The sequence below is a fragment of the Ambystoma mexicanum genome, chromosome 6q (genome assembly GCF_040938575.1).
Source record: "Ambystoma mexicanum isolate Mex_15411 chromosome 6q, UKY_AmexF1_1, whole genome shotgun sequence".
NCBI lineage: Eukaryota > Metazoa > Chordata > Amphibia > Caudata > Ambystomatidae > Ambystoma > Ambystoma mexicanum.
The window spans coordinates 1,558,288,856-1,559,442,288 of record NC_090937.1 but is presented as its reverse complement, the minus strand read 5'-3'; the positions used below and the strand labels follow the sequence as shown (position 1 = coordinate 1,559,442,288).

At 46.0% G+C, this 1,153,433-nt stretch overlaps 2 protein-coding genes across 4 annotated transcripts; both read right to left on the bottom strand.

Moving 5' to 3' along the window:
• Positions 1-214,987: 214,987 nt before the first annotated feature.
• ADISSP (adipose secreted signaling protein) lies at positions 214,988-842,778 on the bottom strand. 3 transcript variants are annotated; one of them, XM_069632259.1, is made up of 7 exons: positions 842,556-842,778; positions 678,575-678,672; positions 618,045-618,143; positions 493,400-493,539; positions 431,776-431,914; positions 294,897-295,019; positions 214,988-217,195 (listed from the first exon to the last, which is right to left on the bottom strand). In XM_069632259.1, exons 3-7 carry the CDS (start codon positions 618,061-618,063, stop codon positions 217,095-217,097), a joined length of 522 nt encoding a protein of 173 aa, XP_069488360.1. In that variant the 5' UTR covers positions 618,064-618,143; positions 678,575-678,672; positions 842,556-842,778; the 3' UTR covers positions 214,988-217,094. The 3 variants fall into 3 exon arrangements, with proteins under 3 accessions (XP_069488360.1, XP_069488361.1, XP_069488362.1); XM_069632260.1 differs by lacking the exon at positions 678,575-678,672 and having other exon boundaries at positions 842,556-842,740; XM_069632261.1 differs by lacking the exons at positions 678,575-678,672; positions 842,556-842,778 and adding an exon at positions 655,985-656,073.
• A 165,872-nt stretch (positions 842,779-1,008,650) lies between these two features.
• On the bottom strand, positions 1,008,651-1,151,312 carry SPEF1 (sperm flagellar 1). Its single transcript, XM_069632258.1, has 7 exons — positions 1,150,992-1,151,312; positions 1,101,748-1,101,859; positions 1,080,513-1,080,669; positions 1,067,723-1,067,765; positions 1,038,070-1,038,142; positions 1,032,937-1,033,048; positions 1,008,651-1,013,584 (listed from the first exon to the last, which is right to left on the bottom strand). Exons 1-7 carry the CDS (start codon positions 1,151,098-1,151,100, stop codon positions 1,013,477-1,013,479), a joined length of 714 nt encoding a protein of 237 aa, XP_069488359.1. The 5' UTR covers positions 1,151,101-1,151,312; the 3' UTR covers positions 1,008,651-1,013,476.
• Positions 1,151,313-1,153,433: the final 2,121 nt, after the last annotated feature.

Below are 1,153,433 nucleotides of genomic sequence, written 5' to 3'. Positions count from 1 at the left end.
TTTTCCTTTTGACTGCTCTGTAGGTGTCACCTAGTCCTATTGCGTTTTCCTTTTTTTTTCCACATCCCAGCCTAATCGTAGGTTTTTGATGAGTTTTATGCCTGGTTTAGCAGTCTTTTCCTCCTTTTTTTTCAAAGTTTACAGTCTGTGGTCAGGCTTCCCCTCCCTATCCCTCTATCCTCATGTACCTTCCTTTTGTGTTTGGCCCCTGTTCGCAGGCCGTTCTTTTTATGATTGCACATCATTGATTCAGGTTTTTAAAGCACTGAGCATGTTATTCTGGATTGCTCATATACCTTACTGCTTATTGGTCCATATGTTGCCTTTACTTTTGTTAATGTGCCGCTATGGTCTTTAAATGTGTAACTTGGACCATCAAAGGATGTAGAAATCCAACTAAAAGACACAAGATAATTTCCCACCTTAATAAACTCAAGCCATCAGTGGCATGTATACAGGAAGCCCATCTCTCACTTGCTAAAGCCATTCAAATTCAAATCCGTTTGGGTCAAAGATGTTGTTGCCAGCCCTGCAGTGGGTAGGAAAAATGGTGTTGCTAAACTTCTTAGCAAAAAACTGTAATTTAAAATTTTGGGAAAAGATGCGGATGGGTGCTGGGCATGGGTCAAACTTTTGATTGGCTCTGACTTGGTTTCCATAATGAACATTTATGGTCCCGCCCTACCTGACCCCGATTTCTGTGTTTCCATGAAGCAAATCATTCTTAATTCCTGTTTTACTAATCTTATTATGTATGGCGATGTCAAGCAGGTACTGGATCCCTTCCTTGTTTGGAAATCCAAGTGCATGTTCAAAAGCTCCAAGTCCCATAAAGTCTTTGCACGTCATCTGACTGAAACTGGCCTTGTTGACACCTCGAGACTCTCTCATCCAACTCATTTAAAGTATACATTTTACTCTCCCCCATGTCACTCTTTCACGCATGGATTATTTATTTATTACATTTGTTAAATGCCCAAACCCTTGGGTATCACAGCGTTGTTTCAGACAGATTATCAAAAAATATTGTACAATATTACAATTACTTACAGTGAGCAACTAGTACAAAACACAAGATTAAAACATTAAGTGGTAAATGTACAATTCTGGTAGCAATCAGCTCTAGAGAGACAGCTATTAGGGCCTGGGGAGGGTGGGTCTTAGGAGAAGTGTGGTTTGACTAAGATTGGTTGAAGAGCCAGGTTTTTAGTGATTTATTTAAGCAGTTTTTAATGCTTGGTGGGAGATTGTTCCAGAGTTTAGGGGCCATGACTAGAAAGCTGCTGTCTCCTGCTCTGGAGCTTTTGAAACGGGGGACAGCAGGGAGCGACTTATTATTGGATCTGAGCTTATAGAATTATTTAGGTAAATGGGCACTTTGTTGGTGAGGTATTTGTGGGTGGTGCACAGTGATTTAAAGATGATTCTGGCTTTAATGGGTAGCAAGTGGTTCTCCCCCCTGATATTAGAGATGTGGTCGGACGTTTTGATTCCTAAGGCGGCTCGTAATGCTTTTTTTGCATTAATTGAAGTTTCCCTATGTTGGCGCTGGAGGTCCCTAGTAGGAGTACATTGCAGTAGTCCAACTCAATAGTATTAAGGCTCTGGCTAGAGTGATGCAGTTTGTGGGTGTCAGGAACTGTCCGCTCAGGGTAATCAGTATGATGGTAAAAGATGTAGATGGGGATAGAGCGCTTACATGTCTAGTCATGGTAAGATTGGCATCTAAATAGACTCCTAGGGTTTGACTTGTTTTAATACTGGGATCAGAGAGCCATCAATAATAATAGATGAGTAATCTGAATGGAGGGCCCTGATTTTGCCCACAATGAGAATCTCAGAAGGGAGCTGCCTGCCTACGGAAAGAAATGTTCAAAGAGGATGAGCTGCAGATGCTGGTGGACACACTGCAGGAGCATGCTGCCATAGTCTAATAACATGAAGAGAGAGGCAGTACTGTAGAAGGAGATATGGGCACTTGTTTCTCAGAAGGTCAGTGCTGTGGGGAACACCCCACGCACGATCAGACTGTCGCAAAAGCTGGCACAACCTGCGACTATGGGTACGAAACATCCTCTCAGTGAACCACAGCCAGGAAATGGGAACAGGAGGAGGTCCCAGTTCTCCAATCAAGCTCACCCCATGGGAGAACATCTGCGCCAGCATGATAGGAATGGAGGGTATTGAAGGTGTTGGCGAGATGGTGCATGGCGTCACAACATCGGGCGATGGAGGCGAGTGTCCAAAGTAAACAGTGTAATGCCAAATCTGATGAAAGTCAACCAATATGTCAGTTCAAAGAGTCAAGCCATGGTCCAACACACACACTCCCAGAAAAGTAGGCGGATGCATTACAGACACATGCAGATGCCTGCTGCAAGGCAATATCGTACATGACACACACCACACAAAGATGTAAATCCCATGAGTCAGACAGTGTACAGGCCCGAAATACTATGCATGTCACAAAGCCGTGCTCTTGGGCAACATGAGTGACGCCGACGTATGTCTGCATAAACCACCCATGTATCAAAGAACGTGCTCATCCCAGCACAAATGCCTATTACCCCCAATTGTGTGGATGAGCAATTGTCCTAATGTATGTATGATGCCTATTAAAACATCACTCATGCCGTCCCTCTCTTCGACCCCCACAGGCACTGACCATGACAGCGATGGGCAGGACAACCCCTGCACAGTCCACACCCCAGAAGAGGTCCCGGGATGACAGCAACCGCCTTTCGACCTCGAGGGGACAACCCAGGGGGCACTGTGCATCAACAGGCAAGCCACCCCAGGTAACCATTACATCGGTGCCACCAAGGCCAATAGAGGGCGAAGCACCACCACCCATTGGCCATCCTGATGATTCTGGCGTGGCACCACGATCCAAGGAGTCCAGTTTGGCTGGGGAGGTGGCAGCCACAGCACCCCCGGCTGTGGAGGACCCACAGGACGACATATGGGTGCCCATGGAGGACAATGTTTTGGAAGTGGTCCATACCCCAAGTTCACTGGCATCCCCCCTTATATTGTCCCTCGATACAGAGCACGCCACCACCACGGATTAGTCTGGTCAGGAGCAGATGGAAGGCCACTGCAGTCCAATCTTGACCACTAGGGAGGCTGAGCAGGCTGGGCAGGACGGCCAGGGACCCACTACCTCAACAGGTGCACCCGCAGGGCCGCAGCGGTTTGACCTGTTTACTGCTCTTGTGCGGGGACAACAGACTAGCCAGACAGGAGTGGCATGAAAACTGACCCTCTAGGCAGGTCCATCACGGACAACACTGCCTCCCTGGTGCAGTCTTTTGCTGAGAACACCAGCCGCCTCTGCGAGGAGGTCTCGGCCCTCTGCCAGGTCCTAGGCCGCATAGCGGATGCTATGGAGGCAGGGCATCCCACTTCACTATCCCAGCAGGCAGCCACACTCTCTTCATCAAGTTCCACACAGACAAGCCCGCTCCGCAGGTTGGCATGTACCCTGCGTCGGCAAGACATGCCGCCACCTGGACCAGGGCGTGCCAATTGAGCGTCGGGGCAGCCTCATGTAGGCATTGGAGACTCGATGGGACATGTGTGGAGGAGTTGTGGGGGGAGGGGTAGGAGGAGGGTGGTGAGGGTGTGTGGGGGATGTGAGGGGGAAGGGGGGTGAAGGTGTGTGGGGGAGTTGTGGGGGGAGGGGGTGAGGGTGTGTGGGGGAGTTGTGGGGGGAGGGGAGGTGGGTGGTGGAGGGTTTTTGCACTTGCATTTACATTGTTATAGTTAATTCACCCGTTGTGTAGAAAACAAGACCTGACTAGACATTCTTCATTGCGCATGTGTCATTTATTCATTTACAGTGCATAGTGTACATGTACCCCCACACCCAGTGCCCTCTGTCCAACCATCACATCACCCTCTGCTGCCAAGTGTGTCAGACAAATTGTGCAATCACTGACTGGCGCACAGCATATCCCTCCTGTGCATCGGCACCGCCATGATGTCCAGCCACATCATCTTCTTCCCCTTCATCATCACCAGATGTTAGCAGTTCAATGTTAGGGGGCAGGGGCACGTTCCGGCGGATGCACATATTGTGCAGCATCACACATGCCATGATGATCTTGGCCACCTTCTCATGTCTGTAAAGGAGTGCCCCGTCCGACCGGCTGAGGCAGCTAAATCGTGCCTTCAACAGGCCAAAGGTCTGCTCAATGACCACACGGGTACGGTATTGGGAACGTTTGTTGTAGTCCTCGTGCCTGTTCTGTGGGTTCCAGACAGGGGTGAGGAGCCACGGCTTCAACGGATAGCCACTATCACCTGCATGAGTTAATTAAAGGTAAATGTTAGGCGATTCACGATGGACAGTTGTACTAGTCACACATGCCTGCAGGTTATCGTTGCCCACATGCACATGTCCCTGGATGTATTGACGCCATTTTCAGTCCCTCATTGTGTCCTGTTTCATGGACTAATGGTGTGGGTTGCATCTTCAAGATGATACATGGTGTGCACTGACGTCTTGTTGCACATGCATCGTGTACACATTCAGCTGTGTCAGTGTCACATTAGTGAGGTGTTGTGTACTGTGAGATTTATTTAGAGGGAGCATTGACAGTAGTCTGAGCAATATTGGGCAATCAGTGCTGATCATTCCCATGGTGACATGCAGCACTTGTGTGGGTGTGCAGGCCCTGTGACAGACAGTGAATTCCCTAGTAGGTTCAGTTTGATGCACTCAGAGGGATGCTTGTCCTGTGTGGTGATATGCTGGAGACAGCAACATAGTGCATATGCACTGCAACGTGCTGGATGGCCTTACGGAGGGCGACGGCCGCTGAGGAGTGGTGCACGTGTTGTGGGATTGTTTCCTGTTAGTCATGTAGTGATAGGTGTCAACCTTACTTCATTCATATGGGATGTGGGTGTCATGTACCTTTTGTGATGGTTTGGAGCACAGTGTTCGGTGATGTGCACATCGTGCAGTCACATCAACATTGACAGCATGGTGGTGTGTGCATCTAGCCCCCCATTTCAATGCCCTGTGCCAGTCCTGCAACTTACCAAGCAGCCAGGCACGTCGTCCAGCATGTCGCTCCATGGAGCATGGTAGCGTGGTGGAGTTCCGCAGGACCATTGAGTCATGAGTTGATCCGGGATATTGGGCACAACAATGTGTGATGAACTTGCTGGCATCGCATACAATCTGCACATTGATGGAGTGGTATGGCTTGTGGTTGTGGTACACCACCTCCATTGCATGCGGGACCACCAACTCCACGTGGGTTCAGTTGAGGGCACCTACACAATTTGGCATGCCTGCCAGTGCATGGAAGGCAACTTTTGTATCAAATATTTCCTGGGAGTCCGTGGTAGGGATATGTAGTCCCTTGTGTGCTTGAGGAGGGCATCGAACACTTGGTTCAGAATCCGAGAATATAAGGGTTGTGATATGCCATGCATGTGCCCCACTGTGTGATAGTAGGTGCCTGTGGCAAGGAAGTGGAGCACAGACACTACTTTCAGTAGAGGGGGGATGGTGGTGCATATTTCAATGAGGCTCACTATGTCGTGTATCAGGTCCACCATGGTGCTTATGATGTCCCTGTCCAGACGGTACAGGGTGTGGATCTGCTCAGAGGTTAGGTTGAAAGGACTGGCTCTGATGCGAGGGATTGGGGGCTGCTGGCGTGATAATGGTGGCTGCACTGGTGGGGCATGCTGGGACTGTCTCACCCTCCTTCTCCTCCTGCGTCTCCTCTGTGGTGCTGGCTGTTGTTGTTGATGTTGTGGCAATGCAGGAATGTCCTCCAGCTACAGTAATGCTACTACTATTGGAATCATCTTGGTGTGGGAGGGGGTGTGGTGTGTGGGTGTGCTCCTTTTGTACTGGGCCAGACTCCATTGCCTCCACTTGTGCTGAATGTGAGCACCTGTGGCAGTTGGGAACACTGCTCAGGGCATTTTACGGTAGGTCGGCGATGCCGGTATTTACGGCATGCCGGTAACCACTTTTTCCGCCTTCATGAGGCTGTTATTTGCATGTCCGCTTCACTTGTGATCTAGTCCAGTTTGTGGCATGCCGCTATTGCCGGCATGGTGGGTCGCGTGCCCGCGCCCAGACCGCTATTAACGGCACCATACTTCACAATGCTGCTAATAGCGGTCTGGCTAGTCAAAATAGCCTGTAGCGGTAATCGATGCTGTTATTCATTTACCTGCATCGTTGCTCCCTTAACACCAACCTCGGAGTGACCCCCATTGCCTCTTAACTACTTCCGTGTCAAACATGATTTAGATGCGTTTGGGTTTAAATGGTGTCATGTCTTTGTTTTGCTTCCTCTGTGATGGATACTGTGAAGCTCAATGCAGAGTTATTGGTCAACAGACTCAAAGAACTAACATTAATGTGCTCACCTCTTTATCTATCCTGGTGGAGGTGTCTCGACACCATTAAAATTGTGTTGTCCCCATTGTTCTGTATCATTCGCAAATGCTTCCGTTCCTCTACCTCCCTCATTTTCAAGTCCATTAACTCTAGCCGCCTCCAATTCTTATAGAGAGCATGGAAATGTAAGAGAATTGCCATCAGCATGTTGAGAACCCCATAGAATAATGGGGTAGGAGGATCAGGTACCCAGACTAAGTTTTATCACTCTGCATTTCTCCTCAAACAGTCCTGTTACTGGTTTGGCCCTCCCGAATCCTGACATGACACTCTCTTGAGAGTTGGAAAAACAATTGGCACATCCTTGTGACATTACTGACCTAATCTACGTCTTTAGCCATTTCGCAGTGGCATTGTCGGACCCCATCAAGGCTTCAATCTCTGCCCATAGATTGTTTCTTTTCTCCCACAGTAAAACCCCGCCCAAGGAACTTTCTCTGTTTCTATGGCACAACAAATCTATTACCATTAACGGAATCTTGGTTAAATAAAGGCATCACATTTATCCATCAGATTTTTCATGGATGCTCCCTTCTCTCATTACAACAGCTCAGAGGTCTGTTTTCTATCCCTATTTCGGACTTTAATTTTTTCAACAATTTGGTTGATGTGTGTTTAGACACACTTCAGCGTTTTACTAATATCCTTCTCATGCCTAATGCCTCTAGACTTCTGTTCTTAACCAGGGCTTCCGATATCAGAGCTACCAAATTTTACAGTGTTTTGACTAATGTGGACAATAACAGGGTAATTCATAGAAATTCGCACAAAAGTGGCGCACGTGGCTGGCGCACAGTGTCCCCGTGCGATACACTGCGCCAGCCGCGTGCAAAAAAATCCTTTTCATCGCACAGCGAATTCATGGATTTTAGCCTCCGAAACCAGCCGTGGTGCCGAGTGGCACAGCGACCCTGCAGCAGCGTCAGATACGCCCCCAAGAACGCCCTCGCGCAAGGAAAAGCCTTCAAAATTCCCAAATCATCGCAAAGGGCTGCGCTAACCCTGGACCAGTTCACAGGGCTGCCAAACAGCAAACGCCAAGCGGGGAACGTGTATTTCAGTGGTTCTCGGGAAGTTTCACACACGATTGTCCTGGGTACGTGTACATCAGGGGTGCGTGGGAAGTAAAACACGCGATTCCATAAGGGCACGTGTATTCCAGGGGTGCGCGGGAAGTATCACACGCAAAAACAGCAGGGTACGTGCATTTCAGGGGTGCGCGGGAAGTATCACACACGATTCCATCAGGGTACGTGTATTCCAGGGGTGCGCGGGAAGTATTACACGCAAAAGCAGCAGGGTACGTGTATTCCAGGGGTGCGCGGGAAGTATCACACGCAAAAGCAGCAGGGTACGTGTATTTCAGGTGTGCGCAGGAAGTATCACATGCGATTCCATCATGGTACGTGTATTCCAGGGGTGCGCGGGGAGCACCACACGTGAATTGCACTTGTGGGTCCTCCCAGGTGTACCCTCTACACCCTCCACCGCCCCTGCAGGCGGCCCACACCACAGGGGCCTACCCTGCACATGTCCCGCAGGCAGCCCATCCACCATGCCCATGCCCCCCAGCCAACCCACATCACCTTGAACTACTGCCCACCAATGCATGTCCCCCTGCACCACCAGCATCCAGGGGCACCCTCCACCAGGCCCCCACACATGTCTCCCAGCACCCCCACCCCCCAGCATCCAGTGGCACCCTCCACCAGGCCCCCACTCATGTCTCCCAGCACCCCCACCCCCCAGCAGTGCAGGGCACCCTCCACCAGGCCCCCACACGTCTCCCAACACCCCCACCCCCCAGCAGCGCAGGGCACCCTCCACCAGGCCCCCACACGTCTCCCAGCACCCCCACGCCGCAGCAGTGCAGGGCACCCTCCACCAGGTCCCCACTCATGTCCAACCCATGTCTCCCACCACCCCCACCCCCCAGCAGTGCAGGGCACCCTCCACCAGGCCCCCACACATGTCTCCCAGCCCCAACCCCCAGCATCCAGGGGCACCATCCACCAGGCCCCCACTCATGTCTCCCAGCACCCCCACCCCCCAGCAGTGCAGGGCACCCTCCACCAGGCCCCCACACATGTCTCCCAGCACCCCCACCCCCCAGCAGTACAGGGCACCCTCCACCAGGCCCCCACTCATGTCCAACTCATGTCTCCCACCACCCCCACCCCCCAGCAGTGCAGGGCACCCTCCACCAGGCCCCCACTCATGTCTCCCACCACCCCTACCCCCCAGCAGTGCAGGGCACCCTCCACCAGGCCCCCACTCATGTCCAACTCATGTCCCCCTGCACCCCCACCCCCCAGCATCCAGGGGCACCCTCCACCAGGCCCCCACTCATGTCCAACTCATGTCTCCCAGCACCCCCACCCCCAGCAGTGCAGGGCACCCTCCACCAGGCCCCCACACATGTCCCCCATCACCCCCACCCCCCAGCAGTCAGGGGCACCCTCCACCAGGCCCCCACACATGTCTCCCAGCACCCCCACCCCCCAGCATCCAGGGGCACCCTCCACCAGGCCCCCACTCATGTCTCCCAGCACCCCCATCCCCCAGCAGTGCAGGGCACCCTCCACTAGGCCCCCACACATGTCTCCCAGCACCCCCACACCCCAGCAGTGCAGGGCACCCTCCACCAGGCCCCCACACAGGTCTCCCAGCACCCCCACCCCCCAGCAGTGCAGGGCATACTCCACCAGGCCCCCACTCATGTCCAACTCATGTCCAACTCATGTCTCCCACCACCCCCACCCCCGAGCAGTCAGGGGCACCCTCCACCAGGCCCCCACTCATGTCTCCCATCACCCCCACCCCCCAGCAGTGCGGGGCACCCTCCACCAGTCCCCCACTCATGTCCCCCAGCCAACATGTCATCACAATCTAGATCCCTGGCCCTTATGGTCAGCCTCCAAATGCCAAAAACCCACCCGAGTATTGCATCCACCTACTTAGAAATGGCAATAACATGATATAACCCCAATTGCAAGTTTGGAAATGAACACATGTCCCTCACATACGCCCAATGGGTGTCAGTGATTGTCAAAACCCCTATCATGATATGCATGAAACCAATGAGATGATACTACACATTGAAGTTTGAAGAAAAAATATGTATTAAAAGCAACATAAATTGAATCAAAAATAAACAAACAATAATGGAAATTTAAAAAAAAAAAAACAGCATGTCCGCGAAATAATGCAAAACCACAAATCATAATCCAAAGGAAAGGTGTCCAAAGTCACAGTCCACAAAAGTAAATCAAAATCGAAAACCATTGCTCCATGGGTAAATCATAAAAAAAAATGAAAATCCAACAGTCAACTATGTACAGATAAACAATCCAGGGTCCATGATCCCAACAGAAGAAATGAAACCTATCTAATAACACTACCTAAAAAAAAAACTATATACAAAAATGTGGCCCATTGTCCAAAAGGTCCAAAAAAATGCAAAACCAAAGGAAACCTAACACTAACTACAGAACTATTTACAAGGGCAGCGGGCTATTCCGACGGCTCACTTCGGGATGTTCCGGGCCAGGGCATCATCGAACTCCTGCTCAATGTCCCGAAGGCGGTCCTCCTCCATGGCCGCGAGGGTCCGCAGGGCCGTCGACATGTTCACCCCCAACTCCCTGCGGATTGCCTCGAGGCATTTGGCCCGCCTCAGGGCCCTCCGCATGGAGTTCTCCGCCCTGACCATCGTGAGCCGTGCCTCTTCGGCCCGCTGCCGCTCCGCATCTATGGCGTGGCCCAACCGCTGCCACACGGAAGACACTTCCCATCCTGGGTTCTCCTGCCCTCCGGCCGATGCCTGCCCCTCCGATGTCGAAGGCCCCGAGCCATCATGGCTCCCACCTCGTTGCTGCTGCTGCTGTGCCTCTGCCCGTGCACTGCCTCCTGCTGCCTGCACATCCTCCGCTGGCTGGGGTGCAGTCGTTGATGTGGCCACCCCTGCTGGACGTCCAACTCCTGACTGTGGCAGGGATACCTCCTCCACCAGCCTGGCCGCACCGTCAGAGGCAGCTCCACAGGGCACCCAGGTGACTAATGGGTGGGAAGATCGCACGGAGGACGACTGGCGCATAGGGGTTCAGTTGAGGAGGGGGTCGGAGCAAGCCCCATCAAACGGTGGAATCCGGCCTGGGTGATCTGTCCCAGTAGGCCGACGCAGTCAACGAGCCATTCGAGATGACGTGCAGTCTCCTCATGAAAAGACTGCAGGTCACCTCGCATGGCCCCTTGACGCAACGCCACACCAGTCAGGACAGGCTCAACCCGGACCCGGATAGCCACGTCCGCAGGCAGAGGAAGGCCAGTTGTCGTGAGCTCATCCCCTGCCTGAAAACGGGTCTGGACGTAGGCATCCCTGCTGGTGCAAGATGATGCAGTGACAGTATCAGGGACAGGATTGGACACAGGCACCTCCGCGGCGACCTGTGCTGCCTCCTGTCCCTGGTCCTGCACTGCGCCACTAGCACCAGTGGAATCCCCACCTCCAGACCCCGTCTCTGTTGCTTGCACGGCCTCCTCCTCCACCAAACCACCCACCAACCTGGATGACTTCGTGCCATCTTCCCCCATTGGGCCCTGTGGGGTCCCAGCTACCACTTCTGCTGCCGAGGAGTCCAACTCCGACCTCCGCCTCTTGGACCTCCCCCGGCAGCTGCAGCCTGGGACGCTGCACTAGACGTCTCACTCCCCGACGAGATCACAACCTGGGAGGGGAGCCGGGCCTTGCGTCTCCGGCTGGCGGTGCGATCCACGCCGCTGTGCTCCACAGCACCTTCTCCGCCCTCTTCATCAGTTGACGCTGCAGACAGGGAGAAAAAACACAGGCATCAGGGCACTGTACAATGGACACATACACACATGACAGTTGCATATGAGTGGCATTGGCAAACCTCAGGCATGGCATCACAATCGGCAACAAACATGTCATTTCAACTTGCACACATGAGCCATACCACGGCCATATCACAACTGCCAGCACCATCCATACACATACAACAGCATGAGCAGGCAAAGGTGAGCCAGACATCACATGCAACACAGGGAGTGCACTACACATGTACGCACACCACCACACTTGCATGCATGTGTACACCTCAGCCAACTGTCGCAGTGTTCAGATGGGCATCGATGTCACATCTGCCAATCAGGCTTCCACATCCCGTTGTCACATGCATCCATGTTGCATTACTGTTGCGCCCTTGTCAAATACACACACATGCACATGTACACAGTGCTGATACATGCAGCTGAAAACAACATACATGCGTGACATCACGAACATGCCTACTTACATACACATTCATCCAAACATGTGTGCCCACACAACTGCATTTGGCATGCAAGCCTACACACACAAGCACCATCCATGTCTCACACATGACAGCCCTCGCATGTGTTAGCCTCACAGCCCTGTACACCCCCACCCATACTCGGCCCCATACAAACAGATATGCAACCTGCACACTACTGGCACATCACCACACGCACAGTTTACAATCATGATGCATGTACACTTACCGCTCGACTCCAGACGGGTCTGCCTCTCAAGGACCTGGACGTCGAGCGCTGGGGATATGCATTCCAGGACCCTCATCTGATCTTCCGACAAGTGGCCCCGGCGCCCCTTAGCATCCGCTGCCTTCAAGAGGCGCCGGGCCTTGTTGAGGGTCCTGGACCTGAAGTCCTCCCAGTGCTTCTTGACATGTTGGAAGTCGCGGACTGCCACCCCCTCTGCATTGATGGCAGTCACGATGTCCGTCCAGATCCGAGTCCGTCCTTCCTTGTCGGCGCGCACACTTCCGAAGAGGGCATCATACTGCCCTAGGACTTGCTCCACCAGGACACCAACTTCGGTGGCAGTGAAGCTGGTGCCCCTCTGCCTCTCTGGCCGGGGGTTGTCAGTGGTGCCAGATGTTGCAGTGCCCGACATGACAACCCCAGAGGCAGGAGTGGGTGGGCAACTGGGTCCTGGTGCTGGGCTGTGGAGCGATGGAATCCCAGTCGGGAGTCTTCGGTTCCAGCAGGGGTGGTCACAGCAACATCACCCCTGGCTGATGTGCAGGCAGCAAATGGCAGGGCACGTGGGCAGCAGGCAGTCAGGCAGCAGCAGATGGCAGGTGGGAGCGTGCTCAGGGCTCTGGGGGGCAGTAAATCGGCTTTCTGGGCAGGAGCGTGGTCTTCCGTGTGCTTACGCGTGGCCAGCTTGATACGTAGTGATTTGGCACGTGAAAATCCTGCACGTCTGCGTGTAATTCGAGGAAAGGCCCTTAGCGCGTAAGCGCGTCTGCACGCATATGCGATTTCATTGGCCCAAAGGCCCCCATGCGCATCCATGACGTCACGCGCATGGCCGTAGAGAATGCGCGTGTAAAAAAAAAGATACACGTCCGAGTGTCAAAGCGTGTAATTGGTGGAAATGGCCTCATCGCGTATGCGCGTCTGTGACCTGTGTGTATAAAAGGTATGTGTAGAACGCCATTTCCTTGTACGTGCTTTTTGTGGAGAGCGAGTGGGTGAAATCTGTACTTCTTGTCGGTTCACATGCGATTTACTTCACGGCGTTTCAAGTTCGTGCTCCCTGTTACCTCTGACAGCTTTTTCTCTTTTCCTCTTTTTCCTGGGCCTGTTTCCTCAAACAGCGTTCCCTTCTACTGTTGTCCTGTCTTCTTAGACAGCGTACAATTCTTCTTTTGGCGGGGGTGTTGCCAACACGCACACGTGCATATTTTTCACGCTTTTGTTCCTGGCAGACGGTGAGTCGTGCACGTATTTAACATCTGTGCTTGCCCCGTGTGTTGCATACCCCTTCAGAGGTCATTCTAGGCTGCGTGTGACACGCATACGTTCATTCTTGTGTTTCTGGGTGCCACAGCGTAGTGCAGGTTTATTTTTCCACACACGTGGTCTAGGAGGGCTTGCGTGCACCTTACATCCCTTTTTTGGGGTGCCTGTGCGTTGCGTGACCCGTCATCTTTCCCCAGGGGTGACATACAGCCTTGCTAGAGCACTAGGGTACGATTACCATCTGGTACCCAACCCCTTTGACCCCCAATTGCCCAGGACAATAGTTCACAGCGACTCCCATACGCACAATAACATCAGTGCCATGGCTGGGAGGCGAACAAGCCGTAAGGGTGGCAAAGGTGGCCGAGCCCCAAGTGGTGGCCGTGGTGGATCCGGTAGGGGACGTGGCCGTGACTTGCAGGGTGCCTCTAGCCCCCCATGTGTGGATGAGCAGTCAGGGACACCCATGCCCCCCCCCGGTTGAGGGTAACGTGGCTGACACCATCAATGCTCAGCCCTTGTTGGACCAGCCCACTGTGGAACCAGACCTGGCACAGGGTGACTCCATGGCCGACTTCCAGGTCAGCAGGTCCAGGCCACGTGAGCAAGTGCACGTTGGTGTCATCAGGTCACGTGGATCAGGGGCAGCTAGGTCATCTGCTGCCCCGTGTAGGCAGGCTGGAGAGGCTGCAGGGGAAGCTGCGGCTCCATCCACCCCACCTCTCACACACCCAGCCAGGACAGTGTCGGTCCAAGTCCATCCATGGAGCGACTACAGCAGGCAACAGACACCATCTGCCAGTCACACAGGGAGGACATGTTGGCGTCCGACAAGGACAGGCGGGCGGCACTGGCAACTCTGCGGGAAGCCATTTCCATAGAGTCCCAGGGCCACATGGAAGCCCAGACGGTGGAACTCCTTCACCTCAGGGCGACTCTTGTTGAGCTTGAGGCTTCAACAAACAGAAGGACAGAACAGCAGCTGGAGCGTCTCACACGTACGCTCTCAGCTGAGATGCAGGCAACTAGGGCAGAGGTCCGGGCATCCCGTGAGTTGTTGCATGGGGACCTACGCACAATTATCCTCCAGAACGAGACACACCCGCATGCTTGCTGCCATGGAGGACCAGACTAGGGCTTTGCGTGGGCTGCCTCCCATAGTGCCACCACCTCCTGATGCAGCTGCAGAGAGTGAGTAGAGCGACAGCAGTGATTCTCTCACAATAGGGTAGCCGTGCAGGCCATGAGTCCATGGAGGTGTTTTTTTTTTCGCAAGATCCACACAGGTAGGTTTTGGTGTGCACCCTGTCCTCGGACCTCCTGGGTGGCCTCCCCCACACCCCCCGGGCCCATTAATGGCCATTTTTTATTTTGTTTTTATTTTTTTTTATTTATTTTTTTTGGATAGTGTGTTGCCTTGTGTGGCTCCCGTGGGCATACGCTGTATTGTGGCTGGGCACATGCAGGCTTGTCATGAATTTGGTTCAGATGCTTGGATTTGTGTGACACACACCCCTCCTGCTTCCCGTTTCCATGGGCTTGGAAAGAGTGTGCCCTGACATTGACGTACATGGTGACGTTGGACTCCCATTTGATTTGTGGGCAGTCTGTAGTCAATACTGTGTATACATTCATAGTGCATATTGTTGTTGTATTGTACACTGCATGGTGTATTGATATGTGCCTCTGCATCCATCTCATCCTCCTAATTTGTAGGTCCATTTCTCATGTCTTCACAAGGCGGTCTACCTTGGAACTAGAATCTATGTTGTAAGCAGTGCACCTACACTCTTGCGTGGCGCTAACACTGTATACTTGGAAGTGTTCGAAGTGCTGCCATTATCAGGTAGTGAGGCAACCAATTTTTTAAGTCTGTAATGTCATGTTTAAGGTAGGTTGGAGGTTGTGTAGGTGATTGGTATTCTTGGTAAGTATTTGGTAATGTGTGTTGTAGGTCCTGCATTACTGTGAGCATTTCATGTGTGGCCAGTTTCCATTAGGGACACTGTAGTTGGTGACACTTGGGGCATGTTGTGGGGATTAATTTGTTTGCTCTCACATTGCATGACATGCCATGGTGTGTTGTGTGGCCGTGCCGGGGAGGGGTTGGGTGACATGGCACTGTTCTTATGTAGTATTTTGCAAGTGGGTATTCATTTCTGCAGCATGGAAGCGTGTCTTTTGATGACACTGCATTGGTGGTGTTTGTGTAGGTAGGGATGCACACATTCTGACACTTCCACATGAACAATCTCAGGCTGCTATGGTTCTGACAGTTGACTGTCCCTTTGTTCGTCATAATTGTCAGGTCGAGTCATCATTGCTTATCAGATGGTATGTGCCAGGGCTGTGTGCATTCCACAGGGGTGTGATTTCTATGTGAAGTAATTAGCCACCAGCTGCGTACGGGCTGCCTCACCCCGTGCCCTTTCCCCTCCCATGCACAGCGGCGTGCATGTGGTTGGGGATGTGGGGGAACCACCATGTCCACAGCCAGGCCCCGGCGTGTTGCAACATTGTGCAGGACACATGCTGCCACTATGATCCTGCATACTACTGGGGGCACATATAACAGCTGCCCACCAGAACGGTCAAGGGAGCGAAAGCGTGACTTGAGCACTCCGAATGTGCGCTCCACTTGCCCCGGGTTGCAATATGGGCTGTGTTCTATCTTACCTCGGGAGGCGTGATGGGGTTCCGAATTGGCATCATCATTTGGGTGCTCAGAGGGTAGGCACTGTCCCCTGGTGAGGAGGTGATGGGTATCATTAGTGGGATAGTGACATAACTCTGCATCTGACATGCCTGCATGTGCAGTGGCATTCATACTCACCAAGCAGCCATGTATCGCCATGCCACCCAGCTTCTAGGTCCCGGCTTAGGGTAGACATTCAGTAAATGAAGCTGTCGTGGGTGGACCATGGATAGTTGGCATATACTGAGGTGATGATTCCCTTGGCATTACATACTACCTGCACGTTGATGGAATGCCAGTGCTTGCGGTTCCTATAGATGTGCTCAGATGCCCTGGGGGGACGTAGTGCCACATGAGTGCAGTCAATGGCACCTAGCACTTTGGGGAATTGTGCCACACCGTAGAAATCCAGGATGGCAGCCTGCCTTTCTGCAGGTGTCCTGGGCAGGTATATGTGCCTGCGGACTGATGGCCGTGCAGTGATGATGTTCAAGACCTGGTGTAGGCAGCGTGACTGCTTGGCCTGTGACACATCACCCACTATGGCACTTGTCCGCTGAAATGATCCAGTGGCCAAGAAGTGCAGTACATTAAGGACCTTCTCCAGGGGGCTGAGTGCTTGGGAGCACAGGGTGGGTGATGTGAGGTCATCCTCCCACTCACTGACCAGGTCCAGTATTATGTGTGGTGGAAACCTGTACCTCCCATACACCTGGTCATCAGGCATCCCAAAAAGGCTGGTTCTGGGAGTGAAAATTCGGGCCCTCACTATTCTCCTCCTCCTCCTTTGGTAACCCACGGCCACTGCTGCTAGGAACGGTATATTCATCCTGGCGTCTGAGCTTGTTTGTTGCTTGCGCACACTTTTATGCTGCGCGGGTCGACGTACGCCTGCTTCATGCTGGCGTACGTGTTTCAGGATTGGACCATTTATTTTTTGCCGCGTTGTAGGCGACTGTGTGAATCTTCCCGCCCACCCCAGGAATACTCGTAACACGCTCTCCCAGGCCCAGTCGCGAGTAAATATTCCCGCCCACCCCTGGAATACACGTACCCCACTCTCACAGGCCCAGTTGCGTGTGGAACTTCACGCGCACACCGAAATACACGTACCCTGCAAAATCGCGTGTGAAACTTCACACGCACCCCGAAATACACGTACCCAGGGCAATCGTGTGTGGAACTTCCCGCGAACCCCGTAATACACGTAGCCTGCTGGTATCGCGTGTGGAAGTTCACACGGACCCATAATACACATACCCTGACGGTATCGCTTGTGAGACTACCCGCGCACCCCAGGAATGCACGTACCCAGGCAAATCGCACGGCTGGGGGGTGGGGGTGATGGGAGACATGAGTTGGACATGAGTGGGGGCCTGGTGGAGGGTGCCCCTGGATGCTGGTGGGTGGGGGTGCAGGGGGACATGAGTGGGGGCCTGGTGGAGGGTGCCCTGCACTGCTGGGGGGTGGGGGTGATGGGAGACATGAGTGGGGGCCTGGTGGAAGGTACCCCTGGATGCTGGGGGATGGGGGTGATGGGAGACATGAGTGGGGGCCTGGTGGAGGGTGCCCTGCACTGCTGGGGGGTGGGGTGATGGGAGACATGAGTGGGGGCCTGGTGGAGGGTGCCCCTGACTGCTGGGGGGTGGGGGTGATGGGAGACATGAGTGGGGGCCTGGTGGAGGGTTCCCCTGACTGCTGGGGGGTGGTGGTGATGGGAGACATGAGAGGTGGCCTGGTGGAGGGTGCCCTGCACTGCTGGGGGGTGGGGGTGATGGGAGACATGTGTGGGGGCCTGGTGGAGGGTGCCCCTGGATGCTGGGGAGTGGGGGTGCAAGGGGACATGTGGGGGGGCCTGGTGGAGGGTGCCCTGCACTGCTGGGGGGTGGGGGTGCTGGGAGACATGAGTTGGACATTAGTGGGGGCCTGGTGGAGGGTGCCCTTGGATGCTGGGGGGTGGGGGTGCAGGGGGACATGAGTTGGACATGAGTGGGGGCCTGGTGGAGGGTGCCCTGCACTGCTGGGGGGTGGGGATGCTGGGAGACATGAGTGGGGGCCTGGTGGAGGGTGCCACTGGATGCTGGGGGGTGGGGGTGATGGGAGACATGAGTGGGGGCCCGGTGGAGGGTACCCCTGACTGCTGGGGGGTGGGGGTGATGGGAGACATGAGTGGGGGCCTGGTGGAGGGTGCCCTGCACTGCTGGGGGGTGGGGGTGATGGGAGACATGAGTGGGGGCCTGGTGGAGGGTGCCCTGCACTGCTGGGGGGTGGGGGTACAGGGGACATGAGTGGGGGCCTGGTGGAGGGTGCCCCTGGATGCTGGTGGGTGGGGGTGCAGGGAGACATGAGTTGGACATGAGTGGGGGCCTGGTGGAGGGTGCCCTGCACTGCTGGGTGGTGGGGGTGATGGGAGACATGAGTGGGGGCCTGGTGGAAGGTGCCCCTGGATGCTGGGGAGTGGGGGTGCAGGGGAACATGAGTGGGAGCCTGGTGGAGGGTGCCCCTGGATGCTGGTGGGTGGGGGTGCAGGGGGACATGAGTGGGGGCCTGGTGGAGGGTGCCCTGCACTGCTGGGGGGTGGGGGTGATGGGAGACATGAGTTGGACATGAGTGGGGGCCTGGTGGAGGGTGCCCCTGGATGCGGGGGGGTGGGGGTGCAGGGGGACATGAGTGGGGGCCTGGTGGAGGGTGCCCTGCACTGCTGGGGGGTGGGGTGATGGGAGACATGAGTGGGGGCCTGGTGGAGGGTGCCCCTGGATGCTGGGGGGTGGGGGTGCAGGGGGACATGAGTGGGGGCCTGGTGGGGGGTGCCCCTGGATGCTGGTGGGTGGGGGTGCAGGGGGACATGAGTGGGGGCCTGGTGGAGGGTGCCCCTGGATGCTGGTGGGTGGGGGTGCAGGAGGACATGAGTGGGGGCCTGGTGGAGGGTGCCCCACAGTGCTGGGGGGTGGGGGTCTGAGAGACATGTGTTGGTGATCAGTAGTGCAAGGTGACATGTGGGTTGGCTGGGGGGCATGGCCATGGTGGATGGGTTGCCTGTGGGACATGAGCAGGGGTGCAGGGTAGTCCCCTGTGGTGTGGGCTGCCTGCATGGGCCGTGGAGGGTGTAGATGGAACACCTGGGAGGACCCACACGGCCAAATCACGTGTAGCATTCCCCGGCACCACCGAAATACACGTACCCTGCTGAAATCGCGTGTGAATCTTCCCACGCACCTCGGAATAGACGTACCCTGCTGAAATCGCTTGTGGGACTTCCCGAGCACCCTGAAGTACACGTACCCAGGCCAATCGCGTGTGGAACTTCCCGCGCATCCTGAAACACACATACCCAGGCCAATCGCCTGTGGAACTTCCCGTGCACCCGGAGTACACGTACCCAGGCCAATCGCGTGTGGAACTTCCTGCGCATCCTGAAACACATGTACCCAGGCCAATCGCGTGTGGAACTTCCCGCGCACCCAGAAACACACGCACACGCTATTTTTCACACAGCGGGTGTCTGTGTTTGTCGGTACCCCTTTGCACCTCATTTGTCCTAGGGGGCCACTGTATGGACCATTCATCATGGCTGTATATGGGTGCTTTTTGTTAGCGCACATTTTGGCGCACATTTATTTCAGGCACAGGGACGCTACCGCCTGCTTTCTTGTGGCGTACTTGTTTGGCCCTGTGCGCGTCTTTCACCATGCGCTGGTTTGCCCTATTCGATTCCATGAATACGGGTTGTAGGCGAGCGTGTGGGCGTTCCGCGCACTTGCCTCCTGTACTTCCCCCGTGACGCCCATATTTTCACGCGTTGTTCCCCATTCCGAGTGTTACGCCCCGTGTTCCGGCTACTTTTGTGATGTGCGCCGCACTATGTGCGATTTCGCAGTGGCCGTGGCGCACGCTGTTGGATGACCTGTGCGCCGGTGTCCGCGGCACACTTTTTCAGCGCACATCCAATGTTTTTCTCGCGCACAGACTTCCATGAATCGATGTGCGCTGGTTTCCCTGTGATTTTCGCACTTGCACTGCGATTTTCGCACTTTTACTGCGATTCGCACGTTCTGGCACCTCTGCGCGGGAATTTTCGACGCATATTAATTCCATGAATCGACACCTAAATGGCTTGTGCGCTCAAAATGGGAGTGTGTCCTTGATGATCATACTTGGTCATTTTGTATACTAGAATCAGGGGCGTCTCCACCTCCACCAGCATTACACAAAACCTGTACTTCTTCATTCCTAGAGCCTTCATTTCCCCCCCTGAAGTTATCAAAATCTAAGGCAGGTGCAGATAGTAAGCGTTGGTCCTGTTGGAGGTGCCCTTGCTTCCTACTATAGGTTTTTTGATTGTCCATTTGTATTCAACTTCTGGCAAGAGGTGTGGAGATTTCTTAAGTTAATCTTTATTGTAAATATCCCTCTATCATTTATGAATGTTTTCCTAGGTAGCCTGGCTGCCAAGGAGATCAATTTACATGCATCTGCCAAGCTTTATTACCTGTTCATTGCTCTTGCCCTAAAGCTTATCACTGCCAATTGGAAAAACCTGCAAAAAATCTCCATTAAAGGATGGTGGAACAGGTGCCATGTTAAAAGAAATGAACATTGTATGGCTACATACCTCAATGCTATACCCAAGTACAATGCCAAATGGGCTCATTTCATTAGTTACTTAGACTACTTCAGTATGTCCACTCATGGTTCCTGAGCAGTTTATATTTTACCTGCTACAGTTTTTCGGTGCATCTACATTTCCTTTATACTCAATTATCAGATTTCTTAAGTTTTATGAATCAATGATTCCAATAATTACATTAGTGTACGTCCCCCTTACCACTGCTTTCTAATTTGTCACCCTGTTCGCTCCCCTGTCAGTCTATTATTCATGAATTTGTGTTTGCATGCAGAGTTTGTAGTATATGAATGTTCACTAGTCAGCTCCGTGGCATCACTCATTTGTTTTTCGGATCATTGACTGTTTCATCTTGTTGCCTCTGTTCATATTCTGATCATTACTGGGGTTTTATTGGCATCTGCACTGCTACTACTATTTGTTTGTTCTTACCCTTTCATAATCTCAATAAAGATCATCAAACAAAAAATAAACGTTTTAGGGCATTTATTTGCTCTCTATATAATAAACGAATAGCATATACATTTACCATGACATAAATAACTTCAAAAAGCTATCTATTCTTTTATTGGTAGCTGTCTACAAACAATGAAGCATATCAGAATGTTGGAACCCAATCAGGACATTCAATGTGAAGGCTGCCACTGTATTCTCTCCACCAATGCTCAGTACTCTGCTGTGTTGCTTGAAACAGCAACAGCCCTCAGATGCTGCCAGATGGGAACAAGGCTTTGATTTCAGGAAGGTCGTCTGAAAAATGCAGATTCACAGAGATAGGCAATCACAGAGATCGGCAATCACATTGACCGACAGGTTCAAGCGCTACGGCAAAGAGGTTATCTGCAGTAACTGCACAGCATTGCAGAGATAAATTAAGGATAGCTTATAAAAACCTCTTACAACAGACTCAGTCACCAGCAGACCGGTCACAGTTGCACCATATGGAAAAGTACATATGTTTTTCATCAAATAATTAGCATCTTTGAACGATGCTTCTGTAACAGCATTTGCATTGCAGCTTTTAGCTTAATTACCTTTCAAGATCGCAGACAGATGCCTTTGGGAAAATTGTTATTTGTGTGTATAATTCCAAAATGCTTAACAACGTTGCTCTTTTTTTCCCACTGTAACTGGGGCAAGAAAGATTAAAGATGCACGTTTTCTTTTTACGCTATAAGAAAAAAATGTGATTCCCTTTGGATGGAAATGGACCTCTTTTGCTGGATGGTGTGTCAGCATGTGTATTCAGGATTTCAAAAGGATAGTTTGTTTCTTTTGGTGCTGTACGTGAAAAACAATCCAAGTAGTATTTCAGTCAATTTGTTATATGGCTTTAAACAAATTCAGCATATACCACGTTCTACTTTGTCAAAAAATAGTTTAACATATCCCCAATTCATGCAAATGGTCAAATGCCAGGTCACAGAATGTAGCCAAAGAAAAGTAAGCCAAAGTCAACTTTGTTGACTACCCTTAAATTTGAATGTCAAAACAATTGGCAACATTGAAAAAATTAACACGTGGAAGCTATGTGATCAAGTTCTATGCAAAGAAAGTGTAAATCACAGGGATACATTCAAATTTTGAACGAAGAGTATGATTGTAGCGATGGCCGACTTATTCATAATAGTTGGAAACCTGCCACCCATCTGCCCTTGATGAAGGAAGCATTATCACAGAGAACAGCTCACTGGATCGCTGCCTCTCCCTGCAGGAATCATGCATGTCATTCTCGTGCATGACCAGTCGGCCATGCCTGGCCTGCATGTCAGATATATTGGAATTTGCCATGTGTTAGTAATAACTTGTACCACCAGCACCACTCCTCAGTCCCCTTTGATGCGTCAACAATATTAACATTGCCTAATTACACCAGTTTTATTAGGGGGCAGGACGGTGGGACATATGGAGGAAAGATGACTATGGACTAGGAGTACGTTAGTCACTACGGTGAGTAACTTATAATTACTCCTACGTCCTGTCCCCTTTCCTCCATACTGTATGGGCCATTACAACTGAATCTAGCCCCAGTGTGGAGAGGGGCCCTTCTTAATAAAACAAGCTCCTTAATACTAAATATATTACTCGGGTGTAGAGGCGCACTCAGTTGTTAGCAGGTGCATATATAATTTAAATAATAATTAGATATATTCCTATATAACTTCCCGGTGCTCCCTATTTTATCTGTGCTACCGGATCAGAACAATATGAGAACAGTGGGCACTTCGAACCTGATGAGGTGCAAATAGGGGCACACACAGTAACAAACAAGTTAAATCAATAATCACTCCATCTATGAATGTGTACAAAATATCTTTGTATTTTTGTAGTATACATTTCGGTAATCAAGAATTACGAACGCAATTCTTGCTTGAAATACATATTATCTGCTTGAAATACAACTTTTCAAAACAGTTTTGTTAAGAAGTACACAACATTTATTTTAAACATAAATTGTTCTTTCATCACATTTAATGATGTTTGGGTATAAACAAATCAGTGATACATGTTTTTTACACTCTCCGTTAGATTTCTCAATAAAGAATTTTGGTGCTGAGTATCCTGATATCTTGATAGGTGGTGTGTTTGTGATCCTATCTGCTACTATGCGTTTCGGGCATTATATGCCCTTCTTCAGGTTAAAGATATCTTGGATCATTTAGATTCTGTAAATATGAGCAAAGAAAATAAATAAAGTATTAATCCACTATTCTGTGTTGTGATTCATCTCACTCTCACTAAAAAAGAATTCAAAGTCTCTGCACAAACCTGCAAATGGGCTTGTCCACTGACTGATGCCCTTCAATTTTCTGATCCTTAACACTGCCTGACCAAATGTTGCGTCCGACCTGGAGCTGGCATCCAAGCAGTAGTGCTTGCAGAAGGCTAAGGGAGTTACCCATGCTGCCGTCTTGCTGATAACCTGCCACGGAATGTGCCTTCGGAAAGCAACCGCTGTGGCTTTAGCTCTGACGGCGTGGGTATTCATATTTGCTGGGAGAGGCTTGTGCTGCCCCTCATATGCCTCCTTGATGGCCGTAACCATCCACCTTGCTATGGAAGCCTTGGAGGCCTGACAGCCATGTTGTGACCCCACGAAGGTGACAAAGAGGGCCTCTGATTTACAGAAGCTCTTGGTCATGTTCAGGTAATATGTTAGCGCACACCTGACATCCATGCAATACCCTCTGAGCGTCATCCTTAGGGTCTGTGAAGAAACGTAACACTAGCTCCTCATTTAGATGAGAGGAGACAACCTTGGGTAAGAATGTGGGGTGAGTTCTAAGCACCACCTTGTCTTTATGAAATGTAGTATAGGTCTCTTAAGCCACCAGAGCCTGGATTTCACTGATCCGGCATTCTGAGGTAAGTCCCACCAGGAGGGCTGGTTTGATGGTGACTAGCCTGATGTTCGCGGACACCATAGGCTCCAATGGTTTATGCGCCAGGGCGTCCAAGACCACATTTAGGTCCCACACTGTGTGTGGTTTCTTGATCAACAGCTAAAGCCTGGTCAGGCCCGCAAAGTATCTTTTAACCACTGGATTAGAGGAGGAGACTACCTCCTCTGTTAATCCGTATTCGCATAATAATGCCTTGTTATGAATATTGGCCTAAGCCCATTCGCGTTACATAGAAAATCGCATCTGAAATGTTACGCTTTTCGATCAACTCTGCCGCCATTTTAATTTCAACTCTTGTTTCTGTGTTTTAAAATGGGGGTCTGTGTTTCCAACTTGCAACCGTGCCAAACGACCTTTGAGTTCTGTTAATGTTTAGGCTGACCGAGAGCAGACTTTTGACCAATGTAAAGAAACCTTGTGACTCAAATGGACTGCCATCTAATTGTTGTCTGCACTCACAAGCTCATCCACATATAAACAATAAGACAATGGTAAACAAACTCAGATTGTGTGTTCTGGCTGAACTGCACTGTAGCGATTCTTGGAACAAGGCTTACTGTGGATCAGAGAACCAACAAGCAACATTGTAACTTCATGGACATGCAAACTTGTTTAATCCCTTGTACAATATTGTAATATTTGACATGTGAACTGGGCACAAACTAGCATGTGAATTATTAGCCTGGAAAGAGGCTGGACAATTTTTTGAAAATAGCATAAATATGTCTGTGTTTAGATGTCTAGCACTCTCCCCCTCACTGTGACTGCTGGTACACACTGCGAGGTGTTGGGAGCCAGATAGCTATCTGTTTTTCTTTGACTGTACAGTAATAAAATATACTTGTATCTTTTCAACCCGTGATTGGCGTATTTCATTTGTGGTACTAAGCCTCGATATTTCTTTGGTCTTTCAAATGGCACCCGAATAGTGACCCTCAAGATTGATGTCACTTCGCTGAAGAGAAGACGCGGCGATCGGACCGGGATAGGAGAGTGAGAAAAAGGGGGCCCCTTTGTTTGAGACGCGACACCTCGACAGTACTGCACAATCCGATCCCTGAACGGTGAGCACGCGGTTCGAGAGGGCATCTTGGCGAGGGTCCCCATATCGAGACAGGCTCTTTGCCGAAATCGCCAACAACGAGAATCCTTTGTAATCCGATCGGACCCACTTTGTCCTTTGTAACCAGGTGAGTCATGCCCCAATTCCTAAGTATCTGATATTTGGTTGCAGATTTGCACCCACGGGTTCAAACAACACCAGGTAACACCAGTGATCTGAAATGCCAGGGAAATTGTCTGCCTGTTTCAGGGGTCTATTCCGCAGACAATCTTTGGAATTTGGCTGACCGGCGCCACCGTAGGTGTCGCCGGCATGTACTATGTACTGTAATACATGCATTGGTAGTATAGTATTCAACGATATTTGCAAACTAGACATGCTTCCGAATTTCAGTGGCCAGTTCATATTAATTTTGAGATTACCCGTATAGAATATTTGGAGTCTATATTGTTAAAGAAAAAGGCTAGGCCTGCAGTATTTGATGTAATTCAGAATTGGAAAAAGGAAGCTATGCAGCAACTTAAGAGCAAAGAAAAACATGCACGTCGTCACATGTCTTACTCAGAGAAAGCATTATTTTATGAACAACAGAAACAGTCAGAGTATGTTAGAAACATGGATAGGGCCTTTCAACTTGGTGTACAGAAAATATATCCGTCTCAGGACTTTCATGCCTCAGACGAGATAATCAATAAACGTTTAAATGAGCATAGGACTGTTAATACTGCACCTCCTCCCTACGTGCCTCTTCCTGCTGTCTTACCTCTTCCTGCTGTTGCACCTCCTCCCACTGTTATTTCTCTTTCTCCTGTTGTAGCTCCTCCTCCAGTTGTTGCTCCTCTTCCTGTTGTTGCTCCTCCTTCTGCATCTCTGCCCTTATCACCAGTTGTTGTTCCCTGAACTCCGTCTTTACCACCAGCGGTAGTGTCTCCACTACCGGTTGTGCAAGATTTGTCTGAACTTTCTTTTCCATGTTGTTCTGCTCCACTTGAAACAATTGAAGGGGCGAGTGCTGATTCAAAAGTAGTGACTCGAAGTACGGTTTCAAAAGCTAGAAATAGAGAATTATATACATGGGCTAAGAAATGTATAGAAAAAGGTGAAAAATCAGCTGTCTTAACTGCAGTTTCTGACCAAGAAATTATTCACGAACAGAATATTTTTATAAAGGGGATGGGAATGCACTTGGCTGAAATATGGAATGATTTGACGGACATGGATGTCCCATAAGGGTTGAGGGATTTGAATGTCTTAGCTTATTCAAGGGACACTGCGGAGAAAGTACATGAGCATGTTGAGAGCGTTGAGTTTAAGAGGGAGTTAGATTGGTTACAGAATGATGATATGGATGGTGATAGATTGGATGCTCCGTATGTGCAGAAGCGATTTCTCCCCTCTTGTAAACCAATGAGTGAAGAAACACGTATTTGCACAAGGGACGCGCTTAGATGGATTTTGCATGTTTCAATATCTCCCATGGTGTCATGGCCACATGCCCCAGAACACAAAAAACACACCATCTAGTGATGGGGGCAATGGGTCACTTGACTCACTTATGTCCATTTGGGACCCATAAACACAGGGGTCCTGGCTGGAATCAGTCCTGGCACCTTTGGCCATATAGAGATGTGAGCGGGAACACTTTATTTCTGTGCAGGAGTGCTTTTTTATTTTACAAGAACCTTCCAGGAGCTGAAAGTCTTTATTCCAGAAAACATCCTCATGTGCTGACTCATCGTGTGTGGCTCCCTAGGCCTGATCTTCATGTGCTGACTCATCAGGTGTGGCAGGCAGGCTGAACCTGGTGGGCGTGGCTTCAGAACCTCAGCTATATAAGCTGCTCCATCCTTAAGGCCGGTGCTTCGCAATACTGTGCACTCGCGTGCAACGTGATGCTCACCACCGCTTGGACCAGTTTACTTACCTTTGAAAACAGGCATTCTCCTGCATACTCACCTCCAGGAAACTGGTGCTTAATCGCTTCATCAGCAGACTCATCTATTGACATCCAGTGATCTTGAACCGATGCTGCAGCACCGCACTCCACACCCACGAACTCGGACCCTGTGAAGTAGAAGAAAGACAAGGTTAGAACATCTGTCCTAGGCCATGCTGCATTTGAACCCTGCACGCCCCCTAGTTAACAATTTACCAGTGACTTTACCGCTGCAGCTTCGTTCCTCATTCCCTCCGGCTGCCGCCTCAAGCTCCGAAGCTTCTGCCAGGCCGGCAACATCACCTGCAAGGGAAGAAAGCAAAAGAGCAAACATCAAAAGTGGAACGGACAGCAATACAAGACATCGAAACTTTACAATACAGGAAAAACAGACGAGGAAAGGCAAACAGGAACACTTACCTGAAGTATAGTGACTTAGTCGCAGCAGGACTGGACTTCCAAGTGCAAGGGACCGGTGAAATAACTCGGTCCAGATCATACAAGCGCCCCTGCCAGAAGCAGCAGGACGGAGTGCTCGCCAAAACTAATCAACAGGTGAGCTTTCCAGGGACAGCGCATCCCACGGGTACCACGGTTTGGGAGAAGGGATCTGGAAGGGTATCAGGTGCACAAGCTGGCATACTTATGCCCCCTATTCTCCACGCAGGAGCAGTCCCGAGCAGCATCACCTATAACCCCCAGTCAGTACATAAGCGCAGAGGGCGAAGTCGGACCCGAGCGACCTCACCCCCGGGAGGGCTACAACCGTGCCTCAACACCTCCGCAGAGACAAGGTGAGCGTAACATGGAAGCATATGACACGTTTAGGCAGTATACTCCGGCTATGCAAAGGAAAGTGTTACAGGTAATGGTAGAGTACCTGCAGAATGAGTGTATGAAGAAAAAGGTTTGTTGTCCCGCAGATTTGATGGTCATTTATAAGAGAGCATTTTCAGCGGATACTGCTTTGCCTGCTTTGTCTCTTGATTTAGCCCTGTTGCTTAATGAACGCCCAGAATTGCCTACTTATCAATTGCCAATGAGAGAGGTTCCTCTGGCATTTGTTCCTAAAGTAGATATTCCAGCTAATGTTGCGACAGGTGCAGCAGCCGCTGCTATTGAAGCTCATTATGTTTCACAGTTTTTTCATGTCCCATTCTCTAGACAGGAAGTGAATACCATTAGACAGTTGATTCCAGATATTAGGAAGAATCCAACAGGGTTTTACAAAGAAATAGAATCTGTTTTGCATTCGTAAGTTTTCACTCTGTGTGATATAGACTTGTTGTTCCCTGTGATCCTACCTGCTGATTTATGGAAACAGATTAGTACTATAGATGATCAGGCAGGGCCGGGTGACACATGGGTTAACTTGGTGCGGATAGATGGAGAAAGGAACGTTGGTGAGAGACCACTACAGGTGATACTGACACTGCCGAAGAGAATAGTAACAAAACGGAAGACTTTGGTTCCAGAGAGAAGAATAGTTTGGGACAAGCTTACTGCTTGCACCCAGGGGAAATCTGAAGGTGCTACCGAATTTCTTTTATCGATTCGAACAAGTATTTTCAGATTTTAGCGGTCAGGATTTAACCACTGAGTCAGGAAAAATGCTGTTTGTGGACAAATTTGTGTGTGTATTGTTGCCTGATATCCAATCACAAATTATGACTTCTGAAAGCGCCTGGCAAGCTAAATCTCAGTCTGAAGAATTGCACATGGCTCAGTATAATCAAAACAGTCAGTACTAGAGTACACAGTTTAGAGGGCAGTTTGCTCCACAGAGTACTGCGCAGAAGGGTCCTATACACATGAACCAATGTGCTTATTGCAGACAAGAAGGTCATTAGCGAGCACAATGCCCGATCGTTCAGCAGAGATCGAATAACACATATGGTACCATGGGTAGACGATCTAGAGGTCACCCTCGGATAGGGGGTCCTGGTAGAAGTCAGTTCGCTCAGAATCAACAGTCAATTTCACAGGATAGTCAGCAGAATAGTGCAAATTATGGGAACATTTTTGATAATCCTTCCACTGCCTATCTCTTTGAGGATCTTGAATTTGATGACATATTGTTCCGTTAGGACAGCCAGAAGCAGTGTCTGGAACCAGTGCCTATTCCCATTGATCAGAAAGGGCCCTACGTAGAAATTAAAGTGAGGAATAGGAAGCATCTATTTTTGATAGACACGGGTGCACAAAAGTGTTTTGTTGATCATTCACGGGTTCCAGATATTCCACTGTCAGGGCAGAATAACATTTCTGTAGGGTTCTCTTGTACGCCAGTAATTAGTCCGGTCTCTAAACCGGTACCGATTTCACTGGGGCCATTCACCAATTCATGTCCATTTCTTTGGACGACGAATTGTGGCAAAAATTGGTTGGGGTTGAATCTGTTAAAACACTGAGAGTCCAAGCATTTATAGTAGAGCTTTGAAGGAACTGCTTGATACACTTGAGTTGCCTTCCACTTGTACATTGTTACAGTATATTGACGATCTTCTTTTAGCTGCAGACTCAGAAGTTGCTTGCAATGAGGGCACCGTGTTGCTGCTTATCCACCTAGCAGAGCATGGGCTTAAGGCTTCATTGAAAAAGTTTCAATATTGTCGACAGGAGGTCACCTATTTAGACTATCTCCCGTCAAAGGAGGGAAGAAGGCCGACACCAGAACGGATAAAAAGCATCTCTAGCATGTTTGTCCCAAATACACAGAAAGAGGTCAGAGCCTTGATAGGCATGGCTTTGTACTGTAGACAGTGGATCCCGAATTTCTCATTTATGATAAAACCATTAATTGCCAAAACCATCGTTGCCATTGACAAAGAAGGGCATTTCTTTGCCATTACCATGGAACTTGGATTGCCAGAAAGCTTTTGATCTGCTCAAAGCTGTGTTGTGTTCACCACCAGTTTTGAGCACACCAAATTATGATAAGGCCTTTGTTTTGTATGTGTATGAATGTGATGGAGGCGCTTTGGCTGTGTTGACGCAGGAACATGGAGGGAATAATAGACCATGTGGTTATTTTTCCTCCACGGTTGACCCTGTTGCATGCACTTTGCCGAGATGTCTGAGAGCTGTTGCTGCTGCATCTGTAAATCAAAGTGAGGGTACGGTTTTAGGTCACTCTTTAACCGTGATGGTACCCCACTCTATGGACGTTCTATTAAAAAGAATGCAAACGCAACATCTTACATCAGCACGATTAACAAGATACGAGCTGACTCTATGTGCACTGCATATCCAAATAAAGAGATGTTGAACATTAAATCTGGCCGAACTATTGCCTCTTCCGCAAGAAACTGCTTACAGTTACAAGATGTCAATGACTGCCTCCATACCATAGAGCAAGAAACCAAAGGCAGAATTGGTTTAAATGATACACCACTGAAAGATCTACAAGGGGAGCTGGTTTGCAATGGCTCCTGCTTCAAACTTCCGGATGGTACATCCACTGCTGCTTATGCCATCACTACATTAAGCACTATTGTGGAAACCAAAAGAATTTTGCATAATATTATCGCATTGACTCAAGCTTGTGAACTTTTCGAAGGGCTTAGAGTAAATGTATTTACAGACAGTCAGTATGCCTTTGGAGTGGTTCACAACTTCGGTAGATTATGGGCACAAAGGGGTTTCTTGACCTCACATGGAACTAAGATTCAACATGGCACGTTGATATTTTGGCTACTCTCAGCACTTGCGCTTCCTACTCAACTGGCAATAATGAAATGCGCCGCACACCAGAAAGTAACAGATGATGTGGGGAGAGGAAACACTTTTGCTGACAGGATAGCCAAACAGACTGCCACCGATTTGTATTCTAACAAAAGAAGTCACCAACACTTGTATAATAGATGAAGGTCCCAGAGTTCTATTATAATCAGTTGAGCCTGGGTGATGGGACCCGGTGGTTTCTCTATGCTTAACAGCTCAGTGTAACTTACAATAAAGTATGTCTAAATAAGCACATGGAGTCTGAAGAAGGTGCTATGTAACATTGGCAACGAGGATTACCAAGAACCCATGCAAACAAGAAGAAAGCTGTGGAGGGGGAGCAGCAGAAGAAGGAGAGCGACCACTGCCCCGCAGGAACCCACAAGTAAGTCCAATCACCCAGAGAGGAGGGGGTTAAGAAGAGACCGGGGTACTGAGAAGTGAGAAGCAGCTATGCGTGCCCCAAAAAGACAATCAGAACCCCAGTAATGGCCTTATAAAGTTGAAGTATGAAACTGAAAGTAATTTAAGCGGACCACACGGGGTTTGGAAGTAAAGAAACCCTATAGTGCCATAAGAAGAAGTGTGCAGTGGGACCCAGGGCCAATAATGTGAAGTTAAAGGGACCCTGAATGAAGATGAGGGGTTCAGAAGTATAAGAAGTGTAATTTAGGGGAAAGCTGAGAAGCCCTATTACGCAAGGATTAAAACCCCATGTGTGAAGAGTTGGCCAGTGAGAGGGAAGTTGCAGTTCAAATGCACAGCTTATGAAAGAAGAAGCTTTGTGCAGTTGCCACAGCCATGCGGATTCCCAAATCAGAAGATGAAAGGGAAAGCGAATGGGAGCCAGGTGGTCAGTCAGTGCATTGAGGCCCCTGACAGTCTGAGGCTAGTGCGCAAGAGAGGACACCAACATGCAAAAGTATATTATGAATTTATAGCTGGCACAGTGCGCACCATACACACAGTGTGAAGTTGGTCTGTGTGAGATTTAACAGTCTTTCGGTTGCAAGTGAGGAAGCTCTAGCTGAGCGCAGCACTGTTGAGAAGTGAAATGAATTTTAGTTAGGTTAACAAGCGCCAAAAATGTTAATAGCTGCAGTGGAACAAGCATTTAATACCCCAGTGCATCTGTGCCAATGTCTTTTCGTCCACATGAAGGTTACACATGAAGAGTGTCATGTTTAAAAGGCACCAGGTGTGATGGCGGATTACTTGCATAATGTGTGGGTAACGAAGTTATGACATGATGACGGTTTGTAGCAGGTGCTTTCCGCTGCTCTGTAGGTAATGATGTCACAAGCAGCTACGGGGTACAGGCAATTGTTTGGAAGAGCTGACGGACTGGTGTTCTGAGAGAGAACATTTTTCAGTGAGCTCAACAGCGAAGGAACGGGGATATTAGAGAAAAGAACACAGGGACGTCCGTGAGTCCAATACAACGGAGGCCAGTGCAGTTAAGAGAGTAAAGTCAGCAGGAAGATTTTCAGGCTGGTGTAATGCATATATGTGTGTGCCATTCAGAGCGATCGGCACATGAAGGCACGGGCAGCCGGCGCGGACAGACACTAGCTCCTGTGTGTGGCATGCACCAAATGGAAAAGATGGGAAACGTCCGACGGCGCCTTTGTAGTGTCGGTGACAAGAAAGGATATGCCCGGCGGCTGAGTGGGCAGTGTAAATGTGTCCAAGCAATGGGAGCATGTTTCCTTTAAAGAAGAAAAACGTTAATTGCACAGTTTGAGTATGAAAGGTCATGGCTTGTGTGGAGTTTTATGTGCTATACGGAAGTTGTGCATAATGTTTTGAGGAATCACAGAGATTTTGGGACTTCCATTGAGATATTTAAATTGCGGTTACTGTGATGAAGGTGGATATGGAGGTATGTTGTTGCCCTGAGTGACGTGATGTGAGTTTGTGTAAGTGGACAAGTGTGAGTGTCACAAAAGAGATTGTGAGTGCCACAATAGTATTTTCCCAGATGTTTTAATGAGTTGCATAATCTCTAAAAGATGCACCGTGTATTTCTCGGGTGTGAGTTTCTCTTTGTATGGATTGCTCATATTTCTATGGTGCCATTCAAGGAGGACAGTGTTGGACTGTTGGACATCTCATGTTTGTTTGGTCATCGGAAAGGGAGGAGATATGTCGTAATGTACTTGATGCATATCTGTGAGCTGGCATGGAACGCTATGACAACTTGTAGAATGTTTGGATATGGGTCAGTACCAGTGTTCTAGTATAATCAGTTGAGCCTGGGTGATGGGACCCGTTTCTGTCTCTATGCTTAACAGCTCAGTGTAACTTACAATAAAGTATGTCTAAATAAGCACAAGAAGTCTGAAGAAGGTGCTATTTAACACTGAGGGTTTAGCAAGTTTACACAATGAAGGTTGTTGGATAGATGATGCCAAGAAAAGATGGATGCTACCCGATGCTTATGTCACCGCTATAGTTATGATAGCTCATGGTCAAACCCATATATGTGCTAGAAAAATGTGTAAATTGCTAGAACCTGTTTGGGTAAATATAAACATTTTGAAAACTGCTGAGAGTCTGGTCCGAAATTGCATGGTATGCTTACAGCATAATGTGGGGAAAGGTACACCGACACTGAGGGGTAGTTTTGGTCCCCCCTCTGTGCCCTTTGAATTTATACATTTCGACCTCATCGAAATGGAACGTTGTCAAGATTACAAATATGTTCTGGTAGTCATTTGTGCCCTTAGCAAATGGGTCAAAGCCTTCCCTGTAAAAGATGCCACAGCAATAACGGCGGCAAAACCCATGCTGAAGGAATATTTTCCTAGGTTTGGTTTGCCGAGGGTCATTTGGTCGGACAATGGTCAACATTTTATCACTGCTGTTATCCTGCAAATATGCGCGGGATTACAGATCGATAAACGGTTCCATTCGGCCAGACACGCTCAGAGTGCCGGACTGGTAGAGCACCATAATGGTATTATAAAGAATAAGCGAAGATTTGTGCCAGTAGCAATTTGAAATGACCAGATGCCTTACCGATAGCTCTATTGTCCATGCGGACGACCCCACAAACGAAAACTGGGCTCTCCCCCTATGAACTAGTTATGGGAAGGCCAGCCAATATTTGGAATTTTCCAAAGCCCAAGCAAATGAAAGACGTGGAGCAGTTGCTCCTTTCTGAATACTGTGACCAGTTAACTCAAAACTTGTATTTGATTTACCAACAGGTGCGAGAAGACCTCCCAGTAAAATACGGGGGCAAGGTCATCCACTTCAACCCAGCGACTGGGTGTTCACTAAAGCATTTAAAAGAGCATCCTGTCTCGCACCACACAGGAGAGGACCGTTTCAAGTCCTGTTGGCCACACAGACCGCTGTACGAGTAGAAGTAAAGAAACACTGGATTCACGCGGCACATGTCAAGAAGATACATTTTCCTCTGCCTCTTGACGAAGGAGAAAAGAAGGAAATTGTCCACCTTGTACCTCAGCGCAAGCCCGTTTTGACTGACACCAAGGGTGTCCCGGAAACCCTTCCTAAGCCTGTGGGGCCAGAGAAGACTGCTGTTTTGCCTTCAAATTCTTCTTCGGATCTTTCTGCATCATTGAGCAATCTTGCTTCTGTTTCATCACTTTCATCAGGAAGTGATGACACTCTGTTTGCAGATCACGCCGTACCTGGAGTCTTGAGGTTTGATCTGCGTCCAAGGCGCTAGACTTACAGCACGGCATCGGCTGTGCCCACAAGAAACCACCGTTGAGCTAGTCCCTTGCCACTCTCTCACTGAAACGTAATTAGGTGCCAGGGACCGGGAAAGCTATCTTCAAGCAAGATAAGCCACATGGTCAGTGGCCACCGACGGATGAAGTAAAAGAGCCTGATGGAGAGGCTTCTAAACGGAATCTGAGAAACAATGTCCTTTTCTAACTCTACTCATACGGAACAAGCTATTGGTCTTGGTGGCTGACAAAGAATCTGATCATCAAAGATCATGGTCCTTGAACACTCATTTTTTTCTTGTCACAGTGTTAATCGGTTTGACAGTTGTATTTTCGCTTGGGTTTGGTATTTAGAAGGGGTGTGTCCAATTGAGATTTTGTTACCTACTGAAATTGTTCCTACTATGTCTTCACCTTTTGTGCATCTGCACACTCTACCTCCTAGGGAGTCACAACATAGACAGTTATCACAATAGCACTCTCCTACTAATCATGAATGCGACCCATGCGATTCTAAACAAAATGAATTGGTGGGTGTGTTCACATTTGCCACAACATGGGGAAAAGTGGTTGGGCTGGTATATTCATCCTCTTCCTTTGACTACTGCATGCTATGCTTCACTAAGAGCACTGTTCTTTGGTCGTTGGAACAATAGTATGTCGGGGAACCTTGATGGGACTAATTTGAATGAGTTCAAGAAATGAGTCCTGACACCTTTGGATGTTCCCTTTTCGCAAATAGGAGAAAACTCAACGTTGCTTCTATTAGGCCTTCCGATAGACTTTCCAGACCTTTCTAATCATTGATTTCTTTCAAGATGGCTCCCATAGGCAACCGTGATGCCATGCCTCTTTCCTATACTATCAATCATAGCCCCAACTCTGTTTCCTTCTGTATACAAAGGGATGGTTCTCAGCTAATGGGTACATTCGAGGGTTGCACCAACATTGCAAACCTAACTAGTGAGGACAGACCTTTGTATGTAGGTGATCCTGTTTACTTTGTCTGTGGCAATGAAGCTTAACCTTGGTTACCTAGAGATTGGCACAGTACTTGGGTATCTTGTTACCAGGGGTATATGTAGCTAGCACCTCTGAGGTCTCTAGAGCTCGTCCAAGGCGGGACAAGAATGGTGATACTCCTTCACAAGTCTTGGGTGATGTAGCCAAATCCTTTGTGCCATTTTGGGGACAAATAATGAACTCTGAAGATATCAGGAGATTAGCAAGGGTTTTGGAGAAAACCATCAACAGAACCACTGATATACTATACAACATGACGCTGGCGATTAGATTAGTGGCCCTTCAAAATAGGATGGTGTTAGACGTCATCCTGCCCGAACGTGGTGGGGTATGTAAATTGGTGGGATCTGCCTGCTGTGTTTTTATACCTGACTCCTCCCCTACTATATTCAAGGCAATTCAAAATCTGCATACTTTGAGTATGGAGGTACATGTCCCCGAGGGAAACTGGGATCTTAGTGCTTGGTTCTGGGACTTTCTACGTACATGGGGTTGGAAGCTCTTCAGTCCTAATGATAATTCTTGGTGTTCTATTGTTTTGTTGTATACAATGTCTTCCTGCCATATGTTTGATGTTAGGAGGATGTTGTGCGCAAACGATAGGTACATTAGGACCAAAGGTACATGCGCCCAAGGAAACTCTAGCATTTTTGTAATGAAAGATATCACTATCAAGGATCTTATGGCAATCGATATTTCTGAAGAATGTGATTCAGGATGTACGGACATCGAGGTGTGGGGTTTTGAGTAAAGCGAATGTTTGAGTAATGCTCTTGGCTTAGGCCAAAAGGAGGGTTTGTTAAACTGTATTTGCATAATACCGCCTTGTTATGAATATTGGTCTAAGCCCATTCGTGTTACACAGAAAAACGCATCTGAAATGTTCTGCTTTTCGATCAACTCTGCGCCATTTTAAGAATCGTCCACCATTTTGATTTCAACTCTTTTGTCTGTGTTCTAAAATGGGGGACTGTGTTTTCAACTTGCAGCCAATCCGAACGACCTTTGAGTTCTGTTAATGTTTAGGCTGACCGAGAGCAGACTGTTTGACCAATGTAAAAAAAACCTTGTGATCAAATGAACTGCCATCTAAGTGATGTCTGCGCTTACAAGCTCATCCAAATATAAACAATAAGACAATGGAAAACAAACTCAGATCGTGTGTTCTGGCTGAACTGCATTGTAGCGATTCTTGGAACCAACAAGCATCATTGTAACTTCATGGAAATGCAAACTTGTTTAATCCCTGTACAATATTGTAACATTTGACATGTGAACTGGGCACAAACTATAGCATGTGAATTATTAGCCTGGAGAGAGGCTGGACAATGTTTCAAAAATAGTATACATATGTCTGTGTTTAGATGTCCAGCACTCTCAACCCTCACTGTGTCTGCTGGTACACACTGTGGGGTGTTGGGAGCCAGATAGCTATCTGTACAGTAATAAAATATACTTGTATCTTTTCAACCCGTGATTGGCGTATTTAATTTGTGGTACTAAGACTCGATATTTCTTTGGTCTTTCACCTCCTCCGAGTTCCTGTAGGCTCCAATGGCTACCGGATAGGTGTGGCATATGTCTACCTGCACCCCCAAGTGTGTGAGGTGCGCAGAGAAGGATATCATGTCTAGGTTAGCCTGTGACAGATGCAGATGCCTCAGTGTGACTTCTTCAGGAACCACACTGCAAGGTCTACCTTCTGGGGGATGGGGTGAATGACCGCACCCATCTGCTGAGAGATTAGGTTTGCTGGGCCCAGCTGATGGTTCACCAGGGCCTGATCCGACAGGTTGAGTAGTTCCGAGAACCATGGCCTTACTGGCCATCATGGAGCCATCAGGATGATACATAGGAGCCTGGAATCTTGCAGATTACCCTGTGGACATGAGGAGTGGGAGGGAAGGCATACGCATTCATGTTGTCCCACTGGATCTGCATCATGTTGTCCAGGGAGCCCCTGCCCTGTCCCTGCCTGGACGTAACCTGGGGGCACCTCCTGTTGGACCAGGTGTCGAACAGATCCACCTGAGGATGACTCCACCTGCTGAAGATCCCCTGTAGGACCACACCCAGCCTGCTGAGCCTGCCCGCCTCCAGGTTAGACTCCCCCGGGAGGTGTATTGCTGCCAGATGCATGTCGTTTAGCAGAGCCCATTCCCAAATGTTCATTGCCAGAGTGCAGAGGGAAGGAGACCTGGTGCCACCCTGCTTGTTGATATAGTACATGCTGGTGGAGCTGTCCGTCTGAATGAGGATTGCCATGCCACTGATCATCGGGAGGGGGGCTTTTAGGGCGAGCCACATGGCCATAAACTCGAGCCATTTGATGTGGGCCACCTGCTCTTGACGGGACCATACACTGGACACTGTGGCTGCCCAAGGTAGCTCCCCATCCCTATAGGGATGAGTCCGTAGTGATGGTGACCCGAGGTGCTGAGTGAGGGTAGGGCCTACCTATCCACAGGTTGTTGTCCGTGCTCCTCCATACTAGGTCCTGGTGGAGATTATGTGGTATGTTAACCAGCTCCACCTGGAAACCTTTCTCCTGACTCCAGGAGGCTGCGAAGTGCAATTGGATTTTTCTCATTTTGAGCATGGTATGTGGCACTGCTAGGAGACATGCTGCCATGATGCCCAAGAGGTGTTGGTACCACCATGCCGAGGTCACTGCTCTGCTGAGAAAATGCCCCGTGGCCCTCTTGATGGCTGCGATCTTGTCCTCTGAGGGGAAAATCTGCTCGGAGCTCATATTCCAGATAAGGTCCAGGAAGGTTAGACTATTCGTGGGTTCCAACTGTGACTTCTTGAGGTTGATGGAAAAACCCAGCTCTTGCAGTGTGTTCATAAGCGCAGAGGCAGTGTGCTGGATTACCTCCGGAGACCTTGCCATGACAAGCTAGTCATCAAGGTATGGGTAGACGTGGTGGCCCTGAGCCCTGTGCAGGGCTGCCACCGCATTCATCAGTCTTGTAAAGACCCTGGAGGCCGAATTGAGGCCAAAGGGCAGAACCTTGTATTGGAAATGAAAACCCATGATCCCAAACCTCAGAAAGGACCGATGGGGTTGCCAGATCGGGACGTGTAGGTAGGCATCCTTCAGATCCAGGGAGCACATCCAGTCTCCCGCACACAATGTTTCTGCTACAAGGGCTGGGGTAACCATTTTCAATTTTTGAAGAGGGAGGGAATGGTTCAAGGTGTAAAGGTCCAACACAACTCTCAGGCCAGCCTCGTTGTTTTTGTGTTTTGCAAAAATCTGTGAATAGAAGCCCAGACACAGCTGAAAGGCTGGGACTGCCTGATTCTCTACGAGTGAGTGAATTTTCCCGCCAACAGAATTGCTGTACCAATCTGTGGGAGCAGAGAGGAGGAGAGAGGAGAAGGAGGGATCGGGAGCCGGAAGCCCATGGAAACTACCGAGAGGATCCATGGGTCCGTGAACCTTGTCCACCAGCGTTGTGCATGAAGGGTAAGCCTGCCCCCCACCAGGACTTGTGGATCCAGATGGTTGTGTCATGCGTTTTTGCCCTCCGAGGCTGAGGAGTGGGATGGGGAAAAAGCCCTCCTGAGCCGCCTTGTGTTGCTTTCGCCTGTGCTGTCTCAGGAATCTGTCCGGTTGTCTGGACCATCTCTCCTGGAAGACTTTGTCTGAACGCTGGTGCGCCCTTGGGGGTGGACTTAGTGGGGATCGATAAGGACTTGGCAGTCTGCAAACTATTCTTCTTCTTATCTAATTCCTCATCCGCTGTGGAACGGAACAGCTAACCCCCACTCAAAAGGAGGATCCAGAATACACTCCTGGACATAGCGGTTGAACTTCGTAGCCCCTAGCCAAGCTGTCCTTCTCATGTCGGTAGCAAAACAGATGGCCTGACCCGAGGTGTCAATGTGAGCCACCGTGGATTCCATAATGTCCTGCACTACTATTTTGGCTTTAGCCAGAATGCCTGGCTATGCACCGGGAGTTCAGGAAGGAAATCGTCATGCTCTCGCCAGAGCCTCTGATTGACCGCAGCCAGCATGGCATCCGCATTGGATTGACACAGATGAAGAGAAGCGTTGGAATAGACTTTCTTTCCATATGCTTCCAGCATGTTCTCCTCCTTAGCCAGGAGTGCCGACGCCGAGGACAATTGTGGCTTTGAGTAGAGTGAAGTTGCCACAATCACAGAGGAATGTGGCTGGGGGTTTGCCAACAGGAAGTGGGGGTCCCCTTCCATTTGCCTATACATGGCATCGAGGCACCTATTGGTAGGCTGCATAGAGTGTGGTTTGAGCCATCTTTTCTTGGCATGGACCACCATGTCCTTCTGCATTGGGATTCCCATTCTAGCTGAGGGGCCTAGAGTGAGAACCTCTGCAAGTACCCCGGCCTCTGGTTGCTCCACTTCAGGTTGAAGGATCCCCAGATACTCAGTCGAGCCCGCTAGCCATTCGTGAAATGCCTTGGCCTACAATGGAGTGTCAAGGTCCTCCTCTTCATCTGTGTCTACCAGTGTGTCCTGCTGGTCCGCTGCAACTGGAGGAGTGCTGGGGGCAGGGAGCTGTGGTGTATTTATAGGCACCTGAGGCTACTGCTGCAGCAGAGGAGGAGATACTCTGACTGGTGCAGGCATGGAAGCCAGTGCTGTAGGTACTGGAGCAGGCAGCTGAGGCTGCTTTGGGCCCGGAGGAGCTGGACCCAAGGGCAGAGTGGCTGTCGGTGCTAGCGGCTGTACTGTGGAGGAGCATGTCCTTGATAAAATCCCTAAGGATGACGCCCATCTGCGGGACCTCATGAGATCGAGGAACTTGTCAAAGAACTTCTGTTCACAGGCCCAGAGGCGTGCTTGGAGGAGGCTGCATAGGTGCAGGATGGGACTTGTGGCGAGGTGTATCTGCCTTGGGACATGATGGATATGCCCTGGGCCAGGTGGCAGGCAGTGACCAGTCCCACCTGGAAACTCGTTCCCCTACCTGGTCCCCAAACGGGGATGGTGTTGGAGGAAGTGCCATTTTGTCTGGTGCAGTGGCAATTTTGTCAGGCTGCATGCCACGTGCCTGTGTTATGGCACTGGCCGCGCTGGGCCCGGTTGCCTCCAGGACGGATAGCGGAAGAGGTTGAGGCCTACCCTGCACCTCAGAACAGGGCCTGGTAGGCGGAGTGCCCTCGGCTATGGCGGTGGTAGTGCTGCGTATAGGCGCCCCCTCAGACATCTGTCCAGTATTAGGGCGCAGCCCCTCAGGTTGAGACCCAGTAGTAGAACTTTGCGGCCCGTCAGCGGAGTCACCGGTAGGATCTCGCTACCCCTCGGCCCAGAGGCCGATAGTTGAATCTCCCTTGGTAAGTGCACTGGTACTAGAACCTGTTAGGTCCCTCCAGCTCGTGCGCTTCCTGGGGAAGGAGTCACCTTTGCGGGGTGCGGAGGAGAACAGTGCACCTACCTTGGACCTGATCTGCTTAAAAACACCTTTAGGTCATCTGAAGGTGACTTCCCAAAGAGCTCCCTCTACCTGGCTAATCTGTTCATCTGAGCGTGCTGTGTCAGCATGTTGCACGCGGTACATCCCTCCCCCAGCCGTGGTCGGGGCCAAGGCAGCGGAGGCAGAGAGCATGGGGGTCAGACGTAGGAAAGAGACCCTCGCAGGCTGGACACCTGCTGAATCCTGTGGAGGTCGACATGCACCGGGGAGGAGCGTGGTGCTAGAGGACAGAGCGGTACCAGATTTCAAAAAGAAAAGGAAGATAAAAGAAAAGTATGCTCCGGGGGAAGAGTACATGGAACTACTAGGCCGGGATTTTTCTTGACCCGTTGCAGGACCACTTCGATTCACAATCCTTTGTTCTCTTTCGCTTTTGCCACCTCTCAGTTGGATACCTTACAAAGACCTTCGAATGAGCACGCACACAGTGACGGACCACTCTGTCAAAGGTATTGTATCTTGGTTTAAAAGTTTAATCCCTTGTCTGTTGTTTATTTTTATTTGTGTTGTTTATCACATGTGTTTCATACACTGTTTGCTTCAGCACTCATCATACAATGTTGCCGCTTGCAACCTTGGCTTCAACACAGACTGGTCTGGTATTGGTCTCCCCAATTCACCGGCTGTGTCGAGTTAACTGGTGCTGCTGTGTTGTTGGAACCAAGGACAGTACCACGGTAGCTGCAGATTCTCCCTGCCTTGATTATCGACGCAAAAGGGCCCCGGGTACCTCTGACACACAATGCAAGATTCTTCAGCCTGGTTACCTGGTCTTTCTATTCTCAAGGTTTCACAAAAGTAACGTTTCTGAGTTGAAAAAGGTCAAAGGCACATTCGCTTGGTGTGTGCTCTCATGCTCTGCCTTTTTTCCGTGTGGGGAAGTGCAATGGGAGTTAGGCGTGCCTGATTGTCAGTAATTGCCTGATCCTGGCCTGACCATTGTATTGGGACATGTCAGGTATACAGCTTGGGTGTTAGTCTGTTTTCTCTCACAGCGAGTTGTAAGAAAGGGTTTGTGTTGTGAAAGGGGGGTTTGAGTTCCTAAATATCCTAGGATGGAGTAAAGGTGTTAAAGGGAAGGGGATACCACGTCTCGCCATCCGGTCCCCTTCCACTCCCTGAAGACTCCTCACCCAGGTTTATCCTCCCGCACTGGTCCACCACCAGAAACTGTATTCAAAAGTGATGCCCGTGTCCTGGCCACCTGGAAGACAGAACCCTGGGGACTAGAGGGTGAGACACCTTCAGGTTTCTCATACTTTGCAGTGATCAAATCTGCATCGGGGTTGTCTTTGATCCACTGAACAGTCGATAGATCACTATTCGCACAAGTTTGTGACCTGGTGACAGCGGCAACATGGATTTCACTCAGCAAAGATTTCCGTTTTTATGAAATCCCGCTGCATGGCTGGCTCCGGTTTTAGAGAGCTGGTCATTCCCAGTCTTATTTGGCCCCTCTACTTTAGAATGACTTTTCTTCCAATTCATGGTCATCTCATTGGAGGTCACCAGACCATCAATTTACTGGATGAGTTTGGCATGCTTTAAGTGCTTATTGTCGGCAGAAAGCATGCTTTGATTCGTCCAGTTAATCAGGTGCTCCAAAATCAATTTGTAGCATAATCAGAGTCAGTGATTATGACCAGTTCATTGAGTTGGTGGTGCACTGCAGAGAGCATGGCTTGATGAACGGCCATCAACTCTGCAACCTGAGTACTTCGGGGTCCTATTTTGTAACCAGCAGAGGGTTCCGGGGCACCATTCACCCAGGCATTTCCAATGCCAGTCGCTAGTTTTTTTTCCCCCATTGTTATCAACATTGTAGGGGCACACATTCACATAAACTGTGGGTATCCCTTGTAAGGAACCCATGGTGGCAACAGCAAAGACAGACACAAGTGACCACAGTTCAAGGATGTTTATTGAACTTTATAATGGATGAGATAAACGCCTAATCTAAACCTATATCTCAGATGGGAGCAAGCTACGCCCATCAAATAATAATAAGGCAGTACTAGTGGTGTCTTATCAAATATAAAAGGGCCTATACTAAAAAAACAAAAAGCTATTGCCAATCCTTGCTACTGAATTACAAAAAGAGTGTGGCCCTTCTTTCTTTTCTTTCAGCAGAAAAGAAAGAAATGTTCACAAAATGATAAGTCAGGATGGTATGGCTGGGTCTCACTTCCCCACACTTGAAGCACGGAACAAGGCAGGATTCTTGAGCACAGCAAACTCCTTGGCCTCGTCAGCACGTCAGTTCAACAATATCAAAAACCTTCAGAGGCTAAGTCCCCTTCTTGAAAAAGTCTCTTGCCTTGGAATGCCTGTGGTGTTTCACAATGACAAACAAAAGTTGTTTGGGTGATCTTGCACCTTGCGTGATTGCTTTTCACCTCACAATCTCCCTCCGTCAGGCTTGGATCCTCAGTGCAGTTTGGGGCGCCCTCCGATGGGTTCACTATGGCCTTTAACACAATTCATGTATTTCTAGCATAGATTGTGTATCGCTCAAATGATAAAAGTTATTTCAGTAGCCTTGTACTTCGGGCGGTTACCCAGGTGATGCTCCCTCACTGGTCTACCCCCAGGAACTGGATCCAATAGTGATGGCCGTGTCCTGGCCACCGGGATGACAGATCTCTGGGGACTAGCTAGGGAGACACCTTCAGGTTTCTCACATACCCCTCCCCTATGCAAGGTGGATGCGTCTGTTCTTTGTCCAGATCTTCTGTTATTAAGTCCGGGAAGAGAACAGGGACAAGATTGTCTAGGAACTCTCACATATTCCACTGGTTGGTTTTGGTCGGTGTAGATGGAGTTGGAGTGGTGTCATTAATCTTAGCAAGCCCCGCCCACCCGGTGCCCTCCTGCTTCCGGCTCTTTTTCACCACTTAGCAAGCCCCACCCACCTGGTGCCTTCCTGCCTGCTGCTCTTTTTCACCACTTAGCAAGCCCAGCCCACCTGGTACCTTCCTGCTTGCAGCTCTTTTTCACCACTTAGCAACCCCCGCCCACCTGGTGCCACCCTGCTTCCCGCTCTTTTTCACCACTTAGCAAACCCCGCCCACCTGGTGCCTTCCTGTCTGCTGCTCTTTTTCAACACTTAGCAAGCCCCGCCCACCTGGTACCTTCCTGATTGCCGCTCTTTTTCACCACTTAGCAACCCCCGCCCACCTAGTGCCTTCCTGCTTCCCGCTCTTTTTCACCACTTAGCAAGCTCTGCCCACCTGGTGCCTTCCTGCTTCCCGCTCTTTTTCACCACTTTGCAAGCCATGCACACCTAGTGCCTTTCTGCTTGCAGCTCTGTTTCCCTACTTAAGGAGCCCTCAAGCTTCTTTTCCTTTGCAGATGGGGAGCAGGTGCAAGTGGATCTAGGTCACCTGGCCTAAGCCCCACCCACCTGGTGCCTTTCTGCCTGCCGCTCTTTTTCACCTCTTAGCAAGCCCTGCCCAACTGGTGCCTTCCTGCTTGCCGCTCTTTTTCATCACTTAGCAAGCCCACCCACCTGGTGCCTTCCTGCTTCCCGGTCTTTTTCACCACTTAGCAAGCCACACCCACCTGGTGCCTTCATGCTTGCCGCTCTGTTTCCCTACTTAAGGAGCCCTCCAGCTTCTTTTCCTTAGCAAGCCCCGCCACCTGGTGCCTTCCTTCACCATCACTGTCTTGTGGCCAATGCTGGATTTGACTTTCATGGACGTCATTCATTCACGGTGCGTCACTCTTTCTCAACTCTCATGCTGGACTTCCTTTGCATCTTGTACTCATGGTGACCCGAAATCATGCTGTTCCCATCTTCATCTTGTATCCTGGCTTGCAACATTATGTGTTACTACTGACTTCTGCAATTGTATTCGCTCTCCACGCTTGCTTCTCCACTCTTGTTGACTGCTTAATCTCTTTTCTCTCCTCCTTTCCCTTCTCCCTTTTCCTATCTCCTCCCCTTACTTTCTTCTATGCACTTACTCTATCAGAATTGTCCCTGGACCTAATATGATAGCAACCTCGTCTGTTTCCTCCACCCTCCAATTACTGTTTTTTTCCTCCCCACCACTCCTCCAGCACTATCTGAAATATCGTCAGGCCTAGTATGATAGTCGCTTGTTTTGTTCCTCCCCTCCCATTCTGCACCCCTCTCCCTCACCTTTTGTTTTTCTCCGGCTCTACCAGAAATGTCGTCAGGCCTAGTATGGTAGTCGCCTGTCTGTTTCCATTTCCTTCCCACTCTCCCCCTCCCTTCCTTATCTATGTCTTAGCTCTTGCACTATCTGAAATGTCGTCAGGCCGAGTACGATAGTTAATTTCACATCCTTACTGTTCATGGCCTGTAAGAATGTGGTTGTATTTTCCCTTGTTCCCTCCCTTGCCTTGAAGCGCTTTGAAACACATTGTGTATAGGCGCTATATAAATAAACGATCATATCATATCAATCTCTCTTCAATACCCTATGAATTGGGGTTTAAAGTCTATTTTGGATTTCACATGTTAAGAGGTGTCCCAGTCCCATATTTGAGAGTTTTGGGAGTAGTAGTTCACCTGCCAATAACTCTGAGGATGAAAATCTCCATGGGGAGTCTCTTGTAAAAGAGTAGGGAATGTGGAGGAAATCTCTCCCGAGGATAACTTCCTCTGAGAGTCCTGGAATTATGGCTGATGGCGCCTCACAGGATTTTCCCCAGATTTCAATGTGTACAGGTATTTTAGGAATACACTTCATTGTCTACATGTACACATGTAACTCTGACTATGGCTACGTTGTTTAGATCTTTTTTTGGAAATCAAATCGGCCCGTATATCAGTTCGCTTGCTAACTGAGTCAATCAAGGCCTGTACATGCCTCCCGTTTACCCATGCTTTTTCGCAGTTAAACTCGGGAGTCTGATATAAACAGATGGTAAATGTCTCTAGCTCTTCCTCAGGTTCTTCCCACTCTTCACCCTTTAAACAACCTATTTCTATAGGTTTCTCTCTGATGTTCTTTGGACAGTATCTAGCTAAGTGTCCTGTTTCTTTGCATTAGAAAGAGATTAGAGGAGATGGTCTACTCCCTTTTATGTCCTCCCTTTTACTTTCCTCTTTGGCCTTTGGGTCAATCTTCCTGATTTCCACTCTTTCTCTTGTCAATCTTTCTTTGTTTCGGTATGATCCCCCTGGTTTATCTACTCCCTGAGGTTGGGGGTCGGTGGATGGGTTTATGATCCTTCCGTTCCTCCCAACGAGGGGTCAAGTGAAAGTGTTAAGCTGCATCTGAATGGTTCTGTGCAGTTTCAATGCCTATGGCTTGGCTAGGTCGATTTAATTGCAGAACAGCCTTCTGCAAAAAAAAGGGGGTAAGGAATTAGGGACTGTTCCAGGTGATTATCGCTATCAGTTCTTCTAAAGATTTGTCACTAATCCACATGGTTTCTCCCAGGTTTAGTCTGATGGCCCATAGTTTCTGCTGATAAAAATTGCAGGTTAGACCCACTCTTTTTAACAGCCCTTCGTTGATGGCTTGAAAGGTGGCTCCCTGTGCAAGATTTATAGATTAATTTATGTTTATTGTATTTTTGTTACGCTCACCTGGTTTCCACAGGGGCGTTGATCGGACCCGACAGCTGCGGTCTCCACTAACATGATGCATAGTGCCGAGATGACTGTCTGGACTGGCCCGCCTAATCTCATCTGCTTGATCCGTAGAAGTATTCTCCTGCAAGTGGAGAAAGGGATTTAGCCACCCGTGGATATGAGTGCTAGCTCCCTCCCACTGTTCTCGTTCTCCCTTCTTGTCACCTCCGATATCCCCTTTTAGAAACCTCACCTTATGTTTTTAAATGATGAGCTCTCCATCCTGCGTGGATTGCAGGGGCGCGTTGATGCCAGTTACTTCACTTGTTTGAAGGAGTGGGAGAGTTCCGGAGAGTATTGACTCTGAGGTTCCTGGCAAGGTTCGGTAAGTATCAAGTTCATAGAGTTCAATGTGTCCGATGATTCACTCTTGTCCCCCCTTCCTTCCTTGTCTTACAACTAAGATCGTGAGAAGATACCCCTCGTGACAGTTGGTGGCGCTCAGGTAAGAGTCTGTATTACCAGACGCCGTCTGGTAAATGTTGCCGGTGTTTAACGTGTTGTTTTTTCTCTTTTTGCAGGTGCGGCACATGAAGATGTGGAGAGTTATAGAATAATGCCTCCGGTGGTAATCGGGTAAGTCTATGATGATAAGTGTTTTATTTGTTGGTTTTCACCTTGTTGTTTTCTTTTGTCCCTCAGGTGCCGGAGTTTTTGGCGTAGAAATGATGGAGGCAGCGCCGTATCGAAAGATGCTGCGAGGACTGGTGAGTATGGCGCGGCGCTGCAGCTGGAGATGCGACGTGTACAGAAATGATGTTCTTTCCAGGTCCGGAGGCGAGAAGGATCCGAAATCAGGTGAGGAATTTGAAATAGTTCATTTTCTAATCTTGTCCTTTTCTTTGATCTTGGTTTTAGGAGCTCCAGATTCGAGGCGGGCGTGACAGAAGACTGGATGCAGACTGCAGGCGCGGTGAGCGTTGCGCTGCTGGATGCAGAATAACGCCAAGCGTGTGCTGTTGTTCGGCCGTGGTTTAAATAGCCTCCAAAGTAGTTCCAGGTAAGAAGTTCCCTAGAACCACGCCCGAGTAAAAAAATAGTCCCTGTAGAAAAATAGTCCCATCCAGGCCTCACGTTGGCTTGGACTCACTAGCAGCATGGTCTGCATCAGGTAAGTAAAGTCTATGAGCCTGGCGCCTATGGCGCCAGGACTGATTTCCATGATGAGCCTGGCGCCCAAGGCGCCAGGACTGAATCAACACAGCCCCCAGCCGGGGCTGTTGGGGTTTTAGTAAGTATCTGGATGCCTGCTTCCGGAGCTGATGGGCTTGGTCCTGATGCCCGGGGGTAGGCATCATGACAATTTTTTAACAGAGCGCTGCTCGCCCAAGGGCCTCAGAGCGCAGAAAGAACAGAGACAAGACAGACAATACATTAGCGGTGGGGTCAGGGGAAGTCAAGCCGCGAAGAAAGGTAGATTTAACCTGGTTTAAGGTTGAACAGATACATCTTGATCAATTTCTAAAAGTCTTTGGGAGAATTTGTTGACTTTAGGGCGGGGGGAGCTTATTACAGGCGGCAGGAGCCTGAACATCAAAAGTGGTTCCACCGAATCTGGTCAGCTTGAACTTGGGCTGCACACACAGTGTCTGATATTGTGACCGACGGACATGACTGGGGCAGGAGACCTTGAGGTATTGAGGTGCTTTGCGGTTCTGGCATTTGTGAGTCAAGGTAAGCCATTTTTGTGTCACACGATGATGAACAGGAAGCCAGTGGAGCACTCTCCTTGCCTCAGAGACATGATCTCTCCGGGACAGATCATGTATAGCCCTTACAGCTCAGTGTTGGACCGTCTGAAGCACTTTAACATTGGCCTGTGATGTGCCCAATAAGAGACTATTGCAATAGTCTAAACAGGAGTTTACAAGAGCCGTGGCCAGAAGGGAGATATTTCGAAAAAGAGATGCAAGGGCAAATTTAGTTGAGAAGTTTGGTGAGTGACCCGAAGAATGCATGGACATGGGCCTAATGGGGTTTCATGGAAAGCTCAGCATCAAGAGTGACCCTCCAGGGTTTTTACACTGCTGGCGACAAAAATTCTACTGCCCGCGATGGTAAAGAAATTTTGATCTGGAGCTCCGTTTTGCCTGTGTTCAAGGCAAGTGAATCAACCGTTATACAGATCTGGATAGGGTCATAGATTGAAGTGAACGCAAGGGCATCCTGGGCATAGATTCCCGACAGCTCCAGGATGACCTGGGTGTCATCAGCATAGTTGGTGTACTGGACACCCAGGTCATCAAAGAGAGCAAGCAGGGGCATAACAGACGTTAAACAGGGAGATACAGGATCCCTGTGCAACCACACGGGTGATGGCCGAGGGTCTGGAACAGATGCAATCAACAGCCATGCTGGTGGACCTGGGTCCAAGAAAGGAGGAAGTCCATTGGGTAGCGGAATCCGTGCAGTGCGCATGATCCTGTCACAAGTAAAGCGTGATCGACCAGGTCAAAAGCTGCTGCGAGATCCAAGAGCATGAGAAGGGCAGGATGACCTTGATCGATAAGACCGACCAGGTTAGCTTTGAGATCCAGCATGGCAGTTTTTCCATGCTTGGCTCTGAAACCAGACTGCCATGGGTTGAGGATGTTGTTATATTCCAGAATCTCTTGAAATTGCAAGTAGTCCACCTGATCCAGTATTTTGAGCAGAAAGGGAACATTAGTTATGGGCCGGTAGTGTTTGGGGATATAGGGGGCAGGATAACTTTTTTTCAGGAGCGGAGTGATCCAGGCTTGTTTGAGCAACACTACCTTCTGAGAATGATAAGTTGACCAGTTTGACCCACAGAACCAAGACCGACATGCAGTCCTTAAAGATGTTTGAGGGACAGCTATCTCCTCGGCAGGCAGTGGGTTAAAGTTCGGCCACAATCTTAGAGATTTGCGTTTCGGACAATTGTCTAAATTCAAATTGAGTAAAACATTTTAGGTTTTTAGTGGCACGGGAATTTGGAGAGAAAGGCTGCATGGTCCTATCTGTGGAAAGAGAGCTGTTTGGCCAAAATAGCTTGTTGATGGCCAGAGATTTTAGAGGAGAACTTTGCACCATACAGCATCTTTAAAGGGTGCTGGTTTACAACAGTTTTTCCCCTCAAATTCTTTGAGAATTGAAAAGAGCTCCTTGGAGCTTGATTTGGCTGTGGCAATTCTACTGTTGAAACTAGCAGATTTTGCCTCCAGGATTGCTGCTTTTCAATAGTTAGGCTGCATTATATGACTGGAGAGTATGGGGCTCGGGGTGCTTCCGCCATCTTATTCGTTTGATCTACTGTACTCACGGATTTCTCCAATAGACTGCACCATACTACAGGGAATAGTGGAATAATTTACAGAGGGTGCTTTGATCCTCACCTCTAAGCCTGTCCTCATTTGTGTTGTACGACTTTTCGTTGTCTGCGACTTTATGCCCTAGGGTCAATAGCGCGCATAACAAATGAAATGTAATGTAATGTAATTCCCTTTCTGCAGATCTTTTAATCTGTCTCCGGTGCAGGATGTCTTCGCTAAACCAGAGGTTTCTGTTTGTTTCCCATTTAACTAACTTGAGGTTTTCAGGGGCAAGGTTGGTAATGGCATGGCTTCGTTGATTGTAGTGGTCAGATGGCTGGCAAGGTCATCAGAGTTGGTTGAAAGAATCGGGGGCGGGAGCCTGTCAATAAGGCAATCAGATGGTTTCTGAGCTCTATTGTTTTTGATGTCCCTGGTGGATTTAAGAAGTCTTTGTCCAACATTGTGTCTTGGGCGGACAGATAGGAGAGAGATAGTGGTATCTGCAAGAAAGTGGTCAGACCAGGGCAGAGTAATACTGTGATGTTATGGGCAGATAATTGGTGAGAGGATGCAATCCAGGTTGTAACCACCTATGTGAGTGGGGACACTGACCATTGTGCAAAGCCAATGGTGCCCAGGGCCTAGAGAAGAGATAAAGTGGTATTGTCATGGGGGTCATTGGCACAGAGATTGAAGTCCCCAAGAAGAATCACAGGGGAGTTAGGTTTTGAAATGTTATTGAGCAGATTGATAAACTGCTCTTTAAATAACTGTATCTGTCTAGGAAGCATATCTAAGTAGCTGATAGGAAGTTTGTAACTCACCTTTCAGAAGAAAGGCTAAATAGCATATTTTAAGGTTCTCTTCCCACCCTAGTTAGTCAGCTAGGTGTTCGAAGTTTAAGAAACATGTTCCTAAATCTTCACTTTCAAGATATGGTTGAAACACTCCCTGCGGTAGTGAGGGTCTTGCTTGTAGTTCAACCAGTTTGGTTAAGTTTCCGTGGAGTCTGATCTCAGCCTGTATTTGTTGGGACGCTAAATGGGCAATGACATTGACTGGGCCAGCCATTTTTTCTGGGGGTGTAAGGCTCCCTTCTGTAGATGGTTCTGAATCAGAAAGAAAGCAATTTTCAACTCTGTCGGATAAAGTCTCGAAAGCGTCTGACCCTTCTGAGTCAGTCGAAGTAGTGGGCTGCAGTAAATTAATCCCCAAAAGGATGACCCCACAACAGCTGATGACTGAGTACCAAAAAAAAAAGGTTCGGAAGGAGGGGGATTCAGAGCATTAGATCGGATGAAGGAAAAAACAGGTTACATTTTTAGGATTACCCAATCCCATGGTTGTATGTTGTAATGGGAAAGAGGAAGGGTGTCTAGCAGTATTTGAGTTTTAAAGTACAGACCTGTCGAACAGGTGGGACACACAATTGAGAGAACAATACCTCTTTTAGCGTGGATACGCAGTCAGAGTCAAGAAGATCAACTATTTTATTTTACCTTCTGGTGGTAACACAATTATTAGCATGGGTTTCAATGTTTATCAGTTGAATCACATCCCACTCTGACACCATATGTGACGAACTCATGGTGGCAACAGTAAAGACAGACACAAGAGATCACAGTTCAAGGGTGTTTTTGAACTTTATAATGGCTGAGATAAACGCCTAATCTAAACCTATATTTATAATGGGAGCAAGCTACGACCATCAAATAATAATAAGGCAGTCCTAGTGGCGTCTTGTCAAATAAAAAAGGCCTATTATTTTTAAAAAATGATTGCCAATCCTTACTACTGAATTACAAAAAGTGTGTGGGATAATATTCACCAGAAAAGAAAGAAGTGTTCACAAAATGATGAAGCACGGGACAAGACAGGACTCTTCAGCACAGCACACTCTTTGTCCTCGTCAGCACAATGTTCACAGTTCAGTTCAATGATATCAAAAACCTTCAGAGGCTAAGTCTCCTTCTTGAAAAAGTATCTTACCTTAGAAGGCCTGTGGTGTTTCACAATGATAAACAAAAAGATCTCTGTGATCTTTAACCTTGGGTTATTTCTCGGTGGTGTTTCAAAATGACAAACAAACGTTCTATCAGTGATCTTGCACCTTGCACGATTGCTCTTTGGCTCAGGATCTCCCTCCATCGGCCTTGCATCCTCCTGGCAGTTTGGGCATCCCTCCGATGGGTTCACTGCAGCCTTTCTTTGAAACAATTAATGTATTTCTAACATAGTTTGTGTGTCACTCAAATGATAAACTAAAGTTCTTTTAGTAACCTTGTACTTCAGGCAGTTAAACTTCGCTCCGAGGATCTCTCCCCGCCAGGGTCAGATCCTTCTTGCAACTCAGGCCTTCCTCCGTCAGGGTCACTGTGGCCTTTCAAATGAAACTTACATCGCTAATTTTCATCAGAAAGCGTGGTTCTCCTTGTCCTTGCTTTCTTTCTGCCTCCCTCTGTCGGATTCACATTTGCCTTATTCCAAAGTTCACAATCTTACTGGAAAGCAGGGTTCCTTTCCCCTAGCTTTCCTTTAGTAACGGGTCAGAGACTTTCGATTGTACAAGGGATCTGATGTAACCACTCGGACGCCTCACGCCACCCTTTCCTAGGGTCTTCTGGTTCTCGCAGCTTCAAAACAGGTCCTGTAAGAGGCTTTCGAATGAATGCCCACCTGGTGCCGGACCCCTCTGCACCTGGACCTCAACTGGGCACACACAAAAGTTATTTTTCTTGCGAAATCCTGGCATTCAAAAAAATGTTGCTACTTGCCTCCTTGGGCTCAACACGGTTCACTTTGCCATCTGTCTTCTTTGACTCACCGGCTGTGCTGAACCTGTTGGCTTCTCTGATCTCTGGAGTCAAGGATAGTACCACAGTAGCTAGCTTGCCTCTCCGCCTGCATTATCAATGCGAGAGGCCCCCGTGTACCGTTGACATCTGCCGTACTGCATGCCAGCTGCAACACTCGGTCTTATGCTTTCCCTTACGGAGGTTTCGCAGACATGAGTTGAAAAGGGCAAAGGCAATTCCCCCTTCGTCGTCTCACCGGCTTTCTTCTCCATTTGAACTGCTGGTTGGGTGTAGCTGTCTCCTTATGTGTTCGGCCTTGCTCGATGTGTGCTTTCGTGCTACGCCTTTTATCCCTGTGGGGGAAGGTAAAGGGATGTCGGGTGTGCATGGTTATTGTCCGTTGCCCGACTCTGCGTGACCCGTGTGTTGGGACATGTCAGGTAAAAGGCTCTGGTGTTAGTCCGCAGAAAAGGGTGAGGGTAGAGCTTCTAAATATCCTACAGGGTAGGATGGGGGAAAGGTGTTACAAGGAAGGGGATGCCACATCTCAACCCTCAGTCTCCCACTTCCACTCCCTGAAGACCCCTCGCCCATGTGATCGTACCACACTGGTGCACCCCCAGGAACTGGATTCAATAGCGATAGGCGTGTCCTGGCCACCAGGATGACAGATATCACGGGGACTAGTGGGTGAGACACCTTCGGGTGTCTCACACCCTTGACATGTGCCTTCTTCATAGACCTTATGTGGGGAAGTTAAGTACGCCTCCATGTTGTTGGTTGTCATTAGACTTTCATCTTCGAGCACAATCATGCAAGTCTGCCAACCCCTGCACTAGGGACTCTTCTTGTTTTGGCCATATCTGACATCCACAGGAAAGCCTTGCATGAACAGAATCCAGGAAGTAGTTCTGGAATTACTAACGTTCCCCACCAGGATTGTGTCACTTTGGAGATATTGCAAAGGCTGGTGAGGAGTCGCAGCAATGATGTACTCCCCCTGGATAAATGGGCAATCATTTTTAAATTCCCACTTCGTTGCCGGGACTGTCTTTTTACAGTCATTGAATTTTTACTCCACTGAGGACAAAGCCTTGCTCGCGTACGAGATGACTTTGTTGACCATGTCATGCTTTTGATGTGACACCGCTGTTAGGAAAGTATCTGAGAACCCTGCCTCCAAGAACTTCTTGTTCTTTTTGGGGTAAGCCAAACAAGGAGCCTGGGAAAGGATTCTTTGCAGTTGTTTAACTGGCTTGACTTGTTCCGGACCCCACTTCCACTTGACTCCAGCCTTTAATAAATGTACCAAGGGTCGATTGACCTCTCGGTAGTCTTCAATGAACTTCCAACTATAACTAGTGAGTCCAAGAAGGCTTATTTTGCGCGGAGTAGTAGGGTCTTTTAATTTCATTAAGGCTTCCACCTTCTTCACCTGAGGATTAAGACCCTCAGGGGTGATCTTGTGCCCTTAGAAGATCACTCAGTCTTACACCACTGTGCATTCTGAAAGGAAGGTTTTGCTCAAGCCTTCTGCAACTGGTTCAGAACATAGATTTCTGCTATGTGCTCCTCCACAGTTGAGCTCTTGATCAGAACATCAACCACATAAGCCAGGTTTACCCTTTTGCCCAGGTTGGCATGACCTTATGTAGAAAGATGTTGAACTCATTGGCAGAGTTTAAGTATCCAAAGAGGATTCGGGTCCACCTATACTGCTGCCCCGAAGGTAAAAACAAGCTTAAACTGGTTTTAGCTACTCACAGGTAGCGTCCAGTAGCTGTTGATCAAGTCCATGTTATCTTTGAACCTTGGATCTGCCAGGATCGGCCAGCCCCTGATCAATGTAGGGAAGTTCCCATCTTGACATGTGGACCCGTTTGTTCAACTCCCTAAGGTCGGCACATAGTCTCCATTGGCCGCTTGATTTGAGTATTCCCATTACCAGATCGTCAATGAATTATCCCACGGGATTCTAAGTTCTTAATAATCTCTGACTTACTCCATGGATTCGAGAGGTAACCAGTATTGTTTCACAAATACAGGAGCCATCGCCGGGTCCGTGAGAATGATGGTTGAATGAATGGATGTGCGTCCACAGTCGTATGAATCCACTTAAAAGATACCTTTGAATTCCAGGAAGACTGGTTTCAGCTTTCGTCTTTGTTCCTCAGTCTCACAGGCATCCGCAAGATTGATCCTTTCCTCAAACTGCTTGAAACCTGGAAAATTAGGCTTGGCAATTGCAGCAGTATCCTCCATTTGGGTGGAGAGATCTCTTTTGATGGTGTTGACCTGGACATTAGGTTTCAGAGATTCGAGGTAGTGGTGCTTGACTCTGAACACTACCTCCTCCATCCTGATGTCACAGGTCACCTCTTCCACCGCGTAGGGGCAACAAGAGTACACCATGAAATTCCCCCCATGCCCAGTAAAAATCTTTTCTGGAGGAATACCGTTGCTAATGTCGAAACAGTCTTTGGGATTGGTCCCATTATTTCATTACCTAAATCCATAGACTAAAGTTGGGCATCAACCGCCATTCCAATAAAGGTGCCTGTGTCCAAAGTGATACTTCGAGGATTGTGGATATCGACCAATATTCAAATGGCGTTGTGTTCTAGGTCTACTACCGGTGTCAGATTTAAATACAAACCTTGTTGTTGGAAATGGGAGCTTCCAAACCTACTGCCCCTTTGTCAATCAATTTAAATGTGTGAATGGTCTGATCTTTTGGGAGTTTCCTGACTGTTCCTTTGCTGATGAAGCTCCTTTCCGTTATTCAGGTATACTGTGGAGAGCACCGTCTCCTTCCCCTCATTTAACTAAATGGGGGAAAACAACTGTTCGCTCTTTTCCTGAATGTTCATCATACTGAGTGGGATCTTCATTGTCTGGTCCCACAGGACTCAAGGTTTCTTCTGATTTTGAACTTGTGCACATTTTTAGGGTGACCTGTCCAGTGTGGATTGCCACTTAAAACTGTGAGGAAGGTTGATTTTCAAGAATGAATAAGGGTTCCCATCACCAGTTTGTTCTCCTACAGAGATGACAGTAATGTCTGGGACTTGCTTATTCTTGAAATGGAATTCTACTTTCTCAGAAAGTCGATCAATTAAATGACAGGTACCATTCATGTTTACATAATTGTTTATTTTATAGGCCGGTTAGTCTAGGTCCAGAAGACCTTGTTTACACAGTCGGTCAGAGGTGATAACCTCCTCAGGAGATCATTCCCCAGTAAACAATTTGTGCCCTCTGGAGTTACGACTACCACCAGTTGTTTCAGTCAATACCGCCCAATTTTGATTTCAAGATCTGCAGTCCCTACGACAGAAATGTCAGGGAAGTGGTGTGATGGGAATCAGGTGGCCCTCCCCCCCTCCTGAGTTTAGTTGGTCAAAGGCCTTTTTAGACTGAACAGTGACTTGGGATCCAGTATCCACCAAAGCGGATAAGTCACACTGACCCTGCTCCTTGGACGGCGAATAGAATCAGTCTTCATTCTCCTCCAGGGTGCAAAGAAAGTACAAGTTATTTGCCAGCCCTGTAGTCATTGTCTTAATAATGAACTCTGACACTGTGATCCTGGGAAACTTTCCATGTAGGAGTTTGGGAATCACTAAAGAAAACTTTACAAATAGCTTTGGGCAGATTTGGGGAATCCTCTTTCTCCCCTGATTCATTGCTGTCCCCCTTTTCCTGGGGGCAGTTACCAGAACCTGTTTGGAGGAAGGACACCCCTGTCCCTATTCTATCCGGCTCACATTTTGGGGTTTGAATAGTTTGTTTGTAGTCAGTCTCCTTACTTACTCTGTCGCACTCAGGGTCTTCGGGGACACATGTCTTTGGAAAGGAACCTCCCATTCCTGAAAGAGAAGATTTCCTTACCAGAGTTCCTCCAGGGACTCATCTCTTTCCAAGGGGATGATCCAATGTTCCTCCAGAAAGTGGGTTCTTCTTTGGCCTCTACTACTTACCCTTTGCTCTTTGGGCTTTAACATTTTGGGGGTAGAAAAATCACTTTCACGGTTGTTTGTCGAATGTTTCCTCCTGTAATTCTCCCTCTCGTACCCCCAGGACAACACTCCTGGGTGTTGGGACATTCTGGGAAGCATGGTTAGGTTGAGTGTTGGACTGAGGCACCAGCATGCACCCCAGGTCATCGGTCAGTTGCTGGACCTGTCGCTCCAGCTGCCAGACCTGAAAAGGTTAACTGTCCCTTCTCCCGGAGTAGCTCCAGTACTGGAAATTCCACCCATAATTTTCCATCATGACTCTCATTTCTCCCAGGTTAAGTTATCTATTGACCTGAAACCTGGAGAGAGAGGACAATTGTTGAAGTTCTGGTTCGAGGTATATCAGGAGAAAAAGTTCAGGTTGGGAGGTGGTGTGATACTTCTCTCCTGATGGAAGTTTGAAGGAAATTTTCCTGGAGCAGTACTTACCTGATTTGTTCCCTTCCCTTCTCTTAGGCCGGGAAGTGTATAGATACCCCAGGATTTTTGATACCCTTGTAACAAGGGCTTCCATTGGTGACAGGGTCAGAGGGATCAGTGTTCTGGGCCCCTGTCAGACTACCATTCGATTGGGCCGGGCGGGGGGGACCATTCTGCCTTAAATTTTGCTTTTTGGCAGGAGGGTTACATTTAAGCCTCCCCATCTCCAGGTCCAAGGGAGAGTTAGTTCTCACCACCCCCACCTTCGCAGCAGCAGGTGGGTTAGATGGCTTGGTATTTTTGGGGTTGTTTTTATTCTCAGTGGACTTCTGGACTTCATAGATCCTGGTGGCCTGTTCAATCCCCCAATCCAGGGTCCTGTGCACATAGAAATCAAGCACCAACTGAGTCATTGGGCCTCATTAGGACTCAGGCGGTAAGGGGTTTACGGCGGCGTAAACAGCGCCGACCCTTACCGCCTGATTCCGAGGTCCCTTATCGCCATGGAGGATTTAACACCTGCTTTTAGCAGGTGTTAAAATCCATGGCGCTAAGGGACCTTGTTGTTAATTACGCCACCGTAATTTACGGTGGCGTAATTGACGCCTTCCCCACTCCCATTATGCCCTATGGGGCAAAAATGGGAATGGGGAAGGGTAAATGGGTTAATGGGGACTTACCGCCCCGCCAACCTCGGAATGGGGCGGTAAGTCCGCCAACCACCATGGCGTAAACATAGTTTACGCCATGGTGGTAAAGGTACGACCCAGGCGGTAACTTACCACCTGGGTCGTAATGAGGCCCATTATGTATTTGGGGAGCACTTGGAAATATGTAGTTATGAACTATTTGTGTCTAAGCAGCAGCCCGCTTTATCTCCTGCACAAACTATCTGGACATCTGATCTTGCTCATATTGCAAATGATATGCAGCCTTAAGGGCCTCTTGTGGGTTCCTATGTGTGGACAAATATTTCAGAATGGCTGCCTTATAGATGGACCATTTTAATGATTCTGGTCCTCCAGTCCCGAAAAGAAACTGGAGTACTGAGGCGAGAACGTCCATTTCACAAACTTCATACAATTTGCATAATTTTTAATTCCAAATGAGGATATCATTTGTTCAATTCTAGATTTTCAGACACGAATACTTAGCATTTCTATGGTATGTGATCATGAAGCTCTTTATGGCCTTAATCTGTCTTTGCGTCTTTGACAAAACCCTTTCTTTGTTTCCCCATCTTCCTTTTTCTCTGCACCAGAGTCCATTCACCTTCCGACTCAGAGCTGCTATTGGTGATCCATTCCCTATCTTCAATCCGCTCCCTGTCTCTATGAGACTGGGACTACCTACGAGAACCATGGGTCTGGACAACTCTTGCCTGTGCTGCCGTAAATTCTCAGCGTCATTTCCCCTGTAGTTACATTTCGGCACCGGATAATACTCAGTCTCTTCCTCAGATTGACTCAACTGTGCACTTTCTCCCCTTCCAGAAAGTCTGGGTAATTCATCCCATCCCCTAAATGCAAGGAGATTTTTAATATGCCCCTCCTGGGTTGAAGCTTTGAATGTTCTTCTCTAGTGAAGTGAGCTAGGTGGTCTCTGCAATTTCATTTTCTTTAAGTCAATCTCCCTCATGGGAGTTTTCATGGTCTGAAGTACTAATTTCCCAGGACACACTGGTCTGGCCACTTGCCTTTCTGTGTGGTAGAGGTGAGTATTCCTCAATCTCAGATAAGGACTGGCCTTCTGGATCATTTTGGCTAGGCCTGAGTAAGTCTAGGTACCTCATGTTTCCTTGGGCTTTGTAGGTGAAAAGCATGAGGTCAGTGGCAGTCAGCCCATAGGAAGTCGCTAACTAGCATGAGGTTCCTGATGGGAAGGGCATCACCCCTGGATCAGAGGGCCTTTTCCCATGCCCTGATTGGTCAGAGTGCCTCAAACACCCGTTTGTAATTTTTGATTTAATTTGTCGAATTCACTGTCCTTATTTCCAGATGGTGTTCAGAGAGCTAGCTTTTAACTCTGAGACCAGGACCCGATTAGCCTTGAGCACTTGACTCTGGTCATTAAATGATCTTTCAATTCCCTGATTTCATTCCGACTCATTTTCATTCTGAGCGGTCTGTATTGTGTGTGCATATTCAAAGCGGTTTGCTTACAAAATGCCAATCTTTTTCTCTTGCACGTTTCTGCACTTCACTGCCTGTAACAGGTCAGCTTCCGCTTGCCTCACATGCTACATGAGTTATACATTTTTTTGCCTATTTCCAGTCAGTTCCTGAGAACCTGAATGACTCTTTTCTACATCCATTTTCAACTGATGCCACTGCTGTGCAAGGACACTATTCTGCTGGTTCAAGAGATCTTATTTCTTCACCAGTTGAATTTTCTGTTGTTTTAAAGTATGTACCGTCTGATATATCAGATCAAAGTCATTTTGGGAATCAACCCCTTTTATAATTAAATGACCGTTTTCATTTTTCAACTCTTATTTGTGATTGAAAGGCCATAAATTAATCCAACAGCCCTCCATTATAAAAAGTCTGATCATTGACCTTATGTTGCAATGTGCTCACATTTTCCACACACTCTTTATGTGCATCTTGCAGTGAAGAAAACTCTTTCACGCGCTGCACTCTCTTGCTGCTGGTTCTTTAACTCATTTTTTAGTTATTCCATGAGGCTTTCTTGTTTTAACTCAGATTTATGGCTCTGATGTGCTTGATATTCTAACTGGTTAAGTTCTTTCTGCGCCTCATTAGAATCTCAGTCTTGACTCTGCGCACAGCCCTCACTCTTCTGCACTCGCTCTTCCACTGACTGCAAGTGTAAGTATAGATAAGCTTTGAGCTGAGCCATTTGATTCAGTTCTTCTTGAGCATTACGGGTCATATAAAATGCCTCAAATGCTGTTTGCCAAATTCCACCTTCACACTAAATGTCAATTCCTTCTGACGTAACAACTTGCATCATTTTAGCTTACCAGCTCACTTCATCTGTCTCTGTCCACTCGTCACAAATGAACAGCTTAGTAAGGAAGTGTCTCATGGCCTCATCTAATACAATTGCATTCACTTAAAAGGATTGCCATTTTTTGCACTTTTTGCAGAATGTCCTTTGCGCAGAGGCAAAAATAACCCTGTTCCCACATAATTTCCACTCACGATGCCAAATCAAAATCAATTCTTACTCAATCGTAATTTTATTACACCTATACATCTCCTTGGAACTCAGGGGTCAAGTGCTTACAGCACTTTGACAAGGCAAAGATGACTTCCCCTCCACCTCTATGCAATTACATCAAAATGAATAGTCTGTCACAAAGCAGGTGTCATGAGTCAAAATTAACCAGCCAAATCCCGGCCTGCGCCCCCAATTTGTAACAGTTTATTGAGAAGCCACCCTCAACACAGGGAGTTCCTTCCCTCGCCAATCAAGGTGTTACACAACAAACTGTTTCATGTCAGTTATTTGTTCAGACCCATTTCTGATTCATCTAATACCCTTGGATCCCTCCCCCTGAGCTACCAATAAGCCAAGAACCAGGCCAGTGTACAGTAAATACATTTGTATTTATTTGGATGATAGGTAAAATAAATCACACTAAACTACACATGCCACCTTCTTTGTGGCTCACAATGAATCTTCTTGTTACACAAATAAATCACACAAGTTGGTTGGGAAATACACAAATCGCAATACATTACTTTCTACAGAGCTCACTTCAAGAAATAATCAACACTGTTCAATGAGCAAAATCAATGTATATATGCAATGCTGTGCAATCTTGCTGCATGCTTAAAAAGCTAGTAGTTTGGTTTATAGATTTGGGCAAATGCAATTGGCAATCAATATTTCAACCACACTTTTGATTTAAAATGAACACATGGTGATTTCCAGTTTCTACTTTGGTCTCTGTTGAGGAAGTCAGACAGAAAAATTAGGATGGTTTAAGTATTTTGTATTTCAGAGCCCTACACCCGTCTTCTTAAAGGCCTGTGTTGGGGAAGCTGGATAATTTAGGGATTTTGTTTTAGTTTAGGTACAAAGGCACCCCTCTTCCTAAAAGAATTCGTGGTTAACAGGAAAATTGGATTACCCAATTACATTAAGTCTATAGTTTTTAGCGCTCACTAGGAATGAGCTTTGTTAATTTAGAATTTTAACAAAAATCGCCCTGTGGCATTCTGCCAAGGGGAATTAATGAAATTTATATTTTTAGTTAAATAGGATAAGGATGTACACAGATTTCTCTCCCCTGTCCCCATACACACCCACTGTAAAGGGAAAGCATTTAAGGCCAGCAGATTTCCCCCACCTTTTTGTTTAAAAGGGGCTCAATTCTACTTACATTGAAAAACTTTGTTTAAAGTTCAGGAAAGCCAGCTGTATTTCTGGACTCTTTTGGAGGACAGGGCATGGGTCCGGTCACTCCACTCTCAAGGATGGTCCTCAACTCTTTACCATAGAACCCAGTCAGCTTTTTTAGGCCTCCCCAGCAATAGACAGCTCCAACCAGATGCAATCTCAGCAGTCTCTTTGGTGGTTCCTTGCAGCTGTCAGGTGGTACTGTTTAGCAGCTCTCTCCCTTTTCTCATAGTGCACCCCCTTTATATACCAGCCATGACACCATCAAGATCTCAATATGAGGGAGTAATCTGCAAGAGTTCTCCAACCAGGATTGGGTAGTTACCCTCATTCTGTCCTCCAAAATCCTGCCTCTCTCTAAGGATTGAGTCTGAAACAGAGGTATGACAACTCCCATTTGCAATCCCCTTTTGTTTCCATGTCAACTTTTTGGCAAAAACTATTTATGTGGCAAAACTTCATAATTTACTAGTAACTACCCTCGACCAGGATGCCAGTTCTCAAATTCGGGACATGTTCAGCGCAGCCAGGAACACCTTTTAGCTTGCCATTACAATTCCCTAAATCACAGGTGGATGAGTTTATTTCAACAAATCGCCTTAGAATTATCTAAAAAATGAAACATACATTAATGCAGCACGACCGGTGGTTGCTGAGAAAATGCATCAATTGTGATAGTCCATTTTAAACTAATGGGAATTTTTGATGTTATGCAAATGTTCTCTCCTTTCATCTGGCCATTTGTAATTCTGTTGTTTGAAGTTGATAGGCTGCCGGTCGTAATTACTTTGGATGCTCCGGCCAAACGGATAACCCCCACTGCAGATAATGAGCTAGTCACGTGGCCATGCAGACATTTACCATCCTGTCCTCTAATCTGAAGGGGACCATCATTTCGATCTGAAAACCTTCCATTTTCTTGTATTTTTTTCTAGAGTTCAGTCATGATTGTAGCCCGTTTTCACAACTACTCCCTACATTCCAGTCATGCACTGGCCATGCCATTTGCCCTGCACAGAAATGAGCTTTCAGAGACACGAAGTCTGTGGAAAGTTTGTTTTCAACACCACTTAGCAGGCAACACTTTATTGCAATTTTAAACAGCTGGGATGCAAGCCAGGATTTCAGTGGGGGAAGCCATTTGTGCATCGTCATACATCGATATTCCCTATGGAACAAGTGGAAACTACAAAAATAACACCATCCATCCTTCTAGTATGGCATCAAGTGGGTATGCATTTTCCATTCACTTTGCCCAGTCTAGTAGTTTCCATCATGGCCACCGTTTACTCCATCCTTCTCTTTAAAAACAATCCATGGAGTTAATTCAGCACGTTACTTCAAATTTGACTATGTGCTACACTGAGAAAAAATTATTTGCTCATAAATTCAACTTTCTTTCTTCCTTCCCTTTTTCACCCTTCCCGCCTTTTCTAGTGTCTTTCTCTCACTTCTTCCATCGTACTATTTGCTTTCTAAGCTCGACCGCAGCACAGTCCCTCTGCCATGGTTATTGTTGTCACACATTCCTAATTTCTTCAGAATCAGAATCCTGAAGAATCTTTGAGTGACTCAGTTATGGATCGGAACTTCTTTCTCTTCCGCTTGAGTAAACCTTCTCCGCAAGCGCCATTGTACGCAACACGTTCTTCATTCCAGCAGAGAAGGAACGTTTTCACTGACTAAACTACCAAAGGCTCTACTCGCCTCCTAGCTGTCCAATTACAGCATTTGATCATACACCACTTGTTCATTTACACAGAGTTTAAACGAGAGTCTAATTTTACTCCAGTAAGATGAATACACAGCAAACACTCCTCCAACATGCACTTCAAAGTTTATTAAAGTCTATATTGGCACCAACTACCTATAGTACCATGCACTGCAAATCTAACACTCTTTCCCTTCTTTCTCCATTTTACTATATGTGATTTCCGGAAATCTAGTTGACAAATTATTGGAATACTTACATTTCGACGCTGAAGTGTGACACAGTCTACTGTTGCATCTTCTTTTGATCTACTTCTACTTTCAATCATTGGACTACTATCCTATCTACTACTACACATTTTTCCCAGGAGGGATTCCCCAGCCTTACCCCTGTCCCTGTCTCACTAAATCAGGGCCAGGAGCGGAGTCAGGAAAGCTCCCCAGCTGTCCTCAAACAACTGCTTTCCATCAGGTAAGGGTTCAGTGAACCAACCCTTGTGGTGTACCAATGTAAAAAAGCTCAAAGTCATAACATGCAGTCTACCCACCAACAAGCCAAAAGGGTCTGCCTCGGGACTAAATGAAATCTTCATGTGACTCATGGACAAAGTTTTTCTTTTGACTTGTTGCCGGTATTCTGCATGCGAAACATAATATACGTTACATCTTGTTTAACACAGACTAAGTCTTGCCCCAGACATCTTTATGTTAGAGGGGAACATTTTTCTCATGTCTTTCTCTCAAACTCGTGTCAGTATTTGCAAATCCTGATTTTCACGCGAAAGGGGCCTTTGATTTTCTTTCGCCACCATGATTTGAAAGACTGCGTTTCCTTTTGTAATGCCAGATAAGCCTTTTCCACATTGCACTTTTTGTGTTACTTGTAGAACCCCCTGCAGTCTGCCTTAATAGGTCCATTTTCAGTGTGAAGGTTCTTTTATGAAGGCTAGCAGGTCAATTATTTCCAGTGGGCCCTTCAGTTCTGTTAGTTTGGGGCCTTTGATTACACCACACAATACACAGTGAGACTGAAACTATCACAGCCAGAGTTTTGTTTCACATGGCATGCAGATGTATGCATCCCTTCTCTTTCAAATAAGCCATTAGTTGCACCTCTTGGTGGCAATGGCCACAAAACACATTTCCCATTTACTTTTGTTATTGATAGTTAACCTCTTGTTGCGACAGTGCCCGAGCCCTTCAAGCCCAGATGCAGCCCCTCATGTTACTGTACACACAACTGTTTGCTTTGCAGGAAGAGGATAGGGAGGGGGCAGTAGAAGAGATCCAGGAACTTCAGACACTAAAATAAACACACAGCGCTCATTTAGGTGTCTGATTCAAAGAGCTACTGGGAAGCCTCAGGAGGGCTACCAGTGGCTCACGATCTACTGGTTGGAGACTCTGGTCCTAGACCATTTCAAAAGAAACGTGTCACCCAAGGAGAGACTGTGTTTGCTATCAATAATGCAATAACTGCACTTTGAGTGTTGCTAACTCTGGAAAATGTCGACCGGTGGATAGCCCCATCTGACATGTTCCAGCTGCTCTGACTTATGATCAGAGAGCGTGCTCTTAGTTTTTCCACATCCTCTGGATCCATTTCTCGGATTGTGATGCCATGATCAATAGGCCAATTCCAGAACACACAAGTGAGGGTAATGTCTACAGCTCCAATAATAGAGCCCGATTTTGGAACCTAAAGAGCTGGGCTCTAATTTCTAGTTTTACCAGCTGTCCAAACATTTGTCTGATTCTGGGCAATTCTTTTAATCTCTATGTACCTGAAACTACAGCCCCTGTGCACCCAACCTGGTGTCTTCACACTGAACATCATAGTCATATTGATTGAGTAAACCAACAGCTTGTTGCCTTAACCGGATAGGAACAATATCTTCCAGGCTAGGACGCATTTATTGCGCTCAAGGACATTGATGTTGGAGGACCTGTTTAAGTGGGACCACACGTCATACAATTGAAGGTTCTCCAGGGAGCACCTCACGCAACTGTATGTGGCTGTGAAAATCTCAGGCTCACTAGATGAGTTTCCGGAAACCAACATTAAAAGCCCTACAACACTTCCTGGGCAATACGAATCTTCTCAGAGTTAAGACCATTGAGGTATTCCCACTTCACAACATTGTTAGTCTCAGGTGTGTAACCAGGGCATCGACTGATATGACTTATCCTATAAAACTAGGGCTCTTCCCATTGAGTGGACGTACACCTTACGTGCTCCTTTAGGGGGTGGTGTGTTCGTAACTATTAAAGGCAGCAGGAATGGACCCAGAAAATGCGTTGCTGTTCACAGAGAGCAGAGGTAAGGAGTCAACAAACCAAACACAATAAGGAACAGGCACTCCATCGAAACACTGGTGCTGATGGGGAGCACAGAAGGCCATGCCCTGCATGACACATGTAACACCCAGTGAAGGTCTTGTGTAGAAGACCAAACTATATAGGGTAGAGTGCTATATAGTGGCTCGCAGTGGTATGATATGATATGATATGGCATTTGTAACGCGCCTATACACAAGTGTTTCAAGGGGCGACGAGGCAGGGAGGGGGGGAACAAGGGGAGACAGACAACGATCCTACTAGGCCAGGTGTCATTTAGATCGCGCAAGTGCATGGGTAGGGGGGACGGGAAAAGTGCACGGGGGAAAGGGAGAGGGGAAAGTGCAGTACAGGGTTAGTAATGAACAAGATAAATAATAAGGGCCAGCTGGTGGCAAGTGCAAGATAAGTGCAGACAAGTGCTGGGAAGGGGGGTTGTAGGGATACAGAGACAGTCCCGCAGTGCAGGGGTTGGCAGGAAGGCAGTGCAGGGGAGAGTGGCTGGGCCAAAGACCGAGATTGGCGAGTGGCCCAGTTGCTAATTCAGTACAGTTTCAGTGATTAAGCAGGGGAGAGGGAGAGAGAAAGCAGAAGCAAAGAGGAAGGTTTTGAGGTGCTTCCGGAACCGGAGATGCTTCTCCTCAAGTTTCAGGGAGGCAGGAAGGCTGTTCCAGAGGGAGGCCCCTGCTGCGGAGAGAGATCTCCCCCCAACTCGTTGCTTGGAGAAGCGGCTGACCCAGAGGGAGTTGGAGGCGGAAGAGCGAAGTGCTCGAGAAGGAAGATATTTAGGAAGGGAGAGTTGAAGGTAATTTGGCCCCAGGCCCCAGAAGGCCTTGAGGACAATGCCGAGGGTTTTGAACTTAATCCTCGCAGCCACAGGGAGCCAGTGTAGCGATTTCAATCCTGGAGAGATACGGTCCCTGGGCTTGAGGCCAAGGACAAGTCTCGCAGTCCTGTTCTGGATGAGTTGCAGAGAGTAGAGGCAGGAAGATTTAGATAGAGGCTGTTACAGTAGCCCAGCTTCGAGAGAACCAGGGCTCTGGAGACAGTGAGCTTCTGGGGGAAGGAAAGGAAAGGAAGGATACCTCTGAGGAGGTGCAGCTGGTAGTGTGACTTCTTAGAAACGTCAGAAATGTGAGGAGAGAAGGAGAGTGTGGAGTCGAAGGTGACCCCGAGGTTTTTTGCCTTGCAGGTAGGAGCAGGAAGAGGGCCAAGAGAGGCCGACCAGAGAGCTACTGGGAAGGGGGGAGTGGGTGTGCCGATGAGTAGAATCTCGGTCTTACTGGCATTAAGGCAGAGGTCGTTGGCGGCACACCATTCCTGGATAGCAGAAAGACAGTCAGAGATGAGGGAAGGAGAAGAGGAGGCCGAGGGTAGCCTGAAAATGAGCTGGGTATTATCCGCATAGCACTGAAAGTTGGGACAGAGAGCAGCGATGCAGTGGGCGAGAAGTGCCAGATACTGGTTGAACAGCCAGGGAGAGAGGTTAGAACCCTGGGGGACACCACAGGTAGAGAAAAACATGTCAGACAGGAAAGACCCCAGTCGGACCTGGGAGGGTCGATTTGAGAGGAAAGGGGTCAGCCAAGCCAGAGCCTGACCAGTGATACCCAGGTTATCACGGAGACGGTTGAGCAGGATGGTATGGTTGACAGTATCAAAGGCAGAAGAGAGATCAAGCAAAATGAGAACACATGGAATGTTAGAGTCAAGGTTCGCGAGCAGGTCCTCACGGATGTTCAGGAGAGAAGATTCCGTGCTTCTGGCAGCTCTGAAGCCAGACTGATGGTCATGAAGGCTACCAACAGATTCAGCATGGAGATTAAGCTGGGAGATGGCAAGTCTCTCCAGGAGCTTGCTCAGGAAAGGAGTGATAGAGATAGGGTGATAGTTAGCTGGGCAGGACGGGTCGGAAGAGGGTTTCTTAAGAAGGGGGTGCACAAGGGAGTGCTTGAGAGGAGATGGGAAGACTCCAGAGGCGAAGGAGTGATTGCAGAAGTCAGCAAGGGCAGGAGCCAAGGAGTCGATGTGGTCCTTAATAATTTTGGAGGAGCAGGGGTGGACCTGTGTTGACGAGACTTTCATAGATCGGACTTGTCTCGAAACCTCATCAGCAGAAAAAAGGGGAAAGGCAGAGAAGGAGAGAGGAGGGGTGGCTGCAGAAGGGCCAGAGGATGGGCAGGGAATAGAGGGGGGGGAGGTGATGGGAGGAGAGTGAGGACAGGATGTCCTGAGTTTTAGAAATGAATTGAGAGGCCAGTGCCTTACAGAGGGCCTGGGAGGGGACAGGAGAGGTAGAGACTGCAGCAGGGTTGGCCAGCTCCTTGCAGATTTAAAAGAGTTCAGCCGAATTGTTAGATGCCGCAGTGATGTTGGCTTGGATAAGGGCTCTCTTCTTGGTGAGAACGGAGAGCCGGTATTGCCTTTGGAGCAGGTGACAGGCCAGTTTGTCGGAGGATGAACATGAAGCACGCCATTTCCTCTCTGCCACCCTGCACAAGCGTTTAAGGGTGACGAGATCCGAGTCATACCAGGAGTTACATTTGGCTTTGGGCTTCAGGCGGATTCTCATAACAGGGGCAAGGATATCAAGAGTATCAGATATAGCAGAGTAGAGAGTGGAGAGGGCTGTGTCAGGGTGGGAGTCAGCCGAGGGGGGAAGAGGGGGCGAGAAGGTGGCAGCGAATGCCTCAACTGAAACACGCTTCATGGGTCGGATGACCGAGAAGGAAGATGGCAGTGATGAGGGTGGCTTTGCCTGTGGGGTAGGAAGGGTGAGGTGGGAGGAGAGGAGAAAGTGATCACTCCAGGAGAGAGGGGTGGAGAGAGGGACAGAGAGGGGAAGGTCAGAAGAGATCAGGGCATCAAGAGTGTGCCCAGCAGAATGGGTTGGCCCAGACGGGAGAATAGAGAGTGAGAGAGAGTCGCAGAGGTCACGAAAGAGTCCAGAGGGGGGACAGGAGGCATCCAGGTGGATGTTGAAGTCTCCAAGAAAGTGGAGTTGAGTGGTTGAGGACAGGAGTGAGGAGGAGAGGTCCGCCCACTCGGAGAGGAAGGAGGAGATTTCACCAGGTGGCCGATAGATAGTAGCCACGGTAAGGGAATGGCTAGGAGAGAGAGAGAGTCGGCAGGCAAGACATTCAAAGGAGGAGTAGGTCTGCGTGGGAATAGCAGTGGCAGGCATCCACTCAGGTGAGATAAGGGCCACACACCCCCCAGCACAGTTGGGCCTGGGCACGGAGAGGATCTTGTAGCCGTCAGGTAGGAGTGTGTCAAAGCTGGTGACAGAGCTGGCCGTGAACCATGTCTCAGTGAGACCGAGTACGTCAAGGTCCAGTTCCTCAAGAAGGCGGCAGATATCAGAGGAATGTTTGACAGCAGAGCGAGAGTTAAGAGTGGCAATGTGGAGAAGGTTGCCCTCTTTGAAGGACTTCCGGGGAGGGGTACAGATCAGAGGTACGCCCTGCAGAGGAGGAGAAGGAGCACGGGAGGGGGCAGGGAGGGAGGGTAGAGGCAAGGTAGCCGAGGACAGAGGAGGGGGGACAGCAGGAGAGGAAAGGAAGTTGATGAGGCGCGGGAAGCGTCTATCAAAGAGGTGAAGGTTGGACTGAGGGCCTTGGACCAAGACGGTCCCATTAGCGTAGACATTAATGATGGCCTTAGAAGAGTGGAAGGAGGCCAAGAGGACGTCCCAGCGGGTGCCACCATTAATGGGAGAAGAGGAGAAAGGAGAGAGCACAGAGACCATATGAAGGGTTCATAGGTCAGGTGAAGGCACGAAAAAGAGGATGTCAGTGAGTTTCCTTAGAGGAGGCACTGGTGTAGGTGTCAGCGATAGGGAGGCCTGGGTTGGAGACCAGGATGTCCTTTTTAAACTTTTTCCTACCAGATTTAGTGAGGAGAGCAGGATAGTCAATGGAGAAGCAGTTAGAAAAGATAGGTGAGATAGAGAGCACCATGGGATAGGAGAGGGTGGGGGGGGGGTCGGACAAGCACGAGCGGGCAGGAAGAGAGCAGCAAGCCCTAGTTTACCACAAATTCAGAACACAGTGAACACAGTAATGCATATCAGGTACCCAGTGGAGAGGCCACCTAAGTTTGAAAATCCTGCGAGGGGAGAAAAACCCTGGTTTACCACAGATTCAGAACACAGTGAACACAGTAATGCATATCAGGTACCCAGTGGAGAGGCCACCAAGTTCGAAAATCCTGCGAGGGGAGAAGAACCCTAGTTTACCACATTTTGCAAGGCATAGTGAAGACAGGGCACAATGCGAAGGAGGTGACAGGTCTAAAGGCGGTGGGCAGAGGGAGCAGGTGGAGCTAACCAAGGTGGACCGGCGCCAAGCGTCCCCTGCGGACACCTGCAGACACACAGGGAGCCGCAACTGTAGGAGTCGCCCTTGGCCTTGGGGCCCTTAGCCGCAGGGGGCTGCCCAGGAGGGGGTGGTTAAAGGCAGAGGGAGGAGAGGAAGGGGAGGGGGTGTAGGCGGGAAGGGAGAGGAGGACCAGGAAATGGGAGGGAGGAGCAGGCACAACAACGCGCTCAGAGCGCGAAGCAAAAGAATTCAAATTCAAATTGGAACACAAATCCACTCACGGAGGCCCGCAAGGGCCAGGCAGGGCTTCCTTGGCCTGCAGTTCCCTCAGGGCTTCCGGCGACCGCTCACCCACGCTCCACTGAACAGTGGCTGCAAGTATCGAGTTCAAGACCCTCAGCATTGTCCACAAGGCTTTCTGGGGTCTGGGTCCAAAATACCTTCCTACTCAAGCTCTTTGCTCCTCCACCGCCAACTCCCTCAGAGTCAGTCGCTTTTCCCAGCAACGAGTTGGGGGTAGATCTCTTTCTTCGGCCGGGAGCCTCCCTCTGGAGCAGCCTCCCTGCCATCTTTGGCTCTGGAAGCACCTTAAGACCTTCTTCTTTGCTTCTGCCTTCACTCTTCCTCTCCCCTGCTGATCTCTGTCTGTTACTGCACTGGGCACCTGGATACCTTCTGAATTCGGGCCCAAATCCCTGCCCACCCAGCTGCATTCCCGCACTGACTCCTGGCAACCTCTGCTCTTGGGTCTGTATCTGTTACCCTACAGTCCCCCTACCTGCACTTACTAGACACCTGTTGTCTGCGCTTTGCTCCTGCACTTGCCACTGCACTTTCTCCTTTCCCCCTCCCCGGTACTTGCGCAATCTCAATGTCACTGGGCGTAGTAGGATTGTTGTCTTGGCCTCCCTTGTACCTCTCCCTTGCCTTGTTGCGCCTTGAAACACTTGTGTATGGGCGCTCTATTAATAAAATATATCATATCGGAGGGATGGCACCCACTGGCACCAAGCAGATGTCGGCTCTCGTTCTACTGATGTTGCAAGCCCTCACGACTGTATGGTATAACTTCCTGTGCCTGGGTCAAGTGATATGTGATGTCACCTTTGGTGATATCTCTTCCGGTGAAGTCCTCGAGGACGGAAGGTCGTTCAATGTCACTTTTGCTATAGATTTGGTGAGTTATCACAAGTGACAAGATGAGGGCTGAAGGAGTGGTCTAGAATGGTCCAGTGAGAACAGCAATCAAATGTATTAAAAAAAATAGTTTTTTTTATGCGAGGCTAAGAGGTAAGTGGAATATATTAAATATTATAGATAACTGTTAATGCTGCTTATCCAAGACTCCTCCTGCCAGCCAAAGAGCTGCTCCATAAATTACTTTCATGTACTGAGTCACATTTTAACTAACCATTGATGCCACTGAGAACACTTGATCGGCTGCCCAATGCACAATACTTTATTTGTATTGTAAGTACATTTGCACGAATAAGAAATGCAAAGTGGTATTATTGCAATGTTGGCCCGTAATCTGCTACCCATGTGACCTTTCTATGCAATGACTGTCTGCTACAAGCACCGAATGCAATCTTATTCTTAAGCAAAAAGCGCCTAGATGCCTCTGGGCGATATACATGAGAAAATAAATGACAAGCCAATGAACTATCAATTTCGAATTTGAATATGTACTCAAAAAATATATGAATGTTATTGATTTTTGTCTTCAGTATAAAAACTGAAATGTATAACGAACATATTGATGCAAATTAAAAGCCGTTGCATCAAGCGAAATCGTTGCTATTAGCATCCGGGGGGCGTAAACCCCACGTGCTAATAGCAATAATCACTGGCTAACTGGGCTGTACCAGGCGGTTATGTCCCAGAGGATCCCTTGGTTCTTGCTATGCTCAAGCTTATTAATTTGGGACCTGTGCTTTTATCACGGATAAAGACCAGGGAGCTGAGGCTTATTGATTGATTAATTAACCACTGGGGTTTATGTATGGGTCAGCAGTCCACCTGTATCAGCATATTACTGTAATGTATGCAATTGTAATTGGTTATTTATAACGTGCTTAAGACCCAGAGGTTTCTAAGGACGACCCGGGGATCGAACCTGTGTTGCTCCTGTGGTCTTGTTTCCAAGGCGAGGACGTTGCTGCTGGGCTATCCTCCCGTGTGCAGTTTTCCTTTACAAGATGCTCTGACTACAATACATACGTTCAGAATAGAGTACACCTCTCAGCTTTGAACCATGTTCCGGGCGGCATGAAATATATTTAATATGCATGGACCTAGCGAATCACCCTCCTCCCCCCCCCCCTCGTACCCCTCAAGCAAGCTATAGAGCCTAATAGACTTGAGGATGTTGCGTAGCGCTACATTAAGTGGCCAGCTGTAACTTTCTCTGGTACCCAGGAAATAGGGGAGAGAAGTAAGAGGGAAGAGATGGTCATGAAATGCATCAGCCCAGAACACACAGAACCTTAATCAAATACTCAACTTCTGTGACAGTTATTCAGGACCCAGAAAGACCAATGAAAGCATTGCAGAGAAGGAACTTACTTGAAATGCAGTTTTCTATGGTAACCAGGCCGGGCTAGCCAACCCACCTAACAGAAAAATACATTGGGCTTTTCAGAAGGACTGTTGTAAGCGTCCTTTGAGAAACCACTAAGGATATTACTATCTGTATATGTTTTAAAGCATATATTCCGCTACAGGATTCTAACTTAGAAAGGGGAGTGAGGCCTGCTGGTAGGCGCATTGCAGACTGTCTTCCCCATGTGCTTTCTGCCCAGATGACTGAGGGAAAATGGTCCCTTTAAAAAAGAAAAAGACGTGGTGGTTCACAAGTTGGGTGTGATATCCCCATGGGAGTGTCCTGTGATGGTGGCTTTATTTAAGAACAGAGAACAGGGGGTGGGCAAAGGTTTGCGGAAGCGGACTCCTGTGAGATGGGGAGAGTTAGACGGGGACACATCAGACTAAAGCTGTGGTTTTCCAGGAAAGAGTGGGTGCCCTGCTTTTGACAGGTGGGCCTCCTCTTTAAGGAGAGACCCAGACCCCTACCTCAGAAGGTGTGCTTTCAAATCCAAAGGCTGCTCGCTTACATCTGCCCCGTTTGTAGAGTCACCTAAGGAAGAGACTGCCAGTGATTCACCCTGGCAGAACCTCTGGAGGGTGACCAATGACTGCACTAAAAGACTGTTCGAATGTAATGTCTCCGGATAATAGCTCAAGGGCAACGTGCTCGCCTTGGAAGCAAGAGGACGTGGAGCAGCACAGGTTCGATCCCGTATCCGGGCTTAGAAACCTCTGGGTATTAAGCGTGTTATAAATAACCTATCGTGTGTGTCATATCTGGTTTTGACAAGTGCCCAGCCAAGTGAATTGGGTCATGAGTTCATGTAGAACAGAACACAGATGGGGAGAAACAGACGAGGACTAGGTGAAGTAACTAAAGCGTGTGTGTTGCCAAGGCCATAGAGCAGGCACAGTAAACCGGATAAGTGGTAGCCTTTCCCCATGTTACTGGTGCGAGTTCACCTTAGCCTCTAGGAAAGGGGAAACTGGCTAGGAAAGGGAAGTCTCCCCTTGAGATAGAAAGCACCCTTCAGATTGGAACCATGCATTTCTTGCTTTCTTATAACGTGCTTAATACTGATAAAGGTTCGATTCGGTTTTCGAAGCGCGGATGCGGGATTCGAACCTCTGTTGCCCCTGTGCTATCCTCCGTTCACATATTGTTGAAACCATATCTTTTCCTCGATACTATGTTGAGATGAAAATGATCTCCCACAAAGATCCGCAGAAAATATAAATGTATAAGGTTACCAAATTGTAATATGTAAAAGGCAGCTTGAGTGTATAATACGTTATAGGAAACAAATGGAGTCAATAAATCCTTTGTGTGATGCATTGTACGAGTAGTAGTTTCTTTGAATCGTTTGAGTTCATCGTATGTAGGTTCTGGAGATACAGCAAGCGTTTACTTATAAATGGGCCCCTCTCCACCCAACAGGTCAGGGCATAAGTGGCCATTTAAATCACTGGAGGAGTAAGATATGCATTGTGAAGACACTAGGAGGGAGGGAAGTGGACTTGCATGAAATTCGGGAGCCAGTTAATCCTCAAAATCTTTCCTCTAAACCTCGCAGGTATCACCAAGAAACAAAACCTGTGTTGCACTAGAACATATTCACAGAATGTCCACTTAAATCCATTATCTACCAAATGTGCTCACATGCATTTCTAAAGGTAATTGTAGAGGAGTACGTGGGTGCATTTTCTCTAGCTCCCGCCCCCTCACCCCCGTCATACTAGAAGAGCAGGAGAAGGGCTATATGCGAGACTCCATGTGTTATGCCCATGCCTCATTGAGTGTACGAGAGACAATATGCACTCAGACAACCGCATTCAATGTACCCTCACACTGAAAGTGTGGAAGGATGTCAGCTCGCACTGTTGGTCCTCATGGAGCGCTGAGTCAAATCTGACGTGGGCAAAGTGATCCCATAAAGAAGATATACAAAGCCATGCTAAAATAGTATTGAAATACTGAAGAGTGACGATGTGATTAAAGTAACAAGAGAAACATGTACGAAACAATGAAGTAATCATGAATGCAAAAGAAGATAAAGTAACTTACAGACCAATAAGTGTAAATACGCAGTAATTCAAGGTAGAAATGATGCATATAAGCTAGCTATAGAGTAATATATAACGTGGCAAGGACAGCCATTATTGGAAAATGGATGCCGGCTTGTGAAGATATTCAATTCAACTACCTCAGAAGCCAATCAGGGTTGGAGAGTCGGGAGACGCTGGAAGAACAGCTTTGTGTGCAAAACAAAGATGAGTTGATGTTGGCCTGGGATCAAGGAGGCTATTTTTAAGGAACAGCTGCAAAGCACAAAGGGAGGCGAAGAGATGAGTCATGGACATGAGACACATTTCTCTATGATTAAGGAAGAAAACATCTGCAAGAGCCAAGCATTGGACAACTAAAAGTGTATAAAGTCTATGCAAGGAAGAGTGAGCAAATCTCCAGAGGCCCAGAGGAGCAATGACACCCATCATATTTAAATCAAATGGCACTAAATAAGAGGCTGAATTGGACACATTCGTGGTCTCTTCACACGTGACCCAGAAGTCGAAAACAAGTGTTATTCATTAAGCCTCGAATGAAGTTAGTGATGTGCTTTCACTCCTTTGAATGTCCAAGAACATAGAACAGGCTGCAAGGTCAACTACAAACCAGAGACTTTGGCTCATGGATGAACTGTTGAGAGATGAAGGACTAATTGGGGACATAGGGAGTAATCTGATGTCATCCAAGCACCTGGGTTTCGGTTTGCTGGCGTGCTGCTAGGCGAGTTGAAAGTACAAGCTTGGGTGGGAATGCTAACCAATTAGTGGCTCTATGGGGCAACCTACTATACAATGTTGCATATACCAATCACCTGCCATTTTGTTTGCTATAATCAGTATTATACGTATGTAGAGGTTTCGAGGGTTGCCATACAGATAAGAGATGGCCAATGAAGTACTTACCCATATACCTTCTAGGAGTAGATTATGTTACCCTAATCCAATCCCACCACTATAAGGTGTTATGGTTTGCCACATAGGATGATGTCATAGATGACACCTATTGGGGTATAAGACCCCTGTGTTGTCAGGTTTGTGTGCGAGTGTTCAAGCATCTGTCTGACGTTTGCCAGATGACCCTGCTTTATTAAATGAAGAATAACATAGTACTTTGCCTTCTTCCTTGGTCTGTACGGTTATTTGCTCCGAGATCTTTATTGGTAATTCCATCTAGCACAAGAGACGCTTCAAGGTGCTAGACCACATAATATCCCAGCAGGGTACAATCCTAAAACTAAGCAACAGGCTTTATGTTGTAATGTGCTTAGGTGACAGCCGTCTGTGTCTGTACCTAGAATGTTATGATTAGAATGGTTGTGGGCTAAGGGGTTGGAATGTGGCAGAGAGTGAGCAGAGTCAGTTCTTGGATGTGAGCGGTTAGGGTGACAGACGCAGGCGGTGCTGCCGGGCCGTCGAAATAAAGAGACTTTGAATATATATCGATATCCCCGCGTTTCTTTGAGAGTTGGTTGCAACAGTTGGCAACGAGGACAACAAGGACGGCCCGGTAAACAAACCAGATCCTACGCAAGATTTGAGAACTGGTGCTCGGCGAGTTCTCCCGTGCTGAAGCAGCCAAAGAAGAGTTAAGGAGGCTGGATAAGACTTGTTTTTGCATGACCGAAATACTTGTTTTAACGCAGTTACAAATTTCTGAGTATCACGCACGCGCGATGGACACATCGTAAGACGAGCGGTAAGGCATCTAGAGTAAAAAACCTAAAAGCGTCATATGACGCAGCGCCATTTTGGAAAGGCATAGTAGTAAGGCAGTAATCCTCATTACTACAAACAAGTGAGAGTCATCTTCTTCCTCACAGTACATTAAAAAAAAATGTTTTAAATGTTTTTTTTTTCTTTTCCCTGTAAAGAGACACTATCAGTTACAAGGATTTACCTAAAAACTCGGTAAGGTAAACACAGACCAGGTACACTTACTTAAGAAGGACAAAATGCAAGGCATTACAGTACATCCGCCTGCAAGTTTCCTACCAAGTCCAGGCCAGCCAAGCGTTGTATGGCCTGAATGGAAAGAATTTTGGAAGAATTACATACAAATCGTGGAGCAGGAAGGACTGTCGCCCCAAAGGAAGAAGTAGTTGTTGCTCCGTGCCCTGGGTCTAGAAGGGCAAAGGAAATACAGGGAATTACCAGATTTGTGCAATGACGAAGCAGGTGACATTGGTGAATATGAAAGAGCATTGAGGCAATTAGATAAATATTATGCCCCAGAAGTAAATGTGGCCATTAAAAGATACAATTTATATACCAGAAAACAAGGAGAACAAGAGTCAATCGAAGAGTACATGTCAGCCCTCAGGAAATTGGCCCATACATGTCGATTTGGCACAGGCATCACTCTAGATGAGTTAATCAGAGACCAAATAATTATTCACACTAAAGACTCACTGATACAAGATAGACTCTGGATGGTGGGCAATTCTTCACTGCCTGAAGCCATCACCATAGCCAGAAGAGTAGAGCTTACCCAATTATGTGCTAAAGAAATGAAAAGTATGAAGCTAGGAGCAGGTCAAGCTCAATGCGTTGCACAGAGTAACATCAGATCAACGCAGGATTTGGAGGAACAAGTTTCAGTAAATGTTGTGAGAAGCAAGAAGGATAAAGAGCGGACAGAAGAGCTTGGCAATAAGAATTACAAGCCTAGAGGACAAGAGCACAAGGAGATAAAGGGCAATACCAGGAGGCCTAGGTTTAGAAATGAGTTCAAGACGTATTCATCGCAAACCAGGCATGGAGACAAATGTTTCAATTGTGGCAGGTTCGGCCATTACGCCTACTCAAGAAAATTGTGGTAGTGTGCAGACACAAGAAAAGGGTGTCAATGATTCAGGAGGATGAAGATTCTGACGAGGCGAGAGTAATAGTAGTTCGAGAACCACCTGGAAGGGAATTAAAATATCCACGATGCAAGATTAGCCGAAAACTGGAAACTTTCAGTCATGGTGGACAGCTGTTCCCCCCCGAAGAACTTGGGAAAGGCTGGTTCACAAAGGTTTTAATACAGATGTATGTCCGCCGGACATTAAGAACCCGGGAGGGTTTGAAGGGTCCAAGATACACATCATGGGATGTTTCAACAGCGTCATCCAAGTCAAGGGCCGTCAAGCTCAAGTGAAGTTCTATATTGCACAAAAAGGAGTAGATGTGCTTGGATGGAGAGACCAAGCAGCTTTGCGAATTAGATTAGAACCATGTGAGGATGAGCCAGAACTATTGGTAAGTAGCAACAATGAAGCTGAAACTCAAAAGAAGTCGGAGGCAAACCCTGATGATGTCTTCCAAAAACGGTTGGGGCTGTTGAAAAACTTTGCTCACAGGATAAGGATGAAACAAGGGGCAAGACCGGTCTCGCACAACAAAGCCAGACCATTACCGTTTGCTTTGGTGGACAAAGTTGAACAAGAACTAAACAGACTCAAGGAGGAAGGTGTGATTGAAAGAATAGAGTCGTTGCAGTGGGTGACCCCATCGTCGTTTCGTTGAAGAACAATGGCAAATTGAGGGTTTGTGTGGACCTAAGGAAAAGTTAGGTGCCCCCCTGTCTCAACCATGTTTTCTCCACTGAACCATTAATTGAAATAATGTGCATCTGCAGCATGCTCCTACAGAAGATCTCTATTCCCGAGCTTTAGAGCAGACTGACCTTAGGCTCTAGGAACAACATAGATAAGCTGCACAGAGAATGTTACCTTGTACCAGAGAACACAATATGCCCCCACGCACTGTATTGCCCTGCTCCCAGACAGTAAATTGTCTGTAGGAAGACGGGGGGAAAATGCAAGTATGTTGCCTTGCTAATACCATCTACGTGGAAAGGTCATGAAGCCCGTGGTCTCTATCACATGAGGGGGCTGGACAAGTGAATCGTATGTGATTCCAAATTGTATATATGCAACTACTTTTGGTGGCTTGGGCTCTCTCCCGCCACAGTGTTTGCACGCATGCATTGTGGGGTGCTGAGACCCAGTCATACGACTGTAATAAATGTTGTTCTTTGACCTTCTGGCTATTTCCATTTCTTTGTAGTAAGCCTAATTTTTTTTGTCTTTCATCTCAGGTGCAGGCGAAGAAGGCAAACGAGTCGGGGTTTAAGGGGTTGTTTGACCCACCCGTTACTCAAGTAACTTCACTTCAGTCTTCTGTCATCCCCTTTGCAAACATTATAACGATAGAAACCAGTGTCAAAACTACTGCTAAAGATGCCCTAGGCCCAAATATTCAGAAAAAAAGCCAGAAATATGAATTCTGCAACGGTTGCAAGGGAACATAATGATATCAGATGCACTAACTGTGGAGAATAGTTGTGTATTGTCCACTGAAGGACGAGCCAAAAAGGGAGTCAGAGCTTTGCAGGTGCAGTGATAAGAGGTGCTGGAAACAATCTGGATTTTTCCACTCTTTGCTCCCAATGCTTGCTGTCTTCCCTTCGGCCGAGGGCAGTCTGGTAACCATGAAGGGGCAGGGATTTCCCCATAAAGAGAAGAGGTATTCCTCATGGAAAACAGAGAGAGTTGGACCTCGGTGATGCAGTCCCGCTGAGAGGGAGAACGCTCCGCTTCAGACCCCGTTAGCATGAGTGATCTCTCTGCCTACCTGCTCAGGGACCAAGCAGGGTTGTGGTGGCTGAGATGAAGGCGTCTTCTCGTCTTCTGCAACAATACTAACGGTGATGCTCTTTTTCTATGTTTATGTGTCATCGACTATATGTCATGTTTTAGTGGTATATATATATATATATATATATATATATATATATATATATATATATATATATATATATACATTCAAAGAAAAAACTTTGTTAAACAGACATTATGGTTCCAAGTGAAACTGAAAAACCCCTGAAATTCACCAGTTATGGTAAGCTAAGCAACCATAACTCGTGCCACCACTGTGCACTACTAAGACTAACACCCAGGACATCAAAGATGACATCACAAATGTCATTGATGACATCACATATCTGGGCCACTTGTTTTTGTTCCTTGACACATATATATATATATATATAGGCCAGGTGGTTTTGTTCACTGGCAGTCAGAATAATAAAATTTGAAAAGGTGCTATATATCTAGATGTTAACATTGTCATATGTTTTTTATGTACTTTCCTTAGGGTTTGGTCTCAGCTCATGGTGCACATACATGGGGAAATGAGAAGGCCTCAAACACACAATTCATTTGTATACATGAAGATAAACTTTAATGTCATTAACATTTTCTGATGATGCAGTTTCTTTCTTCCTTACTTTAGTTTCGCTGTTTGTGCCTCTGATTTGTATGCATTGTGGTGCTTCATATGTATTGTTTGTACCAGCACAAGTGCTGTAAGTCTTGAATTGTTAGCTAGTTATTATATGTTTAACATTACTCAAACTCTAAGAGAGCATTCATTGTACTATCCAAAATTACAATATTATAAATAGTGTACTTCTATGGTGCATGCTGTCATTGCCTATCTTTATATATGATTAGGTTTCTGTATTAACAACAACACTCCAATAAAATGATATTAGATGAGCACATCCTTTAATAAATTAAGTAGTTCATGATAGGTCTCCCGATCACCCCTGACATCTTGTTATCAACAATATAAACACAACTCCTTGTAGAGACTTTTCATGTTATGTTATGTTATGTTATTGAATTTCTACAGCGCTACAAGCCCTAAGGCATCCAAGCGCTCCATCACAAGCAGAAAGGTCGGTGATGGCAACCATGATGTAAGTTAGATAAAAAGTTCTGTCTTTAGGAGTTTCCGGAAAGCCAGAAGATTGCTCTCTATACGAAGCCCTAACGGTAGATTATTCCAGGCCTTAGCCACGAGCACCGGGAAAGAACGACCATTTCCACGGGCTTTCTTAGTCCTTGGCACCTGCAGACTTAGAGTCGTTGTAGAGCGCAGATTTCTTGCCGGTTGATATATCGTGACTTTATCCTTCAAATAATTAGGAACAGTTCCATAGATGCATTTGTGACCTAGAGTCAGTAATTTAAAGGAGATCCTAGCTGATACTGGGAGCCAATGTAGTTCCCTTCTCGCGTTAGAAGTGGGTTCATGCCTCTTCATACCGTGTATTATACGTACAGAGGCGTTCTGGATTTTCTGCAGTTTCTGTACGTCTTCTCTACTAGCCCCCCCCAGCAGGGCATTGCAGTAGTCAAGTCGTGGCAAGATGACAGCTCTGACCAGTTTGGCTCGATTTTTTTCAGAGATGAGAGGGGCCACCTGCCTCAATACTCGTAGGTGATAATGGGTATTTTTTACTATGGCATCCACGTGTGCACCTGCATCCAAGGAGGCTTCCATATAAACACCTAGTGTTTTTACTTTGCCAACGACTTCAATAAAACTATCATCTACCTGGAAACCAGTGAAAGCCTTAGCTAGTCCCTCTCTCTGTTTATTGGGCCCGTAGATCATTAGTTCCGTCTTTCCTGCATTTAAGCATAGCCAGTTTGTGGTCATCCAGTCTTTTATTACGCTGTATAACTTATTTAGTTTGAGTTGGTCTGCCTGATGGTCACCTGAAAGTTCCATTGACAGCTGGAAATCATCTGCATAGTTGGTAAAGAAATAGCCCAACTTCTCCAATTCTCTGCATAGAGGGGCAATACAAATGTATTTCACGTGTGATGTCATCAATGACATTTGTGATGTCATCTTTGATGTCCTGGGTTAGTCTTAGCAGTGCACAGTGGTGGCCTGAGTTATGGTTACTTAGCTTACCATAACTGGCAAATTTCAGGGGTTTTTCGGTTTTACTTGGAACCATAACGTCCAAATTTTCACCTTAAATCTCTGCCATTTCACATCATCTGGACTAATTTTTAACACTTCTATACACTTCTTGCAACTATTTCAGCAAGTTTTGCATCCATAGATGTCTACGAACATCTGACTTCATAGCGGACCTTACAGACAGTGCCACATGACCATGCGCTGGCGCGCGGCATGATGACGTTTCTGACAACCCGTCCGCACTTCACGATAAGATCTCTGCTTGGCGGACAGTTTAGAACTGCATTTTCTACTAATCTAGGAACTTCCAACTTCAAAATTTCCCTTGCGCAGCTCCAACACCTATTCCTACTCATTATCCATTAACAATCTAATACACAGTACATACTTTTAGCAAAACTGCTATTTATCTTAAAATGCCATCAGCTAATGCCATTCCTCCTCCTCAAGAGCCACCACCACTCCTGTAATCAAGGAGCATGAGAAACAGTGCCCCCAACTTAGAAATAACACACGCGCAACATTTTCCCTTGTCCACCTACCCCTCCATATTAGTGTTTGGTTGCTCTTCCCTCATTTCCCTCCCCACCTTTCGTTCTGAGCTCTCCTGCCAAAAAAATACATCCAAAAACAACAAACAACAAATTCCTTTAGGAACCACCTTTCACAGTTAAAAAATAGAACTAAAAAAAAAAAAATGTATAGACTCCATCTACTTTATATTTCTCAGTAAAGTACATAGACTAAATAACATTTTCCAACATTTCCATTTGCATTTTGTGTTATGCTAATGGGAATATTGTGGCGTTCATCCTCTGTTCCAGGGACTGGAACGCTGGATACCTGCCCAGCAGCCCAAGTTATCAAACCTAGAGAAGCGAGGGTGGATAACGAGGTCTCTGGACCATTATCCCCTCATTCCAGCCCCTGAAATGGGGGATGAAGGTCATTAGCACCCTAGGTTCCCAAAGCGTGAACCTGGGGTGCTAAAAAATAGGATTTTTCTTCCAACACTGGGATACCTGCGGCATCCCGGTGTAGGAAGGAAAATCCTTTTCCAGGATGGCCACCATGGAAAGGGAAGGTGAGGGTTCCGTACAGGGCCCTTCTTTGCTTTCCATAGCAGCCTGCAGAAGGCAAAAAGTGAACCCTATGACCATATTACCACAAGCACATTTTTCTTCCCTTTCAAATCTATCCTAATTTCGAAAAACTTTACCACAAAGCCAGACCCAGGTGGACATGGCCACTTTAATCCTATGTTTTGTCCCTTGTGATCATAGCCAGTAGCCAGATTGTCCGGATCATGACCTTATTCCATGACCCGGACAATCTGGCCACTGCCCATGGCCACAAGCTACACCTCAGCCATTAAAGGTATACCGCAATTTTTTGTAGCTACATTATGACACTTGTCAAATAATAAAACACTGGCACATTTGCAAAACCATGCTTGTAGGTCCTTGCCAATGCTCCTTACGCAAGTTTGCTGGAAATCCACCCATGTTTTATTTTTTCAAAAGTGTCAAATGTATGCACATACAATCGTCATATAACCCAGCCCCCACTTCACAAAATCCATTCAGACTTTACGAAAACATCTAAATCTAGATCTATAATCTTTTTGCAAACCTTTGTGTAGATTTGTCAAATGGCACCACATTTATAAGCCTTTACAATATTTTGGGACCCCCACTCTAATTTTGCTCCCTCTCGACAGAATCCCACCAAACTTAGCAAAAACATGTATATCTTGATCTATTATCAGTTTGCCAAATGAAGTGTAGATTCATCAAATGACACCTCATTTATAAGCCTTTACATTATTTTGGGATCCCCCCTCTAATTTTGCCCACTCGTGACAGACCCCACCAAACATTGCATACCCACTCAGAATCAGCCCAGGAATATACATGCACATTTTCATGCAGTTCTATTAAATGGCGCCAAAGTTATAAGCCATCCAAGAACGGCATTTCACCAACCCTGTAATGCTAAGGTGTTTGCGAACTTTCACAGGACTGTTCGCGGACTTTCGCGGCAAAAAAAACCCTGTTTTTTTTGCTTCTTGCAGCCATATCCCATCCCTACCTCATCACCCCTCACCTCCCCAGAGATTATTTGATAAGTTTGACAAGTGGAATGCTCTGTTTTTTCATATGTTTTTACCGTGATGTCCGCAGAGGTTGGCCGCTGTCCGCAAATCCAAGATGGTGGGCGTTTCTAAAAATCTGACGCACTTCACGCTCCTCACCATCCAATCAGCGAACACGTCGCATGTCCGCGGACAAGACGCAAGCCGATTAGCCAATCAGGACACTGTCCGAACAGGGAAGTGTGTCCGTGGACCGGACAAAGATACACATTTTTTGTGACCAACTTTTTGGTCATTTAAAAAAGAACTACTGGACGGGTTTTCACCAAATTTACAAAAGCACGCTTTTGGGACCAAGCCGCTGCTCCAGCTGCAAATTTGGTGAAAATCCCTCCAGCGGTTTGGGCTGTAGGCGTGAGCAAAGTTTTTTCCCTATTCAGTCTATGGGAAAAAAAGACATTTTGGGACCCCCCCTATAACTTTCCCCCCCTGGACCAAACCTCACCAAACTTTGCGGAAAAATTCAGAGTGGTCCATATACTTTTTTTGCAGAGTTTGGTGAGGATTCGTCCAGGGATAGCGAAGTTATAAGCCGCATAAGAAAGTGCTCTTCCTATGGAAACAGCAACTTAACCATAACTACACGGCCACAAAACGGCCACTACTGTGGCTGTGTAATTACACAGCCACAGTAGTGGCCGTGTAGTTAGCCGTGTACTTACACAGCCATGGTAGTGGCTGTGTAGTTATGGTTAAGTTGCTGTTTCCATAGGAAGAGCTCTTTTTGGGAGGCTTATAACTTCGCTCCACTTGGACCAATCCACACCAAAGTTTGCTAAACAAGTATATTTGCGGCAGGGGTAGGGGCTTGGTCCCGAAAGTATGCTTTGGTAAATTTGGGGCCAATCCGTCCAGTTGTTTCCTTTAAAGTGACCAAAGAATATGTCTAAAAAAATTACTGATATCTATGTCCAATCCGCGGTTAAACTTCCCTGTTCACTCCGCGAACAAGATACCGATTGGCCAGGGGGGTAGCGTCATGACCGTGGACAAGTGACGTCTTCGCCGATTGGCTACAGCAGGCCGTGATGTGCGTCAGAATGTGTGGATGCGCCCAACATCTTGGATCCGAAGACAGCACAGTCACTACCAGAGGCGAAATGCCATTTCGGAAAGTGTTTTGCTCTGCTACAGTGCGTGGGGAGGATTACAGAGTAAGAGATGGGTTAAATACTGTACTTGTTTGGGCAGTAGGTGTTAATGATGTGTTCGCCATGCGAAATGTTGTTTGGTAAATTATTTTGATCTCCTATTGTGATTGGGGAGGTTCAGAGAGTAAGAGATGGACGAAATACTGTGCTTGTTTGGGCGGCAACTGTAAATGATGTATTCTCAATTGCTGCCTTGTCCAGGATATTTGCACGTCCAGAAAATGAGGGGTGTAATAAGGATAGTATTTCAGTACGTGCTGTGTGCAGGCACCTTTAAAATGATCGAAGGACACGCGTGGTGTTAGTGACCATTGAAATGGAGTACATGTCGTTATTACATTACATTTTCTTATGGGTCTCTTTTGATTAGTACGCCACCATGGTTGTGACATGCCACGGTGGTTGTGGGCAGGGCCTAGAGTTTTGGATGCATGGATGCATGGCCGAAGGCCATACTTCCAAAACTGTAGTCCCTGGCCACAACCACCGCAGCATGTCACAACCATAGATACACCTGTAGTATTGATTATGGATTACATGGTTGTGGGGAGTGTGTGCTGTGTTGGGTGCTTGGCCGAAGGCCATGCACCCAAAAACAAAGTTATAAGGGCTGCAGGTATAAGCCAGTGCACACCAACACATTGTAATATTTATGGACATACAGCTAGGCATGCAGTCTCTGGCGAGATCAAGTGAAGCATACCACTCCTATCAATACACCCCCCTTCCACTGCACATCACTGAGGTGGTTGTGGGCAGGATGTAGAGTTTTGGCTGCATGGCTGCCATATACAATACTTCTAAAACCCTAGGCTCTGTCCAGAACCACCACATCATATTATAGCAATGCATACACCCGTAGTATAGGTTAGCATGTTAGATGGTTTTGGGGAGGGTGTACAGTGTTGGATGCATGACTGAAGGCCATGCACCCAGAAACGACCTCATCAGCAGTGCAGTTATAAGGCAATGTACACGTATACATTCAAATGTTTGTGCGCACATATCCAAATGTCTAGGTCCAGCCCACAAGCACTGCATCATATTAGACAGGCACGTTAGTGGCTGTGTTGTTATGGTGCAGTTGCTTTTTCCATAGGAAGAACACTTTTTGGCAGCTTTATACCTGTGGTACCCTTGGACGGTTTGTTACCAAAGTTTGCTACAAAAAAAAAATCTAACACTCTGACTTTCTTTGGAAAGTTTGGTGATGTTTGGGGCAGGGGGACGAAAGTTATAAGGGGCAGGGGTTCTCAAAACGTCTCTTTTCCCCTTACATTGAATGGGGGAAAATGTTTGTGCCCGCAAACATGTGGCTCTTTCCCCGATTGGTTGTAGAACAGCGTGAAATACGTCCGCTTTCTTTTGTGGCTCCCCTATCTTTTATTCATGTTTTACTGTTTGCGCATATCGCCAGAAACTCATCCAAAAGAAGACAGCATTGGACTTGTCACACTCATGTAATAGTATTTCAGAAGGTGACCTTTGAGGGAGGCAGAATGGGATGTGCAAGTACAAACTGAAAAAGTTGACTTTTCTTGTCACCAAAGTGATACGTTTAAATGGAAGTTTCTGCTCACTGTACCACGAATAATTACGGCGTGTGAGTTATAATGTTTTTGAAATTAAATTGCGGTCAGACTGGCGTCGTAAGTTTACAAAACTAAGGACACCATCTGCTGCGTTTGCTGGAAACAGCGCTTCTGGAGGTGTATGGGAGGAGCAGTTCTCATGATTGGATTGCAATATGTTGTTTCAAAGAAAGAATGTATTTGGTTTCTCAGTGAAGGCCACATGAGTTGCTTTTTCGGTTGACCGCTCAATATGCCCGCGCATCCTGAGTGAATGTATAAGGGGCAATTGTTTTTTGACCTTGACCGAAAGGGAAAGTTAGTAGCAATTCACGGAATGAAAGGGTCGAAAAAAATAGCAATTGATAAGGTTAAGTTTTAAAGAGTTTGCAAGGGCCTTGCAATATCAGTATACGAAGATTCTTCTATGCGAATACATTGGCGTGTGACTCGCACAAACAGAATGGAGGCAATAAATATTATGTACGTTTATTTTTGCCCACTCTACAGCCACCCGCGCTTTATTGTACCATTACCGCACATCTAATTGTGCTAATATAATTGCCGTATTATCTTTATGCACCGTTACATTTTTACTGTAACGTTGCAGAGTGACCAGGGTGTACATTTGTAGTTTATGAGTGCACTCATCCTTTTTTAGCATTAATATTTATTTGAAACGGTAACTGTGTCCTCATAGTTTTGGGTGTAACTTTGCACGTTTTTTTTGGTATTCTTTGAAATGAGGAGACATCATTTTTTTCAAATTGTCCTTTATATTTAATTTCATAAACGATTTATCCTCTTCCTGTGTAGTTGGTATTTTTTTTACTCTTACGGCTCGGGTGACCATCTGTCCCGGATTTCGGGGGAATGTCCCGCAATTAGGTGCTCCGTCCTGCGGTTTGCAGAGTGGCTGTGCGGGACGCAGGTTGTCCCGAGTTGTGTCGGAACAACCTTCCTCCAGCACAGCCAATCTGCAAACTGAAGGGGTCATGTACACAGCACGGCGCTGCCGCCTGCTGCTTTTTTTGTCCGCCGGCTCTGCAGCCCTGGCTCCTTTTTAGTCTACAATTGGAACTGTAACGCTCTGACACCTGGCTTCATTGAAATGCTAATGCTTTGTTCCTGGGGTCGTGATGGGCATGTTTGCAGTTAAAAAACGTGACCATCCCCTCCCAAGGAAAAACCATTTACATTTCAATTAAGCTAGGAATTAAGAGACATTGAAACTAAATTACATTTACAAAGGAGCGGGCCAAGTGAATGACGTGACGTCGTGACCACCTTGTGGGCAAGTGTCCCGTGACAGACTATCAAAGAGTTGGCGACCCTACTTACAGCACATGCAAAATGTCACCATTTGTAGCCTGCTACTATAGGTTCACATGGAAATTAGTAACATTTACTAACATGTCATGTTTGAACACATATATTTGTGTTGTACTTTGCGCATTTTCTGTGTCTTTTTAAAAAAAATTGGTCGAGGTTGGTTATTGACACGTACTTTCTGTAACTTTTCCCGCCTAGGTATATATATCATGCCATACTGTGTCTGCCATGGTTTTCAAATACCGAGTGAGGGCTTCTTCGGATGGCAAATGCAACTGCTGGTGAGCAGTTGCCTGTCCATAATAATTATGTGGAATGAGACTGTAAGCCCGATTTGTCCGTACGCTGACCTTGCTATTTGGAGCAACGTCACTTCATTTATTGTGCTGCAGGCTCCAGGTCATGACGACTTCTGGGAAATAACTGTGGAAACAAAGCGACTCCTTCAATGAAGAGTAAAAAAAATGTGTATGGCAAAAAAACAACGTGCTCCTCTTCTTCACCATTTCCTGTGCCGCACTTCCAAGCATTGTTATGATCGTATTGAAAATGTGCTTACTCCGATGGACTCTGCCAGTTTGTTATTAAATAAACCTACTTTGCAAACTCTATAATGTTCATGTTTTCTTTTACCTTCCACTGTATTATTTGCAAATGTAAGTTATTAGGTTGTACGTTGCTGTATGTTTATTTACAAGTGTTGCGTCACGCCATGTACTTGTGCTTTGAGCAGCCTACCATGGAAAGGGAAGAGGGCGTATGTATGCAATAACCGCCATCCCTTTCTATGGCGGCCATCTTGAAAGAGGATTTTGTTTTGTAATCCAAACTGCCAAAGCCACCCCGGATTACAACAAGTAGGTGTACTTTTCAGTAGCACACGTTACAGCTTTCCTAATTTAGACTATTACTGGCAAAGATTATTGAGCCTACGTACTTTACTGAGAAATATGCAGTACTTTGAGTGTATGCCATTTTTTTTCCTTACACTGTGAAAGGCCGTTATTAACCATTATTTCCTTTGTTTACGGGCGCCTTTCTTTTTTGGCACGGCAGGCAATGAGGCAATTTGCGAACGGCAATGAGCAAAAAGGCAACAAACGGTAATACGGGTCGGTAGATGTACTGCGACAAATTTTATCCGTTTGTTATGTGCAAGGTAGTGCCACTGTTTCTTATGCTTTCACATTACACCACTGCTGCTGTTTCTTAGGGAGGAAGGATGCATTTAGCAGATGTGTTTTTCAGATAACTACAACTTTTGCTACCGATATATAATGTGTAGTGAATTGCTAATCGCTGCATACCAATACATGTTGGCGTTGTGTACGGCAAATGTTGGAGGTGGACATTGCTACATGATTATAAAATGTATTTCCACACTACCCACGAGGCATAGATCGTACAGTTAAGTGTGCACTGATTCTAGGACATGTCACGGTGTAGTATGCCAGCATACCTTCATGTGGCATTTTTCGCAAGGTGTATACTGTTTACCAAGCGACCCTTGCTAAAGGGACGTTATGGTTACGTTGCTCTCCTGAAAATCTGTGACATGCAGTACACAATTTTTTTCTTAACAAGACGTTATACTTACATTGTCCTACTAAAAACCCGTACAATTCACACAAAAAAACTTTGTTAAGGGGACGTTATGGTTGCACTACTGAAAACCTGTGAAACTCACTAAACAAACTTTACAAACGTGCCATAATACAAACGTGCCATTATGGTTCCAAGTAAAACCGAAAAACCCCTGAAATTTCCCAGTTATGGTAAGCTAAGCAACCATAACTCGCGCCACCACCGTGCACTGCTAAGACTAACACCCAGCACATCAAAGATGACATCGCAAATGTCATTGTTGAGGTCCTAGTTCTTGGAAAAGTGCCTTGATTGTTCCCATTCATAAGAGAGGAGATAGGGCTACACTTGAAAACTACCGCCCTATTGCTCCGATAGATTCTTCTGCAAAGATCTTTGCCAAGTTAATGCTTAGGATCTAACCACTTGGGCTGACTCAAAGAGAATATCAAGTCTGTTACAAACAGGTTGCCAAAAAGGGGTCCGGACTATTGCAAGTGCACTAACCCTATGTGCCTGTGCCACTGATATAGGCGGACAGTTTGGGAAATCCCTGTACATAGCGGTTATTCACCTTGAGGCAGCGTTCAATAACATTGACATCAATGAACTGGGGGGTAAACTAACAAACTGGAAGATAGACAGAGGCATCCTTCAAATGATTCCGTTGTTATTTTTGGGAAATTCAGTGAAGGTGAGACTGCGCAATCAGGATGATCAATCTAGTTCTATCCCGATTGCCAAAGTGGTTCGTCAAGGATGCATTTTAGCACCCACACTCTTTAGCCTCTACCTTGCAGATCTTTGGCTACAGGGTCAAGAGTGGGAATGTTATCCTCCGAAATCAAAAGATCTGAGGGTAAATATTCTGGCATTTGCAGGCGACATTATATTGATAGATCACACGGAGGCTGGACTACAGAGATCCTTGGAGGGAGTGGAAAGATACTTTCGGAAAAATAATTTAACAATCCTGTGAAATCATTTATGACTTTCACCAAAAAACATAAGTCAAAATGTTACCTAGAGACTGAACGAGCTTCTGGTCATCAGGGTAGATACCATAGGATATTTGGGCCTTCTGATCTCCTCAAAATGTTTCTTTGCGAATCAAAGGGGCAAAATGAATGACAAGGTCTTGCTTTGTATATCTCTCATGAAGGTTCTAAGGTCAAAATTGTGCATGTTTTCCCTAGCACCCCTAATTGAGCTGTACAAGTTAAAAGTGACAGTGATGTTGCTATACAGGAGTGAATTACTTTCATTTAAAAATCATAGATTTTTAGACTCCTTAGAAGGCAAAATCTGTAGGGCGGTATTGGGTCTTCCCAAATCAATTCCAATTAGTATAATTGGTCTTGAGTTGGTTATAATATCATGGTGGGATCAGTACATGAAGCACAGCCTGTTTCTCCCGTATAATCTAACTGCAGAAGTGCCTTGTTTGGGCTCTTACCTATATGAATGTTTAACAAACATGCAGAACTCAGGCTGTTTTCTGAGGAAATTCTATTGCTGCTGTATGGTCTATGAGTAGACGACATTGATTAAAAAACCAAATCTGATTAAAGAAAAATAAGATCTGCCAATGGGATAAGAGTACAGATGTGATAGGTTTAGAAAGATTAGCATTGTATATGGATAAAAAACCATTCTATATCCCAAAGCCCACCCCAAGAAGTTATATCTTAAAATGTCCATCTTAAAAGTACGAGGATCTGCAATTTAAATTTCGGATAAATGCACTTCCAACAATGGAGGACATTGGCCCCAAATTGGAGTTGCAGAGGACCTTGTGTGGCTGCAGCGCCAGTGGTGACCCCGAAATGGAATCACAGATTAATTTGGTGCTAAAATGCATGGACTTTGGGGTAGATAGGATTATATTATTAGGCCCTTATGTTCACTCCATTGATCAATTCCAACACCCTTGCTATGGAATAGGCTTATGACCACCGCTAATCAAGTCCCGAGTGAACTATTAGACATTATTTTCTTGAAAATAAAATTGATTGTACAACAGGGGAAGAAAGAGTGGCGCACCATTTGGAACTAAGGTGCTGTCTAGAGAATGATGTAAATTAATACATTACCCTCCTTGTGCATTGTAACTGGATTGTTCATGAATTGTGTGTATTTTTCTATATGGTTTTATGAAACTGTCATTGGAAAGAATGTGTAAGAAAATATTGTGTAACAAGTTTAAATGTAAATTGAAAACACATTTCTTAAATAAAAAATAAAACATTTAAAAATTCCCATTTACAAACCCACCATTACTGGATAAATACAAGGGTCTCCTGTAGGAGTACTCAAAAAAATAGTTCAAGGACTGCAATTAAAGACAGGAGAGCACACGCCCAGGGGGTGAGCAGAGAAAATCACAGGAAAACAAGGTGCATTTCAGTATCCATAGCCTTAAAGCACTCAGATCTTCCAGGGGCAAAATCAGTATTCAGGTCCCCTGATGAGGCATGAGGTAAGAGAATGATTATGGGATTAGAGGTTAAACTAAATAATTGATTGTCAAATCTATTCAGGGGCTTTTGCCAAAACAGTAGACAAGAGCCTTCTTTCGCATATCTAGTCCTTGCGGATATACTAAACTTTTGACTGTGGTGCACTGCTCACCAGATAATTACAGAGTATGACAGAGGCAACATCGATATTTCAACACATAGCAAAAGAGAGTTAAAGAAGGCAGCTTGGGCTTGTAAATGAGAACATTAAAACAGCTGCTTGAAAGCTGAACAGTTCATAAGGAGGTTCTGTATATTAGGGAATTCTTCAATTACTAGCCATTACCGCTGTAACATACGCCGTTCCAGCATATCTTAAAGGTCAATCTTGGTCAGTAATTCATAGGGTCACTGCTGTCCCCCTTCTTAAATATCAGAATTACCACTGATCACTTCCAGGAAGGGGGCATAGGTCCCAGTGACTTATCAATGGTCATTGAAAAGGCTAAACGTAGAGGTAACTGTCTTCTTTTGAATTTGAAAGGTATATTTGTATCAGATGGAATGATGTTTGCGCGGTATAAGAACAGTTTCTTAGTTCCATTGATTACATAGGCCTCTATAATGTGTCTTTGTAGACATGCAACTGTCAACCTTGTTCCATTGCAGAGTCCCCCTGATGGCATAAAATGGCGTAGTAGCATAAATATAGCACCTACTTTTAGTTATAGCTCGTAAGGAGGAATTCGTCCAACAGCGTTTTGCTCTTTTGAGACATACGTTGAGCTGGTAATTAACTGTTCATTGACACTGGAACCGCCATGCCCTATGTGAAGAGAAGTTGGGCTAGAAAGAAGTCAATTATTCTGAAAGTCCTACAACATTTTGCTCTGTTTGATAAAATGATAGCTGTTGTTGAATTGGAAGGGAAGACCGAGGTGCACTTTGACATGTGGACAGCAGAGGGCAACTTAACAATTAGAAATTGTATTAGCTGAGTATGGAAACATACCTAAGTGATATATATATTTCCCCAGACATATCATTGTAGATGCATAATGTGTCTGGCGAACTGTGAAGCTTGTGGAAGTTCGCTTCACTTACTGCACGTTACTCTGCCCTGCACAGCACTGCGAGCCTCAGCTCTTGCTGTTCTTCTTTTGCCAATTGCCATACGCCGCTTCCTGGAGGAGGCGGAGCTCTCTGGCAACACGTGACGCTTCCTGGAGGAGGCGGAGCTCTCTGGCAACACGTGACGGATCACGTGATTGTGCCGGACATTTTAAACTGACGTGAGCCACCCTTGCGGCGTTAAGCCCGGCGGGGACAAGCCCACTGGCTGTTGTGCAGCTGTTTGGCGGATGGTGGCATTTAAGAATTTTTGTCCAAGGTACTGTTTAATACCATCGTTTCCATTTATTCTAGGTTCACAAACCCAGTATTGTGGCATTTCTTGAAATTATACTAGATGTTAAGGTTATCAACATATTAGGTTGTTGTTCTGTATTTTAAACGCAGCGTAAAGTTTTAATAACTTTAAAAAAAAAATTAAAAAAAATTGTTGTACATCATTCCATGTTCACCCTAAAAACAGGCATGCCATTGGAGACAACTAGAGACCCTATGGTCACTTCATTATCTTTAATGCCTAATTTACCGGATCTAGCTCCGCTCCATCAAACTCCCATTAATCAAAACATTCCTAAATTACAGGAAAAGACTAAAAGTCGAACTCGTATTTAAAAAAAATATATTATTTTAACTCCAATTAACAAAACTCCAAATGACATCCGTAATTTTTTGTGAAAAAGTCACATGGTCCAATAACGTCCAATTCGACTGATCTGGCATCTCCCGTAACAGTCTCTCCGGAGTCACCACTACCTAATGGTGGTTTAAGTGATTTGATTCCAATACAAAATCCCACTTCTAATAATGAGGCTTCTGCTCCTTCTTTGAGTTCTACTATTTCAGATCAAACTTTATTAACTGTACCTCATTCGCCCATTAAACCTATTAAACCTATGCAAATCTTTGCCACCGTTTTAGAAGAGTCATCTCTTGACTCTGAAGTGATGACAAATGGAAGCCAAAAAACAGCACAAGTTTCATCGTCTGGGAATGTATCATTGGCTTCAGTAATTATTGAAGACGTGGGACAAGTCACTCAGAATAAGTCTCTCTCATCCCCCTCACAAAATCCCCCTGAATGCAGGGTCTTTGAAAGCTCAAGAGTCTCAATTATGACTGACTATGCACAACCATGTTCCATGGATTCAACAAGACAAGATGAGGAGATCTCTTTTTTGCAACCCACCCCTCGTCGCTGTCAAACTTCTGATAAGAAACGACAATCATCTGTATCTTCGGCCAATCCTGCCCTATTAGAAGTCACCTTGGGGGCTATTAACACTACTATGTCTACTTTATTTAAGCTCTTTAACTCTTTGGATCAGAAGTTAGCTGTCCAAACCGATAAGATAAATCACATAAGTGACTGGATGAGAGACACCTCGCTTAAATGTTCTAAAAGCCTTTCTTTAGTAAATCTGGAGCAAAGAATAGTCCACCTTGAATCCTATTGGTCAGCCCATCAAGGTTCAAACGTACACTCAGGAACATCTATTATACAGCGTCTCTCACACTTAGAGAGTTTGATCCAAGATCCTCTGACTATTACTTCAGCTTTACCAATATTTTCTAAAATTATTCGACCAATTGAATGTGTTGAGGAAGCTGATACGGTAAAACATAACGAATCCTGGATTAGTGTTGATTCTCCAGTGAGAAGTGCTGGTCAATCTATATCCTTCAAATCTCGTGGGTGCGTCAACCAAAATGCACAAAAAAAAGGAGGATCCTTGTTAAACAATAGAAAAATAAAATTGATGTCAACTAAAGTTACACAAAGAAATAAAAAAGCTCTGACGGATTTTAAAAAATTACCTCAAATACATCCCTCTTCAGATGTCACGAAAACTTTCACTCACAGTGCTGTTGGTCCGTCAGATATATGTGATGAGAGAACTAATACCGACTCGGTCGTTACGGCCAGCAATCCTCGTGTGGACAAAGTTTTGCAAGCCGTCTTTCCACCTCCTCAAGTTGTCCCTCTTCAAGGTATCCAAAAAGAGGTTCTCATTTCATCCCCTAATTATGATCCCTTGAATGAGTTGGTACTTCTCTTAACATCCAAGCCTGATAATATACAAACAAAACAATCTTGTCCGGTTGTACAAACGACATTATCAGCTCAATATGGTGTCATCTCTACAGGTGCGGGCAGGTACCTCCTCCTCTCGCTCCTATGGTGAGAGTTGAAGATCGTTTAAGTGCATTAAGAACTGTGGTGGACTCTTATTTACTCAATAGAATATCAGAGGTGTTACCTGAAGCTCCACATGCCCTTGATCATTCCCCTTATATACATAATCTCAATAACAATTCGCAAAATGAAGTCCTATCCCTCAAAAGCAGACCAGACAATTGTAAAAAAACCATTCCACCTTTTTGTAATAGTCATCGCCCTCAAGATCCGCCTAAAGAAAAAAATAGGAGAAACACTGATTTACGTAATGGTGGTAGTAAACACTATATAAATGACGATAGTGTTGCATTTTCAAAGAAACTTAAACAGTTTCATACTTTAATTCTGAAATGTCGCGATGGGTCCTTCCCAAAGTACGATTTATGTCGTGCTAGGGTCTTCAATATATTTGGAGATATAGAGGGATTGGAAGCCATTTCTTCATCAGATGTCGATCAAGTTGAGTTTCTCTGTGATAAGAATCTTTCCATCGTTAGACTCTGGATAAAGTCTGGTATTGTTCGTAATACATTATGGAACGCCAGAATGGATTTGTTTAATCTTGGCTTTTTGTTAGCTCAAGACCCAGCACAAAAGCAATCTGGGGAGATTGATGGTAATAAATCTATTGTTGGCACTACTTCTGAACCTTCATGTACCTGCAATTTTTGTACTAATCAATCACCATTAGACCCCAGTGTTGTATCTAATACTCTTTCATAACCACGAGCAACTATCCCCACCAATGAACTTTCACTTGCTAGTTGGAACACTAGAGGTTACTCTCATCTGCAGTGGAGTTTAGACAACGGGTTGAATAGTTATGACATCGTAGCTTTACAAGAAACGTGGTAAATAAATCCCCCTATATGGGATGATCATGAGATTAGTTTACTGCCAGCAGACCATGGTGGTAAAGGTAGACCCACAGCTGGTCTGTTAGTAGCAGTGAAAGCGATTAGGGGTCTGAAAATCTCCCCCTGGCAAGCACCAAACAAATTCATGCAACTGGTTAAGATTGTCATGATGCCTACCCCCGGAGCACCAGGACAGGCCCAGCACCCCCGGGAGCAGGCATCATGCCCTCGGGTAAAAGCCCAGCAGCCCCTAATAGGGACTCTTTGGACTTTGTCCTGGCGGATTTGGCGCCAGGCTCATGTTTGACATCAGTCCTGGCGCCATAGGCGCCAGGCTCATAAAAGAGGGTGTTTGGTGCACGTACTATTTTATCAAAGGAACTATTTTACTTGGGTGGGGACCGTGGAAGAATACTTACCTGGAACTTCTTCCAAGGCTATTTAAACCACGCCCGGACTGCCACACGTGCTTCGCGTTGCTCTGCATCTAGCAGCTGAACGCTCACCGTGCCTGCTCCTGCATCTTGCCTCCAGCCACGCCCGCCTCGATCTTGGGATACCTGAAAGGAAGGAAGGGAAGAGAAAAGGTGAAAACCAAGAACTTAATCTAATTTCCCACCTGTGTCCGGAACCATCACACCAGCGATCCTGAAGATAGACATTCTTTAAAAGCATTGCGCTACTTGTTGCAGCGCCGCACATCACTCACCTGCCTCGTGGGCTCTTCACTATACACTGCGACCTTCTGGGCATTCCGCCACATCTCTGCACCTGCAGGGGAGAAGAAGAGACAAAAGGTGAGCAGGAGGAACAAATGAGGAAAGCCTGATTTTCCGTCACAAGACTTACCTGGCCATTCTTGACGGAATGACACCTCATTTCGGGACGGCGCCACTTCTTGGCCTGGTACCGCACCTCGGCCCCTAAGGGGGAAAAAAGAAAGACATTACTAGAGGGATTCAAAGACATTTAAAGGGATCATTTTATCACGAACTCACCTGAGTTTATATCCGGCAAAATCCCTCGAAGCATCACTTCCACTCTGCACCTGGAAATAAGGACAGATCGCAGGTTAAGAAAAGCAAACAAAGAGAAGACTCTACTCTGGAACCTTTTAAACTGCATACTTACGGCATTTCGCCTTCCGAAACCAGTGAAGTAACTGGTCAAATACGCGCCCCTGCACCAGAAGCAGGATGGAGAGCTCATCCATTCAAACAATAAGGTGAGCCTTGATTGGGGATTTCGGAGGTGGTCAGAGAAGAGCAAAGGGGAGGTGGGAAGCAATCACAATACTCTGCAGTCAGTTAATCCCCTTTCTCCACCTACAGTAAGATTTTTCTATGGGCCAGACAAGCCAGATTTGGGGGTCCAGTTCAGTCGGTGTTTCGAATCCTGCGCATCACGCTTGAAGAGGTCACAGCAATCCAGACCAGGTCAGCGCCTCCGTGGGAGCCAGGTGAGCGTTACAAAGATTATTTATTTATTTATTTATTTATTAAATTTATATAGCGCGCAGGCAGCCCAGGGGCATTGTGGCACTGTTACTTGCAGGAAGACTTAGTTACAATGTGAGCAGGTTGTGCCTTGGGTTACATTAAGGCAGTGACCTGTGATCAGATATATCACATAATACATCATACAATACAATTATGAGGGCTAGGCCATGTAATTGTTAGATGAACAGGGTCGTTTTCAGGGTTTTCCGAAAGGCGGTCAGTGAGGGTTCAGAGCGCAGGGAGCTAGGGAGGGTGTTCCAGTGTACGGCAGCGAGGTACGGGAAACTGGAGCCCCCTGCTCTGGTCTTTTTTACCCTGGGTACTGAGAGCATGCTGGCATAGGGTGATCTAGTGGGTCTTGTGGAGGAGACCAGGTGGATCCTCTGCGAAAGGTACATTGGGGCGGCAAGATGGACACATTTGTGGGTGATGCTTAGAGCCTTGAATAGGATCCTCTCCTTTATGGGGAGCCAGTGGGAAGCTTTTCTGGCAGCGGTGATGTGCTCTCTCTTGGCAATGCCTTGTGCAGCGCGTAGGGCACTGTTCTGTATTACTTGGAGCTTCTCAAGATTTTTGTTGGAGGTCCTTTGGACCTTTGTTGGAGGTCCTTTATTAAAGATCTCCTTTAACTCACAGACATATGCACTTATTAACCTTTACAGAAATCCAGTGGGCATTACTGATAACAGCTTTTATGATGCTCTTTCCCTTATCTTCGAACACATCTCTGCCCAAAATAATGTCTCTGGAATGTTGTTAATGGGTGATTTGAACCTTTCTTGCTTTCATTCGGACAAAAGGAACAAGAATCGTGAGGGTGCAAGATGGACCTCTTTTATGGAAGATCATGGTTTAAAGATGGTAAATGGTGCGATCATAGGTGACATTCCCCCTATGAACACCTGGGAAAGAGGCACCTCAAAATCTACCATTGATTATATTTTCTTCTCTAATACCATCTTCATGAATACCAGCAAATTTGTTATAATTAAACAGACATCTAGTGATCACCACCTTTTAGCCTTATTTTGGGCGGTTGAAATTGGCGATCACTTGAAAATTGCACTTTACTATAAAAAGACTGTATCTGTCAATAATGGCAGAAACCGTTTCAAATGGTCTGTCAATAAATTACTAGCTCTGAATGATGCTACTCTAAACAATCAAAGTTTACATAAGGCTGGTTCCTGTATAGATATCTTAAGCACCTTCGCAAATCTTTATCCTGTTTACAGTAAACCAGTTAAAAGACATGTTCATGGGTATGATCTAGCTCTCTGTGAAAGCAAGAAAGCTTACAGAAGAGAGATCAGAAACTATCAGAAATTGCCCATGATTGATCGAATTAAAGCAGTTAAAGTTGCCTCCTCGAGATATCAAAATTGGGTTCGAGAGAGGAGAGCTATCATGTACCAAATAGATGGCGAATACTTCTTGTCAGCTTGCCGTAGTAAAAATTCTGCCTTGGTCTGGGAGCTGTTGAATAAATGTAACACCTCATCCCAAGGTCATGCGCATGCTCAATAGCGTACCTGAACCGGTGTGGGTTACACATTTTTCGACCCTATACGACGATCCCATGATGAACTACTATAATTACAATAGTAACTCTGTAAATAGTTGGACTTTGCATTGTACAGGATTTACTATTCAAGCCTTTATTAAAGCTTCTTCATCGTCTAGAGCGGCAGGCTTGGATGGGCTTACCAATGTAATGCTCAAACAAAACATAATAGAATGGGCACTAATCTTGAACAACACTTTTCACCACATATTACAAACTAAAAATATTCCGCAATTATGGCGTTCTTCTGTGATCATTCCGATCTATAAAAAAGGTGATTGAATGAATCCCAAAAATGATCGTCCAATAACGTTACTAGACTTGCCAGGCAAAATTTTCTCCAGGCTGGTGCTAAGAGATTTTAATGCTTGGTCAAGTAAAGTAAATCAACGAGACCCAGCAGAAACTGGATTTGTGGCAGGTTTAGGTACTGGCGTCAATCTAATTGCTTTAAATGCCATCAAACAACAAGCAATTCATAAGAAACAAGCCAGATACTGTACGTTCGTGGATCTTCACTCCGCCTTTGATTCGGGCTCAAGGCCAAAACTTATAGACAAGTTAATCAAAGCGGACTGCCCATCCACTCATTTTGACATCATTTTTGCCCTCCATTCACAAACCAAGGTCTATGTAAGACTAAACTCTGAGGGTCTTCTATCAACCCCAATTCCAACGCTTAGAGGGCTGAAACAGGGGTGCATTTTAGCATCTGCCTTGTTCAATTTTTTTATTAATGAAGTACGTTGCATTTTTAGCAAAGTAATCGCTGATGCTCCTAAATTGAATGATGTAAAAATGTGAGCATTATGGTATGCGGATGATCTTGTTTTAGTATCAAAAACTCCCAGTGGTTTACGCAATCTCTTGTCAGCATTATGTTCTTACTTCAAAGAAAATGAATTGGTAGTAAACACGGGTAAAACACAAATTGTCTCGTATGTTCCTAAAGGTTTACGCAAACACTTGTTAAATTGGCAGATTGAGGGGACACCCCTAAAGATGGTACCAAATTACGTCTATTTGGGCCTTATCTTTGAGGGTTGTCCAACGTTAGACTCACATCTAAATAAAATTAAGCAGAAGTTAACCACGGCAATCTGTCAGACACGAGTAATTGTTTCTAAATGTGGCAAATTCTCCATCAAAGCTGCCATCACTTATTGGGACCAGAATGTTGTAGCAACCATTCTTTATGGTTTGGAAACACTAATTGTCCCCCCAGGGTTTCTCAATTTACTAGAAGCCAAGTTTTGGCGTGCAATCTTAAATCTACCACAATGTATTCCTGGTGTGTTAATACGATATGAATTGGGACTAATTTCTTTAACTGCATTATATAACTGGCGCCTATGTGCCTTATTTCGCAAATGCTTATTATCCACACATGATAATTCTACATTATCAACCATCTCAAGTTACTTGCTTAACTCTACAGAAGTATTTCCGAAATATTGGTCTACGAAAATATTAAAAATCATGGTGCATGCGGACATATCATTTGATCTTCTTACGGTTCATCCGGAGCAAGCAAAGAAGAAGGTGTATATGATGGACTGGATTGATACCAGAACACAGTGTCTAACTTATAAAGACTTTGATTCTACAATCTTTGGTCCCAAGCGTTTTAAAAACATTGCCTCTTATCTATGCTTGGCACCATCTGCTGCCTTAAGAACTGCCATTCTTCGCTTGAGGCTTAACATCTGGCCCACCCGTGAGGTTAAAACAAGAAGAAAACAAATCTCTTCTGACGTCAACTGGTGTACGTTTTGTAAAAATGTACTGATTGTAGAAACTCTTCAACACCTAATATTGGACTGTCCCGCACTTAGCACTTTAAGAAGATTGCACTTTGTTAATCACTTTGCATATTTTGCACAACTTGATCCGAGAAATAGATGGGTCACCTTGGCAGCCACTGAATGTATGAGTATAAGAATTGCAACAATTATTTTTTTACAGGACTTGAACTTGGAATGATGGTTTTACAGTATTCTGTGAATTTACATGGTTTTTTCTTATGTGGATTTTATGTTTATGAACTTTTCTATTCTGTATAAATTGAAAAAGTTGATGTAATTTCAACTATATTCAATAAATAAAAAATTTTTTAAAAAAAGATGCATAATGCAAACTCATTTTAACAACACAATTTTGAACACATGAAAGGCTTGCCAGGGATGTCCAACTCCAGGCCTGAAGATCCAGAAACATGTTAGATTTTCAGGCCACCCCTGATTAATGTTCATGAGATAAATGTGTATACTCGGATCCTAACTGTATGCACATTTCTCATGACCAGTCGATGCAAATTTATCTCAGGAATATTAATGAGCGATTTCCTGAAAATATTACATGTTTCCGGCACACAAGGCCTGGAGTTGGACAACCCTGTACTAGAGTCTCTTACTCATACACGAACAGCTACAAGTCATGCTGTTGTCCCTCTACTGCGTGACTCACCTCTCACAAGTGGGTGATCAGTGATTTTATGTTTCAACATAGGAGAAATAAAGGGCCCAATCAAGGAAACATGGAGTTGGCAAAATGTGCAACTACAGAATCTGTGACTACCACTCACCTCATTAACACAACAACGCCCACAACCCAAACCAACAAACACTGGATCTCTCCTCCAACACTTACTGCAAACCCAAACCTAAAAGTCTAATTGTGCTCAAAGCATGTCTACCAAGTGTACACTACAGAAACAAAAACACAAAGGCCAATTCTGGCACAGTCCGAAGTGTAGGCTTATTCACACCTACGAATAGCACACCAGGGTTGCTGGTCGTTCACACACCTGTGGCGTGATATTCATTTGCATGAATGAGCCCACACTTTCTTTTGTTTAGAAGTTGCTGGACAGTTCACAGAGTTGTGGACACAATGAAGCTGCACTGAAGACTGACTGTGTCCGGAATGCATCGGCAAACCTTGAAGACAATACAGTATCTTCCTCTTCATTAAATTCTGTGCTTAAGATATAAAGCAAACTGGTTACCCCCCAGTTTCCTTTATATATTTAGCACTCGTAGGCTTCCTGACTTGAAACTGGCCCCCAACAACAAAGAATTGGTGAAGCACCCATATATAATACATTCATTAAATGATGTCCCTTTTAAATAATAAGATGCAGTACAGTTTGTACACACTTGATAACACTTATTGCATGCATGCATAAATTGAGTTATTCGGTCTATGAGCAAGGTTGGCCGAGGATGCGTTTTCCTAGTACGGCGTTCTTGGATTTCCTTTCTGTTATTAAACCTCCCCATTTCATCTTTGTGGCTACACATGTCATATTATAGATATCTTGCACCTTTTTTTTACAATACTGAAGTTCACTTTTCCCAAAGGAAATGCAGATCTACAAGTAGCGCCTTGAAGGCTTGTGTGGGCCTGGAGGCCATGAATGGTGTAACTCGCTCTAGAAATTGGTCAGCTTGATAGACCTACGGAGAAGGGACTACCTTGAAACAATGCTTTAAGAATTGATAAGTGGCCCCACAACCTGTCTGACACTCCCATCCAGCCCTGGCTGTTCATTCAACAGGGGTTTGCATTCTGGGACTTGTAATTCACCTTTTCCCAAATGTGCCTATTGCAAATGAAATACAATTTGGCACTGGCTAAAAAGCAAGCACCGTGCACCATTCAGATCCTTTTCCTACCACTGCCTCCTTACTCTTTATGGTGTTTGTGAAGCAGAGATGCAGGATTCCTTGCGCCATGTTGGATAGGTAAATAGTGCATACTGTGGCGAGTGTTTCTCTGCATCTGGTATTCACAGTTTTGCTTCTCATTTATCACTGCTGGGCTGCAAGTGACAGAATGAAAAAAAGAAAGCAGTCCTTGATGCCCTATTCACACGTGACACTGCAGCAAAGAGGTGTCTGAAATCTGCTGTGGGTTGGTTGTATTATTAATAAGTGGTGCTTGATTATTTCATTTTGAAACCAGGCATCCACCAGCATATCATTTTGCAAAGGTGAACATAAAATGTGCAGTTTTGAAAAAAAAAAAGTTATTTTCTATGAATATACAATTAACCGACTCTGACAAAAAAAAGTCAAATAGTTTGGGAGTCCTGTTGTCTGGACCGGTCTTAAAAAGGCATATGGGCCATCAAAAGTAACAGCTCCAACATTAGCACTTTACACGAAGTTGGAATGTTGCACATCAACCGGTCACTGAAGGATAACTTGCCGCCATGACCCAGTTTCCATAAATTGCTGACCACTCCAGCCCTTATCTGGCAACAGAGCTGTAAATCACCGCTCCAAGGAACACTGCAGGAAGCCCATTCGGCTTTGGATGACGCACACCTTGAAAGCAAGCCTCCTGCTGCACCCTCCCTGGGCGTCTGAAACTCAGACTGCTGTCACAGAAAACCGATAAAATCCGGATTTATTGCATGAAAACTAAACAGAGCTCGAAAAGTACCGTCAGGTTGCAACTCTAATCACTAACACAAATCAACTGGAGTTACAGCGATGGCAAACAGCCAACAGCGACCTCTAAAGATGGCTGCCATATTCTTCCTTGACACAGCAGGTTTCTGTTTGCTGCCCTCTACTTCTATGCCACACTGTGCGAGATAGATGGACTGCCTGCTGGTATATAAACATGGCGTTCATCTTCCAGTGGATAGCGGCCAAAAGCAATCTAATTTTGTCTCGCCATGCAGGGGGTTCGGGGGTTGCTGGCTGTATCAAGTCTGCTTTCCGCTGGTGGTGGAGATGAAGGGTGCTGATTGACATTTTGTTTTTATCCTACTCATTTCTCATGGCTTACAAACAGTGTCTTAAGTGGCACTGGAAAATGAGCCAAGGGGGTGTGGCCTAACAGCAGGAGGTGCCCACCAGCTAGTTAGGCCACGCCCCTTGATAAGCCTGGCTCAATGACTACAGACAGCCTTCTGTAGAGATCAGCACCCTCTCCCACTCATGGGGCAGTGGGTGCCAATCTGCATTTATTTGCAAAAGGATTGCCTCACAGGGAACAGTGCCTCGCCTTTTCAGCATTAAAGGAATGGTTCGCCCAAAAAAATGTTTTGGCAAAAAGATGGGTAATAAAAAAAATATACTGGAACTTTTTTTTTTTAAAGTTCCTATGTAAAATGTTGAGCAATTGAAGCTCAAAATTTACAAAAAGGAAGCACAAGGAGGCATCCATTTTGTGAAATGGATGCCCTCCTGTGCTCGCTTTTTCTTTTGCAGCACTAATGAAGGAAAAGCCAGCCAGCTGTAGTAAACAAAAGCTACCACTGGGTGGCTTTTCCTTCATTGGTGCCGGGACTCGCAGGACGGAGACCGAAGACTACAGGCAGAAAAGCGGCAGCTGCATCTCGGTAAGTGCAATTTTTTTTTTTTTTTTTTAAAGCACTAGCTGCGTTTTTTTTTCTACGTTTTCCGGGCTGGAGTAGCCCGGAAAACTTAGAAATAAAACTGCAGCTTTAAAAACATTGTATTTATGTTTGCGGTAGCTTTTGAAGGTACCACAAACATAAATACAACGTGATTGTGTTTGAAAACGCTGCGGTTTTTCTTTCCAAGTTTCTCAGGCTCCTCTGAGCCGGAGGAGCCTGAGAAACTTAGAAAGAAAAACAGCAGCGTTATTGAAACACAACCGCGTTGTGTTCCAACCTGCCGTGGCTATCACTTTGGGTCTCCGGTGCTCCCCTAGGGTGCAGCTGCAGGCAGAAATCTTTCTAAGTTTCTCAGACTCCTCCGGCTCGGAGGAGCCTGAGAAACTTAGAAAGAAAAACCAATGAAGGAAAAGCCACCCAGTGGTAGCTTTTGTTTACTACAGTTGGCTGGCTTTTCCTTCATTAGTGCCGCAAAAGCGCGCACAGGCGGGCATCCATTTCACAAAATGGATGCCCCATGTGCTTGCTTTTGTAAATTTTGAGCTTCAATTGATCAAAATTTTACATAGGAACTTTAAAAAAAAGTGCCAGAATATTTTTTTTATTATTGCCCATCTTTTTGGCCAATAACATTTTTTGGCCGAACCATTCCTTTAATGGCCATGCTGCCCCTCCCCAGGCATCATGCCTGGGGAGGGGCAGTGTCACCATTAAGGCTGAAAAGGTGAGGCCGCTGAAAGCCAAGGCCCTTAGTTCCTAAAGCCTGAAGCTCCCGCGAATGAGCAGGAGCTACAGCAACAAAAGACCTCACTTAGAATGGAGGCATCGGCCCAGAGGCATCTCTTACTTGAAGGGATGCCTCGCAGGTGTACCGCCACCATTATGGATTAAAGGAATTTTTTTTTCTGAAGCTCTTGCATGTGAGCTTGTCATCTAGCTGCCAGGGTAGAGTAGTGAGCCCTGGCACCACCCGCTTCGAGACAACATTTCTGATCCTGCCGGGGCTCAGCCCCAGCCCACTTAAAGCTCTGCTTACAAAAATCTTTGCAGAAGAGATTCATGTTTGAAGCCATGGCGTTAGAAACATACGAAGGTTCCCAAACTGTTAATGTGTCACTCAGGTTGGCTGGGTCCTAATAGGCGCACATCCCACAGCTGTGTCCTTTTAATGTTCCTCTGCCCTTGTTAGATACCCTCGATTCCTGCAGGCTATAAAGCAAAAGTAGAAAAATGTATGGCAATTATCCAAGTCTGTGACAACACATTCATTTTAGCATATTTCATTTACTGCAAGCAATACCTCTTGAAATAATTTGTTGGCAATAATTAGTATTCCAGTCGAAACACTGACGAATTCTAAACTATTTGTTTTGAAATCCATTTATAAGCAGTGCTGGTGCAAGCGATCCATGGCTTGAGGAATCTTTAAATCTTTGCTCACAGGTTCGTAATAGGCGCAATCAATATGGTCTTCCACGTTGCTCCACTAGGTGCTTAACGATGCCGGTGTGTCCACACATTAATTAAAGAGATTGAGCGAAATCAATTAAACAGGGAGACAGAGCCCGCAGCGTCAAGGATTGAACGCCAGCCATCAGCACGAATCTGGCGCCAAAATCACTTCTAGAAACACTAGTCCTTTCCCCTCCCATCCCCCCCACGTGCACTTCTGCGGACATCCACACTCTTATGTGGCCTATACCGGTGTTTCCATACACCAATCAAATCTAGGGCCGCAAAATGTGCAAGAAACCAGCCCAATGTTTTTCTCAAAAGAATTTACTCTAAAGTAACAGTGAAATGACAGAGGAAGCGTGTGCATTCGCAGCAGCATTGAGGACATTTTGCAAACTTAAAAACGTGATTTGGTCATACCGATTTAAAAAAAAAAATGAAATCTCAGTACCCTTTTGGCTGCAAGTTAGACGGTAACATAGCTCTGCAGGTTAAGTACTTGCTGCTGCAACCTGTACCCGGCATGCAGATCACAGGTTCGATTCCTGCCAAGGCCAACTCTGCCTTTCATCCTACCGAGGTCGCTAAAGGAGTACCAACTTAGGTTCGGTGATAATTGTACATTAATATGTTTTATGTACAGTGTTTTGGTGAAAGCGCTATATAAATAACCAAACTCGACCCAGGCGCTGGGTCAGGGATGATGCTAGCATCCATGAGTGCAGTTGCCCTTGTAAGCAATGAAAACCGAGTCTTGTTGCCATGGGCATAATTATAAGGGGGACGGGGGTTTTGTCCCCCCACCCCCAACTTCTGTGGCATGCTTTTTTGACCCCCCAACTTTTGGAGGGAGGGCAGGGGGGCCTCAATCATCAATTATGTAATTGGACAGCGTGAGCCCGGCTGTGGTGCCCAGCAAGGCTTGCCCTGTCTCATTACATAATGCAGAGATGCCTGGCAGCCGCGCTGCAAAACATTCAGGGCCGGGATGCCCTGCATGGCTCAGTCCCTCACCCTGGCTGGCCTGGCACAAAGTCAACAGCGAGGGTGCTGAAGTGGCTGTTGCAGGGACTGGCGTCTGTGCTGCCACGCTAGCTGCAGCACTTCCCGGGGCCGCGGCGCAGAGAATCGCTTTCCGGCTTTGTGTTTGTGAGACACACAGACAGGAACTAGGAAGCTCATTCAGCTTGCTGGTTTCTGTCTGGAGGTGCGTGAGTGCGAAGAGGTTAGGTCGGTGTAACATAAGACGTGGCCCAGGCGGCATTTGATAGCAGAGGTACTTAAAAAAAAAAAAACTATATATATACATATATATAGTGGATTGTGTTTGTGTGGTCACATTTGGACAATGTGCTCACAGTACACATTAAGCCCCCAGGTATGAAGACACACTAACAATAAAAAATGGTGCATGCTCTGTGGCAAGCCACAGCTCTGCAATGCCTCTAAAATGAGTCTTGCCACTTTTCAGATGCTACTAAAGTACCACCATCCTAATTTGAAAATTAAGTTGGCGGAAGGTGCGCCCTCCCCAAGTAGAGTGGAAAAGGTCAAGCTGAGAAAACCTGTGACCCAAAACTGTTGCACTCTGCAAATTCTGTGAAATGAATTTGAGTGCTATACACCTTCCAAACAACCTTTGTTAAGCAGTTTTTGCTCTAGGTGCGCAGACGGAACCGTTTTGTATTTTTTGTTAAAAGCACACTTTTAGGAGCCATGTATAACTTTTCCCCCTGCCGCCAAAAATAATCTTCACCAAACTGGTAAGAAGTATTTCGAGTTTTGCAGACACTTGGGGGGGGGGGGGTATTGGAGGGGTGAGCAACGAAAATGCAGTGTGTATAATTTCACTTGGTCTCATTTGCACCCCCAAACCGTTCACCCGGCCCAAGTCTACTTTTTTGGTAACATTAGTGGAAGATGGCATTTTAACACACAGCAACAAAAATAAAACTGCAGGAAAATTCCAGATGCAGGAAACTCATCTATTAAAGCTCTGTCCAAGCCCTTTGAGGCAAAATACATGCAAACTTCCTAATTATTATATGGATTGCACCAACAAAAGTGACTTCACAGAAAAGGACATTGCAAGGCGCATCATTAGTCCTTGATTTTTGGAGGCACCATGGAAGTGACTTTAGAATAAGTTGCCAAGTGACAAATACCTTTGTGATGCAAAATAGAAAAAATGTTCTTTTTGTTATATGCGGAGCAACTCTAAAATCATTAGGTCTTTCCATTATAATACCATGATGCATTAACATAAGTTTTCAAGTGAATCAGAGTCACTTGCAGAGCTGTAGATAAGGCTCAATGCGATTAAATGATTTGCTCAGGATCACACACCTGGTTAAATGGTGAAACTGGGATGTGGACAATTTAAGTGATCGCAGGTTTAGTTGATATTTATTAAGGTTTTGCTTTACATTTCATGTGCTTAAATAATTATTTATAGCAATGCCTTGGAAACAAACCACATTACATAATAAACTAGCCTTCCATAGTAAACTAACCATACACTATATACATTGTCATAGAATTATGTTGAGAAATGGGAGTATGGTTTTCATTTTATTCTCCCCATTCTGCATGCAAAGTCACAATAGCATCATGTAGATTAAAGTGAGCCTAACAAAACCCCCTTGGATTTTAAAGCCATAGTCATAATTTCATAAAGCATGCAACATTATGCACCCTTCTCACTCCCCCCCATCCCCCAGCCTATCCCGCTTGGTACTCCACTGCTTGGAGCCATTTGAACACAGGAAAACATACCTTAATTTTAATCAGTCAGAATCTTGTAGAAAACATCTATCAGCACATACACATATAAGGTGCTGTGCAGAACCCAAGTTTGGAGATATATGGCATTTAGAATTGGTACCAAGTATACTTGGTAACCCACTGCACTGCATTAACCGATTGGCTTCTGCCTTTGAATGAATGGAAAAATCAAGGGAATTGCTGACATTCCAGTGAATCTGTTCCTTTCCACCATGGCTTTATAGTACAGCTAGGTCAAGTCAACTTAGCCCAACATTTCAGGGATCAGGGGGTGATAGTCAGGTCTGCTCAATGGACGTTGCACCACCGTTTCCATGTGCTATTGTATATGTACATATAAATGTTGTGTGCACACAGTGTATGTCAGTGCTGTGTGCATTTGTGTTAGAGTGTATGCAAGCATATTTGTGTTGACTTTTGTCTCTGAAAAAATGATAAATAATGCATTATTTTTATGTTCTATTGGAATTAAGTTTGTGAAATTATTGTTGTGTCACTGGGTGCATGGCAAGCCGGCTGGAGATGTGTGGGGGCCCAATTGAATTTTAACGATAGGCCACCAGTCTTATGAAAGTTATAACAGAGCGTCACCAATGGACTCTTGTGGTGTAGTAGTCTAGTGATATCCCTCAGGGATTTAGGTTGTTTGACCGAGGTCCAAAATCACAGCGAAATTGACCGTAGTCATTTTCGCTGCGAATACATTTTTACCCCGGTACAAAAAACCAAACCCATGTCCACCCAAACTGTCAGTACACCCATAAACCCCCCCACTTACCTTTTTTTCCATCCGCCGCCTCTCCTGTAGCCTGCAGCGTCAGATCCATCCATCTAACGCGGGTCAGATCTGACGCTGCAGGGTCCCTTTCTTCATTTTTTTTATTGGATCCCCTGCCACCAACGCTGAGGAAGTGGAGGACAGCCCCACAACTACTAAAGTAAAAAATATTGAACATGAGGACCGAGGGACACCCCCGCAGCCCCAGCTCTTCATGTTCGGTATCTTTGGCTTCAAACTAATGGTGGTGCCCGAATTTAGTCAAATCTACCATTCAACCAAATTTTATCAAACAATTTGGCCGAAGGATCCCTAAGAGCCACCACCCACCCTCTGTCCACCTCACCCATACCCCCCAACATTTTCAGCAAAATTACTCCACTGCTTGTTGCTGTGTATATTGTAAGTGATTTAATTAAACACTTTCGAATGACCGCATGTTATCTCTGACACAGTTGTGCAAGACTATCATTTTGACACTAAGTGTCTTCTTGCCATTCAACATGGCTCAAAGCAATCGCCTGTCCTGTCCAAAGTGTATGCTGGTGCACCTTCCCCAGGCACATAGGTGTTCAGGCATGTCATCCATCGCCAGGTCATTGGTAGACGAAAGCATTGAACAACTTGCCTGTTCGAAATCAAACCTCAAAAAGGGTTGTGGTCAAACCTCTTCAGCAACTTTCTTTATAGAGCCATTTAATACAACACCAATTAAATGGTGATAACTTGACTTTCTACAGCCTGCAACCGTTAATATAAACAACTTTAAAAACATGTTCTTCTGGTATATGAACTTGTTTAGCAAGTCATGTCATCATAAATAAACAAGTATGATATGGTAAGTCATTTATAACGCGCCTGTACACAAATGTCTCTGGGTGCAACAAGACACAGGAGGGATGACAGAGGGAGGACACGACAAACGATCTTACTAGGCCTTGTGTCATTCAGATTGTGCAAGTACTAGTGTGACAGACTATCCCACCCCCTCCAAACTTTGATATTTATTGGTAAAGTGAGGCAGATAATTATGTTTTTAAAATTCAGATCTGTTAACCAGATGCCACACCATGCCAAAAAGCATTATGCACACATGTACCTTGCTGCGGCTGTCTCCAGACATCCCCAGAAGCGGCCCTGAATTGAAGGCAGGGCAGGTTGAAAGGCCACATGTACATTCCTGAACACAGCTGCTGCAACACAATGTTCCAAGAGTAAGAGGTGGCTTAACTTTCTCAACCTCTGGTTCCAAACATCATTATTGCAGCCCCCAGCCACCTAGTGGCGGAGTAATATCTAAATATAAGCCATGCATAGTTATGACATGGTAGCTGCTGCGATTACACAATTATAAAGCAGAGAAGAACTGGATTTCACTTTACTGTCATCTTGGAGAGCTGTGGCTCATTCACGACAGTCCCAGTTATATATTAGCTGTCTGGCTCGAGTGTGCCCACAATAGCCCAGCTGGGTCCAGCCAAAGAAGCATTTCCATTTATTTTTATTTCTGGTCAATGAACTTGTTCAGCACATCATGGCATCATAAATAAACAAGTACTAGTTGACAGAATGCCATCTGGTGGGGGCAAGGTAGCCTGGGCTTTTATGATTTTTATAATAAAATGATGCATATCATTTGGTTTCTAAAAGCGAGATCTGCTACTCAGATTGATATAGCGCCCCATGCCAAAAAGCATGCACACATGTACCTCGCAGAGACTTAACTAACATCACCAGCAGCTGGGGCGGGTGATCCCCTTAGGAGGGTGGACACCTTCGTCCAGGGCAAAGGATTCCTTCCCAGGAGGTGCACTAGGAATTACTGCTTCAAATACACTCCTGTCATTACAATGGGCTGCTCACAACAGAGTGCCGATTACTGGAGATCTTTTGATGCAGTCAAACAGAAGGAGTTAAGAGTAGGAGGCTATCGGAGTAGGCCAGAGCAGAAGTTCAGGCCACGGACGGCTCTGACCATCTTGGATTTTGCCAGGGGTCCCAAACTTTCTGTCTTCCCATCAGCAGTCAAAGGACACTTGTTGCAGCAGCCTAGATTGGACCATTAACAACAGGGTTGCTCTGGGCCAATGTTATGTAGCATTCTATTATCTATTTGCACATTTTTTATCTATTTTGATCATTTCAACCTTTGTCTTACGGACACGACTTACTCCCACTAACACTGCTACTCCCTTTTCTTCTACTAGATTTACCTATACTCCCCACCTTCACCCACTTGGAGAAGGCACTAGCATTCCTTGCCACACCTTGTCTCTTTTCTTCACTTTACCCAACCTTCCCCCATGCTCTTCCTTCGGATATCATTTATCTGCCTTCTCTAAACCTTACTCTTTGGCGTGTCTTACTATTTATCACCTTCCAGGCCCTCCTAATTTCTCTGGCAATTTGGACTCCTTGCTTTCTATCTCCTTCTCCCTGGTTTCCCTACTCTTTACCGCCTTCTGGAATTTGAACCTGCACTTAATACCCTTCCAGTGCCATTCATCCTTAATTCCTCTTCTTCATTCCCACTCTCCATTCCCTCTTCTCTCCTCAATTTCATCTTTTCCATTATCCCCAGCAGCTCCTCGGTAGTCCCCATCCCATCTACTCACTTCCTGCTCTCCTACTCCACTCAGCCTACACTTAAAGCTCTTCCCCACTCTTCCTTCTCAAGCTCTTCGCTCATCCGCCTCCAATTCCCGCAGGGCAGTCGCTTCTCCAAGCAGAAAGTTGGGGGGAGATCTCTTTCTTCTTCTGGGACCTCCCTCTGGAACAGCTTCCCTGACTCTCTGAAACTTGAGGAGAACCGTCTCTGGTTTCGGAAGCACCGCAAGACCTTCCTCTTTGCTTCCGTTTTCTCTCTTCCTCTCCCCTGCTGATCACCTGGCTGAATCTGATACTGCACTAGTTACCTGGTTTCCCTCTGATCTCGGGCCCAGATCCCCACGCCGCCAGCTGCACACCTGCACTGCCCCCTGGCAATCCTTGAACCCGGGGACTGTTTCTGTATCCCTACAGCCCCTACTAGCACTTGACATCTGATGTCTGCACGTACCCTTGCACCTGCCACCAGCTGGCCGCACTTTTATATATTGTCTTATTTATTTTACTGTTATCCTATGTATTGCAACCCTGCCCACCCCCCGTACTTGCACGATCTTAATGTCACCTGGCCTAGTAGTATCATTGTCCCTGTCTTCCATATGTTCTCCCTCCCTTGCCTTATCACGCATTGAAACACTTGTGTATAGGCGCGTTATAAATGCCAAATGATATATCTCCTTCATTTTCCCATCAAAATCTACTACTCCTAAATTACCACTTCCCTTTCACACCAACCCACTGTCTATTAAAACGTATCGATAAATTACTCTCCTCCCCCTCCTGCTCTGTCCACCTCATCTATGCTCACTGCGACCAAAGTTGCTGATTACTTTGCTTCTAAAGTCGCCACTCTACGTTTCTCCTTCTCTCTCACCTCCCCCTCTTACTGTCCCCTCCTTCCCACCACCTTACAACCCTTTGTCACATCCCCATTTTCCTCCTTTTATCCTCTTACTGACAGACGCAACACCCTTCCTTTCTCGTGCTCACCCTACTGCTTCATCTGTTCCCCAAATCTTGCTTCTCTAATCCTTCAAATCTACTCCCTCTGATACCCTTTCTCACAGTCCTTAGTAATGCCTCTACATTTATCCTACACTTTTCAAGGCTGCAATCATCATTCCCACCCTAAAGAAAACCTCCTTCTCCCCTTCCTCTCCAAACACATGGAAAGAGTCTTCTTTTCTCAAATCTCCCCTCACCTTAATCACTACTCCTTTCTACTCTGGCTTTTGTCCTGCACATTTCACAGAGACTGCTCTTCTTCATGCCAACAACTCACTCTTCCCTGCTCATCACAAACTTTCTTGGATCTTTCTTTTCCCTGACCATTCCACAGCTTTTGAAACCGACCATCCTACCCCATTTAACTCTCTGGGTTTTTCCAGTTCTGTCCTACATGGATTTCACTTCAATCCAATTAAATGCAAACGTGGTTGCAAATTCAAAGATTCTAGAACATGTGTGCACTAATTCTAGCTGTTAGATTGGTTAGAATCCTTGTAAATGTAGTTTTCATAGATTCACATGGATTTATCCCAGGCTGCTCCACTAGTAACCTCCTCATTCAGAAAGCATCCTTTATTAAGATATACATGTGAGGTAATGTTAAAAGAAACGCACATTAATGCAAGGGTCTTCAAATGTTAGCACTTGCATGCTGTTGGGTCCCTTGTATGCAATTGCCATCATTTGCAAGTTGGAGAGTACATGTGAAGAGTACAGGGAGGCAACATCGCCCTTTATCTAGGTGGTGTTTATTAATGGATTCCTATGGAATCGGCATACTCATTAGCAGGTGAAAATGTGAGGGGGATTCCATGGGAATCCATTGGATTTACACCGGCATGGAAATCTCATGCAGGTGTAAAACCTAGTACTGTTCCAGTACAGAGGCGGAAAGCAAAGCAGAGATGCAAACTCCACTCTGTGCCCCTTCTATGTCTTCGAAGGGCATGGCAATGGGGCAGATAATTAAATGGAGGCATAATAGCCTTATGCCTTGCTTGTATGCCGCCATATAAGGCACTGCCCCACTAGGGTGTTTTATAGTTAACATTCAAGAATATTGGTCACTAGACAATTATTTAAGATTATTACTTTGAAGAAGGTGGGCAGGCTAGGTTGTCCATTGCTGAAACTCCTTTTGTTCCTAGCTGTGGAGTTTTTGGCGATTGTGGGAATTGGTTGCAGAGGATCTATGCATAAGGTTTCTTTTTACAAGATGCCTGTTCAATTTGAAAAAGGTTTTATTTGGTTTTCAGCTAACAATCACTGTGTAACACATTTTTGTTATTTGCTGTTTTAATGAATTCAACATTTAAAGTTTGTGTATCCCAACTCCTCCAGTACCACCCTTTTTAATTCTCATTTTACCATAATAAAAGGCCAGATGTATGCTTGTCCGATGCAGTCATGCGCAGTATGGCTGCCCACTTCGCCTGCTGCCACCGCTAGAGGGAGCCGCTTGCTTAGGAATTAATTTCTTTATTTTCAGCATATCACTCCTCCACAATGCCTCTGAAGAGACTCTTAACACATGAAGATGCAGAAAACGTTCCAACACAACTTTGGCTTGTGTACACTGGCTTTTCCACTAGTCTTGTAAATAAATGAATGAGTGGAATGTTATATTGCTCGTACAAACATTTTTTCCACCCTTTCCTATAAAACTACTTGCTAAAGCTGCAGAGAATCCCCTGCAATTGTGAATGCAATATAACTTCTCTTGCTTGAGTTCATATTGTTAGAATGAACATTCTCCACAAAATGGTGTATCATTTTACCAAAGTTCCCTCTTCAAAGGCTAATGTCCACTTTTAATATCGGCATACAATATATTCCTGATTCACCTGGGATAGGAAGGCCATCTGTTTCTCAATTCTCGGGTCTCAATGGTAATTTGCAGTACTCAACATTTTTATCTCTGTTCATCCTTTTGATACTTTGCATCTGTCTTAATTCATGTTCCCTGTAGAATTAGGATTAACAGGTAAAGAAATAAGATAATGAACAGCCGGTATTAACTCGCTAGCTAGAAGGTTGGGTAGGAGGATAGGACTCCATTTTAGGCATTCAAATCCACAGTAACCTGCACAAAAACGTACCCCGTGATAAGGTTGCTGTGAAAATAGCTATCATATGGTGACATTTACCTAACAATGCACCCTCCAGACAATAAAACACTTTCCCTAAATATTCTAGGATTGGAGGTAATATATAATTGTACCCCTCCTAGAAAATTTGAGTAAAGAATTTTAGTGGTCAGGGAAAAAAGTCCCCTACCTGGAGACTTTTCTACGGTGACATCACATGGAATCCACAAAATATCCTTATTTGGAAAGAATGGTCCCATGTTGATATCTAACCCCTATCCTACAGTGCCAGAGATAGCTCCACTCTTTCAATATATCAGGAGTGTGATCCATTGAAGTGGGTATGAGAATGAGTTATCAAATTCCAAACTGATGTGCACTAAGTCAGCCAGTCCAAAAACAGATCCACGGCAGGAGCAAAACATGATTTGAGGAGGAGGGATGAAAACACCTATAGATTATTATTCTCATTTTCTTTTATGCTTTGAAGTGTGCTTGATATATTCTATTATACAATATACAAAGATTATGATAATCCCATCTACGTTTCATGTATGCATCACCTGGTCACAGCAAGCCACCCTGACACTTCTGATGATCATTGCAGTGTATGCTGTGTTGCATTAACATAGGCACGCTGTACATAGCTTTAGGAAATAGAAAGGTATAGATTTCTATTCAGTTAGGAAAGTAACATTTTTGGAGACTGTGACCAATCTGGAAAGTGTGTCCCCTTCTTCCTTAGGGGAGCCACCCTCTTTGATGCTAGGGAGGTGAGCCCACTCTGCAAACCCCTCCCTAAGGGTTTGGGCAAGCAGGACCTCACCGCGAGGGACACCCCTTTTGGGAACAAACAATCCCATTCCCATGGGGGAATTCCCTATATCAAATGATATGGGAGTAAGAAAAGAGGACAAGACATCCATGTGGTTGACTAGATAATGCTGAACTTTCTGTTTGCTTGATAACTTGTAATTAACAACACACCCCATCTCATTACAGCTTGCAAAGAGTGAGAGGTAAGGGAAGGGAAGAGAACAACTGATCTCGAAAACTGCCAGCATCCAGTGGAGAGAAGCGCAAAGCTGCGGGTACACCACTGCTTGCAAGACGGACTCTCCCTGTGTCCCTGGAGCAAGCACTGCCGCATATCAGGTACATGGTTTGGACAGATAGGAGGGAGCCGAGTGAACAAGCGGGGATCAGGGAAGGACTACCATAACCCTGTCAAAGGGACCCAAGAGCCTGAGAGTGCAAGACGAGTTAAACGATTATAGGAGCCTGAAAAATCAGAGCAACATAAACCCAAAGGGACCCTAGCGAACTAAGTGATATCTTGGGTAAGGGGAACCCATGCAAGCCACAGGGTCGAAATAAGCAAAACGAAGAGAATACATGACAGTAGCACAAGATTAACCAGAAGTTGGTTGAAGTGTGGAGAGATCGACCCAGTTGGTGGAAGGGGGTTCAGGGAATATCAGATATTTTGTTTTTCCAGGAACTTCAGGCTACTTTATACTTCGGGAATCTTTAAGGAACTTTTGATAGACTGAAAAGAACTTTCTCTGAGAGGAACTTTTGTTATTTAAAAAATATCGGATCAAGGCCTAGGAGGAATTCCTGGAAAAGGCAGAACACTGTGAAAATTCAAAAGAGCAGGGCACTCTATTTCTTTTATGTTTTGCTAAGTGGTGGGGCCAGTTTCATAGATAGGTTTGTACTGGGGACCATTTTTGTTTTGGACTACAGATGAGCACCTTAGTTAAGTTAGGTTAGGAAGGGAACTCCCATTTCGTAGTAGGGTCATTGAGGTGTTCTTGTTTTAATTTTAAATAAATATACAAACATATCTTCTGGTCAGATTCCTTCTTCTGGCTTGCCATAGGAAAAAGCATTATTATTGGGCGGGCACAATGATGAGCACACTGATAAGGTCCAACAAGGCTGAAACATGTCTATGGGGTTGCTGTTGGTACTCTTGTTCAGAGAGAAATTGCCATAGCATTTCGGTGCTGGACTGCCCATGTGGGTGGGACAAAGACTGATATGCAAATGGATATTTCCCATCAGTGAAAGGTACAGTGAGCAAAAAGCGTGTGCTGCAAACTGCTGCAAACTCTCATCTCAGAACAGGTTATCTTGCCATGTTCTTTCTGGAGAGGAGCGCCTGCTACCTTTTTTGAAATTATTGGGCGGGGGTGTGTATAGGATTTCTTAGAACTGGAATAAAGAAAGTCATCTATGGCAGTCATCACCATGGAAAGTGAACTGGGTATTCTTAGTCTCTATGCAATTTCAAACCAAAATAATCAAATACTATTTGGCAGATGGTATTGGTGCAGGCAGACAATACTGGTGCAGACAAACAAGTGAGCACAGAACTATATAGATCAACAAGTTACTTACCCCCGGTAACGTTCTTTTGACTGGATGTTCCTCCTACACATTCCACATTCCTCGTCTTTAGATATCTACTCTTTCAGCTTTAGATGCTTTGGAAAAAATTATTCTTCAGAGGGCGCTCTGCATCTATGCGGTCGACGTGATGTCCCTCGAGTGCTTCCATCTCTGGGTCATAGGAGCTATATCTAGCACGCGCAGCGTCAGTTAGCTTCAGTTCTGTTTTTACAACTTCTTTCAAAATTACTTGCATCCGTGAGCTCCAGACAATACTAGATTTTGAAAGAGCGTAAACTGTAATGACATGGAAATTCTACTGTGGGGTAGACTGGGAGGGGTGATGAGGAATATGTGGGTGGAACATCCAGTCTAAAGAAAGTTACCAGGGGTAAGTAACTTGTTCTTCAAATGGATTGTGTCCTCCAATGTATTCCCCATCATATAGACTCCCAAAGCAGTGTTAAGTTTCAGAGGAGCAAATAATAGTTTTCAAATTTAAGATTGGTCATGGACCGACTGCTTTCCCAAATACTCCTCCTTGTCGTGAGGATGAATCCAGGAAGTAATGCTTTGTGAAAATGTGAATGGTAGACCAAGTGGCTGCCACACAATGTATTTTATCAGCACCCCTCTTTGCAGAGCAGAAGATGTTGCCATGCCCCTTGTGGAATGGGTTTTTAAGCCTTCTCAGCGATCCTTCCTGGCTGATTTGTAGCATTCTGTAATGGCCAATGTTATCCATCTGGACACTGTTTGTTTTGTGACAGCTAGTACCAGTTTGTGACCAGTGTACCCTATAAAAAGTTGGCCATCCCATCGTATTTTTGCCACACTTGAAACATAAAAACTAAGAGCCCTTCTAGGATCAAGTCTATGCAGCCTTTCCTCTTCCTTGCCAGGATGAGGTGGCAGAAAAAAGTTGGTAACAATCTTTTGGGATAAGTGAAAATGCAATACAATTTTAGGCAGACAATGAGGTTCAACTCTAAGAACAACCTTAGCTGATGTTAACGCTACTAACGAAATGGTCTTAAATGTTAGTAGTCTCAATGGACATGAATGGAGTGGCTCGAAGGGAGGGCGCATTAGAAATTTCTACACAAAAGTCAGACCCTAATGGGTACTTGAAAAGGTGTAGGAGGGAACATGTTAGTGAGCCTTTTAAGAAATTGTATGATCAACGGCATCTTGAAGTATGATAGTTCTTCAGACATGCACTTGAAGATTGAAAGTGCCGTCAAATATCCTTGGATAGTTCCAATCTGGAGCCCCAGATTTGCCAGGTGTAACAAAAAAGATAACACCATAGGTGCATTGAATTGAAAAGGGTCCACATCCTTATCCATGAACCAACTGCACAAACTGTTCCAACAGCAATGGTACAAGGATTTAATTGCTGGCATCTGGCCAGAAGCAAAATCTCCATTGCGTCATCCGTGAGGCCTCAATCCTTAAATCTCAACCTCTCAGAAACAATGCGTGAAGGTAGAGTGTTTTGACTTCTGGATGGAGAACCCAACCCTCCTCATGAGAGAAGGTCCTCCATGTGTGGAAGATGCATTAGATGCCAGATGGACGTGTCCAGAAGGTCTGGGTCCCACGTCCTCCTGGCCCAATCTGGAGCAATTAGGATCATGGACTTCTTGAACTGTCAACCTCCTGATCACATGAGAAATGACAGGGACTGAAGGAAACTCTTACAGGAGTGGAAACTCTCAGTCCACTAAGAACAAGTTCTCTAGATCTCCCCTTGAGGGAAATTCCCTGGAGCAGAACAGTTTGCACTTCCAGTTGATACTGGTCGTGAATAGATCTACTTGAGGGGTCTCCCAAAGGTTGAATATCTCTTGAAGGATTTCCTGAGCTAGTTACCACTCCTGTTAGACTGTGCTCTGCCTGCCCAGAAGGTCTGTCACTGTGTTCGCCTCTCCAGCTAGGTGAACTGCCACTAGGGAGATTCCTTCTTGAATTGCCGAGAACCAGAGCGGCATTGCCTTTCTGCAAAGTGGTAGTGACCCTACACCACCTCTCTTGTGTAGGTAGTAGATGGCCACTGTCGTGTCTGTCATTATCAGGACATTCTTTTCCCATACAGAGGACAAAAAGGCCTTCAGCACTAGTCTCAACTTCAAAAGATTGACGTGTCATTGAGGGGGATTCAGTAGGGGGCTACCCACCACTAATTTTCCTTTTCAGAGCCTACCAGTCATGGGCTGACAGGACCCACAGTCCGCCATTCTACGCTCAAAATAAGGCACCAGAGACACACTCAATGAGGATCCGTGAGTGACATTTTGGCGCTGGAGCCGTGACATTTTTTTAACCCGGCCTTTGGTGTTTATGAGCCCATCGATCGAGGATGTCTTAGTTTTTTTTTTTTAACCAACCCGAAGCGCGCTGCAATTCTCAAAGCGTTCGCTATCGCAGAAAAACGGATCTGAAACTAACTGGCACTGTGCGTGCTGTATATACCTACGATGACGCTTGCCCTGAGATGGAAGCCCTCAAGGGACATCAAGTCGACCGCATCAACGCACAGCAACCTCTGCCGAAATGTTTTTTCCCGAAGGAGCTAAAGCTGGAAGGGAAGATATCTAAAGATGAGGAATCCGTGGGAGGACACAATCCATTTGAATCAGGTTTTTTAATGGTTCACTCCATGAGTGCAGTTCTGATACCCTAAAACCATGGCGCATGACTCTGACCCTTGAGTTAACAAGCCTATCAGGTTTTCAAGATTGCCCCAGGGTGTGATAAATGATTTCACATTTGCAGCCATTGCATGCAAATGTACCTCCCAAATATTCATATTCGATATCCTGAACCTTTTGCAGCTCTCGGACTGCCCTTCTGTACACCAGATGGAAAATATGGAAGCCTCAGTAAAAAAATAGAAAATTAGAGAAAATGTGACAGCTCTATAACATTGATGCCTGTGACAGCCAAAACCAAATGACTTCAAGAGAAAGGTACCATTGTAAGAAAAAGTGGGAAATGCACACGTGTGGAGGTAGATATGTGGGATAGTGTCTGGTCCGTAGAAACATTGCAAAATCTTCAACCAGTTAGGGTAGAAAAAGAATAAGCATAGTGTCGTGGAACTGTTGGAAAATAGGACATTGCTGAGGTTCAAGAAACTTGTCACCATCCCATCCCTAAGAGGGCCGATACTTTAGACCTGCCTTTCATGTATAATTTAAATGGGATTATTGTGTCCATGCAAAACCTCTCTTTGCCCAACCACACAATGGTATTGGGTCAACTTTGAACACACTGTTACAGCCTCAGCAAAACAGCCAATTTGAGCCCATCACAGTCAGGTTAAAAGGTAAAAAAGTGACTGGGTGGCCTTCAAAGAAATGTCTCCTGACCCTTCATTCGACACAACGATCAGACAATCCAAACAAACACTTGTCACTTGTCCACTAAAAATTCACATCGACGTTTGACACACAGACAGAGCAAAAAGACAAGGCGATTAACAGATGCTTTGAAGACAACCTCTCCTGTTTGAAATACATAGACCATGGCAGGACAAGCAGATGGTGCAATACTAATCTCAAAAACATGAATTCCATTGAGCACAGCCCAGGTGCTGGAGGTGGCCTACAGGATTAAGGCAACCAACTAAATTGTAGAACCACGCACAACACATCTAACCAAGGAAGTTTTTAATATGTTTTTCCCAGACATAACTGAGCTGATGAATGCTTACCTAAGCCGGGGCGATACCTAGACAACGGACACATTGACAAACTGTTCCTTGAGATGTTGGAGGCAGAAACCAGGTATCCATCAAATTTGTGGCCAATCTTGGACCTCCAGTCAAGATACTAGAAGGGAAGACGACAACTAAGGAGTTACTTTATGCTAGCAATACATTCCCTGATAGGCTATTTGAGGCCCACAACAGTAAGTCCTCATAGACATCTCTAAGGGTGGTATTTGAGGAGAACTACCCAGAAGCTTAAATAGTTCTTGACCTCTCAGTAAGATATCAACATATGCATTTGAAACAGTCGACCATCAGATACATCATCACGGCCCTAAACTGAATCAGTGACTTGGCTTGTCAACACACCTCTATTGGGTTGCTGCTGCATAGAATAGCGGAGCAATAGTTTGAGGGAAGCTTTCACAGGCTATGCTGTTAAGGTGGTATGTTTTGGGGGGGCAACAGTCAGGTCAAGTGGGTAGGGTGTTGAGAAAAGGGCGAGGGCACGTGAATGACTGCTGAAGGCATGGAGGAGACAGCAGTCCGAAGATCACTATGACTTGTACCCCAGCATTCCATGACTCAAATGCCACCAACTTGACAGTCATGGGCTCTTTATGCTGGGGTATACTGCAATAGTACAAAGTGACTTTTGCATCCAGCTTTCCATGCTCCTTTTTCTACAGGCGGACATTGTTGATTGTAAGGCGCAAATGCCACTTCTGGCTGCATATTTCAATGAACATCTTCAGCATCCAAGAGCCCTGTAGACAGGAGCATCCATGCTGGTGCCGGCTTCTTTGCAGACACTCAAACATTTTTCTTAATGTGTTTTGTGGGCAAGGCATTCTGATGCTGGCAACCTGACCCCTGTCGAAAAACAAGGAGAAACCTACTCGTGAAATGATGGACAGACACACATGGCTTGATTATACATGCATCAGAGAAAAATTGTGGCTGTTGCGGTAAATGGATTTTAGCCCAATAGAAGGAGATTCATGCTACTTGCACCATAATATTGTTACAAACGGGTGCTATATCATTATAATGTTGCAGTTTTCCGTGTATCTGGGATAGTTAATTGAGTGTTGATAAAAGTTACTTTTATTATAATTTTGTGCCTAGTGTGATACATTTTAGAATTGCATTCATGTAGCAACATAAAAATGGTATGACTAACATAGAAACACATTGTGCAACTTAACACGATGGCGTTTAAAGAATAGAAGTTTTATAAAGAAAGGCTTTTGAATGGGAAATCCGTTAAGGTAGATTTTAGCACATGAAAATAGACCAGCACACATTTATGTCAGGGCCGAGGGAGGGGGTATCAGTTGGCAAGGTGACAGCTGAAACCACGTGGGAATGGCTGTTTGGGTCCCAGGGTTTTTTGACTGCTAAACAGTGACTGAGAAACTTCAGCCACATGGTACTGTCAATCTGGGAGAAGTGGCTAAATTTGTAACAGGGTGACGAGGAACAGAAAAAACCCACAAACCTATGAGAAGGTTAACCAAGATTATAATGGGAATGGAGGCCACATGAAGTGAATTGATGGTCACGCGCAATGTGAGTGAATCACCAAAATAAATATCTACAGTGTCAAGAGTGTGTGGTGAAATTATTTAAGTACCCAAGCAAAGGAGTTTCAATATTAGCTCTCCAAAGCCTCATACAAAAGTATCCATGCATGTCAGATTTAGCATTTCAGGTCTGTGACCAAGTAGAAAGCTGTACTAAAAATTTATTGTATGTCTTGCAGGAAGAAACCCAATAAGAGGGTATGACTTGCATTTGCAATGTCATGAAAAAGGTTATGTTCAAAAGAGTGGCGCTACTGTGAAAGTAGCCAATGGGATTGTGGGGATTAGATGTCCTTGCATAGGGCCAACCCATTTTTAATTTGAGTAATAACTCGAAAGGAATGCAAGTTAATTGTTCTGGATCTTAGACGCCTGTGCTGATGTGTCACAGGCATGTCCTGAGATGGTGACCCTATACATATATTGTGAACTAAGAGGTAGGGGCTAGGCTTTCCACTCCTAGTCTTGTAACTTGGCAGGTGGGGCAATACACTCCTAGTCATATGACTTGAAAAAGGTTGGAGGGAAAGTTACTCCAAGTCGTGTACATAGGAATACAGCATTATCCCCATAACTTTGGCTGTGAAAATGGTAATTGAATTTATAAAACAATTAAACTATGTGTTGCCCTGCACCCAGATACACATTTCTCTAGTCTGTGAGATTTATAATTTGGAAGTTACTGGTTTTTCATAATTATTATAGCTGCAAATGCAAATTTTATATTTGCTGAACAAATATTTTCTTACCAACAAATCACAATTGATTTCAGACTCCTAGCATAGATTATGGTTCTGTGACGAGAAATGTTTAAGTTGATTGCATTTAAATAAGATACTGTTAACGGCCACCAGATGTCCTCATCGTTGCATTCCAAACAAGCTCTTTCCCATAATGCAAGCTTAAACCTGTGATTTTTACACAAACATCTCGTGATCACAGCCTAGAAAACGGGTTAAAAAAAAGATTAGGCAGGTGATTTTTGCTGTGGACATAACTCCTAATCTGAAGTCTTATGACACAAATTGCTGGTGTTGGGGCTAACTGCTCCAAGTGGAATCTAGGTTTACATTGAAAATCTACCCCCACACCTGAAAATAAAACGAACCTTGACATCATCACTGCCACATACAAAAATAAGATAATCCAGACTAAAACAGAAGCCCGAGCTAGCTCCAGCACTAAAGAATTATTTAACAACCTAAGAGAACTAGAGAAGCCCAAGCCCCTGAAATATACATGCACCAAGGATAAAGCCTGGTGCACCAGTATACAAAATGCCCTTTCCAGCAAAATCAATGCGCTTCAGACCAAAATAGCTGACAAAAGGTTACAATTTACAGTCAACACTCCAGCACCACCCTCTACCTTACACATTAATTCAGGCTTCATGTTTAAAAAAGTCACAATACCCGAAGTTCAAAAAATCATTGCTTCTCTTAAACCGTCTAATTGTAAGGCTACGCAGTCTCTTGGATCCAATCTTTCCTCGCAAATAGAACAATGCGTGTGTTCTCACTTTTGGCAGCTGCTGATCCTATCCCCATCACCTGCGGAGTCCCACAAGGATCCTGCGTCTCGCCCACTTTGTACAACGTTTTTACAAAGCCACTATTTGACAAACTGGAAAGTCTGGGTGTCACCTACACAAACTATGCAGATGACACCCAGATACTCCTACCCCTATCAGGAACCTCTGATATAGACGTTGCACGGATTCAGGAAGTCTACATCATCATTCAGGCATGATGGGCACACATGGCCTCTGCCTGAATGATAAGACAGAGTTACTTCTAGTTGGCTCACCCAACAACCTTCTCAAACTAAGCCCTCATTATACAAGCATCCTCGTCGATGGGAATAATCTACCCATAGCCAAACATGTAAAAACATTAACAGGCCGATTCATGGAATTAATGTGCGCCGAAAATTGCAGGGCAAGCGTGAAAATCGCAGCGCACGCGTGCCAAAGCCGCGCACATCGATTCATGGAATTCAGTGCGCGTGTAAATCCTGCGAGGTGCGCTAAAAACGTGGGTGGCGCACGCGGGCGCACACGTCATCAAACGGCGTGCGAAAACGCGCACAATGAAAGCGCACATAGCGCAGGACAGACAACAAAAGTGGGTGGAACACGGGGCGTAACACGCGGAATGGAGACCAATGCATGAAAATGTGGGCGTTACGGGAGAAGTACAGGAGGTAAATGCTCGCGTAGCCCACATGCGTGCCAACAACACGTATTCATGGAATCAAACAGGGGAAAGGCATGCGCCAAAAAAGAGGCGCTAATCCGGAAACACGTACGCCAGCAGGAAGCAGGCGTAAGCGGCCCCGCGCAGCATAAAAGTGCGCGCAAACAAAAAACAAGCTCAGACGCTACGATGAATATACCGTTCCTTGCACCAGTGGTCGTGGGACACCGCAGGAGGAGGAGGAGGATAGCCAGGACCCACATTTTTTTACCCAGGACCAGCCTTTTTGGGATGCCTGATGACCAGGTGTATGGGAGGTACAGGTTTCCACCACACATAATACTCGACCTGGTGAGTGAGTGGCAGGATGACCTCACATCACCCACCCTGTGCTCCCAAGCACTAAGCGCCTTGGAAAAGGTGCTCAATGTACTGCATTTCTTGGCTACTGGTTCATTTCAGCTGACAAGTGCCATAGTGGGGGGGGTGTCACAGGCCACATAGTCACGCTGCCTACACCAGGTCTTGGCCATCATGACTGCACGATCATCGGTCCGCAGGCACATATACCTGCGCAGAACACCTGCAGAAAGGCAGGCTGTCGTCCAGGATTTTTACGAGGTGGTACACTTCCCCAAAGTGCTAGGTGCCATTGATTGCACCCATGTGGCTCTATGTCCTCCCAGGGCAACTGAGCACATCTATCGAAACCGCAAGCACTGGCATTCCATCAACATGCAGGTAGTATGGGATGCCAAGGGAATCATCACCTCAGTATATGCCAACTATCCCGGGTCCACCCATGATAGTTTCATTTTCAGAATGTCACCCCTAAACCTGGACCTAGAAGCTGGGCGGCATGGCGATACATGGCTGCTTGGTGAGTATAAATGCCTCTGCACATGCATGCATGTCAGATACTGATAAAGTGACAACCCGACTAACGATATCCATCATCACCTCCCCATGGGACAGTGCCTACCCTCTGAGCACCTACATGATGACGCCAATTCGAAACCCCACCACACCACCCGAGGTAAGATAAAACATAGCCCATATTGCAACCCGGGCATAGTGGAGCACACATTCGGAGTGCTCAAGTCACACTTTCGCTCCCTTGACCGCTCTGGTGGGCAGCTGCTATATGTGCCCCCAGTAGTGTGCAGGATCATAGTGGCAGCATGTGTCCTGCACAACTTTGCATCCCGCCGGGGCCTGCGGGTGTACATGGTGGTGCCCCCACATCCCCAACCACATGCACGGCCGCTGCGCATGGGAAGTGAAAGGACACGTGGTGAAGCAGCCCATACCCAGCTGGTGGCTAATTACTTCACCTAAAATCCTACCCCTGTGGAGTGCACACAGCCCTGGCCCATACCAGCTGACAATCAATGATGATGACATAAGGGACAGTCAACTGTCACAACCATACCAGCCTGAGATTGTTCACCTGGTAGTGTTACATTGTGTACATCCCTACCTACTTAAAGACAACCAATGCTGTGTGACAAAAAGACACACATTCATGCAGCAAGAATGACTACCCCCTTACAAAATACCACATGAAAGAAGTGCCATGTCACCCAACCCCTCCCCATCTCAGCTACCCAACACACCATGGCATGGCATGCAATGTGAAAGAAACCAAATGAATGCACAACCCATGACACAAGTGTCACAAAGTGCACTGTCCCTAATGTAAACAGGCCACTGACAAAATGCTCCCAGTAATCAATAAGAAACAGCACACATGAACAAATACTTACCAGCAACACAAAACAGCAACATAAGATAAAACAGTGGCAATATATGACAGTCTAAAATTAAAGTAGTGCAAGTCTCACAACCTGACTAAGGCAGCACATCGACCCCTTCCAACTGCAGAGTGTTTCTGTCAGGCAAATGTGTCAGTGTACTGCATACAGCATGAATTGCATCTGCAAAGGAGACGGCTGTTCTGAAGACATGAAGAAGGTACATGTGAATAAGGAGAAAGACATGGATGCACAAGCGCATATCAATACACCATGCAGTGTAGAATCCAACAACAATCCCCACTAGGGATGTACACACAGTTTTGACTACAGACTGCCCACACAGCTCATGGGATCCCAATGTCACTGTGTAAGTTACTGTCACTTGGTCACACCCTTTGCAAGCCCATGCAAAGGGGAAGCAGGAGGGGTGTGTGTGTGTCAGGAACCCAAGCATCTAACCCAAAGACAGGACAAGCCTGCATGCGCCCTGCTGGAACACCCATGGGAGCCACACAAAGCAACACACTGTAAAAAAAGAATATTTATTTTAAAAAAAAGTGGCCATGTTAGGATCGGGGGGAGGTCGGAGAGGGGGTGGCACCCAGGAGGTTCGAGGACAAGGTGCACCCCAACACCCACATGCGTGGATGTTGAGAAAAAAAAATACCTCCATGGGCTCATGGCCTGCACGGCTACGCTACAGTGGGAGAACTGCTGTCACTCTCATCACCCTCTGCTCCTACATCAGGAGGTGGCTGTGATATGGGAGGCAGCCCACGCAAAGCCCTGGTATGGTTCTCCATGGCAGCAAGCATGCAGGTGTGGAAGGATTCGTTCTGCAGAATGATGGTACGGAGATCCCCATGCAGCATCTCATGGGTAGCCCGCATTTCTACCTGCATGGCCTCGCGTGATGCCTGGATCTCCGTACAGGTTGCCTGGAGCTCTGCTGAGAGTGAACGTGTGAGCTGCTCCAGCTGCTGTTCTGACCTAACATTTCGGGAAGCCTCAAGTTCACCCAGAGTATCCCTGACGAACCAGTGTTCTAACCTCAGGGCTTCCCTGTGGACCTGTGACTCTACAGATATGGCTTCATGCAGAGTCTCCAGTCCCGCCTGTCAGTCCCTGTTGGACGCCAACATGTCCTCCCTGTGTGAGTGGCAAATGGAGTCTGTTGCCTGCTGCTGGAGCTCCATCTGCCTTTCAGGGGGGAGAATGGAAGTGGCCACCCTATCCATTGCCTGAGCCATCATTTCACACGATGCTCCCTGTTGTGCTGCTATACTGTACATGGAGTTCTCCCATACAGTATTGCTTGGTGGTGCACGGCCACCGCGTTGGCGGGCACCACACCTGTGTGGGGCAAGGAGATCTGCACCTTGCTGTGCTGGCACTGCCTGAGGCTGCAGGACTGCATTCCCCCTTTCATCTGCTGGCCCAGGAACAGCAGCAAATGTGAAGTGTGACCCTGCATCCGTAACCGCCAAAAGCGGACTTACCAACACTGAAATCCCCATAGAAGGGTCTACCCCCGGTGCAGGTGGGTTGGACAGAACAGCATCCCTGCCAGAAACACTCACCTGCGACGGCACATATGTCTCACTGTCCGATTCAGCACCTGAATCATAGAGGTTTGGGGAGGTGTACCCAGAGACACCCGTGGACAGTATGGTCTGCAGGAGGAATGGGTTTTCACCCACCACCACCCCACGTCCTCCACTGGTGCCCGGTTGTGGCCGTGATTCCTCCTGGGTCTGCAACATCTCCTCCACCTCAACAGCATCAAGTGTATCATCACCTGCAAAAACATGAAAGATAACAAATGTAAACAGGCATAAGCACCATAGCACACACATAGGCCTGAGGAGTCAGAGATGCAGCACATAAATGACACATGTCCCACATGACTATAACCCTGGCATGCATGCACTGTCAATGAGTTGGAAGGGGAGGCAAAAAGCAGACACTGAGGACTCCAAGATGGAAAAGCAACACATTTGCTGCATGCTGGATAGCACTGGCATCACACATTAGCCTGTGAGTGGCATGTCCAATACACATACATGACACATGCCAGCACACAGATGGCACGTAGCATAGCCATGGTACATTTCACAAGTACAGCCATATGGTAGGAAATAAGTACTGTCACCCATCCATGTGAGATGGACATCATGAGATAAAACATGCAAAATAGTGTGACAAAACACGCATGTGCCACACGCTGCTACAGATCCAGTGGTTACTGATACAGTGATGGCAGGCAGATGGATACATCAATGGTTGGTCACTTCACCTTGACAGAAGACAACAGACATGTTCTACATTCATACAGGGCCAAAAATGATTGTGTGCAGGTCATTATGCAATCAGCCTGATTGGTTAAGTCATTCCCATTACAATGTAATACATGTGGGCCATTGTGGGGTGTAATCTATGACAGGAGTATGTAACATTAGTGGCAGTACGGGAATAAAATTGTGGTAAAAATGGCAAGGATTGAAACAATCAGGCTGATTGAACAGGAAAACATTTTCACCAATGTTGGTGCAAGATGACAGTTGAAGGGCAACTGTAGTAATTTGGTGTAAATTGGCAACTGTTGTCAAAAGGGATACTGTCATACCCAAACCCAAGGCTGGGGAATGGTTTGGAGGGACCACATGGGTGACCCATACCGGTCATGACTACACAGTCTCACCTGGCACTCAATCAGAACACATCACCCAAGCAACATACACATGGATTGCACACACATGCATGGCCACTCACCGGACAATGCTTCAAGATCTGGTAGGTCTCCCACGCCTTGGATTGTTCCTCTGTGACGAAGGTTCCAGCAACAGACTCATGTTCAGTGAGTTGGTCGTCCTCTGGTGGAGACCCACCGCCACTCACCAGAGTAGTGGCATGATTGGAAGCCAGCTTGTTCGTTGCTCTGCGTTTAAGGTCATTTCACCGTTTGTAGCAATCATCCGCTGTGCGCCTCACAAATCCAAGGGCACTAATGTGGTCCGCGATGGTCTGCCAGTGGGCCCTACGTTGAGCAGGCGTAGTCTTGCACCGTGCAGTCACCACCATTTCACAGCTATGGCCCGACACATAGCCCACAAGTGCATCTAGTTCGGCGTCATTGAAGCTAGGCATCCTTGACGTGCTGGAGTGTGTAGCCGTGTCTGTGGTCCCAGCCTGTAGTGCAAGAGCACACTTCTTCTTGGAAGGTGGTGCAGATCCTGAGTGGCTTTCGTCGCTCTGGTTGGTAGGGGCAGAAGCGCAGGTAGACTGGGCACTAGGATTTTCTGAAGGCATAATGGCCACAGGTGTCACTGCAGCAATTGGCTGCAGGGTGAACCTGGCAGGACACTGACCTGGCTGGGAGACTTGGAGCTGGGGTCGATTGAGCTGCAGCTGCCCCTGCAGCCTCCTCACCCTGGCTACTTAGGGCAGCAGATGACATTGCTGCCCCAGATCCACGTGGCCTGGTGACAGCAACTTTCACCGCCACACGTGGCTTAGACTTGGTGACACGGAAGTCAGACTGGGAGTCATCCTGTGCCGGTCCAGTTGACAATATGGGGGCGATTAACAAGGCCTGAGGTTGGATGGTGTCTGCTGCATCTCCCCGACCCATTGGCGGGGGCATAGGTGTGCCTGATTGGTCCTCCACACACTGGCCTCCTGGGCGACCCTGAACATCCTGGCCACGTTCCCCTACCGCGCCCACCTCGCCCACCTCTTTGTGCTCGGCCACCTTTGCCTCCCTTACTGCTTGGTTGCCTCCCAACCATGGCACTAATGTTGTTGTGCGTATGGGAGTAGCAGTTAACAATTGTCCTGGGCAATTGGGGTGAAAGGGGTAGGGTACTAGATGGTATTCATACCCTAGTGCTCTAGCAAGGCTGTCTGTGACCCCTGGGGGAAGATGATGGGACACGCAATGCAGAGGCACCCCGAAAATAATATCAAACGTGCACGCAACCCCTGGTAGACCACGCGTGTGGAAAAATGAACCCGCACTACGCTGTGGTGCCCAGAAACACAAAAATAAGCATACGTGTGATACACGCAGCCTACAATGACCTCTGAAGGGGTACGCGACAAACGGGGGCAACCACAGTTGGTAAATACGTGCGCGACTCACCGTCTGCCTGGAAACAGAATGTGAAAAAGACGCGCGTTGACAACACCCCCACCAAAAGAAGAATTGAACGCTGTCTGAGGAAACAGGGAGTACGAACTGGAACCATTGTGAAGTATTTCGTGCGTGAACCGACAAGTACAAGAATCACCCGCTCGCTCTCCACAAAAAGCACATACAAGAAAATGGCGTCCTACGCATACCTTTTAAGCCAGCCCACACGTGCGACATCACTTAGGCGCCTACTCGCTAAGGGCCTTTCCTCCAATCATCCGCAGTGACACCCGGACGTGCAGTTTTTTCACGTGTACAATAAACATGCACACGTGTTGTGGAAAACACCCGTGCACGTAACATCACAGATGTGCTTACGCGCTAAAGGCCTTTTCTCGAATTTCACACTGACGTGCAATTTTTCACGCACCAAATCACTCCGTATCAAGCTGGCCACGCGACAACACACTTAAGACCACGCTCCTGCCCAGAAGGCAATTTTCCTGCCCCCCAAAGCCCCGAGCACGCTCCCACCTGCCATCTGCTGCTGCCTGCCTGCTGCCCACGTGCCCTGCTATTTAGTGCCTGCACGTCATCCATCTGCAGGGGTGCAGTTGCTGTGACCACCCCTGCTGGAACTGAAGACTCCCGACTGGGATACCATCCCTCCACAGCCCAGCCCCAGGACCCAGTTGCCCACCCACACCTGCCTCTGGGGTTGCCATGTCGGACACAACACCATCTGGCACCACTGGCAACCCCCAGCCAGAGAGGCAGAGGGCCACCAGCTTCAGTGCCAGTGAAGTTGGTGTCCTGGTGGAGCAAGTCCTGGGGCAGTATGTTGCCCTCTCCGGATGTTCGCGTGTCGACAATGAAGGACGGAAGAGGATCTGGATGGACATCGTGACTGCCATCAACGAGGAGGGGGTGGCAGTCAGTGACATTCAACACATCTGGAAGCGCTGGGAGGACTTCAGGTCCAGGACCCTCAACAAGGCCCGGTGCCTCTTGAAGGCAGCGGATGCCAAGGGGTGCCAGTTCCGCCTGACCAACAACCAAATGAGGGTCCTGGAACATATACGCCCAGCGCTCCACGTCCAGGTCCTTGAGAGGCAGACCAGTCTGGAGTCGAGCGGTAAGTGTACATGCGCACTGATTGGACGCTGTGTGTGTTGTGGTGTGCCAGGAGTGGGCAGGTTGCACATATGTCTTTGTAGGGACATGTATGTATGTGTATGTACAGGGACGTGACCCTGCCACATGTGATTCCTCTCATGTGTGAGACACATCGATGGTGTATGTGTTGGTAAGCATGCTGTACAAATGCATGTGTGGTTGTAAACATGTCAAAAATTATGTGTACGTACTGGGCCATGGTTGTGGTGTCACACATGGATGCTGGTTCCTGCTGCATGTGTCTGCACTATGTACATGTGCATGTGTGTGTATTTGACAAGTGTGCAACTGTGATGCAACATGGATGCATGTGACACTGACATGTAGGAGGCTGATTGCCGGATGTGACATGGATGGTGATGTTATCACTGCGACAGGTGGTAGAGATGTACAGATGCATGTTAGTCTGGTGGCGTGTGTGCTTGTGTTCTGCACTCCCCGTGTTGCATGTGACGTCAGGCTCACCTTCGGCTGCTCATGCTGTTGTTTGTGTATGGATGGTGCTGCCTGGTGCAATATTCCTGTTGATTTGCTCATGTGTGTGAGTTGAAATGACATGTGTGTTGGGGAGTGTGATGCCATGTCTGAAGTTTGACACTGCCACTCATGTACAACTGTCATGTGTGTATTAGTCCATTGTACAGTGCCCTAATGCCTGTGTTCTATCTCTCCTTGTCTGCAGCGTCAACTTATGAAGAGGACGGAGAGGGTGTTGTGGAGCAAACCAGCAGGGATCGCACCGCCAGCCGGAGATGCAAGGCCCAGCTCCCCTGCCGTGTTGTCATCTCGTCGGAGAGTGAGGAGTCTGGTGCCACGTCCCAGGCCGTAGCTGCCGAGGGTAGGTCGCAGAGGTGGACTCCTCGGCAGCAGAAGGGGCAGCTGAGACCCCACAGGGTCCGACGGAGGAAGATGGCACGGAGTCATCCAGGTTGGTGCAGTGCAGGTGCAGGGACAGGAGGCAGCACAGGCCGCCGCGGAGGTGCCTGTGTGTAATCCTGTCCCCGATCCTGTGACTGCATCATCCCGCACCAGCAGGGATGCCTACGTCCAGACCCGTTTTCAGGGAGGGGGTGAGCACACAACAACTGGCCTTCCTCTCCCTGCGGACGTGGCAATCTGGGACCGGGTTGACCCTGTCCTGGCTGGGATAGCGTTGCGTCAACGGGGCATGCAAGGTGACCTACAGTGTTTTCATCAAGACACTGCATGTCATCTCGGATGCCTCTTTGACCGCTTTGACCTACTGGGACGGGTCACCAGTGCTGGATTCCTCCATGTGATGGACCTTCCTCCGACCCCCTCCTCACCTGAACCCCCTATGCACCAGTCATCCTCCATGCCATCTTCCCGCCCATGTATCACCTGGGTAGCCTGTAGAGCTGCCTCTGACCCAGCGGCCAGGCTGATGGAGGACACGTCCCTGCCACAGTCGGGAGTCTGACGTCCAGCAGGGGTGGCCACCACAACAACTGCACCCCAGCCGGAGGAGGACGTGCAGGCAGCAAGAGCCAGGGCACAGGCACAGCATCAGGTACAAGGTGGGAGCGATGATGGCTCGGGGCCATCAACATCCGAGGGGCAGGCATCGGCCAGAGGGCAGGAGATCCCAGGATTGGGAGTGTCTTCCGTGTGCCAGTGGTTGGGCCATGCCATAGATGCAGAGCGGTGGCGGGCGGAAGAGGCACGGCGCACAATGGTCAGGGAGGAGAACTCCATGCGGAGGGCGCTGAGGCGGGCCGAGTGCCTCGAGGCAATTCGCAGGGAGTTGGAGTTGAACGTGGCATCGTCCCTGCGAACCCTCGGGCCATGGAAGAGGACCGGCTCCAGGACATAGAGGTGGAGTTCGATGATGCCCTAGCCCGGGGCATCGAAAAGTGAGCCATTGGACTAGCCTGCCGCCATTGTATATAGTTTTTAATGTTAGGTTTCATTTTCGTTTTGCTTTATTTTGGGGTGATTGGACTATGCCCCACACTTTTGTATATAGTTATTTCTTAGGTAGTTTTTTGGATAGGTTTCATTTCTTTCGTTGGGCTCATTGACCCTTTCAAAATTCCTTGTACATAGTTGAACATTGGATTGATGAGAACTTTTTTTTGGGAATTCACCATGGATCAATGGATTTTCATTTTACGTTTCCTTTGGATTTGCTTTGGTGTACGGGGAGTTTGGCTGATTTTTCTTTTGGATTTCTTTGGACTGGTTCTACATTTCATTTTATCTTGTTTTGGACATGCATTTCATTTCATGTTTGACATTTTTTTATGCTTTCATTTCATGAAATTCATTTTGTTCATAATACATTTTGATATTTTACTTCCATGTGTGGAATTTGCTCATTGGGTTCATGAATGTCAAAATGTGGGTTTACACAATCAATGCCACCCAGTGTGTGTGTGTGTGTGACGGACATGTGTTGATGTACATAGTTGACTTTTGGTTTGTGTCATGAGAAAGGCATGTCAGTGTGGGGTGGATTGGGAAATTCATTGCGTCTGAAGACTGGGGTGGTGTGCTGTGGGATTTTGGTGGACATGAGGGCCATGACTGTGCATCTTTATGACGTGTTGGCGGTGAGGGGGGCATGAGTCGGGGCCTGCTGGCAGGTGCCAGTCACTGCTGGGTGGAGGGATGCAGGGGGACATGAGTCGGTTGGGGCCTGCTGGCAGGTGCCCGTCACTGCTGGGTGGGGGGGTGCAGAGGGACATGAGTTGTGGCCTGCTGGCAGGTGCCCGTCACTGCTGGGTGGGGGGATGCAGGGGGCATGAGTGTGGGCCTGCTGGCAGGTGCCCCTCACTGCTGGGGGAGGTGCAGGGGGACATGAGTCGGGGCCTGCTGGCAAGTGCCCGTCACTGCTGGGTGGTTGGTGGTGCAGGGGGACATGTGTCGGTGCTCACCTGTGCATGGTGACATGTGGCCTGGCTGGGGGCATGGCCAGGGCGGATGGGCTGCCTGTGGGGCATGGCCAGGGGTGCAGGGTAGTCCCATGTGGTGCCTGCAGGCCCTGGGGAGGGTGGTGAGGGCTCACATCGGAGGGGACACACTGCCAATTCACGTTGGGGCTCCCCAGTAATACACATACCCCGCTCGCCCAAGCCCTATCATGTGTGAAAATCCCAGCGCACCACAGTAATACACGTACCCCGCTCGCCCAAGCCCTTTCGCGTGTGAAACTCCCTGCGCACCTCAGTAATACACATACGCCGCTCGCCCAAGTCCTATCGCGTGTGAAACTCTCCGCGCACCCCAGTAATACACGTACCCCGCTTGCCCAAGCCCTATCGTGTGTGAAACTCCCCGTGCACCCCAGTAATACACGTACCCCGCTCACCCAAGCCCTATCGCGTTTGAAACTCCCTGCGAACCCCAGTAAAAGACGTACCCCGCTTGCACAGGGCCTACCGCGTGTGAAATTCCCCGCGAACCCCAGTAATTCACGTACCCCGCTCGCACAGGGCCTGCCGCGTGTGAAACTCCCCGCAAACCCCAGTCATACACGTACCCGGCTCGCACAGGGCCTATCGCATGTGAAACTCCCCGCGAACCCCAGTAATACACGTACCCTGCTCGCCGATGCCCTACCGCGGGTGGTAATTCCAGCGCACCCCAGGAATACACGTTCCCCGCTCGGCGATTGCAGTGTAGTGGCCCCGTGAGCTGGTCCAGGGTTATCCCGGCCCTTTGTGCTGCATTGGGGATTTCAATGGCTTTTCTTTGCGCAAGGGGCGTTCTTGGGGGCGTAACTGGCGCTGCGGGATGTTCTCTGCGCCAGCACTCATTATGGCTTGGGAATTCCATGAATACGCGGTGCGCCAGAATGCTGTTTAGCGCACTCGGCTGGCGCATGCTCCCTGTCTGCGCTGCTCGCGTGCGCTGACTCTGTGCTGAAATCTATGAATTACCCCCTAAGTTTTTACCTCGATGCCTAGTCTAATTTAACTAAACAGGTAAACATGAATTCCTCTCCCACAGCCTATACCGGCAAGCTGATCAGAGCCTGTAGACTTTTACTATCACCCACCAGTTGCCTTACACTGGAGAGAGAGCTCATACAATCCAAATTGGATTACTGCAACAGTCTCTATCTAGGTGCCAATAAATCCATCTTAAATAAATTGCAGATTATGCAAAACAATGCGCTCAGAGCAGCTTTAAATATCTCCAAAAGAGAGCACATATCAGAAACTAGAAATTAACACAAGTGGCGCTCTAAACACGATAAAATTGTCTTAAAAACTATCTGCCTCACTCACAAAGCGCTCAACTATCAAGCCCCTCACTATCTCACAGACAAGTTCACATGGAAAGTGCCAAATAGAACTACCAGATTCACCAACATACCATGTCTGGCAGTGCCTAGATATAACTTAAAAAGAGACGGTGGCACCAGCTTCCCGGTATTAGCCGCCCACCTATGGGACACTCTCCCTCAGAACATTCAATCTATTCACGCATTTGACAAATTCAGAAACCATGTTATCAACATAAACGCCACAGCCATTTGGTACCACTGACCCTATGTTGGGACTGCATAATTTGCACATATTTCACCTTGTACTATTGTTATTACCCAATGTTATGAAAGTATAATATGTAGATATCTCCCATTGTACTTTTACCCTGACTGTATAAACTGCATCTCATGTATAAAATTGTCTATACTATGCCATGTAACTGTCGAAAGAGAAAGTATATTGTGCCTCCTATTTTTATAAATATATTAATATTGGCCTACGCCAAGCTGCTCGAAATTAGCTTGCGAAAGAAATACGTGTTGCAAGGTCCTGACCTTAAATCCATGTAAGCCGCCATTTTAGGTCAAACCGCCATTTTAGGATTCGTTGTGTAAAAGTCACCCTGTGAGTTAAAATGGTGGACGATGTCATTCCAGAATACAACATGGCCGTCTTGACCTCTGTACATAGCTAATGTGTAACTTGCCTGCAGGCCACTTATTGAGGTTGTGAACCGAGACCTTGTCCTTTGTTGACCTATGTGTACAAGGATTACTCGTGCATTGAAACATCCACGAGCACATGTTGAGACAATGTATTCAAATACTGAATGAAGAACATCTGTTTTTACATACATTGTATTAATGTTTAAGAAGGCCTGCATGGGGGCGCTGTTGGGCGCCGAGCAAGATGGCCGCCTGATACGTGTGCTCCGAGGCGGGCGGACCTCCAAATCCTGATTTAGGAGGTTTCCACGGATTACAGCCGGGCGCGGAGCACACGACTTTTCCCCCGCTGCTTCTGGGATCCTGGGGATCTGATCCCGCTTTGAATCGGAGCCGGGAAGTGCATCCCCGACTCCACGCTGCCCATCCCCCTTCCTGCGGCGCTCCTCCGCGCCTGAAATCCAGCCCCGGCGGAGGGTGGTCGTTCCCGCCGGGGGCCTGCTGCGCTCCTCCTCGCGCTCCTCCTCGCATTTGCCGGGCATCGGTGGGAGCTGGCGCGCCTCGACCTTCCTGGCGGCGGGGTCGTCGGAGTCCTGGGACCGTGACCCGCCGGCCTGGCCGCTGGTCCTGCTGAGTCGCTGCTCCCGGGTCCCTGGAGGGACGTCGGCCCAGCGGTGCGTCCACCCTGCCTGCATCCGCTGCCTGCCTGCACTACATCGGGGCCTCCCTGCCGCCCCCGCGGCTCCGCAGCCCGTGGTGAAGACCCAGGGCCCCCTCTTCCCCCCGACAGCACACGCCGCGCTGCTGGAGCGGCGCGGCTCTCAGGTACGTGCTGCTGGGGAACTTCGCTCTTTGCTGGCCGCTCCTCCTTCCTGTGGCGACCCCGCGGAAGGCGCACAAACTCTCCCTGCATCTGTGCTCGGCTGGGGGGGCCGTGCTTTTATTCTCGCTGTTCCTGGCCTGCCTCTCCCCCCCCAGCCTGGTGAATCGCCGTGGGATCTCCTTTCTTCTCCTGTGGAATCCGGCAGGGGGGTTGTGGAGACCCTTCCCCCCCAGCTTGCACGCGCCTCGCTGCCGGAGCGCTGCGGCCTCCTGGGGTGCGCAGGGGGGGCTTCGTGGACTGTTGGGCCTGGATACCTGCCTCCCTGCCTTGTGACTCCGGGGTCGCCCCTCTCTGGTGGGACGTCCCTGCGGCGTTGTTGGAGGCCCACGGTCGGTGACGTCTGGATCCGCCTGGGGGGCCCTGACTCTCGTGGCTCCTTGTCTTGTGGCCCGGCGGCCCTCTCCCCCCGCTGGGAAGCCACTGGGCCCTCACTGCCCTCGCACGTCTGGAATCCCACGCCCTGAGCGACCCTACCGTTCACTGGGGGCTTGTCTCTCCTCGCCTCGCCGCCTTGAAGCTGCTGTCCCTACACCCGGATTGTTACTTGGCGAAAGGGTGCCGCTAACATCGCTGCTTCCTACCCTCCATCTTTAGGCACCCCCGCCCTCAAGGCCCCCTGCCGCCGCTTTCAGCGCCCTCCCAGTCGGGCTGTAGCCTTGCGGCCTACACTTCGGGACCGCTCCCCGCTCCCCTTTCGCTTACGCACCCTACCTGGAGTATCGGCTCTCGCGGCCTGGGATCTCCCCGTCTCCTACTAGGGGCTGCTAGCGATCCCCCCCTTCTTTACCCCACACTACCATCACCCTTGTCAAAATGACTAAGGGAGGCGCGAGGAAGCAAAGCTCCATTAACATGTTTGGGAGGGCGGCTGTGAGAGCTCCGGAGGACCCTACTGAGCAGCCACCTGTTGCGTCATCGTCCGCGGTGACACCTGAACCCCAAAACATGATGGACTTCATCAGGGAGGGCTTCACCGCCCTACACTCAAAACTGGATGACATGAACGGTACAATATCCTCGATCAAGGCCCACATGGAGAGGACTGATGGTCGCGTGTCTGAGGTCGAGACACGGGTCGGCTCTGCCGAGGAGGCATTGGGAGCACTGCGCTCTGAGTTTGTCGCTCTCTCCGGCCGAGTCCTCGAGGTGGAGAAGAAGAACGAAGACTTGGAATCCCGCTCGAGGCGCAATAACCTGCGTATAATTGGGGTCCCTGAGGACGAAGTCCATGAGCCAATGGAGGACTTTGTTGAGCACACGTTAATGACGCTTCTGGACTCACCCAAGCTCTCACCTCATTTTGCTATCGAGCGTGCACACCGTGCCCTTTCCGCCAAACCCAAGCCTGGGGCTCCACCCCGCCCCATCATCGCTCGAGTCCTGAACTACCGGGACCGGGACACCCTACTCAGAGCCGCGAGGGTCAAGGGCGAGCTGCTACTGGGGGGAGCGAGAATTCATCTTTACCCCGACTACTCGACTACCGTCCAACGGGAACGTAAGACTTTCCAAGCTGTGAAGCGCAGGCTACGAGATCATTCCATCAAATATGCCATGCTCTACCCAGCTAAACTGCGCATAGAACATGCTAACCAGGTGTTCTTTTTCACGATCCCGGAGGAGGCTTCCAAATTTATGGATGAACACTTCCCAGGTTGACTTCCCCCTCCTATCTACAGTCTTGCAGCTTCCCCCTCTGGGCCGTTGGGGGGGCGGCCGGGCCCGGCCTTCCCCCTGTACTGATGCCGCATTGATCCTCTTTCCCGGATTCGACTTGTTCAAGATTCTCCTCTTATCTCAACTATGTGCTATACTGCTAAATGCAAAATGCCTTTCCTAAGTTGTATAAGTTATTGCAGTTGCACCTCGAGCTATACTGGTTCCGCTGCAGCCCGGAGCGCTGCGGTCAGCACGGCCTGCAGGCCCCCAGGCGATGATGCCGCTAGTTTGGTTTTGGCTGAAGGGGTTTGGGATTGTCATTCCTCTGTTTGGGAGGGGGATGTGGGTGGGGGTGGGACATGTTAGGGGTGTCATTGTTAGAAAATTGGCACTGGCAGCGAAGGCGGACCGTGGCGCAGCACACACCCACTGGTCCTGGTCACCTTTTTCGACTCTACCACTACCACATCTATGGCTGAGGGGGACTTAACCTTTATGAGTTGGAATGTACGGGGGTTGGGGAATTATAGAAAGATGAGACAACTCCAGCTGCAGGCCGAGCGCCATGGGTCCAAGATCCTCTTTTTGCAGGAGACACACGCTAGATCAGCCCAATGCGTCCGATTTGCCAGGACCTGGGGCTCTCATAGATTCTTCACCGACTACTCGACTCAAAGTCGTGGGGTCATGACTCTCATTCATAAGAGTCTCCGGTTCACTCTCTTCTCCTCACACATTGACCCCCTGGGCAGGTATGTTCTGTTACACGCTACGCTTCAAGGGAGGGAGGTGGTCTTGTTGAATATTTATGGCCCCAATCTCGATGACCCGGAGTTCTACAGACAGATCACGTCTCTCCTAGATGGCTTCCCCCTTGTACCAATTCTCTGGGGGGGTGACTTCAATACTATCTTCGATGTAGCCCTTGATAGATCTGGGTCCAAGCCCCGTCATCTTTCCAGGGCAGCCTATGCTGCATTATCATCCCTGCCCCGGTTGGCCATGGTGGATGCATGGAGATTCTTCTACCCCGATTCCCGCATCTACTCATTCTATTCCTCAGTCCACGACTCATACTCCCGCATTGACCGCTGGGTGATCTCCAATGTCTTGGTCAAGGACGTGAAACAACTAATGATTTTACCCAGAACCTTGTCCGACCACTCTCCAGTGACCATCACCGTGAGTTGGGCCCCTGATCCTGGCCGGTCCCGCTGCTGGAGATTGAAACCCCTAGCCCTGCTCGATCCAGAGTTCCACTCCGAGCTCGAGGACTCAATCGTGGAGTTCTTTGAGCTGAACACGGGCTCGGTATCATCGCTTGCCACACTGTGGGAATCTTTTAAGGCCTATGTCAGGGGGATTGCACTCTCCAAGGAAAACGGGGTTCTTAAGTCAATTTGGAGAGATATAGCCTTGAGTGAAGCTAGGTTGTCGTCACTGGAGGCTGCATGTTCACTCGATTCTTCCACGGGTAACCTAGCTGCCATCGGGGAGGAGCTGGACACGTTTCGCTCCCTAGCCGACCGTGAACAGAAGTTTCTGGATAACCCAGGCATCGCACGGAAATACGGTGAGGGCGAACGCCCTGGCCGCTTCCTCGCGAGGTTGATCCGACACGAGACAGGTTCCCCACACATTCCCGGGATTGAGAGACCGGACGGCTCTTTGGCTGTCTCCTCCCGGGACGTCAACACGGAATTTTTCAACTTTTACGGGTCCCTATACTCCAACTCAGACGAGGTGTCAGTGGAGGAGATTGACTCTTTTCTCGACTCCCTTCCGTTGGCAACATTATCCCCTGAGGCCTCGGGCTCTCTCGACTCTCCGCTTACACAGGAGGAGCTCTCCGACGCCATTGATTCCCTATCCTCCGGGAAGGCTCCCGGGTCGGACGGTATCCCAGTTGAATTTTATAAGTCCTATAAGGCACTTCTCCTTCCCCACTTGTTGGCAGTGTGGGAGGAGTCGGTGGAGACAGGCGTGTTCCCCCCCTCACTGCGTGAGGCCACGATCACTGTATTGTTAAAGGCTGGTAAACCCCCTTCACGTTGTGGTTCGTACCGCCCACTCTCCCTCATAAATTGCGACGCCAAAATATACGCAAAAGCCCTGGCCCTAAGGTTAGCTCCCATCCTTCCATCCATCATTCACCCCGATCAAGCGGGCTTTGTTCCGGGGCGGTCTACCTCCTTGAACCTGAGGCGTATATTCAACATAATTGACAGAATTAGCCCGGAGACTTCGGCTGTGGCGGCCACGTTGGATATGCAAAAGGCCTTCGATTCGGTATCATGGCAATTCCTCTGGCGGGTTCTCGAGAACTGTAAATTTGGTCCCTCCTTTCTCTCTTGGGTCAGGCTACTCTATTCGCTTCCTGTGGCTAGAGTCCGCACGGGCGACCACTGTTCTCCTCTCTTTGGGATCGCCAGGGGAACAAGGCAGGGGTGTCCATTTTCTCCCTTGGTTTTTGCGGTTGCCATGGAGCCGTTTGCGGACATGCTTCGTCACCGCCATGCTCACAGAGGCCTCCGTTCTGCCGGGAAGGCAGACATAGTTTCCCTATACGCGGACGACGCGTTGCTGTTCATCCGCTCCCCATCTCTTAACTTGTCTCCGGTCCTTGAGGATATCATCTACTTTGGTCGGGTCTCGGGCCTCAGGGTGAACTGCTCGAAATCCACCCTCTTCCCACTCACGGAGTGCACTCTTCCCCCTCCTGACACTCTGGGATTCACTTGGGCTCAATCTGCATTCACCTACCTGGGAGTAGAGGTGACGCGTCAACAGACACTGACCCTCGAAGAGAACTTTCGGAAGTACCTTTCACATCTGTCCGTTAAGGTTGCAGCCTGGGACAAGCTCCCGATTTCTCTTGCGGGCAGAATGGGTCTACTGAAAATGGTGGTGCTACCTCAGTTGCTCTACAGGTTTGCCAACGTACCCTTGTGGCCAGGCGCAGACTTTTTCCGAGACTTGACTCGCACAATTACCTCCTTCCTCTGGCACTCGGGGCGGTTCGACTTAAATATGAGACCTTGTCCACCTCCATGGCTAGGGGGGGCTTCGGGGCTCCGGATTTTCTCAGATATTGGTTGGTATCTCAAATTCAATATGTCTCTTATTGGTTCGACACAACTGACCCCCCCCCTCATGTCCGGCTCGAGAAGTTGGCGGTCTGTGACCGCGAAATCCGCTCCTTACTTATTCAACCCGCTCCTCAGGTACTGGACTCACAGAGTCCGGTCGCCTGCACATCCCTGGCATTGGCCAAAACATGGAAACAGCTCGGGATAACCCAGGCTTTCCACGGCAACCTTCCCCTCTGGAACTTCCTCCCGGGGGTTCCTCAGGTTGCACCATCTACCGTTCGTCGCTGGGCCGAGGCAGGCTACGAGCTGTTGCGGGACGTGTTTGACCAGGGCACATTCATTGAGTGGGCTGATCTCCCCCTACCCCTGAGAAGTGACCGGAGCGTCTGGCTTCAATACGCGTCTCTCCGAAGGACCCTTAAGCGCAACTATCAAACATTCCCTGCGTTACCACCAGACGACCCGGCCATTGAGGAGCTCACTTCCCCTTCACCCATGAAAGGCAAAATCTCCAGGTTGTACTCCATGCTACAGTCCAGATCCTTTCCAGGATTTGCTAAACTTAGGGGGTCTTGGGAGGAAGACTTGGGGGTAGAGATATCGGACGATCGCTGGGCACATTTATGCGACCGCACTCACCGGGTGTCCTTTAACTCCCGATTTAAACTCATTCAGTTTAAAGTGTTGCACAGGTTCCACTACACCCCGGCCAGACTGCATCGCATGTCCAGCGGGCGTTCGTCTAGCTGCCCCCGCTGCGGGCATGTTGATGCGGACTACATCCACATGATCTGGTCCTGCCCCCGCCTCTCACAGTTTTGGGGTATGGTTTGTTCAACGGTTTCCGCTGTGCTCGATCACCCCATCGATCCTTCCCCTGCATTGTGCCTTTTTCACGACCTCCCGGGCCTTCCTCGAAACTCCAGTAAGCTGGCCGGCCTCTGCATGCTCTTAGCGGTTCGGTCCATCTTGCTCTGCTGGCTTCGCCCCTCTCCCCCCACGCATGCCCAATGGCTGAGGGCGGTCACTTGGGCCTCTGACACCGAGGAAACTTGGGCACACATGCAACCCACTCACTCCAGGCCTAGGGACGTCTGGCTTAGGTTCCGTTCCTACATGTCCGACTTCGTCACCTCTCCGGTGGCTTCCCCGCCTGCTCCTTCTCACTAGTCTGGCATATTCCCGGTGGATCCCCCACCACCCCCCCCTTCTCACTGGTCTGAGAGCTCCTCCCGTATCGTTTGGTTTAACTACTTTCCCTCATATGTGGATTGAATCTCTGTGCCCGTATCATATTCTATGTAATCTTTATGTGACCATATCATGAACTGTAATGCTAATCTATATTTGCTGGGCGCTGTTCGCCTGTTGTTATGCTGCCATGCTGCCTAATAATAAAAAGAAGTTTAAAAAAAAAAGAAGGCCTGCATGGAAAATCTTAGAATACACAGTTATTGCATAGGCTTGTTGATACATGTATTAAAGACAAACCAGTTGTATGCGGTTATTTGAGACTTGGCACAAACCCTAGATCAGTGATGTATTGAAAGGAATATTAACCCGAAGTGGGGCTGGACATGGCGCCCACCAAGTGTATGAAAAGCAAATGCATTCTAATGTACAATGTCTCTCACTGAACCACGCTGGAGTTCGTTGTGTTGTACTGAGGGCCGATAGGTATCTGATTTTGCTCTGTTTTTGTAACTGGATTCAGTATAAAATAAAGTACTTTGTATGTTCCTTTGTAACCCATGTTCAATGTATTTCCGTTTGGGGTACCATTACTGTCTTACTAGCGCCCAGTTAGCCTTGGGTAAGGTGCGCAAAATAAATAAAATAAACGAACATGTATTCAGAACCATTCCAAGCAGAATGCACGGTATACAAATTAATAGCCTAGATGGCTCAAATTATTTTTTATATTTGTATTATTTTCGTTTAAAGAATACTTCATAATAAGAAATTACAAATTTATTTTTCACTGTACATGGACCCAGGGACGAGGCAATATGGTGAAATCCTGGGATTGGTCATTTAGTTTTCAGTCCTTCAAAACAAATGTTTTGAGTCCAGAGCAGAGTTATTTTGTTAGTAATGGCATTCCAAATGCTTTGGCCTTAACATTTCTGGTGCTCCTATTTCAACAGAGATAGTTCTAGTGCTCCCAGTGCCGTCTCTCGATGAAGCAAATGGTGGATAGAAATGTATTTTTGCTTAACATGAGATGCTCCATTAACACCTCTAGTATTACATTGAGGAAGAATCCATGCATTGGTTCTTTAGTTTGCAGAATATCTTTCTCACCCATTCAGTGCATGGTTCGTTGGAATACTAAAAAGGGCTTTAGTTTACTGTTTTTGCTATGATCATTGACCACAAACCCTTCCTTTTGGTCCCGCTTACATAAATGATCCTGGTGAGTGTGAAATCCCAAACACTTTGCAAGGTATCGCCACATCCCTCTCTTTAGGTGATGTTATAAGACAACTGTTCTATCTTGTAAGCATCAGTTCACATTATAAGATATTTGGCTCAATTTTTCTTACTAACACCATGAAAGGTCAATGTATTACCTTAAAATTCCTACCTCCATGTGTACATCCTATGGAAAAATGAAAGGGCCAACAGATGCAATTTGATCACCAAGGAGATGCATCAGTACCATGTAGGTTCAGAAACCATGAAAAGGGAAAATATGGCTTTTGCACTGTGGCTGTGTGTGCCACGAGAGAGGGTTTGAGTCCTGTTGGCGACAATGGGGAGACTTGTGAGAAAAACAACTAGGATTACTGGCCTCTGTGCCAAATTTCCACTTAATGCAGTTCTTTGCCCAATAGAGTGTTTCCCCTTGGGGCAATGTTCCAAGCAGGTCCCATTGTGCACAGCACCTGAGCAAATTAGCTTGTGGTTTTCGCATCTTGGGCATCTCTTTCTCTGAACCTAAATGATCATGTCTCCCTGACCCGAAGCATTTTATTTGGGTTAAGGAGTAGAGGCCCCCCTTGCCCTACTCACTCCTTTCACTTCCTGATCATTAGTGCACACAGACTACAATGTAGTTTTTTGAGCGAGATCGAGCGAGTGGTTCAAAGAGTGACATTGTGAGAGGGAGCAGTTGGGAGATGGATTAAAAGATAGATGAATGGACAGAAATTGGCAAAGCGATGTAGTGAAAATGGAGCTTGCTGCACAGGCCAGTTTTAGGCATTGTAGGAGGATGCCGTGATTTGCATTGTGTGATGAAACCTGTGCAATCATCACCACACCTGTGTAAAGTCTCCTCCCATGAGGCCAGGGGAAGTCTGCAGGTACTTGATCGCATCCCTGGCAGTGGTATCGGGGGGAAGGATCACATGGGAAGAGATGGCCGTCAAGGGAAAGTGGTGACTCCACTAGGAGTGACGCAGTATTCATCTACTTTCGAAGATGAAGAGGAAGCTATTCCCAGATCAATGCTGTCAATGTACTAGGCCATAGAATGTCAATGTTCAGAGAGCCTGTTGTAAAAAGCCAGTTGAACAGAACCAACGTTTGTATCTCAAAAGGTATTATCCAATTTGGTCATTTTGTTTTGATCGTTTTGCCCTTTTGACCCAATTTATTCCCTACAATGTGACCTTCATCTTTGACCTACTTAGCTGAACATGAGGAGAGGGTGTTGCGGGAGTAGCCCCTGCTCCTCATGTTCTGGTATCTGCGGTCCCGGGGGTTCAGTGGTGTCCCCCGCGTCCGTAACAATGGAGGCGGGGGACAAAAATTGCTCGGGCCCCCGTTTTCAATGAACAGTCAAAACGGTGGCCCGAGCAGGTTTAGTACGGGCTGTCTGCCCACGTACGACACGTTTGTGGACAGATCATATACATCCTTCTCAAAGACTCAAGAATTGAATCTAAAACCCTTGAGTTGTCACGATTATGTCTTGATGAATAATCCTTACTCTAATGTGAAATTACAGACCTAAATTCCCCTTACTCTAGTAACTCTCGGTTTATAGGATAATCTAATTTAATTGAGAATACAATGGAACAGCTTAATATTACACCTTCTCCTATGGACTTAGATTCCCATAATGCCAAAAGTAATGGAATGAAGAAGAGGAACTCTGAGGCAATGGGGACTCAGAGGTATGAGTATTCAAAGGTGCAGTATTGTCATTTCCCATTAGAGCACCTGAGCAGGATATTTAAAACTCAGGATGAGTCTCAGCTGAGGTGTGACGAAGCAGAGGAAGACGCAACTCATGGCCGTGCGGGAAGTGTAGCAGAGGGAGCTCCAGCCATCCAGGGTGCAAGAGCAGCCACAGAGAGAATCCCGCCAGAAGAAGTCATCCTAATGGGTGAAAACCAGAAGAACTGCCGAGTACGCACAGCAGAGGATCTACGGAGATGTAATTGCTCCAGGAATCCGCCGCAAAATGTACCCGAGGCATGCCGGAGAGGGAGAGAAGGCATGCAGAAGCACCACCACGATAACCGACAGCCAGAAAGAGAAGCTGCAAAGAAACAGTGAGTTGATAAGAGGGAATGCTGACCCCCAGGGAGCTGCAAACATGAAAGCTGTCACAAACAAATGATTTTGAATGCTGAACAATTAATGTTATGTTATGTTAATTAAGCTTATAAAGCGCACGGTCGCCGAGGCATCATGGCGCTGAGGAGAGAGAGCTGATCCCATAGAAGGTGGCCCGGAGAAGAAAAATTAGAACAGGATTGTCTTAAGAGCCGTTCTGAACCCCAGATGATTAGGGGTGCTTCTCAATGTCGGGGAGAGGTTATTCCAAAATCTGGCCGCAACGATAGAGAAGGCTCCCCCCCCCGATCCTTTCATGGTTAAACTTGGAGACAACTAAGAGGTTGGTGGTCGAAGAACGCAGAGCCCGTGTAGGAACATAGCAAATTAATTTTGCTTGCAAGAATTCAGCTTCTTGGCCATGGACCACCTTGTGCACAATACACAGGGACTTAAAGAGAATCCGCTGGCTCACCGGAAGCCAATGAAATTGGCGGAGTACTGGAGAGATGTGGGCATCATAGGGGGTGCCAGTAGCTAGCCTAGCCGCCAGGTTTTGAATGCGCTGTAACCGCTGTATGAGACCAATTGGCTGCGACAAATACAGGGTGTTACAGTAGTCTAAACGTGAGTGCACTAACGCAGCCACTACGGGAGGGCGGAAGGTTTCTGGTATCATAGGTAGGGCCCTCTTAAGGAGCCTGATCGGGTGATGGGCGGCTTGGCACACAGCTGTCACTTGATTGGACATGGAAAGGGTAGCGGAAAGTATGACGCCCACATTTCTCACTTTATCGGCTGGGCTCGGAAGTGGGCCCAAAGAAGAGGGCCAGAAGACTGAGGTGCACAGTGAGGAGTCCGGAGGGCAGCCCACCGCCATTACCTCTGTCTTGTCGCCATTGAGTTTAAGCCAATTCTGGTCCATCCAATCCCCTACGGCTCTCAAGCAATCATGAAGACACGACGAAACCCTGCCCATATCTTGATCTAAACGGATCAGGATTTGGGTATCGTCTGCATAGGAATAGCAATTGAGGCCGTAGGAACGGATGAGGCAGACCAGTGCCCAGATATATATGTTAAACAAAATTGGCGAGAGTGAAGATCCCTGCGGGACACCACAGGTAAGGGAGCAAGGAAAAGAGAGGAAAGGAGGCATGGCCAGAGTTTGGGTACGATCTGAAAGAAAGCAAGTAAACCAAGCAAGAACTTGGCCAGATATCCCAATCTGAGCCAAACATGAAAGCAGAATTGGATGGTCAACCGTATCAAAAGCGGCTGGTAAATCCAGCAGAATCAGAGCACCTACTCCACCTGCGTCAACTAGTCTGGATATATTGTCTTGTACTGACACTAATACACTTTCTGTACCTCTCCCTGGTCTAAAGCCAGCTTGAGCGGAGTGAAGAATTTTGGAGGATTCCAAAAAAGAAGACAGAAGAGGAGTGATGAGAGACTCCAAAAGCTTAGACAGGAAAGGGAGTAAAGAGATTGGACGAAAGTTAGCAGGAACTGTGGGGTCAAGTGTGGGCTTCTTAAGAAGGGGGATAACCCTAGCCGATTTAAGCTCCAAAGGGACCAAGCCCGATTGGCATGAATCATTAATGGCCGAGGTAATGTCTGTTAATAGATCAGGGGCCATCTTCTTTATAATGATGACTGGAATAGCATCCTCAGGAGACAAAGATTTAATTTTCAAAATAGCAGCTAAGACTTCTTCCTCAATGAAAAGGGGACAAATGGACCAACTAACTGATTGGTCAGTAGGGGGGACAGATGCAGGTGTGGTAGCATCTGGTGCCCTTATTGCAGGAGATTTTGCAATATTTTAGCGAATCACTTCGATTTTGGTGATAAAGAAGGAGGCAAGATCGTCACAGAGCTTTTGAGAGGGCTTAACCCTAGATGTAAGGGCCTCGGAGGAGGCTAGTGAATGTGCAATTGAAAACAGGGCTTTAGGCTGGCATAAATCATCTTCAATTTTCTGAGACAAAAAGGAGGATTTGGCCTGCTTAACCTCGGCCAGATAATCAGAGAGTCCAAGTTTGCAGGTGTCTCTAAGCACTGGGTTATAGCTGCTACGCCACTTCCGCTCCAGTTGTCTGAGTTTCAGACGAGCAGATTTAAGCTGGTCAGTAAACCAGGGTTGAGGGGGTAGTCTCAGGCCTTGGATTAATTTGATAGGGGCATGCAGATCTGCGACGGCCAGAAATGATTGGGAAAGAGATTCTAAAGATGGTGGCCTCTGAGAGGCACAGTCGATAGCTATTTGAGTGCTTAAAGCCTTAGTATCGACCGAACACCAGGAACGTAATAAAGTTTTTGGCAGAAGTATTTTGGGAGGTGGGTTCACAAGTGTAAAAGTACAGGATACCAGGTAATGGTCAGACCATACCACTGGTTCAATGGGGCCAGGACATAGCAGTTCGTCCTTGGCGAATATTAAATAAAGCGTGTTACCATGAGAATGGGTGGGGACTTGAATCAGTTGATGTAGATGAAGATCAGAAAAACTGTCAAAAAGGGTAGTAGACTCAATAGGTCTTGTCCAATTAAAATGTAGATTAAGATCCCCTAGTACCATTAAGTTGTTATATTGCAGATTCAGACCAGCTGTAAGGTCAGCCAGGCCTATTCAAAGGAGCCCATAGGACCTGGAGGGCAGTAAATAAGTAGGAGATGAATAGTACAGAATGGTGAAATAACCATTTTCAAGAGAAGAGCTTCCATATCGAGTGTATGAGAGCACGGCAATTGGGTGACTGCATACTTGTCCTGAAAGATAACTGCGATTCCCCCTCCACGTTTTGGGGGAGGGCGGTCAAGGTGTGTGATAAGATAAGCAGGGGGGGATAGCTTGAACTAATGCTGGTGCTGAGCTGAGAGTAAGCCAGGTTTTAGTTAGGCATAAGAAATCCGGTTGTCTACTGGACAGTAGGTCCCAGATTTCACCAGTATGCACTGGGAGGGACCTAGTGTTCAATAGTAACAGCGTAGGGGTAGCCACAACAGGCTTTTGATTGTTATTAACAGATGCAGCAGTGTAGGATGTAGAAGGCACATCATGAAGCCAGCCAGCTGGCCATATGGTGCCTGTGGGGGCCATGGCGAGTAAATAGTCTCTCAAGCACTCCCACCCATCCCATCCCAGGACGGACTGGCACAGACTGGCATGCCTTTAGTGCGCCTTTAGGGAGCTGGCGGCGCGACCACAGCGCCCGCCCGCTGTGCAGGCGGTCGATCCTGCACATATGCGCAAGGATCGGGCCGAAAGCGAGGCGGGGGGAGGGGCAGAGGACACCGAAAGAGGACTAGACGCTTGTCCTCAACTCGTACACCCAGCCCTGCCTGCCGGAATTAATTAGAGTGCAGCAGCGTTAATAAAAGTAAGAACAGAGTGCTTCTTCTTTCATTCACATTCAGGCACACAAAGTAATCAGTAAATACAATTTAAAAACAAGTAAGAACAGCTAAAAATACGAGCACAAAATGAGCAGCTGTCCTCTAACGGATCAGCTCACCTCTCTCAATAAATCTAAGCAGAACATATTTTAACTACCAGTGGGGAAAGTCTCTAACCAACATCATCTACAGCTAAGAGGCTACAGGTAGACCATATAAAGACAACCCCTGGGCAAAGCCCATATTCAGCATTACTGTCAGCCAAGAAGTTGTGAGAACCCCTTAATAAGGCAACCAAAGCATAAATCCCATTTTAAGAGATATTTTGGGAAAGCATATATCTCACATTGCCAACGGTCAAGAAGTTGTGAAACCATGCTGAAAGACTGGTGTGGGGAAAATTGGAATCAATCCATCAAGTTAGTGGTAGGAGTTTTCTTCCTGGCAAGTGAGTACACCAGGAAAGAAGATCATGGTTTGATATCTTTGCGGCAGAAAGATATGTGGAAAGAACTTTTGTTGAAACAAAAGAACTTTTGTGTTTTATCTTTTGTTGATAAACACTGGCATCACTAAGGGAAGTTGTTGTTTGCTATCCTGACAAAAGAGTTTTGTTACACAAAGAATTATTAAGAGAGTGACGTGCTATCTTGACAAGAAGTTTCTTTTGAAGAAAGTATCATATGATAAAAACAATTGCATTTGGTTTTGGAACCTGTGTTTTGGGAGAAAGTCAATCATCCTTGCAAGAGGGATATTGTGGAAGACATTAAGTTGTTTGAAATATCAACCACTTGTGGTGAATGAATATTTGTAGTTTCTTCAAGATAGATTCTGAGGTTGAAAACAACTTTGTTATTTCTTTTGAACAGAACTTTGTTGAAACATAACCATAATCTGAGTATTCCTAAATTAAGGAGTACTTCCAACTAAACTTTAACCATATTTTCCTTGTAGGAGTTTGTTGTACGTATTAGTGTGAGGGCCAGAGATATTTTGGACATTAGGTCAGTTTTCTTTAGTCTTAGTTTGTTAGGTAGGGATCTTTCAATTAGGTTAGGGAAAGTTAGGCCTTCAGCAAACCCCCTTTTTTACTTTGAAAAAAAGGGCAAGCTTTGAAAAATGTTTACCTTTGTATCCGTCTCACATTTCTGACCCCTCAATTGTTTGTCCTTTCCAAGCTTTGCTATGTCTTATATTCATTGTAGGTCTTCTGTGCCTTGACAGATGATCTGATAGGTGGCTTGATTGTTTGCGTAACTCAATAACCTGCTCATCATTCATACTGTAACCTCTATTCAACAGGGCCTGTGAAAAGGCTGAAAAATCCCTAGCACCTGAGGGGTGGAGAAACTGGCTTGTTATCACACCCGCATCCCCCCCACAATATCTCTCCAAATGGTGAATGAGTGCATGTGCAAATGAGCAAGTGGTGTGTGAATGCATGCATTTGTGTTAAATATCTCGATTGCTAACCAGTAATTATATGTTTACCCACAATCAGACTCTTCCCCGTCTCAGTACTTGCCTATGAAGCACCTTGCCTCATACATCGGTACTGGAACGAGGAAGAGGGATGTTGAGGTAATACTGGGCAGAGGACTTGATTTTAGGGGATGGATGAGGAAAGTGGGAGGGGACTGGTGGGGCAGGAGCGGGGTGTGCTAATACATAAAAGGTCATCAACGATAAACCAGACATGATATGTGTTAGTGGCTAGACTGGCATTTTGGTACAGCCACCATTTCTTACTCTGTCATGATATTTCTACTGGCCATCTATAATAAAGTAAGAATGCGAAGTCAAGCCTGGAATTTGGGTGCAGCCAGTATAGACTTTTCTTTCTTTGCCATGGCATATTTTCTGGGTATATATAATGAAGTAAGCATCTCAAGTGTTATTACGTGGCTAGACTAGCATTTTAGTGTAGCTAGTCTCGCAATTTCTTACTGTGGCTTGACATTTTGTACTGGGCATCTCTGATAAAGCAATCATGATGTTGTAATTAACTGGTTAAACTGGCATTTGGTTGCAGCCAGTCTAGCCTTTCCTTATTGTAGCATGGTATATGTTTCTGGGCATCAATGATAATGTAAACATATAAAGTGTTATCACGTGATTAAGTGGCATTTTGGTGCAACCCATCTAGGTAGGTCTTACTGTGGCATTTCAATTTATACTGTGCATCATCGAGGCTACAGCAAACACTGTGTGTTATGTGTCTAGCCTACACTGTGCAGCCAGGTTTGAGAGGTTTTCTTATTGTGGCATTGCACTTTTAATAGTAAAGGTGTAAAATAGCTCAATGGGTTGAGCGCTCACTGCTGAGACCTATGTGTGATCTGAAGGTTGCAAGTTCGACTCCTGGAAAGGCCAATTTGGCATTTCTTTCTTCCGAGGTTGATAAATGAGTACCAACATTGGTTCTAATGATAATAGTATTTAAATACATGCTATGTATAGTGCTTTGGCAAAAGTGCAACAAATCATTATCATGAATCAAAGCTTTAATGCCCGTGTGCATTGTTTGTGACTTGCATCTAGTGAATTTTTGGATACCGTAATATAGCAGCAACTGGCAATGTTGTGGCTCTTCTTATCATACAATGCCAATACCTGACAAGTAACTGGCCATACAATGCTGAAGTGACATATTTATGGCAGTGCCTCAGCCTATGTTGATTCCATTGGCTCTAACCTTATCGTATCATGACCCCATCCAAAGCATATGAAGGAAGCACCCTTGTTAAAATGTGGTTTGCATCTAAAATATTTGTCTCCTTTTATAGTCATTTGGTATTTTAAAAATTATACATTTATGTACTTTTTTATGCCTGCAAGTCACTTCTGGTGATGTCAGCAGGGTTAAAGAGGAACCGATTCCATCCAAGTCAAAGGTCACATGACATCACTTTGTATGATGTCATCAGGTGTGATGTCACTTCTACTACCCCTGGCATTTCAGTGAATCGACGTTATGGCCACACTTTTGCTGAATCATATGACTGGGAAAACCACACCTCTGTCACAGGAGTTAGAAAGATATACAATTGCATGCACATAGGATATAGGATACGAGTATGGACCGTGAGAAGATAAATATTGAGGAACAAACTGGAAATGGGAGAGCAGAGATAAAGATTGGGAACTGACCCCAGGTATATGGGAGTCCAATCCATTGAAAGAGTAATGACCAGTCTATGTTTGGAATGTGATATCCAGACAGGAAGAGATTGTTTGCTGAAGGAATGATTCCAGGCTTAAAAGGCAAATTAAACCCCAATCAACCCCAAACTGTTCAAATAGATTGGCCAAAATGAATCTGGGAAGCAAAACGGTAAGGAAATTCAGGGGAATGCAATTTGAAAACTGGAACACATGTGGTGATATTTGATCCCAGTTATACGGTACACCACATGAGTTACTCCTTTAAATCCAAATGTAATTTGCATTGAGAAACAAAATATATAATTGAAGGTATTTGGTGCCCCTTTAATGTAGAATTGTTTTTATAAAACTAAGCAATATTTAAATTATTATTAGTAGCTAGCTTGTCTATACATCTTGGGTTATAGTGTCATTGCAAAATACTGTTGCCTAGAGTAATACCATGCATTAATGCAGCTGGGGCAGGCCATAGTCCTAGGTTAGGTGTTTGCACAACAAAAATGTACGCAGAGGGAATTAATCCCATTCAATAAGAATTGTGCAAAGTGCCACCCTCTGCACTCCCTTATCTTTGGATGTACCTGTGTAATATGGAAGGGAATGGGGATTATTAAACATTATAAATGTAACAGGTGAAGGTTACAGCTCCAGCCCAAAAACACCTGCAGGCTGAAAACCATATACAGAGACATTAAGGCTGTGCAGGCATACATAGATGGAAATCTTACACACAAACAGTATGCACATATGTACCTATACACACACTGTAAGGCAGGCACGGTATCAACAGTAAGACAGACAAGTGACCACAGTTCAAGGGTGTTTATTGAACTAAAAAAAGGTTTAAACAATGCCCATGTAATCCTAAATCTACAGATGGGGGCAAGCTACGACAATCAAATAATAACGCAGTCCTAGTAGTGTCTTGTCAAAATAAAAGTGCTTATACTAATAAACATATTGCCAATCCTTATCTCTAAATACAATCGTGTGGGGAAATAATGTTATGAAAAAGAAAGAAGTGCTCACAAAATGACATGTCAGGATGTTCAGGCTGTTGGTCTCCCTTCCCCACAGGACAAGGTGGTACACTTGAGTTTAGCAGTCTCCGGCTTCTCTAGCACGAGGATACAGTTCAATCATTACCATCAGGGCCTTCCGTGACCAAGACTCTCTCTTTCAAAGTCTCTTCATTTGGAGGGCCTGATGCGACAAACAAACGATAAGTTCTTTTCCTCTTTCCGATTTTTACAAATACTGAATTTATTAGGCGATTCACTATTCACCTCGGATCACCCTCAGCCAGGCTCAGATCCTCTCAACACAATGTTCGTAAATTATTTATGCATCCAATTCCTCGTAGGATATTCTCTCTCGGGAGACTCACGGTTCACTCGGGATCCCCCTCAGTCGGGCTCAGATCCCTTTTAACACAATGTTCAATTATCTCCCTCAGCCGGACTAATTCCAATTTCCAATATAACTTTACACAAACCTGCTTTAACCAAAAGCTTTTAGCTGATCTCCCTCCGCTGGGCTCGGACAAACTTCAGATACTTTTTCATCAACTATCAGATGACTTTCGAATGTGCATGCGGTTTTGCTTGACCCGTTAGGACCACTTAGATTTCATAATTCTTTTATCACTCTTCACATTTGCCACCTTTCTGCTGGATACCTAAAAGACTTTCGAATGAGCACCTACATGGTGCAGGACTACTCTTCTATAATTTAATATAATGGCTTCAAAGTTCATTCACTCATTTGTTGTTTACTTTCACTCTATTTCCCTTCAGCCAGGGTTAAACTATTTAGCATCCACAATTCTTCGGGCTTCCCTCAGTCGGGCACATGCTTTGTTTTTTGTTGGCTCTCGATCTGCATTCATTCACAGACCGGTTTCATCTATGTTGTTTCCGACTCACTTGCTGTGTTGAAGATTTAGCTTTTTCTTCTTCACCAATGGGTCTCTCTCTGTTGGGCTCAGACCCCTCTTGAAGTTCACAAAGGGTCTAGGACCCTGCTTTGAATTATGCACAAAAAGTCCCAGAATTCTCTCCTGGATATTTTGCTCCTATTTCGGCAGCTCCCCAAAACTGAATTCTCATGGTCCACGGAGCTGCATGAGTACTCAGGATGTTCATCTGGGGTCAATGTCTTGCCACCTGACCCCCAGAGGCCTGGGTTTGCTTTTTTCACCCGGGGGAGGAGTTCTGTTATGGGTGGCACCAGGCAACCCCAGCTGCCCCTGGTTTAGATTTCCTGGAGGCACAGCTTCCACTCCACACTACAGCCTCCCATGCACAGTCAGGCTTAGTGTCTGGGTAGTCCTTCCTCCTCCAGGCCTCCCAGGTTCCTTTCAGCTCCTTGGGTCTCTAGCTTTCTGGCACCCTCCAGCATCCACAGCTTGCTTGTGATGCTGTTTCTGGCTACTCCCAGCTAGAGTTGAATGGAGTCAGGTGTGAGTCGTTGTCCCTCCCTGCCTGACTCTGCCTGACCTCATTATTGGGACAACATGGAACCTGCCCATAGGAATCCATTGCCCATTGATTCTGATGGGTAATCCTGATTACTCCCCTCTGCCTCTTCTTCGTCCAAGTAGTTGGACTTCTAGAATGGAAGTAGGGGTTGTGGGAGTTATAGTTTTCACTATGCATGTTAGATAAGTCTGGTAAATTGTTGTCGGAAAAAAGAGGATAGTCCAATTGTTGTAATACACAGGGTGACATGTAATTTCCTTCTCCTGGCTCTCCCACACCTCCTTTTTGAGTTGGTACGTGTTGAAATTTGGGAGGGGCAATGGGAGAGGAGTCAGAATAACCTATAAAAGGTGGAGGAAGTGTCGGAAACCTGGGAATACTGTGTCTCGCAATTGGATGTCTCACCCCTGTTCACCGAGGACCCTTCAACCCAGTTGATCCTCCCGCACTGGACGCCCCCCCCAGGGTCTGGATCCACAGGTGATAGCTGGGTCCCTGGCCACCTGAGAAAGAGATCCCCATTGTTCAGACTGTGAGACACCCTTAGGTTTCTCACAACACACACACACAAATTTAAAGCTGCTTACTTAACTGCATTCAAAGACGCACACATACAGAATGCAACTAACACGTTTAGTAAAAATCGCACATGCAAGTCCAGTCTATTCTTTCAGTACCTCACGCTTATACAGGGCAGTTAACGTGATTGTATATATATATTCTAAATGTTATTATTCAATTAACCTTTTCCGATACCACACTTGTCTTGATACCGGAGATAATTGAATGGTTTAAACACATTGGCCCATCTTCAACTGCTATCACAGAGTTAAAATATGTTGAAGTTAAATTATACTTTTAAAAACATTTCAATTTCTGAATACCCCTGGTCTATTCCCTGCCAAGAATTCTGAGGTGGGCCTGTACAAATGAGACTGGCTATCACGCCTATGCAAGTCAAATATTTGAAAACTCAAAATATTTCTTCACTGTTGGCTTCTGCCCTGGCATATGCTCCATATACTGAGAGATTTAATATTTCCATAGCTGTTCATATCACCATACAAAAGTCTTGAACTTCTGTCTCCTAGATGCTACTTTATGAGCCTCCAAATACTAGAGGGTTCACACTGACTGACAGTTTTCAATTTAAAGAGATTTAGATAAAGAGAGCAGCCTGCCAATTGGGATACGTTAAGCAGGACCTAGCCCTTAAGCTTCTTGCATTTACTGGCCATCCAACCAGCTTTTATTTTGCGCACCTCAGCAACGTTTAAACCTTTCCAGAGGTAGTGATGGGCTAAGGGCGCATCCTCTGACAAACTGGCCTGCCGCCTGCTCCAAAGGCCATAAAGACACTCTGTCCCCTTCAAGAATAGGGTCCACATCCAAGCTTGCATCTCTGCGACTCCCAACAACACAGCCAAACTCCTTAAAATCTGCAAGGAGCTAGCCAAACCTACTGCAGTCTCCACCTCTCCTGTTCCCTCCCATGCCCTCTGTACGGCTCTGGCTTCTCATTTCACGACTAAAACTCAGGACATCGTGTCCTTGTTTTCCTTTTCATCTCCCTCTACCCCTCTCAGGCCCCCTTTGGCCACCTCTCCCTCTCCACTTCGTTTTTCCTCCTTCGCTCTGACAACACCCGACGATGTCTCTAGACAAATCCTATCAAATGAAAATGTCATCCAAACAGGTGCTCCCCTGCTCCTCCAGAGCCATCAAGGATGACATTGCCACCCTCTCTCCAGCCTTGGCCGATTTCTGCAATCACTCTTTCACCACTAGAGCTTTCCCCTCTGTCATCAAGCCCTCCCTGGTGCACCCCCTCCTAAAAAAGCCTTATGCAGATCCTACATGTCCAGGAAACTATCGCCAGATTTCTATCACTCCTTTCCTGAGCAAACTCCTGGAAAAGTGGGCCATCTCCAAGCTTCCCCTCCAAACTGAATCTGTTGGCTGCCTCCATGACCATCAGTCTGGCTTCAGAGCAGCCTGAGGCATGGAAACTGATCTCTTGAACACCTGTGAAGATCTGCTCTCTAACCTCGACTCCAGCTCTCCCGCTGTCCTCATTGTCCCTGACCTTTCCTCTGCTTTCAACATGGTCAATCACACCACCCTGATCAACAGACTCCATGTGAACCTGGGTATCATGGATCAGGCTCTGGCGTCCATCCTCCCAGGTCCAATTTGGGTCCTTTCTCTCCACCATCTCTCTCTCCACATGTGGTGTATCCCAGGACTCAACCCTCTCACCCTGGCTCTTAAATGTCTATCTGGCCGCTTTGGCCCACCTGATCTTCACCTTCTCTTCTAACTTTAAGTGTTATGTGGATTACACTCAGCTCTCCATCAGGTATAAATCTGTCTCCTCTCGATTCAGGATTGGCGTGCTCCAACGATATTTGCCTTAATGCCAGTAAGATGGCAATCCTTCTCATTGGGACCCCTGCGTCCCGTCTCTCAATCTGGCTGCACTCTTTGGGCCCTCTGTGAGGCAAAAAACCATGGCGTCATCTTCGACTCCACTCTCTCATTCTCGCCTCACATAAGAGACCTTACCAAAAAGCCCCAGTTCCAGCTGCACCTCATCAGATGTATTCTACCTTTCCTCGTTTTACCCCAGAAGCTCACTGTCTCCAGAGTCCTGGTTCTCCCAAGGCTGGACTACTGCAACAGTCTCTTTCTCACTCTGCATACTCTTCACCCCCACCCCCTGCAACGAATCTAGAACAGGACTGCAACACTTATCCTTGGCTAAAAACCTAGGGACAGTATCTCTTCAGCCCTAAACACTATCCACTGGCTCCCGGGGGCTGCAAGGATCAAGTTCAAGACCCTCTGCACCGTCTTCAAGTCTTTCTGGGGCCGGAGGCCCACACTACATCCAACTCTCTCTTCCGAAATACCTTCCTTTGGGTGGAGGTAGCAAAAACCAAATGTCAGTAACTTGCGTGTCAAACTATGTGAAGCAATGATCATCAACAGAAAGTACTGGAAATGTTCTTTAAAACCAATGATCACCTTTTACAAACAAAAAGTGGTCCCTGTATTGATATTTGGCGCCGAAATGAGCCCTGGGCTGTCCATATGAATTGTGGGTGGAACTCGAAAATATCTTCTGGTCAAAAGTCCTGCAGATTCCCAAGGGCACAGCAACCTCGTGCATAAGATACCAACATGGACTAATTTCCATCAATACACGGGTGTGTTGGAACACACTAGCCCTTTTTCGAAAAATGACAAAGGAAGTTGTCCCTCAGTTTCGGGTTCTACACAATCCTGCAAATGGCAACTCTAAAAGCATTCTTTTCCTATGGTCTCGACAATGCGAGACTATTTTGGATGACATGGGAATTCAGATCTCAACGCTGCACTGCAATCCCAATCTGGTCAAGCGAAAACTATGGAACCTTGATTGGCTATCTACTTCAGAATCGAGACTGAATCGAATTCAATGAAAGATGTTCCATGCGAAGCTAGAGCCCTAAATGAATACTCAATTCATAGAGATCTCTTCCAATCCATACTGTAGATCAAAAGCTTTACAGTTTCGTTTGAATGCCTTCACAATTAAAGACAAACTAAGCACATGGGCACAACATCACGAAAAGGATCGCAGTTGCAGGTTTTGCAACAAATACAAAGAAACTTTAAAACATCTGGTTTTATTCTGTGAAGCCATTAGTAACCAAAGATCTATACTTTTAGCATCAATAACTGGAAAATATCCGTCCTTGGGTGGAGAAGAATGGTGGACAAGGATGTTTAAAGGAACAGATCGTAAACTGTTCTATGCCTTGACTTCATTTCTGGGTGACGTGAAGACACTACTGGCTTCTACAGCCAGTGGTTTTGACTAAGCATTCATGACAAGGAGCTTCAGCTTGCTGGACATTTATTTTTGAATTTAATGAAATTTGGAAATTATCCGTAATGAATGCGGTTTGTTTTGATGCATCCTGTGCTTCAAATTCTACTTTTTTTTGTTTTCTTTTTTAAAGGTTTGAATAAACTGTATAAAAATAAAAATAATTAAAAAAAATATTACCTTCCTTCGAGAGCCCTTTGCTTAGCTACCTCCAACTCTCTTGGGGCTAGACGCTTCTCCAGGCAGAGAGTGGGGGTAGATCTCTCTCCTCTGCAAGTGCATCCCTCTGGAACGGCCTCCCTGTCCATCTCAGACGTCAGCCAGAAGCTCCGGAAGCAGCCTCTGCCTTCTCTCCCTCTCGCTCCCTTGCTAACTTACGGGTCTGCTGCAGCGACTGGTTGCTTAGTTCCCTCAGAGGATCACTGGGTACCAGGCTCCTCCACGACCAGTATTCCTTGCACTGCACACTTAGGGGCTGTCACCTACCCCTAGAGCACCCCTGTCTCCTTGCGCTTACCTAGAGCCTCACTGCCCTGGCTGCACATAGTCAGAGCCTTGCTGCCCTGATTACACTCCCCCCCTGTAACGCTCACCTGACTCCCACGGAGGCGCTGGCCTGGTTCGCGCTGCTGTGACCTCTTCTAAGGTGATGCGCAGGGTTTGGAAGACGGACTGGACCGGGCCCCCAAATCTGGCTTGTCTGGCTCGCAGAAGTATCCTTCTGTAGGCGAAAATAGGGGATTAACTGTCTGCGGGGCAATGCAATCAGCCTCCCACTTTCCCCTCTCACCTTCCTCGAAACCCTTCTGTGATTCCTCGTAGCGTCTCACCTTAGGGTCTGGAAGGACGAGCTCTCCATCCTGCTTCTGATGCAGGGGCGCGTTGGTATCCAGTTACTTCACTGGATTTTCGGATTGTTGAGAACCAAACTTGCTTGGCTTCCAGGTAAGTTTTTTGATAAGAGGTTCCCCTTGTGTCCACGCATTAATGTACTAATGCTAGTGTCTTTTTCCCCATAGGGGCCGGGGTACGGAATGCCGGGGAACAGGCACCGACCCGAGATGAGAGGTGAAACCCTTGTAGAAATCAGGTAAGTCTTTAATGAGCGTTTTTTTGGTAATGTCTTTTCATTCGCTCATTAACGCTGATGTCTCTTTTTCCCCTTAGGGGCCGGGGTCCGGAAACGCCAGGATGCGGCGCGGACATGAAATGAAGAGGGATTGAATCAACAGGTAAGTCTTAACATGGAGATTTAGCTTTCCTTATTCCCTTCTCTCTCTCACCTTTTGTTCTGGTCTTTTTCTCCCTAGGCGCTGGGGCATGACTGCGAATCCGGATGATCGCTGCTGAACATGGAGGCGCCCTGTAAAGGTGAGTGGAATGCGGCCCTGCAGCGATCGACGCGATGAGCTTTTAAATAAAAGTCTTCCTTTTCAGGATTGTCGGCGAGATGTCTCCGGGATGCGGATTTAGCAGGTAAGGACTTTTCCTTCTTCTGTTCTCTTCTTCTCTTCCTTTGCAGGTGATCCAGGATGCTGGCAGGCGTGGCAGAAGTCAGGATGCAGGAGTAGACACAGTGAGCGTCCAGCTGCTAGATGCAGAACAACGCGAAGCACGTGTGGCTGTTCGGGTGGGGTTTAAATAGCCTTGGAAGAAGTTCCAGGTATGTATCCTTCCTCCAATCAGGTATGTATCCTTCCCCGACCACGCCCGGATGGTAAATTAGTCCCACGGGTAAAGTAGTTCCTTTCAGGCCTCAAGGAGGCTGGGATCCTGCAGCATGGTCTGCATCAGGTAAGTGCACCCAAGCACTTCCATAATGAGCCTGGCGCCTATGGCGCCAGGACTGATGTCTTTTATGAGCCTGGCGCCATAGGCGCCAGGACACTGTCCAAAGGGCCCCTATATGGGGTTGCTGGGTCCTTCCTTGGGGACTGGATGTCCGCTTTCGGGGACGCAGGGCTTGAACCGGCTCCGCGGGAGCGGGCATCATGACAGCACTCCCCCCCCAAGGCCACTCCCAAGGTTGTTCCCTCCGGGGGTTTTGGTTTGTCTGGGAAGAGTCGGTGGAATTTCCTGACTAATCGAGGTGCATGCACATGGTCGCTGGGTTCCCACAACCTAAAATGTTCTTCACTTCGAATTCGGGCTCCCCATCTATTAAAATAGGTTCTGGAGGTTTGAGTAGTCGGGTTCCGGGTACCACTGGTTTCAGAAGTGACACATGAAAAACATGGTGAATTCGCATACTAGCTGGTAAATCAAGTTTAACAGCCACTGGGTTAATTATTGCCGTAATAGAATAAGGTCCCAGATATTTTGGGTTAAAAGTTCGAGGCCCTTTGAGTGGTAAATGTCTGGTAGCTAACCACACTTGATCCCCAATCTGATACGGAGGTGCTTCACTCCGATGTAGATCAGCATTCTCCTTGTATTTTCTCTTGGCTTGTTGTAAATGCGTAGTTGCCTCTTTGAAGGCTTGGGTAATTGTAGAATGCAGATGTTCTACTGCAGGCATTCCGAGGTTCTGAGGTGAGTCAAGGTTTGAGGTTCGAGGGTGATGCCCAAACAAAGTATAAAAAGGACTGTGGCCAGTTCCAGAGTGTACCGAATTATTATATGCGTATTCGGCTATCCAAAGAATGTCTTTCCAGTTGCTTTCAGATTGCTGTAACATACACCGTAAGTATTGCTCAAGGGTCTGATTTGTCCTCTCGGTCTGACCATCGGTCTGAGGGTGGTGACTGGTCGATAATCTTACGTCGATCTGCGCCATTTGACAACATTTGCGCCAGAAGTGGGAAATGAATTGGCTTCCCCGGTCAGAGATTAGTATAGATGGGAATCCATGTAGCCGAACAATATTTTCGAGGAATTCTTTGGCTAGGACAGAAGCTGAAGGTAAACCTTTCAAAGGAATAAAGTGGGCCATTTTGGAAAACAAATCCACAATTACCAGAATAGTATTGTACCCCGAACAAGGAGGCAGGTCCGTAATAAAATCCATTGATAGGGTGTGCCAGGGTGCTGGCGGTATGTCTAGAGGTTGAAGGAGACAGGCTGGTCTTTTCTTTTGACTTTTATTTTGGGCGCAAACACCACAGGACATCACAAAAGATTTAACATCTTTTCGCCAAGAGGGCCACCAAAATTGTCGTTTCACCTTTTCCTCTGTCTTGGCAATACCGGGGTGTCCCTCTATTAATGCATCATGATAACCGGAAATAACTAGTTCGTGTAATTCCTTATGTGGCAGGAATAAGCGTCCTTGGAAATAAGGTAAACCATTATCTATGGTAAAGTCTGATCCCTTTTGTATCCAATCCTGTAATGTTGTAGGGTCCAGGAGTTGTTTCACTCTGGCTTGAATGTCTTCAAGCGTCTGTAACGAAGTCATGCCTAGAATCCTCTGTTCGGGAATTATTGGTACTGGTTCTGAGTTTGTATCAGATTCTCCCATTCCAATTCGGGATAAGGCGTCTGCTTTGCCATTCTTGCAGCCAGGTCGATAGGTAATCATGAAATCAAATTCAGCGAAAAACAAAGCCCATCGGATCTGCCGTGATGACTGAGCCTTGGCGGTTTCCAAATACTGTAAATTCCGGTGATCAGTGATCACTGTGATGGTATGTCGAGCGCCAAGCAGATAATGCCGCCAGGCTTTAAAAGTGGACTTAATGGCTAACGGTTCTTTGTCCGTGATTGCATAATTAACCTCGGGTGCCGAGAATTTTCTGGACCAAAATGCTACGGGATGCAGTTGGTTGGTTTCGGGATCTCTTTGGGACAGGACAGCTCCCATGGCTAGGCTGGATGCGTCAGTCTCGATGACATAAGGGAGATCTGGACGCGGGTGTTTCAATATAGGTGCGGAGGTAAACTTAGCTTTTAAATCCTGAAAGGCCTCCTCGGCTTCTTCAGATCATTCAAAACGTTTATTTTTCCTCAAGAGTGCAGTAATGGGTTGTACCCCGCGTGAAAATTCCGGGATAAACCTGCGATAGAAATTGGCAAAGCCGAGCATGCTTTGAACCCCTTTTACAGAGCTAGGTGATGGCCATTTGAGGATGGCATCCACTTTTCTTGAGTCCATTCGGACTCCTTTGGGTGTCAGGATGAAACCTAGAAACTCGACTTCTGTGGTATGGAAAACACATTTCTCCAATTTAGCAAATAGTTTGTGTTGGCGCTGTTTTTCAAGTACTGCCCTGACGTGTTTTCTGTGATCAGATTCCGAAGAGGAGTACACCAGAATGTCATCGATATATACGACAACACAAACATCGATGAGTTCCCGAAGGACATCATTCATGAAGTATTGGAAGGCAGCCGGCGCGTTACACAATCCGAAAGGCATCACCTGGTACTCGAATAATCCGTATTTAGTACGGAAGGCAGTTTTCCATTCGTCGCCTTCTTTAACTCGTACCAGATGATAAGACCCCCGGAGATCTAACTTGGTGTATATGCAAGCGTCCTTCACCTGGTCAAGGAGTTCAGGGATCAGAGGCAGAGGATAACGGTTTTTAACCGTTATCTGGTTCAATACGCGGTAATCGATACAAGTTCTAAGGTCACCTTCTTTTTTGGGCACAAAGAACAAAGCCGAGGATGCCGGGGACTTGGACGGGCGAATAAAACCATTAGCTAGGTATTGATCCAAATATTGTCTCAAATGCAGATTCTCAGGTTCGGTAAGGGCATAAATCCTGCTACAAGGGGGTTGTGCACCGGGCACCAGATCGATTTGGCAATCGTACGATCTGTGAGGAGATAACGTGTTGGCCTGTTCCTTTTGGAAGACGTCCTGAAAGTCTTGGTATTCCAGAGGTAGTTGCATGGAGGCAGTGGTTACAGATGCTAGATTAATCTTCAGGTTTTCTTGGTAGCAAGTTTGTGTACAATCCGGGAATGTTATTCTCTTAACTCGCCAATCAGTTAGAGGATTATGTGTCTCTAACCAAGGGATTCCAAGAATAACCTGAAACTGTGGAGCCTTGATTACATCAAACACAACACCCTCCCGATGGCCGTCGGGACCAATAAGAGTCACCTCAGTAGTGGAATGTGTTACCGGTCCAGAGGCAATTTCAGTTCCATCGACTGTGGTGATGACATCTTTGCTGGTTTTAGGACGGAGAGGGAGGTTAATCCTAGAGACCAATTCACGATCTACATAGTTTCCAATAGCCCCACTATCGATGTATGCCTTTATTGCATGCAACCGCTTAGGCTGTTCTGGATCTACGAGAACCATTGGCACAATGAAATGCGAGGTCTGAGAGTTAGTTTTCAAGCTCGGCAAGCGGACCACTACACTTGACGGGCGGAGTCGTTTTCCGAAACAGAGTCTTCATGGTTTTTATCAGCGGCTCCTACCGCCTTTCGGGGTGGTTTTGCCGGGCAATCTCGTAGAAAGTGTCCAGAATTCCCACAATAAAGACATAATTTTAACTGCCGCCTCCTTTCACGTTCCTTTTGAGTTAAGGGTCCTTTAACCCCTCCAATTTTCATAGGCTCAGAGACATCAAGTCCCTTGGGATTAGCATGGGTCTTGACCAACACCCGGGTCTCAAACCTGGACCGATCTGCTTTTCTGTTTTGAAGTCTGTGATCCAATTGGACCACTAAGTCTATATACTCTGTGCATTCTTGGGGCGGATTTACAACTTGGGCCAAGACATCTTTAAGTTCTCCGCGTAGGCCTTGATAAAACAATGTGACTCTTTTATCCTCTGGCCATCCCGTTTCCACAATTAGTCTATTAAAGGTTGCAATATAGGATAGGAGGTCCTGATTGCCGTGTCGCAGGGATAGAAGTTCGTCATCCAGAGCCTGCCCCTGAGAGTGTCGAGCAAATAACCTTTCCATGCTTGCTTGAAACCTTTGAAAATCACGGAGAATCGGGTCATCTTGAGTAACCAGTGGAACTGACCAATCGGCAGCGCAGCCGCTGAGATATGACAATACAAAGGCTACCTTGGTCTGATCATTAGGGAAGGCCCCAGGTCTGCATAGGAAGTGCAAAAGACACTGATTCATGAATACGGCGAATCGTTTGGGGTCCCCAGCAAAGCGTTCGGGTGGGGCCAGCGGCATGTTTCCAGGTAGATTAATCTGCACAGGGTTACTGGAAACCACAGAGCAGGGTTCCCTCCGGAACCGGGTAGAGGAGTTTGCCCAGCTTGACCTTGCAAAAGCTGTCTGGCCAGGTCATCAGTTCTTTCCTTTGATATTATTAATTCCCTCCTGAGGGCATTAGTCTCTTGACGAGCGGCATGTACTTCGGCCCGTAATTCCCCCAGTAATTGGGCCAACTGATCAGTCTCAGAACTTTCCATAGCGCCTGGGTGGGAATTTGTAGGAAGGCTTCGCGTTCTGTAACGTTCACCTGACTCCCACGGAGGCGCTGGCCTGGTTCACGCTGCTGTGACCTCTTCTAAGGTGATGCGCAGGGTTTGGAAGACAACTGGACCAGGCCCCCAAATCTGGCTTGTCTGGCTCGCAGAAGTATCCTTCTGTAGGCGAAAATAGGGGATTAACTGTCTGCGGGGTAATGCAATCAGCCTCCCACTTTCCCCTCTCACCCTCCTCGAAACCCTTCTGTGATTCCTCGTAGCGTCTCACCTTAGGGTCTGGAAGGACGAGCTCTCCATCCTGCTTCTGATCCAGGGGCGCGTTGGTATCCAGTTACTTCACTGGATTTTCGGATTGGTGAGAACCAAACTTGCTTGGCTTCCAGGTAAGTTTTTTGATAAGAGATTCCCCTTGTGTCCACGCATTAATGTACTAATGCTAGTGTCTTTTTCCCCATAGGGGCCGGGGTACGGAATGCCGGGGAACAGGCACCGACCCGAGATGAGAGGTGAAATCCTTGTAGAAATCAGGTAAGTCTTTAATGAGCGTTTTTTTGGTAATGTCTTTTCATTCGCTCATTAACGCTGATGTCTCTTTTTCCCCTTAGGGGCCAGGGTCCGGAAACGCCAGGATGCGGCGCGGACACGAAATGAAGAGGGATTGAATCAACAGGTAAGTCTTAACATGGAGATTTAGCTTTCCTTATTCCCTTCTCTCTCTCTCACCTTTTGTTCTGGTCTTTTTCTCCCTAGGCGCTGGGGCATGACTGCGAATCCGGATGATCGCTGCTGAACATGGAGGCGCCCTGTAAAGGTGAGTGGAATGCGGCGCTGCAGCGATCGACGCGATGAGCTTTTAAATAAAAGTCTTCCTTTTCAGGATTGTCGGCGAGATGTCTCCGGGATGCGGATTTAGCAGGTAAGGACTTTTCCTTCTTCTGTTCTCTTCTTCTCTTCCTTTGCAGGTGATCCAGGATGCTGGCAGGCGTGGCAGAAGTCAGGATGCAGGAGCAGACACGGTGAGCGTCCAGCTGCTAGATGCAGAACAACGCGAAGCACGTGTGGCTGTTCGGGTGGGGTTTAAATAGCCTTGGAAGAAGTTCCAGGTATGTTTCCTTCCTCCAATCAGGTATGTATCCTTCCCCGACCATGCCCGGTTAGTAAATTAGTCCCACAGGTAAAGTAGTTCCTTTCAGGTCTCAAGGAGGCAGGGATTCTGCAGCATGGTCTGCATCAGGTAAGTGCACCCAAGCACTTCCATAATGAGCCTGGCGCCTATGGCGCCTATGGCGCCAGGACTGATGTCTTTTATGAGCCTGGCGCCATAGGCGCCAGGACACTGTCCAAAGGGCCCCTATATGGGGTTGCTGGGTCCTTCCCTGGGGACTGGATGTCCGCTTTCGGGGACGCAGGGCTTGAACTGGCTCCCCGGGAGCAGGCATCATGACACCCCCCCTTTCCCTCTCCCTTGCACTCCCCCCTCACCTTCCCCTTGCACTTCTATTGTTGCACGTACACGATCCAAATGAACATGGTCTAGTAGGATTATTTGTCTTATCCTCCCTCCTTGATCTTGTGGCGTCTGGAAACACTTGTGTACGGTGCGTTATAAATGCCATTTCCTATCAGACACCCCTTCCTGATCTTCCCCCAGCCCAACTCTCTTGCTGCTAAACGCCTCTCTGATTGGACCTCTCTACCCCATAAGGACCCCACTCAGGGCAGCCCCTCTGGCTAACGGCCCCAAGGCAAAGGGCAGCTCCTGCAGAAACAGCTCCTGATCCTGTTTGCCAGTGTAGCTGCCAACCAGCAGCCACTGACAAGTTAAGCAAGGGGAACAGACATTACTTCTCCCCATTAAACTGTCAGACATACCTATTACCTAAAAGCTTGTAGTCTGCTGCACATAGCCTATGGTTGTATTTAATCCATATCTGGCATTTAGCCAACTTTGTTAGTTAGCCATATCTGGAATCTAGGCCAACTGCCTTAGTTAGCCATTTCTGGTATTGCTGTTGTGTCCTCATTCTGGGCTTCTCTCCCACTTGTCAGGTGTCCCATATCCAGGTTTTACCACTTCTACTGTGATGTCCTCAAGCTACCCGACTGCCAGGTATGCCCATCTAGGTGTTACCACTTTTACCATTGTGTCCTCAAAATAGGGCTTTCTCCCACTTGCAATGTGACCCAAAACTAGGTGTTGTCGCTGCTTGGTGTGTCCTCAATTTACCCACTTGCCAGGTATCGCAAATCTAGTTACCACATTCACTGTTGTGTTCCCCATCTTGGCCTTTCTCTCACTTGCCAGTTACCCCAAATCAAGGTATCAACAATTTTACGGTTGTGACAATGTAATCCTTTTTTCCCACTCACCAGGCACCCCAAGCTAAGTACTGCTGCTGTGCTCCCAGCCTGGGCTTTCTCCAAATACCTTGGTATCCAAGTTACAGGTGCCCTTTGAGTGATCGTTGTGCCTCCAAACCAGACACTTTTACAGTTCTCCCACCTAGGTGCCCCTGCCCTGTCAGCGATGTCCCCCATCCCCGGGCTGCCCATGCGCTCAGCTGTCCAACTCCCCATGAGGTTGTCCCTCATCCACTGCACGCGCACCACTAGGTCACTACCACCTCAACGACTAGCTCGTCGCACAGCCCATCCTCCATCAGCCGCAATTAACCCCCTAACAGAACCACGCCGACAGCCAAACCTAATTCCTGCCGCCCTAGCTATCCCATTCGGAGGAGTTGAACAGATACTCACCTGAACCTACATAAAACCCAACCCTGTAAATGAGCCGAAACTATACTGGGCGAACCACCAACGTCGAACCTGCGGAATCAGATGGAGTTGACTCTACAACATCAACCAAAAGACCCCCCCCAAGATAAATCCCTAAAACCACATCAGAGCCACAAAGGAAATACCAGTAAATGACCGGACCGCAAGAGTTTACAACCCCTGGTTCAACAACCACAACAACTACAAGCAACAACTAACCACAAATGGCGAAGGCTGAATCACAAGGACCAGAAAACACATGAATCCAAAGAGGACACCCACTCACTGTGTACACATACAAAGAACAGAGAAAAGACAGACTACATCGCTCGCTATCTCTCCACACACAACTGCTTGGTAAGCAAAGACAGGCCACCAACAACAAACCCATAGGCAATAAGCAAATCAAATACAGACCCCCATCGGGGAGCCCAAAAGCAACACGTCAATTGATAAACCACTGCAACCCGCACTACACCATGGACAATACTCCACTAGAATCAGGGACAAACTGTAATCCATTACCCTCTACGCGCAATGCATCACCAAAGGCATGAACAAATGACGGGCACCAACACAATTCACCAGCCAGAACAAACTAAAACCTATCAACACTGCCATCAACCTAATCAGTCTGCTCGATGAAGAGACTGACCACCAAAGAACTCCCCTTCAGAACAGGCACAACCAGGAGAGAACCATCAGCAAAGGAAACCTCAACCGACAACACACCGAACCAAACCAAAAACCCAAAAGTAAAATCAAACAAACTACACTGCAGCCTTCTCAACTTTATATCCATGGCAAAACCCAGTAGAAACCCATAGAATCCAGTGATGTAACCGAATTGAAAACAGAGAATGCTTTTTTACCGAAACAATGAAAAATGATAGGGTTGGGGGTAAAAGGGTGTGGAGGGGGTTGAGGAGGCTTTAGAAGCACATGGAAACATGGGGTTATTGGAGGAGACCTCCCCACTAATAAAACAAATAAAATGTGATATTTTTTCAGTAAATAAGGTTTGGTACAAAAGTATTCTCCGAAAATACATTCGGTAACATCACATGGATCCAAAATCCATTACCTTTTAAGTGAAGGAGGCACAGACGTTTTCTTTCTTACAGAAAACTGGTTATTGGACTACAAAGCCATCACAAACAAAGCCATACTGGACAACTTTAAATGAATACACGTCAACAGAGAAAACCGTCGAGGAGGCAGAATCGCAATCACACACAAAGAACACACCTGAGCGTCTCAACTCATCCCAACCGACATAGAAGACTGTGAACCCCCCCTCATCAAGACCAAACTCAACGACCAAACTAACATAGTATTCTTCATAATCTACAGACCACCATTTTACAACCCCAATTTTGCAACAAGATGAGGTGACACCACTGCCATTTTATCAACCTAGTCATACTGGGAGATTTCAACATCTGGTTCGAAAAAGAAAAAGAAACCACAGCAAACGTGCTCTGCGCACTCCTGGAAACATTGCATTTCAAACAAATAGGAAATGGATCCACCCACAACTATGGACACACCTTGGATGTAATTTTCTGCAGAGAAGGATTATGCGCATCTGCGCTACCGACACCGATGGTATAGATCAACCAATACTTGAACCCGTTCTACTTCACATTCCAAACCGGCCTACCACCTGGGAAAAGTTCCTCCATGCCAGCAAGAAAAGAAACTAGAGGAACCTAGATCTGGAGGCCTTAAACTTACTAGACTCAACCCTGCCAAGAAGAACAGAACTCACCAAAACAACCGTAGATGCAGCAGAAAACACACTCAACAGCTGGATCACCAGGGTCCAAGACCACCTGGCACCAGCTAAACCATTCAGAGCCACACCAAACAAACTGGCAGTAAAATGGTTCACAGAAGAACTAAAAGAACTGCAAGGATGGTATGGTATCAACAGTAAGGGAGACACAAGTAACCACAGTTCAACTGTTTATAGAGCTTCAATTGGGTTTGAAAAATGCCCATCTATTTCTAAATATAAAGATGGGAGCAAGCTATGAACATAAAATAATAATAACGCAGTCCTAGTGGTGTCTTGTCAAAATAAAAGGGCCTACACTAATAAACCAATTGTCAATCATTGCATCTAAATACAAATAGTGTGGGAAACAATGTTACGCAAAACAAAAGTGTTCAAGAAATCATATGTCAGGATATTCAAGCCATTGGCTTCCCTTCCCCACCTTTACAACACGGGACAAGGCGGCACACTCTAGCTTAGCCCAATCTCTGGCTTCTCTTGCACGAGGGTGCAGTTCAAAATTTCAACATCATGGTCTTCTGTGCCGAAGTCACTTTGCCATTCAAAGTCTCTTCTTTCAGATGGCCTGATGTAACAACGTTCCTTTCCTTTTTTGTATTTCACATATACACAATGTTCGCAGGACCCCCTCTGCCAGGCTCAGATCTGTTTTGACACGAAGCTTGCAATTGAGCTTCCTCTGCCAGGTTCGTAGCAACTTTATCTACTTTGCAATAAACATTCTTGACTATCAACATCAAAGACTTTCGATTGTGTGCACGATTTTGCTTGACCAGTCGCAGGACCAATTCGATTCACAATCCTTTGCCACTCTCTTTACTTTTGTCAACTCTCAGCTGATACCTTACAGAGACCTTCGATTGAGCACGCACGCGGTGCCGGACCACTCCGTCAAAGGTATTGGATCTTGTTTTTGAAGTACAATCACTCATCAGCAGTTCAACATTACTTGCGTCTCTTGTCACCTGCGTTTTAACAATGTTCATTCCAGCGCTCGCCATACAATGTTTGTTTGCAACCTTGGCTTCAATACAGACCGGTCTTGTATCAGTCTCCCCAACTCACCGGCTGTGTTGATTTCACTGATGATGCTTTGTTCTTGGAGACAAGGACGGTCCCACAGTGGCTGTTCTCTCTCCCCACCTTGATTAATAATGCGGGGGGGGGGCCCGGGTATCACCGAAACACAATACAGGATTCTTCAGCATGGTTTCCTGGTCTTACGCTTTTCATTCTTGAGGTTTCTGGAAAGTAACGGTTCCTTGTCGAAAAGGTCGAGGGTTTTTCCCTCCTTGCAATCCCGTTTTGCCGTCTTTCTTCTATCGTTTAGCTGCCGTCTCGAAACTGCTGTTTCCTTGTGTGCTTTGCCTCGCTCAGAGTGTGCTCTCATGATCCGCATTTTATCTGTGTGGGGAAGTTTAATGGAAGTCAGGTGTGAGTAATTGTCAGTAATTGCCTGACCAATGCATTGGGATATGTCAGGTACACAGCTTGGCTGTTAGTCGGTTTTCTCCCATAGTGGTAGTGTGAAAGTGTTCGTGTTGTGAAGGGGGGGGTAATGTTCCCAAGTATCCTACCTGGTGGGATGGGATAAAGGTGTTACAGGGAAGGAGATACCGTGTCTCACCATCCAGTGTCCCACTCCCCAATTCAATTTGAAGACCCTGGATAAAACAAGAGGGAACTACATCCAATGACTCTCGCATATTCCATGGGTTTCTTTTCCTTCATTCTGGTAGGGCCGAGATGTTCCTATTTGTCTCCCCAAAGTATCCCATAAACTGGCATTGAGGGGGTGATCCTGAAATGTGATGCTCCATATGTCTCGTGGAAGATTCTTAGCAAATGGTAGGCTCATGAGGTTTTGCAGTTCATCTTTACTCGCATTGGTTATCAAATGCATTTCATACAATGTTCGTTTCAGCACTCGCCATACAATGTTGCTGCTTGCAACCTTGGCTTCAACACAGACCGGTCTTGTAGAAGTCTCCCCAACTCACCGGCTGTGTTGATTGCACCGACTCCGCTTTGTTGTTGGAGCCAAGGACAGTACCGCGGCAGCTGGCGATTCTCCCTGCCTTGATTATTGACACGGGAGGGCACCTGGTACCTCCGACACACAATGCAGGATTCACAATGCCTGATTTCCTGGTTTTACGCTTTCTATTCTTGAGGCTTCGTGAAAGTAACGGTTCCTTGTCAAAAAGCTCAAAGGATCCCCTTCTGTTTCGCCGTATTTCTCGTCTTGTTAAACTGCCATCTTGGAACTGCTGTTTCCTCGTGTGCATTGCCTCGCTCCAAAAGTGATCTCCTGTTTCACCTTTTATCCATGTAGGGAAGTCTAATGGAAGTCTACTGGAAGTCAGGTGTGAGTGATTGTCTGATAATTGCCTGAACTCGCCTGACCATAGTATTGGTACATGTCAGGTACACGGCTCGGGTGTTAGTCTGTTTTCCCTTAGAGTGGGTCGTCAGTGAGAAGGTGTTCATGTTGTAAAAGGTGTGGGGGGGGATTTGAGCTCCTAAATATCCTACCTGGTGGCATGGAGTAAAGATGTTACAGAAGGGGATAACGCGTTTCACCATCCGGTGTGCCACTCCCACAAGACCCCTAATCCAGGTGATCCTCTCATACTGGTCCACCCCCAGGAACTGGATCCAAAATAGATGGCTGTGTCCCCGAGGACTAGTGCGTAAGAAACCTTCTGGTTTCTCACAGAACTCAAAAACCCAACTGCAAAATGGAGAGAAAATGGAGAACAATGCAACCGATAAAACCAAATAAAAAAGCAGACAGCTCAGATTAAATAAATCAGTTGTCAAAAGCAAACAAAACTCTATTACACAAACAAATAGAATTGGTAAACAATCCACAGAAAGAACTCTTCAAATTCATCAAAGAGATAAAAAAATAACTCATCCTGCAAGAATTCCAGCATCCCGACACAAGCACTTTGTGATAACATCACCAACCACCCGAGATCAAAAATAGATACAATCCAGGAGACCATCTACACAGGCTAATACAATCTCAACTGTCGAACCACATACACCAGGGGAAATACAGACTACAGCAAAACTCACCTGCCTACAACCAATCAAAGAAGAAACCTTTGCCACACTGATCAAGGACGCCAACCTTGCAGGATCCCCAAGAGAGTCCTGCCCCCCTGACTTCTTTAAATGAAGCCTCAACCACAAAACGCTGGTGACACACTTCCGGAACCTAATGAACCTATCACTGAAAAGAGGAAACATACAATCCGCCTTCAAATTAGCATACATCAAACCACTGGTAAAAAAGGAATCGGAAAATGCAGAGGACCCGAGCAGCTACAGACCAATATCCAACCTTCCCTACCCAGCAAAGATCCTGGAGAACCATATGTATAAGATCCTAGTTAAATACTTCGAAACAAATGGAATACTCGACCAGTCATAAGTTGGCTTCAGACCAATGAGGAACAGAATCAGTTCTCCTATCGATATGGCACGACCTGAAAATAAATGCAGAAGACGGCGCCAAATTGACCCTCATACTATTTGACATATCACAACATTAGACACAATCAGCCACGCAACACTAATAAAAAGACTGTTGGAATGTGGCATACAGGAATCCAAACTGAAAAAGCTTACCTCATTCCCAACAAAACAAACCGAAAGACCCTACCTACCACTTTTTGCCTCAAACACCAAAAATATATGCTGCAGAGTCCCACAGGGATCCAGCCTCTCTCATCTACTTTTTAACATCTACATGTCACCCATGGACTAACCGCCTACAACTACGCAGACAACACACAATGGATTGTGAATCGATTGTGAAAACAAAGAAACCAGGAAAAAAGTAACCACCTCAACAACTGCCTCACAGACATCTATAATTTGATGACAAAGCACAACCTTAAACTGAACCCAGCAAAAACGGAAATAAGGCTCTCACCCGCAGGATTCGACGCAACTGGACTTGTCGGCAGGCATGGGAACACAACCAGAGACTACTGACGTAGTAAATAACCTAGGAATACTCATGCACAACAGACTATCCCCGAAACCACAAGTCAATGCAATCAACCATAAATGCTTCTTCCCACTAAGACTACTCAGAGGTTTACTCTCCTACCTCTCCTTCCCTCATAGGACCCACACGATCATATCCCTGATACTCACAAGAATGGACTACGCAAACAGCCTCTACGTAGGAATGGCAGAAAGACTCATCAAGAAACTCCAAAGGGTGCAAAATACAGCAGCCATGATCCTATTAAGACTAAACAGAAGAGACCACATCACTCCAGCACTGAAAGGCCTACATTGGTTACGAGTAAAATTCAAATTCAAGGCACTCTGCATTGGCCACAAAGCCTTGCATAGATAAGAAGCTACATTCATCCAAGGCAAGATCAGCCGGCACTGCCCCAGAAGGGACCCAAGATCCAGCAACAACCTACTAATAGGGACAAAACATTACGAAAAAGAAAATTTGGCAAAACAGCAGTCTCACGTCAAACTGCAAACCTCTGGAACACTGTGCCCAAAGAAACTAGAACCACAGACAACAACACCACCTTCAGGAGATGACTCAAAACCAAGTGGTTCAACAGACAATGACAAACCGCAACCAAGAATGTGGGTAGGCACAATCAAGCAGCAACCAGAGTCACACCAGAAACTCCAACAAACTGAGGGATTTACTAAGCAACTTCCCCTTCCTGCTCCTCCAACATAACCAACAGCACTACACTAGACCTTGGGATAGTCACACTAAACACAACAATAATCAATTCTATGTTCACACCCACAACTCTGATATTCTGTCAGCACACCTAGATTGAACCACCCGCCACATAGTCCATAAAACCGTCAAAAGCACAAGTACACACAAAGACACCAGATAGTCATCCAGCAACAGCCACCCGTGACTCTGGATCCCTTATTGACACATTCTAACCAGGGCACACAACCACAACCCACTCCAACATCACATGAACACCAACGCACACCTGGGGAACAGTCTTACCCATACGGTTACAACGCATGTGGCCTCCTGCCCCAGGTCCCACATGCAAAACAACACTCACAGACACCAGCTGCTCCTGGTTCTGAACGTATCCTCTTATCCTATCCACACTAACGTCCGCACCTGCCCTCTTGCAGAGCCAGACGAGCGCCTAGAGAATGCCCATGGCTGGTAGCGGTGCATGGTATAAATCAACATAACATAATGTTTACTTTAATAGATCAGCAACCACACACGAGAGACATGGCCAGAATATCATTTATTCCACAACACAACTCCAAATCAGTACCCATAATTACAACTATGGTAATATGCAAAATAAACAGGACAGACCTCTTCCAGTTCTTGGTTTGGCCTGAAGCTATCTCACTTTGTTTCACTCTCACCTGGTGTGGTGGACTTCATGGGAGTGACTGATGCCACAGCCATTTTTTCTGCACATCTAAATCCGAAAGCTGTCTGAACCAGTATGTTCCCATCAATGTTAGGATAAGTGTTATTAACAACTAAATGAGCAGGAAGTCTGAACTACGTACTTCGTGATTCAAGCATACAATGCTTTATCACAGACATGCTTGTTAGATATAAAGATGTGCTAAGTCATATGTTCCTAAAATGCGTTTTGATGGTATGTAAAGTAGGTTGGAGCTCTCGCTGTTGCTACTTGTCCTATTCATCCTAGGGGTATTTTGAAAGTGTACAATCGGAGTGTACAAGTCTGTCCTGTCCTGGGATGATAACCACCTATAAGAAAATGTGTACATTCTAGGTTTTGATAATGTGTTTGCCAAGTGAAGTGTTATTACTACAATATAAATTGGAAGTGATTAGAAATATACAATGTAATATGCCCTTTGAATAGCCACATGATAATGTTACTAGAATTAATTGTACTTTTTAATAGCTGCTTTTACAAAAAAGCACAGCTGCCAAGCATCTTTCCCCAAATGTCAACTGCCTGGTGTATTCCTCGTGCCAGGACATCTCATTAGGTTCACTGTACTTTTTTCACTATTCCTCAGTTGTATCAACTTTGTAGTCCTTCAAAGTGTTTACTTATGGTAACACTTGCTCCAGCTTTCCCCCACATTGACATTTCATGCATAGATATTGGTTCAGGTTTGGCTGCTGCACTTTAACTTGTCCGTATTCAAATATTCTTCCTTTTGGGCACTGCTTTAACCTTGGGTTTTGTCTGCATTTAAAGAATATTGGCTTTTGTACTTTGCCTTGTCTGCCTTCAGTTAACTCATATCATTTCTGCACTCATATACGGACGCTGTTTTCGGAGCGCCCCGGTGTCCCCAGCAACTTCAGCTGGACTCACTGGGTCCTCTTTGCGCCTCTGATGCAGTTCTTTTTTTTGCTCGTCAGCGCCGTCTCTCCCGCAGCACTGGAAGCCTTCTAGGATCCTGTGTTCTTCGAGTGGGTGAGCCTCCAACTGGGACCAGACATCCTCTCCTGCACTCTGTATTCCCATAGAGCGGCGTCTGGTTTTAACAGTCCTGTGAGCTTCAGGGTTTTGAAAACTAGTCTGCTTGTTGTTCTTTGAGGTCTTGTCGATCTACATCAACTCCTTCCTCCTCTTTTTCGTCGTCCTAGTACTTGAGGCTTTATGGAAATTGTAGTCCATATAGATTATAGGATTTCAGAAATTATGTTCAAATGTTTTAGAGAGAGAAACCTCAGACCAGGAGATGTTATATGTGTGTTGTGTATTCTTGAGGTATGAGATTTTGACTAGAGTGACAAAAAGGAATGGGTTTCTGGCTTGTACAATGGGAGGGAATTATGGGATGATCAGAAACTTGGGTATTAGAAGGACTTCTTAGGGAGGAAGTGGAGAATACTGCGTCTTGTCTGATGGAGTCACCACCTCCCCTCGACATCCAACCCCAGGGTCAGGATCAGATAGCGACTGCCCCCCCCCCGGCCACATGTGAGGAGGTCACTGCTGGGGAATCGGTGATGACTCGACTGGATTCATCACCCACTGTAGTGTCTTGGGAATACAGATAACACTGGATTGTGCCGTCTCTTGGGCTCCCACAGTGGTCTTCCGCCGGTCTCTCTAGTTGTTAAGCACTTTGGTTTACGTCTTCCTCTGCTGAAACATTTTTCTTCTCTTTTCCATCTTCACCATGTAAATCACACTAATACTACAACATCATCAGCTTCCACTACTGCTAATGGTACTACTTCTTTTGCATCTGTTCTCTCTGTGAACAGAGGATAGCACACGCGCAAAATGCTGGTCTTGGAAGCAAGACAACACAAAGCTACAGAGGGTTGAATCCCGGATCCACGGTTAGAAACCTAACTCAGGTTTTAAGCGCGTTATAAAAAAAAATAATTAAAACTAAAACAATTAAATCGTTTCCTTTTTTATGGGACGAATGTCTCCCATAGCTGTACAACATTTAGAACATTGCTGGCAGTTTTCTAGTACCTCCATTTAGGGCCTTCTCGTCCCAGTACTACATATTTTTATTACCGTGTCATTTTATTTAAACACCTTGATTGATGTAGCCTGTGAGTTCTGGAATGAAAGGCAGTGTAGAGAACCTTTTGGTAACATGTTTTAGGGACTGGAGCAGTGTTAGCTTGTTGGCAAAATGGGACATGACCCCTGGGCTTGTCACAATTGTTAGAGTAAGATGTTGGGGTAATTGAGAAGTGATCCCAATTGATACATGTGCAGATTAAAGATCAACAGGTTAGTATTACGGCTTGTCGGACTATGCAGTAACTGGACAGTAGTCTGACTAATAGCTACCAACATTAAAGCTGTTTGAGAACTTGATAAAATTTGGGGCAAAAAAAATAACCAGTAAAATCATGACCAAAATGCCAAAATATTCCTTTCGTACCTTAAATGTGGGCATTGTAAACGAAGATGCTGTAAATATTCTAAGAAATCTGGATCACATAATCTACATCCTTCATCACCTATCGTATCATTACTTCGGGCACCCAAAACTACATAAGATCCATCAGCTGCATTTGATACAGTGGACCATTCGATGCTGCAGAGTTGCCTCTCCCTGGCTGGCTTTTCGGGACATGTCCTCTCCTGGTTTATATCCTTCTTGGCCGACAGGAGCTAGATATTAACCCTTTCCTCTTGTTCTTCTGCTTCTATTTCTCTTTCCCGTAGGGTCCACCAAGGCTCTGCCTGGTCTCCGGCATGGTTTAACATCTACATTCAGCATCTTGTTTTGCTCATCCACTCCCACGGCTTCCGATGCTACTCCTATGTTGATGATCCCCAAATCATCGTCGAGCTGGACTCTGCCCAGCCAGACGCAGCGTCTCAGTTTAGGGGCTGCCTGGCAGCGGTGGGTAGTTGGACGGGATGCTCAAGCTCTATGGAGTGAAGATAGAGGTACTGGTGTTTGGCCCTTCTCATGTCTTGCACCCCAGTCTTTCCTCTCCTGCTCTAGTCTTTTCTTCCGTTTTCAGGCCTTCCGAGCTTGATTCTTGCCCTTCGCCCGTGTCTGAGGTAAATACCTTAGATTTTAGGTTCTTGTCATCTTTATAGACTTCAGTACAGTTCAGCAACATCCTCAAGATCTTTTTTTTTTTTACAACTTAGGGTTCTCCGTAAAGGCCTTGCCTCACTTCTCATTTACGCCCTCTTGCGGTGGCTTCTCTTTTATTGAGTCGGCTGAACGTCTGTAATTCTTTGTTTCTTGCTCACCCTCACAACCTCTTTCGCCACCTCCAGCTGCTTCAGAATCTAGAAGCTCATATTGCTACGGATACCCCTTTTGGCTCCCACTGGCTGTCCATTCAACAACGGGTGTGGTTCAAGTCCCTCTGAATTGTCCATTTCGCCTTTTAAGGCCAAGGGGCTGAGTATTTGCAGGAAAAATGTCATTAACTGCCAACACGATTGCTCCGCTCCCAAGATGCTTGCCTTCTCCTTGTGCCCAGCTACCGTCTGGAGAGGGTGGGCGGCCGCTCCTTTTCAATAGCGGCCGCTAAACTCTGGAATTCTATTCCACTCACCCTTTGAGCCCAAAAGACAATCTGGCCTTTCATTGCGCTCTAAAAACCTATCACTTTTAAGCTGCTTCTCTTTTTCCTGTTGTATTCTCGAGCAAAAAGATGCCTCCGTTGTGCGTGCTTTACAAAAACTGATAACATAGAAATCTTTACTGTTTCCTGATATCTTTAATATGTATAATCTCAGACGCATATATCAGTGTTGCGATTAACTTATTTTTTATTATTAATTGTACATGGCTGAAACATTCAACCTTTAGAAAAAATACTTTAACACAGTCATCAGGGAAAACCTATCACATTCCTTGTTAATTTGCATCATCTGAGAAGAAAGGAACAGCGTTTTGCTTTTAATCTTTGGAATAATGAAGGAGTAGTGGGTCTTCTCAAAGGAAAATCTATGTAGATAAATTGTTCAGAAACCGCCTGCCTAAACTTATTCAATCTCCAAGGAAAAGAAAAGATTACTGTTTAAATGCAGTCAAGAAGATGAATTCTGGATTTGGATTAATTTATCTCCATATAACTGGAATCTATAATCGCCTCACTGCCTCCAAACGTCTTCGAAGACAAATTGGGGTATAGTCCACTAAAACAAGGCAATCTGCAAAGTAACCGTTGTACATAAATGAAACAAGAGAACCAAGGGCCAGGACACAGCCATGCCTCAGACCATTCAAAGTTGGAATAGTACCTCACATAACCCTTTGACCGTTTGGACATATTGGCAAAGAAGTGTGTGCAGATCAATGATTGGAGCCAAGATATAAGTAGGGATTCTCCAATTACAGAGCTTCTCCCATGACCTTGATCTTTTGATCCTGCCAAATGCTTCCGTCAGGTCAATAAAAGCAGTGTAAATCGGTTTGTGATTTTACCACGGCTCCTGTTGTAATAATTTCAAGACAAAGTTGGATCACACCTTTGAATATCTTTAATAGTATATCGATCCATGGTCATGATTCGGTTTTAATCTTAAGATTGGATAAACCATTTTGTCCAGCTGCCCATGAAATATTCAACCCAGTTAAAAAAGGGGTTAAAGTTCAGTTGCAACCAAAATTTGAGGACCACTCCTCATTTAGTTGATGACACAATCCTTATAAAAGGGTTTAACATACATTTAGCATAACATTGCATCCAGTATTTCTCAGCAGTTATATTAAGCAGATGCGAGCGTGTCATTTTGCATTTCCCTTGACCAGGCTACAGAAGTCACATGTATGGTTCTTGACCAGCATCTAACTTTACTTCACTTTCCATATGAAATAGTATAGCTTTATTACCTTTTAACCGATCTGTGTACATTTGTGTACATATGTTGTCCCCTGCTTTCCAAATCAGCATTTTTACTTAACACCCCTAAGTAGTTTCATAATTTATGTTTTTGCTGTTTAACTGCTTTATCAAATACATGAGGGTTCTCAAATGATCAACCTCCCCTTATTTTTTTTTCATAGCCCTTCCCCGATAATTGTGTTCCTATGCAGGGAATTGGAGAAGGTGCAAGGGCGGAGGGTTGTGGTGGGGAATATAGTATAACTCTGCTCATCTGATTGTAAATCATTTTAATCCCTCAGTTCTCGATTAAAAAGCCTTGCTGTTCACAAAGCCCAACTTATTCACTATAAGATAGTGAGGGCTCCTATGAGGGTGTGCAATCACGTAAATTGCATTAAAACTACACATCAATAATGAGTGATCTCTTTGCAGGATAAAGATAGATTGTAGCATAAACAGGCCAAAGGTCCCATTCTAAGGATATAATGCAACATGGCATGGCCAAGTGGGTCTTGCATGTATATCTCCAGCCAAATTACCATCCAACATCTGCACCTACAACCATTTTTCATAATTGATTGTTCCCTTGCCATAACTACATAACATCATGTACATTTTTCTTCCCTATGTATATATTTCTTTGCTGTGAATATTTGTTTTTGTTTTTTTTCATTTTACTATGTATTGTTGCCCAATATAACTCTGCCATACCTGATAATGTATGCATCATCAAGCTGTCTGTAACCTCGCTGTGATACCTAAGGGGCTGGGCGAGTAACAAATGTAATAAGTCTGAATTTCTGGTCAGGATAATTCCATTATCAAAGGAACATATAGGCAGTAATTCAAGACAACAGTTCAAATCACCTGGAATTCATATTTTTTCATGATCCTATACATCAAAACAGCCCGCAAGTATGTCTGAGAGTGGGTAGAAAGCTCTAAGGATACTCCGCTGCTGGATTCCAACATTCATTGATCCTTAGTAAATCTCCAGATACCCATCTATTCCATTTTACATAGCCATACAATTTGATCCCTATGAGTTTATTTATTTATTGTGCATTTGTAAGTTGCTTATACAGCAAGAAATTGTGTTTTAAAGCACCCATAAGGCAAAGGGGAGAGAACATCGTAACAAAGGCGATAAGGATAAACAGGTTATCGGGAAAGGGGCGTTCCTACAAGGCCCTGTGAACATTCAGAACGTGCATGGAGAGCGAGAGAGGGCCAGGGAAGGGGGGTGGGGGGGTAAGTGCTAGTTCAATAGAGGGAAGTGCCGAGGAGTACGTTGAATGGAGCAGCAAGTGCCTGGCAGAGGTCGCTTGGTACAGGGTGAACACTTGCCATTACTAAGTGCAGGCCGGTGAGAACACAAGGCAGTGGATGCCTCTAAGGAAAGTGCAGGGGTGGTCTGGAAGGCTAAAGGCGATTGGGCAGAAGGCCGGGACACAGAAGGACACATCAGGTCCCAGGCCACCAATCTCAGCGACAGTGGGGTATTAGCACAGGAGTGAGAGGGAACGAAGAGGTGAAGAGAAAAATCTTGAGGAGCGTACAGAATTTGAGGTGATCCATCTCAAAACGGATAGGAAGAAGGAGGCTGTTCCATAGGAGGGAGCCAGCCGAGGAGAGAGGTTTACTTCCAGCTAGCTGCTCAGAAAAACGCCAGACACACAGAGTTGGAGACAGAGGAGCGCAAGGATCCGGAAGGAGCGTATTTGGCGAGGGCAAGTTGTAGACAGATTGGTCCTTAGCCCCCCGCCAGCCTTATAGATGATGCAGAGGGATTTAAATTTGATCCTTGTGGCGACTGGGAGCCAGTGGAGGGATTTTAGGGCTTGAGAGATACAGTCCCTGTCCTTAAGGCCAAGGGTAAGTGTTGTAGCCCTATTCTGAGGAGGCGGAGAGAGGAAGATGGTAGATTAAGGTGCAGTTTGCTTATTTTAGTAGGAGTTTTCCTTGGACCATTGCAATTGCTTTCAGCCGGGACAGTGACACTTTTAATTCTCAACTCATACATGATGAGGCAGAGTAAAGCAGGCGGTGGAATGATATAATTTAACACAATGTACAAGACGCAGTAACACGTTCGTTCAGATAGTGGCAGTGATTAAGAGCTTGGATATATCCTTAACAAATCTACCCGCACCGTAGTCTGCACTAGCGCCTATGCTCACAACTGTTATCAACTGCACTTCACATGCACTTGTGTGCGCTCTTCGCGAACAGAGGTTTTATTGCCACTCCTCCTTAGCAGACCATCACACCGATCCAACAAACATTTGTCCCAATTAATTTCAGAACGCAGCATGGAAAGGCAGCGTCTCCCGCTATCAACTGCACTAAACATGCACTTCCAGATGAAGGAGCACTTCAAGGTCATGGTGGGCTTTCCCTGTCAAGTGTATAAACGTAAGGACATGAATGGAAATGGAAGGGTAGTGTGACTAGTCAAGTGGGATAAGGTTAACACACTCAAGGGGGATTCTGAGAAGACAAGGTGGAGTAGGTTTCCTCTGATCTAGGTGGCGTTTGATACATGCTGTTTTATGCCCATGGAATCCATGAGGTTGACGAAAGCGTCCCTGGTAACGTAATGTTTATTTAAAAAGCGCCTATTCACAAGGTAAGTGTTTCAAAGCACTCAAGGAGGGAGGGAACAAGTGGAAAAAAACAAGTCATTCAGAGCCCTTTAATTTCCAAACGCTACAAGTCTGCACAGGCAGGGTATGTGCATATTATTATACATATATTATTGTTACAGTTAACAGTGTAGATGACGACGGTTCCAAGTGCATTGAGGCGCCACCATGCAAGGAGGGGAGGCAGGGAAGATAGATGATCATCAGGCATGGTACGTTCAGATTGTGCAAGTGCACAGACGGTACAGGAGAGGGGCATCCAAGTGCACCCAGTTAGTCAGATACTGGGTAAGTGCTGAGAGATGCCATTCTCATGGGTCATTGACCAAGTGAAGTAGCAATGAGGCAAGTGAAGACCCAGAGGCAAATGCAAGCGGACTGGCAGGGTTGCCAGGGACCTGTGTGACTCTGAGGTACACCCAACGGCGAGTCAGCAAGCTGTGTGGAAAAGGGTGAAGAGAGGGAGCGAGCAGAGAGAGAGGTTAGCATGGTAGAGGGTGAGAGAAGGAAGAGAAGAGGAATGTCTTAAGAATTTATGGAACTTAAGGAGATCAGGCTCAAGACAGAGGAAGGCAACGAGGTCATTCCGGAGGGAGGCCCCTGCTGAGGATAAAGATCTCTCTCCAAATCTCTCCTAGAAGAACCAGCTCACTTGCAGAAGTTTGGAGGTAGAGGAGCAGAGGGCTTGAGAGGGACAGTATTTAGGTAGGCATCTTTGCAGATAAGTAGGTAGGTCCCAAGCCCCAGAAAGCCTTGTGGACAATGCAGAGGGTCTTGAACTTGATCCTTGCAGCCACAGGGAGCCAGTGGAGGTATTTCAGTGCCAGAGCGATGCAGTCCCTGGGCTTGAGGCCAAGTATAAGACTCGTGGTTCTGTTCTAGATGAGTTGCAGAGGGCGAAACTGAGGCAGGGAGGATGAGAAAGAGGCTATTGCAATAGTCCAGCCTAGAGAGAACCAGGGCTCTGGAGTCAGTGAGCCGCTGGGAAAAGGTTAGAAAAGGAAGAGTACCTCAGAGGAGGGGAGGCTGGTAGTTAGACTTTTTCTAGATGCCCAAAATGTGAGTGGAAAAAGAGAGTGTGGAGTCAAATATGAACCCAAGGTTTTTTGCCTCGCAGGTGGGTGTGGGGGCAGGGCCAAGGAAGGCTGGCCAGAGTGAGAGTGGGAAAGCAGGAGCAGGAGTCCCAATGAGAAGGTTCTCAGTCTTACTGACGTTGAGGCAGAGGTCGTTTCCAGCACACCATGACTGAATGCGTACAGTCAGATATGAGCGAGGTAGAGGAGGTGGCTGAGGGTAGCCTGAAGGAGAGTTGTGTGTCCTCCGCATAACACTCGAAGTTAGAGATTAAAGTATCAGTAACACGTGCCAGGGAAGCCATGTAGACATTGACGAACCAGGGGGATAGGTTCCAACCCTGGGGAACACTGCAGGTTGAAAGCATGATAGCGCAGAGCAAGGTCCCAAGTTCCACCTGGGATGTGGGGTCGGAAAGGAAGGAGGTTAACCACGCCAGAGCCAGACCTGTGATTCCCAGGGTGTCACGGAGACGTGCAATCAGGATGTTGTGGTTTACCGAGTCAAGAGGAGAGGTCAAGAAGAATGAGGACAGAGGGAGTGTTAGTGTCAAGATTTGAGAACAGGTCTTTACGGATGTTCAGAGGAGTAGTTTCAGTGTACTGATGGCCGTGGAGGCAACAAGCAGATTCAGTGTGGAAGGTGAGTTGAGAAATAGCCAGCGTTTCCAAGAGTTTTCCCAGGAAAGGGGTGATGGAGATGAGGGGTGTTACGGGCACCCACAGGCAGGCAGAGCCGTGCTAGGAGTTTGTGGACACCCAGCTCGCGGAAGCTAACTCCTTTCTTTGTCCCAGAGAAGTCGAGGTTCACATAAGTAGCAAAATGTTACTGTGGTTTTATTACAGACAACAAAACACACAGTGGTCATATGAATGGAGGGAAGTCCAGGCACATCTCGCCGCATTCAGGCTCATAGGCCAGTTTTCATGATATGTGACGTCACATTTTGCGTCACATGCTTGGTTCCCTCCCAGAAACATATCGACTCTCAGGATAGGCCACTGAGTGGTAGTTCCAGCATAGGAACCTATCGAGATATGTTAGTGGATGCGGGTCAGGTGGTGTACTTGGATCACTCTGAAAATGTTAGTGAGCATGCCCTGTGATTGGTCAGTAGCCCCTGCCACCTGCCACTAGACCAAGGATTCCTGATTGGTCAGGGTGCGGGCCCCCAAGCCTGGGACAAACTCCATTCCCAGCCCACGAGACACCCATTTGCAATACATGTATACTATGTGTCAGCGAGGTACAACTATGCGTCAGCATTACAAAATGGTGGGTAGAAGACTAATGCCATGAGCGGGTACCATTCCCATTGTACAGGAGTATCTGGAGAGTTGCAAGTTTAATGCAACCCGCTGTCTGGTTGTGGGAAGGTTGCTTCTTCCCAGCCTCCGAGACCTGGCCCACTATCAGCTTGGCCGGGTCGGATATTTGGAGACCATTCTTGCGAGTGCAATTGCTTCGAATTAACTTGTATTTTGCAGGGAGTATTTCTTACTACAGCTGGTGTCACCTTGGCTCTGCGTGTGGAATGCTGTTCACAACATTGTGACCTTGGCCGCCGTTGCTGCTGCCGTGGCTGTTCCGCTTGCAGAGCATCTTGGGGTTTGAGATTTCTCTGAGACGATCATGGCCTACTTTATTTTCCTAAGCCCTATGGCTTCTATTATGTGTCTTCCATAGTGTCCATAGGTTAGTGTGTGCCATGGCTGGTCAGGTTCCTAGAGTGCTTCTGTCCTTCCATAGGGTAAGTCACATGTAAGCATCTGCAAGCATGTAAACAAGCCCTTCTGGCATCTTGCGTTTCCGCGTGGCTGTAGCAAGACTAATGGCAAAATAAAGAACTGTCAACAGTATGTATGCGTCACTGTCCTCTAACTCCGAGATGTACGCGCATGTTCTACATGTAGATTGGGTGCGTGAATGCCCCAAATGTGCGGATTGCACGTGTACTTCCTGTCTAATGTGGCTATGTTGTTGTGATGTCTCTAGCGACTTGAGTCATGGCTTCTTAGTGCTTTTAGTCGATTCTGTCTATGTAGTCGTTTCCGGCTCTGTCTTGTCTTTCTTCGTCCACCCTTGGGTAGAGCTCGTATTACTGCAGGGTTTTATGTTCTGCTGGTGGGGTATCTTTCACGGCAGTTGTCCATCGTGGGAGCAGTGGGAATTGCTGTGAGCACATATGATCGACGGCCATATTGTCGTTGGTGCTTCTTCCGGTTTCGGGGGGTCTTTCAAGGTGGAAGGCATATTCAGATTTTCCCTCTTCAGTCCCCTTGTCGACCACACCAACATTATTTCCTCCATCGTCTATCAAGCACCAACATTTTGTAATTCCGGCCCAATGTCCATAGTAGTTAACATGATCTTCAAATGACCAATACATGTAGACACATCCACCTCCGGGTCTGCAGTAAACCCACTTCCCTACATATTTCTCTGGATTACGGGGATTCTCTAGCTTCATTGTAGGTAGATAGATGTCTGATTCTGTTATCTATTGTCGTATTCTCTCTTGTTCCCTTAATATTTCGTCCATCTGCTGATCATTGTCCATGGCCATTAGCAGTTTAATTCCGACCACCTCTTCTGCTGTTGTCTTGCATTTCGCTATGCATATCATTATCCCGCACAATGATGCTGATCCTATTATCAACCCTCCATTAATCACTTTCAGACCGTCAGCTAGTCAGGAAGACATCCATGACCAGAGGTAAGAAAACCAACTCCCATCTTTCTTTGTACCCTTCAATTCTTCTTCCATTTTTGCGTGCATCTGGGCCAATTGTGCTACTGCTTCAGAAAGTGTTCCATTGTCTTCGTCGTTTGTTGGTTTGAACATGCAGCAGGAACTCCGTATTTTAGCGCAAACTCCTCCTTCCATAGCCGTGAGGAGATCTAGAACACATCTGCTTTGCAGAGCCACCAGTCGTATTGCTCTAAGTTCATCTTTTATTGTGTTGAACCCATTCACTGTTGAGTTTACAGTCATCAGCTCCAAGTGCGTTATCTGGAGCCACTTGACATTTGCATGTTTGGAATCCGGGATATATTAATGCAGAGAAGAACATCTGTGTCCTGCTGAATAGTCTGAGACGGTGGTACATCACGTGCCACCGCAGACTGTTTGTCTTCCCTTTTTACTCACTTGAGGGCCTCTTTCTGGTAAATATTGTTATTTCGGTTGCAGCAATCTCTTCTTTCTGCTGTTGCCTTTCTTCCTTTTGGGGACGTCATCAATCATCACGTTTTTCCTTGGTACCGACCAATGAGGTTATGCTGACGTGTGCCAGGGAGAATATTCCTCCCCAGTTCGGTGGGAGTTTATCGTACGCTTCGGAACCACAGGTCCAAAAGTGATCCATCAACACCACTGTTCCTGTATCCATTTCTGAAATGTTCTCTATTCTTTTGCAACCCTCATTCTCCTACTTCAGCATTGCCATCATGCTGGTAGCACAAAGCAGGTTTCGTCAAGGGAATTATTGTGAGTGGTCCATCTTCTTTATCCACCGAAGTCCACAAACGTGCACATTTGGCCCATTCCTTAAGGCACTTATTTTCTTCTTGAACCTGGTTCACGGCTGCTTTTGTTAATGTTAATGCCTTACTTCCCACTACTCCATCCTCCTTTGTGTACACGTTCCCATATATCAGTATCTGTGGTCGTTGCCAGCAGCCGGGCTCTCCACTTATCTCCTTTGTCCTCCATTTGCATTGCAAGTATTCCAAAGTAACTGTTTTCGTTTCACCATTTTCTGGACTATCAGTTATGTATGGTAGTGCTTCCGTGTGTTGCCAGTTATTGTCCATCATGGGTAATGTTTTAATGAAATTATCTTTGATGGGGAATGTTGCCTTGGAAGTCCACCTTAACGTTGCCGTTTTCCCCTGGAATCTCCCTCGTGTTTGGAACATTGCGAGGTACAGGAGGCATTGTGCTGTTGCTACTGGTACCTCTGTTGCTACAAATGTTCTGGAGGCACTCATGGCATAGGGGATCAGTGAGCAGACATAGCAGCTCCCCCAGCTGGATCCTTCCCAATTTTAAACATGTGCTTATACCACATGTTTGTTATATGTGCAGTGCCAGTGAGATATGGGTCTACTCCCTTAATGTCTGTGCCAACACTGCGCTTACCTCTCCTTACCGTATCAGCAGTGCCTTCTGTACCACCTGAAACAGCAGTTCTTGCAGCTTGGGTGGAGGAAATGTTAGCATTGGATACAGCTGAGACATGCAAAGCAAGATAAAGCTGCCAGAGTGCAGTAGCTAAGAGACCAGTTGATAGCAGTAACCACACAGATGTTGTATGCACTTTTATTATGTACTTACGCTGCCTTTGACCAGCTGATGAGACGATAAAGTTGCCCGCCTGAAAATCACGATAAAAAGCATTACTGTGTTAATATTTGTAAGTACTTTTAAGCTCTGCATACTAAATCACTTAATGCCCATGAAAATATTTTTTCCCAAATTTTCTATATAGAGGAATCTCGGTGTGGGCAGGACAGGATATGCACTTTGTTCGAGTTGAGGGTATGTTTGGGCCAGATACTCTATGAACACTTGGTAGTATATATATTGGGTGATCATGCTCTGAAATGTCTGGGCCTTCTGATGGCGTGGACAAATTGCTTGGAACATGCTTCAGGACGGTCAACAGGAGGCAACATTGAGTACTTTAAGCAAATTTATGTAATGCCAAATATCCCTGACTATTCATATAACAGTCGCAGAACCCTGCATGTGCGAATAAGAAGAATTTTAAGACAGTGTTAACAGTGTGGTGAACAATAAGAACTGTTCATGCGGAATTGTCAAGGTAACTCCGGGTGCTACACACTTTTACTGCACTTTACTTGAGGCAGTGGAAGAGATGTTGAACAGAATAATATATTCGTTTTTGAGTATTCACTATTGTGGGTATGGGCACCACATTCTTTTACTGGTCAAGTTGCACCAATATTGCAGTGGGAATATCAGGGACTTGGGATAGTCTAACCATTGGGTGGCAAGTAGTCTCTTGGTCACATGTACTTGGGAGATTATCAAGGTCAGAAATGGTTGAGATCGAGGCACTAGTACTTTCTTGTACGTTGCTTGTTGCTGTAGCGTTGGCCCAGTTGATTTCTGTTGGGGTGAGGGAGATGCTTTGTAGGTCCTGATGTGTTGGGAGTGGTACTAAAATGGCTTCCCTTCTAATTTTACTGCTGTCTCTGACTGCCTCGACAATGTGGGGACCTGTGAAGCGAGGTGCGTTCCAGCGTCTTGTAACATTTTTCAGTAAGACTTGATCCCCTATTGTAATGGGCGGTTCCTTTTGTAGCTCTTGGATATTGTCTTCTTGTGTATTGTCTTCAGACCTCTCCTGTGTCCGCTGTATCTGGCAAGTGATAAAAGAAGCACTAGAAACAAGTGAATTCAAATACTCATATTTCATTTCCAAAAACATCGGATGTTGATTCACAATCTTTGATGGCCCTCGTGTGTGGAGCTAAGGGGAGATGCATACGGCGTCCTGTCACCATCTTGTGGGGCGTTAAATGGTTGTCAGATCCAGGTTTGTTTCGTAATTCAAACGGGGCTGGGGGCAGGTAGTGTAACCAATTCTTTTTGGTGCTTTGCTGAGTTTTAGCTATGCTTTCTTTCAGGAGGCCGTTGAGGCATTAGCACACCCCATTGGCCTGTGGGTGGAATGCACAGGCAAGTTTGTGTTTTATTCCCAACAGGGCCATTGTGTTGAACAGTTCATTGCCGAAGTGAGGACCGTTGTCAGACTGCAGGACCCAACATACTCCCCACTTTGGAAATACTTCTCGGACCAGGAATTTGGCAGCTCTGAGGGCTTCGGCACCTTGAAAAGGGGCAGACCACCATAATCATGTATCGGTAGCCTTGACATACATTGATCATATCCAGGTAGCCAATGTGGAGGTGTAAAAACGGGCCTTCAGGTCGGGGAATTGCTCCTCCGATTACTCTTAATGTGTGTCCGGCAGTGAACTGCTGGCACGTCAAGAAATTGCTGATAAAATTTGCAACATGTGCATTTAGATCGGGAGGGAAAGAACCATGATTTTTCAATGCGTGTTGCAATGACCTCTTTCCCTGTACAAGTGGGATGATGCAGTTGTGTCAATGCTGTTTTTATTTTAGTGTTGCAAGAGGCATCACTACCTGCCCTGTATTATTTTGTTGCCATAGGTCATCATTGGGAGACATTGAATATCCTCTTATCCTTGAATACATTGAGTATCCTTTTTCTTTTAATTCCCACATTTCTCCAAAATATGATGCATACTTTGCGTGATAGTCTTCTGCTTCATTCCCTTTTGAGATCGGGTCCTCCCCATTAGTGTGTGTTTGGTACATAACTAATGCTAATTACACTGGATATGTTACAACCTCCATTAGTTCTAACAGTAATGCATGCTGTACAGGTGTCCTATCTGCTCTCCTGAACCCTCTTCTCAGCCATCGTGCTAGTCCAGAATGTAATGTTGACATCATGCAGGCGCTGTCTGAGAAACTTGTCAACCTCTTCCCTTCCCACTCCCGTAGGGCTAGTATTATTGCCACTAATTCTGCTGCCTTGGCTGAATACTCTGGAGGTAATCGGACACTCTTCACTACTTCGCTTGTCCAGTCCTCCTTCAATCTGACCACCACTGCCCCATTTCTCCTGATGCCATCACCTTGATCAATTGTTGAAGACCCATCAATGTACAGCACCTCTCCCCCCTCAAGCGTGTCTTTCTCTACCTTCTGTGTTTCAGTGTAAAACTCTATGCTTTCAGTGCAGTAGTTAACCCACTCTCCAGGTTGGTGGATATCGGCCAAAAACTATGCTGGATTTACATTTTTGCACCTTACTATCTTTAATTCTGGCCTTGACAGGATGATTTTGTATCCAGTTGCTCTTTGTGTTGTTAGTGTGCTTTTAGGCTTGTGCAGGATCGCAAAGAGGGCATCCTCAATGTAAAGGGTGGCTGAACACCCCATTGTTATTGATGAAGCCTTCTCTACTGCGAAAGCTGCAGCAGCCAGGTGTTCGCAGGGGAAGTGGCCTTTCATTACTGGATCTAATAGCCCACTGTAATAGGCAATTGGCTTGTGGCCCATGCTTGTTTTTTGTGTCAGTACTGCTTTCATGAACACACCGTCGGAGTACGAAAACAGGAAGAATTCTATTTAATAGTCTGGGATCCCTAGAACTGGAGCTGGGGAGATAGTTTCCTTCAGCTCGATTGCTTCTGTCATTTCCATAGTCCAACCTAGTGGCTTTCTTTCCCTCTGAGCTTCCTTCAGTGCTGTAAGAAGAGGACATGTGTAGGTGCTGTAGTCAAAGACCCATGCTCTGCAATAGTACATAACCCGAGGAACCACTAACTAGATTACTGTTTTAGGTTGTGGCGTGTTAAGTATTATCTGTGCTCTTTTTGGTGCTATGTGTCTGCCGTTTTGGGATATCATCTGCCCATTGTACAGTACTTCCTTCTGGCAGTACTGTAGTTTTGTCTTGTCTACCTTGTATCCCTTTTCTGTTAGCACCGTGAGCATGTGTACTGAGTCTTTCCTGTATTCCTCCTCAGTGGTGCTACAGATGAGGATATCATCTACATACTGTAAGAGTGTACTTCTTTCTGTTTGGACATTACCCAAGTCCATCTGCATTACAACATTAAAGATGAAGGGTGATTCGCAGTATCCTTGTGGTAGTCTAATGTGTTTCCATTTTTGGTTGCGGTACATGAAACTTGTCAAGTCTTCTGAATATGGGTGCAAGGGTATTGAGAAGAACGCATTTTTGAGATCGATAACGGTAAAAGATGTTGCTTCAGCTGTGATACCACAGAGGATCGTGGCAGGGTTAGCTGCTACAGGGTACTCTGCTTCTACAATGTGGTTAAGAGGCGTAAGTCTTGAATGAAAGGCCACAACGGGGTACACTGCAGTGTTGCATGAAGATTCTGATAGTGCCCTCATCGATGGTACTGATTGTTTCATAGATGCCTTCATCTGCTTCTTTAGTCAGGGGGTATTGTTTAACCCTTGGCAGAATTGCTCTAGGTTTCAATTTTATCTGCACTCCCCTATGCTTTTAATGCACCCCACGTCATAGGGACTAGTTGTCCATAATATGTCAGGTACCTTGGCTAGATGTTCTTCGAAAAAGGGAGGTGGTGCTTCGAATGCCAAGGCCATTTTCTGTGCTACTTCGCTGTATACTATACACAACCAGACGTATATGTCATGATCTCTGCTTCCAAAAGGTCAGGGTTTTCCCAACTCCCTTGGAAGCAGATCCATAACCCAGGTTCCGATTGCCAACCAGTCCCAATTGGGACCTTTTGGACCCAGTCCTGGTGCCAGTGGCACCAGGCTCATAAATATGCCCAGTCCCAGCGCTGGAAGCGCCGGGCTCATAATGCTTGGGTGGACTTACCTGCAGCAGACCATGCTGCTTACTTGCCTGCCAGTTGAGCCTCTGATCCTCTTCTGTTTGGAACTACTTTTCCTGTTGGGTGGGGCAGGAGCCACTCCCTAGATTCAGAACACTGGAACTCTTCTGGAAAGCAGGAACTCTTTTCTTACCTAGGCGTGGCTGTGGAAGGAGACACCTAAGCACTAGAGGAGGCTATTTAAACCACACCCGATGGATGAATCTTGCTTTGCGTTATTCTGCATCCTCTGCAGCAGAACGCTCATCGTGTCTTCTGCATCTGATCCTGAGCCTAAGGAAAAAGGCTTACCATCCTGAATCCAGTCTTCAGCAACACCTATAAAGACAAGAAAGAACAGGTTAGCATTACGGTCTTCAGTGACAGCTCTTCACTTACCTGGTCCATCGGCTGTCACCAACGCCTCGCGCTGCATTCCGGCATCTGAAAGACAAAGGCTTACCTACTCTTCGTGCGCTCCGGAGGTCTTCACACTGCATTCCGGCATCTGAAAGACAAAAGCTTACCAACTCTTCGCACGCTCCGGAGGCCTTCGGCGCTGCATCCCGCATCTGAAAGACAAAACAAGGTGCGTTTAAAGACATTGGGGAACTTTAATACCCATGTGCCATTACTCCTTTCCACATCTAACCCAGTGGGTATTCCGGCACCCTGCAGCCGCTCCGAACTTGTACCTGCAAAATAAAAAGACAGTTAGAGCGCATCGTGAAGCAGGCAACAAGCGCTTACTTACGTGCTTCCAGGCGCTTCTATTCATCACACGGGCTCCATCTTCAACTCACTTCAGCCCGTCATCAGCCATCGCCGGAACCCTGCAAAACAAGAGACATCATTACTAAAGACTTTAAAGACATTAGAATTACTCGAAACTTACCGTTCGTGCAGTAAACGACGGACAGCAGTCCTCTGAAGTCAAGAGGCCTGCTCCCCTTATCCAGTGAAGAAACTGGTTACAGCACCCTGCCCCGAGGCAGATGGAGAGCACAGCGTTCACTTACCTAAGGTGAGAGCGTTAACCTTTGGGGTTCTACAGGAGAAGAGAAAGGGAAGAAGAGAGAGACATTCAATAACCCAGTTCCTTAATCCCATATTTTCTATCTGCAGACATCTTACCCTTCGAGTCAGACATACAGTGCACAGAGGTCCAGCCCAAAGAGCCAGCCGTGTGTTACACATCACCTTTGAAGATACGGTATACGCCCAGTCAAGACCGGCGCCTCTACGGGAATCAGGTGAGTGTTACAGAACGCAAAGCCTACCACAAAACTCCCGTCCAGGCGCTATGGAAACCTCGGATACCGACCAGCTAGCCCAGTTACTTGGGGAACTAAGGGCAGAAGTGCATGCAGCCCGTCAGGAAACGAACGCTCTAAGAAGGGAACTGATTATTTCCAAGGAGCGAACAGATGATCTCGCTAGACAATTGCTACAGTCACAAGCCGGACAGACCCCGTTACCCGCATCTGGGGGAAATCTTCCTTCTACATCCTCTATGAATCCAGTGCAGATCAACCTACCTGGGAATGTACCTCTGGCTCCGCCCGAACGATTTTCTGGTGACCCAAAGAGGTTTGCAGTATTTATCAATCAGTGCCGGTTGCATTTCTTATGCCGGCCAGCAGCCTTTCCAACTGATCAAGCTAAAGTAGCTTTCGTGCTTTCGTACCTTAGTGGCAATGCGGCAGACTGGTCGATCCCTCTAGTAAATCAAGATGATCCGGTCCTCCATGATTTTCAAGCTTTTCAGCTCAGTATGGAAAAACTGTTCGCAAGACATTCACAGGGGCAGGCCTTGGACAATGAGCTTCTTTCGTTGCGACAAGGTAATCAAGACCTTTTGGCTTATATTGCGTCTTTCAACAGACTGATAGTGGAAACTCAATGGCCTGAGGACAAAAGGATTACGCTGTTTTATAGAGGTCTACGTGGAGAGCTCAAAGATGTGTTAGCCCAAGTAGTGAATCCCCCACAAGATTGTTCGGACTATATAGACTTAGTCGTTCAAATAGATCACAGACTGCAGAACAGGAAGGCCGATCGTTCCAAGTTTGATGCTCGAGTATTTTCCAACCGCCAACTCCTTCCAAAGGAGTAGACTCCGGGGAACCCATGCAAATAGGGGGTCTGAAAGGTCCTCTAACACAAAAGGAGCGGGAAAGGAGAAAACGGTTGCAATTATGCCTCTATTGCGGAAACTCAGGGCACTTTCTTCGAGACTGTCCGGTGAAACCTGCCAAGAAGGCAGTAGGAGCTGCAGTTACCAAAGTTACAAACTCTGAGCAGGGAAACGACCTCGCCCGACAAGAATAGAGGTCCTCTTGCCGAGCGTGAAAACCAGTTCCGTGACCTCGCATTTCGTGATACCTATGGTCCTCATTAGCCCTGATAATCCGGATCGATTACATGCAATTGAAGCTTACGTCGACAGCGGTGCCATCGGCAATTATGTGGATCATGAAATGGTTTTGAGGATGAATCTAACTCTTTGTCCCAAGGCTGTAAAGGACGTCATTACTACGGTGGATGGTACGGAGATAGCCTCCGGGCCAGTAACGCATACCACTCAAGAGGTGACGCTAGTAAGTCAAGATGGACACCATGAGAAGATCGTGTTCGATGTGATCAAGGCCCCTCAGTTTCAGATTATTCTAGGAATACCTTGGTTAGAGAAACACAATCCTCTGATCGATTGGCGAGCAAGAACGGTCCAGTTTCCAGAATGTGTCTCTACTTGTCACCCTCCACCTGGTGTTGCACTGGCAGCAATTTCTTCAGAGACTCCCCAGTTACCTCCCGAATACCTAGAATACCAAGATGTTTTCCGGAAGGATCAGGCTAACTCTCTACCTCCTCATAGGTCTTATGACTGCCAGATAGACCTGATACCTGGATCTACTCCTCCTTGTAGTAGAATTTATGCCCTCACCGAGCCTGAGAACCTTCACCTTCGACAATACCTGGATCAATACCTGGCAAATGGGTTTATTCGTCCTTCCAAGTCCCCTGCTTCTTCAGCTTTGTTCTTCGTTCCAAAAAAGGAAGGAGACCTTAGAACTTGTATAGATTATCGCTCCCTGAACCAGATCACCGTTAAGAATAGATATCCGTTACCTTTGATCCCTGAACTCCTGGACCAAGTCAGAAAAGCATGCATTTATACAAAGCTGGATCTTAGAGGAGCTTACCACTTGGTACGAGTAAAAGAGGGCGATGAATGGAAGACGGCCTTCCGCACCAAGTATGGGCTATTTGAATATCAGGTCATGCCCTTCGGACTTTGCAATGCCCCGGCCGCCTTTCAATATTTTATGAACGATGTCCTCAGAGAGCTCATAGATGTGTGTGTTGTTGTTTAAATTGACGACATCCTCGTTTATTCTTCATCGGAATCTGAACATCGGAAACACGTGAAAATGGTCCTCGAAAGATTGCGTCAACACAAACTTTTCGCTAAGTTGGAAAAATGTGTTTTCAACGTGACTGAAGTTGAATTCTTGGAATTCATATTATCACCTGGCGGAGTGCGTATGGATTCAAAGAAGGTCGATGCAGTTCTCAAATGGCCATCACTATCCTCCGTAAAAGGTGTGCAAAGCATGTTAGGCTTCGCTAACTTTTACCGCAGGTTTATCCCCGAATTCTCTCGAATAGTCCAGCCCATCACTGCCTTGTTAAAGAAAAACAAATGTTTTGAATGGTCTACCGAGGCGGAACAAGCTTTCCAGGATTTGAAGACTAAATTTATCTCTGCACCAATCTTAAAACACCCTCGCCCCGAACTCCCCTACATTGTGGAAACTGATGCTTCAAGCCTTGCCATGGGGGCAGTTCTATCACAAAAGGACCCGGTAACCAATCAGTTGCATCCCGTGGCATTTTGGTCCCGCAAATTCTCGCCTCCTGAAATCAATTACACGATTACTGACAAGGAACTTCTGGCTATCAAGTCTGCCTTTAAGGCTTGGCGGCATTATCTGCTGGGGGCCCGACACACCGTTACTGTGATTACGGATCACCGAAACCTGCAATATTTGAAAACCGCAAAAGCCCAATCCTCTAGACAACTCCGTTGGGCATTATTCTTTGCCGAGTTTGACTTCATAATTACCTATCGACCTGGTACAAAGAACGGTAAAGCTGATGCCCTTTCTCGGATGGGAGTGGAAGAACACTTGAGCAACCCTAAACCTGTACCAATCATTCCCGAACAAAGAATTCTGGGTGTAATCGCCACAGAATCCATAGAGGAAGTTAAGGATAAAGCCAGGCAACTTGTAACTCCAGCAGACATACAGAATTGGCATCTGCAGGGAAAGGACTTTGCAGTAAAGGACAACTTATTGTATTTCCAAGAACGATTATACCTACCCAGCACAGATTTACAGAAAAAAGTAATCTCTTGTTATCACGATTCTTTAATGGAAGGACATCCCGGTATGGCCAAGACCTCAGAAAAGATCAAGCGCTACTTCTGGTGGCCGTCTTGGAAAAAAGATATCAGAGACTTTATAATGTCCTGTGGAGTATGCGCCCAAAACAAGAGTAAAAAGGAAAGACCAGCAGGCCTCTTACGCCCTATTGACATCCCACCTCGCCCTTGGCATACGCTTTCTATGGACTTCATCACCGATCTACCTCCATGCTCCGGATACAATACGATTCTAGTAATCGTGGACTTATTTTCCAAGATGGCGCATTTCATTCCGCTCAAAGGCTTGCCAACAGCAGCAACTCTGGCCCGAGAATTTCTCGAAAACATCGTCCGACTGCACGGTTTTCCTTCGGATCAAGGTAGTCAATTTATTTCTCATTTTTGGCGAAGTTGCTGTCGGTCGGCTCAAATTGATGTGAGACTATCGACCAGTCACCACCCTCAGACCGACGGACAAACCGAGAGGACCAATCAAACTCTGGAACAGTATTTACGCTGCATGCTGCAACAAACTGAAAAAACTTGGAAAGACATCCTTTGGATAGCCGAATATGCCTACAATAACTCTGTCCATTCGGGAACTGGGAAAACCCCGTTTTTTCTTTTGTACGGCAGTCACCCTCGAACCTCGGAGTTGGATCCCCTCCAAGATCTTGAAACACCAGCAGTAGACTACCTGCATTCTACAATCACCCAAGCCTTTAAGGAAGCTGTTTCTCACCTTCAAAGGGCTAAAGAACAATACAAGAAAGGAGCAGATCAACATCGGAAGGAAGCCCCTCAATATCAAGTAGGGGATCAAGTCTGGTTATCCACCAAATATCTACCTCTAAAAGGGCCACGCACATTCAACCCAAGATACCTTGGTCCCTATTCCATCACTACCATAGTAAACCCAGTAGCGGTCAAGTTGGACTTGCCCCCGCACATGAAGATACATCCAGTCTTCCACGTCTCTCTATTAAAACCCGTGCAACCTCAAACCCGACTAACTAAATCTCCAAAACCTATCCTAGTTGATGGAGAACTCGAGTTTGAAGTCAAAAGCATTCTGGACTCCAAGATCTCCAAATCTAAACTATTTTACCTAATTGACTGGAAAGGCTACGGCCCCCAAGAGAGATCCTGGGAACCTGCTGAATATGTCCACGCTCCTCGCCTAATCAAAAGATTTCACCGAACATTTCCTGACAAGCCAAAACCCCCGGAGAAGCCCGGTTTGGGAGGGGCCTTGAGGGGGGAGGTACTGTCATGATCTCTGCTTCCAAAAGGTCAGGGTTTTCCCAACTCCCTTGGAAGCAGATCCATAACCCAGGTTCCGATTGCCAACCAGTCCCAATTGGGACCTTTTGGACCCAGTCCTGGCGCCAGTGGCACCAGGCTCATAAATATGCCCAGTCCCAGCGCTGGAAGCGCCGGGCTCATAATGCTTGGGTGGACTTACCTGCAGCAGACCATGCTGCTTACTTGCCTGCCAGTTGAGCCTCTGATCCTCTTCTGTTTGGAACTACTTTTCCTGTTGGGTGGGGCAGGAGCCACTCCCTAGATTCAGAACACTGGAACTCTTCTGGAAAGCAGGAACTCTTTTCTTACCTAGGCGTGGCTGTGGAAGGAGACACCTAAGCACTAGAGGAGGCTATTTAAACCACACCCGATGGATGAATCTTGCTTTGCGTTATTCTGCATCCTCTGCAGCAGAACGCTCATCGTGTCTTCTGCATCTGATCCTGGGCCTAAGGAAAAAGGCTTACCATCCTGAATCCAGTCTTCAGCAACACCTATAAAGACAAGAAAGAACAGGTTAGCATTACGGTCTTCAGTGACAGCTCTTCACTTACCTGGTCCATCGGCTGTCACCAACGCCTCGCGCTGCATTCCGGCATCTGAAAGACAAAGGCTTACCTACTCTTCGTGCGCTCCGGAGGTCTTCACACTGCATTCCGGCATCTGAAAGACAAAAGCTTACCAACTCTTCGCACGCTCCGGAGGCCTTGGGCGCTGCATCCCGCATCTGAATGACAACACAAGGTGCGTTTAAAGACATTGGGGAACTTTACTCACGTGCCATTACTCCTTTCCACATCTAACCCAGTGGGTATTCCGGCACCCTGCAGCCGCTCCGAACTTGTACCTGCAAAATAAAAAGACAGAGCGCATCGTGAAGCAGGCAACAAGCGCTTACTTACGTGCTTCCAGGCGCTTCTATTCATCACACGGGCTCCATCTTCAACTCACTTCAGCCCGTCATCAGCCATCGCCGGAACCCTGCAAAACAAGAGACATCATTACTAAAGACTTTAAAGACATTAGAATTACTCGAAACTTACCGTTCGTGCAGTAAACGACGGACAGCAGTCCTCTGAAGTCAAGAGGCCTGCTCCCCTTATCCAGTGAAGAAACTGGTTACAGCACCCTGCCCCGAGGCAGATGGAGAGCACAGCGTTCACTTACCTAAGGTGAGAGCGTTAACCTTTGGGGTTCTACAGGAGAAGAGAAAGGGAAGAAGAGAGAGACATTCAATAACCCAGTTCCTTAATCCCATATTTTCTATCTGCAGACATCTTACCCTTCGAGTCAGACATACAGTGCACAGAGGTCCAGCCCAAAGAGCCAGCCGTGTGTTACACATCACCTTTGAAGATACGGTATACGCCCAGTCAAGACCGGCGCCTCTACGGGAATCAGGTGAGCGTTACAGTATACACTTATCCCAAACATCATCTCTGCTGCCCCTTTCTTTGTTGAAAATAGTCTAATCGGTTTATAGTGATAATCTCGAATTCAATAATCTCGAAAACAAAAGGCCGAAAAAAAAAATATCGAATTTTTTTTTAAATGTGTTTTTTTTTTAAATGGGGGGGTTCCCCCCCCAACCCCCCTTTTTTTCATTTTTTTTTTATTTTACCCCTTTTTTATACTTACCTGACCCCAAAAACATATATAAATAAATAAATAAAAAATTCGATATTTTTTTTTTCGATATTTTTTTTTTCGGTCTTTTTGAATTCGAGATTTTGGTTTCGAGATTTTGACCGACTACCAGTCTAATCTACATCCTTCTGCCACTGCAATGATCACTCTCCATGCCCTGCCATTGTCGTCAATTGCGTGGACAGCAACCCAATCCTCTCTTGCCACAACTCCCTGCATGTCTATTGACACATGTTCCCTATCCTTCTCATCTGCTGGTGTCTCTGGTCGGAACAAGTACTCACCTGGCCTCCACCACACCTTTCCTGCGATGCCAGGCAGCCATGCGTGGTCCATGTCTGTCCCGTACTGGAACATTTCTGGGTCAACTGGCTCTCCCCTCTGTACCGTTTTTCCACAATATGCCTGAAGGATTTGCCTGGCAGTGAGCATGTGTATTCCTCGTGTGAAGCATACTATGCCTTTGTCTGTAAATGAGATTGTCATGTTTAGTGTGCTCATTATGTCGCATCCCAGTAGGTTTACAGGTTCTTCTTTAGAGTAAAGTAGGGGTAAAGATAAAGTCATGATCTCCTATAGATAATGAGATGTTATCAGTAAAGGGAACCACTTATCGATCCCCAGAGAATCTTTGAGTGTTCATGGCATCGCTGGACAACATATATATTCCCTCAAGTATACATGACCTAGTCGCCCCAGTGTCAATAAGATAGGAAAATGTTTTGTCACCTATCTTCATCCTTATGTGAGGTTCCTCTGCAGGATTGGGTGTGACCGACAGGATGGGACACAACAAGTTTATCTGTGGGCTGTCCTATTGTGGGTACAGTGACTGTCCATTCCCTGTGTATGGGTTATGCCCCACTATGGTCACCCCTCCCATCCTGGTCACTGATACGGTCGTCATTGTGTCCATGGGCTGTGGAGAGTGGTCCTGCAACTGTGTCAACTGCTGGTCTGCTTGTAAATGTTGGGGCGGTGGTGCTACCATTTGTTGTGGCGTTGGTTGGGTGCTGGCATTTGCAGAGCTGTCGGTTGGGGTGCTGGCATTGTCTGTTGTGTCTGTGTTTGAGGTACATTTTGCTGTGGCATATTCTATGGTGGCCTTGCCCGATTGACACCTTGTGTGTAGTTGCCTGCCTGCCTGCCTGCCCACCTTGGTAGATTTGTTGTCCTTGTTCACCCCACCCTTGTTGCATCTCTGTTCCTACACGTGCGGTAAATAGGACAGAGCTGCCCGCAGGTCCAGCACTGGGGCGATTCATGTGCTTGCCATGGTAATGTGCCCCCTCCTTCACCCTGTCCCTGTTGCATGAGCTGCGTATATCTCCTGAACCCCCACATAGGTTGGTGTGCTTGTGGTCCAAAGCCCTGCCCTCGTTGGAATCCTCTCCTTTCGCTATAGTTGTTTTGACATCCACCCTTTCCCATGTAGCCTCCTTCTGTAGGTGGTACGTTTTGCTGTGGTTGGGGTTGTAAAAGTGCAGTCTGTGCCTGTGGGCCTGGGCTTGTTATGAGTGTTCTCTTTTGACAGTTTCTTTTGGAACAGTTTTGCCTCATCTGCCTTCCTTTCTTCTGCCTTTTGCTTGACCTTTTCTTGACATAGCCTACAATGATGCACTAAGGTGAGTTGTATTTCTGGCCATGGCTTTGCCTCCATCCCCACTAATTTCTTCAAGTTTTTCTGTACTGGTTCTGGTAATCCTTGCATCAAGATCTGATAAAAGTTTGCTATTGTCTTGTCCCATGGCTCTCGCCAAAGCTCTTGAATATAATTAACTGGATCCTTGTCGTGACACAATTGCCCTTATGCGAGACGTGTCTAGGTACTGTGTTCGCAGTGCCTGCCATACTGCTGCCCTACAGTTTGCAAATGGTGACCCATTGTGTTCAGTATTTTGGGTAGTCAACTCCTGGGCCACTGCCAACCTGTGTCCCGCTGTCATTTCTTCCATCTTGTAAATCCATTTCCCAGCTCCTCCACTTAATGAGGGTAGCCAGTAATTCAGTTCGCTTCCATGGTATGTACTGTGGTCGTGCCTCCCCTCACTCTAGCAGCGGCATCTGCGAGTACACAGCCCGTTCTTCAGGTACTGACTTATTTGAATGGGCCCCCTGTCATCCCAAAGTTCTGTGGCTATGTCTATAGGCTCTATTGCGTGTGTCTGCTGTGGTACGTATTGTGCCCCCGTCAGCCCACCCGTGGGCACGTGTGTCCCGTTTTGTACAATCTTTGTCCTGTCTCTCCTGTACCCACTTGGAGGTCCCCAAGTCTGGTGTTGTACGGCATCTGTGAGGCTACCCCTTCCATTAGGTTTTGAGCTTGTTTGGCTGTGTCCTGTCCTCCATCCCTCTGTTCTTGGGACCTGCACTCCCACGATGTTCCTTCCCTCGTTCGTATTAGAGTTTACTGTGCACCTCCCTCTCTTTGTCACTGTTACTACCGCCTTTTCCATTCTAGTTCTGCCTTTATTGCTTTACTTACTCTTTTCATTGCCCGTTAATCCTTCTCCTGATCATGTTCTCTTACCATCCTTAGCTCCTTCAGTCTCTTCTCATACCTACGTGTTGCTTGTAATATTTTCTTTTTTCATAGCGCCATCTCCCTCTCCCATGTTCTCTATTGCTCCTTCGCTCCCCTTTGCCTCACTCGTTTTTCTCTCCATTGTCATTCCCCTCCCTCTCCAACATTTCCACCCGTTCCTTTCGACTTTTGTCTCGCAATTCCAGTTCTCCTTCTATCTCTCCTCAGCTCCTTGTCTGCTTCTTCTAGTTTCTCTTCCTCATCTCCCTGCAGCAGCTGCTCCTCCTCTTCTCCCAGCATAGCCCATCCCCTGCAACCATGTCCCAGTTCCAAGTCTTCTATTGCCCTCGTTGCACCTTCCGCCTCACCTGTTGTGACTCCCTTTAACTTCAGGAATATCTGTGCTGCTACCCACTTTTCTGGGCCTATTCCTGCAAACTCTTGTCTTTGCGCGCTGCAGCCCTTCCTCATCGAGGCCGGGGCTGTCGGCTTCCTCACCAGTCCCTCGCTTGGGGCATATGGGGGCGGTTTATATGTAGGATTTGAGTATCCTTCTGCTGCTTTTAATTCCTGTAATTGGTCTAGGCCCTGCTGCTACTCCTCCTCCTCCTCTGCGTCATCGGAGACTATGCTAGGTGGTGCGGGAAGCGGATTGCACGCGTTTGCTCCCTCCCTCTTCACCCCCTGCAAGATTATCCATGGCATGTCCTCCTGGAACATACGCCACAGCTCGAATATCTCCATACTGGCAGCTAACTTCTTTCCCTTGTATGTGCTCGGTAAGTGAGTCAGTAGCGATTGCAGCACGTCTGTGGAGAACCTGCTGTTAGGCGCCCATGGTCTCGTCCGATTTTCCCTTCCATGCTTTTGGACCATTGTATACTCTATTTTACTATTTTGTCTTTGTAGGGAGGCAGGGTTTTGCAAAGGTGCTGGATGGGAGCGACTGACCAGCTATACATTGCAGCGTTACCTTTTACCTGACCTCTTATTGAGGATTTCGATGCTCCACTGTCAGGGGAGGAAATGATGCAATTACAGTTGAATATTCCAATGCAGTTACTGTGCAATAATTAATACTTTTTCTCTGTGTACAAGCCTCTGCACCTTACACAGCATATTCTGTGTACAGCCCCGTCTTCACCAGAGCCGTTGTTGTCCGGCACACCACCTTAATCATGCACATGCGCCTTTCTAGGCACCGCCACTGTTACACCAGTCTACCAATCCACATGCTGTACTGCTAGTCCTTCACCACACCGTCCTATGGGTGATGTCACCAAGATGAAATTCAACACATGTGAGAAACTTTGTGTGTGCTTTGACCCCACACCAATAACCCACAAAGACCCCAAAACCCCACAGCTGTCTTCCCACCTCCTAGGAGTGGAGTTTTCTGGTGAACTCATGTGATTAAACTGCACCCACCGCATCGCCCTCTATGCACCTGAACTAAAATATCCAAGTTATAGGAATACCACACCTCTATGTATACATTCATTGTCCCCGTCTATCGGGTGACCGATCCCTACTTAACACAGGAACCTGTTGCCTTGCAACCCGAACGCTCACAAAACATAGAAAAGGGACTTCTACCTGCGCTCCGGTCCCTACCCCCATGCACGTGCTACTAATATTTCAACGCCAAAAGATCACAGTTCACATCCCTGACGTTCCATTTACACAGGCCCTCACCCAAACAAATGTGTTGCTGATTGCATGGACCACACTTCCTTTTGTTCAGCGTCTGCAGGCCCCGCTCGACCGCTGGCTCCCCGTTATCCGTTCGTCTTGACCCCTCTGGACTGCGTGGACAGCTAGCTGACCGCAGGCGGGATAATTTTGAAGTCGTCTCCCGACACCAATATTCGGTTGCACTGTCCGGTTGTCCCGCAATTCCCAAGAGGGTCCTACAGTCCTCCGAGGTCAGACGACTAAGGAGGCAGTACCTGGCCAGGCTGACGTCACAAACAATCTCAGCAGTGCCTCCAACTTGTTAGGGGGACACCCAGACAGGCAGGCAGTGCCGTGCTAGGACTCCGTGGACACCCAGCTCATGGAAGTCCCTAACTCCTTGCTTTGTCCCAAAGTCGTCGAGGTAGACACAAGTAGCAAAACGTTACTGCGGTTTTATTACAGACAACAAAACACACAGGGGTCATATGAATGGAGGGAAGTCCAGGCACATCTCGCCGCATTCATGCTCGCAGGCCAGTTTTCATGACATGTGACGTCACATTTTTCGTCACTCTTTAGGTTCCCTCCCAGAAACCTATCGCCACTCAGGATAGGGCACTGAGTGGTAGTTCCAGCATGGGAACCTATAGAGAGATGTTAGTGGATGCGGCTGTGTCAGGTGGTGTACTTGGATCATCCCCCAAATTGTTACTCTGAAAATGTTACAGTGAGCAAGCCCTGTGATTGGTCAGTAGACCCCACCATCTGCCCGTAGACACAGGGGCCCCGATAAATCAGACCGCAGGCCCCCCAAGCCTGGGAAGAACTCAATATACTATGTGTCAGCGAGGTGCAACTATGTGTCAGCGTTATACAATGGTGCGTAGAAGACTAATGACATGAGAGCGTTCCATTCCCATCGTACAGGAGTATCTGGAGAGTTGCAAGTTTGTTGCAACCTGCTGTCTGGTCGTGGGATGGTTGCTCCTTCCCAGTCTCCGAATCCTGGCCCAGTATCAGCTCGGCCAGGTCACGTGTTTGGAGACCATTCTTGGGAGCTGAATTGCTTCAAGCTCACGTGCATTTTGAAGGGAATATTTCTTAATGCAGCTGGTGTCATCTTGGGTCTGAGAGTGGAATGTTGTTCGCAACATTGTGGTCTTGGCTGCCGTTGCTCCTGCCGTTGCTGTTCTGCTTGCACAGCATCTTGGGGTTTGAGATTCCTCTGAGATGATCATGGCCTACTGCATTTTGCTAAGGCTTGCTCGGGCTTCTATTATGTGTCTTCCATAGTGTCCATAGGTTAGTATGTGCCATGGCTGGTGAGGTCCCTCAAGTGCTCCTGTCCTTCCATAGGGTTAGTCACATGTAAGCATCTGCAAGCAAGTAAACAAGCTCTTCTGGCATGTTGCATTTCTGCGTGGCTGTAGCAAGCCTAATGGCAAAATGAAGAACCTGTCTACAGTATGTATATGTCACTGTCCCCTAACTCAGAGCTGTACACGTGTTCTTCGTGTAGATTGGTTGTGCGAGTGTCACGAATGTGCGGATTGCAAGTGTGCTTCCTGTCCAACGTGGCTATGTCGTTCTGAGGTCTACCGACTTGAGGCATGGCTTCTTGGTGCTTTTAGTCGATTCGGTCCATGTTGTCATTTCCGACGTCTTGTATTTCTCCGTCTACACTGAGTAGAGTTTGTATTACTGCAGGGTTGTATGGTCTGCTGGTGGGGTACCTTTCGCAGTAGTTGTCCATCGTGGGAGCAGTGGGAATTGCTGTGAGCTTGTATGATAGTTGGTGCTTCTTCCGGTTGGGGGGGGGGTCTCTCAGGGTGGAGGACATATTCGGATTTTCCTTCTTCAGGTGGTAGATTGCCGGAATGGAGGGGTAAGCAGAGGGTTTCTTATGCAGAGGGTGCACAAGGAAGTGCTTAAGAGAAGTTGGGAAAACTCAAGTGGCAAAAGAGATTGCAGAGATCAGCCAAGGCTGGAACGAGAGAGTCAATGTTGTATTTAATGGTTTTGGAGGGGCAGGGGTCCACCAGTTTGGATGAGGCCTTCATAGAATGGACTTGTCTGTTGACCTCATCAGGTATGATGGGGGCGAGAGAATAAAAACAAGATCTGGTGGAGGGGCCAAGGGAGGCTCCAGAGATGTCCGTGTATGATATGGTGTGGAAGTGAGAGCGGACAGGATGTCTTGGGTTTTTGCGGTGAAGTATGCAGCCAGGGCCGAGCAAAGGTCCTGGGTGGATGTGACAGTAGAGGAGGCTTCTGAAGGATTGGGCAGTTCCTTACAAACTTTGAAGAGTTCGACCGTGTTTGATGCCACACAGATGCGGGCTTGAATAAAAACTCTCTTCTTGGTGTCGATACAGAGTCAATATTGCCTTTCAAGTAGGCGGCAAGCCAGTTTGTCAGAGGGTCCGCCTGATGTATTCCATTTCTGCTCAGCTGCCCTACACTTGCGTTTAAGGGCAGCTAGATCAGAGTCATACCACCAAGAGTTGCACTTTTTGGAAGGCTTCAGTCGAACCCTCATGACAGGGGCAAGAGTATCAAGGGTATTAGAGATAGAGGGATTGAAGTTAGTGAGGGCTGTGTTAGCGTAGGAGTCAGCCGCCAGAGTTGAAGGGGGGAAGTAGGCATAGCCAAAGGCCGCCGTGACTTTGAAACCGAGTTGCCGGGCCAGGCATGCCGATGTAAGCAGAGAGGAGAGCTTCAAGTGTGAAGAGTGGTCAGTCCAAGAGAGAGGTAGAGCGGGATGTCGGTAAAGATGAGAGCATCCAAAGTGTGGCCCGCTGTGTGTGTGGCGCCAGAAGGTAAGATGGGGAGGGAGAGAGAATCGCTTAGGTTGCGGAAAGCTCCCGAGTAGTCAGGAGAGTTCAGATGGATGTTGAGGTCGTCCAGCAGGAGGAGTTGACAGGAGGAGGAGAGTAGAGTGGAGGTCAGGTCAACCCATTCCGAGAGGAAGAGTGTGGACTGTCCTGGTATTTTTGTCCCACACGACATGTGCTCTACGTATCGAGTTCTCAATACACAAAGTATTTTTCCGGTCAGCAGATTCCTTACAATCTAAGGTGAGTACATCTCACTTTATACCTCTAAATGGAATACGCTATAGCTCCACAATGCGGTCACAACTTGGCCCCTTGTTTGACCGCTCTATATCAATCATTGCCAATTATCTAAATGCAGTTAATTCTTTTTCACCAGATACAGTGAAGGTCTATCCTGGTAGTGAAGATTTACTTGGTTTTGTCAGTCAACCATGTGCACAGGACACACATGATACCTTTCCTTTTGTAATGAATACCATTACTTACACATTATTACTTTAATACACAGGAGACTCCTAGAACCACAGATATAACTTACCCGATGAAGGGCATTCTTCCTTGAAACGCGTCATAGTAAATGGGAGGAGACACACCGAGACTTACCACCTTGCCTCAGGCTAGAACTCTTCCCTACTGAGATATCCATTCCTGTGAATTCTCCAATTGTGAATGTGATCATGTTATGTTATTTTTGTGTACTCAAATGTACTTATTAAATTGGCCAACACACCGATAGTTCGCACAAGTAGTGCAAATTGTGTTTACACTAAAGTGCTTTCTTTTTGGAATGCAATGTTAATTTGTTTATTCCGTAATAACTGAATAGGTACAATTCTTATTCAATTTCTGTATTAACTTTTCTTTATTAGTAAATCATTTCACACTATTTATATTTGTGGAATAAGATTGAATTTATCTAGGCAATTGATCTTGCCTAGCGTGCCAAGGTCATGCCCCCCGAAATGACTTGAGGGATCCCCTTTTTGTACCATGGCTGGTAGAAGGTGGCCATAAAGAGAGAAGATTTAGGAGAGAATGAGAACCTGCAGACTAGGCATTCAAAGGAAGAGTAGGCCCGAGTGGGGGTGATAGACACAGGTATCCATTCTCGGAAGATCAACGCTACTCTCCCCCCGAACCCTTGGGCCTGGGCACAGAGAGGATCTTGTATCTTTCGGGGAGGAGTGCATCAAAACTTGCGACAGAGCGGTCCTTGAACCATGTCTTCATATGACGGCGAGCAAGTGAAGATCCATGCGTTCAAGGAGGTTGCAGATGTCAGACGAGTGTGACAGCACAGCGAGAGTTAAGCATGGCAATATGGAGCAGCTTGCCATCCTTGAAAGTCTTCCGCAGGGGGTGGAGGGGGAGGGAGAGCAGGGAATGGTGCCCCCCCCCCCCGAAGGTGGCAAGAGAGTCTGCGGGATGGTGGAGGGGCCAAGGCCGTCAAGGGAGCTGGGACAGTGACGCAGGAAGAGGGTACCTGTGCAGAGGAGGTGGAAGGCACAGTAGGCAAGGGAGCCTGTGCAGAGGAGGACGAAGGTACAGCAGGCAAGGGAGCCTGTTCAGGGTGAGAGGTGAGGTTTGAGAGGCAAGGTAGGAGCCTGTCAAAGAGAAGAAGGTTGGGTTAAGGACCATGAACCGTGACGGTTCCATTCAGATAGACATTAATAAGGACCCTGGAATGGCGAAGAGGTAAAGGAGGACCTCCCAGCGGGTGCCACCATTAATGGGAGAAGAGGCGATAGGAGAGATAAAAAGTCATTTTTTTTAAAGAAAAAAACCCATAAAATACAGCAGGGCTTGCCCATCAGGATTGATGTGAACATGCTGCTCCTGCAGCCCACGGTGACAATTAAGAGATCCTGAAAGGCCTTTCAAGTACAGGGTGTTTTTAGCATCTAGACATTGCCAAGGAAGATGCTAGAAAAGTTTGCGACCAATGCTGATAAGAGGGCAGACATGTTATTGACGAATAGCCCACAAAAGTCAGATGGGCAATAAATCAGATGCAGGCTGTTTATGCAATAGTGGAAGGTGGCAAAAGAAAAGCTCGAAGGAGTTCAAAGCAGTTTAGCTAAGCATGGTACAAGCCCAGTCTGATTAGTGGAGAAATGCCACACCTAAGAACACCTTTGTGTGTGCTCAACATGTTGGATGCCGACCCAGGTAGGAAGACCTCAACAATGTTGGTAGAGGTGGGGATAGCCATTTTTCTGTGATAAAAAGTGTATGACGCCCATGTGAGGTTAGTGATATTGTCAGTGTGGTAGATGACCACATTAATGAGCATATAGTTTGCAAGAAAGGTGGGGCGGCGGAGAGAGAGCATGGTAATGAAAGGGATGTGGGTGAGATTGAAAGGATTTTCAGCATATTGGAGCAGCCAGCATTTGCGAGCTTGTGTCTTCATGAGTGTGGAAATGAACTGTGGCTGTAGGAGACAGTTGTAGCTCAGCCCGACATTAGAAAGGCATTGGGGTCCCCTGGCACTGTACATGCCCCAACAGGCCCAAGCAACGTCCTTTTCGGATTCCTTAGCTGAGGACACCGGCATTGAGGACAACTACAGAAAAATTCATGCCAGCACTCAAAGGATTCAACTGTCAGTGGAAGGGATTACAATTCATCACATTCTCTGCAGAGTGAAGGCATTACAGAAAGCCACGGCAGGCCAAAACATTGACTAGCCCAACCGAACGGATAGTAGGACACACTCCGAAATGCAGACTTCGCTGTACAAGTTAAGAGATGCATGCACATGATGCATCAATACAAGAAAACTACTCTGGATGCAAATCCAAAAAGAAGGACTATGCTCATGAAAAATAATCTTGCTGTGTTTTGCATTTTGGTTAAAAGTCAAATCTAGCTCTGTTCTGCATTTTGGTTAAAAGTCACAACTTGCTGTGTTTTGCATTTTAGTTAAAAGTCAAATCTTGCTATCTTGTGCTAACTTGCTCTGCACTTTGCTTGTATTGCTGCTTCTCTGTGACTTGCTGGTCCTGTGACTTCACTGTTCTCTTTATTCCACTCTTACCTGCCCCACCCCCTGCTTCCTCCACCGTTCTCTTGCTACCACACCCATGGTGTGCTCTATTTCTCTTATCTTCTCCAACTGCTCCTCCATTGACTATCCTTCCCTTCTCACCAGGTCTGGTAGGAAGAAGTTCAAAAAGCATATCTTGGCCTCCAACCCTCGTCTCCCTATCGCTGACACCTCTTCCAGTGCTTCCTTCAGACAGACCCTTACAACATCCTCTTTGTTGTTCCTTCTCCAGATCTATGTGCTCTGTCCTGTCTCCTCCTCTCCCATTAATGGTGGCACCCGCTGGGAAGTTCTCATGGCTCCCTTTGACACATCATTAAGGTCTACCTTAATGGCACTGCCATGGTCCAAGGCCCTCAGTCCAATCTCCTCCTCTTTGATAGGTGCTTCCCCCATCAATTTCGTTTACTCTCCTGCTGTTGCCCCCCACCCTCCCCGTCTACCTTGCCCTCTCTTCCCCCTCTTCTGCCCCACCTCGGGCTCCTTCCTCACCTCCGCAGGGCGTACCTCAGATTTGTACCCCTCCCGGAAGGCCTTTAAGGCTGGCAACATTCATCTTGCCACTCAACTCTCGCGCTGCTGTCAAACACTCCTCTGACATCTGCCACCTCATCTCCTGGAAGAACATGACCTCAATATCCTCTCTTTTACCGAAACATGGTTCATGGTCAGCTCTGTCACAAGCTTTGACTCTCTCCTCCCTGATGACTACAAGATCCTCTCCGCACCCAGATCCACCCGGTCCAAGGGGGTGTAGCCCTGATCTTTTCTGAGTGGATTCCTGCCTCTGTCATTCCCATGCAGACATACTCTTTCACATGCCTTGTCTGCAGGCTTTCCCTCTCTCAGCTACTCTCTTACAGTGGCTACCATCTGCCAGCCTCCTGGTCAGATCACCTAATTTCTCTCTAAGTGGGCAGACCTCTCCTCCTCACTCCTGCCCGCAACCACTCAACTCCTCCTTCTTGGTGACCTCAATATCCATCTAGACTCTTCTTGTTCCGCCTAAGTACTCTTCAATGACCTCCGATTCCCTCTCCATTTCTATCCACCCCTCTGGCCTGACTCATGCTGCAGGGCACACTCTTGATGTCTGGATCTCCTCCGACATCCCCCTCTCCATCCCTCTGACGACTCCTCTCTCTTGGAGCGATCACTACCTCCTCCTCATCTCCCCTGCTTTTCCCTCAAGGACGAGCCTACCCCAATACTGCCACCTACCTTCTCGGACATCCAGGACATGAAGCATGTGTCAGTTGAGACCTTCTCCGCCACCTTCTTTCCCCCCCACCCCCTCCACCATCCAGACGCAGCCCTGTCTATACTCTAACTCTATTTCAGAAACTCTTGATGCTCTTTTCACTGTAATGAGGATCGGTTTGCAGCCCAAAGCCAAGTGCAATTCTTGGTATGACTCTGACCTAGCTACACTTAAACACTTGTTCATCCTCTGACAAACTGGCTGGTCGCCTGCTCCAAAGGGAATACAGACTCTCTGTCCACACTAAGAAGAGAGTCCACATCAAAGTCCATGTCTCTGCAGCATCTAATAATTCGGCCAAACTCTTTAAAATCGGCAAGGAGCTGGCCAACCCTGCTCTAACTCTCCCGTCACCTCCCAGGCCCTTTGCATGGCCCTTACCTCTCACTTCATCTCAAAAACCCAGGATATCTTGACCACTCTCTTGCCCCTCACCCCCCTAACCCGCAGCTTTGCCTCTCGCCTTCTGTGAACTCTGGCCCTCCTACAGCCACCCCACCTCCCTTTCTCGTCATTTCCTCTTTTCTCCCCTGAGGTCTCTAGACAAGTCCGATCTATGAAAGTCTTGTCAAAACAGGTTCCTCCCTATTCTTCCAAAACCATCAAGGAACACATTGACACTCTCGCTCCTGCCCTGGCTGATTTCCGTAACCTCTCCTATGCCCCAGGAGCCTTCCCCCTCCCCTCTGAAGCACTCTTGTTCACCCTCTTCTCATGAAACCCACAGCTGACCCTTTTTACCCGGCTAACTATCGCCCAATCTCCATCACTCCTTTTCTGGGCAAACTCCTGGAAAAGCTGGCCATCTCGCAGTTTAACCTTCACTCAGATTCTGCTGGTTGTCTCCACGACTATCAGTCTGGCTTTAGAGCTGCCAGAAGCACGGAAACTGCTCTCCTGAACATCCGTGAAGATCTGCTTTTTAACCTTGACTCGAACATTCCCTCTGTCCTCATCCTACTGGAACTCTCTTCTGCCTTCGACATGGTCAACCATCCCATTCTGCTCAACCGTCTGTGACAACCTGGGTATCACCGATCAGGCTCTGGCCTGGCTGCCTTCCTTCCTCTGATCGACCCTCCCAGCTCCAACTTGGGTCCTTCCTTTCATCAATCTCCCTTTCAACCTGCAGTGTTCCCCAGGGGTCTAACCTCTCACCCTGGCTTTTCAACCAATACTTGGCAACTCTCGGCCACTACATGGCCATTTTTGTGCTCCAATTATCATAGCTATGCTGATGACACCCTACTCATTTTTCAGGCTTGCCTCGGCCACCCCTTCTCCTTCTCTAATTGCGTATCTGCCATTCAGGATAGGTGTGCCTCCAACGATCTCTGCCTGAATGGCAGCAAGACGGAGATCCTCCTCATGGGCACACCTTCACCCTCCTTTCCCGTCACTCTCTGGCTGGCTTCCCTTGCCCCTACCCACACCTGAGAGGCTAAGACCCTCAGGGTAACCTGTGACTCCATGCTTTCCTATTCTGCCTACATCTCTGATGTAACTAAAAAGTCAAACTTCCTACTGCACCTCCTCAGAGTGATCTGCCTTTCCTCTCCTCCCCTCGGAAGCTCACGTCTCTCGAGCCCTGGTTCACTCTAGGTTGGATTATTGCAACAGCCTCTTTCTAAATCTACCTGCTTCTACTCTGTCCTTTGCAACTTATCCAGAACAGGACTGCAAGACTTGTCCTTGGCCTCAAGCCCTGGGAACGTATCTCTCCGGCCATGAAATCTCTCCACTGGCTTCAAGTGGCTGCAAGGATTAAATTCAAGACCCTTTGCATTGTCCACAAGGCTTTCTGGGGCCTGGATCCAAAATATCTTCAGCTGTCCCTCCGTAAATCCCTTCCCTCCCGAGCTCTTCGCTCTGCTAACTGCCTCAGGGTCAGTCGTTTTTCAAAGAAACGAACTGTGGGTAGATCTCGGTCTTCGGCTGGGGCATCCCTCTGGAGCAGCCTCCCTGCCATTCTGAAACAAGGAGAACCATTGCTGGTTCTGGAAGCACCTCAGGACCTTCCTATTTGCTTCTGCCTTCACTCTTCCTCTCCCCTGCTGATCTTTTCTGTCTCGGCATCATGCACCTGGTTACCCTCAGACTGTCGGGCCCAGGTACCTGCTCACCCTGCCACCTACCGGCACTGCTTACTGGCAATCCATTGCACTGGGGGTCTGTATCTGTAACCCTAAAGCCCCCCTCCATTTTCTGCACTTAACAGACGCACCCCGTCTGTTGCCTTAACCTTAAACCTAGCACTTGCCACTTGCTGACTTGCACTACCACCGTTTGCTGCTTTTTATATTTATTTTTATTCCTTTGCTCAGAACTTTCCACTTCTACCCCCTCGGATGCACTTTTCCCTTTCCCATGAACTTTCGTGTTCTCAATGTCACTGGGCCTAGTAAGATTGTTGTTTTTGTTCTCCCTTTTTCCCCTCCCTTGCCTCTTCGCACTCTGAAATACTTGTGTGCGAGCGTGATCCAAATAAAGTATCAATATCATAAAGGAAGATGTGTCAAAGAACCAGATTTCAAGGTCAGGGTTACTGTCTGTGTGCATATACAGCAGAAAAAGAAAAACTGAGGATGAGCTGGACCAGACCAGGAAGACAAGTCAGGAAGTCATTGTAACATGCTGCTTTTCATAAGAAAGGTTGAAACCGTTTGCTGTTTCACCTTTTAAGGCACACCTTGCATACATGAACACTGGCTAATGAAAATTACTGAACTTGGGTTTGCATACAATTTACTAATCTAAAATCTCAACAAGGGCAATGGCATACAAATGCAAATTCAAAGCGGTGTAATCATCTTGAACACGGGCGATCAACAAAGAAACAAAGGAGAAAAATTGGGTGATGCACAGAATCGAAAAACAGCCCGCTGCATACCAGGGGAGACCACTAATCTCTTCAACGACTGTAGTTTCACTGGACCCAAAAAAGGCATGCTCCGATCGCAGGTAAAAAGTTGCAAGCTACTAGCCAAGCATTAAAAAAAAGAATCACTGGGCTGCAATCTCAAAATGGACACAGCCCACCATTTCTACTCAGCAAGAGCCAATTATCACTGGCCAAAGGCTGGTGGCGAGTTAACATTTTCAGCCTTGCTTCTATAGTTTTGTACTATAGCTGGGGCGTACAAAGTGAACTAACATATGCTCTGGAAAGTCCAGCATAGAAAGAAAAGACATAATAGCTTCAAACAAACATTTTTATTACTGCTTGGTTACATCTGTACTTAAAAAAAAAAAAACGTAGGCACATAAGAACTTCTTTCCATTTGCAACGAAATCACGTTTCAGTTTTTTCTTCCAAAATCAAACGAACACAACAGATGGATGGAAAACATGAAAAATGCTTACTTTTCACGCATTTAAAAATGTAACTTTAAAAAAATAAAAGAATGAATCCAGTTACTTTTGCCAACGTGGAAATTGGGCCACACTCGTCTCTAAAATGCATCAATACACTTGCAATGATCCCAACCTTAAAAGTGAAACGGCAGGTCAGGAAAAGGACAGCAAACTAGCGTCTATCGTTGAGTCGCAAAACCTTGTCCAGGCCTCGAGTGAGCATATGCGATATCCATGGCGATGTTAAACTCTAGTCTTGGCCATTTAAGACACAATAGCGTGCATGTTTGTTTAGATACGCACACACAAAGGAAACGTGTGCGTGGCATTCATTATAGTAAAAGGTGTCACCTGTTATTAAACTCTCCTACTAAATTTGCATTCTTTTCCACTGGCCCCAATGGTTAGAAGTCTATGTTTTGTGAGAATGACATGGTGCTTAATTACGGTATATAATAGGCAGGTAAGATGTGTTCATTGCACATATTATGAAAAACACCACAAAAAATATTTCAATATTTTTCATATTACCACAAACCATAGATTTTCATAATCATTGCAGTTCCTTAACAAAACAATATCCAAATATATAGCTTTGATTCCACGATAGATCTTCCCCAACATTGAGTGTAATGCAAAAGAGAGCATCATGTGTTTCAGGTCAGAAGCGCACACACACGTACACACATGTATACACACCTCCCCCAGGCAGGGAGTGTAGGAACTCACAGCAGTGCTTTCAAAACTCACAGCTAACAGGTATGTCTGTCTATTTTTCTGTGCGCAAGCATAGCAACACAAGCACACATATCAGAAGTGTAGTAATAGACAAGTATCAGTTGTGCAGCTTCCACGACTGGCAAGTGCATTTCTCATTCATAAATATCTTTACACAAGGATGGTGCAAGGGTGCAAAGATCATTTATCAGGAGCTGCGTGTGTGTGTGTGTGTGTACCAGAAAATGGGTATGAAGGGCAAATACAGCAGTGAAAGACGTGTTGGAAACATCCAGCAGATCCTCCGAGTGGGACTAATGATCACCACAGAATGATGGCCGTGGGCTGATCTTCTCAAGATCAAGGCTGCAACAGAAACAATAGCGTTTGCAAAGCCTGGCACTCACAGCAAAACATCATACCTACTAAATGTCAACTATTCAGAGTGGATAATGACACATCGGGGATCCAGGGTTTGAACAAATGCATCATGTTCCACCAATGAATTATACAAATGTATCGATAACCAAACCCATAACACTTCGAGGGCCCTTTAGATTACAAAGGTTAGTTTTTTTTAATACTAAGTAGGAGCCAAAATAGAAATGATAAAGGTGTAACACCCATGAAAGCACTGCATAATGGCACACTATTGACAGGCAATAGTACCTCATGCTGAAGTGTAAAAATCAACTTTTCACTCTGAGCCTTACTGCTGTGCACTGCATGCAGCCTTTTGTGTATGCAGGTGGTGAAAAAAAAGACAGACACAGGATTCCCATTAGTACCCCATAAAGTGGATGGAGTGGGTCGCGGCAAATAGGGGTATCAATCTATACAAAAATTACAAGCAACGGGAATGCCATAGTAGGCAATAAATGAAGCGACATTCACACGGGTCCAACCATTAATCCACCAGGAACATTCTGACCTGAATTATAAAGTACCGCAGAAATATTGCATACACTACATGTCCAAAGTATTGTACCCAGGAAGCGAGGACTGCATTGTACTGAGTTCTAACAAAATAAGGCAAGCTTTACTTAGGCAAGTACTGGCCAGCCGGGGCACGATACCTCAAAGCTTACAGAAGAAGCACATCAGATCACCCCCAAACCTCTTGCTCCTAAAAGAATACATTATTGTGCCGTAAAAGCAGTATCCAGACACACACAGGCTCCTCCACGGTCCGCACATTTCACAGATTTGACTGTCGACTGCATATCCCGGTCAATCGAAGCCCTGCCAGTCACTCTGTTCAGAGTCGTACTCTAGCTCGGCACCGATGCATTTCACACCATCCAGCAACATTGGTGTTCCGTGATGCCGATCTGAAAAGGAAAGGAAAAGTTGACTTCCCCGCGTTTTTCATGTTAACATAAAATAGAAACAAGTCTAGTCGTCTTAATCACTCCATTATGATTTAGGTTAAAACAAGTTTCATACTGTTGGAGTAAGGAACATCAAACTACCATATTATAATTCCGATCCAGATTATCCGGAGATTACCCAAACTCACGAACAAGCCCAAAACAAATCAGCATCATTTTTATGGCGGCTTCCTCAACTTGAGAAACACAGTGTTGAAGTCCCGAAAAACCACCACTACTCACATTTGCAATGATACATGCCAAAGACGCAGGCCGTAGACAAGTTTGGAAGATATGTTTAAAATCCCAACTACGGACCTATACATCCCGAAGAGACTGAGGGCACTGGGGATTTTAGAGGAGGAAGAGGACTGAGCCGCAAAGAACAGGACTTAAATGGCTGCCAGTAGGAACTGGTTGGGGGAGTGAAGGGGGATGTGGGTAGTAGTTGTTACTGGAAAATGTGCTAAGCAAAGAGTACATCGAAATGCAAAGTTAATTTGTTAATGTTGAGGGAAAATAGTTTGGTTAAAAAAAAATCCCAATTACTTTGCCAAACGCATCCCTTTGAAAATTCACAGCAAACCTGAACCTTGAACCAAGCCGGTTACTTTTTCAGGGATTGCAAAGGCTACAGGAGCCTTTCTTCCTAAAAACATTGATTGTCGGTAAGGGACAGCAACCTGTAGATCTCATTTGGAGAATCCAACACTCCAGGTTATCCTTTTGAGCGTTGTTGGGGTACCACTATGATTTGAAAACTAGTCCAACAAACGGTTTAGCAACGTACGCAAGCATTCTGTTTGGGTGGTGAAAAGAGTTTTTTAATACATCTCCAGTGATATAGTATTCCTATCAAATAATCATACTTTTAGAGATCACTGTCCAATAAGGGCTTCGTAAAACCATTCAACTAAGATAGTACAAGACTCCACTCTTAGTATAAGGCTGTACCACCTGAGTATATGGTAGCGTAGACAGAGCAGCCAGGCTTATCTTAGAAGGGAAAGAGGGCTGTAGAATCGGTACTCATGAAATTGTAGTACACATATGGTCCAAAGAAACACTGACACTATGTATTGTAAAAATAAATGGTTTCTTTAAATACAAGCAGACCAAGGTAAATCTTGGGGCAATAAGTACTATCACATTATAATAAACACATTATAAAAAAACACTATGCTTTAAAGTACACAGACCAAAGCATAGACCTTTTTTTTTTTTAGAAAACACAGTATGTCTAGGTAAGTCAGACCTGTACTTACTTTTAAATTACTATCAGTATTACAAGAGTAGTAGACCCTAGCAGTTGTACCGGGACGCTGAGTCAAGAAATCACATAATTCAACTGGACAATATACTTTTCTGATCTAGTGAAAAACAGATTCTAGGAACAGTATCAAACGTCAATTAAGTTTTGGATAACACAGGTATACCAGGTTAGTAAGACCCTTTCTGTGTACTATTCAATTACAGTTGCTTTTCAGTTCAGTCTAAGGGAAGCAATGCCTTGTTAACTTATTTTTGGATGGCACTCTGCTATGCAAGGTAAGTAAAACCTATATTACTTTTGTAAGGAGCTAATCAGCAACCTAAAAGGTAAGTATGACCTAGGCAGACTTATTCTGGACAGGCTTACAGCAAGTCAGGGTAAGCAAGACCCAATTGGGGGCACTCATCCAATTACCCAAGCAGGAATAATAAAGTGAAACCAACAGCATTACTTTTGGGAAGAGGGGGACCCAATTCATAGTTGAGTAAGTTAACCTATTCATTTGTGTGTTAGTATGGCGAGAAAGTACAGTTTCTAAGGAAAGTAAGACTTTGAGAATACTTATTGAAGAAGGCACACAGCTTATTCAAGGTAAATAAATACTATATATACTTTTCAGAATGGAAAAACATATCTAAGGTAAGTAATAACATTTTATAACTATTCACTATGGGAGTTTAAAGTACACTTTTCAACACGTGTTCTACTTTTCAAATTATCTAGCCGTTCCCAAGTACTCTTAAGTGGTCTAGGAGCCAGCAGTAGGCAGGGAGAGATAGTGCTCAGTTGCAGGCAAAGTCAGAGTTCCCGAGGAAGAATGGGCAAACAAGTAGGTAGTTTATTTGAAAAGTTAGTTGGGGGTCCAGGGATTGAGAGAGTACACCCTAGGAGGATCCCAGCAGTGGGCCTGGGTGGACTGGATGGGTGGCTTCCCAATCAAAGTAGTACCCAAAGGATACACAAGAATCACACAGGCTTAGGTAAGTAAATACCCCAGCCAACACAGTACCTTATTATGGAAAAAGAGTTCCAGCAGGAAGACTTCAGGATCTGCAGCCAAAGACCCAGTCATTGAATGCCTTAATTATGAAGATTTGAAGCCAAAATTCTGGAAGCACTTTTTCAACAGGGATCACGGGGAAGGCTCTAACCAAGAGGGTTTTCACATGGAACTCTCAGCACAGAAGAGGATGCCATAAGTGGTACTTCAGGATCTGCAGCCAAAAGCCCAGGCACTGCATTCCTTGTCAGGAGAACAGAACACAGGATCCTGGATGGGCTTGTTCAGCAGAGATCGATCTAGAAGGCTTCAGGCAAGGATTTCTTTGTTGCGGGACTTGATAGCCTTTACCGGAGCACAGAAGAAGACTGAAGATCAGTGGTCGGATTCTTGTCGTTTGCAAGGTCCAGCACTCTGGTGAGGGGACCTTTCGGGCTCGATTCAGGTCTCTGGAGGTCCAGCAGGATGCCCATAAAGTCCCAGCAAGATTCGGAATTTGGAAGAATGTGCACCACACAATAGCTCAAGGTCCCAGGGTATTGCAGCCCCGCAAAAGAGTCTAGTGAGGCTCACTGGGCTCTGGGGTAGCAGTTTTCTGAGTCCCCAGGTCGCTTGGAAGGATAACAGCAGGCTCCGATTACACAGCAGGCTTTTCCGGTTGCTGGAAATCGTCTCAGCCACGTTTTCTTGATTTTCCTCTTCGGTTTTGGTTGCAGTGGTCGACTACCTCTTCCTCCCAGTTTGAACTGGATTGTCACAGTCAGACTGGAAGACAAAGGGATGCAGAGTTTGGGACTCCTCCATCACTTCCTGCCTTCACAGACACTCTAGAGCTGGGGCAGGCTTGATCGAAGTCTCCTGCCGAAGACAAAAGTGACTCAAAGGATTTTCTGCCCCGGATGTCAGGGGAAGGAACAAGAAAGGACGAACACGGAAATGGCATAAAAAAGACTGGCGTCATTTTGTTAAAATGAGCATCCATGGGTGCCTTTACCGGGGCTTTGGAAACAGCCTGCTGTCAAGGTGCATTAACTTAATAAAAAGGTTCACTGCCACCAGCCATTAAAAGGCAAGTTTGTCCTTGTAAAATGTTACCTTTAGAATGCGAATGGGGATACATGGGATCTCCCCTGCATGTCACATGGGTAGGGGTGTTGGTCTCACCTAATAAAATGTAAAAGTGATATAAACATCAGAGAAAGTTAAAAGGGGAAAAAAAATGCATCAAATAAAATATTTTCTTTTAAAAGAAAAATATAATGGGCATGGGAGGGGGTAGATGGGGAGCTCCCCCCTACCCCCTGTTTTTCCCCCCTTAAAACCCATTATAGTAAAAAAATAAATCTTTACCTACAAAAAAAATATAATTTTTCAATGCAATGTCTAGATACCGTATGTGCCAAAAGTTGAGGATAAAATTAAAGACAGTATGAAGAGACAGCTATAGAAACGATGATAGAGGAATTGGCAGTCGACCCTAGAAAAATTAAGAATTGCTCAAAAACCTCTCACGGGGGCACCAAATTTAGAAATCCAGTGCAAAGATTTGGAGAACCGTTCCTGTAGATCTAATATTCGACTCAAGAACCTCCCTGAGAACATTGAAGATATGATCCTAAAAGAGACAGTGCAAGAGGTCTTTGGGGCAGTCCTGCGGGGAGGGCAGGAAGTAGCAATCCCAGTTGATCAAATACAGAGTTGGATCCAAGAGGAGAGATCCAGGCACCAGATTGAACAACGTTTGCAACAGGCGATATAGTACTCAAGGCGACCTGAATATGGCATGTAACCCACAAAAAGACTGCAGTGCAAAGATTTATCGTCACAGGCAAGCGTCATCCGCTAAAGCATTAAAGCATAAAACAGATCTAACACAAAAAGATGTTTGGAGGACGCTGCAAAATGAATCAGCTGGGTACACGTACTAATCGCACTTCCATCGCTCCTTTTTGCAAATCGATTATGTATGGGCGTCCACGACAATTATGAGCAGGATCACACAAATAGAGGTAGGGCGGATTCATTTTTCAGATCATGCCCCATTGGTAGTCACAGTACGCCGGCAGGAACGACCCGCAAGTTTATGGAGTTGGTCATTACCCTGTGAGATACTAACAGACAAGGTTTTATCTAGTGAATTGGGAGGTAGGATAAGAGAGTATTACGACATAAACAGTACTCCGGACACAGAGGGGGTGACGGTATGGGATGCCTTTAAGGCGGTAACTAGGGCACATCTTATAGCAGTCACAGGAGGAATAAAGAACTGAGGGCAATGGAGGAGGAGCAAGAAGCAAATTTAAAAAGATATTCTGGCACGTATGGTGCAAGACCAAAGTGGTAAACTCAGGCAGGAATAAAAAAGTGTGAGAGGTCAGCTAGATGAACTACACACGAGGAAGGCAGAAGAAACACTTCTCTGGGCAAAACTATATTAAGTAAAATCAAATAAAGCGTATAGTCTCTTGGCAAGACACCCAAGGGGGAAAACAGGCAGACTGGACTATAACCCAGATCACTAGTCCACACGGAGCCCTACTCATATCTACCCCAGACATAAAAAGACAGTTTGAGGATTTTTATTCCAGCCTATATTCCTCCGCCTCCCCGGACTGATATATGATATGATATATGGCATTTATAACACGCCTATACACATGCGTTTCAAGGCGCGACGAGGCAAGGGAGGGGGAACAGGGGAAGACCGATAACGATCCTACTAGGCCAGGTGTCATTCAGATCGCCCAAGTGCATGGGGCGGGGGAAAGAGAAAAGTGCAAGGGTGCAGAGAGAGGGGAAGTGCAGTACATGGGATAGAAGGATAAGAATAAATAAACGGCCAGCTAGTGGCAAGTGCAAGGTAAGTGCAGGCATAAGTGCAGGTCGGGGGACAGTAGGGATACAGAAACAGTTTCCAAGTGCGGGGTTGCCAGGGAGGCAGTGCAGGTGAGCAACTGGCAGGGCCGGGCCTGTGAGCAGAGAGGGAGGCCATGTAACCAGTGCAGTTCCAGCCAGAAATCAGCAGGGGAGAGGAAGAGAGAAAGCAGAAGCAAAGAGGAAGGTTTTGAGGTGCTTCCGGAACCGGAGATGTGTCATGAGCACTGCTCCTGAGGAGCCAGGACAGGTCCAGCATCCTCGGAAGCAGGCCCGCCTTTCATTCTTCCGGACCCAGCAGGCCCCTACAGGGGCCCTGGCGCCAGGCTCATAAAGGGTTTCAGTCCCGGCGCCATAGGCCCCGGGCTCATATGGGTAAACCATGTCATAATGCTTGGGTGGACTTACCTGGGGCAGACCATGCTGCATACTCACCCAGAGCAACCCAGTCAGGCTGAAGTTCCCAGCCAGCAGGGCTGAGAGGAACTACTTCCTCAAATCAGGAACTCTTTTCTTACCTGGGTGGGGCTGGAGGAAGAACATGCACCAAAGCTCTGCTACACTATTTAAACCACGCCCGATGGATTTCACGTGCTTCGCGTTATTCTACAGCAGCAGCAGGACGCTCACCGTGTTGGCTCCTGCATTCCTGGTCCGGATACATCCTCAGCTTCCTGAGCAGCAACCTGGGGTTAAGAAAACACGCCGGAATTCATACGTACCTGAATTCAACCTCCAGAATCCAGTCTCCGAGACCTGCAAAGAAAAGTTCAAGGTTAGAAAACGTGCAAAACGCCCGCAGCCGCGCTCGCCTACCTTATCCATCCTTGATCACTCCAAGGCTCACCGCGGCCTTCACTCCGGCAGCATCCCCGCATCTAAAAGGGAAAAAGACATTGTTAAAGGCGCCCATTTGGATAAGGTTACAGTTTAACTATTACTTACCGGCCTCCGCACGTGCAGCAACGGCGGCATCCTCCACAGCATCCCAGCACCTGAAAGGGAAAAAGACATTGTTTAAGGCGCCCATTAGGATAAGGCCACGTTTCAGTTATACTTACCGGACTCCGCACGTGCAGCAACGGCGGCATCGTCCACAGCATCCCAGCACCTGAAAGGGAAAAAGACATTGTTTAAAGGCGTCCATTAGGATAAGGCCACGTTTCAGTTATACTTACCGGACTCCGCACGTGCAGCAACGATGGCATCGTCCACAGCATCCCAGCACCTGAAAGGGAAAAATACATTGTTACAGGTGCCATTTTGGAAAAGACCATAGTTCAATTATACTCACGTGTCTCCGCACGTGCATCTGCAACAGCATCGCCCAACGGAGTCTCAGCATCTAAAGACTATTGCAAAGGGACTCTAACCTGCACATTGAATTCATCCAGTGACGTAACTGGACTCCTTGCGCCCCTGCACCAGAAGCAGGATGGAGAGCTCACCTTCACCAAGCCAAAGGTAAGAGCTCGCTGAGACTTGTTGAAAGCCTAGAAGTGGGAGAAGCAAGACTGGGGGGGACCTTCATCCTATCACTTGGGTATTTACCCCTTTTTTCCCATCTACAGAAAAATACCTCACAAACCAGGCAGTTCGTATTCGGAGGTCCCACCCTGAGCGCATCCCGAACCCAGGGTCGCAGTCCAGCCTGAGTCAGCGCCTCCGTAGGAACAAGGTGAGCGTTACAAGATGGTTCTCCTCAAGTTTCAGGGAGGCAGGAAGGCTGCTCCAGAGGGAGGCCCCTGCTGAAGAGAGAGATCTACCACCAACTCGTTGCTTGGAGAAGCGACTGACCCTGAGGGAGTTGGAGGCGGATGAGCGAAGTGCTCGGGAAGGAAGATATTTAAGAAGAGAGAGTTGAAGGTATTTCGGCCCTAGCCCCCAGAAGGCCTTGTGCACAATGCAGAGGGTTTTGAATTTAATCCTCGCAGCCACTGGGAGTCAGTGCAGAGATTTCATTCCTGGAGATCAGATCCCTGGACTTGAGGCCAAGGACAAGTCTCACAGTCCTGTTCTGGATAAGTTGCGGTGAGTAGAGGCAGGCAGATTTAGATAGAGGCTGTTACAATAGCCCAGCATAGAGAGAACCAGGGCTCTGGAGACAGTGAGCGTCTGGGGTAAGGTGAGGAAAGGAAGAATACCTCTGAGGAGGTGCAGATGGTAGTGGGACTTCTTAGAGATGTGAGGACAGAAGGAGTGTGGAGTCGAAGATGACCCTGAGGTTTTTTGCCTTGTAAGTGGGAGCAGGAAGAGGGCCAAGAGAGGCAGGCCAGAGAGCTGCAGGGAAGGAGGGTATGGGTGTGCCGATGAGTAGAATCTCGTCTTACTGGCATTAAGGCAGAGGTAATTGGCTGCACACCACACCTGGATAGCAGACAGACAGTCACAGATGAGAGAAGGAGAGGAGGCGGCCGAGGGTAGCCTGAAAATGAGCTGGGCATCATCCGCATAGCACTGAAAATTGGGGCAGAGAGCGGCGATGCGGTGGCCAAGGAGTGCCAAGTATTGGTTTAACCTCTCTCCCTGGGGGACACCGCAGGTAGAGAAAAAGATATCAGAGAAGAAGGACCCAAGTTGGACCTGGGAGGGTCGATCGGAGAGGAAGGAAGTCAGCCATGCCAGAGCCTGACCAGGGATACCCAGGTTATCACAGAGGTGGTTGAGCAGGATGGCATGGTTGACAGTGTCAAAGGCAGAAGAGCGATCAAGCAAGATGAGGACACAAGGGGTGTTGGAGTCGAGGTTGGAGAGAAGGTCTTCAGGGATGTTCTCAACTGGGGGGCACAAGCGCCATTCCCTACCCCTCAATAAAATCACACCTCAAACTATGGGACGCACGAAGATGTGGTCCAGGTTATTAGGACATTACCAGTCTATACCAGTCAATAAGACGCCAGGCCTGGATGGGTGCTCTGCAGTCTTCTACAAGATTTTGAGGGCAATGCAATTCTTAAACTTCTTTGACAGCCCTATTCAACCAATTGCGGACACATGTGCAAAATATGTACAATGGAGGAGTCAAAAATGGTGCTGTTTTCGAAGCCTAAAACAACCCAACAGTGCGGGTGATACAGATCAATTGTGTTGATCAATCTAGATGCCAAAATATTCACCAAGGTATTAGCTAATAGATTAGATTCCATACTCCTGGATTTGATAGTCTCTGATCAAACAGGATTAAAAGAAAAAAATAGACAGAACGTTGACAACATTAGGAGCATCTGTCATCTTGTAGAAAAGATCTCCAACAAACATTGCCCGGCCATTCTACAAGCACGCAACGCTGAGAAAGGGTTTGATCGGGTGGAATAGTCATTTCTCTTTCAAACAATGCAACACATGGGTTTCGGGCCAGGTTTCATGCAAATTATCAAGACTAACTAGGTTAACCCAACAATTTGGTTGTACAATAATGGATCCCTTTCTCAACATATATATATTAGAAGAGGGATGAAACAAAGCTGCCCTATGTTCCTGTTGATTTATGCAATATATTTAGAATCCCTGTTAACCATAATTCGAATGTCGGACCAAATTAAAGGAATCCCTTTTGGGGGGATGTGCACAAGATAAAGGTGTTTGTTGACTACTTGATTCTAGGGCTAACAGATCCAGACACATCCATATCCAAGGTGTCCAGGAATGGTTCTGCAAGGTGGCAGGACTGAAAATCAACAGAAATGCTAAACATGTCCTTGAGTCCCACTCAAGTAACCACACTACAAAGGAAAGCCCGTTCATGATGGTTGATGACATGCTAATGTACTTGGGCATACAGATTACCAAGTCCATTCTGACATTTCTACGCAGCCAATAACATTCCCCTCCTAGAGAAGGTGAAATCAATTATTGGGCAAATGGAGCTCCCTGACAGTTTCCTGGTTGGGAAGGGTTAACACCATAAAGATGGTGATTCTTGCAAAAATACTATTCTTTTTCCAGCCACTACCCAAGGCCCCACAGTCATCCTTTAGAGTGATTCTGAAACTAATATTGTCATTCATATGGAAAAAACATAAGCCAAGGGTTTCAGCAAGGGTACTGATGGCGTCTAGGGATAACAGGGGTTTGGCCCACCCAAACTTTCAGTTCACGGTGATTAAAGTGGTTAGGGGGCAACAAAAATAAAATCTGGTGCAAAACGTAGAGGGCGGTAGTGGGGAAGCCGCTAGATTAAGTCCTATGGCTACTATACCTAGGCCGTCCGGGAAAGTATGCACAACAGCGATATCGGGGGGGGAATCAAACCCGTCTTGCTCTGCGTCTTTTTGCTTCCAAGGCGAGCATGTTGCCCCTGAGCTATCCTCAAGACCAATGATAGAGCAACTTTGGGACGAAAAAGTCAAAAGGAATGGGATAACGACATTTCCGTCACACTTCTGTTTCAGAACCCGCAGTTCTCCCACGGGTTAGAGTCGGGAGCACTCGGACAGTGGGAGTAGAATGTGTGTTTACGATTACGGGATATGGCTTGCGGACAGGATATAAAACAATTTGAGCAATGTAAAACTGACTTTGGGGTACAGGAATCAGAGGGATACAGATACTACCAACTGCGACACTCGTTGGTTCAACCCACGGGGAGAACAGGAACAAAAAGACACTTAACACCTTTTGAAAAACATCTCAACAGACCCAGGATATAAGAAACCCATATTGGTGCTATATACGCAGTTTTCAGTTTACCCTCAGACCATGACATGGCCATATACGCTACAGTGGGATCAATCGATTCCTGTAGAGAGATGGGAGCGTCTCTAGGCAGATAGTCCTAAACTAACCAGGGCGATTCAAATTCAGGAGATGTAGCTCAAAATAGTGATGTGGCATTATTCCCCAGCTAAAGTACATAGATATTACCCTAACTCGTCTGATCGCTGTTGGAGGGGATGTGGAGAGGGGGGTGAGAGATTAGGTACATATTTGGTGGGCTTGCCCCAAAATCATATGGTTTTGAAAAGAGGTAAATAGCAGGTTTGAATAAATCTTTCAATTGCGGAGGGGACCAGCGATATGGAGTCTGGGTCTCAAAGGTCCAGAGCAGAAAAGCATGGCCAAAATCAGAGTAATGCCTATACGATATTGTCCCTGGCGGCACTTCTGGTTATTGTCCATAGGTGGAAACAGCCGGACCCCCTGCAGGGGAACAGGACTGGTTGCCAAACATTTTGCAATTTATTTCCTTGAAATGGATGACATACTCGCAATCACGCTGCTCACAAACAACAGAGACACTGCATTGCACCAACTCCATCCACATGACCAGAGACCCAATCATCCACCACAACACGAAAACTGATGCTTAGCAATCAGCCCAGCAGCAATATCGCAGACAGCACCACACACAACATGGCCGCCATCTTACTTACTGAGACCTGGATGATTCCACCCACATCCTAGATGTTCTCATCGCAAGCAGCCAGAGCATTCTACAAACACCTTCCAAATCATATGGACAGAGCATCTCCGTAAATCACAAGGCATCATGGCCCAATGGATATAGTTGCCTTCCACCTCATCTACAGACCATCCAACCCAAACACAACCTTCATCAGATTTGTGCAGATTTGGTCACCATCATGTCCCTCACGCATTCCATTGTTTTCCTCAGACTTCAACATCCCTGGCAACTCAGAAAACCAAGTCCATGAAGGAAGATCTCCACTGACTACTTGACAGCCTTACACAGCACACGAAAACCCCAACGCACAGGAAATGCAATATCCTCCGCCTAATCACCACCAACACCACCACCACCACCACCACCACCACCACCACCACCACCACCACCACCACCCCACCCTCCCCTCCCCTCCATCCATCCATCACAGGTCTCCAACCTTGCTCAACTGGTCTCATCTTTTGGTAATGCCTTAAATTAGTAAAACTATAACAGTCACTCACAGATAGCACAGCCATCAGAAATCCAGCAAACAAGCCTTCAGAACACTCAAGATCTACCAAGTGGAAACTCTTCCTGTAAACCTCAACCTCACATGGGCCAATCTACCTCAGACAAACTAAGACTAGAACTTGCTTCTCCATGAACTCAACACTGCCCATGCAACCAACTTCAACTACCATACACCAGTAAAACTACGCACCATCAAGTCTAAACCTACTGCACTCTGGTACACTCAAGGACTCAAACTCAACAAAAGTACCATCAGAAAAATCATGCAGTGCACCCAACCTCACTTTGCCAAAGAAGCTCTGCGCTTAAAGCAGACAACTGATCATCACAGCCAAGGTCAACTACTACCAGAACACCATAGACAAGGCCAACAACGAAAGCAGAACCCTCTTAAAAGCAATCAAGCATTGCATCAACCCTCTGTCCAACCCACCTTCACTACCGTGAAAACCACCACCATCAAACTCTTCGAAAGGTGTATTCCCACATATGCTAAAAGGAACAGTCAATAAAACATGTGCGCCTCCGGGTTCTTCTTCGCCCTTACTGTATCAAAGAGACCAGGCTTAGACCATGCCCCACCATGGTTACGGAGGAGGAGAGCAGTGAAGGACTATTATGGCCCTAGCTCCACACCCTCCACTCCCCACCTTAACCGACACTAGCCTCTCTTCCCCCCCCCCCCCAACAGTTTCTTCCTCCAAGAACGCTGGTCCAACCACAGCATCTAATCTTTCACCTGTATGTAGACAAGCCACCCTTGTGGACCTTTAGGTCATTGCTTTACATATGTCTCTTAAAAGGGGAGTTAAGAGTCCTAGCTTAGCTATGCCATGGCACAGGTTGTGGTGTAAACGTTCAGTTTACAAAGTATGGAATTTGTAGACAGACGTAGCATACATTTGTCAATGCAAATCGATAATGTGGTTGTCACAAAGACTGGCCCTGTGTGCAGAGGCGGAAATAATTATCAAAGGAAGACTGTCTTCTAGGAGACATTAATTCTGATGAATAAGTTCAGGGGTCACACACATAATCCTATTGAGCACGGAATTCAACTACTAATCCAGCATTTATTGTTTAATTGTATGGAGTTTACACAGTAAATCCTTCAAAAATATATAATCTTCTTGCATCTGAAAACAACCACCAGGTAAACACTTACCGAAGTGTATTGCAGAGAAGTAGAAATGGAGGAAATCTGGCAAAACCTTTTGCGAAAAGGCAATTAGTTGGATTTATATTGGTCGAAGAACATCAAATTCTAAATAATTTCTACTTGAAGTGTGCAATGTTTGCAGAACTGGCTCTTGACTGTAATAAATCTCTTACTCACTGCATAAGGAGATTTAGATGACCAAACTAGCACCTTAGAAGCCAGGTTGAGAGAGGCCCAATTGTGATGCAGAATCCCACGATTTCTCACCGTTTGAAGAGCTTGTGCGACTTGTCGGAATGCGAACTATGTAGGATTTCAGGAGATCTGGATACAAGATCGGTCTGGCCCACAAGGTGTTCAACTTCTGAGTGATGCCTGGAAGCCAACGCAAGGGTGAGAAAGCGCATACATTTGGGGATGGGGGGAGGAGGAAGAGGCCATGTGGAGTTGGACAGTAGGCAGATCAGGAAAGCTTTTAATCTGTGGCCTACGCTGGATGCCATGGCTGAGAAAGTTGGGCCCATTGACGCAGAGCGTCCTGCTCGCTCCCCACCAGTATGTATCTATAGCATGAAGTGTTTACTGGCAGGAGGTAGGCTGGGATTGGGCGATGCACCGAATGCAGAGGAGATCTACATAGTAGGGCAAAGCCCATCCAGTCTGTGGGACTCCAAATTCTCCCGTTGAAGCTGGTAACCACTGGGCAAGTCAATGTCACAGGGGCTGTACTGTCGCACAGCGAAGTCCCTCTTGAATGGTTAGAGCATACCGACAGAAAACAATTAGGGAGCTAGGGGCCAGATTACACAACAGGTGCACATATCCATTTTACTTTAACAAAGGTATCAAACATTGAAAATATATTTTGCACTATCTGGCGGTGAACGTAGTATTTCCTCGTAGAGTTGTATCCTCCACTGTAATCGCTTAAGGCGATCTTCTCTACCCTCTTTGAACTGGCCCTCTGTTGATCTTGTGCCTACTGAACCAGCCCATTGCTTAACTTGTGCTTAAATGAGCTGGCCTATTGTTTATTCTTGCCCATTCGAACTGGACGACTGCTTACACTATGCCCAATGGAACTGCCTATTGCTCATCTAGTGCCTAGTCAAATTGCCTAGTGTGTGCTGCTCGAAGTGCCCAACTACCAGCAAATCTCCCGCCAAACATGCACACCATTACTTTTAGCCTATTTGCTATCAGTATATTCTTTATAACTAGCCTTCTAGTCTACTGTGACTGGCTCCCACCCAGTGGTGCAGTACAAGCCTTACCCAACATGACCAAAATGTCAGCTCATAGCCCTCCTATCTCCAGCCAACCTAGCTACTTGGCCCCTCCAAGTTCATACGCAAGCAAACCTTGCACTGTAAATGATAGGAATTCTAGACTCCGCGCCAGACTAACCAAACTATGAACCGCTAACAAGATCACTACCCTCCAAAACAAAAAAAACTAACCTCCATACCCGCATCAACAATGCTAATGTCATGATCACTGCTTCCAAGGAGCCAGGATCAGCCCAACGTCCTTGGAAGCAGGCCCCTAACCCTGATCCTAGGCACCAGCCGGTCCCCACAGGGACCTTTTGGACCTTGTCCTGGCGCCGGTGGCACCAGGCTCATCAGAAGCCTCGGTCCCGGCACTGGAAGCGCCGGGCTCATCATTGGTGTGAAGACGCTTGGGTGGACTTACCTGCGGCAGACCATGCTGCTGACTTACCAGACTCTTAAAAGTCCTCGGTGAACTGGGACTACTTTTCTTACCTGGGTGGGGCAGCACCACTCCACTGAAACTCTTCTGGAAGCAGGAACTCTTTTCTTACCTAGGCGGGGCCGTGGAAGGAGACGCCTCATCACTCCAAGGCTATTTAAACCACACCCGATTGATGAAACGTGCTTCGCGTTATTCTGCATCAGCAGCAGAACGCTCACCGAGTCTGCTCCAGCTTTTCTTCTTTAGATCCTGAACCTGCAAGAATTATACTCACCATTCCGGTACCCGAGCAACCTGCAAAAGATCAGAAACAACAGGTTAGCAGAACGAACTTTCACACACAGTGTTTGCTTACCTGATCCATCGGCAGCGGCCGTGTCTCACGCTGCACCTTCGCCTGCAAAGACAAACAGCACTATTTTACTTACCGGCACGCCGTGCATTCCGGATTCTTCACGCTGCATCTGCACAAAGATAAACAGCATTATTCTACTTACCGGCACGCTGTGCATTCCGGATTCTTCACGCTGCATCTTCACCTGCATAGACAACAGCACTCACCGGCACGTGGCGGATTCCGGATTTCTTCTTTCTGCATCGTCGCCTGCAAAGACAAAGAAAGAGACAAAACCTCACCCTTCGAGTTCGACACACAGTGCGGAGAGGTTCGACCCCAGAAGCCAACCGAATCCTGCACATCACGTTTCGTGTTACGGACACCTTCCTGCCAAGACCCGCGCCTCCGTGGGAATCAGGTGAGCGTTACAGCTAATCATGTCACTTCTAAACAGCACACTGTACAAAAACCTAAGACAGCCAACCTCATACCCACCACCCCTATCCATGCCACAGCCATAACTGAGGCCCACCTTCTTAAAGGCGCCCTTATAAATGCCAGGTCCCTGGTTGCCCACGCAACAGACATTTCTGACCTAATACAGGCAGACAACCTGGACTTCCTGGCCATATCTGAATCATGGCTACATGACGCAGCAGGACCTTTGCTCTCGCTAGCTATCCAAAACTGTTATACTATATTTAGACAGGACCGAGATAAACCACGGGGCAGAGGTATTGCTTTCATATCCAAATCAAGCCTCCTTATGAGACCAGTTCCTCCACAAATTATACAATCGTGCAAAGTCCTCACTGTTAAACTCCCCCTAACTAACTCCCAAACCCTTACTATCCATTTAATCTTCAGACCGCCTGGTCCACTTGGGACATTCGAGGACATCTACACCCTATTATCTAACAACCTTAAAACAACTACCCAACTACTACTAGGCGACTTTAATCTAGGATTCAATGACCCTGCAGATAAATATGCCTCTAATATAGCCAACATCCTATCAGAATTAGGCCTCTCCCAAAAGATTAACATACCTACTCACAATAAAAGGGAGAACTCTAGATTGGGTAGCTGACTAGAACTGCACTGCCGCCATCACCTCCATCTCCCCACAATTGTGGACAGACCATTTCCTTATGTCTTTCACACTATCTACCACTAGACCACTGCCGATGGTCTCACTAACTGCCCCTCCTTGTTTAACAAGGAACAAAAAGAATATTACAGTGGACAAAGTAAAGAGGAACTGTGAAACTGCCTGGAGACTACTCCCCTCAGATAGCAACAAATCCAAGCTAACTAAAATCTCTTCCCATTATAAAAATGAAATCTGCTTGGCTAAACGTAACTCTTATAATTAACGTATCTCGAACGCCAATTCCAGTATGAAGGAATTGTTTACCATACTAAAAGAATTAGAGTCTCCTATCCCTACACCTGATATCTGCACCAAAAATAAAACATGGTGTTCAGATATTCATCAAGCTCCAATAAAGTAGCCACCCTCCAGAAAAAAATAGCCACCAAAAAAGCATCCCTTAACTCGCCATCTCAACTGAACAATTTAAACCTCCCCATTAGTGAAATACCTGCTGACCGTCCCGCCAGATCCCATTTCATTAAAACCCCCATCCTCGAGGGAGAAAAAGTAATTATATCTCTTAAGCCTTCCAATTGCCAAGGTGATCCCTGCCCAGCTCAGATTATAAAAGATGCTGCAAGAGACCGTACCCCTTTTATCTCCAAGCTGATCAATGCCTCCTTTGCATCTAGCACAATCCCCACCACCCTGAAACAATCCTGTGTACTCCCATTGTTAAAGAAGCAAACCCTAGATCCACCCCTACCTACCAATTACCGTTTTATCACAACGGTACCCTTCTTGCTCAAAATTCTTGACAAGATTGCTTACATTCAGATCCAAAAATATTTGGAACTCCATAAGCTCCTGGGAGCAAGACAATCAGGATTCCGCCCCCTACATGGGACGGAAACTGCCCTCATCAACTTAAAAAGTCAGGTCAATGAGCTAAGAGAAAAAGGCAAAACAGCCCTCCTACTACTGCTATACCTCTCAGCCGAATTCGACCTCGTGGATCACAAGGTCTTATGCGGGCACCTGGACTCAGCAGCACACTTCTCCACAGAAGCTATCAGATGGATAGAATCATTTTTGGAGTGACAGAACCATGAGGGTCTTCTCCCCCTCAGAAGCGGCTGACCCTACACCCATCACATGCAGTGTCCCCAGGGCTCCTGTGTTCCCCCTACATTATACAACATATTCACCAAGCCCCTGTTCGATGATCTGGACCTTCTGGGTATCACCTACAATAACTATGCAGATATACTCAGATTCTCCTCCCACTTTCTGGGGATTATGACAAGGATTTGGCACTGGTGAAGAGTGCATCTCATCATCCAGGCATGGATGCTAATCACGGTCTATGCCTGAATGATGACAAGACTGAGCTCATCATCCTGGGGACCCACCTTAACCTTAAGAGACTAGGTCAGGAGTATTCATCATTCTCTATTGACGGGATCCTCATCAAGGTAGCGAAGGAGGTAAAGACATTTGGCTTCTACCTCGACTCTACCCTCTTCTTCGACAAACAAGTGAAATCAATGGCCTCAGCCACTGCTTACACGTGCAAGCTTATCAGGACTGGCAAACCTTTCCTATCCAATGGCAGCTGCTTGATCTTAGCCAGAGCTCTAATATGCTCATGGCTAGATTATTGCAACGCTCTTTACATTGGCGCCAATAAAGCCATTATTCAGAGGATTCAAATCCTTCAAAATAATGCCATAAGAGCTGCACTTGGTGTGAACAGAAACTCTTCTGTTCACACCAAGTGCAGCTGTTTTGGCGCCTAGTCGCAGAGATGTGTACTCCTCTGCGACTAGGCGCCAAAACAACTGGCTCTCGATCCATAATATAATCCTCCTAAAAACTGCATCCCTCATCCATAAAGCACTAAATAATGCTGCCCCCAGCTATCTCACGGACAGACTAGATAGTAGAACATCCACCAGACCCATGAGACCCAGCAATGCCAATTGCCTTACTGTACCTAGATTCAGACTTACCAAGGCTGGCGGTAGCAGCTTTCCCATGAAAGCAGCCAAACTTTGGAACTCCCCGCCACACCCTCTCAGAGAAAATCAACCTTACTTGAACTTTAGATGCAATTACATAAACTTGCTTAAATCCACGGATATTTAGCATTTACTGCTGTATTATTCATACTCAGAATGTATGTATTTTCCATCAATGTATTTCTTGATCAGTATTTTTGTATCCTTACTGTTTACAATCTGCATATATGTTTTACTTGCCCATATCCTGTAACCTTGCAAGCTTTGCACTGTCTTTTGCTGCGCCCCGATACCTCCGGGTCTGGTGCGCATTAGAAATAAATAAACACCACTCATCTCTGGTTTTGAGGTTAGCTGTCCTTCAGTTACTCTGTTTTACCTTCTATTCTGTGAGATAGTGAATCAGTTTAGAACAGTTTCTCTACTAAACCCCATCATATCTGGTGAGTATCACAATAACGTTATAAAACCAAATTGTTAATGGGGTGCATACACTCCAATTATTCTGCAACTCTATCCATTGGTTACTGACATAATGGATACTGGATTTGTAGAATTGCTCCTCCTCATGCATCATTAGAGCTTGCATTTTTGCTTTAGCCTTAAAGGCACTTGAGGAGAGATGGAGGCATCTCACATCTTCCAACAACTTATCTCTCCCCACCATTTTCGAAAAAACTTCTATATGGGACCAGAATCGGCAAACACTTAAGGGCCACATACTTGTCTCAGTGATCATCTTAATGTATTCATTCATTCATTCATTCATTCATTCATTCATTCATTCGTATATCGCCTTTCACCATATTTATGCTGTCAATGCTCTGTTGGTTAAACACCCTCAGAGGGACTGGAGTACAAATGTGGGAGAATTGTGAAGTGCTATTTTATGTTTGTCAATTTCAGCCATTACAGTTATGTGAGGGTGGCCAAGACCCTGCTAGTCACCCATGTGTGAATGGCATGTGAATGGGCGCAGCAGAGTTAAACCATGAACTGGGGTGGTTTGTATTTAAGGAGGTCGAGAATTACGTGGAAAGCTACAGTTCGAAGTTGTGTGCGCTAAAGGTAGATTAATTCTTATGGCAGAGGTGTTGTGCAATAGTGTTTGTGTTCTTTGTGAGTGCAGGGTGTATGAATTGAGCCAGTGCTTTCCACTAAGTAATGAAGGTCCAGTGTGCGAGGGGAGAACGTGGGATAGCTGTACAAGCTACAATGTTTACAACCTGGGTTCCGTCTATGTATCACCTAGATTAAAAAAGGAGAGCAGGGCCTAAAATGCACAGAAAGACGTAATGTGAAAAAAATGAGGAAAATGCCTGGATTTAAAAGGGAAGCAGGGCCAAAATGCGCAGACAGACATTGATTGATTTTGGAGACACCTTATGCAATATATGCTACCTTACACAATTAGGCTAAATCCAGAATATGGCTACCGTGTACAATTAGGCTGCATACAGAATAAGACTACCTTACACAATTAGGATAAACACAAAATATGCTACCATACACAATTAGGCTACATGCATGTAGCTATATGATATTAGGTAATACGAGTGGAGGGATATTACTGGAGTACAGTAACGGCTGAACTGCCCGCACCAGGAACAGGTTGTTCATCCCCGAGGTCTTCTGCTACTCGTGGTGGTTGCCAGGTGTGTCAAGCTCATCGGTGTCTGGCGAATTTGAACCCACTAGAAGATAGGGGTATAACTTCCATCTGTTCCTCATCATCTTCCAGGAAGGATGATCACTCCCCTTCCTCCATCTTCTAAAAAGAGTTTTTGGGGACCAAAAAATGCTCTTTTCTTTGCATCAGAAAGAACCCTATATTGGTACTTGAGCCCATCTGCCAGAAGAATTGGACAGGGAGCCAGATTCGTATAACTTCACTAACCAAGTACCAGTCGTTCTATCAGGGGGAAAACCGTCAATATCTCTGTAGTTCTCGCACAATCGAGGCTCTCTCTCTCACTGATAATGATATTTTATTTACATCGTGCTCATACACAAGTGTTTCAGAGCGGGATATGGTGATCTTTACTAGAATACAAAGTGTCTTAGAGCTGCTCCTCCAGTCTCGGTTTTACTCAAGATTCTCAGCCTCTGCTCAGTACCTTCAAGGTTCAGTGCATCTCTTCTGGACTCACAGCAACATGTTCTAGATCAGTCCAAACACCTCAGGTCCTGGGTGTTTTTCAGTGCTGCTCCGATTTATTTCGAAGTAGTTTCTACGGTTCCCAGCACTATTCAGGCCACTCAGAATGTCAAGTATCAGCTCCTGTGTGTGGCAGTCCAGTACCTGGGAGTATAAGGCGGTCACCATCACTACAGAAGATTATGGCTACTCCTCTAGCTCCAGAGCACCGACAGACTCTTGCATGGAAACACACTTTTATAGTCCCAATCCTGTCATAGGAAGAGAATTCCTTCTTGATGTCTCAACCTTATCATTGGTCCAAGGGCTTTAATGAGTGGCGGCTGGTGAATATTTTCACCGGTGAGTGAGGGGCTAGAAATGAGAGGCGGACACACGGTTATGTTATCTCAAAATCAGACATTTTATTAAACAAAATGTGTTGGAAAAATGCCTCTCTAGTCCTATTCTACAGGTGACATTCGCTACCTCCAAATCTAAACTGAAGGACTGGCCTGTGTCAGGATGCTCGTCCTTGTGTCCAAACATTCTAAGCTGATCCTCACACTAAAACAAAACATCAAAGGATGCAATGACATATCTTTGAATTGATATAATGTTCAAACACAAACATAAGGAGGATTCCAACAAAACAATTTATAAGGAAAGATCCTTGGATTCAGAATGCGGTTCCCTTTCCCCTGGATGTTTAGGTAGTATGAGATTTACCCAACTGTTATTTTTGTGTCTCTATACTGGACTCAAAAAGTTCTAGTTCAAATAAGGAATGCCATAACAGTCTTTCTTTAACTTGGTAAAAAAATCAATTCCAAGGCAGTCTCTCCACCTTCATCAAGCAATCATTTTCACAACCGCTTTCCTTTAACTTGGTCAAACAATACATTCCAGGTCAGGCTTTCTTTAGGTCTTTTGGTAACTTTTGCGCAGTGCCCGGTATAGTCTCCTGCTAGGAATCCTTATATGAGCTTATCAATCGCCTGGTATATTCCCCAGCCAGGTATCTTCCCACGGTGTCTGCATTTCTATACAAAATATACAGCTTCAGCTGTCTGGTACATCCGCTTGCTAAGACTTCTTTTGTGAGCTTCTCAGATCCTCTGGTATATGCCCCTACCAGGTATGATTTGATGTATTTATATTTCGCATACCGGAACGTAATCGTATTTGGGCGCAGAAGACTCATCAAATAGTAATTGGAAAGAACAGGAGCACCAGAGTTTGACCCATCGGAAATGAGTAGAGTCCAGTCAAATTGATACACCTCTAGCAACCGTCGAAATTCATTTAAATAAATGGGTCTTTAACACTTTTCGAATGAGACTCAGTGGTTTGACTGACCGAATCTCTAAGGGTAGTCTGTTCCAAATTCTAGGTCTGTAGACCACAAAACTCTGGTCGCCCCTCGACACACAAGAGGATGATGGAATACTTCACAACAATTTATCCTCAGACAGGAGTAAGTGAGTTGGGCAATAACTGTAGATGTTATCTGAGAAATAGGCCATTTAAAAATAAAACAGAACTTTGAAGTCAGTTCTGCCCCTCAGAGATCACCAGCGCAAGGAGCGATGGAATCCTGAGATATGGTCAGACTTCTTTACCCCCACCACCAGTCTCACTGCAGCATTCTGTGCTTTTTGTAGTCGTTGACACTGCTTAGTTGGGATAATGTCACAAACACATTCCTAGAAGCTGTGGACAAAGATTGTCCCTCCACGTTTATGAGCGCACCAGCGGTCTAGTCTTTCGCGCTCCGTTAAACCCCGAGTCCTGCCCATTTGCTGCGTTGCAACTTTCTTTCTGCTTCAGTTCCAATGTTGCAGTTTTTTTCCTACGGGTTTCTTCCTTTCCTCCTGCTGTGGCTCCTGCTCGGCTCTCTGTTCCCGCTCCTTCCTCAGCCTTCGATGAATGCTGCTGTGCTAAGTTTCACTGCTCCTCTTACCTCCTCTATGCATACCATTTCTATCTGGATCTTTGTTGTTTGGATTATCCCTCTCCACGCTACTGGATCCTTCAACTGTGCATCATTCAACTCTCCCGGCCTTTGGAAATTTCTTATCTGCCAACTCGTCTTCAAGACTGGATATTTTCCCCGATTCAGACGGAGTCTTCTATCTTTGGCGGATTGCGGCTTCAAACATCCTCCAGGGATTTTTCTGCCTTAAGCCTTTTTCCTCGGTTCCGGAGGTTGTGCCAGTCTTACCTTGTTGTTTATCCAATGGAAATTTTGGTGTCCCCCCGGAAGAGACTCTCACCCAGAAGAAGGGAATATCCCAAGAACAAACAGCAACTTCATCTGAATTGAATATAGGCCTCTCCGACTCAAATTCCTCAGCAGGTGAGATTGAAGGGGATATCCGTATTAGACGTGATAGTTTGCAACACCAAACTAATATGGCTACTGCTGAACAAGTACAAGAGCTTGTGACGGCTGTACAGGGCTGGTCAATGGAGGTTCAAGGCTTGAAGGCTGAGAACATGGTTCAGCACCAGATAGTAGCAGCCAGAGATACCCATCAGTCAGACTTGCCGCCACTGAGACTGTCAGCAGGCAAATTCGATGCTTCACCTAAGAAGGTGAAGGAATTCATTGATGCTGCGTGTATATTTCACATTTAGACCAACCACTTATGTCACGGATCGGGCAAGAGTGGGGTTTTTGATCTCAAACATGGTGGGCAACTCCTCTGGTGACTTCCGCCAACCCAGTCCTTCAAGATTATAATGCCTTTGTGGCATTGCTCCAATGGACCTTCGAAACACCAGAATAATCGTTTTCACTGCAGGAGACTCCCTCTTAGACATTAAACAACAATCAATGGACTAACTAAGCTACATCTCTTCATTCAAGCGTCTGGCCAGTGAAGCTGATTGGCCGGAGTCAGTTCAGTTTACCGTCTTTAGAAGAGGACTCCAAGAGGAACTTAAAGACTAATTAGCCTGTGTCGCTCACCCAAACACACTTGAGGAATTGTTCTCTCTCGTCTTACAGATAGACATCCGGCTAGCAGAATGGCGAGTCAAAAATACGAGGCCCCCGGGCATTCCGGCTTCTATCCCTACATAGCCGTCAACTTCATATCATGGTCAAGGATCTGAAGAACCTGCAAATCGGAACAGCAAGAGGACCATTGACACCATCAGAAAGGAAAGGAAGAAGGGACAATGGCATGTGCTTGCACTGTGCTTCTGAAGGATAGCTTTTGCGAGACTGCCCAGAAGTACCTCCCCGAAGGCCAGGAAACTAAATACCCCAAATTCTAGCAGGGACCACTAACCAGGGTTTGCTTGAAGGTCCCAAGAAGACCGGTCTGTCCAGAATCACTGAAATTGATTCTTGCCTGATGGTAGTTCGCACCTTTTTGCAATGAGGAGAACAAGACAGAAGGGAAGTCTTCGACTCGATAGATTGCTGGGCTGCAGGAAATTTCATTGACATCCACTTGCCTGGTAAGGAAGGTATACCGCTTCTTCCCAAGAAAGAAGAAAAATCTGTTGAGAGGGTGGATGGACGCCCACTTAGTTCCAGTACCATCGTTCAGACTACAGAGCCACTGCAGGTATCAATTTTTGACCATCACGAGAATACATCCTTTGGTGTCATTCGGGCAGCACACTTTCCCATCATATTAGGTATTCCAGGGTTGCGCCGGCACAACCCACTCATCGATTGGTCTCAGAATACAGTGCTTTTTCACTCAGAAATTTTTTTGGAAGCAATGTTCTGCTTCCCCCCCACCTAGAGTGTACTATGCTTCCCAGGTCTTCACAGGAGTCAATTGCATACATTCCAGTTTCCGAAATACTCTGATGTGTTTGAAGACAAGACTCCGAAAGATTTACCACCTAACCAACCTGAGGACTGCTCAATAGATATTCTATCCGAGTCCATAGTTCCTTTTGGACAAATGTATTCCTTAACCCTCCCGGAAAGAAAGGCACTACAGCAATACCTTGACAACAATTTGCAGAACGGGCTCATTCGTCCTTCCAATTCTCCCGCTGCGGCTTCATTACTTTTCATCCACAAGAAGGACACAATAGAGCTCAAGAGGACTCAACAAGGTTACTATACAAAACCATTACCCAAGGCCTTTGATTAAAGACATTCTTGAGGCAGGACAAGGGGCAGCAGTCTTTAGTAAACTAGATGTACGGGGTGTCCACCATCTGTTAAGAATAAAGGCTGGCGACGAGTCCGCTTTCTGCACCCCGTTTGGACTTTTTGAACACTGTGTGATGCCATTTGGACTAGTTCATGAACCCGCGGTTTTTCAGCTGTTTATGGATGGTCTCTTCGCAGGCCTATTATACACGTCAGTAATTGTATACCTAGACAATATCCTAGTTTTTTCAAACCGACCGGAATTGAATCATAAGCATCTCACTGAGGAATTAGAATGACTACGGAAGCATCATTTGTTTGCCAAACCAGAAAAATATTTGTTGGCAGTATCCTCAGTGCCCTACCTTGGATTCATTCTCTCGGATACAGGAACGAAGAAGGATCACAGAAAGGGCTCCTCTATTCTTGATTGGCCTTCACCTGCTTCAGTTAAAGAAGTGCAGACATTTCTAAGATTGTCCAATTTCTACCGGAAGTTAATCGGAAATTTCTCTCAAGGTACTTCCAAGTACCGCTTTACTAAAGAAGGATGTGCCTTTTATTTGGAGCTCCAATCAGAACAGGCATTTCAGAAGCTTAAGGCTACATTCTGTTCCGCTCCCATTCTTAGACAACCAAACCAACAACTACTCTTCATCGTAGAAACTGATCCATCAGCTGGAGCCATCGGTGCAGTTCTTAAACAATGCCAAGATGGGTCGGAACACCCAGTTGCTTATGGCGAGATCAACTACTCTGTTATAGAGAAAGAATTGTTGCCCATCAAGCAGGAGTGTGCGGAATGGCGACATCTTCTTCAAGGCTCTGTGCACCCTTTTGAAATCAGAAAGGATCACTGTAATCCCAAGGTTTTACAGCAGATGGAGTTCCATTATCGTCAGGCCAGATGGGCATACCTCTTTGCCCAGTATGACTGTCATCACTTATATACCTGGAAGCAAGAACACTGTACAGACAGTTTGTCCTGATGTCCTTCTTTGTGCCAAGAGTTGGACTCCAAGGGACAACACATGTTGGAGGAGGTCAAGTTCGTGTTCAGCATCTACAATTTCCTTCAAGAAGTCAAGGAAGCCTCCATGAAGAACGCATAACTGCTCCCTCATACGTTCAAACACAGATTGTCACCAAGAAAGGATTACTCTTTCTAGACGATTGCTTCTACATTCCCGATCGAGCCCTACAGACTTGTTCTTTCCTGGGGACACAACACCATTCTGGCTGGTCATAAAGCCATAGCTGCTACTACCAACCTCATTACCCGATCATTCTGGTGGCCAACCATAAGTCCAGATATCAAGCAATATGTCCAACCATGCATAGTCTGTGCCAGAAGTAAATATTCCACCACCAAACCAACCAGATTGTTGGAACAATCCAAGCTACCCACAGAACCCTGGATACACCTTTCCACAGATTTTGTGGTAGACCTTCCACCTTCCCAGGGATATACTGCCATAATGGTGGCAGTGGACAGTTTCAGTAAGGTAGCCCACTACACCCCCCATGGCGTTCCCACAGCACCCAAAATGGCTACGGTCTTCGCTAGGGACATAGTGCGATTACATGGTTTGCCAGTTTCAGTAACCTCAGACAGGGGTCCCAGTACACTTTGTGTTTTTGGAAAGTGTTTGGTACTGAACAATCCCTCACTTCAGGTTAACATCCCCAATCCAATGGGCAAATAGAACGCTTAAACGGCACCATGGAACAAAATGTATTTGAATTTGTTGAGCACGCAGCAGCCCGGGGGCATCGTGGCACTGGTTACAGACAGTTTGCTTAGTTACATAGGTGAGAACAATTGCAGTGCATACGTATTAACAGAGATGAGGAAATAGCAGAACATGTAAGAGGGAGTAGAGCAGTGGGTCAAATGAAGAAGGTTTTAAGTTTTTTGCGCAAGGTGAGGAGAGAGTTTTCTGATCTGATGTCTGTGGGCAGTGGGTTCCATAGCTTGGGGGCTAGGTAAGGGAATCCAAGTCCTCCCCCTTTAGATCTGTAGATGTATGGAGTGAGTCATTTGTTGGTGTGGTGGGTCCTGATAGGTCTTAAGTGGGCAGGTTTGGCTATGGTTTGTCCAAGATATGAAGGTGCATTGAGGCTAAGACATTTATGTGCAAGTGTGAGGATCTTGAAACCGATGCGTTCTTTAACAGGGAGCCAGTGCGCTGCTGGTCTGGCCTTGCAGATGTGTTCCCTTTTGGGAAGGCTTAGTGCGGCTCTGAGCGCATTATTTTGGGTAATTTGAAGTCTGTTGAGGTTGCTTTTAGATGTACCTGCTAGAAGGGCACTGCAGTAGTCCAATTTGGCCCCAATAGTTGCTCTGGCGAGGCAGTTGGGCTTAGATAAGTAAGGTTTAATTGCATTTAGGAGTTTGGTGGTGTGTGCTGAGGAACAAGTGATGGTGCTGACTTGTAAGGACATGGACAGTGTGCAGTCTAAGGAAACGCCTAGGGTCTTGACCGAGGTGGATACAGGGATGATGGTGTTGTCAATGGTGAAATTGGAGTACAAGTCGTCTAGTTTGGCTAATGTATTTTTTTAGGCCTAGAAGAACAAGTTACTCTCTTACCTGGTATCGTTCTTTCGATGGGATGGATCGACGACGTATTCCATATCTATTACAGTAATCGCCACAGCTGTGCTGCTTCGTAAAACTTTCGGCGTCTGCGTCCAGCGTCGATGACGTTGATGCGGCGTCCTCGAGGACCTCCTCCGACGGCCAACGTCACCCGATGTGATAAGTAGGACGCACGCGCCCGTAGCCTCAGCTGTAGTTTTTTCCCAGACCGTGTGCTACCAGTCTTCTGCCAGTCTGACACACAAAGCTTGTGGAAACGTAAGCTGCAATCGTATAAGAAATTCTGTAGCGGGGAAGGTAGGGAGGGAGCGATATGGAATACGTTGTCGGACCATCCCATCGAAATAACGTTACCAGGTAAGAGAGTAACTTGTTCTTTGAGGGGATTGGGTCCTCAGACGTATTCCATATCTATGACAGACTCCCAAAGCAATACCAATGCAAGGAGGTGGAAAAATAATTTAGAAAACAGAAATTTAGCATGCCCAATCAAATTGCGGAGTAAAGGACCAACTTGCCAAAGGCCAGATCCTGCCCCCGGAAGGAATCGAGGGAATAGTGACATACAAAAGTATGTACCGAAGCCCAGGTGGCTGCATCACAGATGTTGCGAATAGGAACACCCCTCTGCAGGGCAGTAGAGGCAGCCATACCCCTGGTAGAATGGGCCCGCAAGCCGACCGGGGGATCCTTACCCGCCAAGCGGTAACACTCAGAGATAGCCAAAATAATCCAGCGAGACAAAGTCTGTTTCGTCACAGCCTGTCCCAAACGCTTTCCAGCGTAACCAATAAAGAGCTGATCGTCCACTCTGACCCGGGACATGCGTGAAATATAAAAGCTTAACGCTCTCCTAGGATCAAGCCTATGGAGCCTCTCCTCTTCCTTACCAGGATGTGGAGGATAAAATGCCGGAAGAACAACCTTCTGGCCTAAATGAAATTCCGAAGAAAAGAAAGACGAACTCGAAGGACAACCCTGTCCTTATGTAACACAGTGAAGGGTGGTTTAACTGAAAGTGCCTGTAACTCACTCACTCTGCGAGCGGAAGTGACCTCAACTAAAAATACAGTTTTCAGAGTTAACAGTCTCAAAGGGCATGAATGCAAAGGCTCAAACGGAGTACCCATCAGAAACTTGAGAACAAGGTTCAAATCCCAACCGGGCACCTGGAAAGGTGACGGAGGGAACACATTAGTGAGCCCTTTCAGAAACTGAGAAATTAAAGGAATTTTAAAATAGGAACACTCTTCAGACGAGCACTTAAATATGGACAGCGCCGCCAGGTAACCTTTAATGGTACCCACTTGAAGGCCCATGTGGGCCAAAGAAAGCAAAAAAGACAGAACCATGGGAATTTCACATGCAAAAGGATCCACATTCTTAACCCTGCACCAGTCGCAGAACCTACTCCAACGGCAACGGTACAGGGACTTTGTTGCGGGCCTTCTGGCCGAAAGCAACACCTCCATCACGTCTTCAGGGAGGTCCCAATACTTATACCTCAACCTTTCAGAAACCAAGTGTGAAGGTTGAGGGACCTGACCTCTGGATGGAGAACCTGACCCCTCTCCCGTGAGAGCAGATCGTCTCGGTAGGGAAGACGACGTGGAGGACAGATGGACAAGTCGAGAAGTTCCGGGTACCAAGTCCTCCGGGCCCACGCCGGAGCAATGAGGATCATCCGGGAACTGAACCTCCGTAACCTCCGCAGTACTTGCGGGATGACGGGAACTGGAGGAAACGCGTACAGCAGTGGGAATGACCACTCCACCCCGAACGCGTCTCTTAAGGCTCCGTTTGGAGGAAATTCCCGCAAGCAGAACCTCTCGCACTTCCGGTTGACACTGGAGGCGAAGAGATCCACTTGAGGGGTCCCCCAAAGGGCGAAGATCTCGAGAAGAATCTCCTGAGCCAACTCCCACTCGTGAGAGATCGCGCTGGGCCTTCTCAGAGCGTCCGCCGTGTCGTTTGTCTCCTGCCAGATGAACTGCCGAGATCAAAACTTCCTGCTGGATTGCCCAGAACCAGAGCTGCATCGTCTCCCTGCACAGAGGAAGTGACCCTACCCCCCCTTTTGTTGAGGTAGTGCATGGCCACCATGTTGTCCGTCAGGATCAGGACATTCTTTCCTCGCACAGTCGGCAGAAAAGCCTTCAGGGCTAGCCTGACGGCCCTCAGCTCCAACAGATTGATATGGAGTGTGGACTCCGACGGAGACCAACGACCGCGGACTGTCAACTCGTTGACATGAGCTCCCCATCCTGTGAGGGATGTGTCAGTCACGATCGTCACCACCGGCCAGGGCAGCCAAAATGGAGCCCCCCTTATCAGATTGCCTTCGTCAGCCCACCACAGAAGGTCCTGGGCGACCGAAGACGGCACCTGAACAGGGTCCGACATCCTGCCGGAGGACTGAGACCACTGAAGGCTGAGCGCTCATTGCAAAGATCTCATCTGCAACCTGGCCTCTGGCACCAGAAGAATGCAGGATGCCATGAGGCCGAGCAGTCTCAAGAACTCGAATGCTGGGAGAGTCTGGGCAAGTTAAACTTGTGCACCATCTGCAGAATGTGATGAGCCCTCACCTGGGGAGGGAAACACTGCCCCAGGGATGTGTCGAGCACTGCTCTGATGTACTGGAGTCACTGGGTAGGTGTCAAGTGGGACTTCTTTAAGTTGAGGGAGAAGCCCAGCTTGTGGAGGGAGTGGCAGGTGACTGACAGATGATCCAGGACTTGCTCAGGAGAGCGCGCCATGATCAACCAATCGTCCAGGTAGGGGTAGATGTGAATCCCCCCCTTTCCTGAGGTGCGCTGTCACCACTACTATGAGCTTGGTGAAGACCCCCCGGGGCGGAGGTTAAGCCGAACGGCAGGACCCGAAACTGAAAGTGTGAGTCGCCAACCGCAAACCTCAGGTACTTCTTGTGCTTTGGATGGATAGGCACATGAAAATAAGCGTCCTTGAGGTCGAGAGACACCAACCAGTCCTGAAGTTGAAGGGCCTGGAGGACTTGAGAAAGAGTAACCATCTTGAACTTGTCCTTCCTGAGGAGTTTGTTCAAACCGCGCAAGTCCATGAGGGGTCTCAATCCCCCGTCTTTCTTGGAAATCAAAAAATAAGGGGAATACCATCCCTTGTTCCTCTCCACTACAGGCACCAGTTCTATGGCGCCTTTCTCCAGCAGGGATTGAATTTCCTGCGCAAGGAGAGGATCCGGACTCTTCAAAGAGAGATTCCCCGGTGGATTGTCTTGAGGTCTCTGCCGGAAAGGAAGACAGTAGCCGTGGGTTATGATCTCCAGAACCCACACATCTGAAGTAATGGCGCGCCACTCTGCAAGATGCTGCGCCAGCATTCCCCCAACCGGTGAACCATGGGACATGGCCTCATGACTGAGCTGAAGCGGCTGCGGTGGTGCCTGAGGGCAAAGAGGCAACAGCCCGAGAGGCCTTGGCACCTCGAGTACCTTGTTTTCCACCTCTGGCACTCCTACAGTGGCCCCTTTGACTGGCAGCTCCTCTCGCTTTACCAAAGGAGGAGTAATAATGAAAGGAACCTCCCCTCCATTGCTGTCCCCTAGGACGAAAAGGCGGAGGTTGTCGAACTGCAGCGCCCAACGACTTCGCTGCAGCTTTGGAGGTCTGCAACCTCTCAAGGCTCTAGTCAGCCTTGCTGCCAAAAAGATGTTCCCCGTCAAAGGGCATGTTGAGGAGCCAGGCCTGCACATAAAAGCAAACCCCGACTTCCGCAACCACGCAAACCTGCGTATCATGGTGCTCGCCGCCATGGACCGGCTGACGCAATCTGCCATGTCCAAACCCGACTGAACGGCCTCACACATAGCATCCTTGCCATCCTGAAGGAAACCATCCCGTGAAACATGGTGTGTACCTTTACTATTTTGTATTTACCACAGAGTATTCAAGGTAAACAGGCCAAGCAGAGTGTTTGGACTGTTTTCTTGAGTTATTTAGGAGGACAGAACACGTGTTGCCTAGTTTTAGCAATCACGGAATGAATCTACCGCTGGGTATATATTATCACAATCTCAAAACACAACTTTTTTTACAATTAGTAAAGAAATAAGAGATACAAGCAATACATAAAAGGTATTTTACTGTATTTTAAACCATCCCGTTCATCGCCTTCGGGAATATGTTCAGCCGCCAAGGAAACAGTCCCACAGAGTGTGCGTGAAATGAGACAAGGCACAAATGGAATTGGCCACCTGAAGCGCCATACCCCCTCCAGAAATCACTTTCTTCGCCCAGCCGTCAAAACGTTTGTCGTCCCTATCAGAAGGGATGGTAGGGTACGACGCCCGCTTTGCCGGGGCCGTAGCCGCCTGCACCACCAAACTCTCTGGAATAGGGTGCTTGGGCAAGTAGCAGGGGTCACTACTGGCTGGGCGGTATTTTCGCGGCAAAGACTTGCTCACTGCCGGGACACTCTCCGGAGCAGTCCAAGCCGCTGCCACCCTTCTTTGCAGAGCCATATGGAATGGCAGTACCGGGTCAGTTGGTGGACCAACGTCGAGGATATCCGTAAGGTCATCCTGAACATACTCCCCTGGGGGAGCAGACCATCCTAGGTTTCGGAGACCCGATACATAAGTCGCCGGTACAAAGAATCGGCATGAGTGCCAGGCTCAGGCCTACAAAACTCCACCTCTGGAGAGGTGTCCAGCCCACTAGCATCATGCAGGGACTGCCTCAGGTCCTCAAACTGGCTATGGCACGAGAGAATCTCGTCAGGCACCGTGTCAGGCACCATGCCATCATCAGAGCCCTCGTCCACCTCTGAAATGAATTCCAGATGGTGGTAAGAAGGCACAGAACTGGAACCAAAGCCATGCTCGACCTTGGCCAGAGCCTTCCTAGGTGGTTCCTCGAGCCACGGGGTACCCCCGTCGACACAGCCCTGAAAGGTGTCGAGGGCGTCGAGTGAATCGGCGCCGACGTCGAGAGAATCGGCGTCGACGACAGATGCCGACAGCCTAGACGGTGTCGACACAGGCCTCGAAGGCAGGGCCCCAAGCTGTCAATCTGGAAAAATGAATACCCTTCATTTGAATGACAGACGTAACTTGATGGCCGTAGGCCAACCATCTTATGCACCGAATTATAGAAATATAAATTGCTATACTTGACCAACAAGCGGCCATTTTAAACGTAGCAAGAATCGCCATTTTGCTTGTTAACCACTGCTCATTGCCTTCTGTCTAAACTGCTTTGCAGCTTGCAATTCTTGCGAATTCTGCTTACTCTGCTCAAACTGTTAACATTGTTGTCTGAATATGAAAGGACAAGGTCGCGGGACTGAAGAGTTCGTTGAAACTCCTCATGAGTAGCCCAGAGAGGAATGCCCACGCTCCCTCTCTGTAGCCTTGGGAGAGAGCTGCAGGGCATTTAATCACTTCACAGCTGCCAGCCAGTCTCGTACGATGGTAGAATATGCTTGAATAAAACAGCTAAAGGCTCGAATTATGCTCTTCCTACGGCCCCCCTTCGCAAAACCCTTTAGAACGTGTCGGCTCCCAGGACACGAATAGTACCTCATAGATAGCGAAGCTTGGAATGTGGCTCTTCCCCCGTGTGCAGCTTGCTTCCAAGAACAGAACCACCGTGTTCTGTTCAACAACTAGAAGATGCCTCCGCACTTTCTAATTGCACATTGTTACTAGAATAGACATCGAAAGTGTCATAATCGTCATAATCGTCGGATATGTCCATCGTCATCCCGAGTTCAAAGGAACTTAATAAAGAGGGGTGTTAAACATGACATTGCTGATTGTATGCTATGCATTTTGTATATATGTAACTGATGTACGTAATTCGCTCTCTTGCGTCCCTCGATGTCTAGGAAACTCACGTTGCGGGGCGTGAGATCAGAATTGGCCAATTGATACTATTTTTGCTTGCAATAAACCCTAGCATTGGGAATTTGAACCTCGTGTCTGGCACATCTTTTCGTGTATGGTTATTGCCTTGTTTCCATAGCACGAGGGACCCCTACGGGCCCCTTTCAAGATGGCGCCCGAATAGGGACCCTCCCCCACTTGCCCCATCATATACGTTGTAACGGAGTTAAGGCGGAAGAACGGCGAGGACGGGACGGTCGAGCCGGGGCTCAAGAAGTGTACGGGGCGCCCTGTAGAAGTGAGGAGAGATTCCTTCCGCAGATCTGCACACATCTGATCCCTGATCGACGTACCGGGCCAGAGGGCAAAGGAGGCGAGGGTCCAGAGACGAGGCAGAAGCCAGAGAAGCGCAGACACGACGTTGGGAGAGGTTGCGTTAGGACAGGCGACTTGTTTTATCAGGTGAGTCATTCCCCGATTCAAAGAAAAACCTGATTTTTGGTAGAGTGTTGATTTTGCAAATTCAAACGTCTGGGGAAAAGTTTGCTAACCAAAGGGGAAGGATAAAGAAACCTGCCTGGAGTACTGTCCACTTTAGCAGGGATTTTCAGCTGCGGTAGACAGTCCTTGGAATATGGCCAAAGTGCACCGCCTGGGGGAACGCCGGCTTATGATATGTATGCAAAATATGGTGTGGGTGCGATAATATTTTGTGAAATTTGGCATAGGCAAACTAGAAAGCAACCTGACCATCAGTGGCCGATTAATGGTAGTTTTGAGATTGGGAGGATAGATAACCTAGAAAGGGTGCTAATTAGAAAGAAAGCGCGACCTGCAGCTTTTGAGACTGTCAAAGATTGGAGGAGGGAAGCAATGCTCTGACTTAAGAGTAGAGAGAAGCATGCGCGTAGGCACAAAACGAAGCTTGAGGTAGCAGAAGAAAAGGAAGAGGAGGAGTGGACGGCAAGTCTAAGACGGGAAGGGAGACGTGACCAAATGAACATAGAAAGAATATACCTGCAGCGGGAACTACACATAGCAGACGAATTATTGGAACATTTGTTAACTAACACGGGTCGAGGCCCAAAACCAGAATCGAAACCAAACACGCCAGCAGGCCCAACCAGTAGCTCTCATACCCCCTCCCGTAGCCCAAGCACTTCCCCTCACACAAGCATTAACCCAAGCCCCACCCACAGCGCGAGCACTCCCACAAGTGCAGACCGCAGACACACAATTTCCCAGCATCTAGGAAGGCCCTTCACAGATGCCACCTGTGTCACTTGTCCCATCTGCACCCGCTCCAGAGACAGATTCAGCACCATCCACCCCTCCCGAAGTCGAAATTGAGACCGGGGAGGCGAGAGGCGGGGCTGAAGGAACAGGATTTGGACGGGTAACTCGCAGCGCGATCAGCAAAGAAAGAAAGATTGAATTACGGCAAGAGGCAGAAATGTACATAGAAGGAAACAATGGGACAGCAGCATTGGCCTAATTGTATGGGTACCGAAGAAGCGACGAGAGGCAGGTAGTGTTGGAATGCATGGGGGAAATTTTGGTGGGAGAATGGAAAAAGATACTCAGGAATTTACCGCCACAGCGATTGTTAGATTTGAATAAGTTAGCACGCAGTGAGCAAAGAGATGAGGATGCAAGAAAACATGTGCACTGAAGTAAAACATGAAATGGAAGACAGATATGCTGAGATGTTTGCTACACCTGAATATAGTAGTGAGTATATTAAGAAAGGTAGGAAGGAGGCATCAAGGTTGTATATGCAAAAATCATGGCCGAGAGCTTTTTCAGGTTGCCGGTACCGGGACAAATAGGTGATAAACAAAGATTGCAGGTAGGGGAAACAATGCGATGATGTTGAACAAAAGAACGTCAGTAAAGGAAGTAAGTGAGATATGTAATGGGTACCCATTGGAGATGAGAAAAGAAGCAATGCGAACGATAGTAGGGGTGTTACTGCAGCAGGTCATTGGATACAAAAGAGGTAGAGGAAATGCACAAGGCAGAGGAAAATTGAATAATATGCATGGGGTGTCATTGGGATTAAATCAATGTGCGTACTGTAAGGAGGAAGGACACTGGCGAGCGCAATGCCCGCACCTACAGAATAAAGGTGGGTTTGGTCAGAGAAGGCCTCATAGAGGACATCAGGGGTCAAACGGCCCAAGCAGAAATAGCATGCAGCAGCAGCAGGGATATACCAATGGAGGTACTCAAACCCAATCCCTAAGGTCAAAACCAAGCGCAACAGAACCAGGCATTGAGCCAAAGTGTTTCGAACCAAAATCAGGGCGGGCAGGGCCAACAGAGAAATGATCAGAGTGGAGGACATCGAGGGGGAAATGGGAATATTTTTGATACACAGCCAAACACGTATTATAGCAGTAGCGGTGACTACACATCGGGCGATGTGTTATTTTCGCGATAGGACAGCCCACGGCAGGGGTCGGAACCAGTGTCTATTCCTGTGAATCAGAGAGGACCCTACGTAGAAATGAGAGTCGGGAATAAGGAGCACCGTTTCCTTGTAGATACAGGGGCACAGAAGTGCTCGATAGACCACCACTTGGTTCCAGAGATACCACTGTCGGGGCAGAAGAATGTTTCTGTAGGGTTCGCAGGTACACCAGTAATTAACCCCATGTCCGAAGCTGTCCCAATTACAATAGGACCATTTACGGAACAGTGTCCATTTCTTTTGACAGAAAATTGTGGAGAGAACTTGCTAGGATTAAATTTGTTGAGAAAATTGGGGGCAGTCATACATTGTACGGCAGACGGGGTGTTCCTCACGATGTGGCCTCAAGATGCACCGGTGACGGAATTTATGTCAAAAGAGTTGCCAGAAGAGCTAAGTAGAGTACCAACCTGTCTGTGGGCAATGCATGATAACGATGTAGGATGCTTGAAAATAGAGCCAGCAAAAATAACTTTGAAAGAAGGTGTCACACTACCACGAATTCCCCAGTATAAAATTTCTGTTGAAGGTGAGAAGGGATTGAAAAGCATTGTTACTGAGCTGGTGAGATTGGGGGTGGTTGAGGAAATTGTAGGTAGCATGTGCAACAGCCCGATTCTTCCAGTTTACAAGAAAGGAGGCAATGAGGTACCCTATCGTTTCATAATTGATCTGCACGCATTAAACAAAGTGGTAGACCCACAATTCCCTTTGGTCCCAGATATCACAACAATACTGACAATGATACCAGCCACTGCAGAATACTTTAGTGTAGTTGATTTGAAGAACGCGTTCTTTAGCATTCCAGTGGATAAAAGCAGTAGATATCTGTTCGCGTTCACTCTAGGAGGTCGATCATTCACATTCACACGCATTCCACAAGGATATACAGAAAGCCCGAGCATTTACAGCAGAGCACTAAAAGAGCAGCTAGACATGCTAGAATTACCCGAAGGTTGCGTACTCTTGCAGTACATAGATGACTTGTTATTTGCTGCTGACACGAAAGAGATCTGTAAAGAAAGTACTATATTACTATTGACACACTTAGTGACCCATGGTCATAAGGCAAGTTTGAAGAAATTCCAGTATAATCAGAAGGAGGTGTCTTATTTGGGTTACCTACTTTCGAAAGAAGGGAAAAGATTAACACCAGAACACATAGAAAGTATTTCTAGTATGCCTATTCCAAAAACTCAAAAAGGAGTGAGAGCTGTAATAGGCATGGCCTCTTCTTGTCGGCAGTGTATCAGTAATTTTGCATTGATTGTGAAGCCGATGATAAAGTTGACTAAAGAGGATGCAGAGATGCCTTTACAGTGGGATGAGGAATGTCAAAGCGTTTGAGCAATTGAAAGCTGCATTGTGTGCTGCGCCAGTTTTAGGCACTCCTAACTATAAAAAGATCTTTAGGCTATTTGTGAGTGAGAGTGAAGGATGTGCATTGGCGGTTTTGACACAGGAACAAGGTGGAAGAAATAGGCCGTGCGGCTATTTTTCTTGCGCGTTGGACCCTGTAGCGCGCGGACTACCACGATGTTTGCGATCTGTCGCAGCGGCTGCTGCGTCAGTGAAACAAACGGAAGGAATGGTATTGGGGCACACTTTAATTCTGATGGTGCCACATGCCATAGACGTTCTATTAACCAGAACACAGACGCAACACCTCACCTCAGCTAGACTGACAAGATATGAGCTCATCTTGTTTGCACCCCTCATCCAAATTATGAGGTGTAGCGCATTGAATCATGCAGAATTAATGCCACTGCCCATAGCAGAAATTGGTGTCAACGAATCACCACCCCATGATTGTTTAATGGTCACTGAAGAAGAAACAAAGGGAATATATCCCACAGAAAGAGCCAGATGGGGAGTTATTTTGTGATGGTTCTTGTTTCAAATTACCTGATGGCACATCAACGGTCGCATATGAAATTACTACCCTAGAGCGTGTTGTAGAAAGCAGAAGAGTCCCCTACAATTCGGCGCAAGCCGCAGAAATAATAGCACTGACCCGACCCTGTGAACTTTCTGAGAATTTGAACGTGAATATTTATACTGACAGCCAGTACGCCTTTGGCGTGGTTCATAACTTTGGCCGACTTTGGGCTGAGAGGGGTTTCTTGACATCACATCGGGCCAGGATTCAGCATGGCCCTTTGATTGTGCGATTGTTGTCTGCACTCACGTTTCCAAAGCGCCTAGCTATAGTGAAGTGCGAGGCGCATAAGAAAGTAACATGTAAAGTGGGAGATGGAAACTCATTTGCAGTCAGGATTGCGAAGCAAACAGCCACAGATTTGGGAAATAAAATGATGACAGTACAGACTGAGGAAGTACATTGTATGATAGAGAATGGAGTTGCCACAGTCAAATAAATGCAGGCTGAGGCCACGACCGAAGAGATTCAGGGGTGGGCTGAGGGCTCTGCTGAGTTAGATTTGGAAGGATGTTGGGTGGACAAGGAAACAAAGAACTGGATGTTACCAAATTGTTACGTGACTGCAATAGTTATAATGGCGCATAGCCCTACCCACATTTGCGTGAAGATGGTACAGCATTTATCCACAGTATGGAAAAATGAGCACAAAGAATGCAGAAAGACTAGTGCAGAATTGTATTACGTGCCTGCAACACAATGTAGGGAAGGGCACCGTGACTCCAGCAGGTAGTTTCGGCCCACCCTCTATGCCATTTGAGTTGGTCCATTTTGATTTCATAGAAATGGAAAGGTGCCAGAACTACAAATATGTTAGTGGTGATTTGTGCATTCAGCAAGTGGGTGGAGGCATATCCTTTAAAAGACTGTACTGCCATGTCAACGGCAAAAATAATGTTAAAGGAGTATTTCTCCCGGTTTGGGTTGCCCCGTGTCCTGTGGTCAGACAACGGCCCCCACTTTGTGGGCACAGTAGTGCTACAGATCTGTGCAGGTCTGCAGATAGAGAAGAGATTCCACAGTTCCAGGCATCCCAGTTCTGCCGGGCTTGTGGAGAGACCTAACGGAATCTTGAAGTCAAAGATAGCAAAAATCTGCGCTGGGAGCAAGTTGAGTTGGGTGGAGCATTACCCCTAGCGCTGTTGTGCTTGCGCACGTCTGTGCAGGCTAAGACTGGGCTCTCCCCCTATGAGATTTTAACGGGGAGACCAGCAAATGTATGGTGCGCACCGCAGCCCAAAAGATGATGTGAGGTCGAGCATCCTATGTTAAGCACGTACTGTGGACTTTTAATACAGAAGTTGCGTTTGATTCATCAGCAGGTGCAGGAGGCGTTACCAGTGCGATATACCGGACCGGGGCACTCGCTGGAGCCTGGAAGTTGGGTCTTAATAAAGAACTTTGAACGGAAGACAGCATTAGCACCCAGGTAGCGCGGCCCCTACCAAGTAATTTTGGCGACGCAAACGGCCATCCGAGTAGATGGACGGAAGGCATGGATCCATGCAACACATGCAAAAAGATTCCCAGGACTGCTGACAACTTCTGACGACCAGAGAAAGGAAACGGTCTCGGAAACGAAAGAAACTGTTGCCAGTCCATTGCCACAGCATCAGCCTGAGCGAGAAGTGAAAGTTGAAACAAAGCGCAAGCGAGAAGTGAAACTCGAAACAGAGCCTGAGGAGGCTGCCAGTAAGGGGAGAGGGCGAAAAGTGCCCCAACGTTGCTCAGCAAAAACATCACTGCAGAGCGACACAAACCCTGCATTGCAAACACGAGCAGAAACAACGCGTGTACCCCTTTGGCGCCCACCAGATTCTGCAAATGCACCAAAGCCAAAGAAAGAAACTACATCATTGCCGCGCTGCTCATCGCTACCAATCATTGTGCCACAGGCTGACACTGAGCCTGATACTGGAAATACAACGGCACTATTCACGGATCATACAATACCAGCAGTGAATCGGTATAATTTGTGGCCTCGACAGGCAAAGTGATCCACAGATCTTTGGTGCTTTTCTTTTGCCTTTGGTTCCACTCAAGGACGGAGTAGGAGCCAGGGGCGTAGAGGAGAGAAGTGTGAGAATTGTGCAAGTCGGACAATTCAAGACTCACGGCTCCTAGGTGCGCTTATAAAAGTACATGTGTCCTAAGCCAGAGCGGGACAAGCTGGATGCACATAGTACTCTATCAATAAAGAACTGTTCAGAAATCGTCTGAGCAGTGGGAGAAAGAACTAATCTTGCTCGGAGTGGATAAGTGATCTAGGCTGTGAAAAGGCTGGCAGAATTGAACTGACATTTTTCATTGAACTTTTCTGGCATCAAGAACGAGAGACATTTGCGACGAACTTTGCCAGCAAGAAGAAGGACGATGAAGAACAAGTCAAGACTGGTTTCAGCCTCCTCCTGCACCCCTGCTGAAAAGATGATCGATTTAGAGACTGTAAATGTATGGAAAAAGCATGGTAAAAGGAATAAGGTACTGATTTTGACATTTGTCCTGTGTTTCTTAAGTATGGTAGTACCAACAATAACAGCTATTACAGTATGGTTCCTGGAGTATGTGCACCCATTAGAAACACTTTTGCCAAAGGTAGCCACTGAAAGCCTGGTTCATGTAATCACTGGTACTTTGCCCCCAATGGAAGAGAGACAGAGAAGGATACGGCAACAATACATTGTTGCTCATCATGAACATGACCCATGCGGTTTTAAAGAAAAAAGATTGCTGGGTTTGCTCCCGTTTACCACAGCACGGTGGAAAAGGGATAGGCTGGTATGTACAACCGTTGCCACCGATTTATTCATGTGAAGTAACATTAAGTGCAATGTTCTTTGGGAAATGGAACAAGAGTAATACTTGTCAGCTAGATGAGACCAATATGAATGAATTTGAGGAAGTGATCATGAGACCTGTGGGTTGTTCCATATTCCAAAAAGCTCGCGTGTTTGCACTAGAACCCATGAGGAAGAATACACGAAAGGTAACAAGACTAGATAGATTACATAGGCAAATCAGACCAACCCCGCCAGCAGAAAAAACATCAGTAATGACATTTCGAATGAGGGATGAATGGAATAAAGATGCTGTGCCCCCTACCTATACAGTGGATCACAGCCCCAAAACTGTTCCCCTATGTCTACAGAAAAAGGGTTCCTATAAAGTAGGAACGTTTAGCAACTGCCTGAACACAGTGGTTTTAAAACACGAAATAGAACCCGTGTACGTAGGGGACCCTGTTTACTTTATATGTGGAGAAAAAGCATATGCATGGTTACCTAGGAACTGGGGAGGTACATTTTACCTAGGTCTACTGTTACCAGGAGTGTTCCTCTTGGAGACAGCAGAAGTAGCCAGACGAACAAAAGGTAGAACTCAAAGGAGTAGCGAGGATGGAATGATAGCAATGGATATAGCCAAATCATTTATACCATTCTTGTCCCAAATAGAAAATTCTTACAATATAAGAAAACTGTCTGGAATATTACAAAAAACAATAGATTCAACAACGGATATTTTATTGAATATGACGTTAGAAGAAAAAGGAATAAGACTAATGGCACTTCAAAACAGGATGGCTCTCGATATATTAGTTGATCGTGGGGGAGTTTGCAAACTCGTAAAAACTGCATGCTGTGTGTATATAGATGATTACTCCCCTACGATATTTAAAGCGATCCGGAAATTACATGTCATAAGTTCCACACTCTCTATTGAAGAAGGGGGTTGGGGGATAGGATCCTGGTTTTGGGGATTATTGCGGTCTTGGGGATGGAAGTTAATTTCGATACTAATGATGGTACTTGGGATATTCATAACATGCTGCTGTTGCATACAATGCTTACCAATAGTTTGCACTGAAATAACTGATGGATGTACTAAGGGATGTATGCACATGGTGTCGAGAGGAAAACAAACGCATGGCCGAAATAACAGAGACATTGAGGAAACAAAAACAGTAAAACAATTCATGGCTATAGACAATGATGAAGATGGTTCAGACATAGATACCCCAGACTTATCCTCATTGGAGGAGGATACAACGAATGAATAAGACATTTGGCATACAGCCAAAAGGAGGGTTTGTCAATCTGGAAAAATGAATACCCTTCATTTGAATGACAGACGTAACTTGATGGCCGTAGGCCAACCGTCTTATGCACCGAATTATAGAAATATAAACTGCTATGCTTGACCAACAAGCGGCCATTTTAAACGTAGCAAGAATCGCCATTTTGCTTGTTAACCATTGCTCAATGGCTTATGTCTAAATTGCTTTGCAGCTTGCAATTCTTGTGAATTCTGCTTACTCTGCTCAAACTGTTAACATTGTTGTCTGAATATGAAAGGACAAGGTCGCGGGACTGAAGAGTTCGTTGAAACTCCTCATGAGTAGCCCAGAGAGGAATGCCCACGCTCGCTCTCTGTAGCCTTGGGAGAGAGCTGCAGGACATTTAATCACTTCACAGCTGCCAGCCAGTCTCGTACGATGGTAGAATATGCTAGAATAAAACAGCTAAAGGCTCGAATTATGCTCTTCCTACGACCCCCCTTCGCAAAACCCTTTAGAACGTGTCGGCTCCCAGGACACGAATAGTACCTCATAGATAGCGAAGCTTGGAATGTGGCTCTTCCCCCGTGTGCAGCTTGCTTCCAAGAACAGAACCACCGTGTTCTGTTCAACAACTAGAAGATGCCTCCTTGGCGCCGACGTCTTCCTCGAAGACGTCACAGGTTCACGCGGTCTTGAGCGCGTCAAGGATCGGGCCCTGGACCGGCCATGCCGAGAACGATTCCCCTTGTCCGAGCAGGACCTTTCCCGCGAATTGCGACGACCACCCTAGCCCGAAGGCGTGCGAGTGGCGTCTCTCTGAATGGGGCCCCTAGGGGTCCCTTACGTCTATGGAAACAAGGTGAGTCACCACACACGAAAGATACGCCAGACACGAGGCTGTATTCCCAAAGCTAGGGTTTATTGCAAAGCAAAAGTCTCAGTTGGCCAACTCGGTCTCACGCCCCGCGACGTGTATCTCTAGACCTCGAGGGACGCAAGAGAGTGAATTACGTACATATACAAAAAGCATATCAAACAATCAGCTATGACAAGTTTAACACCCCCCCTTTATTGGGTTTCTTTGAACTTGGTGTGATGGGCATTTTCGACAACTATGACACCTTCAAACATCTATTCTAGTAACAATTTGTGAGTGCGGAGGCATCTTTCAGTTGTTGAACAGAACACATCGCTTCTGTTCTTGGAAGCGAGCTACATACGGGGGAGAGTTGCATTCCAGACCTTGCTATCTATGAGGTGCTATTCGTGTCCTGGGAGCCGACACACACTAACGGGGCTCAGCAAAGGGGGGGCCGTAAGAAGAGCATAATTCAAGCCTTTAGCTGCTTTATTCTAACATATTGTACCATATAAAGAGACTGGCTGGCAGCTGCAAAATGATTAAATGCCCTGCAACTCTGTTTCAAGTCTACATTCGGGAGGGAGCCAGGCATTCTTTCTGGCGCTGCCTATGTTGTGTTTCAACGAACTCTTGTTATCCTCGCGGCCCTGCGGCCTTGTCCTTTTACGCGCAGACAACAATGTTTTACAGTCGAGCAGTGTAACCAGAAAATGTACTGCGAAGCAATAAGAACAGAAAGCAATGAGCAATGGTTAGAAAACAAAATGGCGATTCTTGTTACATCAAAATGGCCGTTCATTGGCAAACTCGGAAACCTAGATTCTGTCATATCGTGCATGAGACGGTTGGCCCACGGCCATCAAAATACGTTTGTGGTCACACAGTAGAGGTATCCATTTTTCTAGACTGACAAACCCTCCTTTGGCCGTATGCCAAACGTCTCATCTATTTATTGAAACCTCCTCTAGTGATGAGTCTGAAGTACTTATGTCTGAATTTTGCATGCTATCTTAAACATCATCGTCTTCATCAATATCTATAGCCATCAACTCTTTTACTGGTTTCATCTCATTTGTGTCTTGGTCAGCTCGACCATGAGTTGGTTTTTTCCTTGTCATCATATGCATACATCCCTCCGTACATTCCTCAGTTACCTCAGCGCAAATTATTGGTAGGCAGTGTATGCAACAACAGTGTGTTATGAATATTCCAAACACCACTACTAATATCGAAATCAACTTCCATCCCCAAGAACGCAGTATTCCCCAAAACCAAGACCCTATTCCCCAGCTGCCTTCTTCAGTAGGGAGTTTGTAACTTAGGACATGCATTTTCTTTATTGCTTCAAAGATCGTAGGGGAATAGTCATCGACATATACACAACACGCTGATCCCACTATTTTGCAAATTCCCCCATGATCAACCAGGATTACCTCGAGAGCCATTCTATTTTGCAGCGTCATTAACCTGATTCCTCTTTCCTCCAACGTCATGTTAAATAGTATATCTGTCATTGTGTGTATGGTATTTTTAGTATTCTGGACAGCTGCCTTATATTATAGGAGTTCACTATCTGCCCTAAGAATGGAATGAATGATTTTGCTACATCAGTTGCTATCAAAACACCCTTGTCAGTCCTTTTGACTCTAGTTCTGGATAGTCTGGCCATGTCTGCTGTTTCTAAGAGGAATACTCCTGGAAACAGTAGACCTAGGTAACATGCACCTCCCCAGTTTCTGGGCAATCAACGATATGCTTTCTCTCCACATATAAAGTAACTGGATCTCCCACATATACTGGTTCCATTTCCCATTTCAATACACTGTATTCATGCACCCAGTATATGCTCCGACTGAAAAAGAGCCTTTCTTTTTTAGACAAAAAGGGACAGTTCTTGGGCTATAATTCACTGTGCAAGATGGGGGATTGCATCTTTGTCCCCTTCTGTTCTTACACAAAACGTCATTACAGATGTTTTTTCTGGTGGGGACAATCTATCTCGTCTATTTTGTCGTGTTATCTTTCGCATACTTTTCCTTGTGGGCTCTGGGGCCATTACTTGTGCTTTATGGAATATGGAACAACCCACAGGTTTCATTATTATTTCCTCAAACTCATTCATGTTGGTTCTGTCTAATTGACCGGTACTACTCTCATTCCATTTCCCATAGAACATTGCACCTAAAGATGCACTACATGCAGAACTTAATGGTAATGGCTGTACATACCACCCTATTCATTTCCCAGCATGCTGTCGTAAATGGGCACATACCCAGCAATTTGTTTTCTTCAGAATTGCATGTGTCATGTTCATGATTAATAACAAAGTGTTATTCCCGAAACCTTCCCTGTGTCTTTCTTCCATTGGGGGCAGGGTATAAGTAATCACTTGAACAGGGCTTTCTGTAGTGGATATATTAACTATTGGTAAAAAAAATTCTAATGGGTGTATCGATTCCACATACCATAATATTAGGGCTGTCGTTATTGGTGCTACCACACTCAAAGCACATAATTATTGTCAGTGCCAGCATACAATTCGTTTTACCATGCGTTTTTCTTAAGCTTACAGTCTTTATAATTGACTCATTCTCAGCAGTGGTGCAGGAGGAGGCTGGAGCCGGTCCCGACATATTTCTCATCGTCGTCCTTCCTTATTAGAGTTCGTTGTGGATATCTCTCTTCGTTGCGCTTGCTATGATGTCAATAAGTTCAACGGAATTGTCACAGTTCAGTTCTGCCAGTCCTTTATAGCCTGGATTTGCTTATTTATTTTTAGGCAAGATCACTTGTCCTTTCTCATACTGCTCAGAGGACTTTTGACCAGTTATCTTTTGCCTTAGTACCATGTGCGCCCAGCTTGTCCGCTCTGGTTCCTGATACATGTACTTTTATGATCGCACTGAGGAGCCGCGAGTCTTGAATTGTCCGACTTGCACAATTCTCACGCTTCTCTCCTCTACACCTCTAGTTCCTTCTCCGTTCATGAGCAGAACCAGAGGTTGACAAACACCAAAGAACTGTGGATCACTTTGTCTTTCGAGGTCGCAAATTGTATCTCCTCACTCCTGGTATTGTGTGATCCGTGAACAGTGCCGGTGCACTTCCAGATTCAGGCTCAAAGTCAGCTTGTGGTGCTACTGCAGGTGCTGGTGTGCGTCGCGCCAGTGATGCAGATTCGGTCTTTGGCGTGCTGGCAAGTGCTGGCGAGTGCCAAAGGGGTACACGTTTCGTTTCTGCTGGTATTTGTAAGGCAGATTTCGTGTCGGCCAACAGTGATGTCGATTCTGCTGGGCAAGGTTGGGGCATTCTTTGCCCTTCCCCCCTTTTTGGCAATCGTCTCAGGCTTTGTTTCGAGTTTCACTTCTTGTTTGGGCAGATTTGGTGGCTGCTTACTGGCAACAGTTTCTTCCGTTTCTGGGACCGCTGTTTCTTTCCGGTCATCTGGATCAGGCAAGTCTTTCAGTGAAGTTGGAATCTTTTTGGCATGGGTGGCATGGATCCATGACTTCCGTCCATCCACCCGTATCGCCATCTGAGTGGCCAAGAGTACTTGATAGGGGCCGGGTCACCTGGGTGCCAACGATGACTTTCTTTCAAAATTCTTTAGCAGCACCCAGTCTCCTGGCTCCAGCGCGTGCCCTGGACCGGTGTATCTCAATGGTAATGCCTCCTGCACCTGCTGATGAATCAAACGCAATTTCTGCATTAAAAGGCCACAATAAGTACTAAGCACAGGATGTTCTACCTCACTAAGTCGTTTGGCTGAGGTGCACACCATACATTTGCCGGCCTCCCCATTACAATTTTTTACGGGGAGAGCCCAGTTTTAGCCTGTATAGACGTACACATGCATAATTGTGCTATTGGTAATGCATCCACCCAACTCAACTTGCTTCCCGCACATATTTTACTGATTTTTGATTTGAGAATCCCGTTGTGCCTCTCCACAAGACCGGCTGAACTCTGATGCCTTGAACTATGGAATCTCTTATCAATCTGAAGACCCGCACATATCTGTAACACCACTGCACCCACAAAATGTGGGCCATTATCGGACCATAAGATATGGGGCAAGCCAAATCTGGAAAAGTATTCCTTAAGCATTACTTTTGCCGTGCTCACTGCTGTGCAGTCCTTCAAGGGATATGCCTCCACCCACTTATTGAATGCACAGATCACCACTAAGACGTATTTTAAGTTTTGGCATCTCTCCATCTCTATGAAATCAAAATGGATCACCTCAAACGGCATAGAGGGCGGGCCAAAACTGCCTATTGGAGTCACTGTTCCCTTTCCTACATTATGTTGTAAACACATGATACAGCTCTGCACCAACCTCTCTGCATTCTTCTTTATGTTTACTTTCTGCCATACTGTAGATAGGTGCTGTATTATCTTTTTCGCACAGATGTGGGTAGGGCTGTGGGCCATTGCAGTCACATAGGAATTTGGCAACATCCAGTTTCTAGTTCCCTTGTCCACCCAACAACCTTCCAGATCTAACTCAGCAGAGCCCTCTGCCCCCCCTTGTATTTCATCGGCCGTAGCTTTGGCCTGTATTTCTTTGACAGTGGCAACTCCATTTTCTATCATACAGGGTACTTCCTCAGTCTGAACCGTCATCATTTTGGTATTTAAATCAGTGGCAGTTTGCTTCGCAATTCTATCTGCAAATGTGTTTCCCTCTTCTACTTTGCATGTTACCTTTTTGTGTGCCTCACATTTCACTATTGCCAGGTGTTTTGGAAGCGTGAGTGCAGACAGCAATCGTACAATCAAAGGGCCATGTTGAATTCTGGCGCCATGTGATGTCAAGAAACCTCTCTCAGCCCAGAGTCAACCAAAGTTATGAACCACCCCAAAAGCATACTGGCTATCAGTATATATATATTCACATTCAAATTTTCAGAAATCTCGCAGGCTCTGGTTAATCCTATTATCTCTGCGGCTTGTGCCGAATTGTAGGGGATTCTTTTGCTTTCTACAACGCTCTCTAGGGTAGTGATAGCATATGCGGCAGTTGTCGTGCCATCTGGTAATTTAAAACATGAGCCGTCACAAAATAACTCTCCACCTGGATCTTTCTGTGGGGTATCACTTAAATCAACTCTCCCCTTGGTTTCTTCCTCAGTGACCATTAAGCAATCGTGGGGGGGTGATTCATTCTCCCCAATTTCTTTTATGGGTAGTGGCATTAATTCTGCAGGATTCAAAGTGCGACACCTGATAATTTGGATATGGGGCGCGAACAAGATAATCTCATATCTTGTCAATCTAGCAGAGGTGAGGTGTTGCGTCTGTGTCCTATTTAATAGAACGTCTATGGCATGTGGCACCATCCGAATTAAAGTGTGCCCCAATACCATCCCTTCCGTTTGCTTCACTGAAGCAGCAGCCGCGGCGACAGATCGCAAACATCGTGGTAGTGCGTGCGCTACAAGTACCAGCGTAGAAGAAAAATAGCCGCATGGCCTATTTCTTCCACCTTGTTCCTGTGTCAAAACCGCCAATGCACATCCTTCACTTTCACACACAAACAGTCTAAAAACCTTCTCATAATTCGGCGTGCCCAAAACTGGAGCCGAGCATAATGCAGTTTTCAATTGATCAAATGCTCTCTGACATTCCTCATTCCACTGTAAAGGCATAACCGCATCCTTTCTAGTCAAATTCACCATCGGTTTCACAATTAACGCAAAATTACCAATCCATTGTCGGCAATATGAAGCCATGCCTATTATGGCTCTGACTCCTTTTGTGTCTTTGGAATAGGCATACAAGAAATACTTTCTATGCGTTCTGGCGTTAGCCTTCTTCCTTCTTTCGAAAGTAGGTAGCCCAAATAGGCCACCTCCTTTCGATTATATTGGAATTTCTTCAAACTAGCTTTATGGCCATATGCCGCTAGGTGTGACAGTAGTAATACAGTGCTTTCTTTACAAATCTCCTCTGTGTCAGCAGCTAAGAATAGATCGTCTATGTATTGCAAGAGTACACAACCCACTGGTAATTCTAGCAGGTCTAGCTGCTCTTTTAATGCTCTACTGTAAATACTCAGACTTTCCGTGTAACCTTGCGGAATCCGCGTGAATGTAAATGATCGTCCTCCTAATGTGAACGCGAACAAATATCTGCTGTCCTTGTCCACTGGAATGCTGAGAACGTGTTTGTCAGATCAACTACACTAAAATTTTCTGCTGAAACAGGTATCATTGTCAATATTGTAGTGACATCTGGCACTAAAGGAAATTGTGGGTCTACTACCTTGTTTAATGCGCGCAAATCAATTATAAAGCGGTATGGTACTTCATTGCCTCCTTTTTTATAAACTGGAAGAATCGGCTGTTGCATGTACTGCCTGTAATTTCTTCAATTACCCCTAATTTCACCAAATATGTAACAATACTCTTCAATCCTTTCTCACCTTCAGCCGAAATTCTGTATTGGGGAATTCGCGGTAGGATAATGCCTTCTTTCAAAATGATCTTTACTGGCTCCATCTTCAAGCATCCTACATCGTTGTCATGCATTGCCCATATACAGGTTGGAACTTTACTTAGTTCTCCTGGTAAAGTTTCGGACATGAATTCTGACACAGGGGCATCGTGTGGCCAAATCGTTAGGAACACCCCGTCTGCCGTGCAATGTATAACGGAACCTCATTTTTTCAACAAATGTAATCCCAACAGGTTCTCCCCACAATTTTCTGTTAAAAGGAAAGGACAATGTTCAGTGAATGGTCCTATAGTAACTGGGACTGGTTTGGACACTGGGTTTATGACTGGTGTACCTGCGAACCCTACGGAAACATTCTTTTGCCCCGACAGTGGTATATCCGGAACCAAGTGGTGGTTTATAGAACACTTCTGCGCTCCTGTATCTACAAGAAAGCGGTGCTCCTCATTCCCGACTCTCATTTCTACGTACGGTGCTCTCTGATTCATGGGAATAGACACTGGTTCCGACCCGTCCTGGGCTATCCTATTGGGGAAATAACACATCATCCGATAATCATTGCTGTTACTGTAATACGTGTTTGGCTGTGTATCGAAAACGTTCCCACTCTTTCCTCCATTTCCCCCACCCTGGTTTCCATACTGTTGGTTTTGCTGTCCCTGGCTCTGGTTAGGGGCATTTTGGTTTTGGGCTTGGTTTTGATTACCTCCGTTATTGTGGTACTGCTGCATACTATTCCTATTTGTTCCATTCACTCCTTGGTGTCCTCTATGCTGTCTCCTCTGACCAGACCCATTTCTATTCTGCAGATGCGGACATTGCGCTCGCCAGTGTCCTTCCTCCTTACAATACGCACACTGATTTGGTCCCACTGTTCCCCCATGCATATTCAAATTGCTCCTTCCTTGTGCATTCCCTCTCCCTCTATTGTGTCCTACTACTTGCTGCAGTAGTACCTGCGTTTTCAATAGGCATACTTTCAAGTCTGCCCCCATCTGTTTTAGCAACGATAATTCGTCCACCATTTCCTTCTGCCCCGGTGATGGTAACTGCTGCCGTTCATTATGTGGCCCCTTCATTCCCTTCCGTTGTCTCCTCATATCCCTACTCCTGTACCCAGGTGTAGTAAACATTTCGGCATAATCATTATCTAATTCATCTTTAAGTTCAAAAAGTCCATATACATGTTCTCTCACTTCTTCATCCCTCTCCCTAAAGCGTGCTAATGCATTCAAATCAAACAATCGCTGCGGTGGTAATTTCCCAATTAACTGTTTCCATTTCTCCACCAAATATTCACCCATGCATTCCAACACTACCTGTCTTTCGTTGCTTCTTCGGAAGTCATACATCGAAGCCAATGCTGCCGTCCCATCATTCCCGTCTATATACTCTGCCTGTTGCTGCAATTCCACCTTCCTTTCTTTGCTGATCGTGCTGCGAGTTACCCTCTTGCATCCCCATTGTTCAGTCCCGCCTCTTGCCCCCGTTGTTTCAATTTCAACCCCGGGAGGAATGGACAGTACCGAGTGGGTCTGAGGCGGGAGGTGCGGATGGGACAATGGGAACAGGGAGTGTCTGTTGTGGGCCTGGTTGGATGATAGGAAGTGTTACGTGCGCGGTCTGTGGCTTTGGGAGGGATTGAGCTACCGGAGGGAGAGCTTGGGCTACGGGCAGGGTTTGGGCAATAGTTACTGACGTGTCTGGCCTCACTTCTGATCGTGGGCCTTGTTTTGTATGGGTCAATATGTTTTCTATCAATTCATCTGCTATGTGCAATTCTCGTTGTGGATATATTTTTTCTATATTCAACTGGTCACGCCTACCTGCCCTTCTTAGACTCAGTCCATTCCTCCTCTTCTTTCTCTTCCGCTACTTCACCTTTCGATTTATGCCTGCGCGCATCCGTCGCTCTACTTCTAAATCGGAGCATTGCTTCCCTTCTCCAGTCTTTAATAGTCTCAAATGCTGCAGGACGCGCTTTCTTTCTTATCAACACCCTCTCCAAGTTATCTATTCTCGCTATCTCAAAACTACCATTAATCGGCCACTGATGGTCTTGTTGCTTTCTGCTTTGCCTAAGCCAAGTCTCACAGACTATTATCGCACCCACTCCATACTTCACATACATCTCATACGCCGGAGTTCCCCCAGGTGGTACAATTTGGCCATCTTCCAAAGATTGTCTACCACAGCGGAAAAACCCTGCTAGGGTGGACAATACCCCAGGCATGTTTCAACCTTCCCCCTGGTTAATCAACCTTACCTAGGGCCTTTTATTTTGCAAAGTCAACTCTCAACCAATATCAGGATCACTTTGAACCTGGGAATGACTCCCCTGATAAATCAAGTCGTCCATATACTGACGCACCAAATGACGTTGTGTCTGCGTTTCTTGGCTACTGCCTCGTTTCGGGACCCTCGCCTCCTTGTTCGCTAGCTAGGCACGTCGATCAGGGATCAGATGTGTAGAGATCTGCAAAGGAGTCTCTCATCATTTCTACAGGGCACCCCGAACACCTCTTGATCCCGGCTCGATCGTCTCGTCCTCGCCGTTCTCCGCCTTACTCAATTACAACGTTATGCGATGGAACAAGTGGGGGAGGGTCACTATTCGGGCGCCATCTTGAAAGGGGCCCCTAGGGGTCCCTTACGTCTATGGAAACAAGGCAAGTCACCACACACGATAGATACGCCAGACACGAGGTTGTATTCCCAAAGCTAGGGTTTATTGCAAAGCAAAAGTCTCAGTTGGCCAACTCGGTCTCACACCCCGCGACGTGTATCTCTAGACCTCGAGGGACGCAAGAGAGTGAATTACGTACATCAGTTACATATATACAAAATGCATATCTAACAATCAGCTATGACATGTTTAACATCCCCCCTTTATTGGGTTTCTTTGAACTTGGTGTGATGATGGACATTTTTGACAACTATGACACCTTCAAACATCTAGTCTAGTAACAATTTGCAATTTGTGAGTGCGGAGGCATCTTTCAGTTGTTGACCAGAACAAAGTGCTTCTGTTCTTGGAAGCGAGATAGATACGGGGGGGCGGAGGGGGAGGGGAGTAGTGTTGCATTCCAGACCTTGCTATCTATGAGGTGCTATTCGTGTCCTGGGAGCCGACACACTCTAACGGGGCTCAGCAAAGGGGGGCCGTAAGAAGAGCATAATTCAAGCCTTTAGCTGCTTTATTCTAACATATTCTAACATATAACGAGACTGGCTGGCAGCTGCGAAATGATTAAATGCACTGCAACTCTACTTCAAAACTACATTCGGGAGGGAGCCGGGCATTCTTCCTGGCGCTGCCTACGTTGTGTTTCAACGAACTCTGGTTATCCTCGCGGCCCTGCGTCCTTGTCCTTTTACGTGCAGACAACAATGTTTTACAGTCGAGCAGTGTAAGCAGAAAATGTACTGCGAAGCAATAAGAACAGAAAGCAATGAGCAATGGTTAGAAAACAAAATGACGATTCTTGTTACATCAAAATGGCCGTTTATTGGCAAACTCGGAAACCTAGATTCTGTCATATCGTGCATGAGACGGTTGGCCCATGGCCATCAAAATACGTTTGCGGTCACACAGTAGAGGTATCCATTTTTCTAGACTGACATCTCGGCTGATCACGACCGACCCCACTCGGAGGCGCGGACGGACCAGTGCCCTGCGAATCGAGAATCGCCAACATTTTCTTCCCGAAGGAAGCCCATTCCTCGGTGTCGCATGCCTGGTGGGGTAAGCGACCTGCCGACGGGTGGAGTCCTCGGATGAGGACGGGGAAGGCGACCGATGACGGCGCTTCCGGGAGTGCCTTGAAGAGGCAGAGGAGTGGCGAGACCCACTGGACTTCCGACGAAGACGCAGAGAGTCGCCCCTTGAGACGTCCATCGAAAGCCCCGCAGACCTCGACTTCCGGGGCTTGGACAGCTTACCTACCGATAACTTCTTCTTGCGCTCCCGCAAGGCTTTCGACGTGAGCGACTGGCAGTCGACACAGTCATCCGTGTCATGGGCCACCCCGAGGCACCAGAGGCAGGCGTTGTGCGAGTCCGTGACCGACATCTTGGACCCACAGTCCCCGCACTTCTTAAAGCCCGGACGCGGCGTGGAAGACTAGGTAGACATCTTCACGAAGAAATCGTACACAAGCAGGTTTGAAGAACCAAGATGAACAACAGAAACTCCAAAGAGTTGAGGCGTACCGAGATTCACGAAGCGAACACGTTCATAGAAAAAACGAAACTGAGGCTACGGGCGTCGTGCGTCCTACTTATCACATCGGGTGACGTTGGCCGTCGGAGGAGGTCCTCGAGGACGGCGCATCAACGTCATCGATGCAGGACGCCGAAAATGTTCCCAAGCAGCATAGCTGTGGTGATTACTCTCATAGATATGGAATACGTCGGAGGACCCAATCCCCTCGAATGATGATTTCTGTCTTGTCCCCATTGAGGCAGAGGCCATTGGCTGCCATCCAGGCCTGGATGGTGGAATATATTGTGTGAAGTGCTTCAGCGTCGCTGGTATAGGAGCCAGTGAGTGGTGGAAGTACTTGGGTATCATCAGCGTAATTTGTATACACGATACCTAGGGTGTCAAGCTTGTTGAAGAGGGGCTTTGTGAACAAGTTGTATAGGGTGGGTGCAGTGCACGAGCCCTGTGGGACTCCACAGTGGATAGTTGGGGCAGTATTAGCTATGTCTGAGAATACTTTCATTGCCCTGCCTTCTAAGACCCAAAGTGACGCTTCTTTGGAGAAGTTGACTGAGTGGGTAAGGTGTGAGGTAAGCGTCTTGTGATCTACAATATCAAAAGCAGCCTAGAGGTCTAGGAGTAGCAGGAGGGCTGGCTTGCTTTTGTCCATGATTTGGGTGATCTGGTTTTTTTAAGCTTACCAGAGCTGTTTCCGTGCCATGTCGTTTACGAAACCCTGATCATCATCAGTGTTTCACCAACACCAAACAGGACAACTGGGTCAGTCTTTTTCCTACATCAGAGTTTGAATACAATAATGCTACTCATTCTGCTATCAACATGACATTTTGCCTCCATGGAAAAGATCCTAAGACGTTTCCTCCTTTGTTTCCTTCTACCAATATGCCTACTATAGGCTCTTTATTGGATTCCATCTCTTTGGCTCAAGAAAAGGCGTATATAAACTTAAAGAAAGTAGAGTAAGGTATACAAGTCATGCAGATAGCCATTGTAAGGCAAGTGCCAGTCTGGAAAGAAGGTTCTTGTGTCTGGCTATCGACCAAATATCTGCCAAGATGGACTCAACCTAAGTTATCACCAAGATATATAGGGCCTTTTACCATTACAGCATGAATCAACCCAGTGCCATTCAAACTGAACTTACCCAAATCCCTTCAACGCATCCATCGTTTTACATGCTTCATGAGTTTCAGTCAGATTCCGGAGGATAGTCATCCATAAGGGTAATCAAATTGACCCTTCATCTGACGTTTATGAAGTTGAAGGCATTCTTGATTCTAGGTATCACAAATGGAGATTACACTACCTTATACGATGGAAAGTATATACACTTGCATGCAGAGGATTCTTGGGAGCCGGTATCTAATATCAAGGCCCCCAGATTTATCCAGCGGTTTCACTGTCTACACCCAGGCAAACCGGGTGTTTCCGCTGATAAAAGGGGGTATGCTGTCACAAACTCTCATTCCTGGAAGCCGTGGAATAAATGGAGATTCCAACATTTATGGTGCACTTTGAGTGCACCTGCTGTCTAGTCTTTCACGCTCCGTTAAACCCTCAGCCCCGCCCATTGCAGCGCTGCAACTTTATCTGCACTCGCAATGCTGCAGTATTTCTCCTACGCGTTTCTTTCTTACCTCCTGCCGTGGGTACGGCTCGGCTCTGTTCCCGCTCCTTCCTCTGCCTTCTCTGAACGCTCCTTTCTCTGCCTACCATTTGTATCTGGACCTTTGTTGTTTGGATTATCCCTCACCTCGCTACTGGATCCTTACTGTCCATAATTCAACTTTCATGGCCTTTGGAGAGTTCTTATCTGCAAACTCCTCTTCAAGACCAGATACATTCCCTGATTCTATCTTTGGTCGGTTAACAATATAAGGTGGCGCGTCACTGGATAAAGCCTTGAACGTAATGGTGAGAAGCCTAAACTCAACCCTTTCTTCAATTGGCAACCAATGTAACTTTCTTCTTACCTCCGATACATGTGCATATTTACATAGGCCCATAATGGCTCATATAGCGCTATTCTGCACTACCTGAAGTTTTTTTAATTCAGCCTTATTTATACCAATAAGGAGTGAGCCAGAATCTATTTTTGCTGATAAAATAGCTCTCGCAATGTTTTCACACCCGGCTTGTGACAAAAACGGTCTTGTGTGCGAGAAGCCTAATGTAATAACCTGACATACTCAGGGATTGATCGAATGTGATTCCAAGAATTTCAATTTTTTCCTTAACCTGAATGTCATGATCTGCGATACGAAATGATTGATAATCTGATGTCTACTTGCTAAGTTTTAGTTTAGAGCCCACCAGCATAAGCTCTGTTTTCTCATGATAAAGGGCCATACCATTCTCATCCATCCAGTCACGAATGAAATCATATATTTCCGCTACCATAATGGCGTCCTGATCATAATTCCCTGAAAGTGTAATAAGGCACTGGGAATCGTCAGCATAATTCGAGAAACATATATTCTTTTTTTCTAGATCATCAATAATCGTGAATAAATTGTAAAAGATTGGTGACAGTCCTGTTCGCTGTGGTTCCCTGTGGTATACCGTAGCTTGCCACTGGATCCTTAATGATGATAAGACCGATTCTCCTGGTTGGTTCCCAAAACTCACTTAGCAAGCTAGACCAATCTTACAAATCTTTCACCATAGAGGGCAGCACCATCCAGGTGTTCAACAATGTAAAAGCTTTGGGTATATACCTTGACTCCACCCTTACTATCAAAGCAGTTCTTTGCAATTGCCTCTTCCGTGGCCCATACTTTCAAACTAATCAATGCATGCAGACTTTTTCTGAAGGCCCATAGCTGCACCACCATTGCAAAGCGCTTATTGGTTCCAGATTGGATTATTGCAATGCCCTATTTGCAAGTACCTCTTCATGCAACGTTCATATACTCCAAATCATTCAAAACTATGCCCTCAGGGCTGCCCTCAACATCCCGAAGCATGAACATCGCACAGCTGCAAGAAAAAGCGCACACTGGTTACCCATCCGTGAGCACATCATCTTTAACACATTAGCTATGATTCATAATGCCTCTCCAGCATGGCTCCGAAATACCCCTCGCAAACAATCTCAATAACTCACATCAAGACCCACCTGTGCTACCTACTCTTACCCACTCACTATACTGCTTTTCAGGCAAAAGATCAGGTGGGTCCAGCTTCCTGGTCATAGCCTCCAAAAATTGGAACTCCTTAGCGCCATCTCTGAAATCTGAACAACCCTACTGGGCTTTCCGGAAACACCTCAAGACTATTTTCTGAGAACAAGCTTTGACTGAACCAATTACCTTAACATGTATGCTGACTAATCACATGTGTTACTACTGTATGTAACCAGCTACTACATTCCCTTATGTTTACAGGGCTTAAATGCAAAAATAAATAAACAAAAAAGAAACCATCTTCACTGAAGGTATGAGGACCGGGATGACTAGTTTCTAGTTCCTGGAAATAGCCTGCCCCCTCAAAGAGATTCGGACTTGTTGCATTAACAAAGGCATGGCAAAAACGTCAGACAGGCATTAGGCTTCTCCTTTTATAACATTGGAGATGGGCTCTGTTATCTATGCACTTTGGAGATTGAGTAACTCATGCGTACATCTCCACTGAGGCCCATGTTCTCCAGGCTCTTACTCTTCTTCGAATGGCTCCTCTCCAATGTGTCTGGCAGGGACCATCCAGAGGCTCGTTTCTCTGAAATCTGTATCCTGAAACAACACACACTCCAGTGCTGCTGGAGCACCAGAAACAGCAGCCTGGTTCCCTTGCTCAAGGGACGGGTGGGAAGAGGAGGTTCAGTGATCGGGGACACAATCTACCTCAGGGTTAACTGCCGATATTGGGACCCAAGGCTCTCTCCCTTTTGGAGAAGACTTTGGCAAACTGGAATTGAAACAGAGGTTAGAGGAGGAAGGGAGGTGCCCATTATAGGCCAGGGGTTTTGACAGTCAAAGTCCTAGGTTTTGTGAGATCAGGGGAGAAAGCCAGACCCTCCCGCACCCCAAACTCTGGCACCAGGTATTCGAGGAAAGGAAAGGGCAACAGCATCTTCATGGACATCCCCTTCCCTCCTGGGTTGCCTGGGTGTTGTGTGTGAAAAGAAGTAAACTTGAATAGGGCCATCACTTTCTATCCCCAGTTTCATACAACACCCAGTTGACCAGGCAGTATACTTGAGAACCCCTTAATTTTTAATCGAAGATCAGCACTACTTTGTATTCCTCAACCAGATTGGTCGGGAGCAAATGGATTGTGTTTAGTAGTCACGTATAGACGTGAAGATTCAGTCAATGTTGCAAAAGGGTAATGTGGAATACATGGTGAATGCTTAGGTTTTGGGAAGGATCATGGCCACAGGGCTGTTTACATGAGAGATGGATTCGGGCATGATGTAGTACTGGTGACATTTCTAGTTGACACCCTTATCAGTGTCATGGCTCGCTCCCTTCGCTCCCGTTCCCGCCACTTGGGGGCATGTTTTGGGGTTTCTTCCCTACTGGACATTTCCTCCGAACCTTATGCTACAGTGTCCTGATGAATTGGGAGCGCTAAAACCTTATTTCCCAAATTACTTCCCTTCCGGATCCATTCCAGGTTTTTGGCAGCCAGCATGCTACTGCTACTTTAATCAAATGACTATGCTTCCCAGAATGCCTGGCTCACTGCCTCACCTCCTCCCTTGCAGGACAAGGCTGGGTGGAGGATAGGCAACACCTGTGGCTGCAGGTGCAGCAGGCGACACGCCTGAGGGGTGTGCTCGTTAAGCAGCTTTAAAAGCCTCAGTTTGCTTCAGTCCAGCGCTGGTCATTGTTGCAGCGTTCCTGTCGTGACTGGTCTCTTGTTCCTGGTTCCTAGTTTTTGTGCCCAGTTTCTAGTTAGTGTTTCTTGTTCCTTGTCCTGGAATTCGTATTTGTATGCCTAATTGATTTCTGCCTTTTGGAAATCCCTTTCTCCCTTTCTCTGTCTGCAGGCAGCCTTTCTCTGAGCTTTCCTTTCCTGTAGCCCAATTGCCTGTGTTCACTGTTTCCTAGAAATTGTCCTTTGCTACTGAAAGACTTGTTGCATTAATCTTTCCTTTACAGGTTTAGTTTCCTGCCTTCTCACCTTGGATGGGTGGGAAAGTTTCCCTTTTGATATTGTTTTCACTGCTCCTGATCCTTGCCTTCTATTGGGATCCATGCCATGTTTTCCATTACACTTTTACATTTATTTCCAATTTTATTATTAGGTGTGGGAAGCTATTGTAACTAGCTCCTGTGTGATTATCTTTTGTTTTCTACACTGTACTATGCCTTCTTGCCTCTTGACTTGGGTTTAGGTATTTAGTCATCCTCACTCTTTGCCTTTACTGCCTTCTGGGTTCTTGTTTGATTTACAGGGTTGTGGGTTAGTACTGACTTTTGAGTGGTCTTTCCGGTCCTCGTGAATACGGACATCCAAGTGGTCTTTCCGGTCTTCGTGAGTACTGGCATTCATGTGGTCATTCCGGTCCTTGTGAGTACTGTTTCCAAATTCTTTATTCAGTACCGTCTAGAGTGTCAGTTTACAGATTCTGTCCCTGCTTGCACTCTACGTGGGCTTAGCGCTGTCAGTATCTGAAATAGCATAGTGGGTAAGGAGTTTGCCGACTTTCCTTTCAGTCATAAGGAGGTTCTAAGTGCTTACCCTACATTCCTTTTCATATAGTGGTATACACGAGTCTTGGGTATTGAATGCACGTTGTTATATTCAAGGTTGTTTACTGTGTATTTTGTGCACATTTCCCCTGCCATATCCATCGCCTTCTTCCTTTCCTAACAATCCTAAGAAATGAATGTTCGTCATAGCTATACTTACTTCATCGTATGGTATGTGGGTCCTGGTACCTTTTTCATAGGACATAGCCAGCTGTTTTGACAACAAGTGGATTTGCTCCTGGCTACTGTGAGAGGCTGAGTCTACCGCCATGTGAAGAGGGCCTCCAGTAGGTATGTCCAACATCATCACTCAAGCATGTAAAACTCTGGATTTGAAAAAGGGTGAATGTATGGCACCATAGCTTTGTGTGACTGTGCAGACAGGTGATCATGGAGCAAAATAGCACTGCCAAATTGGGGCTGTGGGTAGGAGAAGGAATTACAACAAAGCGAAACAGGCCATATATTTACAGTAAGTGCTAACAAAATCAAAATACTTATTGTGGCTCCAAACAGGCTGGACTTTAACTCCACTTGTGGATTCAGACCCACTGCCCACCCCACATCCCAGATGTGATCTAGTGGGTATTTTGACAGCTTGCCCACTTGACCACATGGTGACTGTGACAGTGCCCGTGTCACCAGAGAGCAGCATCCCAGGAGTGGGGGAGCTATTAACAGGAGAGCCAACGCCAGACCGAGGGAAGTCTTGGCGAATCCAAAGGGGCTCGAAGTGGGACATTGTCAGAGTTTACCTCCCGACAATATCCAGAAAACTCTCCATTGCCGTTTTTGGCTGTAACCCAAAGTGCCTTATTTTGCTCCGGTGGCAGTTACTTACCTACTCATGGTCGTTCCCAGGACCTCTGTTGCCTGGACTTCAGCGTCCTAAAACCCTGAGTCACCTCCAAGGATCTGCATGGTGGCAATGCAGTAGGGCAACCTGGTACAAAGAAGAAAGGGGATGGGCTACTAGAGGCGTTTGTAGAGCCGTACACAAGATCAATTGTGACTAGGCCATTGATGACACCCCCACCACCTCCCATAAACCAGTAACTGACCATTAATCTAGAGATAGACGTTCTACTCTTTGCAGGACAGACGTCGAACCGAGAGTGGAAGAGAACGAGTACCGCTGGGCATACGAGGACTAAGGACGGATTGAAGAAACCACCCATACTGCAGGGAATGAAGAGAGGGCTAGAAACCAGGAGGCTGAAGCAGGTTTTCTGAGCAGACTGCTTATCCTCTACTCTGCACATAATAAAGTTTACCCTTTTGGTTCAGGCAAAATCATCATTCTTCACAGTGACCTTTGTCAACTCCACAATTAATAAAATTGGATTATCCCTTAAATTGGAGCCACATCAAAACCATCTAAATAGGTTGATAAAATTTAATCAGATTCCTTGCTGGACAGACCAACTGGATCTGGTTAGCAGACTAAAACGTGTCCAAAACGAAACCACATAACCTCTTCTGCTGTTGGGCAGAGGAGCTAACAATGCAGGAAGGAGCATGAAGTTTAGTGCTTTCAGTATGCTCCAGACATCCATGCTGAAATAAATAACCAACCACAGTACACTAATAAGAAAAAGAACTACAATGCAAGCACATTTCTCCCATCCTAAGGCAGGTGCATTATATTGCCATAACAGCCAGAATTCTCTGAGACAGCCTGTACCATCTATAAGGCAACCACTGCTCATATTCATGCCTACCTAGCTAGCTATATATCCAACTCTTGCAATTAAGGGAGGAACTCAAGTCCTTACTCTTCCGTCTTTTCCTCGGTGCCACGTAGGCTCCTTGTGTTCCACACATCACAGCGCACCGCGCCATCAAGGCCGGAATAGCCCATGCCACATATTTTAACTTCCCCTACTTACCTAATATGTTACACTCAACATGTACAGCGCTGCGGTATTTCTTAGCTAAGCTAAATTCTAAAATCCCAAATACAATTACACAGACTATTGGCTACTGATACATTGGAGAAGACTTCATCGCTTGGCCACCCAGCCGGAAACCACCACTAGAATATAAATACTGACACCCAGGTGCAGTAGAATGCCTCAAAACTTGACCACCGCAAGTCAAAAAGCATACTTGCATATTAACTCTAGCGGGCTGGGGAAACCGCATCCCTCCCCATTGAAGCTTTCCTGCGGGTAACCACCCCTGCAGGCCATCTTCTTGCCCCTCTCAGTACCAATAGGACATACAAATTGTTAATGTTGTGTTTTACAAACACCGCTTAAATTAACATACACAACCTCAAATGCACTGTGATCCTTATCCACAACAACACTCTTGACTCCTCGCAACCTTGACTCGCTGCACTCCCTCTGTAGCCCACAATACAATGCCCTCAACGCACCCTCCATCGGATTATGTATGCTCCCTCTGCACTGCAGACAGACAACTGCCCCCTGCGAAGCACAGATTTAGACCAGCGCCTCCGAACCCCAGTTTGAAAGCTGTTCCACTGCCAATTCAGATTAATTCTTCCTTGCATACCAGATTCATAGCCGCCTCTTTCCCCAGGTGCACCCTATATGGCTATCAGAATATCTTCACCCCAGATTCACAGTTGCTCCCATGTAGCCCATATGCACTGGGCCCTAGATTTGTTTCTCTCCACCCCAGTCCGCCTGTGCCCTCTGTACACCAGCGACCGAAGTGGGCTCTGTGTTTACAGCTCCTATTCATGGTAGATACTGGTGCCCAGATGATGGGCCTTCAGCTGCAATCACAGGATCAAACTCTAGGAGGAGGCACTGTAGCTCCAATTTACAGGGAACAGCACATTTTTTCTGGTACACCCAGTTTAGTTTGTGCGCCATCCTTTTGGCACGGGTCTTGCGCCGCAGCGCCCATTTCTGCATGCCCATTTCAGCGCGAAAGCCATTCCGACGCCGTTAATTTGGGATGAGGATGTTTGTTTCGATCCATGACTGTACTTGAAATGTTGCCTTGCACTGCATCCTAACATCCCATGTTAACAAGTGTCTCATCTGGAGGGAGTTGTGGACGCTAGCCTGCGTCGCATCTAGATAGATTTGTGAAGATCGGCATCTGCCTACTTCGATGGAATTAGGAAGGTTAGCATACACCACACTTCATAGAACTCTGATAGAAATGCAATTGTCGGCATGTGCCGCACTTAGTTACAATTCTTAGCTTTGGCCTGTCTCGCATCTAACTAGGGTTGTAAATATTAGCATAGGCCACACCTAGATGGAACTTGAATGTTAGCATGTGCCACACTTAGAATTGAGAACATTAGCCTGTGCCGCATCTACACAGGATTGTGAGTGGTAGCATGCGCCATACTTCAATGTAACTGTAAGTGTTAGTATGTGCCACACTTACACGGAATTCCTAACTCTGGCCTGCATCGCATCTAGATAGGATTGTGAGTGTTAGCATGCACCATACTTGATGAAACTGTAAATGTTAGCATATACCACACCTAGATGGAACTTGAATGTGTGCCACACTTGGAAATGAGAACATTGGCCTGCCCCATATCTAGATAATTACTGTGAGGGTTAGCGAGTGCCACACTTCGACGGAATTATGTAGAGCAGCAAGTACACTACACTTTGACAGAACTGTGAATGTTAGCATGTTAAATGTCATATACAACCCACTAACCAATATAAGCTCACACTCTCGGCATACTTATCTCACTCAAAAAAACTCACATCCATCTCTCGCACAACAAGCTGCACACACTTCACCACACCAACACATAAGCCGCACCAACAGCACACGTGGACTGACACCGATCCAATACTCGCACCAACGCTCAGCACCCAGTGTCTACAGAGTTGAAGCTGCCAATAGTACACCACTCCTCACTATCCTACTCCCTCTTCACCTTACTAACCGATCCCATCTTCTCCTTTACAGATCCTCCAGAGCGCCTGGGGACCAATTCCGTTGGTGACAGTGCGCTATATATGTACCTATAACATAACATGGCTGATATTGCAGCCGCATCGAAACATCCCTCAGGCCAAATATAATGGATGACTTCTTGCAAATGCTGCACGTTGACAGGTACTGTGGTGCACATAGCCTATTAATGTGCTTCTTTTGCAAGGAGTAATCTGCTGTGCACCTGAACTCGTCGCGCTAAAAAACAAAATGTCCTGCTCTGAAGTTTGGGGGGTGAGGGGGTTGAGCCTCTGCCGCAGAGATCTGTATGTAAGTGAAGGACTCGCATTCAAACGCCAGCATGGTCAGTTCAATCTTTCGGCCTTCTTTATACATGCCCCAGAAGCTGTATGCAGGGGCCAATGACTAACAAAAAAGACCATGTAACTTATCAGAAGGGTTCATTTACCACATTTAGATTGGCTGGAAAAACAAACAATAGAAGGCATTCAGGATTAGTATGAAAATTGCGCCTACCCAAAGGTTTAGATCACTGTGGCCTTGTGGTTAAGTGCTGGGTTCTTGGAGTCCTGCAGACTAGCGACTGCAGGAATTTTTGGTTTGTTTAAATTAGTTTCTATATATGCTCCCTTGCGTGTTCTTCATTATGCAATTTTTTATTTTTTTATTACTTAATGCACCATGTCTGCCAAGAGGGAGATATCTAATTGCGCCATTCATAAACATGCACTCTTGTTTTTTTAATTTGTATTAATGCATCATGTCCGTCACGCTGCGCCATGACATACCGGCGCCAAGAGGTTCTGCAGCGTATTGGGCACATCGAAACGGAACCTGTAGCCAAACGGCCGTGGCATAACGGCATGCAATGAACTAGTCGCACCGAAATGTCCTGCTCCGCTGTGTTGGATACATAGTAGCTCTATGCTTCAGATACCCTGCTCTCTCTACGCGTTTCATGGACGGTGGTCGCAGCACGCCATAGTCAGTGGAAACACAATACATAGCATTACATAGAATAATAACGATCCCAAACACATCTAATTGCTGCCCTTAGTTCACTCCAGTACATCTGCGTTTTCCCTATCAAAATAGTTCATCCCTGAAGCAATTTAAAGACATGGGGCCTCATTACACGGAAGGCGGTAATCCAGGGTGCTAATTGGACCATGCCGGTAAATTACCGGCACCGCCTTGGCGGAAAGGGGATTTACCGCCCCATTCCAAGGTTGGAGGGGCGGTAAATCCCCCTTCCGCCATTGCCCTTCCCCATTCCCATTTCTGCCCCATAGGGCTCTATGGGAATGGGGAAGGCGCTAATTACGGCACCGCAATTTTGCGGTGCCGTAATTAGCTCTGAGGTCCCTTAGCGGGTTGGTACTTAACGCCTGCAAGAAGCAGGCGTTGATTCCTCCAACCCGCAAAGGGACCTCGTAGTACGGCGGTAAGGGTTAACGGTCACCGTTGCCATTAACGGTGACCGTTAACCCTTACCGCCGTCCGTGTAATGAGGCCCATGGTCTGTAATAAATCAGAAAACCTAATCCTGCTTTTATGATTCTAGTCTATGTCTGAAGTTCAATGCTGCTGCATTTCAAAGGCAGTCCTGCCTCACTCGAGCTTGCCCTTTAAAGCTCATGAAAGGCTGGATGTATGAAATAAGGTTTATGACGGGCCTTGCGCTCAGCATGAATATTTATAGAGTTCCTGCAGTGAATATTATGGAACAAGGTATGGCTTGAAGATGCGTGCAGCACTCTAATGCCAGGATGTAAATCTCATTAGCCATCCACAAACTCAGGAGCGCGTTACTATGTAAACTTGCAGAGGACGGATGCAGAACATTGCTTCACGCGGTACATGAAAAGGAACATGTATTGATCCAATTGCGTAAGGTAGCCATATTCTGCATTTAGCCTACTTGTGTAAGGCAGCATATATTGCATGAGGTGTTTCTAAAATCACTCAATGTCGGTCTATGCATTTTAGGCCCGGCTGCCATTTTAAATGTAGACATTTTCCTAATTTTAGTCACATTGCGTCTTTCTATGCATTGTAGGCCCAGCTCTCCCTTTGAGTCGAGGTGATACGTACACTTCTCTTTGTATACAGACTGAACCCAGGATGTATACATTGTTGTTGATACAGCTAATCTATTTTCTCATCTTGCACCCTGAACCTTCGTAACTTAGCGGAAGGCACGGGCTAATTTCACTGACTCTGCACTCCCCTATAACACAAACACTATTGCACAACACCTCTGCCATAGGAATGAAGCTACTTTTAATGACAAAAAAACGAATTGTAACTACCCATATAATTCTCCATCTCCTTAAACAAAATCCACCCCGTTTAATTCATAGTTTACCTCTGCTGCGCCCATCAACATGCCATTCAGACATGGGTGACTAGCAGGGCCTTGGCCACCCTTGCATAACTAATGGCCGAAATACACACATAAATAGCACCTCCCAATTCTCCAAATGTGGACTCCGGCCCCTTCGAGGGCCTTCAGCCAAACAGTGCTTTGGGACCATGAATATGGTGAAAGACACTATACAAATGACAAAAATGAATGATCATAATTCATAAGGAAATACCTTGTGACAACATCATCAAATGAACGCATCAACCAGAAAGCAGGAAATCCTTTAAAAATTCTGGAACAGCTGCATGCACATCTCTTGCAATACTCTGCCCCAAAATTGTTTGCTGTCTACATCACCCAATATCGGGGCAATTAATCCCATCTATGACACGGATCAGGGATATGGGCTGGTAACATAAATGAGGCTTGATGCACGAAAGATAGCTAGTCATATAGCACATTATACAATGATTTGTGCTTGTTTGTTTGTTTATTTTATTTATATAGCGCACCAGACCCTGGAGTATAAGGGCGCTTAAAGACAGGTTACAGAGGTTCAAAATATAAAGAAGAAGCAGCTATACATTATGCAGAGAAGGTGTGCAAACTATGCAAACAACGAAAATTAGATCATGCAGTTAGGACATTAGGATAGTATGTACAAAATATACAATGGTTGAGGTCTTAGTTGGGTATTGGATTGGATTTAGTTTTGTCTAGTAGCCACCCAATGACAAACTTCCTGAACAGAAGGAATGAGGCGGCCGATTTGATATTCAATGGCAGGGAGTTCCAAAGTTGAGGGGCGAGGACCGTGAAGCTTGCGCCGCCAGCTCTTTTAGAGGTGAATCTAGGCACAGTGAGGCAGAGAGTGTTAGAAGATCTGGTGATTCTAGTGTTTGGCTTCAAAGCCAGTTTGTTGGTGAGATATTGGGGGGCAAGGTGGTTTAGGGCTTTGTAAGTAAGGCAAAGTGTTTTTAGCTCAATTTTTTGTTGAATGGAGAGCCATTTGCAAGAAATTCTGATAGGGGAGATGTGCTCTCTCCTAGGGATATTTAAAGCTGCTCGCAGCGCGTTGTTTTGGAGGACCTGGAGTTTGTTAATTATCCCTTGGTTGGCTCCTAGGTAGAGGCTGTTGCAATAGTCCAACTTAGATTGTATGAGCGCTCTAGCCAGGGTAAGGCAGCTATTAGTGGACAGAAACGGCTTGCAGGCTCTGATTTTCCCGGTGTAGGCGGTGGTAGAGGCAGTCATGCTGACTTGTTTTGAGAGGTTGGTGTTGGCGTCAAGATAGAAGCCTAAGGTTTTCACGTTATTAGCGACGGGGATGATGTTGCCATCAATGGTGAAGTTGGAATAGTCTAGGCTGAGTTTGTGTAGGTTATTGGGGGAGCCGACCAGGAGGAGTTCCGTCTTCTCATCATTCAGGCAGAGGCCATGTGTGGCCATCCATGCCTGAATAATGGAGAAAATATCGTTAATCCTAGTGGCGTCCACCTGGTAGTTGCCAGAGATGGTCAGGAGGATCTGGGTATCGTCTGCGTAATTTGTGTAGGTGACACCCAGATGGTCCAGTTTATCAAAAAGAGCTTTTGTGAAGATGTTATAAAGGGTGGGGGAGACGCAAGATCCTTGTGGGACACCACAAGTGATGGGGATGGGGTCTGCTGCAGCCGTGAGTGAGAAGACTCTCATAGTTCTATTGGCTAAGAAGGATTGTATCCACATGACGGCCGAAGGGGAGAAGTGGGCAGCAGATAAGAGGTGGTTGCAGAGTATTTTATGATCGACCAGGTCAAAGGCTGCTGAGAGGTCTAAGAGGAGTAGGATGGCCACTTTTCCTTTGTCTTTGATGTCATCAATCTGACTCTTGAGGTCAACAAGGGCAGTTTCTGTTCCGTGTTGTGGTCGAAAGCCAGATTGACGCAACCCAAGCAGTTGATTAGATTCTAAGTAGTCCTGAATTTGCAGGTAGGCAACTATCAAGGATTTTTAGTAAGAACGGGACTGTAGTGATAGGCCTGTAGTTTGTGGAAATGGCCGGGTCTAGGGATTGTTTTTTTAGGAGGGGGAGGACCCATGACTGTTTCAAATTGTCGGGTATAGAGTTGGTGGAGAAGGATAGGTTAATGAGTTTGGAGATGAAGGGTGAGAGGTCTCTTGCTGCGTCTTTGATGATCTGGGCAGGGCAGCTGTCCCCTTTGCAATTAGAAGGCTTGAGGGATGCTATAATTTGTTGGACTTCCGGTATGGTGACCTTTCTGAATATGAAGCCAGTGGTGGTGTTAGTAGGGGTGGATGTGCTGGGGGTGGATGGGTCGCGGTTAGATAGTTGTAGTCGTTTAGCCTCAATTTTGGTTTGAAGGCTGCTAATTTTGTTAACAAGGGCCGATTGGACGCTGGCGCACCAGGGCTGGTCTTTCATGCAAGTGTCTATTGGAGGGTTGGGGTTTTCTAATTCCTTCAGGATGGTGAAGAGTTCTTTAGCAGAGGATTCTGCTTTGTCAATTCTCACATTATAGACTTCCTTCTTAGTGCGGATTATCTCTTTTTTGTAAAGGGAGGAGATAGTCAGGAGATTGGTTTTGTTTTCGACTGAGGGTGTAGTTTTCCATATAGTTTCCAGTTTGGCCTTCTTCTTTCTGAGGATTTTAAGTTCAGGGGTGAACCAGGAATTTAGATGCGCTCTAGGTTTGCCTTTGCGTAACTTTAGGGGGGCCACGGCGTCAATGGCGGTAGTCATGGCGTCATTGTAGGTGTTGACTAGGAGGCTGAGGTCCGCAGTGACGGGGAGCGAGTTGAGGATGGGGAGAACTAGTGGTGTGATGGTGTCCGCCGAAATGTTGTGCTTGTTTCTAGTTAGACAGGCGGGTGGGAGAGGGCAGTGTTTAGAATTAGGGTTGTTGATGCTGATGTCAAAAGGTATGAGGAAGTGGTCAGTCCATGCAAGGGGTTGGGGTATTTTGCAGGTAATGTCCCAATTATGGGCCGCGACCCAGTCGATGGTTCTGCCCTTCTGATGGGTCGGCAGTGTGTTGATTTGGGTATAGTTATGCTCAGATAGTGCATAACTGGCAGGGCTTTAAAAGGAATGGAGGACAACAGCAGCTTAAAGAAATGCACATCTGCACTGGAATTGGCATTTGGGGTGCAGTTCATATATTGTGGGATATACTGACCCACTCAGATGTGCCTTACCATATCACTTGCTGCATTGGTGCAAGAAACAGCAAAATGGCTGCTCTAACTCCTCTGCACGCCAGGACCTCAAAATTGCGTTTTTACAACCACCAAAATAATGGCTGCATAACCCTGCCACAAATGTCAGGCGGGGAGGAACAGAGTACACACCACAGGAGTGTGCCAGTGTGCTCTGCAATATTGTTCTACAAATTAAGTGAAAGAGGCAGCATTTCCTTGCTGGAAATCTCAAAATTCCCATTTAAGAATTACTCCTTTTTCAAACTTAAAAGTGCTACTTGGCGCTAAATTCATCAATTTCTCATAAAACTACTGCGATTGAAAAAGCCCTGCTATGTCCAGGATCATTATGTCTCAAGAGGAACCGGGCCTCATTTGAATGACAGCTCCAGTCAAAAGCAACTTTCAAAAATCAACCAAAGACTGCTTTCACTCGCACGGAAAAGCATGCACATTTTTCTACAATGTATCAAACATCAGCTGTCTTCAAAGAACGTCCAACTAGCTGAGCCTGGTTAGTGTCATGTATCATTGTGCTGATAAAACTCATGCTTCCAGGAAAATGACCTTGGTTGCAAAGGCAGGTACGGCTGCCAAGTCGAATTTAAAAAGAAAGAAATGTTTTTAGTTGTTAACACATGTGGTAAAATTTGCTTTTGCTGATTGAAGAAAAATTGGCCTATTTAAAAGTAAACTGTTGGGTGAAGGCCTGCTTACTTAGCAATGCAAAGGATTTGTTGCTGGTAAAAGTAGACCTATGAGCTGTTTTGATTCCACAGATTAAGTTTGTCAAGATTTAAAATGAGAGAATGAAGGCTAAAGCTCATAGGCTAAATTGGCAAGCTATAAAAAAAACCTTCTCTTCAAGTTACAGCCCTGTAGCTTCCTTCAGGAAGAGAGGCACAGCATAAACTCCTGGCACAGGAAAGCACCAATTGCCAGCTTGAAAGACTTTGAATGGACCGGGACAAAGATTTCACATGCTCATCAGACATTCGTCTTTGCTCCAGGCCAGAACAATAGCAGTCCTAGGACTCTCCCCTGACGAGTGTGAAGGGAAATAAAACCTTCAATCAAGAAAGAGGACCCCCATCCTGCTTGAAAGAAACTGCCAGTTGGTGTTAGCTGGGAAGAAAAAAATGAAAGAATGACTCCCATTTGCCATAAGACTATTTTAGAAAGAACTTTAAAAAGATATATCTCGGCTGTCAAAATTGGTAAAAATGTGGAATTTTCCCAGCGCAAAAGTGGAATTGCGGGCTGTGTTTGAAAACTTGGTAGAACGTTGTGACACACTCGGGACAGAAACAGTACCACAAAAGCATCCATGTTGCAAATGTCAAATTTGGTACATACATCCCTGGGGACAATTTGCATCTGTGTATGAAACTGGGGAATTGTGGGCCAAATCTTTAATGTGTAAAATTACCAAAATGTGTCAGAAAGGTGAAGCAAGGTCGCACAGACTGGAGGTTTGGACTAATCTGTGCTGCTCCAAATATGTAACCTGTGTATCTGATTTACTAAACGGTGGCAACTGCATAAATATCTGTTTTTTGGCAAAATCGGATTTGCAGTAAAGGAGGTGTGGGAGTTTCTAGATACAGTAAAAATCACCTCATAAACATTACATCACTTTTCTGATATCCAACCAATTGTGAGCAAGGTAGAGACTATGCCCTTGCCCAATCCTATTGTTAGAGTTGTGGGTAGTGAATCCTGCCTCTGTCATACACTGTAATGATGTAATCTGGCCTTATAAATAAGGGCCCCTGACTAGGACAGACAGACTGATTCCTGATCCCTACGCCGGCGTCCTGTTCCTGTCTTCATCCTGCATCTATCCATCTAAACTCCAGATCCCAACCACAAGGCCAAGCAATTGCTGATCCTGCTTCAGCTAGGCTGCCATTCTGAAATAATCCCCATGACCAAGGGAAGCGCTGTGGTGTTTTGGGAAAGCATCCTGAATTTACCCGGCTTGCTGTCACTCACTGCTATCCTGCTATCCTGATGCCCTATAGTATCCAGTAACCAGATCTGCAAGTCCAGAAGAACTATCCTTTGGTATCCAGACCCTGCCAAGCTGACTGCCCTGCTGAGTTTGTCCAGCTGCCCTGTGTTGGACCAGATCTGTGTGGTGATCCAGAGCGCTGACTGTCCAAAATCCAAACTAAAAGTGGACTGTGAGTATCAATAGGAACCATAGAAACACAGTAAACCTTGCCTTGCTTTGCTCCATCCCAATCTCTAAGTCTTCCAATACTCATCCTGTAATATTGTCACAATCATTCTTGAAACCCTGCTTTGATTCCTTGTGCTAGCGCCAATATCTTTAATAATTTCGCTTGTGAAAATCCTAAACCCTTAATCCTCCCTTGGGTAATCGGACTGGGTCCGTTAAGGCGGGCGCGGAGGTGCTGGGGTTGATTCTGCGGATCAACTCCAGAGCTTACTGTGTCTCAAGCTGGAAGCCTAGCCTGAATGCCCTAGTGTAAAGTAAAACTGCACTTGTCAAAATTGATTTGTTCCTTTTTCGTGCCTTTATTTTTCCAAAAGCGCACCTCATCTTATCTGGCATAGCTCACTCAATTTAACAGCTAGAGAAGCCATTTCACTTTCATAGTGTACCTAGGATCCATAGCTACACCCCAACCCAATCTGTATCCATTACATTATTTTACCCGTTTTTATTAAAAACCATTTTTGGTAAATTCAGGCGGGCATGAGCATTTTTGAAAAGTTTTACACATGTTATTTTTACTAAATTGTTTTAAACCTTCCATTCATTTTCGAATTGTATGCTTTTGCTTAATCTGTTGCATATGATTGCTTGTAACTTTTCAGTGTTGCTCCCTTAGAGAATTGTACTTACTTATTTCAGGATTTTGCACACATTCATTGGTTTATCCATCCATTTCTGAGTGTCGTTTTTAGCATTGCCATGGTTTCAATCCGTTTTTCTCTCTTGTTTGGGGAGGGAAAGGCAGAGTTTTATTCTGTTTATTTGTCATTCCCGATTACCTGCTGATTCTGTTTTATCCACTTAAAATTGATTATTTGTGGGTTGAGGGAACGTTGCAGTGCTATCTTACCTAAAATCCAAAGTGCTCCTATTTCCTGGTGTTTTGTAGTTGTGTCAATAGCCTGCTAAACTAAGTGCATTGCTTACATTCATATTGTTCTTATCAGCCAATTGGTGATTGCTGCCCCATATATTAAAAAGTGTGGGATTTTCTTGCATTTCTAAATAAATATTACCTTTACCTACCAGCCTGGTTCCTGGTCCATTGTGACCCGGGGTATTTGAAAAGGGGTGTGATATGAGTGGTGTATCTCTAAACTATTGAACCTATATATATCAAAATAAGCATTTCAGTTGTGCGCTGCATACTAGGCTGAGACCAGGGTGTATCGCCCGATTGAAATCCTTAACAAATTACTACATTTGAAGTAAGGCGTATAGAAATCTATATTTTGTGTCTGTAAAGAGCTTACATCAACAAATGCCATTTCAAAGTTCTAGGAGACTTAAGGTTAGCACAGGTGGGTCTTTAGTCCTCTTCAGAAACAAATAGCATTGGTCTCCAGGTGGGAGTTGCAATGGAAGGTTTTCCACGAGTTGCTTGGTCGTGAAGAGACATAGGCCTGAATCCAGTGGGTTTTGGCAAGCAGACCATAGTCGTCGGTTTGGCTGGTAATGGGACTTGCAGGCGATAGGAAAGATCTTTAATAAAAAACGTTGCGTCATTGTTAGCACTACTTTGTAATATAGCCTGACTTTTTCAGACCAAAGAGGAAGTGGAAGGCATGGGTTTTCTGCAGTCTGGCGAGGCTGTTTTCAGAAGAGATCCTGCGAAGATACCATTACAATAATCAAGTTGGAGATTGATATTTTCTAGTCAACTTGAAGGAGGACGTTGCATAGGAGCATTCGGTAGTACAATGCAGACTCGATTACTGCATTTATTTGACGTGCAAAGGATAAATCGGAATAAAAGGCATGCTCGTGTAGTGGACCGGTGCCTTTGGTTTCGGTGTGGGCCCATGGATTAAGATCAAAATAGCGTTTGGTGTCTGGATCTGTTGGCCCTGCCAACAAGGATCTCACTTGAATATTACCGTGATGCCATATACAGCATAGGTCATGTGGAGCTTCAAAACAAGGCTGCATGATTGGACCCATCTAAGATTCTCAATAATGTAAAATCTGAGTGTTCATACAAGATAGAAGCAGCCTCAAAACAGTGGATTTAATGAAGCAATAAACAGTAAAAAGGCTACCATAATGGTCATAAAATATGGCCATAAAAGGCTACCATAATGGCGTCCTGATCATAATTCCCTGTAATAAGGCACTTCAAATGTGCCAAAAGAACAAGTTACGCCTGGTGATTTATGGCAGAAAATCCCGAAAGAAACTATCACAGTAGTTGTGGGTCACAATAACTGGTGAATGCCTATCTGGAGGACAACCAAAACAATGTCTGCTTGCATAGACTGCGTTACTCGATAATCTAAGGTCCAACAACATAACCCTAGAAAATACTTAGAAGATCCCAGTTTTGGTACCGCAAACCCGTATTGGCAATTCATGAAGGTTTAGGTGGTTTAAAAGCCTGGCCAACGTTTCTGCCATGAGCCTGTGAAAGGAAATCCTATCCATCAAGCGAGTTTCCAAAGTGGACGGATTGCAAGGGAAATATGTTCCAGGTATCAGGTCTTCCTGCACCATCCAGAGGCACAAGAAGCATGGTTATCCCTTATTGCCAAAGCTGTAGCAGTTCCAGGGGGATATGGGGCACTGCCGCGAAGACAAACAAGGAAAATCCTGATATACATCTAAAATACCTTTCTGAAGGCCAGTCAGGAGCAGACCTTTTGGAACAAAGCAGGTGAGAGAAGGAAGCCAAGAGGTCAAGCAGAGGCAGGCCCTCACAGACATATTTGATATCTCTGGGTGTAGCTATTTCGCATAGGACATCACTTCTTGCCTCCTGAGAGATTGCAAAAGAATGTTGTTTCCCAACAGGTGAGCAGCTGAGGATGACCACTTGCTCTGAAATGCACAAAGTCAGACAGAGAAGGCATCCTGGCTCAGAGGGTGAGAATGGTGGCGGGTCAGAAGGAGTCAAACACGTTGAGGACAGGTTACCGTTCTTTAATGAAAATATAAGACAAAGGCCTAGCTTTCCCCATTACTCAAGGGATTGCCCTGCCTATCTAAATTAACTAAAGGTGCTAGTCTGTAAATCAAAAAGAATAATTTATCCTCCGTCCCAAACCCAACTCTTCCTGACCATACCACTAATGTGAATAACTCAAATAGGCCAAGAAAATGTCTTTCTTCTGGTTTCTCTTCTTGCCTTCTTCCCAGAGCTTTCTCTTTCTTTAAGGCTGCATCTCCTCTCCTGTGTCTATTTATACACAAATGTCTCTTTTTAGAATATAGGAATCTTTCAAGTTATCGTCCCCGAAAGTCTTTTGATGTTTCCTTTAGGGGTCCATGTAGCTCTTCCCATATACTTGTGGGCCTTGCATTCTCTTGAATGCCTGCTTTATGACAAACTTCCTTGAAATAGTTTCTCATACTCTGATCTTCACTAGTATGTCTATTTTCTTTGAGGGTTCACAAACCCTAGATTTTTTATGAGTTCATCTAAGATTTTGTATGAGCTTATATAAAATATGAGCCACCTCGCTTCTAGGTTCTTGGTATTGGATTCTCCCTTTTATGATTCAGTTCACTTGACAGTCTGATTTCCCAGTACGTACACTTATTTGAGGTGGGCTCTCGCCCCTCATCAAGCTTCAGTAGCAGGGTGGCTTCTCAGTTCCTCCCAGAGTATTTGCTTCCACTTTCCCAAACAGCATTCTTAGTCATGCTCTTTATTGGTTTAGGATAACTCCAATTCTGCCCACTTAATATTAGACTTTCATACTTGTGACTTTGAGAGTTTTCTCTTCTCCCAATACTTTACCTGGCAGCCTCCCGCCTCTCGAGTTCTCTACGATACCTTTTGCAACGCAGAGGAAACTCTGAGCATGGCAAGCACCAAGAGATTCATCTTCTTACTTGCTCTTCTCTGTGCCTACCTTCACCAGCATAACATTCTCGGCTCCCCTGAGTTTGGGTGCGAAATAAGGACAAGGGATGCAGGTAGCTAGCAGGACTCCTGTCTCCGGCAGTCTCAGCATCGCTCGTTGGTCTCTTGCCCACCAGGAATCAGCCGTGGTTGCGCCACCACCTTGAACGGGCCTTAGTTTGCTGTTCGAGCAACGGTTCTCTCGTTGCAGGATTCGCCAGCTCTCCAGCGTGTCACAGGCTTTCCTTGCCCATCCAAAAGTCGCAGGCTCTGCAACTTTGTTATGCTCCGCCTCCCCAAGGCGTAACCACAGGGGCTTCCCCCGCGTACCATACTCTCTCTCCTCACAAGAGCAACTCATAAAACTCTACCTTTAAAGAGACATCTCATCTTTAATGGTATGGCTGTTTTGTTCCCACATTGCCCGACACCAAACATAAAGATGACAGTTTGATCTACATCACAGGCAGTCCCATATATGCATATATGGTATTGGGTCTATGGAATTCCTCATCCGAATGGGAGACTGTCTCCTAAGGCAGAGTCAGTCCCATCGATGTTTGACTTGCCCACACCACAAAGGAGGGTCTTGCAGAGCGGGCTCACCTCCCTAGACTTAAAGGAGGTGGCTCCCCCTTGGGGAGAAAGGACAAATACCATTGATTTGTCACTGAAACCACAAACATAGTCCTTGTTCAGATAACGCATTGTGTTATTTTGATGGCCATGAGCTCCACAAGACAGAGGTGACACCCCTTGTGCCGATTGTCCCAATGACAGTTCAGATAAAGATTAGCTAATAAAGAGGCAAGGACAAGGTTTCTGAAAAGGACACCTCCCACCCCTGCCAGCACAAGAGAATCTTCTACAAAGTCCAAAGTTAAAGAAAGCAAACTGGAAACAGCTTTCTTGAAAGCGGATTTCCAGGAAGGCATCTTCACCTACACCTTGGTTAGAAATCTGCACATGACCATCAGCAGGTGAAGGTTTGGATGAAAGCGACACACTAGCAGAGGTCTCCCAGCTTCTATGAGAGAGGGAATACCTTCCCAACCAGAATACAGAGTACTGGTTTGGATAAAACAGGAGTTCAGTTAAACACAGGGAAGTGGATAAGAGAACGAGTCTTGTGCAGGTGGCATTGCATCAACTCTGCTGACTTTGCAGTCAGTCATCCAGATAATGCTCATGTTGTATAGGGCCAACTAGAGTTATATCCGAGTGGTGTTCAGGAAGTTAATGGTTTAATCGCAGCTCTAAATAATTTGTATGTGTAATACAAAGCTCTGAACCAAGTTTACCACCAGCCTCGTGATTTATAAGAGATGTGTCCTTGAATCGGTTCCTTGCACTTAAGTTTCGTTAAAAATGGGCAAAGGCAAAGTTTTGGCTTATGTATAGGTATTAGATATTCATTTGTCAGGCACCGACTAAAGCCAGGTACTCTATCTTTTTTCAGCTGTGGCCATCTTGGCCAGGTAGCACTATTCAGGGAATACCTTGCAAATGCTTATCCCAGGTCTACACAAATGCTTAAACGGTTGGCTTTACCAATGTTGGTTCATATATTGGAACAGCCCAACTACTAATGCATTTTCATGGGCGCTCCCCAATTTCCACACACAGATCATTTGAGTCCACCGTGATAGGTCAGCTTTTAATATGAAGGTTTCTACATCCAGTGCTTCAGATAAGACTTGGAAGTGGGATTATTTTACTCCCCATTTTGAAAGTTGTTAGTAAACATTTTTATTTTTTATTTTTTTTTTAGGGAGTACAAATGTAAGCCCAAATCCAAATGGGAGTATTTTGTAAGGAAGTAAAAATGTGTTGTAACTGGAAAACAGCATTTTTTTAAAATAATTATTTCTTTGCACCTAATTATTCATGACCATTAAAAGATTCATGTTTACTATTGTTATTGCCTGATCGGAAGAAGTAGTTTCTTCTGGTGGTACTATGTGCAGTACTGGTGTAAATATATCAATGGAAATGTGTGTGCTGAAAGCAGGGGAACAAGGGACAAGGTGCTAAGGGTCTGTTTCCTACCTTTTGTTGGGAGAATTTGTACTCCCTATTTTTTTGGGATTATTGCCCATTTGTAGGAAGTAAAAGTGGCTGATACACCCCTTATCTGCAGGGCTGGCTACATCATTCCATTCCTACAGATCTTGGTCTCCAAATACTTCTGAGAAGATAAATGATTGGTCCTGAAGTTATTAAAAGATGTATTTTCACTCTATATGTAGGCTGGAATTCTGGTACTTTATGATAATCACTTGGAAATGTGTTCCTCTGACTTCAACACCAGTGACGAAATATATGAAATCTAAGTATATTACCTTTAATATTGCTGAGTATCCCACATTCGCGCTCATGCCAGTTTTAAGTTAATTAAATCCTCACAACAGCCCAAATTCAAAATTTGGATATTTTGACCCGTTTATTTTTACAACATACAGACCCCTTATTTAGTAAATTCTCCTCCTCGGTAGGTGTAGCAATATGCTGGGTCCAGTGGTCCCTTCTGCTTGAAGTAACGGGTGATGGTCGGCCATAACCCGAAGCAGGGCATTACTTTAATTTTAATGTGCAATGGACTGATTTCAATGTATTTAGAGGGAGGAAACATATCTTGCTAAACATTCAAAAGGGGTCGACAGAATGAAAATACTTTCTCCCCTGGATCTCCCCCACACACTTAGTGTACCCCCGTTGTGCAGGTCTATTCTGCTTCGCTCTCTCACGTGAGAAGGGCACTACGTGTAAACAAGGGAGGGACGGGGAATTATGTTACTTGACATTCCCGTTTTTCCACTCATATCTCAGTACTGACTTGTCATGCATGTTGACAGTCTCCCGCCCCACCTGGAGAAAAAGCAGCAGTGTGCAGTGTCATCGTCCATCGGAAACCCTTTGACGGACTCATTAGTCCGGTCTGCCGTCAAGCCTCTCCCAGCAACAGGTCCTCCCCAGTAACACAATTGCAGAGGACACACACTGCACCTTAAAGCATTACTCACAGCAGGATGACCAATTAATACAGGCGTAATGTCACACTCCTCAGAGTCAAGACGTGCAAATCCAACACCCTGTTACAAACCCTTTTTAGTCTTTAAAACAAACCAACAGACTATGGCTTGTCCCAAATGACATTACGGGTTGTATAACATATTTATTCCCTAAAGTACAGCCTTCGATGGTTCCTTTCAGACATTTACTCTAGGTCTTCTTTATCGGGAGAAGCAGGAACAAGATTAAACTGTGTTCACCCAGCTTCTCATACCATATTAGTACTAGTGATGTAGGATATTACCATATTTAATGGTACTCAATACATCAACATGTGAAGGATGAGTAAGTTCTGCCGGGTTTCAAGATGAACTCCTGTTTGGACAGATCTATCTGGGGGTGATCTTACCTCCTGTTTGATTTAACAAATGCACTGAGTTTTCAACACAAAGAGGGACCTCCACAAAGGGGGTTGCCTACACCTGTCTTTCTGTAATGGAAACAAAGCTTGGCATTCAAGGAAAACTTTGACATACCAAAATGTAGACGTACGTTACGTCTGGTCCTAGGGTTTAGATGCGAGGAATGCAGTCAGGAATCAAGAAGGAGACCACTCTATTTATTCTCCTCAAGTACAGACTAGGACATGACCAAGATTCCAGAATTACCAGTAGATACCGGTGCTCACCACCCAGGCTGCTCCCAGGTCAGCCGCTTCCAGTGGCTGTCAAAGCTGGAAACCTCACTCACAAGATGCACTGTAACATTCCAAAAGTGACATCAGTAATAGCATCAATGCTATTCTCTAGACGCTACAACCTACTAACACGATCAATATTTTTGGACGGGTTTATACTCTATTTCCGTGCAGTATGAGAAATGTCAAATAGCGTTTTAAGAGATCTCTGTCAAAACGGCAAACAAAAAATAGAAAAAAATTGGCATTGGCCAGAAAAATGTAAGACTACAAAATAGAGGCGCAGAGCAAGAGGGTCTTAGGTTTCTCCCCCACAAATACAACAATGCAGTGTAAAAAACCCAGGTGGTATGTACAATATTTTATAAGTGATTTTAAGGGAATCACTTCAGCCTGCATTTCAGGTCACTTATCACAATTAACAATAGCCGATACCAGACTGGGTTTGGTTTTTAAATCTGCATCACAACTATGCTTTGAAATTCCTGTTAGAAACTGCCGTTTTGTTCTAAAGGTTAGTCACTTTTATAGTGTTGCACTGAGATTCTACTTACCCATCACCCGAGCTTGAATAACTACTTTAACGCAGGCTCGGTCATTGGTCTCACTAGCCAGTATCATTTCCTCCTTCAGGACTCCTTCTTTGTGTGCCACGTATTCGCATGTTATTCTGTACCCTAAGGGGGAAAAAAAGACAGATGCAACAGAGTCTATAATATAGGTCACCAGAAGCTTGTACTTTGACTTCAGCTTGGCCAACTTGCACTATTTGAAACAGGTATGAGAACATTGGTAGCATATGCCCTTTCTCAGTTCAGGAAATCAGGCCTGCAAACCAATTTAGAAAGTGCCTGTGTATTTACATTTCTCAAAATGATATATGGAGTCATCCCAGCCACACTATTGTTACACCACAAAGGCGACTGCATTGCACCCTTTCCCGGAGTAAGCCAGACCATGAGATGTGGAAGAAAGGAGCAGCAGAGTGAGAGAAGATGACATGGGATACCAAATGACAAAGGAAGAAAAATGTGCTTAAGGAAAAAAGGATATACTTGTCATAGAAGGGATGTCTGTGCGTTCAGTGCGGATTACAAGGAAGGCAATATTATGGCAATAACCGCTGAGCCGGCGGCCATTACCGCCTAAGTTAATGCCCCCGGAGCCTGAATTTACACTTTACCGTGGCCCAGAGAGCATTACCTTAAGTCGGTAATGGCCCGGCGGTTATTGCCATTAGTTTTCCACAGTTTGCAGCCTCGGATTACTAATGCGCTGATAAAACATTTTCAAGCGGATTTCTTTTGCTGTCTGAAATGGCATCGCCGCAGTACGCGTTAGTTCTAGGAACACTGGAACGCGCGTACTGCTTCTTTAGTACGGAGCAGCAGGGCTCCATTTTGAAGCTACTTGCTCCATGCTAATGAATGGGGGCAATACTTTTAAGCATGCAATGTTCACATGTAAGACAGAATGTGAAGTGGTGTAGAGAGCATTTCACATATTGTCTTCCATGTGTTGAATGCTGAAGGTTTCAATGCAATTACAGGAAGAAAAATGAGTTGCCAATTATATTAATGTGCATCAGAGAGGAAATGGATGAACACTAGTTTCGCAGAGAAAAGAAAAAGGTTTGAAATACATTTCTTGGTCATTTATTGAATTGAAATGCATTCTTATTTAGCATTTGCAAAGAAGGATTGGCAATAAATGGATGGAAAACGAAATATACACATAGTTGAGATTGTAGTTTATTTCATTCAGAGTTACATAGGTGGTAAGTTATAGGTCGGCCTAAATAGGTGGAAGAAGACATGTCAGTATATAACAATTAGGGTTCAGAGGAACAAAGACACATGTTTAATTGCGCATTAAACCGGTATCATTCACTGTTAAAGTGCATATTACCGTGAAAAGTAAAAGAGCAATTGGAAAATTGAGGGTTTTTTTTATTTGCAGAGAAGGTGGACATAACGGTGGAAAAACAAGAAGAGGAAGTAGATGGAGCTGTAAAGTTTGAAGCATTGTGAACTGGAAGACTGCTATGGGATGTGGTTTGCCCTTGGTGGAGTATTGAAGACCAGGCATTACGTTGCATAGCCAGTAAATAGAAATTGATGAGGCATTCTTGTGGCCATTCACTGACATTATTTCTCCTCAGTCTAGGCCAGCATTGGAAGAGGTTGGATTGCGGTGGCGCTAATGCACGCTCACTAATACGTTGCATGAAAGAACCAATAGTGCTTTTTCCAAGTGGCCGATTGGTATACCAAATTTCTTCTTCTTTGCATTCGTTGTGCAGGAAGCGGCGAGGCATTACGAAAAAGGAAGCAGCGGCGAGAGGTAATTTAGACATGTAGAGAAGGAAGGATTTTCCAGGACAATTGGATCGGTAGCAATGGGGTACATCCATCCACAAAGGTTATTTCGTTGTTGGTCAAATAGTTTGTGATGGTTTTGGGTACGTTCGTTGTATGTTAGGGTTGCGTATTGTTTGCCAATTTCATCTGTTACAATTTGGAATGTGCTAGGTGGTAACAAACGCAGACCTTCAAATCCTCTACGTGCAAAATATATTTGTACACTAGTTTCGCATATATATTTGACAAACCATACTTTGTATTGTAAGGTTTGAGGAAAATTCACATTGAAAATACCACATGAACGTAGCTTTACAAGATCCATGGAAGTGATTGGTGATTTGTGTTGCGCTTGATCCTTTCCGTTTCGCTGTAGTCTTTTAATTATGGCAATGAACGCGTTGTTGGCAGCGATAGTGTGATTGTAAATGGGAAAAGGGAGACAAAATTTGGTTGGAGAGTGTCAATAAAAAAGTCTACTGGATTTTTTTTTGTTGGAAGTAGTGTTTATATCTGCGACCTAGAAACAACACTTGAAAAAGGTGATGTATCTAGAGCTTTGTTTAACGAGAGAAAAGTCTAAAAGGAACAGCCTGTTAAATGGTCTAGAAAACGGTGCTATGCATTAAACTGGTGTTACAATACCATTGATCTCGAAACGCTATGGGTTTAGCAGGCAGCCCAATGAAAATGATCTTCCAATGCCAAGGCAGCAAATGGTCTCAGAGTGCCATTGATCTTGCAGTGCTAAGTATTCACTTTGTGTCACAGCGTAATTGATCGTGTGCTCTTATGCTCTTTAATTGCCAGTACAAAGTAGTTGTTCCAATAAGGCAATAGCATCAAATTGGTATCAAAGTATTGAACAGGTAGCACAGAAATAAATTAACTTGGGTATCTTGGCTCTGGAATCAGTCGGTATTGCAGTGGATTGAGAAGGTGGAACAGAAACGTTATGCTGAGGAATAGGTTAGTGTCATAGAGCATTTGTTGCAATTACGCTGTGGAATTTAACAGGTGATTTAAACATAATAGATGTGTCATGAGTACAACCGATAACACAAGATAAAAGATAAAGCTATGCTGAGGGATCATTTGGTATCACAGTGCAGATGATGTGGCTATGCAAAGGATTCAATACAGAACTAAGTTAGTATGATATATGTAATTTATAACGCGCCTGTAAATAAGTGCTTCTAGGCGCTACAAGACATGGGGAGGAAAGACCGAGGGAGGACAAGACAAACTATCTTACTAGGCCTTGTGTCATTAAGATCGTGCAAGTGCGACAACGACAGGTGAAGGGGGAGGCTGAGTGGGAAGTGCCAGGGAGAGGGGACGGTGCAATCGGGGCACCATTGCCCTGAGTAAATGCAGCCAGGGCAGTGCGGCTCTGGGTAAGTGCAAGGAGGCAGGGGACCTGTAGAGGTTACAGTTACACACCCCTAGCGCAGTTGGCCGGGAGGCAGTGCAGGATCATGGATGAGCCTAGTACCCAGTGAGAATCTCAGGGTATCCCAGCCGAGGGGAAAAGGAAGGTCTTGAGCTGTTGCGGAACTTCAGGTGGTCCAGCTCAAAATTGAGAGGGCCAGGGAGGCCATTCCAGAGGGAGGCACCTGCAGAGGAGAAAGTTCTACCCCCCCCACCTCTGCCTGGAGAAGCGCCTGAACCTCAGAGTTGGAGGTGGCTGAGCGAAGGGCTAGAGAAGGAAGGTGTTTAGTAAGAGTGTTGGAGCTAGTGCGGGTCCCGGCCCCAGAAAGCATTGTGGACGATGCAGAGGGTCTTAAACTGGATCTTTGCAGCCGCCGGGAGTCAGTGGAGAGATTTCAGGGCAGGAGAGAGGCGTCCTCTGGGCTTGAGGCCAAGGATAAATCTTGCAGCCCTTTTCTGGATTAGTTGCAGAGGGCGGAGAGTAGATGGAAGCAGATTGAGAAAGAGGCTGTTGCAGTAGTCCAGGCTAGAGAGAACCAGGGCTCTGGAGACAGTGAGCTTCTGTAGGAAAGTGAGAAAAGGAAGATTACTCTGAGGTGCAGGTGGTAGGGGGGCCTTCTTGGCAAGGTTTGTGATGTGAAGGGAGAAGGAGAGAGTAGAGTAGAAGATGACACCAAGGTCTATTGCCTTATAGGAGGGCCCAAGGAGAGCAGCCAGAGTGAGAGGAAAAGCGGGAGCAGGGGTCCTAATGAGAAGGATCCCCATCTTACTGGCATTAAGGGAGAGATCGTTGAAGGCACACCAATCCTGAATTGCGGATAGACAGTCAGGACTGAGCGAGAAAGAGGAGAGGAGGCTGATGGGAGCCTGAAAGAGAGCGGAGTGTCAACCGCCTAACACTGAAAGTTAGAAGAGAAGGTAGAGACCTGTAGACATTGAAGAGCCAGGGTGAGAGGATAGAGCCTTGGGGAACACCACATGTGGAGAGAGAGGTGGTGGAGAGAAAGGACCCAAAAAGGTCCTGGGAGGGTCGGTCCGGGAGGACAACCACTCCAAGGCCTGATCCATAAAGCCCAGGTTCGATTCATCAGGATTGCGTGATTGGCCGTGTGAAACGCAGAGGAAAGGTCAAGGAGGATGAGAACAGAAGGAAGGCTGGAGTCAAGGTTAGAGCGAAGATCTTCACAGGTGTTCAGAATAGCAGTTTCCGTGCGTCGGGCTGCTCTGAAGCCAGACATTTTTGTTTTTTTATATTGATAAACACAAACATCCCAAGGGCATCATGGCGCTGTTACAAGAAGGCATACTTAGTTACATAAGAGACAAGAAACAAAGGGGAGGAAACATGGGAGCAGACATAGATCCAGCCTAATAGCGGTAAGTGGTCATAGTGAATCTGCTGACAGTAATTTAACAAGTGTTCAGGCAGTGTACACTCTATGTGCCGAGAGATGGCAGGGTCTGTAGAGTGAAGTACTGGGCGCAAGTTAGTGTGGTAGTGTGGAGGGGAGTGAATTTAATTGAATAGCATGGTTTTTAGCATGACTGATGGTCATGGAGACAACCAACAGATTCAGCGTGGAGAGTATGCTGGGAGATGACCAGCTTTTTCAGGAGTTTGCCCAGAAAAGGAGCGATAGAGATCGGGCGAAAGTTTGCCAGGCAGGTAGGATGGAAGGCTTAAGGAGGGGTTGCACAAGGGAGTGCTTGATGAGAGAAGGGAAATATCCAGTCTTGGCTGATTTCTGCAATGTGGTCCTTGATGGTTCTGGAAGAGCATGGGAGCACCCTTTTGGACGACACTTTCAAAGATCGGACTGGTCTAGAAACATCGTAGTGGTGTGGAGAATGACGGACAAGGAGAGGCGGCCAGAGGTAGGCCAAGAGAGGTAGAGGAGAGTGAGGACAGGATGTCCTCAGTTTTACTGGTGAAGTGAGATGCCAGAGCCGTACAGAGGGCTTGGGAGGGAATAGGAGAGGTGGAGACTGCAGAAGGACTGCCCAGCTACGTGCAGATTTGAAAGAAAGACTTTGCCTGTGTTAGAGGACGCATATACGCGTGGGCTTGGATGTGGACTCTCTTCTTGGACAGGACAGAGTCTGTATTGCCTTTGGTGCATGCAGCAGGTCAGTTTGTCAGAGGATGCACCCGAAGCCCTCCACTTCCTCTCAGCCACCCTGCACTTGCGTTTCAAGGCGGCGAGGTCGCAGTCCTAGCAAGAGTTGCACTTGGAGGTAGGCTTCAGACGGAATCTCATGACAGGGCCAAGGATGTACAGAGTGTTGGAGATAGAAAGATGCATGTTAGAGAGTGCTGTGTCAGAATGAGTCACCTGCAGGTGTAGGAGGAGCAGAGAAAGTAGAGGCAAAGACATACAGTGATACACGCTTCATGGGCCGAATGAGTGAGAAGGTAGGTGGCAGTGCTGGGGTGGGCTTTGTCTGAGGAACAGAGTTTCAGGTGAGAGGAAAGCAGAAAGTGGTCAGTCCAAGAGAGAAGTAGCGAGAGGGTTACAGAGGTGGGATGTATGAGAAGGTGAGAAAATCCAAGGAGTGTCCGACAGAGTGTGTCGGACCAGAGAGTAGAATGGAGAGCAAAGGAGAGAGTGTGCATCGCAGAGATTGCAGAAGAGCCCAGAAGAGGTATTAGAAGCATTCAGGTGGATATTGAGGTCTCTGAGGAGAAGTTGAGAGGCAGAAGCAAGGAGTGAAGAGGTGAGGTTAGCCTACTATGAGAGGAAGAGGGAAACCTGGCCAGGTGGCCTGTAGATGTTGGTCACCGTCAGAGAGAGGGCAGGAGAGATAGAGAGCCTACAGACCAGGCATTCAAAAGGAGAAATATGCCCAGAAGCAGGGACCCACTTTGGAAAGATCAGGGCTACTCCAACTCAGGGTCGGTTAGTTATGGGCTCGCAGAGGATCTTGTAGCCATCAGGGAGAAGGGTGTCAAAACTCGTGACAGAGCTGGCCGTGAACCATGTCCCAGTGAGAGCGAAGACATCCAGGTTATGTTCTTCAAAGAAGTGGCAGATGGTAGAAGAGTTTTGACAGCAGAGCGAGAGCAGGTTGCCACACTTTGAAGACTTCTGGGGTGGGGTAAAGGCTTGAGGCACAGGCAGCAGAAATGGTAGAGGGGCCCAAGAGTGGGAAAAGGTGGTAGCAGGCAGTGGCATAGTATCCAGAGAGGAGGAGGAAGGTGCCAGAGAGGTAGGAGATAGCATAGGAGCCAGATATGTGTTAGTTGGAGGAGCGGGAGAAGGAAGGAAGTTAATGAGACGCGGGAGACGCCTATTGAAAAGTAAGAGATTGGGCTGAGGGCCCTGGACCAAGACAGTACCATTCAGAGAGACAATGAAGGTCTTGGAGGAGCGGAAGGAGGCCAAGAGGACCTTCCACTGAGTGTCACAATTAATGGGCGAGGAAGAGATAGGTGAGAGAACCAAGACCATATGAGGGGTCCATAGGTCTGCAGCGGGAACGACAAAGAGGATGTCAGTTAGGGTCTGTCTGGAGGAAGCGCTGATGAAGGTATCAGCGATACGGGAGGCCAGGGTTGGAGACCTGATCTCCTCACTCTTGATCTTTTTCCTACCAGACTCAGTGAGAGGGATAGGTGATAGAGTAGCAGTTTGTGGAGATGGGAGAGATTGAGAGCGCCATAGAGGGTGCGAGAAGGCAAGCAGGGAGCATGAGTGAGAAAAGAAGGACATCCCAAAGCCGACCGCCACAGTAGGCAACAGAAGGGAGGGTTCACACAAACCAAGGCACACAGAAGGCAACAGGCAGGCATCCACAAAGGAACGCAGGAGCAGTGTGCGCAGAAGACAGAGGGGCCAAAGGGGGGGGGGGACTTTGGGGGGGGTGGAGCACACTGTAAAACACCCAGATTCGTCTTTCTCAGAAAGAGGGAAAAAAGGCCTAGTTTCAACACAAACCACAATGTAAAGAGAGCTGAAGGAGGTGCTTGTTTGTTTGTTTGTTTGTTTATTTATTTATTGTGCGCACCAGACCCTAGGGTAGCAGGGCGCAAGAGAACAAGGAGGTTTACAGCTTAGTTAACGTTTGCAGGTTACAGATTAGTTAACGTTACAGGTTACAGGCATAGTGGACATTTCGAATCTGCAGGGTAGGGCAAGTGCAAGTGCAGATAAGGCGTAGCTAAACAGTCAAATCTATGGCGATCAAACAGTAAAAGCAGGTTAGTACAAACATTATAAGAAGACGTTACGTATAAAGTGACATACGCTATGTCGCATTCTCAATAAGCCATTTTATGGTGTTCTTTCTAAAGTTATTGAAGGTTTGGTCAGATCTGAGTGCAAGGGGTAGGGAATTCCATAACTGTGCTGCCTTAACTGGGAAGCTGGAACCTCCAATGGTGGCTAGTTTGAATCTGGGCACTAGGAGGCAGTTGGGGCTGGCTGTCCTTGTGAGTCTCGTTGGATTTTTCCTGTTGAAGCGTTCTGAGAGGTATCGGGGAGCTTTGTTGTTTAGGCATTTGTGGATAAGGGACGCAGATTTAAGGTTGATTTTTTCTTGGGTGGAAAGCCATTTGTGCTTTCGTCTTATTTCTGAAATGTGTGCACTTCTGGGGATACTTAGGGCCGCTCTAAGTGCATTGTTTTGGAGCACTTGGATTCTGTGGATGATTTGTTTGGTAGTCCCTATGTAGAGGGCGTTGCAATAATCTAGTTTCGATAAAATGAGGGCTCTAGCTAGAATAAGACAGCTGTCCTCTGAAAGGAATGGTTTCCCAGCTCGTATTAACTTGCATGTATAGGCAGTGGATGATGACAGTGAGTTCACCTGTTTGGTGAAAGATAGTGTCGCATCAAGGTAAAAACCTAGGGTTTTTACTTCTCTGGCGACCTTGATAGTGTTGCCATCGATGATGAAGGCGGAGTAGTTTTGGTTAAGTTTGGAGATACGGGCTGCCGTGCCCAGGATGATGAGCTCTGTTTTGTCATCGTTCAAGCATAGGCCATGGTTGGCCATCCATGCCTGAACGATGCTGTAGACTCTATTCACCAGAGCCAGATCTTCGACGTAATCCCCAGTAAGTGGTAAGAGAATCTGAGTATCATCTGCATAGTTAGTGTAGGTGATACCCAGATTATCAAGATCGTCAAAGAGTGGCTTGGTGAAGATGTTATAGAGTGTCGGCGAGACGCAGGATCCCTGGGGCACTCCGCAAGTGATTGGGATAGGGTCTGCTGCCGCTGCGGGGGAGAACACCCTCATGGTCCTGTCACTAAGAAATGATTGAATCCAGACTATAGCCTCCTCTGAGAAGTGGGCAGCCGAGTCCAAGTGATTACATAGGACTTTTTGGTCCACCAGATCAAAGGCGGCTGAGAGGTCTAGAAGGAGGAGGAGAGCTAGTTTTCCCTCGTCTCTGAGTGAATCTATTTGGGCTTTTAGGTCGATAAGGGCAGTCTCTGTGCCGTGTTGCGGACGGAAACCGGATTGGCGGGTGCCGAGGAGATGGTTCGTCTCAAGGAAGTTCTGGATTTGGGTGTATGCTACCTTGTCTAATATTTTTAGTAGGAAGGGAACCGTGGTGATGGGCCTGTAGTTAGTAGGAATGTTGGGGTCCAATGTTTGCTTTTTTAGGAGGGGGAGTACCCAAGATTCCTTTAGATTGCGGGGGATGGTGCCCGTAGTAAAGGAGGCATTGATAAGTTTTGTGATAAAGGGGGCTAAATCCCTAGCCGCATCCTTGATCAGTTGTGCGGGGCATTGGTCGCCTTTGCAATTAGAAGGTTTGAGGGTCAAAATGGTCTTCTCTACCTCAATTACTGAGACCTTGGAGAAACGGAATTGGGTGGATTCTGGGTTGTTGGATGAGGGAATTTTGGCTATCAGAGGTTGAGTTGGCAGAGAGGCTTTCTTTAGGGCAATTTTTGTTTGGAGGTTGGATACTTTGTTGGTTAGTGCCAGTTGTATGTCTGTGCACCAAGTTTTGTCTTTGATGGAGTCATCCTGTACTGTGATAGGGGTTTCCAATTCCTTTAGGATGGAGAATAGCTCCTTCATGCTGGAGTTGGATTGGGAGATCCTATTATTATAGGTTTCTTGTTTGGCCAGGATGATGTCTCTTTTGTATTGCGAGGAGATGTTAATTAGGTTAGTTTTATTTTCAGCGGTCGGATGTCGGTTCCAAGCTGTTTCGCATTTTCTCTTCTGTAGTCTTAGGTTTTTTAGGTGGGGTGTAAACCATGAGTTCAAATGCTTTTTGGGTTTACTGATCCGAAGTTTAAATGGAGCAATACTGTCAAGAGCAGAGCACATGGCTGCGTTGAATGCATCCACTAAGATGCCTGGGTCAGAGTGGTCAGGTAGGGAATTTAGTTTGGGTAGGATGTGGGGCAGAATATTGTCGGCTGTAATGTTTTTCTTGTTTCTCGTTAAGGTGGGTGTGGCTGGCGTGGGTGTTAAGACTGTGGGTCTTTTGGTGTTGAGGGTGAAAGAGATAAGGTAATGGTCAGACCATATTTGGGGGGTGATGGCTGTTATAGAGGGGTAGCAGTTGTGACTGGCAATCCAGTCTAGTGTTCTTCCCTTGATATGTGTGGGAGTATTCACGAACTGCGTGAAGCCTAGCACTGACAGAGTATTGCCTGTGGCCGTAGCATGATGGTCGTTGATATCGTTGAGCCCTAGATTGAAATCTCCTAGTACTAGTGTTTGGGAGGATTCTTTTAGCTTCTCAGAGATGACAGTGGTGATGTCTTCAGTGAAGGTGCTGACGGGGCCAGGGGGTCTATAGATAAGGTGGATATTTAATGTTTGGGAGTTTGCAGTCGGTAATTTGATAGAGAGAAGCTCGCAGGATTTGAGGGAGGGTGTGGGTGTGATTCTCAGAGAGATTAGATTTGGCGATAATTGCAATTCCTCCACCGCGCGAGTCTGGTCTGTCAGCTCTGAGAATGGTATAATTCTCTGGGACTGCCAGAGTGAGAGCCGGACCTGCTGCATCGTGGAGCCAAGATTCTGTAATGGCAATGAAGTCAAGGCTATTATCCCGTATGATATCTGCTATGTCAGTGGCATGGGCGACTAATGATCTGGCATTGATTAGAGCAGCTTTTAGTTCAGGTTCTAGCTGTGCTGTGAGCGGAGGTTTGGCTATAAGTTTATTGATTTTATGGTGTGGTTGGTGTCTAAGAGGGGCGGTGATTACCAGTGGTCGGCATATTTTGGGTCGGAGGTGTTCTAGGTTAATGTTATATTTAGTAATAGGTTCGAATATTTTAGGTAGTCGAGCCCGGAGTCTAAGCTTCCTTTGTTCTAAGTTGCAGGGTTTAGAGATGAGTTGTATGTGGGCACCAAGGCCCTCTGTAGGCAGAACTGTAGGCATGGTCGTGTAGATGATGGTAAGGATAATTGTCAGTTTGGAGAATTGTGCAAGGTGAACTGGGTTGGGCATGTGGAAGTACATACTGTTACTACTAGCTGAGCTAGGTGGGCTGGAATTAGTTGCCGTGGATGGATACGGGGCAGAGTTGGCAGAGTACAGTTCACAAATACTTAGCGAGATTAATGCGGCAGTGACGTACTAGTCTGAGAGTAGCAGTCAGATATTGGGCTAAGTGCGACGGTCAGATGTAGGTCTAAAAACCGAGGTCAGATACTGGGCTGAGAGTGATGGTACAGTGGTCTCTGGGCGACCATAAGGCACTACACAATAATACAGTGGTCTCTGGGCGACCATAAGGCACTACACAATAATACAGTGGTCTCTGGGCGACCACAAGGCACTACACAATAATACAGTGGTCTCTGGGCGACCATAAGGCACTACACAATAATACAGTGGTCTCTGGGCGACCATAAGGCACTACACAATAATACAGTGGTCTCTGGGCGACCATAAGGCACTACACAATAATACAGTGGTCTCTGGGCGACCATAAGGCACTACACAATAATACAGTGGTCTCTGGGCGACCATAAGGCACTACACAATAATACAGTGGTCTCTGGGCGACCATAAGGCACTACACAATAATACAGTGGTCTCTGGGCGACCATAAGGCACTACACAATAATACAGTGGTCTCTGGGCGACCATAAGGCACAATACAGTGCAGTGGTCAGTTAGCGACCAAGGGCACGGCCAATAGCAGTCATGAGGCATAAAGCACTAGGGGCTGAAAATGACTGAGCTATTAAAGAGGTGGCAGCAGTGGCGCAAAGAGGCGGCGGAGTTGGAAGCATAAGCGTATGTAGCAAACAGTTATCGAGGGTGAAAGAAACTGAGTTCAAATGTTTATGAATGCGGAATAGCAGAAGACATACCAGAAAGCACAATAGTGTAAACTGAGGGTATCCCCTTTACTCACAAAAGATTAAAGGTCCGAGTAGACACTGGCTCCGAGGCTCTGGAGGCAAACAAGGTGATTACACACGGTGTTTGTGATGCCTGGAGCAGCACGGGCAGAGTTTGTGGCCCCTGGCTCCGAACAGGCACCCAACAGGCCTTAGAGTGGCCTTGGAGCTGGCCGCCGGCGCGATCCGCCTGCCGGCGGTTACAGCTGATGTTAACGAGGCTCAGCCTCGGTTTCAGGCCGCGCTGCGCCCGGCATGCGCGAGTCAGGCGGCGTGTGGGGACAGGGTCAGGCAGGCCCCTGTCCGTGTTCCTCGTGGTTCCTCTGCTGGGCTGGGGTGCTGGGGGGGCTCCTGCCCTCGCCCCACGATGAGGAAGAGTGGAGTGAGGGGGTGAGCAGGCACCCAACAGGCCTTAGAGTGGCCTTGGAGCTGGCCGCCGGCGCGATCCGCCTGCCGGCGGTTACAGCTGATGTTAACGAGGCTCAGCCTCGGTTTCAGGCCGCGCTGCGCCCGGCATGCGCGAGTCAGGCGGCGTGTGGGGACAGGGTCAGGCAGGCCCCTGTCCGTGTTCCTCGTGGTTCCTCTGCTGGGCTGGGGTGCTGGGGGGGCTCCTGCCCTCGCCCCACGATGAGGAAGAGTGGAGTGAGGGGGTGAGCAGGCACCCAACAGGCCTTAGAGTGACCTTGGAGCTGGCCGCCGGCGCGATCCGCCTGCCGGCGGTTACAGCTGATGTTAACGAGGCTCAGCCTCGGTTTCAGGCCGCGCTGCGCCCGGCATGCGCGAGTCAGGCGGCGTGTGGGGACAGGGTCAGGCAGGCCCCTGTCCGTGTTCCTCGTGGTTCCTCTGCTGGGCTGGGGTGCTTGAACAGGATGTAGCTCTTACTATATAGGCAGTTGATATGTCAGGGGATTGAATGGGTAACTTGAAATAATTAATGTATGAATGCTGTTTAATACGTTGGTATCCCCAATAATAAAGCACAGTTGTCAACTCGGCCCATATTAGTTTTGGTTGAACTCTGGGACGGAGCCAATATTGAATCTAAATACAACTTTAGGGACTATACAATCAGGTTCAGGACTGTTGGGCAACACCGGCTGGGTTGCAGTACAGTAAACGTTCATAACCGATTTTATGCAATTTCTGGCTTGGGCTCAATTGAAGGCATATCCTCATCATCAAATAAATGCACCCAAAATAGCTGAAAAACATCTGTCTTTGGAGCGTCAAGAGTTGCTATTCAGAAGAAATAAACCAGTCAAAATCACTCTCACATGTTCATTCCATATTGACCTCCATGACATCAAATTTTTTAAATTCACATTCTAGCCTGAAAATGGGCATCACAAATAGGATTACACGTCAAAACATTAAGTGCATTTTCATAAATAGATAGCTAATGATAGAGATATATGTCAGAAAGAATAGATGTTTTGGCTATGTTTTATAACCACTTTGATGGGAGTTTTCATTAGGTCCAATTATGCCTGTGGTGCCTTTCAAAGTCCTCAGCTCTCTGGTTTATGTAGGGACTATCTAGGCGGCCAATGAAACATCAATAAGGGAGGACAGACCCAGCCGCAAGAAGATGGCCCACTAAACATTTGCCAGAAACACCAACAAAAAAGTGAATACAAAATAAAAAAGGTTGTGGGTAGGTCAGTGGAGGGGTTACTACATTCTAAAGTATACTATATTTACTCATCCAAGTGCCATTTCCAAATGCTGGAAAAGGCAATAGTTACGGTTCATGTAGACATTGTTTAGAAAGCATCATTTACCAGTGCCACCCAAAAACCAGGCCCTTGTACTTACCCATCCAATGTACAGTACACATGACATCGGCACTGCCATTCCTACAGAACAGCTGGACACTGCTATACCTCTGTTCTACTGGAGAGGCCATGTATGCCAAATTAGGGCAGAAATGCTACATTGCCTTATATCAATGATGGACCTCTTGAAACACCTTGATCCAATGCTTTGAAATTGGGTTTTCCAAGAAATACGATGCCATCAGTTACGAATTGACCTCCTTTGATTTGAGAACAGGAACAAGAAACCTTAGTACTAGTTTGGCTGTGTACTGAAGTGGGTATAACAGAAATACCAAATTCTGAGTTTGGAGGATACATCTATGTACTGCATTCCTACCGAAGAGAGGGAGCAGCATTTGTAGTTTCTGTAGTGCCTGTGCGCCATGAGAATATAAACTTCATTCCCATCAACCTGCTGGAGTTTTTTTCTTCCACTTTACCTCCCATAAAATTGGGGAATTCCCACCCACTGTCAATGCTGCAAATCTCCCATGGAGTCCTGGCTTACCGTAATGGTAACAGAGCTTTCCGGTATATGAGGCCCTATGTATTATTTTTAAAGATGGCCACATGTTTTTTTGGTTGTGAAGTGTGTAATGCACATAAAGACAGAATGCAGCCATGATAGTGTGGTAGCGCAGACTAGGGAATAATGTACCAATGTGCCAACATATTTACGCTTCTGAGAAGGTTTACGTGAAAGGTATGTGAAAAGCGTGTGGCACGAAGAATTAAGAGTGATCATTTGTAGAAATAATTAGGACAACCACACTTAGTTTGCATAGCGTAGGATGTAATCAAAAAGAAAATCCGAAAGACTGAGGTTGGCGAGAGCACCATATTCTTCTTACTTGTTCCCTGGGACCTCATTGGGGACATGACAGATGTTTTCCCTGATAGGCCTCAATGTTTAGTGAAGCAAAGTCAGCCTTTGTTTGTAACTTTCTCTACATGGGATTCAGTAGTCAGTGGCAGTCTACAGTGTATATATGTGTAACTTGAGTGGGAACCAAAATGCGATACTTCTGGGTAGCAAGTAACTACTGTATGAAAACGAGTCCAAAAGTTGGACGCTGCTCATACGAAGGAGTGTGCGGGATACAGAAAAGACATGTAGCATTGTGGCCACTGTGTGCCTGGGAGAGCAAAGGCTGATGGGGCCAAAACAAGATATGAATGGGCGATTATAATCCCAGTAGAATTCACATCTCAGAGAAAAGTGCAATGGAAGCCCCTAGAGACAGTGGCATCCCATATTGATTGGGTGGGTGGCACAAGTTTGACATGATGAGCCCTTGAAGTTCCCGATTTAACTTGGCAGTATGCATCCATACTCAAACAAAGGAAGAGGGGTTTTGGGGATCAATCTAGGTAAATTAAAAAAGACTGCACTGCTCATCAGCATAAGCAGAAAATATTCAATCTGACACAGCATCTCCTACCACTGATCTTATGTAGACCAACCTGCCTGTAGACCATTGCCCCTGAAGTCACTGCTGAGTCACCAAAGTGGAACCACCAACCGGGGCCCCCCTGCCCCTTAACTCAAGGCTTACTAATATTGACAGCTTGGAAACATCCCAAGGTTTCCAAATGCCAGGTTCCACTGCATTCAAATTCCTCTGAAGAGGCATCTCAATATCACAGAACATCACTCCCATCTTTAGCACTGAGAAGAGGCACTTTCTGATACAGTGGCAATGTAGTCCGCTTCCTTTCGCAGCACTTACCGTTACAGTGGGCCATGGTGACAGCTTCCTTTCGAAGCACTTAGTGTCATAGTGAGCCATGCAGGCCGCTTCCTTTACCAGCACTTACCGTCACTGTGGGCCATGCAGGCCGCTTCCTTTAGAAGCACTTACTGTCATAGTGAGCCATGCAGGCCGCTTCCTTTACCAGCACTTACCGTCACTGTGGGCCATGCAGGCCGCTTCCTTTAGAAGCACTTACTGTCATAGTGGGCCATGCAGGCTGCTTCCTTTAGAAACACTTACTGTCATAGTGGGCCATGCTGGCCACTTCCTTTCTGCAGCACTTACATGATTGCTGCATATAATTACATGAAGACTCATTCCCATGGGACTCGCCTCATGCAATGCATGGAGTCGAACTCATTCCCACATAACCGGCCTCATACACTTACTTACTGTCTCTCATTCCGACATGATTGCTGCATATAATTACATAGAGACTCACTCATTCCCATGGGACTCGCCACATGCACTGCATGGATCGGACTCATTCCTACATGATTACCCTCATACACTTACCCGCAGTCTCACTCATTTCTACGTGATGGCTGCCTCCAATTACATATAGACTCACTCATTCCCATGGGACTCTCCTCATGCATTTATTGAAGTCGGACTCATTACTACATAACCGGCCTCATACACTTACTTACCGTCTCCCTCATTTCTACATGACTGCTGCATATAATTACATAGAGACTCACTCATTCCCATGCACCTTCATCAAACCCTGCAAGTAAGCTTTCTCGGAAGTGTCCCTAAGCCAACCAGTGGACTGACCAGCTTACCCAGTTGCTTTGCTCTGTCACCGCTGCCGTTTCGAGGAGGCCCTCGAAACTTGGTATACTGCTAGCTCTGTGTCCACGGCACCCTCAAACCGAATTTCGTACACTTGGCGTTCCCAGGTCTGAAGTGAGACGAGTGCACCAGGACCGGAGTAATCGCGGTTACCGTGTTGCCCTGCTGCGGCAACGTCCTTTGCAAGTCCGCTGCATTTGTGACCCTCTTGCCCCTGAAGCCTGCTGCAGTGAAACTGGGTCGATTCATCCACCCGGAGCGGAGAAATGGCCACTGCCCCGTTTGGGAATCATCGCTGTATCTCAGGATCTAAAAGGTGCTGAGACGTCCTTTTTGCCGCATTCGAACCCGCAAGCGAAGTGGACTGACCTGCCGAAGTTTGGGTCTGCTATTTGGTTCGGGGACCGGTGAGTACTCAATACTCCAACCGGTGGCCCCTAGCGCAATACCCCTCACCTTTCCACTGCTATTGTAAAATAGCGACTCCATCCCGAACTCTGTAAATGCCTCTGCCTTCAAGTGGAGGTCCTTCTTGAATAGTGGGAACTTATTCTGCATCGCCTCATCCACCTTCCCGAGCTGCTACAGACCCCTGAAGAGACCTTGTTCTGCCCACTGGAACAACCGCGTGCATTTGCATTGCATGTTATATTGAGCACAAGTCTGCTCTCTTCTTAGGGCTTGGACTGCCTCTTAGTTAGGTGAATTGTCGATGTTGAACTGGGCCTAAAGACTATCTGCACTGCCTGTTTACTTGCCATCTAGGTTGTCTACATATTTCGTGCATTTAACCCTTTAGAGCCCAATGATCTTGTATATACATTGTATTGATAGTGTTGTGTTGGTTTACTTAGTGTTACTGTGATTCTTTTGCTATGGTCTATGTCACAAAGGCCTTGTAATTAATGTGTCTATATTTTTAATAGCTTTACTATCCCAGCGTGTTCAGGTGAGTGTGGGTGAGGCCCGACCCTCCTGGGCCTTATTTGGCATTGTTTTTATCCTTTCAGCCCCCCGGACCCTGCCCGCAGCATTGTTCGCCTCATGTCCCCGTTTCCCCTCTCCTCCCCCCTCCCAGCGGTCCCCCGTGGTCTGATTGGCTGCTGTTAATGCATATATTTTTGATAGCTTTACTATCCCAGCGTGTTCAGGTGAGTGTGGGTGAGGCCCCGACCCTCCTGGGCTTTGTTATCTGGCATTGTTTTTATCCTTTGAGCCCCCCGGGCCCTGCCCACAGCGTTGTTGCCCCGTGTCCCTGCTTCCCCTCTCTCCTCCTTCATCCTGCCTCCCAGCCAACCCCGTGGTCTGATTGGCTGCTGTTTAATGTAGCCGGCGAACCTAGTCGCCGTCCCAGCTCCTGACCGCCTTTACCATCCCGGTGTGTTCAGGAGAGCGTGGGTGAGGCACCGACCCTCCTGGGCCTTGTTATTTGGGCATTGTTTTTATTCTTTGAGCCCCCGCAGCGTTGTTCGCCACGTGTCCCTGCTTCCCCTCTCCTCCCTCATCTCGCCTCCCAGCCGTCCCCCGTGGTCCGATTGGCTCATTGACTCCTTTAACGTACCCTTCCAGGGCAGCCCTCTGCCCGGCAGCCCTTGCGGCTAAGGGCCCGAGGCAAAGGGCGGCTCCTACATTGGCGGCTTCAGGACATGTCTGAAGGTGTCCGCAAGGGAAGCCAGTGAACCCAGCAGCTAACAAACACCAACAAAAACGTTAATTGCGGCATGGGTGGGGTGTAGAGCAATTACTCTACTCCAGAAAGCCCCTGCCAGAGATTTGTGACCACCAGCCTAAATCTATTCATGGCTGGACTGTAAATGTTGCCTTGCATTACATACTAACATACTTGCCAATGTTAACAAGTGCCACACCTAGAGAGAACTGAAGATCTAGCTAGGATTGTGAATGTTAGCATGTCCAACACTTAGATGGAATTATGAAGATTACCAAGTCCAACACTTAAATGGATTTGGGAATGTTAGCATGTCCCACACTTCTTGATGGGATTGTGAGGATTAGCATGTGCCACACTTAGAATTGTGAACATTGGCCTTCGTCACCTCTGGATGGGACTGGGAATGATAGCATGTGCCACACTTAGATGGAATTCGAATGATAGCATGTCCAACACTTAGATGGAATTCTGAACAGTGACCTGCGCCACATCTAGACAGTATAGTGAATGTTCGCATGTGACACACACATAGATGGAACTATGAAGGTTCGCAAGTGCAACACTTAGAATTCTGAACGTTAGACCGAGTTGCTTCTTGATGTGATTGTGAATGTTAGCATGTGCTACACATAGATGTAATCATGAATGTTAGCAAGTGCCACACTAAAACGGATTTGGGAATGTTGGCATGTCCCACACTTGGATAGAATTCTAAACGTTAGCAAGAGTTGCTTCTTGATGGGATTGTGAAGGTTATCAAGTGCGACACAGACAGAATTGTGAATGTTAGCATGTTAAATATCATAACACTACCAAAAAAAAGCTCAACATTTCTGCATACTAATCTCACTCAAAACACTCACACAACCATCTCTCGCACAACAGCCCGCAGGCACTTCACAACACCCCAACAACACATAGGCCACACCAACAGCACACGAGGACTGACATCGATCCGATACTCGCACCAAAGCTCAGCACCTGGTGTATACCGAGTTGAAGCTGCCAACAGAACACCTCTCCTCTCACTATCCTACTCCATCTTCACCTTACTAACCCATCCCACCTTCTCATTTGCAGATCCGCCAGAGCGCCTGGGGACCAACTCCTTTGGTGACGGTGCGCGGTACAAATACCTTTAACATTTAATATACTAATATTGACAGCTTGGAAACATCCCAAGGTTTCCAAATGCCAGGTTCCACTGCATTCAAATTCCTCTGTAGAGGCATCTCAATATCACAGAACATCACTCCCATCTTTAGCACTGGGATGATGCGCAGCAATGCACGGGTCAGAATGTCCAGACCAGTATCCCATAAATTATTGGAGGGACACTTTTATAGCCACAATCACTTATTTAATGTATGCGCCGTGAAACCACCCTGCGCTCAGTCCTAAGAGGAGACCTTGACCGTGCAACCTCTAGGTAAGTCAGGGAAGCCTTAAAGTAAACACTAAACACAGGGCAGAGAGACACTGCCACCGCAAACACTGGTTGTTTCAATAGTAAAGTAATACTGCAGTTTCCTTATAATCTGAACTGAGAACAGTGTGGCTGCTATGATTCCCTGGCCCAAAGATTGAACTATGGAAGTACAAGATTTTAGTAAACAAATGACTTACTATTGTTAATTTTCTGATGGATTATTCTTTCCAGTGTCCTCACATTAGCTACATATTCCAGAAGCTTTCTAGAAACTGCTCAGCTGCCACTGGGTGTAGGGGGCTCCACACTACCTCTGCCATAAAAGCCACACTCAATACATATAGCCATAGCGTAAACAGACAGGGGAGAGCCGACAGGGAGCCTTCCAGCATTTGAAGTTTCCGAAAAAGCACCAATCGCTGGTAAAATATATCTATAGATTTTGTGAGACAGGAATGGTATCAAGAGAGACAGACTCAAAAGCAACAGTTTGAACACATTTATTATCAAACTTTGTGGGGTTGGTGTAATGCCTACCTGGCCCCAACTCCAAGAGGATTGTTCCCTCAACTGATGCTTCTAAGGGCCTTTGATGTACGCAAGTCCAAAACCAAAGTTAGTCTGTGTCCAAACCTAGGCTTGCCCTCACTCTTAAATCAAATGTGATATGGGTTTTCTTACAGGAAAAATGGTGAAGCAAAAAAACATGAAAACCATAGCTGGTTTCAGGTAGTCTTACCCATAGGTGTTTTGCCAGTTCAATTCAACAGTGTTGCCTTTGGAACCTTATACTTAGGGCTTATGCAGCAAGTCAATAGAGTTCACAATGACTGAGTCTCTTGGGGTTGCCTTCCCCAAGCTTTGCTCCTTCCAATTCCAAACAAAAAGACAGTTCCTGTTTGGCCTCTCAGGGTTCACCTCCCCAAGTTTAGGTCTATTTTCACAAAGTTCAAAAATGTCTTTAGTGGGCCTTTTAGGGTTCCCTTCCCCAAGCCTAGGGCTATATTTCAATAAACAAAAAGTTCCTCTAGTCAGGATGTACCTTTCACTGAACAGTTTTTTCAGGCGGCCGGGGGTAGTATCAGACTAGAGGACGCCAGGTTTTCGCTCCTCTCAGGCATGACACCTCTTCTGCTGTGCCTCTTCCACTCTGCTCTTTTCCCCTTTACTGTGCTTCCTGCACAACTTTTTCCATTGTGCACACTTACACCTTCTTTCCACCTTTCTGTGCCTCTTGCACACTTCTCTTTGCTTTTCGCTGTGCTCTCTTGCACATTCTTTGTCTGATTTACATGCCTCTTGCACTCTGCATTTATTTTGGGTAGCTTGCACCCTCCTTCTCACTTTTGGGTCGCTTGCACCCTCTCTTGGCTGTCCGGTTTCCTTCTCTGTCTCTTTGCGGTCTTTCTCAGTTTTGGGTCACTTGCACCCTTTTCCTTACTTTTGGGTCACTTGCACCCACTCCTGGCCGTTTCCGCGCCGCCAGTACACTTGCTCTGTCTCTTTATTTCCGTGGCTCTAGTGCTCTTTTCTGTTACTCCACTTTGCTTTCTTCCCACTTTTCATCTGGCGCTTGCTTCGCTTTCTTTTAGCTTACTTCGCTTTGCCTTTTCCAGCTTTCGCTCAATGGGCTGTTAACCTTTCTCAACGATACTGATCCCCACTCTAGCCACCTACACGCTACTGAGTTTTTCTGGCTTTCGAAACTCACCAATAGTAGCGCACCGCTGCCAAGCAGGTCAAAGGGTTCTTGTGTCGAGGTCAGGGTCTCCCCACATGCCCCTCGGATGCCCCTGGGACTGGCACACGTCCCAGTGGGAACGAGAACTAGTCTGAACAAGGCCAACAGACTGCCTTCCGTCCCGCTCTGGCTTCCTGGAGTCACAGCTCCCTCGCCATGCTGCAGCCCCTTACACACACTAGGCCAGCATCTCAGCGTCCCGCACTCCTCCGGTTCTTCTGGGATCCTCTTCCTGCAGCCCTCGGCTCCTTGGCTCTCCTGGTCCAGTCAGCATCCCCAGCTAGCTCTGCTTTACTTTCAAAATCTGGCTTGGGACTCAGAAGGGAGCCATGCAGCCTCCCTTCTGCTTCACACTGCACTGTTGAATTGCCCACCTTTTACAGACCTGGGGCCTGTTAAGGGGCTACAAGTGTGAGACCTTGGCCTCCCTTACCTGACCTTCATTGGGCCAATTAATAGGATATAATTTACGCTTAGGACCCCTTCTCTTCTGGTCAACCCTGAACTGGAGTGCAATTGTGTAGGATGGCAGTCAAGTGCCTGACCTCGCCTGACTATTAACGGCACAGACTAATGGTGGAGTGTAGTAGGGCTCTCCCTGTACAGTGTTGTTCCTATGGGTAATGCTTGATCGCCTCTTCCTCGTCCCAGTGCATGTTGGAAACGGGGCGGGGGAACAGAATGATATTGAAAATACCCCATAAAGGCTGAGGGAAGTGTGTGATGATCTATAACTGGGAAGGGGGAATACTGCGTTACCAGTAAATGTTACCTGTGGGAAAAGGAGGGAAGATGTTTTACCGCAACGCAAAGAGGTCGTGGGAGGGGTAAGGGTAGATTGGCCATCAGTAGGTAGGGGGGGATACCGCGTCTCGCCCGTCGATACCTCCCTCCCAGTCCCCAAAGAGCCTCCACCCAGGTGATCCTCCCTCCCTTGTCCACCCCCAGGTCCTGGATCCAAAAGCAATGGCCTTCCTCCTGGCCACCTGAGCAGAGGATCCAGGGGGAGAAGGAGTGGGAATACCCTCAGGTTTTTCACTATATACAACTAAGATGTGGAATCTGTTGAAGAGCCCAATCCATTAAACGTGTTTTACATGAAATTAAGGTGGAGTATAGCGGGTGGTTTATTTAAACAGCAGAACAAGGTATATGTACAGGACTCTTGTGATGTTGGCAATTATGCAGAGTCTACTTGCTGCTACATGCCACAGGGGCCAAATGTGTACCTTGCAAGGTGTTTTAAAATAAAAAAATCTATTTATTGAGTAATTCATGTTGTACATAGAGCTAACCGGCTTCCTGTGAGGGGGCGACACCACCGAGTCAAGATGGTTTGAAACCCCATGCACAGCGAGTTGTGTCAAAAAAGTGCATTTGAGATTATATTCCAAACCAATATGAATAAAAGCGACAATACACTGATTACATTCAAATACAAATTACATGATCCATTACATTTCTATTAATGCCACTCCGTGCAGGCGAACTGCTAGGTCATGCGGAAAAGATTGGTGCTTACGGGTGCCAGCGAGTTAAAGACATTGTGCCGGCTGGTACCATCTACGATGCTCTTTCTATTTATGCAGAGGTTATGAATCAATGCAGGAGACGCTGAAACAGATTTATCAAATCCCTAAGCTCATGTATTACAATCTTGAGATTAAAAGTAAGCCGTACGTGACCCGACTAATGTGCAAAAATAACAACGTATTAAACAGCATGTGAATACTGATCAGGCTGTAAAAACAACAGCAGTACAAAACAGTGTGCCAACAATGAAATGGCTATTTGAACATTGCTTGTTATTTGAAGCAGCAAAGTATGTACCACCACTACGTTGTGTTCTTTGCAACTGGGTGGGAAAAAAGCTGGAATTAAAAAGGGGCCAATCTTGAGAGCCTTTGCGGAAGGGAATTTTTTTTATATTTATTTATTATTTGTTAGGCGCCTATACGACAGAATGGTGTTTTGAAGCGCCATAAGGCAAGTGGGAAGGGAGCAGCGGAGCAACACCTTAGGTATACTACACTCGCAACTGTGTAGTGCAACTAAGACCTAAGAACAGCCTTTTTGCCCACCCCTATGCCATTTCATTTGTACTTGTAAGCACCTGCGATGCAGCACATTTCACGGCGCTCCACAATCGCGGTGTGGCCTTATTCTGTGGTGTTTGCCTTGACAATTTTGTGCATATTTGCATTGACTATATTCTGTGCTATCTGCCTCTGAACCAACTCGCCATAAACCTATGCCATCATAGTCTAGCCACTTAACTACTACTCATCAGCCTACCAGCTTGGCCTGTACTCCTACCTACATGGTATTATGGTTAACATTGCCAAATATTCATAATGCCAGAATTGCTGCCTAATCTGAACCATACTGTATAACTTGCATCACATACCGTTGCCTTACTGCATACATCAACTGTCACCTAGCAGCCCAACTCATTAAACTGAAACTTACTGCTTAACTGAATATATAATATCTTATCATATATGGCCTCATAGCTACTGTCGTCTAACCGGATCGACGTTGAGTCATCTTGCAACCGAACTGTTTAAAACCAAACTGTTTAAACCCTTAGTCTACTTGCCAACCAACTTAGACATATTTTGGCTAACCACAATTAGTCTTCTAATTAACATGGTTGTGCACATCCCAAAGACTATGGGAGACCTTGCATCTAGCAATTTGCCACCCAGACCTGTCAATTATACGCAATGGCTTACCCATTCACCTAAAATAAAGCATAGCCGCTCCCTGTCTACGGCCACTATACTGCCATGCTCAGACTGCATCAACCCTACTAATTTCCTTCCGGATTTTAACCAACATGTCACCAAACCTATGACTGACTGCACACATACAATTGAAAGATCAAGTACTAACACCTGAACAATGGATAAACGTATCTGCCCGCAAACCTACACCAAACCTACCTTGCCGTACTGCAATCAGGAATTTAAGACTGGGCCATGGACTCTCTAATGGATGTCACCATGCACCCTTCAGCCCTCTCCGCACTACGCTCGATCCTGTAACTTTAAGGAATAAGGTCAACACCTCTTACAAGCCACATCTTAAAATGAACTCTCCTGGAAAAAACAAAAAATTCACTAAACTGCCATATGGGAACATCACCTCTACCATCAAAGGAGGCCTCATTAGCACTAGGTCACTAACGGCCAATGTGCTGGCTATCAATGACCTCATAACCACCAACAACCTTGACTTCCTAGCTATCACAGAGACATGGCTCCAACCTTCATCTGGTCCACTGGTCTCATTAGCTATCCCAGACCAACATCCTCAGCTAAAGGCGTTGGCGTCGCCTTAATTGCAAAAACCTCCATAGGCAACAGGCAGGTCCCTAGCCAAACATTTGATTCTGCAAAACTCCTCTCAATCAAATTACCCTGATCACCTACACAAACAATAACGGTTCTTTGGATCTACAGACCTCCTGGCCCGCTTTCCTCCTTTGAGGAAGACATTTCGCTACTTCTCACCAACAACTCCAAAACTGGCTCACAAATCCTTCACTTGGGAGACTTTAACCTAGGACTATAGGACCCTAATGATGACAATGCACTAGTTATTAGAAATAGTATCGCTGAATTGGGCCTCACCCAACGGCTCTCACAACATACTCACAAAGGTCGGCAGTTAGATTGGATCACTGATGCCAACTGTAATATTAACATTACATCCAAGCAGCCTTGCACCTGGACAGATCATCATGCCATCCTCTTCACCTTACAAAAGAACACTATCCAGTATCCTGACAAACTACTGCCCCCCCCCTCCCAGACAAGCCAGAAACACGCGGAATATAACAGCCCTCAAGTTACTCCCACTTCTGCACCCACTCATGAACTCCACCACTGCCAATGAGAACCAAGATGACCCTACTCATCTTGTTGACCTCTATAATGCAACCATATTGGATGCCATCAATAAGATAGCACCACTAAAATCACACAAAGCCAAAGCCACCCTGCGCCAAGTAAACACTTGGTTTACCCCTTACCTAAGAACCATGCACATAAAACAAAAGAGTCACGGTTACCACATGGGAAAACCTCCCTACAATCTCTGACAAAGAAAACTTCACAATAGCCTCAGTCACCTACAAGTCTGCTATCTTCCTAGCAAAATGTGACTCCTATAATGACCGGATCCATATGGTTAAACCTAACACTAAGGAATTATGTAACATACTTAGAGCTAGAATCACCGATGGCTGCACCCGTCTCATGCTCCAAGGACTCCACCTGGTGCATAAGATTCAAAAAGCACTCTCAGACAAGATCGAGCTCTTACAAAAGAAAATTGAGACTAAAAAAAACTAGCACAACCAACAACATTCCCCAACTGACAACCCAAACTCCTCTACCTGATCAAACTGACCTGTTCAAATTCTCCTCCCTTAGCATTAAGGAAGTCGAGGAAGTAATATGAAGCCTAAAACCTTCCAGATGCATGGATGACGTCTGTCCAGCATCTATCATAAATAACAGCGAAGGAGCTTGCTCCGTTCATTACTTCTCTAATAAATGCCTCATTTTCTACAAATACAGTACTAACCAACCTGAAAGACGCCTGGGTCTTGCCCCTCCTTAGGAAACCATCCCTCGACCCATATACCCCGACCGATCACCACAGTGCCGATCCTTCTAAAGATCATTGACAGAGCAGCTTACCTGCAGATCCAGCATAATCTAGAAAGCAAAAGCCTACTAGGGTTGCGTCAATCTGGTTTCTGGCCTAGGCATCGCTCTAGTAACTCAAATTGAAACTATAAAATATAAAGGCAACCTTGCCCTCTTTCTTTTACGAGATCCATCAGCTGCCTTCAACCTCGTGGACCACAAAACCCTCTGTAGCCATCTTTCCTCAGAAGCCCACTTTTCCAATGATGCGACTACTTGGATCCAGTCATTCCTCAATAACATTACTACCAGAGTGTTCGCCCCGACTGCTTCTGCCTTACCTGCTGCAGTTACCTACGGGGTCCATCAAGGCTCCTGTGTCTCCCTTACGCTTTATAATATATTTACAAAGCCTCTTTTTGACGGCTTAGACCACATGGGTATCTCTTATACGACTATGCCGATGACACCCAAATTCTTATCCCCATCACAGGTAATTATGCTGTAGACTCCAAACGACTTAATGACATACCCATCATCCAAGCCTGGATGGCAGAACATGGACTCTGCCTTAACGACAAGACTGAGTTACTCCTTGTAGGAACCCAAGCTAGACTCAGACTCGACAATTTTTTATAACCTTCTGCATTGATGACAACAACATTAGGCATGTACATCGACTCCACCCTCTCCTTAGGAAGACAAATCAACACTACAGATTCCAACACGGCATACACCTGCAAGTTCATTAACGCCTGCAGACCATTTTTGACTTCTGATAATTGCATCACCCTAGCCAGGGCTCTTGTACTAACTAAGCTAGACTATTGTAATGCCGTATATTTTTTAGGCACTAACCAACATAACCTAAGAAGACTGCATATATATCAAAATTATGCTCTCAGGGCAGCAAACAACTTCCTGAGAAAACTCCACATCTCAGAGCTGAGACGTAGTGTTCGATGGCTCTCAATTAACCAAAGAATCAAATTCAAGACTCTTTCTCTCACATACAAATGTTTATACAATGAAGCACCTAGGTACCTTTGCGACAAATTTAAACTTAACACATCGGACCGACAGAATAGATCTTCCCATTCCAATTGCCTCATCATACCGAGGTTTAAACTATAAAAGGCAGGTGGCAGAAGCTTCCCAGTTCTAGCAGCCAAAACCTGGAATGCCTTATCTAGTATCAGACTGGAACCGTCCTACCATAAATTTCTAAATTCTGCCAAATCCTGACTCATCATGAACGAAAAATATCCCCCGCACCCCTCCCGCTGTCTCAGCCTTCCCTGCACATATGTTCCCATCATATTTTTTTAATACACCTTACCTGTACATATGCTCTTCCTGTATATTTTACCATGTTTCACCCTGCAAAATATTTATCTATGTAATGTAGCAGGCAAATGTCAAAGTATGTACACATATTCTCTATGTAATTGTGTAAATATGTAACCGCAAGAAATGTGCCCAGATGCCTTAGAGCTAGGCGCGCTATATAAATAATATACTACTACTACCACTACATAACAGGGCAAAAAAAACAGTAAATATACAATGGTGGTCCTACTAGGTCTTGCGGCATTCGGACATGCAAGTGCAGTGAAGAGAGTACAGGAGATAGGGAATTGAGGAGGGGAGGGAGCAAGGTATGGATAGGTGCTGGTGGGAACCCCAGAGGGAAGTTCTAAGGGGAACCAAGGGGAGGAGTCACTGGCTAAGTGCTAGGGTGGAGGAATCCCCAGGGTGGGATGCACAGCCGGCAGGCATGGGGCCCACCAGGGCAGTGCTGAAAGGGGGAAGAGTGCTGATGTTAACGGGAAAGAAGGCCTGGTAACCTGTGAGGTTCATGAGGGACCAGGCCACCAGTCTCGGCTGCAGTGGAGTGGTTTGCAGGCAAGAGAAAGGGTGAAAGATGTAGAGAAATGCAGTTTCTGGAACGTAAGAGGGTCCAGCTCAAGTCTGAGAGGGCCTGGAGGCTGTTCCAAAGAGAGGCGCCAGCCAACCAGAGAGACCTACCCCCCCACTCTCTGCTTGAAGGAGTGTTTGACAAGCAAGGCGTTGGAGTTAGCGGAGGGCTGTGGCAGGGAAGTATTTAGGGAAGGAAAGCTGAAGATAGCGTGGTCCCAGGCACCAGAAAGTCTTGTGGATGATCAGAGGGTCTTGAATTTGATGCCTGCTGTCCCCGGGAGGCAGTGGAGAGACTTTAGGCCTGGAGAGATACGGTCCCTGGGCTTGAGGCCAAGGATAAGTCTTTCAGGCCTATTCTGGATTAGCTGAAGGGGGCGCAGGTATGAAAGGGGGAGATGGAGGAAGAGGCTGTTGCAGTAGTCCAGCCTAGAAAGGATCAGAGACACAGCTTCTGGGGAATGCCTCAGAGGAGGTGAAGTTGGAAGAGGGCCTTCTTGGCAAGGTCCAAGATGTGAGGGGTGAAGGAGAGAGAGTGTAGTCTAAGACCAAGCCAAGATTTTTGGCCTCACAAGATGGTGATGGTGGTGTCAGGCAATCGGGGATGAGAGAGGAGGCAGAGGAGGTAGTAGAGGGAAGTTTGAAGGAAAGCTGTGCGTCATCAGCATAACACTGGAAATGAGGAGTCAAGGGGGCTAGGGGGGGAATCAGGTGAGCAAGAGGGGCAAGGCAGATATTGAAGTGCCACGGCAATAGGATAGAGTCCTGGGGGACACCACAGGTAGACAGTGAGGAGGTGGAGGCGAAAGGGCCCAGTTGCAACGGGGAAGGACGGTTGGTGATGAGGTCAACAAATCCAGTGCCCGGTCTGTGATGCCGAGGGTGTCACAGAATAATTTTATGAGGATAGAATGGTTGACTGTCAAAGGCGGAGGCGAGATCAAGAATGACAACAGCAGGAGAGTTAAGAGTCTAGGTTTGCAAGCATTTCTTCATGGGTGTTCAGGAGAGCAGTTTCCGTGCCTATGGATGCCAGGAATCCAGGATGATGGTCATGTAGGCAACCAACAAGTTCAGTGTGAAGGATCAATTGGGAGAGGGACAATTTTTCCAAGAGTTTACTCATGAAAGGGGTGGTGGAGATAGGACGATAGTTAGCCTGGCAGGAAGGTTCAGCAGATGTTTCTTTTAGGAGAGGGTGCACAAGGGAGTGAGTGCTTGAGGGATAGAGGTAAAGATCCAGTGGTGAAGAAATGGGTACAGAAGTTGGCAAGAGCCGAGGCAAAAGAGAAGTTTTCCTTAATGGTTCTAGAGGAGCAGGGGAGCACCTGTTTGGGTGAAACCTTCATAGAGCGGACAACCTTTAAGGCCTCATCAGATTATATGGGCAGGGGTGAGGAGAGTGGCGAGGGTTTAAGAGAGGCAGGGGACCAAGAACGGAAGTAGAAATGGGGGTGGTAGAGAGTGAAGACAGGATGTCCTGTTTTGCAGGTGAAATGGGCTGCCAAGGCAGTGCAGAGATCCTGGCAAGGAGGGGGGAGATGTGGAGACTGCAGTTGGATCGACAAGTTCCTTGCAGCTTTTGAGAAGTTCAGCTGTGTCGTTAGTGGCTCCAGAGATGCAGGCTTGGATGTGGGCCCTTTTCTTGGAGCAGATAGAGAAACGGTATTTCCTTTGAAGTAGGCGACAGGCCAGTTTGTCAGAGGATCAGACCGAAGTCTGCCACTTACGTTCAGCAACTTTGCACTTACGGTTCAGAGAAGCTAGATCGGAGGCGTACACTCCGTTGCACTTGGAGGTAAGGCTTCAGGCAGATCCTCTTAACAGGGGCAAGGTTATCAAGCGTGATGGAGAGGTGAAGGTTAGCGAGGACAGAGTCAGAGGGAGAGTCAAGAGTAGGGGTGGAGGAGAGACGTGTAGTGAAGCCAGCAACTGACACTAGCTTCTTCGGTCGGATAATGGCGAAGGAGGCAGGCAGTATGGGAGGCAGCTCAGTCACAAGGCTGAAGGTGCCCCAGTAGGAGGAGTGGAGTGAGTGGTCAGACCAGGAGATGGGGCTGGTGACTGGGTTAGAGACTCCACATCGAAGCCAGTTAGGACTAGGTTTGTAGAGGAGTTTGTTGCCCTAAGGAAGAAGAGTGTCAAAAGCAGTGACCGAGCTGGCATTGAACCACGTCTCAGTAAGGGCGAGGACCTAGAGGTCAAAGTCTTCAAGAAGGAGACAGATGTCAGGAGTTTTTGACAGCAGAACGAGCGTTCAAAGTAGCTAGGTGAAGATGATTGCCACCTTTGAAAGATTTCCAAGGTGGGGTACAGGGGCATGGTATGCCCGTTGGTGGTGGCGGAGAGCTTAGAGATGAGGAAGGAGGAGTAGCGGGAGAAGGGGGGTAGTTCATGAGAAAGGGCAGGCTCCAGTCGAAAAAAGGAGAAGAGTGGGTTGAGAACCTTGGGTCATGGTGGTCTCATTGAGATCGACATTGATGATTAAGCTAGAGCATGAGTAGTATGCCAAGAGTACTGTCCATGTAGTGCCGCCATTAATGGGTGAAGAGGAGGAAGGGGAGAAAGAGACCAAGTGAGGAGTCCAAAGGTCTGGGGAGGAGACAGAGAAGGGGATATCAGTATCAGTCTGCCTGAAGTAGCATTGAAATAGGTGTTAGCAATAGGTAGGCCTGTTTTAGATGCCAGGAGAGCTTTTTAAAGCTTTTTTCTTCCAGACTTCATGAGAGAGGTAGGATAGGTGAAAGAATAGCAGTTAGAATAGATCAGGGAGATGGAGATAGCCATGTGGTGGGAGAGGGAGGAGGGAGAGAAACAGACAGGGGGGCTGTATAGTGCACTAATAGCGCACCAGGCGGCCTAGCAGCCAACAGGCAGATGAGTAAGGTCCTTAGAGTAAAGCTAAGTCAACTGCAACCAAGGTGAAAATCAGTTGTACGGGAAATCTCAATATTTCAACAGGGCAGCAGACGTCAAATAACCCTAGAGGCAAACATATATTCAAATTGCAACTTTTGAATAAAGTGTTCACTTAGAAGTCCCTTGTTTGCCAAGCCTGCAGGTGTAAAGGACAGCTATAATGCAACTTTAGGTTAACAGACAGTTAAATTTGAATATTACACAATGCAGTTGGAAGCAACTTTTTAAGCAGAGCAAGTAGGTTAAGGAGACCAGATACGAGTGTTTAAAGGTCCTGTATTGAAAAATACTGCATATAAGGTAACCAGGGAAATTCAGTAGGACAGCAGAAAATAACCTATATTTGGCATTCATAACCATATGAGAACTGCAAGCGTTTCAGAGCCCATACAGAACTGCATCCCCAGATGCATGCAAGACCATGCCTGGGAAGGTAACATTTGGGTAAACAAGGGTAGAATTTGAGCGGTTGCTGGTTTGGAAGAAAGGAGGACAGCTTATGTGCACAGTAGTGAGAAAGATAAACATGCGTTTACCCATTAAGAAGATGGGGGAGCTTGGTGGCAGGTTACCGAGGCCAAAGAGGGCTCCGGCGATCCCGACATCCACTACTGGACAGGCCAGACTGGGGCATTGGTGAGGACCTTAGCCGGGGGACATCTCACACCTGGCGGCTCCTCATTTGGCTCTAAGAAGAGGAATCAGACCAATGAACTCAAAGGAGTGGGCTGTGTAGATGCTTCCCAGCAACTCATGGCGGCGGCCATGAGGAATTCACAATACCGCAGTTAAGAGCAGCCCCACTGAGCTATTAAGGTGCTCAAAGGACTAAAGCGCAGCTATGGATAATCACTTGTGGAAGGTTCTTGTAGCAGTTAATGGGCACCAAAGGTCTTATTTTATTTGCAAGAACATTATCCATCTGTATGCTGCTTTCCCCCATTCCTGTAGTGCCATTGTATCACCCATAGCCATTGACCTTAATCAAGTATTTCTATTCATTTATTGTTAATTTTGAATTATTTGACATGTAACACAATACCTCCCCTCAATCGCAAATGCCCCAAGACAATATAAGCTAAGCTTCCCATACCAGCCACTACCAAGGCATGATTTTTTTAATAGGCGTTGCGAGCAGTGCACGTGGTAAATCAAAGGTGAATAACCCACTGACATCTTTGACAATATACAGTGAGTATGCATATGGTTGTGCTTGAGCAATTATTCTAGGACAGACAAGACAGTAAGAATGTAGTATGGGAGCAAACATGGAGACCAGCTATGGCCTACTCTCAGCTTCCTACTGTGTTGATGAGCCAATAATGCTTCTTCGGTTAACACAATACCCTGCTCATGTGATGTACTTCTAGCATTCAACAGGACTGGATTTTTCAACTTCTCTAAAATACGTAAATGACAGAACCCAGACAAGTCCCGCCCGGTCCTCTCTAGATGGAACGCACGCCAATTTGGCAAATGAGGAAGTCTGGGCAGTGATGTGTAGTTAGGAGTTCCCAGTAGATAGCTGATGTATGGACGAAGATCAGACGGATATCCAGGTCTGCATCGCGCACTCAAACCCTATTCATGATTGATAACAGAGCCGTTTTTACGCCATCGAAATTGGGGGATGTGCATAAGGAAGTGCAGAAGAGGTTATGTTGGTCGTGTACGATGATTGAGAGGACAATGAGGCACATGATATTGGACAGTAGGTATCTTAATACTGGGAGGTGGTGTGGCCACAAATACTGAAGGTATGTAAGATACATTTACCACTTTTCCCCGGCATCTATACTAGGTGGTAGCGTTCATCCACAGTTTTGGGTAAGTGAAACCTAGGGATGCCAGTTAGATTTGTTCATTGCAATTGCCCTATTACGGCCAATTGGAAGACCCTACAGTCATTGTGTAAGCTGGGATGGTGGAACTTGGGAGCATACACACATTGGGTGGAATCCTTTCTTTTGAAGAAGGCTGAGAGTAATGAATACGATAAGGAGGCGTGGGCCCTCATGGAGGAATTAATTGCAAAGGCACGACCGCTGTCTCTGATCACTTAAGGTGCACTGGACAAGGGTGGGAGGTGTCGATGGTTTCCAACTATTGTGCCAGAAGCTCATTTGCCAGGAATGGTAATCTAAGGGGAGGTTGGATGCCAGTGAAGTAGCAGACAACCCTAAAAGAAATGATTATGCATGCATGGGAACCAAATTTCGCCATCACTGGGTTTGGTACAAGTGATTCTATTGTATTGTAAATGGTTCTATTGTATTCTAGTGGGTTACGGTATGTGAAAAATAGAGTCTATTAAATGAGGGTCAGCTAACTCGTAGTGATCATTTAGCAATGCAGTATCTGATCTCCATCTCTTTCTCTTATGCCTCTCTCTCTGACATTTCTTCTCAATCCTCCCTATTCCCATTCTTCCCCATTTATTTTTCTCTCTTCCTTCGGTCTTCCTCTCCTGGGGTTTCGGATATCTTAACTTTTCAGTCTCTGTATTCTTCTCTTTGTGCTCCTTTTCTGCTCTTGGTTGGGATGGTTGCCTTCAGTGCATGATTGATTCATCAATGGTTATCCCTGTCAGCAGGATGTTAAAGGTTTTATGTCAATACGCTTTAAGATTTACCTTTTTATATGACCTTGGCAATTCTCCTGAATAAAAACTATTCAAGTAAAAAAAAGAACCCCAAAGAGTCCCAAACCATACATATGTCTACAACATTCTCCAACACTCACTTATTCTGCATAGAATTTCGTAGCAAAGGATTAAGGCCTAAAATGAACTGATGACAGAGGCCCCTCCAAAAGAGCGAGAGGCATTGTTAGGAAGAGCTTGTTGGATTGCACATTCCGGTTGCTGCCAAGTTTAAGAGGATGCTCTCGAAAACGTGCACATTTTGTTTGATAAAGCAACAGAACTAATCAGCTGTGACAATTCCAAAGCCCCTTTTTAATACAATTTATTATAAATACTAATGACAAGGAAAGCAGCAAGCTTCAGAATTGGTATCGAACGCACAAGCGTTATGTTTAAGGACCAAACACCTGGACTAGTTAGTCACAGAAGAACCCAGCATGGGTCCCTAAAACACTCATTCTCACAACTCTGAAGCCAAAAGAGAACGTGACTTCTTAACATGTCCTTATAAATCGAGTATCATGAGTCAAGGAAATGTGTTTCCAGTTTAAATGTGACTTCAGTGTGTGTTTTGGAGTACAAAATGATGTAAATGGTAAATGCCTACTGCAGCCATATGCGTTATCCTGAGCCCCAAATACTAAAAACAGAAAATTCAAATAATTGTGTAGCATAGAAAAACTGTATAGTTTCAGTGACTGTTTATGTCAAATGAAACAAATGCAAATAATCGGATTTAGAGACATAGGAACCAACATACATTTTATTTCATTCTACCATCCATTGATTTCACTTGGAATCCTTGCATTTGAGTTTCAAAGTGACTAGCCCGAGTCTGGTGAAATGTAGTAGAGATGGGGAAGTTTAAAAGCCTTGTTGGTCTGTTCAAGCCTGTCCAGAAGATTTTATACATAAATCCCCTGCCAGATATCGCTGATGTATTTGAGTTCTCGACTTCAACAGGTGTTTTATCATTCAATAAGCTCTAGGAATACCATAACTACTCGATTAGCCCAGGTTAATGAAAAGGTTATGAACTCTATGCACAGCAAAATACATCTAATGAACACAAATGGATCTCACAGTAACTTCCAACTAGCAAAATGAATAGAATGTAACTTGTGGTAAGTCTTAAATATTTAATCATTAAATGAATCGGTGTCTTGTAAATTCAGATCAACACAAAATGTTCAGTTTGTAAGTAGAAGCAATATCTAACAAACTATGTTAAAATATGTTTTGAATAGGTAAAAAATGGCAGAAAAACATAACTTCCCCAAATTGTAATCGCGCAGCGATCATTCAACTATCTCAATGTGTGAAACAATTTACATAACCTGATAAGATTCGTTTATTAATTTTGCATATTCACACAAAGCTAGATCCAAAACACAAAACAGGCATTTCTTCAACAGGTGTGGTTTTGACACCCACCTTTGGGTCTGGGTAAACCACTTTTCTGTCAAACGACAGGGGAGGAGTCCGAAAGATATATAATTGCACACATATTGGACATAAAGGGTATAATAATGGAATACGGGCTGATGAACATTGAGAAATGAACTGGAGATGGGAGTGTATTTGCTTTCCCAACTTGATAGACTTACCCCAGTTGGAGAACAGTCCACTGAAAGAAGGGTGACAATGTTTGGAATTTGGTTTCCAGACATCCCCATGAAGAGTGGGTTTGCAGAAGGAATGATGCCAGGCTGATTGAGTCCCCAGCTGACTCTCCAAAATCAAAAGCCACAGTCAAAAAGTAAATTTAACTCCAATCAGCCCCAAGCTGTACATTTAGATTGACCATGCTAAATCTGGGAAGGTAAAGTGCAGGGTATGCTGGATAGTGTAATTTTATAACAGGAACACAGGTGCGGTCATTCCCGTCACATGGAGTAGTGAGTTTCATTAACGCTAAATGTACTTTGTACTGAGAAACAACATTTAAAACTGAACCCAGGGTGGTACTAGTTTGAATAGAATTAGAGGCTTAGGACAGTCCAGAGTCTTTGGGCTATAGATTGTAAAATAGTATTGCCTAGGGTGAAAATGTGCATTAATGCAGCCGGAGGCCATAGTCATAGTTTAGATGTTTGCACTACAAAAATGAATTAAATATTCATAAGAATTGTGCCAAGTGCAAACCCTGGCAACCCCCTATCTTTGAATGCTCAAACAGATTCAGGTGCAATATAGAAGGTAATTTTTTTTTTTTTTTAAACATTGTGCATATTACTGGGGGAACAATATATCTCTAGCCCAAAAATCACATGTAGATTGAATGCAGAAATTAAAGCTGCCCAAGCATGCAAATTCTGAAAATAGTACACAGACGAGTGAATTTAAAGCACCATAGTTACCTGTATTCAAAGTCACACCCATACACATATAGATGGCAAGTAACACTCCACAGAGCTTATCCTTGCGGTGTCCCTGTTGGATCTGTTTTTTACTAGATTCTACCCAACAAGTTTCTGTTTTAATACATGTTTTAATAAAATAAACCATACTTCTCTGGATTCAATTTCGGTTTCTTGTCAGATACTTGTTTTTCTGACCACCTGCAGCCAAATGCAGTTAATTCTGCTAGGTCTGTGATATAACTACTTCAGAAATTCAAATTAAACAAAATCAATACTCCTGTTTAGTGAAAGACATGCAGGTTTTGAGATTATATTATATATATATATATATATACACACACACACATACACACTGGATTTTTGCATAGTTACCCGTTAGGACCCTCTGAACATTACTGGCTACATGATATTCGGACACCCCACCCCTTTCCCGGATTTCAGCCCCTCACACATGAGACGGTTGCCTGAAATCGGCGAAACATCAATGTGGTTGTAGAAGGGCCAGACAAAGCTCATTTTAAGCAATATTTGCACTGCAACACACTGCACCGCGCCAGGGTGAGGCGACAGGTGGGGAGAGTGCACAGAAGGTCCCACTTTATTCTGGAGCATGCCAACTCTCACACCGTGCACCTGGTTACCCTCTGATTTCGGGCCCAGGTCCCTGACCACCCATCCAGTCACCTGCACTGCCTCCTGGCAACCCGTGCACTTGGGTCTGTATCTGTCACCCTACAGTCCCCTTACCTGCACTTATCAGACACACCCTATCTGTGCCTTAAACCTTTGCACTTGCCACCTTGCTGGCTGCACTACCACTTGTTTTTATCCCTTGCTCAGCACTTTCCACTTCTCCTCTCTCCCTTGCACTTTTCCCCTTCCCTCTCCCCTGCACGTGCACATTCTCAATGTCACTGGGCCTAGTAAGAAAGTTGTTTTGTCCTCCCTTGTGCCCCTCCCTTGCCTCGTTGCGCTCTGAAACTCTTGTGTATGAGCGCGATACAAATAAAATATCATATCCCCTCCACGTCTGCTCTGTGGTATGTCAGCCAGTCAGAAACACCCATTCTCAGTGCAGTTTACTTAAGAGTGCAAAGCACATCAAGCGATAAACGACTCAGTCACGACCCACAGGATCGTTGATTGTCAACAATTGATGAGTGTTATGACCGTCTACAGTACAGGTATTTTTGCTAGGTGTAAAAACATTGTTTAAGTAGCTTTCTCCCACACCATACTTGTCTTGATAATGGAAACAATTGCATGGAAACACAACTGCATCATGATGGAATGTTATCATTGAAGTATTTGGTGTTTAGGATAGAGGCATATTTATTTATTTATTCATTCATTTATAAAGCGCACTAAACCAAGAGGCATCAAGGTGCTGTTAGATAACCAGTTAATCGCAAGAAATGTCAGATAAGTCAGTACACCTAGGACATCCCAGTTCAAGGTTCATGCAAACAGCCTTGTTTTCAGGGCTCTCTGGAAGGCCCAGTAAGTGTTCTGGTCGCAGGGCAGGCGGAAGGGATTTCCATTGTTTGGCTTCAATAGTGGGGAAGCTGGGGCCTCCAGCTTTCGTCCGTTTAAATTTTTCTGGACGAGACAGTGTGAATAGGCTGATCTGGTGGGTCTGAAGGAGTGAGCAAGGTAAGGAGAGAGCAACATTGGAGCAGCATCTGTGCTTGATTGACAAGGTTTTGAACATGATCCGTTCTCATATCAGTAGCCAATGGATCTTTCTTCCTGCGGAAGAGATGTGTTCTAGCTTAGGATACCTAACACACATTTAGAATGCCTAGCAGGATTTGCCAGAACCAAAACAGGACCCCCGATGCTTGAGGCATGAGCAAGAGAATTTTGTAGGTGGGATTTAACCCTGGAACTACCGTGATACACTTCAACTAAAAACTAATTCCCGGAAATAAGGAAAGGGAGATTCGCACTACTTTCAATAAGGCCCGGATTTGAAAAAGGCGCCAATGAAACGCCGAAACACGTGTCATCCATATGGGCAGAACATATATCAAATAAATTAAGAAAATATACTTGAAGAAACTTGACTACGTACTTTTATTCATTTACAACAGAAATTTGGCGCAAAGAGGTGTAGGCACAAACAAACTACTGCTTACTTTACAAACGGAGCTGAGGGACTCTATGTCTCCGTGTTGACCTACATCCTTGCGACACAAGAATAAAATAATAAAATAAGAAAACCATTGCCAACCTTAATAGCACTAACATACGGGTCGCGAGAGTACACCTTATGAGATCCCCACTCAAGAAGTTCCTCACTCAGTAGATCTTTTAGAATCCAATATATATTTGAACAGAATGAATGATTGTATGATTGACAATAGTGAGATGCATATTGGCAGGAAATTCATTTTTTGTTGATTGATTCTGGTTACCACTAGAATTCTCGTGTCCTCGGCAATGCTGGAGACCAACGTGGTGGAAGGTACATTTATTCGATTAAATGCATTTCGATTTCTGAATACCACACTGTCTAACCAATCCATAGATCTTTTCTTGGTGGTTAAGTCTTTCTCTTCCTCCACTAGGTTTATTCGCAGCGCCCACTCAACTCTTTTCACTAAGATTACAGATATCTGTAGTTTTATTGTGTCTTCTGCCCCAATTCCTGCAAATATTACTGCAGTTGATGGTTCCACTCTCCACTCTTCAGCATGGTCTCATTGTCCTGAGTCTCTATGGAAGATGTTTCTAGGGCAGCTAGCCTACTGAAGTCTGCAGCCCCCTCTGACCCGGGGCCTTTGAAGGTACTTCAAGATATCATGCCCTCCATCATTCCCTGCGTTACTACAGCAGTTAATCTTTCTTGCCAATCAGGCATCATTCCCAATGATCTTAAGCAGGCAATGGTTATCCCCCTGCTCAAAAAACGTCACTGGACGCTTCTGTTCTTGCTAACTATCGTCCCATTTCACTTCTCCCATTTCTTATGAACCTGTTGGAATCTTTACTCTCCCCACTACTGTCTTCTTTTCCTGAGTCCTCGCTTCTCTGACTCTTTTCAGTCAGGTTTCTGTCCCGCATAGCAGCAGCAGGCCTCTGTGGCCCAGTCCTGGCGTGGTTCTCATACTCTGTTTTATAGGGGCTAATTTCTTTCTCTCCCCCATTCCACTCTTCCTTGTGGAGTCCCTCAGGGCTCTGCCTTGTCCCCTATACTATTCAACATCTATATACAGCCATTGATTAGTCTCATCCACTCCCACGTCTTTTGGTGCTACGCGTATGCCGATGAGACCCAGATTTTGGTCCGTTTATATCTTGACCAGACTGAGGTGTCCTCCCGGCTATGAGAGTGCCTACTGGCCGTGAGGAGCTGGACAAACAGCAATTGGCTGAAACTTAACAGGGACAAGACTGGGATCCTGGCAGTGGGTTCATCCCCGGACTCTGCTTCTTGATCTTCCTCGTTTTGGTGTCTTTCATAGCCCTGTGACTGAGGTTAAGAATCTGGGGGTTTACCTCTCTGCCTCACTCTCTAGGTCTGCTCAGGTGAATGCTGTATGAAAATCTGGGCACTTCTTACCTGTACTCCGTGGAGTACTACCGTACCTACCTACCCATCTTTGTCCTCAGGTTGTGGACTCTATTGTTACTAGTCGAATTGACTACTGCAATGCCTTGCATCTGTCTCAGCCTCTTGGTCTAATTAATCGGCTACAACGCCTTCAAATTCTGGCAGCTAGGGTAGCCACTTCAACCTCTTATGGGGCACACATAAGGGGTTGAGACCCTGCGCTCTGTTCCCTTCACTGGCTACCAGTAGCAAAAAAGATTGAATTTAAGTGTCTGGTGCACAAAGCATTCTTCCATCAGGGTACATATTATCTTCAGGATAAGTTTCAGCTCTATGCGCCTGGTCGAGCCCTTCTTTCTGCAGCCGCACACTCACTGGCTAGCCCCAAATTCCGCCATTTAAGAACTGGGGTCACGCCTTCTCAGTTTTTGCTGCAAAACTATGGAATAATCTACCCGCTGCTCTCAGGCAGGGCGAGAACCACTTACATTTTTTCGCCATCTTTTTTTTTTTTTTAAGATTCCTGCTAGCCTTTTGCAGATTGTGTCCTCCGTGCCATGATGCCCTTGGGTGACCGTGCGCAATACAAATTCTGATAACATTCATTGACCGAATTATGGGGAGGGATTATATAAAGTCGGATGTGAGGTCTACATGAGTCAAATATTAAAACACAAAATTATCATACAAGTCTGGATGACAAATATAAACGACCATGTATACAGTGAACACATACACCACACCCACTTTAAATAGTGATTCAACGAATAGTAACAGATTCCCAGCCTGCACAGCACTATACAGGATTAAGCAGATGTTTGTGCCCATCAAAATGTCAATCTAGAAACACTAATGCATGCTATTGGATATTAATTATGGCAAAACCCTCTTACTGATCACATTTGGAGGAGTGTGCAGATCGCTTAAGGAATACAATATCCAATGGTATGATTACAGTATGGAATAGCTTAAATAGGTACCAAAAAAGATCCAACTGGTTTGGGACTACCCATCAGCAAGTTGAGTTAATACTGCAGTCTACTTGTTTATAGATTAGTTACCCCGTCCCTATGATCCTGCTATCTTTAGTGGTTAAGAAGAATCCTACAAGTGCTTGTAGATCAGCATTCCATCAGAGCGGAACGGTTTAATAGTCAAAAGCAGCACTTTTTACCAATGAAGGATTGCATATTCTACACATAGGAGAAAACATAGCTATACGTGCTTAAGAATGCCTCAACAAAACTAATGAAAAATAACCACGACAAAGGAACATCACCAACCACTAGAATATTGCACCAATAAATATTCAATACAAGAAGTCCAACAATTTGTGATACTGAAACAAAATGTTGTGTCATTTTACCGGCAACGCCCCATTGATAGTAAATTGCATATCCTACAGAAGACCAGATGTTTATCGAAGGCACTCGTAGGATGCCCTTATAAGGGATCCTCTTCTGACTCTGCAAGAGGTTTAAAGAGACCTGGAGAGTGACAGGCTCCTCCTTGGTACGTCCCACGCTCCGTGAAGAGCCTCTACGCGGTCCTGCTAGGCCATGGCCAATACGCCAGCGCTGCATCTTCTTCTGACACTTTGCAGATCATACGGATTTGCAGAGGCTCTTGGAGAAGGGCTGTGAGTATTCTTGACTTGTAACCCAATGAAGCAGCTGCTCCCTGAATAGCGGAACAAACTGACGGAACTGCGATACAGCAGCAATCGTCCATTGACTGTCCTCCAACATTTGCGTAAAGCGTGGACAAATGGCTGCAACATTGTCTGCGCCACCAGAGGGGGTGAAAGAATTCCTGCTTCATTACCTCGGTGGAAGCCCTTGGTTCCCTTTGCAGGTGACCAGTCCAAGGTAGGCTATTTAATGATGATAAATGGTGTCCTGCGCTTTTCTCCACAGGTAGGAGGGTTACAATTAAGCAACACTAAGTATTACAGTAAAACGTTACTGAAAGACTTTACACCATAAAATCCCCAATTTTACATTTTTCATGTAGATATAAACATGCCTTACACTTTGAATATCCATTTTTTTTTTATAAACTACGTGTTAGATGAACAGTATCTTCGTAATTTAGAGTTCCAAAAAGGCGTTGGACCACTCATTTGATTCTACCAATATGAAGCCAAAAGGGACCCCAAATGTATGTGAGATCTCAAGTCTTTCAAACCCCTCACCCGCTAAAGGAACATAGCACAGAATCCCCCGCCATCCCCTCACCCCCCAAGGATACTCCACATATGTATTTAAGCAAATAATTGCAATCAATGTACCATTATGAATGGTATTTCCTAATGCTCCCTTTGTTGGAAGCATCAAAACTGCACTTCAGATTATGCAGCAATGGCGCCTGCAACCTGTGGTGAGGAGCCTCGATGACCGCCTGATCCTGCGGTGTATGTCAGTGTGTTGGAGCCAGTCTGGACAAGGTTTAAAAGCCAGGCTTACATGAAAGGGTCACATGTTACAGGAATATCATACATGCTCGTCTTACTATACAGCACTATAAACCATTCTACCGAGAGACCGAGTCAGCATAAAGCATTTCCCCTTGCTGAATCTGCAGAAAAACTGGTGGCAGCCTGTGGGCAGGGAAAAAGTTGCCCTATCAAATAATACGAGTTTGCTCAAATAAAAACAAACCAGGTTTAGTTTCGCACGTCATACCTTCTCGCTACAGGTGGAAACGTATGCATCCCCTCATGCATTCATAGGTCTGCCTTTACTGTTAAATACATACACTTACCGCCCACCCCCCCAAACTCCCTAACAGACACAGCTTCACCTCCTGTTTTAATAATGAGAATTATTAAATCGCCTTTAAGGAACCCTTGATGTCCAACCAAGCACACAAAAAAAGTGATTTTAAAGTGCGGCGAGTAGACCGATTCAGCAGCGTCAAGGTGAAGAGAGTCCAAATGCAGGAACAATGCATTTCTTCAAAAGACACATTTTATAAAGTGTCTAATGCCTCATTCCTCCAACTTCTAAGCCCTACAGTAATATCAATTAGCCTTTCCCCCAACATAATGGTACTCATTCAACACTGCAGGATGATCTGCTGAGTTGGCATAACTGGAATTCAAACCTTTCACTGTAGGCTGCACATCCACCTGAGGTTAGTGCTACCACAACTACGCCAACTTCATTATAGACGGGAACACGATCAAGGTAGCCAAAGAAGTGAAAACCTTAGGAATATACATCGACTCATCCCTTTCCTTCCATAAACAGGTTCGCTCTATAGTTTCCTCCACGGCCTACACATGTAAGCTGATAAGAGCAGCCAAACCATTCTCATCCAGCCAGAGCTGCATTACGCTAGCAAGAGCTCTGGTATTATCAAAACTGGACTACTGCAATGCCCCCTACGTAGGAGCCAGCAAGCAAGTTACTAACAAATTTCAGACACTACAGAACAACGCTTTCAGAGCAGAGCTCAGCATCCCCAGGAGAGAACACATCCAAAATTAGAAGAACCCATAACTGTCTCAACACCACAGACACAATCCTGCTTAAAGTAGCCTCACTAACACACAAATGCCTCAACAACGCCGCCCCAAGCTACCGAGCCCACCACACTGATACGTACCATATAGTATGCTGATTTGTAAACTTGTAATCTACATGCTTTATTTGCTTGCCTGTAAATTTGTAAACTATTTTCCTCATTGTAACTTGTAAACTTTTGCCTCCATTGTCATTTTGTAACACTGTAATGCATAGTAACGTGTAACCAAGCTGTGAATAACCTTGTTGCTCCTGCGCCCTCATACTCACGTATGTATTGGGTCTGGTGCGCAATACAAATGAATAAACTAAACTAAACTCGCTCAGTTTTCTTATCTGCTCAGTTTAGGGAATTACTGAAACGCCCTCCTGCCAAACAGCTATTCCCTTCCACTGGGGAGCATTTGAGGTCCACCACGTTGAATACAGAACTTGGGGGTTCTTGGCAGAGGACCTCTCGGACCGGGTTTGTGCAAAACCTCCGATGGGTTGTAGTCAGTAAGGACATCATATTTGACACATGAGCTAGAATTCCAGGATCTGTCTGTATCCTAAACACAACACTGGCGTCAAGCAATTCATTGGATCTCTCAAGCCAGGAAAACTGTAGGGTGAACAGTCAAACTCAGAATTTTGTGTTTTAGACACTTAACTCTGTCTATCGCAATCCCAAATTATCCAATATAAACCTAAAACTAGTCCTAACAAGTCAACTGCAGATCAGAGCTGTAGTTCAGTCTGGGAAATGCTGACATGGCGATCTACACGAGTTATATAGCACACTTGTTTATGATCTTAAGATGCTTAAAAAATTACAAATTACTCTTAAGGGGTATACACACTGCAACTCTCAAGCTACTAGCTGCAATGAAATCTATAACTCCACACGCAGAGACTTGAAATCTACTGCTGCAAAAAGGAGAGGACCAGACAACAAGCCTTCTCTGCCTACGCCCCAAGACCAAGGAACCTCCTTGCTGCCAGCATTAGACTCGCCCCCTTGCTGCTACAATTCATGAAAGCACTCCCACATTCCTACAATTCAGAAAAGCGCTCAAAACCCACCTCTTTAAGGAGTCTCTCCTCCTCAATACCTAGGATATTATGTCACCCCACGCACCACCTGATTTGCTAAACGCTGTCCACCCCTCTCCCCCAGCCACCGAGTACAGCTGTACCCCTCCTCTGTGCCCCTCTGTATCGTACCCCACCTGCTGTATATCAGTTCTGTTACCTCTGAAAAGCGCTCCGTTATGCATCTATATTGTATAACTCTGTAAAGCGCACTGTTGCTTTTCGAAGCTAGGTCTGCGCTAAAAATTAAATACCAGAATAATAAAACACCATTGTTCGCATGCCAAGGCTGTATTAACAAACGCCAATTGCTAGTGGGGGTGCACATTTTGTGCCCTAGTCTCCCTTCCCCACATGAGCAGGAGGGCAGCCCCAATAGTATCGCGAGGCAAGAAGCAACGGAGGAGAGTGTTAAGTGTTGCTAAAAATGTGAATGGTACAGGTATCGACTTAGAAGGGATCAAAAGCTGCTGTGCTGGGCTCAGGATTCACACCTGGGACGGCAGGTGTCTGGCGTGCACGTGCCATGGACAGAGCAAAGCCACAGCCACGATGCAATGCAAGATGATGCGGCTTCTGCACCCATGTTTAGGGAGGTGGCGTGGTGAGGAAGCAGATTGGAGGGCACGCACATAAGGCTGTGCAAATGTTACACCAGGCTCTGTCCAGGGCACAAGCATATGCCATTCCAGCTCAATGATGCCATTGAAGACAGCCCATGGCGCCGGAGAACTGGAACGTGGACAGTGGGTGTCGGATCAGGCTGCATTGCACAATGAAACAGGCCCGTTAGGGGCGATGGTTCTATCACAGAGGTGGGTCGAGTGGATCTGGTCTTGGCTCGATTGAATGGTGTTGTAAAGGCGGGCCCTGTAAGCCAGAGGGATGTACCGTTTTGACAGTCCATTATGCATTTAGCACACTAAATCGGTCACAATGACTTTTCTGTAGAAGGCTCATTGTGTTAAACCCTGAGGTTTCTGCACTCGTGGGCGGCATTTTTGTGACGGGGATAGTATACCAGTTTCGATGTCAATTTCGGCACAGTATTCTTGAAACAGATTGCCCCTGCCTAATATGGATTAGGCTACTTGGCGATGCGTCGATGGGCTAGAGTGCCCCTCCCACCCCCACAATTCTAGCTTACTTGCAAGAATTCCGACAACTCGGGGAGCATTAGGACTGTGCTTAGAGGATGTGGAATACTCTCCCAACCACCACAAGACCCTGCGGACTTCACCCCGGCCCCCACTACACCTCCCCCTGCAGAACCGTGCAGACAACTCGCCGCCCCTAGAAACCTGTGCGAGGCCCTTTGATAAGTTACATGGGAAGCTCCCGATTAGTGATGGGCCTACTTGATTAATGAAACCTCGCAAATCGTAGAACAGGCCTAGAAGGGTCAACGATCTGGCTACCGTCACCCCAACTCAATTCTAAATTCAGAACAGATGTGTGATCAGTTTGGGTGCTGCAATAACCTATTATTCACCAACGTCCTTATTTAAAACGGGTATGAACGCACAGAATTTCCTTTGGCACAATGCCCTTTGTTACCCTCTTCATTTTACAATTCCATTATCCTTGTAGTCGACGTGAACACTTCTTAGACCTCGAGGATAATCCGAAAGACGCAGTAACTATCGACTTTTTTTTCCAGAATTGCTGCAACTCAGCACAAAAGGGCGCACCATTCCAAGCTGGGCAGCCAATGTTCCTGCGCCGTGGGACATTGCGAGGCGTGGACTGCCGGCTGCCGCAGCCACTTACAATTTGGACTGCAGCAATTTGGCTCTTCGCAAACACTACATACTTGAAGGTGCACCAGAAAAAGAAAAAGAAAAGAAAAAAAAACATTAAAAGACTGCCATTGCAACTGCTGGATGAATATTCCCATCATCTTTTTAAATACACCATTATGGAAAAGACGTACAAACAGCAAACCTGACAGATTAGCATCGCACTAGTGTTGAAGGCAATCAAAAATTACCAAGATTTCCCAAAGTTGCATCGAAGAAAGAACTAGCAGCTCATTGACTGATGTATATTATCTTATATGAATCACATGACTCATTTAAGAGCAACAAAGAGCAGCATTATTCATCTGTGCTAAAAATCATTAACGAGTAAGAAGATACAAGAAAAGTATGCCCACTGTAGCAACATATGAAGACGCCTCCGGGCTTCATGGTTCCTTTCTGCATGGAGCACGGGAGCTTGGGTGCGCAAGTATGCATGCATTTATGTGTGTGCACATGTGAATGATGTGTATGCATGGGAGGGGGTGTGTTTGTCGTATGAATGGGAGTGCAGTGTGCGAATGTTCAGGCTGGATGCACTTGTGGGTAATGCAATGTGAATATTCTCGGTGCATGTGTGAGTGAATGGAGGAAAAGGTGCATGGGCGAGATGGGATGGTGTGAGTATGAGGCACTGCAGGAACTAATGGGGAATTGGAGAATTTGACATTTCCTTAAAGTGACAAAGCATGTTTACTGAAATGTTTAAGCAATGCCAACTTGATGAGGGTCATTACGTGGCCAGACTAGCCTTTTGGTGCAGCCAGTAGAGCCATTTCTTACTGTGGCATGACATTTTGGGCATCTATGATAAGGCAAGCGTGATCAGTGTTAATACATGGCTAGATTGGATTACATTGGTGCAGCCAGTTTGGACAGGTTTACTTATTGTGGTACGGCATTTCTCCGGAGGATAGCTCGGGGGCAACACCCTCACCTTAGACAAGACAACGCAGAGCAACACAGGTTCGATACCCGGGTCAGTGCTTAGAAACCTCTGGGTATTAAGCAAGTTTTAAATAACCAACTACAATTTCTAATGGCAACAGCAGTATGTTCTTATGTGTGGGTACTGACATATTGACAGAACTAGCTTGAACAATATTCTCTGCTGTGTAAATATGGGCATATAATGGCGCAGCCTTCACGGAAAAGTATGGGCACAGCCAGTGTGAATGGTTTGTACTGGCATATACTGTAGGAAAAGGCACCAGGAAAATATGTTGGGGAATGCTCCTGTGCACTGCTGGTGACTCACCCTCTTTCCAGGGAGCAGGAGCTCCATCCGACCACTGCAGGAGCAGTGGCGAGGCCAGCAAATGAAATACTCTTCATAGCACACACGCGGTAAGCAGACTGCCAAATGTGCATGAATACCGTTCTGTGCATTATTCTTCAGTGCAACCTAGCTATTTAAAGCTCAGAAGGAAACTAGCAGAATCGCTTCAATTGCATCCGATTTACTGCACTTTAAACTGAAATCGCTGTGTGAAACCCTTTTTTCGCCTTTGTACACCACGAGGAGTGTATGTTCCAAGATGGCCGCCCAGGGGCCTGATGCTCCACCACCCAGTAATCCATCCATATGCTGCTAGGCTCGGATTGGTCACTGGTGCCTGCTTAAACACCAATCCGGTGCCGGCAGGCGTAAGCCGGCCCACCTGCCCAAGGCCCAGGAACCAAGGCCGATTCCTGTCCTCAGCCTGCCACCAGCCTGCACGCCGACGGCGTTCGCCAGGAATGTTGCCCAACATCCGTCGTCCATGGCTATAAGGTGACATTATCTTGCAATGTCATCAAATATCTGGACCAGCCGCGAGCCGGTTATCCTGCACTACCTGTGAAGCGTGCCATACCTGCATAGTGCACACCATGCAATCCGTCATGCATTTGCCGCTGTAAAATACCAATCTCTACCCTCTACCGACCCCCATCGCAGCCGCGACTATCAGGGACATATGTTCACTCCCAGTACCTTGAATGCACGTACGCGCTGTGCCCATACTAAATACTCTCGCTCCTATCATCATTCTGAGCATTGCTAACGCCTCCAACGGCCCATTGACCCTGCTGCTGCTCCCTTCTACAGCTCACAGTGCATGGTCATGCAAACAGAGTACTATCATAAACCTAATCACTGACTCAATTCTTGCCCGCGCATTGTGCCTCACTACACGGGAACAGGCACGAGGATTCTATCACATGCGCCTACGTATGCCCCTTCGAATGTCTGATGTGAACTCTGCCTTTTGAATGCATAATACCATGCATTGTCTGACTCATGTATCCAAATGTAAGCCCTGCCATTTGATTGCTAACCTCTGTGCTTTACCCGATTCATGCATCCTATTGTGAGCCTTGCCATTTGATGACTGCTAGCCTCTGTGCATTACCTAACTCATAATTGTGAGCCTGTCATTTGATTGCCAGCCTTTGCGCATTATCTGACTCACTCATCCAATTGTGAACACTACCATTACTGCCTACCCATTTGTATGCGTAGTCGCTGCACAAGCGACCATAACTCTACTGGCAGCTAAGTTCTAAGCCAACTGCGAGCCTAGTCTTTACTGAATACATACCTTATATATCCCTCCCTGAATATTCCACTGTCCATGAATATGTGCTAACACCTACCTCTTCCAAGACGAACACTTGGCTCTTGCTCATAACCCGCATTTGAACTACTGGAAATTCTTCCAGTCACAGCCACATTTTGACTTATTGACTAACATGACAGTACAAAGCATCACTGACCTCACTTTCGTTGCCTTACTACTCTTGACCTTCAGTCTCGTGAACTATTTCAAGGAGCCCACACCAGAGAAGACCAGACTAGTCCCACATAACCTGTTAAACATGGCTCCTAATACTTGTAGTCCTGCCTTGTGTATGTCTCTAGGACAATACACTACAGCCCCATGTACTACGATTACTAGAAATCTCAAATCGCGCGCCAGACTTCCTAAACTGTATGGACCTTTGACTAGATCCCTACCACCCACTAATAAGAAAACAAACGATCTCCACAGTGGGGTTATCAACTCTGCTAACCGATCCACTTCCCCATCTGCTCTGTGCAGCATGGCAATTCAAACAGGTACAGCCCTGACCAAGCACATGGTGCCTAGTACCCATATTCCATGTTTGACTCCAGCCATAGAGGATCAACCCATTAAAATGAGCTCTTTCTTAATGTAAGATCCCTCGTGGCACATGCTATTGACATATCAAACCTAATTACAGAAGGCGACCTGGACTTCCTAGCTATAACAGAGTCCTGCCTACACAATGCCGCGGGACCAGCACTCATGCTAGCCATCCAAGAAGGTTACACCATTTCTAGACAAGATAGAGAGGAATCCCGAGGCGGTGGAATAGCCATTATATCCAGAGAAAGCCTTTCAGTGAGACTGGTCCCTCACCAAACTATTCAATCATGTGAAATCCTCTCTGCCAAACTACCATTAAATAACTCCCAATCACTTACCATGCATGTAATATACAGACCTCCTGGTCCCCTCGGATCATTAGAGGGGGATTTGCATAACATACTTGCTAATAACCTCAAACCCACCTCCCGACTTCTGTTGCTAGGCGACTTTAATTTAGGTTTCAATGATCCAGCAGATAAACATGCCCAGGAAATTGCCAATTCCCTTGATGCTCTTGGACTATCACAAAAAGTAAACAAACCTACCCATATTAAGGGCAGAACCTTGGACTGGGTAGCCGATTACAATTGCACAGCTACTATTACCTCCATCTCCCCTCAATCATGGACCGACCACTCCCTTGTGTCCATCACACTATCAACTACTAGACCACAACTCTTGGGCTCACAAAAAGCGCCACTTTCTCTAACCAGAAATAAAAAGATTACTACAGTGGACAACGTGATTCCTAATATTCTACCAACCTTAAGTTCTCTGCCGGATCATCTTGACCAAAGTACCCTTGCGCAGGAATACAATAACATCATGCTTACCACTTTAGATAAAATTGCCCCAGTTAAACTGAGACCCCAGCAAAACTAAAGCACACCTCAATAAGTGGTGCACTCCTAAACTAAAGAATTACGCATACTGAAAAGAAAGTGTAAAGCCGCCTGGAGACTAAGCCCGTCCAGCGAGAATAAAAAAAAAGCTAACCACAATGTCAACGCAATACAAAAATGAAATCTATCTGGCAAAATGAAATTCTTACAATGAACGTATTGCCAAATCCAACTCAAGTATGACAGAACTATTTATCATACTAAAAGAATTGGAATCACCGATCCCAAAACAAGACGTATGCAAGAAAAACAAAACCTGGTCAATTACGAACTGCTCAAAAGGCTTACCTGGCTCGTCGCCTCTCGGCTGGCACCACTCCGGACATTCCACTCCCGCTGAAGAACACCGCGACCTACAGGAAAGAAAACACAGGTTAGCAAAGGCAAGACTTTGCAGCGCTGCGCATAGCGCTTACTTACCGCATCATAGCGCTATTAATGCGCCATCATTTACCAGCAGGGCTCAACCAAGCCAGTTCGCCGCGCCGAAGCTCTGCATACCTAAGGGAGAAAAAAAGACATTTTAAACAAAGAAAGGCATGCAGGATAGCAACAAAACTAAAGAACAGCAATAAGACCTACCTGAACAATATCAAACGGGCCGGCGTTAGTGTAGTAACTGGACCGCACTCGCCCATGAAAGACAATGCTCCCCTGCAAAGAAGGCATGACGGAGAGCATGCCTAATTCTTCCACAAGGCGAGGGGAGGGCGCCAGAGGGACTGAAATCCTACAGGGGTGGAGGGAGGATACTTACCCCAGTCGGTCAGTCTTGAACACAGTCCTCCTGTATTTTCAGGCAGAACCTTCCCCGCAGACCACATCAGGGCAAAGCTGAGAAGCATACCACGACTAACCCGGCTGGGTGGCGTCCCTGTGGATACCAGGTGAGCGTAACAGAACGCGAAGCCTACCATAACAAATCCAACTGGGCGCCATGGAGACATCAGAAATGGACCAATTGGCCCAATTACTAGGAGAGCTTCTTGCTGAGGTTCATTCTGCCCGACAAGAGACTAATGCCCTCCGGAGAGACCTAAAAGTGACCAAAGAATGCACTGAAAAGATTAGCAGGCAATACTTGCAATCACAGGCAGGACAGACGCCAATCCAACGATTCAAAACCCTGCCATACCACCCACTCCGGTACAGATCACGTTACCTGGAACAGTGCCCCTGGCACCACCAGAAAGGTTCTCAGGCGACCCACGGAAGTATGCGGCATTCATCAATCGGTACCGCCTTCATTTTCTTTGTAGGCCTGGAGCATTTCCAAACGACCAAACTCGGGTAGCTTTTGTCTCATCATACCTGAGTGGTAGTGCAGCAGATTGGTCGGTGCCGTTGGTAACCCACGACGATCCTCTATTACATGACTTTGGGGGGGTTCCAGAGACAAATGGAAAAAATGTTTGGCTCGCCATACTCAGGAACAAGCAGTAGACAATGAACTCTTGTCCCTCCGACAGTGGAAACAGGACTTGTTAACGTACATTGCTACCTTCAACAGACTGGTTGCCGAAACTAGGTGGCCAGAAAACAAAAGAACCACGTTATTCCATCGAGGCTTACGAGGCGAATTAAAGGACGTCTTAGCCCAGTTGGTTGATCCACCCAGAGACTGTGCAGAATTCATAAATCTGGTCGTGCAGCTAGACCACCGGTTGCAGGACCGAAAGGCAGACCGGTCTAAGACGGACCCTCGGACGGTGTATGTTTGACCAAGGGAAAACACACCCCATGTACCTGAAAATGCTGTAGAACCATGCAGATTGGAGGGATACGGCCTCCATTAACAAAACAAGAGCGGGACAAAAGAAGACAACAACAGCTTTGTTTGTATTGTGGGAAACCAGGACATTTCCTGAAGGACTGTCCAGTAAAACCCCCAAGAAGAACAGTAGCGCCACAGAGAAGGATGAAGCTAAGGAATCGGAAAACTACCAAGCTCGACAAACGTAGAGGTCAGTTTGTCGAGTGAGAAGAAAGAGTTGCTGACCTCGCACTTTGCATTACCAGTGATCTTAATTAACCACCAACAGTCGTCAAGAATGCACGCCGTTGAAGCATACATCGATAGCGGAGCAGTTGGAAATTATATTGGACAAGAACTGGCAGCAGAGATGGGGCTTCCTTTGTGTTCTAAGCCAACTATGGACAAGGTAACCACCGTGGATGGGACAGAAATCGCTTCCGGACCAGTAACCCAGTGCACAGCCAGGGTAACCTTGCTGTGCTAGGACGGACATCGGGAGTCCATTTTATTCGATCACATCAAGGCACCTCAGTTCAGGCTAATACTAGGAATACCATGGTTGGTTGCTCACAACCCTTTGATAGACTGGCGGGCACGAACATTAACCTTCCCCAGTGACTGCTCCCCTGCCTGCTATTACCAAGAGGAGAAACCCGATGTCTGTATCCCCATGACTCCCGGAGCGACAGTATCAACCCTGGGAGCAACTAATACCTTGCCAAATGAATACCATGATTTCCAGGATGTTTTCCAAAAGGACCAAGCCAATACATTGCTGCCGCACAGGCCCTATGACTGTCAGATCAACCTTGTTCCTGGTGCACAAATCCCTTGCGGCAGGATCTACGCTCTCACAGAACCAGAAAACCTTCATTTGAAATCCTATTTAGACCAGTACCTTGCAAACTGATTTATCCGTCCTTCGAAGTCCCAGCAGCCAGTCCTTTGTTCTTCGTACCGAAAAAGGAAGGAGACTAGAGAACCTGTATTGACTACCGCACATTGAACCAGATCACCATGAAAAACTGCTACCCCTTGCCACTTATCCCTGAGATGCTAGACCAAGTTAAAGATGCCCAGATTTATACCAAATTGGACCTTCGAGGAGCGTACCACCTGCTCCGAGTCAGCAAAGGAGATGAATGGAAAACCGCTGTCCGTACTAAGTACGGCTTGTTTGAATATCACGTCATGCCCTTCGGGTTATGCAACGCTCCTGCGGCATTCCAGTATTTCATGAATGACGTCTTAAGGGAGTTAATTGATTTGTGCGCCTTAGTTTACATAGACGACATCTTAGTATACTCAGCCTCGGAACAAGATCATATCGGCACGTTCGTTCAGTCCTCACCAAGCTCCGTCAACATCGCTTGTTTGCAAAGCTTGAAAAATGCTTTATTCACGTCACAAAGTAGAATTTCTTGGTTTTATCCTTACTCCAGGAGGCATCAGAATGGACGTGCACAAGGTAGATGCCATTCTAAAATGGCCTTCACCGACGTCTCAGAAAGAGGTACAAAGCATGCTGGGCTTTGCGAACATCTACCGCCGATTCATCCCAGACTTCTCTCAGGATGTGCACCCAATCACAATACTATTACGAAAAAACAATAAAAAGTTTGCTTGGACCGAAGAAGCAAAAGAAGCCTTTCAGGAACTTAAACGAAGGTTTACCTCCGCTCCAATCCTGCGACATCCTCGTCCAGACCTCCCTTATGTCATTGAAACTGATGCGTCCAGTCTCGCAATGGGGGCTGTCCTTTCACAGAGAGACCCGGAAACCGGCCAGCTACAATCTGTGGCCTTCTGGTCGAAAAAGTTCTCACCTCCAGAGATTAATTATACCATCACGGACAAGGCACTCCTGGCTGTCAAATCCGCCTTTAAAGCCTGGAGGCACTACCTTCTGGGGGCCAGACACACCATTACAGTCATCACAGACCACCAAAACCTGCAATATCTCAAAAGAGCCAAGGGCCAGTACGCGCGCCAATTACGGTGGGCTCTTTTTCTTCACCGAATATGATTATGTAATCACATTTCGACCAGGAGTCAGAAACGGAAAGGCAGATGCCTTATCTCGCATGGACATAGATGAAATAGTATATACAACTCCAGACCCAGTACCTATTATACCTGAAGACAAAGTCTTGGGTATCACGACAGCCTTAACACAAGCAGAACTACGAAACGAAATCCAATGGACAATGAATCCTGATGCCTACCTCGCATGGCAAACTCAAGGAGAACAATATACCATCAAGGACCATCTACCCTTTTTTAGGGATCGCCTATATGTACCCAAGAAGGAATTATAACAGTATATTATTTCAAACCATCACGATTCACTGATCAAAGGGAATCCTGGGATTGCCAAAACCCTAGCTAGGGTGAAATAGAACTTTTGGTGGCCTACCTGGCGTAAGCACATTGAAAGGCGCAGGAACACCCCCACACCCTGGACCAGGGTATTAGTGTAACAAAGTATACTAAAAAATTGTCCATAGGTTATTTAGTTTTAAGGGTATCAAAAATGTATTTACTAAGATACATTATTTTCCACAATGAATTAATCATTGATTAATACACACATTAAATTACATAATATTGCAGGAGAGCATAAGACACCAGATTATAAAAAAAGCCTAACAGCCATCATTCCTCAACAATCAAACCATCATTTACAACTCATATCAATCAGCCTCATTCGTTCACAGTTAAAAATTGAACCAAACTATTAGTACAATATATACAATATATATGTGGTAGCACTTCATGAATTAGCCCCACATAGTTTTTTTGGCATTTCATTTCATCCACATTAAATGTGTATCAGCACAATGATTATCCAAAATGTGCTCTATTCCACGGAGTGGGTACATTCAACAAAAATTGTTAAGTCCCATCCCCGGATGTTCTTCTCTACCGGTTTCGACGTTTGAAAACAATTGGAGCAACGTTTTCATCAGGAGAAACAATAAATACAATACTACCACTGACTCCCAATGTCATATGCTCTTAATAGCCAGACCCGTAAGTGTGACTCAAAGAATTTGACTCAAGTTGAATTCAAAAGAATTCTAAATCTCGAGCAAGGAACAGTAATTGTTCCAATGTTTGAACAACTTTTGCCTTGCGTGTCACCGATGTTGATATAAATTCAGCTCAAAGAGATCGAAATCAAATTTGTCGTGATCGTCACTTCGAGCTTCTTCAGCCTGGATTTTAAGCTCTTCATGGCTTCTCCGGTGCTGCCTTCTCCCCGCAAGCTCGGCAAGCCCACGCTCTGCTCTCTTGACCCTGGCACCTAAGATCCCCTACCCAACTGTTGGTAACGTTTCTGCTCCCCACCTCTCAGAACAGGATAGGTCTCCTCTCGCAGAATTTCTCTCGTTTGCTCTTTCTGAAGAATGCAGGTAGATTCCTCGGACTTGGTTCCGGGGGTGACTCAGTGCACGCACCCCAGACTTTGTCCCAGATCCTGTATCTTGGTAAATACATTTTTGATACCCTTAAAACTAAAGGACTACCTGGCGTAAGGACATCATTCAGTATATTCAGTCCTGTGGTGTCTGCGCACAAAATGAATCACAGAAACAAAAACCATCTGGTCTCCTACAACCATTGGACATTCCTCCAGTTCCATGGCACACTCTTTCCCTTCACTTCATCACTGATCTACCTCCAAGCCAAGGGTTCAACACCATCCTTGTAGTTGTGGACTTATTTTCGAAGATGGCCCATTTTATTCCTCTCAAAGGCCTCCCAGACGCAGCCACTTTAGCAAAAATGTTCCTGGAGGGCGTGGTTAAGCTACATGGCTTCCCTTCGGTTCTCGTCTCTGATCGAGGCAGCCAGTTTGTTTCAAACTTCTGGAAAAAATGTTGTGCAATGGCGCAGATCGACGTTCGGCTATCTACCAGTCACCATCCCCAAATGGACGGCCAAACCGAGAGAACCAATCAGACACTCAAGCAATATTTACGGTGCATGCTGCACCACGAACAAAGGAATTGGAAAGACCTACTATGGATAGCCGAATATGCATATAACAATTCTTTGCATTCAAGCACGGGACAAACGCCCTTCTATATCCTTTATGGCAGACATCCACGTACCTCTGAACTAGACCTTGCAGCCAGCTTGGAAATGCGAGCGGTAAAGACTCTACACACAACCATTACTCAGGCTTTCAAAAGGGCAAATGAACACCTTATTCATGCCAAAGAAAAACAAAAGAGATTCGCCAATCAACACCGGAAAAAGGCCCCCGATTATCAAGTAGGAGACAAAGTTTGGTTAGCCGCTAAATTCGTACCCATCAAGGGAACCCGGACCTTTCATCCCAGATTCTTAGGACCCTATACCATTAAGGCAATTATCAACCCAGCAGCCGTGAAACTGGATTTACCACCTAATCTACACATCCACCCGGTATTCCATGTGTCCCTCCTGAAACGAATGCAACCCAGCACACAGATTGGGACACCACCTAAGCCCATACTTGTTGACGGAGAACCAGAATTCGAAGTCAAAGATATCTTGGACCAAGCTATATTAACTCGTCCATTGGAAAGGATTTGGAGCACAAGATAGATCCTGGGAGCCCAGTGAGAATATCCACGCACCACGTCTAATCAGGAAATTCCATCGGAACTTCCCAACCAAACCTGGGCCAGACAGAAGGAACACCATGGGAGGGGCCTTAGGCGGGAGTGCTGTCACGACCCTCGCCCAAAACCCCCTCTGGCAAACCCATTGGCCAGGTGGAGTTGGGACTCGGGCCTCTAGAGCCTGGCATCTTCTTCAAAAGCCTTCATGGGGCCAGTCCTGGCACAATTGGCGCCAGGCTCATACACCATGAAAAACAATGTGCTTGGGAACTACTTTATTATATTATCAGCCAACATGGAGGCATCCACATAGCTTGGTTCCTAAGAACCAAGTTATGCGGGCTAGTGTTTTGGGTGTGGTAGCCTAGGGACTACTTTACCAGGACCATTTGGTTGGGGCTATTTAAACCACACCCGAGCAAGACAACACACTTTGCGTTACTTTGCAGCTTGCAACGTGACGCTCACCGTGACCGGCTATTCCCTCGAACCTCGGAGAAGCAGAACCTGCAAGGAGACAAAAGGAACATCATAAGCAGCAACATCTTACCTGCAGTCTTCATCTTTAAACACTTGCAGCTACTGAGAAAAGCTTCCTCGAATCTGCACGCCTCCCGGACAGAACGCCCTGAAAGAGGAAGATAGAGGCAACATTAAAGAAAGCAGTAGAGACATTAACAAATTACGAACTGCTCAAAAGGCTTACCTGGCCGGTCGCCTCTCAGCTGGCACCACTCCGGACATTCCACTCGCGCTGAAGAACACTGCGACCTACAAGGAAGGAAAACACAGGTTAGCAAAGGCAAGACTTCGCAGCGCTGCGCATAGCGCTTACTTACCGCATCATAACGCTCTTAATGCGCCATCATTTACCAGCGGGGCTCAACCAAGACAGTTCGTCGCGCTGAAGCTACGCATACCTAAGGGAGAAAAAAAGACATTTTAAACAAAGAAAGGCATGCAGGATAGCAACAAAACTAAAGAACAGCAATAAGACCTACCTGAACAATATCAAACGGGCCGGCGTCAGTGAAGTAACTGGACCGCACTCGCCCATCAAAGACAACACGCCCCTGCAAAGAAGGCAGGACGGAGAGCACGCCTAATTCTACCACAAGGTGAGGTGAGGGCGCCAGAGGGACTTAAATCATACGGGGGTGGAGGGAGGATACTTACCCCAGTCGGTCAGTCTTGAACACAGTCCTCCTGTATTTTCAGGCAGAAACTTCCCCGCAGACCACATCAGGGCAAAGCTGAGAAGCATACCAGCGAGTAACCCGGCTGGGTGGCGTCCCTGTGGATACCAGGTGAGCGTAACAAGCTACTCAAAGAAAAGTGTTCTCCAAGGTACAGACCCTTGAGTCCAGGGGGCAGGGGGTGGATTATCCCTGGTTTGTTTTATAGAATGGCAAAAGTTCCACTTTAATTAATAGTTCCTTTGTGTCTTCACTGGAATCAAAATTCTTGTTTAAACTTCAGGTTTTGCAACAGTACTTAGTAGATTGCCTGGTGTACTATCCTGCCAGGAATCTTCATTCAATCTCATCCACCCGGTGTACTCGGCTGCCAGGATTTCCATTATAGTTCCTTCCAGATCACCTGGTATACTATCAACAACAGAACTTCGACTGCCTGGTGTACTCGCATGCCAGGACATCTCTTAATTGATTCATAGTTCAATGGTTATATGATATATTTTATTTGTTCTGCGCTCATACACAAGTGTTTCAGAGTGCGGCTGTCATGACCACTGTGATGGGGCACATGTTGTGCCACAAGCAGGCTCCCACCAGAATCCCGAGGGCCTTAAAACCACTGCCAAAGGGCTCCTGGAGTCAGTCCTGGGGCCTTTGGCACCAGGCTCATATGTAGGAAGGAAGGGCTGTTCAAACTAGGTCACATTTATGTACATGGGCCTTTAAATCCAACATTTAAGCACCCACACAGTCTAGTTCTAAGAACCAAGCCATGCGGTCTAGTGTTTTGGGTGCGGCAGGCCTGGAACTACTTTCACTGGTACTACTTTACCTGGGCTATATAAACCATAACCTGACTGCAGAACTGGCATTGTGTTATTCTTCAACGAGTAGCGTCACGCTCACCGTGTCCAGCTCCTGGTCTTCAGCATCTTCCTGTAATCCCACAAGAACAAGATTATTCTGTCTTACCTGAGAAAACACCATCCAGCACTCAGCATCTCAACTGGGCTGCAATCTGTGGCAACCGAGAGAAGAAGAAACATCACTCGCCTGTGAGTACTAGCTTAAGGACTTCCGGCGAACTGCTACTACAGCTGCTGTTCGAACATTGCGACCTGCAATAACGAGAAAGGGAAAAACAATATTAGAACGCGCGCTTCCAAAACATCGCATTCCATCAGTCTTACCTGAATTCCATCGCGCTACGCCACGCTTCCATCCGGCGCACCACAGCAACATCTGCGAAGGAAAAGAGACATATTCAGGTTCGCTTTCAATATTAAACAACCGCACAGTGCTGTACTTACCTTAATGGATTCCGGGGGCCTGTTTTTCTTCACGCTCTCATCCACTCGCAGCACCACAGCGGACTGTGAGGAGAAGAAGAAAACACAGGTTAGCTTTAAAAGACAAAAAGGCGCTGCGCTTCAAGCTTTTTCACCTAGAAACGTGCCTCTCCATCCGGCAAGCCAGCATCAAGACCTTCGCACCTGAAAAGAAGGAGATAAATACATTAACAAATTCCCACCATAAACAGAACAAAGACTTACAATTAACAAACCTACCTGCCTACCAGCAGATTCGGGGTCACAGCAGGCCTGGGCCCATGGAAGGCGTACTGCACCGGTGAAGTTACTCGGGCAGCTCGCCAACAAACGTCAAGCGCCCCTGCACAAGAAAGGCAGGACGGATAGCTCACCCTACAAATAACTAAGATTAATTATTCAGCACCGGGCAACTACGACTCCAGGGTTCCAGATCTCAGAGCCTTCCAGACATCCTCGGGGATATCAGGTGAGGGTAACAGCGACGAGGCAAGGGAGAAGAACAAGGGAAGACAAAAACAACAATCTTACTAGGCCCAGTGACATTGAGAACGTGCAAGTACAGGGGAGAGGGGAACGGGGAGGGGGGCATTGCAAGGGGAGAAATGGAAAATGCTGAGCGAGGGGTATAACCAAACAAAAAGGTAGTTCTGCCAGCAAGGTGGCAAGTACAGGTATTGAGCGCAGACAAGGGGTGTCTGGTAAGTGCAGGTAAGGGGACTCTAACAGATACAGACCCAAGTGCAAGGGTTGCCGGGGGCAGTGCAGGCGAGTGGCTGGGTGGGCATGGACCTGGGCCCGAAATAAAAGGGTAAACTAGGTGCACTGTGCCAAAGCAGACAGATCAGCAGGGGAGAGGGAGAGTAAAGGCAGAAGCAAAAAGGAAGGTCTTGAGGAGCTTCAGGAACCAAAGATGGTTCTCCTGAAGTTTCAGAGTGGCAGGAAGGCTGTTCCAGAGGGAGGCCCCTGCTGTGGAAAGATCTACCACCAACTTGTTGCTTGGAGAGGCGACTGACCCTGAGGGAGTTGCAAGTGGAGGAGCAGAGAGCTCAAGAAGGAAGGTATTTACGGGAGGGAAAGTTGAAGGTATTTTGGACCCAGGTCCCAGAAGGCCCTGTGGACAATGCAAAGAGTCTTGAATTTAATCCTTGCAGCCACTGAGAGCCAATGAAGAGATTTCAGGGCTGGAGAGATACGATCCCAGGGCCTGAGGCCAAGGACAAGTCTTGCAGAGGGTGGAGAGTAGAAGCAGGCCGATTTAGAAAGAGGCGGTTACAATAGTCCAGCCTGGAGAGAACCAGAGGTCTAGAAACAGTACGCTTCTGGTTCTTAGCTTCACAAGTGGACGCAGGAGGGCCAAGGGAAGCCGGCAAGAGAGTGACAGGAAAGGAGAGTGCGGGGGTGCCGATGAGGAGAATCGCGGTCTTACTGGCATTAAGACAGAGATCATTGGAGGCACACCACTCCTGGATAGGATAAAGTCAGAGATGAGAGAAGGAGAAGAGGCGGCAGAGGGAAGCCTGAAAACGAGCTGAGTGTCATCCGCATAGCAATGAAAGTTGGAGCACAAACAGCAATGCGGTGGGCAAGGAGTGCCAGCTATTGGTTGAAAAGCCAGGGAGAGAGGTTAGACCTTGGGAACACCACAGGTAGAAAGTGAGATAGAGGAAAGGAAGGACACAGTTGGACCTGGGAGGGTCCATCAGAGAGGAAAGAGGTCAGCTAAGCCAGGGCCTGAGCAGTGATACCCAAGTTATCATGGAGACGGTTGAGCAGGGTGGTGTGATTGACCGTGTCAAAGGCAGAAGAGAGAGCAAGTAGGAGGACGACAAAAATGTTAAGAGTCAAGGTTGGAGCGCAGGTCTTCACGGATGTTCAGGAGAGCAGTTTCCATGCTTCTGACAGCTCTAAAGCCAGACTGATGATCATGGAGACAACAAACAGTCAGTGTGAAGATTAAGCTGGGAGATGGCTAGCTTTTCCAGGAGTTTTCCCAGGAAAGGAGTGATGGAGTGTGATGCTGGAAATGCATCGGAGGGACAGGGCCTCCGTATCCTTGTCCTTTACTGCTTTTTATCATGCGTTATGTCATGTTTTCCACGCAAGAGTTCATGTGGGACTCCTGGCGGTGCAACGCTCTCTTTTAGTTTGGTGAACAGATCCATGGGATACCCTGATGGCACCCATGGGTGGGGGTACATCCCTGTGCCCCTAGTGTATATTTTTGGAGACATGTATGTGGCCCACAGAGCAGGGTATGGGCTGGTGGAAGCTCCATGATGAATTTGACAGGTGCTCTGAGTATCCTCCATTTTGGGATACCCAGGCCCTGCCATTGGAATCAGTTGATTCCTGATAGGAAACAAGATGGCCCCTCTGGCCTCTTGCTTTCTATTGCCCGTTACCTTGTTTTCCCAAAGTCCTGGGAAGCCCCAACTCTGTCCCTTCCCCCTGACCAGCTGTTGGGTGGAAGTTCCATATATGGTGTTGTTGTGAAGTCCAGGCCAGACTGGCTGGAGCCTTCCCAGTGACTGTATGTTGTGGGTACACCCTGTGGTTGGGACCTGGGTGAATGGAGTGTGTGGCAAATACGCATTCTGTGTTGTGGGTGTCTAGTATCTGATGTTTGACACATTGAAAGACAGCCCTGCCCGAAACTGGTATGAATGCAGTGTGGAGTGTTGAATGGCTGGGTACTTGTCCCAATACACAACTTGTTGTGAGTGTCTGGAGAGGAGTGAAAGGCCTGAATGCACTATGCACCTGATTGGATGCCTGCCTGCATGAATGCCCTTCTGACCGATTGGTTGCCCGAGTGTGACCCAGCAGAATGAATGGGAGATCAACTAGTATATCTGGGGGCCTCTCATTGCTAGAATTGGTGTTCAGAAGCTGAAGAGTAACTGGAGTGAAACTGAAGCTTAACCTGCTGGAAGAGAAGAATTGCTGTTGCTCTCCTTCACAATCTGAAAGCTGCTGTGCCTCCAAGAACTGACCCAGGGAGGACCTGGTAAGGCACCCTCTTCCCAAGCTATGAGGGACCATCGTGCACCAGCTGATCTTTGCCAAAGCTCCCTGGTAGACAGACCTGCGACAGGCTGCCGCGGAATCCCAAAGAGAAGCGCCCGGACTGTTGTGTGCCACTGTCGACGGCCGCCATCGCCGACCGGAGCCGCCGAACTTCATTTGATCCAAGGACGCTCGTCTGCATCGCCGCCTGCTTTATCCCGCTGCATAAGGCCTGACAGTCGTTGCGCCGAGGAGCATCCGCCGGTGGGTTTCCCGCCACCAAAAGACCACAGACGCTGACGACCCGACGCCCTTGCTGGGCCACAGTTCTTCATCATCTCTTTGCGGTCCAGAACTATCGTCACCGAGGTGGCCCGCATGCCTCTTCCTTGCAGGACGCCAACGCTCCGTCGTTGACTGGAGTTCATGACCTCTCCTGCACTGCTCCACTTGTTGGTGCGCTCACCATCTGTACATGTCCCGCGCACTGTAGGCTTTGAAAAAGAACTAGCGAGCATGCTGAACTTGGAGCAGCTGACACTTTGCACAAACTCTTTCATCACGCTCCTCCTCGTCTCAGTACCCGAGTGATTATGGGATTTGGAGTCCATGAATATCATTGGGCTTTTAAATCTCAAACGTTTTTTTTCCAGATATTTATAATAAGGCATATTAGAAAGTGAAGGCGATTTTGTGCGAGTTGTAGGTGTTTGGCTTAAAGGCAGAGGCCTGAGTAGCGCTTACAGAAGCGCTTTGGCATAAAGCACTATATAAACTTAATAAATGCTTACTTAATACTTAGAATGACAATGGGCCATTAAGAACTCTGGTATCAGGGGGTCTACTCCCCCCCCCCCCCTTCACATGAGGAATACCGCGTCTTGACCAATGGATCCAAACATCTTACCGTTAGTTGTCTCCTGCCATGTGATCCTCCCTCATAAAGCCGCCCCCAGGGTCAGGATCGGGTAGTTGCTGCTGTCCCCTGCCTACATGGGAGGAAGTCACTGCAGTGTAATCCGTGATAACTCCACCGGATTCATCATACTGCAATGATCAGCATCAGCAGATCTAATTTCACAGGCACATTTTAGGCACGTCACTGACATTCTCCACACCAGTGGCTATCCTTGGTCCCCAGCGCTGACATCTAATAGACCATGCATTCCCATCTCTGCATAAAATGCACACCAAAATATCATTGCTAAAAAATAAAACATAGAACCATGCCAGTACTCAGGACTCGAGTAGTTTAGGCCTACACTTAATCATTCAGTTTTCGTATCTGCCTTCCCTCTACCCCACTAGAACTACCAACTTCACCATTTATTTTCTTGCAATGCCACATGCAAGAGGCTGCCAAAATGGCAGAGGGGTGCTACAGAAGGCCACTTGGTATTACATCACATATTAGAGACAACACATCAGATAAAGGGTGCAACGGTGGCAGTATTCTGCCTCTGTTCAGTATGCAGTCGCCATTTACAGCACTTTTCCCACCCCTCTGAGCCCAAATTCTCCCATCTTTTTTATTTTGTGCCCAGGTTGGCAGAAACTCATTTGTCTTACATACCTGACAATGAAGTGAGCAGAATGAAGGAGTGACATGAGCGTAAGGAAGAGCCATGAACGCATTGGGAACAGATTAACTTTATTCATGTCGATTAAACTACGACGCCTGAATTATTTCTCGTAACTCTTACCCTTCTTTCACCCTGGACTACCACCTTGGTGATAAACACACCTCTCCGCCAGAATACGAACTAGATACAAAATTTGCATTTAATGCTTATTTCTTATTCTTTGTTCAGACTTATCTTTCAAAATCTCTCCCTGTATGCAGATTTTAGCTCTTTATTCAAGCTTGTTTAGTTTTTGAGCCATATAGATCTTACTTTCGTAGTACAAGTCTTTTGTTCACAAGGCGTAAAGTGTGAATAAATGTATAAATGGGTCCATGTCATTTTAACAAATAGAAAAAAAATAATAATATTTGAACAAATTAAAAATAACAAATGTTTTCTTCAATTTTCGGGTACCCTGAGCCCGCCCATTTCCCTAGCGATTTTACACCACCCCAACCCCTTCCACACGTGTTTTAATCCCATACTCCACCCATACATATTTTTATTAAAATATTCGACATTGTTTCGTTATTTTCATTGCATACCTATAAATGCATGTCTCAAAAAGCAAAGAAGGGCTACTTGTAGATGGTAAAGTCACTTTAGATGATTATGACGTCAAAACAGCAAGAACGATAAGAAGGATCAGTTTGACTGGTGTCAGCAAATATTAATCGTGAGGCGCCAGAGTACAAAAAGGAACAGCTCAATCCATTACCTTTCCGAGTTGTGTTGCTGGTGTGCTCTGAAAGAGTAATTCTTCAAAGCAAATGACTCCCCAGGCAGAGTTATTTAAAAGCACAAGAGGCACATCACTGCATTTTCTGAGCCAACCCTATCATCAAGCCTGATGGCTTACTCCTTTTACTGTTATCCCAAATTATCTGCAATAAAAGACTCATCACAAATTCTGCTGGTCTGAATTATTTTAGTGAGCTTTCAGATATGGAACGTAAAACAATGGCCGTATCAATCTAATTTTTTTTTATATTCTCAAGTACACACTAAAGTTTTAGAAAAACACTGAAGAGCAAACAAACCGGACCAATAAAATACAGCCATACGTAAAACACAGATACAGAAATAAAAATCAAACGGCTTGAGTATGGGTGAAGCGGATGCGGCTCTTCATGGCAAACCGGTAATCCTCCATCACCAATACAGACTTCAAAATGTCCACTCGCCACTAGCCATTGGTGAATAAGGGACTCTTGGTGAACAAGAAAAGATGCAGTGTGTGCATCTGGAGAAAGCAAGGTTGTGGATGTGCGAGTAGAGACTTTTCTTTACCCCAGACCTAAAATACCAGACTTCAAAGAGATGCCTTTAGCTGAAGTACTGCAGAGTAATTAAAAAATATGGAACAGCCAGAAATTGGAAGATCCATCATGTTTTACATATAAAATGCTCAAACCCCCATGTAGATCTCCCCTCTGATGCCAACATTTGGTAAAGAGGTAGATCCGGAATAAGAGAAGTAATCATTTGCCCTCACATGCTCCAGACAAAGCAAGTAGATCACTGCCCAGCTGGAATTTTTACAGGTTTTCCTGCACCCAAGAAACAAAAGCACTCATTTATAGAGACATGGGCCTCATTACACGGACGGCGGTAACCATGGCGCTATTAGCGCCATGGTTGCCGCCGGCATTTTACCGAGTCTGCCATGGTGAATGGCGGAATTACCGCCCTATTCCAAGGTGTGTGGGGGCAGTAATTCCCCATTCACCATGGCCCTTCCACATTCCCATTTTTGCCCCCATAGGGCTCAATGGGAATGGGGAAGGCGGTAATTACGGTACCGCAATTTGCGGTACCGTAATTACCTCCAAGGTCCCTTTGCGGGTCCCGTCCTTAACGGCTGGTAAACCCAGCCGTTAAGGTAGGGTCCCACAATGGAACCTCGTAGTAAAGCGGTAAGGGTTTTCCGGCACTGGTACCCTTACCGGTAAACCCTTACCGCCATCCGCGTAATGAGGCCCATGGTATCCAGAGAATAGTAGGATTCGCTGCTTTGAGTAACAAGGTGTTTGCAGTGCTGTTTCGAAAAAGTAGTAATGATCCAAGTTGAATACCACTCCCTTCCATTTATGCAGTACAAGGTAAGTTTTCTATTTGTCCTCAGTTAATTTAAAGGGCAGCTTCTTTTGTTACCATAATATCTTCCCAAGTCACAAGGGAACGAAAGCTGGCCATGCCGGCATACTATACCGAGCACACGTAGTTGAAGTTAAATTGTACAGCAGTCTAGCGAACTACACAGTGTTTTATCTACTGAAGGAAGGTAAATAGTTGCGAGTGTTTTATTTGGCACTTCAAGATGACACACTGTACTGGTGGCAGATACAAAAATCAAAGTTATTGATCAATAGTAGTCTTTTGCAGCATTTATCTGTTTAAGAGTCGTAGACTATCTAGTGGTTGGCCGGGAATATTACAACTTGTTTATCAAGCTCCAAGTTGGGCTTTGACCCATATATAATGCATCCATGCTACTCACAATGCTCTTTCAACTCTATGCCCTTAGCACATTTTATGCGTAATTATATAAAGTAATACATTTGTGAATAAATCATGGTGCCAATGTATTGCGAACTTGTATTCTGATCAAACAACGGCAAACACCCACCATGCATTGCACACATTTTCGGAGCTTGCGATGCAATGAAATATGAACAGAAGCATCTTTTCCCGTCAACTGTGATCATTTACTTCCCCGTTATAAAGGGATGTTTTCCTGTAGTGATGCCATTCTGAACTTTTGAGTCTTCACAAACCTATTGCATGAATTTCGGTCTTCTTTCCTTGGAACCTGGAAACTTTACGCAAGATAGCCTTGGCATCTGCTTGAAACAAAGGTTGCTGTTCTCTTTGGGCTTCGTTTGGTTTTATGTGGAACCCTATACAACAGCTATGTGTTGTAGTCTGGCTCATCCACTTGTCTGTGTGGTGGGCTGCTCACATTCATAGTCGTATCGTATCGTATGCCCACTAAGTCCTCCTCTATGTCATCCTCTGCTTGTTCGGTATACGCACTATCGCCTGACAAACTGCTGAGTGTTTTGCTGCCTTGCTTGTGTTGGGCCAGGTGATCACCTAAAACCATTTCCAGCTGCACCCATGCCTCTTTGGGCTTGCCTCATAAAAATGGCTACCACAGCAGCATCCACGCTAAGAATAATGATGGTATTGGACAGGATTTGTCCTTCCTGAGCCTGGACTTGCTTTTTTTAACAATTGGTTGCTCATTCTATTTTGAGTAGTTGTAGCATGCCAACAATACAGTAGCATTTGTGATGGTTATGCTTCATGCTGCCGTCGTGTACATGTTCTAACCCATGGCATGAAGGAACCTGCTTAGTCCCACTCTGTGTCCTGGGTACGATATGATCTTATACAGAGAGCTGGATGGTGAATGGGCCGGCTGATCCTAGCATAGTGGGAACAGAAAAACTGTCAGAGAAATAGACTTCTGGGAATGACCGTGTTTTCTGTACTTTTCTTTGGGATTCAGGCTTTGAACTGAAGCAGAAGTAAAGAAAGAAATGCAATGCTCACTGTAGAATCAGTTGTAAAAAGTGGGAAGTAACAGAAAACAAATCACGAGACGATAAAAAAAGGTGCTTTCTTCACTTCCTCAGCAATTCCATCTGCTATTCACACAAAACAAAAATAAAATCTCCTTCATGCTCAACAAGACCATGTTTTTACCCTTGTGCTATTTTATAAAGATATTTTGCACGCCCCGCAGTCAAACTTGCAAACACGCGGTTAGCTCTGATGTTTCCAATTAAAGGACCAATATTGGTTAACATCTATTTTCTGGTAGCCAGGAGCCAAGAAGCATTTTAAAAGTTCAAGTACAAATGAATGGATCCCTCTACAGACATTGCAAACTTTAATACGAGTAGAACAGGCTTCTAATGGGAAGAGCACTGTAATTGGACTTCGAGCACAGACATGGAAACACTGATGGATGCAATCAGTTACTGAACGCCACACGCTGTACAAAGTGTACCCATTAATCGCAGGTCGGGGGAAGGAACAGCGTTCATGTGATCAGAAGGCCATTTACTTAAGACTGTTCTTGGATTAACTGAACCTCTTGGTTTTCCTGATTATTTAACTCATTTTAATAAATATTGATAAGTTTTGACCAGTACTTCTGTTCCTATTAAAAATATCAAATTTCATCACACAACAGTATTTTAGTCTCTTCTGCACTTGCACTTTAACACTTGTCCCCTGCAGGAACTACATTTCCAGACCCACCCTTGCAGCTTTGTCCTTGGAGAATCATCTACAGGTGCCTGTTTGGGACTATTCGGTCTATTTCGACGGTTGAACGTAATCTTGATTATTCGTTCTCTGGCGTCGTGGTAAGGTACCACGCTGTTCAATTCCCAACACAAGGGCTAACACAAAAGAGAGGTTACGATCATTATCAAATAATTATAGTACTTTCCCCATAAAATAAAATTAGGTTCCAGGATATTCAAAGAAGTTCTAAGAATTCTATTACATCCACTATAAAAGGATTCAGATCGTCCTCTGTGACATTCGCTCAGCACAAGGTCTGCAAATAAATTGGGGTGATTTTTATTATTGAAACTTGGTTAACTGAAAGCTCTACCAATATTTCCCAATCTACTAGTGCCCCCATAACTTTAAGATGGAGTTGGGTAAACAGCGATAGTCGGAGGGGGAGGTGGCAGAGTGGCCGTTTTTAAATCTTGCTGGATTTCAAGCAATACTGAGCCCCAGAATTGGGACCAACAATCAACTTTCATCTATCTGCTACCAGTTTGCTCAAAATGGTTATATGCTATCGCCCTCATGGCCATTTTGCCCCTAAAATTGACAAATTCGTTTTTGCCACTAAAGCCCTCAGCTATTCCAGACATCTTATTTTAGGAGAGCATTATTTTAGTATTTTGTTTTGCTTACTTCGTAAATAACAAGCGTTAACATACCCTTCCTGCCCTCATTCCCCATCACAACCCAGCCAAGTTCACACCCTCCACCCCTGACCCCCTTGCATGACACATATTGCAATGTACATAAAGTCACTGAATACCAAGATGATGTTGAGGGCAATATCAAATATTATTGTCCTTTGTAAAAAGTTAAGCATCTCGGCCCAACCTTGTGAGAATTTCGATTGATCCCCCTGAACAGAATATGAAGTCCATTCAAGGGTGACAAAATGTCAGACTCTGGAGAGCCATTCGCTGAGTTGTGGTGGATCTTTAGATTTACATTTCTGAGCTATCCCCAATAGAACTGCCAGTTGCAATATAACAAAAGCTTCACATTCTTGTTTAGAACTATGCCTCATATTCACCTCCAACATTAACGGAACACTAGACTTAAGAGTATAAGGTTTTAATGAGCCAAATATTTACACCATATGAACATCAATCTGTGCCCAGTATCCAGTCAGAATCGGGCAGCCCCACCACATATGCCTCCAATCCCCAAGTGAGCCACACTCTCCCCAGCATTGATCCGAAATAGATGATCTAATTTTTTGCAAACGGACTGGAGTATAATGCCATTGAGTTAGCAACTTGTACCAACATTCTCTTATTTAGATTGAGCGGGTAAGTCCGGGGATATCTTTCCAGACCCCATCCCATTCTACTACCAGAATCTGTTCTCCCAGCGTTAGCTGCCAACGATATCTATAGTACGGTGGGGTTTTGGGGGTAACCTCTGATGTTATTTTGTATATGTTTGAGATTAGAGCCCTATTCACCGGGTTGGAAGTAGCACATTTTTCAAACAAAGTTAACTCACTGGTTGCTGCTTGTTTGTTCAGCGGAGCCAGTATCCAGTGCTGGATCTGTTCTCAAGGTCCTCACACTGTATTTCGAAGTTGTGTGTTAGCCTGGCCAAATCCTCAGGGTCGATACCAGATGGTTTGCTTTCCCATGTGAGTTCCTGGATTGCCCGCTTATTGGTGTCTACACGCTTCCCGAGGGAAGATATGTCTTCGCTGAAGTCGGATAGTGAATTCTTAACTTCTGTGTTGAAGGAAATAAACTGCACCTGAAAGGAGGCCAGAAACGTGTCCTGGAATTCCCTGAAAGCCTGTTGCAAATTCCTTGGAGGCAGACATTTGTGGGTTAAAGTAATGGTTCGGTCAAAATGTTTTATTGCCCCTAGGGGTGGGCCATGTGTTTTTAAGCCTAAGTCGCTCGATTTTAGAAAAATTTCCTATGGTGCTTACCCGAGTTTTCGTCCATTAAACGCACGTGAAAACAGGCACCAGGGAGCTGCCATTTTGTGATAATCCTATCATTTCGCCCCCATCGCCCTGGCTGACCTGCTTTTGCGGCACTAAATCATATCCCCCGCCCCACAGCCTGTCATCAGCATTCACCGGGTTGGAAGTAGCACATTTTTCAAACAAAGTTAACTCACTGGTTGCCGCTTGTTTGTTCAGCGGAGCCAGTATCCAGTGCCGGACCTGGAAATATTGGAAAATGGCTAATTCATTCAATCCCAGTTCTCTTTTGTATTGGATACAAGATTTCGGGTCTTTGCCTTGAAACATATCTCACAGTTTCAAACAAACTGCCTGCTTCCATCTAGTGAATGCCCGTGGGTCAAGGCCCGGTGTAAACTGGGGATAAAAAAACAACAGCATGAAGGGAATGTCCTGCATTGGTATTGCTTGACCGCTATGTCCCAGACCTCTTCTACCAAGCTCATAATCCTGCTCTTGTGAATTTTGGGGGAACTATCAACTTTAGGGAGCCATAAAGTGTCCCTGATCTGCAGACATCCTATTGCTCATTCCATCTGAACCCACCATTGTTGAAATTGAACCCACTGTTTCGCAGCGTCAGCTCCCTTCGCTATTCAAATTTGTGCGGCTCGATAGAACTTTCAAAAATTTGAAAGACCCAGACCTCCCCTGTTTGTAGGGGTGATTAAAACATCATAAACTACCTGTGAGGCTTTGCTGTTCCATACAAATGCAGATAATGCAGAGATCGCTCCATGTAGCTTTTTGAAAAAAGGAGCCAGGACCCGAAATTGGGAGTGCCTGAAAGAAATAAAGTGCTTTGGGGAGGATGTCAACTTATACAGAAATTTCGCCCGACCAGGAAAACGTTAAAGGACCCAATTTGACTAGTTAACTCAGGATAGTTAAACTCCTACATTCTGGCAAACTTAGGAGTTATAGTGACGCCCAGCAATTTAATTCCATCTTGCACCCAGCCATATTATGTTTGTGTTCGCAGTATATGCTCTTCCTCGGGGGGAAAGGGAGAGGTTCAGAATTTCCAATTTAGTATGGTTAATTTTCAAACAGCCACCGACCCATAGTTCTTTAGCTCTCGGTCTACTGAGTATAATGTATTTACCGGATTGGATAGGAGCAACATATCGTCTGCTTAGGCCATACTTTTATGTGATATCCCCCAAAGTTAATCCCTTGAATATCTTGAATCTGTCAGACCTTGGCAAGTAACGTCTTGAGACAAATAGCGTACTGCAGCGGTGCCATAGGACAGCCCTGTTTGGTCCCCCTTTGAAGAGCAATACGGGGAGAGAGTGGCCATTAATCAACAATCGAGCTGGCAGGTTTTTATACTTAACCCTTATTTTATCTATAAACTTTGGGCCAAAGCCCATCCTAGCCAAGGCCAGAAAGAAACAACCATTTGACCCGGTCGAAGGCCTTTTCAGCGTCAAGAGAAAGTAGGACCGCTGTAAAATCTTTTTTCAACCTTCGCTAGAATTTGACAAGTGAAAGTGAGCCTGATATGTGTTTGACAATGCTTTATAAAGCCTGATTGATCTGGGTGTATGGGGCGTAGATCCTCTATCCTATTGGCCAATATTTTAGAGTACATTTATGCATTCAGGTTTATAAAGGCATATGGGGCGATATGATCCACACCTACTAGGATCCTTTCCAGGTTTTGGGAACAAAACAATCATGGTCTGCTCCATAGTAGAGGATATGCCACCTGACTGTGTAAACAAGTTAAATAAATGAGTTAGGTCTTATAAAACGAGGCGGGAATTCCATCTGGGCCAGGTGATTTATTCGGGGGAAGAGCATTTATAACCCTAAGTACTTCTTCTTGGGTAATATCCCTCTCGAGGCAATCTGAGTCATCTGGGCATATCCGGGGGTGGGTGACAGCATCTAGGTTTGTCACCTGAGCTCACTGGTCAGGAGACTCTGACCAGTATAGATTCGCATAGAATGTATGAAACTGCGAGTCAATTTGAGGTGTTTCCGTAACTTTTTCCCCTGCGGGTGATTGGATCATCTGAATAGTTTGTGATGCCGTTCTATGGCAAAGTGGTCTATCTAATAAGCAGTCTGCCCCATTGTATTTACATTATATTTCGGCCCAAGATATAATAAGGACTTTTCCACCTTTTTTGCTTGGAGTATGTTTAATTTGCTGACCAAAGTTCTATGGGCTCTTTGGATGGAGGGACCCACATTAGTTTCCATTCTTCCCATTAACCGTTGTAGTTCCTGCTCCAACTACATCTCTTATTTTTTGTTTACGTCCGATAACTGTTTCTGCTATTAAAACTCTGCGAAGAGTCGCTTTAAAAGGCATCCCAAGTCACATTTACGGGGGTTTCATGCATTGAATTAAACTCAGAGAACTCCACTATCTTCCCTTGGATTTTTATCTTTCAGCACTATCACCAAGCCCATAACCTCTGAATCGCCCTCGCTACGTTCAGGTCTATAATAAGAGGCGCATGATGTAGCCTGACAAGTCATTTGGGTAACAATACCTAAAAGTGGCTACGAAACCCAAACATAATCTATGCCCTATCTTTCCTCCCAATTTGAGTTGAAGTTGTCCACTCCCAGGGTTTAGATTGTTGAGCCAAGCGACTATTAGCCGCCTCCGATGGGCCTCCAGTAGCAGCGTCCTCACTTATTAGTAAGGCCATACCTGATTCGAGTGGTGATCCTAAACTGTCTGAGGGAAGTCCATTTGTATTTAATTCCTCGCAACTGTAATGTCCTTATCACTGGCTGCATCTCACATCATTTTTGGAGGGTAATTTGTGAAAGATCTTGAAAGAGTTGGATCTCATTCCCATTATAATTATTTGTACACTAATAATGTGCCTTCCTAAGAATCTGTTCCTTTTGTGGCAATGACATGCATGCTGCGAAGACGTCCCGTGGGCGAGCACCTGGATCATTTCTTTTCGGGCCTGTTCTATGAATCGGATCAAACGGAATGTGGCAGTCTTTTCACCCGCAATTAAGTCTGCAAAGATGTGAGTTACAGTGTCCTTCAAGTCGGCGTCTAAGATCAATTCTGGAAGGTTTCTAATCTTTATGTTAGAGCATCTGGATCTGTTCTCAAGGTCCTCACACTGTATTTCGAGGTTGTGTGTTAGGCTGGCCAAATCCTCAGGGTCGATACCAGATGGTTTGCTTTCCCATGTGAGTTCCTGGATTGCCCGCTTATTGGTGTCTACACGCTTCCCGAGGGAAGATATGTCTTTGCTGAAGTCGGATAGTGAATTCTTAACTTCTGTGGTGAAGGAAGTAAACTGCACCTGAAAGGAGGCCAGAAACGTGTCCTGGAATTCCCTGAAAGCCTGTTGCAAATTCCTTGGAGGCAGACATTTGTGGGTTAAAGTAATGGTTCGGTCAAATGGTCGGCCATGTGTTTTTAAGCCTAAGTCACTCGATTTTAGAAAAATTTCCTATGGAGCTTACCCGAGTTTTCGTCCATTAAACACACGCAAAAATAGGCACCTAGGAGCTGCCATTTTGTGATAATTCTATCATTTCCCCCCCCCATCGCCCTGGCTGACCTGCTTTTGCGGCACTAAATCATATCCCCCGCCCCAGAGCCTGTCATCAGCAGACGCGTACCGCCCATTTCACAACGCCAAAGCACGTCTCGTGTCAACAATCGCTGCGCTTCAGCTAATGACGTGTCGCCATGGAAATGGCAGGACGCCTCTTTCCTCAATAAGTATAAACAGACCGTTTCACAACACACAGCAGCAGATTTTCGATTCCATTCCTCTGTGTTACTTTGAGTATTCTGTGACTCGTTTCTGTGCTCTGGTCAGCTACCTTCGTTGCTTGTAGCCCGTGTGAACAGATACCAGTACCAGTGCTATAAATTATTTTAGTTTGTTTAACACACAATGTATACAATAATGCCCTACATGTACGAGCCCGAGTATACCGAGGAGGAACTACTGGAAAGGGAAACACGTGAAAACGATGGGGCTTCGGACAGCAGTTGGCAGGACGAATCAACGGATGAAGACACTGGACCTAGTTGCATGGACGGTGTTTCCACCTGGTGCACATGCAATCGGTGCGAGCTAATGCCGACCGAGGAGGAGAACTGCTGCTGCTGTGAAAACTCAGGATGCGTGGCCTACATTTCGGAAGGCGAGCCATGACCGCAATGCATCACCGAGCTGCCAGACTTCAGGGCAGCCTGCCTCACACGGTCCGTGTTGAGGATAATGATGGTGCTTATGCACGAACTTCGCGCAACTGTTCGTCCTCGTAATCCGAGTAACGAGTAAGTATACTCTGCTTGTCATGCCACTCCCATTTCATGGTCTTCTACTATATCCAAAATTACACATACATATCATTGTAACGCATGAAAGTCGTTCAATAGTGTGCAGTGTCTACATAGCATTTGTCCGAGCAGAATGCCATTAGTTACAAGAATTGTCATTGACAACAAACGTTTATTAAACTTATCTTGGTCATTTAAAAACAGTTTGTTTCATTCCTTTTCACAGGTGGTACAGGCTGGTGGCCTATCGTTCCTTTACATAGTGGCTTCACGGGAGGCTTGGACACCGCGTTCGAAGAGTGATACCCGCCTGTGCCGTTCGTGCCATAAGAGAAACGTTCCCGAGTGACAGCGGTCAGTACAGGGGATTTTCTCTCGCTGTGCTGCAACCTGAACTGTACAATGTGTAAAGTTTTGTATTTGTGTGTCATCAAAATAAGCTACAAAATAAAACATCACATATATTTTAACAACGGTTGTTTCGATTTTTTAAAATCAATCAAGTGGGGGGGCGCTGTTGCGCTCAATGAAGATGGCCGCCTTCTGAACAGCTCCGTTCCGCGAGGCGCTCCTTTTCTTATAATCATCCTGTTTGCTTTGGCGTTTCACCACCTAAGCCACGGAGGGGAAGGCAGGTGGGTCGGGGACCCTGCTGTTTTCATCCTGTCCTCCGGATTTCACTTACCGCCGAGCTTTTGGCCCCTGCGGGTTGAGCGGGAGCGGGTGCTTCCTCCGATCCTCTGCGGGGCTCCAGGGAGTCTCATCCGAGTCCCGCGGCTCGCGGCCTCCCGTTGGGGGAGGGGCGTTCTTCCCGCCCTGCGCACCCGCCTACTACGGCCCTTCGGGAGAGCGGCTGACGGGCGCTGGACCTTCATCGGAGCCGAGAGCGGTTGCTCCGCCGCCCCGTCCTGGGCGGTGTGCCGATTCAGACCGGCTCCGGGCGGCGAGTGGGTCCCTGGTCTCCGCGGATTGCACCAGACTGGCAGGCGGCCTCCGTCGGAGTGGAACCGCTCCTGAGGTACGCATTATCCCCGCTGGACTCCCTCTCATGCGCGTGTGCGCAGCGCCTAGCCTGGGGCAGAATCCACATTTTGACTGCATCCTGTTGCCCTCCCCGGCTGCCCCGTTCCCCGGGCCCATTAACCTGCACCATAAACTGGCCGGGGGACGGCGGGAGGTGCCTGCTCCTACCTACAGTTGGTTTCTTCACGGTGCCGGGGTGCACCCCGACCCCCTGAATCTCCTGTACGGACCCACCTTGATTCGGGTCGACTAGAGGGCTGGCCGCCTGGCGGTCTTCCCGCAGCTCGGCGGCTGCCGGGGGCTACTCCTGGTTCTCTTGCTGGTCCCCCTGGCCCTAGCCTCCTCAGGGTCCCGGAGGTACACTTGTGGATCACTGGCCATTACACACAGCGGCTGGCCTGGACGACACTCCTGCCCTTGACCTGCGACAACACCGCATCTCCTGTCACATTTCTGGTGCTCCTTCCCGGCGTCCCTCACCCTTCCCTACCGCTCCGGACCTGGTTTCAACTCTTGCCGACATCATGTCAACGAGGACGGGAAAGAAGCAATCCTCTATCAACATGTTTGCTAAGCCTTCGGGGGGAACTGGTGCTGAGACGCTCTCACAGGAACCATCCACAGCACATGAACCGGAACCATCAGAATCTCAGAAAATGATGGAATTCATCCGTGAAGGGTTCACCACAATACACAGTAAACTAGACGACATGAATGGTACGATATCCTCCATCAAGGCACACATGGAGAGGACGGATGGTCGTGTGACTGAGATCGAATCACGTATGAGTACCGCTGAAGATGGTCTGGGCTCACTCCGGGCGGAGGTCTCCACGTTATCTACACGCTTGAAAGAGGTGGAGAAGAAGAATGAGGACCTCGAGTCTCGCTCAAGGCGCAACAACCTCCGTATAATCGGGGTTCCGGAGGATGGCATACAAGAACCCATGGAAGACTACGTGGAGAACATGCTCCTCCGACTCCTCGATTCCCCAAAACTCTCCACTCAATTTGCAATCGAGAGAGCCCACCGTGCACTTACAGCGAAGCCCAGACCTGGCGCTCCTCCTCGCCCTATAATAGCCAGGGTCTTAAACTTTCGTGACCGGGATACCCTTCTCAGGGCGGCGAGAATCAAGGGAGACCTCTTGTTGGGCTCAGCCAGAATCCACTTATACCCGGACTTTTCGATGGCGGTCCAGCGCGAGCGCAAATCCTTCCTGGCGGTGAAGAGACGATTACGCGACCTCCAGGTCAAGTATGCTATGTTATACCCCGCCAAACTCCGGATTGAACATGCGAACCGAGTATATTTCTTCACGCTACCGGAGGAAGCCTCTAAGTTCATGGATGAACACTTTCCCGGTTAAACCATACTTGCATTAATCCCTGCTTTTGCTTGGGTCTTGGTTCGTTGGCCCACATACTGCACTTTTGGTAAAGCGCGTAATGCTCTTGTTGTGGAATCGGCACCACATAGCCCTAACCCAGGACTCGGTTGGTCCCACAACGTGCCGTCAATCCTGGTTGCATTACTGCAGGGGCCCTGGGCCGGGGAGATACCACCTACCTCGTCCTGTGGACACCGTACTGAAAATATGCTTGTCTTTGTTTTTTCTCTATGAGATGCAGCTGTTGGTGTGGGTTGTGAATCTCCAAAGTAACCCCTTGTTTCCAATATCGGGTCTAAACACACACACCATCCCATACAAGCTGTTCGGATGACTCCTACATACAATCTTGTTAAATTGGTTCATTATTTATGATCATGCCTGCCTCCCCTCCCCCGCGGGGACATCCCCACATGTCTCACGCCTTTATTCCCAGGCATTATGTTAATCCTCAAATTGCCTCAAGGTGCGGAGCTCCGCCGTCAGGCCGACTCACAGGCCCCCCAGGCGTTGATGTCATTGTGTTGTATTTGGTTTGTTACCTATGGGGTTTTCATCTCTCCGATTGGGGGAGGGATGTGGGAGGGGGTGGGTGGTAGGGGAGTTAACGTTAAAAAAGGCTTGGTAATTACGGTGAAGGTAGAGTTCAGAGCACCAGGGGATCTATGTCACTACGGCCCTGACAGCAATGGGGTCCACTTATGGGGGGCACTGTTCCATCCACCTGTGTTTTTCCATGTCTACTTCGAGGGTGTCGGGTGAGGAAACCCTTACATTCCTGAGTTGGAACGTGCGGGGGCTGGGGAACTTCAAGAAAATGAGGCTACTACAGCTTCAGGCCGAACGACATGGGACTAAGATCCTGTTTCTTCAGGAGACACATGCTGTAACTGAGCACTGTGAGAAGTTCGCCAAAGGATGGGGACCACAGAGGTACTATACCTCCTATTCCACACAAAGCCGGGGGGTGATGACCCTAATTCATAAGAGTATCAGATATAACCCCATAGCCACGACAATAGACCCCCTGGGCCGATTCGTTCTGCTTCATGGCATATTACAGAATAGGGAAGTGATCCTACTAAATATCTACGGCCCCAATATCGATGATCCCGAATTTTTCACACATCTCGCGTCCCTTCTGGATGGTTTCCCGTTGGTGCCCATTCTCTGGGGGGGCGACTTTAACACAATATTGGATGTGGATCTCGATAGATCTGGTTCTCGCCCTCGTCACCTTACCAAGGCCGCATATGCTACACTGTCTTCGCTTCCCCGCCTGGCCCTGTTTGATGCATGGAGGCTTCTTCACCCCGATTCCCGCACCTTCTCCTTCTATTCCTCGGTGCATGATTCCTTTTCCCGCATTGATAGATGGCTAGTCTCTGATACATTCATAAAAAGCATCTCAAACATGTCGATTCTCCCCAGGACTCTCTCCGACCACTCACCAGTAACTATTACCCTATTCTGGGGCTCGGATCAGGTCCGTACCAGGAACTGGAGGATGAAGCCACTCTCACTCCTCGACCCGGTCTTCAGTTCGGAATTGGAATCGGCAATTGAGGAGTTCTTTGAGATCAACTCCGGTTCCGTCTCATCACAAGCCACCCTCTGGGAAACTTTTAAAGCCTACATCAGAGGCATCGCCCTCTCTAAAGAAAATGGCATCCTTAGAACTATCCGTAGGGAGATCGCCGAGAGCGAGGCCACACTGTCCGAGCTGGAGGCCCAATATTCACTGAAACAAACTTCTGAGACCCTTGCCTCGATCGGCACGGAGCTAGACACCTTCCGCGCTCTTGCGGATCGCGAACAGAGATTTCTCGATAACCCTGGGCTGGCAAGGAGATATGGTGAGGGTGAACGCCCGTCTCGTCTCCTGGCTAGGCTTCTCCGCCGCGAGTTTGGTTCCCCACCCATTCCTGGCATTGAGAGACCTGATGGATCCCTAGCCACTTCCCCCGGCGATATTAATTCCGAATTCCTCTCCTTTTATCAATCCCTGTATGCTAACTCAGATACAGCCACCATAGCTGAAATAGACGCCTTTCTGGACGGGCTTCCCCTCTCGGTTCTCTCCCTCGATACCATCGAGGCCCTTGAGAGCCCATTTACTTCCTTGGAACTCTCGGAGGCCATAGACTCCCTCTCATCAGGCAAATCCCCGGGATCTGACGGAATACCGGTTGAGTTCTATAAACGGTTTAAGACCTTGCTACTCCCTCAATTGGTCGCGCTCTGGGAGGAATCGTTGATGGCGGGTCAGCTCCCACCCACGCTCCGCGAAGCCACTATCACAGTCCTGTTAAAACCGGGCAAACCCCCCACTCAATGCGGTTCTTACCGTCCACTATCGTTAATCAATTGCGACGTCAAGATTTATGCTAAATTAATGGCTTTACGCCTGGCCCCCTTCATGCCACATATCATTCATCCTGACCAGGCGGGGTTTATTCCGGGACGCTCTACCTCCTTAAGCCTGAGGCGCCTTTTCAATATTATAAGTAGGGTGAGCCCGGACGTCCACGCCGTGGCCGCCACACTCGATATGCAAAAAGCCTTTGATTCCGTTTCATGGAGTTATCTCTGGCGTGTACTTGATAAATGCAAATTCGGTTCCACGTTCCTGTCCTGTGTCAAGCTTCTATACTCAAATCCAGTGGCCAGAGTCCGCACCGAGGACCGCTGCTCTTCTCCCTTCCAAATAGCTAGGGGTACTAGACAGGGTTGTCCCTTTTCTCCATTAATTTTTGCAGTGGCGATGGAACCGTTCGCGGACATGCTCCGCCAATTCCACTCCCATAGAGGTCTACGCACCGCCGGGGTCTCGGATATAGTTTCCCTATATGCTGACGACGCTTTACTTTTTATTCGGTCTCCTGAGTTCAACCTTGCCCCAATTTTGGAGGATGTTGTCCTCTTCGGTAGTATTTCTGGCCTGACGGTTAACTGCGCTAAATCAACTCTTTTCCCGCTCACCCCCAGCACACTCCCCCCTCCCGATACGTTTGGATTCACATGGGCCCAATCTGAGGTTACATACTTGGGTGTAGTGGTGTCGCGACACATTGATCGGGTTCTCGAGAAGAACTATCTAGTATACCTCACAAATCTCACGCAAAAAGTTCGGGGTTGGAACAACCTCCCTATTTCACTGGCAGGGAGGGTGGGAATACTGAAGATGGTGGTACTCCCTCAGCTATTGTATAGATTCGCCAATATCCCACAATGGCCGGGAGTCGAGTTCTTTCAGTCATTAACACGGATCCTCAACACCTTCCTCTGGCACTCCGGGGCGGTCCGCCTTAAGTACAAGACGCTGGCCTCTCCGATGGAGTTGGGTGGTTTCGGTGCACCCGACTTTCTCAAGTACTGGCTAGCAGCCCAGCTTCAACACATTGCACATTGGTTCAACGTATCCGACCCCCCCCCCATGTCAGGCTAGAAAGATTGTCGGTTGGTGACCGCGATATTAGATCCCTGGTGATCGCACCTATCCCAATGGAATCGGGCTCATTGGACCCGGTGCGGTGCACATCTCTGGCTTTATCCAAAACTTGGCAATTATTGGGCACCACCCATCCCTTTCATGGTAACTTCCCGATCTGGAACTTTCTCCCGGGAATCCCACAGGTTCCCCCCTCGGTTGTTCGCACATGGGCTGGGGCAGGATTTGAATTGCTCCGAGACATATTTGTAGATGGTAATTTCATAGAATGGCCTGACCTCCCTTCGCCCCTCAGACAGCGTCCTTCGGTATGGCTTCAATATTCATCCCTCCGTAGAGTCCTCAAACATAAGTACCAGTGCTTCCCAGCACTACCGCCTGATGAGCTGGCGATCACTGAATTGACCTCTCCTTACCCAATGAGGGGAAAAACTTCCAGACTATACACCTTGGTACAATCCAGATCGCCCCCTTCATTCTCTAAACTAAAGCATGCTTGGGAGTCTGACCTTGGGGTGGAAGTCACCGAAGACCGATGGTCCCATATGTGCTCACGTATCCAGAGGGTCTCATTTAACTCCCGATTTAAACTAATTCAATTTAAGCTACTCCACAGGTACCATTATACCCCAGCCAGACTACACCGTATGTCGAATAATTCCTCCCCTAGATGTCCTAGATGTGGCTTTGATGGAGCTGGCTACTTTCACATGATATGGTCATGCCCCCGCCTCACCCAATTTTGGGACGCTGTTTGCTCCACTGTCTCGTCGATACTCGACCACCCTATCCCCCCTAGCCCAATGAAATGCTTGTTCCATGACTTTCCCGACCTCCACCAAGATTCTAGGAGACTGGCTGGCCTCTGTATGCTTCTGGCTGTTCGGGCGATACTACTCTGCTGGCTTCGACCTACCATTCCGACACATGCAAAGTGGCTTAGAGCGGTCACTTGGGCTTCCGATACGGAGGAATCTTGGGCGGTACATCAGCCCGCCTGCTCTAGGCCCAGAGACATCTGGTTGAAGTTCCGATTATTTATGTCTCCCCCCGACACTGACTCAGGTCCTACATCCCCAGTGCCTTCCTCTTGTTGACCCCCAGCCCTCCCCTGAATGGCCCCTTACCGGGTCTTGCACTGTCCTGCTACTCCCCATTGCTGGCGAGTCGAGCCCCTCGACCTGTTCTATGAGACTGTGTTGTATTAAGTTGTTTGATTTTACACGCTCTTGTTGCTCATCTGTATCTGTTCTACCAAGCTGAATAAAAATAAAAGTTTAAAAAAAAAAAAAAAAAAAAATCAATCAAGTGTGTCTTCATTCAAGGATGGACGTCAGACACCTGTGTTCGGAATGGGTGAAGTTCAGGCCGCTGTGAAGCGGGGTGGTCACTATCTAAGCTAACATAATATATTATCAATAATGCATGCACTAAATGCACTTGTTCAAAGTCTTTCAGTCGGTTATGTCTCTATAAAAGTCACACATATCTATACTATCAATTAACATTGGATTATACAGGCCTTAGGTCAAGGGTCTTGACCACTATAATACATGGTTTGAAGTGTCGGTCTGTGCTCACAAGAATCTCCGGTATGTGGCATTTGTTATTGATAGGCAATGCTATACTGCAGTAGGGGTCTAATGTTAGTTGGGGATCTGCTAGGTGGGCATCAAGGTGTGGTCAGTGGTCTGGCACATGAAGAGAATACCTTTCAGGGACACAGGGTCATAATGGCAGTAAGTTTCCACTGGCGAGGGTGCGTGGTCAAGGACACGTTTGTGGAGATGAGCGAGCCATGTGCTTGGTTCAGGCCGGTTCACATGCAGGACCGTGATCTCAGAGAGTGAGGTGTTACATTTATTAGCTGTTGCAAATACCTCTGCAGTTTTCCAGTCAGAGTGGGAACGAGGCTGTGGGCCATGTGCTCTGCGCACTGTACTATCGCATTGAGGCCTGGTCACCAAAATGGAGTGGAAAGGGGATACAAAAATGGATGCCCCATGTCCTGCTCAGTGTTCCCATCTACGCAAATGTCATCCAAAGTTAACATCACATAAGGGCAAGGGGCGAACCCACTACTGGAGGCACTTGGTACGAGTTTCTACTGAGAAGTAAAGGATGAGAGGGGCCTGATGGCCCCTCGCTCCCACACACTTGCCTGCACGCCAAAAGTCAGTTCGCACCCGGGGATGAGCGCTGGCATGGGGGGCTGTGACGGGCGCAAACGGACCAAGGTGCCAAATAGCATGTACACTTCAAAAGGTATCCCACGCCCAGGGGCCATCGCTCACATGGCCTCCTCAGACCCCGTGTCTCCAGGCAGGCCGCCCCCCACCCCCGAGGAAGGCCGCCCCCCCTGCAATCCACATAAGTGTGTCTCCATTCATCAGTCTTCCTGTGCCTTATCTGCACGCCCAAGGCCCATCCATCCCACCCCCTCTATCAAAGGCGGTTTGAACCCGGGGATGAGCGCTGGCATGGGGAGCTGTGACAGGCGCAAACGGCCAAGGTGCCAAACAGCATGTACACTTCAAAAGGTATCCCACGCCCAGGGGCCACCGCTCACATGGCCTCCTCAGACCCCGTGTCTCCAGGCAGGCCTCCCCTGAGGCAGGCCGCCACCCTGCAACAAACATAATACCACGACATGCACACGTCATTCATTCACAAACACACCCGTTTCTAATACTTTATAAACCACTTCATATGTCTCATGAGAACATCTTTGTGCTTTGCAAGTCAACTCCTGAACCTTCTACCTGAGAAGCACTGAGATCTATGCTAATCTGCTCGTCGCCGTGCTATCTGTGACCGCTTCGAGCAAACTCGTCAGTGTGCTACCTGTGGCCATCTACCTGTTCTCCTGCAACATACTGCTCGGCCTGCTGAATCCAACTGTTTGTTGGTCAAGGTAAGGCCATGTATCAGTCATATTTCGGTCATTTTTACATTTCAATCTATTTGCTATTACAGTACCCAATAGAGCTATGGTCATTGGTCTCATTGCTATTAACTTGAGTTTCAATTGTTATGCTATCAATAGATCTATTTATTTTCATCTGTGTCAATTGTCATCAAATTGCATCTTTCGGGGGTCCAGTCTATAATGTAAGCATGGTTCCTTTTCGTGCAAGACAGAACATCCAAGGGACGAGTCACATGTTCAGAGTTTAGTCACATAATTTAAAAAATGTCTGTAACTTATGCAAATACTAAGCCGCACATGATGAACTGGTATAGTTCCGGCGACCAAAACAAACCTTGCATTGAGCACGGTATGGTTCATTTACTTTATGACATTTTTATTCATCAAGGTTTTAAAATAATCTTGATATTTACTTTTCAGAATTTTCAACAATGCCTGCCTGTTTGATTAGCGGTTGCCCTTCGAAGACCCATGCTAAATCTGAAGGCACTACAATGCAAGTGTTCCCGAAAACTGTTCATTGAATAAGAGAATGGGTCAGATATTGCAGATATCCACTGGATGAGCTGGAAAGTAGAGTCCAACAAGTCTTTGAGGACAAGAGAGGTGATCGATACCGCATCTGCAGCCGGCACTTTCCCTCGAACACGTACACCACATCTTGGGTAACAAAGAAGAATAAACGGCGATCAACACGAAAATTGCTTGCAAACGCTATTCCCACTCTATTCGTCCACAATCCGCCACTGGTGAGTCAAGTGTCCGTTTTTAGCTTTAGGCCTTGCGGTAGTGTGTAGGTAGCCGAATGGATTCATTGATATTTTAGGTGTTGTTTCCAATTTGTAATACTTTCGACATTGATATGAGTGTATAGCTTTTTGAATAATGACATTTATCAATATATTATTTTTAGATTTCATAACCCACAAACGAAATCTATATATGGGCACAGGGAACTGTGCTATATTGCGCATTACTCAAGTATTCTGTCTCCTTGCATGGCAATTTTAAATATTGGCATTTCATTATCAAACAATAATTTACCTTTACAACTTCTTGACTATCCCTTGAATCTGAAGCAAGAACATTCTACTTCTGTCACATGCTCGCAGTTATCAACCACTTCTAGCGCGTATCAGGTAATCTTACTAGGCTAATCCGCTACAGACTTGTTTTATGCATGTCAAGTAATAGTTTGTATGTAGCATGTGATTATTTTACCAATTGTTTGGTTAGCGCTTTCCAATTGATATACACCTTAGTTGTCGTCCCCTGGTGTTCGTTTTCAGTTATAATTAGTGTTATCCATACTAATGCAAGTACTGTCTTTCAGGGAGATGCTGAAGCGTCCACCACATTGACAACAGCCCTAGATGTTCTTCAGCAGCCCGAGGTATGGATACTGACAGCTCAACTGACCGTGATCATCAGGACTGGAACACTTGTCATTTGATTGTTCTACACCATGTTTCATTTGTGGTTAGCCGTTGATATTTACCTGTGCGGTCGACCCCAAGCGTGTGTTGTGTTTTCAATATTTTAATCCTTACTAATGCAAATACTATGTTTCAGGCAGTTGTTGAATCGTTAACCCACGCACTTGATGCGGAGCCTGACATTCAAGTAATTCCGGTGGAAGCGGGACCATGCGGATACGAATCGGCGCAACAGCTTTTGGAAGTGCGCACCACATTGACAGCAGCCCTAGATATTCTTCGGCAGCATGAGGTATGGATACTGACAGCTCCATCGAGCGTGATCATCTAACATGATTCCATTTGCTATACTTTCTTCCCTATTAACGCAAGTACTGTGTTTCAGGGAGAGGATGGAGCTTCCACTACAATCACAAGATCCCATTTAGATCATGCAGATGTAAAGAAATCGGAGAAATAAGTAGATTAAATCTGATCATTTTTAAATATTCCTTGATTCTTTTAGACAATGCAACATTTGTGGTCATCTCTTTATATGTACCTGTGCCGTCGACCCCAAGTCTGTGTTATGTTTACGATATTGAAAACCATACTAACGCAAGTACTGTGTTTCAGGGATTTGTTGATGCCTCCTCTTCAATACAATCATTCGTGGCAGTCCATGCAGAGCCAGAGGTATGGATACTGACAACTCCATCGAACTAGGTCATCACAGCTCGAATACTTGTCGTTTGATTGTTCCACACAATGTTTAAATCGTGTTTGGCTATTGAGATGTACATGTGTGTTCGTCCTCATGTGAGTTCTATGCTAACAATATTTTGATACACAGTAATGAAAATACTATGTTTCAGGGAGTCGATGGAGCCTCACTCTGTGCTGTCTATGCCGATACAGAAAATATATAACTTAATTCAGACGCTGCGTGTTGAGACTCGTGATGCTCATGTCCAATGTACAGAAAATGAAATGAATGTGTCCGGAGAATCCAGCAAAGTTGTATTGGACCATTGCTACAGTACGACCGCACCACCGCAACAACATGATACTGGATGTATTGAAGATAGCTCTGAAGTAGTCGCAGATCAATTTACACAATCTACACCCGCCAAAAAATTGCCACCAAAAAAGCTGTCGACATTGTTGTGTTCTCCCATCAATGTTCAAGTAGCAGATGTTGAAATGACAGAATGAACCAGCAGCAGCATTCACTGACGCATCAGAACTTGATAGCAGCGATATTTCTTTAAAATGTGGTGATATGTCCTCAACGTCACAGGCCGAAACAACTTTGACGCAGGATGACAGTCTAATGAAAGAGGACAAATACATAGTATTCGACAGTTGTTTGATGGATATTATAAGTATGCTGAAATGTGGGCATTCCGTCAGAGGGAAAGTATGTGGGAAGCCATTGATTCAAGTGACTCGTCAAAAACGAGGCAGTAACGTCACAATACATGCCGCCTGTAGATTACATCATACGTTCTCATGGTCTGCACAACCGATGCTGGGGAAACTGCCAGCAGGCAATCTACTGTGTGCAGCTGCATCACTTTTTAGTGGCTCCAGTTTTAGAAAGTTAGAGTCTTTCTTTCAGTTTGTGAGACTCCATTTCATTTCAAAAACGCAGTACTACAGATACCAACATGATTATCTGTTTCCGGCCATTAGTGATGCTTGGAAAATTGAACAATTGTCTCTAGCAAGTACATTCGAAGGCAAACGATTCAGGCTAGCCGGCGATGGACAGTGCGACAGCCCTGGATTTTCTGCCAAGTACTGCACCTACCACTTTCAGGACATGGATAGTAAGAAAATTGTGAGTTTGGCGGTCGTGCAGGTAACACAATGTACATCCTCAGTGGCCATGGAGAAACTAGGATTTATAAAATCAGTGGAATATCTGCAATCGAGTGGAATGCACATCGACCTCATAGCCACGGACAGACACGTTTCAATTGCCAAGACAATGAGAGAGCAGTTCCCACATATTAAACATCAATTTGACGTATGGCATCTTGCTAAATCAATCAATAAGAGAATCTCGGATGCAGGGAAAAAAAAAGATTTGGAAAGTATTTCAGAGTGGTGCCAGTCTATCAGCAACCATCTTTGGTGGAGCTCCAAAACTTGTGAAGGGTCAGTGGAAATACTACTTGAAAAATGGCGGTCACTGATGCACCACTGTACCAAGGTGAACCGCTGGTCAGAAAACCTACATTTCCACCAATGTGAACATGGCCCGTTATCCCCAGTGGAGGCACGGAAGAAGAAGTGGTTGAATCCATCTTCACCGACACACAAAGCCATTGAGACGATTGTTTTCGATAAAACTCTATCAAGAGATTTGACGGGACTGACAGAATTCTGTCACACTGGAGGTTTGGAGGTGTTCCACAATATATGCCTAAAGTACAGGCCAAAGCGCTTGCATTTCAGCATACAGGGCATGAGACATAGGGCTCTACTTGCCGTCTTGGCCCATAACGAGAATCACGGCCGTGAACAATCTAGGACTAAGGGTAATGTAAGGATGCCTCGCTACACTAAGGCCTTTTCAAAAAGAAGTAAGCAATGGGTGATCAAACCGGTCTATGAGGAAACGGAGTTCGACTTTGTCAAAAGCCTTATTGTTGCTTTATTAGAGAAGCACAGATATGGAATTTTGAACGTTTTTGTGCAGAGCACTGATCCATTGCCACCCAACATTGCCACTGTGCCATGTCCACCCAAAGGAGAGCTGGTTGTGAAGTACAAATCCCGGTTTAAATAATTGTAATACGATTGTCTTTTTGTAAATACATTTTATTGTACAGTGGGCATACAAAGTACGCTAACCCTAACCCCTACCTTCACCATCCTGGGTGCCGAACTACCTGGGTGTCATTTTTGAATTCTCTCTCTATTCACCTCATATTGCTGACCTTGTCTATATGTGTATGTATATATTTTTGTTGATGTAACTCATTTTCGCAATCTCTTGGGCACTGTTAAACGAGGGGAGGCTTGCGTATTGCAAATAATAAAACAAAAACAATAAATCTCACTTTCAACTCAACTCCTCGTGTACTTTATACTTTCCCTGACCTTCCCCAAAAAATTAAAAGACTCAATAGTTATGGTTCTTTGGGGCTTCAAAGCTCGCAGACAACGAGGACAAAATTGGGGGCCTTAGAGCACGCCAAGCGAGCCGTTGCAGATGGGAGAGAAGCCAGTTCGCATTTGCACATTGAGGCGCAGTACATAGATGGATTTGAAACTTCAAGTTCTCACAGATGGCTTTACTACGGGATGTTGCAAAGAAAGAATGTATGCTCATTTCTAGTGAAGGTCAGCGGCTTTGATTTTCAGCTCGCGCCCTGAAGAGGCCCACAACTCGCACTGGCAGTATAAGGTTCTATTGTTTTTTTACCTTGAGAGACAGGGTCCATGCCGAAAGAACTTAATTTGAAGGGGGGGTTGGCGGGTGCAATAACGTAAGAGACGATAAGGCAGAAAATTCTTAAACTAGACCGAGTCTCATGTTAGTTCAGTATACGAAAAATCGTGGTCAAGAGCACAGTGGGACTTACGGACTGCATTACGCAGAGACACAATGGAAATTGCAAATACAATGCAAGTAACTCTTTAGACGCTTTTATACCGGAATGAAGAATTAATGAATGGATGCATGAATAAATGAATGAATGAAGAGCTTTGAAAACGTTTGTGGGATCGTCCTTGTAGCCGGCACATGGGCATGCAGGTCCACATTCCACACGCATGTAGACAAAAAGTCGTTTCTCATCGTGTACTAACCTCGATTTATTAATCGTTCGATTTTAGAGCCGAACATACTCCATTGCACTATCCTTGAAAGCAAATAGTTTCAGCTCGGCCGTAATAAATAAAATGAATAATATTAATAAAGATCGGCTGGAGAGACTAATTATACATTTTATGTTTTCAAAACAGGTATATACTTCCATTTTGCCACTGCCACCAGTTTCTGACACCGGCAGACGGTTTCTTCAGCCGCCAGCTGAAGCTTAATGTAAACAACTGAACCATTCTGATGATCTTATGGGACGATCGCCAAGGGCCCATATGCCCTTACGCGGTACTAGCGGCTAGAAGCAACATATCAACCTTTACGCTGGCTTAGTGCCTACTTGATTGAACAGCCTTGCAGTTCAACGTGCGACAAAAGTGCTTCTTTGAACGAAAACCAACACCCTGTGTACCATAAAGGAACAGCGCGTGACTCACAATAACTTTTACGGATTTGAGGATAGAGATAAAAGAAAATAATTGACTTTCGGAGTTCATATGGCAATTGCTGAATATTCTATAAACATTTAATGTCAAATAAATGTACTTTACCAAATTTACCGTGTTGCTGTTTGATTTTAAAGTACAGTTTCATATTCCGAATTGTGGCGCGCTGTGTTGTGAGCTGATCTGTGTTGGTTTAGTGCCGCAAAAGCAGGTCAGCCAGAGCGATGCGGTGAGTGATAGGATTATCACAGAATGGCAGCTCCCTGGTGCCTGTTTTCGCGTGCATTTAACGGATGAAAATTCGGGTAAGGTCCATAGGAAATTTTTCTAAAATCGAGCGACTTAGGCTTAAAAACACATGGCCGACCCGTAGAGGCAATACACATTTTTGACCTAACCATTCCTTTAAGGCTAAGCTCTTCGCTGGGGTTAGCTGTGGCCATGTTTCCAGCTAAGGGTGTCACCTGGCCCAATGCCCACAATCTTTGTAGAGGATTCATAGTACTCGGAGGATCTTTTGTGTACCCAGCCTGGGTAAGCTTCTTTCTACCCCTTGGCAAGTGATGTACAGGATGCGGTGCCGTTTTAAGCCTGTTTATTCTATAGAAATTCTGTAGAAATTAGGGAACTACTCCACAATTATTTTATAGTAAAGCCAGGAACCGTCACTAGTAAAAGGGCTGATAATGCCTTTCCTCTTTGGGTAGTTACTAAATGTTATACCAGGTCAATAACAGGAGACTCAATATGGAAGATTGCAGACCCTTCAATTAGTCCTTATGTTGATGAAACTGAATCTAAAAGGTTAGATTATGCAGCCCCTCCACTGTACTCAGCCTGCTTGAGGAATCCCCAGGGTGGTGGTTGACTTCTCTCAGAGGGCTGGGAAGTAGCTCCTATTAGAATGGATCTACGTGATCTGACCGCAGCTGATTTTCACACGGCCGGAAAGTTTGCATGAGAAATGTGCGAACCACTAAAAGTTTGCACATTTCCCAAGCGAACACATGTACACAACCCCTACATACCCATACCCCTAAAATCCACGACACCCCCCCAGCCACACCCTCAACACACCCCCACCCACACCCCCAACATAAACATACCCTACTTTCCTTTTTCTTCACGCTGAGTCCCTGCGGCGCCAGTTCCCTTTCACTTCCGTGATCGTGAACGGGCGCTGCAGAGTTCTTTTCTTTCTATTTTCCATTTTATTTTTTACGGGGGCTGCAGGGGTTTCCCCCATGACCGCCGCTCACTATACTATAAAGTATAGTGAGCAGTGTGTTGTAGGGGATACCCCCCGCAGTCTTTATATTGTTAATACTTACCTACAATGCTACCACCAAAGGTTCGAACTTTTGGTGTTCAAACTTTTGGTGGTAGCATTTTTAGGACTTTTTGTAAATGCGACCGTTTGGATACGGTCAAATCGCACAATACCATTAAAATCACCTGATCTCTAAGGGCAGGCGATGCCCTGCTGATAAGTCAGGCTTGTTTGAGCCCCTGGTCCCCGGGCGGATGTTCATCTATTGTATGATGAAGCCCCACAGGTTGGGAGAGTCTGTGCTATTACCACCTTCCAGGCCAGCTACACGATCCTGCAGGCCACACCCAAACGAGGGCCAGCCGTCCTGCATTGAACTCGTCTCACCACTGATGTTTTGGTGAAAAGGCATCGCCATTCTATTGTGCCTTGGGCCTTCTCAAGCTGCAGTCAAACATAGATGAGAGTAGGGGCAGGGGGGCACTGCGCCGATTCAAGCTATATTAGGCGGAGCACACCGCACGCACGTCCTTGAGGTGCGCTGGCCCTCTTGGAATCATTTTAGGAGATTTTAACATATGGTATGAAGTTCGAGATAATCCCAACACCATTACATTAACAGCGTTAGTTCACACACATGATATAGGTTGTATATGGTATCCTTGCCCTCTCACCACCAAGGGCAATGTCTTGACTTGATAGTTTAGAGGTCCAGGGATTCTGTACAAAAGACCAATCTCTTGGATGGATCATTTTGGCAGCATAAAAAAAAGACCACTTCAGAACCACCACCTGCCACTTTTGGTGCCGCTACAAGGATTTAAACGGATTTGGAGATTCATCTAGCTTCAGTACTGGTCCCTTTCTTTCTAAGATCTTACATGTGAAGAATATTTTCTGTAAAAAATTATTGAGCTGTCCAGTTTAGGTCACTGTATTGTCCCTTTTAAAACAATATGGCATAAAATAGACATTCATACAACTGGCACTGCCTCCCTCCTCGAGTGCTCCTCGAGTCCTAAAGCTTGACTATCGGAAAAATGAAAACCTGTGGTGCAAAAATAGCCACCCCGCTTTTTTCATTCAGCCATGACTGTCCTCACTACCTATGAAAATGTTATTTTTCAGCCAATGCCAATTATCTCCAGAACCATAAGAACAATGATACTAAACCCAAAGACCTTGAACGTCTGATACAAAAATATTTCGCAAAACACATTATGCATCATCAAATATGTTGCCAACCATAAAGATGGCAAATAAGCTCAATTAATTCTTCCTGGACATAATTACCCTGGTCAGAGGCAACATTGCTAATTCACCTGTGACCCATATACCTCCCCCACTCGAAGATGCTCCTATGGCAACTCACTACATTTGTCATTTTGATTTTCCTTTTGGGTTCCTTCCACACGCAGGAGCTATTACGCGACATGGGTCATGTCGGAGCACTGGTACACATGGAGAGGTGTGATGCCAGTTTCTGCCCCTATCGTAGCAGTACTTTCTAGTCCCCCTCCTGGAAGATGGCAAAGCCTTCAGGACGGTTCGGGGCTATAGATTGGCAGTATCAGCTGGACACACTGCAGTAGTCAAACTCATGAAAGGGGCGCGGGTCTGGGTTCCTCGGGTCCCGAAATGCGCATACCTATAGGATGTGATGGTAGTGCTACAGATGCTGGCAGGCGAACAAGTACCTCTCGATGATACAGCTATCGGGGAAACCAGCGATGATATTGTGCCTAGTGTCATGTTGGAGTGTCTCAGACGTCAAAGCATTGGCGGTAGATAGAAAGATCTACGGTACGGAAGGAGTTACGTTTTCGCTAGCAAAAAGCCACAGCTATGCATAGCGGCTTGCATTTGCAAACACAAGGGCAGAACGTCAGCCTTCCGTCTGGCGGGACTATCACTCCCCGGAAAAATTTCAAGGTGGCGGCGACTGCCCCCAACGCGAGTTGGGTCTGTGAGGTCATGCAACAGGCAGATATCGATCTGACTCGATACAGTTGCGATACATATGGTACATATGGTACATATGGATCAGTACAGAGCATCCAAAGAAGAGGAGACATGGACAGGATGTAGCTAGAGGGCTACAGAAACGGGAAGTGCGATGGACTACAAAAGTAGTTCAGAAAAGAGGGGAACGTCATTTTCTGGAGAAACAAAAAGGCAATTTTCTTCATTTCCAGTTTGTTAAGTGTTGAAGCTGCTGAAGTGTGGATTAAAGAATTTGAGGTATAATGCTCGCCTCTGTATCTTTAATAGAAACAACACTACCTGAGGTAATTTCATTATAAAGTACTGCAAAACTACTGCCAGATTGTTGGTCTTCAGTGGCCAGCAAAGAACCTTGAATCAGTAACAACTTTGCAGCATCAATAATCTTTGGAAGATAATCAGCACCTAGACTCTTTTTGGTCTGGTTTTGGGCCTCTCCATAGAGTGAAAAAGGTGGTTATAATAGTTTGGGATGACATCTTAAATATTCTTTCTAAAGTCGCCTAAACCTCTAGCCTTTGGCTTTTACGTCCAGTCATTGGCTTTTATTCCGTTGGAAAATTGGTCAGCCATTGCCTTGTAGATTAATTCAAAATTGGAGAATGGAAACGCTCTGATAAATCAGGGTTTCAGAGAAAGAACTCTTACGATTACAAAATGCAGAATGCAGCTGTGTGACTGTTTCAAGTACCAAACTCTGCATCGATTTCACAATGCAGTAGGCCTCTGGATTTGTTACCCGTGTAAAAGCATACTCTAAGGTTCTCTGCCTTGTTTTTTTATGTGCACTAACAGACTTGCCCCAACCTACTTAACTACAAAAATGTCATCTTACAACCAGGTGTTTCTCAGACTTAGGCACTCCCTATGGAACCTAGTTGATCTGAGATTGATTGACCCCTCCTTCTTCCCACCTAGAATTGCCCTTTATACGAGTGAAAATGTAACAGATGTAGGTAGGTCTGCCTGGCTACTCTTTTCCCAGTGGATATGTGCTTAATGAATACATCAAATACACATTCATTATCATTAAAAGGTTTGAAGTCCTCTGCCGGAAAACAAATGGACTAGTGATCTGTCCTCCAATTAAAATGTTACTTTAATTATGCAAGACATTAACATTGAGCACATTTAGGAGTTTTCCAATTTAGCAGCTGGCAACAAATTCCTGGCTTCTACTTATCCAGAACTGCTCCCCGTGTTCCCACCATCAACCTCCAACAAAGGCAAACTTCAGAAATAGCCTTCTCGAAAAAGGTGCCTTTTCAGATGCCAGCAAATAGCAATCCCACGCAAGACCCGACAGTTATCTAATTTTGGAACACTTGAACCGCAATCATAGCACAGAATGAACGTCAATTTCAATACCCGAAAATAAACAACTGTTTCCCTTCAGTCTATACTTAGATATCTAGGCTGGGACCTCACTGCCACGCAGTTTAATAAATGTTTTTTCAGTGGGAGTAGCAAACTTGATCGAGACGCTCTTACAGGTACTCACAAATATGACCTTGTCCATGCAGGAGAGCCGAAGTGGAACAAAAACAACTCGTTGCTTTGCAGTTTGGTCCTCAAGACAAAGAGGATAGAGAAAGATCAAGTAAAAATGCAGGTTTCTCCAAAATGGAAAAGGCTTCCATTTTTCTGCATTACCTCACTACAACGTGATATTGCAGGTATGACTTCTGTAAGTGGCCGTCCTTCACAGGATGATTAAGTGGTTCAATTTGAGCAATGTGAGACTCATGTTGCAATGGCAGCCCACCTATTGAGAAGTCTGCACCACTGCCACATGGACTTGGTGAGGGCATGCAAGGGAGGAACTGGGCCAGGACACACCATGCTGCAGCCAGGCTCTGCTAGGCCAGGCTGCTCAGCCCAAGTTCTATTTTGTGGGAGGAGTGAAGTAGGAGAGCTTTCCTGCCTTCTGGTATTCACAACATAAGCCTTGATCCCTCCTTCATGAAGTGTGCTTTATCCAAGTTCCATCTTGAACTTCAGGAGGGAGCTACCTTCCAGCCAAGGCTGCACAGAAAAGAAAAAATGTGGCCCTTAAAACCCGTGGGGGGGGCGGGTTCTACAGGAGGTTGTAGAGGATGCCCTGTCCTGTAAAAGTGTTGCCTGGGTCTGAACAGCAACATTCCTTTTCACGTTTCCTTAGTCTATACATGGACTTCATTCTTTAGGACGATGATTAAAGAACTGTGTATTTTGTGGGCACACAAAAGCCTTTGCTGTTCTTTTGAAAGATGCTTTTGCGAGATTTCTGTGGTCTCCTTCACAAAGACTGTAAACAGGATGCTCTAGTGATGCTCTTTCTCACTTTAATGAAATTGTCCACTGGATTACTGTGCAATGCCTTGTTTGGAAACACCACCCCCTCAGTACTGTATACCCATGTCAAACTCTCCCAAATGCCAATATAGATCAACTAGCGTTCCCCGGCGTAACATACGCTGTTCCAGCAGATCATAAAGGTCAATATCTGTCCCCCTTCTGAAGAATCAGAATTACCACTGATCGCTTCTAGGAAGCGAGCGTCAAGGCTAAATGTATCGATAATTTGAAAGGCATATTTATATCAGATGGAATGGGAGGTATGCACAGTATAAGAACAGTATCTAAGTTTCACCAATTAAACGGGCCTCTATGATGTGTCTCAGTGATGGCAGAAGATTGCGTAGAAGCAGAATTACAGCACCTACTTTTTATTTCGTGAGGAGGCATTCGTCCTACAGAATTTTGCTCTTTATAGACGGCAACGTTGAGCCAATAATGAACTGTTCATTGACACAGAAACCACCATTCTGAACGTTTGGGATAGTGGAAGGTGATATGTATAGAGATGCACTGCTTTACAATAGCTGAAGAGACAGGAAATGGAACGCAGAGCTCGGTAATGAGGAGCTATCATTTCCTCTATGAGGTAACTGCAACTTTCTTGGCCTTTAAGGGGACATTTTCCATCGACACATTTTATTTTCAGGGTAAGCACCACATATCAACACTGGTCCATCTTGGTATATTGTCTTCTAGTGCATTCCATTTTGGTCTCCATTTAGAGATAGTTTAGGTATTTGCAAATATGGTGTTCATAACTGAACCAGAAGTACATATGGAACTTGCAATATCTCCCTCTGTAAGGGCAACAAGGGCCATCGTCACGTTAATAGATGTTGTAGCATACTTTTTCTAAAGCTATGGGAGAGTTTCACCTGCCGGGTGTATATTTGAACGCTGCAGAGAAGGTTTCGGGTCTATTTGTGATGCAAAACACCATAAAGTACCATTGTTTACTAATACAGTGTCTCTGAGCAGCATCTCTGGTGTGTAGGAGGGGGTGAGAGCTCAAGATGAGCAGGCATTTTACAGACGGTATTGTTAGGCCGTATTTATGTAAGACACCCATCCAGCGGCAGCATGCTTTTAGGGGATGGAGGGATTCACAGAGAAGGTGTGAATCAACACCTCCTAGGGCAGCCATTTCTATGGAGGACCCACTAAAATGGGCATAGTCAATGCACAAAGAAGTATTATTAATAATGGGCAAAGGCAGAGCTACAAAAACACAAAAATGAAGGACAGTGGATGAGCAGCAGACACTCGTTTAATCACCAAACTCCACTGGCTGCCCTTACAAGCATTTTGATGGACTAGGGGTTGTACAACTGTGTACATTAAGCATAGACATTAGGCCTCATACAGTGTCTGTTATCTACTGATGGCCAGCACGAGACTGTATATCAGGTTTAAAATGTGCGAACCACAAGAGTCCAGACACCAGAATGTGGTAAAGAGGGATTTGACACTAATTAATCTTTCTTTAGTAATTCAAAAAACATCTGCAGTCTCAACTCACTGTGGTATCAGTTCAAAAAGTCTCTTTCTAACATTCCACAAATGATTTTGGTTTCAGGTCTCCAGCATGGATTAGGACAAACGGACTGCTGCTATGCTTCAGTACAGGGACAAGTAGTAGAGAAAACTCCTTCTCCTCTCCACCAGAAGTTATCCAAATCATAAAGGTGAAACTGGCACACCCAGACAGATATACCGCGCCTTGGTCTCTTTTGGTAGTGCAGCCTATACTCTTGAGGAGGGTTGTGAGCTGGTACAGAAGCAAACCAAACCATAGAACTGGGGTACCAAACTAAAACATTCTACCGACGTTCTACAGTAATATGATCCGGAAGTAAACAAAATTGCACACAACTTATAAAAACACATCACCCACTCCGGCATGGGAAAAAAAAGAAAGCAGATTTTAGAATAAAGGGGAACTATGGGCCTATATACTGGTACTCAGGGTTGGGGTTGTATTAGTCACCTTGGCTCTGTAAGGTGGGCCAAGAGGACAAGGACTCGAAATACCTTGTAATGCTTGCTTTTGAGGTGTGATAGTATTGAGCTACTCTCTTTTGGTCACTTTACTGCTGTCATGTTTCCCAATTGTGTGTTGGTGTTAAAACAACCCCACTCTCCCCACAGTGGATCGAGTTTGCGGACCAGACAGGTTGATTAGATTTCTTCCGGTGGGTCGAGTCACCATCTAGACTGTTTCTATTGGTTCGAGTCAGCAGTGACACTTTTGTTGGATCGAGTCGCGGCCAGGAGTCAATTACTTAAAAGGAGTCGTGTTTGCTCAATGGGTCGAGGTGGCGTTGAGACAACTGAAAAAGCATGTTAGCTGTTCGAAGCATCAAAGGAAGCATCATAGGTCCTGTAAGGGCTCAAAGTGAGTGGAGCACGGCTGAGCTGTCTCAAAAAGAGTTTTGAGAAGGAAGACAGGCTTTGGGCTGATTTCAGAGCTTTGCAGTCACTGAGGGACCCAGTCCAGGGTTAAAGAGGAAATGTGAGGCCTTCCTTCTGCCCTTTGCAACCACGAAGGCTTGTAGAGAACACTTGCAGGGTTCTGTCACCACTTAGGGCAGGTCCTGGGTACAAGTGGTCTCGAATGCAGGTAAGGCTTTGATCCCCAAAGCTGCTTTACCCTATAAAGGCCCCTATGATGGTTGGGGAAAAGAGCTTGCTTTTTATTTGGAAGTCTTAATACTACTAATAATCATCATCTCTGGTGTTCATCCTCTCTGGCAGAAGACTTTGGAGTAGACTGAAATACAATCAGGTTACAGGTAAATCCTTTAAATGTTTTTCAAAGATGAATTAAGTAAGGGGAGGGTAGTATAGAGCACCCTTGTAATGACGTGATTAGCTTTGAAGTGTCTGTTCCCAGCTGAACCCCCAGGAAGTGTTCCTATTCCCTTGGAGATGTGACAAGCCTTCTCATGTGGGTTAAAGGGAGGGCTTCCTAGTAAAGATCATAATGGCTTTTGTGTTTACTGATAGCCCAAACAGCTTAATACACAACAGACTGTCATGAATAACTTCACCAAGATGACAATAAAAAGGACCTCAATTGCTTGTGGATGTAGAATTGTGAGATTCCAGTAGCCACCATGCTGAAACCAAACCTTGATTATATTTAGATTTTACTAACTGCAACCAGTAGCTAGGGGACAAAATGATATTTTGAACCAGGTTTGCGAACAGTTAGAAAGCCACTACAGTCTGTAAGAACCTTGAGTTCCAGCAGCTGTGTTCAGCAATGCAAATGTGACCATGAACCAGAAATTACCCTTCCACTGCAAGGAAATTGCTAAGGGATGTCAGCAATTGCTAGGGAATGTTAGTAGACGGCCCCAGCAAGGTGATAGTGGGCACTATGCTTTTTTGACATGGAGCATTATAAAAGTTGTGGTCTGATTTGCAAAAGCCACTTTAAGATGAATTATCAGCATAATTGGATATTTAAAAAACTCAGGCTGGACTCGCCAAGCCCCCCAGATGACATTCCAGACACCGACCATCAACTGCTTCCTGGTCTAAATTATATTGTGCTAAATCAGGCCTTTCTGTGCTGAGATATGATCAGCTCCAGGCCCCCTGTCAGGATCTCTAAATTACTGTCTCTTCCACCAGTGCAACAGGTGGAATGTTGCTTCACTCGGTTGGCAGAGCCAACCAGGCCTTCCAAATATAGTTTCAACAAAAGAGTTGAGGTTCTTATAACCTAGCATTCACCGAATTCCCGTTCTCTACTCTCTGGAGCTCCCTACATATCTTCTGAGCCTGGCCCTCTTCAAATCCGCACCATAAGCTTGTTCCTCCTCTCACCCTGGGAATCAACCCCTCCAGCTCAGGGAAGTGTCCTGATCACCAGTCTTCCGTAAGAAAAGAAAGGTCAAGTACTTTGGGACTACCTATTACTAGCTTTTTATTCCTGCTGGCTCCCTCCTACAACTGCCTTTTTCTCTCCTCCCCCACCACCCTTCTACTCACCACTACCTGATGCTCTTCCCCACTACTGTCCACTTCTTTCCCCATCACCACCTTCTCTCCACTATCCACTGCTGTTCTCCCACAACAACCCATCTCTTCTCCCGCTCCTTTGCCTCAAGTCTTCTCCACTCCATCCTCTCTGCCTACAGTAGATCCTGGCTACCTCACACGTACATTTATTTAGGTGAAGACATTTAGTCAGCCAATACCAAGACTAAATGTCTTCACCTAAAGAAATGTACACGTACCCACTTGATACAGCGTGGATATTCATCCTTTCTGATATACCAGTGCAAGGTAGCCAGGAACTTCTCTCCATTCTATACCAAAAAGGTGTGGGCGTCACCTCCACCAACCAGTGACCTTGCAGTATACAATCACTAGAGCACCAGAAATTAGAGCACAGCAGCGCAGGAGTGTGTACTGCCTAGGGCCCACCAGTCTTCCATACCTACAGTCTTACTTCCAGTTTGTAAAATTGCCATCACGCACCAAACTTGCTTTTACCTCACACCAAACACCCTGTGTATCCTTCACACCTTTTTATAGATGAGTCTTCCTTCTTTGGAGTTGGAATTTGCATGAGCGTTTACATCTGGGTGTAAGTTAGTGCCACAGTAGCAGATTTATTGCATCTGAAATTGGCGATCACGTGTTCACAGGTATACGCATAGTTGTTTGGCTCCTAAAGGCAGTGCTGTTTCACTCCCATGTAGCACAGGCTGTGCATTTGATTGCCTTTGTGTCAGCTGCTGCACAGGCGTTTGGTAAAACATGTAGGAGAACGGTTCTTGAGTGTTTTTGCATCAATGTCTGGGCGTATACGATTTTACCAGTACATGGAATGTGTCCCTGTCTGCTGGAGACCAATTGGGGGTGATCAGACGAACCTTCCAATAACACATCTGGGCCCATCATCCACTAGCTCCGGGATGTACCCAGCCCCGAGTTAAAAATCACTTTAATTCCTCAAAACGAGGCAGCGGACCGTCACACTACCTTCACCATGGACTGAGATGAAGGCCTTTTGTTATATATTGTTAAATGCAGTATTTGTATTTTGTCCGCATTGACTTGCTGACAAACTATGGAACTTCCTCCCTCCCGATTCATGCATACTAGAAGACCACCTTCTATTCCGCAAATGCATCAAAACCTACCTGTTCTAAACTGTCTTCTCCCTCCAGAGCAAAGTAAGCAGTGTGCTAAGATACGCTTTGGTTGTAGCACCTGACCCTCAGTCTCCCTCCTACAGGTTGTCCAAACAAGATACAATAGTGTCTTGCACTGCTTTATCACCTATCTACTGGAGATATATCGCGGGCCGTACTAGTGGCGAGATGTGTGGAGGAGATGAACGTTTGATACATTAAGGGAAAAAAAAAAAAAGAACACGTCCAACTGTCACTTAAGCACAGTCAAAGAATGTTCATATTTAATGGGTTTAGGAGGCGATTTTGGGTTAGCCAGTAGCCAATAGCCGGCAAGCAATAAAACAGGTTTGGGGTGATGGTGGAGGGTCTCAGGGTTTTGCTGATCTTGAGCAGGACTTGCATTATCACTAGAGTCGCTGTACCAGATCAGTACGCTAGTCTTAATCAGTGCCGGCAGAAGGCTCAGAGAGATGTCAAAGAGCAGGAGTGAGGGAAGAAACCAGTTTGACACTAGAGATCACTGAGCGATAGTCATAAGCGCAGAACTGTTTGTGATCATTCAATCACAAAGCATGCGATACAGTTCAGAAACGTATTTAGAGTTGGCGAAGTGCTTGGAGGATAGAATCGGACGGTCCATCATGTAGTAGCCTGGAGATAGATTGGGGAGTAGCAGTGCAAGCTCCTTTGGCATATGCCTGGCTCCACCAGTCTTCCCAAAGGGAGATAAGGGCAGTTCTCATACCTCTGTATAGTCTGAAACCTGGCTGGCTTGTGCACAGAAGTTGTTTTCTTCACCGTTTCACAGAAGTTATAGATGGGAAGCAAGATTGGCCCCTGTCTGGTGAAGCAGTGGCTCACAATGCCTTCGGTGCCATCCTCTCAGGCACTATGCGACTCAATTTCCACTTTCTTTGTTAATAAAATGACGGTAATTAGAGACCATATAAGTGAGGAGGCCAAAATATCCACCGCTGATATGGTCCCTATCGAACCCCTTCCCTGCTACTTGGTCCTGGACTTCCTTCCCTATTTTCTCATGATCTGACATTCTCAGTTATTCAGCGGCTTAAATCTACCTCAACTGCAGATGCCATACCTTTAGCTGCTATGAAAGAAATCCCTGGCGACTTGATTGCTCATATCACCACCGCCGTAAATCTATCTTTCTCCACCGGAACGATTCCTACTTCTCTTAAGCACGCTCTGGGGATCCTCTTGTTAAAGAAACCCTCCGCAGATCCGGAAGTGCTGGCCAATTATCGGCCCATCTCTTTGCTGCTGTTTCTTATGAAGGTCCTGGAGGCATTGGTATCCCCCCTCCTGTCCAATTTCCATGAGTCCTCACACTATTTTGCTGCGTTTCAATTAGGCTTTCGTCCAGGTAGCGGCACAGAATCCCGTCTTGAACTCAGTGGTCGATGACCCATCATGTCTGGTTGATCAGGGTGATGTCGGAGCCGTCCTACTATTAGACCCGTCGTCAGCTTTCGACACGGTCGACCATTCTACCCTGGTCTCCCGGCTGTCCTCAGCTGGTCTATCTGCCCAAGTTCTTGACTGGTTTGCGGCCTTCTTGGCAGATCGCTCTTGTGGGGTCCAAGGATCAGATTTGTCCCCCATTTTATTTAATGTCTACATTAGACTTCTGCTGATCCTTCTTCAGTCTCATGGGTTCCGCTTCTACTCTTATGCGAATGACACTCAGATTTTGGTTTGTTTGGACCTAGCTCAGTCCGATATAGCAGCCCGTTTGAGGAAGTGCTTAGAAGAGCTTGCGGGATGGATGGCATCAAACTGGCTCAAGCTTAATACTAGTAAAACTGAGCTACTGGTTGTAGGGACCTCCACCCCTCTTCTCTTTTGGACTAAAGACTTCTGGTCCTCTTCCTATGCCGGTCTCATCAGTCAGAAACCTGGGGACAAAAATCGCTGCTTCCCAGACCATGGATGAGCAGGTGGCAGCAGTCTGCACGACCTGCCATTTAAAACTTAGGGTCTTGAGGAAGGTCCTTCCTTTTATTCCTGCGGCCACTCATGCGCCCATGGTTGCAGCCCTGGTTCTCAGCGGAGTTGATTATTCCAACTCATTTTACCTAGGACAGCCCCAATAACTGATCAAGCGGCTTCAACTTCTCCAAAATGCGGCAGCAAGATCTATTCTTTGCCCTCCGTTTGGCACTCATATGTCCCCCCTTTTGAGACAACTCCACTGGCTTTTGGTGGCCGATCGGATTACATTAAAATCCATGTGCTTGGTACATCGGGCCTTCTATGGGACGGTAGCGGAGTATCTGCAAGCAAAATGTGTGCGCTATATTCTCACCCGCACCCTTTGCTCCTTCGTCCAAAATACCTTCAGCTATCCCTCTGCAAATACCTCCCCTCTCAAGCTCTTCTCTCCTCTTCCTCGAACTCCCTCAGGGTCAGTCGTTTCTCAAATAGACGAGCCGGGTGTAGATCTCCGTCTTTGGCCGGGACCTCCCTCTGGAACAGCCTCCCTGACACTCTAAAACTTGAGGAGAACCAACTACGGTTCCGGGAGCACCTCAAGATCTTCCTCTTTGCATCTGCCTTTGATCCCCATCGCCCTTGCTGACCTGCCCTCTCTCTTGGCACTGTGCATCTTGCCACCCTCTGTCCCCTTGGCCCAGTTACCTGCTCACTCTGCCACCCTTCTGCACTGCCTCCTGGCCGCCCTTTGCACTGAGAACTGTATCTGTACACATACAGTCCCCCATCCCCCATTTTCTTCTTTTTATGCACTTATCAGACTTACCCAGTTCTGCTGCCGTAAACACAGCACTTGCTGGCTGCACTACCCTTGTTTATTGCTCCATTATATATTTTATTTGTATTTATTATTATTTATCTGTTTATCCTCTGCTCTGCACTTTCCACTCTCCCCCTTCCATGCACTTTTTCCCATGCCCATGCCCATGCACTTGCATTATCTCAATGTCACTGGGCCTAGTAAGATCGTTTTGTTGTCCCCTGTTCCCCTCCCCTGTCTTGTCGCGCTCTGAAACACTTGTGTACGAGCGCGATACAAATAAAATGCATCACTCTGCCCTTTTGCTAGTGGTCCCGCACTTTAGGCGTACCTGCATTGGGGGCCGTGCCTTTTCCCTTGCTGCAGCGAAGGCCTGGAAAACACTTCTGCTTGATTTACGGAGTACTGCTGACTATCTGGTCTTCCGGAGCACACTTTGCCTTTAACGTTTTGAACTCCTCTGTTTTTCTTTCAGCGCCATGATGCCTTTTGGCGTACGTGCGCCTTACAAATTCTAATAACATAACGGCTCAGTAGGACCTAATCTTTGCTTCTTGAGGAGAGGTTTGGCAACAGAGATTTTGAACACTGGGGGAAAGATTCCTGAATGAGACAGCAGGCATTTGAGAATTTTGCAGACAGTCAGTTTCTACAGCTGGGGAGGTTGTAGACATTTCCATGAAATGGAGCATTCTGCAGGTGAGCCTTGCTCATGGTAGTAGCAACTACTTCCTGGAAGTTCACATATAGCTTGAAGACTGTTTGGAATGCAGGGTTAAAGCGACAAGTAGGGTAAGGTGCGGGCAGACAAGGGAGGCAGACTGGAGCAAGGCAGTTTTGCCAAATTTATGGTGAACTGAGGACTTTAGTGGTCAGAAAGAGTGGAAAGCTGCCAGGCCCTTATCACAACTGGGCAATGTCTCAGCTGGGTCTGGTATGACAGCTTGGCAAGCAATTTCCGATCCAGGCAAAATAGTCAGCCATAATATTGGGTCCGACATACAAGTATTCTTTGCCGAACTAAGAGGGTTTATCCTGTCCTGGTTTCCCATCTTGATGGGAGGTACTGTGACGCGTATACCATTCCATCATCGACTGACCTTTATTCTAAGTTGTTTTTCTTTTTTTTTTTTTATTTTTACAAACCCTTTTTATGAAACTCATTGAAAATAAAGGGTCGGGGTGTGGGGAAGTGCATATAAGGTGTAGGGGTGGTCAGGAATATATAAACGATCAGATGAGTTTTTTTTTTAAAGGTTTGAAATAAAACACATTGAAGAACATCTGATGATGAAAGAACATAGAACCACTGTGACGATCTTTCAGAAAGCTTTACTTCTCCTCAGGGGGACGGGGGTGCCCCTTTCCATGAGGTTAGGGAGGGGAGACCCCAAACCAACAGTCCCGCCCCCCCCTAGGGGTGGTAACATGTGGGAGGATCTCATGGAGAGTGACTCCTCTCCTGGGGAAAAGAACACGATTGGAAGACAAAGACCCTTTAAACCCTGAACCAGCAGGCAGATATTCATGTCAGAACCTTCTACACATGCTCATGTCAGAAATTATGTTATTGTAAAATATCAAAATCCTGATATCATAGGTACATGGACAAAGAAGAGCTTGAGAACGCTACAATCAAGCGGGACGAAGGCTTAATGAGCTGCTGTAAATTGGACGTAAGTTACACTCGGGCTGCCCCAGCTATTTAAACTGAATAGCAGAGAAGGACAGGGTGCTTGACATCCGAAGACTGAGGAAGGTGGAGTGAATACGAAAGTCTTGTCGGCCCGACGAGATGTCCGCTCTGAGACGAAGAAGCAGAGAGAAAACTGGAGAAGAGAACCAAACTAGTCACAGAAGACGAAACGGTAAGTGGGGGGTCAGTGGACTGATTGGTTTTGTATTCCTGGATTGTTTCTTCTCTCAAACAGTGTGTGGTCTCAACCATGCAATTTGAGAAAAGGAGGAAGAGAAATTGAGAGCATGAGGAAAGCGTCTCACATACCAGTCGTAGGCCAATGCAGAGAAAGGGTGAAACCGGTGTGGGGGTTGTATGACCTGCAATGAGTGGACCATGCAGTCCGACAACCACGCAGTGACCACAAAGCAGAGCCAGCTGCGGAACCATGCAGGCAAACAAGCAGAAGGTGAATCGGACAGTGCCGTGTCCTGTGACAGGTGGATCATGTAGTCCGAAGCTTGTGTCCAAACCACTAGCAACATGTGGCTGCGAGAGCAAGAAGGCCCAACGCGAGAACGACATTAGAGTCGATAAAGAAGTGAACCTGTGGCCCCGAAAGGAACTCGAGATATAATCTATAAAAGTAAAGAACACCAGGAGAAATCTCCCTTGCAGAAGCACTCAACCAAAAGCATCAAGAATTATGTTGTGTAGGCAAGTTGTTTCTCGAGGGACACTTCAGCCCACACAAATCAATCTGGATAACCGGATGACAAATAATGGAACTTACTTTGAGCAGACTTGGCGTGCTTAGCATCTAGGAGAAGGGAGTCATTCTCCTTGGATACGATACAAACCAGAACTTTATTATTAGTCATTTAGTGAAAGAGATAGCATAAGAGCTTTTAGACTGCAACAGTGCCTTTTGAATTCGACTTTCACGGACTACCTGACGAGCACCAGAGTTTCTTTAGTTTAGGTAGGGAAACCCCATTAGAGTTAAGGAGAGATAGCTTTATCTTTTCTCTGAATAAACGTCTATAACCAAAACCTCAATCCTCCTGGTCAGACTCCTCATTCTTTGTCACCACAGTATCCATACCAAATCGCATGATACACCGTCATTTATTTGTACACAATCCCATCTTCACAGTGATGACCTGTACATTAAGGCACATTTAATTCTGTCTGTGGGGAAAAGGATATTTAATATGTATATTAGGAAGACTAAGCAAAAAAACAACACAAATACTATTTCCCAAGATGCATCTATTCATGTGTATTTACACAAAATGGCAGAACTGGGAGCAGTAAGGTATTCAGCTACTTTCGGCCACTGGAGTCAGCAGAAAGTTCAAGGCATCACATCTTGCCATATTTATCAAATGAGACAGCCTTATTTTTACAGTGCTTAATGGAGATGAAATGCTATGGGTAAAGCAAACAATTTTATCAAAGGCTATGCCTCAGCCTGCGAGCTATCATTCTTCATAAACATGTTAATTTGTGCTTACCAAGAAGGAATTATTGGGTATAAAATGCGCAACTGCAAAACCGTAATTGCAAATGACCGCATTTTGCTTTTTCCCCTTTAATATTTTTGCTTTGTGTATTCCTTTAAGGTCTGCCATCAGGAGTGTGCCCGCGAACGGTAGTCTTAGGAGCTATTATTATAATTGAATGTATCATTAGAAGCAAAAAGCCTTGCGACTTCAAATTGTCAATTTCCATGCTCAATTTATCCTCGTTTGGTGCATTTGCCCAAGTTAGATGAGCTCAATACGAGAAAATTGTAGCAGAAAGAAAATGCTTCCAAAAGCTGTGGCGCCATTGTTTTCTAGTACTTTAGATAAGCAGATCAGACCGGAAGCATGAGCAATACATGTCCTCATATAGACAGTCGCGCGGTAGCAACAAAAACAAATCAGTAAAATAAAAAGCTCTCCTCAAATTCAGAAACCTATATAAACTGCAAATGCTCTGACTGCACAATACATGTTCGAATCCTGGCAGTGGTGCCTCAGCCTTCTATTCCTTCGCAATCAATAAAATTCTAACTTGGGTAAGAAGGGATCTCATTACAGAGCTTCTAAGCTGGAGGAATCTGAAAAGAATCTATATACAAATCTGGTATTTCCCCATCAATCCTCATGCAGGATACTGATAATAAATACATTGTGCGTGAAATAATAGCAGCATGGTGATATTCCAATATAATTATTCTGAAATGTATTCAAAAGTGTTTTGCAGAGGACCACACATATAAACGCGAATGGAAAACAGCACTGGGCGTCCCAATCTTGGTGGACGAATGGGAACAACTCTGGGCCGATATTCCTAAACTTAAACGATCGATACTAATCGGGGAATGCCATTATAGGCAAATGACCCAATAGCACTAGATTTCTGAGCGACTACATCAGATGCATCCGAACAGGTCCCACAAACGTTGGCAGGACTGTGGGGACGTAGGCAACTGCTTGCATGCTTGGTGGGAATGCCCGAAACTGGTAGCGTTTTGGAAACAAATCAATGGGAATATTTAAAGCATAATTTGATCCCATATAAAAAAGGGGAGCTAAAGAGAGTTTGCTCTGTCTCAGGGAAGATACAGATGCCTCATGGCCGGAATTCATGAGTAAAGCATACACGATCCTCAGCTCAGCAGCGATACTAGTAATCACACTGAAATGGAAATCGCCTGATCCCCCACAAGAGCATGGCTGGTTTATCAAGGTCTGGAACTTTGTCTCATTGGAGTAGGGCACATCATATACAAGGAGATCAAAATAAATTCACGCTGGAATGGGAGTTGGTACTGACTTTCCTACACAATGACTGTAGAGAGTCCTACTTTCTGCAGAAACTACGCATCTTGGGATGCATTGACACAAACTTTCTATCCCGGTTGGGTTACAGGGTAGGGTGGGGAACGGTGGTGTGAGGCTAGGAGGGCGGGGGATGACTTTTCTGTTATAGCAAAATGCAAATAAAAAGATTTAACAAAAAAAAAAAAAAAGTGTTTTACCAGATTGTTGTGGTTTATTTAAATAACACAATTTCACAATTGGCATATTTGTCAAATACAAATACTTAAGCAAATATTCATGTATTCTAATAGTTCTACAACTGAAACAGGCCTTGCAAGCAGAACAAGCATCGAGAAGTAAACAAAAAGCTGCATTAGCAGCACCAAATCGGTGCCCTTCAAATGATAGGAGGCGAAGCAAGGTTTTGATTTCAACCATTCAAATTATTTTGAGAACAGATATATAAAAACCAAGCGGGAACGTATTTGAGGAAGCGATTAAAAGGAGTAATGCTACACGGCCAGAGAGAACGGTCCTAGAGCCAAGTAAGAAATAACAAGACATGCTGCATGCTGGAGCTTGAAGTCCAAGATATTAACCTCAACTGAGAAAATGACTAAAGTGTGTCTCTTGGTTAGCCACATTTATTTGAGTTCCTGACCACCTGACAAACAATTCATCCCAATGCCTTATACTGTAATTTTAAGAAATGTCCAGGATTAAAAGCAATTTAATTTCCAGATTAAGGCAAGCAACACCACTAAGCCAGTCACAAAAGCACCAAACTACAGTTTTGGGGCACAGCCTAACTGCAATGCAGCTTCTCCAACACCATTGTTGTATCCACCAACAACTCACGTAACGCTGCATGCATATCTGCAGTTTTAGCATCATTTTAAACTGGGCCTAGCAGTGAATGGAGGCCAGCAGAAACAGGGCAGAGGAGCAGATCAGAATTAAGGCATGCTGACTACAGTCTCGTCAATGCAGTTCCTTCTAGACTTGCACGAGATGTTCATTCAGGAATAAAATACATTGGATTCCTATGGCTTGCTCCTCAGTTTTCCACCGACGAAAGTGCAGGTTGATTCCATAAGAATATACTAACTAATGTTACCAACGAAGCTTAATTTGCAGGCAGTATTTATTTTGTACAAGACACAGTAAAAGGAAAGCGGAAAAGTGAGTTCACCTAGTTTTACCCTTCTCTTTTACAATACACTTTGTAAAATGTACATTTTAATTAGGGGTTCCAACAGTATGCAAACTAGTGTTCCACTGCATGTAATTAACAAATGTTCCAAAATGACGTTGACTGTTTTTTGAAATACAGAAATGCAATATATGTAAGGGCTCAAAATTAAGATTGGATAAGCATGAGCTAAAAAAAAGTTCTTATGTTTCCAGCATTAGCCAGTGACCAGGAGCAACCACTGGATAACGAGGAGATGGTATATAGCATTCCGCAAACCTTAACTTCCACATAAAATGGAAACCAAAGTAGTTTGTCCATTATTAATGACTCTGAACGCTTTGAATGTCATACAGTTGCAGGTTTCGAAATTGAGGGGAGCTGGGAGCTATTTAGCTCCTGGTTGGGGCCTAGGAGAGCCTGGTTAGCTTGACACAAAGCTACCAGGAGCTACTTTTGGCTCCACAGGCCAAATGATACTGAACAAACACGCCAATGTGGATTTAACTGTGTGCATTTGTGACAATCTTTGAATAAGCATTAGAATACATCTATACAACATTTAAAGCATAAAGGGTCATAAATAATTGACGATGTGATAGGTCTGCATCTTATGTGAAAGTTAGATTTGCAGAAAGCTATGTACTAGCTCTTGGTTCCTCAGTGGTATCTCCTGGTCACTGGTTAATGTTGGATAACCAGAAGCTGCTTTGGCGCCTGCTCATCAAATCTTAAATTACAATCCTTGCAGTTTTGTCCAAAGGTTTATTTATAGGTTGTCCCAAATGCAGAGTTAAAATCACTTGGTCATGCTTGTTCGGCATACGTTGGCTTGGTGAGACACACGTTGCTCCTTGTAGCTGTTGGAGCAAAGCTAACCAGGCTTTTGTAAGCTACAAGCAGGAACTAAATTGCTCCAAGCAGCACTCCATTTCAAAGCCTGTGCGTTCTATTGCATCTCTGTATTGCAAAAAACAATCATTATTTTCAAAGTACGCCAACCACTTCAAGTAGTTTTGCTGATAATATTATATAATTGGCAAAACGACATGACCTGGTTGGCGTACTCTTCATTAATTGTAGAAGACCAAAATTCTAAAGTGATCTCCTATTCATTCTGTTGGAATTGGTATGTTTGTCACAAGACTTCTTCTAAGAAGTTATATAAACCAACATTTCTTTATCCCCTAAAAAGTTCTCTTATGCAAAATTGAAGATTAAAGAGAAGGTTCGATTCTTTACTTTAAACAGACTACATACAATACATGCAGTCAGCTGCCGAGTAGTGCACGGTCGCCAATCTTGAGCGTACCTTCAGGTGGTTAAATACAGAAAGGGACTTCAGGCTTTCATTGAGTAGCTACCAATAGGACGTTAAATACAGGGCATAGGGCTAGAAAAATAACCTGCTCCAGGATATTTTGCTTTGGCAAACATCGCAGCGGTCTCTCTGGGATCTCTTCCCAAATATGATGGCACCTCCGCATTTGTCTTCTTCATTTTACCGGAGTTTTATTTTTCTTTCAGTTTACCATGTTGAAAAGGAAAACATTTTTAAAAAAACCCTGAAGAAGGGAAGAAGATGACTTTCCATTAACAAGGGAGAGGTCCCCAGGTCAATCAAGCCAATGTTTGTTTGTATTTTCTTCATTCCCTCCCACTGACCAGACAGAATTTGAGGCTTGTGTAACCACTGAATTCAGAACACATACCGTTGTGACCCTTGCTCACGAAGATCTACCTGTCCCATTCCAAATGTGTTTTCCTTGCACCGCACAACAGAATGGCAATTTTGATACGCATCCCCTTCAGTACAGCCAGGCACTGCCCCCAAACAAGACTGCCAGCGTTCACTAGTCCATTCCAGTACTGGGATGAGTAGTGCTAAACAGCCTACATAGGCCCACACTATTTCTAGGCCACCAGCGATCTCAATCATAAAGGTCAAAGAGGCAAAGCATGGTGTGAGCTGATAACAGTAGCACCCAAAACAAATCTAATACAGTAGTCCACATTAATATAATGTGGAATCAAGGTTCTATAAAAATACAGTTTTAATCAAACAATAAAATGCAAATAAACTAATTACAAAACACTGAAAAAAGCTCCTTTGTAAAAACAGAACAGACTTTGTTAAGGAGCCCTCTGGGTAGACTGACAACAATGTCACTCTTCACTTGTCTGAAGGATCATTGTGAAGAAGTTGAGCTTAAGAGTCACTATGGTCTGTGAGAAACCTGAGGGTATTCTCCCAGGAAGACCTTGAGAATCCCTTATTCAGGTGGCCAGGGATGGGCTGGGGCTTTCAGCTCCCAACCCTGGGGATGGACGAGAGAGGGAGGATCACCTGGGCAAGGGAACTCTGGGGTTATGCTCGGGGGACTAGCCCAGGTGAGACGCAGTGTTTAATCTCTCATACCTAAATCTGCAGACCCCTCTGTATATAACAAATCCCCTAGGATCGAACACCCTGTTGCATTCAGAAACCATCCATCTCAGAATTCCTGCTTTCCTGTTCCCTATCAGAATACTCCATCATTCTTCTCCACGTTGCTCTGGTTATTCTGTCCCGAACCCCCACTCTACTTGGACTAAACACCAACTTTCCCACAGTCCCCACCGTTCCTTTCACAATAACAATCCCGGTCATTCCTATCAATCTCCCCCTTCTAAGGTCGTCAACCCTCCTGATACGAGGGTATAATTCCCTATAACACCCTATGCAAACAGCCTCTACCTCGGAATACCGGAATAGCGCCTGAAGAAGCTACAACTGATCGAAAACACATCAGCCAGACTACTCCTCAAACTATCCAGAAGAGACCACATCACCCCTGCCCTAAAACACTACACTGGCTCCCAGTAAAACATTGTATCACCTTCAAAACAATGTGCATAACACAAAGGGCGATCTGCGGACAAGGAGGAATTCCTACAAAAGAAAATAACAATCTACAAGCCAAGGAGACCCCACAGGTCAACCAACGAAATCCGCCTGGAACTAAAACCATACATTAAGAAAAAATTCGGAGGAACTGCCTTCTACCACTTAGATGCAAAAACCTGGAACAACATCCCAAAAGAAATAAACACCAAAGATCACCTAAAATTCTGAAAATTACTAAAAACCTGGCTCTTCAATACCAGAGACTAAAACCGAAACAACAGTAAGATAAAAATGACTAAACGGGAAAGGACATTGACAAGCTCCCAGAACCGACTGAGAAGCACCCATGGCCCCTGGACGGGTGACGCCGGACAGAGTGGAGACGGAGGCAACAACCCCTGCCAATCCTAACCAACAACGCCCCCAACTGCCCCTTTAGCTGCTACTAGGTACCACTGGGTTGTGTAACTGTCGAGATACTTCCAATCACCACACTAACTGAGGTGTGGACACTGGCAGGTGCACTAGCCATATAAGTGGGAGTGGGGAACAGGCAGGGTTATGGGCAGAGCAGGTGGAGAAGGCAGCAAGATGTTAAAGGGGCCTCGAATGCAGAACGGGCACAACCCACACACTCCATCTGGTGAGATTAAGCAAGTTCAACTCCTCAATTCAGGATAGAGATGCCAACTAACCAATACCACTAACAATTTCCTCCTCTGCATACACCTCTCAAACTCCAAACCAAACAACCACAAACCTACAGCACAACAAACCGCACAAACTTCATTACACTGCAACAACAAAACAAAAAACACATACTTGCACAACAGTACACGACGAATACTGGCCCCAAACACACCAGGCCCCGCCAACGGACCCACCGGGCTGAGGCCGCCAACAGCACATCACTGCACTCTTGCAATTTTCCAGCCTCCTCCCACTAACTCACCCTCCCCCTCTTTTTCAGAGCTGCCAGAACGCCAGGGGACCACTCCGGTGGCGATAGTGCACGGTACAAATGTCCTTTAACATTAACATATAACACCTCTTCCCCATCCTACCTTGTAGGATACATTGACACTCCAAACCAAACTCCTCCTTTTCAGTCCTAAACACTTATTCACATCGTAGAAAGCAACTGACTAACCTTAAAACATTTGACTTGATATGTCCCAACCCAAGGGTCAGCCAAAGTCAGGCAACTGACCTTAATCACACACACCGGACGGCCCATTCCTTTCCCCACAGGGATAAAAAGTGGAGCATGAAAGCACACAATGAGTAAGGCAGACCGCACAACCTGTGCTGAAAATGTAGGGAAGGGAGACCCCTGGCAATCACATCGTGACTTATTTGGAACACTTCTTTCTTTATTGAAACACTATCCCACACTCTTTCTGTAATTAGTTGTAAGGATTTGGCAATCTTTCTTTTGATAGTATATGCCTATTTTACACAACGCCACTAGGACTGCCTTATTTTTCATTTGATGGTCGACGCTTGCTCCCAGCTTAGATTTAGGTTAGGCGTTTTTCCACCTTGCATTCATTGTTCAATAAACACCCTTGAAATGTGATCACTTGTGTCTGTCTTTGTTGTTGCCATGAAGAGTTCCTTACAGGTCCCAAAAGGTGGACCAAGGGGACAGAGCCTCTTTACAGTATCTATATTCTGGTCTTTGCCAGTCAGACAGCACAACGCTCACCTCTGACATCTGAAAGTTGCCTGCTGATGCAGGTTTGAATGCCGGCAGGCCTTTCATTCTTCCGAGGTCGATAAATTGAGTATCATGACGTGCGATGATAATATCAACTGTTAGTCAGAGCTTTGATGTCTGCAGATGAGTAAGCGCTATATGAAAAATAGATATTTGCTGCTCAACTGTGTTGAGCTGTGCTTCTAGGTGCTTTTTCAGCAGCTGAACCTGCATCAAGGCGTTCAAGACACGATCACAAGTGCGATCACACTGACGGTCAGCCTTTATTCATGGCGAAGGTGCGGCCTTCTGATGGGTCGAGTCAGGGTTCGAGGCTAGAGAGCTTTCAATGGTCCGTGACTGTGGTTGAGAACACAGAGAATGACTCAGTTGGGTCGGGTTGATGTTCGAGATGGCGAGCTCAATAGCTTCCAACCGTCGAGCCGTTGCCAGAGTCAGTTGTTCAAGTCAGTTGCTCCAAAGATGTGAAGCCCACGATCGAATCGAGACGAGACTAGTAGTTCCACTTCAATGGGTCGAACTGGTGTCTGGACGGCTGAAAATACAAGTATTTTGAAGTTTGCATCGAGGGCCAACATCAGCACCAACAGTCTTGTAGCAGCTTGAAGGGCATTGAGAGGCCAATCCAGCTTAAGGGAATGAAACAGGATTCCAGCGATTTCTGGGTTGTTGGGATTCCCAATTCAGGGCCTCCAGGACATTTTGATTCCTTTCCCTCTGCACTCCAACTCCAGGGAGCTTGATTGGCACCTAAACAGACTCATTCACCTCCAGCGAATAGCGTCCTGGATTCCAGTGCAGCCAGCAGTGAGGCCTTGGTCCACAGCAGTTCAGCTGCAATATTCCCTGGAATGGTTAGGGTACAGAGCTCTCCCCCCGCCTTGAATGACGTGTGGCTTACCCTCTATGGCAAAAGACTTTGGAGCTGGCTGTACATTTAGAGGTCTAGGGAATCCTTCCTGATCTTGTAAGAGTTCAAAGATTAATCCAAGAGATGATTTCCACTGCTTATAATGGTATAATGTCACAGGAGATTGGTCCAAAGGAATCCTCCCGTAAGGGGTCGAATCCAGGAGGTCGTAAAAAGTGCCGTTTGCCTTCTGACTCCACACACAAGAGTACCTAAGAGGGTTGTCCAACTCTAGGCCTAGAGGACCGGAAACTTGATGGGTTTTCAGGCTATTCCTCATTAACATTCATGAGGAAAAATGTGCATATATTTAGAATCATTGTATGTAAATGTATCTCATGAATATTCATTGTGGGTTTCTGGAAAATACAACATGGATCTGGCCCTCACGGCCTGGAGTTGGACAAACCTGGCCCCTAGTCTGTAGGAAATGGGAGGTTGGGCGAGATCAGGAGAGAGCCCTAACCAAAACCAAGATGGTAGAACCCTTCTGCCAGTCTGCTTCCACCTTCTAGCTACTCTAACTTTGTCCCTTTCCCATGCCTGCCGCCTTTGCAACACTGGTTCCCAAGAGACCTCCTAGGAAGTCTTCCTGTGCACAGAGATGCACAGCGATGCAAGAGCCAGCATCCAGGTCATTGTCCACAAGGTAGCTGTGAAGACAATCAGACCAAACACCTATATACATATGGTCATAGATGGGGCCTATGAACAGAGCTGATACTTTATCATATCAAAGTGCTCTTTCTTGTCTCCATGCCACCACAAGGCATGTCTTGTATTTAAAGATGTATGTGACACCGGAGTGACTAAGGAATAACCTTTTGGAAACCGGTGCAGAAAATGAAAAAGCAACTGCTGCCCTGCAGGAACTTGTGTCCTAGCAGGAACCTGAAATAACGTGTCTGCAGGTTAGCTGAAAAGCACAACTTTGGCATGAAGAATTTATCAAATGTGGGTCTGACTAGCAGAAACAGAATTTCCTGCATTATTGTATGTAATAGAAGTCAAAAACCTTGGGCTATTCCACACGCACAGATAGCATACTGTCACAGTCACTCTGTAGAGAAGAAGATATTGAAGATGGCAAGCTGGCCATCTCTAGGAATGGTGGCTGTATAATTAGAGTGCAAAAACTACAAGAGTGGTCAACATGTACTTCCACTGGACAGCCTGCCCTTCAGACCTATGACAAAATTCACAAAGCACCAGAAACCAAGATGAGGTGTATAAAGATAATTATAAGGCTTTGTCAAACACCTTGGGCCCCCAATAGACCACCCAGTGCATTATATCTGGGAGTAAGTGGGACACATATTCTAAGCAATTGCTTTGCAGATTTCTTAAACTCAAATAGAATACATGCAAATTGCCAATCCAAGACAATCTGGAATAGGTAGCCCCCTCGCAGCATAGCACTCTTGGATGCAGAAATGACAGGCAAGGATCAACACCAACTTGCCCAAGAAAAGAGGCTTAAGAGATAATTTGCCTGACCCACGCATAAAAGGAGGGCTAGCCACATTGTAGAGAATTATTTCACGATAGCATTGAAGGTTATGAATAATCAGTCAGGTTATGCAGTGGGCGCTCTACCAATAACCATAGACATGAAAAGACTGGATTCAAATGCTTAATGGGAGAAATACAAGGTGTGGGTGTCCTTGACATGATGGAAAAAGGAACAGGAAAAACAAGAAAATCAAGGCATGGATCTGTTTGCCTTCACTCTGGACAAGCAGGACATAATAGGGCAGGTCAGATCCCCATGAAGGAGATTCTTCTGAAGGACTAAGAAAAAGAGAAAAACATCTGCAGTAGAAGATCATGCTTATAAGATATCCCATGAAGAACTTGTTCCATTACCCACCAGTGATTTATATTGCTGCCCAAATGGCACAGACAGGGTAAAGTGATGGGAACTTAAGTTATCTGGTCGACCACCAAAAGAAAGAGCAGGTAAAACTGGATAAAGGCCTAGAAGCCCCAGTAAGAAACTCAACCTATTGCATAGATCACCAACAAAGACCAAGCAGATTTAAAAAAATCCCAGAGAAGAGTTACACCCTAAATAGCCAAAGTAATTTCAGTCCCATTACAAAACATTTCTCCAAAATCTTTATTTACGTTTGTCCAAACTTCACATAGTGTGCATATTTTGTACAAACTTTTCACACATTACAATGAGATTTAGAGAAGGTAGGGTGATAAAAAATGCATTTACTATCCAAAGTTTGCAGAACCACGATTCAAAAAGTGAATATACTTCCTTACTCTGCTTTTTGACACCGCACATCATGCCTTTTTGTTTGGTTATTAAGGAATAAAAGATGCTAAGTTATGTACAGGCCACCAGATGAGTTGCGTACTAGGCCTTTTAACGCATGAAAATCTTGTAAATACGACAGCTTTATTATTTTCCTGTGTACATGTAAACACTTGTTTAGAGCAGAGGGCAGTGCATAGGTCAGGTTACGTGACAGAAACCAAAAGGCTTCTTTTGATTTTTATCTACATGGATGAAATTGCAAGCCACCGCTGAAACAACTTGCTTCTCTGAAGCCTTTCCAAAAAAGAAACTTTACACTGTGATAAAAGGAATGGTTTCCTTCCATTCAGCTTCAGAAGCACTGCATATTTTCCTTGAATTTTAGGATTGTATAATTAATAAGATGGAAAACTAAGTTGCAATTGTAAAATTCATATTTTTTTTAGCAAATTATGTTTTTTTTTTACGTTGAAAGCAAACCAGTATTGCACAACAGAGTTCCGGTGCTATGTGCATAATCATGCGGAGGCAGACAATTTTTACACATATAATTTAATTTACGCTCTAATTATAAAAACAGTGTGTAAAAGGATGACTATGCACCGTATAGTTTACATACATTCAACCTTGCAGTCATTGGAGTACCTTACTATAAATGGTCAGTGGCAGCAGAGTCTTTGCTCAAGGGTGAGTGTCATTACACCAATCACAGGTGTTCTAACCTCTCAAATCTTCAAGACTATAATTAAAACATCCAAAACCTGACTCTGCAGAAGTGCAAGCTCTGTTCAAAAACAAAGGAAAGTTACATTGGTAATTGAAATAGAAACTCAGCAAAACCTGTCCCTGTGATAATCCAGATGGGTATTCAACTTTATATAGTGCTTCATAAATGGTTCGCCCAACATCGAGGTACTGTGATAATTATACCTCAGTCAATACTCAGTTAACGGACCTCTGAAGGATGTTAGCCAATAAGATAGCTCAGCCGGTTGAGTACTCATTGCTGCAATCTGTGCATGATCTGTAGGTTGCAGGTTCGAATCCCAGCAAGGCCAACTCAGCCTTTCATCCTTTCGAGGTCAATAATGGAGTACCGACTTTGGTTTGGTGATAATTGTGACAAATATGTTCTATGTACAGAGCTTTGCCTAAACCGCTATATAAATAACCATTTGGCCATTAGATTAGATATAGACTTTAGCATGGAGTCCGTGCCTCTCTGCACTGTTGTAGTCAAGTGGCACAGCGAGTAGAGCGCTCGCTTTGACATCAGTGCAGAGCCTGTGAACGCAGGTTCGAATCCCGGCAGCGCCAAACTCAGCGTTTCATCCTTCCGAGGTCGATAAATGAGCACCACACACCGTGGGTAATAATAAGCAGCGCTCAGATACCTAAGGGTTCGTAGCGCTATATAAATGCCAAATTATTATTATTATTATTATTATCATAACATTAGGTAGTAACTCCATGAAATGAGGACTTTCATTACATATCAAAAGACAATTCTGCTATCCAATGTCAAAACACACAATACAATTCATGTTTGCTTTACCATGTAATTGGCTAGGTTTTTTGATTTCAACATTTGAATATATACAGGAGAGATGAAATGTCCAGACCTTGGAGAACTAATGAAAGGTGTATTCTGTCACAGTGCAGAAAGCTGCAGCATAGTAATGATTTCCATATAGTTTTTGCACACGTCGGCTGGATGTCACACACATTTTACTCCCTTGCAAAGGAGAAAAGTCACTTTTACTCTCTTAAAATTACATTTACTCTCAAAGTTTAAAAATAGGGAATAAAATAATCCCACTTCAAAATCTTATCTGGAGCACTGGGTATGTATCTTGAGATTAAGGATTTCTGTGTTAAAGAGATATTTGCAAGTATGAAGCAAACACCATTGAATCGGTCTTTGGTTTCCACGACACTAGCCATGGTCTAAAGAGCAGAATAAAGAATGAGAAGGGGGCTGTTTTTAGAGCTGAGTTCCAAGAACACTGGGAAGCCAAATGGAGACCTATATTATACCAGGAAGCAGATTCACAACCTGTCAGACACGTAACTTGTTAGCAGCAGCAAGGGTAAATGAAAACCAAACAAGAGGATAGGAGGATGGGGCACTGCTGAGAGGAAACGTGAAGCCGGAGAGGTGAGAGACAAACGCTATACACTGGGACTATACAGGGCTGCCAAAGCGTTCCCTTCCTTGGGAGGTGTGGTCAAGCTACCAGACCAAGAGACGGCAGCATGCACTACCAAACCCTAGAAAACAGATGCGTTATTGGACGCTAGCTACTGCAGAGAGACCGAAAAAACAAAAAGGAGAAAACATAGGTGAAACCCGCTGAGGCCAGAAAGAATTTGCAAGGAAGGGAGTTTGGTTGACTCTCTGAAAAGGGTAAAAATAGTTGATGTGGGAATAGAAGATTCGTGAAACCTGGAAGCAAAGTTATAAACATCACTTGAAAAAGCAACTACTGCGAAAAGCATGTTATTCTAGAAGTTGGAGGCACACGTTTCAACTTCATTTGTGAAAACAATTGAACAAAAAAGTGTTGAATCCTGAAACGTAAGGGCATATATCCAAGCACCAGTTGAGAAAGGATGAAATGAACAAAGCGCTGACTAAAACAAAACTGCCATTTGTATATTTAAAAAAATTTGTGAGGGAAGAAGCATTTAATCCATAACTCAATTTGGAGTTTAAGTTTATGCAGACATGAGAGACATCAAACCGACAATATACCAAGAATTGAATCCCACCCAAAGTCCTATGTGAATACATGAGAACTGTGGCTAACAGACAGATTTAGACCACCATACAACTCATGTGAATAATGTTTTTGAACTCTACTCCTTGTCCGATATTAAGTTAAGACATCACTGCACCAGTGTTATGGAAATATGTTTTATTTTGAACTGAAACAACTAACAAAGTAGCTGTCCTATGTAAGGTGTTACATAAGAGCACTATACTATTGCATTGAATGGGAGGAGGCATAGGGATGGGAAATTGATGGGTTGTGAAGAGACAAGGAGTAAAGAATTTGAACATCTCCCAGTAAAGAATTTGAGAGGGAGAGTACAGTGAGATTCATTCAATGAAGTAACTGGGGGCAAGAGCATGGATTGATTTATAGATGAATACCAGAAACGTATACAGCGAGTTTGCATGGAGAGCCATCCAGCGTGTTAACGATAGTTGGAGGTGTGGGTGGCACCTCTGTAGGTTGAAAAGGTTGCGTGCCGCAAAGGTGAGGGCTTTGACAAGAGGAGCAAAAAACATAGAGGTGCATAACGAGAAGTAGGCTTGTGCAGTAATCCAGTTTGCTGAGCAAAGGATTAGTGATAATGGTTTGTTGAGTGGCCGCGATGAGTTGGTCGAGGTTCAGGTCACTGCCAAAGAGAACCTAAAAGATTGAGTGTTGGAGGACGGGGGGGTGACTGGAGAAATAATTTTGCATTAGAGGCAGGGAGAAAGAAGACTTCAGTCTTTAAAGAGTGCACCTTGAGGCACCATAGAGCCATCTAGTGACATACCGCTGATGGTTATGCATTTAGGAACTGTAGTGGGGAAGGCATGATTAGTTTAGAGATGATGGTTAAAGCGAACGGAGGAAATGAGTTTGCCACAGAAGGAGGCATTTATGGTGAAGAGGAGTGGGCCCAGTACTGATCCTTGAAGGACACTCACAGAAATAGGTGTTGGGAGAGGCAATGCTGGAGCCCTGTGAGATGGAGAAGGAGTGGTCAGGCAGACAGTATGGTGACAGTAAAGCCAACAAGGGAAAGAGTGAAGGAGGGAGGGATGATCCAAAGTGTCAAAAGCACCTGAATGTTCTGGGAGGATTAGAATGGAGGAGAGGTGGCAGTGGCGTTAAGTGGTAAGCAAACTGGTGATGTGGATGTGTGCAGTCTCAGTGGAGTGTTTGGACAACAATCCAGATCAGAGCAGGTCAGCAAGTGAGAACCTTGAGATAGTTGACTCAGCGGCTGAAGACAACCATCTCTAGGATTTTTGAGTGGTAGGGAGGGACACAAATCTGTCGAATTAGACGGTTGAGGAGGACATTAGCAGCTTTCTTTAGAAGAGGTATAACTGTGGCTGTTTTGTAACAGGCCAGGTAGGGCCCCAGTTGAGTGAGATGGGTTACATAAGGTGGAGTGGTGATTGGAGGTGACCTTTGACAGGTGGCCAAGGGGTCCTGTATTTTGGCGATTTTAGGGTAGAAGTTGGAGACAAGGTCATTTGTGGAAAGAGGGAAGTGTGACGAATTTATCGCTTCTCCCTTAAGGGGAGCCACCCCTTGTGAGCCTAGGGAGGTGAGCACGCAAAGCAAGATCCTGCCTAAAGGTTCTATGCAAGCGGGACCTCACTGGAAGAGACTAGACAAGGACTCCCATTCCTATAAGGAACACTCTCTACGCATGTATGGGAGTGGAAAAAACTGCTGTTACTTTTGATTTGCATTCAACCCTATTGGCATGTATCCCCTATCGTTGGCTTAAGGCAATGCTGAAATCCCCTTGAACTCAGTCAACGAAAGAAAACATGCCTTTTGAAGTACAGCGGCGAAAAACACAAGGAACCTTGAATGGAGGACCAGGAATCCTACTCAGAGGAAAGGTTCTGACGTGCAAATGTCCTGGAGAGGCAGAGGCACGCTACACCACAGAGCCTCAAACGTGCAAACCGTCTTACCCGGTGGCTTGACTACGCTGCAGCCGTGAATTGATTTAGAAACCAGGAAACAACCAAGAAACAAATCCTCCACTATCGCCATAAGGATCAACGAGACTGCCATTATCCAATTTCTGCTTGTGGGACTGGCCCGATTACCAATATCTGGTAGTTTTGATCTTCAACTTAATGGACTGAATGCGCACATGGCAAGGGGGAGGAGAGGTAGGGGTAAGCGAATGCCTGGAGCTACCACTGCCCAAAGCTAATGCTCTGGAGTAATGCCAGTCTTGGGCATTTAAATCTCCTGTTCTCCCCATGCACAGTAATTTATCATCGGAAGGTTTTCGATTATAAACGCAATAGCTTGTTTTGCTTCCATGGCTCTATTAGGAAAGAGGGGGCAAAGAAACCTGTGGCTAGCCTTTGCTAAGCCACTGGTGGCTCTATTGTACCTAGGAGGCTACTAAGGTGACCAGATTTGGTGGGAAGCTTTGCCAATGTAACAGGTCAACATTTAGCTGTCAATACAGTGGTTTTACATTGCACTAAAGATCGTACGTGGGCAAGAAACGAGCAGTAAAAGCCCATCATCTTCAGAGTTTCAGGTCATCAAGGTTTGGAGCCAAGTGGAGCATAAACATGGACATTGGCTTACCCTGTGCATGATTTGCAGAAAATTCCTTTTGCACAGGTACGTTCTGGACAAGCAGCAATTGCAGAGGGGACCCAGACAGTGCTTCATTATTGGTGGCTTGAGGAGTTGGAAGAACGTTACCTAAAGAGGAATACGTATGTGGTGAAGATAGGCAAGGCCTCCTAGGGACACATCACAGTGCCTTTTTCTGCTCAGAGGAAAAGGCAAGAAATAAGACTACTGGTGAATGCAAAGAGATGTATACGGCATCCTGTGCAGGCACGATCAACAGTTTTCCCTTTGAGATGGTAAGCTACTAGCCAGAAGAACAAGTTACTTTCTTACCTGGTAACGTTCTTTCGATGGGATGGTCCGACGACGTATTCCATATCTATGACATGTAATCACCGCAGCACAGCTGCGGTGATTACATGTCATAGATATGGAATACGTCGGAGGACCCAATCCCCTCGAAATAAATTTAATTCGCCCTCTATCCTGAAAGGCAACTATACTCGTGCATACAGCACACCTTTTCTTAACTTCCCTATGCACATGCATCAAGAATTAGTCCGGCGCAGGGTGCATCTCGACCATAACTGCAGGGTTGGGCTTGGCTGCATATGTATTTTCTAGTGTTTTTAGTCAAGAGTTCGCAAGTCGTTAGACCTCGTCTAATGCTTTTAAGGACTTGGAATTCTTTAGAGATCGCCATCTCCCTGATAAAGGCGTTGAATGCTTGCCATTGCGTCCCATATGAAGTGTTCTCTGGCATATTGTGTTGAAAATAAGTGCGGATGTCCTCCTCAATGTCCGATTTATAGACCACATCTTGAAGGGCTATCGACTTGAAGCGCCCCCTTAAAGCATTCCTTGCATCCATGCCCACAGAGATAGACATGGTAACCGGGGAGTGACCTGACCGCGCACCCTGAGACTCTACCCACCCAGTATCTAGCGATCATTATCGGGTCAAAACAAGAAGCCATATCATGGACAGAGGAACAGAACATATATTGGAGCTCATGCAGGTACATCGCCCTCCAGATGTCTTGCAGCTCTAGCTTACCCATTGCACCAGCCAAACTATGACTGGCCTTAGATGGCGGTCTCGGGCTGGGCTTGGTCCAGTATACAATTCAGGTCTCCCACTCAAAGCACAGGGATTCAGCAGGTACGTGCAGATGATGCCGGCCAGAGGGTCATAAAAATCAAGTGTCAACATTCGGGCCGTATGATTTGACTAGCAATAATACATATCCCTCAAGTAACACATTAGCAATCACATTTCTACCCTCAGCGTAGATATGTGTCCTTTTAAGCCCGAATTTGAGAGTTTTGTGTATAAATATCACGACCCCTCTGGATTGAGTTGAGTAGGATGTAAGAAACCTGTTAGGACCGCCAAAGCCAACCCTGGCCAACCAAAAGATAAGGTCACACTTTTGGTAATTCAGCAGGTGGACCAACACGGGCATAGGTAGAGCGCTAGGCTTAGGCCTCACTGCTGGCGATCTGTGGGCACGCTCCACCACAAATGATGTTGAGAAAGGCGGGTCCCCTAACAGTTCCTAGAGGAAGGTCTCAATTGCGACTCCCATGCACCCCTTGCCAAACCCCTCTGGCACACTCACCATACGGATGTTACGCTTGAAGCGGGATTCAAGTTCGTCACAATGCGGTAGAGTGTCTGAGGTCATTGGACATGGAGGTTACTTGTGTTATTAATTCCACAATATCTTCTGCTGTTCTAATTCATTTGTGTCTCCGCCTCAGTCACCCTGGCACTTTCTCACTCAATTTCTGCACTCAGGGATGCGACCTTGGTGTCTATGTTGTCAAGTTTACCACTCAGTCGCAAAGCCAATTTGCAAGCTGTCCATTATCAGGCGCAGGTCAGGCATGTCAGGGGCCGCTCCCTCAGCATTCTCTCCAGGGGCATTGCCAGCATCCACTGCAGGTTTGGTAACCTGCCTAGTGAAGGGTTCAATGTTCCTTTGTTTTTTGAGCGCACCACTTCCCTTCGTCATGGTCTTTGCAGGGAGCCCCTCCAGTTCACAGACCTACCCCCAACTATCCTCTCAGTCTCCACACCACTGGTCAGTCCAGCACAGCAAGCTGCCTTCACAGTGTCCCAGCCTGGCACTCCCTAGCACACACTCCAGAGTCTGGCCCTCCTCACAGTCGATTTTTGGCAGAGCAAGGGCACCAAGAAGGACTGCAGTGCCCAACACACGCAGCTTAGATGTCAGCTCCTATCACCGCAGCAGTGTGTAGTTCAGTGGCCACAGTGTTGTGGCATATGCGACATCCCTATACCTTAAGAGGTTTAAGGCTGGACTCCCTCGACATAAAACAGCAAAATGGCACCTCTCCTATGGCAGGCCGGCTGCAATGAAGGTGCACGCCTTCCCCCTACAACCAATCCTCGACGTCTCCCCTACCGTGGTGTGCTGGCTCCATGCATGTAGACGGTTCCGATTGCACTCCGCCACCCGTATGTTCACCCGCAGCAGGATTTCAAAGTTGGCGCTGCTGCTACAGTGCAGCGCCGAGGACCCAGGCGGTCAGTAGACCAGCCCCTGTTGGTCGTCCTTCGGTGGATGGGAGGGGTGGGTACAGTGCATATGGCAATGCCTTCATTTCTTGCCCCCAGGCTGGACACCATATGTGCATCTGCACGGGAGTCAGTGTGGCAGCGGGTCAGGCCACGTCAGGACTTGCTCCATTGTTCGCTGTGGCTCCGCCTCCACAAGTTCTGCGCTCCAGAAGCAAAGTGGTGTGCGACTGAGCCGGGGGAGTGTGCAGGCCTCCACAGGTCCCGAGGTAGTATCCAAGGCTGTAGTGGAGCTCTCGCTCTGCTAATTGGTCAGAATATGCCCTGACCCTTCCGACATGTCCCGCTCTGCTTTGCCCGCCATACGATGTGCATTCCTGAGTGGTTGCCGCCCAGCCCTGCCTGACCTTGTTAACGGGACAAAATGGAGACTGCCCAGAGGAATCCATTGGCCATTGATTCTTATGGGTAATCCACATGACTCCCAACATGATCTTTGTTTCAGTCTTTGGGTAGTTAAGTAGGGGAATGGGATTATGGGAGTTTAGTGTTTCCTTTTCCCAGTACTCCTATGACTCCCCCTTATCTCGTTACCTTTGCAATTGGGGGCGGGGCAACGGGACAGAACTCACAACAGCCTGTGAAGGTGGAGGAAATGTCGGGTAGGGGTATGTCAAAAAGGGGGTGATACCATGCCTCACTCGAGGGTGTTCCCCCAAGGAGCCCCCTGCCCAAGTGATCCTCCCTCGCTGGTCAGCCCCCAGGGTCGGGATCCAATTGCTATGGCCCACCCCTGGCCACCTGAACAAAGGATCCCTGGGGTCTATAAGTGCAAACACCCTTGGGTTTCTCACATAGTCCCTTTTGCAACACATTAATTAAATTATGCAATATCTATGGTGTCTCTCAAAAGGGTAGGTGAGGTCTTGCAGTTAAATGGAGCATGGGTACTTGCCCTAAATTTACAGCTGCGCTCAAGTCTACTCTACAGACACCTTTAGTTATCATGACATCTCTGTCCGTCGCTACAAGACCGTTCTCTCTTGTTTAAAGAATATAACTGGGAAAAGTCACGTGTATGCTTCCAAGATACACATACACCAATTCAACTTGCGTTTTGTTGATACCAAAAAAGTAAAATGGAGGTTTTGAGAGAGCTGTCACAACAATTACAACAGATCATAATGTTATCAGGATTTAAAAAACTAAAATTCAATAAAAATACAAGAGCTACCTAAAATCGATAAAATACCAAGCATACATTAGAGGACCAGATTGTCATTGAGTCTCTAAAGAACGCCAACTTCTACATTTTGGGAGCTAACCAATTCCTTAACAGGGACTTCTGTCCAGGAGATTTCTTGAATCAATGAATCAATCTGGGTTGACTGACATAAATCTGTATGCTATACCTCTGAGAGAACCTACTATTAGCTTTCCAAAAATGACACAAGGAAACTGTAGATTCGTACTGGTCACAGGAAGGTGTTTTTCACAGTTACTAAATCGAAACCTTCTAGGGCACATGGGCCAGACTTATCTCCGGCTACCATTACAAATGACCCAGTTTTATGGCTGGGTATTTTATTCCATCTTTTTATGGACGTCTTAACAACTTTGTATGTCCCTTCTGCTTGGAACATCTCAAACATACAGATTGTTTAAAAAGGGTGCCCCAAATGTCCTGCCCAGTTACAGGCACATCACGATCGTAGATGAGTCCAGGAAACTGTTCACGCCTCTGATCTTAATGGAGCTGAACAACTGGGTGGCTCGTTTGGGAGTTCTTTCTCACTCTAAAGTTGGGTTTAGGCAGTCTACGGTAACTCGCTAAATAATATCATCCCAGCACATATTTTGGCACAGGTAATAAAAGGCGCCATTGGCAACACTTGCATCATATCTCTCGATATGAGTAGTGCCTTTGACAGAGGAAATAGGGAAAAACTCTGGAACAAACTTCTGCTATGGAATATACCCACCTCCTGGTTTCAAATTCTTTCCCTTTCACATGACACCTCAGTAAAGATTAGGTTAACCAAAGAGGGCTCGATGACTAAACCTACTGATACGGATATTGGCCTTGAGCAGGGCTGTGTCTTGGCCCAAACTCTTTTTAATCTTCACCTTGCAGAGGTTGATAACCTTGTAGTATCCAGTGATAATGTTGCAGCAAAAAAGCTGAAAATGAAAATGCACATTTTTTTAAAATGCAAATTTCAATGCATTTGTATGTGGGTGGTCGTAATATATTTTTAAGGTGATTAATGGGGATTATGGGGGGTGACCCCGAATATATAAATGTGTTGAGAATTGTAATTTAAAAAGCGGCACCTTCGGACGCTGCGTTTTCAGTCGTGAGATTTTCACATAGAACGGAGAACTTGTGGTTATCAGGTACTACACTTCCAGGTAAGCTGGATCATACCAAATCTGACTGGTTGGCTTTTGCGGATGATCTGCTTTTCTTTGATCAGACCCCAGTAGGTCTGCAAATAAAGCTGAATCTATTTTCACAATATGTCATAGAAAACAACCTTTAAGTAAATCGCTCCAAGTCTAAAATTAAAATTGAACAAGAAAAATCCCAAAATGATGGTATGGAAAGTGGGGGACCATCGTCTCTAAAGAGTCCCCCTTTTAATGCTATATGGGGTTCACGATCTTCAATTCCGTATCAATTGTAGTCTTAAATGATAGACTGAGGGCCACGACCCAATCCTTGATTGCCCAATTTAAGGATATACATGGGAAGATTTGTAAATATTCTTTGCTTCCAATTCTGGCAAAAATTGATCTATTATGTATCATCTCGATATACTGCTGTTATACTCCCAGGTTAACTCACTTTAAGACACTATATTGAAAAATACCTTAAGATTTCCATTAGCAATACCAAACGAAGTTAATCAGCATGAAATGGGGCTAATTTCCCTTAATGCCAAGGTTACTTGAAAACAATTATGCATCTTTGCGAAGATGGACAACCCTCGTTCCAACTCATATCAAGACTTAAATCAGGCTTTGATGGATCATACGATCTACTGCATGAATAGATTTAGAAACAACGGAATCTAATCTAGAGGAGTTGACAATGAGCCTGCTTAAAATCAAAGCCCAACTAAATCAAGAAGATTGGAAGGTGAACTATTGAAATCGTATAAAGTTTACAAAGAATATGAAATCTTCATTAGAAGAGATAACCTTCCAAAATGCATTTATTGGTTCCTGTGCACTAAGGCTCATTTATTTGCACTGTTAGCTGAACCAACTGCCAACTCTTGAACCTTTAAGTCCCAGAAAGGAATGGGAGGGTTCTAGTACAGCCTGTAGATTTTGCCATAGGGTAGAAGAGTGAAACATTTACACATTTGGCTATTTATTGCACTTCTGTTAATGATCTCCTATCTTTACATTTGGGCTCATGCGTTCATGTTTATTTTGAACAGGCAGGGGAATCATTATGGTCAGGCAATAGTGTCTTGGATATTAGACCTGTACAGATTCTTAACCAAACTTGGAACTGCACCTTAGCACTTCTGATATATGAGGTTATGGACTTATTTTTACAGGGAGCTGTTTTCAGGGATTTTTTTTATGTATTCCAATGTATTTATTTGACCCTCAGATGTATTTCATAATATGTGGGATTCTGTATGCATAATATATTTAATTTTTTCTCTTCAATTATTCTTGAACTATTTTATGAGTGTTTGTGAAAGGTTATTTATAAACATATCTCAATAAAAAAAAATGTTAAAAAAAAGAGTGCTGCCTACTATATGTTGCTCGGCACCGACTTAGCATCAACCAGGCCGGCCATAAACTGTTCCCACTCATTCTCCAGGAGCCATTCAGCAAAATTGTGGCATAACCTGATATTACACGCCACAAGGATGGAGTCCATGTTGGCCTAGCAGAGGTGAAGGGAGGCATTGACATAGATCTTTTTGCTGAATGCATCAAGGCGTTTCTCCTCTTTCGCTGGCGAGATAGAAGGGGACACCAAAATCTTAAGTTTGAGCCAGAATGCTGCCACCACTGCAGACTGGACCGACAAGTGCAAGGCTAAGCATATTGTTTCCTTCTCCAAGAGCCTATACTTGACCTCCAGACACTAGTCTGTTGCCCAAGCTGCATGGGGCTTGCTCCAGGTCCTCTTGGACTGCAGAGTCAAGTTCGGAAGCTTGGGCGAACCGTCCTTGGACCTTAAGTACAGATGCCAACACCCACGTTTTCAAGGGCGGTCCCGTGCCAGTAACAGTAGGCCCACCAACTCCATAATCCAAATTACTATCTCATGAAAGGCCCTGATGGATTAATGGGTCTTTTCTTCATCCTTCAGCGGAGGCTGTGTCCTCCTGTTGGGCTAGTCCCATCCCTCGCTTGTGGGATAGAGGTCCATGGCTGAGGCGAACGGTGTGCTGTTTGCACAGAAAACGTGGATGAGAGTAGCTTTTAATGCCTGCTAGTAGCATGCAAATTGAAATTTCTACTGCAGCCTCAAGAGACTAAAGTAGGTGCAGAGATAAAGGCAGGCAACACTTGTGTGTGGGTACAAGACTTAATGGCATGCGAAAATAGGGTTGGGTAGATATTAAGGACAGGAAGAGAAAAAAGGTAAGGAACAATTCAGGGAGGCATATAACCCAACAAAAATGGTCACAACCTACTTAGGATTCCTCTGAGCATTACATTAGTGACTAGCGCCTGCATAACAGAGGGCTATACATCAATCTGGCAGAAAGATAATCGGAAGGTCGGAGGAAAAAAGTAGCCTTTTAGTAAAACAAACATTGTGGCACTGCCAACATCACTAGAGGGGCACTGCCTCACAATCTGCACAAACTTCCTTCAAATACTGTGAAGACACATGACACCGTCCAAGCCACACCTAGGAGAAAGGAAAAAGTGGTGTGGGGGAGCCTTGTGACATCAAGACCATGATGTTCATTATTCATGGCCTCTCCAACTTGACTCCTTACTCAGTTGGAAAAAATAAAAGGTTGCTTCATAGCAGGTTGATTACCAGGCAAGCAATGAGGCGATCTCACCGTGACCTTGACAGACGAGGTCTGATAGGCCATTAAGCTGCCATCAGTGAATTGAGGGCGGCAGGGGTGGCATTGACTGTGCCCTTTCGCACGGCTTGCTAATGCATGGCTAGCAGTGCACAGACTGACTGAAGACCTTTACCAATAGAGCCATTACTCTGCAACAAAAAAGTGACTCAGCCATAAGCATTTTTTTGGTTATAGCCGTAATAATGAAAATAAATGGCAAACCAGGAACGTGTTTCACAGTTATGGGCGAGGGAGGTATGGAGAATACAACTACAAGCATACCTCCTTCTGAACATCATGAAAGCTTTTTCCTAAGATTGTTTTCCAAATACATACCTTTACATGGTAGTCTAAGTGTACTTAAACTATGTTCCATAAAGTACAAAGTTCAACCAAAAGCTTAAGAACTTTATTAATGTGAACTTAGGGCAATATACAATTGATCTTTTACAGGGCATGCACTGATCCTACTGTGCTTAACTAAAACTGGACATATTTATTTTTGCTGTGGCGGTTGCTTTCCAAGTATCTATTTTGTGCGAGGTAATAGTATACTGTCATGGGGCATCTTTATTTTGGGTGTTTTGTACAGCAGTGTATGCAACAGGAGAACAAACTGTGTGGTTCTACTCAACAGTGGGGCATATCTTGATGAATAGAAATAAAAGTTCCAAATTATTTTGTAGAGTATGTGATGTAAATGATTGTCCAACGCATACACAAACAGGTTTTCTTATGCGTTTGGACAATCCGAGTCCTCATCTCATTGTCCTCATTTGGATAGTACCTTGCCCAAAGTAAAGACTAACTGGTAGATTTGGACTGTTGTAGCTTGACAGTCATAACCCACTTTCATATACAGGGTGCAGAATTTGCACTCGCCAATAGCTAGTGAAATTTGGCTCTTGGAGAGTAAGAAATTGTGGGCTGTGTCTATGTATAGAAATAGGGCGACAAGTGACTGTTGATGGATGGCTAGTAGCTTACAACTTGAATGTTTACGTCCTTCAATGGGCGTTTCCTACATTGCATGAGGTAACAGATGACCACAGATTAAGTTTTCGTTTGTTGCTCATTTCAAGAATATCATTTAGGGGCTGCAGGAGAAAACGTGCATACCATGTAGAAATTGTTGGACATGGCTGTTTAATTTACCATCCAATTTAAAAGCAACACCTGACCCCTCAATAAATGTATATACTGAATCTTGGTCTCAGTTAAAAGTCATAATTGGAGGTATTTAAATAAATCAAAGCTTCAGGAAATCTCATGGCGTCTTAGTGCTTTAAATAGTTTGTGTACGACGAGACATGGTCGAACACAGGGTTTTATTTAACAGAACTTGTCAGATGAACAGTGTGGTTCAATGCGGTCTTGTCAATGGCCAAAAATCATGTAACCTCCGAGCGATAGATGGGTTGGAACCTTCATCTTCATTTTCAACTAACAATGGTTCTCCACTAGGTCCATCACCTGTAGCCGGGAACTTGGAATTCAGTTCCCACTATGAAAGGGTTCTTTGTTCTGCCACCTTTCAATATCACAGGGACTTGGGCTTCAAACCCCAGGAGCAAGCCATTTCTCTAATCTACCAACCAGTGTTCTCCTTTGAGGTTTTCTCCAACCAACGCCTTTCCTCAAGGTTCTGTCTCCTAATACTCTGTTCTCATAAGCCTTACCTGCTCTGTTTGGTTTCTGGGTCATACCCCTCTATTCCCAGCTTTGACATTCCACTTCTCTTCAGGGTATGGATCAGTGCATGTGTTCCCTGTTTCACCTGCTTTCTCTGCAGCTCCTCATGCCCCCCCACTCCTCCGCTTTGGTGCACAGCTCTTGCTGTGGGGCTATCTCCTATGACTGGTCCAGATGTTGTTCTCAGCCTCCCTCTCTTTTTGGAGGCTTCCAGGTGGCTCCATCTCTGGGGAAGGTGCAGGTCTCTGTGCCCAATCCACGCTTTACAGCTTCTGTGTGACATTTGGCAGTGTTCAGCATCTCAGTACAACTCCATGATGTGTTCAGGGCTTCCTTTCCTGATTTCTCCTCCCTTTTCTCCCTCCTGGGTTGCTGCAGACCTGTAAGGCTAGAATCATTCTGAAGTAAAGGGATATACCTTTATATACAATCAAATAGTCTGATAAAGTTATTAGACAACTTTCTGCTAAAAAACGAATCTCCTAGCTTTACACCGCCTGGAGACTGCCCCTGTCTGGTAGCGGCGCGGTATAAGATAACATTGTGAATTTGTAAAAGGATCTGGCTTTATTTACAACACAAACAATACACATATTGGAGCCTGACTAAGATGGAGATTAACCAACCCTGCAGTATACCAAAACCACTGGTGTGGAAAATGCCACCTTTTGCACCCAGACTGCTGATGGCAGGCGTTCTGAAGTACTTTTAAGCAGGAGCTGGGGGTCCCATGTTCATCCCAATCTACTGGTAGAGGAGCAATGAAGAGTGAAGAGGCAATGCATCGAAGGTGCATTTCTGAAAGGTGCCGGCTGAATCTTCCTCCCACGAGGGAAATTATGACAAAAAAGTAAATTCCTCCCAAAGGGACTAGCGACCTGCCGTTTTTGTAAAAAAGACAATCAACTGGAAACGCTGTAACATATCATCATGTCCTGTCCTGCGCTCACAGAAAAAAAGATACCAAATCAGGGACATGTACATTAACTCTACAACCCAAATGGATCCCGAAGAGCCGTGGGCAAAGTTCCTTCTAGGAAACAGCAAAAAGGAAATGTTTACGATTGTTCAATTCCTGAACATCATTCAAGAAGACGCAGGACATTTTTAATGTAAATATGTAAAAAGATAAATGCGGTAAAAGAGCACGAAGAGAGGTTTAACATATAAACAGCACCATCAACAACAAAAAATAAAAAAATAAACTAAATAAAAGGTCTTTTATTCTTCAGCTCATCAGCCATTCTGTGACCCCATTTCAAATCCCATTGGTTTGGCCATAGAAGCCTAAAGAACTGCAATATCCAATGACATTCGGCATAGGTATTTTAAAATTACAAAGTTGATTATTTGATCACCTAAATACGAACAGGAAACCGGCAAAAATAAGAGAATGCAATAGCCGCATTGGACATATGCGTTTCCAAGTGTAGCATACAAGCATGTAGACTAGTGGTCAAAGACACCATGAACATAAAAAAGGGCTGTACTGGAATTGGTTGCAGGTGTGGTGGGGAGAACCTGTAGGTCTTTCACCCTTCGAACAGTGATTAGATGCTTGTGAGCAGTTGAGAGACACCAGAGGCACAGTTAAAGACTGATGGACCGATAGGATTTCATTAAAACAATCAAGAAAGAGCCGCCAAGAAGTGTACCGGTAGTAGGCGGTAGTAGTGGGTAGTAGTGGGTGTGGGGAAAGTGTAAGAGGCACAGGTCGCAGGAGTTACAGAGGGCCGGGATGTAGAAAGAGGGACATGTTCTGCCAAAGCATCAAATTCAAAAGGGGGTTTGCAACCCAAGATCAAACATTCCTGATAAACTTTTTTTCATTGTAAAGACATGCAACATGGTAAACCAGACTTACAAGGAAATGAGCTACAATCATTTCGGTGACCTATCACCCAACACATTTTTTTGAAAGCCATAAAGAAATCAATGTAGAAATCATGAGATGTGGCATGGCTAGTTATGTGATCCATAGGCCCATCTTAAAAAGTTTGTTAGTGCTGCAGGACTCTTAACAGAAGCCCTTTGAAACAAAGACTCAAGGTTACCATATAGGCTGATATTGTATTCATTCATTCATTGTGCATTTGTTAGGCACTTCTACAGCAAGTCAATTCTATTTCAAAGCACCCACAGGGCAACAGAGAGGGAACATGGGATGGAAAACAATGATTACAGTGGAAGACAAAAAACGAACCTACTATGCCTTGTGACTATTCAGAATGTGCAAGTGCAGCAAGAAGAGGGGTGGTGGGGTAAGTGCTGGAATGTACGTGCTCATGGATGAGCAGCAGATGAAGTGCATAGTATGCTAAGTGCTATGCGGCCTGGAGCCGCATTGTGTAAAAAGTGCAAGCCTACAGGAGTGAGGCCGGTGGGTGCCGAGGCAAGTGCTGAGAGGTAGGCCGAGGCTGGGGCGATTGAGTATGGGAGGCCAGGTCCCCGAAGAGATACATAAGGTCCCTGGCGACCAATCACAGCGACAGATTACCAGAGATGGGACGAAGGGAAGGAGGTGGTGAATGAGAAAGTCTTGAGGAGCTTCTGGAATTTCGGAAAGTCCTGCTCAAGACAAAAAGGAAGGGGGAGGCTGTTCCATAAGAGAATGCCAGCTGAAGAAAGTAATCAGCCTCCGGCCCCCTGTTTAGCGAAAAAACGCTTTACAAACAGGGTTGGTGCCAGAGGACCGCAGAGGTCTAGAGGGAGAGTATTTAGTAAGAGAAAGTTGCAGATAGCGTGGCCCCAGACAGCCTTATGGATAATGCAGACAATTTAATCTGTACCGCAACCGTGAGTCAGTGAAGAGTTTTTAGGGCAGGAGAGATACGGTCCCTGGTATAAAGGCCAAGGATAAGTCTTGCTGCCCTATTCTGGATTAGCTGGAGGGGTCGTACGGTGGAAGAAGGTAGATTCAGGAGAAGACTATTGCAGTAGTCAAGCCCAGAGAGATTAGGGCTTGGGTAACATTGAGCTTCTGTGGGAAAGTGAAAAAAGGGAGAATTCCTTTGAGAAGGAAGAGCTGATGTAAGGAGAGAGGATGGCGTTCCAAGACCACAGCACTGATTGAAAACTGTCACTACGACCCAGTAGAGGTTTTCTGATCATTTTCAACTCATAACGGTATTTGTTGGACTTCACATCCAAAAAGCCACATTTGGCGCAAATCTGCATTTGGGCTTTGTGTCTAGTTTGTTGCACGTTGACTTTTAGACCCTTGCTTGACTTGAGGGAGAGCATATTACCTTTGAGATCGTCCGTCACTGCACAAAAACTCAGTGGAGACGTACGATTGAATATTTACCTACACAATCCTTTGGGACACTGTGTAAAGGCTAACTGGGTGAGGCGGGATATCCAGAACCCGGGGCTCGCTACTGTGATGACGACGTTATCCTCAGGATATATGTGATTGGACTACATCGCCATCCCTTTCTCTGTTGTTTGCACGAGGATGCTTTAGACCTCCAAAGCATTGACATTGGGCAAGGATCATCATTACCCTCTTCATGTACAACAATTATATGTGCAGATTCAAGCCGCCAATGCCCCGTTCTTCAGGCTGCAGACATTAATTATCTCTCATTGTGGCCCTTTCACTTTGTATGTATTTGACCGTGAACAGACAGGATTCCCCATATGAATTTCCCTGATTTTATTGTGTGATTAGAGAGTGAGGAATGAAATATGTTTGGATGAATGAGTTTGAATTGGTTTGACTGCGAGTGAAATAACTGATGTGTGAGTGAATTGAATATTGATATTTGTTGTCTGTTTATACATTTATACTGTTTAAATCTTCATTATTAGTTGTGGAGTAGAGAGAATGTCTACCTCTATTAATATTTCATATCCATCTGTGTAATTGCACAACCATCTATTGTTTGAAAAACAACTGAATATGTTTTCTCTTTTGATACTTAATTTTATTTGATGTCCTAATGAATAGAAACTTTATATTTTTGATAACTAATCAGACTGGTGGCAGGTTTAATTTTCCTAAAGACTACCAGTTATGCTCAGTAACAGAGCTATTTTTGTGAGCCCATAAGGTATGAGTACCCCTTCCTGAAATAGACTGCTGCCTACAAGCCCTGGTGTGTTAGTTAACGGTTTGATGCTTGTAGAGTAGGGTAAACTTAATTTTTCCCTAACACCTCCTGTTTTGTTAGAGTTGAAAGTGGGACTTCTTGGCAATGTCTTGAGTGTGGGGAAGAAAGAGAAAGAGAGCGAGAAAGGGTGAGAAAGAGCGAGAGAGCAGCATCGAAGAGGACTCCAACGTTTCTTGCTTAAGTAGAAGGAGCCGGGGGAGAGGCCATGAGGACGGCCAGAGTAAGGGGAAAAAAAGAGGGAGCAAGGGTCCCAATGGGAATGATCTCAGTCTTGCTGGCACTGAGGCAGAGATCATTGGAAGTACACCAGGACTGGATGGCAAATAGGCAGTCAGGGATGATGGAAGATGCAAGAGGGTCAGCAGGAAGTTTGAAATAGAGTTGTATGTCATCTCCCTAGCACTGGAAGTTGGCAGGAGGAGGAAATGAGGAGTGCTAGCTGAGCAAGGTAAGTGTTGATGAGCCAGGGGGCGAGACTTGAGCCCTGAGGGGGACACCACAGGTGGAAAAGGAACTCGGTGAGGAGAAAGTGCCCAAAATGACTTCGGACGAACGGTCAGTTAGGAAGGAGTAAGGCAATCCAGTGCCCACTCCGCGATACCAACGGTATCATGGAGCCGTTTCATGAGGATGGAATGGTTACCGTATCGAAGGCAGAGGAGAGATCGAGTAGGCCGAGGACAACTGGAGAGTTAGAGTGCAGAGAAGCGAGCAGTTCTTCACGGGTGTTCAGAAGAGCAGTTTCCGTGCCTTAGGATGCTCTGAATCCGGACTGATGGTCATGGAGACCACCAACAAGTTCAGTGTATGGGGTAAGTTGTGGAAATTCCAGCTTCTCCAGCAGTTTCCCACAGAAGGGGGGTGATAGAAATAGGGTGGAAGTTGGCGACTTCTGCAGGCCCTGCCAGATGTCTACTCAGGATTAACCATAAATACCTCATCTTTAAGCTTATTGCATTGTTTAATCGAAAACCACTTTATTCCGCTCAGACAAGTTATTTTTCATCAAATTTCACAATTTCTGTCTTCAGCAGAGCTTCACTAGTCATAGAACGCTCAACCATATTCACCAATATTTCTATAAACTAAGTATCTCGACAGAACCATTGATTTCACAATTGAAATGGCGAACAAAAAGCCAGGAGGATGACAAAATAGGAAAACATCCACCATCTATATTCTTAGTAATTGTGTTTGCGCTCCCTTACTACTGCACCTTGTTAAGCCGCCCAATCACCAAAGCTTCAACTCCTCCAGAACCTGGATAACATCTGACCAACAAGAAATGGGTCCAGAGAGCACCTCCATCTGGCGCAGAGATCCACAGTTTACACCCGCTTTGCCAGCTCCAAACTAAATCAAGAGGCTAGTGCTCGGACATTATCATCTGCAGTTAATATACAATGAGTTGGAGGCCTCTTCTCATTGGGAAACCGAAAAATGTACCCAAAAAAAAGACCATTGAGATAAACACAATACATTTTACACAGGAATTTGTTTGACTTTGAAGTTCCGGCATCCCCAAAGCGGTTTGTGTATGTGGGCTTACAATGAAAGAAGTGAATGGGCATTACCAATGCAGATGTGCACAATATAGGGAAAAAAGCATGACGCATCAGAGGTATATATGCATTGTGTAGAGCAGCTTTTCAAGTGTACATTTATATACAATGATCACTCTTAATGTCTACTTATGTCCTCCCTGTGTAACATCCTAGATGGGGCGAGAGCTAGATTCACAAATTACGCTGACGACACACAGCTATTGATTGAGTTAAGCAGAGATTATGCCAAGGATGCAAGGAATATTCAAAATATTTACAAACTGGTTAAGGACTGGATGACAGCCAATTGGCTTTGTTTGAATAGTGCCAAGACTGTGATCCTGATTTTTGGGGCCTCCCTCACACCCCGCCCAACCCCCACCACCCAAGCCAGAATGAAATTGGATCCATGTTACTTGAATTTTTCCATTCATGGCCGCTGCATCAAAACCCTAGACAAGGTTAAAACCATTGGTGTGGTATTGGACGGCTTGTTAGGTGCTGATGCAAAGGTGGAGAGTTTTAAAAAAGTCACAAATACACCTCAGACAACTTAGATTGGTGAAACTTTAGGTCACAAGCAAAAACTGTGAAATCTTATTGTGGGCCACCATTATTCCTCGACTAGATTATTACATTGCACTACTAGGTGGAGCAAGTAAGAACTGTATAATCAAACTACAACTCTTTAAAATGATGCTGTGCAAATCAAAAATATACCTAAGAGCAATCATATTACCTCCGCTAGGAGAGAACTCCACTGGTTACCAGTCGCAGCTTTAAGATTACGAGGAACAGTTTTAAGATGACCTTGAGACACAAATAATCATGGATCCGCACCTGCGTATCTTAAAGATAGCCTCACCCTGCAACCGCAGGGGAGAACAACAAGCTCTAATGACGCACTCTGGCTAATATGCCTGAAGATTAAAAGAACAAGAGGGAAGGGGCGTTTCTTTCCCGTCCTGGCCACACATGCTTGGAATGGATTACCAGTTGAACTGCGTAGAGAAAAGAGTCTCTTCACATTCCGTAAACGGCTCAAAACGATACTATTTAATTAAGACCTTCATGATTCATGCTGATCCGCTAGCTAATTTGTCTGTCCCTTGTTGTAAGTCTAATTTCTGTGCGTCCTGATGCTTGTGGGCGTGTTATAAGCAATACAATTTTAAAAAGGGTTGCTGAAATTAAGTTTCCATATCGATTTAGCACTATGATGTTGTAGATCTGTCCACATGTTAAATAGTAAACTATTACCAAAACATTTTTTTTTAAAAAAGGGTCAGTTTTCAGAAAGGCAAACCTGGAAGTAGTTGACCATACAACATAAAAGTCAAGCTTCATAATTGGAGATCTGCCTTGTCCTAAATATCCGCCACAGATGAAATTTGGTTTAAGAAGGAAAAAAAGAAATATGTGCCTAGTCCAATTTGGGGGCGACAGTCACTAAGACAGAGCTAGAATATTGTGCAACAATCTACCGAATATTAAGATGATGATATTTTGCTGCCAAAGATTCATAAGGTATTGAACTGTTCAATGGATTTACTTGCAAGAGGATTTTCTTTTTTCGTTTACAGATCATTTTGGATACGCTTTACCAGTTTCAGGAGGTTAAACCGGGTTTACTTCTCAGTAAGTTCTGAAGTGCCCCGAAACATCCATAGGTTGGGCGTGTAAAGCTAAAATGAATAAAATATTACCTTCACACAGTGGCGTGATGCTGTTCACTTTGAGGTTCAGGTTAGGAATAGGCACGGCACATATATCCTTTCCGAGTCTCTGCACTGGAGGGAGGATAAATGTGATTTCATATTTGTGCAAGATCTTCAGAAATCCGACCTGCAAAACAAAGATTTTTAAAAAATCTCAAGAAAAAGGCACGTGGAGCAATTGGTTTTTAAGCAAGTGCTTTTGCACAATGTACAAAGAGGTTAGAGAAAGCAAGACTGAAAAACATTTTCATTTGTACACATTATATAAGGAAAACAAAGTCCATAAATAAAAGCTAGAAAGAAATTAAAACGTCAAGAGGAAAATCCGGTTTGGCAGTGGCATCCGGATCTTTGCAAATGTTTCAATGCAACACTTAAATACAAAAAGGTGCTTAAAATCGTGCAATGGGAAATGAAAGAAACTATGGCATTGAAAGTAAAAGAATTCCTTTCCAGTCATAGAATTACTTTTTCAATCAGTGAAACTTTCAGTGCAGAGGCTGTCCAAGCACAGTCCATATTTATTCAAGATTAAATCGGGGGTACCTCCATTGTCCGGTTTGAAGAGCTGGGAGAGCGCATGCAAGACCAAATGAATTAAGATCCTGCACTTCAGTGCAATCCAACTGCCCGTTTCCACAAGTCACCCATTTCACAGTGCTTTACTGCCGTTTTAACTGCAGTTTTATGAATGTCATCTTTCTACATGGCATGTTTGCCTGTAAGATAGCTAAGCAGGTTAAGCCCTTGCTGCTGAGATTGGTGTGCGATCTACAGGTTTGCAAACCCAGCATGGCAAACTCATACTTTCATCCTCAATAAATGAGTACCAACTTTGGTTGGGTGAAGATTATATGTAAACATTGTATATGTAGATCAGGTTGGAGATAGCGCTACATAAATAACAAATCATTATCATAGACAGATTGTAGAACTGCAGTGATAATTCAGTTTACTGTGATTTACTTAATTGCACAACGCTTCAACAACTGGGCCCATATTATGATAATACACTTTATCCTGGCCTAGCTTTATAGACAGCAGTAGTTTGCACACAGTACATGGACGTTTGCATTGTCGCAATATATTACATGGCACAAGCAAGACAGGGATCTCCTTCCTCTACAATGAATGTGGTGCACAAAAACACCACATTTCTACAAAACAGGTTTATTTTCTTGAGAGGTCCTCCAACCCATCTCGCACCCAACCTCCATTAATACCCTGGGTAACCAGGCCGGTGTGTGTCAATAAGATATTTATTAATGGATTACAGAAAAATGCAACTACCTCTATAAAAGCGACCAAGTTAAGATATACTGTCACAATTACTTCCTTTTTAATGGCAAAACAGAAGAACAATTTGCCACACAATGATAGCACATATATTTCAGCATTGCCCCTACCACACTCAACCCCCAAACATCGATTGGACTGGATTCCTTTGGATGTAAGGCAGTGGCAGGGAGTAGGAATACAAGGGGAAAATCGATGTTGGGGCGGTGCCCACAGACACAATATGGGAAGCCAGCAAAGAAAGGGAAAATTAATTTGGAGCACAATGAAAGAATGGGGTTTTAATGATTTCTCACAACATCTATGGGAAAGATAGAACACAGGGAACGTGCTTGCTGCTGTTGAGAAACACAGTCAGGGCTTTTAGGGAACACTAGTCAGCACACAAGGGGAAAAAACGGTTTTAGGATATGCAACACATGGATAATGGGAAGGGAATGCAAGTGGAAATTCATTTTGACCACACAATAGGGAAAGAGAAAAGAAGGGGAAAATCGTTTTTGGGACATTAAGCACACATTCAGGGGGAAATAAAATGTAAATGGAATTCGTTTTTACTGATGTTTAAAATGACAGGTAGGCTCTGGGAAAGGGCTCACAAAAGTTTTGGTTTAGGATAACAGATGTAATGGGAAACTACAGTTGGATGGAATTTTGTTTAGCAGGGCATAATTTCAACATATGGACAAATTTGGTTCTCAGATCACAATGGGATTCATTCTTTGGGCAACACTTTAGGACTACACCATTTAACAATGCACGGGGATGAGATGGTGGGTTTCGAATCCCCACCATACAAATCCCGTGAAATAAATGGAGAAATATAATTGATTTACCTGTGAAAAAAATACATTTTACACAGTAAAATACAGGGTTTTTCAATGGGGAAGTGAATGAAATAACCAGGCAAACACAGAATTCTTCAATGGGAAAATGACTAAAATGCACAGGCACTTGGTGTTTTTCAATGGGGAAATATTGAATACAATGCTACAAGATTAGAGGGTTTATTTAATCTATGGCTTGGGGTATTTATACTTTAAAGAGAGGGCTATGCTAGAGAGCATCAGCACCACTGCTGGGACAGCCAATGGGATCAGTCAAGGATTCCCTCTGTCCTCCATGAGGTCCCCAGTCAGTTACTAAATCTATTGGCTTCACATCAAGTTAGGCCTCCTTGTGTTAGGATGGTTTCAGATTTCGCCAGCTGCTCACCTCAGGATTCAGTGGAAAAAGTCCTATTTGAGGTGGCATTACCTAGTTATAGAGCAAATGACATCACAAATTGTTACGCTCACCTGGTATCCACTAGGACGCCACCCAGCCCTGGTTGGATGATGTGCACTCTCGAACCCTCACCCGGTCCCTTTGGTAAGGCCTCTGGTTAAAGATGGGTCTGCAATATAGGAGAGCTGGATTCAATACCAGATTGTCTATGTTTTCCCACCTCCCTTGGCCTCAACGCCTTCCTCCCCCTTGGGCCCTCTCCTCACCTTAATATTGTGAAAGGTGGATTCTCCGTCCTGCTCCTCGTGGCAGGGGCGCGTAGATGTGGGGGGCGAGCAGCGACCAAATTACTTCACTAGTGCAAGCCCCCCCCGTGGGAATCCAGGCCGGCTGCGACTCCGTAGGTTTGCTGCTTTACAGTCTTTATATGAAGTTCTTATGTTCCTCTTAGTTTGAATAATAATGTCTTGCTTCTTTCCTTTTAGGTAGGGAAAGGTATTTTGGTTTTGTCATGCAGTTTGAAGATGAGCATGGGCTGGTAGGCGAAAGCGCGGTGTGCGCGATGCTGTCCGGTGAGTAATGCGCGATGCGCAGCGCTGTTTCGCTTTTTATATTGCTAACCTGTGTCTTTTCTCTCCTTGCAGGTTGCAATGTTCCTCGCCGAGCGCCGGAATGTTCCAGCAATGATAATGACCAGGAGATGACTACCCAGGTAAGAATTGTGTGGTTTTCTTCATTCGGGTGGAAATGTGAGCAAGCGCTTACTAATGCTGTCTTTCTTTCTACTCTTTTCAGGTTAAGGTATTCCAGGATGCATGCAGTGCCGGATGATGGAGTTCGTACCTTCAGGTGAGTGGAACTGAAGTCGGCGATGGATTGAAGGCAGGATACTGTTCCAGGTAAGTTTCGTAGTGTTCTTTCTCTCTCTGCAGGTCTTGGTTTCAGGTAAGCTGGCATCAAAGAACTGGACACGGTGAGTGTTACGCTGCCCACAGCAGAATAACGAAAAGCATGTTCTGCTGTTTGGGTGCGGTTTAAATAGTCTCAGGTAAAGAAGTCCAGGTAAAATAGTCCCAGGCCTGCCACACCCAAAAGACAAGACCGCATAGCTCAGTTCCTTGTAACTGAGCTATGTGTGTGCCTCCATGTTGGCTGAACCCCATCAAGTTAAATAGTCACAAGTAAATAGTCCCATTCTAATGTTGGTCTTCATGATGGTTATGAGCCTGGCGGCAAAGGCGCCAGGACTGACTCCAAGGGAGTCTTGGATGAGGTTTTAAGGCCTTTGACCTGGCCCTAACTGGAAGGCTGACTTGCCAGTGAGAGCCAGGGGCAAGGGTCATGACACTAATGTGTCCGAGTTCCCACAGAAGGGACTTGTTACTATTCAAAAGTCCACTCCCACCTGTGTGCTGATAGGTCCAGAACACTATATTTAACTAAGTCAAATGACCTTACTCAGGAATTGGTCATTCCTGTGCGGAGCTATAGTTTTTCTTCGTTTCCTCCAGGATTAGATTAGTGAAAATATATGGCGCTGGGTGGGCGGACTATGAATCATATTTTTGCATTCAAACTTTTATAGTTCTCAAATACACATGACGTTTTCCTAAATAACTTGGGTTGTGTAGGTCCCACCAAAATTGTTTTTGGGTGACCAAAAAGGCCTGTTGGACATCTTTTCAGAAATCCTACAAAGATTATTGTGGGGTAAATGTTATGGCTATTACACAATGAAAACCATTGCTCCCATTTACACAGTGGCCAGTGAACTCCCTCCTGGACTTCTGGACCCTCACCCTTGCCATGTGCCTGTTCCTGGCTGTGACGACAAGATTAGCTCAGAGAATCAAGAGCTAATTGCCAGCTAAGGCAAGTTTTATTGCGGCCTAAGTGACCTGGGTCATAAAAAGGTGGGGAACAGAGCTGCTCTTATCTCGTCACACTGCAAAAGTGATCTCTACTAGTATTTAGGCTGCATTTTTAAAAGAATACCCACCTGTTTGAAGTGAGCCAGGCCTAAATCTCCATGACAACATGGGCTTTGGAATCTAGTTTCACATTTGAAGAAACAAGCAGAGAGAAACATAACCCTGGCCTGCCACCACTTTGCCAACATTGCCTTTTAACTCCATTTCACTTTCAAATGAAATCATGGAAATGCACACAATTATAACACGTAAAACTCTTGCAAAGTAGTTCCCTGCACACAGTGGTTAAAGAAGGGCAACATAATTACACTTTTAGAGACTTTTGGTGCACCTCTGGCGGTGAAGAGTATCACTTTAGAGGCAAAACCACAATGTCTTTCTTGTTGATTTCAGCTGTGAAAGGATTCTGTACACTTGTTTCCTCTGCGATGGACTCATGATGGATAGCAACCAAGTGCATTTGGAAAGTCTTACACACATTTTGATGAACATTACCTTAGTTTAAAGCAAAAAAACGGAATTCTTCATTTTAGTTCAGGTTCAGGACAGACAACAATCTGCTTCACTGCAATTTCTGCACGCAAAGTTGATATCCCATTGAAGGTTCTGTGGACTGTGGTTTCTGCAAATGTTATTTAGGTTCTCCCAGAATGTTGGAAAACATTGCAATGTGTCTTTTCCCTTATGCCAGGCAATTTGCATTTTTAAATGTTAGATTTTGAGGCTCAATTTCACTCCTTACTTCGATTGCATAGCCTCATTTTCCACATTATTCAAGTGCAGACCTTTTACATAGGAGCATGTCCCCCACTGCCTCAGGCATTTAATTCATGCCATCTAGGGCTCATTTCACCCCACACCATTCACAGTGATGGGCTATTATAAATTACTATTTATACTGGAAGAACATACTGGCACCTTTGAACTTAAAATAGGCAGGACCCTGCAAAAAAAAGTGGCTAAGTAAGGTTAACCCGAGGACACAGGGCCAGGTGGCAACTTAAGACTTCAAAAGGTGACAAATCCTTCCATCTGCCACGAGCTATGAAATTGTAATTGGTTATTCTTAACACACTTAATACCCAGAGGTTTCTAAGCGCGGAACCAGGGATCGAACCTGTGTTGCTCTGTGTCGTCTTGCTTCCAAGGCGAGCGAAATCCACTGCTGCTGGACAACCAGAAGCCAGGGGCCATTTATTCAAATAAATAACAATAAACCACACCATTAGCAGTCATTCAAATAATGGCAATACCATTATAAGAATTTCAGGTTCAGGTGTAACCTGCGAAAAAGTGATTTTTTTTTATTCAAGACCAACTTAACCACAACTGCAGTCTTTCACTACTGCCAACCCTGGATTGATTAATAAGGAACAAGTTACTTACCTGTAACTGTTGTTCTCCAGCATGGGCCTGGCATGGATTCACATGCTCATGAATTTTCCCAGTCGTCAGGCCGGGAATTCTCGGTGAAGAAAAAAATCAGTATCAGTTTCGTTTCTGATCTGTCTTTCTTAGTAGTAACCAATCACTGATCTCTGGGTCATACTGCCCCCAGCCAATGACAGAGCCCCGTCTCTGGCAGCCATCCTAAGATTTGGTAGCACGCCAAGTGGCAGTATGACCAAATGAAGAGTCGCAGAGGGTAGGTGGGAGGGTTCGCATGTGAATCCATGCCAGACCCATGCTGGAGAACAGTTACAGGTAAGTAACTTGTTCCTTCTCTAGCATGGGGTCTGGCATGGATTCACATGCTTATGAATATAAGAATACATAGCAGTATACACATGCACAACCACGGGAGGTGGCAACAGGCTCAACATTAAGCAATACAACAACTGAACATTAAGCATCTCTTACCTCCTCACCAGGCCCACCTTAAGCGAACAGGTTGCGCAGCACTGCTTGGCCGACCCTGGACTCCTCCCTGGAGTCCCGATCGACACAGTAGAATCTCGTGAAGGTGTGCGTCGACATCCACGTAGCAGCCCTGCAGATGTCCAGCAGGGGCACACCAGACAGGAACGCCGTGGTAGCAGCGATCTCTCTGATCGAATGGGCTCTCGGACGGCCGGGCAGCGGTCGGTTTGCCAACCGGTGACAGTGCATGATGCAGCCGGAGAGCCATCTGGAAATGGAAGCCTTCGAGAGCGCCTTCCCTTGATTCACAGTTCCAAAGTTCACCAACAGCTGTGACGGCGACGGGAAGAAAACTGGCAACACCAAGGGCTAGTTCAGGTGGAAGTCCGACGGCACCTTGGCCATAAAGGAGGGGTGCATCCTCAGCACCACCGTCGTGTCGTGAAAAGTCAAGTATGGAGGCTTGCAAGATAGGGCCTGGATCTCTCCCACTTGTCGTGCGGAGGTGATGGCCACGACTAATGCTGTCTTCCACGACAGGAACTTCAACGGTGCCGAATGCATAGGCTCGAATGGGGCCCCCCATGAGCCTGGTCAGCACCACGTTTAGCTCCCACTCCGGGGCAGGGGCTCTCACCGGCAGGAATAGTCCCTTCATAAATTCCTTCACCAGGTCATGAGACCACAAGGACGCCCGTCCTGTAGTTCTGGTGTATCGGGAAATGGCAGCCAGATGTATTTTGATGGAGGTGTGAGCCAGTCCAGCTCTGGCCAGCGACAGTAGGTACGGCAATACTTGAGGGGCCGTAATCCGCAGGGGGGTTAATCTTCTGTGCACGGCACCAGACAGAGAACCCCTTCCACTTATGTCCATAACATTTGAGAGTTGAGGACGCCCTGGCTTTGCAAGAACCTCTCTGCAGTCAGCCGGGATATCGTATCCTTCAAACTCTAGTGCTGCAGGAGCCAAGCCTGCAAGTTCAGCGGCACCGGGTCGTGATGGAGAATGGCGCCTCCTACTCTGGAGAGAAGATCCGCGTCCGTCGCCAGCTTGATAGGTGGGGACGCTGACAAGTCCAGAAGGTCTGGGAACCAGATCTGTCTCGGCCACGCCGGTGCGACGAGGATCATCCTGCACCTGGACCTCTTGAGCTGGTTGATGAGGCGGAGCAGCAACAGCAACGGAGGGAACGCGTACAGGAACAGGCCGTCCCAAGGGAACTAGAAAGCATCGCCCATGCTCCTCGGCTTGGCGAACCTCTGGCACTTGGAGTTTGTCGCCGTTGTGAACAGGTCGATCTGGGGCTTGCCCGATCGTTGAACGAGCCGATCCACCTGGTCCTGGCGTAGTTCCCACTCGTGGCACGAGCGCAGTTCCCTGCTGAGTGAGTCGGCGATGGTGTTTTTTATTCCTGCCAGGTGGAAGGGAACCAGAAACTTCCCCTAGGCCCCCTTGGATAGGGCTGGGGATCTGGTGCCTTCCTGCTTCCGGATGTAGAACATCGTGGTGGTGTTGTCGGTGAAGATCCTCACCACTTTGTCATTGAGGGACGGAAGGAACGATTTGAGCGCCCAGAACACGGCTCGTAGCTCCAGGATGTTAATGTGAAGAGACCTCTCCTCTGGGAGCCAGAGGCCTCTTGCGTGGAGATCTCGGTGTGGGCCCCCCATCCCTCCAGGGAGGCGTCCGTCATTACCGTCTCCTGATACGCTGGGGCCTGAAAGTCCATGCCTGCCGAGAGGTGCGCCCGGGCACCCCACCATAGAATCGCCCGACGGAACTCCTCGTCGAGCGGGATCCTGTCTTCGAAGCAGCCAGCCGCTTGAATCCAGCAAGCATCGAGGAACTCTTGTAGCGGACGCATCCGAAGTCTGCAAAGGGGCACAAGGTAGATGCACGAGGACATCATCCCGATGAGGGACTTGATAGACCTCACTCTGGCCACATACGTGGCTAACAGGTGCTGCACTTTGCCCAAAATGGCCTTCGTCCTTTCTTCCGACAGAGATGCCAATCGCTTCACTGTATTGAGCTTCTCTCCCAGAAACAGTGCCACCTGCGACGGGACCAGATGGGATTTGGGGTAGTTGATGGCGAATCCCAGCTCTGTGAGCAGGCGGACGGTCCTCGCTGTGTGTTCGACGGCGAGTTCTCTTGACCTCGCACAGATTAGCCAGTCGTCCAGGTAGGGGTAGACGTGGATTCTTTGCAGGCACAGCCGCGCTGCCACCGGTGCGAGGCTCTTGGTGAACACCCTGGGTGCCTACTTTTATTCCGAACGGCAGGGCTCTGAATTGGTAGCGACGCCCCTGGACTACGAATCTGAGGAACTCTATGACCTTTTAGAATGGGGATGTGGAAGTAAGCATCCTCCAGGTCCAGTGACGATAGGAAGTCGCCCTCCTCCAGCTGTCCCAGCACGTGCTGGAGGGTGACCATCCTGAATTTCTGCACCTTGAGGTACATGTTCAACCGACGCAGGTCCAGGATGGGGCGCCTGTCTTCTTTCGGACGAGGAAGTATCTTGAGTATACTCAAGAGCCCCGGAGCCTCTTGGGACGAGCTTGATGGCCCCCATCCTGAGCATCGCCCTTACCTCCAACAGCCGTTGAGGGACGTGATTCTCCTTCCTGGCCACGGGAGGAATGCGAGGACACTTCTTTTGAAATTCCAGCGAGTGTCCGCTGGCCAGGGTGTACAGCACCCAACAGCCGGTGGAGATGGACTCCCACATGCTGACGAACTTAGTCAGCCGGCCTCCCTCCGGGGTGCTTCGGTGGGGGCCCGACGCAATGGCCAGTTCAGTCCCGCTTGGAAGAGGCCTTGCCGCCTTGGCCTCCTTGCTGACGGCGGCGAGACCCTCCTTACTTGCCGCGGCCTCTGTAGGCCTCCTGGGACGAGGAGCGGGCCGCCTGGCGGTAAGTAGAAGAGCTGTCGCTGGATCCCTTGGAGGCTCCCTGTCTGCCTCCAGAGCTCCGAAAGGGCCGCCGTTGCTGAAGGACTCTTAGGGCTCCGGCTGTTTCTGTGTCTGTCTTGATGGCCTGGAGGGACTCATCCACCGTCTTTCCAAACAGGTTGTTGCATCGAACGCATGTCCAAAACTCTGGTCTGGACGTCCTGGCGAAAGTCTGTCGCCTTGAGCCATCCTCGTCGCCGGAGGCAAACCCCGTTGCCCAGTTGGTGAAATCCGGTATCGGCAATGTCCGTTGCCACCGTTATGGCGTGATCCAACGCCACCTCTCCTTCCTGCAGAATCTGTAGGGCCTCCGCCCTCTTGTCGTCCGGTAGGAAGTCTAGCAGGGGAGCTATCTTGAACCAAACCTCCCTGTCGTAACGGCCCACAATCGCCAAGGCTTTGGCCGCCTTAATCGTCGCCGCCGATGAGAAGACTTGTCGTCCCATGGAGTCCAACTTCTTGCCCTCGTCTGTCCGGCGGGGAAGTGGAAGTTGAAGCCGCCACACCCGCTGCTTTCTTCTTGGCCGCTGCCAAGACATCAGAGTCCGGCGTGGGCTGGGCTGGGCCCTGAGGCACAAGGGAGCAGCATCGGGGACCCGGTACTTCTTCTCATACATGTCCCTCTTGGCGGGTGTTGTGGAAGGGTTCTTGAGGATAGCCAGTCCCTCGTCCCAGATGTCGTCGAGCAACGGCACAGCGAGGACCGTCTTTCTCTTGGCTTCTCGTCGTTGGTAAAGAAACTCTTCCTTTTTCTGTTCCTCAGGGCAGAGCTGGAAGAGCTCGGATGCCCTGGTTATCATGGCGTGAAAAGAGCCAATTTCGTCGGGTGGTGAAGCCAGAAAGGGGGTTTGTGGGGGGATGTCCGTTGTGTCATCGCTGCCGTCGTCCTTCCCCGTCGCTGTATCCGTCGCTGTATCCTCTCTAGGGTCCGGCGAGGGGGACGAGGGGTCCACAGGCCTCGCGGGCACGAAGGGCAGAACGGGGTGGACTCTCCTCCGCTTGTTCGGAGGGCTTCCCGATGGGCCTGGTTCTGGATCCTCCGTCGGGGTCCGTGGTAACCTCGTCCTTATCTCAGTACATAAGGATTGGATCGCCAACAAAATGGCTGCCGAGCTATCCTGGGGCTCGGGTAATGGCTGCGACGGACGGGATGGCTGCTCCACTGGGCCCTTGTCGTCGCTATCTTCGATCACATCAGCGGGAACCGTCCCCTGGGATCGAACCTTCCCGAACCTCTCGTTGAAGCCTATGAACCTCTCGTTGAGGCCTTTCACAGTTTCAACCGGATTCTCCCCGGAGGCTGAATCTGAGTCCGTAATGGCCACCGGACCCCCCTCTTTTTCTGCCGAGGTCTTCACGGGGGTCTTAACGATGGTCTGGAAAGAGGATTCCCTCCGTGGCGGCAGGGAAATTCTGGGCCCCGAGGCCGCCTCCACTGGCGGAGCCTCTGCCGGCTACGCCAGGGACGCTGCGACAACCTCGATGGAGGCCTTTGCCGGGCGCATCAGGCCCCTCACCACCTTAGGTGCTACTTGGGCCTTAGATTTGGAGGGAGGGTCATCGCCTCACTCCCCCTCGGCTCCCTTCGAGATCGACCGGGGCCTCTCCAGAAGCTTACCCGGGTTCTCGGACTTCCTCTTCCCCCAACCAGAGCGCTGGCTCGTGGTTGATTTTACCGGGGAAGTCACGCCCTGCCTGGCAGCCGAGGAGCCCGACCTTTCGGCGCTCCTGGTGCCTGTAGACTTGCGGTGTTTGGCCTTCTGTTGAGCCCCCGTCGCCGGGGCGCCCTCACAGGACTTAGAAGACCGCTCTGACTTTTTCTTCGCCTTCTCACCTGCTGTGCCCTTCTCCAGCCAGGCGGCGAGGCAGGAACGACGATCCTGCTTGGTCCGTTCCGACAGATTCTTGCAGAACGCAAAGTCCTTCTCCACGTGCGTCTTGTCCTCATGAAGACAGTACAGACATCTCGAATGCTCGTCCTCCTTGAAAACATTTTGCAATCCGCATCCTGGGCAGCTCCTGAACAGCTTGGATCCGGGCGTCGAGCTTCCCTTGTCCTGGGGCCATGTCCGTTGAGGTAGGCCACAGATCTTCTGGAATCCTCCAAGAAGCATAACTCGACGAAACTTCACCCTTGAGGGGCATAGAAGAATTCCGAAACGGGTCCCCGTTATCAGAAGTAGAAACGGTGGAGCTTGAGGCTCGATTAACCGAAAAAATGAGAAAAATCTCCTGAAAAAGCATGAAAACGCAGTAAAAGCTCGAGAGCTAACCCACGAGGACTCCCAACACTTGAACGTGCGGTAGAAATCTGAGGATGGCTGCCAGGGAAGGGGCTTAGCTAGAGGGCAGTCATTGGCTGGGGGCAGTATGACCCAGAGATCAGTGATTGGTTACTACTAAGAAAGACAGATCAGAAACAAACTGATACTGATTTTTTCTTTACCGAGGATTCCCGGCCTGACGACGGGGAATATTCATGAGCATGTGAATCCATGCCAGACCCCATGCTGGAGAATATACATTTCCAACGCTAAAACACTATTGCTAGGTTACCTTTCAATTATGAAAAAATTGCCAGCCTCAAATTCTCCCTTTGAAACCCCTAGTAGAACACTCCGCGCAGCACTGCCACCTCCATGTCTATAAACCATGGGTTCACAAGATTTAGTCCAAGCCTGAAAAATTGGAAGCTTCCCACCCTCTATGTTCGCTTAAGAGTACTCTACGCCTTCATCTCTTTTCGATAAGGGTGATGAAGTCTTCCAGTCATGGTTTTCATTGATGCACTTGCCATCAAAGCACTTTATTTACCTAAATCACTGGGCAGGGAATTCTCAGGTTTTTCAGATAGAATTCAAATTTAAGGGAGTAGCTAAGGAAAAGCTTTGTATTTTGCATCTAATCACAAGATGATTTACACTAATTTATCACCAGGTTAGCAAAGGTTCAAGTGCAGAAGGCCTCTCCATGTCCTGTAGTGAAACAAAGAAAAGGAAGAAATGGTGTGCCTGCCACATTGATCTATATGAAATGTCATAATACAGCACTGCAAATCAATATGAATGAGAGGTGTTCGCTATTTAACACCCTTTGAAGTTGACAAAATGGAACCAACGTTTAGAGCTGTGATCTTCGACCTCGACCGAGGCAGGTTGCTTGGGTGTTCAAAACAACCCATTTCCAGACTCATTCTCATTTTAGTCTAATCCAGAAAATAAGTGACAAAAGTAGCATTTCAACACTATTTCTGGTTAGGATGAGACTGAGAAACTCCTAAAGATCCTAGTTTATCTACATCTAAAAAGGGTCTTCCTGTCTGAACGAAGGATGGAGTCACCTACAGTATATCGGGCAGGTGCGCTCTAATAGGGATAGAGGTCTGCCTCTGGTTAGGGTGTCTCTGCACAGCCTCAGTGATATAGCACTTGTAATGCCGCTTTGTTCCTGAACCATGGTTTCAGCTCTATAATGCGCTGAACGCTAAACGTAATTTGTCCAGATTTATAGTGCTCACTTAGTTTGGCTTCCACATGTATGGTGCACATGTATTAATTTAAGAATACAGTTGATGGCGTAGTCCAGGATCTAGTGGCCAGCTCATGTAGCAGTCAGTGTGCTCCGGCTTCCCACCCTCTCAGCTCTCAAAGGTAGAGCTTTGATAGTCCTCGGTCCTCAGAATGTTCTGCTCCCTTCTTTCTCCCTCGGCTTGTGGAATCTTGTCTGCTTTCCTCCTTCTCACATCTGTTGAGGGTTTGGGCAGGTGTTTGGGCTGGGCATCCGGCTACTGCCTGACTGCCCTCTGACGTAATCTTCCCAGGACCCCCCCCACCCCACATTGGGTGCTCTCGGCTTTAGTGCGTCCCAAGCCTTTGGATAGGTTTGACTGGTTAACCTTGCTATTAGCCTCACCGTTGCATGCCCGGAGGCATCAGAGGTTTCAACATATCATTTTTGATCCAGGCAGAAGTCCCACCCTCAGTGTCCGGCTTCACTTAGACTGCACAGAGCTCCTCAAGAGCTCTGCGGGCGTCAGAAACCATGGCACGCTCTACCCACTAAATCTTCCTTTAACAGTGGTGAATGTTATTAGAGGCCAGTGGTGAATGTTATTAGAGGCCTTATCTTGTTTATGTTATCTTACATATCTTATCTTGTATAGCACCTCCTGCCATAGGTTATGGCATTGAAGCGTTAATATGGGATCCTGTGAATTTGAATGGTAAGCCACATCGTTGCTAAGTAGCATTTGCGGAATTGGCATTCTCTGCATCGTCCTACGAGGGTCCTTTCTGGCATATGAGACCTTCCCGCAGAGCACGGCTGGTCATTGTTCCTGTTTAGCACCCACAGCCCTTGGGGAGGGATTCCCCAAGATGGTTCTAGTGGGTAGATGGGAAACGAAGCTAAAGTTTCATAGGACCATCCTTTGTTACCAAGACGTCCTGCCAATCTAGAAATAGGTTTACTCGAGTAGTACTTGTATTCTTTATTTTGACCTCAGGTTTCAAAGGGAAACAGGCCTTTGTTCATGAGTGAGAATGCACTTGGAATGAGCTACCACACCCTGTAGCATCTCCAAGTAGCACATAGTAGTGCATCTAACACCTTAGGGAGAGTCAGGCACTTCACCATCCCACTTCTTATTTATGTTAATGAGGAGACAGTTAATGGACCATTTTCATTTGTAGCCCACACTTTCCCTCCTAACTAGCACTAGGAAGTCCCAGTTAACTATAGCTGAATGGGCGCCTTCCTTTGCTTCGAACATTTGAAATGTCCAGCTCATACCCTTTCCTGGCATGGTTACTGTGATTATCCCCACTTGGTCAACCAGCATTTTGCATGAGCTCTTCAACCTGATCCTTTACGTCGATTATCCTGTCCTTCACCAACCACATTGGCTCCAATTTCCTTGTGTCTTTGCAAAATGTGTCCCTCCCACCCTTTGATTAGTCTTCTTTCAATCAGAAACAGAAAACCCATTACTTATTGTCTGATTAAAAGTCACTCCTGTAGTAAATAAATTTAAAAATCCTGTATTGCTTCTCTGAGTCGTCCATCTTTTACTGACGGGTGGGGTCTCTATTTCATATAAAGGTGCTATCAAAATATAACACATAAGTACAACTCATAAAAGAACTTAAATATATTAAAATGCACCAGTATCACATAGCTAACTACTACAGGCTAGCCTGCATCCTGACCTGGTAAAAAAAAAAGGCCGATTCCCTTGCTCTCTTGAGGCTTTGCATGCCTTGCCAGATAAGTATCTATTGCCCAATGGATGGCATGGATGTTCAACAATATCGATTGATTATAGCTCCTTATGACTTGGCTTCTGCCCTCGAGGAAAGATCTGGAATACACCTTCTAAACATTCTACTACGCACCTCAAGATGCTCTGTCAACTTGTAACTGAAAGACTCTTGATTAGCATTCCCTTGCATTCTAAGAAAGACAATTCTGCAAGGTGCAACTGGCTGCAGGAAACTCTATTCATCGGCACAGCATCCAACATCCGACTGCCTAGGATCCATTCACCCAACGCAAAATCAGCTGGTCATCAGGAACAGTCATCTTGTTACTACACTACTCCGATGGAGGTCAAACATTAATCAAAGGTTGTGGGGTATAAATTCAGCCCCAAAATGATATGAACAGAAAGGCCGAGCAAGGCCACTGTTACGCTCACCTGGCTCCCACAGGGGCGTCGGTCGGACCCGGACAGCTGCGGTCTCCACCCACGCCATGCGTAGTGCAGCCATGACTGACTGGAACTGCCCTCCTAATCTTGTCTGCTTAACCCGTAGAAATATTCTCCTGCAAGTGGAGAGATGAATTTAGCCACTTGTGGTTTCAAGTGATGGCACCCCCACAGTCCTCCCCAACTAATCACCTCCGAAATGCCGTCATAGCAATCTCACCTTGTATTCTTGAAAGATGAGCTCTCCATCCTGCGTGGATTTGCAGGGGCGCGTCGATTTCAGTTACTTCACTGGTTTGAAGGCTCGGGAGAGTTCCGGAGAGCATTGACTCTGAGGTTCCTTGTGAGGACCAGTAAGTATTAAGTTCATAGAGTTCAATATGTCCGATGTTCACTCTTGTTCCCCCCCTTCCGTTCTTGTCTTGCAGATGGCTCATGAAAAGATGCTCTTGTGGCAGCTGGTGGCGCTCAGGTAAGAGTCTGTATTATCCGGCGCTGTCCGGTAAACGATGCACGAGGAAAACGTGTTGTTTTGTCTCTCTTTACAGATGCGGCACGTGAAAATATGGAGTCACAAAAGTATGCCTCGGTGGTAAATCAGGTAAGTTTATGGTGGTAAGAATTATATTTGTTGGTTCCCTCGGCTCACCTTGTGGTTTTCTTTCGTCTCCTAGGTGCCGAAGTTCGGCGAAGAAATGGAGGCAGCGCTGACCCGAAGGATGCTCTGAAGACTGGTGAGAATGGCGCGGCGCTGCAGTTGGAGGAGCGGCGCGTGCAGAAATGATGTTCTTTACAGGTCCGGAGACAAGATGGATCCAGAATCAGATGTGGAATAGAAATAAGTTCGTTTTCTAACCTTGTCCCTTTTCTTACCGCTTTGTTTTGGGAGCTCCGGATTCGAGGCGGGCGTGGCAGAAGACTGGATGCGGGCTGCAGGCACGGTGAGTGTTACGCTGCTGGATTCAGAATAACGCGAAGCGTGTGTTGCTGGTCGGGTGTGGTTTAAATAGCCTCAAAAGTAGTCCCAGGTAAGAAGTCCCTAGAACCACACCCGAGTAAAAAATAGTCCCTGTAGAAAAATAGTCCCTTTCAGGCTTCATGTTGGATTGGAGTCATTTGCAGCATGGTCTGCCTGAGGTAAGTAATGACTATGAGCCTGGCGCCTTAGGCGCCAGGACTGATTCCTACTATGAGCCTGGTGCCTAGGGTGCCAGGACTGAACCCAGATAGCCCCTAGCCGGGGCAGCTGAGGTTTTACTAAATGTCTAGATGCCTGCTCCCAGGGCAGATGGGCTTGGTCCGGATGCCTGGGGGTAGGCATCATGACAGCCACTACTGTGAGATTAAAGCTGGCTGATGGAGGAGACCCATTGGAACATGCAGGCCAGCCAAAAACACTTACTTTCCAAAAAATGGGAAGGCACCCAGGTGGAGAAAAGTGTGCCTTTTGAACGTAATACTGCTGACTGTGCCCAATGGATTCCAAAAGACTTGTTTTGCTGCAGAACTTGACTTCATGGGAAAAGGCACATTTTGACTGAGAAAAACATACAGCAGCATGATACATGAGACTGCCACATTAAAATGCTGTCTTTTGGAAAATAAAAAGGAATAGTGACTTATATCTAAAAACAAAGCCAAGTGACATATTTCATTTGACACAAACGGAAACACTTGCTTTCCAACATACAAAATGACATTTACATGGAAAGGACTACTTGATTTTAAAATGGACAACAGTTTTTCATGGTAAATTCCGGCTCATGTGTAGACAATTCAGAATAAACACATGTCTTTTCAACTGTTGGATCAAGGAAATCTATTTACCCATGGAAATTTTGTATTTGTATTTTGTTCATTTATCTAGCACACCGACCCTTAGGTATCTGGGCGCATGTCTTACATTTTACGGCTTGGTTCACCTCCTTCTTACAAGACAGAACCATGCAAGTATTCTATGACTTAGCCTCCGCCGCATCCAACCATCATACTCTGTGGTGTGCCCCAAGGCTCCTGCCTCTCCCCCACCCCACAACATCTTCACACGACCCCTCTTCCTCATCCTCGACGCTATGAGCATTTCCTACACCAACGACACCCAGATCCTCCTCACCCTCACTGGTAACTATGACACTGACTCCTTGACCCTCAACAACCTCTACAACACCATCCAAGCCTGGATGGCAGACAATGGACTATGCCTCAACTCTGACGAGACGTAACTCCTCCTGGTAGGTTCCCCCGACACGCTAAACAAATCTAGACTCCCAATTCAGTCACTTCACCATTGACACCATCAAAATACCTGTCTCAGAATCAGTCAAAACTCTTGGAGTCTACCTGTATTCCAGCCTATCCATGGATCGACAAGTCAACGCAATAGCCTCCGCAGCTGCATATCATGCCAAACTTATCAACGCAGTCAGACCCTTTCTCTCCAAAAAGAACTGCACAAACATAGCCAGAGCCATCACTGGCTCCAGGTTACACTACTGCAATGTACTCTTTCTAGGAACCTCCAAAAAAAAAAAAAAAATAGAAAGGCTACAGGTCATACAGAATAGTGCTCTCCGGGCAGCCCAAGGCATTGCTAAAAGAGAACACATTTCGGAGGCCAGAAAACTAGCCCACTGGCTCCCAATAAAGGAAAGGATCGTCTTCAAAGCTTTGACAATGACCCACAAGTGCATCCACCTCACTGCTCCTGCCTACCTCTCACAAAGGATCCACCCCGTCTCCTCTACAAGGCCAACCAGATCACCATATACCAACATGCTCTCTGTGCCACTAGTAAAAAGAGCCCGAGCGGGCGGATCCAGCTTCAATCCAAGGTGAGGTCTCCCTCATCGCCTTCCGCAAAGCTATGAAAACCATCCTCTTCACATAAGGTCCTTCGCATCAGCATGAATACTATACATATGACCCACTGCATAAGCTGTAATGTAATGACCAAGCACAACATCTGTAACAACAGTATTATGTTTTGTAGTATTCATAATGTGTCAACGACTGCGATCATTCATGTACCTTTGTAACTAAGCTCTTGCAAGTAACCACGCCTCAATGCCTCTGGGCTGTTTGCATGCTATATAAATATAAATAAATAAATACATATGTTACACAGTTACAGTTGAGACAATACAGGAATAGAATAAAGTGCATCACAAATAGGTACAGAGATGAACTTTTTTTCGGAAATCGTACAGGTTATGTCTCCTGTGTGATGAGCCACAATTATACATTTTTCCTGAAGTTGATGTAAGATGGTTCTGCTCTTAGGGCTACTGGCAGTGTATTCCACTTTTTGGCTGCTATGACCGGGAACCTACTGCCCCCTGAAGCTGGAACCTCGGAATCGTAATGCAGCGTAGTTGTGAGGATCTTGTTGGTCGGTCTGAAAGGTTTCGTGAAAATAAGTATTTAGGCGCTAGGTTTGAGAGACATTTGTGAGTGAGTGATAAGGTTTTAAATCTAACTTCCTGATTGACTGACAGCCAGTGCACATTACGTCGTAGCTCTGATATATGGTGAGATCTGGGAATATTCATTGCAGATCTGTGTGCATTATTTTGGAGAATTTGCAACTTTTTTAGGTTGCACTGGTTGGTTCGTAGGTAGAGGGCATTACAATAGCCTATCTTGGTAGGATGAGTGATCTGGCTATCATGATGCAATTGGCTGTGGTCAAGAAAGGTCTGCAAGCATTAATTAATTTGCAAGTGTAGGTTGTAGACAAGGCTATCGAGTGCGGAGTCAAGGTAAACGACTAGCGTTTTCACTTCCTAGAATATATTTATCTTGTTGCCATCAATGTTAAACGAACTGAACTGTTTATCTAATCTATTAAGTCTAGTTTGGTATCCTATGAGGAGTAGCTCGGTCTTATCGTCATTAAGACAAAGTCTGTGTTTAGCCATTCAAGCTTGTATGATTAGTTATAAATTGTTTAGATGTTTTGAGTCAATGTGAGTCTCCCGTGATAGGGATGAGAATTTGGGTGTCATCTGCATATTTGGTGTAGAAGACGCCCAAATGGTTTAAATCATCAAAGCGGGGCTTCGTGAAAATATTGTAGAGGGTCGGGGAGACGCATGAGCCCTGGGGGACTCCACATGTGACTGGTGCCGATTCGGCCAACGCCGTGGGTGCGAATACTCTTGTAGTTCTGTTATCGATAAATGACTGAATCCAAGCGGTTGCTTTGTCAGAGAAGTGAGCTGCAGATGACAGGTGGTTGCATAAGACGTTGCGATTTACTAAATCGAAAGCAGCCGATGGGTCTAGTACCAGTAGCAGGGCTAGGTTGCCTTTCTCTTTTATGTTATCCATTTGTGTTTTTGGACCTACCACGGCTGTTTCAGTGCCGTGTTTAGGTCTGAAGCCGGATTGTCGGAGGCCCAAGAGGTTATTACTTTCAAGAGGTTCCCGAATCTGACGGTAGGCTGCCCTGTCATGAACTTTCAGAAGGAACGGAACTGTGGTGATCAGTCTGTAATTCGTGGGAATGTTTGGGTCGAGGGTAGTTTTTTTTTTATAATGGGCGGACCCAAGCGTCTTTCAGACTGGTGGGGACTATGCTGGTTTCAAATGAGGCGTTGAGTATTGAAGTCATAAACGGTGCTACATCCCTCGCTGCCTCTTTAATGATCTTTGCTGCGCAGACGTCCCCTGACAACTTGATGGTTTTAAGTTCATAATTATGCCCTCAACGTCCTTAGTGGAAAGGGGTGACAATTTGAGCAGATTATGTGGATCAGGGGAGGATGCAGAGGTTGGGTAGCGTTCGCGGTAAAGCTACGTTTTTCTTATATTCTATTTTGGCTTGTAGAAGTTCCGTTTTGTCTGACAAGGCATGGTGCACCAATGTACAGAAAGCACTGTCTTTAGAGGCAGTCTCAGGTGGTGGTATGGGAGATTCCAACTATGAAGATGCTGAATAATTCTTTAGTACTTGATTTAGCTTTGGTGATTCTGTCATTATAGGAGTCACTTTTGGTTTGGTGGGTGGCAGCTTTATAAGTGAGGGCTTTTACGAATTTGTCTTTGTTAAGTGCTGAGGGAAGGCTTTTCCAAAGTGTTTCAGCGTTTCTTTTAATTTTACGCAAGGTTGTAATGTGTGGGGTGAACCAAGTATTTATGTCATAGCGTGGTTTGGCTTTCTGCATTTTCAATGGCGGTATTGTGTTAACAGAGTTAAGTAGTGTACCGTTGTACATGTCTACTAAGGAAGATGGGCCATTGTTAGTGATGGGGTGGTTTATGATAGGTTGTAACAGGGAGTAGTTTCATTACTGTTATATTAAGATTGTTCCTAGTAAATGTGGGAGGTGCGAATGGATTGCAGTGGTTAGGGTGTGTGAGAGGATATTGATGTTGCAGTTAATGTCTGCGATCCAATCTAGTGTTCTCCCTTTGTTAAGGGTAGGTTGAGAGATGCGCTGTGTTTATACGATCACGTCTCTGTTGCCAGGAAGGGATTTCACTGGCTCCAGGTGGAGGCTCGAGTGCAGTATTGATTACTGGTGATCACCTTCAAATGCATTCAAGGCACCATTCCCAGTTATCTGAGGCAACTCACTACGGACAAAATTCAAGGTTGAGCCTTGAGATCCAGCAATCAGAAACTCTTGAGCATTCCCAGATGCAGAACCAGAAGGGCCGAAAAAGGAGCCTTCTTCCTCGCTGCTCCTACGGGCTGGAATAACCTTCCTCGGGATCTCAGAGCTCAGCCTAATTTAGAGTCCTTTAAAAGAATCTGAAAACCTGGAAATATATGTAAATTCCCTCTGGCTCCATCGTGAGGCTCTTTCCTTCCTTTATGTTTTTGTCAGCGTCCTAATGCCTAAGGGTCCATGGCTGCGCTATACAAGTGTTTAAAGTAAAGTAGCCTAGTTCTGATATGGCATTAGCAACAGCTAAGGCATTGTCATCTTTCCGTGCAATCCTAGGCTGAGGTCTACTAGCAACATGATTTGAGACCCAGATTTGGTGTTTGCTATGAGAAGTAGAGAGATGTCTTCCTCGAAGGAGGATAGTGGTCCTGGAGGTCTATAGATATAGTTGTAGTTCGGGATTCTCTAACGGCTAACTTGATAGATAGTTCACCGGAAGGGAATGTCAGATTCTGTAAGGATCTAAGGCTTAGAGAGGATTTTGCAGTAAAGGCGACACCGCCGCCTTTAGAGGATTCTCTATCATGCCCTATTATCGTGTACCCATCTGGTATGGCGAGTGAGAGGGAAGGCCCTACTGCAGCGTGAAGCCAAGTCTCAGTTATTGCTAAGAAGTGAAGGTTGTTCTTAGTTATGAGGTTTGCAATATCTAGTGCGTGGGCTGGCAAAGATCTGGCGTTTATGAGTGCTCCCTTAATGAGCAAGGTAGTACTGTCTATGTTCTTTTTAGTGGTAGTATTGTTTTCTTGCAGGGACGGAGCATTCAAGACTTTGCTGTTCAGAAGGTTAGCTACTTCTAATTTGTAGACACAGATTCACTACAAGATTTGATTTTGTCACTGTTTGGCGAGTGGCTAGTTTTTATGAATCTGGATCCTAGTCTAGTGTTCCTGATTTTATTTGGGCAAAGTTGGTTAATAAGCGGGTTTTGTGGCGAAAAGCTTGATCCATTGGGCTGGTGTTAGTGGTTGAGCTATGCTTTGCGCTGTTTGGGCATTACGTAAGGGTTTGGTTGCCTTTTGGTGGAATGAAGGTAGAAATGTGGTTGGCGTGATACTGTCCGACGGTGGTAGTCTAAAGGCCATAGATAAGTAGGAGCTATATGTCCTGGGTGAGGCATAGTAGGCTGTATTAAGTGCCCGAGTGTCATTACCTTTGCCATTTACAATGGTGACTGAAGCCACTGCAGGTGATAGTAAAGGGGTCAATGTATTTATAATGCTTGTGATAATTATGGCGAGCAAGTTCATGACTAGGCAAGCTAGAGCTAGGATAAGTATGGCGTCACGTGTTAGGATTTGTAGCCAATAGTGATGTATGTAAAGAGTGGACTTTGGCAAGGTGCATGTAGCAAATAAGCCAGTAAGTTATAAAATCTACTCATAGGGGCTAATAAAAAGGCCTTAGACAGAGCAGTGACAATTGTGCAGTAATTGGTTCTGCTGAAATGCTGAGGTATGAGCAGTTAATGGACGTGGGCTGGGGCGAAACACTGTCTGGCTGTAGTGCCTAGTAGCTACGATATAACTAAAAGGAGTTATGCATAGCACTCGAGAAACAATAAGGCGTAGTTCAATTTGTGACTAAGTCGATTAGCAGCGATCAAATTAGCAAAGGATCAGAGAATGTAGGTTTGTGAGCAGTACACCTAGGAATGTAGCAGCTAGTGTACAACCAGGCTTAAACTACCATAAACTCAAGTTTAAACTGGCATACAGTTAGATAAACAAATTTGGTAGTGAGGGGGGGTCATACAATCATGAAATGCTGAGAGTTGGGTGGGCTGAATTGAAGCACTTTGTCTGGTTGTAGTGCCTAGCAGCTACCATAAGCATAAGAGGAAGTATACAAAGAACTCGAGAAACAAGCAGCAATAAAGCATCATTTGAATCCTGAGTAAGTTGAGTGACAGCTGGTAAATTAAAAGGGAACAGTGACTGTTGGTTTGTGTGCCGTACACTTGAGAGTAACGGCTAGTGAATATCACAATTAAACTAGCAAAGATGCACTTTTAAGCTAGCATACAGTTTGATATTCATATTAGGTAGTATGGGCAGACAACCCTCCTGTGCACAGTGATGCATGGGTAAACGGTGCAAATCTGGACAAGGTGGCTCAGGAGATAATGCAATAGGGTGTTCCGCAAAGCATGGTAACAGGTAGGTAGGACGCACAGCGGTTGTCAAGATATTGCGCTACTTTAAATCTGAGGTAGCGCATGGACAGGGCAGCGATATACTTGCATAAGGGCAACATTTTGGCGGCGCTTATGGGCAGATTATATGACATCAGGGTGCACTTTCGCCACGTGCAGTGATCATAGTTAGGCTGTGAGGCAGTCAGAATAGTGGCTAGGCCAACGACGATAGTCTTTTCTAACCGCGGTACCAGGTGTACTAGGCGGAAGCTCAAATGCAATGTATAGAAATAAAATGAATGACAGGTAAAACACATCTTTTGATTTAAAAAGACACTGCTTTCAGCTTGCAAATGTGATTGTAGTTTGCTTTTGCAGCACTCCGTTGAACTGCTGGACAGTGCATCTGGATCTTTGATCCCAGAGAACTTCGTGGCGATGCATACCAGGAATGCAGATCGGTTTCACCAAAATGCTAAGGAATACAATTTAGGAGATTGAATACATGGAAGTGGTCAGATAATGGCATACTGGCTTGACCTTTCAGACTACTTTTATAATCCCAATGAACTGTGCCTCAGCTTCAAACGGGCCTAATGGACTAATTTGCTGAGCTGGAATAACATGGAGCCAAGCAGATGTCCAGCTCATGTGACTTTGGAGAAACAAAATTGCCTGGTTTTTCTGAAATGTGAAACTGAAGACTTCTATATTAATGTACTGCTATGGAATAACATGGGACTACATTTCCTTGATAAAAAAGAGAATTGTGCGTCCCATTAGGCTCATCCACGACCCATATTAAAGACCACAAAAAGCCTGTCCGTTCTATGTAAATATCAACATCATGCAATGTGTGTAATCGGAGCTAGAAATAAAAATGGGATTGTGACACTCCTACAGACCCGAGGGTATCAGGGCGCAGCAATAAGACAATGCAAAGCTTACAGAGTATGGTCACAGTAATACATATTTACAAGTTATAAACAGGTAGGATAAATAAGTACAGTAAACAGGTGTTACAATATGATTAGATGAAGTAGGCAGAAGCATCCTAGGTGTGAGTAATGCAGCAGACCAACCTAGTGGTCAGTGGATTTGAGCAGGTTGATGTAATTACTTCTGAAGTATAAGTATGGTTGAACTTCTCTGAGCGGGTGAGGCAGGGAGTTCCAGAGTTTGGCTGCTTTCACGGGAAAAGGTGTTGGCGCCAACCTTGGTGAGTCTGAATCTTTGTATAATGAATTAGTTGCCGTTACTGGCTTGCATGGGTCTGATAGATGTTCTTCTATGTAGTCTATCTACAAGGTAGCTGGGGCAGAAATATTCAATGCTTTGTGGGTAAGGGAAGCAGTTTTTAGAAGGATTTTATTATGGGTCGAGAGCCAGTTGTTTTGGCATCTAGTCGCAGAGATGTATACTCTTTTGTTCACACCTATTGCGGCTCTTAACTCATTATTTTGGAGGATTTGTATCCTCTGGATGATGGCTTTATTGGCTCCAATATAAAGAGCATTGCAGTAATCTAGCCCAGAGAGTATTAGAGCTCTGGCCAGGATCATGCAGCTGTCATTTGAAACGAAAGGTTTGCCGGTCCTGATGAGCATGCACATGTAAGTGGTGGTGGAGGCCATAGATTCCACTTGTTTGTCAAAGGACAGGGTAGAGTCAAGGTAGAAGCCAAGGGTTTTTACCTCTTTGGCAAACCTGATGAGTTTTCTGTCAATGGTGAATGAAGAACATTCATGGCCTCATTTCTTAAGGTTGTGGTGGGTACCCAGGATGATGAATCTGTCTTGTCATCATTCAGGCATAGACCGTGATTAGCATCCATGCCTGGATGATGAGATACACAGTGCCAAATCCTTGTCATAATCCCCAGAAAGTGGGAGGAGAATCTGAGCATCATCTGCATGATTGGTGTAGGTGATACCCAGAACGTCCAGATCATCGAACAGGGGCTTGGTGAATATATTGTATAATGTAGTGGAGACGCAGGAGCCCTGGGGTACACCACATGTGATAGGGACAGGGTCCGCCGCTGCCGATGGGGAGAAGACCCTCATGGTTCTATCACTCAAAAATGATTCTATCCATCTGATAGCGTCTGTAGAAAAGTGAGCTGCCGAGTCTAAGTGGCTACATAAGACCTTATGATCGACCAAGTCGAATGCAGCTGAGATATCTAACAGTAGGAGGAGGGCTGTTTTGCCTTTGTCTCTTAACTCATCGACCTGAGATTTTAGGTCGATGAGGGCGGTTTCCGTCCCATGTAGAGGCCGAAAACCAGATTGTCTTGCTCCCAAGAGCTTATGCAGTTCCAGATATTTTTGGATCTGGGTGTATGCAATTCATCAGTTTAGAGATAAAAAGGGGCAAGATCTCTTGCCGCACCTTTTATAATCTGTGCAGGACAGAGGTCGCCTTTGCAATTGGACGGCTTGAGTGACAGAATGACTTTTTCTACCTCAAGTATGGAGGTCTTCGTGAAGTGCAATCTGGCGGGCCAGTCCGTTGGTATTTCGCTAGGGTGAGGAGGTCGATTGTGGTGGTCAGTTCAGGGTATCTTTTTTTTGGGGCTATTTTGTTCTGGAGGGTAGTTACTTTATTGGATAGTGCCTGTTGAATATCTGAACACCACGTTTTGTTTTTAGTACAAATGTCAGGTGTAGGGATAGGGGACTCTAGTTCTTTTAGTATGGTGAATAATTCCTTCATACTGTGGTTGGCGTTGGCGATACATTTGTTGTAGGAATTTCATTTCGCCAGGCAAATTTCATTTTTGTATTGCGAAGAGATTTTGGTTAGCTTAGATTTGTTGTCTTCAGATGGGAGTAATCTCCAAGTGGTTTCACATTTCCTTTTTAGGAGACGTAGGTCCTTTAGCTGGGGGGTGAACCACTTGTTTAGATGAGATTTGGGTTTGCTGTGTATAAGTTTGAGTGGAGCAATTTTGTCGAGTGTGGTAAGCATAATTTTGTTATACTCATGGACCAATGTACCTGGATCTAGGTTATCAGCCAGTGAGTTGAGGGTAGGGAGAATGGCAGGGATCACTTTGTCCACTGTAATATTCTTTTTGTTCATTGATTGGCAAGGCGGGGCAGTAGGTGGGGCCATCGGGAGTGGTCTAGTAGTAGATAGTGTGAAAGAGACGAGGAAGTGGTCTGTTCACAGTTGCAGTGCGATAGAGGTACTGGTGACAGTGCATTTATAGTCAGCTACCCAGGGTTCTCCCTTTATGTGGGTAGGTTTGTTGATAGGCCTAGTTCTAGTTGTTGATTTTTTTGTGATAGGCCTAGTTCTGATAGGATATTAGCTATGTTGAAGGCGTGTTTCTCTGCTGGGTCATTGAATGCTAGGCTAAAGTCACCTAGTAGTATAAGTTGGGTGGTCGTTTTAAGGTTGTTGGATAATAGGGTATAGATGTCCTCCTCAAATGTCCCAAGTGGACCGGGCGGTCTGTAGATTAAATGGATAGTAAGGGTCTGGGAGTTAATTAGAGGGAGTTTAACAGTGAGGACTTCACAGGATTGTATAGGTTGTGGAGGGGCTAGTCTCAGAGAGAGGCTTGATCTAGATATGATAGCGATGCCTCCGCCTTAGGTTTCATCTCTGTCCTGTCTAGATATAGTATATCCGTCTGGAACGGCTAACATGAGCAAGGGTCCTGCAGCGTCATGTAGCCAAGATTCCGTTATGGCAAGGAAGTCCAAATTATCTGCCAGTATCAGGTCAGAGATGTCCGTCGCATGGGCAAACAAAGATCTAGCGTTTATGAGTGCTCCTTTAAGAGGATGAGCCTCAGTCTTGGCTGTGACATGGATAGGAGTAAGTAAAATGGGGTCAGCTAGCTTAGGTTTATACACAGTCTGCTGTTTAGAAATGGCATAAGGGTAAGGCGAAGGAGTGACCCGGTTGGTATTATTGAGCTTCTCGCAGGTGGGGAAGTTAGTTTTCTTATTTATCGGAGGTAGTGATATTGTAAGTGGTTTTGTGAAGTTTGGTGAGTCTGGCACGGAGTTTAAGGTTTCTGTCATTTATCGTGCAAGGATACGTTGTGTGGGATCCCAATCCCATTGCAGTCGGGTGGTTATGTTGGCAGATAAGGTTGTTAACTGCCATTTTAGTCAGGATGCGTATGGCTTGTGCAGCATCAGATGGTGGGAACCATTCGCAGTGCACTAAGAGGCTGGTTATAAGGATATAGGGGTGGCATGTAAGCTGTAAGTAGTGTGTATGCTGGGCATGTTTGGCAGGTGGTATGCTGGTAGTTGGACACTTCAAGTGGCGCACAGTAGTCCGCTCAACTGGGCACAGGATAAAATGTGAACCTGTTCAGTTGGGCATAAGAAGGCACTAGGCAGGATTGACTAGTCAAGGGTACACAGAGGGCTGGTTTGGCTAGGCATATGAACACAGTGTGCAGATTCAACTGGCAAGGGAACACAGTGAGCAGATTCGACTGGCAAGGGAATATTATACAATATACTGGCACTATTCATTCAGACATAGGCAATATTTGTAGTAGCATAGTATGGTTATATAAGACACATTAGAAAGGGAGGCAGGTTACTTAATATGACATTCATAGATAGCATGCAATGTTATGAAAGCATGTACCCGTCTACAATATAGGGAATTGTATGGTCGTGTGGTGTACACGTATGACTTGTACCAGGAGATCGGCAAGTGGCATCAGTTACAGAGCGGCGTGGGGTTGTAGCGTAATGTTCGTAAGTCAACAAGGAGGCGGAGTGGGGGACTTTGGTTGCAGTTTAGAGTGTCGATCTCCTGCGCTTAATGTTAATAAGGATTGGGTGAGCATGGGCTTCGGTGGGCCATTAGCTGTAGGGCATGGATGGTAACACTTAGCAGCTTTGGCGGCAAGTATGCACGCAGGAGGGACAACAGTGCTAGGATAAGAGAATAACCTTATTAGCGTGGGTTGTGCCGGGTGGATGCAGCCATGTCCGGGCCAACCTGGGAAGGGAGTCTGGCTGACGGCATGTACAGCTGGGGACAGGCATCAGCCTACTTTCCCTGGGCCTTGCTGACGTGGGCCGGCTTCCGCCTGCCGGCGCGCGGGATAGGAGATGAGCAGCCCGGTAGCCAATCGGTGCCCAGCAGTGTAGACTGGGCCTGGTTAGGCCAATGGGGGCAGGGCCATGCAGCGGGCGGCCATCCTGGAAGGTGGTGCCTTTCTCATGGCGAGCAATGGAGGCTCAAGGTGGAATAGAATGTGCAATCTGACACAGCCACCGGAGCCTGGTCGCTGGTGGCAGGGGTGCTATTTAGCACAGCGAATATCAAGTAAAGCTATTCAGCATATGATCAAGCCAAGCAAAGGCAATTTTCGATAAGTAAATACATCCCAAAGTTATCAAATGTTTAGGGAAACTACCTGCCTTAATCCTTTCCCTTAAATTGTGGGCGGGGGAGGTGGGCAAAGCTGCATAGATCATTAGCCAATTTGATTGAAAAAAATGAATTCCCCTATAGAAAAGATCACAGGATGATACTTGTTAAAATTCTAAATTAACGAATCTCATTCCCAGTGTGTTATAGTCACTACAGCCGATAAAGTAATTGGGTGACCCTATTTTCCGGTAACACCTAACTTCCTTACAGAAGAGGGTTGTCCCTGGCCGAACACAAAAGCCCTGCCTTTCATTTGAATGTGCTGTGTTCCCAACAATAAATTCCCATTCATTTCATTTACCAAAAGCATGCCTTCCAATTAAAAAGCCAGACGAAATTCCCAATATATTCCCAGTCCGTAAACCTTGCCTTTGAACCAAGGGGTGTCACATATAACTGATGCCTGGGGGTTGAGGGGGTGGGGGAGGGAGGGAGCACTGGGAGAAAAGAGAATTTTGATAAATAAGTGAGAGACTGTGTTTTTAAAGTTTCCTATGTGTTAATGTGCAGATAAATCCCATGTGTGATCCGATTTAAAGTTCAACTTGTGTTTTGTTGTTGCGACTGAAAGTTTATTAAAAAATAGATGCCAGTTTATTAATGCAAGTACATTTCGTATGTGATTATTGTGCAGTGCCATGAAGTGGGTGGCTTGTGTTATTGTGGTGTAGCTATTATTAATTCTGTACATTCAATAAATCGATTTTACCTTCTTCTATACACCGGCTTGGTTCCCAGTGGCACATGGGGAAGAAGCCAAGTGGTATTAAACAGCTTGGAAACCTGACCAAGTCTGAAACTTAAGCGTTTTACTGCGCAACACCTTGATCGAGTAGGGAAGGAACTACCCAGTTGAGAGTGGCAGTAAATCGTTACAAGGCGTACATCTTTAATTCAAGCAAATACTCTAGGAGGTTCGTTCTGCCCCCGCCTACCCACCTCTCGAGCTCACAACCAGCACATACTTTTGGTTTACAATTCTTAATGCCCCTTTGCAGAGAACCACAGTTGCCCCACTATTTTGACAAACATTTGTCGATATTTCAGTGCTTTATGGTATTGCGCTCTTTGGCCGACAATTATTTTAATTTACCACAAAGTAATTACTACTCCGGAACAGCTTAGACTGGCCCCCATCCATCCTACACTTCATGTGTATGGTCTTCAGATGCTTCCTGAGCATCTCACCAATCACAGATTGCTCCACACAACCCTTTATCCCCCTCCCTTCACCCTAGCTCCACTGCAGGATATTATTGCTGCCACTCACAAGCCAAGATCCACGTCCCCTACAGATGCCATCCCTCTTTTTGTGTTGGAGGGCATCATGCCCACTCTGTTGCTCCTTTGATCACTCAGGCAGTTAACCTTTTACTCTCATCGGGTATTATCCCTGCTGATTTGAAGCACACTTTGGTTATCCCTCTACTTTCCCTGGATCCCTCAGTTCTGTCCAATGTTTGTCCTCCCTCTCCTCCTCTTCTGTCTAAACTAATGGAATCCCTGGTGGTCTCCTGTCTGAGTTTTTCTTTTGGGAAAACTGTCCCAGTTCGGTTTTAGGCCGGGTCGCGGGTCCAAGGGAGTGCTGGTCTTTGCAGTGGATGATTTGACACATCTTCAGGACCAAGGTGGTGTGGGAGCTCCCATTCTCCTTGATCTCTCCTCCGCTTTTGACACCAGCGATCATTTGGTCCTGTTGAACCGCCTTGCGGGGGCCGGCATTTCCGTCACAGTCTTTGCCTGGTTTAGATTATTCTCATCTAACCGAACGCAGTCACTTTCACTTCCGCCTTTCCCGTCAGCTCCTTCACCTCTCACCTGTGGTGTTCCCGAAGGGTCTGCCATATTGTTTAATGTCTACATTCAGCCGTTGGCCAAACTCATACTCTCCCATGGCTTCCATTATTATTCTTACACCGATGACACGCAAATTATAGTGCATCACGATCTTTCATCTGAGGAGACTGCAGCCCGCTTTAGGGTGTGTCTTGAAGCTGTGGGGGATTGGATGAGCTGCAACTGGCTTATGCTATGGTAACAAAACTGATGTGCTGGTGGTGGGTCCTCCTTCTGCGGCTACTTTATGAACCTCCATTTTCTGGACCCCTTCCCTTGGTCCTTTTCCCTCTCCGGTTTCTGTCGTGAAAGTTCTTGACGTCCTAATCTCTGCCGCTCTTTCGGCAGATAAGCAATTAGAGCAGTGCGCCAACAAGGCCATTTTCAGCTGACAGTCCAGAGGAAAGTACTGCCCTTTTTATCAGTGCATTCCAGGGCGCCTCTGTTGGCTTTTTTAGCGCTATCGACTCTGGACTAAAGTAAAGCGCTGTACCTGGGCCAACCAGCTTATCTTAACCATCGGCTCCAGAACTCAACCGCGAGGGTAGCCACTCGGGCAACATGCTACTCACACATCTCCCAAATTCTTCGTTGCCTTCACTGGCTCCCTGTGACCAAGCAGATCTCTTAAATCTCAGTGCCTGGTTCACTGCGCCTATCATGGCAGGGGTACTGAATATTTGCAACAAAAGTTCTGTAATTACATTCCTTACCGGGCCCTGCGTTCGCCCCAGTCTTTCTTAGTGATTATGTCTCACGCCAATTATGTGCGCATTGGCGGACGCGCATTGTCCATCACTGTCGCTAAATTGTGGAACGCTCTTCCTACATCTCTTTGCACCATGGAGGATTAACTTTCATTTAAGAGCTACCTGAAAACATATTATTTTGATTGCGAGTTTACTGTGATAGTCTCATCCTGCTCCGCCTAGCACCAAGATGCCTCTGGACAAGCTTTGCGCTCTAGTAGTTCAATCATACATGCATAACCCTGCACCCTTCCTGTAACTCCAGAGTGTGTCACATATATACAGGATTCCATTGCTTCAAGGGTAGGTTTGTGCTTTATAAATGCCATACATAAATATGTGATTATCATTATGCATATACCTCTGTCAGAATTCAATGCCAGGGTTTGGCAGTGGTGTACCGAACTTTGGCTTCAAATAGGTATTCAATACAAGCATAATTAAATTTTGTGTTGTTCCGTCCCAACCCTATACTTGGCACCACAGAATAAAGGGTTAAGATTGTCCGACTCCATTCTCAATTGAATACCAGACCTATTGACATGCCTTTGGGTGGTGGGGAGGAGTGAGGCAGCAGGGACCTATTCCTGTGGGACAAGCTGAAGCGGAAACTGGAATACTAACAGGTAGATGGAGGCCAGCAGGACTGACATGTCAGTCATGGCAACATGCCTGTGCCCTGCCCAATTAGCCTCTCATAAGAGCTTAACTTTCCAATATCACACCAATTCAACCATCAGTCAGTGTGGCACAAGGTGTTAACGATTCTAGATGAATTGGTGAGGTTTTTGTGCAGCAGGAAGGCCATGCTCTTCGGACATTGAGAAAAGAGGAAAACACAAGTGGATTAGCCATTTGGAAAATTAGAAGACTTTGCAACAGTAAGGTGCCTCTAATAGGCTGAAGGGGGATTGACTGTCCCAGCACTCGGGCTGAGCAATGTGAGACAGCTTCAATCCCATTAACCTCTCAGTGCAGCCTGCTCCTTCGGAAACCTCCTTCTCTAAATGCCAGTCTAAGGACTGAGGTAGCTCTGTATGAGAGCATAACCGCCATTGTCAGGTGCACATCCTGGACTAATCGCAAATGAGCATTGCCCGAAGGCCAGTCTATTGCTCTGCAGATCATTTGTACGCAATGACTTCTGCCTCATGGTGTTTAAGGATGCACCTTTTGCAAGTGGGCCTTGTTGAACACAAGAGCAAAATACAGGCACGCCAGGGACTACAGGTTTCTGGTTCCTGCATCTTCATTCACAGAAGCTTTAATTCAGATTCCCAGTAATAGTTTTGGGCTACAGTGCCCAGAGATACCAAGCATCATAAATGACACTCGTAGGTGGGGAAGAAGTGTTCTCACTGCTTAGCAAGCCTTGATGATGGCCTGCTACTACGACTCTGCAAATCATCACGGCTTGGCTTGAGTGAAATAAAGAGAAATTGAAACATGTATACGTTAATGTGCATTAGGTTTGGAATTTGATTTACTACTCAACAAATAACTGAATAATAATAAATATGCAATTCTGTACATGTACACCCCTAGTCTTTGGTACAGTTAAAAGACCAGCACCCTTTTTAAAAGTTTCTTCACAGAATGGTGGAGGTTGAGGACACACAAATGTTGGTCCGATAACCAACAGGCACTTCAGTTTATATGGGATCTCAAACAGATGGTGATGCAAAATCAATTTATATTGAAAATTTGCTATTCATATAATGTAGTTCAGACAGCACTTATGCAAGGAGAAAGGAGAAAGTGCAAGAAAAGGTCCCATTACCACAGAAAATAGATTACTTGATCGTAGGGTTTTGGCTCCAGGGTAGTTGTGTTTTGAATCATGGCGTTCACAAAACTAAAGCATTATAAAAAACAGACATGGAAACAAAACACGAGCCCTAAACATTTAAGCTTTATAGACCTTGTCCAAGGGCCATACCGGGAGTTATGGAGCCTGAAGACTGAGTTAAAGGTCACACAGACCCACAACTCCCTGTAAGGCACAACGGCAGAATATATAAAGCTATTCCATCCCATTTGAAAGGGGCACACATGGGGGTTTGAACAATATACAAAATGGTGGAATGCAGACTTCTGTAAATTGGTTTGGGTTTTTATAGGAAACTGTTCCCAACCTAGGGATTTCTTTGGAAAATATAGATCATGCAGCACTACATGGGACATGTATGGTCTCTTTCCTGACACCGGCCTACGCCCATCCCCAAGCCCAACAATGCTAAAAGAAGTGGGATAACAGGGGTTGTACATGTCTCACCTAAATCACGAATCAGTTTCAGATTGTTTGCACATAACTTTACAGTTGTCCCTCTTCTCCCTAGTCCGCGGTGCAATGAGCTGTTGCTCCCTTCTATCGGAGCCTGGCTGCATGCAGCGATTGGACTTCTCGACCTTCATGCTGCAATAAGGTATATGTGGCAACAGGGATTGATGTCTCCCACCATCTGATATCAAAATTGCATTTTTGGAAGGAAAAATGCCTTCTCCCTCCTGGCCACTCCCTTACCGTGGCTTCCTCTCTGAGTGGGCGGACACCCTCTTTCCCCCCTCTTCCTCCCCCCTGCCCCCCTCTATCTCCACCTCTCCCCCCATCTTTCCTCCCTCTCCTCTGACCTCTCCTCTCTCCTGGAGTGATCACTCCCTTTCCTCCCATCTCTCCCTCTCTACCCCTAGGCCAACTCAAATACTGCCACATACCTTCTCGGTCATCCGACCCATGAAGCCTGCGTCAGTTGAGGCTTTTGCCGCCACTCCCCCACCCCCCCGCCTTTTGCCGACTCTCCCCCTGACACTGCCCAATCCATGCTCTACTCTTCTATCTGATACTCTGGATATGCTTTCCCCCGTCATGAGGATCCACTTAAGGTGTAGGGTTGCTGAGAGGAAATGGTGGGCTTCCTGTGCATCCTCTGACAAACTGGCTCCTTATCCATACTAAGAAGAGAGCCCACAACTTTTTAAAATCTGCAAGGAGCTGTCCAACCCTGCTACAGTCTCTACCTCTCCTGTTGCCTCTCAGACCCTCTGCAATGCCCTTGCCTCTCACTTCATCTCTAAAACCCAGGACATCCTGTCCACCCTCTCGTCCTCTCCACCTCCTCCCCCATCTGTCTCAGCAAACTCTGACCCTCTTGCAGCCACCCTCCTCCCTCTTTCTCTTCCTTTCCTCTGTTCTCCCCTGAAAAGGTTTCTAGACAAGTCTGATCTATGAAAGTCACGTCAAAACCGGTCCTTCCCAGTTAGTCTAAAACTATCAAGGACTACATTAACACCCTTGCTCCTGCTCTGGCCGACTTCTGCAGCCATTCCTTCGCCTCCAGAGCCTTCCCCTCCCCTCTGAAGCACTCCCGTGTGCAGCCTCTTCTGAAGAAACCCTCATGCCCCGCTAAATATCACCCGATCGCCATCACTCCTTTCCTTGGCAAACTCCTGGAAAAGCTGACCCTCTCCCAGCTTAATCTTCACACTGACACTGTTGGTTGTCTCCATGACCATCAGTCTGACTTTAGAGCTGGCAGAAGCATGGAAACTGCTCTCCTGAACATCCGTGAAGACCTGCTCTTCAACCTTGATTCTAACATCCCTTCTGTCCTCATCCTACTTGATCTCTCTTCTGCCTTCGACATGGTCAACCATGTCATCCTGCTCATCCGTCTGTGATAACGTGAGTATCACCGGTCAGGCCCTGGCTTTACTGACCTCTTTCCTCTCCGATTGACCCTCCCAGGTCCAACTTGGGTCCTTCCTTTCCTCTATCTCGATTTTTACCTGTGGTATTCCCCAGGGGTCTAACCTTTCTCCCTGCCTGTTCAACCAATACATACCACTCCTGGCCCACCACATTGCCGCTCTCCGCTCCAACTTTCAGTGCTTTGCGGATGACACTCACTTCGTTTTAAGGCTTCCTTATGCCACCTCTTTTCCTGCTCTCATCTCGGACTGTCTTTCTGCTATCCAGGAATGGTGCGCCTCCCATGATCTCTGCCTTATTGACAGCAAGACAGAAAGTCTCATCGGCACACCTGCACCCTCCTTCGCCGTCACTCTCTGGCCGGCCTCCCTTCTGCACCCATCTGTGTAGCTAAGAACCTCGGGGTCATCTTTGACTCCACACTCACCTTTTCTCCTCACATCTCAGTTGTCTCTAAGAAGTCAAACTACCAACTGCACCTCCACGAAGTATTCTTCCTTTCCTCTCCTTCCCCAAGATGCTAACTGTTTCTAGAGCTCTGGTTCTCTCCAGGCTGGGCTACTGCAACAGCCTCTTTCTAAATCTGCCTGCCTCTACTCTCCGCCCTCTGCAACTCATCCAGAACAGGACTGCGAGACTTGTCCTTGGCCTCAAACCCTGGGATCTTATCTCTCCAGCCCTGAAATCTCTTCATTGGCTCCCAGTGGCTGCAAGGATCAAATTCAATACCCTTTGCTTTATCCACAGGACTTTCTGGGGCCTGGGTCCAAAATAACTCCAACTTTCCCTCCGTAAATACCTTCCTACTCGGGCTCTTCGCTCCTCCACCTGCCTCAGAGTCAGTCGCTTCTCCAGGCAATGAGTTGGTGGTAGATTTCTTTCCTCGGCAGGGGCCTCCCTCTGGAACAACCTCCCTGACACTCTGAAACTTGAGGAGAACCATCTCCGGTTCCGGAAGCACCTCAAGACCTTCCCGCTTTGCTTCAGCCTTCCATCTCGCTCTCCCCTGCTGATCTGTTCTGCTTTGGCACAGTGCACCTGGTTATCCTCTTATTTCTGGCTCAGGTTCATCCCCACCCAGCCACTCACCCGCACTGTCAATGGCAACCCTTGCACTTGGGTCTGTATTGGTTACCCTGCTATCCCCTTGCCTGAACCTACGAGACACCCCTGTCTTCGCTCAAAACCTGTACTCGCCACCTTGCTGGCTGCACTACCTTTTGTGTCGTTTTATCCTGTGCTCAGCACTTTCCATTTCTCCCCTCTCCTTTGCACTTTTCCCCTTTCCTCTCCTCTGCACCTGCGCATTCTCAATGTCACTGCGCCTTGTAAGATCGTTGTTTTTGTCCCCTCTTTGCCCCCGCCCTTTCCTCGTCGCACTTTTAAACACTTGTGTATGAGCGCGATACAAATAAAATATATCATAACTTTGTATCTGCGGTCTATTACTTATGTTGAGAAATGTTTTCTTAGGCATCGAAACCTAAGTAACAATAGCGTTTCCATGTTTGCCAGTGACTTCAAATAGCTGTAACTTCGTTTCATTGAAAGGTAAAGCTACTTCCTATACTGCATCTTTGTGTTGCACTATGAAGCTGCAATACTTCTGAAAGAGTTAATCTTGGGTTCAGATGCCGTTTCAACTCCCCTACTGCATTTTTCCATTGGTGGTCACTGATGTTTGTGGGCAGAGTGGGCGAGTGCTTCTTTGACTGCCCCATGCCCCAGTATGGGAACACAGTTGAGGTGTTCTGGGAATCCTATGTATACCACCTCTGTAAGTAGAGATGTTTGGGCACTAGGCTTTGACTCCACTTTGCGCAGCACTTAGATATTTCTGGTGAGTTAATGAGTTCATTTGCAGCAAGGTCACAGGAAGGGAAGGTGTTGCCCACACTTCGTACTTGGACTTAAACGTAGTTGGGCCCATGCATTACAGAGCATCCCCAGAGCGACAGATTCAGGCAGGCCAGATAATTGCCCAACCGCGCTGGTGTCTAATCACCGATGATGAGCAGTGAAAGCCGACCACCATCACAGAACCGCCCACAGGCCACATGAATACACAAACTAGCCTTGATAAAGATCCAGAGAGGTCGAAACATGTGCCAGCTAACCACTTCAATCGCGCAAATAAAACTGCACGTAATCTACTACAAACAAGAACGTGAAGAGTAATTATTTAAGCGCAAGGTATCTGGGTGCAGCAACTTTTAGCTAGGGGCAGCCCCTGGCCCATTGGCCTGTCCCACTAGCAGACCCCAAGGTTGTTACACCTGGTACTCGCACCACTTGCTAGCGGATGCATTATCGACCTGCAGTGAGAAAAACAAAACACTCAGTCCAGGCAACAGGACACTGGAACAGCACCCATTTTAACATTAGAAATATTGCAGATCAGCAGACCATCAAAACATAGCAAGTCATTCTCAATCCAAAAGAATGCTTGCTTGGCAAAGCTTTTGTTGCATTTTTCTAAATCTCTATTTGTGTGTGTTGTGATGATTCCATGGAATTCGACCCCTCTCTTCAAGGGGGAGACATCTGGGTTGGGTCTATGGAGGTGAGCCTGCTAAGCCCAACACTAAGCAGGATCCCACTGGGGGTGACTCCCCTTGGATGACAAGCCATTTTAGGATATTAGTTATCCTCTCTTGTCTCAGGCAGTTCACGTCTTTATGGGTTATGTGAGTATTTGCCAAGCCAATTTAAAATTCGCACCTAAGCAGATGGTGTGGTTTCTGGCCTTGCATGGCCTCTAATTTGGAATGAAGATCCAGAACAACAGCAAGGAGGAACAAAAAAAAGGCCAGTGGACGAGACCGATGCTGGAAATGCTTTCGGGGGGCCTCTTAGTCCATGTCCTACCACTTCCCTGTATGTGTTTTTTTAATGTTTTCTACACACGAGTCCAGTATGGATCCCTGGCTGTGCAGCTCTTCATCCTTTACTTCTGGTGAACAATGACCCATAGGATACCCCTATGGCACCCATGGGTAGAGGTATCCAGTGTGTGGGTTTTGGGCACGTGTGTTGCCCACAGAACAGGGCATGGGCTGGTGTCAGCTACATGATGACTTGGCAGTGGCTTAGTGTCCTCCATTTTTGGGACGCCCAGGCCCTGCCATAGGAAACAATTGATTTTGTGAACAAAGACAAGATGGCCACTATAGCCTCTTTGACACTTTTGCCTTTGCCCCTTGTTACTCAAAGTCCTGAGAAGTCCTGACTCTGTGCCTTCCCCCGATTGGCTGTTGGGGGGGGGGGGCATATATGGCTTTGGGGATGTCCATGCCAGACTGGCTGGAGCCTTCCCAGGGGAGCTTGTTTTGGGTACATGCTGAGGGTGGGACCTATATGAATGCAGAGAAGAGTCAAATCACATTCTGTGTTGTGGGTGTCTGGTTGTGGCTATGTCATTGTGCCTGGAATGAATGCAGTGTGTGCTCTGAAAGGCTGGTAGTTGTCTCCAATACACATTCACTATTTTGTGTGGCTGCCATGGATGCCTGGGAGGCTGCCTGAATGAATGAGTGTATGATTGGCCGACTGAGCATAGCTCAGCTGAGTGAATGGGGGAGACTTGTGTGTATCAAGGGACCCCACATTCACCTCCTGGCCAGAAGCTGAAAGTTAAAGCCAGAGGTCAGAAGCCAGAAGAAGCATGCAGTATTCTTGAAACTTGTATCCTGAATCCAGCTGGAGGAAGAAGTCTGCAGCTGCAACTCCAACAAATCCAAAGGCTGCTTTGCTGATCAAGGACTGAACCAGCGAGGACCTGGACAGGCTACCTCCTACCATAGCTATCCGGGGACATCGTGCATCTGCTGCTCTTCACCCAAAGTGGTGTGGAAGCCAGTCCTTTGTGCCTACCCTCCTGTAAAGCAATCTTGGTGGGTCCTGAAGAGGAGTGTCCGGATAGCTTGAGCCCAAGAAGCCCCCAGCGTAATCCTCGTTGTCCTGTTCCCAGCTAGTCCTTGTGTGTATGTACTCGCCCTGATGCCCGTGGGCTCCGGCGCTATATAAATAAATCCAAGGTCCAGAGGTTGTTTGTGACTCATGGGAAGCAAGATAGCTGTGTATCACCCAGAAGAAGGGGTGCACAGGTAAAGTGCTGCTCCACGGCAGGAGCTTGCCATGTTCCAACCAACTGGAGAAACCTTCAAGGGGCACTGCAACCATGACATCTGAACACTAGTCTTCATCGGAGGAAGTCCAGTGTCACCGTCTGCAGAGAAGTGCCCGCCGGTGGGTTTCCTGCTATTCCAAACCAAAGATAGGGTCCTGAGGGTGCAGACTTGGCAGAGGTCTGCAGAGCAGTTCAGTGCTCGGGTCCAATTCGCCAGAAGCCATCCTGACAGCCATGCTGCGGCACCAAAGAACCAAACAAACTGCAAACTCCAGAAACCCAACATCTAGTTCTGTCACTGCACCCACAGCCACGGAAGGTCATGCACAGCAACCAAAGATCTTATTTTCAACTCCCATGCCTTGTGGCTGTCCACAGCAAGTGTAATATTCATGGGTCATCTACAGTTGGCATAACCCGTTCAAGGAGACTATCATGGCAGACTTTCACTGCTGCCTTTCCGACACTGCTTGGTTCCCTTCTGCTGCTCGACACCGACGTCCAAGTGACTTCATCGACAGGGGGTCCATCTCAAGGTGCATCATCGGAGTGAAAACGATAACTCCACCCCTTCACCTCCCAAGAAACTGAAGGTACTAATCTCAGGGTTCACCCGAGGGTCCCAGATTCATCTGTTTTCCTGTGGCTTTCCCAGGTAGTTTGGGGTGGTGGGATCTGTAGTAACAAAAGTAGACACAATCACTGAACATAGAAGGACTGGGCTGTAATATACAAAGTAAAAACTACTAAGGTAGTCTAACGGAGGCTCCAAATGGTACTTGCCCTTCAAAATATCTCTTCGCCAATGAAAGTGGACTAGGAGACTTTGCAATCCCTGATAGAAGCATCAAAGCATGTGCCTACACTCATCTTCTCATCAAACACTGAATTAAGCTGTTGTGTTAAGGTTGGGCATAGTGGCATGGTAACAGCAACATGAAATGATGCTCAGTGGTCGTTCCTTAGGCACGTGGATTCACTGCCATTAATATGTACTCTAGGCAGAGCTTTCTAGTGCCTCCAATGTCTCCTTGGGAATGTTATGGGGAGAACCTCTATTTCATAGATCAGAATACATGATCTATGAAATAGCCGAGTCACTTTTTGTAAATCTGAAAATATTCTATTCGGACATCCATTAGGGACCCTTTGGCACAATTTTGTTCGACCTCTAGGCATCTGGCTAGAATTCTACCCTTCCTCTTTTTACTATGATGGGACCAAGATTTGCAATTCCACATTATCAGGTTTGGAAATCTGTAAGGACGTTGGCCCTTACAAGTATCCCAAATGCTCCTGCATTCCTACTGGCCACATACTTTCACTGGATTAGAGTTTTTTTTACCCACTCTTCCAGACCGTTCTCTTTCACCAATATGCAATGAGTAAGAGCTAATGATGATCGAACACGTTTTGTGGTTTAGGTTGTGGCCAGCAACAAAAAATGTAGATGATAGCAGTAAGCACAGCTCAAACCACTTTAGCAGCACACATCTTGCTTGGTCCCTGTTCAATCCAGTGTGTTGCACATATGGAAAAAAGTTAATTGATTTGAAGTTTGCAGTGGTTTATTGCTTTACTGGGTATACAGGTCCCCATATTTCCTGCATTCATGATTGTATTTAAATTAAATGCAAAAGCAAAGATAATGGTCTTTGTCAATGCTTGTTTTACTTGGTATGTGGCGTCAGTGTTTTAGCAGCATCTCTTTATGCCATATCACTCGAAGAGAATTATACAACATGAAGTAATACTAAAAATAAAGTAAACATCCTGTTAAATCTTTAGAAACTTTGAAATCATTGCATGTGTTAAGGGTCTATAAATGATATCCCTTGAAATATCAGAATATCGGCAGCGTGAAGAAAACCCAGTTGAGAGAAACATTTGGTTTTAAGTCCCAGCAACCCACAGGTACACAAGGTCCGATGTGCCTCTTCTAGTGGAAAATGGGCTACCAGCAACACACGGCATTAGCATCCAAATACAACTACGGGTGGCGGCGTTGTGGGGTGGGGGGGGACGCCAGGGGAGGAGAGGCATGTTCGATCCAATGAACCGTCCGGGTGTTTCACGTCTTGGACATCCGGATTACCTGGCATGACAAGTTTCCTGCTCATACTTCGCACACTACATGCCCAATACTTGCCAATGACGTAATGCATCAGCATTCTCGTTCTTTTTCAACGGGCAGCCAGCCAATCACCTCCCGACTGCCTCTTCTGAAGATTTGGTGAAGTACCCAGGCCCCATTCACTAGCAAAGATGAACAGCAGGAGAGGTTGTCAGCAGACATTTCCAGAGGTATTCGCCTCCTTCTCCCAAAAGATACAACACTGTGAAGCTCTTACAAGCTTATATCTGGCCAGTTCGTGACATACAACAGAGGAAGCTATCCAGCACCTCTCTTGCTGGTAACCGCACTGTTCCAGTTAATGAAACGACAAAAAAAGAAGGAATACAAAAAATAAATAAATAAATAAAAAGACAGAAATTGCGAATAACAGATTCAGGTTAGAGTGCAGTTCAGAAGGCCAGGAAGGTCTAATAACTCAGTTTATCTTCATTTTACCATACCAGTACTATTAAATTCTCCAAGAGAATCATGCGCCACTGTACCTCTGTGTAAAGTAGTAGACTGTAGCCGGAATGCAGGGTTCACAAAGTATGATTTATTGTTGAGTTAAACTTTCAAACAGCCTCTCATTATAAACAACAAAACATGCTTAAATGTGGTTCAGCAGGCTTGCTCGGAAAAAGGGTGAATCAATTCAGAGTTCGCATGAATGTCCTCTTAAACTTGGCTCCTCTTTGAATGAAAATTAATCAGGGCACATAAATTCCTTTCCCCGGACACTAGCTTTCCATTCCTTCGCCAGCTGTCCAAATTAGGTTTTTAAAAAAACGAAAAACAAACAGAGGGTAAACCCACGGAAACACTGTCCTTTGAAAATGGTTTACGGCCAGACTTTCCTCGTCAGTTAATCTGCTTCGGTAGTGTTCCCGGCGCTGCCGCTCTTCGAGCCTCTCCTGGCGGAGGGTCTGCCTCTTGATAAAGATCTCTGCGGTGCCGAGCCTTCAGCCTCCTAGTACGCCCAGTGTACATCACCTGGGGATTCCTCCCACTTCTCTGTGGTCTCCGGCCAGGGCTGCTGCTGTAATGAGAGACACCTGATGAGTTTCCCGGGGCTTCTTTTAACTCATACTTTGCTCCTCTCCTCCCCTCAGCTTCCACCTGCCTTTCCTGCCCACTTCCCACACCTGCGGCCAGTTTGCCTTCACTCCTCCACCCTGCTCCATGCATTGTTTGTCCCACACCTGCAGCCAGCTTGCCTTCATACCTCCACCCTGCTCCATGCCCTGTTTGTCCATCCCAACCTGTACTGCTATGGGGGTATCTGTCACTGTACCACATGACAGGGCTGCATCTATACCGCTTCCCTTTGTTAATTTTATCTTTTCCTCCACCTGGTCTCCATTTCCCGTGGTGGTTTATGGGACATGTAGTTTTGTTCTGTCCTGCTGATGTAACATTTTGGGTGCTGGGTCTAAAAGTTAGAATGGGGCTGGCTTTTATCTCCATTGCCTCTTTGACCTCCTCTCACACTGTTAACATTAGCATGAATAATTCCAAGTAACATAGTAGAGTAGCCAATAAATTGTCTTTGTAACCAATCCCTCACCCCTCGACTGCCCTCTTACCCAATTCCTTTTCCCTCTCCTGCCCCACCTCCACAGTATGGTTTGCCCATGTACAATGTTCCCCCCCTCCTGCCCCACTGCGCTGGCGGCGGAATGGCGCGTCTAATGCAAGCTGCATGCCATGTCACTGCATTGCTGCTGAAGCATCTGGACTCAAGATTACCCTGGCCTCCTCCGGAGTCGCAAACAGTGCTGTAATCAATGGCAAAAACGATGCCTTGCACCCAATTCCAGAAAATCACCCAATGCCCATGGCAGGCCAGCACTCAACGCAGGCTCTGTCACCAGAGCAGAAGTGATCTCAATCGGTTGTGGGCTTGGTCGGGGTCAACTGCGAGGAGAAGGGGCCCCCAGAATCAAAGCTTTATCATCTAACCAGACTTTAGCAAATGTCATTTTATGGAAACTAGACCTGTAACCAGTGTATTTAACCTGTGATAGCTTTTTGCCAGCTTTGTACTGCGGTCTTGGTCGAGCACTTGGCCGATGGTGCACACATGTGTTTTAAATTAAAAACCTTTTCTCGACTCGCCATAATTAGTCCATTATGTGCGATTTAGATTCTGAGGATACTTTATATCTTCTTGTTGGCTTCTTAAAATGGCTCCGCTTAAATATTCTCATAAACCGATACAAAACACAAACGCCCTATGATCGTCACTATTTCTGATAAATGGCAGCCACACCCTCCCTGCCTTACCTCAAAACCCCAAAAAAAGAAATCAGAATTTTAGATCTCAGCTGTTCTATGGGCAATCTTTTCATCGCTTCCTTTTCCGTTGCAATGAGTTATTACACCACATGCAAACATTTTGACAGAGGTTGTCTTTGAACACAGGAATTTCAGTTGATCCAAAAATGGAGTGTTCAGCAAATTTCTGTCTATTTTTCTGTAAATGAAAAGCAGCTATACAGTCACCGAAAATAGCCAAGACAGTTTGCATCCTTAGTACTCACATGCGTTCATCCAGTTTCAATTTATACTGCCAATATCTGTTTTTGCCTTTGCTATTCGTAGCTTCAATTAATTTCTTTAAAGGGAAAACCTTATAACTGTCTTAGTATTTTTCTCAATTTCATTGCAACAGTTTCGATACCTTACATCATCAAAAACGAACGTAGAAGTCCCTATAAGTGACACAGCTTTGGATTTCCTCAGCACAAGAATGATACACAAACACTCAATCTTGGTTGAATGAAAATCTTGCGAAACGATACGAGTAACACGATTCACTATTAATAATACGAGTAAACCGATATCATATATTTTATTAGGTTTCTCACTGTGAATACAGATGTTCCACTTCGCACACTATCTCCACCCACCAACAGCCCAGTAGGCCTACACAGACCTTGAAAAACAAGGATAACACGATATCAGAATTTGATGCCATCTATACAGCTCGGGACAACAGGGTAGGCGATCCTGGGGGATTCCATCTGGAGAAGAAAAATACAGGTGGACAGGAAAGTGGAGTACGTCCAGAACCTTCCTTCCTCCGTTATGCCTTGGAGAACACTTTCTCAAAAGTGACCTGGACTCGATCATGTCAAATTTAATAGGAGCCATCTCATTATTGTTCTCCAAAGCAGGGATGGTAGGCACCTAGACCGTGTTGTACACGTGCAGCTAAAGCAAAAAGGTTACCACTCTACTTCGCACAAGCAAGATTGGGAATTGGTCGTAAATGTTCCCGTTCATCTTAAAGAAGGTAGTACCTGGCCCAGGTCGAAAATATGAGAAGAAATTCCTTCACTAAGAAGAGTTGGCAATCGATAGACGAGTTGTGAAAGCTGGAAAAGACGATCACGAATCCAATGTAGGTGTGAAGATGAGCAAAAATGAGGCTGCCCTGAAAAAAGTGCATCTCAGTCCGAGTCTGACGGACCACAACCCCAAGGGATTCCCAACATGGAGCCATCTGTGGAACTGAAGCAAGTAACTAACAAATGTACCATGTCAACGTATCAATAACGTACTGTTTGACACTGGTAGTTTCCTTTATTAGGGAGGGTTTCAATTAACACTTTCAGCAGTTTTGACCTTTATTGCGAACTATTAAAAACAAGTCAGTATGAAACTACGGAACCTGGTACTAGCATGCAAAATCAAGGCTAAGAGTGGTCGATATGATCACTGAACAGGTCGCAGAAGAAAGGGTTTCCTATGCGGGGCAGACTTGCTCCAAATAGGGTATCAGCAGCTGACTGAGCCCAGGCCTGTGGGGTAAGAATGTGCTTCATAGGGGAATCTTTTGGCTGAAGCCTCTGGCTTTGCTGAACTCTGACTCTTAGAACAACCATCCAACACCGGTCTACTCGACAACAAAAGGGTACTCTGGTACCTAATGACCAACTGATTCGGAGATCTGTAGAATGAACTAGTGAGGCGACTAGCAGGGGGGTTATAATTCTGCTTGCAAAGGACAGTTATTACAGCTTCCATCACTGGAGCTGGAAGAATCCGACCCACTGGGTCACAGTTTACACTTTGAAGAGACAAGGTGTCAGAAAGGGGGCCTATTAATTAAACCCTCAAGCTGGGCCTAGTGCATTCCCTGACTGCAGACACCCCAACTAGTGTTTGCTGCATTTCGAATTCCCCTGAGGGTTCTTCTTGGGTCTCTTCCATAACAGAGTCGAGTTTAGGGCATTACACTCAGATAAAGGAGACAATTTCGTTTATCAGTTAGTGCAGGAGGGTAGATTAACTGTCTTTAACTTTAGACACTTTCTGGTAGCCATTTGACTTTGTCAAAGTAACAATCACTGAACAGCTTCCTTTGAACATCACCAGTTTCATTATTCTCAAATTGCAGGGGTTTCTTTAGAATGCCACATGGCCAATCATTGGGATTTGACAATTGGGGCACGTTGTGATGCTGGAAATGCATCGGAGGGACAGGGCCTCCGTATCCTTGTCCTTTACTGCTTTTTATTGTGTGTTCGGTCGTGTTTTCCGCGCAGGAGTTCATGTGGGTCTCCTGGCGGTGCAGCTCTCTTTTGGTTTTGGTGAATAGACCCATGGGATACTCTTATGACACCCATGGGTAGGGTTACAACCCTGTGCCCCTAGTGTATGTTTTTGGGCACATGTGTGTGACCCACAGAGCAGGGTATGGGCTGGTGGCAGCTCTGTGCTGAATTGACTGGTGCCCTGAGAGTCCTCCATTTTGGGATGCCCAGGTCTTGTCATTGGAATCGGTAGATTCCTGATGGAGACAAAATGGCCTCCATGGCCTCTTGCCTTCCATCACCTGTTACCTTGATCTTCCCGAAGTCCCGGGAAGCCCTGACTCTGTCCCTTCCCCCTGACTGGCTGTTGGGTGGAAGTTCCATATATGGTAGTGTGGGGAAGTGCTGACCAAACTGGCTGGAGCCTTCCCAACGACCGTATGTTGTGGGTACGCCTGGGTGAATGGAGTATGTGACGAATACGCATTCTATGTTGTGGGTGTCTAGTATCTGGTGGTTGACACGACTGAGACAGCCCTGCCCGAAACCGGTATGAATGCAGTGTGGAGTGTTGAATGGCTCGGTACTGGTCCCAATATGCATAACTTGTGAGTGTCTGGAGAGAAGTGAATGGCCTGAATGCACTGTGTGCCTGATTGGCTGGCTGCCTGCCTGCCTGCCTGAATGCCCTTAGTCGTGTTTGGATGCTTGAGTGCGACCCAGCGGAATGAATGGGAGATCAACAGTATATCTGGGGACCTCTCACTGCTAGGAATCGTGTTCAGAAGCTGAAGTCCACCACGACGAGTAACTGGAGTAACTGGAATAACTGAAGCTTGACCTTGAAGCCCTGCTGGACGAGAAGAATTGCTGTTGCTCTCCTTCACAATCTGAAAAGCTGCTGTGCCTCCAAGGACTGACCCAGAGAGGACCTGGTAAGGCGCCCTCTTCCCGACCTACGAGGGACCATCGTGCACCAGCTAATCTTTGCCTAAGCTCCCTGGTAGACGGACCTCCGACCGGCTGCCGACCCAATACGGGGACTGCTGCGGAACTCCAAGGAGAAGCACCCAGACTGTTGTCCGCCACTGTCGACGACCGCCGCTGCCGACTGGAGCCGCCGTGCTCTCGTCTTGCCTAAGAACTTTCGAATCCAAGGACTCTCTCGTCCGCATCATCGCTGCTGTATCCCACTGGAGAAGGCCTGACCGTCGACGCGCCGAGAAGCATCCACCGGTGGGTTTCCCGCCACCCAAAGACCACAGAGAGGCCGACAACGCGACGCCCTTACTGGGCCACAGTTCTTCAAACTCTTTGCGGTCCAGAACTATTGACACTGAGATGCCCCACACGCCTCTTCCTTGCAGGACGTTTACGCTTCCCCGTCAACGAGCACCGCTAGGAACGACGCGGCCACTTCACCGTCGTAGCGCTACCTGTTCTCCGTCGGACGTTCGACGACCCATGACTCCTGCCTTAAAGGGAGGGCACTCAAGAAGGGCTGTCGATTCCCCGACGAGGACCGCTACAACGCCAGGTACTTTGGGGTTGCAGAACTATTGGGAAGTCTAGTGTGAACAATATATGGACTGGGCTTGTAGCTTTATCCTACAGGTTGCCCAGGTTGGGTGGTTGGGGGGGGGGGATCTCCACACAGAACTGTGTCTAGTGGTACAGGGCCAGCATTCTGCCAATTGTTCAACCATCTTGATTTCCTTCCTCTCTCTACTGCTGGTTTCCTCTTTATTGATCTGTGTGACATTTTGACAGTATAGTTGATGCACTTTAATGAGATCTAATAATCGTTGTGGTACCACTTTAGAACTCTATATATCTACCATTGTTGATTTTCTGAGCACAAAGTGAGTTATCGTGATATTGTATATACCTTTGAATATTAATTATATAAAGACTGTTTTAACCGAGACAGTGTGCCGACATTTGTGGGTGCTTGGGGACTACACTGTACTTAAGAACCAGCCTGCATCGACTCCTGAGAAGCTAGGCCTCGATTGCTCAATCACAACACCAATAATAGAGAATCTTGGATGGGGTCCTCTGTGCCTCTCCTCTTCCATATAGAGAGCAGAAGTACAGACACCTCTCTCCGGCGTCTTTAGACACGTACCTCTAGCTCACGAACAAACTGCATTTAACAGAAGTCTAGCTTCAGCAGTGGCGATTAACAGTTTTTAAAGAACCTTTGAAGAAATTCTTGTAGGTTCGGGAAAGCTCCATCAAGGCTTCTTTAGACCCCTTGACCAAAAGTAAAGGCCAGAAAATTGTATAGCGTCAGGATTAGAGAGTTATAAAATGACTGCATTGTAGCAGATTTTTTGGTTTTCATCGAAATCAACTGTGCAACCTCTGGAATTAAGGAGAGGGCTGCCCCAATTCTAATGCCGATTAAGTCGTAACATGATATGCTTCTTCAGTTTGTCACAAAGCAAATTACAATCCTGCCAGATATCCGGCATTTTATCCATCCGATTCAAAGAAGCACAATTAGCGAACTGATTTATAAAGTCACTCACTAACTGATGCTCTGTAGCACTAGATGCACTGATAACTACTGAGCAGTAGAAAAACAAGTGTTGCATAAAAATCCCTTCACGTCGAATTAAAGGATACCCCGCAGCATTCATCAGGTCTGGGGAGGGTGCGTGAGTGGGGTAAAGGCAGAGGGTGCCTTAAATAAAACCGCTAACTGGTTTCGTAACCGATCCACATAATGCAAGCAATCTCCTGCGGCGGCCTTGCCGAGATTAGAGAGTACCAATCTTCGGTCACTAGTAATGTATCTAAGTCAACGTTTGTCTACTCAGCAGAGGCCCACTGGCGCATCATCCTCTCAAAATGGCTACCTTAGCAGTCTCACAGATTTACTTGCTGCTTGATGCGTTTTATTCGCTGTGCAGCATCATGCTCCTACTCTATCCCCCCTTTTGATTACTTACTTTAATCCCCGCTTAATCACCTGAACTCATTTTTCTTCTATAGTGCCACAAATGGCCTCAAGAACACATCAACTCTCAAATAAGGTTTAAAAAGTGTTTTACGGTTTTTATTTGGATGTATGCAAAAGTCTCACTAATGTCTGTCCCCATCTCAGTAATCGTCTCTGGGCTTGAACCTCAATTAGCCCAGGAACATCTGAATCTCAATGTGTTCACTAGAGAGCTAGTACCCAGCGAGGGACAATCCGATTGTTACAATCTACCAGTTCGGAGCGCAGAGTCCCAGAGTTCTTTTCATTTCTCCCCCGGGCCGCCATGGAAAGAGGCAGATGGGCCTACACGTATTTTTCTTGAGTTGAGAAAATGTTTCAACGCCATTTCTCAACTCGTGAAAAAGTGCTATTAGTACCCAGGAAGGATTTGATGGAGACCTTGAAAAATGTAACAGTATACTGCACTGCTATAGAAAATGAGACGGCATTTAACCTCACATGTGGGTGCATATCTTGCACATGCTGGCGAGGTATTGTGGTGTTTTATGGAAGGTAACAGCATAGTTGTACTTTTAGCATTTTATACATTTCAAATTAAGTTATTGCAGCTTTTAATGTTGCCTCAGACTACAACAGACACCACCATTCTGCATCATGATTACAGATTTAGTAGTAGAGAGAACTTTTACATTTGTAACAAATGAGAACAAAACAGGATTTGTATCATTATTAGATGTTACTGTATGTTGCTATGATATATTTATTATTCTTTTGCATTTTATTAAATGTTGTCAGTCTGTTGGGAATGCTTGGGTGTTATTCTTTGTTTGTGAAAGATTGCAATTAGCAACCACAACACAGACAGACACACAAAACAAAAAAAGAAGCTGGGCAGTTCAGCAAATCAGCAGGTCTACTGTGGGGAGGAAGGACCGAATGATAGGAGAGTGGGTTCAGTTGCAAGTTGTCTCAGCTGGGGACTGGTTCCCTGTCGCACTGGTTTGGGGGAAAACAGTGGGGAAGAATCCTGAAGCATGGGAAGGAAGGCTGCCTTGTTTGTTTGTTTTATTAACATTCATATAGTGCACAGCAGTCCGGGGACATTGTGGCACTTGTTACAAGTACAGTCTTAGTTACAGAGCCAACAGCAATATATATACAGGGTACAATAGTTAAGTTATTTACATTTATATTTCTGGTTATATACAATATGCTTATACATTTCTGGCTATATTACAATATACATGTCATGGTGGGAGAGGTGGTCATGGTCCTAATTGAGGAGTGTGGATTTGAGGTTGTTGCGGAAGACCGAGATGGAAGTTTCAGCTATGAGGGTGAACGGGAGAGAGTTCCAGAGATGTGGTGCGATGTAGGAGAATCCTAGGCCTCCAGCAGTGGTTCTCTTGATGCGAGGCGTGTGTAGCTGGTTGGTGTACTGAGATCTGGTCGGTCGGAAGTGGTTCTAGATATTGCTTCAGATAGGTAAGTGGGAGCAGTGTTGTTGATGCATCTGTGATGGTGAGGATTTTTAGCGTGATTCGATCTTTGACCTGAAGCCATCGTGCCGAGCGTCTGGCTAGGGATATATGGTCCCTTCTAGGGATGCTCAAGGTGGCTCTGAGGGCGTTATTTTGGGTGATTTGTAGTCTGTGGATGTTTTTAGCTGAGGTGCCAGCTAGGAGGGCATTAGTGTAATCGAGTTTAGCGCCTATGGTTGCTCTTGCTATGGCCACTCGGTTGGGGAGTGGGGGGTAAGGTTTGGTGGCATTGATGAGTTTGGTGCTGAACGCTGATGCAGAGGCTATGGCGCTGACTTGTTTGTCCATTGAGAGGTTGGCGTCAATGTCAACCCCTAAGGCCTTGACGGATGGTGATACGGGTATGGTTGAGTTGTCTATGTTGAAGTTGGTGTATTGGGGGCTTAACTTCGTTATAGTGTTTTTTAGTCCAAGAATGAGAATTTCAGTCTTGTCTCCGTTGTGACACAGGCAGTTGATGGCCATCCAGGCTTGGATTGTGTCATAGATGTTGTTGAGGGTGGAGGCGTCTTTGTGGTAGAGTCCAGTTAGGGGTATGAGTACTTGCGTATCGTCTGCGTAGTTGGTGTATGCCACACCGATGGTGTCCAGTAGGTCGAAAAGGGGTTTCGTGAAGAGGTTATAGAGGGTAGGGGCTGTGCATGATCCTTGGGGGACACCGCAGTTTATCGTGGTGGGGTCTGCATTTGGTGTGTCGGAGTAGACCTTCATGGCCCTTCCTTCGAGGAAGGAGGTGATCCAAGAGGCTGCTTGTTTGGAGAAATGTGCAGCTTGAGTGAGGTGTTTGGTAAGCGTTTGGTGATCAACCAGATCAAAAGCAGCTGATAGGTCGAGAAGGAGGAGCAGGGCCGGTTTCCCTTTGTCCAGGATTTGTGTGATTTGGTTTTTTAGGTCTAGTAAGGCAGATTCTGTTCCATGGTCGGCCCGGAAGCCAGATTGCCTTTTCCCTAGTATGGAATTGGCTTCTATGTATGCCTGGATCTGGTTGTGAGCTGCTTTGTCAAGAATTTTCAGGAGGAATGGGACTGTCATTATCGGTCTATAGTTGTTCGGTTGTGCTGGATCAAGTGTAGCTCTTTTTTTTTTTTTTTTTTTTTTTTAGAAGTGGCCGCACCCAGGCTTCCTTGAGATTGTTTGGGACAGTTCCTGATTGGAATGATGCGTTAATGAAGGCAGTGATCAGGGGAACTAGGTCGTTGGCGCATTCCTTGATAATTTGAGGAGGGCAGATTTCTGCTTTGCATAAAGATGGTATGAGCTTTTTTATAAGGTTAAGGACCTCATGTTCAGTGACATTTCTGAAAGTGAATTGCTCGTGGGTTATGTCGTTGCATTTATCTAGTGTGGGGTGTTTGGTTATTGGGTTAGGGAGGGCCTTGCAGTGGTTTTGTATTTTGTTCTGGAGGAGTTTTATTTTGTTGAGCATATCGGTCTGAATGCTGGCACACCAAGCTTTGTCTTTAATTATCTCGTTAGCGGTGGCCGGGGGCGTGACTAGTTCGTTGAAGATTGCGAATAATTATTTTGTTTGGGAATTGGCATTAGTGATCCTGTCATTGAATGACTTAGATTTTGCTGCGAGGATGGCTTTTGCATTGGAGGGATAGCTGTTTGAATGAGCTTTTGTTGGGATCGCTGGGATTCGTTTGCCAGTTTTTCAGTGCCTGACGCTTTTGTGCTCGGAGGGTCTGGAGATCGTCCGAGAACCAGGAATTGCGATGGAATTATTTTTTTGCTTTCTTACTTTCAAGTGGGTCTATGGTATTTATGGCATTCGTGAGGGTGTCATTAAAGCTGGCTGAGAGTATATTAGGGTCTGTGGAGAAGGGGGGTGCTAGGCATGGATTTTTGAGGTGGGGTCGCAGATTGTCTGCATTGAGTTTTTTGGCACTTCTTGTTATGTTGGGCGGAGCATAGGTTAGTGTTTTGGGTATAGGGTCCGTGGGGATGTGGAATTCAATGCAGGTGTGGTCTGTCCAAGGCAAGGCGGAGTTGGAGATTATATTAGTGGCGCAGTTGTGATCCATGACCCAGTCCAGGGTTCGGCCTTTGGAGTGGGTGGGGGTGAGGACTTTTTGGGAGAATCCTAAGTCTAAGTTCTTTAGCAAGAGTTTTGCCGGGTTTGTCCTTTGGATCATTGAAGCCTAAATGAAGGTCTCCTAGTAAGAGGATTTTTTGATGTTGTTCGTGAGTCGGTGGGAGAGGTGTTCTTGGAAGTCTGCTGGTAGTCCAGACGGTCTGTATAGGATGTGGATGTTGCTAAGGTTATTAGGGGAGAGTGAGAGCTTGGCTGATAGGATGTCAGCAGTTCCACTCCATGAGCTGTGATCTGCTAGTCTAATGGACAGTTCTTCTTTGTGGATAAGGGCGACACCTCCTCCCGCCGTATCAGACCTGTCCTGCCTGAGGATGGTGTATCCAGTGGGCAGGGCAAGTGTGATGGCTGGGCAGGAGGCCTCATTGAGCCAGGTTTCGGTGATGCATAATAGGTCCAGATTCTGTGTAACTAGTAAATCATTTATCTCTAGAGCGTGAGCTGTTAGGGAGCGTACGTTCAGTAGAGCGCATTTGAGTGGGGGGTGGTGTGTGCTGATGATTTGTTGGTTTAAGCTACTATGTGGAGGGGTGTGCTTGTTACGAGTGGGGGTGAGGGTCTTAGTCGGAGGTAGTGCGGGCGCATGTAGGAGTGGTAGATGGAAAGGGGCAGTGCGATTGTTAGCAGTAGGGTGGAGTGGCGGAGTGGTGCGGGTGCCTAGTCTGGTATTTCTGGTCGTGATAGGTGTGGGTGAGCAGAGAAGTAGCATGGGACGTGAGCGGTGTCTGAGGTTACAGAGTCTGGTGTGAAGGCTGGGTGGTTGGGACTTTGTGAGATGTACGCCCGATATTAGTGCTCGGTGAGTTTGGTGTCTGGCATTGATAGAGGAGTGGCGAGTGTGTGTGTGTGTGTGGGGAGTGATGGGGTTCATTATAGTGAGGGCTATGACGAGGGCTGTGAAGATGGCTGAGCAAAGTGTTACATGGAGTGTGTAAGGATGTCTGCGAAAGCTGGGGTGGGGTGGTGTGCTAATGGGCATTGTGCTTGTGGCTGTGAAGGCAGTGTGTAGGAAGGGTATCAGTGCCGTACTATACCGTGCCTGGGCAATTTTTTTTTTATAGACTGTGCAATGGGGGCAAGGGCTAGACTTGTAGATCTGAGCAGAGCAGGCAATACCTAGTATAGAATCTCAATGGCAGTACAGGCAATGACTAAAAACGAGTCTCGATGGCAGTGCAGGCAATACCTAGATTTGAATCTCAATGGCAGTGCAGGCAGTGACTAAATACGAGTCTCAATGGCAGCCCAGGCAGTGACTAAAAATGAATCTCAATGGCAGTGCAGGCAATGACTAAAAATGAGTCTCAGTGGCAGTACAGGCAATGACTAAAAAACGAATCTATATGCAGTGTTACATAATGGCTAGGTTCACACGCAGTATCGCAGAGTGGTAGCTACCCTGCTCTGAAGAAGAGGGAAACCTGAGAGCCCTGGTGAATCCAGAGAAGGAGAAGAGGCCTGCATCCCGCTGACCAGGAGCTCACAGGAGCTGAAAAAAGGCAGCCTGTGCTATCCTGTAGAAGGGGCTATGCAACCTAAGGTTCCCTAATGAAGGAGGGACTGAGAATAGCCAGACTACTCCTGGAGGGCAAGAGGGGAGAAGGGGTGAGCCCACTGCGAAGGTGTCATGTATGAGACTCATCCCCTTTGTTCCGAATGAAGGGGTGAGTCCAGGCAAAGGACTCAACCCCTTACTCTGAGAGAAGCTAACCCAAGAGAGTAAAACTACCCAAGAGGGCATGGGAGGGAAGGTACCCTGAGAGGGGGCGGAGGAGATGAGGGTCAAGAGATCGCAAGAGAAGGAGTGAAAGTGAAGATACCCCAAGAGAGGGGAACAAGAAACAAGAGACCCCAGAAGAGGGGGAGAGAGTGAGGATTGAAGAGGGAAACAATCTAGGAATACCCAGAGTGGAGTGCTAGTGTGTGTGTGAAGCCCTGGAGGGGAATAGAAACACTTGAGGTGTCAGGCGAAAAACTGGCATACCACTATATTTGGAATATTTAGCCATTACAGTGGCACACGAAGAACTGGATATCCGGGGGCGAAAACCTGGAACAGAAGCAGCAGTCCAGCCTCTTTAGTTGTGGAACCCTTTGGACATGTGCATTAGTTTCTATAAATGTGGTAGCCTAGTGCAGGTTTTGGGCTAGGGACTTTACATGAGAGTAGTAGGCTAGTATATAGGTACTTTATGATTTGATTCATCCTGACAAGAATATCCTTCCCTTGAGCATTTTAAGTTTCAGAAGAGGGAAACAGTTAATTTTCATTGTTTTGTTTCATTTACTTTGAAGCTGGCCAAAAGGTCAGACCAATTGTAAAACAAGATAATAAAAATACAGGTCCATGGTGTCACAGAGTCCGAGTCCTACTTCTGGTCAGCCACAGTATATATAGGTAGCACCACCCCATAGCACTGTTTTGATGGCACACCAAAATCCACATCAAGTTTAAGATCTCTGATTAACTTTCTGTTTTTGCCCAATGATTTAGCTTGTTCAGGAAAAATGTACAGTTAGAGGATTCATTAACAAACTTTGATAGAGTGACTAACAGTGAGCAACGAACAGTCGTTCTTGGAAAGAGTGACATCCACACAGGAGGTTACAAAGATGTACTGTGGCCATCTGTGCCCACTAGCTCCAATGCTAAACAGATTATCATACTTCAGGATGAATATTCACCAGGGTTTGCCACAAACATTTTTTGCTTATCAAACCATCTCTATTCACACATTGCACCATCTCAAAAAGCATGCCCAAATACAGCAACTCCTTAGATACTTCGCAACCACAAACATTACACACACTTAGAGTAAAGTTTAAGGTATCAATCAGTATTGTAAGAAAGGCGCAGTATAACAGTAGGACAGGCACAAGTGACCACAGTTCAAGGGTGTTTATTGAACTTGTAAAAGGGTGTGATGAACGCCTAGCTAAACCTAAATCTACAGATGGAAGCAATCTACGACCATCAAGTAATAATGCTGTCCTAGTGGAGTCTTGTCAACTAAGAAGGGCCTATACTAAAAAAGCCTATCGCCATTCCTTACCACTAATTTACAAATAATGTGGGGTAATGTTCATGAAAAAAGAAATAAGTGTTCACAAAATGATAAGTCAGGCTATTCGGGCCGTTGGCCTCCCTTCCCCACGTTTTCAGCACGGGACAAGACGGTTCACTGTAGCAAAGCACACTCTTGGCTTCTGCGGCGCAAGGATACTGTTCCATTTTCAAATATCAAGACCTTCTGTGTCCAAGCCTCTTTATTTCTTCCAAGACTTTTTACTCGGAAGGCCTTGTATACAAAACCAACACAAAAACGTTAATTTCCTTTTCAAGTATTCGATTTGGATGTTCACCCTGGATCCCCCTTCAGCCGTGCTCAGACCCTTTCCAACTATGTTCAAATAATTATTTTTCGGGTGACTCACGGTTCACCCCGGATGCCCCTCTTCCGGGCTCAGATCCCTTTCTTGTGTTTAATTACACTCCCTCAGCCGGGCTCGGCATTAAACTATCGAAGACTTGAATGTGCACAGGGTTTAGCTTGACCCGTTGCATGACCACTTCAATCCTGTGTTTCTCTCACACTCAGCATCAGTTGGATACCTAACAGACTTTCGAATGAGCACCCACGTGGCGCCAGCCCACTCTGTGTATGGTATCTTTTCTTGGCCTCTGAAAGTTCAATTATAAAGTTCAATTACTTCCTTCGGCTTCCAATTATACCCATGGTGCTCATCCCAGATGCTTCACATACTGTTCTCTTAATACAATGTTGCCGCTAGCAACCTTGGTTCAAAACAGATGTTGGTTTTCTATCAGTCTTTCAGACTCACAGGCTGTGATATGTTTTCCTACGCCGCTTTGTTGTAGGGGCCAAGGACAGTACCACAGCAGCAATCACTCCTTCCAGCCTTGGTTTTTGACACAGGAGATGCCCAGGTACCTCAAATCAGCCTCAGTTCCTGGTTTTCTGTTGCCAACTTTCCAAGGTTCATGGAAGTTAACGGTCTTTGAAAGTCAAGGGTGCTTCCCGTCTCATAGTCTTTGTCCTTGTATTAAACTGCCATCTTGGAGCTGCTGTTTCCTCTTGTGTTTTGCCTTGCTCAGAGTGTGCTTTTGTGCTCTGCCTTTTATCCGTGTGGGGAAGTGTGATTAATTCAGTGGTTTGTGTAATGATCTGTAATTTCCTGACCTTGCCTGACCATGGTGTTGGGACATGTCAGGTATATGGCTCAGGTGTTAGTCAGTTGTCACTCACGGTGAACTGCAAGCGAGAAAGTGCTTGTGTCGGGAAACAGGGGGTGGGGTGTTGGAGTTCCTACGTATCCTACCTGGTAGGATGGGGAAAGGGTGTAACAAGGAAGGAGATATTGATGCCAAGCACCCATATAAATGGCTACGTAACTGATAACATGTGAAGAAACAAATTGCTTTGAGACCGGCAACCGAGGACAACTAGTTTCATACAATTTGTCATTATCTTTAAGAAACAAGCTCTGTTGCCAAAGATCATTCATAACAGGGTTCAAAATTAGCCATATCCCTGGAGACCCAGACACTTGATTACAGCTTGGGATCCCTGTTGCACCTCTAATCTGACCAGTTATTGCATTTCCTACGACTCGTAGGAGGTGACGATACTGAGAGTTAAGGCTCCAGCCAGACCTGGTCACACAATGAGTTGTCTGTACATGTGGATGAGATGCACTGTGACTGCGAAGCAATCACAAGAGGACTCCAGAGGCAACGTGTATTTAAGAAAATTACATGTATTGTGTGTAGTGCACTATGATCGAAGCAAGATGTGAACAAACCACGCTACAGTAGGTTTAAAAAAAGAAACTTCAAGCAGGGCAAAAAAACGGGTCACAGTTTATTCATCGGGTGCAAGGCCAGTCTCAAGTAGTGTCGTTACCCTGGGCACAGTTCAAAGTGTGCAGCAAAAAGGAAAATATCCTACAACCAAACTGAGTCCTGGACAGAATGGTTTCTCCTACTTTCAGAATATGGGGTTCTCCCAGTTCTTAGGGTCTTTCGCCCTCGACAGACTTGGCAACTAAAGAAACAAAAAGATCTCTAGTTCTCAGGGATTCCCTCCAAGGTCTTGGAGACAAGTTCGTAACAACTCTTTGGGGCTGGGTCCTGAGGGCTTTTAGAGTTTTTCAGCAAAGGTCCTGAACTGTGCCTGCCTTTCAATGACATTGTAGGTCTTCCTCCAGCTGCAAAGGGTTGGTTTGCAGGCTGTCATTTAGCCCCCTGTCAATGGCACTCTTGACACTCTTCTGTATTCTTGTAGGACATAGTAAGATGATCTGTTTCCCTGATAGTCTTTCAGGCATATGATTATCCATTTGGGACTTGTTCTGGTCTCCAACACCACAGGGAGCCAACAGGTTCAGAAGTCCTTGGTAAACTTATTCTTTGTAGTTGATGGACTTGACAATTCTACCATATAGTAATCTTAGAAAATGCATTGCCCTCTCTCTGGCTCAGTCTTTCAGACTTGGCAAGAAATCCTTTGTTTCCTTGGCAGATTTACCAGTTTCACAATACCAGTCCTATTCCTACTGTGGCTAGCCTTACGTTTGAAGCATAATTGGGAGGAATATTAGGTTTAGAGCCCACTAGCTCTAGCCCCAGGTAACTCTGGTTTCTAACTGAGTCCACCTTCCTACGCTGGCCTCATTTCATTTGCTCCACCTACAACCTCTGCTCGTCCTCCCCTCCTCTTCACAGCAGACTGAAGACACATTTAGAAGGCTTTGAAAGCAGAATAGGTCATCTGGAAAAAATACTATAGTTTGCATCTGATCTGGAAGTTAGATTTGCATCAAGTGGTGAACAAAAATAAGAAGGCGCATGGAATGCAGTGAATCTCTTGGATATCTTGTGGTTACTTTATAGATTTGTTTGTTTGTTTATTTATTTATATAGCGCTCTTGACCCGGGGGTATATATGCGCTTTGAGCATCAGGTTACAGGTAAAAGACAATAGTACAGTATTAATAGGGCATAGATAATAGTATACAAACAATATACATACAATTGGACATTCAGGGTGCATACATATGTAGTAGGACGGTTATTTGTTGGTTAACCAGGAGATGACCTTAGTTCTGAAGGGTTGGAAAGTAGGTGTAGATTTAATATCCAGTGGGATGGAGTTCCAGAGTTGTGATGCCAAAGTTGGGAAGCTGGATCCTCCGGCTCTTTTAAGGGAGAATTTGGGAACTGTTAGTTGTAATGAGTTGGACGATCTGGTGGTTCTAGTGTTCTGTCTTAGTGTAAATTTGTTCGAGAGGTAGGGTGGGGCAAGATGATTAAGGGCTTTGTAAGTAAGGCATATGGTTTTCAAGTCTATTTTCTGTTGGATGGACAACCATTTGCAGGCAGTTCTGGTGGCGGAGATGTGTTCCCTTCTAGGAATATTGAGGGCGGCACGTAGTGCGTTGTTTTGTAGAACTTGCAATTTATTGATTACTGTTTTGTTGGCACCTACATAGAGGCTATTACAGTAATCCAGTTTAGATTGGATGAGTGCTCTGGCTAAGATGAGACAGTTGCTAGGGGAGATCAGTGGTCTGCAGGCCCTGATTAGTTTACCAGTGTAGGCCGTGGCTGAGGCGGTCATATTGATTTGTTTAATTAGGTTAATGTTCGTGTCTAGGTAGAAACCGAGGGTTTTTACACTCTTGGCGATGGGTATGGTGTTACCGTCAATAGTGAAGCTAGTGTAGCCGGGACAGAGTTTACTGATAGTGTTAGGTGAGCCGACAAGAAGCAATTCAGTCTTGTCATCATTCAGGCATAGGCCATGTGTGGCCATCCATGCCTGAATGATGGAAAAGACTTCATTGATCCATTTGGCGTCCTTGTTGTAGTTGCCTGATAGGGTGAGGAGTATCTGGGTGTCATCTGCATAGTTAGTGTAGGTGACACCCAGATTGTCCAGCTTGTCGAATAAAGGCTTGGTGAAAATATTGTAAAGGGTGGGTGAGACACAGGATCCTTGTGGGACACCGCAGGTGATGGGGATGGGGTCAGCCGCTGCTAGGGGGGAGAAGACCCGCATGGTTCTGTTGTCCAGGAAAGATTGGATCCATGTGACTGCAGAGTGGGAGAAGTGTGCTGCCAGAGACAAATGGTTGCACAAGATTTTATGGTCGACCAGGTCAAAGGCAGCGGAGAGGTCAAGGAGAAGGATGGCAGCCTTATTTTTGTCTTTGAGTTCGTCTATCTGGCATTTGAGATCAACAAGGGCCGTTTCTGTCCCGTGTTGTGGTCGAAAGCCAGATTGGCGAGTTCCTAGTAGGTGATTGGCCTCGAGGTAGTCCTGAATTTGTAAATAAGCCACTCTATCCAAGATTTTTAGTAGGAATGGGACGGTGGTAATAGGTCTGTAATTCGTAGGGATGTCAGGGTTGAGAGTAGTTTTTTTTAGTAGAGGTAGGACCCAGGACTGTTTCAGATTGCTGGGGACCATGTTGTTGGCGAAGGACAGGTTTATTAATTTAGTGATAAATGGGGAGAGATCCCTAGCTGCATCTTTTATGATTTGTGCGGGGCAGCTGTCCCCCTTGCAATTCGATGGTTTAAGGGATGCTATAATTTTCTGAACCTCCAATATAGATACCTTTTTGAAGGTGAAGCCTGAACTAGTGGCAGTAGGTGGAAGGGGTGTGGGGATGGAGGTGGGATCGAGAGTAAGTTGTTGTCGTTTGTTGTTGATTTTGGTTTGGAGCCCTGAGATTTTGTTGGCTAGGGCATTCTGGATCCCTGTGCACCAAGGTTTGTCCTTAGTGCAAGAGTCAGTGGGGGTAATGGGGTTTTCTAATTCCTTTAGTATGTTAAAGAGCTCTTTAGTACTTGAGCTTGCCTGGGAGATCCTAGTATTGAGAGAATCTTTCTTGGCACGTATAATCTCATTTTTGTAGAGGGTGGAGATGTTGGTGAGATTAGTTCTGTTATTTATGGAAGGCACTGATTTCCAGAGTGCTTCAAGTTTGTTTTTTTGTTGACGAAGGGTTTTGAGCTCCGGGGTGAACCATGTGTTCAGGTGCGCTTTGGGTATTCCTTTGCGCAGTTTCAGTGGGGCAATGATGTCAATGGCTTTGGCCATGGACTCATTGTAGGCATTGACCAGTTGGTTCAAGTCCGTTGTAACGGGTAGTGCGTTTAAAGTAGGGATCACCAGAGGTATTAGGGCTTCCGCTGTGATATTGCTCTTTTTCCTAGTAGGGCAGGCAGGTGCAATAATAGGCCTTTTATGTGCTGAATTGCTGGTAAGAATGTCAAACGGGAGGAGGTGGTGGTCAGTCCAGATAAGTTGTGTGGGATCTTCCGTAGTAATGTTGCAATTAAGGGTAGTTATCCAGTCGAGGATTCTACCTTTCGAGTGGGTGGGTTTGGAACAGAGTTGTTGGAGGCCATGCTCCTCTAATGCCATGGCCAGGGCAGTGGCTGGGGTGTCTAGGGGGTCGTTAAACCCGAGATTAAAGTCTCTGAGTATAATCAGTTGTGCTGAAGGTTTGGAGCAGTCCTTAAGTTACATCAATACAAGAACACTGGCCCACTCATCATCCAGGCAGGGGGCTTCCAACTGCTTGGGCAAGGAACATTCACCAAGCATTTTCTCATTAACACCCAAACACTCCAGATGACATCACCACATTCCACCATGTAAACCAAGCACTACACAACAGTGCAGTATTTGTTCCTCTTAGTTGCAGTAGGGTAACTGTGCTGTTTATATGCAGCTAACAGTAGGCTTCTTCGTTTTCCGATTTTTGTTAAAAGAAGCTCAAAGCACCAGGCAGAGCTTCTGACACCATGTACAGCTCACAAATATTTTGAATGCTTGGTTGAAGATTCTGTGTGCAGGGGCAGAGGTAGCAGCTATAACCTTCAAACACTCTAAGACTAGGAGTAGCAAGGTATGACACAGTTTCAATTGTGACCTCACCCAAGCACCTCTCCACATTCTCCTTGATCTGTGGGTCATAATCTTCTGGCCGGATGCAGCCAGGATGTGTGTGCAGAGTCTCCAGGGAGCATTTGATGCAATTTAGACAAGGGTGGAAAGAGCTGCACGGGTTTGCATAGTGCAAACTGTGCTTCTGTGCCCAAGTGCATGGGAGAGGTAAGCACCTGCTCAAAGTGTGGGACGAGATTGACACCTGCAGTGAGTGCAGGGTGAGAGGTGTGAGTGAGAAGTTTGACAGAAGCTCCCAACTGTCATAATATGCTGTATAAACACTCCGAGAAGCCGGAGTGCTAGGAGACCACTATGGTGGCACAGTATAAATGCCCATTACTGTGTATAATCTGAAAGAGGGTGGACTTATGAACCATGCATTAAAGATAATTCCCCACTGGCTTAAACCATATGCAAAATCCTCTGCACCAAGAAGAAGGAATTCTTTGGCACCCAGCAGGCAAAGAATAATACATGCAAAGGGCCCATCGCTCATAGCGCCATTACTCCTGCTGCCCTCTATACATGGAATAATGCCTTCCTTCTTTGACTAACCAGCCAAACTTTGCCTGTTGTTCTGTTAGTGCTATAATACACAAAGGGGGATGACTCCTTCATGGAAAAGCTCAAAAACAACCTAGGAGACCATATGGATAAAGTGGTGGCACAATTAGAGGCGGAGAAGTATCTTCAAGCAAACATGCTCAGTTCTTTATAATTGTGGTTCCCCACAATAACAGTGAAAAACACTTACCTTCACCGAAAAGTTTCCATCCTCCTCTTGCGTGACCATGACAACAGAATCATGGAGCTTTTCCTCAAAGTGGACATGGCTATGGGCTTCATCAGGATGCGCCGCAGCAAAGCGAACCCCACTCGGTTTATGCTTTGGGTCTGTCAAAAGATAAAAAGAACACAAATGGTTTCAATTAAGTCCTTTCAACATTTCACATAATGGTTTGGTAGGGAGATTTAATTTCCAGTTTTTAGGACAGACAATTGGCCCAAATGGTTTCATATTGTTATTGAAACAGATCTATAAAAAAACAAGCATGCAATTACATGACTAAACAAAAATCAACCAGCCCCTACTCTTGCCTCTTCTCATGGGTTAAATAGCTTTCCACCTCTACCTGAAATAGAAAATAAACTTAAGAGAAATAAGAGGACAAATAATGCCTTAAATGAGAACCCACTTTGTAAAAGATGCCTATTGAGTATCCAAATATCAAGCACTGGGTTTTAGTTTCACTTGTGCACATCATCAATGAGGGACCAAAACCCTGCAGCTCAGAGACAGCCGCCAATAATGCACTGCAAGTCTTTCGGGCTGTTTACGTCATGCCACCTCATTTTCCACTATATCACTTCCAGCCAACCCCTGCTTTGGAAGAGAGCTTCTCCTTCCACAAAGTTAGCATCATTAAGTCCCCACAGAAGATGGTGTCTGCAGCATACTTGCAACACAGGCCAGAAGACAACTGCAGCAGAGGTGTGGCTTGTGTGGGTAGGGTGAGGGAGTGAGGGGGCGGGGTGTGGGGGGGGGGGGGGGCTATAGCTCCCAGTCTTTTGGTTGTAGTTCTGGATAGAAGTTGAGGGTTACATGGTCACAGGGCTAGGGGTGCGCTCCATGCTACTGGCAGTCTTTGAATGAGGCATTCTGATCAATCTGTGGCCTCCAAATGTTTTTAGAATCTGCAGACTGCCCAATGAGAATGCCAAATCAGCATTCCAAGCGTAATAAGAAATAGTACCTACGAAAAAGGATTGCACCAGCAGATACTAAGACAACAATACATTTAGTAAGGTCACCAAACCTTTTATGCAGCTTTTGCTAGAGGGTCTGGTCATATAATTTGAATAGTTTTAGATGGAGATAGGGTGTACTGCTAGTGGAACATTTCTACCCTCAGAAGATTTTGTTCAGTTGCTGGAAATAATGCCAGCACTATAAGATGTTGCCTGCTGGTTTACAATGGCAGAAATGACCAGCCACTGTTTCCTACCAGTCATAATGAGATACTGCAGTAATTTGCTGCAAGAGGGAGGTCTGTAAACAGAATAAGAACGTACTACAAGAGATATTTATTCTTCACAGGTCCCCTAAGACTTTGCCACGTTTGGCCTGTGGCCAGTTACATATTAAGAGAGCTCAGCACTCCCACAACGTTGAAGCACCAAACCATTTAAGCAAGCAAGCTAGGACCCCCTCCAGGACTGTCACTATCACACAATTTACACACAAAAAACAAAAAAAATCTACCATCAGATTTTAAGGCATTGTTTGTGTGCAGTGACAGGAATCTGAACCTGTCAAAGGGGGAAATTAGGTATTTGGCTAACCTGGGAAAGGAAGCCTACACCAAGGCATTTGCCAAGGCAAGTACTGCTCCTTTGACGGTGTGAGAGTTTGGAGGGCCTCAGTATGTCCCCTCTGCATGTGTCGGGCTACAGTTGGCGAGCACCACTTAGCACACCATACCATACCATACCATACCTGCCGGCCCTGTTCTGGCTAGTGATTTCTCTCTTCCATTACAGAACTGTAGAGCCCACAAGTCCACGAGGTGGCGGGGGGACCGTGCAACACACCTGCAAGAGGGGCGATGAACCCAGAGCCGGCAGAGCAAGCCCAAATACAGACTAGCAAACAGAATGCTCAAGACCACTTAAAAAGAACCCGGAAACGGACTAGGTTTGGCACGGACCACCATAACACTCTGGCAGGCCCATGTTTGAGAAGAAGGCAGTGCTTAAGAGGCGCTTTAAAGCCTCACACCTGTACAATCTGACCCTGTGGAAACAGCAAGACAAAGACTCGCCTGGGGATCCTGGTGGGTGCCAGAACCAAAAGAAAGAGGTGGCGGGGGATGAGGGAGGGGGGAGTTGAATAAAAGAGGATGCTCTGAACAGAAGTTTGTTCTGGTGAGGTCAGGCCAAGAGACCAGGTGGAGATAGGATGGTGTAGCAAAGCATGAAGGAGAATTTCAGAGTGTGTGCAAGGTGAAAAATTGGTTGGTGAAGGAAATTAGTACCAGTGTGCATGTATGGTGAGTGAAGGGAGTGACTGTGATTAAGTGTAAGAGTAGACCGTATATGTGAGTCAGTAAGCCGGGTGAAAGAAGGGTGACCGTGAAGAATGGGTGAAGTGTAGCGTGGGAAAAGAGTAGTGGGGACTATTAGGAGTGGAGAGTAGTGGGAGTGGAGTGTGGAGATCAGTGGGAGGACGGAGTGGAGAGAATGGGATGGGTTCCACCACAAATAACCATTTGACTCCCAAAATAGGACCAAGTATGTTTATTGTAGATCGCACAAATAGTTGTGTGAGGGAATCCCAGGTAGTCTTTAAGGCCAAGCAGATTCTTGGGGAATTTGGCACTAAGGCTGTCCCTCTCCAACTATACTTTCCCTCCTCCCTAGCCCAGGCGTCCGTAACAGGTGTTTATTCTACTGCAAGGTGACCCCTACGATCACTGGTTCTTTATAGAGTGATTGGTGTTCTACCCGAGACGATGGCTGCCTCCCCCCCCCAGGGGCCTTCTAATTTTCCCTCTCCTAGTGCTGCTTAGTATTCAATGGGGGATTAGGGGGTTATAGGGGTGATGCCTCCCTCTGCACCGTGACGCTGGCTCGCCACACACGCAAAGTCTCACTGGACCCTCTTCAACACTGAATCCGATTAGGTTGTCCCCCCCACTACTCTACTGTCCTTCTGATGTTACACTCTGCCTTTCGGGCGTATACTTTCCTTCTCTCGTTACTTCCACTACCTCCAACTACCATGCTGCTACTTTCACCATTATTATTTACTCCTCGTTCCTTCCTACTACTCCATCCCTTATCACTACCTCTCCTCTCTGCTTTTACCTCTACTCCACTACTGCTTCTCACTATTTCTGTCGCTCTACCACTCCTCACTACCAGTACTCCAGCTTTACTGCTACCACCACTATCCCTCTACTACTTTTCTACTTCTCTCGTCTGGTCATAACTGCGGCTACCCTCACTACGACTAACTCCTTTCTACTACTACTACTTCACTAATACTACCATCAACTTCCACTTATCACTGCCTCCTTTGTCCTCCTACCACTTCTCCCAATACAACTACTAATCCTCCAACTCCTACCTCCCCTATTCCAAACACCAACTCTCACATACAATTACTCCACGGATCCCTCTCTCCAGTAACCGCCACACTCCTCCATCTGGTCTCTCAGACATCCTCCACCTCCTGTCCTCACCTAAGTAACCCCCCCCACCCCACAAGATTGTTCAGACTCATTCTTAAATACTCCTCCCCTCCCCGCCCAGGATTGGTCAACTTAACCTGGCCAATACACTTGCTTGTCTTCCACAGGTGTGACAGGGGGAAGGGTTTATAAGCCCTGCCACCTATTCCATGCGGTTCTGGTGCGATTATGGCAAGCAGGTTTAAGTATTTTCCATGGGACTGCGGTCCCGATTTTATTAGACCTTCCTGCAGGTCCACTTTAAGTGACTTCAATTCACTGGTGGGCTAGGGGAGTCCTTCCTGTCATAGGACATCCATAAAGATCTTTTTTAATGAAACATATTCCTAATGGTTTAGTGGGTTACCAGGGTCTTCCTGTAGGCCCTTCATTTTACGACTCGCTGGTGGCCTAGTGGTTGTTCCTGTATGCGTGGGCTCCAGCTGACGTTGCCAGTTGGTGCTGCGATTTTCTCCCTCTGCAGCAGTTGGTGTTATCCCGGGATGCAGATCTGTTGTCTAGTGTCTTTGTTGGAGTCTCCCTCATGCGCTGGCTCTGCCCCCTCCACAGTACTCTGGCGTTGGTCCCACTTGGGCGGTTTTGCCTTGTGTGGCCTAGTTTGTGCCTGCTGGTATTTTGGCATTTTTGCTGCGGGTCCGGAAACCTGCTGGTCCTCTTTCTGGTGGTCTTCCTCGGCAGCAGCACAGTCTTCATCTGCTTTCCCAGTATTCCAGTGAAGCCATCACCCCATCTCTTGTCTGCTGCCGCCCAGGGCTCCCATGCAGTGCAGACGTTGCCTCCACTGATGCATCCTGCAGCAGCGCTCCAGTTTTCTTCTCGCACCAAAGACCGGGACGGCAACCAGGTATGGAGGGTTTGAGAGGGCTCCCGTGCTCTATTCCGGCACTGGTCGAGCTCCCTCTCCTGACAGGGCCTGAAAGCAGGCCCTGGTATAAGTAGTTGGAGGGGAGAGTAGTGTAAGGAGTAGAGGAGAGGAACATCGGAGGGTCCTTTCAAGGAAGAGGGAGAAAAAGGAAAGGTGGACTATGAAGAGAGAAGAGTAGGTGGAAGGTAAAGGAAGGAAAGAACATTAGGGCAAGGACTAAAAAATTGTGAGAAGAAAAGACCGAAAGAGACCTGGGTGACTGGAAGGTGCCACTAGATTGTTTTTCTTGTGGTGTCCCCAAGTTAGGCTCCACCTATAAGACCCAGGGGGAGTAAGATAAAGCCTTTATGAACTAACAACTAGGCAGCCAGATCTTAGACAGTAGGGGTTACCAATCTCTGGTGACCACTTTGGGATTATGGGGAAGTCTGGGCTAGGATGGGGGAAGAGCAGAGAATTACGAGATAAAGAGAAAGGGGACGGGGCAGCCCTTAGTGATACCCTACTCAAAATTCTAATAAAACCCTTGAACAATCTTCGAGAGTTGGTGTATTCTTGAGGACATCGTCGACAGTGCTTTATGCTTCGATATGTTTCGTTATAAGTCTTGTCACTCAGGTTATGGATTTAAGCGCTTGCTGTTGAAATCTTGCATTCAAGCTCCAGACCACAGATTTGAATCCAGACAGGGCCATCTCAGCCTTTAATCCTTTTGAGGTCAATAGATGGACTGCCATTAAACTGGAGAATAATTTATAATTTAACATATCAAACCATAAAGCACAGTCACAGATGACCTCAACTCTCGAAGATGAACGCAGGAGTATTGCAAACATAGTTTCAACCAGAAAATATAAGTGCTACTGCCATCTACAACTGATTGAATTATAGCAAGAGTAATATGGGTCCTAGTGAACTACGACTGGCTAGGGAACAATAATATACTTTATAATTATCATGATTTTAAGCATAGAGTGCTGTGGTGGAAAATGGCTGTGTTATAGGTGTTTTGAATTTTTGCATTGTTCATTTATTTTTCCTCGTGTAATTTTAAACTTTGTGAAAGGTTTCTCTTATCCATATCACAATCAAAAAATTAAAGACTAAAATATAAAACTGAAAATTCAGTATTTCAATGAAATCAGTATTATAACATTGGAGCAATATGAAAAAAAAATCTGTTTAACATGCGCACATTTTGGGATCTCGGAAGAACGCATATCTAGATATTTAGAGCAAAGCCTCCTTCTGTGCTAGAATTGACAAACCAATTTTGGAATACCTACAGTGCAAATGTATTTCTTTATACTAAGTCAGGAGGGTGATCGGTCATATTTAAATACACTTAAAATATGGACAAAATCAACCACACACAGAAATCCATGGTAGGGCACATACATCAATTCGACATTGGGCAGGGGACATTTGCTGTATTGAGTTTTTGTTACTAGTTTAATCGGTCACTGATGCCATCTTTAGAATTAGTCAGGTATTGCCACATGGAGGACTGATTATGAACTTTGAAAGAAATATGCACCTTTGATGCACTTCGAATACATGCAGGCGACTTACTTTGAAAAAAGGAAGGAATACAGCTTTAAAGTCTGCAGTATGTGGCATTTACAAACATTTCCAGGAATAAAGGATACAAGAATACTCAAAGCAGGTGTGCAAAAACAAGAGAACGTCGATGGTCAGGAAATAGAATTATGTAAATTGAACATATTTCTTTGCGCATAGATTTAGGAAAGCCATAGTTCCCAGCAGCGTCACCAGAATCATGTTGCTTACGTTTCCAACAAAAATGCCTCTATGTGGAAGCTGTAAAGTAATTTTCAAATGTATGGTTACTAAGCATCCCAGGTATTTCAACCAAATGTTCTTCTTGGTTATGTCATTACAACAAGGAAGTGATGGACTGGACATGTGACACTCCCTAAAACTGTTCAGATATACACGCCCGTTGCACAGCTTCCCATTTGGTACTAAGGGTGGTGAGCTGCATAGTAACCCCTCCGCCCCTATCCCCTGCCCGCCTCAGGGAAATTATCAGAATATCTAATCAATAGAATCTATCCCACATCACAATACCGCTGAAAAGAGGAGGTAAGGGATCCATACATATACAGACAGACCCTGCAGGAGTTAGTCGGCTACGGCTACAGAAAATTTAATTCAATTTCATAAGGAAGGAACGAGCTGGAGTAGATTTGGACGGGGGGGAGGGGATAACGTTTTTAACTCCCAATCCAGATTCAAATACGAGCAGAAGGAATCCAAAGCTATGGAGATGAGCCACAGTGGTGATACGTGGTTTGGAGCCTGGGAAAAGCAGATTTCCCTTCACATGTTCCAGACAGAGGGGATTGGCTCTTACTTTGGCAACATTGGAAAGCCTGTCCCGCATTTAGAGACTGGTGTTAAGCGCGTAATAAAAAGATTAATTAATTTGACCAAAATCGATGGCAGAAAAGAAAAACACAATCTACTTTGTTAGGTGTCTACTTCGAATACTCTTGGACAACCACTAACAAGCATAGCATGTGAATCTAGAACAAAGTCGAAAGCTGAGCAAAATGTATATGTTGCCCTTTGTTGAGCCCTTCATGGCAGATTCCCCTTCTATTAGGTAGTGCAGTAATGTGGGTTATGCCAATTTAATGGTACCCCATTTATCACCCCTTATCACCCCAGAAGAATGGTTTGAGTAGGTCGCGATGGGAATCAAACCTGTATCAAGAACACTACACACATCTAGGATGAGCACTTACCTTGCTGAACTAATAGAACTGATGCCCAAACTTCACCCCCCCCCCCTTAAAGGTGTGCAGAAGGAAATGAAAAGCCCTGCCGTAAGGCTGGCAAGACCGCATATCTGAGCTTCACCAATACTAAATTAATATGGTCAGAGAGGACAGTTGCAGATGGTGGGTGCAATCTTCGAGCACAAGGAGTTACTTTATATCAACAAATCAAAGTTACCTCATTGCAAACACATTCTGGCTAATTCCTACCCAATTCATAATACTCGCAAACCCCTAAGAACGCATGGTATTCACAAATCAACTGCATGCCCACATCCATGACTATTTTGAAGGCAGAACATGTACAGATTATTTTTTGAAGTTGGGGGAATCATTAGTCTTTATTGTTTTTAAAAAAATATGCTGCCAAACTTAGACATATTTAATCAATACTTCTTTCCACCTAGCAAGTCAATCAAAATAAAATATTCAATTTTACCTTTAAAGTGCCACTTCAGACAGGGCAGTAATATAACTCCTTCATGCAGCAATACTACGCAGGTATCACTGATCCGAACATTTCTGAGGCGCTACGAGGGTGTGGATGGAAACGGAGAAGTATCCGGTTTCCATTTCCTTTCTTTGCTGGGGTTATTACTTCATGTTAGGAATAAAAGTGTCCGGGATTTCGCTGTATACCTGCATTTAACCTACATAACTGGTGGTGAGCGACATGAAGGAAGAATGCAGAAATGATGGCTACCTCTCTGAAATTCAGAAGGATTTGGCACAGACCTTGGTATGTCACACTGTGTGAGAGCCTGGAAGAATAAAAGGGTATGAACAATGCATTCCTGGCACATAGACAGCGATGATTTGCTGTATCCGCAAATTTGGAGTATAATTTGTAAATTCTGCTGCAAGTCAGCAGAAATTCAAGATTAATGCAAACCTGGTACAATTATTGATTTTATATAATAAGTTCAAGATGGAATAAGTTACTTGCCTCCAGCATTGGCATCAAATAATTGAACATGCGGTTAGAATTTTCCATCATCAGGCTGGGACTCCTCAGTATCTTTAAGTAGTTTCATATAAAACCAGAAACTGCATTCCCTTTAGCGTTTTCTCAGTGTTTTGGGTAATTTGCAGTCTGAGCAACATGTGGGGCAGGCAGAGGGGTCACATGAAAGATACCAATGCTGGAGAACAGGAGTTACAGGTAACCAACTTATTCCTTCTCCAGAATTGGATCTTTCATAAGATTCACATGCTGTTGGAATAGATTACAAAGCAGTACCAAGCATGGACATGCGTCAACATGTAAAAACTATGAAGAAGAAGATGGCTCACCTTAGGCATACAGGTCAAGGACTGCTTGTCCAACACAGATCCGAATTGCCCAGAATCAAACACAGTAACCCATGGTTGAATGATGAACTCATAGAACTTAGCAGAAAAAGAGCCTTAGAATACCCATCCAGAAAAAATCCTTCCAGTGAAACCAAAAAAGAACTCCTGGCGATTTCCAAAACCTATAAACTCGTAGCGATTACTCACAAAGCTAGCTCCCTGAACCTTTGCATCCCCAATGCCGCCTCTAATAGAGAAGAGTTATTTTCTATCATCAGAGAGCCAGAAACTCCTATCCCTCCTCCTAGCCCAGTTATAGGAAGCAAAGCTTGGTGTACCACCACCCAGGGAGCACTAGCCTCCAAAATAAAAATACACTCCAAAACAAAATCCTGATACAAAGAAAGTCCCTAGCACATACCACTCAGCTCTCCCCCATTCCACTGACAGAGGTCCTAGAAACAATACCCCAATTTTGCTTCAATACAGTAAAACCAACTCAGGTATTGAACACTATAGCGTCACTCAAACCTTCCAATTACAAAGGCGATTACTTCCCTGCCAAACTAGTCAAAGCCTGTGCCCCTATGCTAACTCTCATCATCACTAACTTTATTAACACCTCATTCAACACGAATTCCATCCCAGCTAATATCAAAGTAGCGTGGGTAACCCCCCCCGCCTTAAAAAACCCACCCTAGATCCTACCATCCCCATAAACTACAGACCTATTACAACAACACCCTTCCTGCTTAAAATCATAGACAAAATTACTTATACACAAGTTCAATCCCACCTGGAAAATAATCACTTACTAGGAGACAGGCAATCCGGTTTCCGCCCCAGGCATAGCTCTGAGACAGCCCTATTGGATTTGAAAAATCGAATCCACGTGATCCGTCCGCGGTTGAATTTACCGCGGCTGAAATGTTTGCATGAGAAAGGTGCGAACTACCAAAAGTTTGCATCTTTCTCATGCGAACATACTTACATACCTACACCCTCACTGACAACCATGACACACCCCTCACCCACACCCTCCAAACACCCCCACCCCCAACATAAACAAACCCCACCTACCTTCTCTTCACGCTGGGTCCCTACGGCGCCAGTTCCCTTTCACTTCTGTGATCGTGAACTGACGCTGCAGGGTCCTTTTCTTTTTTTTTTCTTTTACAGAGGGCTGCAGAGGTTTCCCCCGCAACCCCAGCTCACTATAGTGTTAAGTATAGTGAGCGGGGTGTTGCAGGGGACACCCCTGCAGCACCCGTTTTATTTTATTTATTTTTTTAAATTTACCTGCAATGCTAGCACCAAAAGTTCGAATTTTTGGTGTTCCAACTTTTGGTGCAAGCATTTGTAGAACATTTTGTACATGCGACTGTTTAGATACAGTCTTTTTGTACAAAACTGAAAAATTAGATGGATGCCATTAGAGAATCAGGAAACCTATGTATAGTCTTATTGCTTGACCTTTTCGGAAGCATTTGATTTAGTGGACCAACTATGCTTAACACTAGCAAATAATTTCCATTTCTTCAAGGATGCTACATCCTGGATCAAATCTTTTCTCTCAGATCGAACTTCGAGATTAGCGATTGATGATGTAGCAGCCGACCCTATTGCTGTCCCCTTGGGCGTCCTGCAAGGCTCATGCCCATCCCCCACCCTTTACAATGCCTGCACTAAACTTCTCTTTGCGGCCCTTGACTCTATGGTAGTTATTTACACAAACTTCGTGGATGACACAAAAATACTCATCCCCATTACATGCGATCTAGAACAGGACACCATCTGTATCAACAAAATCTACTCCCTTATCCAGAGTTGGATGGCAGCCATCAGTCTATGCCTTAATGGGGAAAAACAGATTCTTATAGTAGGGGTTCCGTCCCGCATAAACAAGTTACACCCAGAATACACATCCATTATCATAGATGGTACACCAATTACCATTTCAAACCAAGTCAAAACCCTAGGGGTAAACCTTGACTCCAGCCTCACTATGTGCAAACACATAAATACCCTTGGCCTCTTGCACGGCTTACACAGCCAAACAACGCCGGAAAGTCGACCTTTCCTTACACCCCACAATTGCTTAACGCTGGCAAGAGCCCTCATCTTGGCTAAGATCGATTACTGCAATATACTACTCCTGGGAACCTCCAAGAAAAACAAATTGGAACTCTTACAGAACAAAGCGTTAAGAGCAGCATTAGGTATATGCAAAAGAGACCACGTTACACAACATGGGAGAGAAGATCACTAGCTGCCAATACAAGCAAAAATACTCCACAAAACGCTTACCATCACAGACAAATGTGTCACCGCCAATGCCCCGATCTACCTAAATCAATGCCTTTCGCCCAAACTCAGCAGCAAGAACACTTAGATCCAGCTCCAACACCCACGTATGTGTCCCCCAAATTCAAAAACACAAGATCAGGCAACTGATGTAGCTTCACTACAGCCGCCACCAGAATCTGGAACTCATTCCCGAACAACATTAGTAACAAGCCCTCCCTTCCACAATTCAAGACATTATTAAAAACCTGGCTTTTCAATAAATACTAACTCACTTTTTCTGCACTGGTATACTATGTAACCTATACCGCTCTACCAGATTCTATTACAACTTCGTCTGTCATTAACAAGCATATAAACCATGTAACAAAGAAGTTTGTGAAAGTGTTCATGTAACCATACGTTTTCTAAAAAAATACTCTTGTAATATTACGCCGTGAAACCCATGGGTTTGGGCGTACAATCAAATGCAATAAATAAATAGAAACCCTGAATTCCTATTTTATTGTAGAATAAAAAGTGTGGCCCGAGCTCATGAGCAGTGGACCACGGTAGAGTGAGTGGGTAGCCAGCGCATATGCTGGCTTCTTTTAACAGTAGCGCAGTACTGCGAGTTACGTCTGAGTCAGTCTGTCTATCCATTAGGATTAGTCCTGGGTCAAGCGTTATTGAAAAAGCCACGTTTTGAGAGATTTGTGAAATTAAAGAATTGTGGGGGCATTCAGGATCGAATTCCAAAGGGTGGGTCCGTGACAAAAGGAGGAGGATTTGTGGGTCCTCGCTTTGCAGGAGAGTTGTGATTTGAGGCAGTAGGTTGATTTGCTGCACGAGAAGCATATGTCATGGAGCAAGTCAGTAGGAGGACTCTGACCAGAGGACATGCAGTCAAGATGTTTTATTTAAAACATAAGAAAATGTCTTTCTAGCCTCATTACTAAAAGGGAGTTCCCTTCCCATCAAAACTAGTCCAAACAAAGAAATAGTCCCCTGTCCAAATTTATCTGCTAAACTGGCCCTGCCACTAGGAAACATTTACAAGGAAAACTAGGCAGAGGGCCCTGCACGCAGCATGATTTCAGCCCGATCGTCCTCACTCTTTTAGGTGCCTCTCTCTTGGTACTGTATCACTTAAGTGTCTGTAAAAAATGCAGTTCTTGGTTCTTTCTAACAAGTCACCGGTTTGGAGGTGAAAAGTCTTGAAAAGGCTCCTTTTGGCCTCTGATTCAGTCAGGGTGAGTGGTAGAAGGGGCACTTCACTGGGCTCAACACTAGGTGAACGCAGTTACCCATATGCCTATGAAGGAGTGCACCAAATGAGGAGAGGACTTCTAAACCCAAGAAAAATAAGGCACTTAATTGTAGCTTTCGAATGATGGTAAAGCGGAGTGAAGATTTTTCTAGAAAATGTTGAATAAAATAAGAATTTTGTACCCCCAACTCCATATATGCAGTAAATCTTAACACAGCCTCCAAGAATGGAGCTAAGGGAGGCCGAGCCTATTGGCTGGAGGGTAAAGGACTCAAAGAACACTGAAGTTAATGCAGTTTGTGGTTTTCTATTAAATTGCTTAATATTAACAAGGATTCACAGCCTGACAACCGGTAATATTTTAACAGCATGTGAATCTTTTTATTTTCGTTATAGTTTTCAAAACCATAAACAACACACACATTATCAAAACCTCACACAGGTAAATACCAATGGCAACATTTCAAACTGCAAGCTAATAGCCTGCCATAAAAAGTAACTCTCCACATATACACAGCACACCATTTATATCTCGCCAAGAGTCAAATATCAGTGCAAATGTTGTGCCATGGTTAATGCATTAGACAATACAATCATTATCACCCAATGATGACATCAATTTCTTCAAAAAGATTAAAAAAGAATAAAAACCAAAAAACCAATTAGTTAAGGTCAGCTCAAATATCCTATTTAGATTACTATCCCATAATCAAAGTTTCACCTAGCATAAGTTTCACAAAGTCTAAAATGTGGCAAAAATGTTAATCAGCGAGATCTACGCGCATATTTAGTCTCACATTCTAAGATCAATGTTTCAATGGCATCAAGAGTTTGACAAATTCCATCATATCAGGGAATACCTCTGCTGTATCCCACGGTATGAAGTGTACATAAAATAACAAATGAAAATGCAAAAACGCTGAGTGGATCTTCCTACAAGGAAAAACACTTCACTAAGAGTAGCGTTTTGGGATTCCTTATTATAGATTTGTGATAGTTATATACCTTATATTGCCTTAAAATGTCATGCTGGATATCCCTATCCCACAAAGGTTTTCAGTTTTGCCTCATTAGGATTGTATACCAATTCCTCAAAATCTGATTTCATTTCGGCTAAATGATTAGCACATTCTTATTGAAGGTTGTCAAGCTCTGGTGAGGTGTTTCCGGGACACATTTCTCCTAGGTCTATAAAAAGATATATTTGGAGGTTTTAATAGTTTACTAAATATTATACATTTTTTGAAAGCTTTCTGGAATTTCACGATTGCAGGCACATTCCACACAAATTAAGAGTATTAGGGAGGCAAGAAGCAAGATGTAGGGGTTTCCTCTTTTAAATACCTTCCATAAATTTACTTCCAATTCGTCAAGGGCTTCTGGCTGCAGCGTATTGATTACTTTCGCCCGTATGTATGGATCTGGTGGAAACTTCGCCTTGTAGACATTTCTAAGAGGATGTATGGAAAAAGCACAAAATTGTATGCATATTTTCTGCATTTGCTCTGCCAAGGGAGAAAGCTCACTCTTCAACCCATTGGTGACCTCCAACACCCTAGGTTTATGTTAGAGCGGAAAGCCTAGATAAACCAGGTGCTTCGAGATTCCTAGTTTTTTTTCAATAGAAACCAAGTATGATGTACTATTTTCTCATCATGATTACATACCGTACTATGATTTACCACTATTAATCAATAGATTATTTTCGCTCATAGGTTTCTAGGCTAAAGATTGATGCAGGCCACTTGGAGCCTGATCAAATATCATGAGGTCATCGGCAAATGCCAAAGACGGCACTGAAAGATTTTGAATCCTGGACGGAAAATATGTCATACAATGAGATGATTAAATAAATCAGACAAGTACAGGCTATTGGTCGATAATTTTCTGGATTCTCTTGGACCTTTTTCAAAATAAGGACGATAAAACTTGACACCAGGAAAATGGAATGGTACAGTTCCTAAGAATTTTAAATAAGTCACCTCAAATAAGGGACCAAACTTTTGAATTTGCAAAGACAAATTGCATAGCCAATCTGGTCCGATTACTCTTGAGGATTTTGACTTTCAATGTTATCAAGGTTAATATCGGTTAGCCAAGAAAGCAGAAACTGTACAGCTTCTGACACATTTGGCTGTATAGACCCAAGTTTCCTCTGAAACTGGATTAAGCTGAACAAACGTTTCTGACTGTTCACTGTATTTGACCAGAGACCAAACATTCGGAAGAGTTCTACTTCTAGTAGTGAGCGTCAGTTCATGCTCTTCGGTATAAAGACAGTTTTGTGCTGCCTAATCCAGTTTTTATAATGCATTGTCAGAGAACGCTTGCTCCGGTGAAAATGATCATGCCTTAACCCCCATTTTTACTCCAAGTCGAGCATTTCTTATCCGTTTTTCCTTTTCATTTTGTACTGTTTGATCAAAAACATGCGACTTCGATGCTTTAATGTAATGATATGAAAGATGCAAAGCTGGAAAGAACGACAGTCTGCCCAGCAGTTGCCTGAATAATAGTTGGTATGCACGAAAAACTCCTTTCTGTTTAAGCAATGCTCTCTTACAGCTTACAACCATCAGTAAATAATGGCAACCTTATCACTGTTACATGTAGAGGTGAAGGATCAGTAGAGTACAGTGCAAAACAAATGGAAGGACACAATGAGTAAGCATAATTTAGTTCTATGTGGGAAATGAATGCAGCACAGCAGGGAAGTGTCTGCAGGTGGCCACTTATTTTAAACTACAGAAACTGTGAAACACTCCTTTGAAACACCAAATCAGTTGCAATTTACTTCATTTTTCCCAATTTAAAGACTCAACATTAATTCTACATAACTGAACGTTGGCGAACGCAAAATAAATTAAGTCTGTAAGGGGATAAGTGTGCAACCATATATTGCAAGAAATTAAAATATCAGCCATCAAACTTAAAAACAATATTGCAAGTCACCTTAAAGTTGCATGACTTTTCAAAGTGTTGTCTTCCTTCGCGTCATGGTCACTGACCCACTCAATGACTCGCAATATTGTAAGGTAGACGTTAATATCTTAAAGTATGAGAAGGCTTTCTATTTAATAGAGTGGGTCACAACTTTTTTTGTCAGCCGATGACATTTACAACAGATAGCAGAATTATCTTCCACATTGTTGTAAACCCATCTCACAAATGTAACGTTGCAGGTACAGTAATGCACTAAATTAAACTCCCACATCAGTTCCATCATCTACGCGTGTATTCCTGGAATAAGAACACAGTCTGATTTACATAACAAATGTCACGATCTTGATTTCCAAAGCCATCGCAGTGACATCCATCACGCGTTCTTGTATTGCCTGACAATCAGCCTGCGTTCCAGCAATGGAACGCGAGAGGACGCTCTGCAGAGACAATAGGCCAGCTTGTCACTAATGGCTGCCACAAGATGCAGCAGCAGCAAGCCCATTAACAAAAAAAAACATACGAGATACAGATTTGAAAAATTGTTGGCAACATTGAATTTATATCAGCATACAAAAACATTTCAAATTACAGCCTTGATGGCTGGACATCACAGCATTGCCTCAATGTTAATGTTTTTTGGAAGTTAAAAAAATGTCCTTAGAATGACTGGATACTGCATATTATGGGAGTTCCCCGAAGAGCACTTCATGAAGCTGTTGTAAACTGCTGAAGTTTGGTTGGTCCGCTGCAGGGTACAATGCACAATGTCGGGAGTGGATCATTATGTAAATTAGGACGCAAGCATATACATCCCGACTCTCAAAAAGGCTAAGCCAGCGGATGATTACTCCATTGTGCTGCTGATTTTATGGATTAGTTTCAGGGGGACATCTGGTGCACTGCAGCAAAGACATTTCCTGTGGAAACTCTGGAGAGGCAGCAGGCTGTGGACCCTGCTATACTATGTGCAACTGTTACGGATGCTCAGCCGCTGTCTGTACTTCAACCGGTCTTCTATCTGTAACTGAAAGACACCTACAGAACCATCCATGGTTCAAAGAAGGCAGAAGATCAAAGGAAGGTGACATTTACTTAATAATGTTCTGTATGGCGACAAACGTCAAGAGCCAAGGCAAGCTAAGGGAAACAGAACTTTGATCTTTCATAGGCCAGTTAAAGTGTGGGGCGGGGAGAAGGAAGGTGTCCATAAATACTAAGTGCAGAGACAAGCGTGCATTCCCAGTAGTCAGAGGGCAGAGAGAGCCATAAATGCAGGGATTTAAGTGGGCCAGAGCTAACCAGGGCCGAGCCCCGACAGGCTCTCTGAGGCGGGGCCCTGCCGGGGATCACTAATCTTCCCCATCAGCCACGGCCACTACAGGAAAAGGCTTGTTTTCTAAAGCCTGAAGCTCTTGCACAGGTTTGAGAGCTTCAGGCTTCAGACATTTTTTTATTTCATCCAGAATGGTGGCGGTGAACATGCGCGGCATCCATTCAAGCAAGAGATGCCTGTTGGCCTCACCTTTCCAGTCCTAATGGCGACACTGCCCCTCCCCACACCTGGCGAGGGGCAGCGCCACCTAAAAGGCTGAAAAGGCAAGGCCTTGTCCCCTGCCAGACAAGCATTCTGGCAATAATGCAGAGATCAGCACCCTCTCACCCACGGGGAAAGACGGTGCAGATCTCTACAAACGTGTGGTGGGCTCGACAAGGGGGCGTGGCCTAATAAGCCAGTATGCGACCACCCCTGCCGTTAGACCACACACCCTTGATGGACTCCGGCTCATTTTTCAGTGCCACTTAAGGCACTGCATAAATGCAACAACCAAACGCAAATCCAACATCAGCGTGCTATTTGAAGGGTATTACCCAATTTGATCGAATGGTGCATCTGGCCGAATTCGGCCAGTACCAGTCGATCGAATAAAATCGATAAAATTGGTTAATCACTACCAAACATGGGCAGCCGAGGTTGCGAGAGACCCGGGGGGGGGAGTTGGGGGGGGAGGGGGGTCGGAAGAAAAGTGGAACCCCAAGTTAAGTGGGAGCTGGGGCAGGCATGGATTTGTTGATTTTGGCCATAGCAAAATTGGTTTCGCAGCGAAATTGACTATGGTCAATTCTGCTGCTAACATTATGCCACGGCCAAATCACACAGATCCATTTGAAAAGGTGGAGAAAACCAATGGAATAAATACATGGGGCCAGAGCGGCGGTTTACCAAAGTATCCAGTGCAAAAAAATTTAAGAGAATAAAGTAAACTGTATTTACTGGAACTGCAAGTAATTTTGCTCAGATGTTAAAGACCACTGAGATCCCATCGCAAAGGGTTACCCCGGAAGCATCCAGTGTTTTTCCTCCCTGCTTTTTCCTGAAAGTCACCATCAGAAGAGTCTTGAATGTAGTAGACCGAATACGTATGACGGACAGAAAGTAGAGCTGATGCCCCTTAAAGCTGTGTTTGATTCACAGTGGGACTCATTACAGGTTTTGCAGTGCTGGCAAAAGTGCCTGGATTCTGTGATCAGCACTTTTACTGGACTGCAAAACTGCTGGTATATCGGTGCCGAAAATACTGGCAATCTACTCCATCGAGCCCTACGGGACTCCATGTAATGGGAATTTACCGGCCTTTCTACCACCTGTAATATCCCGGAAATTCCGGGATATCAGGAGGCAGAAACGGTAGGTCAGTTTGCTGGTATCCCGCTGGAATTCCTGGCTAGATACTAGCAAACTTACGAGGACCAGTGTTTTGAAACCAATGCTGGCCTCAAGGAGTCAGTAAAAGCTACGTCGGAGACTGGTGTACCATGGTTTCAGGACAAGAATGAGCTTTGCCGTCTTATTCCGTACTGTCGGCAGTTGATGTACCCAATGTTTAAGGAGACACAAGTAGAGTCAAACAGGATATCCGGATGGTTGATGCCATGGTCTCCTTTACGGCCACTGGAGGACCATCCCAATGGCCACGCGATGCCCTGTTATAACCCACTATTGTCCCACATTTGTAAAGTATCATGGACGGACTCCAATCGAATTTCATTGTGCACAGAAACCTAAACTCTGGAATCCAGGCACCTACCACCTTTCTTGAGATTACGCCTGCTAAGTTCAATAAATAAAAGACTTTTGGCCACTCCATTTCTAAAACTACACAGAACCTCTGGAAAACCTGCCTGAAAGATTGAAGATCTGAAAAAAGCCTATCTTGCGTTCAAAGAAACCTCAAGGGTTGATTACTGCAGCAGTGTTTAGTGGCGTTGGTGGACAGGACTTTGAGGCCGAGATCCGCAGGATTTCTTTACTGCTTACTGGTTCCATCAGAGAGGTGCGTTACCAATGAAGGAAGCGCAAGCACAAGCCTTCAAAAACCAATCACCCATGCAGAGCATGTGCGGTGTGTAGCAGTTTGTTTGGCGCTTGCAGCAAAGTAGTAAAAGTAAGGTCTTTTCATCCTTATGCCTTCCACATAAGTTCGGAATAACGATTGGCCGAGGAAGCAACCTTTCTGGAAAACAGCAGTTGCCTACCTGTTTGTGGATATTCCTGATCTTCAACGATGCATTGTAACATCAAGCGAAGCAGAATGTATGACCTGTGGAAAAAAACTTTGGAAGGCCATTCTTACCCCGATTTCACTATATCACCTTTGTTCTTCTCACAACGTAGAGACGGCCCGAGTCTTGCCGTGGCCCTGCCCCTACCCCCCTCACCTGTGGAGTGTATACAACAAGATCAAGAACCTAAGTGGGGCAGGAATGGTAAATAAGGAGAACAAAGCAGGATCATTTTCCAGCAATTACTAAGAACACAGCAATGGTCGCTACTGCTGAAGTGGGGGATGATTTGGGAATTTTACCACAATCTACTGTTGATCAAATCGAAGTTTCTGTATTGGTTAATTCTCTCCCCAACACATCTTTCAGTCCATCGCTCTTGACAACGCTCCCTATTTTCTCTGGCGATTATAATTCCCTTTTAGATTTGTCTGAACATCAGCAATTTGAGCAAGCAAGTAAATAAGAGGATATAGAAGCCCACGAGTTATCACCTAGACAGTTCCCCTCTTGGGTGATTTTCCATTTGTTAATGTCTCTATTGAAAACCTTTGTAAACCTATGTGTGAAGAACTTCAGGATCAATCTGGATACCTAAGGAACATCTCTTTGCGCTTAAAAAGCTTGGAACACTTATCGCTAGTATCTGCGGAAAGTCTAAAAGAAAATCTGAAACATTCAAAAAACCTTGAGGAGTGTTCAGTTCAGCAGCTGCCCACGAAAATAGATAGGAAGGGAAAGGACTGTGTGAGAGGTCAGGGTCGAGATAAGGAGAAAATTGAGGGGTTGGGCCCCAAACACCAGTCCTGTAAGAACTCCAGCCTGAATACTAAAAATGTTCCTGCAAATTCTTTCAGGACATTCTTACGTAATGTGGCGTTACCGTGGACAACGGAGGAGAAAGGGAGTATGATAAGGAAGAGAATACTCAGGATTATAATATGGAGCTGGAAATATCTATTGCCTCGCTAATGAACAGTACAGCCATATCAGAGATGTCAGCACCTGAATCAGCAGATGCCAAGGAGGATAGTATGACTAAGGCTTGTAAAGATAGGAGTATGTTGTATATGGGATTGCCTGAGGTAAAGAAACATAAGGGATTACGGGGAGATAAGAAGGGGGATGCTTCCAAATCTGAGAAATGTAAAGGGTCACCTTTGTTTGATATATTCAAACACCCTTTGTGCGCCCTAGATCCTTTATATCAATCCCCCAAGTTAGTGTTGAAGGGTTCTCAGACGGCTATACCATCATTAGGCGAAATCCCAGGGAAAGTATCAGAAACACAAATAAGACTTGTATCTGGAGTCAAGGACACTCCCAGCTTTAACCACAAAACTCAATATCAAACACAGCCAATGATTATAAGGTCTGAGAATAAGTCAACTCAGGTCTATCCTTCCTTATACAGAGGTGAAGTGCATCAAAGCGCTTTCAAATGTCCTTCAATCTGGTGGATCGTAGACTCCTATGGGCTAAATTGAAGAAATGGGGATTACCATCGACCTTGTTAAGTATTTTCGTCTATTTGCATGAACATACGTCAATCCAAGTGCTATTGAATAATGGGGGCATTATGACCAAACATATTGTGACGAACAATGGCCTTTGGCAGGGGTGTGTACTAGCGCCCCATCTTTTTAATTTATACATGGCAGATGTTGGAAAGTATATCCTCAAGGCCTCTTTCATTCGACCTAAGATAGGAAGCCTGCGGTTAGTGTGGGTAGCCTATGCAGACGATTTTGTTATGTTCGATGATACACCTCTAGGTCTCCAGAGTTTTTGTGACCCATGGATTGTGAATTAATCATGCCAAGAGGGCAGTAATGAAGTTTTGTAAAATACAATAAGGGAAATGATTTTAATATTGTTATTAATGGAAATGTTTTAGCTGTTCAGACAAATATGCTGTATTTGGGCTACCCGATAACTGCTCATCTGATAAGATATATGGCATTTATAACGCGCCTATAAACAAGTGATTCAAGGCGCGTTATTTCAAATTGGTTGAAAATATTTATTAGAAATTATTTTAAAAGTAAAGCAACAATTTTAGACAGACAAATGACAAAAATAGATACAAAATTTAGCAAATTCTCCATGCGCTCCATTTTTAAATTCTACATTGGAAAGGTGATCCCAAAATGTATCTATGGTTCAAAGTTTTTATGGATTTGGTTTCTGGAGGAACTAGAGTATTATGAAGCTAGGATTTGGTGAAAAGCCTTTAATTTTTTACCCAAGAGTGTACCAATAACAGCAATTCGCTATGAACTGGACATACAATAGCTGTGTTGTAGAGTTTGGTGGCGGCAATTAGCTTTATATTATACATTGTTAAACTCGCCAACATATCACCTCTATAATGAGTATCGCCCCTTAGGGATACCTTGTGAGTTTATGGATTATTGTAGGATGCTTCTTTTAAAGATAGGTGTTACGTTAGAATTGTTATTATCTAATCCGCTTAAAGTTAAGGAACAGGTTAAAAGGCTGGGCTGGATTCTTACCATGGAGACTTTAGTTAAATCATCGCTTTATAAACATGCTTTTTATACCCGAAAAAGCAGGACGCTTTCCCGGTCAAATCCTGCAGAAACAAATATTTACGTTTTAGATTTAACGTGTTATTAAGTAAGGAGGTTCTTTTTATTAGAAATCACATTTCCTCAGAGCGGTTTTGTAGATTCTGTAATGTCAAAGGAACGAAAGAAAATCTACGTCATTCTGTCCTGCTACCTCAGCTTGGCGATTAATGTGTGTAAAATAAATGTGTTTATGATCCAACATGGGTAGACTTGGATATCCTATGGAAGATCATGTTGGGTGGAAAATCTGCGACTATGATAATAGCTGTGGTTAGGTTTTTGCATTTATGTGAATTCTATAAATAAGTGGTTTAAGTGTTTCTAATCTGGGTTTGTAATTGGATTTTGCCAAGTGAGATGAGAATTAATTCCTTTTTTTGTGAAGGTTTTATTTTTAACCTATACAAATAAATAAGATAAATTACTGGAGCAAATCCTCTCACCACCCTGCCTCAAGCCCGTTAGGGTTTGTATTTCCTTAACTCTAGCACCAGACATGTTGATTTGGCACTGTACGGTGGTGTCAGTATCGCGAAAAACCTGTAGGTTTCTCACCCACTAGTCCCCGGGGATCTGTCATACAGGTGGCCAAGACACAGCCATCGCTTTTAAATCCATTTCCTGGGGGTGGATCAATGCAGGAAATCACCTGGATGAGCGGTCTTCGGGGAGTGGAAGTGGGATACCGGACGTCATGAACCGGTATCCCCTTCCCTGTAAAACCTTTTCCTCCATCCTACCAGGTAGGATACTTATGAACTCCACCCCCCCCCACCCAAACCCTCTTTTCCGAAACAAACACTTTCTCATGGACAGCTCACCGCGAGAGGAAACGGAGTAACAGCCGAGTCGTATACCGGACATGTCCCAATATAATGGTCAGGCAATTACTGAATATTACACACACCTAGCCTTCCATCACACTTCCCCACACAAATAAATGGCAGAGCACGAAAGCACACTCTGAGCAAGGCAAAGCACATGAGGAAGCAGCAGTTGCAAGATGGCAGTTTAATACAAGGAGAAATATGGCAAGATTGAAGAGGGTTGTTGCAAGGAGGGAAGTGCCCTTGACCTTTTCAGAGGAAGACAGTTCCTTTCATGAGCCTTCGAGAATAAGAAACACAATACCCCGGAATCAAAGCTGAGGAAACCTGCATTGTGTGTCGCAGGTACCCAGGGCTCTCCTGCGTCGATAGCCAAAATGGGGAGGATTGTTTGCCGTTGTGGTACTGTCCTTGGCTCCTCCAACAAAGCAGCGGCAGTAAAGTCAGCGCAGCCGGCGGGTTGGGGAGACTGATATCAGACCGGTCTGTGTTAAAGCCAATGTGGAAAACTGCAACATTGTATAGAGAAAACTGAAGAGAACAGTGTGTGAAGCGTATGAGACAAGAGACGTGAATATAATTAAACAGCAGATGAGTGACTTAACTTTTGAAGCCAAGACAGATACCGTAAACAGAGTGGTCCGGCACCACGTGGGTGCTCATTCGAAGGTCTATGTTAGGTATCCAAATGAGAGGTGGCAAACGTAAAAAGGAATTATGAAATCAAAGAGGTCCTGCAACAGTTCAAGCCAAACCTTGTGCACATTCGAACGTCTTCAATAGTTCATGCTAACTAAAATTGGTCCGAACCCAGCTGAGGGAGAGCAATTGTATTAAGAAGGGCATCTGAACCCGGCTGAGGGGGTTCCGCTGTGAACCGTAAGTCACCTGAGAAAGAATATCTTATGAACATTGTGAAAGAGGATCTGAGCCTGGAAGAGGAGGATCCAAACTGACGATCATGGTTTTAAAAGGGATCCAAGCCTGGCTGAGGGGATCCGGGGTGAATAGTGAAGCACCTGAATTAAGTACTAGCAAGAGGAAAAGAATATATTGCTTGTTTTGTAGTATCAGATACAAAGAGACTTTGATAGGCAAAGAGACTTGGGTAGAGAAGGCCCTGATGCCAATGATTGAATTGTAACCTCATGCTAAGGATGCCAGAGATTGTGCCATGCTCGAGTGAACCTCCTTGTCCCGTGCTGAAAATGTGGGGAAGGGAGGTCAACGTCCTAAACATCCTGAAATATCATTATGTGAACACGTCTTTCTTTTTCATGAATACCTGCACACTATTTGTATTTATTGGTAAGGATTGGCAATCTTTTTTTTTTTTTTCTTTTTTAATTATAGGCCAGCTTGACAAGACCCCACTAGGATTGCGTTATTATTTGATGGTCGTAGCTTGCTCCCATCTGTAGATTTTGGATTAGATAGGCGTATATCATACCCTTGTTGAAGTTCAATAAACACCCATGTGGTCACTTGTGTCCGTCTTACTGTTGATACATGCCTTCCCTACAGTATATAGCATAATTAGAACTCTTAAACCTGCTGGAATATCACATTTTATTAGTTTATTCCATAAATGGCTACTATTGAATGCAAAGAAAGGTCGGCACAAGCCACATATAAGTAATTTCGAGCCTTTACAGGAACCAGACGCTGTAAAATACTTACAATGAGGTAATTTAATTTAATGTACAATGGAAAAATCAACAAATACCATCAAATCGTTAATCTCAACATTTGGCAATTTCTTTTGCCTAGTTCCAAACAATCAAATCAAAATCCAGCGATTGATTAGTTCCGCTTAACCTGGTCAGCTCAGCAAGGGGTAACATTGTCATATTTGATATCTTGGGAACGTACATTTGTTGTACTGCATTTCTGTTTGTCACTGTGCCCCCCATTCCCCCACCCACCTTCCAGTCATATCCCTGCTCACTACATTTCTCCACTCGCCTGTTCCTGGTGCACTTTGAAGCCAAAAAAACAAACCTAAAACAAACTACACACAGCACAATCCTTCAGGACGATTTCTGAAATCTATTCCATTCCGAAATAGTTTCCATATCTTACAGGGCCAGAGTTGCATATTCCGGTCCTTTTAATCTTTGTATGAAATGTAGTCTGTTTTCAGGGGCTGCTACCATCATGCACTGAACAAGAATCTTGGTACTGATCAGATTACTTCCCCGGAGAATACCAAAAAAACACATCTGCCCTATACAAGTACTTGGATACATTGCTTCCCATCAAACAAAGCAAATGCCAGCTAGTTCATTCTCATGTTCTCATCTGTAACCTTTTTGCTCTGAAAGGATGTTCCAGTCCATTTTGCTTTTGATTTCTTGTTCCAGTTTGGTCCATGGTTGTAACAAAATACCCTGTGTAACTGCTAGACTGCAGCCCGATGCTGCAAGGATCCTGTTCTCATTCCGGATAATTTTTGTTGCATTCCCACTGAAAAACTTGTTTTTCCTGTTTTAGTTTTGTAGCAGTGACTTTTCTTTTCCTGGACGTTACTGTACACCTATTGAATATACTGTTATTTTATTATACATTCTGTTGTATTTCTAGTTTTGGTTTTCGAGTTTGTTCTAGTACTTGGGATGACTATACAGCGACCCCCCCATTTAACCCCATCAAGTTTTTGGACGTTCCCCTTTATGCAGCATCTTCAGCCCAGATTTAGATTCCTTTCTTCCTCAGTCCCAGAATAAATCTGCTTTGTTGTTCCAGTATTGCTTCTCCTGAAAGCATTCCCTATTTTGCGAGACAACACTACAACAAATCTGTTTCAGTGCCTTATCCAATTATTGTCATGGGGAGGGTTGGGTGAAATTCTTGGCAGTGAAGCAGAATTTACCCCAATTTCGTTGCACTGGAGCCGATTTTGGAAACACAATGTGCACTTTCCCTCAGCCTGACGGTCTATTTTGTACACACATTTTGAAGAATTAGAGTGCCAGAACATTGCATGACTCCCCAATTGGGGACAGAATTGGTGAAATGGGCAGATTTTACACAGAACTTGCTAATTTTGCTTTGGGCCAAATTGGAGCTATTTGAACCCACCCCTAGTTAACGTTGCAAGTCAGTTTGTTGGGCACTTCATAGTGACTCTCACACATAATATACTCAAGGCTCCTTTCTACAGACATATGGTGGGTCATTTAGTAGAGTAAAAGTACTGCAATATGACTTTTTAATTGGTCTCTAAATTTCAAGGTCGGTAATTCAGAGAGCAATCAGAGTCATGCTAATTTCAAATATACATCAAACTAATTTCTTCCAGGATAGCCTGCCCAGCATATTATTTCATCATTCACCAACACAACTGCTATTTCTTGACATTTGTTGCTTATTGCCTTCCGATTACGACCTAATGCTAATGGGAAGATCTATGGGCCGGCCCATGGAGAAGTCAGGAGATTCCCTGGTGTGACCTATGCACCATGGGTCTTTTGTCTGGTTAGTCTGGATTTCCTACATTGCTGCACAACACTAGTGTGTAGCCCCTTACCCAAATAGGGCCGGCCTTGTCCCTTGGATATACCAAAACAGAAAAATCCCCCTCACACACCATACACGTTTAAATAGGTTTACGTGTAAATATATTGCGTTTTACTAAATGTACCTTTGACGAGGGGGTTGCCATCATTAGATTTAGAGGAGCCCTTGGAATATTGGAGGGCACAATGGGATGGGATATGCGTCATAATCTGTGCTTGGGGTCTGATTATGGCTGTCTTGTTATGAGCGTGTTGTCACTGTGCAACCTGGGAGGTGCCTGGGGATTGTAAGAATGGCAGTTGGTGCCGCTGCTCTGGATGGGAAAGGATGTCCCAGTATTTTTCTCTACATGTTTTCTTGGATGTAGCAATAAACTCACATTCATATAATTTACCTGGCACAGGTACTTCAGTTATATCACTGGCGACGAGGATGGGATCTCTGCCGGGAAGGGGCAGATGTTGAGAAGTACCGCCTTCCACTGGTGACATTCTTTTGCCTGATCCTGCTAGCCTCCAGTAGTGGGTGCGGAGTAGTCTGCAAGACGGGCGGTCGAAGGAGCAGCACAGAGGTGTGGCATCAAGGTCCAGGAAAAAGGGCCCTGGTGTAGGGTCAGGATGACAAGTCCAGTGATCTGTGCATGACCTTCACAGGGTGACAGGAGGTTGCCGCGGCCAGGCAGAGTGGACAGGGGTGCAAAAGACTGTCGGGTGGCAGAGGACTGACCTTGTTGCGGTCGGCGTGCGATCAGCGTGGGGTTTGGTGTTCACGCTGGAGGGAAGCTGCGCGTCAAAGCCAGGCGCCAGTGGTCGAGGAGTGGACCAGTGTGTAGTCTGCCGGCCAGCAGGGTGTCCTATGTTGTAGCTGTCATGACCGAGGTGCAGCTCTTACGAAGTTTATGGCTGCGGGAGAGCAGCAGTGTTTACCTCTCAGCGTCGAGGGAGAGAATGATGACGTCGACTGATGGTGGGTGTGTGCTCCAACGTAAACAGGTGGAACGCGACGTTGGATGTAAAGGCGACGTTCAGTCGGAATGCACCGCGGGCAACGTAGGCGCGTGCCCACAGATTTTTCTAGTATCTCCAGGGGAGCCGGGGTCACCCATTGGTGTGGCGCAGCCTGTTGCAGGTGCGGCGGGCATGAGATAAGACGCGCGGGTGACCAAGGACGTTTGGAAAAAGTTTGGTACGTTGTTGGACTTACAATGGTGTGGTTTGGAGCCCAGTACAGGAATGTATAGTTTGCGTGATGGTGTCAATGGATGGAACAATGAAGAGTGGAGCAGAGTACCGTGACTATGTGCTAATAACGCGAACGACGGCTCCAGTGGGTTCAGGAACATGTGCCGTGCGGTTGCGCAAATCTTGAGGGAGTTGGATCCAGACCTATGGGCTCTATTCATGAGGATGAAGGCACTCAGGAAATCGGAGGACTAATTGGGGTAGGTGCTGGTTGAGGCGTGTTCTCTTTTGCTGTTGGCTATATGTAGTGGCTTCCGGAATAAATGCGTATATTGGGTTGGTACTGGGGCATGTTAGTTTGTTTAAGGCCTGTGATGATGTATTGTAGACTGTTGTCTTCATGCGGTGGCCAGTTCCGTTTAGGACTCCTTGCTGGGGTGATTGGTGGACAGGTGGGTGCGGGGTTGTGGATTTGCAGTGTATATATGTTATTTTCTTTTGCAGGGAGGGTGGTCTTGACATTTTCTGCAAGGTTGACTGTTTTTCTTCTCCTGCATCGTGGACTTGGGGGTGTGGGGTGCAGCGCTGGACTGTAGCGCAATTGATATTTGGTTAGGGGTATACCTATTTGCATCTCATTATGGGACCCAATTTCTATTTTGTTTTATCTGTTTGTGTGTGTTATGTTTGTTCGTAGGGGAGATTTCCCCAGGTAATCTCTGGGGTTGCCGGGTGGGCTCTGGAGGGATGTGGGGGGGGCAGTGATGCCTATTTTAGGTTGACAGTGAGGTGCTGTCTGTTTATGTTATTGTTAGGTGCTTCCTAGTTAATTTGTGGGCAGTGAGGTGCTGTTTGGGGGCAGTGAGGTGCCGTTTGTTTTTGCAGTTAAGGGGTGGTGAGGTGCTGTCAATTTGTAGGTTAAGTGGCAGTGAGGTGCTGTCTAGGTTAAGGGGCAGTTTGGTGCTGGCTAGGTAGGTTGTGGGGATAGTGTGTTGATGTCGGACGGTAGGTAGGGAGTGAGTTTTGTTTTGAGTTTCTGGGCCATTGGTTTGGAGATCTTAAGTTGTACGTAGCCATGGTGGCCACATGTCTGTGTGGGGCTGAAGAGCTCAATGGGTTAGTTTTGCGGTTGTGGTTTGCTGGGTCTCCATCGGGGAAGGATCTGTTGTATTGTTTCTTCCATTTATATTGTTGTTGATCAGCGGGTTTTCTAGCTGGTGTGGGCGTTCAGACTTTGGGGATGGCCTGTGGTTTTGTTTTAGTTCATCTTGCGATTTCCGTTTAAGATCTTTGTGAGAATTTTGTTTCAGTGGTAGTTATCTCTGAGGTTGTGTGAGCCGCGGATTTCTCTTTTGACAATTGGGTGTTCTTCCATCTTTGTGGGTTGGTGCGCAGTGTTGCAATCAAGGTGTTGTGTTCTAGCTTATGCTGTGTTAGTTGGGGTAAGGTGGGATGTGAGCCTTAATTTTGCTTGCAGTTTGGTTATGAGGCTTAACGTGCTGAGTGGGTTGTTTGTGGCTTGTTTAAGTGGTCCTGGGTTGTTCAATGGTTGTGTCAGTGGTAAGGAGGGAGATGTGTAAAATAATCTGGGTTTGGGCCCGATTATGCGCTATATGGTTGTGTCAGTGGTAAGGAGGGAGAGGTGTCATGATCTGGGTTTGGGCCCGATTATGGGCTTTATGGTTGTGTCAGTGGTAAGGAGGGAGAGGTGTCATGATCTGGGTTTGGGCCGATTATGGGCTTTATGGTTGTGTCAGTGGTAAGGAGGGAGAGGTGTCATAATCTGTGCTTGGGGCCTGATTATAGCTATGTCTTTTTATGAGGGTGTAATGTCACTGTGGAACCTGGGAGGTACCTGGGGATTCTAAGAATGGCAGTTGGTTCTGCTGCTCTGGATGGGAAAGGATGTCCCGGTATTTTTCGCTACATGTTATCTTGGATGTAGCAATAAACTCATGTTCCTATAACTTACCTGGCGCAGGTACTTCAGTCATATCGATATGGCCCCCAAGGGGCTGTTGAGTGAAGCCAGCCATTGTTGGCAGGAAAACAATAAATCGTGTTGGAGAGAGTCTAGTTTATGACTGAGGGGAAAAGGGGGGTGGGGGTGGGGATGGGCAAGAGGGGGGCAACTAAAGTGCCCGCCACTCTTGGCCATGGAGGGGAGGCCTTTCTGAGATGCAAGGAAAGTTTGCCGCTGGGAGTTGCAGTCCCGGGCCACATACACCAAGGGCACACCGTGAGCAGGAATGCAGGGAGTGGCGTTGGCGGGCTGACCGGCAGTGAATAGAGGGGCCCAGGAAAGGAGCAGTTAGGTTTCAGGCAACTACCTCGCACTTCGGTTTGGTGCAGAGAGGAGCAGAGGCAGTGTATCGGGCTGTAGTGAGGGCCTGCCTGTGAACAGCTCAAGACCCCCTGGCTAGCAAAATCCAGCACCAGCAGGATCCACCAGCACTGATGCATATAAATATTTGGGCATGGCGGGGGCAGTCTACTCAGCAGCGCCACAATGCAGTTTTTTGGCCCACGATTGCTGCAGGCCAGGGCCATGTAGACATTGGGCAGCACGGCTGGAGACTAGTCCAGAGTCCAGAACAGCAAGAACGTGGCTGAGCGGTGCCTGTGTATGGAGTACCCACCCAGGGAGGATGCAGCCTAGCAAATGGCATGGTAGAACTGCAGGGTGCCCAGTCAACAGTGGCACACAACCTAGTGATGCACAATGGTGTTCCCCGCACCCACGAGGAAAAGTGGTAAAGCTGGAGTGGGGGAAGACCCACCTGCCAGAGCGCAGTACAAGCATAGAGCTATGATGGGGTGGGCCCATCACTGACCCTACATGGAGAGGAAGTGGTTGTGGAGATGGACAATGGAACTACAAGTAGGTACTGAAAAGGTAAATGCAGCAGCCTATAAAGTGTCAGTAAAACCAATTGCTAGAACGTTTGAATGTTAGTTGCCATTAAGTTCGTATGTGCTTTTTATGACTTACTATGACAGACATGTATGGGCCATGTACACGTGCTGTAAACGGTGGGAAGCTGCAGGTTGTATCCACTTCCCAACTGGTCAGAGAGTGCAGATCCCCCTAGAAGCTATGCCCTTCCGGCCAACCTCGCAGTGCAGTAATTTAAGAATTCATTAGTCCACTAACTTAGGCGAACAGCCGGGATGAATGCCGCTCTGAACAAGCACAATAAGAAATCTCTTATCTTCGGGCACCGCCCTCACCCCAGAGTTTACCCAAAAGGATGGAACTCAACGATAATGAGTAGAAAATTAATGTGAACTGATGGAGGGACCAATACTCGATCCAGACCTTTAGGTTGCCTTTTTACTTGGGCATAAAAAACACAGGGAGGCAGCAGGAGAAAGAGTGGCCGATAAGTCATTTTGAGAGAGGGGTCAATGTATTCCTACAAAAACGTATCTTCAACAGTGTCAGGGAATACATCTTCACACTGGAAATTAGGCAATTGTATGGTCGATGGTTTCTTTTTTGTCAAAAAGGTAAATGAAATCTCAGTGCTCCAAAGGGATTTCAGGGGAATAGCCCCGACAAGATGCTTGACGGGAGTGACAAGGCCAACCCTCTGTGTCCAGAGTGCATCATACAATGAGAGAAGAGGAATACCACCTCACCGGATTGCAAGTCAATTTGCATCTTATGCAGATGAGGCATACTGATGAGAACACCAAAAAATTGGGCTGCAACTAGATCAAAAGGCAGTCTCTCCTTGTACCATGGTCATTTCAATCTGCTCAATCGTGGGCCCTGAACAAAGGTCTGTTCCATCAACAGTGTATTTGTGATGAATAGGCAACCAATGTGCTCTTACAAAGGAGATCTCAATAAAATTGCCAGAACCCCCATAATTTAGTAGTAGCACTTTAGTAGTGATTGAGGCCCCAGTGGAGATGGTAAGGGTCACAGCGAGATACACAATATTGTGCGGCTGGAGACATTAGCCATGGACCTAGACCATCCCCTCCAAGATGGCGGTTCTTTTAGCAGGCGATTCCTCACTGACACTAATGTGCCGTATCCATGGCTACAAACTGTTTGTAGCGATTGCTTCACATCAAACGAGCCGAGCGCACTAAAGGAGTCAGACGAGTGCAATGGCAGGGTAAGCATTTACACACACTATTTCAATTTTAACCAGATTTACAGTACGCTCAGTAGACTATCAAGGTACTAATCACACCCAGTGGTCTCGTGACTAGCACAGCTAGCCACATTAAAAACCCACAGTACCAGGATATGCACCGGCCATCAAAAATCATTTTTCCTTTGGCAGGTTCCTCTAAAACCAGCAGGGAGCCACATGAGGTACCCAACCATGAGTACATGACCAGACCACTGGCAAAGAACAGAGCAGTTACAAAATAAACAGCACATTGCCCATAGAGCACTGGTAAGAAACACGAAAATAGAGACAGAGTTTTTGTGAATATTCACAAAAATGTGTGTCTTTTAAAAAATAGTCCCAACACTAACTAATGGTGATATAGGACTCTGTTTCCTATGACTACTTCCTGCTTCACCATGAAGAGCACTTTTATATTGCACTTATTTACATGCATTCAAAGTAAGACTAGCATTTGTATACAAGACTCTAAAACGATGTTTAGATCTCACCAATAGGGCACCATTTGTGCGTCTATTTTTTACTGTGTCCCTTACAGATTGTGCTACACCCAAAGCATGAAGCTACCTAACCGATGGGAAAGCAGCATGGCAGATAAAAGACGTTCATAATTCTTACCTTAACCTACCATCCTGATGAAGGTGGTATAATCAAAAAATTCGACTGAAACAGGTAGACTACATGAATGGATACGTGAAGGTTACAAACATGCACCAGATTACATAACCGAGCAAATAGATTTACAAGTGAAGGCTCTCCCCCACTTGCATCTCTTCTGTTGTCAACGATTATTTTCTTTAATGTAATTTTCTTTCTTTCAGTACGAACTAAAATGAATCGTGTTCTTTAACAATTAATGATACAACAGCAATGAATAAAGAATAATAGACCATTTCTGAAGCAATACAATGTTAGAAGTAGTTTAGATAGGGATAACCTCAACCTGTCTTTCACATAGATAAGCGGCCCATCACCCTTCTCGTGTGGCCGGAAAAGCCAGACGCTGCCTATCAGGACCCTGGGGTGGTGTACTGAGGGAGGATCACATGGGGAGTTGGGCTGGGGGGGACAGGCCATGAAGACGGGGAAACCCCCCTGTTTAACTTTACCCGTAATCCCACACTTTTGATGGCTATTTGCCAAACAGCAGGAGTTAGAAAATCAAATTTTATTGTGAAGGACTACAAATCCCATGATCCCCAAATTACTGGGACAAGGAAGAGCACTGAAGAGTTATGCTGTAGCAGTAGTCAGGCAATTAAGCCCACAAAACCACACTACAAGGAACCGGGGAGGCATAAAAGGCCCCCTCAGGTGCAGAAAATTGGAAGGAGCTTGGAACTGTGACTGGAGTTTGTGCAGTAGTAGCAGAGGCAGATAGAAGGCACAGTGTTGGCAAACCAAGCAGACATGGGAGAAACCAAAGGGGAACCAAAGGGACCGTGGCTGCAGTAGATTCCACCTGCTTGTCTGAGAGGATCCCGTTTCCACAAACTCTGAGGTGAAGAGGCTGCGCAGTGGAAGGTGTGCAGGAAGGCTGCCTTTCCCCCCATGTGAGCCTGATTGCAGTGGTTGCCTCACAGGAAACGTGTCAGAAACCAAGGCAAGGAGCTGTTGTCAAGCCATGGGTCTCGGAAGCGAAAGGGGCTCCTTCGAGTAGCCGAGCTGGAGACAACTTCAGCGAGGAAGGATGCGGGTCCCCAGTGAGTCAGAAGCAGAGGTTGTGCAGCGCATGGAAAAGAAGATCACAGAAGCCGGTGAATTTAACCTGGTGTTCAGATTCTTTGCGCAAGCACTACAGACTACAGTATACACCTTAATGTTCACTTGCATAGAAGCAGAAGCAAGCTGAAGTTATTGGTTGCGTTCCGGACAAGGGGACAATAGAAAGTAGCACGTGTGTGAGCAGAAATATTTTTTTTACTCGCGTGAAAGCAAACGCTGCTGAAAGCCATTGTTAAATCCTTAATATGTATTAAGAAGTGGTTGCGTGTGCCTAATTGTGGTTTTCGCAAGGAAAACTGAACTCTACCTCATTCATGCGAAAGAAGTAAAGTGATTAAACTCTGTATCTGCAGTAGGAGTGCATGCATTGCCCAAGCCTAGGGTAATTCCTCCATTAAGATGAAAAGCAGGCTTTTTCAAAGCTAGAGAGCAATACTGTGAGCCCAACAGAGGTTTAACCTTGCCTAACATACAAGTGCGCGAGTATTACCTGAATCCAAGAGAGTGGCACCAAGGCTTCTGTATAATTACTTTGGTTAACAGTTGGGAGAGAGGTGAAAGCACAGTTGCGGAGGTGAAACCTTGCTGCTCCTAAAGATTACTTGAAGTTGACACAACCTGAATTGCCAAGGACTAGCAGAGAAGAGAAGTGGGTCTCATAGGCAAACTAAGGTTATTGTGGCAGAGACAGGAGACAAAGAGGGTCCGCCTTTTGAAGAGATATTCAGAGGAGTACCTTACCTATTTGAAGGGGTTGAAGTACCTTAAAGTGAATCTTGTAGGAACCTGTCTTGAGACTGAAGCCGTGGTGGTATATCTGATGGTCAGTGGATGCAAGACTTCAGTGGTATAAATGAGGTGGAATGTTAGGGGGCCAAGGTGAATGTCCTCATGGTAACCGTTAGCAGAAGTGAAGTTGTTGAAGTAGAAGCAGCAGAACTGTGAAGTCATCCTGACAAATCTACCTGTTGTGAATCTAAACCTTGATTATAGATACAAGAACTGTTAACTGGTGTTTCACTAACATTTATAGAAGTTGTATTTCTTTGAACTCTGACAAGTCTTCTGTGACAATTGAAAGTGGTGGAAAAGCATTGTGTCTGGGAATAACATCGATACTATCCTGAGGAAGTGGAAAGTCTTCACCAAGAAGAAACACATTGTTGTTGGAACTGTGGTTAAAAAAGCTTTACCTTAATACTGAAACTCGAAGAACTGAATTGACACTTTGCTACCTATGTGGATTTCCTGGTTTCTTTTGATGAACTTTGTTATCTTGGGAGTCCGCCCAGGTTACTAAAAAGAGTTCATCCCAAAACTGATCATATATATTTATGTTATCTGAATTACCATAGTATTTTATGTTGTGTATTTAATATTATCTGAGCGCCAGACATCCTGTGTAGTGGTTCCCTTTAGTTTTGTTATGCAGGGAAATCCTCAGCAGAGTAAGGATGGAGAGGCAATTAATAGATCATTTATACTTTAATAAAATGGCACATTTCGAACAAACAATTCTGTCTCGCATTGCTGACCCCTCACAAGACAAATCAGTATTGCGTCTGTGCTCCCTTTCCTTAGCAGACAGTGGGCCACAAACACTGCCTATCTGTATGGGTTTCGCGGATATCTAAGCTGCCCTGTCAGTTCGCTCTCGGCTGCCAAATAGACTTTCTAGTGTTCGGTATCTCAGGTGAGCATCAAGCTGTAATACTACCAAGTCAGAACATGTACTTGTTATGGTGGTTACCCTGCAACGCCCTTCGTTGTATTGTTCAGCCAGCAATAGAAAGCCACTGCCTTCTCCTGTTCTAGCCAGAACTCAGAAGCAAATTGAATGAACCGCATAGCGACTAGTTACTATCCTGGGCCAGGTCTAGTAGTTAGAGGTCATGGGCTTCTTTTTTGTGTAGGGTGTCAAACACCCTGCCCATTTCTCTCATCAGGGAGTTAAAGTCATACACGAACAGGTTGTTTGCCTCGAAAAACAGATTGGTCCATGAAACCGCAAGGCTTCCCCAGATGCGCAAGAACAAATCCTGCCTTGGTTACAGAGTCCGGGAACATCTTGGGCCAGGATAAGAAATGTAGCTTGCACTGATTCATAAACGTTCAATATGTACTCGGATGTCCATGGAATCACTCAGGAGCACCATTGAGACAGAGGCTGCAGGTATTGTCAGCATCCAGAGGAACGCTGGCAATTAGAAGTGGGGCAAGGTGGCATAGACAAACCTGCTGCAACCACCATTTGCTCTGGAGGCAGCATGCTCCAGCTGCTCTGACTGGCACAAAGCCTCCGATTCATAGAGGTGAAGTGGGAGAATGGAACAAAAGGCTCCCACCAATCCCCTCACGCCCCTGGCCTAGAGGATCGCGGCCCAGACACCTGCCACGAGAGGAGTTTGCCTATCTACCAGATGACCAAATACCTTGGTACAGGAACATACGGATGTGTCCACCAGCCTGCCCACCAGCCTGCCCTGCTCATGCCGACGCCTGCGGCATGGATGAACTCGACTGAACCATTCAACAGTAAATGAACACATCGTTAGAGATGCCATGACGACCTAGCCAACGGTCAGCACACCCGTGCAAATATGCACACTGGACACTCCCACACCAATCCACACAAAGAACATATTCAGTGCTATGACGTAGGTGATGGGCACACCCACTGACGCGCATCTTTATTATTTTTCACATAGGTTTTTTCAAAATGCAGAAACGCAAGACGCACAACAAACTCATCTAAAATGCTTACTGACGCTTCTCCTACCCCATGCATTGCAATGAGAAATATAATGAAGACATGATACTGGGGATAAAGCAATATGATACCATAACCTAAAGCGCCGTGCATCAAACGTCCCCACCTATGCACCAGGCCCAAGTAGGCCGCAAGCAAGAGCCTCCATGAACATTGAACGAGCAAGAGTACAATTGCTGACCCTGCAGAATGCGCCCGGCAAGAGCAGACAGTCAAGGGCACAATGTTGCAAACTAGCATGCCACAAGCCGAAGCCAAGGCCACACCTGCAAACTAAGCCAGGCACACAGTGGAAGATGCAATATTAAATGTGCAGAATTCTGCCTCAACCACGGTCTCTCCTCACGTGACCAAGCCGAACCTGACAGGGTGCCAGGCCCAGGAGGAGGGAGGCGCCTGGATCCCACGTTTTGAGACACAGGCAGCAACAATTAAGCGACTCAATGGACATCTGCGGCAGTGGGAGTAGTCTGCCCTCCAGCATATGAACAAATCCTTGCATTGTCTGCACATACCCATAGTTATACATTGTTGCAAATGACAGGTGCACCGCGAGCTGGGAACAGCGATGGTCCCAGACTGGGGGGCTCGCGAGTGGACCAATCAGAACATGGGGCTCTTATCACTGACGCCATTAACATTAGCCAATCCTCAGGGGTCTTCATGTAACAATTTTCATGTATCTAATTGAAGGGACAACCCAAGTATACCACCTGACTGACCCTCAACCACTAACAGCGTTCTCTATACGTATGCTATACTAACCCTACCACTCGAGGAACCAATCCAGAGTGGCGATAGGTTTTTTGCTAACTTTCCCAGGTGACGCAAGTAGCGCGTCATACTAAGGTAAAAAGGGCCTGCGAGCCCCACGGAGAGGAAGAGTGTGTCAGGACGGACGCGTACGATCCTTAACCCATCCCTGCCGTTTCGTTTAATAAACAGCAGAATCACCTTGCTTCTTGCGTGTGCCTGATACTCATTTTTGGGATACTCGGGAGGAGTTGGGGCCTCCCTGCCCGGAGGTCCGCGGACGGCCCAGCCGGCCCCGGGAGAATTTCCCCCCGACAGAGGTATGAGCAGCTCTCGTGTCAGCTTGCAGAGAAGCGATTGCATGAATTAAAGCAGATACGGGATGGATCCGGATTCCATTATACACCAGTGAGAGTAGGAATGCCTTCTGTCCGCAGCCCAAATGATCAAACAGTACAAATGCAGATCCCCAGAGAGAGTACGACCTTCCTCCCAACCTTGTAGTGCAGTAAGTGAAGAATTCACTGCATCATGAACGTAAGCTTAAGGTCGAAGGGATGCCACAAGGCTCTCTCACAGGCTGCATGGAGAAAACCGGAGCCTTGAGCACAAGCACAATAAGAAAATCGCTTGCCTTTGGGAACTGTTCTCCCTCACCTTGAGGATCATCTGCTTAGTTGAATAAGGGTGCAGGTCCACCTACGCATCTTACTTGCGATACAACTGAAAAGACACAAAAAGTAGCAGCTTACTGTTCCAATCAAACCAACGCCATTGGGTAACACAATCCAGTTCAAGCGGAAAGCCAAGTTCAAATACTAAAAGTCCAATTCCAAAATATGCTCCAGCAGAATCAGACCCACAAATACAATTCAGGTTAACAGTCTGAGGTTGAGAATCCAAACAAGCAGGAGTCCAATGTTTCAAGCGGAACAGAGTTCCAGGCGCAACCAGGTGGTCGGAGGACGACAAGGAGCAAGTTCAAATGACGGGAAGAATCTGGAATCCAAAATGAAGGCGGTCCAGAGGAGAAAAACAATGAGGAGAGCAAAAAGGGAAACTGCGGAAAGTAATGTAGCTGAAGTTATGCTGAACACCTGTTGTGAAGTGATGTTCAGCGTTCGCCTCCATTACTTAGTTTCCATATCGGGTCAACAGAACGTACCATTGGTTTTGCGTAACTGACGCTAGACCTGCTGGAAATTGTAACTCTGGCAGCCACCAGCCTCCCGCAAAAGCCAGGGAAGCCTACATCTTCCTCCCGTAAGAGGGTGGGCCCTGGCCCATCAGAAGCTGTAGACCTGTGATACTGGGACTGCACTTCGACTTGTCTGTCGAGTTCCAATTACCGCAAAACAGGAAAAAGCAGTTCATGGACAAGTCTAGCTGCTGAATAGAAGTATGCCCATTGCAGAAGGTCTGCAATGCAGAAGGAGAAGTACTCCAAACCCCGGGCCAGACCCAGTGCTGTCTCTAACCCCAAAAAGGTAACCAAGAAATGTGCCACACTACTGATCAAATGTTTGTTTCCAAATGGCTCGCTACAATCTTGTTGGATGGGAATGTCACCGACATAGAAGGTTGCCAAATTGCTTTCTTTTTTTGTCATTTGTTCCAGGAAGCGTTATTAGTGTAAAGCCCAGGGACTTTCTACTCTGGCCCATTACCTAGCCATTGCCACAGGGATGTGGGCAAGGAGCAGGGGGGAGGGGAGGTGGAGGGGGAAGGCTACTACCTCCACTCCCAAACCAGCTTTGGAAGAAAGGAAGTGTAAGGCAACCTGCAGTGTAAGGAACAGGTTACTTACCTGTAACTGTTGTTCTCCAGCATGGGTCTGGCATGGATTCACATGCTCATGAATATTCCCCGTCGTCAGGCTGGGAATCCTCGGTAAAGAAAAAATCAGTATCAGTTTCGTTTCCGATCTGTCTTTCGTAGTAGTAACCAATCACTGATCTCTGCGTCATACTGAAAACAGCCAATGACTGCCCTCTACCTAAGCCCCGCCTCTGGCAGCCATCTTCAGATTTGGTAGCACGTGAAGTGGCAGTATGACCAAGTGAAGAGCCGCAGAGGGGTAGGCGGGAGGGTTCGCATGTGAATCCATGCCAGACCCATGCTGGAGAACAACAGTTACAGGTAAGTAACTTGTTCCTTCTCCAGCATGGGGTCTGGCATAGATTCACATGCTCATGAATAAAGAATACATAGCAGTACACACATGCACAACCACGGGAGGTGGCAAAGGCTCAACATTAAGCATTACATCAAACTCAACATTAAGCAATTATTACCTCCTCACCAGGCTCACCTTAGGCGAACAGGTTACGCAGCACTGCTTGGCCGACCCTGGACTCCTCCCTGGAATCCCGATCGACGCAGTAGAATTTCGTGAAGGTGTGCGTCGACCTCCACGTAGCAGCCCTGCAGATGTCCAGCAAGGGCACACCAGATAGGAACGCCGTGGTAGCTGCGATCGCTCTGGTGGAATAGGCTCTCGGACGGCCAGGCAGCGGTCGGTTTGCTAACCGATGACAGTACATGATACAGCCGGAGAGCCATCTGGAAATGAAAGCCTTCGAGAGACCCTTCCCCTGATTGACAGGTCCAAAGTTCACAAAGAGTTGTGACGTCTTCCGAAAACACTTTGTGCGGTCCACGTAGAACGTCAGCGCTCTAGCCACATCCAGCGAGTGCAAAGTCCTTTCAGCCGGCGACGAAGGCGACGGGAAGAAAACAGGCAACACCAAGGGTTCGTTGAGGTGGAAGTCCGACGGCACCTTGGGCATGAAGGAGGGGTGCGTCCGGAGCACTACCCTCGTGTCGTGAAAGTCAAGTACGGGGCCTTGCAGGAAAGGGCCTGGATCTCTCCCACCCGTCGTGCGGAGGTGATGGCCACAAGAAACGCCGTTTTCCACGACAAGAACTTCAACGGAGCCGAGTGCAGAGGCTCGAACGGAGGTCCCATAAGCTTGGTCAGCACCACGTTGAGCTCCCACGCCGGGGCCGGAGCCTTCACCGGCGGGAACGATCTGAACAGTCCCTTCATGAACTCTTTCACCAGACGATGAGACCACAAAGACGTCCGGCCCCTGGTTCTGGTGTATCGGGAGATCGCAGCAAGATGAATCTTGATGGACACGTGCGCCAGTCCAGCTTTGGCCAGCGTCAGTAGGTACGGCAGTACTTGGGGAGCCGTAATCCGTAGAGGGTTAATCTTCTGTGCGTGGCACCAGACAGAGAACCACTTTCATTTGTGTCCGTAGCATTTAAGAGTTGAGGACGCCCTGGCCTTTGCAAGAACCTCTCTGCAGTCGGCCGGTATGTCGTATCCTCCAAACTCTAACGCTGCAGGAGCCAGGCCTGCAAGTTCAGCGACTTCGGGTCGTGATGGAGGATGGCGCCTCCTTCCCTGGAGAGAAGATCCCCGTCCACTGGCAGCTTGATTGACGGAGACGCTGACAAGTCCAGAAGGTCCGGGAACCATATCTGCCTCGGCCACGCAGGTGCGACGAGGATCATCCTGCACCGTGACCTCTTGAGCTGGTTGATGAGCCGGATCAGCAATGGCAATGGAGGGAACGCGTATAGAAACAGGCCCTCCCAGGGGAACGAGAAAGCATCGCCCATGCTCCTCGGCTGGGGAAACCTGCTGGCGAACCTCCGGCACTTGGAGTTCGTCGCCGTCGCGAACAGATCGATCTGGGGTGTGCCCCACCGTCGGAAGAGGCGGTCCACTAGATCCTGTCGTGGCACGAGCGCAGCTCCCTGCTGAGTGAGTCGGCGATGGTGTTTTTTATCCCTGCCAGATGAAACGGCACCAGAAACATCCCTTGGGCGACGGCCCAATGCCACAGATCCTGCGCCTCCCTGGACAGGGCTGGGGACCTGGTTCCGCCCTGTTTCCTGATGTAGAACATGGTGGTGGTGTTGTCGGTGAAGATCCTCACCACCTTGCCCTTGAGGGACGGAAGAAAGGACCTGAGGGCCCAAAACACTGCGCGGAGCTCCAGGACGTTGATATGGAGGGACTTCTCCGTCGGGAGCCAAAGGCCTCTCGCGTGCAGATTTTCGTTGTGCGCTCCCCACCCTTCCAGGGAGGCATCCGTGGTCACTGTCTCCTGGTGGCCGGGGGTCTGGAAGTCCATGCCCGCCGTCAGATGCGCGCGGGAGGCCCACCACCGGATCGCTCGTCGGAAACTCTTGTCGAGTGTGATCCTCTCCTCGAAGCTGCCCGTCGTCTGGATCCAGCGCGCGTCCAGGAACTCCTGCAACGGGCGCATCCGGAGGCTGCACAGGCGGATGAGGTAAATGCAAGAAGACATCATTCCGAGGAGGGACTTGATGGACCTCACTCTGGCCGCGTCCATCAACCAGCATCCGCTGCACCTTGCCCAAGATGGCCCTCGTCCCTTCCTCCGACGGAGAGGCCAGAAGCGACACTGTGTCGAGCTTCGCTCCCAGAAAAAGTGCGTCTTGCGCGGGCACCAGGTGGGACTTGGCGTAGTTTATGGAGAATCCCAGGTCCGTGAGAAGTTGGGCGGTCCTTGCCGTGTGCTCCACGGCGAGCTCCTTCGTCTTCGCTCAGATGAGCCAGTCGTCCAGGTAGGGGTAGACGTGGATCCCCTCTCGGCGCAGCTGCGCCGCCACCGGTGCGAGGCACTTGGTGAACACCCTGGGTGCCGACCTCAGCCCGAAGGGAAGGGCTCTGAACTGATAGTGATGTCCTTGGACCACGAACCTGAGAAACTTTCGGTGTCCCTTTAGGATGGGAATATGGAAGTAGGCATCCTCCAAATCCAACGACGACAGGAAATCGCCCTCCTCCAGCTGACCCAGGACGTGTTGGAGGGTGACCATCCGGAAATTCTGTGCCTTGATGAATTTATTCAGTCGTCGTAGGTCCAGGATGGGACGCCATCCTCCCGTCTTCTTCTTCACGAGGAAGTATCTTGAGTAAACTCCGGAGCCCCGAAGCCTCTTTGGGACGAGCTTGATGGCGCCCTTCTTGAGCATCGCCTTTACCTCCAAGAGAAGTTGAGGGACGTGATGTTCTTTCCTGGCCAGAGGGGGGACGCGCGGGCACCTCTTTAGAAACGCGAGCGCGTGACCCTGGGCTAGGGCATCCAGCACCCAACGGTCGGTGGAGATGGACTCCCACACGCTGACGAAGCTCGCCAGCCGGCCTCCCACCGGGGTGCTTCGGTGGGGGCCCTACCGCACGGCCGGTTCAGTCCTGCTTGGACGAGGCTTTGCCGCCTTGTCCTCCTTGGCGACGACGGCGGGGTCCGCCTGACTTGCCTCGTCCCCTGTAAGCTTCTCGCGACGACGAACGGGCCGCTTGACGGTAGGTGGAAAATCCGCCGCCGGAACCTTTGGAGGCACCGTTTGCCTCCGCCGCTCCGAAAGGGCGGCCGCCGTTGCTGGAGAACCCCAAGAGCCCGGGCCGTCTCCGTGTCTGCCTTGATGGCTTGAAGGGAATCTTCCACCGTTTTCCCAAACAGGTTGTTTCCGTCGAACGGCATGTCCTAAACTCTGGTCTGCACGTCCTGACGGGAGTCAGTAGCCTTGAGCCATCCACGCCACCTAAGGCACACGCCGTTGCCCAACTGGCGAAATCCAGTGTCAGCGATGTCCGTCGCAATCGTAATGGCGTGGTCCGACGCCACCTCTCCTTCCTGCAAGATCTCTAGGGCTCCCGCCCTCTTGTCGTCCGGTAGGAAGTCCAGCAGGGGGGCCAGATTGTACCACAACTCCCTGTCGTAGCGGGCTACGATAGCCAAGGCGTTGGCCGCCTTAATCGTCGTCGCTGCAGACGAGATGACTCTGCGTCCCATCGTATCTAATTTCTTTCCCTCGCCGTCCGGCGGGGAGGTCGACGTAGAGGCCGCACCCCCCCGCTTTCTTCCTGGCCGCCGCGGAGACGACCGAGTCCGGGGTCGGCTGTGCCCGAAGGCACAAGGGGGCCGCGTCCGGGACCCGGTACTTCTTCTCGTACCGATCGCTTCTAGCCGGCGTCGTGGATGGGTTCTTGAGGAGGGCGAGGCCCTCCTCCCAAATATCGTCCAGTAGAGGTACAGAGAGGACCGTCTTCCTCTTGGCCTCGCGCCATTGATAAAGGAAACCTTCCTTCTTCTTCTCTTCCGGGCAGAGCTGGAAAAGCTCGGATGCCCTGGCGATCATGGAGTGAAACGATCCAATCTCGTCGGGCGGGGAGGCCCGGGTGGGAGGTGACGACGGCAGATCCTCGTCGTAAACCTCGTCGTCCGTACCCGTCGCGGCCGTGTCAGACCCCGTATCATCCCCACGAGTCGTGGACGGGGAGGAGGGCTGAACAGGGCGCGATGGCTGAAAAGGAAGTGGAGGATGAATCCTTCTTCTCTTAGGGGGAGGGCTCCCAGAAGGGCCTGGCTCCGGGTCCCCCGTCGGGAGTGGTTCCTCCGCTGGTGGTAACGGCAGTCTCGTCCTTATCTCCGAGCATAAGGATTGTATAGCCAACAAAATGGCCGCCGAGTTGTCTTACAGCACTGGTTGAGGGGAGTCCGACGGGCGGTTAGGGGCCCCGTCGGCACCCTCGACGTTATCGTCGTCTCCTACGTCGGGATCCCTCCCGACGGGCTGGTCTTCTACCACGCCAACGCCGTGGCTTAAGACTTCGATCAGCTCTTCCTCAGAGGTTGAGGCCGAATCCACGACGACCTCCTGCCCCCCCTTTTTCTTCTCTGTCGGAGGTTTCACGGGGGTCCTGTCGATGGGCATAAAAGAGGACTCCCTCCGCGGTGGCAGGAAGACTCTGAGCCCCGAGGTCGCCACCACTGGTGTAGCCTCCACAGGCTGAGCCAGGGCCGCCGCGACTGTCTCGATAGAGGCCTTGGCCGGATGGATTAAGGCTTTCACTACCTTAGGTGCGCTCACCACCTTCTCCTTGGGGGGAGTGTCACTGCCTCGCTCCCCCTCCGATGGGGCCTTCGAGCTCGACCGGGGTCTCTCCAGGAGCTTCGCCGGGTGCTCGGCCTTCCTCTTACCCGAACCAGAGCGTTGGCTCGTGGTTGATGGCGCCGGGGAGGATGCGCCCTGCCTGGCGCCCGTAGAGCCCAACCGTTCGGCGCTCCCGGTGCCAGCGGACTCGCGGTGCTTGGCCTTGTGTTGGACCCCCGTCGCCGGGGCGTCCTCAAAGGTCTTAGAAGACCGCTCGGACTTCTTCTCGCCTGACGGGCTCTTCCCTTCCAGCCAGTTGGCGAGACGTTGATGGCGGTCCTTCATGGTCCGCTCTGACATATTGCCGCAAAACGCACAGTCCTTCTCCACGTGCGTCTTGTCCTCATGTAGGCAGTAAAGACAAAGGGAGTGTTCGTCCTCCTTAAAGACATTCTGAAGCTGGCATCCAGGGCAGACCCTGAACAGCTTTCCGGGCGTCGAGCTTCCCTTCTCCTGGGCCATGTCGGAGATGGGCCTGAGAAACTTCTGGAGTCCTCCAAAAGCGTGGCTCGACGAAATCTTCACCCTTGAGGGGCGTAGACGAATCCGACACGGGTCCCCGTTGATCGGATGAAGAAACGGTGGAGCTTGAGGCTCTTTTGACCGAAAAATAGAAGTTTTTTGAGAAAAAACGTGAAAAAAATAGCACCAACGCTCGAGAGCAATAGCACGAGGATCCCAACACTTGAACGTGCAGTAAAAATCTGAAGATGGCTGCCAGAGGCGGGGCTTAGGTAGAGGGCAGTCATTGGCTGTGGTCAGTATGACGCAGAGATCAGTGATTGGTTACTACTACGAAAGACAGATCAGAAACGAAACTGATACTGATTTTTTCTTTACCGAGGATTCCCAGCCTGACGACGGGGAATATTCATGAGCATGTGAATCCATGCCAGACCCCATGCTGGAGAAGTTGCAAAATAACAGCAGTGTACTGCATCCAGAGTACCGAAGAAAGGACCTTTTGTTGCCCTGCGGAACCGCTCTTAATACAGTATGCACAAAGCTCAACCACGCTAGGCACTTAAGGGTTCCAGTCGACAGCGTATTTGTGCCCCCAGTGGCTGTCGACTCTTCTGTGGGACGGGCATGGCTGAATAGCACTCACAAAACTTTCTTGATGCCTTCATTCGCCATGCATGCCTGTGCCAGAGAGCCAACTTTTTAACCGGGCTGCCTCACCACCACAGTGATCCAGTGTCCACACACCATACCACTGGTACACAAGAAATCCCAGCCATTCCTCAGCAGAACTCGGATTTCTTCATTACACCAGGCAGACCCCAGACACTACTCCTCCCACCCCAGAACACCATCGCAATGAAGTCTGGGATGTATCCTTCCCACTGGGCTGCTCCTGCGACTCCACCGTCCTAGGACATTCACCTCACCAGGTTGCACTCTGAGCACGCATTGGCACCCAGAGACAAAATCGAGATAAGCTGCTTCATTTTACGCAGCCTTCCTAGCCCTGCAGTGCTCCCAAGATAGCAGACACACAGGCAGCACACACTTCCTGCTTGTTCCGACCTTGGTCCTTCAAACTCTGCTTTTTCTTTGCAACCTTCCTCTCCAGAGTTGGGAGAAATCCACTGCCAGGACACTAATGGGTATCCTGTCCATGGTCTCTGGTATCTCACAATTCCATCCGCCACCCATGCAAGGAGAACCAGGGTTTGGCCAGGCTCTGCCCCATTCAATACAACAAGTAACAGATGTGTTCATGTTTATTTCTCCATACATGAAATACATAAAGGACAGTAATTCCATTCTGAATTTACCCCATTCAGGCAAGGGTTAACGAGTGGTGTTCCCTCCCTGACCCAATGGCAATGGACAGCCAAGCCAGCGAGCCAGGGCAAAAAAACACTCAGGGCTACGCATGCACAGTGATGTCAGAAAACAGAACTCTGTGTACCCTACAGAGACTAGGATACACAGTTCTGCTTGCCTTTTGAAAATACGAGGCAGCCCAGCATGAAAGCCCAGGTGCTGGCATGCAATGCCTGCCGCATGGCTGGGAGTAGAATGATGTGGCATGGCCACCATTTGGAGACTTCAAATGTGCCCAGCTCTGCAAGGAAGGGAGCTATCTTGCCAAGGTGGGAGGTTTCCATGTCAGCTGCCCTGGGAGAGTGGGATACTTAAAAGTAAAGCTAGTAGAGTGACTGGTTGGACGTTTGTGAGGCAGGCGAGCAGGATTCCAGGATTTAAAATGATCTAGCGCTTTCAGAGGAAATGGCAATTGCAACACTACGAGGAAACCAGTTAATAAGTGGCGGAGAGTGGCCGTCTTGCTGCTCATTTCCACTCGGAACCTGCCAACACTGCTGATTTCGCCACCTTAAGGCTTGGCAAGGAAGAAGAAAGACGCCAGTTTCGCAGTGCGCGCCCCCGCGCCTTACAAACCAGACTTCAGCCTGCCGGATGTCATCCGATCAAGGAGCGCTCAATACAGCAACCAAAATGCAGAGAGGACTCCGCTGTAACAACTCCGACAATGGACGCAGAAACTCGTGAAGACGAAGATGAAGAAACAACGCTAGCCACGGCCCTTACCTCTGAGGGGACGGCATCAGCGGGCCCTGGAGTGGATGTACTATCAGGCGCACCATCACAGGAGCTGGGCATGGCCCCCAACCTTACAGGATGTGGAGGACTCTGGCGGCTCGCGCCGCTTCGGACCCTGACAAGCTGCCCACCGGTCTCCCCCTTCTCTACCCGGCCGCCGGCTTCCTCCGGAGCGAGGGCCGAACACCTCGAGCTGGAGGGGAGGTGCCGGGGGACGACTGAGGCAGGCGCAGTTAGTCTGGCCAACATGGAAGCCAGCGGCCAACACAACCTCTCTAATAGTGCCCTTCCTGCTCCAGTGAGGGAGCAAGAGCTCCAAAACGAAATAATTGCCAATCCTCCAAGCATACCACTGACGTCCTGCTGCCCGCAGACCTCGGCGCTGGCCAAGCGAGGAAAGAAGGACTCGTCCACGGGCAGGAAAAAAAAAAGTCCCTACTAATCACAGGAAAAAACAGCTGTGCCTTCCTGAGTGGAGACAAGCCAAGAAAACCAAACCATCAGCGCCCCCCAAAACTCGATTAAGATCTCTGCAATAATACACGCTGATCCGGGAAAAAAAGGCTCTGCACCATCACTCTGTGACATACCAATCTCCCCTGAAGACCGAAGCTTTTCAAGATCGCCCTCACCCAACGGGGCAGCCATCCTGCAACAGCAGGACCTAGAGAAAAATCAAAACAAAATCAAACTCACAAAGCAAGAAGCGCGACTGGAACCAGACTGTCTCCCCGACAAAAGGAAAAAAGCGCCGATATAAAGTGAAAGCGAATTCATAAACCAAGAGACCGAGACTGAGTGCTGTACAGAAGCAAGTGACAGCTAAAACTAGCTGGACACAATCGAGCAAAAAGATCTGGAAGCCAGATTCTGGCAAACCCGCAGCTTTAAGTTTTGTGACCGACTTTTTCAATTGACTTACTTCCCTGTCTTCTGGCAGCCGGGACAAACTCATAGACAGAGAAATTCGAGGGGATAAAGGTTTGCCAAGCACCGCACAAGTACAGAAAAACTGACAATATCGCCAAGATTCCACCTAAAACTGCTGCACCATACAACAACCGCCAAGGGATGGAGTCCCCGCCACGAGAAACCGGGGAAGCTGACCGAGTGTCAACATCTCCCCCACATCTGTGTGACCCCACCGGCCACACCCCAGAACACTGATACCATCTTCACCGGACCAAGGGAAAGTCTCAGCGCGGTCAAAAACGCCACCTCAGTCGGAACTACAAAGCACAGAGAAACTGGTTCCATCAGCTCCCCCTGTTCATGAAAGAACAGCTATACCAGAGCTCAAACTCGAACTATACATACCCACAAAGGAGTCCCAAGCACTGGAAAAGGACCCAGAAGGAGAAACCATATCCCCGAACACTCTGCTTCCAAGTTGCCAGGCCTCAAGGGCTAGGGAAAAAAAGTCACTGGCCTTCTAGAGGAAACCATCAGGCTGGTGATCCCAGAGAAACACTAAACAAAAAACTAAGCCTAGACACGAAGAGCGAAGCTCGGCAGACTTCTTCCACGGACTCCCAGTCCGAAAGCTTCTTCCCTATTTCACCTACCAAAAACCACATGCAACCTTTAGGAACACCAAAGGAGACACCCACGAAAAAAATTGATATTCTATTATGTCGGCAGTCACCATCGCCTTGGCACCGTTCACCAAGCTATACAAATCCATAAATGAGAATTTGAAAGACCACACAACCATCCAAGCAATGATGCACACAAAACTAATCTACCTGGAAGGATACATCACTGCACTGGACGAACGATTAAAGATGACCAACACAAACCTGAACCACCCACCTGGAAATATACCTCAACGAGAAGAAGACCGTCATCTCCAATGAACGCCTAACGCCTATGCAAACCCAGGCATTGCTACTAAATCAAACAAAACTAAAATTCTGACTACCACATCCACTGGTGCGGACTCCATTACTCAGAGCCCGGCAGAAATCTGTAGGCCTGAGACCAGTGATGTCATCCTTATCGTCGACGACCACCCCCATAAAAGTGCCCCAAACCGAACAAAGACGGCTAGGACCGAGCTTACTCGATCTTTTCATCAACAAAAGATAGCCAGGTGGGGAATACCAATCCTTCATCCAAGGCTATATACACCTCACGGCCAGAAACAAACTCTCCAAAGCCTAGGGGCCGTACAAACCATCCAGCCAATGATGATCTCCAAACTCAAGTGTCCTCAACTCCCCTAAAACAGAAGACTTCTTAGCCTCCGACCACCTGATGAACATAAGCCAACACATCGAAAACGACTAGGCACTCCCTTCAACGATTCGGAAACAGGAGGAAATCAAAGATCGAAACGCGAACACAACTCAGGCAACACCACCTACAACCCAGAGCACAGGAGAAACTGTGGACTCAGCCTCCCCCTTCCTCACGTTGGAGGAACATAGAACCAAACTACACCAAGAATTTAATAAGAAACCAACTGACCATCTTGTGACTAGACAAGGGTCTTTTCTACCCAGGACAAACTCGTCTCCACCGCCGCACAGGACTCCACAGTCTCGAAAGCGCTCTGATCATATCCAGAAGGTCAGGAAGCCCCGTGGAGAAAATTCACCCAGAAGCAGCAAGCAGACGAGAAAGAACGAAAAGCAGTCCCTCCAGACAAACTCAAACATCAAATCTTCCGTTATAAATCCAGAACAGAGACCTACCACAAGCTGGCAGATAGTACAAAGAAATCCACATGGGCATTAAAACTCAAACAGAGCCTAGAAAACTACGATGAAATCATCCTCAACAGAAGAGGAGTCCTAACCCTATTCAGCCTTATTCCTACCCTTGGACGGATCAAATCAGACGACCTGAAGATCGTGGACTCACGCAACAACCCCCAAAGAGCAAAGACCCACTTACATATTCCATCAACGAGGGTGAAAACCCTAATAAGGCAAGAGACCCACAAGCTCCTAAAACTGGCATAAATACTTACGGAAGAAACAACTAGAAACCAGGCACTACGCTTGCTGGTACACCAGAGCATCCGAAACAGGTCACCATGTTCAAATCCACCCTCTAAATACTCTTGGAGGTATACTCAACGGGACGAAAAAGTGTCCCTCAAGAGAAGCAAAGAAGAATCTCGATCAAAAGAGAAGAAAACCCAAAACTCACTCCACATCGCATACGGAAACCAAAGTGCAACGAACATCACGCATGGTCCACTGTGAAGGACCTACAAACCAAGCTAAACATGAACCAGAGGCCACAAACCACACAGGCCGCCCAACACGAACGCAAATTGACCGAATCTCAGAAACACAAAGTTCCCGTAAGCAGAGAACGGAGACCGTAAGGGCACCAGCAAATTCGGGAGACAAAGGCCAACAAGGCATATGGTCCTGGCTGCCAAAGGCCTTGACACTAAGCCGTAAGAAATAGCAACTCGCAGGTCGGCAATCCGATGAAAGGGACAACTTGTCAGCCAACCCATCTTCAAACGATTTAAAATTATGCTCTTGGAACACGAGAGGTCATCTCCATTTGAGTGCCCAGGGAGATGCAAACCTGGTCTCCTTCGACGTTATCGGTCTCCAAGAAACTTGGCTTTCAGACAAACCAGTCTTTGATGGATATGACCTCGTCTTGGCACCCGCAAGAAAAGGCCCACTAGGTCGCACTTCATCAGGCCTCCTCACGGCATGCCGGAACGGTCAAGGCCTCAGGATAAAAGGAAACCCTCCAGACAAACTTATCAGTGTTGACAGTTCTTAGACTGGGAACGGAAATCGACATCCCCCAACGCAACCTCGCACACACCCATTGTAATTCTTAACACCTACCGGAACCAGCAGTCATAGAAGCGAAAACTTACCTTGACATGCTGGAAAAAGCGATCGACAACATCCAGGTCACTCATCAGGTGGCCTTTTTCATAATTTGCAGTGACTTGAACGTGTCGTGCCAAACGACCTAAGACAAAAAGTGAAAAACTAACAAACCCACAGCAACCGCCCAGAGAGGCCAATTATGGTCTAAGCTAATGTCCACAAGACACATGCTCAACCTCGACCTTGTGTTCGAAAACAAAAACCACCTCTCGACTTTGGAACAGGGAGACTTGCCGGGCAGCATAGATTACATCTACGTATCCTGACCACTCTTACAAATGATCACGTCCTTTGAGGTCCACAGCACGGCAGAAAGTGACCAGAACCAGTTAATAAAAACCTGGTTGAACAGTTCCGAAAAGCCGACAATTAGGCCTCTCCGGGTGGAACCGGACAACCAGGGAAATATTTTAAAACTTACCACGGCCTCAGTTAAATAACTGACCAGGAGATACACAAACAACCGAATTCCCGAACGAAAAACTAAACCGGACTACGTGTCCCTACTTCCACCCTACACCATCAAAGGCACAACGAATCGAAAAACCTCTACTCTCCACCACCATTCATATGATGTGTAGCTAGCAGCTAAAAGGCGAGAACTACGAAAAACAGAGAATGGCCAAGTCCATGACTCCCGAGCAAGCGGAAATAAAAATACTGGCAGCTACAAAAAACTATCGAAATTGCCTGAAAAACCACCGCTTTCAACTATACCAGAGTGACTCTGAAAACATTCTGAAAGCAAGAGACTTCTGGTCACTTCTAAGAACTACAATGCCCACGAGGAAAAACACTTCTGGCAAACCGAAATGGATCAACCACTTTACACTGCCTTTCAATCCTCCACCGCAGCCGAAAACACCACCCAGGGACACTATCCCCCTCGACATGGTTATCTCTCAACGATCACGAAGAGATATTCGACCAACTTAAAAAAACTAAAAAACTCCCGAGGCTGCTGGGCCCGACGGCATAACAAACATGGATCTTAAAAACCATCCAACGGAATGGGCAACGCTCTTAAGAAAAATCTTTACGAGATGCGCGGAACAGAAATCTATCCCACCATCATGGACGGAGGCAATAATTGTGCCAATTTACAAGAAAGGAAACACCAGCGATCCAGCAAACTTCCACCCAATAGCGCTTTTAGACTGTATTGGGAAAGTCTTCGGAGCTCTATTACTGAAAAGATTCCAGGACTGGGCAAAAAGCGCACCATGTAATGACATCTTCCAGTGAGGATTTTTTTAAAACGCAGGCACAACAGCCAACATTCTAGCAATGAGCACTCTAAAAATCAGGTCTTAGAGGGAAGACCAAGAATATTCGTGGCCTTCATAGACTTATCGCAAGTTTTCGACCTGTTCGACAGAACCAGATTCTGGTCGAAACTAGCAGAGTGGAACTGCCCGAATGAGATTCTCTCGCCTACAAAGGCATTACACACTGGCACGACACTCCGAGTGTGTATTACCCCAACAAGGGAGTCTCTCTGCAGAAATCCCCACTGGAAGAGGGGTCAAACAAGGATGTCACCTTGCACCGGCTCTTTTTCTAGCCTATATGGGCAACTACAGGGAAACCGAAGCTTTCACCAGAACCTGGCAGGTGCTAAAATCAGTCGACTCCTGTACGCGGACGACCTTCTCCTTTTCGATCAGACCTCAATAGGTCTCCAGCGGCAGCTCAACAACTTACTCCGCTACACCACAGAAAACAACCTGAAAATCAACAAAGACAAAACAAAAATAATGATTTTGTTAAACGCCCCGAAGAAAACAAAAAAACAAAAAGGTGGCATCTCGAAGAGAGCGAGATCGAAAAAGTAAAAGAGTTTAAATATCTTGGCGTAACCCTCGACAGTTCAAAACAAGAAAGTTTGATGATGGAAAACCTTGAATGCAAAATAAAAAAGCTGGCTGCTCAAGGAAAGGCAATCGACCTGAAATTCGGCCGATTTTCAACCATCCCGGCAATCCAATTTTATAAGATGAAAGTTGTTCCATCAATCACATATGGAGCCGAGGCGATGCCCCCAATACCAAAAAAAGTTTGTACAAGGTTGAAGCCCACTTCTGGAGGACAGTTTTGTCTTTGCCCAAGTCAACATCGATGCCCATAATACGGCGAGAACGCAGTCTTCTGTCCGTATCGGGACCAATAAATGCCAAGTCACGGCTACTATACCGAAAATGCTTAATCCAAAGCAGTCAAACAATATACGCACTGATAGTTTCCTCTTGCATTTCTGTTCCTGTCAAAATGCTATCTGTCTGGAAGAACGATAAGTCCTTATTGAACACTATCGTCTGCAGCGAAGAAGACCTAATCACAAACCCGGTCAGAGTAATCCAAAAGCTCAAAAACCAAGACTAGTCTACAACCTTAAATGCTGCAGCCGCTAACAAACTCAGCAGACCGGTACGCAACTACCTTCTCAGGGCTAGATTGAACTTACTGGAACCAAATGAAATTCTGGCAATACGATGTCTCTTTGCGACGAGCGAGTGCCGCCTATGTGGCACAGGAAAAGAGAATTCGCCATCCATCTGCTCTTGTCTTGCCTAAAAAAACAGACAATTAGATCTGCCTACCTTAAACAATTTCTCTCTGACGGGCAACAGTTGGAAGAAGAACAATGGTGGCACAGAATGATAGGCAGAGGCAAAACTGTCTGGGAAATAGCGCTAGTAAAAATTCTTCAACAAACTCTCGAAATGATACCATGACCCTCAACGCAAAGCAAGCAAATGCGCGACTTCTTCACTTCTTCTGTAAAAATCCTATTTGGATTACGCAAAAAAAAAAAAATAATAATATTAATATTACATTCTTTGATTTCTTTGTACACTACTGGTTTAAGTTGGGTCCTATGCCAGACCTATCACCTAAGGAATAGAGGAATACATTACTAAGGTGCTTAAGATTCACGCACTTCAGTTGGAAGAGCTACCTGTGCCTCTTTGCTTGTGTGAACAATGCTGTGTAGTACAGGGCAGTGTAGAGTTTGCTCAGTCTACGCTGCAGGCGGCCAACGCACGTTAGTGAGACAGAGTAATCCAAGCATTGGGGGACTTTCAGGTAGCTGCCGACAGTGCAGAGTTGTGGGGCTGTGAGTGGGCGTAATAGAGGCAAATGCAAACAAGCAACCAATGACACACTAAAGAACAGAGAGCTCTTTTTGTCAGAGAAATGCACACACACACGCGCTTGGAAGTTTGTGTAGGCCTCCCTGAAATGGAATGGGGTATTTCTAGACATGGGAGTAATGGTCAGTGGGGCACTTGGTCTGGATGTGAAGTGCAAAAAAGTGAACTAGCAGATTCCTGGGAATAGGCACATTAGCGCACCAAGCACCCCTATTCCGGAACCCCCCTGGACACTCTGATGATCCCTGAATGTGTACGAAACGGCCAAAATGTAGGTGGGGTTGCACCAACGTGCCAGCACACACCCCTGGCATAGGAACACCCTCCCACAACATATCAAGTCATAATGTGGGGCCCCGTCTTCGTTTACTCAGAGGCAGGACTTGGAACTCTTGCTGCCACAAACTACAGCCATTGCAGATGCAGGAAGGCAGGTTTCGACTCCCTCACCAAGCAGACGGGTCTCTTTGAATTGCTACTTCCCAAGTCTAGCAGGTCAGGCACATACTGCTCGTTTTGAAACACACTTCCTCGTTAACTTGGTCTGGAAAGGACATTGAGAATTAGGTCGTGTTTACTGAAAACAGGGGCGTTGCTGGGGGGGGGGGCGAAGGGGGCTAGAGCCCCTGATCTTTTGGTTGTAGCCCCTGATAGAATCTCAGGAGCTACAGCCAAAAGACTAGCTAGCCCCCAGTCCCAACAGTTTCAACATCAGCTTAGCCCCGGGTCTTTTCCAGACCTAGCAACTCCCCTGACTGAAAACACACCATCTGTCTCTGCTGTCAGCTATTGCACTGTTGGGCAGAGCTAACTGCGGAAATGGTGGCGGAGGTCACTTGAAGGTTAGAACCAAGACCATCAGAAATGTATAATCTGCCGCCAGTGTCCTCCAACAAGCAACGTCTGTGAATGCGCCGTCTACTTAACCTTAGAAATCAGAAATTCACTTAGTCGCTCACTCAAACTACCTCTGCTGCCGCGTTCCCTTCTTTGAAGCTGCCTCGGTCCTGAATGCTCGCTACATTCTCAAACTAAGAAGGATGCGGTCTGCTTTATTGCCCCCCTCGGTTACCCTGGCCCTCCCCTTCTTGACCCCTCCGCAGTCTGAGCAATGAGTTTGTTATAATGCGTCTTCAATGTTAACAAAAGATATTTTTTAAATTGTATTTATTGTGCACATGTTTAAAGCAAACCTTGCACATGACCAGTCAGCATCCAAACAAATCGATAATACAGGTAAGGTTTGCTTGCATGGTTGAATTCTGCTGCCACTTTTGCTTTCCAGTTCACCCCGGAATGGGAATATATTTTCCCTGTCATTTTCTGTTCTTTGGGCTGCAGATTCCAGCCAGCCTCATAATTCCGTATGGTACATCTCTTCGTCCAGTCCACCTGACCTATTCCACTACCTCTCCCAAATTCCTGTATACATCTCTGTGGGGCGGTGTGCTCTGGCCGGCTTCACCCGTGGAGTCCGCCCAAAGGACTTATCAGTACTTCTGCCCTTGCTCCGTTCACGGCCGAGCCGAGAGCACAGTGTGAACTTCCAAATATCTTTACAGCTGTAGGCAGTGGGCAGTGCCAGCATTTAAGGCCGATTGCAAATGCAGTAGAGGGCATTTGATGCTGTGTGCCATTCGGGCCTAGAAACCGAATCATTCATTATAAGGACATCATTTAATTCTTGCTGTGACCAATGTACAATTGCGCAAAGTGTATATTTCGCTATATGAGAGTCTACAATATTGGGGTTCCAAACATTAAACATTTTTTTTAAAGCATATGTCCTCTTCGATCTAGCAGACCACCAGAATGCAGAAAAGGTTGGTTGCCCAGGGTGGTGTTACATCAGGCAAAAACTAGCGCATGCAAAATTGGGACCGAATTGTGTAACGTGATGGCGATTTCTTGTGGCTGCGTCTTAGCATCTGCATTTGCAAAGCGAAAATGTTCCAGGACTATTGTCCTTACACAGGTCAAGTAAAATGCACACCGAATAAAAACGTGATCAACTGCGCACACCAATAACATTGTCAGACATGTTCTACTGCCGCAAAAATCTAATATTTATTTATTTTAAATATCACCACATTCCTTATTAACGCAACAGGCTATTAGACAATCCGGCCTTTGGTGAACCTCAGCCTTCCGGGCTTGGAACTGGAGTCGTTCGCCCGGTTTGTCGTTTGCCCTTAAACAGGTCAAGAATGTGAAAGGTCGTCTGCGTTGAAGACCTCCGTCAGAACAGCAGCATTGCCAAGGAACTCCATTACCGCCCGTGACAAGACAGCGCCGCTGGGAATTGCGCGGTATTCAGATGTAGACATGGAATTAGGTCTTGAAACTGGATCGCTGCCTGTCCGTAGACACGCCTCCACAAGCAGAACAAAAAATCCTGCTTACTCTATTCAATGGCCACGTTGCCTAAATATAATGGCAAACATTCCGAAATGGAACAAATCAGAATTCGAAATTAAAGGCGCTGATTTCATTCAACACTTGAGGGGATGGACATGCTGAAGATGGGTCAGGGTCGGTGAGCGCCCATTTCATCATCATGTTTGGGGGGCGCCCTTGCCTTTCAGCTGGGAAACAGTCTGATGCGCCCATGGGTGTTCACACTATTATAAATCAAAAGAATGCAGAGAGGATGTTAATCCCTGCCGATTGTCACATGGACAGGCAGCTCGCAGGGAGCCAAAATACGACATGCCCTGCTGAAAAACTAGCAATCGCTCTTTGAGAGCAGAGTGTTAACTGCAAGGAGAGCTGCTGGCCTGAGGGTGCCAGCAAAGGCAGCCTGTCATGGGCACGCCGGGCAAGCTTAGTGTCACAAATCATAGCAATAGGTTTCGGTGCAGCACATTTTAACTGAAAACGTTGAAAGGCCCCGATGCTGTCCCTGCAATGGCCACTCACCTCATGAAATAATGTGGTCCGATCTAGATGGTCCCATCAGTGCAAGACCCAGACTGAAGGTCTAAACATTTCGAGTAAGGATCAGAAGCGTGTTGAAACCATGTAATTTATGGTCCATTTTGAAATCGCAAATTAGGTTTCAAACTTTCTTCAGGGATCACGATTGGTAATTACTACTTATAAATGATGGTCATAGAGGGTTAGGTTTTACTATGCGCACAAAATGTTACAGTCTTCCCTGACTGATGCACCTGCGGGATGATGCTTGTAGTGAGGGCGAGGTACAAAAATCATCTGAAAAAAGTCTTTGAGCTACTTATTTTGAAATGTATTATACAGAGCACAAGATATGCACTGTCTAATGGCTAGAGATAAACGCCTCGGCGAGTAAGACATTGGGCCTCATTACAAATCAGGCGGTGCGGAAATAACGGTGGCGGTAAACCCACCGCCACCGTTGTTTCCGGACCGCCTGATCCCGACTCCTGCAGGCGGACGAGGAAACACCGGCAGCATTACGAGATGCCATGATCCCCATTGAGTCCCATAGGACTCAATGGGAATGGGGTTTAACACCATTCCGCCTCCGTGATTCCCGGGAAAACGGGGTTGTAATGCCCCGGTAATTCCGGGAATCACGGAGGCGGAATGGTAATACGAGTCCGGCGGTAACCAGGCGGAGGCCCATTGTCTGCTTTCTGTAGGTTTAGAATTGACGTGGTGAGTGACGTTTTGCTGGCTAGTAGCTTGCAACTTTCAACTTTTTACCCCAGCATTTGATTTTCAGATACTGCCAGAATATTAAAATGCATGTTTTGTTGCTGTTGGGGCGGGGGTTAGACTGTCACTCTTTCGAATACCCTGGATCAGCCACTATTATAGTGGCCACGGAAGGCCCATTTTACTTAAGTAGAGTAACAGTCTAGTTTTTTTTTTCACGCAACTCTGCCATTTCACGCAAAGTCACAGGTGCATAAACCACTCAAAATTATGGCCGGACTTTCCACGCTGTCCATAGAAGTTCGATGGTGACAACATGGTTCAAATCCCTGGTCCGGCGCTTGGAAGCAGGGGTAGTCCTGCATTAAGTGCAATATAAAATCAATAATAACAATCGTGGAAAGTAATTAAACTGATGCAGAATAGGTTGCTGCACGTTAATATTTTCACGCGTCTATTTACATTGCCTGATCAGAAGCGATTCCTTTCTAGTCTGACACGGAACAGTCATGCAATGTAAACTTAATGAAAGTGAATTTCTTTTGCAAACAAGATCTGTGCACGTGTTTTGCCCTTTGAAAGGCATTACTGGCTACGTAGGGCCCATTAAGGAAATCACTAGTGGTTTTAGGCATGTTTTGGGTAACTCATTTAGATGATTAATATATTATTCATAATCTCCAACTACAGACCAATATCAAACATTCCCAATCCGGCAAAACTACTAGAGACCTGCGTCTACTAACAAACACTGCAACACGCAGAAGACCACCAACTATTGGACAGGCACAAGTCGGCTTCATCCCCATGACAGGGACCGAGACGGCACTTCTCTCCATCTGGGATGATCTAAAGACCAATGCAGATTCCAACACAAACTCGGCACTTATACTACTCGTCAACTCCACAGCATACGACACAGTCAGCCACAACATACTCCTCAAGAGACTGGAAGAAATAGTGATCATCAACAGCGCTGCTCTGGATTAAATCTTTCCTATCTGAAAGAACAGAAACAGTTTGGATAAACCATTCAAATCCGTGTCGCGGGACACCACCTGTGAGTACCACAAGGATCCTCCCTATCCCCACTCCTCTTGAACATCTACAGGACTCCACTAATCTACCTCATCAAAAGACACAGCTTCACCTGCTACAACTAAGCAGATGACAACCAGGTCATCTACAAAATCCAAGATGTACAAGAGGAGAACACAACGCTAATAGGCTGTCTCAAACAACTCTACAAATGGATAAACACAAACGGCCTCAGAGTCAAACCGGGCAAGACGGAAATCATGATTATATCCAAAAACCAAGGAAGCAACCAATACCCACACCATCCAAAATTGTAAAATACCTTGGAATCCTAATGGACAACAAGATAACCCTAGAAACACAAGTAAACGCGATAATCGAGAAAAGTTTCTGCCACCTGCACACAATCAAAAAGATTCTACCATTCCGCTCTTTCACACAAAACACTAGCCATCATCGCCCAAATCATGGATACACTATAACAACAGGCTATACCTCGGAATACCAGACTGTCTACTGAAGAAACTGCAACGTATAAAGAACGCAGCGGTCGGACTTGTCCTCAAACTCTCACGAAGGGACCACATCACTCCAGAGATAAAGATGGTATTAGCTGCCAGTCAAAAATATAAATACCTTCAAAACAATGTGCAGAACACAAAGCAATCCACGGCCTAGGAGCGGAATTCATACAAAAGAAAATCAACACCTACGAGCAGACTAGAACACTCCGATCCAGTGACGACATCCGCCTAGAACCTAAAACATACACAAAACATGGGAGATCAGCATTCTCTTGCATTGCTGTAAAACTTTGGAACTCCCTCCCCAGGAAGAAATAACAAAACCTACGTCCCACTAAGCAAACACAGAACTGAAAAGGACTGGGGAGCAGCCGGACTGGAGTGAAGTGCAGGGAAGTAGAGAGGCGGCTGAATGGTAAGTCGGCCCCAGTGTACCAGCCCCCATAGAGGGGCAAACCGGAAAGAGGTCAGAGAAAGACTCAACTTAACTGAAACTCAGAGGATGCTAGATTTTTTTTAAAAAAGGGGGAAGAGAGGTGTCCCAAACTGGACAGAGGTGTCCCGCTTGAGGAACCCGTGGGGGTGGTTTATGCTGCGCACCAGGGTGAGCTAAGAGGGGAAAGGATTTGGGCAGCACATGGTCTGAACGCTGGGGGTGGAAAGATACTGCCACTGAACAGCCCATTGAGGACACACTAACCTGCACACAACAAAGAGCGGCAAGTGTAGCACACCAGACTATATGGCAGGGGAAGAGACACAGGCTAGAGTCAATCAAAACAGTGGGGGTAGGATAGTGTACCGCCGCTAACCAACTGTGCTAAAAAATCTCAACCTTCTGCATACACCTCTCAAACTCCGACTAAACACAACCACATCTTTACAGCACAACAAACTGCACAAACTTCACCGCAACAAAACAAACTACACAGCCTCGCACAACAGCACATGACGGCTATCAAACCAAAAAACATACCTACATTCAGCGAACAGTGTAAACCAAACTGATTCTTCCAACATTGCAGCTCCCTTGATCTTTCTCCCACTCAGTCCTACTAACTTACACCCCCCATACACTCTTGCCTTACAGATCCACTAGAGGGCCAAGAGACCAGGCAGGTGGTGATAGTGGTAGAAGAATCTTTAACATAATAAAGAAACACGTTGTTACACTAGATCAGACAACGCTGTACCAGGGCACCGACTCAGAGCCACCAATTGGCAGATGCGTCAATGTGCCCATTGACACTCCGCACAAACACAGCACCACTCAGTCTTGGTAGAGGTGACCATATAATGCAGCTGGCTATGCACCATGCACTAGCAACTGACCAAACCATACACACCACATCACAACCATGCACAGCACTGCTACATCACTACCCTGCTGACAAGCACCAGAAAAGTGACAGTCTACTACATTCCATCAATTGGTAGACTACTCTGCATGCAATATTTTAAAACCCATTAGTGAATAAACACGTGCCAGAATTCCCAGGCAATGCCTAGAGACCAGAAAGTGCCAGAAGCCCATGAACAGGGCAAAAAGGCATGAGAAGACCCAATACCAGAACTTCTCCTTCAATAAAACATACTTGCGAGTTTGAAACAAATAAAATGGAGCTTACACCCAGCCGAGAATCACTGTGGCACGGTTCCCGCCTAAGGCAAAAGAAATGTACTGCCCTTTACAGGACTAGTATAGCGTCTGCCAAAAGAAAATGTAACAGCCAACTAAACACACCGCTCTTTGCCATCTTCCATATCCCAAAAAAGGTAGCAGGCGCTCCTCTCCAGAAAAAACATGGCATGATAACCTGTTCTGAGAGGAGTGTTTGCAGCACACGCTTTTTGCTCACTGTGCCTTTCACAGATGGAAAATATCCATTTGCATATCAATCTTTGTTCCGCCCACATGGGCAGTCCAGCACCAAAATGCTATGGCAATTCCTCGCTGAACAAGAGTACCACCAGCAACCCCATACACGTGTTTCAGCCTTGTTGGGCCTCATCAGTGAGGTGAAGCTGAGCCTCTCTGAGCACAGTGAGCAGGGAGTCCACGTCTGGTTGCCCCCCAGGTAACTCAGGGTGACCAACCCCAAGTTCCTTCCACATCCTAATGACCTTCCTCAGGAGACCGGCAAAACATCTTTAAAGATATCTCCTTCCTGGCCAAAGAAAATACGTTGTGCGGATCCATGGACCTTTTCAAACAGGTCAATACACAGTTGACCACTGTACACAAGGGTACATCGACAGCGCTTGACCATTGTACTCAGCGACGCGCCATCATGTGTCAAAATGAAGTAAACTTCCTATTCAATTGCCCCGAGCAGAAAGCTTGTTTCAGTTCCTTTTATCTGCATTTCTTTCAGACTCCCATCCAGAGGGGAACACAATCTAGCAGTCGTTAGCCCTCATTAGACATTTCAAAAGCACAACCAGATAAATGGCCAGTGAAGGAAAGGCAATCTACTAATGTGGGATATAAGCTACACTGTAATTGCTCCATGCCTTTACCATGATAATGCAGGTCCAACTAGTTATGCCAATAGAATAGTTTGTATTAAATACTGACCAGAATATCGCTGTGGATAGGCCAGTAGGTAAAGGCCAGTCTCAGTCCAGCTTTTATCTGGTAAAACCAGTAGGGCGGAAGTAGACCCAGTGACATGTCAGCAGTGGTTCAATGGATCGTATGGCTTGGGCAACCAACAACATGGCAGGGCAGTCTTCAAAGACTGCCAGGGCATGTAGTGCACGTGAGGCAAAATCAAGTATGCAATAGGTATAACGAATTGAAGCACAGTAAATGCAGTAGGTGGAAAAAAAGGACATCCACAGATAGGGGCAGGAATGCAACTGGCACCATATGCTTCAGGACAGTAGCCATGCTTGGAGAAGACCAGGGCATGTTCATACAAGGGTGACCTCATGTGACATCAATGTATCATAAAAGAAATCGCTCTAACCTGAATCCTACAAGAAGCGTCTGACATAAGGTGTGCGTTTTGAGAATGGAGATGAGAAAGGAGCTGTGAAAACATCACACCGATGCATTGTATTAAGAGGATAACAATAAGCCCTCATTTGAACAGAATTCATTCACATGTTACGCCAGTCAACCATCTAATGGCCAAGGTTGAAAGGCTGGAGAAGAAACCCAGAGCAAATAACCCCTGGATTGCATAGTTTACAGAGATCGTGTCACAGCACACAGGCGCAGAAATGACAAAGGTCTTGCAGCACCATGCAAACTAGGCCAACGGGTCCAGCGAGTAGTCCTCTGCACACGCCAACGTGAAAGAGAAAACACAATCAAGATTGCATCCTAGAAAGGAAACTGGTGTAAACATTTGCAGAAAAGTGCCTTATGTGACAGGGTGAGGATCTGGACCACATCAGTGGAAAGGGAGGGATGGACCCCTCCCAACCTAGGTTAGGCGGCCCTACCAGGTTGACACCACAGCAGATTCTACCCAGAGGCACTGTGAGGAAGTTGTGGATTGGGAGGGGGAACCAGTCATAAACCACCTACTTGCACCAGGCATACTTGTGAATTTGGTAACCCTATTACACTGTGCTTTACAGCCTCAGGTCTCACAAAAGTAATTTCTTGAAGGACTATCATCCCCAGAATGCACTTCCTTCCCAGTGGGGAGCTTTGCAAGTGGAAACACGAACGCCAAATAGGACCATCACTCCCCTCATCACTTTCAGGAGAATGTCAAGAATGCAGACTTCCCCGGGCCACAGGAACGTGTCGGAGTGGACAGAAAATCTGGGGCATGGTCCCAGCAACCTCCCTATTGCTGAAAAAGTGGCAGGGCTAAGAAAGGGTTTCAAAGATTTGTCCAACTGGGACTTGAGCCAAGAGGTCAAGTGTTAGCGGGAACAATTGGAAGGAGGAGGAAATGGTCAAACAGGAAGGTCTGGGAAGAAAAGAACCATAGGGCCGCAAATGTTGTAAGAGGGTCCAGGTGAGGTCAGGGTGAGTGGTGGTGGACAGAGACCAAGCAGAAGATAGAACGTGCAGTGGAATCCCCGAGGACGTGTTGGAGATTGTCACACACACAGTACTTTCATACAGTGGTACCGAGATGTGAGAAAGTGGAGTGGTTGTCAGTGTGTGTTGTAACAGGCAACAGAGTGAGGAGAAAGTGGATAGGAAAGAGTAGAGTGGGCTTAGAAGATCAGACTGCGGAACAAGAGCAAGGGATGAAAAGGGTGCAAAAGAAGGGAGGTGGGTGTAGTGGGCGCAGGCTGGAGAATAGGTGAAAGGGCTAGTATGGAGCAGAGCGTGGTAAACACCAGAGGGAGAGAACAGTGAGATATAAGAGGTGAAGAAAGAGTGCAAGGAGATGGTAAAGAAGATCAGAGGGAGAAGCAGGGGAGAGAAACGGAGGGAAGGACAAAGGTAGAGAGCGAAGAAGGGAGAGAAATAGAAGGAGAGGATAACACCGAAGAGAGGAGAATAGGAGGAACAAGGAGGAGGGGTTGGGAGAGAGGAAGAGAAAGAATAGGGAGTATAGAGAAAGGGAAAACGGATGCTCCTACCTCAAGCAACCAGATGTCGCAGGACTGCTTGTCCTGCAGCTGGCTACAGTGAAGCATTTTCCTCCAGACAGCGTACTTGGCAAACGTATGGAGCATGCTCCAGGTAGCGGCCCTGCATAGGTCCTTCATGGCCACTCCCGCCTGTAAAGCTGCTGTAGATGCCCTACCTCTGGTTAAATGGGCAATAGCTGGACAGGTAAGCGGGTTACCGTTGATTTTGTGGCAATGGGTAATGCCTAATGCAATTTACCACACATTTGGCATGGCTTAGTTCAGAAATGCTTTGCCCCTTCCACAGATCCACGAGTGAAACAAACGAAAACGCTAGTGCACTGCAAGTAGAATCGGAGTACTCACGATTGATCTAGCGAGTGCAAGGCGCATACCGCAATGGAGGCATTATTGCCAAAGACAGTTGGAAGTATGATGCCTTCAAACATAGTAATATCTGACACCACCTTGGGAGGGACAACTTGGGGTGCGGTCCGAGGGCGACTCGGCCCTTTAAGAAGACTGTAAAAAAGAAAGATCTATAGATAAGACTTGTAGTTCGCTGATTCGTCTGTTGACGTTATCACCACTAAGAAAACAACCTTATTAGAGATGAAATTAGATTGCATTTGTGGATGGGTTCGTAAGGAAGAGCCGTTGATGTAAAACCTGTGTTGAGACTCCAGCTTGGAGTCAGTGCCAACACTGGTGGCATGGTCATCGTTAAACCCTTCATGGAGGTTTTAACTGCATGGTTTGAGACAAGAGGATGTAACTTCGGGACCTCTGGAGTAAGGCGTGATGGTTGAGAGGTGAACCTTGACAGAATCCAGCTGTAGACAAGTGAATCAGCTCGGGCAACAATTCGCTTACTGTGGCCGACCGTGGGTTGAGCCGGTGTGTCCCGCCCCAGGTGGTAAACCGGTTTCATTTCTTTGCATGTGGCACGCATGGAGGCACCCTGCATAATCGAATAATAATCCAATATCCGTCTGGCAATGTTGGGTTGGTGTGTTTTTGTAGTTCAACTATCAAGCCCCGAGTGAGAGGATAACGCTGGGTGAGGGGCTAAGGCTATGCTCCTTCAGTTGCTATAGTAGTGCTTGGTCTGCTCTGATATGGATGGGTGTGGGACTCTCCATGTGTAGGAGAATTGGATACCAGAATTGCCGTGCCCATGCCCGTGTTATTAAAGTCATCCTGCAGTTTAGTTGCTCGCCTCAGTACTCTGGCTAACCAGGTTATCAGGAAGGCATCTAGGGACTTGGCTGTCCATGCCGGGAAGAAGGCAACCCCCCAGTAAAATAATCTTCCGTGTACCTGGATCCGAAGAGAGGGCATTCGCTGTTGTGCCTGGTGGCAAGAAGATCGATGTAGGGGCGGCTACATTTTTGAAAATTCATTGGACCTCTTACCATACCAGTTCCCATTTGTGTGATGTGGAGCAAGTCCCTGCTCAGTTGACCTGTCAGAATGTTGTCGTGTCTCTGCAGACCACAATGCTGATCTGTTACCTTCCTGCTTGTAGGTGTAATGCATTGAGGATGTGTCGCCTGTCTGTACGGTGACCACTTGTCCTGTGAGGACCGGTTGAAAGGATTTCAGCACCCACCGAATAGCTCAGAGTTCGAGGATATCGATGTGCAATTCCAACTCTTGCGTGGACCAAGTGCCCTTGGCCTGCAAGTCTCCGAGATGGGCTCTCATCCTGACAAGGACGGATCCATCCTGAGAAGCGTGGAAGTGGGGGCCTGAAAAAGGCATAACTTGCAAGGGGCGTGGCCAGACGTAGACAGATGCCTTCTCGGTAAGCTCTGTGTATGCGTCAGATGGCCCCTTTTCCCCCTAAATGTGACCGAAAGAGAATCTGCAACCTTACATGGGTGTTGGAACACCGAGAGCAACAGAGTGCAAAGTCGGATGCCTTTTGCTGGGAAAAGAGCGCAGGGAGCTCCAATTGAAATCCATGACTGCTAAGGACAAGATGGTGGACAGGGTCAAAGGCATCAATGGTTCCGACATGAGACCCTTGTAGCATGAGCTTGGAGAGTGCCAATTTGGGCCCGTGCTCTGCCGACCCGGGTTCCTCCACCTGGGGAGATTCCCACGAACGATCGAGCGCGGGCGGCTGGCGGTACTGAGCGAGCGTTTGGGGTGCAGAGACAAGGCAGTGCTGAACGCGCAGACCTGGCGATTGGAACCGTGCGCCCTCACCGCACGACATAGGAGACTGGTGGCTGGAGCTCCGGACAGCAAGGAGGAGGTGACGGGAGGCGCATGGTGCCTTCTCAGAAAGGCTGTGAGGTCTGAATCTTCAGACTGAGGAAATCTTGAAGGCGCTTCGGTCAAGGGCGGTCAAAGCACTGGCGATTTTAAAAAAGGCAAACCATATCGTATAACCAGGGAAGAGGAGATGGCAGACTGAAACTTTGCAATCGGCTGAGCCCTCGCTGGACAGAGAGACAGATAAGCGCCCGTGACTAAAAGGGAAGGATGGCAACAGAGGCGCCCTTACCCTAAGGAAGGTGGTGGGGGATGGAGGACTCAAATAGTTGCTGGTGCCTGAAAAGTGGTTGTCTCCTGGGAAATGGAGGCAGGGATTGTTTTCCAATGGGTGGAAAGAGGGAGGGGGGGTGAGGGGATTGGAATGTAGAGGCTTACAGATTTTAAAGGAGGGATGGGATTGTTACTCTCACTTGATCAAGACGGGTGGATTTGGGAGTCGGGGGATGAATACAGGTCTTGGTGGGGACCATAGTGCAAACCATTGGGGATAAAGGTTTTGTGGGAAGTTGAGGGTGTGCTTTTGAAGTTTGGCTTTATTTGTGGCATGACTGGGAAACCTTGGGATGGTGGAAAATAAATGAAACTGGAGTGGGATTGCTTGCTTAACAACCGTAAGAGAATGGATGAGACATATTACCCTGAATGTTCAAGGGTTGAATCACGCGCAAAGCGGCTTTCCATATTAAGACGCTTAGTGGAACTGAAGGCCTCAGTGGTCTTCCTTAGGAGACACACTTGCTCCCAGGTGACGAAGTCTGCATGAAACAAAGCATTCACTCTAAAATACTTAGCCTCTAGTGGGACTAAGAAGAAAGGGGTAGGGATATTGTTGGGAACGACGTCCAGCTTTAAAAATCAATTTCTGTATAAAAGAGCTAACACATTTTTCGTGCTAAACGGCACTTTCGAAGGACAGTGATTTACACTGGTATCAGCCTACGGCACTAATCAATGGCAGGACCATTCCCTCGTTATGTTGCTTCAGAAACTGGGGGAGGAGAGGGTGAGGGACAGGTGGTAGTGGGGGGGTGACTAATTGTGTAATGGACCCTAAGCTAGATAAGACGTTAGCCCCCACATCAAATAATGAGGTATCTCAAGGACCATGCACCTGTGACCCTTCAGATTGAATGCAATAAGCAATTGGTTAGCGAGCAGAAACAATGGAGGTTGAATGAAAAGATCCCCAGAGGCAATCCATAACTATTTCTGAGAAAATGATACAGGGATGTAGATTGGAGGGTGACCTGGGATACAGGCTGTATGCAGGTTGGAAATTTATAGTACAAACGTCAGCCTACCTCCGGGGTAGGGAATTGTGGCTCATCAACCTTGAAAAGGAGGTGAGGAAAGCAAAAACCTTACACAAAACCCAGAAATCATTTAAATCACTATGGGATTTGTACAAAATTAGGGCACAGCTAGAGGCTCCCGTAGCATTACCTAAAGTGGGTAAAGCCAACCATTCCTTGGTGGGAAGATTGAGAAAGCAGAGAGCCCAGAACAATAGAGCGCAGTTACGAGATACCAAAGGGATACAAAAATGTGCTGAAGCAGAGAAGCTGGCAATAACGGAATCATTCCATGCTGGTTTGCTGAAGGATAGGATAACATTCTGAGGCTCCAATCAGACTATATGAAGAAGTTAGGGCTGCCACAGGTATCCGAGGAGGACAAGGCACACCTGGAAGCCCCGATTACAGCAGAGTGAGTCTTGCTATAAACCCCTTGCTGACTAACTAAATACTGGGCCCAGATGCCTTTGGGAACAGCTACTACAAAGTATTTTGGGAATGGCTAATACACCTCAGGACTAAACATTTTAATAGGATTAATGAGGGAGGAGTAATATCAGAAGACATGGGAATCTCAATGATGTGGATATGCAAACCAGGGAAGGATCCGGCGGAATGGGCCAGCTACCGTCCAATATCCCTGCTTAACGGGGACACCAAAATATATGCCAAAGTCTTGGTGGGCAGACTGATGGAGGTCTCACCACACAAAGATCAGGCCGGTTTATTCTTGGTAGGTGCACACACAGGACAATATTAGGCGGGCTATCGATGTTATTACCTGGGGGACTACGTCAGGGCAAAGATTCTCTATAGTAGCCCTAGAAGTCCTGCTGGCTTTTGACAGCCTAGATTGGGGTTTCTTAGAAGCTGGCTCTGTTTGGGTATGGACCAGAACATACATGTAGGGTGATGGCAATTTCCAAATCCCATCTACGAAATGTATGGTTAATTGGCAACTTTCAGCCCAGGTGCAGATCATACTTGGTAAATGCCAGGGATGCCTGTTGTTACCGTTAATATTTGCAACAGCCATAGAACCACCGGCAGCTTTAATTAGACAGGAGCAGGATTATATTGGGGTGGACAGCAAAGATGGGATTTACAAGATCACATTATACACGGACAATGTACTGCTATTTATGCTGAACACAACAAAAACATTGCCGAGAGTGATGACAGTATTACAAGATATTGCAGAAGTCTCTGGGTTCACTATTAATTATGCCAAATCAAAGGTTCTTATATTTTAGAAGACCCAGGGGAAATACAGGGTTTGCGTAAGAGATTCCTACTGATTTGGGAACCAAAGGAGATCAAATACTTGTAATATGTTATCTTATTAGTCGGTTCCTTAACCTTTCCGGTCCACTCTAGTGCCAAGATGCTTCGGCGTGCGAGCGCTCTATAAAATAAATGAACAGAACGTAACATAATTTGGGGATATGCCGACAGGGACTATATAGATCTTTATGGAGCAAATATTCACCCGCTATGGGGACAGTCTGACGGAAGAACTTAAGAGGTGGGATGTACAGGAGCTATCATGGTTTTCCCAGACAGCAGCAGTCAAAATGACGTTAATGCCTAGACTGCTATATTTAGTGAGCTCCCTCCCTATTAAGATCCCTGTCCACATGGTGAAAACAAGGCAGAAGGATATTTCTTCCTTCATTTGGGATGGGAAAAGGCTGAGGGTCCCTAGGACAGTTCTCTTCAGACCATCAATGATGGGGGCACTGGGGGTCACTGAAATAATAAGATACGTGATGGCGACTGAGATAGCCCCAATGTTGTATTGGTCGGGGACTGAACATGAAAAGCTAGGGCAAACTTGAGCAGGGAGACAAGCCCATCCCACTGAGGACGTTGCTGTTCCTTAGAAACGCAGTCCGAGATGTCCACTGTTAGAGGTGACCAAATGCACCCTAGGATAGTGTGTCCAAGCCATGCAGTGGAAAAAGATAACCCCGGGTCTCTGGCCTTCTAGCTCAATGAGATACAACAGGGATTTCACTGCGGGTGGAGTACTACCTTCTGGGAGAACTGGGGGGCAGGGGGTGGTAAAGAAGCTGCTTTAAGGTTGACAGTCTTCTATCCACTGTTGTTTGAAAAAAGTAAAGGACAATATCAAGTGGGTGAGCGAGAAATATTCTGTTAAATCCAGAATCCATTGGATCTCACAGAGGGTAGTCAAGGAGGCGGGTACAAGTGCACCATTGGGATTGGAAAGGACGATGTGGGAGGGGCTAACATTTAAGGGTGTCTCACAGCTTTACCGTCAAATGGACCGGGCATTCCCAGAAGACAGACTGTCGTACATCGATAGGTGGGAAAGGGACCTGGGAACCACAATTATCGAGGAAGAAATGACACAGATCTGGTGCAGGGTCCATAAGGCATCGAAATGTACAACCATCAAAGAATCAGCCTACAAAATATGCAATAGGTGGTACTTGACTCCACACCAGATACACAAAATAAATACACAGTTCTCGCTCCTATGCTGGTGAAACTGCAGGAAAGTGTGAGATCTGGGACACATGTGGTGGTCCTACCTAAAAGACCAGCTATTCTAGAAGGAGATACTGGGGCAGATTAAAGACATAGTTGGAGTGCAGCTCGCAGACACCCCGAAGGTGCTTCTGCTTGGGGCGGTGGCAGAAGACATACGCTACTGGAAGGGCAAAGGCAACCCTTAGCACACACTTAATGGCCACAGCAAGAATGGCACTGTCCTAGGCGTGGAAAACAGAGGAGGGCACTGTGATGTCTTGGTGTTGGGTCATGATTTGGGAGTTGTGTTAGCAATGGAGAAGTTATATCAGAAATTTCTTAAATTATGGTCCCCTTTTCATGAACATGTCAAAAAGAGATAACAGTTTAATGAACCATGCATGCTTAAAAGCTTTCCAATAGTGTGAATAAAGGGGGCTGGGGACTCAAGTGGATGAAGGTTGTACGAAAGAATGGCGTGTACCATGGGTTAATGTTATGACATAATTGTCACCGGTTTATTGGTGTTACGGGGGGTTGAAATTTGTTATTAAAATACGGCCATTGTCTCTAGTGTAATACACAACAAAACAGAGCACGCAGACAATATTTTGTTTTCTTTTTATTCATTTGATAATGCTTCTAAAAGGAAGATAACTTTATCAAAAGACACTGGTGACAATGTACACAAAGCTTAAAAATTCAAATAAAAAAGGCATGACTCGCTCTAGTTTTCTTGTCCACCCAACCCCCCCACCCCCATGTAGAGCTTAGTGGCAAGGGCGTGACCTGTGCACAATGTCTTCCCACAAGCCCGATGCTTGAATCCATTGTTGGTCGAGTTCTTCTTGGATTGGTCTCAATTCTCAATTTGCAAGAAGGATCCAGTAATATACATAATGGCAACATGCCACACAGGGATTTGTAGTGACGCACCATGCTGTGTTAATGTTTTTTAAGGAAGAGGGCTGTTCTAGGCCAGCATAACTATTGACTTTCATGATGGATGAAGAAAAAACAAGATTTGTGATGGTCTCTATTGTCTGATGGACCACTGTATGTCCATACCTTCGAGTTTGCTTTGATAAGCCAATTGTCCGGTATGGAAAGACTTGTACACCTGCTCTTGTTAAGTGTGCTGCCACCGGGGCAAGACATTTGGGGGAAGATACTGGAGACGGACCATAAATCAGAGCACCCGGAATTTATGATGCTCGTCTCCTACTGTTAACCCTAGATATCACTGGTGTACTGGATGAATGGGTATGTGGAAATACGCATCTTCTAGGTAGATTGTAGGTAGCCTTCTGGAGCCAAGAGAGGCCCTGTTGGGGTGTGGTCATTTTCAACCTTATGCGCTAAACCTATCAAAAAAAAAACGCACAAGTCTAGGAGTGGGCGCCACTGTCCATCCTTTTTCTTCAATAGAAAAACAGCGTGAATAGAATCCATCCCATCCTTGATTGTGAAGAACTGCCTTTATAGTGGCTTTTTGTGGCAACTTGGCCGCCTCTAGCTGCTGCTTGGCTACGTGGAATGTATTGCGTGCACGCGGAGATAGGGCTGGCGGCCATGTAAGGAACTTGATGTGTCCTTAGTTAATTATTTCTAGCACCTACTTGTCTGACGTGATCTTTTGACATTGATGCAGGTGGTGGCCGATACGCCTTCCCACCAGGGTGCAATGTGGCAGGGGATGGTGCTTCATGTCCATTTTGTTTGGACGACTGGGCCCTTGTCTGAGCTGTCCTACGCCTGCATCTCCGAATTGTGTATCTGGAGGAAGGCCGGTATCTGTCGAGAGATTGATTTGTCGACCTGGGACTTTGCGTAGATTACGGATTGTTGGAACAAAACTTCCCTGCTCCGCCGCGAAAGGAACGAAAGGTATGCCTTTCTTTGTCCTTATCGCCCAGTGAAATCAATGTCTGATTTAATATCCCTCAGGTGAGGGTCTTATGTTTATGTATAAAAGCGCTTTACAGTATAACAGTACAAAAGAAAGAAGCAAATTTACAAACTTGAAACAAACCAGTGCTACAGTATATACAACAATTTACACAAAAGGAGAGGAGGGGGCAAGGGGGAGAGGGGAATTCCTAGACGGTCTCAACGCCCTTGGGTGGTTACAGCATCCAATATGAAGTTATCGTGAGGCGGGGGAGGGAAGGGGGCAGGCGTTTGGGGGGGAAGGGGGGTAGGGGAGGAGAGTCAGGGGGGGAGTGGAGAAGAAGGGCTTTCAGGGAGGAGCAGAAAGATTGGTAGGTGGGGGGGAGCGGATAGGGAGAGGTAGGGAGTTCCAGTGGAGGGGGGCCAAGAGTTGGAAGGAGCGGAAGCGTGAGAAGGCAAGGGGCTGGGGGTACAGAGAGAAGGTATAGGTCTGCTGAGCGGAGAGAGCGGGAGGGAGAGTAGAATGAGAGGAGGGAGGAAAAATAGGGAGGGCGAGGTCATGGAGAGATTTGTAGACAAGGCAGAGGAATTGAAATTTCAATTGTGTGAGGAAAAGGAGCCAGCCGAGTTGAGAGAGTGAGGTAGAAATAGAGTCTCGAGGGCCGAGGAGACAGAGTACGGATAGAGGAGTGGTAGATGGATTTTAGGGGAGTCAAATGAGAGATAGGGAGGCCAAAGCGAAGAGAGCAGCAGTAGAAGAGACAGTAGAAGAGACAGGAGAAAATAAGGGAGGAGATTAGGAGTTTAGAAGCGTGAAAGGTGAGGGAGGGGCGGGTCTTGCGGATTTTGAAGAGGTGGTGCCGACAGGTATGAGAGATTAGAGAGATGTGGGTGGAGAAGGAGAGGAGTGAATGTGGAGCCCAAGGATGCGAGCATGGGTCGAGACAGGGATATTGGAAGGGGGAAAGTGGATGAAAGGAGGAGGGGAAGGTGAGAGTGTTAGGAGGGAAGAATAGCACTTCAGTCTTGTCAGAATTGAGGGAAAGAAAGTGGGATGACATCAGTTTATGGCCGTGAGGCAGGAAGAGAGTGTGGTGGAGGTCGGAGGTGAAGGAGAAGGAGAGAAAGAGGTGGGTGTCGTCAGCGTAGAAGTGGTGGGAAATGCCGAAAGAAGAGATGATGGGAGCAAGAAGGGAGGTGTAGAGAGAAGAGGAAAGGTCCGAGTTCAGATCCCTGGGGAACGCCATAGATCAGGGGAAGTTGGGGGAGGTGCAGCCGCCCCAGGAGACAGTAAAGGATCGGTTGGAGAGGTAAGAGGAGAGCCAGGAGAGGGCATAGCCTTTGAAGCCAAGGGAGGACAGAGTGCTAAGAAGTAAGGGGTGATCTACAGTGTCAAAGGCTGCAGAGAGGTGAAGGAGGATGAGAATTAAGGATTGCTTAGCGTGGCGAGCGGTGAGGTGAGAGTGGAGCACATATGTGAGAGCAGTCTCAGTGGAGTGTTTAGGGCGGAAACCAGATTGGGAGGTGGGGAGGAGGGATTGAGAGGAGATTAAGGCTGAGAGTTGAGAGAAGGCTAAGCACTCGAGGAGCTTTGAGATGAAGGGGAGAAGGGAAGATTGGTCTGAAGTTGGAGGTTAGAAGAGGGCTAGCAGAGGGTTTCTTCAGGATAGGGATGATGGTGGCATATTTGAAAACTGAAGGAAAGGTAGCAGAGGAGAGACAAGTGTTAAAGAAAGTGGTTAGGAAGGGGATGAGGGGAGGGTAGACTTTGGGGATGAGAGGTGGGGAATGGCATATCGAGGATCTGTGCCTACACTTCCTTAGCCACCTGTCTGACTTGGACTCTGCGGCCTCCACCACCAAGTTAATCATGTGGTCAGATGTTGCTGCTCCGTCTCTAATGATGGACTTGCTTCGTCTTGAAGTTCGGCTGGAAAGTGCTCCACAGACTAGGGAAAGATGTAGAAGCCGAAACAGTTCCTGCCAACAGCGTGGAGGTTCCTGCCTTCTTTGTCAGGCGGGACGTTAGTGGTGAAGCAGGATTCACGAGTTTCTTCCTAGCGGCCACAGTGATAACAGAGTCGAACAAGTTACTCTCTTACCTGGTAACATTCTTTCAATGGGATGGTCCGATGATGTATTCCATATCTATGACATGTAATCACCACAGCTGTGCTGCTTCTGAAAATCTTCGGCGTCTGCGTCCTGCATCGATGACGTCAATATGCTGCCCTCGAGGACCTCCTCCGGCGGCCGACGTCACTGGATGTTATAAGTAGGACGCACGTAGCCTCAGTTGTAGTTTTTCCCCAGAACATGTGGCACCAGTCTTCTGCCAGTCTGACACACAAAGCCTTGCGGAAACGTAAGCTGCAATCGCATAAGAAATTCTGTAGCGGGGAAGGCAGGGAGGGAGCGATATGGAATACGTCGTCGGACCATCCCATCGAAAGAACGTTACCAGGTAAGAGTAAGAGGGATTGGGTCCTCCGACGTATTCCATATCTATGACAGACTCCCAAAGCAGTACCAATGCAAGGAGGTGGGAAAAGAATTTAGAAAACAGCAATTTAGAATGCCCAATCAAATTGCGGAGTAAAGGACTGCCTTGCCAAAGGCCAGATCCAGCCCACGGATGGAATCGAGGGAGTAGTGAAAAGTATGTACCGAAGCCCAGGTGGCTGCATCACAGATGTTACGAATAGGAACACCCCTCTGTAGGGCAGTAGAGGCAGCCATACCTCTGGTAGAATGGGCCCGCAAGCCGACCGGTGGGTCCTTACCTGCCAAGCGGTAACACTCAGAGATAGCCAAAAGAATCCAGCGAAACAAAGTCTGTTTCGTCACAGCTTGTCCCAAACACTTTCCAGCGTAACCAATGAAGAGTTGATCGTCCACTCTGACCCGGGACATGCGTGAAATATAAAAGCTTAACGCTCTCCTAGGATCGAGCCTATGGAGCCTCTCCTCTTCCTTACAAGGATGTGGAGGAGGATAAAACGCTGGAAGAACAACCTTCTGGCCTAAATTAAATTCCGACACCACCTTCGGAAGAAAGGAAGGACGAACTCCAAGGACAACCCTGTCCTTATGAAACACAGTGAAGGGTGGCTTAACTGAAAGTGCCTGTAACTCACTTACTCTGTGAGCGGAAGTGACCGCAACCAAAAATACAGTTTAAGAGTTAACATTCTCAAAGGGGATGAATGCAAAGGCTCAAAAGGAGCACCCATCAGAAACTTGAGAACAAGGTTCAAATCCCAACCGGGCACCTGGAAAGGTGACAGAGGGAACACATTAGTGAGCCCTTTCAGAACCTGAGAAATTAAAGGAATTTTAAAATAGGAACACTCTTCAGACGAGCGCTTAAATATGGACAGCACCGCCAGGTAACCTTTAACGGTACCCACTTGCAAGCCCCTGTGGGCCAAAGAAAGCAAATAAGACAGAACCATGGGAATGTCGCATGCAAAAGGATTCACATTCTTATCCCTGCACCAGTCATAGAACTTAGCCAACGGCAACGGTACAGGGACTTTGTTGCGGGCCGTCTGAGAGCAACACCTCCATCACATCTTCAGGGAGGTCCCAATCCTTATAGCTCAACCTTTCAGAAACCAAGCGCGAAGGTTGAGGGATCTGACCTCTGGATGGAGAACCTGACCCCCCCCCTCCTGTGAGAGCCTATCGTCTCTGTAGGGAAGACGACGTGGAGGGTAGATGGACAAGTCGAGAAGGTCCGGGTACCACGTCCTCCGAGCCCACGCCGGAGCAATGAGGATCATCCTGGAACCGAACCCCCGTAACCTCTGCAGTACTTGCAGGATGACGGGGACTGGAGGAAACGCATACAGCAGTGGGAACGACCACTCCACAACAAACACGTCTCCTAAGGCTCCTTTTGGAGGAAATTCCCGCAAGCAGAACCTCTCGCACTTCCGGTTGACACTAGAGGCGAAGAGATCCACTTGAGGGGTACCCCAAGGGCGAAGATCTCCAGGAGAATCTCCTGAGCCAACTCCCACTCGTGAGAGATCACGCTCTGCCTGCTCAGAGCGTCCGCCGTCTCGTTTTCGTCTCCGGCCAGATGAACTGCCGAGATCAATACTTCTTGCTGGATTGCCCAGAACCAGAGCTGCATCGCCTCCCTGCACAGAGGAAGTGACGCTGCCCCCCCCCCCTTTTTGTTGAGGTAGTGCATGGCCACCATTTTGCAGTCAGGATCAGGACATTCTTCTCTCGCACAGTCGGCAGAAAAACCTTAAGGGCTAGCCTGACAGCCCTCAGCTCCAACAGATTGATATGGAGTCTGGCCTCCGACGGAGACCAACGAACCCTGACTGTCAACTCATTGGCATGAGCTCCCCATCCCGTGAGGGATGCGTCCGTCACAATCGTCACCTCCGTCCAGGGTAGCCAAAATGGAGCCCCCCCTTCATCAGATTGTCTTCGACGGCCCACCACATAAGGGCCTGGGCGACCGAGGATGGCACCTGAACAGGGTCCGACAACCTGCCTGAGGACTGAGACCACTGAAGCTTGAGTGCCCATTGCAAAGATCTCATCCGCAACCTGGCCTCTGGCACCAGAAGAATGCAGGATGCCATGAGGCCGAGCAATCTCAAGAACTCGAATGCTGGGAGAGTCTGGGCAAGCTGAAACTTGTGCACCATCTGCTGAATGTGATGAACCCTCACCTGGGGAGGAAAACACTGTCCCAGGGACGTGTCGAGCACAGCTCCGATGTACTGGGGCCTCTGAGTTGGTGTCAAATGGGACTTCAAGTTGAGGGAGAAGCCCAGCTTGTGGAGGGAGTGGCAGGCGACTTTGGCGTTGCATGCTTGGTGGGATAAGCGACCCGCCGACGGGCGGAGTCCTCGGATGAGGACGGGGAAGGTGACCAATGACGGTGCTTCCGGGAGTGCCTCGAAGAGGCAGAGGAGTGGCGGGACCGACTCCGGGACCGAGACCCACTGGACTTCCGACGACGATGCAGAGAGTCGCCCCTCGAATCGTCCGTCGAAAGCCCTGCAGACCTGGACTTCCATGGCTTGGACACCTTACCTACGGACAACAACTTCTTGCGCTCCCGCAAGGCTTTGGACGCCAGCGACTGGCAGTCGACAGTCATCCGTGTCATGGGCCTCCCTGAGGCACCAGAGGCAGGCCTTGTGCGAGTCCGTCACCAACATCTTGGACCCACAGTCCCCGCACTTCTTAAAGCCCAGACGCGGGGTGGAAGACGAGGTAGACATCTTCACGAAGAATATACTTCACAATACAAACAGGTTCGAAGAACCGAGAAAGAACAAACTCCAAAGAGTCGAGGCGTGCCGAGATATCCGAAGCGAACACGTTCGCGGAAAAAAAACAGAACTGAGGGTACTTATAACATCCAGTGACGTCGGCCGTCGGAGGAGGTCCTCGAGGGTGGCGTATCGACATCATCGACGCAGGACGCAGACGCCGAAGATTTTCCAAAGCAGCACAGCTGTGGTGTTTACATGTTATAGATATGGAATACGTCGGAGGACCCAATCCCCAAGAAAGTTTTTTTTTTTAGGGCCTTGTATTTCTTTCCCGGCCTAGCCATAGTGTAAGGATTGGAAACTGAATTGGGCAGGATCTTCACCCTGCTAATATGGTGCCTATAATGGGTATGGTATGGCATGGCATGGCCGTCCCCCTTATCTTGTCTCTATGCTTCTAGAGCACAGACCTCTTTTCTGCGCAAGATAATGGGGGATAGAACATAGTTGGTTCAATGATTGTATCGAAGGAAGCAATGTCGTCTGATAGCGATGAGGTTCCAGGGGAGTCCAGCCTCTCTTGCGACTGAACGCAATCCTCCCATTTGCAGTATCTTGTTGAGATGACTCTTAGGGGATTTCCCCTTCTTCAGACTTGTCCAACTGCATCTGCAGCTCTTAAAAAAGCGTAGAGTCATCATTCAGATCTTGCCAGTTAGTCAGGAAGGTTATAGAGGTGCCCCTATGGCCTGTGGCAGAGAAAGACGCTCCTTTACCTACGTGGCAGTGAAGCGCAGATCCGTCCCTGGGGTGGGGAAGAGGTTTGTGACTCCTAGTTGGATCGATATGAACTTCTTTGCTAAGGGCCCTTTACCACCTCTGAAACCCATCCAGAATTTATTTTTCTTCAATTGATTGTATCAACGAGGGTTGAAAAGGGTCTAATGTATCTGCCGAGGTAAGTGCCATAGAGGGCTGTGCTCTTTTAGGCACCGGTTGTGGCCTGTCTTTTTCTATGTCAGTTAATTCCTCTTGTAAAAAGTATGCCTGGAAGATTAATCACTTCTAGATGGGGACAGGTTAACATTAGCTACTGAGACATTTGGCACTGGCAGGGTGTGTTTATCAGTGTGCTCCATTTATCACTGTACTCTGTGGCTGGGAGAGGTAGAGGATTTACTACTGTTTGTCCACGACTACTGTGGCGTTCATGGGAAAAACAGCCATTAGACCGTGATTTTCTTCCTGTCGATGTATTTCCAGTCGACTGTTTAGTCGTGGACAAGGGTTCCTTTGTGTCCGAGGAAGTAGTCCTGGATGAGGGGCCTTTAGAAATAGCCGTGGACAAGGGTTTTTTCATATACAGCAGGTTAGCCATGGACAGTACTCCTCCTGACAACGATCGTGGACAATGGCTCTTGTGGAGGAGGTCTCCTAGAAACAGTCGTGCACGAGGGATTTTCTGTAACCGGCGAGTTAGCCGTGGACAGGGACTCCGATCGACAACCGTTATGTCTATCCGTGATTGATCCCTCGCAGACAAAGCACAACGATTGGGCCGTGGACAAGGAAATGTCCATTGTAGAGGTCGTTGTGGGCAATTTTGTCCATGTGGACGATTTGACCGCGGACGATTACTTGGTATTGTGTTCGAGAAAGGGGTCTTACCAGCCGTATTTGATGTTTTCGAAATAGTTGGTTTTTAGATGTCGTGGACGGTTGACAGGGTGACCTTAAATCCTTCTTGCTACATTTTTGCAGCTGATTCAGTCCCCCTTTCCACTGATGAAGCTCTTCTCTTTGAAGCATGCTTTTCTGTGGTTCTGAGGGAAATGACAGGAGTGTTTTTGACAGACTCATCCCCAGAAGAATCGCACTTGGATCAACTTTTTTTTCAACCATTGGCTATCACAGTGAAATTATATACATTCATTCAAGGAAATAAAAACAAAAAAACTTGTTGCAGGGACGTTAAGGTGAAAACTTAACGTAACAAAAACCCTGAGAAATTCAGATAAACCAACTGTAAATTCGCACCCCAGCCGAATGGCACTCTCTAGGTGAAGGTGTCTCTGTTCCCGTCTGTGTGAAGGTTTGACAAAGACAGTATTTGTTGGAGTCCCCATGGCCATGGAGGGCCAGATGCATGATTTTTTCCTCAACAATTTCCAGATGAAGACAAATGTTTCCTGGTCTGCAAAACGCAATGTGTAGGGCAACAGAAACTCTATTCATTTGTAAAGGAATGGTCTGAAAACTATTTAAAAAGACCGAATAATTATAGAACGCTCAGGAGAGCTGTGGAGGATTCCCTAGTCACTAGACTGTGGTAAAAAATATGAAGATGGCTGCCTGGGGTGGAGCTTAAGCCCTGCCACCGAAATTATGATCGTGAGCACAATGTCTCACCTGAAAAAGCTAGGGCCGGATTTAAGAGAATTCTGCATAGCCGGATGTGTTATTCCCACCTTGCAGAAGGTCAAGACCTTGGGCATGGCGATTGATCAAGCGCTTAACATGAAGGCTCATGTTAGCTTCCTGGTGTCATCGTCGTCCACTTCATTCTACCTCACACTGTTGGTACAACTGAGGCCATACTTGACGCAGGACAATCGAGCGACAATTGCAAGGGCAATTATCAGAGCTAAATTAGATAATGGCTCCAGTCAGTCTGTTACATGGTATAGGTGAGGAGACATGATGCGTCTCCAGATCAGACAAAATAAGCGCAGTAAGAGCAGTCATGGGATTGAAAAGGAGTGACCATGTCTCCGTAGATAGGGAAGCATTACACTGGCTTCCTATGGCCAGCCAGATACCTTTTCGACTATGTGTATTACTCACAAATGTCTTCTTGGATTAAGCCCAGTTTATCTATCTATCCACATCTCCTAACCACCTGTCCGAAGAAAATTGAGATCTAATTATTTGGGTCTTCTTCAAACGCCTCGGGCCAAACTTGGCATAGTGGCACAGGGATTTTTTCGCTTCATGGCACCAATAATCTGGAATGCTCTTACTCCAGACTTGAGATTGTGCCATTCCTTGGAAGATTTCAAAGCAGGACTTAAGACACTTCTGTTCTGCTAAGTTCGGACTTTATCTCAGACTTGATAAGAATCTGCTTCTTGGTCTTCTGTTTCTCCTGATTTATGACTTTGGTTTTTTGTTTTTTTAAAAATGTTATATGGTTGTGGCGCCACTATGCCTCTGGGCCTGTCTTTGGCACAGAATAAATAAATATGAATAAATTGGTTAGTGTCAAAAGGGACCAAAATGAGGTGGAGGGACTACATAAATGAGCGTGTGTACAAGCATTATGGGCAAAACGGATAACTTTTTCCGATGGGGGAGGTTTTTTTTTCCCAACCTTTTTAAAACACACCATAACTTTCTTGGTGTTGTGAAAACATGGCCAAGTACTCCAACCACAAGGCTGCCTGGACTGTACTGCGCTGATGATCCCTAATACGGGTATTTGAGCTATTTCGCATACTCACAATGCCTTGCTGTTGTGACTCAGAACTGGAGGTGAACTTCCAGAGATTGCCACTTAGTGGCGCTGTGGAATGTATGACTTGGCTAATGGACTTTCATATTTTCACATTTCGGGTGAAAGGTTTGTTTGTTCAAACCTTTTTAAACCCACCATAGCTTTCTTGGTGTGATTATATATTTTATTTTTTAAATTACCAAGGATTCCCATTTTGACAACAGAGCATATTCAAGCATGTCAATCTATGAAAGATCCAATGCTAGAGAATCAGTGATGTCATAAATGATGTAAATAGTGATCGTTAGTGCCTTCATCAGGAATGCCAAAAGCGATAATATTGTGGTCATATTGGTTACGTCACTATCATGTCTGATTTAACCAATGACATCACTGACGGTATCACTGGTCCATCAATATTAACATCATATATGACATGGCATCAGACATAAGATCACTCTAGGAACCTGCACATATTTAGAACACAGTTAGGTTCTTACATATGTGATTTTAGCATTTTCGAATAGTTCATAACAATTGAGTACATTGTGAGAAATTGTCACCAGCTACATATTCATTTGTCGTTGTTTGGTAAAAGATATCTGAATTACAAGTATGAAGGAGTGTGTGCTAGGAGACCCACTACCCCATGAGAAGTATCCCACCATCCAGGCCGAGATCAAAGGGAGTAGAAGATTTAAGTGGCATTAGAGTACAAACTGAGTAGAAGCAGAGTCCAGCATAGAGACAGCACCGGCTGTTCAACAACAGAATCTACGAATGAAGACCATCTATAAACCGGAAGAAAACTGAGTCCATGTGCAGGAATTCTACAAAGCCGCTCGTGAGTGAAGAAGTGAGGTCATCAGGGATGTCATCCTAGTGGTCATAGGCTGCCCAAAAGGGAGTGCAAATTTACAGTGAATTAATCTGACATTTCAGGGGTTTTGTTACGTTAAGTTCTCACCTTAACGTCCCGCAACTCATTTATTTTCCTTGAAAATATGTAAATATATATTTCAATTCACTTGTACCATGTTAGCCAAGTGTTAAAAACATTGCTGATCCAGAAGAAAACAATGCGTCGATACCTTAATTAGGATAACAAAGTCATTTATTGTGCATATTTGGGAGCTTTCGTGGAATGTTTCTACTTCCTCAGGCAGAGATGAAATTAAGCATTTGAAAAACATCACAGAATAACAGCTTACTTAGCCCCTCCTGCAGAAACTCGTTTATCTGTGCCGGTCTATACCTGATTTGTAGCTTTGCTCAGCATGGAATGTATTGGATGTTCAACTGCCCACACATTGAGATCTTCAAGATCTAAGTGAGGCAGGGGTGCAGTGAAAACGGAGAGCAGGAAAAACAAAAAAAAAGACAAAATAAATAAGTAAAACCAGCCCACCCTTTTAGTGTGCTCTCAAGAAGGCAGGATGGGTTGGTTAGGTGTCTGTCATTGTATGTGCAGTCCAGTTGAAACATAGAATGTCAGGCCAGTCCCTTTACAAGATCAGTGGTACCGCAACCATCAACATATGTATGTGACTCAAAGTCTGAAAGAGGGGATATACAGCCAGTTTACATGTTTAGGCCCGTGACCCATGGAGCCCAGTGTGGTTTGTGTGAAATACCATATCCGGATAGTTTACACCACAATCAAGAGGAAAGGGTGGGGTTTGCCTAGGGAGAGGGGCCCGGACAAGTCTCTGGGAAGATTTATAGCCAAGGTATTTTTAGTGCAGGTGTGGATGGGCTGGAGGGAGTCCGGAAATACAGATATATGTGTTTTAACATCTTCAACGCGATAATAGTAATTTCCTATTGTTTTAACTTAAGTCTCGGTTAACTGCTAATAGTGGGTGCTGTGGGTCGAACTTACAAGGCGATGGAAGGAGCAGGGAGCACCATGCGAGTCCGCACAGAGGTCGTTCCAATAATAGGCCGCGCGGCATTCGGCCGGCCCGCTTTGTTGGAGCATGGACGGCACGAGGCATCGCACACTTCGCATGTTTGCACGTCAGCAGCCCTCGTCCTTGAGCAACACATAGAAGACCCCGGCGCGTTCATCAGACAAACTGCATAATTGCATTAAAATGCAGCAAAGAACGGACTGCATGACCGGGGCGATTGAGGGCTACACCTTGGCATCATTTTAAAGCGTAAGCACAAACGAGCACCTCAAATCTGAAACGCATCGACATGAAATGCCCTGTAACTACATGGCGCGACAGGTGCTAGAGTAGAAGGGCCAAATGACGTATGGCCAAGAGAAAGTTACAACACATGTCCTTTGTAACACGCATTTCACTGCCTGCCCTTGTGCTGAAGTGTGGCCAGGCCTTCTGTGGCAGGCCGCTGACAACACGTGCCAACTTTCATCACCAGTCCTGCAGGCTGCGGAGACGCGCAGGCTTCTAAAAGTACAATATGGCCATATGGCACAAAAGTGTTCCAGGGGATGTCATGGAAGGTGACAAACGTGCATGTGGGACAACCCCGGACTAGGCTTAAAAAAGTTTTTTTTTTTTTTTTTTTTAAAGAGTGCACTTTCCACCAAGAGTGATAAATAGGTTTTAAATTAATCATAACATATGTCCTTCTGGACTACCATACCTAGATAGGCCGCGTGGGTGGTGGTTTGCAATTGGCTAGTCCTCCCTCTGTAGTGAGGAAGAAGGGCTAAAGAAATACCAATTAAGCCCTGGAAGGCTTCCCAGTGCAATCATTGCTAGTCATGATTAATTCAAAGCCTTGCATCCATCCCTTCTGTAGTGCAAAGAGGGTGCCTAATAATCACACTATGAAAAAACAGTTTCATTGCTTTTGGAACATACTTCGCTTTTAACTCCAGATTCACATTTCTCAAATATCAGACCTTATATGTACCTACCCTCAAGAAAGGGGAGACCTAACCCCAGAAAACAGATCATTTTAATTGAATTTGTAAGGTAGCTCAGTGGGTGGATGAACCTGCTGCAGTGATGTGTGTGCAAGCTGCAGGACACAGGTGTGTATCCTGATGGGCCAGCAAACCATGTATTCCTTCGGAGGGTGATATTGTGTTGGCTCATTCGCTTCTGTCTTGGAAAGGACATTTATTTAGCATTTTTAAAGCGCTCACAGGCTGCGGGCATCGAGGCGCTGTTACAGGAATGGTTTGTTTTTTAGATGCGTAATTGTTTTTTTTTTGTCTTAGTTGCGCATTTATAACGTTCTTAAACACCCAGAGGTTTCTAAGCGCGGACCCGGGGATCGAACCTGTGTTGCTTCATGTCGTCTTGCTTCTAAGGCGAGCACGTTGCCGCTGAGCTATCCTCCCGGGACACGGAGGGACATGAAGGCAGCAAACCGCTGCTAGTATGGTTATGCCCTAGAGGAGATTTCCCACAAGTCCCAACGCAGGCAAAAGTGCATGTGGCAGGTGGCACCAACATGTCCTAGATGGTGGAAAAAAGGAGTGAAAAACTAAAGCAATGCATGTAAGGTTGCATGCCTAATGATTTGGCAAGCAAACCTCATGGCTAAAAGCAGTTTCTTCTCCTCCACCACCGCACCCACAAACTGAGCAGCAGATGGCATCCCTGTGTTCACTGCCCCTAGACCTTGGTTCTGCAACCTTTGGCTCTACAGATATTTCGGACCACAAATCCCATCATCCCCCACCATGGACTATCCTATCTAGGGTTTATGGGAGCTGTAGTCCCAAACGTCTGGAGAGCCAATGGTTGCAAAACCCTAGACTGATGGGAGTGCTGAAAGGCCGGTGGATTCCTTACACAGAAGAAGATGAAGCAGGAGTCCCTAACCAACCAAAAATGTTAATACTTCTTTAACTTTTCTGTTAAGAGAATAACATGGCTCATAACAAGTGATGGTGGAATGAAGGTTTATGATGTGCAATATACCTGCAAACACTGAAATCTAGTAACCCATGCACAAGTGAGTCTTTTTGTGTCGTTCAAACTCCACTGAATCCTTTCAAGGTGATCCCAATGTTACCAGAAAAAGGGGAAAAAAAAGACGCATTTATAGAGAGTGATTTGCCCAGGATCAGGGATTAGTCAAACAGAGCTGTAAGCTCAGATGTTCTAGCTGCACAATTTGCAAATGTGTACATGGCACACTGCACATTTTCCTGTTGCATCGTTAGTTGCCCTGGGTAAGAGATGGAGAATGGGTATTTGGCAAGTTCTTGCTCATTAGCTTTCATCTTTCTCTACAAGAATACAGTAGTTGTAGTTCAATGTTTCAAGTATAAATAGCAAGACTACACATACCAGAGTTCAATCGGATGGGATCCTAAAAGCCAGGCCCGTCGCGTGGGCAAACTGGAGGCGTCTTTATTTACACATGTAACAAAAACAACTGCTCTTATCAATATTTCAAACAGCAATGCGTCTTATTGATGGGGATGATGAGAATACAAGCTGAATAACCACAAACAAAATACCTTCTCTTTTAAAAAATATTTTCTTTTAATAATTGATGCAATTAATGAATTGTAAATACGAATGTATGAAACAAACAGTTTGTATGTAATATTGTAAATTAAAAAATGAAAATTTGAAAGGTTGATTTAGTTCAGCCAATCAAATAAAAATAAAATAAAAAAAATAAACAGTAGGTTACATCAACTGTTCTTTAGTTTTAGAAAGTGTTTTTACTTTGCAGATTCGTCAATTTCTTTAGGGGAGTTGAAATGCTCAGTTTTAGACAAAAACACTGGGTCTTCATAACCCGCTTGATCCCGTTACCATAATAAAGGACAGCAGGCGGCAATGTGACCCGGACGTGTTAATAGCCCTCCATGACACAGCTCATGACCCTGCTGGGGTCTGCTCCTAGCTGGAAATAGTCCCTGCGGCAAGAGCTAACAAAGACAAGGTTAGGAAGTATTTGTGCCGCGCCTCACCCCTGTAACCAAAAGTCCTTAGGCTATCGTCTCTGTGGGACAAGGGGCTGAGGAGTGAAGACTTCCACTCCCCCTAGGTGTTCATAGGCAGGTGGTGGCTGAACACCTCCAGCCCACACGTAGTCGGGGGCGTTTCTCTTGCATAGCCATTCCCCGAATACAGGGTAACGAAATTGCCACGTCAGCACTTACTGTTGCCCATACACCCGTGCCACTCTCTTGGTGAATAACCTTACCCACAGATTGATGGGCTTGGCAGTTGTGCTGCCTACAGGAAGTGGGGCATGGATGCCTAGTATAAGAAGTTACTAAATACCCTTGTGTAAGATGGCCGCCGTCTCCCTTCCCGCGGTTTATAGTCATAATGTCGAAAAAAAAATGTCGACAGACAAAAATGTCGAAAAAAAATGTCGAAAATAATAATGTCGACATCCTATACTTCTAATGTAAAAAGTCATTTTTTCGAAAAAAAATTGTCGACTTTTTTTTTTAGACATTATGACTATAAACCCTTAAAACTATCAACACCTCACCCAACACCCTCCTGCAACCCCCCCACACCCCCCACCACCACCCTCCCACCCCTCATATGCAACACATTCTATTTATAGATTTATTTATTTATTTATTTAATAAATAAATAACCAAAAAAAGGATCATTTTCTATGGAGGGGGTCCCCCCCAACCCCCCCTCACCCAACACCCCCCTGCCACCCCCCCACACCCCCACCACCACCCTTTCACCCCTCATATTCAACACATACCAATTATATATTTATTTATTTATTTAGTCAATAATTAAATAAATAAAAATAGTATCATTTACTATGGGGGGGGGGTCCCCCCAACCCCCCCTCACCCAACACCCCCCTGCCACCCCCCCACACCCCCACCACCACCCTTTCACCCCTCATATTCAACACATACCAATTATATATTATTTATTTAGTCAATAATTAAATAAATAAAAATAGTATCATTTACTATGGGGGGGGGTCCCCCCAACCCCCCCTCACCCAACACCCCCCTGCCACCCCCCCACACCCCCCCAACCACCCCTCATACTCAACACATCATATATATATATATATATATATATATATATATATATATATATTTATACAATAAAGTCAAAATTTCGAAAAAATATCGAAAAATGTCGACATTATTGTTTGTCGACATTATTTTTTTCGACATTTATTTTTCGAAATTTTGACTGTCGACATTTTGACTGTCGACATTATGACTGCACACCCCTTACCGCATACTCCTGGGACAGATCTCGAAGCAGCCAGATATTTATCATACAAAACGACAGGAACTCTTCCGACTATTTAGCTTCGAATGATAAAAGTTATTGATTCCGAGATCTGTGTGCAATCTGCAGTAACAGGCCCGAATACTCAGTCCTTCATTCATCCATGGTCATCCGGCTTCGAGTAAGTATTCGGCCGAATTCCGGCTGAAAAAAAAGCTATTCGGCTCCGGCCGAATAGTTTCTTGCTATTCGGCTCTTGCCGAATACTTTGACATTCTCATTGGAATAGAATGCAACATGAACTCAGAAAGGCAATTATAGACTTCAGTTTGCAAAACTGAATAGAATTAGACCAGACAAATTGCCATCACAAAGCTGAAAAATATCATATTGTAATCAACTCTTTAGGGCATGTTTTGTTACAGATTCTTAGACAGAAAAGGTGCAAATTTTTTATACTTAGCCTACAACAATACAGGAACATCTTTTCTTTTGGCGAATGTTTGTATGCAATGAGCACTTTTTTCAGTTGGAAAAAACAAACTGAAAGAAATGTGCATAGATACTTTAAGTTCCTGTCATGTCACTTATTTTTTATTATTATTATTTATTATTATTATTACTAATATTATTATTACTTCCCATTGCGTGTCATAGTCCCCACTTTTCTTTTTTTAAGAACTTGAGTCCTGAGTTTAACATTATCTGTATATTTTATCAGGAAATTATAAATTGCATATGTTTGTGTATTGACGAGAAAGAGTGGCGAGGATAAGTGAAAAGTGAGCAGCATTTGTTTTGGTCGGCTGAATAGTTGTGTGGGATGGAGATCACGCATTTTCAGATTTCCTCTTGACTTATGTCCTGCATGAGGCGACATGAACCATTTTATACATTTTTATGTGAGCTGCAAAGAAGTTTTGAAACTCGACCACATCGACTTTGCAACTGGATGGAGAATGCAATGCAACTGATTCACAAAGCCAGTCCTTTTGCATTTGTGAAGCCTCCTACTTTAACTGGCAATGAATATAGAACGATCTTCTGTACATTTGGTCCCTTCATTTTGGTTAAATCTGCTTTATTTCTGTCTTTTATACTTTAAAAAAAGATACTACATAAATTGCAATGAAGAGAAATAAAAGTATAGAATGCATTTAAAATGGTGCTTTATATGTTTTTTTAATAAGTGTGTTTTTTGAAGTTCGGAACATGATTTATTAAATAAAGCAACTATTCGGCTTCATATTCGGCTTCATCCGAATGGTTGACAAACTATTCGGTATTCGGCCGAATACTAAATCTGCTATTCGGTTCAGCCCTACTGAACACACAGACATTCGGTATCAATAACTATTACTGCAACACCTAGACGTAGAAGGAACCGGAAAGAAGGGCTATGCATCGTTTTCAGCCAATAATATTCTTTGGCCTCCAGCCATAAAGAGCCTCAGGCTTGAAGCTGCTGGAATCCAGCGAGCACAACTATTTCAACTACCACGTCTTTAGTGCACGCGCTCTGCAAAAAGCCCCAGGTCTTAGGAATGCCAACAAAGCCACTGTTCGTTCATACAGCATGGGCATGAATACCCACTCACCACTATAAGGATCCTCTGAATATTGCATGCTTGCCAGAAATAAATAATACTCAGCTTCAGGTGGAAGGCTCGGATGCACACTTCCGGACCACTACAATCCACGACCAGGCCCACAGACGCTCAGAAATCTCAAATCGAAATGATGGCCGGCACTCAGCAGCTCAGAAACAAGATTTTGGTTAAAAAAAAATAAATAAATAAACGGGATTCTTGTTCGATGTGTAGATTAAATTTCGCAGCAGTAAGGATTTACCCAAAGAGTCCTTATGAAAGGCGTGTTGGGTTCCCTTACCTGAAGGGCCAGGGGCGCCCAGTCCCACCTTGGAAAGGCAATTGCGATTGAAAACACTGTCAAGGTGAAGGGCCTCACATCTGTGACAGGGTGAAGCCATGAACAACATGGGCCTCGCAATAAAGTTGAAACGTCAGGATTTGGCTAGTGTTTTCTTTTTATTTTTTAGTCAGATGCACTTCCCAGTCTCTCCATAGATGGTTCCTAGTTTCTTTTCTTTGGCATGAGGACTTGCTTTTCCACAAAACGTTGGCGTCCGCCAGCTTTCCATAGGACACTTTTAGGGATGTATACTAATTGACCTTTTCACAACTGACCTTGGGAGAATGGACCTAGTTTAAAAAGGTCAATTAGGACATATGTGCAGGGGAAACGCCTGTAACCCCACACCAATCCAAGGTCAATTTGGGTAATACCACTTTTCCTCCATCAGGATAAAGGGTTCCACTCGCTTGTGTTCTTTTCAATTGTTTACGGTTTTACATCAGTTTCTCCAATTGTAGCATTGGACAAGGGGTTTAGTCTTCACTAGACTTCTCCTCTGCAACAGTCTAGAATGTTCCTTTCTGGATTTCGTACCACTGAAGGATTTGACTCAATCTCCCAGAATACAACTTTTCAGTTGATTTTGCGCTCCCTCTTGACTATTTCACTCCACACAGTTAAGCTTCCATGTGGCTTTCATCGGTTTATGGGAGGTAGGATTCTTCTTCCATTGGCTTAGGGTCAGGGTCCCGTCCACACCAGAGGTTCTCCAAGCGGGTGTCTTTATGTGATGAATCAGTAATGGTTTCCCTCCAGAAACCTGGCCTGGGGCCCTTATGTGTCCAGAGAAGGGCAGACGCTTCCTGATTTCGACCATTGGGGGAAAGCTTGCTACTTATAATTGTTCTTTACGATACAACCAACATTGGCAAAGATAATAGGAAGAAGAGAGAAGTGTGTCCTAAAGGCAATTCAGGGTTGTCGTTTCAGACGAGAGGCAGAGAGGCTGCTCCTCTGGAAAAGGAATATTCAGAGGAAGAGTGCCTTGCTTACTTGAAGGTGTCGAGCACCAGAAAGTGAATCTTGTCATATCTAAACACTATTTAGACAGGATTTTGCGGCATGAAATGACAAATTTACATCACAAGACAAGTTCATGATAACAGAAGCATCCACTGGTCCCCCTGTGCCAAGCTCAGTTTCCAACTGACACAGGGAGAACCTTTGCGCTCACACCATTACATTCTGTGTGGAACCTCATATACAAACATTTCAGATTCATACTCGCACAAGGAAAGACAATAGCTGCAAACACAAGATAGGTTAAACATAACACCTCTCCACTTCCCATGTGGTTATCTCTCTGTTTGGAGTCACAAGTCTTCCTCGATGGTTCAGTCTGTTCCCAACTCTCTCGTTGGTGAGTTGACGCGACCAGAGACGGTCTCGGCTCACAATCCCATGGGGGCACTCTCTCGAGCCGCTGTACTTCACCTATTGAATTCTTCCCCGCACATCTCACCTTCGCTGTTATACTAGACATACATCCCACACACACACAACTTTTCCTGGAGTCGTGCCCATCTGTCTCCTTGTTTGTCAGCACTTCAGCATACAGCATCTGGCATAACCATGCCCAGTGCTTCCGTAGCCAGCTTCTTGGCATCCGAGTCACTGCTGTGGAATAGGAATAATACACTAGAGTACGGTTCAACATCACCGCCACTGTATGCATCAACATCCTTTATGAACTTTGTCAGGATGGGGCGGTGCAACTCCTATAAATTACTGAGGAGACATACTGGAAACAAACGGAAACTATTGAAAAAATGACCTATATATATATATATATATATATATATATATATATATATATATATATATATATATATAGGTCATTTTTTCAATAGTTTCCGTTTGTTTCCAGTATATATGGGATACATTACTCACCGTAATCGTATTTCTGATGCTTGTATCTGCTTAGATTCACATGCTGTGCATAGGCCGACATCTAGTGGAAGCTGCGGAGTATTACAGTTTGTTTTTCGAAAGTCGAAAATGGGCGTCGACACAGGCGTGCCAGTAATACTATCCCTAGTGTGACGTCCACTGTACCCAAGATCCCTCACGCGTGTAGGATCCTCAGATTGTATTTTTTCTGACATGAGGAAGCATGAGGAGTAGCGTGAGTACAGATAATCCAAGCAGATAGACAGAAAAGGTAAGACTACAAGCAATCATGCGCCTTCTCTCGGAGGGGAGGAAGGGTGGGTCGCATGTGAATCTAAGCAGATACAAGCATCAGAAATACGATTACGGTGAGTAATGTATCCCTTCTGAGGCTTGTGGAATCTGCTTAGATCACATGCTGTGCATAGATTAGCGAGCAGTACCAGAAGAAGGAGGTGGGATGTGAGAAGGGTCATGAGCAAACAGGTGTCTTAGAACCGCTTGTCCCACTTGTGTATCTGTCTTGGAATGAGTGTCAATGCAGTAATGCTGAGTAAAAGTGTGAATAGAGCTCCAAGTAGCCGCTTTGCAAATGGTGTCGAGGGGAACATTTGCAATGAAAGCCAGAGTGGCACCAATGCCTCTAGTAGAGTGGGCCCTTGGCGTAAAAGGCAGAGTCTTGTCAGAAAGAGAGTAACACAGCTGTATACAGTTGATAATCCACTTCGAGATAGCGCCCTTAGAGACGCGATCCCCCTCTCTGCCTGTAGCTACGGAGACAAACAGTTGATCTGTTTTCCTTAGCGGTCTGGTTTTATTTACATAGTATAGGACCGCCCTACGCACATCTAGGGTGTGTAGTTTCACCTCAGCCGAGCTTTGCGGGTTCTGGAAGAAAGCCGGAAGCTCGATGGACTGGTTTACATGGAACTTGGATATGAATTTAGGTGAGAACCTAGGGTGTGTGCGTAAAACCAGTTTGTCCTTGTGGATAGTAAAGAAAGGATCCTGCACTGACAGAGCCTGAATTTCACTGACCCTTCTTATGGAGGTAATGGCTACTAAGAAGGCCGTTTTATAAGTCAGGTGTTTGAGACTACTTTTATGCATGGGTTCGAATGGGGGTCCCATGAGCTTAGCTAGCACCACGTTGAGGTCCCATCCTGGCGGTGGGTTCGAAATAGGAGGGTGAAGTCTCTTTACTCCTTCCATGAAGGCTTTAACCACTGGTACTTTCCACCACGAGACCTTGTTATGGGATGTGGTGTAAGCCGAGAGGGCTGCCAGGTGTACTTTCAGCGAGTTAAAAACCAACCCTGCATCCAGCAGGTGGAGCATGTATGTCACAACGTTGGAAGGAGTGCAATCAACCGGGTTGATTTGTTTATTCTGGCACCAGATAACGAATCTTTTCCACTTATCAAAGTAACAGTGCCTTGTATTTGGTTTCCTGGACTCCTTTAGAATGTCCATACACCTCTGTGGTAATTTGAGATGTCCAAACTCTATGACTTCAGGAGTCATGCTGCTAGGTTCATAGAGTTGGGTTCCTGATGCACTGTTTGACCCTGTTGCTGGGACAGTAGGTTGTACCAGGCTGGGAGTCTGATGGGTTCGCACACCGCCATCCTGCGTAGGTGTGGAAACCATGGTTGTCTCGCCCACATGGGAGCAACTAGGATGAGCGTCATAGATTCCTTGTTCATCTTGTACACCACCTTCCTGATGAGAGGAGTTGGTGGAAAAGCGTACGCAAACATCCCTGACCAGTTCATCCACAGGGCATTCCCTTGGGAGTCCGGCTGGGGGAACCTGGATGCAAATCCTGGGCATTGTTTGTTTTCGCTTGTGGCGAATAGGTCTATAGTGGGGAAACCCCACTGAGAGAAGAGATCTTCTACTACGTCTCTGTGAAGGACCCATTCGTGTTCTTCCGGGAGGGAGTTTCTGCTTAGAGCATCCGCTAGGGAATTGAGCTCCCCTGGAACATGTTGCGATGACAGGAAGATGTTCCGTCTGAGTGCCCATATCCATATTTTCTGGGCAAGCTTGGACAGATTTGGCGAACGAGTCCCCCCTTGCTTGTTCAGATAGAACATGGCTGTCGTGCTGTCCGTCCTGATCTGCACCGACAAGTTCAGTAGATGGGGCTCGAACGCCCTTAGCGCTCGGAATACTGCCAGAAGCTCTAGCAGATTGATGTGGTTCTTGGCTACTGAGTGAGACCAGAGACCCTGAGCTGTGTGGTGGAGATGGTGAGCTCCCCACCCAGTCAGGCATGCATCTGTAGTCACCACGGCTTGTACTTCGGGATCGTAAAAGGGTTTCCCCTTTGCGAGATTCTCTCTTGTCCACCAGTGTAGGCTCTGTACGAGTGTTGGCGAAACGACCACTAGATCGTCCCAATGACCACTTGCCTGAGACCACTGTTTCGCCAACCATTCCTGCATGGGACGCATGCGCAGACGCGCGTGGGGGACCAGGTAAATGCATGACGCCATCATGCCCAGTAACCGCATAGCTTTGCGTACTGTTATCTGTTGACCTGACTGATAATGCGGAATTTGCAGAAGTATATTCCGAATTCTCTCTTCCGAAGGGAAGGTCAATCCTTTCTGAGTATCTAGGATAGCTCCTAGAAACTGTTTTGAGGTGCTTGGCACCAGACTTGACTTTTTCTCGTTGATGGAGAAGCCTAATTCGTGGAGGAGGTCGATAGTCCTCTGAATGTTTGACCTGCAAATTCCTGGGGTTTCCCCCGTTATGAGCCAGTCGTCCAGATAAGGGTACACCGGGATTGCTTCCCTGCGTAGGTGTGCAGCCGCCACCGCCAGTACCTTGGTGAATACCCTTGGTGCTGAAGCTATCCCGAAGGGCAGTACCTTGAATTGGTAGTGGCGACTGTCCACCTTGAAGCGCAAGTACTTTTTGTGCGCTGGGAGCATGGAAATATGAAAATAAGCATCTTTCATATCCAAGGTTGCCATGTAATCCCCCTTTTTTAGGAGGGGGATTACCTCTTGTAGCGTGGTCATACGGAATTTTTGGGGCTTGACATATTTGTTGGCAGGCCGTAAGTCCAATACTGGGCGCATTGTCAAATCTTTCTTTGGCACAAGGAAGTAAGTTGAATAGATACCCTTGTTTACCTGGTGTCCTGGGACGAGTTCTATCGCGTCCTTTTCTAGCAGAATGGCGATCTCCTCGAGAAGGATCCTTTGATGTTCTAGGGAGTGCACTCTTTGTCGTGGAGGATGATTCCGGGGACGCTGCAGTAGTTCTATACAATATCCTGCGGATACTGTTGACAGCACCCATCTGTCTGAGGTGATCCCTTCCCAAGCCTGGGTGAAGGTGGAAATGCGTCCCCTTACTGGGGTTGCGTGGCAAGGGACCCTGAACTGAGCGTCACTGTTTTGGTGGAGGCGTGCCCCCGCCCTTGTTGGGGCTGCCTCTGCCTCTTCCACGACCTCTCTTGTTACCCCTGCCGTAACTCTGGGTAGACTGCTGGTTGTTATTCCATTGTGTACCTTGTCCCTGGGCATAGTTGCCTCTTTGTGAATTTTGGCCGCGTGGGCGACGAAAATTATTGTTCCCCCTCTGGTTAGGGGGTTTGTTGGTAAGCTGGCCAAGGGATTTGAGAGTCTCATATTCATCTTTGGCATTTTTAAGTGCGTCTTCGACCGCTTTCCCAAACAATAGGTCGGGTTCCACTGGCTTGTCTATTAAAGAAGCCTGGGTTTCTGTCTTGAATCCCGACTGCCGTAACCACGTATGTCTCTTGATAACAGTACCTTCTGCTATCAATCTCCCTGCGTTGTCAGCGGCGTCGAAAGTTGCTTTTAAAATGCAACCAGACACGGCTCTCCCCTCTGCCGAGATCCGAGCCAGCTGGCCCTTTAGCGGTTCTGGAGCAGAGGCAATGAGCGCCGCGACTTCTTCCCATTGATGGCAATTGTAACTAGCCAACAGGGTGGTGGAATTCGCAATCCTTGCTTGGTAGGCGGACGTTGAGGCTACCTTTCTGCCAAACCCGTAAAGTTTTTTGCTCTCCTTGTCGGGAGGAGCTTCTGATGAAGATAAGGGCGTGCCAGCCCTCTTTCTAGTGTTGGTCACCACTAGGGAATCTGGTTTAAGATGTCCCTTTATATACAGAGGGTCAGACTGGGCTGCCCGGAAAATCTTTTCAATTCTGGGGTTGACAGCTCTGGTGAGGTTAGGATTCACCAGGGAAGGATCTATTCTTCGTTGGATGGATTTGAGGATAGGGATGGTCTGAGCGACCGGTCTTCTCTCTCCTACAAACTCCTCCGCGAAGTCCCTTTCCTCCTGTACACCGTGGGTGTCGATGTGGAAGTGTTCCGCTGCTCGAGCGAGAACCTCGTTAAGGAGGGGCTGGTTATCAACTGGAGAGTCAGTAACTGGGGCTTCGCTTTGTACTGGGGAATCTACTCTGTAAATTTCCTGCTCATCTTCTCCCTCCTCCAGGTCCTCATCCTCTGCATAGTAATCTGTCCCGGTTTGTTCTTCCATAAATGCAAACTCCTGGTCCTCTTCAGGGAAAACTTGTCCCTGATAACTGGGGAGTGGAGTAGAATATGGAGTGGAGTAAGGCTGAACCTTGAAGGGTTCAGGTCTTTCGACCCGGGGCTCTTTACTTAGCGGGATAGGATCGGAGGAGCCTGAGGGTGTGGCCCCTTGAGGGTTATATGAAAGAAAGTGTTCTGGGTTCTTATCATAAAAATCAGCCAAGGAAGACATCCTAGACATAACCCTGTCTATGTCCTCACTGGACCATTCCCTGGAACAGGGTATTACTTTAGCAGGTGATTTATTTTCAAGGGTAGACTTGTGTTTGCTTGTCTGCTTAGGCTTTACAGGGGTGGAAGGCTGTGCTTTCCGCTGTTTCCCCCCTTCTCCGTGCGTGGAAAAATGTTTTCCCTGTCCCTTGGGGGCCCCAGAGACTTTCGACGCCTGGCGTCGAGGGTCTGGAGAGGTATCTGTGTGCTTCGGGCGTGGGGCCTCACTGATGTTAACCGCGGTCTCGGTATCTTGGAGCGCGGCCTGGGGGTGGAAGTCGTCTTCGTCTCCCGACGATCGAACTTCCGTTAGTGTGTGTAGCGAGGCACTCTTGGCAAGAGTGGATGATTGCCTTGCGTCGTGAGGCGATCTCGATCGAGAGCGCCCAGAGGACACCGAGTCGGACCGTTCTTTTTGTGCCTCTTTCCGGGAAGTCGACGTCGTCGAGGTCCGGTTGGTCTTAGTGTGTTTAGTGTGTGTTAGGTGTGTAGCGCTTGCGTCGCCGGGGGTCTTCCCCATAGCCGCCCTGCCGGACGACCTTCCGAGGTCGGGGACCTGCGCTCGTCGGCTGTCTTTCGACGCCGTAATGCCCTCGCCGTCCGAAAGTACGGCGTCGCTGCCATCGCTGAAGGCGCCCTCCGCTGCCATGGCCTCCTGCCTGGCGTGGTGGGCCCAACGCTTTGTCGAACGGTCCTTAAGTGTCTTAGGTTTAAACCTACTACACGCTCTGCAGTTCGCTTCGGGGTGATCCCTCGGCAAGCAGAGATTGCACGTGGCGTGCCTGTCGACCCAAGGGTATTTGCGATTGCACTTGGGGCAGAATTGAAAAGGGGTACCCTCCATACGCACCTTAAGGCAGCGGGCTGCTAAGTGTAGGAATATATATAAATGTAACTATATATCAAGAGTGAAGAGTATGTACCACCCCCCACTCTCCCTACTTGTAAGGGCCGAGGCCAGCGGCCTACTAGGCCCGGGCCGAGGCCAGCGGCCTACCGAGGCCCAGATCCGTCGTGCAGCAGTCGACGGTCGATGACTTCTCCAGCCGTCGTCGAGGTTGAGGGTCGACGTTGGGGTGGGGAAGGGAATGAATAAGAATTAAAATTATAATAACAGCAAAAGTATGGCTAAGGCCAGGGAACTCCGCAAGATGCTTCCGACCAGTATGGCGGAAAAAAACAATCTGAGGATCCTACACGCGTGAGGGATCTTGGGTACAGTGGACGTCACACTAGGGATAGTATTACTGGCACGCCTGTGTCGACGCCCATTTTCGACTTTCGAAAAACAAACTGTAATACTCCGCAGCTTCCACTAGATGTCGGCCTATGCACAGCATGTGATCTAAGCAGATTCCACAAGCCTCAGAAATATATATATATATATGGGCGGGTATTTAAGGCTGTGCGCACTGGCTTGTTGTGTCCTTGTGTCCGCAGGGGCATGGTCCAGTGCCTGGGGTTGTGTAGTATTCTGGTTTGTAGGTTACTAGTCATCTGTATGTTGGAATGTTGGTGTGCGTGCCTGGAATGTGGAGTGTTGGCCTCTGGGGTGTTCCACAGAGTGACAGTCTTGGAGCTGGCTTGGTGCTGGATGCCAGTGGCTTCACTCATATGTACTTACTTACCTGGCACAATAAAAGGCACCACACTATTGTCCAGGCATACTACTTTCAGAACCGAGAAGGACCCTGCAACAGATTGTTGTTGTTTGCGAAGGTTAGTTATGTTGGGTGTATGTTTTCGTGGAGTTTGGCTAGCCCGTGGGCAAGTATAGTATAAGGGAGGTGCGTAGGAGGGGAGCAGGAGCGGGGTGGTTAGTACATTGGGTACTCTAGGTGGCTAGTCTTCACAATTCTATCTAAATGTGAGGCACGGCTAATCTTCACAAGTCTACCTAATTGTGAAATTTCAATAGCGCCAAGATAGCCCTATGGGGATGAATGCACGCTCTACAAGTACTCCCCGTTATGTATGATGTTTCAGAGGTCTTCTGGTGGCCAAGAGGAGCAATTGATCAGTCGCCTCCACTGGGGTAAAAAGGCAGCATGTATGTGGCCAAGCACAGCACTCCCCATGATTTAGTCTGCAGCATATAATAAAGCAGGATTCGAAAACATGTTCTGTGCTTTACAGGCAGGAAGGCGGATGGCACATTCGCAAAGCCTGGATAACATTAACCCCCCTAACACGTTCTGCGATTGAAAGGCAGTCATGTCCACGTAGCCCTTTCACCTCTCCAGCTCCACTGTTGTACATTTTCTAGGCACTATAACCATCAACCTGTGAAGGCTACTGGCAAATACTCACCGGCTGCTTTGCCTATAAACAAAGGGCGCTCATAGTCTCCTTTCATGAGCAGGCAAGAAGATCAGTGTTCTGTGTAATGTAAACACTGAGCTGGCAATGTCCAAGCGCCACGCATTTATTCACAGAGCTCTCAAATACCAGTGTGCGCTTCACTAATCCGAGAGAAAGCCAACGCATACCTTAATGGGACTCTAAAAGGATTCAGTACTTCACAGCACCTTCATCACCGACTTCTGGGCATCCATCATCGGGACCTTCTCGGTCCAGAGCAATCCTCAAACACAATTGACACATTTGGGCACCTGTTCATGTAATCCTTTTCAAGGCTCTCCACTTTTTCCAGATTCGCAAACACTAAACACATGCTCTCCCCATCGAGAGACAGGCGCATACACGTCTTTCTAACACAGCCTTTACAGAGGGTCGTAGGAGGTTGGTGGGAGGGGCCTTTATATACCTTATTCTGGTACCCTGATCCCATCACACTCAAAACACATGGAAAGCGAAAGTTCCCACAAAGTAGTGTGCATAAATTACTCAGTAAACTGCCCCACATTCCACCAGTTTGCAGGCAATGGGGCGAGTGTCGCATGCAGTGTGAGGTAACGGGCTCGCCTGCTCACACACCGCGCTGGAGTCAGGAGGTAAGTTTTCTGGTGCGTGTATTCACCGACTGTGAGCACAGAAGGTATTGGAGCATCGATCCTTGCCAGCAGCTCTCCTAGAACGGTCACTCTCAGAACTATAGAACATTGTCACCCCCCATACTCCAGCATTCCAAATGACATCCCACCATTCCACTGCACCCACATCAAAGCCCATTACAACACTTATTAGTTTAGTTTCTTTATTTATAACGTGCGCCGAACCCTGAGGTAACTGGGCGCCGGAGACTTAGAGGTTACAACAGAGTAAATACATCCAAGAGTGTGAACGTGCATGATAACAATAAGTGCAGTTGACTGGGTTACATGGTGGTCGGCGAAGGAACGAGTACATTAATAAGTGTGTCAGACAGTGGTGGAGTTCTTGTTGGCGAGCCACGCCTTTGTTTTTGCTCTGAAGGTCCAGAAGGAAGGTTCTGCTCTGAGGTTCAGCGGTATTGTATTCCATTGTTTCGCTGCTAGGACCGGGAAGCTGGATCCGCCTGCTTTTTTCAGGGAGAATTTGGGTATTGATAGGCAGTATGAGTACAACGTTCTGGTTGGTCTGGATGAGGTGTGTTTGGAAAACTTGTCTGCCAGGTATTTGGGGGCGTCATTGGAGATGCATTTGTGGATGACGACAAGGGATCTGAGGGAGATGATGTCTCGTACAGGGAGCCAATGGGCAGCTTGTCTGTAGCTTGAGATGTGCAAGTGTCGCGGGATACTCAGAGCAGCTCTGGGGGCATTGTTCTGAAGCACCTACCGTTTGTTTAAGTTGCGTTCTGAGGAGCCGTGAAAGAGTATTACAGTAGTCCATTTTTTAGAGCACTAGCGCTCTGGCTAGCGAGATGCAGCTGGAGGGTGTGAGGAGGGGTTTGCAGGCATTGATGAGCTTATTTATATAAGCTGTGGCGTTCACCTTTTTTTGAGCGATAGTGTGGAATCTAGATAGACCAAGAGTTTTAATTTCTTTGGCCACATTGATTAGGTTACCGTCTAGGTTGATAGAAGCGTAACGGGGGTCCAGTTTGTTTAGCCGTGGTTGGGAGCCGACAAAAAGGAGCTCAGTTTTCTCATCGTTGAGGCATAAGCCGTGTTCTGCCATCCAGGCTTGTATCTCCAGGTAGAGATTGTTAATCTGTGTGGAGTCCTCCTCATAGCAGCCTGATAGTGTGATGAGAACCTGGGTATCGTCAGCATAATTTGTGTATGTGACACCCAGGCGGTCGAACAATAGCTTTGTGAAGATATTGTATAAGGTCGGCGAGACGCACAAGCCTTGTGGAATGCCGCAGAGGATGGGGATGGGGTGGGCTGAAGCCCCCGGAGAGCAGTCCCGCGTGGTTCGGTCAGCCAGGATGGATTGGACCCAGGCAGTCGCCTGGTTAGAGAAAGCAGCTGAGGCAGTCAGATGTTCCGTGAGGATCTGATGGTCGACAAGGTAAAAGGCTGCCGAGAGGTCAAGGAGCAGGAGAGTGGCTCAATTGCCCTTATCCTTTGCCTCGTCCATCTGGATTTATAAGTCCAGGAGGGCTGTCTCTGTTCCGTGCCTTAGTCTGAAGCCAGATTCTCTAAGGCCCAGGAGGTTGTTCTCTTACAGATGCTTCTGGATTTGCAGGTAGGCCACTCTGTCTAAGAGCTTTAGGATGTAGTGGACGGTGGTGATTGGCCTGTAGTTGGTTGGGTTATTGGGGTCTAGGTTAGATTTTTTTAGAAGGGGCACGACCCAGGCTTCCTTGAGGCTGCTATGGACTGAGCTTGTTTTGAAGGAGGCGTTGATTAGGGCTGTTATGAAAGGGGCCAGGTTGTTGGCACCTTCCTGGACCATGGGAGCTGGGCAGGAGTCCCCTAGGCATCTGGATGGCTTGAGGCCTTTGATGATGCTTTCCACTTCTTTTGTGGATACCGGGGTAAAGGAGAAGATGGGGCAAGTTGGAGTTTTAGAGGTGGGTGGTGATGGAAGGTTTCCTTTTTTTGCTAGGCTGAGCTTTTTCTGTTCAATTCTGGATTGCAGCATGGCAATTTTGTCTGCCAGGGCTTTTTGGATTCTCTCACACCAGTCTGCATCTTTCACACAGGTTTCTGGGGGTGTTGAGGGTGACTTGAGTTCCTAAGGATGGCAAAGAGCTCTTGTTTTAGATTTGACATTCTCAATGCTGTGGTCATAGGTCTCTTTTTTGGCCCCGAGATAGAGGTTTTGTAGGTGGTGGCTGCAATCGTAAGTAATATTTTGTTGGCCTGAATGGGAGTTTTTCTCCAGGTAGCTTCTGCCGCTCGTTTGGCGTTCCGGAGGATTTTAAGCTCAGGGGTGAACCATTTGTTCAGGAGAGCTGCTGGTTAGTTTGATAGGGGCGATGAGATCTATTGCTGATTTGAGAGTTTTACTATAGAGGTCAGCAAGTTTATCCGCATCTAGGTTGGCGTAGTTTGCGGGAGTAAGGATGTTGTGGATTAAAGGGCGGAGGTTCTGCAGGGTGATGTTGCGGTTGTTCCTGGTGAAGGTCTGTGGGATAGTAGCTGGGCGGGTGTTCGGTTGCGTCTTCCCTTGGATGGAGAAGGAGATGGCGTGATGGTCTGAACATGTGAGAGGCTCATTTTTAAGGATGGCTGTGGAACAGTTGTAATCAGATAACCAGTCTAGGGTTCTGCCTTTGTTGTGTGTTGGGGCTGTGATCCTAAGCTTGAACCCTAGTTGTGAGATGGTATTTTCCAGGGAGAGTGCATTTGCCTTGTTAAAATTGCCAAGACCCAGGTTGAGGACTCCTAGTAAGATGATTTGAGAGCCTATTTTGATATTAGTGGTTAAGAGGCTGGATATCTCTTCCTCGAATTAGGAGATGGGGCCTGTGGGTCTGTATATGAGGTGCATAAGGACTGTTTGTGTGGCAGAAAGTTGGAATTTAACAGACAGATGTTCAGCGGACCGGAAGCTGGATGGAGCGGTCATTCTAAGGCCAAGGGAAGTTTTGTCAATAAAGGCGGCTCCTCCTCCTTTGCCAGAGTCCCTGTCGTTCTTTAGTATTGAGTAACCGTCTGAGTAACCGTCTGAGGGATAGAGCTGAGCCTGCTGCCTGATGCAGCCAGGTTTCAGTGATAGCCAGGAAGTGCAGGTTGTTCGCGGATATGAGGTCTGCGATGTCTAGCGCATGAGCGACCAGTGAACGGGCATTGACGAGAGCACCTTTGATCAGGGGGTGTTCAATTATGCAGATAGGGTTTTTTGGGCGTCGTCCAAGATTTGTAAAGCGCTAGCTTGAGCTTGGTTATGATAAGAATGAAGTGGGTGTTTTTTCATAAGAGATCTGGGGGCTAAGAACCGGGCGCCGAGCTCAGGTTTCTGTCCTTCACTGGGCAGGGATGCCAGGGTGTGGGAGGAGCAGCAAATTGGCGGATCCATTCTAAAGGGCTAATGGCGCAGTGTGGCTGGTTGATTTGTTTAGAGTCAACATACTCCATCGTTGTGGTGTGTGCGAGATGTTGAGGTGTGGGTGATTGGGGTAGTGGATTTGAAGGAGGCGGGGTAGTGTTGTTGGGGAGGATTAGGGAGAGAGTTGCCGTCAAGGTGAGAGTGGTTAAGTAAAGGTATGCCATGAACACACTGTCTGGGTCCAGGAGTACAGTCAGGCAGAGTTGGCTGGGCACAGGGCTAGCTCGAATTGGGGAGAGCAGACTGGTTCAGAAAAGGCAGGGCAGGCACATTGGAAAGCAATAGGCACATTCAAAATGGGCACAGTGGGTACAGTGGGCTGCAATAGGCACAGTGTGCTGAAATAGGCACAGCGGGCTGAAATAGGCACAATCAAAATGGGCACAGTGGGCTGCAATAGGCACATTCAAAATGGGCACAGTGGACGGGCTGGTAATGTCAGGCATATTGGGCAGAGTAAATGAGGGTGCAGTGGGGGTCGTACCATGGGTACATAGGTATCCTACACAATTATGGCAAACAGGGTCATCAGGCTGCGGAGAGCAGGTGCATAAAATGCCAGATTCTTACAGTAGGTCCATGCTTGCGTGGGAGGCTTGCCTGAGTAGGCATAGATGAGTCTTTTAGAATTTGGCAATTTGTTGCTGCAGAGTGGTAAGGATCATGGGCAGCAGCTGCGTACCGCAGCGAACAGGGGCAAACGGGGAAAGTGGCCTTGTTATGGCCTTTGGATGGCCGGCTCTTTCGCCTGCCGGCGGATGTTTGGAGATTTGAATCCTGAGAAGCGCATGCTGCTTAGCAGGGCGGAGGACGCTGGGCCTCATTTTCATGCCGCATCGCACCCGACATTTTGGATTTCTGTAATGTCGGCCCGTGCTGTCCTGAATAGGATGCTGGCTGATTTTCTTGTGCAGGTGGGCAATCCTGCATCACAATAGTTACAGGTGGGGGCCCAGGAAGGGCAATATCTCGGTCTGCTAGACCTGGTGGGTGGGGCACACAGCAATCTGCTGGTCCTGGTGGGTGGGGCTCACAGGCCCACGGCAGTCTGCTGGTCCTGGGCTTGCTGTGATGTGGGGGCTCCAGCCCTCCCACGCCGAAGAGAAGTGAGGGGCATACAGGGAAAGTGGCCTTGTTATGGCCTTTGGATGTCCGGCTCTTCCGCCTGCCGGCGGATGTTTGGAGATTTGAATACTGAGGAGCATGCGTTGCTTAGCAACGCTGAGGACGCTGGCCCAAGGTTAGCTGGCACCTTCCTGGATGGATGCCACACCTGGAGGGCAGTACCTCATCCCTGCTGCGCCCTCCCAGCAGTCAAGACATCCTTGTCGCCAGTGACGCAACGTGGGCTTTCGCCTGCTTCAGGAGGCAAATTTACTGGTGCGTTTATTCCCTGACTGAGCACAGATAAGATCAACGGATAAGATACTGGAGCATCCATTCTTGCCAGCTAGACTCCTAGAACGGTCACTCTCAGAACTATAGAACCTGGTCACCAGGCACACTCCAGCATTCCACATGACATCACACCATCCCACTACACACACCAAAGCCCATTACAACATAGTGCTTTCTCTGACACTTCCCATCTCTCTCCAGTGCAGCTCCCAAACATACTCTGCCCACTTCTACGTAGCCACTGTGCTGAAGTGCAACACAAATTAAAAACACCTGCTCCATCAGGATGTAAAGTGAGAGGATGTTCCTGTAAGGAAGCCTTCAGAGGGATGGTCTTGATTTGGCAATAATCAGTGGCATCGGGTGGGCTGTGCCAGGAGAGAATGACCCACTACCCCACGTGGGCTTCTACAAATGGCTGTTAGTGCTGCTGCAATGCACCTTGCCAATTGATATTGCATTTAGCTCCAGCAGGTAGCTGAATGCTCCTGCTTGGCATTTTGAATTCTGGAAATGAATCCCAATCTGAAATGGCCATTGAAGAAGCATCCATTACATTTCAACGGCTGTCAAGGTGCCGCCAAGGAAGCACCGTATTGGAGCAGCACAACAACAGGCCTAGGGGGCATGGAGGTCTAGCAGAAGCTACATGGCACCACGAGTTTCAATGTGCATTAAGATGAAAACATTTTAGTTGTGACAAGGAGATGCATATAGGTTGAAATAAAAATGTCAGAACCAAAGATCTGCGGTTGAATATTGCTAGTAAAGACTTTTTGCATTGGGTTTCTTTCGAGCAGTAACAGATCACAGACTGGTACTAATCAGGAGTTTGAGTTGACTCAATAGTAACTCTCTGAAGAACATTATAAAAACAATTTTCAAAACAAGACTCTTCGGTCAACTGCCAGGGGCTCAATGATTTCATAGTCATCTAAGAGACTTTACATTGTCCTAATAGGTCTTTGCCCTTAAGCGTAGCCCACTATTTGTTCTACCTCCAAGATACTTGATGCCAACGTCTGCACTGGAGTTCTCTTCAGAGGGCATGAAGGCAGTGTACCTGTGATTCTTGGAACACTTCCAATGGTCTCCATATAGACCTCGGAGGCTGTGCTGTCGAATTCTTCCCCCACCCCGATCAGGATGCTCATCGGCTGGCAAGACCCGACAGCAAATTGGTAGCATCCCAATATCTTGATAACCGTCTACTCTTCGATCAATCACCACTCCAATAGGGATTCTTATGGCAAGGAAGGCTTGTAAAATATGATTAAAAGGTAGTCCCACACGCTTCTACAATTATCAGAACACTGCAGCGATTGAAACAGAAACAAAGTGTACATCAGGAAGGGTAATGACAAGCCGAAATAAATTGGTTTCACAGGACTGACGGGCACACAGAGGACTACAGATCATGGTGAAGACCACTCTTGGTGTCACACCTAAGAAGGGCGGACCCCCAGGCAATGGCTGCAACACCTTTCAAATCAAAAGATGCAGCATCTCAGATTACTGAAGATTGTACGTCTCTCTTGAATCAAATATCACATTCTTTGCCAATTTACTTCCAAACCACATGTGCCATTTTCTTCAAGCAACTTAGCTACCTGCAAAGCAATTTGTTCAGAATATGGGGCAGTATTGCAGCAACAAATGGGAAAAGCGACACCAGACTCCCATGTGCTAGAGGTTGAGTCAGGAACCCTGGTGATTAGTGCAAGCACGTATTGACACTGGTAGGAGATTGCATAGAAACGCAATTCTCCTGATCAATGCAAATGGCTCCATTCAGTGGTGAAAAGGCTGCTACGGCAGACCAAACAGACAACAAAGTCAATGGTATGGACTCCGCAAAAGAGGACAGAGAAATCACTGAGCAATTGCAGGAGACGGCCAAGGAAGGATGCGGGCATGGAGTGTCCAGAAATGTAAACAGCAGAAATTAGGGTTAGAAGAGTTTGGACTCAGAGCCTATAAGCAGCAACAAAGACCAGACATATTCTAGAGCTAGGCGTCAGCAGAGCAGTTCCAGGAGTACAGGAGGGAGTCGGGAGAGTGGAACAGAAGCTGGATTGTGTAGAACCGCTGATGTGAAGAAGAAAACCATGGGAGGACCCAGAGATGTGCGAGCCGAACTCTGGCAAAGCTTAGTGAAAAAGTGAGGGAAAGGAGGTCAACTAGAGTGTACTGAACAAGTAAATGAAATCAAGAGCAAGAGTAATGCGGATGGAACCAGGTAAGGCACCTCCTAGGAGGTTAAAATAATTGCTACATGCTGAAGCTTGAATACCAAGCGTATACCTAGAACTTTAAATTGAAGTTTTTTGTGGCAAGGATATAATTTAAGGTAATCAGCGGGAGGTTTGGAAGTCCACAGAGACCTGCAGAAAGGAGAAACATTGCCGGTTGGCCTGAAGTCAATGTTCCTCTACACAGCTGATGCAGACTGTCGAGACTGCTCCAAGAACAAGTGTGGCAAACCCAGAGACCGACAACTCAATACAATAGAACTGTTGAATCTTGCGTTTCAGGTCTTCCTTATAAAGGAAATCATCACAATTCAATGTGCTCTGTCTAGGGCAAAGGGTGCCTAACCCATATAACTTCAATGGAGAGAGCAGGCCTGAAGTGGTATAAACCACAGCTGCATTCAATATGTGAAAGAAGATGGGGGGGCAGAAATGTAGTGTATGGAGCCAAAGCCTTGTATTTAATTCACAGTTTCAAAATTCACAACTGAATTAATTGGTATTATGAATTTCGAGGTGTAGGTAAGGGCACAATGTACTCCAAATATGGCACAAGGCTAAAGTATGTGGGAAGTGAGGCTCTCCAGCTGGGACACTCCTCTGCTACCAGCTTGCAAATCCACAAAGACCAGACAAACATCTGACATCACTGTTCTACATTGGAACCTTAGTAACATTCAACTTTTAACAGCGTTGCACAGATGTGCAATTCCTTCATACAGAACAATTGGTTTATGAAAAATAAATATTCCAGCGTTCAATTTTCACAGGTATAGAATCGTACCACCAAAATAATTTAATTTGGTGAGATTATATAAACACTTTCAATGCAGTGGTTTACTCTACCTTTTCCTGAAGCCAACATGCAGGTAAGAACCAGCAAATTTAGAGCAACACCCAGAGGGGGAGAGGTGGCAGAGAAGAAACTACAAAGCCTATGCGGCCACAAGTCATACCACGAGCCGCCCCCCGCATTGGCAGCAACCCCCTCGAGCAGAACATACTAAATTTTAATTGCAACAGACTTGCTACATTTAGGTTTGTTTTTTAAAAATCCCTTTTCCCTTGGTCTAGTCACAGCTGGATTCTCCACTTCCTTTTGGTCATCAAATTCATAGTGTCCATGCCCCACTCCCAATTACACAAGGAACCTATGGTCAAGGGCATCTTGCAAAATCACTCTTGTATTCCAGAATGTAGGGTTTGCTTGGATCCAAACACCTATTCTGTACCCCTAACCTTACAACGCACTGTGGTCTGTTGCTGCTTACTCACAGACTTTCCCTCACTTTCTGAATTAACCTTTTTTTTAACAGGAACAAACTGGCCTGAGGTTTCCTTTCCATTTCCTGTATAAACTGGAGACAAGATGGTGTGCAGTTGGCCAGTCTTCTTGGCTCGGTTGGCAATATTTTCCCCGATAGGTATATGTGGGATTCTGAATACCTATGGACATGACCATGGTGCAGAGTGGCGCGACATCCAGGATGAATCATATTCTCACTGGTTATGTGGTGCCAGTGCCATCTCGTTGTCCATTCTCGAGTCCACAAGTGTGTGGGCTACCCACTTCTTTAGGCTTTCCTCTGCATAGACTTGGGTAAACTTTGCTAGTTGCATCCAACACGAGCATCAAACTCATGCTTTCCAGGCAACCAATTCTACACCAAACCCCAGTAACAGTTTAAGAACACTGAATACAGGTATTCCCGGCTGTCCACAGTCACCCCTCCCTACCCTAATGTAACCTTACCCCACCTATTATGCATTACACATATATCACTTCACCTACCATTTTCGGTGAAATAAATTTGGTGAAATCTCATTAGGCAAAATGGTATTTAGTGAAATCTATGGTAACGTGTTCGTCCAGTAGATTTTAAGCAAGAGGGAATTATAGTTAATTTGTGGAAGGCCCGCGAAATCTATATCCCAGACATCAACTGGGTCTTGCATATCACCAGGTGTAGATTCCAGAACTGGCTCCATTAGTCCACATTGTGCATACATATTGAACGTCCTCCTCTAGGAAATGTACCTATAGTGAAAATTCATCATGAAACACATACATCTACTCTCCTCTACACGTTTCAGCATTGAACGACTTCTGGATAAAACAACGCAACAACCAGAGTCTCCATTCAGATCAATGTAGCCGCGGTGTTCTGTCCCTGCCAGGGGTAAGGGTATAAACCGCCCTCCCCCAGGCCAGGGATGGTCCCCCATGAATCCAACCACAGGGACAGGAAGGGGTGCAGCACCTGCAAATAAAAAAGCTGTTAAACAGAAGATGGGCTCAGAGGGAGACCCATAGGGTAGTCCTGCCGGGACAGACCCCTAACTTCCTGCCACCACCTACTAGAATGGGGTCAGTAGCTGGCCCCACACCTTGGGCGGACTCTGACAGGCCACTGCTTCACTCATCTGCTTCATGCTATGGATAGAAGTCAAAATGTCTTTTTCTCCCATCCCTCCCCACTTTTCTAAGCAATAGCCTGCAGGATATTTTACCTCAAAAATAAAGGATAATGTGAAAGGCCTTCCTGGCAGAGCAGGAGAGACGCAACCCATACAGTACAGGTCATGTGTTTGAGATTTCTGGCTCTTGCTTACGGTCATGGTCAAACAGAATGCCATTACACATTTTCTTTCAGCCAATGTGCTACAATCCCAAAAGGACTGTGCTCCATTTGAAAATAAGTATTTATTTCCTAAGGAATACAGTAACCCACAATAAGTATACTGGAAATTAATTTCCTATTCAATGCCCCATGAGGAAAGAGGATTTCCAGTTTAAATGTAATGCCAATTAAATGGCTTGTGCTATCGAGTATAATACCAATTCAAAAAAACGTGTAAGCACTATTATAGCATTATGAAAAACACTAACTAGAGATGCTGAGGCTTCATTTGAAGCAAAAGGATTTGAAAAGTAGGTTAAAACGGAAATCTCATTTTGTAAACGGACAATTCCCCAAAGTAAACCAAAAATAATTCTCTTTCACACAATTTGCATTTCCCATCGTCTTGACTGCTTGACTTCCACACCGAGGTCCTTTCTTTCGCGTTGAACAAGTTAAGCCGAAAGTTTATGAATAATATTCTATGATGTTTTGATGGACATTTTTCGAAGTAATTCAGTAATTAATTGAACCTTCCGGCTTCAACTGCATCGTTGTGCATCACTCTGTGCAGCCGGCGTTGCTCAATGGTGTTGGCCCAGTCCGGAGTCCACCGTTTTTCTTCACTGCGTTCAGGTTCGTTTGCAAGATGTTATCCATGTTTAGTTGTTTTAGGATATTCTCACATTGGTCAAACCATTGAGCTAAAATGGTTTCTTTTTGTGTTCCATTTGTTGTCGACAGGATCTCAAATTGAGGAAGTGGATTAGCAGTTGCCATTTTACAATATAGAGCAAGAGTGTTCCAGATGATTTTTGCATTTATTGAGAGCAGCCCCAGCTCGTATCGTATGCAAGCTGTCTGTGTCCCTTTAGGTAACCATAGGACTTTGCTCCAGAAGCTGTTTACTAGAGAGAGCCACAAGGATGCAGGGCAACCTAGAGCACATTCCGCTCCGTAAGTTAGCACAGGTACTACCATGCTTGTAGAATTCGACCACTGGTTTGACTGAAAATCTACCATATTTCTTGTTTAGCCGAGCACCTTGTGCCGCAAGTTGCTTACACTTTGCCTTAGCTCTTTGTACCCAAGGGGCATCATTGATGTTACTGCTTATGACTATGCCCAAATATTCTGAATGATTGACGCATTTTATCTTTTCTCTCCAAGCTTCCACTGATTTATTGTTGTTGTGGGTGCATTTTTTCATTTAAGATTTTGAAGTATGAGAATTTCAGATTTTGTGGCGTTTCCTTTTAACCCATTTTCTTTTACATAATTCTCCAAGACAGACAATTTGCGTAGTAAACCAATCGGAGTAATGCCTAGCAAAACAAGATCATCCGCATATAGGATCCACCCCACATGGACTCTGTTGATTTTGGGTGGGAACGCACGTTCACATTTTGTCTGTGGCGTTTTACTATTTCTGCTTCTTCCATAAACATTTCTTTGTGTCAACTTTGCTTCTACCTTCTGAGCTTGGTGTACTTTACTTCTCTTCATCTTGCTCATCTCCAATGGTGTACCATCTGTGCTTGTATCTCAGACCATCCTTTTGTCTCAATACCCACCATTTTCCCCAATTCTGTTTGTACATCTGTAGGGAGACCCCTAGACAATATGAGATCAAAAACAGGGATATTCCCATCCCATGGTTGATGCGTCTCTAACCGCCACATCGCCTGTATCTGTTGAATGTACTTTGCGGGGTCCTCATCTGGTCTCGTGGTACGAGCTAGAATAGACTGCATATCTGATGCGTCAGAGGACCTTTCCCTTAGTGCTTTTCATACGTGTGCTCAGCGGTTATTGAATGGCACGCCTTCATGGGCATTGCTGCTCAGTATTTCCCCCATCATATCCTGCCTGTGTACAAAACCCATTCGCATAGTACACCCCTCAATTGAGCGGAGGGGGGGGGGCAACACTCATCAATCTGTGCACCCGTGGCACACCTCACAGCCTTGCCCCTTCTCTTTGTCCTGTCGGAGTAACGCAGGAGGCAGGCCGCTCTTATCCCAGAGCTTTGGCCGGCATGCCAAAGCTCAGTTCTTCACCCTTCACCGTGCCACCGTGGAGCGTACTTCCCCTACCACTGCTTCACCTCCTGGGAGGCACTTTAGAAATGCAGCCCGGGACGACTTCTCTTTGGGGCCCACCTCACCAGTCCACAGGGTCGGCTGACTGGGTATATTGCAGGGTAGCCCGGGGAGGTCTGACCCCACCCCACTCCCGACCAGTGTAATTCAATTCTTTGCCTGGCCCACCCTCCAAATGCGGTCCAACCCTTTACCAATGGGTCAATTCAGTCTGGCTGACAGCCATCACGGTCCCATGGGTGGCCAGGCTGCTCCAGGCACAGCCTGGGTCCAGGGTAATTACGCTGGGTCGCTTGCCCCACGATGCCCAGATGTCACCAGTTATTCAGCCTGGAGGGCGCACAAGGCCACTGCCTCACCAGAGACTGGCCATGTCCTTCTCCTGCATTTTGTACCTCCTCTTCTCTTTTCAACTGTTTTTAGCCAACAGTTTTGTGGGAAATCTTTAGCCCTTTCCTTGGTTCTTTCCTCCTTTATTTATACAACATTCCATCCAGCTCCATGGTGGGCTGGAAGGTTCAGTCCAGGTAAATCTTCCAAGTACAACACAAACACCAAATTAGGTATTATATTTCTACACCCTGGTGTATATGTCTTTATTCCTAAATTTCCCCTCGGGGGACAAGCATGCAGCCCTCTTTGGCAAGGCCCAATTTGGGCCACGGTCTACATCAAGTTAACATTTGAAAACATGTATAAGGCCTTATGTTTACTCACTACTAGCCATTGCTACGGGATGCTGGTCTTCTCAAAGAGAATACAAACTAGTGTGCTGTGTACCTGTGGAAAATTGAGGGGGTTACTTTGTATGCCTAGCTACTAGCTTGCAACTTGAAATTAGTACCACTCCTGGTTATAGATTGTTCAAACTAGTCATGTAATTAAGTTAGACTGGGGTTTTTAGCAGTTCCAGCTTAGCCATCATGCATGCAGAACAGCATCCAAGAGATATTTTACTTATTCTGTAACGATGGATGCAATGTTCTTTCACGGGAAATTAGGTATTTTTGAAGAAGAGACTTGCATTCTTTGCCAGCTGCCTACCTAAGGCACACATAGCCTCATAAGCTTCTCAGTTTAGCACACAATATCACATTTCCCTCTTTATGTTTCGGAAAATGAACTTCTTTTGGCAAACTGTTCCTGGGGCAGGCAAAGGCAACAGATGGGAGGGCCTAACACTGCCCACCGTCAGAGGGGATGGGAATTTGGGTGGTCCGTGCAAGGCTGTTTGAAGAATAGAAAAGACCAAATTACTTAAGTGAGCAGTCGTATTGAGAGCACACGGGTACATTTACTAACTCTAGTCCTACTGTCATATACAATGTTCTCAAAGCACAGCTGTGGTACCAGAGTCTGAACCAACTTGTATTACTTAACTAAGTCTTACTAGCATTGTCAGAAACAAAATAGCGATAACTTGATCGGTTGGAAACACTTTCATAGCGCTCATGCCCCGCAAAAGGTTTATGGCTGCTGTCATCAAGTGGCTAGTGAAATTAAGAATGTATCTGCGATCTGAAAGAGGCAATCTGCTTACGCGCAAAGCATTCAAAGTATTAAGAGTCCTGAACAGCGAATCAAGTACCACCTTTCCATGAGTGCTTCAACTGTGGGACGCAGAGCCAAAAGCTCCTCTATGACCCCCAAGTGGTTGTAATGCTAACGTTCATTTCCAAGGGACTGAGGGGCTAGATTTTTGGTACATTTAAAAGCTACACAAGCTAGCTTAAAGGTTACTTCTGTAACGTATGATGAGCCAGGGCAGCAATAGACTACACTCAAACATATGTCTATAAAAATCCAAAGAGGAGTCGAACAGGCCCATTGTAAACCCTAAATAACTGATCCCTAAAAAGAGAGGAGGGCTGGTGTAGAGGACATTGGCGTAACCCAAGCAAGTAGTCACCATTGCCCCAAGACTATAGTGTGACGGCAGAGGGAGAAGAGGCATTACCTTGTTCAGTCCACGTTCGTACAAATAGATGCCAACTACAGCATTAACCTGCATTAAAAAAATTACAGATTTGTACCTTTGTTGTCAACAGTAGAGGATGGAAAAAAACGGGTGCAGTGGGATCTAGATGTTATACTGTACTGAATGGAAGAGGGGAGGTGGGTCACCTGGATGCTTTGCGACATTTCCAAGTACCACACTGAATACAACCACCCTCATTTTGGCACTACTGTGTTGTATGTGATGATCGAAGGTCCGGATTTGAATGATATTCGGGCGGTGCAACAGAGCTGAAAATCCCCCTCCTTTCTAAACCCTAAATATACACCCAGTATCAAATCGCATAAGCTCTGAGGTGTTGCTAGGGGTGGGGGGATTACTGAGGCGGCTATAGCCCTGAGTCTTTTGGTTGTAGCCCCAGATAGAAGCTCAGGGGCTACAACCAAAATGCTAGGTAGCCCCGAGTCCCGACAGTAGCATAGACCCAGATCTTTTCCAGTCCTAGCAACACCCCTGATCAGCAGCAGAGCACAGGAGCACGCAGAAGGGAAGGGAGGGGACAGAGCCTTGGGAAACCCTACTGAGCACTTTCTTAGTTGAGCAGAAAGACCACATTTGGTCACTCTGCATCCTCCGACAGATGACATATGGAGAGACTACCGTTAAGACCATGTCCGGATGACAGTGTTGACGAAATACAGTGGTCATCAATCAAACAAGTTGACGGACTGCAACCTCAGAGAACACCAATGACTTCACGACTGACATGACATTGGTATGTTTAGACAAAGCACATAGGCATCCCTTCACGAAGTTAGGAAGATATTTAGCTTAATTGCTGGTAGAAATTAAGAATATGCTTATAGCTCACATAGTTAGAGGACTGACACACACATACCTTTTGCTACCTCAAGACGCACAAGAATAAATATGAACTGCTTGCTGACGCTTAAATGCAACCAACATGGGCAGCCATTTAAATAAAGATGGAAGCCACAAGTACATTGGAGTGAATGGGAGAAGCATAGAACTCGAGAACACAGAGAAAGCTGACAGTCTGATCCTGATGAAGAATGCATATCAGGCTTCCAGTGCGGCTATCGTGCACATCCTTGCCAAGGAAACTGGGAGAAGGAAGGTTTCAAGTTAACAGGAGAGCTAGGACACCTGCAGGGAACACAAGCTGAAAATCCTCATAACTGCAGACAGGAGAAATCCATTTTGTGGTCCCTATACACACGTGATCTGAATCTACAAGAGAGCCTATTAATTTGAGCCACACTAAGGTGGCTGTTCTCATCAAACTGAAGGGAGGAGGATACAAAAGCAATACAGGTTCAAAGCTGAATATTCTGTCTCAAGGACTAGGAGATGGTAACTTATTGGGAACATACAGCTCCCACTGTTGCACTTGGCCTGGTACCTGCTCAAAGCTCCAAGGCTGAGAAGAGCCCTTCTGTCCAATCCCTAGTCACCTTCTACGTCAAGCGTACACTTTGTTTCAGTCGCCAATCACCTCACACTAACCTGTAACTTTGTATTTGCAACACATAAAAGTGGTCTCAGGAGGAGCCACCAGATATGGTTCACCCAATGATCGCACTAACCCATTATAGAATGTGTAAATAGTTGGCCTTACTAACCTATCCCTACCCCCGTTAGGTTTCCTGGGATGTAACCTCATTTATGACATCATACGTTAACAAAACTGAACAGACGCCTGGAAATCGAGCGATTGTGGAGAATGTTTAAATTTTTCATACTGCGATCCCCGTCATTGTCTTATGGCTGGGTCCTCCGTTTCTGGTGCAGGGGATTTCCAGGGCCCAGTTCCTCTTGCATGTAGATGGGGAGGTTGATCATTCCCCTGCCACTTTACATCACGTAAAGTCATTCTCTTAAAAGTAATGATCTCTGGTGGAACTTCATTCAGAGTCATTGGGTGAAAAAGAAGATTGAGGTTTAAACGTGGCGACAGCCTGATTCTCCATGTTGTCCAGTCCTGAGAAAAAAGCTTGCAACCATACAGATATAAAGAACCGCTTGCGCTCTAGTTCAGTTTGGGTGAGAGAAGCATTTAGAGTAGGAACAAAGTTGAGGCCCTTATACAGCACCATAATTTGTGCATCTGTTAACCAAACAAAGATTTGCAAAATTGTAAATTGGGACGGCTATCGCAGGTAGTTCCTCCTCAGGGTGTCAAAGGAATTCAACCAGCCCTGGAATTGCTCGTTTCCTCCGCGCCTCAGGATTGGCCCCAACCCTAAAACCTTTGGTCCGATGTACCAACTTGCACGAAAGACCCTGTGATGGTACTCATCTGCTGAAGAACTGCTGGTATCGGAAAAGGGCACCCTACATTTATTGGGTTTGGTGGAAGATGTACAATTCAAGAATGGTGGAGGTTTGTAGTCTGGAAGCAAATACAGATCAGCATTATATGAAGAACAAGCGAATATCCCTTTGCAACTTTGTAGACTTCTTCCGGCGGTTAGACGTTTTAGAATTCCACAGCCTCTTTGTTAACGGCTTCCAACATCACTCTGGAATCAACATATTTGACAGTAAGGCTCATTCGTTGAGTACAAGTGCTTGCTTAATTTTGGCTGCTATTATTTCACCTGTGTGAGTTGTATGCAGCATCAGATCTAAAGCATTTTGTAGAGATCTGGCTGAATCCGATTCTGTATTGCTCGTCATCCAGAAAGAAAATGGGGGCCGTTTGGATCTTGAGTCCGAGCGGAGCTTAATCAACCCAAGACAGACATTTGCCCGGCTGCCAGGACAACTACATGCATGCATACAATAATACATACTGATGGAATACCCATTAATGATGTGGGATAATGCACAACAATACAGTTCTACAACTAAACATACATGGCATCTGTACCTAGAACAGATCTATTTAGAACATAGTTGCTCAATAAATGATTTCTCCTATTTATATAAATCACCATTAACTTACTAATCATTATCTACCATATATCAAATATTCACAACAGTATATACGTTTTTCACAACATCCGTTGCAATCAGTGTGTAACTATGCGCGACAAATCAGACACACTATAGAGTGCCATGATAATCCGTTAAATAATGGAATAGTAGCAAGAATCCTAAAAAATGTAAAGCAAGATATTTTGCATGGCACTATACATTGCTCGCTGTTCTTTAGCCCCTCCTCCTCTTCCTTTCATCATGTTCTTTGTGTAATAACTAATGTGTACAATTTTATTATTTTAAAGTTGCTCATTTTTTTATTTTTTTTTCTCGTTTGTATCTACTTAGGATATTATGAATTGTTTAAAAGAAAAATTGTGAAAGATTTTTCTTTTGTAGTTGGAAATCAACAAAAAAAGTCACTAAATAAAAATACATTTACAAAATAAAAAGGTAAATAACAGACGTCACACTAACATGTGATGTCACTCTCTTGTATGTAAAGACAAAAACACGAGTGCTGCGAGATAAGCATGCGGCACACTGAGCACCGCTGGGATAGAGCACTATCCGACCCAGGCAAGGTAATAAATCCCCAATATTGATCATTACATTCTCTCCTACACACAGGGACTTATTATGCCTCATGCTTCACTCGACCTTACAGTGAGAATATATTGTGAACACTGCAGGAACTAGCAAGAAAGAATATGCAAATTATCAACAGACAATATCTATTATGGGTAAGCAATCAAGACTGGACAGTATTGCATTGGCAGCCAGTTAAGAGCAGAGTCGCGTTTAAACTGCTTACTTTGGCTTATAACGCCGTTTGCCGCTCCTCTTCCCTTTACATTAAGCAGTGATTCATGTGGCAAGCATCTTCTAGACCAGTTCTGCTTACAGCGGCTTTATTTTGTATACATTCTTCAAAGCGTATCACAGCATTCAGCAGATCCAGTGCTGTGTCAAGTTATGGAATCGTCTCCCGTCTGATCTCCGAAACATTGATAGTCTCCCTATAGATCGTGAAAAAACTATAAACCATGGTTTTAAACGTAGAGATGCGTTGGCTACAAGATTTCTGACTGTTGCTTGGGTCGAGCACTGTGAAACCTATTGGTAGTAGTGCCACTCGTGGAATAAATAGAAATATTATAAGTATATAAGCTTGCAATTAATGAACTAGGATAACTCACTGCTGGAAGAAATATACATTCTTCGACTCTTTGTAGCAACCACTAATTATGTGAATGGGAGCAAAAGAAGCACACTCCAGAAGTAGGATACACGCACAACAAACTCGAATTTGGTATGACCTAGAAAAGTATCAATGCACTTATACGTTGAACATTTACATGAAATTAACACAATGTCAGACTAACTAAATTATTTTTTTTTGTCTTTTCTTCCACTCCACTTTACCCCACAACCGTCTTTTTATTAATATGCATCACAGTGAACTACATGATTGATTTTTCTTTTGCTCTCAATAAATGAACATACATAAATGTGGAGTAAATGTTTTCAAAGACTAAATTGAATGTCCGAAGCTTGACAGCTTTCAAAGCGTCATTAAGAACGTACTAAGTGCACCTATAAGCGTTGTAGAATGCGTTGATCATACTTCGGTAACAATTGTTCACAGTCAGATGGGAATAAGCTATGAAAGCATCTAAAAGCAGCCTTGATGAAGACCTCCAGGGTCGAAACATGTGTCAGCTAGTCTTGTCGATAAACTAGGCCAAGTAAAAACCATTGCACTTAGCCAATGTACTATAGAATTCAATCAAGTTACCACAAACTGGTTTAATATATGCTTTGTGAATGAAGCTATTGCACACGATATAGCCGCTGCTAAATTAGATTAATGCAAAGTGCTTTTTCCTAGGAGCCTCGCTAAGTATCATGATCTGCTATCGGGTTTTAATGAATGCGGCGGCCCCCCATCGTCACCACTGCTCCAAGACAGGTTCATGTCACTTTTGTCCAATACAAACGTCAATGGCTCCCAGCAAATTCAAGCTATAGACAACAGTAACAAATGAGGCCTTGTCCAGCAAAGCCCCTACAATTTACCTGAAGGCCAACGTTACGCGATACACTCTGCTGTTCCCATTCCGCCCATGCAACATGAGCAGTCTGACTTTCTCTGGTTTACAGGGAGTCCGAGGTTGAAGCAGCCAAGGCCTGGGACTCTCACCCGAGCATAACCGCTGTGTTTTACATGCAAATCGAAAACATTGAGACGCTCCTCCAGGCTGCTTTGTCTAGCTTAAGAAATGTAATGTTTGCGTGGCTGCAAGTGCTGTACAAATGACATCACACTGCAGACTCTCTGACCTGCCACATACATAATGCATTCACTTCTACTTTTGAGGACCGGTCTTCAGACAGAAAGAAATGGACAGTGATCGCTGCCTTGACAAAGTGCGTTTCAGCCTGTATTTCTGGGGTTTGCAGGATCTACAACACAACTGAGTTGAATATTTGTGCATCAAGGCTGAAGGTAGCTTTAACACTTACTTTGAGGGGGTGGAGTTGTTTGTAATCGCTGTGAGAAACCGGACTGTATTCTCCCACCTACTCACTCATGATCTTCCATTCAGGCAGCCAGTGAAGGGCTGTCGCATTTAGATCCCGACCCTGTGGTTCGACAAGCGAGGGACGACCACCTGAGTTGAGGGTCAAGAGGGATTGGGAGGAGGATACCCAAGGGCAAGACATGGTGTTTCCCATTCCCATTAATATTCCAACCCACTCTTCCTCAGCCTTCATGGGGCATTTTCAATCTCACCCCATCTCCCCCTCCCCATTTCCAAAAGATACTGAGACTAGGAGGATGCCGCTAAAATGAATGAGGATTACCCAAAGAAACGACATGGGGAAAGTAAGGAAAACCTACTATAGAAAAAACACAAGGTGTCCCACTAATAAAGCCAGGCAGGGACAGGCATTTGAGAATGACCACTCACACCATACTCCACTTAACTGTTCAACTATAAAAAGGTGGGGTTTTTCACAGAGGAGAAAGTGAGCTGGGTATGTTGTCTGGACCAAAGCGGCCAAGCAGCAGAGACCAGTATGACCTGAAGCTTGGAGGAGGGCGTGGCAAGACGCTGGCACAGTGTTTGGAAGAGGCTACAGAGTGGCTAGGGGCCCATGCCTCCAATGAGCCGGTGCGAAGCACCCTGCATCCTGCTGTTGGCAATCGGCAAAGTGCTTGTTGCCTTGGGACTTGTGCATATCCCAAGGGTATCTGAGGGGCAGGTGGCGAGACCCTGACCTCAACTCTGTGTATCCAGAGGGACCGCTTGTCAACGCGATGCTGCCCGGTGAGTCTCAGGTCAGTGAGAGAGAAACTCTGAGGCATGCGTTTGACCGCAGCGTGAGAAAGAGTTATTAAAGCGGCACGGAGTGGGAAAGCAAGAGTAAGCTTGTAGTGGAAAAGCGAGAGAAAGATTGTAAAGCAGCACAGAGCGAAAGGGTAAAACGAAAGACAGCTTGTAGAGCGGAGAAGTGAAAATATAGAAAAGTCAGAAAGTGTGCACGAGAAAGCAAGAAAGGTGGAAGTGTGCACGAAAAGAAAGCAAAGGAAACGAAGGAGAACAGGAAGGGGTGCAGGAAGCACCTGAAGATGAAGGGCTGAAAAGAAAAGTGCAAGGAAAAAAAACAAGGTTACAGATCAGAGTGGTCACACCTAGGAGAAGCAAAGAACCTCTGTTTCGAAAGTTTCTGATTGTACCCCACGCTTGAAATGTGTATGAAAGAACTGTATATGAAAGGTACATCCTGACAAGCTGAACTGGTGTTTGAATCCAAGAGGGGCCTACGCTTGGGGAGGGGAAACCCTTAGATGCCTAACAAGGTGAAGATACCTTTTATATTGTGATAGTGAAGGAATTGCAGCTTGGGAAGAGGGGCCTGAACTTGGGGAAGGGAACCCCGAGAAGCTTGGAGAGGAACTGTGTATATTTCATTGGATTGTGTTTTGGAACTTGGAAGAGCTAAATCTTGGGGAAGGGAATCCCAAGGACCTCAATACATTTGAAAGTGTAAGACTACCAAGAACTGTGGGGAAGGTCTGATGAACAGCCCTTTTTGATTGAACTCATTTTTGTGAAGCTGACCAACCCCCACACCCGATTAATAAGTCACCTGAAACCAATCTTGGTTTCCTATTTTCTGTTGAACCAGTATATTTTTCCTTTTACAAGACTTCCTAACACATTTTGTCAAAGAGCGAGGGCAAGCATAGGTTTACACGCAGATGGATTTTAATTTTGTACTTTCAGACTTAGACGGCCCTTCGAAACATTAGACCAGGCACCTACCCACGAACCTTAGTACATAAAGGTTTTGAAACCAACATCTTTGAGTCTGTCTCTCTTTTGATACCATGCCTGTCTCACATAGCCCATAAACACAAGCAAAAGCGGGAAAAGAGAGGTCCACTGCGAGGGTTCAGGGACTAACAGCCAAGCCTCCTTGCCAAGTGTGAGTTCTCGCCAAAAAATAATTTAATAAAATCCCTTTGATGAAGGAGCTGGCCCCTTCATCAATGGGATGACATTCTGTACTAAATATGGATGCCAACATGTGCTGTGGAAAGAGTGCTTTGTGGTGGTCTGTAGCCACCATATGAAAGAAGGGACGTGACAACTGAGCAAGGGAAGAGCCACTGTGAGGAGCAGCCAAGTAAGTGAAGCAGTGGTGTTGGTTTTAGAAGGGGCTTACAGATGTAGATGGGAATAGCCACAGTGGGAGAATGGCACCTGTAGCAAAGGGTGTGCCAGCAGCTCTGTCAGCAGCCCAACGTTGCGAGTCACTGTCCATGCATGACCAGCACTGAAGGGAACAGAATGGCTGTACCCCAATGATGGTTGCAAGTAGTAACCTAGAAAGCATCATCAGCTGTCTTTGCTGAACAAACTGAAATGCAGCACTCTGTGCATCTCTTTACCCAGCTTCCTCTGTGCAATATCCAACTACAATACATAAACTTTATTTCAGTTAAAATCATAAAAGTACAATAAATTAAAAAAACACAACATGAGCCCTGTAGTTTAAAATCAAATACAATGCAGCAGCCTACAATCACATAGTGATATAAATTAACAACATAATTAAAATGAGTTCCTCTTGACCATGCCCGGCTCAAATATCTCGAAACTGCATATAGAACATCAGCAGAATCTGCCAATGTACTTATCATTTCAGCATTATGCAGGGATCTCACCATCACCCCCCTCCCCGCCCATTTAAGGCAGGGTCTTAAGATTGCCTTTACGGAGGTCTGCATCCGTGGGGCATTGGATGAGAAAAAGTTGTACCGTCTAAGTGACCCCCCCCCCCCACCCAGGACAATAACCGGATGCACTTTTATTCCAACTTGCCATAACTGTGGCAAATCGGCAAGCTGCCTCGGCGGAACTTGATAAATAACCTTCTCTGTGCAGGGTTGGTAACCACGTGCAGGTATTCTTCCAACATGCAACTTTGCTCAAATAACAAATGAGCATGGCCCTTTGGCTTCATGCACTTGTCCATACATTTGATTATGCTGTATTCCAAAATAGCATGCAATCTTTCTTGCCTACATGTCTTGGTAGTACCCTTCGGGTTCACCCAATAATCCATATGGCTAGTGGGTATTTTAAGATATCCAATGCTGTTCAGGGCACGAGATGATAATTCCTGGACCAAATACGTGCCCACAACAGTACTGATTTGAGACCAGCCTGTTCACTTACAGACTTGACTTAATTTGAGCTGTAATCGAACGTTTGGGATGTTTTTGGGAAGCCACAACAAACTTCTTAGAAAACTGTCCACCAACAATGACAACGTTTTCATTATACAGTGCCCACAACTCGGCACCATATAACGCAGATGCAATTGCACAGGCCCGGTATACCTCCAACGCAGAGGTCAAGATATTCTCTTTATAGCATTTGGAGAAACGTAAAATCCCCTTGCACCCACCCCCCCCAAAAGCAACAAACTGTATCTATATGTCCCATCCATTTACAGGCGCCTGAGATTCTAATCCCAAGATAATCAAAATATTGTACCTCTGCAATCTAAGTTTCACCTCTCTTTAATACGGGTAGAAGGTCATTTTAGTGGGGGGAGGTTCCCTCCATCTATCTCCAGACTAAGCTTCATTAGGCCTGATGGACTTCTGGAGAGAATGCCGCATCATCTGCAAGCATTACTATGCCAATCCTTCCTCCTCCCAGGATTGGTACATCACAGTTGTCCGTTTGCATGGCAGTCACCAACCCATCAAAACACAGATTAAAGAGGGTGGGGGCCACATTATAGCCTTGCCTTACCCCATTCTTTGCAGGGAAAGATTTAGTACATTTCCCGCCCAGGCCCCACTTAGCCTGGGGTGTGGTGTTCTATAGTAGCTTTGAGCAGTAGAGCTCTTTTCTCGGGATACTGTCAAACACGGCTTTGAGATCTATAAAGGCCGTATATATTTCACCACTTAAGAAAAACAAGTTTATAGAAGATCAATGCTAATCTAAATACTGCGTGAAAATGGCTCACCACACTAGAATCCTCTATCCACTGGTCTCGCCTAATTTGCAAGATTTTACCAAATATCTCGCTGCTTGTGCTTGCATCTAATAATGGGATCAGTCGAGAATTCCCTGAGCAACCTTTTTATAAATGGGCTGCTCTCTGCAATACCTAACATTCTCTGTCCTCCGAGCAGCAGTTACCCATTCCCTGCCTTCTATGCACCGCCTACTCTAAACTGCCCACTATGCACTACCTAACCTTCTCTGCTAGTAGACCTTGTCAGCGTTTCCACCTTGAAGTCCTTTCAAACGCTGCATGGAGTCAGCAAGTGGTTACATAGACAACAATGGGTACCATGTATATGGTCCTTGACCCTTATCCCATTACTAGAGGAAATCAAGTCATACTTGGAAGGAGTTTGATGCCGTACCATATCGTGCACCCAGGTGCCCACATGAAATCCCAAAATATATATTGGGAAGGGGGTGACCAGATTTTCAAAATAATAAACTGGGACGGCCACAAATCTGAAAGTTGGACTACCCCTCACACCCGCTGATGCCACAGTATTTTCAGCAGGGGGCTGCATACAAAAGAATGTTAAAAACAAAGGCGCTTTCGCTCGGAGTGTTATTGCAGGGCTGGGTATCTATTCCCGATAAGCATCTGTGGCAAGTTAATGCATGTGGCTAGTACCAGAAAGATGGCGGTTCGACCCATCCCGCCAGGGCAGAGATCCTGCTTAAGTAACACTGCAATATTGAAAAACTTGTATGATGTTTAGGTGATTTATAATTGTTGCCAATGGTGAAGAAGCAATCATTCCCTGCCTTCGAGCTGGGGTTTTCACAGTGGTAACCCTTTCCACAAAGCCGGGACAGGATAAAAAAAAAATGTTTTAAACCTATCAGTATGGAAGATTAGGTGGGGTGACGCAGTGGTGGACAGAGGGCCCAATTCCGGAACAGTGTAGGTTGTATATACTTGGCATTACCCCAAATCCCAGTGCCCAATACTTGGCCCGTCATCTAATCTCCGCAATACACTGCACAAGAGTGGGACGTCCACCATAGAGACGGTCAGGGAAATAATCTCCTTAATCAAATGTCTGATGGATAATGAGGCCTTATAACCCTTCTTGGGGGTTCCGCTTCCGGTCCTCAAGTAGTCTCCTTGTGAATTGTAGACTAGAATCACGTTCACCAACATTAAAGGATGTCAACGGATTCCAGATCTCCTGCGGTATCTCAGGGAAAAGGGCAGCAAGCACAATTTCCTGAGGAAAGGAGGAAAGCAGAGAACCTTTGGGCGGGATGGGATCACAACATAGGGAGACTGCCTCTTGCATGTGGAAAAGGGTAAGGAGAACACAACTGAACTTCCCCTTCCCTTTCATGAAGTGAAAGCGACCAAATAAACTGTCCTAAACAGCAAGGGTGGGGGAGGGAGGGCGGGAATCGGAGGTTAAGGATTTGATTCTGTCGGAGGAGAAATTTCGGAGGGGACAGACTATTTAAATCCATCCTCCTAGCTCTGCTTCCTGAAGAACCGCTTTCAGAGCATTCTACACCACCACATCTCCCCGTTCTCTCCTCCTACCTCTCAACGACAACTCCACGGCACTCGTCCCTCACGCCATCATTCTAGAAACGTACTCCACTATTCCGTTCCTATGTCATGCTATGCTGTCCTCGTCCCTGGTTCAGGTTTGTACCTCCCCTGCATCATCTACATCCTCTCACCCATTGTTGAGGGCACGGGTACTGCGCTGCGTAGAAAGGGTGACGCATATTTGCGCCAAAAATGTATTGCTTCCCTGTAATTTCCATGAGTAAAGAAGTATCCGATTCGTGTACATTAACCCACTGAGCCTGGGCAGCACAAACAGCCACCAATAGTTGATCAGCGTTCTTTTTCCTGACAAATTTGAAGGCAGAAGCTTAAGCAGCATCAGCAGAGGAGCTGTCACCAGAAGCAAGGGAGACATGTTCACCAAGTCCAGAGAGGTGCCACCAAGAGAACTCTGGTTTCGCTGAGCCGCCTCAGAATACTGGGGATAACTGGTTTGGGTGGAAAAGGTTGGGGAATGTGGGCAGTCCAGGGATGGAGAGTGCCTGCATAGTTCTAGTGCCCATTAATGCCCCCCCTTTAGCCAGAGCAGGTGCCCCCCCTACCCCTGGCCCCACATTCACAGCCCTCCGGGAGACGAAACAAGCGGGTGAGCAGCGGTTACTTGCGGCATCTCCTTGTTTAGTCTTTGCAGGCCAACCAAGGCCTTCCGAGCCCATTTCTAGAGCTGGGCAAGTCTGGTGGAGCTTGGGTCACCCCGAACTTCAATTGGGGCTCTGGCCCGACCATCTTCTCGGGTCAGTGCCTGCCCAAAGTAGGGTCCGACCACGAGCCCCTACTGCACTACCAGTTGCTACAGTGTAGGAACATGAAGTGCTCTACCCATTCCAGCCATTTAAGTGGCTGGGGCGGGGCAGCAAGTTAGGTGCCTGGCCCCTGTAGGCAATTTTTGTTCGAAATGTAGGGGTTACGGGTGAGCAGCTTAAATGGCTGGAACGGGCAGAGCACTTCATGTTACTACCCTGTAGCGGCTGGTAACGACTTTAATAGTAAGTGCCTGCCTGGTTCCCCTCATCTCCCTTACTCCAACCCTTCCAAACACCCACGCTGTCCCTGCCCCTCCAGCAGCACCATCCGCTTTTCACTGCCCACTTCAATCCCCAAGGCAGCCGTACTGTCCCTGCCCCTCCCCCCCAAGCGTCATCACTCTTTTCCCTGCCATCCCATTGCTCTCTGCCCCCATTGGCCTGCTATCCCCAAAACAGCACTGACACCCGCAAATGCCACCACCCACTTGCCCGTACTATAAAAAAAAGACCTGCCCCCACATAGCGATCCAGCCACCAGCACGCAGCTTGGGCTTGGCCCGCATTGGTGCTCTAGAGTCAGAACAGACACCCCAGGCTCGGGCCTATGCCAGAGTTCCCTGGCTCGCCCAGGTCTACATACCTCTGGGGGAATCATGGTCTGGTGGTGCAGTTCGTGCCGTGGTATCCTGGACCCCACCTTCTCAACCGGGATACGCTGAAGTCCTGTGCCCCCAACACCCCTCTAATCCAGCAGGCGAGACAGCAGCAGACGCCAGTGTAGAGGGGAGGTGAGGAAGACGAGCCCAGCAGGCTCTGCCATCAGTAAGATAGCGGCCTGAGGCTCAGTAGAACAAACAGGGCTACGGTTCCGGCAGGCTTTAACCCTCCAAGGGCGGGGAGGGGATTTTTTCAGAGTTCTGATGAAAGGTTCTGGGAGAATACGGGTACCTGGAGGTATTGAGTGCTTACTTCTAAACCGTTTCGGGGGAGTGGTCATGCAGACTCTTTAAGATCTAGGCAACATCAGTCATCTCCGTTATGAATGGACAATTGGCCCTTCTGGGTAGCAAGAGGTTTAAAGAACCGTGCCGGAGAACGTAAATCAGGCGTCATAAGATGATTACAAACTTAAGCTGCGAACAAGAGGGGGGTGAAAGGGATAAGGCTCGGGTGGGCTGGCCTGAGGCGGGGAAAGTGCCACGGGTTCAAGCCAGCCGTCTAACAGGTACTTTCACTAAAAGGCGAGGTCATGTGAGTAATCGAGCATAAAGGGAGCAAGGTCAGGCCTCTGGGCTATGTTGCAGAGATCAGGGGTGAGGCTCGGGTGCAGTCTCACGGTTACGCGATTGCCGACTAGACACAAACCAAAAGAAAACTATGCAAGCAAAACGCAGTGTGCGCTATGCCAACACACAATCGCAATGTGCTCCCAAGTGTACAAAACAAAAAGTCATTAGCGCAACCTACTTGGCGGGAAAAAGAGGGAAAACATGCCATTATCCTTATCATGCATGCATACAAAATGCCATCCGCTCATGTTCCTCGCCTTGTGTATATTTTATGAACACGCAGCACCCGGGACCAGTGCTAACTGCTTTTTCCACAGAGTCGAGAAGAATAATTCGCGGGCTGCCGCAAGCATCGCCTTGCATCCACGCAGCAGCTGGGGCAGCAGGTGCGCGAGGAAGCCACAATGCGCCAGAGGCAAGATTATACGGCACTAAGCAAAGCGACGGCTGCACAAACTTATTTCCAGGAAGATGGCAAAGGACCAACGTGGGCCGCACAAGCAGAGCTCCCCTGGGGCGGGTCTAGCCCCATTCTTCCCGACCTCTGCGCTTCATTCGGGAAGGGAGGCGCCACTCCACCATGCAAAGGGGAAGAAGAGGGCGCACTACACTTCGTGGGTGGCATTAGGAACTCTGCAAAGGTACATTCATGAACGATTAGCGTGGAGAAAAGGGTTTTGTGGGGTTCCACTTTAAAATATACAATGCAAAAAGCAGAGTTAAGCACTTGAGTAAGGTAATGCTGATATTGTTATAATCATATAATATATTATTTGATCAATTCACCTTTTTTGTTCTGGATAATGACAAGCCTTAGTCCACAGGCACCCAAGGAAAATAAAAGTTATATTAGTCATGCATATGCTTCGGAGACGAACATAAAAAAGGGGCAGGTCGAAGGACAGTGTCCAAACTTACCCTTTCTGGCGGTAGCCATCGTGCTCGTGCAGCTGAAACCTCTAACGTCCAGACCCGTTGACAGTCAGCAGCGAAGCATCTTCAGACAGAAGCAGGCTTCTAAGCAAAAAAAAATAAAAAAACAAAGATACACGATGATGCACCCGGTCCCAAAAATACCGCAGCAGATCTAATCTGCGGCTCCAGCCAGCCTCGCTCAGACCTGGCTCTCAAGTGCCACAGCCACAGGTCGGCGTTTCAATGAGCACTTTGGGAGGGGAGTGGAAACCTGATGTCTCCCTCCAGGTCCTAGTGCCCGACATGTAGACAGCCCGCTGAATTCCCCCACCCATGCATAATCAGACAAGGCAGACGCGTCTACACGACACATTCATTTCAGAGCCAACCGGCTGCAACTTTCTGGAGAACTCTTATCTTTTGCATGTTGTCATGGTCAAACAGGGAGGAGGGGTGGGGGGAGGGCAAACAGGCGGGGGGGGGGGCGGGGGGTGACAATATTTCGAGGTTCTTAGCACAAAATGATTTAAAATGTAATTTCCTGTTGCAGGTTTGCTGTCTTCTGAAAACTAATAAAGGTGTCCGCTTCGTCAACAGTATCTATTTTATTAATAGATAGTGTGAGGCTGATGTCCTCAATTCAAATTTCCTATGACGCCAGTGGCTTCTAATACCAGAAGTTGCTCAAAAACACGAAAGCATCCACAGAGAAGGCCCAAGCAGCCCCAGGCAACCAGAGACACAAAACTAACCCTCAAGTGAGGGGCTTGATCACGACGAGTTTTCAGGATATCCCTCATTAATATGCATGAGGAAAAATGTGCATATATTTAGAATCAGTGTATGCAAATGTACCTCATGAATATTAATGAAGGGTAACCTGAAAACCAGACACGGATCTGCGCCCTCCCACCTCGCCTGTAGTTGGGCAACCATGGAGGTGGCACTGTGCCCAGGTTACAAGTCATGGCACCATAATCAAGTGGGAAAGCACCCACCAGGGCATTATAGCTGTTAACAACCCAACATCCTTTCCAAGGAGACAATAGCTTTTTAAAAGTAGTGAAACAGGTTAAAAAAAAATTACATATCAAAATGATCCCAAGTCCCATCTCCATTTGCATGGTGGACATCACCAAAACGTGAGCAAGTCAGCACTGCACCAGGGAGAGGAGGAACATAAATCAACATAAGTGTGTGGGAGGAGTGGGAGGGGGAGGGGGGTGAAGTGTGGCTTGCGGCTGGGGCAAAGGGAGGCCAGAACCCGGGAGATAAGATGGCAATGTACTGCTGACCAGGTGGCTTGAGAGGCAGGCCAAAACAGGAGGTAAGGCCTGCATTTCAAGCTCAGAGTTTGGATGGAAGGAACATGCATGCCTAGGGCTTTATGTAGGCTGGGCCCTGCCTGGGCTCACATAATCCACTCACTAGCCCCAGACAACATTCCAACGCACAGGGCTGGTGCTGTAGGTGTGATGCATTGGCGTCTTCATCTGTTTGGTGAGGAGGGGCATACAGACAACGATTCATCTCCCTTTCAGTTCCTCCCCAGCAGATGTTGATCGGGCTGCATCCTTTTCCAAAGGCTGCCTGCTGGTGGGATGAAAAGGCCCACTGCAGGTACAAAACAAAGGGACATGGGGTGATTTCCGTGCACCACCTGGAGTCCCCCACCTGCCCACCTTGCATTCACAGCATCTATGCACAGCGGTTTCTTCTAGCTTATGGTGGTTCATGCCGAGACCAGGACAAAGTGACTCATTACGAGCTGGGTGGTATCCCGGTGGCAAATCCGCCAGAATACTGCCCGACTGAATTACTGTTACCGCCACTTGGTCCAGCAGAATTACCACCAGATAACAATTGGCGGTGTAAATCCCCATTGTTTGAGTCCTTTGGACTCAATGGGGCTTTTTTGGCGGAATTACCCTCGCAGAATTTCAGCCGATTCTGCTTATATTTCTGCAGTAACTGGCAGGATTTACCTCTAGCATGTTGCTGGAGGTAAATCATTCACTCCAAGCCTGACCTCGTTATTTGGCATAGCAGTAAAGTTGCCGGTAATGGATTTACCGCCAACTTTACCACTTAACACCATACTTGTAATGAGGCCCAAAGTACTTTTCCGTAACACACACTGCTCTCCATTAAGAGGTGGTGCAGAAGCGCCCCCATGAAAAGCAGTTGTCCCCAACAGATGAGCATCGCAGGGAATACACTTGTCACTTAATAACGCATTTCACAACCTCAGGTTCGTTACTGCTTAAGAAATGCAAGGCAAACTATGCCCGGAACTAGACGTCCCCCCATCTTTGAACGGCTTGAAGAGATGGTGCAACTCAGCCCAAGTGCATTCCAGGTCCTCAAGAAAGGCTTGTTAGGATATAGATCAATTTCCATATAGGCAAATCCCATGTAGCTGCAGGGATAACAACTGGGTTTTTCATTTTTAGATTCCTGGTTTGGTGCAAACTGTGCAGACATGAAATGGACATTGTACAAGTACAGTCTGCCTTTGAATGCAAGATATTAGAACTGATTTAGTGCTGAGTCACAGGGACCACACATTGCCAAGGTTAGGTAGGTATTGCACAAGAGCTGCCTGCAACCTCTTTAAGCCACGCCCAACACTTGATCGGCCACACCCCCTCAATTTCTCACGCCATTTAAAAGAACTCTCAAAAGGCCATTCCAGGTGCCAAAAAAAGAAATTACAAGAAAATAAAATAAAGACGACGGTGAACAATCTTCGGGCTGCCATCCAGCCCCTTCCTGGGCTCTGATCTGCAACTACATGCTTGATTTATCCTGATTTTGCTTTTAAATCTGATAATATTGCATAGCGCCGACTTGCCCCATTTAAAAATGTCGGGCGTGATGCGGCCTCAGAACAAGGCTCTGCTTCTATCCGTTGCTAGGCAACATCTGGAATAAGGATTAGGGACATCCGCCGGCAGGCGGAAGAGCCGGCCTCAGCTAAGGCCAGCATAAGGCCCTGTTAGCTCCTGTTAGCGCACTGGTTGGGCCGTTGACTGCCCCAAGCCAAGCTCATCATCCGGAGGCAAGACAACGCGGACTGCTTCAAGGCCTTCCGCCCGAGCACATATTCTAACCGTCATGATCACTGCAGAACAGCAAATACGGAACAATTCTTTGAACGAGGGGACTTGCCCACATACCGTGTCTTTACACTTGTCTCTGCCCCGACTACTCGAGGTGCACCCTAGGTGTGCTGCTTGACTTGCTAGCTGCAAAATTCAGACACCTTTACCGATGCATACCCACATATGTAGTATACTGCCTGCATACATTGCTTTAAGTTGCCCAATGGCAGTACAAAGCCTTGTACCCCCTGACCACCACAATTCTGAAAAATTAGTAGTTGAAATCATGATTCAACTAGCCAGCCACGTGTGTTACTGCATCGCTTCAGATTGCACCCTATAATGATTTCTAATCTGCATATCAAGAATCATCTCATTTGATACCTCAACTAGGCCTTCAGTGCCTTAGTACATACCTATTGCGTCTTATTTAAATAATGCCTCCATACACATGATATGAAATATTTATGCATTTCTATGGCAAATCGAATCAGCCTATTCTGCTGCCTACAACCAGGTGATACAAAACCTAACGTGCCTTTACATGAGAATACCCACACCATGCGTACTTCTATGCTATACGGGACTCGGCTGCTCACTTCTCAGAAGAAGCTATAGCATGGATACAATCCTTTCTAAGTAATCGGACTATGAGAGTCTTTTCCCACACTGCAGCTGCGGACCCTATCCCCATCACCTGCGGGGTGCCCCAGGGATCATGCATCTCACCCACTTTATACAACATCTTCACGAAGCCCCATTTCGACGATCTGGACAATCTTGGTATCACCTAGCCTAACTATGCAGATGATACTCAGATCCTCCTACCACTTACTGGGGATTATGACAAGGATTTGGCCTTGGTGAATAGGGTATATCTCATCATCCAGACATGGATGGCCACCCATGGACTATGCCTGAATGACAAGACTGAGATCATGATCCTGTGCGCTACCTCAACTCTCAAAAAAATGGGACCCAAATATTCTGCCTTCTACATTGACAATAACATTATTACCGTCGCCAAGGAGGTGAAAACCTCGGGTTTCTACCTGGACTCTACCCTTTCTTTCAACAAGCAGGTCAATGCCATGGTATCTGCCACTGCATATACCTGCAAATTGATCAGAGCAGGTAAACCTTTTCTGTCCAACAACAGCTGTATCACCCTAGCCAGAGCACTTATTTTGTCTAAGCTGGACTACTGTAATTCTCTATACATAGGGGCTAACAGGCAAATTATCAAGAAAATCCTATCCCTCCAGAACAATTCCCTGGGAGCGGCGCTTGGAATTGCTAGGAGAGAACATATCTCTGAGACCAGAAGATTAAATAACTGGCTTTCAACATATGACAAAATCCAGCTAAAAGTTGCTTCACTCACACAAATGCCTGACTAACGCTGCGCCCTGTTATTTGACAGAGAGACTCACAAGAAAATCCCCTACAAGACCTACCAGATTATCTAGCACCAACTACCTCTCAGTCCCAAGATTTAAACCCTCAGAGTCGGTGGGTCGCAGCGTCCCGGTCAAGGCAGCTCAATTCTGGAACTCCCTACCCCCTCCACTGCGAGCAGATCAATCTTACCTAAACGCCCGCCAGAACCTCATAAGATGTTCCAAAGACTGACACATAATGCCCTGCCTCGCTATTATACTACAAACAGACCCTCTATTCTACATAGTAAATACATTTAGATAGAGTGTCCTCTAAGCAGCCCACTCTACCCGCCCGTGTTTTATGAATCTTTCTAGCCATATTTTGGCTGACTTTTGTATATTGCTATATATCTGTTTATGCTTTTTTTTGCCCTTATTGATCTCTGTATTTGCAGGATGTATATTCCTTCTTGCCTGAATAATTCATATGTATGTGTTTGCTCTGATGTGTAACTAAGCTGTAAATTGTCTTATGAAATGTGCCCCGCTACCCACGGGTCTGATGCGCAATACAAATAATAAAACAAAGACATACCAATTGACTAGAACAGGAAGGAATGTTAAAACCAGGATAAACATCTAACGTTTCAGCATGATGCTAAAGCAGGGATCAAGTCCTAAAAAACATGCAGGAGGACTCATTAACATACTGGGGTGGGGGGGACTGATTAACATACCAACATCAACATGTTTGGGATTAACATACCAATTGAATGCAGACTGTCTGTCTGCTATCCAAGAATGGTGTGCCGCCAATGACCTCTGCCTTAATGCCAGTAAGACTGAGATCCTACTCATCGGTACTCCCACTCCCTCCTTCCCTGTAGCTCTCTGGCCTGCCTCCCTTGGCCCCCTCCCTGCTCCTACCTGCAAGGCAAAAAACCTTAGGGTCATCTTCGACTCCACACTCCTTCTCTCCTCATATTTCTGACGTCGCCAAGAGGTCACACTACCAGCTGCACCTCCTCAGAGGTATCCTTCCTTTCCTTTCCTTCCCCCAGAAGCTCACTGTCTCCCGAGCCCTGGTTCTCTCGAAGCTGGACTACTGTAACAGCCTCTATCTTAATCTGCCTGCCTCCACTCTCCGCCCTCTGCAACTCATCCAGAACAGAACTGCGAGACTTGTCCTTGGCCTCAAGCCCAGGGACCGTATCTCTCCAGGACTGAAATCGCTACACTGGCTCCCAGTGGCTGCGAGGATAAAGTTCAAAACCCTCTGCATTGTCCACAAGGCCTTCTGGGGCCTGGGTCCTAAATACCTTCAACTCTCTCTTCCCAAATATCTTCCTTCCCGAGCCCTTCGCTCATCCGCCTCCAATTCCCTCAGGGTTAGCCGCTTCTCGAAGCAACGAGCTGGGGGTAGATCTCTCTCCGCGGCAGGTGCCTCCCTCTGGAACAGCCTTCCTGCCTCCCTGAAACTTGAGGAGAACCATCTCCGGTTCCGGAAGCACCTCAAAACCTTCCTCTTTGCTTCTGCTTTCTCTCTCCCTCTCCCCTGCTGAACAGCTAATTTAATTCCTCACTGAAACTGCACTGATCCTGCAACTGGACCACTCTAAACGGCCTGGGCCCTGGGCCCTGCCACTCTCCACTTGCACTGATGCCCTGGAACCCCTTTGCACTGCGGGACTGTCTCTGTATCCCTACAGCCCCCCCTCCCCTCCCCCAGCACTTGTTCTGCACTTACCTCACACTTGCCACCAGCTGGCCCTATTTATTTATTTATTACGTTACGCCACTTACCTTGTACTGCACTTCCCCCCCTCCCCTTCCCCTTGCACTTTCCCCCCTCCCCCACCCCTGCACTTGCGCGATCTGAAAACAGTGGGGTGGGCGGGGTTGCGGGGGGGGGGGGGTGGAGGACATCTGAAAAAAAGGGTGGAGGACTCAATCCACCCGATGTTCCCTTGACTTGAACCGTGTATGCGAAACAAGAGGGACAATTGCGTCCTTTATTAATGTTTAGAAAGTCACCTTTGACATTTCGTGAATCAATGCGATTTTACAATCTAATATGTTAGATCATTTCTCTTCCCTTCATACAAGTGATGTTCCACTCCACGGACGTCCGTTTTAGATTACTCTGCCAGAATGGGCAATTAACTTTGATGAACAGGATATTTTAATAACAAACCAAATTATAAAACAAGCCCCAGAATAATGGGCTTCTATTAAGTATATTTTGTTATTAAACATCATTTATTTTTATGCATTTGTTTTTTTTTAATAACATGCTTAATACCAGTGTTCGGTTTCTAAGCGCGGATCCGGGCTTTGAACCTCTGTTGCGTGGTCTTGCTTCCAGGACCAGCACGTTGCCCAGTGCTATCCTCCGTCCATTAAGGTAAAACGAACCCTGATGACTTAGAAGACGTCCATAGTGGTACCCATCTACAAATAAAAATGAACCGCTCTGATCCCAGAGGCCCATTTGATCTCCAATACATTAATGGCATATTGTAATTTAACACCTCCCCCTTTTAGAGGAAATCAAGAAACCTTGACCTGACAGTATTAAAGTCAGGCACCCACCTTTAGCACAAAAACCCTAACTAACTCACACATGCCACCTTATGTTTCTAATATGACCTTATTGTAAACATCAAAAGAAAAAAAAACTTTTCTAAAGTAGAAGCCCAATAACATTTATGGACTTCAGCTCCCATAATCCCTCAGGTACTGAGACAAGGAGGAGCGTTTGTGCAAAGTGACCAGTGCCCAAAGTACAACACGCAGGCTAGTTGTTTTTCAAAGCCTACATTGCGCGGGACATTTAAAGATGGTGTCCACACTCAGAAGTGGAGCAGTGCAGAAGAGGACGGTACACTCCAGGCGCGGAGGCTCGCAAACATGAGACACACAGAAAAGGTTACTGCAGCAAAAGCCGCAGAGATCCACATAGATGCGAGAAGCTGTGCAGAAGCTCCTGGGTGTCAGGCCGCTAGTGGAAGTTGATTTTGCGAGCAAACCTAGAGGCAACTGAGCAGAGATAATGTGAACGCACTCATCTTTGACAGCAGTTTTCTAGTTAGGAACTAAACAACTTGAGTGGAATTGCATAAATGCCCAGGTTATTTTCTTTCTTCTAATTAGGAGTATTGGATGTGCAACTGTGCCAAATTCTGCCGACGGATCAAGTAGACGAGCAAGCATCACTGTAGAAAACCTGAAGGCGTCTCACGTACAAATCCCAGCGGCCAGGACATGGCCATCGCTATGGGATCCAGTTCTTGGGGGTGGACTAGCAAGGAACACCGGGATGGGGGGTGCTCGGTGAGGGGAAGTGGGACACCGACAGGTGAGACAATGTCCCCCTTCTTGTAACACCTTTCCCCATGCTACCTCGTAGGATAGTCAAACACCGGCACCCTTTTCCAACACTTTTGCACATCATGAAAGACGACGGTCAAACACCAGGGACACTTACCTGACGTGTCCCAACACAAAGGTCAGGCAAAGTCAGGAAATTGACAAGAATCACACACACCCAACGGCCGTTTCCCACCCCACAGGGAAAAAAAGTGTCGAACAAGAACACCAGACGAGCAAGGCAGACCGCACAACGAGAGCTATCTAGGCACAACAGTTCAAGAGGTGGAGAAAGACGGCGCAAACTGAAAGGGTGACAAGGAGAGAAGCGACCTTGCCCTTTCCGACCAAAGCCTGTGAAACCCTTGTGGAAGGAAATGTAAGGCTGTGAACAATAGCTCAAGTGTGTTGCAGCAGATGTCGCATGCCTACGCTGATAAGCAGGACAGTGGGAGACGCCTGCTACCGTGGTACCGGCGTACCGGCCTTGACTCCTGATTTGAGGAAAGCCAAGCAGCTCATCACAGACGGTGAGTCGAGAGGAGGACCGATAAAGAAACTGTGAAAACGGCTGTTTGCAGAATGTACAAAGACTTTTGGATGTAAAAGAGGAAAGCCAGCTGCAGATGAGCCAGGCACCACATGGGTGCTCACTCGAGAAACTCTGGGCGATTACCTGACTGTTGAAACTATTACCACAAGGCCTTAGGAAAGGTGTGAAGAGAGTCAAAGTGGTCATACGGGGGGGGGGGGGGGTGGTCTAGTAAAATCCTCTGTACAGTCAAAATTATTTGACCGACAGATGATCGTGTAGAGGGGAGGCGAATCCCACATCATATGAAAGTAGAAGGAATTGTGAAATTGGCAAGAGTGAACATGAAGGAGGGATGCCGATGAAGAGGGGCAAAGTCTAAAGTCCCAAAGGAACAGTGTGTTGACAAGAGTGAGTCCGGCAGAGGGTTGTCCACCTTGAACTTTTTGAAAAGATATTAAGATTCGAGAATATAAACAGGAGATTGTGTTGAAAGCCATAGTGAACCCAACCGAGGGAGGGAAACAGCTGAGAAGGATCTGCGCCTGGAAGAGGGGGATACAGGGGTAAGAAACTCACACCCCAACAACGCACGAATGCAACCGAGAAATTGTTTTTGAATACAAGCCAACGTGAACCTGATGGAGGGAGGTGGAAATTCGGGAGGGATCTGAGGCCCGAAAGAGGGGGCCAAGGGGTTGAAGAATCAACACCTCAAGTGCAACACAAAAGTCACTTTTTTCTTTGTGGATTTTTAATCCATCAGGCCATCGGAAGCAGGAAAGCCAACCACCGAAGGTCCTAAAATCTTTCAGAACTATTTGGGGATCTGAGCCCGGAAAGGGGGAATCCCGAGATGAAGTCATCACCAACGTACATAGTGAGAGGAACTTCTGTTATATTGAATATATCAGGCCCTCGAGGACAAGAGACCTTTTATAGAGCAAGAGACTTGGCCTGATAGCTGAAAACAGAACTGTCGTCCCGTACTGGGAAAGCTCGAGCATGTGCTGTCCTCCAGAGTCCCGCCTTGTCCCATGCTCAAAACGTGGGAAAGCGAGACCACGCATACCGCAACCTGGCATATTGTTGGTGAACACTTCTTATGAGCCCTATCCCACACTCTTTTGTATTTAGCTTAAGGAATGGCAAAAGGTTTTTCTTAGTATAGGCCTTTTTATTTGACAAGACGCCACTAGGACTGCCTTATTTTGATTTAATGGCCGCAGCTTGCTCCCATCTTCGATTTAGGCTTAGATAAGGCATTTTTCTACCCTACCTATACAGTTTAATAAACACCATTGAACTGTGATCACTTGTGTGTCTATTCTTGATACCATGCAATCCTTATATCACATGTGTCTAGGTTGAGGGTGGGTATTCATCCACAATCTCCAGCGTAGCCAGTTCCACAGTGCACCCAAGAACGAGATCTATTTGGTAGGTTTCCCAACGATTACTGTTCAAGAAATCGTTTGGTGAGCAACTACACAGCTTTCGATACTTTGGCCAGGAAGATTCAGATTCAGGTTTCAGGCATTGTGATCAGCTGTACCATTCTTTATAGCTAGTATCACTTGACCAATTTTTAGGTTATTGGGGAAGTCTTGTTATCTTCACCATCACTGAATGAAAGTGGTCTCTCTTGAAAGTAGAATTATCGTTTTCTGGAAACTTCTAGTGTGGCATTTGGTCAAGGTAGCATGTGCACTGTCCTTGTGTAAGTGTAGAGCAGCATTTCTATAGACCATTTTGCCCCGGTAGTCAACTTTGTCTCAGTCTGGGGAAGCAGAGGCTGGAGATGCCAGTCGTTTGCATCCTGTCATGGGCAGCTGGAACCAGACATATTTAGGCTAGGCAGCGGGAACAAACCAAAGCTGCTTTCCCAGCAAACACCAAGGGGCGCTCCCATCCTGCCACAGGTTGGGAACGTAACTTAGGGCACCACAATCTGAATGCAGTCTTGCTTGAAAAGACATCCTCGACTAGAGTGATCCCACAAAACATGAGCAAATGGGCTGAAGAGTTATGCAACCCATGAACTCTTTGCAAAGCTGCTCCTTCATTAGAAGGCACAAAGTGGTAAATGTTCTCATAATTCCTCACCCAAACAAACCAGCAATTGGCCCACTTAGAAGGTGTCAATGAGGCTTGTGAAAGAGGCTCAGGTGTGAGAATGCTGAGTAGGCTGATGCTCCAGAGTATCTTAAATCAGAAAAAATAAAAGCCACAATAGAGCAGGCTTTTGCACAGAACCCAAACACAGGTCTTTAGAGAACACCCAATCTCAAACCACTATGGATGCCTGCATCTTCCTTCAAGGGCAGGACTGGTACTTCCAAAGAGGAAATCAGAGGGGATTCAATGGAGGACAAAAGAACGACTACCCTCTTCCTAGTATGCCGATTCAAATAAGACAGATTTCAATTGCCTCCCACTGTGGTAGAAGTTATTATAATGCGGAGAAGGTGGTGCGATGAGACCAATGGTTTGATCAGTTCTCTCCTGGTGGTGAACTCTCCCCATGTAGCCAAGGGACGACTGCCGCTATACGATCCTTGCCCCGGGGGTGGTTGTATGAGGGAGGAACACATCGGGGAGGCGGCCCTCGGTGGGGTGGGGGTGTTTTGACATCATTGGATGAGACAGGATATCCCTCTTTCTCGTTTGAGGATACCCTGCCATTCCACATGCTCTAATGGCATATTGTAATACCTCTCTCACTGGCCCAAGAAAGGCACTGAAAACATCTTCCCACATTTTGCACACAAGACATCAAGGACTGACTTGCCCTTCAAGATATCTAAGAACACTGTACCAAAGTTTGCATCCAAGTCATCAGACACAGACTTTAATTTGCCCAAGTGTGAAAATACTGTAACGAGGAAGATGAGCTGAGTAATGAGGATCAATGGAGACCAGGAGCACAGGCTGCGCTCCAGCCATCACGGAAACCTACCCGAAGCCATGAAATGTAAACCGGCACAACAGCTGATGAAGTAACACTGGCTGGAGAACGCTGCCTCTCTCTGTGCGGACTGAGGAACTGTGAGGCTGGAGTAGTGTCCGTTGAGTATAGCAGCATTCAGACAAGGGAAAGGAAAGCAAACAGCAGGTGAACGTATGTGGTGAGGATGCCATAAGCATAGAGAGAGCTTCTGGGCATTTGCCGGTATTACAAGGCAGCCTGCACCGAACCGAAGCCCAGAGAGAATCAGAACAGAGAAGTGGGAGTGGGGCGAGGACTTGGAGCTGGAAGCAGAAGTGCAGAGAGAAAACCAAACACTAGAAGGCCGCCACCGGCTTGCAGCAGGAGAACCGACATACACCAGCCAAAACCAGTGAGTCCAACCAATGGAAGCAGGGACACCAGGGCTTATCGGCAAGCCTGCAAAACCCAAATAAAGCAAATAAGAAAGAACGAGAAAGTGAAATACTCTTAAAAGACCAAGAAATACACAGAAAAGACGGTCAAGTTTGCGAGTGTGTGCAATGCACTACAGAGAACCCCTACAGAGAAGACCACGGAGATTCTGTACAGATACAAGAGACTATCAAGTCTGCAAGTTTGTACAATGCTCACATGAGAATTCATTGGCAGGGGAGTGTACTAGACAAATTAAAGGTGCAAGAACATACACATGAGCAAAACCCTGGCAAGAAACTATACCGGGTAGATTACAGTTGCAGGAATATACCTAAGTGAGAAAACCCTGGCAGGAGAGTATATATACCAGGCATGGTCATGTTAAACAGAGTGTACTATACAGTACCTGAGAAAGTACTGCTCAGGAGAAAGTACTGCTCAGGATAGAACAGAACTAGCAAAAAGTTTGCAGAAATACATCAAAAGGAAGTGGAAACCTGGCAGGAGAGTACACCAGGTATCAGAGTAAGATATGGAGTAACAGTGAAGTTGTTGTGTAGTTGATCAAGAGAAACTTGAGAAATTTATATTCTTGAAATTAGAGGTGTCAAGGTATTAGTTTTATGGCGGTACAATATCCTTATTGCCAAATGACAGTATATCATGGTTATCGCAGTATAGCAGGTGGAGTTCACTAATTATAACAAATACTTTCTTAAAAGGTCATAAATTGTCAGATTTATCATCACAAACAAAACCAGGCAGCCAGGGCCAGAAAACAAACAAACAAACAAACAAACAAACAAACACATACACACACACCTCTCCCTCTCCCTCTCCCTCTCCCTCTCCCTCCCTCCCCCGCCCCCCGCCCCCTGCAAAGCAAACTTAATACCTTTTCTTAAGTGGTCATTTAGGCTTTTAGCTCCCCCTCTGGCTACTGGTGAAGTTGAACATGTTGCCATCTTGATAATCTGCATGCCACCGATCAATGGAGGCTGATGGGTATGGGTGTCTGTGTCTGTCTCTCCACCTCCCCTTCCCTCCCCTTCCCTTCCCTTCCTATGTTACCCTTTGGTATGGCAGCAGAGAATACCCCCAGAGATGAGTGAATTTCGCGGTGTAACTTGTTATATGTAAATTCAATGACAGAACCAGGGAAATCCCCCATTGTCATAGGTTTAGAAAACATCCATTATAAATATATAAACCCCAAAGCCACCTACCCAAAGTAAATCCTGTTCCTTTTTGGCACTGAATTTATTCTTCCTATTGCTAACATATTGATTTTGTGTCAGGCACGTGTGGTTTACGGAATGGCATTAAAAACTGCTCCAACTGAAACTACATTTACCAAAAAAAAAAAAATACATTTTTTTTACATTGCCTTTTTGCATTTGAAGTTCTTTAACATACCATTAAGTCAATACTTTTTAGTTAACTTATGAATGCGCACACAGGATTTTCCAGCAGTAGCAAGGTAGCATTTTGAAACTTGTCTCTGCGCATATTTAGCTGATCCTACAGGAATCTAAGGCAGCTGCAGAATTTCTAAGGCGGCTGCAGAATTGGTCTTTCATGGCGCTCACTCGATCGCCTTGAATGAAAAAGTGACTAGTAGATGTATTTTGAGCAATGAGCTTGCTGCTCAGTCACAGGTCATCGCTTTGAAAATCGCCCGCGACTTGGATTTTTTTGGAAGCACATGGCATGGGCATCATGATCCCTCTCTGCGACAAAAAGTTGGTTTTGACAACTCTTTATCCCATTAAAAGGGAGAAAAGTAACTCATGTGCGGTCTGAAAGCCCATGCCATTGTGTTTCTTTTGTCAAAATGTCATAGCCAACACAGACACACCAATAGGTTGCATAGTGATCTAATCACTATAGATAGTTTACCATCTGCCTGGTGCATTATGAAGGTCTGATGTTTAGTCATCACTGACCATGTAATCCTAAAGGGACAGCTTTCAGTGGGCACTGTTGACTTCTTTCTTGATTCTTGCAATACATGTTCATTTACCTTCTTAAAGATAGTGGCAACATTTTTTTTTGAAAATGATAAAGTTAAAATACATATCGGCACAAATATGGCCTAGACCACCACCTCACCACAGCCCCATCATTACCATTTTCCCCAGGTCTGAGTGCATTAGGACCCTTGTAATGCGAGTTCGGAGGGAGGAATGCTTTTCATGGGTGGCGTCACAAATTGAGAATAGACCTAAGAAATATGCCACCCCCATTGCTCTGGATACTTCAAATTGAATGTAGAATCTGTCCTGCCTGCTTGACTCCAGTGCCATATGCAGAAGGCTGGTAGGTGAAGAATCAAACAAAGCAAAAACTCTAGTGCCGATGTGCATATCTACACAGAGGACAATGGGGGAGGGGCAGTTTATTTACTAGCAGAAAGCACCGATAGGCCCAGTGATCACACATTCTACAGCAGGGTCGGACTGGGGCATACAATTGTCTCGGGCACCAAGATGAAAGTGGGCCACAATTGTAAATGGGAATTAATTCCTTTTGGAACACTGTTTGAATACTACCCAATGGGGAGATTTTTGATAAAATGTGATGCAAATTGTACATTTAAGAATACTTATTCAGCAACAGTGGTCAAAACTATTAGCCACATAGTGAAGTCGCTCATCAGACTGGCCCACTTTGGCCAAAAAAGTGCCCCACTTTGACCAAAGAAAAAAGTGCCCACACAAGCATTTTTCGTTTTTGGTTCGGCCATGGGCATACTGCCCTAAAGGCCAGTCCATGCCTTGTCTACAGACCTAAATTTGTTTGTGGACATTCATCAGAATAGCATCCAGTTCATCCCCCCCCCTTTGAATTCTGGAATGTGTAGTTTTCCCATCTTTCAAATGGTTGGGGAAAACTACAAATCCCAGAATTCTAAGCTATAAAACAGAACTGGATGGTTATCCGATCCATGACCATGAGAAACAAGTTCCTTGAATCTAAACCTTGGGTAGAGTAAATCGATATGCATGACTTCACTAGCAGTCCCTTTTTATTACAATTTGCACAGCCAGAGCAAGAGCTGTTCCAATGTGCGTTTGCTCAGTGCAGTAGGACCTTAACTTACTGAACTAATGTAACGCTCACCTGATTCTCGCAGAGGCGCCGGTCTTGACTGGGCGACTACCGTATCTTCAAAGGTGATGTGTAGCACCCGGTTGGCTCTTTGGGCTGGACCTCTGTGCACTGTATGCCTGATGTGTAGAGTAAGATGTCTGCAGATAGAAAATATGGGGTTAATGAACTGGGGTTATTGGGGTGTCCCTATCTCTTTCCTCTTCTCCTGTAGACCCCCAAAGGTTAACGCTCTCACCTTAGGTAAGTGAATGCCGAGCTCTCCATCTGCCTCGGGGCAGGGTGCTGTAACCAGTTTCTTCACTGGATAAGGGGAGCAGGCCTCTTTACTTCAGAGGACTGCTGTCCGTCGTTTACTGCACGAGCGGTAAGTTTCGAGTCATTCAAATGTCTTTAAAGTCTTTAGTAATGATGTCTCTTGTTCTGCAGGGTTCCGGCGATGGCGGATGACGGGCTGAAGTGAGTTGAAGATGGAGCCCGTGTGATGAATAGAAGCGCCTGGAAGCACGTAAGTAAGCGCTTGTTGCCTGCTTCACTATGCGCTCTAACTGTCTTTTTATTTTGCAGGTACGAGTTCGGAGCGGCTGCAGGGTGCCGGAATACCCACTGGATTAGATGTGGAAAGGAGTAATGGCACGTGAGTATTAAAGTTCCCCAATGTCTTTAAACGCACCTTGTTTTGTCTTTCAGATGCGGGATGCAGCGCCGAAGGCCTCCGGAGCGTGCGAAGAGTTGGTAAACTTTTGCCTTTCAGATGCCGGAATGCTAACCTGTTCTTTCTTGTCTTTATAGGTGTTGCTGAAGACTGGATTCAGGATGGTAAGCCTTTGCCTTTCAGATGCCGGAATGCTAACCTGTTCTTTCTTGTCTTTATAGGTGTTGCTGAAGACTGGATTCAGGATGGTAAGCCTTTTTCCTTAGGCCCAGGACCGGATGCAGAAGACACGATGAGCGTTCTGCTGCAGAGGTTGCAGAATAACGCAAAGCAAGATTCATCCACCGGGTGTGGTTTAAATAGCCTCCTGTAGTGTTTAGGTGTCTCCTTCCACAGCCACGCCTAAGTAAGAAAAGAGTTCCTGGTAAGAAAAGAGTTCCTGCCTTCCAGAAGAGTTCCAGTGTTCTGAATCTAGGGAGTGGCTCCAGCCCCACCCAACAGGAAAAGTAGTTCCAAACAGAAGAGGATCAGAGGCTCAACTGGCAGGCAAGTAAGCAGCATGGTCTGCTGAAGGTAAGTCCACCCAAGCATTATGAGCCCGGCGCTTCCAGCGCTGGGACTGGGCATATTTATGAGCCTGGTGCCACTGGCGCCAGGACTGGGTCCAAAAGGTCCCAATTGGGACTGGTTGGCACTCGGAACCTGGGTTATGGATCTGCTTCCAATGGAGTTGGGAAAACCCTGACCTTTTGGAAGCAGAGATCATGACAGTACCCCCCCTCAAGGCCCCTCCCAAACCGGGCTTCTCCGGGGGTTTTGGCTTGTCAGGAAATGTTCGGTGAAATCTTTTGATTAGGCGAGGAGCGTGGACATATTCAGCAGGTTCCCAGGATCTCTCTTGGGGGCCGTAGCCTTTCCAGTCAATTAGGTAGAATAGTTTAGATTTGGAGATCTTGGAGTCCAGAATGCTTTTGACTTCAAACTCGAGTTCTCCATCCACTAGGATAGGTTTTGGAGATTTGGTTAGTCGGGTTTGAGGTTGCACGGGTTTTAATAGAGAGACGTGGAAGACCGGATGTATCTTCATGTGCGGGGGCAAGTCCAACTTGACCGCTACTGGGTTTACTATGGTAGTGATGGAATAGGGACCAAGGTATCTTGGGTTGAATGTGCGTGGCCCTTTTAGAGATAGATATTTGGTGGATAACCAGACTTGATCCCCTACTTGATAGTGAGGGGCTTCCTTCCGATGTTGATCTGCTCCTTTCTTGTATTGTTCTTTAGCCCTTTGAAGGTGAGAAACAGCTTCCTTAAAGGCTTGGGTGATTGTAGAATGCAGGTAGTCTACTGCTGGTGTTTCAAGATCTTGGAGGGGATCCAACTCCGAGGTTCGAGGGTGACTGCCGTACAAAAGAAAAAACGGGGTTTTCCCAGTTCCCGAATGGACAGAGTTATTGTAGGCATACTCGGCTATCCAAAGGATATCTTTCCAAGTTTTTTCAGTTTGTTGCAGCATGCAGCGTAAATACTGTTCCAGAGTTTGATTGGTCCTCTCGGTTTGTCCGTCGGTCTGAAGGTGGTGACTGGTCGATAGTCTCACATCAATTTGAGCCGACCGACAGCAACTTCGCCAAAAATGAGAAATAAATTGACTACCTCGATCCGAAATTAGAACCGAAGGAAAACCGTGCAGTCGGACGATGTTTTCGAGAAATTCTCGGGCCAGAGTTGCTGCTAGTTCTTTTCTATTGTGTTGATAATTTCAAACAACCTATCATTATTGATATTAGTTCATTCCAGGCAAAATATTAAATGATTTTCTATGCCATCCAATAAAGCCACAAAACAAATTGGATTAATCATTAACAATATTTACACCCAATGGTTGTACATCTCAATATCACAGAAAAAAAGAAACAGCCATAGAGTGGTTACTCCCACGTATGGCAACAACAAACGCCATTAACCTTTTACGTGGATTATCTATAACAATTGCTTTGGCACTTTGAGCACCATAACTTGTAAATCACTGGAACTGCCACTGCCACTAGCTGTCCTGATGAATCATATTCAAATATCTACATACATTAAATGGAAACAAAATACATCTTAGCCAATTTGGACAGATCGCTGGTTGATCAAAGACAGAAATTAAATTGATGATTTATTTGGCATCTGAAAAGGAAGCTAAACACTCGTAGCACTCCCTTTTTTTGATGCTGTATGGTACGGAAGGTAAGTTTGTGTTTTTCCACAGTAGTGTGTTAAGGATAGAGTTAAAGGTGCAGGGGAGAGAAAGACAACTGACACCTAGGTTGTACTACATGAAAGAACAAAAGAGAAAGTTCCCAATTTGGGAACTCACGTCCCCTGCACACTATACTTTGTCTGGCGAACCAGACCAATATCAACAATAGCCTTGGTATTTCCTTTATTCCTACTAATTCCACTACTTTATTTGAAGAAGAGATTAATTTAAATGAATCCAAAAAATGGAATTGAAGATCTTTTTTGATAACCTAGGCCAAACAGCTTCATCAAAAGAACACAACTATCTTGAAATGAGAAATAAAAGCGCATTTCATCGGCAAGGTAATAATCCATTGGTGAATCCGTTTAAAACAAAAACATCCAAAGATTTGAGGAGAATCAAATATGATATATTGAGAAAACAAAGTATCCGTAAACATCAATTGAAGATAATCTAAGATTTGGCAGAAGACAACACACTGACTATTAAACAGGCAGGCAAAGGCGGTACTCTTGTACTCATGGATACTAGCCTGTATAATGCAGACAGTCTAAAACTTTTGGATGATAGACAAACATATCTTCCGCTGGACAATGACCCTACCAATAACATCCGTGATCTAATCAAACAAGTAGTGGAGAAAGCAAATTCATCGGACTGGATCTCAGATGGAACAGGAAACGTCTTGATAAACACATTTCCAACCATCCCAGAATTTTATGGACTACCTAAAATACAAAAAAATATCAATGACCCTCTATTCAGACCAATTGTCGCCGGTACTAATAGTATTTTCCAACCACTGGCAATATATCTAGAACTGTTGAGGCGCGGGCTGTAATTTGAAAGGCACCGCAGCTTCGGCGCCAGTATCGCGGCGCTCAGGAGGCAAGTTCAGCTGGTTTATGATTTGAGGACGTCTGACTGCACAGTTGTCCCGCGCCTCTACATTTGGTGATACAGACTTTTGACCAATGTGTCCACAATTAGAGGGATAATTTCTCATGACATATCCAGCCCTCCTACTAAGGGCCAGAGGCTTTTCCTTCTGCTTGCTGCTTTTGTGGCAGCGAAAATGTTTTCTTGGAGGATCGTTCTATCCCTTAAAAGCTCCATTTCCCTTGAGGTCCTGATGAAGGCAGTATAATTGATGCCCTGCCGAAACGTCCCTTGCATTACTCCGCGTCATCGAGCTATGCTACATGGTTCAACAACGCCACCATGGACGTAGACCTGGGATGTGTTTTATTCGGTCATGCATAATTTATTTTGCCATGTATAATCAATTTTACAACATGAAATAGGTGACACTGCTCCATGGAGGATATCTGACTTATTAGCCAGATGGGTCCAGGAAGATAGTGTTTGTGCCTACTCGCCTCCAGATCATAGAATGTTTTCAGTGTCACCCTTGGTTTTATGATTAAATCACATAAATGCTATTAGGTGTATGTATGCATCTTTCATATTGACATATATTTGTATGTGGTTTGTTTTATTTTGTCAACGTAGGACCAATGGCCTATGAAATAAATTATAAACATTTTATATAAAATGACAAATACGTAGCACTGTGTGTAACATTCTGTGTGGTGATTTAAATAGCCTATGGAATTGGACCCAGTATGAGCTCAGACTGGGACATTAAATCAATTGATGAATGGTTCATTTGGGGGACTCCCTTATGTGTGTTGAATATATCTAGACAAGGCTTTACAACCACTTGTACTGAAGATTACCACCTATCTAAAAGACAACACATTTTCTGCACATGATTAGAGCATTGGACATCAATTTTTCCGACCCTTTGCTGTTTTCAATGGATGTGAGCAGTCTATACACGTCAATTCCGCATGATGACGGTATAGCTGCACTTGAATGGTTCTTACTAAACAACGAGATTTCAATTAAAAAAACCTTTGCAATTGAATTGATAAACATAATTTTATACAATTATTTCAGGTTCAATGATCAGTACCATCTTCACATTTCAGGGACCTCAATGGGCTTAGCCGTTGCCCCATCCTACGTCAACAGTTTTATGTTTTACTTTGAAAACACCTTTGTTCTTCGACATCCACAATGGAAAAACCATGTACTCTGCTTGGTGCGGTATATCAACATTTTTGGCGTCTGGGATGGCACAGAACAGGAATTACTAGAATTCTGTCACTACATCAATCAATGCCACAGACGCATTAAATTTACCATAGAAATTGGTAAACCGAAAGTCAACTTTCTAGATGTATGTGTAGAATGGAATAACACAGAGCGTGCCACCTCCATCTTTAGGAAACCAACTGATGTGAATAGTTCTTTATATTTCAACAGCTTTCATCCAAGACATTTGAAAGAGAACCTGCCATATAGCCAGGTACTAGAATTGAAAAGGATTACCTCCCATGCCGAAAATTTGCAAACAGAATTTGACACCATGAGTTCCAGATTCCTTGATGGAGGTTTCCCGGAAGAGTTTGTTACTAAAGCAATACAAAGGACGGCAACCCAGACACGTGCAAATCTATTGACAAAACAAACCAGTCATGATAAATCTAACCCGATTTACACTTTGAAATATTCTGGTCAGAGTTTTCAAATAAAAAAAAATCATCCACAGAAATTGTGATCTAATAAAATCAGACCCAAACTTGAATCTATTATTTCCCATCCCACCAACGTAGGCATATAAAAGGAGGGAAAAATCTGTGACACATTGATTAAAGCAAAAAGCCAAAAAAGTCAACTGGGAGGCATCTAACCAAACAGAAACATGGAACATTCCCATGTCTACACTGTCAGAATTGCTCAATCATCGTAAAAGGAGATCACATTAGGCATCCAAATACGGGAAAGAAGATACCACTGAGGAGTTACGCTACCTGTGAATCTAAGAACGTCATTTACACCATAAGATGTCCATGTGGAAGATACTATGTGGGAAAGACATCGAGTCGCACAAAAGAAAGGTGGACCGAACATAAGTCCCAAATTAGAACTCAGAATGTGAAATCCCCAGTATTTCGCCACTTCAGAGACAACAATCATAACATTTCCCAAATGCGATTTGCCATCCTGGAGGTGGTTCATCCTCTACCTAGAGGAGGTGACTTACCCAAATTACTCTCACAGAGAGAACTTCTATGGATACATAAATTGGATGCTATGGCACTTCTTGGCCTGAATGAGGACTTTTATTTGGGGCCATTTCTTCGAGACATAGCTACAGTAAATTGACCTCTAATTTCTCATTACTTACCTTCCCTTCTTGACTTGAGAGCACACGCAACAACATAGGGCCATATGATTTAGAAGAGATTGGGAACCCCATGTGGGTCAGTTAATTGACTGCTTTCAATGTTAAGTAATGTACTAATAACTACTTTGTATGTATCTAAGACTGTGGAACAATGGATCATTGGAATAATTGTAATAGGATACCGTCTCACTTTCCAACAATGTATATGAAGTTTGTTTCACTATACTACATTAGATACTATGTCACAGTTGCATCAACAAATGTAGAATGAATTACCTGATTGAGTTCAGGCACAGGATATACGTAGTATACAGATAGTTTGGCATCCACTCCTAGCCATAGTGTTCCTTAAATGACTATAACCATCACCTAATCGTGTAAACCGGATAATTCCTCATACATCTTTTTAGAGATACCATACTAGCTTGAGCAGCATCACACAGGCACACCCCATTTCATATTGGGAGTCAGCACCAACTCTAATCGATCTGAAATTTGGCAGATGTTTGCTGCTTGCCATACCTTATACGTCTAGAGGACACTCTCCTTATGCCTATTGCGCACAATAGCACGCTACCCCTATTCACCTCAGTAGAGACACTACTTTCGCTCCAATGTTACACAGATATTGTGTGAGACATTCCTAAGTTGCATTCGCCACATGGTACTTTACTTGCCAGACCTCGGTTACCGAGATCACGCTTCCTTTGCACTAGTTGTGATTATTGGTGCTGCAACGCCAACAAATCCTGTTTAAAATACCTGACCTTGTTTTGGCTCCAGGCAGCCAAAATATCTTCTTATTAGAAGGTAAGTTTATCTAAACTATATAAGTACATGTGCTGTTTATTTACTGTATTCACTCTGAAATCTGTTCCCGATGACGTCACACGCGATATTACATCATTGGGAGACGCCATTACTTTCTACACATCTTAGGAACGCTGTTTCCAGCGTTTGATTGGTGTCTGTACCGATCAGTATCGAGATACCTTTGCGCCATTATTTGTATCATGATTTATGATGAAATAGCGTTAAGAATGCTTCTTCTTATGACGTCACCCGCACATGCGCGGGATGACATCACGCATGTCATTTTACATAAACACCACAATTTTCAAAATGGTGACAGACGTTCCTTCAGTGGAACCCATAACGGAAAACAACGGAGCTCGCCAAGACTTAAGAAGGAAGTTTCTTAGTATCTAGAGTCCTAAATAGACATTGGTCCTACAAATCTGGGGGAGGACATCACAGCATGTCCTCTCTGATGGCACCACTTGTTCTTTTTGAACCATGGGTTTACCCTTCCTCCAATTTTTTTTAATTCCTTCTACTAGAACCTTTGATTATTGGACATCCCCATTTGAGGATTACGGGGTCCTTCCCCTGACATGAAACAACTTCGCGTGTTGATGCTCCAACCACTGCAAGTCCGCGATATTTCAATTTTTTTCTCACATTTACAAGACAGAATTAGACCTCATCCCCCTAAAATGTTTTCTACACGTCTATTTACCATGTAGGTAGCTTTTCTCCGAGAGTGAGGCTGAGAGGGCCATCTTATCCTTACGCGACCAATACAGGTCGCTCAGCACTTGAAACAACATCACCAAAACTGGAAGCCACTTGAACTATCCACTAGACAAGGAGATTCCTTTTATCTGAAATCACAAGGTTAGATACCGGTCACACTATTCTCTTTGCATTTTATTTGTTCAAACGTGATTATATATTATGGTATAGGTTTGAGTCATCTCCTATGACTGAAGTATGTTCCTTGCTCTTGGATTACAAAAAATAGGCAATAGATGAACTGTTTTTTGGGGATATTAATTGACATCATGTCATGACTATTGAGTCCAGTCTCCTTTTGTAATTTTCTGAAACTCTAACAATGGTATAAAATGCATTGAAATTCTTGATACTTCTGACTGAAGCTTCTTTCCTGAATATTGCTTGATGACTAGAGAACACATGTTACTATGCGAATTACACATCATTGACCTTTGGATGATTCATTGCTTAAAAAATATATAAGTTATTGGTCTGGTTCTCCAGACAAAGTATAGTGTGCAGGGGACGCGAGTTCCCAAATTGGGAACTTTCTCTTTTTTTCGTATTTGGCATCTGGTCAGGTAGCCGGGAGAATTGCTGAGTTTCCTGGATTACATTAGCCATGCTAATGATAGGATTCAGTTCTCAATACACAGTAATTCAACCCGGAAATAGATTAATAAGAATAAGCTAGCCATCAAATTGCACACCACGTATCACAAACGGATCAAAAATGCATTTTTCATAGTCTCCCACAGCCCTTCACCCTCCAAATATGACACAGCTTAATACAGTGGCAACACCTTGCTTATCAAATTGTCAAAGAGTAACACAGGACATTAAATCCAATTTGCAAAAAGAAACTATGCTCAATAAATTATGAGAACGTGGATATGAAATAGACCGGTTAGCAGGTTCCCCATAAAAGCTGCCAGCTTAAACAAAGGAGGAATTATTCAGAACAAAATAAACATTCCATAAAATCCATAACTGAATAGTTCAATTTATTCTAAACAAAGAAATCAAATTAAGAGAAAAATGTTCAAACAAATTCGATTTTTGTTGTTAAAGACAAGACTGAATACTACATTTAGATACAACTGCTACGAAGGGAGTTACCTTGGAAGGCAGGTTCAGCTTTAACAAATACAAAACCTTAGAAATATCCTTGCCTCAACTGTACCAACTTTAAAAAATGTCATTAAAAACAACTGCATTAAAAACACACTTTTGTCAAGAGAGCATATTACGTCACTTTGAACCATGCAATACACAAGAATGCATGTTTTGCATTACAAGTCTATGCTCAAAATACTTTGTGGTGAAATCTACAAAGAAAGCAGAAATAATGGTGGCACATGCATGAGTCAAAACTGCTGAATGGCGATCTGCAGCCAGTAGTTGCAAGGCATACAATAGCTCAAATACAGTTTCACATTCTGGAAGTGGCCAAGCCATCACTATGCTGTGCCAATTATGAGCAATGCGGTTTATGGGAAAGGACCTGGATTGAAAAAAATCAAATCCTCGCGCGTGTTCGGGACACTGAGGTACAACACCTAATTTATTCCAACCAACATGAAAGAGCATCTTTAAGACAACTGCACAGTAAGTAACTTGACATTGGTTTATATTTGCGCGCTTTTTACTCTGTACTTCTCTTCTTAGAATTAACACAAAGGAACTACAAATATGGTGGACTAATTCGAGGACATTGCAGAACCTCATGTAGCATTTCTCTTTTAATCACAGTACATCATTAGCTACAAGTAGAGGCCTAAGCAATCCAAAGTTATTCAAACTATTACAATTGCATTTTCTTTTCTATTATTACATGGATTAGGCTCCAAATAAGAGGTTAGTCTGCAACACTTAGTATGATTAATGAATTAACATAGGTTTATAGGATTGAATCTTTGAAATTTCAAGAATCTCAATATAATATTTGCTTTTGATGTGCATTGTTTCATTAGTACTAAACCCTGTGTCATGGTCCGGGACAGGACCTACCCATTGAGAACATGGACCCCTGCCCCAGGACATGGGACCTACCAGGTCAGAAGCCAAAGCCAGCCATGTCCCAAAAATGGGACAGAGTTGGGAGAGGGGGCTAGTCCCTGAAACTCGTGTACGTGCATTGAATGGAAATACCACTACCACCTTCTGTCAGACGACACCTCCCAGTACTTGTTCCGGCGAGTGTTTACTCCACTGCATTTCCCTTGTGTTTCAGGACCTTCAAATACCAGAGATCCAAGTGGCGAGAATGAACCAAGGGGGAACAGAAAAAGAGCGGCAACTCCAACATCAGCTGTCAAGCAAACAATTTACCACAAAATAAAGAGAACATAAAACGCCAGAACTGCAGAAGTGGCAGTCAGTCCTGTGCTGGAAAAACAGAGCAGCTAACAAGGGGGTTTGAAGTCCTACACGTGTGTAACTCGACCCTTTGACAAAGAATAGCCATAGATTGGCCTGCAGAGTCAGTAGTTCATTGGAACCAATAAAAAATTTAGGGTAGAAATAGAACTAGGAAGGGGACAGTACAGAAAAAGCTCAGGAAGGGGAGCCAAAGTGTGCATTGTGTGCATGCGGTCAGAAAGAATGTAAGTGGACAGAGACCAGGCAGAGGAAGGACAGGAGACGACTTTTGAGGAGTTGAGGTGGAGTTGGTGCGGAGTGCAGGTGAGGTGTTGCTTGTGCGAGTGGTACCTTTTGGGAGTTTGAAGCTATGAATGCGCGAGTATGTGTGTGAGTGATTTCAGAGAGTGGTGAGTGAGTAGGTGTCGGGTGTGGACTGTGGAGAGGGTGAAAAGAGTTGAGAGTGAAGGGAAAAGTAGAGTGTCGAGGAGTGTGAGTGTGTGTGTGTGTGTGTGAACATCAGAGGGACAGGAGAAGAGAAGAGAGCAGGAAGACTATCGGAGGGAGTGAGAAAGGATGGGAAAAGGAGAGAGGATTAGGAAGAGCAGATAAAGGGAGTGACCTAGGGAGACAACGGGCCAGAGTGTCTGATATTGGCACATTAGAGACCATTGTTCCCGTGGCGGGAACGTGGGCAATGTTAGGTGAGAGGGAACCAGATAAATGAGGCGTTTGCCTCTAGGCGCTCACCTAGCCTTCGAAAGGAAGTGTTAAGGATAATTAACTTGAAAACCTAGTTTTTAGGGACACCTGGGTTAGGGTGGAGAGAGCCCACAGGAGGTAGTGATAGGGAATCCCATTAGTGAACCTGACCACAGCCTAAACAGAGCAAAATCGATACATTTTGTAAAATAAAAGGCCCTTGAACACTCATTCGGAGTCTGGGAATTTGTACTGCCATCTATGACAACTGTTGTGATCAATTACTTTAAGAGATTGTAAGCGACGTAGTGAGATTTACCTCCACAACGCGCGCTGGTGGATGGTATCCTGCCCATGGTTTATTTTTCATGTACCATAGGGACACACCCATCGACCTTCTGCCATTTCATCTGGGGTCAAAAGTCTTGCAGAAGAGCTACAGATCTGTCCTCAGAGTGATTGCCCAAGCATGCGCAGCCTTTCAAACTGTTGCAATTCATGAAATGCTCAATGTCTGAACCAGGGTGAAATTTGGCACATTGATGGAAAGCCAAGAAGGGACATCACCTGAAGAATGGAGTACTCTGCCTCTGCAGGAGGCTATGGAATAACCATTCGGTTACTAGGTAGGAGGTCCACATGCAGACTCTTCCTCTGAAGATATCTCTTAATAACAAGATTATCTTTGGAATTACTCCAGAATCAATGCAGAAACATAAATGGAAGGATCCGACTGAACTGAAGCCAACAATTTTAGACTTTGTTGCAGCCCATTTTGCCTCCAAACACTTGTGCATAGGCGCGTTATAAATGCCATATCATGTCATATCAAGCTGTTGGTTTGATCATGGAAGGCCGCATGAACCCCCTACCCCGTCCCCACCACCACCCCAAGCCACCTCACCTTTGGCGATAGCAAAAGAAAAAGCCAACTATCCACAAATGGACGCAGAGCCTCTTGGTGTCTGCCTGTGTTCTGCCTGTAGGCATAGTTGTGAATCCAGGCAGGTCCGCCTCTTACCTTGATTATTTCCTGATACATGCATGGAGTAGTGTTATATTGGACCAACACAGAGCGAAATTAAGATTTGTAGAGCAGGACCTAAAAGCAGCTCCAGTGGGTCATCACCCGTTAGCCAGGAGCTACCTCTGGGGAACCAGATGCAAGTAAAATAATGTGCAGCAAATCAAATGTGTGCACGAGATGCACACTTGACTTTTCATCCATGCGTTTATTGTCCCTTAGGAGTGCCCTTAATACTCCTTCACACACATTATCAAACATACACTTAATATCATATGGCTGTGTTTGTACAGAGCCACTTGCCCAGTTAATTCAAGAGCATCTCTTGGAAGCCATTAGATTAGAACGAGACAAGCTCTCCTATACAACAAAGAGCTAAACCGCTCCCAGCCCCTTGCGTACCCTGAACACCACATTGTAGGGATTCAAAGCGTTTTATTCATTACACGTTATGAATTCGCATCAATAATTTGAAACACAGCCCTAAGGCAATCCTCTGGTTACTTGTTTACTGTTATGCAGCACCATGGGTTCCTTCCTCTGGACCCCTGGCGGATGACTACATCGTCTCTCGCACTACCGCTATGCGACTGCACCCAGCAGCACAAGGCTCCACTCACCTCGTGTCCAATTTAATATGGAACAGTGCAATATAAACATCTGTTTTAAGGTTAGCGCTGTGTACAGAGCTGAATCCTGCTTGCCTCCTGAACTAGAAGAGTACACTATTCAGTTCCTAGCTCTACTTTGCAGAGTGCTCAACACACTGCCCTGTCACCAGACCACTCCCAGATAGAGGTGTCAACTTTTGGCAGACTTAAGATTACCAAGAATCGCTTCGGTCTAGAACCGACATATGCAAGTCACCCATTGCATCACAATCACGGGCAAATTGGTGTCACAACACTTTACTAGTTATTATATAACACTACAAACCCACAGGTATCTAAGCACCGAAATAACAGTGGATATAATTATTCCTCAGCGTGGTACTCAATTTATCGACCTCAGAAGGATGAAAGGCTGAGTCAGCCCTGCCAGGAGCCGGCATTGCCGAGAGTTGGCCCTGCTGAGATTCGAAGCTGCCATCAGCAGACTGGGCACAAATGTCAGAACGAGCGCTCGGCTCTCTGTGCTATCTGACCGGCTCTTCCCCAGACCACGACGTGTGGACTGCAATGGAAGAGTTAGCTGAGATGCTCTCTTTGAACCCATCCACCTGCATGGTCACGGCATGTACTTTTGTGGCGTATTCTTAAAGAACCCATCGCTACTGGAAAAAAATGACATATGTCCGCAAGAAGAACTCCCTTTCCACTTCATTAGCTGCAGGGCCAAGAACTATTTTATTTGTTGGCTTCTCTTTCCAAACCAATGACACCTTCTACTAGCACTGGGCAAATTCTCCAATTAGACATTTGCACCCAAAATGGATGCAGGCTTGTAACACGCCTGGGTCCATCAGACTTAATTTGCAAGGAGCCCTCTTGTACATGTACCATTGGTAGGTCAAGATGGCCAACACCTCTAGCCCCTCACCCCTCCAGAGTTAATCACATTCAGCATCTTCCGTGACTCAAGCTTAGATTTGTGGCAACTAAATACACAAGGATTATTATTCTGAACAAGCTAAAAAAATTACGGAATGGCACAGTGTGCAATATGGGCATGGGTTCCTGGGAACTGGCGAAACCACGGGTGCAGGTCATCCTTGGAAACTTGAACTAGACAGCATCGGAGTTGTTCCAAATGTAGGTAGTCTCATTGCTGGCCGTACCCAACATATTTGCATATGGCTGGACCATGTAGAGTAACCCCTAAACGCTCACACCAGACAAAATGCAACCTACTAGGGAACAAGGCCCAGCACACCTCTTGCAAGGAAAACAAGGTTTAATCTCACAAAAATACAAGTGTGGCAGCAAAGAACTCTGCTGCCACGGAGCGCTCCAACAAAAACTACATGAGCAATAGGTTTTAAAAAGGTAGACAGCGTCCACAAATCCAGGTTGCTGATGGGTGTAAGCCTATACAGATAGCCTGCTCCTTACCGGATGCTAGGCGATTGGTCACAGCATCCTCTGTCCATTTTATTCCATCATTGGGTACAGAGGCCCTAATTGGCAATTTAGTTACACAATGCACTATTTCAGAGTTTCTACAGTGCACCTGGCACCAAGGACATGAGAACTTTAGACACTGCTATAACTTATAGATCTGGACAATGCCGGCCTAAAGCCCTCATCCCCACCCCTTTCTTGTGGGATAACTCTTCAAAGACCCATTCCAGCCCTCTCCTGGCCTTGCAGTGTGTGTGTGTGGTGTGTGTGTGTTGCAAGCGAAGCAGGCATACTCTTCTAATCCTATTGCTCTGGAATGAATGTTAAGTGTACTAGAATAGCCATGGCACTAGGCCTCAATTACAAGTTGCGTCTAACTTCTAGAATGGAGTTTCATTACACACATGATTCAAATGTTGCAATTCACTACGTTTCCACTACAATCCAGCTTCTATGAGTTGGCCCCTCCGCACCCCTTCATTCTCCCAGCTTCACTACAGCATCTACATTTGCCTCGTCCTAAATGAGGTTTGTGTGGGCTTTCAGATGCAAAAGCCCCCATTGGCTCTTATCCCAAACTTATTAACTGTAGTTTAGGAGGACTTGCGGTCATTCATATTTGAAAAACAGTTGCCCTTTCAAATGAGCAGAGAAGTGCTAAGGCATTTGTATGGCCAGAATGCCAGTATTGAGGGGTCGACACAGGGGCTGGGCGGAGTGCAGCTGGACACAAAGCATCCTTCTACTAACGGTTCTGTAGGGGAGTCAGGCCGCAGGGGACTCCTGCAGGGAAAGGCCCTGCGCAGTCATACAGGTGGTCCATTTCTTCTGCCATCCCCGAACCAAGGACCCTCCAGGAAAGTAGGAAGTACAGGCACCCAAGGCCAGTCAGAGCAGCAAGTGAGAGACAGTTACATGATGCTAGATTTCTAGCAGCAATGGCGAAGAAAAAGCCTGGCGAACAAGTCATGCCCTTAGTGATCCAGCTTTGGGGTAATGAAGTAACTTTGCTGGGAAGGGGTTTACTTCTGTGTCAAATGCAGAAGACAATAAGGGCCCTGTCACAATTGTTACATTCCATAGACGGTGGCCAACAGAGGAAACAGGTAAATCTTTACTCTTCCCTGGCTGCCTGCGTTGAGAGTTAGGATTTAGACAAGGGCACAAGCACCCTATCATTCACATAATCGACATGTGTGCTTTGAACTCTTTCTCTGTTAATTTGGATAGTTTCCTTGGCTTACACCAGTACCATGCGCAAATTCAGTTTCCTCGAGTCTTTTTTCATATCTTTTTTTTATGTACTACCACCACTATCGCCCACTGTGGGCTCAGCATTTTTCGCCACACCCCTTGATGGGCACCCCTTGGGTGACTGCACGCACTTACCTTGCAGGCTTCTCTACAAAATGGACCAGAAAGGGAAGGACCAGGTCTGTGCTGTGTTGGCGGCACCTATTCGCATTGTAGTCAGGCAAAGTTCCCATCCCCAGGGTGAGTTTAGTGTATAATGACGCGTGGAGGCGTGGTTTCACTTTGAACACGCGGCATCTAGCAGTAGTGGAATACAGAGGAACTTGAACCCCACATGGCGTGTCAATACACAAGCAATTGTACGAGGTAAGAGTGGGTTGACATCGTTATTCGGTCAGCAAATGGGCCTTATGTGAATGGGGTTTGCACTGATGGCGAGCGTGCTGCAGTGGATTTTATCCCCTGGCGCGAGGATTTTCTTCCCACAGCCCCAACTGTGCCGCGGCCATCGTGTTGGGCGGGGTCCCCCCCGGGGGCAGCAACCAGTTTGCTGTGTCCCTGGGGGCCTCGCACTCCGCGGCGGCACACGCGGCCGGCAGGGGCGGCTTTAAACGCTTTATGGGTCCAGCCCTAGCATGAAGGGCGGGCACCCAGCCTTTCCATTGATTTGGTCACACTGTAACCTACATTGGGATTTGCCCTCATTCTTGTTTTCAAATGGGGTTTGAAACAGTGGCAAGTATGCCATGGTATATCCAACCCTGTGGTGCAGGTCCGACTTTTTACAGCCCCGACTGTGTGCCGTGGCCACCGCGGTGGCGGGTCCCCACGGGAGGCAGCAACCAGTTTCCTGTGTCCCTGGGGACCTAGCGTCCCGCGGCAGACCCACACGGCCAGCGGGGCTGTTCCAAAGGCTCCATTGGTCCAGCCCCCTCATAGTGGGCTGGTACCTATATTGTTTAATGAATCTGGCAGACTGAAATCAGAGTTGGGGTGCGTCTTCATCTTTGCCCTTCCAACACGCTTTAGTATCATTCAGTATCATCTCATTTCGCCAAATTTTTTGGCGTTGCTAATCCCTAGTGTTAATTGGCTTCCTTTCTTTGGTCTCTTTTCTAATTTTTAGTGTATGCATACACTATTAGTGCGAGACACTAACTACATCGAGTGTCCATTTGGTGGAGAATACAGGGATCACGCTTCGATGGCCCTAACTCCATGAGCCAACTGGCCTGTAGTAAATCCGGCTGGGAGAAAACAATACTTTGGTGGAAAAAGGGAAACAACTGCAAGGTAAATCACGATGTAGTTGCATCAAGAATGTGGGTTCCGTGACACATGAATATATTAAGGCACAATTGCCTGGATTAGAACCATGATAATTGTAACACTTCAGATAACAATGTCCTGATAGGATGTGTATGTCTATATATATCTGTATTTGCAGATATAATATCATACCAAGAAGGAAATTTGTCCTTCGCGTAGCCCTGCCAATACTGCACGAAGAGACTAGATTTGAAGCCAACATACCTTGGGTGAGAGAACCTAGTTTTTGGTTATCCAATATGATGAGCCATTACATATCTCATGGCTGTCAAGTTGGGAATAGTATATTTTACCCACAACTCTTTGTTTCCTGGGTCATCCATGGGTCGGGCCAAGAGTGTGAGGGGTTGTTTGTTGATTTCTTCATTTATTGTTTTTTCCACTCTTTTATCTGATTCTTCATTGCTGATCTTTCTTGACTTTAACTGAAGTTTGTTTGCTGTATTCCTTTTTGGGAGAGTGGTGGGGGTTGGATGACGTCCAATGGGAGTCAATGTCATTTCCCTTGCAGGAATTTCAGGGAGAGCACCTTTGCCTCACCGGATAAAAACACGGGTAGATTAACCCGAAATTGGGACATGCCCAGAGTAATTAGGGGTATGGCCATGACAAAGCAGCATGTCAGATTCACAATAGCCAAAGATAAATGTAAAAGAAAGCATTCCTTCGCCGCCTGGTATGACCCATCTTGCACCTAGGTGTTGTGTACTACCACCATGCTCTTTAAGGCGTTCCTTATACTGTACTACGTGCTGCCCTTTCAGGCAGCCATTGTTACTCAGATACTTGCACTTCCCCTACGTTCGAAACTCAATCAGCCATCTGATAGCCAGACTCAGCCAAGCCCCCACCACCCGACTCTGTCCAGTGTGATCCCCACTATGGGTCCTGCAACCACCACCACAGGTCTACACTACACCAGCAACTCCACCAACCTATATCTCAATGACCCGGCCCTCTGGTTGGTACACTTTGCTAGGAATCCTACCCCAAAATCAACCTTGCTCCCTATCACTCAGGAACAAGAGATTAGGCTCTAGATACTGCATACGACATACCCGCAGCAACCTCTCCAACATCACACACACCACTGCGCTCACCCTCTCCCACTACCAATAGTAAATCCTATACTACAGAGGCCAAACCATCTCTCATCAAGGGCGCCCTTATCAACGCCAGATCGCTCCCAGCGCATGCACTAGACATTGCGGACCTCATCACATCCTCAGATCTGGGCTTTATTGTCGTATCTGAAGCTTGGCTACATGCCGCATCCGGCCCCTCACTGTCCTTGGCCTTACCACCCGACTACGGTATCACGCGATGCGACCGCACCACTGCCCAAGCTAGAGGTGGTGGCGTAGCTTTCATCCACAAAAACACTCTTGATCTAAGAGTGTCAACCAACTCCAAACTTGAGTCAGCTGAATTGCTATCAGTTAAACTATCACTAACGCCCTGTCAAACGGCCACACTCCACCTTATCTACAGGCCCCCAGGCCCTGCACCTTCCTTTGTCAGCGAAATATCCACCCTCCTCCTCGACAAAACAAAAACAAACTCTCAAATTATCATCCTAGGCAACCTTAATCTGGGACTTGGTGACCCTAAAGATCCCACTGCTTCGGACCTGGAGAACGTTCTACCCAATTTTTGGTTTCACCTTGCACATTCAAGAGCCTACTCATATTAAAGGCAGGACCCTTGACTGGTTAGCCGGCTCCAACTGCAATATTAATGTCCTTGCCAATACCCCTTGCTTATGGTATGACCACCACATCATCAGCTTCAATATTGAAGCCAACCCCTGTGCCCCGACTCCGATTGCTCCAGCCCTCCTCACCAGTAATAAACGGGACATAACCAAGGAGAAACTCCTCCCCCGGCTACTCCCTTCTCTTAATGCTGTCTCGGACTCCTGCAAAGATCCCACCTCCCTAGCAGACATATACAACCGTAGTATGCTCACGGCTATTGACTATCGCCCCCATCAAATTTAGGAAGGCTAAACCATGGGCACATCTTAACTCCTGGTTCACACCACAGTTAAGAGTGCTCCGCAAAGCTAAACGCTGTGCCGAAAACCGTTGGAAAAGTCACCCTTCTGATGAGCACAAAGGCGGCTTCTTCCTTGCCTCGCTCACCTACAAAGAAGCCATTAACACAGCGAAAAAAAGACTCCTTTAACAACCGTATCCTGCAAGCTGACTCGAACACTAAGGAACTTTTTAAGATCCTAAAAGAGCTTGAAACTCCAGCCATCCCACCCGACACCTGCATTAAAGATAGTAAATGGTGTACCAACATTCAGTCAGCCTTACTAAATAAAATCTCTACGCTACAATCCAAAATTAAAGACAAACAAGATAGTATGGAACTGGCCAACCGTCCTCCCTCCCTGGGATGGGCACCCCCTTTAGACTCGTCTAATACCAAACCTTTTGTCTTCTCACCGCTCTCTATTGCTGAGGTAAAAAACATTATTTTGAAGATCAAACCATCTAATTGCCAAGGTGATCCGTGCCCTGCTCCCATTGTCAAGGAATCTGCCCACGACTTGGCCCCATTTATCACGTCCTTTATCAACTCCTCCTTTAAAACCAGTATTGTCTCTGACAACCTCAAAGACGCATGGGTGATCCCATTGCTTAAAAATCCATCCTTAGACCCAAGCATACCCACCAACTTCAGACCCATAACCACCGTCCCGTTCCTGCTCAAAATCTTAGGCCGTGCAGCATACCTCCAGATCCAAGATCACTTGGAATCCAATAATCTTCTAGGTCTTAGACAATCTGGATTCCGTCCTAGGCATGGGACTGAAACGTCTTTGATAGATCTCAAAACACAAATAGAAGTCCTGAAGGACAAAGGCAAACTAGCCAGGTTACCTCCTCGACCTTTCGGCGACATTCGACTTGGTCAATCACCAAATCTTATGCAGGCATCTTCTCTCTGCTGCCCACTTCTCTCCTTCAGCCACGGCTTGGATCGAATCCTTTCTGAGTAATAGATCTATGAGGGTCTTTTCTCCGTCCGTAGCTGCAGATCCCTCCCCAATTCACTGTGACGTTCCCCAGGGCTCTTGCGTGTCATCTACACTCTACAATGTCTTTACTAAACCGCTCTTTGATGTACTTGACTATCTGGGTGTCCACTACACAAACTACGCTGACGACACCCAGATACTCATTCCCATCAATGGAGACCATTTAGCGGACACCAAGGCCCTCAATGACATCTACCTGGTCATCCAAGCCTGGATGGCCCAACACCAGTTGTGCCTCAATGACGACAAGACGGAGCTCCTCATCCTGGGCACCTCGCAACGCCTTAGCAAACTAGACACGTCCCATCAGTCGTTCATTAATGGCAATACCATCCAAGTTTCGAAAGACACAAAAACCTTAGGCTTCTACCTTGACGCTACCCTATCCTTATCTTGTCAAACTAATGCAGTCCGATCAGCCTCTGCATACACTTGTAAACTCATTGCAGCCTGCAGGCCGTTTCTGACTACTCCGAATAGTCTCACACTTGCCAGCACCCTCATTATGTCTAAAATGGACTATGGGAGCGCCCTCTACTTAAGAACTAGCCAAGTGAACTTGAATAAATTACAAATCACCCAGAACAACGCTAACAGAGCTGCCTTAAACATCCCTCGAAATCACCACATCTCTGAATCCAGAACCAATCTACAGTGGTTACCCGTCAAGCAGAGAATCTCACTGAAAACTCTTGCCCTCACGCACAAATGCCTAGCTAACAAGGGCCCCTCCCGTACCTAAGCAGTCGACTTTCCCGCCATGCGCCCACCCGACATCAAAGAACTGCCCAGACCCACTGTCTTACGATCCCCAGGTTCAAACTCCAAAAAGCGGGTGGCACAAGCTTCCCCGTCCTTGCCTCCAAGCTATGGAATGCCCTCCCTATCACCATTAGATCTGAAGATTCCTTTAACTCATTCATGCCCAAAACAAAATCATGGCTCTTCAATCAGCACTGAGGCATGCCCTGTACACCACAGCCTTACTAGCTTTGACCCACTGACCCTGCCTAATGTACACTTTTATCCCTATGTCACATGTCTAATACTTTCTGCTCTGTAAATTATGTATAGTGGTATATTTGCTGGGTATCCTTGCTAAAAAAAACAATGCATCTATATACACGTCCTGTGTAAATTATGTATGTATATATGCTCTATATGTAACCTTGCATAAGTTGCGCCCTGTTGCCTCCCGGCCTGATGGTGGCGTTACAAATAAACAAATACAAATAAAAATGAAGGAAACTATAGAGAAGGATTGTAAACTTTGTTTTCTCTCTCTCCCCTTTTTTTTCCCTTTTCTCTTTTGCCCTCGTCCATTGGTAGAAGTGGCTTTCCATGAAATACATTTGTTCTACAGAAACTTGACACCATGTAAAGAGAAAGAAATTACCCCTTGAACATTGGACAACAGCCAATTCACACCACTTGAATTCTTTTTTTTATTAAGAACTGTTTGTTGGTTGTAATTTATATGTCCTGATGAGGTGCACAAGACGGAAACTGTATAGGCTGCTCTGGTTGCCCGAAACTCTAGTCGACAATACCACAGAGCCCACTCCTCCCAGAGTTGGCTTCAACTTGGGTTTACATAGAAAAAATGTGGTAATTGATATGTGTTCAAGAGCAACCACCTTGGAAAATTTACCCTGTTTTTTATTGTTAAAATAGTGTTAACTAGGCACTTTGAGCAATTAAGGTATTAACCCAAATAGATGGGATGTTTATCAGGATTGCGATTTTTGCACAAGTACGAGTGGTGTTTTGTATGTATGGGGATGAAAGAGTATGTGAGGAATGATATGCGAGATGTGAGGTTTTTTTGTTGGTGTGATAAAATGTGTGCTTCGACAATCGGTTTTTAATAGATGTGATATTAATGTATTTCTTTGTAAATGTTTTCCAAGACTATAGTACTATCAAATAAACAAAATAAAATGAATTCTGACATGCTGTCTCGTCTAGAACATACACCTCTTAAATAGGGTTATTGCTTTGGAAGTTATTATGTGGCGTTTTCACGCATGAATTGCACTAATCAACAATAGGAGGGTGTGTAATTATCTACGGATAATTGCAGCTTTGTATGATGACAATTGTTTGTAGGAACAGAAATATTACGGTCTGAGATAATCCCCCGGGGCAGAATGGGGAGGTGCCAGGTCATTTATTTATGTAATCTTTTACATTTCTATAGCGTACATACAGCCCAAGGGCATCGCAGCGCCGTTAGTAGCTTAGTTGCTAAAGAAACGCATGTATGCGAGTCATAAATAAATGTCAGAACAGGCGAGTACAATTATCCAAATACATACATTATGACATTTCTGAACCATGTGGTTGGTATTGGTCAGTCTTGGGTCGGGCTTTAAGTAAAGAGTATGGTTTTCACAGCTTTACGGAATGCTAGGAGGGAGACTTCTCCTCACAGGGGTGGTGGTAGGGCGTTCCATTGCAAAGCCGATAGGTATGGGAAGCTATGTAAAGCAGTGGAGGAAAAAATAAATAAAAATCAGACAATGGATACATAGGACAGTGGAGAGGTTCATGCCGTGGGAAGGGCTTGGTTTCATTAGGCATAGGATGCTTTGAGAGAAGGACCTGGAAAATTTCTCTTCAGATGGAGAACACTTCTAGGACAAACAAGAGGCATCAGTGTTTTCGGGACACTCTTGACACCGGAACCGGTGAGTATCTGCAAAGCTAGGGTGCGAGGCCACTGGAGGTTGAAGTGGGGCACCTGTAAAGCATGGTGGAGTTACTGGCCGATCCTGGCTGAGGAGGAATCATGCGGAGGATGTCAGTGCCAAGCATTAACCGCAGGCTGCAGAAGTGATGGGCACTTTCGCCAAGGGCAGTTGGACTCATCAACAAGTGCAGAGTGGCCTGGACTACGCTCCATACAGGGGTATGGGAGTGAACAGACTGTTCCCGATAGGAAAGGCTTCCAAAGGAGGGTTCTAACCCAGAAGGACTCAAGAAGTGGCTAAGCTCACCGGGAAGGAATGGAAACCGAAGTGATCGGTTCACCAGTTAGCAAACCCAGCAATGCCAGAAGCCCACTTGGGGGTTTAAGCTTAGGGCCTGGTTCTCTAGGGAGAGGGGAGGGGAGAGGAGAGGACGGGGGGTATGTGCATTGCTGGGATCGCCCGCACATTGACTCTCCAATAAAGTGGGCTGTTTTTATTCCAAATCCATGACTGTGTAAATGATTTAATGTAAACTATTCAAGTGGCCTTATTGTGGTCTAGTCTCGGATTCATTTCAGATCTGTGAGTCCAGGTCCAAAAAGACGAGTACGTAACAAGCGCGAATCCCTTAACATTTTTTTCTTTTTAAACAAAAAGTAAAGCTTTTGCGACTGCAAATGGCTGATATGCGTTATTCGGCAATGTGCGAGCTCTTCGCGGCTCTGGGGTAAACTAGCCACTACAGCATGTCACTAAGCCGACGAGCAGCTGCCCTGCTGACAGAACATACATAGCACGTCTTAGAAAAGTCTCGTTCAGTTCATTTTGCCGGGAGGCCACAGGCTTCTAATCACATGAAATACATTGCACGGCCATTCCTTCCCTACCTGACTGGCGGGCGCTGGCCGAGCAGGTCCTTTCTGAATGCCCAGGATGGGCGGGATAAGGTGTGAATGATGGAGGATGAGGCTTCGCTGCTGCGCCCCTCCCTACGCGCGCGCGCGCGCACACACACCTCCTCCTAACCCGCTGCAGCATTTGGGAGCTGTCAATAGCAGCAGGAATGCACTTCCTCCACAGTCCCCTCTCCCCCCACGCTGACACTAAGCAGCCCTGTTTCTGATCAGAAGCCAGGCTGCCGGTGCTCCTGCGCTGGCTGCCGCCCCTTCAGCACCAGAGGGAGCGGCGGATGCTCCTGCTGGGAAGCAGCCTTCCCTGGGGCGGCGTTGTTTCTCTGCTTTGGCAGCAGCCCTCCCTCAGCCAGCCTGGGCGGATTCTGAGCTGTAAGAGAATATGCCAAGGAAGGAGTTCCTTCTCCTCGACTTACGCCAACACGAACATTGGTATCCTGAATAAGCACGCAGGCCAACTTTCCGCAGTGAGCTATATGCAAATTACCCAAATAGTTTGGAGGGCATGCAATGTATTGCAGGCCCTCCAAAATGGGCATATTTGGGTAATTGGCATATAGACACACCCACCACCCGAAACCGGTCGTAAACCATTGTGAACCCAGCAAACTGAGGGCGGGCAGCGCATTGAAATCACAACCAAGCACCATTCACTTTGAGGTAACTTTTTAGTGATATCTTGCATAAGTGCGTTTTCCCTCATGTACAGTTGACAGTTCCTTGGTTAACATCTCACTTGTCCACGGTCAAAGAGCAGAGTTCCTAAAAGAGAAAATAAACGGCTAACGCCCTAAGACCACTCGGATCAAGAAACGACATCCGCCTAGAACCAAAACCATACAACAAAAGAACATCAGCTTTCTCTCACCTGCCACGGACAACCTGGAGTGAGCTACCCAAAAACATAAGTAACACAAGGGATCATCTTCAATTCAGAAGACTACTCAAAGCGTGGCTCTTTGCCCCAGAACTAGAAGGAAACGACTAGGAAGCATATACGCAGCGGGAATCAAGAATCGCAGAGAGGGAACCCATCAGCCCTAACTTCCCAACTCATTTTCCCTAACCGTCGGGTGGGAGGGGAGGATGTCATTACTGCAAACCGCTGTACCAAAGAGGAAACGTAGATCGGTTACGATCCAACTTGGGAATGGGCAAGGAGGGACCAGGAGAGCGGGAGTGGGTGGCGGAGGGATGCCAGGTCCACATACCACTAGTCCACAGAGGAAACATAGGCAGGTAAAGACCATCAACACGGGAATGGGCAGGATGGGACCAGAATCCTCTAAACTAAACATCACCAACACCAGTGTGGGCGAACACGCCTGCTTCAACCAGGTACACAAACCACTAAAGTAGCCACCCCATCATACCTACCAATACACTTCTCACACAGAAACCCACACAACCACTTCTCTGCACAGCAATCCACACGTACTTCACCACACTGCAACAACAGACAGACAACACATAACCTGTATAAAAAGCATATGGGAACTCTAACCGACCCGATAACCACACTCAAGCTCAGCGGACGGTGCAAACCGAACTGAAGCTGCCAACAGGACATCACAGCTCTCACTCTCCTATTCCCACTACACTCTGCTAACCCCTCAGCCCTTCTTTACACATCCGCCAGAGTGCCTGGGGACCACTCTGGTGGTGACGGTTTACGGTACAAATAACTAACATTTGTCACACTCGGTGAAGTGTCTCCTCCATTGTACTTTTGATTGGCCATTTAGTCTGATCACCATTGCAGGTGGGATGTATGTGGTGGTTAGCTGAGGTGGAGGAAAGCCATGAGCGCTACTAAATGGTGGGATTGAATTGTAGTGTCTTGTGAGCTTGAGCAACACCGCATGTGATGAGACGTTCTGATTCAACCTTAAGGTTTCCCTTGCGTGGGAGGCTCTGCCACCCCGCGCTCGGTGACACCCGCCCTGCCTCTACAATTACCAGCAGCGCCGCGCACCCGCGCCGCGCACCAGCAAAGTACGACTAGTACTGTTTGCGGGGAGCCCTGCGTTGGCCTGTAGAGTGCGTATAGGATTATACTAATGTGTTTTTTGTTTTACTTGTCTATAGTTGGTAGTATTTTGCCGTGCGCTTAGAAAAGGAACCATAGCTTTTCTTCATATAATTTTCACCTGGCGAGCTAATCTCCGTTTTAGGGGGCATTGTCATAAATTGGGTACCCACTGGTTCTCGTTGGCTCGAGTTTCACCTTTTGGCTGTCCATGCCCACAGGAGACTGCAGGCTTCATTGCCTTTGATCTTGCGGCCTTGCTGCGGCCATTTTTGTGATTCGATGTGCTCAGTCTACATCACAAGTGGTTTATGATGGTTTTATCTCTTAAGTATTAATCAGTTATATGGGGGAATTGTTTTTGGTCACATTTACAGCAGGTCTCATTGCATGTTTCTTTGTTGGGTTGCTGTCTATTTTGTTTATCTAGTTGGAGGTTTCTAAAGTGCTTAATAACTTCATCTAACGCATTTTATCTATTGACTGTATTCTTTTGGCACTCAAACTGCCTCTTTTGCTCTAGCCGACGTATAGCGTGGCCAAGAAGGAGAAGGAGGTCCCCTTTAGGCTTTTGTGGCAGGCTATGTTTTTCTTCTCTTGCTCTTGACTCATTTAAATACAAGAGCCCTCTTTTGACATTCCTATTGGAGGTGTCCTCCGCAGTTGAGCATGAGCCCAACTTTAAGAAGTGGCGGTAAAACAGGTCCCTTAATGAAATCTAAGAAGGCACACGCTGGGAATAAAATCCTTAATCCTACTCTCCCCCAGTTACCTACGGATAAAAAGTCATTCTTATCTATGTCCAACCTCTCGGTGAGGTAACCAAAATTATGGAGAGGATGACTGTTCCTCCAGATAGTCCCTATATATTGACAGATCTTATCGATGACCAATTCTCCTGGCCACCCATGGTTTCTCTTTTTCCACCGGAATCTGACGAAGGCCCTGTTGTGCATGAAGGGAGGCACTTTGTCTCTCGTAAGGCAAGGAAGTATTTCCTAAGAGCCCAAAAACGATTAAATCAAACAAAGGCCCTGCAGAAGAAAATGGCAACTAAGGCACCCTCTGTCACTCGAATTTCGGTGCCATTAGACGCAGGGGCACTTGATATTCCTATAATCATAAATCATCAAGATGATTTGGGATTGAACCTGTGTGATTTAAATGAGGAAAGCAAAAAACATCTACAGATTGCAGCCCTGAAAAGTGGCAACGTCCAAATTGCATCCCGTTCTCTGCCTATGACTTCAAATGTAAAGACACAACCTCAGCTTCACTCCTTTTTTCCCAAAATCGAAATTAAAAAAAGTGCTCACTCGGCTCCTTGTAAAATCAAAAGAAGTTCCTGTTCGAAACTCAGCAATCGTCCCTTTGCCTTTGGCACCGTCTGTTGGTGGTCAGGCAGTTGAGTCCCTTACATCGGCAACTTTTGCCATTGAAAGTGAGGAACAGGGGGTTAATACCCCACAACCCCAGGTTGTCAAGGGCTCTTTGATTCCGGCGTGCCCTCTGCCCATTGAGGAGGTTTCATGTCCTCAATCACCTATTGTAGAAGCCATAAATGACACATTGTCCTTTTTGCAAATTCCTAGGGACATGAAACTTATTCTTGGCTGGTCTAGCGACCCTGAGATCATCGGCCCTGCTCGTATTAATAGGTCATTTTTGATGAATTTTGATGAATTCATTTTTTCAGATTCTCGCTTTAAGAAATCTTTCATCAAAGGACCTGGATTGGGTAAAACTAGCGGCCCACAATAACCACAGAGTGCTGTGTAGAGTGCAATCTCAAATCATATCTAAAATGCTTTTGGAGTTCTCAGATGATTTTCACTCCATTGGGCTTGTGCCGTGTTGGTTTGCCGACATGGAAAGTGCCTGGGCCTTTCTCGATTGGGTACCTATTCCCCAAAAAGAAGGCACTGAAGTTTCAGCTCAAATTCCTTTTGAGTCGCATGCTAACCAATTGTCTCTTCAACTGGCCTCGCTTACGCAAGCGCTTCGCGGTTTATCTTGGTTGGAGCCCTTGATAAAAGTTGAGGTAGCCATGAAGAATCCTTCTCCTGACTCATAATTGGGTTGTATCACCGTTGCCTCCTGGAATTGCTGTGGTGCAAGCAACCTCGAGGCATGGCATAAACGTGTCGGGCCCGAGCTAAAACCTGATCTTCTATTTTTACAGGAAACGATGGCCTTAGGCGATGTAGTGTTGGACGGATATATTTGTTTTTCTGTCCCAGCTCGTCGTGTCCAAACAGGTTACCCTTCGGGTGGCATCGCTATCCTTATCAACAATGGGTTGAAGGTGGTGTCTTCATTATGGGATTACTCTGACTCATGCTTATTGATGGAACTGTCGTTTGAGCATAGAAATGTTCCGTCCTTGTTATTGCTGTCCATATACTGGAACCCGCACGCAGTGAAGTTGTGCCTGGTTTTAGAGGAATTGGATCGAATTTTAGGCCATGCACTCGTTTCCTGTCCAAATCATGAAATTGTGATAGGAGGCGATTTGAACTCATATCTATATCTCTATTATGCGGCACGGCCTTCCTGTAATTCCTCTCCATATGTCCAACAAGCGTTTTATAGAGGCAAACAATGGACACGTTTTTTGAAGCATGGGGTATTTATCCAATTCAACTTGCGCCACATTCCATCCAAATTTCTTGGAAGCGTGGAACAGCCACTTCTCTCATTGACTATCTATTGGCGTCAAGGATGTGTACTGGTCTGCTCAACCCAATATCCATCTTGGATTTGGGATTGAGCGACCACTACATGTTGTTCTCGGGTCTTCATCTAAGGATTGATGCATATGAAGCCTTGGCCCCTGCTACATTGGTGGAAAACGACAGGAATACTATCTCTGTCAAATGGAATCCATCAGTCTGTAGGAAATGTGTCTTTTTGGTGCACAGGGACCTCCTAGTGTGCCATGAGGACCACTTGTCGGTTGGTAATGAGGAATCAATCAATAAAATAAACTTATTGATGAACCACAGGCACTTGCTTAGCCTAGTGAAAGACCCACAAGCTGTGGGTTACCCGCAGAATGTCCTCCCTAATTTGGCTTTGGTTGCAGACTTAAAAAAGCAAAAGAATAGGGACCTTTAGGGAATAAGAACCACGTCCTACAATTTGCCGAATTATTTGAGAGAAAAAAACTTCATTGCAGCTCGCTTCAAACAGCAATTAAAGACTCTTCGACAGGCCGAGTATATCGCAGCCAATCAACATATGATTGAGCTGTTATGCAAAAAAAAAAATCAAGAGATTTGTGGTCTATTCTCAGAAATCCGACAGGTAAGGTAGATCAACGTCTGGTTTCTAGCATCTCTGGTGCCGAATGGGAGCAATTTTTTTGTCAAAAATATGCATTGCCGGAATTGCACTCCAAGTCTGAATCAATTGAAATGCAGTTGTCTTGCCCAAGGGTTTGTCCCTGGGATGTTAAAGACATAACATGGGCAATTTCGCAACTAAAATTCTCAAAGGCGGCTGGTCCTGATGGGCTTCCCGCATGCGTCTTTAAGGATGATCCCAATTTTTGGCCGAAGTACCTGCTTGCCCGCTATCAGCTGATTTATAAAACCGGTAGAATCCCGCAATCTTGGTTGACGGCAATAGTAATTCCGCTTCACAAAAAGGGTGCCCTAAGTAACCCGCTGAACTTCAGGCCAATTGCCTTAATAGATACTGCAGCAAAAAATGTTGCACGGTTGGTTTTTTGTGACTTGGAAGCACACCTTTGTGCCTCAAATATTCTTTCAAAAGCACAAGCTGGTTTTCGGCGGGAAATGGGCACACAGTTAAATGCTTCGATTCTTGCCCATCTTTTGCGGCATGCGTACTCCAAGTCAAATGGCACAATCTATATGGCATCGTTGGACCTTTCTGCCGCCTTTGATAATGTACTACGATCTCGCCTCTGGCATACAATGTCATATGGTATTCCGCCTGCGCTTGTAGCAATAATTGCTGCCTTGCATTGTAACACCTCATATAGGGTCCATATTAATTCTGATGGGCTCTTAACTGACAACATCCCCACATGCATTGGTGTCAAACAGGGATGTAATCTGGCGGCGGTATTATTTAATCTTTACCTTGCCGATATAGACAAAATCTGGAGTGGCTCTAATTCCTTTCCGGTAGTCTTGGACAAACTACGCCTTGACTGGTTGGCCTTTGCGGATGATGTCATCCTATTCGACAGGGTTCCTTTTGGCCTCCAAAATAAACTTAAGATCTTTCATGACTATTGTTTGTTGAATAATATGACTATAAATACAGCTAAATCTCATATTATTGTGTTTACTGCAACAACAAAAAAATACCCAGGTTTAACTTTGTGATTGGCACACAATCCATCATGAGAAAAGAAGAAATAGTTTACTTGGGCTATCACCTATCGAATAGGATGTCTATCGATGGATGGCGCTTGGTGTTGAATTCCAAGCTCTACCCATTGGCCACCCAAATGAGAATTATCTTTCAAAGGTATTGTAGATATTCACTTATACCCCTCTTACAATACTACACCATGAAAGTAGAGCCCATCTTACTTTATGCCGTTGACGTGTGTCTGATGAAGCTAGGGGCTTTATTAAATCTTCTACAAGGTAAACTTTGGAAAGAGATTCTAGGCTTACCAGGTTATTTACCAAATGCAATCATTTTACATGAACTAGGCCTATATCCTTTAGCGGACAAATATCTCTGGCGGATGGTTACTACCTTTAGTAAAATGATTTCTCCTCCTCCAAACTCTCTGTATGAGGATTTTAAGGCAATGCTCGCCAATGAGTGTCCCGTCTCGATTGTGGAATTTAAAGAACGTATATATGCCATCTTGTTATCTTTGAATATGTCTCAGCAGGATCTAATTGACTCACCGCTTAAAGTCAAATCTCGTTTCTTTAAAAATGCCTGGGCACGTAATTCAGACTTGATTGGTGGTTATTCCTCATTGAGTTCCTATGCTATTTTTAGGCATGCAGTTATTCCGCGGCTCCCTTATTTACTGTGTTTCCCTGACAATGCTGCAAGAAGAACTTACATGCGTTTCCGTCTGGATCTTGTCCATACCGGCTCCCGTATTAGGAACTGGTCCGGTTATAGGGACTTGGGGCAGTGGGATTGTTGCAGATTTTGCTTAGAATATGCTGAGATAGAATCCTTAGAACATCTGTTTATGCATTGTAAGTTTTTCGAGCAACAAAGGCGATGCTGTTTAGGTGCATTTTTATCCTCATATTCACCTTTTGAATGCCATTTAGTTTGGCTTCGTTGTATGCAGGGAAACTCTAATACCATCATACTTGCAACTGTCAGGCTTGTCCTGTTAATTGAGGTGTACCTGCTGCCACTAAACAATGGCATTCTTAGTGGGTTGTTTTGAACTCGCTTCTTAAAAAAAATTAATTAACATCCGTTTTATAATTGGAATGTCTTGTGCTGATTGTTTGATTTTGCGTTATCTCCCAGCTATGTCCATACCTGCTCTTTTATGCTTGTAAATAATTTTTGTCATGTCTAATGTATGCTGGGTGGTGGTGGTTTCTTTTTGTTGTGTTTTGATTTGTTTTGTTATGTAGGTTATATGGGCTTTAATATGTATTTATAGTGTCTTATTATGTGATAAGGATTTTAAGATGTGTATTTTGTAAAAGACGATTACTATTTGAAAGTGAGTAAAATTTGTAAAGGTGTAAATTAATTTTTGCTACCAAAAACAAATAAAAATGAAAAAAAAGGAGTGTCGGGTGTGAAGGACCATACTACCACATGTCAATGCAGGTACAGTCTATATCTTGTGCACAGGCATCACCCATGCCACGAGGTGTCGGCAGGGTCGATGAGGACTAGTCTGTATGAGTCCTGCTGGGGATTGCAGATTGTGGCACACTGAGCAATAGATTGAGCAGCCGCTAGTGTTATCCATCCTCCCCCGCGTACTCCCTAAAGCACGCAAGATTGATAAGAGCGTTTGGGTGTTTTGGGAGCTGGCAGCAAGAATCCAGGAGGCCATTGCAATTGCAGGTTCACCTTCCAGGCAGTTGGGGAATCTCCGAGCCAGCTACATACTGAAGGCCTCATTAGAAAAATGGAATACATTGGTGCATGTGCTGTCTTTAGTGAGAGGCGTGCAGCAAAGATGCTGCAACCACCCTGGCTCCAGGCGGGACGAATGACAGGAGATCAGATATAATACAGTGATGGAGGGGCCCCTTGGCGTAATATGTAGTTTCTTTCTGGAATGAGTGGGGCCGTCGTTTGTCCTCCAGGTAATCACTAGAGAAGCTCCTATTCAGAAATCCAAACCCTATTTCTGTAACCTGGAGCTGGCTACGGACAATTTATGTATGTATGTGTGAGTGAGTGAGATTGTGTTGCTAGCTAGCAACGAGCTGGACCCAATGGTACACTCTGGAAGAGAGCACCCAATGAGCAGAGAAGATTGGAAGGTAAGCGGTCGAATGAAACAATCTAGGAACTGTTTGCTGGACAGAGTAGCTATTGTATGGGCCATTTGTGAGTTTCTGTAGAGTTCTGCCTGCTATTGAGATTCAGAACTCCGCGGCCTGGGATTCCGACCTGCGAGATACGTGTAACCGCAGGGATCTTGCGTCCATCTGCATTAGAGCGGTAGTTCTGCTGTACGATTGGCCTATCCAAAGAGATGGCTCTGCTGCCTTGTGCCTCAGACACCAAGCTCTGTGTACAGTCTCATTTGGCCATCCAGCTGCTCACAATTAGATTTAGGAGGTGCAATATAGGACTGTGACTCTACGTGGAAGGAAGCCGAGAGAATCCCCCGTGGCGTCTTTTAGCCATTCAGTAAATATTCTGCAATTACTCGTCCTCAACATCAAGTTCTTCCATTGCAATCAGTCCCCACACCGTTTTCCAACACATAGTAGTTGCCTAGCCAACGTGTTTGGGGAATTTGCTTTTCCATCATCAAGCATTATATGGCAATACAACAGAAACAAACCAGTGTTACTCCCCCCAAACTAATTAAAACGACTGATTCACCCCAACACCTCTACATACAAAAGGCTTAAGAGTGAGAGAGCTACATGTCATTCCCATCAATGGGAGGGATGTGGGGGGGTGAGGGTGGGCGGGGTAGGAGGAGTCACAAAAAAATACTTTAACTAAAAAAGTGAGCACGAATTCATGAAAAACCGAAAAGAGAACCATGCAGTATTGGTGTACAGATTAAACATTGCTAGAATCCACTACCAAAACACTATGAAATGTGTGTCCTATACTGGACAGGATTTAACGTATGGAGCATGGAAATATGCAAACCCTGGATACATTTATATGGGAGGCAAAACAATAGTGAGAGTTTGTTGGATACTCAATTATCAAAGGTGGTTTACGTAAAAAGTTCTAGTTATCTCAGAAATGTATAGTTACACGCTCTGCAACTTGGCCTTTCCTTTCCCGGAAATCAGAGTAGAATTAGAATGTGGGTGTGAATTTGGCCACAATAAGGTTTAGCAGAGCTGGCCAGGCTATGGTAGAAGCAGCCCGCGACACTCAGGCAGGTAGATGGGTGGGTGCTGAGATCTGGAGATGGCGTGAGTGCTAGCCACTCGCTATGTGCCCAGCGTGCCAAAATTTGTCATAGGTCATCGGTGCATACTTATGTCAGGGGTGTTCAGGCATAGTCTGGTGTAGGTAGGCTTAAAAACATTTTAAATGTCCAGCTAACCCGAATTGTGTTGTAGGTCGTAATTACATTCTACTGTGAGTGGATGGATAGCCATGCCTGCGGCGGATATCCACTGAAGTGGTACATTTATACTTTCCAAGAGCACAGATCAGGGTCATTTTGATGTCGCCCGTCATCAGGCAGTCTGTGGAAAAATGGCCAGCTACCCTCGAGGCTCCACTAGACACCATGTGGTGTAGGGGGTAGAGGGTGTCTGGGGGAGGGCATACTCAGGTCTCTTTAGCGTAATAGACTGGCTGACCTAGTATATCTACCAAGCAGGATACAATAGGATTTAGGATAGTAGGCTTCTCTAGGCGCCATGGACAGGCTAACTTTATAATCTTACTAGATATCTTCCTGGTTCTATGTACGCACCCAACAGTCATCTAACTGCGATAATCGGGATACAAAGGCACAGTTAGGATCTTAGTGTATTAGAGGGATTACCAGCGTAGGTCTGGGGTGTAAAGGCGGGCTAACATAGGTGCAGCACACATGACCATTCCCAGATCAATTTAATAAGAGCACACTGGCTATACAGGTGCCAGCCTAAATTCAAGAGAAATGAGGCTACTATGACTACACTGTTTCTTCTAATGCAAGCATGTGATAAACTTCACAATTCTTCAAGAGTAAGACATTTCCTCTAACAGTCCATCTAAGTGTAACACATTGCTTGTCTCTCACAGACAAGTATAGCACATTTCCTACCTCGGCAACCTAAGTGTTACACAATGCCAATCCCTCACAAGCAATCTAAGTAGGACTCATTCCTCTGACAATCAGTAACACATATCCTGACCCAGCAATCCATCTGAATACAGCAAATTTCCTACCCCCAAAACTCTGGCCCGACTCCTACTGCTCCTCCATGCTCTGTAGCAGATGGTCCTTGGTCGACCAGAGATGAAAACATGGGGGTTACTTTGGAAAAGCGCACACACTGGTTAACCGAGCAAGCAGGCGAGTTAATGATATACACAAGCCACTTGATATTGTGCCAAATTGTTCTATGGTCAGCAATCTAAGAGAAACAAACTTATCAAAATACAGCAACAGCATGTCTATTTCCAAACATTAGGAAATATAATGATTTGAAACTCTGCGATAGAACAGATTAGCCCAACACAACTTGACAATGTGATTCTACCTGCAAATCACAACTTAAAGGAACCACGGCAAACCTCTCAATGCGACATTTACGGGACAACGCTTTTTATGGAGGATCTTGATCGATCTAAATCTCAATAGCAGTTTCTATGGAATCCTTACACCCACCACACCATCACAGGGCTCAACAAGTGCACTCGCCAATATCCACTGGCTAATGATAATTGATTCCAAGAGAAAAAGAACTTGCATGCTGTGTGTTTGAAGAATTGAGGTGGTGTGGCACATTTTATGGCTGGGTAATATTGACATTTCTCCCCTTCACCCCATAGACCAATTACTTAATTGGGAGCCTTTGTTGGACGGCCTCCAAACACATGTTGACTTTCTCTTACCTCCAGCTCTTGAGACACTCCAATCTTACGTGTGGGGTGTTATAAACCTAGTGAAGGTTTTTTTTTTTAATTTTGGTCACACTTGTCGTGCTACCACTTTCTACCTCTAGATATCATAATATTTGCATCAATGCCCTTCCATAGTTTTTGAGTAGCCCGTCTGCCCGATAGAATGTTCAGTATATGTGTGGATCATGATTGAATATATATTTAATGGCAACGTTTTCATACATTCGGGTGTTCATTACCAAAAACGTAGCAACATGGCAATGGGGGTCAAATTTACGCTGCCCTGTGGAACCTTACAATGGTAGGATGGTTTGAAATCTTTGTCCATGATTAAACTCAGACTCTGTTCATACTAAAAAGACACCTTCTATATACAGACGCCAGAGGGTGACCATGAATTTTTCGTATTGAAATTGCTGTGCCCATATATGGTTTATCATGTAACATTCTATGGTTAATCAATCGGATATTAAAATGAACATCCAGAAACACACGAGTTTTCTGTTGAAATGCATTGAAAACAGATTTTGTTCAATGGCAGCTTGCCACTAGTGTTCACCCCAAATCTATTCCCGAGTTAAATCAGGGGTTAAGAAACTGCTCTTCATTTGGAACTGTTAAGATGGATGTTGAACTTCAAAACAAGAAGGTACAGTGACAAATGATTTAATTCTGCCTCTCTGACAATGTCCTTTATGGATAGAAAAAAGTAAATATGAGACATTAACAAATAAAAAGAAAAAAAATACATTAAAAAAAACAATTACACCTCTGATCATTTAGCTGTACAGAAGATACTCTATAACACCAGTATCTCCTATAGGGTATGGTGGTCTGCTCATCACTTTTCACAGGTTACCCAATTTAAAGGATCAACTTTGTCAAAGCAACTATAAAGAAATCCCTATAGAGAGGAGGTTTACTGTATGGTTTAGCAATCGTTTATCAGGTTTCTTTAGGGGCACAACATTTAAGGTGTGCGATTTCGCACTTCTGATAAAGACATTCCATGGACATTGACTATGCATAAAATGGATACCGACTTGCCTTCCCTTCCCATGCGTTGGTCCCTTCCAATTTTTCCACTCGGCCCAATTCGCTCTTTTGCTGAGGCTTAACCACCAACTGTTTTTCTGCACTTCAGCTGTGTGCATCTCATCAGCTTAACCATACACATCTCGTCTCCACTGCTTACTCCCTCTTAATTTCCCAGAAAGTCAGTCTGTCAGAAACACTCACACAGCGCACATCCCTTCAATATGCTTTCTCCCACTTGACACTTCTGACAGACAATCGCAAATCTGGCTATCTTAGTCAATGGCTTGCTCTCAAATGGCCTTCTCAAAATTAGCTTCTTCTACTGTGAGGCTAGCCTGCTCGGCATCACCCTCCCTACGGGGTTCGAGCCAAGTGGGACCTCACCAGGAGAGGCTCTCCCTTTGGGGACAAGGACTCTCCCCCACATCACGGCATATATGGGAATAACTGCAAAATTAAAGGTCATGGCTGGAAGGTTTAGAATTAATCTTAACGTCTGGCTTGCTCTGGGCAACCCTCCAGACCATCATTTTTTACCTGCCAAGCCATGACAAAAGGGGAAAGACCATATGCAAATCAGACTTGGTCCCTCCCCAAAAGGGACAGTCCACCCAAACTGTTTGGTCACATCCATCTGCATTAGACCACAAGCATTCCCAAACATGTGGTGGCCTTATTGGGCCTCATCAGTGAGGAGTAACTTGGGTCTCTACTCCCAGCAGGCGCAGGAACCACGTCTGAACATACCCGTCCCACTCGAGGTGACTACACCAAAACAAAAAGGTGATGGCTGTAAGGTTTAGAATTAATCTTCACTTCTAACCTAAGTGAAACATGTTTGCGGATGCTTGTGGTCTTGTGCAGAAGGGATCCGACCAAGCAGTTCGGGCTGGTCTGCCCCTTTTGGGATGGGACCAAGACTGATTTTCCTATGGCATTTCCCCTTCTGTGATGGCGTGGAAGACACAGAAATGGTCTGGAGGTTTGCTCAGAGCAATGCCAGAGGTGATAATTAACTCTAAAACTTCCAGTCATCACCTCCTTTGTTTTGATATATGGGAATAATACACACAATAATTAGTTCCAAGACTGCGATGAAGCAAAAGTGAACTTATGCGATTACTCGAAAGAAAGAAGGGGTATATCTAAATCAAAATCTCCAATCAACGGTGACGAGTAAGTGAAGAGGGAGGAAACACCAAAGGAAGAAGAGAGACAGAGAGTGAGATGAAGGAAGACTCAGACAGGGGAGGGCCCCATGTGAGTAGAACACCTGAAGGAGGCGGAGCTGAAGCAGACAGTGGAACCTGTGAAGTACAGAACTCCTTTGAGCAGAAGGAAACGCTGGAAGCCTGGCGTGTACAAGAAGCCAGATGCCGAGACAAGTGGAGCGTAAAGCTTGGTAGTGGGGGGGACCACGAAGCAATTCTGGCGTACGGTCTGCCCGTTCAACGACGCAAACACCACCCATAGAGGAAGTAATCGCCCATTTAACCATGGCTGTATCGAGAAACCAGGAAGGAGAGAGAAACTCACAAGAAGTGGGCGTTGCAGAAAGCGAACCAAGAAGCAAACAGTGAAGGAGAAGATCCCAAGTATCTACAGGGACACGAAACTTTCCCCGGCAAAATTAAAGGTAACAGGGAGAATGGGAAAACCGCAAAGCCAACAGGGACTAGTTTATAGAATCAGAGAAACTCGTCCCAGTACAAATGACAAAAGTGTGAACACAAGTTGATGAACTTGGACCGTCTTAATGTGCAAAAGAGAAGAATAGAACCCCCAAAGAGGGAGAGCAATAGGACTGGAGCATCACTACCTTGGGAAGAGGGGAAAATAACCCATTATCCAAGAAACAAAAAGTGGAACATAACAGAGAGAGATAACTGAACTTAAAACCAGAGAGGCCTTTAGGATAAACCTTGTACAAGAAAGTCCATACCAGGAAAAGGTAAACTATACTTATTTACAAAGCCCCAGAGGCGAAGGCACTATACAAGAATATTCAGAACCATCCAATACAGAGCTAAGGATTCAGAGAGGAGCAAGGAAAATCCATACTAAAGACGAGATAAAGACTACCAGTTCCGTAAGTGAGTTACAGGAACTGATACAGAGGATAACAAATGACCATTTAAAAATTGCATATTAACTACCACTCTGAAAAGGAACACAGAGAAGTGCAAAAGCACAACCATAACGAGAAGGGGGTCATTCTCCTGACCTTAGTTAATTATATTAGTAGTAGTGTCAGTTAGGACTAGTTTTGGACAGCAGACATTCTTTTTGGAGCTTCACACATAACTGACAAGCACCTTAATTAGTAAAGTAGGTAGGGAACAGCCCACAGCGATAGGGAGGGAAATATAGGCCTTACTCTTATATAAACACACCATTACAATGTCCTCATAGTGTCCGCGGCCGCATTCCCACCTGCCACAGCACTCAATTGTTGGACCTCATCGTTTCACAACTCCAAAGATCCTTCGCTACTTGCAATGCTGGCTCAGACTTGTAAGATACAAAACACCAAGATACTCTTAATAGCTCTTGCAGTTTTTTTTTTTTTTAGAAAGTCCAGCAGATATTCTAGGATTTAGTGTGGACTAAAAGAAACACACACACCTGCTTGATGTGTTTGTAATAATCACACTAGGATTAACTTCAAATTGCTTAAATTTTACATTGTGACACTAGACCTTGGCTTAGTGCAGGGGTCCCCAACCTTTTACGGGCAACATTTGCTAATTAAGAGGTGAGCAACAGGCAAACCTTGACGGAAAAATTGTCTTCAGGTAACCCAAATTATAATGGTAGTAAATTACAAATAGAACATGGTAGGTAGAGCAATTAACATTAAGCTGAAGTGCAAATCTAGGCAAAGGTAATTTGTAATAGTTTTCATTTTAATTCAGTTTGTTATTAGGTGGATAATTGTAAGAAATGTAAGTGGCAAATGGGGCATTTGTAAGCACAAAGGATTAATACTCATCAAAACATGTAGAATACCAAATGGACTTTATTGGGGCTTTGGGGGTATTGCCAAAGAAATTTTTGAGAAACGTAGTTGTAAATGGTGTATTTTAAGCACATTACTGCAGCAATGTCGATTACATAGTGGTGCATCCAAAGACCACTGTACAGGATGGTTTGGGAGTTCTACCTTTGATATTTGGATGAGCATTTTACTTTAAAAATTGACAGTCTGGCATGCATCTTGCTCATTTCCACATTATCCAAATGCCATACGTGCAAACTATCAGACAATATTTTTTCAGCAGGACACTGCAACGAGCATGGAATATTTCTGACAAACATACATGAATGCATCACACGCAAATGATGCCAGAACAAATTAGGCTTATGCAAATTATTCTATGATGGAAAGTTGGGTGTTAGGAAAGATGTTTTTTTTGCACCTTGCCCTCCATAGACTTCTATGGAATCCCATTTCCTTTGCTTGTTTTGAACCGAGTCCAGACTTTTTGGAAGTCTGTAAACTGGCGAGCAACATTTTACGGTACTTTGAGCAACAGGCTGTTCCCAAGCTACTTGCTGGTTATCAGTGGCTTAGTGCAATCCTTCTCACACTAGCGTTGAGTTCTAGGCACCTGTACAGCCCTCCAGCTGCACCTCCAGGCAACACCCTGAGAAGACTTAGGAGCAACTCTGCCTTACTCTTTTCCTCCCTTCTCCAGGACCCGGAGTGTATTAGGATGGAGCAGCGGTGGAGCGGATATCATGTGCACTTCATACCCAAGGGCACTGGCATTGAAAGAGCATGGGGCTGATGAGAGGGGGTGGCGGGGTGGGGAGGGGGGGGGCGATACAGGCTCTCATGTGGTCTGGCCTCATCGCCGTAACAGTCGATTAGTGCTGTCCATAGAAGCCCCACCCAAATTGCTGCTCAGCTAAATGTATATATTCAGTATTTAAACAGAGTTTAAGCTAAGGGTGGGGACCAACGCATCAACCTCACTTGCTGTCCTTTTCCAGGTCAGGCAACAAGGGGAGGATGATGGGCTGCTGTCCAGCTGCATCGCTCACTGTAAATGGTTGCTTTTCAGGGGTGAAAATAGACGGCTTGCCTCTATCTCACATGCACAATGCAAATAGTACAGTCCCTTTCCTCACCCTTTTATAAATAGCTATGTTGGTGTCAAAAATCCACATGTAAAATATGAATGGACAGTCAACCTCCTTCGATCAGCATCTCGCAAACACAATCCATTTACCAGTTGATGCTGTACCTCTAAACCCCAGTCCAGAAACGCAAGCAGTCTTGATGTGGACTACAAATTACCTGAGCTCCAACAGAATCGCTCCTTCCCATTCCACCAATCTGAACTGGAAATGTAAAGATCATTCTCCAGCAGATCTGCACCCCACTCCATTATATAAAAAGGCAAGCACTGCCAAAGGTCATGAGTTTGCCGTTTGAAATTGTTTATATTATTTTAAATGTAAAGGCATGAATCTGCGTTAGCCCCATCAAGAAACTATGCAGATGAAAGAACAAGCAAGCTGAAGGGATGAGGCAGCATGTGACGGTTAGCCTCTACTGGCTTATTAAATACCGCTTACATTTTACATTGCACGCATAGAGATCGAGCTTGAAGCTCTTAGCCTTCTACGGTGGCCCAAAAAAATGCCATGTAGCCTCAGGAATTGCATCATCAATAATGTACAAAAACATTTTAACCCAAATTAACCAGAACCTAATCGTTGTTGACGGAAATCAAAACAGAGGACTACGAAGCCACATTGAGAATGAATAAGGCAAGACACCCTTTATTGTTGGTTTGCCAACCACATAAATGGACAACACCCAACCCACCGCCAGGTAGCCTCTTCCTTGCATCTCCCCATGGTCTGGTCCCTTACAATACATGTCACTTCCGTTTGACCTCTCCCGCCACCAAGACATAACACTAGTGATCCTTGTATATGGCTGCCGTACGTCTTCCATCGCATCTCTCGTCATCCGGTGATCTTTTGCTTCCTAGTCGGTCGCTCTGGTCTGACGATATCCGGCGTAGTCCTCCTCAGGTGAGGGGCATAGGGCCACCGCCTCCTGACACTTTCGGCCAATCGTAAGGTCCCATTGTTTAAACCGGTATAAGCCAGCGAAGTCAGGACATGACGACTAGGTGGCCTTCACCCAGTCCACCCCCAAACCTCATTCACCAGGTGTGCTGCTGAAAGCGCCGTCTCAGCAGCTCTACAGCGCATGTCCCTCCAGGGAGCCCTCAGGGAAATCATTGCCTCAGGCTAATAACTGGCGATTTTACCCAACCATTGTCCACCAGGATTTTAAAGAAAAATAATGAACACTCGGGCGTTATAGAAAAGTGTAAAACGTTTCGCGGTATTCAAATATATTCCCAGATTCCTCCCCTATGGTGGTTTACTCTTATTTTTATTACGGTCTTATCATAACTTTATGGCATCATTAAAATGCCCCCGCCCCCGGCCCCAGCGGTCATCAACGTTCACACTGGTCATTACAAAACCATAAAGCAGGACTGTGCCACCTAGAATTGCAATATAGACATACATAGGAGATCAACTGTAGGTGAACTGGTTGCTACTGTAAGTACCTTTTGTTCAAGAGGGAATACTATGGGTCTTGGTGCACCCGCACCAGTTCACAAGAAATGCATCATTCACATAAACATGCAAGTTATAACTGATGCACCGGAGATCCGATAGTGTGAAGGCCATAAGCCACTTCTAGTCGAGAACCATTTGAGCAGCATTTACGCCTTAACATCTCCTGGTCAGCTCATTGCTTACATGCAAGTTTCACACTTAGCTTAAACTCCATTCATACCTCGAACCCACTACCCAAGCCAGTTGGAAAATGTAGCAATATCAAGCAAAGATCATATGCTGACTTTGGGGAAGGCGGTTTCAGCATAACAGAGGCATAGTCGCATGGATTACATAACATGGTATGCATTCGGGGTCTAGGTCCCGCAGAAACTACCCAAGAAATCTTTTAATCTTTCTAAGTCTTCCTGTGTGACATTTCTGACCTGGACAAGCACCATACTAGCCAGAAAAAGGGGAGGAAAAAGGGGGAGGAAAAAAAGGGAGGAAAAAAAGAGGGGAAGAAAAGAGCAAGGGTGAGAAAAACAGAGCAAGAATGAGACAGAGAGGGACATATTGTAAGAAAAAGAATAAGAGACAGACGAAGCAACTCAGAATGGAGACAGATAAGACATGCGCTGGGACAGAGTATGGTTGAGAAAGACAGTCACGGAGCCGGACTGAGACTGAGATGGAAACGTTGACTGAGACTACGACAGAGAACGAGAGCCTAAAATGTAGAAGGCAATGAGATGAGACAAAGACAGAGAGGTGGTAACTCAGAGACACAGACGGGGACTGAAATAGATTGGCACACTGCAACACAAACACTAAGCCATTGACAGCAACCAAAACACTGACAGTGTCTGAGAGACAGTGCCTAAAGTTGCAGGCAGGCATGGGACTGTGTAAAATGCTGCCGCCAGTCAGAACGCAAGGAGAGAGGACACTGGCCCACTTATTAAAACTCCTAATTGGCTTACATGGTGCAAAATGCACACACAAAAAAGGAAATGGTACTTCGGCCAACTTATGGCACAAGCATAGTCAACACTACTCCTCTCTCCTTAAACATAGCATTGCTTTGACACCACATGTTCCCAAACTAATTGGGATTGGTAGGGAGGACATGGGTGAGGGGCTTAACACTAATGTAATGACTGCTGTGCCCATTCACTATTTATCCGCCACTGCAAATGTGAAACATCACCAAATGCTTACAACAACTTCTCCTAGGTGACAAAAGTCCAGAAATGGCATACACTGAAAGCAGAGAATAACGGAGGTGCAGGAAAACTGCTCAATCCGAGGCAGCACTTTATAAATCCATGTTTTGATTGTTTGTAACTTGTGCAGGTGAACCATGTTCAAAAAAATATTGGCGGTTCCCAGAATAAGTGTTCAGCTGAAGGAATAATGCCAACAGCGGGAGGGCTGCACGCAGGGGGCAAGTCAAATTATCATCAGTAGTGTAGGTGCAGTTTGCGGCCATACTGATTTGCTAATGCATTAACTGCAATTTTAAACAATATCAACAATGCAAACGATACAACTAGGGATCCATTTATCCAGAATGATATAGTATGCATTGTTATTTGGTTCAGCTCCCAGATATACCTAGAGTCATGGGGAGTTCTTCCATCTATTTCTTATACAGGTAATCCATTACCAGTCACAAGTTCACTTTATGTGCAGTTTCCATTGCGGGGCAGCCTCGCGCACTAGAGCTACCCCTCTGCTTATGTCCAAACAAGACTTGGGAGCGTCAAACATTTTTAGTGGGACACCGGGGAGAAACAAAAAAAGGGGACTTGGAGTAAGCAACACATGTGCTTTTTTTGTTCTGACTGAACACATTAAGAGAGAGATCATTTGTCCAACAACCAGGACAGACAGGATTTCATGTTTTCTGCCCCTTCACTTCTCCATCCACCTACCCACCCACCCCTCCCCTCCCCTCCCCTCCTTTGGTTGGTTTGGGCTCCCCATTGGGCTTGGTCGCTCGCACATATTAATGAGAAACATTTACCCCCATTCCAATTAAAACATTACTGTGCAATGGCGTTCATTTTCCAGTGACTTACACAAATATAGAGTGGCTACTGTACACCGAATACTTGCAAACAATACTGATGAGTTTAGTGGGAAGGGAACGCCAGTAACATGAACGGAAAAAGGGTTGTTGGAAAGTAGAGCTGAAAACTTCAAGGGTTGGCTCCAGCAGTTCGACATAGTCCAGATTTCACCTTCAGCAACACATGCATTCTCCCCTCACAGAAATTAAAACACATCTGTTCAAGTAGTTCCATGTCTGGCACCCAAGAGTAAAAAGCCTGGCGAGCCTACATAGGTGACCATGCACGGTGGCACGCCCACTGCCAGTGGCAACATGGTTCATACTACAACAGCGCACTTGCTTTGCAGGAAGATAGTTTTGTAATTCCCCATTTTACGTAAAAGGAGTCCATAGGGATAACATTGGAATGAATCAGGGAAACCTGGGAAATCTTTCAGGCAACAACTATCAGTTGTAATTTCTAAATAAATCAAATACAACCCCGAATCACATTTATCAGATCAGAAGTAATTTAAAAAGCCTCTCGCGGGCTTTGATCATCTAAATGGGATTGGAAGCACCTATATTATACTTGCCTATACAACTGCCTTTAAAAACAGAATGCATTCTATCAGTATGCAGACATGCAAGTCTAGTTATTTTTTTAATTCAAGGCATAAAGAAATAGGAAACTTCAAAAACATAAAATTCAAATTTCGGTGAAAGACCTGCTTTCAATTATCGGTATCAATCAATTCAATACTTTATTTGGTTAAACACTTTAACCTTTTCAAAACACATTTAATTACAAGATTATTTCATTTAAACATACAGTATCATCCGAGCTGATCAAAACACGGTTTGAAAATAAAAATCGCAATGATATATCCCATTACAAATCACAATCTAACAAGTTAAAAAATCGTAAAGCATTGTAACAATTAAGGTCATGTAAACATTTCAATAGTGCAGTAAAAATTGTGTTTCTCAAAGTTTCAAATTATTTAACAAGGATACTGTATCTATATTCAAAGGAGATATGCTAAGCATTGAATATTCTTGTCCACATTTCAGTACAAAAAAGTGAATAAAATCTCCCAAAAACTAAAAGCTCTCCTTCCTGAGTTGAGACAAAGCTGGGGAATTGAGTAACAATGTGCTTTAAAGTTTTGATTGCTAAAACATCACAGCAAAAGCGCCATGAATTTGTTTGTGCAGATCCCTTCAATCGAATAGCTAAAACCGTCTTGATGGGCCAAAGATCAAGATGAATCTTAACAGAGTTCCAATAAACAGGATCCGGAAACTTTGATAGATATTTTGGTAGCGGTTTTCTCGCTTTGATAGTGAAGTAGCCAATTTTCATTAAACAATATCTTTGACATTAGGCCCATAGATTGATCCATTCAGATTGATATAACTTCCGTTTGGCACCATCTGGGTTCGCTATCAATAGTTGTTCGATGTCGTATTTTATCAATAGTGATCTACAATGATCTTCCCAAAGATTAAGATAATTATTACCATGGCTATCAGTTGCGGGGGCGGCTGCTATTATGGGTATTAAAGTACTTTTATTGTCCTCCTGCAACAAACATTTTCTGTAGAAGGACAACGTCTGCCCGTCTACCACTGATTGCAATGTTAGGCCAAGCTCATAGCAAATAACTAGAATTGGTATATTTCTAGGCAAACCCAGGACCGATTTCCAAATTTACCCTCCAAGTAATCCATTTAGGCTGATCTGATATTTTTTTTTTTTTTTTTTTTTAGAGTGAGTGCTGTACGTAATTACTGGGATTACTTTTTGCACATAAAAAGCAATAGTGGCTTACAAGAGAATTTAGTGAACTTGCGATAAAACCTTAGCTTGAGCTGGAAAAGTGTTCATTTTATTCATCACATCCGTTTTATATGTTAATTCTCCTGAACTGGTGTTAATATTAACTCCCAAATATTTATACTCTTGTACAATTTCTAATTTTTCACTGCCAATCCACCATTTTTCTTTTATTATTTGCTGTTTTTTTGCCCTAGGTAGTAGTAAGATGTTTGACTTCGCGGCATTGCTGAAAAGTTGGTTTTTAGTCGCGTAGGTTCCTAAGGCATCTAACTGCCTCTGTAAGCCTACAAGAGTTTGGTCGATGATTACAAAGTCAGCAAACAATAATAGACTTTCTTATCTCCCATCTTGGGTGGAAAGGAGCGTGGGATTTCCAATGCCTTGTGTGGGATTTCCAAATCTTTGCATATGTCATGAATATAAAAGTTGAAGAGTAGAGTTGCAAGTGCACAACCTTGCTTCAGTCCTCTTCCAGTTGGAATTTCTTCTGACAACATACCCCCCTGGTTAAGTTTAACTCTAATAGAGGTCTTGGTGTGTAATTGTTGAACTAGATAGCGCAGGGGGACAATCTGCATTTTCAACTTTCAATTATAATAATGGAGAATGTAAAGTTGCACTATATACCGATGACTTGATTAATACATATTACTGTGACAAATACATTCACTCAAAACATAGCGAACCAAAAAAAAGACGCTAATTTCGACCTTTAAGCAAGTTCATAGCTGGATCAGAAAGAATGCAGCAATCTTCACTTACAAAGAGATTCCACCAATTTGGTTCAAACGGTAACCAGGAAGAAGGGGAACCTGGAATTGATGATGCAGTCAGGATTTTCTTGTTTAAAGTTGGATTGCCTAAAAATGACAGTTTGGAAAATGTAAATAACATATGTAGTGTAAATGTAAGTTAGTTTAAATATTGGCAACTGCCTTGTGTATAGCATACAATTTGCATATGGACATAAAAAGAGGACTCTGGGCATAAAGGGCACCAAATTTAACCTGGACGCCCAATGAGAAAGGCCAGTCGTTTAGCTTACTCCTGTTGGTTACTAGACACATGGGTAAAAGGCGATGAGAAAGGTATAGCCAAATGGGAAGGAGACTTGGCAACTACCAGTCCTAAAGATACATGGTACTGCTCCATATGTTTTAGGGAGCTGCTCTACACAGAAAGCACGCGTGTTTGTGAGGACCACATGGGTTGGATAATCCTCTGCGTGACTCATGCTTTCGCCCGCATGCGAAAAAGTACTGCATTGCCTGCATGTGAAAAAGAGTCCTGCAAAAGTGGCTAATATCGGTAAGTAGTAACCCCAGTTACATAGTGCTCTGAAATTGGAATCCCCAGTCGGATGCTGTATATAAAAACACCAAATATTACTACATGGCAAATACGGATGTATGTCTTTACTTATTCAGCATCTACTTCGCTATACATTCACTTTCACACAATTACCTCTTCATACCTTTACGTCTTCGGTCTTTCACTTCTTTCAACACTAAGTAAACGTAAGAAGTAGTACATGCATGAAGTAGTAATGGTCTGATGAAGTGAACGTAAACTGAATAAGTGTATAAGAAGTTTTTTTTTTAAAGTAAAGGGGGAATACCGGTTAATACACAAACAAGAATCCCTGCCAATTATAAGCAACACCAGTTTGTATTTTACAAAGTTATAGACCCGATCAAGGATTGGCAATACATTGGAAATGAAATACTTACTCAGTTGCACTAGTACAAAAATGTTCCCCCTGCCTTAATAGCAGAGCAGGATGAAAACCGAAGAGCATGGTCAGTGGTTCGCAATCATTGAAAAACCTTACCGTCCATCCAGAGGTGGAATTATGCATAAGCTAGGTCCTGCAAGCTACCAACAGGTCCCTCCGCCATGCTGGCTGGGGCCACGCATTATCTGGAAGAGCACCAGGCCGGTGGAGGCAAACAGGAGTTTGGGTAAATAAATGGAGTACCCACCCAGCAAGTGGTATTATTCCTTTTGGGGCACTGCCACTTCAGTCATAAATATGCTGTGTGTGCCGCTATGGTGCCTGTGTATCCAGTGTAAGCCAGTAGTTAAAGACAAACATCTGGGCACTGCTTGTCAATGAATCAGGTCTGTTCCCACTGTCTCAATCAAAAATGAGATATTGAGAGGAAGACTAGGAATAGATAGTGGGACGAATTAAGGGAATTGGTCCTTCTCCCCAAGGGGGAACCGCTCCCTGTAAGGCTAGGGAGGTGAACCAGCTCTGCAACACCCTCCCTGGGGGACGAAGCAAGTGGGACCTCACGGGGAGAGACGCCCAATTAGGGGACAAGGATGAGTAAGTTGATTAGCGTACACTCAAGGACCCAGGGAGAGAGATGAGAGAGGGAAATGCATATGTAGGCCTGGAAAGGCCTCAAACACCTGGAGAAGGAAGAAGCTAAGAAGCCAGCGACTTTCAAACTCACTCAATACAGAAGAGCGGGATGCCAGGAATATGGCGAACCCAAAGCGGAGGAAGTTAATGGCAAAACCATGAAGGAGGAGCCATGGTGTACAGCTGGTCCACAAACCATCGCTAATGCTGCCACCAGTGTAGACCCAGGGGCTTGTCCGGTCACTCATCAGAGCACCATGACACAGGGAGGAAACGAGAGGCCGCAAGGAGGGGAAACGCCAACAAAGATAAGGCGACGGTGGTCCATGATCAGAGAGGTCGCCAAGGAATAAGGCTCCGAGAACATTCGCCTTCGAAAGCAAAGGCAACAGGGCAAACGGGACGCATGAGAGGCCCCCGAAGGAATCATACCACACAAGCAACTCGTCTCAGTAGAATCCATGAAACAAAGTTAACCTTGAAACAAATTAACTCCAAATGTTGTGGTACAAGAGAAAGAATTATTGAAAATCTGAATTGAACAGTAGCTAACAAATACCCTGGGAAAAGGGGAAAGTTATCGATATTCTGTAAAAGAAGGTAATAATCGCAAAGAGAAAGAATGTTACGAAATAGTCCATTGAGACATATGCAAAGTCAAGAGGACCAAAACAAGCTGAACTATAATTGTACAGGAGGGAAAGCCTACCACAGCTATAGTCCCTTCCACTGATATGTTGAGACCAACGGATGTATGCGATTCCTTCGACTATATTTCACCTAATGGGGATTACACCGAAACCATTTCACCGTAAAACAGAATCTACTTTGTACTTTCTTTTTATAATGTGGGGTGAGACCACCTCTCCGCCCCCTGCAGCCAACCCTCAACCCTCCCTACCCTAACTTGTACCCTTACCCTACACCCCACCTATTATACCTTACACATATACCATTTCCCCTGCCATTTTCAGTGAAATAAATTCAGTGAAATGGTATTCTAAGAAATCTACGGTAATGGAGACCAACAACCAGGCGTATAGAGCTTATAAAAGATCCCCAAAAAGGATTCCCAAAGAGGAGGGAGAACTCAAGAACTCATTTAAAGAACTACAGAGACTGTCACAAGAGACAAAAAGAATCCTACGGACTGGTAATAGAAGTACCCTGAGGGGAAATGAGTAATTCTCCCGACCCAAGTTAGTTTTCACATTGGTAAGGTCACTTAAGGTAGTTTTGGACAGCGGACAGCTTTCTTTGGACATTCACGACAGACTAACAAGCACCTTAGTTAATAACCTAGGCAGGGACCCATAGTGATAGGTAAAGTTGGGCCTTATAGTTTGCTTTATTAAAATATTATGTATCATGTCTTCAGAGGGTCTGAGTCCTGACTCGCTACAGCAGGTAATCCCTGCATAGAATATGAGAGCACTGGGGGGAAGAACTAGACAAAGTCAGCCTTGGAAAAAAACCCCCACAGCTTCATGCTGGGAACATTCAGTATCTTGTATCAATGGGGCATAAGCAGGTACACCTGCATCCTCCGTTTCCAAGGGAAGAACGAGGTAGGGTAGGACTGCTTGGAGGAAGACAATGCAAGTCTGTTGAGGCTGGAAGGAGAGAGCTGCCACGCCATGGAAGAGGACGCTAGGTTATAAGGGCCCTACAGCTACGCTATATTCCCGGGGGAAAGATTAGAAAGACATTCAATGGCTTCCGAAAGCGACCCCTAGAGAAGAACTGAAACCCACATGAGTGTCTGAGGATTGCAGCCGACTGAACAGGATGGCGAATAAGGTGATGGGGTAGAGACATACACATACCCATCAAAGCCAAGGACCAGTCATGAATTCTGAACCCCATTGCTCAAGAAGGGCAGTAGTGAATGCCGAAAGTTTGAAGGTCCAGGATAAACTATATGTGAAATCCTGAGCAACCGGAGGTCCAGGGGAGACTATCCGACAGTCCTGATCAACCAACACCAGGGAATACCTAGGAGTGATTGGAATTCCCCAGCGAAGCCCAAGAAGTGAAGACTGTGGAACCGTCAGGGAAAGGTCGTGAGTGGGGTGGGTTTGAAGCAGAATGGCCTAAGAAAGTCCAGGAAGTGCCTCAAAGGAGATTCCCCAGGTACACTTGTTGGTTTGATTAGTTTAGAGACTGAGAATAGGATTTAAGAACTCTTTAGTAGGCCGCAGGTTACAACATTTTGTATTTAAGTAGTGGTAGCTAGGCGGCTTCAGCCTTCTCAGTGGGTCATCTTTTGAAACACAATTTCTCAAATAGTGTTGGCTAGGTGTGGCGAAGACTTAAGATTAGGATTTGGAACATTCAATCTACTTGGGTGGTGAACACAGGACTAAACGCGGTTTAAACGCTTGTTACTGTGATCTGTGTTTGATCTGCAGGTTTAAATCCCTGCAAGGACAACTTAGTCTTTGATCATGTCAAGGTCGATAAATGAGTACCAATTTCTATTGGGTAATAATAGTAATGTATGTCCTATGTAAATTGCTTTAGATAAAAGCGCTATATACAAACAAATTATTTTGTTGGCCCAGTATGACACCGTTTTATATAGCATTCCTGGTTTAGTTTCGAGTGTTTCCCCAACTTCTTAAGCACTTGTCCAACCCAAATCCTAATTCAGCCAACACTGAATACAGCTCTTTTGAACCATAATTTAAGCATAGTATCGAGATCCCCACACCAATCACTGACTGTCTCTTTCCCACATGAATATTTAACAATATAATCAACTAGGAAAATATAGATTGCCAGTGGCAAGGACAATTTATATTACCTCCGAGCCTCTACCACAATCTAAAAACCTGATAATCATTTTTCAGTAACAAATCCTTATCTGTAACTTTTTTTTTTGAACAATGCATTACATATTTACCTTTGAGTTATTCAAGAAGAGAAACCCAAAGGACAGCTATAAAAAAAGCGCAGTGGGTTGATGTGCACTGTGCCTCTCCTAAACATCCCAACCAATCCTCTTCAATGTATCTGCTACCTTTGTTACCAATGATTCTGATCCCCTTAATACACTGTGCTTGGGAATCGCAATGAAGCACTTGCCTGGATCGAGTCCTACCTGGTACCACATCATATCCGCGTTTCCTGGAAAACAGCACCTCTCAACAGAGGCCTCTTAATGTTGGTCCTCCGCAAGGCTCCCTCTTGGGTCCCCTCCTGTTCACAATGTGCACTTCGGCTCTCGGGGCACTTATCTCCTCCTCTGGGTTCTCGTAACAACTCTTTGCATAAGACACCCACATTTTGTTTTTACTCTATTCCTGAACTCTCCACTGACCTACCTACCAAAACCCTCAGACTGTCTCTCGGATATTAAATACCAGATGGTCTCACTATTCTGTTTAACACCTCCAAAAACAGAGTAGCTTTTCTTTCCAGCCAAATCTGCTCGCTTTTCCTCTCTGCCTATTGTGAGGAGTCAGAAATAAGAGGCGGACACAAAGTGGTAGTGCTCTCAACATCATATCTTTATTGAAAGAAAAGGGGTTGCATAAAGGCCTTTCTGTCCCTATCCTAAAAGGAGTTTGCCTACATAGGAAACTAAAGGTAAATATCAGTCTGTGTTTAGTCAAAATTATGTAAACTGTCCGTGCGTCCAAAACATATCTAGCCCTCACACTAGAAATTAACTACCAGGTAGTATAGGGAAAGATTTCTCCGATCTAGGTTTAGCCAAAAAGTGTTCAAATGTAAAGCAAATGGATGAATCCAACAACAATTGTTTCTTCTAAGGAGATTTCCTTGGATCCGAAGGGTATTTCCTTCCCCTGGTTTAATTCAGGAAGGATGGCGAAAGTGCCTTTTCCCCAAAAAATTTTTATTAAGGAGCGCAATAATGTCTCTTCCATATAACAATGTTCCAGGGCTGGCAAACGTGTCTTTGACCCAACTTCTCAAAGATGACTTCCTTGGACACTCCCCTGCCAGGAATTCTTCAATCGATTCTTTAGATCCCCTGGTATACTCTCCTGCCAGGTATCTTTCCCCCAAAAGGCTCACTGCCTGATATCTGTCATTTATCAGGGTTCATTTCAATGTCCTTTGTTTCCGGTATACCACAGTCATACTACAGTAGTGTCTATACTTCATTGACTTTAGATACTACTTGTCCAAAGCTTCCCCATATGGGCATCTCACATATGACTTGTTCAAGTTCTGTCTTCATTTCTCCACCAATATTAATTTGTTTATGGCAGTGCTTGCTCCAACTTGCCCCATAAGGACATCTTGTATATGGATACTTGTGCAAATGTCTTTCAGCTTCTTCATTAACATTCATCTGCTTGTGATAATATTTTCTCCAACTTTCCCCATATTGACATCTCAGGCATGAGGAATTGTGCACATTCTGGCTTTCTAATTGACTAAATTGATGTTCAATATGCACTTTTAACTTCATGTGCCCGTTTGTACGCCTCAGGGTTCCCACCATCACTGTGCAAACTCACAGGTATCTCAGAGTTTCCGAAGCACGGCATGTTACTGCGGCACAGTTAACTCGGGAATGGTGTCTCTCACTTAGCAGATCGTCTTTCAGGTCTCCCTCTGGTCTCACCTTCACTTGCCCATATCATTGCTGCTATTTAGCACAACTGTGTTTGACAGCCTTGCTGCTGCCGGTAGCTTCGGGGTCTTCCCATTAGCCTGCCATGCTCCCCTGGGTCTCCTGCCACTCCGGTAAGAAATGCCGAGAAGTGTTAGAAACCAGAAGGTATCTCACCCACTAGTCCCCTCGGATCTGTCATCCAGGTGAAGGCGGTCACTTTTTGGATCCTGGGGGTGGACCAGTGTGGGAGGATCACCCGAGTGAGGACTCTTCAGGGAGTGGGACGCCAGATAGTGGGACGCGGTATCCCCTTTCCTGTAACACCTTCTCCCCCATCCTACCAGGTAGGATACTTATTAACTCTACCCTGCCCCCTCTTCACAACTCAAACACTTTCACACAGACAGCCCGCTATGGGAGAAAATAGACCAACACCTGAGCAGTGGACCCGACATGTCCCAAAGCATAGGTTGGGCAATTATTGACAATTACTCTCAACTGACTTCCATTCAACTTCCCCACACGGATAAAAGGCGGAGCACGAGAGCACACTCTGAGCGAGGCAAAGAAAGAAAACAAAGAAACAGTTTAGAGGCGAGAAAGACAGCAAAACAGAAGAGGATCACAAGGAGGGAAATCCCCTTGACCTTTTCGACAAGGAACCGTTACTTTCCAGAAAACTCAAGAATAGATAGTGTAAGACCAGGAAACCAGACTGAAAAATCTTGTGTGTCAGAGATACATCATCAAGGCGGGGAGAGATGACAGCCGCTGTGGCACTGTCCTTGGCTCCAAGAACAGAGGGGTATCCGTGAAATCAACACAGCCGGTGAGTTGGGGAGACCGATTAAGACTGGTCTGTATTGAAGTCAAGGTTGCAAGCAGCAACACTGCATGGCGAGCACTGGAATGAACATTGTTAAAACGCGTGTGATATGAGACGCATGTAAAGGTGAACTGCTGATGAGTGATAGAACTTTAAAAACAAGATACAATACCTTTGACAGTGTGGTCCGACACCGCTAGGGTGCTCAATCAAAGGTCTCTGTAAGGTATCCATCTGAGAAGTGACGAAAGTGAGAAAAGTGTTATACCAAGAAAAGAACGAGTAATTGTGAATCGAAGTGGTCCTGTGACGGGTCAAGCTAAATCCTGCGCACAATCGCAGGTCTTAGATTTTGATGAAGTAAAGAAAGTTTGGAAAAGTATATAAATCTGGTCAGAGCCCGGCAAAGGGGCACCCGGGGTGAATAGAAAATGACCCAAGAAGTTATATATGCTAAATCCTAAGAAGAAAGGAACTTTAATGTTTGTCGTGTTGCAGCAGGCTCTCCGAAATAAGAGACTTTGAAAGGCAAAGAGACTTTGGCAAAGAAGGCCTGGATGTTGAGGTTTTGAACTGCATCCTCGTGCTAGAAAAGCCAGAGTGTGCTTAGCTCCAGTGTGCCGCAATGTTCCGTGCTGAAAACGTGAGGAAGGGAAACCAATGGCTTGAAGATCCCGACATATCATTTCTTGAACACTTCTCTTTTGCATAACATTGTTTCCCACACCATTTGTATTGAGAAGTAAGGATTAGCAATAAGTAGTATAGGCCCTTTTATTTTGAGACTCTACTAGGACTGCGTTATTATTTGATGGTCATAGTTGGTCCCATCTTTAGATTTAGCATTAAATAGGTGTTTTTCAAACCCAATAGAAGGTCAAGAAACACCTTACAACTCTGATCACTTGCGTCTGTCTTACTTTCTTACACAAATGACAGCATGAAAGCACCTGCCTCTTCCAACAAAGTCTGTTCCCGTGCGTCTGCCTTCACCTGCGGTTCTTCTTCCCACTGCTTCTCTACTCTGTGCCTCCTGATTGAAAGTGTAAACTATCTTCAAAATGTCCCATGCAGTTGATCTACATTACATGAGTTGGCGTGGCACTGTTGTCCAACCCCCCCATAAAAAAAATAAAAACACGGTCTAAAATGACAACAGCAAAAATAGCTGGGAGGAAAACACGGGCAACGCACAAAACGCACTAATAAAATTGCCCGACCTGCAAATGTTAGCTGGTAAGCAAACTCTCCACCCCTGTTGGACCAACAAGGCCAATACTGCTGTCTATTAACAAGACAAGGTAACTGCAGCCCAGGTTGAGAACGGCAGACAAAACTAGATTATGACTCCCAGAAAAGCCCAGCCTCAGATAAGTGGAAAGCAGCCTATCACACATCTATAGCCATCCCCATGAAGTTCCTAGCAGGCCATGGCTTTACTCCCAGAGGAGCCACAGTTCAAACCCCACCCCCATTAAAGAGTACCTATAACTCCCTCCCAGCTTTTCAGTCTATAAAACCTGGCAATTGGAAGCACGATGTGCTAGGAGAAGGGTCTGTAACCTCCTATTTTCTGGTGCATAGTTTCTATGACATGGAATTGGGCAATTTCTAAGAAACCTTGCTATCCATCTTTAGCATATAATATCACGATCTCCAACTCCAGGAATAGATACTGATGGACACCTAAATCTCTAGATAATCTGAATAATTTGTTAATTAAATCAGATAATACCGAGCAGCCGGCCGTATTTCTGAGCCCGATTTATAACGAGGGCACAAATGGCTCTTAACTGCATAAGAAAATTACATACATATGATCACGATCTAGCAGATAGAATAGCCAGCTATAGAGCAGATAAGAGACAAGCCTGCTCCTTTCTCTCCATCTTAAGAAAACAAAGCTTAAATCCCTGAAATGCCAATATAAGAATTGGCTAAAATCTAGAAAAGCTCTGACATATCAACAGGACGCTGAACACGTTAGAAAGCATAGCTTCTAAACACTCGGCCTGTATTCAGGGACTTCTAAATTCTGCTAATGGGTCTTCGCAGATGCGCTTACAGATCAATGCTGTATCGGATGAAGTATGGATTAAATATTATAAAACCTATGGCATGTGCATCAATCGTCATGTTGGAATCTTCACAATAACTACCTAAATTTGATATTGATGATATACTGTGTCTTATCATGAAACTTAGTTCTTCCCGTGCCCCAGGCCTGGATGGGCTGTCTAATTATATGCTTAAAGCACATCCGTTTGCCTGGGCTAAGATTCTAATGACCATAATTTTCCATGTGAGCTTGACACGCCAGTTACCCACTTCCTGGAAAAAAGCCATCGTAGTCGCGATCTACAAAAGGGGCGATCGGTATGATCCGAAGAATTACAGACCAATTACTCTATTAGACGTCCCTGGTAAGCTGTTTGCGAGCCTCTTAGATTTTAACCAATGATCTCTTCAACTGATCAACAAGATCCGAACCAAACAGGGTTTGTGCCAGGGCTTGGAACTGCAATTAACTTGCATGCTCTACATGCTATCAAATTACATGAGTAAAAAAAAAAAACTGCTGTTTTATATGGCCATTAGTGCCTTCCAAGCCGCTTTTTATTTGGTCCCTCGAGAGCTATTGATGCACAAAGAGCATCTTGTCCCGCTTCTCTTCGATACTGGATCAATGAACTACATTCCAAAACCACTGTCCAAATACGTCTCTCGATGGACAGCAATCTAGCAAGCTCCATTGCCACCTTTAGGGGCCTTAAGCAGGGGTGTACTCTTGCAGCTACGCTTTTTAACTTTTTCATTTCTGATATGCCCAACTCATTTGCTGGTGCCATTTCGGACTCGCCGAGATTGCATAGACATGCGGGCCTCTCGGTTTTTTAGGCTGACAACCTTATGTTGTTGGGAAACACACCCAGGGGGCTGCAAGCTCTGCTCTCGCAGCTGGAGGACTATGTTAACATGAACTGCCTGAAAATAAACCAATCTAAATGTGGAATCAGGATAACTGCTGGAGTAGGTTGAAAGAGAAAAATGCTAAGTAAATGGATGCTTCAAGGAGAGCAGTTACAGATTGTACTGGAATATAAGTATCTGGGGCTAAGGCTCAGTAACCATCCGGCTGATAATCCATACGATCTAGATTTAAGTAGAAAATTTAAAACTTCTCAGACAGCCATAATTCACGCTAAATTTGGAAAATTTTCATCGATACCCTTAATAACCTTTTTTAACCAAATTATTGTTCAGATTCTCACCTTCGGTGCAGAAACCAGAACATGGAAATCTGAGCTATACTGGTCAAGAATGGAGGGCATTTTTTGGAGGTCCGTATTACACCTTCCCACTTCGACTCCCATGTGTGCAATTCGCCATGAATTAGGAAAAATTTCCATTATGCTAAATATAAATGGAAACAAATATTATATGGGAAGTACATCATGCCATCAGGGAGTGCCTCCATTCTTGGAACTATATTGACTTATGTTCTCACAACTAAACACACTAAAATGCAACTATGGAGGACAAAAATGTTTAACAATTGAGGGGAATATCAGAGTCCCTATTATTGGGCTAAAAAGAAAATATCGTTAGGACATTGTATTGGAACCAGACATCATACCAAACTGCATTTGTTTAAAGGTCATGCTTTTGTGACAAAAATTTTGAACAAATCAGAATCCTATGTCGAGCTATTCCCAGACTCAAAAATACGAAAGTTATAAATGCGATTCTGGTTAAATCTTTGGTCTACAAAGGATGTATTACAAAGACCTACAAAAATCACTATGTTAACATACGTAGATTGTGTCTGAATTTAAGTCAACCTGAGACCTTGAAGCATCAGATTTCTGAATGCCCCACACTTTCCGATGCAAGAATTAAGCACTTCCAGCATTTCATTAAAGAATATTGTATAATCTCAGATGAAATTTTGCGGAGAGCCTGGATTGATTCGCACAGAAGAATTATTAATATAACTGCAACATTTTTGCTAACCTTGAATTTATCTTGATGCACTGCGGTGATAAAAATATTTAAATGTAATGCTGTTTTCTAATGTTCATACCTGGCCGACGAGAACATTAGTCCTTTTATTATTAATTTAGTCAGCAAGTGATTTATGTGACAAAGTAGAAGAACAAGTTACTTAATAACTGGTGCCGTATTTTCGACTGGATGTTCCTCCAACGTATTCCACGTCTTTGACATGTAATGTCCAAAGCTGTGTTACTTCGGAAATTTTTCGGCAGAGGGCGTCCTGCAAATGGTGTCGGGTCTATGTCCCTCGAAGGCCTCTGTCGTTATAAATAGGGCGCACGGCACAAATAGCCTCAGTTTATGTGTATTCCTCCATAACGTGCGACATGCTCATTCATGCCTGCTTGACTGCACATAGCCTTGAGGGAACGTAAGCTGCAACAGCATAGGAAATTCTCCAGAGGGGCAGGCTGGGAGGGCGATGTGGAAAGAACATTACCAGTTGGTAAGTAACTTGTTCTTCGAATGGATTGTGTCCTCCAACGTATTCCACATCTTTGACATACTCCCAAAGCAGTACCAGAAAATGGAGGAGGGAAAAGAATTTAGAATACCCAATCAGAGTGACGAATAAAGAACTGCTTTAGCAAAGGCCATATCCTGACCATGGAGCGTATCCAGGGAGTAATGTTTGACAAAGGTATGATAGAAGCCTATGTTGCAGCGTCCTAAATATTCCTAATAGGAACTCCCCACTGAAGGGCTGTGGAAGTAGCCACGCCCCTAATGGAATGAGCTTGCAACCCTTTCGGAGGGTCCTTGCCTGCCAATCTGTAACATTCAGTAATGGTGAGGATAATCCACCTGGGCAAGGTCGGTTTGGTAAAAGCCTGGCCCAATCTGTCTCCAGTATACCCCAAAAAGACAAAAATTAGTCGATCGTCCACTCTGACCCTGGACATCCTAGAAATATAAAAGCTCAGAGCTCTCCTAGGATCCAACCTATGGAGTCGCTTCTCTTCCTTACCACGATAAGGAGAAGGATAGAGAGCAGAAGTACCACTTTCTGGCTCAAATGAAACTCATACACTACCTTAGGTAGAAAGGATGGACGTACCCTCAGTACAACCCTATCCTTGTGGAACACAGTAAAGGGTGGCTTAGATGAAAGTGCCTGCAATTCACTCACTGTGCAAGCAGATGTAACTGCAACCAGGAAAACCGTATTGAAAAACAGTCTCAAAGGACAAGAGTGCAAAGGCTCAAATGGAGCACCCATCAGGAATTTCAAGACCAAATTCAGATCCCAAACCGGCACCTGAAACTGGGACGGCGGGAACACATTAGTGAGCCCTTTTAGAAATTGGGAAATCAAAGGAATCTTAAAGTAAAAACATTCTTCAGACGAACGCTTGAAGATAGACAGCGCTGCAAGGTAACCTTTAATAGTACCCACTTGAAGGCCCCTGTGGGCCAAAGAAAGCATGAAAGACAGAACCTTGGGACTGTAACACTGAAAGGGATAGACATGTCCTCTGCACCAGTCGCAAAACTTACGCCAACGGTACAGGGATTTGGTTGACAGCCACCTGGCCGAAAGCCATCATCCGGGAGGCCCAATCCTTATATCTTAACCCTTCAGATACCAAGGGTAAAGGTTGAAAATCTTGACCTCTGGTGCGCGCACACACACACACACCCCTCTCCCCTAAAATCCCTCCTTCCCGCGAGAGCAGATCTTATCGGTAGGGAATACGGCGTGGAGGGCAGATGGACATTTCTAGAAGGTCCGGGTACCACGCTCTCCTTGCCCAATCCGGAGCAATGAGGCGCTCTCCTGGCCCAATCCGGAGCAATAAGGGTCATGTGGGATCCGAACCTCTGCAACCTCCTAAACACTTGGAGAATGACGGGGACCAGAGGAAACACGTACAGAAGTGGGAAGGACCAATCCACAACAAAGGCATCTCCAAAGGCACCTCTCGGAGGAAATTCTCTTGAGCAGAATCTCTCGCACTTCCGGTTGGCACTGTTCGCGGAGAGACCCACTTGGGGTTCCCCAGAGGGTGAAGATCTCCAGAAGGACTTCCTGAGCCAACTCCCACTCGTGAGAAACCATACTTTGCCTGCTCAGAGAGTCCGCAGCTGCATTCTCCTCTCCGGCCAGATGCACTGCTGAGTGATATTCCCTGCTGGATTATCCAGAACCAGACCTGGATTGCCTCTCTGCACAACGGGAGTGACCCTACCCTTCCCCCCCTTTTTTGTTGAGGTAATGTACGGCCACTGTTATCAGTCATGATCAGGACACTCTACCCCCGCACAGACGGCAGAAAAGCTTTCAGGGCTAGCAATACACCTGATGGCCCGCAGCTCCAACAGGTTGATGTGGAGTTTGGACTCCGATGGTGGCCAACGACATCTGGCGGTCAAATCGTCAGCATGAGCTCCCCATCCTGTGAGGGAAGCGTCAGTCACTACTACTACTACTACTACTACTGTCACCTCCGGCCGCGGTTGCCAAAACGGCTCTCCCTTCATCGAGTTCCCTCTCGTTGGCCCAACACAGAAGACCGAGAGCGCAATCTGAACGGAATCCGACACCTTGCCTGAGAATTGTGACCACTGCATCTTGAGGACCCACTGCAGGGATCTCATCCTCAGCCTGGCCTGTGGCACCAGAAAAATGCAGGATGCCACAAGGCCGAGCAACCTTAAGAATTCGAAAGCCAGGAGACACTAGGCACATTGAAATGTGTCCACCATCTGCACAATATGATGAGCCCTCCCCTTGAGAGGGGAACACTTCCAAGGACGTGTCCAACACAGCCCTGATGTACTGGAGTTGTTGGGAAGGTGTCGGATGCGACTTCTTGAAACTGAGGGAGAAGCCCAGCTTGTGGAGGGAGCGGCTGATGAGACCGAGATGATCCATTGCTTGCTCGGTAGAACACGCACGGGTCAGCCTGTCGTCCAGGTAGGGGTATACGTGAATCCCAACCTCACCCGAGATACGCAGCCACCACTACCATTAGCTTGGTGAAGACCCTCGGGGCTGAGGTCAATCCAAATGGCAGGACCCAAAACTGAAAGTGCAAGCTGCCAGCCGCAAACCTCAGGTACTTTGTGCTTTGGATGAATCTACACATGAAAGTAAGCATCCTGTAGGTCCAGAGACACCAACCAATCCTGAAGTCGAAGGACCTGGAGGACTTGAGAAATAGTGACCATCTTGAACTTGTCCTTCCTGAGAAGGTTGTTCAACCAACGCAAATCCAAGATGGGCCTCAAACCCCTGTCTTTCTTTGGAATAAAAAAATATGGGGAATACCATCCCTTGTTCCTCTCCGCTACAGGCAGCAGTTGCATAGCGCCTTTCTCCAGCACGGTCAAGATCTCCTGCACAAGGATCGGATCTGGAAGTTTCAAAGAGATTCCCCGGTGGATTGTCGTGAGGCCGCTTGAGGAAGGGAAGGCAGTAGTCGCGGGCTATTGTTTCCAGAACTCATGCATCCGAAGTAATAGCTTGCCATTCTTGGAGATGCTGAGACAGTCTGCCCCCAACCGGAGAAAAATGGAACATGGCCTCAATCGTTTTGGAGCGGCTGCGGCAGCGCCTGAAGGCAAAGAGGCAGCTGCGTGAGCGGCTTTGGAACCCCCATTTCCCTGACCACCACGGGTACTTTTCCATTGACCCCTTTGACTGTGGCTCCTCTCGCCCCACCAAAAGTGGAGTAGTAACGAAAGGAACCTCCCCTCCATTGCTGTCCCCTAGGACGAGAAGGCGGCGGTTGACGCACAGCTGCACACAAAGATTTAGCCGCAGCTTTTGAGGTCTGCAACCTCTCAAGGCTCTCGTCAGCCTTGCTGCCAAACAAAAGCACACCATGAAAGGGCATGTTCAAAAGACGGGCTTGCACATCTGGATCAAAACCAGACTTCCACAACCACGCAAATCTGCATATTACGGTGCTCGCAGCCATGGACTGGCTAACACTGTCGGCCATGTCCAATCCAGACTGAAGGGACTCGCACATGGCATCCTTGCCATCTTGTACGAGAGCAAGGAACCCATCCATTTCTTCCCCTTCAGGAATATGCTCAGCCGCTAGAGAAACAATTACACAGTGTGTGAAAATCTTGCCAAGGCACAAGTGGAGTTGGCTAACTTCGGTGCCATACTCCCAGCAGAAAACACCTTGCATGCCCAACCATCGAAGCGTTTGCCGTCCCCATCTGGAGGCATGTTAGGGTATGCCGCCTGCCTCGTGGTGGCCGTAGCCGCATGAACCACCAAACTCTCAGGCGTGTGGTGAGATGAAAGATATCTGGGGTCGCTAATGGAAGGGTGGTATTTTTTAGTTAACAATTTGTTAACTGCCGGAAGCGATTCCGAAGACTGCCATGCAGATGCCACCTTTTTCTGCAAAGTCAAATGGAAAGGTAACACTGGGTCAGAGGAGGGACCTTGATCCAAAAGATCAGTTAAATCATCCTGTAAAAAAGCGCCTGGAGGACTAGACCAAACAAGATACTCATTGACCCTAGCTATCAGTCTCCTATAGGATGACTCAGCAAGAGCCCCAGGCTCAGGTCTGCCAATCTCCACTTCCGGAGAAGCGTCCAAGCCACTGGCATCATGAAGAGACTGGTGTAACTCTTCCAAACTGACTGTCCCGGGACGGACCAGACAGGAGTCACATCAGGCACAAAAGGGTCAATTTGAAATCTGACCTCTCCTCATCCTCATATCGACCAGAGGGAGAAAGAATGTCCTGCCTCGAGACAAGAGGAGCTGGAATCCTTAACAGGCCTCACAGACTTCGAAGTAGCCTTCCTAGGAGGATCCACAGTACCAGGAACCTCCATCAGCAAATTCCGGCCAAAAGGCCCCGAAGACATCGAGAGCGCCGACGGATTCAGCAAAGGTGCCGACTGCACCAGGGCTGGTGCGAAGGCAAACCTTCGACATCCGTATCTGATGGACAAGACGCGACGGAGTAAACACCGACCTCAAGCCCTTGCCAGATTTCTGCAGTTTCGCCGTGATCTGGAAACAAGTCACTGGCGGTCAACCTGAACGTTGTCCGATGGGACCTCGAAGGTTCCAGATGAGAATTGCGCCGAGGTCCCGAACCAGAAGGCGTACGAGCCACGGACCAAGACCATTCTCTGCCGTCTTCTTCCTAAGGCGCGGACGGAACAGTTCACTGGGATTGGAAAAAATCACCAGCATCTGCTCCCTGAAGGCTGCCCACTCCTCCGGAGTCGAGGCCTTACTAGGACAAGCCACTTTCCTTGTGGCACCATCCTCTCAGGAGGACGGGGAAGGCGACCGGTGATGGTGCTTCCGAGAATGCCGAGACGAGGACGAATGACAGGAACTACTCCAGGCCCGACATCCCCAGGTCTCCTTCCGACGAGGAGAGTCGCCCCTCGAATCGTCAGGTAACATCCCCTTAGCAGCTTTACGGGACATACTGGGTTTAGAACCCATACCTACCTGAAGCTTCCCCTTATGCTCCCGCAAGGCCTTAGCAGTCAGCGACTGGAATTTGTAACAGTCGTCGGTGTCATGGCTCTCACCCAAACACCACAAACAAATGTGATGAGGGTCCGTAATCGACATCTTAAGACTTGCAGTCCCGGCAAGTCTTAAAACCAGACCGTGGAGTTGGAGGGCCGAAGAAGACGACCTATACACGAGGAATACACAAGGCGCGCTGAGTCTCCGAAGCAAACACGTTTGCGGAAAAAACGGAACTGAGGCTACGGGCGCTGTGCGTCTTATTTATAACATCCGATGACATCGCCTTCGACGGAGGCATTCGAAGGACATCGACCCAACGCCATTGATGCAGAATGCCCTCTGACGAAAAATTTCCAAAATAACACAGCTGTGGACATTACATGTCAAAGATGTGGAATACGTTGGAGGACACAATCCATTTGAATATGAATCTACTTAAATTAATTTGCTAGTTTTAGGAATATACATTTTAGCCATGCCAATTATATGGTTTATTATGTATATACTTAAATACATGCAATCTTTTAAGATGTTTGATAGAACTTTACTACATAGTTAATTGATAATTGGTGTTTTATCTTTTATTCATTTGTACTTATTTTGGTTCTGGTTTGTCTAGTATCCTGATTTTGATGTAATTTCAAAAGAATTAAGTTTTTGAGTTCTATGTTAAAAGTTTGTATTAAGATGTAACATTTGAAAGGCTGTATTTTTAGCTAGAACAAATAAAAATAAAAATAATAGTTTCAACATACCCAAGATCACAATGACAATCTGACTGCCCCGGACCCAAGATACACACATAATTAAAGCGTTTCACACAAAAGGGTGCCAGACTGTCACTGCATTACAGGAAGACAAACCACTGGTTATTCTCTCCCTACCTCCCGTCATATATCCACACCCGCCGTTCACATAGTTCACATAGTGTACTGAACATAGCAAGCACAGGGTTTGCTTTCGCACACATTACTATACTTTGAGTACACGCACGTAAAGCACCAAACCATGTGTATAATATATATATATATTTTTTTTTTCTTTTTTTTGGCAGTAATGGTAGTTATTGGTGCCTTGCAAACAGCACAATCAAGTTAAAAAGCCATACAAGTTTGGCTCTCCCAACGTGCAAAAAATGTGCGCGTAGGGAACGTTAACGCGTTTCGCAGCTTTTCCGTGCCGCTTGTTCACAATATATATATTTTAATCTATCATAACATGGAACAAACACTTAATATTAACCTTTGTGACATGCACGTGCCAGACCCTTTTCAATGTTACTCTATTAGTTTGAGCATTCAATATCCTTACCCTCCATTAGCAACATTCACCTTTATAATTAATCAAACACATCTGTGCATTTAACTCTGCAGGATAGCTCAGGGGCAACACGTTTGTTTTGGAAGCAAGACAATTAATGGTCCCAGTATTTATCACGTTATAAAAGAACAATTATAATTATTTGGGACAATCTATAAATAAGTATTAAGGGGTCATATTTAATGGAGACACTGATATGCTTGCATTTTATGTAGAAGTTAGATTTATGTGACTGTATACTAGCTCCTTGTTCCCCAGTGTTAGCTCCTGGTCAGTAGTAAATTCTGGATACCCAGGAGCTGCTTTAAGCTCCGGCTTATCAAATCTTAATTTCGATCCCCGACACAGAAATCCCCTTCCGTCCCCCACACCCTCAAAGGTTGGTTTGATCCCCATTGTGATGTTCGATCGATTGTTCCTCCTCCACCGATGACCTTTATTTGACCCATTTTACTAGGAATTTGAAGTGTGATCTTGTATGCTGTATGGAATTGTATTTACTGCCCTTTATTTTCAAACATAGTATGCCCCACAACTACAACAGTAAAAACATTTACCCTTAAAGTCCTTAGTTGACCGATTCACAACCATTGTGAACTCCGCCTCCACAAACTGCTCAGACGGGGCCCCTGTTTACCTTGCCTTTGGGGTCATTTGCCTTAAATCTAGCACTGCATCCATGCTTCTTCTGTTTTGCACCAGTAATCCTATGTTGGGGTTGGTCCACCCTACCCTGGGTCTGATGCTTGCAGAGTCCCAAGCTTCAACGCATTAGTGAAAAAGCCTGGGTGGGGGTTCCTGGCAGTCGTGTGCAAAAAGCACCATCAAAACCTAGCAATTCAGGATAGACTAATCCCTTCGGAGTGGGACAAAGCCTAATTTTCATTTGGTCATTCTTGTTCTGTAACGGGCTGTCAGGCCGATAAACGAAAGTCTGGAGGGATGCTCAGAGCAATGCCACAGGTTATGACGAATGCAAAACATTCCAGCAATCAGCCTTTGATTTTGAAAACTTTCAACAGCAACAGGGGTAGGAATCAAATAGGATTTCATGACTTGGTACAAGAGGCCCCTGCCAGGGGTTAGTGCATAGTTTTCTGAAAATCTAACACCTACATCAGATACACAAGTTGCCGTTTTGCTGTCGCAAATGACCCACTGTCATGTCGTATATATCTGCCCTAATTCTACTTTTTACACATTCCCCTACGCACAGGAGTTAATGTCACATAGGTACGTTAACGTGCAGTGGTTGCTGTCACATGAAACAGGCACCTCAATCCTACAAGCGGGGGCAAACTAGTGCCTGGTAATTCTGGATTCTGGGCTTGTACTAGAATTATTCTTTTATAACGCGCTTAATACCAGGGGCCAGTTTGTAAGTGTGAGCCTGAAATTCGAACCTGTGTTGCCATGTGTTGTCTTGCTTGCCACTCGATCAGAAGTTGAGTTAGTTTCATCCACTGGTGACATACTAGCTATGCTGGAAATACAGCGAAAGGCTCACGAGCTGACCAAAACATACCAAGTGGCACATTTCCAAAGGTGTGTGAAGAAAAGATCAACCACACCCTGATATACTTGCAGCAAATGAATGGCAACGCTGAAACATTGATGTGCCCGTGCCAGAAAACCCATGAGAGCTACTCGCAAACAAGAGGAACACATGGAGTGCCCCATAGAGATTTCCAAAATAATCACAAGCAATGCCACACACCTCCACAGGAGTATCTACAGCGTCCATCTTGGTAGGCCAAACCACAAAGGCAACCATCCTCGTATACCCTCTGTGGCACATACCCACATACAAGGACAGGGCAATGGCAGACCGACTTACTGCACTGACCACAAGGCTTCTGCAAACGAGCGCGGGTGTCGAACACAGAAACTGGGGACGATGTGCTGATAACCAATTGAAAACCAGCCAACTGGAATGCCAATTCAAATGTGCCCCATCGCAGTGTTGGCCACAGAACGCAAAAAACTCGTAGGTTCAGGACATGCGATAGCAGCTAGAACAAACACATTTTAAAAGCGTCAAGAGGAAACAGTTCCTTCCCTGAAGTAGCCACTATGTGACCTCACAGACATCTCGGCGAACACCCTGAAAAAGGATACATGCTTCAAAGGCACCTTTGCAAAGCCCAGCGTTCCACGGCACCAGCTTAACACCGGTCCACCAGCAATGCTTTATCCACCATTATATTTACTGACACAAACTATGAGGACTAAAAGCTTAAAGGCATTACGGTCATGGACAGTGTTTATGGAAGGCCACCATCAATTGGACGTGACCGTTTACTCTACATGACTCGCATGCGCCAAAAATAGATTTGTTGGGGTAAATTAGTCACTTGAATGTGTTTATTTAGAACACTGGCTTATTTATAGTGCATTTCTGGGTGATCTAACACTTGGGAAAGAAGGAAATGTAAACTCCCAAAACATGCACCGCATGGAAATTGATTTGCATGCAAGTAATTAATGCAGGGTAGGGATTTAACAGTATACCATTAAAGATACTGTGAACAACTTAATTGAACAATAATAACAGTCACGTTGTTTATACCAGTATACCGTTAAGTGTGCTTTTCAATCTGATTTGGAAAAGCTGCAGTAAGCAAGTGCTGCGCAGTCTTGGTCTTGCACTGTTGGATGTGCAGTCTGCCAAGTGGGCCTTGTTTGGCAGACAAGAGCATAGGGAAAGTGAGGCCACATTAGTAAATGCAGCTTTGCTGCTGGGACCGCTCTTTATCTGTGATCAGTAGAGTCGGGTCAAAGATCAGCCGACTTTCCGCAAATTGTGTTGAAAGCTGCCCAGTGCCTGAACCTTTGTGTTCACCATGCAAAGCTAGTAACGATGAGCTGACTGACTAGCTCTATAAGGATACCGGAGACACCAGTTCATAGACTCAGCCAGACCTGGATTTCATGGGCAAACTAGAACAAAGTTATTTTGTTTCAGACATTATTTATTTGAAAGGCTGCATACAGATTATAAACGTTTTCACATAGTCATGCTGCTCTGCGCTACAGGTCAGATCTTCTATGGTGATTGTCCCGATTTTCAATTTGCAATTAGCAAGACCACACGGACATCACAAGGGTGAGCTGAGGGCCTGAACTAAAAGTGAGCATTTTATTTTTCCTTTTGTTCGTATGTAAACGAATGTAATAAAACGTTCATCGACTTGTAAAACAGTGGAGCACTTTGCTTAGCAACCACTCAGCCAGCAGAAGCAGAAATGTATCAATTCAGCCAGGCCCGGCATCATGTGCCATTAGTTCAGTAAGTTAAGGTCCTAAAGCACTGAGCAACCACACATTGGAACTTTACTTTTTTTTGCATTTATATTGTGCAACCATAAACCCGTAGGTGTGAGGGCGCAGACAGAACAAAAACAGAAAAGAGGAGACCTTGAGAACCGGAAAACGAGAAAGATAGGCGGAGGATCGTATACTACTACTTGAAGAGGAAGGTTTCTAAGTCCTTCTTAAAGTTGCTCAGGGCTTCAGAGTTTCTCAGCTGACCTGGTAGGGTGTTCCAAATAGCCGGTGCCGCAAAGGCGAAACAGCTCTTGCTCTGGATGTGCAAATTGTAAAAAAATAAAATAAAAAAGAGAATTTAAAAAATAAAAAAAATAAAAACGGCCAGTGAAGTCATGCATATCAAATTACTCTCCCCAATGTTTACATTCAAGGAACTTAAGTTACTAATGGTCATGGATCGGATATCCATCCTTTTTGGTTTTAGCTTAGAATTCTGGGATTTGTAGTTTTCCCACCAATTTGAAAGATGGGGAACTACACATCCCAGGATTCAAAGGTGGGAATGAACTGGATGCCCTTCTGATGCATGCCCAAACACAACTTTAGCTCTGTAGATCAGGCATGGACTGGCCTTTAGGGCAATAGGCCCATGGCCAAATCAAAAATGCGAAATGCTTGTGAGGGCCAATTTTTGGGTCAAATTGGGGCACTTTTTGGTGAAAGTGGGCCAGTTTGATGAGCGACTTCCATATGCGGCTAATAGTTAATAGCCATACCAAAGGGTAATATGTCTGTGATTACTGAACACCTTTTGGCCCGCAGGTGAACTAAAGGCTGTAATGTAAATAGAGTGAGTGTGTGCGCGTGCAAACTCATACTACCATCAGCCTCCATTGATCTGTGGCATACAGATTATCAAGATGGCAACATGTTCAGCTTCACCAGTAGGCAGTGGGGGATCTAAAAGCCTAAATGACCACTTGAGAAAAGCATTTCAGTTTGCTTTGCCAGTCGCAGCAGGGTTTTCATTCCCCACCCCCCCGCCCCACCACCTCCTCTTCCACCGCCTCTTCCTCCTCCTCCTCTCCACACATGGTTTTTGTGTTTGGTGGAAGCAAGGGGTGGCATTTCAGTGGAAAGTATGTTGAAAAGCCCAATTCTGACCTTGGGTGACTGGTTTTGTTTGTGAAGATACATCTGACAATGTATGACCTTTTAAGAAAATATTTAAGAAAATATTTAAGATTAGTTAACTCCACCTGCTATACTGCGATGACCATGATATACCGACATTTGGCAAGAAGGTTATTGTACCGACATAAAACTAATACCGTGACACCCCTAATGCAGGGAAAGCCCAATTGCAACCTGCAACATTTTTGTAAACATTTTTATAATGTGCATTAGCATCAGAGCACTGTACAATCTTGCCAGGTCCACGCTTTATATAAATGTTCTATAAATGTTGCAGGTTTGGTTCCTCAATCTTTGGCTACCAGGTGCAGAATCTGAATTTAGTTACTCGGGGGCTAATCGATTCAGAATACATTCATTTTTTCTTGGGTGGAGAGGGAGAACATCTAAGAAGGGACACAGGATGTAGGTGGCGTTTGGTTATTTACCCAACAAATGACTGCCCAACGCAATGCAAATGCCTATGGCCATTGCCACTCAATACCTGCCCCTCCCTGCCAAAAACACATCCACGTTATATCTCTTTGAGGTAGCTCTTTCGAGCAATAACAACAAACTTTTCTAAGCAGTCTGTCGAGAGAGTTCATTTTTTAAATGCAGCGATAAATATGCTACTGGGGTAGTAAAAAGGCTTTAGCCAAATATGCCTTGAGTCACTTGACTTATATCTGTTCCTTGCATGGAGCAAACAAGCATTGACAAATTGTGTATATGTATTGGAGAGGCATTTGCCGGGCACTACTACTAAATACATTGTCAATCACGCCATTTTCCAGCTGTGGCATTTTCCAACCTATCTTATGCCCACAAAAAAAGTCGAAGCTGTTGGCTCTACCTATGCTGGTTTCCTATTGAGTTTTTAGTTGGCCATCACGCGTTATCACGTTAAGCAACATTTGCTTAGGCGAGCACTGCTGTGTTTAAGGATCACGTCTCTGAATCCTTGAATGGACTGGATTACGGTATCAAACGCAGTGAGATTATAAAATATCCCTAACACGCTACCCCCCCCCCCCCATGTCAACCAGAGATCAAATAGCACAGCTACTAGGACCAATTAATTCCCTCTCCCTGGGCGAATGCTGGCTTGCAAGGGGGATTTCTTCTGTAATGCATTGAAACTGAGTCTGCACTGCACACTCTACTCCCTAGCTAGGAAAGGAGAAATTGGAAACCAGAGGGATGTTCCACTGGATCCCCAGTGTCCAGAGAAGAGCACATCAAAAGCAGAGTTAGAACAGCCTCCTTAAAAGAGGCCGATACGGGCCCCTGACCAAGAGAGGAATTTAGTGCATAAAGATATTGCTGCGATTGTATGTTCCAGTGCAAACAGCATGTTGTACAGTGGAGGCTATGGGTCGACCAGAGAGGTGCTAGAGAAATATAAAAATTGTTGGCAACGATCAATGAGAATGACTGAAAAAAGTTCAAGAAAGCTCTTGTTGCACAAAGTCTCGAATATGGAGGCGAACTTGCTATAGCAGATCATCATAAGGAATGTGTTTTTTACGGTATTCTTTACAGTGACTAGAAGTGTATCTTATACTAACCCAGCGGTTCCCCTCTTGAAAAAGACTAAACAAAAAGGGGTCAGGATGTTTAAAACAAGGTGCCAGGGTCTTTTCACTAGTAAGGATACTAGTGATGGTATAGCCTGTAGCCACTTCTTGGCTCAAAGCAAGCACAGGGATATAGAGCTTAGTTCTCTTCTCTGTCCAGTGCAGCATCACAGGGCTATAGCGCAGTGCTCGCTGGTTGTACCTTGTCGACCTATTCCAGTCCCCAAGGATGTGGTATCCTGTCCTCAAGGGGACACAATGCTTCATTCACTGGTTAGGGGATATGGTGGCCCTCCTACTAGTCCAGCAGTTGCACTTCCTTCAGGCTACTTGCTTTGTAGCCATAGATTTATGAGAGATTTTTGCTGCAGCGGTGGGGCTAGCCTGACAAGGTCATCCAAGTCCTTGAGCACTACTCCGAACTTACACAAGCTGTCTTGATCCATGCTCCAATGCTGCAATATTCATGGTGTGGGATCGACTGGCTTTTGAACACCCCTCTGCTTTTCTCTCACCTCCTTATAGGTCTTGGCTCGCCAAGTGCTCGCTTTCATGCATCTATGTTGCTTGCGCTCTGGGATTGCTGGGAAGCTTCTGATGAGCAGATTGGCTCTTCCATATTTTGGTCAGTTATTCTGGTTCCATATTGTCCCAAGCTTTTATCAGACCCAGCAAGAATCCTAAAATAAAAAAGGAAGCCCGCCGCCCCCACCACACCCAAAGCACCCCCGCTGATCTGTTCATCTCCAATGACTGCTTTGCGGTACCCGTGCTGCTAAGGCCTGCAGGGCTGGAGCACCAGTTCTGAAAACCTTAGTGCTTTCCATTGCTTGCGTCTTTTCATCTTGGTTCAGCTACTGCCTTACTCTTCCACAGGGACTCCTGACAATATACAGGAATCTGTGGTCCGAGTCTGCGTACGGTAGCACTCTGGTTTTAGATTCTCTGGGATGGCCCTCGGCTGCATGTAACAAAGGGAGCTAGTGTCTGAAGGTGGGAATCAATGCACCTGCACAACTTCTCTGTAGAAACCGAAGTCCTCTGGTCCATGGGCTCTAGATGCGGAGTCAAAGAGTGAGAATGGACGAGGAGGAACCCTCAGCAACTCCTTCACCGACCCACCTCCACTGCTCTGGAGCCATTGCCCTAGAAGTCTGCTTTCTGCCGCTGCCAGGATCCCTCCATGTCTTGCGATGGAATCTGGCATGTGACCATTACATTGCTAAGGCAGTTCTTATTTAAATCTCAAACTTACGTGATACCAAGTGGCTGGTTAATTCACTGCGTAATTCAGCACTAGGTTCATGGTTCATTGAAGCAGAGGGAGGGTGCTGTAAAGTCACTAATATTCCTGCACTTGGAGAATTGTGGTAATAAAGCTTCGTAGGTTAATACATACTCACAAAGAGTAACTTTATGTGATGTCTGTTAGAAGGGGTGACATTTGTGCTCAGGAACCTGCTATTCCCAATCTAGTAAAGTGAATTCAACAGCAAAAGCTGTCAGCGCGAGGTTTAGTCATGTTTCTGCATCTTCATCCGAGTATTCGATAACTCTAGCAAACTGTACACGAGTCCTGTTACGAATAAAGGGGAGAAGATTACAAAAGCTTAGTGGATCGGAGAGCGTGAGCTGAACTGAGCAGTAAGAGCGGCGACAGCCGGTTCCTTAGATATGTTTCCCAATGTTTAAATGGGCTTACTTTGTGATAAACAGGATGTCAATTATGGGATATAAATAGGAATTGCATATGAGATGGCCGTGCCGCTGGGAGAAGGCTCTCCATTTTGAGAGCAGCTGGGAATGCAAAAAAACCACGTCAATCGAATGACCATCAAGGTTTGTGGAAGCGACAAGGCTCAAAGATTCCGGATTATAGAAAATGTTCCTAATTGCGTTTTAATTGTGATCTTCCGGCCAGATAATAAAGTTGCGGAGTACATTATGTGAAGGAAACATTGCGAGCAGTTTTGCCACGGCCTCCGCCTCCGCCAAATTATCAGGAATTGTGGTTGGTACTGGTGAATGATATTGTACGGGTTGGCAGGGTCGGATGGGGGTCTCAGCGAGCGAAAATTTAAAAACACTGATACACAGGCAGATGTTTAAGGTGGCTAAAATGGTGGCCTTAATAGAACCTTTAAAAACTTGAAGGTCTAGACCACCCATGTATGGAATCTAGTACAGTGTGAGGGTTAGAGGTGGGGATAATGGGTACATTTCACCCCACAAAATATCAGTCGATAATCCCCCAAATTTACTTTTTTGTACAGGGTTCGAAATTGAGGGGAGCTGGGAGGTATTTAACCCCTGTTTGAAGCCTGCTTGGCTCCAGGAGCTACCTTTGGCGCCCCAGGCCAACAAATGCCAAACAAACAAACCTAATTGACTTTAACTTGCACTGAATCTGCAACTCGGCCACTCACAGATCTCGGTCCTTGGCCCAGCCACTCTCCCCTGCACTGCCTCCCTGGCAACCCCTGCACTGCGGGACTGTCTCTGTATCCCTACAGCCTCCCCTTCCCATCACTTGTCTGCACTTACCTTGCACTTGCCACCAGCTGGCCCTTAGTATTTATCTTGTTGTTCTACTAACCCTGTACTGCACTTTCCCGTCTCCCTTCCCCCTTGCACTTTTCCCTTCCCCTCTACCCTTGCACTTGCGCGATCTGAATGACACCTGGCCTAGTAGGATCGTTGTCGGTCTCCCCTTGTTCCCCACCCCTGCCTCGCCCTGAAACACTTGTGTATAGACGCGTTATAAATGCCATATCATCATAACTGTGCATTTGGGACAATCTAAAAATCAGCATTAGGACACATGTATATGCCATTTGAACAGAAGGGGTCCTAAAGGATGGCTATAGCGATATGTTTGCAACTTATGTGGAAGTTAGATTGGCGGAATGCTATTTACTAACTACTGGTTCTCCAGTGGTAGCTACTTCTCACTGGTTAATGCCAAATACCCAGGAGCTGCTTTTAAGTACTACTCATCCAATCTTAATTTCGATCCCTGTTCTATTGTTATTTTTATAGCACTTTCGCCAAAGCACTTTACACAATGATTAAATACGATACAATATTTTTTTGCAAATAGAGTAGTCAAGTGGTGAAAGCTAGGAATCGGATAGAAGAGAGACGAGAGAAGAACTAGCCATTGGGTGCGAAAGATGTGGTAAGTAGGTGAGGAGTGAACAGAACGAGGAGAGAGTTCAAATGCTTGGGTGCCAAAAGGGAGAAGGAGGAAGCAGGTGGACACTCACATGTGTTATGGTCAGGGGGTACCCGAGAAGCACAATGTCGGAGTCAGAGGCATTGATCTTCTATTTATTTCCGGTGTATGTAACTCCTACATCACAACTCCTCCTGTCCTCACCATCCACACTGAACCGTCCTCTCAAATCATGCTCTCCTCTCCATTCTAATCCTTTTATCTCCGTTCTAGTTTACAGTGCATTTATTGCCACTTGAAAGAGGTATCACAATGTGCCTTAGCACTTACCAATAGTGGGTTTAGGGGCCACAAGAAGAAAACTGGACTGTGAGCAAGGGGGTGGACTAGGGAGTGAGTAGAAGGACACATGGATGAAAGGAAAGGAGCAAGGCCATGGGGGCACAGGACAATAGTGACAAAGGAGCCAAGACTCCAAGGGCAAGATGAAAGCAGATATTCGAGAGGATGATGTAGAGCAGCGAAGGGGGGGGGGGGGAAGGAGACCGATAGATGAAGTGAACGAGTGTTGTATGAGAAGCAGGGTGGCAAATTAGAAGAGCTGAGCAATAGTCAATATGGGATAAGTGAGGGAATAAGGAGTGGAGGTCATGATGATATTTGGTTTGCTAGGATGGTGAGAATGCATACCAATGAGGTGGATTGATAGCGAAGACCGGAATCAATGAAGAACAGGAGCCTCAAAGCCAAGTGAGGAAAAGGTGGAGAGAAGGGCAGCATGGTCAACGGTATCAAAGGCAGCTGAAAGATCAAGGAGAAGGAGTACAGATTAAAAGTTTGTGGCAAACAGAGTTGGAAACATGTAGAAGTGCGGTTTATGTCAAGTTGACAGGACGAAAGCCGGGTTGTAAATGAGGGATAAGGGAGTGAAGGTGTGAGAAGTAAGAGACTTAGGAGTAAAGAATTCACTCGAGGAGCTTAGAGAAGAATGGAAAAATAGAAATAGGTCGCAGGTTTAAACAGAGTGGTCTCAAGAGATGGTTTCTTTAAGATGGGGATGAAAGTAGTGTGTTTAAAGAGGGAGAGGTAGATGGAAGAGGACAAAGATTGAAGAGGTTTAGGATATATGGAAGTGACTGGGAACAGAGGATAAGGTGGAAAGGGATAGGATCCAGGGGGAGGGAGTGGAATGGGCACAGTACAGAATGTGTGCAGAATCAGTGAGGAAGAAGAAAGTAGAGGATAGTATAATGAGTGGAAGGGGGAGAGAGGTGGAAGGGCTAGAGGACATTTTAGAAGTGAAGTAGCCAGCAAAGTCATAGGGAGATGAGGAAAGTAGTCAGAAGGGCATGGAGAAAGAATATTGTTGAGAAGTCGAAAGTGATGGCGAGACAAAAAGAGTAAGGGATGAGAAATATTGTTTTTGCGCAGAAAGAAAGAGGGAATCGGAGGAGAGCAAAGAGAATGTTTAGGTCCAAAGGAAGATGACTTTTTCCAGAGGCACTCGATATTTGTGAAGTGAGGAGCAAAGGGATTTAAGAGAAGTGGCAAGCTAAGGCTGCGGAAGCTTACAGGAAGGGTTAAAGGAAGGGGACAGAGGGAGTCAAGAGTGGATGTGAGGAGTGAAGAGAAGTGGCAGCTAGATCCGGGGTAGATAACGAGAATTGATCAATACTTGGATAAGAATGGTAAAGGGAGGAGTAAAACAAGGAAGGATTAAAGGAGCGATGGTCATGACTTTTGAAGGTGGGAATAGGAGATAAAGGGCTAGGAGCAAGACAAAAGGTAGAGAAAGAAAAGAGGAAATTATCGGAATAGGTAATCCACGCACAAACAGAGGCTTCATAAGGAAATTAAGCAAAGATGAGATTGAAAGACGAGCCACTAGAGATGAGAGACAGGAAGCAGGAAGTAGATGGTAGGAATCAATGAGAGGGCAAGAAGGCTGCAGTGGGTGGAAGCAAAATTAAATTAAAGTCGCAGAGTAGATAAAAAAGGAAAGGATAGGGGGAGACCAAAGGTAAGATGGAAATCGAGGTCAGTAATGAATGATGGCAAAGGGTGGCTTGGCCCTGAATGATGAGGAAGGAAAGAAGGAAAGTTATGATTGGCTACGTGTAACACGCTTAATACCCAGAGGTTTCCAAACGCGGACCCGGGATTCGAACCTGTGCTGCTCTGAGTCGTCTTACTTCCAAGGCGATCACGTTGTCCTTGAGCTATTCTCCCGAGACTCAGGAAAAAGTCGATATTTGAGAAGTGAAGTGCGGAAGGCTTGTAGTCCAGGAAGCATGGAACAGGATGCAGGAACCACCATCACCTTTTCCTGTGAGGTGGTGGAGCGTTGGAGAAATAAACGAAAGAGGAGAGTGAATTGAATTAGCAGGAGTAGTGGTTTTAGAAGTGGTGAACCACGTTTCGGTGAGACAAAGAAAGGTTGAGTAGGTGGAACAGATCAAGAATGGAGTGGGATTTATTACAGATTGAGCGAGAGTTCCAGAAACCAAATGAGATAGGAAGATCAGGAGTGAGGAAAGTGAGAGGGGAGAAGATTAGAAGGATTGCGAGAACGGGAAGACAAATAAGGGGATAGGGGTGGGATGAGAAATGGATAGCGATACGAGTGTCCACAGCCGTAGGTGAGGCGATAAGACTTACATTGCGATCAAGAAGAAAAATAAAAGGGAAGTCACAGGGCAATGGTCGCGGTGCCCATAGGTGCGGACGGGGGGCAAACCAGAGGCTAAACTACTCTTTAAAAGTTTGCCTTTGGAAATGATGCCCAGAGCACGGACTTTCAGTAGATGGGGTGGTTGTTCCTCCATTACTCATTGTGCCCATATCTGGTGCGGACCAAACCGAAATAACAGGAGCAAAAATGTAGCAAACACGACAAACAAAATTTTGCGTTTTTTGTGCATACGCAAAGCATGCAACCCTCCTACATGTGCATGCGCGCCATGTGACGTTTGACTCCAGTAAAAGCAACACATCATTCTCTCTTGCTCCCACAAACGCACACTGAACTTTGGGATAAGATCATACCAATGGTATATAAGGCACCATACAAATGCACCATAACATAAGCAAAGTGTGCGTTTCTCTTGCTCCTGCATGCATTTCGCATCCCTGCGACTCACACATGCACTTTGCTTCATTGTGCACTTTGCACCTCCAGCCATTGTGCAAAGAGATTGGCTGGCTTGTGGGACCCTGAATCCATAATTGAGCCTTCCCTCCCAGTACCCACCAAACCTGTTAAAAGTTAGGAGAAATGGCAGACAGGAGGAGCAGCAGACACCACCAAAGCAGCCTCGAGCGGCAGCAGCACAACCATCAGCAGGCTCATCACCACATTGTCGAATCAACAACCTTCTCCCTCCTCTTCTCTTATACCTTCCCTTTGCTGTCTTCTTTCACGTGCCTCTTCCCCCTAAATTGGCTTACCCGGTCTTTCCCCTTTACACAGGTTTCAATCACAATACTTTTATATAGATAAAAGATTTATTTTTTTTAGAGGATAGAAAAAAGGAGGAGATTCCGCAATGCACGCACCCTGCAGAGGCAGAGGCACGCCAACACTCGAAGAGGAGCTGGGCCTTATACCAACCCAAGCAGTGTAATCGTATTAGATAAAATGCCTGGGGTTTTGGATGTTGGATTCAGCGAGAGGATGTTTGCTAGCCCAGCAGGGTCTTCATCCTGCTCCTTAGCCCGCCGCATTACAAGACTTGGAGAAAGCGGCAATCATCGATCAGGAGGAGGAGGAGGTGGCGTAGGGGGCCACATAACAGGGCACCACTCCTTCCACTTCAGACTTTAACTCCCATTGCCAGTCAAGATGATGAGGGGCCTGGCAACTGCTTTATACAGTGAACTGGATAAGGTCAAGTGGGAGTACCCCTGTACAAACACATAAGCAGATGAAAGTTGGGCCACCACCATTAAGGTTGGGCCAACAACAGCAGCCCCAGACCCGACAGCTGCTGCCACCCCCTTTTGACCAGCAGCAGCTGCCACCACCTGAGCTAAGGGAAACACCACCACCACCACCACCACACCAACAGAAGCTAACACCACCTCCACCCCCAGACTAACAGCAGCTACTGCAGCTGCCAGGAGCACCACCAGCACATGACGATATGGAACCACTTCACCCTTCCAGTAGGAGTTAACAGAATTAAGGCGGTTGTACCAGCATCGGCAAGCACCCTCGCTAGGATGCGAGGAGGGGGATTCCCAACCCGGATATTTGTTCATGCCACATCGACCACAGCCCTGCATCTGCTTGCTACCACATCACCAAAGGAGTCCCAACAGCGAAAGTGAACACAGGCATGGAGATGAACTTGGACTGCATCCACGGCGAACACTGACACAGCAGAGTCCACCAGCAGCACTTTTTAAAATGCCTCAGCCAGCGCCTACAACCAGCAGCACATCAGTGAAACCAGACCATCAGCACCCAGAGTTCCTGCTCTGCTGGTGAACGGGATCCCAGTAGCGGCAGAGGACTGCAAGACATTACTTGGGTACGGCTGACATCCTGCTGGTTCTGCAAGTTGTGGCAAGAGGAACTTGGGAGCGAGTCAACTGTTTTCTAGGTGGTGTTTTCCCGTGTACTCGCATCAGCCTTAGAGTGCCAGGCAAGAGGAGCCGGCCATAGCAACATAACCCAGAGGATAAAGGGGACACCGCGAAAGAGCAGAGGACGTAACATCAGGGCGGCCAGTGTGGAGAAATGAGATCATCACAGCCCTGAATTTCTTTATACCCCTTTTTCGCATCTTGCCTGCTGTCCCCATACTTCTTGCACAAGAAACAAACCACAATGTTGCCCCCTACTTTGTCAACCGAGATGTAGTCCAACACAGGTGTATTTGTGTAAGGGGTGCTTCATTCAGTTTGGGGTGGGTGGGTTGAGTATAGAAGGTGCAAGTGGAGGTGCGGTCTGTCCGTGCTTGTGGCTGCACCTCTGGTTGGGTCATACCAACCCCCACTCCACTCCCTTGCTTTTTACCCGTTAGCTGGTTGCCATATGCTGCAAGGTTTGCCAGACTCATGTCAAAGAACTTCATGTTCTTCAATCTCAGAATACTCCACCACCCCAGGGTCCCCCTCACGAGTTGACGCGGTGCATGGAACGAGTACCCTATTTTTTATGGTCTCCGTGGACCGACATCTGTTCGCACTTTGTTTCTAAAGCCGAACGGCACCACTCGCCAGGACAGCTGGCATAGCATGTGCTGGCTACCAGCAGCACCGTCTGTGTAAACATGAAATGCACTATAAGCTACCCTAAGTTATTAGCCATATAAAATGAAACAATACATCAGTTTGTTCCCTGCTACATGCTGTCCAACCAAAGGTCTAGAATGATTGGGCATATAAGTTCATAAAACAGTTCACCGTGTCCCCTGCATAGTTTAGTTTTGCCCTCTGAAGAATAGCCTACATATGGATCAAATAATAAGCCTGGCACACCACTTGCCATAAGGACCGCCAGCGACAAGGTAATTATATAGGCATGGTGCAAGGGGCAGTAGCGTAGCAGCTAGTCAGTAGTAGACGTCAGTCACTGAGGGAACCTCTGACTGAACACCAAAGCAACCATAAATGTATATCCAAGCCTAGTATACAACTCTGTCCCTCAAATGATTGAGCCAAAGTTAACGGGGTTAAATGACTATCACCACCCACCAAGCAGTGGACATTCCACAATGCTTTCCAATGGTTCCCATTAAGAACCATGAAGAACGGACCTAAATTTGAACGTTCACACTTAGTTTTGCCCCACTGTGATTGACCTGAAAAGAGCGAACCGTGAAGCAAAAGAGGGCTTAATTTCAGGTTACACAAAATGTAGTCAGGGGTGGGAATCAGGCGGAAAAGGCACATCAAATAAAGGTCTAGCAGGAGCACAATACAGGTGGAAGAGGACGTTGAAATAAGAAACAAAGGTGCAAAAGGCTTATACCCGTGAAGAATGAAGATTACCCTTGCTTACTGAGCAGGCAGTCTTGATTCTATTAAAGACACAGAGGTGAGCATTATGCTTAAAACTTCTTCTAATCTACTCTTCAGCCATTTCAACAAATAACTGAAAAAGAAAATAAACTTCTCATTTTCTTTTTTTCTTTTAACTCCATTTCCCTTTTTTTCTGACTCCTTTCTGTAGTCCATCACATACCCTGTCCTCGTTCTATAGCCACTTCCTGTCTGGAGTTTGAGTGTCGACGTGAGTATGGGAAGATCGCAGAACATAGAGGGTCACATTTGCAATCGGACCCTTTGGTTACTAGAACATCCAGACAGAAAGAGAACCTACGGAAAGTGAATTACATGTGGTCACACTCGCTGCTCAGGATACCTGCAGTAACTGAGGATTGCATGTGGCCACACTCGCTGCTCAGGATACCTGCAGTAACTGAAGTGGATTGCATGTGGCAACACTCGCAGCTCTGGATACCTGCAGTAACTGAGGTGGATTGCATGTGGCCACACTCGCTGCTCAGGATACCTGCAGTAACTGAAGTGGATTGCATGTGGCAACACTCGCAGCTCTGGATACCTGCAGTAACTAAGGTGGATTGCATGTGGCCACACTCGCAGCTCAGGATACCTGCAGTAACTGAGGTGGATTGCATGTGGCCACACTCGCAGCTGAGGATACCTGCAGTAACTGAGGTGGATTGCATGTGGCCACACTCGCAGCTCAGGATACCTGCAGTAACTGAGGTGGATTGCATGTGGCCACACTCGCAGCTCTGGATACCTGCAGTAACTGAGGTGGATTGCATGTGGCCACAATCGCAGCTCAGGATACCTGCAGTAACTGAAGGGGATTGCATGTGGCCACACTCGCTGCTCTGGATACATGCAGTAACTGAAGAGGATGGATACCTGCAGTTGCAGAAGGTCCTTTTGCCATAGCTAAGTCGTGCCGGCAGCACATACGAAATAGTGGCTCGACTAGAACGTCCAGGCCCGTGATGATGGGATTCAGACTTACAAGAAACCAAAGAGGGAACCTCAGCAAAGCGTTTGAGGGAAGGCTGTTAGGCAAAGTTTGAATGCAGTACCCATTGGGATCACTACAGACAACTTGGACTACAGGTGTAAGCAAAACCATCCTTTGGTATATGTCTATACCACACAGTTTTGGTAGCAGGGCCGAGTAGCCAGGCTCATCTCAAGAGGGAATGTGAGCTGTAATGATTTTACAGAGGTCTACAATCAAAGGTGTTCAAATAAACGCTTACACAATGTTTCTTGGTTAAAAATACTTGTAAATTTATTAACCATTCAATTATAAAACATTCAGTAGAAGGAGGCAATCATATCATACACACAAATACACTCCAATACCAATTCAGAAATACTTTTCAAGAGGAGTAAAAAGCAAAGATTGTTAGAACATGAACAATATTCTTTAGACAGTGCAAATATTTAGAGTTCACCAGAAGAGTCAATTCAATTCAATAGGCTAGGCCAGAGTCAATGGGCTAAAGTCTTGGATAGGACAAAGCAGTTCTGGTAGTTAAACGGAAAAGTCTCGGCAAATGTTCTTTAGGAATAGTTTGTAGCAAGAAGAATTGTATGTTGGGTCACAAGCTGATTAGGCATGTGAGTTGGGAAAGTTCCAAGCACTTTCACCGCAAGAGGTAATGAAGAAAAAGAGGCAATTGATGACTTCTGTTCCTGTCAGTTCCTGCAGATCTCACTGTTCCTGGGCCTCAGTCGTGGGAACAAGAGAGAGGATGCCGTGGGACTCCTGCACTGGGACTGGTCAAAAAGCTCGCAACTGGTAATCTTCGATTCCGGTAGCTGCAAGTCAAGTAAACAAACTGGTGTCCCTCTGCCTGGTTATTCGGTTTCCTGCAGCACTCTGAGGAAAATACAACCAGCTCCGAGATAAGGTGTCCAGGTGGCTTATGGTCGAGTTGATTGGTCCCACTAACTCAAAGGGAGAAGTCGTCCTTGTGGGGGCTTCTCTGTCAAGGTGAACTTGGAGATTCAGACCTGCAGCAGGGCTTCACCGGGCAAACCAACGGTCCAGGAGTTGCAGCAGCCGTCCTCTTCAAGCTCGTCTTCGGTTCTTTCGTTCCAGTAGTCGACCCTGCCTTCCAAGCCAAGAGACTCGCCTTTTATTCAGTTCTCTCCCATTCATTCCAGCCTAGCTGTCACTCACCCAGCAGGGTGGCTGTCCTTGCCGGACAGTCGGCCAACCAATCACCACAGAGTGCATTTGGGTCTCCTAGGAGACTAAGCATAGGGAGTTTCGGCACCTCCCTCACTTCCTGCCCACCCCAGTCACTCAGGCGCCAGAGGAGGTCTTCCTTCTTGAAGCCCGCCAAAGGCGAAGGAACACAGGGACCAAACCTGGTTTGGCGCGCAGACAAATACTATAAGGACCTTTCCAAAAAGAAATGGCAAAAAAAAGGAAGACAGGGACCTGTTTAAATAAAAAGGGGGCTCATCTTGAAAAACATGGCTCCCGCAATTTAACGCTGCCGGAGCTACGAATAGTTTGCTGTCGGGAAAAATCATGGTAGTTCGTTGTAAAACCACTGCCACCAGCCATTCTGAGAGGAAAGGGTAGCATTTGACTGCTACATGAGTATCTAGACATAAGGGATACTAAGTAACCCCTCCAGCACTCCATTGTAAGATAGGGTGTGCTAGGTCTAGAAATAAAAAAAAAAAAACTAGTAAAGTCAATTTCACTTTACTTTCTCTGGGAAACAGTAGTTTATCTCAGAGAAGGTATTTAAACCTTGGGAAAGCCTGAAAGGCTTCCCTGTGCCACTGCACGAAGGGTGGGTGCTGTGTGACACAAATGAAAAGATGATGCCTATGGAGTGGTCTAAAAACCATAACCAAAGTAAACACAAGAGTAAAACACATCTCAGAATACATGAGAGAGCGGGAAAAAGGCTCACACTCTTCAGGTAAAAAAAATCAAGTCCTCAAAATCCAACAAAGTTCCAGGGGGTCTGTAAGGTGAAGGGCATTAGCACATTTTTGAGAATTCCCCCTAACGAAGGCCATAACTAGTTACAAGGCAAAGAAACGTGCAATTCAAATAAAGGAATAAAGCACAAACGTAAGGGGAGGTAACTGGCAGTAAGTGCAGCAGAGCTCCACTCCTACTGTCAATCACTGATCGATTCTTTATAAATTGAGAGCTGCAATGGGACAGCACGTACAGACACAGGAAATCGTAGCTCTTTAATGCAAACGATCCCAGCAGATGTAAGCCGCCGAACGGAAAGGAGGTGGTTTCTCGCCTACAGTGCGAAGGGCATCAGCCATAAACCACTGAAGGCAGCTTTGTGGTCACGCTTAAGGCGCGCCAATACCTTAAGCAGACAATGCATGTGTATTGTGCACACAGTGTTTGCGGCCAAGAAATTAAACATAATGGCGTGAATGCAGTGATGATTTAATTATAATCGTGCCTATATCACTAACTGCAAAAATAAACTAAGCGTCACATGGTCCCCTTCTCACAAAGGCCTCCTGTGCATGCTTTAAAAATGTGTTATCAATTTTGCACTGCATTGAATACCAACATGTAGGCAAAACATCAGTATAGTCTCACACTTCTAGCTAGTGCTTCAACCCTGGGTTCTCCCTGTCAACTCATAGAAAGGACTCCTGGCCCCCACCCCAATCTGCCCACCACTCTCCCCTTCATTATTGAAATTCTGAGTGCCTCTGCGCTGCAATAATAAATTAACTGGGTGTGTGGGATTTAGTGCAAGCCTAGCTGGCAAACAATACAGCAATGCCTCTGGGAGTTATAAGTGAGGGTGCAGGGGTAGAAGAAGAAAGGTGGTAGATAGAGGGACAGGAAGGTTGGGTGAACCCCAGAGGGGGACTGGAGTGAGCAGCAACTGGTGAGATGTTCTTTGAAGAGTAGGGTCTTTAAATCCTTCCTGAAGTGTAGGATGGTGGGTGCCATTTTACCTCTTCTGGTACCTCCTTCCATGAACGGGGTGCATAGCAGAAAAGGCAGGTTTCCATACCGCCCTTCTGGCAGCATTTCCAGTTCAGCTATGCTGTGGCTTCTGGTTTTCTACTGGCCTCCCAAGACGGTGAGTTTCTCAGCCCCGTGGAGTGGTGTTTTGGTTGGGGCTGCTCTGTGAGAGATGCAGGCTGTCTTGAACACGGTGCATGCTTGAAAGGGTACCCAGTGCAGCTCCTTGAGGATGGAGTGAGGTGGGTAAAGTGTCTTAGTCCTGTAATGAGGCGTGCTGCAGCACGCTGGTGTGCTTACAGAGGGGCTAAGGTGGCCCCTGGGACACCTGCAAGTGGGATGTGGCCAGGGCTTGGACAACTGAAACATTTCTAGTAGGTCTTCTGTTTTATTTAGGGCAATGCATCGATAATGTGCAACCTACTTCCTCCCCACCCATGGGCCAGCAGCCACGCCAGCCGCTCCCCATGACACGCTCCTGCTGTGCTCACAATGACCCTTTCACCGTTTCTGTTTTTGTCCCAGCAGTGTGCATTTATAGCTTGGGTGCCGGTCAGGGCGGCTCATCAGGCAGCAATTTATGGGAAGTGGGTCACAAGAAGAAGCTTCAGCCTGCCTTTTGTCTGAAATTTTCCACATTTCATAAAAAGGGCTGCCGTTCCAGTTTCTAACCAAGTCTGCGGTGGGCCATGTGAATATTAAAGCCACATTGCCAACCTAGCACGGAATTGATTTACAAAAAGGTAAACTAAATATATTAAACATTTACAAAGTTATTGGTGGATTTGACAAGCAGAACAAAGAAAATCTCTTTTGCAAAACAGCAGATTACTACTACTATTATTATTACTCATATTATGCCTACCAAACTGCACACCTATTGATAGAAATAAACGAAGGAGAGTTTGCAGAAGCCTCAAGTTACCACCTTTCACTTGTAAACGGCAGGTCCTTTCAAGCCCGTTTTTTCTTGCATTCTGACACTTGCAGGCTCACGTGCAGAATGGAAAATCAAAACTACCAGAATGCAAAGAATAACGGATGCACCAATCAGGCCTCACATGGGGGAAGGAGCAGCTGGCTCTATCATGTTGCGTCGTACACACCATCAATGCAATTGTGTTCTGCAGGGTCGGACTGAGACAAGAAAGAGGCCCGGTCACCCAAAAAAAAAGTGGCCCACCCCTCGCCTCACGACCCTTGACCTCTGATGACATCACCAGAAGTGATGTCCTTTGACCCCACAGTGACATCCTGGGAAGCCATGAAACACAACCTTTCACCCCTTGACAAAACAGGAAGTGGCATCAAATAGCATTGTCCCAAAGTACACTAAATTACTGTGAATCCAAACAGACGTCCAAGGCCAAATGATAATGTTATTGTATAGCACTTACGCTTAAGCTCTTTTTTTTAATAGAAGAAATATGCATAAAATATCACCCAACCTGTGGTGGTACTCATTTATCGACCTAAGAAGGATGAAAGGCTTTTTGGAAAAAAAAAAATCTATTTTGTTTTTTTTCCAAACTAGCACAGGCATGGCTAGAAACCGGCCCCCACTCCCCAGGGACGATTTCGCCCCGGCCACGGGCCGAAAGGCTAGTGTTCTGCACCAGAACCTGAATATTACAGAGACCTCCATCTGCCCTGCGTCATGCTTTTGGAAGCTGTCCGGTGTAGATTGACTTGTCTTTGCGTTCTATTATCAATAGTTCTGCATTTATAATGGTGGCATAAGGATAAAGTGCATGTACCAACCTAATCCGAGAACACGCCCTGGACAGTCGTTCCTCCTCCACTCCATCTGAATTACACCCATCGGCAAATTAGGGAATCAGGACAACTCATCATTGATGCCGAATTTTCTACCTTGATGGCATTCACAAGACAAGTGAGACAGCATGCATGTGGCACTCCACAAAACATGTAAATAAGAACATGATGTGGAAGGCAGCACTAAATCCTTCAACCAATATCTGCATGCGATAGATACAGTGCTGTCCTCATTCCATATTCCCACTAATCGCACCCAGCCTCCACCGGGTTATCAACCTGCTCAACTATCACTTTGACCTTTTGTAAAGGTTTGCTCTGCTAACTGCGGTCGCCCTCATGAAGTTTCTGATCAAAGCATTCGTCTTCAGTATCAATATTTCTTTTTTTAAAGCTATTAAGTGGACTTCGCACCACTGTTGCCCACGATCACTCGGTGGCCTCCTTAACAGGATAAGGAAACTGCCGCCGAGGGAGAGCGGCGTAGGGTGGATTAAAAAAAATAAATAAATAAGAACACCCAGAAAGGACAAACCTCCTCACTAAACAGACCAAGACGCCTGCACAATTACAGACCTCGCCACACAGCTCCTGGGTCTCAGGAACTCGCAGGCAACCTGGTTCAATGCCGAAATGTAAAAAAGAGAGAGCAATCCGATAGGGATAGCCGCGTCCCCTGCACACTGTCTAGCAGGCCGAATGGCCTAATGGAGTTGATAATCCGAAGATAATTTTGAATGTTTATGAATTTCTTTATATTCAAAATACAGAAGATTTAGGAAAAACACATTCAATGGACAATTAGTGATCATCAACAGTAAATTCTGTTATTTATTTGTATTTTCAAGTGCCCAACGCGTTTCGAGTCGAAAAAACTCTTCATCAGGGGCGACATATTCATCAAACAATTTCTACAAAAGGAAAATTATACACAATATATTAGTGCTTTAGATAGACTTAATAGTGAACAAAATATAACAACAAAATCACATTTGTTATGAAGACAGTAATTAGCTAAACATTTTTGCTGTATTGGTGGGTAACACATTCTGTTGAAAAAAAGCCCAACATTACCCCCGTCTTTCCACATTCACCAAGTTAGTGTGATTATGCCACATGTGTGTCTATATAGATTGTGGGTAGCTGACCCTATATTTTGCCCTTGGCGCAATGATCACTAATTGTCCATTGAATGTGTTTTTCCTAAATCTTCTGTATTTTGAATATAAAGAAATTCATAAACATTCAAAATTATCTTCGGATTATCAACTCCATTAGGCCATTCTGCCTGCTAGACAGTGTGCAGGGGACGCGGCTATCCCTATCGGATTGCTCTCTCTTTTTTGCATATGTTCCCAGCCTAGATACCAAGGCTGTGTATTTTCTCCCCTGCACCTTGAACTCTGTAATCATTATTTTGAACAGTCCTCACTTTACAATTTGAAATGTTATTAACTTGGTGTGCAAGTGTATTTGCCAGTTTGTGTTCAATGCCGAAATGTACACAACCTTCGCAATGACTCATGAACCACACCAAGCCAGTCCCCTGTACATATAAGCCTCCAGATCACATGCTTTATATCTCTGCATGGTTTCCACCATCTCTCGCCAGGGCCCTGCGCGTGAGAATTTAGTAACCTCCAACTCTTAAGCTCTGCAAGGGACTGGCTCCCATCGATGAGTGGCTCAAGGCACTAGTGCGCATTGTCACGTACAAAGCACTTCTCCGGCATCCCCCGCCTCAGCCACAATCTTCAGGTCTCTGGACCAGTGGAGGCAAGCTCACGCTGCTAGTCAGTTCTATGGCGGTGGGAACGTCTTGAAGCACTGCCCAGCCAGTGCTTCGGTGCTTCAGTAGTTCGAGCTTGCTGCTGTGGGGAGAATTACAAAGTATGCCTGGGAATACAGCGAGATGCCGAAAGGGTTCAGTCTTTCGTCAAGTCTTTAAAATCCGATTCATAATGAACTGCACCCAATCAGGGTGCGAAATTAGAAATTGTTCACCAGGAGCAATAGGCAGCTCATGGGTATCAGTCATCGCCTGTTAGGCAGGAACTTCCCCTGGGGAGCCAGGAGTTAATCCATAGCGCGCAGATCTCTAACTTGCCCGCAAGATTCAAACTCCAACCTTTTTGTTGATTATAGGTTATTCAATGTGCTTTAAATGTCCCTTAAGTGGGTCCTTAATTGTCGGTTATGCATATTCACAGACCTATACTGTTAATATTACATAGCTATGTTTGTATGACACCACTTGCCAGGGAGTCAAAACTAGCTCCTGGTAGCTGTTGGTTTCCAGTGAACCAGGCTCCCCTTGGATAAGACCAGGAGCAAACGAGCTCCCAGCAGCTAGCAATCTCGAAGCGTTCCTAACACAAGGCGCTGAGACTGCCTGAAATGCAAAGCTAGAGGCGCTGAGGGAACCATCACTCACTATGCATTGTCATCAGTCATTAGCTTCCTTGAGAGGCAGCATTGAGATCCGAGTCTGCACATCCAAGGAGAATAAAGGGCCAGGTACCCGAAATGTAATTTACTAGCAAAATAACCAAGCAGTGCCACAAACACATTTATTTTGCAGATCTGAAAGTTAAATGGATGGCCCTAGGATTTTCCCAGCAGGTTTGCCATATTTTTAACTGTTATACCAAAAACAAAAAATCACCTGCGATTTTTCTCAACTATTTTCTTTTAAATGCTGCACAGTTTATTTGTCAGTGGAAAACAAAATTGAGGTGTGCCGGTGTGGTGAGGCGCTGGGTTAGAACTAAATTTCAATGCGACCCTTACAAACCAAATAAGATTGGGTTGCTGCACGAAAGAGGGACCAGCAGTCACCTCAAAAACTGCTAATAGATACAAACACTTGAAAAATGTTACCTCTAATGATTGCGCAGCCCTAAGTGAATGGAAAATAACCCATTCAAATTGAATGTGTAACTGGACAACAAATACAGTGAAACAAAGAGTCCAAGGCAATATTCTTCAGTCAAAAAAACACTGTTGAAACAGATTTTATGAGTTGATGCAAAAACAAGACTGTCCGACACGTGTTTCGACCCGCAACCGACTCCCCCAATGGCTGCACATAGACAGGCTGGTATCCATCTCTCCTACTACTTGCCTTGCTAGGCCAGAGGGCTGCAACCTTTGGCTTTCAAGAAGTTTTGAGTTACACTTCAATTAGTCATAGCCAGCAGAGTGAACAGTGATCAATTATGGGAGTCGAAGTCCAAAACATCTGGAGAGCCATAGGCCGTAGACCCCTGTACTGGGCCCTTCCGCTCCAGGCATTGCAATAAGTCTCTACACTTTTTCGACCCTTTTACATATTCAACAGGAAAGCGAGAATCCTCTTTGCTTATCATATTACAGCTGCAGCAACATGCCTACTGAATAGATATATAATATTCTGATGCCCTTTGTTTGGGAGGTTCTGACACTACTTTGAAGATGCAGCCAGACTATAGCAAGTGGTGAAGCAAACGTCGCCAACTTTGCCATACCAGATGTTTTGAACTACAACAACCATGAGCCCTTGCCAGCATGGTCAATGGTGTGGGATCATTGGAGTCGTAATCCAGCACAAAATGTAAAGAAATGCGTAACTACAGCATCATTTTGGCTTCATCACTTCGGTGAATTACACTAAAACGTTTATAATAAAACAAAGATTAATGGTTTAGGTCCAGTAAACGTGCAAGGAAAAAGTCCGCTACTTTGTTTAATATAGTATATTAACAGAGTAAATATATTAAGTGTGTGTATTCTATAAGGAGCACTTACGTCGAGAAACAAATAAACATTATTACACACAATAGCCTACGGTCCAGAATGCCCTTTAAAAAACAGCCTTGTTTGAGAACGGTTATCGGTAGTATGTAGGCATACATACATGCATGAATGAATGTAGGCGATTCATATAACCACAAACATTGCAAGGGAGCTATGTACAATAAAGGAAGTGAAACTCTTCGGGGGCAGGGGGAGACGCGGGTCTGGGCGGCGGGAGCACAGCGGCACGAAATCCCCAGGGTGGCAGAGAACTGGCTTTCCTGCGCTTTTGAGTCCCCCCCTTTTATGGGGATCTTTCGCACCACCGTGCTCTCACAACCCCTCCTGAACTCCCGCCACCGCTGGGCCCAAGCACAGGAAGTCGGCCTTGCCCCAGCCCCACCTTTCTGAGGAACCAGTTCTGGCAGGCGCACTCTGGGCGCCATCCGCCCACTCCTGCTCCCAGGCAATCTGGTAACCCCAGGCAATCTGGCCAATGGAACCTATCAATTCCATTGGCCAGATTGTTGATGGCCTAGTCGGATTCAACGTTCTATTTGTTTTATCTTGTTCTATTTGTTTTATCTTGCAAACATGAATTCCGAAAGAACAGGCTGAAAACAGAGACATGCAACAGTTAACAGATCAGTTAATTGTACATAATCATTCACTGCATCTTTCATTTTTTATTGAAGAGTACTTCTGCCGTTTGACTGGTTGCAGAACAGCATCTCAGATGTTTTCTGTTTATTTTTGGTATTGGCATGTATAATTTGTAGTTTCTAATTTTGACCCATTCATGTTCATTTGTGTACTTTGTTTATGTGTTTTTTCGCACAGTCCTTGAATAAATAAATATTCACCTTCTGATTGCATTCAGATCCATAATGCGATAACTAAGAAAGTGATATCTATTTATACACCCATACAGAATTAATTATCTTTTTTAATTTACTACTTAGCAGCGTGGACTATAACAGTATGTTTTCATGAGTGTCTAAGCTGCCTTCTCAGGCCTACACTACTACTAAACCAGCACTGATCCCAAGCATAAATGTGACACAGTCAGAGCCCAGCACGGATACTTCCTTCACCACTTTTGGTAGCACAGGCGGAGGTCTGCTAGATCTTCAGATGGGGTGTTCAGGCAAAGAAGTTCAGAAGGTCAATGATATAATATGATAGGTTATTTATAACGCGCTTAATACCCAGAGGTTTCCAAGCACGGATCCAGGGATCAAACTTGTGTTGCTCCGTGTCATCTTGCTTCCAAGGAGAGTTTGTTGCCCCCGAGCCATCCTCCCGAGAAGCAAGAACGTAACCTAAACTTGATCTATCGTCACAAGAGGGAGGCTAGATCAAGTTTAGATCTTAAAAGTCATTATGGTGATTTAAGTTGGACAAGTGGCATGGCCTCTTCAAATAGCTGGTCTTTGCAGCTTAAAAGCATTGAGCCAGGCTTCTAGGAGCTTCTGGATGTGGTGGGTGATTTAGCTCGTTTTGTTGAGCTGGCCGACTGAGTCCAACACACAGTCCGGTCCAAGTAGCAACAGCATAGGGCACAAAGTATCTTGGAAAAGGCAAGCAATGTCCCAGTCCGTGTAGTCCACAAGCAGGTCATAGCCGGAACCAGGGTCCAGGGCTGTCTGTTGATTTTGGAGATACTGGGAGGCGGAGTCCAGTGGCGGGAGTCCTTTCTTCTGCCCTTCTCAACCAGGAAGATGTGCAGAGGGCAATTGCAGGAGTTAGGTCACCTCCAGTGACAGTGACATGTGTACTAATGCCTCGGATGCAAGAGACATGGTTCACACAGCCTTTTAACCCAAATATATCATTGGGACTTTTATAGACCATATTTGTTATGTCTGTTGGTCTTGCCGTCATATTGAAAAACACCACTGTTAATTTATCCTTTTTGCCCTTACACTAGGATTAGAGTTGAAATTCGGGGTTGGTCCCCTTCAGGTTAGGACATGGAGAATATCTGGGGTGCAGGATCCACATAGGAGATTTAGGACTCAGGGGTCAACCTTCTGTGAATGTGGGGCACCTGGCACAGGGAAGATTTACATTTCCACTTGCAACCCCTTTAATGCTCCTTTTGGGAATGTATTCTTGAGAGAACTGGCATAGCCCGTACAGATTGGTTACAGCCATAGTGCAGGACATCATGAACTGATGTATGGTAAGACAACTGGCGAACAGCCCTCGATGAATCATCTTCTTCACAGTATTGGAATTACAAAACCCTCCAAACTCTAGGCACTCTATATTTTGAGATATAGATCTAGTTTTGACAATGTTTTTGGGATTGAAAGAATGACAAAGTCATCTTTGCAGGTCCTCTCGGTTAAGTTGGTGACTCCGTTGGATATCAGAAAGTTGCATTTAAAAGCAAGCTCATTTTTCCCTCCACCACTGTTACATTTTTGATTTCCTTGAGAACAAACCTGCTTTCCAGGTATGAAGAATACCCAACATTTCTTGATCACTCTGACTTGTGTGTGGTCCATTGCCTTAAATGCTAGGAGGACCGCACCAATGACCCAAGGAGCTCTTCATCCCAGCTTTTTATTTGATTTAGAGGTCTTTTGATCCCTGTGTTCTCCGACGCTTGGGCTAGATGGATCTATTGGGTTATGTCCCAGGCAAGGGATGGCATAGATTTTCATATGATTTGGTCCAGGGTTATTATACCCTTTACAGCCTTTTGGACAGGAACTTATTTGGAAAGCACATCCAGGTCTGAGGATTGGCCAAATTAAAGAGCATTCAGAAGCTTTCAGTGTAAACCAGTAGAACATGCTGTAGCCGCAGTTACGGCCTAACATTGCACTGGAAAATGCAAAGCCTCCATGCCTTTCATAAAATAGAAATGTTACTAGTTTGCGACCTCAAGTCAGGATTTAATGAAGATATGGAGTTGAGAATATCCTCACCGCTGGATTTGTGATACAAGAGCACCTAAGCAGACACTATCCACATTGTGCATTCAGCTTCAAGCAGCGGTCGCCTGGTCTATTGACTAGTGCTGTTCAGGAGGTTCCGATATGACCATTCCTAGACACATCATTTTTGGAGGGTATTGGAGTTCGACGCCATGCAAGAAAAGGATGGTCAAAGACAGTCCATTAATGGGAGACAGAAAATTCAGGACCAATAAGTACACAAAAAGAAGAAATATGGTACGTGTAGTCCTAAAGTTATTACTTTGTTGAAGAAAAAGGGTGTTGCAGCTGCATGAAAAAAAATAAAAAGAAATGGTCATTATCCTCACCTCTGTGCCTTTAATTAAATCCAGACTTGGTGAAAAACGAGCAAAGTCGCTATTTAAAGCAAAATCTACTTTCTACACACACCATCAAGGCATTTCGGCAGCTACTCCAAAACACAGGACGGACCCGCCTTACTGAAAAGTGCGCATTTAAGGATAGCTGGGCACAGATTACATCGGGTGCATGAAGCCTGTAGTCGCCATTTAGCGCTTGGGCTGCATTCATGCAGTTTTTCTATATAGGGCAGACCTAGCCAGAAAACAACTGAGGGTTGTACGGTCAGGGGAGGGGGGAGAGTGAGAGTGAGAGTGAGAGTGAGAGTGAGAGTGAGAGTGAGAGTGAGAGTGAGAGTGAGAGTGAGAGTGAGAGTGTGTGTGTGTGTGTGTGTGTGTGTGTGTGTGTGTGCGTGCGCGTGTGTGCGCGCGCGGGGGGAGGAGGGATGGTGAGTTGAGATACAGTATTAGAGCAAGTGATTGGGGGTGCGGGAGGGGGGCAGACCGTGCATGTAACAGGTTCATGCCATGATCTCCAGCTCACAAAGGGAGCTGCAGTAGGTCGATATCTGTTCTTGTAAAGATGCCCGTGTGCTTTTCATTGCCAGGGAACTGTAATGACCATGTAAGCCTATTATGGGCCTATACAATACTGGCATACACGGGTGCAAAAGAGATATATACACATACATACAATTGTAGAGTATGAAATAGGCTGTGTTAACAGGGTTTCCCTGATGTTGCCTCCAATGGGCAAAAGTCTGACTTGTTAACCAAGTTATTGTTTCAGAAAAGGAACCTATACAACTATAGAAACTAAATATAATGTGTTTAAGGGAACGGCGGTGTGGCTGGCTTCTGCTGCGCTTGGGAAAGCAAAATGTCTGGTCTGGACTGCTGCTCCGGTAGGTGCCAATAGGTATCCCACCAACCTATACCCTATCAACACAAAACAATGTGGCACCGCCTCCAGGCGCTAGTCCAGGATCTTACAGCCCTTATGGCTGTTTAATGGAATCAATTGATGGTGTAAGCTTGCAGTTACAGTAGTTTAGTATTTGATCCCATAGATGCCAGAAAAGTCATGGTTTCATTTCCATAACCTGTTTTATTTATTTTTATAGTGGGACTTCCCGCAAATGGGTTTTCAATTTTCAAGTGCCCAAACAATTTGAAATGCCCAATTTTATTTTAGGAACGGGTGCTGATGAGCAGATGCTTATGCTGGTCTTCCGGGTTTGAGCAGGGGCATACCTACATGGAGGACAACCCCTTAGAGTGGCAGGCAGAGGAATAACAGCAGTGATTCTGTAAGTTGAAACTGCGGGAAAAGTCACTGAGGGAGCTGGTGTCTGGGGTCAGTGTGTATATCAGAGATACTTGCAAGTGGTGCCCAAATTCTGTCAAAGGACCAGAGTTTCACAAAGAAACTCATAAGGCTTTCTCCCCTAGTCAAGTAAGGGAGCCCCCAAGAAACAAAAACATTATGTATCGTAATTGTATGGCTCTGTGTTCACAAAGGCACCTTGGGGTTGACCCCCAAGTGCATCCCATAGTGTTTTTGGGAATTTGCAGGCAGAGTGTAGTACTAGAAGCAATCTTAAAATTAGAAATTAGAAAGCGTCCTTTAGGGTAGGGGAGATTGCTTTGTCGTCCCCTCACACACGATTATAAGGAAAGGCTGGACTATTGTTTCCACGGGTTGTGGGTTTTCAATGTGGGCTTCAGCAACTACAAAAGCAATCCCCTTGGTGCTTGTTTTTTCCATTAAACATTGCGTAGGTATGGTAGCTAGATGACTCCAGGTCAGGATGCCATGTCCCAGTACTGAGCTTTCACTTACAAATCAACTGCCTGATTGGAGTCCAGCTGGATTGTTGGATCACTTGAAATGGATACAACGGATTGGCGTAAAACTAGGCTAAAAGTAAAGCCCAGGTGTCGAGTTGGGTGTCGCTTGTGACATCATCGGACAATCCGATGTATATGTGTAGTAGCTGTACAATATTCATTCAGATTTGAAGTTATGCTGTGGCCAACATAGGAGTACCCTTATGGTATGGTATTGTTTATTTATATAGCGCCTATACAAAGGCAAGTGTTTCAAAGCGCTCAAAGTGCTTATGGTGTGGGAAAAGTGATGCTTGGGAGTCAGAATTCTGAGAATGCCTGGTATTTTACAAGTACAGGTAATCAGTAGAGAAGAAAACACCTGGTACACCCATTTTGGCAAACAATTGTCACCGTCTGCTCCCAAAGACGTTTTTGTGGGAGGGCAAAGGGGGCACTTGCTCAGGGCCCCCACCTTGGAAGGGGGGCCCCAAAAGGCTGCCTGATCTGAAGTAAGATTCCATTGTTCACCAGTCTTAAATAGCACACGTCAGGATATTTTATGGGGTGCTGGTGAGGCTCTAAACCCATTGCCTTTCTGTTTTGGCAAGTGTATTCTGCGTTCACTGTGGCATACATCGTTTGTGTGTTCCTTATGGCACAACTCTGTAGCGTTATTTCATTGCTGTGGGAATTATGTTGATCGTGTGCAATAGGCAATGGTGAAATGCATATTGATAAATTGAGTGCCAAAATGGTTGAGAAGTTAGCTCAGTGTGTGAAGCACCCATTGCAGCGATAGGTGTTGATATGCAAAATTAGAATATCACATTCCAGCAAGGGTGGCTGAGCTTTTCCTATGTTTGAAGTTTATAAACCTGCCTGCATATATATACTTGCTTTTGCAGAACAACATCAGCAATGTACCTGTACCAGATAGGGGTTGCTATAAAACCTAACATATCATCCGTATGGTGAAGGTCTAGAAATTGGTTTGTTCAGATGGGGTGTTGTAAAACCTAGGCAATCGCCTCCAACGATGGCATAAACTGTTAGTCCAAGAGGTGAATAAGTATCCAAATTCAAGACTATGGAACAACAGTGTTCATGTTTGTATCCTGGATTTGCCAGCAGACGATACAGTGATCCTGGTCAAATCATCTAATATATCTTCCATTACTGTGCCGTCTTCTGTGAGGTTTGCCTTCTCACATGCTTCTGGTATCGTTTAGCACATTACTTGATCTTTCTTCTTATGGAAGCCATTTGGGTGGAAGGGTCGGTAGACAGAAAAAATAGCGGACCATATGTTGCAGGCCTCAGGCAAGCATATTTTAAGGTCTGCTTGTTGGTCACAAAAAAGGTTTGCTTTTTGGTAAAAGTCAAAGTTTATTTACACACGTTTATAAATGAAAATCTCACAAGCCATTGTTTTGGATGTATGTATACCTTTAAAATACAAATGACAAACCCAGATTATATTTGTTAAATCACATCGATTGGTATGCTGGTTCTTATATACTTCCCTCGATGATGGAGAGAATGAAGCTAGAATCATTACCATTTTGCATAACACCCTTCTATAATATTATGTTTAAAAATGGTAATGTTTGGTAATGTGATTTGTGTACCTTCCAAGTACATTTTTTATTAAAATGAGATTCTTTTTCATTTCTTACCATGAACTAAAACAAAGTGTTCAAATGCAAAAATTGCAAAATTTGCACAAATCCCAGCTTCAACCCTTAACCAATATGTGATCCTGGGCATCTCATTTAATCTTGTATTGCCGAACCGCTCACTATTGCCAGTCCCTAAACCTTTCAAAATTGTCAGCACTTCCGAGTGATTTCTCTCTCATGGTAGGATCTTCATAAAAGCCTTATTCCTGGTTTCACTGTGTGTTAGTAGTGAGCATATTTATATCGCACACCTACAGGCATTTATTCCTTTTATATCTAATAGCAACACTATTTGAAAACCATATCCCACTTCTAATCTAGGTCTGTCTGGATAAAGACACCTTCCTGGTAGCTTCTAATCAGCCACCGCTATCCATGCTACGGTATGTGTAGCGTTCTCCTTCCTTCCAATTGGTGGTCTCTATCCATGCATGAGCACTTTGCATTCTGTGAGGCAGCTAATGTGAGTTCTCTGTCTATTATGGGTAATAAGTACTTTTACCTACGGTCCTGCATTAATACTACATCTACCTTCCTTGATGTTATTGATAAAAAGTATCCTGTATGTACTGAAACAGTAACCCATTTGTAGACTGCTAATGTTGGTCTTCAAATGCTACGTGTTTATCATTCGGATTAGAGCAAGAATGAAGAGGGCAAGGGGACTTGAAGGGAGCAAATGGGCTTATTATGCTGCGAGCCACCATATCAACCTTTAGGTTGTGAGCGCGATGGGTGGGGGAGCGACCAGTATTTTTGATTCCCTTAATTCCTTTGGTTTGGTTGAGGGGGGGGCCCAAAGATGTCCGTGCCCAGGGCCCCAAAAGTGCTTAAGATGGCCCTGTCTGCTCCCCTGGGAAGATCACCTAGCCATTCCGTATACAATTATTACAAAGGCTTCCTCACTTGAAGAACCAAAGAATCACCAGATTAATTAGACCCTGGAAAGGCATACGGCACCCTAATGAAGAGGCTGGAAGCAATCAACTCCAACATTACAGTGGATCCAGAAATTACAAAAGCAGAAGGGAATCTTCACAAGTTTGTAAACGGCGCCTTGGACAGCATACCACCAAACAAGCCATATAAAAGTTCAAAGATAAAAAAAATAAAAACCGCATGCAAAAAAATAATCAAAAATGTAACATCTGGTGGTATACCACCCTACGCGCAGGCACGCTGGCCTACGAACAGCAGTTACATTTCTATCGAGCCAAAAATCAAGCACAAGAAAGATCACTACTCCGTATGCATAGGAAAAGCACAACACAGGCAAAAGGAAATGTTTAACATTATTCCTTCATCCGAGATTTTAAATACCAGGAAATGTGGATCAAAACCCAAACACAGACTCAAGAACCCTGCAACCAAATTGCTGCACTTTTCTGAAGTAAAAATCATACAAATTAAAGAGAACCTATACAGCAAAGGAACACTGCAGCACTCCGCCGAACCAACGAGCCTACACCCCCAGCAAGAAGAACCCATTCTGACAGTATTCCGTGTAGTCTCCATACAAGTCATTCTCGGTTATTGACTCAAGAAACCCAGTGGTATCCCCCAGAAGACCCATGCTGCCCCCAGCGTATACAAAAACAGCAAGCTCTGTCACCGGATGTCTTCCTCTTCCCCAATGATTCAAACACAGCTGTATGTGTCCTATCGGTTTTGGAGTCTGCTTTTGTCAAGCAGCTTCAAGAAAAAACTCACAGCGGACCCAAACAACCCAGCAGGCTACTATCCATCTTCAACACTACTTTTAGCAGAACAATTCTGGAACAAAAATAATATATAGCACAGAGTAGACTACATGGAAACAACCAACCTAGTTCACGTAGCCCAGTATTATTTTTATAGATGAGGGGTTCAGAAACGCCACCCTCTCTGGTGCCTAGAATGTATTGTGCTTACAGAGAGCCTCCTATGATTTCCTTTGGAGACGGTCCGTGCACTGAAAACTGCCGGGAGACGGGTGCAGCTGCCAATAAGCTACAGTTTTATTGGCTGCTGCAAAATTCCCCCCAGAAGTGTCTCCAAAGGAAACTCTTGAAGGATCTCTGAGAAAAATAAATTATGCACAACAGTGTGGGTGACGCTTACATAACTTCGCCTTCACTGGTGTGCAGAATGCATTTCTAGAACGCGCCCCCAGGGAGTATCCAAAATACTTCCAGTGGCACGTTATGGAAATGGCACAGCATTTTACTTTGGATTCAGGAACATCTTCCGATAGGAAAAAGCTGCCTAGAAAGTGCCTCCAGACAATATATTAAACTTTAATATACGGCTGGAGGCAACGGGCTTCTGGCAGTATAGAAAATGCTGCTGGAGGCACATTAAGGAATTAACTATTCGGCCGAATACTTGGGCAAACTAATTGGTCGACTAGTAATTTCACTATTCGGAAACGCCTACGTAAAACACATACAAAATACACAAGCACAACCACCCAGTATTTTATGTACACACCCAGGGGTCTGTCTTTATTTGTAGGTTTCACTTCGGGTGACAAGCATGTAGCTCCATCTAGCCAGACACTGAGAATTAAATTTACATCAGGGACAAGTAAGATCACGAGTCCTTTGCTAGATGTTATAAGGTATACTATTGTATACATAACGGGCAATTGGTTTTTCCACAGCATTGCTAAGTGCACAGGGAATGTTCAGCCACCAACAAGAGCCCCTGGGCAGGGGCCTGGTGTGGTGTGTGTCCGTCCTTATGAAACAGACAGAGCTTTGTATACCAACTAGACACACGCACAGAAAAGAAGACTAAATCAAATTACAGTATACAATTTAAAAGCAAAATGGTAATCAAAACAGATTTCCAGCAACATGCACACATCAAAGACTCAAATTTCACTTTCTTGCTTAAATAAATGTCTTTCTTCTGAAGAATGTTAAACTGCCTACACTGTGCTTATTAGTTGTATACCGTTGGTCAAATATCAAACACAGTTAAGCATGTGTCAACTAAGGACAACAGACACCAATCAGGTGTAGGATTTACAGATGTTGGGAATAGGCTTGGCCAAGGTGTGGCCATACAGATGTTTTGGCTTCTGGCTATTAGCCCTTGTCGGCATAGTAAAAAGAGTGATCATGGGAGTCAGCCAAAACATCTGGCGGGCAACACACTTTCTTGAATTCAAACAGCACCAGTGATGACCAAGTACCATTGTAAGCTTCCTATAAGGTATCCTCAACACGAGTGTCACAGCAAGACCATAGCAAAACTAGAGCAGGAAACTTCAGGATGGAATTCAATGCCTGTATCTATGCAGTCAACTTGGCATTGGGGCTAGCAGACAATCCGATTATCACTGATCACTTGATAACAGATTCTGGGTTATATCACAACTAATTAAAAACCATCTGAGACCATAAATGTCTCGGAGCCATTCTGCAAACAAGATATTTTTTTTCTAAGGATCTTAAGAAATTCCCAAATGCATGAAGAGCAATGCTAACCGGATTTGTACGTTTATATGCTGCAAGAATCTACAAACAAGCACAGAAGCAAGACAAAGTACCCCAATGATGAAACTTCAGATTTGATTCATGATTGGTGCTTCTTTTTTTGGGGGGCTGGGGGGGTATTAAAATGTGGAGATCTAGAATGATTTCACCTGAACACAGAGCAAACATACTTTGATGAGTCCAGGGAATGTATACCTTTCTCTCCAAGGGAGAGCCACTCCCTTTGGGACTAGGGAGGTGCGCTTGTAACGCTTATCCAGCCCGTAGGGGACAGGGAAAGCAGGATCTGACCGGGGGTCCCATCTGAGAAGACAAGGAATCCCCATGTAAAGAGGCTACTACACCTCCCTTGAATGCAGAGTCCCACATGATTGTTGGCTAGTGTGCAGGGCCCTTTTAATGTGAATGGCTTGGTTTGTGACCCACTCCGTTAAGTCTGAAGAGCCGGGCCAATGTTGGAATCTCTTCTCTTATGGTTCCAGGGAGGAACATAAGACAACGGAGGTCCGTACAGCGAGAGAGAGCGAGCCACAAGGTGCAAATTGGAAGTCTGCACTGGTGAAAAGAGGCAAGGTCTGATTCCGGAGGCAGAGTTGCAGAGTGCAGGAATGCAGAGAGCTCAAGCAGCTCAGAATAGCTGAAAAGCAAGAGACCAAACCGCTGCAGTCGCAGCACGCTGGCATTCAGCAGCTGCATCGCTGAAGACCTGTTGGTCGCAGACAAGCGATACCGAAGTAGAAGGCCCGAGCATGAAGACGTTGACACCGAGGATATGTCGCGCCCCCAGACAAGCACCATCACCTGAGAACCAGAGAACGTGGCTGTCAGAGGAGCGGGAGGAGAGTGGTGAGGCACTAAAATACCCCACGAGGGGCTGAGAGCAAGAAAAAATCTAGACTGCCTGATAAGCCAAATAGCCCATACTGGGCAAGCCACAAGATGCCCCACAAGGAGGTGAGTGATACAAAACCCACAGGTGTCTGAGAGGCAGATTTCCAACGCAGGGCTGAGCAAGCATATCCCAAATGGGGGTGGTGGGGGGGGGGGCTCTACGTGCCAAGCTAAGAAAAGACTGACGAGCCAGAAAGCCAATATCCCAGGAGAGACCCAGGAGGATGAACAATAAATAGATTTAAAACACAGGTGAAGTGCTTGTTGTACTAAGCAAGCAGCCGGTTTACAAGACCAGTTGCTCCATTGACGAACAAATTCTTTGAACTGACCAGGACATTTGGGTAGGGGGTCTGGAGGCCCCTGTTCCATAAAGGATAAAAGGGCTGATTATTATTATTTATTTGTTTTGGTTTGTTCAAACCTTTACAAAAATAAAGGGCTGATTTTGAACTATACCAGCAGGCCGAGGCCTGAAAGAGAGAGCCAAAGATGCAATTGTGTGGGGGTCAGGAACCAGCCACCACGAGGGATAAGGGCAAGGTTTTCCAAGGCTAAGTTTGTGTTTCCTTTGTTATTAGTGATAGCGCCAGATGCTAGGATAGATTCAGTTAGGACGGAGGCCAGAGTTTTGCAAGATATCCTGACGAGCACTAGTTAGTTATTTTAAGCTTAGGGAACACCATATCGTAGTTGTAGGGATTGGTGAGAAATTCTTTCCTTTAATAAAACCTCTAAGTTTGAACCATATCCATATCTTCTTATCCGTCGTCTACACATGACACAATACATAAATAGGTTGGGATAATGCGTGTTCAGCCAACAGTTACAGGAATATAAACGTTTGCATACTTGTACAATAGGTTGCAGAGGGGCCGACACTTTCAGCAGATTGTCAGAAATGGGGCGAAGAGCATGAAGGATGCACCTTCATAGAAAAGTAGGTGATACTTCAGTTTAGTCCTAAATGTCTCTACCAACTGGGTTGCCTTAAAGTTGGGTAAAAAAGCATTACACAGCGGGACCAGGTGAATAAACAAGCTTAATTGTGAGGCAGAGCAGGGGTAAAGGGTATGGCAGAGGGGTCATTGAGAGTAAGAGCAGAGAACCCAAGTGGATGATAGAGAGGAACGGATTTAAAAACTTGAAAGAGAAGCAATTCTACATGGAGCGCTACCCAACGTGGTTAGCGGGGCGCCTACACGGGGAGAAAGCTGTGAAAGCAGCAGAGGGTTTGTATGGCAAATCTTAGTATTTTATTGAACGGAGTGAGTAAAGAGTGTGACCCATAGATAGGCAGGTGCAGTAGTCACATTTGCTCAGAACTAGGATGAAGAGGCGTGCTTTAGCAGAATGGTGGGCAAGGTGAGGGAGAAGCTTCTCAATTTTCAGAAGGTTGCTTCTGGCCACTCTGTGGCAGTAGCCGTAGAGCGTGCTTTAGTCGGAGTACACGAGGAAAGGAGATGGGGATAGAAGAGTGTTGTTGGTATTTCCGGGTAGGAGAAATAGACTTCAGTATTTGAGGAGTTTAGAAGGACAGACAATGGAATGGACTGGGCAGGGGGCAGAATATAATAAAAAATATATATATAAACAAACGTTAGGGTTAATGAATGGTCTTCTGGATCTATAAAGATGAGAAATTCAATCAGCGATGGTTTATAGTTTTCCTGTATTAGCAGGTGTACTGAATATATATTTATTTGCAGCTGTATAGCTATGGTTTTAGGTGTTTAACTATTTAGCTCATGTATATAGTAGGGTAATTCTATAGGAGGTAGGTAGGTTAACGTGTTAGGATGGTGTTCGTTAACTATTTAGTTATAGAAATACCCTGCATGAGAGGGGTAAGTGGCAAATACAGCCTGCCAGAGGCCGCCTAGGAGAAGGGGCTGCCAACCTGAAAAATCCTCTGGCCCAATTTCTAGGTTGGTAGCACTGAGGAAGGCAGGAGGAATCTGCTCAGTTAGCTACCCATCTACCCCCAAAACACTCCCTCCATAGTCCAGTCTAGGTGGAGTGGGATGGCGGAGTAGTTCTCTATGAAGGAATTAATGCATGGGTGTAGGGAGAAGCAGGATAGATGTAGTAAAGCCTAAAGTGTTAAGTGTATGTGCTTAAATAAAAATAAATGGTCCTGTTGGGGCCCTAAATATCCACGCTGGTGTCTACTGTCAATCTTGGAGTTTTATTTCAGGAAAGTAAGAACTCCGGGGGTAGTCCATTTCCTGTTGCAGGAAGGGCAATCACTTATCATTTACAGGTCTAGTTTACATCCATTCAACCTTACAGTCAATGGGGTACATTACTATAAATGGTCAGTGGCAGCAGAGTCTGCTCAAGGGTGAGTGATTGTCATCACACCAATCACAGGTGTTATAGCCTCTCAAATCTTCAAGACTACAATTAAAACATCCAAAACATGACTCTCCAGGAAGTGCAAGCGCTGTTCAAAAATAAACAAACAAAAGTTACTGTCAGATCCTCACTCCTCTTGACAGGCGCATACGAGGCCCCTTAACTAAAGAGGAGAAAGAGAGGAGAAAGAGAGAAGAAGGAGAGAAAAGTTATGTCTTTATTGCGGAAAGTCGGGCCACTTTGTCCGAGAATGCACCAATAAACCATCCATCAAAGGAACTCAGTCAGGAAACGCCCCAGCTCGTCCATGAGGGGGGTGAGGGCGAGCGAATCTGAAGATACCCCAAAGATACTAGCAAATGTTCACCACACTCCGTCAGCTCACATTATGCTGGCTGGTCATCTGGATGTACAAGGAAGGCACATACCAGTGTCACTTATGGTCGACTCGGGGGCCACAGGTAATTTCGTAGACGATCAAGTAGCTAAAAGGCTAGGACTTTCATTGGTAACTAAAGAACAGCCAGAACAAGTGAAATCTGTGGATGGATCACCGTTGGTTTCAGGCCCGATCACTCAGCAAACACAGCCCATGCAATTAAAGTGTGGGAAGGGACATCAAGAAATTATTGAGTTTGATGTGATTTCAGCACCACAATTTGGATTCATTTTGGGCCTAACCTGGCTAAGACTCCACAACCCAGCCGTGGATTGGGCCGCAGGAACGCTGCAATTCTCATCAATGCATTGCCAGGCTAAGTGTAGTGTGGTGAAGTGTTGTCCCCACTTCATAGGAGGCAGTACAGAGGTAGTTTTACCTGAAGAGTATGAGGAGTATCGGGATGTCTTCAGTAAGGTGGCCGCCGAGACCTTACCACAACACAGACCATTTGACTGTCGCATAGACCTAGAAGCGGGCGCTGTGCTACCCTGTAGCAGAATATACGCACTCACTGAAGCCGAGAATGAACACCTGAAGGAATACATCGAAACCATTTTGGCAAACGGCTTCATACGACATTCTACATCCCCGGTATCCTCCCCTTTGTTTTTCATACCAAAAAAAACGGGAGACCTGAGGACGTGCATCGATTACAGAGCGATCAATCGCATTACCATTAAGAATCGTTACCCGTTGCCCTTAATCCCAGTGTTGTTGGACCAAGTACGAGGATCCACCGTATACACAAAGTTAGATCTGCGAGGCGCGTATCATCTGGTACGCGTCAGAAAAGGAGACCAAGTCCACCATACCAGGTGGGGGATCAAGTGTGGCTTTCGACACGCAATCTTCATCTACAGGGCTCCCGCAAATTTAGCCCTCGTTTCATTGGCCCATTTCCAATTAAAGCTCTGGTTGGCCCTGTGGCAGCGAAGTTAATCTTACCCCCATCCATGAAAATACACCCGGTGTTTCACATCTCATTACTCAAACCAGCCCCAGCTTCTATAACATCCAAGAAACCTCCACCGGTCTTGAGAGATGGCATTCCAGAATATGAAGTCCACAACTTCCTAGACTCACGCCGTAAACAGGGATCACTCTGGTATTTGGTGGACTGGAAGGGGTATGGCCCGGAAGACCGCTCATGGGAGCCCGCTTGTCATATTCATGCTCCTCGGCTCCTCCGCCAATTTCATGTGTTACACCCCACTAAACCAGGACCTGCTGGAGGGAGGGGGAGTACTGTCAGGGCTGGGGCAGTTGGCAGTGTTTCGGGGGTTTTGGGAGGAGTTAAGGGGGCTCTGGGGAGTCCAACCACCTTGTCCAGGTGTGTTCTCCTTCCATTTTGCAGGACAAAGGCCCAAGGAAGGAGAACCGCCCAGAGACTACATTGCCCAGCAGGCCATGCGCTTCACGGGCCTGCTGGGAGGAAAAGGACCACACGCGCGCTACTGCGCATGCGCGAGCCGCGCCCAGGGAGCAGCGCTCGTAATCCTGACCATCGGCCAGAGAGGACGTGTTTGCCTCGAGCTCCTGCAGGCACGCCTACACGGGGCACCACCCGCCAGCTCAACCCCCGGCCCCGCGTACATGCAAAGATAAGTACACGTCTTTTTCATAGACAGCTGATTTATCCCGTGAGAGTGAAACGCGTTACGCGCTGAGGAATAATTCTGTTGACGTTGTCGGAAGCACGAAAAAGACGAGTAAAACATTTGCATGCAGAGCATGATACTAACCCAGAGTTGGAGTTAGCTTGGCGGTGAAGCAACCGCACCCTTAACTAATCTTTAACCCGTTAGGGAACGTTCTTTTGGAACGGCAATTTCGCACGCACGTGGACTGACTTTGTTTTGCTATTTTCAGCTTATTGTTTGAACGGTCTGGTGAGACATATCACGCCCATCAACACGAAAAGGCCAAAGGACCTAGAACTCCACAGAACACTGAGCTAAGTGTTTTAGCACCTCGTGTGCATGTTATTGTTTGTTGTTACTATTGCACAGGGTAAGGTGGGAACTTGTATCTGCATATTGGTGGGGAGTTACCATAATATGAAGTGATGTTGGGAGTGTTTGCCTTCATGAAGTAATGAGGGCGGAGTTCATGTTCGAGAAGGCAGTGTGAAAACCAAGGCAGCCCTAGAGAACACTGATCTGGGTATAAGTTGGTTAGAGGCTCCAATACAAAGGCCTCCAAGGAGAATTTCTGTGAGAGTGGATGGTAGTGAGAGAGTGTGTGTGAGCGAAGTTATCGCCAACAACCATCAGCAAGAGGAGAACCGGAGTCGAGGAGCATGTTTCCCCAAAATCCCCCTTTCCCATCCATTGTGATTCCCTAAACCTCTTTCCGGTGATCCTGAACTCCCTCTACCCATCCATTCAACGAACCCTAACCCTCTTTCCCCAGAGGGTTGCGGTGGCCTGTGGTTTTCGTTTCCCAGGTGCCAAGACCCAATGGGGAGGGAGGAGTTTGTGCTGCCTCTGCGCCTGTCAAGAGGAGTGAGGATCTGACAGAATTTGGGCGTGCCTGCAGGAGCTCGAGGCAAACACGTCCTCTCTGGCCGATGGTCAGGATTACGAGCGCTGCTCCCTGGGCGCGGCTCGTGCATGCGCAGTAGCGCGCGTGTGGTCCTTTTCCTCCCAGCAGGCCCGTGAAGCGCATGGCCTGCTGGGCAATGTAGTCTCTGGGCGGTTCTCCTTCCTTGGGCCTTTGTCCTGCAAAATGGAAGGAGAACACGCCTGGACAAGGTGGTTGGACTCCCCAGAGCCCCCTTAACTCCTCCCAAAACCCCCGAAACACTGCCAACTGCCCCAGCCCTGACAGTTACATTTGTAATTGAAATAGTAACTCAGCAAAACCTGTCCCTGTGATAATCAGATAGGTATTTAACTTTATGCAGCTCTTCATACAAGGTCCTTCCAACATCTAGGCACAGTGATTATTGTACATCAGTCGATACTCAGGTTACTGACCCCTGAAGGATGTTAGCCAATAAAATAGCTCAGCCAGATGAGGGCTTGTTGCTGCAATCTTTGCACGATCTGTGGGTTGCAGGTTGGAATATCGGCAAGGCCAACTCAGCCTTTCATCCTTTCGAGGTTGATAAAGGAGTACCAACTTCGGTTTGGTGATAGTTGTGATAAATATGTTCTATGCATGTACAGCGCTAACAAATAACCATTTGCCAAACAAAGCACTTAAAAGCAGCCTCTGGGGATGAGGAGAGCACAGATCTCTGCCTCGTCCTGCTGGGGATTGTCGCAGCCGCACTCACACTGCCCAAGCCCTCGACCGCTGAAGGGATTTTGTTTTGGGGCTCTGCACCGCCTCGATGTCTCAAGTCTGCTGGTCCCCGGACGAAGAGGGAGCTTCTTGCAGAATTAGGAGGTGAAGGTCTCTAGTCTTCACACCGGGGACGGCTTGCAACTAGGTAAGGTGGCCAGGGTGTGGTTGGGAAGCGAGGCGGGTACAGAGCGGTGTTGATCAGGCCGGGAGATGTGTGCGAGTTCGGGCTGCGGGGCTAAGGGTAGGAGAAAAAGAAAAACATACTGCCGGTTTTTTTGTTACTGTGATCGTTTCTTGTTTCACCTAAGCTTCTGAGCGGCTAATAAGCTGGTGAACGGAATAGTTGTAAAAAAAAAAAAAATGTGCAGTTTATACTGAAAAAGGGAGGACATACAAAATGTACAGTTGTGCAAGAAATAGTGTCATTTGCTTACTGCTTGGGTGAAATAGCAAGGTTAACTGGATTGCTTTGGGGCGTACGCTGGAAAACAGCGGATGCACGAGCAAAGGAACTGCTAGTAGGAAGCCCGGGGACTTATTTATTAGTGCTTTCAAACATTGGAAGTTTGTTTTGTTTGCCGAAAGCCCGGGGACTTGTTTATGGCTTAGGGCATACCGCACGTGGCATGGCTGTGGTTCTGGAATAAAGTTGCTAGGCAATGAGAAAAGTACAAAGTTGAGCGTTTGTCCGTGTGAGCACACAGAGAAAGCAGTATAGTTAACTATTAAAGCAAAGGTTGCGTTGCCAGGGGTGAGCATGGAACCAACTAAATTGGCGGCCATCATTGCCCTACTACAGGGCAAAGACTTGCGGACAGTACTGAGTTCCTTGACGGGGAGCGTGGGAGCATAGCAAGCCGAGGTGGCACAGGAGAGAGGGAGGGGATTTGACACTGAGGGAACCCCACACTCGAGACCAAGGAGAAAAAATGAGACACCCAAGTGGCGCTTTTCCTTCAGCGAACAAAAATGCAGGGTGTGATGTGATGCCAGAGAAGCGGGAGCAGGGGGCCAGGTTGCACAACCAGCAACAGCACTGCTGACTGGGACAAGCAGGACAGAGGGAGTCAATGCAGGTTGCAAGGACAATTGGTGCACCTCGGGCCGGGTTGTATGGTGGAACAGGGCTCCTGAGGGTTGAATAACTGGCAGGGGATGGGCTTTGAGCAGGGCACTGCATCATCCTTCCCACAAGGAGGAGGTAGGGGATGGCCGCCCAGAAATAATTATTGGAATGTGTAGCAGAGTTATGGGAGATAACCCTGGGAACACAGGTGGGCAGTCCCAGAGGGACACCGGCAGAGCAGGTTGGGGGCAATGATCCTGGGCCCACTGAGGACAGCAGGAGGGGCTGGTGCCACTGCAGGAACGGCAGTAGTGGTTCAGGGGGAGGGGCAACAGGTAAGCCAATATTGATGGGACACACGCAGGTGGCTCTAAATATGACAAATAATGAAGGGGCGCAAAGGTAGCAGGTATAGCGGCATCTCATGCAGTAGGCACAGTGGCAAACAGGCAGGGCAGGCCTCCACCCCATTTCAGGCACCAGTGTCAGGTATGCTTAATTGGCATGTGCCACAGAAGACAAGACCAAGGGAAAATATGTAAAGAAATGCATACCGACACATTTTCACTTTTGGATTAAAGGAGGATAGAGGAGGGAAAAGTGGTGAAGGGTGAGGGTAAAGAGAAGAAACTATTTGTGGAAAGATCTGTGGCTAATTGGTCAAGAGGATTTTCAATATTCTCAGCCATATTACTCAAAAAATACCCTGAACCGCATCAAAAATGGTGGTCTGACGATCAACTAATTCTAACAATGTCTCACGATTGTACATTTAGGGCTTGGTTAGTAGATGATTACGGTTCAGGACCTCCAAGGCAGGAAAGGCAATGTTGGTTTGGGTGTCTAAGTCAATGAATTAGTGGGCAAGCAAGGGGATCACCGCAAGGAGGCCATCCCAGCCCCTTCGAAACGGCAGAGGGCGAAGGAGAGGGGGGACAAAAAAGAGGCATGCGGAGCATCCAACAAGTCCACTTGTGCAAGGCCAATCTGTAAATTCAAGCAAATGTTCTCATTCTACGGGATGTTGGGGCACGGAGAAACAAAATGTGTGAAGCGCAGCAAGGAGCACAAGCAGTACTGGGGTTCCCACGGTGCCCCGGTGGATCCAACACGCTCATGTGGGCAGATGTATTACAGGCTTGGTCAAATGGATACTCGCAAGGAGAGGGAGGGGGGGGCACAAGAATGTTGGTGTAGGGTTTTTCAAAGGTGTTCCGAATGCCGGTGCAGGTTTGTGCACCAATGGTCCCAGAGAACCAGAGATCTGCTCTGTCACAACCAGCGATGCTAATGGAAAAAGTAGCAAAGTAAATCAAATTGGGAAGGTTTTCAGGGCCATTCACATTCCACCCTCAATAACCCCCACCCACCCAAACCTCCCCATAAAATGTTTGCTGTATTATCCACTGGGCATTGTCCCAAAGAAGGAGCCAGGAAAATATAATCTATCATTTCCCAAAAGAGGGACAGTGAATGGCGGCATTAATTAAGACTAGTGTTCAGTAAGGTACGCCTCATTTGACTCCACTGTGGCACGGCTGCGGCGGATGGGAAAGGGAGCACTGTTAGCAAAAGCAGACATTGAGGCCGCCTCCCGGCTACTGCCAGTACACCTGGAGGACTATCATCCGTCGGGTTTTCAGGTGGAGGGGGAATATTACTATGACAAGTGCTTGCCCATGGGATGCTCGCGTGCCTACATCAAGACATTCAGCACATTTCTGGAATGGGTAACAATAAGGGAAAGCAAAGAGGGTTAATGTCCTCCATTATTTCGATTACTTCCTTTTTATGGGAAAAAGGGACACAAAATGTGTGAGAAAATGTAATATAGTGCTAAGCCCCAAGCTACTTCATTTTGCTACAGCAGGAATGTTATTTCGTATCTAGGAATCCATATTGTGGTGTTTTTCTGTGTTTGTGACATATGTGCCAAAGGTTAGCGAAAACATGTTTTTGCAGGAATTGTTCGTTTTTGTAGCTGCAAGGTGGAACTTTAGCCCATGGCAGCAAGGACAAAGAAAAACATGGTAGGCACATCCTTATCTGGGATGGCTAATCTTGTGAGGCCTGGTGGTCATGCAAAGAACGAATGACTAGCCCATCTTTTATTGGACAATTGTGTACGTAGCAGGAAACATACAATAAACCACACCAACTGTACATTTTGTGAACAGTATATAAAAGAGGGACTGCCCCTCTGACCAATTGCTCACTTCGCCACTCGCTCCGAGATATGGGTCATGATCGAACCAGAGTCCACTCGAGTGAAAACGTTGCATGTTTGGTTCATCCTGTGTCTGATGGCCTTATTTCTATTTATAGACAGTTTTTGGTCCTACAAAATTCCAAACGAATAGGGACCCTTTCGAGGATGACGCAACGGGTATCGAGTATGGAGTGACCAAGCGTTGGGACCGTTGAGTATCGGGGATCCCTGCCAAAGGAAACTGAGGCTACTCACGATCCACGTTGGCCTCTTCGCCCAGTGATCATCCCAACAAGGCTGCTGAATCGTTGTGCGCCACTGCGTTTCGCATTTGTGAGGACCATCAGTCACAGACTACTTTTTTCGTTTGATGGGAGACCTTGATTGAATTGACATCAGGTGAGTTTATTGCTTGTTAGTCAGTTAAAAATATTTGCAAATATTTAGCCAGGTGAAGATTGCATTGCATCAATATGCCTGTTTTTAGTAAAATGCGCGATTGTTGGGAAGGACTTTGTTGTTGCAGATCACAACCCATGCGGTGCGTTTATGGCCAACCTGCTCCATCCGATGGTTTCGCCTGCCTATGATGTTTTAGGAGCAATTGTTTTCAATAGTCTTTGGCACCGCCAGACATACACCAGCGATGCAGTGGCCAAAAGAGGGGTCTTTTGATTTAAGTAAAATACAACACCTAGAATCAGTTCCGTTATGTAAAGAAGCCACTCAGCGCATCAAATGGGAAGAAAAATAGGCTCGAAGGCATATGACCCAAGCAGAAAAAGCCTTGTTGCATGAACAGAAGAAACAGGATGATGGTATTGAAGCAGAAGATAGGACACTTCAGTTGGATATATGCTAAATATATCCGTCCAAAGAGTTGCATACTGCTTATGAATTAATGGACACCTTGTTAAGTGAGAGACACACCCTACCAACAGCAACCCCCCTTATCACCCCTACGCACCTCCTCAGCTTCCAGTACCACTACAGCAACCTCAAATTCCGCTACTACCTACTCCTGCAATATCTTCCCCTTTCGCTTCTCCTGCACCCCCTAGGCAACCGGTTAGTATCATTGCTGCAAGATCCCCCGCATGCACATTTTTTAACTAATTGGATAAAATGGAATAAACCAATTAACTCGTAGCACTCTTAATCCGGGGGGGTGGGGGGGAGCAGAGAGATAGAGATAGAGATAGCGAATACCATGAGTGAACAACAGTGGGTATTAGGATGTATGGGTGTCACATTAGAATAAACTTGGAAAGAACTCACCAACCTGGCTCCACCCCACACACTTGCAAGACTTGAACTACTTGGCATGCTCTCGCACTAAGCCTGAACACGTTCCAGCTCATTTAACGGATATTTGCTATTAAGGATGACATGTATAGTTCATGTGCATCCGGACAAGATGAAGTTTCAAGTAGGCACTTCCACAACACTACCGCGTATGTACAGAAAGACGCTCGTGTCGGGACCACGCGAGTCCCGAAGAACGCATTATCACTAGGGATACCCTCAGATGGATTTCTGATGCCTTCCTCTCCCCTATACAAATCCACCAGACTTTTATACAATATTCACCCTCAGTTAAGAGAGAAGTACTGCAAAATATGGCTGATTATTTGCTCAAAAACAGGAACGTGGTTCGGGGGAAATTATGAAAATAAAAACAAGCTTTTACAGAAGATACTTTTCCCGCTACCTTATCCCTTAACCTAGTGCTACTTTTAAAGAATACATTTAAAAACCTCATTTTTTTATTATAATTTTAATTGGTTCCCGAAGAGGTTTCTAGGCGCGGACTGGGATTCAAACCCATGTTGCTCTGCGTCATCCTGCTTCCAAGACCAGCGCGTTGCCACTGAGATATACTACTCGTGGTCAATTACCCATGAGGTAAGGCCCGCCATCTCTTGTACCCCGATAAGAAGAACCAAATCCTGATGATGCAGCCCACCCTATTGCTACTGCCGCACATTACATCAAACAATTTGTGTATGTTCCATTTTCCAGACAAGAGGTTAATACCCTCAGGCAGTCCATCCCCGATATTAGGAAAAACCCCACAGGGCTTTACAAATAAGCGGAGTCGGTGTTAGCACCCTCTGTGTTCGCTCTAAGGGACATTGAGCTGGTATTCCTTGTCATCTTACCTTCTGATCTTTGGAAACAGATCTGTAATATAGACGACGTCCCATTGGATGAACATGGCCTGAACTAATAACCGCAGAGGCCTAAAAATAGGCTGGCGAGAAACCGCCACAGGTTATATTAGCGCTGCCCAATGCAATGTTGACTAAACTTAAAAACAATGGTCCCTGAGAAAAGGATTAATTGGGATAAATAGGACGCCTGCATAAAGGGGGAAACTGAGGGAGCAACAGAATATTTGAATTGTTTTTAACACATTTTTTGATTGCAGTGAACAGGATTGGAGTACTGAACCTGGGAAGAGACGGTTTGTTGATAGGTTTGTCCGTGCCCTATTAGCTGAAATTCAGTCTCATATCACAGCCTCAGAGAGTGCCTGGCAAAGATATTGCACAAGGCTCAATACTACGAGAATAGATTAAATAACGAGAAAGATGAAGTAGAAAAGAAAAAAGTGGATCTAAGACTGGAGTGCTTTTACAGCAAATAGCTAGAGGACAACGAGAGGGGTACACAGAACAGAGGCCAGCCTATACCAGCATCTGGAATGATTGGTCTGAATCAGTGTGCCTACTGCAAAGAAGAAGGCCACTGTTGAGCACAGTGGCCAGTCCTCCAACAGAATGGAAGTGTTAGGTTAGAAGAGGTAGACAATGTAGCAATAGTATGCAGGGGCCAAATCGAAATCAGTTTAACAAGCCAGTACCATTCACCGGTGTAGTTAACAGGGGGTTCCCAACAGCCTTCCGGGAATATCAATATTTTTGATAACCCCTCTCAACAATGTTTCCAGATACTACCCCTCTGATGATGTCCCGTTTGGCTAGTACAGCCAGAAGCAGGATTCTGGGACCAATTCCTAGCCCAGTTAATCAAAAAGGGCAGAACACAACAATGCAAGTAGGGGATAGAGCACATACATTTCTTGTGGACACTGGAGTGCAGAAACGCTGCATTGACCACTCCTCAGTTCGGGAAAGCCCCATGTCAGGGCAGCAAAACGTTTCTGTAGGGTTTGCAGGTACGCCTGTAATTAGTCCAGTCTCTAAACCCTTACCCGTTTCCTTTGGAACCTTTTCTGATAAATGCCCCTTTTTGTTGACCTCCAATTGTGGAGAACATGTATTGGGACTAAATTTGTTAAAGCAGCTACACGCCGTTATCTTCTGTTCTCCCGACAGTGTATATCGGACCACTAACGGTTCTCAATTTCTCCAACTACCATTTCCCACTGAATTGCAAAATATTCCCATGTTTATGGGCCACAAACTAGAATGAGGTTGGCATACTTAATGTTGGACCAGTACACGTCACCCTCACATCCACATCCACCCCTTATCCACGTTTATTGCCTCCTATCACTTTTGACTGCGGAATTAGTGTTCAAATCACTAAACCTGCATCGCTAACACACCATTATGTTGTTGCACCTCACTGCTCGCTGTACCCTTGGCCTACTGGTCAAATCACTTGTACTGACTTGCGTTTTTGCCTTTCACCACAGCACCTTCCACAACTCTATTACCACCATGAAGACTCCTAAGCAGAACACTCTGCTTATGGCCTGCCTCACTGATCACAACATGTCTCTGAACGACAATCTACCCACCAGCAGGCCTGCCTTGCCCCTCGCCGCACTATACATTCCCAACATTCGGCTGACTTCCTCACTACAAGGCACCAATCCTTACCTGAACTCCCCAGCCCCCTGGCTGGAGCACTTTGCGTCCAAACCTACTCCTAACCAACCTTGCGCGCTACACATTAGAAATTCCAGACTTCGGTCCAGATTCCTTCACGCACCCTACCAATCTCGTAACACTCTCCAGACTTCCAAAGTATTACTACCCCCAGCCTCCCCCTCACCTGTTAGCAGCAAACAGACCCCTAAAGAAACTATGATCAAGGGAGCCCTCATCAATGCCAGATCTCGCCCAGCACACGCTCTTAACATTGCAGATCTCATTACCACACAAAACCTCTATTTCCTCGCCATTACAGAGACCTGCCTACATGCAGCCTCAGGCCCATTACTCTCCCTAGCTATCCCCCGTATCATCAGATGCGACCGCAGCTCAAACCAATCAAAAGGGGGCAGAGTTGCCTTCATTCATAAAGATATCAACTTGAGAATCATTGTAACTTACAGATCCTTTCAGCCGAACTATCTGTTAAAATCGCCATCTCTCCTACCAGCACCGCTACATAGCATCTCATCTACAGGCCCCCAGGACCAATCACCACCTTTGCCGACATTACTACCATTTTAGTAGACAAAACTAAGTTGAATTCCCAAATCGTTCTACTAGGCAACCTCAATCTTGGCCTCCTTGACCCGAACAACCAGAATGCATTAGACATCGCCAGCACTCTCTCGAACCTTGTCCTTTCACATCGTATCTGCGAACCCACCCACAACACGGGACGAACACTCGATTGGATAGCCGATCTAAACTGGAACATCAAGATAATATCGAACCTGCCCTGTGCGTGGTCTGATAACCACATCACCTTCAACATCGTAGCTAATGGCCCCTACATTAAACAGGACATCTCGCCTGCAATCCCTACTAGGAATTAAAAGTACATTACCAGGGATAAATTGATACCCATTATCCCGCCTTTCCTAAACAAGGCCGCGCAGACCCCTCTATTCTAGTTGATACCTTCAACCGCACTATGCATAAAATCGCCCCCATGAAATGTAGGAATCTAAACAGCGTGCCCATCTCAACCCGTGGTTCACTCCACAATTAAGAGTGCTACGCAAAGAAAAACAACACTGAAGCGCGCAGGAAAAGTTTCCTTTGTGAAGCTAACAAAGACAGACTCATCATAGCTACCTTTACAGGGAGCCAATCTTCCAGGCAAAAAAGGAGACCTACAACACACGTATAGCACAAGCGGAATCCAACACCAAGGTGCTCTTTATAATTCTTAAAGAGCTAGTGTCCCCTTCTTCCCCTCCTGACATCTGCATCAAAGACAGTACATGGTGTGCCAACATACAAAAAGCACTCTTTGATAAGATATCTATTCTCCAATTGAAAATTAATGACAACAAAAACAAAAACTGTCTCCTGACCGACCCACAATCCAACCCCCTCCTTTACAAATCCCCAACCATCCACATGCACATATACACCATTCAGTTTCTCACCACTCACCATCCCAGAGGTCGAAAGCATCATTAGCAAACTTAAACCCTCCAACTGCCAGGGTGATACCTGCCCTCCTCCCATCATTAAGGAATCTGCACACAAACTAGCTCCTTTCATCACTGCTCTTATCAACTCATCCTTCAACTCCGGCACAGTCCCTGACAACCTCAAGGACGCCTGGGTCATCCTTCTGAAGAAACCCACTCTGGATGCAAGTATTCCCACCAAGTATAGGCCCATCACCACCGTTCCCTTTCTGCTTAAAATTCTAGACGGCGCAGCTTATCTGCAGATTCAGAACTACCTGGAATCAAACCAAACTTCTTGGCCTTAGACAATCAGGCTTCCGGCCTAAGCACGGAACTGAAAGATTGCCCTCAAAACACAAATTGAGGACCTAAAAGACAATGGTAAACTGGCCTTGCTATTACTCTTTGACCTATCGGCAGCATTTGATTAGGTTAACCACCAAATCCTCTGCCGTCATTTTAAAACGGCTGTCCATTTCTCGGACAAAGCCACCACCTGGCTCAGATCCTTCTTTGGACAACAGGTAAATGAGGGCCTTCTCCCAGTCTGCTTCCTCCGATCCTTCACCAGTACTATGTGGGGTGCCACAAGGTTCTTGTGTGTCTCGCCCACTCTCTATGTGTTTACAAAAGCTCTGAAATACTTGGACTATGTGTGTGTCACCTATCCCAACTACGCAGATAACACCCAGATACTCATCCCCATCACGGGAGACCATGTTGCGGACACCAAAGCCCTAAATTATGTTTATCAAGTCATCCAGGCTTGGATGGCCCATCACAAGCACTGTCTTAATGACAACAAGACAGAGCTCTTCATTCTAGGCTCCCAGCACTGACTTAACAGATTAGATCTGTCATTTAAAGCCTTTAACAACGATGGGAACACCATTAATGTTTCCAAAGACACCAAAACGTTATGAATCTACCTTGATGCTGTCATCTCAGCTTCTGCATACACGTGCAAGCTCATCACAGTACTCAGTACTGTCAACTGAACCATCCTTGCGAGAACCTTGGTTATGTCCAAACTCGATTATTGTAATGCACTTTATCTAGGGACAAGCCAGTGCAATCTAAACAAACTTCAGGTTATTCAATATAATGCCATCAGGGCAGCCCTAAATCTCTCTAGATCTTTACACATCTCCGACATCAGAATAAGTATACATTGGCTATCAGTCACACAAAGAAAATCCCTTAAAACGGTTGCCCTCACGCACAAATGCATGAGTAATCAGGCCCCCATCTATTTGGCCAATCGCTTTACTCATCACACCTCTACCCGCCCATTGAAATCTGCCCAAGCTCACTGTCTCACCATAGCCAGATACAAACTGCAGAAAGCAAATGGGGCGAGTTTCCCAGTCCTTGCTGCTAAACTTTGGAACTCACTGCCTATCTCTCAGGACCGAACCATCTGCCTTGTCATTTAAATGTAAAGTCAAGCTATGGCTAGTCACCCAAGAAGCCTAAATCTCCTCTGAAACACTGATCATATACTTACCTGTTTAGGTCTACACCTTCCAGGTTGCCTCATCCTGTAACGACACTGTTTATCTGCTGCAACTATTTCCAATTTCTCATTTCCTCCTCTATGTATACCAACTTCTACTCTTCTCCCTATCTGCATGCATAATCTGTGACTCTTACTGTTTTCTCCTATGTACATTTGTTTGTATATAACTTGTAACCTATAACTTGTGATTTCTACCATTTGCTCCTGTGTACATTTTTGATACATGTATACTATTACTGTAACCTAAGATATGCGCCCAGATGCCCTTGGGTCAGGCGCGCTTTACAAATAAAACAAATACAAATCTTGCATGTCCCTACCCTGTGTACCCCAATACAAGTTATTGGTGGAGGGCAAGGCTGCACCAAGTGACAATATCGGACTTAGTTCACAGGGGAATAATAGAAGAGATCTCAGGCAGCCCTTGCAATATCACTGTTCTTGTAAACTGGCAAAATGGGGCTAACACCCAACCATATAGTTTTGTTATTGATCTACAAGCTATTAATAACATTGTTTTGCAACAATTTCCAATTGTACCCAACATCACCATGCTTTAACCATGATTCCTGCAAAGGTCACTTACTTTTCTGTCATCGACCTCAAAAATGATTTTTTTAGCATCCCAATTCACCGAGATAGCAGGCATTTGTTCGCTTTTACTCTTGGTGGCCAGTCTTTCACTCACTAGAATCCTACAAGATTACACTGAAAGCCCAAGTATTTACAGTAGGGCTCTAAAATAACAGCTCGACTCCCTTACATTGCTGCCATCATGTACGTTAGTACAATGCATTAACGACCTAATAGCTGCGGACTCCAAACAAGCATGCCAGCAAGGTACCATCCAAATTTTAACGCACTTAGCCAATAACGGCCAAAAAGCATCCCTAAAGAAGTTTCAATATTGTCAACAGGAGGTTGCCTCTCCTTTCCAAGGAGAGCAGACGCCTTGCACCCGAATGAATACAAACTATCTCCGATATGGCGGTACCAAACACTCAAACAAAAGTAAGGGATTGCATAGGGATGGCATATTGTAGGCAATGGATTCCGAATTTCTCACTTATTAAGCCCCTATTGGTTTCTAACAAAAAGGACAACGCCTTACCTCTACCTTGGGATGACGACTGTCAAAATGCTTTTCTAACACAAAACTGCGTTATGTTCTGCCCCAGTATTGGGCACACCTAACTATGCTAAAGAATATTTGTTTGTGCATGAAATGTAGGGATGTGCTTTAGCGGTACTAACCCAGGAACATGGGGGGGAAGCAGACCATGCAGCTATTTGTCCTGCACGTTAGACCCGGTCGATTGCGCTTTGTCAAAAGGTTTCAAAGCAGTAGCAGCTGTTGCTGCTTCAGTTAAACAGAGTTAAGGCATGGTTTTAGGACACTCTTTAACCATATTGTTGCCACACTCAGCGGATATACTATTGAGCAGAACACAAACTCAACATCTAACTTGTGCTCGCCCTACTAGTTATGAGCTGATCCCATTTGCAGCACACAAAGATTAAAAGATACAACTCTTTGAATCCAGCTTATTTATTACCCCTCCATCAGGAGGACGAGATTAATAAAGCCAATCATGATTGGGTTTATATCACAGAACAAGAAACAAAAAGGGAGAATTGATCTAGTTGGTACCCCCTCGTCATCCCAGATGGGGACATTTATTGTGATGGTTCTTGCTTTAAACTCCCAGATGACACCCATTTCCACTTATGCAATCAGCACATTGTATGCAGTAGTAGAGACTAGAAGGATCCCCTATAATTCTGCACAGGCAGAAGAGATAATGGCCCGCACTAGAGCTTGTGAGATATCCTAAGGGCTCAGAGTGAATATTTATACTGACAGTCAATATGCCTTTGGGGTAGCTCAAAACTTCAGGTAACTTTGGGCCCAAAGAGGGTTCTTGCATCCCATGGTACCAAAATCCTACATGGTCCCCTAATAGTACAGTTACTATCCGCTCTGGAATTACCCAAACAGTTGGCAACTATAAAATGCGCATGCCACCAGAAACTCATTGACCATGTTGGGAAAGGGAATGCCTTTGCAGACAGGATAGCCAAACTGCCATGGATAAATCAACCAGGAATGTATGTATTGGGTCCAGCTAGATGGGTAACTGGAATGATGAAAGAAGGGTCAAGCAGTGTAAATGAAACACAGGCTGAAGCTATGGTAGAAGAAGTTGAAGGGTGGGGTTCTGGACCAGCCCTGTTGAATGATGAAGGGTGTTGGGTTGACCACAGTAAAGATGGATGTTGCCTAATGCTTGTGTACAGGCTGTAGTCACCATGGCTCATAGTCCAGCACACAGTGACAAAGGGACTTTTTAAACATTTAGACCCAGTGTGGCAAAATGATACGTTTATTTCGAAATATTATTTTCTTGCAGCACAATGTTGGGAAAGGAGCCTCAGTCCCTAAAAGTAGTCCTGCCCCTCCCCCCACAATGCCGTTTGAAGGGATACATCTCAACTACATGGAAACAGAGCGATGTCAGAACTACAAGTATGTCTTTGTTGTAATTTGTGCATTCAGCAAATGGGTTGAGGCCTTTCCCGTAAAACATACTACCATTTCAACTGCAAAGATAATGCTGAAAGAATATTTTCAGTTTTGGTTTTCTTCGTGTGATTTGGTCTGATAATGGACCTTATTTTACAGCCACAATAGTTCAACATGCGTGTGATGGGTTACAGATCAAAAAGAAATTCCAAGCAGCCAATCACCCACAATCAGCTGGTTTAACTGATAGACCTAACGGCATGCTCGAAAACAAACTGGCAAAAGTACCTGCACATAGTGGATTAAATGACTCGATGCATTACCACTAGATTTATTGTCTATGATAACTACAGTAAAAATTAAAACTGGCCTCTCACCTTAGGAAATTGTAATGGGTAGACCTGCCAATGTTTGTATCAGAGATTGAATACCTGTTGTCGGTAGATTATTGTAAACAGTTGACTCAAAATGTGTGTTTGATTCATAAAAAGATTTGGGAAGCATTGCCTGATAAATAAGTGGGTCCTGGTCATACCATACTTTAAGGGGATTACGTTTTGGTGAAAGATTTTCAAAGAAAATCCAGCCTCGATTCTCTTTGAAAAGGGCCACTTCAGGTCCTGCTGGCCACTAAGACGGCTGTCCGAATGCAAGGGAAGAAACATTGGATACATGCAGCACATCTGAAGCTAGTACCCTTGCCTTTGCCCTAAGATAAATGCGTAGAACAGTGAGTTGGAGACTGTGAAGGTGAATACCTTTCAGTGATAGAGAATAGAATACACTGACCCAGACTTTAAACATCCCAACGAGCCATTGGATTCTGAGACACCAGAGTTGTGCCAGGAATGGCTCGCTATAACCTGCATAAAAGGAAAGAATAGGGTAGGACTTTTAAAAAGTTAGGAAAGGGTGGCACTTTGTGCTTCACCCAGAAGAAACCAACTACATTCCCTGCATACTGCCCAAAGACGATGTAGGCAGAGGGGAGCAGGGAACAGAAGAAGGACTTCAATCACGTCAGGTCACGTGGACATGGGCCACAAACGGATGAACATAAAGCCTGTATCAGTGAGGCTTCTTAACGGACACAGAGAGCTATGCACCCATTTGGTAACCAGAACGCCATTGCCTATGAAAACCTGAATAATAGGCGGCCATGGACAATGAAGGAAAAATGTATTATTTTGGTAATTTCATTTATTTTGGTAATATTGTTTTTGGTGTTTGTACTTTGGAGGTAAAAGCACCCATGCCTACCTCGTTAGCTGTAATTCCTACTAAACCCAGTTGGTTGGTTAAATCTTACACGATTTATCCCCTTAACAGAGAAAAGAAAGCACAATATCGAAATAATTCCTTTTTTTACATTATTAAATGAGACCCACCAGGCTTGGAACAGAACAAAACAAATTCCTGGATTCCCCAGCACTCCGAACACAAACTGGCCTTTAGGGACTTAACCTACCCCAGAATCACCTTGTGTTGCTATATATGCTGAATTATGGAATCAGTATTATATAGGAGACTGGTGGAGAAAACAGACCAGTGGTTCTAGCCAAAGAGTACAGATCAGTTGTGCCTACCATTTTAATAATAGCGTGCTACAGGACCTAAACTGGTACTGGGCTACTCGTTTTGACCCTGTGCGAGAAGAATGGACCCCCTCTATTCCTATATGGATTTAGTACATTTGAATGTTATACCCAATTTGATTTACGATGGGTACAAGAATATAACCAGTTTGAAAAGGTGTCCTCCTCAGGTTCTTGTCGTGTGACCTTTCACAGCCTCCTTTGTTTTTCCAAGAATGGTATCTTCCAGGTGGGTAAAAAGTACCCAATGCAACTAAACTATTACCCTTCCTTCTAATACCACTATTAATGATACCGAGCCTATGTATGCTAGCACAATCACTCACTTAATTTGCTGACAATGGGCCTACCCATAGCTGCCTTCCACGTGGGGAGGTACTGGTCACTTCGAAGGCCTACTACCAGATGTACACTATGCAAACTCTTCTGAGAAACTCGCACGGCGAGTGAAATGAAAAATTGAGGGCGATACTGCAGAAGAAATAATTGTGGATACACTGAAGCTTTTTTTTTCCCCTTGGGCAGCAGTAGCATAAATGCAGCCATTAGGAAACTGCCAAGGGTATTGGAGGCCACGATCAATGTAACAGTAGGCAATCTTACTTTGAAACAGCGCTCCATCCGATTAGTGGCACTCCAGAACCGGACGGTACTGTACATGATTCTGCCTGATAGAGGATGAGTCTGTAAGAGTCTGTAAAATCGTGGGGTCTTCCTGTTGCATTTACCTACCTGAGTATTCAAAGGGCATTTTTTGACGCCACTTCTAGGATGCGCAATCTAGCAGACCAGGTCCATGTCGAATCAGACACTTGGGATTTGTCCTCATGGTTTTGGAATATTTTGCGCTCCCGGGAATGGAAAATATTGTTAGCCCTCTTTGTCATCCTAGGATTAGTATTGGGATTGGGATGTTGCCTCTGTGTTCAATGCATCCCTTTCTGCTGTACTAGTATAGCCACGGCCTGTAAACCCAATCTCATACCCCCGGTTAACATTACAAATACCCTGATAATATAGGAGGTAGAAATTAGTGATTTAAATGCCACTGAGGTGGACGATTAGGGACGCATTTATGATGACTATATGGCCATACACCCGGGGACAACGGCATCAATTGAATAAAATGAATTGGCGTAGTCGAAAAGGAGGGTTTGTGAAAATGTAATATATTGCTTAGACCTAAGCTACTTCATTTTGCTACAGCAGGAATGCCATTTTGTGTCTAGGACTCCATTTTGTGGGTTTTGCTGAGAACTGCGTTTGTAGCATATGTACCAAAGAGTAGCAAACACATGTTATTGCAGGAATTGTTAATTTGTGCAGCTGCAAGATGGAACTTTAGCTCCTGGCAGCAAGGACAAAGATAAGAGATGGTCAGCGAAACCGTATGTGGGATGGCTAATCTTGCAAGGCCTTGTGGTCATGCAAAGAGCGAATGACTAAGCATCATTTATTGGACAATTGTGTACGTAACAGGAAACCTGCAATGAATGATATGATATATGGCTTTTATAACGCACCTATACACATGTGTTTCAAGGCGCGACGAAGCAAAGGAGGGGGAACAGGGGAAGGCAGATAACGATCCTACTAGGCCAGGTGTCATTCAGATCGCGCAACTGCAAGGGAAGGGGGAAAGGGAAAAGTGTGTGGGAGAAGGGAGAGGGAAAAGTGCCGTACATGGGATAGTAGGATAAATAAGAATAAATAATAATAAATAAAAACGGCCAGCTGGTGGCAAGTGCAAGGTAAGTGCAGGCATAAGTGCAGGTAGGGGGACTGTAGGGATACAGAAACAGTCTCCAGGTGCAGGGGTTGCCAGAAAGGCAGTGCAGGTGAGCAACTGGCAGGGCCTGGGCCCGAGAGCAGAAAGGGTGGCCATGTAACCAGTGCAGTTTCAGCCAGGAAATCAGCAGGGGAGAGGAGAGAAAGCAGAAGCAAAGAGGAAGGTTTTGAGGTGATTCCGGAACCGGAGATGGTTCTCCTCAAGTTTCAGGGAGGCAGGAAGGCTGTTCCAGAGGGAGGCCCCTGTCGAAGAGAGAGATCTACCACCAACACGTTGCTTGGAGAAGCGACTGACCCTGAGGGAGTTGGAGGCAGATGAGCAAAGAGCTCGGGAAGGAAGATATTTAGGAAGAGCGAGTTGAAGGTATTGCAGCCCCAGCCACCAGAAAGCCTTGTGGACAATGCAGAGGATTTTGAACGTAATCCTCGCAGCCACTGGGCGCCAGTGCAGAGATTTCAGTCCTGAGAGATACGATCCCTGGGCTTGAGGCCAAGGACAAGTCTCGCAGTCCTGTTCTGGATAATAAGTCACACCAACTGTAAATATTGTGAATGGTATATAAAAGAGGAACTGCCCCCTCTGACAAATTGCTCACTTTGCCACTCTCCCCGACATATGGATTGTGGTCGAACCAGAGTCCACTCGAGTTATTGAACTTTGTATGTTTGTTTTATCCTGCGACTGATGGCCTTATTTCGGTTCATTGATAGTTTTTGGTCCTACAAACAAGTGTGCTAGTAGGCTGAAAGCTTTCCAGAAGGTGTCAGAAGAAATAAGGGTGCCACTGGCAGCAGAGAAGACGGAAGGTCCTACCACCTCCCTTTGTTTCTTGGGGATTGAAATAGACTGAGGCAGGGGAATGTCGGCTCCCAGAGGAAAAAGTGCAGGACTTCAGAGAGGTGGTGGCAGCCTGCCTGAGGGCTAAGAAGGTGACACTGAGGCAACTTCAGAGTTTTGTAGGGCAGCTGAATTTTGCACTCAGCATCATTCCCGTGGGGAGCCCATTCTCACAGGCAATCGCAGGGCAAAGGATTTTAACAGGGTGCAGGTCTGGACAACGAAAGTGAAAGACTGCGGCCAGATGGTCCTATTCACGGACGTAGCTGGGAGTGTGCCGTTTCGGCGCCATCCTGGGGATGAAAAATAGTGCAGCCAGCGATGGCCCGACAGCTGGAAGAACAAGGGACTGTGCAGGAACATAACCATTTTGGAAATGTTTCCAATAATAGCGGCACAATCGATCTGAGAAGAGGAATTGAGGGGTGGAGTGTGGTGTTTTGGTCAGACAGCATGTTAGTGGTCTGCTCAATCAACAGCCAGAGCACAGCCTGTTCTATGGTGTTGAGGTTACAAAAGCAGGTTCGTGTGGCGGTGTCTAAAGGGAAATATGCGCCTCCAGACAAAACATGTTTCAGGTATCCTTAATAATCCAGCGGATGCAGGAGTTCCAGCGGTGGCTACCAGGGGCAGGCCCAGCAGTGTCACTTTTCACCAAGATACTATGAGAACTTGGTGCCAAGCGTTAGCAGCATTGATAGAGGTTCCAGTGTCAAAAAAATACAAAAAGGGTACACGAAAAAGCAATTAAGGAATTCATGGAATTTTGTGGGGCTCAGGGTCAGGATGACTTTCATAGAAGTGCAATGATCAAATTCCTGGGTTAGCTGCGTGCAGAGGGGGTAACGGTGGGTGTGGCCAGAACAAAGACGGCGGCCAGCCATTTTATTTTGCAGGGTTGCTAGGAAGGACCCTGCCGTCCACTGCTTTCACCATAAAAAAAGGCCTTAACCGGCTGGCAAAGGGCGGCGGGTCTAGGGGGAGAGAATTAGGAGGCCCCTAGACCCGGAAAAACTGGCAGGTGTGGTGCGGGGGGTTTGCAGAGATGACTGGTAAGTGGCAGTTCAAAGTAGTTTTTGTGACGTCATTCTTTGGAGCATTTAGGATCATGGAAGCAACACCATTCGACCCGATTGGGGTCAGGGGGGGGGGGGGGGGGGAATTTGTCAAGAGAGGACCTTTCATTCGAGGGGAATGTCCTTGCCCACATATGGTTCAGAAAATCAAAAACCGATCAGAAAGGGTATCAGTGTCACAATGACGGCCCATACAGTGGCAGTTATCTGCCCAGTAGGGCGTTTGCGGGCATATTTGATGTACAGATTGGAGCAGGGGGGCCCACTGTTTTTACACAGGGATGGGTCTTGCCTATCCAGGTACCAATAATCCTGAAGATTATGGAGAAATCACTGGAAAAAGTGGGCTCACGGTGATGGGTTTCGTCCTGCATTCTAAGAATTGGGGCTGCCGCCACATCTGCAGGGTACAGGGGCGAAGAAAGACAGATTAAAATAATTGTGCTAGAGGACGGGCCCCTGAGCCCCGAGACGAGATGAATGGGGGAAAGGGTGGGGGTTGGGTGTGGCAGGTGAGGAGCATTCATTGCAAAAAATGATTATGTTGGGCAAGCACTGTGATATGTCTAACAGCCTGGTCCCTTTGTCGCTTTGAGCAGGAACATGGCAAAACCAGTGGTGTGGGTCATAGGACACTCATTCAGAAGAAGGATGGAACGGAGACTGCAGGAGCGCCTGGGGTTGCTGTATGGCAGGACAGCATTTGACATCCAATGGCTTGTTTGCAGGGGGCTACAAGTGTGCCAAGTGCCTTCAGTGGTGGAAGGTCAAATGAAGAGAGGGCTGCCAAGCCCTGCATGAGTGATTTTGCACGCAGCTTGCCCCAGTGAAAAAAGGGGGATGCCTCCCGGTAACGCCTCCCAAGAAAGGCATGGTGGGGAGGGCACAGGGCCTCATCACCATGCGCTGCCCCTGGGAGACGGTAAGCCATGGTCCAACTAGACCACTTGCCAGTACAAGTGTTAACAGATGCGTAATGATTGTGCCTTTAAGGAATGTAACATTTTTGGTGTTGATTTAGGTTTGCTGTGGTATTAAAAAATGTGGCCGGTAGTCATCCAAAGTGAGAGTCACAAGTGTTCACTCTTCCCCTGGGTATGCCCCCTGCTCAGCCCACTGGTTCCTAACAAGCATGCAAGAGCCAGAGCGGTGATGACAAAACACCCAGTTTTGTTGGTATGTGCGGGGAGGTGCAGGAGCGCCTCCAGAGTCATACAATCATGCAATTCCCCAGCCAGCATCCCCAATGAGCCATGTAAGGTTGGGGAAGCAAAAGGCCCCCGGCTTATCATGGCCAATTGGACATGCGCGGCTGGGGAGCGGAGCTTTCAAACAGAAACAGTGTTTCCCTTGGATAGTTGAAGCCAACCTAGAAGCGCTACCTCAGCTGGCTCCTCGAGTACTCCACTAGTACACCCTCAATGAATTTATGTACAGGGTCAGCGTGGTTGGAGATGAAATACTGTTGACTTTTCAGTCATGTACATAAACTGCACTGTTGGTAATGCAGTGATGTTTAGTACATTAAGGGATCCATAGACGGGCTCTACAGTAGAAGGTTACCAGGGTAGCTCAGCAGGTTAAGGGACCGTTGCTGAGAGTATATATATATAGTTTTTTTTTTTTATAAGGAATTGCAAAAAGTCATACGATTAACAACCAGTTTTATTTATATATATATATATATATATATATATATATATATATATATAAATAAATAAAACTGGTTGTTAATCGTATGACTTTTTGCAATTCCTTATAAAAAAAAAAACAAGTGCTATACTATGTGTTCGGTCAGGGGATGAGGGATGGTTGGGTTGGTCTGGTCCCTTGGGTATATTCAATTAGGTGGTATGGGGCAAAGCAGCAAAAAGGAGGTGAGTCAATTGGCCCCTTTTGCCGCCCCACCCGCCCCCCCACTAGGGACGCCTGTGATCGAGACTGGCTAATGTAGCATTGTATGGTTTTGTAACACACAGAAGCTATTAACAGACAATAGACATTCGCGGTAGGCTATTCACTGCGCGCGCACACAATGCCTCCCGCAGCTTTTGTCTTCCACAGCAGCGTACTCCGTGCTCCAAGGCATAGGGATGATGAATAGGACTTCAAAGGCATTGACGTGCATATGTAACACCCAACACACTTCTCTATTTTTAGACTTCATATCGCAGATCACCTGTGCAAATGAATGTCAATAACTAATGGAAAATGCCTTCCTTGAGCTTTCGCGGACAGTTGCAGAGACACCAACCACAAGTACCCTGGCGCCAATAACCAGCAGTTGGTCTACAGGTTTGGACAATAAACGTGTAGCCCGTCATTGTGGGTTGGTAGAAAATAAAGTATGGTCCAATGGGCGTTGGGAGGTGGTGGGCAGAGATGGTTGGAAGACTGCTGCCCCGACATACTTGCCTGGAAAGTGGGTACTGAACACCACAAAAAACACAGCAAAAAGCATGTTTCAACCAACAGAACTAATCAGACGCTATTTATTGTTTTATAAAAGGCACCAACTGTGACCGCAAAGGCTCAGACCCTTCGGAGAATGTCAAGAGGAAAGCAGCGAGGAAGAGAAGGCAACACGTTGCGTCTGATCCTTCTTAGTCTTAGAACAATCTAGATTGCAGAGAAGGGAGGAAGGGAGGAGCGGTGGAGGGGCGGGGAAAGCGGTGTACATATCATGTAAGAACATTACTTGACGCGCAGATAAGGCGCGTGTCCGGATATGGTGTAGCGCAAGTCGCATCTGCTAATGTAAAGCAGGTCTACAGACATTCTAAAATAATCAGCAGGAGCAGGGTGACTGGAGCCCGCAATCCAGCATCAAAGGAGGCATGGAGTTTATTGCCCAAGATAAAAGGTCTACACCAGACTAACGATTGCCTGGACAGTTATGGGGGACCAGGGTCTCCGGTTCCCACCATTAGAGTGATGCCCAGCTGGTGGGCAGGGCCCGTGGGCTCATCATCCACGTTGTGCGTCAAGGAAAGCCGCGCAACACTGGCTTTAGTGGTTAGGCAACTGCCAAGCTGGAAACCCCTCAACCCTTTTATTGATGCAGTCACCCGCACATGTTACCATGCACATATGGCTCAGCATGTACCTTGTGGTATCGTGCGGAGATCACAACCTCCAATGCCAAGAGTAAAGACAACAAATGATTAACATTTAAGATGGCATGTGTTACAACAATTCCAGAACTCGCGGGTCTTTAGGAAACATTGTTCTGCACATACACATTGGTGGAGGACACAGCTTTGGAGCTTAGTTCTCAAAAAGCTTTATTAAGCCAAAATGGAAAGTGGGGCTTGCCCCACTGGCCCAAAAAGTCGCACTGGGAGACAGGCCACATCGGCAGATGGTCACAGGGCAGTCCCTCTGTCGTCTCACCCATGATGGAAAGCACTCCACTAGCCAGCAAAGCAGTTCCCGGGGATGCCAGGGGCCACATCAGCTGTCGTCTTGCCAGCAGGTATCTGGCCGGTCTGCTGTAGGATGGTCTTCCAGCAGGCCTGGGTGGTCTTTGTCCCTTGCGGCAGACCATAGTCTGGAGTCTTTCGTGCCCATGCGAAAGGGGCATGGGGAAATCGCCTGGCGTTGCTCACCAGGTTATGAACCGCTTAACAGCAACGGGCAGAGCCATGCCCAGGTTACCCCCCAGACGGGAGTTCATCATTACTACCGCTGTGACGGTTGTCCCTTCCTGTTGAGGTTTCATCCGCTTGAGTCGGCACATACAGCGACCGAGGCTGCACAGTGCTCAGCTCTTCCTTCTGCTTGTTAGATCGAACATCTGTTGGTATGGTGGTAGCAACGGCCACGCCGTGGCCAGGCTCCCCAGTCAGGAGTCCTTCCTGGCTTGCCTTTTGCCTGGCTGCACGAGCACCCTCTTCAGGGAGAGCTGTAGCTTGGCTGAGGCCGTTGCCTACTTGTGGTCTCTCCACTGCGGTAGTCTCGCCGCTTCCTCCGCACCCCCACCAGATGGGAGCATTGTTATTGCGGCGACACATCCATCAGCTGGCAGCGATGGGTTGAGTGCCACGCCCCAGCAGCGGATCCCAGGCCGCGCTGCATACAGCCCGGCTCCTCCAGCAGGGCGTAAACACGCCTCGTTCCTTCTCCCCTTTTTTTCCCTTCACTGCGCCAGAGGGACTGGGTGCATTGCGCGGGTCTGTGTTCCCCTAGTTGCCAGATGTTATGGGGGACAAGGGGGGTCTCTGGTCGCTGCCATTAGAGTGATGCCCCAGCTGGCAAGGAAAGACACCAAAACGGGCTTTAGTGGGTAGGCAACTGCCGAGCAGAAAACCGCTCAGCCCTTTTATTGATGGGGTCTCCCGCACATGGGACAATGCACACGTGGCCTCAGCACGCACCTCTGGGTGTTGTATTAAAATCATAACAGACAGGAACGGTTTTGGTTACAGGCAGGCCTCCAGATAAGGTGTGTACCAGGCCTTTTTACACATGAAAATCTTGTAAATTACGACAGCTTTATTATTTTCCTATATACATTAACACACAATTTTAGAGCAAAGGGCAGTGCAAAGGTCAGGTTACTTGACAGAAACCATCAGATAGATCTTAATCTATCATGTAATTCAAGCCATGGCTAAAAGTCTCTGAAGCAGAGTGCAGTTCTCCGAAGCCTTTTAAAACAAGAAACTGCACAACATGATAAAAGGAATGGTTTCTTTCCATTCAGCTTCTGCGGTTTGTGTGGACTTGTGCATATTTAGTTTGCTAGTATTTTAGGATTGTATCATTTATAAGATGGAAAACTAAGATGCAATTGAGAATTAATATTTTGTAGTGAAATCAAACCAGTATTACACAATTGTATTTTTCAGAGTTCCGGTGCTGTGTGCACAATCATGCAGAGGCAGATCATTTTTACACTCTAAATTATGAAATGTGTGTGTAAAACTATGACTGTGCATGGTCTATTTACATCCATTCAACCTTGCAGTCAATGGGGTACATTATTATAAATGGCCAGTAGCAGCAGAGTCTTTGCTCAAGGGTGAGCGTCATTCAAATCAGCAAATAGCAGGCAACCGAGCTACCACCAATTGTAATGGCTGAGCTCCCCTTCATTATCCACCCCTTAACCAACGCAGCGGCAGATGAGCATGTTAAACACATTTAAAACATTATTGTGCACTTAAAGACAGCCTTCCTGTGATGCTAAGAACCTTGGAGTCATCTGCAACTCCACCCTCTCCTTCTCTCCTCACATCTGACGTCTCTAAGAAGTCAAACTATCAGCTGCCCCTCCTCAGAGGCATTCTGCCTTTTCTCACTTCTCCCCCCAGAAGCTCACTGTCTCCAGAGCTCTGGTCCTCTCTAGGCTGGACTATTGCAACAGCCTTGTTCTAAATCTTCCTGCCTCTACTCTTCGACCTTTACAACTTATCAAGATCAGGAACAGGACTGCGAGACTTGTCCTTGGCCTCAAGCCCAGGGATCGTATCTCACCAGCTCTGAAATCTCTCCAGTGACTGCAAGTATCAACTTCAAGACCCTCTGCATTGTTCACAAAGCTTTCTGGGCCCTGGGACCGCTCTAACTCCAATGTACTCTTCCAAAACATCTTCCTTCTCGAGCTCTCCGCTCATCTACCTCCAACTCTGATGGCCAGACGCTTTTCCAAGCATAGAGTTGGGGCAGATCCATCTCCTTGGCTGGGGCCTCCCTCTAGAACAGCCTCCCGGCCTCTCTCAAACTTGAGCAGAACCACCTCTGATTCCGGAAGCAACTCCGACCTTCCTTTTCACTTCCGCTTTATCTCTTCCTCTCCCCTGCTCATGCACCTGACTGCTCCGCTCACTGGTCACCTAGTTACCCTCTGAACTCGGGCAAAGGCTCCTGCATGTCCAGTTGCCCTTGCACTGCCTCTGGGCTCCCCAGCAAGTAAGGATTTGTATCTGCAACTCTACAGTTCCTTCTCTCTGTACTTATGAGCCATCCGCTGGCTGCACTTGTGAGTTAACTGTCCTTCCTCCCCCTTGCCTCCCCGCTGGCACTTCTCCCCTCTCCTCTTCCCCCGCACTTTTGTGATCTGAATGACAAGGCCTAGTAAGAGTTATTTTGTCCTCCCTCGTTTCTCCCTCCTTGTCTTGTCGCGCCTAGAAACACTATTGTACAGGTGCGTTATAAATGCCACAGCATAAACAGTTTCTGTCTAAGCATTTCCAAATGTATAGATACAAAAACTTAAAGCAGTTGGACAAAGATTTACACAAGATCACACAGTTTTGGGAAAGTAGAGAAGCAGGAACTTACATCAGTGGCATTAAGTCACCAAATTCATAAGCACATGCTTGATCCCTCAAGAAAACCCTTGGCAAGTCATTAAAATTATTGTGCATTCCAATGATGGGCAACGTATGGTTTATTAAATGTTATTTATTGGAAGCTTCCGTACGCAACATGTCGATAAATAGGGATAGGTAAAAAGCACCAAACAAACACCTATCAAAATTGCCAACAGCTTAGGCATTTCGACTTTTAACACATCTAATCAGGTGGTTATATGTGGGGGCATTGAAAGCAGTGCATATAGGTTGCCAAGCACAAACCAGTACCAATTGTTACACACCCACAATGCCCATGATTAGGATCCAGAACATCTGGTTCCAAAGTCCATGATTTAGCCATTAGACCATACCCTGTCCCCTTAACATTGTGGTATCCTGGATAAGAACCTCGATCTTCTATTTAAAGTCAGCAACTTTGCTTATAGTCAGTATCTCCCCCCCACCACCCCCTTACCTCTGCTATCCAATCTTTTTGATGTAATTGATCAAATTATACCGGCAACACACATTTGTCAAATGTATTCAGGGAGTCTCTACGATTTAATGTTAATATTATACTTTTGGCCTCATTTCGAGAGCGGTGGCATATTCTGCGAACATTCTGATCTACTCGTTTACCATTATCATCACTTGTATCATCAGTAAACGCACCATTTTATGAGTGGTGGTAGCATGGGGTTACTCCCCGTTCATTGAGTATCATAGGACACCAAGGGACTTGGAGGAATTAGCACAGGCGATAATTCCGGTGCAGTCTTTCCTCCTTTTTTACGTAAAGTAGAAGAAAGACCTCGAGCCATTTGCTGGAGATATTTCCTCCACATTACCAGCATGTTGGAATTTGGTGGTGCAGTGAAAGTGGCAGTAATCCTGTTACGGACACCTTTTACCACCCCACCAAACTCTAGGCGATGCCCTTTATACTAGTGCTAATCTTATTTCCAGAACATCCACGTTTAGCAAATAGACAAGGAAACCAAAATCATTAAGGTAAAATAATTTGACCAAGATCACACTGTCTTTGTCAAAAGGGGAGAACGGCATTAGAATTTAGAACTTCTGGTTTTAAAGTTTGCAGCTCATCTCAAAGAATTCCCTCCTCCCCATTGCCTTCATTACCCATTCCCTCTTCCATTTTATGTTCTTCTGTGTGTCTGTTGCCAGTGGGGCGTTGTAACGCTTACCTCAGAAACTCTGCGGGAGCACTTCTCTGGAAATCTCTTTGGTACTATTCTCTGTGTGCGTAGTTAATCTATGCAGTCTGGTGATCTACAAGAAACATTCAGTAATCCTTAGTATACTAGTCTAATGCACCCGTTCAGGAATTATCTCTCATACCCTTCGGGAGGCGTTACCTGTAGTTTGTTTTTTGGGAGCTCTCCATCCTGCTTCTACGCAGGGGCGCTTGTTCTGAAGAAGGGAAATGAAATGCGATTTTCTGAGGGAAGGAAGGATGGCAGGTGTGCGTGACATGAAAAGAATGGGGTGATAGGAATAGATAAGGAGTTAGATACTATTGATAAGCTGTTCCATTATATTGACGTGCATGAACACCTAGACACATCCAACCCAACTATGAGGAGCAACTCAATATGCGTGTGAACAATTGGCCAGAAAAAAAAGGTTAACTGCAGAGGTAAAGTATAATTCTTTTTCACATTAAACGTGTGGTGTATGCTAACTTGTGAAGAAGACTTTCCACAACCAATAACATGACTCTAGTAGTTTAACTGACTGGAAGCAACTGTAACATTCCCCAGAATTGACGACTCACAACCTTGTCACCGAATTGTAATACTACTTAGCATGTGTGGAAGGGCTGACTGACAGGGGAACAACGTATTACTGTTGTTACAAAAACCCATGAAACTCCGCTGACTGAAAAGGCACGCTAAAAACAAGGGTGCAACAACATAAACAGCCAATACTTTCGTTAACTGCCGCTTGACGAAACAGGCTTCAAACTGCTGAGGGAAATTGCAAATGTTCCGCTGACAGGAATGAGCGCGGCAATTGTATTGAGGTAACCGTGAAGGCAACTTGCGAGAATGCTGCCTAAAATCAGACACCAGGGAAATACTGTGGAAGTGACTGGAAATGTACACTAACTACAGAGGGAAAAACTATGGAACCATGACAGGAGATCATAAGAGTGGGCTGAGGAAAACTGTGACGAGAACTGAAGCCGCAGTAAGCGTACACTGCAAAGCAGACGACGCGAAGCGCGGAGCAGGTGAGAGGAGGGACTTATATATGCTGTGAGTGTGAAGCACTAGACCATGACGGTTACTTTCCATAGAACCCCTTAAGCCGCCATCTTAGGTGATGAGGAAGTGTCTTTTCCCCCGTAGCCTAAACATGGTTCTTTCCGTGTTACGGACCAAGCATGATAAGCCATGGTCCACGAATTCTTAGAGGCTAATCTAGGGGCATGACCCAAGCTCATGACAGTATTCCCCCCCAAAACCCCTCCTAAGCCAGCATTCCCCTTGGTGGGCTTGCACGGGTAATTTCTATGAAAGGCTCTCAACAATCTAGGCGCATTTATATTCTCTTGGGGTTCCCATGTCCTATCCTGAGGACCATACCCCTTCCAGTCCACTAAATAGAACAACTTCTTGCGCACCACCTTGGAATCCAGAATAGCCTTGACTTCATACTCTGGCTGGTCAGTCTCAACTTCCATTGGGGCTGGAACTTCATGAATTCTGGTATTCAGGCTGACTGGCTTCAACAGGGAAACATGAAACACTGGATGGATTTTCAAGTTTTTGGGAAGGGTCAACTTCAAGGCCACAGGATTAATCACTTTTTCGATTGTAAATGGTCCCAGAAATCTTGGAAGGAATTTTCGTGACCCCTTCAATGTTAAGTTTTTGGTAGACAGCCACACTAAATCTCCAACCTTGTAATCGGGAGGGTTTTTTCTTTTGAGATCAGCAAATTTCTTCTGGGCCTCTTTGGCAACTAACAAATGCTCTCGTGCCTTGACCAGTGCGGTGGCAATTTTTTCATGCAGAGTTTTCACAGCTGGCATTTCTAAGGATTCAGGAGGATCATAGGCAGATGTCTGTGGGTGCTGGCCATGTAAGGTAAAAAATGGACTTAAACCTGTAGAGGCGTGCACAGAGTTGTTGTAAGCGTATTCAACTACCCACAAGATATTAAACCAGGTGTCTTCAGACTGATGCAACATACATCGGAGGTATTGTTCCAAGGTTTGATTAGTTCTCTCGGTTTGTCCGTCCGTTTGGGGATGATGACTGGTGGACAAGCGAATCTCCACCTTGGCCAGTTCGCAGCATTTTTTCCAGAATTTAGAAACAAACTGGCTTCCTCGATCAGACACTACTATTGACGGAAAACCATGGAGTCTTACTACATTCTCCAAGAAGGTTTTAGCCAGAGCCGATGCTGTAGGTAACCCTTTCAAGGCTACAAAATGCGCCATTTTTGAAAAAAGGTCTACCACCACCAAAATGGTATCATACCCCTCGCACATGGGTAGATCTGTGATGAAGTCCATAGAGAGAGTATGCCAGGGAGCAGGTGGCACACTCAGCGGTTGAAGAAGACCAGCAGGTTTACTCTTTTGATTCTTGTTTTGAGCACAATTTCCGCAAGTGTTCAAGAATTGAACTACATCTTTTCGCCATGTGGGCCACCAATAAGATCTTTTCACTTTCTCCAGGGTTTTGGCAATTCCAGGATGACCCTCCAGCAAGGCTCCATGATAGTCGGAAATTACTTGAACTTGCAGCCTGTGCGTGGGCAAATACAGGCGATTCCGATAGAATGGCAAACCATCCAGAACACTGAAATTTTCACCCTTTGCCTCCCATTTCCGCAGTTCGTCAGTGTTCATGCTGATTTTGATTTCCTCTCTGTTTCTCCCAAGACGAATCTGTTGTACCCACAACTCCAAGCACCTTTTCCCCAGGAATAATTTCCACAGGAGTGGGAGGCACATAAGCTTCTTCACCTTTTCCAATACGAGATAGGGCATCCGCCTTTCCATTTCGTACCCCCGGCCTGAATGTGATGACGAAGTCGTATTCGGCAAAAAAGAGGGCCCAACGTAGTTGACGGGAGGATTGTGCCTTAGCCGAACGGAGGTACTGCAGGTTGCGGTGATCCGTAAAAATGGTAACGGTATGTCTTGCCCCAAGTAGGTGATGTCTCCATTCCTTAAGGGCACACTTGATTGATGGCCAACAATTCCTTATCAGTAATTGTATAGTTGAGCTCTGTAGAGGAGAATTTTTTAGACCAAAAGGCCACAGGATGCAATTCGTGGGAGTCCGGATTTCGCTGTGATAACACTGCTCCCATGGCCACATTTGAAGCGTCTGTTTCCACCACAAACGGAAGGTCCGGCCGTGGATGCTGGAGGACAGGGGCTGCGGTAAATCTTTCCTTTAATTTTTTAAATGCCTCATCTGCCTCTTTAGTCCAATCAAATTTTGTATTCTTCTTGAGTAAGGACGTAATGGGATGAACCAATCGTGAGAAATCAGACACAAACCGTCGATAAAAATTTGCAAACCCTAGGAAACTTTGAATTCCTTTAACTGACGTGGGTGCAGGCCAGGTGAGAATTGCATCAACTTTTCGGTTGTCCATCTTGACTCCTAGCGCCGACAAAATGAACCCCAAGAACTCAACTTCTGAAACGTGGAAGTGACATTTTTCCAGTTTAACATATAGAGAGTTTTCCTTGAGTCGTTGGAGAACAGCAGTCACATGCTTGACATGTTCAAGAGGTTCATCAGAAAAAATTAGAATGTCGTCCACATAAACCACCACAAAAATATCCAACATATCTCTGAAAATGTCATTCATAAAGGATTGAAAGGCTGCTGGAGCGTTGCACAGCCCGAAAGGCATCACCATGTATTCAAAAAGCCTGTATCTGGTAGTTTTCCACTCATCTCCCTCCTTTATGCGAATTAGATGATATGCCCCTCGGAGGTCTAGCTTGGTGAAGATCTGCGCCTGTTTTACTTGGTCCAACAATGTAGAAATGAGTGGAAGAGGGTAGCGATTCTTTACAGTGATTTGATTTAGAGCTCGGTAGCCTACACACGTTCTCAATTCTCCTTTTTTGGGGACAGAAAATAGGGGCGATGCTGCCGGGGACTTAGATGGTCTGATAAATCCATTAGCCAGATATTGATCCAAATAGGTTTTCAAATGGGCATTTTCCTTTTCTGTCAAAGCATAAATTCGACTGCACGGAAGCTGGGATCCCGGAATTAAATCAATTTGACAATCGTAAGGTCTGTGAGGGGGCAATACTTCGGCTTGTTTTTCCTCTTGGAATACATCTTGAAATTTCCGGTATTCATGGGGCAAGGAGCCTATAAGACCTAAGGTAATTTCTGTGGATCCCTCCTGTAGCATCATCTTCACTGAACTTTCCATGGAATGGCAAGAGTTTTGGCAGTCAAGAGCAAAGGTCAAGGTTCGTGTTCGCCAATTGATCAATGGGTTATGCTTTTCTAACCACGGCATTCCTAAGATAATCTGGAACTGGGGAGCTCGAATCAGGTCAAAAAGAGATCCTCTCTCTGTGTTCCTCCTGGCAGAGCATAATAAGATTGTTAATGCATTGTGTAACCGGACCTGACACTAAGGGAGTGCCGTCGACCCCGGATACATTTTCTGCCTTTAACTTATCCGTTAAGGGAAATCCCAATTTGCTAGCCAGGTGAAGATCCATATAATTGCCCACAGCTCCACAGTCAATATATGCAGTCAACTCATGTCTGATTGTGGGAAACTCAGGACTGAATAGGATGATTGGAAACACAAAGTGGGAGGTCATTGAAACCTTATTCACGCTCGACAAGCTGACCTCTAAACTTGCCGGGCACTGGCGTTTTCCGAATTCTGGTCCTTCTGATCTTGACCCACACCTCCCAAAGGTTTTCGTGCCGGTTTTAATGGGCAGTCCTTTAAAAAGTGACCCGCCTTACCACAATATAGACATAACTTCTGTTGACGTCTTCTCTCTCTCTCCGTCTGGGAAATTGGGCCTCGAATTCCCCCCAACTGCATGGGTTCGGAGTGAGTTTCTGGGCCTGATCTTGCAATTGATTCTCTAGGGCGAACCACATACGCTCGACTATTTAGGCGAGCGCGATCAGTTCTACGATCTTGTAGCCTGTGGTCTAACTGAATAGTCAGATCAATGAAGTCATTGATATCCTCCGGAGGGTTCACCACTTGTGCCAAAATGTCCTTTAATTCACTGCGCAGACCTCGATAAAATAAAGTCGTTCTTTTTTCCGTAGGCCAATTGGTTTCTGCTACTAACCTATTAAATGTGGCCACATAGGCCAGCAATTCTTGATTGCCTTGCTTCAATGACAACAACTCACCATCCAATGCATGCCCTTGAGTGTGTCGAGCAAAAAGTCTTTCCAATTCTTTCTGAAAATCCTGGAAGTTTTGCAACCGGATCATCCCTATTCACCAGGGGTATGGGCAGTCGGCCGCATAGCCGCCCAAATAAGATAACACGAAGGCCACCTTTGATTGGTCTGTGGGGAACACTCCCGGTCTGCACAAAAAATGTAGTCTGCATTGATTTAAGAACACAGCAAATTTCTTTGGATCTCCGGTGAAGCGCTCAGGAGGAGCTAACGGAACATTTCCAGGAATGACCACTTGGACTGGAGCCTGGGGCGACGTAGATGCAGAAGCCTGGGAATTATTTAATGGTAGCGGTACCTGACCTGCTTGAGTCTGTAACAGCTGACGAGCCAATTCTTCTGTTCGATCCTTGTTCACCACCAGCTCTCTTCTCAGGGCATTGGTCTCTGACCGAGCTGCGTGGACTTCAGCTCGTAATTCACCCAGATGTTGAGTTAACTGATCCATTTCTGTATTTTCCATGAATGCTCAGAGTATAATTTCAGCACGGCTTCGCGTTCTGTAACGCTTACCTCAGAAACTCTGCGGGAGCACTTCTCTGGAAATCTGTTTGGTACTATTCTCTGTGTGCTTAGTTAATCTATGCAGTCTGGTGATCTACAAAAAACATTCAGTAATCCTTAGTATACTAATCTAATGCACCCGTTCAGGAATTCTCTCATACCCTTCGGGAGGCGTTACCTGTAGTTTGTTTTTTGGGAGCTCTCCATCCTGCTTCTACGCAGGGGCGCTTGTTCCGAAGAAGGGAAATGAAATGCGATTTTCTGAGGGAAGGAAGGATGGCAGGTGTGCGTGACATGAAAAGAATGGGGTGATAGGAATAGATAAGGAGTTAGATACTATTGATAAGCTGTTCCATTATATTGACGTGCATGAACACCTAGACACATCCAACCCAACTATGAGGAGCCACTCAATATGCGTGTGAACAATTGGCCAGAAAAAAAAGGTTAACTGCAGAGGTAAAGTATAATTCTTTTTCACATTAAACATGTGGTGTATGCTAACTTGTGAAGAAGACTTTCCACAACCAATAACATGACTCTAGTAGTTTTACTGACTGGAAGCAACTGTAACATTCCCCAGAATTGACGACTCACAACCTTGTCACCGAATTGTAATACTACTTAGCATGTGTGGAAGGGCTGACTGACAGGGGAAAAACGTATTACTGTTGTTACAAAAACCCATGAAACTCCGCTGACTGAAAAGGCACGCTGAAAACAAGGGCGCAACAGCATAAACAGCCAATACTTGCGGTAACTGCCGCTTGACGAAACAACAGGCTTCAAACTGCTGAGGGAAATTGCAAATGTTCCGCTGACAGGAATGAGCGCAGCAATTGTATTACGGTAACCGTGAAGGCAACTTGCGAGAATGCTGCCTAAAATCAGACACCAGGGAAATACTGTGGAAGTGACTGGAAATGTACACCAACTACAGAGGGAAAAACTATGGAACCATGACAGGAGATCATAAGAGTGGGCTGAGGAAAACTGTGACGAGAACTGGAGCCGCGGTAAGCGTACACTGCAAAGCAGACGACGCGAAGCGCGGAGCAGGTGAGAGGAGGGACTTATATATGCTGTGAGTGTGAAGCACTAGACCATGACGGTTACTTTCCATAGAACCCCATAAGCCGCCATCTTAGGTGATGAGGAAGTGTCTTTTCCCCCGTAGCCTAAACATGGTTCTTTCCGTGTTACGGACCAAGCATGATAAGCCATGGTCCACAAATTCTTAGAGGCTAATCTAGGGGCATGACCCAAGCTCATGACAGGCGTGTCTGGGGATAGGAAACATGTGCATATGGTGGTATGGATGAAAGGCAACCTGGTGTGTTAGCAGATTGGTTGCTAGAAGGATGGTGGAGATGGATCTGTAAGAAGCAGAGTCGTGAGACATAGGATAGGAAAAGCTTGAGGTGGTATTATTAGGCAATGGAGCTCTGCTTTTGTGGCATTTGCAGGTGTATTAAGAGTTAAAACCATGTTGGGAAGAGAGGAATGGGACAATCTATGGTGAATTTATTATGCAAGGTTGAGATATGCCTGTTGGGTATAGGTGTGAGAATGTATGTTGCAACTATAGATGTTGAGTATTTAGGGATTTATGTTATGTGTATCTGGTTTGGGGGCTGGATAAGTGCAATGAGGGCCTTGTAAGGCTTGACTGGAAAGCACTCTTCCATACACATACTCTCCTGAATAGGGAAGTTGGAAATCCACTAGGCCTTCCTGCAACTCCTCTAAAAGATTCCCCTGTCAAGCGCTAGAACAGTTTTTCAACACAGCCCAACTAGCTCCAACTTCGATCCCTTATTGTCAACCTTCAACCAAACCATGAAGGAACTGGTAGCCATACACGCCACCCTTTGGCAACATTGCACCAGGGCTAAACCCTCTTACGGCTGTTAAACCAACTATGTTCCAAACCAAATGCCTAACCAGACAATCCCAGAACCCACCACAAATAAAAGCACAATTGACAACATCACCAAGATAGATCAAATCATACCACATATTGATTCATCGAAATTTATGAGCCACACTCCGATATCATCTAACACAACACAACCTTTACAACCCTCACCCACAAGGACCTGATAATCCTTGCATCAGAAGATCCTACCTCACACATGGACAGAATCCTAAACTATCAAAACAGTGCTCAGGATCTGCCCATAGCCTCATCCTTTAGTCAATACCTCGCTAATCAGGGCATCTTCACAAGCGTGCTAAAACACAGCATCAACCCATTCCTCCACCAAAACACACTTCAGACCCAGACAACCTGAGCGACTACTGGCAGATCATTAGCCTTCCGTTCATTATTAAGAAAGCAGTTCCTAATCAACTCCACAAATGGATAAACCAACATGGACTTCTCCAGGACTACCAGTATGGATTTAGACCCAGATACACGACTTACACTGCCACCACCCAGGTCACAGATGCTGCTCTACAAATCATGGATATAAAGGAGACTCCCGCCTCCTAGTCCTCCTGGACATTGTCGGCCACTTTATTCCTATAAGCCCACTCAATGATGCATTGAAGTTTAGAGGCAGTGTCCTAAACTGCTTTACAAAAGACCGTCTGACCGCTAGGAGGCAGACAAGATTGGTAACTTTAACAGTTTCCCAGTCACCTGCGGAGACCCCCAGTTATCAGTACTCCTGCCTGTGTTCTTCATTCGCTCAAGGCAATTAATCTGGGTCTTCTCAACAATCCAATAGCTTGCTTCATTAGTATGCAGATTATACTCCACTATACATCATAGTGACTCGTACTCAAGAATATTCAAAATGAAGGAAATGCTTCACCGCCACCAAAGCTTCGATGACGCGCACCCATCTGAGACTCAATCCCAGAATGCAGAATTCATCATGAAAGGTGACCCATCGAACAGCAGGAAATCCATGGCTGGCTAAATGACATGCATATTGATGGATTCATACTTCAGTCGGCCCCATGTATTAAATCAGTTGGTGCCTTGTTAACAGCAATCTATCCTTACAACAAAATACCAGACTGATTTTTTTCAGCTCCTCCAGAAGAGGAAAATCTTCCTCCTACCTAAGGATTTGAGAACCACAATCCGGGGCCTGGTAAATTCTCACCACAATAGATGAACACCATCCTCACCGGCATCCCGCCAAAACAGCCGGCCATATTCAACATACCTCATAACTAAAACAAAGAAATGTAACCACATCTTCCCCCATCCTAAGAGTTTTACATTGACTACCCATCCCCGGCAGCTTACCCTTCAAAACTTCATGCATCACAAAAGGAAACTATTTCCCGAAAACCATCACATATCCAGCCACAAAACCTGTTGGTTCAAGTTGAGAGGCCATTCAGAGTTTCCAAACTAAGCTATCACACGAAGAGCAAACCAGTTAACAGAGCTCATCTTGCAATGCCTCAGCCTTGGGAACACCATGCCAGTCACAACCTGGACCACTCAAAGTCCTGCAGTTCAGTAAGAAACGCAAGAAAATGATGGCTAATCCAGTATGATGGTCTTCATTGATAATAGTAAACAGTATCAATGTTGCTAATACCCTCCATCCTTTCATTATTAATGATTTGACAGCATTTATCATTAAAACAATTCCACTGCCAGATCAATTTTGCTAATATGCGTGATGCTTATTTCCATTACCGCCTGAGCTCAATAATGTTAATTACTTGCCTGGAATGTGAAATTCTGCTTAAGGACACGTATTAGTAATTTTGTATAATGGTCATGCATGCTAATGTTATGTAATATAAATTTGTAAAGCCCAAAGCCCATAGGCATCAGGGCGCTAACAAACAGAAAAAAACAAGATCGACAAGACAAGACAAGAGGAGAGGAAACGCCCTGACCTATTCTATGTAAACAGGATAATTTTTAAGCATTTCCTGAAGGTAAGAAGACCTTCTTCCCTATGCAATTGGACAGGTAGTTCATTCCATGCCTGAGCAAGTAGCACAGGAAAGGAAAATACTGCCTTGAAACACTTGTGTATAGATGCGTTATAAATGCCATATCATATTAAGGAACGACCATTCCCTTTAACTTTTTTATAACATGGAATAGTAAGTATTTGTGCATCTCATGACCACAATTTACAGCAGGGTTTGTAGATCTCCAATTTCTCTTTCATATAAAAGGGGGCAGTTCCCAACAGGCATTTTTGTCCCAGGGTAAGAATTTTAAATTGCACTCTTGCCACCACGGGAACCAGTGGAGCTCTTTCCGAACCATGGGTACAGGCTCTCTCCTGGGGATATTACAGACATTGCGAAAAGCAAAGTTGTGATCATCTGCAACCTCCCCAAGCACTCTTTACTTGCCCCTCCAAAGAGGGAGTTACAATAATCTTGTCTTGCTAATATAATGGCCCGAACTAGCTTTTCACAATTATTCTAAGTGACGAGTGGGCAATTCTAGCTCAGGACCTTCAAATCAAATAATATTAAGAACCCTGTCTGATGCAATTATTGATCTATCAGTATGGCACAGTGATGTGGGTCGTATTGTTCAATGTACTTTAAAAAGGGCTTGATTTTCAGAGGCTGGGTTCGAATTTTAAAATAATCCTGGTGGAGATATCCCCTTCGACAGATTGACAGATCCAGGGACTTCGCCTCTTCAGTCCCTTTTAGGACCAGGGATGGGAGCTTGCTACTCTTAAAACCCCCTAGAGGAGAGGGCAAGCAGGATCCCATTGGAGATGAGTCTCTTCCCCGCCCCTCCTTAGGAGACAAGGACACCCAAGGAAGAGTTTTACTCCACCTCCCTTTAACACAGCATCCCAAGTGTGCGAGTGCTCTGCTAGACCTCCACACCCATATGCTCTCGGAATTAGAAAGCAGTGGTTCGGGACTGCTTATTCTCCCAGACCCATCAGCAGCTTTCTACCTCCTTGACCATAAATGGCCGCTGCATAGGTTGACCGACATTCGCAGTTTCTCAGGGACAGTCACGGCATGGATGGAATCCTTCCTCTGTGAATTTGTTGGAGAGTCGTTTCATCTGAGAATCCTCTGTAGCATTCCACAGAGGGCTTGCTCATCCCCATCTCTTAATATTTACATCCAACCATATAGTGTGATAAAATAGAGAGACTGGAGGTATGTTTTGCTAATTATGCAGACGATTTCCAGCTCTCTATGGAACGGAGTGGGGCTTATGCAATTCATCATCAGGAAAAGCTGAATTAAATCTACATGCTCAAAGGCTGGATGTCCTCCAATTGGCTTTGCCTAAATGCTACTAAAACTGAGCTCATGGTGTACGGGTAATATACCTGCGACGGCCTAAGTCAGGAATATAAGAGCTTCTGTATTGAAGGAGGTCATAATCCCGTGAACAGTAAGGTCATCTCTTGGCACTTTTGTGGAGGCCTCGCTCAATGCAGACACTCACATTAACTAGTGTCAAGAATTCCAACTGCTATTTAAGAGTCTCGAGTCAGATCTGGCTTCTGGTTACCAAGACAAATCGTGAAAAGTTGGTTCGAGCTATCATTCTACCGCAGCTTGATTACTGCAACTCACTGCTTGGGGCAGCAAGCAAGGACTGTATGAACAAGCTTCAAAAATGTTGCTGTACGCATAACAGAGCCCCAGTATCCACAGCAAGCAGTGAACTTCATTGGCTCCCTGTGGTAGCCAGAGTACAGTTTAAGATACTCCCGCTAGGCCAGAAGTGTCTGTTTGGGACTGCACCGCGCTACCTGAAGAACAAACCTGAGTTCTATAAATCAGTTAGAAGCCTGAGGTCCTCTGGTGCACAGTTTAATTGTCCACTGGTTCAAGAGAACTCAAGGGCATGATCGGTCCTTTTCCACGTTGATCGCAGAGGCTTCGAATGAGCTCCCAGAGCGTCTGTGGAAGGAAAATGATCATCTCACCTTCAGGAAACTTTTGAAAACTAGACTATTCACCTAGGCAAGCTTTCGTACTGTTTTGTTCTCTTCTGTGCTTGTATGTTTTCGTTCAATGTAGCGCCTGGATGCCTAAGAGCTTTGGCCCTCTAGAAATACATAGAAATAGAAATGTGTTGGCTATATAAGAATTGAGGAGGACAATGTTCAGGGCCCTGTAAGTGTGGACAGTTTGGTTTCAGACCTGTATTTGTTGCAGTCCTTGCCTGGAGAGCGGAACCAATGGATTATCCCATCTCGTTCCAGGGAGTAATAAAGGTCACATGACCCAGACACCCAGAGAGAGAACCAGCTAGAGCGCGAGGGAGGCAAGGATGTTTAGATGGGAGACGACTGAAGGCAGAGCCATGCAGACAGCGTGGTGGCCAGCGGCCCACGGAGCACCACCACTTCCAAGAAAGCAGGGAGCTTAATGACCTCTGAGCAGCCGAAGAGTAGGGAGTTGAAACCACGCCATACCTGTACCCTCAAGAACCAACGAGAAAGTCCTGTCTGCCAACGACAGGTAGTACCGCCGCAAGAGACCACACAGCAAGGAACAGAAAGAGGTCAGAGTCGAGGTTCCATGCAGGACTGAGAGACCGCCTCCCTCAAGGAGTACCACCGGTGAGAAACTGGTACGCGTAAAGATAGGAGTGTGGTCAGGCCACGACGTAGCCCACGCCAGGCTGAACATCGAGAGGGTGGGAGAATTGATAACTCTGAAAGCCTAGTAGCCCAAGCCGAGCTAAGAACAGATACTCCACCAGGACATGAGAAACTCAATAACCCAAGCAGGGGTGAGCAAGGGATATACGGCCAAAGCGCAGCGAGACCAAAGACACCCAAGCTGGGGCGAACGACTCTACCATTGATGAAAAGGCAGGCAAATCCAGACTAGTAGAGCCTGCATTTTCTGATGAGGGGCTTTTATACAGGAGACATTACACAGACATATTTGAATTTTTGAACTAGCCGGCAGAGTGCCTGGGAGAAAATAAAGACATTTGGGTGGTGGCCCACCAGTAAGAAAGACTGACTTAAATGCCCATTTTTACTCCATTACCAGAGCTTTAGTCTGCACGAGAACTAAAAACACTTTGGGAGCGTGTCAGAAACCAACCACCACTAGCCAAATAGGGGGAACAATTTTCCTAGGACAAGTTTCTTATCTTTTTGTATTAGTGGCAGGGACAGACGTTAGGCTAGAGTGGGTTTGGACAGAGGACTTTTTTGTGCAAGATATCCTGACGAGCACCAGTTTGTTATTTTATTATGAGATGAGTGAAACCATCATCGTCGAAGTAGGGACAGGAGAGGCATTCAATTAATAAAATGGACACAGTCAAAATAGGTCTTGGTTATTACTGGCTTTCTTAGTAACCCCATATTTTGTCTCAAAGTGGGAAATACTGCACAGTGATCCGTCCAACAATATATTTCCCACACCAAAGTACTCTCTCTGACAACAACATATCTTTGGAAAGAAACCTCATTATTACTATCAAAATAGCATCACTCCCGCCCCACCACCCTGCTCCATGCCCGGGCTCTCAGATCCCCGCCCGCCACCCGTTCACTCTTTCCTGTCCGACCCATAATTTCGAAAGCTATCTAAAAGCCGTCCCTCATGATCCCCTACCCTCCTGATCTTCTAAAAGAAATCCCATTCTCAACCTGTGTTGCCGACATCGCAAGATCGATCGTTAACTCGCCTTTCATTTCAGCCATTTTCCCCAGCAGTTTAAGACATCGTACATCAAATCCCTGCTCAAATAAATCCTCCCTTGACCCCCTCCTACTGGTCAACTACAGACCTATCTCAAATAGCCAACCGTTTCATAGCTAAACCGATTGACCGAACAGCCTACACCCAGCCATGCCTTTTCACAGAACCCAACCACCTCCTCAAGCCCGCCCAGACCCCTATGAGGAACTGAATCGTGCATAGTCTTCATCTGGGAAGATCTCAAAGGAACCTCTGATTCGGAGGGTTGTGCCACACCAATCCTACTTGACCACCTCATCCTCACGGACAGACTCAACTTTCTCAGCATCAGGGATACTAAGTGGATCTCCTCCTTCCTCTCCCACAGATGCCAAATAATATGCATGCCTCCCTCCTCCTCGACTCCACGCCCTATTACTCACAGAGTAACCCTCTGCTCTTTAACCTCAACCTGAGCCCCTTCCCCACTATCATACCCTCAGGATATATGTGACTATTGCTTCGCCCAAAATAGTGCAAATCGATACACGGAATGCGAAAATAGAGCCACACAGTAATCACATATACAGGACATCTATGTGTTTCTGCCGCAATTCCTTCCTTGAGACACCACTGCTCCCCTTGTACGGTATAATGGGATTAGGCATTTTAGTTACTGCAGAATGCTCCGTAAATGTGCATTTGGAATTTTGGTTTCTTGCAATTATGAAGCGATACTATCCCCTCACCCAGCCTGTCTTGCTACAACTACGCAGATGACAAAAAACATCTTTAAGATCCCAAAGGACCCTTCCAACACCACTCCCGACCTCGCATCATGCCTCTCAGAAATCGACCACTGGATGACTAACCACCTCCTTCTCAACCCTTGAAAATCTGAAATCATGATCTACAGGAAAGCAGCCCTCTTCCCCAAACCTACCCCTTGGCCGCCTTCTGTAGACCCACACCCCCACCTCCAAAACAGTAAAGCACGTTGAACAACATGGATCGGATGTTATCACATCAACTCAGTATCAAAATCCTACCATCTACACCTACGCATCCTCCGACGCATCTTCCCCCATCTAACCTTCCCACACAGTCGGAGTGATCACAGCCATCGTTCTCCCTCACCTAGACTATGCCAACACCCTATACCTGGGCACATCACAACTTAGAAAACTCCATGGGTTCCAAAAACTGAAGCAAGGCTCATTCTTGCGCCCCAGATAACACATCACGCCTGCACTCTGTATCCACCGGGCGATGATACATCTTCAAGGCAATGTGTACCACCCACCGCACTCTGCACAACACAGGCCAAGACGATCTACAACACAAGGTCACACCCTACCGGCCCACAGGAAACCTGTTATCAGGCACAGCTCTTCTGCTGGTCATCCCAGTCGCTAATTCGATCAGAATAGGGGGATCATCTTTCTCTGTTCAAGTTCTTACCTTCTGGAACTTGATCCCATTCAGCATACACCACATGGAGGATCACCTCGCCTTCCAGAAGGCACTAAAGACCTGTCTCTTACCTTCTGCATCCTGCCTGACCTAGCTCACCTCATGGGTGAACCATAATCCCCAGACAGGTAGGTGGGGGCATCATTGAGTGATTTGAGAAGACAAGACAGTACATAGTACGCACAAAAAGGATTACAGTCGATCCGTGTGATCCGATCTGCATACCCTCATCACAACTAGATATCAGCCATGATTCTCTGGTACGTATATCACTCAATCTCAATGGAACTTGGCCATATCCCTCATGGGGTACGGCCACCCACCTGCATACGCCTGCAATAATTCACTACTCACCTCTGCCACTAGAATGCAGCGGAGTCCACAGTAAATATTCGGTCCAGCTGGGCACATACTCTGTCTCCTTGACTCGCATACTCTCCCGATAGCGTTTCACAGCATCCATCCAGTAGCAAGAACTCCATGGGACGCTATTAGGGACTTAGCCGCCTCTACTTCCCTTCATGCTGGCTAAAATCACACTTATTCAAAAATCCTTTTTTCAATTCTCATACCTCGGACTTCAGTGTGCCAAGGGCATTCACCCACATTGCTTTGAGGCATTAGGCGCTATACAAATGCCATATAACAAACCGAGGAACATTTTGCAGGGCCAAGTATGCGCTATTCTACAAAAGCAAATAACAGGTGTATATGTAAAGCGCACGTTCACCCTTTTAAGGGGCATCTTGGTGCTAATAACAGATGCTTATTGTTACCCAACTTAATGGTACGCATTTTATCGACGTCAGAAAGATGACGGGCTGAGAGAACCTGCCGGGATTCAAACCTGTGACCAGGAGGTCAAACACAGGCCCCCGTAGTGGATGAATTAGTCCACCGAGCCACAGACATGGCTATCAAACCCAATGGAGGTGCAAACCTCATCCTCACACCAAAAGTGCCAGGGGAGATAAAAATATTATTACACAGATGCACAGACAGTCACCACCACACCCTTGATGCAAGCAACTGAACACATCAGGCAACACTGGATCACACAGATCAAATCCCCATGCACTTTATTGCTCCGAGAACCCGTCTCAAGTAACAAATGATCGCCATTAATAATGAAAGAACTTTATGAAGAGATGTCCTCTGGGTTGCTTCTTAAATACTTTATGAGCAGTGAGCAGCTGCATGTTCTTTACAACAGCCTTTAAATAACAAATTGGTGTTATTTACTAATGTGGGTATACAAAGGTTTCCCTCCTCTGAGCTTTATGGAATGATCGCAGTGGAGAGAAAACAGTAAAACGAAAAGGGAATGTATTTTAGTAAATTAAACCACTACGAGGTGCCCTTTATTAGTGGTCTAAGGTTTTTGAATAACCGCGTGCCAGTTCAAGGACTTTGTAATCACAATTTCTGGATGCACGTGACTCCTACACCAGAGCAGAACTTGCATCAGATGCCACTATTCGCAAATAAATGAGGTGCAACCTAACACCGATTTTATATCAGCAATTAGTGAAACCAAATTCACAATAAGGCCCACTTAAACCCAAATTAGAGAAAATTAATCAGGAACGCCTAAACCTGAACATTTTCGGTTTGCCAACTTTCAGGAATTCTATAAAGAAACCGGAGTTTTCAATATATCGAGTTTAACACAGGGAAACATGGTGGTCGTTGCCTCCCTCCCGAGTTTCCTCTTCAGGAGATAGGCCCAACACTTGTCACACAAAAGTAATAAAGTCCCAGGACCGGGCAGGCTTCTTCAAAACTGAACCAACTATATAGGCTCTGTTCTTATTACACCTATTTAATGCAACTGCAGCTCTAGCGATTATTCCGCCGTCATGCACTAAAGTAGAAATCGTCCCTATATATGAAAAGGGCAGGCTTGAAGATCAGTCTAATTATCAGCAATTCCCCTATTGGGCGATTGTGTGGGAGATATTTGCTAGAAACCTATTGGAAAGATTAAATGCCTGGCTTGAGGAGAACAATTCTATCACTCCCTTGCAGGAAGGATTCCAGTCTGGTCTGAGCACCACAGTCAGGGATTCAGGTTCTCTCTTATGATCCAAAAATATGTACCCAAGGAAAACCAATGTAAATGTTCGTTCTATTGACCAGAGGACTGCTTTGGATGGTGTTCACAGAACAAAACTGTGGGATGGGTTAGTCTGAATATTTCTGCAGTATTGATTCATGGACTACAGGTACTTTGTAATACTAATGAGGCCATGGTAAAATGGTAGTCTAGTTGGGGAGGTTACAGGCTCCCAACCTCTTTAGGAATTAATGGTGTTATTGCTGAAGTTAGGATTACCGCCACTGATGCTCCTAGACTGCATAGGGCTAAAACTCCAGCTCTCTTATTTGCAGACAATACTCTCATGGTGTCCCTTTGTCCAATTGGCCTTGTTTTGTTCAGTGATTTTTGTAAAGTCAATAGTCTTGAGATAAAATGTGGCAACACTGAATCATGTTTGTTATCAGTGGGCAGAAAGATACAGGCCAAATTATTGTCAATTGCTGGAGCGGCCACTGGCAAGGTGAAATTTGAGGATTCTCTTGGCATTAGGTTCATGGATTGCGGTAGATTGAATATCCAGCTGGAGAAGAAAGAAAAAAAAAATCAAACTTGTTACTTGTTGGATACAACTCAGCACCTGCCATGAGGCTTCACTTGAGTGATGCTGTGCAACCAACCTTAAGTACTTAGGAGTTGCAAACCAGGCAGGCTGCACTTTGTGGCTAAGAGATCTGGGGCTATCGCCCATGAACAACCTTGGCCGTATCAGACAATGCCTATTGGCAGAAAATATTGCACATGCCAAAGACCACCCAAACTTCACTCTTATACGTGGAGGTTAACCTGACAAGCATGGACCGTTTCATTGCAATGAACCCACTTCAATTTATAAAAAAATTAATACATTTAAAAAAAAAAAAAAAAAAAAAAAGAAGAAGGAGGAGCCACTTCTAGTCTTCCTCACACTTACAATTTAGAGAAACTCTGCCAAACATTCTTACACAAGATAGTGGCCGCTCACTTCCATGGTGTAACCACTTAGCATATTATATTGGCCATGCTGAATTATGGGCCGAACCGGGAGTTATTGATCCAAGTACAAAATTGATGGCCAAAACAGCCTTCTATATTAATATGAGGTTCAACATGGTTAGCAAACTCAGCTAACCTGTGTCGTCTCGAGCTTCAAGGTACTTTGAATGCAAGCCTGCTCTTGGCTAGGAATCTTATCTTGATTTTATTAGACCCCATTTTGCAGAGACCCACTTTTTCAAATTAGGCTAAGTATGTTACCGCTGGCGTATTGCATTAAATCATGGGTTGAATCAAAATCCAATGCCTGGCGTTACTGTTTAAATGAAATAGAAACAGAAAATGTTGTGCAAGCATTTCAAGAAACTTTGGATTTGATCAAATAGACCGAAAATGGTGTGTGTATTGGGAGAGCCGACTCCACTTCTGTACACTGGCCAAGTACAGACTGTGGGCCTAATTGTTTCTCACTTTGCATATGCCTGGGAACACAGAGCAGAGTCCAGTTACTGGTTCTGAACCAATGAAGGAAAAAAAGGGAAACTTTTTTTTTAACTGCCACCCATTTTTCCACTTTAAATTGCCCATTGAAATGGTTTATACATACAAATTAATGCAACAGAAATACCACAGAAGGAAATCTAGCAAGCATATGCGTTAGACAGTATTCTTTTTGCAAGCAATTTACACACAGGAATCACTAGTAGCCTGTTTTTAAATTGAGTATTCTAGTACTAATATCATTTGTGCAAAAAAGGAGGGTTTTTTTTTTTTAAAAAAAATAAGTGAACAAGTAGAGCGTTCATTTACCTCACAGGCAACATTATGGCAGGCATTCAAGGATTATATCAGGGGAATGGCCATCTCCACTGAACATGGGTTGCTGTGAAATATCAGAAAGGAATTGAAGAGGTGCGAGTCCGAACTATCACGTCTGCAGCAGGGTTATGCTGTTGACCATCTCCTGCAAACAGGCTAGACATTAAGGTAGCCCTCGATAAGCACTGCAATATAGCAAACAGAGAAATGCAGTATTTTGATAGACCCGCACTGGTATGGGGAAGTGGACAGCCCGGATAAAGTGTTAGCACCCGCAGCCAGATCCGACAAGGCTAGTCCCCATATACCATGTGTAATACGCACAGACAGCTCTGTGACAAATTGAAAGCGGTATTCTATGACTTTTTTACGCTGCACTGTACACCCTGAAAGGCGAATACACGGCCACAGAAATAGATTATTATCTAGGAAGGATACTCACGACACTCCTATCGGCCGATGCTAGAATATCACTAGAAAAACCCATCAGCATAGCCGAGGTTAAAAATAGCCATCAAAGGTACCATTCATCCCTTTCACGGCAACTTTCCGATTTGGAACTTCCTCCCGGAAGTCCCACATGTCCCTCCCTCGGTGGTCCGCACATGGGCTGAGGCGGGATACGAACTACTACGCGACATATTCAAACAGGGAAACTTTATAGAATGGCCCGACCTCCCGGCCTCCCTTAGGCGGAGACCCTCCGTTTGGCTCCAATACTCATCTCTCCGGGGGGTACTCAAGCGCAAATACATAAGTTTCCCGGCACTGCCACCAGATGAACCTGCAATTACCGACTATCCTCGCCTTCTCCTATGAGGGGAAAAACCTCCAGGCTATACACCCTGCTTCAAACCAGATCACCCCCTGCATTCTCCAAACTGAGGCACGCCTGGGAGTCAGATCTCGGCTCCGAAATATCTGACGAGCTGTGGACCCATATGTGTGCACGCACCCAGTTGATCTCCTTTAACTCCCGATTCAAATTAATTCAATTTAAGGTGCTCCACAGATATCATTATACCCCGGCTAGGTTACACCGTATGTCAAGTGACTCCTCCCCTAGGTGCCCTAGATGTGGCGGTGAAGAAGCGGGGTATATACACATGATCTGGTCTTGCCCCCCGACTCACCCAATTTTGGACCTCAGTATGCTCCACTATCTCATCTATTCTCGAGTGCCCCATCTCCCCATCCCCAATGCAGTGTCCATTTCATGATTTCCCTGAACTTCACCGTGATTCCAGGAAACTGGCTAGCCTCTGTATGCTACTAGCTGTGCGTACAATCCTACTCTGCTGGCTTCGACCGAACGCCCCTACTCACGCACAGTGGCTCAGGGCAGCCACGTGGGCCTCTGACACCGAGGAGTCCTGGACGATGCAACAGTCCGCCCACTCCAGACCTAGGAATATATGGCAAAAATTCCGCTCATACATGTCCTCCACCGTCACCGACTCTGACCCTGCATCCCCGGACCCTTCTCTTGCCTCAGCTCCTGATGACTCTTGATTCTCTCCCAACTGTCTTTGTTCTGTCCTCGCATGTGCCCCCCATGGGTGTACGTTGTTCCTTGTATTGCCTTATGTGATTTCTTCAATTGTACCATATTGATCTGTGATGAACACGATCCCCCTTTGCATTTCTGTTGATTTTACATGCTTTACTGTAACTTGCCTGTGCCTGTTGTACCAAGCTGAATAAACAAAAGTTAAAAAAAAAAAAAAATAGCCATCAAAAATCTCCAAAATGGGAAAGCACCGGGATCAGACGGGCTGAGAGCTGAAGTATACAAAGATTTTGTGTAAGACCTCGCCCCCTGCTGCAAGTTTGGTCGGAGGAACTGGTAACTGGGTCCCTGCCTGAATGCATGAGGCCATAATTATCCTGCTAATTAAGCTGGGCAAACCTGGATAAGAAAGTGGGTCTTACAGGCAGTTGTCGTCAATAAACATGGACGCTAAAATATTTGCGAACATTCTAGCAACGCGACCAACTCCAGTGATGCTGCATATGGTGGTACAGGAGGACCAAGCAGGCTTTATACGGGAGAGGTCAACAGCATTGAATCTACGCTGGATGTATAATATCATTGCACAAACACTACAGGACAGCCAAGGAGTGGCAGTTGCCCTTGATATGCAGAAAGCATTCGATACCGTCTCCTGGCCTTTCCCTCTGCAGGTTACTGAATAACTATGGGTTTGGGCGCAACTTTATAAAATGGGTACGGGTTCTGTATTCACAACCACACGCAACTGTGTACACTAATGTGTGCTATCCTCTATGCTGCAGCTGAGAGGAGGCACCAGACAGGTGTCCCCACTTTCACCCCTACTTTTTGCCTTAATCATCGAACCACTAGCATATCTGATACGTACTAGATTTGGTGATGCTGGTATCCACATATTCGGCTGACCCGAGCTCATTACACTGTAAATGGAGGACATTATGTTTCATGTGAGAGATCCAGAATATCATCTGCGAGGTATATACCAAATGCGGTGTTGGAATTTGGCAGACACTCTGCTCTACACTTAAGTAGTGGTAAATCTGAAATATTCCCGCTATCTGGCAGTACATGGAAACCTGCGGACACATTTGGCTTCTGCTGGTATTAGGTATCGGTGGTAGACGTAGCACGCTCCCCTGCACTGACCAGAGCCCTGAATTAGGATAGCCACATGACAAAAATGCCCATTAAACTGGAAAGGTGGAAACATCTTCCCATATCATTGGCGGGGCGCGTGGCATTAGTAAAGACGATTATCCTACCCAAATTTCTGTACCTTTTTCGTAATATAATACTGTGGCCGGGGAGGACATTTTTTCATGGGCTGGCCACATTCCTGAGGAATGGACAAGTCAGAGTAAAGTGGCAATGCCTCACACAACCGTACAAAACCGGAGGAGTCTCAGCCCTTTGAATTATATTATTTGACGGTGCAAGAACACTTTGCGATATACTGGCTGGGACATGATTCAGGCCCCCGAATGTGAGGCTAGAGAAACTTTAGTTAGCCCCTAGTACAACCGCCAGCAGGTAATAGATATCACTGTGCACATCTACTGGACCCAGTGGGCGCCACACAAATAGCGTGGGGTAAGTTAATGTTTCATCCCGGTAACACCACACTGTATAATAAAAGAATGCCGCCATGGGGATTGTCCAACTTAAATCCCTCCCGAGACAAATTGGTAGCAGCACATTGGAGTGCAGCGAGTATATTGCCACTGGGCGATCTGCTTGTCGAGGGCAGATTCATAACGTGGCACATAGGCGACGCACTGTTCAACGGTTCCAATATCACCGGGTCGGTACAGCTGTGACGTCTAGGTGGCTGGTGTTCCCGCTAGAACCGGAATCGCACCCATTTCTCACTTACATCATGTCACACCATACAAGAAATCCATATCTATACCATAGGAAATTGAGCAAACATCCTCAATTCTATGGTCTGTAGACATCCGGGGCAAATGGGAAAGGGGATCTAGGCATATCCCTCCCGGACACACAATGGACACAGATATGCAGGCTCACGAAACAGGGATTGTTAAACTCCAGGTACAGGATAATACAGTTTAAAGTCCTTAACAGAACACACTATACACTGGCAGGGCTCAAGAAACTGTTTCCAATGTCGGAGAGGAAGTGCCCTAAATGCAGCAATTTGAAGGCCAACATATTACACATGCTGTGCTCCGACTACATATGGAGAGCAGTATGTCATATGCTTGATGAAATAATAGGACAACCCCTGCTACTGGCCCCGATTGGCTGTGTGCTAAGAAAATACGTTAATTTGGGGCTTCTACCGGTTAAAAGAGACATCTTTATGCGATGGACATGGAAAGAAGCACCATCGCTAGTGGAATGGCTCCAAGATGCGCTATGGACTAATGAATTGGAAGAAATCTATATTAACCTGCAGATGCCCGAGAGCAGGCCAAGAGACATCTGGGCTGACTTCTGGTTATATTTGGCTTGGGAAAGTGCGGGAGGAGGGAAGCATTGATCCACCGTAATGTTTAAAGTGCAAATGGAGTGTCTAACCATGTAACTATCACTGTGTGTTATGATGCTAGTATTGTGTTCCGCCACCATGTGTTCTAAAAAAAGGAGGGGGAAAAAAAGGGAAAAGTAGAGCGCTTTAGACAAGCAGGTATGTTCCAATTTCTTTTTGTTTTCTATGAAAATGAAAGCTTTGTCCTGGACCCTCATTCACTTTTCAACACATTTGGAACGTGCGTTTCGATGCATGAAATGTGCCTATAGTGACATGGGTGCTTTCCCAAAAGTATATATTCAAGTTGAATGCAGCATATCAAGCTGTGTATTTCTTGTCCCAAAAGGGTAGCGAGGGTTTAGGTAATCAATAATATTAGACTGGCGTCTCCTGGGTCCATAAAAGTACTTGCTTAACATTTTGCACGTCGGATTTGGGGAACAAGGGGTCGCACAATAAAAATCCTACTGGATTTTTCTTTAAGGTCATCTGGACCTGGTCTAGAAAAGCCCTATGAATGCGTTATCGCTATTTGGAAATGCCACTGATACTGAGTGTCTAGCAACTTTCCTCATGGTGCACGTCGCGCAAAGATTCGGTTTGCCAGTTACAGCAAATTCCACACCGGTTGTTTTCTTCCAAGATGAGGGGAATGTTCACCTTGGAGACTACCAAGGGTTCCTTAGCCCCACAGGTGCTCCACGATTAAATGGGATGGTGTTATAAGAGGGAACTTTTGACCTCCCTGGAGTCTCCCAAAGGTGCTCCACGAGAAGCAGTGATCACGTATGTTGCCGTTGTGTTGAGGTTGCATTGTCAGACGGTGTTTGAGGGTATGTTATGTGGGAAAAATTCAGATAGTGGGGGGCGTCACTACGGGCGCTCAATATGAGCTATTTGGATAAAGCGTGCTCTCAGAAAACCCTGCACTTCCGACATTCAAACCAAACTTTTATTTGCAGATTTATTTCTGGAAATGTCACCCCTGCTAAGGTAGAGAATCCTTTATGTAATCAGGAGGAAAGGAGATCGATCCCAAGTCACTCACAAATATATGCAGGACTAGAATGGAGGTACCCAATAGACCCAAAATGAAATGTTCATGGTGCCCGATCTCTGCTTACCCAATTAAACGAGCATCGCCGGGTTTGATCTCCACCCCTTTCATTCCAAACATTAAATGGATATCCCAGCGAGCAATTATTTGTGCACATTTGTTAAGGTTTGATTTTTAGATCAGTTACAAAATGATGTATTTGAATGTCCAGGAGAATGTACACCGAGTTTATAAAGCCTCTCAAGGACCCTGCCACCTCCTACGGCCCTGTGCAGAGGGAAGACTATTACATTTAACTGAGAATACCTAATTTCTAAACCATTTCATTCAAGCTGCACACGACCCCGGGTTATTCTTTATGTTAGCATGTTTGCATACTCAGGAAACGTGTCACCCTTCACCTGCCTGCAGGTAAGCTCTGAGCAGCCCAAAATATATGGGACGGGTGCCTCATCTTAAATGTCATCTAAATGCTGCTTTCTGTATGCAAACAATGGTCACTCGCCTTAATGCTGCTTTCTGTATGCAAACAATGGACACCTGAGAGTCCCCCACCCACCCCATCAGGAGCGTCACTGCTTTTCACTAAACTCCACTCGGCCCAGAGGTCGACGAGGGTGGGAACTAAAGGTGAGCTATTCCACTGCCGTTCCCCGACTTTTTGGGGGAGCATGGAAGGGCATATTTGCGTTTTGCTTCCGGCCCACAGGATTCGAACCTGGCTCCTGCTCGGAACTCTCTAGTCTCACATTTTGCTGAGCTCCATCGCAGGTACGGGTTTGCTTGGGTTTACTTTAATAGTTTTGAGGTATGTTGCCCAATACAGAGTTCCCACAAACCTGGAGAGATGGGGGTGGAGGTGTACGGTCCTGGGCATGCCTCTGAAGAGGGGTGGGCGATTGGAAAGGTGAGGGGGCATAAAGCTGCACGCTGTGGTGGACAAGGACAGACTAATGGTGGTCGCTTTAGGTGCATTTTTTTTCATTGTTTCTTTCAGTGTTGCTGGTACAGTAGGAGAACACCAGGTGGGGTTGGAATGGTGGAAAGTCACGAACCAGGTATCAGGTTTGTACACAGACTCAGTATCCAACCAAATGAATGAGCGTGTGTACAACATCTTAGACCTAGGAGAGCCAAGGAATCCATGGGTAGGGCCTTAAGGGTGGTGGTGGTGGCGAGGGGATTTAGGGGGGGTTGAGCCCAACCCAGGAACTGGCTGCGGGCGGGGAAGAGGCCTGCATCAGAGGCTTGGGGCAACAAAAAAAAAAAAAAAAAAAGAGCTAAAGGGGTTTGAGGCAACAAAAAGGGACTAGTCGAGAAATGGGGCAAGAAAAGGGGACAGAACAGGGGCAAAAAGGGGCGTTAAAATAGACTAGGGCCTAAAGGGGTAAAGTCAAGATCATGGGCTGGGGGGAATTGAAGAAAAGTGACTGGGGCAACAATTGGCTAAAGGGACTTCTTGTCCCGGGCACTTGACTCCCACCCTAGGCACTCCAATTGGCTGGGACAGGATGGTTTTTTTTCTTCGATTTGTTTAGTGTTTTTAGTATTGGTTTAATGGAAGTGGGGCACGTGGATGTGAGGGTCGTGGCTGGCACAGCAGGAGTCACCACGAGCCACACTGCCTGCCCACTCCCGTTAAACCAATGAAAAGCCACCATTATTTTTCAGTCATCGTCCCCCACACCATGCAGTTTTATGAGCCCTCCCCTTTCCAATCACCCACCATTTGCACCTCTTCAGGGGCATGCCCGGGACTGTACACAAATCCCCCCACCCCCCTTTTCCCGGGGGTTGTGGTGGCTCAAATCGTGCAACATGCCCCAAGCAAACTTAAAATAAACAACAGCAAACCCGTACCTGTGAGAGCGCTCAGCAAGATGCAAGACTAGAGCGTTCAGAGTGGAACCCGGGTTCGCATCAACAGTGGGACTGCATGAAAACACAAAACCCCCCTTCCGTGCTGCTCTAGGTTACAAGAGTAAGGGAACGGTAGAGGAATGGCGTACTCTTTAGTTCCCGCCCACTTCGACCCCTGGGCCAAGTGAAACGCAAGTAACACAAAAGGGGTGTCAGACTAGAGCCGAAGCTGTGACACGTGCCGGCCCGAACCCAAGCAGGTTCGCCCAGCTCCAGTAAATCTCAACAAAAAAATAAAAAGGAGTGGAACATTCTGCAGCATGTATTTCGTCCTAGCCTGCAAATCCACATAAACGCGCTACTGAAATGTTAACAGCTGCAATAATAGACATGTACCGCGCATCGCATTGATCCGCACAGCTCGATGGTTTAGCCGCGCCGCGAGCTCTGCAGCGGCCTTTTGATTTTTCACGGCTAGCCTCCCGCTTTAGTTGCTGGGCAGCATTTAGGATTTCTCTACAAAACGGCGTGCTTCCCAATTTGTACAGTCCAACAGCACTGGGTTTACAGCTTGCCTAATTCAGAGAATAACCACGCACACTATTAATAGAACAAAACACACAATAATGTCTTTGTTGGGCACAATTTACTCTTTTTTTATAACAGCCCACGGCTACCGCTTGTGAGCAGTTTGTTAGTTCGTCAAACTACATAAAAAGAAAAGCATTTTTACACGGAAAAGAAGAATACAGAACTGGAGGAGTCGGTATTAGGTTATTAAACTGCCAAGATAAAAGCTGAAAAACCCATTGAATTCTACAATGCAGGGTTCGTAATTGCGGGACCCGTTTAACAGCTGCATGTTGCCCAGAAGAGCTTGGCTAGCTTGACCCCAACAGCTCTCCAGGCTAAATAATGTCGTCAAATAGACCTACGTGCATTTAACTCTGCACGTTTTCGCCAATGTATGAATAAACATAAGGATAACATTTGTCCATGGTCTGATTCATGGAAATGTTTTATAATGGCGCAGTCCCATAGGAAAACGTTCCATGAATCAGGCCCTTAATCTTTTAAAACGAAAACCCAAATAAAAGGGTTTTCCTTTGCTATACTGACTCTCAACTAGGGTTGTCACGGTATTAGTTTTATGGAGGTAAGATAACCTTCTTGCCAAATGACGGTATATCATGGTTATCGCGGTATAGCAGGTGGAGTTAACTAATCTTAAGAAAATATTTGTTAAAAGGTCATACATTGTCAGATTCATCATCACAAACAAAACCAGGCACCCAGGGCCAGAATTGGGCTTTTCAACATACTTTCCACTGAAAGGCCACCCCTTGCTTCATCAAACACAAACGCAAGTGTGAAGAGGAGGAGGGGGCTGCTGCGACTGGCAAAGCAAACTTAATAGCTTTTCCTAAGTGGTCATTTATGCTTTTAGCTCCCCCACTCGATACTGGTGAAGATGAACATGTTGCCATCTTGATAATCGGTATGCCACAGATCAATGGAGGCTGATGGTGTGTGTTCGTTCTCTCTCTCGTGTTCTCTCTCTCGTGTTCTCTCTCTCTCTCTCTCTTCTTCCTATTGCTAACATATTGATTTTGTGTCGGGCAAGTGTGGTTTACGGAATGGCATTAAAAACTGCTCCAACTGAAACTACTTGTACCAAAAAAATAAGGTTTTTTTATATTGCCTTTTTGCATTTGAAGTTATTTAACTTACCATTAAGTCAATGCTTTTTAGTTAACTTACGAATAGGCAGGTAGGATTTTCCAGCTGTAGCAAGGTAGCATTTTAAAAATGTCTCTGCGCTTATTTAGCTGATCCTCCAGGAATCTAAAGCAGCTGCAGAATTGGTCTTTCATGGCGCTCACTCGTTGATCGCCTTGAATGAAAAAGTGACTAGTGGAAGTGATATAATGCACATTTTGAGCAATGGGCTTGCTGCTCAGTCAAAGGTCATCGCTCTGAAAATTGGACTCTGCCAACTCTTTATCCCATTAAAAGGAGAAAAGTCACTCATTTGCGGTCTGAAAGCCCATGGCATTGTGTTTCTTTTGTCAAAATATCATAGCCAACACAGATACACTAAAAGGTTGCATAGTGATCTTACCATCTGCCTGGTGCATTATGAAGGAATATTGTCGGAGTCACCACTGACCATGTAATTCTAAAGGGACAGCGTTCAGTGGGCGCTGTTGATTTCTTTCAATACATGTTCATTTACCTTCTTAAAGATAGTGGCAAAAAAGAAAAGCTTTGAAAATGACAAAGTTAGAATACATATCGGCACAAATCTGGCCTAGACCACGACAGTTTTCCCCAGGTCGGAGTGCATTAGGACCCTTGTGATGAGAGTTCAGAGGGAGGAATGCTTCATGGGTGGTGTCACAAATTGAGAATAGACCTAAGAAATATTTCACCCCCATTGATCTGGATACTTCAAATTGAATGTAGAATCTGCCCTGCCTGCTTGAGTCCAGTACCATATGCAGAAGGCAGGTAGGTGAAGGATCAAGCGAAGCAACACCACTAGTGCCAATGTGCAAATCTACAAAGAAGACAGTGGGGGTGGCAGTTTTTTTACTAGCAGAAAGCACTGATAGGCCCAGTGTTCACAGTCTACAGCAGGGTCGGACTGGGTCATACAACTGTCTCGGGCACCAATATAAAAGTGGCCCTCTGTTGCAAATGGGAATTCATCCCTTTTGGAACACTGTTTGAAAAGTACCTAAGATTTTTGATAAAATGTGATGCAAATTGTACATTTAAAAGAATATTTACTCAGCAACAGTGGCCAAAACTATTAGCCGCATAGTGAAGTCACTCATCAATCTGGCCCACTTTGGCCAAAAAAAGTGCCCCACTTTGACACAAAAAACTGGCCCACACAAGCATTTCTTGTTTTTGGTTCGGCCATGGGCCTATTGCCCTAAAGGCTAGTCCATGCATGGTCTACAGAGCTAAAGTTGTTTGTGGACATGCATCAGAAGGGCATCCAGTTCATTCCCCCCTTTGAATTCTGGGATTTGTAGTAACCCATCTTTAAATTGGTGGGCAAACTACAGATCACAGAATTCTAAGCTAAAACATAACTGGGTGGCTATCCAATTCATGACCATTAAAAACTTAAGTTCCTTGAATCTAAACCTTGAGGAGAGTAATTCGATATTCATGACTTCAGAGTAATTCGATATTCATGACTTCACTGGCCATTCTTTTTTTTTTACAATTTGCATATCCAGAGCAAGATCTATTCCAATGTTGGTTTGCTCAGTGCAGTAGGACCTTAACCTACTGAACTAATGGCACATGATGCCTGGCCAGGCTGAATCGATAAATTTCTGCTCCCACTGGCTGAGTAGTTGCTAAGCAAAGTGCTCCTGGCTCCACTGTTTTGCAAGTCACTGAGTGTTTTATTACATTCGTTTACATACGAAGAAAAGGAAAAATAAAATGCTCACTTTCAGTTCAGGCCCTCAGCTCACCCTCGTGATGTCCCTGTGGTCTTGCTAATTGCAAATTGAAAATCGGGACAATCACCATAGAAGATCTGACCTGTAGCGTGGAGCAGCAGGACTGTGAAAACGTTTCAAATCCGTATGTTGCCTTTCAAATAAATAATGCCTGGACAAAAAATAACTTTGTTCTAGTTTGCCCATGAAATCCAGGTCTGGCGGAGTCTATGAAATGGAGTTTCCGGTATGCTTATAGAGCCAGTCAGCTAGCTCATCGTTACCAGCTTTGCATGGGGAACACAAAGGTTCAGGCACCGGGCAGCTTTCAACACAATGTGCGCAAAGTCGGCTGATCTTTGACCCGACTCTACTGATCGCAGAGAAAGAGTGGTCACAGCAGCAAAGCTGCTTTTACTAATGTGTCCTCACTTTCCCTATGCTCTTGTCTGTCAAACAAGGCCCTCTTGGCCGACGGCACATCCAACAGTGCAAGACCAAGACTGCGCAGCACTTGCTTACTGCAGCCTTTCCAAATCAGATTGAAAAGCACACTTGACGGTATAAACGGTATACTGGTATAAACATGACGGTTATTATTGTTCAATTAAGTTGTTCACGGTATCTTTAACGGTATACCGTTATACCGTTACATCCCTACTCTCAACCCCCTTTTTTTAAGATTGAGAGTTTCTCTGCTTTCCTCTGCTATATTAAAATAATTTAAGTGTCTCAATGTTATGTGTAAATTAGAGGTGCAACACCATGTACTAGCTCCTTGTTCTCTTGCGGTGTAGCTCATGCACACCGATTAATGCTGAAGGCCCAGTAGCTGATTTTAGCTCCTGCTTATTCAACCTTAATTTCTATCCCTGACAATGGGCAGGTAAAATACATTACATCTTTAATCATTTTTAAGTAAATAAATAAATAAATAAAAAAGAAGGAGAGGCTACCATCTGTGGCAGATAAACAGACGAGGGCATGGTCTCTCTTCAGGTTTGACCTATCTAGATATTCTTTATGTTGAAGCAATACAACCTGTTCTTTTGCTATGCTATGTTATGTTAGTATGCATTTATACTGTGCCAAACCACTAAGTAGTAGTTTGAGTGCATAGGCTCGTCCATGGAGTGGCACACTGGCCTGGGGTATCCAAACCATAGTCTGCTAGTAGAAAAAGGGAGGTGATAGGAGATAAGAGAGAGGGGGAGGGGATATAGAGGATACAAACCAAGCAAGAGAGGGATGCAGTGGAAGGAGGAAGTGTAATGTCCTCAAACCCTCCTCCAGAGCCATACTCCTAGGAGATCTCAATCCAGGACTCCATGACCCGTTGAACACAACTGCAACAGCAGCAGCAAATGCGCTCACAGACGACGCAGGCTTTGGGTCACCCATCAAAGCAAGATCCCTGGATTGGATAGCAGACCTGAACAGTCAGATTACTATCACAGCCAAGGTTCCAGGTCTTAAAATCGTGGCAAAAATGGCGTGGATACAAAATATCGCTGCAAAAATGCTGTGGTTTTGCCGCCACAATCATGTAAACGATGCAGGGGACACCCCCCAAAACCCCCAGACCCCTGCAATCCCTGCTCCCCTTAAATGGTATAATGGGGTACACCTTTACTGGGTCAAAACATAGCATTTTTGCAGTGTTTTTTTTTTTTACCAGCAAGATTTTTGCTGGGATTTTATTACCCGATACCACACCCAACGACCCGCGTCTTTGGTCGGACTACCATATCCTATGCTTCACTCTCCCCCTCCAGAAGCAATGTCCGTCGGCCACCCCAAGCCTACCACCACAGTAGCCTGCTGCTCAAGGAACATTTAAAAAGAAATTCATCTACCGTCCTCCTCCTACCCCTGAACAGGCAGCACCTTGGATCAACAGACCTGAAGATCCTAGCGGACCACTACTCCACTACGCTCAACAATGCAGTAAAACTGGTAGCGCCACTCCTCCTCAGAAAGGCTAAGCAGATGAGCTACATCAACTCCTGGTCTGCTCCAAACCTTTCATTCCTATGCTCTAAAAAAATAAAAAGGCAGGCAGAATCCATTTGGAAGAAAGACACCACACACACCTCACCAAATCCTCCTTCGTCAGCATAGCTAACAAATATAAACAGGCCATTATCGATGCTAAAGCAGCAGTCCAGGATAGCCAAGGGCAACTCAACTCGCAAGAGTTATTCAAAATCCTCAGAGTACAAGAGTCCCCATCCTCAACAGCTGACAAGCCATGGTGCATTAGCATTCAGAATGCTATAAGAGCAAAAATCTCCCTGCATCAAAATCACTAAGCTACGTGCAGCAGTCAGCCCTTCCAACCTGCCTGCCAACTCATTAATAACGCACTCCACCCCAGCCTTCAATTTCAGAACAGTATCAGAACTAGAAACAGCAAATATTCTCAAAAACCTAAAACTCTAGATGCAAAGGGGATATATGCCTAGCAATGATAATCAAATAATGCACTGAAACAAGATTTAGCAACGCATTCTTCACATCCAAACAGGTCACAGCTAGCCGAAAAGAATCACAGGTCCTCCCACGGTTATAAAACCGTCCTTGGTCCAACAACGAGAGGCCCATCAACACCGGACCGTTCCTCCTAAAGACCCTGAATAGAACAACTAATCCGATCTTGAAACTTATCACATCCTAGTGAAGCTGCAATCTGGTTTTCGGAACGGAATCAGCTCTTTTAGATCTAACAATCCAACTTGATGCGCTTAAAGACAATGGCAAACCAGCACTCCTCCTCCTCGTGGACCTATATGCTGTATTTGACCGGGTAGACCACAATACGATATGTCACTACCTCACAACCTCAGCCAACTTCTCACGAAGCCACTGAATGGACAGCCCCTTTCCTAGAAAACAGGTCCATGAGAGTGTTCAGACTCTGCCAGTGCCCCACCCATCCCCATACTCGGTGGTGTCTCCCCCCCACCACCAAGGCTATTGCATCTCCCCCTCAATCTACGATATCTGCACCAAACCTTTATTCGATCTCCTGAACACAATAGGCATCTCCTACACCCATTACGCTGACAACACCCAAATTCTCCTCCGATTGAACAGCTCCTTCCTGAAAGACTTGCTTACTATCAAAATATATTCCATCATCCAGACCTAAATGGCATCCAACCACCTATGCCTGAACGACGAAAAGACAGTTCCTACCAGTGGGATCCCCTGCCATGCGCAAGAACCTCAGCGCTGACTTCTCCTTTACTATAGACGGAATCCAGATATTGGTCTCATCTACAGCAAAAACACTGGGCGTCTACTTGGATGCGAACCTCTCACTCAACGAACAAGTAAATGCAATCGCCTCCGCATACGTAACAAAACGTATCAACGGGGCCAGACATTCCCTCTCACCGACCAGCTGCTTAACCATTGTGAGAGTAATCACTGGAGCAAGACTGGACTATTGTACTGTCCTCCATGCATGAACTTCCAAACAGAGCATTGCTAAACTACAGATAATTCAAAACAATGCCCTGCGAGCAGCCTTGAACATTTCTAAAAGAGACCACATCTCCGCCGCCTGAAAAAAGGTCCACTGGCTCCCCATTCGAGAAAGGTTAATCTTCAAAACGTTATCCATCACGCACACGTGCCTATCCAACTCAGCCCCCAACACCTAACCCAAGAAAATGGAGAACCAAATCCACCAGACCAGTGAGATCCGCACATGCACACCGCTTAGCCTTAACTAAGGTGAAACGAGCAAGAGGAGGTGAGATCAGCTTCCCTACAGTAGCTGCCACCCAGTGGAACGCCCCCTCCAAGCCCAAGAGCTGAAAACTTCAATGGACATTCCAGAAGACCCTGAAGACTTTTTGCCTTGCAGTCCCCTCCCGGCTTCCTCACCGACGCAGAATAATAAGAGACTTACTGCTCTATAACTCACAATCGGACTATGAACTTTGTTATGACTGTGGGCTCTTTAGCCTCCTATAGTGCGTTTTTGTCTCACCCCTAAACATGTATGTTAATGAATGGTTTTTCAGTGTAACTGGTTGAAACAGCGCCCTGATGCCTTTGGGCTTGGGCACTTTACAGATGTAAAAAATAAATTAATAAAAATTAATAAAAGGCAGATTTGGAGAACTAATTCAGGACGCAATATAATGTTGGATGTACGAGAGACTCAGGAGTGTGCTCTGGCAAACCTAGAATTGTGGTGTCTTATTTGCCTTGGCATCCCTAGCTGTTGTATCCCAGGTAAAACTCCATACGTCAATCCCGTCATTTCGATGCCCGAGCCAAGAGTAGCATAGTCAAGAATAGACTGCCATTATTGGTATTTATACCACCTTCTGCTGCCATTTGCATGGTATCCAGGAGATCTGTGTAAGATTATTAGAGAGATAGAGTGGAAAATTCAAAATAACTTTGCTGTTGTGTTGATTTGTGCATAACAGGGGTACCCAGAGTTATGCTTGGGTCAGTTTCTGGGTTTCTTGTGTCAAGAGAATAGAGGCATTTCTGTCTGAAGGGGAGCCTGTTGTGCCGGTGGTGCAGTATATAAGGTGGTTCTAGGTGTGGTGAGGTGTTCAATTGCAATTTGCGAGTGGCTTAGTCGGTATGCATATTTTGTGCTAACGTGTAGAATTTGAGCAGGTTAGATCAGGGAATATTCAAGAGACTTTGATGGGCAGACTAGCCTGAAAACACTTTCTCACATTGCCACTGTCAGACGCTGTCCCTCCGCCGGTCTCAGTCTCCCAGGATCTAGGAATTGGCAGATGCGTCTGAAGACTCCACTCATTACCATAAACTAGGTGGTGCTAAGAATTATGGCAGGCAAGAGCTTGGGGTTCAGAGAAGCAGCTGCTTAAAATATGAAGAACCTAGGCACATCTTTTCCAGGTCCTAGTATCTAGGTTAGCAAGCACAATGCCCAATCAAACCTCATTCTGACTTTATCCCTCCTTCCGCCAATCGGGGCATAGGAAGTGTTCATCAGGCTATCAGAGCAGGGGGTCAGATTACCTGGTTACTTCTTCCAGAAGTCTACATAAGCCTCAAACTTCTATCAGACAGACACATGCCAAAAGGAAGCCCTCCCACCAGTCAGCCTGTTCTTATCTTCACTGTGACTAAACAGTGCTAGGGATTCAGATCATTCTGGGTGCGTCCTGAGGCCTACCGGATAAATAAAAATAAATAAAATAGATTTAAAATAAATTCTGAAAATGAAGCGATGAGCAGGCTGTATGGAGTGAAAAGCTAGTTTTCTTTTTCCAGATTGTAAAAAAAAAAAAAAAAAAAAATGTGTTGGGGTTGGTGTTTTTGTGCGTGTGTCTGTATGTCTGTCTTGTCTGGTGGGGGAGAAGGGGAATGTGTGCGATGGGGGAGCGAGGGTAAATGTGACTGCACGTTTGCGTGTGTGGTGGCTGGAGGGCGGATTTCTTGGGGTGGAGCGAGGTGGGGGAAGCAGGGCTGATGGAAAGGAGGGTTTGGGGGTGAAACCCCCCCCCCCCTACTTCCAAGATATCCTGACTTGCACAGAGTAGGGTAGAGGAGGGTGGCAAGCGGGGGAACGGATTGACTAAAATGTTGGGCAGGTGGAAAGTGGCATTTCTGCTTTTTGAGGGCCACTCAAAAAAAAATTAATAAAAAATAAATAAAAATCGGCCGACATAAATAGGTCTTTTTGGTATGCGACCTTCAAAAGGCGGGAAGATAAATACAGAACCGAGCAGGAACGGTAAAAGGATGAGTCTGGATTCATCATCAGGAGTGCCCCACGAAGCGAGAACTCAATCCCTCAGGTCCAAAGGGGTGCTGTGGTCTCATGAGGGTTGAAGAAAAGCATCCAGATAGGATAAAAAAAAAATAGGTGTTTGAGGCATGGGGATAGGATTGGAGTAAAGCAAACCCTACAATTGTGAATGTGTAGCATCTATGGCCCCTTACTAGGTAATGCGCTATGCCATGGCTCCTAGAGAAGCTTGCACCAGGACCAATGAAACCATGGAAGAAGCATGAATGCATTATTCATTCATGATCAGAAGCGGCTCTTCCAGAGATAGTGATGGGCTGTAAGGGATTATATGCAGAAGGTATGATTATGTTCCCACAGTGGTTCTCCTGAGGCCAGGAAGGAACTGCCTCAACCAAGGAGGGGATAAGAGAGTGAGGGGGTGACATTCTAGATCAAGGGGAGGTTGACTGGCCTGTGCCCTAAGATTTACACTTTTGTAGAAGTTAGTATAATTTCTGGGATGAGTATCGAAAATTGATCTTACATATTTTTTAAGCCACTTCCAAAAGCTACAAAAAATAAATAAATAGGGACACCCGTTTATCCATGTGGGAACCCTTTGGTAGCCTGCTCATTTTTGCTGCCTCTTAATAATCAAGCCCTCCCTTGGGTTCAGCTTGCCCTTTCCCCGACTATTGCAGGCCCATCCCATACGCACATTACCTACCTGCAGTTGATACAACAGCCAGATTATGGCCTCCAGCTTTAAACACGCCTATTCAGTAATAATGCAGGAAACGGAAGGTAGGGCAACAGAGTGGCCAAACGGGTACAGTAACATTGAAAAAGCCTAGGAACTTGGCATCATATCAGGTTATTATTAAGTTTGTTCTGTGTCATGTAAGACCCGACTATTTTAGTTCACAGTGAGAAAGGGAGGTGCTTTACATAGGCTTTCAAAGTACACATCTACAGTGAGCAAATAGAGCAAAAATAGTGGATGTATATTTCCGTCAAAGGCTGAAGCCAGAATTTAAATAGGTTAAGACCTGCTACTTAGTCACAAGGGCACATTTCCCCATAGTGGCTCGGAAGCACTGCATGGTAGCTTTTGCACGTTATTCGGTTTACTTAAATAGTGCTTAGGCTTGCCCATGGCAATTTCAAAGCACCAATGGAAAATTTAAAAGTAAAAACGGGTAAAAAGGAGCAAGGTGGTACCATTTCGTGGTAGAGGAAGGGAAGGGAAGAATTGCTGAGGTGCGTAGGAGGTGCCCTGGCCGTTTGGCGAAGAGGCGACGAGCACGGGTTGGTGGAAACTTAGATTAATGCCATTATTGTCTTGCATTCCCCTTACTAGCGCAAGTCTTTCTATTGTTATCCAACACGAGAGCATTGCGACCGCTGCTATAACTAGTATCCGTGTCCGGATTATATCCGGATGGGTACACTCAACCTTTAATTCTGACCAGCTCCGCTTCGTCATCCGCCCGCAATTCTACTTTGCCCCTTAGTGGTTAAGAGTTCTGATTCTCGGGCTGTTTGGTTGGGCGGTGAGAGTGGACCGGAGTAGTTACATCGGTTTGTAACTGTCTTGAAAGTGAACAAAGCCCTACAGTTTTTGCTCAGTGTTATTCAGAAATACTATTTCCTCTTTAGTCTAAAGGCACGCAACTACACAGTACTAACAAAAGGGGGTCTCATACATGATAACAGTGTTATTATATAATGTTCTTATATAATCATTAAAGAGAATGGTGGATAGTTTGCGTAGTGGTAAGAGCCTGATGGAAACTAACCCTCACATAGGGTTAAATATAACCACCGCCGCCGTTCAACTGAACGATTCTAGTGCAGAGAACATTGGATCTACCGTACAGGTCTCCGTGTATGGTGAACGAGCCATGGACGCAAACGCAGTCTCTTATAGCCAACAGTCATTGGCAATCGAACCAAATGACTCCGGGAATTTACATTACCAAGTGCCCAAAGTGATACAAAAATCGCAGTTCCCTTTTGATATAAAAAAAAAAAATCATACTCCCCACCCCACACCTGTATTTGATGATTTGCCTGCAGGGGATGCTATACAACAAACTCATAAGAGAAACAGAAATGTTTGATGGGATGAGTGATGTTTCTATTCTGGCGCCTACATTAATAAACAAATGGGAGAAACATTGCAGGATTTCACTTGCGCCCTCTTCTCATGTAGTCTACTTGCCCTCTGAGGTAGAGAGAATTTCATTACAAAATCCGCAAGGGGTCACATTTTCTGAGTTGGGTTTTGGTCATGATATACTCCGTGAAAAAAAGGCAAATGCAGCCATCAACAAGTTGACCCACGCGTTCTACTTTTGGTATACGAACGTGGGTGGGGTAGAAGGAGGGGGGGGAACCTAGCAAAGAGTCGAGACAATGAACTCTCAGATTTTGAATTTAGCAAACAATATGTAAAAGAAATGAGCAACGAAACAGTTGAACTGCCTAATGAAAATATGACTTCTCCAGCAATTGGGAATGAGGTGAACATGAAATTTCCAGTAGTAGCCTCACTGTTGAATCTATTAGACAAAGGCCATGAATTAACCCATGTCCAGTTAAATGCTATAAAAGACAGGATGATAGGCATGTCAGAGAAAATATACAAGCTCCAGGGTTTCATGCTGGTGTAAATCACTAGCCAATCAGAGAAATTGAGCCCGTTAGACACAGGTATCTTGAAAATGCTAATCCCTGTGAAATCTGGGGGAGTTAAAGGCACACAAACAACTGATGTTAGAGAGAAAGAATCTGCTGATCGCAGATCTCCTAATGCAGTCATTGAAGGTGAAAAGTGTTCAGTCTCTTTTACACCTTCCCCGACATACCCCCCTGCTTGAGGCAATTCAGTTGAATTCATTAAAACTGGATGATATTCTTCGAGGTCTCACAATTTTACATCTTGGGACACAGATGAGAAGTGAAATCGGTACTGCTTTAGCTGAAACCGAGCAGTCCATGCTGGGAAATTCTGATGCGACCACAAATAGACCCTCACCTCTGATCAAAATCATAGAAAGCGTAGCGACGTTGCAAGGTGCTTCGCTGGAAAATGCCCGCAAATGGGGACGAGGGAAGAATACTCCCAACGATAGCACTGAATCACATGAGATAGATACTATATTTTATTCACATAAAATGAAACGTGCGCATGCCAAGGCAATGAAAAAGGAAAAAAAACACACAAAAAAAAAAAAAAAAAAAAAAAAAAAAAAAAGAAAATGACAGTATCCCAAATCAAAGTAGTAAAAAAAAAAAAGTGGAACTTCTCTTGCAAATGATCTGACCAAACAACAAGCAAAAAATTCTGGTGATGTGTCTGGAAATGAATTGGTAATTGATCTGATGCAACTTGCAACAATGAAGAATCTAAAGCAGTGCTTAATCTTGCCTTTCCGAATCAGCAGCGAATAGCAATAAATACCAAACTGATATCAGAAGAGGAATGATACGAGGTGTTAGGAACACAAAAGCAAGGGTGCGCCTCTCTGCATTCGATCCCCTGGCTGCAAACAAACTGGGGGGGGGGGTGGGGCAGGTAGTGGGAATACCAAAGTAATAGGTGAAATGGAAACCTCCCCACAAATTGGACAATCTAATGAACGGGCAGCACCCATTGACATTCCACTAGTAACTGATCAATGTCACCCTGAGAAGAAGGTTAATGCAGCAAAACTGGGAAAAGTCGAGGGATCTAGGGAAGAGCCGACAATGTTATCCCCTGGTAGGAAGTATATATCTGACACATCTAGAAAAGGCTCACTATCTGAGCAAGGGATTCTGTATTCCCGAAATAGGGCAAATGAGGGCATGCATAAAAATGGCAGTACACATACCCTGAGAAGAGATACTGACTCAGCAATAGAGGACTGCTCTTTCTCCAGGGATATAAGATATTTCTTGGCGTGGCACAGTGATCCAAAGATAAATGGGCAACAGAGACTCAATCAATCTTTTTTGTTTAATGTGTTTAAGTGTAGCCCACAGCTGAGGACACTGCACTCAGATGACATAGATTGGATAAGATTGGACAATCATAATAACGCATGATATCTGCACCCCAATCAGTCATCATATTAAAATTGCTGTGGGATCATAGGGAGGACTTCGAATTACGGGGACTTACATTGGAAATATTTAGGTCTCTTGAGGAGGCAGATCAATTTGTGGATGAACAGATACAGCACCCTGAGGTGAAGCCAACAATCGATCCGACTAACCAACCGTTGCCAATGCAGACTGCAGAATGTATTAATCAGATCTCAGCCTTAATGGGGGCTGCCTCAAATATCACATGGCTGGCACTATTGATGACTTTAATATTAGAATTGCAATCGAGGGGGGCCACCAGGGGGCGCACAGGCGATGGCTGCCTGAAGACCCCGCTGCCGCCGAAACTGGGCCGTATTGAGGGATTGAGGGCCCCCCCGCTGCTCCCCCACGAAACAGCTGCGGTTCCCCGTGGCGGTGAATCCCGGGAGACCCCCCCCGGGCGAAAGAGCGACGCCGAAAGACCCTCGGACGCCTAAGAACGAGGCCCCGCAGCCCAACGAGAGAATCCGCGGGAGGCCCTGCCCGTCTCCAGAGCTGCGCATGGAGTCGTGGTACGCAATAGCCGTTGAGGTCTGCAAGCGCGCCCGACCCCTCCACCCTACTCCGGTCACAGAGAATGCCGGCGCTTCGGCGGGGACTCCACCGTCGGGGCCCCGCGGCACGGGGGGGAAGGTACCAACCATTCCAGCCAGAGGTGAGGCAGCCTGCTTGACCCGAGCTCCTGATCACAGAGTCGAACAACAGGGGCGCCGGGACCCCGACCAACGGACCCTGGTGAGGGCCATCGGAGCGGTGTACTGCGGACAACAGCGGGGCACGGCCGGTGAAGAAGGCGTGAGACTTATACAGGTGGTGGCCCCTGGGCTCCGTCCCAGGGCGAGTGCCCGCCTGGAGACAAACTCAGAAGAAAACATGGCCTAACCAGCACGCTGTGGGCGCTGCGCCCCCCGCCCCCGGGGGTCCGGCCTGGACCCTCGTCCGATCACAAATTTGATACTCATCGCTGTCACAGGGACAGACGACCACAAGCAGCGGGAAAAAGAGCATGTAGAGAGTGGGAGGCCCCTGCCGGAGACTGGTGGGGCGTGTGCCCGCTCAAAGATAGCCCCACACAGAGCGGTTTTGCCCGAAGGAGCGAGGGCGGTCTCCCAGCAGGATCATCGTTCTTGGCCCCCAAAGACCACCGACCGGAGGGAGAGATAGGGAGACCGTATGAGCTGGCGCCAAACCCTCCAGGAGTATCGCTACCAGGACGCCAGAAGGGAGATTAGCGGCCTGGATCGGACGACTAGAATGTCCCAGCCCGGGACCTCGCCCCCGGGCACCCTTACAATGGAAAAGGGCTTTGCCTCGGTTCTGCAGGAGATCAGAGACATGCGGGCGGACATTGCCCAGAAAATGGAGAACATGGACCGCAGGGTGGACAAGGTTGAGGACAGACTGTTGCAGCTGGAGACCAACCAGTCCTCAGCAACGACCCAAGAGATGGACATGTCCATGAGAATAGCTGGCTAGAAAAAAAGAGACGAGGAGAGGGCCAGGCAAATGGACGACTTCGAAAATAGGGAACGGAGGAACAACCTCAGAATTTTTGGGGTCCCGGAGTCGGAGGGAGAAACGGAAAGAGAACTGAACCGGACGGTGAAGGACATCATCACCCTCCTTTTCTCGGACGTGATGACGACTGAACCAACGTTCGACCGGGTCCACAGAGCGTGGGGGCAGAGCCGGGGGCCCCCGGTCAATCCTGGTCCGCTTTCATTACTACACCGAGAAAGCAAAGGTTCTGGAGTAGGCCAGAAAGGCACGGGAAATAACCTATAACAACGCACAAGTGTCCATTTTCCAGGACCGCTCTTCATACACTCTGGCCAAATGCAGGATGTGGCGCCCCCTGACACAAATGCTAAAAGAAGGGGGTGAGCTATAGATGGGGGTATCCCTTCTCCCTCTCGTTCGAGTACTACGGCCAAAGGTCGACCCTGATTACAGAGGAGGACATAAGGGAAGCCATCCAAGGGTATGTGTCGGACCCGGCCCCTCGGAGAGAACCCACGGGATTCGCAGCGGAAGGAGCCAGGGAACGCAGGTCACAAGGAGAGAGGAGAAAGAAGACGGATCCACGGAAGTTTAAGAAACTGAACCCGCCATCCCCGGCGACGGACAGGGAAGTCACCGACCCCGGCCAGGGAGGAGCAGGCCGGTCGAGCCCGGGGTTGCCTGGAAGTACAAAAAGGGGACAGGGAAACCGGGCAAAGAACTCAACTCACGATCACAAACGTCCGGCCTGGCACAAGGACAAGTAGCCTTCCAGGACTACGGGGCCTAAGGACGTAAGGGCCTCCCAGAACTGCAAGTATGTCGGTTACCTGGGCTCGGGGGCTCGGTGGGGGGGATGAAGAGGGGGCCTCAAGGAGGAGTAATTTCCGACATTAGCCCAGCCGGAGGCGGTAGGCTGGTGGTCCGGACAATTACCAGCAATGGTGGAACTATTTGGCTGGACGCCGGGGTGGGGGGTGAAGGAACAGTTGGGGTTGTTCAGTTCGGGGGAGGGACCAGGGGGCAGTTGGGTACAGGTTTAAGGCCCACCTGGGGAGTGGGGGGCGGGGGGAGGTGGGAGGGGGTAAGGGAGATCAGGTTGTAACACAAAAGGAGCAGGAAAGGAAAAGTGCCACGAGCCAGCTACCCAGTAAGATTTTGATCATAGACAATGGCTGAGGATCTGCCCACCCTGGGCGTGGGTTCCCTTAATGTGCGGGGGTTGAACACCCCAACCAAGAGATCCTTGGTCTGCAGGGAATTTAGGAGGGCAAAGCTTGACCTGCTCTTTCTTCAGGAAACACACTGGGCCCGGGGGAAGGAACCAAAAATGCGAGGGGGAGGGATCGGGGAGGTCCTCAGTGCCTCCCACAGAACCAAGAAAAGGGGGGGTAGCCATACTACTAGCAAGGGATGTTGGCTTTGAAGTGGAAGCCACGGTGAAGGACCCAGAGGGCCGATATCTGCTGGCAAAGGGCTCTTTGCGGGGTTCCCCTCCGACTCTGGCAGTTGTGTACGGCCGTAATGAGGGCCAGGCGCAATTCTTGGAGGGAGTGAAGGACAAATTGAAATTGTTTGTTCACGGGATGTTGGTGGGGGGGTGGGGGGTGAGGATTTCAATATGGTCCTGGACCCAACCACGGATAGGAAACGCTTGGGGCCGCAGCTCACTAGGGCCGCAGATGAAACCATGGTCCGTACATTCCAGAGGGTCAATGCGGAGCTAGGCCTGGTGGACACCATCCCGACTCCCAGTACAGGCCTCTCCTCCTTCACCTACTACTCAGCAATCCACACATCATACTCCCGTATAGATTATATCTTGGTAGATGAACCCCTTCTCCCCCATGTCTCTGGCCACAGGGTTGACCCGGTTCCTTGGTCCGATCACGACTTGGTCCGTACCACTATAGTAGGGGGATGGCGGAGTGGCAGTAGAGGGCAATGGAAGTGTAATGACTCCCTGCTGAAGGATGAAGTTCTAGTACAGGAGGTGCAGGACGCCATCTCGGAGTATTTCGAGTTGAACGACAACGGCGAGGTGGGCACACATGTGCCGTGGGACGCCTTTAAGGCAACCTTACGCGGCGTCCTCATTAGAATGGGAGCCCAGAAAAAGAGGGAGAGGGAGGCCCAGGAAAAAACCCTGAGGGAAAAGATAGCACAACTCCAACTGGGTGACCTCCCGCAGGCTCCCCTGGAAAGAGAGCAGATTGCCACCCTGGAAAACTACAAACTCCAGTTGAAAGACCTCCTGTTACATAAGACCGAGCGAAGCCTCCAGCTAGTGAAACAGAAATATTATGAGAAGGGGGACAGAGCTGACAAAATCCTGGCCTGGAAACTCAGATTCAAAGGAACAGAACGGTGAAGGCAGTGAAGAATGATCGGGGATCATTAGATCACGACACCCCTAACATTGGAGCAGCCTTTCACCGTTACTATGAAAAGTTATACTGATCAGAATATGACGGTGATGACACTCAGATCTCGTCCTTGACAGGTGAAACGGCGGAGGGTCTAGAGGGCCGGATGACGGAAGAGGAGGTGGAGCACGCGATCAGTGGGATGAAGGTGGGATCGTCCCCGGGGGAAGACGGCTTCTCCGTATACTTCTATAAGAGGTTTTGGGCTATCCTAGCCCCTCACCTGGTGAGGGTGTTTAATGGGGTTTTAGAGGGGGCGCTCTGCCGGAGACCATGATGAGGGCAATAATTGTGGTCCTACCCAAAGAGGGCAAGGACCCCACTGAATGCTCCTCATATCGCCCAATCTCCCTTCTCAATATAGATGTAAAGATCCTGGCCAAGGATGGAGGGGATAATGCCAAACTGGTTCACGGGGATCAAGTGGGATTCATAGGGGGCAGGCAAGGCTGTTGGAACACATGAGGGAGGGGATGGGCACCTATTGGTCTTATCTGGAGGACATGGATGCCCACCCTCTGAAAGTACGCGACCTTTTGTGGCTGCCGCGTAAACACATCCCAAATAAATTGCAGACCCACCCAACCCTGGGAATACTCTGGTTGATTTGGAAGGAGGGACCCACAACTGCGCACCTCACTTCCTGGCCCTCTCCAATGTCTTCGCTCTGGGGCCCCCCGCTCAAACTAGGTAGCAGGGGATTCAGGAATGCCCAGTCCTGGTCGGATGGGGGCCTGGAATGGGCGGGGCAGCTGTTCAATGAGGGCGAGTTCCTCGAATACGAGGAGCTGCGAGATGCGCTTGGGCTGGGGTCTCTTTCAGTCTTTGAATATCTGCGCCTGAAGGGCATCCTCTGTGACCAGACCTGGGGCCTGAATCTGCGGAGACAGCTGACCCCCTTTGAAAAGTTATTAGACACGGCCACAACGAGGAAGGGGGTAGTATCCAAAATGTACCAAATATTGAACACTTAATTTGGAAGGGAGGAGAGGGTTTCGTGGGTTCTGGAATGACCTGGCAGGAGAGGCTCTCTCGGAAGACGCATGGTCCAGGGTGTTTAAAATAGCTTTCCATGGGAACCTGTTCACGTCGGACATGGAGCATAACTTTAAGATTTTACAGGGATGGCATAGGGACCCATCTAAGTTATCCAAGATGTTCCCGGGGGTGTCCCCCAGTTGCCCAAGAGGATGTGGCCAAGTGGGGACGAGGGGCCACATGTGGTGATCCTGCCCTAAGGTACAGGGGTTCTGGGAGAAGGTATGGGGATGGATGGCGGAGGTCACCGAAGAACTTCTCCCACTTAATCCACTGACGATGTTGTTGGGCCTCCCACCGGAAGAAGCTGAAATACATAGGTATCCAAGAATCATGTGGGAGACCATGTTGTTGCGAGCAGGAAGGGTGGCCCTTGCGCAAAGGTGGAAAAGTCCGGAGACCCCCTCTAAGGAAGACTGGCTAAAAAAACTGAAGAACATGTTCCTCATGGACAAACTGACAGCCATGGTAAACAACGAATCGAGCACCTTCCAGGCAAATTGGTATGGGGTTTACCAGGCATGGGGGTGGAAGGCTCACTGACATTATGTGGACAACACGGGGCGGAGGGGCGATGGAGTCCGGAGAGAACCACTCAAGAACAATGGGGTAGCCCACGGCCCGGGAGACAGCAGATCCGTCTAAGCCAGCATTTAAGGGAACGCACAGCATGGCTCCAAAGCACTGAACTTGGAGTACGGACGACGACTCCTGCGATTGGTTTTACGATGGGACACTGATCTGTGGGGGGGAGGGGTGGGGTTGTGGAGGGGGGTGAGGGAGACTACGGGGGTTCGATGACGATGTTAATGTGATATTCATACTGCTCCCGGCATTGTCATGGTTTCTTTTTCTGAAAAATTACCAATAAAACCAAAGTAAAAAAAAAAAAAAAAAAAAATTGCAATCGAAAAAATAATCAGTCCTAACCAGAAGGACTGCCTTTTGATATCATGGAACTGTTGTGGGATCAAAAATGTTAAAGATTGGTTTACAGCTTAGCAAGACCATGTGTCGGAGTAATGTGCGGTGCAGGGCTTAGCTGGTCGTCCACTGGAGGGCTTGCCACTTTTACTAGTAATGCCCACAACCATGAGGCACACATAGCTCGAGCAACAAATGGTCTTCTAATAGTTGAATATAAGCCGGTTAGCACAATGTTCTTTTCCTACATACTAATAAATTTATATTTTAATCCTGCGGAGTCCACTCTTGATATGATATTTGACCCAGTGGACGAGATCTTTGAAGAAACCCTGCTAAGCAACCTTGAAAATGTATTTATCATAGGGGGAGATTTTAATTCACTATGTATAGAGCAAACAGGTGTGGCTATGAGAAAAGATAGGCGAGCTAAAACGTATGGTAGAGGTTGCAACTGGAATGATTACCTTAACCAAAGGAACATTTAACGAGTAGAATACAAAGCTGGCTCACATTCTGGCACTTGGGCTAGAGGCAATGCAAATTCTTATATTGACTATTTCTTTGTCTCAACGAGTCTACTGGGAAAAATGGATAAGATGGTCATTATGGATACTCCCTTTAGTGACCATGCACCTATTCAGATGATCCCATGATATAAGATCGATCCTCTTTGCATTGATCCCATTCGAACGCTTATTGAAGTGGACCACATGTACATCTCAATTAGATGGAATCCGAGGTTATGTAGAGCTTTGACATACCTGGTGCAGAGATGTATGGCGCATAAATGGGTAAAGCACTAAAGGACTAGAGGCAAAACAGAGAGGGGATTGGAACTCGATGATAAGGAAACCTATCCTTACAATCCTGAAGCGTTTGCCCTGAGACAATATAAAAATAATTAAATTTAATTCAAAAATTGCCAATATTGTACGAGACAGAAATCGCGCCTTGAGAGCAGAGCCCTAATGCCGGCCGGTATTCTAAAACATGACCCTACATTTTGGGCTGCAATCCTGCATACAAAATTTGCAAACATTTTGTCAACAAATCTGATACCGAACTCATGGCTTAATGCGATAATCATCCCTATATTTAAAAAGGGGGACTGAAATAATCCAGCTAACTTTCGGCCGATAGCTTTAATGGATTCTTCAGCGAACGTTTTAGCAATACTACTACTAAAGCACATTCAAAATTTTATTGAAGAACACGACATCCTTTCTAAATATCAAATAGGCTTTCGTAAACATATGGGGACTTCATTGAACGCTATTATAATAGCGCATATTTCTGCCAAATATAGAATGACAAACACCGGCCCGATTTATGTTGCAGCTCTAGACTTAACTAGTGCTTTTGATTCAATAATTAGAGAAGTGCTATGGTCGAAAATGTTAAAACTAGGGTTTACTGCAAGAGTAGTGCAGCTTCTGGCATTGCTGCACATTGACACTACCTTTCAGGTAAGAATCACCAAAGCAGGGGCACTTCATTCTCCAATTTGCACCATGACAGGGGTCAAACAGGGATGCAATCTTGCGGCAACCCTTTTCAATTTAGATCTTTGTGATACGGATCGAATATAGGATGGGTCCAAAATGTACCCTGCCAAATTGGCTGGTTTAAAGATACACTGGTTATGTTTTGCGGACAATAGTTTCCTCTCTTTGATAGAACCTCATATGGTTTACAAAATAAGCTGAATGCATTCTTTGAATATGCGAGGGAACATAACTTGGTGGCCAATTCCTTGAAATCCCAAATTTTTATATTTCACAAAAACAAACAAATTACATCCTATACCTGGAACATTGTGGGTGATAAAATAGAGCGTGCAAGCAACATTCGCTATCTCGGTTACCACCTAGGAGAGGTAAATACTTTGAAATCCTGGGAAATGTGGGTAAAGACAAAGGGAAGATCCTTATCATCAATGATTAAGATCATTCTAAGGAAATATTGCACATTTTCAATGCTTCCACTTTTGGAATTTTATACACTCAAGGTACAACCAATATTATTAGATGGTTTGGATATCTGTTTGTTGGATGTAGATGATATACTAAACAGGAGTCAAGGAATCATTTGTAAGAAGGCTTGGCTATGTCAGTCCCAAACTCAATAGTACGCCAAGAAATGGGGATACCTTCCTTGTCTGTGAAGTGGACATGGCGAAAGCTAGATATGCAAAAATTCTGTCACCTCTGCGCAACTCATTCTATCTTGACTTAAATATTATTCTGTTGGATGGCTCTTTGCCATCTTTGCAGAAATTTAAAGAGCAAATGGACAAAATTTTAAAAAGGCATTAACTCTTCGACTGAAGATCTACAGTTGGGTTTACGCAAACTTAAGCCTAACTTATACGATTTGGATTGGTCCCTTACTCTAGATATTAATAGAAGTTACAAACTATATGCTGAATACGCAACCAAGATGGCTACTATGGCAACATGAACAGAAGCCTTCTGAAGAGGCCTTGTACCATTTCCCTGGCTGCTGGAGGCGGGGTGGAAGATGGCAAATGGATGACGCAGCACGTAGGAGCATTTTGTGTACGAGTTAAGGGCTGGTGTGAGAATGCAGGGTGCAGGAGAGTGAGGAAGAGCAGCCAAAAACTACCTTGGATTGCAATCCCCTACTGTAGGATTCAAACCAGGTTTAAACAACCTTGGTAACTATTACAGCATAATAAATGGACACATACATCAGTTTCAAAAGCTTACTACATACATGTAATCAACTTCACAAAGAGAAATATCCTACATGACCGGTTATCACCTTATTGTGTTCCTTATTGCTTAATCAGGGTTCAAAATTGCTAGGAGCTATTTTACTCCAGCTTTTAGCCTAGGAGAGCATCATGTACTGGTCTTGGTGAGGCCCCTAGTGGCCCCCACAGAGTGCACAAACATAAGATAAAGAAACTTTAGTAGCGAGGGGTGTTTGCATAGCTTTTAGGGCAGAATTAGTTTTGTAACGTTTTAAGAAATATTAGGACATATTAGCACATAACAGAAGCAATATGTAGCAAGGCACTCTGGTTATAGTTTATAATGTAGAGGAGGGAGAATGGGGTTTTTAATTGTAACCGATGGACAATGTACATTTTGTTTTTGAGTTTTATTAGGGGAGCGGGTGATTGCTAAAAGGAACAAGACACCGGCCATGTTAGAGCAAAGCCTCAATGGAAGATGGAAAGACAACTAGGCCCCATTTTTCAGCCCCGCTCATTTTGTTGAATTTTCTTTTGCTGGTTTTCAGAAAAGCTCTAAGCATCATGGTTGCAATGAGAAGAGACGTTGCCGATTTGTAAGCTGGTGTTGGAGGGAAGAGCAGTTCTCACGGACTGAATGGAACATTTCACACAGGAGTTTAGCGCCAAACGATAACACTATTACTATAAAATGCTGTGAAGGTGAGGATAGGAGATGCGTACAGGTTTGACGGGGTGGTTTTGTTTAAGACAGTAAAATCAGGCTGTGGGCGCAGCGTCCCCTGGTGGAGCTAGGAGCAAGTGAGGTGGCAGAGAAAGGCCATGGTAGCCATTGCACTTCACTAGATAATTGCCAGGCGATATGCCTAGAGTGGGACATGTGTCGAGATGGGAGTTGCAGGAAAGCCACGCTGAGTTTGGGTTGAGAGGGAGCTTGCCATGGGAAAGGAATTGTATGATTCGATCTCACAGTTCACACTTTCAAAATTATTGTTTCAGAAAGGGTGTTGGGGCTAGTTGATCAGGTTCAGCCAATCATAAGAAGTTTGCAACGACATTTTTGTTTAACGTGCCAAGACCAATCGCATCTCTTTTTGAAGTATCAGCAAAATTAGATCACCTGGGGTGGGCGGGGTTGGTTTTTATGATGAGAAGGAACTAACAATTGAAATGTGAATTGTTTAGAGTTTGTTTAGGGGTTTGACCATGGAGTACCAATAAGACAGTTTGAATCAGCCCTACAGATAAGTGTTCCAAAGCCCACTTACCGTCCCTAAAAATAGGCAAATACCCACGCCCCCCAAAATTGGGAGTAATAAAACTCCTAACCAAAAAAAATAGTAGACCCTTGTTCCCCTGCTTTCACTCAAACAGCTCCATGGATACATTTAGACCATTTGTGCACCATATGCCACATGAAGAAAGGAAGAAACTACCATTATTACTGCGCGATGGATAGAAGTATAAATATATATTTGAATGTGTATGAATAACTAGGTGCAAAGAAATAGAATTACAAAAACATTTTCATTTTCCAGTTAAAACATTTTTACAAAGTCAAATAATTTTAGCTTTAAAAAACATACTCCACAGCCAAACCTTACCTGGAGCACTGATTATAATGGTTTCTTTTTCTGAGTTATTTGGCGCACTTTATTTTTTTGTTCCTTGGATTTGTGATTTTTTGCGTTATTGACGGAATTGCATCCCTACACTTTGGTGTTTGCGCCCTCCAGTATCCCCCCAGGAGACTGGGAGTGCTTCCCATCTCATGCCCTGGGAAGCGTGGCGTTGGCCTACAGAGTTCAGATCCCGTGCGCACGAACGCGTAGGGACTCAGTTATCCGAAAGCTTGCCCGATTCCTTGGTGGGGGTCTGCATCGCCGGGTTATGCAGGCATTTTGATGGGGGGAGACCCAGCGTCGCGGGAACTCAGAGCATTGGGATGGGAGTATGAGCGCCCATGCATGAAAACGCAGCGCTGGTGTAATTGTTGGTATTTTGGTGTTAAGGTAGTATTGAGTTTTGGATTAAAGAGGGCATCTGCCTAGGGAAGTGGAAATACAGCACTGTGTAGTGTAATGAACAGCGACACCAGTAGAGGTAAGTAGGAGCTTTATTTTATGGCCCCCGGAGGGTGGGGCAGTCAGGGAGGGAATGACCAATGCGTTCCGTGGTGGAACGAGAGGAGATGAACATTCTCCGTTCTGGTTGGAACGGAATGCATGGGAGCATCAACATAAATATATAACATCTCCTTATCTATGGAAAAAATAAAAACGGGGAAGAGGGAAGGGAGGGGGAAAACAGAGGAAAGAAGTGCAGGGTGGACGGGGTGAACAGATGCTGATCAATAGTAAACAAAATCATTCTTGAAATTCTGGATGATGGTGCGGTTCCTTCTCGACAGACTTCTGGCAGAGGATCCCTCATCGTTGGGACGGTGTTCGCTGTGCCAGTTTGTGCCGACGTGTGAGTCTGTGGAAGTACTGGGTCTGTAGGTGTCGGTGGTTGTTCTTTTCACATCTTCTCTTGACCGGGTACCAATGTGGTTGTTTTTGGAAGTGCTCGGTCTGTGGTTGTCATTCGTTATTTTCACGAGATCGTCGTGGGACCATCTCTTTCCATCCTCTAAAGTGACTGACTTTCCGTGGCAGCGTGTGACTTTTTGTGGGGATCTAAATTTCGATTCGCCCTTGAGTAATTTCTTGGGTTCTCTGACACAGACCCAGTCACCTTCCTGTAGTGTCAATTGTCTTGTTCCATTCTTCTGGTCATAGTAATTTTTGTACTTCCTTGGTTTCTCTTTTATGTTTCTATGGATTTGTTCCATGTCCGCCTTCCGTTCTGTGTTTATTCTTGCTTCGCCAGTATCTAGGAAAATCCATGCTGGTCTCAGTTGGTTGGTTGCTGTTCTTCCACGCATCAAGGTGAAGGGTTCTGAGTTGGTGGTGGAATGCGGCATTGTTCTGTATGCGAGCAGGGAGGGCCTCCTTGAGGGTTTCTCTCCATGGCATGCCATTGGCTGTGGCTAGTTGGATGACACTTTTTATTAGTCTGTTCATTCTTTCCACCAATCCGTTGGACATTGGGTGGTAGAGTGATGAGGTGATGTGGTTGATGGATTTCTTTGCAAGAAATTCGCGGAATTCCAACGAGGTGAACTGGGACCCGTTGTCTGACACTGTCTCTGGGGTCACCTTCCCTGTTGAATATTTCTGTAAGGAAGTCAATGACTTTTTTCGTGGTTGCGCTGGTTTCTACCACACCCCATTCAGTCCATTTGGAAGTGTAGTCCACGATCACGATGATGAATATTTTTTTCGGCTTCCAGATTTTCAAAAGGGCCCATGATGTCTATGGCCAGCTTTGACCATACGTGTTTGGGGGCTTCTACCGGCTGAAGTGGTGTTTTTCTTAAGATTTTTGATTTGTCGCTGGAAGCGCAGGCACTACAGTTTTTTACTGTTTCATCTGCTTCTTTCCACATGTTGGGCCACCAGTAGTTGCTCCTTATCCTGTTCTTTGTCAGACTCCTTCCCAGGTGTCCTTCATGGGCTAGTTCAAGTAATTTTTTCCTGAGTGCGACAGCTGGAATTATTCTGTTACCTCAAGATAAGGTTGTTGTTAATGGATATTTCATCTTTGAATGGGGTGAATTTTGCCAACTCTTGCCCGACATCTTCCCAGTCGTTCATTACGGCTCTTCTGATTTCTTGCTGCTCCGTGTCAGCTTTGGTGATGCGTGTCCACTCATTGGAGGGAATGGTAGAATGAATGGTAGCTATGATGTCTTCATCTTGAACTTCATTTTCAGTGTCTGGTTTGTCTTGAATGGTGGTTAGTCTGGAGAGGCAATCTGCCACTTGGTTTAGTGAGCCCGGATTGTAGAGAACCTGAAGATTATATTGCATCACATCCAGGAACCAGCGTCTTATTCTAGGGGATATTAAGTGTGGCGTTTTGGATTGTAGGATGTTGACAAGAGATTTGTGATCAGTCTTTAAGAGAATGGGTAGACCCCAAATTAGATTTCTGAAATGTTGTAGAGCCAACTTGACAGCCAAGGCTTCTCTCTCAATGGTGGAATAATTCAATTCTGCATCCCTGAGCACTCTCGATGCAAATGCGATGGTCACAATGTTGCCCTTCTGTTGTTGTTCTAGTACTGCACCAAAGCCGATCTTACTGGCATCCACTGACACTATTGTCTTAGCCTTGTAATCAAACATGCTTAAAGCTGGAGCTTGATTGATGTCAGACTTGAGGCTCTCGAACTCGTTTTTGCAATCCATGGACCATTGGAATCTGCTACTTTTCTTCATGAGTTTTCTCATGTTCTCTGTCTTATTAGCATAGTTACTGAAAAATTTGGAGTAGTACTCCGTCATTCCTAAAAAACTTTTCAACTGGTCTTTATTGGTGGGTTCCGTCAGACTCAATATTGTGTCCTGAAGTTTTTTTTTGGGACGGATGCCTCTGGCATCGATGGAATGGCCAAGATAGGAGACTTGATTGCACTTTATGTTGCATTTCTCTAACTTGAGGGTGAGTCCACTTCTTTGGATTATCCGTAGCACGCCCATCAGTTTGGCATCATGATCTTCCTCGGTTCTGGCTGATATAAGAATATCGTCTTGGAAGCATCGTACTCCATCAAGACCTCCAAAGAGATGTGCACGAGTCTCTGGAACACTGCCGCAGCCGAAGCAAGCCCGAACGGCATTCTGTTGAACATGTAAGCTCCCAAAGGTGTGACAAATGAAGTGAGGGCCTTCGAATTGTCATCTATGGCAATTTGGTGGTATGCCGAGGAGAGATCCAAAGTGCTAAAAAAACTTGCCGGTTCCATGGTTGAAAGAAGTTCTGTTATATTGGGAAGTGGATGTCTGTCGACCCATATGTTTTTGTTTAGATCTCTTAGGTCAACGCACATGCGTATGGAATTGTCGGGTTTCTTTACAAGGACGATGGGGGCAAGCCATTCAGAACTCTATGGGCTGTATAATGTTCTCATTGCATAGGCGTGCGAGTTCGTCCTTGAGTGCCGCCTTGGTCCCAAAGGGCACACCACGCACCCGATGGACCACAGGGACAGCACCTTTTTTCAATATTATTCTGTGCTGGAAGCCCTTGAGCAATCCGATCTTATCGCAGAACACTTTGGGAAATTGTTCGGCCAAGTTGGCTTTGATGTCGGTATCGTTTTTAAGCACACTCAGTATGGGGATATCTTCTCCGGGATGGATTCTCACTTGGAGAGTCGCCTGTTCTTCCCATCCTACTACGGAGGACCCGTTCTTGGCTACAAACAACTTGCAGTATGTTTGTCTGTCCCGAAATTTGAGCTTGACCCAGGTGTATCCCATGATGTCAATGGGTGTTTTTCCATACCCAGTGGCTCGCACTGAGGAGCTCCGTAAGTCATGAATTTTGCCAGAAAGTACCTTTACAAAGGTTTCGACATCCACCATGGTATATGGGGATCCGGTGTCTACCATCACTCTCAAGGGTATGTCATTGACGCACATCTTAACCCATGGACCATTCGCCTCTTGGAAGGAAGTGACTGAGAATCTGTACCTGTGGGTGCGTCTGATTGACGGATAGCATACTGTCTGACATTTGCTCATAGTCCAGTTTTCACGGACCCATATCTGTTGATGGGTTGTCTGCTGCCTTTGCCAGGTCAACGTGGTCTCCCACGGGCGTTTCGGCAGAGTTTAGCAAAGTGGCCTAACTGGCCACACTTATAGCACTCGACATTATTGGCCGGGCACGTCCTCCCAGCAATATGGCGTTTATACCATCCACACTTTTGACAACTCGTGGGATTTTGATTATCGTACACTGATGTTCTCCCCACTGATGTTCTCCCCCTCCTAGAACTTCTCCTGGTACTTTGGGGGGCATTTTTTACTGCTGCTACTAATGCCCCATCATGGTCGTAGTCGGAACTGCCTTCCACCTACTTCACTTCCACTCCAGCACCCTCCTTCAGAACCTGCCTCTCTTTCATAAAACTGTCCCCGAATTCCATGCTCCTCACTATCTCAGTGGCTTGGTCCAGCGAGGGATTCTTTGTTCGCAATAGTTTTTGCTGTATGCGAGGGTCTGCTACATTGAGGACCAGCTGGTCTCTCAAGTACTCATCACTGACACCTGTAAATTCGCACGTAGACATGAGTACTCTGAGGGAGGCTAAATATGCGTCAACAGGCTCACATTTCGTTTGATTCCGAGAAAAGAATGTATATCTTTCTAGTACTACGTTTATCTTGCTGCCGAAGTGCTTGGTGAGCTTTGTTAATGCCGTGTCGAACTTCTGGGTGCCATCTCCACTTGCGCCGTCTGGCTCTGGGAGCGCCCTGAATATCCTGAGGCCCTCGGTTCCTAAACAGTTTAGAAGGGTCGCTTCCTTAAGGTCGTCGCTAAATTTACTTCCGCCAATTGCCCGAAGGTATATTTGGAAGCTGTCCAGCCATTGCTCCCAGGGGCAGGTTGGAGTTCCGGGGCAAGGAAGAAATTTGGTGGGGTGCGGCACGTTCTGCATGTTTGAGGGTGATGAGGCTAGCTAGAGCACGAACAATGTTTTGCACAACTTGTAATCTCAGAGTTTTTTTTTTTTTTTTGAGCCGCGGGAAGTTTGTCGTTGAGTATGAGGTTCACTGTTTTTTGAGATTGGGGGGCGTCGAGTTGCGTGGCCTTGTTGTGGTCGCCGAGAACCTCTTATGTGCTTTTCCAGAATTTTTTATTTTTTTTTATTTTAAGAGTTCTCTGCTCCTAGCACCTGTGAGGGGGCGCTGTGTGACGCGGCCTTGAGGCGGAGGCTGAAAACAGCTGATATGTTTGTATAGTGCCCCCTGCGGCCTGCGGGGGCGTTGTGATGCGCGGCCTTGTGGCGGTCGCCGGGACACGAAAAACTAAGGCTGGCCCAGACAAAATGGCCACACGCAGGGCACGTCACGAGGTCCTTTCCTCGAACGGCCGTTGGATAGTGCTCAAAAAAAGCACTACAGCGCTGGTGGCATATGTCGATTTACACAACAGTGAAAATGAAATGGTACCTTTTTATGTCGATCTGGTACCTGGTGTCAGCCGGGTGGCCTGCCGGATGGCCCCCTCCCCACAGATGGCAAGACTGGGGGTGGTGGAGGCGGTGGCGGGAGGGGAAAAGAACCGCCGGGCCGTCGCTGTAGGAAGGTTGGGCACCGGCAGTGGAGCTCCGGGGGCCGGGTGTCAAGGAAGAGAAACCTCGTCGCCAATTGTAATGAACTGCGACACCAGTAGAGGTAAGTAGGAGCTTTATTTTACGGCCCCCGGAGGGTGGGGCAGTCAGGGAGGGAATGACCAATGCGTTCCGTGGTGGAACGAGAGGAGATGAACATTCTCCGTTCTGGTTGGAACGGAATGCATGGGAGCATTAACATATATATATATAACATGTAGTTTTGTAGGAGATCTCTCTGTCCCGTATGGGGGGTAAGGAGGATGAGGGAGGACCCAGGTCATTGTTGTAAAGAAGCGTAATATTTAGTGGGGTGTAAGAGAATATTTATTTGCGTATAGGAGATGGTTTTAAGTGTTTCTGTATAGTTTGTGTGTGTTTAACAGGTGGGGAGGGGCAAGGAGAGTCCAGTGAATGTCAAGAAAGCCGAGGGGCGTGGAAAGCTAGTTGTGTGTATGAGAGAGAGCAAGAAGGGTGAAAGAGTTGGGCTGAGGTCTGTGTGTAGTGTGAAAAAGCACTTGAGTGGGAGAAGTTAGCATAGCTGGGGTAGTATAAATGGAGTTATGCGACTAGCACAGATTGGTAGTTAGGGGCACTGCTAGAACAGCGTCAGTGGGTGTTTTAGTCAGTGGATCAGAGGATTGGTAACATCAGGGAGATTCCAGTATACCACAAGTAGGGTGCTCCTACAATATAAAGATAAAATACTAAAGTATCACATGGAGTCGGTTGAGGAGACGGCGGGCAGGATCTTTCCACTGTGGCCCAGAGAAGCTTCCCATAATTCTTCAACATATCTAGACATATTTAATGTCAACATAAAGGATAAACAATTGAAGAAGGACAGAGCATAACATAATATGGAAGATTTATAAGGAGAATCCCCCGGTCACCACAGAGAAAACCAATTAGACAGTGCTGACAGCCCAGCCCCTTCACGGGACCTTCCCAGTTCATGCCGCTATAGGATGTACGAATCTCCCGTTATGCACCCATGGTGGACAATAAAAAATGCAAAATGACAGTAGGGTGTAGTGCTGGCATAGGTCGAACAGAAAAGGCAAGGGGGATGCAAAAGAACGCAGCGCTTGTGGAAATAAAGAGACCAGTGCAGAGAGACTTGGAGGGTGTCCAGACATTTGGTCGACCTATAACTGGTCGAATGACATTTGGTCGAAAACCAAATGGTCAATTTTTTTTTTTTAATTATATATTTATTTTTCGGGGTTTCGTTTTTTACAAAAATGGGTTTTTAGAAAAAAAGGGGGTCGGGGGGAGGGGACCCCCCCCCCAAAAAAAAAAAAAAAAAAAAAAAAAAAAAAAAAAAAAAGGGTGAAAATAAATTTGTCTGGTCGACCAATTTCTTTCGACCAAATGTCTGGTAACCGACTTGGAGCACACAGTACAGGAAGCAGAGGAGAAACTGGCGAGGAGGAGTGAGGGACGGGAGAGAAGGAGGGGTGATGTGTCACAGTACTGATCAACACCAGGACGTGGCGTCAGAGAGGAAGAATATGGAGGGGAGGACAGAGGAATGACAGACAGATCTGACATATTGACTGATGACAGACACAGGAGGACATGTGAAATGATATCATGTGAGTAGCCCCTGGATTCAAGCTGAATTTGCAACGACTATTTTGGATCGCTTACGCAGATGATGTTTTGTTATTTGACTAGACTGCAGGGATTACAGAAACTGATATTTGGATTATACTGTAGGATAAATAATCTCTGCATCAACCCTGCCAAGTCAAAGGTAATTCAATTCACAAGGATAATATCTAAAATCCCTCATGTTGAGGCATGGAGAACAAAAACTGGAGCAGATTCATTGTTGTATCTGGTCTTCTACATAATGCACCAAAGCTGAAATTACTGCCAATTTTATCCAGAAAACGACTGGTTTGACCAATCAAATTAAATGTTGGATGGTAGGAATGGGAACATTTCTATTCTGCCATTTTTTACATTATATTTAGGGAAATTAATCCCTAAATTGCACTACAGAATAGAAATACATGACTCCCCAATATTAAGAATACTACCAAGGTAATCATCAGATATTAACTAAGTATTCAATCTCTCAATTCCAGGGGACTTTGGAACTATTTTAATCTATTTAGAAAAATCCTAATAGGCGATGACTTGTTCTTTGGGGATATTTTAATAACTATGAATGCTTTTAAGTGCCCTTTTAGATTTAAGAAAGAGAATGTGATGACATTGGCTCAAATCGTGATGGATTACAATTTAGACCACATAATAATAAAAGTCGTCTTAAGATATGAGATTGGATTAATACCACTGAAAATGTACATGGTTACCCCTCGCTTGCATTTTTATTTAGGGCGCCTAAGAAATCGGGAGTTGTAGCACCCTTCTTGTCCAGATATCATTGTTGGAACAACCAGAAATGATTTCCTGAGTTTCTGTTGGAATCTCATTCATGTTAAGAAAACTCTTTTTAGATACGGGCTGATCGACCAAATCGAAAAGGGAATGCAGAAACTGCAAGGTTAGGAAGGTGGTCAAAAGCATCAGACACATCTTGGTCGAGTGTCCCTTTTCGCTACATCAGCGACAGAAATATTGTTGTCATTTATTTTTAAATATGGTGGCCGTTCCGGTGAAAATCTTTTCTGGATCCAATGCTTGTAGGAACATTTGACCATGGATGTGATTGCAGTTGTGGCTTTTTTTTTAGGTTGCAGGAATTTAAATGATATCTGGAGAGAATAAGGGAGTCTTATTTCAATTTGTTTGTAGTGGGTTTAAAAGTAACATTTTGTATAATTGGTATTTGTTAATTTTTTCATTTCTAATGACAACAGGAAAAATGTGCATGTGTTTATAGAGGATTGTGAGCGTTTTTAATAGTGTTGGGATATTCTTTTTAAACACACACGAATAAGAGTTTTATTGGATTCAATATGTAAATTTGTTCCCTTCAGTCTTTTGTTGCTTCCCTTTTTTCTCTCTTGTTATTATCAGACGGGATGAATTGTGATGTCATTTTATATTTTTGATTATATTTATTTTCTTTTTTACATTTAAATTGTTTAAATGTATGAGATTATTTCTATTGACTTGAATGATACATTTTTTTTTTATGTATGAATTGTAAAAGGTTGATGTACAGCCGAATAACAAATATAAAAAATAAATGAATGTTCCCAGCTTTACAGTTCACAATGCCAGGAGGAATGACTTCCCCTGGGTGCTCTCGTTTTCCTTGCTCTGGCAGACCTGGTTCGCTACCCTGCTAGGTACTGCCACAAAGAATATGGCTTTTGATTGGGTCCGGGTCCGAGTCCAGTCTTCTATGACTCTTGCGCCATTTTGGTTGTCCCACCAACCCAGATACCTGCAGGGTATTTGCCGGTGCTTTCCGGTCGGTTGTGGGCTTCTCGGGCTTCAGGCTACTTCTCACAAGACTGCGGCGTCTCCACAGCCTCTCTGGCTGCCAACGCCTTCCAGCTCCCTCGTCCTGCTAGATGCCCACTCTTCATCCAGCTTTGCAATTCTATCCATGTAGAACCTATCAGGACTGCTCCCACCGACAGACAAGCTTCTTGGACTCGGCAGTCCCTGCTAGTCCTCGTTTGCCAGATTTGAATCTCGCAGCTGCTCCAGGGAGGGCTTCTCCTCTTCTTCGGCAATCCTTCCTCTATTTCTAGATGGCTTCTCCAATGGGAAGTAAAGAACCACTCGAAGGCTCACCGCACGTTCCAGGAAGTGTCAGCCTGGTTCCGCTCCTCCTTCTCGACCCAGTACTGGCACACTGTACTCCCGAGTAATCCTTGCTCCTCTTCGTCCTGGTGGAAATTAAGTACTTGGTTTTGTAGAGACACAGATTTCTATGGTATGGATGGGAAGTGTATGGAATGGGGATTTGGGATAAGGATGTATGGATGGTTAGAATATCATGTTCTCCTGAGAAATCCTCCCTCATCCCTAGAGTGGGAATCTCCTTCTATGAGATCCTACCGCTGAGTACATCGGGTAGCAGCCTCACCTCCCAGGCCTTATGGGAAGGGCCTCCCCTTCCGGGAGAAGTGACATCTTGGGATTTGTCACACAATCCATAGTGGTAAAGTGGAGTCCAAGCGCACTGGTTTAAAGTCACAATATGAGGTGAGGACAATGTGCAACATTGTAGATTTAGCCTGGAGCTCCAACAGGCACCAGACATGCTGCGTATTGCAGTGTCATGAGGATGTAGCAATGGTCTCTGATCAGAAAAAGCAGAGTAAAGAAAAAAAGAAAAAAAATGAAAGCTGCAGCAATGACTCACCATTCAATGCACTGGGCAGGCAGAAGCTAATAGGCCGTGGAGATCGACACATGACTCAAGCAGCAGAATAGTACCACAAAATGGTAGGCCTAGATGCTGGACAAGCTAGTCCCTCAATGCAAAAGTACAACGAGACGTTGGTTTGATGCCACAAACCAAGATTGTGTTAGGAAGCTTGTGTCAGGTTTCCAGCTTTCACAAGAACCTTTCCACTTACTCTCCTCACCCACGAAATGCATATTGCATCTACCAATGGAGGAAAAGGTGGGACGGATAGACACAGAACCAGTTATTCCCAGGCTGAAAAAGAAGAACGTACAGACAGAGATCGTCTTGATGAAATGATATAAGGCATTTGTAAGGCGCCCATACATAAGTGTTTCAAGGCGCGAGGAGGCTAGGATTGGGGAGACAGAGGAGGACAGACACAGCGATCTTGCTAGGCCAAGTGACATTGACATCGCGCAAGTGCAGGGGAGAGGACAATTGCCATACATGGGATCAAAACAATAACAAGAAGTGCAGCCAGCAAGTGCATGGTTTAAGAGCATGTGTCCAAAAGTGCAGAGGGGAGTGGGGGAGGAGACTGTAGGGTTGCAGATCCAGACCCAAGTACAAGATTTGCCAGGAGGCAGTGCGGGTGTGCAACTGGGTGGGTAGGGACCTGGGCACGAAATCGGAGAGTAGCCAGGTGTCCAGTGCAGTATCAGACAAGAAATCAGCAGGGGAGAGGAAGAGAGAAGGCAGAAACAAAGTGGAAGGCCTTGAGATGCTTTCAGAACCAGTGATGGTTCCCTCTGAGTTTCAGAGACTGTTCCAGAGGGAGGCCCCGCCCAAAGAAAGATCTACCACCAACTCGTTGCTTGGAGAAGCCACTGACCTTGACGGAGTTGTAGGAGCAAAGAGCAAGAGTAGGAAGGCATTTAGAAAGAGTTGGAGGTATTGAGAACCCAGGCCTCAGAAGGCCTTGTGGACAATGCAGAGGGTCTTGAACATAATCCTTGCAGCCAATGGGAGCCAATGCAGAGATTAAAGTACTGGAGGGATATGATTCCTGGGCTTGTGGCCAAGGGCAAGTCTCGCAGCCCTGTTCTGGATGAGTTGCAGAGGGCGGAGGAGTAAAAGAAATCAGATTTAAAAAGAGGCTGGTGCAGTAGTCCAGCCTAGAGAGAACCACAGCTCTAGAGACAGTGAGCTTCTGGTGGAAGGAGAGGAAAGGAAGAATACCTCTGAGGAGGTGCAGTTGGTAGTTTGACTTCTTAGAGACGTCAGAGATGTGAGGAGAAAAGGAGTGTGGGGAGTCGAAGATGACCCGAGGTTCGTAGCCTCACAGGTGTGAGCAGGAAGAGGGCCAAGGGAGGCCAGCCAGAGCGTGACAGGAAAGGAGGATGCAGGTGTGCCGATGAGGAGAATCTCTGTCTTACTGGTATTAAGGCAGATATCGTTGGCAGCACACCATTTATGGATAGCAGACAGACAGTCAGAGATGTGAGAAGGAGAAGGAAAACGAGCCGAGGGTCATCCGCATAGCACTGAAAGTTGGAGAAGAGCAGCAATGCGGTGGGCAAGAGGTGCCAGGTTTTGGTTTCACAGCCAGGGAGAGAGGTTAGATCCCTGGGGAACACCACAGGTAGAATGAGAGATAGAGGAAAGGAAGGACCCAAGTTGGACCTGGGAGGGTCGATGAGAGAGGAACAAGGTCAGCCAGGCCAGGGCCTGATCATTGATACCCTGCTCATCACTGAGACGTTTGAGCAGGAATTGCATGGTTGACTGTGTCAAAGGCAGAAGAGAGATTGTTCAGGAGCGCTGTTTGCATGCTTCTGGCTGTTCTGAAACCAGACTGCTGGTCATAGAGACAACCAACAGATTCTGTGTGAAGATTGAGCTGGGAGATGGTCAGCTTTTCAGTAATGTGCCCAGGAAAGGAGCTATAGAGCTCGGGGGATAGTTAGCCGGGCAGGAGGGGTCAGCTGAGGGTTTCCTGAGATGAGGGTGCACAATAGAGTGCTTGGGGGTGTGGGGGCGCGACAGTGTCGAAGGAGTGGTCGCAGAAGTCAGCCAAGGCAGGAGCAAGGGTGTCAATGTGGTCCTTGATGGTTTTGGAAGAACAGGAAGAACCTGTTTTGACGTTATAGATTGGACTTGCCTAGAAACCTCACCAGGGGAGAACAGAGCAAAGGAAGTGAAAGGGAGTAGAGGTAGCCACAGGGGAGCCAGAGGAAGAGGAGAAAGTAGAGGAGGAGAGGACGAGAGAGGGTGCACAGGATGTCCTGGGTTTTAGAGAAGAAATGAGAAAGCAGGGCCTGGGAGGGGACAGGAAAAGTAGAGACTGCAGCAGGATTAGCCAGCTCCTTGCAGATTTGAAAGAGTTTGGCTGAGTTGTTAAATGCCGCAGAGACGCAGGCTTGGATTTTGGCTCTCTTCTTAGTGCGAACAGAGAGACGGTATTGCCTTTGGAGCAGGCGGCATGCCATTTTGTCAGAGAATGCGCAGGAAGCTTGCCATTTCCTCTCAGCCATCTTGCACTTGCGTTTCAGAGTTACGCCTTGCAGAGGTGTAGAAGGAGTCGGAGGAGGGGGGGGCAGAAGAGGAAGGAGGAGAGGGCAAGATAGCCAAGGAGGAGGCAGAGGAGGGAGGCACGGAAGGCAAAGAGGGGAGAGAAGGGACAGTAGGAGAAGAAAGGAAATTGGTGAGACGTGGGAAGCGTTTATCAAAGGGGAGAAGGTTGCCCTGAGGGCCTTGGACCAAGACGGAGCCATTCAGGTAAAGATTAATAATGACCTCAGAGGAGTGGATGGGGGCCAGGAAGGCCTCCTACCGGGTGGCAACAATAATGTGAGTGTAAGAGATAGGAGAGTGCACGGAGATCATATGAAGAGTCCGTAGGTCTGGCGAGGGAACGACAAAGAGGATGTCGGTGAGGGTCTGTCTGGAGGAAGCACTGGTATAGATTTCAGCGATTGGGAGGCCTGGGTTGGAGATACATATATATTTCTAACCTGGCTCAAGTATGCAATCAGATGGCTGGGAATGTGGGCCGAATCTGTCCGCAACCACAGAGGTTCTCAGGCTTAGGAGCGACTCAACCTGGGGTCTGTGTTTTTGCCAGTACCACCCCATGACAATTGTCCCTACTCACCCAACCACTCTGGCCACACATCCTACTCCTCCCCCGCATCCACACTCCCCCACCCCCCAGACTTAACTGGTCGCATGATGGACCTCATCTTCCTGCGCTGCTTCTCTAACGTAAAAACAGAAAAGTTACTTATTTCCTTTTCTGTTTCCATGGGGCAGCCATCTTGGCTTTTCTTTTTTCCACCAGAGATGGGGCATGTGCAATATCCCGATGCAACCCCAGACCATTTCCCTGCAAGCGATACCTGTAACAAACCAAGTAAACTGCTGCGAGTTTCCAGTTCTGGAGATCTTGCACTATATAAAAATGAAAGTATAACTCACCAAGAGCAGACATTTCACAATATTCGAGGAGCCCCCCACACATCTGGGTTAAGGGGACGTTTGTTGAGAACGTAGACCCTGGAGGCCACGATGATGCAAAGTAGTACCCTCCTCCAGCACAAAGAAAGTGAGCAGCTTAGACGGGGGCAATAGGGAGCCCAGCCAAGATAGCCGCAGGCCTGTGAGATCCTGCACACCTACATAAATCCGGTGATCATCCAGAGGATTCCCTGACGAAAACTAGTGTTCTGAGGCAGCATTGGATGTAAATCTCTGCTGGGGAAGTCTGACTTCGGGGGAACACGTGGAGGCCCCAGCGAAGCGAGTACGCAGAGTCGAAGGAGGAGGAGCCAACTCTGAGCACAGAATTCCAGCGTGCACCCGGTCCTGGTGCAGGGAGGTGCTGCTGTGGGGACCAGCAACGTGTGGAGTTTCGTGGGCACCTGCCAGCTCTGCTGGTGGTGCATCACCAGAGGAAACCCAAAGGTCGAGGAGGAGAAGACCGGAAAGTCCAGCAGAACCACAACCTGTGGGAGTGAACCACATGCAGAGGGACGCGGTAGAACGGTGGAAAAAGACTCCTCGTAGTGAGAACCGGACTGTGCTACACACACACACAGAACTGACTATAGCGGGGAGCAGCTGTGAAGAAACCAAGAACTCTGGAGGTGAGGGGCAGCAGAGGGAGAAGATCCCCTGCTAGTGTTAGTCATCGATCGGATGGAAGAACCCACAGGACTGGCACGGAGTCCACCTCTCGCCAGACCATCGGGGGTACTCCGTAGTGGAGAACAGCGTAACCACCCCACCACGCCCGCTCCTCCCCACCCGCCCGCCCGCGCAAACTCCCCCCTCCCCACCACTCCGCGACCCCGCCCCCCTCCCCGGGACTGAACCTGGTGTGTGCACGCACCGTGAAGAGAGACATTGGAAGAAGGACCCATGGGTAGATGATTCCACTGGCACAATACACTGAAGACATCCGAACACGCACGTCGGTGTAAACAGGAAGGAAACCGTCTCAACAGCGCCGAAACACTATCAAGGATAGCCCTTCATAATCTACTGGGGATAAACATATGGCCGGTGTGAGAGCCCAGTGAACCTCGACCCTGCTCAGTGCTTGGACCGGATAGGGGTTATTAATGTGTGGTGAAGTGCGAGCCAGGAAGGAGCCTGAACCGAGGTTGATCTCAGCCCAGTGACTGCACTGCCCAGCAAAACTCTGCCAGCTGGGGAAGAGAGCTGGAAGTCCCCCAGCCCAGCGGCGACACAACAGACTTACATATTGAGAGGTGAGGAGTGAGACCCACGGTGCTGGCAGGGCGGGAACCGCCTGCCAGCACAGCGGTCAGAGATACGGCACGGAGACTCAAGGGGTGGGGGAAAGTTGGGAGTTCATATATTGGCAAACCCTCTGGCTGACACGGCTTCCAATACCTGAATCTTCCAATACCTGAATCAGAGGTCACCCTAACACGCTGAACATTGGTATACATAAAGGAGAACATCAGACTCAGTCCTGATATGCGATGGTTCCCGTGGGGACAGTCCATGTATGAGACAAAGAGGTGGGTAGGGGAGCGCAAGAGACAACGGAAACTTGCCCACGTGAAACATCATTCGCGGGGAGCCCCTGCACTCGCCACATCAAAAAGGGAGGCACTGATCGGAGCGAGGGCAATGGAGAGCAGCCCCTGAAAGACTTGTGACAACCACAATAGGACACATCAACTGGATCCAGCATCTCCATAAAACATGGGACACTTGAATACTAAAGGAGCCGGTCTGGTTCCAGACAGTTTCCGGAAATGGGACTCCACAGAGACGGAGTGTGGAATAAACGGCCAGACTGGTGGAAATAGGAGACACAACTTCAGACTAAACAATGCATTTTATTATCTACGGGGTACTCCTCCCTCTATTACATGTCTCTGGTCAGTAGTGAAAAGACACCGCCCATGGAGAGCTCCTGTGTCCAATACACCGAAGGGGAGGCAGTGATCTGATCAGGGGGAAAAGGAGTGCAGACCATGGAGACCCACGAAAGATCACAATAGGTCATGCCAACTGGGCCAAGCATCCCCCAACAAGGTGGGACACACGCACACAAAGAGCTTGCCTGGATTCAGATTGTCCCTGGAATCGGGTTTACCCAGAGAACGTTGGAGTGGGAAAAACTGCCAGATCGGTGGAGCAGTAGGCACAACAGAGCACAACACTGCCCCCACGATATCTGCGAGGTACATCTCCCGCTGTTACATAACTTTGGACAACAAGCTGTGATGCTTGACCGGTGGGGGCTACAGGAGCTTGAACAGGAGAACGTTCGGCGGAAGCAGGTTAGGGCACACCCTAGGACGGAAAGCTAAATATAACGCAGCGCCACCCCACGCTCATGTAGGCTCAAGAGCGGTGGCGATGTCAAAGTCCAGCAAAGGGAATAAGCAGCAATCCAAACTGCACTACGACACACCCTCTCAGACAAAAACTAACAAATCAATGGAGGAACCCCCCAAATACGCAGATCCAAGCAGCGCCCCAAGATCCGACGGGAAAGTTCCAGGACATCATGGTAATGTTTAATCAGCTGCAAACCAGCATACAGTCCGTGGACGGGAAAACGGATACCCTCACTTGCAAGGTCAACTACATGCAGGTCTGCCTGGAACACGCAGAACGATTGGATCAAGTTGAGGGGAGTGTGTCCGGTGTGGAGGACGGGTCAGCAACGTTTGCCAGGGACATGGCGCTGGTACCGCGGGCGTTAAAGGAGCTTACCGACAAGCAAGATGACTTGGAATCTAGATCACAAAAGGAACAATCCAAGAATAATCAGAGTTCCGGAGTCGGTGGAGCAAAGAAACCTGGAACCACTTGTGGAGGAGATGCTGCGGGAGGCGCTGGAACCGGAGAATTCTCATTGATGTACATAGTAGAGAGGGCACACCGGATACCTAGTTGGAGGAGGCTGATCTCAGGAGCGCCACCTCATCCGATTATAGCCCGCATGTTAAATTATCGGGACAGGGACACGGCTCTTCGCAAAGCCTGAGAGAAGGGGGCGGTATCCTACAAAGGAGATACGATCAGACTCTTTACGGACAAGGTACAAGCTACCAGGAGGACATACACCGAAGTCAAGAAAGAGCTACTTTACGATATTTATATAGCGCATCCATGGACCCTTGGGCATTAGGGCGCAGATGTAAACAAACAAAGAGGGTCCCCAATTAAGAAGCGAAACAAAGTGGGCAAGTTCAGCACAGGGACTACGAGAATAGCCAGGTCTTCAGTTTTTTCTTACAGCTGGTAAGCAACACTTGATCCCGAAGATCTAGGGTGGGGGGGTGCCGGGGTCAAGCATTCCAGGGCATAGGGGCTGCTATAGAAAAAAGGCTACATTTTCCATCTTCTTAGACTTGCTTCTGGATATAAGTCATTAGGTTCTGGAAGCTGGACCTAAGGCATCAGCTATTTATCTTATTAGAAATCAAATCTTGTAGATACTTAGGCATTAAGGCTAAGCTGCATTTCACGGTTATTGTCAATAGCCGAAAAAGAATTCAAGAGGCTACAGGGAGCCAGTGCAATGACCTCCTTGCTTGCGATACATGGTTGCAGCGGGTTAGTCCAGTCACTATTCTATTTTGCACCACTTGGAGTCCATTAATGGCATTTTTACTGGTTCCTATAAGAAGGCTGCCTCAATAGTCCAGCTTCGATCCCATAATGGCTCTATCTAGGGTTTCGGCATTTCCCTGAGAGATGAAGGGGCGATGGTGAGCAAGTAGTTTTATGAAATAGACCACCGAGGAGACTAGGCTTCCCACATGAGCTTTCATATCCAAGTGCTGATCCAATACCATGCCCAAAGTTTTTACTGTGTTCTGTGGCTTAATAATCACATCGCCTAGGTGGAATTCATGATAAAGTGGTACTAGCTTTGCGATCATAGATTGCGTGCCAACCATCATTAATTCATTGTTTTCCCTGTTAAGGGCGAGATTATTTTCAATCCTCCAATTTTCTACTAGAGAATGAACTCTATTCAGTTCCTCCTCGTCAGAAGACTGGGAGCCTGCAATAGTGCAACACACTGAATGTCGTCGGCATAGTTGGTAAACAACACTCCCTCCCGTTCTAAGGTGTCAAAGAACGGGGTAGTAAAGACGTTGCAGATACAGGGAGACAAACAGGCCCCCCCTGAGGGACTCCAAAGGACACTAATATAGGGTCAGCTTCTGCCTCCTCTATAAAGACACGGCTGATTTATGTAGAAAAGAAATGGTCCATTGAGCTGCCTACGGGGAAAAAGTAGCTACTTCCCCTAGCCAGTCAGCCAAAATCGCATCATCTACCAAATCAAACGCGGCTTACAGGTATAGGAGCATACGCATGGAAGCAGAGTCTTTGTCCATTCGTTCCAGAAGTTGTGATTTTAACTCAAGTAAGGCGGTCTCTGTGACAGGGATATTTGATATGCCATGCTGTTCCCGGCTAAACGGCGCTTAGAACACGAAAGGCGAGCATTCTTTTTTCAGACTCCGAAGGAAGCCACTGCCTTTCTGGAACCGCTACCATGAAACCCCTGGCAAATGGGGGAACAACGGGTGAATGCACGCCCGGAGACACATATCCTTTAATAAAGTATGACACTGGAAACTGAACAATGTTTGAACCCAAGAGTGTCGGGTAGCAACCACAAATTATATAGGTGTGATGGGAGGGCAGGAACATCTGCCTGGCCCTCAAGCGAAAGCTCAAGTTATGTGTGAGATAAGGGGGGATGGGAGGGGAAAATACAGCTGATGAGTTGGAGGGGGAAATCAGCACAGTGAGGGGTACGCCAGGAACGTGACAAATTAGGGGTGTTGGGGTTGGACAGAGGGGGTGGGGCTGCAGTGCACTAACAAATTGGGGTTGTCTGTGGGGGTGGGCGGGTAGACTGGTACAAATACTACACGGTTTACAAAATGCGTGGGCCCCAGGCAGCACAATCCAAAGACCGTTGGTATGAGTACCATACCACATACATATTGTATGGAGTTTACAAGGTGTGAACGATAGGAAGCAGGTGGGATAACTGATCCGAGAGATTATACTCCTGGAGACACCCACTTTCTTACAGAGGGCAATGGCAATGCTTAGTTTTATTACATGGAACATCAGGGGGCTAAAAACCTTCCATCAAAGTGTCGGAAGGTCTTGCTGTATATGCAGCCGCATCAGGTTGGGATTGCATTCTTACAAGAGACCCATTTAACACCAGAGGTGGAGTCTAAATTTGGGAATAACTGGGGCTGCCATAGATATTCTCATCATATTCCTCGTATGTAAGGGGTGTAGGCACCCTTATACATAGCTCTCTGCCAGGTTTCACCAGACCAATGTTGTCAAGGATAGGGAGGGTATGGCTCTTGGGGTCCAGGACACTATCCAGGGAAAATTATACACGCTAGTTAATTATTATGGTCCAAATCAGGATACGGTAGACACACTGGATTGGATAAATGAGCAGTTGGGGGAAGTTGCCACTGGGTGAGATAATTTGGGCCGGCGACTTCAATGCAGTTATGAGCCCCGCATTTGAACGAACAGGGGATGGCCACGAGACAGGGGGGGTGGGAGGGACAAGCAGGCTGCAGGGCATGGTTCTGACATGGGAGGATGAAGATGTTGAGAGGGTCAGAAACCAGAATGAGCGGCAATATACATGCCACTCTGCGCCCCATAACTCTGTGTCACAGCTGGACTTTTTTCTGGTGTCACAGTCACTGCTGGAACATGTGAGGGAAGTCGGAAACCTCGCTCGCACCCTCTCAAGACCATTCTCCCGTGTTGTTGGTTGTTGAGCTGTTGTGCCGGGTGAAGGGAAAGCTCCCCTGGCGATTCAAAAGCAAAGGCCTGACAGACACTGTTTCGGGAGGCTAATATATTGGGGGCCAGGTGGCGATACACCAATACGAGGAGGGGCAGGCCCCGGGACGGACATTGGCTGGAGCAACTAAGATGGATAACCTTAGCAGTAGATTCCCAGCGATAATGGATGAGCAAGGGGTGGATTGGTTTGAGGACAAAGATACTATGGCAGTTATTCGGGTTTCACAATTAATTCTATTCCTCCCAAACCCAGGCCTCCCAGCCCGAGATAGGAATGCGTATCTAGACCAGGTAGCTCTACATTGGTGCACGGACGACCAAAGGGAACTAGGCCGCCCATTGACACTGGCGGAAGTGTTGAAAGCAAGAGTCGACAGGGCCTGACAGGTTTACGGCGTAATTCTACATTCATTACGCTGACAGGCTTGCCCCCCGCCTGCTGGAGATGTTTCAACACTGCCTGGTAGAGGGGCTTCTGCTCGCTGAGGGAGGAAATGCTAGTGGTGTATTAAAGCCGGATAAGCCCTGTAATGATTGCTCCTATCGCCCAATTTTGCTTCTAAACATAGACAATAAAATCTTAGCAAAAATCCTAGCGTCCCGACTTTCGATGGTGAGGGCACATCAGGCGGGTTTTATCCCGGGACGCTCAACCTCATGTGGACTCAGGAGAATGTTTGAGTCGATTGCAGCAGTGCAAAAAGAGGATTGAATAGTGGCAGCCCTACTTGACGCCACTAAAGCGCTTGACTTGGTTGAGTGGCCGTTTCATTTCATATGCAGTATGAAGCCATGGTCCCAAGATACGGGTGAATTGTCAGTTAACGCTGACTATAGTATTGGAAAGGGGAACATGACAGGGGTACCCCCTCGCACCATTGCTGTTCGCCCTGGCAATAGAGCCACTAGCAGAAAGAATAAGGGAATTGCACTTACACTGCGGCGTCCAACTGCATACCTACAGGGTAGTGATATCATTTTATGCAGACGATTGTGTTATTCATTAAGGATCCCACTACTAACCTCGACCCAATTATGAGGGATGTGCATCAATTTGGGGAACTTTCGGAGCTAAAGGTAAACACTTCTAAATCGGTCCTTTTCCCCCCCTATTAACAGAGGGGGTTGAGAGGTACCAGGACGGGTGGAGTCCTATGGCATTTGGTCCAAACCTGCTACCTGGCAATAAACATGGCTAGGGACAACAAAGTGGTGTAAAACAGCAACTATATGAGGGTCCTGGAGCAGGCGAAAGAGGCCACGTCTAGATGTAAGAACCTTCCACTTAATCTATATGACCGGATATCCGTCATTAAAACGACGTTACTCCCTAGGTTTCTGTACGTCCTTTTGAATGCCCCAATAGTGGTATTGGGGGGAATACTTCAGAGACCTGAAATCAGCGATATTACAGTTCATATGGGTGGGTAAACAAGCCAGGGTGTCCTGGGACAAGCTAGAAGCGCCTATATAGGAGGGGGGTTGGCACTACCCGAATTCGAAACCTACTATAATGTGGCACAATCGGGGTTTCTCTGTTATTGGTATGAAAAGCAGGGGGACAGAAGAGACTTGGAGGTAGAGATGGCAATTGCATCACCGACCCTGCTGCGATCAGTCATCCTTACATCACCGGATAGAGTACAAAAGGCATGAATTTTGGGGACGTAACCTGTATAGCCTGTACTCCCATAGAAAACAAGACTAGTGGGGGTTCTGTACTCCCTTAAACTCCCTGTGATGCACATCACAAGGATTCCTATTACCAGCGAGGCAGGGTTTGTAACCCTGATGAAGAGGTTGGGAGTGACACTTGGGGGAACTCTTCCCCAATGGGATGTTAAGAACATTGGATATGTTGAAGGAGAAGGGGGAACTTTCAGCTCTGTATATATTCCCATATTATAGACTGAAGTTTAATTTAAAAAAGTGAGCATCTTACAGGAAGCCACAGGTCATTGTTTGTAGAGGCCCCCTGCCCCCCATGCATGCTTAGGTAAGATCCGAACCCAGTTAATGGTTGAGCCTTATTTTGTGATGCACAGCCTTTTTTTTGGAAAACCTCCCTCCATTTAATTAAATGGTAAAAAATCACAGGTGCCACTGAATCCTATGGGTAGAGATCCCATTTGTGAGGACACAGTATACAGGCTGGGGAACGTAGGAACAGCTGTGTACCCTGGACATGCATGCATGGAGAGGTAAGTAAGGGGCATAGTGCATGGGCGGGAGTGGGGGTTGTGATGAGTGCAAACGTAGTGTTTAAAGACTACACCCAACCCTTATTCCATGGGCTTTCAGTATCCATCACATCACATTACTTACACCAATTACTACTCGTGTTGTGATAAATATGATGGGGAAATGCACTGCCTCATCTCTAACACATCACAAAATAGATCAGTAATATATATGTGGTGACTTGAGTGCAGATTTAGGGTGCCCTCTCACCCCCGCAGTCTTAGACTGATAGCACCAAAGGTTTCACTGTTGTACACTAGCTAACTGGGTGAATATTTAGCAGCATAAGTGTATGGGTTAATGCAATTAAGAATTATTTTACATAGCAGCCACGCATAAGGGACTGACAAATTTCCGAGACAACTTGGAGGTTTTGATTTAGGGCTCAAAATTAAAAGGAGTAGTTTGGTCAGGAATGTTATTGGCCCAATCGAACGGTCATGCATTTCCATGCATATTTCAACGTACCTGAGGTTTTTACACTTTAAGATGCGAAAACTACGAGCAGGGTACCGCCATCTTGTGCTAATCTTATCCGTTGATCCATCGCCCTAAGTTCAAGGGCCCTCGCGGCACTAATTCAGCTCACCCGCCCACAACACTGACATCATTAGACGCTTACGCCCCATTTCAAAACTGTTGTACGTCTCACGTCACCATGCCTAAATGTCCGGTTCCTCTGCAAAGGTGTGGGACGCAGGGACAAATGCACCCCGTCCAGCAGGGGCCTGGGTTAAGTGCAGAGTTGTTGCCCCTCTCATGGAACATATTATAGTAGTGCCAAGCAGAGCACAAAAGCCATGAGGAAAGTTCAGACTGGCTGGGGAGGCCTGGGACCAGTGAGACTCTGGAGGTATACCAGGCGACCAGTCAGCGAACTGAGCAGGGAGAAGAGAAGAACTTGAGGAGTTTCCGGAATTAAGGCGGCCCGGCACAAGACAGAGACACAGGGAGGCTGTTCCAGAACGAGGCAACTGCAGAGGATAAGGATCTACCGACAAACCTCTGTTTAGAAAAACAGCTCACCCAAAGAGAACTGGAGGAGGCAGAACAGAGGGCTCTAAAAGGAGAGGATTTGCAGGCGCCTCCTGTGAAATGGTGCAGGTCACATTAAGCACACTTCATTTTTGTTGTAATGCTGCCACCCAAAAGGCCAGTCATGCACAATACTATTTTTATTTGCCAATTCCTCTTTGCAGAAATGTTAAATAAAAGTTTCAAATATCCACATGCTCGCCAGCAAGATCAAGTACCATGCAAATGTTACTCGCACTTCATAAATTCTCCTGGCCAATGCAAGTGGGCTAGTAGATTTTGCGAGCCACAACCTTACGGTACATACTCGAATTGGGAATAATTCTTTATAACTTTTACCATTTATTTTACTCTCAATTTTATAAAAGACTTGGTAAATTATCGAAATATTACCCGCAGTTAGTCTTGGTGGCTTAAATCAGATTCCAGTGAAATACGCAGTTTCTCAGAAGAAATGTGGAAATACTGTTGCGAGATGACTAGCAAGGGAGCCATCAATGCGAAGTTGAAATGAATTCACTTTCAATACTTACACTAATCTTACTACACGCCGGCTAAACTGAAGGAATACTTTCTGGATACTTCGGGGAGTTGTACTAGATGTAATAGTACATGAGAGAACTTTGAACGGAACAGGAACTGGAAAAGCAAGATTGGTGAATTGAACACACATTAGCAGTAGTGCAGTCACAGCTTAAATACAGTTTAAGCATCTTTCTCAAATCTGATGGCTGTTTATTGGATAACCTGAAACCAAATCTATATTTTATTAAAAAATAAAAACATTATTTAAGTGGATTCACACATACATTCATGAAAGAGCTACAGCTCTGGCTGATGCAGCAGTACAGCTACAGGTTTGCAATCCTACCACAGAAATTGAGTGCAGATGGTTCCAAAATAGTCTGCCAATTCCTAATTGTTTTCTACTGTCCGTGAAGGCGATGGGGGTGTGGAGGGTGGAAATTGTGATGCAAAGGAGTAATGTTTGAACGGATTGCCAAATCCTTAAAACGTTGGACACACAGACAACAGAAATGCCAAAATATTACAGATGGATCGCAGGGACATAGATTGCTAATTAATTTCACAGACACACACTGTAATGGGGAAAGAACACATGCTAAGAGACGCTCTCTAGGGGTCGGGGGGATTAAACAAATGCAAAACATTTACAGCAGTCACAAATAGCATTCATTGCCCTAACTAGGTCCTATTGGCTTAATTTCACAATAGTTTCTAAAGTCATTCCAGAACACAATTCCAAAAATGTATTCCGTTTTGCCAGAACATCCCGTTTCCCCACGTTCTTCTATGTTAGCATGTGTAAACAAAACAATAAAATAATCTGTAAGAATGAGAGTGTAAGGGACTATATAGCCTTACAAGTATAAGGAAAACAAAATTAAACAGACCTTATTGCGAAGGCTTAATTCAGCATACTACACCATTGATGTATGTTCCAACTACAGAGCCTAATCAGAGTGGGCTGGGACTAATACAGGAAGAAACAGCAATACTGCTACACAACTGCTCACCATACCGACTTGCCGTCCCATCATAGTGGCGACATGATGCCGAACTAAAACTGGGTGCGCTTCCAACCGAAGCACAATTTCAAGTTGAAAGCTACTAGTTACGCATAAAGGTCACTAATACCAGTTCTCTGCAGACACGCCATTTGTTACTCGTTAGGCTGTTCTAGGCTTGTTTGTTGCTTGACTTCAATATATAGGCTGTACGTATTGACTTTACATGTTTTATGTGTCCTGTTAAGGACACATTGGTTGTCCTAAGAATAGATACTGTGTGTCATTGAGGTTTAGGCTGCATTCATGCAGGTTATTTGCTTACGCATACACACTTACTAACCACACCCTTGTAAATATGTCATGTACTACAGTCGTTAACACGCCATGTACTATGGCATTGTATTCATTAAAAATGTTGTGAATGTATTAGACGTCGTAGTCTTTCTTTGTAGTTCGTGCTTTGGTTCCCATGCCCATTTGTTGTGTATAGGATAGGAGCCAGGCATACCACTCGCCCCTTTTAAAAGGGATTGATTCGGCAAAATCACAGTAACTCATGATTTTCCCTAAGAGCCCCCGTGCAGTACAACTGAAGTGACGTAGGCGTATCACGGTATTGGTTCTGGGAGAGGCACATTCCTGTTCAAGGCAGATTGAGCCGATGATGGCATTGGCAAAAGCGGTAATAGAATATTTATAGTAGGTGAAATTGTGACACAGGTAGGTGTAAAGATGTCAAGTTGCAAGCTACTTGCAAAGCACAAAAAGTTGCTTGCAACCTCAATTCTTCGTAAGCACACAGCACACCATTTCTTACTCGTCAGGAGTCAATCACCATCCAATGGATAATGCACATTTTGCGGTTGGTTATAAGAATGTTTGTCTTGTGGAGTCCTCCTGGAAATGGTATAGTTCATGTGATGAACTTGTGATATAAACAGAATGGTTGAGTGAAAGTTCTATGGCCGATAATGAATGTGAAAATCAGGTCTAATGTGGTCCCATCATTGTGTGTATCGTGCCACCTATACATTAGTCAAAACCTAGGTAGTTCATGTCGATTATAAATTCTTGAACTGGTGCGCGATGGCATCGTCGATCCACAAAAGATCCTTCTGAGTTGATGCGCAAGCGGAGGGGGGGATGGGGTTATACCGTCAGACAAGTCAAATATTACATTTTAGACACAGCCACGAAGATGGCTCTCTATGTGAAAACACTCTAGTTAGCATTCAAGCCTTTAAATTTATCCCTCTGGTCCGACAATCTATCCCTTTGCTTTTGTACACTGAATGCCAGTCTGTATTTTTACTGCGGTTTCTCTAATGTCACTAGTCTTACCAACCGCAGGGATATGAATTTGTTTGTATTTAGAGAAGACGTTGATCCAAAGGTGTGGTAGGTAGGGAGAATGCACTGTGGTTTCTTTGTGAAGACGACGACAGCATTTCTACAAGGTTTACTATCATTATGGTGCAGATATTGATAAGAGGGGTGGCATATCCAAGATGTAGGAATATTCATCTATGATCTAGATCTATTTAACACCAAGGACGGGGACAAGGGATATTAACAACACTGTTGAGGCAGATCAGTTGTTAATTATGCCTAGTTTTGGAATGTTGGGTTGGCGGGTAAAAGGTAGGAGTAATGTTTGCCGAGGAGAAGCCTTATTGGATGTGTGGTTGTCTAGCTAAGGGTTGGTCTGGCGATCTAGGGAGTGCTCATACAGACATGTTTCCAGTAGTTTTAATCAGAGAATAAAAACAGTTGTGTAATGCCAAACCAGGGATCAGAATTAAGACTGCATAAGCAGGACCTAAAAAGCAGCTCTTGGGTATTCAACATTAGCTAGTGTCCAAGAGCTACCACTGGTTAATGAGGATCTAGGACATAGCGGTTACCAAATCTAGCTTTCACATAAGATGCTAAATTATCATTTGATCCATAATTTATGACCCCTTACGCTGTAAAATCTTGTATAGATGTGTCACAAGTTTTATTTGTAAATTGTCCCAAATGCACAGTTAAATTCACATGGGTGTATTTGCTCACCGTAAATTGGCTTAGGCAACTAACATACCTCATGGTAGCTGTTATGTATCAAGTTAGCAAGGCTCTTGTAGGCTCCAGCCAGGAGCTAAATGGCTCCCAGCTCCCCTCCATTTTGGGCCGTGCCAAACTCATACATACAACAATTAGGAGAAGAATTGTACTTTACCAGATAAATATCTCTGTGGGCTAACGTAGAGGCACCACTCATCTCCATATTTATGCCATCCCCATATACAGACGCACTGCATACACCCATTAAAAATAAACAGATATTATAGAGGACAGTGAACCGAAAACACCTTACCGCAGCATTTAGCTGCCATTAAATGAAAGAGCCAAATCTAAACTGCATATAGAAAGGTACAGAAGGTTCCTGCCTTGATTGTGGGGCTGGCGATCAGATAAGATGTAGGCCCGTTTCATGTTGCTGGGGTGAGCACTAAAGGTCAGGAATGCAGCAATCATAAAACATGGTGGTAGAGAAAGCAAAATGAGGAAGGCGTCAGACAATCGTGTACATATTGGATGATGTCTTAAACTCAATTGTAGGCGTTTTGGGAAAGAAAAGTCATGGGTCTTTGACACATACCAAATTCCCCTATAAGACCCAAATGCACTCTGTGGTGATTGGATGGCTGACTGTCCGGAAAGGACAGCCACCCTGCTGGGTGAGTCACAGATAGAATGAAATGAATGTGAGAAAACTGAATAAAAGGACAGTCTCTTGGCTTGGAATGCAGAGTCGACCACTGGAACGAAAGAACCAGAGACGAGCTTGAAGAGGACGGCTGCTGCGACTCCTAGATTATTGGTTTGACCGGTGAAGCCCTGCTGCAGGTCTGAATCTCCAAGTTCACCTCAAAAGAGAAGCCCCGCAAGGACAACTTCTCCCTTTGAGTTGGTGGGACTAATCAACTCGACCATAAGCCACCTGGACACCATATCTCAGAGCTGGTTGTATTTTCCTCAGAGTGCTGCAGGACACCAAATAACCAGGGAGAGGGCACCAGTTTGTGTGCTTGACTTACAGCTACCAGAATAGATTTGCTGGTTGTGAGCTTTTTGACCAGTCCCAGTGCAGTGCAGGTGTCCCCCGACGTCCTCCCTCTTGTCCCCACGACTGAGGTCCAGGAACAGAAGTCATCAGCTGCCCCTTTTTCTTCATTTGTAAGGTACTGTAAAACCAGAAAGAGTACTTACCCCTCACGGTGAAAGTGCTTGGAACTTTCCCAACTCACAGGCCCAATCAGCTTGTGACTTAACATATGATTCTTCTTGCTACAAGCTATTCCTTAGAACATTTGCAGAGACTTTTCCGTTTAACTACCCGAACCGCTTTATCCTATCCAAAACTTTAGCCCATTGACTTTGGCCTAGCATATTGAATTGAAATAACTCTTCTGGTGAACTCTAAATATTTGCACCGTCTAAAGAATATTGTGACCTCTCATGTACTAATAATCTTTACCCTTTACCCCTCTTAAACAGTATTTCTGAATTGGTATTTAAGTGTATGATATAATTGCCTTGAATGTTTTAGAATTGAATGGTTAATTAATAAGTATTTTTAACCAAGAAACCTTGAGCGTAAGAGTTTATTTGAACACATGTGATTGTAGACCTCTGTTTATCATCATTACAGCTCACATTCCCTCTCGAGATAATCCTGGCTACTCAGCCCCACTACCAAAACTGTGTGGTACAGACTTATACCAAAGGTTGGTTTTGCTTACACTTGTAGTCATAGTTGTTGGTAGTGGTCCCAGGGGGTACTGCATTCAAACTTTGCCTAAGAAACATCCTTCAAGAATTTAATCAAACAAACATTCGCTCATCTATTGACCCGCTTTTAATATTGAACGACAACAATATATTAAAGATGTATATTTATTTTAAAGGAGGCGATGGTCTATGTTATAATTTCTTATCTGATCACAATGTGTCTTCAATCTTAAAACTATGTAGATTTTTAAAGAATCATTTTTGATTGTATTGGTGGATTGATCTGTTGATGTTTCTGTATTTTGATAACTTACTGTAATGTTCCATTTCATGAAAATTGTGAAAAAACCGAAACAATAAAAACAGAAGTTGATCGGCATATTTTCCCCTATAAAATTGCCATTGTATTAAGGGATTGTTCTTTCGGCATAGTTTATCAACCAAGAGACGTCTCTCAAGAACAACTATGCAGAGAACCAGGTACGGATTTCGCCCTTGTTAGGAATTAGATGCGGGGTACAGTAGGACCTGCCTGTGATTGAAGCATTCGAATATGATAGCAAACACCATTAGCTGTACGTTGGGTTTAAAAAAAGAAAAAAAAATGCATGGAAAAGGCTTTTTATGCATGCATAAAATAGCACTGTCCTAAACCAGACAATGTTCTGGTGGTAAATGTATGCTTGGCAACGAATTTCAATACCCACTGCAACGAACTGGAGGCGAACTTCCAAGGCTGGCTGGGATGAGTTTGGCAAGTGTTGTTGGCTAGCTGAAATTGCGGTGCAGAGGAAACCACAGAGAAAACAATGATGAGATAACGCTGCTGTGTGCCAGCAAAGGCAGCACGTAAAGTGCTTATGGCAAAGCCTACGCTTATTGTCACGCATTAAATAAAGAAATATGTTGCTGTTTGGTCAAACTGCCAACATGAGGGGGCACAAAGACTCGAGTGCCATTTCAAATTGAAAAAGTGGAAAGGTGCAGACGCCGTCGCTGAATTGTACAACCCATCAAAGCTGAATGATAGCAGAAACCCCAATGTTTCATGGTATAGTTATGGAAAACGTGGGTGACTCTTTGGGAGGTTCAAAAATCCCCAGGCTGGATTATAATCACAGAGTCAGGGGCCAACGCCGTGGGCACACTGCATTGAGGCATGCATGTGCCCTGAGCGTGGGCACACTGCATTGAGGCATGCATGTGCCCTGAGCGGTGGCACGTTGCATTGAGGCATGCATGTCCCCTGAGCGTGGGCACGCTGCATTGAGGCATGCATGTCCCCTGAGCGACAACACTTATTTGTGAAGCTCTCGTGCCTCCCATACGCGAATTAGGCAATAGGCGGGACAGTTTAAAAGACACATGCAGGCTGCATGTCCCATGCACACAGATTTGCAGCTTGAACGCCCCGGTGCATAAGCCAACTCATGAAGTAAGCACACCCCTTAGGCACTTACAGACCCACGTCAAGCAATAACCACTGCACAGATCAGCACGCGTGTAGCGCGAGCACACCTCTTACACTCCCCCTGCATTCACACACGGCGAGCTACAGAACCGATTTGACCCGCCCATCAGTATAGGAACTGACCGTGAGGCTCGGCGAGTCGTGCGTGCTCTTGGAAGGCTCTGGAAGTCCAATCTGCCGCAGTCGCACACTCCAGCGGCTGGATATGCAAGACCCGCGGGCGCCACCCCGCAGCAGCACCCAAAGCTGATCGCGCGCCAGCGAAGGCGGAAGCAGAGCGGCGCCCCGGCCAGCACGAAAACAATAACACGCGAGTACCTGGCTCGCCATTGGCTAAACCCACACTGACGTCTGCGCGAGGGGCGGTAGCTTCCGAAAGCGGGAACCGAGAGCCCGGGGGAGTGGCGGGGTGCTGGCCTGTCCCAATCTTCTTTATTGGGAGAAACAGAGACTTTTCAGCAAAGGATAATAGGGGTCACAGAAGCAGTGGAGTAACTTTGCTTAACATGTTGGGGGGGTGGGTGGGTCATGACATCTGAAGAAAAGTTTCCCCAGCCAAATGAATGGGGACAAAATAGTGTGCCATGAAAGTTGGGAGAAACAAACGCCCTGTCCCCCCTTAAAATTACACCCACGCACAGAAGGGAAGATAAAAAGCCAACCTTTTAAAAGAAATGCTTAGAAAGATTTTGGGAGGGAATAATAACGTTGTTGGAAAAGTCTAAAGTGCCATTGTACTGCATGGGGCGACCTGCTAAAACCTTGGGTCAAATATAAACGGGCATTAGAGTAGAACATCAAGATAGGTGGTTGACCTATTAACCTATTGAAAAGTGTGTTACAGCCAATGCTGGAAATGGAAACATTTACTGGCGCAAGTGACTTCTGCCCACGCACGTGTCATTGCTGTGGTGTAGAGAATAGATCTAAAGTGACTTCTGCCCACCCACGTGTCATTGCTGTGGTGGAGAGAATAGATCTAAAGTGACTTCTGCCCACCCACGTGTCATTGCTGTGGTGTAGAGAATAGATCTAAAGTGACTTCTGCCCACCCACGTGTCATTGCTGAGGTGTTGAGAATAGATCTAAAGTGACTTCTGCCCACCCACGTGTCATTGCTGTGGTGTAGAGAATAGATCTAAAGTGACTTCTGCCCACCCACGTGTCATTGCTGAGGTGTTGAGAATAGATCTAAAGTGACTTCTGCCCACCCACGTGTCATTGCTGAGGTGTTGAGAATAGATCTAAAGTGACTTCTGCCCACCCACGTGTCATTGCTGTGGTGTAGGGGACAGGGCCGAGAGGCGTCATGCCGTCAGATGTCATGATGTGCCAAAGTAAATAAATGGGACAGCGACCCATGTGAACGGGTCAGCGCCAGTTACACTCCACACCAGTGTGCGTGTCCTCCTTGCAGCCCGTCCAGCCCAAACAGGCAGGCCCTGGCACAGCGCTAGATCACTTTGGCGATGAGGTGGTGGGCCTACACGGAACCGTGTCAAAGAGTGGGCCGCTCCACAGAATAACGCCATTGTCAACAGCATCGCCGGCAGCCTGTTCACAAAAATTAAACAAATAAACAGCATTAGGATTGTGAACTCAATCACCAGCGGGCCGTGCCCAGAAAAAAATGTAGCAACACAGAATGCACGTCTTGGCCAGCATCAGAACAGCTGGTGCCACCCAAAACAGCAGGGAGCCGACAAGCTCACACTGCAGAGGAGCAGTGAGTGCCCACATTGCGAAAGGATCAGCAACAGAACCAGTTGTGGTGGGTGTGTCCCCTTATCACCATAAAGAGCGGTTTTGGCTAAGCTAGGCAAGACAACGCCCCACAGAGAAAATCGATGATTAGCATACAAGGGTACGAGAGATGGCCATATGGTGCGAATTCCCTACACCAGATCACATACAGCATTTCTTCCGACAAGCTCCAGAGGGCAAATTCTATTGGAGAGAAACCTACGCCTGGAGAGAATCCTGGAGATGGGGCGACAGAGGGAGAGGACAGAATCCCAGATCTTCCATGGAGGCAGAGAAACCTGCCGCAAGCATCGCCACAATCAACTTGCAAGGTGACATAAGAGGGAAGTCCCCCCTACCTACCCAGACGCACGACACAAACATAAGAATCGTGTAAGTGGTGCAGGGAGCCTGGAACAAGGAAGAACCATGCCTGGCCCTAGTAGCAGCATGCCATAAGTGTGGCAAAGTAAACCACTTCGCCTCCATCTGCCTTAGCTCCAGTTTCCGCCGAGAACCCCACAGATCGAACTGGAAGGAGACCAGAACGACAAGAACAAGCTACCAGAAGAGCGGGAAAGGAAAGGCGAGAACGGTTGGTCGAGAACACAGCCAGTGTGAAAGCGACAGTGAAGACGACGAACAGTCAGAGAATGAGTCATCCCCAGAACGGTGAACAAAGCACCAAAAGAGACAGAGCAAAATAGTGTACCTACACTCAGCCATAGAACCAACAAAGAATAATAACACCAAACACAAGTCTGCACACAACATGCACTGTGCTCTTATTTAGCACGCCAATGCAAATGGTGATTGACACCGGAGCCATGGTGAACGTGATGCCACTGTGCAAATTCCAGAAAATACCAGATGGACCCCAGCTACAACACAAAACAGTCTGGCTTGATGCATACAGCAGCAAGAAGTCCCTCCTGGTCAAAGGGTCTTTCAAAGCCAATGTATTGTACCACAAGGAGATACGTTGCCCCCGAAGATATGTCGTGGACACCGGTATAAAAACACAGCTGAACAGCAGAGAAACGGAAACGTATCCAGTTTGCATTCAGCGTCCAAGCGCCAGTCATCGACAAGCTGCTGGAGAAACATGGCAAACTGTTCAGAGTAATCAGCTGCTTGAAGAATAGTACTGTCACGCTCCACATAGATCCTGCGGTGGAACCAAAAGCAGTACGCCACTGATGAGTCCTGTTCCCTATGCGAGGAGCAGTAAAAGCAGAACTATGGAAACTCAAATACCTGAACATAATCGAGAAAACGTCTGGGCCCCCTCCACGAGTGTCCCTGAAGGTCGTCACAAAAAAAACAACCAAACGCTCTGTGCCTGTGCATGCATATGATGCTTCTCAACCTGGCCATCGGTCGAGAACGACACATAACACCAACGATATATGGGCTGATTGTAGACCTGACCAGGGCCACTGTCTTCAGCAAGATAGATCTCCGGTCAGGCTACCGCCTGATCAAGCTGGCCACAGAGTCTGGTATATTACAACCTTTTCATCAAATCTGGGGCTCCGTAGATACCGCAGACTCAACTTTGGCATCTCGATGACGGCCGAGTTCTTTCAGAACGAAATACGCAAGGTCCTGCAACACCTACCTGGCGCTACGTATGTCAGTGATGACATACTAGTGTACGGTATGTCAGAAGAAGAACCCAACAGACGGTTGGCTGCAGTCCTACAACAATAGGGGCTAAAATGACATGCCAAAAAATGTAAATTCAGGAAGAACGAACTGCAATTTTCGGTTGCGTCTTTAATGCAAACAAAGTATCACCGGGCCTGACCAAAGTGGCTGATATGAAGAGCGCGAACCCACCCACCAAGGCACCTGAAGTCCAGAGCTTTCTAGACATGGCCACACATTGTGGCCGGGTCATGCCAGACCTTGCCACAGTAACATCACCCCTAAGAGTGCTCACCTGGAAGGAGGCACCATAGACGTGTGGGTCACAGGATACTAGAGGATAAAATGCTTACTTACAACAAACACAAAAATAGCATTTTTCAACATTGGGTGGCAAACTGAGCTACCGGTGAACCCCATTCCAGTGGGACTTGGTGCAGTACTCACCCAGATGGACCAAAAAGGAGTGACACACCCAATCGTATTTACCAGTCGAGCATTAACTAAGACGTAAACAAAACTATGCGCACATCAAACGAGAGGCACTAGCCATCTGGTGTGGATGCAGACATTTCCAGGCAAATCTCCTGGAACATCACGCTAAGATTTACACAGATTACAAACCGCTTGTACCGATGTTCAGAGGGTCGGCCCACATCCCCCAGCAAGACTGGAACGATGGATTTTACAGCTACAGCTGTTTGATGTGGAAGTACTGTACAGAGCAGAGGGAGACAACCAGGCAGACTATCTGTCTCTGGCCGGCAACACCGGCAGAACAAGAAGCAACACAAGAGACAGATGAACATGCCTGCCATGTGATAGCATGTGCCCGCCCGAAAAGGATGAAGCTGGAGGACATAATAAACAAAACAACATGTGCCTCCTATTGGCTAAAGAATCAATCATGTCAGGCGACTGGGAAGATTTTCTAATGGCAACAAAGCACCACACAATGGCGGCCCAGGAGCTGCTACAAGGCTTATTTCGGAATGCGCCACAAGTTATCCATCTCCCCTGAAGGCATACTACTAAAAGGGCAGCGCATAGTTCTGCAGATGACGCTTGAGCAACATACGCTCCAACTAGCCCATGAAGGCCACCAACGCATCATAAAAACGCAAGCCTTCCTGAAGTCAAGGGTGTGTGTGCTGAACATTGAAGAAAAGGTGATGACTCTAGTAAGGTCATTCACAGCATGCCAGTCCCCGCAACGCCAAGGACTACCAGAGCCAATCGTAAATCCCCTGTGCAGCAAGCTGAGATGGCTTCTGGTGTTCCTGCAGCAGTATGTTTTCCATCTCAGTCAGCCTCTTTCTCTTCCTTCATTAGCTGGTTGGCTCAGCTACACCTTCAGTCCTTCGTTCTCTCAGTTCGTTCCGAGAGAAGCAGCTTCCTTTCTCTGGCAGCAGAGCGCCACAGTCAGCTGTGGCTGCAGTTTAAATCTCTCGGTTACAGCAATGTGCTCAGAACAACTAGAGCGCAGCTTGTACTCTTGGTCCTTTGCGCTCTTTATTATTCGGCTGTGAAAAGCCATCCCCTACACAGGTGGCCAGGGAAGGGCCATTGCTCTTGGATCCCGACCCTGGGGCTGGACTAGCGAGGGAGGACTACCTGGTTAGAGGTTCTCGGGGAATGAGGAGGGAGTGCCTAAAGGTGAGATATGGTATCCCCCTTTCCTGACAGTAATCTACCCAATATTCTTGTCCTTTTAGTGGGACATTACAACTCCCATAATTGCTGTTTTTCCTTTGACTGCTAAAGTACTGAGATGACGAAGAGGCAACTAGGAGTGCTGAATATTACCCAAATTAACAACACTGGGAAAGGAAAGACTTCCTATACTCCCAACACTTGATTGTCCCACTAATGAAGTGAGGCAGAGTCAGGCACTTAATGCTGACTACAATAACCTGAAAGCCATCAACTGTAGCTCGGAGTACAAAAGCAGCAGCCAGAAACAGCAGTTTAAAACAAGTTTTGGATTCTCGATGGTACATGGAAGCAGAGCAGATCTAGAGAGGCTGGAAGATGACAGAGCGTGAGAACGCTGGCCTGTGTGCAGAGAGGGTGGCAGCGTGGCGAGGGAGCTGTGTCTCCAAGCAGCCTGGAGAGAGAAAACTGTGTATGGCTAGCCATGCCCAGGCCATTGCTCATTCTCCTGAGATGCGAGTCCCAGTGGTGTCAGAGGGGCAGAGGTTGAGAACCTGACCTTTATACCTGTTTCCCGGCAAGGCAAACCACCAGCACCGTGCTATGGTTGAGTTACTGGTTTAGGAGGAAGTGAGAGATACTCCCTAGCTAGTGGGTCACTGAAGCAGTAAATGGGATAAAGCGAACAAAGGAAAGAAAGTAAACAGATATGAGGTACAAGTGGCACCAGGAAAGTGCTAAAGCTTGGCATTATGGAACTGGAAGTTTAAGGGAACAAAAGAGACAGTCTATCACATCCAGGGAATGCTTGAGGTAGGAAAGAGACTGATGTGTGAAGACGCAAGGGTTGAAAGAAACTTGCAAGGAAAGTCTCCCCCAAGTAAAAAAAGGAAAAGTGCTGCCGAGGGGAGCAAAAGAAGTGGGAGCAAATTATGAGAAATGTTGAAATGAGATGCTGTAATCCCAGGAGGTCCTAGATTCAAGTAACTATTATAAGGTGTGATACAAAGTAGCAGAGTGGTCCTGCGAGGCGGAATCACACATTCGAAAGTCTGTGCAATCCTGAACCAAAGTTGAAAAATATAAAGCGGGAACCAAAGGCACGAAAGTAATTGCGATCCCGAACCAAAGTTGAATAAGTGAAAAGAAAAGTATGTGAACTCTGAATAAGCCAAGCGGGCAAGTATAGGGGACGGGAGGATCCAATGTTTGGATTGTTTTTTTTTTCCCATGTATATGAACTTAGAAAAAGGCCAAGAGGGCAAAGTAACCAAAAGTTGGTGGTTGCGTGTGTGCCAATAAAACGCGTAATGGAAAGAACAATTGTTGGATTGTGCAGATAAAGAGAGGTTGAAGTGGTCATGCAGCGGTCTCCGTAAAATCCTTGCAGTTTCGAAAGCCTTCAACAGTAAAAACATATAAAGACAAAATGTGGGGAAGGGACCCTCACAAAATGAAATACAGGCTCGAGCCCAGCAGAGGGAAGCCTCTGCTGAACTGTGATAGAGTGAACATTAAGTGTGAAGGAAAGTGGGAAAGGGAACCCCCATAAAGAGAAAGGCAGGCTCGAGCCCGATGGACGGAAGCCTGTGCTGAACTGTGGTAAAGTCAAAGGGTGAATGTGAAAAGAGAGGCAGGCTCGAGCCCGGTGGAGGGAAGCCTGTGTTGAATTGTGGCAAAGTAAAAGTCAAGAGTAGAACTGTGTATTTATTACAAGGCAGACAAAGCCTAGGGAATTGATTGAACTGCCAAAAGCTTGAAGCCCAAGCCTGAACTGTTGAATTGTACCAGTAAGCCAAAGTGTGCAAGACTGCTATAATTGTGCCATCCACCTATCCATTTTAAGAAACTCTCGACACCCTGTGCTGCTGTACTTGGGGAAGGGAGTTGTTACCTAAGCCATTCTGACATTACTTTTAAGACACTATTTTTCCTTTTGTATTCCCTTAACACATTGGTCATTTGAGAAGGAGGGCAAAGTTCTTTTTTTTTAGTATAGGCCTTTTTATTTTGACTAGACTGACTTGGACTTATTTGTTATTTGTTTAATGGCGAGACAACTCCCATTCTGGAGTTAGGGCCAGTTAGGAATTCTACCAACCCAAACAAAATACCAAAATAAAACAAATTGAAAGTTGAATCTATTGTGTCCGTGTCTACTATTGATACCATGCCTTCCTTATATCGGCTCATCTACCTCGTCCCAGTATTCCCATGGTTATGGGAATAGTAGTCCATATTTGTGTATGTTTTCTCAGAAGTCTTTGAGGGCAAGGTGGTTCTGAATAACTTGTAGGAAGAGTCTGGGAAGATACTTTCATGAATGTTAGGGGATAAGCCAGATCTTGATGGTTCACACACAGATCTTGTTCGAAGGTCTTCAGTACCTTTACTAGGGAAAAGAGGGGAGGTGTAACAATAGGCCAAAAAGACAATGGATATGAATGGGGTATCCTGAAGAGGGCAAGGGGAAAACCATGCCTTGTTTGATAGTGTCTCACTACTCCCCCAGAGGTTCTCTCCCCAAATGTGATCCTCCCCCATATAACCACCCCCAGGGTCAGGATCAAGTAGTGACTGTCGTCCCCTGGCCACATAAGGGGAGGTCACTGCCGGGAAAAGTGATGACACCATCGGATTCATCACATCTGCCACACTGTCCATCAGTAAATACAAATAAATGCATTTGTTTAGTCTCACTAACAGACAAACAGAAACAAGAACATGTCTCACTTCGTACTGCAGAAAGTTGAAGTGATGCACCCTGTGCTGTGACCTGCCTTTTATTTTACTTGTTAGGAGGGGCACATCTAGCATGTTCCTTCAATGTTGCATGCTCTTGTATGTGTTGCCATGTCAGGTCTGTGACTAGCACACAAAATCCCTCCAAAAATATAAAGATAATTACATCAACAACAACACTGACTGTCCTTGCTCAGCATGCCACTTATCTAAAACATGGCCCTGCAGGGGGATTCTGCTGATGGTTCTCTCACGGTATCTATGACAGCCATGCTGGTCATCTTGATATTGTCGTGGGGGCTACTTCGGAGCAGTTCACTACAGCATCAGGCTCGTCTAGTTGGTATTCACTCTAGTCAGTGATTACACTGTTTTGTTTCTCTGTGTAGAACTATTCATCTTCTGGATTCCGCTGGACTTTCTGGGACCTGCTGGAGTTTGTTGTTATAGTTTGTTTCCCATTGATGGCAGCTACCATGGGGCCATTGGTGCTTGTTACTTCCCACGGCTGAAATTCAAGGGCTAGGCGTCATTTGTGCGACAGGCAACTGTTTGTCCCCAGGACGCCTCATTTGGTGCTACCTCGGTGGAGAAAGGATGTTGTAATAAGCCATTAGAAACTCTTTTTTTGGGCATTGATTTCTGTTGCTCAGAGGCAATTCTGAAAAGTTTGTTTAGTGTTCTAATGAACTGGCCAGCAAGGGGTTATGCTTTTGTGATGTACCCCTTTTTCGTCTATCAATTGGCTGAGTTCTGCACTTTGAAATGGCAGCCTGTTGTCAGATTTCTGTGCATTAGACATACCACATACTGTAAAGATTTTTTTTAGGACCGGTTATTACAGCATGAGCAGAGGTGGCAGAACAAATTCACTTCCAAGTATCGGGGCCCTGTCCCACTTCGTAAGTCTGACCAAGCTGCAATCCCACTGTCCATCACCCACTAGACTACGGCCCACAAAGGTCAGGCTAAACGCCCTCTAACTCAGTGCCACTCATGCCAAACCTTCCCGGTCAACGAGCTAGAAGAAACTTGACAAACCTCCCTGGTTACATGTCTTAAAATCGCAGCAAAAATGGCCGTGTATACAAAATATTGCGGCTAAAATGCTGTGGTTTTGCTGCCGCAATCATGTTAAGGATGCGGGGGACACCTCTGCAACCACTGGACCCATTATAGCATTTAATGGAAGATTGGGACTCCCCTGCAAACCCAGCTCCCCTTAAATTGTATAATGGGGTACACCTTTATGGGGTCAAACCAAAGCATTTTAGCAGTTTTTTTTGTTTTTACCAGTGACATTTTTTCTGCAATTTTATTACCTGATACCACCTCCCTACCACGGGTAATGCCCTGGTCCTCCTAGATTAAGTCAACAATTACGCTAGGCAACTGGTACATACTCATGCCCTACTAAAAACCTGCTGCACTATGTCTAAACCATCCGGCCCTTGGAAAACCCCCAAGCTCGCTTTCAACATGGACTCAATCAGGCCCTTAGAGAAAGGGTGACACAAAAACTGTAACCCTGGAGATCTCACCAACCTCAGATATCCCTGTGCCCTCTGATTACCGAGGCCAAAGCTGCTTACTACTCCACGACCATTGCAGCAGGCTTTAACAGGAGCAAAGAACTCTTTGAAGTAGTAAAGTATTGTACCAACCTATCAACCGAGCACGAGGTGCCAGTAACTCAGGTAAAATGCAATTGAATCAACAACTTTTTTATAGAAAAAATAGATACAATTTACAGGTCATCGAATCAATCTTCCACAGCATTGCACACGCTCCCCCCTCTGCACCCGAGCATGCACACTGCCCCTCTGGACCAGAGTTTCTCCTCTCTCTCCCTAGGACCTCTTAAAACAATTGCCTTCTCCAAGCCTACTTCATACTCTTACAAGATCGACCTGGCCCCCATCATTAAAGAATTGATGGGCAAATTGCTCAACACACTCCTCAGCATCAATAATGCCTCCCTCACAGTAGTCATTCCTGGACATCTTCCAAACTTTGTCTCCTATGACTTCGTTTGAAGAAACAGACTCTAGGCACAGATAACGTGGCCAACTATCAGCCCATTACAAACATCCCATTTATGGCAAAACCTTGGAAAAGGTAGTCGCTACACAACTACTCGACAAAATTGAACAACTGTCCATCCTAAATGACCATAAGCTGAGCTTCAGTCCAAGTATAGCTTGAAGTCATCCACCATCCAGGTGATGGATGATGCCATTCAAATTATGGATAAGGGCGCGACTCATGTCTTCTTGTCCTTCTTGCCTTCTCAACTGTATTTTTGTATGGAGTAAATATTTTGTTGACATGGCTTCCTAGACTGGTAGGTAAATTGTTGAGAATACCTGAAAAATTATTGTTTAGTCCAGAAATACCTATGGATGATGAGAAAGGACAGGTTATTCCCAAAGAACTGGAAGCAGCAGTGGTAAGAGAGGAAAGGGTGGTAGTTCATGCGACAGATGATGAGGGAAGAGGATGGAGAGCAGTAATAGCTCTTGATGAAGGATACAGATTAATAGACTTGACAGATGAAGAATTGTTCAGAGATGATTATTCAGATGATGAATTAGTATTTGTCATAAGTCTTACTTATTGGATTAAAGTTGAGAATAAGGAGATACCACGTAGAACGACATTGGGGAAAAAGAAACCGTCAGTTTTCCAGGAAGATTTAGAAGAGATGCCAAGCAGCTTATGGACCATCAATTCATACGACGTGGTTCTAATGAATGGAGCAGAAGCAGTTCAAATAAAACTAAAACCAGGAGCAATTTTTCCATGAGCAAAACATTAACCTGTGTCCAGAGAAGTAGATGAAGACATATTTGAAACTATTTCCGCTTTAATACAGCAGGGAATATTGGTATAAACAGAATCCCCATGTAATGCAGCTGTGTACCCGGTTAAGAATGCAACAGGGGGGAGAAGGGGGCGCTGTTGCGCAACAAGATGGCCACTTGAGTATAGAGCTCCTCTCCGGCATGAATCCTGATTAATTAATACCCTACTTCCAGAGTGCTTTGAACTGCGAAAACCACCTATGCTGTCCCCAAAGAACATCCTCGCCCTGGAGGCGAAAGCACGATCGAAAAGGGACACTCCTGAAGCAGGTCTAGAGGTTAAAGACCCGAGCCGCTCATTGGCTCCATAGGAATCCATGTGAGAGCCGCTGCACCTGGACGCAACCGGGCCCTGTCGTTGGTGAAGCAGTGTTGGCGGGCAGCAGATGCAGAAGGATACCTCACCCATACTCTAGGATATCCTGTGTCCCGACTTGCTTTGGGCAGCCTGCTTCACATACATCCCTGTGTGTTGTGAGCGGAGCGAGACTCTCCCCCGGCTCCCCCACCCCTGCAGCCCCGGAGCCGGGACATACCTGCTCTTCTCCGGAATAACGCTCCACATGTGCCACGTACGGCGCGCTGCCGGAGACTAGGACGGTGGCAGCGTTTCGCGAAACGGGGAAAGGAGTAGTCAACGCCAGTGCGTTGATCAGCAGAGACCGGGACACGGCACCCTCTTCTCCCTTTCAATCGGGCCGGAGGCCGACATGAACAAATAAACAACGGTAGCCTGGCCATATAACCCTGGACGGTAAACTATGGGCCTGGAACAAACTTACCCCTTAGTACTCCAGACTGAGGGCTGGCCTGCACCCCGATTTCAGTAAAACATCCCACAGCAGAACCCACAGATAGCATACTCCTACCCAGGAACAATGCAGTTCTGGAACTCATATAAACGTGGGAAGACACAGTCCACTCAGCATATTTTGTTGTGGCCCAAGTCAGGTATATCTTGATATAGACCCAGGCAAGCACTGTTGACTCCCTCTGGAGTACTCCATTCTTTAGCCCGGGCAACTCTGAACCTGCTGCCGCCCTGCCACACCACGAAAACCCAGGCAGCCCAGCTTTGAAGAGCACTGGCCGGTGAAAACGACAGAAAGCATTACTGCAAGATATCTAGCATCGCAGACACACTATTGACCACCTGGACCCCGGCTGGCTCCACATCCCTCCTGAACCGTCTCCTACCTCATCTCATCAAACATCCTTACTACACTAACTGGCACAGGCTGCATAAACACTTTAACAATGCCCGGAAAAAATGTGGGCAATAGCAGAAAGACGGGACCTATGGACTCCTTTACGAACTCACAGTCGCCTCCCAAAAGTTCAGTCCTGCCGCCACCTGCCTCATCCTCAGCGATGGAAGATATGAAATTTGACCACCTATTAAACACGGTACAAAATGGGTTCCTGGCTATCAATGTCAAGCTCGACGACATTGTTTCAACAATAGGCTCTCTCAAAGCCCGAGTGGACAAAGAAAGTGCCAGAATCACAGAGACTGAAAACAGAATTGGCGCGAACGAAGACTCGACCCGGCAAAACACTCAAGATATATCACTCCTAAGAGGGGAAATGAATAAACTCCAAGACAAGTGTGACGACTTGGAATCTTGATCGAGACGGAACAACATCCAAATAGTCAGCCTTTCAGAGACCTTCTGCAAAGGCCCAATGGAATCTCGAATCGAAGACCTCTTGAAGTCCCTCCTTGGGGAAGATGCATTCTCACCTCAGTTTCTTGTTGAGCGAGCACATCGCTCTCTCGCTCCACCACCCAGGCCAGGGGCCCCTCCCCGTCCGGTTATTGCCAAACTGCTGAATTACAGGGATAGTGACGCTGTCCTAAAGCTGGCAAGAGAGAAGGGACCCCTGAGGTTCGGCAATGACAACATTCACATGTATCTGGACTTCACTGCAGGAGTCCAAACCCAAAGACGATCCTACGAAACTATCAAGCGCCAGCTGCGACTGAGACAGGTTCCCTACGCCCTTCTTTTTCCGGCAAAGCTTCGCATACAGCACGGTGGAAGAGCGCACTTCTTTGAAACTCCTACAGCAGCTCTGGCCTACATGGAATCCTCAATACCCGTCCCGCCTGGGAGACAGGAATTCGATCAGAACGATCTGCAGCAGCCTGTATAGGCCTGAATCACAGGTCCCAAGGACCAACCACAGTTCTATCTGGCTCCTGTTTGTTACCGGATAAATTGGAAGTAAAGCAGAGGAAGGAAGCATCCCCGCTTCCTATCCTTGAATACAGCCGGATGAGATGCGCTCGACTACGAAGCGGAGTTTCCGCATTCGTCCCCTTCTTTGGGAATATCCACAAGTTAGTAAAAAGGGATCATCATCAAGTTGGATACAATGGTGTGGGCGGGGGTGGGTACAGGTAACACGGGACTGTTCTATTGTTCGAGAACAATGTTAATGCCTCAGAAGGCCCCAGTTGGGCACCAGGCACAGAGTTCAACTGGTTTGTTTACCGTTAAAATTGCACTCACTGGCCCACTCGCTGCCCTCCTCTATAAGAAAACCCACCCTTCCAAGCTTTATTGGGATTCACGGAAATGGCGCAAAAAACAAGACCATCCATGGGGCTAAAACTCAAAATGCTTATATGGAACATTCGTTGGTTAAACAATAGGGCGAAAGCCAGCAAAGTAGGGGCGTATATCAACAGGCACCATCCACACATCGCCATGCTCCAAGAAACTCATGCATTAAAAGGTACCAGCGAGAGTATCTTGCGACAATGCGGCAACAATAGACATTACACGGAATATTCCTCCCAGAAGGTGTCATCACGTTAATACACCCCTCACTGGGGTTCTCCACCGAAAAAAGTAAAATCGACCCACAGGGTAGATATGTCGTGATCTGGGGCACCGTGGCAGGCGAAAAACTCATATTGGTCAACACATATGGTCCAAATCTAGACGATCCAGAGCTTTACATACATCTCCTCGATGAAATTGGCCCGACAGCGGACGTTTGGGTCTTGTGGGGAGGGGACCTCAACACTATACTTGATACCACATTAGACACGTCCTCAAGTAAAGTTAGACCTCTCACTAAAGCGGCTAACTTTATACGCCAAGCTCAAGAGGAACTAACCCTGACCGATGCCTGGAGAGGGATCCATCCAACAGATAGACAATACACGTTCTATTCCTCAGTCCACAACACTGAATCCAGAATAGACTACTGGCTCATCTCGTCCCCTCTGATCAACTTAATCGAGTGTTGCGAAATCCTCCCTCGCACACTCTCGGGCCATTCCCCGGTCATTCTCGTAGTATTGTTTCCCGACATCAAACGCCCAGCACAGCGATGGAGGATGCCCCCCAACATATTAAAAGGCCCGAATGTAGTAGAGGCACTACACACCGAGAAGGAAGAATTCTTCCAACTGAACAAAGGTTCCGTAGACAACTGGGCAACCGTATGGGAAACATTTAAGTTATGGGTACGGGGCAACTTGATGTCCAAAACGACTGGTCTCCTTAGATCCGTTAGAACCGAATTGGATAATACCGAAATACTTCTGAAAGCACTTGAGACTGACTACAGTATAACGACAAGCACATGCTGGGCGATATTAACTCACACCTCCAAACTTTCAACGACTTAGCAACCAAAGAGTAGCAATACATGGCCACGGCAATCAGGGCACGTAGATACAGGGAGGGCAACAGAGCGGGACACCACCTGGCACGCATACTACGAAACGACTGTAACCATACCCCAATCACAAGCATCCGGACAGATGAGGGAATAGTCGTACACGGGGAGGAAGAAATAAACACTGAGTTCGCAGAATACTACAACAACCTCTATGCCAATCACGACAGATTCACGCAAGACAATATAAAGACATACTTGAGTAAGATCGCTCTTCTTAGGCTATCTTTAGAAGACAACAGGGGCCTTGAACAGTCAATAACGAGTGATGAAATTGCTGAGGCGATTAAATCATTAGCAGCGGGCAAAACTCCGGGCCTGATGGTCTGAATGCTGACCTATACAAGGCATACTCCTCAATACTCGCCCCGATACTAACCCTCATATGGGAAGAGGCTATGAATGCTGGTTCACTCCCAGACACAATGTCAGATGCAGTCATTACAGTGCTACTGAAACCCAGACGCCCATCCCATGAACGTTCCTCCTACCACCCCCTGTCCTTGATTAATACAGATGCAAAAATCTATGCAACGATACTGGCCACTAGACTGTTTCCCAAAATGACCACCTTAATACATCCCGATCAGTGTGGATTCATCCCAACGAGATCCACGGCCCTAAACTTGCGCAGGCTATTTAGCATCCTGGCACAGATCAAGCCGGAGCCACAAGCAGCAGCCATATCACTGGACGCCGAGAAAGCATTCGACTCGGTTTCATGGCTCTATATGTTCGAGGTCCTTCACAAATTCGGATTCGGCTCATACCTGATAGGGTATGTCAGACCTCTTTACTCCTCACCCAAAGCCAGAGTCCTAACCAATCGAACCTTATCCAGCCATTTCACTTTACGCAGAGGTACCAGGCAAGGAAGCCCCTTCTCCCCCATCCCTTTTGCCCTTACGATAGAACCAGTGGCGGCTGCAATTAGGGCCAAGCAAGACCTGAGGGGTATAAAAATGGCAGGTGTATACCAAGCCATCTCACTATATGCAGACGACGCATTGCTATATATTCGGGAACCAGAAAATAACCTATCCCCTATATTGGCCGTGATAAGCGACTTCACTACACTTTCAGGCTACAAAATCAACACCGCCAAATCCAAAATCTTCCCGTTAACACGAGCTACTACTTTCCCCACGCACACACATGGGTTATCGTGGGCTCCCGACTATATTAGGTACCTGGGAATCCTGGTCTCCCGAGACAAAACTTCCCTCTACATAGACAACTACGAATCCACACTACAAGCGATATACTCCAAACTTCAAATTTGGACTAGACTCCCCTTATCCCTCGCTGGCCGAATAGCGATACTTAAGATGACAGTACTCCCTAAACTCTTATACATTTTTTGTAATTTACCTATATGGCCGGGCAAACCTTTCTTTGACAATCTGCGGTCCATGGCTACCACTTTTACGTGGAACGGAGGAGCAGACAGGATGAAATGGGACAAGTTGGTTGAACCCTATGAAATGGGAGGCTCGCCGCCCCTGACTTTGAACTGTACTATCATGTGGCACAGGCACATTACGCTAAGTACTGGCAAGACCCCTCAGATAGAACACCACATATACCTATCGAGCGACATTCAGTCCGCCCAACTGATCTGAGATCCATAATATTTGCAAAATCCCATAAAGACGACTGTAAGTTCGATCCTGCTTCCTGCACAGTTGCAGCATGGGCCGCAATTAGCAAGCGGCTCCGCATAGATACCCCCTATGATTCCCAGACCCCGCTCTGGAACTTCCCAGGTATTAAACCAACATACGATATCGGCATACAGAAAAACTGGATCCCAGAATATGATCTTAAAATGAAAACTATGTTTCCAAATGGTCAATTCGTAACCCCAGAAGATTTCGCAGACACGGCAGGGAGAAACCAACTGGTCACTCTACAATTCCACCGTATGAAATCGGCGTTCAAGAAACTGTGGCCAACATTCCCAGATGAACCCCCCGAACGTGCATGTTACCAGTCATTGTATTCACAGGCGGGCACCGGGGTATCTGTCATGATTCCTGCCCCTCATGTCCCCAGCCCTCCAAGATGTCAGGCTGGAGCAAGGCCAGGATCACCTATGTGGCCCTCAAGGGCCTCTCCATCTCTCCAAAGACCCACTTGGAGTCAGACTTGGCGCTTGTGGCACCAGACTCACCCACTCCCATAGGATAACATTGGGGATTGGACTTTTAATGCATTGATGGGGACAAGATGCATGCCCCCACATATTTTGGTTCCCAGAACTGCATGTGCAGTCTAGTCCTTTGGGTGTGGTTCAGCCCAGAGACACCTGGGATACCTAGAGACTGTTTAAGCCACACCCAGGCTGAGAAACATGCTTTGCGTTTTCTGCACCTGCAGCGTGACACTCACCGTGTTCGGATCGGTCTCCAGTAGGCCTGCATCTTTCTTCTGCGCTCAGCTGCTGCAAGAACAAGAACACCGTTAGGAACAGCCTTACCTTGCGGTGCTTCTGCCCATCATTCATCGCTCCTTCTGTTCTGCGGGCATCTTCGGCGGTGTCATTCCCATCCCGGTACACCGCTTCCTAAGGAAAAGGGAAAAGAACAGAAAAAGGCATTAGTAAGCATTCTGCAAATCTTCGCTTATTTTTAAATACTGTATGAGCTTCCAACGCTTACCTGAATCCCAGCCGCTCTGGGGGAACTCTGTCTCCAGAACTTCTCATCCATCTAGAGGCTCCGCATGCCGCGCTTACCCACCGCATTTGTTCTTCATAACCGGCATCCACGCTAAAAACGTCACGGCACCTAAACGACACAGAAAAAGAACTCAGTTCAATGTAAATACGAAAGGGGTGTATCGCGCATCGCGCTCTCCCTCACCTTCAGCGCTACTCATCTCAGCAGCACGCCGCCATCCCCGGACGCCGGCCATCATCTAAGGAAGGAAAGGAACGAAGTTAGAGAACTGTTCAAAAGACTCATTATACTTACCTTTCTGACTCTTTCCAGTGAAGTAACTAGGCAGCAACGGGCCCGCATCAATCAACGTGCCCTTGCGCTGAAAGCAGGACAGAGAGCACACTATCCAAGAAAACAAGGTGAGCTGTGGATCAAAGGGAAGGGTTGGACCCCGGGGAAGAAGGGGTTCAAGCACACAGAGCCAATAGGGAGTTAAACTCTACCAATCCTGTGTTTCAGGCCCAGTCTCTAGTCGAATAGCCTCCAGGGAAGGGTTCGAGGTTGTAAGTGATCAGAACAGGCTGAGTGACGTCCCCGTGGATACCAGGTGAGCGTTACAGAACACAAAGCCTCACATCAAAATCCACCTGGTCGTCATGGAAACGTCAGAAACCGACCAGTTAGCCCACATGTTGGGGCAGCTACGTTCCGAAAGTACATGCAGCCAGGCAGGAGACCAACACCATGAGGAGCTGATAGTAGCCAAAGAACGCACTGATGATTTAAGCCGGCAACTTCTCCAGTCACAAGCAGGGCATGCACCATTGCCGGGAAGTGTGCCCTCGATGCCAGTGCCATCAGCCAAATCCGTTCAGATAACCCTTCCTGGGGCAGTTCCCTTGACCCCGCCCGACCATTAATGGGGGATCCCAAGAGGTTTGCAACGTTCATGAACCAGTGCCGCCTGCACTTTGTAGGCCAGGGGCCTTTCTGAATGACCAATCACGGGTCGCTTTTGTGCTATCCTACCTGAGTGGTAGCGCTGCAGACTGGTCTGAACCCTTTGTGGCCCAAGACAATCCTTTGCTGCATGATTTCAGGGGCTTTCAGCAGGAGATGGAAAAGCTGTTCGCCCGTCGTACTCATGGGCAGGCATTAGACAACGAACTTCTGTCCCTACGCCAAGAGAATCAAGACCTATTAACATACATAGCCACGTTCAATAGACCCGTAGTTGAAGCAGAATGGCCAGTGGAGAAGAGAACCACGTTATTTCATCGGGGGTTGCGGGGGAAGCTCAAGGATGTTCTCTCACAAGTAGTGAACCCCCCGAAAGACTGCTCAGAATTCATTGACCTTGTTCAACTGGATGATAGGTTGCAGAACCGAAGAGCAGATCGAACCAGACCGGACCCTCGCCCTATGTATGCGTTCAAAAGACAATACTGCCCGAACAATGGAAGGTTCAGGAGAACCAATGCAAATTGGGGGGGGTCAGAATCCCCTTTGACTAAAGCGGAAAGGGATAAAAGGAGACAGCAGCAGTTATATCTGTACTGTGGAAGGTCAGGTCATTTCCTTAAAGAGTACCCGAGGAGTACGGTAGGGGCCACAGACAAGGAAGATACCATCAAGGAATCGGAAAACTCCCCAGCCCGGCAAGTGTAGGGGTCCACTTGTCGAGCAAAGAAAGTGAACTACAGACCTCCAATTTTGCACTATCTGTGGTCTTGATCAATCACCAACAACCATCTTGAATGCACGCAGTAAGAGCGTACATAGACAGTGGAGCCATTGGGAATTACATTGACCAGGATCTTGCGGCAAAGATTGGGCTTCCGTTACGCCCTAAATCAACCACCGACACTGTTACCACTGTCGATGGCACGGAAATAGCTTCTGGTCCAGTATCCCAATGTGTCAAAAGAGAAATTATATCGTGCCTCCTAATGCAATAAATATATGTATATTGGCCAACGCCAAGCTGCTCGTAAGTCGCTTGCGAAAGAATCCGTGTTGCAAGGTCCTGACCTTAAAATCAATGTAAGCTGCCATTTTAGGTCAATCCGCCATTTTAGGATTCGCTTTGTAAAGTCACCCTGTGAGTTAAAATGATGCACAATGTCATTCCAAAATACAACATGGCCGTTTTGACCTCTGTACGTAGCTAATATGCAACTTGCCTGCAGGCCACTTGTTGCGTACGTGAACTGAGACCTTGTCTTTCGTTGACCTGTGTGTAAGGGATTATCGTGCAATGAAACTAATCCACGAGTATACTATAAAGACAATGTATTCAAATACTGAACGTAGAACACTTGTTTAACCACATTGTATGAATGTTTAAGGAGACTTACATGGAATATCCAAGAATACACAGTTGCCGTATAGGCTTGTTGATATATGTATTAAAAGCAAACCAGTTTTATGAGGATGTTCGAGACTCGGCATGAACCCTAGATCGGTGATGTATTAATGGAATATGAACCCGAAGTGGGGCTGGACATCGTGCTCACAAAATCTATAAAAAGCCAATGCATTCTAATGTACAGAGTCTCTCACTGAACACATTGAACCACGCTGGAGTTCGTTGTGTTGTACTGAGGGCCGATAGCTATCTTATTTTGCTCTGTTTTTGTAACTGGATTCAGTATAAAATAAAGTACTTTGTATGTTCCTTTGTAACCCGTGTTCGGTGTATTTCCTTTTGGGGTACTCAGCCTCGATATTTTGATTTTGTTTTCACAAATACACTGCAGCTTTAACCCTTCTGTGACAGGATGGACACCAAGAATCTATCGTTTTCGACCTCATTAAGGCACCACAGTTCTGATTGATTTTGGGAATGCCATGGATGGTAGCTCACAATCCTCGAATCAATAGGCGAGCAAAAGAATTGGCCTTTCCCGAGACTTGCGCCCACACATGTTATCGCCAAGAGAAACAACAAATAGACACCAGAACCTCCACGCTTGCGACTGTGGCACTCGGCACACTACCAAGTGAATACCAGGACTTTCAAGATGTCTTTCAGAAAGAACAGGCTAATACACTGCCACCGCATAGACCATACGATTGCCAAATCGACCTGATACCCGGCGCACAAATCCCTTGTGGACGAATTTACGCACTCACGGAACCAGAAAACCAGCACCTGAAGGCCTATCTTGACCAATACCTGGCCAACGGGTTCATTCCGTCCCTCGAAGTCTCCAGCAGCCAGTACTCTTTTCTTCGTACCGAAAAAGGAGGGGGACTTGAGGACGTGCATCGACTATCGCGCACTGAACCAGATTACCGTAAAAAAACGCTACTCCCTGCCACTGATCCCTGAATTGCTTGATCAAGTCAAAGATGCCCATATCTACACAAAACTAGACCTGAGGGGGGCATATCACCTTGTTCGCGTAAAACAGGGGGACGAATGGAAAACCGTTTTTCGCACCAAATACGGCTTGTACGAATATCAAGTAATGCCCTTTGGCCTTTGCAACGCGCCTGCTGCATTTCAATACTTCATGAAGGATGTCCTACGGGAATTGATCAATATCTGTGCTCTGGTGTATATCGACGATATCCTAGTATATTCCGCATTAAAGCAGGACCACGTTAAACACGTCCGATCTGTATTGGAGAAACTCCGTCAACACCAGCTCTACGCCAAGCTCGAAAAGTGCTCATTCCACGTCTCTGAGGTGGAATTCCTGGGCTTTATTCTTAGCCCGAATGGAATCCGAATGGATGTACACAAGGTAGATGCTATTCTGAACTGGCCATCCCCAAATTCATTCAAGGGGGTTCAAAGTATGCTTGGTTTTGCAAACTTCTACCGCCTGTTCATACCAGGATTTTTGCAAATCGTGCCTCCCATCACGTCATTACTAAGGAAAAGCAACAAAAAGTTCCAGTGGACAACAGAAGCCGGTGATTTGCTCTGTTTTTGTAACTGGATTCAGTATAAAATAAAGTACTTTGTATGTTCCTTTGTAACCCGTGTTACAACAAAGCAAGATTCACATCTGCCCCAATCTTACGCTACCCTCGCCCTGATCTCCCATACCTGGTGGAAACAGACGCCTCAAGCATGGCTATGGGAGCCGTCCTCTCACAAAAGGACCCAGAAACGGGCCAGTTACACCCTGTTGCCTTCTGGTCGCGTAAATTCACACCCCCTGAACTCAATTACGCTATCACAGACAAAGAACTCCTGGCCATTAAGTCAGCCTTTAAGGCATGGCGGCACTACCTCTTGGGCGCCAGACACACAACCACCGTAATAACTGACCACCGGAACCTCCAGTACCTAAAAACGGCAAAGGCCCAATCCTCATGACAACTAAGTTGGGCTCTTTGTTTTGCTGAATATGACTACGTGATTACATTCCGACCAGGGGTGAAAAACGGGAAGGCCGATGCCCTTTCCCGAATGGGGGTGGAAGAGCAAGGGTATCAGACCCCTGACCCAATAGCAATCATCCAATAGGAATCACAGCAACCATAACTCAGAAAGAATTACATGAAGAAATCCAAAACCTGATGAGTCTGGAGCAATTAACAAGCGTGGAGTGCACAAGGAGAACATTACATGATAAAAGATCAGTTTCCCTACTTCAGGAATCGTTTATTCTTACCAAACCAAGAACTACGAGAACAAGTCATGTCCGGTTATCATGATTCCTTGATCGAGGACCACCCCGGAATCGCTAAAACCCTAGCCCAGGTAAAACTAAATTATTGGTGGCCCACATGGCGTAAAGACATTATCCAATTCGCCCTATCTTGTGGAGTGTGTGCTCAAAACAAGTCTTCCAAGCAGAAACAGGCTGGGCTATTACAACCATTGGAAATCCCACCAGCACCCTGGCACACGTTGTCCCTCGATTTTATTACTGACTTACTACCCAGTCAAGGGTTTAACACTATTCTTGTGGTCGTGGACCTATTTTCAAAAATGGCACATTTCCTTCCTCTTAAGGGGCTCCCAAATGCTTCCACTCTGGCAAAGGTATTTCTTGAAGGCATTGTACGGCTCCATGGGTTTCCTTCAGTTTTGGTGTCAGACCAAGGTACTCAATTTGTATTTAACTTCTGGAGAAAATGCTGCTCTATGGCCCAGATCGACATCCGGCTATCCACCAGTCACCATCCCCAAACGGATGGTCAAACTGAGAGGACAGTATCTGCGTTGCAAGTTACACCAATCTGAAGGAAGCTGGTTCGACCTATTATGGATATCTGAATATGCTTATAATAATTCCCTACACACCAGCACTGGGCAGACACCCTTTTATACCATGTATGGCAGGCACCCACGTACTTCTGAGTTTGACGTTCCTACAACCCTAGAAATGCCAGCAGTCAAAACCTTGCACACAACCATTTCTCAAACCTTTAAAAGGGCAGCTGAACACATACTTCAAGCTAAGAATCGCCAAAAGAAGTTTGCTGAACAACACCGAGCAAAGGCCCCCAACTACCAAGTGGGAGACAAAGTCTGGCAGGCGTTTAAACACATGTCCATTAAAGGAGCCCGTACTTTCCGTCCAAAATACCTGGGTCCATTCACCATAACCTCTGTGATAAATCCTGTGGCGGTCAGACTAGCTTTGCCGTCAAACATGCAGATTAATCCTGTGTTCCACGTGTCTCTCCTTAAACCTGTTCAACCTGGGACCCGGGTAGCAATGCCACCGCAGCCAGTAGTAGTCGCCGGGGAGCAAGAATTCGAAGTCAAGGACATCCTAGATTCAAAGTACGTCAGATCCAAATTATACTACTTAGTAGACTGAAAGGGGTATGGTCCACAAGACAGGACATGGGAGCCTTGTGACTACATCCATGCACCTCGCTTGCTTAGACGATTTCATCAAAACCATCCAACCAAACCAGGACCAGACAGAAGAGCCACCTTGAGAGGGGCCTTGGGGGGAGTGCTGTCATGATTCCTGCCCCTCATGTCCCCAGCCCTCCAAGATGTCAGGCTGGAGCCAGGCCACGATCACCTACATGGCCCTCAAGGGCCTCTCCATCCCTCCAAAGACCCACTTGGAGTCAGACTTGGCGCTTGTGGCACCAGACTCACTCACTCCCATAGGATAATATTGGGGATTGGACTTGTAGTGCATTGATGGGGACAAGATGGATTCCCCCACATATTTCGGTTCCCAGAACTGCATGTGCGGTCTAGTCTTTTGCGTGTGGTTCAGCCCAGAGACACCTGGGATACCCAGAGACTATTTAAGCCACACCCAGGCTGAGAAACATGCTTTGAGTTTTCTGCACCTGCAGCGTGACACTCACCGTGTTCGGATCGGTCTCCAGTAGGCCTGCATCTTTCTTCTGCGCTCAGCTCCTGCAAGAACAAGAACACCGTTAGGAACAGCCTTACCTTGCGGCGCTTCTGCCCATCATTCATCGCTCCTTCTGTTCTGCGGGCATCTTCGGCGGTGTCATTCCCATCCCGACACACCGCTTCCTAAGGAAAAGGGAAAAGAACAGAAAAAAGGCATTAGTAAGCATTCTGCAAATCTTCGCTTATTTTTAAATACTGTACGAGCTTCAACGCTTACCTGAATCCCAGCCGCTCTGGGGGAACTCTGTCTCCGGAACTTCTCATCCATCTGCAAGAGGGAAAAGACACTCCAGGTTAGCGTGGAAACATCTAGAGGTGCCGCATACCGCGCTTACCCACCGCATTTGTTCTTCATAACCGGCATCCACGCTGAAAACGTTGTGGCACCTAAAAGACACAGAAAAAGAACTTAGTTCAATGCAAATACGAAAGAGGTGCTCTCTCACTCACCTTCAGCGCTACTCATCTCAGCAGCACGCCGCCATCCCTGGACGCCGGCCATCATCTAAGGAAGGAAAGGAACGAAGTTAGGGAACTGTTCAAAAGACTCATTATACTTACTTGTCGGACTCTTGCCAGTGAAGTAACTAGGCAGCAACGAGCCCGCATCAATCAACGCGTCCCTGCGCTGAAAGCAGGACGGAGAGCACACTATCCAAGAAAACAAGGTGAGCTGTGGATCAAAGGGAAGGGTTGGACCCCAGGGAAGAAGGGGTTCAAGCACACAGAGCCAATAGGGAGTTAAACTCTACCAATCCTGTGTTTCAGGCCCGGTCTCCAGTCGAATAGCCTCCAGCGAAGGGTTCGAGGTTGTAAGAGGTCAGAACAGGCTGAGTGACGTCCCCGTGGATACCAGGTGAGCGTTACAGTATCAAAACTATACATTATCGTACAAACACCCACAAAATCACTGAACAACATTAAGACTTTGTGGGAAAAGGACATGGGCATAACAATCGAGATGGGGAAATGGTCCAGATACTGCCTCCTTTCTAAGACGATCTCACTAAACGCAGACCTAAGACTAATACAATTCAAGATCCTGAATAAGCTACACTTTACTCCAGCAAAAATGGCAAAGTTCTATAATACTATGTCCGACAGCTGCCCGTAATTCCATATTCCCTGTGCGGACTCTTTCCATATGTATTGGGCCTGTCCCAGATAGCTGGATTCTGGCGCGCAGTGGCAAACATCCTGGAGGAAATGGCACAAATCCCTGCATATAGTAATTATCAAAGAGATAGAATATAAAACAACAATGAACAGTTTGTGGGTATCTAAAATAGGAACACAAAACCTTTTCAAAACGTTATACTGGTACTCTTATCTTCAAAAAATAGATAAAGTTCTATCAGATTATACCAAAAAATATATGATTTATTTCAAAAACAGACAGGAACCCTAAAAATATCAACAACGCTAAAACGTATTAGATACAATTGAATTATACAAATTTCATAAAAAATACTTTCAGACAAATACATTGACACCAAAATAGCAGCATATCACAACATCACAGAAACAATGTGTCACATAAAACATATATATTCCCAACATGTAGCATGTTTCAGTTCTTTGTGCCTATATATGGCTGAACCTTGTTCAGGGGAAAAAACTTCTTTGCATGTAAAATTCTTCCAACATTGTGTATTAGGGGTCCAACACATCCACCAACGGATGTAATGTATAAGCTGAAAAGCCGTCGTAAAGGACACTACTCAGCTCTTAAAGGCGTGTACAAATACACTGTAGATATCAGCAGCATCTGCCTCGATACCAGAGGTGAACTGCAGTACACTACGGCCCACTGGAAAGTTAACCAGCAAGGGTTACTCCGATTCAGCACGAAAAGTGACCTCGGGCACCCGTAATCTCCTCTCTCTGCACACCGCAACCCTCCAAAATACCTGTTCGGCAACATCGGAAAGGTCCTGGAAAAAACGAGGAGACTATTTAATGTCGCCTGCGCAGTAGCAAAGAAATGCATCCTTCAGAAATGGAAGAGCAGCCATGCCCCGACCACAGAACATTTCCTCACAGCCTTGACTTACGTAAATGAATGTGAAGAAAACTATTTAGGAATGGTGCCTGCACCATGCAAACCAAAAGACGTTTGGACCTTGTTCAGAGCATACCTAGACGATGCCCCATCAGACATGGAAGACTCAGACAGCGAATGCACGAATGATACAACTCATCAAGCTGTTACCCAAATGTAATTTTACACCATACATATGTGCGAATATACACAACTGATGTACAGAATCGAAGGAGGATGTGGGTTATCACTGTATAATATATATACTTGTTAAGTAGATGAGAATTGTAGCGAGTGTGATGTGACATGCAAACCAAAAATAAAGTTTTAAAAAAAAGAATGCAACAGGGGGGTTGTGGAGATTTATTCAGGATCTATGCTCTCTAAACAATATTGTTGAAGCAATGTTTCAATTGTTTCCGAATCCAGCTACAATAACATCCCATCTAAAGCCAAATATTTTAGAGTCAGAGATTTTAAAAACACGTTCTTTTAATTCCCCTTCAGGAAGACTCACAAGAATTTATTTCATTTTCATATAGAAACATACAATATTACCTCTGGGGTACTTTGAGTCTCCATCGATCTTTATTATGGCTTTTCAGATAGACCTCGATAACGTACAACTTCAAAACGCAATAATTCAGTACGTAGATTGCATATTAGTGTGCAGTGAGATAGAGGAAAGGTGGAGAGAACATTCAGTTCAATTAATGACAGTGCTAGCAGAGAAAGCATTCAAGGTAGACAAAGAGAAATTACAATATTGCCAGGAAGAGGTCCTGTACATAGGACAGTTAATCTCTCAAAAGGGGAGGAAGGTGACACCTGAGAGAGTAGAAGCGATTATGAAAATTCCAACATCTGAAACAGTAAGGGAATTTCAACAATTTCTAGGCCTATGTAATTATTACAGATCCTGGGTTTTTGATTAAAGTACATATATGCCACCACTTTTAAAAGGACTCAAGGAAGCACAGATAGGTAAAAGTTAAATAACATGGACAGATGAGATGACTGAAGGATTTGAAGAATTAAAAAGGGCGATTTGTACAGCCCCTGTGTTGGGGATTACGGATTATGAGGAGTTTTACTTATTCTCACATTCAAATGGAGAAGTGATGATAGCAGTTCTTACACAGAAGACAACATTAGGACATGGACATAACCTGTTAGCCTACTATAGTGGAATTTTAGACCCAGTAATGAAATGGCATTACCCTTGTGAACAAGCGTTTGCTGCGACTACTTTTGCAATTGAAAAAGCTTTAAGTATTACAATGGGGTCTTCAATGACCTTATTTGTTAAGCATTCCTTGTTCGCCATTTTGGAGAAACCCAAAAGCACATTGATTATGCAACAGGCGTCAGGGTACAAAGTGATTATTCAAACACAGCAATTAAAATTGTTAGATGTAGAGTAGAGAATCCAGTGACATTCATAGCAGTAGGGAGTGAAGACTATGTACATGAATGCACAACGTATACTGAGTTTTACGACAATGGAGAGAATGGTCTTGGAGGGGGGGGAATTCTAGTCATTGACGATTCTTCAAAAATTAAACAAGCGACAGGAGAAAAACATACATGATCAGCAGTAGTAAAGTTAAAATGTGATGATGAATTTGAAGTAGTGACAATTGCAAAATTGCCTTCACATTGCTTAGCACAGGCTGCAGAATTAGTGGTGCCTATCACTGCACTCCAGGATGAGGAAGTGAGAGTCTATTCTGACTCCGCCTATGTGACGTCAACTGTACACGCAGGATTGTCACGTTGGAAAAATAGGGGTTTCCTCCACACAGACTGCCACCAGTGCCACATGGGTCTCTATTGGACAAGCTTATTAAGCTATTAAAGCAACCCATTGGCTATCGCCATGGTGAAATACAGAGCCCATACTAAGGGGGCAGACATGATTTCTCGCGGTAACAATGCTGCAGACGTTGAAGCCAAAAGAGCAGCATATTTTCCAAATATTTCTCATTTTGAAGTAGAAGAGGTTAAGCAAATATCAGAAAGTTGCATGCTGATAAAACAATGTTTTAATATGTTATCAATTGTACGGTTAATTGAACAGCAAGGTCGATCTTCACAAGAAGAGCAGGATTTATGGAAGAGACTGCAGTGTTCTTTATCCCCCACAGAGGATATTTGGAGACAAGAGAGCACTGGAAAGCGAGTTATGCCTCTAGCATTATTGAAAGTTGCACTGGATCAGCTTCACTATCCTAAGCATACAACCAAAGAGAATCTTTCTGCCATGATTGCCGAAGACTTGTTTTCGCCGAATTTGTTAGAACAAGTTGCACAGGTTATCAAAAAAGGTAGCAGGCGCCCCTCTCATGATAACCTATTCTGTATTTTTTTTCCCACTTTGAGAGTTCGCAGCCATTGCTTTATGCTCACAGTACCTTTTACAGATGGGAAATATCCATTTGCATATCAGCCTTTGTCCCGCCCACATGGGCAGTCCAGCACCGAAATGCTATGGCAATTCCCTTCTGAACAAGAGCACCAACAGCAATCCCATCCACGTGTTTAAGTCTCGTTGGGCCTCATCAGTGAGGTGAAGCTGTGCCTCTCTGAGCACAGTGAGCAGGGAGTCCACGTCTGAGTTCCCCCAGGTAACTCATGGTGACTATCCCCAAGTTCCTGGAAAAACATTTCAAAAAAGGTAGCACAGGTTATTGTGAACTGCATTTGGTGCCAGAAGTTCCAGGAGGGCATACCTGGCAAACAGTGAGAGGAGCAATACCCACAATCAATGGTCCTTTTCAGCATCTACATATAGATTATGTGGAAATGTTGCAAACATGCAATGGCTACAGATACATGTTAGTGGTAGTATTTCCCTTTTCCCTTTTCCCAATGGATGGAGGCAGGTCCATGTAAGCACCCCAATGCCACATTAGCTGCCAGGTTTTCCGTATTTGAGGTGTATCTAGATGGGGTGTGCGTGAAGTTCTGTGGTTGGATAATGGGTTGCATTTTGTAAATTAATTGTTCAAACAAATAGCCCTTCTATTAAGCATAAAGCACATGTTTTTGTCTGCTTATCACCCACAGGCTAATGGTATTTCTGAGAGGCTAAAAGGACCCCTTAAAGAAAGGATAGATAAAATCAAAATGACTTTGACGAAGGGGTGGCTGCATTGCCTACCCCTTGCTCTGTTTGCCCTGAGAAACCAGCCTGGCTCAGATCACCACCTAACTCCTCATGAGTAGGTGACTGGACGTCACATGAGAGCACCCCTTTGTGCTCCCACTCAAATAAAAACTGATGCTGATGAGGATATAAATTCATATCTTGATAATGCCGCCTATTTGACGAATAACAGGTGGTTGCAGCACATGATGGAAGTGGGGAGGAGAACATCAGATGAGAGATGCTATGTGTGTTCTCTCATCCCTTATGTCATTAGCACAGCCAGAACATTTATTGCAAGAAAAATACCTATACAAGATGCGAAGTGTCTCAGACTTCTAGCAGCATGCACAACAAGAGGACAATTGGAAGGCAGATGAGCAACCCTACAATGGATATTGAAAAGAACGTTCTCATATGAAGATGCTTACATAAAAACACAGACAATTGTAAGAGACCCAGGTTGGAAAAGAAGAATTCTTCTGTATTCACTCAGTGGGTTGACTGGAGAACAGATAAGGATTGTTGAACAAATGAGACTGGATTGTGCAGACACATGGGAAACACCGGGTTTGCCAGGATGTTGGGAGGGGCCTCAGCTATTGGTATATGGACAAGTTGCCACCAGAACAGGATAGGAAGAAGGAAAGTTAGCATGCAGTGCACACTTATTGCTGATGGCACCAGGAAAAATAGTGCAAATAGTGAATGATGAATGCCTAAAAGAATGGACTAGTATTCAAATTGATTAAAATGGGTTAGAAATGAAGCAGGACCTGTGTCCATACTACCAATGAAGAATGGGACACTGTGTTTCAGAAACAGGGGACTGACTACAGTTAGAGAAAATAAAGGATGTAAGCAAATAATTGATGAACCAGAAATGAGTGGAGGAACTGTCATACTTATGGACCACTATTGGTCCTGTGGATCCAAAGCTTATATGTAGCTACCTAAAAAGTGAGGTGAAATCATATATGCGTTTACTACAAGGCCGACTAGGCCCAGGTCTTGCGCAGCGGATTGCCAGAGGAGCAGCAGAATTTTTTGTAGTTATTTTGAATTTACTGGTTGTCATTTATTAAATATAAAGGCAATTTTGTTTCTCTAAGTCTGGCTGATCCACAACACTGCAAGTAATTTTGAGCTGTTAGAAGCCCTTCCACTCAGACAGCTGAAGTTGTTGATGGCCAAACCTGTATATATGCTTGATATTTGCAAAAGCTTTATTGTTAGGGTGACTTTTGTTTTACAAATAAAGTGTAAAATAATTTAATAAAAGGGAAACCCATACCAAAGCTGGTGTGCTTTAGGTACTTAGTAATATAGTCATACAACTCTCAAAGAAATATATAACGGATATAAAGCTTTTTGGTTATTCTTATCTTCCCTTCCCAAAGTGCTCTTTAATATGAGAAACAGCCAAAACCTCATTGGTTTTATCAATGAAATGTACATTATCTTCAGAGTTCTTTCTTACATTTATTTATTTATTAAGCATTTTTTAGGTTAACATGTCACGTATTTCTGCATATCACCAACTGTTCTACCATGCTCTCTTCAACATATGTTTAAGTCAGAAATTTTAAGAAACAAATAACTTAACTTCGCTCAAATCCATTTTTACTATGTAACCCCTTAAACCCCCCTGACCACCCCTCCACCCCCCACAGATGAGATGGATCGAAAGTACCAGTTAGGGTCTGTGGAGTTCAGATGGGCCATAGATGTGCTGGTACGGGACATGGGAAGGGTTTATTTGTATGCAGTGAGGAAAGGTAGCCATTCCATTTCTCTTGAGGGTAAGAGGCCGTGGAGCGCCCCTGTGATGTTTTCCATCTCATAAATCTCTTTGGCCTTTTGGGACCACATTCTTTTCAACAGGAGGGTCACCCTTGCCGCCAATAGTAGAAAGTGTGGCATGTGTGGAAGTCGTGACAATCAGCCCTCCGATTCCTCTTGCCCAAATAGGACTAACCATGTGTAGAGGAGGTGCCGGACATGGCCTGCACCCCAGCCCCTCATTTCAAGTGGCCAGTAAGGTACCCCCGAGGTATGTGACATACGAGAAGCCGCTGAATCAGCAGAGAGCCGCACTAGGCCTCTGCCCCATATACATAAGGAGATCGGTACCAGTCGAAGCGCCCATAACCAGACAGCCCTGGGCAGCACGGTACCCATTCAGACAACCATACCAGCCACTGATACGAAACAATGAGTATTTACAGACTGTTCATGAGGAGACACAAAGATTATGGATGGAGGACAAACAATGATGCTAAGAAAGCCAGGACAAAGCAAAACGCAAAGACAGAGCAACAATGAAACATAAGAAATGATATAACTGTGAACCTAGATGGAAGAATCAACCGACTAATGCATGTAAATAAGCTTGGAAGGCAAGAAGCTAATTAATCGATACTGCCTGCAATGCTTAAGTAGAAGAATAGAGCGGCATACGCCAACTATAAATATCTACCTCATTGCAGCACAATGTACACGTGCAACTTCATTTTGTTTGAGCAGAAGGATGCCCAGGCGGCCCAGGCCCAACTGGCAAAGTTTCACATCTAGGCCCAAGCCTGGAGGAAGAGTGGAATCGAAACTTAACAAAGAATGGCTTAAGCCTGGGGAATCGAGGGCAACCTGGGAGGGGAAGGCAAGCTCAACTAAAGAGAGTCGAAACTTCAGAGCATACCAGCCTGCCCTGGGAAGGTCAAGATAAGAGAGGCCCATGCAGGTGGCCAAGCGAACACAGAATCAAATGCACGAAAAGACGGAGAACTGAAGCAGATTCACGGTGAACAAACACGTGACTAACCATACGCGAAGATGTACCACCGTCTGATGTCACCCAGATTGGAGAGTGCCATAACTTTTCCTGATAAGAGACTACAGTTTCGAGGCCTTCCTTAGCCAACTAATTGACACAACGCCCTAAAACCTCTGATTGATGGAAGGGAGGCAGAGTGAATCTTGGGACACCAGGCACCAGGGTGTCTATTCTGCATGCTGCTAATTAAAGTGGAGATTTATGTTTAGGGGTGTAACATGGCCAATCACAATGGACCATGTAATGTAGGGTCCTATAGAAACTGTAGCCAATAGGACGTCGTACTTACAGTGACGTCAATCACGTGTGTTGTAGAGGGATGGGCGTAGATGCCCACCCGATAAGAGTTATCCAATCCGTATGCTTTATTTTCATATACAGATATAACACCTATACTTAAGTTACCTTTCCCAACCAATTATATTGCATGATGATTTTTTATAGAAGTGTACGTCAATGATGATGGAATTTGCCAATAAAAGAGGCTGTTTGACTGAAGTTCGGGGAAGTCGGGGAGAGACAGGTGTTCGGGATGCTGCTGATTTCCATAAGATGATGTATGTATTATTAAACAGACTTCCCTTTGCCAACTTACTGAGTCCCTAGTATTGATTTGTGCTGGAGTATGTAATTCCTGCACCCTGTCCTCACATGGTGCAGCTATCTTGTATATCTTACAAGTTTTTGGGGGTTGAGTACTGACCAATGGGCCCGTCAGTAATCTCCTCTCCCCGAGAATACTTGGTAGCAGAGGATGGTTTCGGCCATCGATTATTGATAATCGATTAATATAGTTATAAGACACCCTTAGACCGACGGCGCGAAGTAACTCCGGATCTTCGGTTACATCGCAAGTCCTTTCGCTATTCTGGCTGAGTAGGCGTAGAAGCTTCCCGTGGACAGTGATAGTGTATTTACTCCCATAAAATCTGCAGTGGGTCTGAAGGAACCGCTTTTCCAAGCATAACCCTTTTCATTCCCACGGGAAGCGGATCGGACGAAAACCATAAAGCGCGAAGAGGAAGGGGCGGTGATCCCGGAGATTCTGAGAGGAAAAGAGACGATCAGTGAGTGAAACAACGAAACTCGTTACCTTGGCAAATTACTTATAGGCATTAGAGCAAGTGGGGGAAAGGTAACGGGGGGTGGCGGAGAAAGATAAAATAGTTAGAGGTAGAGAAGACGGTATATATATAGTGGGTTAATGACTCGAGTATAAAAGGAAGACAGATATAGCAGAATTCCAGGGGGGCACCTGAACTAAAACGTAATAGAATTCTAGGGGGGGCACCTGAGCCAAAACGTAATAGAATACCAGGGGGGCACCTGAACTAAAACGTAATAGAAATCCAGGGGGGCACCGGAGCCAAAACGTAATAGAATACCAGGGGGGCACCTGGGAAAGGTAAAAACGTAAAAGGATACCGGGGGGGGACACCCGATAGAAAAACGCCTTGTTCCTGCGCTTTAAAGAGTGGTCAGAAGGAATATGAACCCAGAGCCCACAGAGTAGGGATATTACAGGCTACGCTTCCGTTTAAAGACGGATTCAAGGGGGTTCTTTCACATCCCATGGTGGGGTACTAATTAGAAGGCAGGTATATGTACGACCAGCTGGTGTCTGTCTAGTCTGTCAAGCGTCTGTCATAAGTGTCTTGCTATATGTGAATGCGCAATAAATGTATTGATGCAAAAAATGTGTTGATGCTTGAGTGAAATGCATTTTGGGTTTTTGCGATTCTGTAACTGAGAGGGAATCGCCAGTGAATTGATGGTTTCTGTTGAGTAAATTGATGGTATATATTGTTGTGGGAAAAAGTGGAGTGGAGCTTGTGGTTTTGGTGCTCGCTCATATTGGTGGAAAGATTTAAGTTATTGTGTAAATATTTTGGGTATTGAAGTGAGAAGATGGAGGAGGTTACCCCTCTTATGCATTTATGTAAGCAACTGCCCAAGCACGCAGTGAAACTAAAGAAATACAGCCAAGAATGGTTTAGGGGTACTGCCAATAAAATGTTTATGCCTTGGCCCCAGAACGGGTCGTTGTCTAAGGCTGTTTTGCAGCACATGACAAACTTCCTACATGCCACATATATGGGCAAGAAGCTTGAGAAACGCCTTGCCGTTCTCGAGTTATGGAAGATGTTTGAACAAACAAAGGAAGAAGAACCACCTGCAGACTGGATATTAAACATATGTACTGAGGGGGGTGAGACGCCTACTGCGCCACCGGCTTCGCCGGAACCAGTCATTGAGGGAAGCAAGTCCGATGGTCTTCACCCGCTACGAGAGCTCAGACTAGTGCACCTCTCGATAAGGAGAGAGAGGGAAGGAAGCGGAAAGAAAGTGATGAGATGACATTCGCAAAGGACGAATGGATGGGAGGACAGATATTGTTAAAGTTAGATGGTAAGGGGAGTGATGATGCAAGGCCACGAGGAAGGCCTGACGAAAAAGCATAGAAGGGAGAAGGATAAGGAGACAAGGGATGAAGGAAATAGAAAGAAGGACAGGCTGAGGCGAGAACAACTTTATCGCGAAGAGCAAGGAATACCGCTCAGTCGCACCCAATATGCAGCCTACAAAAAATACAGACTGAATATGTTGATGTTAGAGGAAGAACGTAGGGTGCATGAAAGGAATAAAGAGATTAGAAAGGCAAAAGAACGTAGAGACGAAAGGATGCGGGATGTAGATCAGATTAGAGAGGACGCAAGGAAATGCAAGGGAACAGACGAGGTAATAGAACGTAAACATAGACAAAGGGGTGCCAGATTTAAAATATCTACAGCGTATATATCTACAAAGTTAAAAAACCGAATCCTGTTGTAGAATGGGAAGATATAGAAGAGTTTCCTGCAAAAGATGCAGTACCAGGTACAAGCGGGACAAATATTGACGATGACTTCGATACCAGAAGCATTGGGGAGGCGATTGATAAAATATATGATGAAATGGGCTTGGAATGTATCTCCCATGAGGAAAGGGAAGATGAGCGCTTAGAGAGCACCCAGCTATATGACACTGTAGATGTCACCCAAAGTAGTGAGAGTAGGGGACGTTCCCTAGAGAGACTGGAAGATGGGCAGAACGAAGATGATGCAAGAAGTTGTGCAAACTGGGAGTATTCAGAGTCAGACTCAGATGGGGACGCGGAAGAAGCGATGTATGACGAAGGGAGACGGCGCGAAAGGCGGCTCCCAGGGAACCGAGGGGTACAATGGTTAGAGGCTGGCGAGTCCGTAAGTAGGACATCAAAGTCCGCTGGACAGTCCAGCCTACATGAAGAAATACGCAATGGTCAGAGGGGGGCGTCGGCACCGGCCTATACCGATCGATTAAGGGCATTGCCAGGTAGACAGCCAGGCGGGAAAGCCATCCTGGCGAGAGACCGAGGAAGTATAGAGAAGGACTCGAGTCCCCCATTGCCACACCAGATACCTGCATTAAAGACCAGACCTGATGTACAGATATCCAAACAGCCCTAGCAAATAAAATCACTACACTGCAAAATAAAATCCAACTAAAAAAAGACTCCCTAAACCTCACAAACAAGCCGCCACCTAACAACACCATCAACAACCCAACCAACAAATTCTCCTTCACTAAAACTACCATCTTAGAGGTAGAGAAAATGTTCCTTTCCCTCAAACCGTCGAACTGCAAAGGTGACATCTGCCCAGCACAACTAATAAAAGACGATGCCAGAGACCTTTCACCGTTCATTTCAAAATTGATCAACTCCTCCTTCACCACAGGTAATATCCCGGCGAACCTAAAACAATCATGGGTGCTCCCTCTTCTCAAGAAGCAGACTCTTGACCCCCTCATCCCCACTAATTATCGGCCCATCACTACCGTACCTTTCCTATTGAAGATACTAGACAAGGTTGCGTATACACAAATTCAAAGACACCTTGAATCAAACAATCTACTGGGAGCCAGACAATCTGGCTTCCGCCCACTCCACGCTACTGAAACTGCACTCATTGATCTAAAGACCCAAATAGACGAACTGAGAGACCAAGGTAAAACGGCACTCCTCCTCTTACTTGATCTCTCAGCTGCTTTCGATCTGGTGGATCACAGGGTCCTCTGCAAACACTTGGACACTGCTGCACACTTCTCCACGCATGCCACCAAATGGATTGAATCCTTTCTGAGTGAGAGAACAATGAGAGTCTTCTCCCCTTCGGCAGCAGCCGACCCCCTTCCAATCACGTGCAGCGTCCCTCAAGGCTCCTGTGTTTCACCAACCCTGTACAACATATTTACTAAACCCCTCTTCGATGATCTGGACCTTCTAGGTATCACCTACACTAACTATGCAGATGATACACAGATTCTCCTCCCGCTTTCTGGGGATCACAGCGAGGATGGGGAGTTGGTGAATAGGGTGTACCTCATTATTCAGGCATGGATGGCATCACATGGCCTCTGCCTGAATGATGATAAGACTGAGCTGATCATTCTGGGTACACAGGCCAATATCAACAAACTAGCAAGGACTACTCCACGTTTAACATAGAGGGCAACAGCATCAAGGTTTCGAGTGAAGTAAAAACACTAGGCTTCTATCTCGACTCCACCATGTCTTGTGCCAAACAAGTTAACTCCTTAGCCTCCACGACAGCCTATACCTGCAAATTAATAAAAGCAGGTAAACCCTTCTTATCTAATAACAGTTGCATGATCCTAGCGAGAGCCTTAATACTATCATGACTCGATTACTGCAATGCCCTTTACAGTGGCGCTAACAAAACTATCACCAAAAGGCTACAAATCCTACAAAACAACGCCCTTAGAGACGCCTTAGGTATAAACAAAAGGGAACATATCTCCTCCACTAGACAACAATACAAATGGCTCTCCACCAACAATAAAATTCACCTAAAAATGCTTTCCCTGATGCATAAAGCCCTCAATAACGCTGCTCCCATTTACCTGATGGACAAAATAAAAAGAAAAATCTCTAGCAGACCGACAAGAACTCCCAACTCCAACTGTCTGGAAATTCCAAGATTTAAACTTGCCAAAATTGGCGGCACTAGCTTCCCTGTGCTAGGGCTAAATGGTGGAATGCCCTGCCACATAACCTTAGATCAGATCAACCTTTCCCTCACTTTAGAACGAATCTTTTCAAACACCTCAATGACAACAACACGTAAGGACTGAAAGACTTTAATTTGTGTTATGTTACTTATCTGAATGTATATATGTATCATCAAAGTTTTACCACTATCGTAAATTTTAATTATGCAACATTGTAATTTGAATTTGCTGTAACACTGTAATTTCTACGCAACATTGTAAGCTTCGCATATTCTGCTCACTGCACCCGGTTACCCTTGGGTTTGGCGCGCAATACACATAAATAAACAAACAAACAAGGGAAGGAAGGACTGTGCATTCTAATTCCCACTGTTAGAAAAGGGGGGAGCAAGACCGCAATATATTCCATGGCCACACATGGACCGGGAAAATTTAAAAAATAAGCTTCCAATGCTGACATCGGGGGCTGGGAGTGGATACACGAATTAGAAATGATGACCGGGGGAGTCACCTTAGCAATAGAGGACATTAAGGGACTCTTGATCGCCATACTTGGTGAAAGGGCTGATGATGTGTGGAAACGGGCAGGGTATCCAAGGGTAACCATTACCAACACAACCCATGACGGAGCCCCGTTTAATAATTGTAGAGCCGCAGTGTGGAAAGTGCTGCGAACGCTGTACCCTGACACATCAGACATGGGAGCCATTATGACTCGGAAAATGAAAGAGTCAGAGGATCCGTAGCTTTATAGCCAGAATTTCCAAGACGCGTGGGTGCTTGAAACGCATGAGTCTTGGTCGAAATCTATCCCTGTATTTTACCATATACTGTGCCAAGGGTTGCCGGAACAGGTGCAAAAGCAGCTCAAGAAATTGGTGGGGATAGAAGCCAAACCATGTGCCGAAATCCAAATGACAATCGCACACTACTGCAGATTGTTACAAGAAAAGAACCGGAAAAAGGAGGCAACTCGTAAAGGGGAGGAAGCTAAGCTAGTACAAAAAAAGCTCTCGAAGTATACTCTCGAGGGAGCCATGTTGACCAACTCGGCTGAGCCCAGCATGCAGCAAGTAAATAACCAAGCTAATACGGGGTATTACCCAAGGGGTAGAGGATTTAGAGGAAGAGGATGGCAAGGGAACCAGGGAGGCTTCCAAGGTAATCATTGAGGTTTTCAGGGTAACAAAGGTGGATTTCAAAATGTACAAATGGGCAGTCAAATCATGTCGGATGGACAGATGGTCCGACCTCCGCCAGTTTGTTGGGTGTGTGGAATGGCAGGCCATGTGGCGCTTTTTACGGAAACCATGGCATGTGGCAAAATAGTCAAGGAGCGGGAGCAGGTATGACGAATCAGCCAGCCGCCCCGCAACAAGGCAGTGCACTGGGCCACCTGGTACAGCAGCAGGCGGCGAACGCGCAGCAAGGTGCACAGCAAGGGTTTCAACCCTCGAGTTGGGGAACTTGCAACAGGGGCAACCCCAGCAGGCACCGCCACCGGTACCACAAGGAATGAACAATGGGGGTGTTCGGCAAACTTATAGTGGGCCGAACCTATACATAAAATAGGACAGCTCACGGGAAACTTGGATGTGCTCTATCCTATCGGTGACACCAGACCCTAATAGGGAACTGAGGGTAAATGTCACCATAGGGGGAAAAGAGTATTCCTTCTTAGTTGACACAGGCGTGACACGTTCGTGCATAAGAGAAGCAAGTTTTCCTTGTCCAGCGAGGCAATAGAGACGCAGAGTTTCACTGGAGCTCATAGTAGCGTTCCCTTTACAGACACTCTCCCGGTCTCAGTGGGAGAGCATGAAATGAATGTGCCTTTACTGTACTTCCGTCAGTCCCCAGTAAACATCATGGGTCGAGATCTAATGACAAAGCTGAATATGTCAATCTCATTTACTGAGGATGGCATAGTGTGCTCCACGCCAGGAATGCATTATTCCAACGTATGCGAAATGATCAGAGCATACTCGGGACGTGCAGCTATGAGAGCTTTACCGCTGGAGCCAGAGGTCTTCGACTATGGCGTGCGAGTGCTTATGGCGGGATTGCCGGGCCTCGCAGGCAAAACTATGAGGACCCCTGACGAGTTTCTTTTTAGACCAAGGATAACCATGCATGAAGAAGAGGGACAAATATTTCCTTTGGTAATACAGTTTGCCGCAGTAAAGAGGAAGGTGGTTTTAGTAGAAGGATACGATGACGAAGGAAGGCAATGGTGCGCTGTTATCGCCATTGAAGAAGGGTATCGAGTGACTGACATCACAGATGATGATCTGTTTGAAGAGCATCCTGACTTAGAGGAGACACGGGTGGAAGTAAGTCTCATATTCTGGGTCAAAATGATCAAACGAGAAGTGCCACAGCGAATGATGCTAGTGATGGCACGACCAGAATACTTTGAGGAGGTCATGGCCCAGGTGCCAGTCACAGTATGGACAATAGGACCTTATGACATAGGACTCCTGAAGGTGGCAGGAGAGGTGAATATTAACTCAAGCCTGGAGCGATCCTACCAAAAGCACGACAATACCACATGTCCAGAGAAGCGGATGAGGGAATTGCAAAGACAATCTCTGCCATGATGGAACAGGGCATTCTGGTAACGTCAGAATCACCTTGTAACACAGTGATCTATCCTGTCAAGAAATCGAAGGGAGGATCTTGGTGTTTAATTCAGGATTTACGAGCATTGAACAACATATTCGAAGCGGAGTTCCCTCTAGTCCCTAATCCATTCACTATTTTGTGCAACATACCCACGCAGGCAAAATATTTCACGGTAATCGATTTGAAGAAAGCATTTTTCTCGATTCCATTTCACCGTGACTCACAAGACGTGACGTCATTTATTTTCAGCCAAATGTGCCTGAAAAGTACAAGGCCGCCACAGGGGTATTGTGAATCTCTGTCCATTTTTAACAGAGTCCTGCAAATGGACCTAAGCAACATTGCGATAGACAGTGTTGTATTGCAATATGTAGATGACATTCTGATCTGCAGCACCACTGAAGAGCAATGCCGACATGACTCTGTCCAGCTATTGACCATATTAGCTGGGAAGGGATACAAAGTGGACAAGGACAAGTTGCAGTACTGCCAGCAGGAGGTGTTATACATAGGGCAACTAATCTCACATGAGGGGAAAAAGGTAACACCAGAGAGGGCTGAAGCTATCATGAACACGGCTAAGCCACTCACGGTAAAACAAATGCAGAGCTTCTTAGGCCTATGCAATTATGTCAGAGCATGGATCTTCGATTACAGCTCATATACCAAGCCCTTGCTCCAGGCCTTAAAGAAAGCCCAGGCAACAGGGGAAAAAATTGAATGGACTGAAGAGATGGAAAAGGGGTTTGCCGAGGTCAAGGGGGCAATTTGTAAGGCCCCAGTTCTCGGAATCCCCAATTATGCAGAGGAATTATATCTCTTCTATCATACCGATGGCAATTTTATGACGGCAGTGCTCTCTCAGCGAACATCGCTGGGGTACAAGCCCCTAGCGTACTACAGTGGGAGCTTGGACCCGGTCATGAGGGGCCACTTCCCATGCGAGCAAAATTTAGCAGCCGCCGCGTTTGCCATCGAGAAAGCGTCATCCATTGTGATGGGATGCTCCATGACATTATATGTTGAGGTCTCATTATTTGCCATATTGGCGAAGCCAAAAGGCACCTTGACTTCACAGAGAGCATCCGCACATGAGGTGATTATCTCAAATCCATCTATCAAAATAGTGCGATGCAAAACTGTTAACCCTGCTATGTTTATTGCTGAGCCAGTCACAGAGGGAGAACCTGTGCATGACTGCGCCAATTATGAAGAGTTTTATGATGAAATCCCCAGAGTAAGAGAGAATGCTCTGCCAAGCGGAAAAGTCGTCTTCATTGATGGGTCATTGAGAATTGACCAAGAAGACGAGCAAAGGTATACAGGCATGGCCGTGATCAAACACATGGCAAATGGAGAGTTCCAAGTACTTGTCAGTGCACAAATACCATTCCACTATTTGGCACAGGCTGCAGAACTAGTGGCATTGATACTCGCCATTGAGAATCACGCAGACCAGGAAGTAACAGTGCACAGTTACTCCGCCTATGTGACGTCCACCGTGCACGCAGGCCTGGCACGATGGAAAAGGAGGGGCTACCTCCGAGCGGACGGCACGCCAGTGCAACATGCAGCCTTGTTGGACAGGCTGATAAAAGCACTACAGCTCCCAGTGTGCATAGCAGTTGTCAAGTGCGCCGCTCACAACAAGGGAACAGATTTTGTGTCACGTGGAAACCATGAAGCGGACACGGAAGCCAAGCGCATGGCATCCAAGGGTGAGACAATCATGGACGTGGTGGTGGCACGTACCCATGAATGAATGATGATAGCCCAAGCCACTCCAGAAGCCTATAGCAATATGGGGCAGACACAGTTAATGGAAATCCAGGGGGAGGCACCTCAGGATGAGAAGAATTTATGGAAGCGTTGAGGGTGTTCTTTAAACCCCTCTGATGGGTTATGGAGGCAGGACAGCACTGGTAAACCAGTAATGCCTGTCACCCTTCTAAAGGTAGCGTTAGAACAGCTCCACTACCCTTTCCATATGTCAAAAGAAAATCTTGCTGCAATGCTCTCAGAAGACTGGTTCACGCCGAATTTAGCGGAGCATGTTGCATTCTTTATGGTCAATTGCATAATTTGCCAGCAATTCACTGGGGGCACATATTGAAAGTGATGAGAGGAATCATTCCCAGACCTGAAGGGCCTTTCTAGCACCTGCATATCGACTATGTCGATATGATTCAGGTTTGTAATGGGTACAGGTATTTAATTGTCGTGGTGTGTCCATTCACTAGATAGATAGAAGCAGGGCCCTGTACACACCCTGACGCTGCCTGTGCTGCTAAGTTCCTGGTGAGGGAGGTTTTCCCTAGGTGGGGGGTGTGTGAGGTTATGAGGTCAGATAACGGGCCCCATTTTGTAAATTCAGTGTTTGAGCAGATTAGCTTGTTGCTTGGTATAAAGCACAAGTTCTCGTCGGCGTATCACCCAGAAGGAAATGGCATATGTGAACGGCTCAAAGGCCTGTTGAAAGAAAGGATAGCTAAGTTGAAGTTCACATTAAAGAAGGGATGGCTGCACTGCCTACCATTGGCATTGTATGCGCTTCGGAATCAGCCAGGCTCCGACCATCACCTCACGCCGCACGAAATTATCACTGGTAGAAGGATGAGAAACACTCTTACCCCCCGAGATAGAGGTAGATATGATGCCCAGCCTGCTAGGGAGGTTCTGGGAGAAGAAATGAAGAATTACCTTGACTGTCTTACCTCTAGTACATCTGTCGTTTCAGGCTAGCTGCAGCGACGTCATAAAAGGAACAGCACATCACAAAACGCAGCAGACGGTGCTGAGCTAGGCGCAGCACACAGCCTTTGTGCGCCACTCATCTTCCCTGGTGACAGCATTTTGGTGAGGAACTTTACGAGGAAGAAATGGGTCAAACCACGATTTAATGGCCCTTTCATCGTAGAGGACTGCACCCCGTCCGCTGTCAAGCTCCAAGGAAGAAGAGCCTGGATCTTCCTGAATGACGTCAAGCCCTTTATAGGAGAAGGTGCTCCTGCTGCATCCACCGTGGAATCTACAGACAACGGGGTAGGACCACAGCACATGCAGACAAGGTCTATGGTGAGGAAGAAGAGCGCACAAGCAGAAAAGACAGACTGAAGAACTCGCTGTGAAAATTGTGGCTATACATTGAACTTTTTCTCTAAGCACTGAACGAGATGCAAGACTTTTCAAACAAACGCAATGTGCAGCTGAACTCGCAGAGCAAAGGAAAAGGTTGCATACTTTGAACCTGCAGTGACACTGGTAACGAAAACACGTAGAGCCACAGAGCAGTGAACAAAGAACTCTAAGACTCTGATAAGCAGTAAAGGAAGGACACTCTTATAAGCTGAAACTGTTATCCTGAAAGCATCCAGTATCTAGACTTTGTTCACGAACATATGGTACACCCCAGCAGAAGCCTTAAGTGGGATGTACTCACCTACTCCCAATTAGTGACATTGACTTATCCAGCACTCATAGGGAGAGAAACAAGTGTCACAGAATTCATCCAAGATCCAGAAAATAAAAAGGTAATCAGGCAACTATTGACTGTCATCACAGAGGTCCTCGCTGAATTGCCCGAGCACGAGGCGCAAAAGACTGATGCTACCACCACAAGCAGTCATTGATGAGATTACTTACACGTTGTTCTTTCGGATCATAGAGGAGTGCCCAGAACTTGTCGGGAGGACCACCGACACACTGACGTTTATACAAAATCCCCGCAATAATCAGTTCCTGACCCAAATATGGAATAAAATAAACCACGTGGTAGCCATCCACGCAGCAGGCAAGTGCAAAGACTGCTCAAAGCAAAAGCAAGGCGTGTGATTGGGACCCAGCAAGGCAAAGCAAATGCCACTGTCCTCCGCAGACATGCAGCTTGCCCACAATGTTCGGATTAGTCTAGTAACAGACTTTCCTGAAATGGTGGGAAGGCCCGCTGGTGTCGACGTTACAACCTTCCTCAGAAATACAGCCAATTTCTTACACATGAAGACTCTTCTCTACGGAATCATGCTCCAGGTGGAACTGACCAACTTTCAGCAAGAATTCCTCAGGAGTCTCCAGTGAAACTTTCCGCCGAGGGACAGATCGGGGAGATAAGCAAAGAACCTGTTCACGACAGCAAAAAACCTTGTGATTGAGACTCTGCAAAACGAATAAATGTCCCTGTCCCCTGAGGACAGCCTACTAGCTCACAATGTCCTCTTCGGCTAGGTAAATGACTTTCCAGAAATGGTAGGGAGACCTGCCGAGGTCGACTCCCTCACCTTCCTCAGAGACCCTGCCAACGCGAGAAAGATAGGAACACTCTTCTATAGCATACAGTTACAAGTGGAACTGTCCAGCTTTCAGCCAACATTTCAGAGGGAGTTTCTGAGAGAATTCCAGTGAAATTATTCGGCGAGGGACAGATCGAGAAGGCAAGGACTGATCACACTGGAAAAAAAAAAAATAAGACCGGTGACCTAAGAAACAGAGAATACGAGCAAATGTCATTATCACCTGAAGACAGCAGAATTGCCTTCACAGTCTTCTTTCACCTCATCGAGAACTTTCCAGAACTATTGGGTAGACCCATCACTGTCAACGTGCACACTTTCCTCTGTGATCCAGCAAAAAATGCACAACTCAACAGACTCCTGAGAGCTCTTGCATCACAGCTGAGAAGCAATCATGGACATCCTCTGCTGAGAAGGGCTTTAGAAGGGAGAGGTCCAAGATAAAACTTTTCCATCATCCCCCACCAGGGGCAGAGGAAGGAAATAAAGACACAGTTCTCCATGCTTTAACGTAGGACTGATCGAGGAAAGCAGAAACAAGGATACCAGTACCGTGATTTTATTTTTTTCTGGTGTTCTCTATTTTTCGTCATCATTCCGCAGTGGAGTAAATTGGGGGGGGGGGAGAGAGACTGTCCAGCAACCCGACCTCGAAGAACCGAGCGAAAGGAGCAGAAACACTAACTTCACTGCCATATTCACCTTTTTCAACCTTTTCCTTGCTTTCTTCTACCTCCTCATATGTTCACTTTTATTTTTATTTTTGTTTTTATTTTTTCAATGGTTTATCTATGCATGATGTGCAGCGAAGCCACCCGTTTATGGTGCCACAGTGAACAGATCCCTGCATGTCCACAGGGCCGAATCGAATTGGAAGAGTGCCCCGGGACAACGGGTATCATAGAAATATAAACCGAATATGATATGCTGAAAACGATAGTCTAACCTTTTTCCATAGTCTACATTGAGCAGAGACTATCATCATCATCACTCGGAAAAGAGGGGGACATTGAGCTGCACTTGTCACTTTAGCGTGTATTGAACTTTGAGCAACGAGCTAGAACAAGAAGAAAAATTGACTATTGACTATGGAGATATTTGAAATGAGAGCCCAAAACAGTAATCTAGTCGTGCCACCACCAGAAGGACGCCCCCGGAGATGCCCCCGGAGATGCTGTAAGATGTCTTTCAGGGCCATCATATGTATATGTATAGTGATTGTTGTAGTATTTTTGTCTCTACCTGTCAGAACTGCCTTTATTATTGGAGCTCGGAGCATCCCAATATCTGTGCATCCACTGGGTAATGAACGTCTGGGCCCCACAAAAGCGCCCAGACCCTATATAGTGGTCCCTGTTCCAAGAAAACCTGATGATAAAGCAAACGATATACAGTTGAATGTAATTAGCAGTAATACGTACACACTTGAAGTAATGAATTGTGAGAAAAGCTGGAGAAAGGGTCAGCATGGAATGAATGATAACATAGCACTGTCCTCGGCATGCACCCATACACTGAATGCACACAAGCAAGGGCAAGTGTCAATGGCTACGCAACCACAGGCCAAAGCAACTGAAGAAGAGAAGTCACCCGTGGAGCAGTCAGTACCAGAAAACAGAGAACCAAGCGAGAAACCGAACAAAGCAGACATAGCAAAATCCCTCAATAAAACGGAGGAAGCTACGAAAGAACTTACTGAGAAAACACACACGGTAGTCGAGTATGTGTTTCCACTCATACTTAGAGCAAAGAAGCTACACGAAGAGCTGAGCAAGACAACCACCACAACTGTGATAACAAGTACGCCAGCTCCAACGCCAGAAGTAACTACCGAGCCTACGACACAGCCACGTGTTGGAAGGATGACAAGCCAATGGTGGTGGGAGGAGGTCTACAAGAGAATGCAAGAGGGAAGGAAAAGAAGCGCAAGACCTCCCCCCATTGCCGTAGAGCAGGAAATGATACCTGCCCCTCCAAGGATAATACCTGATAAGCTACCTGAGTGAAAAAGCAGCACAGACGCATTCAGAGACATAGTGATAGCTAATTACAGGTAAACATTGAGAATCAAGAGAAGTCCATCTGAAGCCGACAATGAACTGAATGATTATTTGAACAGCACAGCCCACCTTGGAAACAATATCTGGTACCAACACATGAAGGAATTTGGAAGAAGGCAATCTGAAGGAGAGTGTTTTGTCTGTGCACTCCTGCCATATAGCATGGGCAAGTCCAAAATCTTTGATGCAGTAGAAGTTGACGTTCCCACGGCACACTGCATGTCACATGTAGCAATAACACCACAGGGCAGTTTATGGGAAGAGACGCCTCACTGATATGGGCCAACGAAAAAGACTTCCCAGATGAAGACGGTTTTGTCCAGGACATCAACACAAGAAACAGGGCACACACCAAGAAACATGTAATTAAATACGAGAACCCTGACGTCAAAGGATCAGGAATTAGATGGGAAATAAACCCAAGACTGAACGTCCAAGGAAAAACTGCAGAAGAGGCTCAAAGCTGGAAGAACAGAGGCCAAATGCAGATCTGGGGGTCAGTAGTTTCCCCAAATGGATGGGAAGAAGGAGTTGTGATCTGCCGAGCTTGGATGGTCCTTGGAGCCTGTCAAGAAGCTATAGAGAACTCACAAAGACTATGCAAACCATTGTGGGCAAAATTGGTAAAGCTGTTAACATGAGTCGAAGACAGGGGAGGACCCTTGCAGATAGTGCCACTGGAAAACCCGAAACTGTGCTTCAGAAGTAATGGCACAAGGAAAATGGGCGAGAATCAAAACTGCGGGCGAATCTTCGAGGCCCCGAGACGGCTGACTGGACCGGCCTTCCTAGCTTCGTCTGCTTGATTCGTAAAAGTAATTTCCTAAAAGCAGGAGGAGGGGAATTAGCCACCCAGTGGATGCAAGGAAACACTTGTTTAATTTGTTCCCTCTAAGCACCCCGATATTCCCCTTTTGTTGTCTCACCTTATTGTTTGTAATGATGAGCTCTCCATCCTGCACCAAGCGCAGGGGCGCGTAGGATCCCAGTTGCTTCACTGGTTTGAAGATTTTGGGCGAATTCCAGACGTGTTGGACTCTGTGGTAAATGGCAAGGAGCCGTAAGTATAATGTCTATAGAGTTCAATTGTCTGTTATTCACTCGTTTGTATCCCTTTGTATTGCAGTTTAATCCGAGAAGAGTTCACCTGAAGTGCTGCAGATTGCGTGTGGGTAAGAGTCTGTATTACCCAGCGTTGTCCGGTAAAAGCGAAATAAATGTCTTTAACAAGTGTTCTTTCCTCCCACAGGTGCGGCGTTAAAGAGGTGGAACGCCGAAGAAAGATGCCCAGGGGTGCGGTAACTCTGGTGAGTATAATATGGTTGCTTTGATTGTCTTTGTTAGCACACGGCTCACCTTGTTCTCTTTGTCCCTTCCAGGTTCCACGGATGTAGTGATGAAATGATGGCTGCAGCGCTGAACCGTGGAGATGCAGCCTGGTAAGTATGGCGCGGCGCGCCTGCTAGCGATGCGATGCTTTTATTTCCGACGTGTCTTTTCCAATTCTGAAGTGCGGCGAATTCGGGAACAGATGAAAATTAAAAGGTAAGTTCTTGTTCTTATTTCTCTTTCTTCTAGGATGGTGTCCAGGTTCGAGGCGGGCGTGGCAGAGGTCTGGATGCTGCAGGCACGGTGGGCGTCACGCTGCTGAAGTGCAGAATAACGCGAAGCATGGGCTACTGTTCGGGCGTGGTTTAAATAGCCTGCAAAGTAGTCCCAGGTAAGAAGTTCCCCAGAACCACACCTGCATAAAAAATAGTCCCTGTGATAAAATAGTCCCATCCAGGCCTCACGTGGGCTTTGATTCATTTGCAGCATGGTCTGCAGGAGGTAAGTAATGTCTATGAGCCTGGTGCCTAAGGCGCCGGGACTGAACCCAGATAGCCCCCAGCCGGGGCTGCTGGGGTCTCAATAAATGTCTGGATGCCTGCTCCCGAGGCTCCTGGGCTGGGTCTGGATGCCCGGGGGTAGGCATCATGACAAAAGCTCCCACTGTGGAATTACAAGAACCACAAGGGCGTCCGCCAGAGCCAGACCCAATTGGCGGTCTGGAAAATTGTTCGGATCAATGGCCACCTTGCTCCGTAACGTATACCGATTGGTGCAGGTAGTCTTTTTCACAATAATTCAAAGAAACTGCACAAAAACTGTAGTATCACAGAGATGATGATCACAAATGGCCTTGTAGCCATAAAGGAGGGTCGTAAAGTTGTAACTGCTTCCTGCTACACTGCTGTAACTGTTTAACTGTGGGACACTCGCGAGGCACTCCATGTTTCGTACTTCACGCTTCATGATCAGGCCACGTTTATGAGGCCAAGCACAATCACCATCTGAAGGCAGCAGCATTGAAAGAAAGACTCCAGGTAATCCACAACAAAAGCCGGCAGAGTGAATCCTGTGTAACTCTGGGACACTTGCAAAGCACTCTGCATGAGCGCTTTGCGCTCAGACCTTATTTATGAGGCCAGGCACAATCAACTGAAGGCAGCAGCAATGAAAGAAAGACTGCAGGTAATTCACAACACAAGCTGGTACAGTGCACCCTGTGTAACTGTGGGACGCTCGCGAGGTACCCTGCGCGAGCGCTTCACGCTCAGGCCTCATTTATGAGGCAAGCTCAATCAGCTGAAGGCAGCAGCAATGAAAGAAAGACTCCAGGCAACCCACAACACAAGCCGGCAGTGTGAATCCTGTGTAACCATGGGACACCCGCGAGGCACCCACATGCTAGATATGTTTAGAACAAACCTTCCTTTATAAAATTCCATTCTTTGGTTCACCTTACTGCATCCACATGCTTGATACCACAGGCGGGGTCAAAGTGCCAAACCCCAGGCAAGCCAGGCACTCTTAGACCACTACAGAATTGATTTGGCGCAGTATAAATACCCCTAACAAACCATGCTAATATGAAGTCTGCCTTTCCCTAATATGTCAAAGAAAGTGTCTGTAAGCGAGCCCAAGTGCTCCCTTAAATTGACCACTGTAACAAGCAATGCTTGGGTCTCCCCAAAGGCTTGTTTCATCAGTTACAAGTTATCCAGGTTACAGCGGCCGGGCTGGTCCTGGGCTTGAGACAGAGGGACAGCATATCACCAGCCCACAGATCACTTGATTGGCTCTGGGTATCCACTGAGGCTATTGGGGTGTTGGCACAGGCTCTACCCAACGTATCCCCCACAAGCACTGCCTCCTGAGTGTCCTTAGATCAGCAAGCTCCCTTGCACTCCCCCTGGCCGAGTCTATGAACAATACATTTGGGGGGGAGACTATTGAAAACTGCGGGCTCTTCCTTACAATCTCCTCACCTTCCTAAGATCACTGGACAATCACTCACATTTTAGGAAAATGCTAAATATATTCACGACGTCCCCCTGGCATCTGTTTCAGACACAGATGCTTGGGATGCTTAAACCTCTGGACGTCACTAATGGGTTCTCATACCTGCAGGAATGTCATCATGGTGTACCATTTGCAATTCTGTTCTATTGTTCTTGGATTGTTGCACTTCCCTCTGCCTTCCTCCCAGGCCCCTGCATTTGACTGTTTCGAATTGTTGCCAGGCGGCTCGCCTCTCACTCCATCTACCCCCACCCCACCCCCCCCCCCTCGTTCCTCTTAGGGGGCTACAAAGCGAATGTGCTTGTAGGCGAACCTTTACAAAACAACAATAAATAAATAAATACATAGGAAGATATGATGTGCATCTTGTAATGCTGTATTGGCCAAAGTAATTTCTGTCACCAAAATTAACTGTGCCAATTATGCCTCTTTAAATTGACTTATTTGTTTTGACCTATTTCAAAGAATGGGCTCCCTGATCATCTTGACACTTTTGCTTCCAATATGTCTGTTAATTGGTTCTGATTACCTCTAATACAAGAAACACTGGTTTGAGGAACTGCACTTATGGCAGAATTAGAGTCCTGCTGAATTCAGACCGGGTGTGTGACTGGTTCTCTCAAAATTGCAGCACAAATCCAAGTCGTGCACAGACAGACGAGTAATATGACTTAATATACCAATACCACGATGCCCTTGGGCTGATGTGCGCTTTAACATGTGAATGAATACATAAATAAATAAATAAATACTGAAAGGAGTACATTACTCAGCCCAAATGACCCAAGTCTATTTTGTGTGTACTAGAGGCCCAGGGCGAGAGAGATCGATCATATATTGGCTTTCCGGATTCAGGGTTTGCTGGCTGTGTCCTGCCACCGTGTATCGACGCGACGATATTTTAGCCATAAAACGAATGGTGCCATTTGTCAGAGTGATGCTGAGCTGTTTATGGGTGCCCATGGTCACATAAGGGATGCAATTAGTTGATGGTTCTGCGAGGGCATCTTTTTACCACCCGCTAGTCACTGAAAAACGAGGAAAACCCAAATGCAGTATTGCCAAATCTCTTTCTCACTGTAGGATGGGAGACCCTAGAGAAGAGCTCAAGCAAGGCACTTTGCTTTTGCTATAAAAATAATTTTTATTATCATGCCATGAGCAAACTGTTCGCTGAATGGAAACTATTACGAGTCCCAAGAAAATGCCATGAACTGCAAATTGAGTATAAACCCTGAAAATAAAAATGCATCATTTGTATATCTCATTTTTTTTTTTAATGTTCTTTGGTAATGCCTTCTGGAAAGCCTGTTTACTAAAGAAACTTAAATGAAAACTATACACCGTACACCTATATTTCCGGGGGCACATTATAGCACAGTTGCACTTTAAAATATAGCATTGTATACGTACACAAAGCACAACAAAAAAAATGAAAACACCAATGCCAGATGCATGCAATCCCAACTCAAGGTTGTGTAGTATTTACAAAACAAGACTTGAATTAAAGTATGTACCTTTTTTCCAAAGCCATTCACGGGCATCCGACTGACACTGTGCCAGCTCCACAAGCCTCTCTAGGCAATCAATCATTGCCAGACTCTCTTCAACCCAGCCCCATCTGCCCTCAAATGCCCTAGCTCAGAAGCTTCCCAGAGACTTGTCTGTGACCCCGGCTCAAGTTAACTCCCACCCTTTCTTTATGGTTGTGATGTAACACAATCCCAGTATGATATTTCACATAAACCTACCATACTGGGCCCTACGAGTCATAGACCTAACAAATAACTGGTTGTGTCTCACCTCCTTGGGGCTTCTACAGGCATAAACCTGATATGTGGATGGTTGCGCTTCCACTGATCCGGCCTGACATACCGAGTTTGAACTGGAAGACACCTCCTATGACTGACACTAACCCATCCCCTCCTGCCTACTGGAGAGCACCATAACAGGATGGGCTGTTTTGTTTTCTTTTGTTTTCTTTCTCTTTCCCTTTTCTTCAGTCACACTGACCTGTGCCCTACTTAACATGGGGACCGTGTAGACCTTGAAGACTGCAACGTGAGTGGGAGTTTAACATCTAATGCATGCCTCTCTGAGTAAAACTACAAATTAGGTACACAGATAGGCAGGCATAGATAATGGGGTCTTTCCAGGAGAGGCTATTTCAACTGCAATGATGTAATGTTTTTCAAAGGCTTCCTTCCATCCCTGCCTGAGGAAGTGGTAAAATAACATGGGAGCTCACATAAAAGCAACATAAATTACTGTGTTAGCCTAATTAAGGTATCAACTTATTGTTTGCTTTTAGATGAACACTGTATTCAACTCTTGGCTAACACAGTACAAGAAGACAATAAGTATATATGGTTGATGGTTACAAATACTGTAATGTTATGATGCGCATTGTGAAAAATACAAATGAGCACCAAACACAATTATGTAGTTAGTGATTCATGCATGAAACCATTTTATCAACTATACATTTATCAAATATAAAGATTGGAGGTCATTCTTATATTGCCAAAAATGCTCTTTGATTGTATTTATAGCGGTCAGGATCCCTCATTGATGCTATATGTCCTTTTCCCCTTTCTGGTATGCATATTTTGAAAGGGGACAATAGTAATATACTACCAATTTCATATGGGACCCGGACCCTCGTATACTGCTTCTGTGGTTTCTTCACTTCTGCTCCACTCTATATCCTGCTGAACAGACCTGGTGTACTCTCCTGCCAGGTACTGTTCCATATACTTTTTACAGTTTGTTCACTATATTTCTCCATGTTTTCATATGGTTCCCAGACCCTGGTATGTTGGTATTGCAGTTTCTCTATCCTTGCTTGGTTCAGTGTCCACGTGAACAGGCCTGGTGTACTCTCCTGCCAGATACTGTTCCACATAGACTGCTTTATTAGGTTTGCTCTGACTTTCACAGTTCACTGGTTACGCCTTTTTGTATCCCTTCTCGTGTACAAGGATAATGGGTTATATCTGTTCAACTTATTTTGTACCCTCCGCTTCCCACCAGCCAGACCAACCCTTTCCCTACCTTTGGGAAATGCTGTGGTCTCCGGTTTGTCCTGGGAGCTGAGTGGGGCTTCTGCAGTGGTTCTGCTTTCACCGTTCGGTCTTTGGTTGCTAAGCAGTGGTAAGCTGTCTTTCTCTTAGCCAGTTGTGCATCCTTCGCCTGTTTTTGTATCACTGTTTGGGTTTCTGTTCTCGGCATTCTCTCCTCAGCGGCTCTGCAGCAGTAAGCTTTCTCTCGCGTTCCCTGCTGCGTGTCCTCCGTCCGCTTTAGCGTTGTTGTTCAAGTTTCTGCTTTCATCGTTCTCTGCTTGGCAGCTCTGCAGTGGCAAGCTTTCTCTCGCATACCAAGCAGCGCGTCCTTCACCTACTTTAGCTTTGTCAGTCTGGATTCTGCTTCCCATCTCAATGGTCAGGCTCCAGTCCCATGGGGCCCTCCAAGGTACTCGGTCCTCGCTAGCAGCGTCTCGTGTCCTGCTTCTTACCAGAGAACCAGTGTTCGGTTCCTCACTCATCCAATGCTGGCTTGCCCTGACTGCCTCGCTCTCCTCGTGTGTAGTCCTTCCTCACTTTCTATCATTGTTGCAGTCTTTATTAGACTGTACCGCATGTGATGGTTCCACGGCTGGCCTCTGCTTCCTTGTTTGATCTTCCTCGTGTCAGTTACTGTAGGCCATCCACCTAGGTAGCCTCACTCTTCTTCGTCACAGTATTATTCACTTGCCTGAGATCCTCTATTCTACAAAGATACATAGAGGTATTAGAAAGTAAAAGGAGACTGAGTGGGGGGTTAAAGAAGAAGATGGTTGAAATAAAGGTGATGAATGCTGCGTTATTCCAAAGTGATCATCAGTGGTGCCATGCAGGGATTCCCTACCCATGAGATCCATCTGCTGAGTACCACCCCCAGGGGGGCTATTGGGTAGTGGCCTCACCTTCCTGGCCTCATGGGAAGGGGTTTCCCCATGGAAGCAGTGATGGTACCCTGGTATTCATCACCCCAGGAGGGGAGCCCTTCTCCATGAGGCTAGGTGAGACCACTACCCAATAATCCCCCTAGGGGTGATCAAAAGTGGAAGGACCTCATAGGGAGAGACTCCCCTCTTGGGGACAAGGACTCCTGTCTGATGAAAGACCTCCCTAAATTGTTGCCTCCAGAAACCTTACCATTTTTGACTCCTCCCCTTTCCTCCCTAGAGGATACTACGGTGTGTTACTGTTAAATTACTAATGTATCAGATGTAAAGTGTATGAGTACTGGGAAGAAGAAGATAAAAGGAGTGATGCCGATTACTTCCTGGTTAAAGCTAGAGCATGCTGAGAAGAAGAAGCCCCAAGGAGGTATGAAGATCACTACATGGAAGTCAAAGGACTAAAGAGAGAGGAAGTCTCCAGAATGGCTAATTTCCCTTACCTACCGAGTCCCTCCGCAGCTTTGCTGGATTTCTAGGAATTATTTTTGTAAAGGTCTTTCTCGTGTTTTACTCTGCGTGCCAAACCAGGTTTGGTTCCTTTATTCACTGTCCTTTGGCGTGCTTCTGCACAGAAGCCCTCCTCAAGCGCCTGAGAGTCTGGGTAGACAGGATGTGAGGGAGGGGTTTCAGGACCCCTGCACAGGGTTCCCTTGGAAACCCAAATCGCACTCTTGTTTGATTGGCTAGGTGACTATCCTGCCAGGACAGCCACCCTGCTGTGTGATTGTCAGCCAGGCTGTGTGAATGGGGGAAAACTGCATAAAAAGCAGGTCTCTGGGACTTGGAAGGCAGAGTTGCCACTGGATCGAGAGGGAGCAAAGAGATAGGGCGGAAATTTGCCAGGATAGTGGGGTCCAGAGAAGGCTTCTTGAGGAGGGCAATAACACTTGTGGATTCAATTCGGGGGGAATAAACCCAGACTGGCACGAGTTATTTATTGCCAGTGTGATTTCAGTCAGGATGTCAGGTGCAATCACCTTCATAATAGAGGCAGGGATGGAGTCCTCAGGAGATGACGATTTGATCTTTAAGATGGCTGCCAGAACTTCAGCTTCAGTAAATAAAGGGAAGGAAGACCAGCTCGCCAAGGTGTCTGTCGAAGAGGCCGGCACAAAGGTGGTGGTTTCCGGGGGCAATATCGCAAGGGATTTACAATGTTGGCTCGTATAGCATCAATTTTAGTAGTAAAGAAAGAGGCCAGATCATTGAACAGTTCCTGAGAAGGATTAACCATAGAGGCGAGCATCTCTGATGAGGCTTAGATTGCCCTACATACTTACTTGTTGGTGCTGCTTAATTTTGTATAACCTTGTCTTTCCCTCCCTTTTTAAATTGCGGGAGTGCCATTTTGCTCACACTTCATTTTGAGCTTAACTTGTCCAGAATTGACTGGGTGTTGTGTAGTATATTAAGAGTGTGATTTTTTTTCTGCTGCTTTATTTAGTGAACTGTTTTACAAATTAATGTGTGAATAAATGTATATTCTTTTACACAGGAACCTTGAGTCAGTGTTTGTTTGAACCATAGTAATTACTGTCCTTTGTGTAACTTCTGATACTGCTCACTTTACTCTTGAGATAAGTCTAGCTGCTCAGCCATCGCTACCACTTTACTGTGTAGTACAGGCTTGTACCAAAGGTGAATTTGTACTTGCCCTTGTAGTCTTAATTGTGTGTGGTGTTCCCAAAGGGTACTGCATATGATTCTGCCTAACAGTTGTCATGAACGTTGAAAACCCTGTGAAGTTCAAACCTGGGAGCACCAAGGCAAGCTGCAGAGGTTGATCCTCTGTGAAGAGGACGCTGCATACAGGACGACAGGGCACTCTTAACAAGACCAGAGTGTCGAGGCAGCTAGCATTTGGAAGAAGGCTGTCGGTGGTTTGACTTTACTGCGCTGGACTGTTCGGTCCTGCAACTGCTCCGGAACCGAAGGACCAAACACCCTGCAAAGCCAACATGGAGTGGCAGGGAACGGAGAACGAAGAAGACGCACCAGCCAAGTGGATCGGCTGAGTCAAAGGCCCCAGGAAGTACAGGAACGTGGTTCTACAGAATAGTTGTCTACAGCAAACTGGTATTTATTTGTCAGTAACGATACATCTGAGGGATTTATACAAAGCCTATTACGTCCTGGACCCACCAACACATCATCTTCCCATCGTCCCCTCTGGGACTTCAGAGGAAGGCAGCATCTCATTTCCAGTAAATCGTGATCACTATTAGTCGCTGGCACTACCACCAACGATCCAACTGTTTGAGCAATATTTTGTGACACAAAATAATAATCGAGGTTTGATCTTTGCAGTCCTCTTCACCATGATGCTACCCCTGGTGTCCCCCCAAGGTTTGTCCGTTTAATATGTGAAGGTTTCTTTCATCCATCTCCCTGAGCCATATTGCTGCTCTATTTTTTTCCCCTTCCCTTTTCCATTCGGGACCCTGCCTTTCCCACAGCTTGCTTCCAAACAATCGATATTCAAGTAACCACATAAAATAATCAATGGGTCCGACGTTATAGTATTATATCCATCAATTAGGGATAGCACACAGTCAACAAAGCAATCCGTCCCACTGGCCTAAAGGTTCCATTACAGGTTCATAACGACCAGTGGACTGTTTGTTCGACCCCCTTTGTTGTGGATACAGTTCTACTGTCAGCACTTGGATATACGGGCTTGGATTGAGACCTTCAGTCACTCTCAAACCTATCTCATTCCTTATCATTGTCAATAGGCTGTCCATGGATCGGTCCCTCACACCGTTTCCTGCTAGTTTGAAGTAAAGGCTGAAGCCATCCACAATGAAGGGAAACTCAATGATGTTTCCTGAAGGCACAGGACATCAAACTGCTTAGCGTTAGACTCATCCCTTCCAAATAAGTGAACAAACCCCCTTGTGTTCCAAGAACCCATTAGCATACATCTCTCCTGAACCAGTTCCTTGTGTTACCTCCGTTTGGAAGATACCAGTGTCGCAGCCATCCAGCCCCAAGAGTCTTGCTTTACCAAGTGACCTCTCAGTTTCATCTATCCGTGATCTTTCTAAGTGAGTTGTTAACACATTTACATTTTATCCTTAGGGGATTATTCCCCTCTTCCCACTCTCTCAATCCAGTAGTGAGGTTTCCATTTGATGCAGGGTGAACTTAGTAATTGAAGCCAGGGCTTCATGCCAGCAACCCTTTGTCCTGCAGGATATTGTCCTTCTTGCCCCTGGTGCCCGGCACCGATTTATTACACACAAGGGGTTTGGTTCTGCATTCAGTGATATCAAATCCAAGGGGCAGAAGAGACGAGGAAGCATCAAACAAAAGGTTCCGGACTAGAACAAAGTGGATATGCAGTCTGACCCCGGTCAAATTGATTTTCGTTGACAAATTCCACCACTGCAATGTCAGCTGAGTTAATTGTATGCAGCTTCGGTATGTAACAGAGAAGACGTAGAACGTTATAACGGTTCAGTATTAAACCGTCTTCCAGTGTCAGTAATATTTCCAGCAATAATGTGTCTCCCACCTTAGCCCTCATTTGATGTTACTCTTCTGATGTTTTGCTGGAGATAGTCTCCTTGTCGATGTACTTCCTTAGGGGGTCTATGCAACCTGTTGGGTACTTCTTTCGGTCTTTCCTCCTTACAGGACCTGGAGTCGACTTTGAGCCTTTTTTCAGCAAGAGTCATTTTGGGCTTTGTTAGCCTCACTTGCCAAGACCACCCTTAGGACCTGCGTCTCCATTCCTGTGGACACCCTTGAAGCATCCAAGTTTATTTGGCGGGGTACATGTGTAGGCACTGACATATCCTCCTCTTCCTCATCATGTATTGTGATATCCATCACGGATGACCGAGACTAGGGAGGGGGGATGCCCTGCTCATGGGCAGAGCAGGGCTCCTTTGACAGAAGTATGCTGGAACACAAGTCCATCTTTCTGACATCAAAGTACAAAGGGAAACTATTACAAAACTGAAGGGAAATATTGAACCTCTGGAAGATGTTCGAGGATACAGAGGGGCGCAAAGAGAAGGGAGGGGCACGTGATGATAGCATAGGCATATGCACCAGCGAAGATGGGAAGGCATCGACGGGTCATAAGGGAATCTATCCTTTAGCAGCCTGCCCCGCAGCAGGACACACAAACCCAATGTATGTGTCAACAAGTTCCAATGTATCAACCCTAGTGACAGCCCTGCCACCCCCATATATCTCCGATCCAGATGTCGCAGCGCACGCAGATGTTAATCCAAGAGACCTAGAAATAGGACTGGCATCCACACGAACAGAAGTAGCCAGTTTGCGGCCGCATGTGATGTAACCAAGGCAGACACGCCAGTTCAGCAGGGGACAGGGCAGTGGAAGTCAGAAGATTTTTTTATTCAGGATAGACAACACGCCGATAACATCCCTACACGTAGAGCATGACGTGGACAGCCTGGGTTATGTGAGAAGCCAGAAGGTGTCTGTCCCACTAGTCCCCGGGGATCTGTCCTCCAGGTGGCCAGGACAAGGCCATCGCTTTTGGGTCCAGTTGCTGAGGGTGGACCAGTGCGGGAGGATCACCTGGGTGAGGGGTTTTCGGGGGGTGCGGGACGGACACCGGTTGGTGAGACACAGTATCCTCTTCCCTGTATCACCTTTACGCCATCCTACCAGGTAGGATATTTAGGTACTCTACCTCCCCCTTTACAACACAAACACATTCACACGGATAGCCCGCTATAAGAGAAAACAGACTAACACCCGAGCCGTATACCTGACGTGTCCCTATACAATGGGCAGGCGAGGTCAGGCAATTACTGACCATCACACACACCTGACTCCATTAAACTTATCCACATGGATAAAAGGCAGAGAACGAGAGCACACTATGAGGAAGGCAAAGCACATGAGGAAACAGCAGTTCTGAGACGGCAACTAAACGAGAGAAGAAAGACACCAACACAGAAGGTGATCGCATTGCGGGAAGTTCCCTTGACCTTTTCGATAAGGAACTGGTACTTCCTAGAAACCTTGAGAATAGAAAGCGTAAGACCAGGAAACCAGGCTGAAGAATCCTGCATTGTGTGTCGAAGATACCCGGGGCCCTCCTGTGTTAATAACCAAGGTGAGGAGATGCGCCAGCCACCATGGTACCGACCTTGGCTCCAAGAACAAAGCAGCATCAGTGGAATCAACTCAGCCGGTGAGTTGGGGAGACTGATACAAGACTGGTCTGTGTTGAAGCCAAGGTTGCAAGCAGCAATATTGTACGGCGAGTGCTGGAACAAAAATGGTTATAACGCGTTTGATAAGAGATGCACGTAAAGTGAACTGCTGATGAGTGATTGAACTTTCAAAGCAAGATATAATACAGCAGCAGCGTATCTCACAGTGCCCACACCTGCTGAGTACGTTCTTTATTTTATTTATTTATTTGAATTTGCATAGCGCACATGGGCCGGGGGCATTGTGGCGCTGTTACAGTATGCTCACTTAGTACAGGAATACATTACAGAAGGTGTTACAGTATGCTCACTTGTTACAGGAATACATTACACCGGTAAGTATGTTAAGGATTTCAATCAGGCACAGACCCTGGTCTCGCCTAGTATGTAGTGCGTAATGAAACCCTTATTTATTTGATGTCTATAAGTTCAATATTCTGAATGATATACCACTCATATCACACCCATCTCAAAATATCCCCCAGGTCACACTGAACCAGGAATCAGGCTAGTTTGTAAAGGTATAGATTTATTTATTTATTTCATATTCAAATCACACATAAGTTTAATATATATATATATATATATATATATATATGGGACAGCAATCACCTAACTGTGACAATACAATTCAGAATATAAGTCAAGCAATTGAATTCACTTATAATGATGCAGTATAGAAAACACAGGAAAAAGAACAGTTTTGGTTTGTGAACAGATAGTGTTTAGGTTAATATTCCCCCTGCAAAGTTTTGTTTAAATACAAATGAGCAATCCTACACAAATGTGAGTAATCAGCAGGTATTCATGAATGAAAAACAAGATCTAGAGTTTAGATACAATCTTCCCTCCCCAAACAAGAGAGAAAATCATTTTTGGAAAATGACACTTTTAAACTGACAGGTGAAAATTGCTTTGTAAAATAATGCAAAAGGTTGCAAAAATGCTTAAATGGATAGAAATTCTGAGGAAAGCAACACTAAACAGATCCTAACACACATGAGCTATAATACAAACAACAGTACACACTTTAGATCAGGATGGGATTTTATAAACCTTTGGATGGGAAAAGACACGTGGGAAACTTTTTGCTATAATGTCAATTCGCGGCAAACTTTGACTATGCGATATTCAAAACAAACGGGTCAAATACACTGTTCCGCGATTTTTAGTTGAGGATGTAGCTGAGGGTCTTAGGTATCAGTGGGAGTTGAAATCTCGTTTCTATCTTTACAGTTGAAGAAGTTAGGTAGGTGTTTTTGCAAAATAGACGCGAAAATGAAACAGAATTTGATTTTAAAACTGACAGATCGGTTTTATTACACTATATTAATGACTATGAAAAAGAGGCGGTCACACATGAATCTTCACAGTTACGTGGCCAGCGCAACCATTCACGTGGTGGAAACTCAATTTCTTTCTGGGATTTACTTTAGTTACTCAAAATCACTAAGGAGTTATGGATTTGTAACACAGATGAGAAAAATCAGCATAAGAGGATTCTAACTATACTAGGGTTCTGAATTTAAAGATGGGATTGGTTGAGATTGGGATGATACAATGCAGATATACAATGGGTTACTGTTCTTCCTATTAATACTTACAGTCCCTTGTAATTAAATTGGACCATCACGGTTCTGGTAATTGGATCGGCTCAGGTCTCCCGGCAGCAGGGCACTTCTGGAGAGATTGGATCAGCGGCGCGGTTCTGGTCAATTTTGGATTGCACCTCAGACTGGATTTTGGATGGGCCCTTCTGGTCACTGGACACGGTAGATTACAGGATGCAAGTTTCAGCGGGCAAGCCTTAATGGTAGCAAGCCAAGCTGAATCAGAATTATTCTTTTACTATTGGATGTTTGAAATTGGGTCTAGTTAGCAAGTGTTCAGCAATGCTAAAGTCTGGATTCTGCAAAGAAATCTGGATCTTCAAAGAAGTCTGGAGTCAGCTACAAGATGAAGAGTTCTGGACCAAGGTGCTGCATGGAAATCTGGATTGTGTTCTGGAAGCAGTGTGTCCTATGTGTTGTGAAGTTCCTATATTTATACTATCAAATGCCATGCCCAAGTTTATGGTGTGGGCGGAATTTAAAAACACGCCCCCACGGCTGTGAGTGGCCGCAGGCACATGCTTTGTTTTGGTTGGCAGTCAGAAAAGAGCTGTCATCTTTACAATGGGATTTAGGAACTCCCACATTGATTTTGACCAAAACATAACTTTTGCACAAACGTACGTTTTTAAAATTATGTACCCTAATAAAATCGGACAAATACATATCATATTTGATTGTCTATATTCACATTCACTCCCCATCTTTGTGAGAGCTGTCTTTGTCATTTTATGGATTTTTATCAATTTTAACCATTACAGTTTGGATTAATCATTTCTAATTCGGTACATCTCTGGGCGCTTATCAGTGGATCATGTACATACAATCTTAGGTTTTCAACATTAATCGTTCTGCTACAATGAGAATTTTTTCATAACTTTGGCTCATTAAATGGTACAGGTTTCATCAATGTCTGCAAATCAAAAGCCTGAAATTAGGTTAATGTCTACCAATTTTCAGATGTATCCCTCTCTAGGTTCCTCAGGTAAAGAGTTTCAACTTTAATCACAAATAAGGATTTAAAAAGTCACAACAGTTTTTTTTTCATTGTACCTCCCCTTCACAAGCAACATCTGTCCAGTCCTTTAATCAGGGAGGTGTGTCCCCTCCCTGGAGAGGGAAGCTCCCCGCCCCTCCCAGCAGAGGTCAATGCTCTGCTGTCCTTTGTTCTTGGCTCAGCCAGAGACGAATGTCTGATGCTCTCTTTGTTGTCAATATGCGGGAACCATTAGGCTTCCTGTTTTCAAGGGAGTGCCAAGCTAAGATGTTAACTTTTCCAGGCCAGGCACTGCCCAATCAGAATTAAGCAGTTACTTCCACTGGGTTACTGTAAGATTTCCAATAAAGCCTTTTCTTTAACACATATAAAAATAAGCACAGTTTATAAGGGATTTGGACATTTAAAAGAATTAAGCCCTTCACAAATATGCTTTAAATACGCGCATTTTGCAATTTCTTCCAGAAAAAGAAACACCTTTAAACTGGGTTTAACAGCGAATTTCCTTAAGCAGCTGTCTGGTAGTGAGGCCTGGATTCCTCTGACTGCCTGGAGAATCTATGATTTCAGTACACTTTTCCTTCCAATAATTCACTGGGAAAATGACTGACTTTAGCCCCAAAACAGCACCTTGAAGGTTGCCATTGATTAGAAAGCTGCCCTTCTGTGGCCTTGCTTCAGTTGACAGGTGACAGTTGACGGGCGACAGGTGACATTCAGTGATTCCTGTTTTTACACCAATTTTGACTTTGTGTGGCAGGGTGTGCAGCTCTTTTGTGGTTTATGAATAATGCGCAGTTTCACAGATTTTGCGCGCACAGGGTTTATGCCTCAATTTTTGGCAGTTTTCTTTCCCCATTGGCAAAAGGGTGTAGTAGGGCGCATTGGCATGGATATAATTATTCCACAAGAACATACATTACGTTACATAAGTCAATATGTAAAGGAGAGGCGAAAAGACAGGTTAATTGAATAGAATGGTTTTTAGCTGTTTGCAGAATCCGTTTCTTGCTGCAGTGGGTAGAGCGTTCCAGCTCTTCGGTGCTAGGTGTTGAGAGCTGGACCCTCCGGCTTTGCTTTTTTTGAAAGTGGGTACATTGATCTGGTTGGTCAGATGGGATCTAGTGGGTCTGGTGGACGAGTTGAGGGTGATCCTTTTGGATAGGTAAGGAGGGGCGTCAGCGGAAAGGCATACATGTGTGATGGCCAAGGTTTTGAAAAGGATGCACTCTTTTACTGGAAACCAATGGGCCTATTTACTGGCCTGAGAGAGGTGTTCCCTTTTGGGAATACTCAGTGCAGCTCTCAGGGCATTGTTCTGTGTGATTTGCATTTTGTTTAGATTTTTTACAGAGGTGTCCAAGAATAGGGCATTGCAGTAGTCCAGTTTGCTGCCTACAGTGGCTCTGGCTATTGAAAGGCCATTTTTGGTAGAGAGGAAAGGTTTAACCGCGTTGATAACCTTAGTGGTGAGTGCGGCGGAGGAGGCTATGGCATTGACCTGACGTGACATTGACAGAGTTGAGTCAAGGTATACTCCTAATGTTTTTTACTGCTGAGGAGACTGTAATGGTGGAGTTGTAAATATTGAAGGTTTTGTATTGAGGTGGGAGTTTGTTCAGGATTTCCTTAGTGCCTACTATGAGGATCTCTGTTTTGTCAGAGGCCGTTGGCTGCCATCCAAGTTTGGGCGGAATCGTACAAAAATGTTGACCTGGGAATTACGACGGCCGAAAATGCCGACTTTTTTTTTAAACCCCCCCTTACACCACATATATATGTGGGGGTGTTAAGAGTATAATATTAATATGGGGGTGGGGGGAGCTACAGGGGGACTCCCCCCAAATATATATGTGGCGTAAAGGGTTAAAAAAAATCTCCATTCTCGGCAGTCACAATAATCACATAGATCTGTTTGGATGGCTGTGTAGATCTTGGTTAGATCTAGAGAAGTAGCTCGGAAGTAGCTGTTCTGCCAGGAGACTCCGGGCTACATGCTAAGAGCTACGTGAGGAGAGGATCTCCTACGACGCCTATCCCACCCCTAATCACTCTCAACAATTGAACTGAAGCCACGCCCCCTTTACTCAGCGCAATAAAACAGGCCGGCCGCGCGCTCCTGCACGCGCGCTTCGAGAAGTAGCTCGGAAGTAGCTTTTCTGCGTTTCAGCAGCGTCAGCTGTGGCACAGTGGCTTGAGAGGCTTTCTTTTTGTTTTGCCCTTTCTCTGCCCATATGCGCTGAGTCCAAGATTCTTAGGTTTGTTGACGCATCTCCACACTTAGAAGTCTGAGGTAAGATTAAGTCTAAGGCATAGAGTTGTGAAGTTTGCTTATCGATACATGCGTTAAGTTACACTCACAGGTTGTGTTGTGTACTGCATACTTTCTGTGTCTAGCTATCCGCATATATATGCACTCGTCAAGCTGGGTGGTTAATTACAGCTTGGGCAGAAACTGAGTCAAGCTGTATAAGACTCCTCTGGTGTTAGTGTTAAATACATCTGAAAAAGGCACAAACGAAGAACGTAGTGAAAATCCTGTTGTGGTCACGTCCCTTTCGTTAGCCTTAATGTCTGTTTACAGAGGGAAAATAATTCAGAAAGCTATGTTTGTTCCTAAAATCCTGACACATCGTGCAAGTATGGCATTGGCCGTAGCAACAGCATTGCCTGGCGCGTTGGACACAGATGACGATTTAATTGAAAGTGCACAGCCGTGTACAAATGTCTGTGGTAGCGCTTCAGATATGTGTAATACTGTTTTTCCTGTTTCCTCTCAAAGCCTGTACGAAGTGGATAGTATCTTGGTTCCAGATAATATGTTACAAAGTGACCTAAACTCAAGCTTGTTGTTTGACAATATGCCCCCTATTTTTAGTACAGCAGATCAATCCTTAATGGGAACCACTCAACATCTAGAAACCATCACAGAGGGTGAGGTCAATCAATGTTCTAATAATGTTAAAGTAAATATAGAAAATGAACATACTAGTGTGAATGGGCTCATGTTTATCGAGCTCAAGAAGTAGTCTAGACTGCTGAATGAAATTGTACTGGCATTAGGAGCCTTACCAGAACTGTGCTCTAGTATAATGACTGAGTGGGAGGAAAAATGCAATAAAAAACCACTAAATTCGGATTTGGTGCATCAAAACATTTGTGATGGTGTCCTAACAGCAAGTACTTAAGAGGCTAGAAGTGTACCTATACTTATTTCTGACAACACAATCCTGGGCCAGGATGTTAGAAGCGCAACCTATACTTATTTCTGATAACACAATTCTGGCCCAGGAAGAAGTATATGTACAACAGTCCAATGTAATTACACTTTCAGATGGTAAGGAAGATAGTGAGAAGGGACGAAATACGTTGAATGAGCCTGTGTTAACAAAAATATCTAAAAAACAAGCGAAAAAAGGAAAAAAGAAAAAAAATGTTTCTCAGCCCAAGGGTTTAAACAACAGTTTGCGTAAATTTATGAGAAATATAGACCTATGAACTGCTTGTGATGACCTTTGTAATGATAAAGAAGTTCCCTATGAGTCACGTGCGAATACAATGCCTAGTGCTGCAAGAAAGAATTATATATCACGTGAAGGAACAGCTGAAATAGGAAACAAATCTGAGAAAGATTATACTGCGGGAGCCAATAGACTATCAGATGCTCTAAAACATAAACAGGCGACAGACAGGATTGATAAAAATCTTAGGCGTATGGAAAGAGGCGTGGCTGACATCTTTGATATCTTTAAAAATCCAGAAATGCATTCACGCCCCAATACACCGTCCTCAACTGGTCTCATGTCACCTTGTGTACCACCTCACCTGATGAATGATAATGTGGTTTGTGTTGAAGATTTGCAGTCATACGATGACTCTGGTCCTGTAGTTAGTGAAATCCTGAATATACAAGCCAGAACTGGTACCCATGTTCCTAGGGTTGAGCATGTCATGGTGAATGAATCTAAGGTGGTTGGATGTGTGACCCCTCTGAATGGTCTTACAGATAAAGATGTTTGCAGTATGGTTGAAAACATTTTTAAAAAAAAGAGACTGAGTGAAAACATGGTTGTTTTGTCGAAAGTTACTAAAAATATCGTGCATGAAGATGAATTGAGTGAAACCTTGGTTCAACCAGCAGCGGGTCTTTGAATGTAGATTCTCGACCCATAAATGAAGAACGTGTGCAGACTCAGAAGGGCCTTACAGAGCAAGATGTTTGTTGCTTGGTCAAAAACATCTTAAAAAAACAAAAGCTGAGTGAAAACATGGCTACCTTGCCGAAAGTTACTAAAAAAATCCTGCATGATGATAACCTGACTGACACCTTGGATCAATCATCATGCGGGTCCCGAAATGTAGACTCTCGACCTAGAAATGAAGAACGTGGGCAGACCTGTAAGCCAGAAACAGACGCAGTTACAAATGGTGCAGGTCATGGCCTTGACGGTGTCTCAGAACATACTCTGGGAACTATGGTTGATAATATCTTAAAAAAGAAATTTGCCTCAAGTTGAATGGTTATGCTCTGACTGAACCCAACGAAAACACATCGTCAAGGGACTTTCTAGACACTACTTATATGACGGATGGTCTATTTGAACCTCCATGCAGAATGCCCATCGTTAACAATGGTCCCGTGCCAACGGGACATAGTCTGCAGAATTATCCGCCACTTGGGCACTTAAGGCCACCGGCTTTTCCAGATGAGCACAGTTTAATTATGTACTATGTACTTGAGGAAGGCAGTCCTAGTTCCTTGAACAGACCATATGTATTGAATTTATTTAATGAAATCCCTGAACTTTGCCTGATAACATCGGCGGATATACAACTTGTGGACTTCATCCATAATCTGAGATATGATTATGTACGGCTGATCATCAAATCTCCCCTGATTGGAGCACTTCTCTTGAAGGAGGTGGGCTCGCTACAGAGGAGGGGCTTTGATATTATACCCTACAATAATACATTCAATCATAAGCCTTCACAGACAAAATAAATGTGCAATGGACCCTCTGAGACTAGAACATGTGAAATCCCACCTGTACGAAATGAAGGGATTGAGGTTATCAATGAAGCAAAGTCCTGTCTAAAGGATGTGCAAGAGTGGCGCTGGCTTGAACTTTCCCTACGAGAATCTATTGCAGAATTGAAATCTGTTCCCAAACCACTTTAGCGCAAAATCTTACTTTCAACTTGTGTCATGGAATACAAGAGGTTATAAACATCTTTTGCTAGACACCGAAGTAAGTGTGAAACTTAGTAAATATGACTTTGTGCTGCTGCAAGAAACTTGGGTCACCTCTGGCTTGTACATCGATGGCTTTAATACCTTAGGTCTAGCTGCAACAACAAAAAAGATAGAGGTAGACCTAGCGGTGGTTTGTTGTTGGCATATAGAATTGATGTGTGCATCAAACTATTGGACAGCTCTTTTGTGCTGGATTGTGCCATAAGAGCAAGTTTTCAACTGACAACAGATGTTGGAATTGTTCATATTTTGATGTTCAATGTATATTGGAATACATGCAATGAGAATAGATGCAAGTTATTTGTTTATTTATTTAAATGAAGAGAAATGCAATTGGCTTGACTCATACCCACAAGGTTTCATTTTACTTGCGGGTGATCTGAATGTGGATTGTTCACTTACAAAAGCTGCACAGTATCAGATACGTGCTTTTTCGCCCAATTTGGATAGTAAAAAAACTAGAAGTTGTCAATGGCTGGACTTTGGAAAGAGTTGGGGCTTGGAACCGGTCTATAACATTTTGCCAGCTTGGGCTGCTCGTGGATCATGTTCCATACTAGATTATATATTTGTGACCACCCATGAAAAACTGTATTGTAAAAAGTTTGAAGTCATAGAAAATTGTAATAGCGATCATGCAATGTTAAGTTTGGAACTCCCATGGAGTAAGGATAATAATGAAATTTTGTCTTTTCCTATTCCAATTGAAGCATTCAATGATGGGAAACACGTAAAATGGAATTGTGGTAAAATGGAAAAGGATACCCTATTTTACACAGGAATTTGCATATTCAAATTACGAGAAAAAGTTGGTTTGTATTCTGTCGATAAATTTGGTGATTACATTGAAGATATGTTATATCGTAGCAAGGTGCTCAAAAGTGGTAGCACAGAATCTAATCAAGTGCACATACACACTTTTGCTGAGACTGTAAAAAAAGCAAAGATCTTTATGAGAAAGTCCATTAGAAATATAAAGACAAAAGACATGGGGAAACTGAGAGGAGTTTAAAAATTAGGCAATGTAAACAAAAATATAAGAACTGGATCAAGAGTATCAAAGGCGAGCTAGCCCAAAAAGATGGGGAGGCAATGTTAGAGGCCATGCGTGGGAACAATAATACCAGCTTTTGGTCTCTAATAGATAAAGACCAATGTAATCGACAGCGTTTACAACTGAATCTTATAGATGCTGGGGTATGGTCCAAGTATTTTGGTTCTTTAGAAAGCTCCTGAAAACTATTTGTGTCCTGAGGATCTCATTGATGTTGTATGGCATTTGGACACATCAATCCTGAACATTAAAAGCTTAATTAAAAAAGCAAAGCCTACCTCCACTCCGAGTCCCAATCTTTTATCATTTGCTAATTTAAAAAATAACATTGATTTGTGGTCTAAGATTTAGCATTTTTTATTTGTGGATATTTGCCTCAAAAAGAGGATACCAAATAACTGGAAAGTGTCATATGTATTGTTACTCTTCAAGAAAGGTGATCGTCTGTGCCCCAATAATTATCGCCCAATCACACTTATGAATGTGGAGTCAAAATGTTTTGCTGGTATAGTACTTGCAAAACGGAATATGTGGATTGATGACAACAATATATTAGACTATAGGCAGATTGGTTTTCGTAAAGCTATAGGGTCTGATGCTGGAGGATTGTTGATGGTTGAGTTAATGAGTGCGGTCAAACAAAAAGCTATGAAGCACTTATATATTGCATCCATGGATCTAAATTCCGCCTTTGATCTTGTCGATAGGCCTACATTATGGAAAACCTTGTTAATGTAAGGCATAGATAAAGCCTTGCTAGATGTCATTATTCATCTTTACACAGAAACAACAATTAGAGTCAGGCTGAATAATAAAGGAAGTCTGACTGATATTATTCCTACTGTGAACGGGCTTAAACAAGGATGCAGATTAGTTGCAACACTCTTTAATCTGTATGTGTCTAATGCAGGCAGGTCCTTGGATGCTAGCGGTCTAATTGGACCTAAAATCGGAGGCTCATCTGTTAGGTGGATGTCATATGCTGATGATTTCTTATTAATGGACTGCACAAAAATCGGCCTGCAAAAGCTGATAAATGATTTTGGTATGTTCATTGATGAAAGAAAACTGAAAATTAACCCAATCAAAACTATAATCTTTGAAGTGGGTTGTAAAAGTCCTACCCCGTTTTTTTCATATTGGACCTGTAATGGTGCAAAAATTAAAAGCCAAACGGTCCTAACCTGGTTGGGGTATGTTTTTTCCAGTAACTCCAGTAAAGTGATAAAAACCAGCCTGACACAAAAAGCAAAAGTGACTCTCAACCAAATAAGAGCCATTGAAAGAACATATGGTAAATTTACTTTTGACCCCTGCATTCTGTTCTATAGGCTCAAAGTGTTGCCAAGACTGTTTTATGGGTGTGAATTTTTCTCTAAATCTATGTGGCCCTTTTTAGGTCAACTGGAGTCCATGATATGGCGAAAAATATTATATTATGTTCCAAAATGTATTCCTCTAGAGCTAATAAGATACGACCTCGGTCTGCATTCACTAAATAGTATCATGTTCAATAGAAAACTGGCTCTATTAAGAAAATGTCTGGTTGCTGAAAACGGTACAATTTATGCTCATTTGAAACATGTTACAAATGGAAACTTTATGTATAACTTAAAAGAGGACTGTGAGAAAAAACTCTTTGATTTAGGTTTATCGGTAAATACACTTATTAAGTTTCCAGATAAAGTGAAGGAGGTTGTTAATTCATTTGACTGGTTGGAGAACAATGTAGTTTTGTTAAATTCAAAGTAATATTCTGATACTGTGTCATATTGGAAATTCCGTCCTTATCCGGAAGTATACCTGAAAAAATACCCGTCAAGAGAATTTCTAAACTCTTATATGCGCTTCAGGTTTAACGTCCTAAGTACAAATGAGATCCTGTTCATTCGGGGGTAGAGCTCTTGTGGGACCGAAGAATGTCGGTTCTGTAAATTAAAAGGCGTAGGTTAATCCATAAAACATTTATTACTGGAATGTCCAAATCTTCCAGAGAAGAGATTGGAAAGTTTTGCACAATTTGTATCTAATACAGCCTGGGTGGATAGAAACAAACTCTGGTGTGAAATGCTTCATGGCTCTGTTATCGCCTTGAAAATAAAAGTTAACGAATTCTTGAAAAACACTTGTGCGTTGACATAAAAAAAAAAATGTTGAGGGTACTCTTTGTTCCTAAATGGATAATATAGAATGAGTCATTGCTTAAAAAGGTCTTAAAATGTTTGTTTAGCATGTAAGGTGGTTATATTTTGGGAGGTGGTATGTTCTTTTTTTTCATTCGTTCATGTGTGTTTTCTTTTTGTATTTTGGACCTTAATGAAATTGTAAATGTATAAGCAATTAATTGTGAAAGTACTGTTTTAATGAAATATGTTTATCGCTTTTTACTGTTTATATTTCTTTGTAAAGGTTTGAATAAACCAAAACAAATAAAGGAAAAAAAAAAAGATCTTGGTTAGTGCTGCAGCGTCTTGTTCATAGATGCCTATGAGGGGGAATAGGATTTGGGTGTCGTCGGCGTAATTGGTGTAGCTATGTCGCGCCGATCTAGATCATTGAAGAGTGGGAGGGAGAGTATATTGTACAGTGTAGGAGCTGAATATGAGCCTTTTGGGACTCCACAATGGATGGTGGCCGGGGTGGTGCAAGCAGAGTCTGAGTCGACCCTTGAGGAAGGAGGTAACCCAGGAGATGGCTTGAGGAGAGAAGTGGGCTACGTTTTTTAGTTGTATGCCTAGGATGTCGTGGTTGACCAGGTCAAAGTCCGCGGACAGATCGAGCAGGAGCAGATGTGCCGGTTTACCTTTCTCCATGATGTCGCCGAGTTGTATTTTGAGGTCGTGTAGGGCAGACTCAGTTCCATTTCCTGGACGGAAGCCTGATTGTCTTTTTCCTATGATTTTCTGCCAGATATTGCTGGATTTGTGTGTACGCCACTTTGTCCAAGATCTTGAGCAGGAAGGGGACGGTGGTGATGGGTCTGTAGTTGTTGGCATTTTCTGCATGTAGTGTGGGTTTTTTGAGAAGTGGGCACACCCAGGCTTCTTTTAGGCTGTCTGGGACTGAGTTAGAATTGAAGAAGGCATTGATAAATGACTTGAGAAATGGTGCAAGTGTTTCTACGCAGTCTTTGACTAGTTTGGCAGGGCAGGCGTCGCCTTTGCAATTGGAAGGCTTGATTTTGTTCACAATTTCTATTACTTCTAGTTCGGAGATTTCTCTGAACTTGAAAGGTGTAATTGGGTCTTTTGTGGCCTCTATCTTAGTCTCAACATGGGAGGCTGATTTGATGTGCTGGGTGAGGTTTTTGTGGTGGTCGAGAATTTTCTTCTGGAGGAGCTCAATTTTGTTTAGGAGGGTGGACTGTATGGTGTTGCACCAAGCGTGATCTTTAACGATCTCTTGGGTCTTGGTGACTGGTGTGGATAATTCTTTGAAAATGGCGAAGAGTTCTTTTGAATCCGGCATTGGAGATTCTGTCATTGTATGAGGTGGATTTGGCTGTAATGATGGCTTTTTTGTATCGTGTAGGCATTGATTTGTATATGGATAGTGAAGGGGCTTTAGGAGAGTTTTGCAAATTGTTCAGTGCTTTGCGCTTTTTGGTGCGCAATTCCTTTAGTGCTGATGAGAACCAGGTATTGGAGTGTTTCATGTTTTTGGCTTTTTTTCTTTTGGAGGGGGGCGATGATGTCTATTGCTGTAGTGATTGTTCATTTGTAGATGTCCACCAGTACCGCTGGATCTGGGGCAGAGGGGAGGTTGGTGGTGAGTGTGTCTAGGTAGGGGAGAATCCTTTCTTTAGTGAGGTTCCTGGCACTTCTAGCCATGGCTGGTGGTGTTGGGCTGAGTTTTTTAGTTGTGGTTGCAAGTGTAGGGATGAGGAAGTGTATAGGTGAATGGTCGGACCATGGGGTGGGTGTGATGGAGCTGATGTCAATGTCGCAGTTGTGGTCCACTACCCAGTCAAGAGTGCGGCTTTTGCAGTGTGTAGGTGTGCAGATTTTCTGATCGAAGCCTAGTTCTTGGAGTGCTTGTGCTAAGGCTATGGATGGTCTGTCCTTCTGGTCATTGAATCCCAAATTGAGATCGCCTAGGAGGATGGTTTTTGTGGTTGTTGTTAGGTTTTCTGCTAAGAGGTGTATAAGGTTGTCATGGAAGTCAGATATAGGACCTGGTGGGCGGTAAGCTAGATTGATGGTGATAGTGGTGTTGGAGGATAGTGAGATCTTGGTTGCGAGGGAGTTAATATTCTCTCCGAGATTGGAGGGGAATTGTCTTATCTCTAGGTGATCCTTGACTATGAGGGCTACTGCCCCGCCTGTGGTTAGGGGTTTGTCCTGTCTAATGATGGTGTATCCGGGTGGAGTGGCTAGAGAGATGGCAGGGCCAGCTGGATTGTGTAGCCAAGTTTCAGTGATGGCTAGGATGTCGTGGTCGAGGTTGGTTAGGAGGTCATGGATTTCAATGGCGTGTGCAGGATGGGATCTGGCATTGATCAGTGCACATTGTAGGTTAGAATGTGTGGGAGTCAGCTATTCTTTGTTTTTTCTCATAGTTGCTTCCATTGTGGTGGAGGTGGGTGAGGCTTTGGGCGTGCTGTATGGGGTTGGGATAGTCTCATGTTTTGGATGGCCTGTAATCTGAGAGTTACTGTGGCTGACTTTGGGGGGTTTTGGGTGGGTGTCTTGAGCGGAAGCCTAGTAATTGGTTTCTGGAGCTAGTGGTTCTTGGACGTGTTGTTTGGACGGAGGGTATCGTGTGGATAGCTTGGAGGTTGCCTTGGAGCGGTGTGGTGGAGTAGGATAGTAGGAAGAGCATGGTAGGTATATAAAATGGGCGGGGGGTGCAGAGGTGGCCATATTGCAAGTACGAAGCAGGCACAGGAGCAGCAATGATCAGTTGTGGGCACTACTGGGCAGCAGTAGTCAATTGAAGGCCCAGGGGACAGCAGTATTCAGTAGCGGGCAGTACTAGGCAGCAGTGATCAATTTTGGCCACATGGAGCATCAATAATCAATTGTATGCAATGCAGGGCAGTAATAATCAATTTTGGGCACAGGAGTATCAATAATCAATTGTATGCAATGCAGGGCAGTAATAATCAATTTTGGGCACAGGAGTATCAATAATCAATTATATGCATTGCAGGGCAGTAATAATTAATTTTGGGCAGCGCTGGGGATAATTAGTCAGTTGTGGGCATAGGCAAAGTCATGATGATCTTTAGTGTTCATTTTTTGTCGTGGGGCAATCTACGGGTGCAATCAGTGAATAGGCAGATCGAGCGTAGAAAGGTTTCTTATCGATGTGCCAATCTTGGAGGGGATACAGGGGGTGAAGCCTTGGCCATGCGCCCATGCGCAAACAGGGGCTAACAGGGCCTTTTTCCACTGGCCTTCTTCCAGTGGCCGGCTTCCTTCCGCCTGCCGGTGGATGTGTGTCCAGTAAATGGGGCTAGTTATCTAGCAACTAAAGCCAGCCTCGGTATGAGGCCACATTGCGCCAGCCCTTTTTGGGCCAGTCGCGGCTCCGGGGAAAACAGCTGATTGTGTAGCTGCAACGTCAGCTGTTTGCAAAGATTTCAAAAAATGCAGCAAAGGGGCCGTAGTGCTCACCGCAGTATGTGGATGCAGGTGGGCTGATCTAGGCCCGGTTCCAGGATGCATCGTAGCACGTGCTGGAGATGAGCGCACGTGGATATGCAGGCTGGATGAGTTGAATGTGCAGGGGGAGAAGGGCTCCTGCCCTCTCGCTCTCCTGCAGAGTGCTGGAATGGATTGTGCAGGGGCTAACAGGGCCTTTTTACACTGGCCTTCTTCCAGTGGCCAGCTTCCTTCCGCCTGCCGGCGGATGTGTGTCCAGTAAATGGGGCTAGTTGCCTAGCAACTAAAGCCAGCCTCGGTATGAGGCCACGTTGCGCCAGCCATTTTGGGGCCAGGCGCTGCTCCGGGGAAAACAGCTGATTGTGTAGCTGCGAAGACGGCTGTTTGCAAAGATTTAAAAAAATGCAGAAAAGGTGCCGTAGTGCTCACCGTAGTATATTGATGCAGGTGGGCTGATCTAGGCCCGGTTCCAGGATGCAGCGTAGCATGTGCTGGAGACGAGCGCATGTGGATATGCAGGCTGGATGAGTTGAATATGCAGGGGGAGAAGGGCTCCTGCCCTCTCGGTCTCCTGCAGTGTGCTGTGTTATCGCTACCTCTTCGACACAAGCAGAGAAAAACCCATACACAGCACTGCCCACAACACAAATAATAGAGCTCCAATGTAGAGCACCACAGGAGGAGAAGGACATTTGGCTCAAACGAGGGTGCACACAATCGCCCACTGATCTCTTACCGAGGCAACAGTGCACAGGCAAAGCGGTAATGCCCATTGTGTTATTACAGATGGAATTTGAAGAATTACACTACCCCTCTCACAGCTTGAAACAACACACTGTAGCAGACATCCAAGAGGACTGGTTTATACCAAACCTCCAGGAACACCATGCAATGATGGTCATACAGTGCACTACATGTTAAGTATTCAGCCCCGGAATGACACTCCGCACATTGCGAGGCACGCTGCCCCGCCCAATGGGCCATTCCTCTAGCTCCATATCGACTATGCAGACATGGCTGAGAGATGTAACTAAGCACGATACCTCATTGTTGTAGTGTGGTCCTTCTCCCATTGGGTTGAGGCTGGTCCTTGTGCGCACCCAGTGGCCAAATGTACTGCCAAATTTCTGATCTGTGAGGTATTCCCTCGATGGGGCGTGTGTGATGTTTGAGGTCCGATAATGACACCCACTTTTTCCATGAGCTCTTCAAGGAGATTACAGCACTACTTGGCATTAAACACCGAATGTGCTCAATTTAACACCCCCAATGACCTTGTGGAACGAATCAACGGCCTCCTCAAGTGTAAGCTCTCCAAACTTTCCACCACCCTAAAAAAGAACTGGGTGCATTTTTTGCCCCTACCCTGTTGAGCTTGCGCACTCTACCAAGCAAAGACCATCACCTCTCAGCACACAAAATAGTAACAGGCAGGCGCATGCACACACCAATCTCCTCAGTAAGGAGGGTATCAGATGGCCACAGAGTTGCAGCAGTCCTGGTTGAGGAGTTCAAAGAATATTTAACAAAAATAACACGTGCGATCAAATGTGTCTCACGACAAATCGCACCAACTCGCCCAGACAGCACACTAGACACTGCAGAGCAACCTGCGGCAGACACCACACCCGTCAAACCATTGTTGCCGGGTGAGCTAGTATATGTCAGGAGCTTTGTGCGCAAGTGGAACAACCCTAGGTTCCACGGCCCTAATGAAGTGGTATTTTCCACCCATCTCACAGTGAAGGTGAAAGGGCTTTGATATTGGATACACCTCTTGGATGTTCGTAGGGCACCCCAAACCTGCTCCCAGTATCCTAAACTGAACAACCTATCTACCTCACATTAAAATATAATGCAACTGCTACCAAAAGAATAAACATGCATTGCTGCTAAAAGCATAAACACTTTAAATTAAAATAAAACATCTCTCTCTCTCTCTCCCTTTCCTGCTTCGACTCTTCCCAACCCATTTTGTTCCCATTACAGGAGTAAGAATATGGATCACTCAACATCAAATTATTAATTGAATAGTATGAGAAACCAGAGGGTGTCTCACTCGCTAGTCCTCGGGGATCACTCTCTCAGGTGGCCAGGGCACGGCCATCGCCTTTGGATCCAGACCCTGGGGGTGGATCATTGTGGGAGGATCACCTGGGTGAGGGGTCTTCAGGGAGTAGGGGTGAGGGGTCTTCAGGGAGTAGGGGTGAGACAGCCGATGGTGAGACACGGTATTCCCCCCTTTTTTGTTCATCTACCCCATCCTATCTTTTAGGATTTTCCGAAGTTCCAACTCCACCCAACCCCTTTTTACACAAACCCTGGGCCGAGGAAGAGGATGACTGAGAACAACCAGATTAACTCTCTCACATCGTACTGGACATGTCCCGCTAACCGGGTCAGGCAAAGTCAGGCACTTTTAAACTAAAGGCATACACCTGATACCAGTTAGCTCTTCTGACACGAATAAAAGGCAACACCTAAAGACATACTCTGAGCAAGGTGGATCGATAGTACAAGTTGAACTACCGGGGTGAAGGCACACCTACTGGAGCAGAGCAACGGACCTAGGGACGAGAGCAGCAGGTCGACAACCCCAAGGGTTCCCTACTGTGTCATGAAGCAAGATAGAACACACAGGGTAGCAGGCATGGTGGGGGGCCAGATCCATGGGAGATGTCACATGTGCGCCTCTTGCAGGTGCACCAGGAGAAGGCAGCCAGCTGAAGCCACTAGGAACATTAAAAAGGCCCAAACTGGGGAAGAAACACAAGCCCCAGCAGCTTCTGCGCCAGGATGGCACAGCCCATGGAGACTACAAACTCTTCAGGCAACGCCCAGACCGACGCCCAGACCTGCGCACATGCACGCATAACAAACGCTTTTTAGTGCTCGAGACTTTCACCCGCACGGACGTACCTTGAATCAGCTCCCGGCAGGCACGCTCACCGCAGGGCCACACCCTTGCCTGCAGCAGTCCTTGCAGCCCCACCACAAAGCAGATTAGTGCTGTGTGGAAAGCAAACCCTAACAGCATGAATCTAGGATCCGCCACTGGGGAGAACACTAACCTGCATGTCATTGTGTTGGAGGGTGCATACCCGTTAAGGCGCATGTGACTAATGTGACTACTTAGGGAGACAAACACATTGTGTGTATGTGAAAGGCGTATATTAACTGCACCCTCTTTGGCACATTGCAGGCGCAGCAGGTACTACGCTTGGTCCGACGGCTTCTGAGACAGCTGTTCAGCAGAAACTGACTTCGCACTACGCGCATAAACGAAGCTAAGTGCTTTTACTTAATGACACAAAACCAACAAGTTCATACTGTGTTCAGCCTGTTATTTACGACAAAGGCGATGTGTTACATTATGTTTTGGCAATTTTCCATGTTCTGGCTGCAAGGTTCTTATGGCAATTCACCTGAATCATTTGTGCAAGCTCATGTCGGTTTTTGCTAGTCAATGAATCAGTATCAGTGTGCAAAGGCATCGCCAGCTTCCTGGGTCACGAAAATTGAAACCACGATTTATTGGCCCTTTTACAATCTCGGCTATTATCAACCCAGCTGATGTGTGATTGCAGCTCCCAAGTTACATGAAATGACATCCCGTATTCCATGTTGTGCTTTTAAAACCAGCTGCTCATAGTGCAACCTCCCCCCATCCTTGTTGATGGATACCCTGAATATGAGGTACGGGCGATCACTGAAAAAGCCCAAACTGGGGAAGAACCATGTAATGTCCTACCTTAATTGTTGTTGTTTACCAAGAGGAACAGTCCTCTGTTTATTACAGTTAATGAGTGGGCTGTGACCCACGTGGAAAAGGAGGTGGGGTTACCGCTGTGAGTTCAGTTCGCGCCTGAATAAAGACACATTCAGACGTATCCGCATTGTCTCCGTGATTTATTGCCTTATTGATCTTTGCCTCATCTGTGCATGCATGCTGTGATTGCAACGCCTTATATATGAGCCTGCGTATATTCAACAATGGCGACGAGGTCAGCGTAAAGCGGCGCTGAGGCTTGGTAGCGAAGTCAGCTACTCCAACGCAGAAGAAATCAACAGAACGCCCGGATCAAAGCACCGGAGCTGCAAAGAACACACGCAGAAACAATCCTAACCGCAAGCAAGGATTTCCCAACGCGAGACTGCAGCAGGCCGCACGGAACATTCAGCTGCCAGCATATGTGCTACGCGCGTCACTTATCACACGCGGTGAGACATTCTGTTTATACGCGTGCATGTGGCCGAATCCACAGTGACATTTTCAAGCTCTGCCATCATTTACAGCCAAATAGCACGCTCCAAATAAAGCGTGCAGTGCACATACTTACCTAGCAGCATTTTAACAAGACCCAAAGACCCCAGGCAACCTGCAAAGCACAACTACCACCAGGAAGAGTCCAGTCATGTCTGTGGACAACCCAGACAGTGGTATCATGAGCCCTTCCACCAGCTCCACACCTCGCCAAGCCACACACAAAGAAGACAGTGGCTCAGAGTCTCTACAATTACAAGCCCTGCAGCCATTCGACATGGCTGACACCAGCAGCCTCGCCCCAGGTGGGCTAGATGGCTCAAGGAACTACACATCTACATAGATGCATCGGGTGTGAGGGAGGAGCACCGACTAAGAGGTATTCTGCTACATTCTTTGGGCCCAGTTGTGCGTGACATCGTGTTTGAAATGCCTGAATCTAACACAGACACTTTTCAAGGCATTATTGATGCACTAAATGCTTATTTCGCACTGCTGCGAAATGTTGACTATGAATGACACATCTTCCACACATCTGCACAAGAAAGTGGTGAAAACATGGATAATTTTGTAATGAGGCTAAGAAAAAGAGCGAAATATTGTGACTTTGACAGATATTCAACAGAAAAAGCGCTAAAATCTCAAACCATAGCCGGCTGCGCATCACACGAGTTCAGAAAGAAGCTGCTTCAGAAAAGCAGAACACTAGAGGAAATATTACAACTTGCATGAGCTGACTCGGCTCTCACACTACAGACGGAATCCCTAGGCAACATCAACATTACACAGTCAGCCTCCACAGCATCAGTATGCCCCATCAGAACAACCAGAGACCCTCCTCCTGAGGAAGAGAAGAAATGCTACAGGTGTGGTTTCAGATTCCCACATGTAGGGCCGTGCCCTGCCATTGGCCACAACTGTGGCAAATGCGGAGGTGAAAATCACTTTCAGTCAGTGTGCAGAAACATTAATTTCTTCCAACCGACAGAACCCAACAGAGACACATGGAGACAAGACCGCAACCCAAGGCGGGAAAGCTCAAGAGCCTGCGTGAGGCACTCGCCCGTGGCCTCCAGACACCAGTCACAAAGCGCACCATGTGACAAACCGCGTGAAAAGAGAAAGTGGGAAGAAAGAAGAGATTACTCGAGTCACACCATCACTAGGCACGAATCACAAAGACGTCATTCCAGGCAAAAGATTAGATATTTAGATGACTCGCTGCGCAGGAAACGTGAGTCACACTCGACCTCATCAAGCGCGGACAGGAAAAGGGGATACGTGCATGCCATTGGAAACAGCATAGCAGCAGAATACAGCCCCACCCTACTGCTACAAATAAATGGACAGAACAAAGAATTCTTAATTGACACAGGAGCAACCGTCAATGTCATAAATGACGAAACATACAAACTACTCAACTACAAGAAGACATTGAAAGAAGCAGATACATTAATATAACCATATGGCTTGAATAAGCCACTGCACTGCCAAGGTATGTTTACAGCGCATTGTCAATAGAAGGACAAGTCAGAAGATCAAAATATATGTCATTAAAGGGTAAGTGCCCGGTGGCAGCATCCTAAGCTTCAAGTCTGCAATTCAGATGGGACTCATTCAAATAATGTATCAAATAATGTCAGCTTATACCACTAGCCCGAAAGACATGCAGCAAATTGTAACGCTGAGGGGCCTTGATCACATCGAACACGATCTTCTCATGGTGTCCATCTTGACTTACTAGCGTCACCTCTTGAGTGGTATGCGTTACTGGCCCGGAGGCTATCTCCGTACCATCCACCGTAGTAATGACGTCCTTTACAGCCTTGGGACAAAGAGTTAGATTCATCCTCAAAACCATTTCATGATCCACATAATTGCCGATGGCACCGCTGTCGACGTAAGCTTCAATTGCATGTAATCGATCCGGATTATCAGGGCTAATGAGGACCATAGGTATCACGAAATGCGAGGTCACGGAACTGGTTTTCACGCTCGGCAAGAGGACCTCTATTCTTGTCGGGCGAGGTCGTTTCCCTGCTCAGAGTTTGTAACTTTGGTAACTGCAGCTCCTACTGCCTTCTTGGCAGGTTTCACCGGACAGTCTCGAAGAAAGTGCCCTGAGCTTCCGCAATAGAGGCATAATTGCAACTGTTTTCTCCTTTCCCGCTCCTTTTGTGTTAGAGGACCTTTCAGACCCCCTATTTGCATGGGTTCCCCGGAGTCTACTCCTTTGGAAGGAGTTGGCGGTTTGGAAAATACTCGAGCATCAAACTTGGAACGATCGGCCTTCCTGTTCTGCAGTCTGTGATCTATTTGAACGACTAAGTCTATATAGTCCGAACAATCTTGTGGGGGATTCACTACTTGGGCTAACACATCTTTGAGCTCTCCACGTAGACCTCTATAAAACAGCGTAATCCTTTTGTCCTCAGGCCATTGAGTTTCCACTATCAGTCTGTTGAAAGACGCAATATAAGCCAAAAGGTCTTGATTACCTTGTCGCAACGAAAGAAGCTCATTGTCCAAGGCCTGCCCCTGTGAATGTCTTGCGAACAGTTTTTCCATACTGAGCTGAAAAGCTTGAAAATCATGGAGGACCGGATCATCTTGATTTACTAGAGGGATCGACCAGTCTGCCGCATTGCCACTAAGGTACGAAAGCACGAAAGCTACTTTAGCTTGATCAGTTGGAAAGGCTGCTGGCCGGCATAAGAAATGCAACCGGCACTGATTGATAAATACTGCAAACCTCTTTGGGTCACCAGAAAATCGTTCGGGCGGAGCCAGAGGTACATTCCCAGGTAGGTTGATCTGCACTGGATTCATAGAGGATGTAGAAGGAAGATTTCCCCCAGATGCGGGTAACGGGGTCTGTCCGGCTTGTGACTGTAGCAATTGTCTAGCGAGATCATCTGTTCGCTCCTTGGAAATAATCAGTTCCCTTCTTAGAGCGTTCGTTTCCTGACGGGCTGCATGCACTTCTGCCCTTAGTTCCCCAAGTAACTGGGCTAGCTGGTCGGTATCCGAGGTTTCCATAGCGCCTGGACGGGAGTTTTGTGGTAGTCTTTGCGTTCTGTAACGCTCACCTGATTCCCGTAGAGGCGCCGGTCTTGACTGGGCGTATACCGTATCTTCAAAGGTGATGTGTAACACACGGCTGGCTCTTTGGGCTGGACCTCTGTGCACGAAGGGTAAGATGTCTTAGGTAAGTGAACGCCGTGCTCTCCATCTGCCTCGGGGCAGGGTGCTGTAACCAGTTTCATCACTGAATAAGGGGAGCAGGCCTCTTGAATTCAGAGGACTGCTGTCCGTCGTTTACTGCACGAACGGTAAGTTTCGAGTAATTCTAATGTCTTTAAAGTCTTTAGTAATGATGTTTCTTGTTTTGCAGGGTTCCGGCGATGGCGGATGACGGGCTGAAGTGAGTTGAAGATGGAGCCCGTGTGATGAATAGAAGCGCCTGGAAGCACGTAAGTAAGCGCTAGTTGCCTGCTTCACGATGCGCTCTAACTGTCTTTTTATTTTGCAGGTATAAGTTCGGAGTGGCTGCAGGGTGCCGGAATACCCACTGGGTTAGATGTGGAAAGGAGTAATGGCACGTGAGTATTAAAGTTCCCCAATGTCTTTAAACGCACCTTGTTTTGTCTTTCAGATGTGGGATGCAGCGCCGAAGGCCTCCGGAGCGTGCGAAGAGTTGGTAAGCTTTTGTCTTTCAGATGCCGGAATGCAGTGTGAAGACCTCCGGAGCGCACGAAGAGTAGGTAAGCCTTTGTCTTTCAGATGCCGGAATGCAGCGCGAGGCGTTGGTGACAGCCGATGGACCAGGTAAGTGAAGAGCTGTCACTGAAGACCGTAATGCTAACCTGTTCTTTCTTGTCTTTATAGGTGTTGCTGAAGACTGGATTCAGGATGGTAAGCCTTTTTCCTTAGGCCCAGGATCAGATGCAGAAGACACGATGAGCGTTCTGCTGCAGAGGATGCAGAATAACGCAAAGCAAGATTCATCCATCGGGTGTGGTTTAAATAGCCTCCTGTAGTGCTTAGGTATCTCCTTCCACAGCCACGCCTAGGTAAGAAAAGAGTTCCTGCTTTCCAGAAGAGTTCCAGTGTTCTGAATCTAGGGAGTGGCTCCTGCCCCACCCAACAGGAAAAGTAGTTCCAAACAGAAGAGGATCAGAGGCTCAACTGGCAGGCAAGTAAGCAGCATGGTCTGCTGCAGGTAAGTCCACCCAAGCATTATGAGCCCGGCGCTTCCAGCGCTGGGACTGGGCATATTTATGAGCCTGGTGCCACTGGCGCCAGGACTGGGTCCAAAAGGTCCCAATTGGGACCGGTTGGCACTCGGAACCTGGGTTATGGATCTGCTTCCAAGGGAGTTGGGAAAACCCTGACCTTTTGGAAGCAGAGATCATGACAGTACCCCCCCTCAAGGCCCCTCCCAAACCGGGCTTCTCCGGGGGTTTTGGCTTGTCAGGAAATGTTCGGTGAAATCTTTTGATTAGGCGAGGAGCGTGGACATATTCAGCAGGTTCCCAGGATCTCTCTTGGGGGCCGTAGCCTTTCCAGTCAATTAGGTAAAATAGTTTAGATTTGGAGATCTTGGAGTCCAGAATGCTTTTGACTTCAAACTCGAGTTCTCCATCAACTAGGATAGGTTTTGGAGATTTAGTCAGTCGGGTTTGAGGTTGCACGGGTTTTAATAGAGAGACGTGGAAGACCGGATGTATCTTCATGTGCGGGGGCAAGTCCAACTTGACCGCTACTGGGTTTACTATGGTAGTGATGGAATAGGGACCAAGGTATCTTGGGTTGAATGTGCGTGGCCCTTTTAGAGGTAGATATTTGGTGGATAACCAGACTTGATCCCCTACTTGATATTGAGGGGCTTCCTTCCGATGTTGATCTGCTCCTTTCTTGTATTGTTCTTTAGCCCTTTGAAGGTGAGAAACAGCTTCCTTAAAGGCTTGGGTGATTGTAGAATGCAGGTAGTCTACTGCTGGTGTTTCAAGATCTTGGAGGGGATCCAACTCCGAGGTTCGAGGGTGACTGCCGTACAAAAGAAAAAACGGGGTTTTCCCAGTTCCCGAATGGACAGAGTTATTGTAGGCATATTCGGCTATCCAAAGGATGTCTTTCCAAGTTTTTTCAGTTTGTTGCAGCATGCAGCGTAAATACTGTTCCAGAGTTTGATTGGTCCTCTCGGTTTGTCCGTCGGTCTGAGGGTGGTGACTGGTCGATAGTCTCACATCAATTTGAGCCGACCGACAGCAACTTCGCCAAAAATGAGAAATAAATTGACTACCTCGATCCGAAATTAGAACCGAAGGAAAACCGTGCAGTCGGACGATGTTTTCGAGAAATTCTCGGGCCAGAGTTGCTGCTGTTGGCAAGCCTTTGAGCGGAATGAAATGCGCCATCTTGGAGAATAAGTCCACGATTACTAGAATCGTATTGTATCCGGAGCATGGAGGTAGATCGGTGATGAAGTCCATAGAAAGCGTATGCCAAGGGCGAGGTGGGATGTCAATAGGGCGTAAGAGGCCTGCTGGTCTTTCCTTTTGACTCTTGTTTTGGGCGCATACTCCACAGGACATTATAAAGTCTCTGATATCTTTTTTCCAAGACGGCCACCAGAAGTAGCGCTTGATCTTTTCTGAGGTCTTGGCCATACCGGGATGTCCTTCCATTAAAGAATCGTGATAACAAGAGATTACTTTTTTCTGTAAATCTGTGCTGGGTAGGTATAATCGTTCTTGGAAATACAATAAGTTGTCCTTTACTGCAAAGTCCTTTCCCTGCAGATGCCAATTCTGTATGTCTGCTGGAGTTACAAGTTGCCTGGCTTTATCCTTAACTTCCTCTATGGATTCTGTGGCGATTACACCCAGAATTCTTTGTTCGGGAATGATTGGTACAGGTGTAGGGTTGATCAAGTGTTCTTCCACTCCCATCCGAGAAAGGGCATCAGCTTTACCGTTCTTTGTACCAGGTCGATAGGTAATTATGAAGTCAAACTCGGCAAACAATAATGCCCAACGGAGTTGTCTAGAGGATTGGGCTTTTGCGGTTTTCAAATATTGCAGGTTTCGGTGATCCGTAATCACAGTAACGGTGTGTCGGGCCCCCAGCAGATAATGCCGCCAAGCCTTAAAGGCAGACTTGATAGCCAGAAGTTCCTTGTCAGTAATCGTGTAATTGATTTCAGGAGGCGAGAATTTGCGGGACCAAAATGCCACAGGATGCAACTGATTGGTTACCGGGTCCTTTTGTGATAGAATTGCCCCCATGGCAAGGCTTGAAGCATCAGTTTCCACGATGTAGGGGAGTTCGGGGCGAGGGTGTTTTAAGATTGGTGCAGAGATAAATTTAGTCTTCAAATCCTGGAAAGCCTGTTCCGCCTCGGTAGACCATTCAAAACGTTTGTTTTTCTTTAACAAGGCAGTGATGGGCTGGACTATTCGAGAGAATTCGGGGATAAACCTGCGGTAAAAGTTAGCGAAGCCTAACATGCTTTGCACACCTTTTACGAAGGATGGTGATGGCCATTTGAGAACTGCATCGACCTTCTTTGAATCCATACGCACTCCGCCAGGTGATAATATGAATCCCAAGAATTCAACTTCAGTCACGTTGAAAACACATTTTTCCAACTTAGCGAAAAGTTTGTGTTGACGCAATCTTTCGAGGACCATTTTCACGTGTTTCCGATGTTCAGATTCCGATGAAGAATAAACGAGGATGTCGTCAATGTAAACAACAACACACACATCTATGAGCTCTCTGAGGACATCGTTCATAAAATATTGAAAGGCGGCCGGGGCATTGCAAAGTCCGAAGGGCATGACCTGATATTCAAATAGCCCATACTTGGTGCGGAAGGCCGTCTTCCATTCATTGCCCTCTTTTACTCGTACCAAGTGGTAAGCTCCTCTAAGATCCAGCTTTGTATATATGCATGCTTTTCTGACTTGGTCCAGGAGTTCAGGGATCAAAGGTAACGGATATCTATTCTTAACGGTGATCTGGTTCAGGGAGCGATAATCTATACAAGTTCTAAGGTCTCCTTCCTTTTTAGGAACGAAGAACAAAGCTGAAGAAGCAGGGGACTTGGAAGGACGAATAAACCCATTTGCCAGGTATTGATCCAGGTATTGTCGAAGGTGAAGGTTCTCAGGCTCGGTGAGGGCATAAATTCTACAACAAGGAGGAGTATATCCAGGTATCAGGTCTATCTGGCAGTCATAAGACCTATGAGGAGGTAGAGAGTTAGCCTGATCCTTCCGGAAAACATTTTGGTATTCTAGGTATTCGGGAGGTAACTGGGGAGTCTCTGAAGAAATTGCTGCCAGTGCAACACCAGGTGGAGGGTGACAAGTAGAGACACATTCTGGAAACTGCACCGTTCTTGCTCGCCAATCGATCAGAGGATTGTGTTTCTCTAACCAAGGTATTCCTAGAATAATCTGAAACTGAGGGGCCTTGATCACATCGAACACGATCTTCTCATGGTGTCCATCTTGACTTACTAGCGTCACCTCTTGAGTGGTATGCGTTACTGGCCCGGAGGCTATCTCCGTACCATCCACCGTAGTAATGACGTCCTTTACAGCCTTGGGACAAAGAGTTAGATTCATCCTCAAAACCATTTCATGATCCACATAATTGCCGATGGCACCGCTGTCGACGTAAGCTTCAATTGCATGTAATCGATCCGGATTATCAGGGCTAATGAGGACCATAGGTATCACGAAATGCGAGGTCACGGAACTGGTTTTCACGCTCGGCAAGAGGACCTCTATTCTTGTCGGGCGAGGTCGTTTCCCTGCTCAGAGTTTGTAACTTTGGTAACTGCAGCTCCTACTGCCTTCTTGGCAGGTTTCACCGGACAGTCTCGAAGAAAGTGCCCTGAGTTTCCGCAATAGAGGCATAATTGCAACTGTTTTCTCCTTTCCCGCTCCTTTTGTGTTAGAGGACCTTTCAGACCCCCTATTTGCATGGGTTCCCCGGAGTCTACTCCTTTGGAAGGAGTTGGCGGTTTGGAAAATACTCGAGCATCAAACTTGGAACGATCGGCCTTCCTGTTCTGCAGTCTGTGATCTATTTGAACGACTAAGTCTATATAGTCCGAACAATCTTGTGGGGGATTCACTACTTGGGCTAACACATCTTTGAGCTCTCCACGTAGACCTCTATAAAACAGCGTAATCCTTTTGTCCTCAGGCCATTGAGTTTCCACTATCAGTCTGTTGAAAGACGCAATATAAGCCAAAAGGTCTTGATTACCTTGTCGCAACGAAAGAAGCTCATTGTCCAAGGCCTGCCCCTGTGAATGTCTTGCGAACAGTTTTTCCATACTGAGCTGAAAAGCTTGAAAATCATGGAGGACCGGATCATCTTGATTTACTAGAGGGATCGACCAGTCTGCCGCATTGCCACTAAGGTACGAAAGCACGAAAGCTACTTTAGCTTGATCAGTTGGAAAGGCTGCTGGCCGGCATAAGAAATGCAACCGGCACTGATTGATAAATACTGCAAACCTCTTTGGGTCACCAGAAAATCGTTCGGGCGGAGCCAGAGGTACATTCCCAGGTAGGTTGATCTGCACTGGATTCATAGAGGATGTAGAAGGAAGATTTCCCCCAGATGCGGGTAACGGGGTCTGTCCGGCTTGTGACTGTAGCAATTGTCTAGCGAGATCATCTGTTCGCTCCTTGGAAATAATCAGTTCCCTTCTTAGAGCGTTCGTTTCCTGACGGGCTGCATGCACTTCTGCCCTTAGTTCCCCAAGTAACTGGGCTAGCTGGTCGGTATCCGAGGTTTCCATAGCGCCTGGACGGGAGTTTTGTGGTAGTCTTTGCGTTCTGTAACGCTCACCTGATTCCCGTAGAGGCGCCGGTCTTGACTGGGTGTATACCGTATCTTCAAAGGTGATGTGTAACACACGGCTGGCTCTTTGGGCTGGACCTCTGTGCACTGTATGTTTGACTCGAAGGGTAAGATGTCTTAGGTAAGTGAACGCCGTGCTCTCCATCTGCCTCGGGGCAGGGTGCTGTAACCAGTTTCTTCACTGGATAAGGGGAGCAGGCCTCTTGACTTCAGAGGACTGCTGTCCGTCGTTTACTGCACGAACGGTAAGTTTCGAGTAATTCTAATGTCTTTAAAGTCTTTAGTAATGATGTTTCTTGTTTTGCAGGGTTCCGGCGATGGCGGATGACGGGCTGAAGTGAGTTGAAGATGGAGCCCATGTGATGAATAGAAGCGCCTGGAAGCACGTAAGTAAGCGCTAGTTGCCTGCTTCACGATGCGCTCTAACTGTCTTTTTATTTTGCAGGTATAAGTTCGCAGCGGCTGCAGGGTGCCGGAATACCCACTGGGTTAGATGTGGAAAGGAGTAATGGCACGTGAGTATTAAAGTTCCCCAATGTCTTTAAACGCACCTTGTTTTGTCTTTCAGATGTGGGATACAGCGCCGAAGGCCTCCGGAGCGTGCGAAGAGTTGGTAAGCTTTTGTCTTTCAGATGCCGGAATGCAGTGTGAAGACCTCCTGAGCGCACGAAGAGTAGGTAAGCCTTTGTCTTTCAGATGCCGGAATGCAGCGTGAGGCGTTGGTGACAGCCGATGGACCAGGTAAGTGAAGAGCTGTCACTGAAGACCGTAATGCTAACCTGTTCTTTCTTGTCTTTATAGGTGTTGCTGAAGACTGGATTCAGGATGGTAAGGCTTTTTCCTTAGGCCCAGGATCAGATGCAGAAGACACGATGAGCGTTCTGCTGCAGAGGATGCAGAATAACGCAAAGCAAGATTCATCCATCGGGTGTGGTTTAAATAGCCTCCTGTAGTGCTTAGGTGTCTCCTTCCACAGCCACGCCTAGGTAAGAAAAGAGTTCCTGCTTTCCAGAAGAGTTCCAGTGTTCTGAATCTAGGGAGTGGCTCCTGCCCCACCCAACAGGAAAAGTAGTTCCAAACAGAAGAGGATCAGAGGCTCAACTGGCAGGCAAGTAAGCAGCATGGTCTGCTGCAGGTAAGTCCACCCAAGCATTATGAGCCCGGCGCTTCCAGCGCTGGGACTGGGCATATTTATGAGCCTGGTGGCACTCGGAACCTGGGTTATGGATCTGCTTCCAAGGGAGTTGGGAAAACCCTGACCTTTTGGAAGCAGAGATCATGACACAAATGTTCCCCGCTCTTTTCATAGGTCTGGAAAAACTAAAGGACAAACAAGTCAAACTGCATATCAATCCACAAATACCTCCAACGGCACAACATTACCAAGGCATACCCCTAAATATACAGAAACATGTGGAAGATGAAATCCAGTGACTGCTACAGCAAGATATCATAGAACCAGCGTCGGGACCAACTCCATGGGTGTAACCCATCATACCAGTACCCAAGAAAGATAACAAGGATAGCATTCTCATATGCGTTGATATGAGGGCCCCAAACGTGGCCATAGAGCGAGAACGACACCTCGCCTCAAGAACGACTGATAAGATGCATCTACTTCACAGATCCAAAGTGTTTTCAAAATTAGACCTGAATAAGGGATACCACCAGCTGGAATTACACCCTGCCTCAAGATATATCACCACCTTCTCAACGCATCTTGGTTTATTCCGATATAAGAGGCTCAGCTTCGGGGTATCTTCAGCGGCAGAAATATTTCAGAATGAAATACATCAGGTGATAAAACACATCCCCAACTGCCTGAACTATCCCGACGACATCTTAATATTAGGCACCACACAAGATAGCCATGATGACACCCTGCGAAGAGACTGCATGGCTTTGGAAAATTCCCACCTCCCACTCAACCCTGACAAATGTGAGATGAGAAAATCCACTCTCAAATTCTTCGGACATATCTTCTCGAAAGATGGACTGCAAACCGACCCCGAAAAGGTTCAAGCATTGGTAGAAACACCCACACCCACGTCAGTCTCCGCATTACGTTCTTTCCTTGGCATGGCAAGCTACTGCACACAATATATTCAAGATTTCGAGTCTGTGAGTACACCACTGCGACTCCTCACAGGGAAACATCAGGAATTCCAATGGTCACCCGAATGTGAAGAGGCCTTCCAAGAAATCCAAAAACGGATCGCCACCGCATCATGTATGGCATACTACGACCCAGACCTTGACACAGAACTCATGGTAGACGCGAGCCCGTGGGGTCAGGAGCGATTCTAGCGCAATCCAAGCGCGGAGCATCCCCAGACTCCCCGAGAAGAATTGTGGCATACGCAAGCCGCAGTCTGTCCACCACGGAATGCGCATACTCTCAACCCGAAAAGGAAAGCCTGGCAGTAGTCTGGACGTGCAAACACTACCATTTATTTCTGTACGGGCGACCGTTCACCATAATCACGGACCACCAGGCTCTTACCACAATCTACGGCAAGCCCACAGCAAAAATGCCGCATCGCATTGCCAGGTGGGGCCTGAGGCTACAAGAGTACTCTTTCAAAATAATTCACCATCTAGGCAAGGACAACAATCCGGCAGATTTTCTTTCGAGATACCCACTCCCAGCTCGTGATGAGCAGCAATCACACAAAGCAAACCAATACCTACACTATTTGGTCAGCAGTGCACTACCCAAATCCATAACTACAGCTCAACTGCTAGAAGAGACAAGAAAAGACAAGTTGATTCAGGCGGTAGAAATGTGTCTACGCTCAAATCAGTGACAGTGCAAGCGGAGAGGAATGCCATCCATGTCTGCTGAGGAGGAACAACATTTAGTACATTCAAGCTCGTCTGCAACACCCTGTCCACATCACCTGATGGCCTGCTACTGAAGGAAAACAGACTTGTAATTCCCGCTGCACTGCAAGACCAAGTGTTAGACATCGCACATGCAGGGCACAGAGGCATCGTGTCAACCAAACGGCAACTACGGACCAAGGAGTGGTTCCCATCCATAGATGAACGAGTGGAACAGCTGCTAAGGAAATGTTTACCATGCCAGGCAGTGGCTACACGCACGTTCCCAGAGCCCATCCGACCATCTGAAACGCTGCTACAAGTGTGGGACGAAGTAGCTGTTGATATGTTTGGGCCTCTAGCCAATGGCAAATACGTGCTAGTAATTATTGACGAGATGTCACGATTCCCAGAAGTACATCTGATACACTCAACCAGCGCTCAGGCCGTCATACCAGCCTTGGATAAGATATTTGCCAACTATGGCATCCCCTCCAGAGTCAAATCGGACAATGGGCCTCCTTTCAGTGGGCACGACTTTGCCATGTTCGCTGAACTCCTAGGTTTCCCGCACCACAAGGTTACACCACTATGGCCACAAGCAAACGGAATGGTAGAACGATTCATGGGAAATCTCAAACACACCCTTCAAATATGCTCCATCACAAACGGCTCCTTTATGCAAGCCATTTGCAACTCACTACGGGAATACCGAAACACGCCCCACAGCTCGACAGGTGAATGTCCATCAATGCTAATGTTTGGACGTGTTATAAGAACAAGGCTCCCACACAATCCACAAGCCAAGACGGATGACACTCATGTGGAGGACATCAGAAACAAAGATCGAGAGAGCAAAGCCAGGATGAAAGAATATGCTGACACTAAGAGACAAGCAAGACCAAGCTCAATCCAAACAGGGGACCAAGTCCTAGTAAGACAAAATCAAGTCACGAAGGACACACCTGCTTTCAAACCGGAACGAATGACCGTAACTCACATTCAGGGCTCCATGATAACGGCAGCGAGTCCCCAAGGCACTATTACCCGAAATGCATCTTTCTTCAGGACATTTACAGGTACTGACACCAGTACTACCATGACAAGAACACTGATGGATGATTATTCAGACATAGACTCGGAATACTGTGAAGAAGAGAGAGACGCCGATGACAGCGACAGTGGCGGAGCACTCTCGAGACTGTCACCACCAGCATGCAGCCCGTCCAAGAGGGTCATCAGAAGGCCCACTAGGTGGATCAAGGAACTCAATTAACATTGTCATGGTTTTGTTTAGTGAGGGGGAGATGTAATGTCCTACCTTCATTGTTGTTGTTTAACAAGAGGAACAGTCCTGTTTATTACAGTTAATGAGTGGGCTGCGACCCACATGGGTAAGGAGGCGGGGTAACCGCCGTGAGTTCAGTTCGTGCCTGAATAAAGACACATTTAGACGTATCCGCATTGTCTCCGTGATTTATTGCCTTATTGATCTTTGCCTCATCTGTGCATGCATGCTGTGATTGCAACACCTTATATATGAGCCAGCGTATATTAAACAAACCATAAGCCCCAGCAGCCTCTGCGCCAGGATGGCACAGCCCACAAAGCCTACAAACTCCTCAGGCAATGCCCAGACCTGCACGCTCGAGACTTTCACCCGCACGGACGCACCCTGAATGAGTTCCCGGCAGGCACGCAAACTGCGGGCCACACTGACGCTTGCTGCAGCCCTTGCAGGCCCCGCTACAAAGCAGATAAGTGCTGTGGAAAGCAAACCCTAACAGCATGAAGCTAGGATCAGGCCCTGGGGGGGGGGGGTCCACTAACCCGCATGCCATTGTGTTGGAGGGCGCATACCGTTAAGGCGCATGTGACTAATGTGACTACGTAGGGAGGCAAACATTGTGTGTATGTGAAAGGCGCATACTAACTCCGCCCTCTTTGGCAGACCGCAGGTGCTGCAGCTGCTAAGCTTCTGAGACAGCTGTTCAGTGGAAACTGACTCTGGACTAGGCGCATAAACAAAGCTAAATGCTTTTACTTAATAACACAAAAGCAACGAGTTCATACTGTGTTCAGCTTGTTATTTACGACAAAGACAATGTGTTACATTATGTTTTGGCAATTTTCCATGTTCTTATGGCAATGTACCTGAATCATTTGTGCAAGCTCATTTTGGTTTTTGCTAGTCACTGAATCAGTTTCAGTGTGCCAGGGCGCTATTTAGGGGTCAATCCAGAGTGGTTTGGGCAAACTGGGTGGGCAATGGTGTGAGTGCTCAGTGGCAAACTCAGTGAGGGAAGCAACTGAGTGATACAGCCTCATCCAGATAGTATGAATGTGAGTGTGTGAAGTGTGCAAGAGAGAATGATCTGGCACGCAACTAAACCAAAGCCAAGGTGTGCAGGCAGGCAAACCAAAGAGCCAAGGAGCATGCTTCCCCCCAGAAATCCTACCTATCCATTACCACTCCCCAACCGTCTTTCCGGTAATCTTACTACCTTCTACCTATCCAATCTGTGGGCCATAACCTTCTTTCCCTGTGCGGGTTGCATTGGCCTGTGTTTCTGACAAGACCCACAAGGGGAAGTAGGAGTTCATGCTGCCTCTGAACTGTACCAAGCCTTGCTCTGACAACTGGAGGTTGATGGCTCTGACAGGCCACCAAAGACACGTGGAGAAGGTCAGTGTTGTGTTTCAAGGACGCCAGTGACCCTACCGGGTGAACAGCAAAGTTGGGGAGGCGAGGCCAAGCCTGTGCTACTAACCTTGACTCCTGAATTGGTAATAGCAAAACAAGAAAGAAGTGCACACAGCTGGTGAGTTGGCACGCAACCCGAGAGACTGGTGTGTTAAAGCGAATGAAGTAGCAACATTATATCAGAAATGAAGGCTGGATGCATATGGATGAGACACGGAGAAGAGCACACCTATGAATGAACTTTGAAATAACAAGCAGCAGTGAAATCAGCGATACTAAGTATCGGAGTGGTCCGGTGATGGGAAGTAGCCCATTCAAAAGTCTATGTGAAAGGTATATTGTATAAGTTACAAAACCAACCGCAAAAGTGAATTAAGCAAGAGTAAACATGAACTTTGAGTTGAAGTGGTTGTGCGGTGGTCTGTAAAAAGAGCCACGCACATTAGAAAGTCTTTGACATACGAAAGGGGTCCAAGCCTAACAGAGGGACACCCGACCTACAATAAAGCTTGGAGAAGGGAGCCCACCGGCAGGTTTGTGTGAACTGTGATGTGAGAGGTCTGAGCCCGACAGAAGGGGACCTATGTAAACTGTGTGATGTAAGGTCTGAGCCCGGCAGAGCGGGACCTTTGTGTGAACTGTGTACTGTAAGGTCCAAGCCTGGCAGAGGGGGACCATTGTGAACTTTTCGTTGGAATACAATTTTGAAAGTCAAGAAAGAGACTTTAACGTGGAAGGCACGGTGGGCCTCAATCTACGGTTTTGGAACTGCTTAGAGTGTTAGAAACCGAGCCAGTGTGTGTCATCTCGCCTACAAGGACAGCCTTACTCCGTGAGGCTTAACGTGAGGGAGGAGAGTTGGTTCAGATACCGTTATTCTTTTGAACACTGATTTTTCCTTTGCATACATTTCTCATTTTTATACTTGTTGTACAAGAGATAGGGCAGGCATTAGGTTTTTGTGAATATAGGCCATTTTGATTTGACTGTCACCACAAGGATGGTTTTGTTTATCGTTTGATGGTGGAGACTACTCCCATCTTAGTTATAGGGCAAAATAGGAGTTTCTCTGACCCCAACATTTTTAATAAAGGTTTTACAAATTGTATCCATTGTGTCAGTGTCATACTTGTCATACCATGCCTTTCCTACAATAGAGAAAGAAGTGTTATTAGTTCTACAAGCTTATATTCCTATAATTGTGGCCTGCATTGTACTGTCATACTGTTAACCATACTCATGTTTATGTTAGGAATATGTATAAATACTGCCCAAATGAGTAATAGTAGTGTCAACAGTGTGTGCATGAGCAGAATGTTAGAAATATTATTCCCCACAATTAAAAATCTTTTTTGTAGCCCAAATGTTGGTAATAGCAAATATGTTAGCAGTAGTATAGTAGCAAGGAGATATGCATTGTGCTACGATAAAATGAAAAGGCGAGCGCGTAGGCCCAAATACGATGCATACCATAGCCTAGGCTTGGATGCTATTGAAGACATAAGACATCCTGAGCATTCAACGCCTGGTATGCTGACATGAGTGTGGTAGGCAGACAAATACCAGCTGTAACATATGTTCATTGATACCACACGCATCAGGGGCACCCTAGGTTTTAGTACCACAGGAGGTTACAATTATAAAGGCACACTGCCTAGTTCATCTTGCGCTATGTAGACTAAAAGGCACCTTTCAGGCACACAGTATGGGACTAGAGCTTGTCGATCCAGACACCCTGAATTGTAAAATCAACCCAAAGAACCTCAACTGCTTACAACAGCCCTATTTAGTGAATGACGGATCAAAATTTGTAAACAATAAGTGGCAGGACACGAGGTTCAGCTGCCGGGCTGAAGGCCTGCTGAGATACAAAGAGGAAACAGTGTCTTTCGTGGGAAGAACATGTGCCCAAATATGAACAGATCACGTCACAAAACTAACATGGATTGCAACAATAGAAAAGCCAGTGAAAGTGCACGGAGAGGAGAACTATGAACTGTGTTTCCACAACGAAGGAGCTGTCTTGGTCGGCTCCAACGAGCGATGCAACATAACATTGCTGATTCCAGATTTGAAGAGAGGCACGGCGGCCCTGATGGACTACAACTGGGTGCGTGGCCAACAAGCGTACTTGCACCTCCCACCATCATGGAGGTGCTATTGAACGCTGATCACGCTACACTCAGCGCTACTAGTAGTCCCAGAAGATCACCTGAAAGGGGGGCCAATTCCTGACAAAGCATCAACAGTTTCCCCAGCAGTAGAACAAAATCCACTGCCACCGCCAGAATTTCATGTCTCACCCTGCAAGAGCAAATATGACAAACTACGAAGAAAATCTATCGAAAGATTCATCCGCACTGCTCAAAAAATACCCGAAAAATATCGACTGTCTAGCTCTGCAGAGACTTTCATTGCATCACTCTTGTTACCCGGCGTACAAGCAGGAGCCAATGCTAAGTGGCTGCAGATTGTACGTTGGGAACTGGTCCAGCTGGCGAAAGACACCGAGCAAGGGTTCAACGTCATAAAGGTTGAGCTGCATGCTCTAAGGCTGATGATGATACAGATCCGCTACATTCTGGACATGCTGACGGCGATGGAAGGAGGCGTGTGCAGAACGATTGGGAATCATGTTGCACATTTGGACCTCCCGAAGATGCAGAAAATATATTGTTGGCCCACATAGTGGCAGCAGTGTACGACCTGGAAGTGCACATGAAAAAAGAAGCTGGTATCCAAGAAGGTGATTGGTTTGATACAATGTTCAACTGGGCACCATCCTGGCTAGGAGCCCGCCTGTCATCATGTTCATCCTAGTTCTTCTTTGTACGTGCCAATTGGGACTCCGCTGTTGTGCCAAAGCAGTGCCTACTAGCTTAATGATGATGATTGTAATTGGCATTTCAAAAGTACCTCATAATACAAAAGAGATAGAAATACAAACTGACCATCCTATCTCTGCATTATCCCAATACCTTATGGAGAGGAAGTAGACAGACTGTATCACACAATCATTGTTCTTTCAACTGACCCTGAAAATTACAAAGAAGAATGGGTAGATTTAGCAGGGCATGGGGCATGTATCTACATGACATTTACTGCTGAAGAGTATATGCAAGCAGGAGAAAGCCAGCAGAATGTATGCAGGGCATGGATGCCAATAAAGGGAACACCACCATATGAAGCTGCTTTAAGGATGAAAAATGAACGCAAGTATGCAGAGGAATTTGTTATTCTAGAAGTAACGAAAGGGGGAATGTTGGGAAGGAATTCTAATGCTAATTCCCATAGAATATTCCCTTTGTCCCTTAACTGTTGCAGTTACGTGTTATCCCGAAAAGGAATGCGCCCTGCAAGGCCACGAGACAGCACCAGGCTCCTCGTCTCAAACATTCACCTTTTCAGGGCTCCTTTATCCTGATCCGCACCCATAATGATAAGGCTGGCCGCTTGCCCCCAGGGAATACAGGAAATATTCCTGACACTCTGTGACGCTCCACATCGGTGAGTGAGTTCTTAAATGTTAGGCTTCCCCTCCGCAGGGTGAACAGCAAAGGCAGACTCCTCCGAAGCAATCCAAAGAAAAGGAAAGTAGCCCCACACAGGAAACACTCCTGACACTCTGCGACGCTCTGCGTCAGGGAGTACGTTCTTAAATGTTAGGCTCCTCCTCCTAAGGCTGAACAGCAAAGGCAGACTTCTTCGAAGCAATCCAAAGAAAAGAACAGCACCCTCACACAGAAAACACTCCTTCATCCATATCCTGTGTGATTCTCTTTAAAAAAACAACCAAACTCATATCTAAACACTTGTTTCATATGCTCTGGCCATCAACTGCAAACATGTCCTCTTCAGCATTGGGGTCTAACTTGATGTTGAGTCGTTTCTGGTGCAGCCAACTCAAAAGAGGCCATGGTGACCCAAAACCATGCTACTAGTCCAATACGTTTGCCAATGTTTGCCACCATATGCTACTGGATTAATATTAATTTTGTTAAGAGACAAATTGCTCAACATAATACTTGGCATGAGTGTGTATTTTGCTCCTGAGTCAATGACTGTGTCTATTGCTATTCCTTGCAGAACTATTTGCGCCATGGGCTTCTCCGCATGAGCATCATCATCTTGGATCGCATTAACTGCATCAGTCATTTGCTCTATTATATATGTGTACTCATCCAATGCTTCACACAGCTCACCTAGATAATCAGTAGATTCTATTTTGCGTCTGCAACAACTGGTGAAGTGCCCTTTGTGATTACATTTCTTGTATAGAGATTTGAGTGCAGGGCATTTATCACTGTGAGCCAAATGAAACAAACTGATAAATATAAAGTTTTTTTTGTTATTCTCCTTCAGTCTTCTCATTGAGGAAAGATTTCTTTTGATCAAACGATTTCTTTTTCTCTTGCTTTTTAGTTTGCACTGCTAGAACTTCTGAGGAGGTTGGTGGCTCACATTTCTTGACTTCAGCATTTGTCTTTTTCTCCAGTTCATTCACACATTTACTGGTGAGCTCCACTTCTTTGGCAATTCTGAGGAAGTCATCTAAGGACGGGTTACCTTTGAGCCATAATGCTTTGCTTATCTTTACATCAGTACACTCTAGCATGAATTGATCTCAGAGGCGCTCCTCCAGCGTGCCACAAAACTCACATGACGTAGCAACCCTCTGAGTTCAGTTATGTACTGCTCAGCAGTTTTGCTCCTGCACTCTTTTTCCAAAATGGTACCTCTCTAGCACAATGCTAACCTTCTTGTCATAATGTTTATCCAACATCTTTGTATATTTCACCTATTTTTTTAAACCACTCTGATTCGTCTAAGTTCAGTGTTGAAAAGATTTTCAAAGTTTTCCTGCCTGTAGATTCCTAGTCAGTGTATCAACAGCGACCTTTGTCTCTCACTCGAGTAGTTTGGTCCGTGCACTGCCTGCACATAGTGGTCAACATTTTTTTCCATCTCTTCCATGGCTCCTACGGCTCCCCTTGATTCTGAAGGAAGTCAATGGGAGGAGGTACATCTTGCATGTTTATTTATTTATACTCTAAAGCAAGAAGATACCAAGTTTATTTTGCTATTGTAACCCTTGCAAGTTGCACACTTCCACTCCCAATGTTTTTAATGTGTGTATCCCTTTCTCCTTCGTATGTTAGTCAATTTGGAGTTCATGTACATTTCGTGAATGTGTGTACTTGAACTGATTGTACTCTTGTACACTCTGCATAGGTTAATTGATTTGCTGGCGCAACACTGATGTATACTGTGCTCTTAATGTAGACATCAAGCAAACAAATGCGTTGGTATGAATATTGATATAACCCTGTAATGACTCCATAACGCCATCACAATGACTGTCATGATGCCTACCTCCAAGGAGCCAGACCAGGCCCAGCTACCCCAGAGGCAGACATCATGTCCCAGAGGGAAGTCTCAGCATCCCCAAGTAGGGGCCCTTTGGACTCAGTCCTGGCGCCTTTGGCGCCAGGCTAATATTGAACAACAGTCCTGGCGCCATAGGCGCCAGGCTCATAAAAGATGACTTTGTGTTTAAAGGTGCTTGGTGTAAACTTACCTGATGCAGACCATGCTGCAACATCCCGGCCATCTAGAGGCCTGAATGGGACTACTTTATCTTTGGGGACTACTTAACCACACGGGTGTGGCCAGAGGAAGAATACATACTTGAGAGGAAGGATACATACCTGGAACTACTTTGAAGGCTATTTAAGCCACGCCTAAGCAGCAACTCACGCTTCGCGTTGTTCTGCATCTAGCAGCTGGACGCTCACCGTGTCTGCTCCTGCATCCTGACTTCTGCCACGCCCGCCAGCATCCTGGAACACCTGCAAAGGGAGAAGAGAAGGGAATAGGAGAAAGAAGAGTCCTTACCTGCTAAATCCGCATTCCGGAGACATTTCGCCGACGATCCTGAAAAGGAAGACATTCATTTTAAAAGCACATCGGATCGATCGCTGCAGCGCCCCATTCCACTCACCTTTACTAGGCGCCTCCATGTTCATCAGCGACCATCTGGATCCGCAGCCACATTTCAGCACCTAGGAAGAATGAGACAAGAACAAAGGTGAGCTAGGTAAGAGAATAAGAAAACCTTAATTTGCCATCATAAGACTTACCTGATGGTTCATTCCCACTTCATTTCGGGTCGGTGCTGCATCCTGGCATTTCCGGACCCCGGCCCCTAAGGGGAAAAAAGAGACATCAGCGTTAGTGAGCGAATGCTAAGACATTACCTGAACGCTCATTAAAGACTTACCTGATATCTACTGGAACTGCACCTCTCACTTCGGGTCGGTGCCATATCTCCGGCATTTCCGAACCCCGGCCCCTATGGGGAAAAAGACACAAGCATTAGTGCATTAATGCAAGGACACTAAAGGAACCTCTCCTCAAACAACTCACCTGAGTTTCCTTCGTCGGTTCCATTGCTCATCTCGGAATCTTTGTTCTGCACCTGAAATAGAGGCAACGGACAATTATTATTTCAGGCTCATACTTATAAACAGAATTCTCATAGTACTTTACCGGGAAGGTCAAGCAAACTTGAACTCTCTACAATCCATGATCCAGTGAAGTAACTGGATTACAACGCGCCCCTGCATCAGAAGCAGGATGGAGAGCTCGTCCTTTCAGACCCTAAGGTGAGACTTCACGGGGAATCGCAGAAGGGTTTCGTGGAGGGTGAGAAGGGAGTGGGAGGCTTACACATTATCCCGCAGATTGTTAATACTCCCTTTTCACACACAGAAGGATATTTCTGCGAGCCAGACAAGCCAGATTTGAGGGTCCGGTCCTGTCCATCTTCCGAGTCCTGCGCTTCACCATAGAAGAGGCAACAGCACTCCAAACAAGGCCTGTGCCTCCGTGGGAGTCAGGTGTGCATAACAGAATGCAAAGCCTACCTACAATTTCCCACCCGGGCGCTATGGAAACTTCCGAGACAGACCAGCTGGCCCAGCTTTTCAGGGAATTACGGGCAGAAGTACAGTCCGCCCGCCAGGAGACTAACGCTCTCAAAAGAGAACTGATCCTATCTAAGGAAAGAACTGATGACCTGGTCAAACGGTTGTTGCAGGGTCAGGCAGGACAAACTCCTTTAACTAATGACCAGACCAAGGTAGCTTTTGTATTATCTGATCTCAGCGGCAGTGCTGCCGATTGGTCAGTTCCTTTGGTAAATCAAGATGACCCAATTCTCCAGGATTTTCAAGGCTTCCAGGCAAGCATGGAAAGATTATTCGCTCGACACTCTCAGGGACAGGCCCTAGACAACGAACTGCTATCCTTACGACAAGGTAACCAGCATCACTTTTCTTACATCGCCACCTTTAATAGGTTGGTTGTGGAAACTGGGTGGCCAGAGAATAAAAGGATCACATTATTTCATAGAGGTCTGCGCGGAGAACTTAAAGACGTGCTAGCCCAAATAGTAAATCCATCCCAAGTCTGCGCGGAGTACATAGACCTTGTGGTCCAACTTGATCACAGACTTCAGAATAGAAAAGCAGATTGATCCAAGTTTGAAACCAGAGTGTTGATCAAAACTCACGCTAACCCCAAGAGTACCGACGTTTCAGAACCTATGCAAATCGGTGGAGTTAAAGGACCGTTAACGCAGAAGGAATGGGAGAGAAGGCGGCAAAAGCAATTATGTCTCTATTGCAGGGCTTCTGGTCACTTTCTACGAGATTGTCCGGTAAAACCACCTAAGAAGGTGGTTGGAGCCACTGACAACAATTTAACAGAACCTGATTCAGGAAATGACCAAGCCCGACAAGCGTAGAGGTCCGCTTGCCGAGCTTGAAAACAAACTCTTTGACCTCGCATTTCATCATGCCAATGGGCCTCGTGGATCCGAAACAGCCTCGGCGGTTGCATGCTATAAAGGCATACATCGACAGTGGAGCTATTGGAAACTATGTAGATCGTGAATTGGCCTCCAGGATTAATCTCCCTCTCCGTCCGAAAACTAACAAGGATGTCATTACTACAGTTGATGGAACCGAAATAGCCTCAGGGCCGGTAACTCATTCCACTACAGAAGTGACACTAGTGGGTCAGGATGGACATCGGGAAGCTATTGTGTTTGACGTAATCAAGGCCCCACAGTTTCAAGTAATTCTAGGAATTCCTTGGTTAGAAACACATAATCCTCGAATAGACTGGCAAGCAAAGAGAATAACCTTTCCTGATTGTGAACAAACTTGTTATCCAAGAAATCCAAATATGGGCCTGGCCTCAGTAACTTCCGCCACTATACAACTACCGGCTGAGTACCAAGAATTCCAAGACGTTTTCTAAAAAGAACAGGCCAACACGTTACCTCCCCACCGGTCGTACGATTGTCAAATCGATCTGGTACCCAATGCTCAATCGCCTTGTAGTAGGATTTATGCTCTTACTGAACCTGAGAACCTTCATTTGCGTCAGTATTTAGATCAGTACCTTGCCAATGGTTTTATTCGCCCGTCAAAGTCTCCTGTTTCCACAGCTCTGTTCTTCGTGCCGAAAAAAGAAGGTAACCTTGGAACATGTATTGACTACCACGCCCTAAATCAAATAACGATTAAGAATCGTTATCCTCTGCCTCTCATCCCTGAACTTCTCGACCAGGTAAAAGATGCTTGTATGTACACCAAGTTAGATCTCCGGGGAGCTTATCACCTGGTGCGTATAAAAAAGGCGACGAATGGAAGACTGCATTCCGCACCAAATATGGGCTTTTTGAATATCAGGTGATGCCCTTCGGATTGTGCAACGCACGTGCCGCCTTTCAATACTTTATGAATGATGTTCTTCGGGAACTTATCGATGTTTGTATCATCGTATATATCGACGACATCCTGGTGTACTCCTCTTCGGAATCCGATCACAGAAAACATGTCAGGGCAGTTCTTGAAAAATTGCGCCAGCACAAACTGTTTGCAAAACTCGTAAAATGCGTTTTTCATACCACAGAAGTCGAGTTTCTCAGATTCATCCTGACACCTAAAGGAGTCCGAATGGACTCGCGAAAGGTGGACGCCATCCTCAAATGGCCATCTCCTAGCTCTGTGAAGGGGGTTCAGAGCATGCTTGGTTTTGCCAATTTTTATCGAAGATTCATCCCGGAATTTTCTCGAGTGGTCCAACCCATCACAGCTCTCTTACAGAAGAATAAACGCTTCGAATGGACTCATGAGGCAGAACAGGCCTTTCAAGACCTAAAGACTAAATTCACCTCCGCACCTGTGTTGAAGCATCCACGCCCAGATCCCCCTTACATTGTTGAAACCGACGCATCCAGCTTAGCCATGGGAGCTGTCCTGTCTCAAAGGGATCCAATAACTAACCAACTACACCCTGTAGCCTTTTGGTCCAGAAAATTCTCGGCTCCTGAAATGAATTATGCAATCACCGACAAGGAGTTACTAGCTATTAAGTCCGCCTTCAAAGCTTGGCGTCATTACCTCCTCGGCGCAAGACACACCATCACAGTGATTACAGATCACAGAAATTTGCAATATTTAAAGACGGCCAAAGCCCAATCACCACGTCAACTCCGATGGGCTTTATTCTTTGCGGAATTTGATTTTGTAATCACATATCGCCCTGGTTGAAAGAATGGCAAAGCGGACGCTTTATCCCGGATTGGGATGGAAGAAACAAATTCGAGCTTAGAACCTGTACCGATTATACCTGAACAGAGAATTTTGGGTTTGACCTCTTTACAAACTATTGAGGACGTTCAAACTCGAGTTAAACAACTATTAGACTCCACAGCCTTACAAGAATGGAGACAAAAGGGGACACACTTTTCCGTTCATAACAATTTACCGTACTTCCAGGGGCGATTATTTCTGCCTAACAAAGAACTGCAAGAACTCGTTATTGCCCATTATCATGATACATTAATGGAAGGACATCCTGGTATCGCTAAAACTGAGGAAAAGATCAAATGACAATTCTGGTGGCCATCCTGGAGAAAAGACATAAAATCTTTTGTGATGTCTTGCGGAGTTTGCGCCCAAAATAAAGGTCAAAAGAAAAGACCAGCCGGTCTCCTACAACCTTTGGATATTCCACCGGCACCTTGGCACACCTTGTCGATGGACTTTATTACCGACCTGCCTCCTTGCTATGGATACAACACTATGTTGGTGATTGTGGATTCTTCTCCAAAATGGCCCATTTTATCCCTTTAAAAGGGTTACCCTCAGCCTCCATCTTGGCCAAGGAATTTCTGGAGAACATAGTTCGTATGCATGGTTTTCCATCCATATTAGTCTCAGATCGAGGAAGCCAGTTTATTTCCCATTTTTGGAGGAAATGTTGTCAACTGGCGCAAATTGATGTACGACTATCCACCAGTCACCATCCCCAAACCGATGGCCAAACCGAGAGAACTAACCAAACCCTTGAACAATATCTTCGGTGTATGTTGCACCAATCTGAATGCAATTGGAAAGACATTCTTTGGATCGCAGAATATGCATATAACAATTCTGTACATTCTGGAACAGGACAAACCCCTTTTTACACCTTGTATGGTCATCATCCTCGAACCTCAGACCTGGACCCTCCTCAAAAGCTGGAAATGCCTGCGGTAGATCATTTGCATTGCACGATAACACGAGCTTTCAAAGAAGCTAAGACTCATCTTCAGCAAGCCAATAGAAAGTACAAAGAAAATGCTGATTTACATCGAAGTGAAGCACCTCCGTACCAAATAGGGGACCAGGTGTGGCTAGCAACTAGACATTTACCTCTCAAAGGACCACAGACTTTCAACCCCAGATACATAGGACCCTATCCCATCAAAGCTATAATCAACCCGGTGGCCTTTAAACTCGATCTACCAGCGAACATGCAAATTCATCCCGTTTTTCACGCCTCACTGTTGAAACCGGTGCAACCAGGAACCAGACTGATCAAACCACCAGAACCAATTCAGATTGATGGGGAATTAGAATTTGAAGTTAAAGACATATTGGATTCCAAGGTGTTAAAGTCAAAACTCTTCTATCTATTTGATTGGAAGGGGTATGGACCTCAGGAGAGATCTTGGGAACCAAGCGACCATGTACACGCGCCGCGATTAATACAAAAATTCCACCGAAAATTCCCAAACAAGCCAAAACCCCCGGAGAGAACAACCTTGGGAGGGGCCTTGGGAGGTGGTACTGTCATGATGCCTACCTCCAAGGAGCCAGACCAGGCCCAGCTACCCCAGAGGCAGACATCATGTCCCCGAGGGAAGTCTCAGCAGCCCCAAGTAGGGGCCCTTTGGACTCAGTCCTGGCGCCTTTGGCGCCAGGCTCATATTGGACAACAGTCCTGGCGCCATAGGCGCCAGGCTCATAAAAGATGACTTTGTGTTTAAAGGTGCTTGGTGTAAACTTACCTGATGCAGACCATGCTGCAACATCCGGGCCATCTAGAGGCCTGAATGGGACTACTTTATCTTTGGGGACTACTTAACCACACGGGTGTGGCCGGAGGAAGAATACATACCTGAGAGGAAGGATACATACCTGGAACTACTTTGAAGGCTATTTAAGCCACGCCCAAGCAGCAACTCACGCTTCGCGTTGCTCTGCATCTAGCAGCTGGACGCTCACCGTGTCTGCTCCTGCATCCTGACTTCTGCCACGCCCGCCAGCATCCTGGAACACCTGCAAAGGGAGAAGAGAAGAGAATAGGAGAAAGAAGAGTCCTTACCTGCTAAATCCGCATTCCGGAGACATTTCGCCGACGATCCTGAAAAGGAAGACATTCATTTTAAAAGCACATCGCATCGATCGCTGCAGCGCCGCATTCCACTCACCTTTACTAGGCGCCTCCATGTTCATCAGCGACCATCTGGATCCGCAGCCACATTTCAGCGCCTAGGGAGAAAAAGACAAGAACAAAGGTGAGCTAGGGAAGAGAATAAGAAAACCTTAATTTGCCATCATAAGACTTACCTGATGGGTCATTCCCACTTCATTTCGGGTCGGTGCCGCATCCTGGCATTTCCGGACCCCGGCCCCTAAGGAGAAAAAAGAGACATCAGCGTTAGTGAGCGAATGCTAAGACATTACCTGAACGCTCATTAAAGACTTACCTGATATCTACTGGAACTGCACCTCTCACTTCGGGTCGCTGCCATATCTCCGGAATTTCCGAACCACGGCCCCTATGGGGAAAAAAGACACAAGCATTAGTGCATTAATGCAAGGACACTAAAGGAACCTCTCATCAAACAACTCACCTGAGTTTCCTTCGTCGGTTCGATTGCTCATCTCGGAATCTTTGTTCTGCACCTGAAATAGAGACAACGGACAATTATTATTTCGGGCTCATACTTATAAACAGAATTCTCACAGTACTTTACCGGGAAGGTCAAGCAAACTTGAACTCTCTACAATCCATGATCCAGTGAAGTAACTGGATTACAACGCGCCCCTGCATCAGAAGCAGGATGGAGAGCTCGTCCTTTCAGACCCTAAGGTGAGACTTCACAGGGAATCGCAGAAGGGTTTCGTGGAGGGTGAGAAGGGAGTGGGAGGCTTACACATTATCCCGCAGATTGTTAATACTCCCTTTTCACACACAGAAGGATATTTCTGCGAGCCAGACAAGCCAGATTTGAGGGTCCGGTCCTGTCCATCTTCCGAGTCCTGCGCTTCACCATAGAAGAGGCAACAGCACTCCAAACCAGGCCTGCGCCTCCGTGGGGGTCAGGTGAGCATAACAATGACGCACCAATGTACTAACATCACATTCTAAAGAAACATGGCACATCACTTTTGGTTCCTCGCAAACACTTTTCCTTGGGCTTCACTGCTCGGGTGTTGTAACAACATGCACGTAATTGCATAATATCTATGCAAATGCCACAGCCTTGAAAAAGACCCAGGGGGGTCAAAACACGTGTCGGCTGAACTGTGTAATAAAATTCCCATGATACTAACAGCCAAGGCTCTACTGAAATTCTATCAGGAACGGATGACACTATCCATTAGTTATAATTACTGACCCAGCACCTGGGTGACCTAGGAATATAAAGGTAGGTTGGCAGTGGTAAACATATATGTGGCAAAGAAAGTAGTGGTCATATTAGGGTGGAGGGATTAATCAGGGTGATTAGGCTTGATCCCAGGACTGTTGAACCTGTGTTCTTTGTACACAATTACGCCACTGAGTTAGAACAGTTCCTGGACGTTTTCAACAATTAGGTGTGGTATTTGTGGGGATGTGCGCACAGGATTGCATTGAAGTCAGAAACAAAGCCGGTGCGCTACAAGCTGAGGCACATTCCAATATCGATCAGATGAGAGGTAGAAACTGAACTGGAGAACCTTTTTGAAGGGGGCAGCAGAGTGGGTCAGCTCCATCGTGGAGGTGCGCAAGAAGAATGAAAAAATCAGAATGTGAGTAGACCTCAGGGATGTTAATAAAAACATTGTAGTCAATAAATTCCCGCTGCTTATGATTGCAGAGATGCTGAACCGAGTCAGAGATGATGTGATGTTTACGAGCCTTGACTTATTGGCAGCATATCATCAGATACTATTTACAGAGAATTGTCAGACTCTGACGATGTTGAGAATGCCATTTTAACTTTTCTGCTTTTGTAGAATGCTGTTTGGCTACGCGTCAGCAGCGGGTGTATTCCAAAGAGTGATGAACAAGATTCTTAAAGGGATTGAGGATATACTGGTGTTCCAACATGATAGTTTGGTTTATGGAAGGAGAATTTCAATAGGATAGGAGGTGTCAAGAAGCACTGGAGTTGATAAAAGAAGGGATTTGTAATGACAAGAATCTGGGAGGATTCAAAGTGGAGGAAGAGTGTATCATCACTGTGGATGCGAGTGTGAAAGGGTTAGGTGCTGTACCCTCACAAGACATTGGAAAGGAGCAGAAGACAATTTGTCATGCGTCCAGAGCTGTAAGAGAATGTGAAATCAGGTATTCTGTCATCGAGAGGGAGGTGCTGGCATGCATGTGATGTGGGGACTTGAATATTTTAGAAGGTATGTTTGGGGTTGGCGGTTCCTGGTTAGATTGGATCAAATGTCTTTGGTTGAGGCACTCACTGACAAAGGGATGATGAGGGATAAAACCAGTATTGTAAGAATGTGTTTGAGAGTTCAGGAGTACGATTTCAGGGTGGAGTATGTACCTGGAGTTATGAATTGTGTTGCTGATTTTCTGTCAAGAGCGCCATTGGAGTAGACGAGTGATGATGTAGCAGTGGAGGAGGAGAAAGAGGAAATGGTAGTCTTCCTTGAGGAAGTGTTTGTGGATGAATATGCAGTAGTCGGGAAGGGAGAATAGAAGAATGGCTCGGAGGTGGATGGAGTTCGCAGTAATGTGGTTTGGATGGCTGACCGAGAAGGAAGTCACGGTTGAGTTTAAAGGGTTCTGGGAGATCAAGGATCAGCAGACGATAGAAGATGATCTTCTATTGAGAGGAGGGATCTTGGTGGTGCCACTGTGTTTCAGGGAGGAATTGGTCAATAAAGCTCATGAGGGGCCCTCAGGAATTACGAGTACAAAAAGAAAATTGAGAGAGGTATTGGTAACCCGCTATGGATGTCATAGTGGAGAGAGTGGTCAGGGAGTGTGCGGCATGTCGAAATTGTGACAAGGGGTTGATGACTCATAGACAAGAATTGTCGCTGGTTCCTTTGCCTGTGGGTGCGTGGTCACAAGTAGCTGCTGACGTTTTGGGACCATATGAAATTTTAGGAAAGGAATGTAGATTTCTTTTTTTTTTTTTGGTTGATCATTTTTCTAGATGGCCAGAAGTGAAGTGGGTTAAGCAGATTTCTAATGGTGAAGTGATCATTTTCCTGGAGCAAGTTTTTTGGAGAGAGGGCTATCAATTGGAGGTGATTAGTGACAATGGAATGCAGATCAGGAGTGTGGAAATGGCGAATTATGCGGAGAAGAGAGAATTTAAGTGCAAATTCACATCATTGTATAGACCGAAGTCGACGAATGGTTTGGTTGAATGTTTTTACAGGGTGTTGGTAGGTGTGATTGAACAAGCGGTGAGGAATGGTATATCGGTCAAGGATGCTGTCCTATCAAGGCTTGAGGTGGCAAGGAGGATATAGATGAGAGCTTGATAAGGAAGATAAGTGAGGCACATTGGAAAAACAAAGTGGTTTATGATGCCAGGTTGAGGAAAAGGACCAAGCCAAGTAAAAAGGTGGCAAAAGGTTTGTGGGTGAGGATCAGGAAGGGCATGCACGTGGCCAAAGAAAGATAGAAGTTTTCAGAAGCCCAGAAGGTCCTTGAATTGCTGGCTAATGCAGTGAGAGTGGAAGATGGGTCAATTTGGAACCTGGATGGAGTGGTTGCAGTGGAAGGTGTTAGGAATGCTTGGTGGGTGATGGACTGTCTCGGATTGGTGGATGTGTATGGTGATAACTGTGGAATCGGGAGGCGGGGTAGCAGCTACATATATGATGTAGGTGATGTGAGTTCTGAAGGTACAAGTGAGGAGAGTGGCCCGCACAATGGGTTTAGTTTTGGTACAGGTCATGGTAGTGAATATGTTGGTGGTGGTAGGAGTATGGGCAGTCTGGTGAGAAGGATGAGGGAGCCGGTGTGGATCAAGGATTACATCAGATAATACACTTGTTAGTTGTTCATGCTCACAGGATAATTTTCAGGATACTTTACATTGTATTTTGCTAATTGATTGTTTGGTTCATTTCACTTTTGTTTTTCTGTTCGCTACCTGTTCTTTGAGTTTTTGTCTTTCTTTTGGGTTTAGGGGGAAGGTGTGTAGAAACTGGCTTGGGCCCGACCCATGGCTATTCTCGGTTGAGATGAGGAATGTGGGGCAGTGAGACGGTTGGGAGGCAGCTGACGTGTATGCAGCATCGCCTGTTGCTGTTGCTTAAGGGTTTCTGTTAAATAAATGATCTTACCTGATTTCTGCCTCTGCCTCAAATGCTTCAGTATCATTCAAACAGAGGGATGGTCAGCCATTGGAAGACCATCATGCCAAACACCCCCATGCACTTAACAAGAGCTCTCACAAAAGGAGTGTATCCACACACACACACACACCATGTTATTCCTCAGGTCTTCGGGGGGAAAGGGTTTCAATCCACTGGAGCTGGCATACAGATAGCAAAAAGTAACCCCCAGCCTTGACCCATGATTTACAGTAAGAGGGTACTCTTGCTGTGAAGCTAGGGGTAACTTTTGAGGTATCCTTATCTTAAGCGCAATAAGGACTCTAAAGGCAGTGCACATAAAAATAAAGCCTCACTGCCAGTCAGGCTTTGGATTAAGCTTTGCTAGCAGTAAAATAAAGCAAAAAGCAGCTAAAAGCCAGCAAAATGTACATATCAGATAAAAAGTGGTCTTTCTACCTAACATTGTCATATCCACAGCACACACACAGACTCTCCTACTGCAACTGCATAGAGATACTACTAACAGGGGGTAGAAATACTCTCCCAACCACGGCATTGATAGAGTCGGCCCAGCCCATAGTAACACAGACTCTCCTACTGCAACTGCATAGAGATACTATCCTACTAACAGGGGCTAGAAATACTCTCCCAACCACAGCATTGATAGAGTCGGCCCAGCCCATAGTAACTCGGCAGAACTCCTACTGCTACCAATACTCTTCAATCCACAGTGACTAGACATCCTGGCTTAACCACACACCTACAACTACTGTCCTGCTCACAGCACCTTTTGCTACTCCCACACTTCATGCACAAATGGATTCTATACTACCTGCATTGTCTGTGAATTTTGGGCTACCCACAGTGCCTACAGATTCTGTCTCTCTGACAGGTTCGAGAAATACAATCCTTCAGAGAAAGCCTACAGATATTGCCTTAACCAGACAACCAGTAGATACTCCCTTACCCACAGTGCCTACAGAAACTCTCATGCACACATGTACACTCCTACCCATAGTGCCTACGGAACCTCTCCTGCACACAGTGCCTTCACAAACACTCCTACAGACATTGCCTAGAGATACTGACCCACTCACAGGTCCTATCATTTTGGGCCAACCCCTAGTGCCTACCCACTATGAGTATGAATATCGTCCTACTAACAATACCTACTCATTCTGGTAGTAAATCTGCCAGATTACGAAATGTGGTCAGGCGGTGTTAGTCCCCATTGTGGATTTGGGGCATTAAGCACAGGTGGTAATTCTTTTGTTTTTGTATTTGTACATGCTTTATCTAAACCTCATAAAACACAATCAGATAGTAATGTATATGAAATCAGTTAGTAATTCATGATGTCATGATTTATATAATATTCAATAAAAATTCATAGGATCAAAAATGTAGCTCCACCTATTTAAAAATGTACTGGTTCTAATCAGAAGTGGAGTAGTGGTGCATTGCAGAACATAGTGGAAAAATGTTTCCTCATTTAATGATGTCAGGTTATGTACAAAGGACCCAAAGGCATCTACCCTCAATTCTTGAATGAAAGGACATACATTTACCAAATGTCTAATTGATTCTACTTCTCTCCCACAGTAATTACAAACAGAATTTCACTTTGGTCTCTCTTAAACAAAATGTCTTTTGTTGGCAGCAGATGAAACATCATTCTCATGATGGTGTCTCTGAGTCGCCCATCTGGGCATTGTCTAAGATATTTCAGCAAGCTTCCCTGTTTCTTTGACTCCAGATATATATCTGCATGCAATGGGTATTCTGTTCTTGCTTCGCTAGTTTTTATCCAGTTAGCTTCTAGAATTTTGAGTACAACTGTATCGGCATTCTCTGACAGGTCCTCTAAACTGATCCCATGTAGCTCCATGATGTTAGTGCAGTTGTCCCTAAATGGGACCATCAGCCCACTTCTTGGTTGTTCTATGTTTTTTCCCATTAAGGTATACAAGGAGTTCTTATCACTAGTTAATAGTTTCTGATAAAGCATTTGTTTCTTTACATGTACTTCACACCTCATGGGCCTTAGTCTTCATTCAAAGTGCAAGATGGTGACTAGAACCCAATTCTGGAGGCCTATGGCTCTTTTCCAGATTGTGGGATATATTGACCCACTCAACAGTATTTCCCTACAAAACCAAGCTGCATTTGCGCTCAAACAGCAAAATGGCTGCGCTGGCTCCTGTGAGCTCCATGGCCTCAAAACTCTGTTTTGCAACAACAAAAAGATGGCTGCACCTTTTTGCCAAGCATACATTGGGCAGGATGGAACAAGGGGACACACTGAAAGAGTGTGCAAGTGTGTTCTGACATATACAAAAGGAAGACAGTGAAAAGGCAGCACTTCTTTGCTGAAAACTCCAAAATCCCCATTGAAAAAGAAACTTTTTCACCTTTAAAAAATAAATGCTGCTTTGACGCTAATTCCCTCTGTTCTTTCTTAAACCACTGTGATCAATAAGGCCCTGCCATTGCCATTATATCTCATTGTGCCTCAGCACAGCCAGGCATGATTTTTGGATGACAGGCCCTGTCAAACAAACTTTCAGAAAAATCAACAAGGAGCTTCACTTTTCCCGCACGGGGAAACGGTTTCATTTCTTTACAAATGTATCAAAGCTCAGTAGTGCAAAAGAGACGCGAGCTATCTGATCCATGTCAGTTTCAATGCATCTGTGCTTCAGACAAAACCCCTGCACTTAGGAAAATAACCATGGCTGTAGGACAGAGTGGGAATCTGATGGAGATGCAAAACGAATGTAAAAGGAAATGCCACCTGTGCACCAAGTGTAAAAAATGGGCTTTGCAAAACTAAAGGCGAAAAATGCCCGTTTAAAAAGTTACCTAGCAATGTGAAGGGGTTTGTGGCTGGTGAAAATACATACATGGGCTATTTTATTCCACAGGCTTGTTTTAATTCAGGACCAAATATCAGAAAATAAAGGTTTTAAACCATCTTGGCTGGATTTTCAAGCTGTTAAAGCTCCCCCATAGGAAGGGAGCCACACCATAAACTCTCAGCAACGACTAACACCTCACTGATAATTACTAGGTTTGAAAGAATTTAGTCTGAGCTGAACCCACTGATAATGGAACTCCCAGGGTCAGGAAGTGTGAGGAGGGGAAGGGGGCAATAAACCTTCAATCAAGCTGAAACCCCCCAACTTGCTCTAGAGGAAGTGGCAGTTGGTGGCTACTGAAGAGAAAAAATAAAATGGTCCAGTGACAAAGGATTGCCATTTGCTTCCAGAGAACATTTCATAAATAAACTTTTATCTCTGCAGCAAGACTTTGTAAAAATTTAACAATTTCGCAGTTTAAAAGTGATTTCATGGGCTTTCTTTTAACACATGATAGAATTTATTGTCACTTTGGGGACAGAAATGGCAAAGTATTCCGGATTACAAGAAAATCATCTATGTTGCAAATGCGAAGTTTTGTACATACATCCCTTATGATCATCCACACCCATGTTTGAAGTTATAGTATTTTGAGTAATATACATCCCATTGAAAAGCGTGAAAAACTGGTAGAAGGGCGAACCAAGGTCTCACAAACTGTAGGATTGGACTTCTATGTGCTGTATAAAATATATAACCTGCTTATGTAAGTGTTTAGATGTTTCCACTGTATGAAGGTACCATTTAGGGCAAAAATAGATTTTAAGTAAAGTAATTGTGGGAGGTTTTGGACATTGTAAAACTTAAATCATAAATCTGACATCATTTTCCTGAAATCCAACCATCTGTGAGTGAGGCAGAGACTATCACCCTTGTCCAATCACGTTGTTAGAGGCGTGTTTAGTTAAGACTGCCCCAGCCATATACTTTGATGATGTCACAATGCATTATAAATAAGAGTCCTTGACAAGACTCTAGACACACTCTTCCTGATTTTCTGGCGCTGGTGTTCCTGTACCATTCATCATCCAGATCCCAGACCCCACGTCAAGGCCAAAGCATTGCTGAACCTACTCCAGGGCCTACTGCAAAACCCAAGCATTGCTAATCCTATTCCGAGCAAGGCTTCAATTCTGAAAACCCACTAATCTCCCATGAAAAAGGGGAGAGCTGTGGTCATTTTTGCATCCTGAACCAGCCCGGCTTGCTTCCCACTAACTACATGCCCGCTGCAATCCTGCCATCCAGTGGATCTTTAGTATCCAGTGACCAGAATGGCCTGTCCAGAAGTGCCATCCGGTGACCAGAACTGCCCAGCTGTTTGCCAGTCATGCTGCTATGTAGTGACCAGAACCGTTGACAGTCCAAAAATCCCAAAACTAAAAAGTGGACTGTGAGTATAATCGCCACCCCATAGAAACCCATAGCCTATCTTGTCTTTTTTCCTTGTCCCACTCTCTAAGTTATCCTATCCTTATCCTGATAACTTTTTTGAAACTGTCAGACTCATTATTGCAACCCTGCCCTTGATTTCTAGTGCTTGCGCCACCTCTTTAGTAATTTTGTCTTGGATAATCCTAAACCATTAGTCCTATTTCGAGTGATCGGATTGGTTTCCACCAGGGTTGGCGCTTGTGTGGCAGGGTTGAAATCGCAAATCTGTGTCCCTCTTTGGTGGGCTAGCCTGAATTCTCTAGTTTAAAGTAAAACTGTTCTTGTCACAACTGATTTCCTTTCCTATTTCACAGCTTAATTTTACTCAAAGCACTCCTTTTTATATCTTGCATAACTCACCCAATTTACCAGCTAGAGACCTATTTTCACTTCTAGAATATCCCTGGGATATACCTCTATACCGCAACACAAATCAGTGTATTACACCCATTTTCATTAAAAACCGTTTGGGTAATTTCAGGCGTGAATTGAAAAAAATTGCAATGTTTCCAACGTGTCATTTTGCTGCAATCTGTTTGAAACTTTCCACACATTTTCAAACTGTATGTTCTTGGTAATCTATTCTTTGTGATCATTAGTGTCTTTGCATTGTTGCTTTAGTGAGGAATTTTATTTGCTTCAAGGTTTTAACACACATTCATTATTTATTTGTCCATTTCCGAGTGTCATTTCATAACACTGCAAGGGGTTGAAAATCTGTTTTCTCTCTTATTTGTGGAGGGAAGGTCAGATTTGGATTACGTTTCCTGTTTTTTTATTTCTGATTACCTGCTGCTTCTGTTTATCCACTCAGAATTGATTATTTGTGGGTTGAGGGAACATTGCAGGGGGAAATTCTAACTTGGGTACTATCTTTCCTAAATCAAAAAGTGCTCCTATTCCACTGTGCTGTGTATATGTTCCACTAGAAGTTTAAACCCTGTGCATTGCTCACATTCTCATTGTAATTATCACCCCATTGGTGATTGCTGCCCCATATTAAAAAGTGTATGATTTCTTTTGAATTTTAAAATAAATAAATATTGCATTTTACCAACCTGCCTGGTTCATGGTCCTTTGTGACCCGAGGTATTTGAAAAGGGGGTGTGATATGAGTGGTGTACCATCTCAATATTGAATCTATATAATATAAAGAGATAAGCATTTCAGTCGTGCGCTGCATACTAAGCCAAGACCAAGGTGTGTGTCGCCAGATTGAAATCCTTAACAAGATCAACCCTTCCAGTTTGATCAAATCATTTTTTTCATTCTCCACCCCCGTTTCCAGACCATATAGAAGTGCCAGGACATCTTTGCTCTTAAAAAATGCAACCAATGGACGGAGGCTAAACCAGCAATACTTGTTCTATAAATGTTTCATTTGGGCTGCAAACTGTAACCCGCGAGGCCATACTTCCTCTCTCCCAACTCTTAGATTTGATGGTCATACTAAGGTTATGCCCAGATATTTTTCCAAAGAGAGGACGCTGAGCTTCATTCATCCTAGTCTCCAGGTAAAACGTATATTCGTTTTTTTCTACCATTAAAGCACAAAATTGCAGACTTTGGACAGATTTATTGCAAGTCTATTCAAGGCCACGTATGCCTCAAACCTGTCAGAACTTTCTGGAGACCTAAGGGCGTCCTGTCCAATAATATAACATCATCTGCGTATGCAACCCAGAAACATGGCTCACCCTGGATCTTAGGGGACACTAAACCTGTTTCCCCCAGAGAATCCCCACATCGGCTAAATAGAGATTGAATAAGCACTTTGCAAGGGAACGCCCTTGCCTTATGCCACGAGCAGTTGTGATTGAATTGGTCACTTCGCCCTTGTTGCTCAGCCTCACCCACACTGTGGTATTAGCGTGTATTATGCTAAGGAGGCCTGTAGGGATTCCCACAATTTGGACCATGGCCTCCTTCTATCCACCATGTCAAAGGCTTGAGACAAATCAACACAAGCCATGTAAAGGGGAACCTTTTCTTTAACACATGCTTGATCAATTCATGCGTGTATAAGTAGACCACTTGCGCCAGTTCCAATAGCTCTCCTAAACCGGTTTGACATTTCGAGACTCTCCCTGTTAAGGATATCCATTCTTCCAGGATTTTTAGTATGCTCTTGGTGAAGACTTTACTTTCAACGTCCAAGAGGGCTATTGGGTGATAATTACCAGGATCCATGCGATTGCCGTTTTTATGAATAGGTATGATTATGGAAGTCTCCCATGAGTCTGGGAATAGTTACCCTTTCAATATGCCCTGTAACAATGGTTGTAGAATAGCAGCCCCGAGGTCCGGGTCTCGTTTCATGATTACATTACATAGACCATTAGGTCCTGGAACCCTAGAGTTTGATCCTGCCTTTATTATTCCCATTATACTCAAGAGTAAAACCTGCGCCATTAGTCACCTTAAATAGGTCCCCAAAATAAGATACCCAAATCGCCTCTGAGTTTGGGTAAGTCATTTCTGCAGCATTTTTACCCTGTTGGTTATTTACCAATGATCAGAAATTCCGACTAGAGGCATTCAATATAGCCTCCAGCATTTCCCCCCCCCCCCCTCTTTGTGCATTACTAGATGTCTATTTGCTATGGTCTAGCTCTTGTAACATTGTTTCTCTTTCTTAATCAATGTAATGTTGTCCTGTCCAATTAGGCCAAGGGATTTAAGTGCTCTTAAACTCTTTCGCATAGAGGTCTTCCTTGCCTGGACCTCTCTGTCAAAAGAATGGGGGAGGGTCGATTTATGATGATTATTAATGCCATTTATGTGCTGTTCTGACATTCCTCTATCTAAAAGGAAGGGAAAATTACTAACTTCAAGCGCTCCCAGTTTATCTAACAATGTGGTTTCAGACTAGAAACGCTTAATGAATTTACTGAAATGGTCAAGACTTTGGTGGTTCCAACCAAGATTGTTTTCTTGGCATTTACCACTAAGATTTTACAAAGTGGCCTTCCCTGGGATTTGGCTATTAGACCGAGATATACAATTAGAATGTCGTGATCATTGCAGTCAGAGTTCTTTATCTCGAAATGGATTGACTCTTTAAAGATTGTTGCTGATACTACTATGTAGTCAATCTACGATCTAAGTTCATCTCTATGCCAAGTTGATGTATGTGGAACATCCCCCAAAATCTGACCATTCATTACTTGTAACCCCCATCCCTCCTGGAATTCTATCCATTTTTGACCTTGTATAATTTTGTCAAGTCTGATATTTACTCTGATAGTCCCATTATGTCCCCAAGACAACATTGGGGTCCAGGCAATGGAAGCTCTGATCTCCAACCAACATCATTTCAGAAACAGGGTATTTTGATTTATACATTTCAACGATATGCTGCAGAGACCAACTTCCAATTCAATATTGGTTGCCAAGAGTCCTCTAGTAATGTCAATGAATAAAGCTCCCTTAATACCCAAGGAATGTTTAAGTGCTATGCAAAGGCCCCGCGAGGGTCTACCTCCATTAAATATTGTTGGTCCCTGACAGAAGCTCAAGTACCCATCCCATACCAATGGCATCATAGCATTTGTTTCTTGTAGACACACTATGGCATGAGTACCCAAAACGTCCAAAAGAACGAGTTTGTCATTAACTTCCCAAATCCCATTACATTCCATGATGCCAGCGTTATGTTATGGCCAATTGAATTTCCCTCCACCATTTCCTCATTAGTAATGTTACCAGTAGAGACATCCACTCGCGAGTGGGTGTGGGGACCTACTCCCAGAGGCAGGATTATGCCCTTGATTCCACCCTCCATGACTCAATTTTCTCAATAAGTCATTTTTCTGGTTACCCAGAAAAAATCTCTTATTAGGATTTGGGCAGGGAGTGATCCTAAACCTTAGCTCTTCAAGTGATGCGCTTGCATTAAATAAAATAGAGTGAACAACATTAGATGGTACATTTATCACCGCTGTGTCTAGCCTTTTGTTGTCATGCAATTTAACTTGGGCAATAGCTTTACACAAAATCAAACATTACTCCGCAACTTCTTTCATTAACGTTAATATGTTGCTGCGGTTCAGAACCAAGCCTGGACACAATCTAGGACCAAGAACAAACTCCTACATTAGGTATGTCGAGGCTGATTATTAGACTTTGGGGTTTATGTGTTGCTGAGGAACATTGAGGGTGAACTTACGCTCAAGTGCAGTCTCTTTCCCTAGTATTGGTTCCCCCCTTGGTCCCCATCGTCTCTGTACACAGGTCCAAATGCTCCACTACTAGTTGGAGTAGTCAGCCAGCCATCGTGAGCCACTCCCCAAATTGTTTTGAAGTTGTTAAAAAAAGGTATGTTTGTCTTTGGTCTTGTGAATTTTATCAGCTTGTGTCTCTATGGTCGAGGCAGCTGGGATGCCCAGGTGTTTGCCCCAGGCCTGTTGATCTGGCCTTCCCTGAGATTGTGTCTCGATCAGGCCACTGGGGCCTACTCCCCTCTGGCCAGCTTTGTTCAACACACCAGCCCCACCATTCATGCAGTGTCTCTCAACTGGTTGCCGCGATTGTCATCTTTACTCTGCATCTGGGCGCCATGTAGCGAGCTATCTTTATGTTTGTAACAGCAATGTTGCTCGCTCTCTCCAACCCTATTTGTCGGTTGGTCAGTATGAGGAGCACCGTTGGGATCAAAAGTGCTAACTTGAACTCCACTGTCCTGTTTTTTAAAACTGGAATGTACAACTCCCTGTACGTTGCTAACAACCTGGCTCCCCTGTTGAGGCGCATGATATAAAGTTGATTCAGACTCTGGAATTTTCGATTTCAAACCTGCTTTCCTCAAGGGGGATGTTTTAAAACACAAGATGTTTCGTTCCTGGACTGGTGATGTGAGGTCAATAATTGCAGAACACAGCATCTTTTCCTTCAAGTTCATAAACCTTGGACCAGTAGAAGAGCTCTTTGTTAATACCCTACCTGCACTTTTGGACACCTGCTGTCTACCCTTTTAGCATGGCTGTCCCTGACAATCCTTGTAAATTTGGGATGTGCTTCCCTTTTTTCTGTGTTTCAGTTATTTCCAAAGCCTCACATTCCTTCACTGGGTTGCCTAGTGTTTTTATTTCTATGTCTCTCGTTGTGTTTCGACAGGGTCCCTTGGTGTCCGAAACAGCCTTGTTGATCTTGCAGTGGTGTCAAGCATAAGTCGCCCAATGTGTGTTCAGGAGGCTTCTGCTGAGTTGGCAGCCGTGCACTCAGGAGGTCTAATTTATGGTTGATTTTGTTTAAGCAGTCAGTGTACACTATGACTTCTTCTCAAACATTGTCATACAGATTTACAAAAGAACTCAAGATGACATTCAGGACTGAGACTGTGGTGGAAGTTAGTCGTATTCTGTCATCCGTAACATGTAGTGAAGGTGAGACTCAGAAGATTGGGGGGATATACTTGTACTGGTAAAACCATCCGGTATTTCGTGGGTGATATGAACTGCTTCTAATATTGCCATTAGGTAAGATGGTGACCCCATAGCTGAAGCATCACATGTCTGTTGAATGACTCTCTGACCGCTTTCCACATTTGGTAGATCAAAATCCACCAAAGCTGATGAGATAGTATTCATGAAGTTGATCATACTAAGGTCATGTATATGAGTTCCGTCAATGGTGGCTATTCTACGCATTGCCGGCAAGACTTGGATTTCTGTACTTGCGCCAGCTGCGGAAAAGAAGTCTGTTATTCACAGGCCGCCTATTGAAGAGGTGTTTAGAGCTTCAGTCTTTTGTTTCGAGCGAGTTTGAGATTTGTGATCTTTTCTTTGATGTATGTTAGGTACGTCTTCATTGCCTCCATTATTTAATACGGCTCAGCTGATTCAATAACCAGTTTGCCCGAGTCTGTGCTCTCCTTGCTACTCTACACACTTCCAGTTGAGCCTTTCAGTAGGCATTAGTTCCAACTGCTAGAGGGAGATTTGCTCCAACAGTCATGGGAGTTCGCGTGCCTCCTGCATTTCCAGCAAAGCACTGTTCTACTCTGTCAGCCTCCTGTAGTTTCTGGCTTCTCAAGTGCCAACCTGCTAACCGTGAGGCAAAAAGTTATTTGTGTGGACCCACAGGGTCCTTTCCAATGCCAGCATTCTTAGCCACTTTTAGCCCTTTTAGCACAATCAGGGGGACAGTTAGTCTGAGGGAGGTAGTGGTGGTAGAATGTGGGGTCCACGTACTGTTCAGCCGAATTCTGCTGGTCCCGCCACCTGCTGCACCCCTGCTGTCGACTGCTTCAGACTGCAATCACCTCTGCAATCAGCTCTGCGATTGCTCCGCGAGGCAATGAAGGATTTGTATTATTGACACGCTCACAAGGATAGGCAGTTGTGGAGTGCATTTACAGGCCCTAACCCCTTCACCTGAAAACGGCATTTAAACATTGCCACGAAAAACGCCTGTGCTCTGCATCCCTGGCACATGTGTGGCAAGCATTGGAACCCTGCAACCCAAAGAATGGCTCTGTATTTTCTGTTCTGTCATCAGAATACCAAAGTTGTGCACTGCATTGAAAAACAGCTCTACATTAGTTGTTCTGTCATCTGAATATCAAAGTTGTGCACTGCATTCAAGACGGACCTGCATTTGTTTTTTTCATTCATCTGCAATACCACAAAGTTATGCGCTGCATTGAAAAACAACCTTGCATGTTTTTTTCCTTCACCTGAATGCCAAAAAGGTAGGCAATACATCCGAAAACAGCCTTGTCTTACTGTTCATTCACATGAGGGGTAAGGATTTCACATTGCAACCCAACACTGCTTTTGATTTCCCTTTCATGTGAACGGCAGTACTCTGAAACACTGCAGAGGAATGAAAAACGGCTTGGCTTTTTCTTCCGTGTTAAATCAAAAGAACCCTGTGCAGAGGGTCTCTCCCTCCGTGTCTATGGATCAACTACCAATGCAAACCCATTCAAGTAGGACAAATTAAAAGAAAATAATCCCCTGATTTACCGAACCGTATTTCAAACATTGGATCAAATACGGCTAGCACACATGTAAAAGAGGAAAAGGGAAATCACTATTAAAAAAGTTACCATGAAAGGGTTGCTTTGCTTGCACAGAACTGTCAGTGAATATGTTGGAGGTGGGGGGCTGACAAAGCCATGTATATGATGTTTTTCCCCCAGAAGACTTCAATCAACTTGGAAGAGGCTCAGGAATACCAGTAAAACCAGTTTGCCCCAGGCAGGAAACGCTTAATTGGAAGTCTTGCCACCCCCTGGAAGTCCCACTTATAAGTGAACTATTCCACAATGACATATAAGGTGGCTGAGGGTGTGATAATTACCTGTTCTGCCCGACTAACAGGCAGTACTAGCAGCAGGTACAAAGAAAGCCAGTGGGGCTAATGCTTGAGCAAGAAGTGCGATTTCCTCCAGCACCCACTCTGAAGGACAAACTGACAAACTTCAAAGGGGCAATAAAAGTCTTTTGTTGCAAGCTGAGCCAGGGGGAAACAGTTTGCTGTGGGGAATGAAGCACTGCCCCCCATCTGTGACAGATCATCCAAATTGACATTAAAATAGTGATTCATTTTAGGCATTTTTTCCAGCACTCAGAATAAGAAAAACATTTTGTTTTATGCTATTTATTCATGCAATTTCCAGGCAGATGTTAAGAGACTAAGTACATTTTCCTAGCACTTTGTGTACTGAAATGGCCAATAAAGACTTGTTTCTGGCTGATGTATGAATGGGACAGAGAAGAACATTGGTGGACGGATGGGAAATGAGATTATGAACATGGTGAATTATTTTCAGAATTGTAACTGTTATGCATTTCATGAAAAGGGTAAAAATGTGCCAAAGGGCTATGCTACCTCGCACAGAGTTGGCAACTGGATTGTCTAATTCCCCGTGGCCCACTGAAACCGCCTATCTACTTCTCATGGCGATAGCTAGTATAAGTTTGAAGTTATGATGCATGACTCCGTTTTCCAAAAATGTGGACCTGAGAAACAAAGAACTGTCATAAATGACCAAACAAACACATGATGCGCTCTCCCCTGAACCTATAGGGCCAGGGGGCAGAGAGAGGAATGATAGACTGTCCAATCCTGGGGGAAGGGGTAATTTTAGAGTACTCCCCTAGATTGTAAAATGAGTGATGCCCTTTGGGCTATATAAGAGGGGGCTGTACTAGACACAGGATCAATCAGACACACACACAAGAATCCAGGGAGACAGGAGAAAGAGGATGGAGGCAGCTGATCCCATCCAAGAGAGTGCAGAGACTAGACCCTTGCCTAGCTGATCACATCCAAGAGAGGGCAGAGACCAGACCTGTGCCTAGCTGTCCAGAGGGTCCAGAGATCCTGCTGGCTGTCCAGAATCCCATCCAGGAGAGCGCTGAGACCAGACCCCTTGCCTAGCCATCCAGAGGGTCCTGAGATCCCGCTGACTTTCCAGAATCCTAAGTCAAGGCTTACTTTGTAAGTAGCAAATAACCCCAGTCCCAAATTGCATACCCCTCTCTTTTGTGACATAAATCCCATAGAAAATCCCATAGGAAATCCAATTGAAAATACCATTGAAAGTCCAAATTGCCAGTATAATTCATTCACCTTTCCATAGAAGAATCTGTATTAGCCTGTGTATGTTGGCGCATTCCTTTGATAAATCTTTCAGTTGTCTGTATAAGTCCTTAGTATCATTTTGAAATAAATCAATTAATTTCCCATTGAAATTCACATTCAATATTGTTGTCATGCGAAATCAACAATTTTGTTGAGTGTTTTTACTAACTATAGTCATTAAAGTATAGCCTCAACAGAATTAGTCCTTGTCACTGAACCTTGAAATTGTCTGTGTATTGTGTGCCTTCCTACAAATTCGTAATCTGCATCCATCCCATTGAAAAACCCAAACCGTAGTCCCATTGAGAGCAACCCCTTTCTGTTACAATCCTATCTGTTCTGTGTCTCTGTCCTTGTCCTTAAAAACCGATTTCCGATTTTGACAGCTCATCCCTTTTCTTAGCTACCTGGCATCACAAATCCTGTGTAAAGCGAATTTCCATTTGGCCGTGTGTCTTTTTCTTTTGCATTTGCTTTCTTCAAAAAATTGATTTTCCTACCTTGTTTTCACGTTGCTCTGGTGTGCTGAGTAGTAGTCTTTAGGCATCCTTATCTCCTCAAAAGTAGCAACACAAATTTCCTTGCTAGCTGTCCCTCCGCGGTTGTGAGCTGCTGTGCGAATAATACACAAATCCGATTCTGCCGTTTTGCCCCTAAAACAGGGTTTAATTTTCTTTTCTGACTTCCCATTTTGGAGTGGTGGGCTGTATTCCAAATCTGATTTTCCTCTCTTTATCCTTACTCCTTGCCACTGCCTTCCATCCAAAGGGAATTAAGTTAGCTGATGTTTGAGGGTGAGTGTTGCAGAGGGAGTGCTTAACCTTAGTGAAATCACATGCTTTAAAACTATTTTTCCGGTTTGTCATTAAATATTCATGTAAATAGTGTTTAGGATTTCTGAACCAATTGTTCTGTATGGAACCTTGCATTGTGTGCCCAACATTAGTGGCTGGTGTCCAATTGTTTGATTTTGCTTTTGCTCATTAAATACTAAATTAATAAATATCTTATTGATACTCACCAGCCTGGTTCCTAGTCTATTGAGACAGAGGGTGTTTGTAAAGGTGGGTGCGAGTTGGGTTGGTGGCCTACTCCAGACATGTCAACATTCGGGAGCCCCTGAGAGGGAGATTTCACCACAGCAATCGAGAACATTTATTTTTCCCATAGGATTGCATAGGGGTTATCATTATTTTAGGTGGAAGACGGTAAAAAATGGCAGATTTTTCAATTAAAAATCGGGCGTCTCACACCTAAATCGGGAGGGTTGGCATGTATGCTACTCAAATAAAAGAACCCGTGGGTTATTCAAGATAAAAAGCATTTTTATTGTGAGCCACATCAGGGGAAGGAGTCCCTGGGCGGAGTGTGCCGTGTTCTAAAACCGTGACAAAGCGTAGAAAGACTCGGGTAACGCTGCTTCTGAATGCAATCACCTCTGCAATCAGCGTCGCGATCACTCCGCGAGGCAATGAAGGTTTTGTACCTTTGACACCCTCACAAGGATAGTCAGTATCGAAAGACTCGGGTAACACTGCTTCTGACTGCAATCACCTCTGCAATCAGTAATTACACCTGTGGTAAATCATCAATTGGTTGGCCGAAAAGTGCTGGAGGGTTTTCCTGCACATCGGCTACAAAAATTGAATTTGGCGGTGCAGTAAAAGTGGCAGTAATTTGATTACCGCCTGTGTTTTTTCCCTGCACCACCAAACTCGTAATGAGGCCCGTAGTCTACTGCCTACAGAAGCCTCGGTCACATGTCCATGTATCTTGCATATATTCTTCTATATGGCACACTCGACAGACACATCCTATAGTCACGTGTGTTCATTTACAATAAAATCCCGCGCAGTTTTATGCCGAGTGTGACAGTGATGTTAGATGACCAATACGTTGGGACGCAGATACAGTGCCAGTTATCACCACTCAGGGGCAGTGTTGGATCTCGTTTAGAAATAACACAGGCTGTGAAACGAAGTAACAGTTCCTGTGAACAATAACAGCAGGGCACCAAGGACAGTCTTTACAGTCTGTTTTTCATGATCACATATGGCACCTCATTAAAAAGTACATTTCATTTTAAATATCATGAATACCGACTTTTTTGAAAGGGAAGACATCGTGCAAACATGATCAGAGATCCTGATGGTTAGTACATATGTTTCTATAGTCCATTAGTAGATATTTCTGGCAAATTGTTGAAGACAGCAAACTGATGAATTGGAATGACTAACTTGGAGGGTAGTAAACATTAACAAACGTTGCACCAGTACAATGCAATTTTGCACGAGCGCAAATTTTGCTTCTGTGGAAATCCACAAATTATAACACCCTAGGCAAGTATGGAAAATAATGTACTGGAATTCATCAGAATTGCAGCATGTGCATCCATTAGGGATTTCAACCAATGGGAAGTCTAGAATGAGACTTATTCTTCTCTGAGCAGGGCAATCATTGTAGTAATCAAGGCACAGTTTTCTCTCAGCGCTGGCAGCTGCGCATTGTTGATCATTGCCAGCTCAGCATTGCATAGTGCTGCTGTGAACCACGTCATGCAATGGCCTTTTATCTCCATGTGAAAAATAAAGCTTTTTCATTTTTACCAAGAGATTGCACCTAGCAGCTGTGGAGCCCCACTTCTTCTTTGGATCAACGTCGTTCTAAAGCTGCACTTTCAAAAGAAATCACTTCACTTAAATAAAAAATAAAAAAAAAGAATTCAATGTGTATGCATTGTTTTACGCCTCAAATGCGGGGAATGGATTTGCCAATAGGGCCCGCCCGCAAAAATCAAAGGCATTTACTCCAGCATGGCATTGGAGCAAATGCCCAGGATTCGTTATATATTGGATTACCCTGGAACGCGTTTCTGTTTAAACCTGATGAAAGCAGGCGGATTCCATAGGAATCCATTGTAAAGCACAGGCGGCACATACACTATTTGCATTATCATACCTCTCAACCTTTTCAGGTGAAAACAGACGATTTGATTTAGGGCGTATGGGAGCCCGTTGAATTGAATGGACGTGTAAGGAGCTTGGCGGGTGAGAGAACTGTCTCTAATGCGGGGGACACCCGCCAAAGGTGTGTGAGGGGAGAGGTACGCATTATCGACGTGAAAAAACACGGCGGAAACTGCGTTTGCTTTTTACAACTTTCTGGGCACTTTAGAGTGCAAATGATGAAAATAGCATGCAGGAGACCTAATGGTTCCCCACAATGCTATTTATGATTTCTATCAAATTACTCCTCGATCTTCGTCCTTATGGAGTCTAATACTCGATCTTCGTCCTTATGGATTCTAATCTCGGCACTGATATCCTCTCAAGGCATTATAAATCCATGATTCTCTCATCCAGTTACGAGCCATGAATCCTCTCTGCGCAATCTGACAACTACAACTCTATCAAGCAAGCCACACACAGCCCACTGCTCTATTATCTTGCCGCTACACTCTCAATGTTCTAACGCACCGACGCCTGAAACAAACTGCCTCTCCTATACCTCATTTGGTATATTTTCCTTGTGATCTTGATTACCACGCTGGAGAATATGTGCTCCATTAGTGTCCTATATGAACAGTATACAAGTAACTACTCCAATATATATCATACTTGTTGCAATTTGAATGCCTTGTCAATATGCATCTCACATTCACAATGCCGCGCCAACCATTTATACCATTGTTTCTATATCTATCTGACGTCGCAATACTGCCAGCCATTAATCACGTTATCTAGCATTTATATAAAGTATATTCAAGGTAACTACAGCCTGCTAACTCAAAGTCTCTTTAACTGTATTGTAGTTGACCCATGTCATCGCCTACTAAATGTACTGTCTAAGTTTATACCTAGTTGGACTTGCCTTGCGACTTACTCTATTTGCATTACCGCTCTTGCCGTGATTTATGCACATGTTTCATGTTTACAGTGCTTATTATCTTCCTTGTTATGACCGCCCTCAGGCTGATAACGCCACCCACAAGCATCCCTCATCTAGACATGCCGAGTCAGAGCCCTAACTACAACACCAGACTGTACGTGACCTCCCCAGGCATTAAACAAACTCTAGAAAATGTTCCTACTCCCAATTTCATCACAACCAACATTCCTAGTGACATCATACGTAGGAATTCTAAATTACGCTCGCGACTACCTAAGATTTACGAATCGCCCGCCAGGTACCTTACTGCATGCGAAAATAGTAGAAGTTTTCATAAGGATACTACTAAACAAAACTACTCCTTAACAAGTGCCACCACCAATCACATTGACAAAATAGACAAATACCATAAACCACGAATCAGTCCAGCCAAGCATAGCAGACCGACCCTACCTAACCCTGCTCTCAAAGGAGCACTCATTAACGCCAGGTCACTAATAGCTCATGCTATAGAAATTGCTGCCCTCATACAAATAGGCAACTACGACTTTTTAGCCATCACGGAAACATGGCTACATCAAGCGGCTGCCGCAGCCCTGATGCTCGCTGTGCCCACTAACTATACCATCTTCAGAGAGGACAGAACTAACTCCCGTGGAGGAGGCTTAGCACTCATTGTCAAAACTAATCTGTTAATAAGAATAGAAACACCCATGCATATCAAATCCTGTGACCGTCAAGCTCCTAACCTCTAATTCACTATTAACTATTAACATACACCTCAACTACAGGCCACCGGGACCCATTGGCTCCTTCGAAGAGGACATCTCTACAATACTCTCAGATCATTTAAAAAATACATCCCAAGCCCTTCTACTAGGAGACCTGAACCTAGGCTTTAATGATCATAAAGACGTACAAGCCATAAACATCGCTAATGTCCTCTCAGATCTCGGCTTTACTCAAAGAGTGACACAGCCTACCCACAAGAAAGGCCAAACACTAGACTGGGTGGCTGACCACAAATGCAACATAACTATTTTTTTTTTAAAGAAAATATATTTATTGGCATTTCGTAGTCAAACATAACATAATAATTGTATATTTCTGTTTCATATCCGCATTCTTTTTTTTGATCAAACAATTTTATTGATTTTATTACATAATACACAAAAGGAACAGTGACCCTGAGGGGGTCCTACCACAAATAACATCATAAAAGAAAATAAGGTCCGTCTTTCAACAACTTAAGGATATATTAACAATTACTTATACACTCTTGCTTTGCCATTACATACTGGCCACCGGCCTGTGTCATACAATAGTTTTATTGTGCATTCTCCCACTTTTCCCATATTTTCCCCGCTTTCCCAGGGCATCCTCTGGCCGCATATACTCTTCGCTCCATCGCAATGCATGCTTCTACATCAACTATCCATTGTGCATGCTCAGGGGTTACATCCAAGCCCCATAGCTTGGCAATGTTGCGCTTGATCAGTGCCGTGGTGGTTGCAAACAGTAGCTTGTCGGTGCGAGACATCTCACCCTCTTCCTCGACACCCAGCAACATTAATTTCGGATCTCTGGGCACAGTCCGACCCAGTACCTTACTAAGTGTGTCACAGCAGCGTTGCCAGTATAGCGTGATGTGTGGACAGCCCCATATGATGTGGAAAATTCTTCCTGGTGGCAGCGCAGGCAATTCAGGTCTGTGGTTTTACCCCATCTATACCATGCAACCCGTGGATAGTAGACTCTATGCAGTATTTTGAGCTGGACAAGGCGTAACCTGGCTGAAATGGCAGTTTCCCTCGTGTGCATTAGGATCGTGTGCTTCAGGCAGTATTTCTCCCACATCCCTTTCCCATTTTGATTTTAGACTCGATAGCTCCGGTGTGGCAAACGAGGTGAGAACATTATACATCACTGAGGTGATTTTGGTGTCTATGCTATCTAGTACCAGTTTCCTCTCTATGGGGGTGCAGTCTGCCATGTCCCGTAGGTCAGGCAAGTACCACTGTAGAGCATGACTTAATTGCATATGCCGGTATCGGTCAGTGACAGGGAGGTTGAACTCCTCCACCAACCTCTCGAATGTCACAATTCCCCCGTCCCGAATCACATCTCCCACTTTTGTTATTCCCGCAGTTATCCAGTTCCGCCATTTTGGGAGCCTGTCCAGCTCAGGGATGTGTTTATTTACCCACAGTGGCTGTACCGGCGTGGTTTTCCCTTCCCAGTTTATGTGTTTATGCGCCTCTGCCCAGATTAATGCCCGGTGAGCAGCCATTGTTTTGGTAGTGTTGCTATTAGTTTTCTGGTATAGGGACTCTAGTGGGGTTATGCTTGCTCCATCCAGGGTATCAGATTTAATATGAGGTAGCGAGGGGTTGCCGTGTAATAGGTCATTTATCACTGCCATCTGACTCGCCCAATAGTACGTCTGTATACGCGGCAATCCTATGCCTCCCTGCCAAATGGAGCGCTGCAGGATGTGGAGCGCTATTCTCGGGTGCCCATTGTTCCACAGGAGTTTCCGGAGGATTCTGTCGATTCTGTGAAACTCCCGTCTGGGGATGTGTAACGGGGCGTTTTGGAGTATGTACAGGAATCTAGGTAGTGCCATCATCTTAAATAGTGCTGCTCTCCCCAGTAGGGTCAGTGGCAGGGCATTCCAGTGTTTGACGTCCTCTGCAAAGCGGTTTATGATTGGGTGGAAGTTTTTTTCTACGTACTCATTTAGATTCGTCGTTATCTGAACTCCCAGGTAGCGAAACTGGTCAACTTCTATACGAAAGGGGCAGTTCTGTATCTCTACGCTACCCATCTCTCTCAGTGGGAACAGTGTGGATTTTGACCAGTTTACCTTCAAACCACTAAAGGATTCATATTCCTTCAGTAAGCGTATCACTGCAGGACAAGAGGTTATGGGGTCTGATAGATACAGGAGCAGGTCGTCCGCATACAGTGAGACCTTATCCTCCCAATCTTCTGTCCACCGGAAGCCCTTCCACATTTGTGATTCTCTTAGCAGAATCGCTAGCGGCTCTATGGCAAGCGCAAAAAGCATTGCAGACAGGGGGCATCCCTGTCGTGTCCCCTTGCCCAGTTTAAACGGCTGCGAGAGCCATCCATTTACTCTGGTCACGGCCTCTGGGCACTTGTATAGCAGCTGCACCCATCCCAGGAATTGGTCACCAAAACCCATTTGACGCATTATTTCCCACAGTGCTGGCCAGTGCACCGAATCGAAGGCTTTCTCAAAGTCTATTGCTAAAAGCACCAAGGGACCCCGCAATAGGGAGGACTTTTCAAATGCAGCGTGCAGTCTGTGTATGTTCATACGCGTAGACCTCTGGGGCATAAAGCCGCACTGGTCTGGGTGTATAAGTGACAGGATAACTTTCTGCAGTCGATTTGCTAGTGCTTTCGCCAGGATTTTGGTCTCAGTGTTGATTAGCGAAATAGGCCTGTACGAACTGCATTTCTCTGGAGGCTTATCTGGTTTGGGGATCACTATTATAGTTGCTCTCCTTAGGTCTGGGGGAAGCTGTCCTTGCTCCCTCGAGTGTGTGTACATCTGTAGGAGATGTGGGAGTATCGCACTTGGTTCTATCCTTTTCCATGTCTCCACCGGGAAGCCGTTCGGCCCCGGTGTTTTCCCGGGATGTAGTTGTAACATGGCCAACCCTAGTTCCTCTTCAGTAATGGTTGCCTCCAGTAGATCTCTCTGTGTGTCCGTTAGGCTGGGAAGGGTGATCCCGTTCAACACGGAGAGGTTAGTGGGGGCTTCCGGTGACCCATAGAGCGTTGCATAGTAGGCTGCAAAGCCTTCTGTGATAGCCTGATCTGTCCACAGTGGTTCCGAATTGTCGGGTTTGATCATCCTGACCTGTTTGTGCCCTTCATCCCTGCGCTCTAGCCTGGCTAATAATTTACCCGCCTTATCTCCAGTCTCATATAGTCTGGCGCGCATCGTGGTGTGCGCCTGTTTAGCGTTGTCTAGGGCTACATTGTGCATTTTTTTTTGGGCAAGGCCCAGTGCTCGGTTCGTTTCAGGCAGGTCTCGCACCAGATGTGCGCGCTCTGCACGTTCCACCTGTTCTTCAGCCTCATTTACTTTTTGCATTTGAGCCTTTTTGTGCGCCGTAGTCCAGGAGATAATCACTCCCCGCAAAACCGGCTTGTACGCTTCCCACAGCAGTCCTGGGTCATCAATTGACCCTGCGTTTAGTTCAAAGTAATTAGTTGTAGTTTCTTGAATACACTCTACAAGCTCCGGGAAGCCTAGGTAATAGTTGTTAAGGCGCCATGAGGGGGGAGGGATTGGCCTTGACGTTGATAGTTCTATTAGTAGGGGCGAGATTTGGCAACAGCGCGGGTGGTGCATACACAGCTAGTATTGTTATGGTTTGGTTCCATAGGGTTCCTGTTATATGCACGAATCTGCCTCCTGTGTCCTGTGACACACTGGACAGTGTCAGCGGCAGCTTCTTATGGATCAGTATGAGGACCCCTCTGGAGCCTGAAGTAAAACCCGAGTGCAGTGCTGTGCGATAGTTACCACGTTTAAATAGGTTGCATGTGGTGCCCTCTAGGTGTGTTTCTGTAAGCAGCGCCACATCCGGCGCTTGCCTGTTTAATGCTTGGGTGACCAGTCTGCGTTTTATCCCACTTCCCAGCCCATTGACATTCCAAGTCAGGAGACGTAATGATTTCGTATCAGATCTAGCATTCGTCATCTGGTTGGGGGGTGGGTTGCTGTTGAGCAGTATATGTAGGATTCCGGGAAGATGCACAAACTATTGTTTCGCCGTGTGATGCAGGTTTGTAGGAGTGAATATTTAGTGTTGTCGGACCATACATGAACAAAAGTAAAGACGAAACCCAGAACAAGGGTAAGAACTCCCCCTCCCCCCAACTCCATCTCTTGTTCCCCTGAAGGCATCTACTGCCCCGGTAGTGTTCCCTAACCTCCCTCCCTATACTCCCACCCAACCTGGAGTATCTGTCGCCCGAAATTTAAACAGAACAAGTAAACCTTAACTAAGCCACTCTCAGTGGCATATGAACTTCTTAGATTACACTACACCTGTCCGTGGTGCTGTCGCGGACTTCTTTGGTTTTAGTCTTCGCTCGTGGGGCGGGTGGCTCTCCGGTTGTAGGGGGCGCGCTAGTCGGATCATCAGCCGGTGCGCCGTGCGTCTTCTTCCGCGCCAATACTGACACGCCAAGCTTCCCGCTCCGGGCCCTCTTCAGGCCCCCAGTTCGGTTGGGTTCTCGCCAGGTGGGCTGGGCCTGCGACCACTATACCGCCCCGCCACCGCGGTCAGGATGTTGACTGCAGGGCCCGGTGGAGCGTGCGCCGGCCGCCGGCCGACAGTTAGTGCGCGTTCGCAGTTATGGCGGCCATCTTGGGCTCAGCACTTGTCGCGGTTCCTGCAACTTCCACTCGATCTGGACGGCGATTCCTTTTACGGATTTGCGTCGGGGCACCGCGATTCGGTGCAGGAGAGTCTCACACACCGCTGGAGTATTTCAGGGTTCAGCTCGGATATATATTTTAACAGGATTTTAACAGGATGAGGCCAGTGGCGCGGGAGCAGCGCGGGCTCACGTCCTCATCGGATGGCTGCTGGCCACGCCCCAGCCATATCCGCATTCTTGAAATCTCAGTACACATTAAGTTAACATTATAGAACAAATAACAAACTTGAACTGTCTTCATGCATTTAACAGTTTGTAGCCTCTTTTGCATTCTAGGAGTAGTTTGGTGGCATTTCCATGTCCGCTGTTGTAGTGGTTGTGAGGGCGAGTCGGTTTATTGTACTCTTTCTGCTGTGCAACAATTGCATTTTCACTGGTGCACCTCTTCATGGAGGCATGTCATCTGACGGGAGGAACAGGTCTCTAACGATTGCTTTCCATGCCTTGAATGTGGTGTTTGTGTCCTCCTCTCCCCTAGTGGCCCTCATGCCCCATGCTTCTGTTTCTGCAGCTGCCCATCGTTCCATTTCCTTTTTCCATCGTGCATACTGTGGGCCCCTACTTGTTTTCCATGACATTGCTATTTCTCTTTTTGCCAATATGCATGCTTGTCCATTACTTTCACTATGTGCTTGATCTTGCTTAGCCTGGGGTACGTGGCTAGGAGGCATTCTTTCGGGGTCCAGGCATAGCACTTAATTCCACCTTTCTTACATGCATGTTCTATTTTTGTCCAGAGGTGGCTCACCTTCTCGCATCCCCAGAACATGTGTATCAAGTCAGCTTCTGTGCAGTATGCAACACAACTATTACGTCTATCAGTCCTCAAGTATGGACTGATCACGCTCTTGTAGCCTTCTCTACAGACGTTAAAACCTTCCAACCACAAAATAATACTCCAGCACCCCCAACGCTAACAAGGAATACAAAAAATATAACCACAGACAGGCTATTGCTGCTAATTTTACCTACCTTAAACTCATTGCCTGATACACTAGATCCCTCATCACTAGTCATCGAAGTTAACACAGTCATGACCAATGCCTTAGATACTATCGCCCCATTAAAAATGAGAAACAGCAAACCTAGAGCACACCTAAATGTCTGGTTTACCCCTTACCTAAAATCACTAAGGAAAGAAAAGCGTAGGTGCGAATCCTCTTGGAGACGAGTACCTTCAGAGGGAAATAAAACCACCCTTACCACTATCTCTACAAAATAGAAAACCAAAATAAAGCGATCATAAAAAGAAAGCTATGACACTAGAATAATGTAAGCAAAATCAGGAACCAAGGAGCTCTTTACAATACTAAAAGAACTTGAGAACCCTATCCCGGTACCTGATAACTGTATCTAAATAAGACATGGTGTTCTGACATCAAGAAGGCCCTTAGGGACAAAATTGCCACCATCCAAATTAAAATTGATAAGAAAAAACTAAAATGACCTCCTACAACTACCCAAACTGACAATCTAAGTACCACTGCCAAACCTGAACAAAGATTTAAGTTCACTAAAGTCTCCATATTGGAGGTTGAAAAAATAATCTTATCGCTTAAACCATCTAATTGCCGAGGCGACAACTGCCCTGCTCAAATAATAAAAGATGCGGCTAGAGATCCATCTCCATTCATCTCTAAACTCATCAAATCCTCTTTCTCTTCAGGTACCATACTGAGTAATCTTAAAGAATCTTGGGTCCTCACCCTCCTCAAGAAGCAATCACTGGACCCGGCTATACCCACAAATTATAGGACCATCACCACAGTGCCATTCTTACTAAAGATCTTAGATAGAGTTGCCTATTTACAGATACAGAAATTCCTGGAGCTGCAACAACTCCTAGGTTCACAGCAATCAGGTTTCAGACCACAGCATGGTACTGAAAAAGCACTCATTGATCTTAAGACCCAGGTCGACGAGCTGAGAGACCAAGGAAAAACTGCCCTGCTTCTCCAACTGGATCTCTCAGCAGCGTTTAACCTGTTGGATCGCAAAGTGCTTTGCAACCATCTAGAGTCAGCAGCACACATCTCGCCCCAAGCCATAGCATGGATCAAATCATTCCTAAGCGAGAGAACCATGAGGGTCTTCTCTACATCAGCAGCTGCTGACCCCGCCCCTATTACATGTGGTGTACCCCAGGGATCATGCTTCTCCCCTATCATGTATAACATTTTTACTAAGCCCTTGTTTGACGATCTGGACCCTCTAGGTGTCACCTACACTAATTACGCAGATGACACCCAGATTCTCATCCCACTTTCTGGGATTACAAACAGGATTTGGCGTTGGTGAATAAGATATACTTCATCATCCAGGCATGGATGGCTCGTCATGGTCTATGCCTGAATGATGACAAAACGGAACTCATCACACTGGGAACTACACAGAACATCAAGAAACTTAGCCAAGACTACACTGCTTTTGTCATAGATGGGCCATAATTACAGTTGCAAAGGAGGTAAAAACACTAGGTTTTTACCTTGACTCTAGCCTCCCCCTGGCAAAATAAGTTAATGCTATGGCATCCTCCACAGCCTACACCTGTAAGCTGATCAGAGCAGCTAGACCTTACCTCTCTTCAAATAGTTGCACCACGCTGACAAGAGCACTTGTGCTGTCCAAACTGGATTATTGCAACGCCCTCTACTTGGGATCCAATAAATATATCAAGCAGAAAATTCAAATACTGCAAAATAATGCCCTTAGAGCGGCACTAGGAATCTCCAAAAGAGAACATGTAACAACGATTAGAAGACAATCCAACTGGCTCTCTACAGCTCACAAAATTAAACTTAAAACTGCTTCTGTAACATTCAAATGCCTTAATAACGCTGCACTGAGCTACCTAACAGAGAATCAAAAGAAGAGTTACATCTAGACCTACTAGAGCAGCCTATACAAACTGCCTATCAGTTCCCACCTTCGAAATGACGACTACTGGGGGAAATAGTTTCCCCGTCAAAGCAGCCCAACTGTGGAACCCCCTCCCACCTACTCTAAGGACTGACCAATCATATCCTCTCTTTAGAACATGATCAAATGGCTCAAAGAAAATGACCTATAGTCCAGGTGCACTAGTTATTTGACCTAGCAACCTACTGGACTCACACCTCCCAATGCGACGATTCCTCACCTGTGTTACTTGAATGCTGTACTGTCTCCACTTTTGTAATGCACATGTACTAATTGCTGTACTCGCATTTATATGTACTTTGATGCCTATGTAACTTTGTAACATGTAAGCCTAAAGCATTCTTATCTCCGCTCCCTGATACCTTTGGGTCTGGCGTGCGCTACTAATAAAGAAAGAAAGAAAGAAACAACCAAACAATCCAGCATCTTCTGCATTATCTCATCAATGATTCTGCAACCACAAGAGTTAACAAAATGAGATCCACAACTGGGGATTTGGGTTTCGCGCTATGGAGAGGGAGTCGGACTTGGCATGGTATGGCAAAGGATTTCATAACATGTACAGCCACCCAATGGGGAATTATGTTGCTAGGATCCAGCCCACTGTTCACAGCTGAACTGGTCAAGGAGGTATATGAAACGACTTAAGCTTGACTTAGGCTTAGCCCGACTCGACACTGCAGACGATCCTCTGTGACACAAATGGATTCTGGAAGAGCATGGCTGCCTTGAAAGAGAAGGATCTTCTTCTGCATTTCTGAAAGCTAAACCGGACGACAGACAGAAGACCACGATCATCAGATCTAAGGTTTCCTGATGGATTCTATCATGTAAATCTCTCTTTCAAGAATCTGGGGAAAAGCTAAGATCTCCTGACAGATTCTAAAACTTAAATCTCTTTCAAGAAGCATGGGCAGATCTAAGGTTTCCTGATGGATTCTATCATTTAAATATCTCTTTCAAGAATCTGGGGCAAAGCTAAGATCTCCTGACGTATTATAAAACTTAAATCTCTTTCAATATCTTTCAAGAAGCCTGGTCAGATGTAAGGTTTCCTGATTGATTCTATAATTTTAATCTCTCTTTCATGAAGCAAAGGCAGATCTAAGGTTTCCTGATGGTTTCTACAGCTTAAATCTCTCTTTCGAGATGCTGTTTCAGGTCCAACGTTTTCTTGATGGGTTGTACAACTTAAATCTCTCTTTTAAGGAGCCTAGGCAGGTCTAAGGCTACCTAACTGATTCTACAACCTAAATCTCCCAAGAAGCCAAAGCCATATCTCTAAAGAGGATTGGGTGCAAATTAGGATGGGCACACTGACAAGGATTTACTCACTGTAACTAAACAGAACAGATCCAAATCCAGCAGTAATCTTTGTAGACGAGTGTAAATGCAAGTAGATTAGGTGGAAGATGAGGAAAGAGGAGCCCCACTGCTAGCTCCACTGCTGGATGGCGCAATCTATTTAGATGGTATAATGGATGCACGTTTCCGATCAGGTTTATGTTGAAGCAGATCTTCGAGAAGTGGACCCCAACGTCCAAGATATGGTCCTCACTAGCTGCATGGAAAGGCTCTCATCCAGAAACATTGTGCCATTTATTGCAAGCCAACCAGGGAACTGGCATGTAAGACGATGTTAATCCATTATATCCCTGGCTCATAATGTAATCCTTCCTTTACTTCCATACCATGCCGGTGACCCGTAGCTTCAATTTTCAAATCCAAGGAGACTCCCACCTCCTCTTCACTATGCTCCCGAGACCATGCATTCCCCTCCACACCCTACAGAAAGCCCTCTACCCTCAAGATGCCTCCTTTACTGCACCCTACAGAGAGTGTGCTTGAGGCCATCTACCCCTGATATGCTTACCACCAAATGATGGCAGGAAACCTTTTAATGGAAACAACCACAAAGAAAAGCCAGGGATCCTAACAAATGACGTATACCACTGCAACTACTCGTATAAAGAAGTCACAGCCCTCTTTTAGGGTATCACACGAAAATATCATAAATAAAAAACGGAATGGTTGAAATGATCGGATTTTGGCTGTACCAACATTACGTACAGCCGAAAACGCCAAATATTTCAACCATTTGGTTTTCATTAGAGAGAACAAGGTAAGCAGGGGTTGCGGTGGTGTCCCTCGCACCCTTGTTCGCTATAATGTAATCGGGGGCCACGGTGGTGTCCCCCGCATCCGAAACAACAAAGTCTTCGGGAAAAAAAGAAAAGGACCCTGCAGCGCCGGTTCCCATCCACAGAAGTGAAGGGAACTGGCGCTGCAGGGACTCGGCGGCATACAGCGAAGTGTGCCGTCAAAAGGTAAGTAAGGGGCTGGGGGTCGGGGTCTACAAATGCCATTTAGCTGTGGGGTGCTTATTTCGAATATGAACATTTCGAATTTGACAATTTTCGTCTTCAAAATGTTCGTATTCAAAATAATCACGTACATCCCTTTTTTAGGGCCACAGTCGCAACCGCTCTACTTCTTCTGTTCTGCTTTATCACCAGGGTGTGTGTTGTTGTTTTTTTTTTAATCGGCCATAAAGTGAACAATGGGTCCAGTGGTGGACTGCCCTACAGGGAACCCTAAAGGTTTCCTGGTGGGCCTCTGCACCATCGACCTGTTTTCTGCTCTCCTTCCTTCCTTCCTTCCTTCCTTCCTTCCTTCCTTCCTTCCTTCCTTCCTTCCTTCCTTCCTTCCTTCCTTCCTTCCTTCCTTCCTTCCTTCCTTCCTTCCTTCCTTCCTTCCTTCCTTCCTTCCTTCCTTCCTTCCTTCCTTCCTTCCTTCCTTCCTTCCTTCCTTCCTTCCTTCCTTCCTTCCTTCCTTCCTTCCTTCCTTCCTCCCTTCCTCCCTTCCTCCCTCCCTCCCTTCCTTCCTTCCTTCCTTCCTTCCTTCCTTCCTTCCTTCCTTCCTTCCTTCCTTCCTTCCTTCCTTCCTTCCTTCCTTCCTTCCTTCCTTCCTTCCTTCCTTCCTTCCTTCCTTCCTTCCTTCCTTCCCACATCCCTAGCACACTCTTAATAAATACTATATGTCCGTTTTTATTATGTTTAACTACTTTTTCATTCCATATGTAGCAGTGGTGGCTGGTGAATTTTTTAACTGGAGGGGCGTAAACAGGGCTCGAAATTGAGATTCGATGAGTAGGAGCTATGCCAGCTCCTGGGTGTCAGGCATGACCCTGTAGGCAGGCGCTACCGCAGGGGAACCGGGGGCTAACAGGGATGCTCCTTTAATGTTTTGTCCATTTTGTAGGAACCATTGTGTTTAAATGTGTATTAGATGTGTTCTAATTCTTCTTTATTAACATTCTCAAATACCATACGTTAATGACAGATTTACATGTTTGGAAGGCACCAATTGGTCCTAGGAGCTGAAAGTAGCTCCATGTAGCTGTTGGTTTCAAGCTAACCAGGCTCTACTATGCTTGAAGCAGGAGCAAAATAGCTCTCAGCTCCACTCAATTTCGAATCCTGGGCATAAATATATGTCCCTGATCTGCCGTAGCGACCTAGTGTACCCCGCACCAATAAACAGGGGTTTGGGGGAGGGATGTCCCCCTGAGATTTTATTAAATAATGGGTTAAAAGGGTGATTTTTAGAATAATTGGGTGAAAAGCTGAACAGTTTGCAATTTGTTTTTATAGGGTAACTCATGAGACAATCCAATAGATGCAAATCACCAACAGTGCACAGGAGCATTTCTCCAACACATTTTCATGATGCCTTTTCACAAAACATGTGCCAGTTTAAAACATTTTCACACTGGCTGTGCCCATACATTTCCATACTGACTGCACCATTATACACTAGTATTCTCATATGAGAACATACTCATGTTTGCTTTGCGCATAATGATACTATAAGAAAACATGTCCATATTTGTTCTTCCAATATATGGCGTGTCCCTGCGTAAGAACATACTCCAGTTGGCTTTACCATTAAAAATGAATGCCAAAGTATGAAAACATGCCCAAACTGGCTGTACTAAAATACCAGTCATAATAACACTTATCGTGCTTGCTTTATCAAAGATGCCCAATGCAAAATGTCATACCACAATAAGAAATGGCTAGACTTGTTGCATAAAAGTGAGAGTCGGGCTTCATAATGACACTTATCATGCTTGCTTTACCAAAGACGCACAATACAAAATGTTATACCACAACACGAAATGACTAGACTGGCTGCATTGAAATGCCAGCCTAGCTACATATGAAAATTCCACTCCAATTCCTGGCCAATATACCTGAAAAAAGAGAAATAATAAATGGGTTAAGTCCCAAAGTGTCCAATTCACTGGGTTAGATCAAAATTGTTGCAAAAATATTCACAGGGTTAGATCCCTTATGCTGCATTGGTACTGCTGTTCTCCTCCTTCAAATATTCACAGAGCTGGATCCCTTATGCTGCATTTGGGCTGCTGTTCTCCTCCTCCGAGCGCTTTTGTGTCCCAACACTCTTCAGGGAGGCTGTGTTGCCTTTCACTTCAGGTGAATCCAATTAAATTGCTAATGTAGTCTCTAAGAATTATGGGAGCTGTAGTGAAATCATTAGTTCATGTCAGGTGACCAGGGAAAGACTCCCCTTCAGGTGCACACATCTTACCCTTAGCAGGGGGAGGGGGGAAAACCATAACTATGATTCTCCACTGTAGTGAAAAATGTCCCCGGTGCTGCAGCCTCAAAGTTGTCCAATATAAAATGTCATGCCACAATAGGAAATGGCTAGACTGGTGGTATTAAAATGCAAATATATCTACATAATAACACTTATCATGCTTGCCTTATCAACCATGGCCAGTAAAACATGCCATGCCTGCTCCATGGTGTGCCAGTGCCTTGCACACAGATATAATCACATTAATGATTAATGTGATTATGTGTGATTGTGAGGCACTGGGGGACCAGGGGAGAGATGCGTGTCAGGAGCCGCGGTCCCAGGGTACAGCCGTGGCATTTTTTTTCGGCCTAGATGGCAAGGAAAAACTGCTATGCCTGCTCCCTGAGGCCCTGAGCGCCTCATAGGCACACCTTACTTGTGTGCGTGCGAGTTGCTGGGGGGTCCAGGAAAGGTATTTTTTACTGGCCATCTATCCTTCCCTCATTGCCCTCCAGCACCTCACAAGCACAGATAATCAAGTGTGTGTATATGCGAGGCGCTTGCTGGGGGGCTTAGGGGTCAGGCTTGACATTGAATGTGGGGTGCTGGGAATCCTAGGGGACTGGGCTGGCATTCTTTACTGGGCATACCCAGTACAAAATGCCATGCTATGCCTGCCCCCAGGGCCCCAGTGCCCCACACGCACAAGATGAATGTGATTGTGTGTATGTGAAGCCTTGGTGGGCACTGGGGTCAGGCATGTTTTTTTACTAGACATCTATCAAGGATGCCCAGAAAAAAAAATGACATGCCGGTCCCCTGGGTAACGAGCTCCTCACACACGTACACAATCAATGTGGCTATGTGTGTATGCCAGGCACTGTGGCTGCAGGGGGCAGTGATGGAGATGTCCAGTACAAAAATACTATGCCTGTCCCCTTGGCCCCACAGCATCCAACACACGCCACAATCAATGTGATTATGTGTGTATGTGAGGTGCTGGGGTGCCCAGTGGGCAGGCATGGTATTTTTGACTACACATCTATGATAGATGTCCAATACAAAAATACCATCTATGTCCCCTGGGCCCCACAGCACCTAAGACAGAGAGCTGATTTTGGCCGGTGGGGACGGTGATTGTGCAAAAAAAAGGCATTTTTAAAACCTCCTACCGCCACTCAGCAAAATCAGCTCGGACCAGCACAAACAAACGCACACAAACACACTTACACAACATCCATACACACAGCATGCACTCACTGTCTCATTCACACGAGCACCTATCATGTTCTCACTCATAACACACACATACAGGCATCCAAACATATATTTAAATTAATAAATGAACATACAAACGCACACATTTAGACAACATACACACTGCAAGCACTCTGTCTCATCAATATACATATTTAAATAATAAATAAATGAACATACAAACACACACATTTAAACAACATGCACACACCAGCATCCATCATCATACATCCATTCACCTAACAACACAAGCATGCATGCATTCATACACATAATTTAAATTACAAAAAAAATGAACATAATCAAAAGTACCTTCTGCCATCAGTCTTTCCTCTCCAGCGCTCAGGCCCCTGCTAGCATGAATAGGAATCAGGATGCTTCCTGGTTTCTGCACATGCGTGCAGGGGCCTGAGCATGGGTGACGAGACGCCCCACTCCAGCTTCGTTGTCTGTATGTGAGAGGAGGCGCAGGAGTGCCACCTTGCACATACGCAAATGCAATTCCCAAGCCAGCATTTCCAATGAGCAATGTAAGGCTGGAGAAGCAAAATGCCCCCAGCCTATATGGCTCGTTGAGCTTGCACGGCTATTGAACTGTAAATGTCAAAGGGAAACAGTGTTTCCCTTTGACAATTAAGAGCACTCATTCAGCTGAGGGAGTGCTCCTATTTTACTCCTCCATAATGGGTGATATGCAGCCAAGACCCGGTGGGTCGACAACCCCACCCATTATGGACTAGTCACCGCTGATATATAGAGACAATGTGCTTTAAACTTCAACATTTTCTTGAGGGTGACTCCCCCACCCTCTGCCGCAAACCATACTTAGAGGCGTTGGGCGTGCTGACACAATGAATTATGGGGCCACTTTGAAAAACATTTCCAATGCCACTGTTGGTTCCCACTCAACCCTGAATGGGTCTTGTGCATGGCTCCAACTGCTTGCCACCCCCAACTGTTCGGCCACTATTATGTTCTATGAGCAGTTGCATATTGGTTGTCCCAAGGTGGTCGACATGTACAACTGCTTGCCCGTCCTCACAAAAACAAATTCCTCTACCTCACTTTCTGCCATTTCAACTCTCCTCCAATACCATCCCCGCTCGCTTCTTCTCAGGTGGGTCCCTCTCTGCATGTGCCTTTCCGGTCCCAAGTGCTCCACCCTGACTCCTCACCTACTACCCATGTGTAGCACCACCCTGCCCCTCCTAACCTTGATAGTTATCCACCCACTTATAGACCACCCCATCTCTGCCTGACCCTCAAAGATCTCTTGTAGGTATGATTCTTACCCCCTGCCTCCATTGTCATCCTCGACTTTCCCATGGACTCTCCATGTGTCACGCATACCCCCACCCTGCTTTACACCAACCACACCCATTTGCACCCTGTCCCCTCCCCACCTTATATGTGTGAGTCTCCGTTCGTCACCATGTGGTTGATCAGTTGGACAGGTCAACCTTTTAAAGGGTCTACCATTGCAGCCTAACGATAACTTAATGACGAGAACCTCCTGTAATGATCAGCTTTGGGCGGACAAAAGACACAGCGCCTATAATTGTCTCTTAGCAACTCCATCCAAGGTGGCACCAGGCTGCCGACCATTTAGGATCAACCACGATGTATATCAGAATGGCATCACAATGTGCCAAGCCAAACAACACCCATGACTAGTTTTACCCTATGGTACTTCACGATCCGGTATGTCAAACAAACCTGTCCTATCCTCTAGGTTGCATCAACATCAAACACCACACTCACCGGTGCAGGCTCGCTTCACTCACTTGAGCCTCGTGTTTTGTTGACTGGTTGTTCAGCGATTTACTGTATACCTCCATGATAGTCTATCTGGACGACATTCTGTTTTTTTCTGATTCCCTATCTAAGCATCATCAGAATGTTTGGGAAGTTCTCCAATGACTCTGCCTGCAAAAACCTGAGGCTAAACTTGAAAAATGTGTGTTTCATGTTTCATCCATATCATACCTGAGTTACGTCTAATCAGCTGTGGGAACTTCTATGGAATGTAAGAAGGTAGAGGCCATCACAAACTGTAGTCCTCCCACTTGTGTCAGACCGCTTCACCAATTCCTAAGGCTAACCAATTTTTACCATAAATTCATAGATCACTTTTCCCCGCGGGTAAAGCCAGTGACAGACCTACTCTGTAAAAGTCACTACTATTGATGGTCTGAAGAAGACAGAGCTAACCATGATCTGAAGAATGCCTTCACAAAATCTCTTATCCTATGTCCACCAAATACCAAAAAGACCATTCATCGTGGAAACAGATGCCTCAGAGACAGCCATTGGAGCAATATTACTTCTAATGCAGATAGATGGAATAGACCACCCTATTGCCTACCTCTCATGGAACCTCACCAGTAGCGAGATGCATTATTCTGCCCTAGAGAAGGAACTGTTGGCCTTCAACAGGCCTGTAGGGAATGGAGACATCTACTAATGGGAGCCCAATTTCAAGTGGGGTTTCGAACAGATAACAGAAACGTACACGCGTTGCAGAAGTTTGAGCGTCGAAACAGCAGCCAAGCTGGGTGGGCATATTTTTCTTCACAATTGGACTTTAGTATTACTTACATTCCAGGCCACACCAATTTGGTTGCGGATGATCTATCTTTCAAGGAAGCTTCCAACAACAAGCCTAAAGTGATAGCAGCAAAGATGTTTGTTTTTGTTGCCCACTCTTTCTTTCAGCAGGTCTTGCCTGATACTATGTAATGCCCTGCCTTTATGGCACCATCGTCTGGTTTACACTTACAACAGGTTTCCTCTTCAAAGGTAAAAACATGTATCTACCCTCTACCAGGGTAAGGAAACAAGTGTTCTGGATGTTTCATGATCACCTGGTCGCAGGACACAGAGGGACAATTTAGCACTAAGACAGCTTTCTCAAGGTTTTTTTGGTGGCCTAGATGCCAACAAGATACAGAGGGGACACGTCAGTACCTGTGTGGTTTGTGCCCAAAACAAGATAATACCTCAAAGAGCGATTGGCAAATTGGTGCCATTTCCTATCCCGGAAAAACCCTGGGAAGCAAAATCCACAGATTTAATTGCGGAGCTACCTCCTTCCAAAGGTAAAACAGTCATCATGGTGACCGTGGATCGCTTTTCCAAATTGGCTCACTTCACAGCTCTGAACAAATTGCTGAATGCCATGGAAATGGCAAGAATATTCCTACATGACATATTCCGATTACACAGACTACTTTCATCAATCGCTTCTGATCAGGGACTCCAATATGTTAATAGGTTTTGAGGTCATATGCGTACGTTTTTGAGAATCAATCGGGATTTATCATCGGCTTTCATCCCCAATTGAATGGTCAGAATGAGAGGACCAATCAAGTACTGAAGCAGTACCTACATTGTTTTTCCATGGCATCATGTACCAATTGGTCAGCTCTTCTTCCTACAGCTGAATTTGCCTCAAACAACTCACAACATTCATCTATTGACACCTCTCTGTTTTTTGCTTTATATGGGATTCACCCCGGTGTCTCCTGGATTCCCCTATATCGAAAGCTCAGGTGCTTAGTGCAGACCACTTGCTAACAGAATTTCAAATGGCTCATCTTGCTGTTCGAAACCATCTAGTATCAGCTCAAGAGGGGATGAAAAGTTACGCTGACAAGCCCAGATTGGATGCCCATTTCTTTGCTGTTGGCGATCTCATTTTGTTGATATTGATATTTTATTTCTATCGCGCTGGTACACAAGTGTTTCAGAAGGAACACTTGGCTTCCAAGACGATTCCTCAGCACCTAATACAGTTTAAACTAGTCACAATATAGGACACATTGGTCCATTTTGTGTGCTTCGTTGTGTGAACTCTGTGGCATACAAGTTACTACTGACTCCTTCCTGGAGCAGGGTGCATCACGTAGTCCATATATCACTTCTTCATCCTTATGTGGGGGAATACCAGCAATCATCCTTCAACCCGAAGCCCCCCTCCTGTGGTTGTTCATGGGACACAGGAATAAGGAGGTGTGCTCCAATACTTGGTTGATTGGAAAGGGTACAACCCCTGTGACAACACCTGTGAGCCAGCTCATCATGTGCATGCCTCTGACTTGGTGCAACGATTACATAGGCTTCAACCCTCCAAGCCCAACCATGTGCGCCTGGGAAAGGGGCATGCTGTCATGGACCAGCATGTGAAATGTTTCCGACACACTCTCTGAGCCCGCCGCGCTGTGTTTGCCAAGTGCTCTTGACGGTCCAGTTCTTGGTCCCAATATGAAGATCTGTTACGTTGTGACGTCACTGTCAGGATGACCGGGATTTCATCCAGTTGGACTTGCAAAACTTTGCACCACAACTTGCCGGTTAGGTTACTACATCGCTTCATGTGAGTCTGTCCCTTTTTCCTTCTTTCACTCTCCTGACCGGCTACTTCCCTCTCTTCTGTTGGAAGCTATGCTCTATCCTTCTGGGTTCTGTTCCCTTGAGCCCATGCCTGTTCTGACTTGGACCCTGACAGGGCTCTTGTCCACCACTAACTTTCTGCATTGGAGATTCCTTTGGAGCTATGCTGATACTGGATGTGGGTTTTTATTCCCCAGAGGGTTTCCCCCTATCTTGGGTCTGTGCTTGGGTAAGTACCTGTGTCCAAAGGGAGGATTGTCAACTTTTACTGCGAAGATGTATTGGTTGTGAGACTATGATTTATAAGTTGTTTGGAGTGTTGTAGCATTCTGATGCTCGATGTCTATTAGGAAAAATGTTTACTCTGAGTGTGGAAGGAAAAGGGTTCTACGTTATTTCGCCCAATGATTTTACATCGTGGGACTTTTCATCGCCACCCTTTCATCGCCAAAAACTCCTTTTTTATTTTTTATTTATGGGGGGCTTCACACACCCAAGCCCCCCTTACTTAAATAATCATACCCCAAACCGCACCAAACACCCCCTCCCATAAAAAAGTTTAAAAAAAAAAGTTTTTGGCAATGAAAGGGTTGGCGATGAAAAGTCCCACGATGCAAAATCATTCGACGAAATGCATGTATACCAGGAAAAGGAACAGCCTGTTCGTGTTTGCAGATTGCCATTAGAGATCTCAGTGGGCATTTGGTGCATCCATATGGTGTGGCCGTGCCCATGTCCTGGTAGTGGTGCACCTCTGGTAAGGTAACTGTGAGTAGTTCTGAGGCCCCCCCCCGGAACAACTTGGGGCTCTTAGCAACAGACAGAGTGCAGTGCCTGGTCCTAAATCACATTGGGGAAGCAGGGGTGGACAGGAAACCAAAGTGGTCCCATATTACACATTTTTAGCAAGCCCAACCTTTTTTCCTATGAGAACATTTGGAAATATAATAGGTTACTAGACAAAGAGGTGCAGAGGCCTACTGGGAAATCTCCAACATTGCATATAGGACAGTCCAGCCCTGTGGGGAGACATACAAGAGCAGGTATCAAATCAACAGTGGAATGAAATGACTACAGGGGAGCGTCCCCAAATGGAACTGTCTCGACAGAAGCTCATTGGCTCCAATTTCATGCAAAGGACAGCGATTCCCTTATGAGAAGATAGAGCTTTGTACTGGTTTTTAACATGGCTTCTAGGTCCTTGTAAGCATAACATCCACTTAACTCATCTTGGCATTGCTTGATCTCATACTGGAATGTGAAAAACCAACCGGCCATTTAGCATTTCTTGATTGATACATTTTCAGATCTTAAAACAACACTTTGCAAATGGAGATTTTCGAAAACATGCTGCTTAGGAATCTGTTTAGGCAAGTATTCATGTTGTGAAATAAGAGAGCGAGACACACAGCTTGCCAGGGGTCCACTCCGGTGGTGATAGTGCACGGTACAAAAATCCATTAACATTAACATGTTGCGCTGAAAAGCCTGCAGGCCACACAGTGTGTGAAATGCACGTCAAACACTGTGTAGCATGGCTTCGCGCGGGGTGTAAGCGGACTAAAACTCTCTGCTCATATGGTTTCTTCCACAATTCATTTCTTGCACGTAAAGATACAAAATACCAATATATATTAATTGTAAATTGTGTACGATTGTTTTGGATTACAATTTGAACCCCTTGCAGTTTGTGGGATCGCAACCATTTTAGGGTAGGGACTATATTCATGAGCAATATGCAAGTCCATAATAAGAATTGCCTTAGTAAGAAGAAAGGTTTTAAATCTTTAGTAAGCCTTCAGTGATCTTTTCGGATACCCAACCAGCTATCGAGACACAGAGTAAAGTAACGCAACATGATATCTTATGCTATGTTATGTAGACTTATGCCGCACCCAGCTACCGACGCAATGTTGCTGCAACAAATCTCAACTACCTTTTTGCAGCACAAAATTACTTTGCACCAGCTTTGCACTGCAAAAATACACTTTGCACAGTTCCATGAATCAGGGTTTTTGTCGGCAATGCAAAGTCACTTTGAACCATGCAACAATTCCACGAATCGGGCCCAAAGTACTTTGTTTTGCAGAATCAGGTAATAGCAGTGCAATTGTCAAACAACCTTGGGGGTACGGTGGGGGCGGGCAGGGAGGTTTAGGGGAGGGGGGATTCCTTTAGTGTGGCCATAATCAGAATTGCACCGTTCTGATGTGCACATGCTCAGGACATTATGGATGATGTCCATGTAAAGAGAAGTCACTGGAGGCATGTGTGCTGATAGGTTGAAAACCTGGGGTTTCCTTGCACGCATTGGGTTTCCTTGCACGCATGGGGTTTCCTTGCATGCATTAGATTTCTTTGCACGCATGGGGTTGCCTTGCTTGCACTGGATTTCCTTGCATCCATGGAGTTCCCTTGCATGCATTGGATTTCCTTGTACGCGTGGGGTTTCCTTGTACACATGGGGTTTCCTTGCATGCATGTTTTTTTTTTGCACGCATTGGACTTCCTTGCCCCCATTGCCTTGCACATATTGGATTTACTTGCACACATGGGGTTTCCTTGCAAGCATGGGGTTTCCCTGCCAGCATTCGTTTTCCTTGCATGCATTAAGTTTCCTTGCACATATTGGGTTCCTTGCACGCATGAGGTTTCCTTGCACGCATGGGGTTTCCTTGCATGCATAGGATTGACTTGCGTGCATTGGGTTTCCTTGCACACATTGGTTTCCTTGCAGGTTTAGGCACTCAGTCCCCATTTCACCAATACACACAAACTAAAGGACTCATCCCAGCAAGGAATGAGACAAAGGGATTGGTATTGAGAATCATCAAAAGTTTATATAAGGTTCAGCATCCAGAGAACTCTGCTGCCTTGAGAGCGCTCTGGCAAACAATACAGAAACAAGACATTTTTTAGGGCTACAGAGTCATCAGTGACAATTTCTATACAGTCTGCAGGTTACATTTTCATTGGTTAGGTAAGGGGGTGCGATTATAGCGCTTCAAGGGCCGGCTCCACAAGATTGGCTGATGACTTGGTGGGAGGTTGGACATCACGTGGTTCAGCTGGGCCAGTCCATGCGAGGTGAAGGGTGGGTCAGGTCCGGAGAGGTGGCTTGTTCTGGCTGTCTAATCTACACACTTATTCTAGACATACAGTAAATAATGATAATTATTACATCTTTTAAGTTTTGTTAAAGGCCTCTAAATTGTACACGTGTGTTTGCATTGTCTCACTTTGGGTCACTGGCAGGGTGAAGGGTCTGGGGGTCTTGCCCTCCAGGTAACCGGTGGGGGGCGGGATTGATAGCTGTCAGGTCTGACCCATCAGAGCGGGAGGGGGTGGAGTGACACATGTTAGTTTAGGACAGAATATACTGTGATTGGAGTCTGGTTTTATTGGGGGCATTCTAAGGTGGTCAGCAAGGAAGGATCACACTTCTGTTACATCAAAAGAATAGCTTTGGAGGGGCACAAGGTTGAGCAAGCAGTCATTTTCCAACAGTGGGGGTGATAGGGGCAGGAACAGATTTGTTGAGATTGATGAGCTGCGAGTCATGGTTCAGCCCGGTCACACACAGGACAGTGATCTCAGAGAAAGAGTGAGAAGAATACATTGTTTGTTTGCTACATCTTGTTTTAGTGCATCTGTGAGAAAGGGACTTGTGAAGCGCAGACGCAGGGCAAGAGGGACAAAGGTGGGGGCTGTCGGTGCTCGCTTTGTGTGCGGTGCTGCTGAGGGGAGAGGAGACTTCACAGTGCCAGAATGCGGCCTAGTCCAAAGATGGAGTCGAGGGTACACAAAATGGAGTCCAAGGGGGTCATTACGACCCAGGCGTTAACCATGGCACTATTAGCGCCATGGTTGACGCCGGTATTTTTACGATTGCGCCATGGTGGATAGTGGAATTACCGCCCCTTTCCAAGGTTGGCAGGGTAGTAATTCCTCATTCACCATTGGCCCTTCCCCATTCCCATTTTTGCCCCCATAGGGCTCAATGGGAATGGGGAAGGCGGTAATTATGGTACCGCAAATTGCGGTACTGTAATTACCTCGAAAGTCCCTTCGCGGGTTCCTTCCTTAACGGCTGGTAAAACCAGCTGTTAAGGTGCGGACCCGCAAAGGGACCTTGTAATTAGGCGGTAAGGGGTTTACGGCGCTGCCAACTTTTATGGCGCTGTTAATCCCTTACCGCCTGGGTCGTAATGAGGCCCCAAGTGTGTCTTGCAATAGCCCCACCTCTGCTAATGCCCACAAGGCTGCAGAAGAGTACGGAAAGTGTCCCTCTACCACTGCAAGAGCAAGTGGCCTCTTTCACGTAGAATGTATGGGGGGGCTAAACTGACCCCCTCCTTCCTTACATTCCCCCCCTTTCGTTTCATCTAAAGTAACACACTATTGTTTAATATTATCAGAATTCCGGTAGTGCTCCGCCTCCAACACCACCTCATCCCAAGCAGGTGTCCCTTTTATTGCCATCCAAGCTCGACAAACACTTAGTAAACTCTGACCTCTTCTGGTCTATTCATCAGGGGTGCATGTCATGTATATTCCCCCTTCCCCATCCAGATCTACCCACACTTCCTCATACCATTCTAATTCCCAGGGTTCCTTGATTGTGGTATGATACAAGTTATCCACCCTGTCCCCTGGGTAGCGATATACAGCAGTCATGCGATATTTAGGGTTGCTATATTCCCCGGTCTGTATTTGTGCATCTTTCATGGTTTGTACTCTTGTCGGTTTGCCCATTGTCACCATCATCATTGCAGAAGTAGCCATTGATTTTCCACATCGTACCCCTACCAGGCACACACAAAAAATGTATTAACCTAAAAATGACGAGTGGGACACATTTTTTTTCATCATAGTTCCGAACCAGGAGGGTATCCATTCAAAAGTGTCATCAAACCAGTTGCTGGGTTGGATCCCCCCTTTCTTCTTCATTCTTTCGCCCAGGTTGTGTACTGCAGATATTACGTGTGATAGGGTACCATTGTCAGCGTCAGCAGAATGTATGAATGTACAGCATGCACTCCCGATTTTTTGGCAAACACTGCTATCCATTGCTGTGAGTAGGTCTAGGACGTATCGGTTTTGCATGGTCATCAACTGCAGGGCTCGAAGTTCCACTTTGATCACGTTGAATTCTTCTTCTGTGTCATTGGCCACCTGGATCAGTTCCCAGTGCACAATCTACAACCACTTGGTGTTTGTGCGATTCTGGATGCCTGGTACTAGGAGAGAGACAGAGAAGGTTTCCGCGGAATTGAACAGTTTGTACTGATCAGGAGTTCTGAGGATTTGCTGGAGATATAGTTTGACGATCTCCGCTTACGGGACGCTCTCTCCTGTAACTCATCTTCTGACAGGAAGTCATATGCAGAGGGTTCTTTAGTTGCTGGCAGGGCTGCCGGTAACGTTCCGGTTGGCACCCTCTCCCCTTGGACATGGCTTTCTGGGATCACCATCAGAGCTGAATGTAGCGTGGCCATGCCACAAGTACCTCTCCATGATGGTGGGAGGTGCAGGTATGCTTGTTTGGCACACACCCAGTAAGTGTCCCTTAATGCTGCTGTGCCTTTTTCCATGTCTGGAAGGATGATTGTTTTGTTACAATGTTTATTTGAGCCCATGGACACTCTCCCTTTGCCGTGGAAACAGAGTTTGTGCTGGATTTCTTTTAGTATCTTGATTGTTTTCTCAAGGGCTGTTGCCCACATTAGTTTGGTGATGTGTTGAGAACATGTGGGAGTGCATGTTCATCTGACCCATTGGAAGTTTTCTTCTGTCAGTCCTCGCAGTGCTTCAGCTTTACATGTGATGGTCTCTCCGTACCATTTGTTTACTGTGAACATTGTCCCTTTGATCTTTCACACATATTACTCATTGAGGTCTGCTTGCACATGATTTTGCGTTCTGCTGCATTTGTATTGTTACCATTCGTGCCTGGAAGGTGCTCCGAATCCTACAGAGGCCTAGATGAAGAAGACATTGGGCATCCGACAAAGGCGTTTCTTGGGGTATAAGAACTTTGGGCATTCCAGAGGCATGGGGTATCAAAGAGCAAACATAGCAACTCTCATTTGTTGCCTGTTCAGCCGTGGCACTCATATCTTAATACCATTTATTAGATTGGTCAGGGTGGCAGGGTCTTCTATTTCATCTAATCCCAGGCCATGGTATGCATCATATCCTTTTCTTTCCACCCCCCTTTCCGTCTCTTATTCCCCCCTAGACCATAGTGCATCCTTTTCACCTTTTGATATCGTACAGGAAAAATGTCTGTCCATGTTTCATCATTTTGTTCGCTACCACTCTGCCAGGACTGTGACTGTGAGATTGGGTATGCTTGTGTGGTTTGGACATAGGGCTTAAAGTGCATGTGATTACCATTCAAGGTAGGATGTTCAGTTGTGTGCATATATACATATGGCGATCAGTCAAACATAGGAGAATCAACATTATAGTCATTAGATACATTGTCGACATCATAACCCATAGCAGCATATGTAAAAATGGGGATTATGACAGTTCGGTTCTTGTGCAGAGTGGTAAGATTGGCATTTAACGAGGCATTGGGGACCATATTACTTTGAACCCATTCCAAATGAGGCTTGACCCTTCTTGTATTAAATGTACCCCATAACCCCCTCTTTTGTATCCCCCAATATAAAAGTTAAACTCCAATAAAGACCCAGGTATAATAACATTACAGAGAAAATTATTGCCACGAAATACAGACCACAGTCATAATTAAAAGCTCTAGTAGCACTAATCTCTTCCGTACTGCTATCTGCATTTGTTATGCTGTTAGTGAGGGCCCTCCTTTCTGTCATATTTCCACTTGAATGGACAATATAAATGGGTTAAGTACACGCGAATAAATGAAATATTATCTTTTAACTCCGCAACAGACCACTGTATCATATTTATACATATCTTATAGCATTTTACAGTGGGAGAGATATAAAACAGAAATGGCAAGAGTGTTAGAACCCAAAATAGAGATATCGACAGACGTGAATGAGAGAACAAGAGAGAGAGAGAACGAGAGAGAGAGAGAGAGAGAGAGGGGGGGGAGAGAGAGAGAAAGAGAAAGAGAGAGAGAGAGAGTTTGCATTTGTAAACAATTCTTTTACATTTATACACAGTAATGCTGTACACGGTTATTACATTTCTGCACTTAATTTCTACTTTTCATTTTCTTTAATCATCATTTAATTAGTCCCCTTTTTTGTTATGGCACAGCACTGTCCTGCTCTTGTGGTTGCTCACCATGGAGTGCAGCGCTATTGTGTGCTTTTCTTACATCTGTGAGATGGATCCAGTACTTGAAGCCCTTCACTTTTACAGCCGAGGGCGTGCAGTAAACCACCTCATAGGGTCTGTGGAACTGTGGAGAGTTCCATCTGCGCACAAAACTGCGCACGTATACACTTTTGCCAGGCATTAACTGTAACGCTGGACTGTCTGCTGCTGGGGTGTTTGTATCAGTTTCACTTTCTCGTGTAAATGGAGGCGCTACTTGTTTCGCTGTACTCCATACAGCTTGTGGCAGTTGCATTAGATATTCTTTAAACCCATCCCCTAGCACTGTGGCACCTATGTGAGCGTCTGAGGCTCTTCTCACTGAAGATAGTGGCGTATGAATGCGCCTCCCTGTCACTATCCCGCGCAGGGACAAATGGTGGTCCTTACTTGGCTGCGTTCTGAGTTGGAACAGTGCTAGAGGCATGGAATAAACCCAATTCTTTTTAAGGGTATGAAACAATTTACTACTTTTAAGGAGGCCATTTATCTTTTCTACCACTTCGTTTGTTTGCAGGTGATAAATCAAACAAAGTTTGTGTTTCATGCCCAGCAATGTGGCCACTTCCTTGAAAAGAACATTTACAAAGTGAGTGCCATTGTCTGAATGGATCACTTCACAAATCCCCCACCTGGGGAACACCTCCCTCACTAGGAATTTGGCTGCACACTTGGCATTTGTGTGTGCACAAGGTCCCGCTTCTACCCAACGTGAAAAGGGGCACACCAAAACTATGAGATATCTGGCTCCATTGCACCGTTCTCCCATATCAGTATAGTTGATGTGTAATTCTCGGAATGGTCCTGATGGGCCTGGCAATGTTCCTCGCAGTTTTCCTGAGTGTCATTCCTGAACTGTACGTTTGGCATGTCGTGCATTCTATTATCAGTTTTGTTAAATGTTCCTGTAGATTGGGGACAAACCAATCTTCTTGGATGTCTGCTGCTATGCGTTGTTTTGTTACGTGTGCAGGGAAGTGAAGCTGTTGGAATGCTATTTGTAAGAGTTCTATCGGCATTACTACCTTTCCTGTCATTTCCTGACGCCAGAGAAGGTCTGTGGGTGACTGTTTGCACCCTCGCTTTGGCCACATTTCCTGCTCATCTGGTGGGGCGTGTTTCTGCAATTCTATTATTTGAATTATGGGCATGAAACTGTACCCTTCTTCCTTGTCATTTTGTGTGTTTGTCTTTACTACACATTCAATTACTTGCTGCCTTCCCAAGTGAGATTGTGTCTGTGTTTTTTGTGTGGGCCTGGAATTTTACTAAAGCTACTACTGATGGCTCCGCTAATGCGTCAATGAGGTCCTGCAACAATTGTGCGTGTTGCACAGGAGAGCTGTCCTCCTGAATCCTCTCCGTCGCCATTGTGACAAGCCGGAATGCATTGTCATTGTCACATATGCTGAGTCAGAGTAAATTGTCAATGCGCATCCCTTGGCTGTGTGCAATCCTTCAATTAAGGCTACAAGTTCAGCTGCTTGTGCTGAAAAGTGCGAGGGAAGACGTTTCTCCCCTTCTATTCTTACCACTGCTACCCCTACGTGTTTTTCTCCTGTCTCACAGTCAATGGACGCTGATCCGTTCACGAAGTACACCTCACCTCCTTCTAGGGCATTCTTACTGGCCTTAGCGATATCATCTCTTTCCCCCTCATACGCAGCGCAGTCGTGCACTTGCATGTCTTCAACTGTGCACGGTTCTGTAATGAAGGTGGCTGGGTTTACAGTTTTGCAGCGTACCACTTGTATGTTTGGGCTTGAAATTATTATTTCATATGCTGTTGCTCTCTGTGTTTTGAGTGTGGACTTTGACCTTTCGAGTATGGCAAATAAAGAATGTTCAACAAATAATGTCACAGAACATCCCATTACTATGGTGGTGCTTTTCTCTATCAAGAAGACTGCTGCGCTGTAAGCTGGTTCGCGCGCGAAGTGCCCTTGCATTACTGAGTCTAGGGGGTTACTGTAATAGGCCAATGGCTTGTGGCCTAGTGATGTTTTATTTTGCGTCAGTACTGCTGTCATTAGTGTGCCGTTGCTAGGGGGGGGGCTAAAGGGGCTATAGCCCCTGTTCTTTTGGTTGTAGCCACGGATAGAATCTCAGGAGCTACAGCCAAAAGGCTAGCTAGCCCCCAGTCCCAACAGTTCCGACATTAGCATAGCCCTGGGTCTTTTCCAGACCTAGCAACACCCCTGGCCATTGCAATGGGAGAATAAATACAACTCCCGATCATAATCTGGTGTCGCTAGGAAGGCTGCTGTGGTGATGAGATCTTGTAGTTTAAGAAATTGTGTGATCATCTCTTGTGTCCATTTTATGGGGGCGCTGTTCTTTTGAGCTTCTTTCAGCGCCTGGAGAAGGGGGCGGGTTTATGCAGCATAATCCAATATCCATGCACGGCAATAATTGCATATGCCGAGGAATTTCTGCATGTCCTTAACAGTTTTAGGCATTAGAGCGTGACGCATTGCTGCTGCGCTGTCTGGTACTATTCTCTTACCGTCTTTTGATATTAACTGCCCCAGATACACCACTTCTGCTAAGCAGTATTGCAGTTTTCCTTTATCCACTTTGTACCCTTTTGTTGATAGTAAGTTCAATAAGGTTATTGAGTCTACTCTACATTGCCCTTCACTCTCACTGCAGATTAGGAGGGCGTCTACGTATTGAATTATTGTGCTTTTTACATCAATATTGCCAAGGTCTTCCTGTAGAATTCTGTTAAATATGCTGGGGCTTTTCCAATAACCTTGTGATAATCTGCAATGCTGATATCTTTTTCCCCCTAGGGTAAACGCTGTTACAACTGGGGCAACTGGGGTCGAGTGGTACTGAGAACAAGGCATTCTTTAGATCCACAACTGTGAAGCATGTGGCTTCTTTTGGGACACTGCATAAAATGGATGCGGGGCTTGGCACTAAGGGGAACTCCTTCTATATGATGTCATTAAGTGGGCGGAGATCCTCGATCATCCTCCAAGCCCCGCCCTTTGCCTTTCTTATAGGATAAATCGCAGTGTTGCATGGTGAATTTGATGACACAATAATGCCCTGTTGTAATAATGCGTTTATTGTTTCCTTTATTCCTTCCTGTGCCTCTCTAGATAGTGGGTACTGTTTTACTCTGGGTTATATTGCACCAGTTTTCAGCTTTATTTTTATGGGCATTACTTCTTGTAAGAGCCCGACGTCATTGGGTCCTGTTGTCCATAAATTTGGTAGTACTTGTTTCATGTCTTCATCATCAAAAAATTGAAGGTGGTGCACTGACACTGGCCATAAGGGGGTTATTTATCTCTCTGTGTTGAACCATTATGTCACAGGGTACACATATTTCCATTATTATCTCCCCATCTGTGTCACTGTCAATGAACAGCTCCTCATCAGTAAGATCACGTAGAGTTATGTTTGGGTCTATACACAACACTGTTCTCCACTCACATCCATGCGTGTCCAGTCCTATTGCCACAATACATTTAGCTGATACTTGCACCACCTGTAGGTCAATTGAGAGGATGATACCGGGCACAATTTCCGTGTTTACCACGGAGTGTAAAACAAAATCAGATGGCACTCTCCACTTTTTTTGCGTTATCTCAGGCACCACCCTAGCTAAACCCTGTATCCCATGAATGAACATGTCAATATCTGTGGGCACCCCTCGCACTGCTACTTCATTTGTCCTGGTACTGATCATTAACAGTGCTCTTATTTGGCAAACCCCGGGGGTGGAGCACACCACTCCTCGTTCTGTAAAGGAGATGGTCATATTAAGCTTACTAAGGAGGTCCCTCCCCGGCAAATTTATGGGCAAATCTTTGTGGTACAACAGGGGTGCCCGCACTGTTTTTCCTCCCACCATTATGTCCAAATCTTTTCTGTAGAGAACCTTCAAAATTGCCCCAGAAAATCCCTGCGTTTCCAAATTTCGGCCTGAGAGAGGAAACCGGCCTTCCATAAGGCATGATTTTTCCGCTCCTGAGTCCACCATGAAGATGAACTGCTTGTTTCCTATCACCGCCCCCACCAGTGGTTCCTCTTCTCGACGTAGGGTAGTTGATAGAACTGGACACGCAGGTACTCTCTGTGGGCTGTCCTAATCTGGGTATGTATTTTTGTTCCTGAGACGGAGAAAACACTCTGCAGTTTCTGCTGTTCCGCGGAACAGCACAGGTGCGCCATTGGCAGTGGTGGCGAAAATGTTTTGTTGGGCGTTCCCCATAGTGTTTTGGCAAGCTACTTGAGGCTCCATGCCCTGCTGTGGCGCTTGTGGTCTTTGTTGAATTTGTTGTGTTCCTTGCTGGTAATAATCATAATATTGTTCTTGTTGTCCATGTCCGCCCATTGGTACGCCATACGGGCTGCCCGGACGAGGGTGACCAAATTCTTTTTCATTTCCAGGGGGTGGTGGCCCGTGATATTATCCCATGGGTCGGGCGCGGCACTCCCTTGAAAAATATCCCCATCTACCGCAATTCCAACATGACCCTTGGCCCCCTCCCCAACGCCCCTGTCCTCCAAAACCCTGAGCCCCTTGTCCTCCAAACCCACCTCTCTGCCCCCTGTACCCACCTCATCCTCTTGTAGGCCTTCCCTGCCATTGGGGGCCCTCGTATTGCTCTTCAACAGCCTATTGTTCCTGCACGTTTGCGGACCAGGTTGCTGCCATCCTGGCTAGTGAACTTCCTGACCCATCCTCCACGACTCCCTGTCTCTCAGTGGGCAGGGCTGCTGTTATTGCAGCGACCTTCACCAGTTTATTTTGTACTAGCTTCACCTCGTCTGCCAACCTCCTCTGTGCAATTTCTTTTTCTCTTTCTTTGATCCTCCTACAATGGTGTACTGTAATGCTCTGAATTTCAGGCCAGCCTTTGGCTTTTATCCCAGCTATTTTATCTAGGGCTTTTTGTATCTCCTTTGGGAGGCCTCTTTTGATGATAAAGTAGAAAAGGGAGGTTGATTGATCCCAAGCCGTGCCCGTCTCCGATCTTCACAGGTCCTGCACCCAGAGAACGTACTGCGCAGCCTCTTCCTCATCCCCATTGTGCATTGCATCACCGAATGTACATCTGGGGTATCAGGGAAGGTTCTTCGCAGTGCATCCCAAACCTGGGCCCTCACATTGTTAAATGCTAATCCATCATGGCGGTCACAATTTGTTCTTACTCCCGGGAACCTCGCCTTCACGCAGACTCCGTCAGCTTGATCTCCCACAGCGGATACTAACAGACGCTTTACGTCCCCTATAGCCAGTGGGACTCCTGCAGTGTTTTTTTTTCAAATGCATGTATCCATTTTCCCCCCCTCCCGAAAGTGGGGGCAATAATTTCAGTAGATTATTCTTGTCCATTTGTGCCCATGGTATGTAATGGGGTCTCCCGGCTGCCTTGTGAATAAGGGGCATTTGCAATTTCATTTTGCTTCCCTTCTTAGTTGCTTTCGTCCCTTTTGCTTTACTCAATGACATGTTCCCTAACCTACTCCTTAACCTCCCCTGCCACCGTTGTCTTACCACCCCATCCTTTGGCTCCTCTCGTAGTGGTATGGGCATTCTCGCTGCTGCTACTCTCACCTCATACTCATCTAAATCACTCCATACCTCATTTATTTCTCTGTCTGATTCTATACTTCCTTGTACCTCACCTGCCTGGTTACCTTCCTGTCTCCCTCGTACAATTTTTATGGGGGTGTTGTTAGATGGAAGAAAAACTCCCCTGATTTCCATTCATACTTTGGTTGGTTAGAAGCGTTCCCGGACGGGTGTGGTGAGGGCATTGGCCCTTCCACTGAAACGGATGTCGGTTCCCCTCCCCAGGTAAAATTTGGCCCCTGTCACATAATGCTCTTAACCGTGTCAATTCCATTTGTGTTGTGGCAAGTTGTCTTTCTAAATCACCAGTTGGGGTGCAAGGTTTACTGGAGGGGCACTTGTGGGCCCGTACAACCCTCTGGGATCATAGGGAGGCGGGGCTGTCGCTACGGGGGTTGAAGGTTGCGGGCAAATAAGATGGGTCACTGTATCCTGCAGAAGGCCTAGTTTACAGAGGTTAAAGCCTAGTGAGTTCTTCGTCCCCCGTATTTACCATCTTTCCTTCAGTTGATTTTCCTCCTTCCCCTGATGGGGTTGGTGCCATTTAGGACACTTCCTTGTCTGTACCATTAGTAGGGGATGTTTCTTCAAACATCCTCCAAAGATCTAATACTTTGCATCTATTTTGGAGTTGCTTTCCCCTGGTACTTTGCTAATAGGTGGGTTGTCACAAGGTCTAATATTGGCTTGTAGAATGACCCTCCTTCTGGCCACACTTGGGACGATCCCTCTCCCTTTATCTCTGTGAGCCACTGATCATGATATTTCTGTATCTTCTCACTGTACAGGGGGAGGTGCTGGCAAATCTGCGCTAATGGCGTTTCTCCGCCCATGGTTTCCTGCCTCACTTTTGGGTTCATTCGTATGTGTGTTGTGCGTTAAAAACATTTCTATTCAGGTTATAACACCTCACTTAATATCATGCAATATCACAAGTTTAAAAACATTTTCACTTACACCTTCCTGATACCACATAAATAAAAACAGACTTTAACCTCATTCAATATCGGACAAATTCACAAATATCTTTTAGACATACCGACACAATTGATTTAACAACAGTTAACATATAACATAGACTTGCTCAGTTTTAGGTACACCTCACCCTGCCCTAATTCGCACTATCGTATTCTCCACCCCCACTCACTCTCGCTGCCTCCCTTCGCTGAGCCCCTTCGGGCTGACCTCTAAAAGAGTTATGCTCATGAGAAAAAGAATGTGCTAATATCGCCCGAGTCTATTTACTACACAAGACTCCTACGTTTTTTCTATTTTATCTCCACTTATTTCCTGCACTGGTCGAGACAAAACCATGCGGCACCGCTTTCCACCCCCTTTCAGAGCTAGGTTCCCATACTCTTCCCGTATTCCGTTACTTCTATATTTTAAACCTAATGGCCATATAAAGGATAGAGAAGACAAAAGTCTATCAATTACACTCACACAAGCCCCAGGCCCTAAATCTAACTGTTCCCTCTACCTTGCACTTGTCCCCCTTTATCTCCTCTTTTGTATTTCCCTCCTTTGAGATTCTCGTAACCAATATTAATGTGTCCGAGGTGACCTGAGAGCCTCCGTTCACAAACTATCCACAATTGGGGCCGCATCCCAACCAAGCCATGACCCGCCCTGTTAAACAGTCAGGTATTTGCAATGGCCGGGATCCTTGGAACCTCTCTTTGTGTGCGCACTGGTTAGCCGTAGGAGGCAATGGTTTTGCTGGGGGCGTTCCGGATCTCGACGCACGACACAGGGGTGTCTCTCGGTGCACTCTCAAATCATGTCCCAAGGGTCACCAAGTGAATGCGCTCACTCCTCACTTCACCAATAAACACATACTAAAGGGCACATCCCAGTAGGGAATTAGACCAAGAGATTGGTATTGAGAATCATCAAAAGTTTATATAAGGTTCAGCATCCAGAGAACTCTGCTGCCTTGAGAGCGCTCTGGCAAAAAATACAGAAACAATACATTTTAAAGGGTTACAGAGTCATCAGTGACGATTTCTATACAGTCTACAGGTTACATTTTCATTGGTTAGGGAAGGGGTGCGATTATAGCGCTTTAAGGGCCGGCTCCACGAGATTGGCTGATGACTTGGCGGGAGTTTGGACATAACGTGGTTCAGCTGGGCCGGTCTGTACGAGGTGAAGGTGCTGGCTGTCTAATTCTACATACTTATTCTAAACATACAGTAAATAATTATCATTACTACATCATTTAAGTTTTATTAAAGGCCTATAAATTGTACACGTGTGTTTGCATTGTCTCACTTTGGGTTACTGGCAGGGTGAAGGGTGAGGGGGCCTTGCCCTCCAGGTAACTGATAGGTGCGGGATTGATATCTGTCAGGTCTGGCACATCACATCAGAGCGGGAGGGGGTGGAGTGACACATGTTAGTTTAGGGGAGAATATACTGTGATAGGAGTCTGGTTTTATTGGGGGCATTCTAAGGTGGTCAGCAGGAAGGATCACACTTCTGTTACATCAAATGAATAGCTTTGGAGGGACACAAGGTTGAGCGAGCAGTCATTTTCCAACAGTGGGGGTGAGAGAGGCAGGAGCAGGTTTGTTGAGATGGATGAGCCGCCAGTCATGGTTCAGCCCGGTCACACACAGGACAGTGATCTCAGAGGAAGAGTGAGAAGAATACTTTTTTTGTTTGCTACATCTTTTCTTAGTGCATCCATGAGAAAGGGACTTGGGAAGCGTAGACGCAGGAGGGAAAAAGGTGGGGGCTGTCAGTGCTTGCTGTGTGCGCGGCATTGCTGAGGGGAGCGGAGACTTCACAGTGCCAGAATGCGGCTTAGTCCAAAGATGGAGTCGAGGGTACACAAAATGGAGTCCAAGTGTGTCTTGCAATAGCCCCACCTCTGCTAGTGCCCACGAGGCTGCAGAAGGGCAAGGAAAGCGTCCCTCCACCAGTGCAAGAGCAAGTGGTCCCTTTCGTGTAGAATGTATGGGGGGGCTAAACCAGCACCCTCCTTCCTTACACAGGCATTGGGTTTCTTGCACGCATGGGCTTTCCTTGCACAAATAGGGTTTCCTTACAGGCATTGGGTTTCCTGGCATGCATAGGATTTCCTTGCATGCATTGGGTTTCCTTGCACAGATTGGTTTCCTTGCAGGCATTGGGTTTCTTTGCACGCATGGGGTGTCCTTGCAGGCATTGGGTTTCTATGCAGGCATTGGGTTTCGTTGCAGGCATTGGGTTTCTTGCACACATTTGTTTCCTTGTAGGCATTGGGTTTCTTGCACATATTGGTTTCCTTGCAGGCATTGGGTTTCTTGCACGCATGGGTTGTCCTTGCACACATCGGGTTTCCTTGCAGGCAGTGGGTTTCCTTGCATGCATAGGACTTCCTTGCGTGCTCTGGGTTTCCTTGCACACATTGGTTTCCTTGCAGGCATTGGGTTTCTTCAATGCATGGGGTTTCCTTGCACGCATTGGGTTTCCTTGCAGGCTTTGGGTTTCTTGCACGCACAGGGTTTCCTTGCACGCACGGGGTAACTACATTCTCGGCCTGAATTACAAAGCATTTTTCTATAGGATTAACTTTGTTAAACTAGACCGTCTGCCTCTTATATTTCAGGGGGGCGGAAATGGCCTAAGAATAGTCTGACCACCGCCATCGGAATCCACTCCGGCTATGTAACAGGGTCGTCTCGCTCACTGCAGACTGAGGCCGAAAATAGTAGCCTTGACGTTATTTCCACTGCTTTCAGCAGATGTTGTCCTATGCAATTGCAAAGAAGGTTTTGCACCCTATGCCTTCAGCCATTTCACACATAATGTGTGGCTAGGAGTGCCTGAATGAAGCAGTTATGACTTGACTGTGCACATTTTATTCACATTTTAATGTCCAACGCCCAACTGCCCTTCAGGCAAATGGGTGCTTGATTCAATAATATAGATGAATAATTTATTGTGCCTTGGGCATGGGCCCACACTTTGCCTAATTAGTGCGATGGATCATAACACATCATTTCATAACGATTCAGACCATATACACAACTCTTCCCAGATCAGTCTGCCATGGCAAGCATTCCTGGAACAGATTGGAACCTAAAAAAACAGATGCATTAGCAAAAAATAGATTTGCACAATTTTAATATTGCTGTGGTTCTTCGTGCTCTTGTTCGGGTCTCAGGGCAGTTTTATAAGAAGCGATATATTTTATTTTGGAGACAAATTACTTTTCTGCTGAATTGATATATATTTTTGTTTACATTGTAGTCAAATAAATCATAACAACAGGGGTTCAAATATACAATAAAAGATTACAGATGAATTCACAAACTCGATCACTAAAAGAGCAAAAATGTACTTTCCTCAACAAAACTATTCTTTTGGCTTGAATAAATATGGCCTATAAAGTCACAAAGAACAGGTCAATATTCTTTGCAAACAACATTGAATTACGATAGAACAGATCAGTATATGCTTCGATGCTGACTTGAATTTGATGTTATGCTGTGTTCACAGATCCGGTATTTTCTTTTTAACTGATCTCCCTTTACACTAGATAGGACACATATGTGTCAAGATGTCCAGTAACATGTGTTATAACATAGCATATGAGTAGCAATAGTCTACAAGAGGCTACGTTCACTAACTTGACTGTCCTTTTGCAAAAAATTCATGCAAATTCATTTTGCACCAATTTCCCGTCTTGCATAATAGGGTTTGCCCTAATCCGTATTTACAGTCCTCAATGACGACACATAGAGGTCAACCGTGGAGCGACATCTGGATTCATGCTACAAGAGACCAGGTATAAGACAGCAGAGTTTCCTAACAAAAGACAACTGTCTCTCCATTGCCAGAGCTACTATCGGGGCGAAGCTTGATTACTGCAATGCGCTCCAAGCCGGCACCTCCAAAAAAAAACATAAGCAGACTCCAGACTACCCAAAATAACTCGCTCCGAGCAGCCCTAAGCATACCTAAAAGAGACCACATCACCCAAGCAAGAATGACTGTTCACTGGCTCCCAGTCAAAGACTGCATCACGTTCAAAATCTTCACCTCCACACACAAATGCATAAACTACACAGCACCATCCTACCTCTCAGACACACTATCTAGATCACTCTCAGCTAGGCCCACCAGAACATACTACTCTAACCAACTCATTGTACCACGCATTAATAGGGCTAAGGCGGGAGGGTAAGGCTTCCCTTATCTTGCTCGAAGCTATGGAATGTGCTCCCTACCACACTCAGAGCTGAAACTTCTCTCCATGCCTTCCGGAAAAACCTCAAAACTACTCTCTTCAACTAACTGCTTATACCTACCATCCCTTGCTGCTTCCCTATCCTCATGCTTCCCTATCTGCTCTTTACTATTTGTACATATCATGATTGTTGTTTTTTATGTAACTAAGCTATGATCAGCTACTGTAACAAGCGCCCCGTTGCCTCTGGGCTGTTGTGCGCTCTACAAATGCGAATAAATAAATAAATAAAGAGTAATGCAGAGCTTGACAGCCAAACGCTACTGAGGCTTGCAGGTTCAGAGAAAAAGGAGCCCACACAGACATGAGGCTGCCAAAAATGATGCGATACACTTGAGGGTCACACCATCAACGCAATGGTGTGTTGTAGAATGGAATCATTGATGGTGTCAAAGGCTGCTGATGGGTCAAGCAGGATGAGAATGGCAAGAGTATTTTTGTTAAGGGTTATTCAGGATCACATCCCTAACGTGTCAACTGGCTGATTCAGTACCACAGTGGACCCTTAACCAAGACTGGCGGTCAAGTAGGGGGTTATTTATTTCTGTGTAATCCATCATCGGTTGAGTTGCCTCCTTCACCATGATCTTGCCATGAAGGGTGTTTTCACAGCTGGTAAGTATTCTGCCGGTATACATGTGTCATTTACTTTTATGCGTAGAGGTGAGATGGACAGCTCTTTGAGAGGCGATGGAAAACAGTTCATTAAATTTGATTACTAGCCCAAAAGCCCTTCAAAATTCAAGGAGCAGTTCGATTTGAGTTCCAACATCAACAATCCTGATCCTACAGTCAATTCTACCTAAAAGACATCTGCAGTCTGCTTCAAGATACAAATGAAAACAAAATGAGGGTGTCCTAAAAATCAAAATAAAAGTAAAGGCAGGCTTATGTGTCCTCCGGAATTGCTTCTTCCTCGGTACTAGAGTGGATAGCACCCGATGATGCTACTGCCGGTGGAACGCTGATAGCTGAAAGCAGACTAGGCTTGAGTGGCTAGGAACGCAGCTTCCATTTAGGATGATTTTCTCAATGATACTGCCCCAGCTGGGTTCAAAGAGGCGGGCGGAGCTGAGCATGTAGCTTCTGCCGTGGAGATCTTCTGTGAAGAGGATGCAGGCCTTGCTGAATCCGTAGAGTCCTTGGTGGCTATTCAAGATTGTCCAATTTAAGGCCATGAGGGCCGGAAACCAGATGGGTTTTCAGGATGTCGCTAATTAATATTCATGAGAAAAAATGCGCATACATTTAGAATCATTGTATGAAAATTTATCTCATGAATATTAATGAGGGGTATCCTGAAAATCCAACATGGATCTGCCCCTCAAGGCAGGGAGTTGGGCAACCCTGGTCTAGAGCACTTTCAGCCTACTTTCATTTTTGGTTGTATTGTGTTTTGCCAACAGCAGGAGGTTCAGTGCCCACAGAGGAAGAAACAGCGCCCCTCCGGGAGATGGCTTTCTTTTAGACTCATCATTTGCTGATCTACTGTTTCATATCAAGCTGTCGAAGCGCCAAAGAAAGGATGCGACGGTATGCAATAGGACACTAACCGAGCAGCTTGAAGTGGGCCATCGAGCCAAGGACAAAGGAAAGTACTCTGCGCATTTGTGTCTGTGCGTCCAAACATTAATGAAAGGAAAGAGTGTGAGGGGCTTAAAACCAGGAGTATATCGGGCATATATTGAAATGGTATAAGACCAGGTAGATGTGAAATAACAGCGTTCCGAAAACATCTTTGCATTGGAAGCAATCAATGACAGTTCCATGAAAAGAGCCACATTACATGCAGTGGAAGAATAGTTGAACAGCTAGTAGCGAACCAAGTCTAGTTAACCACAATGCTATCGGAGATTCTGGGCACTATGAGCTAGTAGCTGCATGGAACTTGGTATTCCTTCTTGGCAGGGCCAGAACCAAACCCGCAATGTTCTGCCCCTCATTTGCTTAGGAGTGCTCCCACTCACACTTGTTACCCATGGAGGCCCTTACACCATCTGCTTCCATGTATCCACTCCCATCTCCCTCGTTCTACCTTCAAAGGATCCACCACTTATTCCAGTCTGGGCTCCCGCCGCCCTCCAATTCCACAGCGGACTCGATGCAGGTAGGATGTCTTGTCCCCACAGGCTTATACCTGTCTGTGCATCACAATTCTGTTAACGTAGTACACAAGGGATAGAGAAACAAGATTTTGGTCCCATACTCGCTTTTACCACTCCTTCCGGTCCCCAACAACTGCAAATGACCTCTGCACCTTCAGGGTGGACAAATGCTGTAATTAGGTACCCAAAGTCCCTGCTTTGCGTGAGACGTTGAGCCAGGCTTTCAGTGCACTTAATGGTCCCTATTGCCTGCCTTCTCAGCGAATAAGGTTTAATGAACAATTATCAGGATCTAAGTTTCCAGGATCCGCTATGGGTGGGAATTGGCTCTTCGCCATTTCGTTATGAGGTCCTTATGGTTCAGTTAGCTCTAGGTAGCGTTCCCATTCACACTATTGCGCCGCCATCAGCCTTTGCTTGCTTTTGTGTTGTTTCTGATTTTTTCTGCTGATGAAGCTCAATCTATTTTTTCTTTCTTACAGTTTCTGATTTTATTCACCACTGTCTTTTGGAGTGCCTATCTGCTATTGAGACTTGGATGCGGCACATTACTTATACATTCGCCCATTCAAGATTCTGCTTCTCTATTTTCTTGCATTTCAGGCACCTCCTTTTCCATGTCCTTTAGAATTACTGTTTCTACTTCCTGGTGGAGCAAATTTGTGATGAACTTTGACTCTCAACTTTCTGTGTATTGCCTTTAAATGCATTCATGGTCTTGCCTCTCCCTGTTTTCCTTTCCTTATTTCTTTGTATCATCTTTCCTGTGACCTGTCTCTCACACTGTTTGGGAGACTATTCCTTGAGCAGTGTCAACAAGCTCATCTATCCCTTTTGGTGACCAGAGGATGATGTCTCAGGGTTTACCAACTGTTAATGATTGAGATGGTTTGCCAATCCTTCCACTATAACTGCTTTCAGTTCTACAAGGATCAGGTTTACATCGCTTCAAGAGGCCAGAGTGCCTCCTGGTTCTATAGAGCACGGAGCGGCATGAGCATGTTCATTAGCCTGCTGAATATTCTGTCTTGCCTGGGCCTGAATCGGGGATATCATTATCACCAGCTAGCAAAGTATTTGTTAGCCATCTTGGAGTGATTTCTTTGGGGATTCGGGTTGTTTTACCGAAGTAGAAACAATCGCGGCGGAATTGACCATAGTCCATTTCACCGCAAATCAGTTTTTACTTCAGCAAAACAACTTCGGCCGTAGACCAAACCCCCCCACAACTTACCTTTTCGCTGGACGCCACCGCTTCTCCAGTACACCCGGAGGCGTCGGTTCCATCCGTCCATCTAATGTGGGACGGATCCGACGCCGCAAGGGTCCCTTTATCCTTTTTGATTGTTTTTTTTGGGTCCCCACTTCCAATAACACGGAAGCGTTGGGAAACCCCTTGCAACCCTGAAAAGCATACTACCGAACATGGGGATCAGGGAACACCCCCGCTCCTCATGTTCGGTATGTTGGGCTTCGATTCTTTAGTACTGGCCGAATTCGTCCAAATGACAATTTTTTTTAAAGACTATTTGGGTATTTCCGTTTTTTTGCAGTAGGTTAAAGAACACGCAATGTAGGATTGGACTGGGGCCCAAACCAAATCACATGAGTTCCAGTCACCTAGAGGTCTCTCCTTTTGGGGACCAGATGCCTTTCCCCTCAAGCCTAGATAAACATAGGTCTGCTGAAATCAGACACGAGCCACGCTACCTGCCCCCAACACGCCGCAGATCAGCCTACCTGCCTGCACATGACCCACCCATACAGCTCACCCGTTGCTGAACGCAGGACTTTCGGTGCCCGGTCTGAGAAAGCAGACAACCCAACCAATGTCCAGACTCCCACTGTACCTCCAGTGGGAGGTGGGGTGTTGATCATCCCCCAGATGTCCTGTCCTGCAGGGATCTGGCCACCTGGGCCAGGTGACATCACTAGAGCCCTGCTGATAAACATGGAGGAACCAGAGTATGGGACCATATGGTCTGCAGCTATCAACTATTGCTGGCCCCAGCATGGCTCCTGCGAGCGCTCTCTCGGGTTTTCATGTGTGGCGAGATCGTAGGACCATCTGGGAGGGTCTGCATCCTTTTGCATCAGGCATGGAGGTCAGCCATTTGGGGTGATCATCTACCCCTCATGGCTTGACCTTGCCAATAGTCATGTCATGTCCCCTTAAGAGTCCACCGGGGTCGCAATCCTGAACAACGTCCAGTCATGGCAAGAGGTGACATTTTGGGCCGTAGGTTCCCAGAGCAAGGAGGGAGTGCGCTTCTACATGGATCTCAGTCCAAATTGTCAAGTTCTGGACTTTTCTCCCCCTCCAGATCCAAACCTTCAAGGAGCACACCACCCACTGGAAAGTCCTTAAGATGTGCCTGAGGTCGTTCTTGTGAGTAGAGCCTGGATGACTTGCTTCTACTTGTTGTATCTCACTTTACCCTTTGCCATGTCTATCGCCTCTTGTAAACACCTAATAATGCTGTTACGCCGCACGCCAATATCCTTCTCGGCCTATCCCCATCTGTTTCCATATCATCGTCCCATCGGCATAGCTCTCAACTCACCCGCTTTTGGCGGGTGTCACCCGCCTTGAAAGCTGATGAATCACCCGCCAAGCTCCTCATACGCCCATTCACTTCTATGGGCCTCTCACCCGCCAAAAAGAAAATCGTGTGTTTTCACCCGCCTTCGTGTCAAAAAAGGTTGGGAGCTATGCATCGGCTTAACCAACCCTCTTACAGATATCAATATGCTGTTCCATTCTCTTCATCCCTTCAGATCTTTCATATCTGTCCACACCTATCTTGCTTGCCCTGTATAAAAGCGCTCAGAAGTAGTTAAAAGGCGTCTATTGCAGCGCTATAAAAACACATTAGGTAAATAAAATCAATAAGAAGTTGTTTATGGCTGATTACTCAAGTTGACAAAACCATCAGAAGATCCACTAGAAACTGGCCAATCATATATAGGAACGCCTCCATAGTGAACGCCCCCCCTCCCGACCCCCTTGAAAAGAGTTTGCTAGAATATGTTTAACAAAATATGAAAATGTTAATGTTGCCCTTTTCTGTTAAACATGGAAACGAGCAGCATGACATTGAAAAAAGAACATTTTTCATTGTGTTCACGTTTTCCCGGAGGGTATTACTTTGAACAACTGTTCATGATCGATCCAACTTTCTTTCACTTAAAAAAATGCACAAGTTACTGACAAATTTTTCTCACAAATTGTAAAATGCAATTTATTGACACTGTCTACAAGTCAGAATTATCTTCCTCAGGAAGGGGTTATCGTCATCAGTTACACTGAGCTCCCTGAAGTAAGTCATTTTGCATGCTGGCGCGGTATAAATCACAAATAAAATAACAAATACAAAAAATGCACATTTACTTCTTTAATTTGCATTCTTGGCTGATGTTGACTTCAGCCCCATGCACAGATGCAATCTCTTCACAACGTTATCAGAAGTCCATTCAAAATGAAGTATGGGAGCAGGCAGAGGAACCTAAACAGCCTAGTACATTGCAGTCATACCAGGATACAGCAATTTCCGTTTTTTGAAATGTGTCCATTTTTGTTTTAACGAATACAATCAGTAGAGCAGCGCTGCCTGTTTAACGAGGCCGCCATCTTGATCTGCTTGGGTGACCTGGGCGTGCTCTGCATCAAGTAACACTGACCAGTGGTTCACAGCGATTGGTGCCAAGAGATTGCTGAGTCTTGCATCCAAAATATAAACAGTCCGAAGCCCGTTTCATATATAAAATAAATAAGGACAATCAAACAGTTCAGAAAAAATAATGTTAATTTGCACCGAGTTATACATAAATCGGACATTTAAAGGGTGAAATGCGTAGCAAACAGTTCGCAATGAAAGGGAATGGTTTATATGTAAAACATTATTTAAAAAAGGAATAGAACGACTGAAGGAATACTGGTGGGGACGTTACACGTGGATACTAACACATCGATAATAATACATGCACCTCCTCCTGCACCAGCTAATTCCAGTCACTAGGCGGAGCTGTACAAAGAGTTACACGAGGCGCGTTTAGTTTGTTCTTTGTCCTGCACTTGTCAGCTTGAAATCTGGAGAAACTGTAGCTTGCAAGCAGGAGACAGCAGGGTGGTGCTCTTTTGGATGACTTAATTTTCGAACTAAGGTTGGTTGGGAGTTTCCCTCACAGGCAGAAGCTAGTACAGCACCTGTGTAACATACCCTGCCACTGGAACAGAATGTACAGCATTCCACGTGCCACTTTTCTATGCAGCGGCAAAGGGACCCAGAGACACGCAGATTGGCCAGAATGTTCTGTAGTCAGGCTAATCAGCGAGGCATCACACTTTCTGCTCACCCATTTAGGGCCATTGGAACCTCTGGGGTGCTCCCCGAAACTTGGTCGGAGAGCCATATACTTCCTGTTCAAAAGTAGGGTCCATGGAATGTTCCTGTTAACTATCGCATGTTAGCAATATCTGCAAAGAAGTTCAAAAGTTCTACTTGTTGAACTGAACATCTGGATTCAAGATAATGATATTCTGCCCTCAAACCAGACGGGTTTTAACGTCACATAATACGTCTGGTTGAGAAGGGAGAGCCCGGTTTATTGTGGGTTCATAGATTTTTGACACTGTGTTGCGGAACAGGCTTTGGATCAAATTAATTGCCTGGAATATACCTCCAGGACTATTAAAAAAGCTTATGTCATTACACAAGGACACAAGAATTAAGGTCCGGTTGGATGGGGAAGGTAGATTATCTGCTTTTATGGCTACTCATAGAGGGGTGAAACAGGGTGGCATTGTATCAGCAACCCTTTTCAACCTCTATCTCGCAGACTTGAAAGATGTTTTTAGTAATTTGCACAATTCTCCTATGAACCTTGGTAGCCAACAAATTACTTGGCTTGTGTATGCAGACGATCTCCTCCTATTGGACCATACACTCAAAGGGTTGCAAACCATGTTTGATGCACTGGGTGACTATGCCGCTACTAATGGCTTCAAAGTAAACATTGGCAAGAGTAAGATTATGGTGTTCTCTGGGAAACTGAAAAAGCAAAATAATATTACCTGGATGTTGAATGGCTCAACATTAGAGTGTGTAACCTCCTATAAATACCTACGGTTACATGTGGAGAATACTTTGAATTGGAATCCGCATTGGTCAGAAACTAAAGTGAAATGCATGAAATCCGTACAGACTAGTAGCTCCTTTATTGGGCGGAATGGGGCCTCTTCAATGTCAACAATATTGTTGCTGTATACTGTAAAAATCCTGCCAATGTTGTGCTATGGTATTGAAGTATGGGGCCATAAATATGGTGATAAAAATTGTGAGGCCAAAATGCTCTGCAAGTAATTTAGAATGCTGCAGGCAGTGTCAGTTGAATTTTATTACTGAATTTGATTTAAACGGGATATGTTCAGACCTCATTTACTGATAGTGCATGTGGTCGATAATGGTACGATTTTGGTTGGGTATTTGAAAGCTTTCCTATTTTTAGATAGATGTGGCTAAATAGGTACTTTGTGCAATATATTAGCGTTATATGTCAAGTGGCGTGTAAGTTGTGAAGGTTGGTCAGTGTTTAGGAATGTATTCTTGGCGAAAAGTCGGCTAAAACAGGAACTGACAACCTTTAGCTATGAAAATAATCCAGTTAAATTAAGTACCAATGCCGACAGTCCGTTCATTCATAATAGAAATGCTTGCGATTGTAAGCCCTCATATAGCCGTGCCTATCCTAATAGTGATATAATTAAACGGTACCTGCTCTTGAAATTCAATATTAGTGTAGCCCTCGAGATAAAAGGTGCGCTAGATGGTCTCCCTCGCTCGGAACACATGTGCCGTATGTGTGGTGAAAATAATCTAGAAACATTGGAACACTTAATGACACTCTGTCCAAGTCTTTATCCTATCGGGGAACGCTTTGTTAAATCTTATGTTAATAGTTTTGATTGTTCTGACATTTCATCTATTTGGTCTACATTCATGGCAGGAGTTGAGCAACATTTTATTGATTTTATGATAAAATGTTATTGGAAATGTAAAGATATATTAGACTTTTGATAATTGTTTGTACATCACTTTTAACTATGATTTACTCCTTTGTGATTGGTTACTGTAAGATATTTTTAAAATTCTTTTATATACCAATATGAGTGTCAATGTCATTGGCAATTGGTTAAATGATGCTCTATGATCAAATGTGTTTATTATTTTAGTTGTACCCTAGAAGGGCGGTGATCAATGGACTGCTAAATGGAGTATGCTGTTGTTTCATGTATTTTATGTTTGTATTCTTATATACAAAGCTGTATGGCCATAAGTATATTATAAACTAAACTAAATTTAGGGCCAATCCAAGCTACCAGAACATTCAGTGTTTCTGATTGGGTGGAATGTTTGGTTTGTCCAAATTGGCCCAATCGGGCCAGTCTCATTGGATGGTAAGCCATGCGTTCTAGAGAATCTGTTGGCAGTGGGAATTCACAGGTGTATTATTCTACACCACCAGACAGATGGTCCAATTCAAGCAACTACAAGATGTAGCTTTCTTGATGTTTTGGATTAAGTCGTCAATGATCCCCTACCTTTGACTATACTGGCTAGGACTGATGGGAATTGTAGTGCAAATATCTGGAGAGCTAAAAGGTTACAGACACCTTGTCTAATGCCAGCCACTTGGTGGCGCGTAGAATGGTCATGCGGGAAGTCCAGTTACATTGCAATAACTATTGCTGTCCCCTCCCCTCCCCAATAAAAAAAGGAAGGCTACGTGGGGGGGCGAGGGGGCAAATGGATCCTAAAAATAATATTGTTGCTGGAGATCCCAGAACACTTCCATGGTCTACATTCAATTGTATCAGTTACAGAACTGAGTTCTTATGAAAGCTTTTTATGGCTGGCGAGTACAAAGAAATCACATGTTATTCTCCCCACACGCCACAAAAGCATCTTAGCATATAGATCAACAAATGTGTTCTGTTATATCATTACTGAATCCAGCGCATGCGCATGAGACGGCATTAGCACCGGGCCCACTACTGTTCAAAATTCTATGCACAAAAATAAGTTGAGCATATGCACTGTAACTCATGCACGCATTGGGACGTTAAAAAATTACACTGTAAACAATTGTGCATGCACAATCAACGAGTACTTTTGCGACCGGCCTTCAGGATAGTAGGTCTCTCCTTTGTGCTGCCAGCAGAACGCAGGCTTTAGAAAAAAACACACAGCATGTCTATTGAACCCAGATGTAGCATTTGAGTTTTTAAGAATTTGGACTAAATATATCCTGTGGAAAAAACGAAAGAAAATGTAAGTGTTACAGGAAAATACCATATGTAAACAAAAACAACATTAGATATTAATTCCATGATGCGGCTGCTGGAATCAATTCGAATTTACTTCATTGCAGTACTGAAGGTGACCACAAACCCACATGCCAGCACCTGGAACCTCTTATGTACCATATATAGCCGTCAGCATGATTTACTGCTTAGATAGCCTGGACAGACAATCTATAATAAGTCCCCCTAGGCACATTTACATACCACATGTTATCGTGTCATTTGAGCTACATTTGATTGCCATAGCTTTACATTTAATGCCTTCACAGCTTCATGCATGCGCATCTGCTGCCTTTGCTTCTGTGTCTAGTCTTATAAAGGGGGAGCAGCCCCTCGTAGTCCCCACCATTTTATTTTTTTCTACAGCCTTTTACCATCTGGTTTTGCTTGTTCCCTGAAAAACGAGCAAAGTGCTGTAGCTGTAGATACACAATGATGCAAAGACATGACACCGTTGAGAGGATACTTGCCAGGGGACAAGGAAGAGATGCCTACTAAACATGCACACTTGCACCATAAAGCGATGTGGGGAAGGTTTACATGACAAAGCATCCTGCTAATAACCTGTATATGAACTATATATATATATATTTAGCATACTGTTATATTTGAAATAGTGACATTTCCGGAATACTTCAACAATTTAAGGATTAAAATCTTCAGTGATTAAGTCTGATAGAAGCATATTGTGGCATGGAGTTATCCTTTTATCGCCTTCCGAGCAGATCACGGGCAAACTTTTCTGTTCAAATTTTCCCGGAAACACGCTTGGCTACAATGCTTTATTCAGGGCCTTCATCCCAGAAGGGACCTTTTTTGACGGTGGTCTTTGTGGGAGTGGGGCCTTATTTTGCCTTTTCTTCGGCTTCCTGGAGCCGCCTTGTGAGATCATCGATCCGGACGTTCTTCAGGTGGAGCAGCTGCTCCAGACGACGCACTTTCACCTGCAGGATCTGCAAGGAGACGACAGCGAGTGAAAACCGGTTGATGGCAGATATATTTGAAGCGTAAGCAAAACATTATCTAGAGATGGACATTTCAACCTACCAAATTCTAATATCCAGTCAAGTTTTCAGAAGGAGCACAAACTAAAAAAATGCAATCCACTTAAATGTATTAAATACAAATGTTCCTCATACATAGTCATATGTATGCTGTACATCTAAAGATGTTGTTATTCAGCGGGCCCACTAGCCCATGCTACCATTAACTCTAGATTGCCCAACGAGGTGGTCTGGCCTACATGAATCTTCCTTGTAAACTGAATCCCACCCATTGATAATAGAGAAGCTGAAGGTGCTGTAGATCCTATCAACAGAGTACTCACAAGTAATGCAAAACACTGCTGTGGTGTTGGCAGTACCCATTGCATTAAATGGCTATTCTGAGCAAATTTGGTATTGAACTTCCTATAGGCTCAATTTTAGAGTTCACTTTGACACTGCCATCTCAAGATGAAGTCAGTGGACTCTTATGGATTATTTGACATTTAAAGCGCACTAACCCAACAATTGTATAATAAATACACATATTAATGTACTGTGGCTGATATAACGCACATCCGCTTTTTTCCATTTTCCTCTTCGCATCAATACATTCCTCGCTCGCTTTTTGTAATCATGCCAGGGGGATAATGCCTGTCCTTCCCCTTAATGAATGGGAGTTACAGTTCTCAAATTCACTGATTAGGGATTTGGTGCTATTCTCACTCTCTCAATAAGGGACACAGTGGCATTCTCACTTGAATGCAGTGATCCGACCTTTTGATGCCAAAGTGGCTTAAACTTCTGGGAGCCCTATACAGTCTCTTGTAAAAAGGCCAATAAATGGGCCTTATCAAATGCAGGTTAGGAACCCTCCTGAGCCAGTGGTGGGAGGTGTGCCAGGGATATTGGCAAAGGCTCCCCTAGCCCCGAGGTGGACGGTGGCAGCTTAGAGAGCCTTAATTCCGGTTCCCCACATTTTTGCCAATTTGTTTCTATGCAGAACTCTGTCTCCAGCCTCATCTCACTGCGAATATGCTCTACTGTATTCTTTTTCCTTTCCAGATGCAGAGTCCACAGAACACCGACAAGAACCAGGAAAAGTAGAAGGATCTATTGGCATAACCAAAGCTCCTGCACCGCAGAGACCGGTTTACTGTGACGGAGCAGGTAGATGAAGAGAGATGCTGATTCCATCCGCACCGAGACAGAGCAGTCATGCAGAATCCTCGAGTGGCTACATTACAAACAGAAACAGCAGAGCTCACCAGCGCCGGTCCTGTAATACTAGATCACCATGGACTTGAATGGGGAAGGATCCCCAAATTCACCCACAGGTTCCCCAATAAAACAACCCTGAAAACAAACTCAATCAGATCTTCTGAGCGACAAGCCCATGCACACAAAGTTTGCGGGAGGTAGGACCTGCTGTGACAAGATCAATCCCTTAGCCTTGTCCACCAGGTCTAAGCAACACTCTTCCTGGGTGGTGGGACGTGTAGAGAGCTATTCCAAGATAGTCTTACCCCTGAAATGGAGGGGACAACTGAGGGGGCTCCAATTCCAGCACCCGCCCTCACATGACAGCACGCTTTTTTTTTTAGACCCCGTCTATAGCCTTCCTTAAAAATACAGATGCTTGTACGTTTTCTTTGGCTTTCAAAGAAGACTATCTGGAGACCACTGAGACAAAACAAGGGACGTTAGACCCGCCTGCTGCACAACCAACACTCGCATGCCACAGAGTTACATTCATCGCAGCAGAGCTGTGAAAGAGGATGAGGCGTCAACATCATCCACACCGTAACCCAGAACAGCCCGACTGGAGGCGGGCAAAGCCACCAGCAGCCTCCAGCAGCTATTTCATCAACACAACTGGCAGAGCTTGCCAGCAGCCCCGCAATGGCGCCACTACACCAGTAAGGAATGAAGGGGCACCACATTAAAAAGGCCCAAAAATCAAACTTGGAACAACATGTTTTCTCACCATCATATCTCCCGGGCTGCATGCCCATGCAGAAGAAATAGGCTTGACTAAAACCTGCTTTGAACCTTTTCATTGGTCATACATGCCAAGGGATGGGGTTACAGGCAGGGCATTGGTCAGGGACAGGCAGCCAGTGGTCAGCAAGTGTTGAATATATAAGTAGGGGACAGGAAACAGGAGGTGTGGGAGGTGGAGGACAGCGACCAAAAGACCAGCAGGAGGAAGGAGGGAGCGGTGGAGAAGAGGTTTGGAGTAAGTGATGCAAGTGAGGCATTGGGCCTCATTACGAGCCTGGTGGTAACCTGTTGGTTTTTCCGGCTCGGTTACCGCCGGACTCGTCTTACCATTCCTCATCCGTGATTCCCGGAATTACCGGGGCATTACGACCCCGGTGTCCCGGGAATTCCGGAGGCGGAATTCGGTAAGTCCCCATTCCCATTGAGTCCTGTAGGACTCAATGGGAATGGGGAAGTGGAAACACTGGCACCATCTCGTGATGGTGCTGGTGTTTCCACGTCTGCCTGCAGGCGAGCGGTGTTAAACCCGCCAGGTCAGACCTGGCGGGAACGCCACCTCCCGCCTGCAGGACTCGAGATCGAGCAGCTCGGAATTAACAGTGGCGGCGGGTTTACCGCCACTGTATTTCCGGACCGTCTGACCCGTAATGAGGCCCATTGTCTTAGGACAGTTTTTTTTCTGGTGCAGCATTAAATCAAAGGTCAGCTTCAGACATGAGTCTTCTTGTTTTTAAGGAATACCAGTTATCAGCAGACCCTCTGCTCTCTTCATTTATTGGGTATCCATGAATGTCAGCAGAGGAGGCGGCTGTTAAAGATTCTTTAGACAAGAAGGTGGACACTGCTTTGAGGATGATTTATTCCAGTATTCTCTAGGCTATGCAAAGCTATATCACACAGGACCTTCTGGACGGCTTCCAGGGACTTCTCTAGGCACTCAGATCGGGAAAAGACTGCAAGGAGCAAGTAGATCATGAATTTCGGTCCAACATTGCTTACAATGGGGTAAGAGTGGCAGCACTGGCCAAGGGAACATCTGTGGTGGAAAGGAGACACTCAATGTGCAAAAGATGGTAGTACTGCACTTGCCATTTAAGGGATCCAAGATGTTTGGTGAGGACCTCTAGAAGAAGGATCAGAAGATCCTCAACGAGGACAAGTGAGCAGACTCTCTGAGAAGAAAGAAATCTGGAAGTCACCCCTGTACACCAAGAGCATTGCACAGGTTGTTTAAGCAGAGGACTTACTCCATAAAGATAGAGAACAGCCTTTCAAACTGAAACAGAGGACTTCTTTCCAGGCAACAAGGGCAGGGTCTCCTCCTAAAACACCTAAACCTTGAAGGGGTGACCAAGCCTTCAGCAGCATGAATAAGGGGTTGAAGCAGAGGTTATTCAGACAATCACATCCCCTGAGACTGGTATTATTCAGACTCCTTGGCCTCAGGATCCAAAGAAACAATGACAGTTGGCAGACAAACCCAAAAGCTCCTACAGAAGGGTGCCATAGGCAAGGCTCCGACAGCTCAGGGGAAATGCTGCCATTTGATTGCCTTCCTAGTGCCCATATTTTTCAGCGGGTTTTCGACTTGTGCTGAATCGAAAGGTAGCAAATCAGTTTATTACAAGGAAATGGTTGAAGATGGAGCCGCTACAGCACAGCATCCCGCTGGTGTCTACAGGGGACTGGTTTGTGTCCTTGGATCTTCAGGATACATATTTGCACATTCCCATTTACAGGACAATCGGTTCCTGTGCTTTTCTGTCTAGGTCTTTCAACATACAGCTCTTCCGTTTGTGAAGACCCGGAGGGATTCCACTAGTTGGGGTTTTGCACAAGGAAGGAGTGGCAGTCATCCCTTGACTGGACGACTGGCAGATCCAAGGTCAAGATCTTCAATCTGTAGACCAAGTGTTGTCCAGGACTATCGCTCTATTGACTCACATGGGTTAATTGATAAACATGAAAACAATCTCACCCCTGCCCATCCCAGGAGTTGATGTTTCTAGGTGCTCTATTCCGAACACTGCTGGGAAGAGTTTGACCTGCAGACAACAATGCCAGGACCATTCAAAAGTGAACATGGACCCTCACCAGAAAGCAAGTGTTACCGGCTAAGGCTTGGCTCAGGGCTTGATGTCTGCGGCAGTATTTGTGATACCCTGGGCACATCTGCCCGTATGGCCCATTGCAGACCAGTGGTGTTTCAGGAGGGTGGACGATTTTGCAGCACCCTTAGCTGATGGTCCTCAGTCTCACAGGACATGCATCAGCGCATCCCCTTTAAGCTTGGAATGCTATTGATAGATCTGTTTAATTCCATGGAGAATGTCCTTGTACCAGTATTCCTTTTCATGGGGAAAGCCTTTTAGCAGTAAGGAAGGATACTCTGTCGAGTCTCTTGCCTTTGGGGTGATTGTATGCCTTAATACCCATTCCTTCGATTCTGAATGTCCTATACAAAATCCAATAGGTCGAATTTCAGGGTGATCAGGATAACTCCCTTTTGGACCAAGAGATCATGGTTTCCCTTGCTGGTCAGACTGTACTCAGTTTCCCAAATCATCCTTCTCTTTGTCTCGGCTCAGGTTCAGACACCTTCAGTCAGTGCAATGCAGCCACTGGCTCTGGGTGGCATGGTATTTCAAACTGAGGGAATGATCAGAGAGGGGTTCTCGGGTCATTATTAGCGGCTAATCAGGGTGCTAGAGGGCGTTCACCCAAAGGTCATATGACAAGCATTGGGCTCATTTGTCAGCTTGGCGTGGGTATGAGGGCACACTCTTCCTTCATTGCAGGACTTTTGTCATAACCCATTTTTTGTAGGTTGGTTTCCAGATGGGGTTGCCACGTCTGTCCTCTGGGGAAGGAGCTGGAGATATCATTCATTGTCAGTAGGTTTTTTTGATGGAGCTATATCATTAGTTCTAACCTTGACTCCAGTGCTCCTGCTGTCCTCACCCTCCTTGACCTTTCATCTGCCTTTGATATGGTCAATTACGCCCATCCTGATTAATTGACTCCACAAGAATCTGGGCATCATGGATCAGGCTCTGGTGTGGCTGACCTCCTTCCTCTTGGACCGTCCCTCAGTCCTCTCTCTCCACCACCTCTCTCTCCACTTGTGGTGTCCCCGGAGCTCTATCCTATTACCCTGGCTCTTCAATGTCTACTTGGCCCCTTTGGCCCCTTTGATTTCGACCTTCTCTTCTAACTTCCAGTGTTATGTGGATGAAACACAGCTCTCTTTCAGGCTTCCCTCAGCCTCTGCTCCTTCCTTTTTCATTCCTGACCGACTATCCGCAATCCGGGAACGGTGCGCTTCCAACAATCTCTTCCTCAATGCCAGTAAGACTGAGATTCTTCTCATTTGGACTCCTGCTCCCGCTTTCCCTCTCGCAATCTGGCCGCCCTCCTTGAGCCCTCTACACTTGTCCTCCTCAGAGGCTAAAAACATTGGGGTCATCTTTGACGCCACTCTCTCCTTCTCTCCTCACATCACACACCGTGCTACAAAGGCCCACTCTAGCTTACCGCCTCACAGGTATTCTCCATTGTCTCACCTTCCCTCAGAAGCTCACTGTCTCCAGAGCTCTGGTTCTCTGCAGGCTAGACTACTGCAACAGCCTCTTTTTCAATTTGCCTAACTTTACTCTTCGCCCCCTTCAACTAATCCAGAACAGGACTGCAAGACTTATCTTTGGCCTCAAGCCCAGGGACCACATCTCTCTAGCCCTGAAATCTCTGCTCTGTCTTCCGGTGGCTGCAATGATCATGTTCAAGACCCTTTTCATAGTCCACAATGTCTTCAGGGGCTAGGAGCCACACTATATCCAACTCTCTCTGCCTAAATACCTTCCTTCAGAGCCTTCCGCTCAGTTACCTCGAACTCTCTGAGGGTCAGATGCTTCTCCAAGCTGAGAGTGGGGGATAGATCTCTCTCCTCTGCAGGTACCTCCCTCTGGAACAGTCTCCCTGCCCCCTCAAACTTTAGCTGGACCACCTGAAGTTCCGGAAGGTGCTCAAGACCACCCTTTTCTCCTCTGCCTTCTCCCTCCCTCTTCAATGGCTAACCTTCCTGTTCTGCCTGCCCTGACTGGCTGCCATGTACCCTCAGAGTCTCACAGGGTACCAGCCCCTCCATGACCAGTCTTCCTGCACTGCCTCTGGGCCTACCGCGTACTTAGGGTCAGTTTCTGTAATCGTCCACTGCCCCCTGCCCTCCATGCACTTACCCAGAGCCGTGCTGCCCTTGCTGTACTTACTCAGAGCATTGGTGCCCTGAATGCACTAAGTTCCCATCTCCCCTGCACTTCCCCTCTCCCTTCCCCTTGCACTTTTGTTGTCGCACTTGTACGATCAGAATGACACAGGGCCTAGTAAGATTGTCTGTCCTGCCTTACCTCTGTCTTCCCCTTCCTTGTCTATTGGCGATTAGCAACACGCGTGTAAGGCGCGTTATAAATACAATATCATATCTTTTTAGACCACTCGGCCACCTTCAATCACTCCTCTATTCTCTTTATCCCTTCGCTCTCCAAAACCTTGGGTTTCACAAATCTGCAGAACTTGACTTACATCCTACCTGAAAGGTCACTCCTTTAAACCCTTCTGGAACTCAAACCGCTGACCCCCATGGTCTCATTTCTCACTGCCGGTGTATCCCAGGATAATTTCTTGGACCTCTACTCTTCACCCTCGATATCCCTATCCTACGTAGACTTATCTCGTCCTTTGGCTTTCACCATCAACCCTTTGCTGATGACATTCAAATCTTCTTCCCCATGTGCCGTCCTCTATGGATCCGATCACATGAGACTGGGTCTTCAAAAGCCAAAAGTTTCCCTGTAAGGGATATGCACAGATGACCTTGTCACACATCCCGGTGTCCTGCTGGGGGACCCTCATTATTCCTGGCTGACCTATGCCCATTCATGGATCACAGGGCTGTTAATCAATATACGGTCAAAGACAGGTACCCAGTTCCTCTCATAGGCGATATCCTATGCCAAATTAAGGAAACAGGCCAGAAGACTTCATTCACGTGAGCAATGTTCTGACCAGCGTATGCAAACATTCCTTCTCAGACAATGTGGATATTAACCATTTGTTGATGACACGCAAATCTTTCTCCTTTCCTTTTTACATCAAAGCCATTGCAGAAAGTGGTGTATCAAAATGTGGAGGCCCACCTGCGAGCCATCCTGATGGGCCCCCCAAGCTCCTAAAAAAAAAGCACGGGACACACCACACTCCGGGCTAGCCCGGACCACCACGCAATTGCAATGCGCATTATAATGATGCTGTTGCAGGGGCACGCCTCGCACTGCAAGAATGTTTTGAACCATAAATCTTTCACATAACCTAGAAACAATGGACTATTGCCTTGCTCCTGGCACCCAAATGTACCTACCACCTCTAGTGGTGTGTGGCCAGTAATAGCGAAGTAATAATACCAAAATAAAACATGTTCATGGTGGCACTGGAAATATACGCTGGTATCCCCATGTAAGACCACACCCCTGTTGGGTTTGCTCTTTTTGCCAGTAAAAATCTCATGCCACAGGAGGAAACCATGTACAAACACTTTTCATATTCACTGTCCTCTTAATGGCGATAAAATAATGCAATGCCACAGTAGGGACATATTTCCTGGCTGACTCCACAAAAGCCCACTCACCACACACACACCCTATGTAAGAACACACATCATGTCAAACAGGCTTTGTCCTTATGTGAGGAAAATGCCATGCCACAGTAATAAAATGTCCACGCTGTCTGACCAATTGAACCCCCACCCCTCCTTGCCGCCTTCACATAATAGTACTCATCAAGGTGTCTTTGCCAAAAAAAGGCAGTAAAACATGGCATGCCACTTTAAGAAAACACTAACAATCCAATGGAGGCCCCTTAGGCCCAATCCTCGCACGCACACATTCATACCAATACATTCACCCACCATTCACTCACCCATACAGATTCTCGCACGGTCACTCACAAGCGCACTCAAAACATTCACACTACATTCTCCAAATGCGTACTCAGAACGTTAACACACACTGCATCCTCATTCACACATGTGCACTCACTCACACCCACACGCACACACACCCACACCCACACCCACACACCCACACCCACACCCACACACACACACACACACACACTGAGCTATCACTCTTATGCGCTCTTACACAGTGTGAGAAACGTGAAGGTGTCTCCCCGACAAGTCCCCGGGGGTCTGTCATCCAGGTGCCCAGGACACAGCCATCACTATTGGATCCAGTTCTTGGGGGCGGACTAGTGAGGCTGGATCACCTGGATGGGGGTCCTCGGGGAGTGGAAGTGGGACACCGATGAGTGAGACATGTTATCCCCCTTCTTCCAACACCTTTTCCCCATCCCACCACATCGGACATTCAGAAACACCCTCCATCCATTTTTCACATGAACACTTTCCCACACCACGAAAGACAATGGACTAACACCAGAGCCGTTTACCTGACATGTCCCAATACAAGGGTCAGGCAAAGTGAGGCAATTGACCAGAATCACACACACCTGAGGGCCTTTCCCTTCCCTACAGGAATAAAAGGTGGAGCACGAGAGCACAATACGAGCAAGGCAGATCCCACAACGAGATAGCTATCCAAACCCGGCAGTTCGAGAGGAGGAGAAAAGCTGACAAGGAGAGAAGCCACCATGCTCTTTCTGACCCAGAACTGCGAGACCTGCGTGGAAGAAACCCTTAAACCGCTGGCAATAGCCCAAGTGTGTTGCAGCCGATGTCAACGGTACACGGAGCGTGCCTATGCTGATAAGCAGTACAGAGGGAGACGCCTGCTACTATGGTACCGGCCTTGACTCCTGATATGAAGAGAGCCAAGCGGTTCATCACAGCCGGTGAGTCGATGGGGAGAACCGATAAAGAAACTGATGCAGTTGAATGAAAGTTGCAAAGTGGCACATTGAGGAAAGTTCAAAGAACTGTAAATTACTTAGGGAAGACCAGCTGCAGAGGGGTCTGGCACCATGTGGGTGCTCACTCGAGAGACTCTGGTCAATACCTTATTTAGATTAGGTGTGTTTCCACACTACCTATGCAGTTTAATAAACGCCCTTGAAATGTGATCACATGTGTCTGTCTATTCGTGATACCATGTCATCCTTACAACAGACTGACACATGCATGAATGCATATATACATACATACAAACACAATAGACTGGACTCGGTCCTCTGTTCTTCACTCCAAACTCCAGGCCCCTTGCTCCCTCGCCTCACGTAGATAGAAACCAGGAAGCACAGAGGGCTTCCTGGTTTCTAACATGCGCATCCAGAGGCAGTGCACCCCATCTCACACTGCCAGCCATACATCGCTGCAGTTCGGCCTCAGCCCCCTTGCCCTGAGTTTAGAAAGAAATCATTCATTTCGAAAGTCAGAGTGAGGGCTGAGATGGGGGACAACCTTCTGGACACGCGGTAGCAGAACCTGCACTGTGGGGGCTGAAGAGACCCCTTCTATGACAGTGATATCAGAACATATTACCAACCATCACCCTGCACTACTTCACTGGATGGCTCTCTGTTGCTGCTAGCTGAACACTTCAGAAATGGAAGTCACAGCTCCAATGCCATCCCTACCTGCTCCTCTCCCATATTTTTCCATCTTGACTTTCTTGCTCCCTTGCCCAAGGCTCGCACCCTTGTGGTGTTTTTTGATAGCGTTGACTGCAACAATTCATCACTACCACTGCCCTGCTGGTCATATTACCCGTCAAAACATTCAGAGAATTTGTCCATTTCATACTCACCACTCTACAAATCTTCTAATCTCCACCCTTGAGCTCACCAAACGCGTCTACTGCTCATGCCTATTCCTTGGCCTTCCTCTCTATTCCTTCCTCACTCTCGGCAAAATTCTCCAACTTCACTACCCACACTCCCTACAATCTACCCAGATCCACCCACACGTCCATCAACCAACATCATGCTGGTTGGCTCTCCATGCGCTACCACTCCTCGAACAAGCTCCTTCTAGTCAACAAAGCTATCTCTGGTGTTGTTCCTCAGTACCTAGATGACTGTATCTCTGTCTACTCACTATATTACTCCCTCCACTCCTCCTTTGCACTTAAGCTCCCTGTCTCATACTCTCTGTGCCTCCTGTTGCTTCTGCTCTTTCTTCCAACTTGACCCGACCCATTGGAATCCGCTGGCCATATCAATCAAAACCACGCAGAAAATGGATCTCTACAAAGCTTGGCTTAAACTTCACACACTGGCCTAAGAGGTAGTATCCCATTCTCCCTACCAGACCCCACCACTGTCTCCAGTACCGCATAATAAAGTAAGTGTGTATATTAGTACTGTACGTCTCTTTGGTTTGCTACTAGTGTTCCCTTAGGTCAATGTTACCTTTGCAAGTCACCTGTTTGATTTGATGTCCCTGCTTTATGTCTCACATTGGTTACACCCTCATGAACTGGTTCATCACTTGTTCACATCTTTGTGCTATTGTACAGGCACTCTTTAGGGGAATGCCTTCACAATCTATTAATGTGTTATTTTAAGTCATTTTTGACATCTCTGTTCTCCAAATAAATGTATTTTTAAAAATGATTCTTCTTCGCTAACGGCTTTCTACAGAGTAGCTGCAGACTAAGGTAATCTGAGAGAAGATGGGGGAATCTTGGGTGATACTTTGTGTGCCGCATCTCGGGGGGTCCGATCACTGACCATGTGGCTTGGTCTTCAAACGTCACCAGTTGCCCTCCATGGGTTATGCACAGCTGGCCTCATCGGGTGTCGCTCCTTACTAGTCCTAAGTATAGGGGTGACCTAAGCCTATTCATTGATTACAGGGGTGTCAATCAATATACGATTAAGGACAGGTACCCCTTTCCTCTCAAAGGCGATATGCTAGAGCCACTCTTCCGGAACGCCATATTCAAAGAACAAGCCAGAACACTGATCTGAGCAGCGTTCTGACCAGGGTATGGGGACATTCCTTGTCAGACAATGTGCAAAAGCGTATCAGTGAAAAGAAATCATAGCAATGTGTGGGGTTCCTGCTCCTAAGAAAGAGGCCATTCTGGTGCAATGGCCTCCACTGATTTTCATGAAAAATGCTAAGTGGTTTCTAGGATTGACTGACTTCTTTATGAAGCTCATAAGACAGTACAGCAGATCTCAAATGGCTACTAAGGAAGGGTGCAACACTCCCCTGGGATGATAAGAAAGACTCCCTCCCCCTCACCCCCGTGAGAACCTTGCAAAGGGCATTTATTAAAGTCTGTGCCATTTGGACAATAGTAATCCTTTTATTGTAGAAGTAGCTGTCTCGTAAACGGGCTATTGAACTAACAGTTATGCATGTAGACTCCCAATAACTGACAGGGGTTGAACTTTCAGAACACACTCATGGCATGCAGGATTGGGGTGATAATTGCGGCCGGCACACTCATTGTAGCTCTGCTACTTGCATAATTCTTCCTCCATGCCACTCCTTGCTGCACCCCCGTTCTGATCTGGCTCTAAACTCGCATGGGTCCGCAACCAAGCTTCTTTGTTTTTCCCGCAGCCCCCTTTGCTGTTTTTGTTTCCGTCTCTCTCCTTGCTGTCTCTTCCAGAATTGCAGGCCCATCACAGGATTTTTCTACCTCAGTATCAACAACCTTCTGCTCTTTCCTCCTACAGGGCCGTTGCCCTGATCTTGTTTTGAATTTTGGCCACTTGGGACACCATTGTAACCTCCATATTTTCTCATAAGAGGTTCCCTTCTTTCTACTTTTTCCATCCCAGAACAACCTGCTGTCCCATGAACACAACCCGTCCACAACAAACCATTGATGCTGTGGAAAACCTGTCCACTGAACAAGGGTGTTGCTAGGCCTGGAAAAGACCAGGGGCTACGATAATGTTGGGACTGTTAGGACTCGGGGCTAGCTAGCCTTTTGGTTGTAGCTCCTGATCTGGGACTGCAACCAAAATACCTGGGGCTATAGCCCCCTCAGCTCCCCCTAGCAACGCCTCAGCCACTGAATGCAGCATTTGACAAGATGACCCAGTCCTATGACACAGTCCTTGTTTCCCTTCAAAACACAAATGCTGTCAATTCTTCTCAGGCCAACATCTAGTCCCAAGACCGCCCCTCTGGGAAAGTCAAACCTCAGAAATACATGCAACATCAATGAAAAAATTAATCATTCGAAAACCTGTAATGAGTTGGTTATATTCATAGGGCTTGGTCTACGAGCCAGTTTGTGGAAAGGGAGACACTCTCACCAGGTGTCCAGATAGCTTTAAAAACACAAAAGATGATTGGGGGTACAGAAAAAGAGGCCAGCAGAAACTTGCGAACAGCAGTTGGCGAGAGGTATGGAGAGCTGGGAGGAATGTTCACTGTCGGCCCAGGGGCCGGTTTGTGAGGCTTCCCAAGCACCACAACCGATTTTCCTGATTTTAAAATGGTGGCTCTCTCAGCACCCAGGAAACCACAACCCTAATATGGACATCATAAGGACATAGGACGCTACCCCACACATGTGTGTCTGTTGGGAGGTAGGGGGAGGGGGAAGGAAAGAGGGAGAGAGAGAGAGAGAGAGAGAGAGAGAGAGAAAGAGAGAGAGACAGCGAGAGATATAGAGAGAGGGAGAGTGGAATAGAGGGAGTGAGGGAGAGAGCGGGAGAGGGGGAGAGAACATATAGGATAAAGGAGTATTAGGGAAGTGCTAGCCAATCCAGTGACCTAGAGTGCATGAGGCAATCCCACCCAACACCCAACCAACATCTGGAACAATTAGGAACCTGGTGACTATTTAAAAGAGGCATATAGCCATATCAACCTTGAAGGAGTTAAGGTGGTGTTTCAGAGCATTAGTGATTTGGTGAAGAGAAGTGCCTTGGTTAGTGGGACAATGAGAGAAAGACTTGAGAGAAAGAGAAATATGAGGTGGGAGGAGGAGTCTCCTGAGTAGTGTAGCTTAGTTTGGTGCTTTTTGTATAGTCTACTCAGGGCTATAACAAAAGACCCTGCCACAAATGTCACCCGAACTGAGAAGGGGCTTGTAAGTCTGTTGGAGGGCAGGGTCACATACCCAGTCACTATGGGAGATCCCAGAACCTTGATAATGACAATGCAGAGCCTGTGGACAGCTCAAGCCTGTCTCGGAGAATCCAGAGCCTGAAGTGGGTTCCTGTCCTCAGGGCAACCGTTGACTGGTGGGTGAAAATCACTTAAATCTGGAAAACATCCAGGCTGGCAAGGGCGCATTCCTGCTGGGAATCCATCTTGACTATTCCTTGAGGCAAGTCAGAATCTTATGTTCTGGCTGGTGGGTGTGGTCTGGAGAGCTACAACTTCCATAGTCAGGAAGATAATCTCCGATCCAAAGAGAGATGGTCAAGACCAAGAACCAATAGTACTGTATAGTATAGGCGGTGAATGAACTGAAGGGGGCTCGAGAGTTTGGGGGGCATCCTTGGACTCCTGTGATTCAGAAAGGGAAACATAGTTTAGCTCCCTTTCGCTTGCTTCTTTTCTTCCTCCAACCTGGAACTATTAGCCATAGCTGCTCATTCCCTGTGGGCTGCTTCAATGAACTCCTAATCATTCCCAGGGGGAGAGTAAAGGTGTTGAACTGGATTACATGGTCTCGAGTCTTCTGTGGGATCCTCTCTGACACAATAACAGTTAAGCATTTTCTCTTTGAGAACACACATATGCTGTGCACACCCACCAAGTAGTACCCACCATCTCTTTCTGAAAACACAGGCATGACACGGGCCCGCTAACCTATATTTCCATCCCCTTCCTGGGCAGCCCCCTGCCCGGCAGCCCCCTCGGCTAAGGGCCCCTTAGGCAAAGGACGGCTCCTACGGTTCGGCTCCCTGTGTGTCTGCAGGTGTCCGCAGGGGACGCCGGGCGCCTGTATTTCTATCTCCACCTTCTCCCAGCCCACCCCTTCTTTCCTGGTCACTTCGTTCGCATGGTGTCTTCCCCTCACTGTGTCCCTCAGTTGTGGTAAACCAGGGTTTCCCCCCCCCCTCGCAGGATTCTCAAACTTAGGTGGCCTCTGTACCTAATACGCCCTCACTGTTTCTGAAATGTGGTAAACTTGGGTTTGCCGCTTACTTCCTGCCTGCGTGCTCTTGTTTCGTCTGTCTTCCCCCCCCTCTCCCTCCTACTCCCTCCTACTCTCTATTTCCCCTATCTTCTCTAACTGCTTCTTTATGGACTATCCTGCTCTCCTCACTAAATCTGGTAGGAAGAAGTTTAAAAAGGACATCCTGGTCTCCAACCCAGGCCTCCCTATCGCTGACACCTACACTAGTGCCTGCTCCAAGGAAACTCTTACTGACATCCTCTTTTTCGTGCCTTCGCCTGACCTATGGACCCTCCATATGGTCTCTGTGCTCTCTCCTTTCTCCTCTTTTCCCATTAATGGTGGCACCCATTGGGATGTCCTCTTGGCCTCCTTCCACTCCTCTAAGGCCATCATTAATGTCTACACTAATGGGACCGTCTTGGTCCAAGGTCCTCAGGCCAACCTTCACCTCTTTGATAGATGCTTCCCACGCCTCATCAACTTCCTTTCCTCTCCTGCTGTCCCCCCTCCTCTGTCCTCGGCTACCTTGCCTCTACCCTCCCTCCCTGCCCCCTCTCATGCTCCTTCTTCACCTCCCTCTTCTACACCTCCGCAGGGCATACCTCTGATCTGTACCCCTCCCCGGAAGTCCTTCAAGGATGGCAAGCTTCTCCACATTGCCACTCTTAACTCTCGCTCTGCCATCAAGCATTCTTCTGATATCTGTCACCTGCTTGAGAAACTGGACCTTGACATCCTCGGTCTCACTGAGACATGGTTCACTGCCAGCTCTGTCCCCAGCTTTGACACACTCCTACCTGACAGTTACAAGATCCTCTCCGTGCCCAGACCCAACCGTGCAGGGGAGGGGTGTAGCCCTTATCTTCCCTGAGTGGATTCCTGCCACTGTCACTCCTACGCAGACCTACTCCTCTTTTGAATGCCTTGTCTGCCGCCTCTCTCTCTCTCTCCTAGCCATTCCCTTACCGTGGCTACTATCTATCGGCCACCTGGTCAAATCTCCTCCTTCCTCTCCTCCTCACTCCTGTCCTCAACCACTCAATTCCTCTTTCTTGGTGACTTCAACATCCACTTGGATGCCTCCTGTCCCGCCACGGGACTCTTTCGTGATCTCTGCGACTCTCTCTCACTCTCTATTCTCCCTTCTGGACCTACTCATTCTGCTGGGCACATTCTTGATGCTCTGATCTCTTCCGACCTTTCCCTCTCTGTCCCTCTCTCCACTCCTCTCTCCTGGAGTGATCACTTTCTCCTATCCTCCCACCTCACCCTCCCTACCCCACAGGCAAAGCCACCCTCATCACTGCCACCCACCTTCTCGGTCATCCGACCCATGAAGCGCGTGTCAGTTGAGGCTTTCGCTACCACCTTCTCGCCCCCACCTCCCCATTCGGCTGACTCCCACCCTGACACAGCCCTCTCCATGCTCCACTCTGCTATATCTGATACTCTTGATATCCTTGCCCCTGTCATGAGAATCCGCCTGAAGCACAAAGCCAAATGTAACTCCTGGTATGACTCGGATCTCGTCACCCTTAAACGCAAGTGCAGGGTGGCAGAGAGGAAATGGCGTGCCTCATGTTCATCCTCTGACAAACTGGCCTGCCGCCTGCTCCAAAGGCAATACCGTCTCTCCGTTCTCATCAAGAAGAGAGCCCTTATCCAAGCCCGCATCTCAGCGGCATCTAACAACTCGGCCAAACTCTTTAAAATCTGCAAGGAGCTTGCCAGCCCTGCTGCTGTCTCTACCTCTCCTGTCCCCTCCCAGGCCCTCTGCACGGCACTGGCCTTTCACTTCATCTCTAAAACTCAGGACATCCTGTCCTCACTCTCCTCCTTTCACCTCCCTCCCTCTCTTACCGCCTCTTCTGCAGCCACCCCTCCTCCCTCCTTCTCTGCCTTTCCCCTTTTTTCTGCTGACGAGGTTTCCAGACAAGTCCGATCTATGAAAGTCTCATCTAAACAGGTTCACCCCTGTTCCTCCAAAACTATCAAGGACCACATCGATTCCCTGGCTCCGGCCCTGGCTGATTTTTGCAACCACTCTTTTGCCTCTGGAGTCTTCCCTTCCCCCCTTAAGCACTCCCTTGTGCACCCTCTTCTTAAGAAACCCTCTTCTGACCCCTCCTGCCTGGCTAACTATCGCCTAATTTTCATCACTCCATTCCTGGGCAAGCTCCTGGAGAAACTGGCCATCTCCCAGCTTAACCTCCATGCTGAATCTGTTGGAAGTCTTCATGACCATCAATCTGGCTTCAGAGCTGCCAGAAGCACGGAAACTGCTCTCCTGAACATCCGTGAGGACCTGCTCTTGAATCTCGACTCCAACACTCCGTGTGTTCTCATCCTGCTCGATCTCTCTTCTGCCTTTGACACTGTCAACCATGCCATCCTGCTCACCTGTCTCCGTGATAACCTGGGTATCACTGGTCAGGCTCTGGCGTGGCTGACCTCTTTCCTCTCCAATCGACCCTCCCAGGTCCAACTGGGGTCCTTCCTCTCTGACATCTTTTTCTCCACCTGTGGTGTCCCCCAGGGATCAAATCTCTCCCCCTGGCTGTTCAACCAGTATCTGGCACTCCTTGCCCACCGCATCGCTGCTCTCTGCCCCAACTTTCAATGCTATGCCGACAATACCCAGCTCATTTTCAGGCTACCCTCGGCCTCCTCCTCTCCTTCCCTCATCTCTGACTGTCTGTCTGTTATCCAGGAATGGTGTGCCGCCAATGACCTCTGCCTTAATGCCAGTAAAACTGAGATTCTACTCATCGGCACATCCACCCCCTCCTTCCCTGCAGCTCTCTGGCCGGCCTCTCTTGGCCCTCTTCCCGCTCCTACCTGCAAGGCAAAAAACCTCGGGGTTATCTTCGACTCCACACTCTCCTTCTCTCCTCATATATCTGACGTCTCTAAGAAGTCACACTACCAGCTGCACCTCCTCAGAGGTATTCTTCCCTTCCTCTCCTTCCCCCAGAAGCTCACTGTCTCCGAGCCTGGTTCTCTTTAAGCTGGACTACTGTAACAGCCTCTATCTTAATCTGCCTGCCTCCACTCTCCGCCCTCTGCAATTCATCCAGACCAGAACTGCGACACTTGTCCTTGGCCTCAAGCCCAGGGACCGTTTCTCTCCAGGACTGAAATCTCTACACTGGCTCCCAGTGGCTGCGAGGATAAAGGTCAAAACCCTCTGCATTGTCCACAAGGCTTTCTGGGGCCTGGGGCCTAACTACCTTCAACTCTCTCTTCCTAAATATCTTCCTTCCCGAGCCCTTCGCTCATCCGTCTCCAACTCCCTCAGGGTCAGCCGCTTCTCGAAGCAACAAGCTGGGGGTAGATCTCTCTCCGCGGCAGGGGCCTCCCTCTGGAACAGCCTTCCTGCCTCCCTGAAACTTGAGGAGAACCATCTCCGGTTCCGGAAGCACCTCAAAACCTTCCTCTTTGCTTCTGCTTTCTCTCTCCCTCTCCCCTGCTAATTCTTTGTTGAAACTGCACTGAATCTGCAACTGGGCCACTCTCACCGACCCCGGTCCTGGGCCCAGCCACTCTCCACTTGCACTGCCTCCCTGGCAACCCCTGCACTGCGGGACTGTCTCTGTATCCCTACAGCCCCCCCTTCCCAGCACTTGTCTGCACTTACCTTGCACTTGCCACCAGCTGGCCCCCTTATTTATTTTATTTTATTCTACTTACCTTGTACTGCACTTCCCCCCCTCCCCTTCCCCTTTCTCCCTTCCCCCTACCCCTGCACTTGCGCGATCTGAATGACACCTGGCCTAGTAGGATCGTTGTCTGTCTTCCCCTTGTTCCCCCCTTCCTGCCTCGTCGCGCCTTGAAACTTGTGTATAGGCGCGTTACAAATGCCATATCATATCATATCATATTATATCATATATGTTTCCCCCCCATTCAGAATACACATATGATGTTTAAACCCACTAGCCGGCAGGGGTTTTGCTAGGTCTGGAAAAGACCTGGGGCTATGTTAATGTACGAACTGTTGGGACTGGGGGCTAGCTAGCCTTTTCGCTGTAGCTCCTGAGATTCTATCCGGGGCTGCAACCAAAAGACAAGGGGCTATAGCCCCCCGACACCCCCCCCCCCCAAGCAACGCCTTTGCTAACCGGTATACACTGCCTCTTTCACAGCATACATACACTTGTCACACTGATTAACCAGCAGATGGCATCTCCTCCAGAACCCACATATGCTGTGCACGCTCCGCTTTCAGAACACAGGCAACCTATTAACCAGTATGTGTTGCCTTTTGCCGAACACAGGAACTCATTGATCTACACCCACTAATTAGCTAGATTTCCCAGTACATCCATCCCTTATCTACACGTCCTTGGCAAACAAAATGGGGGCCTTTATCCACCAAAGGCAGTATGCTGTGTTCACTCACAACCTATTTTAGAGCCTTTGCCCATGCATGCAATTAGTGCTTTTCTCTTTTGTGGAGGCTTCACAACTGGCAGGATAAAGTTCCAAGTCTATGGACCTACTGGTTATAATGCAGTTTCCCATGAAAAAGTCCCTTTCTAGAAAGGCGGAGCGAATGAAGGCCACTGGAGCGGCTACCGAGCTCTATATACCCTGCCACTTCACTGGCGTCCTTGCTTTATTTGCATTCCTCTTAACTATTGTGGAGCTGGAGTGCTACCTCCTTGTAGACGCGCCTCTCACGCTACAGCCATCACAAGTGGGTTAGTGGAATGTAAACACACCACCCACGGCCCACTCACTTCTAAGGCAGGTTTGGAGAGCTTGGAAATAACCTTTGAGTCTTTCTCTCATTTTTTACATTCCTTGCATTAAATGGCTCGGCATGGCGGAAAAATGCAGATTTGACATTTTTTGTTCAAGTTATGTCTTTGGTAGCCGGGCACTTCTCTTTGAAGAAGACACTTTGACCGCTAGCCCTCAGAAAAGATCACTGGATAGGATCAGCTCTAGGGTAGGATATGACAGGTTATTTATAACCTGTCATTGCTGCTCGTGTCGTCTTGCTTACAAGGCGAGCACGTTGCCCCTGAACCATTCTCCCGAGGCAACATCAGACAGCTGTGCAGATCGCAAAAATAATGGATCACCAAAGAGATCAAATGTCACTTTGCCTAGATCCCACCAACCCCAGGACCGACCCTGCTGTTGGAAAAGAAGATTTTATTTTTGTCATCTCGAAGGAAAAAGGACTCCGGTATTGCTCACCTGTACGGACTCCTGCGATGCCAAAAGGGCCTGGTCTTTCTCGGCTAACTGGATGCGGAAGCTGGTGTCTCCGTTCATGGCCTGCGCATATCCTTGCTGGCCTTTGGTTGTGCTGTGGAACCAAAAAGGCTTTGCTGCTTAGACAGGTAGATTAACTGTGACATAAACATTACACACACAGGCCCTAAACCCTCATGATGATAACATGTATCACCTCTACGTGGCGCATTCACACTCAGCGGAGATCTTTGCACAGAGGACAGCAAAAAGAAACAGTTGAAGGTGTCACAGACACACATCAGTCTCCATGTGCACAGCAGCCATGTGGGAATTCGAGATCAAACACCCCCCAACCCCCATGTCTACCGGTGATAAACACCTTCCAAAGGGTGAACTTCTGAGGACCCTGTACTTTATTACTAACAGCCCAATTGGAGGGTGACATAAGATGATGTTGAATTTATTTTGAGAAGCAAGACTAGTGACATATTTCTCAACCTTAAAGAGCAAATCATTTGATGCTGTTTGTCCAGTTTAAAAAGGTAAAAAAAGCAAGTCTTTATACCATTTTATTTTATTTATTGGTATTTTATTTTTTAGGCCTCCTGCAACAGCCTCAGTCAAGGGCCCTTCAGAGCAAAAATAGTAAAAGGTACACCCCCCCCACACACACACATATACATATATATATATAGGGTCAAGTTGGGCATCCCATATTTGGACAGCTGATCATTCTCAAGCTGAGGAGAATATTCAGAACAGGAAATTACAATAAAATTAGGACAATACACGGATGAAAATTAAAAGAAGGGATGAATTAACAAAGAAGAAGGCAAGCGCAAAAGAACTATACTATGGGTAGGGGCTGCTATTAATGGTGGTCGGGCAGGATAGTGTAAAGTTCTAATGGGGAGACCGACTGCATCAGGATATCGATTTTTCAAAGGGACCACGTATAAGGTTTCTCCTGAAATGGAGATTATGCTCTTCCATGTCTGAAAGCCAGAGGAAGACTGTTCTATGAGGATGCTCATGCTTCATTGAGGGTTTTGTCTCCATGCTTTTTTCCTGTAGGCAGCAGTGAAGAGGACCCATAATCTAGAGGATCTGAGGTGTCTTGATGGACAGTACTTTGTGGTCTTCAGAATGAGGTTGCTTGGATTAGAAGCTCGGAAAGCGCAGTGTAGGCTGGAGAGCCTTAACTACAATGCAGCCAATGGTGGGAACCCAGTGCAAGGACTTGGATGCTGTGGTCATAAGGTTTCAGGTCAGAACCAGCCTGATGATGTGATAAGTCATTTATAACGTGCCTGTGCACAAGTGTTTCTAGGCGTGACAAGACAAGGGAGGGAGGACAAAACAAACAATCTTCCTAGGCCTTGTGTCATTCAGATCGTGCAAGTCTGAGAACGAGAAGTGCAAGGGGAAAGGGAGGGTGGAGTGCAAGGGAGAGGGGAAGGGAAAACAAGACAGCAACGCCCTGAGTAAGTGCAGCCAGGGCAGCGTGGCTCGGGGTAGTGCAAGGAGAACAAGGGACTGTAGGGTTACAGTTACAGCCCCTAAGTGCGTAGTAGACCCGGAGGCAATGCAAGGGTGGCTGATCAAGGAAGAGCCTGGACCCAGTGTGACTCTGACGGTAGCCAAGCAACCAGTCGATACAGCAAACAGGTAGGTCAGGTAGGCCAGCAGTGGAGGGAGAGAGAGAAAGCAGAGGAGAAGAGGAAAGTCTTGAGCTGCTTCCGGAAGTTCAGGTGGTCCGGCTCAAGTTTGAGAGGGGCCAGGGAGGCCATTCCGAGGGAGGCACCTGCCGAAGATAGAGATATACCCCCCACTCTCTGCCTTGATGGCTTCTTTTGGATTACCTCTGTTTGGTGGGTCAAGCGATTTGGGAGACCCAGGTATAGACTACCACAGTAGTCCAAGCAAAAGGGCAGAACTGGAGTAACTGAAAATAATTTGCAAAGCTGGTACAATGCATGAGCTTAGAATGTGCCATAGGATGGCAGAAATTAATGAAAAGGCGTAATATAAAATGGTAAATTATATGTATTTAATAACGTGACTGGCTACAGGGAAAGGTGTAAAGGCTGACCTCCGGGAACCAGATCACACCTTTGTCCTAAATCATGATCAATGACAACCTCTTGCTTCCATGAGCCTGAATATGCACCGGGTTTCTGTTTTGGTGAGAGGTTCTCACAAAGGCAGAGGTCTGGCAGCCAGCTCCAGAAAGGGAGTCTAAGGACCCCTGCCAAGGTTGCACCATCCAGCTTTACATGTAGTCAATGAAGTAACACTAAAGATTGTGAATGCAAATTTAATAACCCCCCCTTTCTTTATGTTTCTGGCATCTGATGAAGGACTACATGATTCTTTGAAAGGAGTTAGTTCATGTGGTTTCAAAGTTCGGATTCATGTCATTTATGGAATGGAGAAGTGAGCGAATGGAAGATAACTTGTATGGCAAATGCTGATACCCGCTTTGTAAATCCATTTAAGGTAATGAGACAAGACCCCCATGGCAATAGCACTATAAAACACTAATACAATTATAAAGCTTGATCTGCAAACACAAGACCTACTAGTTGGGAGCCCATTGTTACAAAGGCAAGGGATTGTGCAACTGAAGCACCATTCTGCACATGGAGCTGGATAGACAATATATTCGGTTGCTAAATAGAATTCTCCCATTTTCAGGTTCAGCCATTTTGGCTAAATTAAGAAGCAACAGGGCCTATGCATATGTCTCTTGTCCACCCACCCTAAGAAGGGTGGCACATGTTAAGTAGTTTAAGAGTGATGACAAGCCAGCTCTCCTCTGGATGGAAATTGGTAGAACACATAGATCGGTGGTGGAATCCTTCCAACTGGACAACACAAGTTCAAGGCTGAGGGAAATGGCAGAACTGAATAACAGGATTTTGAGAACAGCCTCATCTAGGATCCAGTTCGGCTGCGGATCTGTGGCGCCAATATAATGGCCGCGCCATGGCTGGCCATCTGCCTGTAAAGAGCGGGTTGCTTAACGCTTATGCTCTAGTAATAAATAAGCGTGCTCAGGTGATTCCCCCAAATTTTCTTCATACCTTTGTGTTCGATCCCAGCATAATGACAGCTAATACTGAAGTACGGTGGTAGATCATTTGTTGAACATTATGCGGCACAGAGTACAACGGTGTAAGGAAAAGATGGGAGGATTGTTACCACAAGTGTACTTTTATAGTGTTATGTGCCTATCCAGGTCTTAATGCTTCTTCAATGCAAATGGAATTTGGGTGATATGTTAGAGAAAAAAAACGAAACCCAAAAGACTGAATTTCTTTTTCTTTCTCCCCATTTCACCGCATATATATGCGGGGGGAGAGCCCCCCGCAGCTCCCCCCTTACCAATCCACATTTTTTTTATTAGCTTTACCTCCCACCCCACATATATATATATATATATATGGGGTAAAATTGGGCATCCCATATTCAGTCTTTTAGGATTCGGTCTTTTTGCCTTTGATGATTTTGGGGATTATCTAGTGACAGGCACTACTGGGGAAATGTGTGACAACCAAAGGGGCAACCACTGGAGACAGTCACTTTGTAAAGTTCCTGTTGCTTACAAAGAAATCGAGAAATAAACAACCTTATTATGGAAAATACTTACGAACGGTGGAGGGAGTAAGGGTGAATCAAAAGGGAAATGATCTGGGTGAATTCTTGGACCTGTGTCAAATGGCGTCAGGTGCTGTAGTGTCATTACCAATAATGATGCCCAGGCTCTGCGATTATGTCTGGGCGCGATTATGTCTGGGCACGCTGTGGCATCGAGCAGCGTGCTAAAGGCCGAGAAGCTCATATCCCATGATCATTTAGCAGTGTGCCCAGTAATGTGGAACCATGCCACCTGGCCCATCGTTCTGTGACCCTTTTCTTCTCTGGCTTGGCACGAGGATTTGGTTGAGTAAATTACAGTGCAACGTGTGGGATGAATACCTGCTGGCCGGGGGGGGGGGGGCTGCAGGCAGATGGGGCCTTTTGTCTAGCTCCCATTGTTCTATTGTTCTTCCACAAAAGACACAAATATATCAGGTTAACTTTCTAGGCTCTGTTCTATCTTGCTACAGGCTGATTCTGGGGAGTCCTGACTATGGCAGGGCAATTCATTGGGGTTTACACAAGTAAGTAGGGCCTTGTTAATCGTTTGCTGGTGCAGTAAAAAAGTGGCGTTAAGTCTGTTTCTGCCACTTTTATGACAATAACGGAAACACCACCAAAAAGAGTTTGTAGATAACCTCAAAGAAAAATCAGTGGAATTACTGTGGCAGAATTATTGCTTGTATGGAGTCCTGCGTACTCCAAAAATGTTGATTTACACCTCCTTGTCACCACTGGTAATCCCGTGGTAAATCCACAGGCCGATAGCGGCTGTAACGGTAACCGATTTTGGCAGTAATCCAATTCCTAATGAGGCCCATAGTGCTTGTCCGGAATAGTGCTCATGTGCAGTTATCAATCGTGGAAGCATGTTCACAGGGAGGCGGTCTAATGCCTCAGTGATCTAAGCAATGTAATGCCTGTACTTAATCTTGGTGTGCTGCTCCGCTCGCTCCTCTAGCTCAATGAGCTAAGCTCTCACCATGGAGGCTTTCACTTTCGATATCTGCACGCTATCTGCCACCCCGGGTTCGAATGCAGGCAAGGCAACACTTCATCCTTAAGAGGTTGATGCATTCAATACCATTACTCTGAGTGCAATTGACAACAATTATAGTGTTTGCAATTAGGAGGAATTAAGCATTAAACAAAAACAGATACTGTATTTGCATGATCAGGAAACAAGCCATCTTAATAAAGTTGTTTGCAGCCAATTAAAAGAGGCGTGGCCACTGGGTGAAATCCTCCATATGGATGTCTGTCCCAGGCCCTTCAGGACCCAGGGCACTGTGCAGAGTCGAGGGGTAGTAAAGGGTGATGGCACTGCCTGTACCAAAATGAATCAATTAGAAAATTGGACTCACTCCAAGGACCTTTCGCTGTATTGTTTACTTATACGCAGGAGGACCCCCGCAAGGGATTCCAATTGTCAGCTATCACTCTTACCTAAAATTGATTGAATGATGTGTATGCTTTTGTAGGGGAACTTACCTAACCTGTTCACCTTTTGGAGGTTGCTGTGCATTACTGACCGGGGCGTTGTTCTTCTGCTTGGGAGAATAACCTATAGAAAATAACGTTAGTGTTAGATCAGCAAAGCACATGTGTGTGTTAAAGGTATTCATCGTGATTTCTAATGCCTCATGCAAATCAGTCCCACCCTACCCAGTAAGAGGAGTCACCGGGTCCATGTCTCAATGGTCTTAGCATGATAAGCCCCTACGACTGCGTAAAAAGGCAACCACATCTGGACACACACAAATCAACAAGGAAGACAGAGGGCCTCATTATGACCTGGGCGGAACGGGTTAAACAGCGCCGTAAAAGGTGACGGCGCCGTTCAACCCGTTCCACCACATTACGAGGTCCCCGTTAAGCACACCTGGGAAAACCAGGCGTGCTTACCGGGTCCCGCGAGGGTAAGAGGGAGCAAACAACGGGCCATCTCGTTATGGCCCGCTGTTTGCTCCCTCTCCCATTCCCATTCAGCCCTATAGGGGCTGAAATGGGAATGGGGAAGGACCATGTCTGGGTCCTTGAGGGAGGAATTACCGGGCCATCCGAACTCATAATGAAGGCCAGAGACTGGTAAATTGGATAGGAAAGGTTGAAAATAGGTTTCGGGACTCATGGTCCTAATATTGTATGTGCCGAGATATCCATAAAATGTTCCGATTATGCGTGCATTTACAAACAGGGAAAACGTGATATATGTAAACCACGACTCAAGCACTGATGATACCCAAAAAGGCAATAATGTGAAGGGGTTGACTGTGATCCACTGTTGTGGGAGGTATGGATATCACTACTGGCACGGCCTTGGGTCATCTATACCTTGAGGTGAAGGTTTGCGGACTGTATGGATCTAATGCTTATAGGGGTTGTGAGGACTTTGCGCCTGCAATTTAGAATGGGATGTCTCCAACGTAGATCCATGATGGCCCATGGGGCATGCCGCTCGGATGCGGCAAGCTCTCTGCTCGTGGCCTATTATGGTAGATCGCATAAAATGCCACTTGGCTTCTTTTGAAGATACAGCCATCTTAGGTCAAGGTGTCTTGAGCATGACTTGAGGAGGTCAGGGACAACAACTATGGAGCAGGCATACATAACACCTCGTGGAACGGAAGACAAAGGTTTGCAGCACGGCACCACCCACTTCTACTACTGCCATCACTAGTAGCTGGACTACTCTTTGTGGGCATGTTTGACAGCCAGGGAAAAGCACTTGGAATCTTCAGACTCATTTCGGTGAGCACACAACGTTGAATCCGGTGTAAATAGAAGGTGCTACTAACGCAATATAACAGCTGCCCGGGGCGGTATTAACGGTCCAGGTAATGCCCAGGCTAATTAGGAGCCTCAGTGAAGCGAGGGCTTTAACAATAGCCCGGGGCATTACCTGCCCCGGTAATACCCCCCTCCGCAATGGTTATATTGCTATTAGTCTACCGTCACGTTGTATGGGATACTAATAGTGTTTTTATCTTATTTGAGAAACAAAGGGTCTGAAAACGACAAAAAAGATGGCTTCCAACGATCGGGGAGAAGGGAACTGCATGCAGTCCCCTTTCCCTTTCTATGGTGGCCATTCGCATTTTGGGGATGCGTCGGGAACACTACTGTTCCCGGCTCAAGGAAGGGACATGGCAGTGGCATGTAAGTGGGGCAGGGGTGAGGGATCTAAACATGTGGAAAAGGGGGGCCGAGGGTGAGGGAAATTGGGGACGCCGGCCCTAGAAGAGCACTTACCTGAGACACGGTGGGTAGAGATTGCATCCTTAAGCTCTGGAGAGGCTTGAAGCCGGGGCTTTACCTGTGAGCTTCCTCTTTGGCTGGGAAGCCGAAACAACACCCCTGCCGGGTAATAATATGAGATGCTCACGGGCATCGCCTAATTTGCTCGAGTGCGAATCCTTGAGCACGAGACTTGAGGTAAGCAGGATTAGAGCAGAACCTCGGCAGCTTGTTAACTAACTGGAAACTGCTCTTCCCCGCCATTGTTGCTCCCTCAACTCCACCTGCTGAATCCAGACGCTTTTTTCTAAGCCCCTAGACACATCATTATTGCTTGCCTCTATTCACAGGAGCTCCATTTACATTGACCTTCTTCATGCAATCAACTTTGCCTGCCTATGTTCACATGAACTGCCCGCACAGTCAGTGGAGTAACTTTTCTGAAAATGTGGGGGGGGGGGGGGGCATTACACCTGAAGAAAAGGTGCCCCAGCCAAATGAATGGGGACAAAAAAGGGTGTGCCATGAATGTTGGGGGGACAAACACCCCAGTCCCCCCCTAAAATGACGCCCATGCGGACAGTGACCTACCTGCCTGTAATCAGTGACTCTGACCTTACTCAGCCTTGTGCTGCCTCACGCTTTCGTTTTTACCGGCCTGTAAATCCAATTTTTGACGCTTCACTCAGCCCTATGCTGCCCTGTATTTTATCTTTTTAATCCTCTTCTACTTGTCTCACTTGCCGTCTGAATGCCTGATGTAGCCCCTTATACCGTGAGGCGAGGCTTTTGAAGTCTGCGTTCACTCTTACCTACCTTGTTTTGCCTGTCTGCATGACTGATGTAGCCCCTCATGCCATGAGGCAAGGCTTTTCCAGTCTGCATTCACTCTTACGTACTTTGTCTTTCCTGTCTGCATGACTGATGTAGCCTCTCATGCCATGAGGCAAGGCTTTTCCAGTCTGCATTCACTCTTACCTACCTTGTTTTGCCTGTCTGCATGACTGATGTAGCCCCTCATGCCATGAGGCAAGGCTTTTCCAGTCTGCATTCACTCTTACGTACTTTGTCTTTCCTGTCTGCATGACTGATGTAGCCTCTCATGCCATGAGGCAAGGCTTTTCCAGACTGCATTCACTCTTACCTACCTTGGGCCTCATTACGACCCTGGTGGAAGACCATGGTGCTATTAGCACCATGGTCCATGCTCGTGTCCGCCATGGCGGAATGGGGAATTACCACCCCATTCCGAGGTTGGCGGGGCGGTAATTCCCCATGCCGCCATGGCCCTTCCCCATTCCCATTTTTGCCCCATAGGGCTCAATGGGAATGGGGAAGGCGCTAAGTACGGTGCCGCAAATTGCGGCACCGTACTTAGCACCAAGGTCCCTTTGCGGGTCCCTACTTTAACGGCTGGTAAAACCAGCCGTTAAGGTCGGGTCTCGCAAAGGGACCTCGTAATTAGGTGCTAATAGGTTAACGGCGCGGCAGCCTTTTGCGGCGCCGTTAACCCATTAGCGCCTGGGTCGTAATGAGGCCCCTTGTCTTGCCTGTCTGCATGACTGATGTAGCCCCTCATGCCATGAGGCAAGGCGTTTCCAGTCTGCATTCACTCTTACCTACCTTGTCTTGCCTGTCTGCATGACTGATGTAGCCCCTCATGCCATGAGGCAAGGCTTTTCCAGTCTGCATTCACTCTTACCTACCTTGGCTTGCCCGTCTGCATTACTGATGTAGCCCCCCATGCCATGAGGCGAGGCTTTTCCAGTCTGCATTCACACTTACCTACCTTGTCTTGCCTGTCTGCATGACTGATGTAGCCCCTCATGCCATGAGGCAAGGCTTTTCCAGTCTGCATTCACTCTTACCTACCTTGGCTTGCCCGTCTGCATTACTGATGTAGCCCCTCATGCCATGAGGCGAGGCTTTTCCAGTCTGCATTCACTCTTACCTACCTTGTCTTGCCTGTCTGCATGACTGCATGAGTGATGTAGTCCCTCATGCCATGAGGCGAGGCTTTTCCAATCTGCATTCACTCTTACCTACCTTGGCTTGCCCGTCTGCATTACTGATGTAGCCCCTCATGCCATGAGGCAAGGCGTTTCCAGTCTGCATTCACTCTTACCTACCTTGTCTTGCCTGTCTGCATGACTGATGTAGCCCCTCATGCCATGAGGCGAGGCGTTTCCAGTCTGCATTCACTCTTACCTACCTTGTCTTGCCTGTCTGCATGACTGATGTAGCCCCTCATGCCATGAGGCGAGGCTTTTCCAGTCTGCATTCACTCTTACCTACCTTGTCTTGCTGGTCTGCATGACTGATGTAGCCCCTCATGCCATGAGGCGAGGCTTTTCCAGTCTGCATTCACTCTTACCTACCTTGTCTTGCTGGTCTGCATGACTGATGTAGCCCCTCATGCCATGAGGTCAGGCTTTTCTAGTTTGCACTCGCACATACCTACTTTGTCATATTTGCTACTGGCCTCCACAGTGCTTTAGCCACTTGATCATGCAGATTGAGTAGTCCCTTGCATCATGAGGCGTGGCATTCCAATGCTGCAAATTTCCTACGTGTACCTGCGCTTCCCCCCCCCCGCCCCTCTTCCTGCTTTCCTGTTCAGCACTTGCACGTTCCCGAATGACTCTGCCTAGTAGGAATGTTTTTGTGTTCTCCTCACCCCTGCTCCCCCACATTTTGTCTTGGTGCCTTTTTGTTACAGCACTCACACAATCCGAATCTCTCTAGTCCTAGTAGGAACTTTCTGTTTTGTTTTACTCCCTTGCCCCCACTCCCCTTTTGTCTTGATGCACCTTGAAACACCACTGGTTGTGTAGGCGAACTATAAATGCCCAATAAATAAAAAAAAAAAAAAAAACTATTAAAAGAGCAATTCATTACAGTATGCACAAATCAACATGTTCATAAACAGTGCTTGTAGGCAAATGTAAAACTATGCAGGCATTGGCTCAACATTGATGAGAAAGTACATAATAATACATCTAGGTACACGCACCCTGCACTCCCCACCCTGCCTCAGACTCTGATCTGGCCCCTTCTGTTTCCACTCCGGGTGCTTGTAGATCCCTAGCTGCCAATTGCCAACCCCTACCCTCCCCTGTTACCTCCCCACTACTTATTTCTCTGCTTCCCTTACTGTGTTCTTCCCACTATGATTGTAAATCATCGGGTCGAAGTTAGACTACTGTGGTAGCCTTTTGGTTGGGATCAGCAAAGCCACCACCAATAGGCTCCAAGTGGTGCAAAAAGGGGCTGCAAGAGTAGTGGTTGGACTATCCCGCTGCGATCGGCCGCAAGAAGGTCCTTGCACTGGCTCCCAGTAGCTTCTTGGATCCATTATCGTCTATTGATGATAACCATGAAATGTAGACTTGGCTTAATGCCTAGGTACTTACAAGATCTCATCTTAAATAAGGCTAATATCCGTTCTCTGAGATCTAGCTCACAGAACTATCTGACCATACCTAGAAGCAAGACTAAGGAGATGGAAAAGGCAGCATTCTCCATAGCAGCCCTGAAAGCATGGAACTCGCTTCCTTCGGATCTCTGGAGCCAAGTGTCTCTAACATGTTTTAAGAAAAAACTGAAAACATGGTTGTTTACTTAATTTCCCGAAAAGTTCTGGTTGTGGAGCCTCTTTGCTAGACAGGGCCTACAATAATGTTTTATGTTGTTTGTCCTGTATGCGCTCTAACGCAATCGGGTCCGTGGCTGCACTATATAAATGTTTTAAAGTAAAGTGCTCTGGTGCTTCCCGAAGCTAGGTTCACACTCAATAAATACCCTGATAATAATCATAATAATAAAAGATAGGAAGTTACTGGTAGTATTCGCTCTGAGGGCTGCTCTCGACCTGGAGGATCACAAGACCCTGCTTACTGCCTTTCGCAAGCAACTGTAATATCAGTGTCTCGATCCATGGGTAGATCCCTTTTTTGACTAGCCACTCTCAAACAATCAAACTGGGATCCGCACACATTGACTGCTGCCAGGCAAGGAGTCGTCCAAGGAAGAACCTTTGGTTCTGGTCTCTTTGACCTCCACCTTAACCCAGCCAGAACAGCTAAGAGCAATTATGACGTCCAACACAACACCCATTCCAATGACACACAAGCACACTAGCTCATCACCATGAAACGTGAACAAAAGGTCTGAAAAACTAAAGGTGGTACCATACAAGAGGGCCACACACAAGCTTCTAGGTCTTGCCGGTGTTATAAAATTCAATCAAACAAATACTGGGCGATCCAACCATACATCAATCATTGTCCTACATGCAAGAACATTTATCTTTTTAGTCAGAAGACAGGGAAACGCTAACTGTCCCTCGTCAAACCACACCTTTCCTTAGATGATGGTGATGCCACCTGTCTATGATAGTGGAGAGAAAAAGAAACCCCTGTTAGATTTATCTTAAGACTACATACTCATGCAGCCTCTCAGTTTGAAACATTTTATTTTCTCTAATTCTGTGTTACCAATGGCTATGAAGTACCACCAAAAGTGAAACCAATACCCTTCTTAGTTGGTGAACACCTCTATTGACTATTGTGAAATAAATGGATTTTTTAAAATTAAAATAGTTTTTGGTAAGAACCAGGGAAACATGATGTGAGGCACTTTTCTCATTTATTTGACCTCCTAGACTGTTCCCATGGGGTACGACAACCCCTAATTTTTAAAAACAAATCCGATTATTCAACATTTCTAAATGATTAAAAAAGGCAAGAAAGTCACTCATATTTTGGACTTCTCTTGTACTAGTCGTTGAACGGTTTCGGCGGCATTAATTAATTGTCAGCCGCCTTCTTCAGGACTGTCTATACACAGCACTCAAAAGGTACTGTTAATTATACTTCCAATGAACTACTGATTGTGCTCTAATTAAAGGGTTATAAGCGTTAAAACACAGCTACTTGCATGAACGGTATAAGTGGTACTTCCCACAAACGGACGCTCAGGTCATACTGCGCTTTCAGCTTTTGAAGTGCTGTTCTTGGTTGAATCACAGGGATAAGTGGATTCATCCAGAAAAAACAGCCAGATGGGGACGTATCATAAACAACGTTGTTTAGCAACCTGTTTGAATGCGTGAGCCAGACAATGTAAACTTCAAATTCAATAGTGAGGTGGGAATAACCACACTCAAGGAGAGCACTTCAAAAGCTCTTCATCATTTTTTCAAACATCTATTTTGGATGCTGGATTTAGTAGGCTCAATTTCCTATGTGTAATTTTAGGCTAAATATTTGTGTTTGTCTTTTTGATGATGTGTGTTTAGTAAAATCCAGATGTGTAAAGGTTGATATAAATCAAAACATTTTTATAAAGAAAATGAAAACATATCCATGTTTTTCTCTGGTTGTACTGCTGTCACCAACGACTGGGAACGATCTTTCTAGCGTGCAACTGACAAAGCGACACTCACCCACAGAGAGAGAGAGAGAGAGAGAGAGAGAGAGAGAGAGAGAGAGAGAGAGACAGAGAGAGAGAGAGAGAGATAGAGACAAACATTTAAAATGAGACAGTGAATGGAGGGAGAGAGAGAGAGAGAGAGCGAGAGAACGAGAGAGAAGCAGAGAAACAACTATATCATCAAATTATGCATAGGGTAGATGTTCTTTACAGCATCTGGAACTTTCATCTCCTGGTTCCGGATTACAGAAACTTTGCACCAGTGCAAGTGTAAGTTTGCATGGTATTAGCACTAGGACAAAGTTTGCCTGTGTGCTTTGCCTCGCTCAGAGTGTGCTTTCGTACTTTGCCTTTTATCCGTGGGAGGGAGCTTAATGGAAGTCAGGTGTGTGTGATGTCAGTAATGGCCTGACTCCCCCCGACCATTGTATTGGGACACGTTAGGTGTACTGCTCGGGTGCTAGTCTGTTTTCTCTCATAGTGGGCTGTCCATGTGAAAGTGTTTGTGTTGTTAAAGGGGATGGGGGTAGAGTTCCTAAATTGGTAGGATGGGGTAAAGGTGTTACAGCGAAGGGGATACTGCTTCTCACCATCCGGTGTCCCACTGCCACTCCCCGAATCCCCCTCACCCAGGTGATCCTCCCGCACTGGTCCACCCCCAGGAACTGGATCCAAAGCGATGGCCTTGTCCTAACCCACCTCCTCTCTTTCAGATCTACTTTAGAGTCGTGAGATCATGCAAATTGCAGGGGTGCGCGTCATACATCAGAAACATAACATAATTTTTTTTAAACAGTATAAAATTAATATTTCTTTAGGTAATATGTCAGGTAATATGTCAGGTCTCTAAAATATAATATACACAGAGCTTCACAGGTTCGATCCCTGGGTCCGCGCTTATAAACCTCTGGGTATTAAGAGCGTTATAAATAACCTATCATATCAAATATGGAGATGTTGCAAGGGAAGGAAAAAGAAATGGTACCCATAGTCTCCCATGTTATATGCACTGCCTTGGGAACACTTTGCATTGCTTATTAGAAGCCTTCATGAACACAGAGGAATATGAACTGGAAAAGTAATAGCTTTGTATTGTGAGAGATATTGCTTCAGATCTCAGTTCTGTCTCGCACTTTTCAGATGGAGAAATGTGCTCTTTTTCAGACCTCAAGATTAATTAGAGTCAATCCGAACATTGCATGAAGCATTATCACACTGGATAGAGGTTTGTCGAAGATGACACCCCCAGTTCCTTGGCTTTAGTTACTGGATTAGGTGCTGGTCCTAGGTCTTAAAGACACAACACCTTAAAGCTTTCAAACGATGAAGAGCGGGACCTACCCGCATAGCTGGGTCTATATCTTCCCAGGGTTCAGACAAATTTGAATTGCGGGTACACAAGATTGCACTGCAGACAGGCATGCAGAAGGCTGACTGGACTTGGAGAGGGGTCTGTGTCTAGATGGGTCTTGAGCTGTATGTCATCAGTGTATAAGTTAAAGGCAATCTTGAAAACAATCCAGAACATTTGTAAGTATGTGGGTTTAGACATTAAACAGCCATGAGGAGAGTGAGGATTCCTATGGACCTCTGCATGGTGCTTTCAAAGGCTGAGAAGTGAACCATCCCCATACGACTGTGGCTGATTGCTTACTCAAGAAGGACGTGATCAAAGCAAAACCATTCTCCCGATGACCATTTATGATTGCAGTCACAGAGTAAGAGAATGTGGTCACCAGTGTCCTAGGCAACTGAGAGATACAATACTGTTATTTCATTCTATTTATGAAATATTTAAAGCACCTTTCTCCAAAAGCGCTATTACTAAATATCAGAAAATGGTATAATTTACATGATAATGCAAATAACAACTAAAACAGAAGGTGGGGGGAGAGAAACAGAATGTCACTAAGTAGAAAGAAGGAAGAAAAGATGCGCTTTCAGGTTAGAATGAAAAATACAAAGCGATGAAGAAGAGCGCATAGAGAGGGGGAGAGAATTCCAGTGTTTAGATGCTAAGAGGGTAAACGATCACAAACGGGAAGAAGCACAGGGGGGTTTGGGGACATTGAGAAGAAGAAGATTCTGTGATCAGAGAGTCTGTGAGGGAGAATAGAACGTGACTAGTGAAGAAAGATAAGGAGGAGCCAAGTCGTGAGTACATTTAAAAACAATAGAAAGAAAATGATAGAGAAGATGTGATACAAAGGGAAATAGTGAAATAGACAGTAAAGAAAATGTGATAGAGGAGCGAAAGGTGTGAAGGCATTATGAAGTAAGCCACAGACAACAGATTCAAAGTTCAAAACAAAGTGTTTTATTAAATCAAATGTCTGAATGGTTGACGGCCTAACTTTCCCTATGCTAATGTGGGATTTCCCTGAACGAAACTAAGGAAAGTCTGAGTCAAAATGTTAAACTTAAAGTCTGTCTGTGTCCAAAACCTATCCTTGCCCTCACAACTAAAGCTGAACAATGTGTAGGGATGTCAATAATAAAAGAAACAGTGGTCAAACAAAGTTCCGAGCTTCTTCCATCTCTAAGCTTCCTTTTCAGCTCCCCTTCCCAAGTTCAAGAAAGTTCCACACATTCCTTGGGGTTCCCATCCCCAAGTTCAAGACAACACAGTCCCAAAGAAAAGGGTTTTGAGGGCTCCATCTTCAGGACAGCACTGCAGTGCATCAAGCCTCAGGGTTCCCTTCACCAAGAATTCAAGGTATCAACTTTAACTTGATTTCAAACTTCAAATGTTCAACACAACTCCTGGTCCACTTGACGCTCCTTCTGGATTGCATTAACAGTTCACTTAAAGTGGTCCTTCTTGTTTTGTTTCACAATGTCTTTATCTTTCACAATTGAGCGTTCCCTGGTCTTGGTGCAGTTGTCAGACCACACGGTCCACCCATAACAGGTCACACAACCAAGAACCCTAGATTCTTCAACCCACACAGGTTCTTTTATATTTGCCCATGTGTTCAGATTCACATTCACTTAGCTTCTCCTTGTTGACCTTTTGGCTTTTTGTGCAGGTTTACATTCTCTTGGCTTCTCCTGGCTAGCCTCTTGGCTTTGCCACAATCTATCACATAACATCTGCCAGTCGTATGCCTTGCCACATGGTATTTATTCATAATGTTCACTTAGGGGTGGTCTTATTTGTTCCCCGCCTTTCTGTCAGGCTCTTTCACACTTGCGTTCTTATTTTGCATTTTTTAAATGGGCACCTTCTCATTCGACTCATCATCTGGCAGCTTTGTCCACAATATTTTCATTCAGTTCGGTAATCAATATTTGCTTAATATTTCCTTTTCAAGTATTCCTCACTTGCTCGATATTCAAGAATGTTCAACTACGCTATTCAGGACTAGGTCTAAGTACTTTTAGACCATTCACTGGGCATTCATAGATTACTTATTTCAGTTTGTTTGGCATTCTCAGAACACATGTCAGCATTAGCGGGGGTCAGCATTAGCGGGGCACTCTCGACAGAGTGTTTTCTGTATTACACTCACTGGTTATGTGCGACTGCTCTCTGCAGCTTCACTGGTTCTTCTTGAGTGATCCTCCTGGATCCACGAGCTTTGCCTCCCTCGCAGCGGCCACCGAGAGCTTCCCTAGCCCTCCCGCAGCGGCTGTGGGCTTTGGGCATAGCACAGATTAATGCTGTTGCTATCGGCAACCATAGCTTGGCCGGATATTTAGAGCCTCACACAGCCCGCATTCTGCTTAGGCGTCCCTCTCCTTCCCCGGACTCACACGGCTACCAATCCTGGTTCTGACATGCTTCTCTTTGGCTGTTCAATCCCTTTTCGCACACAGGTCGCTCTTCACTCTGCTCGTACACAGGTTTCTTCTCTCCACGATGTGCAGCCTCACCTCTTATACTTCCTAGGAGTATTAAGGGTCCACAGGCCTGGGCCAGAAACTTCAATTGCCTGATCTCGAATTAACCTATTTGTGGGACATGCCTGACTTCCCCACTAGTGTTCAGTTACAGGCTTCTTCTTCATCTCATAGCAAAGTGGTGAAAATACCTATTGGTGTTCAGTACTCCTAGTCGCCTCTTCCTCGTCCCAGTACTCTACCAGTTCAAATGAGGGGAGATGTCTTACAGTAGCCCATAATGGTCGGGGAGGGTTAGGTTGGTTTTCAGAGGGAAAAGGGGGATACCATGTCTCGCCTGTGAGTACCCTACTCCCAATCCCCAAGGACCCTCCACCCAGGTGATCCTCCCTTGCTACTCCACCTCCGGGCTCAGGATCCAAAAGCGATGGCATTTCCTTGGCCACCTGAGAAGAGAATCCAGGGGGAGGAGAAGTGAGGAAAACCCTCAGGTTTCTCACATTATGTAAAGAGAAGGGAAGATGAACTGAAGAAGTATAAACAGATCGGAGAGGAAGAAGATGTGAGGCAGGAAGGCAAAGAAGAGAAGAACAGTAGTCAATACTAGAAAAGACCAGGCAAAACAGAGTAGTGCAGCAATAAGGTGAAATTTTGCAGTATTCAGAGGAGTAGGAAAGAAAGGAAGGAGACCAACAATACTGAGATGTCGCTCTAACCTCTTTGAGGGCAGTGGTGAATGGAGAGTGAGTGCATTTTGGCAGGCCATTGATGAGCGAGGGATCTCACCTATGCCCTTATAGACGCCTGCTTTGAGGGATCAGTGGCTTGGTCTTTATATGAAAGCAAAACAGGTCACTAAGGCCCTATATACCAGCTCTATTCAAATGGCGCGTGCTCATGAATGGTACTTCTAGTATTCCTCTATTACTCATGGACTCTTGGAGGAGTCTGTGGGCAGGCAATACTGAAGGGACAGGGGGCTAGCCAGGCAATTAAATATTGTACCCCACAGCTCACCGCTTGTGCTGTGGTCATGATAGATGCATAAGGCTAACACACATAATTGGTGGGGCCAATACGATTCAGACATGCTGTTTAAGGCCATTTTGGAGTCAGAGAGCGCCTACGAAGGTCAGTGAAAGGCTCTTGTTGTCCCAGTAAGAACGGGCATCCAAAACATTTGACATGATTTTTACTGACCACATGTTCAGCCGTCACATGTGGTGGACTGGACCAATAAGATTCAGGCCAGCTTTTCAGGGCTGCTATAGAACCAGGCAGAATCTTGGAGGGCCGGTGGGAGAGTATTATTGTCCCCTTGAGGCTGAGGCACAGCTCTCACTATGAATCCTTCCTCACAAATGGCAATCTTCCACTTGCTAACTGAAGGACACTGCTGGATTTTGCCGCCGGACTCAGAATTAATTACCGGTGCCTGACTTTTCGGCCTGACTTTTCAGGCGCCGACAATTTCGTAAATCCCCATATGGGGATGGGGACACGGGAGCACCGACACCGTTAACAACGGTAGGGTCAGACCTGACGGCACAGCGGCTCCGGCAAGCAGACTTGTAGTTTGCCGGTCCAGAGACAACGGTGCCTGTAGGATTACCTTCACCGATGTTTCTGTACCGGCAAACTTATAATGAGGCCCCATGTGTTTATGAAGCACTCCGTTTTATATGTGAATAACAGATTACCTGGAGTTTTGATACCATTCTGATCTATTTGGCTATAGAGATTTTTCAGATGAGTGATGTAGGAGAGATTTCATCTTTCCATTGAAAGAGGAGATTAAATAGGGAATCAACATGACAGAAACATAACTAGGTCATTAGGGCATGCATAGATGGAAAAGCAAGTTCAGGTACCAAAATAGTTTAAAGGGCTCTAACGGGTAGTAGAGAGGGACCCAGGCCCTTAACACCTGGCACATCTCTTTGATCCAACTCTTCAAACTGGTGTTATTGCTCTTCACACCCTGAAGATGCAAACCCGAGTGCAGAGAGCAATGAGTTTGCATAAGCTAATGGGCTGCCGAGCCCCTCTTCCATTTCCATGGCAGGACAGGGCAAGTGGCAAGCAAAATGGGGCACCAAAAAATGTTCCAACTAAAATAAAGACTTTACTGTGATCTATTTGTGGTCAGTTTTCTTGGGGTTCCAATTACCAGTGGTGAATAATGTGCACAAACAAAAAGTACCAAAACAACCAAAGTTTTAGTCCCTGATCTTTCATTGTGTACAGGCAGGTCTGGCTCCTGGCTTGCAGGCCACGCTGCACTGCCTTGAGGAGGGAGAATTAGAGCTGGTATTTCTCTGTCAGGAGAATGTCCAGCTCCCCTTCAGGTATTCCAGCATACACAGGCACTTGGACCTCTGGTGGTTTACTGAGACACAGAGGGTACTGTGGTAATTCTTGGCAATGTGTCCCTTCCGCCAGAGGGGAGCCACCCCCTTTGAGGATGGGGAGGTGAGCCCGCTCAGCAAGATCATCCTTAGGGGTCTAGGCAAGTCATTTCAGAACTCCCTGTCCACAATACATTGCCTCTATGGTAATCGGAAAGACTGTTAACCCTGTTTTGGACTCTTCCTATAGTGATATTTTTTTACTCTCTTTTGGCTTCACGTTATGCTGGACTCCACAGTCAAAGAGAACCAGCACACCCCTTTTGTCTGTGATGACATACATAAAAACCCTGAGGAACCTTGAATGGAGGAGAGGTAGATGTCTTTGAGTGGTGGAGCCACTCTAGACTGTGGAACCAGCTGTAGCGTGGAGAGTGGACAAGACCCTCACAAAACACTGGAAGGCTGTTGTCCTGACTGGCAAAGAAGCCTAGGTCAAGAAGGAGGCGAGGACGGTAAAGCGACCTTCTCGTCTAGTGGCACGACCACATGGTTGACTTGGTGGGCGCAGCACCTGTTAACTGACGCCGAGACCAGACTGCAGTGGATAAGATAAGTACATTAGCTGCCAAACCGAACACCAGAAGAGAAGTGAACACTCCCAAAGAAGTAATGCTGTTGAGAGGGGTGAATGGTGACAGGGTTATGGGAGCCAGATAAACCCTAGTTAGCAGACGCCCTACCGAAATCAAGCTATAGAAAGCCTATCAGATGGCCAGAGGGCTCTGGAGAGCCCTGAGATAGTGCCAGACATTAATGTTCGAGGCTGGAGAAGCCACAAGGGTTACGGAAGCCAGATAAACCAGAGCACAAAAGATTCACTACAGAGACAGTGCTAAAGAAAGCCTATCAGAGGGCCAGAGGGCTTTGGAGAGCCCTGAGAAACTGAGAGACCTTAAGAGTTGAGTCTGGGAAAGTAACAAGGGTTACAAGAGCCAAGAAACCCCAAAATGGCAGACACCCCACCAAGGCCCGATAAAGTGAGCCTGTCAGAGGACTAGAGGACTTTGGGGAGCCCTGAAAACACGAACCATAATGAACAGAACTGGAGAGACAGAGAACCTGCAGGATTTGAGTCTTTAAGTACAGAACAAGAACATTGTCAAGTACCAAGTCGGAAATGGTGGAACTGTATTTAGAAAACCTTTTCTCCCTGGAAAGAGGAATCATATGGAATTAAGATTTGGCATACAGAGAGGTTGTGAACTGTGTTGCAAGACACTGGCACATTTTTGAATGCTTTGGGTAAGGCAGAAGCCAAGGACATAGCCTATTGATCCTGCCTCCTTCTTTTTGTAATATTTTTCCTACATGGTAGGACTAGTTAGCTAACAGAATTTGGACCAAGGACTATTTATTTTGGACTTTGATGAGCACCCTTACTTTTAATTGGTTAGGCAGGGAACTTCCCTAGTAGTTGTAGGGCTGGATAGGCATTTTCCTTTTATGTAAATAAACATCCTTAAGACCTGGCACATCTGTGTCCGAGTCCTTCTTATGGTTCGCCACATATGGTGTGTCAGTGTGCAGAAGTATGAGTCTGACACAGTGGTGGCATGCTTGTTGGCAAATACTTTTACTATCAAAAGAAAAGAAAAGGAAAAACCTATCTTGCCCTTCCACAACAAAACATTATCTGTCAGAATGCTGTCTAATGTAAAATGTTACCTATTCTGTGTCCAATGCTATTTCGATCCCTTACGGTAAACTAACTTAAGAAAACTGGGTGTATTTTTGATCCAGAGGGAGGCTTCTCACATTCTGGATTCAGACCTGTGATATTCCATTCTTGATGAATAAACACAATGAGTGCATCTTTAAACACAGTTCCCAAGAATCAAAGGGGGTGTCTCTTCCCCTTCTTCTCTTTAATTCACAAAACGCAGTGTTAAGTCTGATTCACTATCTTTCCAGACGTTACTGTAGACCTTCTCAACAAATGTATTTCCCAAGTATCAAGGAGCTAAGTCCCTTGCTCTTCTTCTTTCTTCACCTCAAAGATTGCAGTGTCAAGTCTGGTTCACTATTCTGCCAGATTTGACTATATATCTTGAAATTTCAAAACTATCTCTTTCATATAGTGGGACCCTGACCCCTTTGTTCAGGTTCTTGCACCTCTCTCTCTCTCTTATTTGTATCCCATGTCCCCCTGTGTAGTATCAGGTTCTCACCAACTGGTCTGATGTCTTCTTTCTCTATTGTGTGGGTCCCTGACCCCTTTATCTTCTCTCAGCTCTCCCACGGCTTGCATTGGGCACCAGCCCCTTTACTGTAGATACCTTTGTTCCTGTATGGGTTTCGACCCCATTGTTTGGCTTCTGTGGATGTCGCCCAGCCTCATATGGGTTCCAGACCCTGCTGTGCTTTGTTTGTGGGTTCTCTCCCCTTTCTTCATTCAATGTCCAACTGAGTGGACCTGGTATACTCTCCTGCCAGGTACTGTTTCACATGGATTAGTTTGTAACGTCTGTTCCAGCTTTTACAGTTCAATGTTTATCCTTTTCTGCCTCTCGGGATATCAGTATGTGGCTTTCAGTTTCTTGCACCCCTCTTTCTCTCTTATTTGTGTCCCAGGTCCTCCAGGGTAGTATCAGGTTCTCGCCAACTGGTCTGATTTCTTCTTTCTCTATTGTGTGAGTCCCTAATCCCTTAATCTTCTCTCTGGCTCTCTCCGACATGATCTGGGTACAGCCCCTTTACTGTGGATACCTTTGATGCTGTGTGGGTCCTCGACCCCTGTGTTTGGCTTGTGCGGAGGTCGCTGACCTCATATGGGTCCCAAACCCTGCTGTCCTGTGTTTGTGTGTTTTGTCCCCTTTCTTCATCCAATGTCCAACTGAACAGACCTGGTGTACTCTCCTGGCAGGTACTAACACATAGGATAGTTTGTAATGATTGTTCCAAATTTGACAGTTCAATGTTTATCCCTTTCTGCCTCTCGGGATATTGGTATGTGTATTTTATTGTTACTTGGTGCCCTCCATATCCCACCAGCCAGCCCAACCCTTCCCTACCTTTGGGAAACGTTGTTGTGGTCTGCGTTCTGTCCTGGGAGTGGAGTGGGGCCTCTGCACTCATTCCGGGGTTGGCGTCCTGCTCTCAGCAGCTCTGCTGCTGTAAGCTCTCTTTTGTACTCGGCTGCGCTTTTCTCCTTTGCTTCGGTTTATCTGACCAGGTTTCCTCTTTCACCGTCACTGGACAGGTTCCCATTCCATAGAACCACTGGAGACACTTGTTGCTGTCTGACAGGGTCTCGCTCTCTTCTCCTCTGGTCTCTCGCCACAGAACCAGCGTATGGTTCCTCGCTCCTCCAGGGATAGCATGACAATATGGCCAATCCTTCCTTGCTTTTTCTGACCGGATTGGATTTTTGCAGACTGTACTGCATATGTCGGTTCCACGGTGAGCTTTTGCCTCATTGGCTGATCTCTTCATGTCAGTAGTGATGGTATGTACTCCCCGTGGGTAAGCCTCCCTCTTCTTCGTCCCACTATGATCTGTGTGAATGGAATCCTCTGCTCTACAGAGAAACATAGAGGTGTGGGGAACCACAGGGACCTGGGGGAGGAGGGGTTGAAAGGATACAGGGGACAGAGGTGAAGATGGTGAATATAGCGTTCTCACAAGACAATCATCACTGGTTCCATGGAAGGTTTCTCTCTCCATGAGATCCACCTGCTGAGTACCACCCAGGGGGACTATCGGGTAGCGGCCTCACCTCCCTGGCCTCATGAGAAGGGACTTCTCCCATGGAAGCAGTGACACTACCCTAGGATTCATCACAGGTGTCAGAAGTGGGATTTTGACAACCCCGACACATGGTTGGACCATGAAGTATAGTCCATCAACCCGGTATCCAGGTTTACACCTGAGATGAAGTTGACCCCCCCTACACATAAGGTTTAGGCTCTCAACAACCCAATTGGCTGGAGACATGTGGTCTCCCTATTACTAATGGAAGCAGGTTAGGCCTTCACTTCCAAAGCAGTCCCACCAGTCAGGAAAAACTTAGAGGGGAATAATTATCAACTCTTTAGTCCCCATGACTACTGGATCTCCGGGAGAGATAAGGCAATCATTTCTTTCGACCTTTAGCTAGAGATTCCAAAAGGTTCCCTGATATACGTGACTCCACCTGCAAAACATTGGTGGAAGAAAGGTGTAATGATGTGACCTGTTTTGGTTTGTGTAGGAGAGTTTAAAGGTATCCTCCTGAACTACTCTTCCATACCGATTGAAATCCAGAGCAAACACTTCATGGGATGTCTAATATATGGATGTACGTTATCATTGCGAATTCCGAAATGCTTGAACTACAAAATAGCAAAGCCCACTTTACCGCATTTTGTAATTTGAGATTTCTGGAAATAGCTCAATTGTGCCCTGCTTTCTCTTCCATATATGTGGGGGACACCCCCGCAACCCCCAAATCTGAAAATATTTAACTAGAGGAGCTGGGGACACCCCCACAACCCCGGCTCACCCAGTTCGGTATTGTCAGGTCCAATCTTTTTGAACTATGCCGAATGCGACCAACACTAGCATTCAGCATTTTATACTCAGTCTTTTGGGGTAAACCCTAATATATGAAGGCCTCCTGGAAAATGTATAAAATTGGGAGACCCGAGAGAGGTATAAAGAACCCTGGGAGACAGTGGGCTTCATTACAAGCCTGGCGGGAGCGGTGCTGTAAAAACAGGCACGGCTGCTGCTAGAGTTGCATTTTTTCCGGCGCCCAGAAATGGGCAATTACCGGGTCATTACGGTATTTGCGGACCCAGTATTTGGCCATTCCTGGGCACTGGAAAAAATTCTTCCACATTCCTAATGAGCCCCATAGGCCTCAATGGGAATGGGGAAGCCAGAGGCACAAGCACCGTTATAAACGGTGCCTGTGCATCCGATATGCTGTGCTCGCGGGTGCCTTTCATTCCACCAGGTCAGACCTGGCGGAATGTAAGGCACCCGCAAGCACAACTCGGAGTTTGCCGGTCAGATACAATGGTACCGGCAAGCTTACTGGTACCGTTGTATCCAGACCGGCAAACTCGTAATGAGGCCCAGTGTCTTAGAGCAAAACCCTGAGAAATGTGTTTAACTCACACTGGGTTGGAGACAGGATTTACCACCTTCCTGGAGAACATAGGGTCCTCTCATTTCCTAATACCCTGTGAAACCTCCTCCCCAGTAGAGAAAGAAACCCCTGAGCGTCTCAAGCCCATTCACTCTCTGTCTTCCCACCAAAACAGTTCCACTGTGGAATGTGAAGGAGAGGAAGAACAACTGATACCTGAGCATGTAACATATACTCAGAGGGGCGTGATTCACACAAACAGTTGGGCAGATAGATACAAAGGAGATTCCCCGGGACAGGGAACTCTATAACGATACTCCTGATGGGGAACTGAGGTGGGGACATATAAATCCAGTCTTCTCTTCCTCCAATCGAGGAACACACATGATATTCATGCAGGAAATCTTACAAGATACTGTCACCTAAATATATGGTTTCCTCCCACATCATCACCCAGTAAAAGCCGATAGATCATTGGGTATACCAGCACAGAAAGTCCTGAGATGTCCATTGCCACCGTCTTATATACACAAACATTATATACCTGCCCTGGCCCCATGTGGATCAGAACAACTTAATGAAGACACTACCCTCACTTACAGTGGGAACAGGCACATGGATTTATGCCCTAGTATAACAGACAGCAAGAATCATGTTAGCTGTAGGGGGCATAATGCCTTTGCTTGAAGCACTGCTGGGGGAGCAGGTGGATGAAATATGGAAGAATGCGGGGTATCCAGGGACACAGCTGAACAGTGACGATCACAATGGCACACCATTTAACAACTGTCGAGCACACATATGGAAAGCTTTGAGGAACGCCACCCAGACACATCAAACATAAATTCAATCACAGCCCGCACCATGAACGCAGATGAAGATCCTGCACTCTACATTCATCAGATTCAGGAGATGTGTTGAGCAGAGACAGGGGAAGTGTGGGACAAGAATATAGCTATATTTCATCATATGTTACGCAAGGGTCTCCCCAAGGAAGTGCAAAATGAATTGGATAAGGTGGTTGGTATTAAGGCAAAGGGATGGACCAAAATACAGGCACACATTGTGTATCATTCTTGAAGAAGGCAAAAGAAGGAGAAAGATTGCAGAGAAAGTGCAAAGGGCGGAGGCAGAACTGGTACAGAAGTAGTTAGCTAAGTTGAGCATGGAAGAGCAATGTTTACTAGCCCCACAGAAGGGTAGCCCGATCAAAGACCAACGCAGGGATGGTTCGAGGGATATAAAGTTGACAAAAAGGAGATGGGAAATTTCCAGAGGGGCAGAGGAGGTTTTCAGAGAAGTATAGGGGGTGGATTCAGAGGGATGAGGCCTAGGTTTGGAAGACTGTTGGTCTTGTGGGAAGGTAGGACATTTTGTGTGAGACTGTAGAAGCAGAACACCTTTTTCATATGATCACCACAAATACACCAGCAGCCAGCTTTTGCACTCACCTATTATCTGCCGTCTCAAATGTAGCCCCCAGTTATCCCATACACCCCAGACCCCATACTACCATGGGATAAAACTCTCCTGTCCCAAGGCACAGTGATGCATTACACCCGAGCGAGCATCTTGGGGGAAATCCCTTCCCAATTCCAGACACAAACGCTTATCCCCAATAGGACAGCCAACCGAGAGTTCTGATGTGCCAAGTTCTGTCAGTCACTGCTGACCCCGAAGAGGAACCACAAGTAGTAGTGAAGATAGGAGATAAAGCATTCAGGTTTATGGTTGACACATAAGCTACAAAGTCCTGTATTAGGAAAGGAAGGTTTCTCTTGTCAGATAAAATAATGGACATGCATGTATTGTTTGGGGCAATTGTATTGGTTCCTTTCACTGAGGATTTACCCATCACTGTAGATACACAGGAATTGTTCGTACCCTTATTGTATTTGAAAGATACCCCAGTTAACCTTCTGGGCAGGGATATCCTCAGTAAATGGAACATGACTATTTCACTCACTGAGGAAGGTATAGTGTGCTAAACACCAGGCATAAACCATGCAAGGGCTGCAGCAATAACACAAGCACTTTGCAGTGACAGTGTCATACGAGGAGTGCTCCTACATCCAGATTTGTTTCTCTATGGGGTAATAGTTCTGCTAGGGTGGATACCTGGGATTAAGGATAGGGCACTGTGCGTGCCCGCTGAAACTTTGTTCAGGTCAGCTGACCCCCAGGAAAAGGCACCAGGCACGATTGTTATATTAGATTTTGAAGCAGTAATCTCACAAAAGGATAAACTAGTTCTGTCTGATACAGATGACGAAGGGGAAGAATGCCGTACAGTTCTGTGCATAGACCCAATGCAGCCACTCAGAGGGGTGTCTAGACTCAGCATATGTCATCTCCACAGTGCATTCAGGTTTGTCGAGATGGCATAGGAGAGGGTTTAAGAAATCACATGGTCCCACAGTACAACATGCAGCTTTGTTCTCCAGGTTGATTGAGGCATGATCAAACCCCCCCCAGTGGTAGCAATAGAGAAGTGTGCAGCTCATGCGACTAATACACACTCAATAGCTAATTGCAATGATGCAGTAGACAAAGCAGCAAAATAAGCAGCATACCTGGATGCACCAGAGGACAAGAGGGCTCCTGACAGACGCAATTGCCAGCCCCTTATAATGCACTGCCTCTGACACAGATTACTGAGTTGCAAGGATGAGCATCACAGCATGAGTAGGATTTAAGGATCAAAAGAGGGTGTTTTCTATCCCCCACAGATTTACTTTGGAGACAGAATGTCACAGGAAAAGCAATAATTCCCCAAGAATTAATCACAGTGGCCTTTTAGCAATTGCACTACCAAACACATGCATCTAAGCTGCACATTGCAGCAGACATAGAAGGGGACTGGTTTGTCTACAACCTCCAGTAAAATGCAGGTATGCTTTTAGCAAATAGTACCTCGTGCCACGTGTATAGCACAGGCCACACCATTAAAACATTGAAGGGAACATTGGGCCGCCCCTCGTGCCCTTTCTGGAGCTCCATATCGATTATGTCGACATGGTTGGCAGGTGCAGTAACTTCTGTTATTTAATTGTTATAGTGTGCCCATTCTCTCGGTGGGTTGAAAGTGGTCCTTGTGTCCAACCTGATGCCAAATCGGCAGCTACATTTTTGGTGTGTGAGCTATTTCCTAATTGGGGAATATGTAATGTCCTGAAATCTAACAATGGGACACACATGTTTAATGGGATCTTCAAAGAAATTACCTCCCTATTAGCGATAAAGCTCAAATTATGATCCGTTTATCAACGCAATCCAATTGGATTGTACAGTGCCTAAACAGCCTGTTAAAGCAATGTTTAGCAAAAGTTTGTAATCTCCTCCACAAAAACTGGTTGCCCTGTCTTCCTAATGCACTCTTTTCTCTATGGAGTCAGCCAGCAAAAGATCACCATTTAACACCTTACGTGATCGTCACAGGTAGGAGTCTGCATACACCACACACACCAGCACACATGAGGTGTAAGGTTTTTCTGTACAGTCCTGGACAACATCAATACATTCTTTACCAACCACGCTGATGATACTCAGCTGGTAATCGAATTAAGCGGAGATCATCAGAAGGACAACGAGAAACTATCCTCGGTATACAACGCAGTAGAGCAGTGGATGGATACTAATTGGATGTGCCTTAATGGCAAAAAAACAGAGCTCATGGTTTTTGGCACAAACCTAGCCAGAACAAAGCTCCATCCCTCATACAGTGCCTTCACAATAAAAGATACCCAAATCCAAGTTTTGAACAAGGTCAAGACCCTTGGGATGATGCTGAGAGCATCTCTAGGATCAGAAGCCCAAACACAATACGTTAGAAAAACCTGCTCATACCATCTTCACCTACTAAAAGCCATAAGACCCTACTTATCAGAAGAAAACAGCACCATGATCGCAAGAGCCACCATTTTATCACGCCTTGACTACGGCAACACGTTCATCCTAGGCTCCAATAAACAGTGCTATCATAGCTACCAAGTTTTACAAAACAATGCAGTAAGAATCATCAAACAGAAAACCAGAAACCAGCATATCAGCGAAGCAAGAAAAGAACTGCATTGGCTAATCATTCAGGAAACGGTCCAGTTTAAATCTCTTACATTGGCACACAGATGTATTTTTGGTAAAGCCCCTGCTTACCTAAAATCCAAACTCATTCCATACGTGCCCATATGAAATCTAAGATCGGCGGATCAAGGCTTGATTGCTGTGGCCTCTTACAAACACGGTGCAGGCAATTCTTTCCCCGTCTCTGTGGCTGGCATATGGAACAACCTCCCAGCTCAGCTAAGATTGGAATCAAATTATCTACGTTTTCGTAAATTACTGAAAACACACATCTTTAAGTAAAGCCAAGAGCCTTTAAGTAAAGCCTCCAATCCATCTCAGCGATTTTTTTAATTATTTTAATGTCTTGTTTTCTGTGTTCCGCCATTTTCTTCTGTCCTTTGTGTTCATGTCTCTGCACCCCGAAGCTTGCAAGCTACCGGTGCAATATAAATAAATAAATAAATAAATTACTTCCGATGCCCACAAAACAGCTGAAGTATTAGGGGAAGAATTTCAGAGCTATCTTAGGGACCTAACCCAATGTGGTATAATTATATCGCAACAGCTTGGACCGCATTCACGACAGCCGGCTGCTTCGTAGATCGGCGACTCAGCATCTCTTCGGCAACTTCAGCTCTTCCCAGGTGATCAGGTGTTTATCTGAACATTTGTCAGAAAATGTAATGAAAGACATTTGCAAGGGTCATACAAGGTCATCTATGCAACACACAATGTTGTGAAGGTTGAAGCACACAAAAACTGGATCCACCTCACAGACATTCGAAAGGCCACCAGTTCCAACCCCCTTCCCCAGGAGCAGGACACAGAAAGGGGGGGTGCTAAAAAGATGAGTTCTCCCAATATTTTTTTGACATTTTTTTAAATGAGTGAGTAACCTTTGTACGAGCCAACACTAACTCTTCTTCGCAGTCTCCAGTTACAGCAGAACATTTTAGAAGTATTATGGTATGTATTAGTTGTCTCTCTTTATCTCTCTTTCTCTCTCTTTCTCTCTCCCTCTCTCTTTTCTTTCCCTTTTTATGATAAGGTTTATTGGGTTAGGGCCCGGAAAGGGGGCTATAGAGACATTGCAGTAGCACATGTGTTACAGAATACTAGTGTATCTATGATTAGAAGCAAAAGGGACATGAAAGATGAAGAGGTTGTTCTACAGAGTGTTACAGATGTGCATCACCCCGAGTCAGTTAACATATAGTATAACCACATGCGGAATGTGGGAAGAGGGAAGTCAAACAATCACTGACACTGAATGCAAAACGCACACCCAGAGTGTTGATTGCCCAAGAAATACCACCTCTAATAGCACAATGTTTAGTGCACCTGGCCCTATGTAGGGTGCGTGGGTTATTTCTTGGACTCAAGGTTCTAGCAACTGTATTAGAAGCAGACAACAGTGAATACGCTGATAATAATAGGCAGGAGCAGCTGCAGAGCAGAATAAGACCTCAATTAAAATTGGAAGGTGCTGTTTTTCACAAAAATCAGCGGGGCAAGGGACTAATGAGCTGCAAGTCGGTGGACTGATGGGTTTTTCGAGGAAGTAGTGGCACATATTAATGAGACATGTTATAGATTTGTGAAGCAACTGACCTGGATAAAGCAACACGAACGTCCCAACAAAGTACAGATACTTACAGAATTCTCCTTGTGTTTGTGGGACAGAGGCAGCATGCCTGTTGGCACCAATGTACCCTGTAACAGGACACTTGAGATTCCAGACCTCAATAGAGGAACTGCAGCATTTATGGGCATGTTCTGGACTTGTGGGAGCACTGCATACGTCCAGCTCCCAACATTTTGGAAAGGAGTTTGTTCCCAAACTACTTTACATTCCCTGGTCCTTATTGTGCCAGATGCCCATCTCCCTTTTATAAAAGTATCCCCCTGTCACACCTGTTCCCCCTACCCACCAATGGGCCTGCCGATCAATGAGCCTCTGCTGCCATAAACGCTCACATTATTTTTCTATACCGAGAAACTCAAGACCATCCCTGAGTAGTATCGGTTGTTCAGTAAGATAGAAAATAATTTTACTTCCAGGCATACAGGCTGCTGCAAACTCCAAATCACGCGCTGGGAGCTCATTCAGATTGCGAATGACACAGAAAACAACCTCAGGGAAGAGCCACTCGATTAATGACAGTATGAACCAATCAACCTCCTCACTGTGATGGAGGGCGGCATTTGTGACAAAGTTGGGAGTTCATGTTGTACATTTATACGACCCAATATCTCTGATAACGGGTCCCTGACACACACCATTGGGGCCCTACACATTCTACATGCTGCAATGGAGAAGGAATGTGGGATGGAGGAGCAGGTTTGGCTGAATTCACTGTTTTCCTGGTTTCCTTTCTGGTTGGGCCTAGCCCTAAAAGTGCTAGTTCCCATTGGGCCTCATTATGACTCTGGCGGTAGCCATGCTGGTAAAACCGGCACGGCTGCAGCCGGAGTCAATTTTTTCCCAGCGCCCTGGAATGGGCAATTACCGGGGCATTACAGCCCCGGCGGACCCGGAAATTGCCCATTCCCGGGTGCCGGAAAAAATTACTCCCCATTCCCATTGAGTCCCTTTGAACTGAATGGGAATGGGGAGGTCGGATGCACCGGCACCATTCGTGAATGGTGCCGTTGCATCCGACATGGTCTGCGAGCTGGTGTCATTCCGCCCGCCAGGTCAGACCTGGCAGGTAGAAGGGCAACCGCTCGCAGACCTCGTAGTTTGTCGGTCCGGTAAAAACGGTGCCGGTAGTTTACCGACACCATTGTTGCCGGACCGGCAAACTTGTAATGAGGCCCATTGTCCTATTACTTGTAATATCTTTCTCCTGCCAGCTAGTCCTACGATGCTGCATGTAGACGTTGTCCATAGGAATTACTATAAAGACCCTAACCTTAAAACAGGTGAGGCCACTCCTCCTCTTGAAACATGTACACACACAGAAATACAAATGGAATGGTAAGAGCATTGTGTGATATGGGTAGATGATCTAATTGGACCCCAGGTAGCTTTTCATATCCCCCACCTGATCTTGAAAAATACCCAGAATATTGGAGTAAATGTGCTGGAGATGTGGGTTGTTGCTTTCTAATGTGCAACCCGAGGAATATGCTCAGCGTGGAAAGATCTTGCATTATGTTTGTAAGGTATGGGTGCCCAGGGATGATTTGACAGGAAGAGGGAAGCAGGCAGATTAGTTAATGAATTAACTAAAGGGGGGAATGTTGGGATGCAAGTGCAACGTCCTAACCATAGGAGGAGGTTCAGACTCCGTACACTTTATTAGCATAGAGAGCTAGTCCTTTATTGTCTGTGTTTCTGCCATTTGATTTAGTATTTCTGCGCATGTGTTATTTTGTAGTTAGCTTCAACACACTTTAGAGAGCACCACAAGGGAAAGGAGGAGCAGCAACAATATTGCTCGTCATCTTTAGAGTTTAGGCCCATATAGTTTAAGAGCTTTGTAGCTAGAGTTAATAGATTATGATGTGTTTTGTTTGCATTTAGGGGAACTCAAAATATGTTTCTTTGGTAGTTGGTGGAACAATAGCTGAGGTGTCACATAGTGCGACATTTAGTAGGATAGATATTGATATTTAGCGACGTAAGGGCTGTCGTCTGTGTTAGCAAGAGTTCTTCCATTTTGCAGCTTCTGTTAGTTAGAACATTAGCCCGCATTCTGGAGGTTCCGTTTTGTTCATTTAATTAGATTTTGTTCTTGCCCCCCGCCCGCAGTGAGTGTTCAGACAGCCAAAGTCCTTGGAGGAGGAAGAACTGCAAAGATAGTAGTTAATGGTGCAAGGCCACGCAGTCCACTGGAGCTGAGGAAGGAATGCATTATAGTACAATGATTACATTAGTGCAGCAGGAGCAAAGGGCAGTCTGGTCAGAATCATTAGATTAGTGCAGCAGGTGTGAAGGGAAGACTGGTGAGAACAAGACATGGTGTTGAGATTTTGCCAAAAAATTGAACTAGGTTGTCGTTATACTGCCCCCATTGAGGAATGGCAGATTCACCGGAAATGAAGTTGCCGAGCTAAATAGAGCAAATAAATACGAGAAAGTAATCTTCAACTGCAGTGACCAAACGTTATTATTATTATTATTATTTATTTCTTCTTATGCGCCACATGCCCATTGGCCTCAGGACGTACAGAAAACAAACAACACAAACAAGACATACACATCAGGATCAGGAGCAGAAGGGGCAACCAAAGGTTCTAAGCGTATTTAACATGGTTTAAGGTTAAACAGGTTTTAACTTCCCCCTTAAATAAGGACAGAGAGTGCCAGTGGGAGGGCATTCCATTCTCTAGGAGCCAGCACAGAAAAGCTGGCTCCACGAAATTTAGCTAGTCTAAACTGTGGCTGTTTAAATTTGTCACCGGAGCGAAAATGTCCGGAAGGGTGATCAACAAACAGACGCTCTCCGAGATAGAGGTCCAAAACTTGTAGGATAAGGCTAAAAGTGTGTGAGTAATCCTTTACCCGACTGGCAACCAGTGCAATGTCCTATGAGAGTTATGCTCCTGTTTATGAAGATCAAATACTGCTCTCACGGCGCTATTCTGGGTGATCTGCAATGATTGAAGGTTCCTTTGAGTTGTCCCAATCAGAAGACTGTTTCAGTAGTCAAGTCTCGAATTCACTAGGACCGAAACCAGGAGGGTCCTATTAGTGACTGAGATAAACAGCCTCATTTGATTGAGAAGTCTAACTAGGTAACCACAAGAAGATCGAGTGTGTGACACGTGGCACTTCATACTCAGTTCAGCATCTAAATGGACGCCCAGAGTTTTAACACAGTTCATAACCATGATCTGGCTATCCGGTATGTCAAAGCTTTTATAAGCTATGTCCAATTTATTGAGCCCTTGGCCAGTGGCCACTATGAGGAGCTCTGTCTTGTTGTCATTACGAAAGTGCCAAAGAGATTGGGCCATCCAAGACTGGATGGCCACATACACCCGATTAATGGTTACAGAGTCCTTCACATAGTTTCCTGATAGCTCAATGACCACCTGGGTGTCATATGTGTAATTGGTGTACCGGACACCCAGGTGGTCAAGTAGGTCCAGTAATGGTCAAATGTAAACATTGAAGAGGGAAGGTGATATACAGGATATACACCAGCATTAATGGTATCCGGGAGAGACTGAGCTTCTTCAAATGCTACTCCATAGCCCCGATGGGCCAAGAAAAGAAGCAATCCAGTCAGAGGCCAGATTGGAACGGCCCTGTCGACAAGAATGACATGGTCGACCAGGTCGAAGGCAGCGGAAAGATCAAGCAACATCAACATTGCTGGATGTCCTCTTTCTATTATGTCCATCAGGGAGGTTTTGTTTCTGTCCCGTGCCATGCTCTAAATCCGGATTGGTGAGTGCCTAGGACGTAATTCTTCTCCAGGAAATCCCGGAACTGAAGATAAGCTACTTTATTCAGGATCTTGAGCAGGAACGGGACATTGGTTATTGGACGTTAGTGTTTAGATAAGGAAGGATCAAGGGAACTGTTCTTCAGAAGGGGAGTAACCCAGACCTCCTTCAGAGAGGTAGGTACCACACCCTCGCTGAAGGATAGATTCACCATTCCAGTAGACCAAGGGATTCTTGAATGATATTTGCAAGGCAAATATCCCCCTTACATGATTTAGGTTTGAGACTGGTAATTATCTTCAAGATCTCTGCCTCAGTGCTTGATTTAAAATTAAATTCAGGTGTCACAAGAACAGAGTCAGTGGCAATGGGAGTGGGCTTTTTTTTCCTAAAGGGCATTTGAGCCAAGTCGCTGTGTACAAATAACTTCCTGGTGACCACGAATTTTGTTAGACAATTCCTCCTGGATTGTTAGGCACCGGGCAGAGTCTTGCTTAATACTGGTATTAATCAATACTCTTGACCTCAACATTTGTTTTTTTATAAACCCACTGGTTTCCATGAGAGATAAGGAAGGATGCTCACTAGGAAAGTAACATGTTTTAAGATGAGAGAGGCAAGAGGTGTTGCCAAAGAGTACAGCTACAAAGTCAAAGAACCGTTAGGGATTGCAAAATTGCTTGGTCTCACGAGAACGTGGTATCACAACCATTCTGTTATCACGGGATATTGATGTCACTGTTTACATCAGGCCAATAAGCAAAATCCATTGTCGCAACAAGTTACCTAAATAGAAATAGCCAATCAGAACACAGTATATTCTGCTGACAGCACAATTAGGTCATTGGAGGTCATTACAACCTTGGTGCTAAGTGCACCAACTTTACCACCATGGTGTAAACTATGTTTACACCATGGTGGATGGCGGATTTACCGCCCCATTCCAAGGTGAGTGGGGCGGTAAATCCCCATTTCCCATTTTCCCTTCCCCATTCCCATTTTTGCCCCATAGGGCATAATGGGAGTGGGGAAGGTGCTAATTACGCCGCCGTAAATTACGGCGGCGTAATTAGCACCATGGCGGGTTAGCGCCATGGACTTTAACGCCTGCCAAAAGCAGGCGTTAAAGTGGGAATCCGGCGTTAAGGGTTAACGCCGTCGTTAACCCTTAACGCCGGGGTTGTAATGACCTCCATTCACTGGAGGTTATGTTTAAGTTGTTACAGAAACGCCATGGGCCAATGGGGTAGTAAAACATAGGTGATATTTAGATTTCTGTAAAGGAGTAGCCAATAGGAAATGTGGTTTGGACTTGCATTTGATAAATGTTGCATATGCAGATTTAGTGGTTTTCTGCAATAAAACTTGTAACTGAAATGGGAGTGTCAAGTGAGCTTTCAGTTTTCAGTTCCAGGGAGCTGACCGACACTCCCAGCCATATTTGAATGTAATAAAACGTATTTTTCTTGCAAAACGTGCACTCCTTATTGACTCTTTGGATTGTTTTTATTGATCGGTTTTTGGGCCTACCTTTCAGTATGTAGAAACATATATTCTTGTATTTATAGATGATTTAATCTCAAAAGTGTGTTGCCTGTGTTGTCAGTCCAGAAATGAGAAAACAGTTGGATACAATTATGCTGACATTTACCATTTACGTATTATATAAAAAAAGATTCAACTGCACCTGTATCTGTGTGATTGTTCTCTTCCTCAACTTGAACCTGGTCCTTAAAAAAAAAAGAACACATACACTTACACATATAATTTACCAAACTCTTTAATATATTGTTCTTGTCTTGTATAACATATACCAGTTTAATATTAGGAAAACTACGGTAAATATCATGGACAAACAGTTTACATTCAATAGTGATCTATGAACGACCATGGTGGAATTACAGGTAATCAAGGTTTGCCAATGAGTTGCATAACAGCGCAGCCATAGCTAAAATACTGTGATCTCAACAGGAGTCATTGCATTCCAGTCAATGGATTTGCAATGCAAGAACAATGGACACTGAACATAACAGGGGGTTCTGTTTGGAAGAGCCAGGTTTGGAAATCTTTAAAACGAGGTACTAAATTCAATGGGGTTGGATGGCCTTCTCCTTGCATCGCTTGACGTGATATTTGATATGATTTATTTTTTATTTTAAAATGTTTTATTAGCATTTTGTTGTACAATATCAGTTCAGTACTCACTTAGCAGCATTGGTCAACTTGTGCCTAAGAAATTGAGATTAACATTAACTTATGAAACAGCAAATAAGAAAAAGAAAGAAAACAAAACAACCAGTCTTCACTTGTGGGATAATCGTGTAGGGGCTCTCGGCCCGAGTTCTGAACAGTCCAGGCACCCAGGATCCCACTGGGCGTTGTAGTGGCCAGTTTTGGCAGGTCCAATTACCCGGTTGCAGGGGTTCAGACACTGGCGATAGTGAGCCACTTTTTCAGTGAACCGGGGTCTCTCACAGGGGTTTATCATCCGATGGATGGAACATGTCCAAAATCAAGGCCTTTCAGTCCTCATAAGCGGGGCTTGCCTCCCCTCCCGCCTTAGCCACTCCATCACCCCAAACTCTGGTTTCTGCCCTTGTCCAGTGCTCCAATTCCCTCTGCCACTTGGCGAACTGTGGGCCCCTTGGAGTTTTCCATGCCATAGCAATAGCTCTTTTGGCGAGCACACACACCATATCCATGAGTTTCACGATGTGTCTTACTTTGTTTATTCTTGGGTAGGCCCCCAGGAGACACTCTTTCGGGGACCAATCATACCTCACCACCCGGCCTTTCTGCAGGTTTGTTCTATCCTGGACCAAAAATTCTGTATCTTCAGGCACCCTCAAAACATGTGCAACATTCCGGCACCAAGTGGGCTTGTGCTCTTACTGAATTTGGCTATTCTGTCCGGTGTCATAGGTGTCCTGTACAGGACGTGTAGTTGGATCAGTCTAAATCTGGCATTTCTTGACACTTCCCGGGGATATGGCAGGATTCTCTCCCATTCCTTTTCTCTTATGCTGATCCCCAGGCATGCCTCCCACCTCTGCTTCAGTGAGTCGCTTTTTGGGTTGGGCCTGTCTGCTAATTGAGCATAGAGCCTGGACACTGGTTTCAATCCGTCCCCCAGGTTGTATAGTAGTGTTAGCAGTGGGTCTGGCTCAGGCTCTTCTGGCCCTTCTTTCCATTGCGCATTATTCACTCTACTGACCCTCCCGTACCCCAGGAACTGACCATTAGGTAGGCCTTCTCTCTCCACCATGGACTCAAAATCTCTGAAGACCCCGTCTTCATACGTGTCGGCCCAGGTCTAGATGCTGCGTCCCTCCCATTTCCTTATCAGAGCCAGATCTGTTTCCCCGGTGCATACCCCGGCAGCAATTGGGATTTCTGGGGAGTAGGGGTGGGCACCTCCCTCCAGTTTCAGGGCCCGGTCCCAAATTTTCCTGGCCAGTTTTACGATCCTTGGGGTTTCTCCTAGGACCCACAATGTTTCCTTCAGGTTTGCCGGTGCCACTAACCGTATCAGCAGCCTAGTTTCCGAGGTAGTCTCGTCTCCAGGCCATTTGGCCAAGTGACTTATTTTTCAAAATCTGGCAGTTGGACCCTGCCCATTTTGTATGGCAGCGTTAGTGTGCTCAAGGATAATCTGTGTCTAGTGGTGCCCCATAGGAATTCCCGCAATCATTTTTCAAGTAGTCGGAAGACGGAGGCCGGGATGAAATAGAGTACATTCTGGAAAAAGTATAAGAACCTCAGCAGCACTATCATTTTAACCACTGCAACTCTACCCATTACAGATAATGGTAATTTGGTCCAAAACTTTGTTGATTTTCTCAGCCCCTGTCCTGCCACCAGAGTGCTACCCCCATGCATCTGCTCAGGTGTGCGCCAGATGTTAATCCCTAGATATCTAAACGTGTGTGGCTTCCATTGGATTCCCACATCCGGAAGGTCTGATACATTGTGCCCAGCCAGCCCCGCCAATGGGAATATGCACAATTTCTCCTTGCTAAAGGCGATTCCCGACAATCAAGCAAAGTTCTCTAGGACCTCCAGGATTGTTGGTACATTAAGGTGCGGGTTTCTCAGGTACAGCAATACGTCATCTGCGTATAAAGAGATAATGTGGTACTCTCCCCTACTCTGATGCCAGCGTAAAAAAATTGCGTCCTCATGTATCTGGCTATTGGCTCCAGTCCCAGGATGTAAAGCATTGGGGATAGAGGGCAGCCCTGTCTGGTGCCTCTCTGTATGTCCCACAGTCCTGACACTGTCTTTCCCGTTTTAGCCCTGGCCACCGGCGAGTTATATAGAATTCTAATCCACCGAATGACGTGTTCCCCCAGCCCAAACTGCCCCAGGACCTCTAGCAGCCATTCCCAGTATATGGAGTTGAATGCTTTTATGGCGTCCAGGAATACAACCGCGTACGATTCATGTGCGTCTTTTGTTTGTGCCACTATGTGTTGAAGCCTACGCAGATTCGCTGTCATGTTCCGACCTGGTATGAACCCGTTCTGATCCTCATGTACTAGTGCCCCTATAACCCCTGCCAATCGTTCGGCCAGTATGGTCGTCAGTATTTTAATATAGTAATTAAGTATGGCCATTGGTATGTATGAGCCACATTCGTCTCCTGGTTTCACAGAATTCGGTATCGGTACAACCAGTGTCTCCCTCACGCCTCTCGGTAGTATCCCTTTTTCGTATGACTCTCTAAACACCTCCAGGAGGGTTGGGGCCAAGTCTGCGTCATATGCTTTGAAAAACTCAGGGGGTAGTCTGTCGCTACCCGGGGTCTTGCTTGTAGACAGTGTTTTAATTGCCTAATTTATATCCTCCACTGTCAGTTCCCCGTTCAGCGTGGCCCATTGGGCTTCACTCAGTGTGGATAGCCCTATCTCATCAAGTGTGTCTAAGATGTCGCTTTGCGGCACCATCGCTGCGTGGCTGTAGAGCTGGGAGTAGAACTGCTTAAATGTGTCATTAATGACTAATTGCGATGTGTGCACCCCACCTGTGGGGTCCATAATTTCTGTGATTGGGTGTTTCAGGTATTCCCTCATGCACAGTGACGACAATTGCCTGCCTGGTTTGTCGCCCTCTGCGTGTGCTCTGGTAGTTTTAGCAACATAATCGAACTTAGCTACTCTGGCCCACGCCTTTTGGCAGTCGTTTCTGGCTATGGAGAGTTCTTCCTCAACTCCCTCGTTCTTGGAGCATTGGCTTCCAGTTGTTTAATTCGTCCCTCCCCCTCATCCAGTTAGTTTCTCAGTGTTGTCCTGATGCCCCCAGCACAAGCGATGATTTCCCCCCTCACCACGACTTTCAGTGCCTCCCAGATCGTGTCCCATCCCTTCACACTCCCCACGTTGATGGCCAAGTATTCCTTTATTTTGTCTCTGTGACCCTCTCTGAAGGCAGAGTCTGTTAGAGCCTCCACTGGCATTCGCCACATTGGTATGGGCGGTTTAGGCCCACATATCTTCTACTCCATGAGGAGCGGGGAATGATACGAAATTGATCTGCCCAGGTAGGACAGCGACTTCACCTGGGGCATGTGTTGCTTGTCTATTAGCAGGTAGTGTATTCTGGTGTAAAGTCCATGGGGAGATGAGAAATAGGAATATTCCCGTCTTCCAGGTGTGGATCCCTCCACACCTCTGCTAGATCTAAGTTCTCTATCACCTTATTTAATGTGGAGTGGGTCGGGTTAGGCAATGGTATCAGGGGGTTTGATATGTCCAAGATGTGGTCGCATATGCAGTTAAAATCTCCCCCCCATATGAAAAACAATCTTGGTAGGGAGTTAGCTTAGTGCCCAGCTTGGTCAGGTATACCAAGGTCCTTTTGTTGGGGAGATAGGAGTTGACTATGCATATTTCTAGCTGTTCACTGCTGCCCCTCAGTATCAAATACCTCCCCTATGCGTCCACTTCCTTTGAGAGTAACTTGAATGGTTCAGTGCTGTTTATCCATGTGTATACCCCGCGTGCGTATTTGGAGTATGCAGTGCCAAAGCTCTGTCCGCCCCACCACTCCGTCACTTTTGCGGAGCTCTCGAAATTGAGATGAGTTTCCTGTAGGAGTGTGATGGAGACGTGCTTCCTCTTTAGGAAGGATTTGATCTTATTTCTATGCATGTAGGAGCCCATCCCCCTAACATTCCATGTCAACACCTTACTATCAGCCGCCATCCCTGTATCATAATGTCCATTTCTGCAATCCTGGCGCCCACTGTTCCCATGTACCCATCATTGTGAAGGCTGTAAAACATTTAAAACAACAACAAATTAAACCCAACCAACTGCACCCAGCAGTTGCACCATGTGGGCAATGCTCAGGTGCCCCCGCCGCCTCTCGACCTTTCTAGGACGTCTCGGGTGGGTTGCGGTGCATCAGCAATGGCTGGCACCAGTCCTTTCGCAGGGCCATGCCATCTTGCTCGGGCCAGACGGTGTAGCAGCTCCCCCGTCGTTAATGAAAACATTGGCTTAGTCTTTTCCCTTTTGAGCGTCCTTCTGCTTCCAGTTGGACATAACTTCATTTAGCTTCTGCGTGTGGATCATGCAGCCGCTTCTTCTCCACCTGCCATGTCATTGTCCTCGTGCCACATGTTGGCTGCTGCCGACCTCTCCAAGAAGATTGCTCTCCCTTTATGTATCACTTTGAGCCTGGACGGGTACATCAGCATATACTTAAGGTTCAGTTCCCGCAGACTAGCTTTGACTGGGACAAAGGAGTTTTTCGCACTTTGGACCGATGGGGTGTAGTCCGGGTATATGGTGATCTTAGCCTTGTCTCTCTTTATTTCACCTCCCTCGCGTGAGTAGCGTAGTATTATCTCTCTGTCTTGGAAGTTAAAGATCCTTGCTATTATCGTGCAGGGGTGTGAGCCGGGAGCGTTTTTTTCTGGAGGGCCCTGTGTGCCTTTTCAACCGCAAACCCCTGCGAGAGTCAGCCAGCGCCAAATTCTTGTTGTAGCAGGGTTTCTACAAAGTTTGTAGGGTTGGGTTCTTCCATTCCCTCAGGGATTCCGAGTAGGCGAATGCTGTTTCATCTGGATTGACCTTCCGCATCTTCGGCCCTCTCTTTCAGTAATTTGTTGTGTCTTTCCAGTTAGAGTACCCTGTTTTGTACGTCTTTCAGCGTTGCAGTTGTTTCACGTTGCTCCGTCTCTTGGCCTTGTTTCTTCCCTTGGAGAGGAACATGTCCATGTGTCGTGGACTGGAGCAACAGTAGTCTGCCAACCGGCCCAGCCGTAGCCGTCCAACTCTTCTATCCACTGCTCTGTCTGGCTATTTGCGTGGGGGAAGGCAGTGTCAATCCTCGGTCTTGTTTGTGCGCTGAACATGCGTTCCCCGCCAGTTAGTCCTCCTAGCCCGGTTTAGGGTGTAGTGTCGCCAGGGATAATGTGTCCCCTTCTCGTCCGTGCTTAGGTGCAGCGTGCTTGAATTGCTGTTTGGGTTGGTGGGGCTAGGAAGTGTTTTGGTCGGTCATCCGGCGTGGGCATTCGGTGTTTGGGCCCAACCTAGTGTATCTCGCCTTCTAATCCTCTGCGTAGGTATTACTCGTCCCCAGTGCTCGCCTGCCCAAGAGCAGTGCCTGCAGGACAGCCTGTGCCCCTTGTCCATGTTCAGTAGTGCTGTTAATTGCCACGGAGTCTGGGAGCGAACCCAGTTGGTGTCCTGCTGCCCACCCCTAGGGAGCTGTGTTTTCCGTGTTCCGTGCCGCTGCTCACCCAGGTGCTGCAGGGCCGTACAGGCCACCCACTCTGCCCTCTCTCACTCGCTTTGTTCTCCAGCGGCTTAATGTCCTGCACGCGGGGAAGCAGTGTTTATATTTCATTGTGCGTTGCCCTGATCAGCTGGCGTTATAGCTTCGGTTCGCACTATCCAGGATGGTAGTGTCAGTTATTGTGCCCGGAGGCCTCACAAATTAACTCTGCCTTTGTTGCTTGCGTTCCGCCATCTAAGGCTGTTGCCACCCTCTGTGTCCCTCACTGGGATGTCCTTGTTGTGAGGCAACCGGTGGTCACCCCACCCTCTTAGCCGCTCTGCGCCTCCCGGGTCGGTGGCCCTCGGTGTGTCTATGCTTTAGCCTGGGTGCTGGGGTCGCACCTTGTGTCCGGCTTGCCTCTGGTTCAACCGCAGGTCTCGTGAGTTCGCGTTGTCCTCCAGTACTGACAACTCTCTGGGCCGTCAATCCTTGATGCGTCACTGTGGTCGACCTCCGCAGCAGCTCCGGCTCCCTCCCTTGCGTCCATGGCTAGCCGGTGGCCGAACCTTCTCACTGTCTGCTGCAGGATGGCGCAGTCCCTGGTCCACGTTCCTCCAAATCTTCCAGACTGCCTCTGTCAGCTTCAGGGACGCAGATGCAGGTCGCTCGTGTTTACGGGCGGGTCTGTTGTGCCAGGTGCCTTTGTTTCGCACTCTTTCCCAAACTTCGCTCACCGAGCGTGGCCTTTCTTCCTTGTTGGCCTCAAGCCCCAGCGCTGCCCGCCATCTTGGCTTTCCCAGGGGCTCCGCTTCAGTAGCTTCGCCTGGTGGTTTGCCGGCTCCAATTTCTTTTGTGGTTTCTCACGCAGAGTGCAGGATCGTTTTCTTTGTTCAGGTGTTTGTTTATTTGCACATAGTTTATAAGGATCAATTACAGGATCGAGACGGGAGCTCAGTCTCAACACGTCTTCACACCATGAGCTCAGGCCGTGATGTATGATATGATATGATGTGGCATTTATTACGCGCCGCTACACAAGTGTTTCTAGGCGCGAAAAGACAAGGAGGGGGAAACAACCAAGACCAAAATAACTATCTTACTAGGCCTTGTGTCATCCAGATCGCGCAAGTGCAGGGAAGAGGGAATGGGAGAAGTGCCAGGGGGGAGGGGAAGGGAGAAGTGCAGTTAACTCACAAGTTCAGTCAGCGGGTGGCTCACAAATGCAGAGCGAAGGGACTATAGGGTTGCAGATACATACCCTTAAATGCTGGGGAGCCGGAGGCAGTGCGTGGGCAACTGGACATGCAGGAGCCTGGGCTCGAGTTCAGAGGGTGACCAGGTGACCAGTGCGCAGAGCATTCAGCTGCATCAGCAGGTGCATCAGCAAGGGAGAGGAAGAGAGAAAGTGGAAGCGAAAAGGAAGTTCTTGAGTTGCTTCCAGAACCGGAGGTGGTGCTGCACAAGTTTGAGAGAGGCAGGGAGGCTGTTCCAGAGGGAGGAAGAGAAAGTTGGAGGTAGAGCGTTTGCAGGCCCCAGAAAGCCTTGTGGATGATGCAGAGGGTCTTGAACATAATTCTTGCAGCTATGGTTAGCCAGTGAAGAGATTGCAGAGCTGGAGAGATACAATCCCTGGGCTTGAGGCCAAGGACAAGTCTCGCAGTCCTGTTCTGGGTAAGCTGTAAAGGTCGAAGAGTAGAGGCAGGAAGATTTAGAAAGAGGCTGTTGCACGAGTCCAGCCTAGTGAGGAACAGAGCTCTAGAGACAGAGAGGTTCTGGGGGAAAGTGAGAAAAGGAAGAATACCTCTGAGGGGGTGCAGCTAATAGTTTGACTTCTTAGAGACGTCATAGATGTGAAGCGAGAAGGAGAGGGTGGAGTCGAAGATGACACCAATACCCTCACAGGAAGGAGCAGGAAGAGGGCCCACAGTGGGCAGCCAGAGATATAGAGAGGAAAGGAGGGAGCGGGTGTTCCAATGAGGAGGATTTCAGTCTTACTGGCATTAAGGAAGAGATAATTGGCGGCACACCATTCCTGAATTGCGTCCAGACAGTCTGGTATGAGAGAAGAAACGGAGGTGGCTGAGGGGAGCCTGAAAGAGAGCCGAGTGTCACCTGTATAACATTGAGAATTGGAGCAGAAATCAGTGATGCAGTGGGCAAGAGATGCCAGGTAGTAGTTGAAGAGCCAGGGAGAGAGGTTAGACCCCTGGGGAACACCACAAGTAGAGAGAGAGGTAGAAGAGAGGAAAGACCTTAGTTGGACCAGAAAGGGTCGGTCGGTGAGAACGTAGGTCAACCAGGCCAGGGCCTGTCCTATACATAGAAGAAAGTTCTCACTATTCGACTAAAATTACATTCTTCTTTGAGAAACCTAGATACGAACTGCTCTAAGTGGAGATAAAGTCTTCTTCAATTGCTTCTGTCGAGTGTAAACATAACAATGGGTCTAGCTGGATATTCTATGCTGAAATGTCCTGATTTATAATACATAGAGCAGCTATTTTACCATGCTGCTTTTGTAGTGGCTTCTTACTTCTCTCTAATACGTATATAACATATCTCATGATCTGGAAGGGTTACCACGATGTACTGGATATTTTGTATTATTTTCGATAAGCTTTGCAATGATCTTTCTTGCTTTAAGTTGTATTATAATGTACCAATGTGTGATGTTTAAAGAGTTATTATGTATACTACTTTCAAAGTGCTTTCAATGCATCTTTGGTCAATTGTAGTATACTTGCTGTGCCTGGTTTATCATGTGCCTATTTAGATCCTGTGCTCTATTCTCGTTCCCTCGCTGTCATTCTCATTTTCTCTCTTTTGATCTCACTCTATATCGCTATGTCCCTGACTCTCTATTTATCTTGCTGCCTGTCATTCTGTGTCTCTTTATTTCAATCTCACTCTGTATCTTAGTCTCTCTCCCCCTCTCTTTATCTGTTTGTGGGAAAGAGTGACATTGTCAGGTGCAGATTTGCTAGAGCCACGCCAGCTGTTGCTGAAAACAACGGGGTCAGAGAAAAGAAAGATATCTTGAAAAAATGGGTTAAAGGGTGCTTTTTTATTATGTTTAAAAGTAGAATTAAAGCTGTTTGGAAGTAGAATTAAAGCTATCGTGGCAGAGGCCTTTCCAGTGGTCAATGCTGGCCTGGTATTTGGAGAGACTGTCATTCTGTATGTCCTGCAGGAATGTGGCAATCAAACTGAGGGCACATTGTCCATAGAAGTTGGAGATGAAAGGGATGTGGACAGGCTGAGTAGGTGATGCTGGGGTACTGACAGACTCTGTATGTGGCTGCAGTGGCAACAGATGTATTTGTTAATTTCTATGTATGTAAAATGGTGTGAATGTGCGGAAAAAGAAGCTAATAAAAAGGACATTATTGATTTGTACTGACATTGTAATCTGGCTCTATTTTAAAATGTTACAATGTTAATTTCTGATGATCACTTTTTATACAGTGGAGTCATAGTAAGAACGTTACCCTGGTCTTACTGAACAAAAAACATGATCAAATGGCTGACTATTCAAACAAATAATGTTCTCATAGCAGGTTATTTCAAGATTGATCGTTTGTTTCACCCTATTGTACTTGTTAGAACTGCGCACTTATGGACTTGTAGGGGAAACGGGACAAATGGCACCAGTGCGTGTTCCTAGCTTCTTTACATAAAATCAAAGAGCATTTTGGTAAGATAAGAATAACAACAGATCTTTATATTTGACCAATACGTATGTGATAAAAGGATTTTGTGTTGAATCACTATGTACATAATGCACAGTCTGCTCGGAGCACACAGGTAAGATAGCTCAGTGGGTTGAGCGCTCGCTGCTGCGATCTGAGCGTGATTTGTAGGTCGCAGGTTCGAATCCCGGCAAGGCCTTTTCAGCCTTTCATCCTTCCGAGGTTGATAAATGAGTAGCAATTTCAGTTGGGTGATATTGTAAATATGTGCTCTGTAAAGCGCTTTGGATTAAGGCGCTATATAAATAACACATCATTATCACTATCATTTAATGTTTCACAACGCTCACCCTATCATTAAAGGGTTTATAACCTCAGGATTTCGATGCAAGGATAAATTAACTACAATGTCTCTCACTCCATTGGATCCTAGACCGTCTTGCTTCAGAAGACAATATTACCTCTCCCAGGCAAGGAGAGCCTTGCTGTTTTTGTATGATACAGAAATTTGAGTATTTCTAGTCTCCTAGGTGCAGAAAATATTATATCTGTATTGTATTTGTATTGAATTTATTACATGCTTTTCGCCAGAAATGCTAATACAAAGAATTAAACAACAGTACAGACAATGTGAACAGTAAATCTCAAATGAAGAAAATCAGAACAGGGGGAAGAAGTAAAGATTAGTTGTTGGAAAGAAGATTTAGAATATGAGTTTTAAGATTTGCCTGAAAGATACATAGAGAGGAGGAAGAGCAAATGGAAAAGGGAGTTCCAATGTTTGGGGGCAAGAAGCGCAAAGGAACGGAAACGAGAAGATGCACATGGGGGTTCAGGAACAAAGAGAAAAAACTGCATCTGGGAAGAGGAGGGGAATATATAGAGATGAGTAAAGAGAGATACAGAGGGACAAGACCATGGATACACTGAAATAAAATGGAGAGAAAGTGATAGAGAAGGCGAGATTCAAAAGGGAGAAGAGATATGGAGAGTAAAGAAGGTATGATAGTGAACCGAGTAGAAAGGGGGGAAAAAAGAAGACATCCACAAGAGTTATAGATAGAACAAAGTGAAGGAAGATGAGAAGCAGGAAGACCAAAGAGGAGAGCCGAGCAATATGAGAGAACATCAAGCAGGAAAAAAGAAGCTTAGTGGCATGTAAGGAAAGATAGAGATGAGCATGCCGAATATGAAAAACAGCAAAGTGATAAGATCGATCAGTGGAAATATCTAAAGAGAAGGAGAGAGAGAGGTTCAAGATAACCCCTAAGTTGCAAGCAGAAGCAGAGATGGAGAGTGAGGAAGGGGGGAAAGAAAGAGAATGTCAGAACTACCACTGCCTCAGCTGTGATCAGTGTGGGGATTGGGTCTTGTAGGAGCCATAAACTATTGTATTTTAGAACACTGTTGTGTCCACGTTGCAGAACACTGGCTGCGGATAGCAGAAAACGCCATCCAGTAGCCAGAACTACAAGTCCCAGCAAACTTGCGTGCTCGCAAGCAGAAGAACTACACGGGACAACGCCTGACGGTCTGCGCATGTGCGCAATGAGCGCACGGATCCCCGCTTGCGCTAACAGACAAGGACTGGAGCGGACGTGTAGGCTGAGGGCTCCTGCAGGCTGCGACCTGCGGGGCCATTCCCCGTCTGTGATCTCTGCAGGCCCTGCGCCTCTGGCAAGATAAGTGCATTTTCCTTGATATACGATACGAGCAAGAGAATAGACAAATGCAAACCGTTTGTTTACTGAACAAGACAGTAATGCATGCAACGTTGTGGGAAAAGCCCCCACAACTTTCTAAGCTAACGTGAGCGCCGGACTGAGGAAAGTTCCGGCGATATTTGTTAGACAAGGCCAAGTGGCCGAATCGTAACTCAGCTTAACCATTTCGTTGCCGTGTGAAGCAACACGGCCCTTGTAGATTCTTGGGGGCGAATCGTAACTCAGCTTAAACTATTTTGTTGCCGTGTGAAGCAACACAGCCCTTGTTGATTCTTGGGGCAACTCATCAGCGTGTGTGTGCAATGCGATGAGCCCAGTCCGCGACCCAAGCTCATTCTTGTTTCTGATTCCCTTGTAGCGGCATCCTGCTGTATCAGCAGCCTGAACCCGCTGCGCCGCCGTAGTCTTACGGCAAGAACTCTGGCAGTCGCCTGGCACGCAACCCGGTATCATCAAAAGAAGCTAAGTGCTCATTTGGTTATTCTTAAAAGTGTTAGACGCTAATGATAATGCTACCCTTGTGGGTTGGTAGTGATGAAAACTACCAAATCTATGTCTAAAGCAGTAGCGTGTCCATAACGCTTTTTCCTATGGTGTAAATTCCTAAATGCTGTTGGTGAACCTTGCATTTATGTCACAGTGTTTTGGGGCAAAGTTAGTTAGGAGTGTGGAAGCATGCATGGGCGGAGTACCGACGATCTCAGGAGCCCCAGGCAGAACACATCAAGGCGGACCTTTCCTAAAACCCTTTCCTTATCCATTACCCTTTCCTACCCTTCCTCCCCTTTACCCGGTTACTGTAACTACCCCCTACCTATCCAATCCAACGGATCCTAACCCTCTTTCCCCGGCGGGTCGCGGTGGCCTGTGTTGTCTACCTAGCCAGGTGCCAAGACCCAACGGGAAGGTAGGTGTACGTGCTACCCCTGTGCAAGATTGAGAACCTGACAGAGAAAGTGATGGAAATAGTAGGAGGAATCGTGATAGCAGGAAAAAATAGAACCTCCATTTTAGAGGGATTGAGGTTGAGAAATTGTGAGGACATCCAGTTTTGAATTGCAGATAGGCAGTTAGAGACAATAGAGTGTTAAGTATCATTAAAAGAAGAAAATGAGAAGAAAATGTGGGTGTCATTGGCATAGAGATGAAAAGAGAGAGCAAAAGACGAAATGAGAGCAGAAAGGTAGATAATTATACATATAGGATTTGGACAATCCATCAAAAACATTTATTGAGTATATTGTTCACCCTGTTCCTCTGGTACCTATAGTAGGATTGGCATTCCGTTGGTACGCAGATAGTACTCCCTCTAGTAATGATGGAAGAATACCCCACTCACCCGAGGGGTTTCCCCTGCATCTTTGCCTTGCTTCTGTTTCTCTTCAATCTTCTGCTTCAGTGTCTTCAGCACTAGCTCCGCCACTCCAGGGGAGCACTGGACGATTTTACGGATGACGTCTTCTGGGACAGAGAAGTTGAGTCTGCTTAACACTTTCCTGCCAATGAAACGAAGGATCGGAATGGTTAAAATGGACACATGATTGCCGACTGCATCAAGGCACTGGATCTGAAAACGTTGGCCGTATTGTTTGATTATGCTGTACCAATGAATAATCCATTGTGTTCACAAACTCTGATCTGATGGTTGTACCACATGTTCCTCAGCACTGATGTGACTCCTGGCCTGCTATACGCATCAAATGCCTTATTATTTGGTAGGGGGTGAGTTAAATGCAGGAGGAAGAGGCAGGTATTATATGGAAACTTGAATTCTTTAGAGATTTGTATATATTTCCTGTCAAAAGAAAATATTTGCTGTTGCTAAACTACACACATTTAATAAGGGGGGGGTAAAAGAATCGGTATCCAGTAATAAAGTCGGGGAGATTACCTGTGGTAAAAAAATGGCAATTTCTTTTTTAAATGCACTTTATCACATATATTTGTGGCGGGTGGGTAATGATAAGTATTTATGTTATGGGGAGTGTTGGGGGGCTGCGAGGGGTCTCCCCCCCATATATATTTTTTACTGCATGATTTATTATGGCAACTTTATTACATGGAACCAAAGAATCTCGGTGTCAAATGTTTTTCTGTTCAATATTGACACCATAGACTTCATAATACTTCTATGGAGAATTGCCCCTCCCTAAATAACCTGATGGCATGTACAATTTAATATGTCACCCATGGCATGTTACTTTCAATTTAATTCATGCAATATTCTCATATCCTTTCCTTTTAACTCAGCATTCAAAAGTATTCATTGCTTGTCAACTTGTTCGGTATTCAATAGTTCGTATTTGGTCATCCAACCCTTTATTCAGCACACAAAACACATTACCTGCTTAGTAATTTGTTCAGCATTCAATAGTCCACTTTTTGGTCTCAAGACCCCTTTATTGCATATTCTTCCTTGTTTGGTATTTGCTGCAACCCAAAGTGAACTTTCCCTGTCACTCACCAGAGTGCTCTGGTCTTGCTTCTGGGTTCTCGCTCGCTCCTCTCGTAATTCCTGAGGAGCTCCAGCAAGCAGCGCTCGCTCTTTCCTTTTTCTCTTGCAGCAATCGGCAGCATCTTGATATTGCTCACTCCCAATGGGCAACATGAGCAACATGAAACAACGGGCTCTGCGCAGCTCCAGACTCTCATAGCCTGCAAAGGCCTAGGTGTCTTCCTGGCTTCTTTGCAGTCTGCGTCCTTTTCACTGGCCCGTACTCTGCTTGCTCGACCTCAGATGGCCGTGCTCTCTGGCCCAACTGGTTCCCTTCTTTGCAGCTTCTGACTCTTTTTATACACCTGCAACCATTTGACAGGTTGCAGGTGTGAACACTTAGTTTCCCTTGCCTGACCATAGTTATTGCGACATGCCTGACCCTTCCAACAATCCACAGGCCTCTTCCTCGTCTCAGTAACAAAGTGGTGAAATGACGCATTCGTGTTCACTACTCTTAGTCGCCTCTTCCACATCCAATACTATAATAGTGTAAATGAGGAAAAACAAGGGGAGATGGTTTACAAGAGCCTAAATGTCATGATGCCCGCTCCCGGGGAGCCGGCTCAGGCCCTGCGTCCCCGAAAGCGGACATCAAGTCCCCGGGGAAGGTCCCAGCAACCCCTTATAGGGGCCCTTTGAACAGCGTCCTGGCGCCTATGGCACCAGGCTCATAGAAAACATCAATCCTGGCGCCATAGGCGCCAGGCTCATTATGAAAGTGTTTGGATGCACTTACCTGATGCAGACCCTGCTGCAGAACCCCGGCCTCCTTGAGGCCTGAAAGGAACTACTTTACCTGTGGGACTCATTTACCACCCGGGCGTGGTCGGGGAAGGATACATACCTGATTGGAGGAAGGACACATTCTAGGAACTTCTTCCAAGGCTATTTAAACCACACCCGATCAGCCACACGTGCTTCGCGTTGTTCTGCATCTAGCAGCTGGCCGCTCACCGTGTCTACTCCTGCATCCTGACTTCTGCCACGCCTGCCAGCATCCTGAATCACCTGCAAAGGAAGGAAACAAGAGAACAGAAGAAGGAAAAGGCCTTACCTGCTAAATCTGCATCCCAGAGACATTTTGCCGACGATCCTGAAAAGGAAGACATTTATTTTTAAAAGCACATCGCATCGATCGCTGCAGCGCCTCATTCTACTCACCTTACAGGGCGCTTCCATGTTCTGCAGCGACCATCCGGATCCGCAGTCGCGCCCCAGCGCCTAGGAGAAAAAGACAATAACGAAGGTGAGAGAAAGAAGGGAAAAGGGAAGCTAAATCTCCATGTTAAGACTTACCTGCTGGGTCATTCCCTTTTAATTTCGGGTCCGCGCCGCATCCAGGCATTTTCGGACCCCGGCCCCTAAGGGGAAAAAGACATCAGCGTTAATGAGCGAATGAAAAGACATTACCAAGACGCTCATTAAAGACTTACCTGATTTCCACAAGGATTTCACCTCTCATCTCGGGTCGGTGCCTGTTCCCCGGCATTCTGTACCCCGGCCCCTATGGGGAAAAAGACACTAGCATTAGAACATTAATGCATGCACACAAGGGGAACCACTTATCAAAAACTTACCTGGAAGCCAAGCAAGTTTGGTTCTCACCAATCCGAAAATCCAGTGAAGTAACGGGATACCAACGCGCCACCGCATCAGAAACCACCAATCCGAAAATCCAGTGAAGTAACTGGATACCAACGCGCCCCTGCATCAGAAGCAGGATGGAGAGCTCGTCCTTCCAGACCCTAAGGTGAGACGCTATGGGGAAGCACAGAAGGGTTTTGAGGAGGGTGAGAGGGGTAAGTGGGAGGCCGATTGCATTACCCCGCAGACAGTTAATCCCCTATTTTCACCTACAGAAGGATACTTCTGCGAGTCAGACAAGCCAGATTTGGGGCCTGGTTCAGTCCGTCTTCCGACCCCTGCGCATCACCTTAGATGAGGTCACAACAGGGCGAACCAGGCCAGCGCCTCCGTGGGAGTCAGGTGAGCGTTACACTACAAAGGTAGGGTGAAGGTAAGGTTGGCTCTCATTGGAAAAGGGGGGATACCATGTCTCGCCTGCTGATATCCGGTCCCTAATCCACAAGGACCCGCCACCCAGGTGATCATCCCTCGCATCTTCACCTCCAGGGTCAGGATCCAAAAGGGATGACCTTTCTTTGGCCACCCAAGAAGAGGATGCAAGGGGAGCAGGTGTGAGGATACCTTCAGGTTTCTCATATACCCTTCCCCTATGCGGGTTAGACTGGGGTACTTCACATGAAAACCTGGGGAGGAAGTCCATGTTACCTTGCTCCCAGCCCTTCTGGTGTTCTACTGTGAAGCAAAAGGGTTGAAGGTCCAGAACCACTGCATAACCCTAGGATTGGATTCTTTCCTCTGACTAATCCACACCAAAGGGGAGTGATCTGTTATCAGTCAAAACCTACGACCCAAGAGATAGTATATAAGATGTATCACTGCCCATTCGATTGACAGGGCTTCTAACGTGATGACTGAGTAGTTTTTCTTTCGAGGGAACAACTTCCGACTGATATATAATTTGGGTGTTCCAATCCATTGTGATTTTGAGATAAGACGGCTCTCAGTCCCATTAAGGAAAAATCAGTCTGGAGGATGTACTCTTTAGTAAAGTCTGCTACTTTCAAAATGGGGCTCTGGCATAGGGTCTGTTTTAAGGTTGTATAACAGATTTCGTCTTCATCCTCCCATCTGATCTTTTGTGGCTCAGTATGTTTCAACTTGTTGATTAATTGTGTGGCTTTGCTGGAGAAATTTGGAATGAAATGGCAGTAGTAACTGATTAGCCCCAAAAAGGCCCTCAGGTCTTCCTTAGTTTTTGGCGTGGGATATCGAGAACCGCCCTAACTTCCTCCTGATGTGGTTGGACAGTACCATTACCCAAAAAGAAACCCAAATACTTAACCACAGATTGGGCTAGTTTACAGTTTCTGGGGTTAGCGGTCAGCCCAGCTTTCATGACTGTGTATAGATGGTACAGGTTGTCTTCCCAGGTTTTGCTATGGATCACTATGTCATCTATATAGGCTCCGCAAAATTCCAAGTATGGTTGTAAGATTGTATCTTTCATTCTCTGGAATGTTGCAGGAGTACCATGTAGACTAATGGCAGAACCTTGAACTGAAACAGTCCTATGGGAGTAGCAAAGGCAGTTTTCGCTTTGTCAGGTCCATATAGTGGAACCTGCTAGTATCCTTTTGTGAGATCTATTGTGGAAAGGTAGACAGCATTACCCAGCCTGTTAATAAGATCATCGATATATGGCATTAGGTAAGCGTCAAAGGCAGAGATGGCATTCACCTTTCTAAAGTGTATACAAAACCTCCAACTTCCATCGGGTTTTGCCACCAACATGGTAGGGGAGGATCTGGGGCTATTAGAAGGCTTGATGATGTTAGCCTCAAGCATAGTTTTGACCTCCTGGATGATGGTATCTTTTCTAGACTCTATTAAGCGGTAAGGTTTTAAATGTATCACTTTGCTCTCGGGTGTGCAGATATGATGTTAAATAGCCTTCACTTTTCAGGTCTCCTCTCTAAACACGTTAGTGAACTGTCTTATTAGGTCATACAGGTCTTATTTTTGGTTGTTACTAAGATCAGGTGAAATGAAGGCATTATTATCCGTATCTTTAGGTAACAGGCAGGATAATATGATGGCATTGGACTCCAAATGATTTTCTTTCCACTCCTTTAGCAGATTTGCATGGAAGACTTGAGTTTTAAGACAACGGTCCGGTTCTGAGATTTTATAATTACACAGACCCATTTTTTCCAGAACCTCATATGGTCCATGCCAATTAGATATAAGTTTAGTCTCACTGTGTTCTGGTCCGGTTTCCTTGCGCTTTAGACCAGTAATAAGGCTTGATGTTGCATTTTACATTGGTTAGTTAAGTTTTAATATCATTATCATTGTTGCTGTCAGCCGACACATGGTTCAACTCCTCTGGAGCTTTATCAAGATTGAGACGTTACATTTACATGTACATGGCATAATAATGACAGTGTGAAGTGACAGTGATCATGGTTAGGGATAATTGGTGGTAATTACAAACATGAGATTTGACTGTTGAATGTGCAACATGTATAAGTACATACATTGAATACATTATGAATTGCATTATAAAATACATTATGAGAATGAGTGGGGGAGGAACATGTAAATGTAATGCCTACAAGCTGTAGGCAACACCTCAACTACCGGCTACCTCGCAGCTCAACAAACCCTTAGCACCCGAGAAAATCTCAAGTGCAGCACAAGTCGAGTCAAAGGGCCTCATTACAACCTTGGTGCTAAGTGGACCAACTTTACCACCATGGTGGATGGCGGATTTACCGCCCCATTCCAAGGTGAGTGGGGCGGTAAATCCCCATTTCCCATTTTCCCTTCCCCATTCCCATTTTTGCCCCATAGGGCATAATGGGAGTGGGGAAGGCGCTAATTACGCCGCCGTAAATTACGGCGGCGTAATTAGCACCATGGCAGGTTAGCGCCATGGATTTTAACGCCTGCTAGAAGCAGGCGTTAAAATCAGAATCAAGCGTTAAGGGTTAACTGTGGCGTTAACCCTTAACGCCTGAGTTGTAATGAGGCCCAAAGTCTAGTGCACAATCCACCCCTACTCAAGATAAATGTTTATTTTCAGAAGTGTGCAAGAGTACTAGCACCTTTTGACCTATAGAAAAGAACCTTAAAGAGACCATTTTTTTATCATAGGAAGTCTTCTGTTGTTCCATGCTTTAACCATGTGAGTCTGTAGTAAAGATCTAACAGCTGTCATGTGTTCTTTAAGCCCCATTGCAGTTTGTGAGAGGGAAATTGGGTCTCCTATCTCTTCGCAAGTTTTTCTCAACATATCCAGGATATTCCAGGGATCCCGTCAATACAGCAGTTGAAATGGGGAACATCATGTGGAAGCCTGAGGGGTTTTCCTAATTGCAAACTGAGCCCATGGAATGATTTGATCCTAGTTCCTACCATCCTGTTCCACCAATTTCCATAGTATGGTCTTTAGGCTTTAATTAAATATTTCCACAAGGCCATCTGTCTGGGGATGATACACGGATGTTCATAGTGTAGTGATGTGTAACAGTTATTTAACCTCCCCCATAGGTTTGCTCATAAAGGTAGAGCACTGGGCTGTTAATATTTCCTTTGGAAACCCTACTCGGGAAAAGAAAGGGAGCATGTGCTTAAAAATGTGTTGTGTTTCTTTGCTCCCAGGGGTAAGGCCTCTGGATATCTTGTAGCATAATACACCATGACTAGAATGCATTTATTTCCCAGTTTGGAGATTTCTAGGGGAGCAGAATGAATGTAATTGCTATTTGGGCCTGGGTCTTGGCTTGTCAGAGATGGCCTCCAGTCAGATGCGAATGGGCTATTTCTAGGACCACCTGCTTATGACTCTTAGGGACAACCATTTGTGTTTTTACCAAGCCCTCTGAAGTGGTGTCACCTCTATATAGAAGCCCATGCTTCAAAAAGAAAAAGGGTCCCCCTTTGTCATGACCTTCTGGCTCAAATAGGACTTGCAAAAATGCTTCAGCCAATAAGGGGTTGTTCATTTGGACAACGGCTGGGCCTAGAAGTGTCTCGGGTTCTTCCTCTGTAGTTGTTCTGGGTTCAGGGTTGGGAGGGGCATCAGGTGTTTCATCTGCCTCTCCAAAACCTTGAGTATCCCCTATCTGTTCCCTCTTGCCCAGATTCCCCTTAACCCTAGGGAACATGGCTTTCTCAAGTACCCCTTGAGCAATTTGAGACCCTGATGGAGTAAGAATGGATCCTTCCTGTGATTTTGTAACAACACCTTAACATCACCTCTGAGGTCTGGGTCTATAACCCCAGCAAATACATAAATCCAAACCACGCGCCAACCCAGATTTAGGTGCTAGTCTGATATATGTATCAAGGGGCCGAATTAAGATCAAATCAGTAGGTATCAGTCTACTTTCACCCAGTGGAATATTCTCCTCCCTACTGCTACAAATATCAAACCTAATGGAGCCCTATGTGGAAACTGATGGGTCTGATGCTCTGCCACTTGCCTTCTCAAATTTCAGGGTCCCCAAACTTGTATCGGTTGTGCTACATCCCACCCTGACACCATTGGCGAAGGCATCATGAAGCAAGACACATACAACAGATTCAAAGTTAAAAAAAAAATGGTTTATTCATTTAAATGTCTATTTGGTTGAAGGCCTAACTAAGATGGGATTTCCCTACCTAAAGAAACTAAGGATAGTCCAAGTCAGTAAGTTCAACTTAAAAGTCTGTGTCCAAAACCTATACTTGCCCTCACAACTAAAGCTAAACAATGTGTAGGGATGTCAGCATCAAACGCAATAGTGCTCCAAATAAAGTTCTGAGCTTCCTCCAGCTCTGTGCTTACTTTCTAGCTCTCCGTAGCCAAGTTCAAGTTAGTTCCACAAAGTCTCGGGGTTTCCATCTTCAAGAAGACAACACAGTTCAAATGGAATCTCAGGCTTCCCTTCCCCAAGAAGACAACACAGTTCAAAATTGGTCTCAGGATTCTCCACCCCCAAGACACCAGCTTGCCCACTTGTACTTAAGGTCAGTCTCTCAATATTTAAAACCAGTTCCAGGTCAACTTTCAGACACTTGTAATTGCTTTCAGTATATTTATTTGGTTTTCACAGATAGGGTATCACAGTCTAGGCGCAGTTGTCGGACAACACGGTTCACCCATCACAGGTCACACAACCGGTCACCCTAGGCTTGCTTGCCCACACAGGTTCTTCTGTAGCTGCACCCGTGTTCTGGTTCACACTCACTTGGCTCTCTCTTTACCAGCCTTTTGGCTTTGCAACGTGTTTCACTCTTTGCCATTCTCTGGACTTTGCCACCATACGTTTTGTTACACAGTTCACTTTGTGGTGCTCTTTGCCCTTCACCACATTGCTCCCACACTAATCAGAATGTTCCATCCTTGCTTTAAATTGCATTTCTTCAGATCCACTCTTAACTTGCAATATATGGTATTCGTTCTTCACACTAACTTGTCTGCATATTGGTTTATTAAAAGCTTTCTTATGCTCATCAAAAGCTTTCATTCAGTTTGGTATTCAATAGTTTCCAGTTTTTATTTGCTCACACTTTGTAGTAATCATCAGAAACCATTTACTTTAGTTACTGTATCATGCACATAATTTCTTGTCCATTCAGCATTCACTTTTGCCACGTAACAGCCCCAGGAGTGCCCCGGTTTGAGTGATCCCTTTTCCTCACTCAACGGTCTCCGACATCTCCTCTGGGTGGCTGACACCTGCTGTCCGGCTCCGCGTACACGATTTCGGTGAAGGGTGAGCGCCGCTAGCAGTTCGCTCCTCTTTCTCTATCTGTTAGGGTTGCTGGCAGCTATGCTCGCATCCCACGGACTCTGCAGTTGACTTACAACCATTGGATTTCATCTCCGGCCTACAGTCCCTGATGCAGGCACCGCCCAGTGAGGATCTCAATATGGTGGACTTTGCACGGCCATTCCTGGCACCAGTGCCACAGTTCCTTACAGTTCTTCTTCCCAACTTCCCAACAGAACCACCCTCACCGGCCTCATACGCCGCAAGATTTCTACCTCTGCAGGCCTCCCTGCTGGTCTCTTTCTGATCTCTCCAGCTCCACATTTTATACACCTGCAATCTGTCGTGTCTGGCGAGGACACAGTTAATGGAGCTAGACTTCCGACTTCAGCAATACAGATGGCCTATAGGAGGCCTGTAGGCCAGATGCTCTAGGGCATTATTCGCGGACAAGATAATAAAGGAAGTAGTTCTCAGTCCATGGCTCCTGCATTAATTTATTGCCAGTTCACAGCTGGATGCTGCTGCGCGTTGACATGACACCCGTTTAACAAGCTGTAGGTGTGAGTCTTCAGGCCCAATTGCCTGACACAATTAGTGAAGGACTTTGGACATGCCTGACCTTACACAAGTCTGGAGGCCTCCTCCTCGTCTCAATACTAGAGTGGTGAAAGGATCTGTTAGTGTGCATTACTCCTAGTCACCTCTTTCTCATCACAGTACTATAGTGGAATGAATGAGAGGAAATGGGGGGATAGGGTTTAGAACAGCCTATAAAGGCAGGGGAGGGTGATGTTGGTTCTCATTTGGAAAAGGGGGATACCATGTCTCGCCTGTGGCTATCCTCTCCCTAATCCCCAAGGACCCATCACCCAGGTGATCCTCCCTCACATCTCTACCCCATTTTCAGTATCCAAAAGCCTTTCCCTGGCCACCTGAGAAGCGGATGTAAGGGGAGTAGGTGTGAGGATACTGTGAGAAACCTGATGGCATTCTCCCATATACTCTCTCGGGATCTTCCATTCAGGTGAACAGGGAGGGGCCATCACTTTGGGACCCCAACCCTGGGGGTGGACAAGCGATCGGGGATCACCTGAATGAAGGGTAATAAGGGACTGGGAGGAGAATACCCAAGGGCAAGACATGGTATCCCACCATTCCCAATAATACCCTAACCCACTCTCCCTCAACCTTCATGGATTATTTTCAATCACACCCCATCTCCACCTCCCCATATCCAAATAACACTGAGACGCAGAAGATGCAACTAAGATCGATGAGGATTACCCATAGGAAAAGCATTGGGAAACAAGACAGTGCCTACTACCACTACAACCTATCAATAGGCTGTCCAAATAACAGAGTCAGGGAAGGGCAGGCACTTTATCCAAACTGTGCACACCTGACTCCACACTACGCTACACTATAAAAAGTGGAGTTCTGCCAGAAGCAGCGAGGGAGCTGGGGATACTGTCTGGACCAGAGAAGCCAAGGAGCAGAGAGCAGCAAGAGCTGAAGCCTGGAGGAGAGCTGCGTGCCGGGACGCTGGCCCAGTGTTTGTTTGTAGCCTTGTTTCCATGGAGCCGGAGTGAGGCAGCCTGCATCCTGCTGGCAACGGTTGGTGAAGTGCTCGTTCCCTTCGGACTTGTGCCGGTCCCAATGGTGTCTTGAGGGGCAGGTGGTGAGACCCTGAATTCAATCCCGCATATCCAAAGGCAGACCGACTACCGATAAAATAAAGGAAACAAAGGAGAGCAAGAAGGGGTGCTGGATGCACCTGAAGGTGAAAGGTTAAAAAGGAAGAGCAAGGAATAAGGAGAGCGGTTAAGTCAGAGTTGGTCACGCTTGGGAGGAGCAAAGAGCCTGGCGTTCTCGAAATTCTCTGAGACTACCCCATGTAAGCACTGTACAGTGAAAGGTACATCTTGACTAGGAGAACTTTGTTTGTATAAAGACTAAAGGGGTCTAAGATTGGGGAAGGGAACCCTGCGAGGCATAAGAGGAATTGTGCAAGAAACATTAGGAACATTCTGACCAGACGAACTTTGTTAAAAGACAGAAGGGGCCTAAGCTTGGGAAAGGGAATGCTGAGAGGCCTGACAAGAGTTGTGCAAGAGACATTGTTGAACTGTGTAAAGAGAGGCCTACACTTGGCGAAGGGAACCCGAGAGGCTGACCAGAACACTGTGTTTATTTTATTTTGGGGAACGGGTAGAGTCCAAGATTGGGGAAGGGAACTGGAAGAGTCCGAGCTTGGGGAAGGGCACCCCAAGAGACCCAAGGGTATTGTGAACTTTGTTGATTTGCTGCAAGAGCTTTGCGTGGAAGGTTCGAACGGCTCCCCTTCTGAATTGAACTATATTGCACTGGCAGAACTACGCCCATTGGTAAGACTATCAGAAACCAGTTGTGGTTTACATATCCTTTTCTTTGAACCACTATTTTTTCCTTTTCAAAGAATTTCTAACACATGTTTGTAAAGAGTGAGGGCAAGCATAGCTTTAGACACAGATGGATTATTGTTTTGGGCATTCAGACATCGACAGCCCTTAGAAACATCAGTTGAGGGAACCATCCCTTTAGAGTTAGGGCCAGTCAGGCATTGCACCAACCCAGGAACCTCAGTAAGTAAAGGATTCCCTCTTATCTAGTAGTGGGCTGCCAAGGACATAATCCAAAATATATGTGTGACTGGTATATTGCCATGCATGACTCTCATACATTCTGGAAGATGCTGACCAATTGGAAAGGGGTGAGATGACGTGCAGGCGGAACACTATTCAAACACCGGTAATGTGCCCACGCCTGCGAAGGTGTCACAAGGGAGTTTGGTAACTCTGGGATTTTGTTGACATGTGCATCTTGTGGTTGGCTCTGAGGAGTCCGCTTGCAACTGTACCATCCTGGGCGTGGTAAATTTTAATAGGCCATAACACAACAATGGCATGTTTGGAGTACGGCATGGAGACATGATTACTTGGCCTGCCAATTGTGCAGCCACTCAATGGTATATTTATGGCTCATGGTAGTGGCTAACATGCTTTCTCTGTGGGTTTGATGGTGCGGAACACTTACTGGATTCATGCAGCCACAGGGTGTGTTGGCTGGCAGCCTGCTAACAAGTTGCCTTGACAAATGCATGCACAGATGGCATGAGGTCTAGATTGTGTTGATGCTATGGTACAGTTGAATCATCATAGGCATGCTGACAGGGGCTCCCTCCCTGGATGTCACATGCATTCAGTTGCCACTGGATTAAACCTATGGCCATTTGACCATAGGCCCCGCTTGCCCATTTTGGCCAGGTTATTTATTCACATGACACAGATATAATTTCTCCCATGCTGTATTCACCAGGCTTTGGTTGACTACCTGCTGCCACCTCTTCTCCCCAATAACCTCCAGTCCTGGGGCAGCCGTCCCCTGCGGTCGATGGATATTAAACCTAGCACCCTGACCATTAGGCCCTGCCATCTCTTATGACAGTTTGCTTTGTCCCTAGGCATAGTGCCTACTGCTACCACTGTGTTGATCATTTCTGTTTTGAGGTTATTGTTCTTCCTGGCAGATGTTTTAATTTATTTTTATTTTATTTATTTATTTGCATTTTTAAAGCGCAGCAGCTTCCCTGGGGCATCGTGGCGCTGTTACAAGAAGGTTTACTTGTTGAATCGGTTACAGGAATGGCTGTGGTTCCAGGGTTACATAGGAACCATAGCCATGATACAGTAGTAATTTACAGACAATATTGCATGCGATACAATTGGAAACTGGGTTTCACTTAAATAGAGTGGTTTTCAAGGCTTTTCTGAAGGCTGTGTGGGATGTTTCCGCTCTTAGCTTGGGCGGAAGGGAGTTCCAAGCTTTTGGCGCTAGCTTTGACTCTGGTGAAGTTAGGGATTGTAAGTTGGTTGGCATATAGGTCCCTTTTGGGTCTGAGTGATTGGACTGGTTGTATCCGTTCATTGAGGTAGCTAGGGGCGGTTTGGGCTATGCATCTATGTGTGATTGTGAGAGTCTTGAATTGAATGCGCTCTTTAACTGGGAGCCAATGGGCATTTTGTCTTGCTAGGGAGATGTGTTCTCTCTTTGGTATATTGAGGGCTGCTCTCAGGGCATTGTTTTGTGCAATCTGGGGTCTGTTAATGTTTTTGGCCGAGGTACCTAGCAGGAGGACGTTGCAGTAGTCTAGTTTCGCGCCTATAGTCGCTCTGGCGATGTTGAGGCGGTTTGTGGTGGACAGGTGGGGCTTTACTGCATTGATTATCTTGGTTGTAAGGGCTGCTGAGGAGGAGATGTAGCTGACATGTCTGTCCATGGACAGGGTGGAGTCTAGGTATACCCCCAGAGTTTTTACAGCTGGGGATACAGAGATTACTGAGTTCTCGATGAGGAAAGTACTGTATTTCTTGTCTAGCTTGTTGAGGGTTTCTTTAGGGCCTACTAGTAGGATCTCTGTCTTGTCTCCGTTGAGACAGAGGCCATTGGCTGCCACTATTGCTCCTCTGCATGGTTGACCCCCTCATCACCAAGGATCTGAATCCCTGAACCCTCTTTTGCCTTTTTCCCATTGCCTGTTTGATACACCTTGCAGGCTCAGATGGCAACAGATGGGTGATTTTGAATGTATTCTGTTTTGCAAGATGGCTGCCAGTGAGCTTCTCGTTTATGGAATGATGCTATTTCCACTCACAGCCAATTTTGCGAGCAGAGTGACCGATCTGTAATTCTTACACTTTTCTAGCTGCAATGTCATTTCATAAAAAAAGTGGGGATCTACCAATTGGTATTGGTTTTTGGCGCTAATTAGGTGGCACAGAATTACTGTTTCTGACGAAGGTTGGACACACAACTATGACCTCATAATTTGCTGCACCATGGAGGTAAGAGTAATTTTGTCCCATGGAATTCGCACTACCAGCGTACTCGGAATGAGGCCATATGGCCCGAATATTACATCTTCAAGTGTACAGATTGAATGGGGAATGGCATGCGCCAAGGTGCAGTACTTTCTGCACAAATACATAAATAAAATAAAATAAATAAAAATAAATGACCAGCTGTGAGATCTTGAGCATCAAGCTTCGCCAAGTCCCTCACACATAACTCTTGAAAAGCACCTGATCTCTGGCCATTGCAAACTCTCTGGAAGTCTCAGGAAGGCAGTACAAGCACTCACAGTGCGTGTTTCAATGTACCAGATCAGTTCAAGAGGTGTGGGCCTCCACCTTCCAAATACTGCTAGGCCCCTGGCAAGGATGCCTTTATGACTGGGTCATACATCATGACGCCTGATAAATAAAGACTCCTGGAGGACTAAGCTGGTTTGTCAAAATTGACCCATAAAAACTCGTTAAGTTGGGAGTATAAAATGGTATCCAGTCATTGCATCAAATACAAAGCATTTAATAAAAAAATAAAGGAAAAAAATGCATTCAATGCTTTTTTTTCATTGTTTTTATTAGATGATAAAGCATTTGATGCTTTGGCATTCGATGCAATCACTATAAACCATACAAAATCAATGTCTCAGGAGGATAGCTCAGGGGCAACAGGTTCGCCTTGGAAGCAAAACAATGCCTGGCACACAGGTTTGACCCCCGGAACACAGGTCCACGCTTAGAAACCTCTGTGTATTAAGCACGTTATAAATAACCAATTACAATTACAATGGGAGTTCTGGCTACAAGAAACTCCACTGCTGCTTTGTATGAGTAACCTTAGTCCAAGTAAAATAGTAATGGTCGCCATATGGTATCTTGGGAATGAGTAGGCACAGGTCTCTAGATGTAATAAATTATTTAGCACACAAAGTAGATGGGTATGGGTACATTGAACGATTTCATACTGAATGCTTCCATGTCAATTGCGCACCAGTGTGTCCAAAAGTAAATATGCATTGCAAGATCTTTCATCTGTGGGGTCCTTGTCCTGCACTGATGCCAAGGCTCCCCTTCACTCACAACCCCGTTCTTTCACCATCACCCAGTCCCACATGATGTGGACCCCTCCCCCTTGCCAATATTTTCCCTTCCTCCACTAGCTCCCCCTTCCTCAACCCTCTGCTGCAACCCTCTTCTCCTCTAGCTTCTCGCTAGCAGCACTGCCTTCCGCTAACAGCCCCTGTGCACACCTGTGGCAGGGTCAGTTGCTGGAAGTTGTGGTTGCAAGAGTGTATGTTAGAGTGAGTGGAATTAGAGAATTAGAGAGCGGGAATTAGGAATTAGAGAGCGGGTGTGGGATATAGGAAACAGTGAGAGTAGTTGTGGAAGGTTGGATTGGTGGAAAGAGAGAGAGGAAGGGTGCGAGTGTGAGGGTGAACGTCCAGGAGGCTTTAAGGTAGCTGAGGCTTCAGCCTTTAGCCCCTCACCAATAAGATCTTAGACAGCAGAGGGTTACACTTTAATAATTGCATTGCACCACTAGGGGAAATAGAAAAGCCTGTACTTTGGTGGAGGCAGCAGTTTGGGATCTCCCTTAGTCGAGCTACCCTGCAATACTACCTTGCATCACCCCATTCCTGAGAAACATGTGCTTGCCAGACTTTCTATATTTTTTTTTTAGCAAACTATGTCAAGAATCTGTGCGGACCACTCACAGGAGCCTAACACATCAGTCTCCACAACCAGCAATCCAGCCAGTGTAGCTTTCTACTCCATAGAATAAACCAGAAAGCAGAGAGAAGGAGGATCCGCGCAGCCACAAGGAACAGGAGCACATGCAGCGCTCCTGGAGCTGCAGTGGAGCCCGCTTAAAGAGACTCGCACAACTATGCATGGAGCGGTTTGCTACTACAACTGTGAAACACGTACTTGGGAATTCTCTGCAAAGCAGCCCACCAACACAAATGGCGACTCTTGTCAACACAGGCCACCAATAGTGGAGTATGGCAGCCCCACGTCGAAAAGGAGGCTGGGAGTAACCGTCTTTTTATCACATTGACCATTGTAAGACCTCCATGGTGGGGAAGATAGAACCAGATTGGTTAGTTCAGAAATCCAATGTAAATAGGAGGAGGATGGTAAGAAAGGAGACGGAGAACAGGAAGGTGTGAGTTATTTGGGTGAGGTCAGAGGATGAGGCGGTGGCATATTAGAAGAACAGTAGGAGGAAGTACGGTGGACTGAGTGTGTAGGCATTTCAATATTAAAAAAGGTGAGGATTTGGTTAGTGACAGCAAGTGATACCTTGCACGCACACTCCAACACAATAACAGTGAGGTTGTTTGAAGTAGTGTAGGGAGTGATTGGAAGGTGATTGAGAGAGTGAAAGGTGAGTGTCTGAGAAGAAGGTGCAGTGGAGTGGTAAGAGTAGTGTGAATGAGGGAGTAGTAGTGTGGAGGAGGAAGAAATAGTGGAAAAAGAGGGAGTAGGAAGCAGTAACATGGTAGGGTGGAGGTAGGATGAGAGAGACATCAGAGGGAAAGAGAAGAAAGAGGTGGGACGTGAAGGAAGGAGGAGTTGGAGTGAAGAGAATATCCTGGAGAGAAGGAGAGTAGAGAGACATAGGAAGAGGAACATCAGGGTGTGAGAAGAGGACGTACAGGTGGAGCTTGAATGTATTTTGGCAAAATCCCTACACATCCCTTAGAACTAACCAGAATGTGAGAGTAGTGTAGCCTAGAAATTCACTGAGGGAGTTTAGATGGAGAAGGCGATAGCCTTTAGGTGCACACTATCAGCCAGACATTATTCAAGGTGGTAGGAGTAGAAAAAGCACTATCTACTGACTAGGGACGCCTGAACCAGGGTGGGAACTGATTACATAAGACCAGAGAGTTAGGGAGGTCCATTAGAACCCACCCAATGTTTACAAGAACGGCCTGTTAACTATCTCTAAGAGCCAAGGTGTTCTCTAGGCCATCTCTGACATTTGATACATAAATACAAAAGTAAAACAATTGAAATCTTTTCCTGATATGGTGAAGTTATTCAAGCACACAGTGCACCCCCCTCCTGTCAGATCTTTGCCGCAACAGTTAAGATCTTTCCCTGTCTATGTTGCGTGCTTAAGGCCCGCTCTGCTACTGCAGTGCCACCAACGGGGTCAGAAGACTAAAGGTCAGTCCACATTGACCTTCTTAGGACAGAACTATCTGCGTAAAGAATTGAAAAATAAAGAAAATGAAAGGTAATTTACGGTTGATGGTTGTGTTCAAAGCACAAAAGTGTGGAGAGGGGAAGCCGAATGTTGTTTGAATAGGGGAGCCATGTTTGTTGCCACTGGGAAGCGGCAATTCCCACAATGCATTGAGATTATAGAGCAGCATGGCCCATACTGCTGAGATGGAGTATAAATAGAGGGATTCATGACACCTGACTGGATGGAGGGAGGATGTTTATGCAAGAGATGAAACACCTGACCAAATGAAGTGAAGATGTACGAGCGGTGGATGAGTCTCTCCCTGACGAAAACGTGTACAAGGCTGTGAGAGCAGAGAAAAGTGTGACGCAATAAAGGGTTCCTTGAAGATATGAAGGAGGGCAGCTGTATTTGTTTGAGCATTCATTTAGACACACAGGGATTCTCTGTCTTATTATTTCTTTGCATTGCGATGAAAATAAAATGGATGGATCCATTACCTGGTGCACACCCTTAATTTCAGAGTTGAGTTTGCCGGTTTCCATAAAGGAAATCACAGCCTTTGTGGTAGGTCTAAGGAGACTGGCCATAAGGCACGTGATAGATGCAGCCCTGTGCACCTCTGTGGCAAGGATACGCAGACTGGCCATAAGGCACGTGATAGATGCAGCCCTGTGCACCTCTTTGGGAAGGATAATGTAACGCTCACCTGACTCCCACGGAGGCGCTGGCCTGGTTCGCGCTGCTGTGACCTCTTCTCAGGTGATGCGCAGGGTTCGGAAGACGGACTGGACCGGGCCCCCGAATCTGGCTTGTCTGGCTCGTAGAAGTATCCTTCTGTAGGCAAAATAGGGGATTAACTGTCTGCGGGGTAATGCAATCGGCCTCCCACTTTCCCCTCTCACCCTCCTCGAAACCCTCCTGTGATTCCTCGTAGCGTCTCACCTTAGGGTCTGGAAGGACGAGCTCTCCATCCTGCTTCTGATGCAGGGGCGCGTTGGTATCCAGTTCCTTCACTGGATTTTCGGATTGGTGAGAACCAAACTTGCTTGGCTTCCAGGTAAGTTTTTTTGATAAGAGGTTCCCCTTGTGTCCATGCATTAATGTACTAATGCTAGTGTCTTTTTCCCCATAGGGGCCGGGGTACGGAATGCCAGGGAACAGGCACCGACCCGAGATGAGAGGTGAAATCCTTTTAGAAATCAGGTAAGTCTTTAATGAGCGTTTTTTTGGTATTGTCTTTTCATTCGCTCATTAACGCTGATGTCTCTTTTTCCCCTTAGGGGCCGGGGTCCGGAAATGCCAGGATGCGGCGCGGAGCCGAAATGGAGAGGGAATGAATCAACAGGTAAGTCTTAACATGGAGATTTAGCTTTCCTTATTCCCTTCTCTCTCTCACCTTTTGTTCTGGTCTTTTTCTCCCTAGGCGCTGGGGCGTGACTGCGAATCCGGATGATCTCTGCTGAACATGGAGGCGCCCTGTAAAGGTGAGTGGAATGCGGCGCTGCAGCGATCGACGCGATGAGCTTTTAAATAAAAGTCTTCCTTTTCAGGATTGTCGGCGAGATGTCTCCGTGATGCGGTTTTAGCAGGTAAGGACTTTTCCTTCTTCTGTTCTCTTCTTCTCTTCCTTTGCAGGTGATCCAGGATGCTGGCAGGCGTGGCAGAAGTCAGGATGCAGGAGCAGACACGGTGAGCGTCCAGCTGCTAGATGCAGAACAACGCGAAGCACGTGTGGCTGTTCGGGTGGGGTTTAAATAGCCTTGGAAGAGGTTCCAGGTATGTATCCTTCCTCCAATCAGGTATGTATCCCTCCCCGACCACGCCCGAATGGTAAATTAGTCCCACAGGTAAAGTAGTTCCTTTCAGGCCTCAAGGAGGCCGGGATCCTGCAGCATGGTCTGCATCAGGCAAGTGCACCCAAGCACTCCCATAATGAGCCTTGCGCCTATGACGCTAGGACTGATGTCTTTTATGAGCCTGGCGCCATAGGCGCCAGGACACTGTCCAAAGGGCCCCTATATGGGGTTGCTGGGTCCTTCCTTGGGGACTGGATGTCCGCTTTCGGGGACGCAGAGCTTGAACCGGCTCCCCGGGAGCGGGCATCATGACAGATAAGCAGACTGGACATAAGACACGTGATAGATGCAGCCCTGTGCACCTCTGTGGCAAGGATACGCAGACTGGCCATAAGGCACGGATAGATGCAGCCCTGTGCACCTCTGTGGCAAGGATACGCAGACTGGCCATAAGGCACGTGATAGATGCAGCCCTGTGCACCTCTGTGGCAAGGATACGCAGACTGGCCATAAGGCACGTGATAGATGCAGCCCTGTGCACCTCTGTGGCAAGGATACGCAGACTGGCCATAAGGCACGTGATAGAGGCAGCCCTGTGCACCTCTGTGGCAAGGATACGCAGACTGGCCATAAGGCAAGTGATAGAGGCAGCCCTGTGCACCTCTGTGGCAAGGATAAGGAGACTGGCCATAAGACAATTGATCGATGCAGCCCTGTGCACCTCTGTGGCAAGGATAAGCTGACTGGCCATCAGGCACGTGATAGATGCTTCCCTGTGCACCTCTGTGGCAAGGATAAGCAGCCTGGCCATAAAGCAAGTGATAGATGCAGCCCTGTGCACCTCTGTGGCAAAGATAAGCAGACTGGACATAATACAAGTAATAGACGCAGCCCTGTGCACCTCTGTGGCAAGGATAAGCAGACTGGCCATAATCCACTTGATAGACACAGCCCTGTGCACCTCTGTGGCAAGGATAAGCAGACTGGCTATTAGGCACGTGATAGATGCTTCCCTGTGCACCTCTGTGGCAAGGATAAGTAGCCTGGCCATAAAGCAAGTGATAGATGCAGCCCTGTGCACCTCTGTGGCATAGATAAGCAGACTGGACATAATACAAGTAATAGACGCAGCTCTGTGAACCTCTGTGGGAAGGATAAACAGACTGGCCATACGACAAGAGATAGACGCAGCCTTGTGCACCTCTCTGGCAAGGATAAGCAGACTGGCCATATGGCACGTGATAGACGCAGCCCTGTGCACCTCTGTGGCAAGGATAAGACAAGTGATAGATGCAGCCCTGTGCACCTCTGTGGCAAGGATAAGCAGACTAGCTTGGAAGTCGCAATGAAGGCAGAGGAGAGGGGTTGGGAAAGATCACCAGGGGAGATCTGGATCCGAGTTGCTAAAGTGCAGCAAGCCTGAGGGGCGTTTGAAGCAGCATCGAACTGTAGATGGGACCAGGAAGTGGCTTACAATCAAATGTGCGGCAAGTGATGTCATTTGACCCCGCCCCAACGTGATATCGCGGGTAGCGATGGAACATGACATTTCACCCATTGACAAAACAGGAAGTGGCATCACATAGCATTGTACACTACAAAAAAAGTTACGATATCACTATGTGATGTACATTTCATACAAGAATGGATCGTCATATGCATCATTAAGATCAGTGTGTATTGGCCCATATTTCCAAATTACTGTGTATGCAAGCAGACATCTATGACCTAATGATAATATAGATAATATTTTATATAGAAAAAATATACACCCAATATCACCCAACCTGTGTTGGCACTCATTTATCGACCTCAGAAGGATGAAAGGCTGAGTAAGGCGTTTAAGAACAGACTAAATCAGTGACTCACCCCCTGAAGTGTGCCTGAAATAAACATTTAATGGGTCTAGCAATTATTGTATAGAATTCCAGAAAGACACATTACTTGGTATTCCTATTCTTCCTTATTTAGGGTCAGTGCTGAAAGTGTTAGTCTTGTGGCACTCCGGAGCGTGCATTACAAAAAAAAAATAAAGAAATCCTTTTTTTAAAAAAAATGTATTTTTAGAGGTCGCAAGGGAGACCACAGAGGTCGCAAGGGAGACCTCAGAGGTCGCACTTGCGACCTCCGGCGACCCCTACATGACGTCCTTGACTATAGCCTCATTCAGAGTTTGGCGCAGCGGTAAAAAAAAGTGGTGAATTCTGTAACTGGCACTTTTTGGGCCGTTAGAGGAATTATCGTATTTTTATGATCACAAATCACACGTTTGTTGTTGAACTGAAGGATTTACTTCCAGCATCATGCTGGAGGTGAATACTCCACTTTAAAGCCATACATTAGAGGAAGTTCCACAGCGGAATTACCACTGCTGTAATTCTGCCAAAAACCCCATTTAGTCCAATGGATTCCAGAAATGGGGACTAACACCACCCTAGCACCACTTCTAATTGCAACCGATTTACTGCCTAACCAGAATGAGGCTCATACAGACACTCTCTCAGCAAGCTCTGCTCCTGGTATGCTGTCTGATGAGGCAGATCCAGTACAGAAAACGGTCTTACCTCGGGAAATTGGTCTGGACACCTCTATCTCACTAGAACACTAATATCTGACCCCCATTATCTTGTGGGCTGACTTAAAAGGGCTCTCACATTCGCATCACAGTCATAGTACCTGGGATAACAGCAATTCCTATACTAGAGGCCAGGAACCCGCAGGCCCCACTGATAGCCAACCAGTAGGAGGCAGGATTAGGTATGCTCCATATAAAACATATCATTGTATTATTAATGCAGGTATCACATGTTCTCAAAATTTCAAAAATATACACCTACCCCATGTGTTTACCTGTTTAAAATGGTCCAGTTGCTGAGTTTCTGTTGCACTGAGTTGGCTGGAACGTAATTGTGCATTTCCACAAGTTTTGGGAAGTAGTACTTTACAATCTCTGCCGCGAGCACTGGATCAAAAAATATAAGAACACATTTATTTGGAGGATTTTGGTAGATGACGACAAACTGGCTGGCTGTCTGACACCTTTAAATAACAGTTTGTGTTTAAGGTTCTGGCATAGATTTAAGGGATCTGTGTTAGAATACATTACCAGTTAGCAACAGCGAAGCATTAGGATTGTTTGGACTGTACTGTATTGTATTTATTGAGCATAAGGTTTGTAGAGAGATCCCTCAATGCTCACACCAGCAAACCTTTTGCAAGTAGAACAAGGTTTAATCTCACAAAAATGCCAATACGTTCCAACAAAGAACTCTGCTGCGATGGAGCGCTCAGACGAAAACAGCATAAGCAAAATATTATAAAGGCAAACAGCATCATAAGTGACGCACATTGCATAGGTTACAAACCCAAGTAGCTGGCGCGACCCTATAAATAGGTGGCCTGCCCATAAGGGTTGTAAGGCCATTGGTCCCAAGTCCTCCTGTTCGTCTTCTTCCATGTGAGGCTCTTCTTTGTACGTCATCAGGTGCAAATCTCCTAATTGGCAATTACGAACACAAATCATTGCATTCCCAATCTGTAGCCTAATGTGCACCTGGTACTGCAGACATGGGTGCAGAGGATACTTTCTAAGTCAGGATAACTTGCAAACCCCAGCTCTATTAAAGACGTGTCAGCGCCGTCCCAAATCCTCCCACTCTGGTTTTAGGTTTGTTACCTTTTCCCCCCAGCACCTCGCAGCACAAATCACAGGGATCTAGGATGTCGTGAACCCTGCTTTCTGCGCTGATCTTCCTGATAGTTTGGCGATCTAACAGTTTTATGGTTGTCGGTCTGTGGCTGGCTGGCACATTGGAATGCTGTGGTCTTGGGACGGCAGCATCTGGGCACTATAACTTAGGGTTTGGACTGGTGAAGGTCAGAGGCTCGTGCCCACCTTCTTGTGGGATAACTGTTCACAGGGCGTTCCTGGAACCCTCATGGCCTTGCAGGGCGCATTCCTTCTGGGATACAAGTGCTAATTGTATTAAACAATGAGAGGTTTATGAATCCTCACAGATTTGGTGTTTCTCACTGCTGCCTAGATGGCAACCCGACCCTGCATTCATACACTTATCTCTATATTCTGCTCCTGGGCCTGCTGACAGGGGCGTAGGATACACACAACATCTTGGGGGGAGGGGGGACAGAGGACACCTTTGGGACTTTGCTAAAGACACAACAAAACCCAATCCAAACCCCCAGAGGGTTGAGTGCCCGTCCTCAAGGCGCTTTAAATATAGGTTTTCTTTGTTCTTAAAAAAAGAAATAATGACAGTTTTAAAAACACATTCACACTTCCAATAAGTTGCAGATTTCTCAACAATAGCATAAAAGCTCATTATAAACACATTTTCAGCAAAACAGTGTTAGAAATAAAGTATTTGTGCACTACTAAAATGAACTTTCAAGCATTTGCGATCTTACAGCAGGGATTTTAACTAAGCAAAGTACTATTAATCGTTTTTAAGCTCTCAATGTATTTGTTGTAAGGCTTTGATATTTTTATTTTTAGAAAACCAAGCCAATTATGTTGCTATTAGTTGTATTTCTACCAGATGCATGATGTATATTTCAGAACAATATCATTCAGTCTTTTCTGAGATGTACTTGAACGCAGTCAGGTTTTCAGTCATCACAAAACACTAACGCTCCTCTTAGCCTCACAGAAAGAAACTGGAAAAGTTACGAGGATGTGCAGTAGCTTCATGTGTGCCAAGAAAGCTCTTTGTCTGGGAAGATTCCTTAGAAAAATATCTACCTGTTTTGGTACTGAAAAATACTTGTGGATGCTTGATAGGATTGCCAATTGTGTAGCGAGGAGGGCATATTTGATTTCCGTGCATTTAACAATGATTTCAGTGCTTCTCCCCGGTTAGTGAAAGAGTTGAAAGGAAGAGTTCAGAAGGGGAAGTGATGGAGGGTGAAAGAAGGGAGTAGTGGACAGGTGGATAGTTGCTAACAGATTAGTGTGCGAGTGGTGGAAAAAAGAAAGGCCAAGTACTTACAATTTGAATGTTTTATGAGCAATATCCAAGGTACTCATACCATCACCAGGTATTGGCATCAATACATCAGGTTCAGGCACAATGACCATCCAAAGCCCAGGTTCTCAATTGATTATAGAGGCAATGCAAAATTAGCACAGTATAGCCAGTGTCCGCAATGCCCAATTAGGAGACAGTGCCATATGCCATCATGCCCTCATTTAGAAAAGAGGTTCCTGGCTGTATTATGCTCATTTAAAATATAAGTGCAAGAATCTGTTTCACTCAGTTATGATGTTAATGCAAGGTTCCATTATTTCTACTTAGCCGTAAAAAAAGGCTAGATACAAAAATGCCAAGTTATCATATGCAATGGCAGATTCAAATATGCCCAACTACCACAGTGATGCCGCATTCAATTATTTGTAGTTTCCACAGTAGAGCAAGATAGCATTATGAATACCAGCACTGTCAGCCCAGACTTCAGTGTGCTTGGATAGCACTGCACTTCTGCATATTCTGTAGGGGGCTGTATGTGTGTGGTGCGGTTGGATGTATGTGTGTGGTGTTGGCGGCAGCTGGTGGGTGCAGTGCAGTGCCTGGGTACTGTATGCATAGTGGGATGAAGTATGTGCACGGGCAGTGTGAAGTGCTGTGTTGGAATGGTGTGTGCAAGGTTGGGTGGTGTGGGCATACAGTGCAGTGGGGTGGTGTGTATGCACAGTGCTGCGTTGTGTTTATACTCAGTGCTGTGTGGTGTGGGTGTGCAGTAGGGTGTATACTTCGTGATGGCCAGTGCTGCCTACACAATTTTGGCATGTTTATTGCCAAAGCATACTTGGGCATATGCTGTGTCTGTTTCAAACTTTACAATTAAAGGAGTTTCTTAATGTTCACCACATCACAGAATGCATGTCCTTTTAATGTACCTAATTAATCAAAATGAAATGCATTCAAGTGTTATTCTCACACTTTTTAAAGAAGTTCTGCTTTGCCATCTTTCAGCCAAAATGAAAAACAAGCATTGGCAAATGCCAACAGTCTGGGCATTTGTGTAGGCAATGGAAAGGCACTTGCCAGGCACTGCTGTAGTGGTATTAACTAGCCATTGATGGCAGCAGGTGCGCAATTGTGTGAATACCTGGGCATCTAATAACAGTGCTTGACACATGTCAAATAAAGGACATCCATAGTGCTTACAAATACAGTCGCTGAAGGCAGACTTGGTTAAGACATTTCTGTGCTAGTGCATCTCCTCACTTGAGCCAAAAAAAAAGAGAAGCCCAATCCACAAGGGTCATCTGAATGAGCGCAACCTAAAAGCACTCATTCAGATGCCCTCCCGCCCCCTCTGCACATTTGTGCAAATAAGAGGGAATTTCAGGGTATTTAAATGCCCTGACATTAGGGTCATCCTTTGGAAGAAGGCGCAGAGGGGAAGCGCAAGTCATGACAGGGTCACTTCTCACTCTGTCATGATGGTTTGTTTATTTTAAGTGTGACAGCCCTGGAGCTCCTGAACAAAGGCACAGAGGATCTAGACAAACACAAAGAAACAACCAACCCCAGCAAACTGGTAGACAACCCACACACCTCACCTCAACTGGACCGCCAGGAAAAGCATCCAACAAAGAGTCATCCAAAGCATACATGCTACACTGCAGCCCGCTCAATGTACGCTCTATGACAAAACACCAAACAGAAATGTACGACCTTGTTAGCGAAGGTGACATTGACGCCCTCTTCCTTACAGAAACATGGCCATCAGACAACATATTTACCTTCACCAGACATAGAAAACTGCAAATCACTCTTAGTCAACCTCAAACTCTGCGAACAATCTGACTACACACATGAAGGGGAAGGTATGATTTGGGACGGCGCTGACATGTCTTAGATAGAGCTGGGGTTTGCAAGTTGTCCTGACTTAGAAAGTATCCTCTGCACCCATGTCTGCAGTACCAGGTGCACATTAGGCTACAGATAACGTTATTGTACATTTGTATTGTGCCTTATATACCATTGGTATGATCTCACAGTGCTGTGGGTTGCACGCCCTTGAGGATCGTAATCCAAGTCGTGGGAGAGAGTAGGGTAGTAAATAGTGCTTGTGTGCACTCATTATGTCTGCAGCCAGTGTGGTATACATGGTGTGTGGCTACATTCTAATGCTAGGTGTGGTGCTGTGGTTGTGTGAGGTCAGTAGAATGTGTTCAGTAAGGCTGTTGACCTCAGAGTTTGCATTCTGGTGGTGGTGGAGCTTGTGTATGAGATTATGTCTTCGGCTAGGCCGATTTTATTTGTGGGTTATAGCTGCGTTCTAAAGACTGTTGAGGTGTTCATGGAAGTGTGTATGTAGGTGTACAGCTAGGCCAAAATTGATCGAGGGGTATAGCTGCATTCTATTGGTTGTTGGTGTAGAGGAGAGAGTGAGCATATCGGTATGTGTGAGTGTCTGTGCGGATTGGTGGAAGAACCCTATTTTAGATTACTTTCCTACTCCACTGAGCTGACCGTATCTATGCTAGAGGTTCGGAGCACTGGTTCGCCGGGAGAGATTTTCAGTCTAGCACAGAGTTTGGCCTGGTTACATCCAGCACTGTTCTACTAGACTAACGAGTCCTAGCTAGATTCGATGACCGGTGTTCAGTGGACCCAGGGAACAGCAACAGCCACTGTGGCATCCCTGTGTCTTGCTGGGTATTTAGATTGCTTATAGGAGAACACCTTCTCAGTGTGCATTTACTTCAGTTCTGTTCTGTTCTATCGGACATACGAGTACATCCTAGTGAAGACCGGTACTCGGTATGCCCGAAGGTAAAAAAATAGATCAGGCCGTGATGTAAGTGATTTGTCTGAACTGGCAGCGTTATATGCAGTGGGGGTTAGCGTGTTCCTGATCTGGTGTGCGTTGAGAGTATTGATGACAGTGCTAATAGTATGACACAATGAGAGGTTTACGAATCCCTGTGTGTTTGGTCTTTCTCACTGCTGCCTAGACGGCAACGGGACGCTGCATGCATACACTTATCTCTATATTCGGGGCCCGGGACTGCTTACCTGGCTGCAGCACAGGGGTAGGCCTTGATTTCAAAATGGCTGCTGTTTTCAAAGATGACGTTTCACATCCCACACAATCTACATCCAGACGTAGAATAATCTGCCCTTGAAGCAGCTTCTATTGACACCAGCCTCCTCCCTACAACCTCTGTGAGCTCTTTCACGGCTCTCTTATGCCTGTGCCTCATCTGAAGCCTCTTGGGGGGCCTGGGTCGATCATCCCCACTTCCCAACAGGTGCAATTTCAAACGGAAGTGACATACACAGTAAGTAGTAAGGTGACATAGACAGTCCCTGGGTAGGGAGCCTTACAATAGGATTACGTAATCAGAGCTTTAGTGACAAATTGGTGAAGGGGGTAGGCTGATGGGAAATTAACTTTGAGCTTGGAAATGGGAACAGATAAATGATATCAAATATACTGCCGACCTAGGGCCATGGCCGTTTGTAATAACATTTTGACACAACATATTTACGGATACACATCTGTAGCAAAGGATTTAGGTCAAAAGGGAAAGGGATCATTTGCAGGCGAGGGGAACCCTTAAACGGCAGCAAGGTGGCACTTTAAATCTGAATTTGAAATGGGGAATTTAAGGGATAGGTCTGAGGTCCACTGTGTCTTCAGAAACAAATTGGTTCTTCCTCAAACCCTGACGAACACAATTAAAATGGCATTTAAAAAAAAAAAGAAAATCATGCTTCAGCGTGGGGTCAGGTATCAAACCTCAGCTGCTTTACATTATCCGACTTCCAAGACAAATAGGGGCCCCTGAGCGAACCTCCCAGCCTCATAATAACTGGAAAAGCACATTTAGACCATTTAGGCACCACAATGTCAAAAAAGAAGAATCAGAGAATCATGCTCGTGGCCTGGCATGAAACTCTGTATTGGAAAATTGTTATGAATTTCTTAACAGTGACAAACGTCTACAAGATAGAAAAGCTTCACTGTTACCAACTGTGATATCTGCAACACCCTGGGATAAGATTGGCCTGAACTTCATTGGCCCTCTAGAATCAATGTGAGGGGAGCATAAATATGTAATAGTGGTCGTGGACAACCTGTCTAAGTGGACAGACACCATTTTCATGCCATGCATCACCATGAAAACAGTGATTGGAGCCCTAAAGACAGAATTTCATAGAGAAGGGTTATAGGGAGAAATGGTAACTGGCAGAGTGCAACTCACTTCTTTAGAGATGGAAAGGTTTCTGGGACTGCAAAACATTAAACAAATAATAGCAGCACTATACCACCCCCAGGCCAATGGATTAGTAGAGAGAGCTAATTGCTTTACAAAAGTAAAGATGCCTCTGGCAACAGCCACAGGTATGGCGTGGCATGACACCACGTGGAAGCAATTGAAGAACACCGACTAACTCCCAAGGCAGTATCAGGCATATCACACATTCACATGATAAGAGTAAGAAAAGCTGATTCAACTCTTGTTCCCCTGTGGTTGCCGAATGTGAGAGAAGATGTGACACTAGACATCCAAAAGATAGTAAGGTGAGTTAAGAAAAATAAAGGTTGCTTGAAGGCATGGTATGATCAATGCAGGGCAGTGCAGAGAATGCGTATGGTAGAAGGAGAAATAGTGAAAATAACGATGTCATACAAGTACAGAATCATGGAATCCAAGTACAATCAACCAATAAAAGTGGAAAAAAGAGGGACAAATCATGTCTGCAAGCAGGATGGCAAGAGATGGAACTTAGAGAGAGTGGTGTTGATTGAAGATGGGGGTGGTGCAATGCAATTTCTCTTTTGGCTCTACGATTGCTGACTACACACATGAAGGGGAAGGTATGATTGCTGACTACACAAATGAAGGGGAAGGTACGATTGCTGACTACACACATGAAGGGGAAGGTACGATTGCTGACTACACAAATGAAGGGGAAGGTACGATTGCTGACTACACACATGAAGGGGAAGGTATGATTGCTGACTACACACATGAAGGGGAAGGTATGATTGCTGACTACACAAATGAAGGGGAAGGTATGATTGCTGACTACACACATGAAGGGGAAGGTATGATTGCTGACTACACAAATGAAGGGGAAGGTATGATTGTTGACTACACACATGAAGGGGAAGGTATGATTGCTGACTACACACATGAAGGGGAAGGTATTATTGCTGACTACACAAATGAAAGGGAAGGTTTGAAGTCCAGTTCACTGGAAGCTTCCGAGGAAGCCTCAGGAATGGAGGAGAATGTAGAGTGAGAACAATGACTTATTTCTACACTCAAGTGGAGTCAATCAAACTATGACTGAGGAGCAATGAAGAGAATACAAGAAAACCAGCGTATCATAGACCAGTGAGGTTGCTTGACCCAGCAACGAGAAGAAAAGGCCAGCATGAAATAAAGACTGTTATGGAGTGAACAATGTCATCTTTCTCAAGTTAAGCAAGTATGAGCAGACGGTGTAGCTTTGCGAAAGCGTGGCCATGCCTAATCTCACGAGATAAAGCCAGAAAGATTCATTGAGGTGTTGAAAATGTTTGTGAGCACCAATAAAAAACAAAGAAAAAAAAAAGAAGGCAGCCCCTGGTTGTAAATTGCTTCTCACTACTTTTTGCCACAAACTGTTTGACAAATACCTAGGGACACATGTTGGTAACTTTGTGGCAAATAGTGCATTCTAATCAGTCAACAACAATGGTTGAACTAACAACAACTCGGTAGACTAAATCATGGAAATCGTCAACATTGTCCCACACAAGTGGTGCACATTAGTCACATTGGACAGCATTTCCCATCTCATCACTTGCAACAAAAACAAAAAAAAAAGATTTGGGAATCTGGAATAAAAACCTTATTATGCTGACTAATACACCATGAAAGAAACATTTATGTCTGTGTGCTAATGAAATCTTCTAGACATATAGCTTTGGTACCTCAAGAATGTATTTGACATTATGCGACCCTTTTACGACTCTCAGGCAAAGATGTCTATAAGAAATATTTTAATTAATTGTAGCTTCATCACATTATACTTGCCACCACAGATGTTCACGGAACCTTTGACAGAAGAAATACAAATGAACATAGGCGTCATTAAAGTATTTTAGAACAGACAGTGCTTGCATATATTGTGGTCACAGACATGATGAATGTGTTTGAAGTTCTTACATTCTGGCATATATTGTGGGAACACATATTACAAGTATGTTTTACAGTGGCAACACTTGCTGCTATATGTTGTTGGCTCAGGTATATGAAAGTGTGATTTACAGTGGCCATGCTAGCATATATTGTGACCATAGCATCATGAACATGTGCTTTCTAAGTGGCAATGATGGCATATACATATATGGCATCATGAATATATGGTTTTAGAATGTGGCACTTCTAGCTAATATCTTGGGCATTGATTATATGTGCTTTAGAGGGGAAGTGCTGGCATGTATTGTAGCCAAAGAACTCATTAAGTGCGTTTTACAGTGGCAATGCCAAAATACACTTTTAGGCATCATGAAAGTGTGTTGTAAAGGTGTCCCCAATGATATTGTTAGCTTTCTATCTTTCACTAACTGCTGAACTCATGCCCATAATGACAAAACTTCCATAGCCATAAAACGTCAATCGTGATCCGGGAATTCAGGATACTTTTAAGACTGCTGTCTGGCTACGAGAGCCCTGCTCAGAGAAATTAAAACTAATAGACTCTCTGATCAGATCCCCACATTAAGAAAATCCTATAAGGATATACTCCACATTAAAAAAAAAGGGCAGAGGATGAAGCAAAATGGGAACTCCTATTAGATGCTACAGCAAATAACCCTCGCTAATTTTGGAACCTTATTTCAGATTGAATAGCGGATTCACCCTTTAACCATGATGTTGATACCTTTATCACTCCAGACGTTTGGCTCCATCATTTTACTGCTCTTTATTCTTTGGCTGATGGGACAGAAATTACCCACCCCCAGCAATAAACCCACCCTGGGACCCTTGATATTCTCCATTGAAGAAAGCTGCATTGCACTTGAGACGCAAGGCACCTGGGATGGATAGGATCCCCAGTGACTTGTTTAAGGAAGCTGTTGGCATTTGGGCTCACATTCACGCCTGTGCCTTCGATTTCTTTTTACTATGACTGATTATGTCCCCTCTAGCTGGTGCCAGGCAGAGATTGTGCCCATTTACAAAAAAGGCGACAATCTGCTTTCTCTCTCGGCACTGTGCACTTGTCCACCCTCTGTTCTTCGGGCCCAGGTACCTGCTCACCCCGCCTCCCTCCTGCACTGCCACCGGGCCATCTCTTGCACTGGGGTCTGTATCTGTACACAAACAGCCCCGCACCCACTTTTCTTCTGCACTATTCAGATACACCCTATCTGACTAACCTAGCACTTTGTCACTTGCTGGCTGCACTACCACTGTTTATCACCTTTATTTATTTATTTATTTTACTTATTATTTTTTCTGTTCTCTCCTCTGTACCGCACTTTCCACTTCTCCCCCCTTCCATGCACGTTGCCCCTTTTCCCATGCACATGCGCTCTCTTAATCTCACTGGGCCTAGTAAGATCGTTGTTTTTTTGTTTTTCTTCCCTGTTCCCCTCCCTTTGCTTGGTCGCGCTCTGAAACACTTGTGTATGAGCGCGATATAAATAAAATATCATTTAATTTCATTTTAATTTCAATCAAGTGCCAAGGAATTATTGGCCGATTAGCCCGATCGATGGCCTCTCGAAAGTGTATGGAGAACTGCTCCTATCCTGCCTAGAGACTTGGGTGGAGGACAACAGGATCATGTTGGACCTCCAAGCAGGATTTAAAAGGGGGTCAGGTACAATTGAGCAAACTTTTTGCCTATTCACTATCTCAAATAAATATGTAGTGCTAAAAAAAGAAACTCTTTTTGTGGTCTTTTTTGATTTTAAAACTGCATTCGATTCGATTGACATAAGCGTTTTATGGAACATTTTAATTGAACTCAAAATTCCACATGAAATGTTAAACACTATAAGGAAACTTTATGAGAACAACTCTGCCACAGTCAGATTTGACCAGGGTTGGAGATAGAACAAATATCTTCCCTGTTGAAAAAGGAGTGCTCCATGGCTATGTACTTGCCCCCATTTTGTTTTTAATTAATGTTAAGAATCTAGTTTTATGAATGTTAAACATAAATACAGATGCCCCCACTATCACTAAACGCTAAGTGGTCATCCTTATGTACGCAGATGACATTATTTTAATCTCAAGGACTAAAATGGGCATCTTCAAACAGCTATCTATATTAATGTTTTGCAAACAATGAAGCCTTTTAAGAAATTGTACTAAGACCGTAGTAATGGTGTGCCAATGTCTCACGGAAAATCAAAACCAATATCTGTATTCAAGGGGAACGGCCACAGCGGGTCAACTTCTACAATTACCTGGAGGATTAGGTTAACGGATAATGTAAAATGTACCTCCCAATTGGACAAGAGTGTCTTTACCCTCAAAAGGCACTCAGGAGCAATTCATTCTATTGACACACCAAACTAGCCGGCAACTTCCATTAACAGGACTCGAGGTATATTCTCTGTGGCCTTATATGGTAGCAAGATAAGAGGATATGACACGCTCTCTTCTTTGACCTTGACAAAAAACAGATTTGTAAAGAGAATTCGTAGTCTTCCCACAAGCACACGTACAGTCTCGCTATTGATGGAAACTGGCGTAACACTGTGCTGATCCCAGGCTATGAGCAGACCTCTATACTTTTGGCGTTGTATCAAAAAAATCCAGCTCTGTTTACCATGAGATGTTCAATGATGCAATTGTCTCTCCCGACTGCAAATCTTGGAAATGGGACGGGCATATGCGCAGTGTTCTGGATAGAATTGAGATGCTGCACTTGTTGGGTGGAAACACTCAGGTTAGGGTTAAAATAGTGAGATTAATCAAATTGAAATCAGAAACTGTCTCTATAGACCTAATGGTTAATGATTCAACCAGTCTGCCCACCTGTCCAGGCTGGGTCATTATTTTTATTTAACTCAAGACCCTGAGTCTTATTTGAACTACTACCAGTTCCTCGAGAGCTTTATACATCAAATTGAGATTAAATGTGCTTCCAGTCCCACAATTATGTTGAAAATGGTCTCAGAGTATGTCAAAATTCTGTCTATTTTTCCCTACTTTAGAAGAATCTGACACACACTTCCGGTTACCTATGCGCAACCTATGCCAAATTGAGGGTGAGATGCTTTTACCTATTTTGATCAAATACCAGGTACTCTCCTCTCAGGATGCATATATTTTATGCAAAATGACCAATCACGAGGATCCCATACTTGCAGTCTTCAGTTTCTTAAAGAAGGCTTGGCGGATTTAGCATGTGAGGTTTCCCCTTTGTGCTTTTGTCTAGGTATTCATTCCAGATCTTCTTTGCTCATGATGCCTGCTATTTTAATGTAGATAATTGTATTGTCTCCCGCTTCTACCAAATTGTGTAATTATTTTGTACTTTTGTGGGCAATGCCCGAAATAAAGTTTATACTACTAAGGACTAAGGGGTGTCCAGTGAACATGTCCGTGCAAAAAGGCAGTCATGACAAAAGGGTGCCGGGAAAAGGCTGCTATAACATGAGGTCGCTGAGTCCCATTATACGTTCAAGGTGAGCGGGTCTTGCGGGGGCGTTTCCCCGCTTTCGTTGAACATGTAATGGGTTCGGGGGCTGCCGGGGTGTCCCCAGCTTCCATTACATGGAATGCAGGTGACAATAGTGGAATTTTGCTGCTGCCTTTCCCAGCGACTTTTACACATTACTGTCTTTTTCGCGGCAAGCATTTCACATGGAACCCTGCTAAGGTGGGAGTGATCTCAAGTGTAGACAGTCACCCCACCCAAGACTGGACAGGGGGGGGGGGGGGGAGTGCCTTGACATCAGGTCCTCTATGGCAATGAGGAAGCCTCTTAGGTGAGGGTGCTGGCTGGCGATGGCACCATCAGAGAGAGATGGGTCTTGTCAGCATACTGATGAAGAAAGAACTCTATCCTCAGCTCCTAATCCGTCCATGCAGATGTTTAGGAGTGTAGGTGGCAAAGTCATTCCTGGGAAACTCTGCACTGCCTGGGCATGAGGCACACCTAGGTGCCATCTGTCTGGCCTGCTGTGGTCTACATATCAGCAGCAATAAAGAGCAGACCAGGACAGGGCCATCCATCCCAATGGCTTATGTTATGATGAAACGAAATCCCCCATGGTCGCCAGTGTCAAAGGCAGCTGAGAGGTCCATGACAAACAGGAGTCAGAATCCCCCTCAATTCAGCATAGCCCGGATGGTGTCTAGTTCCTGTTTGGCCAGCCACATGGAACAACCACACTGAGGCGATATGCTCCGAGGCGGCGGGCTGACCCCATAGGTAATGGGCCAAGGGTCAGCCCGCCACCTCGGGGCATATCGACATTAGCATCTGTGTAGTTATCTACACGGGTGCAAATGGTGTTTATATTAAAAAATATGCAACTTTGAAGCGCTGTGCAGTTCTGTATAACAGGAGGTCCATTTTCAATGTTGATAACGTTGGATGTCATCAACATTGAAAACGTGCTTCCAGGATGACATCATTGCGTGGCGCTAGGCCATGCTTCAAAGGTAAGTTTTGCTTCTTTTTTGTTATTAAAAAAACAACAACACACTCTTAGCACCCGCGTAGGAAACTACGCGGGTGCTAAGAGATGAGGTGGGAGGGGAGCAGGGAAGCGAAGGATGCGCTGGCTGCCCTGCCAACTCGGAACGTGGGCTTGTATCATACAGTACAGCCTGCATTCCACGCCTCCTGATTGAATGGCGCCCCCCATTCAGTAGCGATAGAGAAAGTTGTGAGCAGAGAGGGGTAAAGAAACAGTTGAGCCCCTTTCCGGGAATGACAGACCAATGTAGGAAGTGACTCAGATCCTCAGGCTCTAAAGAGGGATTTTATGAAAGGGAATGACTTGGCATTCCTTGCAGGAGGCCAGGAAGGCAAGAGTAAATCAAGAGATGAATAAGTAGCTTCAAGAGTGGAAGACTGGTTGTGGGAATAGGCTTCAATATTGAAACCAGCATGGCCTCACTACTCAAGGTGTTTGTGTTCATATAGAGAGCAGAGAGACTGTCTCCCATGCATTAGAGATGACTGCTGTCCAAGCCATGGTCCTCTCCAACCTGGATAGTGGAAATGCCCTTTTAGAAGGCCTTCCAGCGACTACCCGGACACTCATGGAATGTGTCCTGCATGCAGCATTATGACCCATGAAAGGACTCCACAAATTCAACCACATCACCTCGACCCTCATCAGCCTGCACTAGCTCATTCTACAAGCTTGTATCATCTTCAAATCCTGCATCATGTACAAGGCGGTCACCCTGAAGTCCCTAAACTACCCCACTCAGAAACGAAACCTCTCTGTAGGCTCATGATCAACCAGAAGTAAGGACATGTGCACACTTGAATTTCGCCAGTGCATGAAGCAAAGAACCGGAGAGACAGGCATTCGATGTCTATGCCCCAAAACTCTGGACACCCCCACCCGCCATCAACATCAGACTCACTGCCTTGCATCTACAGTTTAGGAAGAAGGTCAAGACTCTCCTCTTCAAGGAATGGCTCCTCCTTAACATATAATTCCACACACCATCCACTCCCCACCCGACCAGAGGGTAGGTGATCTGGTTCCAACTGTTTTCTCCCCTGGTTGCTTGTACATCCCTTTCTGCCAAATTGCCCACTCTCCTTTGTTGTTAGCTCCCAACTCACTTGTTTCTCTGCGTCCCTCCTCATGTATGATTGTAAAGCATTCCATTGCTTCCTGAAGCTAGGTCTGCTCTCATTATGTACCCTAATAATAATAATAATAATAATAATGATGACCATGGCTACATGGCCACGGATCTTAAGAAAGAAATGAGAAGAAGAACATGAAGCGCTGGAGTAGGTGAAGTCATGGACACTGTCAAATCCACCAAAAGTGGAACACGACTGGAAGCTGAGAACGGAGTTCCACTGGCAGGCAAATCAGCGGATGTCTGAGACAGAAGGCTTTGGTAGCAGTGAGAATGTGTGGCAACCCTGGTATGAGGCAGTGAGGAGATTAGGTGAGGAAGAGGTTGGTTGCAAGAACCCATACCTACTGAGAAGGAGGCGGATGAATGACTAGTTACTCGGGTATGTGGGGCCACCAGGGACCTGTAAAGCCAGAGAACTGGAGCAGAGTGTACCAGAGCTGGGTCCAGGGAACTGAGGTGAAGTGTATCAGACCTGGAACAGAGGCGTGGGAAAATGCCCACCTGAACCGAGCAGCCAAGCATGGCCTGACACAGGCACTAGCGAAAGTGCCAGTAGTGGAGCCAGAAGTGTATGCCGAAACTGCAAGAGACACGAAGAGGGAAAACTCTGCTTCCCAGAGGCCGAACAGAGAATCTGAGCATCCAGAGACAAGGAGATGCCAGAAATCGGGTTTCATGTGAGATGGCAACTAATGCCAACAAATCCACGTTGCTCAGGATTTGCCACCTGTAACATAATGCCATCTGATTATATGCAATGGGTTTTAAGTGAAGGCCCTCTTTTGAACAGTTGATCATTTCCGTGAAAGGAAATGCACCTCAAATATATAAGGGCAGTCCGCATGCCGCTTTCTCAGTGTTTCACCCATTTACTCCCTTTTTATGGGGGACACACCCATTGTGTCATGGTGCCACTCCACCCAGTCCACCTTCCATCAATACCACTTGGAGGAGTGGATGACATTTTTATTTTGCTTTTGCGGAGGAGGACCCACGAAGACCCTGTGCTTCAGGAAAACATCCCTGGAGCACACATGCCTCTAAGAAGAGTCAGTTAGTGTCAGCTGATGCTTGGTATCAACAGGGCAGGGGGAGTATTTCCTGGTGCATCTTCAGTACACTTCGTATGTACAATTGGGGAAAAAGTCACACAATATACAACCTGTTGCATTGGGTAACACATTTTAAAAAGTAGATGTCATGTCACCAACAGTAGATGGGAGGAAGACCCAAAGCATTTTCAGAATGTAGTTGGCCACAATATATGGCAGCATTTCCACTGTAAGAACACAGTTGGGATGGCATCACCAAATACTGCCAGTACTGCAACTGTAGGAACACGATTTCAAAAAGCTAACTTGCTCTCTGTACCTCAATCCACTGTATCTAACTGTCTTTACTAACCAACGTTGAGCAGAAACTCGTCACATATTATACATATTCAACTGTTACTCTTGAAGATAAGGAAGCCTTTTCATTATTGTTTTTGAAAAGATAAACGCCGACATGTGTTTCGACCCAGTCTACAAGTTCTTCCTCAGGATGTTTTGCATTAGGCCATCATCACTGATTACACATACACAACGTTATACATGCATGCGGTCAAGAAATCAAACATTAATGCATAAATACAATGTAGGTAATACATCACCATTTACCAATAATAAATCCAAAGGGAAAGAGAAACAAGGTGGGGAGGGGTTGTATATAGGTCTTTAGAAGGAGCAATCCCACATAGTCAATGAAGGTTTAATGGGAAAGTAAATCTTTGTGGAATAGTCTCTTGAGATGGCCACATTTATTTCACTTGGGCTTTTTTCTTTTTAACCTCAAGGACAGACTGTACAAGAACAGCCATTTATATACATTACCACCATGCCAAGTAGCACAACTGTTATACACGAATTGTGAGTCTGGGGTGCACTACTTCCACAATGCTACTTGCCACGTTTTGGTGCCAGCACCTGTCCACAGTTTCCCTCAATCTTCTGCAGCTGCTAATGGCTATCCTCTAGAGTCCCTGCTCTGGCCCACACACACTTCACACAAATACACACTTTGCATACACATTCAGGCAATAGACCCATGCAAACATGCTCAGCCCCACACACACAAACAACCATTTGCTTACACACATCCATTCACACATTTTCATTTAATTTCATTTTCATTTCATCATTTGTTTAGCGCCTTTCACCATTGGTATGGTCCCAACATGCTGTAGGTTTAACGCCATTGGTGGAACTGAAGCCCAAAGTGGGACATTGGTAGGTGCTATAATGCGTGTGTGTATTATGGCCGTTAAGGTTTATGAGGGTGTGGCCAAGACCCTGCTAGCTACCCATGTCTAAATGGCACGTGGATGGGTAGAGAGAGGTACACTAGAAAGATACACTGAAGGGTGTGTGCAAGAGGATAGACAATTATGTGTGTAGCAACAGTTCGAATATTTGCGGTGAACGGTACCTGCATTCTTATGATAGAGGTGTTGTGCAAAGTGCCATGCAAGTTGTGCGTGGAAGAGGGTGCATGCAGGCGTGTGGCCACGCCTTTGGCTAATTCTATATGCACAGGTGGGAGAGGAAAAGAGGAATGGTTATATTCATCGACGTGCAATACATTGCCGCCCCCACATCTGTCTAGTTGCAGACCATTACCTTCCCCCAAATCCATCTGGTGCAGTACATTGCCTTCCCCCAAATCCATCTAAGTGCACTACATTGCCTGTCCCCAAATCCATCTGGTGCAGTACATTGCTTGCCCCCAAAATCCATCTAAGTGCACTACATTGCCTGTCCCCAAAATCTATCTAGGTGCAGAACATTCCATATAAAATCACTGTTTCTACACTTACCTGCTCTCACCCTAAACTCACTCTCACTGCATGCTGAGCTATAAGGCCCACCTCTTATTTCCAGCTAGTCACTGCTTGCTTCATACTGTTTGCTCATTGTCTATGATGAGAGGTGGCGGTGCCAGTCTACTTATGCCCCACCAGCCTCTCATTATTGTAGTCTGCAGCTTCAGTATGGAGTCCTAGGGGCATAGACAATAACTACCTACGCAACTGGGGACACACCCCGCACAGATGTAAGCAGGCAGCACAGTCCCCCAAACAAGCAACGGGAATGACTTTCCTCACAACAAGCACAAGGTAAAAGATGCAAACTTAGAATTTTAATTTAAACTTGCATCTCTTAACCCAAAACAAGGGTTTGGCAGCATGTTTGCACCCAATCGCAGCAACCGCCACTGTGGCGCTGATATGCGTTTACTGGTGCCCCAGTTAATCCCCACCCACAAATTAACCTATGCATGAATTACCGGTACTGCCCCTTCACCTAAACTCAGTGCTTTTAGTGGGCCGGGGGCTGCTGGGGCTGAGCCCCGGCAGTCTCCAAAAAGTGGGTCTGAGCCAGGGCCCTGCTGGGGCCCCTGGTCCCACCGCAACATTGGCGAGACACATTAACCCGCCGCGGCCTCAGCCGCAATGGGAGATGCGCCCGCCATGAAGTCATTTAAACTGACAGAAGTGGCAGCCAGCCACAGTAACGCTGTGACTGGCTGCCACTTCCGTCAGTCATTGTAACTACCTCTAGTGACCCACCGCACGAGGGGTCACCAGAGGCAGTTACTGTCCCTTTGTTTCCCCACCTCCTCCCCAGGTCGCCGGGGCGTCTTTAACCCTCAGCGAACTTGGGGATTCCTCCACAGATTTCGAGGTTTATAAAAGATGGCTTGAATTGTGTACTTGTCAAGCCATCATTTAAAAACCCCGAAATATTTAAAAAGATGGCCTGAAAACTATGCAAACCGTAAGGAAAGCACGCATATATATATAAATTTTATGTATTTGTGTGCGTACCTTACTATGGTTTGTGTACTTTGCAAGCCATCTTTTACAAACATAGAAATATATATATATATATATATATATATATATATACATACACACATATATATATATATATATACATATAGGTTACAAAGTACACAAACCATAGTAAGGTACGCACACAAATATATAACATTTATATATATGTGTATGCATACCTTACGGTTTGGGTACTTTTTTAGGCCATGCCCCTCCCGCAAGCCACATCCCCAAATGAAGGCCCGCCTCGATTTCTTACCCCACTTAAATCCCTGCCTAAACTGTTATATGTTGCTAAGCAAACTGAAAAGGTGTTACTATCATTACTGTTTATACTATGATATGTTTGATGCTTTTAACGCATTGAAATATTGTCACTGACATTATGTGAGTAGATTGTTTTCTGTGCAGCAAAGAAAACTCACTGGCGTGGATCTGTAGCTAAAGAGTAAAGCAGCATCGACTCTCTCGCTTATCGACTGGATTCTGAGAAGCTGGCGGGAGAGCTGGGCTTTTGCATGTTTTGGGAACAGTTCAACAAAAGGCATTGGCAATGCCAACATTTGTGTAGGCATGGGAAAGGCACTTGCCAGGCACTGCCACAGTGATATTAACTGGCCATCAATGGTAGCAGGTGCAAAACGGTGCGAGTACCTGAGCATCTAGTAGCAGTGCCTAGCAAATGTATGTTATGTTATATGGCATTTGTATAGCGCCTCCTGCCATTGGTATGGCTCAAAGCATTGTGGGTTGAACCCCCTTGGAGGACTGAGGTCCTGGATGTGGGATTTAGAGGAGTATTCTAGAATGCTTGTGTGCCTTTTTAGCAAGCATGTTAGTTGGTAGGGCTGGCCAAGTCCCTGATAGCGACCCATGGAGATCTGGATAGTGGCTGGGTGCTGTGATAGACTGTCAGGAGAGTAGGCGAGACAAGTTGGGTGACATTATGTCCACAGCTTGACCACATTTTTGCGTGGGACTCAGCTGCACTCTATTGGCAGAGATGATGTGTGTTGTGAAGTAGAGTCGTCATTATTGCAGATGCATGCAGGCGGTTGTGCCCCAGGACGGACACAGCTATGCTCCATTGTGGTTGAGTGTTATACATTCCAGTGAATCAAGGCTGATATCTATTTACCATAAGGTCATGCCTCTAAATATCACGGGGTCCTCCCCGTGTGGGTTAGGTACCACCTTGTTGTCTCCCCAGATGACCCATCGGGATCCCCTGCCTTCCTGTCTGGGGATGATAGTTCATCCAAGAGGTGGATCCAGAGGGTAAAAACCATGTCTTGAGACCCTTCCAGAAATTGAGGTGGTCCTATGCTGAATGGCATAGAGTTCCAGATAGTGGGAGCTTGAACTGGGAAAGAAGATCCCCCTATTCTGTTCTATTTTTCGATTGGAATGACAAGGAGGATGGCTGTGCCACATCTCAGGTTACTGGTGGGCCTGTAGGGTGTGAGTTTCTGTTGCAGATATTTTGGTCCTCTGTTGGGCAGTGTTTGGTGGGTGAGGCACATTGCCTTGCAGGTGGATCGACGTCCAATCGGCAGCCGGTGAAGGGCATGGAGGGCAGGTGTGATATGTTCTCTAGGGCCTAGGGCAAGAAGGAGCCTTACTGCAGTGTTTTTGTTTTTACCCGTTGGAGCTTTTCAATTTATGATGCGGGGGCCCCAAGGTATAGGGTGTTAGCATAGTTTAAGCATGAGAGGACAATGGCCACAATCACAGAGACTTTGTGCTGGAAGATTAGGTAGGGGAAGAAGCTTCGGAGAATGTGCAAGTGCACGTAGCAGGTTTTTGTCACTAAGTTGATGTGATGTGATAGTGTCAGGTTTGAGACCATAGTGCATCCATTTTTTTACTGCTTTGGAAGCAGAGGGGGGGTGGGCCTAGTGAGTGTGTCCATAGGATGCATAGGGGGGAAGAGGGCAGTCTTCCCGCAGATCATGATCTTCGGTTTTTCCAGGGTTGAAAAGGAGGTGGTTAGCAGTCATCAAGTGGTCAATTTCTGTGAAGACGATTTGGGTGTCATCTGCGAGGTTGTAGTAAGACAGGCCATAAGAGTGCATGAGTGAGGGGAGGGTGCTGTGATGAATCTGATGGAGTCATCACTGTTTTCCCAGTGGTGACCTCCTCCCATGTGGCAACCTCCTCCCATGAGGCATGGTGGCAGGCAGCTGCTACCTGATCCCCGACCCTGGGAGGGGGGAATCACATTGGGTTGGAGGGGGACAACCTCCAGTGAGATATCCTAACTTCATCCGATGAGGTATGGTAACCGTTTTCAACTGAGAATAAACCTCCCATTCCCAATGCCCAAATGGCATATTGTCAGACCTTCCCTCATTCATCTACGAAGAGTATTAAAAACCTTTTTCCAAATCCCATAGACCAACCCTCAAAATATAACCTGCGTTGATGAATTGCTGGAAACACCTTTCCAAACTCCACATACCGATCCTCCAAGACTGACTTGCCATCTAAAACTCCTAAGAACATTCACCCAGGGCTTTTCGCAACTCATCAGGAATGGGCTACCATTCCCACAACCACCAAAATACTGGGGACGAGGAAGAGAAGTGGCGAAATGCAGAGAAAAGGAAGCCACAAGCACACGAGATCTCCGCATCTAAGATGGCCGTTTTCCCGAACCCTACCTTTGCATCACCAGAGTGGCTGAGCCTCTTAATTTCTGCATTCAGCCAATAGCCGGCAGACTATCAGCCGGCCAAGGAAGTAAGGCCAGGAAAGAAGGCTCCATTCTGACAGAGCTGATAGAGTGCAACAGGAGCCAGGGGCCATTATGCTGCCATAACACTACACATGGAATGACTGTCAGGTGAGCCCACTCGAACTCCCTACTAGATTCCCATACAAAGTATCATGCGACTGTACTAAAAGCCGCAGATCACATCCTCCCAAGGCAGCCGCCACCGAAGACTGTAACAAACTGCCCTCCTTTGCCCGATCTAGTACACCCATCGTGGCTTGTCTATTGTTTATATCTCATGCACGGTTTGGGAGAGTACCTGCATCCCCATAGCGACTAATACAGTCAGCCTTCGCCCAATAACAGAACTTACATTATATCTATTGCAATATGAATGTCTGATTACACGTGAATCACATAGAAAATGCTAATGTTCATTACGAATTACACTGACTGTATATGAATGTGAATGCCAAATACTGCCAGCCTTACACATGTTTTGCTAAGTACTAATATTATGGATACTATAAGTGTAGTAAACCTGTAATTAGAGATTCTCCAATGGAACTGTAGCTAAGCTATGGCACTCTCACTAAATGCAACGCCTACGCTTCTGTTTAGCATGACCTCCCCATTGATTTAACCTACCTAGCATTGCCAATTGCTTCCGAGATACTCACACAGTACCAGTACCAGCTTACAATGTTCATCATCCTCCTTTACTTGACTGCTCTTACGCCTATGATGTCCTCTATGAGCCCACCCCGTCAAGACATGACCACTGGAATTCCATATTGCATTACTAGACTGGAAATGCCCACCCCAGGAAAAACACCCTATCCTAACCCCATTATAACTAATATTCCTTGCGACCTCATACACAGGAATTCCAAACTATGAGCAAGACAACCTAAATTATACGAACCGCTAGCCAGGCACCTTACTGCATGTGCCTATAGTAGAAGTCATCAGAAGGACACTACAAAACTAAAGCGCTCTTCACTGAGTGACTCTACCAATCACAACCACATAACAGATAATCATCATAAATCACTAACTAAGCTAGCCAAACAGAATAGACTTGTCACCTCAACGTTAGCCACATCCAGCCCTACCTTCATAGGAGCACTTATTAATGCCAGGTCATTAATAGCCCATGCTACAGAAATTGCCGACATTATTCAAACAGGCAAATATGATTTCCTAGCCATTACCGAAACCTGGCTACATCAAGCAGCTGGCTCAGCCGTGATGCTTGCTGTGCCGACCAACTACACCATTTTCAGAGAAGACAGAACTAACTCCCGCGGAGGAGGCTTAGCTCACATTGCCAAAACCAATTTATCAATACGAATAGAAACACCCATGCATACAAAATCCGGTGAGTCCCTAACTGTCAAGATCCTAACAGCCAACTCACAAACTATCAATATACACTTCATCTACAGGCCTCCAGGACCCATTGGTACCTTCGAGGAGGACATCTCCACTATCCTCTCAGATAACCTAAAAAACTCACCACAAGCCCTCGTATTAGGAGATTTGAACCTAGGCTTCAACGATCAAAAAGATGTACAAGCCACAAACATTGCCAATGTCCTTTCAGAGCTTGGCTTCACCCAAAGAGTGACACAGCTGACCCATGAGAAAGGCTGTACACTTGACAGGGTGGCTGACCACAATTGTAACACAACCATCTCCTCCATCTAACCACAAACTTGGACAGATCATGCTCTTATAGCCTTTTCTGTAGACGTTAAAATCCTCCAACCTCAAAATAATACTCTAGCACACCCTACGATAACAAGGAACAAAAAAAAAATTAACAACAGACAGGCTATTACCACTAATTCTCCCGACCCTAAACTCGCTGCCAGGCTCATTAGATCCCTTATCCCTAGTCAGTGAATTTAACACTGTCATGACCAATGCCCTGGACACTATCGCCCCACTAAAAATGAGAAACAGCAAACTTAGAGCACACCTAAATGCTTGGTTTACCTCATATTTAAAATCACTAAGGAAAGAAAAAACGTAAGTGTGAATCCTCCTGGAGACTACTACCATCAGAGACGAATAAAGCCACCCTCATTAATATCTCCACAAAATACAAAACTGAAATAAAGTGAGCCAATAAAGAAAGCTTCGACAATAGAATAATGAAAGCCAAATTAGGAACTAAGGAGCTCTTCACAATACTGAAGGAACTAGAGAATCCCATCCCAGCACCTGATAACTGTGACAAAAATAAAACATGGTGCTCTAAAATTCAGAAGGCCCTCAGTGATTTTGCCACACTCCAAGTTAAAATTGTCAAGAAAAAACTAAACATACCCTCGACAACTACCCAAACTAACAAATCACCTACCTATGCCAAACCAGAACAGATTTAACTTTACTAAAGTCTCCATGCTGGAGGTCAAAAAAATAATGCTATCTCTGAAACCATCAAACTGTCGAGGTGACAACTGCCCGGCTCAAATAATAAAAGATGCTGCCAGACACCAAGCCCCATTCATCACTAAACTTATCAACTCTTCATTCTCCTCAGGCACTATACCAAGAAACCTCAAGAATCTTGGGTCCTTCCCTTCCTTAAGAAGCAAAACTGAACCCGGCTATACCTACAAATTACAGGCCCATCACTACGGTGCCCTTTTACTAACGATTCTAGATAGAGTGGCCTACTTGCAGATTCAGAAATTCCTGGAGTTGCACCAACTCCTAGGCACTAGGCCGTCAGGCTTCAGACCACAACACGGTACTGAAACAGCACTTATCGATCTTAAAGCCCAGGTCGATGAGCTGGGAGACCAAGGAAAAACTGCCCTGCTCCTCCTTTTGGACCTCTCAGCAGTATTCGACAAGGTGGATAATAGAATGCTCTGCAACCATCTAGAATCAGCAGCACAATTCTCGCCATAGCATGGATCAAATCATACTTAAGCGAGAGAACAATGAGGGTCTTCTCTACCTCAGCAGCTGCAGACCCTGTGCCCATCACGTGCGGTGTGTCCAAGTGATCATGTGTCTCCCCACCATGTATAACATTTTTACCAAGCCCCTGTTTGATGATTTAGACCATCTGGGCATCACCTACATTAACTATGCAGATGACACCCACATTCTCATCTCACTTTCTGGGGATTACAAACAGGAATTGGCTTTGGTGAATAAGATATACCTCATCATCCAGGCATGGATGGCACGTCATGATCTATGCCTGAATGATGACAAAACGGAACTCATTATACTGGGGACAACACACAACATCAAGAAACTCAGTCAAGACTACACAACCTTTGTCATAGACGGCCACATAATCAAAGTTGCAAAGGAGGTAAAAACACTAGGTTTTTACCTTGACTCTAGCCTAACTTTAGCAAAACAACTGAAAGCTATGGCTTCATCCACAGCCTACACTTGTAAGTTAATCCGATCAGCTAAACCTTACCTGTCCACAATCAGCTGCACCACGTTGGCACGAGCACTCGTGCTGTACAAACTGGATTATTGTAACGCTCTCTATCTAGGTGCAAATAAATACATTTCTCAGAAAATCCAAATACTGCAAAACAATGCCGTTAGAGCGGCACTAGGAATCTCCAAAAGAGAACACATCTCAATAATCAGCAGACAATCCAATTGGCTATCCATGACTGACAATATCAAACTTAAAACTGCATCCCTAACATTCAAATGCCTCAATAACCTAGCACCTAGCTACCTAACAGAGAAGTTTAAAAGAAGAATCACATCTAGACCCATGAGAATAGCCTATACGAACTGCCTAGCAGTTCCCCCATACAAAATGACTACAACTGGAGGGAACAGCTTCCCCGTCAAAGCTGCACACTGTGGAACTCCTTCCCGCCCACCTTAAGGCTTGACCAAACATACCCACACTTAAGATTAAACTGCATCAAGTGGCTCAAAGGAAACGTGCAATAGGCTAGCTTTCCAGCTATTTGACCAGTAGCCAAACCAACCGTTGTACTGTACCCTATCTCTGCTATGTAAATGTATAACCTTCTGTATTGCCATGCATCTGTACTTTTGTCATTGTGTAACCTTGTAACTTGTAAGCCTAAAGCATTCTTGTCCTCGCGCCCTGAGACCTTCGGGTCTGGCGCGCGCTACAAATAAAGTAACAAACAAACAAACAAACAGGCAGCGCTCTAGTCGCTGGGAGCACACACCTATGTCTGGAACATTTAAAGCACAAAAGCAGAAAGAAAAAGAACACTGCTGGCGGGAGAGTTCTCTAAGCCAACTGGAAGATGACAGGCTGAAACAGGCTCGACTGAGGCAACTGGCTCGAGAACCGTGGGAAGGAAAGCTGCTGCAACTAGAAGCCACGCTGCGGGAATGCCAGAAGTCATGTGAGGACTGCTGGACGTTTGCAGGTATCGGGAGGCAGCGTTTCACTTACCCGAGTCCCACGCGAGAGAGAAAGCACTAAAAGACCGTCACCAGCTGGGCCCGGTAGGAAGCAAGGAACCCCTTCAAGAGCCGGTGAGTCCATCCAGGAACAGAGGGGACAACGGGGCGTATTGGTGGCCACACCAAATTCAAATAATTGGGAATAACGAAATTGAGAGAAAAAGAGTAAAAGAGCATTTTGTAAAACCCGAGAGACAAAGGGTGAACAAACGCTCTACAAAAAAGGAAAGTGATCCAGAAAGGAGAGACTTTCAAATTTGCCAATGGAGACAGGATATGTATATGAATAACCCAGACAAGACAAATATATCAAGCAGAATATATTAGCCAATAAGGCAAACGTACAGCATTATAAAATCTGCAAAAGTGAGCAAGAGCTCACTAGGGAAAAGCCCTAGCAGGAAAGTATACCAGGGGTTGTAGGCGTGCGATTAAATAAAAGCCCTGGCAGGAGCGCACACTAGGCAGTCACAAGAGTGTCAAGTAAGTCCTGGTACAGAAGTATACCAGGCAAGCACAAGCTGAGTAGGATACAGAAGTAAAAAAGGTCCTTAGAAAGATATATCAGGACCAGCCCAAAAGGGCTGTGTTAATCCAGAAAATAAGGAATTAAAACCTGGCAGGAGAGTACACAAGGTATCCTGAAAAGAGAAAGACAGCAGTTTTGTGGATTATTTTTGTGGTTACATTTAGAAGCATACAAGAAAGAGTACTGAGAAGGATATAGTAGGACTGTCCAAAAGCTGCGTTGATATAGAGAAAACGAGTGAACTCTTGGAAGGGAAGCGTACCAGATATCCTGATAAGGAAGTGGAGAGAAATCCAGGAGAAAGGAACCACCGCCTTGGACAAGGTTCTCTCTCCTTGATAAACCTTTGTGTCCCAGAAATGGGATAAAATCCTGGGGAAGACGGTCACCCTCTGGATCAAGGATACTCATCCTTGAGAAACATTTGTGTTGAAAGTAGTTTTATTGTTGAATCGAGAGAAACACCATGAACTGTTACTTGTGAAAAAATAAGACCTCAAAGAATCCAGGGGCAGGGAACTACCCTCTGGAACAAGCATCCCCATCCTTGAGAGACTTTTTGTTGGAGTTATATATATTTTTTCCTTTCATGGCATTTCTAAAGCACTGAAGGCCAAAGACATTACCCTTTTCACCTTTTTTTTTTGTTTAGAATGAGAGGGGCATAATAGTACTTTGGAACACAGAACGGCTCTGTTTTGGACGTTCTGACACAGACAAATCCTTAGTTTTTGTTTTAGGTAGGGAAGCCCCTCTACAGCAGGGACAACGAGGCATTTCCCACCCCCTTTTCTTTTAAATAAAACCTTTTTGCCAAAACCATGTCTAACCTGTGTCCGTGCTTCGCTTCTGACTCCTCACGGGGCTCAGGTAGTGGTTAAAGAGCAGAGGGGAGAGAGAGAGGCGCCCTGTGGTACTCCATGTGTAACAGGGCATGGAGACAAGGAGAAGGGAGGCATGTGTATTATTTGGGATCTGTTGGAGAGGAAGGAGGAGATCCACTTCAAGGCAGGATCCCTTATGCCGAGAGAGTGGAGTCTGTGAGTGTGAGGTGGTCAGTGGTGTCGAAAGCTTGCTGAAAGGTCGAGAAGAATTAGTGCAGCGCAACCTTCTGTGACTGATGTTCTTTTGAGATCATCCCAGATGGAGACTAGGCACAATTCCGTTTTTCGTAGGGGTCTGAAGCCGGGTTGGGCGGGGTCAAGGAGGTGGTGGGTTTCTGTAAAAAGGCACAGCTTGTTGTAGGCTGTTCAGTCAATTCAGCTATGAATTGGTTGTTTGAGATAGGTCTGTAGTTGGTCAGTAGAAGGGGTTGAGGGTGGATTTTTTCATCAGGGGTTTGATGTACAGGGTCTTGAATTCTGCCGGGAAGGTCCCTGAGGTGAGAGACAAGTTGATAATGCACCTTGTGTTGTTGCCGGCCCAAGTTGAAGATAGGATTTCTTTAAGAAGAGTAGGACGATAGGGGTCTACTGGGGACCCTGAGGGACAGCTGCTAGATAGTAGCATTAAAAATTCTGGGTGCGAGAAACGAGAGAGAAGGAAGAGAAGAGCGAGTGGGTGGAGGGCTGATCTGAAAATCTGGTCATGGTGCTGCGGGGCTTGAGCAATGTTATTTTAGTGAGAAATGGCTAGGTTTCTTTCAAGGGATGTTTTGTGGAAGTGGTCTGAGAGGGAGTCACAGAGTGTCTGGGTGTCGGAAATGGAGGAAGCGGTGCATACAGGTGTTAGGAGCATTGGTCATTCTATTCCAGCAATTGGATTTATTGGGCTTGTGCATTTCAGCCATGTAGGCCATGTAGGCTTTGAGTTGCTGGGCATAGGACATTCTATTGGGCTGTGACAGGTCTGCCCGCTACCTGCATTCTAGGATGTGGTTCTGAGATTTGAGATTTGAGGGATGAAGGGAACCATTTGGGGGAGAGGCCCTGTCTGTTAGAGAAGGATCCAATTAGGGTGATTGGGCTAAGAGCTACAGAGAGCCATAGAACAAAGTGGCGGATGGAGATCTGACCTGACTGGGGTGGTAGGGAGGTCATGGAGGCAAGTAGATAATCTGCCAGGTCTGGAGTTATTTTGACTTTCTTTCATAGTGGTGAGTGGGTAGGTGGCGAGAGAGTGAAAAAGATGGTTTCATGGTCCGTCCAGACTAGTAGGCGAGGCAGAAGAGGGGTGATGAGGTCAGGAGAGCTGACAATTGCATCTAGTGTATGGCTTGCAGAATGGGTAGGTCCCGATACTAGTTGTGTCCGATGTAGGGTTTCCTGGTTGTCCAGAAGGGATCATGTCATGGGGTTATGTGGGACATCGAACCAGATGTTGAAGTGCCCAAGCAGAGGGGTGAGAAACCAAGATGGTATGGGGTATGCCCAGATATGGGTCCCGAGCCTGCTGGGCTCAGAGATCCAAGCTACTTCTCACTGATGACACATGTCTGGGGATGCTTGTGGTCTTGTGCAGAAGGTATGTGACCTAGCAGTTCGGGCTGGACTAGCCCGTTTGGGGTGGGACAGAACCTGATTTGCATATGGTCTTTCCCCTTCTGTAATGGCTTGTGTGAGAAACCTATGGGTGCTCTCACCTCTACTCCCCTGGGAGCTTCCATGCAGGTGGCCAGGGAACGGCCATTGCTCTTGGATCCCGCCCCTTGGGTTGGTCAAGTGAGGGAGGATCACCTGAGTGGAGGATCCTTGGGGATTGGAGAGAGGGTACATGATGGTGAAACATAGTATCCCCCCTTTCCTGACATTAATCTATCCTACCTTCCCTTGGCCTGTATGGGCTATTGCCAATCGCATTCCATCATCCTCTATACATTTCCCTTAGGTACTGGGAAGAAGAAGCAGCAACTAGGAGCAGTGCAGATTTTCCATTGTAAAAACCACTCTCTTATGTGAATATAGCCATGAAGATCAGGCATGTCACACTAATGGGTTTACACAAGGTCAGGCAATCAGGAATACCTTGTTCCACCTGTAACCCATTAGTAATCAGGGAACATATAAAAAAGTGGTGTACAGAACCACAGAAAGGGAGTTGCAGGAGGTGCAGAAGTTGTTACCGTGTTTTATGGAGAAGATATTCTGGGCGAGAAGCCAAGACTCCGGAATGCTGACAAACAACCTGGGAGTCCCGCTGAGAGTGCCATGCAGGCCTGAGAGACATTGTGAGGGAAGGTGGAGAGTGACTGCTGCGAAGGAGTGGAAGCAGAGCCCAGCACAAAGACCGGTGTGCGTACACTGAAGCACCTGGCTAACGGAGCTCCAACCCGGTAAGTGTCTGTGGACACTCAGAGCTATGGGGCTGTTGAGCCCCACACTTGCATATATTGAAAGCTGAACAAAGGGAAAGACCAGCTTGTATATACTGAATGCTGAAAGTAAGGAAAGGGGCTGAGGAGTCCGAATCGCTACCTACTTGCATATATTGAATGCTGAACGTAACGAAAGGGGATGATGAGCCTGAATCACTTCCAACTTGCACATACTGAGTGATGAACGTAACAAAAGGGGCTGTTGAGCCCGAAACACAAAAAGAATTACAAACAATTGAATGCTGAATGTAATGAGAGGGGCTGTTGAGCCTGCACAGCGAACACTTGAACAATTGAATATCGAAATTCATGGCAGAAGCAGTTTGAGCCTGTATCAGTGAAACCTACATGCATTGAAGGCTGATTTTTAAAGAGGGGCTGTGTGATCCTGCATACCTGATATATACTGCCAGAGAAACACCTCAAGGGTAAAATGAAAGACTTGAACTGAAATGTGAGAGTTGACTTCTTTGCTACTGAATATCAGTTATGGGAAACGTATGGTGGCGTGACCTGTAATAGGTGGACTGACAACTATGCCTAGGCCAGTACATTTCGTAATGTCAACCTTGATAACATCAAGACTTAAATCAAAAGCAAAATATGTGGTTGCTGGTTGCGTGACCTGTGATGGGTGGACCGCGTGGTCCGACAACTGCACCTAGACCAGAAACCACTAAAGGTTTGACAAGCAGCAAAGAGGCGTGAACCATTGGTGAAGTGAACCAAAGGAAGGATCAAACAGACCCTATATTATCTTATGATCTTGTGCATTTATGAACCTCTGAACTTGTGAATTGTTAACAAGTCAACTGCTGAAAGTGACTTTTGGGGAAGGGGATCCTGAGAGTTTAAGCTGGTGAATATTTGTCTTGGGGAAGGTGGTCACTAGACCAGTGTTGTATGAACTTTTTTTTACATTTGAACTTGGGGTTGGGAGACCCCCAAGACCTTCATCTGATGCGAACAGTGATACCTGTGAATCTACAGAAGGTAATTTCAGAACGTGCTCAGTCCCTATTGCAAAGAGGTGACATTGGAGCTGTGTATAACTTGAAAAAGGGAACTTTAGAAGAACTAGCAGCAGCGCTGTTAAGTGATTAACTCCCTGCTCCGTGCTGGAGCGGGGAGTTAATCGAATCAATAGAGCTGTGGCTGTCAAACATGCAGGGGTCTGTCTTTCAAAGGTTGCCCGATGCTGGTTTGACAGCTGCGCTCTAATGTGATAAAATGCGCCACGATCTCGTGCTGGCATCAGCGCGAGAGCGGGGTGCATTTTGGTTCAATAGGACAACTGCTACGCCTTCACCCACCGCACCAGCTCGGGGAGCCCTTGAAAGACTCCCCCGAGTTGGCGTAGCAGGGAGCTAATGGCGCTGCGGGTGGTCCAGACGGCCCTGCCCCAAGGCCGGCCCTGCTGGCATGGTCGACGTGAGCACATCAGCAGCAGGTTGGGAAGGGACTGAGGGGCTGAGTGACGCAGTTTAGTAAATGAACTGCGTTTGTAATGATTGTATTTTTCTGGCAGCCGATAACCTGATGCAAAACACAGAACACATCCTGTGTGCCGCACGTGATAAATATTCAACAATGAGAATACTAGTCAATCATAAGTACACATCATGCGTAACACCAGCTGCGGCGTCCGGTTACTCTGCCATTCAACAGCGATGCCAACCGATACCTCCGTCGGCCACGTGACTCTGCTCTCGAAATTCACAGGCGCCTCCAAGATGTTACAGATTTAGAGGTGCAGCCTGCATATCACGTTCTACACTAAGCCTGGCTTCCATCTCAGGGATGAGCAGAGAGCAAACATCGCCTGCCATTGTATGAAAGGGCCGGCGATGAAGAATTACGCAGATAAAGGCGACCGAGCAGCTACAACCGCTCTCCTCTGCCGCGCGTCAAACACCGCGTGCGTAGTCATCTTAGAAGCAACACAGTGAACGTTTACCCATTGGGGATGCCTATCCATTTATTTGGAACATTTACTTTTGTTTGGGTTTTTGGTCTTTTTTATCCGTATGACCCCACCTCCGTGCCCCCATCTGTCCCACTCCCATCGCCATCTAGAGAAACACCCCATAATACCCATCTACATTTTTTGGCCTCCTTTTATTTTTTAATTTGCTAACCAAATTTCAATTTTAGGTGAAAGGGAGTTTTCGGTATTTTTGCGACAATCATTTTGGAATATACCCTGTAAATCAACGACTTTGTTTATTTTCTGTTCATGTTGTATGCTGCAATCTAGGAGGTGTGTTCTTGCCATTAAAAAGGGCGGGCATTTGCCCCGTGTGCCAGCAGCAGCTAATACTCCATGGTGGTCTCTGGGTGGTTTAGGGGTGCCTCACTGCATGCAATCGCCACCCCCCACCCCTTCTCATCAAAGCCAAGGGCTGCCTCAAAAGACACAACACAATTAAAAACACACATTAGTATCATTAAAGGGCCGGGGAGGGGAGGGGGAAGGTCTGCAGCACTCTGCACTTGCACGTTCTCATCTCTCTGCACTTGCACGTTGTGAACGTTCACAAGGCCTAGTGGGACCACCGCTTCCTTTCATTGTTATATTTGCTTTTTCACTCTCATGTTCCCTCCCCGTTGCCCTGTGGGCGTTTTGAAACAATTAACTTGATGTATAAGCGCCTTACAAGTGCACACTAAATGTCTGTGTTCTGACTGTTTATTTATTTATTTATTTGTTTATTGTTTGCATTTATAAAGTGCGCAGAACTCTTGGGCATCAATACACTGGTTACAGAACCCAAACGTAGATAACAAAGCCAATCTTGCAAGGGGTTTAGAAGTCTTTTTTGTAGCAGTCCTTATGAGCACGCAGGTGTTGATGGGGATTTTGGGACTATTTAAAAACGTGTTGAACTAGGCTGCAGTCCTAATGTACCTGGGCAGCTGGTGGCAGCCCAGGCTGCCTGGCTAGTTGCCCTACAGGAAACCATAGGAGCTGGGATGTCATTTCACCAAAATACCAGGTGCAGCGGAAGTGACGTCAAACAACCCTTGACCTCTGATGACATAACAGAAAGTGATGTCATTTGACCCTATCCTGAAGTGACATCACGGGAAGCGATGGAAAACAACCTTTCACCCCTTGACAAAACAGGAAGTGGCATCACGCCTGTTCCTAAGTACACTACGAAAAATATGGCTACGATATCATGCAAGAATGGATCACCAATATCAGTGTGTACGGGCGGGCCCATGTCACCAAATTACTGTGAATGCAAGCAGATATTCAAGGCCAAATGATAATGATGTGTTATAATATATCACTTACGCTTAAGTGCTTTATATAGAACAAATATACATATAATATCACCCAAACTGTGTAGGTACACATTTAACAACCTCAGAAGGATGAAAGGCTAAATTGGCTTTGCCGGGATTCAAACCAGCATATCACACACTCATCACAGCAACGAGCACTCAACCCACTGAGCTATCTTACCGGCTATAGTAAAATGAGCAATTACATGTTGGAATGTTCTAAAAGTTAGAAAGCAAATTACACTCTGTAGTGAATACCAATAAACTGGTAACTGAGATTTAACAGCAGGCCAGTTCATCTGCCAGGCTGGTGCAAAGTTGACCACATGTTAATCCTGCGTAGATCTAGTTTTCAGGCTTCAGAGGTTAGTAAAATACATACCATTGGGAGGGTTCATAACTGTGCATTAAAGAATTTAGGTTAGTGCATGGAAAGCAGTGCACTCACACGGCCTCCCGTACTCTGGGCAGGCGTTACCTCATACATGCAAACAAACATCCTGAACAGCACGCCATGGAGATAGGAAATATAGACACATTCCAACAAAGCATTAATTGTGGCACAACGAAATCAAGGGCCACTTTATGTGCTATGGTCAAACATTTATACACTGTACACAAGCTTTCAGGCACAAGGATTTTGTGAAGTGACCGAGGACCCTGAGATGGAATATCTTGTGATGATCATAACAGAGACAACTACAGAAAAAAAACATGCTATAACTGCAACTTGTGAAAAGCAAAATACATAGTCCAAAATGGATGCTTATTCCACTCTAAATGCTTTTTGGAAATTTGTGTCTGCATTGTGAATTTGAGGTGTTTAAGAACAGAAGAAATCAGTGACTCACCTCCTGTAGTGTGCCTGAAATAAACCTTTAATGACTCTAGCAATTATTGTGTAGAATTCAAGAAAGGCAATTTATTTGTTATTCCTATTTATTCTTATTTAGGGTCACTGCTCAAAGTGTTACACTTATGGAACCCCCTGTTTTTTTTTTTTTTTTTTTTTTTTTTTTTTTTTTTTTAAGAGGCCTGAAAAAGAACGCCAGCCACTCCAGAAACAAAGAGCCATATGGCACTGGCCACAGCCCAAGAACTTCAATAAAAACGCGATCCCCCTGGTATCCCTCAAATCACTTCCATGCATAGGAGTTAACAGGAAGATGAAAAAGAACTCTTGTTGATAACACTCAAATATCATAACAAATAAAGGCAAGCGGCCCCGTTAAGAGTATGGCGGATATGCTACTGGACTTCTATCTTTAAACTACCACCTAATTATGAGTTGGGATCTCATGGAATATTTATAGCGTGGGGAAATAAAAACTACTGCATAGGGTAAATAACACATTTTCCTTCTGCATAACTTTCTATGCACTCCATGCAACACACATCACATGCAATCCCAATGCTTAATTAGGTGGCATTTAAAAAATAGAAGTCATTTAAAAGGTTTGTACTTTTACCATCACTCTTAATAAGATCCAAAGTCAATCAACCTGCACCCACCCTCCCCATCCCAAACACTACACAACACCAATTATAACATGCATTAACAAAGCCAATAGTTTGGGATTTTTTCTGTTGGCATTAGAGAAGCTTTTTTCAAGCCCTGCCATAGCGGCAATGCCTGTCCATAAAATGGCAACAGCTGGTAAATGGTGTTAGTATTGCACCTGTGAAAGCCCCTGTAAGTCACGCTTTGCCGCAGGTTACTTCTGAGCTGCTTCTGTCTGATCCAGTTTCAGCGCTATCTTGGATTGTGAAAAGGACTCCAAGACCCAGCAGGCCCTCTGCTACAAACTTCCTGGGAGTGGCTATATAAACATGCTTGCGCGCGCACCCGTAGCGGGTAGCATAGCGAGGGATATTTTAATTTTTAACTATTACTACTAGCGTAACACAACTATTGTTGGTGGGTTATAAGCCTTATTATCGGTTTACTCTGCACTACTGTGACGGGAAAAAAGGACGAAAATGTACACTTTGCGCACGGACATGCCATTTCCTGGACGGTTACGTGCCTTTTTTTGATTCCACATCTAAAGACAGCCCCGCGTCTACTCCAAAATCGGCTCGCCCTTTTGTTAAGGGTGCGCATTGGGATAAACGCCCGACGAAGAAACGGATACGATCCAACATTCTAATTGGTGATCTACGAGACTTTGGGTTTGCATCATCGCGTTCCCTCCTGTCCTATGGCACGAATGTCAAAACTAACAAACCTAAGTGTCTCGAATGTAGAGGCACAGCCTCTCCCTAATGATCAAGATGGTTTAGCTGTACAGCAACCCTTAATGAGCTCACCGACGGAACTGGATTTGAATGATGGTAATGAGGCAGCTAAACAATTATGTAATATTTCTTTGTCAGACACCATGATTTTACAGAATGCTCGTTCAGGTATTGTTGGATCAGTGCCAAATAAGCCCAAGCTTGATAATGTTGTAGATGATGCAGTGATCGATCTGGAGCCATCAAACTCTTGTTTCTCGGCCAAGGAAGATGAATCCAATCTTTCTAAATCGCCGGCATTATTTCAAAACCAAAATATTCCAGAATCTGAAACCTCTATATCCTTCATCCCTCCGACTCCTAGAAGACCGACTAGAAATAGTTTGGCTGTAATTTCGGGCTCTCATTCCAAGAAAGCCCCCCTGATAACACTTGAAATAATGAATACTGTATTAATGTCTCTTGCCAAATTATTCTAAGTTCTGGAATCAAAGGTAAATTTAATTCATACTAATCTTGAAAATATGGTGAGTTGGCAAAAATCATTCAACGATTCCATGGCCCAGAGACAAGTGATAGAGATTCATCACTTTTGTTAAAACAACTTGCAGAGATACTATCAATACATAAAAATTTAACTGAACAACTGTATTCGAAGTTGAGTATACATGCAGCTGGCAAGAGCATACAATGCTCTAAGACTGCTGTTCCTTGTGTTGAGGGTATTATACGCGAGCTACCTCTGGAGGCAGCGGCAATAGCACCCTTGCCTCCTCAGTCATCCACTGCAGATGTGTCGGTAGTTGCCTCTGTTGCTGTACCATCTAGGTCAAGAAACGTACAGCCTCTTAAAGAAGCATATACGATTTTTGTGAAAAATACCAAAAACCAAAATCCTGAACACAATGTAAATTTAAAGAAATCTAAAAATCAAAAGTCCAAAGGAGTGGTCTCTAGTGGACAAACAAGATAGTTCTTTAAATCTTTGTCAAAACTAGTGAGATGCTCAATGCTGGCATCTAATGCCATAACTAAAAAATATCTAAACCTGACGCAAGAAAGGAAAAGTACTGCAAAAAATGGAGCTATCAACCCTCGAGTTGACCTAACGCATTCTCCATTGGATAAGCTGGTGCAGGTTGTAGAGGATCTGGAAAATAGTCCGGGGAGTGTGCCGTCAGAGATTCAACCTGCACCCACACACCAAACCAATCTAGTGAACAACGATGACAAATCCGAACCCACATGTAACAGACAAGAACTCAGGAAAGCTGTGGATGATTACATGAGTCAATTTCATCCAGCCCCGACTGTGATCCATCCGATAACGCAATTGAATTCTGCAACTGCGAAAAAGCCAGGGCCGGGAAATGAAATAAATGCAAATTCTGCGAGGCTACTAATTATTCCTGAAGCAAAGGTTACAAATAAAAAACTGCCCGAAAAAACAACGATGCCGGATACTCAGGATAATTTGCAAAATAACATTTTAAGCACAATTAAAGATTGCTTAGTAGCTCTAACTTCGGAACAGAAGATACTTAAATCCTCCATGAAATCCCTCATTAGGAATAAATCTGACTCTGCAATTGCCCTAGATGAGAGAGTGAATTCCAAGAATGTTACATTTAAATCTCCAGTAGAAGAAAATAACTGTAATTTGCATGCAGAAACAACCTGCAAAAAAAAAAAAAAAAGAGGCAAGCTCCAAAGTGAGCTCTAAGTACAAAAAGCCTCCTCAAATGTACTCATTATTTCTTAGCTGTCATGGTGGTTCATTTCCATCTTACCCCATAAATAGAATGAGTATTATGCAGATATTCTCTGATATTCCAACTCTGGAGGATCTTTCTACAGGAGATATTGAGCAGGTAGAATTTCCTGATGACAAAGACCCAACTGTATCCTGTCTTTGGATAAGATCTCGCATTATTCTCAACACCATTTGGTCCGCAAGATCTGCTCTCTATGACTTGGGATTTAAACTAATTCCGACTACAAAAGAGAGCCCTCTTGGTGAGGTTGCACAACAGTCTAGAAGACAAGGGGATAATAGTGATTGCCCCTCGGCTCAAGGTTGTTGTTGCAAGAAATCCTAACTAGAAGCTGGTGAACCCTGCCGTTTGATTCATAAAATAGCAATTGTGAGCTGGCATACCCAGAGGACATAAGCACCTACTGAACAATTCCAACTGCTCTCTAAAAGATTATGATCTAGTGCTTCTGCAGGAAACCTGGTTAACGACCCCACTATCGTGGGACAATCATTATGTTCATTTAGTCCCTGCTGTAAAAGGTCAAAAAGGAAGACCAAAGTCTGGCCTTGCAACTATCTCTACTATAACTACTACAAACAATATAGCAGACTGGCCCTCTCTGAACTCTATTTTACAATGCTCGATAATAATGATCCAAAAGTTGAAATTTGCAATTCTTAACATATACTGGAATACGATGGCGATCCTAACTTCTACCTTTTTCAAAGATCTCAATGGACTTGTGGAAAAAAATATTACTACTCCTAACATTGCACATGTCATTCTAGCCGGTGACTTGAATATTCATCTTCAAGCACCGGTTAAAAAGAGAAATGCGGAACGGGTCACTCAGTGGCTTGAGTTTGTACAGACATGGGACTTAATAATGCTAAATGGAGCAGTGGAGACTGATAATCCGCCCTCTCATACTTGGACAAGTGGATCCCAAAAAGCAATTATCGACTATGTGTATGTGGATAGAAGATTATTTGTTAAAATCTCCAAGTTCAGTGTACTGCCAACTGTATCTAATGATCATTTGATGTTGACGGCCGAAATTTTGATTCACTCTCAAGACAAAGCTCGGTCCCAACAACAACAGCTGAGAAATTTGATCATAAATCCTCAACAGAACAGATTACAGTGGACTAGTCCTGCGCTAGAAGCATTTGCTTGCAGTTTAGCAGAAGACCACTATCTTTTAGAGAGAGGTCTTGATCCACCTGAATACTATGATAAAATGCATTTATTTGCATCTTCTTCTGTATCTGGTGTCAAGAAATTTAATAATCCTTGTGCCCACATATTTGATCAATCTGTTAGACTGAGGAAGATGCTATTTTGGAAACAAAAAAGACAGATACTATCTCTTCCGGTGTAACATCGTGAGTTATCTTTACATAAGTTAAAGACAAATTATAAAAATTGGATCCGAGCTCATAAGGCAGTAATGCACCAAAATGATGGCGAACGGTGCTTACAGGTGATTAAGACCAAAAATACCTCACAGATCTGGAAGCTGATAAATGCTGGCTCAGCACGTCCACAGCTGACATCTCAGCTTAACAGTGTTTCTGAAAAAAGGTGGGTTAACTATTTTACAAACATTTATGATCTCTCACAAAATAGCATTTCACAATTGTCCCATGGTCTTGCTAATACTCCTTTCTCTATCAAATTCAATCAAGAAGGTGTGTTATTCTATATAAATAAGGCCAGCTCTTCAAGAGCACCTGGCCCAGACGACTTATCAAATTTTGTCCTAAAATAGAATCCTGTGTTATGGGCATTTATTTTATATGCTGTCTTTCAAGCCATACAAATAAAACAAACCGTTCCGCCATCATGGTGTAAAGCTATAACAGTGCCAATATACAAAAAAGGTAACCAAACAAATCCTGCAAGCTACCGACCGATAGCTCTCCTTGATGCCCCTGGGAAGATCTATAATAGAATTGTTTTAAGAGACCTTAACATCTGGGCTTCTGATGAGAATCGTTGTGATCCTTTCCAAACTGGATTTGTTGCAGGTCTTGGCACTGCTATCAATATTACACCACTTAATGCAATCAAAGAACTTTATTCGACAAGAAATCAACCTCTCTATCTAGCTTACGTAGACCTTCGAGTTGCATTTGACTCTGTAGATTGTCATTTACTTCTTGAAAAGCTAATAAGATTTGGCTGTCCTCCGTCACTCGTAATGATAATATACCTGCTCCATTCAAACACCTCAATGCAGGTCAAAATGAATCTGGACCGGTTGTTATCTGAAGTAATTCACACCAAACGCGGCCTGAAACAAGGCTGCATACTTGCTTCTACATTATTTAATTTGTTCATATTTGATTTGGGAATTGAATTTATGGAAGTAATGAATGATGCGCCAAAACTTGGAAACCAGGCTATTGCATGGCTTCTTTATGCAGACGACCTGGTCCTCATTTCGCAGACGCCAAGTGGCCTGCAGATCATGCTTAACAAATTGGACCAGTATGTCGTCAAAAATAACCTAACTCTAAATTTGGAGAAAACTCAAGTTATGGAGTTTGGGAGAAATAAAATGAGGCAAAGGAAACATTATGACTGGCTTTTGAAAAATCAGAAATTGGCCCTAGTTAATTAATACAAATATCTTGGTGTCATATTTAGTAACTCCACCACAAATAAGCCACAGCAAAACAACCTAAATGGTAAACTGACTACCCTAATCTCGCAAGCCAAGATCCTCCAATATAAGTATGGTAAATTCTCATGTGCACACATTCTTATATTTTACCAGCAAAAAGTAATCCCGATCATCACATATGGGGCAGAGGCCTGGCTTCCACCAAATCTTTGCTATTGGAACAAAATTGAAGCAAAGTTTTGGAAAAAAGTTTTGAATCTCCCCAACTCCGCTCCAACTGCTCTTCTTCCTTTTGAGCTAGGTACTTTATCTATACATATGCAAGTATCGTGGAAGATATGTTGTCTATTTTGAAAATGTGTAATGGGTTTAGATAATAATAATCTGCTTACAGTACTGGCAAACTATTTAATGCGATCCGAGCATCCATTCCCATCTAAATGGAGAGCTGCTGGTCTATCAGATATGTCTGAAGCAAACATTTTGTTAGATCTCTTGTTTAGCAATCCAACTAAAGCTAAACTTAAATTATACCAATTGGATTGGCATCTTACTCAACAGAGTTGTTTACAATTGAAAGATTTTGATAGAGCACTCTTTGGACATAAACAATTTCGACAGGCAGTTGACTATTTATTGAAATGCCCTTCATTCAATCTAAGAAATCAGATACTAAGGTTTCGTCTGAATTTATGGCCTACAAACCAAATCTTATTGAGAAGAGCTCTCATTCAAGTGGAAACATCATGTTGCCGTTTTTGTAAAGTTGCAAAAACCAAAGAAACACAAACATATATTAATTGAGTGTGTTGCTTTGGAAAAACAAAGAGAAGATATCATCAATAAATTAACACAATCACATCACATAATGCGCTCAAATGATAAGTTATTTGCCACACCTAAAATATCACTAAGAATAGCTACTATTCAATTTTTAAACACAGTACTGTACACAATGTGCCCTGACAATAAGGTTGTTTTGTTGCTGTTGTAGTAATTTTATTTTTTGACATTTTTAGATATTTTAAGTATTGAATGTTGCAAGGAAGTTGTGTGTGGCTCCTAACAAACGGAATGATTCAGTCAAATAACTCAAGCAATGTCATTGTAACATATTTCATTTTTTTTCTTTCTTTAGTCTGCTGATCTATATATGTAATAATGCTATGACTTGATGCTTAAATATGTCTTTTTTCTGTGTCATAATATTTGTTTTGAAAGGTTAATTAATTAACCAACCAAAATAAAAAAAAAATAAAAAAAAGTTAGTATCTTTTCCTGAGCATAGTATGGCAGGGCATCAGGTGCTTGGTATCATTTCTAAGCTTCGCTCTACCTCACCCCTGGACCCAATCCCCTCAGAACCTTGAAAAGCATCAAGGGGAGCTTGCTCATCTGATTGTCGAGGCACTAGATAAATCCCTTAGTACTGGACACATTCCAGCATCATTGAAGCATGCTCTCGCGGCCCCGCTGCTTAAGACGCCAGCGCTGGATCCATCGGTGCCTGCAAATTTCCAACCAATAGCCCTTCTGACATTTCTTATGAATGTGTCGGAAGCGGCGGTCGTTCCACAGGTTAGAGATTATTTGCACCCCAACCAATCAGGTTTTCGGCGAGGCACGAGCACTGAATCTGTGCTGGGGCAGAGATCAATGATTTGACAAGGACTGCTGACAGGTCACAGGCAGCGGTTTTGATACTGCTGAACCTGTCGGCCAGGTTAGATGCAACAGACTACAGCGTTCCGTGCAGACGCCTCGAAGAGTGTGGCTTCTCGGGCTTAGCATTGCTATGGCTAAAATCATTTCACTCCAGCCGTCGCCAAACAGTATCCATGCCTTCGTACAAAGCAGAAGTTTTGGTAGAATGGGGCGTTCCACAGGGTTCGGCTCTGTCACCTAGCCTTTTCAATTATATATATAAAAAACCATTGATGGCCAATATTCAATTGTTTATGGGATCTTTTTATTCATACGCAGACGATACCCAGGAGGTTTTCTGTATTGAGCAAGATCTTACAGCCATTGCAGCAGACATCAGAAATTGTCTCTTCGCAATTAGCCGGTGGATGAATCAGAACTGGCTGAGGCTAAACAAGGATAAGACCGAGGTTTTGAATATCTGTTCCCCCATCGGCAAAAAGCCTCTGAACCATAGACTGCTGGCCGTCAGAACTCAGTACTCTCCCACCGCCTGTGGCATCGGGAAGAAATGTAGGCATAAAAATCTCAGTGTGCTTGTCCCCGACACTACAGGTTAGTGCAAGATCTAAATGGAACGTTTTACGAAAAAATCATCCATTTCTTCCAGAGGAATTGTGGGCCCCATTGATCTCGGCTTCTATTTCGGGAACAATAGATTACTACATTATTAGCACAGCCGAAATGTCATATTAAGCGTCTGCAGGTCTTGCAAAATTCAGCTGCAAGGCTTGCGACTAAGTCTTCTAGATTGACCCATACCTCCCCACTTTTAAAAAGCTTTTAAAAAGATTGCACTGGCTCCCGGTGGAAGACAGAATACATTTTAAGACCATATGCCTAGTATACAGGGCCTACTATGACACAGGCGCTGAGTACCTTCAGGAAAGGCTTTGCAAGTACAGACCATCACGAGCGCTTTGGTCGGCAGATAGCTTGCTCCTGACGGTCCCTCTTTTTAACAAGAGTACAGTGGGCGGCCGTGCCTGTTCAGTGGCAACCCCTAAACTCTGGAATAGCCTCACATTAAGGTTGCAGGCCACTGAAAGCTACTCAGTCTTTAGGAAACAACTGAAAACCTGAAAACCTTTCTGTTTCCAATGAAGGACTAGGTATTGGGTAGTTGGAGGTTTGATGCCCTGTTTCATGAGACTTTGCTTTCCGGCACCCCTTTTCTTGCCTTTTTCTAAGCACCAGCATACCCTATAAGTCGCAGCCGCGCTTTATAAAATGCCATACCATACCAAATGGCTACCTAATGCCTATCATATGATATTATTGGTTATTTAAAATGCGCTTAATACCCAGAGGTTTCTAAGCGCGCACCCGGGGATCGAACCTGTGTTGCTGCGTGTCGTCTTGCTTTCAAGATGAGCACGTCGCCCATGAGCTATCCTCCCTGCAAGACCCAAAGCTGCTGGCTTTGCTAATGCTTGTTTTTAACTGGAATTAAGTGCAAGGATGAGATGCAAGGACACACATGTCGCTTATGAATCAATACGGACTACAGTGATCAGGGCCGGCGCTAGGCATGTGCCGTTGACTCCCTCTTTTTGCAGGCTGCTGCGTGGGCCGTGTGCTCAGAGTAACTAAACTTGTTGCAATGCACGCTGAGCACACTGGCAGCCCATGCTTCAGCATGCATGAGGATGGGGAAGCTTGCCGGTGTTGTGGAATATCTTTTTCAAATGCGGCTGTTCTACCGCGAGGCTGAGCTCCCTTTTTGGTTGACCTGTGAGGCAACGTGTCGCATCTCAACCACCTCCTGTGACTCTGGAGAGACAAATAACCCAACTCCCCGCCCCCCCTCCAGCTGCCCAATAGGCTCTGCTGGCCTTGTAAGCACTGCTGATAACTTTCTTCCTTAAAGCAGAGCATTTAAAACGGGTGCGATTTATAAGTGATGTCCTACTCGTATCTGCATGTTTTGATGTAGCACCCCGCACCATGAGATGAGGCTTTCCAAATTATGCACCCCAACATATATCGGTTAGTAACCACTGTAGCCACCTACTTAAGCAAAATTATTCAACTGCTGTAAGTAACCACTGTAACCACCTTCTTAAGCAAAAGCGCCATGATGCCTCTGGGTTATGTGCGCTATATAAATGACTAAATAAATAAAGATGTCCCATTTAGGAGACCATTGTTTTGGACAACGCATTATTAAGGTGTTAATAAGTGGCAAAGGGCATTTTTAATTTGAAAGCACATGCAACGCACCAGTTAGATGCCTAAAATCTGTGCATTTCTCCAGCAGATGTTCCTTTCTGAGTTTTTTTAAAATCAGAGTGCAGAAATTAATGTCCTAAATCTGCTTTCTGGTGTAATTTAAACCCAAATTCACCCTAAACTCCCAAAAGCACAGAATGCTTTAAGAACGGCAAATGGCTACAAAATAGGGAATGTAATGTCGTTTTCTGAAACGGAATGGTGTGAAACATAACTTTTTTTTATCCTACGCCTTCTCTCATCAATTCTGCACCCTTCCTTTTGGAAGTAGCATAAGTCAATCTGAGAAAGCAAGAAACCACATGCTTCTTCTAGACTTGCTCTCGCTTGTCAAAACCGTGCAGTGAACTCTTTCAAAGATCGGTTCCCAGTAAATACACAAAAAAACCTCTTCATTTATCGCAGCACGCATGACTGACATCGCATGACCATTCTCAACCCATGACTAAATTACCGCAGCCGCTATACCTAGGCAAGCCGATGGATTTCAGCACAAGAATGCAGAGAGTTCACAATTCTGCAGCTGCACACTGGCAAAAGAGTACATGGGACTCCATTCCCCCTAACCCCCACTTAATGGCCTCCATTGGCTTTATATGGAAGCTAGGATCAATCTGAAGGTAATCTGTTTGACACATGCTCTAAAACGAGGTGGGAAAAAGCTATGGCACCCAAGCAGCTGTCCTTCAATTTCATTTTCATTGATGTCCCCAAAAAGCCACCTCTTCTTCAAAGGTGGCAACAGATTTTCACACGCTGGTTCTCTCCTCTGGAATGCCACGTTCTTCTCAATAGGAACGTGTCCCAATCTAGCACAGTGTGGAAGACAACGCTTTTCTTCTATCCCCAAATGTCTGCATGATCTTATATGTTATTTGGCATTTGTATAGAGCTCTATATATCATTGGTGTGTTCTCAAAGCGCTTGTGGATTCAACACCCTTGGGGACCGTAGTCCAGGTCAGTCAAGAGAGTAGGGTAGCACAGGGTGCTTGGGGGCACTATACGTGGATATGCATGTGTACTAAAGGTCCTACAGGATGTCAATTTGCTGTGAGCACTATAAAAAGCACTGTTAGGAAAGCCCTAATCAATCACATATTGATTTGCTCCGCATTTAAGGCCAACTTGGCACCCAAGCTCTTCAGACTTGTTCAGGGCTTCTGTGTGGAAAACATTTCTCAAGACAAACTGATTTTAGCTCGGATGTTTGCAGGTCAGCATATCCCCACACATCCTGGGGTTGGCCCTCTAAAGCTGCACTTAAGTGCAAGCACAGGGAGTCATGGGGGTTAGAGCAGGCGGGCAGCGCACCGCGAGACTCGGACTGTACCAGAAATTCAGTGGCGCGACACGATTGAGCAGCTCGGGCTCTAGCCACCCCTTCGACTCCAAAAAATATTGGGCTGCGTTGACTCAACCTGGCTGACCCACAGACCTGTGGCCGGACAGAACAGGACATAGACGTAGACGTTAAACGGATCCTGGGCTTCGCTGTTAACAAAGGCCCTGCAATTACTAACGTATCTATCGTGATGCAGGGTTAGTACTTGCATATCAGGGGAGTGATTGGAAGGGGAGGGGGGAAAGGAGGCAGCTCTTTCTCAGAGCAGTCCTTAGGTGTGTGGTTTCATATGTGAATAGGAGTTAACTGCTTGTAACATGGAATCTTCACCAGAATATAATAAAGTACAAATAGATTCTGACAGCACCCCACTAGCCCCATCGCGTGCTGGGGTGTTCATTGGCTTCAACCAACAGTGCAGGCCTGTCTCCCTCCCAACCCTTCAGAATAACATGCTGTTGGCAATGTGGGCAGCCCAGGTAGGCATTCACCCACCAATCCCATAATCCCGACTAGGAAAAACGAATAGAAGTTACTATCAGTACCATTTACATTATTGAAACTTGACAATAGGTGATGTAATATATATATATATAACACCAAGAAAGTAATGGCGGGTTTAAAAAGGTTTGAAAAAATCCCTTTCAGGTGAAAGATTTATTTTCAAACCTTTCTTAAAACCACCATACCTATCTTGGTGTTGTGAAAACATGGCCGAATGCTCCAACCACAAGGCTGTCAGGACTATATTGCAATTATGATCCTTAATGAGGGTGAAACCAGGTCTGTAGTTGTCCTGGCAGCCTTGCAATTGACTGTCTTGTGTTGATTAAGCTATGTATAAAGAAGCACTGTCCTCTTAGACAAAGACAATTTCCTGGAGAAAAAGGTTTGCATTTGAGCCAATTTGCATACCCACAATACCTTGCTGTTGTGGCTAAGAACTGCAAGTGAACTTCCAGCAATGGCTGCTATGGGGCATTGTGGAATGTGTGGCTTGGCTCACATGGACTTTCCTACTGAAGAGGTGGAACTCATAGGGGGTGGAGCTGGCAGTTGAACTCTGCTCAAAAGAAATATTCAAAATATTAGTTTAAAAATGGTACATTTTCTTTAATGCTGCTTCTTTCCAGTAACTACGCTGGCAAAACATAAAAGGTGCTCACTTTTTAAATCCAGCAATCTATAGTGCAATATTCCCTGGAAAACAAAATATCCAATTTAGAGACAGGTGCTTTGATGACAATTTTGTGTGGTCTTGTGGGTAAGCATCAACACTGGGAACGATATCAATCACAGTAAAATTTCTGCAGTAGAGCGCAAGGAGTTCATGCTCCTGCTGCAGAGGTCGGTGTTAACCTGCAACTCACAGGCTGAAACTGTGCTAAGATAGCTCATGGGATTCCTGCACCTATTGTTAACAGGGCTGGAGCTAGCACCATGAATTCTGCCCCCAGCCACCCCTTGCCCCTGTAGCAAATAACAGGCGCTATGCTTACAGCTCATGTCACGCAAACGTAAGTATCGTACCGATACGTAATTTTGCATGACTGTGAGCTGGAGGCAATGCGCCCTTTATTTGCTATTGGGCAAAAGCAGCGCGCCGGGCCACACACAATACAAGAATAGCATGGGGCTCAATTGACATGAAAAAACACTCTCAGCAACTGAGCCCCCTGCTGTTCTTGTATTGTGTGTGGCCCGGCGCAGCATAATTCTTTAATATGCGCGGCTGCAAAACTTTTCTCCCTGTCCCTCGGATCACTGAACCAAAGGACAGTGAGAAACGTTTTTTCAGTGCGCCTCTGCCACCTGGACGGGGGTGCACAGAAAAGCTCACACAGGCCATTGTGTGGGATCTTTGCCGTGGCTAAGGCAGAGGCAGGTCGGATCCCAAGATCCGGCATCAGACCTCTAGCCGGATCTCGGATCCGGCGAGAGCCGGCCCCTTAGCCAGCACTGTATAAACACACACATTTGTTTGCTGCTGCCTACATGCGTAGTGGTCATTATCCTGTGATGTTGTTAGGTAAGAATTGGTGAAGTCACACTGTGTGAGGCTACACAACACTTATCTGCTTGGTATTAGGTAACCCACCTTTTGGTATAGGTCTGTACTACACAGGTTGGTAGTGTGACTGAGCAGCCAGGCCTATCTCAAGAGGGGTAAATATGAGCTGAAGAGCTGCAGCAATGAAATTTCTCATTACAAGTAACACTTACGCTCAAGGTTTCAGTTAAAAATTGTTATTTATTTATTTAACGTCAAGTTTTAAATAAGCATACTTTAAAAAGGCAATTTGTGTAATAATGTACATATACTTTAAAAATCCTTTTCAGAATCCAAACAAGTTAGTGGATAATCTTTAGATATGCTTATTACACAATTCCTACACCCTGAGGTGACTTCAATCACAAGGACAGTAAGGCATTTATATATCACACTAGTTATACTTTGCAGATTCTGAGGTTGCAGACAGGAAAGGTTTAAGGAAGGAAAAAGGTTATACAGGTTCTCAGTATGTGTGAGGACAACTTAATCGTCCAATCTAGACAAGCCTTTCCCAGCAATAACAGTCTAAGACAAGTTACCACCTATGAGGGACAAACAATATCAAAGTCAATGGGCTCGAAGAGTCTACAGGATCCAGGACCGCCAAAGTCAATTTGAAACAGTTTATAGAGCTGAGAAACTTCTTAGATAAAAGTTTGCACAAAGTTAAAGAGTTTGTAGAAAACTCACTTGTAGGATCAAAAGCTGTTATGCCTGTGAAAGGAGAGTTGGAATCAACTCTAAAGGTAAGCTGATGCAATTGCCAACGGAGAAGAGCACAGCTAAGAAGACAAGGAGGTAAGTACCCCAAGCCTAAACAGTACCTCTGGTTTGAAGAAGAGTGGTTCAGCTGGATTCCGTCCTGTTACAGTAGTGCAGACCCCATGTTCCTGAGCCTCAGTCATGGGGACAAGAGGGAGGATGTCTAGAGGGCTCCTGCGGCGGTAGTTGGGAGGTCGTCGGCAGCTAGGGGCTCTTTTCAGTGCAGCAGCACTTCGCGGTTTCAGCACTTAGTAAACAGCACCTTCGCAGAACTTGGATAGCGGTTGGGCTTCACTCTTTGGGTCCTGCACTCTGGTGAGGGGACTCGAGCTCTGGTCGCCCTGCTTCTGGAGGGTCCTTAGGAGACTCCTGGAGCTTCTGGGCAGATTTCAGATGTTGCACTCGACTATGGAATTCTCGACCCCTGGCACTCGGTTCTTGCAGCAGTGAAGAAGTACAGCTAGTCAGGGAAGACGGTCCAGTGGAGTTCGTCTCGGGGTTAGTTGGTCCTACTAACTCAAGGGAAGAAGTCGTCCCTTCCGGAGCTTCTCTGTCGAATTGCAAAAGGAGTTTCAGCACAGCAGCGGGGCTTCACCGGTCAATTCAAAGGTCCAGGAGGATGTGGCGAGCTTCGTTCACCGTTTCTTCGTCGGAAATTTCTCCCAGTGGTCGACTCTGCCTCCAGTCTAAAAACCCTCACCTTTTAAGCAGGTTTCTCCCATTCATGCACAGCCTAGGCTGTCAATCACACAGCAGGGTGGCTGTCAGACAGCCATCCAATCATGACTGGTTGTATTCAGGCATTCTTAGAGACAAAGGACAGGGGAGTTTTGGGAACCTCCCTCACATCCTGCCTTTCCAGACACACCGGAGCAAAAGGTGGGCTTCAGGGCTGAAGCCCGCCAAAGGCAAAATGAACAAAGGGCTCAAACCTGGCTCAGTGCTCAGTGTAAAACACAAGAAAGACCTCACAAACAGAAAATGGCGTAAAAAGAAGACTACTGCCTTTTTTGACAAATTGGTCACCCATGGGTGCTTTACTGCAGCTGAGGGTTCAGCCTGCGGTAGGAAAGCACAATGGTAGGAAAATTAAACCACTGCCCCCAGTCATTTAAAGTAGCAGGGGTAACATAAAAATGTTACATGAGAATGTAGGATAAGGGGCTACTAGGTAACCCCCCAGCACTCCACATAAAATGGCGGGTGCTGGAGCTACAAATATAACAGTAGTTCACCCACGAAAAGTTATTTAAACCTTATGAGAAATCTAAAGAATTTCTCTGTGACACTGCACTGAGGTGCTGTGTGTCACCATGGGGGTCATTACGACCTGGGCAGTAAGGGATTACCGGCACCGGTAAGGATACCGGTAATCCCTTACCAGCCTATTCCGAGGTCCCTTAGCGGGTCCCTCCAGTAACGCCTAGTCTGACTAGGCGTTATGGACGGGACCCGTTAAGGGACTTCAGAGCTAATAACGATACCGCAATTTGCTGTACCGTTATTAGCACCTTCCCCATTCCCGTTGAGCCCTATGGGGGCCAAATGGGAATGGGGAATGGAATTTTCAATGGGGACTTACCGGTCCCGCAAAGGTCGGACTACACCGGTAAGTCCCCATTGAACCATACCGGTGCCGGACCCGTTATTGGAGGCAGTCATGGTGCAAATAGCGCCATGACTACCTCCAATCTCGGAATGAGGCCCCATGTCTATGGAGTTTGTCCGACTCCAAAAACAGTGTAAACACATGATCCAAATCAGGTCAAAACACACGAGAGAGTGAGAAAAAGGTCTCACTCACTCCAAGGTTAAAACTTTTAAAAAAACTGAAGCACAGCAAAGAGCTGGGGTCTTTAAGGTTTAGGGAATTAGCACAGAAATGAGAATTCTCCCTAACAGATGTCACTTCCTGTGATGTCACTTCATGCAAATTAAGGGGCTCCACACTTAATTTGCCGCACTTGGCCACACAAATCCTACAGCCGGCCCTGACAGCAACCGTCAATGTGTGGGTAGAGCCAAAACAATACCCACAAACTGTGTCTATACTCACACCTCATCCCTCTTCTACCTTCATTTTCCATGCCATAAGCAATACAAAGTAAAATACAGATAGATCGTTCAAGAATATGAGTTACAAATGAACACGTTAAGTGCTTGCACTGCTTAGAGGCGCTATATGCAAACGTGATCGATGCATCCAAGGTATACCACTTGGAACAGAAGTTCAACTTAAATGAACAACAAACGTAAAATAAATAGTACATGTTAAGTTAGTCGCTACATTGCTTTTAAATAGCACGCAAGCCAAACAGGGGGGAAAATACAACCTTTGCTTGCAAAATAAGCTTTGTTCTGCATAGCTGCATACTGACCTCCGTCACTGAAGTCCCTGGCCATGTTCCTTTTCGGTCGGGACAGAGGGACGTCGTCCACCCAGGCATAGAGATTGTGAAGAGTTTCCTCGTCGAATTCTGATGCCATTCTGGATGAAGCGGGTGTTTAAAATTCCACCAAGTTCTTCTCACACAAGTTTAAAAGCACGTGCTTCTTTACAATCTAGAAAGAAGGCTGATCGTGCATTAAAAGCGCCGGCATTTGTATTTGTTTGCAGAAGAGTTTTCTGTAGTGCAGTACGTTCAGTTACACCAGTTGAAACATAAACCAGTCTCTGCCAAGGCTTTAATGTGTTTCAGTTGCTGTCTGCAGCGGGAATCCATATTGTTTGCTGTTACTATAGCAACTGTTAGTGAGCAGCGTCAGTGACCAGGAAGTACAGGGGCGCCTGGGAGTTGTAGTTCATATCAGGATTTTCACTTTATCTGCACAGTGATCTGAAACAATCTTACAAAAGCGCACATAGTACTGTAGCATGGACTGTTCTACTGCAAAGATCATTATTTCACACTGTCTGGAAAACAGGGAAACACTGCCAGGCTTGCCAGCACTGCTGTTTTTGTAATATACACAGCTTTCCATAAGAACACGAGAAAGGTGATTTAAAGTGGGCGGTACATGTTTATTTTTGCACTAGATAGAACGTGTTTTAATTGTGTCAAATTTGAGGACTTTATTTATTTCGGAAATTAGCATGAAGGGTCCATGCGCAGAACGAGAAAAAAATATGAAACCCCTCGCACCTTCAACTGTCCTCGTAAGGGACACGGCGGGGACAGAGGATGGCCAGCAAGAGCAAGGACAGTCTTTTAGACATATACATCACTAACTCATGTTTTGTGAAAAAGCACACTTCGTGCTATTTAAAAAGGGTTTCCCCAAAAGGCCGTTTAACACTCTTCAGTGTTGCCAAGTTTTTCAGCTCGTATATGTGATCTTTCCATGACTGCAGTCTGCAGTATGCTTATGTGTGACATTTGCGCGTGTTTTGTGTGACTTCTTCAGTGAGACTTAAAGGGGCCTTATCAGGGTTGTCACAGTATTTGGAGAGGCACAGGACCAAAAACCTCCAAGGTCAGGTCCATCTTAAACACTTTTGGGGTTCTGGGCACAGACGTCTTTGGGGCCCCCCTCCACCAAACCAAAGAAATTAAGGGATCAAGAATACTGGTCGCGCACCCCCAACCCCTACCTGTCACGCTCACAACCTATAGTTTGATATGGTGTCTCGCAGCATAATAAACCTGTTTACACCCTTTAAGACCCCTTGCCCTCTTCATTCTTGCTCTAATCAGAATGATAAACAAGTAGCATTTGAAGACCAACATTAGCAGTCTAGAAAGGGGTTACTTTTCCAGTACATACAGGATACTTTTTATCAATAACATCCAGGAAGGTAGATGTAATATTAATGCAGGCCCGTATGTAAAAGGTACATGTAACCCATAATAGACAGAGAACTCACATTAGCTGCCTCACAGAATGCAAAAGTGCTCATGTATGGATAGAGACCACCAATTGGAAGGAAGGAGAACGCTACACATACCATAGAATGGATGGTGGAGGGAGATTAGAAGCTACCAGGAAGGTGTCTTTATCCAGACAGACTGAGATTAGAAGTGGGATATGGTTTTCAAATAGTGTTGCCATTAGCATGCCTGTGGTGTGCGATATATATATATGCTCACTATTAACACAGTGAAACTATGAATAAGGCTTTTATGAAGATCATACCATGAGAAGGAAATCACTTGGAAGGGCAGTCAATTTTGAAAGGTTTAGGGACTGGCAATATTGAGAGGTTAGGCAATGCAAGATTAAACGAGATCCCAGGATCACAGATTGGTTAAGGGGTAACGGTTTGAAACTGGTATTCGTGCCAACTCTGCAATTTCTGCACTTGAGCACTTTCTTTTCCAGCTCTTACCATGTACTCAATCTCATTTTATAAAAAACAGACTTGGAAAGTACACAAATCACATTACTAGACATGACAATTTCTAAGCAAGATATTACAGAAGGGTTTACACAAAATGGGAATGATTCTAGCTTCATTCTCTCCATCATCAAGGGAAGTATATAAGAACCAGCATACCAATCGTTGTGTTTTAACACATTTAATCTGGGTTTGTCTTTCGTATTTTAATTTGTATTTTGTATTGTCTTTTAGCTGGTTAGATAGCACAATGAGTAGAGCGCTCGCTTTGACATCCGTGCAGTGCCTGCCGATACAGGTTTGAATCCCGTCAGGGCCAAACTCAGCCTTTTTATCCCTACGAGGTCGATAAATGAGCACCTCATACCATGGGTAATAATAAGCAGTGCTCAGATGTCTGAGGGTGCGTAGCGCTATATAAGTGTTAAATCGTTATCATCATCTTCATTTAAATACTTCCAAAAGAATGGCTTGTGACATTTTC

Bases quoted from the DNA above. Each gene is read 5' to 3' on its own strand.
- ADISSP (XM_069632259.1), bottom strand. The intron at 431,915-493,399 runs GTAAGTGTTTTT...TTTGTTTTGCAG, and splicing joins ATGGAAACTTTTCGGTGAAG to GTCGGATTTCTGAAGATCTT. The intron at 217,196-294,896 runs GTAAGTAGAATC...TTTCCTTTTCAG, and splicing joins TATTCAAGCTCGGGTGATGG to ATCGGCATCACGGAACACCA.
- SPEF1 (XM_069632258.1), bottom strand. From the start codon at position 1,151,100: ATGGCATCAGAATTCGACGAGGAAACTCTTCACAATCTCTATGCCTGG. The intron at 1,080,670-1,101,747 runs GTAAACACATGG...TTTCATTGGCAG, and splicing joins AACTGGACCATTTTAAACAG to GAAAGTGTTAAGCAGACTCA. The intron at 1,013,585-1,032,936 runs GTGAGCAATACC...GTCTCCTTGCAG, and splicing joins CATCGCAGGAGTCCGTACAG to ATCCTGCAGGTGAAAGTGCG.